Source organism: Cuculus canorus, chromosome 12, assembly GCF_017976375.1.
Source record: "Cuculus canorus isolate bCucCan1 chromosome 12, bCucCan1.pri, whole genome shotgun sequence".
In the NCBI taxonomy this organism is placed as follows: Eukaryota; Metazoa; Chordata; class Aves; order Cuculiformes; family Cuculidae; genus Cuculus; species Cuculus canorus.
In genome coordinates this window covers 18,005,295-19,158,202 of record NC_071412.1, presented here as the reverse complement: position 1 = coordinate 19,158,202, position 1,152,908 = coordinate 18,005,295, and the positions used below count along the sequence as shown (strand labels likewise).

Sequence of the window (1,152,908 nt, the reverse complement as noted above, 5' to 3'; positions counted from 1 at the left end):
GTCCTGTGTCCAGTTCTGGAGTCCCCAACATCAGAAGGATACAAGGAACAGCTGAGGGAACTGGGGTTGTTTAGCCTGGAGAGGAGGAGGCTGAGGGGAGACCTTATTGCTGTCTACAACTACCTGAAAGGAGGTTGTAGAGAGGTGCGTGCAGGTCTATTCTCCCAACTGACAGGCAATAGGATGAGGGAATGGCTCAAGCTGTGCCAAGGGAGGTTCAGATTGGACATTAGGGAGAAATTTTTCACAGAAAGGGTCATCAGACACCAGCAGAGGCTGCCTGGGGAGAGGGTGGAGTGTCCATCCCTGGAGGTACTTAGAAGATGAATAGATGAGGTACTTAAGGATATGGTTTAGTAGCAGATGATCTTGAAGGTCCCTTCCGATGCAAACCGTTCTATAATAAGTATTGTATCACGACTGAACTAGAGGTCAAGATGGTGGCAGCAACAACAAGGTGTCAAGCAAGGTCAATGAGGCAAGAAAAAAAAACAATAACATTTTTCAGTTGTACCTACATCGATTGGTTATGGTCCATACAATGGCAGGGATGTCATGAGTGAATTAGCATACATTGTTAATGAATTTCATTAAATAAAGAGGAAAACTGACAAGAAGCAAGAGAAAGGCTTCTGTGCAAGGAGCAATTGCATATGTTTGGATACATTAGCCTAAGGTAGTAATATAACAGAAGTTTACAAAGACCGGTGACACAAAAACAGTGAACAGGGAACAGTTGTTTGCCTCATCCAGTAGAAGAGCTAGAGGCTGACAGGTGGAAGTAGCAGATGTCAGATTCAGAACAAGCAAAAATGGAGATCATTTCTTCATACATAATTAAGCTGTAGAACACACTGCTGCTGGACACTAGCAAGAGTTTACCCAAGATCAAAACAGGACCTGGGAAAAACAAGACAGATTACCAGAGATATCTCCTCTGGCTGAAAAACACACTGACCTGGAGGCCAGTGGGGGCCACAGAGTATTTGAGGACACATCACTATGTGCTCGCTCTTACTTCTTCTTCCTTAAGTGTCTGCCGATGGCTGTCTGAGCAGACACATGGTACCACCGGAGCAGTGTCCCCATCTTTATGTCCTTGTCCTTCAGCCCATCTGTACCACATCTCTCCTCAGTACAAGCACCTCTCTCAGCCCAAAGTAAATCCCCTTCATAGTTAATCCTGAAGTATAGAGTGCTTAGGGGATGTACGAAGGGCAGAGCTCAGCTTTTTGGAGGGGCTGCAGCACTTCATGATACAAGTTCCAACTGAAATGAGGTAAATGACACCGGCAGCTTCAGAGGCAGATCCCAGCTATTCACAGCACTTGATTCTGTCCTCCCAAAAGGCTACTCATGGATCCATAATTCTTGGCAGCAGAATAAAACCCAAAAGCCTTGTTTTAAAAATATTCTTTGACCCACCCAAGCTGAAGAACACAGACCAAACATCACCAAGAATGGGGTAAATTATAAAAACATTTTAAAGCGCTCTTTATTTAAAACATGCCAGCTAAAAGGATGTTGCGAAAGAAAAACTTCAAAAATTCAGCAGATACGTCACAATACACTAAATTCAGTAACGTCCAGCAGATCTGCCATTCCACAGAACAGAAAGAGGAATAAACAGACCCAGGAAGCCCTCCTCTTCAACATGCTAACATGCCCCACACCCACATATTTATGTTAACCGCAGCACGAAGACAAACCTTATCATTAACTGCAGGTTTTTATGGCTTGCAGGCTCCACCAGCAACCAAGTGGTATATAATTCTGAAGGAATTTCTTAGGTTTGCAAATGTTAAATGGTTTTAAGTTTTGTAAACTTAAATTCATATAGCTACAAGGTTTTCTTTTGTTTGTCAAGTCTTGAAACAGCCTGTCAATCACCTCTTGTACTGAGAGTCTAGGACTCTCACCCTTGTAGCTTGGCTGTATACAGGTCTATCTGATTCCAGAGATCTCCGAATCTAAGTTACACTGGAGACATTATGCAGCCAGACTGGGACCAGAGGTGCCAAGCATGAGAAGAACCAAGGAAGCAAATTCATAGTAGCGTTCCAAATTAAAAATCTTCCTAACATTTTTTAATATGTATATTTTTTAAACATACATGACTACTATTCTATAGACTGTTGTCATCAAAGTACCTAATTCTCTAAGATGCCTTGAAAAGTTTTGCCATGCAATTTTCTACCATTATTGTTGCAAAATAGCATGATGCCAACTAAAGGAGGGGGTAAGAGCAACAACAAAAGAAGGAAAATCCAGTTTGGTACACCCAGCCTTCATAAGGTTTTCAGCCCATAGAGCGCTGCCAACATCCCCCAAAGGACCACTGCAATTTATCTTTTTAACTTCTCACATTAAGCTTGTTCATTAGATAGCAACTGTTAGTATTATATTAACCAATAGTTAGTAAGTCTCAAACAGCATCTAGAAGTCACTGGCTTCCCTAGTTCCTCAAGGAGTCCAGGAGGGCTTTTTCAGAGCTGGAGCCCCCACTCGCTGGGGGCCACACAGCCTGAGCTACTGTCTGCTGGCACTTGGGATCTCCCCTACTCAAAGGAAATCCAGGGTGGCAAGTGGTACGGGATGAAGAGGCCTATTCCATCTCCTCGTACAGTAGGGAAGTAGCGTCAAAATTCAGAAGAACCCTAATGAAGCCAGCAGCTTCCTCATCTACAGCGGTACCAGTAGATCTAAAAATAAGGACAAAGAAGAGGAACAAAATCTGCATTTGCTGTGACATAGCCTATGGCTGTCACTAGAAATCAGCCACCTCGTTTGAGAGTCAAACTATCGTTAAATGAAAATGTAGCACTTCCATTCTTTGGAAGCTGCAGAGGCTCCAAACTCTTTGGAGCACCCTGTAGACAGGTCAGAGGAAAGATCAGCCCTCCAGCCATCTGCAGCTATGTGTCAACAGAGCAAAAAAATAATAAAAAAAAAAGTTGAGTTTTATGGGAGAACCCCAGAACCAGACCAGGAAAACCTGAATCACAGCTCCTTAGTGGGTAACATCCATCATTCTCTCTCCCTCCTTCACAGCACGCATGGGCAGAAGCCTTCAAACCCTGCAAATTTGTAGTCGTGCAGGTACTGCTCTGACTGCAGGATACTCGCACTCAATTTCTATTTCCAAGAGTCTCCATCTTAGCTTCAAAGCATAGAGGGAGGCTAGAAGAGAGCCCGTAGGACCCTGCAGGTTTCGAGGGAAGGGAGGCTGTAGATACTACCTCCATTAGCTGTGTGCTCCCACCTCCTGTTTAAAACAGAAATAACCCCTCCTGATGACTGCAGATCTGCTGAGTCCCACCCCTTGGCTTTCCTCCTTCCCAGCTGCACTTGGACTAAGGCAGATTTCATCTAGCATTCAGCTCTACAAAACCTGTTTTACATCAATGATTTCCTATTATTTGATAGGAGTTGCTGCATTATTTATTAGTTTTAAATGTATTGTTATGTAATACCAACAAATGTGTTTTTAATTTTAGGCAGTGATAAGGAAGGTTTAATAATGAGAGAACAACATGCACTTCATCATTGGGTCCCTCTTCTTCTAAAACTGTTAGTAATCATCCTTTATTTTTAGTATCCACATTTAACTCTTTATTCTCTTCTGGTCCAGAAATTATACCAGGGCTAGGACCAATCCTGCTCCCGCTATTTTTGGAATTTCTTTTGTTCATAATGCAGTGCCTAGAACAGGACCCAAAATTCAGCATTAGACTATGCTATTTATCTAGGGCTTGTTCTTTACTACTTCTCCACAATGCACGATGATTTTGGATCATTACAGAAAATCGGATTTATATACCAAACACCTCAATTAACTGTGGTTTGCTTTTACTGACTTTTTTTTCCAGCAGACATTGCTAACATGCCTTGCTGTTGTCATGGCAATGAAAGGAGTCTATATGGGTTTGGATGTGACTCAGAAATCATTTCAAACAGAAATTGGACAACGATTAAAATAACGGACATTGGATGTTTCTGTGCCACCAGTTAACAAATGGTCAGTGGGGAAAAAAGAAGGAGTACAAACTAGTAATGAAAAACACTGAAGGCCCTTAGATTGGATACTAGACTCCAAAATTCTACTTGTGACCCCATCTTGCAGTTAGGGCTGTGTGGGTAAAGCTTTATTACTCTCGAGTGTCATGAAATTCAGTGTTCTGCCTGTGTAGTTACTTAACTGGACCAGGATCTCAGTTTGCTCAAATAAACGTCACTTTTAATGTTCAGAAATACAAGAGCAGAATTGTATCGTATACTCGTCCCAATAAAGGTCTTCACACAATCGCTGCTCTGTGAGAGCTCATTCAAAGGCAAGATACTTCTCTTTGCCAATGAGTTCACAATTTACTTGACGAAAGAGGAAAAAATACTTTAGAGAAGGAAGTTTACCAATTAAAAAGTGAGGAAAGGAGCTTGTGTCAGTCACTGATCAAGTGTGGAAGAAGTAGTTGCAAATACTAAGAAATGTGACTAAAGCCAGCCTACACCAATCTATGAAGTGTCTGGGAAAATTGATTGCTAGGCTTAAAATACCCTTCACCTATGTCTTCTGTACGTTACTCATCACAACACCAGCTCTTTTCATGTGGATCCAAGGTACACGAGGGGAGCAGTTATTAGAACATTTTACCTTTGCAGGGATGCCAACGTGGAGGCATTCAAATATATGCATCTGTGTCAGTCACTAACTGTATCTTCTGACTCATGTTCTGGAGTGACAGTTCTTCTGCACGGCATTTCCCCTTCATACCAAGCTGAGCCATACTAACTGCTGTTTATTAGAAAGCAATCTAAAGCCACACGCACGTGGCCAGCTGGCTCTTACCCCAGCGCAAACCATGACCGCCACATAACCAGCAGTTATAATCCACTGTCAGGATTGCAGGGGGCTGTGTCACTTCCCTTCTTCTGCTGCTGGATCCCAACATGCTGTGAAATGCAGAGTGGGAACTGGTCTGAAGTAACCCCCGCTTTAAGATCTGGTGCAAGCCATCACCACCTCTCCCTTTCTTTAGCTAGATGGTCACTTTTTCAAACCATTATAAACCAGTCTGGGTGAAAGTGTTCTGCACCTCAGAAACGCCTTTGGACCAAGACAGAAAATGTGAAAGAAGAAAATGGGGAAAATGCATGGGAAACAGGAGGGGTTTGCACTGGAAGACAACGAATGAGAATATCGAGGCAAAAATAAAAGGATTATGTGAACATGTAAGTAATATTAAAATTCAGACACAAGACTAAGTCCAAACTGATCTATGCATGGGTACAAAACAGTTTGAGCAAGAGGGTTATCAGAACTTCGAAAGGATTAGTAATTCACATTAGCTCAGTATGATAGCACCTACTGCATAGCAAAAGCGCAGTTTAAATATCATATAATAATAATAATATGCATAAACATACTAGAGAGAATTAAAGAATAAATAACCAATAGTCAAAGTACTGTTCCTAGGATTAATTCTCCCCAGCTGTACTTTTACCACTTGTTCGCAGTGCCTTTAGGGCCTTAGGAGTGAGTTTTGATCATCTGCTGTCTTTTAAGAACTCCTGTTGAACAATCCTGCAGTTGTGTCACTGCTTTGTATCCCTTTACCAATAGGGAAAAAAAGGACTTATCACAAGTGTTTCCCCCCCCGCCATAGTCTTTCCTACTCAGTGAGCAAGGCAAACAGAGACTGCTGGATGGCAACACGAAGAAGAGACACCGCAGAGCTCTAACATCACCTTTGTGCTTACTACTGGGGCACACGGATGCAAACAGACTGAGACTAGCTGTCCATTTGCATTTAAAGCAGAGGTTATCCCGCTATCACGGCCCTGGAGCAGAAGCAAACAGAGTGGTTAGTCTTGGCAGGACACAGGAGGGTGCACTGGAGGACTGCCAGACGCAGTACACAAGAGACATGTGCCTGTACATATTAACTTAATGCCCCGTAAACTCATTGCTCTTCCAAAAAGGAGTAGCCACAGTAACTCACGAGTCAATATTTACAAAGAGTTGCATCACATGAAGCTGGGCTCAGTAGCAAGCTAACTCTTGAGCTGTTTCTATGAGGCATGAGTATTCTGCACTTTTTGCAACCCCGATCCAGTCTCCATTTTCATAAGGAGAAAAAAAAAAAGCAATACTTTAATTAATTTATCTAAATGGCTTTAGGTAAGCAGAAAGCTTCCATTTTTTTCAGCTGAGGCCATCTGACCTTGAATAAGTCCCCTTCCTATTTATTCTCCTCTGAAATGGGCATGATGCCGCTAGTTAGGTATATAATTTGCTTCCAAATTAATCTTTTTGCAGAAATGCAAAATATTACTACACTTCACTGTAATTGTTCCATTCAACATCCTAGACCTGACTTCTTTCATCAAGAATCATAGAATCACTAGGTTGGAAAGGACACACTGGATCATCGAGTCAATCAACATAGATCAACTATAGTTGATCAACTAAACTATATTTTTTCTTATGTTCCTATCAGTTATTTCCCCAGTCCCTTAACTTTCTTTTTTTTCCAGTGACTTTTCTGTCCTTCTTTCAGTTCATTGATATTCTTCTAGTCTTTGACTGGAACTGAATATTCTAACTGTTGTCAGAGAGCTGTACAAAGAAAAATTATCCTTCTGCTTTCATGAATCAATGACTACTCTGTAAGGCTAAAGCAGTTTTTCTCTACCCATTGTTTTCATGTTTCCTCTCATTCCATTTGTTCCTGCATTCATTTCTTTCCAGCAAGCACCACAACACAAATAACACCTTCCCACACCTTTCACTTTGACATCTCAATATGTTTTTCAAAAGGAATCATATTTTCATTAGATGGGGAAAGCACGAGGTGCAAGCAGGATAATTATCTCAATCCCAGTATTTCTAGCACAGGTTTTGTTCCAGCTCAGCACGTTACCTAATATTCTACTTTTACAAGAAAACCCCTGCTCATACCCATCTTTTTGGAAAGACATTCCTGAAGTGCAGGCATTGCTTTTTTTTCTATCCCACAGAGTTTCTTTGGCTGCTACCACTGCGATACCTCACTGCTGCTGGGGAAAGAAAGTGCCCATTTCCAAGAGACACGGAAATTTAAAGGCCACTTCCAAACAGAATGCTGGAAAGAAATGTTTCCCATGGAGCACTATCAACCTCATCATTTCAGAGACATAAAAACACGAAGCCTAGACAGATGAAGCAACTTTTCCAAGGCTATTCTGGAGTTTCACTCAGACCGCAGCTGGGAACACAGCTCCTGGCTCCACAAGCCAATCCTACAGTTTAACCCAAAAGCTCAGAGGCCCTGACCACCGGCCTCTGGATTTATACGTGCCATGAAGTTCTGGACTTGACAGAATCACAGAGCAACCAACAGACATTTTCTCTTTGCCGTAGCTAATACAGCTCTAAGTCATCCAGAAAAGAGATTGCAAAACAATACTGTGATTCACTGTGAAACACTAATAAACACAACGGCCAATTAACAAGTCAAACTGAAAACCCAATACAGCTCTGCTGATTAGGGGCTAATCTCTGGGACGGAGCTGTGCCAGTGTCAAGCACCGGAGAAGAGATTAGGTCACCGTGCGCGTGGAACAGGGAGACAACCAGGCAACACAACAGTGAAACAGCAGGGATGGTACCTGCCTGTCCATCTTTCCAGGCACTGATGTGGAACATTTTAAGCTTCAAACCAATACTCATTCTATTCCTGGCTGCTTTAACATGTCCTGTGATCAACAGCCATGCCTAAATTGAGGCAGGAGAGCTAGGAAGTCTACAGCAATGGAAAAAGCACAGGTAGAGGCTCTTCCGTTGAAGCAGGCCAAGAAGGATTTTCTGGCTTTGCAAAGGTGGCAAGGGATGCTCGGATCTAAGTGGAGACACACAGCAGCATAGGTCAAAGAGCTTTTAGAAGAGAATCTGGAACAGGTGCACGATCCCATCCCTCAGAGAGCTCAAGGTCAGGCTTTTAATTCAATTCTGAATGTTTTTCTCCATAATACCAGCTTTATAGCATGAAGGATCAGGCTGTGCTGCACAATAGTTTGACATACAAACGTGACATGGGAGCACGACTACGGGCCAATATAGGCTAGGAGAGAAAAGACAGACATTGCATCCCAGTGAAGCAGCAGGGCCGATCTGAGGCACACCAAAAGCTATTACTGAAACTGGAAACAGGCCAGCCTGCCACAGCCAACAGCTATCACACAAAATAGCAACACAGCACGCGGACTGCAGCTTTGTATTGTTTCAAAGATGGGGCACCTCCAAACACACAATGTCACTTAATATTTCAGGATACTGAATCAGAGAACAAAAATAACACGTAGAAAACACCAGCAGCTTCCCATAGCAGTCAAGTCTCTATCTTGGCTATAAAATGATCAGATGGTTGGCTTCTCCTGAAGGTACAGTTCAGTAAGAAGTTAAGAAGATTTTAGGCCTATATTTAAAAATAAGCATGAATGCGAGTCTTTCACGAACATCAGTGATTTTTCTTAGCAAGAAACTAGGTGACGAAAAAAGCCAAGTTGATCTGTGTCTTGCTAATCCTCCAGAGGATATTTCACACCATCATGAAAGCTGTCCCTGACCAGGAGGTGCTCAGATACCATGGTTACAGTCACGGTATGAGATTTTAAATAGAATACTATAACAAATTTGCTAGGTTCTTTAATGTTTTGATTAGCTAAATCACTGAAGAACAGACAAACTTTTATTACATTTCTGTTCTGCTGATCTTTTCATATGGATCAAAAGAGATCCTTACTAAAAGTCTGTAGCTGTACACATACTCTGTCTGAAGTAGCTGCCCTTTAAATCACATTCCTATTTATGTATTTACTGGACAAAAATCCAAAATAAATGGTGTGTCATTTATGATATGCATAACTAATTCACAATGAAGGCCTTTTCTATTATCATGCATAATATAAGGACTCAACCACACTTTTTTTGTTGTGCCTTACCAGTACACAAGCGTAAGCAAGTAGACTATTAAGAAAATACGCATCTTTTCACAGGTGAAGACTATTCCTGGATCCAAATACTTCAAGAGATGTGGTGGCTGCCCCATCCCTGGAGGTGTTCCAGGCCAGGCTGGATGGGCCTCGGACAGCCTGAATCCAGTGGGAGGTGTCCCTACCCATGGCAGGGGGTGGAACTGGATGGGCTTTAAGGTCCCTTCCAACCCAAACCATTCTATGAACATGAAGCCTCTGATAATAAACCACCTTTTAATATGTCTGAGTCAGACCCCTGTCCTCCTTCCAGATGCTAATCTCTAACAGACTTAATTTCCCACCAACTTAATTCTTATGCAATGCTTGAACAACGTGCACTGCACAGTTGTAGAACATGATCAGCACAAAGAGAGAAGCACTAATTCCCATTTTGCACAAAGAAAGTGACTGTGTCAAAGTGCGTACAGTAGTCAAAAGCTAATTCTCTGTTTACTTGCTGACATTTATTGCATGAACCCAAGTTACAGAAAATACTTGGCATCCCCTTATTTAAGTGAGACAGTATACTGTAGGCAAGGTAGCTTTACCAGGTTTGGAGCTGTGAAAAATGACCAAACCTAACCAAAAATAACTATCCCAGCAACATACAGCTAGGACACTGGTTTCAGCTGTACACAGTTAACTACCTCAGGGTTTTCTGCCTTGTTAATTCCAGCATTACCTACATTTGTCAGCAAAAAAAAACCCAAACCCACAACAACCAAACAAACATGTTCCAACAAGTTGAAAGCAGCCTATTCAAACTCACAAATGTGAAAGGGACCTTCCCATTGTGCTGTCTGGCCAGGATTTACTTAACGATCGCCTCGAGAGTCTTGGCTTGTTGCTTTACAGTCCCATTTAGTGCTTCCACGTACAGAGGCAAGTACTGTAAAGAATGCAGAACCTACCGAGTTAATCATTTTATCACACCAGAAGCCAAGCCTTTTCACTACCAAAGAAACCACTAGAATAGGCTTTCTGAAACTGAAATTCATAGACTATTCCTAAAAGGGTTCCACAATTGTGTCTAAATGAACTAGGCCTCATTGTGTCCCACAATCACACTAGGTTTGGAGTTTTCCACAATCAAACTAGGTTTGGAGTTTTTCGCAATCAAAGGCTTTGACATCCAGTTGTATGTTCTAATGAAAGACAGACTTTTGTTATTGGACCAATATTTTTTTCATACCACTCATCACTTAGACCATCTTTATATGAGCAAACATATTTTATACGAAACTGCATTTAAATCAGAACAAATCACTCCTGATTCTCACGTACTTGTCTCCTTGACTCCCCATTCACAATCAGAATGCCTGCCTTCCCCGGAGCTGAGCTTTACTGGAGAGAGCGTTCATTGTAGAAAGCAGCTATTTTTGTCAATCTTAACTTATTTTCATCAGCACTGTTTCAGAAAGACTATACTGCATCTCTTCTGTCATTTGGTGTGCTACGGCCCCAAGCCTAGATGTTTTTCTTAATTACTGCACATCATCTTGGGTAAGCTTAATTAGTTTCAAGGTAGACTGAGAAAGACATGGATACTGCAGGAGGCTAACAGAAAGAACATTTTAGCTACCTCAATAGTACTTACAACAGAGTGGCTTAATTAAACTCCCCAGCAAAAATATGAAAATTAAAAATCTGTTAACTGCTTTATCAGCCTTAAATTCAAGTGCTGAGATTCCATAGGGAGAGCCCCTCTTCCAAACCACTATAGGGTTTTGGTACAGGTCTAAGATGTAGCATGACCAGTGTTGCCACACGAGATATATTTACTCGAGCTGGTGCCATCTGTATTACTCACAAGCGGTGGAGTGAAAAGGCACCAGATAGATTTACAGGCACAAAGGGCCATGGGTCTATCGGCTTTCCAGGAAAGCCTCACAAAGCTCATTTTGTACTCAGGCAGGAAACAAAGAAAGACATTAGACCACCTGTTTTGGGAGACTCTGTTTGGTCCCACATAACACAACTTTTTCCTGAGGAAGGCTTGTTTGCCGCAGTCTCAGAGGAGGGGGTTTCACCAGTTCTTCCACTATGGAGTGGAAGAGAACCCAATTCTTTTCACAGATGTTCCTCGACACCTGGGTGCAGCTTTCTCCATGCTCACAGAGTCAGGAACATAGCCCGGAACAGAACCCAAACCCTGCTGGGGAGCATTCAGCAAGTCTCCGTCTTTAGGCACCGTTCTGGAGCCTGAGGATTCCCTCAAGGACAGTCGGCCCTGTTATCTGGTTGAACGGAAGCCCCATAGCTGGAGGCCTCTTGTGAGAGGACAGTGTCCATTGGAGCAAGAGGAGTTTCAGCACTAAGTACATTACTCCCAGGCTACATTATGCATTAGCGGCAGAAGGAGGAAAAAGAATTATTACATCCACCACAGCCTCACAAAAGTATCTATCTGCAGATGAACAATACCTTGCAAACATGCAATCCCTCATCAGCTTCTTCCCCTTAAATGCACCATCCATTATAGATCCTTCTAGGGGGCAAAAAAAGCCGCCTCCCTAATGAGCACCACTCAGACCGAAGGCATAAAATTGCTTCAGCTGTATGCAATGAACCACTTACCCCAGACACCTACAGCAACTCCCGAACCACCCTCAGCAACCTCCAGAACTCTGGGGTTTTCACCATGTTTCCCAAGAAGCTCCTATGTCAGCAGAAACACCCTCAAGGACAGGTCTTCCTCTCCAAAATTCACCTGCTGGGGCTGGACTGCTGATCCACATCTCCCAGGTTAACACTGTCCCACTCAAGATCTTTCACAGTTCCTGCAGGTCACACACTGCAAAGTTTATTAAAGATCAAGCATCCCCTTAGACACGAGCAGTAAGGACAGCTGACAAAAAGAGAGACAGGCACTGCCGTTCACAGCAGGTCCTAAGTATTTTAATTAATGTTAATTATATAAATTGCTTGAAGGTGAGGCACAACAGACTTCCAGATTTTTGTCCTGATGAGCCGCCACTGCCTGTCCAAAAGGCACTGAAAGTCACATCCCAAACTTGCAGGCAGCATTGCTGTTGTTGTCACATTCAGGTACTGTTTTATTTTTATTTCAGGCCGAGAAATGAAAATAAAAGGAGGAAATAAAAGGAGACTTTTATTGCACTCCTTGTTTAATAGCAGAGTTTTCTAGCAGCAAAACCACTCAGTGGTGTGAGAACACTCTAGTTGGTCTACCTTTAGCAGAAAACAAATGTTTTGCACAGCCAGTTCAGAGACGGGCAGGCTAGGCATGACATCCAGTGGTGAAACAGTCTGTATTTCCTCACAGGTTTCTTTGGCCCGTGGAACTTTCTGTTCCCTGAACTTCCCAAAACTGGAACCCATCTGAACAGTCCATTAGGATTCATTTCACTCGGTGAAGCCAAAGCCATTAAACAGAATAACCCTTACATTCATCACCATTAATGGGAAAAAACTCGCGGTCACGTTTCTAACAGTCTGTAGCCTCTTGAAAGGATTTTCAAGCCAGAGAATGAACATCTGGAATTCTCCCAGTGTGACTTTTAAAAGAAATAAACAGCCAGTGTTCCTTGAAATGAAAAATCTGAGTGGAAATACAGTTTAGGGTTGGAGGAGAAGGCAGCAAGAAAGCTGCTGTGGGAAGAAGAGAGCAAGAATGCCAAAAGCATCACTTGTTGCAGACTTCCGAGGACTTGCCTTTGCACGCCGCAGCTTTAAAGGCCCAGCAGGAGCTCAGACAAGACTAAAGCTCAGCACTGAGACCAAAACACCATCCCGACATTGTTTTTTCCTAATTGAAATGCATGTCTAGTACTAAACTTATTTTAGCATTTACAGTTCTTTCGCAACTGAATGGGAAGCTTTAAGCTAAATATTAGAAAGGCATTTCCATATTTCAAAACAAGAAATCTAATTAGATTAAAATTTCATACAAATACATTATAACACATTTTTTGGTAGGTAGATTAAAAACACTTTAAAAGGCAGCTGAATTACTTTTTTCCATATAATTGTTACATTAAGACAAATTACAAACACTACTATAGGATACCTCTATCATTTTTATCGAAGCATCACACGTAGCTCATGAGGTTCACCCTCAGGAATAAACACAGGATTTTAGGAACTATTCATGTAACACAATTTTCATTACCTGATTTGGTTGAGCAGCTGCCTCCCACCCTAAAAATGCCTGTGACTGAGCACAGTTCCAAGTAGGATATGAAAATGTTACACTTCTGTCAGGGATGGTCACACACTGCAGCGAAGTGCTATATAAAGCTAATACTCAGTGATAGTCTCTTCACCCAACCCCTCAGAAATAACACAAACCCGACCAGTTATGACACTGAGGAGAAACCTGAGAAGCCAGATCTTGGGTGCAGAAAGCCCCAGCTCCATGCTGCTAGTCCTCGGAATAACTGAGCAGCCTCACGTTTCTAACAAGGGCTGTGCTGTGCATGGAGCAGTCACAGCCTCCCTGAGCGAACCCCCACCCCAGACCTAAAACTCACCAGCCTTTCCTTCCCATCTGGTCTCACAGGCGAAGCCCATTCTCTGCCCCACCACAGCTCCCCAGGGCTTTCCCCCCCTTATCTCAGCAAAGTCACTCACCCTGAGTCTGTGACTTCTTCTCTGTCTGAATCCTTCTTGTTCTCAGCTCATCATGAGCTTTGCCTCCAAACCAAACTTCTGCCCTGAGCCTCGGCAACACACCTGGTCACCCCAGCTGGGGCACAGCTCTGGCCATTCCCAGTAGGTTCCAGTTCTTTCCACCCCAGCTGGATGCGGGTTGCTGTAATACCACTTCGTTAGGCTCATGATCATCTCCAGGTGATGGTGCCCTGCAATCCCTGCCCAACAGGAAGGTCTGGCTGGCCCAAAACTGCTTTTAACTCTTCTCACTGAAACACACATGCTGAAAATAACATATTACCTACTGCTAGAGCACTGAAGCTGATAAAATTTGAGGTTTATGTGAGAGTAGATGTTTTAAGTTAAAAACCGGGAGAATGGCAGCCAATTCACAGAGTGACCACATAGAAAAGAGAGAAGTAAAAGAAATGCCTCTGAGTCCCCTTCAACCTTCAGCTGAACCCTCTTAAACATATACCTCTTTTTTCCCCTCATTTACAGCTTATCTCATTTGCTGTGGATAGGAACAATACCTCTAATTAAAAGAAAAAAGTCCCAGCTGCACAGTAGATGGTGTTGGGTAGCACTGACCAGAGGTAACACCAGAAAAAGTGCGGAGAGCAGCCGGGCTTACCTCACTCCCTGCAGCTGCAGGACACAGGGCCACGGCGTAGGGACCTCGATCCCGAAGAGGATGCACAGTCCAGAACGTTCCAGCACGCCTTCCCTCTTGCATCAGCATGTGTCCAACAGCAAACCAAGGAGCCCTCTCCAGCTAAAAGGCAGTAGTGAGATGATGGCTCCTCTCCAGTCCCACGGAGCTCCACAGTGGTCCTGAAAGAGCCATTTCCAGCTGCTTTTTCTGGGCACCCACTGTGCCCCTAACCCAAGCTGCTGGTGCTTCCCACAGGGGAGCTGCACAAACACTGGAGTGCAATTTTGATGCCACTGACGTTTCAGATTGCACAGAGGGACTGACCTTTCTGGAGAGACAAACTAGCACATCACCATGGACCCTGCTTACCTTGTTCAGACCAATGTGCCAGCTCATGTGGAAAGAAAGAAGAGACACTCATCCTGCTTTGCAGAATTTTATTAGCAAATCAAAATTACAAATATATTTGTTGGTTTTGACAATCTGTACTATTTTCAGGCAAATAAAAATCAGTAGTTCTCTTAACAGTAAAAACATAGGCACATAGATTTAAAAACCACTATTAAAATAACAATTAAAATAGTCTTATTTTAAAAAATACTCACTTTTTTCATACTATGATGTCACTTATCTCCAGGTTCCTTACTGCTCAGAAATAACACACAGAAATGTTTTTTCTCTCCCACCACAGTAAATTCCGTAACAAACTTTTTTAATTGACGTGCAGTACATCCCCCCTCCCACCATTCCCTCCCTTCCATTTCATGCTTTTCTTTTCCCTTAATGAAAGGAACCTCTAGGTTGTTCCTCAAAACTGACCAACGGGATGAATCTAACCCCTGCACTGAGGAAAGCGTCCTCCGGTGCTGTAAACAGAGTTTAATTAGACCATGCCTCCTGAGGAGGGGCTGAATTTCCACCTCAATGGAACAGATAGGGTGGTAAATACAGAGGGCATCACATTCAGAAAAACAAAGTAAAACTTCCTAATAAATCACAAATGTTAGTCCTGAGAACAGGAGATTATACACTCACAGCGTCCTCCTATCTGGAAGAGTCAGGGACTAGTCTGGCTTGACATGAGTGCTGCTTGTTGTGGTTTCTGTGCAATGAATCACTCGGGAGGCACGTGAAGCTACGCAGTGACTGAGTGCCACAGAGAAAGGCCAGCTCTGCTGCTCTCTGGCAACTCAGCCAGCACTCCTCTCCTTAGCTGACCTGGACAAAAAGATTACTGAAGACCAAACACCATGAGCTGTCTGTTATGTCTCTGTTAAAACACCCCCTTACATCTTTTATTAACGGAGAATTAATATGCTGAAGCTTAGGGCTCCATGCTGCCTTGCGCTCCTCTCTCTGCCCTCCACCTGCAGCTTGTCTTGCTCGGTAGTTGCCTGGATTTTACATGAGCAGAGTGACCTCATCTCTGCGAGAGCACAGTTCTGATGCGACAACCTAACAGCTCTTTTACCCAGAGCTTAATTTTCAGAAGTGCAATTTCTGTACACATCCTGTGATCTCTAACTTGGAAACTGAAGGTGTTTTGAAACTCCAGGAATTCAGAAAAATACTGCTGACTTGGAGTTTATTTGGTTTTCCATAGCCCAGGGAATGAACTGGTGCTAATGCATGGGACAAGGAAAGCAAGAAACAAAGTTTGGTAGGTAAGCTGGGCAGCTTTTTATCCAAATATCTATTTTTAGTGTTCCTTTTATGAAAGATCCCCTGTAGACACTGAAACAATAGTTCTTCCCATTGCTGCTCCTGCTTATTAAATACATTACTACAGCATGTTTTGAGGATTCTGCCTCACAAATTACACAGAAAGCTCAGAAATACACCTTTTAATTGAATGTCCTGCTCCCTATCCCTTGACCAGGCCCATACCATAGATGAAGGCAGCACAAGACATGAAATAAAAGGAAATTAAATAAATAGCATCAAAATGCAGTGCCATATTCGCCGCAACATTTATTTTCCTGCTTCCACAATCCCTATACCTACATTCTCTTCAACTTCCTTCAAGTCCAGGTTCACCTCTGCTCCCTACACGTCCCTCTTACACCTACATTCCCCTCCACTGCTTCCCCCCTACCTCCTCACCCTACTTTCTGCCTCTCTCCACCAATACTTCTCGCACATTCCCTTCCTTTCATACACATACTTTCTCCTCAACTGCACTTTAGTCTCTGCCTAAGCAAGGATACAAAGCTACAAATAAAAGCAGCGCATTTTTATTTCTTTCCTAGAAACTGAAAGCCAGTCAAAATTAACACAATACTAACTTTTAACACCAGTTCACACCTTCAGCTCTAAAACCTCAGCCTAGAAGTGATGATCACAAAGCCAAACACCCCCAACTTCCTCGTCAATATATAGTTATTTCTAGTAGGCTTGCTTCCCAAATTTTTATTTATTAAATGTCAAAATAAATATGAACTTCTAACAACTAATGTATTTAGTGAAAAAAATAGCCTGTTCTCTGCACAGTTTTTGGTACTAATACTGCCTTAGAAACTAATATAGTTAAAATGATGCAGCTTCCTAGCACAAAGATGTGCCATCAATATCAAAGCACTCACTTCCTCGCTTTTGGCTACTGCTCCCTGAATAAAACACAGATTGTTGCAGTTTGGGTTACATGTAAACAGCACCTATACAAATAAGTGTTAACGAATCTCTGATTTGCTGACAATAAATTCAAACAATAACAAAGGGTAATGAAGACTAATTCTTCATATACTCATATAAATATATAAATTCATATTTTTAAGTTTTGGTGAAGCATTCCGCCATCATTCCATAATAGTTCGTATTTGGCTGCATGTAAGTTACTACTGAATTTTTCCTCTTTTCCCTCCAAAAATTGCACTGGCCCATCTCATGCTATCAGTGGCCGGAATCAGTTGTACTCACATGAACAACAGCAGCAGCGTTGGTCTTCAGCCAGAGGCAATGGCCAGAGAACAATTCTTATTGCAGTACAGAACCATTTACCGCTGGGTTCGTGAAATCGAAGTTCTGATATGTAACGACACTATGACTTTCTCCTCAGTGACAGCAATGGCAGAGTACTGTGCACAGCTGACAAAACCTGTCTGGTATCTGCCATCATATATTTATGCTATTAACAAATATAGAAAATGTTACTTAAAAATTTCCTTAAGACTCAACAATCTCCCTCACTGAAATAACAACGCACGTAGTCTTAATCATAGCATGGAATGTAAATTATTCTGCAGTAAAAGAATATCAGTAGAAAATCTACATCCTGACTGTGGTTGATATCACAAATAGATTGACAGATCACTTAAACGCTCAACATATAAAAGCACTCCAGTCAGTGCTTATGCTGTGGCATTTCCCTGGGAATCTGGATCCCCAAGTTTCTAAAATACTCAGCAGGGATTTAAAACCACCATCCAGCTGTTGGTGTAGTTTGAGAAGGGAGAAGCATCATACCAAGGGTTCAGACAAGAAGTCAAGGTCTTCTGTCAAGGCTGCTTTTTTCAGCATGGATGAAAGTTCCCTCTGTCTGTGGAATTCTTGTTACGTTATGATATGCTGCTTCTCCTCTGCTGAGTGGCTTTTCTTTGTGAAAGATCCTCACTGTCACTTTCACAGTTTCTCTGAAACAGAAAGGCCACAATGTTTTAGTCAAATAAATAAGACACCATCCTCCTAAAGATGATGTTCTGATATTATCCTCTCTTGAGGAAAGTAGAGCTAATCGGTAGCTCAGGGTTTCACTCCAGAAGGTGACATGCCCTGCAGGGGTCCCCCACCCTCTGTCACACAGCTGGGCACTGAGCCGTAGTGCAGACCCTCTCCGTGACTGCTCTTATCTCAGACAGCACGGGCACTGCTACGGAATCCAAACACAATCTGCAGCCTCCTCGCTGCACCGTTACAGAATGAGCGTGGCCAGCACCAACGGAATCTAGAGAGTCACTGCCTGTCCTTGCCCAGCATTTCTGTCACTGTAATACAATTTACAACAGCAATAAGGACACACAAGGGATGAATTGGGCTTCTCTGGTTTCCCACTCCAAACCATTACCATCCTGCTGGGCTGTGCATCTGTATAACGGAGAGCGAAAATGACTGTACAGTAAAATTGGCCCTTCTCTTCTTCTCCTTCAAGAAATGTACCTACCAAGCTTTCATCTTGTATGAGGACCTTTTTCACCAGTGAACGAGACAAGTGGTTGCACAATGAGACAATACGGTAAGAAAGCTACGGAGAGAGGGAAGAATGAGTTTGACCACGCATATGCTGTGCACATATATCCAACTGCGTTTCATTTACCTATCACGTGTTACAATTTTACATTCAAGCTCTATCTTGCCCTCTGATCCCATCAGGCCTGGGAAGCTATACATGAGAAACAGTAAAGGCTCGCTGTCATACCTTCCATCGCCTTCTAGCATATTGTCTTTTGAAGTTTTCCATGTTAACTAGAGATGCTTTCCGAACCAAAGCCTGTTGCTTGTCCACTGGCTGGAAGATAAGAGAGCAATTTTAATGCTTGTCTCCCTTTAGTGCATAAAATACATAAGATTCTTCATGTGCTCTGGAGCTGGCTAAAAAGAATGCCAACTGGGGAAGCTGTGGATTTGCGTGGGTAAAACAGAAGAAAAGTAATTAAATCTAGCTGCACAAAAGGCGTATCACACAGCAGGGACTTTGCTCCAGCCTCTACTTCTGCCTTCTACTTCACAATGATCAACATAACCTCCCCACAAAGGCCTGGGAACAGCTTTTCTAGCCAAAGGGCAGCCAAAGAAAGGGGGAGGTAGCTAAGGGGATGCCAGAGGGTGCTAAGGCAATGCATTCACTCTGTAAAGTTGCTAAGGTGCTTCTCAGTGCACTCCTGCACCATCTCCACTTTCTCTGGAGTGAGCTCCTATCAACTGGCCTTTATTCATGTTCATCTTTCTGAAAGGCACTAGGAGAGCAGCAAAAAGGTTCCGCAGAGGCTTTACAGGAAGGGGGTGGAACTGTGGTCAGTGCATCAACAGGACTGCAGCAAAGAGCCACTCAGGGGCTTTGCAACACACATGAGAAATCACAACAGAAAGTACTAAACGAAGCACCATCACACCGTGAAGTCCTGTGCTACCTTCTACATTTTCAGATAAAAGTTTTCACATTTTGCCCTTTACAAGGCTATGTTAAAACCACAGATGCATTAGGGCCCTTTCCTAGCTTGCAGCATGTGGCTCTTTATTTTATTCCAGCACATCTTTTCCAAACTGTGATTTTACAGGTTTTTCTTTTATCAAGCTGATTTAAACATCACAGAAGGAAAGAATAAAAAGTTGTACTGTGCTCTAGAGACTTCAGAGGTACATAGGTAAGTCTGAGGCAGTTGTTTCATTTCAGAAGATGGAGAACATGTGAATTTATTTGAATATGAAATATGGAATTACTTCAGAATGCACTAGCTGCACTCTATAACCCAAATATTAAACTGATACCAGGCAGTAGCCCTTTTCCTGCATCTCACAGAGCTGGTCGATAAAGCCCTGTCTGCTTATCAAAATCTCAGGAAGGGTAAGATAACCTGCCACTGTGAGCAATCTTCTGCAATTAGTCCAAGATTGGCAGGTCCCAACCAAAATTAGAAGGTGGTCCAAGAAAAGAAAATCCCTGACCAGCAGAGCTGGGGCATTTAAGCATTAAGTTCCATTTCCTCGTGCTTCAAATGGCTAGCACGGTGCAACAAAACACTGAGCAGAAATCAATTTGAAGCAGAAAGAAGTGTCACCGACTAAATGTCAGCTATACAATCATAATGAAAATTTTCCCAGCGCCCTTTCAGCAGGGGAACCACCGCTGAATCAAAATCGCTCACTTTACAGTACTCCAGACTTTTAATCATTGCCTCTCCATGGCAAAGCAGCCTGCAAACCACTGACTGTCATTCTTTTCATCATCAGAATACCTTCTCAAAAGCGGTGTGTCAGTGACCTCCCTCAGCCCTGAGAGCACTAGCCTCAAGGACCGAGTCACAACACCACTAACCTCACTCAAACACGCTCAGGAACAGAGCAGCCTCATTTCATGTCCCTTCTCATCGTGCCAGTGCTTTTGTTCATAAAGAAAATGTGCATGAACAGAGAGTATGAGATCATGGCTGAGGTAAGGCAGAGCCTCTTTCCGAGAGTCTTTTCTGCAGATATTAACTCTCACTAAGCTTTAAGTTACTTTTTAAGAATTAAAAGTCTCTCCCTCATAAAAACACCCCTGTGTTCTGGTTTCCTTGAGCAGTATCTCATAGGTCTTCCAGCTCTAAGGAACCTTTGGTTATTATCTCTCTGATTCTTGTAGCTGCACAGCAGTCACCTTGCAGCAAATTCCCAGAGCCAAGCAAAAGGGCTGTACACCAGCTGCAGAACTGAGGCTGGCAGCTCTTTTCGGTGCACAGAAGCTTAACATCTCTTTTTCAGTCACTGCCCCATCAGGGAACAACTGCACTCTGCATAAATAACTATCAAAAATTGAGGATGGGTACATCTGTGCATATTGACACACTATAGTCAAATTATTTCTTCGAAATACAAGACAGTAGGGTATGATTCAAGTTTGGACCAGCTTGTTTTACTTTATAAAGCTTAAGAAAGAACACCAGCCTCAAATACCACACCACAGCTAAAATTAGTTGTAGCTTTGTCATCTTCTTTACTGTAGAAAGCAAATCAGAGGTCTGTGTTATCACTTATCACTCACAGATTAATATTTGCAGTGTAAAATTACATACGCGGTTATTTGATCAGTTAATTACAAGTTCCCATTTGTGTCTTTGGAATAGGATTTCTTTGGTATAGGTTAGGAAACTTAGCTGAATTTTAAACTAAAGGATTAATCAACAGCTAATACTTTTGATGGTGAAAGATTTTACCCTGCATAAGTGGCCTAAAAAGAAAATCATAACTTTTCTTCATCAGGAGCCATTTCAAAGATAATTTCCACAACACCAGCTAAATGTTAAATTACTTCACCATTTACTTTGTTTTACAGGACAGATTCAATGTTTTCAAATATTTCTCTCCTATGATCTACAGAACTGCCTGCAGCAGGTCTACACAACTGTTCCCTTCATCCAAAGATGCTTTCATGACATCTTTATTAGTTTCCAGGCAGCCAGCTTCTAGAAAGTATAGATGGACCTATCCTTTATTCCAGGCTATTTAGGATCTTCAGGAACTGTAATAGTTGAAGTATGATACAGGCAATGCAAAAGACAGTAGGGTTAGATGTGTCCATACAGGAACTACATTATCTCAGCAGCAAGTTCAAACACGGAACCTGGGGAAACAACTGCAACACTACAAACCACTGGGAGTACACGGTTTGGTCAGCACCTCGTGCAATACACCAGAACAGCTGTTTCAGTTCTAGGCAATATCTTTATGTAGACTCTGAAATTTTTTAAGCAGCTGTACATTGAAACAGGCAGCAAACCCTGCACCTAGCCTGATCTACAACATTATTGATGTGATTCTGCTACATCAAGATTCAACCCTGTAAGGAATTCTTCATAGCGAGATCTATTTAACAGCTCCATTAGCGATTCATTAGTATCTTTGTTGAAAACCGAGTCAAAGTTCCCATTCACACAGGCTTCATTCTCCAGCTGAAAACTGTTCATTAAATCCTGTATCCACTTGAGTTCGTCTGAAAGTTCTTGACTGAGAGATTCATAGTGACTCTGCAGATCAGCATATTTCCCCGTCATGCCTGTAAGACTAGCACCTACAGTCTTGATATCTTCTTGTAGATGTCTTTTCAAGGATTCAATTTTACGGTATTCATACTTCAGCTGAGACAGCTTGTGCCTTACACTTTCATTCTCTTCTTTATACCAAGCTTCTTTCTCATTATAAATGGAAACCAGAGCGTCAATGTCCTCCTGCAAGGAATCATGGGATGCAGCCAAAGTGCTGAAACCCCGTTCTGTAAGTGATATGTCTTCTACTACCCGGGCAAAGCGCTCAAAGTTGATGTAGGTATTATTGGGAGGCATACTAGAGTGGCACTTTATGGTGTACTCTCGCAGGCGTTTTGTCTTCAGCTGTGTGTTCTCAACCCTCTTGTTTTCTTGGACTTTGGTTTCTTCTTTCATCTGGTGAGTCGCCAGACAGAGGAACCAATATTACTGAACGTTTACAAGACAGTGCAGTAATTCAAAAGCTCTACATAAAAGATGCAGCCTGAAATTCCACAATGCTGGGATATTCTTTGCTCCCACAGATTTTCCTTCATGCATTGGATTAAAAGGAAAAAAACCACAAAACAGAACACAAACTCAAAACCTAATGCGACAAGTGACATGCATTCATTTCAATGTGTAAGTGTAAATAATGGCCTCAACTTATTTTCATGTTAATTTTTACCAGTTAAGAGTCTCAAAGCTGACACTGTAAGAAGAAAAACGACAATCGGGAAAACACTCCAGTTCTGTGCAATACAGAGCAAAAACCAAATGTCAAAAATTCTCATTAGTCATGCTGAGATTAGCCAAATGTATTTTCAATAAGAGACCTATCCACAAAAGCAAGCAATATTTATGACAAAAAAATACATACAGACATACAAATGCAAGCAAATCAACATGCTTGGTACAGCACTTCTGTCTTGAGAGAAATTATATTTCACACATTGGCTGCAGTAAAGTTTCATCTCAAGAAAGCACTAAACCCAATGTGTGGTACATGTCCATGCAAACAGAAGAAGATGGAAAAATGCAAAGTCCAGCCTAACGTAGGATACTGCAATGTGCAACAAAGTTTTGTTCCCCTCTTTTTGATAGTTATGATAACAAAATTAGTAATTTGCAGAAACTCAAGGATTTAGTCAGGCCCAACCAATTTCTCTCCAGTGCATCTCCTTGAGACATCAGGGTCTTCAAGTACTTAAGAGGTCAGATTTCCATTTAACACATCAAAAAGAGTGAAAGTGCCATCTCTGCTTTGCTTATGGTAAAAAAAAAACACCCAAGACTGGTCTCTTTATTCAGTCTTACCGTTATCCACGGATGGGACAGAGCTTCCTGAATTGTAAGCCGTTTCCTAAGAAACAACAACACAAAAAAACCCAGTCTTGAACGAGAAATACCTTGTACCCAAGTCCACTGACACACACTTCTCCCACACTTCATATGAAGCATTTATCAAGATAATCCAGGACTAACTCCCGAATTTCAGCGTTTTGTTTCTCCATGAGGCATTCTGCTTGAGTGTAGTTGAGTAACTGTTTTAAGTCTCAGTAAGGAGCTGTCCTCACTCCACACAATTTTAATTCTCACTTGATCAAAACCTATCTGTATTTTTGCGTACCCTTCTAATAAAAGGGATAAACCATTACTTTTTGTTCATCCTACATGCTTAGAAAACAAATCATTTCTATTAACCCCTAATATGACTGTGTTTAAATCAACGTATGCAACATTAATGATAACAAAAGTGTCCTTTCAAACATACCACATCACTCCAGGAGCTGCGACTTCCTGAAAGCAACAGTTCGGAAAGGAATACTTCAAACCTACTTAAACCTGATCAATCCTAACTCACTTCTGCTTTGTGGCAGTTCAGCAAACAGCACATTAAGAGCAACAAGAACCAAAGGCAGAAACACAGCATTGCACGGAAACTGCCTCTGTACACAGGACAAATACCAGTATCACTTTGTCCTTTCTAGAAAGGAAGTTGGTAGACCATGCAAACCTCTCATTAATCCCCACCTACTCTAACCTAGTCTAAGGCAGAATCTCGACCAAACAGCTTGCCTTTTTCTCTCTAATACCTATTTTCTCCCCTTATGAAGCCATTAGAAAGAATTTAAATGGCCTGACTTCTCTCAAGGACAAACAGGGTTATAGGCAAGGAGATGTTACTTCTGCACGCACTTTGTTAAAAGCAAGAAAAACTAAAAAAAAAAGGTCTATTGTTCCTATAAACTGTGAATAAAGATCTGCATAGTTATCATGCAAATCCTAGGTGACTGCAACACACGCAGGGAGATTTAAGAAAGAATTCCACTACGAGCACGTGAAGATTTTTCCTCACTTGTGCCACTGGAAGCATATTCAAATGTCACATCCCTGCAAGTAGCTCATATTAGAATGAAATATTGCAGTGGTAGTTTCCCTGAACTAGAGATTTTGCCCACCGTTTCCAACTCTTCACCTACACCCTAATGTACAGCTCGACTCAGGTGAGAATTCAGTTCTGAAAGTGAAATTTAATGGAGGAGATTTGGTTCCTTTTGTTAGGGTTTCTGGGTGATTAAACGGAGGCACAGCAGCAGCCACCTGTATCGCTCCTTAACGGCAATACACACCACAGGGAAAGCTTTACAGATTACTCCTCAAGCTACACTTCACCAGGTTTATCTTAAAGACAAATGTGTCTTTCTGAATTTTTACTTACCGTGTATCTTTCACCAGGAGCTTCCGAATAAAATCTTTTGCCAGTTCGCTGGTATTGCTGAAAAATTCTTCATCAAATTCATAATTCACAGCTGTGATATTGGCAAGCGTTTCTTGTTTAGTTTCTCCAAGGAAAGGCGATGCACCACTAAGCCTAAATAAGCCAGAAAGAAGAATCAATTGGAAAAATAAAGAGCAGAGGGCCCCTAATGAAATTACAGTGATTGCATAACATATTCTGAGAACTTTTGTGGATCTCATGGTGTAGCAGCCATGCCATGTGGGAAGTAACAGGTCCAGCTTTGGTTCACTACATCTGTGGTTATGAGCCAGACTCATCTCAAAAGTCCAGTGCAGTACTAATGGGTGCACACAGATAGAAATGTGCAGATTCTTCTCTCCAGAGTGTCTCATTGAAGTAACTGCTAATCAAATAATCAGACTAGAAAACCCTTCAGCTGAGGACAGTCTCTGTCCCTGTGAACCCATAAACACTGGCAGACAGGAGCTCCTATCAGCTCCGAGCAGATAAAGTACTGTTTCTAGAGGTTTTCTTTGGGCAGGAGAAGTCCTGCCCCTGCTGCTTTTCTGTTTGCAAAGCTACTGACAAGTTTCCTGCACAGTCAGTTCAGCCAAGATACCTTTCTCAGCTGAAACCAAAATACCGCCTGAGATCATAAGACAGGTGCGTGGCCTTGCCGAGGAGCCAACTCCGCTTGAGAGGTAGGGCCACGCTGCTCATTAAAAGCAACTCACAAAGGAAAGGACTTTGATGGCAGTAAAATCCAATGGTTTCTGAATAACGCAAAATTTCATTCTGTTGGCACTCTGCTCCAACTACAAGGATATAGCAGAGTTGTCATCACAATAAAAAGTCATTCAGCAATCTTTATTTAGACAGAAAAAAACTTCCATCCTACTCTGCCTCTCTCAACTGTGACGGATGGTCTTTATCTTTGATGACTATTTACCTTTGCTCCATAAAACTCAAGGGTCAGAACACATTTATTGCAGACTCCTCCTGTCCTCTCCTGTTCTGCCTTCCCTCCCCTTCCTCCCTCCCCCAATCCACAGGGATGCTGACTTGCAAAAGTCTGATTTACAGGAAATTCAGTTTATATCAAGAAAATTGACCTCATCCCTTTTAAAAATCTTCTGGGCTATTATGCTTATCTATTCTGTCTGGCTTTGATAGCACAGTTTCAGTGTTATTCCAAAACTAAAGCTTGGAAACCTGCTCTAGAGCCTTGGCTTCTTTCCCTTACCAAAAAGGTGCCATCAAGAAGATGTAATTCCACCTTCTTACCCTTCACTGGAAGCCAAAGCCAACAGTGCTTTCCCGTCCTCTTATTTCCCCGCCCCCCCCTCCTCTTCAGGACTCTGTTTTGAGGTCTGTTTTGAGAGGATTCTCAAACCCCCAACACCTAAGACAAATGACTTTTGTCATATCCTGATTCAATGCCTGTAAACACGTAACAGCAGACCTCGGTAATAAAGGCTTTGCTTTTACAACCCCCTGAATCATTCCCCTGGTTACTGAATTAAGGACTTGTAGGCATTTTAATCTCTGCATCTGGTATTGGCATCCATTTGATTGCTGCTGTGTTTGCTAATGTACGTGGTATTATTAAACACACCTCATTTATTCAGAATTCTTCAGAACAGAAAACATAACAATTAACAGGCAATACTAAAGACGTACAAATTTCTAGTACGTAGCATATCATGCAAGCTGAACCATCCCTTCAAAAAAAGCATGGTTTTTTTTATGATCATTAGCAGGGAGACAGTTTTCAACCTAAACTACTACAGCAGTCACTACTAGCCAGCCAGGTAAAAGAGATCTCCTACACTGGATACAATAGAGAAACCCACTTTGTCATTCTGCCCCCAGGACAGAAACCTCAATGCAACAGAAAAACCTGGAAAGCACCTGGCCATCTGTGCCGTCGCATGGTAAGTATTCCCAGACGCTTATCTGCATCTCCTCAGTTTTACTGTCATTATTTATGAACACATGAACAGCAATTTGCAGTTTAATGTCCTGTCAAACATCTGTCTCACTGAAGACCAAAGTGCCAATAAAAACCAAGCGTCTGGACAATATCTTAAACTCCTTTTCCTGAGCTTGGGCTCAACCAGTATCCCAATCTTTTTCTGCACCGCAGGACAGAAGGGAATTTGTTCCTATGAACCTGATTTCTCAGACCATGGCTCTTTCATAGCTTCTGGGGTCTAAGCCATGGGTATAACCTAAGGGTGGGTTCCACTATATTTATTTAGATTTATTTATTTTATTTGCTTCCCAGGAGTCCCAGGAGCTTGGTTTCAATGGAAGCAGTCAAGGCCTAAGGAACCCTGATTCCTTCTGTAATTCTCATAGCAAACCAGAGGGAAGAATTCTTGAAGCAGAAGTGCTGTCCCTCCATTGCACACATCCACTGTCATACAAGCAGTTTCACAAACTGTCAGGCTCCATCTCAAAACTCTCTCAACTGCTTGTCCTCAGGATGCCCACAGAATCTTATTTCTTTGAGAGTTTGTGCGTGTCATATTTTCCTTCTTTTATTTATTCATCACCAGTTGACACACTTTTCTTCTAAAATGTATCTATTTTTTTCCCTCCTGCTTACACTGACTACAACGATGTTCTCAACCAGCTTTTCCTTTACTAGTTTTAATAAGTTCTTTTTCCTCCTCTAAGATGACCTCTCAGTTCCCAGGATCAACTTCTCTGCTCCTACCCCGACTTAAACTCACCTTTTTGAACACGGGTGACCATATGCATAGTAATCTAGACTGCTGCCTTTACAAGCAAACTAAAACTTCTCTATTTCCACCTGATATAACTCACCTTGTAAAGAGTACTATTACACTTTGGTTCTATTCTCTCCACACACTGGTAGCTCAGAGCCATTCTGTGGGCAAACAACAAAAATGGGCTTATCCATCCCCAACCATTCGGAGCTGATGAAGTCCCATAAGAAGCAGAAATGCCCAGCAATGCTAGAGACGTTTGTTCTCAGTCTGCTCAGGATGCCCCACCCCACTTCTTCTACCTTGTATTTTAAACTGGAAAAGGCTGCAGGATCACATTTGCCCTTTAGACAAACCACTGCCCACCCTACATGTGCCCTGCGCCCCTCCTAAATCACAGAAGGGAAGAGCTGTTTCACACTAGTGCGAGAGCGCTTTGGGAACAAGAGCAAACCTATTGTACTCACAGTATGTAGGTGATGACTCCTATGCTCCTAAAAAAACAAAGGAGATTAATTGCAAGAGTTCTACATCATTTGTATTCTTAATGTACGCAACATGAAAAAGTCAATAGGTCAATAGTAGCTGCTATATCGGCAGGAGAGCCATTGTGGCTGTAGAGAATTTAATCTCTCTCTTAAAGAACGGTGTTTAAGGGAAAACATGAATTTTGCATATAACTTCAAGCAATATGGATATTTGAAGTCTCTTCATGTATTTCTACTCTAGCAGGTATTTACTACAGTAAATATCGTAAAGAAAACCCCAAAGAAATAGAAGTAAGGATGTTTTATTTGAGCCGACCTTTTTGTGCCTGCCTTCTCAGCAGCTCAGATTAGTATGCAGGTCTCCTCTGCATGCAGTGATCTTTATAAATAAATCTGTCACAAGCCCTGCAGGAACATGTTCTCTTTGAAGAGTGCTCCTCTGCAGTGGACAGTGGCAAACAGCAAATTGCTAACTCTATAACTGCCATTTTTGTTGTAATTTTGCAGAAATTAAATGGTTATCTTTTAATTTAAAAGAATGCATCAAAAAAAAAGAAAGACAGAACAAAGGGCTATTAACTGCACTTAAGCTTTTTCTTTTGGTTTGATTTTAATTTGTTGCTGTAGAATGGATTCTATTCACAGCAAACTGGGAAAAAGCAATATTAGATCAACCTGGGGAAAAAAAAAAAACATTAAAAACTTACCACATATCTGCCGCTAGTCCAAGCGGTTCGTAGTTTACTATTTCTGGAGCTGCAAGAAAAATTTAATCAAACATCAGCAGCTGAGGTAACAATTTTTTACCAGGCTGAACTGAGTAGCAGATCAAGAATTCCCAAGAGGGAGAAAGGGGTGGGTGGGAAAAGGAAAGGCAGTTCTAGCGTTCACTGTTTACAGTTTTATAGCCCTGACAGGAAGTTCACAAGTGTCCAGAAGAGATTATGTAGAGTAACATGGACCATAATGCAACTCAAGAATAAGGGTAAAGCAGCTATCATATACTAATTATAGTGCAGATTCTAACAAATAACTAATTATTTCACTCTTCCCCCTAAGAATCTGAGCTTTTGCTTTCTTTTTACCTAGTCCCATTAAAGCTAGTTTTAATGTCCAGTGAGAAAAAGCCCTTGGGTAAGAGATTAAAATTCTATGCCAGTCTACATTGCTATCCATGTCAAACCTTATTATCTTTATAGGAAACATTTCCTTGTTGGAAAACATCCTCATGTAAGACTGCATACAAGATAAAAGACCAAGGTGCGGTAATGAGATCAAAAAAAGTGTCTGTAATGGTTGTGTTTAACTGGAGAGAATTATGGTTCTCTCCTTGTCTCTAAACCCCAGAAATCAACTCCAAAATCTATGATTTAAACCAGTAGAAAGGAGTAGGATTAATCTAAAATCCAAGTGAGACAGATTAGATTTATGATCAGTGAGTAACAAAGAGAATCAGGTAGAAAAATGTACAAGTTGGCAAAGGTTTTGTATTCAAAGTGTGCAGTGTGAGGCAGTTCTAGCCAAAAAGCAATGACAGAGATTCCCGTGTAGTTGTGTACCTGTGTACTACAACACCGAGAGCTTACTTGCCCCAGGAAACAAGTAAAAAAATATAATTTGTATTTGAATTATTTCACAATCTCAATCCTGAATTTACATCTCTCAATATTTGTTTGGCAGCAACCTACTCTCACAGCAGTAGCCCATCTGCTTTACAGAAAGCACCTTCGCCTACTCCACAAAAAGAAAGTAAACTCCATTTAGGTCACCTTGACACAAATGAGATTCAAACTACCTCTGCCCTTTGCTTCTGAACTCTGAAAACACATCTCAGCTTTGTCATGGAACTTGCAATATGAGACAAAGGAATAAGTCACTCACTCACCTACAAATTCTGGAGTTCCAAAAATGTTTTTAAATTCAACTCCATCTTCTATTTTGTGAGCCAGGCCAAAGTCAATGAGTTTGATGTGTGGAATAGGGATATTGTTGTCTAGTAGCATAATGTTTTCAGGCTAAAAATAACAAAAGATAGATCTTTGTTACTACAATATCAACATCTTGGGACAGTAAGAGTTCTCAAGTTCTGTTTTTCTTTACATGTACAACCCTGTAGAATGAGAACACACCTGTAGAATGATGTCTAATCATTCACAATTGATTCCTCTGGTAAACAGATAACAACTGTGAAATTTGACATCACTGAATGGACCAGAACTTCATAAAAGCAAAGCAAAAAGAGTAATACTTTCCTTCCTTTATTTTTCTCTCATGCAAAATCTGCCTTTCTCTACCTTCCTCTTAGCACATCGAAGCATATTTCCTTAATGATGGCTATTGCCTGGATGAAAACAAGATACTTTTGTTTTCACAATGAGACAGAAATTTTTCATACAACTGTATGTACCTCCCTAATCTGACAAAATAGGCCCCTAGACTGTCATGATCTGACATGAAGTGGAAGCTCAGTCCCCTCTTGAAACAGAAAATACATCCCTGGCCTCCAGGGCCTCCTGGGCCGATGCCACATCCTGACCCTGTGGATTTGCCTCAGTTACAATGACTGATGCCCACAAAACGGCAGCTAGCAGGGAGCTGAAGGAGGGCACATATCTGGTACAGGGACAGAGTGCCACTGCTTGATCCTCAGGGAGAGCTGCACCATTGAATATTTTGACTGATGGGAATTTTACCTATCTCATCTTGGAGTTTACACCAGGAAACCTCATTATTTCTGCCAACCTGTCCCTGTGCTGTATTGTAACCCACTGGAAGATGCCTTATTAAATACTTCTTGAAGGATTCTAGTCACATCTGAACCTACTTAAGGAAGGAAAATGCTTCTTACAATTTCTTTTTCTCAGTCAGTAATCATATAAGCCCACCCAAAGGTTACCAAAGGCCTGATACAGGAGATTGTACTCCTTGGGGCACTCGGCTGTGAAGTGCATTTAAAATGGTTCTACCCATTATTTTAGGCGTGTTATCAAATAACAGATATCTAGCAAATCATAGAAGGTACAGTCTGTCAATAAAGAAACAACAATAAACCTAAATCTGCATCTCTACCTTTAAATCAAAGTGAGCAATTTTTTTAGAGTGAAGGTAATTCACACCATCCAAAATCTGCTTGATGAATCTGGTTGCTTCCTCTTCACACAAAGACTCCTTCTGTGCCAGGAAGTCAAAAAGTTCTCCTCCAGAAACCCTGCAAAACACATCAGAAGATGTCCTGTCATCTACAGCATTGTAAGATATAAAATAAACAGAAGCACAGAAGACTAAAGTAGCAAAAAATCTCCATACAGGTAGGAAAAGGCCACTCTTGCTAACAAACTAGTGTTGCTTTCTGGTCCCAGGAGTACCAAATCTTCCTTTCCATTTCATCTCTCTCTCCCCTGTAAATTAAAGACTTGCTTTCCCTAATTCATTGATGCTGCTGATTCATCAAGAATTTAAAAAGTAGATTGAGCAGCTTGGAAGGTACCTAAAATTCTTTTCCCAAATCATATAGTCATGGAACGGTTTAGGTTGGAAGGGACCTTAAAGGCCATCCAGTTCCAGCCCCCTGCCATGGGCACGGACACCTCCCTCTGGATCAGGGGCTCCAAGTCCCATTCAACTTGGCCTTGAACCCCTCCAGGGATGGGGCAGCCACCACTGCTCTGGGCAACCTGGGCCAGGGCCTCACCACCCTCACAGGAAAATATTTCTTCCTAAGATCACACCTCAATCTCTCCTCTTTCAGCTTCAAACTGTTCCCCTTAGCCCTATCCCTGCACTCCCTGATCAAGAGTCCCTCTCCATCTCTCCTGTAGCCCCCTTTAGGTACTGGAAGGCTGCTAAAAGGCTCCCCAGAGCCTTTTCTTCTCCAGGCTGAACAACCCTCTCTCAGCCTGTCCCCGTATGGGAGGTGCTTCAGCCCTAGGATCATCTCCATGGCCTCTCATAGTAAGTACTATTAGTTACTGCTATTCTTCTCAGGAAAACAGATACACATTCTGTGCATATATAAGTACTTCAGACTTCTAATTTCATTTTTGTGCCTAGTGCTATTTCTCTATATGTTATGAAACAGGAAGACTGAGATATTGAATTGGGCATTTTTTGCAGCTGCTATTCATAATTATGCTTACATTTATTATTTCCAGTTCACACTCTCATCGATGTTATTGATTTATTCTCATTCACATTTACTGCTGGGGGGACCCACAAAGTGCCTGTTGCTCTTGGGCTCAGGTGTGCCACCCATCTGTGCTCACTATCCAGAGCGCAAGCACAAGACTTGAGAGATCCAACAGTCATTTTGGAAAAAAAGCTCTTGGCCCTGTTGTCTGATCAAATAATTGTAAAAGAATCTGCAAGTTGAAACACTTTGAGTTAACGGAGTGCTGCGACTCAGATATGTTAGATCACACTGTGCCTTCCATGCAATCACTCCTCTGACCCCAGGCTCCTACACAACACTGCTGGTGATAACACGGTGATTTCCCACTCTGCCTCTTTCAGAGCACTGTGCACAGCTACAAAACCTGTGAAAAGAAGTCAACTGCAAACAACAATGTGACAAAAGCCACTGGGCTTATTTCTGAGCTCCTATTGTTGCTGCGGGTGACAGCATATCTTCTTGTTCCAAAGTCAGAGATGTACACAGGGCCTGTTGACTTGAGCACTGATTAGTGGAGACTTTTTCACAGCTCCCACACAGTCAGAAACTTTATAAGCAACAGGAAGCAGGACACTTCACCTAGGCAGAAGTCACCTGATGTTTTAATGGCTACAACTAAGTGGCTGGCAAACAAAAATAAGCTTATATGACCCAGGAACATGTTGCAACTGCTGTCTTGGGCTGCTGCCACCTCCTCCTTCCTATTAATCTGTTACTCAGCATGTGAGACTCTCATTTGATCTCTGATTTTCTTTCGAGGTGACACATACCAGGGGCATCAGCACTACAGTGAGCCTGGCTGGACAAGTTTTGATTTAGCCTGTGCATTTCAGGAGACACAGAATTCCATATTGTAGTAGGTTTAGTGGCCTTGGTTCACTAGTTTAAAAACTATTACAGCTCACTAGAGGAGCCCGTATAGAAATCCTCATAGTCTCTTGGTGAAATCTGTGTAAGGAGAACAGGCAAGTCCCATTTCTTTAGCGATTTCTATCCAATCTGCACTTAAGCCATCTCCTCTGGCGGGTGCTGTGGCCAGTCGTCAGGAACCAGCCGTACTTGGACACTTTCTTGTACTTCTCTGGAATTTAACCATGGAGGTACACTACTCTGTCTTCCTCTTTGACCCTGTAAAATCTCCCCGGTGATTGTTCCTTAAAGTGGACTCTTTAACCAGAACTAAAAAAAAAAGATCTTTTCTCCCAGGCCAGACCAAGTGCATGTAGCCCAGCTTCCAGTTCTCCAACACAAGGAAAAGAAAACACCAGTTGAGGAGAGCACACGAGCTGAGCCACTTTGTGCAAGCCCTTCCCCCCATCTTCCCCTTGCACAGAGGACTGTTCTGAGGACATAAGAGGCTACTTTCCCTGCCTGGAGCAGGCTGGCAACTTTCTTTTGAGGAATCTCCTTTGCCACATAAAGGAATGTCAGAAAATTGTTCAGCTGGAGGTACTTAATTCCCTTTTTCCCTTGCTGCCCTCAAGAGGGATCACTGAAAACAGCTGGGTTGGCAGCTCTGGGCTCATCAGGGATTTTGCCCCAGTGGCAATGTCAGCAACATGCTGGGCAACCAGCTCCACCACAGACATCACTAAAGAAACCACGCAGCCTGCAAGAATGAGGATCACAGGAGATTTACTTGCTAGCTCCTTGCAGTATTTTCCCTCGCCTCTCTAGTTCACACTAACCTTGAATCAGACTAGGCAGGAGGGGTTCCAAGGTACAGAACGCAACATAAAAATAAAAAAGGAAATCAAAATAAGATTCAGGGAGTCTGAACTCCTCTGTCTCTTTATCACCAAACTCCCTTTTACAACAACTACATGTTTCATTTCCTGAAGGTCAGAGATCGGCATACATTACAAACAGTAGATCTTAAAAGAGTCATCTAAAGGAAAATTCAGTAGAAGAGATGTGACAATTTCTTATTAACAAAGACTCAAGCTTTTAAAACAGGTTTGAGCAAATTGTATAATACAAAGTGAGTGGTAGGCAGTTTACTGCAGGATCATTCTCATCCAACTTATGCACCCAAACTCAGAGAAACACTCTGAGAAGAGACCAGGAATCACAAAATCCGGTCATCACGGAATTCTAGAAAAAAGCAGTCCAGCACTCACTCCTTTGCAGTAAAATACTCATAACTGCACTACAAGTTACATTTGAACATCCAGGAAGGTGTGTTTTTTAAACCAGCACCACCTGTAAAAGAGAAAATGCTCCTTTCTTAAAGGACCTTGGTTTACAGAATTCGCTCCTCTGTTTCCATCTCCTTCTCATTTAGCATGTCAATTTATTCCCATGTCAAACAATGAAGCAAGCAAATGATACCTTTGTTCTTCCTTCCAAGTTCAATAAAAGACAAACTTCTTGGAAACTGCTGTTTATTTTGTGTATACAACCTTGACACTTACCTAGAGGAGACTGGTGTATCAATGAAACATGCCTTCAGGCTGCTTTTGTTTGGGCAAAGCAGTCTCAAGGCAGCTGACAAAAAGCCGTGGGGAGAATATCCCTGAACAATGTGCACAATGAAGGGCAAACTGTGCACCTGCCAAACTGCACGTAACAGCAGCGGACCTGGCAATGCTCTTCCTGCTCTTGAACAGGAGAAACGGCACCTGTAGAATCAACCCCTGCGTAAAGAGAAGATTGCCTCACCTGTGCCAGCACAGTGAGTTTGAGAGGGTCCATATTTTAGCTAAAAACATCTTTTAAATGCCAAGTAAGCCTCTTCAATTAATCAAGAAAACTGGGGACCTTCTTTTGAAGCTGAAGTCCACTACAGCTTAATGTAAGATTAATTGGCCGGGTGCTGTAATGCTTATTTTGATAAACTGCAGGGAGTATGAGACTGTAATATTAAAGTGACAGGAGGAGAAATCATCTGTTTACAGAGATAATTTCATTACCTTTATTAGTAATTATCATCATCCTTAATTTGTAAAAGCAGCTGAATGCAGTGGCCTTAATCAGGACAAAACTCAGTTGCACACAGCCTTCTAGAAGTGCAGTAAGCTACAGCATGACAGCAAGACACAGAATTTATCAGGCCACGTGAGGACAGGAAAAAGCAGAACGTAAGGAAATGGGAAATTGTTTTTGCACCAAGTAGCTGCCAGTCAGAAAAAGCAAGCTCCTTTCTTGCCTTCTAGTGCACAGCTACAGAGACCAACATTTGGCCATAGACGTATACTTAAAAATTAACAGATGCTTATCATCACTCAGATGCCATCTGCCAGCAGTCACATGAATCTCCAGGAATGCTCCCTGGCTGAAATGCTGTCTCCCCTGGAAAGCTAGTGGTTATTTCATCCCACTAGGGGATCAAAGCCTCATTGCCTGGATTCCATACACAAGGTCAAGGCAGGCACTCTAAGGAACATAGGTGCTACGCAACTTGAGCCACGGTATCTCTGTATTTTGTGCTTCACACAAACAGAAAAATTGCATCATTTTCTCATTACCTATAGATTGTAGTAAGTAGAAGACTTAGGCTGCCTTCTGGCTTACAGCTTTAGTACCATGAATTGACAGATAAAGGATATGTCATCTTCTGCATAGCTCCTCTAAAACTCAGAGCTTTGGTGGGACTGACTGCACGAAAGAGCAGGACAATTAAATTGACGTCTGCCTTCCTTCACTCACAAAAAATTTCACTCCTTGAAGCCAAGACTAAATTCTGTCCAGCAAAGCTCCTTTTACTAGAAGAACTACTTCTATTCCTTACGCTGATTCCTCTGCTCTGTGCTTTGTGTGATGATGTTCAGGTTTCCCCTGGTTCTCAGTGGGGTTTAGGGAAGGCCGAGCCATCCAAACACACCCAGACAGAAAGCTGCACATGCACTACTATAATTTACACCTCTGTCAGCTTCTTAAAGTAGAGCAATAGCACACACTATGAACTGTATGGAAAGAGATGCTTTGAGCATAGGTCTACACAATCACCTGTGCACGTAGAGTCCCTCACTTCTAGTACAGTCCTGACCCTCAGACACAAAACACCTGGAATGACAACAAGTCAAGTGCCAAGCTTCACTCAAATTCATTATCCCAGAAGAAGTTTGGGTATAAAGAGACCTGGTCACTTTGTGCCATTTTCATTTTTTGAAAAAGTTAAAACATTTCATCATGGCATTTATTCTTCCAGGCAGGAATACATACAGGTTCTGCAGAATAAGCCATGATCTGCTCAGCCTAGAGAAGCTATTACTAGCCTGTTTTAAATCTCTTCTTAAATACAATAAACCAGTTTGCATTACATAGCCAAATGTTTTTTGACGGTTATTTTAAACCACCAGCGTGGCTATCCAATGGGTCACAGTGCAGGGGTGAGGCCACCACAGTCCACACATGCCCCTGTTGCCACTCCAGGTTGAAATTCCCTCCTGTTAGGAGAACCTAAATGACAGGGGGGTTCTCCTTGTCATGTCATGGCACAAGAAAACAGTAATCAACTTTTCTTCACTCCCACCATGCTACTATTCATTCTTGACAAAGTGTAGGAACTCTTCCGTGGCTCTCCTCACCTCTTCCTCTGGTCTCCTCTAAACAAGGAAAACAGGAGAGTAGTGAGAACGACTGCAAATTTTGCAAAGAACTTGTGGGATTTCCGTGCATTGGAAGAAACGAAGGCAGAATGAAAGATGAAATGAGCTTTCAGTGGCCATTTATGCTTCCTCCAAGGCTTCTGTCAGGGCAGCACTAGGCAGACATGAGGTCATCCTTCTATTATTAATTGTTTTCAATTAATCCCTGGCTCAATAATGATGTCCTCAGCTGAATTTAAGGTGCACCTGTATCCCCAGGGCACATGGCTAACCCTGGAAGCCTGTTTACAAGCAACTTCATTCAATTCCCCTGCCAAGATCTGCGAGGCCCAAGACCAGAACAGCTCCGTTTTAACAGCGCCTCTGTACTCTGGCAGCCTCTGAGGCCCTTTGCAGTTCCTATTTACCTCATCCTGCCCCAGAGGACAGGAAGTCCCCATACTCACAGCTCAAGGATGAGGACCACATCAGTCTTGTTTTCATAGATGTCATGCAACTTGATTATGTTGGCGTGCAGAATCTGCTGCAGAATAGAAACCTCCCGTTCAATTTCCTCTCGTCTCACTCCACGACGGCTGGCCCGACTCTGACGTTTTTTAATGAACTTAGCAGCGTATTCCATACCAGTGCTCTTTTCTCGACATTTCTTCACTATCGCAAACTGGCCACTGCAAGGACAAGAAGACAACAAAAATTCTCTTAAGCCTTTCATATAACCACGGTTTCCCAAACAAGCCATTCATATGCAAAGCCTGATCCTGCAACCCCTGAGCAACACTGCTAACCATCCCAGCTGGTTCTTGGGGCAACACTGAGGCTGCAGAATGCTGCGGTTAAAGTCACTAGAGCAGAATAAGGTTTCCTCCTGCTGTGTCTGAAATTTAGCTAAGTCAAGCAGCATGCAACAAGAAGGAAGGGCAGATGTTACAATCTCTAAAAAACAGTTTGTGTTTAAATGAATAAGATCTGCCTCAAAAAGTACACATTACCACTCCTGCACTGGGTAATGCTGAAGGCATTCAAGTCTGCAACACTGAATGTTCTGAAAGGACACGCAAGCATTAAAGTATTTCCCTTAAGAATAATCACTCAGAAAAGAACTCTAAGGGATGGTAATCCTTTGGAAATGTAGTACTGGCCTCCAGTAACCAATTTTCAAATGCGAGAATGGTTTATTCATATTTCTGCACTTCACTTGATAATTTAGCTGTAAATGTAACTAGAGTAAGTGCAGCTTTCTCCTTGCACTTCAAGGGCAAACAATTTCCCACTGTACCAAATAGTACAGTGGCTGCATTAAAATTTAAAAGGCATGTAGCTGCCTTTTGTTTGCCAATAAAAGTTTCCTCACTGTGGCTCCTAAGGTATGATATTCCAGTCCAACTGTAATATTTCCCCTTTATGTCCCAAGAGGGAAACACTTGGAGGTCAGATGATAAATTTGAATAATAATAACACTGCAGGTTGCAGCCTTACGTCAGCAGTGGGACCCTTTCAAGATGAGGCAATTGTTACTGACTCTTCAGTAGGAAAGCTGGGGACCCTGCTTTGTTCTTTGTGTGAGCTTTCCTTCTCTTCATGCTCTTGATAGGCACTGTTTGAACTTAGAGAAGGCATCATCTCCACACAGCTGATATTGCCTCTTTCTCAATTGTCTTCTGAAAAAATAACTGTAATCAAGCTGAGATGTCTTATCAAAATTAGGAAAGTCAGTCTGCAGCTAAAGTGGGATTTGAGAAATACAAATTCTACATAAGGCAAGAATATGGAATGAAAAAGCGATTATTCAGAGGATCCTTTCGCTCATCCCATTTGGTAGGGACAAGGACAATTGTGCTGTATCTTGGAAATGCTTACTCACAGTAAAATCATTACATACAAACAAGAACAATAAATCATAAACTTAAAAACATAAACATAAACATAAAAAAAAGTCAGTCCAAACATAACTGAGGTCAGTCACTCCATTCAGGATGAGTATCATTCACTTACTACAAATAACTTTCATACAAAGAATTAAAATGAACTACACTCATTTTTAAACAAGTATGATGTTCTTGTACATAAGGGAAGTTGAAAATTTTTCATTACTTTACCTTTCCATAACTAACCATTAGTGCAGGCCTGGACATCGTGTTGTGTAAAGCACCTAATAAAATGGGACGCTGAATTTGAGCTGGTGGAAAACAAGGAGCTGCTGGGAAGTGTTGTAGTGGCAAGGCAAATTACTCTAGTAACAGCATTTGGAGATCGTGTCTGATAAGTGCGATGCAAGGCTGCTGCTGACAAGTCTTGAAATAACATCTCTGCAATAAAATCTACAAGAGTACGAATGGAAAGAAAAGTTTGCTTTTGCTTGGACACTAGGTAAAGGACCTCACAGCCTACTTGAGTACATAGGCAATTTCAAGTAGCAAGACTAATTTATTACCACTCTAAACCTCCTCTGCCAGAAACTCTAGCTGAGGGTGACTTCTTGTTATTTATTTTTCCATTGCTAGATTACAGGAGGGATTTATCAAACTGCCTTTTGGCAGAGGGAAAGAAAAGATTGCAGAATCTGCCTCGCAAACAGGCCATGTATGTTGTGTTACAAACTGGACCACAGTGGTGAAGCACACTGGAGAGCTGCAGAATTGAGCCTATGGATAAGGTCACACGCTTCAGTCTGCTTTAAGTGTAGAATGCATCTTGTGATAACAGTGAGATGGCGAAACTAGCCAGCTGTAAAGACAGAACAGGACTTGAGTTAAAGTTTGGCAAAACTATTGCTTCATGAAAGCTGCATTTTGTTTTGACGACTTGATATCAAAGGTGGGGCGTAAGCAATGTCTGTAGATTGTCAGTGATTTGGAGAAAAGGAGCCCAAGCTCAAATCCGCACTGCACTCTTTTCATAATAATTTGGATGAAAACCATAGAAAACAAGTCTACTATATGTGAACCCCATACCTTACTCCAAGCATTCCTTAGTCAGAAAAGGCTTAGGATTTATCAATGAACATTTGATAGAATCATAATTCCTTTTAAAAAAAAATAACATCAAAAAGATCTCGCTGCATTTCCACCATGGAACATCAATAATTTTTCAAGTTCTAAGGAGCTATACGGCCAGGAAGCCAAAGTCAACTCATAATTAAGACAGAGAAACCTCTGAGCAACGTGCAGTCAAATAGTTACCCTTGCCTGGAACGTGTAAACCCAACAGGAATGCAAGATCCTACCACCAGAAAAACTATCTTACCCAAACCTTTGTCCCCTTACATTTACAAGTCTCTGCTAATGTCCAACCACTTTACAAACAGACAAAACAAAACAGTGAGCTTCTCTTCGCGCCCAAGAGCAGCCCCGTTCCCTGCTGCCAAAATGCACTGTATGTCTCAGCTCTCACTCTGCAAGAACTGGCAGCTCTCCAGTCCCAGAATACGTTTAGTATCAGGTATTTCCTTACTCAATGCACTATATCCAGACTTGCAGGGAAAAGACTCATCTTACCGACAACCTTCACCTTTAGCTACTGTGATTTTAGCGGCCAGGATCTTCTTAAAAGAATCACAAACAACTCATTAAGTGCAGCCTCCCATGACTACAGTGCAGAAGCACCAAGCTGTTGCTGTTTTCCGTATTATTATATCCTTCATTGGCTTGGTAAATGAGAGATGCAAGTACAGTTGGAACTTAAATTATGCAGCATACACAGCAATTATACTCAGATTCTTATAATTTTATAATGTACTTAGTGCTTCATTAACACAGACAGCTGGTTGGAGTCTGTCTTAAACTTGCAAAGGAATAAAAAATTAAGGCCGTCTCTTGGTGCTTGCTTGCTCTCAAAAGCGAACATTTCATGGAAGAGGCATCCTCTCATTTGAAAGGGTTCAAACAATGCCAGACAGCCTGAAGTACTTCTTTTTGTTTTTTCACTGCCAGACATATCCTAAAAACTTCTCAGAAGGGAGGTAGGAACAGATGGGACAAGTGTACTTATCCCTTTAGGAATAAGCAGTCACAAATGGGATCGAGACTGCAGCCATTTGTCAAATCCATTCACTCATTCATATTTCTGCCTCCCGATTTTATCATGACATGCAAACCCTAGAGAATTTGAAAATGAAATTTCTGCTACAAAATCCGCAAACTTGCCTTAAGCATTCTGCTGAGAAGATTTTCTTTCCCGTAATGCTTCAAGCTCAACACTGGGGGCTTCACAAGTTTGGGGTTTTTTTCACTTCTTTGTTCATTGTTTGCAAGACATGCATCTTGTTTGGTCCAGACTTTCTAAAGAGACAAGGTATTAAAATTGCTGTGTTTCCTTCCTCAAATTCACTCTAGGGACACAAATTCTGCCAGCAAAGTTCAGTGAGAAAATATTTTACAACTGCTGATTATGGGAATCAACATGTGGCTTTTGCATTTAAAAAGTCCAATGATACTGTGGATTTTTTACATTTTTTTTTTACTTAAAAGCTAACAAAAATAATAATGACACAGCGTAGGAACTCCCACCTTCTCCTACATATAGTCTGGGGCAATTGCTCATCACATTACTCCTTCCCTTGTAATCTACTATTTCCCCTCGCACACGTACCTGCAAACACACACTCTACCTGCTCCTGTTCCAGTCTTTATGCCATTGCCTTTATCCCTTAAAAAGAGGCTTTTGCAGGCAGTCTTTACTGAGACAATTTGTCAATGAGTAGAACAGGTTGCAAGTCACAAAGACAGACAAATGCATGATTTCTTGGCCTACGACATTTAAAACCTTCACAATGTAATTACCCTTGACACATAACATAGGGTAACACACAGCTCTGCTTTTGTACTGGACACAACGAATAGTTCACGTGGAGGCCCATACAGCTACAAAAAAAGAGGATGTCTCCCTGGTACCTTACAATCACTGCCAGATACACTTTGGATTTCTTGTTAACTATAGAGCATGTAAAGGTAAGGACCAAGACAACAGCATTTCTGCACCTCCTAATGCATCTGCATTCAGCATATAAGAAACAAACAGCACCTGCTTCCCACAACTTGCAACCTAGACCAGAGGGAAATGTAGAAGAGAGAAAAGTATGTGAACCCGACACCTGAGTTTACAGCACTGAAAAATTAAGACACTGACTTAATTTCGCATGGGGAGTCTGTGGCTGCTTTTAGACTTGAAACGAAATTTCACAGCTCAGATGTCCAAATTTCAGCCAAAAGGCTTTGCCAAATGTCATGGGTTTTAGTATATTGCTGAAATGAAGATGACATGGATCATAAACATCAGCATTTACAACACGCACAAGATAATCTCCAAGACTGATGCTTCCTGATTTTTTTCTTTCTTTAAAGAAGTGACATTTGCTCCCTTTCAGAAGTATTTTGGACAGCTGTAGAACAGCCCTGTCACAGAGTCAACACAGGCTGTCCTCAATTGCGGTAACAGCTCAAGAGTACAAACAATAGGAGCTGCAACCTGTCAGCTACAATATAATTAGGTACAACATCACATCTGTCCATGATTAATACAGGAATTTATCCTCACAATGAAGACAACCAATTATTCACATTGCTACTACACATATGTCACTGAACAAGAACACAGAGAGAATATTATGGGGTAGGCTTAGGGGCTATTTTCATGCTTTAGAGGAGCACAAGTTCAGCTGATTTAGTTGTTGTGCAGCTCAGGAGAGAATGTGGAAAGGGTGTGGGGAGGAGAGAAACTGGGCAATCCAGAATAACAGGGTAACTTCTTGCTCTTTTGTCCAAGCTTATTTTTCAATACTGGTTCTGGAGTGTAACACTCTAGGGCAGAGTTTGACTTGAGAGAACAGCAGAAGTGCAGCATGAGTTTTGAATGCCTCAATACATAACAGTGGTATTGCTATAGAGTGCTAGAATAAAGAGAGCCTTCCAGCAACTACTTGTATAGGTATGGGCTTACATGAATCCTCCTCCGATATTCCAGGAACACCACATCCCTGAGCAGCTCTCAAGAAATGCTGAAAATATGTAAACAAGATATGGAGATGACAGCCCAGGTTACCTGACTCTGGGCGGGCTCTCTGAGGCCAGGCAACTGATTCTGTCTGTCACCAGGGAAGCGCAAACCATTTTTTCCCTAAATACCAAACGCACGATCCCTTTCTGCACATTCAACCTATTTCTTTATGTTCTGTCCATATTCATCTCAATTTTATTCATTAAAGAATTCTAAAAGGGGGGATTTTTATTATTATTACTTTTTGATACTTGTTACAACTTGAAATTCCCATAAAATCGGTGGTATGTTAAAACACATTGATGGATACACTTTACACTGAAGTATGTTCTCAAGGAGTTCTTTGGAAAGTAAGTGAAGCTGGAAAAGGACAGTGCTCTGGCATTCTGCCAGTCAAGCACAACACTCCATCCCCTAGGATGAGCCAGGACAATTTACTCTGGAACAGATTTGCAAGGGATTTTAGGCAGCAACCTCCCACTGACTTTAATGGTAATTAGGTTCCTACACACCTAATGGAAAATAACAACCTAGTCTCTCTGTAGCCGATTTCCTGAAATCTGTAAAACACAAGTAAGGCTACAGCAAAAATGAAATCAAATTACAAGGGGTAAGCATACACCTGGACCTGCAAACTAATTCCATGTCTCTAGACATCATTAGAATTGTGATTATAATCATTCATATTGTTATTGTCTAGGTATCCCTGCGCAAGATGACCTGAAAGGAAACAAAGTAAAACCTCATCTCAACCAGTCTTTCAGCTGCCTAAATGCACATGCAGACTACGGTCAACACAAGACAGTTTAATCTATTCACAGAGCACCTGCAAACTAAGTTGGGGATCTGAGCATTTAGTTGGGGTTCCTTCGGTTCCCAGTTTGGGAGGTGTTTGCTCTGGGCTGGAGTTTGCAACGAGAAGCAGCTCCGCAATGTCAGCAGTACGTGGCCAGGCTGCTGGAAGGGTGCAACCACAGCCTAGTGCACAGAACAAAACACAGACATACTTCTTTCACTTCAATGGTGCCATAAATATCTATTATTCTATTTTTCATGTTGGTTTTGGCCTACAGCAGGTGTAGGGAGGTGAAAATTCAAAAAAAAAAAAGGCCTAAGTTTCCTCTTTTCATTTGAGAAGAGCAGAAAACAGCAAACTGAAGTACACCGAGCTACGGAATATGAACATGGTAATATCAACAGTATTGCTGCATCAGAGAGAAAAGTGCATTAGAGCGGGCACAAGAAAATGCTTTTAAAGGAAGCAGAGATGACCTTCCTTTCCCCTCGCTCTTCTCCTCCCACGCATGTTTTGTTGTTGCTTATGATGTCTAACAAGGTCACACGTAGCTCTTCCCAGCCTCCTTCAGTTCTCGCTCAGATGGGCACTTCTCTCAAGACTGGAGCTGAGTTCAGGAGACTGGGGCTGGTGTGCCAGCCGGCTGTGCTTAACAGTACGGTTACATTCCGGACAACAAAAGGGCCTCGAAGGAAACTTCTCACACTAGAAGTCTCGAAGTCATACAGTGCAGGAAGACAACAAAACTCAAGCCTAACTGCAATTCAGAATTATAGCAGGTAGCAGGAAGGTAGCGACACACTGGAAACTTGCACACTTTTTAGTTTAAATGGCTTTGTCTCCACATACTGAGGAAAAAAGGAACACCCAGGAGGCAAGCTCATTTCGGTCAGTTAGAGGGGCTTCCTCAAGCACATCACTTCAGCTACTTTACAGCGATACTCTGTAAAACAGCAGTTGTATCCACGTAATAGAACTAAATGGTTCTGACTTGTGTGTACATCAAACTATGGGCACACAATTCTGATATAAGATAGGAGGATTCTATAGGAGGGTAGAGTAAATGCTTAGTTTCACAGCATCCCTCCTCTCTGCCCAAAACACATTCTGTATACCTAAGAAGCAAGATTTGGGGCACAACAGCATACACAAAGCACTGTATTATAAAAACCAACAGCTTACTATAGGGAGGAGCTTGCAGAAAAACTGAAAAAAATAAGCTTTCACAATATAAGGTGTTCACAGTTGGAATTAAAGCATGAATTTTATATTTGCCCTTTTTTCTTCACATTTAAGACATTCAGTTGTGGGAATGCAAGCCTAAAAGGGTTTATTTGCTATTACAAGCCCTACCCCAAACAAAGACAAACTGACATAATTCACATATGTGGTTGTCTGTGCTTAGGAAGCCAAATCATAGCTCAGAGATCTAATTTTAGGTTTACTAGACGTCACCAACTTTGCTGGTTGTTGGCTCTCCTTCTCTAATTGCATGATAAATTGTTTGGTCCCTTGACAGCAAGAAAAAATTTACACCCTATCCAGTGTCATTTATTCTCTGAGTCAACAGGATACCTTTAACCCTGGAAACAATTTTATTTATATTTACTGCCAGCAATCGGTTACTTTACAGTCTACGTCATAAACTAAGTCAGCTTCACCTTCTGCTAGCATCACGTTGTCCCTTGTCCAGTGAAGGAGCTTACAGCATCCTTTGCTCTGATTTTGCAGTCAGAGGTGAGCAAAAATCCTAAGGAATTACAATGAATTATCACGTGTACATTCTTAAATTACATAAGCGCAATCACAGATATGCTGGACTAGGTAACCTGAATGCAGAACTTATCTAGATTCTAGAGGCTGGTTTATTTAGTTCCAGCAAAGAAAGGTCATTCATTCTCAATTACAATAATTGTTTTCATGGCCACAGTTTTGCTCATCGGGCCTTTTTGCCACTACTAAATTCAGACTGGTTTTAATCGGCAATCTCAAGCTTAAAAAGTCTTACTACTTTTCCATCTTCCTCACTCCTATTTCTTTGTCTTGGAAAAACTATACTAATAATTTCATCCTTTCATGGTTGCATTTTTGTTAACTTTCAAAGGAAAGCCCTTGAGAATTCTTGCCTAATGTCTTTCTTAAAAAGACTCAAGCCTGGAAAAGCTTACAATTTCATCCATCAGAGCCATCGCTCTACTGCATGTAGTTTTATCAAGTTGAATACTCTCCTCCTTTCCCTACACTTCAGAGATGACTTCTGCTAGTTGTAACTGCACTGGAACACTGGAAGAATGTGGACTCAAACAGAAGGATCTCGTTTACTGGCATAAGTAAAAAACAAATAAACCATCAGAAATTTAAAGCAAGAATTAATTGATCCCATGTTACTGAACAATGCTACGAATTGTTACCAGTAATGTTATCTGCATTGCAGACAATTAATGCCTTAAACACCATTTTGGGTGATTAGCCCTGAGTCACAAGAAACTGTGCCACCTACTGAATCATCACCAGCATCTCCTGAAGCTGTTAAATGTTTTTGGAAGCTTCCCAATCACGCAGCGACAGGCAATGTGGCCCTTATCAGCTCCTGAGGCTGGAGGAGCAGAGTCTGCAGTGATACAGCGTGAGCCAGGCAATTCTGGCAAGTTCCTGATAGCCTGGTAAGGGTTTTATGTAATCTGAACCTCAGAATAAAATGCACATGATAAATTTTTTTCCTCACTTATCACACTTAGCCTTTGAATTGATTATTAGCTGTTGAAGTGGCAATAAACAGTGTCCAGAGACCTGGGGAAGGTCAAAGCTGACTCATGCTCAGCAGGAATAGCCTATTTGATAAGCTGTTCCTTCTGCTATGTGGAGCAACACAAGTGCCTACGCGATATGCATGTGGAAGGCTGGCACACTGTGCCTCTGCGTTTAAAGGTCCAAATCCAGCTAGATATGGCCTGGATTCAGTATACATGGGAGCAGCCAAATTGTAAGAGGGTAGCAGTGTTATGGACAAATGGTTAGATGATTTTTCTCATCCCTCATGTACAAAACAGATGGAAATCATGCTGGCATTTTAATCAAGATTTTAGGAAATTATCTGTAAGGCCAAAACCACAAAGGGTTTCCAAAACTCCCATTTCATTGCTCATTGTGGATTCTTCCAATCTGCCAAAATAAGAGGTGGAAGTTAGCTCTTCATCTTATTTAGTCTTTACTACACTGAAGTAAACAATCCCCACCAGCAGCAGGACAGCACAGAACTTACATTATTTGTTCCCTCCACTCTTCCTCCACAAGATACAGGGATCAATGGAAATTCTCTCTTTGTGAGGATTATAGATCCACAAAACTCTGATGTTGTGGTTAACTACTCTCTCACAAAAGCTGTAGATTCTATAGCAAGGACAGATTACAAGTCCTGGCTCTAGGATACACAGCCACCCCCTTTGGTGTAACTGCATCACACTATGGGTTGCCCTGAACAGGCCAGTGACCCAAGCTGACATGCTGGCACTAGAGAGAATGAGTCCAGCTATTTGAACGATTTGATATATCTCTCCTCACCAAAGCATCACTGTGCATCATGCTCAGCTATTGCAACAGGTTTTCACTCCAGTTCCAAACCACTGACGTAGAATTTTAACAATGATCAATAAATACCACTTGTGCCAAGCTAAGCTTGACCATCAGACAAATATCTGCAGCCCTGTTCTACGTAAGTTGCTGACAACTTGTCCAGTGCTTGTTAGTCCAGTATTGTGCTGCACTATGTTTATTTTGTGAGTATTTTTACTTCTAAGTAATATTTTTCATTTCAAAAACATGTAATGAAACTCATATAGAGTCTATTTTCTCAACTGTTCAAATTTCCACCTGCCTTCTACTGCAATGCAAAGTGGAAAAAATATTTCTATTTTTACAGAAATGGCAAAACAAAGACAGGGATTAGGCGTAATATTCAGTGGTTAAAGACATTACTGAATCGGAGCTTTTTGAGCACTACCTCTGGGGTCACTCAGCTCTAACTATACTTTCAAAGCCAGGTATGGATTGAGGAGATACATGGAGCTCATGTCCATCATCGAGATGGGTGTTAGCAATAAGGAATTTGCTTGCAAAAATGCATGACTTGGTTACCAAGGAAGGCTACAGTCAGTTCTAAATAACCAAGGTCAGTTCTTCCGTGGGGAAATCTGATTGAAAATGAAAAAGGTCTGCTAGAAGGACTAAAAAAGTCCCCAAATAGTGACGGTATCAGGCAGCTGCTTACAATCATGGGGATGGTGACTAAGTACCAGACGCCAAAACTGTTTCAACAGAACATTCAATATACATCAAACACACGACACAGAAGATTTTTGTTACAAGAAATATTAATATTAATGGTTAGTGCCTAATAATTAAACTTACATTTTGCATCAGAAGCAAAGACTTGCTTTGTTTGTGTTGTAGGAAAAAATAATCTGAGGTTATTCTTCCAAATTTAAACAACGAATTCAAAGTACAAATTAATCTAAAAACAGAGTTAATGTTCACATCTGAGGAAGTGAAATACTGAACAGTTTTTTACAGACAGAAAAAAGATGGCTGGTATGAAGATACTGTATGAAATGTTAAGGGTGATTTCCTAGCTGCACTCACACCCCTGTTTACCAGGGAGAGTCCACCTAGCTGGATGACATATCTCTTTATCACAGATTTCCAAGTTCCTCCCCTACAAAGAATACATCAATTATCTCTGCTTTTTATTTTCATTACATAAATAAATATTTACTAGCTATGCTGTCAGAACAGCCATGACATGCCAAGCCCCAAGGTCCTATTATCACTGGTAAAACATTGCATTTGCTGTCCTTTAAAGCTTCACCCAGGGCTAAAAGGTTTCACTGTGTCTGTGAGAGGAGCTGATCCTCCACACAAGGCAGGGAGAAGGCAGGAACTTGTATCTGGGGAAGGAGGATTAAAGGAGGAAGGACAGGCCGTGGATGAAGATCTAGTTTGGCTTTAATCACGAAACCACACCCACACCCCAGGTCAGCAGAAGCTGGGAAACTGGAGGCTGCATTATGCCCAAACTAATCAACAGAATTCACAGAGATTACCTTTTGCATTACTGCATCAACTGAATCATCTGGAATTTCTTCATGGCCTGGGTACATAGAATGCAAAAGGAAAGAACTTCAACCAAGAAAAACACCTAATGCATGCTTTTTTCTTTAGCAGACTGTACAACATGTATTGGCTGATCTACAATTATACAAAGAAATGAAGTACCTTACTTGAAATGTCCAGCAATCTCTTTGAAATTCAGAGAGCGAATCACAACTCCATATATTTAAAAACCTCATCAGAACATGAAACGCATGTAGAAGCAGGAAATAAATATGATATTATCATTCAGAAGCAGCTGGAAAGAATGTTATCAGTGTGGAAAAAAATGGAAACATCCCACACACCAAACACATTTTTTTGTTCATCCATGTGACCAAAATCAGCTGCTACATATGATACATGAGCTCCTACCCCCCACCTCAAATTAACAATGAAGACTTGGAGCTCAACAAATCCTAAAAGCTTTTAAAACCAAACTAGATCATGCAGAGCAAGGAGGGAAAACCAAGAGGAATTACTACTTGCTCACCAAATGACCTTTTGTTTAGCAGATCGGGGATACAAGGCACCATTGCTTCTCTCCTGCTATTCACCAGACACTTGTAAACTCAATCAACAGAAGGGAAATGAACAGACGCATAAACTTAGGAGAGTTTTTTTCTATATTACAAATAACTTTTCCTTTTCCATAAGGATTTCATTAACCCAGCAACCTCAATGATAAAAATATACATATTTAGAGACAATTCATATCCTTGGGAGTTTAGAATCCAAATAAGAAAGGAGTAGAGGAGCTCAGTCTTCAATATTTCTGCAGAGAATAAAATGCAGAAGATTAGGTAAACCCAGTGTAAATATTCAAAAAACTCCAAGAAACACAAGGAAACAACTAGAAGGTGATATTTAAGCACATATAGCAGAAAATTCCTCAAAGTGAAATACAAACCATCCTAGCATGCAGAAAATCACAGTCTTGCCGTAAAATTAATTTCCACAGTCTAAGCCTGACCCACTCATATTTAACTCACTCTTTGCTTTAACGAGGTATTAACTTGGGCTTCCAGGAACTCTTCAGGCATAGGACCCCACAGAAAACAGCCGTCTTGGTACACTAGTCTCTACTTCAGCAAGCCCTACTTGCTTTTCTTGTCTGAAGAAATGCTCTTACAATTTTAAAGACATGCCCAGCTCCCTTCCTCAGAGACCACCACGCTGTATCAGCAACAAACTCTGTGTTTCCCCCCTGAAAGACTTCGATTTCCTACCACAGTTGGTTCATTACACTGTGCATCTTGTACCCATATAAGATCTCCTGCTTCTGCAGAAAACATAGCAAAACCAGACAAAATCTGTACAACAGAGAGGCTGGAGATGAGCATAGCTTCCAGTTAGAGAGACACACAGGGTAGCTGAAGACAGAGCCCCTCCCCTACAGTGAAAGAACAACAATGAAGGGAAGGGGGAGACTTCCTTACCCAGAAACATCATTCCAAGGGTTATCTTTGTTAAGCATGATCTGAGTCCTTGCATGTTGCAAAAAGCCGAGCTGCAGTGAGCAGGACACTGTCTCAGGACACTGTCTCAGGACACTGCAGTGCTATTCTCACCGTCTCTCGACAGGCACTGTCATGAAACACTTCCGCACAGACTCTATGACATTTCCTACCCTCAGGCCTGACCTGACAGGTTAGAGTGACACTGCTCAGAAGGCACAAATGTCAACAGCTCTCTACAGCCTGGCTGGCAACACATTTAGGTAATAGATTAATGGCTCTATGGTACAACCTTTTATAAAGTACACTGCACATCTCTGAAATTCTAGCACTCTGCGCCAACCATTGCCGTCAGTGTTTGCTAGCACAACTGGAAAAGGCTCCTGCAGGTTTGTACAAGAAGTCCTTTTGTCCAGCTGGACAGAACTACCCATCCAAATCACAAATCTTGGAAGATTTCATTAAAAGGCTCTCCAGTGAGCTTTATTGCTGCCCCTTCCCTGGGAACTATACCACTAGCTCAGTTGGCTAATTCTTCCTTCTCTTGCCTGCTTTGGACTCAATTTGAGTTTCTATTCTTGGTTGTCTCTTGCTGCCACCTTCCTTGTCACAATAACCAGCAGTGATTTGACCAGCTGCATATTCCCAAGAGGTCAAGTTAGCCCTCATTTAGTCATGTTTGTCAAGAAGCATTTCCATTGCTTTGGCATGATCAGCTATAAACAGCCCAGCAGATGGCTTACGCCAGCATCCTCCTCCAAACAGACACAACTGTTAACAAGTTTCTTACAGAGTTTATTAAAATCAATAGTAAAGGATGGAATTTGCCATTACTTGAATAAAAGTGACATTTAGCAACAAAGACTCATATTTGAAAAGAGTTAAATTTTGAAAACATTCTACAGAAAATCATTTTTTGGAGTATCCGGTTTTGATCAACAGCTCAGACAGAGAAGGAAACTGAACCTGCCAAAACATCTGATGCCTTCGAAGAGTGATAGCATTAATTGCCTGAGAGGACTGTATAAAGCACTCCTAAATCACACAATGCCCTTAGGAGAAGGAGAAAGAGAAGAGAATCCTCTACTAGCTCTGCAGCACTGATCACTTTGCACCGCATTCCTTTCCAGCTCTTCTAGACTCCCAGACTAACTAGTGTAACTGAGGACGTCTTACATAAATATCCCTTTAACACATTCACTTTCAGTTATTTCAGTTATGTTTTCTAAATTCTCCCCTTCTCTTGTAATACACTTTGAAAAAGATTAATGTTTCAATATTCTAGCGATAAGCTGTATTACAGATGTCAAAAGGGTTCTGTTTTAATTTAAAACGTTGACATCTGCTAAATTAACTCTAGAGGGTCCTCCTCTTTTAGGCTCTCTTTTTTGCTATTGCTAGACATCTTCAGTCCCCACAGACTTCACACTTAGAAAGCAACTGATGTTATCTTGCAGGAAGTAACTTTAAATATACATACATGATAATCAAGTATGGCACTCATTCAGCGTAGGGCAAGCTTCCCAAGCATTGCCTCTAGAACCAACAAGCCCATCAGCAACGTCTCTAATGCCACATTCTCTAATGACTTGTTATTCCCTGCATGTATCCTTTGGAGAGGTTACACAACAGAGGTGTAAACCTAAGATTAGCAGCTGAAAGACTGAGGGAAAGTTTGGAGCTAGGCAGCTAGTTAGGGCCCACAGCTGCAGCTGTGGAAAACCTGCTCCCCCTTTCTGCAGAGTTTTCTCTCGCACCATTGCCTTGGCAAAGGAGACAACAACACTTCCAGCATCCTTTGACTCGCTTCATGCTCAGCAGTGATTCTGAACGTGATCTGGTTAAGGAATCCACAGGCATGCCATTTGCAGGGTTTGATACAGCTGGATCTGAAGAGCCTTTGCTGCAGCTATCTTCACCGCTGCACAGTGACAGGAAGGGTTGAATTTCACCACAAGACCAAATACATCTAAGCCTTAGAAAGGAGGAGCATTTGCAGTATGTAATAGGAGACTCCTTTCCTAAGCCTTTCAGATAAACAGGTGCTGGCTCTGCCACCGAGATCCTGTTTTTTCAACTCGGGACTGAACTTGAGCTAGAGCAGACATTAGGCCTGTATTAACGACTACTTTTGTTCTCAAGAAATCACAAACTCAGTTAAGAGGACATGAACAGGGCAGATATTTCCCAGGCAGCATTTGAAAACCTTTTCATTGTAAGTGACCTTTGTTGCCAGTATGACAACAAATGAAACCTTTTACCTAATGAACTGTAACTAATATTAGCCTAACTAATATAAAGCACCCGCGGGTTCTAAGGGCAACAGTCAACTTTGGAAAAGATTCTTGGGTTTCGCCACAACCTATCTAGCGTGTTATTTTTCTTCTAACAAAGCAAGGTATCACTTGGCACCGGTCCTGATCAGTAGTTACCACTCAGAGATACAGAGGCATGATAACTCAGCGACACTTCACGTTTAACACAGCTGAAATGGGTTTGTGGAGCTCCTCGTGAACTCCGAAAGTGGAAATACACTGACACAGACAGTGTGACATACTCATGGGCATGTGTAAAATATACAACTTGAACACACGCAGAGTAAGGGAGCTAATTCCAGTCTTGCTGCCCTCTTCTCACAATTACAGGGCTTTCCTTGAAGAATTAGAACAAGCAACAGTGGTCTGCTTGTTACGTATTGCTTGTTTCCTCCAGGTGTTTTGCCTACAGACATTAGTACCAAGTTGACTTGTATTTCTCATCTACAAGAAATATTACACATACAACACTGAGAGCTAGAACATGATTTTGTAGAGCAGTTTAATACCCCTTTGTCATGCGAGGATGGTACCTGCTCATGTATATGCCTGCTCCTTTTTCTGGCGTATCTAAACAAGGTCTTTCTTGCAGAGAATACATAAAAAAGGTCACAAAACTTCAGATTCCATGACTGGCAAAGGCCAGCCTTCACCAGGCTGTTTCAACCACACTTCTCCATTCAAAAGGCCTAATAACCATCAGCTTGAAGAGAAGGGTGAGGTTCATCATCTTAAAAGACACTAGACTTCCAAAACCAATGCAGAAACCAAAGAAAAATATGCTACTCGGTTTTTAGTTTCTCATTTTAGCACTTTAAGTGTTACAGTACATGCAGGGCCATCAAGGTTAAAAAAAAGCACACCTTTTATACCCTGGTATACACACACTGAATTTCTTCATTGCTCACTGTTGTCAGATCTTCATTTTCAGGTTGATGTTCTGAGGACCATCCAAAACTCGATAGCAAGCACTTAGAGAAAATTTAGTACTTGAGCCCTTCCTAAGGAGGAAGGGAATAAAAACCAAAAAGAAAACAAAACATCAAACCAAACCCCCAAAACATCTCTTCTTAAAAGAAATCTTTTCAACAACTCTAAAGATTGAATAGCTGGGAAAGAAAAAGTAAGATTTGGCAGTAAAACAGCTTCAACCAAAGTGTTTTAATGTAACTAAATTATTGGCACTTGAAAAAGGGTAATTGCACATACACAGTCATTTATCAAAACCAACTGCCAGACATTGGGCAAGAAGCCAACATGTATATAGCCCTAATTTAGCTATTTGCATATGAAAAGGAAAATCACTGGAGGGTTGGACACTGAATGGAAACCAGCTATCCTCACAGTCTCCTGAATGTTGCTAAGTGACTGGGGGAGCCCTGTGTCACTCCGCTCACAAACCCAGCAGTGTGTTTAAGCAGGTGCTTACAGTTAAAGTGTAGTAATAGCCCATTAACTCCACCTGTAATTAATACCTGCAGATAAGCCTGTCTAGATTAAAAGCTATATAAAGGTATTAACGGCTCCAGTTGAAATTTTGACAGATAAATCATTTCAGGAATACATAAACAGTGTTTTACAGGCAGATATGACCATGTTCTGTCAGTGATCAGAGCTAGCTGAAAACAACAGTGCTGTGCAGCACTGTTCAAAACAACAAGCCAAGTTAAAGCACTGAGCCTATGATGACAGCACCATGGGTTCCTGTTTCCTAGCTGGTTCAGAGAACAGGCAGGTGACATCATCCTAAAGCATAGACACAGATGACACCTGTCTACAAAAGATAATGTAAACTCACCTTTTGTTGTCATAGTTGCAAGAAAAGAAACCAGAAAAGAGTTAGTACGCTTTAAAAAAAAGTATCCAAAGCACAGTTTTTGTAAAGGGATGTGTTTCTATTGTTCTATATTGCAAGTGATTTCGGCTGGCATGTAGAGTCACTGCTTTAAAATGTGGCAAAAATCCCCAGCTCTTAGAACAGCATGGTATCATCAGTACAAACTTACCTTCCTAGCTCTTCCCCAATTTCATAAACATCCTCCACCTTCTGTTGCTTGAACAGAGCCATATTTGGACTTCTCATTGATGCACAAAGACGATGCAACTGGAATATTAAGGAAGAATAACATTTGTTATGATCTTCCAGCAGGCAAAGAATCAGTAAAATACACTTCTGGAATAGTCACTTTGGATCCATTGCAGCACATTCATGGCCAGAGTTACCACTAATTAATTAGAAGAATTAATTTAGCAGTCTCAGCCAAATAGTGTGGGTCCAAAGCTAGAGAGAGGCGAATGCCCATAAGTGAAGAAGGTTCTTGCTCCTGAGCACATACTTAACCAGAAGCACAGAACACATCACGGAATGTAAATGTGATGGAAAGTAAAGCATCTAATTAATAATATGTCAAGCTTATGGAAAGTAAAGCATTCCTGCTACACTAAAGAGAGCTAGTGTGAGAACTGACATTACAGGCTACATTAAAGTGCTAGTAGACAGACCACAAACCAAGGAGACCACAAGGCAGAGCTTCCTTTTTCTCATGTCAGGCAGTGTCTCTGAAGCACATAGGCAGGACAGCAAATGGAAATCCAAATTACTACTGCAAAAAGGCACTGTGATTCCATCTACAGAGCTTACAGCACGTCTTTCAGCACACACGACGTTTCAAGTGAGAAAAATGTAAGCAGCACTTGTTGCATGCATTTCTCTGTGTAACTGTGAAATTTGCCTCCTGAGCACATCTGATTTGATAAGCTCTGTGAGGGCTGGAAAGACAAGCCTGACATCAGTGCATTTGAGGATCTGAATATGCATTATGCTGTGCTGCTTTTGGAAGAGATGAGAGATCACATTATTCCTCAGCATATACCCACACAGTAACATACATTATGGTAACAGAATAGATTTTAAGACAATAACCATCTGGGCAGTTTACAACATGTTTGGTGTTTCCTGTGTAGATAAACACTAGCATTATTATCCCCAATAGCCCAAACAACATCCACTATTTAGATCAGAAAGTGTAAAGCAGCTGTAAGGCCTCTAGCACCACAATAAAATCTACCTGCACTGAGCCATGCAGTTGTTCTTGCACACCTCTAGGCTTCAGCAGCATAGCTGTACTTCTCAAGGCAATGTGTATTTCCTTGTGGATCCCAGCTGCTACTCACCTCAGATTCACTGGGGACTGCCAGGTTCTATATTTCTATACAGCTCCCACATGTTTTTAAATAGTACTCTTTGGTATCTGACTGTGGCACACTCTGAAGCACATTTCACAAGCAAATACAGCTCTATTTTGATCCTTTAGAAATCAGCTCAATTCAATGTTGCAAGAAGATGCAGCTGTTTTGAAAAATCAACAAACTACTTGGAAAATAGGCCAAAGTACCAGAGAGCAATTGCAGGGTTCCTGCCAAGTTGAAACTCATGTATTTTAAGGTTTTTCTCTAACAAAAGCATACACCATAAGCAACAAATAGACTGTAAAATTCTAACAGCTTGTCAAAACGCACCCAGCTTGTCATGCACTCACCTCAGAAAAAAGACTGGCTGCTCTGTTTTCCCCCTCTCTTTTTATAAACCATTGGCTTCTAACTCATGGGAACCATGTTGAGTATCAATCCAATTCCTTTCCAAATATGCTCCCTTTATTGCTTCAAAGGAACAGAAATGGTCTCTTAGCTCTTCTACATAGAATTTTTTGGCTGGTGTTAGCTAAACCTTATTTGCTTTATTTCAAGCAGAAGGGCTATGGTATCAACAATTATACTGATATCACTTGGGAATAACATCCACTCTTTCAAAAAACAGCAGCTTCCACTGCTTCACTCTTATCAGCTGATGGGAAATATTTCAGCTATACATCAAAACAGCATCCCCTCCTTCATGAAAGGTGTGTATCTGCACATCATGATGTGACACGACTGACATATACCCGTCAGACGACCAAAGTACATCCTTTCCTGTCACATGTCAGAAATGGCCACTTCCTGGAAGACAAGGAGGGGCATGGTGTCCCTGTGCCCTCAGTAGGAGCCTTGCGGGAGGACTCCACTGCAGATGCAATGGTTCTCATACAGGCTCTGTGGCGGCTCTGCATTTTCATTAACAAATCTGTTCAAACTCCAGTTTCAAAACTATGCGATAAAGACAAATTTGCCTCTCACACCTTCCTGTATAACTGTGCTCTAGCAATGATCACCTTTATCCAGCTAGCCCAGGCAAATGATAGAAACCACACAGGCTGTGACACTGAGGACCAGAATAACCAGCACTATTATGGTATACTGAAGAAACCAATGCTTGCACTGGTGAGTCTCAACTAGATGCACTGCAAGGAGGAGGAGGGTTCAGTTTCACTTTCCAGCCCTATAGTTTCTCAGACATTTTCTGACTGATCCTTACTTTGCCTTTATTTTCAGAGTTTTCCAAGGTGAAGCCAGATGAACTGCTCTGCTACCTGCTCATTAATGCCCTTCCCAAAGCCACATACATGCCTGGGACAAAAACATCTCTTTTTCCTCTCAATGAAAATAAACAACTCAAATTGTGCTTTGTAAGCAAATAATTGTATTCCTCAAGCAACCTTTCACAATCTCAGAGAAAGCTCATGGACCAATATCGCTCAGGACTTGAAACCACAGTCAATAAATGCTTTGGTAGTGTTTACAAGAACATCTCTGAGCTATTGGTTCCACACTAAGTTTAGATACTATTGCTTGCAGTTGTTCAGAACAGGATTTTCCAACGTTGTTGCAAAACCTAGTCAACACCCACAGACTTCAGGAAGAGCATGCAAAGGACAAAGCCAAGCCTTGCTGAACCCCCCAAACCTTTTACTCATCCTGAATTGCAAGATTAAATTCTGAGCACATGCAAAAGTCAAGCACAGGAAAATGCCCATGTATTAAAAGATACTGCTGAGACTTGCCCAAAGACTGTAAAACCCTCAAGCTGACTACTCCCTTCATCAGAATCCAAGGTACGTGGCTACAAATAACATTAATGCAAACACACCTAAAAGAAAGCCATTGTTCTGAGGGAGAGATTGTCATTCTGAAGAGCAAGTTGAAAACATTGCTTTGAGACTGGACAACCCACCCAGGACTCCTCTGGGAACATAACCACTTAATATTTGATTGACAAGTTTACTCATTTCCCAGCATCCTTCAAAGAACATACCTACTTCTGCAGATGCACAGAATCCATGCAGTATTACCTCAAATATAACCAGAAAATTGTCTTCCCTTTTGCTGACCTTTTAACTTACACCCTTGTTCTGCAGAGGTCAAACCAGCCAGATTATTCTCAACACCAAGGAACTGTTCTGGCATCCAGTCAGCCTCGAGCCTTGTTTTGAAGACTGAACACAAAATTGTTCCAAAATCTTCAGACCCACAAGTCATAGCTCTGCTATGCTGGTGTTTCCCATGTCTATCACTTCACGTTATCGTATACTGCCTTCTACTCTCATTACTTCTGCAGATATCTCACTGGCTTTCACCCAGCAGATGCCCAAAATAGATCACACACTTGATGATCCAAGACAATTGTCATCAGCAAATACACAGCATAATGGGGATAAGATAATAAGAGATAACCTTCATGCCCTTAAAATTCACCTGAAATACAAATGCCCCTCACAAGCATAAACATAACCCTCCCCAGATATTATGTGCTGCTCCTAGGAAACTAAAGTGACCACGCATTGAAAGATTTAAACTACAATGTCTTTGTTGGACTCCATTTGCAAGTACAGAGCACAAGCATATCAAAGGAGGAATGAGAAGCTTCATTTTTTTCTCTAGTCCGATGGTGCTTTCCTTATGCTGGTCAGTGAGAGCAGATTGAATTAGAGATCGTCACTCATCTTCAACTCTTTCAGATGAAGAGGTTGTATATTCACAATGTGAGCGAACAGCAACAATCAGCTGTGTTTTCTGAGACACCATGCTAACACTTCTGGGGCACGTGTCCAAACAATATTGCAACACAAGGAGTCAGGATCATCCTGACTTACACCCTGTACCAGAATTCATTAAAACTAGGATGGGGGAATCTGCTGCAGTGAGTTTTGGATCACACCAGACATTTAAGAGCTCTGAGGGAAGCTCTGCAAAGGAAATAACCTTCTGTGTTCTTTCACACAACATGGTGTTATCTGTTCCTCAACCCTCCCAAGCTGGGGTCATCTCTTCCGCATCAGTCTTCCTGCTCTAGGATTCCAAGCAGTGAGCATTTTAATGCTAAGGTCTGCTTCTATTCAGCATTCATACTGTAATACTCTCCATGCATTCATTGTGACACTCCAGAGTTTAGTATGCGTGTAGTGCAAGTATGTGATATTTCACCTTTTACTCTTGTATCCAACTCCCTTTACACATCCTAAATACGACGAGGTGGCAAAGTATTATTAATCCCATACAAATGATTTTCCTACACATACGTAACAAAGCTGTAGCAAAACCAGAAATAGAATACACACCTCCAAGATTCCAGTTTCAGGCGCTAGAAACATGCCCTGCCCAATATCTTCACACTCCTAAATTCTATCATACCATAAAATCAGATCTTATTTACACTAAGAAATCACACTATTTCCCACTGTGACCTAAGGTATAAACCCACCCAAACCAAACTAAAATAACTAAACAACTTAACCCAGCAAACAAATTGAAGTGATATATTCAATGAAGTGCCTCATGCTAAAACTAACCAGAGTTTTATAAGCATTAAAACATTTTCCTCTTTCACTCTCTCATCCCCTTTCTCTTCTTTTTTTGCCCAAGAAAAGACTAAGCAACTCTAACAGCAAAATAACAAGTAATTGCTACCCTCTACTTTCAAATAAATGTAATCAAGGCACAGCTAAAAGTCACACTAATTTCAGCAAACCCTTATTTTCACAAAATATTTTCCTCTCAGAAAACAGTAGCCTAAAAACCTTTCCGCTAGGAAACCGAGGCAGCTACTTTTACCTGTGTGCCTATAAAGGACACAAAACACATCAAACATCCAAGCGCTTCAGTCCCACGACAGAGTCACTGCTCCTGCCCGACTCTCAGGAGATCTCCTTCTGATCTCCCAAGTTTATTCTGCAGTAATTACACGTGTGGTGAATGACCAAAGACTGCTTTTCCAAGCCCCCACTTCAAGTGTACGTACCAAATGCGTTAGCTCTGCATCTAAATACGGCTCCCAGGAGATAACTGCCTGCCAGGGCTGCCGCTGTAACTGATCCCACAGCCCTCGCGTGCTTGAGCGATGAGCTTGGTGCCAGCGCCTCGACAGACAGGGCGCAGGGGAAGCCCGCAATGCCCGGCACGCTGGCATGGGCATCGCAGAGCCCCGCTCCCCGTCCCCGAGGCGCCTGCAGGACTGTTACTGCAGATATTACTGCCCCAGAGTCAAGTGAGATCGAGCTCGTGGGATCCACACTTCTTTTAAGGACACAGGAAAGTCTGAAATCTATGAATGTTTCTGAACAAGCACCTCTAAAGAGGGGCAGAGTTGAGCTTATTCTCCATGTGTTAAGCACGCTGATTTTGGTTCTTTTGCAGCTGTTGACTGAGGAGACAAAGCAGGAGCAATCACTGCATATTTCCACCCTCTTGTTCACAGCTTCATCCTCGACTGAGGATTTGAACGAGATCATCTTTAAGGTCCTTTCCAACCCAAATAATTCAATTACTGTCTTCTAAAAGGATGCCTGTCAGGCCAAGTAAGACCCTGCCGAGCTACATCGCCCCAGTACCCCTGGGTGTTAAGAAACCTATCGGATCCCAAGTGCAGCAGCTGAACGGAAGAGTCGGGAAGGAACTTAAGGATAAACGTAATGAAGTTGCAGAGTTTGCTGAGTGACACAGTAAGCTGAGATGTGGACCCAAGGTCCTGACGAACCCAAATCTCCCTGATGGTTTTGGCCAGAAACAACACCAGATAGTGCAGTGTGGACACCGGACAGGGCATTGCCAGAACAACTGCATTTCCCAGCCCTTGTGGGACCTGCCCAGGGGGGTCAAAAGGGGATCCCTTGCCCAGCGAGGCTAATGGGGGTCCCTTGTGGGACCTGCTGAGGGGGGTCAAAAGGAGGTCCCATGTCAAGGGGGGGTCAAAAGGGTATCCCTCACAGGACCTGCTGAGGAGGGTCAAAAGGGAATCCCTCATGGAACCTGCCAACAGGGGTCAGAGAAGGGTCCCCCTCGCAGACCCTGCTGAAGGAAGTCAAAAGGGGGTCCCTCTTGTGGTACGTGCTGAGGACAGTCCAACGGAGGTCCCCCTCACAGGACCTGCTGAGGATGTTTAAAAGAGGGTCCCTCGAGAGATCTGTCAAGGGGGTTCAAAAGGGGATCCCTGGCCGAGGGAGGCTAATGGGGGGGTCCCTTGTGGGACCTGTGAGGTGAGTCAAAAGGAGATCCCATGTCGAGGGGGGGTCAAAGGGGTATCCCTCACAAGACCTGTGGGGGAGGGTCAAAAAGGGGCCCCCTTGGGGGAGCTGCTGAGGATAATCAAAAGGGAGCCCCTTGTGAGATCTGCTGAGGAGAGTAAAAAGGGAATCCCTCATGGAACCTGCCAACAGGGGGCCAAGGAGGGTCACCCTTGCAGAACCTGCCGAGGGAAGTCAAAAGGGGGTCCCTTTTGTGGTACTTGCTGAGGGGGTCCAATGGGGGTCCCCCCTCACGGGACCTGCCGAGGTTGTTTAAAAGGGAGTCCCTCCCGGGACCTTCCCAGAGGGGGCAAAACGGGGGTCCCTCAAGGGATCTGCTGAGGGGGGATGAAAAGGAGATCCCTTGTGGGACCCGCTGAGGGGAGTCACAGGGGATCCCTCACGGGAGCTGCTGAGGGGGTTCGGAAGGGGATCCCTCACGGGAGCTGCTGAGGGGATTCGAAAGGGGATCCCTCACGGGAGCTGCTGAGGGGTTCGGAAGGGGATCCCTCGCGGGAGCTGCTGAGGGGTTCGGAAGGGGATCCCTCGCGGGAGCTGCTGAGGGGGTTCGAAAGGGGCTCCCTCGCGGGAGCTGCTCACCGAGGCGATGCGGGGAGCTGCTCTTCCCCCGCGGGTCCCCACGGCCAAAGGCGCTGAGCGAGCGGCTCCCGCAGCGGCTCCGGGGGCGGCACCGCCGGTCCCAGCGGGGCCAGAACCGGGGCAGCGGCTCTCACCGCCCCGGGGAGGCACCGGGAGGCACCGGCACCGCTCCCAGGAGCCGCCCCCCACGGGCGTGCGCAGGGAGGAGCGATCCGAACGGGACGGAGGGTAAAGCACAAACTGCGGTACAAAAAATAGGTGTGAGCGAGAGACACAGAGATTTTTGAGACCCCATCTGGCGGATTGCGTCCAGCTCTGGAATCCTCAGCATAAGAAGAAGATGGAGCTGTTGGAGCGGGTCCAGAGGAGGCTACAAGGATGATCCGAGGGCTGGAGCACCTCCCGGACGAGGACAGGCTGAGAGAGTTGGGGCTGTTCAGCCTGGAGAAGAGAAGGCTCCCAGGAGACCTTCGAGCACCTTCCAGCACCTGAAGGGGCTACAGGAAAGCTGAGGAGGGGCTGTGCACAAAGGCTGTGGGGATAGGATGAGGGGGAACGGGGATAAACTGGAGAGGGGCAGATTTAGACTGGATATAAGGAGGAATTTCTTCCCCATGAGGGTGGTGAGGCCCTGGCCCAGGTTGCCCAGGGAAGCTGTGGCTGCCAGGTTGGATGGGCCAGGTTGGATGGGCCTTGGGCAGCCTGAGCCAGTGGGAGGTGTCCCTGCCCGTGGCAGGGGGTGGAACTGGATGAGCTTTAAAATCCCTTCCAGCCCAAACTATAATTCTATAATTTTGTGTTACAGTCAAAGGGTTGCGCATAAACCCACACAGGTTCTAGGAAATCTGAGAGAAGTAACTTCAGACGGTGTTTTTCCTTTCCAAAAATTCTGCATTTCAAATCCAAGATGCTTGATTGCTACTTAAAGAAAGGGAAGGAAGGCTGCATGTTTGAAGAGACAGACCAAAAAATGCAGCACTTTGGAAAGTGATTTGTTTATATTTACCTAATTTGTTTAAATATACCAATTTTTTTTTTTAAAAATAATCTTTACAATATCGACGCTAAATCAATGGACAGTGTAGAATCATAGAATGGTTTGGGTTGGAAAGGACCTTAAAGAACCTTCCAATGCTTCACCACTCTCATCATGAAGAAATTCCTCATGTCTGTTCTAAATCTGCCCCTCTCCAGTTTATACCCGTTGCCCCTCATCCTATCACTACAAGCCTTTGTAAAAAGTCTCTCCCCAGATTTCTTGTAGCCCCTTCAGGTACTGGAAGGTCGCTATGAGGTCTCCTCGGAGCCTTCTCTTCTCCAGGCTGAAAACACATTTTATTTGAAGTAAGAATATTCTTAATTTAATGTAATTCAATTTAATTCCCAGGAGGCAGCAGAGGCAGACGCAGGGTGAGAAAAACCTAACAGTGACCCATAACCTAATCCTAGCCCTATAACCTAATCATGCACATGCCTGTAGAGAGCTTAAACTTAGAAGTGTGAAAAATCTTTCTGATGTTTTCCTCTACAACACAATGACTTTTTGTCCATCTCCGTAAAAGCATTGTTCTACATACTTTTCTATCGTTTAGATTTTGATGCTGTAAAACTTGTACAAAAACAGCAGAGTAAGAAACAAGGAGGTTCCCATCCTTTGGATTGTACCCTGTCAGTTCGAGCAGGCAAATTCACATCCCCCAGCTGGTACTTGCTCTGGAAAGAAAACCCAAAACAAACCTAATTCAGGACATGGGTGCGCCCTGACCCCTGCACGAACGTGGGATCTGGACCCTGTGAAGGTGGCTGGGATCCTGTAGGGCAGAGCTGGTGCCATTGGGTGCAGGCACCATGCTAGGCAAGAACATTCCCCATGCAGGCAGGCAGACTTTCAGCCTCAGGAAATGGTGGGCCGGCACAGGCACCCACACTCCCCTTGCCCATGTGCCCCAGGATGCCCATCACACCCACATGACAGGGGCATTTGCCAGGCAGCTGCCCTTCTTCTGGGCAGCAGCTGGTCCAAAGTTCAGTGAAGGACTCATATGGTCCCCATTTTCAGCACCAATCCTGTACAACACTACAAACTCCATATTTACTCCAGAAATCAAAGGGTCCTGCCCCTCAAAAACAAACACGATCCTCACTTGTTTATTCAGTTGGGCTCCATTTCATCAGCGGTCCAGCTGAGGGGACTCTGCAATGAGAACAGAAAGTTTAATTAAGGACACAGAGGCAAATACACTGCGTGCCTGATGTGGCTTCAACACTGTGCTGGTAGGACCGTGTCACTGGTGGGCAGCCCATGGGGCAAATAACCCAGCACTTGGCATCACCACACAAGTGACAGCATTGCATTCCCACACTGGACATGCTTGGTCATTACGAAGCCTTCCAGAGCATCACAGCTCCCGGGCTAATTAGGGAGCACCTCAGAGGTAGGAGCTGACTTCTGCTTCGGTAGCTTCAGGGTATAGGAAAAGAGTACCAAGGAAATAAGGCTGAGGAGGTGAACTCAGAGAGGTACTTCAAAGCTTCATAAGCCTGGTTCTATATTGTATACAAGCCTATATTGTTCATGCTGTGGTCTGAAATTCAACATTACCCAGTGAAATCCTCTGTTGTTTAAGAAACCACTGCAACAGAAAGCATGGCACAGGTTTCCAGTTCTCACTGTGGATCTCAAAATGCATTAATACACACTACTCTAACAGACATCTGCAATACTGTGTTCCAAGTTGCCCTAGACCAGATGTTGGCTACCAACAATGACATCCTCCATCAGTTTACTCTTCCATCTTAGAGACATTCCCAAACCCTGTAAAACTAGACTCTCCCTCTTTAACTGGCAGACTCTAACTGCAAAAAATAAAGGTTTGCCTTCTTCAGTTTCTTCTGGGCAAGTTAATATCCAACATTTCTTCATGAAGAAAGATGTGGTTTTGCTCACACCTTGAAAATCAAATATAAATGCCAGGCTGCCTTCACTTTCAATACTCTATGGAGTTAAGATAGTGCAAAGCCACGGTGAATTATCACACATAAATAGGCGCGCTGTTTCCACTACAATAAGTTGCAAAAATAGATGACTTTTTGAAGTAATTCTACACTAGACAAGTGCCTAAAGGCAGTGTTTTTTGTTATCACAATTAAAAAGAAACGTGGCTTCAGATTTGTTCCAAGTCAAGAAGACTGCACTGCGCCTCTGCTTGGTGCCCTAGCAGCAGTGTTCACAACCCAGAAGGTTCCACCCTGCTCTCCCAATTCCAAAAGGAATCACACAGGGTGGAGAACAGGAAATGGGAGCAATAGTAAAGGTTTCAAAGGGCAATGGAAGAATTCAGAACCCTTTGAACAGGAAATAAAGATATGTCATTCCTCACCTTTAGCTCTACAATATGACACGACCACGTGACAGTCACAGCAATCCTCCTACAAAATTCTCAGAGGAAAGCACACACGTGGAAGAGGAAGGCCACCTCTTTTGCTTGCTCCTAGCTGCAAAAAAAGGGGGACAAAACAGCATGGTTTGCCCCAAGACGCCACAATCGCTTTTCAAATCAGGACAAGCTCATCCCTAGCACCTGAATAACCCTGATGTGAATTCAGTATCTGCTGGCCAGCCCTGCAAGGTCTCTACAAGCAAGGGTAGATGGGATCTCATCCATCCCTGTTGCCATGTCCATAGGGTTTGCATGTGAAAATACAGGTTCTGCTCAAGGAAGATATTGGTCTTACATTGTTCAGCTGTTCACCCTTTAAATGCGAACTCTGACTTCTTTGTAACATCTTTGGCAATCAGGGCAAAAGTCTTTTTGTGCATACAGGACAAGAGCGGGAAGGAAAAGGCAAAGCTGAATCCCATTTGAAGCAAGCAGCACAAGCAAACACTGCAGCATCTGCTACCCATGCATTTACCAGTCTCCTTTAGGAAGGGACAAAGAAGCCCAGACCTTACATTCCAAAGGAGGAGTCCGAGGCTTAAATACCAGAAAAATACCACCTGACTATATAAAAAAAGAAGTAGCTTATTTCGGTTTAACTATGAATCATGGTGCCTGAGGACTTCACTAAGTCAGTTCATCAGCTCTGCAAATATGAAACTGGTTTGTACAGCAAAAGGTAGCTCTCACATGAAACGCATAGGCAGGATATGGTCACTCCAGACTAGAAATATTTTAATTAAGGCCAAATTCATCCTTAATTCCCAGGTATATTCACGCTAGCATTGAAAGTTTTAACTATTTGACTTCTCTCTACCACACCCCAGACTAATTTAGGGCAGAGGATAGATACCTTTAATAAATAACTATTTGAGGTTTCTACTATCACATTCAGTGTGTAGTCCTGAGTTTTGCTTTCTAGTCTAATCCTCTGAACAGCCAGGATTGTAGAGGGGTGTGACTGTAGAGAAGTGTGGCTTCTACAGCACAGTATCATGAAGAAAATACCACTCTATGAACTTCCTTGTTATTGAACCTTTTACCTTCTTTTCCAAGGGGGAACTTCCAAGGCAGAGCACACCCTTCCTCTGCATTATCTGAGTGACTGCACTCCATGTGTGGGAATTCTTAAAACTTCAGCACTACATAGATTCTGCTTCCAGTGAGGTCAAAGAGCTGCAGATAAGGAAGCTATGTTTAGCACTTCTGAAAATCCCACAGAATGAACACCTGATATATTGTACTGCCACCAAGCTTCAGTGCCTTCTCTGCATCCACGAGGCCCTAACAGAGAATGAGACTCCGCAGGTATTTGATCTCAGTTCAGAGGAGGCAAGCTGCATTTATCCTTTCTAAGTTTATGCCTTTCTTTGGAATAACATATTTAACAACAGACATCAGCTGGACACAGCAGCCATGCTTGCATCCTTGTTGCCATTCCACTGAGCAACAGATGTCTCAGGCTCAGTCCCAAGGAGGAAACGGGAGCCTCAGCTGTTCTTTAACAGCCCCAGCAGCTGCTAGGGCACCACAACATACTTGAGCTAAATATGCCAAGTGTCCAAGTGAGGACATTGCTCCCTATGCACTCTCTTCCCAGAATTTTCTGTTTATTCCTTTTACTTAAATTTTCAGTATACAGGACAGGAGGTCCTTAGGCCACAGTCATGTTCTGCCTCAATTGCTGCTCTCTATCCTGTTTTGCAACCCCTTTGAACAGATTTCCAACTGTGCCAATATCTACTCTTAACAGCTTGCCATCCTCTAGCAGAGCCAGAGGACAAGAACTGTGCACTGTTCACCTCTGCTACGAAAGATCTGCTTGGATGTGCAATTAAAATGATCTCCTAGCTCTTAATTTTCCTCCCTCACATTTAGCTGTTAAGTTTTATATCTGAAGGTAACTCCAAAATGCCAAACCATATATCTGAAAATTAATGTCTGTATCAATGTCTGAAAGACAGACATTGAGTCTAAATTTCCAAGTTAATTCAGTACTTCATCAGATTTTCAAAGCAGCTGAAATTATGCTCTTGGCTACTAAAGGCTTTAGCAGAACATCACTGCTCAAGCCTACTAAAGAGGCGATTGATCTCAGGAGATAGCGTAGAAATACATGTTTCCTTGGAACGCTCAGGCAAATTCATCTCCCCTCCCCTTCCCTCCTCTGCAAAGGAATCAAAGGACACCAATCAGGAGTTTACCCAGTCAGCATCACCTGCACGCAACATGTCTATAGTTCACATCTTCACGCTTCCAAGCCAAATTTGCATATATGTTCCTCTATAGAGACTCTCTGAAACCACATTATCAGACAAAACCACCAGCTTTACTACTGCTTTGTTCTGATGGCACCTGCAGTTATCTCCATCTGTCATAAAAAAAAAAAAGAAGAACCAGAGCAAGTTGTAAAGTAATAAACGATTTATTTTTTCTTTACATCAATCTTTATGAAAATAACATCACTTATGTTTTGTAGTTCAAATCTCTTGTACCGCATATTGCTGATTTCTAGTGTGGCACTTAGGGGAACATTCACTTAAACAGCTACACAATTTCATTAAATTGATTAATTTTCCATTTCTCAGTTAAGCATGAAAGAACATACAACTCTGTTTCAACCAGTCATTCATTCCTGATGTCTTAAGGAAGAAAAAAAAAAAATCTTTCCCTTTCTGCTGAAATATCCTACCATGTTTACAAAGACTGAAGGAAAGGGAATAATTGCTCACAGAAGACATCTAAAGGCCAACAAAAAACCCCTTTTTATAGATTACATAGCTGGTAAAAAAAAACCCAAACAATCCAATAACACTGAGTGATAACACTACCTGTACAGGTAAAGCTGAAATACTGTGCAGTTTTAATAGCTAGAGGTGTAGTGCACCGATCTTTTGCCTATTTAACAGAAGATAATACAACATTTTAAGCAAGTAACAGAAGTGTCACTGGAAAGCCAGGCATAGGTGTAGGAAGATGGAGGAATATTCTGCAAAATAGTGGTTTTGTTTACATCACATGTACTGGGAACCACGCTTAAGAAACTCTTCACAAGTGTGTGTGATATTGAAGTTAAAAAATAGTCTTAGCAGTCTTTGTTTGCATTAACAGGCCAATTTCTTACTAAGTGGCTGGCAGGAATGTTAAATCTGCACTGTTTCAGATGTTTACCCTTAAACACAAACACTTGGCACCTATGCAGCTCAGCTTTTGCAGGCCAGAGTCACACTGCATTTTTGCTTGGCTTCATCGGGTTTAAACACTGCCCTTGTATCTTGCATGTCCCTAACTAGTTACCACTCTTCAAAGTTACCAGATTAAGCACTACGAGAAAACTACTAGTCACACAAAGACATTTGCAACAGCAAGGCCAGCTTACCCTGACACTGCTTCTTGCTATATGCATCTCATTTCTGTTCTCTGTAGGCTTCTAGTGGTCAGAGCTTAGATGCCTCTGCAATGTCTTTACCTTTGAGCTAAGACATCAGTAACAATGCTTAACAAAATAAAGCCAACAGCTCACTGGGAACTTGAGTATCACACAACATCAACTCATTTTGTACTTGCAAGGTATCAAAATACCCCGAGTAAGATTCATGCATTAGATTCGCATTGTGGCATAAGAGATACTTAGTTTTACTGTACAATTGGGTTACAGCTGATAAAATGACACACAGCAATATTTAAACATCAGCACAAGGATGTAAAAAAGAAAAAGGAATGGTTCTGTAACATTGCAGGTCACGGTGCTCTGTCAGCTAGAGAATTTCCAGAACAGTTATCCTGAAGTTGGTTTTATCTTCACAACCTAAACACTTTAGTGAAATCAGCCTGAAAACACTTCCTCAAGTCATAAGACTAGTTCACAGTGAAGACTCAAACCCCAGGAATAACAGACTTGTAGGAATAGGGTAAGTAGATGCTTCCAAATTCTTCACCTTAACATCTCAACTGTTGCCACTGGAAGGAAGATCTTCAGCTTACAAAGATCTCATTTAACACTTGAAAACAAGATTAAAACAAAAAAATTGGACATTACAGAGTGATTTAGAGACCAGCTCCTTCAAAACCAAGACAGTACAACTAGAAAATTAGAAAACCTGGTCCCATTTCTATATTCAAACTCTGATTGTAAGTAAAAAGAATACAGTACATGCAATAATATGAAAACCATGCCTGATAAACTCAAGTACACAACCAAGTGTAACTAGGGAATAACCGCCCCCAAACTACTGCTCACAACAGACAAGGTAGGGGACATTTTAGAAGACAAATGACATACGAATTGCAATGATCATACCACGTGTCCCTCATTGGCAAGGATTTCTTGGCTAATGAAAAACTGTACGCCATATAAGAAGCATATATTTATACCAAAAGTCATCCTGTAAGTTACAATGTCCACCACTGATTAAATACATTCCTTCCGGATAAACTGACCGGTAACATGCTCATTTAGAGAAGGCTACAAATACATTCTCAAAAAAAGGAAAAAAAGTGCTGTGAAACAGAAGCAGGATTTCTCCTGGCAAACACTTGAGTTTGCTAAAACAATTACATGAGAACACCTGATAAAACATATGAAGCAGAAGCTTGATGCACTTGACTGTTCCCGACCACCAGTTCTGTTTTTTACTCATTAACCACCTTCCCAGAGCTGGGCAATCCGCTGCCCAGTATTTGATGCTAGCTTTATCATGACACATCCAGACACAACATTTAAGTCAATGCAACATTCTGAAGATCCAGCAGCTCAAGAAAGAACATTTCAAAAGTACAGAGAACAGCCAAGCAAGAAAGAAACCTTCCTCTTCCTCAGAACCGTTTAAGAGTATTGTTTGTCATCAAATGAGAAAGAATGGCCTCCAGTGACACTTCCCCAGTCAGAAAGACTACAGCTAAACACCCCAAAGCTTACAGCTGTCTTGCGGGACGCGTGTGCAACACACAGCAAAGCTGAGCACATTGAAAGAACACTGCATTTTTCTGCTGGAAGAAGATCTTGAATTCCTCTGTGCACGCTGTGACCTTTAGGCTCCTTTGATAAATATTTATTTTAGGAATCCTATCGCTACCACTATTGTACAATAGTTATACATTCATGCAAAAAGAACACTATGTTTCTTCTTAAAAGAGCAAGACTTCACCTTATTTTAAGCCCTAAATAGGAAGAAGTATTAAAATAATAATAATAAAAAAAAGCCTTCAACAGAAACACAACTAATTAGCTACTCAAACATGGTCTTCCTGTGGCAAGCTCCGTTCTTCTTCCATAAGAGATGGTTTTTGGTTGTGGCTTTTTTGAGACATTGCAATCAAAGAAGTGAACAGAAATAAAGTTGAACCAACAGGATTTGATCTATAAACCCCTTTGCATTAACGAGAATCTTTATCAACACAGCTGCCTAGAAAAGCATAAATGAGTTTGATATCAGTGTTTCAGCATACACTGAACATTTCATGACAGGTACGGAAAGGTATTTTACCTTTTCTTTAAGGACATATATTCAAGTGTTCTGTTTGATGATTCATTTCACATCACTTCAGGACAAGACAAAGGAGCGTGTAAGTTCTTCCTCTGCTTCATTCCATACTTTTCTAATTTGTGACCTCAAGATTGGCCGGTTTATTGAAGGCCACCACAATGAAAGCCATTTCTTGAACCAACCTGAAACCACAGAGTATGACGTCTTCCCACATTGAACCTGTGCTACAAAAAACATGACTACATCCCTAGAACACAGAATGGCAAGGAATGTAGTAAATGCAGCGAGGACTTTGTTCCTACTACTCCACGAATGGGCACTAACAGTGCACTGTGGGGAAAAACCTGTCAATTCAGCAGTTGAACTAAACTGAGACAGATATTAAGTGCTCTACAGACAATTCCATGAACATAAATGTAAACAGAAGTGTTTGGCCTCCATACAAAACAATATTTCTGAAAGTGCTGGGGTTTGGAAATCTGTCCTGCATATTTCCAAAAGCAACTACTTTACATTCTGTTTGACAGGATTAATAAAGTGTTTTGGAGGTTAACTCACTTTGGTCACGATCCCAAAGAAAAGTTTAGGTTGAGTAGTTTCAACTATCCTCCTCATCATCACTAATAAGGTCTCTTTTTTCTACACATGTCTCTCGTTCACGCAGAAAATCCTCACGAATGGCTTCTAGCTCAGTTAGTTCAAGACGCACTTTCTCCAGGTGATAGGTCCTCCTGTTCCTGATCTGGCGCAATGGAAAAGGATTGAGGTCTCCAAAAGCAATACCAGTCAGTTTCCTGTAAGATTACACAACGCGAGAAGAATCTTTCATATTTGTTGTTTTTTTAATATCAGTTACAATAATACAACTAATACAACTTCATCTAATACAATTCTCTCTACACCAAGATGACTTTTCATCCATCTCAGTAAAAACATCGTTCTACATGCTTTTGTATTGTGTAAATTTTGATGCTGAAAAAAAGGAGGTTTCAACCCTTTGGATCATGCCCTGTCAGTTCGAGCAGGCAAATTCAAATCCCCCAGGTGGCACTGCACCACTGCTTTCGACTCCGACTGCTAAAATCCTAAATCCTAAGAAAAGATATTTAAAGACTAGTCACAGAAGATATTTGTATTGTAAATATCTTTGATGCACTGAATTCTGTCTTTCCCTGAACTCGCCAGCTGCAAAAATACCCAAGTAGCTCATTTTGTTAACACCAGCAATAAATGAAAGCTTTACAATCAGTTATTACAGCAGCAGAAAGTTTAGACAGGAGAGCTAAGCCATCATTTCTTTTACATACCTGGAACAGGAAGGGAAAGCCAAACTGCAGCTCTGAGTAAATATCAAAATTTTGTTCAATTAGGTAAGAAGAGAAAAAAATTATTACCCTCCCTTTAGTTTCTGATGATACTGCTGTGGTAATACATATTACACATTTGATTATAAACCAGCTTATTTATCAACTATAAAATATCCACAAATTAGTTTTATCTATTGTTTTCAGTTAAAAATACATGCACCCTCTTCCTACAATCAAGTACATAATTCTCTGCCACTTCCAGATTTGTAATCAGAGCCAGCATCTATTTTGGTCACAAACAGCTGAGTACAACTGTCTGGCAGCTTTCAAATTAAAGAAGGGAATTCTAAAATACAAAGCATCTCCTAACTCCCTCTCAGGAGCTTTTGGAGAGCTTTCAGCAGAGGAAGCAACATCTGTTAAAAGGCTTTTACCATTTACACCAGGTGCAGAACATTCTCCCTGCATCAGTCCCAGCAATCCTTTGTAAGCAACAGAGTAAGATTACTCAGTTTTAACTGCTCGCTCTCTCTCTCATCAAAACTGAAACACGGGAAGTAAAAATAATGAATAGCTCTGGAGTAGGAGCAGAAAACTAAGCTGAAGTTCATATGGAATTTCTTACGGTAAAAACAAACACCTCAGATTCCAGGATATGATTTTGTACCGAATTAAAAATCTGAGTTTCATTATCTGTGCAAAACATTTTCATCTTCAACCAATCCCAATATGACTTTTCTTTCTAAGATTAATCTGCTGCCTTGAAACTAGAAACCTAAAAACAGACCCTCATTATGAACTCTAATTTCTGTGCAAGGACTGAAAACCAGAAGGGTTTCTAATTTGTGTTTATTCTCTGCTTTTATGTATATCTTAAAATCAGCTGGAGTTATGTGGCATTAGCCTGTACATTAATGATGTGCAGGAGATCTAAACCTAGTGGGTCATAGCTCACGTTTCATACTTGAGCCAGGATATGGTTTTATTTATCACAACACATTGTTCAATGTTGATTGGAATTCTTAAGTGTTTGAAACCACAATACAACTAAATAAGACCAACTTGGCAAAGTAACCTCAATCATATTTAAACATGAACACTTATGCATTCATCACTTGGGCTTTTGTCTCTACTAGATAAACTACTTGTGGGAATAGTATATCTAAATTAAGATCTAAAGAAAAACAAATGAGAAATAACCACAACATACTGCTTTAATGCCCCACCACAGGGCTTTCAATTACACACAAGTTTGAGTTACCCACCTAGCATCAAGTATAGTGCGTGTGAAATAGCGAAGGTACTTGAAAATGGACATGGAATCTTGCAGTTTTAAGATTTCTTCTTCTTTGTATTTAAAAAGTGCCAGGGCAAATCGGAATATTACCTGATAAAAAAAATGTACAATGTTTGGTTCTTTATGAGAACAAAATCCACAGATTCTCATTATTACCTATTATAAAATCAAAAGAAAAGCTCCTACAGGCTGCATTTGAGCCATCTAATCACACCTCCCTCTGTCTTCCTTCCCTGCCACTCCCTGCTCCAACCTCCATTTCCAAAAGCTGCCAAAACATTCTCCTGTGGCTTGAAACCAAGACAAGGTGTTCTTCAGCTCTACCTACGTTACAATACTGTGTTTATAGCATACAAAAATCTTGGAAGTTTTGAGTTCCTAAAGCAATTGTAGAACAAAGACTGCTGGGTCCCTCGAATGCATTTATTAAGTTACTTCAGAGCTAAAATTAAGGTTTGCCTACTAAACAGGTTGTTTTCCAATGCCTTGAATCTTCCCAGCAGGCTGGGGGACTGTTGTTGAAGGCAATTCTGACACCGGTTTGTCAATCAGCTCTGGCACGAGCTGGATTTCCCTTTGTACTGAAAAGGCTTCAGCGAGTCCTGAACTTCGTCAGTTCGTGCCTGGCTGGGTTCACAGAATATTATGATGCTTAAAACTGATTTGAATGAACACGCAAACAAAAATACCAGTGCCTGTTAGAATGCTCAGATGAGGCCAACAAGAAATCTAGCTAGCACACAGTTCCTGTCTATTTTATAACTCTTCTTCTCTCCAATTGCCTACAGCATCTGATTTAGTGTTACCATTGTGTTTGAATCCAACTGCTTTTTTCCTGCACGAGTTTTATTTAACAGCAATCTCACAAGTATGAAACGCATGAACATTCTTTTACCACCACCCCTTAATTTATGAGCTAGGGGCCCAGACAGTCATCGTCAGCTATTCTTTAAATGTCTGCAGCAATAAAACTAACAGTTGTTGCAGTGACAAGCTAGACATTGGCACCTCGTTATAACTAAGTTTTCCATCATTCCAATACTTCTAACTTCTGCTTCCTTCACTTAAGCATTCTTGAGTAGCTTTCATTTTGATATAGTTATTTAAAACCAACTGACAGCTGCAAGCAGGAGTAAACTGCCTATAGCTTTATTTTTCAAAGGTAGAAAAAATAATGGTGGCTGGTGAAAGGAACATACTCGGCATTTAGAATGCTTCCATGTAACTCAAGCTTTTAACTTGCAGAACACAGATAAAATGGAAACTGTTTTGACTGGTTACTTATGCATATCTCTCCCCTTTTTTCCCCTACCTGTGATTTTAACTGACAGGATTCTCAAACAACTTCCCTCCACCTCACACTCAGTAACATCACATCAGGCAGCAACTGAAAAAAAACTTCACTCATTTAGTTCACCTTTGGTCCCTCATATAGGAAGGAGTCCCAGATTTTAAACAGGATGTCGCTAACCACACTGTCCACAAACACCACGAGGAACCAGTTGAAAGTGATAAGAGTGTAGTCAACTTTGTACTGTTCAAAATGAGCATGCAGTCGCGGGAGCTTCTCACTCATTAAATCCTTGAATACTCGCTGATCAACCTAAAGAGATGACAAATACAACGTTATTGCTCCTATGCTTTCCAACATACATATGGTTCAAAGCAGGGCTGTTCCAAATCCATTAAGTGCAAGTTTTTCAAGAGCGAACAGGAAACCAAGGACTGTTTCATTAACGCTTATAAGTCAGATCCACCCAAAACATATGTGGCCACCCCAACGCATGCTGCCCTTGCTGACCCAACTCCTTGCTTCTCAATCCACCCCAGACTCAGAGGGCTCCTCACACACAGATGATGTGTTCCTGCTACAGGTCAGTGGTGCCACACTGGTGTGGGAGCATGGGAGCAGAGGAGAAAGTGGGGAAAGACTGGAGGGAGAAGGCAGCAAGTACCAGAGCATCACCTGGATGCTGAAGAGCGCTACAGTATACACTGTGCACAGTACTGCAAAATCCAATCTCGTCCCTACTCACCCTGACAGCCCATAACAGCCCACACACCCCCAATCCTAAGGAAAGAAAGGATAAACCAGCTTGTTCTATGTTGTGAAGCTAATAATCAGAATGGGGGTTACAGACTGGAGCTCCATGCGGGTTACTGAACAGTAATTTCAGTGTTATATTTGAATCCTCATCCTAACAAGGGCCCTGGTGCCTGGAACTCACCTCTGCCAACTAAACACATGCCCCAAAATGCCTGTCAGACAGTTTTTGACTGGCTGCAGTTTACAGAACCAGGCTTTACTTCAGCAGAGCACATACCTGAGATCCTAGCAGAGTCTTGGTATAATAGTCACGAGGCATGAAAACTTCCACTATTGTTACTAGGCACCAGAAAGCATCTTCCTGTTCCAGGTACAGAAGTGCAATTGCTACCAATCTGAAAACAGTGTTTATTTGCAGAAAAAGGTTATTATAGTATCACAAAATGTATTAAGAACAATTGCAGTAAAGCCTTTGTTTCTATTCAGCAGAGAAATGTATTAACAGGACAGCACTAAACAGCAAAGCTGTTAAGTTTAAGATGGGGCAATGAGATACAGCCTCGGCCACATCAAGTAGTTTTATTCAGTTTAATAAGAAAACTAATAAAGGCAAAACCAAAGTGATTTGCTAGAAGCCATTTTCCCAGGAACTAAAGCAAAATAGAAGCTTCCAAGCCCTACATATACTACTCTGGTTCCCACACTTTTGTCTTTCCTTACTGAAGGGGAGAAAGAACAGACGGTTCTTGCATTTCACACATAAGCATTTTAAGTTTAGAAAAGTCCCTTGTAGCAAGTCTATTTTTATCTTAATGGATATAAATCTTTTGTCATTATCCACCACTGTCTTTTCAGGAAAAGAAAAAACCCTAAACTTTTTCAAATATTAAACTTGTTCTAATAATTTCCTAAAGTAGGGGGAAAAAAACAAAAAAACAAACAGCAGCAGCATTCCTGGGTTTTGGGTTTTCTGTTCTCAATGAGTATTCTGAAAAAAAAAAAAATCAGATAATAGCTTCACATTGCTGATTGTTGTTTGAATACAAAAGGTTACTGCCAGTATATTTCTCCAAGTAAACTTGTTTTATTTCTGTGTGCAAGAGGAGCTGTAACAGCCTGGACTGTGCCTGATGTCACACAGCTTGGCACAGTGATCACACTTTAAAAGCTTAAGAGGACCAAAGCAAGTAATTAAATATTTAATTTGCTTTTAACTCATGCAAGTATACCCAAAGGCAGAATTATTTACAGTATGACAAAATATAAACCCAAAGATGTCCCAGGATAAAGTATTGCTGCACGGAAACTTTAAATTTAGCAAAAGCACTTCTAACACCTTCCAGTCGCCAGAGATGTATTGCTATAAGATACTACTTGTTACTACATTACTCACTACGTCTACTACTACTACCACCACCACCTCACTTTTTGTAGTACATCACTCACTGCCATCACTCACTTTTGTAATACATCACTCACTTCGTCAGTGGCGTTTCAAATCATAAGGCTGTTCTAGTTCTGAAGTTTTTTGCCCTATTCTAGTAAATAAATTAATTAAGATTGACACGTATAGTACTTTATCACAAAGACAAGGGGGAATGTTAGACTAACACCTGCTTCAAATAACATCTTCCTTTACTACAGATCTCAAAGTACCAGAACTATTTGGGCAAACACCAACTGCAATAACCTCATTTTTTTCTTAGCCTTCTCACATGAGAATCATCCTTAAATTGATTACTGCAACTCCGACTGAAGACATCCTGAAGGCAATGCTGAAGGTTGTGGCCTTAATAGTACAAAAAGCTTTCAAGCATTTAGTTCTGCTTGTTAAAAGGAAGCAAAAGCCTAACAAAGTCTATCAAAAGCATACAAAAGATCCCCCACTACTGACAGGAAGATGATGTAAAACTACATTTAAGTAGTGCATTTCTTATGTGAGTTAATTCCAGCTCCAGTTCTTTCACTAAGCTGATTTCACAAGTTTTATGATCCAAGTCTTCTGGTTTTTATTGCTTTAAAAATGTGATAGCTGTTTATTAAAACATTATACGTTATGAAGATACAACCCGTAAGACAATTTTTTGTCCAAAAGCATGTTGCTATACATGTGTGATCTAAAAGGCTCATCTACAGAGTTTCACTGTATGGTTGTAACTCAAGATTTGCAAAATCTTACCTGTTGAGCCCTTGGCAATACCCTATATCAGGATTTCTCCACGAAAATGCCAGCAGCACATTTCGCAGCTTCTGGATCCCTTCAGATGTTGGGGAGGAATAATGTTTGTTGTTTGGCAGAGTCCTCAAAAGATCCAACTCAATTTGTTTAGATGCAGGATTTTGTTTTTCCAGAGCATTTTGAAGCAAGGTTTGGAAGTACCCAGGAACAGTGCTGTCCTTGAATTTTTTAACATGGAGATTGACGCACCATTTCCACATCTTGGAACGGTGTTCATGGGGAATTCCTGATCGAATAAGATTCTTTAGTTCTACACAGCGCATCATCTCTCTATTCATTGTGCTTGCAAGATAGTTTTCCCATTTGACTCCCGCAGAGATCTCTCGATTTTCACTGAGAGAAAGCGATCTCAGGTCCAAAGCTCGAGATTTCGCTACTAGTTTCTCCTCATCATCGTCCTCTGGGACTGTCTGAAAACCATATATATCATATTCACTGAAAAGGAGGGGAAAAAGAAAAAGGCTTTTAAAAATGTGTTTAGGAGTCCCGAAACTCTCAAGTTTCTACCTTAAAGTTACTTGAAATCTCTCTCAAGCCACCCCCCTAGTTGTTAAGTTTTAACTTTTATTATTTAAATATTTTTCTAAAGTCTGATTATTTTTACAATCCCATATACAAAAGACTGTGCCCATATTCCACTGTATCTTACTACACAGATTAAGCAGTTTATTTCAGAACACAATCAAGTTCAAATGAATTCATGTCTCCACTAGCTCCCCTTCAACAGCTATATTTGAGTCAAAGCTTTATACTGCAACTCAAAATAATAAATGTATTTATACAGAGAAAAAGATTTAATGACAATACTGTTATTCATCACAGGATATACGTGAAAAAAAACCCACAAATCCTGCAAATATATCCTCACTGTGTTTTCCAGTGTTAGAACCAGGCCAACTGACCAACATACACAAAGATTTCTTTTGATAGGACAAAATTACCTGACAAGGTGTGGTTTGAAAAACGCTTGTTCCGGCTGTTCACTAGTTTCTGCTTTCAAGGCATCTTCCAGCAACTGTGTGATGACCTCCCGAGCAGGGCTCTGCTCCTCAGAACAAACAGGAGTTTTCATTTCTTGAAGCAAGATCAAGTATTTACTTTCTATCTGACAGAGCTTGGCTTCCAAGCTAGTATACTGCAGAAAACAAGATATGATAACGTCTTCAGAAACTCACTTGGGACTACACTTCTTTTAAAACATTCTATTAGTTTACGTTGCTTAGAAACCTGTAAGTCAAGAACGCTCAGCTTTACCTTCCCATTTTTGTAGCACCAGAAAACATAAAGCAATCCTTATATGTGGAAAATAAGTTATATATGCACTTTATTACACTACTGTAAAATTCTGTTTATAAGGTACTTGTGAAAGAAACCTCAGATGCTTGAGGGTCTTCACAGTCTTTTAAAGCAGAGTAGGAGGCCAGAGCCTTTCTACCATGTGTGTTTTCACATGTGGAAAATCTGAGCACACTTTGATTATCATTACAGCGTCTGAAGGACAACTCAACCCTTCTGTGCTTTTAACGCGACAGCTTTAGTCTGTGCATGTTTGAACAAAAAAAAACTTCAATGGAATTTTAAAAATAGGAGTTAGGTAACAGCACGTAAGAATTGTGAACGCACACCTCCAGGAAGGATACAGCGTTTAGGCTTGGCTGCCATGTGCATCGTTTCCAAGAAAACAAAAGCAGACCTTATCAAACCATAGAGAGAGGTACCCTGCCTTGGCTAGCAAGGTGCGCACATTTTCCTAGCTTCGGGCAATGGAAACCTTCGTTATTTAATCGTAACTTTTCTACACTCCATTCATCTATACAGAAACACTTAAAAGAAAGTTCCAGTCATCACGCCCAAGTCATCCCTTGCGCTCAGAAGGAAAAGCTATACTCTGTGACATACCAAATCCTTACACACGATGTCCTTTGTGTACTTCAAGAAAATTACTACAGCCTTAATTCTGAGAAAACAATGTTTTCAGAGCTATACATGCCTGCGTTCATAAGCAATTAAACATCTCAGTGGTTTGTATGGTTTTAAAGTCAGTTATTTCTTTCAAGAATTCACTCACAAAGACTGGCCTGCAAGGACTGGATTTGGGGTTGGTTTTTTTTTAAGCTGTCACATGCTTAAATACATTTAAGTCATTCCATTTCCGTTCCAAAGTTACGTTCCCTGAGTAGATTTACAGATGATTTTTTGACAACTGCTTTAGACACTGGCAAAGTGAGAACATGCTGTGTTAGTCTGACCTTTGCCTGCCATTCTCTCTCTCTTGCTTCTGCATTTCTTCGTAGAGCAGAAAGTTCCAGAATCTCCTTATTTAAAAATTTATTCTGGGTCTTATAACCCTGAAGATTGTCCTGTTGATAAAAAAAACAAACTGGATTTTTAATGAAGATACTTTACAAGCAGCAAATACCTATCAGAGAAAAGTACTCCTTAAAACACAGAGCAAGCAGCTACAAACAGGATTTATCATTAAAAATATCAGGATCAAATCAAATAATATTTTTTATTCTTCGTGTAAGTCAGCCATAGGCCAGATACGAGCACAGAGGCAGAGAAGGCGATGCCGTGTCTCACTTGCCCCCTCTTCCAGCACTACAGTCCGAGCAGAAGGCAGCTACTTGTGATGAGGAGCAGGCCTGGCCCAGCGAGGATGCACCAGGCAGGACAGAAACATGCTGAACACACCACGGTGCTGTGCATCAGCCCAAAGCACGGCCCATGCGACACAAGCACTGGGGGCAAATACCAGTCCTCATTTAAAGCACAAGCCTGACGTCTGTCTCCATAAAAAATAATCAATCCTTAGCAGTAAGCTTCCTTGCCCGACCTACTCAGCTCCAGGCTACAAACACTACCTCGGAAACCTGAGGTTGTGGGATGAGGGAATGTTGGTGCCTTCCCAACAATTACAATACCCCCACACTCCAGAGCATCTACAAGCTTTGGTCTGCTTTCTGCCAAGGCCATCGATTTCTACTTTCAGTTTTATTTTACAGAGCTTTCTAGGCTCACATGTAGGAAAAATATAAAGGTCTATGTGTATTTTAAATGATTGACTTGTATTCTAAATCCCTTGGAATAGTAAATACAACATTTACCACAAAGCGAGAAAGCATGTTTAAAGCAAAGCGGGTAACTTCAATAAATCCATAAAGAGCTTGACACATACACTGAGGTAGGTTAGAGAGAAAAAAAACCGCACTAATCCCATCTGGAACACTAATAGTAAAACAGGTTCTTTTACTCCTCCTTTTTTCTTCTCAAGGCCCCCTTTGCCCTTCCACATGCTCTTTGTTTCCTCATTTTTTATATTTAAAAAATATTTAAGAAAACAAAAAAGGCAAGCTTTCAGGTTGTTTTCCTCCATGCTTATGTCTTCTCTTACCCTCACTGTTTCCTGTTCCTTTGATTATTTCTCACATCACTCCTCCTTCACACCAATGATTAAATTACTGTACTATAGACGTACAGACCAGCTCAAAGCAGACAAGTCTCATTTAGACCACCACAGAACAGTTTAACGTGTAGATTCCAAGCAGAGAAAGCCTCAGTTGGCGAGTACCTTGGAGAACTGCTGTAGTGATCTCCTCAAACAGTATAGCAGACTAGAAAGTAGATTTTATAGGGAGCAGAGATTCCCCTATCCACCAAGAGAGAGACATTGCTCTTACTTTTAGTCTATCCAGTTCCTGCAGTTCCTTATTAGCACAGGTGGCCATGGAAGAATTTACTGCTCCACTTTGAGAGGATGTACTGTCCTCACATTCACTGAGCTGACGAGAAAGTTTCATGATCACTTCATCTTTAGCTTGAATTGTTTCCATTAACATACAGAGCTGCTCATTGAGTTCTCCAACTTTACATTTCAGATTCTTTACTTCCTGCTGAAGACTATCTTTTTCCAGATTTAGCTTTTCAAGCTGGTTGTTGAGACCTAAAATCTGGTCATCTTTTTGGTGCAACAACTCTAATTTGTCTTTGGGAACCCCCTCACAAAGACGGCTTGTGAAATATTTATCATACTGGGAAGATCGGACCGTTTGCTGCAGAAGTCGCACAAGTTCCTGGGAATTTAAAAAAAAAGAAAGATTGCAATTAAGTTTCTAAGTTTTATAACTTGGATATCTAACATCAAGCAAAAGAAAGCTTTGAAATGGGTTTTGCATCTGGTGGTGGTTTTACCAAAAAGGAAGCACTTCCACGACATGATTCCTAGTAGGCTACACCTTACAATGACCGCCTATACGGATCATTTCAATGCCTTTCACTGAGCTAAGGATCCTGCCTAGAAAGGGTACAAAAAGTTTGGGAAGAGTAGTTGACAGCTGTGGCCCAGCAGTGATCTGGAAGCCCAAAAAGGCTTACTTGAGAGAAGCCCTGTTTTGAGAAGAAAAACAGGAGGAATTAAGCCAGAAAAATTAAGAGGTGAACATAACAGAATGGAAAATGGAAAGATAACTAATTGCTCTCTTCCCTAAAAGACAGGAAGAAAATAAAAGCAGGAAAAAAAGAAAAAGATGTAAAATCCGATCCTTCTTGTTTCAAGGCTTTTTGTAAACCAGGTTCATTTAGCACCATTATTTTATAACATTCAACCACCCTTAATGCCTTTAGATGGCCATGAAAGGTAAACTCACAATCACCTGCCAGATCCGTTTGCTTTGCGCACTTTGCCTGAAGGCTTAATTACCTTTTGGCTCAAAAGATCTTTCTTTAGCTTTTCCAACTCTTCTTGCTGGCTTTGATACTTCAGTTGCAGTTCAGAAACAAGTTTGTTGCCATTACCAGAACACCACTCCGTTGGAGAAGAGTCACTGCTGTTCCGGCTTTTTGTTGATCCAATCATGTCTTTTAACGGGCGCCTTGTTTTGTGTGGAATGCGGCCAAAATCGAATGGAAAAGCTGAACTAGTCAGTCCTGCATAAAACAATTTCTTCTAGTTCAGTTCACTTAGTAAAAAGGCATTTCAAAGCATTCAGATTTCCTTTTAAAAATATGGTCATTAAAATCAGACTCTAAGCAGCATTTAAAGAGCTCGATACAATAGTGTTAAATAGGCCTCATTTTCCAAGTCGCTTCCTTTGGTGGGAAAAACATAAATCTCAGTCTTCTCCCAGATAAAAGCTTTAGCTCATAAATTAACACTTGAGAAATAAGACATGAAGTGAATGTGAACTTTATGATTCATTACAGAAAATAAAAGGTACCTCTATCTATGGCAAAGTAAACTTTGCTTTCAAGAATTAATAGTTCAGAAGCAACTGGAGAAAAAACATCATCAGTATCACACCCTACTCTTCTCCTAAGAGGCTTTCTGTGTAAGGTTTCACCTCCGTTTATACAACCACGAGAGTATTCTTAGAGAGAAGGATGCTTTCTAACAGATTAAATCACTTGGATGTCAGCTCAAGTGCTCTCAAGGAGCTGTAAAAATGCCTTCACAAGGTTATTCCAGACACTGGTCAAGCGTGAGGATCAGCTACAATGCACAGATGAGCTATCACTGCATACGCATCCCTACTTTTCCCTATTTCAGAAGTGAGCCAATATAACATGGATTTACATACTTTGGAGTCTAAAGGCAATTCTGCTTCAACGGGTGACACTCCACTAAGCAATCAAAAACCTCAACATTCCCCTTCATCCTGCAACTCTGCAGCTTAAGTGACAAAACTAAAGACGGTAACATGCTCAGGGGACCTGAAAGAGTGGATGACAGGGCTGATGCGATTGTATCTGCACAGCAGGGGACTCCAAACACATCAGAAGGAAGTAATTTTCTTAAAAGAACTTAGAGAGCTCTAGATGTGATTTGTGAAGAAAAGATAAGCTCCCGCTTATTTCCTGGAGACAGACACAAGGCAGTACACCATACTAAAGAAGGCAAGGCGTATGCTCCGCTCCCTCCCTCCCATGACTACCTTTATTTCCTTCTGCCAGGTGTTTCCTCTTTTCTTCCAGGGTCATTGACTCCTCCAATTCTTTTGGGGTTGGATCCAGCAATTCCCACTCTTCGGTGGTATAAAATACGCTCTTGCGGTTTTCGTTATTTCCTTTTCTTAAGGAGGACATTGAATTTCTGTGAAAAAGACAGCACGAAAAGCAATAAAGATTTCTCCATTTTCTGTTCTCTTTATAAAGGGTTTTTCAGGACAACCACTGCAGTCGAAACAGCGCAAACTAAACATAAGCTAAAATACAGGCAAACCCACTATCAAATAAAAGCTCAAAAAAAAGCACATCCTACTAAACAGCACCTGCTATCAACAGTGTCAAGAACAGAGTTATTTCTCTTTAGCAGGATATTAATATTTAGGAGACCACTATGGTCTTCTGTGTCATCTCCATTTTATCCTTGTTTTGGCAGCGGAGAAAGACAAAACAAAATTAAGATTTAGAAGCAGCGCCTCTTCATTGATCAGTTATTGTAGTCTAGAATTTTGGGATAACTGCCAAGCATTAAACAGAATGGCATGCAGTTAAAACGCATTTATGTTACAGTTTCCTATTCTGGATTAATATCAAACTGGGGATCATCCAAGAGACCTGCTGTAGCTGAATCGCTGATGACAGGCTCCTTAGCAGTTTTCCTTTCATAAGATGGAACATTGCCAGTTATCTGCAAGAATATTTCAGAGGCAACCACTGAATTTCAGCCAGATAATTCTATATAAGAACAACACGTTTCACGAGCAGGATGAGATTACCCTACCCAGCTTCCCCCCAAGTCATCATGCACTCAGAACTCCACACTTACATCCACGACTATTGTGAAGGCTTGGTTCAACTAGAGCAGGAAGTTCTACATTAATCCATATGAATCAGTTTAATATTTAAGTATAAATTTGGAAATATGTTCAGTATCTCAGCATTTTCTACACAGTCCATATAAGGAGGCCCACAAGGATGCTTTCACTCAGCCACATTCTCTCTCTCCTTGGTATCCCAGCCTTTAGTAGATTAATCTCTATTATACCTTCAACATCATTTGATAATTCAACCCAGACTTTCAGCTTCATGAGAAATTTAACATCTCAAAGTGAACTCAAAGCTAGTCATTACGCAGCGCAAAATTCCTATAGTCTAGTCAACTGATTAATAATCAAGTACAATTTAAAAGTAATCCTAAACTATTTCTATCTGCAAACTTGACAAAGACTGAATTATATTACGCATTTAATCTTTTTTCAGAAAGAATCACAACTAGTGTTGAGGACAAGAAGCCTCATTTCATTGTTCAGACCTTCTATTTGGATTAAAAAGAATCCCTGGGCAATGACTGACATATTTCCTAGGGCACCCAAAATTGTCACCTGGCATCTCTACAGTTATTCTCTGGAGAGCTACTGATCTCTTATCATGCAACTCCACCACGGCCTGTTCTGCTCTTCATCAAGTTCAGTATTTAAAGCCTCTCTGAACACCACCTATTAAAGCTGGAAAGACCACAACGAACAAGAAATCAAGTGACTTCCAAAAAAGCTTCTCCAAAAAATGCTGTGAGGCCCATGAACAGTCATAGCTGATGCTTGTTAAGGGCACTAAAGTAGCACTGCTTCTTTGCTTTCTATTAGATTAAAAGTAGGCAGTTGAATTTAAAAAGTAAATATTTATTTTCCTAAGCAAGTATGACAACTACAATCACATACATGATGCAAGACCCGATCATATGATCTAATGATTCTGCATTTTTAAATATTTTGGGTTTAAGTTTTATTTTATGATTCTACAGCTTAAGGTTACTGTAATTCAGTATGTTCCAACTCTATCTTCCACATAAATGACAGATACAAGGAGCTGATGGCATAAAGATGAAAACAAATTCAGGCCTAAATGTCTATATATGCCAGTTAGTACTAGAAAATTGATTTTAAAAAGTGGAAAAGCATGATTCAACTGTAGTTGCTGTAAATATACACACAGCTTAACTCCAAGACATATTCTTCACTTCTTTCCAATCACTGCTACCTAGGATGCAAATGCAGTTGTTACAACAGCAGCCTCTCTCTCTACTAAACACAGCACAGATGTATTGAGGAGGAAGGATAAGTCTTTGTTTAAGACACCTATTAGGTTCTCAGCAAGCTTACACACTCCCAGCAATGCAGAGAAAACTCTCTGAAGTTTTAGAAACACCTCGATCCATCCTTTAATATGAAGGTTAAAACCAGTCACAATACAATAAGATAGTGCCCACATATTCTAAAGGTGATTGGATCCCACCCCTGCCCCGAATTGCATAAAGCTGCAGAGAAGGGAGGAAAATAAATCAGCCATCACAATAATGCTGTTCGCATACTTTTATTACAATAGCCTCTAACATTTCAGTGGGGCTTTTTTTGCCACCAGTTTTCATAATCACACTACTATGCCTTCCTAGTTTTCCAAGATGAATAATTACCTTTCACTGTTATGAAAACACTAACAATCTTCTCCCAATTCTGCAGAGAGGCCCAAGATAACAAACTAGATCTTCTGATGATACAGTCAAAGGATGCTGTCCAGTCCAGGAAAAGACCACCTCTTGTCAATCAAGACATTAAAGTAAGACTTATATTACTACTTAATGCTTTTCCACAGGCGCTCCCTTCAAAACGGCCTGAGCATAAACCAGTGCAGCATAAAGAGAACGGCAACTGGGTATCGTTCATGGCAGGATTGAATGAACAAAAGATAGGGAGAGTGGAAGCATGTAATAATAATCCCCTTGAATAATTACGCATAATAAATCCAAATGAAGACTATACATGGCCTATCCCTCCCTGGAGCAGCCAAAGATAGCCATTAGAAGGGAAGTCTACTTGCGCCTAACCAAGCTTAGGCTGAAGAAAATTCACCTTTCTCATGAAACTGCTACAAACTCAGAGCAAGTTTATCTTATCAGATACAGGAACTTACATGCTCATGACCTGCTGGCACAAAACAGGCAGAGATAAATGCTAACCCATAACTTTTAAGACATGTTACTGCAATGCCTACGGTAATGAAAATAAATTTGTCAGAAGTTCTAACATGCTGCCACGCAGCTAAACAGCTTGTGACGAGGTTGTCAGATTCTTACCCCAGCGACAGAATATGTGGCCAGACAGAAAGCACAACTGTCCACAACACATACACTTCAGATTTTAGCTGCTGGCTCAGTAAATTCTCTGCAAAATGACTTCTCAAAAGCTCACAAGAGGACATTTGAGCCTAACAAGCAACCCTGACCAACGCACCATTTCCCACTGGTGCCAGCTGGCAGGGAGGAATGCCTGCTTTACAATCCAGAGCACATGGGGGCACCAGAGCACCGTATAACCCCCCCTGTGGAATTAAAATTAATCGTCTGCTACTAGATACAATAAATGTTATTTTCCCAGGAAAATTTTCAGACAGATGAACTACTGCAGCTGAATATCTCCAAAAAGACTGGAAAGGCAGAAAGTAGCGTTCAGCATGAAAGAGCTTCACAGTATGAAACTTTCTTACATGTTTATTCCCAGAGCTTTGCAAGGGAAAAGAGTTGGGCTTGCTCAGGCTGCAGAAGGGAAGGCTCTGGGAAGACCTCAGAGCAGCTTTCCTGTACTGAAAGGGGCTACAGGAAAGGTGGGGAGAGGCTCTTGATCAAGGAGGGCAGGGACAGGACGAGGCGGAACATTTTTAAGCTGAAAGAGGGGAAATTGAGATGAGATCTTATGAAGAAATGTTTTCCTGTGAGGGTGGGGAGGCCCTGGCCCAGGCTGCCCAGAGCAGTGGTGGCTGCCCCATCCCTGGAGGGCTTCAAGGCCAGGTTGGATGGGGCTTTGGTCCAGTGGGAGGTGTCCCTGCCCATGGCAGGGGTTTGGAACTGGATGGGCTTTAAAGTCTCTTCCAACCCAAACCATTCCATGCTTCTGACTCCAAGCCATTAGGATCGCGGTTATACTGAGACAGGTCAACTCTTGAATACCATGCTACAATATCTGCTAGGCCATTGCCACCAGAAACACTTCCCTCCAACCAAATGGGCTTCGCAACCCACAACTCTACTGTCGTGTTTCTGCTCCGTTACAAAGAAACACGAACACACCCCAATCAGGCAACACTTAGCAGCTTACCCTGACACTGCCCTCAAGCTAGACTTCCCCAAAGGAGATGGCCTGCAATTCAGAAAAAAAAAAAAACAAAACCAAAAAAATCAAGAAAAACTTTTTCAAAGACAGAATCACTCATTTCAAGTGTTCAGGAATTCACCTAACAAATTGTTTCATGTTATTTTCCTGCTATTATGACCAAATTTAAGTTCTACCAAGGTGGCTACGCAAACCCAAGAAACCATACAAGACTAGTTTAAACAGGACATGTAGTAACAGGATTTACATATTTCATAATGCAGCCATAAAATGGATCTTTTCTAGAATTTAAATGGTCTACATAGTAATCTTAATAAAAAAACGAAACTAAACCAGAACAAGAAAGCCCACACAACTGAAAAAACCCCAAAGCCAACAACACTTAGTAACCTCTCAGAAGTGTGTGCTTAACAGGAAAGCTTTAAAAGGAATCTGTTTAACTCAGCACTGCTGATGAAACCAAACAACAACATTTCATTTGCAGCTCAAGAAGGATGTGGTTGAGTCAACCAAGGCTAAGGCTCTGCCCTGTGAACTGCTCTGTAACAGCACTGTTAATATCCTCTAAGTAGAAGCAGAAGACCTGTCTATGTGGGCAGAGCAAAGCGTGAAAACGTTTAGAAAGAAATTATAACAAGAAAGCTGAAAACCAGTAGGTCTGCTTTCCTTAAAACCATTAATGCTAAAGAGTCAACTCATTAAGAGTGAGGGGAAAAGATGGGGTTTTGCTGTTGTTCAGAAGGGGTCTGACACAGTTTTTCTCAGGAATTGAAACAACATGTATTTCAAATCTGTGCTTTTATCTTTTTAAGAAAAAAAAGAAGAAATATTTAAATAATCGTTTTGATTTTAATCACTAAAAATGCTTCATAAGCACTACATGCTATGACTACTACAATGCTAGCAATTAGCAACTCCATTACACAATGAAGGACCAAAAGCAGTACTAGCTGAGAACACAGCTCATGGGCTCCCTCCCAGCAGGGGAAGGATTCTCTTGGGTTCAGAGAGCAAAGCGATCACTTGAAGTGCTTTAAAGGACTCGAGTCTCCCTTTCAGGTATCAATAATAAAGAAACAGTCTACTTGAAGAGCTACAGCCCAATACACCGATCCACCCCATCACCCCCAGTTATTCCAAAAAGCACTGCCTACCACATACACACATCTTTCGGGACCAAACAGTCTCTGCCAGCAATTCTCAATCTCATGCTAACTCTTTCTCCCACATCCCCAACTTACTTGATTTCGGTACTCCATTGTTTAAGTGAGAAATTGATGGCACTTGGTTGGACTGGTGCAGGTTGGGAAGCTGCTTGTTCCCCCACCAGGTCTGTAGGAGAAGTCTCCACAGCTAGAATATTTCTAGCTCTCTCTGCTGAAGCATTTTGACTTAGGATACTCAAATCTATTAAAAAAAGAAAAAGAAAAAGAAAGAGGAAAAAAAGAAATCAGCAAAATTTTCAGTAAATAAAAGAACAGTGGCTACATAAAGTCATATACTACTAAGTCCGCTAGTAATGGTTTTATTCTAAATTGCAACGTAGCTTTATAAAATGCTCTCTCCAAATGAACTTTAAAAACAGTAAAGTCATTTCTCCCATGAGCTCCCACTGCAGCTACATACTTCTGGCAACAGGATCCATGGACTCATGTCATACTCATGAAGCATTATTTCATGAGTGATTTACAATCTCAATGAGCCAACATGGATTCATGTAGTTCAAGCAGCTACAAAGCCATAAAAAGTAAGGTGGATGTATTATACTAATTCACAACACCACCTTGTAAATAAAGCTCAAGTCTACCCTAACTTTGGAGTCAGGAACAGTGTTACAAAAATGCTGTGACGCAGCTTTCAGTGCACTTCATCCTGAAAGTTGTTCATCCTTATAGTGACACCGCTGCTGCAAGTCAATAAGCTTTACAGGCTCAAGTCAGCTCTGTGCAAATCCATCCTGGAGCATTCCCAGAGCCAAGAACACGAGCATGGGCACTGCAGACACATTGGAGACCTACTGGATCAGCAAGGATTAGCAAGTTCTGGTCAAGCTGATACCAAAATTCACCCAGTCAAACTCTTGTGCACCTCAGCAAAGCTACAGACTGGGCACAGCGCCTTGCAGACCTGCAGCTCAGGCCCAGCACCACACATGTGCCAGCACTCACGGAGGCTCCGAATGGCTCCCCAGGAGCCAGCCAAGAACAGGCACTAGCCCTGAGCCAGAGCTAGTAAGGTCCAGAGGCTCCGAGCTGATCCAGCAGAGCTAGCCAGGCCTCCAACCATGCTGTCCAACACGTACGAGAATTCATAGTATGAATGTTACCTCAGCGTTTCCATTACCCTGGAGAGCTTGCTTCCTCGCTTACCCCTCCTCCCCCAGGCAGAGGGAATAGGAAATGCAGAGTATGGAATACACTATGAGTAGCAAAAGCATTACGGAGAAGCAGAAGGGGCTGATGGCCTTCTACTGAACAAGCTCAAAAGTCACTTTCAGACTCTTTTCCGTATCATTCACAAAGTACTGAATAGACTAAATATTTTTGGGAACACTCTCAAACTTGATTCAGCAGTTATATCAGAAAATAACACGCCGGACAGCTTCTGACTTAAGGCTTCTGACTTAAACAGTTCTCTGCAGGAAGGGGAAAACCCTGGGAAACCACAATACCCGGTTTTATCACTGAACTTTCAGTCTTTGTTCTGACCATTACTTGGCACTAGCAGCAAGACCATCTTTAAGCAAGCTGTACCCTCCCATTACTCAGCAGATGGTTACTTTTATTTAGTCCGGACCAAAGACTGGAAGTAGAAAGACAGAACATTGTGACAAATAATACCAAAACCAAAAGATCATTGACAAAACAAACTTCTTAAACCCTTAAAAAATGGTATCTGAAACAGAAATATATAGTGTCATCTTTTAAATACAGGTACAAATTACACAGCCTTGATTTATTTTATGAGCAGTGCCGACAGGAACTTCTTCAGTGCCTTGTCTGCCAAACTAGATTCCAGATTCTTTTGGACCTCGGCTCTTCAAGCTGAACAAGGTTCATCTTAGATAAGTTAAATAAAACTTTTGTTCATATTCACTGTCAAATAAAGTAGAGAGATAACACAACAGGTTTCAACTAAACAAAAACCAACCACACCCTCATGACTTCCCCCTCTCCCCCCCAAAAAACCCCACCCAAACCAAAAAATAAATAAAAAAAGCCCAAAACCAAAACAAAACCAAAACAACCCTCCACACCAGAAACTTATAAGCACTGAAATCCAGGGTGGAATACTAATATCCTGCTTTCATACTTACAGCTTGTTTCATCTTGTACCTGTATGATTCAGGAAGACTACAAAATCTCTTTATAGTATGGCTCTACTAAAAGAAATTCAGTTCTTGAGGAATTCAAATGAATTACTTTCCTCTAACAGACACACTAACCAGCCTGCATCTTCTCTCACTTCCCAAGGTTGCTCACTGTGCACGAACCAGCTGACTGGTTAGAGGCACGGGCTGCACGGAAGGAACAGCACAACCACACCATGTGGTTGGTAACGCAATCACCGTGAAAAAAAAAAATCTTGTTTTTAAATTCATTTCAAAACAACAATCTTATAAACACAAGACATACCATTTTTTCACGAACGCAAGTTAAGAGTTGGTGAGTAATGTAACTAAGAACTGAATTTATAAAAACTACATTGACATTCAATCAATTACAAGAAAAAAAGATAATCCCATACACTATAAAGAATAAATCATTTATTTGACTTCCATGGTACTAAGGCAGCTCCATGGCAAATCCAACAGAATCATTTTTGTAACGTTAGCTTTCTCACATCCCACTCTGCAAAATTTTTCACTACCTTGAATATTCTTAAAAACTTGTCAACCCTAACCCATAAAGCAATACCTCAGCTTTACTTATGTTCCAGTCAGTCCAGGTTTCTAAACTGGGGCAAGGGGAACGATGACAGAACATAAAAGGCAAGGTGACGATGAGCAGTTTTGTTTCTGGACTGAAGACAGATTGCTCCCACATTTAAAACATTCATAGTAGCTTCTGTACTCAAGCACCAGCAAACCAAAGCCATTTCTGTGCTCCAGTATAAAGCACATCATCGAATGCACGTTCACTTTTTTTGAAAAGAAAGAGAAGACACATTTTGATCATCTGCATGGAACCAGAGCCTTAAAGAGTCCCCCTATTCTACAGGAAACCTCTGGAGCACTTGTTTAAAAAAAAAAAAAAAAAATCATCAATCATTTAGGCTCTTTGCACTTTCCCCAGAAGAAATCCCTGCTTAAAACACTTCAGTTGATGATCATCATTGTGATTTGCCCTCAAAAATAAGACACTCTAGATGCAGTTACAAAACTACATAATGCAGTTTAACTGCAGGCTGTCCCTGGAAGGGATCGGTCAACTCAGGCCATGCATTTCATCTCATCATTCCTTGTACTGGGTTGAATAATAATTAAACTAACAAAAATATCCCACAACTTGGTTCAGCTTCCAGAACACTCCCAACAAGTTACAAGAAAGGAAAATACCAGAATGCAAAGTGACTGGATTACGATCCCTGGACCTGATGCAAAACAGGAGGGAGGGAGCAATACCTACACAGGCTGCGGTGCCAACAGGTTCATTTCAGACTGTACAGAAGCTCTGAGGGAGGAGCACAAACAAGAAAGGACAGAGATGTAGGGCCAAGCTCATGTTATAGTTGATCTGATCCAACAGTCTGCTGTCGAAAGAGGGCAGACTGCTATCTATCTGCCTCTTTGCCTTCCCAAACGTAGCCATTTGTTCCCTTCCTCCCATCAGCTCTGGAAGTCACCTGACCGCACAGTAAATATATTCCACTCATTAATCTACAAGAAAAATCCCTTCCTTTTTGGCTAACTTTTGAGCTCAACTAACTCTGCACAGGGTCAGAAAAAAAATCACAAAAAAACGAAAAGGAAGACTACAGAGAGAAGGAGAGGCTGAAGGCAGAAAGGCAAAAGTTTGAAAGAGCAAAAGCCTGTTCCCCTTCGCAGCACCTGCAAGATCTCTGATGCTGCACACTAACACACGTTCTGGCAGCACAGGGTTTGACAAGCTGCTGAACAGATTGGCTGCTGCCAGAAAGGCGGCCTCAAACCATCCCACTTCGTGTTCCCAACAATTCTCTTGGGCTAATCCTGCCACTCATCTGTCCCTGTCCCCATCTGTAACACACTTAAGGGAGCTGCACTGGCCAAAAACTAACCTGGAGAAAGAGATGTTTCCTTCTGGTTGCGCTCCCTGCAATAGTGAGAAGAGTGAGATCAGCACCAGTGCAACAGGAAGGGCGAGAGCCGGGCCTTTCTTTAAGCGGATGAGCTGTTAGATTGGTGTAGCTGAAAGAGCGAGGGGAGCCCCTCGGAAAACACATCCTCTCCAGCCAGCTGTGGTTGAGCAAGCAGCCACGAGCAAACTGCTCTCAAATGCAAGCAGTAATCTGGGTTAGAGGACAATGCTGCAGCATGGGATCGGAACTGGGGGAGGGGAAAGGAGGGGAGGGCGGGGAAGAAGAGGGATGAATATTTATGGATTTGCAGCGTGAGCAAACAAAAATAAAAAGAAACCAAAATCTGTTGCTGGAATGGGTCTGACCTCAAGACTGTTTAAACCCAAGAGAGCTTTACTGACATGTGTAACTTGGCCCAGAACAGAATTTTACTCAGTCTTATTGATGGATAACAGAAATCAGCAAGCACTTCATTGCTGTACTGCTTCAGGAATAAAACAATTCAAAAGTGCCTGAGTGATGTAGTAAAAAATGCAGAATAATTTTGTATAATATACCAATATGTTTTTATAACTCTGACACAAGCCTAAAATAGCATTTTGTTTCACTAAAAGTATTACAGATACTACATTTCACTTATGTAGCATCAGTGCAAACTGTCTTCCAGTTTTAAAAGGCACGAAATTTCTATTACAGTCAGGTAGATCCGCCACACCAGACTAGACCTTTTGGGAAACAAAATATAGTCATTCAAAATGTAAAATATAACTGATCCCATTAAAAACTGGAGTTTATATCTCAGGATACTTAACACAACAGGTTTTAAGACACTGCAAACACCAAAAGACAACTCATCTAACCTAAACTCTCCTTTGCCACTTAATGACACCTAGTCACAAGACCACTCCACTTTATTCCGTATCTAAAAATCAATAGGTTTCATGAGATGAAATCACGCATAAAATTACATTTATGTTAAATAATTTTAGCATTGTCAACATATACAAAGTTTACATAGAGTTACTTGATAACAAGATGTGACAAAAAACTTCCTCAGACTGTTCTCTATCCCAGTGCTGCGGCGTGTGCTGTTTAACTGACACTGAACAGAAACACTCAAGTTGGTTTTACTCAGACTTCCAACCTACCAGGATTGTCTTTGGCAACAAGACCTTTGGAAAAGTCACTTGGCGTAGGGGAAGTTCGGCTGTCCCTTTTCGCTGCATCCAGGTTGTTACAGTATTCCCATCTCTTCTGCTGAAGTTCCTGAAGCCAGTACGTCATATCCTGGCGAGTTGCAGCCTACAACACAAAGAATCAGAACACTGATCAGATCACAGCATGTGTTTGGTATATGAATGCAGTAATTGCAAGTGCAATAATAGACAATAAATCAGGTAATCCAGACAATTAGCAGACCAGCAAGGTATCCTCACCCAAAACCTGTGTGATTTATGAGAAATAACCACTTATGTACCAGGTGCACCTTGTGCACACTTACATGTCCCTGCTTCCATGACAAATCCATTTGGCAGCAGATGCAGTCACATGAATTTTTTCTCCAGTTTTACACTAGATCATTAGAAAATGCAGCAGCAGCATCTTACATTTTACACACAAAGCACTGTTTACATATGTAACTACAAATCTGTATTATGAGAAAAAGGTCCCATACACACTCTGGAAAATTCCCATTTTCTTCTTTGAATTTGCTTTATTACCAGCAGAAACCAAATTAATAACACATTGTAATGTCTCCTGTTTTAATGACTCAATCTACACCCTGTATTTCTTGATAACCTCATCACCTAACAAACTTCTATAGAAAGGTGTCCTGGTTCCAGCTGGGATAGAGTTCATTTTCTTCCCAGTAGGTGGTATAGCACTGTGTTTATGTGAGAATAATATTGATAACGCACTGATGTTTTCACTTGGTTTTAAGCATCGCTTACTGTAAGCCAAGGACTTTTCAGCTTCTCACGCCCTGCCAGCAGAAAGGCTGGAGGTGCACAAGAAGCATGGCGGGGGCGCAGCCAGGACAGTTGACCCAAACTGGCCAAAAGGATATTCTATTCCATTTGATTTCATGCTCAGCATATAAACGGGGGGAGCTGGCCAGGGGGCTGCCGCTGCTGCTCAGGGACTGGCTGGGCAGCGGTTCTCAGCTGGTGGTGAGCAACTGTTTTTCATTTGCACCACTTCTCTTCCTTGGGCTTTATTTCTCTTTCTGTTACTTTCATTATAATTTTTATTATTATTATTTTCATTAAATTATTAAACTGTTATTATCTCAACCTACAAGTTGCCGTACTTTTACTCTTTCAATTCTCTCCCCCCATCCCACGGGGTAGGAGGAGTGACTGAGCAGCTGTGCCGTGCTTAGCTGCTGGCTGGGATTAAAGCACACCAAAAGGTCATATTTAAAACAAAACCAACCCCAACATTGATATTTAATCTGCAAGCCAACAGTCATTAACGTGAACAGGTAATTAAGTAAGCAAGAACTGAAATACATCTTTAAGCTCATTAAGAATCACAACTATAAGAGTAATTTCAAAGCCTGTCAAATGACAATGGACAAATATCAATAAGAGACTGAGTGACCACAGGTGCTTATTCGGAAAAGTAGTTTTCAATCCCAACCCACCCCTCAGCCCCAGTCTAGAAACAGCACCTGACGCCAACACTGTACCTGCAGGAACAGAAAGTTCACGCTTGTGGGGTGACACCTGCCTGAGTACTTCAGCTTGGAAGCACACAGAGTGCTTATCTTTCAGGCAGTCTTTCTCCTACCTCCTCCCCAAGTGCTTGGTAGCACTATTCATTAAAAATCCTCGTCACCTGGGCAAATGACTGTCTTTACACTTTAAAGACAATTCAATATCTGTTCATTACAACAGGGGGTTGTTAAAGAGGGGACCTGTGCAGGGCACAGCTGCAAAAGAACGCGGAGCAATAAACACCGCAGATTTCCTTACCAACCAAGTATGGCAAATGCTGCATAAAGCACAGAAACAGCACAGATTTGTGTCCATTTTTGATATGAGAACACTTTTGGTCAAGTCAATCTTAAGATCCATTTACCATTATATTTTGACCCCGAGAGCAGCTAATCAGAGCATAAGCAATACAGCAAACAAGAACCGATGCTTCCCCAGGGTGCTCTCTCTGGCTCAGCTATCTTAGTGTTTAACACTCAAACACAGATTTCTATTTTACAATTTGGCTTTTTGTACCCATATGAGCTTTAACATCCACAACATCCTGCAGCAAATGGCTCCAAAGCACTGTGCAAGGAAGTTAGCCAGAAAACAGACACAATGATTCCCAGAGATGCTGCCCCAATTCCTCCCAGTACATCATACACATGAGAGGACATTACAAAATTCAAGTAAACATTCTTAAATCAAATCAAGTAGTGAAATAAAACAAAGTGCGATACAAGAGGACACTGCAGGTTCACTTTTCTCAGTCGGTAAGAAAGGTATGTAAACAAGATAGTTCTAATCTGAAATGGAAATTAGTTTCACATTTCTTGCTTGCTCATAGGGAACTGGAGGAAAACATTTCCCTCGTAAAAAAGACATGGGAAAAGGATAGTTCAGAATAGTCTGTGAGGTTTCTCAAAGTGTTGAAGAACTGGACACTGAGAAACTCCAATCCACACAGCCACCACCACCAGTTTTGGAATGACCACAGCAGCAGGCTTGAAATCTAGACTCCAGTCACTTCTGCGAAGAACAAACGCCTCCTATTTCTAGCACAAAACTATTTCCTTTGGAGCTTCATCCACCAGCAAGTCTTCATTTCTGCTAACTCTGAGCCTGCACTCCCTTTACACAGATTTGCATACAGGCCTTGTAATGCCATGTTTTACTGTGCTCCAGCAGAAAACCACCGATAATTCAGAGAGCTTCCACCAACACAGGCTGTGGGACTGCAGCGGTTCTCTTTGCTACCACAACAGACTAATGAGGCAATTCACCTGGAGCCAAGCTCAGTTACACCTGCAATTAACTTCTGCCCATGATTGGTGCAACTTAATGAGCCTTCTCCACAACCTGTCCCGTTATCCTCTCCCCAACAGTCTTCACAAAACTGAATTAGTTTTATTGGAGTTGCTTTTCACACAGCTGCACTTGTTCTCTGCCGAGCAGTTCGTGCATCCTCAGTTTCCAAGCCATGTCATCGTTGTGCATGGCGTCAGCTAGCAGTTACCATCCTCCAGCATAAAACAGGAGAGCACAGCACTACGTGTTCTCACTCCCCGATTTTAATTCCTTTTCCCAAGAATCAGTCTGTACCCAGCTGCACCCAGCCCGTTACTCTGCCTTCTTTCCATCATATACACAGGCTTCCTTCTCTTATGGAGTTTTCTGCTCTCTCTAGAGAGTTTTTCCTGAGTTTATACAGGCATCTTAATTAGTTACTTTACAAGTAAGAGTACCCTGGGAATCTCTGTTGACTTTTATTTAAACAAAATTAATCTTTGAAGCTTGTTGTTTGAAATGGACTTTTTTTTTTTAAGAAAAACCACACAGAATATTTTAAGTCTTCCTCTTCCCTTTCTCCTAATCAAAAGACAAATTTGCAAATACTTTTTAAATTCATTTTACCTGTCAAAGAAAGGACCCATTCCCATTCTTGCCTCACTTCTCATGACTTACTCTGAGTCCTTGGCTACTGCCCACCATGAAAGAGGCGACAGTTATTTAGGGGCAGCGTTCTTATTTTTATTAAACTATTGCATGGCTCTGCAGTAATGAAGAAATTTAATGGAGGCATCTCTGTGAGAAGGAAAACCAGCATAGAAGTCATCTTAACTGGTGTGAGGTAAGGAATTACTATTGCAAACTTAGCGGCAACAGTAGCAACACAGGACACTGTAGATGAAGAGAAGGACAGTGGGGCCTTGAGCAGCCTGGTCGAGGGGGATGTGTCCCTGCCCACGGCAGGGGAGCTCGAACTGGATGATCTTTAAGGTCCCTTCCAACCCAAACCATTCTACGATTCCCGTGTATTTTCAAACATAAATAACAGAAAGTCACTATCATTAACTTAAAACCAGACCCCGACATTCTCCCACCAAGGATGCTGCCGGAACAGCCTTCTTCTGATGCATTTATGACACAAACAGAAGAATTATTTGGGGAAAACAGCTACCCAGTGGCATCCTCTACCTGGATCCACCGGTGGAACATGTACACCAATACACAGAGTCCAAAGAAACGCAACCAGCAGACCTGCCATTTTGGGGAAACTCATAGAAATTCTTGTCACAATCTTCCTCTGAACATAGACAAACTCTCCCTCGAGCTTTTTTGTAGGAGGGCACACCACCAGAAAGGTTGCATTCATCTGAAGACTTACTAATCCTGCTCCGCTCAAACAGCAAAATTAGAGCTAGAAGACTTTTTCAGAGGGCAGCCCAAGTTTTAATTATTGTATCCACTAAGCAGCAAAGTTAAAAAAAAGGGGAGAGTGTCAACTCAGAAAACAAATCCCCTTCCCTACAAACTCCCTTCTCAGCCGAGTTAGGCTCCATCCTAAGGCAATGCTACTATGCTCGAGCACCCCATTATTACTCACTGCCAAATCCCCAAAGATCATTGGCAGAAAGCTCATAAGTAATCCAAATTTCATTAAGTTTGGTGTCCAGTATTTTCAGGGATCTGAGCTCCAAAATCTGCAATGTCTGGAACGCTTACTACTTGCCTGATAACCCAGAAAAGCTTTTTCTGAAAGAAATGTGATTTCTGTTCCACTCCCAATTCACCCTCCTCACACAGAAGTTATCCACACACCAATAAGTAGAAACATAGTCTATCATTATGGGTTAGTGTTTCTTTGTTTCAAAAGCAAGTGAACTCTATCATTCCAAAAGACACTGCTTTAAAAAAATAAATGAAAGATTAGCGCTTTATTCATTTATACATATTCATAACGCTAATGCTTTTCTCCCTTAATGACAGACCTCACCGCACAAATACAGGCAAACAGTCACTTGCCAGTATTGCCAGCATTCTGTGCTACAGAAAGTATTTGCAGGATCAGGTCCTTTCCAGGAAAATAGCCTCAAACATAATCTATCCATAATTCACTCACGAAGGACACAATTTTCTTTGCGTCTTTATCTGAAGTGATGACACCTGTTAAAACATTTTAAATGGAAAAGCTTTATACACACACTTATGTTCTTCTAATGTGCTTTAACTGTAGAAAATACACAGAAAAGCTATAGCCATGCAAGTGTCACATTGGTTATCTACATTCCTAAATTATGAACAATTTGCTTTATTTGCTGTAAAGGCTACAGTATATCTTTTCCTGAAGCTGTTATCAAACTGAGAAACAAACCCCAAGGATACCATACAGTCCTCAGCTCCCATTAAATGACAAAGACTGAGCAATCCAGATGATGAAATCATTACATTAACAAAAAACTGAGGCATTATGAAGAAATAATGCATTCCTCAACAGCGTCATCATTTCGAGTCTGGAATTCCAGTTGCTTATTTCTGTTGCTCTTCTCAGTTTATAATACTGAATAGGAAAGACCAGATCATGAGACCTGGAAATTCTGAACAAGCAGCAAATTGAGGAAAACAAGGCATGTGAGTTACAGGGAGAACACCACATTTGATTTGACTCGATTCCTCGTGCTCTGTGCGTAATGTTTCTTTGATAGATTAAATCACATCTGTTTTCAACAGAGACTGGACCAGTCAGCGTGTGGGGGTTTTCTGGGTTGGGTTCTTTTTTTATTTAACATCTTGAATTCATTCTTAATGCTATTTCTACCTAATTCTGCTGAAAGATGTTTTTAAAGGCCTTAAAGAACTATCATGTCGGGCAGAAGAAAATTAATTCCAGCTGCAGAAGCCTTACCCCTTGGTGAATCACACAGCCACAAAAGGCCAGTCTGCCCTACAATATCCCCAAAGTTTTTCATTAATTCCCTATTTATTATATAAACACCTATAAGATAAGAGCATTTTTATAGACAACCACTTGGCCACTTTAGGGCAAGCACCATAGCAATACAAGAGGTAGAAGATACAAAATTATTTTTTCTGCTAATTACAGAAATGACCTCGACTTCCTTAACTGACATCTCTTCTCAGTCCCCACAAGGGAAATATGAGAGAATGCCAAACCATGCAGGTGCTTTCCTAGACAAAAGAACGAAAACAAAAAGTACGGGCAGAGCAGTAACATCAAAGATGAAGAAAACATGGAATAGGAAACCCCCGTTCCTTACACTTATGCATCAGTGTCGAGTATGATTTGTACTGTCACAACTGCAGAAGACAAAAGAGGCTGCTGCTAGAGCACTGCCTGACAAACTAGTTACTTATTACACAGATGGCATCTATTATTTCCCACTATAATCCTAATCGTAAAATACATGTTTTTCAACAAAGGCCCTCCTATTCAAAAAGCATCCTCAAAACAAAAGGTGCATTATGTATTTTCCTGGAAATTTCCCCAGAAGAATCAGTAGTTACTAATCAAAGAGAAACAAAAAAACCCTCAAATTATCAAGAAAATCAAAGCTTATGCAAAGTCGGCGCTTGTAACTTCTGTAAAATAAACACTCAGGCTATAAAGGCAGATTCATGGAAAGTAATAAAAACTTTGGTTACAGCTATACAAAGAAAATATAGTTTTTACACATGATTGCATACCAAACTGATCACACTGATTTTTCTTAATCAAATACATTACCATATTAATTCCCCAGTTAAATAACTTCCTTAAAGTACATTAATGAGACCTTATTTCGACAAATGTTTACGCTGATAAAAACAGAATATTGTAGAGCTTTGGGCAATCATGTTCTACAATCTCAGCAGTATCACCGCTCAGATCTCCCTGTTAAATAAACGTATAAGAAAGATCCTTTCTAATATTCAATAGGACGTTCTGCTGGTTTGCTTTATAACTGCATGGATTATACTCTAATCTTGCTAAAAAAGAATACAGCTCACGTGAAAACTCACACTCAACTCACAAAAACGTTTCTTATGGGAAATATCTTAAGAGCAATCAAAAATAACGGATACTCGGGAGAATTTATTCCTTCTTTATTAAATGGAAATGGTTTCCTTGGTTTTTTTTCCTAGGCTTGACAACAAAGAGAAGATGCACAACGACCCCCGGCCCTACCTCTCGGCCCAGGACAGCCCGAGTCCCGGCCGAGCAGCGAGGAGCAGCTCTCCCTCCTCCCCTTCCTTCCTCCGGGACAAGAACTTCTGCCATAAACCATCTTCGCAAAACAGACACCCCAAAAGTCAAAGCCAGCCCCTCCCTCTCCACTTCCGAACCCTCAACCCACCAGATTTCCTTAGAAATCCCTGTCTCCCCAGACGCTCCCACAGGTCCCACCCAAGCGCGAGCCCCCCGCCCCTCCGGAAAATCAAAGGGGGGAGAGAGGGGGAACCCCGGGTCCACAAGAGAGAAGGGAGGGAGAGGGGGGGATCCCCGGGTGCCGAGGAGGGGGAGAGAGGGGGTCCCCAGGTCCATGGAGGGGCGGAAAGAGGGGATTCCCCAGGTCCCGGGATGGGGGGAAGAAAGGGGGGATCCCCGGCTCCCTGAGAGAGAAGGAAGGGAGAGAGGAAAGATCCCCGGGTCCCCGAGAGGAAAGTGGAGGGGAAAGAGGGGATCCCCGGGTCCCCGAGACGAAAAGCGGGGAAAAGAAGAGAGAAGAGAGGCGGAAAGAGGAGGAATAGGAGGGAATGGAGGGTAAAAGAGGGGGTAAAGGAGGAAGAAAAGGGAGGAAAAGAGGGTGACAGAGGGAATCCCTGGGTCCCGAGAAGGGAGGGGAGACGAGGAACCCCAGGACCCCAAGGGGTGGAGGAGGGAAGAAGGGGAGATCCCCGCGTCCCCGGTCCCGAAGGGGAAGGGAAGGGGTCCCTGTCCCCGGGGCGGGGCGGGAGCCCGGGCCCCACCTTGAGCACGGCGACGGCGCCGCCCGGGCTGTGCACCTCGAAGGCGGCGGCCTCGTCCCCGGCGGCGGCGGCCTCGGGCTGGTGGTAGCTGAAGCAGGCGGAGGCGATGTCGAGGTGCCCGAGGGGCAGCGCCTCCTGCGGCCCCTTGAAGTAGTAGAGGTAGCAGCGGCGCGGGTCGAAGACGAACCAGCGGGTGCGGAAGCCGCGCAGCGGACCCTTGCCCGACAGCTTCTGCAAGTACCCGCACAGCTTGGCGGGGCCCGGGCCCGCCTGCTCCCCCGCCGCGCCCCCCTCCTCCGCCTCGGGGCCCGCCGCCGGCATCGCCCGCAAACTACGGGCCGCGGGGCGCGCAGCGCGGCCGGGGCGGCGGAGGCCACGCCCCCCGAGAGACCACGCCCCCCGCGAGCGGCCCTCCGTCCCCGCCCCTCCGGCGCGAGCAGCACCGAGGCCCCTCCCCTGACCCCGCCCCTCCCCTCGCGGAGGCAGAGCTGAAGCCCCGCCCCGCTCCACCATATACTCGAGGCCCCGCCCCCGGCGCAGTGCCATGGTCACGCCCCCACCACCTTGGCCACGCCCATTGTCCCGCCCCCTCCGACGCAGACAGCTCCGAGTCCCCGCCTCTCGGTCCCCCCACTCCCTCCACGCTCCGCCTGTTCCCCGGCATTGAGAAATCGCCCCCAAGTTAGATTATTTGGGGGAAAACCTATGGCAGCAACAGGTAAAAAGCTGTATCTTCCACTTTTTAAACTTATGAATGGCCCCGGTCAAACCGTTTGTATGTTTATGTTTCGTATTCTGGACTCTAGGAAAGTTCTAGTGTTAATAACAGAGAGATTGTGTAATAGAAAGCTTCACCGTAAAGAGATGGAGCCGCCCCCAAGGAGGTAACGGTCATTTCATGCTATTTCTCATTGTGTTTGGAACAGCAGACTCCTGTTTCCATCAAACATGTCTTAACGGTCTGGGTGCAAACCAGAAAAGAGTCTGATGTGGCATAAACATCCGAAAACTGGAGGAGAGAATTCTGTGCTTAATGACATTCGGCTTTTCATTCTCAATTTTAAACAAAGCACAAAAGATTTGCTGTCAAAATCGTCATTACAGTGGTGTTTTAATTCGGATTATGCTTATTTATGAGCTAGGTTCATTTGACTGAATTCTGACAGTTTAAAAGTTGAGGTTAATCCAGAAATCCTAAAATCCCCAGAGCTCCTTGCTCTGTCCTTATTTTCAAATACCTCGATTTATTTCTCAATTAAAAGTCATTCATATCTGCCAGACAATACTGTCATTCTGTACTGTGTAAAGGATGTGAAGCATATTAACGCACCTGATTATCCGATGTGGTTGTCCATGGGTTCCACTTTGATGTTGACAGAAAGGATTGCAGAATTCTTCCAGTCCTCCCTTCTGGATGTCACCTCCTGATAAGAGAAGTGTGGAGTGAGTAAACAGCCAACGTTCTGCTAACGGAGCAACCCGAGCGATTTGGCGTAGCGACTGCAGCCTGGAAGTTATCTCCCCAGCCAGCTCACATGGCGTGAAGCGTGATACACTGTAAGATTAATTGTTGCAAACTAAGGCAGACTAAGGCAGGCTTTTTTTTCTTTTTTTTTCAGATCGGAAGGACTGATTCTGCTCTGTCGGGAGTTGAGGCTTTCTTTGTAAATGTGGGAAGTAAGAAGGGTTGATGCTGCTTAAACAGCAGGTCAGTATTGTTCCCTACATATAAACCGCTCAGTATCTTCTTCCCCCAAACACACAGTGTTCTTGGTCTTCTGGTAGCATCATACTCTTCCTTGGCAAGTGTCGTTTGCCAGAACACGAGTTACACAGGGACAACACTGATTCTCTTTAGAAGCTGCCAGTTGCTTATCTCAGTCATCTGGACAAAGTTCAGTGCCCCAGCACTTATCCCTGATCTGCTACATTATCTCATCAACTTAGTGAGGCAGAGCCTTGTTCTTTGTGCTGAGGACCCGGGACTGCAAGCGGCTAGCGATAATTACAGCTTAGCAGCAAATCATAGAATCAATTCCTAAATCCTCAAAACTTTTGCTGTCAGTGCTTCTCTTTTTCATTTTTCTGTTCAGCTTCCCTACAACACTCAAAGCAGGACAATCCCCTAATTTCACAGCTGATTCATGTAAACAGAAAGTTCCCCTTCTTGGGAAATAAGTTCCCTATTTCATGCATCACCATTTTTTTCTCAAACAGATCTAGATGTGGACTAGTAAATGACAACTTATTTCTAAGTTGCTATGAGGAATATAAATGAAAACAATACTTTTCCCATTAACCTGCTTCTCCCTTCCACGTGTTCATGTGCAGAATGCACAGATGATATAGGTGACATTCTGTTGTTAACATATGTCCTGAAAGCCAATATAAATAGCATCTCACAAGATGAGGTTTCCCGTCCTGCCCAGAGGTGAGGGGCAAAGAAGCTTCTGGTGTGCATTTAACTCCTAATCATAGGGCAGCAGTCAAGTAAATTTTATAAAACAGTAGTTAGAGTTAAAAAAAAAACAACATAAAGCTTGTCAAGCATGAAAATATTTGAAATCCTCCTTTTTTCTGGCACATTTTTCACTCCTAAAATTAACAAATATTTTAGTAATAGCACTTTTGGCTGAACAAGGCCATCTACTACACATAAAACCCCCAAAGTTGTATTTACCTTGAAACAGGAGAGACTGGTCTAACTTATTACAATTGGAATGGGTTTATCTTACAATGAATATTCACACTTCTTGAAGAAGTTCATCTTTTCTTCTAAAAGAAGAGTGAATATGCGAGAAAGAGTCCATCACTGGATATGGAGGCAGAGAGAGTACAGCAAGTGTATACGTCAGGCTCACATTGTCATGTTTACAGAAGTGCAGGAAACACCAACTAATTAGAAGCAGCACATCTGGACTCTGCTTTTGGACAATGTGAGATCATAGCTCCAAAATTAGAACGGCTGAGAGCGTACACTGCTTCCTTTCACAAAACAGAAAGCAAAAATGATCTTGTCTCTTGTCTGGTATCTTCTGAGATACAAGGGTTCAGTTAGAGATGAACCCAGAATTTTTCAGAGCTTACACTGAACTACTGGTTCTTGTTTTTCAGAACAGTGGGACAACAGACAACAGTCTCCCTTCAAGCCCTCTCCCACACAGTGCCAGCCCAAACCTGCGTGCTGAGATACAGGCTAAACAGTTACTTTTATTCCAATTTAACAAATATTTTGCAGGTTCTTTCAGAATGTTATTTGTGACTGTCACTGCCTTGATAAATACTGTCACTCTGCTATACTCTGTTTATGTCTAGTACCTGCATACAGTATTGCATTATTTTGAAGAGTGAATGGTTTGCACCTACTATTATATAAATTCTTTGGAGGTCAGAGGTTTTATTTTAACCAATGGAGACAAACAGGCAAAAACTTTCCCCAAATTATTGTTTCTGATGCAGTCTGACACGTTGTTCTACATTCCCTTGTCTCTCGGTCACCACAATGTCCATGAAGAACATCACAGTATTACATTTCCAGAATAAATTCTTTCCTTATATGCAAAGAAGTCAGCCAATAGATTACACGGTCTATTTTAACTGATGGGCAATGTTTTATATGCTTTTCATTCTCCAGCATGATTCTTTAAACACTAGATGGTGCTCCTTTTCTGGTTCACATGCACACCACTTGTGTGCCCCTCTCAAAATGTCAGGAAAGATACAAAACATGATTAAGCAGGGAAGCTTATTTGCAGTTTCTGATTCAGTAGGAAAGACTTAATTTAACTTGAACACGCCACAACATTAAATGCATTGGTTTTACTTTTTGATTCACTGCATCTTGTCAAGAACTCCTCACTATGAAGAAGCAACAGTTATCAATACAGTGAATGGCAGCACTGATTTCTAGTTACACATCTGTGATGTGACTTGTAAAGATAACCAGTCAAGCTGGTGGCCAGGTAGAGGAGCGAGAGTCAAATTAGACCCCTTATGAATACAAAAGCAGGAACTACTTAACTGTAGCAACAAACTGGGCAATCTGTATACATCTAATGGTTGGCTTGGCAGCATTCAGGTAGATCCAGACGGGCTTGAGAACCGCGATAGAGCTTGATAAGAGGATACGCAGAAGAATTTAAAGTACTGTTGTAAAGATAAAAAAAAGAATGAGCAAGCGATATAAACACAGATAATGACACAATGAATAAAACAATTATTTTGGCTGCTCACAGTGGAACTTATTTCCATGTGTATACTTAGTTCCCAGTGGAGAACTTACTAATAGGTACATATAGTGGGTGCTCACAGAAGGGTCCAGTAATAAGAAAGATCAGAGGAGATGATAGAATGGACTTCAACAAAAACCTTCACACAATCCTTTTTTTTCTTTGTAATTGTGTTATACTGCATGGAAGTATTACATATAACAAAATCAATAAAGATCCAGTGGGATAGAATGAGTCACTAGAGTTTTATATCCACTGTCTCAGAGAGTGAGAAACAACTTAGTAAAGGGCTACCGAAGGTTACCTTTATTCCCTGTGTAGCAGCCTAAGCAGCGCTGAGCTGAGGTGTTTAAAGATGAACCCAGAGCATTCACTCAAAGGATGCTCAAAATCACTTCCAATAATCAGTCAGATTTTCTTAGAACAGGAAAGAAGGAGATGTTGAAGAGTCATCCTGTAGAATAGGAGCCAAGAGAGAAAACAAAAGAGGTTTAGTACAATTAATTTTGAAGTCCATATGTGTTCCTGTGGTCACAAGTCTACCGTTGCACTTTCAGAACGGAGGAAGGGGATTTCTTTGGTATTCGATAGCCAAATCAGAGAGCTGGACTAGTAAACAGGAAGACAAACTACCCTTGATCTGCAGGGATTTCTTCCCTTGCTTTAAGTAAATTGTAATACTCTGCCCATGGTACTATTTCATAACAGAATGGCATAGGGGAAGTCCTCAGACTACATACTTGGGTCATCAGATTAGCAAAATTTGTGTATTGAGACAAGCTACCTCACACAAAACTGGAAAGAGGGTAAGAGGTGACAGGGAAGATTATATCACTGGTGGATGAATACATGGATGTCTGTGGTGGCATTTATGTACAGCATTGAGTAGAGAGAGATTTAAAATAGTGCTTTTACCATCACTTGCTGTAATGTAGTTCACAAGGCCAATTTTAAGGTGTATAAACATAATACAGGTCTACTGGGTTATGAATTTGTCTGTCAGTCTCACCTTGCTGAATAAGGCTCATATGAATATCTACAAATACATGGTATTATTTATATAACGTTAGAGATTTTCATATGTTCATGTTAAGAGTTTACAAGCCCATTTCCCATGTGCAGTGACTGATGTGAACGTTTGCATGACCTGCCTGCAATAGCAGAGGCAGAGAACTATTTTAACTCGTGGTAACACTGTCAGGATCCATGACCTCAAAGCTTTTAACTATTCTCTAATCTTAGCTGTGCCCAAAAGTTGTTCTTGCTTTCTGCACAATGTTTCAGAGGCCTAGCCAGTTTTCTCGCCTGTCAATCATACCGTGCCCCTTTTCCTGACTTTCTAACTCATTTCTTAGCATACAATATCCTGGCTGACAACCTTTCACTGTATTAGTGGCCAACACCAAACTGTGTTTCTTCAGTAACTCCTTCATTCCACATACCGAAGCCGTGGACCACTTCCTTCCCTCTACTGAAATCCTAACAGAAACCTCTCCACAGACACAACAGTTCACAGCTGAGGCTTCGTGGTGATGCGAGATACTGGCAGTCACAGGCGTGTTGAGAAACCTTCACTGGCTCATTCCAGAGGGCTTTCCCAGGAACTGCAGCCAGTGACAAGCCCTGACAAGCCCATCCTCTGGGTGCCTCAGCAGATGATTCAGTATTGGCTTATAGCTACAACCGACACACAAATCTAAGTGCCAACAACACCCAGTGCTGGAGTTCTTACCCAGATATGCTTTTCTTATTTCTTACCTTTTTATCTTCACTTTGAATGTCCATCTCATAGAACACTCAGATTAATCTCCCCAGGCTTTAGATATTCAACTGAGGCTTAAAGCTGCAGTTGCAAGTTCAGTATAATCCACACGTGGAGTGTATGTTGGAAGTGAACAGTCTATTCTCTTCAGCTTCCATAAAGCATCAACAGCAAAACAGCAGATACCGATGACCAGCAAATCATTTCAGTATTTAAACGGCAGTGGGATGAATGCCAGCCTAAATGCATTGGACAGGAACTTTTCTTTTGATGTGGATTATGAAGTGCTTAACATACTTATACAAATACTAGTTAAAAGCTCTAAGAAACAGTCACACCAGCTCTTTGCAAATAAGCTTTCTTCAAATCCTTTTAATTCCTAACTTTATCACAGGTCCACACACCTCTTTTCAAGAAGTAAATCAAATATTTCAGTAAAGGGTAAATGTGTTTGTAAAAGCTGAATGGGATAAAAAACCCTAAAGATAGTAAGCTGAAAGCTATTTACATGTGTTTTAAAGAAGAATCTATAACTGATATAATCTTATCTAAAAATAGACAGATTTAGCCAGACTGTTTGGTCTAGAATCCGGGCTACCTTCATCACAAGAAAATGATTTTGCAGGAAATCTTTCTTGCTATTTGTTTCTGCTCAAGACAAACATTACCAGAGCAGCTTTTCCTGCGGTGTTCTCTTTTGGAACTTCTGACTTTGGCTTTGGATAAAGACAGGAAGCATATGGAAAACTGAGGAAATACGGATTCAAGAGTAAGTCACAACATTCAAATCTGGAGCCAAAGTAACCCCTACTGCTTTCTAAGACAGATATCAAATAATAGCATTATATAAGAAAACGTGAGGGGAAAATTATCCCATCATATCCAGACAGCTGGTCTCCTGTGCCCATTTTTGCTAGCAATATATGCTAAATTTGCAATTACATTAAACCACTGGCTTCACATTTGACTACAACTTTTTCTGGTTTTAAACAAACTTTTTACCAGCTCGTTATGCTTATAGATGAAAGATGCAAAAGAGTCAAGTCATAAATCCTTGCCATACATCACAGATGATTGTAAATCCAAGCTGACAACGAAACCCCAAACTTCTATTGTGAACCAAAACAAATCTTTAAACTAAACCACAAAAGGGATCTAAATTATTTTATGATTCAAGAAGAAAACAAAGAAGCATGCAGCCAGCAACACTACCAGTGTCACAATTACCAGAAATATTACGAACGATGATACTAGGTAGAAAGCAAATCCCATTCACAGAAAAGAAATCGCCTAGGAATCCTGATTAAAAATTATTGTCATGATCGTCTTTTTCTCCTGTTCATGTAATGGATTTCTAAGCTAAAAAAAGAGTTTAGCAATTGGCAGCCTCAGCAGTCACAGAGGTGATTGAAGGTCCTACTTGGGGCAGAGTAAATCAGTAGATGACTAGGGAAGCGTCCTTGACTTTTTTCCCTCCTGCATACATTTCTTAATTTTCCCCATTTTTAGTGGGACATAAAAAGATTCATTAGAATCAAAGGCCATGGAGCATCAGATTTATCTATAAATTATTAGATTCAATAGCAGTAGATTAGCTGTCAATTAAAAAATTCCACCTGCTTTATATCTTAAGGTAAATAGCATGGGGAAGGGTGGGAGGTGGTGCAAGTTTCAAAACGCAGGTCACTGAATCAAGCTTCCTGGATTTCAGCACAGGATTCGTAACCCCCTCAGTTTCATTTTACTAAGTCAAGATATTTTTTAGGCTCTTCTCGCATAACAGGCTTATTTTTCCCTGCTCACCCTATCTTTTCTCTGCACTGGTATTCTCAAGGTTACAGATGAACAGATGAACTACAGAAATACTAATTGTTCAATGAGTTCTCTGCTGAAAATAAGCAAAAAATAAGAATTAGTGAGAACATACCATAAAGAGGTCACTAACTGGTATGATTCTTTAACAAAGCTATACTTTTCAATACACTGAATGCAGTGGACTTTATTTCTGTGTAATTAGAGTAAGCCTCAAACTTCTTGGCAAACCTGAGAGATCTGAAGCCAAAGCTACTGCACTGCATTAGTCCTCTGACTATGATACAATACAGCAGAGAGCCTCCTGAGTGAACCTTCGAATGATACTCTGACCTTTTCAAAGGGAGACAACAGATCTCAAGTTTCTTGCCAGGAGGATATGAAGATATCATTTGAAATATTTACTTTGACTTTAACAGAATTTGTTTTATCAAATGCTGACCCATAACGCTGAGGGCAGTGGTATGTAGTGGCAAGCCTACAGCCTCTCAGCGTACAAAATGTACTCATTTCAGCAAGCAAATGAGAGGGAAGGTTAGCTGAGTTCACAGTATTCTTACAGGAAATAACAATGCAATACAAACTCGGATGCCTGTGTTCTTTATGAGACCTCAAATATTCTTTGTTTAGATTAGTAAAGCAAGGAACATTCAAACAACATGCAGGCACAGCTGAAATGGCTAAGGAAGACTTCTTGCTTTTTTTTTTTTTCAGTAGTCTCAGATTAACTATTCACATTTGACTCCCCAAAGTCAAAGAAACTTTAGAGATAACGGTGCTGCTCCACACAAGCAGCATGGCACTGGATCCTCAGTTCAAAGAACTAGGTGAAAACCAGCAATTTCAGCTGCCATGATTTAACCAACTGCACGCTTAAAGAGGAAGGTGAGGATATATAAAACCTCTACCTTTATTGAGAATCTCTGATGCAGGGAGTGGATGAAGGCTGCTCACCAAAGATGCACAAACACCTCTGTTATATCCAAGCGTCCCTTCTGCCGCTGCTCACCTGCCTCAGAGAGGCACACTGCTGGTGTCAGATCACCGCCTGATGGAAGAGGTTCTTCTCTCTGTGCTCTGTGATTTCTGCCTGTTTATTGGCTGAGTACACGAACGCAGGTCAAAAGGAAGAACTGCGGCCTGCAGTCCAGAGGTTTTGAGAAAGACAATGATTCAGAAATTCACTTCACGACCTATTAAAATAGTCATATAATCATTAAGGTTGGAAAAGACATCCAAGATCATCAAGTCCCATCATCAGCCCAACACCACCATGCCCACTAATAATAATAGGTTGAATTCATAGTTACAGAAAGAATTAGAGGATAATTTCATAACAAAAGTTAATTTCTTCTCTAGAAGGGAACACAATTAAGGCTTAACTGGTCATAAATAAGATACATTAAATTTGAAATACCTCGTACAGCGGTCCTGCTGAACATGCCAAGAGTGAAGCTTCGTTTCGCAAGCTGCTCAGAAATTCCTCCCTTCCCACTTTTTATTTCAGATCTAAGGGCTTGCAAATCACAAGATTTCCTTTGACATCTTTTCTTCCCCACTATTGCTCTTTATGTCAAAGGACTTGATTGGAAATTGCTGAGTACCATTTCAGCTGAACCTGAAAATCCCTGTCTGCAGGGCTGGGGTCCGAGCCATGGAAGAGTCAGCTTTGGCATTACCTACATACAGCCTAACTTGTGAACTTTAACAGATTTTCAAATCCATTCCAAATTTAACCAGCTCGGAGAACGTTTGTTGATTACACTGTGTGTTACACAGGTTTACGTTCGTTTTCCTGGCCATTCTTACCAAACATCCTCCTTAACCTAGCTGTCAGCTGGCACTAGAGTATTTCATTTTACATAAAAATACTTGCAGTAAATCTGTTTTCCATCTCTGACAGTGCCTGCTTATTAGTATTTCTTCAAAAACAGAATAATTTATTATCTGCAGTATTTTGATTTGTTGTTTATGCATCCTACGTTTGAACAAAGCAAGATACTATGTAAGGATCTGATCTGAAGCTTGCCTGCTGAAGTGAGTAGGAGTCCCTGTTGTTGAGAATCAGGTCCTCAAGGATATCTGGCTACTACAGAATTATCACAGTGAGAAAAAACTCCTCTAAGCAAAGCAGGCTGGAATTACTGCATTTGTAAGTCAGTATTTAAATTTGTGAAGAAAAAGACCTGCAAATACCCAAATCTTTGTGGACACCAACTACTCCTTCTGCTGTTTCAGCTAGAGGACATAAAAGGAAAAATATTGGGAGTATCACATGAGATTAAATCATTCCATCAGGAACATTTCCCAGCAAGTTCTGCAAAAAGGCAAAGTTTACAGATGTTCAGAAAGAGTGACTTGGGAAAGTTTGGATCTTAGTGCTGCCATCGTTATTAGGATGTGTGAAATTACAATTAATCTATATTTCCTCTTCACGTTGGGTTATATCATTAGAAGAACAGTCACTAAAATCAACATAAAATATTAAAATATAAGAAAAATTACATGAAAGAGCCTCACGGAATTTCATTAATTTCTGCAAATACACACATTAATTAACTTCTTTGTTCAGGCAGAGCAAATGCAGTCTTTCAGTCTCAAATTACTCCTAGAGGGAATTAGCTCTAAATCTGTGTTTTTTATATGAGGAATCTTATATCTACACAAAAAAAGGTTGCATGACCATTTTCTGAAACCAACCAGACCATTTTGGTTAAAATCTCAATATTCTTTTCCCACTCAGGGTCTCCTAGGCCATAATGTCAAAGCTGAACGGATTCCTAAACAGAAGATAATTTCCTCTTAGTGAATATCAATTTATTTCTAAGTGCCATTAAAGTAACTCTGCATATTAGACTGCTACAAAAAGATTACTAACGATCAGCGTGAGTTTGCTATCAGTCCTGCCTCCGGGGTGATGGGAGGAGTAGCCCATAACCCCTGGGGATGAAAGACCCATGAGGAAGCTGGATCTGACTCCCCCAGCAGGAACTGAGCAGACGAACACTGCATCACACTGGACTGAGAATCATTTCCATCAAGTAAACAGAGACGCCTTGTACCTGCTTGCTCCCAGAGCTTTACAGGAAGGACCAGACCTAAGTGTTCAGTTATCACCCTTTCCACAATCAGCTACCATTTCATGTAGCTTGTGAGCATCCAGAACAGAGCAAGCTTTATCTGTGTTGAATTGCCCAAGCTGTGATTAAGGCCACAGCGATGAGTTGCCTTGCTCCTGGCTGGCTGCCACATCCACTGATTTCACTTGAGAAATGTTACAGTAAAAAAGGAGGAGGCTGGACTGGTGCCCATAACCCTCTTCAGCAGAATTAAACCACTTTACCCTACATTTCCCGGCACACACAGCCTCAACCTAGATGTGCACAGAACTGGGGAAGAGTATACAGACTGGGGGTCGTATTTCAGGGCTTGTGAGCTCAGCAGCACGTGTGCCACATTAATCATGCATGTGCAAACCAGATACAACAAGGGGCAAGGATTTATGTACCAAGATATTTGGATCTGAGCAAATCTTCTTCTCTTACAGACAAGAACGGCAGAGCTTCCAGTTAAATACAGGCATTTTCATCCATAATGCTGATGCTCTAAGTAAACAGTCTCTACCTTTTCCCCACCAAAGAGAATTTGATAGTCACTCGGTGTCATTAGCGTCTCTACAAGACACCCATAGCTGCAAAATGATACAGAGAAAAAAGCAGAGCATCTGTTCATGATGTCCTTCTGTCTCAGACACACATCTTTCTAAGGACATGAACAATTATAATTTTATTATCTTTAATGCCTTCCTTATCAAATCTCATTCCCTTGTCTGTCCCAGCTGAGGTGTGGTGGGCAATCACGTTACAAGCACTTTTAAAACCTCCTGTTATTTCAGCCCAAATGGATTTATTATGGATCCTGAGCTGACAAGTGTAACATTTCCTATTCCACAAATTATTGTTACCAAAATCTCTGTCTTTGGCTGTCTTTATATTCATTATTTCAGAACAGAATCTGAATCTATTCAGGTTTCTAGAATATGAGTTCTTGTAATTTCTGCAATGAAATCCTTATTTATTTTTTGAATGTACATTTCAATTTTCAGGGTTTTCAATTCAAAATTATTAATATGGTGTTCTCATAAAACAAACAACAAACACTGGAACAGATTCCATCTCTGCAAGAGAGATAACGTCATATATAGTGTCTGAACTCAGTTTGACCTTAATTCAGAGAAACACTTCTACCCAGAACACTACATTTGCCACACATGGAACATTAGGCCAGTGGGAGGTGTCCCTGCCCATGGCAGGGGGTGGGACTGAGTGATCTTTAAAGTCCCTTCCAACAAGAACTATTATATGATTCTATGATTTCAAACAGAGTTGAAAATACTGTTAAGTATTGTGGTTATACTGGGTGATAATCTGACTAGTGTGTGTATCAAGAAAAGAAGATCCCATGTACAGAAATTGTTCTATAAAGTCTTTTTAAGTTTTCGTGTACCTGCTTAAAAAAATATTTAGTTTTGACCCTTGAAAGATTTAACTTCATTAATTTGATCAAATACAGATCTGCGTAATTATCTACGGTTTTAAAATCAGTAATTAGCCACAGTTTTCATCATTTTACTTGTCGTCCTATACAGTATCCTGTATTTCAGGGCAAGTTAAAATGTTAAGCGCAGTCCCAACATGCCATGATGTTATAGTGCCACCTCGTGATGTTCCATCAGAAGTGCCTTTAATATGTTAGAAGGAGACAAAAATCAGCCCTAGGGGAAAAGGGAGAAAGGAAGACAGGGAAGCTGTTTCTACGCGATTGGGAGAAATCCCAAGAGATTCCAATGCTCAGTGTGTTGATAAAGAGGAGCGAGTGATTATGGACTAACAAAAGAACATTCAGCATTGAAGATTATGTTAAACTGGTGGGAGAGAGCACAAAGAACTGCAGCAAAAACAACTGCTTCCCTCAAGGCAGATCCAATTACAGACAGATGAGTTAATTCCACTGCAGTCAGCAGAGTTACTGAGGATTAATATGGAAGTAATGTAGATCAGATTTTGTCCTGCAGGCTGTTATAAATCTTGGCTTACGGTTTTCCCTTAAAACAACACCACAGTGAAGTGTGTTAATAAGGAACTTGGTTATTACTTGCTTTCTGACACTTCTATTCACTCCCATCAGCATCTTTTTGTCCCCAAGATGCTTGGGGTGTATATAAACTAGAGATAACACAAATTTAGCTGCTTTGATAGAGGCAATAGTTTTTCTTTGTTCACTTCTGAAGGCGAATATAGAAATGTCAATTCATATTTAAGGCCATTATTGCAATATGAAATGTATGTCCTCTTGGTTTTAAAGCCAAATCTAAAATTGTTGTAAATCTAAATCTCTTTTACTGTCTTAGCTTCTTTCTAGTTGCCTGATAATTCCTTTTGAACAAGTAAACAAGTAGGCCTGGCTGAAGGAACACCGCTAGTGAATTCTTAAGTTTCTGCCAAGGATGCTACTGCAGAAATAATCTCATAACGTTTTTACCTCATAACGTTATTGAAGTTTGCAGTGCATCATGCTGCACTCCCATTCACTCAGCACTTTTGCCATAACAAAAAGTTCAGTGGCAAGACATCCAACAACAGACAACTCAAGAACTGCAAATATGAAGCTGCTTTAGAAATCCACCCCTTATCTTTGCCATCAGGAGGTATCAACAGTTACATACTATTAGGAAGGATTATTTTGCTCCAGAAGCATTTAGTGCACATACCTCTCAAACTCCAGGACCATATTATGCCGGTCAGGTTTTTGTCACAGATGAACACAAGTCAAAGAAATAAAGGGCAACTGCATACATTTGTATCTGCAGCATCCTGCAAGACTTCTCCTTTAACTTTGGACAGGACTACTCCTTCAAAGGCTGCTTTTGACTTCTTCTCTTCATTTCTCAGCTCACATGGATGACTCCAAGGTTAAACATCGCACTTCAAGCCCAAATGTCTCTTCAACTGCTCTGTGACATTTAGGTCAGGGAGAACATAGGGAAACAACACACTGAGCACATTACAAGGCAGCTGAAGTCTCCCTTTAGGTGGGGAAGATGATCTAATTGTGGGATGACACACAGTGTCAGGAACAAAGGAATTTTAGCTAATAGGAATTTTAAAACATAGAAAAAGAACACTGATGTCACGAGGAACTGACCTATAACCATCAGTACCAGATCCTTGTTGTTTGAGTCATCTGATCCAGAATCTTGCAACTTGGTATCTTACAATACATACTGATGGTGAGAGAAACACAGTTTTCAAGATTAAATGTGCATCTTGAAAGAAATAAAGAGCTATCATGCTGACATTTCAATTAATAGGAAGTAATTTTAACATAAGATCTCTTAATGCCAACATCTTGCAAATTGTTTGAATCAACCAACACATCTAACTTAATCTGCTCAAAATGAAAAGGCTTGATGCTTGACTCTCTTCTTGCTCAATCAGAGCTGAATATCAGGTTTGCTTTATGCCAATTTTACCTTGGGTAAGTAAATAAGAGGGAATTCAGGCTCCAAAACCTTTATCCAAACAGAAACCAGGAGGAGGAAGTATGACGATGCTAGAAACATCTCTGACTATCATCATTCTAAAAAATATTTTTGAAATAAATGTTAATAACATTCAAGTTTCATTTTTGCTATGTTATCTTATGCAAGTCTGTCCTGTACACTTTGAATATCTAATATTTCCATTGGCACTTCTAATGCTAGATAAATATTTCTTTTTGATGCATACCATGTAGAATTTGAACTTCATTTCAAGCTCACCATACATAAGAGGTTCCGAGGTAGATAAGCATCATCATCCCTACAGAAGAGGTAAAAAGACTCTACTTTGACAACTTTTTCAATAAGATTAACACATTTCATCCTTTGAAAGATTTGTTACAGTAACTGAAATAATGACCAGAAAGGAAAGTAGCATGTGCTTAGCACAAAAATTCTCAAAGTACAACAGAATGCGTCAAAAGTTTTAATTGTGATGACTTTGATACAGAAGCCGTGTAAGTGACAGAGCCCTTCTATTGACTGTTAGAACAGTAATACACATATGATTGTCTCCAGGCCCCAGTACCTAAACAATACTGGAATTAATAAGAATTAAAAAAAAAATCTAGCTGATTTCCAGCTGGAGAGGGGAGAGAAATATAGAGCTGCATTCATGCATTTTATGGGAAAGATTGCATAGCTGGTTTAGAAAGAAAATGTCTTTTCATGTCCTAAGTAGTAGTTCTGTGCTTCGTTGTCTTCTTCATGAGTTACAGATGATCATATTCTTCCGTTTAACATTATCAGCCCATAGAACGAGTAAAATGCAAGATCTTCTCTGAGAATAAGGACAGAGTTTTAATATCTTGGGAAGAAATGAATCGTGTATGCAGATATCACATATAAAAGGCAAATATTTCAAGTTTCATAAGAACATGACAATCCATAAAACATTGGTTGAAGGTAAGCACCAAACCCAGCAACTGCCGTTTCAGTGACCGAAAGGCAAACCTGGGATGTGGTTGTCTTCAACACTGGGAGCTTGATCTTGACTGCAGTTCTTTCACCTAAGGTAACTTCCATGCAAGATCCCAGCTGTACAACACAGTGATAGAGGCATCTCAATATTTAAGGCCCATGCTCTCTTTGAAATACTCTTGGAAAAGTCGCTAATAATGCTATCCAACTTCTTTGCTTTTTTTTTTTTTTGGCTTTTAAGAGCAGCATTAATTATTCATAAATATAAAAGCCATGTGAAAATATTTTAATAAAATTCTGATTCTGCCTATTTAAAAAAAGATTAAAAAAAGAAAGAAAAAGAAAAGAAAAGGAAAGAAAAAGAAAAGCCAGAACGCAACAACCAACCATCTTTTCCAGAGCGCTTGGCCAGCAGAAAAGATAAAAATGTGACTGTTCCAAATATCCTGCAGATCACATGATGCTTCTGTCTCTTTGTGGATGAGAATTATTTCAGTACTTTCTGCTGAGTTCTAAGAAGCCACAGAGGACAAAAGCCCTGCAAGTGCCTGAGATTCAGAAAGGCTGGACTGGCAAAACATTTCTCGTAACACCGGCTCACAAAATCATCTTCAGATTCGTATGTGAAAAGTACTGCAAAGGAAAGAAAAAGATTAAGAGATATCAACATATTTCTCATTACACACAACATTTTCCTTCAAGTATAAAAAGGAAAGTGCTGTGTAATGAATCCGAATCTCTTCTCTCACACTTCCAGGAAGATTTAAAGATTCTAGGAGAAATAAATTTCCATCTTCTGAAAACGTTAGCTCAGCGGGCAAAGCTCAGCACTGGATTAAATCAAGTGTAAGCTGACCTATTTATTAAATATACAGCAGAGCTAAATGTTTCCCAGTTGCCTACACCAAAAGAAAACTTTAAAGGTTTGGAGTATTTGAGAGGCTGAAGACTTCTGGATGTACGGTTTTTGGATTCTGTTTTACAAAAAGAATGCTCTAACACCCAGTTATTAGATTTGAATTGGGAGTTCACTGAAGGAAGCTCTGTGATATGTATTTGGAGGAGATAAAACTTTTTCTTCATAGTGGCCCCCAGGAACTTCTTATCTAGGTATTTATTCCATCTGGATGACACTGAAAGATACACTGGAGCTGGCATACTCGCCCAAGTATTGTGAAAGAAAGCATACACTGATGCAAATTGCATGGTGCACCAAGGTTTAGGAGAAGAACAACGATAAACCTTGTGTTCACAACTCAAGAAATGCCCAGAGCCCCATACTAATTAAAAATCTTGAAAATTTAAGTCCCACATAGGCAATATCTAGGAACTAAAAAATCCACAGCATTGCATGAGAAAATATTTTGGGCATGACTCTTAAAAACAAAAATCCATCCAAATCCACTTCACTGGTACACCATTTATTGGAATTTTTTTCTGTTTCTATCAGAGGGCCATTTTGGCCTTTGGAGCTTGAGCTTCTTATTAAGAAGCAGCTGAAATATTCTGTAAAGAATACTGACAAAATTATTCCCTTCCAGTTTTCTTGCTAAGCATCTCTTGCCAATTCATCACTAGCTCTAATTTTAGTCCTTAAGAACCAGATAACCTGCATTTTGGGACAAGTCTTATGAGATGCACATGTCCTCTAAGAGAACTCTGTCACTTCAGCTTTAGCTCGAGCCTGGACATCAACTGTTACGTGGGTAAAGGCCCACCAAGGTGTCAGGATACTGCATTCCAAGTGGCATCTTTTTGTTTCTCTGTCTAGTTGTGGCAGCTCCCAGGTGCTACCAATGCCATCTTCCTCTCAAAGTCCATTTCACAATGTTATAGTAGGTTTCATTCTCAGGCATTCAAACAAGCTTAAGCTTCCAAGATGATTTATAAAACAATTTCCTGTGGAAAATGTAACCAGTCTTGTAGAACAGAACACTTAGCTAGTGCCAGTTCAGGGTGCGAATACTGCCATTAAACCACAAGCAGCTTCTTAATGAGAGTAATTTTGAGTGAAATAAACCTACTAGGATCAAATTTTCTGAACTAGCAACTGTCACTATGATTTACAGCTTCCGGGATAACAGCCAAGGAGGTAGATATGTTCTTCCCTGGCCAACAATTTCCAGTTGGAATTAGGCTTAAAAAAAATTCCTCAAGCACAGCAGTGCAAATCAAAAGTAACAGATTATACCGCGTCTCCATTTGCTTAACAGCAGGACAAAGCTTGCGAAGGCTGTCTGTAGGCGATTAAACTTCACAGAGTCATTAAGTAAAGAAATGAACAATGAGATAAAGAAAATCAGTCAACGTACCTTCAGTACATGGTAGCCTGGTCCTTTCAGATTATCAGTATTGTCACTGATCCCTCTCTCTCTATTTTCTCTTTACCTAACCTATAACAAGCTCTATACTGTTCACTTCACCCTTCTTTTTACTCATCTTCTTGCCCTGTTGAGCACTCAGCACTTGGGTTTTTCCACTCATTTCCTCAGTTTCCAAAAACACCACAAATTTGGAAAATAAAAATAATCATTGCAGTCATTCCAGTAGCTACAGTGGCTACTTTCTCAGGAAATTACTGGCTTGCACTGCATCCCCAGCTTGGAATGCTCAGTCAGCACTTTGCAGGCCGCTACAACACAGCACTAAAGTCAGTCATGGCACAGCAAACTTGTGAAACTACAGCTTCTGCTGAGTCTTCAGATCTGCCTTCAATTCTTCACATTTGATCTCTGCTGTCCATCAGATTTGTAGGTACAGTACAGGCTTTTCATTGATTAAAGGAAACTCTACCTGACCCCAGCAGCTTCTATATGGATAACAGTATCAAGAAAATATTTTCTTAGCTGGAAATATATGCAAAGAAAATATTAGAATACCTACTCAGCTGAGCCTCACCATAATGATGATATGTATCTTGTTCTAAAAGAGTTTCCATTGATTCACTTGATCAGTCAAGGAATGCCTGATATGTTTCTAATGTACAAAAGAGATTCACATTGACTTTGTAGCATATCCTGTTGAGATGCTGACGTTTCTCTGGGCTCACAGAGATCATGTCCTCATGCTTTCCTCTACAATCATTTTGTTATAATGCCTTTCCTCAGAAATGTCTGACATTTCTTTATATTACACTACCCAGTGATATCCTAAAGAAACACCCAGAAAATACACGAGAAGCTACCTTTTTTTCCTCAAAGCAATACCTGAGAAAGTCCGGCGCTTTGGAAATCATGTTTTCAAAATCTGCAAATCCTAGTTTCCCATCACCATCCATGTCAGCTTCTTCTATGACCTTCTCGCAAACCAGAGTGATTTCTTCTGCTGTTAGCTCTTCTCGGGTCAGCTTATTGAGGGTTTTTTCCAAGTCTGCTTTACAAATGAAGTTATCGGTGTTAAAATCTAAATAATAAAATAACCAAAGAAAAGATCACCAACAACTCTCATACTCATTTGCTTCAAACAAGAAAGGCAGAGGAAAGCATCCCAATACAGTACCATAGATCTTAAAGGCATAGATTGCTTTAAGCTCTCTGGGAGCCATTTCACTGAGCACAGAGAACATATCCACAAAATCATTGAAGCTGAGGCTCCCCTCTCCATCTTCTGAGAAAGATTCCACAATCCTTTCCCTGAAGGGATTCTCCTGTGAAAAACAGATATATATATATATATTTTTTTTTAGTATTTCCAAGTATTTTTTCCTTCCACAAAGCACCTAAAAATGTACACACTGTGTGCTTTAGCAGAAATCATCAGTGCTGCATAGTCCCACTTCTTGTCCAGATTTTCTCAGCCCCATTGTCATTCATTCTCTCTAAACTGGTGCTTATCCAGGAGCAAGATGAATTTGAAGCTATGTTTACAAAACTGAGAAAATCAATTCAAGTCAGTTGAATGCCAAACACACAAACATCATTTGGGCTGCAAATAACATCTCAAAGCCATTTCTATAGATCTTATCTGAAGCCAAGACACTGATTGACATATTGATCTCCTGTAAAGAGCTTCGGTGGTGGCATAACACATTCATTATTTTTAGCATGCGTGCAGCATTTTATTTGGCTTTAAAAGAAGCAGTATCATGAAAGCTCAGACCTCAAATATATATCCATTAAATTTCTTTTTTCCTTTAAGTTTCATTAGCTAACAGGAATTCATAGATCATCCAATTATTTTAAATGAAATTTCATACAACTATATTTGAAGGATAAACGATCAGAAAATGTTAATTTTCAGTGTACTTGAATTCTTTCTTGATAATTCACGCAAAACATACGCATCTATAGAACACATTTACCACATACCTGTGGAGACCAAAATAATACAAGCAGCATGTACAAAGCAGAGTTATAAAACTTCAATCTGTTTGTGTATTTATGTAGCACCCTTGCTCTTGAAAGAACATAACATACCTTACAAGAATTGGGCTTCTTGCCACTAATACGCAGCCACCTCAGAAATGAAATTCAACAACTATTAAAGGGTGTGCAGCAGCTTATAACGAGAGCTGAAGATAAAGATTTTCACTGAAATCAGAAGGGGATCTTGGAAGCATAATGAAACGTCACCCCCACAAAGATAACTTTTAAGATACATTTAGTATAGCCTCTAAATAATGAAAAAGTTTTAAGGATTCTTGTCAAAAGGATGTAATGCATAATATATATATATGTGTATGTATGTATCTATGTGTATGTACATATGTATCGCATCCTGGAGAAGTGGGGCTCTGTGGAGACCCTATTGTGGTCTTTCAGTACTTAAAGGAAGCCTAGAAGAATGATGGGGACAAACGTTTTTTAGCAGGGCCCTTCCAACAAAAACCGTTCTACAATTCTATGATACAAAAGCTTAATTTCTCTAAGAGGAACATGAGAAGTGACTGTGCACGTGGACATTTCAAAGAAAATCCAGTGGCTGGAAAGCAGCCTTCTTTTTTCTTTCCTTTGGGTGACTGGCGAGTCATGGCACTTGGCAGATGTAAGAACAGATTTCAGTGGCCATCCCAGCTGGAACTTTGAGGTACTTTTCCGCAGAAGGTATACTGGCAGTTCACATCCTCTGACAGCATACCTCACTCTATCAGGAAGCTTGATGATAACAAAGCACTCAAAACACATCAGCTATCTAATGAGATGTCTTTGGATCTTGCAGTTTGAGCATTAGGACTACTTCCATGGTAGAAATTAGCTGGAGTGTGCCAAAAGGCAAATATCCATCTAATGACAAACCATGTAAGTGTGTGTGTCAGTCTTCTGAGAAAGATTCATTGGAAGTGTAATTCCCCGAAACACTGGAAGCATAATTCCCTGAAACAATCAAGATTCAAAATCCCAAAAGTAACTTTGGCCAAAGATTTTAGCACCACTAAATGCCAAGACGTCTCCAGTCTTTCTAGCTGAGATAATCTCCAGGAATAAGGCTGGTTTAATGGATAGGTGAAGCAGGGACCACAGAGTCCTAGGCTCAAATGACAGCCCATTAAGGTAATCAATACTAAATTCAACTTCTCCTGCAGGGAGTAATTCCACAATAGGGAGCTGCCTACAGATTTCAAAGGGTAGGAGATTAATGAGCTCACTGCGCTCTGACACGAATACGTACGGCTGAGCTCACTGTTTAGATGAGGACAAAATCAGGCCAAATAAAAAAGAAATTAAATACAGTAGAAGAGAGGGTTTCCTGAAAATAAAAAGATAACAGGCTCTAAACAGCAGGGTCACATCTCTCAAGAGTCGCAGAATGGAAAACAACACCCCGGAGTTAGCCAGATGGCTGAGAGAAAGTCATTGTAAAAGGAGATGTAACAATCACTCACAGCATGTGTGTGATGTGTAGAGGAGGTATAGCAGATGCGTGTCTGTGGGTGCTGCTAAGGCTAAGGTATCTGACTTGTATGCTTGGAAACATGCCCGTTTGTGGCATGAATATACAAAACATACATACAGACAACAGTTGATACTATTGTTTTAAAATTTCAGTATATTAATAAGCCAAAGTAAGATTCCATTGGGCTCAAATATATAAAAAAGGCCCACTTTCTTCCTGATGCCACATAAAAAAATAGTGTGTCTGTTAAAAGTTTCATATTAGAGGATGGTAAATATCAGACTGATGAGAAAACGCCTTAGAAAAAAATATCCTTTTTTCATTTCTAAAATATTGCTCTGTGTTCTTTGAAACAAAGCTCATCAGAAGTAAGTGTCATGGTAACACTTGTAAACTGACATCTTAGAGGCAGCACTGGGTGACAATCAGGAAGCACAAAGATGCAAATATCCCTATCAGCAGTGAATATCAAATCCAAGACTTCCTGCATTAGAAATGCTAGACATGACCTCTCTGATTAAGTATTTTGCAGTTGCATAAAATGAAACATCTATTTGGCATGTCAGAGATCTTGAACAATGACTTAGATAGACCTAAGCATACTTTTTAAGCAGCTCTTTGCCAAATGGATCTCTAAACCCTAAATGAAAAATAAACTCTTTCCTCATATTGATTTCTTTCCTTTAACTTTCTCATATTATGTGCCTTCAGGCAGTATATCTGTGGTTTACACAATGGAAAGTATTAGCTTACCTTCAGAGATACTTTTCACATCCTTTCTGTAATTTCATTACCTCTACTCTAAAGAGCACAGATTAGGGTTCCATCATATTTAAAGGAAGAGCCGTGGGGGAAGGGAGCAGAGGGGAAAAGGATACTGTTTCTTCTAGATTGTTTTCCCTTAAGCACTAATTGTTTAAAGAAGAATTCTTTTAAAACTAGACTTACACTTATCTTGTTAAAAGCTTTTTCTGTCCTCTCACAATTAAAACAAGAGGAGGCAGAAACAATAGACAATTCTTACAGCTAAAAATGCTGTTTCGCAGATTGATACTGCTGCAGTGGCTTGAGACAATCCTCCTATGTGTGTCATCCATCTTTTTAACGATCACTTTTTCCACTCAGATAATTGTGTTTCTGTACATTTTTTCATGCCACGTGGCATCTATTCCAACACACAGAGAACACCATACAGAAAAACATAACCATTAGTTTTCTAAGAAAATATTTATAGGGTTTATTCCTGAGATTGCAGCTAAATCTTACCAAGTTCCTTGTTATTTTCCCCGTCTTCTAGTTTCCATCACTGGCTCTATGAAAGCACTGTGTTGTCCTTTTGCCCTATCTGTTTTGCAGCATGACAAATTACTTCAAAGCACTGTATCCTATTTTCACAAGCTCACTGCATTTTGGAAATGAGGGATTGCAAGTAAAGCTGTCGGGTCTAGACAACTACGCTGCAGAGGCTGGACAGTCATTATAAAATGCTTTCCAGTTTTATATACGCAGAAACATGATGATAATTTTCTCTTTTGTACTTGGACAAAGTCCCTACTGACATTAGGGAAGATATTAAAAAGTACAAAGCAATCGCTAGACTGCTGAAAGCCAGAATCCTTTTCGATGCTTTACTCGGGAATTGTTCAGAACTGATAAGAAACAACCTCTCAAATTTCAGGAGTTATTTAAAAAAAAAAATAGAAATGAACACTTATCAGATGAACATTAATATAAAGACGGTTAAATTGATCTCTACCAGACCTCCACAGGAGAAGGGAAGGGAAGCATAATAAATGCAACAGCAAATTGTCCTTGAAACAGATAAAAGCGTATTTCTTTTTTTGTTTTCTCCTTTTCTTCTTCCTCAAAATCATTTTTATTTAATGTGTAGATGATTACATTCATGTCAAATTTCTCTGCAGGGTACTGATTAAGAAAATCCCGCACAAACCAAGATACAGCTAAAAAGATATCCGTATATCTTCAAAACTTGATCCTGTCATTCTGTCAGAAAGCAGAAATGCCAGAGAGCTCAGCAACGAGCTTTCCCTCTTTACTAAAGGCTGTGCTATGATCACAACAGCCAAATAATCAAAGGTTACATATGGAATTCCTTAAATATTACAGAACATAACAGTTTTTCATGGAATATAGGGAATTCTAACAAAAACTGATTCGCTAACTACAGCAGGAACCTGCAGACAGTCCTGGTAAAGACCACTGAGCAGATCTGGAGATCAATGAAGAGAAAAAGGCCCTCACTTTTAGCAGCTGGAGAGCATATTGCTGATTGAGACACTGTTAAAAAGAGACTTCAGACAAGCAATAAGAGTAGTCTGAAAGGAGTAAACCAGCCCATCATAACCAGAAACAATTAACAGGATGAAGAGACAAGGAAGATGGAATGAGCTGCAGATGAAGATTGGCCAGAGCAGGGGTGGGGTCCCGGGAAGAGCATCACCCTGCTCTCAGCTGTCACTGCCTGTCAGATGGAAAGCTTTGAAATGGAGGACTCATTGAAATGACTTCTAAAATTCCATCCTCTTAGAATTGTAGAAATGTTTTCGTTTCATTTGGAAGCAACTCGCATTCATGTTTAAACTTACCAAAAATAGGATGCTAACACTGGTTCTGAAATGTGTGACCAATTCACTGTTCCCTGTGTGTCCTTCCTTTCTCCCAACTGATTCCTGTGCCTGCTGGTCATTCTCTTTCCATAGTGTGGGGATTTATGAACTACCTTACTCACCACTGCAGCTCATGACAAGGCCTGCGAGGATGAATGAAGTTACTGCATAAGCCAAAAAAAAAAAAAAGAGAAAGCAACAGACTGTAAAGTGATTGAAATTAAAATGGTTCCCGTCCAGGAAGCCCTTTTATGACCAGCTCCTGACACAAGGATGGCTCTACACAACCATAGCCAGAAGCCATACACCGGTGAGGAGGTTCTGAAGAGAAGACAGCCACCCCTGCACTCCTACAGCTCAGACGTCATCTCTGCCATCATAGCTCTGGGGGAGTGACAGGCATAAGGTGGTGAAATGAGTTGTTTTGAACTACAATCCATTTCTCTTGCTAGATGGTCTCATACTGAACAGCCCACACCATTGCTAGAGTTTTGCAATATTAATTGCTGCAATCTCACAGCTGTCCATAGGCCAGAAAGTGAATTTATTAGACTGCTGCCCGTGTAACCAAGATAGTCAAAATTAGAGACCAGAGACTGCCCTGAAACAGAGTAAACGGGCTCCGTTACTTCAGTGTAATGGTAGACCTAATCAACTTAAACTATCTGCCCCTTCTTTATTTATTTATTTCTTGTCCTGACTTTCAACTTTTAAGAACTAGGAGTTAGTGAATAATTCATTACCAATTAAAGTAAGTGACCACCAGCAATTTTTTTTTTTCTTCGAAACACAAAAATCCTAGTTCAAAACATTAATGTGTGAGGTAAAGCTCTTTCTTTATAGTAGCAAAATTTAATTTAGAAAAGCTCATTATTGATTCTATCCATTTGTCAGAATCTTCAGTGGTATGGAGCTCAGCATTGCCAGTAAATAGAAATGTGATGTGTACATGAAAAAAGCCAGGTGCATTGAAATTACCACTAATTTCAGTATAACTCAATAGACATTTAGTTCATTTATTTTTATTTTAAGATTTAAACGTTGGTTTTGCCTTCACCTTGATGAAAATTTACTGAACAAAGCAAACACCGCAACGATTTACGTAGCAGTCTGGTCAAGTTGCAAAGGTTAAATACGTTTTTTCCTTAGCATATAAGATTGAGTTCCTACATAGATTGTCTGGAAAACTAACTCTCCTCTCCTGCTCCCTGCCATCTGCACAGGAAACCGCAAAACGCTCCACAACCAAGACTGACCCCGGTTTATAAGCAAGACCCTAGATGGTATTCTAATATCTCTTAATGTCAATGTTTTGAAAGAGTTATGGAGGAATATCTAGTCTCCTCTAACTGATATTTTACTGGAAACAAGCTCACTGCTATCGAAAGTACTTTCTCTCTGAACTGTTAGAATGCCTGAAATAGAACGAGTGGTTTGACAGCAAGATTTCTAAGGTTCTTCCACAGCCTTATGAGACTGGAAAGAGTTATAAAATTTCATGGTGAATTTTGTCCTGCTATTTTCATAAATTCAAGTCCCATTACCCTTGGAACATCTTGTAGAGCACGGCCAGAAAGCCTCACAGGCTTGCTGTGTCGCAAGCAGATAGATTATGATCCTCTTTACTTACGGAAGTCTATCACGATGTCTATTATCATTACCACCTAAGTTTGCTAAGGTAGTGAGCTGTGCTCCTGTATCTCAAAATCTAATCATGGACTGGTATAACATTTCTGGTTTATATCTCAGCTTAAGTACCAGGCTGTATCGTAAACATAGTAGTCTCCTATTTCTACAGTTTTCATGGAATGAGCTGTTCCCTACGCGTTTAATTTGTGGTTTGTTCAAACACAAATGTGTGATTATTGTTACTTACTTTCTTTTCTGAACTTAGCCTTGATTTTTCACAAAGCAATTATCAGCCATCTGGCAGTTAAGCCCTTCAGCATCACATAACCAAGCCAGGTAATTCCATATTGCACTATCAAGATCCTAGAGATAACTAAGAGATAACTAAGATCAAACTTAAGGAATACTGATTGTCCACACCAGAAATGCCAGCACGAGCACCTGCTACGGTGATGAATGAGTTGGAGAGATCTAAAACCCCTTGCAGTAAGGGATAAATGAATCCAAACTCCTCAAGGGTGATACATTTTATCACAAAGATAAGAATTCAATGTTTGTGCATAAGCAATACCAGCAAATGGCTGAAAACAATCAGAATACTTCAAGATGCTCCCATGTATTTAGACTCTGTGAAGCCCAAGATATTTCATCCAGTTGGCTACAAAAAAACCCGATTAGTTTATTTTTACATAGGTAAGAATATTAGCAATTTTTGCTGTATTGTATTGCACACAACACTAATTTTCATTTTTATATACAGGTGTCCATTCAACATGACAGGTCTTCAGCAAGTTAGGCAAATATTCCCGTTTCAAGGCAAATATTCCCATTTCAAGACAAAGAATCTTCTTCCTTTTGTACTAGCTGCTGAGCTTCAAATGCCTGGTTCCAGGTAACTGCTAAGAGCAGGTTTAATTAAATCACCTCACACAAATATCACTAGGGCACTAAGAATAAATCCAACACATCTAGGGATGGCTGCTAAGGGGGAAAAAGAAAAGTGTAATATTTTCTGTCATTGAATGCCATTACTTGAACGAAAGTCCTAAATTTTTTCTCAGTTTCTTCAGAAACCCAAATTCCAAGCTGTACACAGGTATCTGGTAAATAACAGTCATAACTGAAGAATGAAAACTTCCCAAAGGTCTTCCATGGAATTATACACTCATACGTGCTTAATTTCTAATGTTGCCATTTACATCAAATGCTGGTCAAACCCTTTTTAACAAACATTGTTTAGAGTGAAATGTGCTTCTTGTTCAAGAAACAGTATTGTCTCAGGATCAAATGCAGTTAAGTGTGGTGCTAAAGGAACAAGGAGTTCCATGAACTTCAACTTGAAGTCTAATTCAAATATATTTCACTTTATTTTGACTTAACTTCCACCCCAACTGAATTTCTAAAGCACTGCTTATGCTTGTACTTCTTTTTCCAAATATTCAGTGTCTTAAAACATGAAGGGAACATTAAAATGAAGTGAAAGGCCATGGATTAAAAGTTCTTTATGGCATTGCACTTAAAACGCTTAATAATTCATACAGCTATCACAGTTGTGTGGATATATATATACGCTTAATAATTCATATAGCTATCATAGTTGCATATATATATGTGTATAAATAGTTGTTTCTACACTACAATTTAAAAGATGTCAACTAATTCGCATGCATGAAAAAGAAAGACAAGACCAAAAATGACTTAAATCAATGAACTTTAAAAAAAAATGCTAAAAATCTGTATTTTTCCAGTTAAAATCATATTCAATTGTTAAACTGATAAAATAATAAAAACAAATATTCTCTCATTTTTTTGCTTTATGCCCCTTGCCTCTGATTTGTTGTTATACGGACCATCTCTCCTCTTCCTATTGTGAAATGACGCCACGAAAAATTAAAAATCCTGGTAATTAAGAAAAATAATATACATTGTGTTCTTGCAAATGAGAAAAAAAGAGGAAAATCTTTCTTTCCAACAGCAACGTTCTTCACACTCTAGCAAATTCCCATCAACACAGCGAGATAAGACGCTCTGATTTCTAACCCAGCTCTTCACACAGAGATCCCACTGGCTTCTGACAGATCAATACGCACAAAGCAGAATGAGTGCTGAATTTCATTTTCTCTCCTACTCATTTTCTTTACCATCTATCCCAACTGCAAGACAGACATCCACCTAAATATTTCCCAGTTTCTGGGGCTGGTTTTGCTCTTGAACAATAACAGGAAGGGGAAGACCTCAGCATGCCGCATTGCTTCAGGATATCAAACCAACTTAGCAAAACTGGCAGACCCGCTACATAACTTAAGAAGATACAGCTTGTAAGCAGTCAGAAGCGATACCTTTAGCTCAGGCATGTTTATTATAAGCTGCATAGGTAGTTTAACATCTGGGTCCCTTGTATAGTCCATGGGCACAACGTTTGGTGCCATTTCATAGTATCGGCCATGCAACCTGTAAATAAGCAGAAAAAAACAGCCAATAACCAATTTTGAATAACCAATTGCATTCATACAGTAATCAGACACAAATTTGTCTTGCAGCTCTAAATGTTATTTTTAGTCCACAAGTCTGAGCCCACCAAATTCCCATCTTTTTGAAAAAAAAAGAGGGCTTTGATGCAGTATCCAGCATAACTGCTACTAACACTCTCACACTACCTGGATTTAACCATGTAGGTGCGTGCACAGGAGGAGGCCTGGACCGAGGTACTAACGCTGTGAGCATAACCCAGAGATCACATCTCAGTGCAGGTTATTGGTTGATCTGCACTACACAGGAAAACTGGTTGTTTAACAGCTCAAAGAATTTTAAAGCCAAACAATATGCAACTATGATTATATACACAATAGTATCCTTGGGAGACCTTACTCCTGGATTTAAGAAGCCCTTTTCCTATCTGTGCCTCGCTACCATAGCAGATCCAGTCATATAGCTCTAGCACTGGCTGACACCGGCACACAGACTGCTTCAACTTCATTCCATTTCTCACAGTGTTGTTTCGTTCTTGGCTCAGCTTATTCATCAAACTGCTATATTTTAAAGGCAATAAATAAGTGTTTTTCATGAGAGGTGCGAGTCAAACATTCATAAACCTAGCTTCACTCTCTAAAGCTTGTTTGTTGTGCTACCAGTATTACGTTATAGTTTGGGGAAGGGAGCTGGGAAGGGAAGAGTCAAACACATCAATATTTCCAAAGGGTTGGAGGCTGAATACCAGTAAGTTATGAAAACTGTCTCAGTCTCACGTGCAACCTGGGCAAAGACTGCACAAATGTTTGTATGATGTTACTTCCAACTGTTAACTGAATTAACATCTTTACCGTAACACATATATGTCCCTACCTATACAGAGAATCATAGGCTCACTAGGCTGGAAAAGGCCTTTGAGATCCCCAAGCCCAACAGTACCTGTCCACTACATGATAACATGCGCAGCTTCTACACCTGTTTTATTCAGAAACATCCACAATGCAGACAGTATTTATCTGTACAGAAATGTGTTAAGATGACACATTCCCAGTGAATCCATTTAAAATTAAGTCTTCCTTTTCTCTCTGAAGATGAGCAGAAAGGAGCTGCAAGGCACTGGTAACCAGACAGGCTTCCAGCACACAGCCATGGGCTCAGCAGGACTCTGCTCAAATTAGCTGGAAGGCAGACGATGGACACACAAATGTGCAAGTAATTAACAACAGATTTGAAGGTAGCTCTGATATCTTATTCACCTCCCACTAACTCTGTTACTTCATCAAATCGCTCAAAGATCTGTAGGTAGAATATTTTTTCCACCCGGCTGGATTTCACGCTGAAGCATCCGAATGAGTCTGTAGGAAGTGGCTGTGATCCAACTCCTGCAAACTAAATTACAGCAATAAATTGCCTTTCACACGTTTTATCTGCAAGGATCCCACAACTCTATTTCTGATAGCCTTATTACATGGCATGATTAGCTAATGCCACACTGAAAAAGGCCTTAAGATTTCTCTAGCTTAGGTTCTAAAGCCAACGTACAGTGTGTTGCACAAGCTCCATCATCCTTTTTAATAAAAAACACGAAACCGAAAAAACAACCAACCGAAGAACAACAAAACACAGTAACCTCCTTTTCAACCAGAAGTTCTTTATGCTGAGAAGTTCTTCAGGGACACCAGGCACTGTTTTATGACAAACTAAGCAGGGGATTGCCAGTCTCTCAGATGATGAGGTTTTGTAGAAAACAAGTAGAAAAGTAACAGAGCTGCCTCAGCCTCTTACAGGATTCTGGGAAAGCCATGAATCACAGTGAAACACAGTCTGTTTTGCATGAGTTTTAGCAACACTTCTGTTTACCTGAGTAACCTTCGTTACACTGGGCGAGTATTTACTTTTTGGCAAGGAAACTGGATGCATTTCTAATCAATTGTGCTACAATACAATTTAAAGATCGGTAGACATAAGGGTTATTTACACCCATAATCCTCCTGCCTTTATGCAATACATCACTGCATTAATTTGCCATCCTTGGACCACGTATTATGACCAGTACTGTGAGTCAGACTCAGTAAACCATCTCCCAAATGCTACACCTACTGGTACTGTACAGCTTACTGACTGTTCTGACAACTCAATAACGTTAATTACTGATCATTTACTGATGATGTCCTGTCCCCACAGATTTCAGCACATGGCTTTACTGGGATGTCTCCACATTCCTAACAGAGCCTCCAGCTACACCTGCATAGACCTAAAAAGAGAGATCTTCAAGCTTACACCCTGCAGCGATTGCTTTAATTTGCTATTGAGAGAAAGTCAGATTGTATCCAAGGTCACCAGTGGGTGTGTTAGAACACAGAGCAGCTCTTCCTTGGCTTGATATACATAGATTGCCACCAATAAATGCAGTGACAACACATTACAGCTGGCTGGGCTGCCTTTGTAATAAGAACTGTGCACTAAAGGAGTGATGAAAACAAAAGATAAAGGCTTGTAATGGCTCATTGATTAGAAATAAGTAGAGGCTTTAAAGTGGCCTAATAAGAAGAACCTAATAAACATCTCCCAAACTCTGGTCCTGCCTTAATAGTACCACTCACTTTATTTATGTTGTAACAGAAAACATTTTTATTCAGGAATATATATTTTATTTCTCCCTAAATAAGAGGAATGCATTCAAAACCCATCCCATAGAGTAAATTCTAGATTTCTCCGCATATTCACAAAAAATATATAGCAAAATGGCTTGACAGGAACAATGAAGCAAAGCAGCGACTGCTGATGGTCAGTCCCATAAGTTCACAGGAGCTGTGGCATGACCTGACCAGATCCTGGCTGTACAGACTGCAATAAACTCTGTCAGCAGCAGGGCCAGAGAAGCGTTCTGTTGCTGTGCAGTTGCACTTTCAGTTATTCACTACAATCCAAGCTACAGGCTCTCGTTCAGATTCCAGAGTTGAACACAGCAGCTAGAGTAGGACTTGGGTAATATGCAGAGAAGAACTCCTGACTCCCAAGATCAGCAGGAGCACCGAGGAGCCTACCCATAGCCCTGGAAGCAGACAGACCTGAGCAATCAGCACTGCTGAGTCCCTGGAGACACAGGCGGCTGGAAGCCAAAGAAGCAACAGCACTCAAGATGGGATTGCACAGACTGCGGGAAAGAATGCATCATGCTGATGCAGACACTGATGAGAACTGATTTACAACGGATGCTGCAGAGGCTGCAGCCCCTCACCAACGCTAACTGTTGAGGTGCACATACTCTCTTCTACAGTGCTGCTACTGCAGACAGAAAAATGTGTGATGGTAGAGCTGGAGAACAGGTCCAGGCAGACCCATGTCCATAGGTCTGCCACGCACAGGGAAAAAGTTGCCATAGCTCAAAGAGAAGGTGGTTCTTCAATCTGGGGCTGAGAAACTGAGGAAGGAGGGGCTTTCAGGGCTGCCCCATGCTGATATGCACTTCCAGGGTCTCAAATTTATGCCATGCATTCACAAATGACTTTTGCAATGACAGTTAAATGTTGCATATGGTAGCTAAGGCTGTTATCTCTGTTAATCTCTGTTCTGCAGCAATTCCTCAGTGAATTACAGCCTCCAACGACTGCAAGAATTGAGAATAGTCAACTACAGAAAAGGGTCTACCACACAAAGCTGAAACCAAAATGATAGGAAGCTCAGGGCCCAGATCCCAGCTCTCACAGCCTTTCCTCATCTGAGAAATTCTCCAGTACCTTAACCATCTTGATGGCCCTTTGGCAGACTCTCTCCAGTAGCTCCATCTCTCTCCTGTACTGGGGAGCCCCAAACTGGACACAGTATACTCCAGATTCCACACAGATCAACACTGAGAATGACTTCATCCTCACCTGAGCTTAGCAAAACAGGAGCAACCCAATGAAAACATAATAAAGGAAAGCTTTGTAGCACAGGAGATACAGGTTTCATCTAGAAGCCTTCTCTTTCCATTCATAGAGATACACAAACTTCAGAAAGATTCCCAAGGGCATAGAGTTCCACCAAAATTCATTCTCTTAGTAGACACTTTTTTACCCCAAAGCTGACAATATGGAATTTTCCCCTTTCTGCATACGAATCCCAAACTCTTCAAAAGATGGGATGCATTAGAAAACCAGGAGCTGTGTTCTAACCCCTCTCTCCATCTGCATAGCAACGTGCTCCACAGGGAGTTGCATCTCAAGCAGTTCGGGGCATTTGCTCCCTTATAAGGAAGCCTTTGCAGACACTTAGAGGAAAGCACTGCTTATCTCCCCAACATAACTCTCAGGCAGGTTTCAGATTTAAAGCGCAGCATCTCACCGGATTGGCTGGAAAGGCTCCCCTGCAGCTCATCTTTCACCCATCAAAAACACACCAAGAAACAGACAGAGAAGAGAATGCAACAGAATTACTCATGTTCTTCTACGAAAACGTTCAAAGCTTTGTTGACCGTTCAGATGGTGCCCAGCTTGGCAATTACTGCATAACCCCCCAAGAGCGGCCTAGCAAGGTGGTCAGTCTCAAGCCACACAACTTTTAATTTACAGATTTTGTGCTTTTTGGCTAGGACAGACATCCAAGAACACCCGTGTCTGAATCTGACTTGGGAATCTGCCCAATTGTATTAGTCTACACGGACAAATAGAAACAGATGGGCTGGCTAGCGAATAAGCATAATTACTGGAGTAAAAGCTTGTCTGCTAAGAAATCAGATTTACAAAACCGAGTAAGAGAAATACTGCCTTATAAGAGACAACTCAACCATTTGTTCCCATTTACAATCATAGAAGAAGCACAAGAGGTTATACAAGCAGATTCATTGCTATGAATAAAGTGTTTTTACAACCCTTCCTCACATCTTTTCTTTTGCTAGTAATCTTGTTTCCCTCTACTGGATGTTTTCCAGTACAACAAATCTTTTTTGAATGGTTATGTCCAAAACTGGACAGTCTATTCCCTGACAATGCTGACTGGAATGGAATTCTCCCATTTTATATACAATGCTGAGGTTAATTCATCCTAGAACTACATTTTCTTTTTTTTCGCAAGAGCATCAGGGGTTTTGTGGGGTCTGTTTGCTAAAATTATGCTCACTTTGCTTAGTTCAACTAACCCCTTGCACCATTTTTTTGTTATACTGCATTCCGCACTTGCAAATTTTTCTCAGTTCTTAGTACTTGACTGTGTGAATTTCCTGTTGCTCTTTTTGGATCTAATAATTTCTCTAATACATCGAGTGCTATTGAAAATGCTTATCTCGATCTTCATAGTGTCTGCAACCCTCTTCACCTCAATGCTTCTTACGATTCTTATAAGTTTTCCAACAGTAAACTTCTGTTCAACAGTACCTTAGCCAAGAGGTCAGCGCTCTTGTACAGGCAGAAAAGGACAAACACATACAGGAATATATAAAAGGCTTTACCAAAACAAAGATATGTTGAATCTGTTTCTTCTTCCTTATCCATAAAAGCAGCCATGCAAAGCAAGAAATTTGCTTTTAACAAATCCACAGTGGCTGTCTCTGATCGCATATTACGTTCTAGGCACGTACAAACTGTCTACCAGTGTGTTTTGGCATCCTTCCACTCACCAAAGCTGTGTCCTGAAGCTATGCACACTGCTCTAGTTTCCCCATCCTCCTTAAGAGGAGCGGGATGTGTTTTCAGAGCCCTAACACACAGCTACTAACAAAATCAGTAACAACGCTAAACATTTGTCAGCTGTCTTATAAGTAGTTTAGATGATATTTTGAGTCAGTGATAATAAATTTGTCTACATACCCCAACATTCCTTAACATATTCTTGCCCTGGGCCCATGAGTGAATCCTTAGTTGCGCTAAGCACTTCTAAAAATTAACCATCTTTAATAAAGACTCAAGAGTATTTGGGGTTTGTGGTGATAAACAGCTATATCAAACATCGATAAAGATCTATGGTTTCTATTTTCCTCTTTCAGATATGCTTGCCTCTGCGGCAGTCTAGTTTACATGATTTTGTTTTCCTAGATTCATTTTTATTGTTGTGTTCTTACCTGCTTTCTCTTGAATTAATAACTTATACTATTTCCTGATAATTGGCAAATTATCCACTCAGATCAGCAGTCAAGAGAATGTGTCTTCAACTGCTTTGACCACAGCCTGCATTTATGTTGACTGAAAGTTGATGCTGGTACCAAAGTCTAACACGCTGAAGTCAGACTAAGCCAACCTAACACCTTACTGGTACTGAAACGCTAAGTCTTGCTTCTGTCTCCTTTCCTCATTTTCAGTTGCATTTGCTCTCTCTGGCTTTTGTGCCAGTTTAGCAATCAGATGATCCCTCAGAGAGCTGATAAAGCTCATTAAATGAGAGGAAAATACATTTGTTGTTTGGGCTTTTTGATGGGTTACTTTTCCTGTGGGGACAGATAAAAACACTTAGCCCGTTTCACTTAATTGCCATCTCATGCTGGTTTACATCAGGTTAAATCAATCTAAACTGGAGCTGCCATATTCATCCCTTCATCCCCACCTATACAACCGTGCCCTTCTCTTCTGTCCTTGCTAACACTCATGTAAATGGATGAGTGAACGGGAGCTTTCAGTTCCCCAGTCCCTATCCCAGACTTTTTTAAATAAAAAAGCACCCTGTTCTTCTTGAACAGCATGAGAATCTTTTCCACAATGCAATGCTGCTTCCTTTATCATCAAGTCCTATGAATCTATGAATTACGGTGACCTCCTCTACTCTATGTCACACTTGCCATGCAAAGGAAAAAAAGATTACAAATGGTTTGTCTGCAAATGTAGTTTCAAGTCTCTTCCATATAAATCATGAAGGAAAAACCACAAACTACTTACCGAAGGATTTCTTTCCTAGTGAAGAAAGTGCAGTCCTGTAAAAAAAAAACACAACACAAAAATAAACAAACAAAACATGTTATTGTACTATAGAAATATTGAAAACAAATGCAAAGAATTGTTCTTCAACCTTTTGGAAGGAAACTCAGATCTGGCAGCAAACCATTGAAGATACCATTTGTGTACCCTCTGCTTTTGACTCAGAAAGCAATACACCTATAAAATAACTGAAATATATTAAGGACAGGGCTATCAGTGAAACAAATATTGTTAATGTGAAACTTCAGGAGAAGAAAAAGCAGCTTGCTGAAACACTTTTCCACTATGGAATGACCAGAACGGAAACCAAATTAAATCAAGAGTAAGGTATAGGCCAAAACCACTCAATAAATGGATCTAGAAAGCTAGAAATAACAAATAGATGAAGAAAACTATCTTCTAACTTGGAGTATTCCTCTATTAGAGAAAACTGATTTAATAATGCAAGTTGTGCACTTACTTATTAGTCATTAACTCTTTTTGCTACCAGTTAGTTTGCACTGTGGTCACCTTGATGAAGGCTGCAAACTCCTCTACATTAGGAACATGGATAAAAGAACAGCTCCTTCTCCAAACAGCAGGAGAGCTATTCAGCTTCCCCTGTGGTATCACAGAATCTGAAATAACTTACTGGAATGCTAAGTAGAGCTGGCTGAACAGGAAAAGAAGAGCTTGCAAGCATTTGCTTGCACCCTGAATGGCTCTGTGGTGGGACTGCATTTACAGTGGTTTAATTAACTCGTTATGAACATCTGTGTTTTGCTGGGATTCACTCACTTCACAAGAGAACCATAATATGAGCAGTGAAAGGGTTTGCATTTCATTTATTTCTACATCAGTCACAAAACAAGTTACATCTTCAGATGCTGTGAGGAACCATAATAATTGGTCCCATCCTATTGACAGAAATATCCTCTAGTCTCCACTATCTTATACATCTCTAGGGAAAATTCTGCCCTGCACCCAAAACTAGGAACACTGGTGGCAATGAAATATTGGATGACCAGTGTAGAACATTGTTCAGGGCATAAATTCAGAGACTATGCATCTTCTTGTCCAAGAGCTAGCGGCTCATGTGGGTGTATCTATAGGGAACAACAACCAAACCACAGAATTCTTCCCGATTACCCACCTCTCTCACAGGCCCATGTAATAGGGCAAGCATTTACCTAAGGATTCAGCTCCTAGTAGTTTTCCTCCTTTAATGTAACATATTCAAAATACACTGTATTTTTAAATGAGCTAGTGAAAAGATAACAACGTCAGACTTGGTAAGTCACACTTAAGAGTACCTACAACTAGGATGACTCCTGCGGTCCTGCTCTTCAGTCAACTAATGAAAAAGCATTTCTTTCCTAAGCTGGGAATCAAGCTGGCTAAATGCCTGCTTCTTCCAAGGATGGGAAAAGCAACCATCACAGCTAGCTGAAGCAGTCAAATAGCTTGTCTCAGGTATCCAGGGATGCTATCCATCCCACACAGTATCAATTATTGAGTTTGCTTGCTCTCCTCCATATAAAGCGGCAGGAGAAGCAGCCCTTCCTTCAGTGTATTGCGTAGCAGAATAGTGTTACAAGGCTCAATAAGAAGCACCTTGTGAGCTGCTGACACTGATGTCGCCTTGTCTGGAACTGCACAAAGCGAAATAGGAGCCAGCTGGTTAGGTCTTCATTAATTCCAGCACATTCAACACTTAGAGTCAAACTGTCACTTAAGGATGCTTCATTTGCTAACGAAAGGCAGGTGCAATCTCACCAATAATTGTAATGCCCTCAGCAGCAATCATCCCGTAATTATATAGGCTTGAGAAAACAGCAGACACTGTTACTTAACTAGAAAGCTGACACGTAATTGATACACAAATAGAAATCAAGATGAAAAGGATAAGTTACCCTTTACCTTCTAGAAATCATGAAAAAATGCCACTGGAAGTCACATTAAGAGTTCAGTTCATAACACTTGAAGTTCCACATAATTTTTATTTTTGATCTGAGTTACCTCAGGTCTTGACAACAAATACTATTGTCTGGGTTTTTTAATCTAATCTACTCTAAAAAACACTGATATTTGAAAACTTTATAACAAAAGTAGTTGCAAGTATCTGCCTGAGTGTTGCTGACTGTAGCGTTCCAATTACGCCTGCCAGTTATATGGAACTGTGTGTCAGGGATGAGGGGCGCCAAAGAAATGTACCGTGCTTTCACAGACCACTTGCAGAGATCTTAAAGCCACTCTGGGTCAAAGCACCACAAATTAATTGTGACCTGGCCTATTCTGCTGATCCACAGCAAGATCACAGACACTTAGGAAATGCTTTACCATCAAGAAGCCTGTCTGGTCTCAAACAGCAGATGTAAGAGCCATGGCTCCACGCTACCTCTGACAGGGAAGTCCAGCCACCTCTCTTGCTTCTCCCAGCTTCTTATTTCTGCCTCTTCCCTTATGCAGACTCTACATCAATGAGTAGCACAACTGCATCAGAGCACTCTGAAGGAAAGAACTAACACGTTTGGATATAACCTAGCAAAAAGGGATTAATTTCCAGCTTGGATCGTTTCCTTTTAGTGGCTTAGAATATAGCATTGGTAGTTCTGGCACAAGAAATGACACTAAAACAAGTATCTACTAACAACTGGAAGGTGGTGCAGGATTGTCTTGGGTGATTTTTTGAAAGCACAGCTCCAAGCTGGATCAGAGTTGCAATGCAACGAGGGTCTAAATAACATAATTACATTTTATAGTTGCTGGTACTCCACCAATTTAATTCCAATTCAATTAAAGACTTTTGGCCAAAGCAACAAGGAGGTGAATCATCCAATTTTCTTCTGGCTACTTCTTTCAGACAGAAAATACACAGTGATGGACAATAAATAGTAAACTAACAGGTTAAATTAACGCCCCCATAAGGAAAGGTGAAGTGGGTCCTGGAAAGGATTTGTCATTTATGAATATGATGACATTCATCTTCATTCAAGCCAGAGTTCTCCTGGAACACACTTGTATTAAGTGGACTGTGCTTGAGTTTACTATGAACTTAAAAAGCGACCTGTTTATCCTGTCTGGATGCAAAAGCCACAAAGAGTCCTGCTAAAAAAGCACAAACTAAATACTGAACAAATAAATGTCACCAGAGTTTTCATAATTCTGGCCAATTCAAGATTTCTGGCAAGAATTTATCCTGAGAATGGTTGCTTTTATATCTAACGCTATGCAACGGCCTGAAAAACTGATAACAGGAGGCCCCTGTGGCTTTTAGGCCATTTAGGCTTCAGGCTCTGCCTTCAAAGGTCACCTCCTCCAGCCCCAAGAACATAACGTGCTCCTTTTTGAAGGTCCACAGTCTGTCCTTGTGCCCTAGAACTCGGACATCAAGAAGCACTGCTGTTTTTCCTTGGAGGGAAGAAATCACTTAAACGAATGTGTAATTACCTACAACTTCCTTATGCCTTGCAAAGCAAACAAAATAAAGCAAACAGAAAATTTCCCATTGACTCCAATGAGATCATTAGCTTGCGTAATGGAACTTGGCTCTCAAATTTGGCATTTAGGTGGCTTAACTGGTTCTTACAATATTTGGCAGAGAAGAGAGGCAGACAGCTGGTGTATTTAGGTTCTATACGTGGCTTTGCCCTTGGTTGGCAGTGTGACTTTCTGGAAGCCACTCAGCACTGCCTGTAAAGTAGGGTTAATGGCCTCTGCTCTTAAAACGTACTTTATAAAAGAGCAGAATGCACAGGCTGTTAGAGCTTTATTCTTTAATTTTATATGTCAGGCAAATGTAGATTTAGGACAAAACAGGAATAGACTGAGATATGGTGGTCCACTAAGTTTTCCACCAGTCTGTAAGACTCTCCCGTAAACTCCAAGATCACTTCTGCTTTATGTTTAGCTCTTTAGCAATTTAAATAAAAAATAGTAATATAAATAACTGTGCTGAGAATGCTGATACTTAACTTTATGTAAAGTCTACATACACAGTGTAACATTAGGCGTGGCTCCAGAATCAGACCACGTGTAACTTGCTCCGTTGGATAGACTGCCAACACCAGAGCTCAGCGTGCAGTTTATGAATGGCAGCAGAGTCCACTGAATGAAGGATTATCTCTTACCCCTTGTAGAAGCAAGTATCATTGTGTATAAGGCACAGTTTTAAAAGAAAACTAATTTCACATAGATATGCAAAACACTTCTCTATAGAAAAGAAAAAAAGCTGAAAAATTGAACAATAGGATTACAAAGCTCAAGTAGGCAAAGCTACTGTAAAATAATATCTCTCTAACCCTTCAATGCATATTTCTCCTCTAATACATTATCTTCCTATAATACACATATAATTCTGCCTTTTATATGTATAGTTTCATAGAGGCAGGTTTATTCTGATCCTGCAACAGCTCCAGTGGAAAGTTTTATAAATAAGGTAAAAATATAAAAAGGGTCTTAGCAACACAAAATCTAACAAATTAGAGGAACAGTCTCAAACAAAAGCCAGCAACCCACAAATGAAGCAAAGCGATGACCGACAGGAATTTTGACAATACCCTTAAACGGAAGACAGATTAGCTCCATATAATAACCACACTGAGCAGCTTTTATTAAATGAGAAGTACTCAGTGCTGCAACATTTTAAAGGTTAATATTTCAAACAGGTTATTTCAGAGGTTTCATTTTTAAAAATCACAAATGATGTTTTCTACTGTGCCAAACATACACATCGTAGCTGCAGTTAATCAAAACACCATAAAAACATCATCCTATGAAATAATCAAAAAGGTGCTGGAGAGAAGCAAAGGAGCTTTCATACCATATCTATTGTTGACTGTGTTCTGGCACCATTTCACAAAAGCAATTCTTTTATTCTTGTTGCCCTACAACTAAGATTGGTTTAGATTTGTGCAAGACTGAGTCAGCGAGATATATATTTCCAGTGATGAGAATACGTAAACACAGAGTTAGTGGAAGTCAGTGAGAATAGCACTAGCCTTTAAGTTGCATAGCTGTGCAAGTACTTTAGACAATCCAGATCTGAGCACCAAAAACATCCTGTCAGAGTTAGTTAATAACAGTATTGCTATATTAAGTTTTATCTTAAAAAATAGTGGTTGCATGAAAATGTCAACGGAGATTTTAACATCCAGCCCATCTTCATTTGTAATCATATATATCTGAGAATAAAGCCAGAATAACTGAAACAACCACTGAGTTCCAGGAGGAACAATCTGCAGTCACAAGAACCGGTTTATATATTTTAGACTGCAACATGGGTGTAAAATGAGTTAGACACTAGTAAGGACTGAGGAAGAAACAAAACTTGCAACAAATGGCAATTTTGCTCAATTTATATATGCACCGAATGGTAACATGAAACCAGAATCTGACTAAAGGATAATGTCACAAAAATCTTGTTCCGTTATTATGCTAATTAAAAACTGCACATTGACAGCAATACTCTGTCAAACTGAAAAGTAGTTTTTACAGAAGATCCTAGAGAACCTGTGATAAATACACTTCTTGTATTCTTGCAAAGGGTTCATTTTAATCAGAAATCCTGATTAAGTCAATCACAGCTTTTTAAATCAAAATATATCTTGATGACCTAGTTTCACTTTATAATTGGCGTTTCTTGACAGACCATACTGTAACATTTTTATCTGGTTCTGCATAAAGCTCATGAAATATAGCTGAATCCCACTTCGATTAGAAGTTTAATGAAAGGAAAAAAGTTAGTTTTGTACTGAACACATTCTTATGTAAAAGCAACAAGCTATTATTTCATATTTCTATCTTTTATAGCAACATTGCCTAGAAGGCAGCCAGGATAAACATCAGTTTGTCTTAAGGCTGCATAAAATAATGTAAATAATCCTATTAATGAATAAACACAAAAAGAAACGGCTTGCAATAAAACCAGTAATATCTGATATAAAATGTTTGTGCACTATATTCTGTAGCTTCTATTAAGAAAAAAATTAGAACTAAATTTGTAGACCATTTATTCAAGTAACCCTGGAAAACGCAAAGAGATTGATTGAACAGTAGTGTAGCCCGTCCACACCCCAAGCACAGCTTCCGTGTGTTTCCTACTCAATATAATTGCTTCTCAGTGAGAAATGCAGCACACTGAGGCCAATGTACGGCTCCGATGGTGCTTCACTGTATACCTTTATTTTCTATTACTCCAAACATTTTTATACAGCATTACTCAAACAAACCACTTAAAATCCCTGTTCATTTTCTCTTCTCGTTGTCAGACTTGACCTCCAAAACCTGTAGACAACTTTTAAAAGCTTAATTTAAAATTATCTTTGATTGCAATGAAATACACCTTCCTTGCTGATCAATACTTCCCTTTTCCCTAGGCAGACCTTGGTTAGATTTTGCATTTTATTGGAAAAAAAAAAAACAAACCAAAAACAAACCCTAACCAAACTAAAAACACTCCCCAAAGATACAAGTATACTAAAAAGCATAAGAAGCAGAAATCCTCTGTAGAATTAATTTTCTTACAGGGCTGACTTTTTAAATGAGGTGAACCTCGATGAGGAAACCAATGTTCGCAAAAGCCGAATTTCCAAAACATTTCACTAAACTTATAAAAATTTAAAGAAAACAATACTATCTTAATAACAAGTGATACAATAAAGCGTTCAGAGATTTGCAGCTTTCCAGGCTTTCTTTAAATAATTTGCCTCTACCTATTCGGAATGAAAAAAAAAAAGCTATGACAGATTTACTATTATCAAATCCTGTTATGCATGTCTTTAACAGTTACAACCGGCCACACATCAGCAGTCCTACAGAAGAGTATTTAAAATGCTCGTATACTAAAAACATCATCTTGTGGGTGACCAGATGTACAATTATTTCGTTTAAATGTAAAGTTTCTGCTAAAAAATGATTCTTCAATATGACAGTTTACATGCAAAAAAGTTTACATTTGGGCATTTCAGAGAGTTTTAGATAAATCAAATAAAGTTATTATAATATTAATGACTTGAGATTTATGTATGTTAGCCCTGCTCGCTCCTGGGACCCTGCAGCCCAGCCCCTCCCTCGTGCTGTCATTTTTTAAATACTGTTTTTATTTGCTCATCAAGCAAGTGATTTTTCTCCAGTTTAATAGTTACTCCTGAAAACTAAAGTGACTTATGTATGATTTTACCAAACTTTTCCATTTTTCTTTTACCCATCATAAGTGTTTCCTATGGAACAAGCTCTTAAAACACAAAGCATAAAAAGTTATATACATGCACTTCATGACTAAAGTAGCATTCAGGCACTATAAGCTCAGAGCAATTTGTGTTAAAGACAAAACCAGTGGAAGTTACAATCAGATAATACAATGGCCAGAAATATATTCAAATAAAGAAATTATAAAGTCTAACCATAAAGGGAGTGAGGCTTTGAGTAGTCTTCTGTTAGAAACAGTGGGGAATTAAAAAATAGATATTAATTTTACACAACAGATTGACTGTTCTGCTTCTGCCAAATTGACATTATGGGCTCTGTAACACTGGGCATTGTTGTAAGGAGAACAGTGCCAACACACAAATTCACAAGAAGTTGCCTAGTTCTCATTTGGAAAAAAAGAAAAAGAATCAATCGATGATCCATTTGAAAAGCAATTTCTATGTAGATGCTTGGCTGTGCGCTGGGGTACAGAGGTGTATACAGACTGTTATGCAGTGGACCCTGGTACACAGCGTGTTACCCCAGCCCAGCCTTCGGAGGACCTGACAACCCAGCTGCTGCTTCAAGAAATGAAAAACCTGCATTTTAGAAGTTATGGAACAACTACTTATTCTGATGGAATTCCACAACCAAGAAAACGGCAGATAAGTTGAAAACTCCAAGTCCAACAGCTCTGCTTGTATTATAGAGGCTGCATGCTCCCCCAGAATGCAGAGGAGAGGGAAGAGCTCTCCGGATGGATGGCTACAGCAGCCAGCCCAGGATTTCTGTGTTTAAAAGACCTGAGAGGTACGCAGAAATAATGGATCAGAGGCAAACTGCCCTCTAAATAAGGTCTTTTAGCTGATTGTTCACAGCATAAGGCTAATAAATCCTTCCTGACAAATTCTGGGGTTAGTTATTGTCCTGAAACTTGTTGTTTTATTGTACTTACCATATACATATAGTCAAAAATTATTTAGCACTGTACTAATGAACTAAAGTCTGCTTGTAATGGAGAAATCCCACAGGCTGGCTCAATCCACTGGGCCTAACTACTGCCAGGCTTGGAGATCAATTACTCAGCATTACAAAAGGCAGGGTCTGCAAAAGCCATTAGAGAAGGGCAATTTCTACATGAAGAGTCGTGAATTAGGGATGACATTTTAGCTCTTGCATTTGCCAGTTTATGTCAAGAAGATAACATTAATTACATTTGGATTTTGTTTTGTTTCCCTGCAGTTGGGCTCTGTTCTGTGTTCACTTTTATTGTTAGTAGGAAGACAGACAGTGGTGTTACACAGATCTTTGACTTCCCTCTTGCCTATCCAGCAGGGATGTGAAAAAGCCTTTTTGGATCTTAGACTATTAAGTCTAACGCCACTAACTAGGACTAATATTTCACAGTGACAAGCGGCTGATGAGGGTGAGATGGGTGACAAAGTGGAAATTAAAGAAGCTCCAACTTCACGTTTCCTACAATTATAAGAAAAAAGCTTGAAATCTAATAAAACCATGTATTTTATGCCCTATTTTCAGCATGGGATAACATTTAAAAGCATTTTAGCATATATCCCTAGCATGAATCTCTGTGGCTAAATATCTACACTTGTGAGAAGTCCATGCTAGCAGTAACTCCAAAGAAAATTAGTACTTAAAATCAGTTTCTACTTTAGGGGCTTAAGTCAAAAATCTGGAAGGTAAAACAAAAGTTATTTACTTTCATGCGCACTGGATCTGCCCCTTGGTTATCACGAAATAAACTAAATACTGATTTCCTGCACTGCTAATTCTATGTTTATCACTTTTACTATGCAAGAGAACAGAGCAATGCAGCCAGCCCTGTCTGCAACTCGTAAGTACTCAGCTGCCTCCTCCTCCTTCAGCACACTTCTATTCAGTGTATTGCCTCATTGTATTGTCAGAAACTTATTCGAGATGCTTATTGTGCAGATAGCTTCTCGCAATCCATTTCAGTAAGATTCACAGCATGCTGAAACATGACTGAAAAGTGGGAATTAGTATATTTTTAACCTATTAAACATTCAGTTGATGCAATAAGAAGCAAATAAAATAGTACCAATAATATATCCCTGGACATAAAATGCACACTTCCTCTGTTAAGGTAAGAAACTGCTTACTAGGAGTGGGTGCAAGCATAAAAACACCTATTCTGGAATATTAAGTGTATTTCTATTTCTATGTATTTCTATGACTTAGCCTCAGTGAAATTAGACAATTGGGTTTTTTCCCCTCTAATGAGGGAAAGGCATCAGGGAGAGAAAAAGAGGTTATCGCTACACCTTCATCATTACAGAACACTCAAAAGAAAGACTCTATTAAGAAGTCCGATTGCCCAGCTAGTCACAGCCTTTATCCTGCATCCTCTCCAAACACTGAGAATTTGAATCCTTTCCTTGTACAGAGCGAAAGAAACTAAAATGATTACATTCAACAACTCAGCCTTCGAATACTATGACAATTGCTGTGAAGGAACAGTAGAATATATGCCTGCAGGCTACAAATGAAGTTTTCATTTATATTTTCAAAAAAGGCTCCCCAAACCAAACCAAACCAAACCCAAACCAAAACAAACAAAACCCCCCACAAATACCTGAGGATTACTCTTTTTCTTCTTCTACAGCAAAGTAAGATATCTTACCTGGTAGGCATCTAGCTGTTCATCAGTGAATATCGTTTGCTTATTACCCATCTTAAATGAGGGATCCTTCCTCTATGCAAATGCATCCCATTAGAAGCAGCTGGATTCCTCCGTATTGTAGGCATTTAGAGCACGTATACTCCGTGAACGTGCTGAAACAATCCCAGAGCCCGCATTGAACTGGTCTGAATGTACCTGTCCAATGAGGAAGGACGCGGTATCGGGAAATCTTTGCCAAAGCGTGACTTGAGCAAACCAGGAAGGAAAGCGTTAAAATCGCAGGCAGGTTTTGCTCAGAAACAGAGATGCCATTCTCCCTCTTTTTCAGATGTTTTTCTCAAAGGCACACAGAGCTTTCAGCACATAAAATCCAAGCAGCCAGTATGAGAATATATCAGGTCCCTGCTGCCTCAGCGTCTCGCTCCGCAATTTCAAGGTGCTGCTGCTTGGCCACTTCATGGTCTAGAGCCGCTCTGCCTCACCAGATGGCTGGGCAGCGCATCCCAGCACACACAGAGCAGATCCAAGGACCAAAAAAATGGATCAGCAGGTTAAATTATCCTGCAGCTGGCCTTCCACAGATAGAAGCATATCCTAGTCCATAACTGGTGCAATGCTGCCAGCGTTATATCCAGCTGGATCCAGGCTCAGTGTCCAGTGTATCCCTAGAACATCTCTAGGTGCTGCAGGAGCTCCCCGATCAATGCTCCTGCCTCCCCTGGGCTATAGCCAGCCCTGGGTACCAGAGATGCAAACTCACTACCAGAGGTACCAAACTGCCCGGAGTACCAGAGATACAAGGACTCCTCCTCACGTTAAATCAATAAATTCACAACAATCGGGAAGATAAAAGTAGTTTAGACAGCCGCTAATGTGACTCCTTCGGCTTAAGCAGGCACAGCTGGCGAGAACAAAACGCTACGGCAGCCTAAAGCAAAGGCTGAAAGCACCAGTAGAGGGCTCACCGGGTACTTTTAGGTAACACCGCCCCGTTTCTCCGTTTCCGGGAAAATTAAACGATAGAATCATAGAATAGTTTGGGGTTGGAAGAGGCCTTAAAGATCATCTAGTTCCACCCCCCACCCTGCAATGGGCAGGGACAAAAGAGCATGTAAGAGATTCAGAGAAACACAATGAATAAACTCAAACAAAATCATATTAGCTGACATCTGCAGAAGGATAAGCTCTTACCACAACAGCAGGAAGAAGGCTGAGTGAGAAAGGATGAGAACAGGGAGGAAAGACCTGTTATGAGTTTCTTTGGACTGATCACATCTCGTTTGTGCACATAGGAAGGGGAGAGGATAAAATTCCTACCTTTATGCACAGCTCTGCCAAGGGTCATAATTTCCTCTGCAAGTTGATGCATTTAATAAAAACACCTGGAGACTTATCTTGTGCTTCTGATGATCCTGACCTGATAAAAACATTAAATAATAGTTCAGTTTACACCTAAGCATATAACAAAGAAGAAAACATTTAATAGTAATACTGAAAGTAAATGTATTCTATAAACAGTAAAAATATCCTAAGTGTAGTAGATACGTTCTGTGAAGCACTGAACCACAGGCTCTTCTAAAAGATAACTAATTTAGATCATAACATTTAGAAATGCAGATTTAATTAGCTGCAAAACAGCACTGCCCTGAGCTACAAAACCACAAGGTATTACTATATATACATACATGTCTTGGGATGAGAATGTATTTGCCCATGCTTATTTGTGATAAGCAAACATCAGGATTTTAAACAGTGAAAGAAATCGATTCTACCAATAGAATATATTGCAGCACTGAATAATAAGGAAGAACCTACAGCAAAACCTAAAACTCTGAATGACCTACTGTCAGATTAAGAGTGCAGCATGCATTTATTCAAATATCAGATAGTCAAATCAACCATTTGTTACACGGCCAAACCAACCTCTGTTTTTCTAGCCACTAGTGGTATGAGGGGTTTTTTTTCCCCCATGGTACAGAGATATTGGATTCTCATATTGTTCCAAAAGGTTTTCTACAAGCCAGCATATAAATCCAAATCTGCAAAATACAGTACTTCTATTTATTAAAAGTGTTTTAACATTTTTTTTTATCAGAAAGCAACAATTGATGAAGGCCCCTTGAGATTAAGAACCTCCACAGTTCTCGAAGTTCTTACACGTCCTCAGCTCTGAGTGATCTTCACCATTGGCTTTAGTGGTTATACCTATAATTAAACATGTTTCATATCTGTGATCTGGTGCTACTGAAATGCAAGAACCAGTAGCGGTTCTCGGTCAGACCAGACCAAGAGCGAGTCAAGTGATTTCCATGAAATAGCACTCCATTCACAGCCAGCTAATTCAAGCAGCCTGTCTATACAAATCAGATTAAATATAAATGGCCAAATTATCTTTAACGTCATTATACAGCCGTGTATTGACACCTGGGGGGGAGGGGGACTGGGCTCCATACCTTTTAATCTTTGTGATTTTGTACACTTAACAGGATTCCTACAGTGACAAGACTGGCACCTCATTTCTTCATTTCTCACCTGCTTTTATACCCCTGGCTGCCTGGTCCCACTGTATGCTAGCTGACACACCTATCAGCTAGTCTCCAACTTTAGAATCAGAATAATAACAATAAAAAGCAGAAGTGCTAAATGGAAAGCACCAGCTAGGTAAGACTCACTTGTGGTTACAAAGGAAGCCTGAGGCTCACAGACAATATTCCTCTTTATTCCTTTGGGCCTGGCTTTCCACTTGCCACCTCCACTTCTATGTTGCATATTAAAACATTTTGGTTTTATTTTAAGGTAGAAAGATTACACAGGAAAACTGCTAGGGCTAAAAGAGTTGATTGCATTAAAAAGAGTTGGCAGCTTTTGCTTTAAAAGACTCAGCTTACCAAGGCAATGGCACCCACTGAGTATACGGACAGGAAATAAACTATTTCTCCAATTCTTCTTTCCACTCTCTGAAGAGCATTTTTTATTGGTAAATAGAATTAAAATGCACAGACTTCTAAAAAGAGGAGTCCAGTACTGATTGTTGAGGGTTCCCCTATAGTACCTAGCTCTTCTCAAGCACGCTTTGGTGGTAAACATATTTCACTGCATAATTACCATGCTATGCTAACTGAGTAAAACTTAAAAATGGTATAATGCACAAACTCTTTTTCACTCCTATCTGTTTGTTCATATCAAATATCAGATAATTTTCCAGTTTGCTCTTTTCACTTCTTCTGTCTGTTTGTATTTACCAAAGATGAGTTTTATTTGCCAGTTGGGCATTAAGCAATACTTACTCCCAGCACAAGTTACTGCAACAAATCAATACTTTTCTATGTGCAGAGTAGCAGCTGACCTCAATGCTATCAGCACCAGCCTTTCATCACACTTTACTGTACTTCAGTTTCTCCAAACTGTTTACCAAAGCAAGTGATTTTAAGCTATTTGCAACACATATCCCATATCTTGCAATCAGGAGTAAGTAAAGTTTACTAAGGCGGACAGTACATATACAATAGTCCTGCCTTTACACTGTGCTTTATACCAGAAAAAGAGGTCACGGAGCCACTGCTTATCTGCTTTAAAAGTTTAATTCATGGAACAGAAAATATACTATCCACCACGTACACCAGATTTAATCTGTTATAGCACGATGGCTGTCAGCTGTGATAGCTGAACACACACCTGAGGGTGCAGTCCAGCCCCAGCTTCAGGGACTGGGACAAATCATGCTGCAACTCTGGATCACCTTCCCTTCAAAGTATCCCATTCCGAACTATTGCTAGCCATGTCTACTACCCAGGTGACTTCACTCTGATTTATTAGAAAGTTGAATAACCTCGAACAGAGGGGCCATACTACCTTTAATTGCCTCTGTAAATTATGCAGTGAAAATTTGACTGAGGTTTAAGTATGAAAGCTCTTATTCCTCATCAAAGGAAGATCAAGCTATGATGAACAGAGATCAATTTACCTGTTAAAGAGAGGATCCACAAGGATTTTTAACAACTAGGTTGCATACCTACTGCCTTCAGTGCTCAGGGTGGTTTCCTACAACTTTTAATTGTGAGGGAAAAAGAACCTCCAAGATTTCATGCCCATTACACCCAGCACTCCACAGTTTGTTTCCCATACGGATGTTTCCTTGCAGATTGGCTCTTCTGGTAGCAAAAAGAACAGTTTTGATCTTGAAGGACTGCCTGTACATTTTTTTGTTGCTAGTTTCTATGAGTCCTTAGGGCCCCCTTCTCCTCCAAGCGTAACAATGACCACCACTTGCAATGATTAGAAGTTCTGTCCTCCACTGATGCTGAGGAAATTCTCCGAGAGTCTCTGGGGCTTGTTTTTTCCTTGAAAGCTATTCACAATTCTCTCTCCTCACAGAGAAATGAGGAACAATAATCATAGAATGGTTTGGGTTGGAAGGGACCTTAAAGATCACCCAGTTCCAACCCCCCTGCCATGGGCAGGGACACCTCCCACTGGCTCAGGCTGCCCAAGGCCCATCCAACCTGGCCTGGAACACCTCCAGGGATGGGGCAGCCACAGCTTCTCTGGGCAACCTGGGCCAGGGCCTCACCACTCTCATGGGGAAGAAATTCCTCCTTATGTCCAGCTTTCCTGTAGCCCCTTCAGGTGCTGGAAGGTGCTCTAAGGTCTCCTGGGAGCCTTCTCTTCTCCAGGCTGAACAACCCCAACTCTCTCAGCCTGTCCTCGTCCGGGAGGTGCTCCAGCCCTCGGATCATCCTTGTAGCCTCCTCTGGACCCGCTCCAACAGCTCCATCTCCTCACGCTGAGGATTCCCGAGCTGGACACAATACTCCAGATGAGGTCTCCCAAGAGAGGAACAGAGGGGCAGAATCCCCTACAACAGACGCCATGGAGCTAAAATAACCTAACCTCTCGGGAGCTCCCCCGGGCTGCTGCCACACGGCCCCGTCGCTGGAACACGCGGTGACGCGCCCGGGGCGGGTCCCGCGCCGGTTCCGGTGGCGGCGGCCGCGCGTGCTCGGAGCCGCGGGCAGCGCCATGGCGGCCGCCTGGATGCCCACGGTAAGCGGGGGCTGACCTTGGCGCGGGGGCACGCAAGGGCGGGGAGGGCAGGCGCCCTGCTCCCCCCTCTGCCCCCCCCCCGGCCCTGCTGCCCCCCCTTTCCTCCTGCCATCCCCCTCTTTTCGCCTTACCCCTTTCTCCCGTCCCCCCTCACCCCTCTTCCCACCTCGCCCCCCTTCCCTGTCCTCCCCCCCCTTCCCTGTCCTCCCCCCTTTTTTCTCCTGTCTCCTGCCTTTCCTCCTCGCCCCACCTTTCCTGTCTTTCCTCTGTTTTCCTCCTGTCCTTCTCCCCTTTTTCTCCCGTCCTTCCTCCCTTTTCCTCCTGCCATGTCCCCTTTCTTTTCTATCCCTCCTCTCCCCCTTCCCTGTTCTCCCCCCCCTTTTTCCTCCTATCTCCCATTTTCCTCCCGTCCTTCCCCTTCCTTTTCCTCCCGTCCTTCTCCATCCTTTTCCTCCCGTCCTTCCCCATCCTTTTCCTCCCGTCTTATCCCCTCCTTTTCCTCCCGTCCTTCCCCCCCTTTTTCCTCCCCTCACCTGGGGGTCACAGCCCCAGGAGGTTCGCGGTACCGGGGGGTTGGGACGGTCACAGCACGGGGAGGTGACAGCTGGGTGCTCTCTGCACGGGCGAGCCCCGGGTTCTGCCTGCAGCAAACGGGGTCCCTGCCGAGGGACCCCATGCCCTTCGAGTGACACACAGAGCCCATGGTGACTCGGGATTTGCAGCTCGGAACGGGTCCATCCTGCTCAGCCTCTGCTGGCGTTACCGGTGTGGAAGCCAAGTACAGCTCATAGAATCATTAGGTTGGAAAGCGATCATCAACTCCTTAGAGATCATCACCTCCAACTGTACCTGTCTACTACACGTGGGTCAGAGCAATCCACAGTTTCAGTACAGGATGAGGGATGATGTGATTGAGAGCTGCCCTGCAGAGAAGGACTTTGGGGTGCTGGTTGATGAGAAGCTTGACACGAGCCGGCAACGTGCGCTCACAGCCCAGAAGGCCAACTATATCATAGGCCTCGTCAAAAGAAGCGTGGCCAGCAGGGCGAGGGAGGGGATTCTGCCCCTCTGTTCCTCTCTTGGGAGACCTCATCTGGAATGTTGTGTTCAGCTCTGGAATCCTCAGCATAAGAACGAGATGGAGCTGTTGGAACGGGTCCAGAGGAGGCTACAGGGATGATCCGAGGGCTGGAGCACCTCCCGTACAAGGACAGGCTGAGAGAGTTGGGGTTGTTCAGCCTGGAGAAGAGAAGGCTCCCAGGAGACGTTTGAGTGACCTTCCAACATCTGAAGGGGCTACAAGAAAGCTGGGGAGGGGCTGTGCACAAAGTCTTGTGGGGATAGGACGAGGGGCAATGGCTGTAAACTGGAGAGGGGCAGATTTAGACTGGATATAAGGAGGAATTTCTTTGCCCAGGGGAGGTTGTGGCTGCCCCATCCCTGGAGGTGTTCCAGGCCAGGTTGGATGGGCCTTGGACAGCCTGAGCTAGTGGGAGGTGTCCCTGCCCATGGCAGGTGCATTGGAACTGGGTGATCTTTAAGGTCCCTTCGGAACCAAACTGCTCTGTGATTCTATGTCCCTGTGAGCACCTTATCTAAACGTCTTTTAAATGCCTTCAGGGGTGGTGACTCGACCACCTCCCTGGGCAGCCTGTTCCAGTGTCCCAGAATCATTTCTGTGAAGAAATTTTTCCTTATGTCGAATCTAAACTTGTCCTGACGCAGCTTGATGTCATTGCCTCTTGTCCTGTCACCTATCACTTGGGAGAAGAGACCAACACCCACCTCCCTGCAAGCTCCTTTTAGGTAGTTGTTGTAGAGAGCACTAAGCTCTCCCCTCATTTAATGCCTCCAGCTGCTGTCCCACATGTATGGCTGGTGGCGGTGAACGCTGCTCCCCTCTTACATCTCATCTTGGCTTACGAGTAAAAGAAATTCTAGGGTAAATTTTTCTCCCGCAGCATTCCTTACAGCATGCATGAGGACCGGATTATTTCCAGTTGTTTCTGTTAGTGCCAGCATAGTTTGAGCCTTGTGCCAGGCAGCTGCATTTAAGCGTACGTGTCAGTAAAGATAACAAGAGATAACAAATACACACTGGACAGGAGAGGAACAGGAATTGTCAAGGACAGTCCTTTCTAGCCTGATAGCTGCAGGCAGCCCACGTATGTGGGTATGGGAGACTTGAAGGAGTGTGAGTCTGTCTACACTTAGAAGCTTTCTGACTCTTAAGACACAGGCCTGAAAAATCCTAGGGAAGAGGGTAAGACTGGGAGGCCACGATTGTCCCGCAGTTATCGGTACTGATAGGACTGGGGATTTTGTCTGTGGTGCTCAGCTAGGGAAGAGCCCAAGCTGAGACGTGATCCCCATGTTGAAGCTTCATGCCAGTTCAGAATATTCAGATGTTAGATAGTGTAATTCTTTGACTATGCTGTGTAGACTCGTCGCTATGGTGAATTTTGTCTTTAATGTGCATTGCAATTCTGCTTTTTGAAGCCCATCAGGCACGCAGAAGGCAACAGTACAAGACCTACAGATGTAAAAGGCGGAATGACAAAATTTACCGCGGTTTGAATGGAAGAAGTGACACTAATGTGAAGTAGTTTTGGAAACATTACCTGAAATATGTAACGGTTAAGTCAAGGTGTTTCTCACTTTGCTTTCCATGAATCTTAATCCCTAACAAATCATCTATTTAGACTTCTTGCAACCTTATTTCAACTGTGTAGGATAGAAGGTGCAGTAACTTCCCCTCGCCCCATGGTAGGAGAGTGTTGCACGCTGCAGAGCATGGCTGTCCTGGCTTTACCTTGCGCTAAGAATACCCACAGGAGGTGTTGGGGCACGGAATGTTAGAGAGCAACTTGGCAAAGCACTAGGTACTCTTGTTTCACTTGGCTGTTTAAGCTACTTGGAGATAGGAAACTTAAAGTGATAGGATTTTAAAACGCAGATTTGCTACAATACCGTCAACTTTTTAAAATGCGATTTGTGTAGTAAAATAGCATCTTTTTGTTTTATATTCTTGCAGGTTTCTCGATTGTTAGGTGCTTTCAAAAACCAAAAACAGGTGACCAGAAGTTTTGGTAGTGCTGTGAGTATAATAGTACCGTTTTTTTCTTTTAAGAAGTTTCTCAAGAAAGCGCTTCAGAAATTACTTTTACAAGGTTGCAGTTGTTATTTCTACTTTCTCAAAAAAATGAAGCCCACACAAGGGAACCTTTATGCTCTTAATGCCATGTTGGATTTATACGGGTTAATTACTGTCTTTGGCAATTAAAGTGCAAGTGATAATACAAAAGTTTCCAGCAAAAGATAAAATGGTGTGAAAACATTTCACAAAATGCGGACATAAGCCGGTCTTCTGAAACTCATCCAGAATGGACAAATATTGGGCAAAGTGGAAAGATTGTTGAGAAGCTTCTCATTTTCTTATTTTGCAGACTTTCCTCTAAGCATTAGATTTACTTTACTGCTGCTTTTAGAACACCTTGCATCTAAGTTCTGCCTTTTCAAGCCCCCCTTTAAAGTATTTTTAAAGTATCAAAGATGCTGATTGTGTATTTCCTTGTAGGTGTTTTACTGTCTTTTTGTGTATGTGTTTGAAGTGCCCCCGGGCCTTGGTTTTCAGGGAAGGTGGCCTTGAAAACCGCTCCGGCAAAAGCAGGGTTCAGCAGCGCTACGTGCACCCTTCAGCAGGATTTAATTTTAAAGAGGAACTGTGGCTTTCATAATTATAAGTTTTATAGAACAGGAAGTAGAACAGCTCGAGAAGAAACTGAATGGTCACTCATATCTTACACAGTATAAAAATATTTAGAAGTTGAGGCATCTCTGGTTCTGTTTATACCACAGATGAAATGTTCTTTGGCTCAGGTGGAGTCCTGCTGTGCTGTGAAGCAACAATGCAAGGCAGCACAAAACTGATCTGGAGGCATTCCATCAGTTATGTGCTTGCTCAACAGCAGCATTCTTACATCGGAAGCTCTTTTGCTTTTGTTGTGCACAGTGAATTTGTCTGGCTCAAATTAATTAAAGAAATTGGTCAATGTATATTGAAATCCTGAATATTTTGTGTGGCAAAGGATGGAAGCATATCTCGCGAGTTGATTCTAGTTGCAGAACTGCAAGTAATGCTGTATCTGAGCTGCCGTTTTTGTCGGTGATAAAGAGCTTACAAAACTTGGAAACCATTAAATAAAACAAAAAGAGGTGGGGCACATGCAGTTAGAATAGCGATCATAAATTTTTTTTTAATCAAAGTAGAGTAGTTGCCCTGTTATTCAGTGAGCCTTGGCTGTGCCATTTATTTCATCTGTTTGAAGATGATGAAAGAAACAAGATTGAGAATATTATGGGAGGAAAATAATTTTATATTGTTAAAAATGGGTTTAAGATTTTTAGGAATTCAGTTAAGAAATTTAGATACTTGTGAGATTTTTTAAGTGAATGTAGGATTTCATAACTTTAATCTTTTCTAGCATGTGTTAGTATTAAGCAGCGTGTTGATAAAATTGGAGAGAGAGGTGTAACAGAGCCATAAGTAGGTAATATTATCTCCTCTCCACATTTCAAGAAGAACGTGCTGAGAACATTCATGTCAAGGAGTAGTCAGCAGGAACCTGCCTTTCAGGTTAAACCTCTCTGTTTTGAAATAGGAATAGATAGTAAGCACATTTTTAAACAGTTCTCTCAAAATATTTGCACACTCCCTTTGAAAGCAAGCTAGTCATCCTCGCTTCTGTCCAGTACTGCTGCTCTTCATAGTGAGTATTTGGTGACTGAAACTTTTTTTTTTAGTAGTTACTTGGTTCTTAAAACACAGGAATGTGTTTTCTCTGTAGAAAACAAGCATTCATTTGTTGTACTACTGATATTTACCTAGGTACAGACAGTAACTTTAATCCCAGGAGATGGCATAGGACCTGAGATTTCTGCTGCTGTCATGAAGATCTTTGATGCTGCCAAGGTAAGTCAGATTTGTCTTGCTGTAAGCGTTATAAGTTTAACTACAACAAGTATTTACTAGGTGCATTAAAAACGTTTTCTCTTTAACTTCCAAAAGATCAAGTCACGTTTAAGCTATTAAAACTTCTTGACAATAGAAAAAGTCTGAAGCTTCAGCTTATGAAAGATAGGATTCTGGTATCATAGCAGGGCTTGAAATGGTTACCTGGCAGAGGAGTAGAGTCGAGAGCAAATCCTGTGTTTACTTCTTGGAAATAAAAACTCGATACATCATATGGAATGATCTTGTTGATGTAGCAATCCTGAGTTACTGACATCACTCACCACGACTTCTAGTGCAGATGAAAGCATGTCTGAAAGGACTGGCTGATTCTTAGAAATCAAACTGGAATTACTCTGCTGTGCCAACAGACACGTTCACCGAAGTGACACGAAAACTAAGTATATCCAAGAACTGCCTGTCTGAGCAACTTCACTGCAATTTGTCCTGTTCCCTTGAACAGGAAAGATGCCTGTTAAATTGTTCTACATTAATAACAGCACCAAGTCATATTCCCTTTCTATTACAACTATCCCACTTAGAATTGGGAAAAATGAAGTTCTCTTTAATTATATATGAAAACCTTGTTTCAGTTGTTTCTGGGGATTCACGCAGGAGGTGTGAAGGCATAAAACCTACATTTGTGTGTGAGTGCAAGTTTGCAGTAACTGATTTGTTTTAAAGGGGGTTCTCTAGTATGTTATACTTAAATTGGTTCTATTTGCTTATGAAGGCCTTTGTACCTCTTCCTTTATGTTTTTTCCCGATGAAAAGAACTGTCTCCATTTAGAAGATTCCTGTAGTAAATGCAAATACAGAAAGCATTGTGGAACATGTGCAGATTCTCAGTTAGATAACAGATACAGATCTATTGTATGTGCTGTCCTCCAGGCAGTATGGATGTTGAGTTTTCAGAGAATTCAGCTGTCAAATGCCTTGTCTTCTGAGGAACTCAACAGCTCTAAGAGCTTGAAAGAAGTAGCATGTATATTGCAGTTCTAAGGAATTCTGTGTATATTTCGCCTAGGGCAGCATCTTGTGGTATTCAAGTTTATGGTGATCCGTTGCTCATACTATTTCATTTTCACTTAATTACATTTTTTACAAATCATATCTCGTGGTTTTGTCTCTCACCAAAGAAAAATTCTTTAGTAAGGCCTGGCCAAAATTCCTTATGCACCTTTTTGTGAAAGGGAAGCTAAAACTTGAAGCAAAAGTCATGATATTTAAATTAACATAGAGTACATATGTTTAGGCTCCGATTCAATGGGAAGAGAGAAATGTTACAGCTATCCAAGGACCAGGAGGGAAGTGGATGATACCTCCAGATGCCAAAGAATCCATGGATAAAAACAAAATGGGATTAAAAGGTACTGTAGGGGTTAACACAAAGATATTACCTACTGTTGTTTTTATAGGGAGTCTGATTTAAAGCCAAAGTCCCTCATCTGTATCACATTAAAATGGCTAATTATAGAGGCCAGCCTGTCAGGTAGTCTTTTGTAAATTTAAACCATGCCTTCCTTTCAAAGCCATAACCTTTCACAGATCTTCAAGGAAATCTGTTAAAGGCGGGTATTGCCACATACCAACCTTTGGACTCCATGCAGAATGCATTCCAACAGCTGATTTACAGTAGTGTGCGATAACTATATTCGTAATGAATAGTATCTTTTTATGTTGTTTTCAGTGAAAACCTTTTGCAAAAGTTCCTATTCCATGTAAGAGTTGCAATTTAGCCTTTAAACAACTGCTTAACATCACTGTAGCACTCTTGACAGCATAGAGATCCCATGGCATTTGGAGATCCTGTGTAAAGAGTACCACTTCTGCCAAGTTTCAACTCTTAAAATCCACGGAGCGGTTATCTTCTTATTCATTCTTGTATTTTTTTTTTTGCCTTTTTTGATTCAGGGCCTTTAAAGACCCCGATTGCTGCAGGGCACCCATCAATGAACCTTCTTCTGCGTAAAACCTTTGACCTGTATGCAAACGTACGTCCCTGTGTCTCAATTGAAGGGTACAAAACCCCGTACACAGACGTCAACATTGTCACAATTCGAGAGAACACTGAAGGGGAATACAGTGGAATTGAGCACGTGGTATGTTGCTGGAAGTAATGCGTTTCTGGCAGGTCTTCTGTGTCTCAGTGGCCTGGTACTAAAAGGCTGCGTGGTGTTTTTTTAAGTTTGCTACCCATAAAAACATTATTTTATGGTGAAATGTATTGTTGAGACTGCCTCAGAGTTCTGCTTTGTTCCAAACGTTCATACTAGTAACTTCAAAAATGAGTTTACACTTTTACTATCAATGCAATTGTTGTCTTTCAGATTGTTGAAGGTGTTGTGCAAAGTATCAAGCTGATCACAGAAGCAGCTAGCAAGCGTATTGCAGAATTTGCTTTTGAGTACGCCAGAAATAATCAGAGAAGCCACGTTACTGCTGTGCACAAGGCAAATATTATGTATGTTGACAGTTCTTTTGAGAAGAACAACTAATAGTAATATGCATTTCCTTGTAAATAACTTCTTAAATCTTCCTCAAATGTGTAACCTCTGTTGATACTAGTGGGAGTAAGTAAAATGGGCAATAAGGAAAGTCAAACGGGCAATACTAACCCAGTACTGATAAGGCTGTCATAATTATGTTCTAAGGTGTTATTAATAACTTTGTAGTAAACCTGTGACTTCCTTGCAAAGTTCTTATTTTAAAAATAGTCTTAAACTAGGAAAATTAATTTAAATACTGAGGATGAAACTCTTCTAGAGTTTTCAATCCCTTTGTATCGTAACGTGATATTGTATGATACCACCTTTACAAACTCAGTAGGCTTTAGGTAAATGTATATGAGTCATTCTAAGAATTAATATATGCCTGTCAAACTACTGATACAAAAGTATTTTAGGAGGAAATATAAAAGGCATAACTTTTGACTGGAATATATTTAAAATATTATTTATATTTAACATAATTAGCCCCAAATTATGTTTCTACGCTATAGTATTTTTATTTAATCCTCTTGTTGCATGCAGTTTTCTTTCTCTTCAGTATTGCTTACTTACAATAACTGCAATATTCTCTTGCTTATTTAATTGCAGGAGAATGTCCGATGGGCTTTTCTTGAGAAAATGCAGGGAGGCAGCAGAAAACTGTAAAGATATTAAATTTAATGAAATGTATCTAGATACTGTGTGTCTGAATGTGAGTATCTATGTGTTGTAATCGTGGTTATTTTTTAGTCTAAATTCTTAGCCTTAATGAAAATATACTTCTTTCTAGATGGTTCAGGATCCGTCACAGTTTGATGTGCTTGTTATGCCAAACCTATATGGCGATATCCTCAGGTATGGACATTTTAATTTAAGATAATCCAATATGTAAAATGCTGTTACTTTCCAGACAGTTACTCAGGTTATATCCTAGCTGGGTGGGTGATGATTTTATGCATCCAGAGTTTAAAACTTTATAAAACAGGCTCTAAATGGGAAGAAAGGATGTTGTTACTACACTTCAATTATTAGTATATTGTTGGGAGGGGCTGTATGATGAGAACGTCCTTCTTACTTTAAAACAAAAGGATTTTTTGCTTATGGAGGCTATGAACATTGTTCAGATGGGGAAGAAGAGAAATTTCTGCAGATGTGTATAGAATTTAATGGCTTAAATTCTAATAAAGACGGCTTGGTTAGATATTGGGGAAAAACCTAATCTTAAGCAATAAAATAGATGATTGTGGGACCTTGGTGTTTAGAGCAAACTGCCTATACAGTTACATGATTCTGTATAGTCACTGAAGAATTAAATATGTGGCCTGTTAATATCCTAACAGCTTGTTTTGTGTATTGTATTTTTTCCTTTGCTTCAAATTAAATTTCGTATTTTAATAACATTAATACTAGAGATACTTGATATTTCGAAGGCAAAATCCATCAGCACACATTTTCCATTCTGAAAAATGTTTAGGTAGAGTATAAATACAATTAAATACTGCGTATAACATTAAGTATCTTAATCTGAACTTGTAAGTCTATAACATAACATTGATTCCCTTGCACCTCTAAGGATAGACTGAGAAAATAGCCTGAATTTGTTCAAAAGTTCAATGGTGATTTACGTCTTATAATCCATCTCCTGGTCTTGTACAAATAATACATGTAAAGGTAACTTACGTGTAAGAAGAAATGCTTGTTGAGCTCTTAGAAAGTGCACTCTCTGATAAGGCTGTCTGTCACCTCTAAGAAAAGTCAGACTCCAACTAACGCTCCTTGCTTTAAGAATTGGTGGATGAGTCCATAGGGCCCTCACTGCAGCTGTTAGGCTGTTGTCTAAAGGAGATCAAATCAGATCAGTCCCAGCATCAGTACTATTTCAACTCGCTTGACGTAGTTCAGTATTGCAAATTTTAAAGTTCTCATAGAAATTCTGTAAAGGATTCCATAGTTATAATAATTTCCAATAAATTTGAGTCTGTTCTTGAAGAAGGGCACTTTTATCTCTGGAGAAAGTCTCACCCACAGTGCTTTTATAAAGGGTGAACATAATGCCAGACAGGTTTCTTGGCCTGAATAGGTACAGAAGGGAATCTCTTACCTTGAAGCATTAAATGTCTGAAGTAACATGAAGACGGTAGCAGTTTTCCCCCAAGCTCTATACAACTAAAGCTAATTGATTTATTTTAGCTTAAAGTTAAAACATTGCTCTGCAAGGTCATGCAAACTTTCCTGTTTGTTAGGCCTCGATTAGCTAAGTTGTAGGCAATAAAACACTATGCTAAAATATGTTCAAAGAGCCTTGTTTATCGGTATGCTCAGCTCTCCGGGTGCAGTATGATGGCCATAGGCACAGCTGGTTTGTCCTTCTCTATGTTCATTTTGGACGAAACCAAACACACATTGCTTATGTCTGATGATCTGCTAATGTCAAAGTATTAGTTCTGTGGCCTCGGCAGAGGAGATAAGACTTCTGGATAGTTACAGGGAACGGCACATGACAATTTTGTTAAGTTTTCAGACTTCTACAGGTATTCTGTGCTTCGAGTACCTTTTGTTGTGCCTATGTTTGTTAATCAGCTTTATTCTAGTATTTGGAATTTCCTTTTAATTTTCCTTTATAAAACTGTTTCCTGCTAGTAGTTCTACAAATCGTCAAACGTTCCAGCAGAGGACAAGCAGATAACAGGATCTGTTCTTTCACAATATTATTCTCAGACTGTCCGGGTATCTAAAATAATTTATTGTTGCAATAAAATAAGAAACAAAAATATTGTGATATCTTGCAGAAAGGCAAAGTTATGTGGTAAAACTTGTAGGGTTTTCCGTTTGTCTTTTATTTTTTCCCAGTGACTTGTGTGCTGGACTGATTGGGGGTCTTGGAGTAACACCAAGTGGAAATATTGGTGCTAATGGAGTTGCGATTTTTGAATCAGTAAGTCTTTCTATGCAAGTTATAATAACTACTTTGTCTCAGCTTGAGAACCTAAAATTCTTCCAGAACATACAATGTGGCTGTCATTTAACTGAATTCTCCCTAAAACTACTTTTTACTGTGAAGATGCTGAAACTTTTCTGAGAGAGAGTAGTTAAAAGGATGTATTACACATAGATCTTTGCATGTCTTTTTATGTTTTCCCTCTTTTTCAAAAGATAATTATCATGTGAAACAGAACTTGAGGGTACAATTGGGAGATATGAGGTGACCTAGTTCCCTCTTTGTGATGCTTTTGAATTGAATTGTTTTGGTCTTCTCTATCTCCTTTCCACTAACTGTATCACAGTGAAATAAGTCCTATTTTAACGTGCTCGTGTGTGAAGACTCTGTTTCAGGTTGCTTGCATGCACTTGAATTGCCCAGGACATTGTAATCTGCTTATTAACGTCATAACAGATAGGTTCGCTTTTATTTCTAGGTTCACGGAACAGCACCAGACATTGCAGGAAAAGACTTGGCAAACCCAACTGCCCTTCTTCTGAGCGCTGTGATGATGTTGCGCCACATGGGACTACACCAACACGCCACAAAAATTGAGACAGCTTGCTTTGATACAATTAAAGATGGAAAGGTAATACGAGGGTGTGCAAATAAATGCAGTGAATTAAAATCAGACTCTATCACACCATAAATAAACTTAGAACATCAACAACAGAACAGGGGATGACCTGCTGTGCTGACCTGACGCGTGAGGAATGCTGCTGTATTATCTTTGGTGGTATTAAATCATCCACCTCAGTAATGAGGACAGGCATTCCCGGTGTCTCAGTAGTGCGCATTCTACACTTCAGCAGCTATGTTAACTCTTAATCTAGAACTGGATGTCTGTTTTTCATGAAGGGAATTAAAGGTTTAAGTAGTGGTATTGCACTTCTTAAATCTGTAATGCATACAAAGCATATAAATTTAAATCTGGATGCTGAAATGTAGGACTCTTGTTTGCCTTTCATAGGTTTAATCATCCACTTTGTTTATAGCATTTCAGTCCAGTCTAGTACTTCTGCTCCTATTTCTTCAGGCAAATTTCTTTTTCCCCCCTCCTAACTGCTTTTATGCCTTTGTGGGCTACAAAAGATCAGGTTTTATCCAGTATTTACATCTTCCTTTAAGACTGTATGTGGTTTCCCTTTGGCGATGAGTATGTCTCCAGATTCAAGACTCAAATGGGATATTCTCCTGGGGGCTTATGCTCTGTAACCTGACTTGAATTTGTGCAGTTAACGTTATTGGTTCACTCATGTACTTTGTCCACCTTTTCAAAACATAGCTGGAAAGATCCTGAAGATTGCAGTTAAAGAGGATTACCAGTTAGCCATGCTGGTTCAATTATCATGGGCAGGAGCATAAGAAGCTGCTTTGTAATTAGAAATCATAAGAATGTTTCAACAAAACGCTGTCATCATTTCATAAGTGGTCTGTTTGCAGCTATCCTACTATGTGTAGGAGCCAGGTTAAAAAAAAAACAAACTCTAAACTTACAAGTGAATAAAGAGGTGCTCCTGTAAAGTTCCCATTTACTGCTCTGGAAATGAAATCCTCCATCTGCAGGTCAGTAATTCTATGGAAGATAACACAGTGCAAGTTTTGTGACATGGCTACTTGTTTACTAGTTACTTACAACATTCTCATTATACGCTCACAAAGGAGAGAATCTTTTTAAACTGAAAAAAGCATAATGCAGTTAAAATTACAAGATCCTAAAATAGTAACCTTTATTGCCTCTCATGCTTGCTATTTCTCCCTTTCCTCCCTTCCCCCCAGCTATTTAATTAAGGTCTCTGTGTGTGTCATGTAAGGGGAGAACTAATGATTTTGAATTATCTCCTAGGCTGCTTTAATCTAGCCAGGCTGGACAAGCAGTGCTGTCCCATTCTTGGTTTTACTATCTCCATGCTGCCAGACAGTTGTACTTGATAAAAAAGTTTCTTTTAACGCTGCATTTTTCCGTCTCTTAACTAAACTAAGCAAACTTAAAGAACCGTTAACAAGCAGCATTAAGGGCTCCGAGTGCTTTTTCTGTGTGGGTTTCCTTAAAAACAACCAACCCCCCCCAAACCTTCCTGCGTGACTCAATTAGTTACCTTTGCACTGAGCTTCATATATGAATTTTACTTCTCAAGGACAAATTTCTTACTGAAAATTTAAATGCTTAACAATTAGTTACACTGTTGTGTGGCCAAGGGACTTTGTGGAGGTGTGGCCAAAGGCCTTCCTGTAGTTGAGATAAAATCATGCTGAAATCTGGTAACATAGTGCTTGATGTACATAGCCACGTTTTCTCTACCTGCTTTGTCCTTCCTGATGAAGGCTATGTGGGATGCAGAAAACCTCAAACTCTCACCCCTATTTAGTATCCACACACAACACAGGAGAAGAACATACAGAATGGTTCAGGCACAAGACTCACCCTATAAAACATTTCAGTAATATTATTTTCTCTTCCTTTCAGGTCTTGACCAAAGACTTGGGAGGTAGCGCCAAGTGTTCAGAATTCACAGAGGAGATCTGCCGCAGGGTACGGGACACAGACTAAACCTTCCTCATGCTGCTTGTAATAACTCCAAAAGGACACATCACAAAAAGTACATTAAATGTAACCTGATATCCATACGTGTAAAGTTTGCTTGTCTCTTTAGAGACCAGACTTTTTAGTTAGGGCCTCTCCATTAATAAATTTAGTCCAAATGGCTACAAATGATGCTTGTGCCTGCTTTCAGTGGACTTTTTTAAAAGTGCTTTGTCTTATTTATTTTTTTCTATCCGGTGAACATTTTTATGTAAGTGAATTCTTCTATTGCCAATGTAACCATCTACCATTTTCCATTTCAACTAGAAGTTCTTACTTTCCACAAAGAAAAAATATGCAAATAAACCAGTAACGTAATTAGTGAAATGTAAAAGCACCTTAATGGTTAAAACCTAGTTTATTGATCTTACTGAAATTTAAAATATAGGTTTTCAGCCTAACAATAGCACAAGATGATCATCATAAAAAGAAACGGGTATAAAATAACTTGAAATAGCAATTTCATGTTAAAAACAATGAAAAAAACACTTTAGATACTCCGGTGGTTCATGAAATGCAGCCTTGCCTTCCACAGGCATGAATAAAGAAATACAAAATTCTAGAGATTGAATCTATTTGTGTATTTTAAAAAAGCCCACAACCATGAACAGGCAAGGACTGAGAATTAATGTTGAAGTAAAATTATTTTTCAAGTCTATATAACAAAATAATTCTTAAGAGTTTTCCCCTCTGAAACATGCTGTACAGGAGAGTTCTGATGAGAGTACATCAAACAAAACTGCATCTCCCATATAGCGTGAGGGGAAAGTATTAACTTGGCAAACTTATACCAAGTATGTCATGACTTCTGCTAGAATGCTTTTGTGTTGTACTTCTACGCACAGTCTCTTCTGTGTGTTGTCCTGCATTGACTAGGAATTTTATTCAAGAAACTCTGAATGTAAGGGACTAGGCCTGACTGGATTAAGACAAACTGACCATTTGGCTCTGGTCCCTGTCTTCCAGAAATACATTTCATCCCTAGTCAAGGGATCTGTGACTATTTTTTTCCTGCTTATTAAGCTTAATGGGTGCAAAAGCAACTCTTTTTTTCCCCCCTCCTTTCTTCATCATGTGAGTCATTCTGGTCCGTATGTCTTAAGGCTTCCAACAAGAAAATTTGTATTTTAAAACTCATGATTATAGCACAGGATTATCCCGACTGCCAGAACCAGGCTTCTTGAAGCTTAATTCTATTAATAGAGCTTACTCCACTTAGTTACTTTCTATTAAGACTGTTGAAGCTGGTTGTTTCAGAACTAAAATCAGTTTTGAGTAACAACCTCTATTGTTACTCTTCAAAGTGAGTATCTCAGCTTCTTTTATACAGTCTAACATGTTGGAGGAGGGACTGTGAGCTTTATTCCTTGTGCACTCTGCTTTTGGTGAATAGGGCAACATTTCTTTGTGCTTTACAAGCTGCTGCTTCCTTGTTCCCTTTAGGTGAATATTGTTAAAAGAACTGAATTACTATTACGCACAAAATGGGAAAAAAAATAAACTTTCCAAAGTTCTATTGCTTGTTCTGTTTGTATAATCCTGGGCTGCTATCTTGTCTTATGTGTTGAGCTAATTATTGGAACTTGCAACAAACCTTAAGTCTAGAAGATGGGTAATAGAACTTCCACAGAAACAATATCCTGTTCTGCATGATTTTTTTGGATAGAGAAGAGTGGCTGTAGCCTGCCCGCTCATGTTGGCATTACAGCTCTCTGCAAAGATCCCTTGCTAACAGCAAACCCTTTAGACAACTTTTTCTCAACTATGTCCTTGACGTAATACAGTTTATTTTTTATATGAGGAGGAAGAAATGTAGCTTGCGTTTGTCAGAAGTACAATGTGAATACTGAAACATGCAGATACACTCTGGCAGACATTGCTTCTAAACTGTTTTGCTTAAAATAAAAAGTGCTTTAAACAATTAAGTTGCTGTTCTAGATAACACTTTATGGTGTGAGCTCCTTTTTTTGCCACTTTGTGTCTTTCAGTCTGGGGGAGCTATTTGCCCAGCTCTTCCGATTATTTCTTTTTAAGAGAAATAGTAATGCTTATTTCAATGTGGATTTAAGAAATGATTAGTTGCTGTTTTCGCAGAAGTCTGAATTCTAGCCACTGGAAAAATGGAAGAGGAGTGTCTTTAGGATCTGAAATCTGTTAGTGAATAAAATCAACTTTTCTCTGGGAGGAAAAAAAAAAAGCCTTTTTGCTTTTTTTAAAGAAAAGAATTTTCTTTATCACTGAAGTGGCACAACAGCCTCACCAAGCCACACTGCTACCTGCTGATGTACCAAACTAAATCAGGAGCTACAGGCAATGTCCTCTAGAACAATTTAAAAAAGCAAGATTGCTGCATAAAAAATGTGTTTCAGTCTAGAGGAATTAGTTATACCCACTTCATACAACACAAAAGGATGTTTTTAATCTTAAGCGTTTAGGTCATGAAGTAAAATGGACACGCTGTGTAGATGCTTCGGTAAAAAGAAGTCAAATGATCAGGTGAGTATGAGGAACAACTAAATTGACAGCAATTCTCTAGTGGCTCATTGTTCAACAGACTAGAAAACCAAAACAAGCATAAATCTTCATTGATGCTTTTGATTAGGAGTTTTTTTAGCTCACGGATCTTAATGCTTGGATGAAAGACATCTTATTCTTCATAGAAGGAATCTACTTCCTTTCTGTATTTCTCCAGCACGGTGAGCCGTTTTAACTTCATTGTCGGACCTTAAAAGAGGCAATTAGTCACAACAGTAGAAATAGGAACAAAAATTCCTACTCGGTTTGAGCTCATATTTTTTCCCAAGATTTTCTGTTGGAGAGCCTGTTTGGAAGAACATCTCCCCATCTGTAAATGTAGATACCTTCTAAAAGTGAGGAGGAATCGTGCTATGTAAGGTCTCCCACATAAGCCAGGGGACTTCAGAGGGAGCTGCAGGTAAGAGCGTGATGACTACTACTTTTTTCATTAAAAATAATTAGAAGGATGATGCTTTTGCAAGCTTTCAAACAATTCCGTGTTTACTCAAAGAGCCTGGTAATGTGCTTGGGGCTCTGCTGTCAGGTTTTTACTGTCTTGCGCTTGCTGCTTTTTTTTTAAAGAGAAATTTTCAGTATTGCTACTAGAAGTTATTAACGCTCTAATGCACAAGTAGTTAACTAGAATTGATTAATTGCCCAAAGCAATCTGAAATTTATAGATAAATTATATAGGTCTCTAGGTGTAAGTGAGCACAGATTGATACATATGAGCACAACACCTCCAATTTTTGTATTCTTTAACACATGCTGCATAACGGCTTTTTCTGGTCCCTTTAGTGGCTGCACCCAGAATTTGGCACACCAAACTGTGTGTGAATGCTCTCAGATCAGCAGCCTCTTTACTGTATGTATACCTCAACATAAATCAGCAATTCTTACCTAGTTCTCCTCCAGAAATGGAAAAATCTCTTGGCAGGACTATCCATTTTTGAATACAATGAACCCGATTAGTAGCCTTCATGTTGACTTTGTCAATTCCCTCCTGGATGGCCTGGTAGATAGCCTGGTCTCTCGTGGCTACAATCTCCGATACTTTCGTGGCTTTACTACCAGTCTTCTGGCAGAAGTCTCTAGCTTGCTCAGTGAGAATGTCAGTGGGATCAGATGTGTCTGGGTCCAGCACGCTCTAAAATATCAAATGAAGTGAATTGTCAAATGCTCACTCTTGGAAGGCATTAAATGTTTCTCTGATGAGGTCCTCCCCAATCAAGACTGCTTGATGAAAACATCTAGATGGTGCTTTTCTTTCCACTTGGCTACTAAATGCAAATATTTTTGGCTTATATGCAGACGATGTGAACAGACTTGAAAGGTGTCAAGGAATTGGGCAATAAAGTCCATCTAGAGACCTTGAATGTCTACTGTTCCCCTATAACAATGGAGTATTTAGTTCATCATTAAATTAAGTTACTGCGATGTAATGTAAACAGTTTGAGAGAAGCATTCTTTGAAGTTAGACTTCTTAAATTATTCTATTCTATTCTATTCTATTCTATTCTATTCTATTCTATTCTATTCTATTCTATTCTATTCTATTCTATTCTAATATTATTCCAAGTAGTCAATTTCTATTAGGGAGAATTGGTCGTAGGGGAACACGACTTGAGGAAAACTAAACCTTGTATGCATACAGAACATAAAGTACAAAAGAAAAAATGAGTAATTTCTCAGTTGAAGCGTATACCACAGCAAAACTATGAATTGGTTGTTATACAGTTATCATTGTATTACATGAAAAGAGCAAATTGTAGAGAAGTGTTTCTGTTGGAAAGTCTGCGTCTGTTGGAAAGTTTGTTAGAAACTGGGTTTGCCTGTAACAGAAATATTGGTTGGTTTTACTTGTCAGTGAGAATAAAAACTGTTACTGTGTTCTCTTGCAGAAACTTCTCACTCTTTAAACATTTCTTAATTAAAAATTAGCTTTTAAATAAAATATAGGTCTTATTACTGGTATGGGAGAAAGAGCAGTAAATGTGTAGCTGTTTAGCAGATTATCTAACCCTAAGAAGTTTAGACCATCAGGATTTGTGTGTCGTCGCTATATGCTTTTTTCTACTAACATCCTCTCTTCTCATTTCATTAGGTGCAGGTGTGTAATTTCACTGAAATCAATATCAAAACCGGTGTACCTTTAGGGTCAGCAACATTGACAAAAACTTCTTTTTATCTCCAATCACCATAGCATTACTAATAATTGGGAGTTCTTTTTTAACAGCATCTTCAATTGGAATTGGAGGCACGTTTTCACCTCCAGCTGTAATAATCAAATCTAGGCAAAAAAGAAAGGCCATTAGTTGAACTCAAATAAATCCCAGAGATCAGGTTAATGTCTGGATTGACCCACTTTTCTTATTCTGACATAATAAGGGAGATTTTTTTCAAAGATAATGTTTTCAAAGAGAACAAAGCCTATTGGTTCATTATCTTCATAATAAAAATGCTAGTATTTTTCAAATATGTGCTCAAGTTCTCAGTTTTCCCTCAGCACAACATCTTCGCTCCAGATAATTTTTACATAATCCAGTAACAGGTTAGCTATTTGCAAGGCACTGTGGCATAATCTGCAATTTTTCTGTGAGCAATCACCTTTTCCAACTTAGCACAGGATTCACTCTCTCTTTTAATGTTGCTGTCTCACCAAAAAGCAAATTCATTGTTATGACTAAAACTAATTCTTGCAGCCACCAAGAGGTGTCAGACAAAACCTACTTACTCCTGCAGAGAGGCTCCACAAAAGCAACAGGGAAAGAAGGGAGGAAGTCAAGATCTAAGAGAGGAAGTTTGCAGTGCAATAGTGATGCCTGCCCAGCTTTTTATGAGAATGTAAAGACAGGCTGGAATCTTAATATATTCAAGGTTTGTAAACAACGGTAGTGATATCTTATTCCATTAAGAGAGGAATGAGAGTGGTGAGGCACTGGCACATGTTGCCCAGGGAAGCTCTGGAGGTGTTCAAGGCCAGGTTGGATGGGCCTTGGGCAGCCTGAGCCAGTGGGAGGTGTCCCTGCCCATGGCAGGGGTGTTGGAACTGGATGAGCTTTAAGGTCCCTTCCAACCCAAACCATTCTATGATTCTATGATTCTATGAATGTGTGTTTTTATTTGAATGCCTTCATTCTGCAGCATAACGCATACATTTGTTGGGATTATTACAGATGTATCATCTAAGCAAATTCCAACTCTGCTTTCATTATACTGGTGACTTTCCACTGTCCTCAAATAACAGTGTTTGCAGTGTTTCAGAACATGCTTCAGCAAACAGTGTAGAGCAATGATGCACCAGTGCTTTGTCTAACAACACTGCTGACTGTGTATTAAGGATCGGGCTGGTACCTGATTCGCTGTCAGTGATAAACTTGAATTTAGATGCGATCGAAGCAATACAGCACCCTTTCAGCATTCACAGGTTCAGGCCCTACCACCTCTACTGCTCCATGAGAAACATGAGGAGAAATAACTTCCAGTCTCTACTCAACCTCCTGGTTTGTTACAGCATTGCTCTCATAACTACAGAAGTTATTTCTGCCCCTAGTCAGCCCATTGCACACACCTGAGGAAGCACAAGTAGTATTTATAGAATGAGAGGCCTCTGTCAAACCACAGATCACACCAAAGCCAGCTGTGTATCCCAACTTGTAAGAGGTCTTTTTTTTTTCCTTTCATCCCCCCTCCTTTTGCCTTTGTCCCCTACCAATCTCGTAGGCACTTAATTTTTCATTGCCTGAAATGTCAGCTTTTTTCCAGCCAATCCAGACAACAGTAATAGCTGCAACAACATTTTCCATACTTCTACAAATATTCCCACTGTATGGAATTCTCCAGCTGCATCTTAGTGCTTTGCAGCTAATGAGTCCTAAAACTCCTAAGACCCACAGAACCAAAGGAAACATCCTGTTTCAGGCACTAGAAGAAGCGCTTCTTTACTACTTTGTATTTGATTTTACCTTATTTGGACTTGGATTTAAAATTTTAATGAAACTGGACGGACAGTTATTTTAACCTGTAATTTAAAGTAACTGTTGTTAGTTCAGGAAGATGCATTGTGACAGAATGAGACCAGGAGTTGCTAACTGCTATGCTAAAGGAAAATGAACCAGACAAGAAAGCAAGTTAAAGTCAAGATAGCTGCATTTGGTGCAGGCTATTAATAGTATCTACTTAAGTCCTGATTCCTAACAGGGCACTACGTCATCCTATGACAATTCACCCCTCGGTGTTATCTCCCTAGTGATTCATCATATATTCTAAGACGGCATTACTCAGTTTTTAAATCTTCTTCAGTTACATCTCGACTGTGACCAATCCCACTTTCTGAATGTGTATCGTGGAAAAAAAGTTTCCAAGCAAGCGACCAGGTTTACTTGTGTGAGGCTTCAAGCTACATGCTGTAATAATACTGAGGCTTATTGCTTTTGCTTTAACTTTCCCTCCTGCCCTCAGGCTTCAGTAGGAGTCTCTGCAAACACATCACCTGAGGGATCAGAGGAACCCGGCTCTGACCTTCAGCAACACCTTTTACATGACAGAGGACTCTCTCTCATTACTGACTAAATAATCTAACGTGCAATTAAGGCAATTCTGTAAGATTCAAAGGGACACTGGACAGCTTACTAGGTCATGAGAATCAAAGAATACACATGAAACCTGCATTATCGTTTTATACGACCAATTGTATTTAATATTGAGTCAAGGTCTGGGATATAAAAAGCCTCATTGTTGGAAGTGAATTATCTCCACTTATTAGAGAGTAGAGGGAAACCTTTCCTGAACAGGGCACACCACAGCTTCCTTATAGGAAAGTTTATTTTACTTTCCTGTTAGGTCAATGCTGCTGCATTAGAGGAAAGACATTTAACTAGCTGGGCCACATCTGACATGACTGAACAATGCTGAAGTTATCGTAAACATGGAGCAAGATTTTTCATATTACCTTTAATTCTTCCAGTGACATAAAGAAAGCCATCCTTGTCTAGTTTTCCTAAATCTCCAGAATGCAACCACCCATCCTCATCAAAGGCTTCTTTTGTTTTATCTTCCATATTTAAATAACCCATGAATACAGTCCTTCCCCAGAAACAGATTTCTCCATGGCCTTCTGTATCTTTGTCCACCAATTTCACTCTGCAGCCAGGTGCTGGTTTACCGCAGCTGTTAAAATAAAGTATGAAAAACCACAAGAAGCACGGAAAGATTAAACATAATACTGGTAAGACATCTCACATGCCAAATCTCTGAACCTATCAAAATATTAGTGACTGCAAATCACACCCTGCTGTAGCTGTTTGAAAGCCATAGAATATTTATTCCCTAGCATAGCTATGTTAGAGTATCAACGCACTTTTTGGCTCTATCCTGTCCTGTGCTTCCTGGTTTTTTTTCTCTATATATCTTCAGGCATAAAAACACTTTTATATTTGAGGTCTTGCATTTGAAAGTCAGATTTACTAACAGCGTTCTGCATGTAATGCTGTAGAACATTTTCGGTACTCTGCCTCCACAGTACGACATACGTGTTCAGCTTTTGACCTCGAAGTTACTTTGTCTCCCAAAGTCACAAGAGAGTGGCAATGCATTTAGAGAAAATAAAATAAGTGAGAAGATCTTTGCTGAACTTAGTAAATACTCTTCTCATAGATATAATGAAACATACTATATTTATATATTTTAAAAAAAGGTAAAATTACCTGTGCTGCCTGTAAATAGAAGGCCCAGACAGGCAATGTGGACCTGTGGTCTCACTCATCCCATAGGCTTCATACAGGGTGATGTTCAGACCCAAGAAGAAATTCTGCGTTTCTGTATTGAGGGGAGCAGCACCAGAAAAGTGCTTCTGACAGGAAGAAAAACCCAGCGCATTGCGTATTTTTGCAAGCACTAAATAGTCTGCTAACCTTGTCCAGAACTGCTTTAAGTCACTGCTGAATACAAAACGCACAAGAGAAGGACATGATAAGTCAGAGCAACCTGTGAAATTTCCAAAACGAAGTCAGACACAAATTTTATTTGGAGATATATTTGCTATTTAGTTTTGGGTGTTGACAGAAGTTAAATCAGTAAGAACAGGTTACATATCTGTCCTTTCTCCATTTATTCTGTCCTTTCGTTGCTAGTCAACTCTTGATTTGTCTGTATAATGCAAATATATAAAGAATCTACAAAAATGTACTGTATAAAACAAGGCTCTTGTATTCCTGATTCTTTATCAGTTAAATGTGTCCTTGAGAACCTCCACCACTAAAGTTTGAAATTTGCAGGACCTACCAAAGAATCATAGAATGGTTTGGGTTGGAAGGGACCTTAAAGGTCATCCAGTTCCAACCCCCAAAGATAATCTAGTTCCAACTCCCTTCTATCTGAGAATCTGGGTCATTGTGTGATGCTTTGGAATACCACTTTCTGTAAGAATTTCACAGTTCTTTGTATCACACTAAAGATCTTTGGAACTAGAAAGAATTGTGAATCAAGTTGTGAATTTATTTTTATCTGGACAATCTTATGAAGAAAAACACTGATGTTATTCAGAAGAGAAAGCAAGTACTTACTTAGAGCTCAGACAATTCCTGGGGAGTGTCCCTGAGTTTCTGTGTGGAGATGAGGTGCTCCTGCTCACATGGTGCATGCCCCAAACTGTCACGAGCCAGTCTGTATGGGTTCTCCCTGAAAATCTACCCCCCTGTCATAACACCTTCTCCAAATTCTTGCCCTTTCCTCACCTCAGCCCAGTCACACAGTGCACTGCACCAGGAAACTCAGCTGGAAACAAACCTGTTCAATCCACACAAGACAGAGAGGCGGGATGTATTAGTGGAGTATGTTCTCAAGGAGGATGGAGGGACACTTAACAGTTGCTGTGTTTAAGATCAGCTTACTGTAACTGATAAGTTCACCTTCCCTCTTGCATTATATTTCCTGTGTGGCCAGGCCAAGTTTTACCCATTTACACTTAGAGGCTCACTGATGCTTTGTAGTTTATCACAAGCAGACAGCTACTTTCATGTTGACAGAAATCTCATTTACTATAATTCATACCTGCTTGAGCAGTTTAGGTTTCTCTCTAAGCTAAGCGACATAGCCCACGACAACATTTTTTTCTTCAGAAATCCTGACTGAGCAAAAGCATCCTTTAATTTCTCCATGATTTTCTCCCATACTCGGGGCACTCCCATGTGAGCCGTTGGCTGCACTTCTTTGAGTGTGTTGATCAAGCTGCCCTGTTAAAACCATTAAATTGTTTCAGAACATTGCAAAAGGTCCAGCCATAAAGAGGTTTGGTGACACAGTCTGCATCGTGCAATAGTAACACGTAGATCATCGCTAAACTTGTAGGATATAAAGGATTGATGAACCTGCTCCAGTCAGACACAGGTACTAACACATGCCTGCTCTGACACATCAGGGGAGGTAGGTATACGAGAAGGAAAATGCATGGGTGGTTGAGTTCCTGCTGCCTCCCTTTCCTCCAAAAATTCCTTATACTTCTTTTGCTTTAGACACATACTCTTCTACCTTAATAGAAGCTTATGGACCCGGATTAAATATTTTCATTGGAGTCTAGAGCACTGGATCACAAGTCTAATGGTTTTATTTTTCCATATTTCTTAAAATAATGGACTCTCAATCTTCATCCTTCGCATCTCTATAAAGATCATATTCTCTCCTTGGGATGTTTTCTAAGAGGAAGAAGCCCAAGCCTGATTAGGTGCAGTACTAGACAGATACCTTCAGAGCATCCGGCTCAGCAAAGTAAACTTGCTCTCCCCATTTGATTCCAGTCCACAGGTCGTATATCTGTGCAGCTATGTGGCTGAGTGGGAGATAACTGACTATTGACTCCTGCTGGACCTCTGCAGGTTGCATATCTCCTGCTCTGCTACAATGTGCTGATGTCCACGTTATCTGTTTAAATAAATGATAAAACATATTAGATATGGTAGGGTTTTTTTCTTGTTTCCTTTTAATATAAATGAAGCATCCTCATGCTGTGCTAACGCAACTATGAAGAATCTGACCTCACAGAAACTGCTAAAGACATTGCAGTCTTTGACAACACCCCAGACTTTCAGTTCCCTGGAGGAAATTTGGTCTCCTGGCTAAGCACTAATGCAGAAGACAGAAGCTGTACTTTGCTCCTTTGGGAGCCTCTCAATATTCACCATGGTGGTTCACAAGTGATATTCCTCCCCCAAACACCCAGTCCCATGAGAGGCACTGCATACATGAATACTCTTCGAAGATGTGCTGCTTGAGTCCTTAATCAAACTTTATGATGCTTCCCCTCCTTCTTCCTAATTCCCACTTTATCTCAGAAGATGCATTTCAAGGACGCTAAATATGGATATCTTCTTTATCAGAATATAGCATATGGAAGATCCACTAATATATGTGATGGAATAGGAGGAGGAGGTATGTGTGGACAGTAAAAATATAGGAAAACAAAACAAAACAAAACACAGCAAAAAGAAACAGTTCCTTCTCAGGAGCCTGTAACCTAAAACGGGGCAGGGCAGGACATGGAAATGAGATTATTCAAGATGGCAGGGAAGAGATACAAATCACTTGCAATACCAGTGATCAGTGTGTGCCTGTCTCTTCCTTCTCATCTTAGTAAACCACAAGGAACAAGCATACATTTGGCCTAAAGAAATACAGATTCTCAAGAGGAGTTTTCAAGGAGCAGCATGCTGTCAGGCCAGGCCACTCCAAGTTTAGATGGCAGCGCTGGACAAGTGGCAATGGGAGTCTTACACAGTAGGCAGAATGGGATCTTTGAGATGTGCCTATACTGATTGCTTATCCTCCATACCCTCCAAAGCCTCGCAGCACGCAGACACACGCACAGCATATCTGTGTGACTGCATATATGACTGACTCAGCGTTGATTTTGCACATGGACAGTGGCAAATGTCTTTTGACTAAAGAAGGCAGCAGCACAGTTAGAGGCAAGGCATGTTTTCCACTGTTCATCAACATAAAAATAGCATGTTTGCGATCAGCACCCAGGAATAGTTTGGCAGCCAACGTGGAAATGACACCAGACTCCTTTGAGATGGAAGAGCATAGGATTTGCAACGTCAGATCAGTGGTTTTGTCTATTGATAAATTCCACTGTGTTCTGCTTGCAGATACTCCTGTACTGGTCCCTACAGCCGGGTGAATTGCTCCTCACGGCGTGCATGTCTGCAATAGTTCCTGCACTGATTTAACAGAAGACGCCACAATTTAAAACAGCCCTTTCACGATTGTCTGTGTGTTCAGAAAGGCTCCCTCGCACTTCCCACTCCTGCGCAGCCACCTTCAAAAAATTAAACATATAAAATAACTGCTAGCAGACTTCTGGGGAAAGTTCTTTTTGCAAATGACTTTGCTTTTTTCTACCACTGGAACATTTTTTGTTCTCAACAATGCAGGTAGGGCTATCGCAAGTACCAGGACACCCACTAGAGTTGCGTTATCCTCCAGTGAGAGATGTAGAAACCCAAGTCTAGGAATATAAGAATGCCAAAGTAAAAAAGCCATACATCCACCCCCAATTTGAATACAATTTGCAGAAGCAGCCTGTCAGGCTGACTTGATAGTGCCTGGGTGATGTACGCTCCTTGTTTAAGACGGCTCGTGACATCACCTGACACATGTGGCAAGCTGTGAATTACATTTATGAGTACATACATTGTATCTAATGAGAAAACCAGTGAATAAAACATTTATATTCACAACAAACTGTTCAACCTTGTGAAGTGCCAGTTTGAATGGAGTTTCATTCTTTACCGTGCTTATACTTTACCAGATAAATGTGACTGCATTTTACATATCACTTTGTAGTACACTATCCATGTTGCGAAAGCAAAAGGATTTCAAGGTTCTAGCACGTACCAGTAACTTCCAAACCCAGGAATAACATCCTCATGCTGTGCTATTTTTACGCTGAAGGAAGAGCCTAAGTACCTACATTGTCATGACTCAGCATGGCTCCTTTTGGTTTCCCAGTTGTTCCGGATGTGTATATTAGTACACAGCATTGATTTGGCTTTTGGGAGTTAATAATATCATCCAAAGTAGTATCAGATACATCATCTCCCAAGTCCAGAAACTCTTCCATCTAGAACATGTAACAGAAAATACAAGATATCAAATGACTTCTTACAAGTGAGAAAGATGCAGAACCTCATCAGTATGAACAATGGCAGAAAATGCCAGTGCCTTGCTCTGGATGTGTTTCCAGGGCAAGTTTCTCCAGGTCTTGCCTGTGTAAGAAGTATAAGATTAGCACAGAGCTTATGCATGAATTACAAGTAGACTGTCTAAAATTGTGCTGCCGTGAGTCTTTTCAGTGTCTAAGAAGGGAATGGTAGTACTAACATGGAATGTATGGACAAGTCATAGAGGCTAAAATTCTGTACCACTCTCACGCTGTTAGAATGATTTTGAGTCTTATTTAAAGGAACATGGATGTCCTGTGACATTCCTCTATATAAATATAAATAAAATATAACTATAACTATAGATACAAACACAAATACAAATACAAAACAATTGGATAAAAGGTTCTGTACAAAAGCATCATCATCTAGATGTGCAAATGTCTGCCTGTAAGATCTACTGTTTCATAGCAAACAGAGCATATGATCATGGTCACATCTTCCACTCAAATTTGGCTCAATCTAGAATGAGCTAAACCCTTTATGATGCTGGACTTCTGTGCAGCACAGATTGGCCCAGAAGAATGCTGAGCCTGACCCTCTATGCTACATCAGTCAGTCCCAGACACTTCTATCGCACGCACCTAAAACGCTGCTAAGCGTACCACTGATTTCAAGGCTAACTGAAAACTAGGGTATAGGGACATGTCCCACTAGATCAGGCTGTCCTAAGGATTCTTCTAATTACCAGTCACTAGTTTTACACTTTCTTCCAACAAACGCCATCTCTGAAAAGAGCAGTAGTACAATGCCCAGCTCTGTAGGCAGTAGAGGATCTATCACATCCTATCCCTTCCCCCAGAATGTGGCTGCATCGATTTCACTAGCTCCTGGGAAGTCTGGAGGTGTAAAGGATGCAGTTGGTGTTATGTGACTTAGCAGTTGCTCCTGTTTTCCTGACCTTACTGTCTTCCTGTTCTAGAATGCGTTAATCCCTGTGAATCTGTTGCCTAGGCTTTGTTTATTGAACGGCACCTGCAACAAAGCGTGTCCCATTCCACAGAGTGTGAGAGGCACAAACAAATAGACTTTGCATTTGCCTTCTGGAAACATGCTCTGAGCAGAGAACTAGGGCTCCGTCCTTCCTGCAGTGAATGCTCATCACATGTTAGCTATCAACTTGCAACACAAATCCCCTTTATCAAATGCCATGTGGTTTGGGTGGTTTGCTTTATATCAAACCTAATAAACAATCATTTCTGCCTTTTTCATCTAAAGGAAAAATCTGAGATCAAATCATCAAACAACGGCAGCTGGCAGACGCTCGCACGGCAAGGAAATACATCCAACGTGACACCTGAACAGGGGTGTTTTCAAATATATCAATTTGCAGGTATTTGGGTTTCAGCAACTGAACATTGTTCAAGAATGAATTGCTAGTGCTTATTCTTTTTACTAAGAAACAGAAGTACTAAGATATCTTTGCATTAGTTTTTTTGTTGCACTGAGATGCAAGGCACACTCTACACCAGCAGGTATAGTCTTGTAACAGTAGCTGTTCGTTATTATCAGTTACATGCTATTCAACACAGCAAGAGAAGATATAATTAAAACAAGTACAGAAGACTTTTTCTTATAGCCCCCCCATATTATCAAAACTACAAACATTTTAAAATATTTCTACACTGTTCACTCTTCATTAACATCTTTTTTCTCCCTGGCTGAATTTTCTCAGCCTAGAATCTCACAGTCCACTCAAAATGCTGATTTTTGTATTCTTATTAGCTAAATATTTTCAATTATATTATCAAAATACATTGGAATTACATGTTTACAACACTATGTTATGCTTAAAGTCCTGATATTTCTTAAATTAAAGGCTGCAATTTTTCGCCACTCAGAAATTTATTATCTTGGGTTTCCCCCTTTTTCTGCTTTATTTTTACCATGTGATATGAAGTTTCTACATTCACTAAGAAAATGTGCTCCTCTGTGTAGTCCACACTTACTTCTCTTCACGTGTTGCGTATCACCACAAGTATTTGGTGTAAACAAAATGCAACTATCATCTGTAAAAATACAAGCATTTTCAGGTCCTTGGATCCAGAGTAACTAACCACAATTCAGTTTTCATTAGCACCAGTGGCCAACTTCAGTTTTTAACAGTTTGAGAGTAGACATTCCCATCTGAAGCCTATAGGTGTTTTGTTAATCCAGACAAGTAAAAAGCCAGGAAGACACAAGACAGTTAAGCACAGTAGCTCTAATTCTGAATGTCAAGTACTGAACATTAAATCACAGGTAAATTAAACAAAGCCAATGAAGGTTTTGAATATGTTTGCTGGGACATAGCAATGTGTTCGAAGCAGTAGACATTCCACAGATTAAACATAGTAGAAATTCATCAAATAAATAATCCTCCTTGAATTATAACTCTGTTGTAGCATTCACATACCGTATACAGATTTGGCTGCCTCTCTGGAACGGAGTCCTTATATAGCACAACAGCTTTCAAGTGTGGCAAGTGATTCCAGATCTGTTGGATTTTTTCAGACAAGATTATTTTTTACTATTCATATCTTGTGTGGGTTTTTTCCCACTAAAATACTGCCAAAACTATAATGTCTTGACAGCCACAAGAAACCTGTTTCCCACTACCCACAGTTTTTCTCCCCTAAACTCACAACTAACTGCCTCAGCAAGGTCAAGGGGAAGGTGAAGAGGAAGGAAAAAAAGGAGATGCTACACGATCTGCTCTAGAAAATTTGTTTTCAGTCAAAAATCTTTTAAAAATACATCAGAAATAGCTTCTCAACATCTTCTCATAATATGCCAAAGGGCACATCAAGGAACTGTCTAGGTCAAGCTAGAAGCTGACCCTAGCTGCTGTAGTTACCTATCGATACACAGGAAGTGCCTCAGCAAACTCTCCTGTTAAACCGCTAAAAAAATGTTCCACCTTCTTAAAGAAAAAAGAAAAGGAAGCCATATGCACATTTTAGTGATAAATATAAAGCTGCAGTCTTACAGGCAGAGAGCAACAGACACTATAGAGAACAGAGCTGTGAGTTACACACTGGCTCAAACACCAGATACCAGATTTGAGAGCCCTCCCACGGAAGGTTCTGTGATACAGGCAGTGAGTATGGCATAAAGACAGCATCACAAAATAGGAAAATTAGGGATTGGAAGTAACCATTCAGGCACCTCATACCTGCATTATCTTGTCCAATTGTTTCCGATTTTCCACAACCATGATATTGGTTTTGCTGTCATAAGCTATGTAGTGGCAGGCCTCTGGAGAATTGGTTGTATATATTCCTGTGACTATTCCTCTGTATCAAAAATGTACATGTATTTATAAACACACGCATATGCACGCACTTAGTACCAAAAAATAGAATAATAATCAAAGAACAGACAAAAGCTGAAAGACTATTGAGATGTGGAAGTGAACAGCAGCTCAGCTGTCATGAGTCTATCCATGAAAATCTCTGATATATGCACATTGCAAAAAAGATCTCTAAATTCTACTCAGCAGAAGATGCTGTAGTCTAGGATTCAGCATTTTAACCCATCTGAGGCTACACGAGAGTTAGCTCACGAAGTGGTAAAAGAAACACTTCGGTTCTCTTGCTGTTCACGCTGCACACAGATATTAATTTGAATTTCACTGGCACAGAAACAGCTTAAAGGGTAAAATCCAAATTGTATAAACTTGTATCAGGACAGAAGGAATCAGGCTAATTAGAATTTATCTGTCACTTCACCTACTTGAACACATCCTGCTATAGACAAATATCATTAACATAAAGCTGGGAATCTCATCTGTTTCCCATATCTTCCAGTGATAAAATCACTGGAATCATAGAACGGTTTGGGTTGGAAGGGATTTTAAAGCCCATCTAGTTCCACCCCCTGCCATGGGCAGGGACACCTCCCACCGGATCACGTTGCTCAAAGCCTCATCCAACCTGGCCTTGAACACCACCAGCGAGGGGATATCCATGATGCGGGCAATCTGTGCAGCGCCTCCTCACCCTGACCACGAAGAATTTCTTCTTAATGTCTAATTTAAAACCACTGTATAATAGTTTCTATGTGACTCTCACAGTTAAGCCCATAGCAAACAGAAACAATTTATGAGTGTCTGGACTATTTTGGATATATTGAAAGCTATGAGACTCCAGTAGGGCTCATAAGCTGCAGCACAAATTCCAAGATACAAATACCAAATACAGATTTGCTGTTTCCAGACCTAGAGAAACAGAAATCCCCAAGTCCCCCCCAAAAACCATACCAAAAAAATCTTACCCAGCAAAAACAGCTCCAACAGCTGAGATGAACCATTCCGGAGAGTTAAATCCAAGGACTGCTACGCTGTGGAATCGTTCAAGACCAAGCTTAAAAATAAGAAGCATAAGGTTATAGAATATAAGCAAGCCAGAGAGAAACATACAGCGCAAAACATGCATAAGTTTTGATTTCTTTTTTATTTCCATTGTGACAAGACATCTCTATGCCGATATCCACAGCAAAATCAGTATTTATCAGTAATGATAAATTACACTATCTAAACTTCCCACTATCTTTTCCTGCCTGGCTGAGCTCTGCTGTCCAGACAGGCCTGCAAAACAGATCTTTCCAATAAGAACAGAAGCATAACGAGGACTAATCTTACCCTATGTTTAGAATGTTTTAAATTCTGTCTTAATCTTGCCAGATTCTTGGCAGTGCTGTTGTCTTTCACCTATTTTTCCTGGTTTTAACCTTAACACCTTATGCTGAGCTTTGTACTCATGCCCAAGTGAGACAGTGTAACACAGCAGCTCTTCGCTTGCACTCAGGCTCCCCTGACAGCAATGACCAAAACCAATTTTCATCATTATTATTTCAATAAAGAATATTGCTGCTCATCTTCAGTTAACAGGATAAACCTCTTATAGTGTGTCTTGGGGTTTGTATTGGGTTTTTGTTGAGATAGAAAGGGAGGAAAAGTAATTGGTTTTGTTTCCTGTACCTACCTTCAAGAAGCTCTTAGCTGCTTTCCTGGAAAGGTAATAATACTCTGAAAAAGTTATCTTCTCCCACTTCCCATTCTTTTTGCTGGCCAAAGCATTAAGGGATCCATATTTTTCTAGGCTTTCCTTGAACATCTGATGAACTGTGATGGGAGTCTGCGGACACGAGTTATCTATTCTCAGTCTGACTCTGCCATCAGCAAAGGAAGTCCACAGAGACTCTGGAAAGTAGAGCATCATCATAAAGGTATTCTATCACTGGAAAACACCATATGACTATGTACCAAAACCAAGAGGACTGAATAAAGGCTGCAGGACTAAGCACAATTCTGTCCCTTCCCACATTTTGAGATAAGGTCTTTCCAATTTTATAACTATCAAAAATTCCAAGTAGAAAGAGAAATCTTTATTTCTTACACTTTGTTCTGCGTCTTGAATAAAAGTGCTGCCCTACAGAATGATGCTGAGCTTCTGTGTGTTACAGGTACACAATTCCAGAAGAATCTGTTTGCCCATGCTCAGCCCCGCACTGTCCCTTGAGCTAATGGAGGAGCTGGGAAATCAGAAAGCTACAGAGACTGAAAAATCCAAAATCTTTGTCGCTGTTCAGCATTCAGGTTCCTTTTGCTTGTCACAGCTCTTTCCTCCCTTCTCCCCTCCCATCTATTCTGCTTCATCATTCCCATTCTCCACTACTTCCCACAGTTTTTTTCCTGGCCATCCACCCTGTGTTCTAGAACGTATATCCACTCTGCTCACTCCTGTCTTGCCCTATTTTCGTGTCATCTTTCACCTTGTTCTGCTCTTCCCTCCCTTACCCTGTCTTTCTACCATCCACTTTCTTTCCCCTGTATTTTTCCTGCCCTTCATTGACAGGATCCAGACACAGAGCACCAAGTAATGTCACTTGGCTCTCACCATGGGTACCAAGGACTGGGGCAGTCCCTGGCATTCACAAGAAATTACAGTCTCAAAGATTCCACTTGGCTCTTGCAAACCCAGCAAGAGGCAGGCTGAGTATAAACATGCTCCTTAAAAGAATCTAAAGGCGAGCAAGTTGGCAAAATTTAGGTGAATTCTCATAAGGAAGACAAAAACCACTCATGACTGCCCTACTTGTTAGTTCCCACACTTCAGAACAAAACAGTACAACAACATTTTAAGAACAACATTTTGTTTTACAAGATTTACTTCCATAAATGAAGAAATATTTTCAGCATGAACATAAAAACATATATATTCTACAGAGAGCTGCTGGAAAATTTCAGACCAAAGAGCTTTGGTTTGTCAGAAATAAGAGTAAGAGAAAAGATGACTTTTTGAAGTTTCTGATACAAGAAGCATGATTGTCTTTTACTACGCTTAGGGAAAACAAAGGCTGTAAGGAATGCTCAGCTAGTATCTATACTGTCTACTGTATAAGCAGTTCTGGAGTGTTTGAAAGTACAACACGCTTCACATCCCTCTCAAATGCTGTTCTTCCTCGAGTTGCTCCAGAGTGGGTCTGGAAACTACCTCTCTGAGCGTTTCTGGCAGTCAGTGAACACATCAACGCCAGCTGGATCCACATGAGAGCTTCAGAACACACGTGCAGCCTCCCTTAAACCAGGCTGGCAACCTGCATGGATAACCAGAGGCACAGCAAGCTAGCATAAGCTCACAAACCTACATTAAAAACCCAAATACAAACAACTGTGTCTTGCAGGACAGTGTCTCATTACTTAGCTGTGTAGAAAAGCTCATTCATAATCAGCTGATCAAGCACAACTACTAAACTGAAAAATACCAAACCCAGTCTAGTTTGTGACCAGCATTCTGTGAAACTATTTCTGGAGATTTCTCTGCCCCAGGCTATATCCTAGCATGTGCAGAGCATTTTGGAAACAAATAAATTCACCTTTCTGCCCCCTCACAGGTAAGGAGATAAAACCTTGGTGTGGAAAGCAAACTGAGCCGAGATAGCTGTGATGTGTGTCAATCCAGGATTAATTTCCCTGACTCATATTATGTTCCATTCGTGTTCCTGACTCACTGTCTTGCATTTGTTCTCTCAACCATTCTGACAAACAGAAAGTATTAATGATAGTAATAAATACAAATAAAGCTACTAAATCTCTGCATGCTATCATTTTCTCCTGTAAGTTGCATACGATTTTCAAAACATAGGTGTAGAGCTTGGCTTCGGTCAGTGAAGGAAGGGCATCATAAAGCCACACAGTTCAGAAAACAAGGAGCTATGAAGGATTCTCAGTAATAGAGAGAGTTTATCAAAGTGTAAACAGTGGCACTTAAAACATATTTTATGAGTAGGGAAGGCATAGCAGGTGTTTCAGCACTTAACCCCAATCCTGGTGTGAAAAGGATGAGGGATAATACCTGTCAGAGACAGAAGCTCGTGTTAATCCAAACGCTTATTTTCTGTAGTGACACACTAAAGCCCAAGCAAACAACTCTATATGATGTTCTGGCTTCTAAAAGATGGCAGGGACTGGAAGGGTGGTTGGGCACAGGAAAGTGACTGCTCTGTTGAAAACAGAATCCTACCATACAGAGCTAAAGTAAAACATTTTAGACTCTATTACAAAAATGCTCTTGAACAAAAAGTGTTGTCACTCTTCAAGGGAAATGAAAATACTAGCAACATTCCTACAACAACATTACAAAAGCTGCATAATTACTGTCTTTTCACTGTAGACTTAGCTAGTCAAATAGTTTCCAGCGTGAAGACTGAAAATCAACCAAATCATTGCAATATCTATACACAGAAACCAAAAATGCACTTGGAAACATGGACTCCTTTTGCTTTTCCTTAAGCAACTTCTATTTTGGTGTCATAAAGACATCTTCGATTCACACCAAAGACTAAGAAAGGAATCTATTCCAGAGAGATTCAGTGAATCATCTTAATCATTCACAACATACATCGCAAAGGAATACAAACTTGAGCACTCATATATTTGCAGGTAGAACTTAAATCTAGAAAACAGTTTTTAAACCTAGATAATAAGACACAAAAAAAAAATCTAAAGATATAACTAGTCTGTCCCACAGAATACGAAAAACAGCAGAATAGGAACAATATATTCTGCTGTCATTTTGCAGAGAGATTTTGAGCAGAGGGCTCTTTCTTCTCAGAAAGTGCCTGGGAAGGAATGCCTGGCTGAACACTGAATGAACCAATTGTGAATGCTGGGAAAAGCAAAGTAGGTGCTTGGCCTTCCTAGCATCTAAAAGTCAAACTGTAATGCTCAGACTGGAAATTAACCCAGTACCTGAAAACAAAGTGTCAATCAGAACAAAGAGCTTTTAAACACACTACAAGTGTTGGTACATTATACTAACTATAGCAGGTTTTTCTCACACGCATCATCAGTCTGCCTAAAACTGCCCCTGGGATGTAGGGAGGAAACGGCATACTAGCAAAAAGAAAGAAGTACATCAATCCTACCATTCAAAGCCAACATACGAATGAAACCTCTCTACTCACTACCTGACCTGCAAGTATTCTGCTGACTGCCAGAGTGGATTTGTGAATGCAAATGACTTCTGACGTTTATGGAAGAACAACTCAGAGCCATATAAAAGACAAAAGAACCAAGGTGACTTTTCCAACAGGTAAACAAACAGACAGGCTGGTCGTGGCATGGCCCGGCTGCATGACCTGAGTAACTCCAGGTGATTCTCCATAAATGTGCCCTGAGAAGCAGAAACTAAACCAATAATTTAACTTTGGCTGCACACTGATTCACATTTAACTCACAAACCAGTATCTTGATTATATGCCAGTTCCTGCAAAACATCGCTCTGCTCTAATGATGAGAGAAGGTAATCAGCTCTCTGCTGAAGGCATTTCTGACTGACAGCCATCATCTCAGATTCCACAGCTATGACGCCATCATGTTCTGCTGACAACAGAAATACATCATGCCTCCTGTCACCCATTATTTTTCCATTTTCGGTGACCCTGAAAGCTTAACTTCTTTTTAGTGAAAGCTGGAGCTGAATACACAACGATTGGAGTCTGAGAGCTTGGCATCTTTGTCAAATTTCCCCCTGTGCCAATGAACAGAAGAAACACAAGTATAGAACTTCTGAATTTCAAATGAACCTGAATGTACCAGCCAGAATCCATACATAGCAATTCTTGTACAAAAATACAGAAACCAGCTTCCTGTTGCTTGCCCTGCCACAGTTCAGGGGGAGGAGGGGTTTCTGCTATATTATCAATTTTCTACAATAAACTTGTAACTTTAACACTCCCAGAGAGAAAAGACTGAATAAATAGCTGAAATGTTTTTAAATTAATCAAAAGACACACAAATATTTCAGTTCATGGAAACTTGTACCTTTTCTGTTGGAGGAAAAGGGAACATTGATGAACTGCAATTAAATACACTGCTCCTCACATCAGTAAACTACAACCAATGTGGATCAGAGAAATAAGATAACCTCCAAAGAATGTCTTACAAACTGACGTGGAGGGAGTGGTGCAGCAGGATAAGCACCAAATAAGCTTCACAACAATACTCATGCTTTTAAAACCGATTACGACGCACCAAAATGAAGTGCGTGGAGGGTGTAATCAGAAAAAAAACATCACTACAAAAACATTGCCCAGACATGCAGTAACACAAAGTCAAAACTCAGGTGAAATTGAAATTGGTGAGTGATGTGAAGAGCAACAAGAGCTTCCACACAGACAGTGGCAGCCAGAAAGAGAACAGGGGATATCATGGGCAACCTACTGACATAGGACATGGAAGGGGCTGATGTACTCTGTGCCTTCTACACCTTGGTCTTTACCGGCAAGATCAGGCTCCCTGGGTTTCTGTGCCTAGGGGAAGGTGAGAAGTTTTACCTGCAATGGCAGAGGAAAATCAAAGCAGGGACCACTTAAACTAGGCACATACAATAACATCGTGGGGCCCAGATTGGGTGCTTCAGCGCATACACTGAGAGACCAGGCCAAAGTCACAAGGCTGCTCTCCATCATCCTTGAAAAAGCCTGGCAATCTGGCAAGGTCCCCAGTGACAGGGAAAAGGCAAATGTGACAACTGCCTTCAAAAAGGCAAAGAGGAATCAAAGAACTGAAGGCCAATCAGACTCACCTTGGTCCATGGGAAGTCTATAGAACTAACTCTCCTAAATCATTTTGAGCTACCAGAATGGAGAGATTTGATTTGGCCTTAATAAATCCAATCCAGCTGCATTCCATGATGAGATGAGTGGCTCTGAGATAGGGAGATCAGTGGCATTTTGTTTACTTTACCTTTAACAAAGTCTCCCTCAGCAACCTTGGAAGGTTTGGACCAGATGGAGTGGAGTAACAGATAGACAAAAAAAATGGCAGGATAATTACACTTCGAGAACAGTGGTCAACTTTTCTAAGTCTAGCTAGCAGTCAATTAGAAGTGACATTCTTCAGGGGTTAGTCCTGAGAATGATACTGTTCAATAACTGCATTATTGAACAGGCCTGGAGGGTAGATGTATGAGAAGCCCTTCTATGAACTGGGATCCTCAATCTGGAGAAGACAAGAATGAACCTAACTGCAGTCCACCACAGTCTGAAGAGGGTATGCTATAAAGAATACACATGCTTCTCAGAGGCACACAGCAGAAGAACGAGAGGTACTGGACATGAGCTGCAGCAAGGAAAATTCTTGCTATATAAAGAAAAATAATTTCACAAATGCAAGTGAGTCAACCTAAGAAGAAGGATGAGGGGCTGTGGAATCTCCATCCTTGGAGGTTTTCAAAACTCAGCTGAACAAAGCCACAAGCCCTCCTATGAGCAGAAAGATGAACTAGCTGTCCTCCAGCGCTCTTTTCCAACAAAAAATTTGCAATTCCATCTGTGTAAACCCAGCATAAATGAGTTCTCTTAACTTTACACTGGTTTCAAGCCAATATAATGCTTGCTGCCAACAGTAAGGTTACTCTGGATTTACATACACATTAGAAAAACCAAAAACCGGCCTGGTTCCAGAACAACTTGGGTCCTCATTAGGCAAATTTACTCCTGAGGTTGCACAACATATTGAGTATAAAATGAGAAAGACAGCTCTGCACAGCTAGAAAATATCAGAATCTCCTTCTTTTCTCTTGATATACAAACCAGGCCCACCACAACTAGACACTGAGCTTCCTTCTCCTGAGAGATTTTTGGGAGAAGTTTTTGACATTCAGTCCTCACCTCACCATTCAGCATCTGCATAGCTGTGTGATGTTTCCAAGTTAAACACTGCTTCTCATTTAAATGGATAACAAGTAGTGTCACAGATTCCCAAAGTCAAATAGAAGGCAAAGGCTAACTTAAATTGCAAGCTCCTGATTCATCAACTTAGAAACATACCTAAAGTCAAATAAAGGAACTGCTTAATTAAAATGGATAGGGTGTGACTTGTGTTCACAGGAAAATTATGATGGAACAGCTGGAACAGCTTCCACCCTCAGTTGTTCACCTCCCCTTTCTTCCAGAGGCTGTGGTCACCTCTGCAGGAGTGGCTGAATGGCATGTGCATTCCTTCCTGAGCACTGGGGTTTACAGCCCAGCATTTTACTCTAAATCGCAGCCAGTGGCAACCTCTGGGAGAAAAGCAGGGGAGGTAGCTGACAGCAGCAACCAGCGCCCCAGATATATTCTTAGAAAAATAGGTCAGAGCCACACAGGCAAGTACTCTGCAGAATCAGAGCCTCAGTAACAATCTACATAGACAATGTGCATCTCCAATAATTCAATAAAATACCCTGAAAATTCAAACCCAGAAGTTAATTATCACCTTTACCCACCTGAATTTATTTCCTGCTTACTGAAAAACAAGAAGCAAACGGCCAATAGTTCAATTCTTGTAAAGAAACCTATTGTGTATCAAAGAATTACCTTTTTTAAGTGTATATAATTATACACTTGTATAAATGTATATATTTATAGACATGCATAAAGTCTGCATGTGAGATTCCTACAAAGATCTGCTAGTTCTTCAAAATCCACTTGCAGTTGTTGCTCAATTGTCTCATGTAACAAATATTCCCTGTTTAAATTCACCAAGGCAACAGGGAGCTTCCTCAGGACTGCAAACCTCCCAAAGAATCTCAGCAAGTTCTGCTAATAAACTTCCTTTAAGCCGCAAGGTAGCACAAACAGGTTAATTTACCACTGCAACTGGTTTAAAATTATACTAGCATGCATATGCTAGAATGCAACACAACACTGACCGAAGTAGGGATATCCCTCTACTGTGTCCAGTTATTCCACAGCGTGCCAAATCCTCAAGCGCTGACAGCTGTGATGTCAAAGGTTAAACAAGAATCGCTTTGATTTTCCATGGGATCAGGCTATTTTTCAGTTTTATCTAGTAATTGTCTCAAATACAGGCAAAAACTGGGAGAAACTACCAAATCCATGCAATTTTATGGTAAGCTCCCGAAATTTTATTCAGTTGCCCCAGTTCACCTCAGCTTATTTTTGGCTGCCTCTCCTTATCGCAGCCCAGAAAAATTGTTGGTTGTAACATAACTAGAATACACACAGTAATTACTTCTAAAAAAATCTAATACCAGCTTAGATTTCCGACGACCATTTTTTACACGCTTACCTGCTGACTCTATGCCTTCAGCCTGGGTATCCTCCAACTGAGGCAGAGAATCTCTGCAGTCAGTCTGCGCATCTGTAAAGGTTCTGAAAGAAAATATACCTGTTATAAAGTTATCCAGGAGTGCTAATAGGATCCATATCCAGGATCTTCAGGAGTGTTAAATTTAGTAGCACTGCATGCAAAGTAGTTGTTACCTGCTCCTATGGACTAAGCGGTCAGTTTGAGAGTTGGGGGGCTTTTTTTCCCTGACAGTACAATTAAGACATTTTCTTTTCCATCAATAATTTGTGTGCATATTCATAACCATCCCTCTCAACTGGAAGAATAAACTGCTTGACCAAGAGCTTACTGAGCATACTGCAAATGCACTGCAGAAATAGGCAACCTATCTCACCAACCTTTGGTGGTGAGATACTCCAGCAAACCCAAAATGCTTTGGAAATCTGGACTTCGGCTGCTGAATTTGTTCTTATGGCTGAGGTTCTGCATAAATTATTTATTATTGCAGGGACAGCACATTCTCAAATCCAACTACATTTGGGGATTTTCTACATCTGATTTTTGCATTTAAAAATGTGTATGGTTCCAAAGAGAAGACGGAACAACCTCTACAAAGCACACACACACAGGAGCTAACAGCAGAGGTCACTTTAGCAAGCCAATTAGAACAAACTGAGTTCGCATTACACAGTGTTGACCAGCTAGAACTAACCAAAGCATACTTCTCAGAGGAGGCTACAAAGATGATCCGAAGGCTGGAGCACCTCCCATACAAGGACAGGCTGGGAGAGTTGGAGTTGTTCAGCCTGGAGAAGAGAAGGCTCCCAGGAGACATTAAAGCAACCTTCCAGTACCTCATGGGTCTACAAGAAAGCTGGGGAGGGACTGTTCATAAAGGCTTGTGGTGATAGGACAAGGGGCAATGGCTATAAACTGGAGAGGGGCAGATTTAGACTGGACACAAGTAGGAATTTCTTCACTACGAGAGTGGTGAGGCCCTGGCTCAGGTTGCCCAGGGAAGTGGTGGCTGCCCCATCCCTGGAGGTGTTCAAGGCAAGGCTGGATGGGCCTTGGGCAGCCTGAGCCAGTGGGAGGTGCCCCTGCCCATCACAGGGGAGGTGGAATTTGATGATCTTTAAAGTCCCTTCCAACCCAAACTATTCTATGATTCTGCGTAACTCCATTAGCAGGAGCGGGTTTTGAATGACAGTATTTCCTGATGTAATTTGGGATTTAATTTCAAGATACCATTCTCTCTAACATGACCTCATCTGCTGCCTGAATCCAGTGCACGCACACCCCCCTGCACCCGAGCTGGAGGCACAGCATGCTCTGGCTGACCGACTTATCCAGAGGTTCAGGGCAAATCCGAACATAGCACAACTTGCTTGCAGCTACCACCTCGCTGTGCCAGTTAGATGTTACATCATACTTAAGTTGTTCTCCCATAGAGGCCAAACTTAAAAGCAAGAATTTAAACATTCCCTATACTGGATTAACGAAGGGAAAGTTTTCTTTCCTTCTCTGTTTCCAAGATTGTAACAGCTCTAGCGAGATTTATCAAGGCAAACTAGTGTAGTTGTGTGACTAGTACCATAACAGCAAAATGACAACAGTCATGTCTGACAGTGCTCACCACTGGTGATGATTCATTAGAAGTAAAGCACCAACCTGAGTCTGCTGGCACAGCATTTGCCTTTTTACACTAAGCGTATTTGATGGTAACCAACAAATGCAGAACCATTTCTTATCCTAACTACAGAAACTAAACCTAACAGCTGAATCTCTCCACTTTTATCTTTATGTGCTCTTTTGCTGAAATTACACATTAGAAAAACTGTTTTCTCTGTTATTATAATGATACTGAGTGTCTGATTAACAGCACTAATTACTGTGATACTAATTTCCATAATTTTTTAGTTTCAAGGTACTTTGGAATTGGCCTTTCCCTCCACAGGCTCCATTTCCTCCTTTGATAACTGGAATTTCTGCTTACATCTGTTATTCTAGGTCATATAGAGTCAGATATTTACTATCCTTTAAATTCTCTCCTTATAGTAAAACCCTGTGAAAATACCAAGAACAAAACTGATAATGAACCAATTGTTTCTATGGAGAAAATGTCTTACAGAAAATCTCACTTTAAGAAGCCTCACAGAATACACTGATTGTCCTGTATAATTAGAATAGAATCTTTCCTCTCAAATTTCAGAACAATGAACGTCATGTCATGACACCTCATTCTTTTTGTATTTCTATTCCTTATCACTATCGTTCCACTCCTGTAGTTTTGTCAATGTTAATTTTTTTACCAGTTGGCTTTCTACAGGGGTTATTAGAATTAAAAAAAAAAAATAAACTAGTTTTCTATCCACTGCAAAACCAAGTGGTCTATAAAAAAGCTACATATGTACATTGTTAAGACATTATTCAGTACAAGGTATTCCTTTAGACTTCAGGATAATTACTCACAACCCTTTAGACTGGACATAAGGAGGAATTTCTTCATGATGAGGGTGGGGAGGCCCTGGACCAGGTTGCCCAGGGAAGTGGTGGCTGCCCCACCCCTGGAGGTGTTCAAGGCCAGGTTGGATGGGGCTTTGAGCCCCTAATGCAGTGGGACATGTCCCTGCCCATGGCAGGGAGGTTGAACTGGGTGATCTAATTTAAGGCCCTTCCAACCCAAATTATTCTATGATACACATACAGCAAGACAAAGTACTTGAAGTATGGAAATCACATTCACAACTGCTCACGAATAAAGACTTAAACACTTTTTCGCAATTAAAACAGTTTGTAATTCAGACTATGCATTCATCCAGAGCCCATTATCTCAGCTTCCAGATGTAAGCTGCCTGGATTCAAGATGAAGATAACATGCTCTCCTCCCTTTCCTAGTATTTCTAACGTAGGCAGACGTTTGCCTCATTACGCAGCTCCTCCACTCTCACCTTGCTCCTCGATAACCTTGTACCATATGCGTGGGCTCACCATAGTGAAAATATTTTTATCAATTAATCTTATCCTGGTTTAACATATGGAAAATGCTCACTGTTGCAGATATCTGTTAATATATTAATGCAATAAGGTGAGATTAATGTGATGCCTAATTTTAGAACACTATTCTCAAGGTACAAAGCTATGGCTATGGTCAACCATGTTACTGCAGCTCCTGTCTGCTTAACTTCTAAAGCTTTATTATGAACTATTGCATCATTTTTGCTCTTTTGTTCCATCAAAATAAATTATCCTGCAGATTGCAGACAAAGAACACAGCCAATAACAAGGAACACTCAGTTACAGTGTCTGCTGAGCACATACAATGTCTCTGTCACTTACATGCTTTCCCGAAAAGGAATCTGTTTAGCTTCTCCTGGGAATGCTCTCATAGCACTGCTTCCAAACTCTCGGGAAGACTCACTTGTGTTTTGCCCACACTGTAATGATCCAAAACATCACAGCTCCTTCATCTGCTCTGCTGCTCCTCTGAGCGGATCATTTACAAGCTCACCCATCAGGCTACTTTCAAGTGGCAGTAAGCATGTTACTACATATTTCTTACAACACAGCCTCCACTTTATAATTAAACTCCTTTCTCTACTTGCCCACCCAAAGAAAAAGCTGGTGTTTATCTTCGGGACCAAGGTGTACAAATCCCTATTTGCACAAGTACTGTTTTCTCAACCACTTTAGTTGAATTGGCTTCTTCCAAGCAGTGTGCATCTTTTGCTGCTTCATTCTTTGTGACAAGTGTCCTAAATATTTATCTCTTTCTAACAACGGGAATTCTTTTTTTCCCTAAGCTTTTGTTATACGTTCTCCAGGACAATCTGGCTGTACAAATTCCACCAGCCTTAATCTACATTAGAGCTGCTTTTGGTAATATATTTTGGGTCTACCTCTGCACATTCCAAAGTACTTTTCATTGAGTGTTAGGCATTCTCAAGAGCTCACTAGGACTTGTGAATGCAAGATGGAATCATTAAGTGATCTGACAATTCTTCTGGCAGCAAAAAATGAAGGCTTAAATTTCCTGTGGGTACCTCTGAAAACTTTAATGATTCTGGCACTTTGCCTAGAAACTTCGGAAAGTAATTATCTTCATCTGTATCCCATTCATGAGTAATCCTTTCCCAGCTCCCCATGCATCCCAGAAGTGCTGAATCCAATATTTCAAAACAGAGCTCTGGGGAGAGTTTGCAGGAGGGAGCGCAAGACAATAAATTTAGAATCACAGATCTGTCCTACAGTTCCAGACAAAGGCAATAAAGTCACTCTGACTTAAATCAACATAGCAGCATCATGCCAAAGCTTTGATAGTTCAGCAGCTAAACAGAAATCTGTGACCAGCACATAAATAGCCAGGCAGCAAACACGCTGCCTCCAGACCCTGAGGAGCTGTGAATTCTCATTTTCTACAGCATAAGGGAAAAAATGCCAGTACTAACATAGAGCATTAGTTCTGTAAACCCTCATTTTGTATTATATGTAAAATTCTCCCTATACTAAGGAGCAGAGTAAAGAAGTTCTCACGGTCCTTTACAGGGACATTGCTGTTTATTATGACTAGTCAACTTATTTATTGATTACTCCCCTATTTAAATTAGGGCGATAGTATAATAACTTCCTTGTTCACTCGATTTAAAATTTCCCTTTGTCCTCAAAGAACAGGTTAGATTCAGGTTTTAATTGGGTTTTGTGCCCTCATGAGACTTAAAAAGGAGGCCACAAATCAGCCCAGATATGTTCCTGCTCTTGCCAAGAGAGTCAGCTGATTCAACAGTTTGCTTTTCACGGTGCACAAGAAATCCATCTTTCTCAAATTACTCATGCAATTTCATCCCACACAGAGGTATATTTAAAAGCAACCGAAACGCTTAATGAACAACAAAGTACTAAAGATAACAGCTGAGATCTATTTTGCCATATAATATGGTTTGCACACACCTTCTATTAAACCTGTCTCTTTCCTTGCAACAAATTAAAATACTTTTTTCTTTTGTTAGGACTAAACATCCTCAAAGTCAGGCCATTTGTTTTGGTGAGCAAACCAGTTTTACAGACAGCTGAGAACTGTGTGGGTGAATGGGAAGGAATGAACAATGGATCCAGCTTTTTTTTATTCCCCCTCCCAAAAAAGGCTCTGTTCAGCAGTCAGGAGGATAGCACAACCCTTCACTGACCTTGGTGCCGCTTTTCTGGCTCTGTTCTCCCCTGCACAGCAAAAAAAAAAAAACCTGAAGAAGAAATCTTCCAATAGCTGCCTCGGCCCGGCTATTTGCAGACAGCGCAGCAAAGTCAGGTCACACAGAACTCATTATTTCATCTCCTCCTCATTTTTTTAGGTCGTGCTGATTCAATCTCAGCCTTATAAAAGGTCTTTTTTTTCCTCCTTCCATTTTGCTAGAATTTTATTTTCTTTGTCTTGTCCTTTCTACCTGGAATCCTTCTTCCAGCATACAAAAAAAGGGGATATGAAGCTGCTACCTAACTTCAAACCACTCCAGCTGAACACCAGTATTTAACAAGATGACAGGTACTGACTTCTTCAAAAACACTAACAAAGTAACATTTATACTAAGGGCTTTGAATGCATCAAAAGTATTTGGAGATCTAGCCTCTGTGATATTCTTAAAACAGAAATTCAGAGACAAACCAAACACTGAACATCTTTCTAATACCAGAAGCTTCATTTTCCTGTTTGCACTAGGTGCAAGCCACTACATATTTATAAATTCTCTTTTACCTTCTTCTTAATAAAGAAAATATGGAAACTTTTTTTTTTGCTTAAATATGTCACAAATAGAAGCATGCATGGACTAAAATAGAGGCATTATTACTAATTTAGCAAAGTCCTAGCTGCCTTGAGTCAGCGTGTATATATACCTATACTGATCACAAAAATGCTGTTTTATGATCTTTGGGCAGACAAAAAAAGACAATTCTCCTATTAACTGCACTACGACTGCAGCAGCAACAACAAATTCAAAAGCTTTCAAAGATTTCTTAAACTTTTTTCATTTCCAAAACTGTTATGTTTCCAGATTGGTCCTAATGATGCTTACCCAGGATTACAAAGCTCAGAACAGGATAAACCATTATGATAAGAATGCTCCAGACCAACTTTTTACCTGAATGAGTCAAGCAAATCTTCCAAGAGACATAACATGCAAGTTGTTACACAAACAAACGTGAAGTTAGATTTAACAGAGAAGAAAGTATCTACCTGATACAATAGTTCGGTCTCTGGGAATAATTAGTACTCGGCAAACCTGACAAACTTACAATAATCATAAGTCAAAGTATTTTGTGTGAGATGTATTGTTCTAAGTTTAAAATACGTATTTCCAAATGCTCTAGAAATATGGAGCTCTCTCTAATGGAAGATATGACTCCAGTGAGGGAGCATCAGGAAACAGAAAGTATTTTTTTCCTGTTGTGCCACCCAAGACAGAAAGAAGAGGGTGGCCAGCAGGGTTAACTTACACATATAAAGGGAATACAAACCCTAAACCAAACTCTTCTAAAATTAAGTTCCCTACTCCCATTCCTAAGATATAAGCTGCCTGGTTAAGTTCTGTTGCCTTTGACAGGAAGAGGATACTCGGTCACAAAGGCCAATTATCATCTAAGGATTATTCCCTCAAATTCAGGAGAGGGAGCCCTGCTTCCACAGCTGCAGTTGGTGTATTTTTAAAGTCCATTCAAAGCAGATTATATGCATTGTAATACGTGCAGAGCAATCACTACTGAACTTCCAGAGTCTTCAGTGCTGCTCCTGCCCTCAGAGACACATGACAGGATGGCACAGGAGCACTGGCTGGTTTGCCCTTGACTACCTAAACTTCGCTATTTTCTGGTATTTGAGAATACCTGTAATCTCACTGCATGGTTGAAAAGTCATTAATCATTTAATACACTGAAGCATAAGAGTAGTAGTTTATCAGTATTTCCAGCTACCCTTCCACGTGGCGATGGTGGCTGAGCCACAGGAGCTGAACACACCTCATGTCGGAACCGCTATACACGAACTTCTGCTGAGCCACGTCTGCAGGCAAGAGCCCCTGCGCCATACAACGAACGCTGTACTAGATACATGAAAATAGTATACAAGCAACATATAGAATGATGCCTTTAAGCCCAAACTGGAAGTTAGCATAGGATAAAGCCATTTAGAATCTTTGTTACCATTTTCTCTCATTATAGCCACAAATGATACACCTTATTCTGCATTAGATAGCAGAGACACCCTTAGGCAGACAAGGTTCTTGTGGATCTGCACTGCAGCAGAAGACAAACTCAAGTTCTGACAAAGTGGTAAATCAATTTGTTAAAATAAATATCGAAGCTACTTTACCCATTTTCATAGTTTTCTGAAATATTCATTGCGTTTTCATCTTGTGATTTTTCCTTAAGAGTCTCTCCACTGTTAGGCATGCTGAGAAACCCTCTAAAGCTGGTCACAAATATGCTAAAGAACTGTGCGGGTCAGGCATAAATAAGCTACTTGGACAACTGAAGAAACCAACAGTAACTGGTTATTTGTTAAAAAAAACAACACGTAATACAAGAGGAGGAGACTACAACTACAAAAGCTATTTATTTCTGATTTTAACATGCTTGAAATGTCGCAGTGCCTGTGAGCTGCTTACTGTTAAACTTTCCTTTTAATTCAGTTTTCTTTAATTATCCATGAGAAGAATTTTAATGAGTCTGCAACGCTTTAAGATGCAAATCTTTTCTTTTGCCAAGATTTCCAACGAATTTGTTCACAGAAGTTGAAGTAATTCTAATTTTATTAACTATAGTTTCCAAAAAGAACATTCAACAAAGTTATTTCCTTAAAGGAAATACAGATTAATTACATTAGGAAATGCCTTCAAGTCAATTATACCTATGAACCCCAGTACTGCAGCAGCAAAGCACCTCCTCCAGCATCACAACTACACCAGCACCTCATTGAGTTCACCAAAGCAGGCTGATCATATACCACAGAATTTTCCACATATGACTAAACAAATTACTTCCCAGGATGTAGGAAGGTCTAGTTTAGGTACTTGGCCTATTTCTGTACTAGTAAACCAAACAGATCCAGGGAATGGCTCAAGCTACCCACTGTAAGCACCTTCCCTGAGATGGATTTTGGCTGTGCAAATCAGCATTTCCCCAAGCCAGGGGCTGTTACTGGGAGACAGTGGTAATGACCACCCTGTGTGGAGGAGGGAGAGAGGGATGCGAGCTCTGCCATGCCATTGGCTGTCACTGCCAAAGAACATGATCTAGAATGCTTTATTCAGTGGTACAGACAGTCATAGTGATTAGGAAAATATAAGACTAGCAGATATCTAACTTTATAGAAAGATGTGAATTGCATCCCAGAGTATCTTGCACCATATCCAAACTGCATTGTAGATAATGCAATTTGAAATGAAAGGAAAAGAAAGAAAACTGCAGAGTGGGACTCTGAGGGGTCTATTCTCACACGAGGAACTTGCTTTGAAAATACCTGAACACAGAACAGGGGATATTTAAATGGTAAAAATGTGTCATCTTACACAGCTAAACTTAATTTTTGTCAGGATCGACTTAGTTCCTTCATTTTGGGGTAATTCTCCAAATTCCCGTTTAGTTCTGATGATTCTTTTCAGAAAGCCACTAGGTGTCTTACATGCGCTTGCAGCCAGCTTTGCAGAAATATCACCAAGGAAAAACAGGATTAAGCTCTGTTTCAAGAAACCTCATTGTTTTTTTTATTCTCTTGGTCATCAAAAATGTTTTACATGCTATGTTATATGAAGGAATCCAATTACACAACCACTAATTACCTCAGTTGGGTTGAATGCTGAGTGTGAAGCGGGCAGGTAACAGGCCGGTCTCACAGAAGGAAAGAGGCTGTTAATTCTTCACAATTTGTACTGTCAGCAAATAAACAGAAAAACTCAAATACAGATCTGTTCTGCATGAACTGTGCTTAGAAATGATTTTTTTGGTTTGTTTCTCACACAATCTTCCTTAAACTACTTGACAGTTTGAAAATTATTTTGACATAATCAAGGATCCTCTGATGATGAATCACTCCCCCAGCACCATGTCCTGCAGAGCATATGGGTACTCTTAAGTTTTGAGTAATAAATCCTAACGATGAGGCTAGCAACTCATGTAGAGTTCAAGAAGGAATGATTTTCACCTTCCAATGATTTTGTATGCTGCAGTGAACATGATGCTACAGTCCTTTTCTTTTATGCCTATATGTACCTGCACGCAACTTGCACAAGACTGCAATAGACTCAAGCCAACTTTTTCCAACGTGATGGGCTGCTTTTTCCAGCTACAGCCTAAGATTCCTAGGCTTTGACAGGCTTACAAAGCTATGAAGGATATTAAGAGGCAAAAAAAGCACACATACTCTTCAGGTCCTTTGTCAACAAATATGACTGGTATCTTTCCGGAATTAGTGACTGGTACCGTGAGTTGAAGACACTGTCACTACAAACTTTCACTATCACGAGATCCCAGAGTATTACAGAGGCCAAAACAAAGCCATCTTGTTACTAAGGTCAGTAACCCACAGATCCACAATGCTCAGCTCAGCCTCAGTGTAGGTGGAGTACATGGCACCGCTCCATGTTTGCAACAGCGTGTTTCAGGCTGAATTCGCAACGCTACTACGGCAACGTGAAACTGCCCATAGCTGTGCACTCCCTCATTTCTTTACCTGTAAGGCAAGAAAGTTTAGTTTGCTATAACTTTGTACTTCTTTTAAATGAATGGACAGATACACTAATCCTGGATGCTCCTTGCTGTTCAGCCCAGTTAGTTTATAAGCAGGTTGATCATGTCTGTAACAAAACAACTCTGTGGGGCTCGCTCATTCTTTTCTTAAATCATGTAACTGGTTACAAACACCTTAGCGTAAGCACCGTTTTCTGGTACAAGCATGATTTTAAACTGACACTCCTGCTATTATTCTGGACTTCTAGCACCAGGTCAAAAACAATAAAAACCCAGCCCACACCAACCACCCGCAAAACCTTAACATCCTACAGCTTCTATTTAGAATCATATAACAGTTTGGGTTGGAAGGGACCTTAAAAGATCACCCAGATCCAACCCTCCTGCGATAGGCAGGGACACCTCCCACTGGATCAGGCTGCCCAAGGCCCATCCAACCTGATATGGATAAATTCTCTTCAGTTCTGCGAGTATGGGCAGACACAGCTAGGGGTAAAAATTGGTGCTTTTTTACCTAATCCGAACTCCCTCATTAGAAATGAGTTTATATACAAAAATGTGTGTCAGAGTTTAACAAGGTATTACTTGCCTGGAGCTTCTCATTAAGGGATTTGCCTGCCTTCAGCATCTCCTTGGCCCAAGCGAGCGTAGATTTGTTGATGTTCAAGGTACGCTTTGAGTGTAGTTTGTTTATCAAGACGTAATGGACTTCATGGCCACAGTAACGTTGGGAGACATGTTTGGACTCAGAATTTTGCTTGAACACAGAAACCTACTCCTGTTTACAAGCAACTGTGGAGTTATTATGCTTTTATTTTAACTGAAGCACTTGAGAGGCCTAAATTCAATCCTCAATTCTCTGAGAAACTGAAAAAAAATATATGTGTGAATGCATTGTGTGTAGAAGCTGTGTATAATCACAGTGCACGTGGTTATGAAGACAGGCTGAGAATTGGGGTTGTTCAGCCTGGAGAAGGCTCCCAGGAGACCTTATAGCAACCTTCCAGTACCTGGAAGGGCTCCAAGAGAGCTGCGGAGGAGTTGTTCATAAAGGCTCGTCGGGATATGACGAGGAACAACGGCATAAACTGGAGAGGGGCAGATTTAGGCGTGATATAAGGAGGAATTTCTTCACAATGAATGGATGGGCTTTAAGGTCCCTTCTAACCCAAACCATTCCATGAACCCGTGAGGGAAGCGGCCTCCCCCCGCCCCCAACAGCTCCCGCGCGCGCCGGCGGTGACGTCACGCCCGGGAATTCTAGACCGTTCCAGCGCGGTGACGTAGGGCGGCGTCATTCCAGAAGATTCGGCGGCGCCCCTATATAAACCCGCGGAAGGGGCGGGGCGAGCGCCAGCGGCGGACGGTGAGCGCGGGGACGGCGGCGCGCGGAGCCCTCAGTGCGGGCGGACGGGCCCTAACGGGGGGGTGGGGGCCCTCAGTGCGGGGCGAACGGGCCCTAACGGGGGGTGGGGGCCCTCAGTGCGGGGCGAACGGGCCCTAACGGGAGGTGGGGGCCCTCAGTGCCGGGCGGACGGGCCCTAACGGGGGGTGGGGGCGCTTAGTGCGGGGCGGACGGGCCCTAAGGGGGGGTGGAGGCTCCTAGTGCGGCGCGGATGGGCCCTAACGTGGGGGTGGGGGTCCCTAATGCAGGGTGACTGGGCCGCAACGCGATGCGTAACGTGGGGTGTGGGGCCGTTAAAGTGCGGTGGGGGCCCTTAAAGCGGGGTGAATGGACCGCAGCGCGGGCTGGGAGGCCTTAAAGCATCATGGGTGGGCCGCAGTGCGGGGAGGGAGCCCCTAATGTGGGGTGGACGGGCCTTAATGGAATGTGGGGGCCCTTAATGCGGGATGTAGGCGGTTAATACAAGGCGAACTGGGGCTGGGAGCCCTTGATACGGGGCGAATGACCCTTAATGCGGGGTGAATGGAACATAACGCGGGGCGAGGGGGTCCTTTAGGGTGGGGTGGGGGGTCGTAACGTGAGGCGAAGGCACTGCAGCATGGCGTAACGAGGGCTGCGGAGCTATAACGTGCGCAAGGGGGGCCGAGAGGCGGGGTAAGGGCACCTTAATGTGGGATGCGGGGTCGCAGTGAGGGGTTGAAGAGCCCCTGATGTAGAGTGCGAGGCCTTGACGCAGCACAATGCAAGGTGAAAGGGCTTCAACGAGTTCTGTGGGTGCTGTAATGTGGCACAACGTGGGGTGCCGGGCCTCTAATGCAAGTGTAGGGCCATAACACGACACAGCGTGGGCTGAGGGAGCTGTAATGCGGTGTATTGGGGTTTAACATGGGGGGTGTGGGGGTGTAATATGGCAGGATGGGGCATAACACAGTGTAACGCAACATGTTCTCCCACAGGGCACCATGGTGAAGGAGACAGGTTACTACGACATCCTGCAGGTGAAGCCAAATGCCTCCTCTGATGAGATCAAGCGGGCCTATCGCAAGCTGGCCCTGAAGTACCACCCCGACAAGAACCCCAGCGAGGGCGAGCGGGTATGCAGGGGCTGGGGTGGGCATGGGGCTGTGTGGGGGCAGAGACGTAAACTGCACTTGTTGTATCACTATAAAGCCCTAAAACCTGTACATAACGACTTCCTTGGAGCACAGGGCAAGTAAAGGACAGCTGCACAAAGGTGATCCAAGGGCTGGAGCACCTCTGCTGTGAGGCCAGGCTGAGAGAGTTGAGGTTATTCAGCCTGGAGAAGAGAAGGCAGGAAGAAGACCTTTGAGCAGTTTCCAGTACTGAAAGGCGCTTCAGGAAAGTTGGGAAAGGGCTTTTTACAATGGCATGTAGTGATAGGACAAAGAGGAGTGAGTTTAAATTGGAAGGGGGAAGATGTAGATAGAACATCAGGAAGAAATTCTTCATGATGAGGGTGGTGAGGCACTGGCACAGGTTGCCCAGGGAAATTGTGGCTGCTACATCCCTGGAGATGTTCAAGGCCAGGCTGGATGGGGGCTTGAGCAGCCCGGTCTGGTGGGGTGTCCCTGCCCATGGCAGGGTGGTGGAACTGAATGATCTTTAAGGTCCCTTCCAACCCAGACCATTCTATGATTTCTGCTCGCCAGAGAGTCTGTGAAAACTGTGTGCAGCTGGCAGCAGGCCTGGCCATGGTGGCAGGGGAGGCCTTGGTTCCACTTCCTGGATGCAGTTCCTGCTGTCTCCCTGTAGCTGCCAGTGGGAGCTTATTCTTTTACAGAGGTGTTGGTTAAAACAGGCAAAGCTGTCGGGATTTTTCGTGTCCTGATGGCTGTCATGCTGTGTCCAATGTGCAGAGGCCAGTGGATGCAGCTGCCAGCGCTGCTGTGCGTGCTGGGGCTGCACTGAGTGGGCTGGTGCTCCTGAACAGATGTCCTCAGAGGGAAGGCTAATGACGATTTACAAGGTAACTGTCCAGAGGAAATGGCTGCACTTGGTAACAACAAAATGTTTTATGTGCCGCTACCAGAGCCCTGCTCAGCTGTGTGTGTTGCTGATGAGGGTAAACGAGCACCACAATTGAAGGACTATGAAAAACTTGAATTATATAAAAGCTGGTCTGATAATACCTTAACAAGGAATAGAAGGTCCATATAGGTGTATCTGTATACTACTTTACAAAAGTCAAGCCAGATAAATAGTAATGTAGTCAAAGGTAACCTTTTCTGCTTCTATTTTTGGCCTGCTTTTTTACTTGCGCCACTTTACCTGGTCATAAGTAAATCATTTTCAAAATGGAAGTAGTCATTTCAGTAATAGCAAATAGGGGTTTAAAAATTTTACTTAGTCATCTTAGGAATTGGAAATTGTTAGCTAGTTTTAAAAAAACACTTGATTTTTATTGATCAAGTGGGTGTTTTGGTTTGTATCCAAGTCCTTCTATTTGCAATGAATAAACACCTCCAGCATCTGGTCACTAAATCTCTGTTCAGTCCTAGCTGGATGTAGCAGCTCAGCAGCCATGAAGGAACCCTGTGTAGCTCTAAAACAACTGGCACCGCTGTGGCCACTGAGCATCTGGGAACCTCCAGGACTTTGGGGATAGTGCTGTATCCCTTTCCAAATGGATTTGTTAGAGATGTATGATGGTTGCAACTGACACAGTCATCCAAGTGCAGTTTGCATATGCTTGTAAGTGGGACATGGCTCTGAATTAAGCCTAATTGTGACATGGGAGGAGGGGAGAAAAGGGGTGGTTTTCCCAGACAAAAGGGTACAAGTACAATATATTACATAGGGAGTTTGGAAAGAACAAACTACGAGAGGGCTATACTGGCTCATTCTGAAGATGGAGTTGCATATGAGAGAGTTAATTTTCCTCTTGGTCATAGTTGTTCAGAGCTTCTTTTTTCTTTTTAGTTTAAACTCATATCCCAGGCATATGAAGTTCTGTCGGACCCAAAGAAAAGGGACCTCTATGACCAGGGTGGGGAGCAGGCTATTAAAGAAGGAGGCCTGAGTGGCGGCAGCTTTTCGTCACCCATGGACATCTTTGACATGTTCTTTGGTGGTGGAGGCCGAATGAATAGAGAGAGAAGAGGTACACAGTTCTAAACAAGTTCTAGAAACTCTAACCATGCACTTCAGCATAAAACACCTGTGTGATGGTACTGCTGTTCTGCTGAGTGCACACAGTGTGGATATTTCTCATTGCAACAATAGATGAAGTAAACTATTTAAAACTTTTAGTTAATCTAGCATTAAGATTCTAATACAGCAGATAAACTGATGTGGCCATAGCAATCTTTCTGGTGACTCCTGTTAATTTGTTGTTAAAGTGGGTGTGGGTAACCTGTAGGGGAGGGGTAAACATGGGTAGGTTAGAGTGGTTGAATTATACCTGTTTTAAGTTACTTTTTTCCAGATTTTTGCCTCACTTGCTCATATGCTTTGGGCAACTTGCTTAAAAGGACACCATCAACTTAATATTATTAAAATCTCTTGGAAGTATTTGGTAGAAATCATGTGAAATTGAGTACAGAGTGCTGCTAAAAGTGCAGTATGGTTTTTGTCTTCTTCCAAGCCCAGCGTCTGTTAAAGGAGCAAGTGACAACTTGCTGTAAAAACCATTGAAATTACGCTGTGAAATGGCATGGAAATTTATAAATAGGCACAATAGCAGCTTCTAAATTGACAAGATTTGAAGCTGGTAGTGTCCTTGCATCTTGCTGTTTCAATTAAGCTTACAAAAGTCGGGGTAGGTGCGGGGGTAGGGTGGCTTTAATGATGCTTTGCTTAATTACAGCTAAAGTTTATGTTCTGACATAAGTGGGTGCAGGTCAGTGGAAGCTGATGGAACTGCACGTGCTTTTAAGGGGGCTGAGATGCGTTCGAAGTTTGGAATTAACTTTACATTTCCTCAGTTGAGACTGCATGTATGAGCAAGTGTAGAAGCCTTTAAATAGACATTTGTCCTCAAAATAGCTGAACCAGAATTAATCTTTCTCTTCTGTCTTTTTTTTTAAAGGCAAAAATGTTGTACACCAGTTAGGTGTATCTCTTGAAGACTTGTATAATGGTGTTACAAGGAAACTGGCGTTGCAAAAGAATGTTATTTGTGGAAAGTGCGAAGGTAAAAGATAAGCAGTGGTTTCAAACCTCTCCAAGCTTTTTTTTAATCCTAAAAAAGAAATATATTGGGGAGGCTGTGATTGAGGTGTGGGGTTCTTTTCTTTTTATATGCACCCCCAAAAGTCTGCCAGGGTATTTAATTTTTATTACTGCTTATCTAAGAGTAAGGCTTTCTTAAACATAATGGTATAGAGTTACTGTTCTAGTGGCAGACTTTAAACTCACTGTGTCTATAGTTAAGGGTACCCAAATTAAAAGTATCTTAATCAGGAATTTTAAATGGGTGTTTTGTTACACATTTTTTCATTTAATTGCTGTTGGTAGCAGTCCAGCTTGTGTTATACAACTGATTTTACATCTATTAAGTATCCATAATGACAGGTCTTCTTTGAGGTAAACATTAATGAAGTCTTGTATTTTAGAACTCCTAAATACTTGGCAGGCAGATTCTTTCCAAAGTATTAATGGAATGTCTGGGTGTTAAAGTTAGTACACTGATCATTCCTTGAAAATCCAAATGTATTGGGAGGTGGTGCAGAGGCTAATAAAATAACCCATGCATAGAAAAAGGGACTTTCTTCACCTCGTAGAAAGTCTGAACTCATGGAGCATGTTTTGTGATGGAAACTTGAGTTCTTAATTACATTGGAAATGTTTTACTGAGCTACTTTTGGGTTGCTCTAAAGGGGTTCTTGAAGTGGGCGAGTTCCAGCCTGGCATCACTAGAGTAACTTCTGTGGTTTTTTTGAGACTGAGATCGGATTTAACTTTCTTGTCAAAGGTTATGGTGGAAAGAGAGGGGCAGTAGAGAAATGTCCCGTGTGTAAAGGAAGAGGAATGCAAGTTATAGTTCAGCAAATTGGACCTGGCATGGTACAGCAAATCCAAACTGTGTGTCCAGAATGCAAAGGCCAAGGTGAAAGAATAAACCCAAAGGACCGGTGTGAGAACTGCAATGGCTGTAAGGTTGTACGTGAGAAAAAGATCATAGAAGTTCATGTGGATAAAGGTAAAAACTGCATGTTTGTCTGTCTCTCTAACTGTAGTCTATAGTTCTGCAGAGAGTAAATGGGTTTTTCTTCTCCAGGTATGAAAGATGGCCAGAAGATAGTATTTCATGGAGAAGGGGACCAGGAGCCTGATCTGGAGCCTGGCGATGTTATAATTGTGCTAGATCAAAGGGATCACAGTGTCTTCCAGAGGCGAGGGCATGACTTAATCACAAAAATGAGAATTCAGCTCTCAGAGGCCTTATGTGGTTTCAAAAAGACGATTGAAACTCTGGATAACAGAGTTCTTGTTATATCATCTAGGCCAGGTAAGCCTTGAGAGTTCTAATGCTGTTTAAACGGTTTGCCTGAGGTTTTGGGGGGTTTTGGTTTGTTTTGTGGTTCAATGGTTTTTGTTATTTTTTTAACCAGTCAGTGCAACAGATTTCATTCAGTGTCTACATGTGTAGTTTTCAGTTCATTCTTGATGATTCTTCTTGTTCCTTCTAAAACATTAGATGCAGAACTGTAGCTGAAGCCTCACCCTCTGTGAGTGGATAGCCAGGAATGTATTCAAGAGGACAGAAACTTAAACTCTACCAGCTGATTTGTTAGTTCAGACTGAAGGCTGTGTTAAGAGAAGCTGCCTCATTTAGGGTAGAGGAAATAGGATATTACTTCTGCATAGCTTGAATTTAGGACTTTACAGTCTGCAGCCTTCTCTATAAGTGGCTTTGTCATCTCTTTTGGGTGCTGTGCGAACACTTGCTTTGCATGGTTATGAAATGGCTGTCGTGTAGGCTTGCTTAAAGCTGTTTCCTTTGTGTAGGTGAAGTGATAAAACACGGTGACCTGAAGTGTATCCACAACGAAGGGATGCCTATCTACAAATCTCCAATGGACAAAGGAACCTTAATTATACAGTTTTTGGTAAGTTGGCAGCTTGCTTTTCTATAGCAAAGATGTCTGTTTTGGCAACAGCAGTAAGTGCTCATTTAAAAACCTATAAAATTGTAGGTGCAGTTTCCAGAGCACTACTGGCTGCCAAGGGAGAAAATGTCTCTGCTGGAGGCTCTGCTTCCTCCCCGAGAAGACATTATGATTACAGATGAGATGGATCAGGTGGACCTTGAAGATTTTGATCCAAGTGAGCCAACCTACCGTAACAGTGGGGGAGAAGCATATGAAGAAGATGAGGAGGGTCCAAGAACAGGAGTACAATGTCAGACATCTTAAAGCAAGGTGAAATGGTTGTCATCTAAAATGTAAATTTTCACAATGAAAACTGCATGGCTGTAATAGCCACTGCTTGTGGGTTTTGTGTTCAGCAAATTGAGTTGCTGCGCTGTCAGTATCACCTTTTTGTAACTAATTTATATTGTGTTCTTGTAGTCTTTATATATAAAGCAAATGTTACACAGCTGAGAACCAACTGAGTTGGTTTACATTTTCCTTTGCTGTGAAGGTTCTCAATTAATTTCACGCAATATCGATAGAGGTGAAGTGGAGTGTCCTATGTAAATACTTTCATACTGGAAAACGAATTTCATAGAATAAAACATAGCAGAAATAACTTCTAATAAATAGACCTCTTCACATTTTATCGTGCTTCTATTGTATTTTCTAAGCTGCTCTAGAACCCCCTTTATTTAAATAAGTTTATCTAAGCACAGATTCCCATCACAAAGTCTGGATTGTTCTCCATGTTCAGCTTTGTTAGTTGGAACACTAGGACTTGTCTTAGAATTGTAGAATCACTAGGTTGGAAAGGACCTATTGGATCATTGAGTCCAAACATTCCTAACAATCTCTAAAGCATGCCCCTCAGCACTTGTTTCATATTTCAGAAGCATTTTGTGCCTGCCCCACTTGTTGCACAATAACACTTGCCTGTGTTATGTTTTATTAGAATAGGGTTCCTCCAGCTGCATAGCTTTGCGTAAATGTACTGAGGGTTAGCAGGCTTCCTTCTAATGTTTACAGAGCATACCCTACCTCCCTGTAATTAACATACAGGCACATAACCTCCAAGTAAAACTTTAAGCTCAAGCTGTGTATTCCAATTCTTAAAGGGTTTTCCCTTCCTCCTAGGCGTTGTGTACTTGAGCCCTAATGAAGATGAATACAGAGCTGTTGAATATATAGCTGCCAGTGCATATCGTTACAAGATGCCCCAGTAGAATGATCACATAAAAGGGAAAACACTTTAATCTGTTTCCCAGTAGTGATTGTAGGGTTGGAAACAACTGGCCCCCTTTAGTGAAATTAAACTGGGCAAACTCCATCTCCCTCTGCAGTTGCTGGAACAGGTGTTCGGCTTGAGTGACACTGTTGCAGGCTATCATTTCCCATGCATAGACTGCAGAGCCTCAGTCACTTTCCCTTTTCCTAAAATAAGCTGCAGTTAGACACCATCAATGCTTCCCCACTCCATTCTATTTCTGTACAAAGGCAGAGGAGATTAACTGAGCAGTTACTTCAGCTATGACTACTTATTTCCACAACCACATTGGTCCCAAGATTGAGACCCAAGTTACTTGCATCTATAGCTTTTATTTTTAAAAAAGTAAAGTTTGCTCTCATGCAAAAAAATCAAATACAAACAGAAGTGATTTTGCAGGTCAGCAGGATGAAAATGCTTTTATCATATTAAAAATATTACATGGAAAGACGGTATTCCTAAAAAAATGCCATAAGAATTAATGAGAGGGTCTGAGACGCAACATTTAAACTGGACAGTCATAAATATGAATTTCTTGGTCATCTCCAACAGATACAATTTTGGACCCGCTTCCATTGTATTTCACTCCCCAAACCTGCAAATGGGACATACATAAGATTACTAACAGGAGAATAAGAAGAAACATCCTCAGAGCAGTCATATTATTGACTCAGAACAAACAGAAGAGGGGAAGATGACTTAAGATCCCTATTAGCTTTAGTCCAATTGCAGCTGCTGCTTTAACAGCAGATGGGTTCATGAACCAGAGAAGGACACTGCCATCTAGCAGGCTGGAAAGAACTTGTCCCAGTTTGCATAAATGGAATGTTTTAACCCATCCTCCTTTCTAAAAAGTATTTTGCAGTGCTTTCAGGAAAGAGAGGAAGTATTTTTCAAGCAGATTGACCCATCATGGCAGACTGAGGGATGATGCAGCTTATCCTTGGGCTAATTTACTTCCCCATGCAAAGCTCAGAAAAATTCAGGTCATTCCTCTGACTGATTTGCAATTACATGACACCTCCGCCCCTCTCCATGATGAGGATGACATCAGGAAGAGCAAAGGCTACCCAGTGTATCAAGGTGGGACTGCAGAATGGGCATCCTGATTACAGCACATCCTGGGAAATCTCGTACAACATTCTCCACATGCATCTAAAAACCAACCTTCCCAAGAACTGATACATCTCTGCCTTCCACAAACTTACGTGAGATTACAGACGACAGCTAAAAACACTACCAGAAATCCAATTCTGCTTGATACTTCACTACTAAAAACCCCATAGCTGTTGATAACTGAAAAGGTTACCAGCAATAAAGCACTATTGAATGGCCCAAGTAAAATCTGAGAGAATTTGCTTTGTTAAATCTTCCTCTATGAGACATTAAAAAAAGCAGCACTGTTCTATTTAACATCTAACATTTGGAAAAAGTTAACTTGGTAGGCTCCTAACTTCCTCTTCCCTCACAGGAAGTTATCACAGGTAAAAAAAGAAATGGGGTATTGCAGACATTTAAAGAGGAAGAAGTCCCAAGTTTCAAGGGTGCTTTCAAGCCTCTTTTTAGACAATTCCAGCCTTTTAAATAACTGTTTTCCCTCCTTATACGTGCCTACTCGGTGTAAGTGATAGAAATAAGTAAGACAAATATAAAAGAGTCTGATAAGAATCCTTTTGGCCACTCAGGGTTGTCCTTATTTGAACCTCAAAAACGTAATTACTTGGAGAGATCAACCTCTATGCTTGGCACAGTAGTTCAATGTTAAGTGCCAAGTAATCATGAAGAACTTTAAAGATTCCATGGCAGCAGGCTCCAGGCCAACCCCGAAGCTCCAGCACCGAGCTGGAGCACAAATGCACCCAACTGCACACAGACGCTCTCCTGTGAACACAGCAACCGAGAAAAAGCAATAGCTTTGTCTGTATACCTGGTCTTGGTGGTCAAAGAAAGTGTGAACACAGGTTCTTGTTCCAGCATCCCAGACTTTGACGCTTTTGTCAGATGAACTGAAAGAAAAGTAGTTTTGATCAATTGTTACATTAATAGATTAAATAGTTTAGTTAACATGAAAATGAAGACTCCCATTGTAGCTAGAAAATTCTTTGAAGCAATTTCTTTGGATACAGGAACTCCTGTTACACCCACTTGGTTCCCCAACTGCCTGAGTGGTGTAAGAGTTAACACTGAAGTCCAACTATATTAATGCACTGCTGCTATATTACATTGTACTTTTTAATTCAACAGCAATTTTTCAGCTGTTTTGAATCAAACAGCCCTTCTCTTAGGTGCAGATATTATTATTCACTCGTAGGGAGTAACACTGCAGTGGGACGATTTAGACTTAAAACACTGCTCACTGCAACTGGTATCACACCACAGGTTGGCTCTGGAGCCTCGAATTTTAAGTTATTCCATTGCAATTTATACACATTTACTTTTTTATGATCTATCTCCCTTTATAATTATTTTTTTTCAGGAAGCTTAAGTTAAAAATCATCAATACCTGGAAACAAAATGAGTATCATCAGGACAAAATGCTACATTTAACACCCAGGATCCGTGACCACTTAATGTGCCAGCCAAGTTTGCATGTTGTCTGTGGAAAGAACAAATGTTAGAAAAGATAGAATTTTAACATTTGTGAATTCCAGAGGAAAAAGCAACAGGAATGTACTCTAGCTAGTGCAGTCAGGAACGGCTCAGTGCAAGGTGACTTCTGGACACCTGTTCATCCAGGCTGAATTGGTGTTACAAGAGATTCTGTTTTTCCATTTCAAATGGTTAACACAAAAAAAGTCACTAAGAAAATACCTTGGTGGAAAAAACAGTTTCACCGTGAAGAAGGCAAAGTAATGCAGGCTTAGGGGAATGAAGGTCACTGAAGCAGTGCCTTTTCCTCCCTAGGGTCTTCCAAGTTTTTGCACAATGCACAGGTGATAAATATAATTTCTTGGGTACAGAACAGATGTTTAAGATGTGTAAACACACACACAGAGGATAGATACACAAAACAATCAGCTTGTTGCCTACAGGGCCACCAAATAGGAGGAAGTAATCTGTTTTTGAGTTAAGGCCATCATCCACCTATGCATCTTTTATAAACTAAGGGAGTAGAATTTTATTATTTAAGATTATTTGTTACATAAAGAAGTCACCAAAAGCTGAAGGGCGTTACGGAAAGCAGAGGATTGGATACATTTTTTACAGTCTCAGCCTCCTTGAGTTACTTTCCTGTTAGCATGTCTTGCAAAATAAGAACTTACACATCATAAATTTTGATATAGCCGTCATCTGAAGCAGTTACGAGTAATTGAGAGTCTGGGGAAAACGTCAGGGAGCGAATAGGCATCGCGTGACCTGAAATTCAAAGTTATATATGGCTAAGAAGGTAGCTATTCCTCTTACTAATGACAGTGCCTAAGAGCTACACCAGAACAGCATTCTCTGTTAAACAACTCCAGAGAAGTCTTTCTCCCCTGCCTCTACAGGCTTTTTCACACATCAAGTGGAAACTGGCAGTAATCCTGAGCTTCAATGTTAAGGCATGTCCAATGCAATGCAAAAGTTTCTTATATTTTCAGCTGTGGATCTTTATAAGAAATTATGCCATATCTGCTATGATGATTTCTTACTGGTTTAAGTGGGTTTTTTAACTATACAACTGGACAGAAATTGTACAACCATAAAAAGCCCATCTCTCTGTTAGAAAAATGCATGTCTTCTACAACATAAAATGTTCTGTTATTTTTTAAAACAGGAATAATTTGCTGCTTTTTAGAACAGGAATAAAACTAGTGAAAAGAAAAATACATGTGGTAGCACACACACGGCTTAGCTTCATCCCCTTGTACTGCACTGCGATACAGGAAGGAACTGCAACTTAACGATTCAGTTAAGTTTTCATTACTGTTTTCTTTTGAGGCAGGCATTTATGATGCAAGCCTGAGTTTACAGTTTGCCTTTAATATTTTAAGTGGTTTAAGTTACAGCATTCTAAATACTGTCTAATGGCCAGAAACATCAACTCATTTATACCATGGCTGTTGTACATTATTCTCACTTGCATTACATCCTTTCATTTTGTTGAGGAACGAAGCCAGAACTTGGATATTGCAAACAGACAAACCATTACCTTCTAGCGTATGTAGAAGTTTTCCAGTTGCAATATCAAAAATATTGATAATGCCGTCTATTGCTCCACTGGCTAAGTATTTTCCATCTGGACTCTGTAATAAAACACAAGAAGTATGGATTTAACGACTGTATGCATTTGTGCTGTGTACCTCCCTGACATTCTCTTGGCAACTTGTCACAAACATGATCTATGCAAGATACCCAGGCTGCAAAAATCCTCAAGACTTCAGCTGACGTATCACAAAACGTGAATAAGCAAAATAAAAGTATCTTTTCCATACATGCAGGGGAGAATGTCATGCAGTTTATATTTGGAACTATCAAAGCAGGGCTGTAATTAATGTTATGTAGATAATCAGAGATAAACTGATAGATGGCAACAAAAATACCTGATATACAACATATGACGGCAATAGCTGTCACATAAGAATGTCACATAAGAAATTATCAATTGTGCTTCTTACATATGCAATGCTCAGGATGAACTTTCCTCTGGTGTCCAGAGAATATTCTTTCTTTCCTGTTTCAACACCAAAAATATTTACTTTTCCCACATGACTTCCTGTTGCGAGGTATTGGGAATCAGGTGAAAAAGCCAGGGACCAAGCGTCAACTGCATTAAAAAGAAAAATTCAGCTGAATAATGTTTCTCATTCTTACTTAACAATGTCAGCTCTGTATGCATCTGATCAGACATTTAACCTCCTAACTACTGAGTGTATAAGCTCAAAGTTAACTTCCTTCTATGTAATTAATGGAGCACAACTTAAGCCATTTATTTCCCTTCAGTGAAAGATTACATTTTCTAATAAGACCCTGAGCTTTCTCGACCCTCCTGCAACAACCAGCTTAGAATATAAGACTGCATGAGTTAAGTCTAAATTCTGACTTTTCTCCTGGTACCAAAAGGTATTAAAGCAGTATGAGAAAGCAACACCGGTGTCTAAGAAAGCACAGAAGATGCAGGAGAAACACACAGATACACAAATGTTAACGCATATCAGCATTCCTTGCAAAGGCATTTGAAAAAAACATACCTCTTTATAGCAGTACAAAATACTAATCTCGCATAATGCAATTCAGTTTTTTTCTATAAGCTTAATATTCATTACCTAAAACACTGAGATATTGCACTTAAAGTAGGGATTGCCAGTGGACCAATGAACTATGCAAGATCTTTAGCCCCTGAATTCCAACTTGAAAGACACAACAGTGATCCAGACTTCAGCTTTGCTGTGTTTTGGCTTGCTTGCTCTCTCACACTAGGATATACTACATAAATAAGCGTCAAATTTATGTCTCAAATTCAGTGCAGTGCTTATAAAGAAAGAACAGACCTTCTCCGTAAATTAATTAGAATTATTTTTTAACTTATCCTTTTATCAATACATCTGTAAGAGCAAGCTGTTTTCCATTCTGCTTTATGCATCTAGCAAAAAGCATATCTAAATGTATCTAAGAATGTGTAAATAGCGTGAAAAAGAAATGTAACAACATTGATACTATTTTATGTTGAGTTCATAAAAATCACAAAGACAAAAAACCTCAAACAACAAAGTAGTCATGTACCCTCATTATAGACTGTGCAGTATTTGCCCTTTAGAGCAAGCACAGAGCCTACGCAGACAGCTTAGTGCTCAGATCTTACCAGGACCGGCATCAATTGATTTGATCTGTTTGCCAGTTTCTAAATCCCAGAGGCGAATGTGGGCGTCTAGGGAGCTGGATGCCGCAATGGAGCCCGTGTGGCTGATATCCACAGACACCACGCCCAGCTGGTGACCCTCCAAAGTCCACTGGAGATCCAATTTTTCATCATTCCTTTTGTTGAAGGGAAGGAAAAGACTAGGTATGAATAGCTGGGAATATTTAAACGATCTCCAGCCTCAGACAAAACACAAAAAAGAAGACAACCCACATTTCTTCATTTTGTTCAGCAAAAGGGGAAGCAAACTTCACCCATGAAACGTGAAGAGAGCTACATTCAAATTGCTCTCTCTACTTAAGGGAAAGAACTGACCAATCATTTACCACATTTCTGCAAAGCATTTACTTCATCTTAAGTCTGTAAGCAGCTCTACCGAAATGTTTGCTACACAGCAACACCTGGGTCCTTGCAGAGCAGCGTGAAATGCCACCACCAACGGTTTTATAGTCACAACAGAGCTACTCGTGTCACTGAAGTGAAGCACACACTTGATACTCCTCTGGTTAAGAGAAAGAACAACTCTGCAAAAGCACACTTAGGTGTCCCTTGTATGAGGATTATGACAATTTTTTTATTAAAAAAAAGGAAGATGTCATTTCCTCTTTTACTCCTGTTATTCCTCTCACAGTACACATGCTTCCAATGCACTGTCTCATCAAAAGTTACATTTCTAATTCTTTGGTTTAGAAATACATCAAGTTGTACTATTCTCTGGCAGAAGAGATGTAAAAATTGATGTGCATTTACAAAAGGGTTCAAAAATTAAAGCACATGAGAACACTACCAGTCCAAGAGAAGGCACATACTAGTGAAGATAAACTTACTCAAGAGAACAGTTCTGTTTGCCAGGCTACCCCTTCCCTGACCTGACTTCTAACATCCCTGCAGATTATTGCAGTTCAGGACTGCTCTACCACCACACCGACTCCTTCCAAGATTTACAACTGATTTAATCATTCAATACAGAACACTCACCACTTCCAGACCTTCACCAGATCATCCAAAGAACCTGAGATCACTGTTTCAGAACCATCATTTTTATTTTTTCCCCAGGCAACCGACCAAATGGCATCATCGTGAGCTAAGAGAGAATATAAGCAGAGAAATGCTAATTGATGGAAGACAACTACTGGATTTGGTAATGCTAAAATTGCCAACTGTAACGCTGGCTGCAGAGCCCTTGCTCTTCAGGTCTATCAGTGCTCTGAGAGCCTTGTCACTGTTTTCGTTGTTTCAAAGCACGTGATGTATTTCGTTCAACAAGGTCACTGTTAAAAAATAGCATAACTATTTTTGAGTTATTCAGATTTATACTTAATACAAACAGAATCCAATATTATTATTAAATATTAGGAAGAAATGTTTTCCTGTGAGGGTGGGGAGGCACCGGGACATGCTGCCCAGAGAAGTCGTGGATGCCTGGAGGTGTTCAAGGCCAGGCTGGAGGAATCTTTGAGCAACCTGATCCAGTGCGAGCTGTCCCTGCCCATGGCAGGGGGTTGGAACTAGGTGATCTTTAAAGTCCCTTCCAATCCAAACCATTCTATGATATATTCTGCCGCTATCACTTTTATGCCATCCAAAGAAGCCAGTACTATTTAATACATGTCAGTGTTTCCTCACCTTGCTCTTGCTTGAAGAGAATACTGTACTAGAAAGAAAAGATAATTAATATTAAGTATGAGCAGCCTGAAAAAAAATCTCAAGCTAGCAATGAGTTTAATTCACGATGCATTTTTATTTACCTGTGTGGTCATGGTGTTCGGGAAGCCTTCTTATCAGGGGTGCCCTGGAAGGAGAAAACCCGTTAGGCTTCGGCGGTGGGGCCCTGCGCCCCAAACGCTGGGGAAATGGGAACCCGGTGGGCCCAGCAATGAGGCCCGGGGACACACATCGCCCAGCAGCCCCTTTCCCCTCCCCTTCCCCTGTGGTGCGGCATCAGGCTGAGCCCTGCCGACCCGAACCGAGCAGAGATGAGCCGAGCTGAACTGAACCCTCCCGAGCCCAACCAAGCAGAGGCAAGCAGAGCAGAGCCCTACCGAGCAGAGCCGAGCCGAACCAAGCCGAGTGGAGCCAAGCCGAACCGAGCCCAACCGAGCGAAGCCGAGCCGAACCAAGTCGAACCGAGCAGAGCTGAGCCCCGCCGAGCCGAACCGAGTCTCGTGAGCCGAGCTGAGCCCTGCCGAGCCCCACCGAGCGGAGCGGAGCCGAGCCGAGCCGAGCCGAGCCCAACAGCCCCTATCCGCGCTCCCTTTCCCCTTCCCCTCGGTACCGAGCCGAGCCGGGCCGCGGCCACCTCCCCTCCGCCTCCCCTCGCCGCCGCGCTGTGATGACGCAACCTCTACCACAGAGAGCGCGGCCAGAGCGGGACCTCCCACAGCCTCTCTTCCCGCCGCGGCGCAGCGAGGGCACGGGCGCCCCCTATGCACCCCCCGCGCCAGCGCCCCCAATCGGCGCCTCCGCCGCAGCGCAGCGCGGGCCCTGATTTCCTGGGCGAGGGGCAGGTTCCCCGCTCACTCTCTCCTTTCAGAGAAAAAAACAAGGTATGGCTTTGTTAGAAGCTGCGTTTCCTAAATGTGCTGCCTCTGCCTGAGTGGAAAAGATGTTAGAATTAAAGTTCAGGAGAATAAATCAGATTCCCTGAGGCTTAATGTTAAAGACGAAGGAGCGGTTCCCTTCACAGCTTTTAGTAATGCTGCAGCGCTCAGAACTCTTTGGGTCTGTGAGAAATGTGTACTCACTGGTAAAATATTGAAAAGGACAAAGTCTTTGAAGCAAAGGCGATCATATTTTTGTTTTACAATTTAGCACTGAATCGGATGCCCTTCTGAAATAGGCAAAACAAAAGCAGTAGGTATAAATATTAGTTTTAGATGAAGAACCGTGAAGTCCTCAAAGAATGTTTATTTTTCAGGTTATCCAACCATATCTGGAGCCTCCCTTCAGGTTATCTCCTGACCTAAAACAGCTACATCTTACCAGACAATTAAGCATATCGATAAATTTTTTCAGCTCTAAGAGAATTATTCTTTCAGGTTATTCATCCACGTCTGGAGATTGTCTGCGTATTCTCTCTTGATACAGATTTAAATGATGAACTAATTAAACATACAAACCAGCTGCAGCAAAACTTATCAATTAATTCTCACAGGTTCGATAGAGCTCGTCTGAGCAAGCAAAGTGACCTCTAAATGGGAGCTCTGAGCATGTCTTAGCCCAGGTCTGCAGTCCAGAGTGAAAATCTGGGTAAAATTCTCAATTTTTTTCCTCTTCTAAGTCAGGCAGAGGCAGCAACTTGAAAAAAAAATCATCTTCCTCGATTATTTCGAATAATCTTTGAGAGAATTTTAAGCCACACTGCTTTAATGTATTGAGTTGCAGAAATGCTCATTTTGTTGTTAGTAACAATGCAATGGTGTTTTCCAAAAGTAAGAGAAATGATGCTAGTTCTGTTTCTTACCATCATTCTCTTAAGAATTATTCCATTTAAATTTGTACTTAAAACGTAATACTTTCACCTTATGTTCAAATGATTGTGATTTGGTTTCACATTTCTGCTCGGAGTGCTGGAGTACGGTAACAGAATGTTTGACAGACAAAGCATTCCTAATCCCTCCAGGGTTTTCACATCATGCAAAGTTCTTTTACGCACTAGTATTGATTTTGTGCACAGAAAACCTTCATGGTAAAAGACTTATTCTCCTGCGAGCACAGACTAAGATTGTGCGTTATTTCCTACATGACTTACGACACAAATCTGCATTTGTTAGAGCGAAAGCTGATTTGATGCTGCTTTGATGCATCAAGAGGATAATCTGAAGCAAAGTGTGCCACATATTTGATTTACAGATAAGCTGTCTGCTTGGAATGGTATCCAAGAGCATGTTTCTGTATGTTTGTCCTTGTTCTGGACCAAAAATTGAGAGCAAAACACTTAGTTTCAGAAATGATAGGCTGAGTGCCATTGTGGCGAGCTATGGCAATCACAGTTCAGACCAGCATTCACAGTTCAGATCAGCTTTCACAGTTCAACACCTGTCCAGCGTTGCACAAAAGATGAAGGCCAAGTAAGCCTTGATTTATTAAGGTATTGAAGACTCATGAACCTCCATAAACAGCAGGGCTAGATAATTAACTGGGAGCTTCAGCTCTGCAGGTACGTGAACACTGCAGCATTCACATGTTGTCAAACGTGTCAACTCCTCTCCCCTCTCCACACTGAATAATTCATTTCTAGTGGCTTTGAGGAAAATCATAATGGTATTTGAAGTTCTGTGCAGTGTGTGCCAAAGTGAGTAATATGTGAATATGTATTCCTGTGGTTATCAAGATGGAATGGCCTTGTCAATTTAGGAAAGGGACTGTGTAATGTTACTGTGGCTGCAGAGGGCTGGATTCAATTACAGGTTCCTTTCAGGGCTGGTCCATCGGTTTTGGGTTTGATTTTCCATCTTAGTAGGATCAGTCACAGAAACCGTAGTAACTGCAGGCACTGCAGAAACAAAGGGTGACTGCTCGCAGAGCTCGAAGGCTGTGTGCAGATTTATACCATCCGCCCGTTGTGGGGCAGCAGCATCAAGATAATCTCCACCTCTTTCTAGTAGCAACTGGCATTCACAATGGAACATTAATCATTCCGTGTCCTTCTGTGTCTGGGGACTCCGAACAGTTGTGGCAGAGGCAAAGACGCCTCTGCTTATGTTGCCTGATGTGCCTCTAGGAAACCATTAAGGGACTGTATTTCTGGAAGCGAATTGGAACAGTGTTTGCACTATTTGCTCATTCATTTCCAATATCTGTCCCCTCCATCAAGCTCCAGGAAGACAGTTACACACATTACATATTCCTTTTTCTGGAAAGAAGACAGTGTATAAGCATGTATAATGCACCCACCAGCTTTGTGGTGCATTAGTTTCAAGGTAGCTGAGACAAGTGCAAGAGCCACAGAAAATTAGATACTAACAAATTCTTACAGTTCCACTCTTGAAACGAATCCAGTTGTTTGCATGCAGATTTGATAAACTTTCAGCTTTTGTTTGTTTTCCTCTGCTCACTTCTTTACCTTTTCCACTGATAGGCTTGTCTCTGATGGTCCCAATCAGCTAAACTGGGATGTGGAATCAAGTGTAAACTTTCATTAAGTTCACAGAGATTCAAATCAAGGCTGTGCTTTAAACTGATCTCTTATTTTTCACAACATCCATCGTGGAGGCATTACATGCTCCAGGCACCACACCCAGCCATCAGACTTCATGGGATACAGAAACTGCAGTCACATCTTTAGCCCAAGTGCTGACCAAAACAGGGAAATGATATAATGGAAAAGTTCTTCTTCAAGAACCTGAAACCAAGTCCAAATATTAATTATATTCCTGCTCTATGAGTTAAGGAAGGATCGTTATCCCATTTCACAGATGCGTGAAATCTGAAGCAAGGTGACAAATTTAGTCAGTGGTGGATTGAGGAATGGAACTCTTTTCTCAAGCTCTTGCTATGTGTGTTCTAACTCAATGTGTATCCGCACACTGACATTGCTTTAAGCCTACGCTTCAATATTAAATTGCTTCTCTAGCAAGAAAGCAAGCCTTTCAATGTATTCAATGAATTCAATCAATTCAATGAAGTTCTTGGGGTAGATAAAAATGGAAAAGAAAATCGAAACTGCCAGAAACTGAGCCTAACAGGAATGAAAATAACTCTTAGCACTTGCAGGAACAAATCTTTCTCTGGCTGGCAGTGTATGGTTCCACCCCATGGTGTCCTGGTGGGGTATCGGTCAGAGGAAGGCTTGGCCTGTAAAGCACTTTCCTTCAGAATGGAGTGGATGAACAGCAGCTTCTAGGAAGAAAAGAAGAAAATAAAACAGTTAATTAAACAAATAAATCGTAAGAGCTAGACTCCCTTCTCCATGGAAGCAACCTCATCCCTGCTGTCACCTGCAGAGAAGCCAGAATGGTTAGATGTAATTACAGGCATTTTAATCTCCTGGTGATGGCATTAATAGGTCAAAGGGAACCTTTCAGATCACAATTGTTTTGAAAGGAATAATAAAATAAAGGAAAAAAGCAAAAAAGATTGTACTTTGTGAGAGATTTTCTAACAGTTGGCCTGTGCTTGATTGTAACTGAACCCAGCCATTATTCTTTTATCTTTTTCTCATTGTGGAAAGACTTCAGTTCTTTCTTCATTTATTTGCTGAATTATTTAAGCTGAATTATTATATTTTTTTCTTCATTTTGTTCCTGCTTGCAGTTTTTGTTATGGGATGAGAGGTGGGTCAGAGAGAGTTTCTAAGACTTTAACTTGAGCCTTAAACACTGAATGACTATATAAAATGTAAGTATAGTAAAAGAAACATCTGGTGCTCATTTGTCAGGATTGAAATAAGGCCCTTTAAAACATCATGCATGTGGTTGGAACTTGTTTTCAGAAAGCACAAAGTTTCAACCCATATATCAAATCTAGCAGTAAAACTTTTCTCTTCAGTATGATGAATTTCATGTGTTTTACTAAAATAAATGTATCTCTCTCTACTATTGTGGCTTCAGATATACGTCAGCCAGTGAGGTCCTAATCGGTGACCTTATGTACCAAAACTGAAGTACCTGAGCTCTAGGAAAACACTTTTGGCCGTCAGTTAATAATTAGCTGTTGTGAGCAACTAAATAATGGTCATGTAATCTAAGCCACTATTTTAAGCCTGGTTGTGTACTTTTTACTTTGGTATCCATGCCTGATGCTATGGAAGAGAGTGCTGTAACACAAGGATATTGGTAGGCTTTTCTATGCCAAACATCACCCCAGTGCTGTGCAATTAATTCTCAAGTGCTAATGGATGTCTGCGGTGATTTCCAGTATAAGCTGAGATACTGTTCTGACAAAGCAAGAGTATGCGGGCATCAGGGATCCCATGCACTTCTGTGACCCAGAGTGCGAGTTCTGCTTGCATCAGGGGCATGCGAAGTTATGGTGGGTGGTGGCAAAGAAAACAAGAGAGAGCATCTTTTATTTTTCTGATCCTTGCAAACCAGTGTTTGAATTGGTTGCTGAACTGGCAAACAAGGAGGAGGGAAGGAGTTTCCTCCACCTGCTGTGGGGCATTCTCTGCCTGACCAAGCTGCTCACAGTTCACTGATGATGGAATTAAGGCACAATGGTTCCAGTCTCTGGATATGTTATTTACTCCACTGTAATATTTATTGATTTTATGCTTCTTAGGTATTCTCTTTATAAAGTGACAATCTGTCAGGCTGCTTAAGTTGGCTTTACCCTACTTTTTGCTGGAGTGGGGAGCTAGAAAATGATCTGGCAACGTGGCAACTGTGTAACTGCAAAAGTCATTTTGATACTGAAAACTATTACAGGATTAAATGTAGCAGGCACAACTCTGGCTTTTGAGAATAATTAGTAGGAAAACTCAGGAAGAAAACCCTTCATTCATTGGCAGTAGACGCGAAAAAAGTTTGTAATAATTACCTCAGATACCCCCAGAACCCTCTAGTAGTATTTAGTGTTTGTTCCTGTGCATTTTTGTGTCACCATCTCGAATATATTTACATAAATAGACAGTTAGATCCACAGCGCCTAGTATCCATTTGCATGAGCTGCTGGCAGGCAGACTATATGGATACACTTGGCTCAACCAGACAATTACTTTGCCACTTATCTTCATGTCACTGCCCCGCTTTGTTATTGCGGTCTTCAATGCCACTTCTGTCTTCATCAACACTGTCTCATTCATGCTGTTTGCTCTGATGACTTTGCTGGGCAACCTCTTTCGTGTTCTTGTCTCCTTGTGAGAGAGGTTTATTCTTCTTCAGTTTGCCTGTCTGGCTTGCAAGCCCTTGTGAATCGAATTGACGGTATTAACCTTACACAGAGGAGCTATGCTGGAGGATAAATGCCAGCGCTCTGCGTGCTCTGGCTCCCATGGAAGTCAGTGGCAGGAGGACTGAGCATGACACATCATGAAACATTACTTTCAGCTACCTCTGGATGAGATGCTTGACTCATACCATGTAAGTTTGTTAAATCGTTTTGTCAGTTGCTGGCTGTGAAAGCCCGTCTTACAGCAGTGATATTATTTCTGCACAGCAAGAGCATGTATTCACGTCTCGTAGATTTTACTAGGTCCTGAGCACATGTTCAAGTGTCTACTGAATCAGTTCCATAAATATCTAATGTAACATGCTATGTGCTCTCCCTGCTATTGTGAGTTCCCATCACAAGTACTTCATTCACATTTGATATTGTACCAGTGACGGGTGTTTCATATAACGAAAAATATTCCTGACTTATAATGAGACGATTGTTTGACTGGTTGGGCCACCTGTGTTTAGCGATGTGTTATTAAAATGAGCAGAAGCATGGCATGAGGTAAGAACAGATTTTGTGCGTGAGGTAATCATCATCGAGGTCTCAGGATTTCTCAGTCAGACATAGAACAAAAAAAAAAAAAAAAAAAGAGGAAAAAGTCCTGATTTCAGTGAATTTCAGATCGATCACTGTGTCTGGAGGGTTGTTGCCAACAGTACAAAACACTTCTACAATGGAATTTGATTTCCCAAGGAAATCTTCAGTTCCATGAGCTTTCCCTGACAAGAATATGTATCCTTTGAGAACTGTAACATTTGAGTTAATTTATGAGGTGGTACCTGGAACCCTGGGCTCTTGATAAGAGATTCTTGAATTTTGATAGCTTGGAAATGCCAGTGTCCCTTCTACTTTGGACTCCTCAAACCATGGTGGGAAACTCCTGAGGAAAGGTTTTCTTGCAGAGGTGGATGCAATGAAAATACCGAGTGCAATTTTCCCTTCATCCTCAAGTGTAGTCTCAGAGGTACCACGGGTGAGGAACCCCTAAATGTGCTCATTGTATGATATTTGACAAGTGTTGGTGGTTTGGGTTTTGCGCTACACAGGAACCAGTGCCTTCTGGATTCATCTGGGAGAGAACAACAAGTTTATGCAGCTGTACTGAGCTGTGTTTGCATCTGACCCAGATAGCTACAGCTTTTGATGCTGCCTAATGGAGGCAAGTCGTGCACAGCATTTCTATCATGACACCTAGCCCAGAGCTGATTCTGCATGAAAACAATTACCCACTGATCCCAAAACTCCTGAGGTCAGGAGCTAAGAGAGTGGCCCCTTGCAATGCTGTGAAGTGCAGTTGGTAGCTTTTATTTACTAGTTCTATTTTGTATGGTGGTTATGGGCAGAGATTTAGCAGTTTGTTGTTTGAAGTGCTACAGTCACCATAAAATGACTGGGATGTTTCAAATTTGAGTGCTTTTGCTGGATACTGAAGTATATCACAGTCATAGCGTTTTGGTACAAGACTGTAACTGTCAGTTGAACAGTAAAAGTGGTATCGTAGAAATTTTACCAACAAGCAAGGCGGTAGTAAAAATACGTGAGTGTTGGCCAGCACAGCATTCACCAGTCTAGTGCGACACACAAACACAGGTCCAGTTCTTGCCCATGTGGACACAGTCTTGGAAAGCAGAGAACTAGAATTTGGCCTCGTAGCTCAGTAGTAAATAAGAGAAGGGAGGGCAGAGGTCCTGTCTGGACTGCCATTATAAACAGGGATATTATGAGAGTGCACAGAAAGCAGAGAGGTTTGTCTAGTTCTTTTGCACTACTGAACTAAGTACATGCAAGTGTGTTCGGATCCTGATCCAGCAGAGGATTTAAGCATACACTACATGTTTCAGCATCGAAGTAAAAGTATTTTGAAGCGTGATGCTCAAGTATTCTGCTGATTCTGAGACTTAATAACAGGAGATGATGGTAACGAAAGCCCTCTCCCGTCTCCTCAATGAAGACTGTTGCTGAAATGCTGAAGAATCAGTTTTAAGGAGATATTTCAGGCTGATGTTTTGTTGAGGTCAGATTCTTTAGTTCCTAGTAGAGTCTCCCTGCATTTTCATTAAAAAGACCCTCCGTGAGAACAGTCACTTTTCAGTATAAAAGGTGCTCTATCAAAACAGTAGAAAAGAGAATGGGAAATTCAGTTTCATAGCCGAGTAGTCTAAATATTGTCACATGATCCTATGCAGCAGTTTTAGATTTTGAAAAGCAGCTTTTCCAGCACGTGTTTAGAATTGGAATAATTTACAATGTGAAGAAAAAACAAATTACAGATTTCCAGTGTAAGCATCAAGGACTGGTCGTCTCCTGTTTCCATAAACTGCTTCTTGTGCCAGGTTTCAGCTGCTGAAGAACTAAGTCATGTCGAGCAGGTATCTTTTGCTGAGAGAGTGATGCACAAAAGCTAAAGGAGGCTTAGTAATGCGAGCTGCAGTCTGACATACTTTGGAGCCTTAAGTCCTGGACAGCTAGAATCTAGTCATCCTCCCTGACCCTGCTAGTGGAAGAGTAGTAAACCTGGCTGGCTGTTTATTCTCAGTGCAGTGTCAGCTGTGGCCAGGAACGTTGCCTCTATATTCACCTCTGCTTCTGTGCACATCACAGCAAGAGCTGCTTCTTTTCCAGAGACGGGAAGCTCCTGGGTGTATTACATGTGGTAACAGAAGTATGTTCTAGCAACTGCTCATAAGGTTCTGATTTAAAGAGATTCCGACTCTAAGTCATGGGTTTCAGTGACAGTTTTACCTTAGAACGACTGAATAAAGCAGAAAGGTTTTTGATTGATGATCAATGTTTCGTATTTGAGAGCCAGATTTCCTCCAAAAGAGAGTAGACAAAATTCAGTTGTTAATGGAGTGAGTTTGTCTGTAGGGATTTCGCATTGTCTAGAATTTTGCATTATCTAGTTCCTTAAAGAAAATATCAGCTTGCTGAGTAAACAATCCCTTTTGCTTTCCTGTCTTTGCCTTGGTGTCTGCACATTCTTTTTGTTGTTGCTGGTCTGGGGTTTTTTTTGTATGAATTGGGTCACTTTCCAGTCTCCTTGCATTAGAGCATGGTAACAAAATCCAATGTGACAGTTCCCTAAATATTCCAGTGTTTCCGAGAGGGAGGTGTGAGGCAGCAAAGAAAGGCTCTGCCCTTAAAGGAATTAAATCTCTTGGAAAACAATCTCAGGTCCTTCCAAGCGCTTCATTGACCGACTTTTCAGCAAACTGCTGAAAACCTAATTGGACTCTGTTTTGATTGGTAAAACAGATCTGGGAGGCAGTCCCTAAGCAAAGGGAGCAGGGAAGTCTGAGATACACGCAGGGGCAGTGAGGAAACGGCAATCCTCTCAGGCTGATCTGAACTTTTATCAGACTGCTGCACTGTGCAAGAAGAAAACAGCCCCAGGCTGCTGCTTCTTTCTTTACCTCCTCCTCTCTGGTGAAGTCTACCTACTGCAAGTCACACAGACCACTTTGCTGAGGCAAGAGAGGACAAACCAGGGCAGACACTGGGCTCTCAGGAACCAGAACTTCAACACGTTCAGTGAGGGAGAGGAGGGAAAGGCAGAGGGTGTGCTCTCTGCTATCCATGATACTGCTGCAGCTTTCACTCCGTCAGCTGGTGTTGCTGCAAAGCATAGTGGCTGCAAATCATGATTACCCCTCTTCTCAGAGCTTCCTTCATCCCATCCTCCTCTTTTAGGTACCTGCCTAAAAAAGAAGATGAGAAATCCTAGGATTTGCTAGATGGGCCTGCCCTAACACAATCCCGACACAACAATGAATTTTTTTGACATCATGCCAAACTCCTTGCAAGAATAGCTATAACCTTTCCTTTTTTGGAGTGGCTATATTTTATTTTCTTGACTGATGAAACAAAAATACATGACCCATGTCCTGAAACATGCACCGTATACTGAATTCTGATGTTTATTAGAACATTTATCTCAAGGTTAAGATGTTCAGAATGCTAATACCATTGCAGTGCATTCCACTGCAAACATACACATAAATTAATGCTGTAGGCATAATACTCGTGGTTTAGGTGCACATTTTCTTGCAAAATTGTTGTAATTAAAAGTGCTGATATCAAACATCCAGAAATGTAGAACCAGCATCCCTTTGCATCCTACATAAGGCCTGCATGTGATAAAGGATTCATGTGGAGTGTAAATAAAGTTTGTACCACAAGACAATGAGCATAGCAGAAAATCAGGTGCTAAACATACAGCTTAAATAGAAAAGGAAGAACAAACTCGAGGATTCAGAATGAATGCAAGGACCCTGTTCTAACATGATTGCAGATTTCTTCTGGAAATGCCTATCTCTGTGTAGAGGCGAGTGACCCCCTAGTGTTTCTGACTCCCTGTTATTTCAAAGGAAATACATTCTGCATGTATCTATGACTGTTGAGTTGTGCTTGCAGGTAGAACTGACCTTGTAAAATAAGTGAAAAATTAGTAACAGCATATATAATTAAAGCATATTTGTGGAAGTAAATCTCCTCCCCTTCTCTCTCATCTTACATTATCTCTGAGTAACATCATTTCCCCCTACAATTTCCATTGGAATAACTGTATTCGTATCTCCTAGATCTACCTTTTTTCATTAAGGCCTCACACCCAGCTCAATTTCATTATCTTCCCTGAACGCTGCCTCCCTTCTTTTTGCCTTAAGTCTATTCTTTTTGTCTTTCCCAGTCACCGAGGAAAACATAATCATTCAGTGTGTTTCTCAGGTCTGTTTTTCAGACTTGGACGTCACATGTGATGTGTGACTTGCCTCTTTTCTATGTTATTATGTGCCTGTCTCTAAAGCCTGTAGATTCTTTCTCCGTGATAATGACAACCACAGGGCTAAACTTCTGTCCTGGGACTTGAGTCTCTGCTGCTATAATATTCTTTTCTCTGTCTTGATATTTTGAATTGTTCTATCCCGAATGATTTTGTTATAACCATTCTGACTCATCTGCACAGTCTCACTTGCTCTCGTATCTTTATCATGCTAAGCACAAGCTACTTGCCTTCACTCTCAAAACCATTCATAGCTATGAACTCTGGCCCTTTTATCATCTGTCACTCAGTACAATAGGTTCTGCAATAATAATGGTAACAACAGTTGTGGGTTGGAGTCTGCTTCTCTTTTTCACATGCAACAGTATATTACTCCTGGAGTAGTCTCTTTGGTTTCAGTGGGCGTACTTGAGAGACTGCATACAACCCAGTCTGAGTAAGGGTAGGAAAATCTGCTCTGAAATATTATTGTATAATAAATAATCTCCAGATGAAATCATTGGATCGATTTCAAAATCAGTATCCTTACAAACAGTAAAGTAACAAGAACAGATGTATCCTCATGTTAACATGTATTACAAATGAAGTAAATAGATGCCTGTGCATGAATGCCCTGACTGTTGTAACATCCATTAGCTCATGTTTTGTAATAACTGGGGCAAGAAAACTATGAATAATTAGCATAATTGAACAAACTCATATACAATGAGAACTATAGCACTGCACCATTAACTAGTTTAGAAAGCTTTCAGAGACAAATATAGATAGATTTAAAATTGCACTGCTGAACCAATAAGCTGATTTATTAATCTTTGATCTCTCTGTGCGCAGGGCTGCCCACTTTGCAGTTAATAGTAGTCGCTCTTGGTAATGATGAAACTATTTAAAATGAGCTTTAATGGAGAACTAATTAAATATTGTTAAATAAACCAGAAGTAGCTTTTGTGACCACAGAGGCTCATGCAATCATGGAGACACAATTAGATTTAACAGTTTCACTAAACAAAACAGCTCAGTTCAAATCCAAGATTTGGACTTTCCTAGAACAGCAGCTGAAACTCATTGCCAGAATGAAGAATAGTACATCACTGGTTGGTTTGTTTATTTGTGTTTTGTGTGTAAGGATCTGTTTCTTATGTAGACTCTGTGATATAAAAAATACATCTTAAACTCTGAAAGTGGTACAAATAAGTAATTAGCTGCTTTTCCTTATCTTTTCCCTGTGAGTATATTCCCTTAGTTTCAATTGCATTGACAGTTCATTCGTTTAAGAGTACCTTTATAAGCTGGTTGGAAAATGTTCTTTGTATATAAATGTGATGTGCATTTAATGACAGGGGTGGAAAATTGGTTGATTTTCATAATGTTCCAGATAAAACACTGCCTTTTTATAAAAGATTGCTGAACAATGAAATCAGTCTCATAGATAAAGTGTTATATTACAGCTGTTGGGTTGCGCCGTTCTGTATATTAGGGGAAAATGGTGAGGAGGTGCCATATACAGAAGTGTATGTATATTAAAGACATTAATTTGGGGTTTGGGAGGTGAAATTCTTAGGTATCAGTACGTTGACATCCATTCTGGTAAAGATTAATCTTTGTAGAACTGGTCCAAGCAGTAGAACAATAATGATTTCCTAAAATCAGCAGACCTTATTAGCATCTGTAATGGAAGTCTGTGTTTCTGCCACATTGCTTCCACGGTGCTTTATAGTGCATCTAGAAGCGTGCAAGCGCCATAGTCTCTTCTTTATTTTCTGTTCTTGCCTGACCCAGAGGCTTATTCTGTCAGTGTGCTTTCCTGGGAGGGTAGGGGTTTTTCAAATTTGATTCTCATTTTTTTTCCCCCTCATTAAATTCCAACTCTGGCATCGCACTTGAAAGTGTGATTTTGCTTTCATGCTATTGCTGTAAATATGCACCCTGGTGAGATACAGCTGGCAGAAACTGAATCACTTTAAAGCAATGCGTTTCAAACGGGTGTAGGTGCTGTACGGGGTCCTCCTGCAGATCTGGAGCTTTGCTACCACTACTCTTATTTTTTTCCCCTATCTTTGTTGGTAAGGATATAAAAGGGGATGTGGAACAACTAAATAGTGTGACTCTGCTACTGCACATTCCCAGGTGACCATAGTGACCATGCATATTCCCAGTTAGGAGTTGCTAGATTTCCCTCCTGTCTCCAAACTGAAACTAACCCTGTAGGGCAGAGCTGGCTGCAAAAAGAAATTGAAGAAAACACCAGAATTTCCTGGACCCCACATTTCACAGAGTAAAGAAGTCGAAAGGACTATTGCAAGAATATTTTTTCTCCAATTCTTTAAATTTACAGGAATTTGTAGGAAAATCACAGACAGATATGAGTTGTTTCCTTAGTTTGTGGCACCTTTGAATTATATCAGGTTTATATAAACATAGTATTCAGATAGATAATATTAAAACATTAGATTCCTACAGTATTATTCCTTTAAATTGCAGGCTAAGATAAGTGATTTTTCTTTATAATCTTCTGATGAAATCCTAAATACCAGTTTGGTGTTTTTTTTCCCCACAAATGAAACAATTAGCCTAGAGGAGACATCAAGAACTTAAAAACTGTTGCAAGGTGTTGGCTTGTACCTTGATGGCTTTGTAAAGTACATGTTTCTAATACTCCCATCATCTTGCTACTCATGCACACAGTGCTGGCCTAATATTCTCATCTGTTACAACATTACACCATGTCTAGAGATCACAAAGAATCAATTGAGCAGAGCTACTCCAAAACAAGCACTGATATCATGAATAAATGACCTTCTCTATTCTATTGCTGTCAGTGCCCAAGGCCAGGAAATGAAAGGTTTTAATCTATTCTGAAACCAGAGTGTTGATGTGCTGTTGTTGGGCTGTGACAAGCAACAGTAAACAGTCTTCTAGATAGAATAGTCAGGACTGTCATGCATTTAATGAGTGCTATATGAGCTCTAGCTGGACTTACATACTATTTATGTTCCACTTTTTATGCACATTTGGAATTGGCACAGCATGGTGCAGATCTTTTTTTTCTCCAGCTTACGAAGGTTTTTATTGGGAAGAGCTAAGGTTTGTGCCAAAAAAAAATCAAGTTACAGAACCTGCAAGGTACTGAGGGCTTTAATCGTTGCTTCAGGAAACATAACACTGGTACTGCTTCAATTAGAGTCCCACACAGGTAGTCAGCTGTCTGCCTGTTCAGTCTGTCACTTATCCTCTCTGCTCCTGTCTTGTTTTTCATTGCCACTGTGAGTCTGTTTCATATTTAGTGTGGTGGCCCACCTACTCTTCTTGTCGGATGTAATTAGCGTCACAGCATCCACAGGAAGGAATGGCATTTGAGAGCTGGCTGCACAGGCTGGTTCCCTCAGCAGGATCATACAGTATGGCTGGTCAAATACTTCACCTATTATCTTGCCAAGACTTTTCCAAGGTCGGGAACTCCGTCTGAAATGTGTGCCAGCAATGTGAGTCATTTCAGATGTGAGAGATAATGGCCTAAGCCAGTAATACATAACACATATTTATGGGGTTTCTTCCTCCCCAAAGCGACCAGTGGTGTCTGGCTCGTATATAGTCAGTGTCATACCCATGGCATGTAGGCATGTAGGAGTATGGTACAACCCTGCCTTTAGAAGTGTCACATAAAAGAGAATTTGAAACCTCTAGCTAGCAGCAAACTAAGCTGTCATAGTCATTAGACTAAAAAACATCGGAAGTGCATTAGAGATTGTTGTGAAAGTACATTCTGTCAAATCACAGCTACAGGCAGTGTCTTTCTGAAGCAAAAAATAAATCATCAGAATGAAGGTCTGATTTAACAGCAGACAGTCAAGAGGAGTTTATATGCTGTTTACCTTAAAAGGGACAGTGAAACTTGGGGTTTGTGTCCATAATTGTTCTAATCACTTAATGTAAACATTTCATTATTAAGTCCATGATGCTTACCCCATTTCCCAAAGGTAAATATTGTTTCCAGAACTGGGATATCTCAAAGTCATAAGTAGTTTGTTCTTTTGCAAAGAGGTTTTCTGGTGTCACTTGAGAAGACCAGCAAGCCTCTCACGTGAATAACTGTAGGCAGAGATAATTCATAGAACCATAGAATGGTTTGGGTTGGAAGGGACCTTAAAGATCATCCAGTTCCATTCCCCTGCCATGGGCAATAATTATAGCTGGTGTCACAACCTATCCTTGTGCTCCTTGCCAGGAGAGCACCATTCCCTTGTGACTGAAACAAAGTGCTGAGTCCTATCCCCTTCTTGGTTCCCTCTATCGATCAATGCTTCTGTTGCTCAGTTTCTTGCATTGCAGGTACAGCTCCCATATCTGGCACCGGGAAGCAGAGGTATTTGGTATCCCACAGGCTGGTTGCCTAAGCATTATGCCACCTATGCCACAGTCTATGAAATCCATAGTGTATCAAGTCCTTAATGAACACTGAACCCAGATTCCTGGAGCACAAGCAGCTTCTGAATACAGTTTAGTTGCCTTTATATTTACTATTCTTTCCCTTTTGTTTTAGATCGTAGGCAGCCCTCCTGGTAATCTTGCTTCTGATAGCAGAACATCTCTTTGTTCAGCCCCCATTACTTAATTCTCTTCCTCTCTAAGTTGGCTACTCTAAGTCCTTCCTTTTTGTTACTACTACTCTGGCAATAGATCATGGAATTTCAGAAGCAAAACAAAAAAGGAGAGTCCATTCAAAAAGTCCACTCAAAGTCAGTGGTATTACAGGCAGAATCCCTCCTGTTCCAGAAAGGGAGATGCATTCAGCTTAGTGGCTTTCTGTCATAGCTCATTGAGCAAAATCAAAATCAATCAATATACTACAATTTCTCTATTTCCAGCTGTGAAGATCTGAAGTTATGACTCTGATGTACAGGATCCATTTCTTTTTAAGAATTCTTAGGCTTATAGCCTTCATTTTAGCAGAGATTCAACAGCCTGGGCCCCAGATGCATACATTGGTTCATTTGTGCCAAGAAAATATCATTCACAATTATTTATGAATGAAAAAAATCTAGATAGAATTACATCTATAGCATCTGGCATAATGGAGACTTTAATCTTGGGAGGGCTTTTTTAATGCAATATTAACAAACAGTGCATAGTTTAAAAAGATGAGTGTTGTCTGGGTTCATAGGCCTTTTTGTGATTTGGGTCTGGCTGTTCACATGGAACTATTGAATTTTTCTCTTGGATGTAGACTTAGTATTGCTTTTAAAATGTGCATGAAATGACATTTCTGCTTTTATGAACTTTGTGCCCAGACACAAACACTCTAAATGATAGAACAAACAATGCCATTCTTTTTTCTTTTTCTTTTTTTCCTTTTATAAAGAGCAAATCTCTTGTATGGGTTGGAAAGCCGTAGCCCTCTGACACTCTGGTGGCAGAAATTGAGTTCAGATGAGGAGCGTGCTCTTTATTCAGTGACCCAGAGCAATTAATGGCAAAAAGGAAGTGTTTAGCTTTTTGCTCTAAGACCTGTGGTTTGGGATTGCTGTTTAGATTTCAGAAATGGAAAGATGTTGATGCTCTTTGCAAAATAAACCCATCTTACATTAAAACAAAAATTTAAATACCCCTGCTGCTTCACTACAGCCCCTTTTTCTGTAGAGAAAACAGAAAAAAGTAGAGAGATTACACCAGCACACCAAGTTTAAGGCTCAGCAATTCACCTTTAATAGTGTAGACATATAATAAACTTTCTGTTGTTGGTACGTGAGCTTTTATGAAAATACCCTCCTGAAATTCAGTTGTAGTATTTCACCTAGCCTTGCTTTGAGAGTTAATGTCTTGGAATTACTTGACATAATATCCTGTCCTTCTCCCATGTTTTTCCTGTTAACGTTATTGATGGAAGATGCTCATAGGAAACTGCTCAAGGCTGAATGCATCTGGGATACAGATGGAAGAGCTACATGTGGGTGCCGTGACATCAAGCACGCTCTGCACTAGGTGGTGCTGATGGGAGAAACTACAACCTCCTTAGTTCACCAGTAAATTTACTGCCATTGTCTTTACAATTAAGAGGAGTTCAAAGATATTTTGAGACGTACAGAATGGATTTCTTAGAATTTTAATGGGCTCTTTTGAGGACAGGGCTCTTGAGAAAAATGAGACAAATTCTGTACAAAGTAGCTTATTTATTCTAATCACAGAATCACAGAATCACAGAATCACACAAGGTTGGAAAGGACCCATTGGATCATCGAGTCCAACCGTTCCTAACACTCCCTAAACCATGTCCCTAAGTACTTCATCCACCCGTTCCTTAAACACCTCCAGGGAAGGCGACTCGACCACCTCCCTGGGCAGCCTGTTCCAGTACCCAATGACTCTTACTGTGAAGAATTTTTTTCTGATATCCAACCTGAACCTCCCCTGACGGAGCTTCAGGCCATTCCCTCTAGTCCTGTCCCCTGTCACTTGGGAGAAGAGGCCAGCTCCCTCCTCTCCACAACCTCCTTTCAGGTAGTTGTAGAGAGTAATAAGGTCTCCCCTCAGCCTCCTCTTCTCAAGGCTAAACAACCCCAGCTCTCTCAGCCGCTCCTCATAAGACTTGTTCTCCAGCCCCCTCACCAGCTTTGTTGCTCTTCTCTGGACACGCTCCAGAGCCTCAACATCCTTCTTGTGGTGAGGGGCCCAGAACTGAACACAGTATTCGAGGTGCGGTCTCACCAGTGCCGAGTACAGAGGGAGAATAACCTCCCTGGACCTGCTGGTGACCCCATTTCTGATACAAGCCAAGATGCCATTGGCCTTCTTGGCCACCTGGGCACACTGCTGGCTCATGTTCAGTCGGCTGTCAACCAGCACCCCCAGGTCCTTCTCTTCTGTGCAGCTCTCCAGCCATTCTTCCCCCAGTCTGTAGCGCTGCATAGGGTTGTTGTGCCCCAAGTGCAGGACCCGGCATTTGGTCTTGTTAAACCTCATCCCATTGAGTATTGCATAATGTATTGCATGAATGTAAAAATATGTCTGCTGTTCCTAAGGGACTGAAGCCCCTACCAGCGTGGCGCTGTATCTCGGCCAGAATTTCTGCTTTTCCAGGATGTGTTATACAAAGATCCCTCAAGCTGTACAATCGTTCAGATTTTTTATGTCTTACCTAAAGAAAAGGGAAAAAGTTATTTCAAAAATAGGTGCTTCACTCACAAACACTTTTGAAAATCACGTGGATCCTAAACTATAAATTTAGAAGCATAAATGCAGCATCTTCTTTTGAGAACTTTGTTCATACCTTCCGAATTTGATTGCTTTCAGCTCTTCATCTAAATGTACAGTGAGGCACGTAAGTAAATTGCGATTCATAGAGGTGCTGGGTACCCTCTCCTTTTGTGGGAATTCAACAGTGGGAATTCAAATTACTATTAGTTCTCAAGACTGAGGTTTTTTTGTTTAGATACCTCATTATATAGTTTGCTACAAATTTCAGCATCCAAGTTTGAAAATCATGTCCATAATCACTTAGATCCCTAGAGAAGACCCCTCTAATCTTAAGTGACGAGGAAGTGGTTTGAGTTATCTTGATGCTTTCCAGATAATGTTTAGACAAAGAATGTCTGCATTATTCCTTTTCCGTCTGAAACCCGCAGATCTAGTACTAGAGAGGAAGGTGGGAAACAATGACCTCCTTGTCAGAGACTCTGGTTTCGGTTGGAATGGTCACTTGGCCTGTTTAGTTAATAAGCCCCAGAAACTTTCTGAATTAGAAAGAGCAAAGGATGTTAGTTTAGAAGGTCAGAGGGTTAACAATGGAAGGAGCAGTCCTACTCACAGTCATTTTCTGACCAAAGTGTAGCAGGATAAAAGAAAGATGGGAGAAGGATTGATAGGAGTTAGAACACCTACGGTTTACATATTTCTAGGCATCGTCTTCTGATAGTATAAATCATCACACCTTCACTGGAACTAGTAGAATTATACTGGTTTATATTGGTGAGGACTAACTCCAAATGCTTAGACTCATTACTACTTTGAAATAGGATGATGAAAAACCTTTCAAAAACATTTGGAATTTTAAATTGAATTAACGGATGAGATCCCTATTTCCTGGTTCTAATTTGTGTGGAATGCTAAATACTCTGTCTTGTTAGGAAAGGGAAAATGAATTTTCTTCATCTTCTTTTTGTCTGCCAGATGTAGTGGAAATCTTTTGAATTTAGCACGTACACAAAGGTCAGGGCACCAGAGTAAAACCTAGGATTGTGCAAATGGTGTGGCCTCTATAGCTTCAGGACACGGCCCTGTTGGGAGTTTAGTTCAGGCCTAAATGAGAATGTATTCCTTTGAATTCACTCATTCTTCTTCTGGACATTTGGAAAAAATAACATGGCCCTCTGTCCCTGGAGACGAAGATCCTTTAAGAATCTCCAATGACCATGTATCAGCTTGGTCCATCTGCCGGTGTAAGTAAATCTTAATAGACCTGCGTTGTCTTCAGAGGAGAGCTGACACAGAGTTTGATTACTTTTATATTGACAGCTACGGCATTATTAATGCCTTTTGTTCAAGTGGATGAGAATTGCAGAGTTCCTGAATGCCTCTGGGAAAATCACTGATTTCTGATGTCACGATAACCCCTTCGTGAAACAGGAACAACCCTTCTGCCTCAGTGACTGTGAGAAGTGTTTCCAATTTAACAACCAAACTTCAGCAATGCCTCAGCCTGAATTGTCACACCAAGGCTTTGTAAGCTGCAGAGCACCACTCTCACATTTCTAACGTTATTCACTTATTCATTGTGACCACAAAGGGTAACTACCAGACATAGCTCAAAGGAAAGGCTGGGTTTTGAGAGCTGCTTTATCAACATCTCTACCCCTTGCCTGACTCAAATCCACATCTGGAGGCATCTATTTATTTAACAGCCTTTGACAGAGGAACAGTAACTTCATTCCTGGCTGTTGGATATACCCGTGAAAGCTTATATGGCTTGGAGACGGCTTGATTTTATTTCGTAGAGATGTAAGTAGAGCAATGTGTCCCAGTCTTGGGAGCCCAGGAAGCTCCTGCCTCAGATCCTTGCCTTGGGTTGCCTGTGAGCAAGCGCAAGTGACTCGCCTGCTTAAAGAGCTGTTCATTATCTTTTCTGAAGCAAAGGTATTGGACTGAAGGGAAGCATCCCCAAAATTAGTAAATCAATGTGAACAGACTATTTCATTTTGCTTCCTTCAGTAGAGGATAAACTGGGGAAAGAGGAAAGGAGGCTAGAACCTTATTTACTGGTTTGTTAAAATTCTACTGGAATTCTCCAGGATCTTCATTCAGAGAGCCATCCTTGATTCACAGATACACAAAAAATCCATTAAAACGTGCATAAGGTGCTTCACAGAGGATACCTTGCACCGCCAGGCCATTCTCTATTGTCTTTGATTCAATAATTTTTTTTTCTTTAAGTGCATTATTTTACCCAATAAAATATAGAAGTCTGTTTAACCACGTGAATAGATGTTTTTCCTCTTCACGCAAGACTATTTTAAGCTTAGCAGATTGTTAATGTTGCTTCAAAACTGTTACTTTCTGCCCTGTTGCTTTATCTGAACCAAAGGAGCTCGGGGATTGGCAATTCCCTTTCAGCTGCCAGTCCACACGCGGACTCGGACTTTTGAGAGCCAGGAATTGTTGAAGGCAGCTGGTGATAGCTCACAGTTTGGACAGAAGGTAATGACACTTCTGTCTCTAACACTTCCAGTCAATGCTCAAATTATGTGCTTGTACGTTAAAAGGTCTGGATACTAAAAATCTATATTGGATGTTGGTTATTCAGTATGACCCTTCTGCACAACTATTTAGCGGTTTGTAAGTGGTTTTCCAAAGCAGTGATCTAAACTAATTTATATTACAGACAGAATATTAGTCTGAGACTGAGTGATCTTGATTTTCCTCTCCTCTGGTAGTTGTGGGTTTATTCTGGTAGCGGCCCAGGAAAACACCCCCATGAGCACCCCTAAAACACAGTTAACAGTTATTATGTTACTAATGACATTGCTAATAGGCATTGCTGGGTCAGGATCGAATTGCTCAGCAACCTGCAGAATTACACCTGAGTGGAAAGACAGTCACACTCCCTTTATTTTTCAGAGTCAGAGCAGCAAATTTTACTTTGGCCAAGAAAACAATTCTCAATTTTACTGTTGTCTTGTAGCAGTTCAGAAAAAAAGACAGAGCAGGTGGCCGGCTTAAAGCCTGACTGTGGAAGAGAACAAGGATCAATTAGTTCCACTTCAAAGGGAATAATATAGGGAAGGAATTAAGATGAAAATATTTGTTTTTCTTGATGAACATAAAACTGGCAAACTTTGCCATCCACCTCTAACAATGCAAGAATTCACTTACTTTCCTATTAGTTAGGTCTGAAAACCAAAATGATAACTTCAAACTGGAAATCCCTCCAGCATTTAAGCTCAGCAATAGTGGGTGTTCTTTCAACCTAATGAGAGTGCAGTAGGAGATACAAGGCAACACTGCAGAAATGCTGTTTATTCTGCATACATTCGTATTACATTTCACCTAGTGTCATGCTAGAGGCCCATTGTAAATTAATTTGGCAGATAAATTTACGATGGCAATTTGCCTTCAGTTGTATAATTTATTCATGTCAGAAATAATTTATTATATTCTCCCTTAAACCAGTCTTTTTTTTTCTAGGGTACCACCTTAGTAAATAAAATTTATTGTTTACACTGGGCCTTGTATTACTTCACAGTGGTCAGTCAATAACCTCCAGGGGATAGTTTTGGTCACATTACTGGTCACTTATTTGGATGGATGATGGAGTGCCCCAGTCCCATCTGTACATATATTACTTTTTGTTGTCTTAGGGGCACTGTTGGAAAGATTAATTAGGTCCATCTGCAGGGAAGGATCAGCCTTAGGGGATTCAGGTAAATAAAATAAATGCCAAGGGGAAAAAGTGCTGAGAGGGGATGTTTTGAAAATCAAACTGTTTTCCATAACATTAATGGGGAAATTATATACAGAAGGAGGTTAAAAGAGAAGTAAAACTGCCTTTTAGTCTGGGTTATTTCAGCATGACCTGATAAATATCTCCTATTGCTGCTGTGCTAGGATAAGGATCTATGGAAAGGGTTAAAGTCCATGGGCAATATTCTCAGCTAATACAGATCAGGATAGCTTTCTGATCTCACTAGAGCTGCCTTCCCTTTATAACAGTAGGGATTTGAGTCATATCTTCCATACTGATTATTTCTGTCCTTCATTTGAGTGATCCAAGACATGCAGTAAATTGATCCAAATTCACTTTCTGTCCCCTCTTAATCTCTTTTTAGTTATAACAGTGCTATGTTCTTTATAGCTTTTACATCCCACCTCTGTTTTCCTTTCCTTTAAGCTTCTTTCCATATTTTCTTCCTTATCTTTTTCTTCCCCTTCCTCCAAAAAGTTCAGCATGGAAATGAATCTAATAGCACTGAGCTGACTGATACAATCACAGCTCGTGAAAGGGAAACTCAGCTCTTACTGGCTTTTATATCCTTATTAATATATGCATAATTAAGTAGTGTAACTGGTATATAAGCCACGTGAAAAGCGTTGCCATTTAAGTTACACCACACACTTATCAGCCTAAGCGGGGATTTGTATTCTGACATGCGATGGGATTACAATCCACAATATTTTCATAAAACATGAGATGGAAAAACAAAAAGATCATTTTTTTTTACCAAGCTTTAGTTTTCTTAAGGGACTGGAATATGAGAGTTGTTTTGCTTTTAAAGTTCCATTGGAGTGATGTTAGGTTCCTTTTGAGTTTGGGGTTCAACTCCTGCTGACTTTTAAATTAATTAGTAAAGCCAGAAAAACATGAGGGCATATTTTTGATATAGAGAGGGAAAACAAACCATTTAAAAGGAAAGGGAAGAAGTGTACAGGAAGGATACAAAGAAAAATGGAACTCAAAAGGACAAAGGGGGATGGCTGTTGATGATCAATTCAACTGCTGTATGTAGATGAAGAACTAGTGGTGAGAGGGAAGACAGCTCTGGAAATACAAGTGCCTTTCTCCAGCCTGTACTAGCAGCACTGGCTCCTCAGTCTCAGAGGAGGACAATTCCTTCTGTGATTGAACTTTGAAGTCTGATTCTAAAAAGCTGGCGAGTCCACATTGTGCAGTGCTTGGAGGAAATTGCCTCTGTGCATAAGTAAGGTGTGAGTATGTACACATTGCCCGATAGAGTCAATTAGACCCCCTAGTGCGTATCTGGGTTTTTATTTTGGAAACTGTATGGTATAGGTTGATCAGTACCTCACAGTCTCTAGAGAATATTATGAGGTAAATAAAAATGTACTTTGATATCTATGTCTTTAGGATGAATAGCTCTGCCACTGCAGAACGGAGCCTTTATTGGGCAAAGGCACTGGTTCCTTCTAGCTTGCTGCACTCTCTAGATGAAGGGTGTTCTGAAGTCCCTCTCCTGGTCTCCATGGAGTAGATTGCTGGCCACAGTCCAACACCTAGAAAACAAGTCCTACGTCTTAGAAACACTCTCACAAACTAACTTCTGCTGGAATAGTTCTTGTCCGTATGAGTGGTGCAGCAAATGGAAGAATAGTTATGGAACTTAAATGGTCCTTTAAAGTGTTCCCTCTTAAAATCTTATTTTCTCAGGTAGAGATAGGTATGTGCAGCCTGGTTTGTGCTGCACACACTTGTTACCATAGAGAGCTAAGGGATTTGTCCTGCAAAGAGTGAGCCGTATCACTTCCACTGGACTCCACATATATGTGTTCTGCAGGATTCTAGAAGCAAAACTGGATCGTGGTGGTGTGCTTTCAAGTTGTGTAATTGGGAAGCTGAAACTGAGGGACCGAGCAGGTTCTTGCTGCGCTGCTTCATAGCAATACACCAACGTGGTATGGGTGTGTTGGGCCTCCAACCTTCTATTTGTAAGGCTTGAACCTACCTGAAAGAGGGGAATGATTTGTGTGTCTGTTTTTCTTTCCCAAGTGTTTTTTGTTTGGTTGGTTGGTTTGGAGGGTTTTTTAGGTGACTGGAAATCTTTACACAAAGTAGTTCAGATGGAGATTAACTGTTTTGTCATTTACTAAATAATGAAAAATGCTTCATGCACTGTTTTGCTTTCTTTTTTAGAGAAACCTCGTTATTGAAAACAGATATTGCTCACTGAAATTTTAATTTCCTGGAAAAAAAAAGCCCACATTTTCCATGAAAATATTTCAGTTAAAAAACTGTGCCAGGTCTCCTGAGTGTGCTTCTGAAAAGAAAGGGAAAAAAACACAGTAGAAAAAAGAGTGACTATTAACAGACGAATGTTTGGTTCTATTCTATGGTTCTCACTCAGGTAAAATTCTTCCTGGGATAACAAATGAGAGCAAATTTTAGCGTATAGGAACTGGATAATCCTGCCTAACACATGGCTAAACTAACTCCCAGATATATACATTTTCCAGAAGTGAACACATTTTATACATACCTCGAGTAATGAACTCGTTCATTTTACAGAGAGTCTCTAACAAGTGAAGAATGGTTGTGAATGTACCATGAAGCTGGCTCAGCAGAAGTTTTCCTATAATTAAAATACATCTGGCTCTGTTCTGACTGGAAATGATGGACCTCTGAACGTTTTGAGTATTTCCTGATGCACAACAGCAACAGAAATGCTTCATATGCCTTAACCTGTCCAATTCTGTTCCCCTTAATCATGTGGATAAATCAGCTGCAATAGGGAACTTTAGTCTAGCATCTTTGACTGAAACTGAGGGATTCAAAGCAGAATCGATAGAAATGGTCATGGCGAGTCTGAGTGGCCCTCAAATCTTTAGCACACTGGTATTTATTTAAGTAAGCGTGAAATAGCTTGATGAGCTTCTCCATAAAAGCTTGTGACCGCCATGGTCACTGCTCCTTCTGATGCAGTAGGAACAGCTCACGATTCGGCAGCCGTATCCTCCAACTTCCCAAAGCACCGAACATAAGGAGTGCGTGGCTGTGCCTGGGGAATGGTGGGCATGTTGTGTATGTCTTTGTCCTTTGCCTTTGTCAAAGGGGAGACTGGGATTGGGGGCAGTGGCAGCTTCCTTGCAACCGGCTCCTGCTCTTGGAAGGGCTGTGCTCCCTGGCACCTCTTTGGCCCTGTGGTTGTCTCGATGAGCAGTGTTGTGAGAGTTGGTTGATGTGTAGGTACACAAGGCTCGGAGCACGGGGCAAGGGTGTGATGTCTTAATGTGCCTCTGCCCTTCATGGCAGGGAGCCAGTATAAGCCTGGAGAGCCCACTCTTCCTTGGATTGCCCTCTCCTTTCCTTGCCTGGGGGGCCTTCCTCAAGTCCTCACTGTCATAGAATCAGTCATAGAATCATAGAATAGTTTGGGTTGGAAGGGACCTTAAAGATCACCCAGTTCCACCCGCTGCCATGGGCAGGGACACCTCCCACTGGCTCAGGCTGTCCAAGGCCCATCCAACCTGGCCTTGAACACCTCCAGGGATGGGGCAGCCACAGCTTCCCTGGGCAACCTGGGCCAGGGCCTCACCACCCTCATCATAAAGAAATGTCCTCCCCAGCTGCAGGACAAGTGACAAACGGGCTCTCTTTCCTGGGCAGCCCCAGGAGGCAGCTGGCAGGCTGCAAGGCGGGCAGCGATGAATGGAAGACCGAAAGGACAGACGGACGGACGGACGGACGGATGGATGGATGGATGAAGACAGCGATGGATGGAGGGATGGATGGATGGATGGATGGTGGCGGGATGAGCGGATGGAACGCTGGATAGATGGATGGAGGATTGGATGGCAGGAAGGGCGGTCGGAGGGCGGCGGGAGGGGCCGCTGGCGGTCCCCGGGGGCAGGGCTGGGGACGGTGGGGCAGACCCGCCCCCGCCGCTCCGCGCTCACAAGGTGCCGGAGCCGCAGCGAGCGCAGCCGCCCCGCTCCTCGCCATGCCCAACTTCGCCGGCACTTGGAAGATGAGGAGCAGCGAGAATTTCGACGAGCTGCTTAAGGCTCTGGGTGAGGCGTGGGGGGAGTGGGCGTCCTGCGGGCTGGGGAGGGCGGTGGGACCGCGGGGAGCATCCTCGGGGCATCCCCGCATCCCGAGCGGAGCCGCCGCTGCCCCCGGTCCCGCGGGCACCTCGGGCGGCTGCGAGCTCGGCTCCCTCCCCTCCTCGCCCAGGTGTCAATGCCATGCTCAGGAAGGTGGCGGTGGCTGCCGCCTCCAAGCCCCACGTGGAGATCCGCCAGGACGGCGACCAGTTCTACATCAAAACTTCCACCACTGTCCGCACCACCGAGATCAACTTCAAAATCGGGGAGAGCTTTGAGGAGGAGACGGTGGATGGGCGCAAGTGCAGGGTAGGAGCTGAGGCCAGTCTGTGTGTGTGTGTTTTCGTCCAGGGATGAGAGCCCGGTCTCTGTGTGTGTGTGTGTGTGTGTTACCGACTTCTCTTTCGATGGCACAAACGCATCTGCTGCTGCTGCTGTTCCCAGGCAGTGGCATTACTACTTTCCACCCTCTTCTTCCCAGAAGCGCTTTTTGGGGATTCTTAGTGGTCTGTTTGTGTGTCACCGACTTTTCTTTGCATGGCGCAAGTGCATCTGCTGCTCTCCACTCTCTTCTTCCCAGAAACACTCTTTGGGGCTTCTTAGTGGTCCTGATGTCTCTCATCCAGCATTCTCCCTCTTGCAGGGTAAAACTTAAATCTGAAGGCAACAGAGGCATGGCAGATCCCAAAAGCAGAGTCTGAGTACCTGCTTGCTGCTGGCAGGATTTTTTCCAGCTGTTTTTCCTTCCCTCTGCCCTGGAGACCTCGGCTGCAGGGCAAGATCTGCCCAACCTCTCTCCCAGACTGGGATATGGGGAACAGTGGAGCGAGGGAGACCTCAAGAGTCAGGATTTAGTGCACAAACCTTTTGCCCTAAACTGAATCACCTGAGCTCACCAGCAGGATCACAGACAGATGGTAGTTTGGGGTTGAAATCCCCCTGAATGCCCTTGCAGACGCATATCTCCAGTTTGCTGATCTAATAGGTCTTTAGCAGTGTAAGACAGACTTTTAGCGAGTGTTATACCAGCCCTAATCACACTGTCTCTTTGTGCAGAAGTGCATTAGAGGGTGTTCGCTTGAGCATTTTGGGCTTGATTCTGTGTCTAAGCCCCTGCTTGCTTTCGCCACCAATTCTGTGCCTGTGGATGGGGCTTTTAGTCTGCAGCCTCTGACACCAGCTTCTTGACATGGGATCTGGGCTGTTGGAGAACTGCACTGCAATCATAGCTGTCTTTTGACAAAAGTTGTCAAAGGCATGGGTTAGTTATCCTTTCCTCAGACACTTTAGTCTCACACTTTGAAGAGAAGTATACAGGAAACATATAAAAGTGGTATGGATGAAGAGTACCAGAATGTAGTCCCAAATTAGAATACAGTTTTAGAAGTATCCCAGGATGGTGAAATAATCTACTGTCCAAAATACGATCTCTGCTAATTCTTGGGCCAGCTCCTGAGAGCATTTGCACCACTAAAAATTCAGAACTTCACATCTTCAATGCAAATGCTGTAAATTTAAATTTATGAAAAAGGGAGGCAGCTTCTGGGAGTGAGTGAGCATTTAGAACATCCACTTGATCTCTAGGATGAGTTATCGTATATTTAACAGTTTGTTCAGGAAATGTTGCTGGCTTTGTTAATTTATCTTGTTCGGCAAAAGCAGTATTTTAGTATCTTCATGCATAATGCATGTACAATAAATGTGACCTGCTTTCTAGGGAAGGATTTATTCCTGCAGATGGAAAAACAATAATTGTGGCTGTAAGCTCTGAGAGTTGGAAAAATCTGAAAGAAATGTGTTTTGTGAAGTAGTAAATTTTTTCCATGTGTTGTGAAATTATTTATAGTCAACTCTCAGGAGTAAGTTGTACTGCTGTGTATATAACCAAGATATGGCCACAGAGCAGAAGCTGACAGATAACATAATACTTCAGAATATAATTTTCAGTATCTGGCAAAATTACTGGCTGATGATAGATAGATTTTGATACACTTTATGGAGTGGAGGGTTTTGTTCTGCTGACAAACTTGATCCATTGTTCATAGAGACAAAGAGCAAGTCGTATGTAGTCGTAGTGCAAGGCATAGCTTCTATAGCTGCCACTTGAGATGGTTCGTTGCCTTAAAATCCTGCTGTTTTGGAAAAAGTATTTATAAAGTAAACGGCTAATTTAAAATCCAAGTAAAGTGGTTTTTTTCCTTGGAAAGTCTGGGAAGTGTTAATTTGAATTTGTGCATACATATGCACACACACATGTATATATATATATATATATATATGTATATGTGTAGAAAATCACAGACTAATGAATGTCTCCCCTGTGCTAGTTGTAAAGCGATTACTTGCACATTCATTATAAGGCATCCTTCTGCACAGCTGTTCCATTGCACTGTAGAATAATAGTTCCATGCTAGAATGAAAAGCAACAAGAGTCAGGACTTGCCTGTTTGTGAAAGCTAAACAAAATCCTATGGATTTCTTTTCTTTTTTTTTCAGTGGTTTCATAGTCATTATTGAAATGCTTTGAAAAATGACCAAGGGTGTTTCAGTCTTCAGACACACAACCTTAAAAAAGTAATATCGCAAACACTAGAATCCTATCAAAGATTCTTTAATTTAGCTGTGATTTATTCTAGCTTGTTGGCGCAGTGTTTAATATACAGTCAACTGGGCACCATGCCATATAGCACGAAAGATTGTAAGTGACACATACTGCAATTTTAATGACCACAAAATGATACATAGGACTCTTGATGCTTTTACACTAAGGGGACTCTATAGTGATAAATAACACGTCAGATCAAACTGCATATGTGCCAAGATGCTTGGGAATGTGAACAATACATTATTACACATTTCTAAATTATGCTTTCAACATTAAGTGTTTTATGAAAACTGGGTGGCCTTTTTATTTGGAAACTTGCAAATTTACATTGAAAAGGCACATTTACAATTACCGTTTTATTAATATATACGTATTTCCAAAATGCCCCCTCATACCTTAATTTTGGTTTCACCACTTTCCACTGATAGATATCTCTTTCCCTTTGCCTTGTGTTGCTCCTTTCCTGCAGCAATTATTCTCACTGCTGCTCATTGTTGTGTCTCTACCTCATGCTGCTGGGGAATATAATTAATGTTATTCCTAATGGTTTTCTTGCCTGCAGAGTTTGGCCACTTGGGAGAATGAAAACAAGATCTATTGCAAACAAACTCTTATTGAGGGAGATGGTCCCAAAACATACTGGACTCGAGAATTAGCTAATGATGAGCTGATTTTGGTAAGAATCCTGAACCTACCCAATACATGCACCATATTAACAACTATTTATTACCATGTAGTATGACTTACTACTTCTCTTCACTTAAATCCATCTGGAAAACTACCATTTTCATAATCCTCTACAGTACAATTCATACATCACTTTTTTCCTTTCTTCTTAGATTTTTTTTTTTTAAGAACAAATGAAGATATATGCAGGTTCTCGCTTGCTTTTTATTGCTGTAACTGTTGCCATGCTTTTACTGGTAGAATAATCAGAAGTAGGCCACTTCTACTGTGTAAATTCACAACATCACCAAAGAATTTGCTTGATTTATTGCAGATTTTCCCTGGTGCAAGTGAGATCAAGGCGTTTGACCTCATTTCTAGAGAAACTTCTTTTTTAGGCATGTGCATATTGTGCTGCTTCTTATACACAGTCACATGGTGTATAGCAGGGAAGATGGAGTGTGTTGTTAACATGCTCTAATCTCATTTTGTTTGTGAAGAACAGCTAATTTTTTGCCCATCTCTGTGACATTCCTCAGTTCCTTGATCATCTGTGAATCCAGTTCAGAATTGCCTTTGTGGTTTTCTCAGAAATACAACAATTTGCACAATTGCTGTCAGCCAGCATCCCCCTCCTCCTGTGCGACATTCCGTACAGCGGCAGGGTGGTTTGGGCATTCTGAGCAGCACCTCTGCCATGGCCTCACTGTTTATGCCATGAATCATGTGCAGTTTGTTTACTTATATTGTACTTATTCCTGTTAAAGTTGAGTTTTCTCCACCGAGTCTCCCCTCAGCAGCCCCTCTGCATTAATGAAACAATATCCAGAACGGTTGCTCTGAGTTACAAGTAGCACAGTTTAGCTCCAGTTCAGAATCATTTTACTGCACACGTTCTTACTAGTGAGTTCCAGATAAATAGTTGATTAGACTGCTACGCCTCATCAGTTTGGGCATAGAAGACACGCTGCTGGAGCGATGGGTAAGAAAACATCAAAGCAGGGAGGTTTTATTTCAAATTATCACACTAACTAAACCTCTGCACTTTAAAAAACAAACAGCCTCCCCAGTGTTTCTCTAAAGCAGTTGGAGCTCTGGTTTTAAGATTGCATCTGAAATAAAAACAGGACCCAAACCTAACTAACTATAAACAAAAAGCTTTTCAGGTGTTAATATTATTCCAGACATCTTGGAATTGTTCACCCACACCTTGGGAGGAGATGTATGCTGTTAGTGAAGTCACACTGTTTTTTATTGAATGAATACTCTATTTCTGGGTGATGTCTTTTGACTCAGCCACTGAAATTCTTTATATTATCAAAAAACTATAGGAGGCAAAGTACTTTCATTTCTGCTTCACATCTTTACATATAATGCAGTGGATGAGGTATTTTCTCAACTAGCATTTTTCCAGCTTTCTAACTATATGTTTCTGTAGTTTATTATTTAAGCAACAAACTAATGAGTCAGCTGTTAAACAAAGTGAACTGATCCAAGCAAAGCAAGAAAGGCAGTCATAATACAATTACCTCCTGCAATCACCGGAGGGAACTTACCCTGCAGGGGAAGAAGAATGAGGCTGGTTAAGAAACAGGGCGATTCAAAGATTATAAAGCCATCCAACCTTTTTTCTTGTATAATACAGTCTGTTGAGCTTTCTTAAATGAATTATTTTTCAAATCAGGATACGAACTAGAAAATCTTCCTTCTTTTTAAAACATTTCAATTCATAGGAACTCAATCATGTCTTTTGATAAATTGTTTTACTGGTTAATACGGCTGTTGTAGTGGTGGCTTCATCTCCCTACTCTAATCTGAAATTATTCTGATTTATATGCGAAGACCCTAACTCTTCTTTGGGCACTTGTGCTCAGCTGATCATGATCCCATTTTCCTGGTTTCTGATTCCCCAGACTGATCCCCTTCTCCTCTCCTGCAGGTTGGGATTGTGTTCATTGCTTGCAGTATACCATTTTATTGTGGCCGTTATGAAAACATAGTGTTTGCTTCCAAACATCATTCTTCTTGTCTTTTACTATTTTCTAGGATGTGCAGTTCCATTCTTCTACCTCTTTTCTGGAGCACAATGGCCTCTTTTGCTTTATTAAACATTAGGAAATTACTTGGTCCTCAGGACAAAGATCTTCAAGCTCCTCGTGACAATTGATGGGACTGAATGTACAAATCTTTTAAATACATGTGCCAATGAGTTCAAAATCTTGTGACCCCCAAAACTTCGCAATGAGGTGTTTATAGGAGCAGTGGTGGCGAGCGTGAGGTCTCTGGTCCTTTGGAGAAGTTAAGATGGTAAAATAAACTCTTCTGGGAGGCAGGAAAGGGTTCTGCTGTTTGGAGGAAGACGGACGAGGGTTAGGAAAGCTACATTTTCTTGTGTGTGGCCCCTAATTTTAGAATCCCAGAATATTCCTTCCAGACTATTATGTAGGCTTCAAAATCTAAACTGCCTGAAGGGATTGGCTGAGGTGTGTTCTCCAACCGTAACAGGGAACAAAGTAGGAATAGAAGCTCTTAGTGAGAAGACCCTGTGACCCCTTTTGATCTCTTGCCTCTCAACTGTGTTTGGATTTTTCACCACTTCAGTGAAGAAAGATTTAACTTAGATTATTTAATCTTCTGCTTGAATCTGAGTCTGCAAACCCCCAGTTACGTCTTACTTCTTCAAAGCTAAGATCATGGTGAGAAGAGAGCTTTCTTTGTCTTCTTTCTTTTCCATCCTCCCAGCTTGTTAGGATTCTTTTGGACCCGAATTTCTTCCTCATTCAATTTTGCTTCCAATACCCTTTCCAACATTTAAAAATTCCCATCTTCACGCTTCTCAAACTTCCCTACTTACCTAAGAAATATTTTCTATTCTTTTACTGTTTCTGGTGTGCTTTGGTAAGCTTTCTCTATTTCCATTCTGGCAGAACATCTTAAATAAGCAGGAGGGAACCATATTCCTGTGAACTTCTAGATGTCTGCAGCTGGGAAGCTTTTTTGGGGCAGAGTCTGTGATGGGGCAGTTTAGGAACTCTAAGACTCATGTTTATTCTCACAGTCTGTGCTCCTGATTCTCTGTCCTAAGAAATCTTTCGAGAAGTCTTGAGTCTCCTCCTTAGCTCTTACATCCATTTGCAGAAGAAATCCAGAACACTCATACCCCATTTGGAAAAAAGTTGCAAGAGGGAATCTAAACTGTTTTAGACTGAGGCATGAATGGAAAAATGGCTTGGGGCAACAGGCAGGGGGTGAAGAATGAGTTTTACTCTGCTCATACTGGCTGCATAAATATTGGAGCTTTGCCACATAATTTTGATCTGATATGCTGGATTGCTTAGGGGGTCCATTTGATTATGACATTTTCCTAGTGGAAGGATGTTTTTCTCCCCAACACAGCATGTTAAATAAAATGCATTTATTATCACTTATGATTAAAAAAAAATCCGTGCTGAATCGTCATGACTACCACAGAGCTAAAATAGAAACCATATTACTGTACAATTATCAATCTTTCTTGAATCCTGGCAGAAGAATTCCTTGTGTTCTTCAAAGGTTCTTTGGAGCAATATGATGGTCTTCCATGTCACATCTTATCCTCTGGTATACAGGTGCTGGGAGCAAATTATTTAGTTAGCAAAGATTTCTGTTACCTTCAGGTACCAGTTCAGTTTGCCTTCAGTTCTCCTTAGCTCCTTGCAGCATGAAGAATGAGATTACTCTCGTTGGTAGTATAAATAATATTTGGTTCATACAACAGCAGATGGAGGTCTAAAGTCCTGTTAGAAAAAGAGCCCTTTCAACTGAGTAAGCAAAGAAGGATTCAGCTCTGCTTTAACAAAAAAGATGTTGGGAATGACATTGCAACTGCTTTCATCAGTGCTGTTTATTCTCATCTGATGCGCTGACTGGGGTTTTAGTGCTGCCTTTTTAGAAGAACTGAACAATGTAGATTAAAAAAAAAATTACGTGGAATGTGCAAGCAAATGAGGCTGAACATGATAGATCCCCATCAAAGTCCACATTTGTTTGTCTTGACTTTAGAGTATATTGTATTGCCGTGTAACGCATACAGAGAGTCAGAATATCTGTATGTACAACTTCACATTTATAAACTATCCTTGGGTCAGCACTTGAGCAATCAAGATCAGACTGTAATACAAAAATATATATTTACTTGTCTGAAAAGTAAGACCTGTGATTAAGTCTATTCTAGTATGTTTTTTCTTCTCGCTTGTTTTGTACTCTGTAATGTGTTTGCTGTTGCAGTGTGTTTTTGTCAGGGACATTAATGAGCCATCAATCACCTGTGTAAATCAGAAGAACAAAAGGTCTGCTCTCACAAAGTTAAAGGATGCTGCTTCTAAGTGGTAGCTATTCAAATGAGAGACATTTATATTCAAACTTTATCTGCATTGCTGCTTTCGTAGCTGCTCATACCTCTATAGATTTTGGTTCAATTTGTAACACACAAACATTTTAAAGTGGATAGTTACTGCAGAGGGGCTTTAAAAACAGCCTCAGACCGCATTTTACACAGTTCACGTATCACACAGGGGTTCTCAGAATCAATTATAGCAAGGGTCAAAGATCAGAACGTTAGGGAGGTTTCAAGCATGGTTTCTATTCTACATTCCCTCCCCAGAAAAATCATGCCGTGGTTGATTAGAACTGGTGAACTGTGGAGCCTAGATGAGCGAGTGAACATTTTTTAAATTATATTGCTGGCTTCTGAAATTTAACGCAGTCAGTGAGAAGGGTCAGTGCAGATTTGGAAAGATACTCTGCAGCCAAATGCTGAGATTTGTGGTGTACCTAAGTCTTGTATCGAACAACTACAACTATTATTAAACTACCTAAGGGTTTAACTTTTTTATAGGTTTTGAAGAATGCTCTTAAATAAAAGCAGTTATCCAAAGCAGGGTCTGCTTATGCTGAGGTCAGTGGCGGGGGTGGGTGTTGCTGCTGACCTCATTAAAGCAGCCTTGATAAAAGTTCAGAAGCCTATAATAATGCTTATGCATGCTTTCCGTGGGCCTAATGCTTTAATTTACTATTTGCCATGAGCAGATTTACAAGGGGGCTTAGGGATCTGCAGCCCCTGCTCACCAGTATAGCCTGGTCTGGGTCGCATCCCAAACGTATAAGCAGAGGAAGAAGCGAAAGCCATTTGCAACTTGGATGCATCTGGTCCTGTATGTAGCCTCTTATAATATCCGTTGTAGCTTAGATACTTGCTGTGTGCTGGCTGTCAAGATTACTACTGGGAGATACCATAGTCTCATATTCTTACCTCTGTCATTTGCTGTGCTACTCTGAGGAAGCGGTTCTCAAGCACAAATACCGACATTGGGGTACCTCGATAAATGACCTGATTTTGCGTGGTCCTGTTGATTGATGTCTTGCCAAAAGTGAGGTTTTATATTGGGTGATTTGCTATTAATACCCAAGTTCGAAGTGGGGGCCACACCCCTTGTGACTGCAGCCCCATCATGATCAACGTCTCTCATAAAATATTACGGGAGTCAGGAGGAGAAAGGAAATATGCAATCTGCCTTTATTGTGAAATTTTCTATCTTTACTCTGGATAACATGGAAGTTTGCATGTGGACAAAGCCTTTGCTGAGGATTTAGTAATATCTTCTCTTCTCTTCTCTGTTTGCTTGCTCATGTATTCTGCTTCCCTCTTGCAAGTTGCCCCTGCAGGTGGGTCAGTCCTGAGCCGATAGCAGGGGATTTTTGCACACACTGGCAGAAGCGATCTTTCCCAGGTGATTGTTTCAATCACAGCATTCCTTATTATACTGTGTGCTGCACTTATCACAAAGGCTCCTCAGCACATGTTTATAAAGAAGGCCTTCAAAAAGCAGATTTACTGATACGGTAATATATTACTGCCCTGTAATTCTCTTTTAATCTCTAATGATGTCAGTGGTCATCAGATTTTGAGTGAACTGAGAGAGGTCAATTTATTGGATTATCCCCCTGTGCAGGGCTTTGTTTGCAGTGTGCTTATGGACTCTTAGCTACAGATTATGACAGGCTAAGTGAAGAAAACAATTCTGTAATTTGCAGTCACTGCACATTTGAAATCCCGTGTTAGATTTAGAGAGAAGCCTTGCCTTGTAGCGTGCTGTAAAATAAGTGAGACCTTTGCAACTGATGAGAAGAGGATGTTAGAGAATCCTGCGCCTTCTTCTCAGATTTGAATCACAGTTTGGTGCTGTTCCACTTTTTGTTTTCTTAATTGCTCTGGTGAAGCTACTCCATCAAATAGCAGGATTGCTCACTCTCTTTTAATTACAAAGTTCTACTCCTTTGGGTCATGGGAGGCTTTACAGTCTGTTTGCTCTGACAGGATCTATCACTTCCCTCCGGTCTAGAATTAGAACCATAGGCACTACACTGCTTCATCCTACCCCTGAAAACAAGGATTTAAGTGTGAAGGATAGGGAAGTAACAGCCTTTTGATTTGGATCTTCCTCTGAGCTTGGGCCCACCTGTACATTAGACATTTCTGTGAGTAACCACAAGAAAAGGAATGCAGCAAGTTTGAACACATTCCGTTTTGCTTTATTTAGCAACATTTAGGGGAATTGTCTAAACAATGCTAGTAAGCTGCAGTAAGATAGGGAAGCGCCTTTTACATTTAAACCATGTACATAACCGTGACAGTCAAAGCCATTTATTTATGTGCTTCAGTATGGAATTAGGTCACTAATCATCTGAACGGTAAAGTGGTAAAAAATGCAGCTTATTCCTGAAGCAGGTCAGAGGCCATAATCTAAGCTGGGTCTTACAGGAAAGGATGCCTGGCTGTTTGAGGAGTGCCCAGTGGCTACATGGTTCTCCTGAGTAATTGTAATTCTGCTTTTTTTTTATCTCTTTACAATCTAGATTTAATTGTGTTAACTTATAGTGGTTTTCCAGTCTGTGAGACTGGGGTGTTGCAGAGAATGACAATCTTTGTGTGTAACAACTGACTTAAGACTACTATGTATTTGCGTTTCCCGGATATGTCTGTGTTTTCTGCTCTTATTTTTTGTCCTGACAGAGCAACTTTAATGCAGTTATTTGCCTGAGAGTTTCAGGAGTCCAGTAGTCCAGCTGGAGCTGGATGTTAGAAGTACAAGATGAACAACCATTGTGCTTTGTCCAAAATGTGTCAAGCTGGGACCCTGTGTGTGCACAACAGTCAGTCTGTGTGTCTGTGCACTGGACTTGCTGCCTGTGCAGTGCGTTCTGGATGCACCCATACTACTGAGCTTTCCCAGGAAGTTACTATTGCTTTTTGACTCCACCACAAATTTTTATCTTTATTTTCACACTTTATCCTGTGGATCTTGCAAGGAAGCTGCCACTCAGACAACACTGATGTCTGAGAGCGAGCTATGCCCGGGGGTGCGATCACAGAATTGCACTTTAGAATCTCAGACACTCAGAGCTAAAGTGGCCCCTTAGGACAGGCTCAGACTGTGGGACGCATATTTCAGTCTACTCTTCCTTGCAGTGCTGCCTCTCAATACAACTGCTGACCTGTTGTGAGTATAACTGTTGTTGCACAGGTTTATGGGAAGGAGTTTGTCCCCTGACTTCCCTGAAAGAATAGACATAAATTTACCAGGCAGGTTACAAGAGTTTTGGCGAACTGTTGCTGCAACCTTTCTCATTACAACTGGCTGAAGTGGCACCCACTCACGTTACAAGATGTGCCTGCATAGCTGTGCAGCTCCAACGGTCTGACTCGGGCTGTGCCAGCTCTTGAAGAACACTACACAAAGACTCTTGTACTATTATTTATGATTTGTGTTGAAGTAGCAGCGGGGGACCCAGGCTTCGCTGTGCTTAGCAATGCCTGAACTTACCATAGAAAGACAATCACTGTCCCAGTGACCTTTCAGTCTCCACAGACAGCCTCAAGCCTGGGATGGTCTTGACTCTGACTTGCCTTCTCTGGAAAAGCCCTTGCTGAAATAGTTTCACCTTTGTGAATAATTTTGGAACTGTTGGAGGAGGCCATAGGAAGGGTATTTGGAGCTGGTACCGAGGGCAATGGAGATCTGCATCCTTTAACTTTCATTTTCAGACATTTTCCTATGTAAGCTAAGGATGCATACAAAGACTGATATTATAAGCTCTTTATATGCATAAAGCCAAAGCCTGTATCCCCAAAATACTAACAGACTTTTCTTCTCAATAAAGTGAACAGAATATAAGCCACAGTCACTTTTAAAGCCAAGTCCTTTCAAAGAGATGTTGGCTAAAACAGGCGTAGAAATCATTAAAACAAATGAAGTCCAGCTGAATTTTCATAACACACTGGGGTAGGTCTTAATTATATTTCTCAGTGAGACCTTGGCAGTTATTACAGCCAAACATCTCACCTCACAGCTTGTAAGTGGTGAACTCAAAACTGTCAGTGTAGCTGAATGTGAGGGGGTTTGCAGTCAGTTTTTCCTGCTCTTGCACCCATTATTTCCCTCATCCTTAATTGCTTGCTCAGCTCCGTTTCATCACATAACACCAACTCTAAGTATCTGTAAAATCAAAGCTTTCTGAAGCACAGAATCTGGTACAAGAAATGGGATGATAACAGCACATAGTCTGTACTAAATCAGTGGCTTTCAGATGTGTAGTGATCAAACGTTTGTGAGACCTCATAGGTGTTCAATCATGTGAAATGAGTTTGATCTCGACTACCTTTTCCTCCACTATGTGCCCTCATTTCAGACCCATATCATAGTTAACAAATTCATAGGTGAAGGTCACAGCATCCTGAAAGAAGGTTGTGATCGACGCTGCCCACATGAAAGCTTGAAAGAGAGGGGTTTGGTCTCTCCCAGCATGTTGTGTCAACATCTTGCGGCAGCATTATGTTTACAGGTTACTGGTATGCGTTCTCCTGGTCTTCAGCTTTGCTCCGCTGACTTCACTTGAACTACTCTGATTTATACCTGCAAATATCAAAGAATACCTTTGGAACATGCTGTCTGAATTCCACCCTCAGCATTTACAGTTCAAAGCACTGCAACTGTTTCTAAATATAATCGTGCATTCCAAATTCTCTTTCTTTTCTCATGTTTATTTATAAATGCATGCCAAGAAACTATAGAAAAAGGGAATTGTGCATCATTTATCATTCTGACAAAATTCATGGTGCCTTGGAAAAAAAGGTCACTTACATTGCATTCCTCTTCCAAAATGACTCCTTTCTTTACTCTCATCTGTCACAAGACATAGGAAAATGTATTTCTGCTGTAGTGCTAGCTGCTGTAGTAAAAATAACGTTAAAAAATGGTGTTGAATGTTTGCCGGTTCCATCTCTTCTGATTGATTTCTATTTCTTTTCCAGACCTTTGGTGCTGATGATGTTGTATGCACAAGAATTTATGTAAGAGAGTAAAAACATCAATTTACTTGTCATCTGGGATGAAGTGGAGAACTGTGAAAATCCCCAGTGTAATGAGTATCTGTGTGTGCTGTTACTAATGCGGTGTTGTATGTGACCATGTGCATTATATCTGAACCCATATTCTCTGTTAAGTGTATTTTGCTTTCATTTTTTATCGCAGACACTATTCCTTCCCACTTTTATGCCATCATTTTTTGTGTCTGCTTTGTATTCTGTAGTTGTCACTTGCTATGGTTTCATCAATTATTAAACTTATAAAACTCACAGCAGTTTGGGGGTGTTTTTAATAGAAAACCCAGCAGTGCTTGTGTTAGGACTGAAACACTTTTTACCCTCCGTTGAGGTCAGTGTGGAGTTTTACTGCTGCTGGCTAGCACCACGCTGTCAGGGAACACCTCGTAGGGCACCACAAAGCGCAGGAGAGTATGTGAATGGTAAGGCTTTTTGTGGAGCTACAGGCTGCTCTCTCAAAGCTAGAGCTCTGCTTCTTTCCTTCTTTCTGTCCTGTCTCCTCGGGAGAGTTGTTGAGGAACAATTTCTGTATCCCGGGATTGCTGGGACTGAGATTCAGCAGAAGCAGACAAGGCAAGGAGAGATCTTTACCCTCTTCCCTGCTGCGTCTCCGAAGAATGCCCAAACTTTCCCTGTTGAGATACTCATTGTCCAAGTACAAAACCCAGCTGTATCTACAGGACAAATAACATTGTGATCATGACTAATACTTACTGTCATCAAACCCAAGCACCTCAGGCTTCATCAGAGTGCCAGCAGAATCCAATTAATTTTACTTGTTTGAGACATGAAAAGATAAAATTGAGGAAAGCTGGTTTTTTCTTACCTTCTCACCTGTGACACGGAGAACTTCTGATGGCTTCACTCCCCCTCAGTGTTACAGCTCTCACTTTTGGTGACTCAATAGTTCATTCCTTAAACAACTAAGTGTTTCACAGACCAGGGCCATAGTTCAAGAATAAAAGAAACACCAAATTTAATGTATTTATTCTGGCTCAGAGTTCTGGCCACAGCACTATCAAGTATTAGATTTAAGCTGAACAGACATTCCTCTAATGAACCAGAACCTCTTCCATTCTTCAGCCTTGGAAATATCTGGAGATTGAGACTAGGAGCCGTACTTGTTTCAGGGCAATATCCAAGCTTATCTGACCACCTTTCAGCTTTGCAAGGACAATATTTCTGCTTCATGTCACACCATCACAGAAGATTTTTAAGAGATTCAGTGTTAGCAGAGTATATCCCCTGTTCGCTAGGCTGTGCTCAACATTCAGGATGGGAAAATATGTCCAAATCTTGATCGCCTTGTGACATCCGTGGGGAACAAATTAATTGGTCTCTTCATCACTTACATAGCATTGCAGAGGTATCCCCTTTTACAGGGTTGGTGAACTGCTGCAGAGAAATGGGCCACCTGTAGTACACATTGCAGTGTGAGCTACTGCAGCAGAACAGGAGAGAAACATGCAATATTTTCTGTCTCCTGTGCTCTGACAGGTCACAATTCCTTTCTCTGCCATCAGCACTCAAGACGCAATATTGCACTTGAAAAGGGGGATCTTTTCCTTCCACACTCTCACCTTAAGCCGAACTCATGTTTCCATGAGTTTGGTTCAGTTGGTACCAATTAAATACACTGCATGTTAGCTCGCATTGGGGCATGGGCCAAAATTAGTTCATCGTGGTTTGAATGCAGCTAAAGCTACCCCCTGGTAGGAATGAAACCATGAAGGGGTATGACAGTGATCTGTCTTTGTTTTCTATCTTCTTTTAAGAGTCAAATTAAAATAGTTGGGTGGTTTTTTCCAAACACAATCCACTTCAGGAGTTCCTGGACCTGCTTGTGCAATCAGCTCTGCCAAAAGGACTCTATCGAAAGTGCCAGGCTGAGCCAGCTCAAAGCATCTCAGTGATGCAGACAAAACTCTCATCTTTCCACATCAAAGCTGAGAAGTAAATAGCACTGTGCTACAGGACGTGCTGGCACATGCCATATCCCTATGGCAACGGGAGCCCAGCAACACCATCGAGTGCTTTGCCTCCACCTCCCAGAAGGTGGGTGATGGATGAGCTGATGAGGCAAGTAGGAGAGCCAAAGCCAGTAGGTAGCAAGGCTCTTTTGCCTTTCAGAAAAGTGTTACTCTTAGAAATTACCTTTTCTGGTTGTGTCTAAAGCAGCTCTGATGCAGGATTTGTGAGCTTTCAGCAAGGTGTTGGTATGAGCCTCACATTGTTTAGAGCAAATGAGTGCATTTAATAGAAGTGCTGATTTCCATGTTTCATTTCTAGGAAGGCTCGTGCTAAGCTGTTTTTCTGCGCAAGCAAATATCCTTCACAAAATTTTCCCATCAGCTGGAAAATACCAAGACAGGCTTCCATCCAGTTGGCAACTGCCATCCAAGTAGTAAAGCTTGAGCTGTGTAACTGAGTTGTATAGGTTATGATTAAAACCAGGCTCTTGAGATATGAGCTACCCTCTATAACTGGGAACTTTTTCTTCCAGTATTGAAACTGTTCCCCTAAGCTTCATTTGCAGTCTGGCATGACAGGAGTTCCTTTCTTTAGTAATTTTGGTGTGGAAGCTTCGCCATGTGATTGACTTTCATGGAGTTACATTTAGAGCTTTTGGTGCATGGGTAAATTCCTATGAACAAAGGCTAGAATTGGACCAGGGTGTTAGTTTTATGGATGATTGTCGAAACAGTGCAAAGGCCAAACTGCATTTTGTGAGCCCTCCTGGATTGAAAAGCTCTCCAAATCTAGGCACACAAGGATTTGGAATTATTTTACTGGCCAAAAGCCTTGCCGTTGTCTCCTGCCTTTCTTTTCTTTGCTGAGAATAAGCTCCTTTGGGAGCATGGAAGCTGAACAAGGCCAGGATGGCCCATGGAGACAGTTTTATCCACTTTTTGTGTAAAACATCATGAATTCACTCCTCCCCAGATGAGGTGATAGAGGCAGAGTAGAATTATTGTAGCTGGCATCTACAAATCGTAGTCTTAGGATGCTTGACTGTTGCTTAGCAGAACAGGATCCTGAAACCTTCAGGTGGCTGCTCTCTGCACACAGGAAGGAGGGACTTTTGTAGGCAAAGGTGCCCGGACAATGGAGCACCTAAGGGGTACATAAATGATTTGATGATTACTTGATAGCATGCGGATATCTAAAAAGGGCCCCAGGGATTTTATGGATATTGCCTTCCAGGTTCAAATCAAAGGTACATTCTCTACATCACTAGGTCTTTTGATCAGGCCTGTGACGGAACAAGCAGTGGATCCAGGGACGGAGCCTGGCTCACAGTTACATGTATTGGTGAGCGAGCAGAAGCTTCCTTCCCCTGGTGCTGCTGTATTCTAATTAGTGCTTTGTCACTTGCCCTGGAAGCACAGTGGTTACAAGCACAGAATGTAGACAACCAAAGCTCACCTCTGTCTGATGGCAGCTGGTGGACCACTGCATGCATTACCACCCGCTACATGTCTGCTGTCTTGCGTGTCTCATGTGCCCAATAAGATAGACTTCTGAGGTCTGCCAGTGCTCGGTGGTGATGGCCAAATGACTTTGAGGCCATCCCTGACCAATGCATTAAGGGTTCCTTAATGCACTTCCCTGAGTGTTTATTGCACAATACTCTTTATGTTTGAGAGTATTTCTCCACACAAGGCCAGCAGAATACAAATGGCTAAGAAGGTGAGAAGTCTTCCTCCTTGAAATCCAAACACTTTGCTATGCAGTTGCCAAAACAGTCCTGGTGGCTGAATGGATACAGTCCAAGCGAGTATTCAGTTGCCTAAACACCTATGTGTACAGCTATTAGTATTTTAGGTGTCCTCGGTATCCAGGAGGTCAGCCCAAAGCTGGCACGTAACACTGGCTGTGCAGGAGAGCCGTGCCTGGTTGTGGAGAGGCAGCAGCAGAGCAGGGACAGAACCTGAGGGCATCACAGGCTACATGTCTGTGACGAGGCGACTGAGTCCCAGCCTACGTGCCTGCTGGCTTGGGACCATGCCGTGTGCTGCGCTGACCACACTGATAACTGCTACAGCAAGACAAAGAAAGGGTTATACAGGTATCTGCAGCAACTTGGCACACGTGTAACGATTGACAAAACCAAAACCTCCCCAGATGAGTGGAACACTAGGATACAGCAGCCAGATTCTCTGCCCTAAGGCAATAAGAGTTCATTTTAGGGTTTTCCTTTGATTTTCCATACTTTGTTCTTAGGCTGCTTTCATAAAACATTTATTGTTTCTTTTCTCCAGAAAATATAGTCATCCCAACCAGTAAACAGCTCAGGCAGTGAAGCTGGTTTCAAAATAATCCACTGTGGGAAACCCAAAATATGAAAAAAAGAAATCATCTCAGCCAGAAATATGCTATTGCATTGAATTGTTCGGTTCACACATATCTGTGCCACCACCTACTATTGTGTGGGAGCAGAGCTGTCCCACTGCATGCCGCATGCCCTGCAGAGCCCGTGCTGCTTCAGCTCAAGCCGTCACTCCTCGCACTCGGAGTGCAGAGAGATCTATTTCTGCTGACAGGAAGCTCCAAATCCCACACGGCTGCAGAATCCAGAGTCTTTGAATCCTGTTAAAATTATGTGCTGTCTGAATACTGCCATGTCAACCAAAAGTGTTCTCTTTGATATTACAGATGGCTGGCTGGCTAAGGAGAGTGGTAAAAAAAAAAAATGCAGTTATTAATAACAGAGGAACAGGTGGGAATAGATGTCATAGTGCTTTCTGCTAATTTCTTCATTTTCAGCATTCCCCACGTTGCCTCCCAGAGCATGATACCAGTTTTGATCACACGCAAAAAAACCCCAAGACTCTCAAAATTTTAATTCACTCTTGCTGCACTCTGTTAAATCAGAGTGAAGTCCTGATTTTGTCTCTCTTCATTCTGTTTCCTTCTGCGGACCTGCCAGTCATGCGCCACCAACACGATCTGTGGCAGGCACTCAGGTTTTTTGCCATATTCTCCAAGAGAAATCTGACACCTAATCTGTTTTACAACCTCCAGTACGATTTGCTGTTAGAATTTGCTTGATGGTCATACACTGCAATGAGAGAGGAAGGTGATGAAGCTTGAAATGGTTTCTGCAGCAGGCAATGCCACAGTCTTCTACTAGATATTGCTATCTCCTGCACAAAGGAGCTGCTCGCTGGGAGAGGCGGTTCAGGTGCTCAAGCAGAAAGGACATGGCCATCTAGGTGACTGACAACTACAGATTTCTTAAAGCCCTGTAGATATGCCTCTCAATGCCAATCTTCACAAGATGTTCATGTGGAGCTGGTGGGCTGATTTCATCACAGATCTGATGAGTTCACAGAAAGTTTTCAAAGGGCTGAAGCTTTCATGTCTAAGTAGCTGCTGCTGCTGGGAGATAAAGGTGCAATTGGAAATCAAGTGATCTTACAGAAAACGTGGATAGGACTAGTTATAGTGGGTCAGTGTAAAGACCAGTACCCAGTGCCTAAGACTCTTCTCCGAGACCCCAGTGAGCATGCCTGTTCCTTTAGCAGGCTGAAAGATGTACAGCGAGTCCACTTCCAGACATGCCTTGGAAATATCCCTATGTGCTTGTTTCCCACTCACTCAGTTTCCTCACTTTGTCTCCCACATACACAAAAAAGGAAGAATACCTTTTTACTCCCATCAAAGAGACCAAGGGACCTGTTGCCTCTTTAAATGCATTGGGAATTTTTGGCATCCCAGGTGGGCTGAGACAGACAGGATCACTGAAGTAGACAGCAGTTTTGAAGACCAAGGACTTGGGGATCCTACTCACTGTTCGAAAAATAAAAAGTTTGCTATCCTTTTGTATTTAGAATCAAGAATCACAGAATAGTTTGGGTGGGAAAGGACCTTAAAGACACCTCCCACTGGCTCAGGCTGCCCAAGGCCCATCCAACCTGAACCCCTCCAGGGATGGAGCAGCCACAGCTTCCCTGGGCAACCTGGGCCAGTGCCTCACCACCCTCACGGGGAAGAAATTCCTCCTTGTGTGTAGTCTAAATCTGCCCCTCTCCAGTTTGGCTTGAATTCTACCCTGTGACTCAAATCTATAAACCACACCCACAAGGTGAGAGTTTATCTTAGCATCTCTGGAGAAAGATCGGCAATTTAAAACAATCTCGATGGAAAGCAGTTATCAGTGTTACTCAGAGAGACCTTTTAAGGACTCTTCTATTGTCTGTGTCAATGCGGAGAGTCTGGTGTGAGTAAGAGGTTGCTGATTGCTGAAGTTCTTTCTTTCCATTTCTCTTGCTGCAGTTGGGAGATTTTTAAAATGTTCCATATGTGGAAGTTTATGTAAAATTGACACTGTGCCATAACGATGCAGAGTGAGTCTGGAACATCTAAATAATGATAGTAATTTGCATATGATCCTCGGTTGGGCATGCCAGGACATCAGCAATGAATACAATGAGAAGTCTGTGTCTGAAGTAAGCACCTAATAAGTCTTTTTGCAGGAGTTTTTAACACTGAGCTTACGCAGGCTGTGGCAGGGCTAGAGACTGAGAACATATTGCAGTTATTACAGAGCTTGAAGTCCAAGTTCCTTCTAAGACACGTCATCAGCAACGTGTTTTAATCAAAAGTATTTTAGTGAAGTATATTGGAGTCATCTGGACCTGACTGGCATCATGTTCTCTCAAGCGTGATTTATTTCCTTTTAATGAACTTAATATTAATACTTTGTGATGAACATGAAGAACAAACAGTGAGGATGTGTAATGCTTTCCATTAGCACAGGTTATACAGAAATGTCACTGCTGTTGGCTTTGTTGCAGCAGCAAAGAGGATCTTCAAAACAAGTCATAGAGCAGCTTTGGCAATGGGCAGAATGCTGTAAAAGGACCATTTTCAGGGACAGAGCTTTTTTTCTTGTTATTGTGTAATTAATGGGAGAATTAATTCATTCATTAATTTATCACCAACATTTCATCTTGCTGAAAAAATATCTAAGAAGATACTCCAGGACCTGCGGTGGGGAACATCTTGCATTGTCTATCCTAACCTCATAGCCAGGGACTCAACAGGATAGACACAGAATTACATTCTCAAGGAAGGGAAGAAGGAGGGAAGAAGGGTATAGTGTGTCTGTGTGTGAAATTGCTATCATGTCAGAGTACCTAGTTTTCACACTGCTCTAGTGGCAATCGCTAAAGATGAACACAGTATTCTCCTGCCTTTGTTTCAGTTTATTAGAAAGTGGCCAATTTTGTTCCGAAGTTATTCACTCTGACCTGATTCAAAGGTAGACAGATGGCATGGCTGCAAGATCTCACTCCAGTCTTGGGAAGCCAGGCTAAAATACAACAAGAGATGTACAGCTGACACAGTTGTAGTGACAGAAAGGAATACTGTACACTGCTTTGCACTTGCAGGCAGGGCAAACAGTGCTATGAAATGTACCATTCCGTTATTTTCCCTAAGTGTTTTGATTTTCCCATGTGGACTGACACTGTGGCACAGATTTTCCTTACAAAACTCAAGCAGCTCTTTCCGCTCTCACCACAGACAGTAATCTGTGTGCTATGAGTGTATCAGTGGGGAGCACCCTGCGTTGCAGATAGAAGTTAAAAAAACCTCAAACATAATACTTGGAACCATAGAAAGGTTCTCAGAATAAAGCCCTGAACCCGATCCAAAGGAGGAAAGAGAGGAAATTATAACTTTTATACTGTTTTTTTCTTCTTGATTTTGGCTGAGAAACAATTTAGAAAGAGTTTTAATACTCTACCATCATTAAAAGCCTGCGAAGAGCTTCTTTGTATACTTCTAAACTGACATGCATTCGAACACATTGCTGCATAGCTCCCTAAACTCTTTGACATTTGTTCTCATTAGGGCAAATTGTTGTCAAATCTGTTTTTGACCCTGATATCCTGTGAAAGAGTAAGTTGCTCTCTACTAAGTTTAAATGATTGCATGTGCTAAGAGCTTGTAAGATGTGCAGTGGCCTGTTAAATTAAGCTTGAATTTATTTGGGATATGTTAATTTTATGAATACTTTGGAATAAGTAATTATCGTTTTGCCTGAAGCCTGTCATTTGGATGCTGCAATAATTAGGGTGCCCGTTTGCTGTATTTTATCGATTAACACAAAGCAAATATGGAAGGAAATTGCTGGGTGAGGAGAAAAAAGTTTGTGTCTTGAAGAAGAAGATATCGGAATAAGAATTTAAAAGATATGTCCCCAAAGGGAAGACAGGAGTTAAATAAGTTTTGGGGCTGATTCAACAGTGAGCAAGGCTCCTCTCAAAGACAGCCATTGTCACAGCTGGGTGACTGGAGGCAGAGGCAGGCAGTGGCCCAGGGGGATAACTTGGGGGGCGGCTGCTCTTTGCGTTGAGCAGAGCATAAGAATCTGCCAGCAGCCCACTAACATCCATCTGGTAAAGGGAACGGCTCGCATAAGCCGGTCATAAACAGATGAGATCAGTCTCAAGGAAATGATGAGAACCTGTAAATGTGCTGGTGTTCACTGCCTGGGAATGGCATGAATGTCCCTCTCAGCCACCTAGTCCTTGGCAGCAATTTGTAACTCATTACTGTGAAATTGCATTATTGCCTCACAAGGATTTTACTACCATAGTAAAAACAAATGCAAGAGCGTCCTTATATTTAAGGATATCTTACAAAGCTCATTCTCTCCACCAACTTACGGCCTCAGTTCTGCAATCCATATGTTGAATGCTGCTCTCTTGAAAGCAATATGGTCGCCTGCTCAAAGGCTGCTTAGCATGTGCCGTCCATGCACACGCACAGCTCTGCGCTGGGAGACCTTGGTGCAAGGCTGCTGAGGGACACTACTGCTGCAGCTATAGGGAATTGCGTTTAAGGTTCATCTGTGGAGTGCCGGTTGCGTCTCTGACTAAAAACAGCAACAGTGCCCTTTGCATATGACTTTAAGGACATAATTTGTCTTATATTAGTATACTAACTACTGTTTTCTCATGCTTAGTGTTGGAAGACAAGTGAGAAGGCATTCAGCCTGCGTGAAGCCTGCACCAGAGCTGTTGTAGTCTCCATAACACATGGTAAAGTCCTCTATTGTTTCTGGAAATCTTTGTAGTTTGAATCCATTATTCATCTGTCTGATCGTTTGTGCGTATGATAAACTGGGCACTTTTGACTATTGTTTTCTAAAACTGTGGCTATGAAAATGAAATGGCCTTTTATTTGATTTGGGAAACAAAGTGATTTATGAAAAGACACATCCATGTCCTTGCTGGGAAGTTCATGTGTGTACTTCAAGCCCCAGAGCTGAGTGTGAGTTGAGACTGTGCCTTTGCCATAGTTACCCACCATTTCTGTTATTGGAGAGCACAAGACTGAGCCCCTCTGCTGCACCAGGTTCCACTGTGCCAGGTGCTCTACAAAGTTTGAGGACCCTCCCAAGCTTCAGTCTCTGTAAATGCTGGGCAGCAATAGTTCTGGAGACAGAAGGACACACTCCTTTTCCCCACAGGGTTCAAATGGTCCTCATACAGATTGTATGTATCTCTTGTATTTTGGTGATGAGCTGGAAGGACAGGAGGAGGATTAGAGCAGCACAGAAAATAAATCATTCTCCTAGCCTTGCTGCAGTGACTCCCCTCTCAGCTCTCTCCACAGCAAGGGCTTCCTCCAGACCCACATCATTTTCACTTCACTGGGTTCTTGGCTCAAGCTGGGCCACTGCGCCATCTGTTTTTTGGGGGGGGATGTCTCAGGACAACCCTCACGTGCATGAAATGAAGCTGTGCTCAGCTTTAATCTGGAGTTCCAGCTGAGCGCATCCAGCTTGGTTTGGGCAGCCATGATAGCTGGCTGCGCCCACTTGGCTTCATCTGGTGAAGGGTAAATGACTGAAAGGATGAAAACAGAGTTTTTTAATTGCCAAGCCACCTGAATCAATAGGGAACTCTGCATGCTACTACGTGTGGTCTCCATGGACCCCATATGAAAGATGAAGGCAGCTGTGACCTCGCTTCACCACCCTTGCCTCAATCAATAGCTACCAGCTTTTAAAGTCCCAAAAGGTGTGATTAAGCTTCTGCTGCATGGAGTTAGCATTTCCTACCATTGTCCTGACTGAAAGGACCTAAAAGCCCTTATTCTGTGAGGGTTAATGACCAGATGTCCCTGGAAGGAGGCCCATCAACCCTGGCCCTCGGTGCCAGGAATTACTGCAGCTGATTTCATTCCCCCTTGCATCTGTGTCTTGGCTTCAGTAGGCAGCAGGGAACACACCACTTGAGTAAATGAGTATATGTGTGCAGCAATAATCCCACTGTCCTGGGAGGGGATGGAACGAGAGTTACGTTACTCATTACTGTTGTGTGGAGGATGCTTTTAGTCTATGAGAGGAAGCATCAAAGGGATGCAAACTCAAACCCTTCCATAGCTGGGAGTATGAGAGTGCGTTTCAAGTCCAAATATTCAGCACTTTCTCTGGAGCAGTTTCTTTTAAGGAGTAAGCGCCTACATTAATGTGACAGTGCCAGCAAGGTTTAAATCAGACTGCCCCCTTGTATTGGCGCAGTTATAGTAACACATGAACAGGACAATTGCATTGTCTGTGTGAAAATAGTAGGGACAGGTTTATGGTTTTCGACAGCAGATGGTTCAGCACCTGTAAAAGGAAGGGAATGGGCAGTATAACTCGGAGAAATAAATGAACAAAGCAAAAGTTGCCTCATATATGATGTACGTAAGCTGCACGTTTAGCAGTGCTAACATTGATACATCATTCTTTAAGGGCCATTTCAATGTCACCATTTTCATGCAGAAATCCAACAGTAGGTACATCAACTTAAAAGGGATCCTGGAGCAGCTGGCTTTCTTACTTGCACTTTTCTTTTGCTTTGTCTCATTATTGATCCCAGAGCTCAAGAGGCTGTGAGGACGTCTCACTCCAAGGAAAACACTAACACTGGTGTCTTGCTCTCCACATGGTGTTTATTGACTGTATGTTACTCCACTCACGCAGCACAATTGGATAGGGAATCTCGTTAGCACAGTGTAACCAGGGTATGTTGTAATTACTGGGGTGTCATTATCCATCTCAGGACAGGTCTCTGCAGTTGTTAAGAAAGGGTTTTATTTTACTTTGTATGTTAAAATTGTAAAAAACAGTATTTGTAGCTTTGTCCCTACAGTGAGCAGCAGCTTTGCTTTTGGAGAAAGAAAAGCCCTGTAAGTCTTCTTTCCAGCTGTGCCTTGCAAGTGAGCCTGTGTGTAAGGACAGGTCATAAGGATTTGCTGCTTAAGGACAGAGGCACAAATAAACTTACACATGCACAGAGTATGGAGCACAGATGAATCCAGTCATGATTCAGTTTGAGCGCAAGATTAGTTTCCTCTGAAATGCCATCAGAAATCATTTGCTCACAATCTAGGTCACAGCAACAAAGGCTATGGGAGGGAGGGACTGAAGGCAAAAGGAGTGAAGCTGAAATCACCTATGTTCAACAGCTGCCTAAGTATAAGCCAGATGTTTGCAATATTAAATATTCTGTGCAAACAGAGGTCTGTACACATGTAGACCCTGTAATGGGAAGAAACTGAATTGTACATTTATATAAGTCCACACAATGACCTCGTAACTCTTATCTGTGCTATTGCTACAAATCTCTGCTTCTCTTCATGCTTAAAGAATGCTGAACGCTCATTTTCACAGCTAGCTCATACTATCCTTTTTTTTCTACTTCTTCATTTCCTTCACCTGAATAAAATAATTGTTCTTTGAGTTCAGTACCATGAACCAAACATTGACACATATTAAGATGACTGACAGATGATGGGAAACAGAAAATCCAGCTAGGCTCATGCAGCACAAACAAATATTTGGAGGTGCATTGCTCAGGCAGTGATTAGTTTGCCAGCTGTAGGCAGAGCTACAGAGGAAATTAAAAAGATGGAGTATGCCGAAAACTGCAGAGGGAAAGAAACTACATCAGGGTACGCTGATTCATAATGCGGCAGGGAAAGAGTGGAGTTTAGACTGCTGGGTTTTAAGATTTTTGCCTCTTTGAGAGACAGTCTATCTGTGAGGTGCTTTCTATATTGTCACACCAGCAGTGGAGCAGAAACTTTTTTAATAGGCAGGAGGAGGGGGGAAAGCCCTTCATAAACCCAACCTCTCATAAGGGAAAATATGGCACGTACTTTTTCAAAATCCTTCAAGATGCAGCTGCAGATAACGAAGACAAATGATTCCTTCAAAAGGCCAATAAAGATAATAATGGAATCAAGCTACGCCTAGAATTCACCTCAGCTTTAGATTCTGATGGCAACAAAGATAATAGCATAATGGAGCCCATTAATGCAGCAGGAGGCAGAAAGAGACAAAAGCTATAAGGATGAAGAGTTATTTAAAATCTAAAAGTGATTTGTGCAAGAGTCTAAGGCAGGAAATCATCTCTGAGATCATGAAAACATGAACAGTACACGTTGAATAGCTCAAGTACATTATGGCCTTGCTACCTTTACTTGTAGATAGCATGAGTTGCATCTCCAGTGTCCTCTCCAAAGTGAGATATCTTAGCAAACAGCACTGAGTGCAAAACAGACAGAATGTTCTCAGAAACACAATTTTTTTGTCAAGAAACATCAAACAGTCAGGCCCCAAACCGCTCCTGTCAGCCATGGAACATTAGCCAGGAAAATTCAGTAGGTTTAGGGCAGGATTTCTACTGAAAAAGCAGCCACTTATAAAAAACATGTAATTTTGGCACTCAGCAGTATTACAAGAAAAACGAGAAAGCCAGTTCCAAGTTCCTCTTCCTGTTTTAGATGATGCCGTGAGCTTCAGTCTGATGATATGCGAAGATGTCTGCTTATGGTAAGAGTTTTTTGGCAGCCTGGAGCCCCCTGTAAACCCTCGAAATGTTGAAAAGATCCTAGAGAAAGAAATCTAACTGACATGCACCTCTAAAACAGAATACTAGTCACCTTATCACTTCACACCTAATGCTATCTGATAACACAGCAAGGCTGGAGTGTCCTTCTGTCACTTCCTCTGAATTTAAGAGAATTTGAGCCATAAATTACATGTAAATGAATAGAAAAAAACCCACACATATTTTGAGAGGGAACTGAGAATATTCAAGAATGGGGCAAAACAGATGGGGAAGTAGAAAACCTGGTTCATTTCTGCCAAACTCATCGCAGAATTCCTGGATGATAGCAGAGGAACTGCCTGAGCCCTGGTGAATCCTGAGCATCAGGACAGGACTGTGTACAGGAAAATCTGAAGTTGTCACTAAGGTCTCCTCAGAACAAGGCTGTAAGTGCAAGGGATACACACCATGGGACTAGCAGTACTTACAGATCAATGCTGAAAGCACAGCTGGCAGCCTAGAATAATAAGGTTTAATCTGTTATCCAAGGAGACCATGAACGTATCATGGGAATCTGTGACCTTCCTGAGGGAGACTGAGCGTAACTTCACTAGGATGGCTTAGAAATGTTCTTGTAGCCCTTCAAGGCCTCTCCTCTACTGATTTATCATCTCTTATGCTTTTGAGAATCTACCCCGCACCTGCCCTTGAAACCTCAGCCTGCTCCTTCTTAGACTGGCAGCTCGCTTAGACTTTCAGACATGTGAAAATCCCCGGAGCCACAAAACTATCGCTCCTCAGAAAAGCTGCCTGTGGCAAGGAGTCTCTGACACAGAGGGCAGAGATGTGGTAGCAGAAGGGCTGTACCCCTGCTCCTGATGGGCACTGGTACTCTGGGCTTCCCCAGCTGTGTTGTCTCCCAGATGCAAAAGCTAACGCAGACAGAGCTGTCTCTGTTACACACGCACAGTCCGTATTACAGTGGGGCCGCTGACTGGAGGCAGCCGTGCATTACCTCTAAACAGAAAAATACCGCTACTAAGAGAACAAAGACTTTCAACTGAGATTAACATTTTATTGTAGGTATCAAAGGGCTTTGTGGCTCTTCTGGAGGCACTTCAGTCCAGTTGGATTAAAATCAGCACAGCTGTTCCCCAACTGGTTTTAAAAATGCTTCCAGCAAATGCCACTTCCTGCTGTTGCTGTCCTTCTTCTGGAAGCTGCACCGTCCCGCTCAGCGTAGCTCAGAGACATGCTCTTCCTCCTCCTTCTCTTTCTCCTCGTCCTCCCTTGTGTGTTTGCTTCAGGTCTAGCAGTCTCCATCCCATCATCCTCTTTGCATTTCCCAACAACAACCCTCAGCACAAAATTGATGAGTAGAGCGTGGTGGGGCATTGCCAGTAAAGAAATGGAACTGCACACACAAACAAGCGAGGCCGTGAGCATGGGAGATGTCAGGTTCCCCTTGCTCTGCTCCCACCACTGGGCTTGGGCACCACAAGTCCACAGCTTTAACAGTGAGCTCAGCTGTAGCCAATGACTCCTCACCTGCCTCGAGGTGCTCAGCAGCAGCAGCGGGACAGCCAAGTCCTTGTACAGGCCACATGGAGGTGAAACAGAGGGTGAGGACTACGCTGCCGGCAATAAGTTAGTTGTTGCTGCCTCTGCTGTGGCTGCTGGGCTGCAGAAACCTTCAGTAGCAATGCAGGGGCGAAGAGGGGCTGGAAGACTTGGGCTTCTAACTACACTTGGAAGAGAGCAATAGTGCGTACATTTAAAATAAAACTGAAATCAGAGTGCCTGTGCTGAGGAAGCCAGGAGGGCAGGAGTGGAGCAGCTCCTCTTCTGCTACAGGGCTGCAGGTGGGGGATCCTGGTGGGAAGCTGAACAGCAGAGTGACAGAAGTAGGATTCAGAGTTTGTCTAAGCTCCTTTGATCGCTCTCTGATGCACTGCATCAAACAAGACTCTTGCTGTGCTCTAGCCTAGATTTCACTCCATCCCTAGGATGCAGATGCCACCTGCAGGAGCTACTCGATCCAGTCGCCTGCAAGTACAATAGCTGTGAAGGCAGTGTCAGAAAAGAGACTGCCTGTGTCCCTGCCTGCACCCCAAGAAGGAATTATCCTGTCGATGCTCATCAAGATCCAAAGGGCGGGGATCAAGAGGATGGGGCCAGACTCTTTTCAGGGGTGCCCAGCAACAAGACAAGGGGCAACGGGTGCAAACTGGAGCAAGGAAAGTTCCACCTGAACATGAGGGAAAACTTCTTTACTGCGAGGGTGACAGAGCATTGGAGCACACTGCCGGGAGTGGGTGAGGAGTCCCCTTCTCTGGAGATTCAAACCTGCCTGAATGCATTCCTGTGCAACCTGTTTGAGGTGAACCTCCTTTAGCAAAAGGGTTGGACTGGATGAGCTCCAGAGGGGCCTTCCAACCCTGACCATTCTGGGATTCTGTGAAGGATGCACAACCCTTGAACGTGATGAGAATGACAGTGACAGCGGCAGCAAAACTGCCTCTCACAGCTAGGGTCCAGGGGCAGAGAGACTGGCTGGCTCAGGCACCCCTCCTATTTTAGGCTGTAGATTCAAGGTCTCTCCCTGTAGAGCTGGGGGCTTTCCACCTCCAGCAAAAGTGTGTTTGACGGTATTTAGACAGAAAAGCTGGAGTTGTCTGCTCCCATGTGCCTTCTTCCCCAGTGCGCCTCTTGGATTCTCCTAAATACACAGGCCTCTGGGGCTCTTACCCAGTCCTGACTTAAGGTATTCCTGTCTCAGACTGTTCCTGGTTTCTAAGAAGGATGAATATGATTTTGAATGGTCATTAGCTTCATGAGTTGGGATTTATCTTGCCTCATTCAGTGCACTACATTAAGAAGCCCTGAGCACATGCCTAACATCTCTCTCTGTCCTTTGTGTCACAGTGCAGGTAATGAAATATCCAAACTGAGGTGAAAACAGAACTTGCTATGAATGAAGTCCCAACTCAACAGAAAACAAAATGCAGAAAGTGGCTTGTCCATGGGTGACTGAAGATTGTCAAACGCATATAAGCTGTCATCATATTAGAAGCATTTAATAGCAATCAGCAGTTAATAAGAGCTCTAATACCATCCACACTTCCCTTGAGCACTAGGAAAGTGCAGTGTCTGGTGCCGAAGGGTGTAACTTCATGATCATTCTTGCCAAATGTTTCACTAAATCCTCCAAATGTCTTTCTTGTGGCTGTGTGGAATGTGTTCCCTGCTGCCTTCCCTCTCTGAAGCCATGGAGCTCTGGGCTTTCTGCAGCTGGGATTGCCCAACAGTGCCCAGCACTCAGCCCTTCTTGTTTTTTTCCCTTCAGATGTAAGAAATGCATGTAGTGGTACTTGCCAAATGAAGCATTTTCCTGTGGTGAGTGAGGAAAGCAGGCAATTTGGCTCTCCAGAGCATGTGTGAGCAGATGGCAGGTAAGCTTTACCTTCCTGAGAGGGAAAACACTTGTTACCCAAGGTTTAGGGGTGAAAGCTCGGCCAGTACTGTCTGGGCTTGCAAAAATCCCAGAGCAAGAAAGCTGAATGGTGCCTCCCCCGACAGTTTCCAGCAGTGTTTAGGAAAGAAGGCAACAGATGCCATCCATTTAAAACAAGCATGTCAGTAACAACCACAGCCTGAACCAAAACAGATGTCATCTCTGTGGCTGTTAAGCCTGATATTTCACAGACTGCCCTAACCACTGGGCAGTGTAGTTTGAGGTTCCCCAGTCACTTAATGTACTTCCTGAAATGAAGACCTCAGGCTCACAACTCAGAATTCAGTTAATCTGCCATCAGCACAACATAGTCCTTCTTGCTGACATCTCTGGGAAAGACTTTGCGTACCCTTAGACCCTGCTGAGTAACTAGAAAAGGCAAATTCCCAAGCTCCCTAATGATACAGGAGGACCAGTGGTACTGCAACCTGAAAATAGGTGTCTGTTTTCAGAACAGTAAAAGTTCACCATCCTGTTCTTTAGTGATATGATCTGCTTGGAAGTAAGCATGTTTACGCTACTGAATTTCCCTTTTGGCACTAATAACTCTTTTCACAGCAAGGTTGTTCTCCCAAACACGATTTGGGCTGGATCCCATATACTAGTACTTCTCTCTCACAAGTAAAAATCATCTTAAGCATTTCTTTTCTTCATCTGGAGAAGTAATGCAGGATGTTGGATCCCAGCTGGGAAATGGAGAAAACATGCTGGAAAATGCAAAAAACCTCTTTCTCCCTAGATGGTCACATAACACCTTAAAAGACTCCATGATTCTGAAAGAATCACACACGAAAACAGTCGTATACAGACCAGTGGCGCAGCCCTGCTGCTAATAAGCAAAGAGAAAGAAAATTTTCAGTATAAATTAAATGCCAAACATGGTACATATTGGGAAGAAATGTTTTCCTGTGAGGGTGAGGAGGCACTGGCATGGGTTGCCCAGAGCTGTGGATACCCCATCCCTGGAGGTGTTCCAGGCAAGGCTAAATGAGGTTTTGAGCAGCCTGATCCAGTGGGAGGTGTCCCTGCCCATGGCAGGGGGTGGAACTGGATGGGCTTTGTGGTCCCTTCCAACCCAAACCATTCCAGGATTCTATGATGTTAAAACCAAATACATATATGGGATTTGCTTCCCAGAAATCCATCTGACATGGAAGAAGGGCACAAACCCCTAAACATATGGTGCTAAAGGATTCAACACGTGAAGAAGAAATACTCTTTACTCCCTAAAATTCCTTTCCTTGGATGTACTGCCCCACCAAAGTCAGCCTTCAGCCAACAGTCGAAGATCACCAGCAGTCATTTTGTCACTGGCACCCTTTGGATTCAGCCCTGGAGAAAAGAAGTGTCTTTCACAAAGGAAAACAAGTGGGTCACTGATGATGCAGCATGTCCCTGAAGATGCATCTTAGCTGAATTTGTCAAGAGACAAAGCTGCCGTCATTTGTCTGTCAGCACTTCATCTCCTTATCACGGCACATCCCAGCACTGACCCCAGAAACTCCCGACAGAGTCCTCTGGGAGCAGCCACGTGGCCAGCACGCGAGACAGCTGTGAGTGAGCGGGTAAAACCGCCCTTTGTGCCAGGATATCGGGCTGCAGCCCTCACTGCTTCTCTGAGCTTTGTAATGAAAAATGACTGCTCTGATCCAACAAGGGGAAACAAGTTGCCACACAAATAATCTGTTCAAAGAAACAGCCAGTTTTTGGCATCGTGAACATACTTTGCACAACTGAACTGTGGGAACTCCTCTAAGCACATCTTGGCCACATCCTCCACCAGCTGCCTTCCCACCGATCCAGGCCTTCCGCCTGCGGTCTCTCGAAGATATGCCAGGCATCACTGCAATCCATTACAGAACGGGTGAAATGATGCCAGAATCGTGGCTGCTCATGCAGCTGTGAGCAGAGCTTTTGCAGTCAGTGTTGCCAAGTTATTCTGTAACAGTTCAGGAAGGCAATGGCAGTTCAGGTCAAAACAGATGCAGGCGAAAGGGAAAATGGACCAACTAGAGGCTGAGTCACTGATATCTTTGTGGTAATCTCCTTGGCTGCCAGAGCCTGGTGATGAGATCTGGCTGCATTCATGTCTAAATCCTAGATATTATCTACGCCCAAAAGCTGGGAGAAACTAGTATTGCTTGACTTGGTCACCACTGTGATGTGCCCTCATGTACTGCCACCGTTGCACTGAAGATCAAGGCAAAAATAAAATCACATCATTCAGCTAAGAAAAAAGATCGCCGTTAGAAAGCAAGAAAAGAAGAAAACTATGAAAAGAAGAAAACTTCTGAAAGAAATCTAGCATTGGAGACTACGACCAGGGCAAGGTTAAGCCAGGCTTGATGACATCTTTCCACTCTTTCCAGCATGGGCTGTGCTATTGTAAATGCTCTGCACCAGGACCGGCTCGGGGGGTTAAAGCTTTGCCCTGGACACTTGCTGGTGCTCCTGTGAAAGGCCACCTGCGGCCGTCTCAGCAGTGGAAGGCGAGGATGGGATGGACTGCGGTGAAGAGGCGAGTCCCGGCTGCCATGGTCCCAGGTGTCTGTGGGGAAACCTGGTCAGTGCCGCTGTGCAAAGCAGATGGATGTCCTGAACGCCATCTCAGCCTAAGGATTGGGGAGCCCTCACCGATGCTGCGATGGGAGGCAGACGGATGCCCTCAAGTCCATCGCAGCCTAACAGCCCTGGGGCACCCTGGTCAGTGCTGCTGTGCGAAGCGGATGAGTGTCTCTAACTCCATCTCAGTCTAATGACTGGGGCGCCCTCGCCAATGCTGTGATGGGAAGCAGGTGGATGCCCTGAGCTCCACCTCAGCCCGATGATGCTCAGCCACCCTGCTCAGCGCTGCTATGGGAAGCGGGCGGATGTCCTGAACTCCATCCCAGCCTAACGACTGGGCGCCCTCGCCAGTGCTGCCACGGGAAGGTGACGAACGTGCTGACGTCCATGTCAGCCTGATGACCGGAGCTGCCGTGGGACGGGAGCGCCCGACCCTGGCTCGACGCCAGCCCGGGCCGCGCGCGGGAAAGGCGCGGCGGTGCGAGCCCCATCACGCGGGGGCGCGTGGGGCGGAGCGTTGGCCAATCGCAGCTCTTCCCCGGGCGGCAGCCCCGCCCCCGGAGTGACGTCACCGGAAATACGAGTCTGTCCAGCGCAGGCGGTTCCCCTCTCTCGGCTACTTCCGCCCTTTCCTCGAAGTCTCGCGAGATATGGCCCCTCCTGCTCGGGGCGGTGCCGCCCAAGTCTCGCGATAGCGCGGTGGGCGGGGCGCATGACGTGATCTCGCGAGATCTGGGCGCGCCCCGCCCGGCTCCGTTCCCCCCCGCCGCCCTCCCCTCCCCGCAGAGCTAATATGGTCGCCAGCGATGGACCCTGTCAGGACAGGTCAGTGCGAGCGGGCCGCTGCCTCCCCACCCGCCGCCGCCTTATCGCCTCCCTCCGCGCCTGCCCGGCCTCTGCGCGGGCCCCGCCGCTGTGAGGCGGCTGTCCCCCGCCCGCCGCCCTTTGTGCGGGAGCGCAGACCGGGCCGCGGCGGGCGGGCCCCGCGCTGAGGGGCAGGGCCTCCCCGTCCCCCCCCCCCGCAGCCCCCGGGCCTCCCCGTTCCCACACGTTTCTCCCCGTCGCCCTCCCCAACCCCCGTTCCCACACGTTTCCCCCGTTATCCCCGTTCTGCCTCCGGCGGCCCCCGGGCCTCCACCGCTCCCCCCGTAGCTCCGCTCCCGCTCCGTTCTTTCCCGTTACTCCCGCTCCCCCCGGCAGTCCCCGGGCCGCCACCGTTCTCTCCCGCTCCCCCCGCCGCGGGGGCCGCTTTGTTCTCGGCGGCACCCCCGGACCCCCCGTTCTTCCCCCGGTGCCGCTGTGGCGGGGGGCGGTGGTTCCCGCGGGTGCTGCGCGCTCGGGAGCGGGTGGCAGACAAAGCGTCGGAACCGGCCCCCCTTCTCCCCGCTGGCTGCGAGCTGAGCTTTATTTCGTTAAGCTCCTTGTGCGGGGAGCTCGTTGGGCCTGGCGGAGCTGAGGGTTGGCTCGGCCCCTTCGGCTTGCGAACCTGAATCAAAGCGTTCTTTGTGTGAGCCACTGCTCCTCTCGAGGAGCTGTTTATTCTCTCCACCTTATAGCTCGTACGAGACTGATTTTTGTCTCTTGTTTGCTTGTCGTTAGCCTACGCTCAATGCTTTATGTTTTCAGCTATATTAAGACTTGTATCTCGTATCTGAGTTGGTGCGGTGTGTTTATCGTGAGTTGTAGATTGTAAACTGAGACAATAAAGGTCAAATGTTTTCAGGCGTGTGGTTGTGCTGATTACTCGCCTGACCTGTATAAACATTGTGCTACAGATACAGTTAAAATTCACCTTAGTCACACATCAGTCTCATTAAGTGTCTCGGTCCAGAAGCCTTTACATTTTATGATGTACTTACGGTTATAAAGGAACATTATATTTTGTAAAATCAGAAATAAAAAGTCATTCTAATGAGTTCTCTATCAGTGCTCAAACCTTCCATCTTTCATGGCTTTAACTTCTTTTTTCTTTTTTTTGCCCTCAGGAAGCCCTTACCAGCCGGTAATTGAAGCATTAGGAAACTACCGACAAAAGAAGTTCTACAATGTCTCAAAGCTTGGAGGCGCCAAGTATGGTAATGATACTTTTTAGTTGTTTGCAGTCAGGATGGGACCAGCAGTAAACCCACACTGCAGTAAAATGTTAGGAGATGCAGTTGTGAAGACATGAGTTCTTAATGACTGTAGTTAAAAGTTTATAGTTTTCCAAGCCATTATTGCTTTATAAAGGTGATGGAGGGTAGTACTTCATGTAGCTTCAGTAAGAGAGAAACTGTAGGTGTTGCTGGACTTCAAAGCAATACTCCGAATCAGAATAATTTCTCTTCTGGAAAAAAAATGAAATGACGAAGAAGTCCTGTATAGGACTTAAAAAAAAAAAATAGTTTTTACCATAGTTTTGTACCACTTCTTGGTGTTCTAATTTCTGCTTACCAGCGACTTCAGATAATGGGTAACTGTGTTTACCAGAACATAGTTTCTACTGCCTAAACTCAGTCTGTCTTTAGTATGTGATGTATCATTAAGTAATGTGTGCCAAAAAGACTTTTGTTTGGTTTCTGTGTCAGGGTGCCTTTTAAAGCATAAAAAATATGTGCACATGTAATGGGGAGGAGAAGGCGTGGAGCTGGGGAGAGCTATAGATCAGCGTCAACCGGAACGGGTTTTACTTTTGCAGACAAACAAAACATGCTTTTGTTAGTCTCTCCCTTTGATTTCATGTTAAATTCCTGAAATATTGACCTGAAGTACATATTAAAAGTACTTGGGATTTTTGTTTCTGTTTTGCTGTTTTGTGAGGTCTGAATTACTCTTCTTTATTCACAGAATTTATGATGTGTTTCTTAGTTAAAGTAGTATCAGTGGATAGTTCACTTTGAACCCGTATTTGGGTTCAAATTCAACAGGAATTACTTCCCTGTTGTTTGAAGTGCAGAGAGGCGAGCTAGTGTGCAGTGGCTGCTGAAACTTGTGTGCAGCAGCCGTGTGCTCTTGCAGATTTCCCCTCCTTGTAATAATGAGGTGGATCTTTCAGTTAACCATGTAAGAAGGATGTAAAATGCTGCTGCGTTTGGCTTTGTCCAGGGAGAAGCTGTAGTGTGATAGTAACAAAACCAGTCACCTCTACAGTAGTTTTCCAGAAAGCCCTGTGGTGGCAGTGGAAATATAAACAGAAGATGCTACTTTGAGTTAAGACGTGCCATAAAGCTTGGACCAGCAGTGGATATTCCTGAAGATATTTGGAGGAGGAGTCTAAGTAGACTAGAGTCTTTGTCTTTCAACAGAAACTTCTGTGCCCAAGTTGGAAGCCTTTTATTAACCACATAGTAGTGAGATATTAAGTACAATTTGGGCATAGTGCAGGACAGCACTGATAGCAAATCCAGCATCTGGAGTTACTGGTTGCACTTGTTGCTTGGACATTAATTTTGAATTTTACCTCTTTGCCTTGGGGCTTCTGACTATAATCTGGCAATAAATGACTGTTTAAGTTAATCAGATTACTAATGTAAATGTTAGTTGATTTATTTGCCAATTTCCTGGGGAAATCTGATTTTGTAGTGCTTAAAATAGTATTTGGTTATGGGGAAAGTGGTAGCTCAGAAAGAGCTGAGACTGACCTCTTGCTGGGACCAAGAGCTGACTTGGAGACCCTTTCTCAATGGAGCTCTATGAATTTGTGAGGATAGAGGTTCTACCACCTCTCTTGATCTGGTGTTTAACCACCTTCCCTGAGAACTATTTTTATCTTGTGTCTGGTCACAGTGTCCCTTCCTACACCTTGTGTCTTTTTTTTTGTACTTTTGCTGTGTGCTTCAAAGAAGCCAGGCCTCACCTTCTCTGCAGTTCCTGTTAGGTCGTGGATGACTACAGTCAGCTGATTTAGCTTTCTCTTCTCTGGGTGAGCAAGGCCAGGCCTCCCTACTGCTCCAGTGTGTCAGCAGCCCTACAGCCGTCTCGGAAGGCCCTTAGCTGGCTGTGGTCTCATTTGTTGGGATCTCACGTGCTCTGGGAGGCCCAGAACTGTGCACTTGCTGATGCCAAATGGAGAAGTAGTTGCTTCTCCATAGCTGATGGCTGCTAAGCAGCTTCTTGGACAGATATTTTGCTATGAGAATGCGCTGTGTGTTATTTGTAATACAAGAAAAAGCAGAACAGTTTTCTTCTGGTAACTTGACTTTTAAATAAAGTGAGTGGTGGCATTACAGCTGATGAGACATGGTTTTGATAGCATTCTCACATTGGTTTGAGTGGTGTAATTAGACAACAGTGGATGCTATCCGAGAAAGACACACAATGAGAACAGAGTCAGCAAATAATTTACTTGTGTTAATAGTTGTGGACAAACCTATGGATGATGTTGAAACCACCAAATCTGACTTTTTTTTGTTAAATCCTGAACTTAATTGTTTAACCCTCTTCTTGCAACTAACTTTCAACTCGCTGTTCTTATAAGGTCATTTGCCTGTTCAAATGGTGCTGATTTACAGAGAAATGTGAATTGATCTTGATTTTTTTTTGTTTGTTTGCACTGAATAGTGACATCTACTTTTTTCTCCTCCTACTTTCTTAATTCTCATTTCCAGTTTCCTAGATTTTCTTGTGCCAGAAAGCTGCTTATAGTCAATACTATAATGCAGATCAATAACAAATGACTAAAGTTGTCTTTACTTGAAATGTCTTTATTCTTTATATTTTATGCAATATATTTCATTTTAGGGCACATGGCAAAGTAGTTTCTGGTCTTTTGTTTATTAAAAAAAAAAGAAAATACTCTACCATTGGATGCTTTTGGCTTGATATCTCAAGTAATGAAATAGTGAAAAATACAGTTAAAGTATTTTTGAACATTCTAATTTTTGCTTTTTGCCCACTCTGGTCAGTAATCCCAGCTCTAGATTCTCCTGCCAGTGTAGCACACCTTCTTAAATGTCACTGTCATAACAGTGCATGGCCAAGCCATTGTTGTCTTCTGTTCAAATCCCACAATTCATCTTCTGCCATATTGTATTCTTTTTGCAGCTCTCTTCCACACTGTGTAGTGAAGATCAAACCCCAAGGCGACTGTGAAAGCAGGCTCCTGTAGCTCCATCCTTCCAGTCCCTAGCAAAGTGGATTTTTTTTTAGAAATGTGAGATTGTAATTTTTAAAAGAAGTACATAAGCTGAAGGTGTTGCACTAATTGTCGGTTACTTTGCTTTACTCTAGATACTCTGCCTTATTCCATACGAGTGTTGTTTGAATCCAGTATCCGTAACTGTGATGGCTTCTTAGTGAAAGAAACAGATGCTATGAACATCTTGGACTGGAAAACGAAACAGAATAATGTTGAAGTGCCCTTCTGTCCTGCCAGAGTTGTTCTTCAAGACTTTACGTAAGTGTGCGTGTGCCAAGAACACAGAAATGATCTGTGTAAACTCGCTCAGTTTTGTGTGCAGTCCTTTGGCTTGAGAATGAACAGTACCCAGCCTTTTGATAATGAGGTGTCTCCCTTTCTCAGTAGGAGCCTATGCACTGCTTCTGCTCCCCTGGTAGATTCCTCTTAATTACATGGGGTGTAAGGATAGGAGGTGTTCCATAGGGCACCCCGCTTTCAGTGCAGGTTGGCGAGGCTGAAGCTGTTGGACTACAAGGAACGCTTGACAGGATAAGAGCCAAAACACAAATGGAAGTGGTGACATTTTGGCTGTAGCCAGATGGCTGAAGGTTCATGGAAATACATAGAATTTTTGCTTGAGATAACTAAAGATTAAATACTGCTTGCTCTGCAAGGACGTATAATCCAATTGAATCCATGAATAATACATATATTTAAAAAGAAGTCTTTTAGGATATTAATTTACTTTGTGATTTGAGTGTGGCATAGCTGGAAGGGCAGTTTGCGAATATTGAATTCAAGTTGTTTTGCTGACTCATTAGGTATATCTTTATTAAGAAGTGAGATAATTACAAAAGGAATTGTGTTATTAATAATCAAAATTAGTAACTTCTGCTTAGCAAGCAAAGTCAGGAATATTTATATAGTACTGTGTAGTATAAACATTGTCCTCTAAGTTTTGTACTTTAGGTGTGCTTATCTATGTAATAATAACAAGAATGTTTTTGTAAAATGTGATGAGCTTCAGAAATGGCTTCCTCTGTATAAGAGTAATCACATGCAAAGCTGATAATGTGTAGCTCGAGCGTTGTTTGCTTAGCAAGGTTCTATTGTAAAGGTAAAAGATATCTAAAAATCAGAGTTGTAGGAAAGTACCATCTCACTGCAGAAGCACTGCGAGTCAAAAGAGAAACGTAGTTCTCTTCAAGATGTTCCTGTGTTCTTGTTTTTACATTCTTTACAATTGAGAGAATAGGAGGGATTCGTTATCTGAAATAGAACTTGGATAGGCCTAGACCTAAATAAAGTTGAATTTGAAGAAGCTTGTATTTCAGTGAGTTCATGTCTCATGTTGTTATTCTATGTTGGTTTTGTTCCACTAATATTAGTGGAATTCCAGCAATGGTGGATTTTGCTGCCATGAGGGAAGCTGTGAGAAATGCTGGAGGAGATCCTGTGAAAGTCAATCCTGCCTGCCCAACTGATCTCACTGTCGACCATTCTCTGCAGATTGATTTCAGCAAATGGTAACGTACTGCTTTTCTTTGAACGGTAGATTTTTGTCTGATACTGAACTATGGACTCACCGTGGTCTTGGTACGATCCCATTAATTCTTTTGTCATGTCTGTATCCCTGAAACTAGACCTGATGGTATCTGAAAGAGGACTGAATTTAAATGGGTAAGATGATACTCTTGAAGGAGAGAGAGAGAGAGAGAGTGGTTATGGATGAAGCTGACTGACAACCCAAATTCTGGGGAAGAGATTGCTGAAATAAAGGGATCTGTCATGGTTTCAAGAAAATATGTTTTAAAAGAATGAGTTTGTAATTTTGCTTTGCCCTGTTTTTACTGTTAACACTAAACAAACCTTTGCTTAAAGTGTGACTGCCCTGCCACAGCTCTTGAGAAACGGCTTGCAATCCTGCTGGACCTATTGAAAGACTCTCACTTCAGCCCATAGCTTATTTTTATGGGCCTGAATTTTATAACAGATTAAAAAAGGTCGCATATATTTTTAGAGGGAGAAGTCTACTTGTAGGACCCTGGAAAGGAATTGGGACTGGAAAGCTGTCAGCCTGAGTTTCCTTTTCTGACAGGCAGTAATGTGATGAAAACAGCCTGGGGCTGCCTTTTGCTGGAAACGTAATACTGCAGAAGAGAAAAAACTCGTGTTTTATTCAGTGTTCTCTAACATAAACACTAAGTAAATAATGCAGCTCCCTTCCACGTTCTCCCTCACCCTGCCATTGTGGAGCCTTTCATATTCCTGCAGAATTGTGTAAATCACTCAAGTTCTTTGGGAATTTTAAAAGTTCATGGGGCAGAAGCCTGTGGTCAAATGGGTGGGGGATATGAGTCCTTTCTGTAAACCTTCGAAGCACGCACAGGATTCAGTTTGGTTCGTATTGGATGAGTGAAGACTAAGAAGCTACAAATATCTGCTGTGCTGCCTAAATGGTGTTTCAGTTCTGTGGTCTGTCCATTCCTGTGTCTGCAGGGGCAGCAGATTCGATTGCAATTAGGCTAGCCTAAAATTATCAGGAAGACCCAAGTGTTGGCAAGAGGTCTCAATGTGCTGCTTTGTAATGATAAATCCAGCCTCTGTAGTTTAATTTTTTGAAAGCTTGCAGGATCTCAGCAGCTGCCAGCCTGTGATAAGAAACCCTTCCCCACAGGGCGGTTTGTGTCGCTCTTGTAGCTCCCATCTCCTGCTGATCATGGACCCAGCTGGGATCTAGACAGCATATCCTCTGAGGCCATGCAATATCCTGCAATTTGATAACAGTATCTTTCTGTGTTACTGAAGCAGAGAAAGCAGTGGCTTTAATTGCATGTCCATGATTTGGTAAATCTTGAGAGGTAAAAAGTCATTCATTTTTCTCAAGAAGCTTTCCTTACTTTCGTGCGAGGGCTCAGTATGGTACCTACTGAATGTGGTATGAAGGTAGCTTGATGCACAGTCTTTATCTTTCGATAAATGCCAGCTTTTCCACCTTGCTTCTGACTGACTCGAATAGCGAATAAAATTTGTCTGAGCCTTTGAGGATTTATATAAGAAGCTAAATTAAATAATGAAGCTCCTTTTCTTTCCTTGAGAAAGCTTTGTCTGCAATTATTGCACTGTGGATTTAACAAAACGTGCAGTACACTCCTACAAAAAAGACACATTCAGCAAGTCCCCCGCCTGGGTGAGGCTCTGCCCACACCTTTGAAGTGGCAAACCTGAAGTTTAGCCTTTGCAACAGTCTAGAAGCGTTTCTGGTCTGTTGTACGCAAACTGATGGTGATGATTATCAGGTGTCCATCTTTCAGGCAGTCCAGCTCTTTACTAATGTTGTGTGGTAGTAAGTAACTAAGCTTATCCAATGGTAGTTTACTTTGCAACAGGGTTGTAGTAAAACAACTGGTTTTTTTTCAGGTCTAAATTATTCTTCTATTTAATATTACAGTGCAATACAGAATGCTCCAAACCCTGGAGGTGGTGATTCCCAGAAGCCGCTGGCAAAGCTTTCTCCATTGAAAGGGCAGTCCCGGAAGCCACCCTGCCGGGGTCAGACTGGCTGCAAGGGGCCGTGCAGCGCTGGAGATGCGAGTCGCAGCTCGGGGCAATTTACTGCGCAGATTGAGAACACGCCTCTCCTCTGTCCTTTCCATCTTCAGCCGGTGCCTGAGTAAGAGACCTTCCTGCTTTTAATTATTGCATCCTTCTGTGTGGTTAAGTGCTGCCTGTGACAGTTGATAGTGATGTGATTGTTTTTTCTGAACATCCTTCTGTACTCTGTCGCATGTGCCGTGGACAGGCTTCAGCATCTCGAAGGAGGTCTGATGGAGCGGATTTGAATTGGTCCAATTATTTTTACAAAGGCTTTATTAAACACAGTGCAGGTGGCCGGCTGTGTGACACGTGGCTGTGATTTTTAACTTGGATTTTGAGACTCCTCTTGTTTCTTTACAAGGGCAACAGAGCATAGGAGTAATCTTTTGTTTATTACGAAGTAAAACCCAGTGGGTAAACCAATGAAGCATTGATTTATTTGTAGAAGTAAATTTTAGTTTTTCTGTGAGAACTTCTCGGAAGTCTCTGGCTCTTTAAGAACTGCGCATCATCTGTCATTGAGCTTAGATTTGGTACATATCCTGCCTACGTATAATGGTCCAGGGGAAACTCATCTTCCAGATTTTCCATGTTATTGATGGTTCATTGTGTACCATTCCATCTTGACAATTGCATGTCATCATCCTCATCTTTCAGCTGCCACCTCTTTTGTCTGATAGGCTGTTCAGATCCCTATCTTCCTGGGCTGGGCAGCTGTAGAATTTTAAAAGCTGATAGGATCTATCTCATGATGATGTAATGCTGATTATCTTGGTAATTTCATAGATGTGGAAATATTCCTGCCCAGTACAGGTGTAGGGATGCAGAACAGTTGTGTTGTCAGCAGTATTGGTGTTTCTGGCAGCAAAACAGCAGTGGCACTTACGAACCTGCAGTGTGAGCGATAACTGTCCCTCAGGACTTTGCAAGCAGTCCAGTCACTGACCTTTTAACACTGCAGAGAAGAAAGGGAAGGGTCACGGTAACCCCTGGAAAACTGAGGACTTTCTTGCTGGTGCAAAGCAATTGTGTTCCCTTCTTGTCCACCTTCTCATGAAGAAAAAATTTCTTCACGGAAAGGGTTATAAGGTGCTGGAACGGACTGCCCAAGGGTGTGGTGGAGACACCGTCCCTTGAGGTGTTTAAAAGGTGCACAGACAGGGTGCTCAGGGGTAGGGTTTAGTAGTAGACAGGTACGGTTGGACTTGATGATCTCAAAGGTCTTTTCCAACCAAACGATTCTGTGATTCAAAGTAGAGGTTATTCCTCTTAACTAGTAGATTATACCTTTATAATGAATATCAGTGTCTTAATAAATAATTCTTAGGAAAAGATGGGTCACTTTATGAGGCTGTAGTGAGGAATACTTGTGAGGTAAAAAATTGTAGTTTGTAAACAAAAAATACAGAAGTGGAGCACAGCCATGATGGCCCTGATGTTCTCCACAGTGCCAGAGGGCTAATACTGAACTACTGAATATCTTGTTTCTTTACTGTATTGAACTTCGAGATGTGCAACCTGTAAGACTATGGATGCGGGAGGAGGGGGGAAAGCTTCTATGTATCGTAGTACCTGGTTGAAATAGTTCTCTTAAAATGAGTGTTTTTGAGATGAAATGCTTTTGGCAAACTATACCTGCAATAAACATGTTCAAGTACAGCAGAGATTAAATCAGTTTTCACTTGTTGCAGAAAAGTTGCTGCAAGAAAGGAATTATCTTTGTTCTAATAAACCACTTCAAATTTTGCTGCAGGCTTAAGTGAATCTTTCATCGAACAAGCAAAAATAACAAATTCTTCTGTAATTTGAAATAAATTATGACAGTGTTTGTAAACCTGATCCCTTCCTAGGCCTGAGACAGTATTGAAAAACCAAGAGATGGAATTTGGCAGAAACAGAGAGAGGCTTCAGTTTTTTAAGGTATGTCTGCAGCTGCGGGCTGTGTGTGGTGGTTCGGTTGTTTGAAGAGCCTCCTCCATGCACCTACCAGTGTTCAGGTTTAGACGATCAGTTAAATGTAATCATTTGGAAATGTCAGACTCAAATCTGAATTTAATACGGGAACAGAGAATTGGTTTATAATAAGTGGTATGTGACTTTAAATCTAAAAACCGTTAGCCAGCAGAGATTCTAAACCAAAATATTGCTTAAATGGAGATAATTCTTTAATTCTAACTTGAAAATCTTAGTACCGTTTGATTCTTGTCAGCATGAAGGCGGTGGACAAAGTAGATGTTTATAAAGCATTTGTCTTGTTAATGCTTTTTAACAAGTTCAGTGCCTGAGGTCACAGCGAGTTTCTGGTTAAAAGGTGTCTCAAGTATAAGTAAATGAACAAATCTGACAGAAGCTGGAAGCCTTGACTAGCAGCTGCTGTTGAGATATTGCTGCTCTCAAGGCTGGGCAGCGGTGCTGGTAAACTTGTCTTTAATGTAAGTCTTGTGTGGTGAACATCAGCTCCTTTGTTGCTAGCCAGGATCTGGAGCATTGGTATTTGATCCTCACCCACCAATTTTGTGGTTTAGGAATCTCATGTGATGACCTAAAATCTCTTCATTTAGGTAGACTAGGAGGTTTCTTAATGAAAGTGGGCAAATTACCTTTTACATTATTAAAGAGGGAAAATGCCAAGCTGAATCTTGTTACAAGTTTCTGTGTCAGCTTTTTTAAATCCAGCACCCCGAGTTTGCACGTAGAGATACACTTCTCTAAATTGCATCCTCGCTCCCATCCAGGAGTGTAAAGCCAAAACTAGATCTGCTATAAATACAAGTGCTCAGGTACTGTTGTCTAAATACCAGTCTTGGCTTGGGTTGAACTCATTTGTGTGAACTGGAAGGTGAGAGGTTTATGCAGCCCTGCTTTTGAAAGGTGGGTAGGAAATACTCAGTCTTCAACGGGAATGGAATGAATGGTTTTGTTGATGATTAACATTGTGTAGAATCCAAAGGGATCACATACCTCCATGTGAAAAATAAACAAAAACCACTTGCATAGATACCAAGTTCTGTTTTATTGTATTGTAGTTTTCTCATTTCAGTTATGTTCTAAGAATTGACTCAACCTTAAAAAAAGCAACTCTTTCTCTTTTTTTTTTTCTCCTTATTCTGAATAAACTACAGTGGAGTTCAAAGGTTTTCAAGAATGTTTCCATAATTCCACCTGAAACTGGAATGGCGCACCAAGTTAACTTAGAATATTTGTCAAGAGTTGTTTTTGAAGTTAAAGATTTCCTCTATCCCGATAGTGTGGTTGGCACAGATTCTCACACAACCATGGTAAATGGCTTGGGTATCTTGGGCTGGGGTAAGTATGCTAAGAATAACTCCACAGCATTTCAAAAGGCACATTGAAGCATTACTGAGAAATACTTTCTTCCCACTGGATATTTCTGTCTCAAGCATAACACTCTGTCTTGAATTATTCTTCAGAATGTTTTTGTCAACAAGTAATCTCAAGTAACATTTCTTTCCATCAAGAAACCGTTGTTTGTAATTTAACAAGAAAATGGTCCAAACCTGATTGACATTCAGATCTGTAGTGTATGTGCAGTATAAAATTTGTGTGAAGGTTTCTTTTCTCTTGGAACGTTAATTTTAGATATATTTTCTGGTTGACTGTGAATTCTAATGTGAACAGTAGTTGTGCTTGATTTAATTTTTCATGTACAAATATTTAACAGAACTTAAGTGTTTCTTGCTGTAACCTTTAGGCCTAATAGGAAGGGGTTTATTCGAGTTTTAGAACCTCAAAATATTTAGTATTGTTGCTTTTCATCAGCTTAAGTAACCTTGATATTCTTCTCCCAGGTGTTGGGGGGATTGAAACGGAAGCGGTGATGCTGGGCATGCCGGTTACCCTCACTTTGCCTGAGGTGGTTGGGTGTGAGCTGACGGGCACAGCCAGCCCTCTCGCTACGTCCATAGACATTGTTCTAAGTATCACAAAGGTAAGAGCTCTGCCTTTTCTAACGTCTGTTGAAAGTTCTTCCAGTGGTATTTGAGAGCTGAATTAAATTCTGGGAGTATTTTTAGTATACCTTTAATTATGGTAGTGCAGAAAAATACAAATAATCTCTAACTATTATCCAAAGCAGTAATTTTCCCTTTTCCCTCTGCAGTGGTTTATTCACAGGCCTTCTTTCACTATAAAATAATTTTAAAGAAAGATATGTGTGCAGGTTTGGGGCGAGAAGAAGCCTTGTTTTCAGTTTTGCTCCTGCTGGAAGCATGTAGGCTCCTTCTTTATCACAGAAACATTTCCTGGATACCTTTTGTCCTAAAATACTCCTGGAAGGCAGAAGGCCTGTCTGTGGTTGTGAGCTGGTGTAACTCAAGAGTACATTTGCTGAGGGACTGAGCTTTGCCAGGGTGCACAAACTGTCACTGTCATAGTAGGTGAAGAGCTGGCATTGAAGCAGTGAGGAGCTGTGAATTGCTCTGAAATACACTCTTCTTTCTGCCATGGTGCTTGAAAAAGCTTGTATCTGTTCTGGACTAGGAGATGTGAAGAACTCTGTTGCAGATGGAGAAGTGTTTTACCGCAGCTTCCAATGCAGATTTCTAGAACTCAGTATCTTAATGGGGCTTGGAGGTTTTTTTTGCAAATGTGGGCCTTAAGGTTTTCGCTTGTTTTGTTTTAAATGTCCATGACTTGCTCATTGTAAATTGTTGCAACAAACCTTCCTTGCATTATACCTCTTCAGATAACAAATGTTGTTGTTTTCTTTCCAACAGCAACTTAGGCAAGCTGATGTCGCTGGAAAATTTGTGGAGTTTTTTGGGAGCGGGGTTTCCCAGCTGTCTGTAGCAGACCGAACCACGATAGCAAACATGAGTCCCGAATACGGTGCTATTCTGAGCTTTTTCCCTGTTGATAATGTGACACTGAATCACTTAAAGCATACAGGTAAAGGTGAAATTACTGCAGTGATTGATTGCAGTAGTGTGGTGATACATTGTTGCTTAAAACTCCATAGTTGTTAAACTGATTTTCTGCGGAGTTCTGACATGGGTTTAATGTATAAAGGTCTGCTGTACAGTCACTGGCTGTGATATGGGATGTGCTTGGCTACAACTTTTATCCAGTAAAATCTCATGCATCCCAGTAACACCTGCCACTGACGTTGTTCCGTGAATATTTACTGTTGGCTGCCATTGTGGGACACTGGCTGTGTGACACTTGGGCCTGAGTTATTGACCTGCTTATTGGTATGGATGTTTTCTGTGGCCCTTTTTGGCTCCGTGTATCGCATGTATTTAAAGGGAGACTGCAGTTTCTGCACACGCAACACTGTTAACAGCCAGTCTGCCCTTGAGGTTTGTGTCTGCTCTGGCTCTTCTGTCTGAGAGCTGATTTGCTAGCGTCGTGTTGTTTTCAGCATCCAGAGGCCTTGTGTCTGAAACACGGGTAAACCTTTAAAAGAAGAGTATTAAATTCTTATTTACATCTTGACAAGTGATTGATGTGTAAGTCGTCTTGATGCGAAAAACATCCTTTAACCACCTGTGCAAGGTCAGCATCTAAAATGATTACTAGAAATAAGTGAAACCACAAAGCAAATAACACGTTTCTGATGTTTTTCACAATGATTTTTTTTTCCTTTGAAAAGCATTGTCTCGCTGACATTAAGCTAGACAAGAAGGGTGTCAGTTCCTCCCCAAGGCACTGCAAATAGAGCCACGGGGAGACAGAAACCAAAAAACCTCAGTCATGTCAGTAAGCCTTTCTGACACTGAAATCTGTCACTTTTCAATACAAGTTAAATATTTTTAATTCTATAACAAAGGTGTTTTGTCTGTGAGTGCAGAGCAAATGAAAGATTATCTAGCATTGCCCAGCAGTACTGGCTATTATCAGCTAAGCACATGATCTGTATCAAATGAGTAAATCTTAATAGAAAAAGGCTTTATGAACTTTAGGGACAAATATACAAATTTAAGTTGCGACTGCTTGTGTCGGAACAGCTTATTTTGCTTGATATAAGAAGGAAGGTTAAGCTAATTAAAAATTAAAATTATTTGGTTTCTGTATCCTTCCTGCACAGCTCCTCAAGGTTGAGTGTGGGTGGTGTGCCTTGAAAAAAGTACTTTGGATTATATACCTAAAACGCTCTTAATTTCTGAGGATTGTGTGTTTTGGCTTATTTTTTTAATATGACTTTTCTCGTGTTTGAAATCACGTTCCTAAGGTTTTGACAAGGCCAAGCTTGAGGTCATGGAAGCATATCTTAAAGCTGTGAAGTTATTTAGACATGATGAGAGTTCTTCCAGAGAACCTGAGTATTCCCAGGTATGCTTGAAATTACTCTGTCCTGCGTGTTTGATTCCTGTAATAAATAACTGCTACTGCTGTAAGAACTTTCTCTGATTGCAATTTTCACTGCTGTAATAAAAGTTATATTTATGAATTCACAACTTTGAGAAGCAGAGTATGTTTAAAAATAGAGATGGAGTGGGGGAAAGAAGGGAAGTACAATAATGTTCATGTCAGCTAACAGATACGGAATTCCTGTTGCTTCTGAGAGATCAGGTAAGTTCTGGGGGTGATAGAAAAGTTGGGGATAACATTAAAACACTTTGAATAAGATGGGTAACCTTTTACAGTGGGCAGTCTGGAAAACGAAAGCCCAGACTTGAAATGTCTCAGAATGTTCAGATTTAAAATAAGAGGTCCTGGATGTCTCGAGGACATTAAATGTCATGTTGGGCTGGGATTGGTAATGCATGCTTTTTCTTATTTCTTTTTAGGTAGTGCAAATTAGTCTAAGTTCTATAGTTCCATATGTCAGTGGCCCCAAGAGGTCCCAAGATCGTGTGGCTGTTAATAACATGAAAAGTGACTTCCAAGCCTGCTTAAATGAAAAGGTTTGTACGAACTGTTTGCAGTTTAACTTGACTTCACATGCGAATATTTTTACTCTGAAGGTGATACTTCTGGTTAGGAATATGCATAGGTATCTGAAAATGTAGCTAATATGGGAATGCGTCTTAATTTTTAGTGTTAATAGTACAGTTGAAGAATGGCAAGAGTAGTAGAAACTTGGACGCTGGTTTGTATTGAGGTGTATAATAGGGAATGATTGGTTGTGCTGGAGAGAGAAATTGTGTCTAGTTATGGATCACAGAATGGTTGATGTTGAAAGGGGCCTCTGGAGGATGACTGTGTGGAAGAGCTGGAGGGTATGAACTGTTAACAGACACAGTCTGCTTCCTCTCTAGCTAATATCTTTGATATGCTTCTAATTCAGAAACAAGTATTGCATAGAATTAGATGCGTACTTGTAAGGGATTGTTCTTTCCGCAGCAGGAAATGAAAGCACTTTTTGGCTGGAATTTGTTCACAGTTGTTGCAAAGTAAAGAAATAATGAGAAAAAAAAAGAATGAGACCACTGTAAATATAGAGAGAGGTATGGACAGAGGGCTGCTTTTCAAATCTGCTGAAGGGTGCCTAATGGGACAGCTAAGTGTTATTTTAAAATGAAAGTTGACTTGGTCTTGCTGTAATGTCATATTTTCTGTGCTATAATAACTGCTAACATGTATTCTTGTCATCCAGTCTGGTGTTAAAGGGTTTCAGATTGCAGCTGAGAAACAGAATGACATTGTACCTGTTCAGTATGAAGGAAACGAATACAAGCTATCTCACGGCTGCATTGTCATTGCTGCAGTCATCAGCTGTACAAATAACTGTAATCCATCTGTTATGCTTGCTGCAGGTATGTTGTGACTAGTGACAACTAAATTGATCCTAACGGTGCTCCCGTGTATACACAGCCTTTGCCTTCACTTTTATAGGTTCTTTTGTAATGACCTGACCTAAAGGTTTAGCCTTAAACTTGTGGCGTGTTCTGGAAATATACACTGAGTGTTACTTTTTGATAACACAATCTCAAAATTTGTGTCATAAAGCGGTATTAATGATGGTAATTACAAAATACTTAATTTGGTAGTATTTCAGCTGGGAGCCAGTTCTGGGGCTGTTTGTGACACAGGAGGTGGGTGCGAGCTTTGACTTCATCCTTGATGAGCTGTAGTTGGCTGCAGAGTCAGGAAAGAAAATCCCTATGACTTAACAGTTGTTCTGTGCCTTAGCCACCAGTTAGGAGTATCGGTTAATCCTCTTAGACCTCACTTTCTTCTTTTGAGGTCCTCTGTGGACAGATGCAAGCTTCCTTTTGGGGCTCTGTGGTCTGTGTTGGAAGAATGAATGGATTTGCACTGTCAGCTAGAACATAGGAAAGATTTTTCTTATAGAAAAGAAAATGGTCATCTGTGTTATAGGAGTAGGAACAAAAACCTGAATGATATTGTTATGAGAGAAGGAAAGGCAAGTAGTTGCTTGAATAATTTAATAAACTGAAGGTATACTCATTCTCTGGTTTTGTTTTTGGTGTTTATGCTTAATTTAACAAAGGTACCATCATATGCGTGTTCTTTTAAGGGATATACAGAACATAAGCTGTCTCTCTCTTCCTGTTTTCATAGGACTCCTGGCCAAAAAAGCTGTTGAAGCTGGCCTAGTGGTTAAGCCCTACATAAGAACAAGTTTGTCACCAGGCAGCGGAATGGTGACACATTACCTCAGTTCAAGTGGAGTATTGCCGTACCTCAGTAAGCTTGGGTAGGTTGTGACTCCTACTTTGTTGTTTCAGGCAAACGGTGCACACGGGTTTTATGCAGGTTGATAAATATTGTCGCAGTTCATTTTGGCTTGGTTGGTTAGTTCTCAGCTTGCTAGGTTGTCATTTTAGTCACTTGCTTACTTAAAGTTGTGGTTTGCTGCATTTTATTCCCACCTTGCAACTTAGTATGTGTAGATCTCTGCCTCCTCCGAGCTCTGGTTTTTCCGCAGCAATCTACTTAATTGCATCTTACGTGACAGGATGCACTTATCATTTTTAAAGTGGAAGCTGGATGTGAATTTGTCAAGCCAGTCTGTGCTGGTCTTTTCTTAACATTGCTGATGTGTTGAGTTGCTGAGCATGTGTTTGGGATGCTCTGTAGCAATAACAATTAGATTGTGTTCATAATTCTGTAGCAGTGCCCAGCTCTGCTCTGTGAGGGATGCTACCGCCTTTGCTGTGCCGTTACCTATGGAAGTAACAACATCTTGAGATAGTTAATGTGACTTAATTACAAAAATGATACTCTATATTGTCCTGCTTACGCCAGTGAGATTCAGTATCTGTTGTCCACATCCTAAAAGGTCTTGTTGTCAAAGGGAATGGAAAAAGACCTCGGTGATAGCTAATAAAACAAAAAGCTGTTTTGCTAACAAATTGCTTGTGGTTGTTTCATGTGCCACTTGATTGATTTTTTTTGTCTAACACAGGTTTGAGGTCATTGGTTACGGGTGTTCCACCTGTGTTGGGAACACTGCCCCCTTGCCGGAAGCCATCAGGAATGCCATAAAACAGGTAAGGCGCTAAGGCTTGTTGGATACAGAAATAGTTGTCACCTGGTTAAGCAATCAAAAGCTACAGTAATTTGTGTAAAATATACTTGACTGATTTGGACTTTGCATGATGGTTTTGCATGTTTGCATGTTGGAGGGAGACTGTACAGATGTAAATTAAAACATAAATCCAGAGGATCTAATCTTACGGAGGATGCATTGTGTAGATTTGGTATTGTAAGTGAAGAGGAGGGTTTTAAAGAGTGACGTCCTTGAACGACTTTAACCAGCACTGTCTAAACAGCTGCAGTATTTTTTCTCCTGTGTAGCAGAAGGAAAATATAAGAAATGAGTTGGTAGAGGAGTTCCCTGAAGGGACTGGAGAAGCCATTAGAGGGTCAGTAGGGAAAAGGAGGAGGAGGAGGAAGGTAGCAGGAGAGAACAAAATGCCTTTAAATTGAAATGTTAGAGTAAATATTTGAAGTGGAATGCATAAAAATAGCACAAACTGTTGAAGTACCACAAAGGCCTCGAAAAATATAATGGGTCTGCCTTTCAGGGGGATATAATTGCCTGTGGAGTATTGTCTGGAACCAAGAACTTCGAAGGACGTCTCTGTGACTGTGTCCGGGCCAACTACCTTGCTTCTCCACCACTAGTAGTTGCTTATGCCATTGCAGGCACTGTTAGAATAGACTTCGAGACAGAGCCGTTGGGTAAGCATTTCCTTACGTCTTCTATTTCTGCATCTAAAGCTATGTACAAAAGTCTTACTGATGTGCATTTTAGCTGAAGTTAGAAAACTGATTCTACTTTAGCTCAAACCACAACGTTACACCACCAGGATATTTGAAGAGAAAGCACAGTTGTGTTTGCTATTTCTCATAGCTAAAGTAAAGCAATGGAAGTAATTTTTATAGATTAAATTATTTGCGTGTCTGGTATCTCTGAAGACCTGAATATATACATATTTATGTTCTGATATAAAGTCTAGTATTTCATTTTTAAAAATAACTGTTCTTTTTAAAATCTTACTCAGGCACTGGCTTTGATGGGAGAAGTATTTACTTGCGAGATATTTGGCCCACCCGAAAAGAACTTCACGCAGTGGAGGAAGAGTGTGTGATATCATCTATGTTTAAGGAGCTGAAAGAAAAAATGGAGGTGAGAACGGCTTTTTGTTCTTAACTTAAAGACTGCATTTCATTGTAGCTTTCCAATACCTTCCAGCTGAACATGATTTGGTTTGTCAGCTATTTCCATTGCTGTAAAGAAGGACTTAACTGAGATGGACACTTGTATTAATGATTCTTAAGTAATATCCAATAAGGTAACTTGTGTATAATAGAAATTAAAAGGAAATCAGCAGCAAGTCTTTGGTTTCAGAATGTAAAGAGATGGTAATCCAGTTTCTCTGTTATTTTTTTAACTCTTTTTTTTGTAGAAAGGAAACAAAAGATGGAATTTATTGGAAGCACCTGAGTCAACTTTATTTCCCTGGGATTTAAAATCTACTTACATCAGATGTCCCTCCTTTTTTGATAAATTTGTAAGTATGTGGGATCTATTTCCCAGATTATTTGCATTGCCTTTAAGTAAAGGAACAGCTATTCCAGTAAAACTTCAATAGTTAAGTAATGAACCTGATTATGCCTCATATTTCTCAATCTTTTACATAGTAGTTTAATCTCTGGAATGAGTGAGGCCTGTTACCTCAGTGTGCCATCGTGTATTGCAGATACATTTTAGGTCTGTAAGGATATTGGAAGAATAACATGTTTGTTGTTGTTTTCCCTCTTACCCCCTTCCTCTTCTCTTTTAGGCCAAAGAACCGGTTTCACCACGGCCGATTGAAAACGCCCATGTCCTGCTCTATCTGGGAGATTCTGTAACTACAGATCACATCTCTCCTGCTGGAAGCATTGCGAGGAGCAGCGCTGCTGCCAAATATCTGACCAACAAAGGGTAAGGACATCTCGTGTTAAGCAGCTCCAGTTATATCTGAGATCTGCCTCACTTGCCAAATAATTGATCAGCGCTGTTGCTGTCCTTTAGAGATGTCTCTCTGCAGAAAGTGGAGATTAGAGGTGGATAAGCAAAATAGTAACTGCTACTGGCATTTATAAGCAATCGACTGTCTTGCAGTCCCTGTAAAACATTCACTCATTGCTGCCGTTACAGTAACGTCTGCTGCTGAGTGCACGTCAGCGCAAAACGAGTCTGCTGGTTTATAAATTGGTGACTGATCTGTTAATGTGAGGTTGCTCACTTACTGTCGCTGGCCTCAAGAACAGGCAGACAGATGCACAGAACAAGTCAGAAGCTCTAGAGACAAACATAACAAAAACCCAAAGCCCAGCGTTATATACGGATGTGATCAGTGCTCTGACCTTACCTCTGCATTGTATTATTATAATTATTATAAAAATCATAATATCATTTTACACTGGATAGTCTTTAATTACCCATTCCCTCTTAATTAAATATTCTTTTTATTATAGACTTACACCTCGTGAATTCAACTCTTACGGGGCTCGAAGGGGTAATGATGCTGTGATGACAAGAGGTACCTTTGCAAATATCAAGCTTCTGAATAAGTTCATAGGCAAACCAGCTCCAAAAACAATTCACTTCCCTTCAGGACAAACGGTAAAAATGTATTTGTTTGCAAGACTACTCTGAAATCGTGATGTAGATTTAGAAGTCACTCAAACTATTTTCACTTTGTTATCCACAGCTAGATGTGTATGAAGCGGCGGACTTGTACCAGAAAGAAGGCATCCCTGTAATTATTCTAGCAGGAAAGAAGTATGGACTGGGAAGCTCCAGAGACTGGGCTGCAAAAGGACCCTTTTTACTGGTACTGCTGGTTTTTCTGGGGTTGGGGTGTGTCTCTTTTTTTGTGGAAATACCTAAAACCACATTGTTTAGTTTGGGACATGACTGTGTTTAGAAACTGTCCTCCATCTTGAGAATAACACCACATTTTGTTTTTAAAGACTTCTCAATAATTTCTTTGCAAGAATCTTCATAGAATAAAATCACTAGTTGGGATACATATGAATTTCCTGATGCTAACTTGCCATCCCGGCCTTCAGACTTGGAGGTAAATTGGACATTTATCTAGTGCTGACCTCTGTTTGGTCTCTGTGGGTTATTAAGGATCTGCTATTGGAGACTGATTTCTACTAATGTTCAGAATATGTGCCGGGTCAGCCGTTTACTCCACGTGAATAATGGAAGCGACTGCATTTGGTCTGGGATTTCCTGCCTGCTAACTACAACATGGTCGCTGACTGCTGTCAAATTCCTTCTCGTAGTGTTTGGGCCTGCTCCAGCTTATTTGCTGTCGTCTAGCTGTTACCTACATACAAAAGATGTTACCTGCTTGCTTACGGGACTCATGCAAAGTACCCTTCCAACTCTTCTTTTGGGATTGACTGTGAACATAATACATATTTAAAGCAAACTTTTGCATTTCACGTTGGCTACAATACTGAAGTACAAAATCGCTTGTATTTTTGCAGGGTGTTAAAGCTGTCCTAGCTGAAAGCTACGAGAAGGTTCATAAAAGCCAGTTGATTGGAATTGGCATCGCTCCACTCCAGTTTCTTCCTGGGGAAAATCCAAGCACTTTGGGTCTCACTGGCAGAGAGCAATTTTCTATATTGTTCCCTCCAGAGCTGGCGCCTGGAATGACTCTGGATATTAAGGTATCTTTGCAATACTTTTTTAATTTCTCTATTCAATGTGCTGACGATTGAAAGTGCAGAAAGAAAAGTTTAATCCTGGTGACTGAAAGCAGTAAAACCCAAAGCTTAATTCTCTTTGCATGTAAGTGTTTAGTCTTGCCTGAAGTTCATCATGACTGTTGAAGCTTTCCAAAGGACACAGAACGCGTGCTTTCTATGCAACCTGGAATTCTTGGTGGTTCTGAGCTTTGTTTCCTCCCTCTGTGGGCACTGTATGAGGGCAGAATCGAGTCTTGTCTGTCAGTTAAGAGTGTAAATGACCCACGTGCCCACAGTAACAGAGCTAGTGCCATCTTAGGGAAAGCGTGTTCTCTGTTGTCACTAGGCACATAGCACGCTCCTAAACGGATCCAAACTGTAGGTAAATAAGGCTTCATTCTGTTCCCAGCAGTGCCTCACATCTGCAGTGGCAGATAAGCTGGTTGAATTTGCTTGTGTTGAACAAAACTTGCGGTTGGAATGTTAACTGAGAATAATCAAGGGGAAGTGAAAGCAAAACTCTTAATTGGTGTCTCTGTTCTGCTTTTGTTTTGAAGACAAGCACTGGAAAAGTCTTCAGCGCAATTGCCTTGTTTGAAAACGATGTGGAGATCACTTTATACAAATATGGTGGAAGTCTAAACTTCGTAGCTCGAAGATTCTTGTAGTAGCTACTGACTATGGGTACCTTGCATAACTGGTAATTCTGAAAATGCCTTGTGTGAACCCAGGAATCTGTACTGTGGAACTGCAAACAGTCCTCGTGTGCTCAAAGTTACTTCGTCCATGGATGTAAAAGATTGTGAATCATTGTAACTGCAACAAGGTCCTTCCTGATTTTAAATAATATTCTAATGGTGCTATTAAACATTGCTAAATTCAACATGTGTATTGTGGCAGAGAGCTGCAAGTATGGAGGGGACGTTTTATCAAACCATTTTGTAAATAAACTATGCGAAATCAGAAACATTGTGCTGAAGATTATTACGGAAGATGGTTTTCTGCAGTTGTTTCTGCTTGTTTTTTCCACCTGTAGATCTGTGTATCGCTATGTTGGTTTAAGGGTAGGACGTGGCATGGAATGTTAAAGGCCAAACACTTTTTTTTTCATTTCCATCCAGATTTAAAACAGATACTCGGTTTTGGATTTCTTGCTCTTTAAATTATGGGCTGAAGAAGAAGCAGTTCATGTGAGGCCCATGGTATCCTGGATCATAGATCATGACTTTCTTACCTTTACTGTGAGCTTATGTTTCATCTGGATCCAGATATAAAACTACTCACGCTACGAAACATTGAGTGCTTGGAAGTGTGAATTTTTCATGGGGAATATCTCTGTGTTTAGAAGAATGCTTACAGTGGTTTTGTTCAAGCAGGTTAAGCGTGGCATCCCAGCTTTTTGGCAGGCTGTAGTGTCTTCCAACTTAAGTCTGTCATGGCCGCTTCAAGCGATGCAGTTTGTCATTTATGACACAAGCTTTTATCATGTTGTCTGCGATATCATTAGGTAAAGTACCTCTTCTTGGTATTTTAAGCTTAAAATCTTTATAAACCTTTATTAGGACTGTTTAAATTCCTCTGCTTTAAATGAAAGCTATGTCTGGCAAATTACGCTTGTCCAATGTTAAACAGCTGAGGTAGCAGTGCTGCCTTTTAATGCTTTCTGATGTGCTATTGGCCAACTCTTCCAAACAGACATGGGATTCCCCTGCTGAGGATCCCAGAATACTGAACAAATCCAGGTCTTAACGCCATTGCAGCTTCTCTAAATGTAGTAGTTGGCACAGGGGTGGTAAAACCCCAGTTCCATATTTAATGGTGACAGAAGGTGCGCAGCGTATGCGCTTGCTTCTTGCCACTTCACTGAACGTTGAGAGCTTCTAACTTATTCAAGTGAGTCCTCAGCTTCAGGCTGCTCCTGTGCTGTGTCTTGAAAAGCTTTGCAAGACCCCTCACAGCTTATGGAGAGATTAATTTATTTTAGAGAACAAAACTGCAATAATTTGCCTATTGTTATCAAGGCTTTACTTTTAAGACTTTTTTTTGCTCTTGATAAAGATTGTCTTCACTATCAGAGCCTTCCAGAGGACTGTGTTAGCTTTACTTACGCTAATTTCAGTTTTTAACCAGGCACTAAGGTTGCTGACTTACCAACCAACAGAAGCATCATTTGGATCTTACACAGTGTGTTTCTGACATTCCTTTAACAAAAGATTTTAAAACCCCAAACATAATTATATCATTACAATATGTTAATCTTTTGACAGTTCAAATGTCAAATCAATGTGACTTCACTGGCATAACTCTCTACGCTTTTTTTGTTTTCTTGGACATAGCTTCCTAATGTTTGCAGTTCTGTAGGATCTGTTTTGGTATTTCACTAGTTTTGCTGTGGTTTTCCTTCAGTAAAGATAAAAACCATTCCGGTGACTCCTGCTGCTGATGTGGGGGATAAATCAACGCATTTTGAATACTCTATTCAATGAGTTTCTGTGCCGTGGTACGCTTCTGCTAAGTTTATCCAGTGTTACCGAGCAGATCTTGTTTTCTGTATGCTGTCTAACACTATTTTTTTTCCCCAGCTCAAAGGTATATTTTTAATTTAGTTGAAGAAAATGCATGTGATTGGGGAGCAGATAGGAATTTAGTGCTAGCACCTAATGATGCCTCATGCAGATGATGAATAAAACCACACCTGCCAGCCTGTTTCAGACTCCTGTAACTGCTAACTAATGCTTGCACAGAACACGGCCTCCCATCCATTGCTGCAGGAGACAACAGTGATCCAAGCCATGTCAAGGTAAAGCAGTGTTGTGAAGTTAAGTGCAATTTCAAGAGGTGCAACTTACCCACAGGTTGACACCACTACAACCAGTCACCTCGTTTAAGAGATGTGATGGGTTGCATTACTGTAGCGACTGCTTTAATTGTGCCGCAGTCCTGTCTTAGCGAGGGGCAGGTTTTGAGCTGTGCCTGCACGGTTGCTGTTTGTCTGCAGCCATCACCGGCGTCTGTGGGAGCAGTGTGGACTGACTCCTATCCTTCTGCTCTGCACACCTCGGGTGTAGTGGGTGCTGTGGGGAGCAGCGCTGCCTCTGGACCCTTCTGCTTCCTGCCCCATAGGGAGCTGCAGCAGAGAACTCTTGCCTGACATCCGTGGTAATGTGCCTGTCCCCTCTCTCATGCAGCAACGAGCGCTGTAATGCCCAGGCCAGGGGCGAAGGGAAGACGTTTAACTTTGGACACATTGCCAGGATCCGGTGAGGTTTAGCTGGGAGGAGTGACACTGCCCGCTGTGGGCAGGGATGGGATGCAGCACAGTCAGGATTGCTGTGGTCACACACAAACCAGGGCTGTTCAAGTAGACCTCTTTAGTACCTTAACGCATAGGAGGAGTTGTACCTTTTTGAAGAGTGACTTGGTGTTAGATGTGTTTAACCTAGACCTCTCCAGTTTGATCTGGGGGAAGAACTTGTTTCAATTTTTCTACATGTTTTCTCTCCTCGTGCCCCTTTGCCTCCCTCCTCCTCCCAAACTACAAAGCTTTGGGGTAGTGTTGATGTTTATACATTTTACACGAGTATAAAGACATGAAAACTGTATATTAATCATATTTAAGCAACTGCAAATCAATGTCTGCTGTTTAAAGCCAACAGAACAGTGTAAGTTTTAAGTTCAGTAAGTATTGTATAGATATATCCTAAGGTCAATCAATGACGATTGTGCATAAAATGTTACCGATGCTGTAAATTATTTTTAATAAAGAAAATTGTATCGCAATTCTTGTATGTTACCGTCTATTTTGAGTAGAGAACATGGAATAAGTTTACAGTGGTACTGTTGCTACATATGAAAGGGTGGGGGAAGAAGAAAAATGGTGTAATTATGCGTGCTTGTGTTTCTAGTTGTGAGCATCTCGCGTGTGGGCTTCCAAAGCACATTTTCTGGGTTCAGAAAGAGGATTTCTGTGTTAGCTGTGCTCCAGATATGGGCCTGGGTATTAGAACTATATTGTGTGCTTTTTGAGTAGCCTATTTTTCTTCAGGAAAATAGCTGCTTTAGCATAGAATCTCAATCAAATTTTGTATTCAAGGAAGCTATTGACCAGGGTTATGGTTATGATACGCAGAGCTTACAGTGATGACAAGGTCTTGACCTCAAATACTGCAGAAAATTACTTTCTTTTTTTTTTTCTCTCCCATTAGGAATTTCAGGAGAGATTAATATGTAAATCTTGAGAGCAACAGTGGTTATTTTAATTGAGTCTGTGATTCCCTGGGACGGGACAAGTGTTGCCTGTCTGAACTCTGGTACAGTCTAAGGGACATCACAACAATGATGCGTGAGGTTTACCACAGGTAAATGATCTTTGATCAGGGAGGAGTCTGTTTTGTGCTGATAAAACGATTTAAATAGAACACTTGGATGTCAGTCTGTGTTTCTCCTGCTGGTGGCAGAAGGGCCGTGCGTTGTGTGTTGAGCTGGGGAAGGGGCTGGAAAACAAGTCTTACACGGAGCAGCTGAGGGAACTGGGGTTGTTTAGCCTTGAGAAGAGGAGGCTGAGAGGAGACCTTATCACTGTCTACAGCTGCCTGAAAGGAGATTGTAGAGAGTTGGGTGCTGGTCTCTTCTCCCAACTGACAGGCAATAGGATGAGGGAATGGCCTCAGACTGTGCCAGGGCAGGATCAGATTGGACATTAGGAAAGATTTCTTCACCGAAAGGGTTCTTGGGCACTGGCAGAGGCTGCCCAGGAAGGTGATGGAGTCACCATCCCTGGAAGTATTTAGAACACAGGCAGATGAGGTGCTTAGGCATATGATTTAGTAGTGGACAGGCAGGTACAGTTTGGGTTTGATGATCTTACTGATGAGGTCTTTTCCAGCCTAGGGATTCTATGATTCTGTTTTCCCTTCTCTCTCGTGCTGCTGGAAAGCCACAGCCACCAGCACGCTCGCTGCTGAGCCTCCCCCCTCCACTCGTGGCGCGGGACAAAGGCTGTTCCCAGCAGGAAGTGGGGGCTGCTGGGAGGCCGAAGGTCAGCGCTGCTCCAGCAGACCAGGGGTTGCCGGTTCAGGCGGCGGAGAGCACGGCTCAGGAGCCGGAGCGCCGAGGCCGTAACCAGGATCCTCTCTGCCTGAAAGCTGCGAGCTACTAAAACACTTCCTGTCTTTTGCAGGCGTGGAATCAGAACTTCCTGAGCAGCACAGTCTGCTGTTCATTAGGAGATTACTCCTGGAAACCAGCATACCAGGTCAGGCTGCTGTAGGAAATCTGCTAATAACCATACTCATGGTTAATGAGCTATTCCTGCCTACCTGTTCTGAACAGACTGGGGTGTGTCTTTAGAGAAGTTTTCTTTGCGGGGAGCACAGACCAAGCAGCTGGCAGGAACAGTGACCAGCCGGGACTCCTCCGCTTGTTTATTAAATGTAGGAGCTCCCTCTTCAGTCCTGGAATGAACAGTGTTGCAGTAATTGCGGCTTCTGATATCTGAATGTAGATAAATGATCATCCAGCTTCTGTTTTTCTCCTAGAGACGTGATGTCTTCTGACAACGGCTGCCAGCCCCAGGCACTGACCAAGCCAGCACTTGGTGAAACAGAAGCCGCTGAGCTGGTTGACAGGGTGTTTGGGTTAAAGGTGTCCTGGATCAGGCCACTCCCCAGCTACGACGATCAGAATTTCCACGTGCGTGTCTCCAGAAACAAAGATGCAGTACAAGATGCTGAAGAGTATGTCCTCAAAATCACCAATTCGGAAGACAGCCAGGAGCCTGACCTCATTGAAGTGCAGACCCAGGCTATGATGTTTCTTAGCACTGAAGGCTTTCCTGCAGCTACTCCTTATCTTACGAAGAATGGGAACATAATGTCTCTGGAGTCAGGAGGTGAGCGGTCACCCTTAGCTCAGCAGTAGTGTGTGATACGGTGTGCCGTGTGTATGCTCAAGTAGAACTCCAGGTTTGTTTTAACCACTAGGGGACACATATCTAAGTGCTATATGAAAGCACTTAGAAAAGAAGTAATATATAATGATTTGAGAAAACATCTGACCTGTCCATGCACAAGGAAAGGCGGGGGGGGAAGCCTCGGTGACTAAACGATGTTACTAATTATTTGCCTAACAAATAATGTAAAATGCAGTTCTAGGCCATCTCTATAGTTCCAGAAAAAAATGGCTTTCACAGCTCTTGGAAGAAAGATTGTGCTGACATAGAATCATAGAATAGTTCGGGTTGGAAGGGACCTTAAAAATCATCTAGTTTCAACCCCCCCGCCATGGGCAGGGACATCCCACTAAATCAGGCTGCCCAAGGCCCCATCTTGATTTTATTTTCACTGTAACTTCCATACAAGAGCTGGTACTGCTGAGACCTGTTCTGCTGTAAAGCCACATAAGTGGGTGCCTGTGGGCCCTGGAGGAAACCTTCTGGATGCAGAGTCAACTCCAAGCCTAAGGACGAGAGCTGCAGCATAGATTGCGAGTGTGTTAAGGTCTGCACATCATCATAGAACATTCTGTGAATGAAATCTGTTTTATCAGCTACAGCTGATGAGTGCTATACTGGGATAAACCTTTTTTGTCTCTTGCATTAACGGGTACGTAACAGCACATACTGAAGTGACTGACTGCGTCTCTCCCTGCTTGTTAGGCTGCAGATCTGGGAACAAAAAGTTCATAATCAGGCTGCTCACTTACCTGCCAGGTACGCCTGTAGCAAAGATTGCTACAAATGCTGAGATTCTCTACGAGATTGGAAAGCTAGCTGCCAGTCTGGATAAAGCTCTTGCGGAGGTGAGTTTGCATTGCTCGAGCCTCACAAACTTCTTTCTCAATTAACTTCTCCTCTGTATTTCTTTTTGTGCTTGCTGTCTGCTTCCCTGATCTGCAACATTCAAGGTGGTGAAGGCAGATGTCAGTTTAACTCATTGTTCAGGCAGCAGCCTCTATGCTGCCTGTTACTAAAGCATTTCCCCAAGTAACATGACCAGTTGGTGCTTATGACATGGTGTTGGTGGCCATCTTGCGATGCGTTTTTGTGCCACAAACAGTGAGACAAGGATTTCTTTTTGACTTGAAACAAAAATCACCTGCTTGTTGTTTCAAACCTGGCAAATAAGGAGAGGGAACCCTAGGGTGCTCAAATTAGAATTATGTAAAGCTTCTTTTAAAGCATTTTTATATAGTGCACATCAGATATGGCCGACCGATCTATTATTTTGAATTAATTTTGACTTACTCTCTTTCTACTGGTCATTAGAACTGTGACCATTTAACATTGGTAGCAGTTGGTTCCTTCTCTACAGTGGCAGCTGTGCTAATGAACAGAGATTTGTGACTCTTCTCTCATTTGTACCGCTTCCAGTCAAATACTCTTAATGCAAAGTAAGTTCTTTCTTTACTCTGTAATTATGCAGGATAATAAAGCTGATAAATCGGCCAGTAATTATGTTGGATACATAAAAGAACTCTTACATTGTTTACTGCCTTTCATTAACCTTTCCTTCTCATGTTCTGGCTGCTGGCTTCAGACAATTATATGTGAATTGCCAGCTTTACTAACCACATTCTTAATCAACAAGAATATTTTTCAGTTAGGAAAGATAACTTACTGTTGCCTTCTAACACTCTGGTCACGCTCTTGTAATGTGATTAAAACAACTCATAGAGGCCAGCTATTCTCAAAATATGCCTGTGGCTTGTCCTGTCAACGAGGAAATAATTGATGAGAAAGCGAATTTTGATGGAGGAGGCTCTTTACACCCTTAACATGGCATTTATCATCTACCAATGCTTATCATTTAAAAGAAAGAAAATTACAGTCCTTACTGTCAAAACTTCAAAATATCTTTGACACTAAAAATAAAACTGAAGGTATTCTGTTTTCTGATGACTGATCAGAAAATAATTTTGCTTGGTCAACTTGATGGCAGAGCAGTGTGCCGTGCCTTGTTTTGGGCACCTAATAGTATTCCACCACTGTGTCCACTGGTGTCTCCCTTTGTTTGGATATGCCTCACATCCTCAAAGTGGAATAAGTCAGATTTATGACTTGTGACTGTCAATGATTTTACATTAACGAGGGCTCCTGACTCTTCATTGCCCTTCCCGCACCTGGTATCCCATTTACAGCTTGCTGGAACATCAGATCTGTGCTGGGAAGATTGCAATGGTTGCTTACCAGGTGGCATTCTTCTCCCAGTGTGGTGCTTTACTCAGCATTAGGGATCCTGTACTGTCATTTTTTGGCTGAAGCTTACTCGTGTTTCTTGCTTTTTCATATACAGTTCCAGTTTTCTCTGTCATTTAGCTTTCTTTAAGAGACGGAATTACAAGCATGGGCTTCTGTTTTAAAGAGGAAGCCAGCCACTCTAGTGGAAGATTTTTATTATTTGCCTTGTGTTCTGATAGAATCTGGCCCACAAACCACCTTAATAAGCATCAGAGGTTTCAAGGATAGGAGTGGTATGCAGTGGGAGAGATGCTTTTCCTCCCTGAATGTCAATTTCCAAACCGCCTTTTTCATTTGCTAATTAGAGAGAGGTTAGGGATCCTGTTATTCAGAACACATAGGCTACCTGGATGTACAGAGGCAAATTTCAATACAAATAAAGCTCTGTTCAGTATCTCCATGAAGTGCTTCTGTCCTCGTTTGCTTTCATGTGCCACTTGATCCTAAGGCTGGTTCCCAGAAGCTGCCACCTTTAAAGACAGAGCGTGCCTGTTCCCAGCACACTGGCAGGTTTTGTCTCCTCTGCTCCAACAGCTTTCTGTAGTGCTAGCTGCACAATCCAGGCTCTGCTGGGATGGGACTCTGGCCCTGGCAAGGCTTAGAGCCTTTATATAATGGCATGTTACAGAACATTGGGAGCAATTTTAAATTATTTAAGTGATGAATTACTTTATCTCATCTTTGTATGAATGGGGGGAAACCCATTTGGGTTGTAAATAGATATTAAGATACTTCCCTTAATCATGCTTCAGGTTATTCTTTTACTTGTTAGTCAAAGTCATCGTGCTTATCAGTTAAGTCTCTTTAGGAACCTGTTAAAGGTTAATAGAGGTTTTGAATCAAGCCCTTTAATCATAAACCCAGGATTTTTATGTATGGCCTGTTTTATCTTGTGCTTTTTCCAAAGAAATTCCATCATCCCTCAGCAAAAAGCCTGCATCGAGGTCAGTTCATTTGGAATCTGGCAAATGTTCCTCTTCTAGATCAGTACATTTATGCCTTGGGCCAGAACAAATATCGTCCACTTGTGGAACAAGTTATTGAGCAGTTTAAAGGGAAAGTGATACCCAAGCTCAGCAGTTTCCGAGCCTGTAAGTATTTTATTCTTGTTATAGTCATGTGGGAATGAGTCATTGAAATTTCTTACAGGAGTTTGGGTCTGTGGAGAATGCAAAAAGAAAGAAAAAAAAAATATTGAATATCCTTTGTTTCATGTGCGAATATTGTACTGAATGACCAAAGCACAGAATCAGCCACGAGGAATGTGCTGTCCAGAGTCAGGTTCAGTTCTTTATCTTCCTGATGAGTTTGCTTCTAGTTAAGGCGATGACTTTCACGCTGTTACATCAGCATAATAAGAATATATGGTGTGTGCTACATCCTTTCTTAAAGGCCCAAGTAACTATTTAATCATATTTCTGGAATTCAGCTCTCGTTGATGTTGAGAAGAATTTGATAATTTGAAAACTCTGCTATTCTGTGTTTGGAAAATATGTAGCAGCATATCATGGGTAGAATGAGACCAGAGCGAGACCTCTGTTTCTCTGAGAAATGGAAAAAAGAAGCTAGATTCTGCCATTTGAGATTTATTAAATACTGTTCCTGTGTCTTCTGTGTTTAGGTATCAATCATGGAGATCTTAACGACCACAACATTCTAGTAGACTTCTGCTCTGATTCCTTGGAGAATCCTCGGTACAGAGTGTCCGGCATCCTGGATTTCAGTGACATGAGTTACGGATACTATGTATTTGAAGTCGCAATAGTGATCATGTACATGATGGTTGAGAGCTCGGATCCTCTGCGTGTCGGTGGACACGTTCTGGCAGGCTTTGAGAGCGTTGTGCCGCTCACGGTGGAGGAGAGGGGAGCCCTCTTCCTCCTGGTTAGCGGGAGGTTTGCACAGTCCCTCGTCATTGCAGCCCACACGGCCCTGCAGTACCCAGAGAACAGGGAATACCTCATGATCACGGCCAAAAACGGATGGAAATGCTTGATGGCCATGTTTGAGGTGGGCCAGGCTGCTGTGGAGGAGATGTGGTTCAAGACTGCCAGAGCATATGTAGACCCTCTGCCTGCTGGGCAGTGATGGCTGATGAGGGGCTAGTGCGGTGATGCTCAGCTGTTCCAATAAAGGGGTGCTGAAGGGGGCAAAGTGCATCCTGCTCTGTTTGTCTGAGGTGAGGGTAGGCAGGTGGCCCCTTGCCTCAGCGGGTCCATCTGAACATGACTGTAACAGCAGCGTCGGTGCATGAGAGGCTTCTCAAAGGGGCGGGCATGCAGGCTCTGTGACACCAAAAATGCCAGTAAATAAACTCTAAGACTCATTTTGTATTTATAGAAAGCGAGCATCCTTTAATTCAGGCCTGCATGCAGGAGGGAACGATCTCCATCAATTGTGTGCAGTGAGACAAGAGCTGGTTACAGAATATATTTCCCACTTACATGCATATGAATAAATTGCCCCAGAAATCTTACAGATATTCTATTCCTTTCCAAGGACTAATTTTAATGTTATGATGAACTTCACAACTGTCAAATCTTTTGCTAATTGAAGCCAGCTCTTCTTGACCTTGCACTTGAGATAGGAGAAGAGTGAAAGCAGGTGATTATAGAAGAAGCGACATCTGTTCAGCGCAGATCCCACTGAACACAAGATGTTATCATCTCCAAAAGCGATACAAGAAGCAGTTGCTATTAGAGAAAATGGGATAGTTTTGATTTAAGCTAGAGTTAAGTTTCATGTAAGTAATTGTATTTTTTTTTCAAGTTAGACAGAATGTCCTTCTGAGAGCATGTTTCATTTTAAGCAGTGGTTTTCTAGACGCTGTTCATTCTTTGGAGGTGATAGGCTAGTGTGCAGTGTGATCTGTCCTGAACTGATGTCTCTTATCCTGTAATCCCCTCTGTGTGCAGTCTCTCCCCCTCTCAAACACAAAGTCAGGTAAAGCTGCCTCCAAAGCTCAAAATTCTCAAGAGTTTTCACGCTTGTGAAATTCATAATGACATTAAAATGAGTCCCTGGAAAGGAATGGAATACACATAAGATTTTTGGGCAAGTTTATCCATCTCCCTGTAAGGGGGAAATCCATCCCGTCCCAGCTTTAGCCTCCCTGCACACAACTGGTAGAGACTGCTCCGTGCGCTGCCGGCCCTGAAAAAGGCTGATCGCTTCCTCAATCTCCAAAACGAGCCTCAGCACTTATTTGCCGGCAGTTTCAGTATCATTTTTGGTATCGCCTGGGGAGATGGTTTAGTAGTGGACGGGTACGCTCAGGCTTGATCATCTCAAAGGTCTTTTCCAGCCTTGTGATTCGATGAAAAGAACTAACAGGGACTGGAAAAACAGCGTTTGAAAAAAAGAGAAAGCTCTAAACTAGCCCTGTTCTCACAGGGATATTCTGCCTAACTTTCGAAACAACTGTTACGTGGATAGAACTTAGTTTTACTTCAGCTTAGATCGAAACATTCCACTTTCTGGAGCAGTGAGTGCTCCTCAGCCCGCCGAGGGGGGCGCCGCCGCGCGCTCGCCTCAAGGGGAAGAGAAGGGCGAAGGGTGCGCGCGGGCTTCTCCGCGGCGCACAGCGCATGCGCAGAGGCCCCGCCCTTCGAGGCGAAGGGAGGGGTGGGGTCGCGCGCTCCCCGTAGGGCCGCCCCGCTCCTCCTCGGCGCAAGGCGCATGCGTAGCAGCTCCGCCCCCTAGGGGTAGCCTCGCCCCTCTCGCTTCATGAGCTCCGCTCCTGCGCGGGGGCCGCCCCTCCCCGGCACATGCGCAGTGCCCCGCCGCTCGCGGCCCCCCCGCCCCTGCACGGCGCACGCGCGGCGGCCATTTCCGTCGCGGCGGTGAAGGCTTGGGGCGCAGCCGCAGCGCCCGGTTATTCCCTCCCCCCGCCCCTCCCCTGCTTCGCCACACGGGACCCGCTCGCCGCCGTTCGCCGCCCTTTGCCGCTCCGGCCCGCCGTGAGTGCGGGGGAGGAGGGTGAGGAGGGAGCGGTGACAGCTCATCGGAGCGGGCGGTGCTGGTAACGCGCTGTGCTCTGTTTCAGGCCCGGTTCCCTCAGCCCGCAGCGCCGCCCCGGCAGCATGGTGAGTGCGGGGTGTGGGCGGGACGGCGGCACGAGGGGCAGTGACTATAACGAAATGGGGAATGTTTGGATTTAAGTTAGAGTGAAGTTTCATCTCAGCGGTTGTTGTTGTCAGAGGCAGAATGTCCCTCTGACAGCGTGTTTTCTTTTGAACGATGTCTTTCCAGACGTCGTTCGTTCTTTGGAGAAAATAATCTGTTGTGTTCAGTGTGGTCTGTGCTGAAGTGATGTCGCCTCTTCTATAATCGTCTCTTCTTGCAGCCTTTCCCTGCCTCAAATGTAAAGTCAGGCAGAGGAGACAGCTCCAAATTAGTAAGCAATATGACTGTTGCGAAGTTTCATAATAACATTAAGATTAGTCCTTGGAAAGGAATAGAATAGGCAGAAGATTTCTGGGAAGGCTTATGTGTATGCATGTAAGTGGGAAATATATTCTGTCCTAGCTCTTGTATTGCTGCAAACGATTGATGGAGATCACTCCGTCGTGTTGCCCAGCCCTGATAAAGGGTGATCACTTTATAAAACTCCAGAACGAGTCTTGGAGAGTTCTGTTTGCTGTCATTTTTGGTATCAGTGGGAGTGGCATTGCCTTGTACCATGTGCACGGAACTGAGGTCACTCAGTGACTGTGCAGCTTGGAGTGTGGGTAGTTGTAGAATGCTGTTTTCTAACTCTATATCAATGGTATTTAATGAGCTCTCACTTTTTGCAGTCTCGAAGATATGACTCCAGAACTACCATATTTTCTCCAGAAGGTATTTTCTAACCTGACACTGTCAGATACACTCTTGATTGTGTTATCCATCTCCTTAAAACTAAATAGCAAACTACTCATACAAAGGTTGGTTCTTCACAGCAAGTTTCCATCCAAATACAGTTCACAAGAGACTTCCTAATTGGTTCTAATTCAAGCACTAATGAGGCCATGCGTGTTGTCCACAAATAGCACCTGCCACGTTTTGGGAATAAGTTTGGCAGATCTTCACCATCCATCTTTTGGTTGCGTATGGATCCTCCCTCTCCTTGAGAATGCATCATGTTCTGCTGGTGCAATCACGCCTCTCCTTGTTGTTCTTAGACATGCTCAAACAAGCTATGCTTTCCTATTTCTTTGGTGGCATAGACTCTAGTATCAAATATTTTATTTGATTGTTGAAGATCCATTTTGGTTTGTTCTGCAACAGTAGGGAGTTCCATAGATATTATGTCTGGTAGAAAAAAGGAGTTTGTTGCAAATTGGCAATGCCCGGTATTACCATATCAGATTTGTGGATTTTCCTTTTCTTATTCCTTCCTCCTTTTCAACCAATTAATTTACTATCAATTGGTAACAGACTGAAGCACCAACACTAGGTTGTACAATGTGCATCTTGGAGTCTTGCAAATTTAAGATAGTCAAATACCTGGTCTTGTTCGGTGTTTTTCTTTATGTTACTGATTTAAATCCTTTCCTAGGTCGCTTGTATCAGGTTGAGTATGCAATGGAAGCAATTGGACACGCAGGCACTTGTTTGGGAATTCTAGCCAATGATGGTGTTTTGCTGGCAGCAGAGAGACGCAACATTCACAAGCTGCTCGATGAAGTGTTTTTCTCGGAGAAGATATACAAGCTTAATGAGTAAGTTGAAATGACAATCAGATGGCCACTGATGTTACTGGTAAAAAAAAACGTTATTCAGATGTCTTGGCACTGAAACTGGTTTTATCTTATCAGCAGTGTCTTTTTGTTTAGATAGTTTTGCCATATCTGTAGTTCTCTCTCTAAAGCGCAAGCATTGCCTTTTTTTTAACGTCTTAAGAAAATTTTATAGGTGGAATAGCCTGTTAGTACTTCCCCATACAAAGTAGTGTTATTGCAGCACTTGGGAAAATAGGGAATAGTTTTGCAAAATACCATTTGGGGAGCAGAATAAAGAACGCAGACAGAAATCGCCATACTGTTTCAGCCCAGCGTTCTCTTCTAAGTCTTGGTTTTTCTTTTGTTATTCAAAGACAAGAAGATGATTTGATAAAACGCACCTTAGGTTTCTTTACCACAGCTTTGTTTTTAGCTGTCTTGAAGTTAAATTTGTCTTGTTGTCAGAATGAAGTGTGTTATGCTCTCTCACCTGTAAGGGAGGTAGAGCTTCATACTTGCCAGAATAAACAGAAGTGGCTTATCATCCTGTCAGCCTCCTGCTCTGTGTTGATCTTGAATGCGGCTAGAACTGGGGGAAGTAATGTGCTTTCAAGGAGGCTGCATAAGAGTGCGCTAGAGTAGTCACCTAGGCCAGCCCTTCCATCTTCTGAAAAATCCTTCAGTTCACTTGGAAAGAATAACGTGCTTTGTTTTACTGGAGTCCTCTCTGCGTAGTGAAAGCTTTGTAGTAATATCACATTGGGCAAGCGAAATGTAAAATTAAGAGCTAATGAAACGATGGAAAGGATATGAAGTGCTAACTTTCCCTTATGATCGGATGACGATCACTAAGTTTCAGTTACACAGTTGCAGCGTGTCAGCCTCCATCTTCCACTGGAGGCCTGTCCCATCCATATCGTTCCTTCAGTGTTCTGGAATGCTGTGCCCAGTGGCCTCCAGACAGGCACCTGTGTGCAGCTAATGGCTCTTGTGAAAGCACTTGGGACTTAACAATCCTTGTCATGATCCTCTTCTCAGAACTATCTGTATAACTTACATGATCACCTGCTTACTTTTTGCTCTGCACTTTTCTTATGAAATGGTTGTGCAATATTTTTGGTGTACCCCAATGAACCTCTTTTTTTATGCTATTCAGCTTTGATCAGAAAGCTGCAGATCAAAAAGCCCAACAGTAGGTGTTCTGCCTGAACCGCTGCATGAAGACATAGCTATTTCTTGGAGATGGATAGGAATTTAATCAATTTGTATTCTTTTATTGCAGGGATATGGCTTGCAGCGTTGCAGGAATAACCTCAGATGCCAATGTTCTAACAAATGAACTGAGACTGATTGCACAGAGGTAGGTTTGCTGATGGTGGACATGGTTTCACTTCCCGCCCTGTCACATTCAGTTCTGTTTATGTATTGAATCAATGTGAACATGGATTCAGTAGAGCAAGAGTTAGACTGTTTGAAATAAACCAGTTAGATTTAAGGGACTGTAGCTTGGGAACTATTTCTTGTTAAACGCGGTGCAGGATATTGTCAGCAAAACAAGTTTTGAAACCTGTTTTTTTTCTTTTTCCTATTAGGTATTTATTGCAATATCAAGAACCTATTCCTTGTGAACAACTGGTAACAGCACTGTGTGATATCAAGCAAGCTTATACGCAGTTTGGAGGTAATGAAGTGTGAGGAACCATTTGCTTTTAGATATGAAAAGAGTGATTCTGTTACGTGATTTGTGGATGTCTGGACAGTTCTACCAAATCTGTCTGTAAGAAGTTATCCTAGGAATAACAGTAGTCAAACTTAAGAGGAGAATGGTTAGTTATAGTTAGTGTTTTTCCACTGAAAGCTCTTTTTAGTAACTGAGAAATTAATAGCTGAGATTCTGGCCTGTTGCACAGAATGCTCTGTGTGTTCTTGGATTTAGTGAATGACTTTGAAAGACTAGCAGAGAATTTTTTGATGTGTGACCGTTCAACCTTTTGGGCCTGTCCAGCATAATGGCATGATGAATGACAAATCAGATTATATAGTATGTCAAGGCATCGGTATTGTAACACTTCAAAAAATAGCATTTCTGTGGATCAAATAATGTATTAGTGTTGTAAATAGTGTTTCGTAGCACTTGAACTGGTGATCTTGGTATTTTACATACAAGTAGTGTGGAAGAATGACCTTTTTGTGTACCTGGCTTTCAACACCTCTAAGTTATATGCTTTAACAGCTAAGCTACATGCTTTTAAGTTTTGATTTAAAGTCCTGAGATGATAAATCGTAATTTGTGGAGACAAAATGAGCTGCTTTGAGGGTTAAATGAAATGCGCCCCGCTATGACTTAGAAAGTAGTGCTGGCATGCTTATCTCAAGCGGCAGAAGTGCAGAACAGTCTGTAAATCCTAGTTCACAGGAACAGATTTGAAGAAGGAAATCAAAGAAAATTGTCACTCATTGCTACATTTAGATTACGAATTGCCTTTTTTTCAACAGGAAAACGTCCTTTTGGTGTTTCGTTGCTGTATATTGGCTGGGATAAGCATTATGGATTTCAGCTGTATCAAAGTGATCCCAGTGGAAATTATGGAGGATGGAAAGCTACATGCATTGGGAATAATAGTGCTGTAAGTTCTGGGTTTTTTTCCTCCTAAAAAGTCAAGCACAAAAATGTGTAAAATGCAGTGTACTAATTAAACCGAGTCGTTGATGACTAGTTTAGAGCAGAGATGGTTAGCTTGTAGAAACATTGCTGTTACTCACGTATTGATATTACCTGATAAAAAGCAACTGTTTGGTTGGTTGCCCAAAGATGGCATTTTAATTTCTGTGAAATCTACAGGCAGCTGTGTCAATGCTGAAGCAAGACTACAAAGAAGGTGAAATGACCTTGAAGACTGCGCTTGCGTTAGCCATTAAGGTTCTGAACAAAACCATGGACGTTAGCAAGCTCTCTGCAGAGAAAGGTAAGCAGTTTGCTACTATGGGATGCCACTCTTTCCTTAAAAAAACAAAATGTAGGGAATGTCTATACTAGATGTTGTTATTGGGGTTCTAGTTGCTGTGTAAAAGATGTTTTTAGAGGATGCAGCAACTCTCAGCCTTATGGATAGCTTTGCTGAGGACGGTCTGCCTGGTTCAGCTCTAGGAGCTGGACTGCACTGTAGGGACACAAGATGCAGGGGTGCAGTACAGAAACAGCTACATGCCTGGGAGCAGAACCACTGGACAGGTACTAATGTGCTCCTGCTGCTGCAGAGGAGGATGGCTGCCATCTGGCTTGCTAGGCCAGGTTTTCTGTAGAGGCAGCAGAAGAGCCTTCTGCTTCGTTGTCAGTTGTAACCCCAAGTTTAACCCTGCTGCTGATTGCTCTGTCTGAAGGACAAACCGTAACCTGCTGTCTCTTCCATGTGTTTCAGTTGAAATTGCAACACTGACCAGAGAGAATGGAAAAACAGTAATAAGGGTTCTGAAGCAAAAGGAGGTGGAACAGTTGATAAAACAACATGAGGAGGAAGAAGCAAAAGCTGAACGTGAAAAGAAGGAGAAAGAACAAAAAGAGAAGGATAAATAGAATATGCAATCAAGTGTTCTGTAGGTAACGTAGGATCTGCTTCAGTGAAAGATAATCTGGATTTCTGTTTTGTAGAAACCTACAAATATGCCATGGAGGACCCAGAATTACTTTTGATGAACCAGGTCCTTAATCATCATTCAGATAATAAGTTTATTGCTCCTTACATCAACGAATGATGGCTTTAATTCTTGAACGCTCTTGTTTCTTTCATCTTCTACTTTTTATTATGGAATAAAATTTAAGAATAATAGTGATGGGTGTCTTTTATTTCTCGGTAATGCCTGGATATGCACAATCTTGAGGGATTTAATCGCTTTAAACTATTAAAACAAGGCATATGCTAGTTGGTAAAGAACGAATATGGTGTTAGAATTGTTAGAATTTTGTGTGTACGTGTGGGCTTTCCTTTTAAAATAGTGAAAAAGGCTCTTAAGTTTGAAAAAAACTTTCAGAAATGTAGAATTAAAGAGTGCTGGCATGCCCAGTTTTAATTTTGGCCTGCTTTGTTCTATAAACGGCTGTGTCAATCTGATGGTCTTGCAGGTGGTAGTGTTTTAAACACGCCCTGTAGCAGATGTGTTCAGTTTATCATAGCCTTTCACTAGTGCATGTGTTTTCTAGGAGATGAATCGTATAACACAATCTAGAAAGACTTTTTAGAAAGGCCATGTGAAAATGTTAGGCTGTCTTGTCAAAATACAAATAGGTAAAGAAACCAGTGCATGATTATAGGCCATGTTGCCTGTTTTGCATTTTATGCTGAAAGGAGATTGCGATGTTTAGTTTAGTGTTGCTGATACTTTCCCAGATAATTCATTTCCCTTCCCTGACAGTCTAAGAACTAACCACGCAGTCACTTGAGAAGTCATGATATTTGTGCATGAATTAGAAAAAAAAAATATTTTTGTTCAGATTGTCCCTATATTGAATGCAAAATAATATGATTTTCAGATTAACATAAATCTCTTCTAGTTCTAGAAAAAACAAATTATCTGGAGTTAATAGAGGAGACGGAAACAAGGTACTGGAAATTATTTTGCCCCCTTTCAGTTACCATGAAGCATGTTGAAAAGCACACTGCAGTGACGTGCCTAGATGAGAGGCCTTACCTGCTTGGTTTCAAACTGCAACACTGGTGACCCAACCCTTTTGCACCAACCCAGGATTGTGTCTGTTTTGCAGCTTTTTGGGTTTGGTTTGGGTTTTGGGTTTTCATTTACCCCAAAACTTACCCGGTGGTCACAGGATTTAATATAGCCATTTAAAGAGAGGCAGTAAATCCATGCGACGTTTTATTTTTAATCTATCCCGGCCATTTTTTGGCTGATAAAAATGTAGTTTGTCGACATGGTCAGAAATCACCCTTAGTCTCAATCCATTTTTGCGCTCATTGCTTTGGGATTTGGTCGGAAACAGGAAAGGATCCAACTTGAGGTGTCTGCTGCACCGTGTGCAGATGTGCTGTGTTCCTTTTGGTGTGGGTGACAGGGCTTCTGTGTGGGCTACAGGACCTGCCTGTTCATTCTCCAAGTCGCAGTGCGGGCCAATTGCTTGAGTCTTTTGTACTGAACTTAGTACTTTCTTATATTCAGGTTTCATAGCTTTTAGAAGCTAGATCGAGTTTTATTTGCACCTTGTGTGCAACCGCGGAGCTTCCAAATAACAACCCAAGAATTCATGTAACAAGTCTGGAGTAGTTGCAGACAACGTGCAACAGGTAAGATTTCATTTCCATCATAAAGGGTTGTATAAATACCTCAAGCTCCATTTTTAGATAGAAAATTCAGTGCTCAATCTTATTTGTTGATATCATGAATGCAATATATCAGCATCTTCTACGGGTTTCAGATTGCTGATGGTTGTACAAGCACATGGAATTCACCTGAAAAGCAGCAATGCCAAAACAGAGGGTTTTGCCTAATTTGTCAAAGACTACTTCAAACAATGTGGCAGACTCCAGCAATGCTTTCTGTCTTCTAGGAAATCATTAGAGCCCAGAGTCTGGGTTCATCAGCTTATATAAACCACGCAAGGTAATGTGTTCAGTGTACTAGTAGAAGTATTGGATAGCTTAAGATAAAGATTTACTACAATATTTTTTCTTAAATACTTCTGTTTCTAACAAAAAGGGGATAACAAATATACTTGGATCTTTGTCTCAAGAATTACCGGTAGCACTTCTTTGCCAAACACTGCATCATTTGCTGGTAAAGGAGAACTTTTAAATACTGTAATAATCAAAAGTCAAAACCATGTAAATAGTTTTCTGTTATGTATTCCATTATGTATTGAAGCTTTGTGGTAAGTTGTGTAGTCACACTACATTTTAAGTAAGAACTATTTATTTAAAGGTTTTATTTACTCAAAGTATTGTTGAACACTTCATGAGTATAATCTTTGAACACTAATTACCAAATTAATTTAAAAGCCACCATCTCTACTGAGTACCGTTAATGGCCGGTGGTGCAGTGAGCCTCTACTGCCCGGGGACAGGCAGGTAACTCTGCCTGGGGTCACGTCCAAGGTTTGTGGTAAAGCTCTGCTAAACTAAATGTCATTTCTTGTTCTCTGCAGTTGAACTTAGGACAGTAAGCAGATGCTGGTGATCTTTTATTGCCTAGAATCCTTGGGACATCCTCACAGTAATGCAAGTTCCTTACTGTTTTTTCTTAGGAGCAGAGCCGCATTGGGCTGCATCAGCCTGTTGTGCTGGTTCTGGCCTTGTGTGTTTTTTAAAAAAAAAATAAAAAAATCACCACTATCTGTGCCTTCTTTGGGAGTAGTTTGGGGATAAGTCCTTAAGAACAAAAAAATGATTTTGGCGATACATTTGAGTTGTCTTTCCCAATAGAAATTATCTTCCTGTTCTTTGTATGGGTTTTTTTGTTGTTGGTTTACGCAGTGTTTACGTAGCGTTTATAGTGTATTACCTAAGTATTTAAAATATTTAGCGATTGCTGTGGATTAAATGTTATTTTAACACCAGGACTTCATGTGGTGCTGTGGAAGGTGACAGGTTTCTCAGATTAGATAAAAGTATTCACTTGAAACTGTTTGCATAATACGATGTTAATGAACTTAAGGACCAGATATCTTATATCTCACTTAAGCGCATGATAGAACTCATTAGGGTAAGTATTCACAAATAGGTTGTCCTAATAACTGGTAATGGGTTTTGTTATTCTAAGTAGTTTAAGAGATAATGAAACTGCAGCTTCTCCAGTAATATCTGTGCTGTTTCTAGCATCCATTGGTGTTTAAGAAAAGAGTTAGCTTGTTTTCTAGAGGACTGTATTCTGTTCAAATAAAGTTAAATTAACTTGTAAGGCTACTTCTTATGTGGCTTACGGCATTGTGCACTCGTAGACAGAAGATTCCTTTAGGTATGCTTCCTTATTCATCCAAATAATATACTTGTCAGAATTATAAAAGCACCCAAAGTAAGGTGATAAAAGATTTGGCAAGTTAAAATTTGACTGCTGCTTGTGTTTTTGTTATGGATTCCCAAATTAATTATTTATTCTTTCTGTTCAGGTCTTAAAATTAGGGACAACACCTCTCTGCTGTATTGTGAGAACAAATATATTAATGATTACAAGGTATTCAGAGGAATGGTTTCAGAAGGCACGGAGCTGTATGGGATACATGGATAACAGAGATAAGTGTGTGCAAGACATTCAAGTCCAATAATCATAGAATTATAGAAAAGTTTGGAGTTGGAAGGGACCTTAAAGATCATCCAGTTCCAACCCCCCTGCACTCACATACCTTCGTACACGAGAGAAATTACGTAGCTTGAGACTAGATGAAATTCTTAGGACTCACTTAAATGCCTTTCGTTTTCCTTAAAGAATATTTTCTATTACAGTTTTTATGTAGTAAAAGTTGTCCTAGCTTTCAAGTCTTAATTGCAGTTTATTTCTATTACAATATGAAAAACCGTTCTAAGAACTTAATCTGACAGTACTGCTCAGTGGCTAGATAACTCTTGGCTTTAATCTGGCAACAATTCAGCTGCACAAAATAAAACATTTAGATTATTTCTGATTTTTACAAAGAGAACTGAGCAGCTTGCTATTTTTATCTGTCATTAATTTACATTTGGCTTTCCAGTTAAAAGTACCCTTCAGTGCACAGTAAAAGCTGCCATCAGCCGATGAACTGGAGCTTCTCCGAGCATCCTTTAGTGGGGACCTCCAGATGTCACCTCCTGCTGGGACGGACCCTTTGAAAGGCAGCAGACATTACTCGTGTAATTGTTCAGGCTTTCGCTTAATGACGAATATTAAATTTAACCTGCTGCTGTCGGTATTAACATCCTGCTAAGAGTTCAAAGCAGCAGGAGTGAAAAGAAAGCCTTCTTATTTATAACTACTGTTTTCTAAATCGGTAATAATACAACATAAAATTAATGTCTGCCAGATGATGCTACATAAAATATTCAACAAAGTGCTGGGTGTGTAACCCAGACAGTTTAATCCTTTTATATCTTGCAGCATCTGTTTTGCCTTGCCAGGACCCAGCTGCAAACAAATCCATAGTTACGTAAGAAAACCAGTTTGCTATGCCCTGCACATTTGAGTGGCAACTGTGTTTTAACACTGTTGATGAGACATTATGGCTCTAGAGTGGGTTTACTGCAATGCACGCACATTGCTAACAAAAAATTGTTAACCTTAAAGTTAGAAACACCAGGTGCGGTGTGGAGGTGGACAATTTGTCATAAAAAACTTGCAATCTCAGTAGAAATATTGCCCAGTAATTTTTGGAGCACTGAGAAAACTCCGGTTTATGACAAAAGAATAAAATAAGGGGGTTTTTTGTGCCCTGCTTAGGGCTAAAACACGTTTTTATTTACCATACAGCCTTGGGTTGACCCTGCATACACAATAAGCATTTTGGAATGAGTCACACACTGCATCCTTTAATAAACATAGATGTTTCAGCTGTGGAGGACATGCAAACAGATTCTCAAGGCATAAAATGACCATATTTACTGCAGAGCATTCAGATCAATACACGGTGTCACTAGGAGCGTGCTGGAAGAAACCACTGTGTAAGCAGCCTTTTTTCTGATGGCTGCACAGACTGCATTCTGTTTTGCACCGACACGAACGACCTACATATGGCTGCAGGATAGATAATACAGAAAAACGCGAATTTAAATATTTAGAAAGGGACTGAAATGCCTAATTACTCTGGTTTGGTCATGGAAAAAACGATTCAGGCACAGAGATGCGCTTTTTTCTGTAAAGTGCACATTTGATATAAAAGAACTCTGATAACTGGCAATGTGCTTAATGAAATTACTACTTTGGGTAATGCTCATTTTTGGAAGGTACAAAGTTGCTGCAGTTATGAGTTAAGCATGGTCCATTTATTTGAGGAATCTGGTATCCAGCCCTTTCCATGGAGCAGCTCAGGAGCCCCATGTGAAGCTGTTTGGCCCTTCTGTCCAATCCTGTTCTCTCTGTAAAAACCCATCTTAACTGGGAAAGGCATGAATGCCACCTGCTTCTGTTTTCCACACCATCACCAATGCCGTGCATCTCATCTCCCTTAGGATGGAAAAATCACTCATCCTCTCTCACAGCTGCTCCATTTAAAGTTTTCCTTCCTCACAGCTTTTTAGTGATCTGATACCGGGGGGAAAAAAAGCTGGTTTTTTTTTTACAGAGCACTCACGGTTGGACTGATGCTGATCTTGGAGGTCTTTTCCACCCTTAACGATTCTGTGATTCATTCCATCAGTTACATAAATGCGTGCACAGAGGGAGATGCCCTCGGTCTTTTTATCTCTCATCACTTTTTCTATTTTTGGTTAAAAGTTCCACAACTGAGTTAGAAACTTCAAACCCCGTAGCTCTGCGCCTTTCCTGGGGTCCCGCACAGCGTGGGGTGAACCCCTTGCCCCCTCGGGGTCTCCTCCGTGCCCCGACCCCGGTCACCCCGGTCACTGCCCACCTCGTTCCCAGCCCCCCCCCCCATACTCCCACGCCCCCCCGGTCCCCCAAACCCCCGGTTCCCACCCTCCCCCCCCGCTATTCCCCCCTCCGCCTCCCACCCGCCCTACCCTCACGGCCCCCCTATTCGCCCCCGCGCCGCTCCTCCCCCGCCCCGGGCGGGGCCAGCGCATCTGCCGGCTCGGCGGTCCGGCGCGGGGCAGCGCGGCCCCAGCCCGGCCCCGCCATGGCCGCTCGGCGCCCCCTGCTCCTGCTCGCCTGCCTGCTCGCCCCCGCGCTGGGGCAGCCCCGCGCCGGCCCCGCCGCCCGCGCCCCGCCCGCGGGTAAGAACACTCGGGAGGCGCGGGGGCTGCGCTGAGCCCGGCTCCGGCCGGGGAGGGGGCGTCCTCCCTCTGGAACAGCGAGGCGGGCGGTGGCGGGCGGGGGAGACGCCGCCGGGGCTGAGGCTCCCGCGCATCCCTTTCTCTCTCCCGGGGCTCCCGCGCGTCCCTTTCCCTCTCCCGGGACTCCCGCGCATCCCTTTCCCTCTCTCTGAGCTCCCGCGCATCCCTTTCTCTCTCCTTGAACTACCGCACATCCCTTTCTCTCTCCCTGAACTGCCGCGCATCCCTTTCTCTTTCCCTGAGCTCCCGCGCATCCCTTTCTCTCTCCCTGAGCTCCCGCGCATCCCTTTCTCTTTCCCTGAGCTCCCGCGCATCCCTTTCTCTCTCTCTGAGCTCCCGCGCATCCCTTTCTCTCTCCCTGAACTGCCGCGCATCCCTTTCTCTTTCCCTGAGCTGCCGCGCATCCCTTTCTCTCTCCCTGAGCCCCCCGCATCCCTCCCCGCCGCTCTCTCCAGCTCCGTGGGAGCTGCGGGGCCGGGATGGCGCGGGACGGACGGAGCCGAAGAGCCCGGGGCCACTGGGGCTCCCGGGGCCGCCCCGTTCCCCGCGAGAGCGCTTTGGCCGCACCGCACCTTCCCGTGTTCTCGTCCGTCCCGCTCGGGCCGAGCAGTCCTGGGGCTGTGATGGGTGAGCTTTGTCCCTGCAGCTGGCGACGGGGCAAAGTGCCGGAATATGGTCTGATAATGGCTCTATCGCGTGCAGCTCAGCACAGGAAAATGCCCCTCTTAAGAATTTATAACGCAATTCTTTTTAGTCTGGTCACGCATTATTTCTTTGACTTCCAAAGAGTCGGTCTCATCGTTTGGTCAGGGTGTAACTGGCAGAGTTGAAGGATGTAAAATAGCTTGTGATGCCAAAGTGCTGATAAAAGGAGCAGAATCTTCTTCGAAGAATTATCTAGGAATAGTTACTTGAAAACATTGATTTTTACATAATTTATGGGTGCCTTTCTTGATGTCTGCGCATTACGTAACTGCAGGGTTTACAAGCAGAAAGGGAATCAAGGAAAAATAAAACCGACTTCGTAGATATTAGCTAAAAACTGAGAAAATTATCCTAAGTATGGCTTAGGGAAAGTGAATTTTATTGACATCTCAGTTTTAATTCAGCATGCAAAACCTCCGTCTGTTACTGCTAAATGCGATTTCAAAGATAATTCTTGGTCTCGGTGTTTTCATCAGGGCAGAAGATATTACTGTGTGAAATTATTATGACACATGCTGTGGTCTATATAACTGTGGAATTACTTGCAGTTGGATTAAGCCAAATTTTGCCTTTTGGCACAAGCCAGCAGTTTGGACTTCATTGAGAACTGATCGTATATAGTGAGGATAAAATTTCTTTTTCACAATTTTGTTGCTCTAAAATACAGTGTAATTTGCTCTTAAGATGATGAAAAACATGACAGCGCTGTATTTTTAAAATACAGGACAAATGGAAATAATAACCTAAATCAGAGTATCACGTACACACAGTTGAAATCCTTTTAGAGGTGTTGCTTTCCATGTGGTACAGTAATCATTTTAATGAGCAGAAGTGAATTATGGATGTGACTTTGTTTTGATGGTTCTTTTAAGAGTGCTTGAAAGTGAATTTGGTGTTTCCTTTAGTTAGTCTGAAGGGGAAGTAACCCTTTATCCTGGATACTTCTGATTTGACAACACTGTGCTGGATCTTAAGCTGACAGGTGAGGCTTAAATGTCCAAAGAGACTCGAGGTGAACAAGCACCTGTAGCTGTGCTGTGCTGCAGACCTGTGGCAGGGTTTCCTTGGGAGTTTGTGCACCCAAACCCACTCACTTTGACAGGTTGGATCCTCCTCCCTACCCAACGGGAGGCTGCAAACCTTCTTGCTTGTACGGGCTTCTTCTGATTTTTCTTTTCAAGTATTTTATGCTGTCTTTAGACATTCTTAGGAACTAAACTGTGAGCGTTGGTTTCTGAGAAATACCTGTGTGGGTTTGTAGGAGGAGCTGCAGCAGGAGGTACTCGCATGGCTTCCCACTTTCCAGAGTGGTAACACCTGATTTTTGTATGATTGTCTGTGTTCTGAAATCTTCTTTGCATCTGGTTTTGAGCAGAGTATCTGACTTCTGTGAGCCATAGGATTGTATGTTCCAGTGTATCCCAGACTGGAATGGAGCTGCATGAGCAAAGTGCTGCTGTTGCACGAGATAATGCCAGCGTGCAACCTTTGCAGCACCCAGGGCTGCACTGGCAGCTCGTGAGAAGCCCGGGATCTGTGTCTGACCTGCATAAAGGTCTTATTGACAGACTTCGGATTTGTGTTTTCTTTCTGTGATGCATCTATAGGAATAAGTGGTTCTAGTTTTAATATTCTACATACTGGTTCTTTCTTTGCCTCACTGTGCTATCCACACTTGCCTACGCACCGTTGCTGCTTGCGTTCAGCATTCCTCAGTGCTGTCTTCATAGTCCACCTTCAGCCCTTAATGACAGGTCAGCGGTCAGTGAAAACGATGCAGGGGTTAAATTGGTATAGAGACAGATGGCAAAATCCTGGATCTGTTACAGAAACAATCCCACTGGCTTCAGAGTGACCAGAATTTTTGCCCTGCGGCAGTCTGACATGAAGCAGCCTTTTCCTGTGCCCCAGCCGTTGGACAGGTTGAAGGGTCCGGTTCTGCTGTTTATTGGAAGCTGAGTGGAGAATGTTGGTGTTGGTGAACTCAGCAGGTAACGCTGTGCCACGCCACAGCCGGGTGACATGAGCGCTGTCGGTGGCTGTTCATCAGGAGGCTGCTGCTGGCTTCACTGTAGGGTTTGGGACGCAGTTTGGCATGTGGTGTGTATTCCTGATGGGATCCACAGCACGGGTATTCTGAAGGGAATGGTTTGTGTTCCAGTTAGCTCGTAATGACTGCTGACCGCTAGTCTGTAGTCGACTGTATATCTTTCTTGGTTAGTTAGAAACTACATAGCAGTGTATTATGCTATTATTAAGCAAACTTGTACATGCATTCATTAATATGGGCCATAATTATTCATAGAATCATAGAATAGCTTGGGTTGGAAGGGAACTTAAAGATCACCCAGTTCCACCCCCTGCCACGGGCAGGGACACCTCCCACGGGCTCAGGCTGTCCATCCAACCTGGCCTGGAACACCTCCAGGGATGGGGCAGCCACAGCTTCCCTGGGCAACCTGGGCCAGGACCTCACCGCTCTCATAGTGAAGAAATTCCTCCTTAAAGTCTGTCTTTAGCAGCACTAGTGACATTTTGATCAGAAGATGACAAAATGAATAGACATGTGCACGTTTTGTCACACTGTTCATGAATTTGAGACCCATGAAATGCTTTGTCTTCTTTTCTAAATAGCTTTTCCAAAGTACTTTCTTTAAAGAAGTTTGTTAAATATTTAGGACCGAATTTTTAAATACACGTGTGGATGAGGTCAAATGTTTAAAATTTCTACTTACCATTTTCTTAAAAGTGTGTTCCAGCTATTTCAAAGTTGAAAAAAAAATGAGTCATTATTCTGTTTTGTGCATAAATGTTTGTTTCCTTCTTGCAAAATTCCTATTTTAGCCCTCCAGCATTTTCTCACATGACGTAGGTCTTTTTTGGCTGACCGTGGAATTGCACTGAGAGGAGTGAGCAGAGAGTTTCAGGTGTAAATTATAAAGTAAGTGCTGTCATTGGGATTTATCACTGAACCATGTAGAGAGAGCTGCCTTTGATTTAGCCTGCAGAAGTTACCTGACCTCAAGAAAAACAAAGCCACTCAAATACTGGTGTGCTTAGATTTGCCCTTCAAAGGCAAAGTTTTATTCTAAGTTTTATTAGTGCGGTGAGCTGCTAACAGGGGCGAGGGCTTCCATAATCTCATACTGTCCGATTTAGCGTCAGGTTTATACTCTGGGTTGTTTGTTTGCTAGTCATAGGTTTTTAACCTCTCTCTGCTTTTCTCCACCCAGCATTTCCATTCTGCTGCTTTAAGCCGCTGTGTTTTACCTATTTTCCTGTCTTCTGAGCCTTTTTTTCTGCTTGCCACCAGCTCTTCACTATTTTTTTAATGGTGCTGGTACCAATAAGTAACTAAGAATTACACCCTTTACTATCATCTTAAAAGCATATAGACACATTGAACGTAGAAATGAAATACATACGGTCTGTGTAACAAGTGAGCTGAGTGGTCTCATTAAATAAAATACGGAAAGGTAAGGGTGGTTATCTTATTCTTGCTGACTCTTAACATATTATTACCATCCCCAGCTTCCTCACAGAGCTCTTCTTTCTGTAAGGTGCCTTTCATAGACCACTATGCCCCAGTTTATTAATAAACAGAATAAACTAGAAATGAAAAAGTGTGGGTATTTCTGTGATAGAAACAGAAGTAAAAGATTAGTTGAACTATAGTGTTAGTAAACATGGTCACCTTAATAAATCAGTGAACGTACTGTAGGTCTGAGTGTAAAATGTCCAAAACAGATTCTTCAGGCCTATAAAAGTGGCAAAGGAACAGGTCTCTGTTTCACATAGCAGAGAAGATGCTGTGTTTTAAGGGAAGCTTAATCTGGAAACAGCACGTGCCCCAAAAATGCTGTATTGCTGTACAGGAGGTCATCTTACAGGAACACAGAAGTGGTGGAAGTGCAGCTTTGCCTCTGCATCGCTTCAAGGTCGATTAATGGAGAGAGAAATACCCAGTTGCGTTGTCATTCTCATTGCACCAGAAATTTAGTTGAGTTGTAACTGCAAAAGGGAAGCGTAATTAATGCTAATACAAAAATCAAGTTTTCATGAAACATTAGGCTGAAATACACATTCGTAATTCAGGAAATGGGGATATAGAAAAAGAAATTAAGTTGTGTCTGCAGGAAGCGTTCTTTTGGTGGTCTCTAAAAAGCAGGACTTGGCAAATCTATGTATAGTTACAAATACGAAAAACTGCTTGGGAAATGAGAATGCACTGGACCTGAGGTGTCACTAAAAATAAGTATATTTTAACCTAATAGCTGCGATGGTAGCTTGTGTGTGTGTCACGTTGGATGTTGCTGGATCTTTTGTGGCAGCAGTTCTGATGTCCTTCCTGTGCGTGCTCCTGTACCCACCTGAGGGGCGCTCAGTGGTGCAGCAGGATGAGTTGTCCATCAGTTCTTTGCTGTTACACAGCCTGTGCGCCTACCACCTTGAAGTGGAAAGGTGTTAAATTGTAGAGCACATGCAAATAATATATCTCAGAGCGACAGGTTTGTGAGTGAGTGAATGAATGAATGAAATGCACTGTAAAAGTTTGTATTTTGAAATGGAAGAGTGATCTATATCAAAACCCATGAACTCAGCCCACGTTCTGAATTGTCCTGCAAGAGTTCAACAGCATCGTAATGTACAGGGAAGTCAGGAGGGAAAGGGAGCCCTGCTGCTCCCGCTTTGCTGATCCTGTTTCTTAATCTACACGCTGCTTTCGCTCCCACTGTACAATTTCAGAGCAAATCCAGTTAGTGTTCATAATACTGGTTCTGCTGGGCTGCCCCAGACCTGCAGTGCAGAGGGCAGGGAATTCTCTCGTGGTTGGGCTCTGCAGTGTGTTGGATGTTTGGTCCGAGTGATCTGTGAATGCAGCCCTTTGTCGCTGCTGTCTCAAGAGCACTTTGGTGATCGGGAGGGAATGGTAAAACGTAGATTGCCTGTCGTAGTTGCCTGGGCTGTCACACAGAACTAGCTTAGCTCTGGTTAAATCAAAGGCTTCGGCTGTGCTGGCCAGCCCTCTGCCACAAGCACGCGCTGTCAAACTGCTGATGAAACGCTGAGGTAGATTTTGCAGGTTGCGTTGATGTGAGAACTGGTTCCCCGTGCAACTGTGGTGCTGCTTGACACATCTGACAATTTAGTAATCCCAGGCAATGCTAAACTTTTAGTCTCCTTCAATGCCTAATGATCTCCGATTTCCCTCATGTTGCTGGTAATGAACTTCACGTAGAAATTGCTTATCCTACCTTTAATTGATGTCTTTGTTTCCCTAACCTTCTTTTATGAGAAGAGTTAAAACAGCATCAGTGCTTCTTCTGCGTGCATCATTCACTACTTTATCTGCTTCTGTTATGCCCACTAAATTCATCTCCTCTCTAAAAAAAATAACGTTAATCTTTTAAATCTCTCCTTGTGTGACTGTCTCTGGTTTTAATCTGTTTATGGCATTCTCTGGTGCTTTTCTGTTTCTATCTTTTTTTAGATGGGTGCTCTTAGTGGGCACATCATTTCTAGAGAGGCCATGCCATACATTTATGTAATAGCGTAATATTTTAAATTTGCATTAAAAAGAGGTGGTTGTGAATGTCTTTCTTTGGTTTACTCTGTCCCTAGACCGACTATAATAATTGTTAGGTCTTTTTTCAGCAGTAGTTTCAGTCAGTTTAGATCTCATCAGTGAAAATTCATCAAGAAATAATGTATTAATCATGAAGAAACTGATGTTTCAAACTGAGGCACCAGTTACGCCTACAGACCTGTACAGCATGGGTGCAGCGTTGTAAAAAGTACCACCTTGGTTTAGAATCATAGAATCACTGGGTTGGAAAAAACCTCTTAGATCATCGAGTCCAACCATTCCTATCTGCCAGCAAACCATGTCCCTGAGCACCTCCAGTCCCTCAGAGACAAGCTTTCAGTTTTACAGGATTTCCATAACTGCGCAGCACCAGGTAAACATTTTAAGTGCATTTTGCCTTTACGGCTACTGAAATGATCTTAATGTTCTTGAGTCATAGGGTTTAAAAGTGTGATAGTGGTATGGAGATGCTAATACAAGCAGGTAATTTTATCACATCGTTCTTCTGAGACCTTGGCCATGCTTCCAGAAACAAGGGGATAAGATGACAAATTTAACTCTGCGTAAATGTAGCTGTAGCTCTTTGGGCACAGGAATGCAAATGTACACCGCTCATTTAAATCAACGTTAATAAATTCCTTTCTTTATCTAGGTATATCTGAACCTTCTTTTATTGCTAAAAGTGAAGATCGTTTGTTTAAACATTTATTTGAAGACTATCAAAGATGGGTTCGTCCCGTGGAACGCTTGAACGACACCATAAAAATAAAGTTTGGCCTTGCAATCTCTCAGCTAGTAGATGTGGTACGTATAGTGAATAAGTTTGCTAATAAGGTTTCTTTTTCCTAATTCTTAAAATTCTGGAGCATAATCTCATGTGAAATAATTGTGCATTTCTTAGCTTAAGCGCAATAGAGTAAACATCTAAAATTATTATCAGCATAATAAACAATGCATTGTGGATGAAGGCATGAAGAAGGGATTGCAAAGAGGGCGCAGTTTGCAGCGAGAAGAAAGTGAGTAAAATTCTTAAGTCTAGGGAATTGTGTTTTAATTTATTTATTCGATTGGAAATCAGTATTTTTTAAACGTTATCAGTCTCATTTCTGTAAAATTGAGTAACGCTTGCCAGTACTGCTCTTTTATCCCTTAAGCAGCAAAAAAACCTCTAAGCCATACTAATTTTATATAGTAAAACTATCTCTTGGCATCACCTGTAATGTAAGAGATCAACCAGATTTTTTTCCCCCTGGTACTTATTCACTTCAGAATATTCTTTTTAAATTGAATTTTCTCTTTATGGCTATACAAGGAGTTTTTCTTCCACATATTGGCTGTTCCTTTATGTTCCATAGAAAACCAGTAAGACTGCATCAAATACAGTTAAATAAAAAACTGAAGTGAGGAAAGAGACACAAAAGGGGAGAAAATATCACTTTTAACAGCTAATCAAAGATCATAATTGTATGTTTAAACAGTTCCCATGTAAATATACTTATCAGTGACTGGAATGCGTTTAAAAAGTGTGTTTTGTATTCCAAAGTACAGAACTCTGTGAACTAAAGCAGTTTTCTATATGCAGGCTTTTTTTTTTTTTCCATAAATATGCTTTTTTTTTTGTAGGATGAGAAGAATCAATTGATGACAACAAATGTCTGGTTGAAACAGGTATGTGTAAAGTATCGATGAAAAATTCCAAAGTTTCATATTTTAATTGTTTTGAAACTTAAAGGATTAATTGTTTTGAAACGTAAAAGTTAAATTAAAAGAAAAATTACCCAATGAAAAGCAATCTAGTACAGCATTGCGTGGCCAATTAATATACCAAGGTGCATGTATCCAGCAATAAAAGCTACTGCATCAGGACATAAGTTTTCTTTCAGAAACTACATTAAGAAAAACAGGGATTTGTATAATGGTTTTAAGATCTTTCTCTTCTGGGGTGTTTGAGTGTATCAGATAAGTGTCGCCGGAGAACTTCAATTTCCAAGTTGTGTGTGGTTGCTGTAAAGAGCTGTAGAGGAGACCTTCGAGCGACCTTCCAGCACCTGAAGGGGCTGCAGGAAAGCTGGGGAGGGGCTGTGCACAAAGGCTGTGGGGATAGGATGAGGGGGAACGGGGATAAACTGGAGAGGGGCGGATTTAGATTGGATATAAGGAGGAATTTCTTCCCCATGAGGGTGGTGAGGCCCTGGCCCAGGTTGCCCAGGGAAGCTGTGGCTGCCCCATCCGTGGAGGTGTTCAAGGCCAGGTTGGATGGGCCTTGGGCAGCCTGAGCCAGTGGGAGGTGTCCCTGCCCATGGCAGCGGGTGGAACTGGATGGGCTTTAATGTCTCTTCCCACCCAAACCAGTAAGCCAGTTTGATTTTTTTTTAATTGCCTTTTTATCTATTTTCATCCAATCTTGCTCTACTTAAATCATTTTCATAATGTTTTTCACATCTCTCGTGTCCACAGGAATGGATAGATGTAAAATTAAGGTGGAATCCAGAAGACTATGCTGGCATAACATCTATTCGTGTCCCATCAGATTCTATTTGGATTCCAGACATTGTGTTGTATGACAAGTAAGATTTTAGTCTTTCCATATAAAATACATGCATTTTTCTGACTTTGCCATCCAAGCTGCTCCTGGGAGGCTCATTGGGCAGATTACGCATGGACATATAGCAGAGCTAAGAATGTGCAGGGTAATTTGCCTCTGAATGCAAATACATTTTATTGCCATGTAAAATGCTTAAATGTTTTGCTTTGTTTCTATATGGAATTTCTAGTCTCTTTGAAAAGTTTATTTCTGCTTCTTCGTGTAAACTCTTGTATTAATTAGAAAACAATGTCTTGTACAGTGTACAAACTAATAGCGTAGAGTGATGGGAGGGAAGCAACTAATTCATGCTGTTGGAAGTCATGTGCAGCATGGATTTGAAACAAAGTACACTCAGCTGTAAGTTTTGGGGGTTTATTTTTTTGAAAATTAACAGATCTCAGAAGCAACACCTTTTGTATTAACCTTTCTGCTCAACTCAGGTGCTCATACAATGATTGTATATTTCCTGACTTGTTGAGACAGTGAAAAAAGGTGTTGCAGTGACTGTAAACTCAAGTTTGGAGGTGGCACACTAGGATTTTTACCTGTTTTGTGACTTTTTGCCTTCAATAATTATGTTTTGGGCAAACTGAACAGTATTTATGCTGTGTTGCAAATAGAAACACTGGTTTGGTCACGCTGTTTAAAGGTTAGGATTTTTATAATCCCTTGCGGAAGTCCTTGGGACCACAGAAAGTTGCACAGAGCTGAAACTCTTTGCTCTTCCGCAGCCACTTAACCTATGCGAGATTCAGATTTAAAAAAAAATTAGCTATGAAGAAGGAGGAGGGATAAACAGCTGAACTGACGATAACGAAAACACACTCCCATGTCCTCCATTGTAATTCCATACGTATATCTCTTTTCTTTCAGTGCAGATGGACGTTTTGAGGGAACATCTACAAAAACTGTGGTAAAATATGATGGCACCATTGCTTGGACTCCACCAGCAAACTACAAAAGTTCTTGTACTATTGATGTAACCTTCTTCCCCTTCGACCTCCAAAACTGCTCTATGAAATTTGGTTCCTGGACTTACGACGGCTCACAGGTTGATATAATTCTTGAAGATTATGATGTAGACAAAAGAGACTTTTTTGATAATGGAGAATGGGAAATAGTGACTGCAACAGGGAGCAAAGGAAATAGGACTGATGGATGCTGCTGGTATCCTTTTGTTACGTACTCTTTTATAATTAGACGTTTGCCCCTGTTCTACACGTTGTTTCTCATTATTCCTTGTATTGGACTTTCGTTTCTAACTGTCCTTGTCTTTTGTCTTCCTTCAAATGAAAGTGAAAAAATTTCACTTTGCACTTCAGTACTGGTATCTTTGACTGTTTTTCTTCTTGTCATTGAAGAGATTATTCCATCATCTTCTAAAGTTATCCCACTTATAGGAGAATACTTGGTGTTTACTATGATATTTGTGACATTGTCCATTGTGATAACTGTCTTTGCTATCAATATTCATCATCGCTCTTCGTCTACACACAATGCCATGGCACCTTGGGTTCGCAAGATATTTCTTCACAAACTTCCCAAGCTGCTTTGCATGAGAAGTCACGTAGATCGATACTTTGCTCAGAAGGAGGAAACGGGAAATACGAATGGATCGGAATCATCTAGGAACACCTTGGAAGCAGCTCTAGATTCTATCCGATATATTACAAGGCATGTTATGAAGGAGAATGAAGTTCGCGAGGTGAGTGTATTAGTCATAGTACACTGATTTTGTAAAACTGGAAATTAGGAAACCAAGTAATCATTAACTATGCAGTTGCATATTATGTGCATGCTGTGGGATTTTGTCCTCCAGTCCTTCTTCTTCTCTAGAAGCCACGTAATTATTTCCACTGGAAAGAAGTGCAGGAGTGGGACAGTACTGGCCATTCTTACATATACTTGGCTGATACAATACAGTCCTTGGGTTCTTTGAAGTCTATTGCTTTCTTCTAGAAGGAAGTTCACGTTGTTAATTACACGTTTTCGGAGATACTTGCCTGTTACAAGAGCAGGTACCATAACTGTTCCCTTCAGTGCTGCTCAATGTTATTTTCATGATGACAAAAGTAGGTATTTTTCATTTAAATGTCATACCTGAAGGCTACCTGAAAAATGCTTTTGCCTTACATTTTCAGAATAAATACTGCTAAGACTTATTTTGCTGCTTTCAATTCCAAAGAAAAACAACTTTGAATGCTCTAATTTACATTACTTTAAATAGAAGCTATAGCCATATGTACGTCATTTTATGCTGAGATTAAACATGAACTAGATGACTTCTTGAGTGGTCTCTTCTAGCCTAATTATTATTTGTCTCTGAATAATATCAAAATATGTCAGAGGCTTTTTTTTTCTGTACCTTTACACTCTGAACTCTCCGTAAAGGATATTTACACCCTTTGGGTAAGAGCATTATGAATCTTGTTTTCTTTCTGTGCTTTTAAATTAGCACCATTGGAACATGAGAGACTTAAATGCTATTTTCAGACTAGGATAGAAATATAGAAGTTTTTGTGTGTGGCCTTCTAATACTGCTGTCTGTTTCTGGTGGCAAGGCCTGAGAGTCTTTCCATTTATACAGAAATTACTGTCTTCAAAAGTTGCTGGTTGCTGAGAGCGTGTTCTCACATGCTCGACGAGGAGTCAGCTAGCTCTTCTCATGCACCTTCTCAGGACTCAACTTGGACTTTATCAGAAGGGATACAGCCTAGATTTGAATAAATGTATCTACTGTACTGTTAAAGCAGCATCTAATACCCTGCGTCGTATAAACAACATTAAATTGTTTGCTATTATATACATAATTTCCTGTAAATTATGGGTTGGTTTTGTTTCTTTTCCTGAATTTACTCCATTTGACTGTGAGTGACGAGAGAGGTGATAACTGATTTGGGTTTTCACCTGTCATGTTGTGGCTCCAAACCTCAGAAGTTCAAATAGTGCTGACTGGGGATTCACTTGCATTCTCTAGAGCTCAAATAATAAAAGACAAGCTTTAATTGCAAAAGGTTGTTAATGAAAATTGCACAGCTCATGCTGTTTTAACCCCGTTAGGAAGCAGTTGCTTGGGAAATGGGGATGGCTCCAGTTGAAACCCAAGACAACTGTTCAGCAGGGTTTTAATTTGCTTGCACAATTCTATCTTCTATACTTGCAGAACTGTGTAGCATAGAATCATAGAATGTCCTGAGTTGGAAGGGACCCACAAGGATCATAGAATCCAACTCCTGGTGGGCTTGTTTTTGTTTTTGTTTTTAATAATCCTATCAAAACAGAAAATAGTCTTGAAAATACTGCGAGTATTCCCTCTCATGTATAATTCTGTGCAGGAGTAACTTCCCAACTTTCAGATCTTGGATGTAACACAACTGCCATCTACTGTTAACTTTTTTTTATTATTTTGATTTGTTGTTTGGGTTTGTTTTGTTTTGTTCGGGTTTTTTATTTGTATCTATGGTGGTGGTGATGGCTTTTTTTTTTAATGCAACTTTTGCTTCTAGCTCCTGCCCAGGAATTCTACTTTGTGATGAGTCTGTGGCATAAATCCTAATTTCTGTTAGAAAACTGCATACTGATTTCATGTCTCTGTAGTCGAGCACTGTTCAGTGCTTGTTAGGGTCAGTTTCTGCATTAAATCCTATTCTTGGTCTATATAGCTTACGAATAGAGAGAGGTTTGTTCCTGTTCTAGCTCAAAGTTACCAAAGGTACATGCTTGGGAAAAAGCATACTGTAAAGTGACTAAGAATTACAGGGTTTGGGACTGTATTTTAACCTGTTCTCTCACATACTGAAGAAATCTTATGCTTTTTGGTTTTTAGGTTGTTGAAGACTGGAAATTTATTGCTCAGGTGCTTGATCGCATATTCTTATGGAGTTTTCTGCTGGTTTCAATAATTGGATCACTTGTATTATTTATTCCTGTTATTCATAAGTGGGCAAGTATAATAGTACCTACGCATATAGGCAGTACACACGCATGATTTTGGATCTCTCTCCTGCTGCTATGGCTCTAAAAAGTTGGGAAATAGCTGCATTTCCGTGCACGTTGTTTGTAGGTATGTTTTTTTATAGAGTAAAAAAAATCCCAAACCAGAAAACTCTGTTTATATTAAGGCATGGCATCCCTAGCACGCATAGAAGTCAGTTTGCTTAGTGCAGTCTACAAAGTTACTTCTAAATCAGGTCAGAATTAAAAGGACCTTCTCAAGAACTTGCATGTATCGAAAAAGCATACACGGACACCTACTTCGAAATAGAAGGATCTACGTTTTTTTGGTGATGATCACAGTAGTCCAACTATTAAGTTACCATATAAATTGTTATATTGAGTGTTTGCAGATGTTTATACAGTAGGGTTGCTTATTTCAATTTACTGTAGTACGCAAAGGAGAATTTTTATCCGCTGTCTTCTTGTAAAAATATAAAGTTTCTACAGAGTAAATTTAAAATACTACTAAAAATACCACTTAAAATTCATGTATATTCAACATATAAGTAAATGTAGCGATTTGGCTATATCTTGCCTTTGGTTAATTGCTATCACTAACATTTAATACAGTAAGCCTTAAAATGCCTACAGGATACACGTGTATCAGTATCTGTGTCAGCTGTGAAAGGGAAGGCAAAGACAATTAAATGAATTCCCAAGTGGCACAAGAGTTCTGATAGACTGGAACATTCCGATTCCGTTATTCTTGATGAAGAATTTGATACAGTATGATAGCTGCAAACATGTTAATCATTTCCTGCCCTTGCGTGTTACTCAGAATTAAGTTTTTAAGCACAGATAGAAGGAATTTGGTGAATGCTCTTCTGAAGGAAATGGGTTGAAGATTATTATGTTGTGTAACCAAATACTCATGATTAAATGATTTTAAAACATTACTATTTTCACATGTTTGTTAAACTGAATTGAAAGCTACCTTTAATAGATTCTTTCCCTCACAGAACCAGATGTAACTGAGCAGTGAGGGCTCACAGCTTTCCATACTTTATTTTTTCTGAGTGCTGCAAACTAAATTGCAACTTCTTAATTATTCCATTAAAATATATTCTTTAAATACCAATTTTAGTTCATTCCATTCTATGATTCCGTCATTCCATTGCCACCTTTCTTAAAAGCTTTATTTCTGCAGGTGACTCTGAAATAAATGGGGGCTTTGTCAGTGAACTTCATAATACAGTTGCATCCTGCAGGGCTAATACAGTAATGCTAAGCTCAAGCAAGTCTTGCAAAGTTTTTATTTGCTTAAATTACTACATTAATAATGTTTATGTGGAAAGTTTAATGTTAATCGTGTTTTCTTTGATAAGTTTTTAAAGTGGTTATGAATTTGGAAAACAGATACCTTCCCCACTCCCAGTGTGTCCCTTAGAACAGTCCTGTTTGGCATTTGTACTGATTATAAAACTCATTGCTTATCTCATAACTTATATATAATTAATATTTATTTCAAATTGGGTTTGCTTATATGACATTCTTGGGTTAGTGTAGCTTTTTTAAGGCCTGCAGGCAGGGAAATGATGCCAGTCACAAACTTAATTTTTTTTTTTAATACCAATTTATAAATAATTCTGATTATAAAGAGAGTCACTCTTCCTCCTCAGTTATACAATTACATCTGGCATTGGATATCCTTATTTTCCTCATTTAAATATGAATTTGCAAAGATTATCTGATTTAATCCATTAACACCATAATTTTCACTTTCTCAGTATTACTCAGATGAAACAATGCATCTGTGACTTCCTCTGTGTGGAAGTCTGAAGTAATACTTCAGACACGTTATTTCCTCTTCAAATGCAAAATTTCTTTTTATAGTCCTTGGCTTTGAAGTACAGAAGTTTACTCTTACCTGAACAGAAAGCAAAGTTAGTAAACCTATAGATTAGTTATATATATATATATATATATATATATATATATTTATTTTAACTCCCCACCTCATATCTTTCTCCAGGTCAAATGATGTTTGTAAACTTGCCCAGTTATATCATAAAGTAATTGATCAGCAGCCTGTTGGCCAGTGGAGTCCCAATCTTTATACCAGTAACTCATAATTCTTGCAAATGCATGCATTTCTTTTAGTCACTTCTATAATTTGGTCATGATAAATACCGTTAAATAAGATAGCTGACGCTAGGGGTCTTCAGCTTCTCATCAGGCATGTCTGAAACACAGTAATTTTAATAGACTCAGAAGCGTGGACCTGTACTTCTGTAACTTGTTCTGAATGTGTTGAACTTCACTCCATCAAAATAAATGAAAAAAAAAAAAAGCACTGTTTTCAACAGCTTGACTGTCTTTATTCTCATAAATGCTACATCACTTGATACACTGCATTTCCAAAAAAGTTTCCAGTGTGGTACAGAGAGAACAGTTTATATTTTTACAAACATTTTTCTCGTTACAGTATTTTGTTGCATTCTTTATGCATGCTCTTGAATTATCTCCAGTTACTGATTAAAAATAAAATTAAAGTATTTGCCTAAGAAGCAGTTTTAGCATACTGTACAGGACTATCTTGTATCTACCTGCCTTCCCTTGTCATAAAACCCTTTGCTATAGCAGGATGCTTCTGTATCCAAACTATCTTATCAAAGTATTTTGATCCTTTGCTTAACCTGCAGACCGTATCTTAGTGTGTGTTTTACTTGCACACGCTTTCAAACATTATTAGGTTTGAATAGCTGGATGGATTTTCTGACAGTCTTCCACACTCTGAAATATGAGGATGCACAGTTTACATTACAGCTGCTTTATTGCCACCTCTGTATTTCCCTGTTTGCTTTTCTTTTGGAATAAACCTGCTCCTGGTCCTTTCCTCTCGCTGTGTGAGTCAGTTTGTACACCAGGTGGCAATGTCTGCATTCCAGCAATTCCATCTGTACACTTCCTAAACCATTTCGTCCTCGCGAGGGCATTCCTCCAACTCACTGCAAACTTATTCCCAGAAGATCCCGATGTGATCTGAAGAGATTTGGCACCAGACTGGTGGAAATGAATCCAGTATCCCAAAGTATTCAACCTGTCTTTACTCTGAATATTCATGTTATTTTCAGTTTCTCTATCAATGCCTTCTTAAGCCAATCCTATGAAGTTTAATGTTCCACCTACAGCTTTTCCAGGTATTGTGAAAGGTGGCTGTCAAGCAAAGCTCCTGTTAATTTGAGATTAGCTCTTATAAAGCTTCAACACCATCTTTTTCCTTCTGTTTTCACATTTTTAATCAAGACTTGTTGGTCAAGCAAGGTTGAGGCTCAGAGAGATCCTTATTCTACTACACACAGAGATATCAGATGCTGTGGGGTAGGGGTGCAGAATTGGTTGGCAGAAGTTTTATTTGATGTCACAACGTACTATCTTTACATTTCATCTCCAGCCATCAGAGGTTGTAAAAACAATCCTGCTGTTCCTAGAATACATACCAGGATGAAAACCCATAGAAAAATACGATCGATTACCATGGCAACGTATTTCCAGTCATCCTGAATCTGAAAAATAATCAAACAGCAATTAGGCATGTTTATTAGATGAATAATTGGCATTAGCAATTTGTACCGGTTTATGTAGCAATTTGTACCAGTTTATGTACTTTGCTCCATATGTAGATGTCTTTCATATATGCACAACTTGCATTTCAGTGGTTTCACTGACAAATGAATTATCTTGAAAAAAGCTTTAATTGAATATGTTACTTGTGGCAAAGCCAAAAGCTACTTCTTCAAATACAAAAAGCTGTTAACCAAGACACTGAACTTCACGAGACAGAACTTCTCTTCATCATGCCAAAAATGAAAGTGAAAAGCTTTTACGTTCTTAGGGGCCAGGTTTGTCCAGAAAACTTTACTAAATTAGACTGCTCCCATGTCTTTGCACGGTTTTGTAAAGAGACAAAGGTTGATTGGTATGTAATTATTTGGTACTTTTCTTATGTAGTACTGAAATTTGTTCTCATGTGTGACGTAAAATTCCTCTCCTTACCTTCCATGCAGACAGGGAACTAAGCTTCCAAAAATCAGATTTTTCTATTTTTTTTTTTTTTTACAGCAGATATTATAATGAGCAACGCTGATGCATTACAGATGTTACATAGTGATAGTAAATACATTAGGTCATCTTCTAGTTACTCTTGAGATCACAATTTAAATTTTTACTTCATTTTTCTTCAGGAAGGCTAATAATCATGCATTTGTGGTTTTAGAAATTTTGCACTTTTTAACTTAGAACTTGTTTGTTAAGGCTGACTTAAAAAACCCAAACCAACCCCATATTTGCTTTACCAACTAATTCTAAATGAAGTTCTGATTTCAGCATAAACAAAATAACTGTATTCTAACTTGAAGTGCCATACTGCAGAGGATTTAAATTCAGTGACAATTGCGGTGCGGCTGCTGCTCTGGGATGTTTGATTAACATGATAAAAAGAAAACTTTAATTACTTTTTATTGCATCAGGATGCAGTTTTAGGAAAGATGATGGTCCCTGCCTTGCAGCAGTTTTCTCATTTAGCTACAGCACTCTGCAGCAGCAGAATATGCAACATTATCACTGTGAAGGACGTTCATTCTTATGTTCTTTATTATTGACTATAAGCTGTGGGAGGGAAAACATAACTTTCTAGAGGCCATGGAGTCAGCATATTCCATCATTAAGATAACTTGGAAAATCCTTACTCCAAGTGGTAGGATGGATACTCAACGTGTTTCCCTAGCAGTTGTTACCTTAATGTGGTTCGCTCACTGTATGTGTTGTCCATAAAGAGAACAGCGTGCACCACAGCTTCTCCTCAAAATGATATACATCCAAAAAAGCACACATTTGTAATACAGCTCGGGTAATTTAATTGTTTAAGTGATTATATGGGGTGTTCTTTTTTCTGGGCTTCAGTTTTTTATGATTTTTTTTCTCTAAAAACACAGTAATGGCAAATGGTGTCTGGAGTAACAGTAAAATGTGTTCTTACCTCTTTTGCTTCATTCTGCATTTTCATATTTTCTGCAATGTATTTAACACTTTCAATAGCCTCTCTCATTTCTGGTGACAGAACTGAAAATGAAAGCAGAGGATCTACAGATTCGGAACTCGTACTTCTTGTGAGATTACCACTGAGATCCGAGAACTTTGGTCGCTGGTACTGACAGCAGCTGCATGCCACATCTTGGCATACAAAGCCATCTTTGCAGCATTTGGTTTCAGCGCTGTTGATGCAATTTAAGTTTGAAACCTCAGAAGTGAAAAACGGTTTTGGCTTCTGATTATTCTCTTCATCACTGGCGGGTCTTGTCATAAACATGATCCTGGGAAGGAAGTTCAGGAAAATGGTTCTCACCCACACAGGCATTGTATGCGTCTTGGGTGTTCTGTAGTGCACGTTCAGTACAAACACCGTGATGACAATAGACAGAGTTACAAATATCATGGTGAAAAGGAGGTATTCCCCAATAAGGGGAATTACCAGGGAAGTAGAGGGTATGGTTTCTGTGATAACGAGAAGGAACACTGTTAAAGATAGAAGGACTGATATGCAGAGCGTCACCTTCTCACCACAGTCTGAAGGCAAATAGAAAACTAATACAGTCAGAAAAGAAATCAGCAGACATGGAATAATCATGTTGATAGTGTAAAAGAGAGGTAAACGCCTAATGTAAAGAGAATATGTGATGTCAGGATATATCTCTTCGCAGCAGTTGTATTTGATGTCGTGTTTATACCCTGGAGCCTTAATAATAGCCCATTCTCCGCTCTCCCAGTAATCTTTCAGGTTCATTGTAGAGCCAATTAAAACTAAGTCAATTTTGGCTTTATCATAAGACCAGGAACCGAACTTCATAGTGCAGTTCTGATAGTCAAATGGGAAGTAGGTTACATCTATTTTACATGAGCTTTTAAAGATAGCTGGAGGTATCCACGTCACTTCACCCGTGTATTTCAGTAGGGCCTTGGTCTTGTCATCAACCTGGAAATCCCCAACTGCGCTGTAAAGCAAATAACAAACATTAGAATGCAACTACTCCAGGTAGTTTCCTACATTCAGATTATATTACGTTAACTGTTCAGTCTGTTTTGGGAAAGTCAGCAATCACACGTTGACAAGGAGCTGAATTGCATGTGCATGACTGAGTCAGCGGCTCCCATAAATTTGCATAATTAAACTGGAATAAACAGCAGCATAAATTTACCATGGAGAATTTGAAGGGAAATATTCTTCCTGGTCATAACATGGCTCAGTGCAATCAATAACTCAAAAGAGCGAATGGGAGATCGCAAAAGGCAGCCCGACCAATTGATGGCTGTAGGTCCCTTCCAGCTGAACTGTTCTGTTCTATTCTAGATGGAGCACATCAGAACCCAAGGGCTGGTAAGAGGACACCTGCGGTACCGCTATTCCCACCTCCTCTGTGGACAGTGCAGGTAGTAACTATGGAAAGAGGGATTAGGGTTGGGGTGTAACTTTGCACAGGGAGTGTTTCTGGTGAGGGTGTTTTTTGAAGTCCCACACTGCTATCCATGAGACAATTTGAGTTGTTCATCTGAACAAATTCAGACTTTTAAGGCCACAGTTAGAAAAGGAGTCTCATTGCTGTTGTTTCATAGACTTCAGTTTTGGGTCTGTTTAGCGAAGCCCATTTCACAGCATCGCTTCCCTGTAAAGCAGAGGGATCCCTTGAGTGATGGTTTGGCTCCTGGCAGTCTCAGAAACCAACATTCCAGCTGCCTGCGTCTCTTTTGTGTCAATACTATTGTAAAACGTGTCAAACTGTGAGCTTAACTGCTAAAAAGCTGGAATCTGCAGGTGTTTTCAGTTAAAGGTGTGACTCTCAGATAAGAACTCTTCCCATCTAGAATTTCTTGCTACCTCCCTTCTAGACCATGATAAAAATAATTGTAAAAGTAGGGGCTTGTGAAGGGGAAAAGCAGAGTTACTTCACTCTGCTGCCTTGCAGCTCCAGATTGGAAGCGGGGTCTCGCATGGTAGATGGCTTGGAGAACAAAGGGAGAAGTGAGACAGGGGTGTGCTGAAAAGCAGGCTTTTCCAGTTAATTCAGTGAACCTTCTGCCGAGTTTAAGCTAGTTACATCACCCCCTTCTACCCAAATTAAGAAGACAAGTACTCAAGAGTCTTACTTGTTATATAAAACAATATCTGGCTTCCAGATCTGGCCAGATGGTACCCGGATGAATTCAGCACCTCCATAATCCGCTGGATTCCACCGAAGCTTGTAATCATTCCAGATCTAATTATCCAAGAAATGAATCTGCATTAGGTTTGTGAAGAAACTGGAATTCAGTGAACTAGAAACCAAGTGCTGCCGTTTCCTAGGGTTGGTTTAGTTTGGACAGCACTGTGATGAGATGTTTCTCTACTAATGCTTTATGGCTGGTGTTTGTTCACATGGAGATGTAGGCTTGGTGGTCTGGAAATAACTCAGTGTCCCAGAATGGGGAGGTGGTTAGTGGCCTGGACAGCCTGGAGAAGTGGGGCAGTGAGAACCTCAGGAGGTTCAACAAGGCCAAGTGCAAGATCCTACACCTGGGTCAGGGCAATCCCTGGTTTCAGTACACAATGGAGGATGATGTGATTGAGAGCAGCCCCACAGAGAAGGACTTGGGGTGCTGATTGGTGGGAAGCTTGACATGAACCGGCAACGTGCGCTCACAGCCCACAACCATGTCCTGGGCTGCATCCAAAGCAGCGTGGCCAGCACGGTGAGGGAGGGGATTCTGCCCCTCTATTCCTCTCTGGTGAGATCTCATCTGGAGTATTGTGTCCAGTTCTGGAATTCTCAACATAAGGCTATGGAGCTGTTGGAATGGGTCCAGAGGCTACAAGGATGATCCGAGGGCTGAAGCACCTCCTGGATGAGGACAGGCTGAGAGAGTTGGGGTTGTTCTGGAGAAGGCTCAGAGGAGTCACTATAGCGACCTTCCAGCACCTGAAGGGGCTACAGGAAAGCTGGGGAGGGGCTGTGCACAAAGGCTGTGGGGATAGGATGAGGGGGAACGGGGATAAACTGGAGGTGGGCAGATTTAAACTGGATATAAGGAGGAATTTCTTCACAATGCGGGTGGTGAGGCCCTGGCCCAGGTTGCCCAGGGAAGCTGTGGCTGCCCCATCCCTGGAGGGGGTTCAGGTTGGATGGGCCTTGGGCAGCCTGAGCCAGTGGGAGGTGTCCCTGTCCATGGCAGCGGGTGGAACTGGGTGAGCTTTAAAGTCCCTTCCAGCGCAAACCCTTCTTTGATGCCCATATGGCAGCTGAAATGAGGTGAAAGAGGGAGTTAAGATGCTCTCTTGCCAGAGAGCGTAGGACTTCCATAATGACTTGGCTCTCAAACACCAGAGCACTGGGGCACAGGTGGGGGCGAGGGCTGTGGGAGCCACTGCTCTGTGAGGGACAGGTTGTGGTCATCAGGGCTCGTTAACCCTATTAAGCTGAAGTAGAGCATTCAGGTGGTTTTGAGCTGATTGCACCGGTGGGTGATGGCGCTTTTGACCCGCGCAGCCCCCGCCAACTGACGGCAACGTTCGGTTGGGGACAGCGCGGGGAGGGGTAAAGCGCGCGGTTTGTGGGCTCCGCCACCGCGGAGGGAGACAGCGCGGGGTTGGAGGCGCCGCGATACAGGGGCAGAGCGCGCGGTCGGGGGCTCCGTCGCGAAGGGAGACGGCGACGGTTCAGGGGACGTCGCGGCGGAGGGGGGCAGCGCGGCGTCGGAAGCTCCGCGCGGGGTCAGAGGGGCTCCGCCGCCGCGGAGGGAGACTGCGCGCGGGGTCAGAGGGGCTCCGCCGCCGCGGAGGGAGACTGCGCGCGGGGTCAGAGGGGCTCCGCCGCCGCGGAGGGAGACTGCGCGCGGGGTCAGAGGGGCTCCGCCGCCGCGGAGGGAGACTGCGCGCGGGGTCAGAGGGGCTCCGCCGCCGCGGAGGGAGACTGCGCGCGGGGTCAGAGGGGCTCCGCCGCCGCGGAGGGAGACTGCGCGCGGGGTCAGAGAGGCTCCGCCGCCGCGGAGAGAGACTGCGCGCGGGGTCGGGGGGGTTCCGCGGCGGAGGGACACGGCGAGAGGTTGGTGGGCGCTGCGGCCGTGAGGGGCGGCGCCGCGGCGGGGCTGTGGTAGGGTGTCGGTGGTCGCCACTCACGTGCTTCAGCCACAGGTTGGTCTCCATGATCTGGTTGACCTCGTCCTGCAAGACAGAGCCGTGTCGGGGGAGGCGGCGGCGCGGCCCGCGGGAGCCCGGCGGAGCGGCGGGTACTCACCACCTTTACCAGCTGCGACATGGACACCTCGAACTGGATGATGACGGGGTCCGAGACGTTCTTGACGGGCCGAACGAACTGGTTGTAGCTCTGGAAGAGCGTCGCGTACAGCCGGTGCTCGGCCTCGGAGCCGCCGCCGCCTGCGGGCACGGGATCAGCGGCAGCGAACCCCCGGGCTGGGGGAGACCCCGGCGGTCCGGGGCTGGGAAGGGGGGAGTCCCACTTACAGGAGTAAGGATACATGCTCCCAGAAATCTTATGTGTATTCCTCTCCAAGGACTCATTTTAATGTTATGAACTTCCCAACAGTCAAAACTCTTGAGAATTTGGAGCCAGCTCTGCCTGATCTCGCATTTGAGACGGGGAGAGACTCCAAATAGAGGGGGTTGTAGGAAAAACCACGTCTTTTCAGTGCAGAACACAAGACGTTACTGCTTTCAAAGAATGAACAATCTCTGAAGAACACTGAAAGAAAATCTCCCGTATGAGGACTGGATGGGAGGGTTGGGGTTGTTCAGCCTGGAGAAGAGAAGGCTTCAGAGAGAACCTTAGAGCGACCTTCCAGTACCTGAAGGGGCTACAGGAAAGCTGGGGAGGGGCTGTGCACGAAGGCCTGTGGGGATAGGATGAGGGGGAACGGGGATAAACTGGAGAGGGGCAGATTTAGATTGGACATGAAGAATTTCTTCCCCATGAGAGTGGTGAGGCCCTGGCCCAGGTTGCCCGGGGACGCTGTGGCTGCCCCATCCCTGGAGGTGTTCCAGGCCAGGTTGGATGGGCCTTGGGCAGCCTGAGCTGCCCATGGCAGGGGGTGGAACTGGGTGATCTTTAATGTCTCTTCCCACCCAAACCACTCTGTGATTCTGTGCTGTCAGAGAGATATTTGGTCTAACTTAAAAAAATACTTTATCTTAAATTAAAACTTTACTTATCTTAAATTAAAAATATTCCACTTTTTGCAATACTAACTGCTTCTTATAGCAGCAGCACCACCCACGTATAAGGGTCATGCTGGGGTGAGTGGCATTGGCGGCAGCACCCAGGTTTGGGGGCTTGGCCTGCACTGCAGTGGGTGCCCCTGGGGTGTCCTGGGGCGCAAGGGCAACACCGGAGTGGGCAGTGGTCTGTCACAATGTGTATTTGCCCAGGCCAGTAGAAGAAAGACAATGGTGTGATAAGAGTTTTTCCAATATACATCTTTGCAAACAAGTTCATAAAACGGTTTCAGGGAGTAACTGGAGGTGTAAAAGCACTTTTCCCTCACAGGCCTAAGTCCATCTGATTTGCTGAAGCTGTGAGGTGTGCAGCAGAGGAAGGGAAAAGTGACCCAGCAGACCAGGCCACTTGGAAGCTGCTGCAGCATTTTGCAATGGAAGGATTTCCAGGAAATTAGAACTCTGCTTTCTAGCCTGAGCTATGATTGCATGAGTATAGTGATGATAACAGCCTGCTTGTTAAAATATTAATTAATCTTAAATACTTTTTTTTTAATCTATCCTATTCAAAGGTTTTTCAGTATGTTCAAAGAAATGTGCTAATTTCCCAGTTATTATTCTAAGCAATTTTTATTTATATTCCTTTTGTCCGTTTTGTCACTGATAACTGCTGTTCATGGTGCCTTGAGGCCGACAGAGAAGCTGCAAACTGAAATTCTTAAACGTAGATCTTTCAGCTGTTTCAGAATGAGGTGTGAGGGCTTGTGTTTCTCACTATGTTTTTACTCTCAGAGCTAGCTAGGCAGGAACCCTCCTCACAGCTGGATGCTATTTAATGGCCTTTTACTTTTAGGGACTTCGTCTTAGCCTCCCTTCTGGACAGCACATCCCCAAGCACTCCAACTGAAAAACAAACTAGGCCAGTTTTGTCATTTATGGATGGCTCTATGCAGCAGGGCAGAGGCACAGAACCGCAGTCTATTGAATATACTCCACAGTTCCTCTGAAACACACAGAGGAATCTACAGATATTTGCAAAGATATTTTCCTTTTTCGCCAGACAGTTGTTTTTCAGTAGAGAAGGAGGAGGAGGAAGGCAGAATCATCTGCAGGTGACTGGTCTGTCGTGTTTTACAGAGCAGGTGTTGCTTTCTGATCTTTGTAAAAGCTCCCCTCTCCCTAAGACAAGAGGGTCCCTTTCAAGTGAAACTGTATTCAGGTAAAACCTTTTTTTTCCTCTCTCCCCTTCTCCTGTTCACTTGGCAATTTTATTTTCAGGTTGGTGAAATTCAAGCCAACTTGGTAACTAAAAAAATTAATGCATTTCTTTCACACTTTTTACCTGCTAGCCTTGTCGTGATTATTTATTGATATCTCATATCTCTCTGATCGAGATTTCCTGGAGTAAGTACTCCCAAAGCTTTAAGCTAAATAATTTTAAAGCTAGATCTTAACGACTCCCTGTTACCATCAGTCCCAAATTGCTAGCCTTTTTATGTGCCACCAGCACTCTAATTCAATCCAGCATCTGCTATATCTTCAGAAGTGCATTAATGTTTCTTTAATTCAGATGTTTTGGTGCTTTCCATATTTGCAGAGAGAAGGCACACCGTTCGCAGCACGTATTTAAAGCTGTTAATATTGTCGCTTTTTGTGGTCTTCTCTACAATCTGTAAAACCACACTTTTAGATGTAAGGTGCTTTCTCTTCTTAATGTTAAAATAGCTTTGTGTGTGCTGTTTGGCATCTTCAGCCAGGACTACTGAACTACTTTAGAAGGAGAAATCTTAAAAAAACAACCCCAACAACAAACTGTGTAACAAAAAGAGCTGTACTAGGATTCTGTGCATTTATCCATTAGTTTGGAGCAAGCTTCACCACTTCTTAAAAATAATTTACACCAAAGCCCCCTCCTGTTCACCTTTCAACCCCCCCTTCACCAGCAAAGAATAAACAAATTGAGGATCACTCACCTTGGCAGAGAAAGCAAACAGCAGCAGTTAGAAGGAGAGCTTGTGTGCTCTCCATGGTGTTACTGCTTGTCAGCGGAGGCTGTTGAAGATGAGCCTGGCTGCCAGGAGTGTATGAGCATAGGAAGTACTGAGAGCTCTGCTCCTCCGATGCGTGAAACGCCTGGAAGCGGCAGACAGCAGGACCCTGAACACAGTTCTGCGCAGTGAGCTCCCATTAGGTTTGCTGTGGTGCCCCCTTTCTAGCTACCCAGGCTGTCAGCGTGTTGGATACAGCAAATAAATTGCAGGCAAAACAGATGTTATTGTAGGCAAAGAGCAATCTTCTGGCAAGGGTAATAGGCAAGAATCCTTAAACCGGTGCATAAATGAATCTGGCGATCTGACAGCACTAAAGATTTTTCCAGTCAGCTGCTATACAGGCTCCTTCTCTATCAGAAGCTCGTGCCAATCTACTAGGAGAAGTGTAATTAATAAAAATCTTATAATTGAATTGTGCTGAAAAGGATATTGACATTAGGGATGTCTGATTTAGCAGTGATCTGAGATCATGGGACTTAAATTTCCAATTATGCTGTTCACAATGAGGTTTTTTTCCTGCCTGCGTCTCCTCTTGCAAGCGCCTGTGCTAGGTGCCTGACTGTATAAAAAAGATGTGCCATTCCCAGGAGTAATTAAAGACGTGCCATTGATAGGATCTACACCCAGAGTAACACACATAGTAGCTAACTGTCTTTGGACCGTTCCTGCTTTCATGGATATCAGAACAGTGGAATTTGGGAAGAGGAATAAGAGCATAGGATCCCAGCTTAATCTTACAAAACCTTACTTAGTGGGAAGGAGATGGGTGAGAATGGGGAGTTGTGTTTCAAGGTGCCTCCTTCCTCATGTGTCCATCATCTTACTTGTTGAGTTACGAGTCAGGCTTTGCCCCCCAGGTGAAGCAAGTCTCCTGCGTGCAGTGGCTGTTTTACACAGCTGATGTGGAGGGAGGAGAGAGAGAAAAGATGGGATTCACCCCTCATTTTTGGAAATGATGAGAGGGAAGCCCAGCAGGACAGGAGGCTGCAGCCAGTAGGTGCTTCACTCCCTGCCGTTAGGGAAGGATGAACGATGACCCCGTTTAGCACCATGTGAAGAGGTAGGACTGGGAGAAGAGCACCAGACAGGGCTCAGCTCAGCTGCTCTTGGCACTGAGCTTGTTTATCCTGTTTGCACTGTCTCTCAGAGCATCATTCACTCTGTCCCCAGACACATGCTCTTATGATAATTTTGGTAATTCTATTAGCTTGGAGGAAATAGGCTTTACTGTCCATTTGATTTTATTTCTTTTTTTCTAGAGAACTCAGCCGCTTGGTCTTTTAGCTTAACCCTTTGTGCATGCGTTTTTTGCCTTTCCAGGGCATTGAGAGTAGATGTTTTCCTTTCTGCCTTCTTGGTTTCCCTGCATAAGCAGCATTATAATTGAAGCTTTTTTTTTTTGTTTTGTTTTGTTTCTTTTTAGTCCCAACTAGAAACGAGCTAAAACTTCAAGGATCAAATCATAACCCGTGTTTCCCAAAAGTCGGTCTTCAAACCTGAATAATTTGGAAACATCTGATCTGCAGAGGCAGCAAAGAGCCATTGCGTCAAGAGAGACACATGTATTTTAGCTTAATTTGCCTAGTTACTGAATTTTTCAGTAGTGTTTGTATGCACAGATATTTTGGTTCTGACATCACACACTGGAGCTACTGGTGAAATCAGTTCAGGTTTGTGGCAGGATTATTTTTATGGCTGGGGAGAGCGATGTGGTAAGAACGTGCCAATATGTCTGCATTGCAGAACTACATAGAAGAAGGATTTGTATGGGCAGGGGGAAGCTGATCTACCCAATATCTGCAGTAACAAACTACTTAGCCTTTGCATTTTAATCAACATGAGACTGATAGAGGTGTTTTTTTTGTTAAGATTTGTTAAAATCGAATTGTAGTCAACTCAGGTGATGAATATTTTTCCCACCTTTTTCTGTGGTATTGATGCTCCCTCCATAAAAAGAGAACACTGCTGGTCTTTCTAGTTTGCTGTGGCTGCAGGGATATGGAAAATAATATCAATATTTCAAATGAACTCACCTGGATGCAAGTGGTTCATGTGTGTGGTTGTTATAGCACTTCCGTGTGTTCTGACAGAAGATGGGATTGGTCAGAGAGTTTAGTGATGGTAGGGAGTGCAGAGGGAGCCAACAGAGGCTTTTCCTCACAGTTCAGGAAGCTGGTTGCACACTGCCATTGAAAAACAGTTTTAGTGAAAAATACATTTTGAATGACCACTTTTTTTTTTTTTTAAGAAAGGGATTACTGTAAAACCCTGAACAGTGGAAATACTGAAGTTTATTTCATTTGATAAACTGGGACCTGCTTATATTCATTTTACCCTGCAAGAGGACGTTTTTAACGTTTCCTCTTCTCCAGAAATCTTTTATTTTTGAGAATCTGTCAAAAAATCAAAGTGGTAAACACTACAATTCTTGGCCAAGTTGAACTGGAAACAGTTCTATGTGTCACGTATGTGGAGCTGCTGAGGCTTAAGCAAAAATAGCATTTCCCATTTTGAAAGCACAATTCTAGGAGGTCAGATTTTTCAAAATTTTAGGGTGAAACTTTCCATTCTGAAGTTAGCTCTGTATTGAATTATTTCTAGAATCTTCAAAAAAAACCAGTTGTGGTTTCCAAGAACATAACTAAGGAAGAGTATATTGCTTCACTTGTGCTTCAAAAAAGGAATCAGTTGTATGGAGAAGTGTATGGAAAGAGCCCATCATTTCCTGGCTAAGGAGCTCCAGTTCTGCAGGGATCTCCCTGGGGCCAGGGATGTACCTTTTGAAAGCTTTTTCTGGGTTTGTCATGTCTGAGGCCTGTGCTCTGCGTTAGCTGCTAGCGGAGCTGCCAAATCCTTTCTAAAACTTCTCTCTCTGCTGGAGATAATTCAGCTGAAGGCTGCAGTTGGGGAGCCAAACATTATCAGTCATTACTGCTCATAAAGATAATGCCAGCTATGAGATCCAGTGCTGGAGGCCTCATTGCAGTTGTACTCAGACGGTGCTGGGGAGGAGGAGAAGAAGAAGGGACTGGGGAGAGGAGTAATGATCGGTAGGAGAGAGAGCAGGACAGAGCCAAAAGTGCTGTTGGTGCCGGGTGAAAAGAACAGAGAGAGGGGTCTCTGCTCTGCACAGGTCTGGTGTTGCTCAGGTGGGCTGGAGGGTCTGCAGCTGACTTGCATCATCTTTGGTTGCTCGGCGAGTGTGTCCCTCTGCCTCCGCCCTGCAGGAGCGTGTAGTAGCTCATGAGAGCGTTTAAGTCTGTGCTGTGGTGTGAGCTGCCTCTTTCAGAATCACTGTTCAGCATTTTTGTGGGATTTAAAGGGGCTTCACCTTTACACTGCCCAGTGCTGGCAGCTGCTCTGGCTTCCCTCTGGTTTCTCTGGAAGCAGAAAAAGCTGCTTAGCAGCTGGGGCATTGCATGCATGTGTGCTTGTGATGTTGTGCGTGCAGCAGCTCTCAGCATATCACCTGATATGGAGCAGCATCTCCCTGCATGGGTGGAGGCACCCCTCTGTTCCCGTGGGGCTGCCTGTGCCCCATCTCCTCTCACAGCTGTTGTTTTAGTTCTCTGCAGAGAAATTGCTCTGCTCTGTAGGTTTGAGAAGGAGAAGACGTTTGAGGCGGAGAAAGCAGGTTTGACCCACTTAAACTTTACACTGCTCAGTCACCATGGGAAATGTCCAGTGTGGTTAATGTTTGGGGAGATGACCAGAGCATTGCTGCCCTCCGGGAGAGGAGGATCTGGCAGCTTCCATGGTCCCAGGGCACACCTGCCCTTAGTAGGGCTGTCCTACAGTCACCCTTCACCTTCTTGTGTTCAGGGATGGACACGGTTACAATGCATAGAGGAAGGCAAAGGGAAGGGAGGATGATAGTGTTACAACCATTCCTTTTTCTGGTCTGCAACCTAGGGGAGATGGTACTGCCTCTCACACAGCCTCATCCACCCCATTTCTGGTACATTTTTATTGTAGCTTTCCTAGGCTGCCGTGCACTAGGCCATGCTGTGGTGCTCGGCCCTGGGACAGCCATTCCAGTGCTCAGGGGTGAGGGGGGTTTGTGGCAGCAGGACTGGGAAGTTCAGCACATGAACAGTGAGGGAGGGAACACAGAAATCAGCAGACGTCCCAGAGTTGCTCTGAACAGTTGGAAGGGTGTTGGTGTAGAAGTTTTCATAGAATTATAGAATAGTTAGGGTTGTAAGGGACCTTAAGGATCATCTAGTTCCAACCCCCCTGCTGTAGCTCCTTGAGAGTGTTGCTCTCGTTAGAGGTAGCTCAGTTTTCATGAGTGCCAGTAGAGCTAGGGGTGACTTCATCTGTGGCTTGTTGAAGAACGTGTGTTTAGGTGCCAGCTAATCCTCTCCTGAGACCGGTAAGCCTCAAATCCCTGTCACAAGTAGTAGTCGATTGCAATAGTTTGCTCGCCAGTTATTATTTGTGCCTATCAATGGTGGTAAAATCGTGATGTGTTCTGACAGCACCGCAAGGAAAAGCTGAGGCTGGTACAGCTTAGAAAGTGTCAGGAGCCCAGTGCTCTTTTTGCAGGTTACAAGCTACCTGGAACAACATGTGGTGGGATTGTCCTGTGATGGGAGGTTGGGGCCCTGAGCTGTCCTTTGGCAAAGACTTTGAGACTGTACACGCATTGTGTGCTTTCATAGCTAGTTCGGTGAGGATTGTACTTAAATTTGCATTAAAATCCCCCCAGCAAAACACGCAGGTCCGTGTGTTCTCAAGTGTCTTCTCATTCTAGCTGTCTTTCAGGGTTGTCTGCTCTAGATGCTTTCCTGTGCTCTTAGCCTTAGGTTCATGAATGTGTGTGTGAATCCCAGATACATGAGCTGTTAAAGTTGCAGTAACATTTCATGGCTAAACCTGTATAAAGGAAAATTTTACTCTTTATTTATTTCATCACTGAACAGAATATATGAATGTTGGGTTATCATATATTAATTCAGCCTCAGTTGATCTATCACCTAGCAGAGATGGCAGAACTATGTCTCTGTTACTCAGTTTGGTTTTAAATATTATACTCAAACAGCTAAACAGTGATTCCACCTGTAAAGCTCTCTAAATCAGACGCAGTTTTGATGCATTTGAAGGAAATAAATGTCATAGCACTACCTTCTTTGTAATAGGGAAATTGCAGTATTCTAAGGAAAGAAAATGTCTTTCCTGAGACAATGTATGTAAAATACTTCTTAAATAGTAATCCTTGTGAGCCAGGAGGCGTATTGTACAGTAAATGCCTTTCTCCTGATGTTCCGACTTCAAATAATTGAAGAAGTGGAAAAGATATCACCAGAAGTACTGAACTCATTGGACAAAAATAATTGTTTTTGGTTTGTTTTGTGGTATTTTCCCCTATCACAGTAAGTCAAGTTCTGCTTCCTATTACCCTACTCTAAATCTGCTGTAAGAGCAACTCAGTTGGCATCTCAGTGGATTTAACAGAAGGGAACTGAGAGCCAAATGAGACCCAATGTCTATGTTAGTATCAACAGTTCTAAATGACAACTAAGGGTTCATGGCAGCAGTGTGATTTTGAAAAAGCGGCTGCAGAAATAATCCAACAGTCCCCAGGACACAAACGAGGACGAATATCCAGAGAAACAGCCTGTCCACTACCATGGCAACATACTTCCAATCCTCGATGACCTGAAAGAAAAAGCCAATTAAATATATTAGCCATTTGTCGTATTCTTTTTTCTCTTCCTTATGCTAATGCCTTCCTTTTTTTGCTCTTCCATTTATGCTAATGCCATAAAAAGGAAACAAATCTCAAGATTCAGGGCATAAACTGGCACTAGGTTTGGGAAAGGATTTTTCTCCAACAACCATTCTGGGCAGTGGAGAAAAACCCGTCACTATTTCTTAGCTGCCCTTGACGCATAAGGTACTGAGTGTGGCTGCTTGGTGGAAGCCAGTCTGGAAGGACACACAGGCTAATCCAGTTAAGGATTTTTTTCTTTAATTTTAGTTGCAGATGCTATTAGTCTCCGTGAACAAAACTAGATGAGGTTTACTGCTATTAAACAAGCTTAGCTTTATCTTAATCAAGAAGTTTAGTGCATATTGATACTGTTGCTTTTATTAAAATCCCTTTCTGCCTTGCATATCTTGTCTGTGAAAGTCTGGGACCAGCCTTCGATTCTGTTCTCAAACCAAAACAACTATCAAGCCATCAGTGTAAAGGGGGAATATGTAATTCTTAATTTGCATCACAGGAATAATTATTTTTTCCTCTCTCATTGATTCTAGTTACACATGGGACATCCTCACCTTTACCATGCTTGTCAATGATCTCGTGCCTTAATTTAAACCATTACATATTTTTCCTTCCTTTTAATTTCCACTGCTGCTAAAGGGAGTTGTGCACTCCTGAAATCAGACTATGGTAAATGTACATGAACAGTTATTAGACTGTGGTAGAGAAGGAAGATAGATGAGACTAAAACTATGAATCTAGATGAGAGTGGTACGTAATATCAGAGGACCTTGTGTGAAAAGCGTTCAATTAGTTTTTAATGTATAAGATACCCTTGAAAATTATTCTTAATAACAAGCAGAAGCTTCATCATCCATTAGTGTGCAACACATTCTTGCAAGATTTTCTGAGCTATCAGAAAACTTTTTTTCTGCTCTATGAAGTCTGCTTCTGTTCAGTCATTTTCAATGTTTGCAAGCTCGTGTCTAATGTTAATAGCTGCTCTTCTTCATTTGTATTGACAGTAATTTCAGTTAATAGGAAACATGACCTACTCCACTACTCAGCAGCATGCTCCTCTAGGGACTTCTGCAGGATCAGAAACCAGACTTTATTTAATCTGCTTGGCTGAGGGAGGGAGAGCACAGCAGGAACACAGTACAGAGAGTCTGGGTGAGACCTGGGTCAGAGAGAGGACACTGGTAGAGATAAGGATGATTTTTTTCCTAACCATGGGTACGTATCATGTCTAAACAAAACTGAACCATCTCTGAACCAGTTTTTCCAAACATTGTTCACAGTGTATTTGTATTGGCTTTTGTGTACTAGCTGGTAGCAAATGGGTAGGGCAAGCGAATAGGGTGGCAGCAGCACTGCTTAAATGCATCCTGGAGAAAGTACTTTTCATAGCCAATAATGAGTCTGATTTAACTCAAACGAATGAGTTAAAATGGAAGAGTTGAGCTCTGCTGTCATTAGGATTTCAGTCCTACTCATTGTGTTTGCCATACATAGACAGATATTTTGGTCGAGAGAGAGTGTTTGCAAAGGCATTTTACTAAACCCTCCTCCTGTGCTCAGTGCTTGACCTACAGGTAGATCATTTCTGGTTAACATGGCCTGGCCATGGGTTGAGTCACAGTTACTGAACACCATACAGGAAAATATTTTTTTTTTGACCAGGAACTGAATATTATTTTTTTTTTTCCTTGTCAAACACTACTTGAATGTGACAACACGGCTTTTTAAAGGGATTTTCATGACTCACTGGGCAATCAACATTCTCTCTTTGTAGAAATAGCCATGTTACTTTCCAGGAGAGTGTTGGCGTTTACCAAATTGCTATTCATTAAGTTCTTTTAATGGCAAAAAAAATTTCCTATTATAAACTATAGTTAGAGCCTCTCTAAAAGCTTTAGAGTAGCTAGGGAAGGTCGGAAAGACTGGGATGACTTCTCAAGTTTACTTACACTTTGGTCGTTGTCATCGCTTTTCATGTGCTCTGCTATAAAACTCACTCCATCGATTGCTTCTTGGACTTCAGGAGAAAATTTCATGCCTGTTCTTAACCTAAAATCTCGATGACTGCTGGCATTGTCAAGAGTCTCAGTGATTTTCATATCGTACTTTTTGGCAGAGGTTGTACTCAAAAAATAGGTAGAGTTCTTGTAGAAGTCAGCTGGGTCCATACAAGGATTCTCTGTTTTTGTCTTTTTGCAGTTGCATGGCTTTTGCCGTGGAGAATTATTTTCTGGACGCTTCATGAACAGATAGGCTGGGAGTCTTTCAAGGAAAATCAGCTTTACCCAAGGGGGCATAGTGTGAGTACTTGGAGATCGATGGTGGACATTGAGGACACAGACACTGGTAACTATTGAGAAGGTCACTAGTACCATTGTAAACATGAGATACTTCCCAATCAGTGGAACATCTAGAGAAGTTGGAGGAACTATTTTAGAGATCAGCAGCAAGAACACAGTCAAGGCAAGCAACACAGATATGCATAAAGTCATTTTTTCACCACAGTCTGAAGGCAAGTAGAACACCAGGATGGCTAAGGATGTAATTAGCACACAGGGAATGATAAGATTGATGGTATAAAAAAGAGGTTTCCTTTTAATAATGAAGTCATATGTCACATCAACATAATTGGGGTCCAAAGGATTTACAGTCCTTCTTCCTGGGAGTGCTACAATGTCCCACTCTCCACTTGGTGTAAAGTCGTCTATGCTTGCCATGGAAGTTTTAAGCACCATATCAATTTCTGTATGATCATACGTCCAAGACCGGAACTTTAATGTGCAGTTTTGTTGATCAAATGGGAAATGCTTAACTTCAATCTTGCAGGCACTCTTGTAAATGGCTGGTGGCAACCAGCAAATGCTTCCGTTATTCTTTACAATCGCATTTGTGTATAGCGAAACTTCATATGTGCCATCCGCACTGGTGAAACGAGAGGAGAGAAAAGGGAGAGAAAATAACAAAACAAGAACAGAGTTCAAAACAGAGGAGCTCTGGCATTGTTGACCATGTGGGCCTCTGTTGTTTCGACAGTCAAAATTTAGTAATGCTTTGATTTTGAAATCTGTGTTGTAGGCAGCTATAACTTGATAGGGAGATTAATGTATGCAGTTTTCCCCATCAGAGAATGGATATTTGATGCAATACTTAGAAAAATTATTTTATAAAATTGTTATTAAATAATAATTATACATCTCTGTTTCATCCAAAGAACTCAAAGTATTTTGTAAATGTTTATTGAAGTAATGAAGGCTTACTACATCTCTGAAGGCTGAGTAAAAATGAGTTCCTCTGGGATGAAAATGGAGATACCTTTGATGTGTAACACAGCCACTGCTAAGAGCACACAGCAACACTCTGAAATGACTTGGAGGAGGAAATAATGATGAACAGTGTTAGTTAGAAATACAAGGGGAGTGTAGGCAGGAGAAATATAATGATATCGTTTATAATTTATTGCATCACTCCAGTTAATGTTTTCTTATTACAAAACCAGAACAGACAAGCCACAGTGTTCTTAGTGCCCACAAATAATCTTGGCTTTGTATCTTCCAGGAGAGTCTTCTGTGTTGTGATGGGTCCTTTAATTCAAGGAGAAGATGGTTATCAGTCAGTAGTCAATATCTTCTCCTGCCCAGTGTCTATGGGTAGACAACTTAGGGCTGTTTAACCCATGAAGTATCCTGAGGTAGAAAGTGGTCGTTTGCTGGTAAATAGCTTTGAGATTTAGTGTTTCTGAGCACATTCAGTGCTAAAAGTTACAAAATTCCATTTTAGAGTTTTATCAAACCTCCTTCATTGGTTCTGACACTCGTTTCTTGATATGGGGTTAAAATCTTATTTACTGTCTACATAAGCTACAGAAGTTTTACTTACTTATTGTAAAGCACAATGTCTGGCAACCAGATGTGTTTTGCAGGTATTCTCAGTTTATTTATTCCTTCGTAGTCAGAGGGCTTCCAAGCCAAACGGTAATCAATCCACTCCTAGAAGAATTGCACGGTAGTGATGGGAGTATTCAGACCAGCACTAACAAAACAATCACTGCAATGCAGTGAAAGCAGTCATGTTTGTGGTTTGCAAGAACATGCCTCCATGGGCTTGGTTACCTGGTTCAGCCAGACGTTTGTGGTCATGATCTGCTCCCGTTCATTCTGCAGCGAAAGGAGAGAGAAAAATTGTCCTGTAAATTGTTTCACTTTATTGCAGTAATAAGATTTACTCACTAGACTTGTGAGGCTATTTCCAGCTGCACAGGATGACTTTTTTTCTACTGTATTTCAAGACAGGTGTCTCTCTGCTGTTAAGATGGCCAGTCTTGTGCACGCACTGCTGATAAATAATAAGTAACCCCACAAGTGTTGAGCTCCAAGTGTCTTTTAACAAGGACAGTTGTGACTGGAGTGAGTATGGCTATTTGGGAACAATTAGCACCACCTTGCCGAGATGGTTTCTCCCACCGTGGATTTCATGTGAAACAGAAGGCACATTTGACCTCCAGGAAGGCCTAGATTAACTTGTGTGAGGTTTAGGTAAAGTTTGCCATGTAAGCTTCTGGCTGGCAGGCTCGGCTTTATGAATCTGCTGTGTCCCTAGGCAGAAGTCTGGAAGAGAAATCTCCCTGCAGCTTGTCTATGTGGTTACAGCTCTGATGAAGGGGCAAGATAGGAGGTTAATGAGTCAGGAGGATCTCTGCAGGAAAACAAGTTAATTCTCTGAACCTGAAGATGCCTGAGGTTGTTAACACTGCTAAGATGCCTAATATTTCTGCTTGAAGAGTGAGGATATAGAGAGATGGGGACTGAGCTGTGCCATTCTTGATCCTTGCCTATTCATCGTCTCTAGTTAAGTTGTTGATGGCTGGGTCCTGTAGGGACAAGACACCTTGCTTTTATGCCCAGAATCTGAAATCAAGGAGGGTGCTGGGTGAGGAGGCATGTCTCTGTCCAGGTGGAATTTTCCAGGAGATGGGGGACCGGTTGTCCCAGAGTCAGCTGTATACATGATAGTATCTCCTGTAAAAATCAGCCTGTACATAGCCTAATTTGAACTTACCACGCTGATGAGCTGTGCCAGGGAAACTTGCAGTTCTATAGATACCAACTGGGATGAGTTGACAGCTGGTCGAATTAACTTATTGTACCTGTCAGGACTCAGTAGGTGGTTCATTAGCTTCTCTTCAGCATCTGCCGCGGTGCTTCCTGTAGAACATCACAGAACAGGATTAGAGAAGGGAGACCAAGTGACATGATTTAGGGATCATAGAATTTCTGTGCATCAGATCATCTTCACAAAGTAATGAGGGCTTTTGATTTTCTAAACACCGTAGGCTTGTGTGTGCACAGAAGGATGTGGTGCTTGCACCGGTATCTGTTCTGCTGAAGTTGACTGTCTTTCACAGACTGTAGTTCAAAGCAAAGAAATCTGAACCCTTTGGGTTTTTCACAGTAAAATGTGAAGCTCAAATTGAGAAATACTTTTGGGAGTATGTTCACAAATAGAAACTGGGAGCAAACTGCTCTCTTAATAACAGAGGAAGAACATTTAAATGATCCAAATGCACAGAGTCCAGCTGCGACTTCTTCTCTTTGATGTTGTAGGAGGCAGAATTGCAGGCACAAGTACGAACTGGTACGTGTGATCTGAGTAGAACCAGGGAATGAGCTGTAGGAGTCGTAAGGGGTTTTAATGATTGGGAGCTCTTTGGTAGCCAGTGATGCTTCTGTTTCAGAATGATTTTATTTTAAAACCTGAAGTGGTATGTAAACCATATTTTACGTGGAAATAAAACCTGATTATGCACTAGCACAAATACCACAAATCTTAAATGGCCAAAGCTGAAGTTCATGGACTGCAAAGTGTAGTATCTGCAGGATATTATCAAACAGCCTGAACATTCTTCATGGAGCAGAACGGCTTATGTTACAATCCCAGAGGTAACTGCATCTGTTCCCATGTTCTTGCATGTCCTTTTAAAGGGCATTCTAGTGGACGCTATTGACCACACGATAATACTGATGACTAAGGACCTGGTAACATCCTGCTCACAGACCCAGAGAGATTCTGCTTTATGTTGAGTAATTCTAGGTTGTGTTATACAGCTGATAGTGATGGACAGAGGTGTTAATGAAAACAGATTCTAATCCAACTGATAGAATGATTCTTCCATAGGAAAGGGTGCCTAACTCAACCCTAGAAACTGCAGAAGTGATGATAGTGTCCCTACAGCATGCTTGCTTCGTTATTCCTCAGAGCAGTTCCACACAGTAAAAACCACTGTCCATGCAAGTATTTTAAATTTGTGGTACATGAATTTGTTCTGGTTTTTTTTTATGTTGTAGGACAGACATCAAAAGTCCAGGGTCACATAAGCAGTCAGAGTTTGTGTGCCTTCTTTCCATGTGAATTGGGCTGAAAGTTGCTAAGGGGAACAAGTCTCTCTTGAAGCTTGGTACTTCTGAATTCCACTCAGATTAAAAAAATACTATAAGGACTTCTTGTTTGTGACCCAGTAAGAAAGTGGAGAGACGTAAAAGGAAACATCATCAAACAGATTTTTCTCATCTAAGAACAGCTTTTACTCAAGCTCTGGGGAAAGGCTGAGATAAACACCAAGCTTGTTTTAGTTCTTTTAAGACCAGCATATGCTATGGCATTCATAGCGTAAATTTTGTCACGTATACTTAACCTTAATAGCGTTCTCTGGAATAGGCTTCTCAAGTACTTCCCAAGCCATTTTGGGAAAACAAATTTGGATAAATACATGTGCGTTTGTCAGTTTGTTTTTTTGATTTACGCTTGCTTTGTACCTCCCTTTAAGTCATTATAAAAGCCTTGGTACTATGAGATATTTTGATATTACGTTTATTCTCAATGTAAGTCTGCCAAATCACAGGCTTATGGAGCTAGAGCTGTGCAGATCCTTGCAAAGCTCCAGATCCCGTTTTTTTCTTGTGTATTGCAATCAAGATAGAGCTAAATTTGTTGCTGTGAAGCAAATGGGACCACACTCTAGGAATGAATCACTTGGTGTTTATAAGGATAGGTGGGAAGCCCTGTGGTAGCTGAAGAGAGAAACTTGGTTGAAGTGATTTTATTGTGATGTGTGGGGTTATGTTTGTTTGTGTTTTTAACAAAAATTCCCGCAGTAGCATGTGTAAGTGACATAAGCAGATGGCTATAATTCAAATACAAGTAACTTGTCATTTGATTCGCTTCATACAGTGGTCACTGAATGCTGCTAGCAGACAGTGAATTCTTGTTTGAATTGTTAACTATGTTTTCATTGTGTTGCCATCTTTTTCTGCAAATATTCCAGCATATGGAGTATTTGCCAACCGCCAAGCAAGAAGCGGAATCTGCAGAATATTTGCAGAAAGCTAATTCTGAATTTGTAATAAACCTATGCTCTGAAACCTGGTTTTAACAGAGTCATCTGGTCAGAAAATGAGAACGTACTGTGGGGTCTGCATGTCTGATGAGAACAGCTCGGGTTTCCAAGCACTGGCTCTGCCAATAAACTTCACACAGATGAATGACAGGCCACAACTTAATTATGAAAAATGGTCTGTTAAATAATGATTCCCTTTAAGAAAGGAACATCCCTTCTTAGGCAAGAGGCTTCTGTAATGAATAATTCTTTATAAAATTGCCATCCCATCCAAACCTTTAAATAAAAGCCGAAAGGAGTGCCCTCTCTTCTCACTCCATGTATCAAATACCACTAGGTGTCAGCAGTGCATTGCCCTAAACGGTACTAAAGCCAATCTCTCTGTAAATAACATGTAAAAAGGAGTGATTCTTGTATAATTTTTATAATCTATTTCCCATTACCAGTCTACATATTAAACAGATGGCACTGAATGAGAACAAAATTACCAGGTGTCTCAGTTCATTTTTATATGCATTTCATGATGTCAGTAGCTGTACATTTGAAATTCCTCTTTTTCCCCTTGGAAGTGCACAGGGTTTTTTTTTCCAAATAGGAGTAATCACCAGAAACGTTCCAGAGAGTAGAGATGCTTTTAGACAAGACATGCTTTTTTTATTTAATAGAAATGATTAAACAGTCCTAGATTGGGGGTGGAGTATTTTTGTGTACTCAGAGCAGTAACAGAGAAAACACATTGCGGTGGATCTTGAGCTTGGGAGATTGTTTTAGCCTCACCGAACACGCTACACACCTGCTCCATGACAAGGAGAGAAATTGCCACATAACTTGCTGTTCACATTCTGCTCTAAGTTTGTTTTCTCTGTGGGAGCATGGCCATTAAAAATGCTTCAGGATGCTTCCAATTCCATAGTAAAAGAAACAAAACCACAGACTTCATTCACTCCCCTGTGCAAACTTTCCCGTTCACATGGTCTGATTTAAACATATAAAATTAAGTAACTAATCCTGTGTTATGTTCTTTATTTTCAGTGTAATGACAAATATGTTGGAATGATTTCCACACAACAGAATAAGGAGCAATGTTGACAAATACAGGCAAGTGCACTGTTATCACTGTCTAAATTGCAAAGTTTAACCTAAGGCACGTTCCCCCTGTTTCCCTGACTTTGGTTATTTCAATAAATATTGAAATAGCATTTGTTTAGAAATCATATATTGTAATATATGTCATCATGTTTGTTCTTTCCTCAGTCACAAATAACTTATGTGGACAATGATGACATATACCAAACTCCCATCTGTAATTAGTAAAAAGCAAGTGAGATGCAGTAATAATACAATTCCATTATCTTCTCTGAAATTACCTCTTGGTGTTGTTACTTCTTGGTTGCTACTTCTGAGTAAAAAGATTTCTATAACCTATTAGAAAAATGCATGCTAATGTGGAACTCTTGTTCCAGTGGAAGGAGTGCTGAATTTACTGTATATTAAAGACTATTTTAATATCTACACTGCATTTAATGCAAATAAAAAGGAAATACTAATGGGTTTTAAAGTGTGTAATCTAAGAATCTAAAGTAGGCCCTCACTCTTCATTTGTTGCAAAGCAGACGTTTTCTAAAGTTGCCTTTCAGTGTCTGAAGAAACAAAACAACTATGGGATGAATAGGTAATTATGAGGGAGATGTGGGTTTTGTCTCTGTTCCATTTCAGCCAGTTTCACTCTGAACACTTCAGTGTGCAGAAGCTCCCATGGTAAATGCACTATTTCATGCTGCTGCCGGGCTGTGCGCATCGCGTTGCTTAAAATGCATGCGAGAAATCCTGACAGCCTGAAGAAAATATTCTTAATGCATGTTTGTGGATTTTTTTTTTAACATTTATTTACCTATTCCAACTTACTTTATTTATATACTAATCAAACAATTAGGAAGTATGAACTTTGTAAAATATATGAACTTGAGCCAATAACTGTAGAGGGTTGAGATCTGTCTTATTTACAGTTCACGTAATTTTTAATTTTTTCCCTCACAGCACAATACCTGCTTTTCCCATTGCAGATGATGCTGGGAGCATCTAAAGGGATATTATTTAGTGATTATCATTGTCATCTCCTACTGTTCTGCTCTGTCATTTTATGTCCACCTTACTGTCTGCCCATATGCATCTTAATGGATTTGCTGATGCCAAACAAGACAGAAACAACACTAAAATATTCAGTTTCCTGCATCCTCTTAAAGTCTGCAACCTACTGAGGTGATAGGTACAAATTATCTGAGAGCTTATATCACAGTCCTTTCTCACAGCCCCGAAAGCTATCGCTGTTCTGCAAACCGTATCCAGAAGAAAAGGTCACTTACCGTTAAAATAAAGGGAGCCCACTACAAAGAGAAAGAGGGTGTACGTATTCCTCATGGCAATAACAAGAAGTGAATTACTGTTCTTCAGTTAAGACAGCTGGCAGTAGTCTCTGTTGTCAGGGATGCACGAGGAAGAGACAAAAGCAAACCTGAATCTTGGAGGTATTAAATGCCTGGAAAGAGACAGACAGTAGGACCTGGCAGAAGCATTCTGTGAAGTGGAGTTTTCATGAGCATAGTGATCCCTCCCCCTTTGCAGCTGTTTAAAGAGCTTTGTGAAGAGGAAAGGCACATAAGAAGCGGGAACATAATGTGATAATGTTGAATAAGAGGAAATGGAAAGAGCAGGCTAAGGAACCTGCTCTGTAAAACACAACTGCATAATTTTTGCTACTAGATAACACTTAGGGGGCTTTCTGGTTAGAAGTGCAATGGGTGGGAAGAGCTGTGTGGGAAGAGCTGGATATAGAGACATGTTAATAAATTATAGCCATAACAGAGGGTCATTTTCTGTGTCAGGAGAAAAAGTTGATTGCCAACTGCCAACCCTTTTCCACTCCAAGACCCACAGATGTGATCTCTCTGAACTGGAACTGAGCAGCAGGACAGGAACAGGCAATTTGTTGTCATTAGCATTTGACAGGATTTTAAAAAGAAAGCTAAAGCAGCCTGTTGAGAAATAGCAATAGCTGTAAATATACACCAGAGGAACATTAGAGAAATTCTGTGGAAGTCACCTTTTACAAATGACGGGTTCAACAGACTGTGGAGTATCATGTGGTTTTGGGACTTGCCATGGGAAGAGTTGCATAGAAGGAAAGGAAAAGAAGATGTTATATGTCCTTTGCAAGCACTGTAGGACAGGCTGGAGTCGCTAGATGGAAGAGCTCCATATTGAGCTTCGCCTCTGCTTCAGCCAGCCACAGGATGAAGTTCTGCTCTTGTCTCATCTCCCAACAGCCTAACACCATTGGCTGGTATGAAAGCATTCCTCATTTACCAGCATCACCTACCAGACTTCTGCATCTGGCACAGTTGCCACCTGACTGGGGTTATTTGGAGGTGGTCACCTGCTTCTGTTTCTGGACAAGGTCTTAGTGTAGTGCTGAACAATTCATTGCCTTCTCTCTATATGTTTTACCCTTTTTTTTCACTAAATAGGCTAGCATGTTTTAACTTTGTTGTCTTTAAAGGAGCTGCTCTCAGTGGTAACCCAATACGTAAAGAGATTCCACTCAAATTTTTGGTAATTGTACCTGTAATTGTATCTGTAATCTATGTAACTCCTCTAAACCGTCTATTGATTATTTTTGGCTTATTTCTTTAGGGTAGGAGGATTAATTCAATGAGACAAACAGAAAAGCACTTACTCCATGGACTTCTACTTGGATAAGACAACCTGTAACAAACCAGCTTTGATGAAGTGACATGTGCTGTTACCTTCCCTTACTTTGAAAATTCAAGGTATGTCAACTATATTGTATCATCCACTGAGGATTTCCACGGTTTCTTTAAAACACTCATGGCCTTCTGTCACAAGAAGGATGGCTTGTATGGTCTCACCTCTCTTCACCTGCAAACTCAAACAATTTGGTTTAATATACTTTTCATATAACACCCTCAGTCAAAAACTCTCAGGTTTTATAGTATTTTTAATTTTAAAATACATAAAACTTTGACCTCTTGTAACTACCAAACTTTTACATATATACATATGATCACTTTCTTTAGAGGTGCATTTATTGCATGTTAAAGCTATGCAAGCATCTCAGATCATAATAAATTCTGTGGCCTATGTAGGAATTGATGGCTGATGGTTTCTGTATACTCACACAATTTGTACAGCACATTGTTGCTTTATTGTTAGCCACACCAACATACATGTGCTGGTATCACAGATCTCCTGTTCTATCTCCTGCCTGATATTTTAAGTCTTTTTTGTACTTCCATCACTTACTTTTCCCTTTTATTTGCTGTTAGCTGCAGTGGATTTAAATTGGAGTTATTTAGCCTAGAGGAGAAAAGGCTCTGGGCTTGTAGGAAAGATGAGGATAGGCTTTTTAATAGGGCTTGTAAAAAAACCCCATTATTCCTTGTCCTATTGCTAATGACAAAAGTGATGCATACAAATGAGTCTGTAGCAGTGGATGGGGTTCCAGTTTTCATTGTCAAAATATGAATGATTATGGATCTGCACTGAAATATGTCTGCTGGCAGACAAAGTCACTCCTGGCAAAACAGTGCTTTCCTTTTCTGGTTACTTTTTGAAAGTCATCTCCATATGCTTTGTGAGCTAGCAGGTGGGTTACATTTGTGGAGTATTCTGAAGCCTCTAACACTCGCTGATTGTCGTCAACATGTTTAAATTCTGAACTGCCCAAGTGTAGCAAGTCCAGAGAGTTGTCCAGAGCACCGCAGAAGCAGCACCTGAGGGTGGTCATGCCATTCTGGAGCTGATGCTTTTATTTTTATCAGTATTTTTTGCTTCCTCTTACATGCTTTGAGGTTTGTTGCAGAGTAGCTTGCGCAATATATGACTGGGAAACAGTCTTATATTCATTGAAAACATTGTAAATTTAGCTGTAGCCACTCTTGCAATGCCTGCAATTTGCATGAAATTAATAAAAAAGGGCTAAATATGTGTATGTTTAAGAACACATCTTCGTCAATACCAGTGTGTTCCTATATGCAGTGTAAACATTTTTGTGTACTCTTACTTTTTGGAGGGAAAAACTCTAAATGTGAATTCCACAAGTAGGAAACAGTATTTCTTACATTTATTTACCTTGCTACATTATCCCCAGGAAAGCTGGAGAGGGGGATCTTTGTTAGGGAGTGCAGGGATAGGACAAGGGGAACACTTTTAAGCTGAAGGAAGGAAGATTTAGGTTAGCTATTATGATGAAATTCTTTATTGTGAAGGTGGGGATGCCCTGGAAAGATTGTCCGGAGAAGTTATGGCTGCCCCCTCCCTGGAGGTGTTCAGGGCAATGTTGGATGGGGCTTTGAGCAGCCTGATCCAGTGGGAGGTGTCTCTGCCCATGGCAGGGGATTGGAACTAGGTGGGCTTTAAGGTCCCTTCTGACCCAAACCATTCTGTGGTTCTAGCTAAGAAACTGTGCTTCCTTGCCTGCCAAATCACTGCCTGGTTTCCAGTTTTGTTGTAATGACAGTGTGTGTTACATCCCTTGATAAATGTCCAGTTATAAGTTTTTAGTGTTTACAATACATTTTCTAGATTCAGTAGAATTGGCCCTTTTAACCCTAATCACTTTATTCTGCTTTATCAAACTGAACCTAAAGGTCAGCTGGTAAGGCTTTATATCTAGCTTTTTTGATATTTACACCTTTCTACTAAAGCATCTGGAATATCCTGCAGGAAATCCTACAGCAAGCAACTGTTACTGTGGGTGCCAAAAATTATCGAGTGAATAACATTTCTTTGAAATAAAACAGTACAATCTGGAGTAAAGACGGCAAAGAGTACGCAGCCTGTGCTAAGGCAAATACACATTCAACTATGCAGATTGAAATTTTAATACTGTTTACTACTGCTCTGTTTTCGGCAGTAATTGGTGAGCTGCTGAGAAAAACTGCACTGTCTACTAAAAGTAGATGCTATAAATAAATCATACATGATATTTTCAAGCTGTTTGTGGAATTTAATGTTGCACCTGCAGATCTTGTTTAGACTGTAGTGTGGTGTGAAGTATCTGTGAGGTTGGAAAATCTTGTACTGAACAGAGCCGGATGAAAAGGATCATAGTATTTTTGTCAGTAAAATGATTTTTCTTCTCAAGATGCCTCTATAAACTGCAGGATGCAAACAGCAATAGATAAGTTCCTGGTGCATACACGGTCATCTGGAAAACGAAGAAGTGCTCTGGTGCAGAGCATATGTCACAGCAAAACTGTGAAGCATTTTACTTGATTTCTAACCATCACTCCTCTGCACTGAGGCAGACCTGCACGTTACTGCCTCCTTCCTTGCTTTCACTGTGTTGGGCCCATGCCAGGCTAGGAATGGCTGTTCCGTACGCTGGGGCTTTTAGGATGGACATTGGCATGTGTGAGTTATTCGTCTGTTATTGAGATAACTTGCATGCCAGAAAAAAAATACAAGCCCATAACCATTTCTGGCAGAGTCCAAAGGTTTCTCTCTCGTTCGTACCCATGATGCAGGCAATCAGAACGTCTGTATCACTTCAAATGGAGGAGAAGAACAGTGAATGACAATTGTACTGTTTGAGAGTGACCTTTTAATTTGGGGGTGCTGCCTTTCAAAATAAGCAAATTGCAAAAGTGCAGAAAAAAACAGGGCTTTAGGATACAAGACCAAAAGCCAAAAGACGTGGGCTTTTGCTCTACCATGAGTTTCCAGGGCTGCATTTAGAATAAATACGATCACCGCTTAGCGCTCCAGCTTCCCCAGGTGAAAAGCAAAGATAAGGATTTGCAAAGAATTAACAAATGTTTGTAAAGGGCTTGGATGGCAAGGAATGAAAAAGAATCATGAAAACACAAGAAAACCCTGTATTACTGTGGCTTACACACTTAAGCTTCTGCTACCAAAGAGGTTTTTACTGGTTCTTTAACAAGCAAATGAAATGGATACTGGCTTTGTCTGTCAGGAAGCTAACCTGGCAGTACAGCTTCATCAGGACTAGTAATCAGTAATGTCCTTTTAACTTCATAATCCCTTATTTTTTTTCTTCCCCTTAAATACAAAGATGTAGATGTGGCTAGAGTGAAGCATACAACTTGAGCAATAACCTGCATCATCACTACCTCAAAGTGAGGGTTATTAAAAATCTCATTAAGGGTTGGCAGAAGCCCACTAAGGAGTTGAAGACTGACTGGACTTCTAGATTTCAAGCTTCTGCACTTTTAAAGTACCTAGACTCTCAGTGCGGTGCAGGAGGTTTAGTGAGATTACTTTTGATTTTAATTGCTTTGAGGGGACATAATGGAAAATAAAATCCAGCTTCAGGTTTAACAAAGTTGTGCTGGAGGTTGGCTTTACGTCTGCTGTCAATGAGAGCTGGATCCCTCTTTGGAGTCAGCTTTATCCCCGCAGAAAGCCCAGACTTGCGGCTCTCCCGTAAGACTCTCCAGTGTGGAGTTCTTTGGATTCCTGTAACGTTCTGGTGGTCGCACCGAGTAATGAGAACAAATATGAAGTTTCCATAGGCTTAGATAGGAGAGCAGGCAGGGCTGATGCTTCTGCCTCGTGGCAGATGTGAAACTGCAAGTGCAGACAGGGAGTTGATTCTGATAAGAATCAAATGGGCAAGCCCAGAACAGTTGTCTGCAGAAGCATGGAAATTCAAAGGAGGAGCTCTTTGGTCCTGTTTTTGGTGGAACAGAGCTGAATGCTTACTGTGATTTTAATGTCAGAGGCACTGACAAAGCTGGCTCTTGCCTAGAAAGTATTTAACATATAGCATGGATGTATTTAATCTCTCTCAACTCCTTAAAAATTAAACGTAAAGGAACATGGCCAGGACAGATGGACAGTTCTGTAAATATGGTGTGCAATAAGCAGAACGTCTTCAATATGAGTAATTTCCTTCAAGGTCACTTGAAAGATATTTGGGTACAAGTCGGATCTCTTCCTGCTGTGGTGCAGAGAGGAATGGAACTGAGAACACTGGAGGAAAAAGTCACACAGGTGGAGACACAGGCACAGCCTTACCTTTTGCCTAGAGAGGCGCTCCAAACTTAATAAGTTTTAATTTGGGGCTTTTATACCCGCTTAGCATGGGAAGTAGCAGGCACTGGGAAACTCCAGTGATGCCAATAGGCATGGTCAAATGCAAACAAGGAAACAGCAGATGGCAACCAAGAGCTTGACTTCTAGTGCAGACAGTGCAGGGATAAAAAGAGAATAAAGAAAAATTATGCAGGATAATGAAGTAATTCCATGGTTTTGGATTTGTCAATTAAGTATTTGTATATCAAGGAACAAAAAAATTATGGAGCCATAAGCCTGACAACTTGTTTTTTTTGAAATTATATCACTTTTTCTAGTAAAAGATATCACTACCTCCTGCAGACCTTGCCTCACAGGGAACCTGTGAACCTTTCTCAAACACGTAACCTCTAGCATTTCCTCTGCTCTTCTTTTAACTTTGGTCTACAAAGGAAAACTAAAAGTACAGGAAACAGTTTAGAAAAACACTTTAAATGAACTTGTACATTCATTCTTTCCAAGCCAAAAATATTACTCCCTAGTTTGGTAGACAAAACCCTATTATCTCAGTATTACACATCACTGTATATTTAAATATTTAATCTAAAGACGGGCACTTTTATTGTTTTTTGTAGTTTAGAGCAAGAACCCAAACTTGAATTTTTACTTTTGAGTATGTGAAGCTTTTGAAGTTCCATCAGTGTCCCAAATTCAGTTTTTTTTCTTTTGCCTTACCCTGCATGCCCCAATAAAATTTATTTCCAAATCAAAGGAAGCAGTTCCTTCTGTCTCTTCAGATTTGGTTTTTGTAAGCTCCTGTAATGCCTCCGGTTCTATCATCTGCACTGTGTGGAAAGCAGTAATTTGTGCTGACATCATCTAACTGCCCTGAAGAAAAAATATGTTGCATATCACCAAGGAAAGGGAGAAATTTATCTATAATTTAGGTCAATAATGGGGTATAATTCACAAAGTCTTACGGCACCTCACATACTGACAGAGTCTACTATCATTAGCGATGACTTGGGATGCTGTTCTGTGGATATAATCAGTTATGACTGAAAGGAAATCGTTATGAGGACCTCAGTTTTGTAACTACTTCTGAGGCTTATTATCCTTTGTGGCAGTTGTGCTTATGAAAACTCAGGAGTTGTCGTTTTTCCAACCAAGAAAACCCACAGAAATTATTGACATTATGGGGGGGGTGTGGGGGTGTGGTTGTAGTGAGGCGCTGATGCCAAGCAGCAGGCAAGATCCTCCTCTCTGGCAGCAAGCCAGTGTGACAGCCTGGATTGAATTGATATTTGTAGTTCTTTAACCTGCCAGGCCTGTGCTGATGGCCCTGTCTTCACCACACCACTTTACCACCACAGACTGTTGTAATGGCCATGGGACTCCCACTTATTCTCCATTTTCAGGCCCATGTAGTGTCGCAAAGCTGCACACAGAGCTCGCCCCAGGAGCTCTATCCAGCAGCATCTGTGACATTACCTTTATCTTCTGTGTGCACCTTCTTGTATCTTCATGTTTTTCCTATAGGGTAGTTAGCACGGTCCTTTATGGCTATGCGGCTGCCCCGGTGCCATGTGTGTGCAGAGGAAGAATGCTTGGACTGGGTTTCAGTGTGAATTTGCTTAATGCGGCCCTGAGAAAATGCACAAAGTTCAGATCACCAGGTCTGCAACTCCAGACCAGAAGTGTTGGATGCTGTCTCTTTGGTGTCCTGCCGAGAGTTCCGTTCTACAGCTGTGCTCTCCTCTCTCGGCTGCTGCTAGAGGAGTATCAGGAAGGCAGCTTTTTCCCCACTAGTTCTGCAGCATCTCTCCACTCTGGGATATTTTTCAGGTTGGAGATTGTGGGATTTGGAGTAGGACATGAGTTTTTTTGTATGCATTGTGTATCTGTTTCTTGTGTATAGTATGTTTTACATGTCTGATATCTGGCTTTGCTGTGCTGTATACAATAACAGCACGACTGGCTGTCTAAAGGTGCTGTGATGGATGTTGGATGTTTTGCTTAGGCTGGATTACAAAACAGCCATATGTGTTTGGTAAGGGGCCACCTCTTCCCTGCTGCCAGTGCCTTATGCAAGCTGAGTAAGTAACAACATGCTTTGATTAGGCTTTTTACTCCTGAAAAACAGAGCTATTTAAGCTCAGGATGGCTGTTAGATCTTGTTGTAAGCTCCTGACTCTGCTATTTGTCATCTAATTTAGAGCTAATGATACCCACTGGCCTTGACTCTGTTCGTGAACACAGTGGCTTTCATTCTAAGGCTTTTCCTTCTACCAGAGGTGATGACTCCCTGTTTAATACTAACACAGCATGTATGGGGCACTCATGCCAATGTACTTTGCTAGGTACTTGAAGTACCACTAGCCCTATTTTGTAGATCAAGAAACAAAGTAAAATTAAACTTCTACAGTTTTTAACTTTTTAAGACTTCAGATGATGAAGAATAATCACATCCTTAAGTAGCAGGGTTTTGACGGTTAATTAAATTGTCAGAAGTTTGTATCTTATTTCTAAGTTTCAGCCGCTGTCCATCTTTATGTCCTTGTCAAAGTTCCATTCACACTCTGAAAGCTCCCCGTTAGATAAGTTTTAGACTTTTAGCCTTCTTTTGGATGAGCGATATAGATTAAGTTCCTCAGTGTCTCATTAATAAACAAGTTCTTTTTCCAGACCGTAAATCATTCTTGAAGCTCTTTGTGTAATTTGTCAAGGTGCTCAAAGCTCTTGTGTCTGCAGTGTTAGGTGATGGTGTCACTACATGTTCAGTGGGTTACTTCCTTCTGAATTTTATTTGATCTTTGCTTGTTTATTAAAGCATCGCCTTTGCTTTTTCAGTCACTGGCTGATAAGTGCAGCCTTTGTGTCCTGGAATGTTGTCTTCGGCTAGCATAGATCTGGTATAGTTTATAGTGTTACATGACATACAAGGTAATATATTGCCTCCAGTTTAAGAAACTGCCTTTCTATTTGAGGGGATGATGTATCTCAGTCAGTAGATAAATGCATCTCATTCAGAAAGTGATAGATCTGATTCACTGGGTCATTTATTTGCTTGGTAAGTAGTACATCTAAGGTAATTAACGAAGTATCTGTCTTAGCGCATGATCTGTTTTGTTATCCTGTATAATTAACTTGTGTATATGCATGAGGTTCATCTCTAGCTGTCCATACATCCTCTGTCAAGTTGGTTTGTGACATGCTTATCCCAATGTGTGGTCAAACACAATAGTTTTCCTGTTGTCACATAAAATATAGCAGCAGTCCCTCTGAATGTGAACATGAGCTAAATATAAACATGTAATGCATTTGCTTGTCAGTAAAGATGGTGTATTTTTAGAATTCAACTGGACCCTTACAATTGCTTATATGTAATTGAGAGTCTCCAGAGACTACTGTGCCTTGGATAGTCAAAAATCTATTTTGAGTTGTACCCAGTGCAATCTACACTTCCATCTGCTTCTTATTTGTGGCACTCTGAAGCGTGCCAGAATGCAAGAGAACAAAAGCGATCCCATTTTGACTAGGCTGGAACCACGTCTGTGGTTTTCTTGTTACAGTCCCATTTGAGGCAGTAGATATAATTGATTTAGGGGGTTTGGCACAAAACCAGACAGATCAGGCCAGATTCAATGCTGAAGTAATTTCTTAGAATTTTTCTTGCTGAAAAATTTAAAGAAGATTTTTTTTTTTTGTTATGATTCCAAACAAAATGCTTCTATTCTGTATAGGTTGTAAATATCACAGTCACTGAACTGGAGATATTCCGGGGTGGAATAATTCCAGTCTCTAATGACAACATTTTGCTTTCCCAGAGCTTTTGAAATACTCATATTTATTCATTTCAACTGTCAGTGAGAGGTTCTTTTTCACTTGGAGACAGGTGCTGAATGTGAGCATGTAAGAGAAAGATGAATCCTTTGGACAAAAGACTACATGTATCTTCCCAGCTGTACTGGTGACCCGAGTCCTTTTAGTCCTTGTACTTCTAGGAGGTGATGTGCTTGGTCTGTTGTCATTGAAATACAGAGCTAAAGCAGTCTTAGAGTGCAAGCTGAAAGGAGTTGGAAATCAAGGTGCTGAAAAACAGTTTCTCCAGGGATCAGTTACACTGGCTGAAAAAGGGGAGAAGCTTTCCAGAGAGCTTATAATGCTTGATTTCTTTATAAAGGCTAGATGTGTCAGGATAAAGAATTTAAAATGGCTTCAATATAAATGTTTCAGAAAGAAAATGGAGCAAAAGACAGCTTAATCTGAATTTTCTCAACCATTTTACATACGAGAGTTTTAAGCATTCCCTAAAGAATACTTTTATGTCAGCAAAGACATACATACAACAGAAAATAATAGTGCTGTACTATTGATTTAACACTAGCTATTTTCTTCTCCTTTTTATGGTTTTGGAGAGTGGAGAAAACCCATCTTCCTTAATTAGTGATCAGGTGCAGTGAATTTCAACACATTGCCTGATGGGTATGATATGCAGGCAGTGGCTTTTGCAGCTCCTATTTACATGGAGGGAAGGAAGAGAGGCTGCTCTGCCTGGTTGCTTCCCATGATGGTAAAAGGTTAAATACTTTAAACTATTTAAATTTAATACTTTCTGTATTATATTAAACTCTATTGTTAATCGGAAGACTAAGGAGCAGAGTGCAAGTGAAGTGAATCCCACAAAGAATCCAGAGCAAGGTGGAATCAGGAGCAGGGTGGTGTAGGACTTTCATTCTGGTTGTTTAAAACAGATCTGAATATTTTGCACTTGTTTTTCCTACTCTAAGTGAATAATTTGTATTTTGGAGAGAGGAAGTGTAAGTCTGGTGTTTGTTAAAGATTCATTATCACTCTTCAATTTAAGGTGTGAGAACAGCAAATAAAGAGGCCAAAGGCCTTTCATAGTGCTTCTAGCAGTGTCAAGGAAATCTAGCCTTGATAAAGCATTTCCTTCTAAGGTTCAAAACCTTCTCTTTCAGATTAATCTCTTGGGTTTTGCTTAATTCTTGCAAGAAAAATCTCTTTTTAAATATGCAAAATTTATGATCCAGTAGTTGGTTTTTTTTTTTAATATAGAGTAAGCCAGACTTTCATATCTGGGGTTAGCACCCAAGTATTTACAGTATTAATTTGTGTCATGTTCCAAGGAGGTTCTGCTGCCAAAAAAGAGCAACAAACCCCAGAAACTCAGGTACTTAGTCGTATTCTCTTTAGTGGCTTGGGTCATTCAAGAACTACTTACAGTCACGAGTAAATCAGTTGGGTCCAAACTTGGGAAACTTTTTGATGAATGTGGCACAGCAATAGTTGATTGCTTTTGTAAGGGAAAAGACAAACAGCCCAGCTCCTGAGATGTTGCTTCGGGGCGGCCAACTGTGTGTTCTGCCAGAAAGATTGCTGTTACCATGCAGCTCACAGGGACACAGGATTGCAGTGGTTTCCAGTGTTTGCATTGCAGCTGACTCCTTGCATTCTGTACTTCTGGGGGAATTGTTGTGTGCTGCTCCTGTTCGGCTCATGATCATACACTTTAATTTGGAGATTTTTCTTTTAATCTCGCAGCAGTTAAGAAATCAAATTAATCTACCGTTACAAAAGATGATTACCTGACTGGGTTTTATTTCTGATAATTTGGTTAATAAGTGATCTAAATGACAGGAGGATGGGAACAGCCAAAAGAAGAGACAGCTCTTATAATTGATTTTTTGTTATATCCAGGAGTTTTGTCTTAGCAGCGGGAAAGTAAGCCATTCCTCATAACTGAATTCAACAGCGAATAGAGCTGGTTTCCTGATCTTTCCTTAAGAGCATTTGCAGTAGGCCTGAGCCTTGCTGAAAGCACTGGAGCTCGGTAGCAAGCGTATGGTGGTCAGAAAGGAGAGCCATGGAAAGAAATCTTGGTTTTGCTCAAGATGTAGGTTGTTGTAAGATCTTTCCTTATGATTCTCCTCGTGACTTTGCTTTTCGTGTTACTGTTTCAGCTGGTGGTTTGGCTTTGTGGCGCAAGCAGAGCATGCTCTGCACAGCGGTCTGTATTTGCAGTTTAGTCTAATCTGTTCCTTCTTCTCCAGACTATCTGTGTGCTTGAGCAAGTCACTTAGCTTCCCTCTGCTTCCTCACTGAGAAGTTGAGAGGATAAATGCGTTATAAAGCTGGGAAAATGAAATGCTGTGTTAATAGGGGGGGTCATACACGTGCACGTAAGTAAACACACATCAGTAAAAACCTCTGGCTGTTACAGTGGTTCTGTTACACCTCAAAAAATTAGGTGAGGTGGTTTTGCTTGCGTTTGCAGAATGTGGCATAATAACACAAAGTAATAGAAAGTTTCACAGTGATTTTAGTAGGAGAAGGCTGCTGTGGTGCAGTTGCAATTTACACTTCAGCAGGGTTAGCTTTTCTGTCTCAAATGAAAAGCCTGGGTCAATTGACTTGAGTTGATCTTGTCTGTTTGCAGAACTATGGTTACTTCCTCTATTCCTTAGTGAAAAGTCAAAGCTGTTCAATCGCAGGTCCAGATATAAAACCCAAGGGCAAGAAGATCGTAGAATTGGTTTTTAATTCTTTCTGTGTTTTCTCCCTTGTCGTTCCCCTTTGCTCCTTCCACCTCCCTCTTCCCTTTTCTCTTCCCAGTTTGATGCCTGCATAGGTCCTAAATTTAGTCCCCATAGATAATGCAGCAAGGGCATTGCTGTATTTTATTGCTGAATTACTCCTATTGTTTTTTCTTTGTCATTGTCTTGTATGGAAAGTGTAAAAAAGGAAAACTTTTGGAAAATAAGAATGTAAATCTGCTGGAACTGCCAGATAATTAATGAGCAAGGTATGCCTGTTACCACTAAGAATTTGCATTTTATTATGGCTTCAATATAAAGTACATGGTGCCCCTTTTTCATGACAAATTAATGTGAACTATAATTATACAGCCTGATTCGTGTGCTTTACTCACCCAGAATATTCCATTGCTTTAGAAATACTTCTAAAAATTGCTTTAGTGATGTCTGCTTCAGGCTAGGTTTATGCAAAGGATACTTTGCTATTTACAGCAATTGGAATATCAAGGCAATGACGTAAAGACCAAGACATTTTGTATTTGAGGAGAACGGAAATTCCACCCCCCAAACCCAATGGGTTTATTGCAAGTTGGGCAGAAGGTTTTGCCATCCTCTCAAAATCTGTTTTGTCAGTGTGATTTTTTTATTATTATTATTTCTTTTTTTTTTTACATTTTAGCAGAAAAATCACAAATACAGGTGGAAGGATAGAATACCAAATCCGAATGATGGACAGTATGCTGTTTAAATATGATATTTTCAGATGCCTGCTCTGGTGAAGACCAGTTATTTTACTCTATGAGATTGAGACAAACTGACAGAAAAGTAGGAGAATGAATTCTATTAAAGTGAAAATACCCAATGAGTTGCAGTATGCAGACGAGGCAAAGCGCATCCACAGCTTCTGAGCTTTCACACAGTCAGTCTCTCATTAGATTAATTAGCACCTCACTCTGTTTGGGCCATAATCATCAACTGGCCTCTACAGAAATTCAGAGTGTGGTTAATTTCCTTTCTCCATCCAAAATTTAACAGTTTATTACCAGTGTAGCTTGATAAAGGACTTCTGCGATCGCAGTATTGACCACTCCCTAGAGACACAGAAGTGACTTGCCCGAGAGTTGCATAGCACGTCAGTGACTGCGTGAGGAGTGTGCTGCCCATGGCTGCAGTTAACCAGTTAAAACTGTGTCATCCTCCTTGTCTTTCTCGTCTCATAGAGGGACCATACAAGCATACAGGTTTGGGAAAGAGATTTTGTGCTGTGCTGTTGGTGTTCCTTTAAAACCTTCTGATGCTCTACAGAAAAAAAAAGAAAAAGAAATGGAGAGGAAAAAGCTTTCTGTCAGTGCTGCTTGTAGTGTTGCAGGAGAGGTTGATTGCTTGTCTCCTTGTGACCTCACCATCATGACCTCTGAATAATACCTGAATGCAAACATTTTGACAAATGTTTATTGATTTCAGACCTAGGAAATCTAGGAATGGAGGAAGGTTTAGGCTCTACTCCTTTCTCCTGTGCTTGAAAGGCTTATGTAGCTGCGTACAGCAGGGGCTGTGTTCCTGCTGAGATCTCCTTCAAAGTCTACAGCAGCTGTATTTAGCGTCTTGAGGCCCAGGCTGTCTCCTTTGGCGGTAGACCTGCAGAAGAAATCTGGGCAAGACCATCATTTTGTTCATCTAGATCAGTAAAAATGGTGTGATGAAGCCTGCCTTGCTTGATTTGTCAATGCATACTGTCTTTATTTTGGAGTCTGATAGAGGTGTATAATAATGTAAGTATTTTGGCACATTTAACAGCCAGTGAGGTCATCGGGAAACATAGAAAAGCACATGAGGTTGCATATAAAAGAGGGCGAGGTGACTGAAGAAGTAATTTTGGTTGTATTTAGGCTGGTTTTGGAAAGGTCTAGGTAAACACGAATTACAGCTGAAAATAAAACTACACCATCCTTTCCCTAGAAGCTTGGCTAGATTCTGGAGATACATTTTCTGTCCAGCCTGCCTGTATTCATTTTTGACTCCTGCCTGACCATGACTTCACTCAAAACCAGTGTGGTTAAGTTGAGAGTATTCTGGGACACTGAATTTGTGCAGCAGATGCTATGGAAGGCACATAGTCCTGGATGGATCATTTTCTCTAACCAGTATGTTGAGTACTAGGCTAAATCCTTTTTGGATTAGATAAGTGAGAGGAAGAGCGACTATTTATAGAGTATTTTCTTTTCACACCCCTGATTTTTGTGTGCTTATGATCTTGCTCTGAACTAGAATCAGCCTGTTTGGCACATTTGATCTTTTCAATCTATTCCAATTATAAGAATTTGAAGTAGCATTAAAAAAAAAAAGCTGATTTCTTCAGGATGGCACTCAGCAGTCAGCACAGGACTCTATCACAGCTCTGCTTGCCAATGTGCTGCATGCTATTTATGTCTCTCTTTTTCTTTCCCAAGTCCTGTCTGGAGGAGAAGCCCAGCAGCCTGGGGTCTGCAGACGGACCTCGGATGAGCACTGGCACTCCGATTCGCCTGTGGTTTGTCCTGTAAAAGCAACAATGGCCTTCACACAAATACTCAGATGTTCCTGAAACCAAGCATCTGGAACACTCAGGTCTTACTCCTTTGCATTAACGATGGTTTAAATAATTTTTCTGGTAGAAAGATATATGTAACGTTGTGCTATATGCAGGTGCTTGCACACTTGAATCTGCATCAATCTGAGAATAACCCTGGAAGTCAAACTGATTAGGCCTACAGTAGCGTTAAGTGTGGAGGAATGGAGTAAGGCCCAGAAAATTCAAGACACTCTTCCCTTCAAAGGTCTTTCAAGTATGCTAAATCTTTGGAAATGCCATGCTGGAGTGTTTGTGCTATCCTTTTTGAGGCTTTTTGCTGGGAACAGAACAGTCTTTAATTAGATAAGAGATGAAGCAAGTGGATGCACAGCAAGAGAGCTGTGAAGCTGGAGGAGGTTGTGAAGTTGGGGCTGAAGGCAGAGGAAGGCTAAAATCTGAAATGTGCCTGAGAGGGCTGTGCAGCGGCGCTGTTGTGAAATAGCTGTGAGAAAAAGGCACCGCACGCACAGGAACAGAGAACAGGCTACACTGACTGTGAAAGGATGAGGCCAGAGAGGCAGCCGTGAAGAAGACATGTGCACCTGAGAATTGAAGATGATGGAGCTGAGCTTAAATGAGCAGAAAAGGACTTCTACAAGCAAATGTGATAGTCAGGGTCTGAGGATAAAATGACTGAAGACAAATGTTGTGACTGTGCAGAGTGGGATATGAGGCAGATGTGGCATAGAAGCTGAATGTGTGGAAATAGACTTCATTTTACCTCTGAGGATCACCAAACTGAGGAGCAGGAACAAGAGAGAAGACAGGATCAGCAGTGTGTGACTTGAGACTGTGAAGCTAAGAGAGGTGGGGCCCTGGAGACAGATACTCTGTGATGCTGGGAAGAGGGTGTTGTGAACATGGCAGGGACAAGGCTCTGGGGACTTCAAAAGGGTTGGTTTGGAGTTTGGAGTAGAGGCTAATCCACCCGTCTAGACCCTATTAAGTGCAGTGCTCAATGAGTGCATTCCGCATGTTTTTTATAACAAGTAGAAACTTTGTAGCAATGTCTTGAGAACTTCAGTTCACGTGCTCATTTCAATTTTCCATTCTTTTTTGCTCTGATGTGCAATTCAAGCTGCACAAGCTCTTAGCACGAGTGCCTAGGCCGATTGACAGAATACTGGCTAGACTGACTTAACTGGGATTCTGCCTTTCCCCTTAGGAGAAGTCCTGGTCTTTTGCAAGCAGTAAGGATACATCAGAGCCCCAAATGTGTGCTGGGACTTCAGGACAGTCCCACCTTTGCAAAAAGGAGTTTCCTGTAAAAGGTAGTGTCTGTTACTGGCTCTAACAAGGAGGAAGGAGCATCGTGGCAGTCTCTCCTGTTACCTATTTAACACATCCATAAAATATCAGGAGAACTACAACTATTGCTGCGCTTTTTTTTTTTTTAATGGAAAGAATTACTGTTACTGGGTGATAAATGATACAAAGCTTGTGAATTTACTTTGTTAGGATCTTTCTCTCTCCTCTCTGTGTCTGCTTTTATATACAGTTCTGGCATGGTTGGATTTGTTAACAGAGACTTCAGCTGAGATCTGATGTGTACACTGTATATAATCCTGACTAGCTGCAGGATTAGGAATGGGTCTGTCCTTTCAACCTCAATTCAGCTGAGGCTGAAGCGTTGTAAAAGCCCTCGGAGAGGATGGAAGGTCCAGTTTGTATCATGCTTCACTGCTTGCTCTAAGCTGAGGCACAGCATTTGCAGACTGACTCTCATTTCACAGCTGCAAGGTGAGGAGATAAAAAACACACGCCTGAAGGAGTAGAGAAACAGAAAAGGATAGGGGAAAGCTACTCTGTCCAAAGTCATGGACTAAAATCTCCAGGAAACATCATCCATCTCTGATCTTCACTCGGCACACTCAGATACACACATACACACATATGCACAGACTGGGAGCCTTCATGCGCAAATAAAAAGGAACAAAAATCAATATGTTGCTGACATGATGAAAATAATGGTGGGTTGTACCTTTGGTGCTGGGGTCAGCTCTCTGGTGTGTAGTGAGCAGAGCTGCTTCTAATGCTTTGGAGCAGCAAAGAATTATTAATATTTAAATATGTATGCCTCTTCCATTCCACTTTTGCTGAAAGGCATGCTATTATAGGTCATGCTATCCCAGAGGCCCTTAAGAAAATGGACACATTGAGTGTTTTGTTGATGTGTTTTTAAAAAAAGAGATCAGTTTCTTTTACTCTTTCCTATCCCAGTGTTGCTGGTAGAACTGTCAGGTTGTCCTTGTAAAAATTCTGATATGGAAGAACTGACACCAAGAAAAAATAACTGATAGTGGATAGTGCCATCTCTCAGACTTCTGCCTGTTTTCAAGAGCTCCCCACTGTCTGGACTGGAAAGCTTATTTCTGTATAGTAAGTGCAGAATCAAAGCATGTTAAAAGCATGCTCATTTTTTGGGGATTCCTGGCTTGCTCTGATAATGGAATTATTTAAGAAGTCACTGATGCTTTCAGGATACTTAGGACACACAGGACTTTGAATGAAAAGTCCATGAGTCAGATAGCGACACTTACCCTTCAACTGGTTTTAGGTAATGGGACACTGTCCTTTAAGACCATGGAAAATATTGCAAAAATGGCAGAGTCTGGACCCTGCAGCGATGTGTGCACCAGGCTGTGGATAAATTAACACAGTCCACTTATAGCCATCAGTATAAAACAGTTGCCAAAAAGTTCTCTTGTGGTTGATACGCGCTTGTTGCCTATCATGGACCTCATAATGGAGCAGACTGTCCGTACAGTAGAGATCTTGCTAACCTTCATAAGTACAGAAACCCATGGAAAAAAAGCTCAAGTGACTTGCCCCAAACTCTGAAACGTGCAAATTCCAGTAGTTAATTCATACATGAGGGATTAATAACCAGCCCTTGGAGGTAGGCACCTTCAGTTTTGTGTGTTATGAGATTAGAGAGCAAGAGGTGGTTAAGGAATTGGAAGAGTTTCTCTGTCAGCCCTTAAGGCAGAGCAGCAGGATAAGTGTGGTGGAAGCAGGAGATGGCATTTTGCAGGGAGGAACTTGCCTTGAATTTCTTGTGCATGGAAGCTGGGAATGTTTGTAGAGTCTCCAAGGACAGTTGTTGAAGAGAGTATATTTAAAACCTCATCTAAAGACCACAGAAATCACTGTAGAGATTTTTACTTCCGTCAGTTGTTTCTCCTTGTGCAGGGAGGGTGATTTCTCAAGTAGCACCAGCAGACTGAAGCACTGCATAGGAATGCAATAGGAATATAATTGCAGGGGGACCTGGGTGCCTGCGTTGTCCTTCTGTGCCTGAAACGCTTTCCAACACAGCGTTTCCTGCTGGTGCCAGGCACTGAGGGCCAGGGGAATTACCTCGGGCTCTCTTTGTCCATATGTGACTTCTTAGGGAGGTGATAGGACTGCTTTGGTGCCTGCTCATCCCAACTCAGTCCATGCAGTCCCATTGACTGTATTGCAAGGGCGCAGCACCAGGGAGTGCTTAGCAAACACTGCTTACTCTGCTGCTGTACCTGTGCAGGGTGACTGATGTGCTTCACCCGGAAGTGAATTAATTGCTGTTTATACAGTAATTGATTATTCTCCTTGAGTCACCAAGTTTCTTAAGCTTTGGAATTACAGACAACCTTTTAAATGCCTGACTTGCAAACACTGAAAAGTAAGGTTGGATTTCCTTATTTATTAATTCTTCTGACACCTCTCCCTGTTAAGATAGTCTTGACAGTGTTCTCTCTGAACCAGAATTGGAACCACTTCAGCATATCTTTGTCCTCCAGACGTATTTGGCAAACAGAGCATTCGATATGCCCTCAACATGCCACTGCAGAAGAGCAGTTGGCAGAGTGGTGAGAGGTCAGCTGCGCTACAGGGCATTTGGGTAGAGCTGGGTATGGATTCAACGTGACAGTTGAGTGCAATGGGAAATGCTGGCTAATGTGCGTTTTGTGAGAAACAGTGATAACTGCTCAGGAGCTCTGCTACAAGAGATCATCTGTGTGTGGGGATTGAAAAACAAAAGTTTTATCTTTGTTAATTATAGCCCCCCCAAAACTGTAGGCAGGAGGGGGTGACTAGTAACTAACACATGAGTAAGAATAGTGCTGGAGCAAACAAAGGTCCTTACATTCAAATACCTGATCTCTGATGATAGTTGGTAATACAGAGGATGCTTAGGGAAGAATATAGCAAACAGACAAGCGCTCTCAGTGCAGGTATATCAGAGATTTCTGCAAAGAAAAACTCACGTCTCCTGTTTTGCTTCATTTTCTTTTTAATAACTCCAAACATATCTGCCTTTTTACCGCCTTTGAGTGTTGAAGTAATGTTTTCATAGACCCATTTGTGACGACCCCCATATCACTTTCTTTAGAGATGGCATGTAATCTATTGATAAATATATATAGTTGGCGTTGTTTTACACTTGTGTGCGTTACTGTTTTAATATTGAATTTAAATGCTCGTTCAGCATTGCAGATCTTTCTGAAACTCACTGCAGTCACATTTAAATTTAATTACCCAGAATAACTTTGTATCTTTACCAAACCAATCAAGCAAGTGTCTTTTTCAAGTCACTTAATTGTGTGACTGCAAGGCAATTTAGCTTTGAGAGAGACACTTGGAATGTGTGTGTTTTGAATAGAAATACAGATTTTCATGCTGATATTAATCTACCAATGACGGTGAGGCTTTGCTAATTTCTCAGATTTAAATGGCTAAATAAAATGGCCAAAACTAAAGTCCAGGATTTAAAAGAATATGATTACATCTGTGGATAATGGGTAGGGAAACCTGCATCCAGCATCAACTTTCACATGTGTGCACATGGAGAATGCAGTCTGCTCAGACTCCTCATTGCTCATCATGTTAGTTAATGCAGTTCTTGCATATCTGTTTCCTGTGGGGATTAGGAAACTATACTGAAAGGACATTTATTTTAGCTATTTAAGGGCAGAAATTAAAATACAGCTGTGCTTTTTACATCCATAACTTTAGGTGGCTGTAGTTCAGTATGCTGCAGTATCTGTCTGATGGTGGCAGTAAGGAGGGATTTGGTAGTAGCTGATAATACAGTTGCTCTGCGCTTATTTGCACTGATAAAATTGATCAAAAAAAATGCGGTGCTGGGAGAGCAACCACAAATGAACCTCACAGGATGAGCTTGGTATCTGAAAGTAGTTTTTAATCCTGTATGAATTTTAAAAACCAGAAGAGGTTTGATTAAATCATAAGGAAGGTAGTATCTCCTTTTCATAAAGATGCAATAAGGTAAGAGTAATAAAGTGTTAATAATTACCAGTTTTCTTACAGAAAATCAACTTAAAATGGCTTCGGCAAGTACAGGAGCTGGATGAAAAAGACAAACACTTTGAAGGGCAAATTTCTTTAAAGCGAACTAGATGTTCTTACAGTAGACGATGACAGATTTAAAATAAAGACAACTGAATGGGCAGGTGCCTCTCGGGATCTGTAGCTGACTGTGTGTGCTCTGCTACGCACCAGCTGTTTATCATGGGAGCAGCCGTCCATCAAGCCATTTTTTTCATGTGAAAAGTCACTGAAGACATCACACCTTTTACCCCAAACACTCCAGAGTTTGCTAGATACAAAGTACTTTGTCTTGCCCTGACTGCAACCTCCTGAATCTTTAATGGCTCCTGTTGATAAAAAGCAGCTTTGTTCTTCCCTGGTGGCAGCTGCATTTGAAGGGTGTGTTACCTGCTGTGGGGCTGCCCGTAGCTGAGCTGGGCTGCTGGGTAGCTCTACAAGATTAGTTTGTGCCACTGTGCAAGTTCTTTGAAGCTGAAATTTGCTTATAATAGCTCTGCAGTTTTTGTTTGTGTTGTAATAGAGAGATATTTTTAATGAATTTTAAGTGCATTTCTTTAACCAGGGATTTGCTCTTTTGCATGTGTAACTGGTATCACAAGTACAGCTTTGCCAAGCAAACTTCAAGATTCTTTTAGAATGTTTGGAAACATCTCAAAACAAGACCTGGCTAAGCTGACATCCTCTCTTTATAAATTCATCTCCTGACCCTGGCCCTCTTCTACCTCTGTCCAGGGATTCGGAAAAGTACATGGGTCATATTTATGGGCATATATGGTATATTGGAGCTTCCCTGCCAAGTGTCTTAGTGCACAGCTGTTGTGTCTCAGTGCTGAGCAGCTCAAGGACAGAAAAGGTAGTGAGGTTGTGGCCTGAGCAAAGCCAGGAAGGATAGTTTGAGACCATCAAATTGTTATTTACCTGATGCGAGAACAAATCCGTTTTCTGGGATATGAAATTAGTTCTTCAACTTGCTGGCTCTGCTTTGTCCTTCTCAATTACTTCATTTGAAAGTCAGTGGCTATTTAATAGGTGTTTTCAATATCTCCTTTTCAGTGCATCCCTAGGGAAAATTTTGAGAGAAACAGAAGACTTGGCAGCCCTGACTCACCATTAGATACCAATTATATTTGTGGATGGTCAATATCATACACTGAAATAATGCAGAATGACTTAATTCTCTGCATCACTGCTTCCCTTTCTGGTGACTGTTCTTAAAAGTAGAGAAGAGGGGAAGATACTAGCCAGGTCATGGGTTATGGGTTTTTTTTAACCTTTGAATGCTTTACCTTATGAACTGGGACTTGATTTTGCCTCAAGGCTCTGGTGCACACCACAGTCATTGTCTGCTCAGAGGCCTTTTGACCCACCTGAAACCGGGGTGTTGTTCTGAGGCTGGTTTGGATGTGGTGCCTTTAGCAGTGACGGCAGAGGCTGACAGTGAGCCAGAGAGACCTCATTGGTGTTCATCCACAGGGACCTTGCTTGAACTGTGCACTGCTCATGTACAGGACTGCAAGCAATTAAGCTTGCTTGGCTGAAGAAAGTCACGATTTCATACTCGGAGTAAATAAGTATTAAATTATCACTTTGACATGACACTGGCCACAGCTCATTCTCAGAGCTGAGCCACAGGCAGCTTCATGTCAGCTAACTCTCATGACTGATATGCGCTTGGCAGTGCATTAAGTTATGAGGGATAAACAGTTTTGACCCTTTGGCCTCCTTCTCTATATGCCAGAGAGCTCAATAGGCCACGAATCACCACCTGGCGGGCTGTAATTCTTAGCCTGGGATATGTGAGAGCCAAAATTTGTGGTTTACCTTCAAGTTCCAGGCTGAAGAAGGCAATGGATGGGGAGTGAATGTGTCTTCTGGTCAATTTTTCTTCCTTTCACAGAAAAGAGCTAAGGGCTTTCAGCTGGCTGTGATTCGAGGACATTTAATTCACATAACCTACTGTAAAAGTCATTACATGAGTGTTCACTCTGGTATGCAGAGCAGTGCTTTATAGAGCAGTTGCACACAGGATTAAAACAAATGTTTTACCGTTTGTAATTTTGCCCATAAATATGAAAGCTGCCTTATTGAATTATATTCATATTACGTCTGTCTTAATTTTCCATTTCCCCAGATGTGAAAATGGGAAGATGCAATGTTAGAGAAGAGCAGGCCACCCTGATTTTTACGTGTGTGATAAGCAGCAGTGAGAAATGCAGTAATGACCTTTTTTCATTTTCATTATTAGCCTGAATATTGCTCATTTGTCTGGTAGCTTTTCATGCAGCTACTTGTGTATTAGTCTGGTTCAGTTGCAGTCACTTTGTGTGTACTCTGAAGAGATGCTAGTTCCTTCAGATATGCAGAACAGAGACCATAAGGTAATTTCAGATAAATCAGAGGTTCCCTAATCCTGGGAACTTTATCTTTTCACAATTAAAATGGTTTGCTTTCACTATTTTTTTCTTTGTACAATATCTGTGTTAAAAAGAAAAAGTCGTAGAGATAGTATAGAAACTAAGTAGACCTGAAAAAACTTAAAACCTACTGAGGGCAGAAAGAGGTGTCAGATAAAAACATCGGTTTTATGAGGCAAGACTGCTTTTAAATCAGAAATTGCTTATAAGGTGTTTAGTTTAATCCACACATGTGATGAGCCAAAGGAAGCTTATGCAGTGAGTAATATCCTTCCAGGACTGCTTGAAGGCAACTTCAGGCTGGGAGTCAGGACACCTTTTGTAGCGCTGACTCAGGTCTGCAGCGTGGTTTTGGCTACACTGCTTCAACCCCATCAGCTTTCCTTTCCCCTCTGACCTTGGGTAAATCTTGTCTATTTAGGATGCAGATGTATTATAAGTTAGATTCCCTTTGATGAAGTGCTTATGCTATGCAGTCATGATTTCTGCTTCTGAAACAATCTTTCATTAAATATCCCTGGGTGAGGGGCCCCACTCTGAAACCTCTTCTAATTTAAGAGCCATTTAAGATGGATCCTTTTTTTTTTTTTCTTTCCACGTCAAAGATTTTTTAATTGGAGCTGAATTTTCAATGCAATCAGAGAAATATTTTAATTTGCTTTGCACTATAGTCTCCTCCTCATGGTGCATTAGCATTGCGAGAGTAACTGCAAACAAGTTCCCCATCCCGGAGCTGTGACAGCTCCCCAAGTCCCTGCTACAAGGACATTAGTATCCAGCAGCCTGAGCTTTGCAGGGACTGTGGATCTCAGCTGTGGAGCCTGTGAAGTGATGAGTTACCCCAACTCTTAAGTCAGGCAGGAGCTGGATGATGCTTTTTTCGGTTGGGTTGGTTTTCGTTGTAGATTTTGGTTTGGGTTTAGTGGTTGTTTTGATTTGTTTTGGTTTTATTTGGGTCTTTTTATTTTTACTCACTTTGGATGTTACTGTTACCCAGTGAAATCCTAAAGGGATAATGGAGAAGGTGACATAGGGGACAGACATGAGCTGTACTGGGTTTGGTCAGGGGCTGTCAGAGGGGAAGAGGGCTTGCTAATGAACAGTGAAAGGAGAAGCAAACAGAGGTGGCACTCTGTTCTTAAAACTAGGTCAGTCCTTATTAGGCAACATCTTTGTATGTCACAACACACAAATCCAAGAGTGCAATACTTCTCTGAATATAAATGGACTTTATGTTATTTCTGTAGATGTGAGAACCTGCACTGGACTGTCTTCTTATCTTGGTGCTAATGTTTCCCCAGCTCCTGCGAAATGCAAATGGTTGTCTTTGGAGAAGTTTGACGATAAACTCTTCAGTTTATTGTCTCAAGCACTGCAGTCCTGATTAGGTTCTGCAACAGTCATGTGCAAAGTATGCTGTGAGTGTTTCAAATGACATTCTCAACTTACAGCTCCTGGCTGCTCATCAATGTGCAGAAATGCTCTGATGTTTAAATAGCATTAACAAACTTCACCAGCATTACTTGCTAAGAGCAAAATGTGACATTAAAGCTTCACTTTACTGAAGCTGCAGGCTTTCAAATGCCCATTCAGCCTTGTTCTGAACCCTTCAGATCTGAAGTTAGACCTGGTCCTAAGGTTCAGGTTTCTTACCGTATGCTGGTCCTGTTCATGTAGGCTACTTGAGAGTAACCCTCTGGAGCAATCCTGTGGAGCAAAATGTCAGTAAGGCTGGGATCCTTGTGCTTTTAAGCCAGTAGTAATAGAGCTGGGGGGTTCCCAAGCAGAGGGAAATTTTCATTCTAGGCTAGCTTCTGTATATCTGTATGTTTGTGTCTGCGTGTGTGTAATTTGATGTAGGAAACCTTGCAGTAAATCTCATGGGAACCTTGTCGTTCTTGAATCTTTAATTAAGTCGCTGTTTTGAGTGTAACAAATTCTGTTGAATCACTTCAGTAAATTGGCTAATGATCAAGTGCTATTAAAATCACATATTTTAATCTTGTGATCTACTTCAAATTTTAATAAATCTGAAATTACTGCTAGATTTAAGCTCTGTAAAAATTACATCTGTGACATGCAAAAAAAAGGCAGCTTTTTGGATCAGCCTCTTTGGGTCAAACTGGTTGATTGGGTCAGCATCTTTGGGTCTACTGGAATGGGTCTACCAGAATGAATCTACCTAACTGGTGGGTCGGCTTCTTTGGGTCTTACGGAATGGAACGGCCTCTTTGGGTCCTGTACTCACACATGTAAAGTGCACTAATTCTTTCTTCAGCCTTATCCTTAGGAACATCAGTGTTTTACTCAGAGTTTGTGATGCTGCCTCAGGGCTTACCTCCCACCAGGTTCTCAAGAAAGAGGGAAGCATGAAAGCCCAGGCAGGTCCTTCTTGTTGCAGTTGTTGCTGCTGTTGTTATTGTTACATTTGATTTGTTAAGGCCGCAGGTTCCCTGATACTGCATCAGAGGGAAGTGAATGTTTCCGGTTCTCTGGAGTTTAAAATCACTGTGAGCTGTACTGATCAACTGATGAATTTGGTTGTTTTTTGCAGTCATACTAAAAGCAAGTACCATTGCAGAATCTGATCCTTGCTAAGCAAGCAATTATTAGTGTGCTGCAAGACTGCAAGGAAAAGTTAATTTATGGGCATGTCATAGAATCATAGAATAGTTTGGATTGGAAGGGACCTTAAAGACCGTCTAGTTGCAACTCCCCTGTGATGGGCGGGGACACATCCCACTAGATCGGGCTTCTCAGTGTCATTAGCCTAGTGGGTTGTATGAGCTGGTCTGAAAGAATTTTCTTGCAATGTATTTGTCATGATGGGTTTGAAAGAAGAGAGAGAAATGCTTGGTTTGAGTGGAGGTGAAGCCTGATCCATGGAGCGTGGAAGGAAATGAATGATAAGAGAACAACTTTGGGAGAAAGCTGGAGGGAAAAGGCTGGTCAGAGCAGGTGCTGAGAGGAGATACTTTTGCAGAAGAAAGAGAATAATGATTAACAAATGACCTATAGCCCCTCCTCACAAAATAAGCTATGGAAAGTTAGAATTGTTAATGGAGGGAGATGGACCTTTGTGCTTCCTGGTGCTTTTGAAAATTATTTTACCTCGTGTGTCTTGGATTCTTTTCAGAACGATTAACTCTGTTACCACCCAAAAGCCTCATGTTTGTCCCCAGTCTGCGTTTGCCTGCCATCCACCTGCTCAGCTCTTCACTGTGTCTCCAAAAGATGAGCTATGCAGCAGCAGTTCTCTTGCATTAGTCTTTGCCTACAATATGCTTTCTTTTGGCTCTGGGGCATTCCTGACAGTGTTGTAAATAATATATCAGGACTATCCATCTTCATGATAGCAAATACAGCAGAAAGATACTTGTGGAAGCTGTAAACTTGCATTTCTTTCTCTGTCCATGTCTTTCCAAATGCATCTGCAGATGTTTATTTTTCTATGTGTGCATAGTGATTAAAGCAGGTATCACATACACCGGTATTTTTGAATATGAAGAATTGAGTTTCTCATGTTTAAGATTTCTTAGGAAAGATCTAATAAGATCGCACCCATGTACTGTTAACGTGTTGATTTCTGAGCAGTCCTGACAAGTGAAAGCAGAGTAAGCAAAGAATGGATTTAAACCACAGAATTGTAAGGAACTTTCTGATCTTTTAGGTGCTTGGGCCAAGACTTTCTCCAGTGCAATTCAACTGAATTTTACATATTAGCAAATAATTTACTCTTTTGTGATTCCAGTACTTGGAAATCACACCCTAGGGTCCTGCTTCAGTACATACCGATCTTCATTTATTCCAGGGAGAACAGTTTATGCACGCAGAAAGCTTACCTAGACCAAGTTTATTTAAAATAATAATAATAAATTGCTCCAGACCTTTTTTCATTTTGTTTTAGTTAAAAATTGTCACTTTTTGAAGCTCTGTCCCTTCATATTAGTATTTTTAGACCCCTTTCAAATATTCTGTAACATGATGTACTCTCTTCATCTGCACTTTTCAATTTATACTGCAATGTAACATACTAGTAACACCGTTAATGCATCTATTAGTTTTCACAGTGAAGTTCTCAGTTACTCTAGAACTGGGAATTTCCTAGAGGGAAGCATCAATTAATTTTGATCAGAGGAAGTTGATATCTTTTTAACTATGCTGAATATTGAGGTAGAGTTTATTAAAAATGTTCTCCATTTAAGACCCAGCGCGTTTCCACAGTGAGAATCACTTGCAATGCCTTGAGTGAATTGATCTGGTTATTTGATTATTACTGCTTGTAAAACACATTCAGAAAATGTGAAACTTTATTATTATGTAGTACTCTATTTTTTATAGCATCCTTCATTTGAATGCCATTTGAACATGCTTTATTTGATGAATAATTTAAACCAAGGTGCAGTATATGCTCATTAATTATACATGTAGGGAGAACCTGAAAAACTTAATGGTGGGGGCCCCTGCCCTGTAACACCCCGGGGTCTGTTCAGCTGTGATGAAGCCAGAAGCTCTCGATCCCGTGTGGAGTGTAATCCTTGTTGTGCAGTGACCTCTACAGCCAGCTGGATAATAAAGGCTGCTTTGAAGCTGAGTGGCATCTGCAAATGTGACCCACGTGTCAAAAGCAATCTGCCTAACTCCTGTGGAGGGACCCAAGGGCCTTCAAGTGAAGTTAAACTTGTAACAACCTGTCCCCGGTTTGTTAGTGACTGACAGTCAGGAGGTAGCTTCCATGTGCTAATGACATCAGTGTAGTAAAAATACCACAGTTATATTCTTGATAAAACCTGAAAACTTATAATGATGGCAAACTTCTCTATGTGCAATGTAGAATTCAATGTAGGCACAGTTGTTCCAGAAGTTTAGCTGTGGGTTGTTTTACTTGAAATTATTTCTACTTATTATTGAATTCTCTCTGTTGTGATTTCTTCCATCTCCTGTGCAGAGATTCCAGGTTGTGTTTTCTGGTGGCGATTGGTGCTGACCATAGCAGAGGTTTGTCAAGTAGAAAATTTGTGCCATAGTGTCCACAGGTGGTTGCTGTTATCTACACTTCTTTTGTTACATACACTATGATACAGTCTTGGGAATGGATTAAAATTGGAGCCCTGTTGCACTGAGTGCTGCTGTGCACAGTGAGACATCACCTCTGTTCCAAAGAGTGCCCGTTTGTACTGTACTGCATGGGTCACCTCCAAATGGAAGAGGGAAGAGGAGTGTTCCCTCTGTGCAAGACAGGCAGGAGGCCTGATGCCAATTCAGTTTTGAATCCGGAGCTGGTGAATTGTGTCAGAGTCGGTAACCTCAGCCACATCCTCTCTCTCAAATATCAGGTTTGAAATGCCTCAGTGTTACAAGGCTGTTGGGCATGAAGCCAGTGAAGACTAACAAGATGTTCAAAGGTTTTAATAGAATTTCCAAGCGAGGTGTGATTACATTATGCGTGTGGAATAAGCTGCTCTCTGTTCCAGGCTAACATAATCACATGGTTCCTGGTTGCAGCAAAAAGGATTTAAGGAGTGTTACAAGCAACCACTGCACTAACGGCATGGCTTTCCTGTACCACTGCTGCAAGCTGTGCTGTGTTCTCTTGGTCCACACACAGACCCTGTCAATAGATTTGGTGAAGCGTGGCAATGGATACGCCTGTCCAGAAAGGTGTGTTGACTAAAACCTGATTTTAGCTTTCTCCTTTCTTGCTCTCTCATCCATTTTTGCATTGTGGTGGTAGTACTTTGGTGCCTTTCTGCATTTCACCACACCTGGAAGAGCAGCAAACTTTCTCCAAAGCCGGATCCAGCAGTGTTCCCACAACACAACAGAATCCTGCCAAGCCTGCAGGAATCGTAGAAGTGCAGCCTCAGGGACACAGTGCAGAATGTGATGTGGGGCTCTGGGCTGTGTCTGCTTACACCTGGCTTCAGCTGATGCTCTCAAACACTCGTGCCTGTCAGGCAACCTTAACTGTGAGCAGCTGCTTCCAAGCATCTTCCAAATCCCTTTGGAACAAAGCCTGGAAGTTCGGTAACGGAGAGGCAAATGGCACTTAGAATGGCAGTCTCGCTGTTTTGTGTTTCTCTCTCGATGATTAAAAACCAATCTTGATATGCTGTTAGTTAGCGCTGACAGAGAAAAAAGGGAATTGGTGTCCCTGAGTGACATTTGTTCATCAATTAAAAATGATATCTCTCATTTTGCAGATTAAGTATCTGGAATGTGTAACACAGTGTAGGCTATGGATGGTGGACGATCAACTGATAGGACAGAATGCTGAGCAAACTCTGCAAAAGACTCCAGACTGCTGGGTCACTCTCCCAAGAGCAGCTTTTAAATCCACTGGTACACGCAGATTTGTAGGATGATACAAACCCAGAGGCAATTCCCATTTCACCACAAACAATAATTGATTTTTCTTCCAACAAATTTTGTTAAAAAACGTTGTGAAAAATGAAAGAAGTAGTAAAATAGTGGAAATCAAAGGCATTACGTGATATGCGTCATGTTATCTCCTTCTTCAGGGCTCCAAGGTTGCTCAGTGCCTCTTGGTTTCAGGTCCCTCAATTTTTCATTCCCCAGAATGAAAAAACATATTTTTCACAGAGCAAAAATAGCAAGTAAGCAAGAAGAGGCTCTGGTGAAGCAAATACTTGATATAGTCAAGGGCTCAATTATGCATCAGTGGATTCAATTTATAGAGCAGAGAGCATCAGTTCTGGATGAAGTCAGTCGCCCACACAGGGCGCTAACGCATGCACTGACAGAATGAATTAAATAGAGTGCTAGCCAGAAGCCACTTCTTCCAAAAGGTAATTTGATTGAGTTCTGCAGAAATTAGACTCCAGAAGTGGAATATTTACATCTCTTGTTTGAAATAACTTGGAACATGTAGGAAAAACCCAGCATGTTTATTACTGGCTGTCTAGTTCTTGGGTGAAGACTTTTCATTTGGTACAGAAGTAATCAAGTGAGAAGACACCTCCATACGCTTGGCTTATGGAACCTAAGCATCTCGGACTATGTCAGTGATAAGTTTTTCCCAGATGTGTTTTGATACACGTGAGCAGTTTGTGTGGCATCTGGATAATGCAGGTGGTGTAAAATGCATATGAGGGCTAAAGAGCATCAAAAGCTGTTTTTATTTGCTTCTCGTAGTTACGGGACTAAGAAAATCTCACTTATGAGAAAGCGGTAAAGTTCATCCCTGTGCTCTCAGTATTATGTGCACTGCTTTAATACCCAGTGTCACAAGAGGTGTAAAAGAACAGCGTTGGGGATCCAGAGTGAGGCCAGTTGCATTCCAGTTTGGTTTTATGTGACTGGTCTGCCTCCATGCTACATAGAAATCAATAGACCTTGTCTTATGTTGTTGCAGACAACCAAATTTTTGCTCTCATGTACTCCTCTAGGGACTTGTACATCTGAACTGATTAGGTTTGCTCTCATTATGCCTGTTGAAAGGAGAATTATCTTTCAGAACAACCTGACAGGTTTGGAGACCTTTGCTTTTCTGTTGGAAAAGCTAGATTTTTACTTCAAATGCAGAGGAGATGAGAGTTGAAATCAAGCTGTAGTGAGCCCTTAAGTCTGACGGAGGCCTTGAAGTCCCATCTCAAGTCCGAGGTGTTGAAGTGCTGGTTTACTGCCAAAAGAAGGGAAATGGTATGCATTTATCTCTGATGTGTTCTGCTACAGAAGCTGCTGTCAGTTCATATTAACTGGTGTAGAGGTGAGCAGACACAGAGTGAGTTGTGGTGAAGGGCTCTGTGTTCCGTGGCCTTTCACAAGCCTCACCCACCCATATATAAAAGACTTGGAGATGGTCTGGATCTTCTCCAAAATACAGTGCTGCTTCATCTTCTTCCTCCTGCATCGTTCCACTAATGAGTTAGCAGTTTCACCTGAGGTTGGTGGATGCTGCAAAATGTGTTGACACCAGAGCTGACTTTTCTGTGACCTGAGCAATCTGTTTGGCACATGATGTGAGGGTCAGGTTGACTGCACTGAGCTGTACAGTGTGTTTTGCAGATATTTTTCACTTAGTTTTTGGCAGGTCCTCAAGCTGTTGTGCCTCACTCCATTGACTCTTTCACTTGCATTTCAATTTTCTTTGCGTGAAGGCTCAATCTATCACAGGCAACCTTTCCACTTGCCATTAATTCTCACCAAGTGGCTGATTGACTGGACTCCCATGCTGCAGCATTTTGAAAGTTAATAGGTTTACTAGAAATGCAAGAAATGGCTCACATGGTGACTTTAGGGAAAAAAAAAGAAAAAAAAAGAGGAAAAAAAGGAGGTGATAGCCAATTTGTCAGGATTCATACGGTGAGTTCACCTCTGCTGAGTTATCTAAAACTGCATTTGACTGGTGGCAGCCTTAATGGACCAATTGTCATTTTGATTGACAACCCTACTGCATAGTATAATGAAGCTGGTTTGAATTAAATGAAGATGCAGTGACAGGAGTGGCTCAGGGCTGTCATCTGGGTGCATCCAGACTGCAGAGCAAGTGTGGACCCACGGCTGAGCTTGAGTCCAGCCCTGCTAGCAATTTCTCCTTCCCTGCACATGAGATTGTGCTATCGTGTGAAACGGACTCGAGGCCACATTGGGAGGCACCATGGACTGTAATGACTACCTGCCTGCCTGCAGTTCTGACTGGGACAGATGGATCATGCCAGATGCACTGAGCACTGTGTATTTAGTCTGCTCTGCAAAGAGGATAACATCTCTGTGAGGTCTTGAGACAATGGCAGACAGGACTGGAAGGCAAACCGAGCATGGGAATAAACAGAGGAAGGGTTTCCACTGCTGCCTTTCCTCACAAAAACACTCAGCAATTTAATTTTTGATGGAGGGGAGGAGAGATCGAATATTTCTTTCTCAGCCTTTACTGTCAAGTGAAGTGTTCTCTTGAGTTAGTATTATTTTCCTTTTTGCACCTTGAGGACAGGGCGCCATCAGCTTTTATGTCAGTAAGGCTGCTGTAATTCTTTCCTTCTGCTGATTTTGTGAAAACAAGAATGCATGATCTCTGTGCTGTAACTTGGTGCAGCTCAGAAGGCAGCACTACGTGTGAGATTTGCCACAGCCACGTGAGCAGAGCTGTTTCCAGATCAGTCTGTTCATATAACGCCGTATGCCAATCCCAGAGTGACTGTAAACTCCTGAAACTGTGTATCCTCACATGGAAGAGAAAAGTCTTCATGAGGATGACAAGTAAAATGGGGATAAATCCATCTTCCGAGACTTATAGTGGCAGGGGATAATTTAGGAACTGAAGAGTTTCTCTCAAAACAGCGCTTCTAGACCTTTCTGCGTGCATAGGTTTCTGTACCAGTACAACAAAATCAGTGGAAAAAATGATTGTTCCTATTTTTGCAAATACATTTGTTTGATAAACTGGTAGTTGTACAACTTATAATTAATCTGATTAAAATAGAATTAGATTGACTTAACAAATTATCAAAAACAGATCAGTAGAATCAATACTTCTATCAAATTATTGAAAATATAGCAAATCTTGCACATACACACTGATAATTGGGGACAGTTGCTTGTATCTTAAAATTAACAGAATAGCTAAAATGCCAAAGATTCTATGCATGAAGGAGGCTTGCTCTTGGTTATGAAGGTTTTTTCTCCCTTTAATGTCAGTGTAGCTGATCAGGGAGTTCTTGCTTAGACACCCACAGCCTCTCTAGTTCTCTCAGGTTTGCAAGCTAAAGGCACTGAAGTAAAATGAAACAAACCAACCAGCTCATCTGCTGAAATAGTAATAAGTCAGAAAACTGACGTCTTTTACAATGCACAGCTCTCATAGGAATCCTGTTCTTTCATTTCTGAATTGGCAGAAAAGGGTGGATTTAGAAAAAAGATGTCAGATGTGACAAAATGAGAGAATCAAACACAGGTGCTGAAACTGAACTTCATTAATATTTTTATTAGAGGCAGGAGACTGCATACAGAAGTTTATGTAGTTTCAGGGCAAAATGAGGTTTATATGGTTTCCTTTTACACAAGGGGAAGAAAAAAAAGCTTTTAATCTTACTAAGAGAACAATAAAGAGAAAATAAAAGGTGAATCTCCAGGGAGGTGGATATATCCGCAGACAGCAAATGTGTGCTATGCATTAAGCTGAACAGGTCTTAAAGGTACCATTCAAAGAAAAGGCGCTGCCAGTGCTCTGCATGTTTTTTGGGGTGACGCATTCCCCTTATACATCCATTTTTCACAGCTTTGAGGGGAGAAGGAAAATTCATATGGGCAAACCTAACTTTGGAAGGGAAAAAAGGAATGATCCTTCCAAACCAAGGTAAGCTATATACTCAAAACAACAGGCACTAGTCCAAAGGAGGCATGGAAAGCCACATGTGAAGTTCAGACATAGCCTAAAATCTGCATCTATCCTGTGGATCGGACCTAAAGGGTGGTGCCAGTAGAGTGCTGTGCAACATGCATCTCTCTAGCAACCCAGCTGTGTCTGCAGTGCAGTACAGATGTTAAACAGCTGGCAGGCAGCAGAGCTGGTCCTGCCAGTAGTTTGGCTGAGCCCCTCCAATTCATCTGCGCTGAACTATAAGCAGAATTGTAGTTGCTGTGTAGGTATTCTGAATCAGCAACCCCAAACAGCACACTGCAAACCTGATTGTCAGTTCAACACCATTTCTTTCCACTGCTCTATATTTAATTTAGTTTCGAATTTATACTGTCTTTAAGGACCAATTTCATTGCCAAGATAGTCTATCTGAGGAATCTTCTTTCAGAGCAGTCTACAAAGATGTGTTTAGAAAAATGCTACTAGAAAAGTATAAGTAAAACCAGTGTCTAACCACTGCATCAGTCTTGAAATGGGTCACATTTTGCTTTCTCTATTTCTCTCTCCAGAAGATGGATGGGTTTTTTTTTGCTGTCCTGGATTTTTAGTTGCTTGGGCCCCCCTATAATCCAGAAACAATATGAGTCTACTTTTTTGTGAAGAAAGGAAGTCATAGCTCTGCGACTGCCTTCTATTTCTTTATGGAGGGCAAAGCAGCTAGATATTGAAGTACAGTACTCTAACTGTATGCTGCTTACTGCAGAGCTGATTGTATTATGCCTGGATATGCAAGGCTTGCAATTTTTGTATCTGCGGAGCTTCTGGTAATGCTCTAATTTAATGGCATTTCATGATTTTTCTTTTTTTTGCCTTGCTGGCCTTATAAAATGTATGTTAACACTGTAAGAGGATTTTAGAAGGGTCTTTACATACTGCTTGTAAAATATTTCCAAAGACTAGTAGGAGAACAGGTTGCTGATGAAGATTGCCTTCACCAGCATAAAGTTCAATTGCTTTTGGAGCTGTCAGAGTGATTTCTCTGTGTCTGATTTATGGTGGTGCATTGTACTTTAAGTTGCTCTTTATATACCTGTGTGATTCTTTTAATAATAGTCTTGAAACTTTTCTGAAATGGAAGGAACATTGCATTGAGAAGTGAATTTGTGTTTAATTTTTTTTTTGGGGGGGGAGAAAAATCTCTTGGACACATCTGTTTCCTGTCAAATACTGAGATGTTCCAAAATGACTCCAAACTTCTCTGCTGTCTTGAAAACAGCAACAGCGAAGAATCTGAAAGTTAAAGAAATGGCACAGTACAAGGAGGTTTCCAGCTGTGACACGTGCTAATAATAACTTGTATGTGTTTGAGCCATTCTTCTTGAGGTCCTGAGTCACATTGTAAAAGCATCCACTGAGAAGAATAGTACTCACATCTATAGCATTTGTGAGCCATCTAGGAATCTGTGTACCCGGTTTAACTGAGCCTCAGGGAGCACTAGATTTTAGCTTAGTAGATGACAGGTCCTAGGAAGCTTTCTTAGCCCATTTGGAAAAGAAATGATTGGAGCCCAAAAAGCACTGAATGACCCAGCTGGGCCAGGAGTGGCTGGAATGGTTCCTCTTGGCTTGTCTAGTGGAAATAGTTGTTCTTGAGCAGATTATGCTCTCCATGCCTCTGGTTTAAATCCAGGAGAGCTTTACTCAGATGGAAAGAGAACAGACGAGATGAAAATGTGGCCTTATAGATTTATCCTGTGACAACTATTTCTCAGTCAGTCAACCTTTTATAGCCCAAGGTGTGGTAATTGCCTGCAGACTACAGTCTTGCCAAGTGTACTTCCCCACAGCTGGTGTGTTTGCAGTGGGAGCTCTTGTTCTCATTGTGGCCCTTCTGGGTGTTGCTATATCTGCCCCAGCAACACTTTCCTGGATTGTGTTTCTGATCTTGCTTCACACCGTCCAAGTCCTGGCTGTAAATTCAATGGAACTGCGCTGCATGTATGTCTTTGTGAGCAAGAGCCAGACACTGCCTGTAGTTTCTGTTAGTCAGCAAGGCTTGGGTAGCAGCTACAAGCAGTTAACTGGCCACCAGCTGCTCATGGAAGAGGGGCAAGAGAGGCAGAGCAGTTTTAGACATTCAGAAATAAAATTGTCCCAGGAGATGTTGCTTTTTAAACAGCAGTAGCTGGATACCTGTCTCCAGGGAAATGTGGTTTCTGCTGCTCCTTTTGTCATTGTGGGAGGACAGGGAAGAATCTGTCACTTCTTTGGGTTTATTGCTTTAATTGTTTCTGTGTCCAGTATTTCTAAATGAGAGAGCAACATCTACCCCTTCTTCCTACAGCAGCTCAGTTCAGCAGTGTCTTCCTTTAAGGAGCTTTTTATTGCAAAATGATTTTCTGTTTTGCTATTTTCACTGCAGACTTTGCATAAGCAGAAGATGAGTTTTGCGTATCTGCAATGAGACTTTAAAAATTTTGCTCAGTTACGCAAAGAAGAAAATCCTGAATTAAATTTTTGCCTTTGTGCCTCTGTTAGTTCTAGTATTAATTACATACTTTGCTACAGTTGCATCTACTGTACTCTTTCCTATTTTACTCCATAAGCTCAATACTGGGTAGAAAAAGGGACAGGAGACTCTCATCTAGTCTTGTATTTAAGTGAAGTTCTTTTAGCATGTGCATATTCTTCCTCCCACCTGATCCCTCACTTTATCTGAATTGTAACGCTGCTGCTGATCTCTCTTCTACCAAAGTCAACAAAAGTACTGCTGTGTGCACACAGGGTGGGAATGAATTGTCTGTGTAATCTTTCTTCCACAATCTCACTCATTCCATTGTGTCAGAATCTCCTTTTGGCCATAACTCTCAGGCAAACTAGCACTAACAGCATTTTTGTATGGGTAATCTGTGGCCACATCAACTGAATGTGTCCTGATGTGCTCCTCCATGGCCACAGTGATTCCTCCAACTCTTTCCTCCCTGTCTCTCTCTTTCCCTCCCTTTCTCACTTCAACACCGGAAGCTTCAAAGCACTTAAACTGTACCTTCTGTGTATTGAGAAAAAGGTCAGGTTTTTTTTAAGACCCATTAGTTGAAGCAGCGAGTCCTGTATGGAAGATTGGAGTTTTCTGGGAGACCTTCAATATATCAGATAAGGAGTGGAGAGAGCGCCCTCAGGCTGTGCCGTGCAGAGTGAAGGTATTACTAGTACTGTGAATTCCATGTCAGGCCTCTGCCTTCAAATTAAGAGAGGGGTTATTTTTGTTGGCTTCTCCGACTCCCTGCACACATGTTCCCAGGGAGGAGCTGAGTGCCGTGTGGTGCCTGAAGTGAAGGCTACAGCTTTTCCTTGAACTTGGACCATGTTGCTGGCTTCTGCGATACTTCCCTCGCAAGTTCCCGTTATTGAACATATGGTAAGTCTGCTCTGAACTTCCCACTCTGCCGTACTGCAGCATTTCTGTTGGCTTCACTGAAGCTGTTCCTGACTGCTGTCAGTTGAGGGGAGTGAGCTCAGTGCCACCACAAATAGCTCACTAAGGTCATCAAGTTTGCTCCAGGATTCTGAGAACAGGACAACATGACCAGAGTTCTCCCAGATCATAGGGATGCTTACTTACTGCTTTCTGTAACTGCAGTGTCAGCAGGCAGAGAGAGACCTCGCACTTCTTTCTCACGTGCAGGCTCATTACTCAGTCTCGGTTTGCTTCTTCCTGAAATACCCCGTTTTGCCAGAATTTGCTGCCATAGCCTCCGTCTCCTTAGCTGGCTGGATAAAGGACTTTGTCTCTGTGTTGCTCATTTTCATATCATACTATTTCTTGTTCTTTCCTGATTTGTGTTGCTGTCATAGAGTCACAGAATAGTTTGGGTTGGAAGGGACCTTAAAGATACCCCAGTTCAAACTCCCCTGCCGTGGGCAGGGACACCTCCCACTGGCTCAGGCTGCCCACGGCCCGTCCAACCCGGCCTTGAACACCTCCAGGAATGGGGCAGCCACAACCTCCCTGGGCAACCTGGGCCAGTGCCTCCCCACTCTCACAGTGAAGAATTTCTTCCTAATGCCTAACCTAAATCTTTTCCCTTCCAATTTAAAGCCATTCCTCCTAGTCCTATCACTTCACGCCCTTGTAAAAAGCTCCTGCCCGGCTTTCTTGTAGCCCCTTCAGGTACTGGAAGCTGTTCTAAGGTCTCCCTGGAGCCTTCTCCAGGCTGAACAACCCCAGCTCACTCAGCATGTCATCTTCTCTACTTCTCTTCTGAATAGTCTGATAGAAGTTAAAGGAAATGGTTTTTCATTCACACATTTTTATTTAGCCGTTCCAGCTACTCTACAATAGAGCACTTGTGTATCAAAAATAGACAGGCAGGAATATGAGCAATAAATCGGAATGCTCATTGATGCTATATATTTCCTCCCATGTGAATTCTTTTTCTCCTAATTATTTTTTCTTCTTCAAAGCCAATTAGTTTAATGTGGTAACAGGAATTTACAGTGAGGCTGCCAAGCCATATGTCTCTAAATCTCCATGGATTCCCAGCATCACTTTTTAGTATGCTCTGAGAAATGACAGATGTGTGACACTGAAAACATTATTCAAACCTGTTCTGGTTTTCTGTAGCAATGGGTCAGGATCAATTGAAAAAAACAAGTATTACCAATAATAATATGTATTTCAGGAGTGTGGGAAGGTACGTTCTCCTCCCTTGCTCCCTTGTAGTTCCATACAAACAGGAGGCATTTCTGTATTGAAGGACATTTATCCTAACCTTCTCCTGGCCTGGGTTCTAATAATCAGAATCTGGGTATGAGGGCTGCAAAAGAAATACCACTCGCTCTGTAGATTGCTAGCCCTGTGGTATTGATAGATGTTATACTGGCTGTGCTGCACTGTCAGCACTTCCCGTGCCACAGATTTTTGTATGTATTGTAATCGAGATGTGCAGTGCCAGCTGAAACCGTTGGCAGCTGAATGGGACACATTTGTGATTTTTGGCATGTATATGTGATGATTTGGGACTGGGTTTGAGCACTCCAGCTGACCATCACAGTAAAATACTCAGCTGTGACATGATTTACAAATTTAGCCTTTCTATTAGATTTTCTTTTTTTCCTCATTGAAATAAAATAGCAACTGTTCACAAGGCTCAGAGCTTGTGTCTGAAGCTATCTGGGGTGTCCAGAAAATAGCGCTAGATGTGATGACTTGCAGGATTTGTGGTAAGGACTGTGCTTGAGTGACCCTGACAACCAGGCACTGCACTATTTAGTCATCTGTGTTAACTGTGCAGATGCCTGTGCAGAAATCTTGCCACTTGTTGGGCTTTGGACAGGAAATCTGTAAGGCTCAAAATGCACCTCTGGCCTGCGTGGAGATCCACTGCTGCACACCATGACACAGATGCCTTGTACAAAGGCACCTTGCTTTGTGTGGTGCAGAATGAAATTCTCTTCTACGGAAGGCTATGTATGACTCTAACTTCAGTGGTTTGATTTCCTGCTATGGCACCATCCATGATCAAGCACTGCCTTTTTCATGTATCACAGGTATCATAGAATGGTTTGAGTTGGAAGGGACCTTGAAGATCACCCAGTTCAAACCCGCTTGCGATGGGCAGGGACACCTCCCACTGGCTCAGGCTGCCCAAGGTCCATCCAACCTGGCCTTGAACACCTGCAGGGATGGGGCAGCCACAACCTCTCTGGGCAACTTGGGCCAGGGCCTCACCACCCTCATTGTGAAGAAATTCTTCCTTATGTCTAGTCTAAATCTGTCCCTCTCCAATTTATAGCCATTCCCCCTAGTCCTATCACTACAAGCCTTTGTAAAGTCCCTCCCCAGCTTTCTTGTAGGCCCCTTCAGGTACTGGAACAGGTATGTAAATACCTGTTTCCTTCCTCTTTGTTTTTAAGGGACTTCTTGACAAGTCCTGATGCAGTGAGTTATTTCAGTCTGTGGTCTGGTTGAGGCACCTCTCTGGATACATAAAGGAAGGTGAATTCATTCTTGCATACCTTATTGGGTCATGTCTAAGGAAATAGATCATGCTCATGTAGCAATTCCTTCCAGAAATGTTTTATCAGAAAATGCACAAAGCATTTTCTTAGCAGTGTTCATGATGCTGTCCTTCCAGAGTTTTACTGATGTTCTTTCTCTTTATTGATGGTGCTGCATCTGGACATAAGTTGTTTTTTATGGTTGGATGAAAGATGATTATCTGGGTGTTTGTCGTTTCAAACAAATCTCTCTGTATTCAGTGGAGAGAACGTAGCTTTTACAGTCACTACTTTGTATTCACCACCTCCGCCCCTCTATAGTGCTTCAGATAACAACTGGCCCAGTTCTGTTATATTTAAGGCCAGTGGACAATCCTGTTGTATTAATTGGAAGCTGGACTGAGGCCAAAGAGGGGGATGAGAATGAGTTTTGCTTTGAGCTCTGTGCATCTAGCGCTGCCTTCAGCAGTGGCAGCATCCGGGCCTTAGCATGGGTTTATTTCCTTAAAAAGCTGCAACCCACAGTGTGTAAACAACAGAATTCAAGTGTGCTCTGTCATGCAATCATTTTAGAGGATACTAGCACTGAAGACGAGAGTTTCAGGGATTACTCAGAGGATGAAGGTTAAATGGAAAACTAGGATGAATATTGAGGGGGAAAAAGTAATCTTGCTACTGCAATCCAGTGGAACAGAGTGGAAATGGAAGGACTGTGGATTACATTATTTCAAAAGGGAAAGCATTTAATCAAGGACAGTCTTTCCAGAGTTAAATCACCCAAATATTATTTAACTTCTCAGGTTGATGTAATTTGTAAATATAGTATTTGTTCCACCTGTGTTAGGACCAGGCACAAATGTCCACCCACTTTTGGAAAAGTACTGAAGTTTGGATACAGGCTTAGAACAAAAATCTCTTAGAAGGTGTGTTGAATTGAGATCTAAAGCTTTAGATGATCCATGGGGATTTGTAAATGTTGTACTGCAAAGCATCCTTTCATTCTTGACAGCACTTTGCAGTATTTCTGTGATACACTCCTGTCCATCTGCACTGGAATGCCATCACACAAGTAGTTCATATCCAGCCATGTGTTCACTTCACACAAATGAGATCTGCTCTGTTCAGATAATCTACTGCATGATAGACACAGAAATGGTAACACTTGGGCAGGCCAAAAACAATGAACCACAGAAGTACTTGGCTTACTTGTTAGTAAGTTTTGTGGTCCATGATACAGTATTAGTTTAAGTTACAGTCTTTAGATCCTTATGTTATTTTGAAAAGCTGTAGAAGTTGTGTTAAATCTGTCCCATTTTCCTTGTGGCTTGGTCCCTAGAGGAAGTTGACACATGTACTCTTGTTTTAATTCCATGCTGAAAGTCCATCAGTGGGGCTCTGCTGCCCTGCACTAAAGTTGTTTTTCCATTGTAATCTTATATAATAATGGAATCCTAATGACTTCGCTAATAGACATTCAGGATGAAAATTGGCTGTTTTTCAACTTAATAATATTTTTCTTAGAAGGAGCAATATAATGGAATCATCAAAACGGTTTCAAAGAGTTCCTTCCCTGTTGATTGTTTTCTGTGGTAATGTAGTCTGTGTGCTTGTAATTACAGCATGACATCACTGAGATAGTACGAGGAAACGAGATTAGATTTAGTACCACTTTAAGCAAGAAAAAGGGTATTTGATGAGTGCTGCAATTTGCTGCACAGTGGCCTAATCCTAAATGGAAATCCAAATGGAATTATAGGCACTCATGAACTTTCAAGAGTGTACATTTAATGATGATGGAGTTTCATTTTTGTCTTCTATATTTTGTGGTTGAAGCTGTAGAGTTGCAAGCAAACATTAAAATTCGATGAAAGAGATTTTCCCGTGGGGAAGATCTGTATCAGATACTGATCGATCATCTGGAATTGACCCTAGCTGGGTTTTTTAAAGACAAATACAAGAATAATGGGTTGAAGGTAAGTATAAGCAGAAGAACTGCTAGAAAACAACAATAGTCAGAGACCACTAGGAGTGCACAGGGCAAGTGTGGTAACATGGATTTTAGAATCCCGAAGCTGGATAAGCCTATCAGAAGTGAAGTTAAAGATGTCATGCATGGGGGCCAGCTGCTCCTCTAGACTGTGAGGTAGATTAAGTCTCTAGTCCAGTTTACACTTTCTCTGATTCATCATTCCTGCGAGGAAGTCTCACTCACAAACATGACGTGATCCTTTACTTAAAATTTCAACAGAGATTCCCTATAGCTCTTTCTGTGTAAAAGCTGGGTGTTTGTTCTCCTTGGAAATCCAGTGCTTACTGCTCTAAAGTTTTCCTGTTTTTCTCTCTTCTGCTTCTATGTATTCAGCTTTGGCTCCCGGTGACTGAGAATAGCAACTGCCAGTGCTCTCTGGTCTTTGGAAGGCTATTCTGGTGGAAAAGAAATTGTACTTGCTTTAGTTCCAGTGTCATTTGACTTTCTCACAGTTACGAGGATTTGCAAAGGAATTGTTTCTTCTGCTTCTTTCTGAGCCAAGGACTAAAGAGGTGATATTTTTTCTTAGCTCAAATCATTCCATGTATTGTGTGCTTAAAACCCCAAAGAGAATTGTGAGTACTTCCTTCTGACTCCAGCGGTATTGGCCCAAGGCCTGAGGCATACTAGAGTCTGGCTAGTAAATATCCTAAAGTTTGCTAATTAAATACAGATCTCTTGGGCTGTCATCTCTTCAAGTTGTAGAGTTACAAATTCCATTATTTTGGCAGGAGATCACGGACCTTTCTTTATACTTCATTTCTCTATTTTCTCGACTGTTGCGCAGAGGTTTGCCTTTGCATTTCCACCATTGCTTCTACCTTAGCAAGCTTCCCAGTCCCAAAAGCTGCCATCTTCTGAATCGCATGGCCAGACTCCAGATTCATAGACAGCTTTTACTCAGATTCCAGTTTGGGACCTGGTAATAGGATATAGATACTGCAAAGGAGTAAGCAAGGGCTTCCGAGTTTGGGCATCAGACTTACTATACTAATGTCACTCCTGGGCGCTTTTATGAGTGGCCCATCAAACTTCTGACAATGCTTTGGTTTTGCTCTTCTTCCAGTTTTCCTGCCTTGCAGTCTGCATTTCTCTGGTCCTTATGTCTTTCTTTCCTTTCCCTCTTAGTAGTGTGTCAGCATTAAATGAAAGCACCTATAACTTAGTCAGCATAAGAGCATGACATCTTCAAATGTCCACCCTTCTGTTCTTATTTATGTTCGGTAGTTCACTGAGGTTAGTTCTCCCTTGCTGCTGGGGAGAAGCCACACATCGCTGTTATGAGCAAGAATATTTCTCTCTCATTTACCTGATGGACTTTCTAGCATCTGGATCTTGGAGTCTATAGAAGGTTTTGTGTGCTAATACAATGTTCTACCTGTAGTTGGGATATAATTCTTTGCTCAGTGTTTGTTGCTTTTGTGATGCTGTTCTTTAGTCTGTGTCTGCTGCTAGTTGAATGATTTCCTGCATCAAGAATGGATGCTACAAGAATTATGTATTCATGTTTGTGTTTCTTCAAGTCAGTGCCTCCAAGAGAAATCAGAAACCTTGTGTTCTTAGAGTGGGCCTGTGGCCTGACCTTTGCTCTGTTGCTTTTTTGTGTCAGGGCTGACACTGGGAGGCAGGCTGGGGGCACAGTTAGCCTTTGCCCTTGTGCCTAAATATCTGTAATGTCAGTATATTTCTGCCTTCGTCCCTCGAAGCAGGCTGTTTCCAGGGCCTGCTTTAGGCCTGGGATCTTCTCAAGCACCTCTCTGGACACAACTGCAAAAGTGGCTGCAGGTGGGAGGAAACGAAGTAGTGCAGTCTGAGTGTGACTGGGCCTTTCAGCTGGTCTTTGCTTCTAGAGTTGAGAAAAGCTTGACCCTATGTTCCTTAGCTGAACAAATTGCATTAAAAGGAGTGTTGGCTGTGAATGTTTTTATGAAAACTTTCTCATTGGAAAATACTGACTGTGTCTGCATCTTAGTGGAAACATGTCAGTTTAGCCAGAACTTGTCAGGACTTTTCTTGGGCAGGAGATGGAAACTATTGCAAAAGCAAGCCATAATTAGGACATCGATTTTCAGCTGTGGGAAGTTTGGGTTCCAAACTTAGAAGTTTTAGAGCAGATATTTAACCTTTATCTCTCAGATTCCCAATCTGAGCAACTACTTTCGAAGTAAAGGTGATGATTTGAGTAAGTGAAATAGCCGGATAAACTGATGGTCTTGCTGTGTATGTGGTGTAGTTTATAACCTGATTATGTGTTTCAGAACTGTCAGCAGCAATTTGTACAACACTTCAGAATCCATCTGAATTAAAGGATCCAGAGTCAAAGATCCAAGTTTCCCAGGTCTCACCTTGCCTTATCTGCTGGTCTTTGCCAGCAGAATCAGAATTAGTAAAATCCACTGGGAAAGCATATCTTTTCCTCCACGTGGTGTTATTTACATCTGCAATATTAATAACATTTATTAAAATAAATGCTTATTATTGCAATTTCTGAGTGGAAGAGTTAAGAGAGAGGCAGAACTAGGGAAGTGTGTGTACCTGGTGACTGGAACAAGATCTTTTCCTTTGGAGAGGAGTAAAATAAGAATATTTTCTCTTTCTTGGCTTTTGTGAGATCCTTTTTAAAGTAGGGCAAAACCAGTTCTCCTGCAGGTAGGAAAAGGCTTGAATAATACTTCTAGCTAATCTTTCTGAGGATCAAAATAAACCCCATGCACCTGTGCACTATGCATACGCTTGCCTGGGTGCATTCTGTTCTTGTTTTGAGCCTGGCTTATGAAAGAACAAAACTAGCATGTTCAGCAAGAACTGATGAGAGACCATTTTGCTCACCTGTGACCTCTGCTTCGGCTTGTAAGGATGCAACAATTGTAATTGCCATTGCTGCTAAATTGCAGCACCCCAGGCAACTCATGGGGGCCCGTGTTGTATTTCTGCTTGTGGCTGTGACCTTTCAATAAAGGGCTAAATCTGAAAACCATTGTCATCGCAGTGCATCCTGTATTAACCTCTCTATAAACTAGAGAGAAACTCTTTTGTCAGCCTGAGTTTATGCCTGCAGCACTAGATGCTGAACCATTTAACTGCTTGCAAATGTCAGCAGTTCTAGCTTATCTATTACAGCGCTTCACTGAATTACAAACTACTGTCATGAAGTATGAAAACACTGATTTCTTTCCCATGTGAAGTAGGCCATCTGTGCATTGTTCAGTGCAATACGATCTTCCCACTCTTTAGAGCCCTCAAACAGTGTCATGGATGAGTCGTGAAAGTGAGTTGGTCCACACACTCTGGTTATATAAAGTGTATTAGTATTCGTGGGTTTCTTAACATCCCTGCGGTCTAGAAGGAGAAATGCATGAATTTCAGTTCAGCTATCAGTCAAGCTCTCATACTGATGTGATGATAAACTCATGTAAGATATCATATCATGTGGAATGCAAAAAGTCTGCTGAGTTCACTCAGCTGAGCAGCAGTGTACGTGTATTAGATCCGTTGGAAGATCGGACATACAGGTGTGTTTAGACTGCAGACTGCTCTGCCTGCTGCGCAGCACAGAGATGACCAAGCAAGGCATGGAAAGGGTGGGGTCTCGCCTTAGGGGAACATCAAATTGGATGTAAATTTTGCATGGTAGGTGACAAAGTGGACAGCCAGCAGGAACAGCACAGAATGGGACAGCCTGGGGAGAACAGCCTGCAAGGAACCAAAAGGGCAGGAAAAACCACTGAGAAGCAAAGCTCCATCTGGAGCACAGCCAAAGTTTCATGGCCCAGTTCCGTTCTCTCCTGGCTTTGGGAAGAGAACCTTTTTGGGTCTGCCAAACCCAGTCCTATCTTGTAGGCCTGTCCCAAGGCTGGCTTTCAGCACGTTCCTGTGGGTTATGGCAGGACTCTACTCTGGCAGCACAGAGCTCCTGTGGTAGTTTGCAGCTTGTCTAGAGTTCCGTACTGCTGTGGGCACCAAAGGCAGCTCATGGGAAGCTGGCTGAGAAAACAGCACTGCACCACAGTCTGCGGGTTTCACAGTCTCCGTGAAACCAATGCTGACCCAGCAGCAAAGGAGGCTGCTGTGCCCGGTTCAGAAACTTCTATAGGTCTCTCTGTCTGTAAAAATGAATGGTGTGCTGATTCAGGGCAGTGCTGTGAGAGCAGGCAGGTGCATGTGAAGAGCTGTGAATAAGCACCATGATGGTAATAGGTATTGTCAGTCTGCTCTTACCCTGAAGAAATGATGTGGAATGAAAGTGCAGAGTGAATTTTCTTGGAGGTAAGATGAAGCTTATTCACCAAACTGCAGATGCAGCTCAGTTTGAGGCTTACATGGCAGGCTGCTTGCTTTTGCATTCAAATCTTGCATTTATCACACGTATTCACTGCAGTTAGATTCACTTCTCCTTTTCAATTACCTTAGTATTTTGCTCTTGTTCATTCTGTTCAATCTCCCCTCCCTTTTGTTGTGCAAGAGATACCTACGTATGTATTTTCTACATAACAGAAGAACACAGGTCATGATATTTTTGCATGTGGAGCAAGGTGGTATATTTTTGGATACTAATTAGTAAAGATTTTCATGTCCATAGTTAAAAAAAAAAAAAAAGCGCGGTTATTCTTAGCTTAGTGGATTGATAACCAGGAAACTGGAACTGGATTTTGCCACTGTCAGTGTACGTGGACGTGGGAAGTGTTGCCAATTTTCGTACCTCAATTCTTCATCTGTAGTGTGGATGTGATGCTACCTCCTTCCTCTCTGCAATGTATGTAAACTTGAATCGAAGGGTTCAGCTTTAAATAGAGGTGACAGTCTAAAATAGAAGTTCCAGGAGTTGTTTAAGTAAATTGTATTGCTGTATTTCCTCCATGCTAGGATTTTCACAGTTAATGTGTGTAAATAATGAGCCCAGCTAGTAGCACCAAAGACTATATGGTATGTTGGCTCTTGGTGCTAAGAGCAGCGGTAGTTTATTCAGGGGAAGGAAAAGGGGTAGAAGTGAGGTTTTATTGCCTCATCCTAACTGAAGAGTCCAAATCCAGACCAGGCTTGTCTGATCCACAGTAGGAATTTCTCTTTCATGTGTGGAGCATTGAGGTGGGATGAACCTCTTGCTTCAACAGCTGAAACGTGATTTTGGTGCTCCTAGAAAGTACCTGCATATGGAAAATACTTCTCACTGTCATCTCAAGCAAAGAGCCTGGCAGCTGACTTAAATATGAGTCTTGATGAGACGAGTATCTCATGAATGCTGCATCAGAGATACCATCTGAGAACTCTTGGTATTTATAACTTGAAGTTGGGTAAAACCATGAGAGATTCGATCTTGCCCAAGCTGGACTCCATTGGCTAGGTAGGTGTCGTTCCCAGTTCACCTAGAGGAAAACAGAGCCACAACTGCACGTAGATTTTCTATTAATGCAATCATATTTCTGTCAAAAATGGAGAGGAAAAACACTCTGAAATCTCATATGTTTACAATTTTCCTTTAAACAACTGTGGTTTGCAGTGAAAATTCAAAACATTTCACAGGAAACCTTATTTGTGTTTGGGAAAATATTGAATAGATTTTTTTCCCTCAACTGTCTTTAATTTTGAATATTTCTAAATCCTGTCCACCTTGCAGCCATCACTGCAGCAAATATTCAGTGTACAGCCCTCCCCCGGAACTGCTGACTGGGGACACAAGAGGGCTTTTAGGGAATTCTCTGAGGGAGGATTGTGGTACAGTAGCACAGTTGCATTAGCAGTTACTCTTGTATCGATACCGAGGATCAAAAACCTGCTCTCAGCCTGAGGGTGTGTTTTGTATTTGTTCCCAATTAGCTGTGACCAAAAGTTACCATTTAATGACCTTGTTGTTGCCTATCTGTTCAGCCATAACCCTCACCTACCTCGTAGCTGCAGTAGGTGTTACAGAGCTCTTCGTCCAGAGATCCGTGGACATCTCTTAGAGAAGCCTACCTGTTCTTACTCCGCTTCTGTACCGCGTAAAGCAGCATTCCAGAGATGCTATCTTTTGTCCTGTCTTTTGTCATCTGTCAATGACAGATGAAGCAACACGAATCAGGATCTTCTGTGGTCTGGCAGCTTGTGGGAGGTTCAAAACTGGGAAAAGAATACAAGGGTGGCACTATATTGTACGTAGATAACCTGTAGCATCACTGCCATAGGATTGCAGATGCCACAAATTTGTGGAAGAGGTGTTCATACTCTCCAGGTACCACTAAATACCTTGAAACCAGGAAGCCTCCGAGCTGCAAATCTTAGACAGGTATTTGGGGCCAGGGCTTTCCCTCTGGCTTTCTGCTCTGTGCATCTGGCTTGGTTGCTGTGAGAGGCAGAATACTAGGGCCAGAGGGATATTTAGTCCAGCTCTGCATGCCTGGACCCAGGATGTTCTCAGCTGAAAGGTAAGAAATGAATTAATTTGCAAATGTAACTCTGTGATCTCTACAGGCTGCCCCTCACAAAAAGGGCTGGGATGCATCATCAGGTCAGTGTCACACAGCATAATCTCCTTTTGCTTGGGCAGTACCTGCTCTGGGGGTAAACATGAGGCTGCAGTTCCGAGTGTGGCAGTTTGGCACCTTGAGGGAACACCGAATAAATGTTTGAAGTGAAAAAGAGCTGAACCATTGCCAAGAAGTTATAAATCTGGGGAAGGCACTTGAGACCTGTGAGCAGGCTGCGCCAAAAGAGCACTAAGTGAGAGATTCTTCTGGACAAGATCCGTGCTCTGAGCCATATGTAACTGCAGTGAACTGGAACGTGTTAAATGATTGATAGGAGATGCAAACTGTCTGCAAGCAGCACAGAGACCCTTGAGACTGTTAAATAATGAATACAATTCTTCTGCTGATAGTGGTATGACTCATTGCTTGCTCTCTGTTTTAACCACCTGCTGTAGGGGCCAGACGAGGACCGAGCAGTCTCTTAAACCTGAATTGCAAGAAAAAAACAGCTAGGTTTTGAGCTCTCTCTGCTGCCTGGGCATTCCTTATCCACCTAGATTAAAAAGATATCAACAGCAATTACTGGTAGAGGTAGCCAAGGCAAGGACAAATTCTGTCCTGTGTTGTTTGGCAGTGGTGCACCTGGATCCACAAGTTATTTGTGGATCTCCTGGAAACCAGGGAAGCAGGAAAGTGAGAACTGACATGAAGCTCTCCTGACCTGTCTCTCAGAGCTTCTGCCAGCAGGCACCAAGTACTTCCCTGTGCACAAAATCCCAGGGAAGTGCTGTGACAGAGCCCTTCTGTCAGGGGAAAGCCCCATAAGTCACTGACTCAGATGCCCAGCTGCTATGTTTGGACCTTCATTAAAGCACCTGGGCTTTTCCTGGGCTGCCTAAGGCTTACTGCCCAACTGTCTTCTCCATCCCAGGGCCAATCTTAAATTCAAGTCTGACTTTCTTTTCAGGTGACTAGTCCCTGCCTGCCCAGAGCTGTTACTAATCAACTATCTGCATGAGATGTGGGATGCATTTGCGTTTGTCTGCTTTGGGATCAGACTCTTGTTCATATTTCTTAGTCTTGGCCTCTGCGGTCTATGTGAAGGGGGGTTTTAATGTTTTTCTAAAAGTGCTGTTCTCTGTTGCCCTATTTTCCTTTTTGATCCAGAAACTATTGAAGAAGCAGAAGCTTGCTAGTAGGAATGCCACCACTTGGCACTGATATCCTGCCTCTGTTTTCACATCCCAAACTGCTCCATATTTATGGCCACCCCTCATCACAGTAAGTATTTTTCTCTGACATGTATCCGCTTAACCAAAGGCATTGATAAGTTATCTCCCTGTTTAATTCTCCTTTCTTCTGCAAGACATGTTCTTTCCTTCACGTTTAAGAAGTTGAAAACAAAAATCCTTTGAGGTCATTAGGAAACTAACATTAATATTAGGTCAGACTCCAGTATTAGTTAGATCATTTTAGTGACTACACTGCCTGTCCTTCATCCACGACAGCGTGTGTTACGTGGTAGTTGTCTGCCTCTTCTGAAGTGAATTCAACATCTATAATGTGCTGTCTCATTTGCATTTAGATGTTCAGATAAACAGTCTTTCTGCTCATGAATTCTGCCCTTGACGCGTCTTCCTGGCCAGGCTTCTTGGTCCTCACCAGCCTAATGCTGCGGACAGCCTTGCGGCATCGCTCAGCTCTGCTTTCACGTTTTCTATTGTACAGCAGTTGTGTCTGGAAACTACACCTGTGATCTTGAATGGATTTATTGTAAGAAGCAGCCCTTGTTCTGCAAAGCTGGCAATCTTGGTGGGACGGGTGACAGATGAGAGTGAAAGGGAGGCACCAGCAGACTGGGTCACTTGCTTGGCCTTGTGTGTCCGGGGCAAGGTGCCATGTGCAGGGTCTGTGACAGGGCTGGGAAGACAATCCAGCTGTCTGGGCCCCCGTCTCTCTGGCACTTCTTCTAGACCAGATAGTCTCCTAAAGTATTAGGTCGTCAGACCTTAGAAATAGTCTAACACTGCAGCCGGGCTGTAAATCAAAACAGTGCAAAAATTTGTCACCCTGTGAAAAAATCAGGAATAAGTGTATAATCTGTAGAGCCTTTGTGTCTTAACTGGGATTACTTGGGTTTATACTGGCTTCTTTCGAGGGTAGCAGTGATTGAGAAACTGTGGAAATACCAGCAGTGATGCATATACTTCTGTGAAGTGCAAGATTATTCCCAGAGGGCGTGGTTTCTGGGAAGGCAGCATTAAAGTTCCAGAAAGATGAAATAGTCTGTCTGGGGATCAGCTGCGCTGCTCCGCTTAATTGATAAGTTTGCAGCAAGAATGTTCTTTGACCAAAGCAGGAAACGCTCAGATCATCCTTCTCTTTAGGTTCCCAGCTCTGTGCCCAGCTATGCAGAGCAAGAGCAGGAGTGAAAGAGCACAGCAGGGAGAGGCAAAATCCACAAAAAGATGGAACAGCTTTGTTTAGAAAGGAGAATCTGAGGAGGTTTGTATTTCCATTGCCTTTCCTTTTGCCCAGTTTACACAGGGGGCTCAAAGTGTTTGTTTTACAAGAGTTTGTATAATATCAAATGTATGCTTCATATATTGTGTTATTAATATTCACCTGGTTTCCTACTCCTAGAGACACACTTTGAGGTGTGAAAAGATTCATTTACACAATAACTCCTTCACAATATTGACTAAGACACAGCCAGCACCTGGTAAGGAATTGTGAGTTAAACTCCTACGGTGGTTTTTCCTTTGTTGTTAGCGTGGTAGAGGAAAGGATACTATGGTAAGGAAACCAAAGTAAGTTAACCAGAAAGAAATACCGTGTTGCTTTGGAGACAGTTTTTCTAGATATTCACAGTGTTTTGTTGGTGCACTAAGGCACAATTCCCATCTTAAATCTCGTTAAAAGGCATGTTGTTACCATCCCATGGATCTGGTGTGCTGTAAACCAGATCTAGGCACTTGCCAAGGAGTACTTATCAAAGGCTGTGATAAAGGCAGTTGGCACAAGACAGCTCTAGATTTAAGACGTTGTTACCTTGACGCTGCAGTAAGAGGGGGATGAACCCAGTGCAAACGGCAACGATGCACTCTTGTGGTGAAGAGGTGCTGTACAGGGAACAGGTGGAGTTGAAATCGCCTTCTGTTTGTTTGGAAATGAAATGCTTTTACCCTCCAGAAAAGCTGAGAAGATGACCAACTACACTAGAGAATTTTCACTGCAGCATTAATACATTGTATTAGTTCTCAGGTTGCTGGAACTTGTGTTTGCTCAACTGAAGGGTGCATCTGTACGTCTGTTTTTCTGAGCTTCTTGGGGGCAGGTGCTATCCAGAATGCCTTGGTTTTTGCTCCTCTTGTCAGATATTCATAGCTGCCTCCCAGGCAGCTGTTTCTCTGCATGACTTACAGGAGGGGAGCTGTCAAAGGGCAAAGATCAGCAGTGACAGCCAGCTGTCGCCCTGAGGCATGCTGCACGCTTTAGTGAGCCTCGCGAACCATGAAACTCTGTCCCTGCTGCCTTTCCTATGCAGACAGTAGAAAAACCCCACAGCTGAAGCTATGTAGGATTGTGTCTCACCCCTGCCTTTCAATGCTCTCAAGGTTTATTGGGGAGACTGCCTGGAGAGGGTGGCATGGGAAATGGCTGGTGGCCAACTCCGCTATCAAGCATTAAAGTTAACCACTGAGCAGCAAAATCAGAGCCGGGGGAGAAAAAAACCTCATGACTAAGAACTGCCCAAGAAGAACCACAGTTTGATTGTGGTGAGCCGCTGAGAGACTCTGAGCCTGTGTTTTAAAGGTGCTTAGGTGCCTACTGATACAGATGAAGTTGTAAACCTCCCCGGAGACTGTTTTCAGTCTTTCTTCTTGGCCCTCGTTCCTCGTCTGCAGCTCACAGCTGATCGTGTGTTCTTTTTCTCCCACTGATTACCTACTGTGTGTTTTCAGAGAGGTTATCATACTAAGATACTGTGATACTAAGATACTATGATACTAAGATACTATGATATTGTGATAACCTCTGATAACCCAGTTTAACAGCTAATGTGGAGCATTCATATAAAGCCCTTCTTATTTTGAACATTTAATATATTGTCATATATGAGATAGGGGAGGATTTGAACAGTTCCTAGGATTCCTTGTTGAAAATTGGTTGGAAAAGGTGGAATAAATGGAATACAAAAAGGGGGAATAAATCATGGGTAATTGAGTGTCACTGCTTCTCCAAACTGTGAGGGAGTTTTTCCCCTGTCAAAATGTGGCAGTTTAATCAGATGGAATAGATTAGCTTTGGAACATTGATGTGAACAGATTTTCCTTTTACACCATCAATTTGTAACCACTGCCAGTGGATCTGCACTGGAAGCTGTACATCAAACTGTGTCCCGTGCTGCACTCAGATGGTAAAACTCATCACCACATCTCTGTGTGGCTGTCATATAGAATTAATTCCCTGATCCACGTAAATCTGAGCCAAAGCAAATATTGGCAAACAGATGAAGGCGTTATGAACTTCAGGAAAAGGAGAACAAAAAAAAAAAAAGACTTCTCAATTATTTTCCGGAATATAAAACTTGTAGATTTTAAAGTACAGCAAAATACCATGTGGTTTTCACAAGATGTTGAACAGGAAAATTGTTGTGATTTAAATTAATAAAGCATTTGTCTTGAAATAGCACTCTTTGCTTGAACTTTAAGGTTCAGTTTAATTCAAGATATATTACTGAACTAACACATTGGCTTGGTAGAAGAAGGAAGGAACCATGGTAACTCATGAGGAATTATCTTCTGAAGTCCAGACTTTCGGTCCCCTCTGGATACATCCTGACCCATAGTAGCTGCAGTGATTTAGTAAGAATGCTCCAGGTTTACTTGATGGTCACTGACTGCTGCGGAGATACCTGCCAAGAGTGTAGTGTTTGCACAGCCTTCTGAGAACCAACCATGATGTCTTAAGGACCTTAAGAATTGTTTTTCTCTTCTTCCCCCAAAGATTTTCAGATGTTATTTCCTTTTTGTACTTACGTTTTACAGATATTTTAGGACATGTCCACTTCCCAGAGCAAACTGGCTTTGGAGAGCAAAAATAACCAGCTAAATCCACTCTCCGCCTGTGTCTCCCATTGCACGGGCACCTCCCCTGCTTTCCAGGCCAGCTTCAGCTCCCTGGTTGCTCCTGAGGGGCTGGGGGACAGGTCCCACAGTGGCTGACTCGGATTTCCTTTGAAAACTGTTCCTCTCACGCCACCTTCTGGTTAACTCTCTGGGATTGACTATACCTGGGCCTGAGAGATCCTCCTTCTCACCCTCCCCTGGTCTGCTGCCCACAGCAAACAGATCAAGATGTTAAGATGTCCTTGATGGGTAAAGACATTACCAAGCTCTTTCCTTCTTCATGTTCCTTTCCACTGGGTTGCGACGAAAAGCAAATGTGCGATGCAGATGGCACTTGCTTATGAGTAAGTGTGTTTGAAGCAAACTGTTTGTATTAAACATTGAGTCTGCTCACAGATATAAAAGTCACAAAAAATACTATGAGCTTCATCCCCATCTAGACAGATGCTCTCCGTGTGCTGGATAGTCTTCCTTGAGGCAGGCTTTTCCGTAAATGGGGATGAATATTATCACTGAGGAGTTTAATGGGGTAATTTCGCCATTCGAGTGCTATGTAGCTTCCTGTGACTCAGCTTTTCGATGCAGCCTGTTGAATTACATGGGTGTCCATTGCAACATCCTGCACTGCTGGGAGAGAAAGGTTGAAATTAGGTGCTGTCTTTGGATGGGTGCAGATCGTACTTTTGGGGACTGAAGAGCAGTGAGCCTACAACTGGTTAAACCAACAAAAATCAAGCTGAAGGTCTGTATTAGTAGAGCTAATTAAGAATTACGAGAAAAAAACCCAGAAGTTCTGAGTTTCTTGTCTTGATAACTGCGTGTCTTTCTGTCCTAAAAAAGGTTACCTAGCATTGTGTTTCTAAAAATGTAAGTAAGTACTAAGCAGAAGTGATGTTGATCACTGACTTCTTATGCACATTTAATCAATGTATCCATGCATCATTGAATCAGTAGAGATAAAATTGTGTTTCCTCAGCTGATTTCAAAATTGCCCCAGATGGTCATAGTCTGAGAACCTGGGCTTTTAACTTTTATTGCAGACTATCTTCTACAGCTAAATAGGAGTAGTAAATTTGAAATGTAATCACTTTTTAAAAAAAAGTTAGAGGAGTTCTTGGTACTACACATCCTCCCAGCTGCTTTAAGTGGATTATAATCACATTTTCCTTTTTTTTTTTAATGTTTTCCTCTTCTTTGTAGTGTGTGAAAAAAACACAAACAGCAAGGGAAACTGTTTGACAGTCTTAGGGAAAGAGGGAAACTGCAAAATGCTGCCAGGCACACAGAGCAAACTAACTGAAACAACAGAGATCAAATCATTATTTTTAGGCAATGCATGTTGTAATAGGAGCCAAAAAGATTCTGACATGTGTGCATTTTGAAACAGAAGATGCTACCCCCATCACAGATGAGGTTCTGCTTCTTGAGGAAAGGTTGAGTTTAAAAACTGTTTCTCACTTCACCATGACTGATACGGTCCACTGGAAATTTCAAAACATCGGAGAGTGATGCAGCCTCCACAAAGTCTTTATTTGGAAGATGTAGCTATCTTTGGCTCACTTCCCTGGATGGGACTGTAAGGCAGAGTTCTACAACTGAAGCAATGTAGAATCCACTGCCTCTGGTGACATTGCCCTTTCAAAGCGGCCCTTGTGCTTCTCTTGGACTACAAAGCCTTTGTAAACAACCTCCAAAGAGATTTAAAACAAAAAAAACCCAAACAAAACAAAAAACCTCTCATGCTGAGCACCTGGACCAGCTGAGCCTGTACTAGCTACAGTCTTTTTGAGCTGTACTAGGACCAACAGGAATGGCCGAGTGCCAAGGGGGCCAGAGCCACCAACGAGCTGGAGCCAGCCCAGAAAGCTCAGTGCTGGAGCCCTGTTACCAGCTGGTCCCTGCAGCTGCACCTGGCAGTAAGGAGCTGCTGCAGGGTCTGTTGAGGAGCACTCTGGCTCCGGGTTGCCCTCCTTATCTGAAACCAGAAGAGACATTGAGCTTGAGTTGCAACTCTGCAGTTTATGTATTCTGTTATGCAGGTTCCATCTTGGTATCCTGGTGGAAAGAACACTTCAGAAACCCAGCTTCAGGATATGTCTTCTCAGCTAAAAGCCATCTGAGCTGTCTTAGCGGCAAGAAACAAATTAGAAAGTCAGACAGATGGGAACCCCAAAAGGATTCTGACAACTTATGTAAAGCTATGCATCCTCCTACCACTGCTGCCCAGTGTTTGAGGCACAATTCAAAATGAACTCATTAGAGGTTTGTGTTTCAGTGTGGGAAAAGCAAATTTGCCTTTTTGAATTTCTAGTGGCAATATCAGCAGCTGATAGCAATGGACAGGTGGAAAAGGTGAGAATCTCTGTTTAGGTCAAGAATTCACTCCCTAGCCCCCATAATAGGCTATAAGCGTGTGATGACTAATTTTAAGTGTGAAAAAAATCTCTGTAACTCCTGTAATGCTTATACAGCCGCCAGCATTATTGCTTGGTGTGTGGCTGCCTGGAGTGAACTTTCAGAGGAGAATCAGCAGTTGCATTTCACACTGTAAAGTTCTCATGTAACCCTGCAGGCATCAGGCAGGAGTGATTGCTTTTACTCGGGCATCTGCAGCTGCTAGAAAAGCTGTATCTCCAGAATGCAGCAAATGCATGGAATCAAAGTGTTGGGTATCAAAAAGGAGATTTGTGCATGAGTAAGTCTGAAGTTCAAGCATTTGCCTCATAGAAGGTTAGCAAAGCTTTTAAAAGGCTTTGCAGTTTTAGTTTGGGTTTTTCATTGCAACCATCAAGAAAAGCTCTACCTCCCTGCCCTGAGAAGTGTGTGCAGGCTTATTGTCCTAGTTTCAACTTGGGTAGAATCAAGTTTCTTCTAGATACCTGTACTTCTAGGTGACTGCAGCATTTTAAGTGTAGTGTGGGAATAAAGTTGATAATGTTTTGGTGTGTGATTAGGCAGTGTCTAGTTTCTGGTGTGAGAGGGATGCCGTTTGTGAGGGTGCCAAGGACTTTCCTCTTTTTTCCATGTTTCACAAGTTAGCAGATGTATAAGCTGGAAAGAGTGGATCCAGGGCAGATGACCTAAATGGTCTAACAGAAATATCCCACACTATAGCGGTCACGCTCAGTTCACAATGGGACTCTTTCCAGGGACTCGCTCTCTTCACCTTCGACTCTACTCTGGGTGGTCCCTTGCTGTTGTGAATGAGTATTTTAGGATAAAATATATATATTTAGATAGAAGTGTGACTTCACAGATTTCAATTTCAATAACGTTATTACTCCATGAAGGAATCATACAGAGGGAAAATGGAACTAGATGATCTTTAAGGTCCCTTCCAACCCTAACTATTCTATAATTCTGTGATTCTATGAAAATTGTATGCATAGAATCATGTGTTCTGGAAATGTTTCCAGTCTCTCCCAGGCAGCAGGGCAGCAACCTGATGGCTGTAGCTACAGCGACACCCATTAAACAAGAGGTCAATTCTCTGTTGCCCTGGGAGCTGCACAGTAGTTTACATGTGCAGCAGAGTGAGTGGGGGCAATGCCACTGAAAAAAAACAGGGACGCTAGAGACCCAGGTTGTGCTAAATGGTGGCATGCAGCTCAGCATGGTAGCAAAAAAGGTCGTTTTGATCGTATCACTGAGGCTGTTCTGGGAGACACTGAACTGGAGTAAGAGCTTACTGTCTTTGGCTTCCCTTCTCCCATCCCTCATCATACGTTGTTCTCTGCCGATGTGACTGCACGTATAGTCACTCCCTAACCTAGTTCTGTCAGAATGATGCAGGTTAGGTTAAGTATTTTTTATATGGGAAAAGTAGCCTCAAGGCCAGGTTCCCTCGCTTAACTCCTATTACAATAATAGCATGCGACAGTCTTATTATGTTCTACCCGGCTGTGTGTGATCAGCTCTTGATTGGACTTAATGTCTCTGTAAATAAAAGAAACACAGGACAAAAAGCATGAGATTTTATAAGCAAATGGTCCCTCCAAAATCTGGCTGGTTCCTGGAAGAGTTAACTCATTTAGAAACCTTTTAGAGAGCCATATTGATTACATGGATGTGTTCAGAGCAGCTGTGGATATTGCAGTAACAATGAACTGAGGCAGTTTATCAGCGCATCAGTTATTTTACTGGAATAAAAAAGAGCTTTAATTGGACTAATGATGATGGACTCAATCTTATGTTGAAGTTATCTGGCCATCACAAAATTATCTCTCAGTGAGCTCATCTGTTTTGCAAGGAAGAAACTCATAATCTCATAGGTTGGAAGATGTGCTGGCTATTTATAGTCACTGATTTTATTTGTAAAGAACATCATGACTTCACAAGTGCCGTGGCACTAATCTCGCTGGTAAAGCATTTGTCCTAATTGAGAGGGAGCTGTTTGCTACAAAGCCAGCCATGGACTTAAAAGGGCCATTGCACAGATTTGCCATGCTGGCTCTCATTTGCCTGAAAAAGCAGCAGGTGAATCAATGCATCTCGAATGCCGAGGAGCCTGAGAGCCAGACTGCTCTCTGAAAAGGACACAGTGAGACAGAGGAGACAATATTCCTACCCAAAATGGCTGCGACTCGCTGAGGTGAATGCAGACTGGAGGGCCACAGGGGTGGGTTTGATAGGTCTCAGTTAAAAGCAGGCTGCTGTTATTATACCAAGGACAGTGGGAGAGTTTACTACTTCTTGGGTATTTCCTACCTTGTTCCAGACTAGCTGGTGGCTTTTAGTATTAAGTAGTGTGTGTTTGCTTTTGGCACCTGCTTCCAAGGGATGGAAATGCCTTTCTGGTTCTGTTTGTAGAGATCACTCAGGACCATGGAGCTAGATAGAGGACATCTCCAAGAGGTCAAACGTGCTCGCAACTGAGCCAAACGGAGAATCTGTTAATCGGAAAGCAAGGGTGGAGTTTCTGCAGCCTTCAGGGCTGAGAGGAGCAACACCTGGCAGAGATCACTGCTGGGCTGGAGAGGGACAATTGTGGAGGTGAGACCTGCTCGCTCGTACTAGAGCTTTGTTAGCAACTTCACAACAGGATGTGAAGCCAGGCCTGTAGGACAGGTTGTGGGTGCAGGGAACAGTGCCAGGGCTGTGAGGGCTCTGAAGGGAAGAAGTGTGGACTCACATCTGCACTGCCACTCTCTCTCTGGCTCTCGATTTCTTGTACTGCAGCTGTAGGATCCCTCAGCCATCAGCAAGCTCCTGGGCTGCAGCTGCACCTCAAAGGATAGGGCAGCCCTGAATCTGAATTTATTTTTTTCTCATTGAAATCTACAGGAATAGAGAGTGGAGCATTGTCCTTCGCTTGTTTTCAGCCCGATCTGCTGAAGCTATCTTTTCTGGTTGCGGGCTCAGTGATTCCACGAACAAAAGCAGATTTGTACACGAAGTAATTACAGGATAAACTAGGACCATGTCAGTTGAAAAGGCCAGATCTATTGGTGTTCCTTTAAATCATAATCCTTCATGTAATATCACACTTTAGTTGTCATAGAAACCATGGCATCTCTAAGACTCGCAGCTCTTGATCCAGCAAAACAGTTGAGCATTTGCTTTTAATATAAAGTACATGCTTAAATCCCAATTATTTCTGCGGCACTGCTTGTGTGCCTGGAGCAAAACCTGCACTTCAAGTTTTTCCTAGATTAATGTGGCCTAGTAAAACCCTCTGATTGCTTTAGTTAAGCCAAAACATCAAAATTGCCAGTAAAAGAATAATCTAAAGAGAGTCCAAACAGAAGTTTTTTTAAGAGAATGTGTTGAAAAGTAAATGCTTTATTAATAGATTGCATCACTGTCTCTGCTTCTGCAAGCTGAAAAAGCATTAGAATAATGCTTTTCATAATTCCTTCCAGTACTTGGGACACTGGACATCTTTTAATTCTGTCGATTGTGTGAAGCGAATAGGTTTTTTTATGGCTGTAGAAAATATAGAAGTTTGATCATAATTTCAGTCTAACACAAGCATTCATACTTCCACATGAAATAACTACTCTAGTATAGTTGTCTGTGTGGTATTTTGTATTTTGATTCTGTATTTGAGTTCAAAAATCTGGAGGGGTGTTAAATATCTTTTAGTTGGGTCCATGGTTTATGGTTCTTTGAGTAGGTGCCAATGTTGAATATTCAACTCCTGTTGCAAATAAATTTCAAAGATAACATGTAATATTTTACTCATTTACCTGAAGTGTAGTCTTCTGTTGCCAAAATCATACTACAAACAAAATACTTGGGGGACCTCTCTTCAGTGACTGAATGTTGCCCTTCAGACAGGACCTCAGTTAAAGCTCACTGGATGCGGTGGGCAGGTTTCCACTGGAGCTCCACGGGCTCTTCATCGGAATTAGGCAGGTGGTTCAGTCTATGTAGTCCTGGTTTATAATTCATCTTTGTTGGTTCTGTGAGTTGTCTGGAGTTGTTGCTATTGCTCTGGCTGGCCAGTTTGGGTAACAAAAGAACAAGAAGCATGAATTCAGCAACACCAGGTCCATTAGAAATTAATGCTTTGACAAATCCTAGCAGCTGATAACTGGACTGACCGACAACTGTTACAGCCATTCTAGAAAGTTCCACATTCACACCGAGTCTGTTTCTGTGCCAAGGATACCTGTTGTACAGGTCTTCAATAGGTGAACATGGTGCTGACTCCACAGTGAATTCAGTGCATTTATGATGCTTTCTTCCAGCAGCAAAAAGCCAATAAGATTCTGAAGGCATAAGCTTTTGTGGAAATGAAATCAGAAGTTAATAAATGCGAGTGAGTCACAATTCACTTTCAATTCAAAGAATGCTGGTGGACAAATCTTCCTGCTATTTACCGAGCTCCACCAGCGTGTAAATTCCCTGTGTGTTTCTAAAAGCTGCTCTTGTAAAAAGTTAGAATTTTGTGAATGGAAAAAGGGTTTGAAGCTGTTCCCACTGTCTCCTTGCCTGGAGAGGAAGGTAGAAGCCTTCCTGCAAAGATAAATCAATGAGTGTTGATTTTGCTGATTTTGGAGTACTCGGACAAAAAAAGCAGAATCTCATATGTAAAAACATTTTACAGAGTAGCATGATTAACATGAAGAATGAATAAGAATTTATGGTAAGCCGTACTCGCTTGCAAGGCCAATGGCTACACAGAGGGATCATTCCCCGGGTTAGTTGTTTGAATTAATATTACCCTATAAATTTAATTAATTTAAGTCCAGGTCAGCTGTCTAGAATCTGAGAATGAGAAAGGAGACAGTACATCACTTCTCTCTTATACTCATGGGGTTCAGGTTCAGTTTTGACACCATTCACCTGAGTGTAGTCGCACCATTTCAGTGCGTTCCCTCCAATCCGTTGTAGGTGATGGATAAAATAGAATTGACTGTCCTGAATGCCTGAAAGCAATTTCAGAGCACAGAAAAAGGCATCTCTTCTTTTATCTTTGGAGTTGTTGACATTACAGGGCCTTTTTCCCCTGTCAGGCAAGCACACAAGCTGTTAAAGCCCTCCAGCCCCGGTGATCTCCTGCTTCTCCCAAGCCAGAGGGGGTCTCCCAGGAGAGCCCCAGGGCTGAGGGACCAGAGCCCCTTGGGGAGCAGGTTCTGGGTCCTCCTGCAGCAGAAGGGCTCGGCGCTAGGTGGTGATGTGTGCTTACTGGAAAATGCTGCTGATGCTGTCAGAAGTGCAGCAGAAATTCTAACTGGATTACCAGAGCGGCAGGGCTTCGCTCCTTCAAACATCTGGGCCAAAGGAGGTTTCTAACAGTCTCTAATCAACATTACTTTCCCACAGTTCACCTTATCCAGCTGCCTTGCCACCATAAAACCACAGTCTTTTCTCTTGGCCTTTGTATGGTATTTTGTATTTTTCTTTAAAAACTTCGTTTTAAATATCGCTGTTTTCATTTTAAGGTACATTTTAGCACTCAAAGTAGCTGAGAAAAGTATGAAAATATCCTGCCCACCTTGGGCCACCTTTTTCTCCCCTTGGCCACTCTTGGTAGCTCTTCTGCACCACAGCATTGCTTCCTGAGAGGCTTCTAGAATCTCTTACTGCACAGTGGCAGGAAGCTTTGGGCCAACATGCAGGATGTGTTTTCTTCTTCCTGGTTTAATTTCATTTTTCTTGCTTAAATCCCCAGCTTCCTCTGTATATCGGTGCTAAATAATCCCTCTTCTAGTGTTTGCAGCCCGCAGAAATTGGGAGACAGAATATGAACACAGGGCTTTGCAACTACCTGTACTATTGGTTATATAATACAGTCATGTGCTAAGGCAGGGAAGGGGTGATAAAGATCATTTAACTTCTTCCCTCCAGCTCTGTTCGTCTCCTGTCCTTGTGGGAATTTAGTGTTTCCTTGTTTAACTATCCTTTAGTTAAAGTGTTTATATGAAGACTGGTTCTTCAAGCCGGACAAATCTTCCTCAGTCAGGTAGGGGACAAGAGTCTTGTCTTGAGAAAAAAAAATCCCCCTGGTGAGCATGTTGCCACACTCTGCATTCTTGTAGGTGTCACACAGATACTGTGTTGTTCCGAGCTTGCTCTGTGTCGTGCCTGGAGCAAAAGTGAGTGCAAGTCTGATCTAGGATTGGAGGCTGTAAAGGAGGGTCCTAGTGGACGTGGGCTGCATCGGAGCACCTCGCTCTGCTGTTTAGTCTTTTTAAGTCCTACTTCAGAAACCTGTCCTTAGGGTCTCATGCTTTGTTCTGATTTCTGGTCCTCTTCTGCTGAGATCACAGTTGAGGTGTTCTAGGTGCAGGTTTGCCTCCTGTGTTCATCAAGGAGGTTTCCTTTCTTTGTGCAGCGATAATGGCAAACACCACCCAATGTTACACTGACCTTGCTCTTAGCTGCTTCTTGAACTTCTTGGGCTGTTTAAATTTGATAGAAACAGAGAATAAAATATTTTATTCTACTGATTTCATAAGAATCAGTGACTAACTAGAGGAGAGAAAGTGTTCCCTGTTTTGGAAATACTGATAAAGCCCCATGTCTTATCCTGTCCACAAATCAGAGCTTGTCTGTGCCTACATAGAATATACTGGACAAAGAGATGGAAATTTATCTATAAAAATGTTTTCTTAAATAGACAGATCGAAGTGAAGAGTACAACAGAATAGAATATACCAGGCAGGATAGATTCTGAAACCAGACACAGCATCTGCTCTCTCTCCCCTAGCCAAAACGGGGAGAATGTAGATGGAAATATAGAGAATCTTGTGGAAAGTAGGAAATGTGGCCATGTGGGAAAGAACTGGGAAAGGTGAGGGGATTCATAGCATGAGAGCAAGTGAGATGCAGTATGATATAAAAACGTAATCTAAAGGAAACCAGGATTCACCACGTTTGTGGCTTACAGATCAAGGGGCTGAGGTTTTTTGCCATTTCTGATTTTTCTGCACCTCTTGGAATTATTTCAGTGTCCTCGTTGTTATACAAAATGACTCTTTATGTCATCTGATAATTTCATCAGTGATAGTTTCCTCTAAATGACTGTGAAAGCTTTGAGATCAACTCTAATACAGCACCGCCATGATCCATTTTAAACACACAAAGTAACTTTCGCTCAGTAATTTGCAATTTTTATTCCTTGTTCACAATTCTTAAGGCAGTTCTCAAGCTATGTGGATGCTATTATGTCAAAAGAGATGTGAATTAATGTGACATTCAGACTTTTGTGATTCAGTCTTTCAAATGTTTGTTTAAAGCCTGGTGTATTTGTTCTGCTACTTCCCTTTTATTCACTAATGTTGTAAATCTATAGGAGATTCCCTTCCTTACACTTCAGGGCAAATGTAACTGCTTGCAAGTCTGTTATCCTTCATCTCTTTTAGTGGCTTTTTGTGTGTAGAATGTGTTTCTAGCAGGAAAAGAGTCAGTTTTACAGAATGATAACTCCTGGGATCATTCTTTTCTAGGGTTCGGTCTTGCATTTGATTCTCTGAGACTGCTGTTTGCTGTGGCTTTTTCTCAGGCGATTCTTGATACTTCAGGTCATCTTTATAATAGAAAAAAAAATGGCTTATCTTGTCTGTCCTTCTTTCAGCCATAAAGATATGGGGGTTAATTTTCCAGCTATACTTTGCCGCTGTTTTTTCAGTTTCTATCAAACTTGATTTTGTGTGTTTGATATTTAAAGGGTACTGAATGCAGAGTATGTAAAAAACCTGCATACCAGAGCTTGGTAGGTCTTGACTTGTGGTCTACGAATCCCTGTGACCTCCAAATCAGAGAACGATTGAAAATCACTGATCCAGCTCACCAGTATTTTAATTCCTGTGAATACTGTGCCATCTTGGAAAAGCATAGCCTGTCCTGTTGTAGTGACAGTGAGAGAAAAAGTGCTTATAATGAGCACTAGGGAGCAACTTAAGGGCTGAGATGAATTGATTCGCATAAAACCTTCAGCATCAGCTGAAGTGGATGTGCTACCTCTCATGCTGCTTCTACAGGTACACAGGCCCTGAGCCTCCTTCCACCACCCCTCTGCTCCATGTCCCCTGTGAGCATTCTCAACACAGAGAATGCACAACACCCAAAGTATGGGCTCTGACAGCTCCAGTGGCACTTTGCCTGCTCCCCTCAAGCAAGAAGGGTGGTAGGGTAGGACGAGACATGGCTAGACACAGTGGAGTTATGACTGTTTCTGTCTGCTGTAGAACTGGCCCCAGGCTCTGGGTGTCTTCCATCTTCTCAGACAGCTGGGTTCCACTGGTAAAGAGCAGAAACAGGACAAATCCCAGCCCTGACACCAGCTCATAGTATAACCTTGATAAAGTGTCCTCCAGGTTTGTGTCAGAAATTGTTAGCTGAGTTACTGTAATGGTAGACTATGGTTGTGTCCTAAGACAATCTACACACCTGGTTCTGCAAAAACACTACCGCCTAAAACATATGTGACTTCCCCCACGTATAAAATGAGGCTGCGTGCTGTGCCTGTTTTGGTGTGACCCTGCTAGGGTTAGCGTTTGTGAAGCACTTCAGCCATTCTGTTGAGAGTTTGAGCAGGCAGGGGACCATCACAGGAGCTGCTTTGTTCCCCAAAATCTAAATTTGGCTACAAAAAGTAATGAGTAACTGAGAAGCCCTGGGTGGTAGCATTGCTGTGATGCATTTGATTTGTGTTTTCCAGGCTAAGTGACGTGGTTATGTCTGGCTGTGTTTGCAGAATCTGAAACAATAACTCTGATCTGCCCAGCTCATGTCAGTGGCTGCCAACTCAGATGCCCTGTGCTGATATTTTAAATATAGACAAACTTAACTATTTCACTGCCTATCAAAATAAGAAGAAAGAAAGAGGATGAAGGAGCTGTATATTCAACTGTGATTAAGATTGCACCTCAGCACTGTGAGTACTTGTCCTGGGGATCTACCCATCTCACTGCCCCACCTTCCAGCCAGAAATGTATTTAGCAGAACTGAGCTTAGCATCTGACCTCTGCTCCTGTCCATCCCTTTTAAGCTTCTGTGATGGCCAGGGAAGATAAGCTTGCTGAGCCCTATAAGGCTTACAACTCTGTGGATGTCAAGGAAGGGATGCAAGTCCTAGGGAGTCTAGGAAAGGTGTGTTATCATGCTCTGAACATTGCTGTATGCAGCAATCTCTTCCCTTCCCTGGCTGGGTTTGGAAAAATCATACCACGTTTTCCTTTTTTCTCTAGCTTATTTAGTTATTTTATGAAATGGCATGCCTCAGATACGGCTGCGTGGTTCCTTATTGCTTTCATAGATGTGCTTTTCATCTGTGTTTAAGCAGCTATGTGAGCCATAAAGGAGAACACTAAGAGTATTCTCTCACTGTGCCTTTTAAAGTATGTACAAGCAGTTTGGTTTCTGATGTGTTTGTACAGTGGATTCTAATCCCCATCTGCAGCGTTGCAAGTCTGTGATTAACATGGCTTTGCTTTGCTGTGGCTAATAAATTAATTCCCACAAGTTTCATATGGAACAAAACCATATCATTAACCTTGCTTTGCAGACATTATTCAGCTTTTGACTGTTCTGAAATACACACTGTAATGTATATAAATATACCAGAAATACAAATCTATAAGCAGCAATGAAATCTTCACCAAAAGACTATTGCTGTTTCCCGTACAAGATTACAAACACTTTTAAGTGGCTGAACAAAAACACCCTAACGAAGGGACTATTTGACTCCGTTCTGACAGCCACAGGGATAGACTTGGGAAAACTGTGGAAACTTCTCTCTGGCAGTCCTGGGTAAAGCCATGCTACTGTGGGGTTTTTTAATTATTATTTTCTTTAATGCTAAATTCATGGTCATAGTGTTTGACTGTGTGTGGGCACCTCCTTGACCCCTATCCCTGAACATGTGGGCAACAGTGTCACTGTCTGTCCCAGGCTCCTCTGAGACAGGTTGGTTTTGAAATGCCCTTCATTAACCGTTAAAGCTTTTAAAAGTAAAACAGGTATTTGAGGGACTAAGCCATCTCATGCCCTCCACAAGCCTTGCTTTGCGAAACTGCACTGCCCAGCCATTTCATCAGCTTGTATGCACTGCTGTATGGTTGTTCTAAAATGCTTTAAAAGTAACTTCGGTATTGAAGGAGTGATTTTGATACTGTGAGCTCAGAAGCTGATGTAAAAGCCTGGCTTTGGTGGGCAAGACAGCTTGGATTGTATCTTGGAAAAGCAAGATGCTCTTGAACCCTTTTGGCTTTGCCCAGGGTTTCAGGCAAGGTTCCTGCCTTATCCTTCTCTCTATGGGTACCAAGTGTTGTCTTTCCTAGACTCGGGCTCTGCTGCTACCTGGGAAAAAGTTTGTTCTACCACAGGATCAGCTATTATCAAACTGCATCATCCATCACTAAAACCAATTTATGCTTCCTCCCATCTCATTAACTTCATCCTTTTCTTTCTCCTTCTGCAGAGGTTCAGGGTTACAAAAGATCTGGGCCTTCCTTATTTCTAAAATGGCAGTTCCTTCTTCAGTGCCTGCCATTTCTCACAGGAAAGTGACACCAGGATTAAACAGAAAGACCCTTTCTAAGGGCTAGGTTGTAAATGAGAGAAGTGAGGTCAGAAAACAAAACCATAAACCATTCTCGGAGAAACAAATCAATCCCCAGCTAGGCACAAACACTCAACTCAGTGTACAGGAGCTTCACTCAGGGGTTGAAGCTGGAAATACAGCAGATCTGGAAAAGGCATTCACAGGAAGAAAAGGACTAACACAAACTGAAATTCATCTGTGCTCTGGAGCACCCTTTCTTTAAGCCCCAAACAACTCCTGCTTTCATCAAAACACATCCATCCTACATCACTGTTCATTTCCTTCTTAATGGCTCATCCTGAGCTCACCTTTCCTTCAGTTCCCTTCATCCCTTGCTGCCAGTTCTCTGTCTCACTAGGGACCTGCCTGGCCAATGCATTGGAGACAGGGGTTGGAGTGAATGCTAATGGGAAGGAAAATTTTGGTCTAAACTATTTGGTTCCTTTTTTCTTGACAGTTCTACCCAAGAAAGTGATGAGGAATCCGCTGTTTGGTTTTTTCTGAGATTGTCCGTTAAGGTCCCTTACAAAACTTATTCTATTCAAATGAAAGGGAAGGAAAAGAAACAGAGACGGTTATGAAGGTATATTATCTTCATAACAGAGGTTTGGCCAAAGCTCAGATCCCTGGAAGAAGAAATCTAGCTCTCTGACTGATAGAGAGAGGTTCCTGTGATGCTGAAAGTGGACATGCAGGAAGAAATATAGAAAAAAGTGCTGCTTACAGGCATTATAGATCAAGGGAAATTGAGAGCATCTGCAATTACCAGGATCTGATAGAGTGCTCCTGAGGGTCTTTACCAGGATTAAATTCTTTTGGTTCTTTGCTTTTGTACATTCATTTTGGTCTTTGGAAACTCAGGATTTCCTGAGTAGTCATCTTGTGACCAATGCGAGATTCATGTCAGAGCCCCCTGGCAAGTCCCTGGAGGAAGAAACGGGAATGAGTCAGACATGAGGAACAACTCGTTACACCTCTGAAGCAGCCTCTGTGTTCCAGAGGGCAAAGGAAGCCCCGACATGTTCTTAAGGTCTTATCACAGAAGTGAGTTCACAGGCACAGGTACGTACCTCTCGGCTGCGTGGCTGCCAGAAACAATGAGGTGTCACAATCAGTTGGAGAGGTAGAGGGAGGGCAGATGAGAAGACAAGGAGGATGGAAGGCAGAGAGGCAGTGACAGAGGCAGTTCTGGTAAGGTGTGACGAAAGGTGCGGTTTGAACTTGCTGAGCCGACCCACCTATCTGCCGCAGTGAGGCATTCTAGGCCAAAATCCTATTGTATGAGGGAAATAGGGCTGAGTCACCAAATTCATTCTGCTTCTATTTCATGCATCACATCACGTAACGCCTGACAAAGTCTAATTTCTTTAGTTTTGTCTCTGGCATTCCCATAGAAAGGGTCCTTCAGGCCCTCTATAACAGGTAGGGTCATAATTTCCTGCTGTTCATTTACAGCCGTTTTGCCCTTATACTTAATCTTCCCTTATCCCCCACAGGCCTTCTCGCTGCCTGTTGATGCACCGACAGACAACAGTCATCCCACTCTGTCTTTGCTTTGCAGGCCTTGCAGTCTGAGCCAACAGACAGCTCAGCCCTTCTAGGAACGCTGAGTTGCACGCACTGTATAATAGGAGTCTTCCCAATGAAACCTCCAAGAACAGGTCTTCCAACTCTGTGGACTTTCTGGTGCCTTTCATTAAGAGTGTTTAACCAGTGTCAATCCTTCCTGGCTTCTTTTGTAGCAAAATGTGTTTGTTGCAGCTCTCTTTGCTGGAAGGATAGGAGATTTCAAGCCCTCAAATCAGTGAGACTTCCATATGGCTGGAGTCAGGCATGTGCATAACTGTTATTGTAGATCAAGATTAGAGTTCTCACCACTTGACAAGATTCAGTTTGTGGTTTGTGAAGTGCCACCGGTTTCTCTGAGATTGAAGATATGTATAAAATATCAACCGAAAAAAAGAGGCGATTCGCTATTCCAAGTTTGTGTGTGTGCATGCGTGTGGTGCATTAATCAAAACCTGGTTGGGAAACAAGAATGATGTTCTGCAACAGTGTGACTTGTATCACAGTGATCTCTTCATGCCATCTGAGAGCTGATCCTTGCTCCCAAAGCGCTGTCAACTGTCTGCAGGCAAAACCAAGATGGAAAGGGACAAATAGGGATGATTTTCCCAGTGTCAGAAGTGATAGAAATAGAGGCAGCAGCATCTCTTGATCCTTGAATGGGGGGTGAGTATCAATTTTACTCAGCTTTCATGCCTTGTGGTGCTCTTTCTGGGGGTAAAATGTATAAACAAGTACAGAGGAACTGAAGTGCAACCTCAAGAATTTTCCTCGGCCTCTATTGCTTCTTTTCTGCCTGTGAAGATGTCCCTCAGGCTGTGTTTGTATTGGAAGTCCCTGTCGGCTCCCCTCTGGGAGCACCGAGCCCACCTGCAGCTGGATCTGCAGGACTTGGGGTGACAAGCGTGCACTCAATTTGCATGGTTTCTCACGAGAAGTAAAGTGAGCACAGTGAGGGCAGAAGGTGGCGGGGACCCAGCTGCAGGGCTGTGCGGCTGCAGAGCAGGGAGAGCACGGCTGAGCAGGGGCTGGGGGGCTCTGAGCAGGGAGATCGCAGGGATTTGAGGTCGGGGGAGTGGAGGGCTGTGAGCTGAGGGGGCTGAGAGGCTCCAAGCTGGGGGAAGCAGGGGTCTCTGAGGCTGGGGGATCAGGAGGCTCTGAGACAAGAGAGGCAGAAGGCTCTAAGCTGGGGGTGGGGAGCTGGAGTGTGCGCACTCGTGGGATTGGGGGTCTCCGAGGTCAGGGGATCGAGGGTTTCTGAGGTTGAGGGATCCGGGGGTCTCGGAGGTTGAGGGATCAGAGGTCCCTGAGGTTGGGGGAGACAGGAGTCTCCAAGCTGGAGGATCAGGGGTCTCTGAGGTTTGGGGAGTGGGTGGCTCTGAGCCGGGAGATCAGGGGTTTCTGAGCTGGGGGAGGGATCGTGGGTCTGCGAGGTCGAGGGAGTAGGGAGCTCTGAGCTGAGGGGGCTGGGGGTGTTGGAGGTTAGGGGATTGGAGGCCTGTGAGGTCGAGGGATCAGGGGGGCTCTAAGCTGGAGGATCAGAGGTCCCGTAGGTCAGGGGATTGGGGGTCTCTGAGCTGGAGGATCAGGGGTTCCCTGGGTCAGAGGATTGGGGGTCTCTGAGGTGCAGGGATCGAGGGGCTCTGAGCTGTAGGATCAGGGGTCCCCTCGGTTGGGGGCTCGGGGGTCTCCGAGGTCAGGGGAGTGCGGGGGCTCTGAGGTCGGGGTGCCGAGGGGCACTGTCTGAGGTGCAGGGATCGAGAGGCTCTGAGCTGTAGGATCAGGGGTCCCCTCGGTTGGGGGCTCGGGGGTCTCCGAGGTCAGGGGAGTGCGGCGGCTCTGAGGTCGGGGTGCCGGGGGGCACTGAGCTGGGAGTTCGGGGGTCTCCGCGGCCGAAGGCTCCCCGCGGGCGGCCCCGTGGGAGGAGCGGCCGTGCCCGCTGCGCGTGTCCCGCGGAGGGCAGGGCGGGGGCGGGGCGGCGCCGGGAGCAGCACGGGAGGCAGCGGCCGCGTCGCCCGAGCGAGGAGGGGGGCAGGCGGCACAAAGGAGCCGCGGCCGCCGGCTGGGGCCGCCCCCGCCATCCCTCGGGGCCGGCGGCGCGGGCCCGGGCCCGGAGATGAGGCCAGGATGTCGGTGTCAGGGCTCAAGGCCGAGCTGAAGTTCCTCGAGTCCATCTTCGACAAGGACCACGAGCGCTTCCGCATCGTCTCCTGGAAGCTGGACGAGCTGCACTGCCAGTTCGTGCTGCTGCCGCCGGGCCCGGGCCCGCAGCCGCCGCCGCCGCTCACCATCCACTGCAACATCACGGTGCGGGGCCTTTGTGCGCGGGTGACTCAGCGCGGGGCGCGCGGACAAAGGGCGGCGGGACCCGGCGGGGACGGCGCTCCCGGTCCTGCCCCCGGGCGGGGGGACGGGGCGCGCCCCGGGCCTGTGCCCCTGCCGAGGGGACGGCGAGGCGCCTGGCTTCTCCTCGCTGTCCCGGAGAAGCGGCCGGGAGGCTTCCCGTTCCTGCCCTGCTGGAGAAGAGACCGGGAGGCTGGTTCTTCTCACTCTCCTGGAGGGAGGACGGGAGATTCCTTCTTCTCGTCCTCCTCGAGAAGGGACGGGGACGCTTCCCGTTTCTGTCCTCGTGGAGAGAGGACTGGGAGGCTGCTGCTTCTCGTCCTCCTGGAGAAGGGACAGGGAGGCTTGTTCTCCTTTCTCTCCTGGAGAGGGGACAGGGAGGATTGCTCTTCTCGCCCTTCTGAAAGGAGGACGGGGAGACTTCCCATTCCTGCCCCTGTGGAGGGATAAAACAGTGCCCAGAGTCTCCTGCCGAGCAGTTATTTAGTTGTAGTGGTGGCATTTAAACTTGCGAGGGGGGTCTGAGCAGCCTTGTCGAGTCCAGTGGGTTTATCCCTGCGTTGGTGTGTGGATGGCGTATTTCTGTGTTGTGGGTTTCCCCCTTAAATTCTTTGAGGTTTGTTTATTCTGCTTCTCTCCCACTCATTCAAAACAAAATGTTCAGTGTTGTGTGCCGTGGTAAAAGTCCTCGGTGTTTTATGTAGAGATTTAGGGCCTGAGCTTGCCAAAGGACTGGAATGTGTTGCTGTTTGCGACTCGTGTACTGGGAAGTGCTGGATCTTTATTTTTATCAGACCAGCTGTAGATATAAGTGAATTTAAATACCTTATCGAGATACAGCTGAAGGGCAGAGGACTGAAAAATTTTGGCTGCATGAAAATACAGTTAGTATGTTTGGGTCTGAGGAAGACAAGCTCTAGAGCTTGTTTGTATCTTGCCTATAAAAGGATGAAAGTTTCAAACAGATAGTGTGAAGGTAGAGACATGCACGGTGTGTAAACATCTGAGTACTGAAAGATGAAATATGCATGCAAACCAGGCACATCTAATAATCTTGATCACATCCTTACTTCCCTTTAAGTAACTTTGTAAAATTAAAGGAGGCTTCTTAAGAGGCTTTTTCAGGTTTCACAGATAATTGTCATGAGAAGTTTTGTGGTCATGGGAGAGCTGTTTGTTCTGCCGGACACTTGTACTTGTAAGACATGAAATGTTTTCTGTGGCAAAATTAGCAAGATGCTTTGGTGTTCCTGTTTTTAGATATGACCCATCAGATGAGGGATTGTGTGACCTCCTTTCAATTTTTTTTTTTTATTCAGTACAGAGCGTTTCATTACTGAGAAATCTGGCTGTTTGCACAAACCAGGATGTGTTTCATAAGTCTCTCTAAGGAGTAAAACAAAGTCTGACAAATGTGCACCCCGGGTTGCCAGTTGAGTTGGATAGGTTATTTCTTCATTGTCAAGTGACGGCTCACGGGGAAACCAATAGTGAGGCTTGAAGGTTTTGGTGCCTTGGATTTGTGCTGTGGTTTGTTACCTGCTTCTGAGGGTGCTTCTGTCATAGCTGCTGTTGATAGTAGTTCTTAACTTGCAAAGAAGTATGCACACTTACTTGTAGGCCTTAGGTTGAGGTGTGTCTGAGCAGGAAAGAGACAAACTCGGGTCACGCTTGGCACTTCTCTGTATTATTGAGGAAACTGTCTGCAGTCCCTCGTAGGGTCGTTCACCCTAGAGGTTAAGAGGTCTTTCAAGTTCCATTAACATGTTGCATATGAGCTTGCAAAAAGAACAGGAAAAGAGCTGTTTCAAACCTTAGAGCTGAGACTTATGCTCTGAAAAAAAGGTTATGTCTGAGCTTCTTGAAACTTCTGTTTCAGTTTTCTGTGAGCAGTGCTGTGCTTTCCAATGTTGACTAGTTTTTTGCTCTTGGAGGCAGGTGACTGTTTTCCTTATCCATTATAAGATAAGTGGGCGAGGGCAAGCTGAGATACAGAGGTGGCTCTCCTGAAACAAGTGGGCAGCAGATGACAGAGCCAAAAAGAGAAAGCTGACCTCTGGACTTCTATATTTTTGATAAAACTGTTAGAACTCTTAAGTGTGACGGAAATGATTCTCCCTGCCTCCCTCACTGTATCGGGTCTCTTGGCCCTGACTCTTAACTGCCTCCATTTTTTTACTGTAGATACAGTAAACTAGAAAACAGTAAGTCTTGTTTACTCTGCTTCAGTGGATATGCAGGTGCTGTGGGAACTAGGATTTCAAGTGCTGACAGTAGCATGCAAAGGCGGGTAAGGGTGTAAAGTTGTTGGCGAATAAGGTTTTCTTGGGGAGGCTTGCCCTCTGCATCAGGAGCTGCTTTCTTAATGCTCTGAATTTGCAGTGCAAATATGTAACTTTAGCTGTTTGCTTCTTCTAACCAGTTTTACCCCTGCAATACTGATCAAGCCAGGGTATTTCCCCTGCTCAACAGAAGTTCACAGGAAATTGTGATTCTGGACACTTGGGAATCCTGTTAAGGGGAAGAGTAAGAACAAATGTCAATAATTACTCTTTTTGTTGTGGTTCTGCTTGGGTACCTCAATATTTTAACTGAAACGAAAGCTCTCTAGCACTGTGTACAGATGCTGGAGTTACTGGATAGAGAAAAATCCAGTAGGGAAGGAAGCTTCCAGTAGCTTCTGCACTAAGTCTGAAAAGAGACCTAATAACTAAGTTGCTCTCATCTTCACAATGGATCTTTTCATTTTCTCCAGTCCAGAGAGAGAAGTCAGAGAAAAGAAAACATTCTCCTGGAGAAGCGAGGGAGATTGTCTGCTTAGGAACTGCATGGATCTCCACAAGTCCCCTAGACTAAATTCCACAGTTCTGTTAGAAGTCTGCCCTGGAATTTCTCACTGAGATGATTTTCTGATTATCTGCAGTATGAATTCGTAGAACTGCCCAAGTTAAGCATTTGTTGCAGCATCCTAGAGATAGTCTACCTGTGATACTGAGCAGTGCTTGAAATTAAAGGAAGATGTAGTTTATGTGGTAGCTCTTCTGTTTTGTTAAGTGACAGGCAAGCTTTGTCCAAGTCTGTATTTCATTATGTCTGTTAGTGACCTATATTGGAATTTAAATGGTTAATCAAGTTACTCTTAGAGACACTTCAGGGTGGAGTCATCCCTGTCAGAAGCATTGCTGCTTACTCCCGAGAACTGTCTAATTATTGAACTTGTTCAGGCTGTGTACATTCACATTCCCATTTTGTTATGTCAACAGCACTGTCTCCATTCTGGAGATTTATTCCTGGTTTTCTCAGGTTTCGTTTTTATTTAACATCAGTATTCCAGTTAATCAAGTTCAGTGAACCAGTGTCCTCTACCAAGAGTATGTATTTATACTGGTCCTGTTTTTTCGTATTGGTATCGAAACAGCGGCCTTACTTGGGGGAGTTTGTTTATTCATTGTTACTTCAGGTAAGTGTCATTCAGTGCGATCTCTGGTTTCAGTTTGGTACCTTATCAGACTTAGGTTATAGTATTCCAAAGGGTATGTTAGAACCATTTGTCTTTTCCTTGTTATTGCAAGAAATAGGACTGATTTGGACTGCTGTAAAACACCTCCTGGTTTTTGTATAATCTCTTCAGAGAGAAACTGGATATTGGTACCTCTCCACACATACACAAAGCTACTGCTGAGATTCTGTGTCCTCAAGTAGCACTTGCAGGTAGAAGGGGGTTTGCGCCAGCTCTGTGTGGGAGCAGATTTCACCCCAGACGGATACCAGGCTCTGATGTGCAGTGATACCCTTCATACGTTAACAATTCAGTTCATGTGATATGGCTGAGTTGGTGCACTCTTGCTTCTCTGCTGGAAAGCAGTATCTTCTGCTCTCACTGGAAAATACCCTGCTGATAAATCGGAGTTAGGAGCTACTGTGAAAGGCTTGAAAAGGTTACCATCTACAGATAACTGCAGTTGATGGGAGAAGACTTTATTTTCCCTCCTAAACCAGAATGGATGAAAAGATATTACCTGGGACACTTTTGGCCAGCTGGGTGTGTGCAGAAAGTGCATGTATTGTAGCTTGCAATAGTTCTTCAAAGGCAGAAGACTTTAATATTAAATGTGCTCCTAGCTAATGCCTAGACAGATGATAACCTTTTAAAAAGGTTATTTATTTGTACGCAGAATGAATACATAACTGCATAATGAATGAGGTGTTCAGTTCAAACCACAGACTTTCTTCTTTTTTAGACCACTGGGCATTTTGCAGTGAGGTTGGGACCTGTGTCTTGCAGCCTGGGTACCAGGGCTAAATAAAAGCACCTGTGGCTTTATCTTGACAGTATGTGCTTTTCTAACTAGAATTAGATATACTTGGAGTTTTGAAAAAAGGCACTCAAGAGACTCTTGTCAAACATAACTTATGCAGCAGTAATTGAGAAGTTTAGTCCTGTTTTATTTAGCAAACAAAAATTAAGCAAAAACACCCAAACCACCAACCACTAAAAGAGGGAGGATTTTAACTCCTCTTTATATGCCAAGACTGTAATTGGAATACTGCAAAAGGAATACTGCAGAAAGGAGTAGGAGGAATCTGTTGTGTCTGGAAGATGTAGGACCTTAACTCCTAACACCACAACTTAGTTGTGCATATTTTGAGACTTTAATATACAGGAAATTGCACTTATTTCAAATGGGTTACTTAAGTGCATTAATGATACCATAATTTCAGAACTGGGACTGTTGTGGTCCGTTAAAGATCTCTCTTTGCACTTTGATAATTAAAATTTTTCTACAAAGCATTGCTTCTTTTTAATCTGTGTGCTGCATCGTGTTGCACTGTTCGGCATGGTTTTATCCAAGACTGGAAAACAGCTGGTAATTTTTGTGTTTTTTAATACTCACTGATTTGAAAGAGACACCTTGGAGCAGGGCTGCCTCCTAACAGGCATGTGGTGGAATGTGATGGTTGCCTTTAATTTGTGTCGCTAGCAATATTCTCTGTGTGTCAGAATTGGAGTACTGGTAGTTGGCCTTGCCAGAGACCTTTCTTACACTACCAGAAGCCAGAGTATGTCCTGCTGCTCTTGATTGTTTTCTTTGGAGGGGGTGAGGTGTGGCATGCAAAGAGTTTGGCTTTTCTGTCAAACCTTTTTATCAATGGAATGTGAAAAATAAAGGAGTAGTGTAGGAAGTGCATTCTGTTCTGGAAAATAAGATTGTGCTTCCAAATTAATCATGGCTGGCTGGCTGCAACGGAACACTGTGATATCGGTAACGACGTCAATCAGGTGTGTTCCCAAAGAAGAGTAACTTTGTTCTGCCAGACTTTCTCAGGCTAGATGAGTGTGCAGGTGTTTTCTGTGTTGTGCCGGGGGACACTGTGTATTGATGGCACGTTGGTCTTCTCCGTGGGAGTGAAAAGTTACTAAAAGCTAGGAATAGCAGAGTGGTTGTGTCCTGCACACACTCTTGTACTGGCAAGACCGGTGAAGGCTGTCTCCCTTGTGAGGTGGCCAACACAGAGTTGACTGGGTTAAGGACCTGACTGTCATGTAGAAATTCTTTATGGGGTGGTTGTTGATCTGGATCGCTTCCCAGTTCGGTTCAGCACGTGGCTGTGCAGACAGCTGTGCCATCACAACAGCGGGCGGAGGAATGGGCCAGTGCCGGGGAAGGCTGCTGAAGCCAGCGTTGCTGGCAGAGTCACTTGCCAAGCGCTGGCGGAGCCCTTAGTGGTATTTGGGATTGATCCTGTGTGGAATAATTGAACCGGTATCCATCTGGCGGGCCTACGTGAGTGCCTGCTGTGGTATGGTGATAGGTAAAGAGAGTCAGCTGGGCCAGAGTAACTGCAAGGAGTTTCTTTGTTTGTTTACTTGGATTTTAAAATCAAATTCCTTTCAGGAGAATGGAAGATACAAAGTGGAGACAGTTCTCAAAATAGAATTTTTCTTTTTTTTAAAAGGGCAGGGAGAGAGGAGCAAATCTGCTGGCCGGGAATAAATGTTTGTAGAAGGAAAGAAATAACTACTGGTTTAGTTATTCCTCAGTGTGTGCTGGTGTTCAGTACTGTTGGGTTCCTTGCCTCTATGCAGTTTTGAAAGGCTGTAAAACTCTGAATTCCTGGCTGAAGTTGATTTTTTTTTCCCCTTTTCCTTCCCCCCCACCCTCCCCAGACAGTGAATGGTAACATGCCATTTTTAAAAGACGTGATAACTTATGCTTTAGTCAGCATTCCACTATGTTTCCGCAGCTGCAAACTTTGTAGGAGAAGTGAAAATGACCTGTCACCAGCTTGTAGAAGACAACTGGAAAGCAGAATGACTGATTATAGTAAGGAGAGGCTGTTTTAACATTTAGATCTTCTATCAGCCTGCCTGTATTCAGCACAGTTGAAGCTAATATGATCAGAGTAGTTCTCAGTTGATCTTTGCTGGAAACAAGCATACCAGTCAGTGTGTCTTACTGATTTCTTACTTCCAGCTGTAATCTTTTAAGTCTGGTATTAAAATAATGACCTTAAATGTTTTGTTTCTTTTTTATCTTACGTGTACAAGGCATCCTGCTGTATTAAGTACTATAGAGCAGTCAGTGCATCGTTTCTTGAGATTTAGTTTGGACTATGTTCTCCTTTCTTCCCAGATCTCTAATTTTTAACCCCTCTGAGAGAAGGAGTTCAATGTAGTTGCAGATTTTGCAATAGCGTGTTCAGAAAGGCAGAAATGTCAGCTCTGTCAGAACTTGTATGGTGGCATGAGAAAAAACCTGAAGCGTTCCTGTGCAGTGGTGTTCAAGATACCACAGGCTTCCTTGAATTTTTGAAGTAGGAAATAACTGTGGTAAGAGTGCGGTATTGAACTTATTAATGGTAAATGCTGGTTGAACTCCATGGGACTGAAATTTGGGGGCGGGGGGGCAAAGTTCCATCTAGGTGGCTGTAACTGCAGGCCAGTGGCGAAGCAGCAGGGAGGCGGGGGGTGAAGAGGTTTAAAAAAGCTGCTCCTGGAGAAGAAGAAAGGGCAAAGTGCCTTTGGAAGGGAGGTGAGCAATGAAAACACTTGAAAGACATAAATTCCTGAAGGTAAAGAGAATCAGCAGGAAGAGGAAGCCTGGATTTTTGGGTGGTGGCAGAAGTGGCATCAGATTTTACATGCTGAGAAGTAGTTAAGTGATAAAGGCAAGAGCTGGTCTACTGGGAAAGGTCCCTTTTCAGATTAAGTTTGGGAAAGGGTGACTTGTTGCAACTCAGTGCAACCACTTCAGTTCTAGCCGTGTTAGAAGTGACATCTTGCTGCTCTGGCTTTGTGACACTAATGTTGATGTTACCTTTTCTGAATTATTTTGTCTGTATAGTTGCAGAAGTAGATAATTAATAACTCTTGATGGTTAGAATGAGTTCATAATTTGTTTCCAGTAGCCAGACATCTTTCAGGAGTTTGGGTACATAAGATACTCTGCTGCTGGTAAGGAAAGACTTTGGAGAATTAGATTTGCAAAATACCTTCCTCTTTAGTACCTTTATATAGCTGCTTATTAGATAAACTGTTGGCAGCTTGGGTGCGTGTTTAATGCACGCATTAAAGAGAACCTCTTATGTGTGAGGGCTCTAAAACAACAGTCCCTCAACAACTGTCAGGATGAGAGTGCAAGCACACGGTGGGGGTTTCTATGTGACGAGCAGTACGGATTGATCCAGGTGCTGTGAGGTGCTGTGGTACAAATCTGGATTCTAGTCTCAGCTCTACAACCTTCTCCCTGGTAAGCAAGTTGCTTCACCTTCAGCGGTGCTGTGTTCTTTGCTCAGTTTTCATTGTGGATGATCTGTAACTCTATTTGTGGCAGGTAATAGTATTGGCAGAGGAATGCTCCTTAGCTCACTCAGCTGGGTTGGCCCTCGAGAACAGTTTGCGTTCTCAGAGACTGCACGCTGCTCTCGAACAGCTGTCGTGTGCTGTGCCGTTAGCGAAGTCATGCTTCGGGTTAACTGAGGGTTGTGTTTGAGCAGCAGTGCTGTAACATGTGATATATTTTACTTTGGGTCCGTATCAAACTGGTAGGAGGTTTGTCTTCTCGGTGAATGTCTTTGAATGGGTAGATGGCGTGCTGCATTTTGATGATAACCTGCAGAAAAAAGTGTTGCTTCATGTTGAAGATCAGTAACTGTGCTTTTATCAGAAAAGTGCCTTTTTTTTTCTTTTTATTCTCCAAGTTCATACTTTAGTTCTGTGTAGTTATGTTATACTGGACAACAAGTAGCCTGCTGCCTTTTGTTTGGTAAGGGAAGTGGATGAGGTCATGCCGAGAGTCTGATAAACCTGTTCTTCCAAAGGTTATATGCAATTTCGCATGTTGGAATCGGCAGTTGGGACATTTTTGTGTCGATGAAATAGCTGAAGGAGTGGCTGGCTGTGAAACCTTGACCAAAAGAACTTGGACATCAGAAGTGTAAGAACTATGATGCCACATCTGCATTCATGTTTGTGACCATTTGAAGTGATGTTTTGTGCCTTTGCTCCTTTGGTTGTATATGTTTTGGCCTCTTCTAAGGTTATGATGTTTGACAGGGAGAGATTTAAATGTGCATACTTTGATGAGGTGTGGAAGCAAAACACAGACATAGCTTTGATTATTTCACAAACTTTGAAATTATTGCCCTCTTGTATGTGTCTGTTTGAAAGCAGCATTTGCTTACGTCTTTTCCAGAAATTTCTCAAAATGCTATTTTCTGTCTTAGGAGTATCCAAAGTATTAAAGATTCCATAACTTCCAGAGAGTTCTGTGGCCCTGGACTGAACAAAAGACTTTGTGCGGATGAACCAGTGGCAAGCTGCTTGGGTTGCAGATTAATTCTTGCACAAGTGAATTGCCAATGCAGTCCTGTCCCTGTTCATACTTAGCTGTGCTGCGGTCAGTGTCCTGTGAATGCTGGCACTCGCAGATGCTGCTGAGTCTGGACACTGCAAAAAGAGTTCCTTACTCTCACCTTTCGGGTCACTTCTTTGTGCTGCCTAGGAGGAAGATGTCTCTTGTGAAGACAAAAGTGATGTCCATAACCATTCTGTATGCTGGTAATAAACATTTCCTTGTGATTACTTTCGTGGTATCGATCAGTAAAACTTGTTTGTACAAAGAACCATATTTGTTTTTGTTTGGTACGATCTGGGATTGTAGAGTGGATTTTACGGGCACCTACAGAATTGTGGCTCTTTATGGCGTTTCTGTTCCATGGAGTGTATGCCTTTGACCCTGCCTCCTCTAGCATGGCTGTATTTAATAACATAAACAGCTCTAAAACAAGAAACTCTGCTATGCTTGCCTCTTTCCCTAGAGACTATGTCGGAGAAGAGAACCGTGACCCTGTTAGTTGTGTTGTTTTAATGTGCTCCCGAAGGTGTTCTGTTCTGCAGTGCTGAGCATATTAGCAGAACCTGGACCAGGATTATGGGATTCTTTCACCTGCCTCGTGTAAAGGTGCAAGCTGATTAAGCTCTTGCAGCCTCCAGGAGTCTGAGCAGAACATGCTGCGTCATTGGGGATTGTCTGGTATTGGCTGTAGCTGTCATGACAGTCGTTAAACTTGAGGGCAGAATTGCAGTAATTTTCTGTGTCTGAGAGAGCTGTGTTTTAGGCAGTTGAAATTGGTGCCTTCCCAGAAGTGTGAGTTGTAGCAAGCATTCTCACGGAACTGAGCGTGCCAGCTTTGACCTCAGGAAGAGTGTAAGAAGATTAAAGCTAATACATACTGGCTTTCTGTGATACAGAAACAGTTAAAGATCTCTGCTGAACTAAACTCTGGTGAATAAAAGCTGTCCTTCTGTTTATATGCATTGGGCAAGTCAATAGTATGCTGTATACAGTCTTAAAATTCAGAAGAAAAGCAGGTTGTTCAGTAAGGGTGAGTAAAATTCACTTCACTTCCTCCCTGCCCTCAATATTAAATTTTATTTTTAACTTCCCCCATTGCATACACTTTTATCTTTTAGAACTCTGGATTGTTGAGCTGTTACATTCTTAAAGAAATGACAATTCTTTCATATGTCAAAAGTGCTAATTTTTACTTGAACTTGGAAATTGAATGTTAGAATATTGTAATACATTCAATAACTCGATTCAGCCTGTACAACAGAGCAAATGATGGTGTCTGGATATTTGTAAATACAGTTTTTTTTATTTTAGTAACTTGAGGTTTCTGGAAAGTAGTTTTATTTAGATTACTTCTAATGAAGTTTCGAAAAACATACGCTGGAAGTGACCATTTGTGCTTCCTTCTTTTTTTGATTATAAAGAAGGAGATGGGAGGGCGAATGACAGTCATCTGACTTGGCAAAGTTCTAAGCCTGTAGATTTCATGAGAACTCAGGTACCCAGTGGTAGAAAATGCTTACTTGCATCTGAAGCTACCTCTTTTGGTTGTGTAATCGCAGCTAATACTCTCTTAAGAAGCTGTAAGTACTCTGTTTTGTGGTCATCAAGCTGAACTTTGGCTTTAAGAATATCTTCTCAAATCCTGATTTTTTTTTTTTATAATGTATTCTATTTTCCCCTCTAAAGTAGTGAGTGATTGACTTACAATTTCAAGTTATGTGTACTAAATTGTGGCTAACGATACAATTCAGTCTTCAGTATTTCTTTGAAGGCTCATATAGGATGTGTATATGATCCCTAACCAGTGGGACTCGACTTCATTGTTTGAAAAAATCTAATTCTGCTAACTAATTCAAATGAGTAAACTAGTTAGCATCAAAGTGTCTGCTGAGGGAAAGCCATCTATGATTTAAGGTCAATTCCTTGATATGTGCTTAGAGGTGCAAATGTATTCACCTTGGAAAGACTGTATTTGCCCTCTGAAGTATCTTGTTACACGTGGATTTACTTCACTACCATGATCTGTGTGAGCTGGACTGGTCTCTTGCCAGCCTTTGCAAAGTGATGAAGCTGTTTAAAAGATCTGGGGGTTTGCTTTCCATTGTTTGGAAGTGAAAAAAGGAGGATGGGCAAAAAATACTGGACCTGAGAAGATAAGTTAGAAGTGCTGTTAGCAAAATCAGCTAAGTTTTAGTTGCAGCTGATACAAATAGAACAAAAGTAGGTTCTGTCAATGATGGAGATTTTGCAAAAACTTAGTGAAAGAAAAGAAATAAAATTGGTTGAATTTTGTGCAGCCACCATGCTAAGGAGTTTTGAAAGAAAATAACAGTTTCAGTCTAAAATGGTCTGGAAATTAAAGAGAATTAAGATCTGTCAGCATGTAATGTAATTTTAAATCATAATGCTGAAGATGTGTGTTTGAATGTGTTTTCCTACCATTTTGCCATGATAAAATGGCTGCATTGTGTACAAGGATTACTCTGTTACCTCATAGCAAGCCATGCCTATAGGTTGTTCTAATCTTAGGAACCTGAGCAAGATGTGTTGTTTTAATTGAACAATTTCACCATTTCTGCAGTACAGGAGTAATTTGAAAAATCTTGCTTAAAGGTCTCTTACTAACATTGAAATCGTGTTGCTGTAGCTTTACAGACAGGCTGAAGATTATATAACCCTGCAAGTAAACCAGCATTATTGTTAAGGATGAGAAAGCTTAGATCGGATGTACTTAGATGGCAGATCTCTACCCTGGAAAAGCTGTCTTAATATATGTATCCCTGGTATGTTCTGTCACTTTTTGCTGCTTTTTTTCCCCTGTAAACAAAATTGTTAGTAAAATGTGAATAGGTTCTCTCACAGAGGATGTAGCAGAATATCTGAATAGTGAGATCCTGTCTGTATTCTCCTGATAGGATCTGGTTTTCCTACGTGATTTGATAGGTTTTGTAATTGTCCCAGTGGCAGGAGCGCAGAGCTTCATTCTCTTTGTATTTTGTGTGTTTATTAGTAAGCTGAATTCTTTCGCTGCATTCTGTTAGAGCAGCGTCGGCGTTGACAAAGTGCCCAGCCTGTCCTGGTAATACAAAGACTCTCCAGAAGTGATGATCCCATGCATTGTAATTGTATCTGGGTTGGCTGTAAACATTCCGCCTTTGTCCTCAGGGCTTAGGACATACTAGGTGTGATGTCATCGCAGCGTGTCACGTCTTACTGAGCAACTGCATTAGCGTTCCAAGCCGTACAGCATGAGTTAGGCTGTGAAAGCTGCCCAGATGCAAGCACTGCAGCCTCTGCCTCTTGTCATTAATTTCTGCTTTTCTTTGTAGTGAGCAGGAAAAAGTCACGTTACAGGGGTTACATAAAAGATCTCCAGCACTTCACAGGGGCGATGCCTGTGCAGCTAAGCTAGATGATACAAAATCATTGCATGTCAAGTGCATAGCAAAAGGCCACAAATAGTGGAGTTTTAGCCACTGAGAATTAATAGTCAAATAACTGTGATTCTAGGGTTCCCCTCATGAAATGAAGTCGTCTTATTTGAGAAATGTGTGTTCTTTACATAACAGCTCATCTCTGTCCTCCTCTCTATAGGATTCAAATACTGAAGAAAAAGCTGACTGAATTCTCTGAACAGATTTAGCTCGTCTGAATTCAGTTGTTTGACCTTACAAACCAGAGGCGTAGTTTTTCAGTGCATGCTATGGTGTTACAAACTCATGAGCTTGTTTATACCTGAAGATCGGAACGTTTGAGGTTTGTGTGTGAATTCTGTATTCCAAAATACAATGACTCATACCCGTGTGAAACTCAGCTGCTCCAAAAATATTGATTACCTACAGATCTAGAGATGCTTAGTGCCATTTGTGTTTTTAACTTAAATGGACATATTTATTGGCAAGTCTGCAGGATTAGAAAGTGTTGCAAAAACCTGAAAGGTTGATTTAACTTGTATTTTAATATTAGCATCTGTTGTGAAAAACTTGGAATATGCAATTAAATATCTGTATTCTAGAAGTCTGAAATTTGAAATCTTTTCTGATATAGATGGTGGATATGTTCACAATGTTTAAGAAAAGCCCTTCTGATAAATGCATTGTTCCCATTCATTTCAAAAGCTAAAGCAGACTATAAACACTTGAATACTTAACCATTTTTAGGTTGTAGTAATTCATATGTGCTACATACCGAAAATGCAGGCTTATCAAACCCTAGTACGTTTTCTCACACACACCAGGACTTGCTTTCATTGCAAAAACTAGAGTGAGTTGATATGGGAGCAAAGAATGAGGAAGAACTGTCACTCAGTGCAGAAGGCATCAGCACATTCAAGCAGCCACTGTAACATATTTAAGCACACAGTGGGATTGCTCAATCATCAAATCTGCACTGTCAATCATGTCCCTGTCTGATGAAGGATTTGCTGCCAGGTTTTTGGAGGAGACTTTTGTATAGGCCCTCCCAGCTAGGATGGATACTCGTTGCAACCAGCAAGTGCCCTATTGTGGGTTTGTTAATTAAATCCTTCTGGTGGGCAGCGTAGAAACAGAATTGTCAGAAAAGAAGAATAGGAACAGATTCCAGATCTGATTTAGAAGCGTGGACTGATGCCGTTTTATCTTCCACAAATCATTGCAGGTAATAGACTTGCATAGACCTGGGCTAACAGAATTAACAAGTGCTTGATTTAAAAAAGAGAAAGCCAGAAGTACCTGTTGGAGAGTGCGTGTACACAGTCCAAATGTTGGCTCTGTCTGGAGAATATTTTTGTTCTAATGAGTCTGAGGATTTTGAGGAGCAGATGGTTCGATGAATCTTGGAAGGCATTTTGCCTGTTCTTTGTATTTTCTGATGGGTGCGTTGGTGTAATCTAAAGTCACAGTAGTAGTGTCTACCCTTTTGCCTTTCTGTTAACTCCATGAGCTGACCAGAAATCACAGAATCACCGGGTTGGAAAGGACCCACTGGATCGTCGAGTCCAACCAAATGTTCAGGTCTCTTGAACAGCTTGTTCAAACAAGCCTTCAAGTTGTGGGGCCATGGTTAGCGGTGTCTCCCTTCTGATGTTCTGTTGTTCCCCACTGTGCAGAAAGACCCGGTGTGCAGTGTGGAATCTTGAGGGAAGAGCATTGCATTGTTGCAGGAGATGTCACAGCTAGGTTGCATGCTATTAAAGTGAGTGGATGGTGTCAGTTCAAACCCCGGAATATCCCTAATGAAGTGTAGCTTCTAATATAATCTGGGAGCCCAGTAGCAGCTGGGAATTCAGCTTCCTCTCTCCAGCAGTGATAATGGTTTGTCTTTCAAAAGTGCTTAAGTGAAGCTGAAGAGAAAATGCACTTTTCCAAAATATTGTCTTTGGTAAAGGAAGAAAGTGATTAAACCACATGTAACTGCATTTGCTTTCCATAGCCTTAAAATCTTAGCAAGCTGAGGATTGGACTTTCTTGACAGATATTTGAGGTGTTAGGCCGTAGTTCGTCAAGAATAGATATTCTCGGGTCTCTGCTTTGTGTATGGTATGTTTCAAAGATGTAAACAGTTTGTCTTTTCAGAAAGGTAGTAGGAATATCATGTGTTGTTCTAAGGTATTTTTAGCTGTGATTTAAAAAAAATAAATATGAACTTGGGATGGGACTGAGCTTGTTTAAAAATAAGTTTGTGCAAAAGCTTCAGTTTACACATGGGAATTTTAGTCCTCTGGAGCTAGAGCTTCCCTGGAGTACGCTGCCAGGTGGGAATGCTGCTGTTTTGCCAAAGCTGATGTCCTTTATCTGCCACGTGGTTTCTTCTGTGAGGTTCACCACTTCAGTTAGAAGATCAGAAGTAAGCTATAGGATGGTTTGGGTGAGAAGGGACCTTAAAGATCACCCAGTTCCAACCCCACTGCCATGGGCCAGGACACCTCCCATTGGATCAGGTTACTCAAAGCCCCATCCAACTCAGCTTTGAACACCTCCAGGGATGGGGCAGCCACCACTTCTCTGGGCAGCCTGGGCCAGGGCCTCCCCACCCTCTCAGGAAAACATTTCCTCCTAAGATCTCATCTAAACCGCCTCTCTTTCAGCTTCAAACCATTCCTCCTCATCCTGTCCTTGCATTTCCTGATAAGAACCCCTCCCCAGCTTTCCTGTAGCCCCTTTCAGAACTGGAAAGCTTTATGTTATTAAAAGCCAGTTCTAACAGCAGTGGGAATCTTGACACACATGGAGTGCTGAAGAATGAAGCATGATTTGTTGTCTCTGGAATGAGAAGTACAGATTTTTTTTCTTTAAAACTGCAGTGACGGAGATGAATGGAAATTCCCTCATTATTCTGTAAGACCTGGGGATATGAAGATAATATCTGGGTGATAAAACTGAGGTTCAGCAATTTGTCCTCATCTACTAGAATTTAATTGAATGGATGAGAAGTGAAGAATGCCTTAAATAACTAAACCAAAACAAATCCAGACGTGTGGTTGATAAGAAGGGACAGTTACTGTTGAGTTAGAAACTACTTGATTTCCTCCATTCTCACAATGTTACTAATCCTGTGCTGGGAAAACATCGCAATAGCTTTTTGAAACATCTAAGCAAGAGGCAAAGGACTTCTGTTTACCTTTCCGTAGCAAGAGTTTTCCTAACAGCTTTTCACACAAAGACCTGAGTTGGAAGGGACCCACAAAGACCAACAAGTCCAACTCCTTGTTGCTTTCACAGCTTTTATTTGGAAGAATCTATATTTTTATGAAAAAATCTGGCACTTATATAGTTGTAGTCTTGGACACGTGCTACTTGTGATTCCATTTTTTGGTATCACCTGTACTCTATTTCTACATTTCTCCTTCCTGCTCCACTCACCTCCAGGCTTTTAACATTTTCAGCACTGTTTCTTATTATGTTCATCATCTGATCAAGAGGAAAATAGATTAGGTACTAGAAGAACTAGTTGGCCGGATGTCATTCAACTTCTCTTATGTTGCTGAAAAACCACATGGTAAAAGATTCTATGTTACCTGACTTAGTAAGATAAAAGTAATACTGTCTTGAGAAGATTTGGAGATGAATGAGTTTTAAAAGCTGTATGGGTGCTCTGTTTATTTATTTGTTGGGTCTTTTGTGTTGTTTTTTTAACAGGAGTCTTACCCTTCCTCATCACCAATATGGTTTGTAGAATCAGATGACCCAAACCTGACTTCAGTCTTAGAGCGTTTAGAAGATATTAAGAAGAGCAATACTCTGGTGAGCAAGTGTTTTGGTTGTTTGGGGTGTTTATTTGGGTTTTTTTAATTTAACCTTGTCACATTAACTATTAAATTATTTCCGTTTGGGGGCTACTGAGGGGTTTTGTAAACACAAGTTTCTCTTCCAAAAACGTATGAATCAAAAGTAGTTCAAAAGATTTGGGACAAGGAGGGGAAGGTTGGAATGGCTGATGTTTGAAAGAAGTTAAGTTTTAGCCCAAATACACAGTTCACGATTTAAAAAAAATAAACAGTGAAATGCACAAGAACTTAAAAGTATGGAATAAAACAGCTCTTCCAGTGTTTTCTTTGAACAGAGATCAGTTACAGAGGCAAAAGCTTTGTGTTTATGACAGTATATATTCTCCAAACCATGTCTGTAATGGTAACTAATACAAAGAATTCCTGGTTTCCATAAGGACCTGACGTGATAGCTTCTGGTTAATCAGAATGTTCCCCAGATAGTGATGAGTTTGAACAATCTTGTGACTTCGGGTGGTTGCTGCTGGAAGAAAGTCTTTGCACGGATTTTAATGATAGCATTTTATAGTTCAGGAAACTATTAGACATTATATCTTACTCAAGTTCCCTTTTGATGTAGTAATAGGAGCTGTATGTGCATATGCATATGTAAAATTAACCTCCCATTCTGTGCGGGAAACTAAGTGTCCTTGAGTATTACTTGGAGAAAAATTCCATTACCAACGTGCTTTGCTACAAAAGGAACAGTATTGCAGCCCACTGACAAATTCGGTCATTACGAGGGTTTTTCCTCGCCAAATTCAACTTTATGGATAGGAAATAGCCTGTTTATTAACACATTAAATAATCTGTCAATTAAATCTGTTTATGAACAGATTCTTCTAGTGTTTTTTGTTTATTTTTGTGTACAGGAATGTGTGCGTGCACATGATGCACACAAAACAAATTGGTCTGCACAGTGCTGCTTCTTGTGTGGATTATGGGCTGGTCTTAGTATTTGCCTGGTTTTAGAAAAATTGGGAACGTTCTTTCTCATGATGGAATCGCTTCCCTGTAGTGTTTACTAGGATAATGCTAAGCAAGCATACTGGACCTAAAATAAGAATGTGTAACTTATTTTTTTTTAAAGAGATTTAGAATGCATTTGACTTCTATCAGAAATAATGGCAAAACAATTAACGAGTGGGCAAGAGTATTCATGTGCCTTGCCATAAATAAAAACAAAGGGGCACTACGCGGGAGTATTCAAGTTTCAGTGTCTTATGTTGGATCCCATTGCAGGAGAAATCAATGTGTATTTTCTTCTTAGAACCTAAGCTTTTAGACTAAACTAAATTTACAGGGATGTTACAAATCTGTCTCTGACTTCTGCCTAGAAAGACATACAACAGCATAGTGGCAGGAAGTGCGGGCAGGTGAACTGTTTACTTAACCACGCTTCTCAGAAGGTTCTCCAGCTTGCTGCTGGTGTGGCAGGTAGCTTCAGATGAAAGGTTTTAAACTGGATATTTCCTATGTTTAACTACCAGATTTATTTTTTGTAGAGTAGAAAACCTTATTGCAAACAGGCATTGGACTTGCTGTGCTGAATAGCACTTAGGCTGCTTCTGTACGTTGCAAGAAAACAGCTTCTGGTATCAAGATTGTACTTGCCCTTGGGAAAGCTGCTGGGTTGATGTAATAGACACCTGTGGATGGCCCACTACTTTCTCAGGAATTCACCCCACCTCGTATTATGCCAAGATGAAGACAGATGGGAGTGGTTGAAGAGACAAAATGCAAAACCTGATTCCTTTGTTTTGCTCAAAAGGCTTGACTTTGTGGTTTTGGGTTTTGTTTTTTCTTCCTACATTTCCCTTTACAACTCCCTCCCTACCCTTTGAGAGTGTTGAAGCAATTCATACGTAGACTTCTTGGAGTAGCATAGGAAGGGATAAGGAACTTACCTGTAGAAATCCAGAGGCTTCTAGCGTATCCCGCTCTCTCCTAAACGCTCCATTAATACAAGTTAGACTTTCAGAATGTTTCATACCAGATCTTATTTCATTTATTGCAGCTAAATGGTCAGTTGTTCCATGTTGCTGTAAACTCAGTTTATTGGAACAGTCAAATTTTGAATGGGAAGTTGCATTGTACTCTTCCAGGAGCTCAGCCGAGCTCAGCAAATGTGCTGAAGGCACTGCTAGTACATCTACCCTGATTCAGAGTTCTTTGGTATCGCTTTGCCCTTTCTACTTGCTTTATAACTTTTTTACAGGTATCAGCTCTTTGGGAAACTAAAGAACATGCTCTTGAGGCATAAAAGTTTGACGGGGCTGCATGTACCTGGAAGCCTTGTAATTTGTCCTAGGACTACCTGTGTTGAAATCATGCACACGTTTCCAGGAAAGTCTTCCATGGGTCTGAAACTGTTACCTTGGCATTGGCATCGTGCTTACTGCTAGCAAAATTCCTTTAAAAAAGTTGAAAAGTTGTTGAGAACATGATCAACATTGATAGCATTTGGAGGTTTGGAGGCTTTAGCTGCTTGACTGTTAGTGTTTAAAAAGTTCCAGCCAGCAGATGAAGAGGCTACAGAATTCTCTCACCCCTGTTGTCTCCTGAATTCCTTTTTGGAGCCTGACAGTCAGCAGTGCACTGACAGCCGCCTTCTGGTGGCTGTGCCATGCAAAAGATAAATCCAACTTTAATTTTGTTGTTTCTTTTAAAGTAATGGGCGTTATATTTGCAAGTCTAAAGTCTCAAAACTTGCTTAATGGGTTATGTAATATTATACAAGATTTGGAGTGTGTGTATATATGCGTATAGATACATGTAGAAGAATAAGTATGTGTATAATTCCACTACACTTCTTATGTTGTGTTTGGTAATGAGAAAACGAGGTGTTTCATAATGAACCCAGCTGTATATTAATATCATTGAAGGCTTATAATCAATATCATTAATTTATAAATCTGTCGTTGTCTTCGATCACTTGAACGTTTACCTTCTGCAGGCTGTTTCCATTGCTCCTTTAATACCCTGTGCGTTACTCATTCCAGCTGCTGGTTGGTTACTGCTTTAGGCAGTTTGTATTCCAGGGAAACGGTTGGTGTACTGATAGCCCACTTCAGTAGCAGCAAAACGTGTGTGTTAAGCATTCATTTTACATTAGCCAAGCATGTGAAGTTAGCCTGCAAATACATTTACATTATTACTATCTGGCAGAAATCTGGCATCCATTTTGATATGTTCTATTCTTGTACTGTTGACACACACCACGCTAGGCCCTGCTTAGATCAAGGGCTTGGGTCAGATGACTTCCAGACGTGCCTTTCAGCCCAAATTATCCTATGATTTTTCACACACATGAACAGAGCATAAGGGATAGTGGTGATGGTGATCCATGGCAGGAGGATCGAGGATATGGAACAAGTTCTTGTGGAGGAAAAACAGCAATAAGGAAAAGGGGTTGTAGAGATGGAATCAGCTTCTTGCTCTGCCTCCACCTTTGTGAATTGTGTAATAGAGACTGAGCTATGAAAATGAAACTGCGGTTTGATAATTACATTAAGCTGACTCTGAAGTGTAGAGTGCTGCCAAAGAGGGGGGGTCTCTCAGCTACACGTTCCTGCCTCCTGCTTTGTAGTGAAACTGGTGCTTCTGTGCCTCAGCACATCAGGAATTGATCTGCCTTGAAGCTTGTAAGCTGCCACGTGGTAGTGTGACCTCTGTGCCAGAGCAAATGAGAAGGTGAAGATGTGCTGCTGGAGGCAGGGAGGCACCTCTTCAGCACAAGCCCCTGTGTGATTTCGTCCAGGTTGAGTCAGCAGTTTGTTGCTTTGACGGTGCCTGGGTACCTTACAGTGATGCTTTGTTGAAAAGGAAGTGAGAAGCTTACGGTGTGTTAGGTCCTGGCTTCAAAGATTCTTTCTGAGTTTCAATTCAGGTGACAGGACTTCTCATAAGGAGAATGGGGAGTAAAGGAAGCAGGGCACGAAGCAGTTCTCAACTCTCTTCCCAGCCTGCACTGTCTCATTCTGTAGAGACATGTCTGACATTGTGGTCATCTGCTTGTTCAAACTTTGGACCAGCAAAATGCCAGTAGTGGTTTTCCTCCCCCACCAGCTTGGTGTTTTGTGTGTTTCATAAAAGATGTAAACTGATGGCTTGCCTAACTTTACAGAGCTACATGAGAAAAACTACAGTTCCTGAATTCTGTACTTTGTGCTCCAGGTCTCCGTGAGGCAGTGGTGTTTGTGTAGAGAAAAAAATTCTCAATAAAAAGTGTAGCAGTACAGTTTTAAGCATCTTACCTTGAGGAGAATGATTCTGAGACCTGTGATTCTGTCCACCAACTAACTTTTGGATTGACTAGCCTGCTTCCTGACTGCTAAAAGGTTCCATGCTGTTTCAGACTCCTGGGAAGTTTCAAACAGCTGTAGAGTCTTAACGCTGAGAAAATGGATTGTTAATGAAAGCTTTTGGCAACATCAACTATCACATCTCATGTATGTGGTCACAAAAAATGTGTTGCTGATCCACCAGTTGTTTTGGTGTCATCGGCTTTATTTTTGAGTTAAGAATGACATGAATGATGCAGAAGCAGCAGACGTGCTGTGATAGGAGAGAGCGTTGTAATTCCTGTAGAGCAGGCAGGTGTGTCAGTTCGTGGCCTCTGATGAATAAATAACGTTCCTGTTAAGCAAGAACGTTGGATTCTGCTGGAGAAGGGAATAGCGCTAAAGCTTTCAGATGGCATAAGAGTTCTGAACCTTGGAGAGGCTAAATTTGCACTTAGTGTAAGGTGAGAGCATTTAAACTGGCTGGTAGCAAGGCTTTAGGCATCTAATATATTTTTGACTGACTAGATTTTTCTTCAATACCTTAATTTATTGTATAAGAAATACAGTATAGAAACATCAAGTAATGTTGTAGAGATACCATTCTCTGAGGATGATGCAGTCTGTGCTGTACCTTGGGTGAAGCCACGTTGCCTGAGTCTCCCTCCTTTATGGAGAGATCCTTCAAGGGGAGTGGTGCGTACTGCTTGAAGCATAACTCCTGGTAGTGCTGCGGGACATGTGCAGAAGCAGCTGTCTTGCACCCCGCCTCCAACAAGTCGCAAGACAAACTGCCTTTGGTATCTAGAAGAAGAGTCCATAAATGGGTGTATTACTTTTGTAAGCTTTGTCTAAGGTGTTATTCTGCAGATAATGAAGTGTTCACCGTTTTGGAAACATGTTCTGCAGTCCATCCTTTGTTTTTCTGACACTGTTATGCAAAGGTCTTGAAAAGTTAGGAAATGCTATAGTACAGTCTTCTATAGTCTTGGCTTTAACTTGGAATCTGAGGCTGCCTGGCAAGTTAACAGCTATGGAAATCCCCTTAATTAGCGTGGGGATCAAGAAGCAAATTTAATGTTTCTCTGTTTCTGAAGAACTAAATTCATTTTATGGGTAGTGTTCCAGTGAGTGAAAGGTGTTCTGTATTTTACCATTGACAGAACACAGTCGATGTGATGCTGAAAGCTGGAAAAGGGAATCAGTGACAGGAAAGGATTGTCCCCCAAACTGATACAGGATGGGGCAGGCACATGACTTGGGCTTTAGCTCAGAGCTTGGCTGGATTCTGTGCCTTCTACAGTGCTTGCCTTGCTTCCAGTGCCTCACTGGTGTGGCCTAGAAAGGGAGAATCCAGACTGTTCCTGCTTGGTTCACTTGAAGACATGGTCCTTTAACCTACGAAACTGGAATGGACCATCTTATCTCATGGAATAAGACCAATTGATTATTCCCCAGTGATTTGTGGCTGGGACAGCTATGCCTGGAACAGATGATGCTGCCAGAGCAGATTTTTCTTTAACTCATAACTTTCTTCACTTGACGTGAGGAGATGAATGAGAGCTGACTTTAACTTGCCACGTCCTTGGTTTCCCATTGTGGGCATTTTATTACAATGACGACAGAGAAAAAGAGGGGTCTTTAAACTTTATTCCGGTGTTTGCAGATTTAAGTGCTGTACACTGACTGAAAGTTCAGTATCAGCAGGTGAAGAAAAATCAAAATATACTGTTCTGTGCCTTGGCGTAAAGAGATGTTTCCATGTTTTCTTTTTTTTTATAGCTTCTTCAACAGCTGAAGCGATTAATATGTGACCTCTGCAGATTATATAATCTTCCTCAGCATCCGGATGTTGAAATGTTAGATCAGCCATTACCAGCTGGACAGGTAAATTAAAAAGTTGTGGACACCTCCTTACGGCAATGAAGGAGTTGTTTTTTCAGCTCCAAGAAATGAGATGGTCAGAATGATTAAACCTTGTGTAAGCCAGAACTGAGAGATGAAGCACTGCTGCTTTATGGTGTCCTCAACCTGAATTTTGATTGCAGAATCCATTTAATAGTGGTGTGATAATATTACACAATTTCCCTTGGAGTTTCTGTGTCACTGAGAGGTGTGTATGCAGTACCAGCGCTGGCAGTTTAATTCCCTCTGAAATACCATTGAAGCCAATCGCTGTGCATTCCTAGTGCTTCTCAAATTTGCCTTTTTTTTCTGGAATGTAAATGCAATTGAATGCTGTTTGCTTTTTCTTGAAGAGTATGTGTTTTACAGCATGCAGTGTTGCTGTTTTCCTTCCTCTTCAGTCCCTTGTGGAGACATGGGTTAGCCAGACCATATGTTACTTTGGATAGGGAATATCTGAGGTGCCTTGTTTACTTTGTGTGCTTCACAAATTAATATTTGTGAAGGGCCGTGGAATGTTCTGCTTAGCTAAAATGTTTTGAATTGAGCTGAAAACAGAACTGGTAACTAACAGTAACTGCGCATTTTTGTATTTTTAAGATCATGATATCATCTTTTGCTTATACATGTTAAGCTGACATGATTTCTAAAAACTCCTGTAGCGTAACAGATGGTTTTCCTGTGGTGACTGTACTATAGTAATGACAAATAACTTGCTTAATTTTGGTCATGTGCCAGATCGTAATCCTATAGGTGTTTTCTCTCGGCCACCCACATGACAGTGCAACTGTAAGGCAGCAGGCCTGTAATATTGGGAAGTAGCTTCACCAAAGAGTCATCTTATGCTCTGAAACTCAAAACGAACTCATGGAAGGTTTCTTAGACAGATGTCAGATAACTTGCAAGTTAAATAAGAGTGGCCGTAGTAAGTCGGACCAAAGATCCATCTAGTCCTCTACATCCACAGCAGTGGCATTCCTTCATTGCCAAAGGAAGAATTAGCAGAGCACAAGCATATCAGAATGCTCCTGAGTATTTCTGCACCTCAGACTTGCTGAGCTTGAAGTGGCATCATGAAATGGAAAGCCATGAAAAATGAACTCAATGTATTATTTTATTACTTTATCAAATCTAATCTAATAATAATGGCTACGTGATGATTGTAGTTGTTGCATAGAATTTCTAGGTAGTGAGACAAAAATCCATTGTTTTAGAGGTCTAAAGTTTGTTTGGCATTTTCTTTTTAGAGGTCTAGCATGTGCATGGATTCTAGTTAGAGCTATGATCTGATTTCACAGTTAAGAGATTGTGAGTTATAACTTGGTTGACTTCTTTATTGGATGTGTCACTGTCTCAGAATAGGATATCCTCAGTGAATCTTAAGTTTCCACTTAGAACTTAATTGTGACACTATATCTTTGCTTCATGCAAAGATCTCTTCACTGTCCTACTCCAAGAAAGCACCTTTGTGTGTCTTTCAACTTAAACTTCAGTCTTTTGCAGACCTTGGTAAGCGTAACTGCCGTGTATCCTGCTCTCTCTGTGATAGCAGACTTCCTGTTTTTGAAAGAAAGGAACGTGCACAATTTATGCAGAAACCTCATTGTTGTATTGCAGAATGGAACAACAGAAGAAGTTACGTCGGAGGAGGAGGAAGAAGAAGACATGGGTGAAGTATGTGTATATATGTCAGATTGTTAGTCTAATCTAGTAGAATTCTGGCATTTTGCTCTGCAGTGACTGGCTAATTATTAAGCCAAACTGTAATCTCCCTACATTTCAACAGAAAAGGTAATTAAAAATTTGGATGTTTACCTTAACGTCAGCTTTCACTTCAACCAGCGAACCCAGTGAAATTTTCTTTTTATACGTAGATTTCAGCTGTGAGGTACTTGGATACAGAGAACTGGACATCTGTTTGTACTTTACTCAAACAAAGCGTAACATTGCATTCCAAATCAGTAAGTTTGCATTGTTAACGCCTGATTCAAGCAGCATACGAACTGGCTGTGGTACAAGTTGAAAGTGCCCCCCACATTGAAACACACTGGCTAAGAGTAAATTGATTTGCTGATTTATCAAACAGGTGAGCTAGTTTTTAACCACAATACATTGAAGGAAATGGAAGGACATCCGAAACAGACGCGCTAGACTTTAAGGGTTCTGTGTCACTGTCTAGCAGCACAGTGCTCCTTTTAATGAGCTTCTTGCTCTGTGAGAACCACCCCTTTCAGCTACTTTTACAGCATGTTACAATAGTTCCAAGATGCTTGCTTTTAGATGACTATAGGTAGCTTTATTATAGGACATCCGTTCTGACTACTTCAGATTTAGATTTTTAATGAAGAGGGTATGTGGTAAGAATGAAGAACTCCTACTTTGAGTAGGAGGTCTTGCTTGAGAAAAGATCTAAGTGTTACCCGTGTTCTGGGGTTAATCTGGAGCAGCCTCGCTTATGCCATATTTAGCCCAATCCAGACTACGTTTGTTGGAGCCAGAGTTTCTGTAAAGGTAAGATGTACACTCCCATATCGTAGTGCCACTAGTTGCTTGCAGACTTGTAAGTAGCCTTTTGCACTCTGAGTTACTTTAGACAAAAAAATTGCCATGCCTGTCATTATTTATAAGCTGTCAGGTGGCATTGTGTGTGGCACTGATCTGTTCAACTTGTAACTCAGTCCTGTTTCTAAATTAGAAAGCAGCTTACAGTTCTAGGGCTTACATACATCTGTGTAAAACCTGTTACAGTTGGAGGAAACGGTGTTGTCGAAGGCATCAGATAGGTGTGTTTCTTACTGTGTCAGACATCCTTGCATTTGCATTTATGGCCAGGTTTTCCTGACATGTGAGCAGATGGTGCATAAAGAGTAACCACAGGTGTGGTGGAGCGCTGCATGTCAGAGCAGATCTTATAGTTGTGTACTCAGAGCTTGCCGATGTGGCTGCTGTAATGCTTCCTTTTTCATCTCAGGATATTCACATCTTTCCCCTCCTCTCCACAAATAGCACTTGAATCACCTTACAGGCACTTATCTTAAGTTCAGAGTGCTCCTCTGCAACAGGATAACCCCAGCTTGGAATACGGAGGGAAAGATTTTTCAGTATCTTAGTCTAGAACTCAGAACTGAAATGCTGGCTGGTGTGATCAGAATACTTGACCATATTTTTGCTTCACATAATTTTGTCTCGTATCCTTTTTCCAAAATTGCTGTATCTGATCTTTAGCTGAAGTGGTCACCTTGAATAAAGTACGTGTAGTTTTCTCATATTTAGCTTTGTTGAAGGGTTGCTGTAGCCCTGCCAGATATGTTAATCATTGTTTGCCAGAAGTATAATATAGCTAGGATTCTAATTGGAACTAGTCTGCTTTTAGAATTATCTTGGAGGTACCCTAACTGTATGTACTTGAGGATTCTCCAGCCCTGTTCAAAACGTCCTTAACGTCCTGTTTTCTACCTACTGTAATGGGCTAATTTGCTACAATCTTAACTTGTGGCAGAGGTTTCATTGTGCTTCTTTCTGTGACCAGAAACTTGTGAATTTAGGTCTTGTTTGTATTGTGAAGGCTCCCTGTACTTCCAGTGAATACTCTTGGCTGAGAGTGAAGTTACAGCAAAATAGAATGGCATCCAACAATTGCTAATACAGAGTGCTGTGCAGTATGTGACTGTACCCCTAAATGCCTTTGGAGAGGGTTTCATTGATCAAAGATCATAGTTATTTACATAGTTATTTACAGTGGATTTTCCTCTGTCCTGTAGGACATTGAAGATCTGGATCACTATGATATGAAGGAGGAGGAACCAGTTGACGGGAAGAAATCTGAGGATGAAGGCATTGAAAAAGAGAACCTTGCAATCTTAGAAAAAATCAGAAAAAATCAAAGGCAAGATCACTTAAATGTGAGTGATTTATGTATTTTCTTTGTGATACTTCTGGCTTTAAAACAGAAATTGTTTTCAGTAAATAAATCCTTCTGCTATGCACCTAGACATAATTTAACCATAACTGACACCCAGCATATATAGGACAAATATCTCAAGTTATGGCATCTAAACAGCTTTTTCTGGGGAAGTTTGTATAAGTCAGCTAAGATTTGAAAGTCATTTAGTAAATGGACACACCTTTCATCAGAATCTAGTGCAGGAAGTTAGTTATCAGTCCACATCCCACAGAGGCACAAAAACTACTTCAAAGCACCTGTGTTCAGCCTGGCAGAATGCTATCACAATTTATTTTGTTAAGATGGTTTGCAGTACTCTTTACATTTTGTATGAAGAAGCATTTTTATTTTCTTTTAGCTTTTCACTAGAGACAACTCTTACACGTAAATCCAAGTTTCACAATTGTTAGTGATATTTAACTGCTTGTCTAATTTCCAGAGATGTCTGTTTGGTTGTCTTTCTGTTTCTCTTGATGCCTTTGGTAATGAACTGTAGTCCTTGTAGAATCGGCAGAAAGCACCTAGGTTTTTATCATGATTTTGTTGCTGAGACCTTATTAAAATAGCAAATGAAGCCATATATAAAACTGACTGCATTAAAAGTCATGGGTGACTTAACATACTTAGTAAATCCAGGAATTTGTGTTTTAAATCCATTGTTTATCAGTAATACCTATGCTAGTTGGAAATGACTGAAGAGTTTGGTCGTGTTTGCCAGACATAAAGCAAGGTGCCTTCAGCAGCTCTGCAGCTTTATTTTCAGAGTTTTCTGAATGATCCTGCCAGCAGGCAGTTGTAAAAAAATGGTTGTTCTCCAGAAGCTTAGAAATGTTTTGTCACACATGCCAAGTTCCAGAGAAGCTTCTGCGTCTCAAGGGTGCACATAAGAGGGAATGATGATGTTGTACACTCTTGATTTTTATTTAGTCTGGCTTCTAAAGAAATCAAACCTGTTTCACAAAGGCCTAAAATGTGTAGTGAATGAAATTCCATAGTTCTGTTCGTGACCAATTTCGACAAACGGCAAGGGTTCTGAAGGTTTCCTAAGTCACCTGTGCAGGAAGAAGGTGCTTAAATTGGTGCCCTCTGCTGTGTGAGCTCAGCAGTTGTTAGATGCTGTTTAACAAGGCCACAGACACGTAGGTCACGTCCAGACACAAGGTGTGCTGCTTGTCTTTAAGCTGACGGTTGAGGATGTGAGCAGTAGTTAGGTGCAGCAGAGGGACCTCTAAGTAGTTAGGGAAGGATTAAGGTTTAGGGTTGGTATGTAGGGAACACTAGGATTTTTGCCCAAGGAACCAGCTTTGTTCTCGCTCTTATACTTGATGATGGAGCACCTCCCATACGAGGACAGGCTGAGAGACTTGGGATTGTTCAGCCTGGAGAAGAAGAGGCTCCGAGGAGACCTTATAGGGACCTTCCAGCACCTGAAGGGGCTACAAGAAAGCTGGGGAGGGGCTGTTCACAAAGGCTTCTAGTGATAGGATGAGGGGAATGGGTATAAACTGGAGAGGGGCAGATTTAGACTGGACATAAGGAGGAATTTCTTCATTATGAGAGCGGTAAGACACTGGAACAGGTTGCCCATAGCATTGGTCACTGCTCTATCCCTGGAGGTGTTCAACGCCAGGTTGGATTGGGCAGCCTGAGCCAGAGGTGTCCCTGCCTGTCACAGAGGGGTTGGAACTGGGTGATATTTAAGGTCCCTTCCAACCCAAACTATTCCAAGATTCTGTTATTTTTCTGGTAAGTCGTTTCTAAAAAGCTTAAATTGCACTTCAAAAAGTACATTAGATTCGAGGGAATTGGTGTCGTAAATCTCTCTAGATTTGTAGCGAGAAATTTCAAAGTGCTTGGCGCTAGCCAAGCCAATCCGCTTTAAACATTGGATACACTCCTGAGAGATCTAGTTATCATAAAGATTTAGGCTGTAGTTAGCAGAATCTTGACTATTTCTTGTCCTGAGTTACTGGCCCTAAATAACTTTACCTAGTTTAGAAAAAAAAAAATCTTTCTTTTAGTTACTGACACTTTAAACATGCAAAAGAATTTAGGTTTGTATTCATCTGCTTTGCAAAGGAAATAAGAGAGATACTTCTATTGAAGTTCTTCAAGTACAAGTCTTCTGCTCTTTTCCTAGTGCTGTTCTAATATGACTTGAGTGCAAACCTGTCAAAAATACCTTAAACGTATGTTCTGCTGAAATAGGCAGCATGGCAAAGGCAGCTGGATGAGACTGTGCTTTGGTGTGTGTAAGAATTTACTAGTTACCTGTCGGGTTGTCTGAAGGGAAGTGTACAGTAATGATTACCACTCAAAAGAAGCCCCAGCCAACAAAAACCTCGACCAAACATACAAACCGCTTAACCTGATCGGCACTTCAGTATTTCAAAGCAGGGAAATGTAAAGGTGCCAAACTGCTTCTGCTATATAGTCAAGTCTTAAAACAGACCATAAACACTACCATCACATGCTGGTTTTGTGTAAACTTACATGTTTGTTCAGAGTTTGAGAAGATGCCTGTTGTGATTCTGTTTATTTCTATATTTATAATTCAAACCTAATGATAAAGGCTCCTTAACTGTTAAATAAAGTAATCCTCTTGCAGCTTGAAAGGCACAGTCTGCTTTACTATCATCTGAAAATCTGATAGAACTTCAAGTTTTTTTGTAGCGTCAGCAATCTTAAAACTGTAGATTTTCTTTTGCTATCTGTTCTTTCCAGTTTGGCAAGTATTGCCTTTCCTTTTGCTTTTTCCCTCCCGTCTAGTGGAGCTGAAATGAACACTGCTGTGTTTTTGTTTGACAACAGCAGATTCAACTTACATAATAGCTGTTCCCAATGCCAAGAGACTCTCGTTGATGCTGGTGCATAAACAAGGTCAGCTGAGTACAGGGAACAGGGTATTCAACTGCTGCTGAGGAACCGTGGCATTTTTGTGGGTCACCAGAAATAACTGTGCTGCTTAAATAATTTCTCCAAGGACTTGTGAGGGTTTACTCCTAAGTGCTTGAGAACTGAACACTACAGCTGCGCTGCTGACCTAGGAAAGAGCTAACCCAGTGGCACTTAAGGGCCCCCTGATGCTGCTGAAACACAGGACTTTTAATAGAACGTGTTAAACATGCTCTAAGGTAGCAAAGTCTGCTCAGCATCGTAGCATAAAGCGAAATTAAATCCATACAGCCCTTCAGAGTGGGTTTTCTTAAAGGACAGCATGAGTTTCACAAACTTAAACATAGTCAAATTTTCACACAGACTACACAGCTCTTTCAGTATTCTTTGTTTCCTCAGCAGTGGAACGTAACACAAGGCCATGCTGTCTACATGCTTATTGGCAGAGGGAACGTGAAACCTGGTGTAAAGCTTTGAACGGCGCCCAGTGCAACCAGAAGACTTTTCAGTTTCTTCACATGTTCTTTGGCCCAAATCCAGGGAGCATCCTTTCTCTTCTTGGCTGAAATGAAGGTGGAAGTTATGGATTGTGCTGAAGGTTTTTCCGTAGGCAGGGAGTGCACGCAATCCTATTCTCACATATTCTTAAAAGGTTAAAGACATTTTTCTGCTGCTCAAGATTTTTGTCATAGGAGTTTTTAGGGTTTGTGTGTTTTATACAAGTTAAGAATATGCATCGACTGATTTTGTAAGCTAGTTCTCTTCCTTGGCAGTATCCGTAATCCTATTCCTCTTGCCTGCATCAGGAAATTAACTTAAATTTGGCTTGCAGCACAGTATGTAACTTGGAGCAAGAATTAATCCTGCTCTTAACATTGTAATAACTTTAAAGAGCCACTTGCTTACTGGGAATAAAAAAAAAATCTTTGAACTGGAATCATTAACTTCAAATATTTAACAACTTGCTGCCTGCTTTTCAGAGGTCTCTCCCCACAGTCATTTTAGAGATTACTGCTTTTCTTATTTAGATAACGCTATTAGCTTTTTCCATTTCCTGCTGAGGAGTTTATGCACTTTACTTTAGAAATCTCAAATGTCTCCACTTTCATCTTTAGATTTTATGAATTCTAAGGTGTCATTTCCATTTGCAGTCTAATCCTTGAAGTAATTATGAATCTGCTTTAACTTCCAGGAATGAATGTACTCTGCGCAAAACCCGAGAATGTTCAGTGACAATAGAGCACACCTGTATTCTTTAGCTTTTCTTGGGTCACTTCAGATTGTATTTTATTATCTTGGAGGAATTTCATTTCTGTGTGCTTTGTTTTAGCAGCTAATTTTTGGTCTTGCGGATGAATTATATGAAAGTTATTGTGAGTGAGGCCATTGACTGTACTGTTTTGATGTCTGACAGTATTTTTCTGATCAGACGGAAGACAGACGATCTGTTCCTTGCATTTCAAACTGTAGTGAACTGCACCTCCTACCTCTGATAACTTATGTAAGGAGCAAACTGTGGTTGTGTTTTGAGGGAAGAAAGGGGAAAATAAAATGTCCAAATGGGAAAAGCTGAGGCTGCAAAACGTGGTGTCTTCTGGAGGCTTAGTGCAGGAGACAGCTGGGGCAGGGGCATGTGCCCTGCTAACTTGCGAATGCAGAAGCTCTGGTCTAAAGTCCTATTTTTTTAGAAGTTGCTTAACTGTTCTTTAAAGTATTTTACTCAAATTCATGTGTTCACACTAAAATGCTAATTAAGGATAGAAATACTTCTGAAAAATATAATGCCTGTACTGGCTTAGACCCAAGTTTCATGTTTCTGACAGTGACAGAAGCACATCCTTAGAGGGAGGAGTTTGAGGATGGGACAAACTTGTAGTGATGCATCTCATTAATATTTCTTGCGTCCAGCAGTTTCAGCTCTGGGAATTCCAACACCAAGTTTTCCTGTTATTTGCTGCACTCAGCAGACAGCATGTTGTCCACATAAACGTTTCCCTCCTGGAGCAGGGATTTCTCCAGCTCATTGTTCTGGAGAACCACAAGTGTGCTTGTAGGAGGGCAATCAAGTGAGACCTTTTGTGCCTATTTGATTACTTTGTAGGAAAAATATCACTTGTGGGTTGTCTGGCAGCTCTTTTAACTTCTTCAATTTACAGATCAAATGACTGTGCTTTTCTGCTCTTGACCTCAATCCCACATGACAGATACTTCAGATGCCACGACTGACCTGTTACTTCTAAGGCAGTTGTGACTGTAAGTTTTGATCTCGCAACTGGCAAAATGGGAGCTTTACCTGCTTCAGACTGGCAGGTCCCACTTCTCCAGAAGGATACTCAGTTTTTTATATCTGAAATAAGTCTTTGAAACTATAACTTGCACATAGTCACTAAAACTTAATTTTTTTAATTTTACCATCATCATATTCAAAACTGAACTCACTGCTCTACTGTATCATGCAATGGTGTGATGCAAGCACTACTCTCTTCTAAACTGTACTTTAACAGTAGTTATAAAAAACAGAAGTGACACCAGAGTGAAGATTTTATGTTTCAAAGCAGTGGTGTTTGGCTTTAAGGTTACCGTATAGCAGTTAATCTCTGCAGGCTTCCTCCAAGGGTAGTTCAGAGCATGTAAAGTTAAGCTCCTGTGCTAAACTTCTTAGCTTAAGCTTGCTAGCCTCTTTCTCTTGATCATAGATTACTGGGTTGTAGTCCATCAGTTCTTTAGAGTAGCAAGTCTGTCTGTGTTTAATACTGCTGTATAAGGAGTGGGCAGCCCAACTAGAAATTCATAGGAAGAAAGGGTGAAAACCAGATATAGACAAAGTGTGCTGAAGCTAGTTTACACACATGAAACCTAACCTTTTTGGTTTTTCCTTCAATACCACTTCAGTTTATCTGCAGTTACAGTGCCTCTCTGGAAGCTGTGGGTGGGCTAAGTCTTGTTTTTTAAATTACTACAGTACAGAAGATAATTAAATTTTAATATGCAAAGATGAGCTTCCAACGTTATATACAGACATTCAGTAGCTTAATTTGATGGAAATAAAGATGCAATGAGGAAACTAGTTTTCCACAGGAAGTGTTTGACAATCTAAGTATTTTTTTTAAATTGCCTATTTTTAGAAGTTAATATTCTGTGAAAAATATAAGAAAATTCCTTCTTTCAGTAAGCAGTACGGCAGGCAAAGCAAGGGCATCGCATTCTTCTGCACAGAAGAAAGACAAAATCTTGACACTTCTCTATGAAGTTTCTTTCCCCTGAACTCCACACGTTAATGAGTCTCAGCACTCACAGTACAGGGATGCAAAAGCACCCCACTTTTGCAGAGAATGGTGGTTAACACTGCTCTGTGTTAAATTGTTAAGTGTAGTGCTTCCTTTTTCTACTAAACTGTCAGTAGTGGGTATAAATAGTAGTAATCTGTAAATAATGTGTACCAACAACCAGGGATTTTTTTTTTCCATAAAACTTAATTCACTTGCTGTTAAACGAAAGGAAATCCCTGTTTTGTGTGATACTGCTCTATAGACAGTAAAGTGAGCCCTGCTGTGCGTAGCTTTTGTTAAATCATATGAAAGGAGTTGCCTTTTATTTACATATTTAATTACAAAGTTCATTCTTCATACCGGTCTGTTAAGAAAAACTAGTGGAATGTCAGTAATCTGTATAATCCAGTGGAATATGAAAACAAATAGCCTAAAAAAATAGTCTGCGCTTCATGGTATGAAGGTAAGCATATTATGTGATGCTGCTGAACAAAGAAGACAAAGGAGTATGTGGACGCTTGAGCACCAAGTAACTATGACTTATATTTAATCCTTATTAAGAAACAATTTGATCCTGCAATTAAGACTCTGTAAAATATATATCACTGTTGACTTCAGGCAAACAGGTGTGATGTTTCAGGTAGTAAGCAACGGTCATAGTGCTTCACATTCCTCCAGAAATACTCCTCTGACACTTCTGTCCAAAAAGGGCCTGTTTATAGGTGTTTGGAGTGTCTGAAAGGGAACTGAAGAAACAAATTTGTTCAAATTTTTGGATAGAGTCGAAAACCAAAGCCATCAATGGATCATTCAGTGCTTCATAAAGGCCCACAATAAAGTTGTGTTTGGGGCGGTGGTATTTGTGGTTTGGGTTATTTTATTCTTCCCGAAACCATGCTGATGAGCCACACGTATTAGTCTGTATTCAGTGAGGGTGACTGAAGTGCAAGCAGCAACAGAGAATTTTGTGGGTCTCACAAAATAATCTACCCTTAGGAACTGGCTGCTGGTGAACGCCAAAGTTTCCCGGGGCTGGTTTTTGGGATGGTAGCTACCTTACCTCCTTTGGAGTCGTCGTTCCTTTTCCATGTTTTAAATCTTCTAATGCTAATTTTTATCTCTGCTTTCCAAATATCTTGAATGTAAAGTGGTATTTTGGGTGGAATATATAAGCAGGGTAATCATATAACATCAAGGGTTTAGTATCAAAAGTCTTTCCTGCTAGATTTGGCATTGAAGAGAGGTAATCCAGGTACTTTTGGAGATCAAAACAAGCATTTCAATTTTGTAAGAGGAAAAAATTTTTGTTCTTTCGGGGTTTTTTTTGCCACAGTTCTCTGAGCTTTAGTTGATACCAAGGTCACAGAACTGTCTGCTTAGGGAACGTGTGCAGGATAGATCCAGCACAGCAGTTGTTGATATAAGTAGACATCAGTTACTTGCTAACCAGTGTGTACATTAGTTTGTCAATTGTGGGTTTTAAAGCAAATTATATTTTATATGCTTGACACTTAAAGATGTTTTTTGCCCCCCTTTCTTTTTAACAGTATATCTCAGGCTGAAATCTCAGGTTCAGAAACTTGTTTGTTAAGTTTTTTGTCACTTTGAGATGCTGAGTAATACAGAACTGGGCTCTAAAAAACAGAAGAGGTTTCTGCCCTGGTTGCATAAACCACAAAAACTGTGACAAATCACAACAAAGTATTAGGTATTTTAGGATTTACTTAGGTTTGTCTTCCTCTGTATATGACTTTTTTTTCTCTATTGCGAATAATAGTGTGGCTTTTGTTCTGCATTTTCTAAGGACCTTGGTTGATCTTACTTCATCCAGGAGCTGATGTTCTGTAGTGGGTGCTTCCCAACTCCTGTACCTTTTTTTCGTCACCAAATAAAAATATCCTTCTGAGAAAACAGGAAAGCCTTGTCTGCAGAAGCTTGTTCTTAGGATTAGTCTTACTCTCCCTTCCAGTGAGTAAGAGCAGAAGGTAAAAGGAAATATTTCCCTATTAGCAATGTACAGTGGATCCGTCTTGGACATCAAAATGCCAGAGAGTAAACTCCTTTACAGAATAGTATGTTGGTCATTGTACTTCGATTAGAAGTTTATATCACCTATATGATGTAGTAGTATATATTAATATGCTGCTTGAGAGGGAGTGTCTTATTTCTTTTGAGTCATTTCTTTCTCACTAGAATATGTAACTTTTCAAGAGCATAATCCTAATACAGAAATTAATATATGCTTAGTACCTTGTAGTTAGACTAACTTTGTCATAGAGATAAAGCTGTTTGATATTATTATTGCTTTTAACTTATTTGGAGTTTTTTTGTTTGTTTCAGGGTGCAGTCTCTGGGTCAGTCCAGGCTTCAGATCGACTTATGAAAGAACTCAGGGATATATATAGATCACAGAGTTACAAAACAGGTAAAATGCTTCAGATTCCTGTCTTAAATAATACTTTAAAAGAATTCTCTTGGCAGATATGTCTTGCTAATCATTCTATATTTTGTTGTTTTATGTATGTACGTTTGTGTTGTGTATGTCTGTATCTGTGTGCACGTATGTATCTATGTATTTTTAATTTTTTATATATACCTTATGGATGATCTCATTATATAAAATAGTCTATTTGTGGAGAAAAGGAAGTCAGGATAATTCACAGGACTAGTGTAACTGTGCAATGCTGTTGGGGTGGATGACTACAAAGAAGAACTCAAGATTACTCCTGTGGGACTTGCTGAGTTTTCAGACCTACCTGAAATTCAGCTCTCCAGGTGTACAGGGCACAAACTCTGACCACTGCTTGTGGGAAGTTCAGAGGGCAACTGGGAGGTGGGAAATGGTTAAGTGTCAGAAAAACATGTTGATTCATACAGATTTTTTTTTATAGACATGAAAACTTTTTTTCCCTTATTGTTGCTTAGAAATGCATCTGCTGTTGGAGGAAGGATGTGCCTCAGCATCTTATCTATTGCTTACATCTACTGACAGTGTTTGTACTTAAAAGCAAAGAATGGTTTTGCTGAATTTTACCTTGTTAAAATTTTAGTGCATAATTAATTCTATCTAATATTTCTACAGGGATATATTCAGTGGAACTGGTAAATGACAGCTTGTATGAATGGCATGTTAAGCTTCTAAAGTAAGTTATTTAAGTTTTTTTCATGTTCTGAAGAATCTATTTTATTATTGCTGCAGAAATTCTTACTGTGATAAATGAGAATATCTAGCCAGAGTATATAAAATAGTATGTGGTGGCTACAATTCTGGTATACAGAATTATGTACAGAGATTGAACTGTAGTAATTGAACTGGCAAAAATACTAACCCTCTTCACAGAGCCAACAGAGCGTGTGTTACTGTAACTTTCATTACTGTTCCATTCTCCTTCCAAAGCTACTCCAAAATATGAAACCTTAAATAATGAAATTTTGTGTCTGAGTTTTTGTCTGGGTGGCTTTAGTTTGGTTTGTTTTGGTTTTGATTTCAAGAAAATGCATTCATTCCACATGTTGTTCAAAATGGTTTTATTCAAGATGGAAGAAGGCACAGAGCTGCCTTAGTATCATTAGTTCTTTATTTCTACAGTTGAGCAAATATAATTATGACACTTGTCATCTCTTATGTATTGCTGTTCACTGTGTATAGCAGATCAAAATTCATCTTGTGTCTATAATTGAATAACTTTATTTCTAAGGGTGTTTATAACTATTATTGGTAGAGGGATCATCTGCCATCATCCTACAAGATAACCTGTAGGAAAGAAAAGCCTGTCCAGACTAGGCTGGGTGGCTGCAAAAGGTGGCAATGGATGGAAGAAGATTCCATTGGCTCAAGTATGTCATGGTGAATAAGTACAAGGACATCACCAGCACAATAGCTGACCTGCCTGTAGGAATTGTTGCCTTGTCCTAGTGGCGGGGATTGTCCGACTGCCTCATCAGTTGCTGAAATAAAGTTTGGTTTCCTCCGCAGTGCAGTCATGAGCATGTGAGTGTTTGGAAGCTGAAAATGGCAGGAATGATGTACATCAAAAATCAGTGCCATACAACAGGAGACCTTGTTTGTGGAGTGCTTCTATAACAAAGTGCTCAAACCATTGTGCAGTGATTTGAAACCGCTTTTCAAATGCTGTGAACAGGTCTGATATTCTGCCCTCAAGAAAGGGAAAATGAAGTGCATGCAGCAAATGGCTTTCAGAATGACTAAGAGAAGATAAGAAGTATTGTGTTTGTTTATCCTAGTAAAAAGTGTCTTAAAACAAATGAGCTGTGCGCAGACTAGTTGAGGGGGTAAATGTCAGAGAAAAGTGCCAATTTGCCTAAGGGATGCTGTCGTTGCTGGAACGGGGAACTCTGAACTGGCCTCGTAGAAGCCGTAGCTGGAAATGCTGGGGTTATGAGCACTGGGAAATTTTCTTCTGAAATAGCTTCCTGTTGGTAGCATGGGGGCAAACTACCCAAGGAATTCTGAAATGGGATCTAGTAAGTTTGTGGTTTCACCTGTAGCAGAGGATCGGATTCAGTAGCCCATCATTTTGTTTAACACCTGCATTTGGCTCACTGCAGGCAGGCATTTTTTGGCTAGTAGGTTTTAAAAGCTGCTGGGGTGTCAGAGCCTGATGGGATTAAAGCAGTAGTTGGAGTTCATTTCTAAGCTGCTCACCACCAGCATTTTGCAACAAATAATTGTTGAAATTCTGCTGAGCAGAAGCTGCTGGCTTTAGTATTTCTGCTGATGCGGGTTACTTTTAACAGCTGATACAGAACTGTGATCACATTCCATATAGGATTCACTGTGTACTGAAAATCAGATCAACACAATCTTCCTGTTGATTTTTTTTTCCCTCTTGGGACACACATTTCTGGTGAACCGAAGAGAATTAAGGTTGCTGTTTTCAAATAAACAGTTTATTTTGTCCTAACTATGTTCAGTAACACTTGATAGGGTAGGGAATGTAGTGTGTTGCAGCGTACTTTCATGCTGATCTCATGGAAAAGTGTTTACTTTGTAAAGGGGGCAAGTTTTCTACAGTTCACTTCAAATTACAGTTTATTAACAACAAATACGCAGAGAAGCTCTTTAAGAGTAATTACTGTTTACAGTAGTGAAAATAACTTTATCCAGTATCTCCTTGCTGCTTCTTTCATAGGGTTGATCCTGATAGTCCACTGCATAGCGATCTTCAGGTCTTAAAAGAAAAAGAAGGTGTAGAATACATTTTACTCAACTTCTCTTTTAAGGTATGTGTCTATGGGAAGAAATGCTGGGGTTAAATTTGTAGCTTACTGTAAAAAGTGACTGAAATGACCCTCAGCTGTTACTTGGGTAAAGATGGAGCAGTAGCATTGAAAATAAAATATTATGACTTGAGTGACTCTAAAGGTTCCCAAAAATCACTTTTTAGCCAATACTGTGGAAAAGTGATTTTTACATAACTGAAGAATGTTTCTGCTTTCGATCTGATTTGCCAAATAAGGCCATTGAAATACTTCCTGGTTAGGAAAACAGTGTCATGGTATATTTCTTAACCTGTTTTTTGTTATGCTTTTCAGGATAACTTCCCTTTCGATCCTCCCTTTGTGCGAGTGGTATCTCCTGTGCTCACAGGAGGGTAGGTTGGAGTTATCTTACAGAAACTTTAACTTTGTGGTAAAAAACATTCCAGATTGAGATTGGCTGATCGGTTTTGTAGGTAACATTTTGAGACTAATGTATAGACTTCAAGAACTGCTGTAGACCGTGAGATGGATGAAGAGCTCTAAGTGGAGTGTGGAGAGTTGCTTCCCAAGCTGTATGAGCTAAGAGCAGGCAGACAGCTGGGTGCAGTTCCTCTTTGCCTCGTTTAGTTTGTGTCTGCTTTGAAAGACTCTCGTGTCTGCCATCATGTTTAAGAACTGGCCTCTCTGTGGATGGTGAACATCACTGTTACTTCTTCTGCTGTTCAGAATAAGAAGGTATTTGGAGTTGGTAGTTTTTGGAGGGGTCTTGATCGTTGTGTTGCCTTAAACTTGCTGTGGAGTCTTAGCTGACTCTCTTGCTGGTAACACTGCCGTAAAGTTTTTGTCAAAAGCTCCCGAAATGCTAATCCAGAACTCCTAAACTTAACTTTTGGAACAAAGTGTTGATTATCTAAAACATGTTTGAAGTGCTGTCTGTGGCACAAAAACTTGTATATATCCATGGAGAGATTGACTGAGTTCACCTCTGAGGCTTTTATGCATCTCCTGCTGACAGGACATTATACCTGTACATACGAATATGCAGAATTGAATTTGTTTGGATTTTTTACAACTATGTGTCAGTACTACATATGTGTAGCGTAGCCGTGAAAGACAAGCTTCCTTTTCTCATGGCCTGTGTGTAGTCGGGTAAGCAGTTGTGCAGACTAGCTCGGTCAGTGTTTTAAGTGCAAAGGAAATTTGTGTTTTTGGTCTTACAATGCTAATCATCTTCATTTAAGTATAATAAGGCTAATGAGTTACAACACTTTACTGGTTAAAGGACATTTCAGCTTTATGTACACAAAAACATAAACCAAAGAAGCTCTTGCAGGCTAAAGAGCTGTGAACAGTTTCATCTTTTTACTAACTCCTGATGTCAAATATATTTTCTTTCACGTTTGTTTATAGGTATGTCCTAGGTGGAGGTGCATTATGCATGGAACTTCTTACTAAACAGGTGAGCACAGACTGTTATCGGGGTAATAACAAAGCATGCTTTGAAATAATGAAAATAGATTTTTTTTTTTTTTTCCCCCTGAGTTGAAGAATTCTTGTGGGGAATAAATTACACACTCCAAAGGGAACATGGTGGAATAAACCTCAGTTCCACGAGATTTGCCTTGCTGATCTTGTGTGAGATCTTTTCTGCCTTGGCTGGCTTACAAGAGAGCTGAGGAGGAGGCAAGGAGTGAGAACACGTCAACTTTGAATTCTCAGAATTTCTGGGAGGAAACCAGTGTAAAGAGTGAGTTCTGAGGAGCGAGATTCCAGAAGCCTCTGCTACTGCATGAAGTCAGCTCTGGAGAAGTGAGGAATGCGGAAGATTCTAGGCTTAGACAACTCTTTTGTGTAGACAGTGTGATTGGTTTCCTCTTTAAAATAAGTAGATGAATGAAGTAATGATTTGCAGGCTCTGGCAGAAACTTTTGTGAACCCTGAGAGGTAAAGTGATGCCAGAGAGAAGCAGTAATTTTCATGAGAGCAGAATTGTCATAGCTCACTCAATAGCTTCATTAGATCACAGTCATTTCTGCTTTTACAAGAAGAAGCTGTAATTTCAGCTGTGATGTTGCTGAAAATGTGTAAATGCTGTAATAACAGAGCTGCTCTTGTTGCTCTCTTGCTGTATGTTGGAAATGTGTGGTTTGGTCCTTTTATTTTTCCTACAGGTTCTTAGTTCTAATAGCGTGTATCACTTCCCAGATTTTTTGCTGGAAAACAAAAACTGTTAACTGAAAACAAGTAGTTAAAACTGAAACTGGAGCACAGACAAAAAAATACCCCAAGGCACACATTCCAAAATAGACTTGCAAGGTGAGCACAAGAAGCAAGTGCACGTTCTATAGAAATATTTCCTTCCTCCTTCAGGGCTGGAGCAGTGCCTATTCAATAGAGTCAGTCATCATGCAGATCAATGCCACTTTAGTCAAAGGAAAAGCCAGAGTACAGTTTGGAGCCAATAAGGTAAATGCCTTGTGTATACCAATTACCCAGATTACTGTTAACCTTCCATTTCTTTGCTGACTTGCACAGAACATGCTTAATGACAGAATTGTCACTGCAAATATGTTTGCGTTTTGATTTATTTTGATGTCTGGTGCATGCATGAGTATTTTATTGGCAGTTAGCTAGGAATTTAAATGATGAATGTATGAGGAGGGTAAAACCTTGGGATGGGCAGGGTATGTAAGGAGTTGTTCTTGCACTATCCCTGTATTGGCAAGGGAGGAAGGGAGGATTCAGAACTGGGAATCAGGAAATTCCTGCTCTGAGAAGGGCTGTAGATGACACCCTGACTGTCAGAATCGCATACACTGACGGTAAGATCATCTCTTTTTGCTGGACTAGATACCTGTAAAGTCTCATGAGAGGTTGAAAAGTAATTCCTTGCACTATTCAGCATTAGTCACAGTCATAATTCAGTTCAAGCATGCAAGAGGGTAACAGACCATAACTGAAGACTCTGAAGTACTAAATGCTACTTTGAAAGGATGTTTAAATGTTTAAGTCAGTGCAGCTGTCACTTGGATGTTTTTAAGTGCTGATGCAAGGACAGTGAACTAGGTAAGATGTACAAGTTGATGATTGCAGTTCTGCCTAACCCAGTAACCAGTCAGCTGGGCAAGGCAGGGTTGCGGTGGGGATTGCCTGGAGCCTGCCCTGCCAGTTGCACACCCTCCTGCCTTCCCCCAGGTTTGGAACATTTCGGTACAGGGGCCTTTCCAGCAGCATGGAGGAGAGAAGGGAAAATAAGGGTATTTGTCTTGAAAATCCTTTACTTTAAAGCCAGGAATGTTGTAACATGGTGTGCTGTTTCTATTTGTAAACTCCCTGTGGAGTTTCTTTGTAAAACTGTTTTTTAAGTTTCACATGCCTAGGTGCAGGTTTTTTATGTTTGGTTTTTTCCTCCTTTCAGAATCAATATAATCTAGCAAGAGCACAGCAGTCCTATAAGTCACTAGTACAAATACATGAGAAAAACGGTATGTATGTTCCTGTAATTTCATTCTGGTCTGCACAGCAACCTGGGAATTGGTTTTGGGCCAGAGTAAACCTAGAAAACCGAGGTTCTTAGTTTCACTTGGAAGCCCATAAACGGGGCTTCCTTTTTCTCATCTTGCACTAGTAAAACAATAGTGCTTAAAGTAACTCAACTAATTTCTTTGCAACTTTTCCAACTTGCATGAATCTTCCCTGTGTTCCTACTGTCTTTTGAAAAGTAGTTCAGTTTCAGCCAGTTGAAATAGTAACTCACTTTTGTGACTGTAGCTTCTGAAGTGTGTTATTTATTAGTGAAGCACCTGCTGGAAGTTTGCCCGAGATGCCTTGTTGCAACGTGACAAGACCTCAGTCATGGTAATCCTTAAGGAAGAGAGAAAGTGAAAAGACAGATCAGAGACTAAAAAAACACAAAAAGTTCAAGTGAAGTGCGCTGGCTTGGAAACTGCGTAATAGAAATGGAAGATATACTTCAGCTTTCTACCTTGTTTAAAGCCAGTTAATGTGTCTTCACAGCATAAACCAATTATTCAAATGCTTCAGGTATAATTGCATTCACTGTGCCAGGATGAGAAGACAACAAATGACCTGAAGCTTTAAAAGGTTTAAGTGGCTTATATGTTATGTAAAAGCAGTTAGCAGAGGTGGTACCCTGGTCTCATGATGAGGGAGTCAGTCCCAGTCACACTTCCATGGTGTTCTTTGATCCAGGTTGGATGCAATCTCCTGGGAATTCATGTTGCTGCGAACATGGGAGTGTGTTTCAGCATGACTGTAGTGAGCATCCCCCTACCTCTGAAGCTGAACATAACTCCTTCTCTGCTACTGGGAGGAAGGTCAAAATAACCACTGAAATGCTTTCCGATTTAATGATATTTTGATTTTGCCATTAACAGAATCTTTTGCTTTTTTAGTTTGCCACAAAAGCCAGCGTGGCTGTCTGTTTACTTCTAGCTATATGCTAGCCTTGGCTACAGTGATACTGCTGCATCAGGAGCTGTGCACAAAGCGTTCACAGCATTTATTGCTGCTGCAAAAGGTTTCTCTAACTTATAGCTGCTACTGGTTCTCTGTGACAACATAAATAGGCCCTGCGCTCACTGTACAAGAACAAGAGGATTTTTGTCAATAGTGGCTGGGAGAATTAAGGTTGGAGATCTGGAGGTGGCTAGGAAAAACTGTGCACCCTTGATCGGGTATGAGTTAAATGCTAAACATACCAAATCCTATCAGGATGCAAGTTACTCAACTGATGCTTCTGAACCCATTCCTACAGCAAGATTTGCGAAAGTAGGATAAACCGATCAAACTCTTGTGGATGCCTAGCCCTTCAGTACATGAGATGGGATTTATATCCAAGTGTCCCAGTGGAGCCATGTTTGCATGTCTGTACATTAAGTGGCTTGAAAACTTGGAGGGTTTGCCTCTATTCCACTTGAATTCTTTACAGCCATATTCCGCCTTCAGCAGCTTCCTCTGTTGATGTCCTGCTTGTCCAGCTCAGGACAGCTGCGCCGCAAAAAAACCCCAAGCTTGGAAGGATTTAATATTCATGCCCCAGTGCTGGGTCTGATCCTAGAACAAGCCACTGCAGGCCACTAGCATTCAGGGTGCTGGGTCTCATGGAGCCGGCATACTCTGTGGGGGAAGGAAGGAGCCAAATGAGGCTTCCATCTCCCCGAAATACAGAGTAAGATGGTAGGGCAGTCAGATGGTCCTGGCCTGGGTAGTGTCGGTAACTAACACGTTTCTCTGTTCTCCACAGGCTGGTACACTCCCCCAAAAGAAGATGGCTAATGCTGAGGACTGTCGTATACCTGGACCAACGTCAACAAAACAAGCTCTTTTTTATGTTTTCCAACACACAGACTCAAGCTATGAGTGCCCCTATAACAGCCGTACTGAAGACTTTAGCTATTAGATAAGTTAGTGGATAATCTGTCAACTGACACTTAAAAGTATAAGTTACAGCCTTACCATTCCGCTCTTAGGCATCTGGACTGAGCAGTTTGGGCCTTTGCCGTATTTGTTCTTATGGATTGAGCGTGTTTGGGCCACGCCCTCCCTTCTCCATTTTTTTATTTGAAAGCGTGTGCTCCCTGCAGCAGGCTACTGAGTTACTAAAGAGCGTTGGATAGGATAGGAGAGAGTCGTTCACACACTTTTGTGTATTTCTTACCTTTTGCAAAATGCAGACTGCAGAGACTTGCGTTGTATCATTTCATTTAAAGCCAAGAAGTTTAATACATTGTTTAATACTGTTTTAGGAAATGTCAGGTCTTGCAAATCACAGTAGTTTTTCTGGTCTAAAATGACAGCGTTTGTAGTATTTCCAAATTAATGATATAGGAAAAACACATGTATGTTAAGTCATTAAACATTATTCATGGCTGTATGAGAATATGAACTGTTTCTTGGAAAAGATGCTCTCTGTTTAGACTATGTTCATGTTCTGTTCTGATTTGGTTTTGTTTTCTTTTCTTTGGTTTTTTCTTTTTAAGCAGAGCAAGGCTGTGCCAATAGAACTTTGTAACTAGTCACTTCCACTGAGGCATCAGAACTTGCTGGGCTGTTCCTGCTACCTGCTGGCTCCACCTCCTTAACAAGAAGAGCCGCAGTATGAAGCTTGAAGTTATTTAAAATACTAAAAAAAACAAACCAACAAACCTTTTTAGGTGTTCCATTTTATTAACGGGTTGTTGCAATCATTTCTAAACTAATGAACTTATAAAGTGATTGGCACAAATCGAGATGAAAGTCCTTGAATGAAAAATTTTTATAGAAAAGCTATAATAAAGTACAAGAACTCCTCATCCGCTTCGGAGGTTTGAGAAGCGTTGCCATAGTCACGACGGCGGCTTTGTTACCGAGAGACTACTGGGGACTGTGTGTTCTTTCTTAGGGGATGGACCTGGGTCTGTGTAATTACACCGTACTTCATTGCCTTACCTGGATCGATTCTGTTGGGGTTGTAGTTCTCGTCCTCAGGCCTCGCAGCCCCCGGGCTGAGCTGAGGGTGAGCCGTGGATGAAGCACTTTCTTTAGACGCGCAGAAGCATGGTTTCGTTACGGTTTTCTGTTTTTTTTTCAGTTGACTATCAACTTTGTGCTCTTTTTCTCTATCAGGCACCCACGGGTCCTTGTGCATTTTGCTTCTAGATCCAGGTTTTAGCTCGAAAGAAACGGCGGGCGACGTTTGGCACAACTTCCAGTACCGTCTGGTGTCCAGCGAGCGCCTTCCACCCTTCCCGCTGGCAGCGAGCAGGCGGGAGGGCGGCCACAGCCCCGCGGGCTTTGCTTCGGGCTCCATTGCTCACGGCGGAGTCATTGGCAATGTACAGTGATTTGTAAACTTGCATCAAGTTTATGAATAAAAAGATAAATGAACCAAACACCGACCCCCTTTTCCCAGGTGTGTCCGGGCCGGGGCGGGGGCGCGCGGGGCCTCCTGGCCCGCAGGGGGCGCGCGGGGGGTGAGGGGGCCTCTCTCAGCCGCTGCCACCTCCCCCCACGTGACCGGAAGTTCGCCTCAGGAGCGGCGGGGCGAGCGGGAGGCGCGATGGAGGCCAGCGGCAAAGGCGCCTTCGTCCTCGGCAACCTGGCCGAGGTGGTGGAGCGCGTCCTCGGCTTCTTGCCCACCAAGGCGCTGCTGCGCGCCGCCTGGTAAAGGGGTGAGGGTGGGGTGGCGGGCGGCTTTGGGGGTGGCGGCGGTTCGTGGCGCGTAACGCCGTGTGTGCCTCGCAGCGTGTGTCGGCTGTGGAGGGAGTGCGCCCGACGGACCCTGCGGGCGCGGCAGCGCGTCGCTTGGGTGTCGGCGCTGGAGGCGGGCCCCGCCGAGACCCACGCGCTGGTGCGGGCGCTGGCCCGAGAGCTGGAGGTGCGTGTGCGGCACCGGCTCCCCCCGACCCCGCGCCAGCCCTGGGAGCACCCTCCTCTCCCCCGCAGCTTCCCCCGCCTTCTGCCTCGGGAGCCTCCCCCGCCATAAGGTCCTATCCTGGGAGACCCCGCTCCTCCCTGCTCCTGCCCAGGGATCTCCGACTTCGTGGCTGTCTCCCTGTGCCTTCTGCCTCTGGAGTTCCCCCTCCCGCTTCTGCCCCGGGACCACCTTGCTCTGTGGCTCTGCCCTGGCTCCTGCCCCGGGAACCTCCTCTGATTCCCTCATGGTCCTGCCTCAGGACCCCCATCCCCAGTTCCCATTCCTGTCTCAGGAGCCCCCCCCTTCCTCTTTCTCTGGCTCCTTCCCGCTCCCGCCCCGGGAGCCTCTCCCCGGCTCCTGCTCCCGCCCCGGGAGCCTCTCCCCAGCGATGGGGTTTTGTGAGAGCCTGTGGGCATCCCGGCTTTGCCGGCTCTTCCTCTGGTTACAGCAAGTGCACGTGCTGCCACAGACCGTCCTCTACATAGCTGATGCGGAGACCTTCAGCGGGCATGAGGAGAGCCACGAGCAGAAGAAAGGTGAGCCTCAAACTAGCAAACTCTGGCTTTGGGAGGAGCTTGGGATGCAAGCGCGGTGCCAAGAGGAAACTGCTGAAAGAGAATCTTCTGAATTTCAAGGGAAAATAGCTCCTTTGCAAAAATCCTGATGCCATCGTTTTAGATTTGTGGTGTGAGACGCAGCTCAGAGATGTGTGTTAAGCGACACAGATGTGTCCTTTTCTCCTTTTTTGGAGGATATTGATTCTGTTAGCCTGCCGCTCAGCCTGTGCGCTTACCTGTTAGCACGAATTTGCCATGTTGTTAACAGAGCAGCCACTGATGGGCAGCATTGCATAGCAGGATGGGACTGACTGCAAGGTTTCCTCCAGTACCATTCAGAATAACTCATTTTTACTTCTCTCTGCATTTTCTTCTTCTTCTTTTAACAGCCAGGAAAAGGAACAGTAAAGAAACAGCAATGGCACTCGAAAAATTGTTGCCGAAGCGATGTCAGGTTCTTGGACTGGTTACTCCAGGGATTGTAGGTAGGAGAAAAGTAGGTAGGAGAAAAGTATTTTGTGAGGAATAGCTTGAAGGTATCCAGAGTGTCACACTTCTCTTCCGGTTCCAGTTTATTGCAATTCCATGCGATTTTGAAAGCATAGTCCTGCAGACTGGCAGGAGAGTTCCCATAGTGATTACAGTGTTCTCCCACCATGTTTAGTGCTAGCTTAAATTTAGGAGTTGCTGCTAAGTCATACGCAGCTTAAATTTTTACTCCACATGATGCAGTTATAATTAAAAGGGTTGGTTTAATTGAGCAAGCAGCTTATTGCAGGTTTTCCTGGCACCTTTATGTGGTTATTGAATGTTTCTTGAATTTATCTGTATTTTTCAGAGCTACTTTGTGATCAGTTGTACAGCATGTCCTCAGTACGTACCTGTTTGTTATGGTCTAGCAGGATGCATATGCAATAACTATGGAAAACTCACAGTCTCCCTTGGCAGTCTTTTTCGAGTGTTTCACTTTTTTATCGTTAGAAAGTTTTTCCTATTTTCTGGCCTTAAATTCTCTTCCCACAGCATAAGTAGGGTATTTGATTGTTGTCACTAGCATAATTCAGTAACGCACTCCCAATATTTGTGTCTGGTTTATACAGTCATCACATGCTTGTATAACAGCATTCCCTGTTTTACTTGTCCTTAAAGATCAGAGTATTTGCATACTGCAGAAGCTGGCAGGAAAACTTGAGACAGCTGTAATGCACAGTGCTTGTTTTCCAACCAAGTTATATTTGGTGTGGCTGGGGGGAAATGTCCACATATATCCACATCTTCTTGTCCAAAGGGACTGATGTGTGGCCAGAAGGACTCCCACATGCTTCCCTTTACCAAAATAACACCAGCTGTCAATCAGACACCTTATTATGGAAGTGAACTGTCATGTTTTACATCATCAAAGTTGTTCTGCCTTTTTGAATCTGTTACAGCATAGACAAAAGTATTGGGATCACTGAACCAAAGATATCTGGATTTGTGTCTCTGTAGTTACACCTATGGGTTCGAGCAGCAATCAGCCTCAAGAAATTGAAGAGGGTGAAGCTGGGTTTGCTCTGTTGTTTCCCAAAATCGATGGGGTGAAAATCCATACCTTCCATTTTTCTAAAGATGTGAAGAATAGGGTCTTTGATGAAAGTAAATTTGCTGAAGCGGGTAAGTCCTTTCCTCCCCTTTACTTGGGCTTTTATGAAGTGTTGTGTTGCCCTTCTGGGTTTCAAATTGAGTTACATATGGGTCCAGCAGCTGCTGTGGTGACTCCATTCATAGGGCACACTGCAGCTCTGTAGGGCTGCAGCTGGTAATTACACATCTCTGTTCTTACCATTCCCTGGAATATTAAAGTCAAGTCATCCTAAATATTGATCTCGGATTACCTCAGTTAGGTTCCAAACAGAGGCTGTTCAGAGGGAGCTGTTAGGTTTTGAGCAACCTCCAGTTGGTTAAAAATAACAAGGAACGAGTTTGTGCCATTGGCAACGATTCCTATCACTGCAGTTTAGAAACGAGTGGGGAGGAGCTGCATCTCTTCTCTAAAATAACTTTGCAAAGAAAGGTAGAACAGAAGACAGCATATTTCAGTAAATATGGTTTACATTTCTCATGTTGTGTTCATGGTAGGGTAGATCATTTATGAGAAGTAATATAATGAGTGTCTTTAGTCTTCTAGGAACCTGGGAATTTGTGCCTTAGGATAAGCAAATGGCTGATGTGTATGATTTAATTTTCAGGTAAAGGTATTTACTGAGTTGTGGTTCTCCTTGAATAACCTATACACTCACTTCTGACCTGTAAAAGGATGCAGGGTAAAACTGAAGAGCTGTGCCTTCAGAGGCTGGGATAAAATTCAGCTGCTCTGTTAAGGAAGCTGAAAGCTGAAGGAAGCTGAAAGCTGGAGGAAGCAAGTGCATTCTTCTTTTCCCTATTAGAGTCTTGTCAGAAATTCTCACTTTAGGTGGGGAATGAAGCCCAGCTCCTGGATGCTTGGGCAGCTTGTATCTCCTATTCCCAGTTGCAGAAGTGGAAACTGTTGCTAAAGGTGTGATGTGTTATTTGAGAAGAGACTAGGATGGTTGAGCTCTATGGGTCAGGATTTGAAAATGAAGAGTATTGGTGCTTGTGATTTTGTTTGTAGGTCTGAAGAATAACCCAGACCTCCGGGTGGTTCTTCTGTTTGGCTACAACTCCTGGAAGTCTGGAGCTACTCGATTTCTTCATCAAATAGTCAATCCTTTGAATGAGAAAAGTATCATCCTGGCTGGGGGACAAGTGGAGAGCTTTACATCACTGACCTCTGAGAAGTAGGTATCTTTTTCAAGGTAAATTGTAAAGGTTTAAAATAGAACAAACACTGCTGAAGCCATGGCCTTCTACTTGTGTCATATTGGAAATGCCCATTAGCGTAGTAAAATGATAGTTTATTTTGAAAGAGAATAAGTCTTACAGCTATGCTGTAACCTTGCCAGCAAAGCTGGAACCTTTGTATGACTGTGCTACAATTGATTCTGGAAACCTAGGTAGGAGAAACCCATTGTAAAGGAAATTTCCAGCTTCTAATGCTCTGTGGGTGTTCATTGCAGTCTGTGTTTGCTCTCTCGCTTGCAGATAAATTATTACTTACCATGACAGAGACCATTTATCTGAACATTCTGTTTCTTTATCAGCCTTGGTCTGGTTCCCATTACGGAGTAGTAGTGGAACAGCAAACAAGACTGTGCCCCAGGAGCACACCTAATGTGCTGCCGCTGCTGAAGGACATGCTGCTCACACAACTAGGCTAGATCTCATCCAGCTTAACCCCCTTCCCTCCGCCAGGATCTCTGCAGGACAGATTTGAGCTCCAGTGGCTCCAGCTGCTCTGCTGGACTGGGAGAGCCTATTGTGCCATCTGACTGGCAGCTGCTCTGCATCCTTGCTTGAGCCTCCTGTGCTGGGGAGGGCAGCGCAGGCATTGTGCGGGCTCCTCTTGTGCCAGTGTTGGCCTGCACTGCGCAGTAATACATTTTTCTTGCATCTGATATATGCCAGCTGCACCATTGTTCCAGATAAGAAAGACCACCCTCTATTAAATTCTTGCTAATAGAGCATAAGTAACAAGTACTGAAACCAACGTGTCCTGGCTAGCCGAGGAAACTTACAGCAACATGAATCTGAAGCCATTGCTGACTGCTGCCCTGATCTGATGTGTAAATGCTGAGTATCTTTACTTGTCTGAAGTTTAACTGATAGTTTAGTTGGAATTACAGTGCTGTGACATACATAAACTGCTGAATTTGGCATTTCTTTGACACGTAGGCTTGCAACGAATCCCTGGTAATGGACGTGAAAGTTTTTCCTTCTGAAAGGTTGCTAAAATTTGAAGGCTTGTGTTTGTTTTTCAACTATGAGTGGCTTTCAGAATCACAGGATGTTGGTCTACTTTGAAACCTACTTCTGCCACAGCAACAGTTTATCCAGGTTGGAAGCAGACTCTCCAGAGCACTCTCTAACTTGGTGCTTGTTGCCTTTCAGTAGCAGTGCCCAGCCTGGTGATGCCTGCGGTGTGGTTGGGCTGGCTTTTAGCGGCCCCCAGATCCAAAGTGCCACAGTGTTGTTGGACCAGGATGTAGCTGATGAGAGGACAGCAGAAGCCGCCATGCAGCGCCTCAAAGCAGCAAACATCCCCGAGCATAACACCATTGGCTTCATGTTTGCCTGTGTTGGCAGAGGATATCGGCATTATAAAACCAAAAGGAACATGGAAGCAGATGCATTTCGGAAGTTTTTTCCAAATGTTCCCCTCTTTGGCTTTTTTGGACACGGGGAGATAGGATGTGATCGAATAGTTACTGGGAATTTCGTATTAAGAGAATGTAATGACATAAAGGATGACCTGCTTCATGGCTACACTACTGTTATGACTCTTATTCATCTTGGTTCAACTAAAGCAAACCAAGTGTAAATATGTTCGGTGCTTCAGTGAGCTGTTTGTTTCATTCCAGAAAGCTGAAATGGCTGGAAGAGTGGACATCTTGCAATCAAAGCCCCTTCCAAAGCATAAACATCATTTTGGTAATCTCATCAAATCTTGTAGATGGAGTAGCATTTAATATAATAGCTGCGAGAAAGCTTCATGTTTTTGTGTAATTCCTTGAACACATCAGAACTGCAGGTAAATGATATTTATGGAGTTCTGCAATTGAAGAAAGCCTCTCTCTTTGAAAATGAGAATGGTTTGCACAAATGGCAGTTGAAATCCAAATAGCAACACGTAGAAAGAAACAGTGCTTTGCCATGCTCTGGTTATGTTTGTAAAAAAGTCAAGCAAAACTACTGATGCACACTGATATACTGATGGATAAACCCCACCATTTCCTGGCGTAATTTCAGGAGAGATGCACAGCCTGCCCGATGTGAGTCCTGTTTACAGAGCTGAGTGGTTTTACTAGATAAAACAAATAAATATCTTTAGAGAAAAATAACAAAGTGCTCATTAAATAAAGATGAAAATATGTAAACATACCTTGCCTTCTATTCTTAGAGAGAGGTGTTGTCCAGTTATAAGGACTTGTCTCACCATCTCAGATATCTGGTTTGGAATCATACGTGATAGTCGTGTGTACCAGCAGTTTCATTTGTTGTGTTTTTTAAGTTTACACAATCAAAACACACTGGTTGCCTTTTCTTTTAGAGTCTCTTATAGCATGACGCTCTCTATTACCAACTTTTAAGTCCAGAACACTAAGCATTAACACTATCTGGTATCTTTAGGTTCCTTTAGAAAATGTTTTTAAATTGGAATAGTCCCTGCAAGATCTGACTGTGTGTTATTTACCTAGGGCCTTTAAGCAAGGCTTGTTCTTTTTTCCCAGACACTTCCATGAGTCATTGTTTCGGTCGGTGCAGCAGAAAGGCAGTATTGCAAAGTTCGGGTACCTTCAGCATAGTCTCAGTGCAGCTAATAATATATTTGCTCCCTTTAAAATTCTTTTGTCACTTTTATTTTTCACTTAGTAATAGAATGACAAGAAAATAAGATTAATATTAATATTGTACCATTTCACCACACTTCTCAATGCCAGTCCAGCAGCTGGCAAGTTTTCGGTGTAGTGAAAAGAAAATACTTAACTGTCTGCTGTAGAACAAAATAAGGATCTCTTGCTTTAAATGTACCAATTGGGACTACAGTTGTCGACTTTTTGCCCATGTCTAGTTAAACTTTATCTTGAGCTGGGCCTCAGGAGCTAAGGGAGAGGTATCTCTGCCCTGAGAGTGAACTGTGGGTCTCAGTGGGTGCTGAGCAGATGGCGCTTTCCCAGGGCTGTGTTGATGATGGGCTTTTTAATTGGAAGACAGAGGATGAGCTGTAACCTCCCAGTGGGCGCCTAGGGACAGGAGATTAGGAAGTGTAGTTGTGATTTGGAATGTTTAGTTACCACATTTAGGAGGACAGGTGTTTGGAACTGCTGTATGCTTGAATTTTAAAAGAAGCCTGTCAGTGGGAGGTGGATATCTTTTCTCTTTGGTGTAACTGGCATGTCATGCTTGGCCCTCTCTGCCTGCAGAAGCCGTGTTCAACAGGAGGCAAAGAAGATGTTTCAGCTCTGTAACACCGAGGGGGTCCCTGTAGCTGTTGGCGTGAGCCAGGGCTGGTCAGCATCGCTGCTAGTGTAGAAGCAGATGAAGTGTGATCAACCAGGCATCCTGAACTGCAGTGCAGACATGTCCAGAAGTGTCCGAGGAGGCAGATGGTGAGCTCCAGTGAGGGTGCAGCAGAGTGTGGTCGGAAGGAGCTCAGCAAGGACCTGTTGCTGCAGATACTTCAGAGGTACACATAGTACAGAACAGATGGTGGGGTGGGAACCCAGGAGCCTGCACCAGAGCCTAGGATCATTTCTCCAACCTCAGGGAGTGGGGATGAGCCATGGGAACCCCATAACTCTGCGCTGCATGGCTGGAACCAGTGCACTGTCTCTCCCAGAGTGTGTCATGTCTTCCAAGGGACAGGGAGGTGGTGTAGTTGGTAAAATTGCAACATCCGTGATTGAAGTGTTCTGCTATCCAAATTAATTTGGCCTCCATGCTGTCAGTTGCTCTTCAACCAGGACAACTCCTGAGTGAAAGCAAAATATATTTGCTTAAAAGGTGCATGTACCAAAAGGCAGTGCCATAATTTATACCTCTGTCACTCAAAAGAGAACCATGAGGATATAAGGTGGACAAAGTTAAATGAATATTCAGCAATTGAGACAAGCGTGAACAGCAGGGCTGCTCTGAAGATCACTATCTGCAGTTACAGCACTGATGCTAATATGTTTCCAGCAAGAGAATACAGTCCAGAAGTGACCACAACTGGATATTTTGTTAAGAATAAAAGAAAGCCTCCAAAGTCACAACACCTGCAGGGAGGAGGGATGGTTTTGCTGGCAAAAGGTAAAAGACATTCTTTCTCTATGTGTTTTGAATATGAATAATGCTTCATTGCACATTTTCTCTTAATGCATCTTTCAACTAAAATTCAAAAGTACAAAAAATAATAGGCAAGTGGTGTGATGTATAACCTTGTACTTGCACAACCAAACCAGCAATTGCCAAACATAAAACTATTGCTGTAATTTTTATTTTAAAATTACTAATCCACGCCCTCTCATTATAGCATGTTTATATAAAGTAGTTTGGAAGAAAGCAAGAATAATTTGATAAAGAGGAGCTAATTTATGTTAAATTGTCACAACTCTGCTGTCAGAAAGCAACTGCAGTTAGAAACGGCAGAAAACAGCAAGGACAGTAAACTTGGGTTTCGTTACTCTCTGTCAGATTTGTTTTGGCCCAAGGTTATGTTGGAACAGGCCTTATATTAATAGCTGTGAGTGAGTTGGACTGAATCACACCCCCTCGTCTGGGAACAGTAAACCAAGATATGTAAGTGGTGCAGCCAGACTGGGAGTTGCAGCGTGTGGCAGAGCAGGCTGTTAAGAACATGAAACTTCAGACTACATTTTGAAAAAATAAGCCTTTACATATGATTCTTTATTAATTTTTAGTTAAAAGTCTGCCTCAAAATTCACTCAGTGTCATTATCCCCTCAATTTATTTGTGTCTCTCTAAAAATGGAGAGCTTGAGGACTTCTTTCTGCTAGAAGTAACTCTGTAGTGGTGTTTGGTAGCCTTCTTACAAGACACTAACTGTGGTATTGACTCAGGTTTTCTGAATCCCAAGTGCGTAGCCTAAGGAGAGAACCAGTTAAAAAACATTTGCCATTCAGATGCCTACTTTTCTTTTACTCATCAGAATGATCTAAGAAAATAACATTTGAGGCCTGGGAGTTTGCATAGTTCGAAGTGGCACAGATAGCAAACATGTAAATTTAAATGGTCTAATCTCTGAGCACTCTGCAAACATTAAGAAAATAATTATTTCTCCTGCTGTATGATTATTTTTCATGATTATATTGTGAGGAAGAGTCTGTGGTGGATCTCTGAAACACACTGTCTTAAACAGCAGTTTTATCTGTGCACACAGCAGCCGATGAGCATTTGATTCTAATTCTCATATTTCTTACTTGAACTTTTTCCCGTTTCTAAAACCATTTCTCAGCCAGACACAGGCTCCAGACTGTATGTTGTTTTGGAAGGGCTCTGGAGTAGCCTTGAGGGTGTTCTGCCTAGCAACGTGTCTCCTGAACTACGGGCTTAGCAATGTGCAGCAAGCTAAACAGAGCTCATTTGTGCTGGTGGTAGTGGTGGTGTGCGCGTGTTGGTGCTGTGCCATAGTTTTAGGTCAAACACGTGCGAGTTCAAACATTGTAGGGCCCTCGTGGTAATTATGTTACACCCACCAGCTCTTCATAGTGATGTAAGGTATTTTTCTAATGGACAACGTACAGCCACAGTGAAAAACTGGGGACTTTTTCTTAAAGGAAAGGCATAAGATAGGTTTGGATTATTTGGAAATAGCATTACCTGGATACTTATATAAGAATTATTAGCAGAGAAATAGCTAATTGCCTTTTTTTTCCCCAAGTGCTTTGTTAATTCAGGAGCAAAAATTTTATTCCGAGATCAATGGGATTTGTGCTTCTAACTGCTTTTATAAAACAATTTATAAATTCCCATAGTTTCATTTCACAGCTAGATCCTTGCTGAGATTAGCAGGTAGCACAAACTTCTCAAAATAAATGTCTTGCAGTGATTCACATCACTGAAGCAGTGGCAGTCATGTCACCTTTTCAGGATAAATTTTCACAGCTCTAAGAGTTAGAAACAGCTTTTTAAAAATAAGCTCGTCTTAGCTGAGGTGTCAGTATGGCAACAGGGAGAACAAATACTAATACCCCTAAAACAGGAACTCTCCTAGAATCTCCAGAAAAAGTGGTGAAAATGACTGAAGGATTTGAAACAGCAGCAAATTCTGTCATGGAGAATGCACAGCGTAGATTTAAACTACAGAACCGTGTTAAAAATGCCACCACTGGATGCTGAGGTAGATTTTTCACAGCCCATCATTTGCCTGTAGAAAAGCTGTAGTCAAAATATCATTATTTACAATTGAGGGGATAATTTGCAAAAAGTCTCTTTTAATGTGTGCTGAAAGAGAATGTTCAGATGTTACAAACTGACAGAGGTGCACTCAGAATTGGTAGTAACTGGTTGTAGTTTTAATTTTGGTGGTTGAAAACAGCCATGTCATCTTGTTAGTCCAGGCTTTACAGCTGCAGGTTCTGTTTCCATGACCTTAGATATCTATTGAAGTAATTCCTGGTGTAAGGTTTTGTGGAGTGTCTGTCCCAAGCACGGAACTGCCTATCAGTGTTTCACAAAATCGGTATTTGGTACTTGCTGTCAAGAAAGTGCTCTCTCAAGTTACATACAGGTTGTGTGGAACAGGTTACAATCACAAGGAAAGTCAGAACAGCCATTAGATAAGCATAAGCAGATACTGTTACATCAAGTAATGAAAGAGGTTTGGGGTTTTTTTTTAAACATCTTTAGGCAAGTGTGTGTTTAGGGGTTTTTGTTTGCTTATTTTCCCCCAAAGTGCAGGAAATACTATGGTACTATCTGGAAAGAAGCACTTTTTTCACTTATCTTAACCATAAAAGGCAAATAATTTATTTCTGAATTCTTTGAATTATTCTGTATAATGTGAGATACAGGAATATTCCCTCTCTTCATTTAAGTATGCAGACATCAACAGAAGGCATTATAACCAAGAGAAGTACAGTGAATACGTGCATCATGGTTATCTCAACAACGTTGCCAGAGAATCATAACACAATATAGTGCTAAGTTTTTTTCCCAAACTTATACAGATATGGTTTCATTAACATCCCTGGGTTTGAATATGGTCATAGTACCAGTGAAAACTCTTATCCAAATGATTCTGCAGTCTTTTCAGGTTTTACTGGAAATAGCTTGCAGTCCTTTAAATCTAAAAGGCTGCTAAACATAACTGAGGGATTTGATTTGCTTTTTGTGTTAATGTAGAGGAGTTGGATGTCCTATGTTAATTCCATAGCCACCTTTGGCTAACACTCTTCCTGAAGAGGCCTGTCTCTTCTGCATACGTATTTCCTGGTACAGAATTTGCTGAACACTTAACTGGAATTTTTAGCCTTTTAGATGAGCTCAGTGCTTTCCCTTCCTGCCTGGGCCCTGGGCACTTCAACAGCTCACAGACAGAACAGCCACAATAGAAAGCAATAGCACAGACACCGTTTCTGTTGTGGTGAGCGTTCTCTCCCATTACTTCTGGGCTTTCAATTTTCAAATACCTGAGTGATACTGTCAGAGCTCCTCTACCGCTCTTGAAAAATATGGGGCTAGGAGGAAAAGAATTTTTTGTTGTGCAGTAGATTGTGAAGGGGTGGCACAACACTGAAGGTACCTTTAAAATGGGAAGTGCTACCAGATGGACTTCCTGCTGGTCTTCTGCTTAATATTTTACACTATACATCAAAAGACTATGCAGCACAGAGAAATCCTCGTTTTCTTTGAACAGCCATTTCTCCTTTCATTGTAATTTGCCCCAGTGTTTGTTTGGGCTACTAATGAAAAACAATTCTATACTGAGAAACCTTTTATTTAGGTCTGTGAAGAGATTTCCTGCTAATGGTTGCATTGTTCTGCAATTAATCGAAAAGGTTTTGCAACACGTTGTGAAAAGACTCACTACAAGATTCTGGAAGGAAACCATGATCCTTGGATATGAAAGAAGTTTTGTGGTAAAACTATAAGTAAATAGTTGTGTAATCATATCAGTGAATGTTCTTAGAAAATTAGTCTTCTCCCCTTTTCTTCCTTCCATAACCTTTCAGCTGGTGAAGGGGTGATTTTAAAGACATGAGATCTTATGTTTCATGAGAATAGGAGTCAAGTGGAGAAGAGAGACCTTACTACTTGTCCCTGCATGTAAAAGTAAGACCTTTTCAGTCTCTAGAGCTTCCAACCACAAGATCCATTGAAACTAGTGTTTCCTTGGCTTTATTGCTTACAGGACTATTTACTTAATACCGTAAGCAAGCATTGCCAGAGTGTTGTACTGTTTTATTAAACTGTATGTAACACTGACTAGCCTGTACTTTCTGTGGCATTTGACCACCTTAAAATGAATTTGTAGCCTGATCTTATTTTGACCTGAATATCAAATTCACAAGGCTTGTGAATCAAAATAATTAATTTTGGAAGCTGAAATGTCCTCAAATGAGGTTGAAGTAGTCTGAAATGGTTTGAAGCAGTCTGAATCTTTAACAGGTTTTCCTCCAATGATAATCTTCTTTCATACATTAATGTGTTTGCATTTAAACATGGTTTTGGTTTGTTCACCCTAATGTTTTGTACAAATTGTTTCCTGAATACTGCAAACAAGACTGGTAACAGTGAATAACTATTCCATGTCTGTCCAGAAAGCAGAGAGGATTTTATGAGTTTATAGAGTACAACTTCAGTCCATTTATTTCCTACATCTTCTCTTAATTTTCCCTTCCTGAATTTCCACCGAAGATAGCCACAACCCTTTTCTTGCCTCAGTGAAAACAGTATACCACAACTTAACATGATGAAATCTAAATGTCTCATGAGCAGTAACATATGGAAGTTATCTAACAGCCATTGTCTCTGACCAGTTTTCACCAAGGCTGTGCAAAGTACTTTAGGTAATGTTGATGCTAGCGTAGCTGTCAATACCGCTACAAACCACCTAAACCCTGTATTTAGCAGTGGCATGTGCCTGTGTGATGGAAAGTCACCTTTATAGTTCCCAGCCTTGAAAACACTGTTACCATCTTCCTTCAGAGTATCTGGTAAAGATCTGATGTCCAGAAAATAACATATAAGAACAGTTAATCTGAGGAGAAAGTGATGTTTTAGTGCTTTACATAATTTGATCAGGGACTTCTGTGGATCAGGTCCTCTACATGATTTGGTGCCCTGAGATTCTTCCTTCAGATGCTGAGCTTTAACTTGGATTCTGATTTCTCTGACATAACTCCTCAGAAAGTACTGTATTTTTCTGTTTTGTTTTCTAGTAACTACTACAATATGGTTTTCTTTTTTACTTCTTACCTTATACACTGCAACAGCATGTATTTTCTTCTCTGTCTTGCTGTACTTTTGTCTACATTGATATAAAATACACACTGTTTTTTCTAGCACTAGAGCATGCAGTAGACACCCTAGGAATAGAAGCTTATTTAGTATTTTCTTTGCACCTATATTTTTGCACACCTCAAGATCTTTTATTTCAGAGGTGAGAAATCTGTGTTCTGCATTTTCTCCCTTTTCAATTTCTGAAGTCTTCTCCATTAACTCTCTCTTCAATACAACCTTATAAATCCCATATAATGAGCTGCTAGGAAATGTGTCATTATGGAAACATATCTGATTTGTGCTGGTTTCAACCTCCAGTGCTAGAAATGAGTTGAAAAGAAAATTGTTCAGTTCACGTTTTCTGTGCCTCTGACTAACCAGACCGTCTCTTTCTGTTGTCAAGGCAGAAAGAGAGAAAGCCCATGTCATTTGCTCTCTCTTTGTCTGAGTAAGAGAATCCTGTAAGGAACCCAATAATGATATATAATCTACTTGTGGGATCAACAAACGTTTACGTGAATAAAATAAATCAGTCTTTGGAGAGGGCAGCACTTGTTCAGCCAAGACACCGGGCTGAATATTTTGCATCAGGAATGGACCTGATGAACAAAATTCCTGACTTTTAATATCTGAAATATCAACTGGAAAATTTGAGGTAAGGTTTAAATCTCCTTCAGTAGTGAGATTTTCAGAAGAAGGCAAAAGAAAAATAAAACCACCGAGGAAGGTGTCTTGCTTACTGTTAGGGATATATGCCAAAGAAAGGATAAATACTCTGCCTAGTGAACTTCTTTTAACCATTACCAATCTCTTTTCTTAATATTTTCTTTTAAACTGAGTTAAAATCTTGTGCCAGGAAGCTGGCCAGTACACTAGCAGTGGTAACTCATCTCATGGTGTCTTGCTATTAAAAAAAAAAAAAAAATTAGTATTAGCTGGGGAAAAGTATTTTTTTTTCCCCTACATGTGGTAAATGTATCTGAAACAAGCCAAATTTTGGACATGTATCACAGACATAAATTTTGAAATTGTCGAATAAAGACAGTCCTCAACTCCTCTAGGGCAATTCTCCAAAAAAGGATAATCCTATCAAAAATTCATAGTATTATCTCATGCTAAAAATTTTATGATTACCTTGTATTATCTGTGCAGTGAAAAAAGATTATTTCATATTTCTCATGCAGTAAAAAGCAAAATTATCTCATGCTTCTATCTATGCATTATTGAAAGCAGTAACTTGTTATGAAAAATCTCACAAAATTCAAACACAAATCATAGTGATTACAGTGATTTCTGTATCATTTGATACACCTTTAAAAACACGTGGAAGCTCTAATAAGCCCAACTGTTTCTCTTTATGTCTCAGTTGCACTCTTAACATGTAAGTAAGCCCCTATTTCAGTCTCCTTTCTTCTCTCATCTTGCTTACCGCATTATCCTCTACACTACCGTATTCTTAGAGTTGCTTCGCATGTCGTTTTCCCACCTTTCTTCCACTCTAATGCTTTACTCTGTTATTATTTCTGAAAAAAATAAGCAAAATGTATGCTTTTAATTAAACAAAACCTCCTCCCCTGCTTTCCTTATGGAGACAAATTATTTAACTTAAACATACTCACTGTCGCAGCCATTGCTGCTTGTAGTCTCAACTAGGATGGCGCCACACTCTGAAGAGCTTGTCCTTGGAATGGAAGCTTTCCTGACCAGAAAAGCAACACAAAAAGAGACAACAGGGAGAAACAAAAGAAACAGAGAGTGAAAAAAGTTACCAGAGAAGAGTAATTGAATAAACTAATTGAATGATGCTTCCACTGCAGAAAGTTACATCTTTTGTATGCGTCTTCTGCAATTACTTTCTAATTAATACACAACATGTTTGAGAAGCATGGATTTGAGGGAGAATAACAGAGATCAGAGGCAGAAACAGCTCTCAGAACTACATGGTTTCTCTGCTGAAGTTAATGTTCCTGTTTGATTTCTCAGGTCTTTATTTAGGCAATAAGTAGATACCACAAAATAATTTAATTTATCATTAACGCTCTTAGGATTTGGAAGTACAATATCAATAATGGGATATTTTTCACACTTTCTTGAGGAGAAACGGATCTTTTAAATTGAGCTGATCTCTTGCTGTCTCTTTCCCTTCCTTTTAATAGTAATTAGACATCTGCTCTCTTGAGAAGAGTCATGAGGTATTCTCCTTTCTGTCCAGTTTGTGTCCTGTGGTGATATAACTCCTCCACAAAGTCTGTTGTCTTGGACAGCTTAAGTGGTTTTATTCCTGGCCCCTGCTGGTTTGGCTGGCTGAGTTCCTGTTCATCAATATACCTTCTCTTACAGGTAATATGGCATTTCAACATGGACTTTAAGTATAGAAATGAACTGCAGATTTATTTTATTTTTCCCTAGGGTTTTCTCTATTTCTCTAAGCTGTGTGTGTGGCATTCAGGCCTCTCTATTGTTTTTAAATAAAAGCTGGCTTATATAGAATCGGTACTAATCAGCTACCTTTCTAATTCTTCCTCCAGGAGCCCTTGTACAATATGTTTCTGGAGAAAGAAGGCCAGATGGACCTGTACTGACAGGTGAAGTACTTGCAAGCAAAACATGGCATCTGTTATCTCCATAACAATGTAACAGCAAGGATTTTTGCACGCTTTCCTCTCTTCCTTAGGTCAAATCAATGGGCTTTATCCATACTATTTGTTGGTGGACTATAGCAAATGTGCTCTTTAAAGATTGGGATTCTTCTTTGGAAAGAGAAACGATGTTTATTTTTCTTTTATGGGTTCCTTTCATCATTACTTGTGTCTTGTTTTTATAAGCAGACCAATGAAATATTTTCTCTCTGCCCTTGCATGCTGAATAGATTTGTTGGTAGGGAGCATTAGATAACACTTCCACATGCTTGCTCCTGAAATCTGCCCCAAGCAGCCCGAGAGGAAAAAAAACTTGGAAAGGAAGGGGCTATAAATGATGACAGGGACAAGAAAATAGAGCACTGATTTCTTGAATTCTTAGATTTGACATAGAATTTTAGGGATTCAGTTTCTTTATGCTGAAATTCAATTAATAGCTCCTCTTCTGCATCCCTCCAGACTGCATTACTGTTGATGCTAATATGACACCAGAATACTCTGCTGAAAGGGCCACAGAAGTGCTTCCTAGCACACAACATGGGGGGGAAACACTCTGCTTTCTGAATTTGGATCACACATATATGTTAATAAAATTTAATAGTGGAAATTTGATAGCAAAATATTTCTATTAACATTTTAAATTTAATACATCCTGTCAAGAGGACAAGTCAAGGATGATGCAAAATCTCAGCTAATCCTTACAAGCCCCAGCTCCACCCTCTTCTAGAATGTTATGCTATAGGTGGTAAATCAAATCTAGGGGAAAAAAATCATATTATTAATGACAGCTGATAGCAATTATCCTTGTTTATACAGGCAAAAAGAGGGGAGTAGATTAAAGTATCCACTTGCTATTCCTTTTCTGTGTTAGTCACTTCAGTCAGGGGAATAAAGACGTTTAGATGTAAAGTGTTTTATAGATGAGTTCTCTAGCAGAAGCTGATTGTGCTGCATCAGCCACTGAAGTGTAAAGTTAAGACAAGACAATTTTTAGCCGGTTATGTTCCTTTCTTTATATTAAAGAAGTTGATAATGATTTTATGAGATTTCCCAAGCTAGTCTGGTATGTAAGAGGTTCGAGGGCAACTGTGTTAAGACTGAGTTGCTGCCCTTGCTCTTTTTCTAATAAAGAGGCCCCACTACTTGTTCTGCCAGATAGGTAAAGCTTGAGTAAATTGATTTTCTGTAGAGATACAGAATAGTTGAGGTGCATCTTCCAGCTGTCTAGGATAGGACAGACCTATCATTACTGTTATTCTAAGCTTCTGTACTTTGCCATGCAAGGCTCTTTGACCATAAATTATGTCCCCAGCCTTCCCCTAATTTCACTGTATGCAAGAGGAAAGGATCCATTCACAGGTCACATTCTGAATTCTCTGCTCTCTGGAGACATTTTTCCCCTTCTTAAAGACACGCTTTACTTCTAAGGAAATACTCTCCGTACCTCTATGAGACTTGAATGAGTTTTTCTGTAGTTAGTTAAAGCTGTATTCTATTCTAATAGCTTTGCAGCCATCTTCAAATGTTCTTTAGCTAACAGCTGCCACAGCGTTGCACTGCTCAGACAGGATTAATTTAAATAAAATTACTAAACTGGGGGGAAGGGGTATCCTCTACAAGAAGGAGGTTTTATACAAACTGTTTTATCAAATGCTCTCTATCTCTTCTAAATATATTCAGCTATGGGAGAAACTGGCATTCAATGGGTTTCCATGACAGCAGCTGAGGTAAAACTAGACCAGCTATTCCAAAGGTCACTCATTGAAAGGCAGCGATCAGAGAGGTTGATTTGGCAATGTGATTATGGGAGAGAAAAGAACAGAACTGCAAGAACCTTAGGTTATCATAACTAAGGAGAAATGCAGCACAGGAGTAACAGGAAGAGGCTGCAAGTCTGTGATGGCTAAGAATTACAGGGCTAGTAAGTTGCCTTATAAAGGTATAAATACATATTAACGGTACATGATAAAATGAGTTCATATAAATAATGCTATACTCTAAAATCAAGAGGGGATGTAGGAGACATGCATACATAAATGCAGAGAATAAGCAAAGATGGTAAGTTTGTTTGGGTTTGATGTAAGTGTACTGATGTGTGTATTTGGTGTTACAGCATCAAATAGATCAGTTGACTTAATCCCAGTAGTTGCTTACATGTTTTCATTCAAAGTCCTAATATGCCTAAAATGCTACTGAACCCAAACCTGCAGCACTTGCTATCTAGCACTGACATTTTCATTGTGCTCAAACACGGATCATGCTGGATAAATGAGTTAGCCCTTTGATTTGTTCTAGATGTTAGTTAACAAACATCTAGCTGGGGTTATTCTTGAGTTTGATTCTTTCCTTCGTTTTCCTTTTCAAACTAGGAGCTGTAAAGGAATTGGGAGGTAATGGCACTGGTTGATTTGGCTGCCAACTCAATGCAGTGGTACAGTTTATGATCCCTAAGCACTCTGGTAATTTGCTTCTACTGCTCAGTTTTTGGACAACATAAGGGTTGATTGACACCTTAAAATGTTAGCCCTAACTCTAGGCAGGCTGTAAAATCTCTAAGAAATGGGTGTACTGCATGTAGTTTTAACAAAGCAACTATAAGTAGTAGCTTAGAAAAGACACTGAGAAAACTACAAGCCAGGCAGTAAAATATTACAAACAGCGAGCTGAGACATCCACATTAATTATGCTGAATAACCATACAAACCTTATGGATAATTCATTACATACTTTTACATTCAAATAATTAGTACATGATTACCAGAAGAAATTTCTACTTGATTAAATAGCTTCAGCATTCAAGCACTTTTACCTGCAAAGGAAGTAGAATGCTCCAATTACAAGAACTCCTAGAAGAAGAAGTGAAGCCAAGAAAGCTGCAAACAGGTCACCTTTTGCTTGGGACTTGATGCTGGGCAGCAAAACTTCCTCACAACGGGCTCCTGTGTAATTCTCAATACACCTGGGAAACCAAGTTTTGTTTCAATTAGGTGGTAACTTGTCATCTAATATGAAAAGCACAAAGGCTTCTTTTGGTCTTAAGTGGGGAGAGAACTCGTTATGGCATAATTCAAGGTTTATATTTGCTTCACAGCAAGATTTCTAATGGAATTTCCACTCACCTCATATTTCTGGAACAAAAGGAATCAGGCATGTTGGGCATCAAGTTTATATTCTGACCAATACTGCTTTTGTACATTAAATCATGTCTTTCTTAATACATGTATTGGCTTAGCAATACACTTTACAATGGTGTATTTTGCAGTTAAATCTGTCTTCTGCCCTGGCAGATTTCATTAATTAAATCACCTCTTTAGTGTTAACTGGGTCATCCCACTGGTTCTCACCTTACACACACCAGTCACGCTTTCTTTTCCCTCTTTCATTTAACTTCCTAGCTAGTGTTGTTGAAGAGCTAGTACTGTCAGCGAAATAGTCCAAGGAAATGGGAATGCATTGAGACACAGCACACCTTAAATTGCCAAAGTAGTTTATGCAGTGTAATAATTCATGCCAGAACACGTTACATGCTTGGTGATGGACCATCTCTTGGACAGACCTAGCTAAAAGCCTTCTCTACTATGCTTGTTTTATGTGTTCAGCTTCTGAAAACTTCTCCTGAAGAAAGGATTAAAATGAATATTGTTTTTTTACCATGGTAAATGGTATGATATTTTATTAAAAATAAATGGCTTGGTGTTTCATATTGAGTCAAAAATAGATAGGTTGATTCTGAACTAATCTTCTTTTGTCTTATATTTTGCACTTACTCTTCTAGGTTTCCTTAAGGAATTTATTGCATTACAGGAGGAGGAAGACACTTCATTCAATAACTACATTCTGTGTGTATCTTTTATGTATGCAAATGTATTCGCTATTTGTATTACTAAAGATCTTGCTCCTTCTTGCTATTTCTGGCACTGAAGTCATAATAATCTGTGACATAAGCAATTTCAGGCTCCAGCTGAGAAAAATGGGCTGAACTCCATAACGTATTTGAAGGTCTGAACTGCCATTGGCAGCTGCAAGGTATAATTTCAGATGAGGGATAAGAAGGCAGAGTGGGGAGGAACTGCCAAAAAAGAAAGACGTCTAGCAGATCTAAATAAGACAAACGATCCATGTGAGCATACTACTGTGCATGCTTGATGTGACTTCCAGCACTGCTTTCTGTACATTATAAAACCGCTCTTTCAGTACAACTGGTCTAAACTATTGCACAAAGAATAACTACCATTTAATTTTTTGCCTTTGGAAATAAAATGTAATACTTAGATGCTAGAAAAAAAAATTAATTATCATCATATATTAAAGCTGTGCAACTGATGAAACAGCCACCGTTTACTGAGGACAATGTGAGACTTCTCAAAGTTACTACGTTTGACTGCTGGGAGAAGGAAGGGTAGGCAGACTGCTCTGATTGCTTCAGATAATGTTCCAGATATTGACTGTAAGTATAGTGGCATTTCAGTGAACTATTTCTGACATACTGTAGAATACTTTAAGAATAGAAGAGTAGTTTGAGTGGGGCATTGTTCTCTAGCAAGTAGGAGAGAAATGCTTTGGAGAGCTGAATAGAATAACAGGGGTAGGAAATGGAATATAAAATTCATAGAAGTATTCTTGAATACCAATGAAAACTAGAGAATAATGCAGGGCTAAAATGATACAGGAATAAAAAATAAATAGGTTTTGGCATCAAATTGAGGTTCATGAAAAAGTTCTAGAAAATGAGTGCAAAGGGAGTAAGTTGGTAGCCTATAGAGAGAAATGAAGCAGAGGAAGAAAAGACAGTCTGTGTAGCTGTAGAGAATGCAGATAAGATTAGGACTAGGGTTAAAGAACTGCTGTGATACAGTAGAGTGAGTTGGCATGAACAGTCCATGGAAGCCATATTCTTGTTCTGCCAAAGATCATGGAAAAAAAATTTGGAATGTGATGACAGTGTAGCAAAAAGGCCACTGAGATTGTACCCACTTTCTACTAAGTAGAATCAGATGCTTAAATAGTCGTAAGCCTTCAAGAAGGAAAGGAGACAGAAGGCCTAAGACTGTAAGGGGAAAATTGTAGCCAATATGAATCCAAGATTACAGCAAAGAGAAAAAGATATGCACTAAAAAAGCACATACAGAGTTAAACATCCTGGATACTGAACTTGTTAATTCTTCCTTTATGTAACAAAACCAAGATTTAGAAATGTTTTCTCCAGGACTTGCCAGTTTGATAGTATCTGTTTAACTGTGTGCAATGGATTAGGGATTACAAAGCTACCCATCCACTTTCTCTACGCTGACCTGTGATATGCTTGCCAAAAGTGATTCCATGCTATGCAGAAAATACTGTCATATAACCTAAAAATGATGGAGGTTTTTGTAGAAAGAGGAAAACTGAGATGAACTATCTTTTAACTAAAACTTGTAGCAAATGTGACCCTACCAACAGGCTCTGCTGCAGTTAGGGCATTTCTGAAAATCCAAATGTTCAAATACTGGCTTGCACAAGCTTTTATGAAGTCATTAGTGCTGAGGTACACACAGGTGAGGGACTATGTTAAATACAGAAGCAACTGATGCTTTAAGACAACCAAGAGAGGGAAAGGTTTCTGCTGTAAGTCCTTTCCTAAAATTGGTGGGAAATAAACTAATTGGACTTCAATAATTAGCAGTGGAACTCACTCAGATCTACTTATTCTGTTGCATTAGCAGAGCTTTAATAATTTCTGTGGAGTTACATACACAGTGACTGCCAGCGAGACAGAAAAGTCGTCTCTAACAAGTATGTGGGCTATGAACGTAATCCAGACTGATGGTATCTATATAGAGTTTCCCAGAGGTAATCAGTCTTAATATATACAGCCTTAGAAGTCAGTAGCAACTCATAGTTAATCTTGCTTATAATAGATGCCTAAAAGTAGAGCACACGTTAAACATGACATGTGCGGTTAATATGGCAGGCAACTCTGCTTCTGCACTTGAATGAATGAGTGCAAAAGACAGAAGCCTGCTTCTAGGCTACAGTTAGGGGGAGCTATGGTAATTTAAGTCTTGTGGTCACTAGTCCGGGTGTTGGTGTTGCACAACATCATCTGCATGCTGTTAGCCTGCTGTTTCAGCACATGCTGTCAGCTGGCTTTAAATGGTCCTACTACATAGCATTCCAAAGCTGATTTTTTTAAATGGAAAGGTCTTTCCTCCTCTAAGAAATCAGGATTTCCAATTCAGTGAGCTGCAAGACACCAGCCTCAATGTTTGAGAAAAAGCTGTGAGACTAGAAACTTCCACTTCCAGATAGCATCCAGATTTCTGCTTTCCTAGATGCCTGCACACACACTCACTCCTCTTGTCAGAGGAGATGAGCCTTAACTGCTGTACACAAACGTACAACAGGAGCTGTGCTGGAGACAGAATGCTAAGGTAATACACGTAAAGAAAGGCATAGAATCTTTCAACATAAGGTGTTAATCAAAAACCACTTGCATCAGCATGAATCCAAGGTGGAAGGAAATAGACTGCATTGTATAGTCGGGAGATTATATTGATTATATTATCAATATCAATTGATCAATATCAGTTATATTGATCGTTTACCATCCAATTAGTAACTAAAATATAAGCATAACAGCCCTCCAGTAACAAAAGGCATTACTGCTGTGCTGTTCAGTTTTGGGCCCCTCACTACAAGAAAGACATTGAGGTCCTGGAACGTATCCAGAGAAGCACAAGGATGCTGGTGAAGGGGCTGGAAAACAAGTCTTAACAAGGAGTAGCTGAGGGAACTGGGGTTGTATAGCCTGGAGAAGTGGAGGCTGAGGGGAGACCTTATCACTGTCTACAACTGCCTGAAAGGAGGTTGTAGCAAGGTGAGTGTTGGTCTCTTTCCCCGAGTGATAGGTGATAGGATGAGGCAATGGCCTCAAACTGTGCCAGGGGAGGCTCAGGTTGGACATTAGGAAAAATTTCTTCACCAAAAGGGTTCTTAGGCACTGGCAGAGGCTGCCCAGGGAGGGGGTGGAGTCACCATCCCTGAAGGTGTTTAAAAGACAGGTAGATAAGGTGCTCAGGCATATGATTTAGTAGTGGACAGGTACGGTTAGGTTTGATGATCTCAAAGGTCTTTTCCAACCTGTGATTCTTTGATTAAAAATAAATCTCAGTTGACTGCTTTGGGCTTAACTTTTGGTGTATGTTCTAGCTGTTGTTCCGACCTTTCAAGCTTAAAGCAGAATTGAAAAATATAATACTATTTGGATGCTTTGTGTTTTCAGAAGAGCCTGAGTATGTGAAAACAGAGTTTTGGAGGCAGAGAAAGAAAAGGCCAGAGCAGTGAGAAGGCCTTCACTGGCAACTTACAGTGTGTATATTTTGAAGGCTGATGGCACAGCAAGTACATCACTTGTGAGGACATTTGAAAAAGAGAATGAAGGATCCATCTTAGAAAAAGAAACGGGCAAGGATGGGGTATACAGAAAATAACAGGAATTTGCATGGGCTTTGGTGGATTTGTATGGGAGAGGTGGAGGAGAGATTGGATTAGGGTAGAAGCAAAGGAAGGGGAAAGAGGAGATATCCTTCAACCATAGCTAGGTATTTTAGGGTGGAAATATACTTTCTCTTGCAGTACTTAGCTTGCACGCACTGTCCTCTGCAGAATATGATCCCTTCCTCAATAGGAAAGCATTCACTATTAATTTCTCTATGTAATGCCCTCACAGAGGGGCAGTGGAGCTGTGTTTGTGTGGTCTTATACCATCTGTATTTTGTCTGAAATACAGAAAAAAGGCCCTCAGCAATCTGCCATGTGCAAGACAGTGGAAATACCAGAGCTTCCCCTCAGACAACAAAACTTTAACCCTAACCCTAACTTAATTCTGCACTGCATTCATTAATAACTATGGGACAGCTGTGCATCAGGTGCCGAGATAAACAGCTTTCAGTCTCATATTTTATGACACACCTGAGGCAGCTGTTTTTATGTCCTCCATTCTGCTGTCCCTTTGAGCATTCCTGGTTTTGAAGCTCATCTTGCTCCTGGTGACAGGTGCACCTTTTGCTGCTGAGAACATTAAGGCATTGTTTGGAAAGGAATGAGGGAAGATGGCAGCTGAGCAGCTGCTTGTTTTAACACACATCAGCTGTAGTTAAATCTGCTAACATTGCACAAGGGAGAGGGGTCAACTAATGTTTTGTTTCTATTTAGTATATATATTAATATATTTCTGAAGGGTAAAAATAACTGGAATTCCAAAATAAAGAGTGGCTCACAATCTGTAGCATGCTACAAAATACATCTTTTTTAAAGAATGATGCAGTTTTCCTAGTTGTATTGTGAAATTACTTCTAGTAATGTTGCATCAGGTAATCTAGACTATCTTTAGCACAAGACACTTTTGTAAATAAGTAGCATGTGAAGGCAAGTGTGTTTTAAGGTATCTGTACAGTTTGCTACTCTGGTCTTGGTCCACTTTCCCCTACTGCTGTACTAGCAATCATTCAGCCTTTGATTCTAAAACTGATTCAGTTTTTCTGTTGGTGGGAGATGATCATTTGAGAACACTTGGAAGCTTTAGGTGAGATTTGGCAGAAACCTGTATTACAGAAACTTTGTTCAACTGCGTGATGATGCCAGTCTTGAAGTGCCAAAGCACCAATATTTTTCTGAATTCTGCTGAATAGTGATGCATTTTTTCTGTTGTTTCTATTCACATCACTGCTGATTACTAAGATATCTGTGTGTAAACAAAACCTTTCTCATCTATAATTAGCCTTCTCTGACTGATTAAGGAACATGTTTAGAATAAGGACATGCTTAAATAGAATGCTGCTATTTAAACCCATATAACTTCATCATCAACCACTAGATAGAGAAGAAAAATACTTGATAATTTAAATGCAATAAGATTGCCTGACTATAACAGAAATGCTCTTAGGATGTTACTTTTCTGCTTCAGATTATAAAATCCTCTAGTACCAGAATTACAAATGACTTCATTTGAAGCCTATAAAGTGGAAATTATCTACGCTGACTAGCATGTGCTCCTGAAGAATGAATTGTTCTGAATATTTGTTACTTCATATTTACAGTTATGGCATCAAATACACCTTCCTCATTACGTAGTCTAGCAATAGTTGAGAGGGTGCTGTGAAATTGTGTAACTGATGCTATTTAGTCTAACCTTTTTTCATTTAAGTATTTCAGTATCAGTAATATGGGATTCCTTCTAGAAAAAAAAAAGTGTGTATTTCAGTGTGTTTTACTTTTTGTGTGTAGTATTCATTTTACATCACATAAGCTTGCAAGGTTTAGCAGATAGAATAAATTATCATTCAGTACTTCTGAGCTTTTTTCTCACTGATCTAACTTATTGTGTGACATTGGACAGTATGCTTAATGACAGTGGTATGCTGGGGTTTTTAATTTTTGTCTCTTCTCATCTTCCAGATGAGTTTACATGCTTGAATTTATATGTTTAAATCAAACTGTTCTAAACAAAAGAAATACATACTTTAATTAGGCATCTTAGATGTTTCCTTCTTCAACTGTTTCACCAGTTATCGATAGTTACAGCTCAAGACTGAAGAGGGAGCAGATGTTGCCACAGAAGGAAAAAGGTAATATCCTTAAGGGTTTGTAATAGGTGTCTGAATGCCTACTATTAAGTTAAGTAAACTCATTAAATAAATAGTAATATGTTTTGATGAACAATAACCTGAACTTCTAACTGCAGAACAATGAAAAAAAAGAATTTAATTTGTCATCTTATGGTAAATTAGAAGATAAAAGGATAGGGCTGTATTTATGCAGAAAACGTACCCAAATGCAAAAATAAGTTTTTCTTTTCCATTGAGCTACACAGGCTTCAAAAAGAAGAATGGGTCCCATGAACGAATAGTGTAAGAAGGATCTATATTTGCCGTCTCAATGTTTCTTTATAAAGTGAACTTTGGCTGTCACTGTAAAGCTGCCCTTCAAGTATTTCAGTGAGACTCAGAGAAAATAGTAAGTCTTGAATTACATTCCTTTTACCTTTAAAAGATTATATTCCTTCTTGCGCCTCCTCATTTTGTTCAGGTCAGGCCATTTTATCTTATAAGAATTTCTGCGATATAATTCATCTGGAAGAAAAACTAGGCAGGTACTTTGCCTTTCTGAATGCCTTTCCAGTCTGTACTCCGTGAGGCAAAGGGTGTTTTGTTCTTTTCTGTATTGTAATGAGGGGAGGAAATATGGCTCTAAATATAGATATCATCCTGAATGCATACGTAACTGAGCGCTGCTGCACCTGTCAAACAAGTATACACGTTGATTTTTCTCATATTGTCATGTCTCTGCAAGGTAGCTAAGTAATCTGAGCACAAATTACTGAATTAGGAACAGTCATAGGTAATAGGAATTTTTTTACGTAATGTTTTAAAAGTAATTTCTTAAAGAAGCAAAATGGAGACCGTCTTTAGACAACTACTGTCTAACACTTAAACACACAAACTTCAGTTGCACTAACCTGCAAAATGGACTGGAAACAGTGGGAATCATATAACAAATCCCTCCATTTAGACAAAAAGATCCATAACTGGTGCCACAGAGTTCTTCATGATCTTAAAAATAAGACCAAAACAAACACAGAGAAAAAGAGAGACTTCTGTATTTTTATCAATAAAAGGGGATCTTAATTATACTTTCGGGGAGTAGGGGTGGCTTCCTGAAAAAAATCAAAACCAAAACCAATCAAGAACCAAAACCACACAACAAAACAAAAATAAGCCAAAACAATCCCTCCCAAACCCATCAAAACAAAGCACCCTATGAGCAAACAAGGTATCAGTCTTGCCCTCCCGGCCAGGAACATCTATCTTGCAGAATAGTTTCCTGTAACAATATGCAAAAAGATCACAAATGTATCATCATGCAGGTGTGAACCACCTAAATTGTATGAATAAATGTAAAATCTCTCTTGCAGTGAGAAAAACGTCTGAATTCTCCATTAGTTCATTTGCCTTTCATACCCATAAAACCGTACTGGCTAGAGTGATTCGCCTGGTGACCTATGTGAAGTCTGGCTTGTCCTGGTCCAGTGCACAAACTGTCTTTAGCTTAACTGGCTTCTGTGAGAGAGTCGGAATTAGTACAGATAAACACAGAACAGCGTTGACTGTGGACCAGGACTTTCTGAGTCTGCCTCAGTCTATATTAAGAGCTGAACCATAGCACAGTTGAGCACCACAAGGCTTCCCATCCCAATTTTTAACAACCAGTGGAGGAGCTAGCCTAGAGTCATGTAGAAGACTGCCTGTTACAATGTCATTTCCACAGGTCTCATGAAAGCTTTTCTCTCGCTCAATAGGCTTCTTATTTGAATTGTCAGTGTTTTAAACACAATTAGGCATTCTAATAAAACCTCAAACACAGGATATTAATGTTGGCACTTAAGCAGTCTAAATTTGGAACTTGGATGGCATATATATGTGATACATTTAATGCGCCAGTAACATTTTATGTATCTCTTTATATACTTCTTCAATCTTATGAAACCACGATATCTCAATCAAAAGAAAAATAGAGCGGTCTTCTGACATCACAAGTGTGAGAATCATGTGTTACCTCACACTTTAGGTGTTGTTTTTGCTGTTATTTCTCCCAGAAGGTCTGAAAATAAGAATTCTGCTGTTTCACTATGTATAGATGTGTTCTATACAAAATATTGTGTTAAGAGGAATCGAGATTTTAATTTTATTTGTCCTACAGGAAGAAGAGTTAGGGTTCCCCTTTATTCCTGCAGGGGAAGTGTGGCCATAACATGAGAAGCTCCACCCCAGAGGGAGCTTCTACAACTTGACATGAAATAAACTTGACTTTTCTAAGAGCAGCAGAAAAACTTAGCTACTTCTAACTCTGTGCCACAAAGACACATGGTGAATCCTGCTGTCCTCTAGATCATCTCTAGTACTCCACTCTTCCATCTTTCCATACATTCTTCCATTTCTGTGCTCGCATATTGACACAGGAGTGTGAGTGTGTGTGTACCCTCATATCCTTTTAAGATGAAGGCAGTTATACCACGGAGCTCGACAGGAATTCTGTTTCAAGTTCATGATATTAAAGTGCTTGCATCCAAATGGTAACTGGACCTCTTTGCATGTGTGCAGCTAAATTAGGGAGCTGGAGGAAAGAGGAGGAATGATTGTTTGTATTTGACCTTGTTACATTGGCTCAGGATGTGGCATAACAGAAGTGTTTAAATGGCAATTTATCTTGGTCTCTGAAGCTTTCTGTCCTTCTCTACTGGCAATTCATTTACTGCAACTTCAGTATTAAAAGACTTTATTATATTGCATGTGTTACAGTATAATTGCAATAGGAATAAAATGTTAACAGGAAAAATCAAGCAGGCTCTTAAACAAGAACTAGAAATTATTTGATTTTAATCTATTCAAACGTAACAGTGGAATTTCTGTGACAGTGTAATTAAATTGAAAGCTAGATCCTTTCTTAAATGAAGAGAGGATAATGAATACCTGAACAGTGTATCAGTTCATCTATACAATTACAAGAATCAAGAGGGGAAAAAGCAAAACTCTGAACTTTGACCTGCTCTCAACTCTATTAAGCATCTGAGGGAGTTAAGTGCTGAAATTCTACCAGATGGAAAGCGAGATGATAAAGGTAGGCCCACAGAAAAATCCCTTTAGACAGCTCGTGGAAAGCCTTCAAAGAAAATCTCAAGAGAATTAATAAGAAGATGTTAACCTCCTTAAAATCCTGCCTGTTCTATTTCTTTTCTTCATCTTTATGCAGAAATAAGCCTGTCTCACACTAGCATAGTGGTAGAGTACTGAAGAAAACTAAATGTCTCAAGTCATTCAGGTCTCAGAACATTTGGGAGAATGACTCTCTCACCGTTACAGTGTGATATGTGTACTAAGGACCAGCCCAACTAGACATTTCTGCTCTGGCAAAATACCTCAGGCACTCTGTCTTAGGTCTGTTAGAGAAAAAGTGAGGGAGGTGGGAAAAGAGAACAGAAAGTACCTAGGAAGCTTTCAAAATCTTTTTTGATTGTAATTACAGACAATTTCTCTATAGGCTATTTCTTTCTAGCCTTAGACTTCTTTCCAGTGCTAAAAGAAAAATGGTACCCTTAATTTTACCAGTAATGAGATATTTGAAGAAAGCTCTATGTTCATGTATATCAGGTGCCTCGTTTTCCATCCAGTTGTGCTTTTCATTAATTCTATTTTGTGTATTAATACCTTGCTGCTGCTTATTGAAAATACCAGAGTAATACAGTATAAAGTAGATGACAGAATTATGAAAGAGAATAAAATACAGGATGCTCTAACCCTAACAAAAAAAAATATTATTAATTACTAGCAGTAGTGAGTTTTGCTACAGTACAAAAATATGTATTATTGTACTCCATAACCACTTTAATGAAGTGCAGTAGTTTGGATCAAATTTGAAAGCTACAGCTCTGTATTTACAGATAGGAAAGTATGGTGGAAGAAACAGTTTATCCCTTTAAATTTATAGCCAATGATGCAAAAGAGTATAGTGGAGAATCAGGAGGGGTTCAATATAAGCCAAAACCCAATTACATTAGCATCAGTGAATGTGTTATGATTTTTCATGAGGTAAGTCAATACATTATATTAATCTAAAAATGCAAATCGTATACTTTGAAAGTCAAATGTATACTACATTTAGACTACCATAATCAAGATAGAAAAGTTTAACAAGTCAATGGGCAATTAAAAAAAATAAAAAAGATTTAGCTTTTCAATTAATACAACTGTAGAAACTCTATCAACGTATATTCTACATTATATAAATATCTATTTTGTTATATCCTTCTATGTGAAAGAATAAATAAAGAGAAGTAGGACACAAAAGCTACTTCTAAAAGAAGTCAGGTTTTGGTGGGAGGAGTAGTGAATGAAACAAGATTGTTCTTTCTAACGTTAGACTGTGAATACTTAAAACTGGCAGAGGTAACAGCAACCTCTAAATACACTGATCCTCAATTATTCTTTTTGAGGACATGCACAAAATCCTGTCCCTGAACTATCTTGTCTGTCTGCATTTAAACTTTTATTAACCTGACTGTCCTATCTATTAAAAAGGAAAACAAATAAAAGCTCAACACCACCCTAACCCGCAAAGAACCAAGCCAGCTTTGATAATCCGTGTGTTGACTCAGCTGTCTTGCCTAGTCCAGAGGCTGAAATACTACAGACTGCCTAATCCTCAAGTCTGCTAAAACAAAAACGGGAGGGGGAGGAGTGGGAAATGTTGAGAGGAGATAAAGGAGCTGAGGCATGCTTCCTCACTTATAAGCAACTTTGGACTGTATATGAATCAATCACAAACTGTGAAATATTAGGACTGATCAAAGCGAACATCTCCTTAAGAGAATTTGTACCACTGCCTGGTGAAGACAGCCCTATGGAGCCGTTGTGACAATCCCCATGGCAGCTGTCAAAATCAGTGCAATTTTAGTGAACTTTAATTATATATGTGTATACACATCCAAGTAAAGTCTTGGAAGAAGTTACCTGTTCGCATATTATTCCGACAACAATTTTTATTCTTGGTCAGAGGCTATTCTTCTAAAACGGCACCTAAAGACAAACACGTAAATTTAGCACATCATTTTTAATCCCAGTGAGTTTTCTGTCCCCTGAAGGTTTAGCTATAGGAATGCATCTTTCAGCCTTGCAGCTAAGACAGTTGTATTCTGACAGCAATACACTGTTATATTATATGTAAGTTCCATCAATTCATAGTTAATGGCAAACAGTCAGATGTACTGTCACATTCAGTGAACTCCTAAGGGCAGTACAACAGAGTAAAACCACATTCATACTAAAGCACATTTTTAAATGAATACTTCTTTGGTGGAATTCTTCCATTTCACAAACAAGAACATCCCAATTTGTAACTTCTCAGAGAGAATGTGTGTTTCACATGAGTGTTTCTTGTGTCTGGACATCAGGTGAATTAGTAATATAGGCCATGAGTTTAGCAGAACTCAGCAAGGTCAAGACTTGTAAATATGGACTAGAAACTCTCTGCCTAGACAGAAACCAATCTTCCCTTGGCATTGCTAAAAAGAAACTTACTCTGTAGACGTGCCAACTCTACTGCCATCTAACATTGCTGTATGCTGTTTTCTTGTATATTCAAGGTTTGCTGTACCATATCGGTTACTGAATAAGCCTACCATGATAGCTCTTATTTTTTAATGATTGCTCTTTTTTTCTTAATTACACTTCAAAGTGCACACAAAGTAAAAATTTAAGCAAACTCTCCTATCTTGGAAGCAAGATTTTTTTCCATTAAATGATCAAATGAAATAAATTTTCTGCTTCACTAGCAATAATTGCCTATACTTCAGCTTTTAGTAGTAGAAAAGCAACTTTCTGAAGAGGTCATTTCAGAAGGTGTGATGCATTTGTACTTACTGTATAAGCAGACAGTTTTGTTTTTCAGGGGACCTCAAATGGTTTCTCTAGCTTTGTGTCCTGTCCATACAAGCAAATCTGAAATGGCAGTTCCCTGTGATCTTAGGCTGGAACAGGAAGGTCCTCACCCAAAGGCTGTCCTCTCGGGCTGCCTCTCAAACACACAACTTTGCCCACGTTGTGTACAAAACCAAGTACAATTAACGCAGCAAGCAACGCACAGAAACAAACCACTGTGATTCACTGCAGAACTAAAATCCTGCTTTTAAAATAAATAAATCACCCTGGAGATGGTTATTTTTAGCAGTCAAGGTCTGGATTCTATATGTGCTGTTAAAAAGGCTCCACATTTACGTATAGTGCAATGTGGGTGAGGTTACAACAAACACGCGTACAGAGGCCAAGTACAGAATAAGGTAACACACCATTATGCTCACAGAATCCCTTGCGTATTTTTCTACAGTAAACATTACTACAGTTTATTGCTGAATTCAAAACATTCACAATGTGGTATATATAAATTGCATCATAAAAACATAATACGCAGCAGTCAAAAATCTGATTTAAATTTGTATTTTATTGGAGCAAGCAGTCCTTTTTAATTTTCTTTCCCTTTTCTCAGAATATGCCACAAAATTGTATAACAGCCAATAGCTCTCATAACAGAAAATATAAATAGGATATATAATATGAATTCCAAACTAGCTCCCTTTCCAGATTTAATTAGGATATTGGTCCTCGGACAGGCAAAAAAATTGGATTTTGCCACTTCAATAAGGAGATCTCACACCTCCTTTCCTTCGTCTTATTGTATGCATATCTCTCTCTCTCTCTCTGGTGCTGCTACTGGTAGGAGTTGAACTTCATGAGATGCCTAAATTCAATGATCCATCAGAAAACTTCGTAGAGGAAGCTGATAGTTTTCTACTGCATCAGTGTGTCCTCAGCTGTTTGGACCAGGACTAATTGTTACACGTACTACAAGACTGCAGAGAAGCAGCCAGTTTGAAGGTGGCTATGGGGCTACTGACTGGTTATTTGCAAAGTTTGTTGCCTGCATATACAAGAAAACATGGGGTGGCAAAGGAAGGTAGGTGGAAATACTTGCTAACCAATCTGAGAGGATGTCTGTGTGTATGCATAATGCTATTGTTTAAATTCTAATAATAAGTATCACAATTTGGGCCTAAATATCACTTTCCAAAGATATGTTGCTAGCAGCATTCATGGTTGTAGCTTTTTTTTGAAGTAAATCATTAATTAGTCATGTATTTTTAGGTAAACCTTTTTCTCTGGGGTGTTTGTTGCACTAGGAACAGAAATTTAAGAATGTATCTATGTCCTAAAAAGAATACAAAGCAAGCTGATATATTGTAAAGCAAATTAAATGCTGCTGCAGAAATTGTTGCTAAACTCCATTATAACTTTCTTACATGTATCTGTGCAGGGAACTGGTACTAGGAACACAAGGCATCATTTCCACAGTCAGTGTCATCTTTTAAGTCACAGCTGTGGCCTGTGCTCACAGAAAATAAGAATGCAGTTCTATGAATCCTCAAATGTTTTGTTTTGCATGCATCTTTGGAGTTCATGAAATATTACCTTGTCCATCAAGTTGGGAGTATTTTAATCTTAGATTTAAAATATAGCACGGTTTGCTCAATGCCAGCTTGTTGAAAAAAAACTTCAGGTCAACTCTATCTTTTTCCCCACATCTCTGTCATCTAAACCAGTACTAATAATAACAATACATTGCTTGAGAGATTGCAGTTTATGCATTAAATTTAGATCACCTGCGTACTGATATATTCTGATACTATTTCATCCTCCTCAATTACTTGAAAGTCCTGTGCATCTTCATTTTTGTAGACTGAATCCTCTAACAAGGGCTACAGTTTAGGAAAGGATTTAAATCACATTATTAGAGTTAACCATATCCTAAATCACTAAGTTAAAGCATGTTCACATGCTTTGCTGAATGAAGCGTGAGCTCTGTGTATGTGCGTGTCACACTGAACACTGCAAATGATATGGAAATACTGGGTTACCATTCTGTGGCAGAGAAACCGCAGATGGAAGTGAGCCACACAAGAAGGTTCATACACCCTCGTGCTTCCTGGGCACTAAAACCCTAGGAGAAAGAAAACAGTTATTTCTTTTTTGGGGAACTGCTGTTGGATTTCTGGGCAAATTGAAGACTCTGACACAAAACTGCAATGGGTTCAGCCTTCAGCAAAAATTTGTGCTAATATCTGGCCGTGCTGGAGGCCAGCTGGTACGAGTCTTTTGAACTCATTAGATCTGTCTTTAAATGAACCTGTGTGCTTTACTCCCCATACACTTAAAACAGAATCCTTATTGCCACTTATTCTTATGTGCTTTTAATAGCTAACTATTCTAAGCATCCATGAGATGCAGTCTCCCCAAAAGATGATAAGTGGAAGTTTTAATGAGCACAGGCAGATAAAATGAAAGCACTGAATAATGATTTGGGTTTTGTTTTATGGTTCTTTGCTATCCAAACATTCTTAAAATTAATCTCTATATAAGCTCTCCCCTAAATTAAAGATCATTTCAGTCACATGGCTATTTCAAATATACAGTGTTTGTTCATTTAGATGAAGTTGCACCTTACAGCTGTCTTCAAGAATGGGATTTTACTGCATTATGTATTATTCTTTTTTAAAATCCAAAAGAGGTAAAATCTCATTCTGCCCCAATACTGAGCTCAAATATTTGTGTCGTGAAAACAATGAAGGAAAAAAAAATGTTTAAGAACTGTTCTATCTGCTTAGTAGGCTAATTAAACATAAATTTCCTTCTGAGATGTGTCCTTGACATCTATCAAGCAGTTAGCAGTCTATGCCTCTTATTTTCTCCAAGAGACAGGAACTGTCCTAAAGTCATATTAAAAGGAGTCTGTTTATTTTCTTTTCTAGGTGAAAACTTCTAATACCTTTACCACGTGAAGCTCATGACTGATTTCAACACAGAAAATCATCAGGTGTCAGAAAAAAAATCCATCAAACTGCCTGGAATAAATGGAGATCTCAATGTGGAAGAATTCAAGGTGAGCTATTACAAAAAAATTTTATAAGGACAGTGTATTACTCAGATTTACACACTGAATGTTTCTTTTAAGATGGGCTAGCGACAGCGTGAAGGAACTGTTAACAAAAGACAGAAGCAGAGGCCAAACAGCTCACAAGTCTCAACATGCTTGTGACTGACAGGTGAATTTCCTGAATACAGTTGTTCAAAATTCTTTCCCTTAGAGTTTTCTGGAATGACAACAAATGACTGTGTCCTCTTGTCTTAGGAATGCCTACAGAAAAACTTCAAGTTTACATTGTGAGTTTATCTACTGAACCATGTCTAGGACTAAATATATACTAAAACAGCTGGTAAAACTGTTATCATAACTGAGACAATACAGTAAATTTAAGGGGAAACATCCCATTCCTAAAAATTCATAAGTAATTCACACCCAACTGCAAATTCCCATCTGAAACCGCAGATCTGCTGTATGAGGTATTCACATAGAAGCTGGCAAAGCTACATTTCAGTTCAAGCTTCTGTCAAATGAATCTGCTTGTAGTCAGACTACATATTTGTAATTTTGAGACAGTCTCAAGTTTCTGTGTGTTTATGGGGGGGGCTTAGAAAACACTCGCATTAAAAATGACAAACACTAGCAAGCCCAGACAAAAAAAAACCACAACACTAGTTCTTTCAGGCTGTGTGCTTACTCATTTCTTGTCTAGCATTTTCCCTCCCAAGCGTCATCCCTAAACTCTCTAAGAACTCAACTGAAAGGTTCTCACCCTGTGGTTAATTTCTGTTTATATCTGAGTGGTAGACACAGCGTCCATTGCAATGTCAGCTGTCAAATGCCAGTAATGTCAGATCCAAAAATCAGAACTCAAAAAATCTGTTTTACAAACTGACTTACCAAGAGACGGTTTGGCACACGGACATTTAATAAAACGGACCGATATCACTTAAATTGGTTTGAGATACTAAAAAATATACCTCTTAAGAGTTTAGATATTTACGTGGTAGTGATCAGGGAACTAATGTAATTAGTCTTATAATACTGATCTTGATTTTTTTAAGTTAACATCATCCATACAGCTATAACCGATTGCTGCCAATGCTTGCTGTTCCACAGCCGCTCAGCAGAGGGGAGAGAACTGTTCCAACTTGCATTTCCTTCTCTTTCTTAATATATTTTGTCCACTTAAAGCACGTTCTTAAACTCGGGGCGTTTTATTTTACCTCCTTTCTTTGCATTCGCTGTTGCATTGCTGGCTGTCCCGCCTCGGGGCAGGGTTACCGGCGCAGGACACCCGCGGCTCTAATCTCTCTCCGAGCAGCGCGGGGCAATCTGCTGAATCAACCTAATCCCTAAGCCGCACCGGGGGATCGCGCAGCTGCTCGCTTTATGTAATCCTAACCTCTCTCCACCGGCACGCAGCGCGGGAACCCGTAACGCTGCCTTGCGGCTCGACCGGCCCCGCTCGCCCCCGGGGTCCCCGCTCGCCCCGCGGCTCCCACCTGCCCGCCGAGGGTCGCCTCCTGCCGCGCGGGGTGGGCGGGGCTTTGCGGGAGGTGGGCGTGGTCTACGCGTGGCCACGCTCACTCCCGCCTCGCCCTTCCCAGCCCGTAGTACTACAGCGCCCGCAGCGCGCCGCCGCCATTGGGCCGGCGGCGCCCACGTGACGCGGGACGAGCGCGCGCGCGCGCCGCCTTTAAACCGCCCCCCCGTGTCCCTCCTTCCCTCCCTCCTTCCCTCCCTCCTTCTCCGCCGCTCACCGACCTGAGCGACGGCCCGGTGTTTCCTAGGCGACCCGGGAGGAAAGCAGGGCGGGCGCGCGCCGGCGGGGCCGCGCGCGGGCATTCTCCCCCTCCCCGCCCCCTTTCTCCCTCCCTCCCGCTGCCGGTTCCGCGCGCGGCGCGCGCCGGGCCATTGGCGGAGCGGGGCCGCGCGGGGCCGGCGCTGCGGACAGCAGGTACGTGCGGGGCCGAGACCCCTCACCGGGAACCCCCCCCATCGCACCCCTTGGGGCCGCGCGGTGCCCCCTCCGCCGCGGGGAAAGTTTAGCGGCGGGCGCCGCCTCCCGCCAACTTCCCGGGGCCGAAGCAGTGTCCGCGGGGCCGGGCGGGAGCCCCGCTTTTGCAGCCCCCCCCCGTGTGGGGACGGGAGCTCCGCTTTTGCACCCCTTGGGACGCGCACGGGAGCCCTGCTTTTGCAGCCCGGGCGGGCACGGGAGCCCCGCTTTTGCACCCCCTGGGGCGGGCACGGGAGCCCCGCTTTTGCACCCCCCGGAGGGTACGGGAGCCCCGCTTTTGCAGCCCCCGAGGCGGGCGCGGGAGCCCAGGAGCGCGGCGGTGGCTGGGTGGGGAAGCCGCTTTGATTCCCTGCTTGCGGTTCCTCGGTCGGAGAGCGCTCTGCATCCCTCGGCTGCTGCGGGTTCTTCTGGGAATCCTCTGTCTTAGAGCATCGTTTCTTCCACAGCAGGAAAAGGCACAGTTGTTTCTTTTGGGAAGTTGGAATCTGTTTAGGCTGCTCTTAACCAGGGAAATTTCAGTTTGCTCTCAATAAAAACGTAATAGTAGGTCTTTTTTGCTATACGTATAGAGGCAAAATCTGTAAATAGTGAGGACCAATGTTCTGTAACGGGATAGCACGTCACAATAACTTTTCTTAGAGAAAATACTGCAGAAACATGCATGATCTCTAAGTTTGTTCATATGCTGAAGTAAGGAAAAGGATCTGCTAAATGTGGCTCCAGCAGAATTTCTTGGTTCTTGCCAACCTACAAGTTCTACGTTAGTGCGTGCACCTGACCCTGTTGTAACAGCTGCAAAAGATTGTGTTTGTTAAAGGAGTGAAAAGGGTAGGGACTGAGGGGTGTTCACAGCTGTGAATGCAATCAGCAGAGGAGCCTCATCTGTCTGGATGCGGGGCACCTGCCATGTTACAGGCACGGGGAATCGGAATCTGCTGGTTTGTGAGGTGACTGTCAGGATTCCTGAGGTTTTTTTGCAAGGCATATTACTGGAATTTGCACAAACAGAGAAGGGTAAGTGACTTGTATGATTTTAATATGCAGCCTGATCTAGTTGGATGGGTTGAAACTAGGTGGTCTTTGAAGTCTCTTCTGACCCAAACTATTCTATGGTTGTTACCCAAATGTGGATCCAGTGGGACAGTATTGATACTCAATGATTTTCTCATAGTTTTGCAAAGATGCTGCATGTTGCTGCAGGACGTTTGTAAAAGGGTTGTTAATAGCGTGGTCGTATTGTAAGGAGGATTATAAATGAGACCATCCTATAGTAGCACATAAGCGCTTTGCAACAAGGTACAGCGATTAATATAATGCAGCAGTTTTCTTGTTTGGGAAAAGCTGTTACTTGATCCTGCGAACAATATCTGTGTTGTGAGACAGTGTATGCTCTGTGCAGAGAAGGGAAGGAATAATTCTCATTTACGGAGGATGCTGAATAAGAAGCTAGTGTGTACTGCTTCAAACGTGTTATGATTCCCAAACACTGTGAAGAGTATTCTTCCAGTCAGTGAAGTGACTGTCCGCCCAAAGAGCCTACATTCCCAAAGCAGTGCATCTGTCTGCATGCTCTTTCCTGTATATATCTGAACCAAGTGGAGTTTTTTTAGCTCTGTCCTGATGCTGCCCAATGGATTGCAAAACTGACTTTCCTTTTTAGTGCAGGGTGGGGTTTGTACCTGAAGGGTGAAGAGAGGTGCAAGTTGTACAAAAGGTTAGTTGTAGTTAGTGGGTAGTAACTGTGCTAAAGACAACAGTGAGCAAAAGGAACATATAGCAAGACTGCGCATCAGCTATTTTAGCTTCAGAACTGGAGTAGCAGATGAGATGAAGACCTTGACTCCAGTGGGTCTATGAAAAGGTCATTGAGAAAATTAAGATGTGAGCTACATATGCTTGCAGTGCAAGTACTTGTGCAAGCCTGCTACTTAGCTCGAGTATTTTCAGATTGTGACTGACAGCATAAATGCAGAACATAATGCACAGTCTAGCTGTTTTCGTTCTCACTGTGTCTGTTCCCAGAGGTTAGTTAGGTGTATGCGTGATTATGGTTCTGAAGGCACCCGGTAAAAGAGGCGTACAGTGCATGATACTTCCTTCTCTTCTGCTTGTACTCTAACTTGGGTTCAGCGTTGGCTCCCGGCTGCCTGGTCTCTGATGGTCTGTGCGCTGCAGGTTCTGATTCTGCAGTGATGTTGCATCACAGGTTACTTGTGACACAGAATGACAGAACTAGCGAAACCTGGAGCATAATCCAGAGCATGGTTTCAGTATTACTACATGTGATTGCGCTGAAAATAGGAGAAAATGTATTGCCATATGAGATCCTGATGACTAAAATTTACGTAGAATATATCATTGCCACTCATTTAAATTAGTTGCGTTATCTGGCAATAGAATAAGAATTAACTGGATTGTGTTATATGGTATAAAATGTCTGCGTATTCTTAAGAGCAATGAATGGGGTGTTATGTCGATACAGTGCTGCTCAACTTGCCTGCTTCCTGGACACTGCGATTACTTGACAGACAAAATACCTTATGCTTACGAACACTGCAGAACCAATATTGACAGAGGAGAGTGAGCGGGAGTCCTTTCTGCCTTGTGCGTTATCATCAAAAGTGTCAACGAAGTGCTATTTGCAGAATCTTCATTGCTAGTTGGTATTTGAGAGGAAGACTATTATTTGATTCGTCCTTTTCCTCTCCTCACTGGTTCTAGCCTCACACAGTGCACTGGTAAAACCAGGTTTACATGCTCTCATTAGGTTTAATAATACAAGGGGCAAGTCAGGAATCTGTGGTGTTGCAAAATGCAGAGTTTGGGATTTTTTTATGTGAAAAAAAAATTCTGAACTCTGTCAGTGCTTTTAGGAGTACTTTTGCAGTGTAGGTGGATGTGAGCGTTCTTGGTGAAATTCCATCTTTGAGACAAAATTAATGAATGTTTGTTATCAGTGTGGGGCGGAACTTGGGCATTGTGTGTTCTTTGGCTCCAGAAGCTCACGCCCAAGGTGCATTGAAAGCTTTTTCCCACCTGGTTCTTGGACGGTGCAGTGGAAGCAGAGGCTAGAAAGACAGCGGAAGGTTTGCTGCAGTGTTGCTGTCATATTTCAGTCAACCTAGTTGCTGGGTTTAGGATTTGGCTTGACAAGTGTGATGTATTAGGGTTAAGTTCTTAGTTTAGTTATAAGGTCTCAACAAGCTCTGTTATGTCTATGTAATCCTGTTGAAATCACTGTTTTTACCTAAGTGTAATGAAAGACAGGCCTTGTAAACTCAAGTAGCAATGGAGGTTTTCTAATTATACTTTAGTCATTAACTAAGCATTATAAAGTACAGTATCGGCTTATTCTTGCTTTATTCAAAATCCAAATATTTTCAGTGAAAAGATGTTCTCCCTCTCTCTCACTTCCATTTTATCTTGTCTGGCGTTCAGTGTTGCTTTGATGCATTTTTAACTGTGAATTTTTTTGTGGCAATTGCTGCATTTTCCCTTGCATCGCGTAAAGCACCATGTGCACCTACAGCATTACACATCAATGACAGTGCCTTTAAAAATGTATGTTCAAATATTTTGGTTGCAAAGTCAGACCTGTGAAGTCCAAAAATGTCTGATTTAGTGTTGCCCAGATGTCATTCTATGTTGTGAGCCACCCTATTCACTGAGTGAGCCCACGATTTGCAGGAAAAATAGTGTGTGATCTTAACAGTTAAAAAGCGGATTAATGCAAATGGAGCTTAAGTCATATGCTGTTATGAATATGATGCTTCCTAATTTTCAAGAGCTTAACTTTCAACCCAAATAACCTTCTTGCAAATTAGTTTCTAAGATAGAACCTCTTAGGATTGTAGATTTTATCTTTGTATTTTGTAAAACAATGTTATTTTGAGGTATAAATTTCCCTCATTGACCTTAAAAACCCCAAAGTGGGATTTGAGCCTTCAGTAGCGATTTCTAATGCAGGTAATTGCCTTACTTGGTAAGGCAGGTGTTTTGTGAAGGAGGAAGGATCTCAGGGGTCTGTGCTTTGCCTAGGGAAACAGTGGATAAGGTCTAACCTCCTTCATCCTACTTTCTGCTGTCCTGCCCCTCTGCTTTTTTGTTCAGCAACCTGTAGTGCTCCATCGCACCCTGTCTGCCTCTGTTCTGGCAGAGGTACAGGCTGCCCAGCCCTTGCGTACACCCAGTTCATGGCCGTCTGACTTATTTTTGAGAGGCCATCAAATACTTGATTAAAAAGAAAGCAAGCAGGGATAGGAAAACAGTTCCATTTAACTCGAATGGATTACCATGAGACAAAAAGCATCTCTGCTTTTCCAGGGAACTTCAAAGGCTTCCTGCAAACCAGGCAAGTGTCAGAGCTTCTCAAAAAAAGTTGCAAAAGTCTTTGTAGTGGAAAGTGTTACGTGTCTGATATTTAAGTGTGCCTACCAGCTTCTTCCACTAATAGAAAATGAAAATTAATATTAAAAAATAGCCAAATACAAATTTTATTGAAGTTGGTGAGATTTTTGCTGTTGAATTATTTTAGGATTTTGCCCTAAATAGCTTTGTTCAGCTCTATCAAATAATTTCTGATAGGAAAGTACACCATTTGGGTACACTCAATTCAGCTGATGGTACAAATTTAAAAAAAGCTCTTCTTAAATTTAACTAAAGAGCTCCTGTCTCTAATAATTGAAGTTAACTAATGTCCAGGATGTAAACATGAGGCGTATGGTGGTGTGTCTCAGCCAGCAAGCAGTTCATAATTTTTCTCTATATAAAGTAGCTGTGAGGATTTACAAACCGCATCAGGTAAATAATTACTTTCTTATCAGGATTGATTAGGCAGCTTTGAAAACGACTTTAACAAGACAGTGAGGTATGGGGTCAAGGTTCACATATTAACATGCACAGGTGTCTCAAAAAAAAAAACCAACCTCAAGGATTTTTCTTACATGTATTTACTTGTTTCCTTCTGCCATGGCCAGCCACTACCTCCAGAAATCAGAATGGTCTTTTTCCTCCATTTAGCCTTAAGAAGGACTACCTGAGCAGGAAGCAGCAATGTAACAGAATAGATATGTTTTAACTTTGAAAGGTGGTATTTTTAGGACTAGCTCAAAAGGGCAGGTACTCCTTGGAGACATTCTAATATGGCCGGATTGTCTGCTCTGGCTTGAAAGAGCAGCACAAGACTTGGGTAGTGTCAAGGTTTACTTAAAAGCATTTGACGCACGTTATCTCTGGGCAAAAGGATATTCAGAGGATACTACAGAATGGGCACAGCTTGTGAGCATCTCTTGGTGCTGTGTTGGAAAAAGCATCCACTTCCAGAGAGGCTGACCTATGTCTTTGTTCCCTTCCCTTTATTAGGGCCATGGTGATGCCAGTTCTTTCCCCATGCTTGCACAATGGCTTTCCTTAGGAATGCAGCACTGCTGGTGTAGCGCAGATGGGTACCTGCCTAGCAAGGGTTATGCTGGAGACAGCAGCTGTGTCCTGGCTGCCCCTCATCATTGCCTTTGCTTCCCTGCAATTCCCATCCTAAGGTGCCAGGGACGCAGAAGTTTGTGCACTCCTGGTAGAAAAGGGTGCTGTTTGAAATAATGGGCAGATTTCAGAGAGACTTATCTCCCCACTCTCCTTTTTTTTTCTCCTGGTTTGTATTTGCTGGCTTTTCCACCTTTCAGCGAAGGGGAGCATATGGCAACATGCTGTCCATATGGTCACCACTTGCTGTGAAAGCATTGCACAGGGAAACTTGGCCCCATCTTGAATTTCTCCTGTAGGTAAGGCTGTTAATAGAATGACAGCTGAAGTGTGTTTATTCTGAACTGTAAATGGAAATTAAGCACAGAAATCAAACACAGAGTGCTTTCTGAATATTTTCAATCTTACACATTAAAAAATACCTGTGCTACACAAGTATTTAAAGCAAAAAACGCTGGGACCCTCATTGTGCCGACTGTTCAGGTATGGGTAAAAGATAGGTCTTGTCCCAGAGGAGTTGCAGTCTAAATACACTGTAGGAGAACATTATGAATGGTGATAGATGCTTAGGAAAACCCTAATTACATAGGTAATACTGTCTGTACGTCACTAAAGGTTCTGTTGATGTTTTTGTGTCCTAGCACAAGCTTGTGACGTAGTCTCTTTAAATGCATAGCAGATACTAAATTCATTATTCACTGGTAGTTTCTATTTTGAAGTGATTAGGTGTGAGACGTAAGAGTCTTTGTTAATCTAAGTCTTCTGAGTTTTGAGTATATCCAGATACTTCTGTTTATCTGCATATCAAGGATCAACACTGGGAAAGAAGTCTTATTGCCTTTGGCACCATCAGTACATGAACATTTTTGTTGTCATTGAGTTTTACATTACTGACACCGAAATCACACTAACTAAACTTTGTTCTAGTTATCTAAAGGATAACTGAAAAATTAGGCTGTGTTTATTCTATGATATTCTGAGACCTTACCTCAAGATAAAAGTACTTTCAAAAGTAATTTTAAAATTTGGTTTATTTTATGCATATGACAGATGACATTCACTGTTTGCGTCGTCAATCAAAAGTTAATTTTTCATGTAACTATGTGGAAAATCCTGTATTTCTGTTCTAAATTGCAAGAGGAGGTTGTAAAACCAGAAAGTAGGTGGGAGAATCGGAAGCAAGTAATTTATCTTAAACAGTCTTTCTTGCTGTTTAGATGAGGGATCCTCACTTTCGATTGTTACGTGCACCCTTATTGTGTAGGATGGTGACTCTGCTGTGATAGGAAAGTACTGGTAAGGCTAGTTTGACTTTTGGGGAGGAGGCCAGCTGGAGTTTGTTCACTGCATTCTTTAAAGGTTTGGTTTTATTTTGAACAGAAGTGCGGTCAAGTTTTTAACACAGCATGGGGTTTTTTTGCCTTTTTTTCCCCCTGCAAAAATCAATTTAAAAGGCTGCAGATTGCTTTCTAGAAAGCTGTTGTTCTGTACTGAAACCGGCAGTGAGAACGAAGTTTGTTGTAAGTTTTCCAAGGAAACCCAAGTTTGAGAATTCCTCTGATGAACTGGTTTTGAACAGAAATTCTGTGTGGTAGCGTGTCTCTGAAGTACTTTAAAATGGGAATCCAACCCATAGTATACAGCTATGAAACCAGGCTGGCAGTGGGAATACTGAGTAGGTTTTGGGAGGAAATATTTAACAGCTTCTATTATAGAATCCTGGCAGCTGTGGCCCGTCCGTGCTGATCTATGGGTGCGTATCTGTAATAGTATCGCTGAGGGCAGCCAGCTCTGCTGTCTGCGGCTGAATGGCAGGCTCTGCTCAATCTCTGCTGAGCTACATCTTGCAGTACTTTGAATGGAGCTAATTCTTATGAAGAAAGTTGAAAGACTTGTGTGCTCTGTGGAATTTTTTTATCTAATTCAAAAGAAGGAATAAAAAACCACAACAAAGGCACATAAAAAACCAAAGGTTTCCTTTTAGCCCTCAAACTGGCGAACTTCAGAGACTAGATACTGGGAGGTTTTTTAAATACACAGTGTTGTATGACTTGTATTGAAGTCTTTTAAAATTTATTTAAATATTCAGGAGTTTGTTGAAGGATAAATCTGTGATGGATGTAACTGTGACATGCTCAGATTCACGGATATCTGCCGAACTTGGCTCCCTGCTATTGTTTTCTAATGTGAAAATGAGGAAGAATTCCTTCAGTAGTCTGCTTCTTGTGAGACAGAAATAGCTGATGAGGCTGTCTCTCTGTGGTCTTAGAAGTCAAGATCAGGTCACAGTAGTGACTCTCAAGACTAATGTTAGAAAAAAGTTCAGATTCAGTTAAAAATAATAAAGACCATTAGCTTGAAGATATTGACCATTTTCCTGCATCTGTTATGCTGCTTTAGAAAAAGTAATTGTTGTGTAGGTAGAATAACATGATTCTAGCTAAGCAAGCGACTGTAACAAATATCCTGAAGTGCTGCTTTTAGGCTGGTACCCAGGCTTCATATCCTGCCAGAAAGTAGGCGAGTTTTGATGTGTAAATGAAGGTATTCTTCAAAATGCTGGGAAGGCCTGGAGTGCCGGGCAAAGGATTCCCTCACCAGTTGGAGGACTGGGAGCTGAGGGACTCTTGCAACCCTTTGAATATTGATCTACATACTGTCCAGTTGTGAGGCTGGTTTTTGTGGGTTTTTTTAATGCTCTCTTTTGATTAAAAATGCTTCTCAGTATCTCCCTTGTACTCTTCTGAAATTTGGGAGCTAAGAAACTTGGTCCTTTTTACTTTAGTGGCTGTATGTTGCACCCAGTCAGACTGAACTGTTTCAGCCTGAAGATGGGATAAGTTTGTTGCTTTTGAAGAACTTCTTTCAGTCTAGCTGATTTCCTTTTTTGGGGGGAGGCAGGGACTGCAGTCAAAGTAGCTGGTAGCCTGCCAAGGCCGGAATAGGAAAGTGGTGGATGCAGTGAACTAGCAAACAAAGACTAATTGGCGATTTGTTTGACACGTTTGGAAATGTGGCCAGATCTCGCGGTGAGTAGGCGAGTGGCATCGGCCAGTAGCTGATAGATATTTGCTGGGCTAAATGCGGTAAGTCTGTCATCTAGCGAGAGGTGATCTGCATCCTCATCTAGAAACACTGTTAACTAGCACTTTCACAGGCTGCCTTGGTGGAGAGATTTCAGAGACCGAGTGAGCATGTGAAGTGAGCTTTCCTCTGCTTCACATCTTCAAATAAGGGTTAAGGTATGTGGGACAAATTGACAGGGAAATGCAGGCTTGCACAGTTCACTTTGTTGGGAGAGGGAGGGCTTCATACCATAGTGCCTGTGTTTCACAGGATTTAGAGATCACTTTAAAGCATAGTAACTTTTTGTTGTTGACTTTGTGGGACAGGAGCTTTTTCTGCAGGCAATGTCTAACGTAATGAAATACTTATCTTGATGATGATGCTATCATAAAGCAATGCAGAGTGTTTTATCATAGTATGAAGATAGAAAAAGGGAAGTCTAGTGTTCAAAATAGTAAATTACAAAATGGAGAACTTGTATTTGAGAAAAAGCAGGTGGTGGTTTTGCTTCTGTTCTGTAGAAGGATGTCTGATCTTGAGGCTATACACTGGTTTTGTTTAAATGGTTTAACTGAGCACTTTAATCTGAAACACTGTTTTTCTGTCAGTTTTGCTGTGTTTATAAAGCATACTGCATGAACAGCGTTTGGCAGGAGAAGAACATAATGTATCTGAAACCTTTAATTATATGCCGTAGGCAGCTCTGTCTAGGTCAGAAGACACCATATTATCAAATAACATATTATAGGCATTCGGAACTTGCACAATAGCTTGATTATTCATTGAATAATTGGTCTTTGTTAAGCAGATAATGACCCTGTTTGCATTCAGAGCCTAGGTTTGAATAATATAATATAGAATATTTGTATTTTAAATCATCTGTTATCCAGCTGATGCAAGTACTAAATAGAACAGAGTTCAGTAAAAGCTTTGACAGCAGCAGAGATTGCCCGTTCTACCATGCATGTCACATTTATACTTACTGTGTGCAACCAGCAGTTCTGCAAGCGTCAAAGAGATTTTTTTGGTTTATTGAATTTAATTTTGTATGTATGTTTGTCTTCAGCAACAATTAGGATGACACAGACTCTCTTAAAAAAAGACAAACCAAAGCAAAAAATGTCCTGAAGAATAAAGCGGTTTAGAAGCTTCCCAAACTGCTTGAAGGTAGAAAGGGAAGAAAATAGTGAAGGAGAACAAGCCTATGATTCAGACACAGAAGTAGAAGTTACAAAAAAAAGGCACGTCTTTGTAGCACACTGTATCTTATTTTACTTATCTATAGAAAAGAAAGTATTTCTACCTATAAATAATTAACTTAGGCTTTTTGATGCTTTAAGATTCCAAGGTGGAACGGGAAATTGACTTCTATTTCAGCATTGTCAATAGCTGATAATTTTTGCAAGTATGTCGAAGTATGATCTAAGGTGGGTTTGCAGGTTCCCTGGGCACTCACTTATTTGAGCTCATGCTTGGAGGTAACTACTGGCTTGGTAAAATCCGCAGTTGCTTCAGTGTGCTGTTGCGGAAGGGCTGAGAACAGATGATGGTGAATATCCTTTTTCGTCTAGATTTCATCCTGCTTAAGACAAGCATCTTATTTTCTTTTCCCAAGCTGGAGTTTAAAAGAAGAGCAATAACGTGATAAAATTATTGCCTTGAAGGATAACAAAAATGATCAAACCCACTCAGTGGTTTTATTGTATCAAGTGCAGCATACCCAGTTAATCAAAACACGTGTTCTGTATCTGTGACTGTTGAGCCTGCTGAAGATCAGTCTGCCTTGCAGTAGAGAAGTTGTATTTTCAGTATGAGCTATATACCCATTTGAGCTGTGATCAGCACTCTTTGCCCTCCCTAAGGAGAAGGCAGTGATTGTAGCATTTATCACACATAAAGGAATCTGTCTTGCTGCATATAGCTGCCAAAAGATATGTGAAAAATAGGGACAAAAAAAGGCAGTGTCCATGATCTCAATAACCTTTCAGGCAACAGAGCTGATGGTGAACTAAGGAAATCGCTTCCCCACTTCTCACTCGGACCCCATATTTAGCCACAGCAATGGTTATGAGTTGGGCTGATTTGGTAGCATGTCTATAAAGGAATCCGCTAGCTGAATATTGTTTGAAGTGCTGGTGTAGTGGTCTGTGCACAAAGCTGTTGACCCGTGCTGCAAAGATGTGAACCTCTAGGTGAAAAGAAATTTTTGTTCACTCCAGAAATTGAGTACACAAACAGAATGCTGTGGCTTACATGAAAAGTGGTTACTTGAAAATGAAATTATGGGCAAGAGTTTGAATTGTTGCTGTTCAAGGGAAAGTCCAAATGTGTACCAGTGTTTTAATAAGAGCAGGGAGTTTGGATTATTTAGGATTGAAAAAAAAAAAAAATCCAGGATTTTGTGCATGTTCTGCTACCATCAAGCAGCTCTATAAGTGGAGCAGGGGCATGAAACCAAGGGCAAAAGTTGTCCTATTTAGGGAAGGAAAGATGGAGCTGACTAAAGGTGCACTTTTCCATGGAAAAACACTGAACATCTTAACTTTGCTTTAGTCCTCTGTGCTTTATAACATGTAGGGAAGATGATGGATCAGTGGTTCTTCTGACTTGGCAAAATTAAGGCTGCTTTCTGGGAAATGCAGCAAAACAGCCTCAGAGGCTGCTCTGGGGATGCTTACAGATTGGCGCTCCTGTAGAAGTATATGCCTTTGCAAGGGAAGGAGAGAAAGGTCTTGCAAGCCGAGATCAAAATAAAAAATTATCTATAAAGGTGCCGTACATGACCTGATTTTCACTTCTCTGCTCTGGGCGATGAAGCTACATGGTACTTGGTTTCTAATGATTTTCCTCATATGAGGCTAAGCATTCTCTTCCTTTCACCCCCAAAAGACTCAATTATAGGTAATTCTTGTGATTTGAGCAAGGAGAGAGATATTTAGTGACAGCTCCTGAATGTATGTGCTAGACCGAGTGTCTCCTCCTCACCTGTCACGACATTTGGCATCAATGGCATTCAAGCTGCATGTTGTTTAACATCCAAATGATAAGCTGAATGAAGATATGATGCATCCCTAGCTGGGGTATGTGTCCCCCCTATACATGAGATGTGGCAGTGTTGTATCCAAACTTAGATTTTTTAGATAGTTTTGTTTGTTTTAGTGCATGGATAAATGACTGTTTAAACTAGTCCTCATCTTTCCCCAGGGTATAGGTTTGCATTTCAATAATAATTTATAACTGAAGGGTTGGAGGAAACCATTCAGACGTGAGTATTTAGTAAACTAAGACCTAGTAACACTGTTCACAATTGCAGTCCATTTGCCTAGAAAATCCCACCAGATTTTTCTTTAAATAAGTAAGAAAGATTTCTTGCACTTCCCTTTTATACAAGTTTCAACACCAGATCCACTGAAAAAGTGCCTAGATCAGGTTAGGAAAAGCGCGTTTGGCTTGTGGTATTTTTGTCATCATCTAGGGTGTACGTGTGGATCCAGTAATATTCGTGCCTCCAGAGTTCTCATTAAGGTCATCCTGCTGTAGAGGTTAAAGTTTTATTCACACTTCACACCGAGTTGTCTCTGTTACAGCACCTCATCCCATTGATCTGCTGTGATAATTTTGTGCTAACTGTAGCAAAAGGAGAAAGTGTTTAAGGAGAAATATTTTAAGGATTCTACATGTACTTTTCATCTTTTGGACACAAACTGGTACAACAAAGGGGAGAAAGGTTAACATAATGTGACCAATCATCTGTAAGTTGTCAGAGGAGCATAGTTTGAGAACATCTGGGCTGTAAAATGCACCTCTTGAACTTTCATTGATCGGCTCCTTGGGCTGTTAGCCATGAAGTGTATTTTTAGATACTTGCAGTGAATCTTTTTGCATGTGAAAAAATGCCAAATCTAGTCTGTCAGCTGCTGTTTTTCAGTACGTAGGGAAAAATTATTTTCATTAGAGTTAAATAGTTAATTTGCTGCTGCACTGCAGAATGTAGTTTGTACAGCTGTACCTGAGTTAGCTTTAAACTAGGCAGCCTGGCGACTAGTGTCAAAGTCCAGCTGCAGCAGTGCTAGCTCAGCATGAGCTGCTGTAATCCTCCTCCCTAATCCAAAGAGGAAAACTATTGGCCTGGACACAGGGAAGCAATCTTTTCTTTCAGTAAGCCATTTCCTTGGAAAGGGGGGTGGGGTGAGGGGGAATATATGTCTTGTTTTTAATTTTTGTGGCTCATTTTCCTTTTTTTTTATAAGAACAAAGGAAGACACTAATTTAATGGAAAATGAACTGGTTGAGTCCTTGTACGGGTGAAAGTCTGATGCAAGCTACAGTTACGTATCACAGTGTAGCATGGGGATTCCTTGGGACCTTTGAAATGAGGTGTGCTCTTGTTGAAAGTAGGAGACACAAGTTAGCGGGAAAGATGCTGGAGAAGTTTACAGCTGCCTGAACTGATCTAAACTCATTGCCTTAGTCCCATAGAAGTCAAAGTGCTCTGATTTTGGATGAGGGTGTACTATGGTTTAGCCTGCGTGTACTCGGCAGATTGTTCTTGTAGCCATTGGATGCCACCTCACACTTCTATGAGAATTTTCTAATACGATAGCTTTGGACACCTGTCTGTTTTGTGCTTAGTAAAGAGTGTTTCTCTATTACCAGCTGTTAAAGAAGAGTAATGTGTATTAAAAAAAAAATTGACTTTTTAATGGAGTAGTCTTTCAAAAGCTTGTTCGTCTTTTGTAGAATCACTAGGTTGGAAAAGACCTCTTAGATCATAGAGTCCAACCATTGATTCAAGGTAGAAGCTGTCCCGTCTTGAAGCATTCCTGTTTCTCATGCTATCTGTCCCTGAATTTTTTCTAAAGGATCCTGTCTTTAGTATCACAATAGGTATGATAGGTCTGTTAAACCAACCTATATTTATAAGCTATTTAGTATATACTTGTTCAAAACTCTGATCTTATTACTGCAAACCTGGTCTCAAATTAGATTAAGTACTTTGGAGCAGGGTTTATGTCACTTGAAAAAAACCACCTTCTAAAGAACCTAATGTGTCCCTAAGTAGCATAGGAATAACAAAAGTATGGAGCAGTTTTTCTTGCCCTGAAAGACCATTCATTTCTAGGCCCTTAAAAATCCTGGAGTTGTGATTGTCGTCTTGGTATCTTTCCTGTCTGAGTCTTCCCGTGACTTTTGCAGTGGGTGCCTCTGACAACTCTCACCAAGAACAGTTCCTTGACACCATCTGAAAGCTTTTTATCCTGCCTTGCTCAAATGTTGTAAACCTGGCAGGTCATGAACTGTCAGTTGTCAGTGTCATGTTTGAAATCAGCATATTGAGTGTGAGAAGGATAACACAAGAGGATAACAGTTTTATTAAAGACCAGTGTTTTGCAGCTATAAAGATTAAAAATTAATGATCACAAGGTATTGTCTTTTTAAACCCCTTGTTGGTCTTTATAGGAAGCAGTTTGTCTCATTTCTACTGCTTGTTTTTACAGCATCAAGTGCAGGAAATCTCTGGCTTGAGGGCAGTATAATCTTAATTCCTTGCAGGAGAATATGTTGATTTTGCAGCCTGATTCAAAGAAGTCTTTAAAACAAAATTAATTTTATTTTTGGAAGATTTTACATGTGTTTAAAACAACAACCTACACTTAGAACACTAGAGGCTTTTCTTTTTATTGGGAAGTAGCATTTTTCACCTACTGAATGCCAAACCAAAAGTCAGAATCCAGAACCTGGCACCTCTTTGCTTTGTGGGCTTGGGCTTTGGGTTTGGTTAGGGAGTATGTACTCATTAATTTACTTAGATTTTATTGGAAGTGCTAGTCAGTCTTTGGCTGGGGGTGGATAAATTATTTAACAAGTAGTGATTGGGTTGGTGATGTTAGTGCGGTGTTGATGGGGAAAATACTTCCGAAACATTTCTGACAGTTTGACCAGCTCTTCATGTATTTAATCCAGGAGCTAGTACAGATATAGTTCCCTTGCTCTCATCTATCTGTCTCTGAACTCTTTTTTTCAGAGTTTCCTACCTCCTGGAAAAATTAATTACTCTATCCTGGTAAAGCTTTTTATAATTCTAATAAAGATGCATGGATAAATTTTAACAAAAGTCTTGTGATTTCGGGTGTAAGAGAGACAGTTCAGTTTCAAGTAGGTGCCTGACGTGTGTTGTGGGTTTAAGAGCAAGACTGTTTTATTTATACTCTAGCATGTTTAGTGTTTTGGGCCTTGCATTGCAGTATGGATCTCTTGCATAACCATTGCTTGAAAAGCATCCTTTTATCTGATCAGTGTATTAGGCAGAACCTCCTTATTGGATATGGGTCATGGGACTCAAAGTACTAAATAAGAAACTGCTAAAATAGAGCTGTGGAGGGTGCCGGGATGACTGCTGCCTTGGGTCACAGCTTTTCTGCCTGCGTGCTGCCAGAAGAGGCAGAATGCCCCTGACTTGTTCTGGTGGATGCTCAGGAACAACAGCACAGAATGGTGAAGAATAGCAAAGGTTTTTCTGTGGGCCAGTACGGTTGCATTGACCTAGTTTCTTTAGGATCTTCTGTTTTAAGGAAAAGAGTGACCAAACAAAGCTTTTTCAAATACTTCTGCTTTCCATATTCTCTGGACAGAACTTCACGGTAACAGTCTGTTGCATAAACTTGCCCATTGGACTACATTTCTCCAGCAGATGCTGTTAAGTGTGAGATAAGTGTTTGCAGAAAATCACAGTGAGGTTAACTTCCTACTGAAGAGTAAAGTTTGTGAACCTTCACCAATTCAGAATTTAATCTCAAGTGTCTGTGTGATACTGATGCTGTCAGTAGAAGAGCACAAGCTGATGGTTCTGTGCTTTAAAGCCGAAGGAGTCTGTGAGTGGGTGTTCTATGCTCTTTGGAGATTGTTTAGTAGCTTGTGGTGCCTTCCATTTACTCATGTGGCAAGAGTATTCTCTCTGTTCTGGTAGAGTTTGAGGTAAAGGCTGAACAGAGATGGTGACGTTACCTATGTATTCTTGAAGGACGGAAAGATCAGTCTAGCATTTTTACTTTCTGTGTGTCGTGTATTATATGAGCAGTAGGTGAATGCATTTTAATATGTATTTATATGAATAAGCAAATAGCTTCATCATGCAGGAGAATTCTGAATGCCTGTGCGGAGTGAACACTTTAGCATTTTCGGAGATTACTTTTCTCGTGTACCTCAGTGATGCTTCCTGTATTCTATACAAAATAACTAAATTGATTACCTCTGGTAAAAAAGTTCTGGAATTCTAATGCTTACATTAAAATTCCACAAAAAAAAAAAAATCACTAAATTTTTGGAGTTTTTTTAATAAGTAGAAAAACTGGAGCTTTAAGTTTCAAAGTGTGTATTTAGGTACAGATGGTGCCAGAAACTACTGTTTTAAAATGAACATACTATTTTTTTAAGCTAAAAAATATCTACTTTAAGTGTACAATGTAAGGTGGATGTAAAAGCATAATTGCTCATGGGATGTATAATTTGTAGTTGTATACTGAACCAGACCTTGAGGTTGTTGGCTTTTTGCTGTATGAATTCTTCACCAGGGCCATATTCCGGGATTTGGCTGCAAAAATTAAGTGCATGTGATAAGCTCAAATATAATCACAGAAGATCTGCCAGGTGTCTGTATAGAACTAAAAATGTTCATTCTGGTAGGTTGTAAGGGATATGTATTTTTTTATTTAGTATTCTGAAGAGGGGATGGACCTATCTTGCTTGGCTTCAAAACAAAAGATGTCACAACAGGTCTCTGGTTAGTGTTTTTCTGAGGAATAAGAAAGAGAAAAATAGAAGCAGAATCCCAAGAGCTGACTCTTGACAGACACAAGCAAACCAAACTTCTGTGAAAGTAGATTGGTACTTGATTTGCTTCCAATAGTAATAGTTTGGCTTAATGTGACTCAGATTAGTGTCTTCCCCAAACATTTAAAATTCAGAAATGCAACTGATGTTAGCCAAGCAAATATAAGCCCAACTTATTTTCCAAGTTTCAGATTCAATATTTTAATATTTCATCCAAGAGAGATTTGAGTTACTTTTTTTTTCTTCCTTTTGAAAACCAAGAATTGTAGCACAAAGAAATCTCGGTTGGCTTCGGGGGAGTGCCTGTGTTATGAAATTTGTCCAAATAATCTAGCCATGGCTGAGCACAGAGGAATTTTAGTTTCCCAGAGAGGGGAAAAAACAAGGTATTTTCAGTCCAGCAGAGCTGTTGATGCCAGGCTCGTTCCTATCAGCATGTGCAGTGGCACATTGCAAAAGCTAACTAATGCTGAGCTTCCCAACTGTGAGCCCAAAAGTAGTATCAACACAGCATCCTGCTGGAGCTTTTTATGCAAGCCCATGGTCCCTGCTGGTATCCCTATGCTGGGCTGTAAAGAGAGATGATCTCACTGGGAGCCACGTCTGGTCGAAGCGGTGCTGCTCTGTACGTGTAGATATGGCCTCCCTTTTTCTGAAATGGAGGTACCGTCTCCAGCAATTGGAGCCATAAGCAGAGCAGAAGATGTTGAGACATGCAGTAAAATAGGTGAGCTGGAAGCCTCGTGCCTAGTGCTCACGTGAAATGACAAGTATGGTTTTCTGGCTTCCTTTCTTACTAAGCAGGCCCAAATTTCAAAGATGAGCCAAATCTGTAGAGGGACCTTTTAAATATGTGTTTGCTCTCTTTTGTTCATCCTCTGGATTTAAGAGCCTTATATTATGGGGCTTTTTTCTTCCACTTTAACCACATGGGGAAGCTATAGAGAATGACTTGGGATCGCCGATTTAATACAGCTAAATGGCAGTAGTTTGTAAAACGGTGAGGTAAATGGCAAGCTTGGAGAGCTACTCTAGAGTAAGAGATCACCAGTTGTCTTCTTGCTGAATAAACACCTGTTTTTCATTAAGGAGCTAAAACCAAACTTTCTGTTTGAGTAGGTTTGATAGTTACGCAGTTCTTCCATTTTTTTGAGATGCCATATTGCTCCCGTTATTTGCCATAGAGTGTTAAAATTTGGCCAGCAGAAGGCCTTCAGTCCAGAGGACAAGTTTCTTTGTCTCGTGACATCATCAGAACTAGCTGCATTGTGGATTGCTGCAGTACCTGCTGGACATGTCTTTTCGGGAAAATGGTGGTGTATCACAACAGCTGAATTCCAACAGTATGCACTGTGTAGCGTGACCTGGAACTAGAGCCCAGAGGAGCTGTTGGAGCAGCACTGGTATGTGTTGAAAGCATATTTGCACTGGGGTCCAAATGTGCAGTACTGAGAATTTCAGGATTCAACCAGTGATCGTGAGGCATTTGTGCACAATCAGGATATTCTCTCCACAAGATCGGTTTTCCTTTTTTGGCCCATTTCTGCTTCTCTCTATAAAGCATGCACTGTGCTTACCAATAATGAGACAGGCTTTAGTTACGTGATTACATGCTCTTTTTACCCCAAACAGTGTTCTGCTTAATTTCAGCATAGAGGATGATCCCACAAGGGAATAGAATTATGGCTGCATGAGCAAGTTCAAATCTGCCTTTTCCTAGTTTCTGAATGCCTGATTTTTTCCGATCTAAATACCTTTCCTGTGAGAGAGGTTTTTTCCTTTTTTATGCTTTGATGTGACGTATTTAAAAACTTTATTGCAGATCCCTCTTTAAAAAAAGATGCAAAATTCAGTGCCCCATCTTACTTGAAGTAAACAGCTCTCTATTTTGCATCTCTTTCTGTTTCTGGGTACTGCATGGAAATGTTAAAGCTATTAATGGAACTGGGAATCTACAGTGTTAAACTAATAAATACCAAATGTACTAAACTTGTTAAGGAAGTTGATTTGTTTTCTGTGTGGCGTCTCATAACCTTTGGTGAATCCAATTCTTTTTTTTTTTAAAAAAAAAACAACAAAAAAGCCAACCCAAAACCCAATAGAGGAAGTATTCCATATCCTATTCAGAGCCATATAAACAAATACTTTATCCACCTCCTACTTTAAATAAGAGTGAGATTAGAGAGATTTAGGTTAATCAAAAGGAATTTTAATTTTTTATCACAATGAACATGTTCGCCCATTAAGGAAAAAGGAAAACCGATTTTATTTAGTGTAAAGTGTGAGGCAAAGAAGTGCTAGGACCTCTCCTGCAGGAGATTTTCAGGGTTTCCCCCTGCAGCAGCGCAGGTTGCTGGATTTCTGAAGGAAACAGTTTTGACATAAATGACCAATAAAGCTTTATAACTGCAGATGTGTGCGGCTGGTTAAAATTCTCACAGAGAGTTTAAAACAAGAACAGTTGTCAGGTTGTGAGGTTGTGATCCCAGAGAGCCTAGTTTCTGTTCTTGAAGAGATGTAACTTGCGCTGACAGAGGTGAGTGATCCCATCGCATTCATGCTGATCCTCAGGGTGAGATCAGTCATGTTAATCACAACAGAAATTTGGCTACTCTAATTCACAAAAGCCAAATGTAGCTACTGCTAAATCACACTTCCCCTTCCTCCTTGAAAGGTTCTGGGATAGTGTATAGTCAGGTGTTTCCCTTACTCCCATTTCAAATTATTCCCATTTTCTTTCTCTCTGCATAGCTCCATAACCACCTTAGCATTGCCCGGTGGGAACCTTAAATTTGCATTTGGCCTTTAGACTGGATGTGATTTTTAATTTATAGACTGGAATAAAAATATAACTCTTTTTGCACAAAGGAAACAAAACTCCATTTCCTGTTGTGTACTTGGATGCAGAATAATAAGATTCAGTGTGACGCTAAAAGGAGAAAAACTCCACAAAGAAGCTTTTTTCATTTCTACTCCTTCCCCAATCTGTAAGCATTTTCAGGTTGGGCGCAGTTGAATATTGCTGATGGTGAGGGCTCCACGCATCATCTCTGATTTGAGTGTTTCTGATCTGAACGCATTTCTCCACTATGCTGTTTGCGTCTATGTCTGTGCCCACAGCACACTGCCCTCCCCTCAGTTTTGCTGGCGTAACTGCTTTTGGAGCAGTAGTGTGACCTCTGTCAAGGAAGCCATCCTACTTTAGAAAAAAAAAATGTAAGAAAAGAAAAAAAATGTAAGAAAAGAAAAGAAAAGTAATTGTTGTTGTTGACTGAAATGGTGCAGCTCGCAGTGCGAGCCTGTGTGCAGGAGCTCTGGCTGTGAAATGGGCAGGGGGAGAAGCAGAAGCTGGGCAGCAATACCCCAAACCTGCATTGCAGCTCACCTCACTGTGGCCTGTTGCGTTGACTTGGAGTACAAACTCGGAGCCTACCTATGTGTCTGAGCTACTCTTGGAGGGCTGTGTTAGAATCTGTGGTTAGAAGAATATATCAGAATTGGGGTTTGTAGTTACAAGTAAGTACGTAAACTTGGCTGTTTTGGTTAGTGTTTGTCTCCAGCTTCCTGATAATGCTCCTCAAAATGTAAGCAGATGCAGCAAATGGCTCCAAACCATGTGGTCTTGGCTTCAGAGTACCAGTAGAGACTTTGGTGCAAAAGGCCTAAATAAACCATCTTCCCACTCCTCACCCAAAACAGGGCCCACTATATTATGTCATGTATTTTGTATACTGCATAAACCAACATTAAAAGATAAGGCTTTCATGCAAAAGTGCAGTACAGAGGTTTTTGGATTTTTTTAAGGTTGCTCTTGGGGTTTTGTTTTGTTTTGTTTTTTTTTTTTTCTTTTTGCTTAGCATGGACTTTATCTCCTTATTAGCAAGCTAGAGCCAAGGTGCAGTGACTGACAACAGAAGGTTGATATAAATGTTGACAGATTAACTCGGGCAGGATGTGTGCTGGGCAAGGGCAGCAGCACAAACCTTTGCTCAAGTGCCGTGCATGACTCTGCTTCTCTGCCTGCGTGATTCTGAGTGTAAGCTGTGAACTGTGAAGTGGTTGCTTGCCAATGCACCCCCAGAGATGGGGAAGAAAGCAATCGAGCAAAGGGTACCTTGCAAAAGCTCTGAGGAAGTGACACCTGTAACATCTATGCAAAGAACGTGGAAAGCTGAAGAGCTTGGAAGGCAAGTGCAGCACTTGCTAAGCACTTTGAGGGTCTTGCCTCAGAAAAAGGTCAATAAACTGTTTGCAACTTCCTTTGCCTGCTGCAGAGGGGAGAAGGGCTGAGTCAGCTTTGCTGAGATTCAAACTGTGATCCTGCACTTTTCTTAAGATGGGCTGTTAATCTACAAACTTTATGCAGAAAATCAGATGGAGAAATACACTTCCCATCACATTGCATTGTCCTCTTAGTATGTACAAGAAAGGATGCCCGTCATTTAGTCCCAAGAGTCCTTCTGGGTTTCATACCACTTCACAGCCTGAACTTTTTGGGACAATTCTTTCCTTTCTGTCACATCTCGTTTTAAAACCAATTCTGTTTAACTTGGGGAACTCTGCTGCTCCTGCAGCCATCTCACCTTGAAAGCACTTAACACCACAGAACAAATGGAATTGCTGAACTGTCACAAAATAGGCATTGCTCATACTCACATGGCAACGCAGCATGCACTGTGTGCTGTCTGGTTGCTGTTCCAAGAAGTGGAAAAAAAAACATCCCTGGAACTGTTAGCTAATTCCCTTGGATGAGACAATGAGAGATGTTTTTTACCTACCAAACACTGAGTGTGATAGGTGTAGAAAGGGCTGTATGGAACAATTTCCACACTGAAGTGGTGGATGGAATACCCAAAGGTTGCTCTGTGCCCCTGCTTGTGTTGGTAGGGAGGAGAGCCACGTCACCACTCTTTACCTACACTAGTTCCTATAGGAATGCAAGTGAGAGGTTAGGTGCAGAAGAATTAAATCTCCCTGCTGATCTGTGTTGCCCTTAAACACTACACAGTTGCACAGAAATTTCCTGTGGAAGTAGGGTTTATGCTGCTATAAGAGTTGGATTTTTAAGAAAGTTTTGAGTGTAACTGGTAGATGAGGTAGAACGGATGGAAAGAGTAAGTCTCTGCAAAACATTAGCATGTCCTAAGACGTTGCTGTTGCTTGCATAAAACCTAGAAAGAAGCATGAATCACAGTAATCCCTTTAGGAAACAGATCTACACTACCTGTTATGTCCATTTTGAAGGTTTCAGTTGTGCTGCCCTCTTTTGTACATATTAAGTAATCATCTTTTTAATTCATTAAATCAGCTAATGTATTTATCAACTGCACCAGAAATTACTCACTGTTTGCCACCTTTTCTCTCCGGAAGGCTTCACTCCTTTGGAGACTTGACTGCCTCTGTCTCCTCTCAGGTCTCTTCCCACGTTACTCGTCTCACCTTTGTGAGCGCCTTGTGTCATGGTGAGGATCCCTTCAGCTAAGGCGAGTTGGACTCTGCTCCCTGTGGAGCCATCAGGGCTATCGGAAGAGCTTGCTGCCGAGCTGTGAGTTGCTTCTTCTGTCCTGGTGGTGAGCAGACTTTTATCTGTAGATCTGCCAATGTCAGTGGGAGAGAGCAGGTCTGACATATTGATGTTGCCACTGGTCAGATCTGGTTGAGTCGTAAAACAAAATTATGTATGAATGTGAACATATTTCAAGCTTTAAAAAGAAAAAAGTCTGAATCTGTTCTGGAGAGGTAAATACTTCTTGTTCATGTCCTATGTGAAACTGCAGTGTTGTTGGTCCCACTGTTAGGACTTAATTTCCCTCAACAATTTGAGATTAATCTAAAAAACAAAATATTTTTTTTTTTAAATCTAGATGTATATTTTTGTCTGTGTTTTGTTTTATAAACCACTTTTGGGAGGGAGGTTGTGAGCATTAGACCATGCTGTCCCCCTGATAAATGAGGGGGCATTTTACGATGTTAAGAAATTCCCCTATCTACCTTAGTCTGTCTGTCCTGTGAGGCCAGTTGTAATCAGTTTTATTCACATTTCCTAATTCAGCTGTATTCCCATTTACCTTTTATTCTGCAGGCATACAAAAGCAGGTGTAGCAGGATTCCTTGTTTCCTCAGTCTCTCCAGACAGATGTAGACTGTTTTCTCAGGCTGAGCTCTTACAACAGGAGGTTTGGGTAAAATTTTTCATTATAAATTGTTTTTTTGAAAAGCATTGTAAAATGTCAGCCCAAACCAAGATGTTAGGGAGCTAACATTGCAAAACAAGGCTGATAATCATAGTTTAATTTTGTTGTGCTGGTAGGTGTAACAGTTGCTGTCATAAAACTGTCATAGGTACAGATTCACCACATCCCTTCAGTGTGTGATTTAAACGTGCATAACTTTAGGCAAGTAGTTTAGTATTTTGCTACCTTAGGGATATGAGAAATGAAATAATTCAAGGACTACAAAGGCTAGAGGAGAGACTCTTATCGAATGGATGTTCAATCATCTCTCTGCTGTATCAGGGAGCGTTTATCTGAGAAATCTTGGCTTCTTACTCTGACATTAGGAGTATCACAGGCCGTAGGTAAATGGAGTGTGTGTGGCTTTCTGAAATACGTGTGTTTTTCTTTCTTGGAGTCTGTCATGGTTTTTTTTCCATATGAACAATTAAATTCTTTTGGCTGATTTGTCTTCCCGAGGAGTGGGATCACAGTGTAGACCTTTTCTTTTTCCATAGCCAGGCACATTTTTTGGAAAATCTGAGAATGCACTGACTACGTTTTACATTATTATGAGGTTACAAGACATGAAATAAAGCCTTGGAAATGGCTCTACAAAAGATGTAAGTTCTAATTTGTCCATTACTATTTCTGTTTGCTTAACATAAGAGTATGCTTTTATATGTTCTATATGGAAAGATTTACCATATAATCTTGACAGTAGCTTTACAAAGTCTCTCATGTTATGCTCTTCAAAGAATTTTTATTTCTTCTGTGTTATTCTGCAGTTTATATTTTACCAGCTACCAAAATGTGTTGTCCAGTAGGTTTCATTCCCACAAGCTTGTTCTCTTCCACTCCGATAGTGAGCATTGGTGCAGGTACAATACAAATGGAAATTTTGCCACAAGCAAATGTGGTGCCTTTTCCGAATGTGTTGCTGAGTTTTGTTGATCAAAATATCATCTTGATAACAGCTTATCTAGAATGTTTGACAACATGAATTAACTCTTCAAAGAGACTTTCTAAAGTAGCAAAGAGAGTCAAAAACGCAGTTCAAATTGCAAAATGCAGAACAAACCCCCAGGCTTTTTTGACAAAGCTAAAGCTCATCTCTAAAAAAAATGAGTTGCCCTCCAATAGAATTGCACACCTGAAGCTGTAAGCTTTTCTGGAAATCCATTCTCCCCTCTCCTTTTGGTTATCATTCTCAATAATCTCAAGGTTTAAAGCAAGACTTGTGTTCTTATGGAAGTACCAATGTGAGCAGATGTCCACGTGTATACGTAAAGGCACTGTAACTTTACGCATTCCATAATATAGAGGAATTAATTTGGAATAAAACAGCTTTGAAAAGTAATCATAGGGGAAATAAAATTATTAGATGAGCTCACAACATGACAACAAGCATCAATGCAGCCTTTTGGAGTTCTTTAAACTGTGTTTTAGGTAACTGTTTTCCTTCTCACAGAGGTCTAATCATGGAAGGCTAGAACTTCTGTGCAGAGCAGCTGGAATTTAGTTAAATACTGGAACCACTCACTGCTGATTCGGTTGCATCCTCCAACATGACCAATCCTCAGTAAGTACCATGTGAAGATAGATACAACTTATTTTAAGTGGAAGGGAACAGGTTCCTACCTGTAGGAGAATGATGATGTAACATCAAGAGGGTTCTATCAGTACGACTCAAAGGAAAAATTGATTCTTTGGGAGGAATTTGTTCAGTTGCCTAAAAAGGGTGAGTTAACAAATGCTCTAAGTGTATGTGATGTGTTACTAAAAGCCAGTGGCTGAAAACTAGTATGTCATATTATTTTCAGACCGGTTTGCTGTTTTTCCTTTCTTGCCACCAAACCTGTCCCAAAGCTGTTTGCTGACGCTGGTCTGTTGGTTTGTTTGTTTCTTTTTTCACTCAAGTCAGACAATGTCTGTCATTTAGTCTGCCTAGGAATACAAAACATAAATGCTATTGGGAAGGGGAAGGCTGCACCAACCCATTGTCTTTTTGCTTTATAATAATGGAAATTGGATGATTGTACGCTTTTTTATGCAAAACTGACCCAGCTTGGACTAGCAAAGGTAAATGTCTGTAGGATAACACTAATGTTGAAAAGCAAAGAAAATTTTTGCTAAAATTATCTTCTCCCTCTGGACTTCTGGTTTTAGATTGTTTACAGAGAAATACAGTTTGCTGGAAATGAATGAATCTCATTGCGTTCCATTATTAGTTACACAAAGAATAAAATAAAATGAGCCTTTAGGTTGTTCAAATAGTTCTTCCTTTTACCTCTCCTTTCTGCCACAGTATGACACAGTTGCAGCCTTTCCCTGCCAAATACTTGAGATATAACAGCATTTTCTGATTTTTAAAATTACTTTCTTGTGTAATGCTGGCAGCAGTTAGCTGCTTTTAATTTAGGAATAATGTTTTCCCTCCAGAAGGGTTAGTCTGATGGTGAGGCTCTGGACCAATAGAATTTCTTGCCTATCTCTTCCACCCAGAGCTTTAGTTCGTTCACCTACATCCTTAGACATACAAGATATATGAGTTAAGAACTCATCTAAATTATTCATTTTTTTTTTTTCCGGAAAAAATGAACTGTTATTCAGGTTGCTTGAATAGCTGGAAGATTTTAATAAGCTTCTTTAAGACAAAATCGCCAGTGCCACTTTTGCACTCAAATAACAGAGGGAAGTTGGGTGCCAAGCACTTATTAGCTATATCCCTGAGGAAAAAGAGTAGCTTCACACCTGCTGTTGAAGACCTCTGACAAGTAGTTGGAGATTTCTTCAGAAGTTAACAAGCTCCTCTAGATGAAAGCTAGAGAAGTTTATGCCTGCACCTCCTCTGACTCAAATGGAGCATGCAACTTTCTCAGGATACTGCAAAGGGTCGGTGTCTGCTGGGGCTTGGCGTGCAAGCTCTCTTACAACAAAGTCATCCCTCACATGCACTAGATAATATGCTAACTGGCAAAGTCTGAGTTTCTAGATAAGTACTATCTTCCTATAAATGTGGAAGACGCACAGTCAGACTGTGGTTTTACCTGCAGGGAGCTCCCATTAATGTCAGTGGAGTAGTAGAAGAGTACATCCAGGTTTAAAAGCTGTACCTAAAGTTAAAGTGTTCTTTATAGAGGAGCCCATAATTTTTCTGAATCCTTGTACTCCTTTCAGAATTATTTTGAAGTAACTTGTGACAGAATGGTCCTTTCTAGTTGAAGGAAACAAAGCTGCCATCCATTAAAACTACTTGAATATTCACCTGCAGCGGAAAAGGGGTCAAACTGCATCCATTAATTAACAGTGGATTTGTATATAATGATTAATAAGCTTAGCTATTCATTGCTCACTGATCTAGCTTACACAGCAGTGAGGTTTTAGTTGGCATAGTTACATGCCTTTCTGTTTTGCACAAGTATTTTGCTTTTGGGTTCATGCATGGTTTACATATTTGTTTGTCTATAATATCCATTTATATTTGGTGATTTTGAAGCAGATTCGGCAGAGTAAAATACTATTCTCCATTGTTTGTGAGGTTCCTGTTGATTGCAGTGGGATCTACAAAAGACAAGTTGTAGAAATTTAATCTATCTCCCTCCATGACCTTGCAAAGGCCTTTTCAGTTGCTTGTCTCTAATTGATCTTTTACTTGCTTGCTTATTTATTTATATTTGTTTCTCTGTATATGTGTGTGGAGAGGATATTTTATTTTGCTTGCTATATTTTCAGGGCTACAATAGAAGGCGGTGTTTCAGAAGTTGAGATAATTTCACAGCAAGTGGAAGAAGAGACCAAAAGCATTGCTCCTGTACAGCTTGTTAATTTTGCGTATCGAGATCTACCTTTAGCTGCACTTGATCTATCTGTGGCGGGATCCCAGCTTCTGTCAAATCTGGATGAGGAGTACCAAAGAGAAGGGTAAGTACAGAAGACACAACTTCTTTTCCTAGCTTTAAGTTATAGGTTATAGCCTGTAAAAAGAAAACCTTGAGCTGGAGAAGTGCAGCTAGTTGTCCTCAAATTCTTAAAACCATTGTCACAGGATGGAGATGACCTTTTCTAATGTAACTAATCTGTGCTGGTTTGGAAGTCTTTATGATTTTAAGTGATTCATAGCTGCTGTTTGGCCACAGTCTGGAAGCCTTCTATCAGGAAAACTAGACCAAGCATCTAGTTTGTCAGATAAACAGGATGGCCTGGTGAAAGCTCTTTGTGAAAGGTGTTTCAGGAAGACTTCAAGATAACAGAGAATTAGCTACCGCAGTTCTTTTACATAGCTGTACTTCTCCTAACGGAGAGAGTGATTTAGTACTGCTGGTTCCTGGGCATTATGTACTTTTCACAGAATAATTTGAATTGCATGCTTTGCTTATGTGAGAACTGTCTTGGATAGTGTATATGCATATTACTCCAGTTTTCATAAAACAACTCTTCCAGTTTTATTGGAATGAAAGATCTTGCTCAGTTCGTAACATTTGCCCAAATATTAACTAGTGTCAGTAGTGTTTCTAATGTGCTGTAGGACAACAGTCACACTTATGCCTGGTTCAGGTTTGAAGTGGCTGTAGGTGGACTGCTATACTAAATTTTTAATGAAAGATTTGGATCAACTGGAGAGAATCCAGAGGAAAGCAGTGAGATTGATCAGAGGCTCAGAAAACCTGAGTAGTGATGGAAATAACTGTTTCATATGAAGGTGAGACTTTCAGGGGAGCTTATAAGAGACTTCAGTGAGGAAGAGAACAGTCTGTTAACAATCAATCTCCATGATGTTTAGGACAAGAAGAAAATAGCTTGAACTGCAGCAAAGAGGAAAATAATGAGGGTAGCAAAGTGCAGGTGTGTATAGGAAGGAGGGGAATAGAGTTGCAATGGCTAGATGTCTTTAAGAAGACACATTTGTCAGAAGTGATAACACTAGTTTAATATCCCTTGGGATGGAGATTAGGTGAGCGCTTGAGCCCATCCCCTCTGATGCTGTGATTACTGTTGCACTGTCTCTCGTCCTGAACGTATATGTATTCTGCTGTCAATAAGATCCATCTAAAAGCACTTCAGTAACTCACGTAGAGCTCTCATTGATGAAGACGTTAAAAGGCTTTATATAAGCCTCCATTTATTAACAGCTGAATGCGTTTTAACCTGTGCTCCGAAATCAGCAGAGACCTGCTTACTCGCTGCTCAGCAGGTATTCTGTATGGTAGTCAGGAAGCAGTATGTGAGGAAGGCTCTTGCCTTTAATTTCTTTCCAAATTGGACTTTGTGAGACATCTCCAGAAAGTTGTTACCCCAAACGACGGGAAATACATTTCAAGTAGGTTGTATAAGTATGGTACAACTGTAACATAAAATACCCTGCACAGCAAAAGAGGCACTTGAAAATTAATTTGAGTATGCAGGTGTAACCCTCAGGCTATTTTGGTGCTGAGTAAACACCAGGTTAGTTCAAATACGCCTTTTTATAGATTTTTATGATCTGAAACTCAGTTCTTCACTGTGCCAAAGTGCACAGATCCTGCATTGTAACCATTTGAGACTGATCTGAGACATCAGACTGAGGTGAATGAGTGGGCAATAAAGGAGTCTTCTGATGCAATGGTTTGGTTGTGTGCACCCCAAGGTTTTCCTCTAGCTTTCCTTCTTTAAGGCCAGAAGGTGTTCAGGGTCCAAATACAAGTGCAAATTTTACCTGTCTGCGAACTAGGAGAACCTTTTGTTTCATCTGAGTGAATGTTTCTCTCAATAAACCTGGTATTAATAGGCAACCAGGAATAGAAGAGTCATAGCTCAGCCCTCTCTGTGTGCATAGAGGGTCTCAGGTGGCATCAGATTAGCTACTGCTCCCAAGGGAAATGGAAAAAAAAAAAAAAAGAAAAAGCAAAAAGAAAGGAAAATTATAGTATGTCTTTTGTTAGACAGACCATATGTAAAGTGACATTCCCATAGCTTTAAAGATACTAGAATAAAAGTCTTATTTTGTGCAGTTTGATGGGTCTTATCAAATGCTCAGGGTAGTCAGTTCCCATCTGTCAGTGTTGTTGAAGGAATTTTTGGGGCAGTTTGAGCTGGTTTTGTCAGAAATTTAGTTTACAATGCTGATCCCTGTGCAAAGCAACAAAGAAAGGACTGCAGATCAGACAGCGCGTTAAGCCTGTTCCTGACGTACTCATGTAAGTAGTGAAAGGGTAATCAGGCAACAAAAACCTTTCCACTCTCCCAGAAACCCTCAAACAGAACACAAAATGTGTTCTTTTCTAGTGCGGATTCAGCAAAAATTCTTTTCCCTCTCTAGACTTTTCAGACAGGGAGAGTACAAAGATTTGCATGGTAGAAGTTGGATACATTGGATGGAATCTGCATTGCAAATATTCTCACTCATCATAAATCGTGTGCGTGAGCTGGCATTGCCGCCTTTGCACTAAAGAGGGGTAAGGTGCATGTGGTGTCCGTGTGGGATAGGAGGGATTCTGCACCTGCCTTGCTTCCTGGCTGCAGTGAGGCAGGTGATCCTAGTGTTAATAAGGCTGTCAGTCTTACTCTTCAGAAAAAGGAAGTTTTTTTATAAATGCCAATAATACATAATGAAAACATTTTTAATTTTACAAGGTCAGGCACCAAAAAAGCCAAGACTAACCCTGTAGCTCAGGAACCAAGGGTGGGGAGGGAGAGAGAATGCATGGTTGCAGAACAGGTTCTGACTGTCGAGGTGAGACAAGGCTCAGCTTGATCACTTCACTCGGAATGAGTGGATGCCTGTTCAAATACAGACATTTTCTTACTCTCAGTTGTAAAATGTCGGTGTGCAAGAGGGAACAGCAAGTGAACATCAGGTTCCTTAAGAACATGAAGAAATCTGCAATGGAATCGTTTCCATTATTGATTGAGGCTGACTGTAAAGAGATCCCAAAGATCCAGTCGATGCTCAAAGGAACCCATTTTTTATTGGCAGAAGTGAAAGCAAAAATGGAGATCCTCAACAGCCTTTCATAAAATGATCTATGGAATTGCTTTGGGTGTTGGCAGCATCATATGCAGCTGTACGTCAGCTGAGAAGGAAACTATTGTGAAGGTGATCGTAGTTGGTTTTATTAATTTGTTGAATAAGAAGTGTACAGGCACTGTCTTGGGGTTTTTTGTGTCAGACCTCAATATGTGACTATAGCACTCTCTATTTGTAAATGTTTCTTCCACCCTCTTTAGCACTGTGAAACAGCAGGAGCTTGGTTCTCAGAACCAATATGAGTATGATGTTCATTACTTATTAGTCCTGCTGATCTGCCCTGCAGTTAACTTGTTAGAAACGTCCTTAGATATTGCTGTTTCACCCTGTGTGCGTGTTCAGACATTGCAGAAATGATTGAGACATAGGCTGGAAACATGTATATAACAAAAAACTAATTTGAAACATGTGCCTTGGATGCCAAGGAGAACATGTGATGCTTCCAGCATATCTGTAACAGATTAGGCGATACTTGTATACAAAAGCAGAAGCAAAGCTGCCAATTTTCTTGGTGTCTGGGAGTTTATTGGAGCAGATGCATATTGGAGATACGCATCTGCATTGAACTCAGTTTGCATTAAAAGAAGATGTAAACACTTATTTAAGGAGATTAATCACCTAGAAAACTAAGGAGATGTTTAACTGTTAACATTAGCTTGAATTGCAACTCTTAATTTCTTTTTTTCCGTACAAGTTTTTGGGTTTTTTTTGCCAAAGTACTTTCTCTATTCTGTTTTTTATCAATGGTCAAAAAAATGATGGCGAATAGTTGAAAAATTGACAACCTGCAGAAAGTGTTATATGTGTGCTAAAGACAAGTTAGGACAGAGAAAAATCTCTCCTTGCTCTATTTCCCTTAAGTTCCAGTTAGGAGGTATCATTCATAATTACTTATTAAAGAATTTACAGATGGTTGCACAAAAGGCTGGGTTTTTTTTGTGAGTATGTAGTTAGGCAGGGAGCTTCTTGATAAAGATGAGTTTAATAGGGGAAGAAAAGGGAGAGAGATACACTGGTGTCAAGTTGTTTTATTTGTTTCAGATTGCAGCTCTTGAATTTTTGTAGGTTAAATTTGAAACATTAAGGTGCTTTCTAAGATGATCTTTTACATCAACAGCTGTAAAGGCTGGGAGTTCATATAGCTAATGGCAGTCCATTGACATTAGCTGTCAGTAGTTATGCCATTGTAACTTAATCATTTATGATCATCTGTTCATAGCCTTAGGTTTGTTCGGTCTTATCTAGAAACTGTATTATAAAGTAAGAATACCTGAAAAAAGAAAACTATACTAATGGAGAGAGAGAAAGAAAAGGAAGGAAAGCAAAACTAAACGGGTTTATGGAGGTTCAGAAGTTTACATAGAAAAGAGTTGTGAGCTTTTCATTTTAAATTGGTTGCAAGCTTTCTCTGACGAATGTATTCACCCGTTCTGGAAGAAATGGATTCTTTCTGTCTGCCTTCTGTATGTGCACCGGGTAGATACCATTATTTCTGGTTTTCATTTTCAGCTTTTATTTTGATCTCTTCTAGGTATTTTACTTGTGTTTTCTACAAAGCTTAGAGGTGATTTAAGTAAAAGAACTCGAATGGACCCAATTCTGACATTTCTTGTCTTCTACTTTTCTTATTTTATCTGGCAGCATGATTAAAAACCAGTCCCTTTTCTGAAGGGTTCTGTGCATCTCATGCACATTCTGGACACATGATACATGGTGAAAAATTAGGTCCAAGCTCCAGATAAAGTGCAAAGGTTTTAGAGGGCAGAACTATTTCATGTAGTGAGAGAGCTCTATGTATTTACAAAAGTGACTTTAAATTTATTTTTAGCTGCTAGCCACAGTCTGAATCCAGAAAGATGGTGCAAAATCCTAACAGCAGAATACAGTGAATGAGCCTATAGTGCTGATTTGTTCTTTGTGCAGTACTATATCACTGCTACTCTATGTGCTCTGGTCCAAAACTAAGACCTGCACTGCAGCAGAAAATGAGCATTCAGCATGACAGAACCTGTGAGGTGACCAGCTCTTTACTACAAAATACATGAAATTTTGGCTATATTACAGGGGTGTTCAGTGATTTAGAAACTTATTTTTCTGTACAGAGCCTTTAAAGCATTTATTTTTGTGAATGTTGTTTTCTAGAATAGCTCATGACTATGTTTATCCTACTACCTAAATCCTTTGAGTGTCTCCCTGTAATGTTGTTTATCAGTAACACCAATTCGTAGAGGGAGTGCTACTATAAGTAAAAAACAAAACCTAGTTTTCTAGCCCAGTGATTTTCTGACGTTTTTTGGTTTGTAGATTTTTCAGTATTTTTCCAACAGGACTTGCTTTTCATAAGTACTTTTTTTGGGTAGAAGTGTAGAAGATGTAGTCCACAGACCACTGTTTGCAAAGCTCTTTATTGGAGAGTGGAAATGACATTGGTCTAATTTATCTGGCTTAACACTGGAATTAACTAAGTTGGAGAAGATATGGCTTGGTGCAAAAATTGAAAGATGAATAAGCAATAGGACAGAGGAGAAATGTGGGAAAGAGGAACATGAGTCTGGAAGAAGAGTCCATGAAGAGGTCAGTGAAATGTTAAGCATCAGTCTGAAAGCAAATTAGGTGTTAGGATTCATTAGGAAAGGAGTAGAGAATAAAAGAGGCCAGTGTTGCGCTTCTATATGTGCAGTCTTTGCCTGCCTCTTAGACATGGGTGTAGTTCTGGTCCCTGTCAAAAAGGATGTGGGAGATATAAAAGAACTGGAAAAGATTAAAGGAAAACAGAGATCAAAGATGTGATATGACTTCTGTTGGAGATTACTATGTAAACTGGCACTTCTTCAGTCTGGAAAAGAGAAGGCTGACATGAGATTAGATTGAGATTACAAAATCTGTGACAAGGGTTAATATCAAGTTTGACATCCCCACCTCCCTCCCACTACAGGTGCTCAGGTCCATTAATAGATTAAAGCCCAGTTCAAAAGAAATAAAAAGAGGTTGCACTTTGCACAGAGGGCAGTGAATTTGTGGGATTACTTTCTAAAGTATTTGTACCTGCTAATAGCTTCTCTAGCCTCAAGGGGAGGTTGAACAAATTTGTAGAAGAAAATTCACTGAAAGTTACTTCGAATCCGAAAAACCACAACCCTGGAGACATTAAAGGTCAGGTTGGACAGGGCTCTGAGCAACCTGATCAAGTTGAAGATGTCCCTGCTCACTGCAAGGGGTTGGACTGGGTGGGCTTAAAGGTCCCTTCCAACGTATAAGCCATTCCATGATTCTGTGCTGTGTCTTAGGAAGTCACCAAGTTGAATATAGTTGGATGCTGGTTGGTTTTGAGAATAATGTTAATATTTTGCTAGAGACCTTAACATAAAAAGGAAAAGCCTAATAAGCAGTTTTCTAATGAGAGGAGTAATATACCAGGTAATCACAGGATGTCTGTGCACAAACCAGTGTGATATACACCTATAAAGACTGCACAAATGATCCAGGAAAGCATCAGGCACTTCAAATAGAGCTGGGAAGCACTCATGTAATTAAACCTGTTCCAAATTATTACGTACAGCTCTACTTGTCTGTATTCACATGCAGAAGGGACTACTAGGACAGTTAGGGAAACAGCATCGGTTTTACAGTAAGTGTGTGCTTTAACTGAATTAAATGAGGGGATGCCATTGCTGTGTATAAACGCATCATGGACAAAACGTCAGCAAGGGAAGAGAACTAATCAAGCACAAGAGCAGGTGCTTATTAAGTGGCCATGTGTGTGTTTAGGCAGAAAACTGGGGGAATATTTTTTGTCGTTTCTGTGATGGAGTTTTGCAGCAGCCCGAGAAATGTAGTGGGGTAAAACTGTAGAACAGTAAAACTTCTAGGGAGAAAAAGAGAATGAGGATGCACTCAATAGTTAAACTTCTGTAGTTAAACTGAGCTTGTAGAAGTCTAGGCAAAGGGTGCAGATCTTGCTCTCTGTTCCTTGGAGCAGCTCAAGGCCCCCAGCTGTAACCTGCTGAGAGGCTCTGCTGTCTGTTGTGCTTCAGCCAGGTTTTGTGTGGTTACATAGCATTTCTCTGTGCCTGTCACTTCCTGAGTTTGGCCTTTCTATGCCTTCAGACAGTGATTTGGATCTCATCCATCCTTCTGTTTTCTGAGCATAGCCATCTTGTTAGATGCAAACACTCACTGTTTAGCCAAAAATAAAGAAAAAGGCGGGGTAGGGGTTAATGCATATTTGGGGGTATTTGTTTGCAAGACCAGAAAATCGAAACAGTGACAGCTGTTAACAGCTTGAACACATTATTTGTAGTGGTTCCTTACCAAATAAATATGTTAAACCTTTCCCACTTTTGCCTTATGTTCTTTTTTCCAAGCTGTTTACTAATAAAACTAGCAGGGATGATGACAGATTGGTTTTCCACAAAGCCAGGTGTGAAAGTGCCTTTAAAAAGAATTACCCCCAGTAAAATTCCACTAAATATATTTTAATGTCTTATAACAAAACTTTACAGCCCTGTCTCGCCATAAACCAAGAAATCCCCATGCCAGTATAATGTGTTTATTTGAAGTCTTGCTGTAAAGTTGTCCAAAGTCATACTTTACTAGTGTATGCATCGTGCGTGGCATCCACAGACAACACAGTCAAAACACCGAAAGAAGTTGTGCTTGTTCTCTGGACGAAACAGGGCACTTTTTCCCCCCCTTTTTTTTTAATCAAGAATGAAGGGAAAAAGCTGTTTTACCTCCTAAGATACGGTTAGCGTCTAATCTCTTCATAAATTTGAGCCGTGTAAGTTAACTTTTTTTTGAAGGATCTGTGTAGCTGAGATTCTAATCTGGGCTTTAACCTAGTGTAGCTTTGCAGTCTTGCAGGGGACATGGCCGAGATTTGAAAGGGAAGTTTAAACCCATGCTAGTTTTGGTAAGGATTTCTTTGTCTGGAAGACTAGATTTCTCATCTCTTGAATGCATGAGCCTTTACATGTCAGCAGGGAGAGACGCTGCTCTACGAGAACAGGTTACAGGGCTGAAGGAGATGAGGAGATTTGTGTATTAGGAGTTAGTGTGGTTAGCATGTCAGCAGGTTTATCTGGAATATATTTCTAGTTGGGTTATAGTTCCTTTTATTATTATTGATGTCCAGCTAAGCAGTGCCCAGGAAATAAACCATCCAGTGCTCCTTTTAGAGCACAATGTGGTGGTTAATGTCAGTGAATTCAGAGGTCTGGGGAGAGCTACGCTCGGCAGTGAAGTGAAGATGCTGTCTGTTCACGGGACAAACGTTAAACATATGCACCTCGGTGTAATAAATTAAGATATGAAACTGGAGGTGGCTTTTCAGTGCTTAAATTTCAAACGCTTTTGTGTCTTTGAAATCAGCTGATGTTCTTTATGACTGATACATAGGTGTAAACATGCAGATGGTCTGTGCTTGACCCCTCAAGTTGATTGCTCTTTACCATCGTAAACTGATAGTTCCATTTGGAAGGTTTTTGGAGGCTGTGGAGTATTAGTACTGCACAGACAGGATAACTGCATATTCTTTAGCATTCTACAAGTAATGATTTGTTTGAATAACGATTATCGTGGCTATATATAATGTGTGTGGAGATTCACAACTGATTTATTCTTTCTGGTACCTTTGGTATATTTGAAGATCATTGACTACGAAGAGCTTTTAAGGGCATGTAGCAAGGCCCTCTACTGGTCATTCTGAGAATAGAAAAGAGGAAAAACTTCCCTGCAATGCTAAAATGCTGGCAACTGGCCTTTTTGGAAAAGGGAAGATAGATGTAGGAAGAAATTAGAACTAAGACTTGTTGTGTTTACACAGGGCCATTCCCTGGCATTATTTTTTAGAAGGATCTAAAGGATCTAAAAAAAAACAACCCCAAAAAACAACCCTCAAAATAATAGTTGTGGTAAAGAGAAGTTATCATCTTTTGAAGTGATGTAAAATAAAATCCATTGAAAGATCAAGTTTGCAAAAAGGCCTTATCCCAATGCCTTTTTATACTTATATTTTAAAAATGCCTATTTATAATCTCGTCATCAGCAAATTCCCAAGAGTAACGCTTGTCAAATCTTCTTTGAAGAGTCAGTTAAGGAGGTCTTTTACAGTCAGGTAATCAGGCAATGCAAGTACAAGTACTTAGTTGATATGCTTAATTCTGAGAAGCTGCTTGAAAGTGTCAAATCTCTGAGCACTACTTACTGGCACTTTGTCCCTCATTTTTGAGTGTGGGTATGCCAGGGAATGTTTTGAGAGATTTTTCCAAGTGTTTGATTTTAACGTGAGTAATGGAGTGTAGTGCTGTTTATTTGGAATTGATCAGTATCATCATGTCTTCTTGTACACTAAGGATTTCTCTCTGTTGATATTTCAGTTCACGCGGAGTGGTTACTGCACTGTGCTTCTGTATGCCTGCAGCTTCTTAAACTCTGGTTAATAAATCATCTTTATTAGCTAATATTTATTTACTGGGACTCTGAAAACATGAAATGTCAGGGAAACATCAGAACTTTCAGAGGTGGGCCTGTACCAGATACGGTACAAAACACTATGATGAGAAATGGTCCAACACTGCATCAAGGTGAAACTACGGGGGATTTTAGAAGAAAGGAAGCACCAGGGTGGGCTTTATGCTTCTGAAGTCTATGCTAATGTTATTTCAGCTATAAATATTTTCAAAAGGAATTAATTTTTTTTAATGTCCCATTTGAGAATGTCTCTGCATTAGCACAATACTAGTGCAACATTTATGATTGATCAAACTCCTTCCACAGCTCTGTTCCCCGTAGCCTCCTCACAGCTCTCTTCATCTGCCTAAACCTTCTTTTGCATCCAAACCAAGGTGACTTCATCTAAACTAGGTTTGGGAGCAGTCCCTGGTGTATGCTGTCCCCAAAACCATGCTACTGAAACCTCTGGCAAAGTCCAGCTGGCCTGGTCCACACACAGATTGGTGAGAGTTAGACAAGCTAGACGGCCTTACCCAGTGGCCTGACGCTTTGCCAGGCTGTGCATGTTTGCTAGTATGGGTGAAGCCATGGAGTCATGGAGCTTATTCTTCAGTATTTTCCGTATTCCAGTTGTTCTTTTCCATAATGTTGTGGACTGATTGTTCCAAACCAGATTTGGCAGCTCTTGTCTGATTTGTCTCATGCTAGAACAGGGATAAAGGTGCACGATCATAAAATTCAATAGCAGAGAATGTCTTAAGAAACATCACTAGGTTCTAGCCCATCCGCAGAGTCCTGCAGGGCCTTGGTACTCACAGATAAGTGAATGCAGCGTGTATGTCAAAATAAAAACACAGGAGAAATAGGAAGAAACGAAAGTATGTATGATAGTTAGGGTTGTGTTACTCGGTGCATTGGAGGTCCCGTATGCCCCAGAGAGTTGGAGGCACACAAGATCCCCAGGGGGATGGTTTTTGTGAAGTGTTTTTCTTGGTAAAGAAACCAATAAAAATTAGTTTGGCAAAGTCTTTGTACATTGTTGCTGAGTGTATCCATAACAGCAGAACTTGTAATTTTGAGTTCACTGCTCTTTAGCTCTCTTCTTTTTTCACTACTTCTTCTTTTCTGTTCTTTTCTTTTCTTGTTTTTCCTCTTAATTTTATTTCCTTAGATCTAACTGGCTAAAACCATGCTGTGGGAGACGAGCATCTGTGTGGCAGGTATTTTTGCTCAGTGCAAGTCTCAACAGTTTCCTGGTAGCCTGTGTAGTATTGGTGGTGATTCTTCTGACTCTGGAACTCCTAATAGATATAAAGCTTCTCCAGTGTGAGTAGGAGGATTTTTTTTTTTATTTTGATGAAATAAAAGCTTAACTTGCTGGGAGGTTTTTGAAGGGGGGGAGGATGGTGGGGATTTTTTTTTCCCTACAATTTAAATGTTTTCTAGGCTGGGTAAGAAATATGTTTTTGTGGAACCCTGGTATAGTGAAGTCAGTCTCTTCCTTATTTTGCTGGCCAAATTCAGGATAGGACAAATTTTCAAAGGATACAAGCAGAGCATACATGCAGAGATCCACATATACTGTGTTTAGTACTTGAAAATGTCTGCCCTTTATAGACACTCTGAACTCTCAGAAGAACCATCATTTGTGCATTGTTAATCTGATACTTTCCACATGCATGTGGATAGACAGAAGTGATGAACTTACTAGGGTATTTGGTGCTCTCTCTATTATTAATTTACTTCTGCTGAGGTGGGTAGGAGTTGAAAATATCATTTTTTATCTTGTAATGGACTGAAATGATATAGTTTTTCATCCAACTTTGATAGTACACTGTGAGTCAAATAATAGCTTCAATGGTGTTTTGCTTTATCTGAATTCACTCTATGCAGGTTCCACAATGGAAAGTTTAATGTTCTTGGTTTGCTTCCTAATTCATTTTTTTTCCCCTACTGCTCTTTTCCTCCATTCCCCATTTCTTTTCTATTTTATGATACAAAGCTGACTCAAACACAAGTAGCAGCTACATTTTTCCCTACACTGAATGTTGAAAAGCAGCCTCCAGCATCTCATACAATTCCAGATATGATGAAATGGCAACAATGGGGTTCAGACAGTCCCATAAATGCAAGAGTACACAGCATGAGAACCATGGTCTTTGAGCAAATGAACTTCTTATTCTATTGAAGTCTTTTTATTTTTGTGATTTGTCAATTGATATTAGTGGAGGGAGGTTTCACTGAGAAGGTTTAGGTATTGCAATTGAATTAAGATTCCTTTAGAGGGACTCTATTGATAACTGCAGCCATTTTATAAGCCCCATAAAATTAATAAATGAATAAGCTGTCTTTCCACACCATTGCCTACCATTCACACCCCTGTCTGCCCTTACTGCACACACTGTTCTGAACGTGGCCACTCCGTTGCAGCTGTTATTTTCTGTAGTCTCTGGTGATTTACCATTTTGGATGAGGAAGCCCAGAATTTGGACAACTCTGCTATCTTCAAAATAAGTCAGGAATTATAATTATGGGTATAAGTCCTTGAAAACTGAATGACGAAGAAGCTTTCAACAGTGTTTATTGAGGTGCCACATCTTTCTGTTTATGCAGAGAATTGTCCCTTCCTGTAGAGCCGAAGAGTTTGCAAACTGTTTCTGTTGATTTCTCTTAAACAGTTTTGGAGAGACTCCTGGAAGCTCCTGCTTTCTTACCATTTATTTTCTGAAGAACCTTCTAAAGAAGGCTTTATTTTGGGCTTCATTCCTCCGCTATGTGTTTAGTGTGTGTGATACTCTGAACAGCTCTGCAGCTTACCCCTTGTGCATAACCCATTGAGGTTTGGTCGAGCCAGGTGATTTCCCTGTTTGGAGGCTGCTCCTGCCTGTTTGGATTTTCTTAGCACCTGAGAAAGGACCCATTCTACTCTGTGTTGCTGCTTTGCATTTTAACTAATGCATCAACCCATCAGGCTTCTTGCCTTTAACTTAAATACCTTCTATTTTGTTTTAAATAAGATAAAGGTTATCTTAGTGGAGCTGATATAACTATTGCAGTTGTGTCATATGACAAATGTGTGTCACTTACCTTAAGGTTTTAAAAAGCCATTAGGCCATAATTATGTTTTTCAAAAATGTAATTACAGTTTTAAATTATTCCTTGTTCTGTATCAAATCAACCAATGCATTAGGATATGTTACGGCAAATCACTGCCAATTTTGTTCATAGTAATAACTGTTAATCCACATTATAGACCGTAATTACTTAGGAAGGCTTTTTTTTTTAACTGATATTTTCTTTGGCTCTGACATTTTGCGAGCATCATTTTCTTCTCATACTTTTAGTGCAGTCTTTGGTTGCACTGTGCACTCCTCCCATACACAAAACTGTCAGTGAATGAGACCACATCTACAACTGTGTAGGTCACACGCATGATAAGGACAGAGACCTCTCGGGGTATTTTTAGCACAAAGCATATTCATGCCAGACTTAGAAACCCCAGAAAGCAGGGGACATATAAATGGCCTTTTATTATAGATCTCAGTCCTGTAATCCGCTTTTTTAGTCCTATCTTTAAAGCTCTTCGCATGCATTAACAAAATAACATTTCAGTACTTTGTGATGTTTTGCAAATGAAGAAACAGATGTAGATTATTAAGTCACTTGTACCTCATTTCAAATGAAGAAATGAAGAACTTCCTTGCAGAAGCAGCGTAGTTAGTAGCTGCCAGGAAATCATCATCAGCAACAGCCACCAAAAGCCGGCACTGGTTGTACGAGCTTCTGCAATAGCCACTCGGGGTTTGCCAGGATGTATTCTTGATCCCTCCCCTCCTAGATACACATTTTGAGGAGATGGGAAAGAGGAAGGAGATAGACTGAGGTTGGCTCATTTTGTACCATCTTTTTCATGACTAAAAAGTGTCTGGGTTTACATTTACTCCTTCCCCATAATACCAGAGAAGCAAAATGTGAAATAAAGCAGAACTTTTTGGCTTATAGCTACAATTTTTGGGGAGAAATGGTCAGAAGTTCATCAAATGTGGAATTCTGTTCTAGATAAAAGTGGAATCTGAATAGCTTAGATGCTTTGCCTCCCAATGAATCCTAGCGGTGTATCTGAACCACCACAGAGCAAGGATGAGCACGTCTTGGAGAAGACTCTTCTCCTCTTTCTGTAGCTTTTCACTGCGTTTATGAAGAGGATTCTTTTCAAGAGGCAAATATCCAGGCTCAATGTATGGCCACAAAAATATATGCACAAAAGCTTCTTGCTTGGAAGGCTTTTTCAGATTTGCTGCTGTACTGGCAATTTAATTGCGCCCTGTCTGGCAGCGCTGCTACGGTTACTGCAGCATAAGAAATGGAGTTTCTTTCCAAATTCGTGGTTGCTCTATCTGTTTTGTCCACTAAGGGGCAGCTGGAGCCTTGTATGTCAGTCAGCACCTGTTTGAAAAATAGCTTACAAATGGTTTCTGTTTCTTCTTATTATTTATGTCACCCTATCAAGAATGTTTGGGAAAGAAATGTGTTGTATTTTGTCCATTTGCTTCAACTTCAAGTTGTTTCTCTGCTGCACCGCAGCAAACCCTCTCTCATTGAGCCCCAGAGGAGGCTAAGCTGTGAGAGTTCCAGTTTTCTCTGTATTCTGATTTGTTCCTACATTCCTTCCCTCCCCTTACCGTTTTAATAATTTAATTTTAAAAGAATATCTTTTATTTAGTGCATATCATATATATGTTCTTGGGACTTAGAGTAGCAAGACGGGCAGAATTAACTAAGCATGCAGTTGTTGATTGCCTTCAACTTTGACACTACATAGTAATTCTTCAAACTGCAAGACAGCACAGACTATTTGAAACTATCTGCTGTAAGGATGGTGGACTCTCAGATACCCTGAGGTAAAGGGATTCATTCCCTTATTCCAAACTTGAGCGCATGTGACGCGCAGAGCAGGAGTTGCCATTAGTTAAAGATACTGGATGCTTTCAGCTTCCTGCTTTGTTTTGCCAGCAATCAAGGGAACTTTGATCCCAGAATTCAAGTTGAACTCACTTATTAAGGAATCCTCCAGATTTCAAGACATTAATTTAAGCCCATGAAGACAACCCATATCATAGAGCTTCTTATGTAATCTTGCAGCAAAATCATATGTCTGAGTTTAGTTCCTTTCACTTCCAAGCTAAATAAGTTGAATCATACTTCAATCATAGAATTATAGAATGGTTTGGGTTGGAAGGGACCGTAAAGATTCCACCCCCTGCCGTGGGCAGGGACACCTCCCAGTGGCTCAGGCTACCCAAGGCCCATCCAACCTGGCCTTGAACACCTCCAGGGATGGGGCAGCCACAGTGTCCCTGGGCAACCTGGGCCACTCTCGTAGTGGAAGTAGTAGGAAGAAATTCCTACTTGTGTCCAGTCTAAATCTGTTCCTCTCCAGTTTATATCCATTGCCCCCTGTCCTACCACTACAAATTTAATGCCAGCGAGTGTCCATGCAATGCTTTAGTACTCTGTAAAATCATACTTCCAGTGAATTCGGATAAATTTTCCAGTGTTTCTGCCAGTCAGTACATGAAAGGACTTTTGTTCAAAGTTGTTCTACTTTGAAAACGGAATGACTACCTCAACAATCTGCATGCATGAAGAGTCCCTCTGGGAAGGTGGTGTGTAGGATCCAGGCTTTTATAAATGACCATTTTAGCTTACCCTTTATGGATTTCTCTTCATAGAGGAGTTTGAAATGAAGTGAACATAAGTGATTTTAATGGTCATGGTCTTTCTGAAAAAGAGTGCTTACAAAGGAAATTGTCTGTTTTAGCCAATTACTTAAACTGGAACGGTATTTCATTTACTGTGGCTTTCTTGAGTGTTCTTATAGCAGCTTGCATAAAGACAAAGCTGTCCACGACAGCTGTGATTTCTGAAACAAACTGTTCAGAAATAGTCACATTATGTTGGTTCTACAAATTAGAATTGCTGACATTTCACAAACTCCTTAATATATTAAGATTTGATCTTATTAACAATTGACATTGGTCCTTTCTCTTGCTGCTCTCGCTATGATTTTCCTAGAGTCAAACTTGACTCTGAGAGGAATGGGATCCTGAGCCAGTCGCAGCTGTTCCGGCTACATCTGGAGAGCTGTATGGAAACCTGCCTACTTATTTAGATGATAAAAATGTTTCCCAGGGCCCAGTTTAAGCACTAGTTTTTAAGCACCTGTTACAGACAATTACTGATCATCTGAGCTGAACTGTCAAAAACTGAATACAAGGAATCACGTAGGGGTAGTAGAGCATTCTATTTCCTTACAGAATTCTCACTCTGGATTTTTGGGTATGCAAGACTTAATCGCACATCTCCTACTAATGCAGTACAGGGAGTGAGAATCTAGAGCAGTGACAGAGCATCAAAGACCTAAAACGTGCGTGTCATTGTTTACCAGCGTTCTCTGTCAAAGCTCCAGTGAAGAGCTCTTGTTCTGGAGTTCCGTGTCCAGTTACATCCCATCCCCTTTCTGATACTTCCATTGCAAAATTTAGGAAAGAAAGCTTCACCCTTAAGTAAGTTGTAGCAGTGCTAATTATATTAAACGTAAGTTGCGTTCTGCTACTATAATGATGCTTCATTGTGTTGTGTTAATTGCAGTTTCAAGTGCTTCACAGTTTGCAGGAATAATTCACTGGATCAGCCTAGTCATCCTGTCTGTTTTCTTTTCAGAGGTATGTATAATCCAAGTCTTTCACTACATACAGAACTGCAAAGTATTTTTATGCTGTCACTGGAATTAGCAAGAGTTCAACAGTAATTTGTCTGTGAATAAATGCAGTGCGGTGTACTTTAAGGAACAAAAAAAAAAAGGAAAAAAGGAATAAAATAAAGAATTGCTGCTCTTACTCAGCAAACTGAGAACTCTTGTTTAGGTTATCAGTGTTTGTCAGTCGCCTAGAATTGGAAATGAAACACGAAAGATACTGTCTTAAAAATGGTAATTGGAAGACTACAAAAAGGAATATCATCTCCAAATCACTACAGGCACAGAACAGGACTAGTTTCACTCATTTATTCTCACAGAAATCATGTCTGTGTCACTGAGTATAAGGTATAGGAATAAGATATTTTCTTCAGGAATAAAGATCCACAGATGTTTTTTACAAAAAGATCTGTTTTAAAAATGGAATTATCTCCTCTCACAGTTTGTATGCCTGTTCAGGCATTCCAGGTTACTGCATGTAGACACGGGAAGAGAATGAAACAAATGGTGAATTTCATTGCAAAAACTTGTATGAATTATATGCATTGGAAAAGGCTGTAGTTGTGATACCACGATTGACCAGATTGGGAAAGTCTGTTGTAATTTTGAACTTTATTTGAAAAAGAAGTCATTGGTATTGAGACATTTAGACTACTTCTGAAATATCCCAAAATATTTTTAAGGCTATTATTCTAGATCAGAACATGTAACTTGTCACAAAACAAACCATTTTGTCTTTGTTAAGTTGGAAGACAGCTTGGACTTAAATATTTTAAAATATTTTTTCTACTTCCATAGGGGAAAGTTTTATCATCCAGACAGATGTTAAAGTCTTCACTCTCTGCTAAATTTAGGTGAAGATTAAAAAAAAAAGAAAAAACAGGGAGCTGCAATAGCTGCAAATGTTTTGATAGATGACTTGTGTTGAATTTGTGCTCACCATATAATACCACTACTTATTTTCATGGTTCTATTAATAAAATAGACTTATTGACATGTATCACTTTGTATTTCTACTTGCAACAGGAACTTTCCAGCTGGGGTTGCCAAACTGTCAGTGGGTACTTCCTGAAGGGTTCCTTGATACCAGGCGGGGTCTCGGTCCTGATTTCCATCTTAGCCTTGTGGTGCAGCCCTCGCACCAGTAGACACGATTACTTTCCCCATCACAATGGGGTTATGTGTGCACTGACCAGAAAAAACATCTGCCAACAATTAAAAAGTTTTGCAGTTTTTCCTTTATGAATTGCACATCCTAATTCTCAAAGACTCAGGTTTGCTAGGCAGAGTCCATTCTCTGTAAAGAAATATTATCCTCTCTGCCCCCGAGTCTTTCTTCAGAGGGTTTTAGCGCCTTGGAGCTTCCCAACAGGATCAGCTTGTAACTCTGCTGCTAGGGGCATGGCTGCGCATGCACACTCACCTGATCTTCATCATTCCCTCGAGTTTAGTTTCACTGAAACCTTCCCTTGTGATCTTTAGTTTCCTTTTGTTGGATGTAGTCTCCAGTTCTGATTTCATTCTCTTGTACCGCCAACCACTCTTCTCAGACCCTGATGAAGTGCCTTGCTCCTCTGTCCCTTCCTGAGCTCGCTTCCTGCACTGGAAGTTTTGGGTGGGCTGGGTATGGCAGTGCAGACCAATCCATCTGTCTCAAGCAAGAAATTAGTTGTTTCAGTTCTGTTGAGGCAGAGTACCTACGTAAGTGGATGAGCTGCTTCAGAAGTGTTTTGCAGGAAGACAATAACTGAAATGCTTCACAGAGCCAAAACTGGCTGCATGACTCACCATCCTCATTTTGGATCTGTATTGGCCTTTGTCCTTCTCTCACTATTAGGTATCTTACTTTTATTTGTCTACTTGCTTTTCTTATTTTTCACAAACCCCTTACAACTCACTCTGTTATCTGTTTCTGTCTACCAAAGCGTCTTCCTTCACCGATTTGGTTATGGGTTGAATTTACATCAAGGAAAAATGAAGCCACAAGGCCACGTGAGATGTGCAAGGGAGGATAGATTTTTGGATATTGGTTCATTTGGCAGCTCAGAATCCTTGACTGGGTTGAAGAACACAGGTAGCTCTACAGGGCAACTGGATGTGCTTCAAAGACAACAGCTCTGGAAGAGAACAAAGGTGTACCTTTCCTCTTGGGTTCGCTGGGGCTGGCCTTGTGTGTAGTTGGTTTAATGAGCAACCGCACACCCATTTGTGTTGAAATGCATCTCATCTGAGGAACAACAAAGACTTTAATTTTTCTCTCATCCAAATAAAAAGTTTGATTTTTCAAGAGGTTATGAAATATTGCAGAAATTGCAGATCACAGCTTTTTATTATTTTATTTTCATCCATCTTAATTTTATTTACTGTTTTGGTGCCTTCAGAGGATTTTTTGCCTTCTGGTTCCCAGTACCACGAGTCATCTGTCTTTGTTTGGAATTGCTTCTTGAGAAGATTGTGTGTTGCAGTGAGACTTCGCAGTCTGTGACTATTCATGCCAGGATGGCTTTCCAGAGATGAGTGGGTCTAATTAGTTTGCTTGGATATAACAAGCAAAAGCTGAGGATTGATTAGTCCTTCAGCCGATGCCTTTTACTCAAAGCAAGGATTCAGAATTTCTGGTGTTCAGGAAGGGTTGTTTCCATAGCAAGAACCGTGTCCCAAGTTTGGATGTTCATTGTTTATTCTGTAGTTTGGTTCCCATTAGTTGTAATATGGGTACATAATTCTTCAGAAAGGCCTCAACTCAGAGAACAAATAATACAAAGTTTTAAAAGACTTGTTAAAGAACAGAAAGCTTTCAGCACAAAATCTGAATGTTTTGGAAAAGTGTGACTGATTAAAAGCTGGTGCTATAAAGGCATTGCAAGTAATTACAGTCCTATGATGTTGGAGTTAAGCAGGCACTGGCTTTCTGTTTGGTTAAAACGAAGGGGACAAAACGTGCCAGCAGCTGGCAAATGCCAGCAGAGCAACTGCCAATAAAATTAAGTAGCTATTCTCACAGCATATTCCTGCTCTCTCTATGATTGTGTTATAGGCACAAGCCTTAAAGAAATTTATTGCACTCTGGTAATTTTATATTCTCTGTCACTGTCTGTGACTTTCCAACATTAAAAATATTTTTATTCAAGTGAAGTGCCCATCAGCTCTTTTTTGCTTATTTTTTTTCCAAGTATTTGAACAGGATTTACTAGTGGTGATGACTGTGTGTGTTTGTCTCTGTTTACATACATCACTATGGTTTGTCTGTGCACCAAATGTTACCCAGATGTTAAAGACAGAAGAGAAGAGAAAGATACTGGGGGGGAAAACACCAGTACCAACAGCAAAGCAAGGCCAAGGTTACACCCTGTCAAGAGGGCAAATTCAGCCTTGGTAATAGTTGGCTGAGAAAAGGAAGATAGGGAATGTCACAGTGTTTTGGTAAGTGGCTTGGAGTCTGCTTGTATCTTAATAATTTTGTCATATTGCCACAAATATTTGATTCTTTAGCTGTTGTTCAGTTCTGCTTTTCCACTAAGATTGATGAAACTGTTTACGTGCAAGAATTGAGTACTTGGATATTAGTTGTTTGCATTGCTCTGTATGTGCTTCGGTCAGCCAAGCACTCAGGCATTCTGCTAGCTTTCAGCACTTGGGTGTCTCCTAGGGGGTTACCAAGCTTTCTGATGCCCTTCAAGTTAGGCAGTCACGGAATTGTGATTTTTTTTTTTCCTGCATCTGTCTCCAAGAAATGAGTTCTCAACTGAAGTAGAGTTAGCCTGGGATCCTATCTGATAAAGGATTTGTTTTATTAGCTGTGGCTCACAGGTGCATTTTAGATATTCACTTTTAGGTGGGGAGAAAAAAACCCACAATTTTCTTCATGCTGTATGTGAAAAGGAAGTGCTCATGTTAGTCTGACACTTTACTCCTTGTTAGCAGCAATCCTTGGGAGGAATAAAACCTCCTAAGTAAGGCGCTACTATTAGGGTTCTTTTAAAAAGGAAAAACATCTCTAGTGACAGAACTAAAAGAAACTTCCCACATAGATTTTTTTCATAACAAATCCATAATTCTATATTCAAGAAATCAGTTATGTTACTTTCCTTACTTTTTTTGTGAGCTTCAAACAGCTGAGAAGAAGTATAGTAATCTTCTGTTACTTCTATAATTATTCTGTAAGCTGAGGCTTCTTTTGCTTTCATTCCATGTACATGCAACTTTTCTCTCTCAGTGCATAAATGCACTGCCTTGCTGGCTGCGTAAGTTTTGATTTTTAATGGAGTTGATTGTAAGGGATATAGAAACAAAGGTATGTGTTTTATATGCTAATATCATTTATAAAAGTAAACTTAAGTTTCCTTATTTACTAGTGTGTCAAAAAATAAATATTTAATATACTGTGAAACTTCTTTTCTGACTACTTTTCTTGCTTCACAAAAAGTAGTCACCAGCTGAAATGGTTTTGTAGATGTCTAGGAATTTAGCTTGGCACTTAACTAAAATGCCAGTTTGCCCATTTAATTTCCAGAAATGCACCTGACTTCTATGGTGTGTGCTATCAGGGCTTCATTTGTGCTTCCATCTCTTGATAGTGGCAGCACCTTCTGCACGGTGCATTTCAAAGATAAGAAGTAGCACTGCTGTAATCAGGCCCGGGAGAACTTCCGATACAGGTTGCTTAAGACCAGTTTTCTATCCACTCTGCATTTACCTCGTGGTAGTATACTGCATGTCTGGTAAGCCCTTTCAAATCTCTCCAGAGCTGTCAGTTTAAAATTCATTATTTTTCTCCATGTTTGAAGGACAGATATTATGGGAGAATATAAGGACAGCTATAACTGCATAACCAGTGCTTGTGCAAAGGTGCGTTTAGATACTGTATGATACCATAATAGTATTAGTGATAGTCAGTGAAAGCGAACTTATTGCATTCGTGTTTATTAGTGTCACCAGGCTTTTGCAGTTGTGACCACCCATGCTAACAGAGCCGCAGCATTTAGAGTGATTTGTGGTAGGTAATATGTGAAGGGAGGTCAGCAGTTACTCATTTCCTTTCAGAGCTGTGGCTGAAGTTGAGGCCATGCAAGGAGGATGCCTGTGCCCTTGAAACAGAAGGGTGTCTCGGTTTGAAGATGCTAACGTGTTCCTCCATGTGCTGGTGGCCTTGGGACGGCGTGCACTAGAACAGCTAATGCAGTATCACAGGACAGGCACACCAGAAAGTGGCAAAAGAGGATTCTTTTAGGTAGCAAATGAGCTAAGGCCTCTGTGGAGTGACCCAAACCAGAGAGGCTATAAATTGCAGATTGTGTATGAGATGTTCTTTCTGGGAAAGATAGGTTTAGAGATATGTCCAAAAGGCAGAAGCTTGATCTTCAGAGTTTCTGTACAAGTCGGAGGTAAAGACGCTCTGTAAGAGATTAATTTTGTGGCCAAGGAAGGGCTCTTCTAAAAGGTGCCCTTTCCACCCTGCTCCATCCTGTCTCTCTCTGGTGTAATCACTGTCCCATCTCAAAATGCAGAATTGCTCCTCTTTGCTGTAAGCTGAACCTGATGGGCCAGCTTCACCTCCTGTGCTGCTTGCTTTTGAGTTCTGCACGCTACGGATGAATTTGGCACAGTGAGGCACTGGGTAATAAATTGTATATTAACTCTGCAAGCAAAAAGGTATTTAAAATTACAGAATGTACCTCACAGTCAGCTGACAAATGTAGCTAGCTCATGCAGATGGTGGGAATTCACACGGCTGGCTCAGCAAAAGACTTGGCTAGGTTTCCCTACAAAGTTAGAGAAGAAAACTGGCAGCATCACGCAGTTCTTCATAAACTTCACTGCAGACAGTTAATGTTGTGCAGACAGCTGTGTCACCGAGGGACACTGTTGACTTCTAAATTACATTTCTCTTTGAGAAATGATTTAAACTCTTACTTCTATCTGGCTTTACTCAAAGAAGTTAACAGAAGTGTTCAGTCATTTACCTTTTTTCAGTGCACTGGACAGACTTCCATGTAGTGATGCAGCTTTTCTCTCGGGAAACAAAAACCATATTTCTGATATAACTAAAAAAAACTTGTGTTAAGGACTTTCTAATTAAAAGTTTTCCAGTCAAGAAATGTTATAGCATTCTTTTTCAGTACAGAAAACCAAGCTGGCAGAGGCCTTTCGCAGAAAAGAACTTGCGCTTACATTTAATGTTTGCTTTCAAATCTATATGTCCAAAAAGACAGAATGCCTGTAGTGTAATGCAAAACTGTGTGTGCATTTGCTACAGTGCTGAAAAATGCCTGCACAGCAGTAGGAAACGGCAGTGCTGCTCCATTTTTTCCATATTTCTTGTAGATTGTTGTGTCTATGAATATCAGAGTTGTGACTAACATTTATGTTTTGTCTGTGATGAATGTTACAGTTGCATTTCTCTTTTAATTCTTATGCTTTTATGAGTTTGGTCCGTGTACAGTGCATAAGAAATTTCCTCGGTTATTGATTTCTGTCTCTTTTTTTCAGATTCTGCCACAGGTTTTAATTTTTAGAGACGAAGTACACAATCAAATGCAATATGTATTTGTTTGACACATATTGTTGATTAAGAAAAATACTGAAGTGTTGTTCATAAGTAACACCAACAGACAGTCAATATTTGTTATATTGTACAGACAGCGAGATGTGCTTAAGTGAAGTCCAGATTTGCTTGGTTCAGACTCCTCTGCCTAAGAGTGAAGGGAGCAGCAGTGGATGTGATCTTGTGCTTTATGTGAACTGAGGGAGAGCAGATAAAACTAAACATAGTCTGGAGTCACTGCTAGTGAAGGGTAGCCAGCAGGCAGTAAGCATACGGCATCTGTCTCCACATGCACACAGTACGCCATGCAGTGGTGGTACTTCCTTGGGGCACCCAGTTTCCCAGTGGACGAAGGGAAAACCACCTTACTTGGCTTTCATAACTTTGGTGGTGAGGTGAGCTGGCAGGTAATGCTGGTTCAGCTTTAAGACCTTTCATACAGAATAGATATTTTTAAAGCTTAACCCTCAGGTGATCCCAGTCTGTACTGAAGAGTGCATCTCTCGGATCAGGGCTGGGTTCATTCCACCTTCAGACTGTCCCCAGCTCGAGCTGACAGCTAAGATGCTAATTGTCGAGGCATTTTTTGTGAGGAGGAGATCTATGTTTTAGAGGTAGCACCCACAACCTCCACTGCATTAAACATCTGCCAAGCAGACTTCCAGTCACTGCTGACTTGTGCTGGTTCGCACCAGCAGGCTGATAATAAAAACATTTGTGCTAGCTTCCAGCCTTTGGAGCTGCTCAGACCCATTAATATGGCAGTAGGACAGTCTGATTTAAACACTGCAGTGAGGAATTAAAAAGGCAGAAAGGAAAATCCTTTTTTATGTTCCCTCAACAGCCCCTTCTTAAATCATATTTAGGATTGCAAAGCAGTGCTTCTATTTTCTTTGTGCAGGTATGCCTTATTATTTCATTGAAAATACCTTTGTACACACCTGTCCAAAAGAATAAAGATTTCCACCATCAGTTACTGTAAACATGTTAAGTATTAGCCATCTTCTAGTTAGTTGCTCCTTAACCTAGCACTTCATAAATGCTGCCTAAGCAGAGGAGAAAACGAGCCAGATTTCTCTGTGCTGCCACCAGGATTGCTGCAGGCAGGGAAGCATCCCAGGCTTTAAAGAGGGCACTGCTTTTCCTCATGCATTTCCTGATATTTGCCTACTCTCTAACTTGATGTGGTGGCCTTGGTTAACTTTATGTAGCCGAACCTTGCTGCAGAACTTCATGTCACATGAGGCTGGCGAATTTGGAGTCATTAAGGGATTTGAGGAGCTGCAATTGTGCATCTCCTGCTCTGCATATCAACCTTGACCATATGGGCTAGGAAGGAAATTGCTGTGAATAGCCTTACCCTATGCTGCGTTTGTAAAACGCTTTGGAAGTAAAATGTTCTTTTTCAGGTACCGACCAGCAGCTTTAGCAGTTCTTGGTGACTTTGTAGAGTCTCATAATCTTTCGTAGGGGAAAAAGTGCTGCATTTTCTCTTCTGGCTGGCCACTCCCTTCTCAGCCAGACTTGGCCAACGTACATATGCCATTTCCGAGTAAGCATTGGCCAGTACACTTTCCTGCTCCTTGATGGTGTGAGGCTGGGCTCTGAAAGCACTGAATCACCCACAGCAGTGTCTCCCTCTGCAAAAGAGGATTAAGCACTTATCCAGGTTTAGAGTGCCAAGATAGAGCTCAGCAGAGTCGCCCTGGGCCAAGTGAGGCAATTGGGCTCGTGGGGCTTGGCAAAACCATGTGTGGGAGCAGGACTGAAAAATCAAATGTTGTTCTAGCTCTGGTGTGTTTGGCATAAATTCAGAGTTGGTTGGGATTTAATATAGTTGTATTTGTAATGAGGAGGAGTTACATATATTCATCATAGTCGCTTACTGTTTTCTGCACGGTTCTTGGCATGGTTATCCCTCGCACGCGGGCCTGCCAAGCTCTCTGTCATTAGTACGGGAGAAGAGCTTTTTGATCTTCTTTGCAAGGCATACAGCAGCAATTAGACTCTTCATGTCTGTAGCGTCGGTCAAGATCTGACCTTGATGTTGTTATTGGCAGAAAACATCCCTACTAGTTATACTTTTATTTAAATTCAATTTCCATCATTTGTTGGCTGATTGATTTTTTTTTTTCTTTTTTTTATTGCATCTTCTGAAAGCTGGGTTAAAAATTAGGATAGATGCTATTGGATTTCTTTAATGGGAATTCACCATTGGTTCATTCTGTGTTCTTTTTTTATTCCTCTTTTCTAGCTACTTACAGCTGTTTTGCTTAATAGAAGAAGATCACAGAGATATTTTTCTCCCTTATCCTATGACTTTCTGGGATTTTATAATAAGACAACAGCCCTGTACTCTAGAGGGGGAAATAAGAATCTCTGCTCTTCAGATTGATGAAATATCAGTATCTTTAGACATCAAGAGGGGGCAGTGCCTCTTTCTTCTCTTAGAAAATAGTGAGCACTGGCATATCAAAGATGGCTAGAAAATAGAATCTTCCCCTGTTCCAGCTGCGGAGGCCCCACAGTGTATCTCACGTAGACTTGGGGCAGAGGTTGGAGTGGGAAGGGGTAGTGATATAAATCTCACAAATCTAAAAGGGCAGTTTTAGGAGGATGAAAAGATGGATGAACATTTGAAATTGGAACTTCCTTATGAAAGTTTAATGGAGTCAATGGAGTGGTTGGAAAGCAATATCTACTTTTACAGTGCAGAAGTGTAGCTGTTTATAGATCCTCATTATTATTCAAGAGAAATGCATAATGCTTAAATATGGCAAAAAATGATTCCCTAAATAGATAAAGGACTAAATGTTTATCTAAAATTATAATAACATTCATCATTTTTCTTTCCCCTAATATATTTTACTAGACTATTTTGAGGATTGTGGTCCTTGGCATATGGGATTACATTGAAAACAAAATAGAGGTAAGCACTCCTACTCTTTGTACAGTTTTCCAGGCAGGAACAGTACAAATATTAAGAACTGCTTTGGGGTGGCTTTGTTATAGACCTGATGCAATACAGTAGCTTTTAACTTGGGTAAATATGCTCATTCCTCTCTTTATATGCACATATGAATACCTGTGTGATACAGTCCCTTTTTCTGCGAGAGACTCAGAAGAGCATGATATTCATAAATATTTTAAGGGAGAGCTTGTGGGGGTTTTGCTTCATGTGTCTGTTTATTTTGTTGTCAGAGCTGTGCTAGTCCAACTGCTGATACTGCTGCTCCGAGATAAGGAGCAGTACAAGAGAAAATTGTAATGGGAGTTTTGTAACTCCGTGCCTGAAATGAAGTTGAAATTAGAACTGGTTGAAAAATTGTGTGAGTTTTCTGATAGAAAATACTGATTTGTCAAAGGCCCCAATTTTATAATGAAATTATTTTTTAATTGAATTGAATTATGGTAAACATCGTCATTTGTACCTCAAATTAAAAATCAGGTAGAATGTGCATACTGTTGCACAGGTAAGGAAATGCATGTGTTATAAGTAACGCATGATCCCAATATGTGCAGAAATCTGGAGAGGAGGAAAAATAAAAGCTCTTTCATGATGCTGTCTGATGAACTAATACTGCACAGAATACACCAGAAGAAAACCTGTTCTTGGAGCTTAAGTGAGTCTAGAAGCTTGCACATTTTTGTAACAAAGTTGTAAACTTTTTAACTTGTTTTGCTTAAAAAAATGAAGTCAGACTTATATTATTGATCCAGAGATTCTTGTTATTGAAGCTAAATGCGGCAGTTTCTCATTATTTGTTTTGGTAACACGGGAAGGAGTGATATTGTTCGCTGCCGGGTAAGAAGTGTTTCTTTTCAATGCACTGAATTGTTATGCGCAATTCTGAATGTGTGGTGCTTAAAAAAAATCTATGTCCTGCCTCTTTCTGCAAAGTATTAATCAAGGGTCTTTGGCAGCTGGGAAGAATCTCAGTAGGAATGAGAATGTGTGGTGTTCTGTTCTACCCTGCTAGGTGACCGTAGGACAGACATACCACTACTGCCAGTTTGCTGTGAAATGTATTTACTCACGCATGTCTGTCTAATACTTTGCACAGTGGCCTTTTCTGATCTAATCCCAATGCAACTAATGTCATACAAATCATTCTGAATAGTCCTACTTGTCAAAACCCTTGAAAACCTAGCTGCCCCATAAAGGGGAGAGCAAAGAGTCTTTGTCTTGATGCACAGCTGTTCCCACACGCATTGTGGAGTCAGGGTGTGGCCAAGAGCCATCAGATCTCTTTGCTCCATCTTTTCCTACTTGTCTTCTTGATCTCTTCATTTAGACAGTCAGATCTGTGGGCAGGGACTGTCTGCTTTTTTGGGATGACCTTATGCCAAGTAACAGGTAATAAATAGCAACTGTAATAAAACTCTTTGAATGTAATAGCATTTAGGCTATCACTTCTACTTGGGGACTTTGGCCAGTATTTCCAAATACCTTTCTCTTTCCCAGCGCTCCCACCACAGTTTGTCTCTCCCACCTCATAAAATGCACTAAGGAATTCTGTTGTGCTACCCGAAAAGGGAGCAACCTTTCTGGGACTTGGCCACCTCGTATCCGTTTCAAATATGTAGTATAATTGTGTTTCTTTTGAGCAGAGTGGGAGCCCTTCAAGACCCCAAGCAGGAATGGCAGGGTTATGGCCTTCAGGAAGGGTTTGAAAAAACTGATCTCTCTCTTAGGTGTTTGATGGTGCTGTCATAATCTTGTCCTTGGCACCAATGGTGGCCTCAACAGTCGCCAATGGCCCCAGCAGCCCATGGGACGCTATCAGCCTTATTATCACACTACGAATATGGAGAGTGAAGAGGATCATCGATGGTGAGTGGTGATTCAGTTTGTGACTCCAAGAATTACCTGTCAGGCTGGGAATAAAAGTGATTTAAAAAATATTAAAAGATTGCTTGCCACCACTGTTGTTCTCGTTCCCTTGCATTTCAAAAGCTCTGAACAGAAGAGAATTAGGACTCCCGTGGAGGAGAGCAGGTTTCAAGTTCATGGCTGTATCTCCTGTCCTCTACGAACCTTTATAATTGATTGATTTCTTTTTCTGTTAGGCACCTTCACATCCCCTGTGCTGTAAAGTAAATGCCCTGGCCTGCTTCCTGGCACTTGCCACCAGATTCATTCCTGATTCTGCAAAATAATTGCTTCCAATCTGCTTTCTGATCTTTGCTGCACCCTCCCCATTTCCATAGAGCTAGCTCTGTCTCAAGACTTTCTTTTCCCGAGTTCTTGTCTGTGGAGCATTTCCTTACTGTGGGGGTTCCTTGCTGGAGGTGCTCTCTGTAATGCTGGTGTGCTCTACAGCACAATCACAAAGCCTGTCTCAGTGCTATTTTGCACAGACCTCTGTGGGGAGACACCAGAGGAGATCAGAAAGCCTCAGCAAGTGTAGCCTTTAGTCTAGGCTATGTTGTGTTCAGTGTTTTCAGACGTTTCAGGTTAGCGGGAAAAGAGGTGCCAAATCAATATATGAAGGGTCACTTTGCTCATATGTGTAAAATCAGAGTCAAGTTGTTATTCTGGGTTTAGATGCCCAGGAAACTCTGTATTCAGAGTTGCGGAAAGCTCATAGCCCTCTGACTGAAGTGTACAAGACAAGTTCAGGAGCTTCAGAAAACATCGAGTTGCAATGTGCATTGAACAGCTTTGCTGCTTAGTCTGCATTTCCTGTAGTTATGACAGGAGCAAAATTTCTAGAGATGTTCAGAAGACCCTGAAAACTGGGCTGTATCTTGAAAAGCAGTAGAAGATAAATGACCTTTTGTTTTTGTGAAGTATGCTTCATAGTCTGCTATTTCCATTAAGAACTTATTTCTTACCACAGAGTCTAGGAATTAAATGCTTAAGGCTCTGGAATAGTTCTTTTCCTAAGGGGGCCATGCTGTTCAGATTTGAAGGGTATGGGCCTAACTCTAAGTCGAAAATTCTCCTGCCCAGCAATTCAGGAAATGTGTAGTAAACACTGGAAGGTTCTGTATTAGTGGAGCAGAAGGTAGGAAGAGCACGCAGGATACATTTCAGCTCAGCCAGGCAAGCGGAGATCTGACAAAACAAGATCTAGATCATGCTGCTGACATTTCATGTGTTAGAAATCTTCCCTAGAAGAAATGCTTTAGTGCTGTTTCTATAAGAACTCTAGTTCTCTGGGTGCAAATGAAAGGGGTGACATTCTTTTGGCCTGTAAAGGTTTTCCCTCTGATTAAAAAAAAAAAAAAAGAAAACCCAACAAATCGCAGCTGGGTTACTTTAAGGGCTTATTTGTGTTTTCCAGCCTATGTCCTTCCAGTGAAAGTGGAGATGGAGATGATGATTCAGCAATATGAGAAGGCAAAGGTTATTCAAGATGAACAGCTGGAAAGACTAACCCAGATCTGCCAAGAACAAGGGGTAAAGTTCAGTTATGTCTTTATTTACACATAGCTTGTCACGGCAAATTAAACAGTTCATGTTCTTTGCTGCAAGCTAAGGTTTGAGAAGCATCACTAGGGCTTCTGTTGTAAGGCGGCAGGTCTCAGTTCTACAGGAGTGTTAGCTGCAGCCAGGATGTTGTCAGCATGCTGTTTATCAAACAACAGTCATCTCCCTCTGCTGCTGTGCTTGTGTTTTGTAAGGTGAAGAGAACAAATGTGAAGAACAGAACAGTAACGTTTCCAGTATATACTTTGTTGAATAGTACAGATAGCTTGACATAAGACTAAAACATGCAAAAGTCATTGCCGTTGTTGGAAACTGCAGCTATGTTAAGGTCGTATTCCTAGGAAAAGTATACATGCAGCTGAAAACTAATGTATCTCCCTGCTTTAAATGCAGAAGGCAGCTTCCCTGTAGGTCAGGAAGAGACTGTTTTGGCAGACTCAAAATATTCCAATAGAAGGTTCTAGTTGCTGAAAGCAAGTCGAGATTTAAGACTCTTCCCAGGCCCCAAATGTTCAGTGACTCAGTCTTGAGGTAAGGGAAGGTGAAGCTTAAAATATCTCAAATGAATTACATTCACATAAAAAAAGGTGTAAAACCACTGTTTAGGCAGTGAGCCAAGAGTTTTTGCAGTTTGCCTGTTGCAAAAGAGTTCTTTAATAACCTGCTTTAAAGCAGAAACCAGGGATGTATGTTGAGGCCTGGGCTCAGCGAGGCATTCAGGTGACTATCAAACCACTACAGAACAATACCCCCAGTGACTTACTTCTTGTTTCAGTTGTAAGGGTAACTAGGAGGTGTCCAAATAAATCCTGGAGATTCTGAGCTTCACCTCCCACTCACCACTTATGGTAAGTGCTTTTCAAATGCTAAATGAGGTGATCTGTAAGTCTGAATGACTCCATCAGTCAAAAAATTGAAGGACCTGAGGAGGCAGGAGGAGAGTCAACTTGTCCCAGAACAGACCAACTGCCCCAAAGGTACATAATCAGAAGCAGGGATTTAGGTGCCCATCTTTTACTGAAGAATCTAAAATACTTGTGAAACCATTAGTATTTATGTCACCAAATGGCTTTTTAGATATAGTTTCAGGTCTTCTGGATCTTAATCTAGGATTCTGTAGTGATGGTTACAGCTGTACGCCAAGCACAAAAAAATACTTTTCTGATAGATGAGCAAATCTGTGAAAACAGAGAAAGTTCTCTCCTAGCTTTCAGGTGTCATCAGCTGTGGAAAAATATAGACTATAGAAAAATGACAGCATACTAATCCCTTGTATTTTACCTTCCTGACTTCCTGCCAAACAAGTGTCTCGGCTGTATAATAGGAAGTGAATGTACTAATTTGCTACAGTTAGCAACATAAGACATTGACACAAGTACTGCATCAGTCCTGCTTCGTAAATTAATAGCTTCATAATTCAGTCAAGAACAAGTTGTCAGCCTTATAGTATTCACATTAACATTGTGTACGGTATCTGGTGGGAAAATGTCTTCTAATGGCATTTAATGTCTAAAATTCTCCCAGGTTTTTGCTTTTTCATTTGATCTTTCCTGACCTTTTTAAAGGATTGCTCATTCCCGGAGCTGAAGTGTGCACGTGTGTTTTTGAGTGACGAGGTGCCTACAGTAGTCTGGCTGTTCTTGCATCTGGCATGCTGGCGGGAAGGGATTCCAGTTTGCCTTGCCAGTGTGGTGCCACCTCTGGCACAGGCAGCTGGGATATCTGGGAGCTGCCCACAGGCGCTGAGCTGTTGTCTTGGGTATATGCTGGGGCACACCAGTGCCGTTCGCTGTAGGAAGGATGGGCAGGCCACCATGGTCACCCACATCCCAGCAGTGGATGTAGATACTGATTCATCCTGAAGCCGCATCTTTGTGACCACATTGATGATTTGCTTTTATTTAATAATCATAGATAGGGCTGAAAACATTCCTGTTAGAAATTTTTCCCAGCACTTCTTTTTCCGAGATCCTTGTGTTCCATTTTTTTACTGCTTTGCCACTTGTCAGGTAGCTGGGATTGAAATTCCCAAGGTCTGGCATCTTCTGCAGATGAAATTATTTTGACAGTTTCAGACAAAATAATCATTAGTTCTGAAGAGGATTTGGAAACAAAAATAAGCCTGGTTTATTCAGGATTTAAAGCAAAAATAATTTGAGGATAGTTCTCTGAGAAGTCCCATGCCCTCCTATTTTAAAGCTGGTACTTATTAACACTTGACAGGCAAAAATGGAGCTCCTGCTTTTAAAAAAAAAAAAAAAAAGGCAGGAAAGATGCAGCCTCCCTTCATCTCACTTTTTGAATTCCATTTCTTTTGTCAATTGTGTATTCTTTTGGCCGGTGATAGGGTATCACAACTATAAAGTACACTTCCATTCCCGAATGACATTGGAGATGTACTTTTGCAAATGTGAAAAATCTTTCCAGATGTTGATTTTTGGCTAGACATACATCTGAAAAACAGGATATATTTTATGAATTATAGTTGCATTGACCACTGCTTCATTCTCTGTAGTACTGAAACTGTTTGAATAGTTTGCCGTTTTATTTATTCTCCATTACCCAAGGAAGAAATCATGAAAAAGGAGTGGAGCACGAGGGCAGTCAGAGGCAGAAAATATTGAAAGGACTGAGATGGATGTACAGGACTTCACAAAATGTAAGAAGCATTACACATCACAGTAACAGGATTTCTAAAAGTGGGTAAAGGTAAAAGATAGGAAAGTCTCACTGCAATTACTGTCCAAAATATGAACAGAGTATATTTTATATATTATGTATTGCTGACAGTGTTGTTTTATCAGAATAACTTTAATTAAATTGCAAAATGGAACTCCAAAGTTATATTAACAAGGCAAATTCTAGTCAAGGAGGATTGCTTTTATCCTCTGGAATCACCTCTAAAGGAATTTCCATTTCTCATGTTACATCTACTTACACAATGTTTTCTGCTTAACTTTTGTAAGTCATTCAGCTGAGTACGGTCCAGCCAAGACTATGTTTAGCATTATCACAAGAGCTCCTTTTCTGTCAGCTCCTATAGAATTGGGTTTTTCATCATTCTCAAAGCTGCAACAACTATGGAAGCTATAATTTATTTTTTTTTTAATCTTGGAATATAATTTGTACAACAGCTGCTAGTTTAATGACAGGGCTATTTAGCTGGTAAAATTACCTATCGGAGAAATAAGTTATGTTATCCTTTTGCAATAATTTTAATTTATTTCTAACTACCAGTCATTTTCTTGGTGAATGGAAGGCAGCCAAGGTCGTCCTGTGTTTCATTCCTGCCCATAAATCATTAGTTTGCAACTGTCTCCTGATTTTTATTGTTACCAACAATGGCTAAACTAATGGAAATAAACATTGGATTGTATCCCAGTGGCAGATGAGTTTTAGGGGAGGGCGTTCTGTACAGACAGCACTAATAGAATTGAGCAAAGTTATTGCTCCTGCATTGGGCACAAGTGTCTGGCTGAAATGTTCATTGGTCTCTCGGAAGCTGTGTCAGTCATACTCTGTTGTTAGACCATTAAAGAGAAGTACTCCATGATTCACTAAGTCCATTTTGAGTCTTATATGCATGTTGTAAAATATGTGATAGGATGGGTGGCACATTTTGTAAAACCAAGTGTGTAAATTCAGATGTTATGTGGAACTCTGATAGGTCTCTGTCATTTTACCTGCTTATAAAAACAGTCACCGAATGTGTTCTTTGGGTGAGGAAGTGTACAGCTGTGCTCCCTAGTTCTTCCTGTTTTTTTTCCTGCCAGAACATTGCTAAGTTTGTGCTATAGGAGGGCACCATAACAAGCTTAGAAGACACTAAATAAGTTTAGATTTACCGTAAATGAATTTACTCTTCATGCCTGACTATCAGGTTACTTGTTCTTCTATGACATAGGCTGTATCTCCCTTTTTCTTGCTAATAACTTTATTTTCACTTTAGCTGCATATATTACACCTATAACGTTGTCTTCAGCTCCCTCGTGGGAGGGTGTAGCCAGGCTCTTCTCAGAGGGGCACAGTGACAGTATAGGAGCTTGGAATGTGCAAAACTCCTGAGATGAAACTTTTTCACTAGGATGAGAGTCAGACACTGGAGCAAGATGCCAGGGAGGTTGTGGTATAAACAACCCTTAAGATACTTAAAGCTTGTCAGGACAAGCTTTTAGCAACCAGGGCTAGATGGAGTTGCTTTGAGCAGGGTGTTAGGCTAGATAACCCTCACCGGTCCATTTCAGGCCTAGATTGTGCTGTGATTCTATGAAGTTTTAAAATACACTTTTTCCATTGCAAAGTGTGTAAGGAAGTTATTGTTAAAGGAACCTACCTTAAGCTACCAAAGCGCGTGTGATTAAAGATAATGAATATCATAGGTGTCCTTGCTCAGTTTGTAATTATCTTGAGTCAGGAAATGGTTTGCCTCAGCCTCCTTGATCACAGCAAATTATCTTCCAAACAACAGCATTGCCCACAGTGCTTCCTGAGGTTTGCATGGTTCATAACACAGAGCTGATACCAATGAGTAAGTCTTAATTTAAACTAATCAAAACATGTGTATAAGATTGTATGCTCTTTTTTCTTCATGATATGTATGATGTCCATCCTTTCTTGCAGTCTGAAGGAGGGACAGTCTACTGGCAAATATGAAACCTGGTTTTCTCAGTGCAGCTCTCCCTCAGTACGAGAGGCCTAGGTCTACATTCAGGCGGCTGCATTGGCTCCTACAGCAAATAGAAATTTCGTGTGTTTAACTTGGCCCAGATTTTTTACTTAAAAAGGCTGTTATATTTTATACCTTTTAATGATTTATTTAACCTGCCCTGGACTGCATGACATGCAGTCAGAGCAATCTCATTAACTCTTTTGCACATTAGAACTGCCTGAGGTCACTGTTCAATATAATCTTCAATAGATATAAGCACCTACGACATAATTTGCTCATGTGGTCTCTTGTTGAGTTACATCCATAAGCAACACCCACTTCTCTTAGGCCTAACCTTTGTTTTTAGTGGGTTACTTTTAGTGGCCAAAGCTGTATTGAAGCTTCTACAATATCTTGGGATAAAGTTTAAGTAATAATTGGAAACAATCAATGTTGAATGGATGTCCTGGGAGGGATGCATGCCTTTTGTGAGTAAAAACTCTGTTTCTTGTTTAACTTGCCTATATATTTTTTTAATGTCCTTTCATTTTTTTAAATCAGTCCTCATGTTAAATGGTGGTTTTTTTCCATCCCGCCCACTCCCTTTATAAACCTGCTGGAGGCTTAGAGAGTTTGAGTTTGTATTTGGATGCAGTATATTGAGTTGGGTTGTGGCTCTGTCTTGTGCTCTGTGTCTGTAACAGTTACAGTTTTGCATCCCTAGGGAACATGATGTAGAGAAGGATCTGTTGCAGAAGTAACAGTGAACATGGGAGTGAGACAAACACCATAACAACAGCTAATACCCTCTTCTCTGTCAATAGAAAACATGACAGTCACAGACACACCAGTATTTCATTCCAGCTTTCCACTCTTTTAATGACTACATACGCCTTGGGGCAAACATGAGTAGGATCTGGAAGCTGACCATCTGAGGTAATGGAAAAGTGGGAGGGAGAGCCCGTGTTCACCAGCTGCAGCTGCGTGGTTTTGTAGGCAACATTGGGTTCTGCTGTTATCCTTCTGAACATCTGTGTGCTATTGTTCACCTTGCACATGATGTTGAAGTCCAGAACGCTATGCTGCTTTACTGTGTCTAGGAATCCAATCCCCGTATCAATCCAATCTCGTCTTCAGTTCTTGATTTTAGACCAGCTGAACTAGCTCAGCACCGAGCTGAGAATTAGGCAAGCACGTGGATTGTGTTTGCAGCTAGCAATAAAAGAGGATTCACATATCCCTTAAAAAGTTGCAGGTCCTGCATACGCTCTCATCCCTAGGCACTGGATGAGGGAAGCATTGCACGAGCCAAAACATCAGATCTGGGTTTCAGTTTCTGCTCAAATGTGATATTTGCGTTCTCTTTCTAAGCAGGTGCTTCCTCTGCTGCTGTGGGCAAAGCATGTCTTTCTGTCTTTCAAACATACGATGGCAGCAAAGCCTCTTCTGTTTCTACAGTAGTAGCTGTTTGCCTGAACAACTGTGCTACTCGTTTTCTCTGTGGATGCTAGTTTCCCCTGAGGTCTGGGTGGCTGGGATGCAGCTATAGTAGTAATTTGTCCTACATAAATCAGAAATAAAGAATCCTTTGGACAAAGTGTGATCCAGCACGGTGATCCTGGCAATGGTTGCAGACTGCTGCGTGGGCCAACATGCCAGGCTATTCATAGGTTGTTGGCGGAGCAGTACGAAACAGTAAAATTTATGAACTCATTATTAAAAACTGGATGGTGACTAGACATGGAAATTTTGAAGACTGGCAATAATCTGTGGATATTTTGAAATGCTTTGTTTATTGATTGGAACATGTAAGTGGACATAAGAAAGTCTGGTCTCTTCCCCCATTTTTGCCGTAGTTTTACTGTATTGGGACAGATAACTAATACGCTTCCTTTTCCACTTATGTAAAATGCAGTGATTCCCTTCAGTCTTTTGATTGTGAACAGATTCGGCCAATCTCTGTCAATGCTTAAGCTGGTTGAATTGGGTGTGATGCAGAAATACAATTATTGAGCTGTTATTTAGGTAGTTTTATCTATTTGTATTATAATATACCTGCTAATTCTTTTCTCTTCCATGAAGGGAAAAACCCATATCCTGCCAGATTTAAGCGTTTTAGTGGCAATATTTCTTTTTCTGACACAGGAATGTTTTTAAGGCAAGTAGATGTGGTTAGGAAATATTATTTTTTAAAAAATCTCCAGATTTATTTTTTGCCTATCATGTTTGAGTACCTTTCTTCTTTTAAACCAAGGGAGTGTCTGAAAGAGTATCCTTCTCCCTTTAAAGATGAAATGTAAGATATTTTGGGATTTCTTTTTCTTTCAAGTGAAGGATAAAACCTGAAGTTCTCTGTCTTGTGAAGTTGAACCCCAGACAGTCCTGCCACGGCTGAATGACGCATTCATGCAGGCACTGCTGGACTGGCACGGGTGCCTTAAGCCTCAGGATGCTTATGGCTGAGCGGGGAGCGAGTTAGCACTCCCAGTTTATTTCTTCCTTCCTGATGAGTTAACGCAACGCCAACTGCCAGGATTCTGCCGTGGAGGTTTCATTGGAGGCATCAAGGAGCAGGGCTGTATTTTGGTATTTGCTGATACTACCCAACTCCTCTGACTGCCACTGCCAGAGGCCTTTTGGTTAACAACAGGGAGCATTTTGTGCAGTGGGCTGTCTGCTGGAGCCAGACCTCTGCCCACCGATTGCAAGAGTGGAAAACCTGTGTGCTTTTCTGTGTAGATCCCTACAGGAGGGGTTTCAAACATAATCTGGAAAGCTTACACTGCCCTTTTGCTCTCTAGATTTGCAGTGGGTCTTCCAGCTATTGTCGTTCCTTCCTTTATGCTCTGGAAAGCAGCTAGTCTCCAGATGTGGTAATCTGGATGCCTTCTTTCCTCTTTTTTTCTTTCGAAAATCTGCAGAGACTCTGTCTTGTTTTCCCTCCAGCCGCAAACGCAGCTTGGAGGCTCTGCAGTGTGCCTGGGCTTTGCGCTGTGTCCGGTGTGGACTGCAGCGGAACAAACTCGGTCCACTGATGGATTCCAAAATCTGACAGCAAAGTAGGTTTGAGTCAGCATCTAAGAGGCAAGAGCCAGAACCAGATTCATTTAGCCTACATGCTGTTCCACACCAGTTTTCAAGCATCGGGTGCTGATTCCATCTCTGTTGTAAATGCGGAGTGACAGGTGCAGTGCGGCTCGCCGTAGAATCGCGCTCTCTGATGGCTTTTCAGACCCTGAACTATGGGAGGCCCAGCAATGCTAAATTTTGAATGCCGTAGCCTATTATTCGCCTCATTTGCTTTTCCCTCTCAGACTCTATAATTAGACATGACTTGGTTACTGCTGTACTACTGATCTTAAAAATTTGAGTCTGAAGAAGAGAAGCCCTCTGCAACACAGCCCCATAGCAGTGCTGGATGGCAGACGAGGACTGTGGGGTCTTGGAGTGCTTGTATAAAAGTTTGGAGGGTCTCTACAACCTCTGCAGAAAAATTATTCTATTTCTTGCATGTGGAAGACAATATGCTGTGTCCATCAATCAGATTGTACCTGGTAGTTTCTGTCTTTTTGTGTTTTATGACACCAGTCATAAGGCAAATTCTCCTGATTCCAGAAAGTCATTAACTGCCATGGCTCATGTATTTGAAGGGAGTGGCCAGAAACATGGCACCCCAAAACAGGATTTTGTACGTGCTGTTGAGTACAGAAGATTTCAAGCTGGAAGAGGACTGTAGCGTCCCTCTCTCTTGCCTCTTTCCTCCTTGGGAGAGGACCATTCTGGGTGCCATTTAGAGAGACTCTCTCCACAGAAATCCTACAAAATCTTACAGGGAATTGTTACAGAGTCTGGCAGATTAGGGACATTTGTCATGAACATAAATGCTTCAATGCCTGTTAAGAGTGGTCTTCTGTACATGTTCCATTTGATTTAGCGGTTTGATCTGTTAAAAGTTGTCCAAAGTCATATGGATGCAGACATGTACAAAATAGAAGACCAGCATTATTTTTAGATTATGCGAACAGTGGTTCAGCTCGCTTGGGCTCTGGGAGAGCATCAGCAGCTTGGACTCGCATCCTGGCTCGACTACATTGTATTTACTGTCACCAGTTTGTAGTGGTTTAGTAATAAACTGAGTAATAGGTCTCCAGTGGTAGAATATAGACTTCTGGCCATGCTTATATGACATCAGTATGTGGTGTTGTTTTTTCCTCTAGTTTGAAATCAGGCAACTGAGGGCCCACCTTGCTCAGCAGGATTTGGATCTGGCTGCAGAGAGAGAGGCTGCGCTTCAGGTCCCACATGTACTGAACAAACACAGCAGCAACAGGTACAAGGTGGTAGCAACGGAAGATTCGGACGATGAAGCCACCGAGAACATTACTGAGTTGCGACCTCCACGAGGTGAGTGCTACCTGCATGCTGCTCCCCAGCTGGTCTTTTACACAGGTTATTGAACCTACTAAAAACTTTCATTCTGCCAGTGAATTCATTACTTTCTCTCAAGGCTGCATTTTCCTGTTTTTTAAAAGAGGCGGCATCTGATTTGAAGTGGCAGGAGCTGTTGTATTTACAAACAGATTCTGAACACAGTCAGTAAAATGACTTGGTAAGAAGATGCTGGACCTTCCCAGTGCTCTCATGGTTTTATCTATCAAACACTGAGGAAGCAGCAACCAAATCAGAACTGACTAATCCTAATCACTCAGAGGGAAAAGCAGGGAAATTGAGAAGAACTTTGAAAAATGGTTTTGGTCTTTGGCCACTTGCATTTCTGTGCTTTAGAGAAGACCCATGCATCAGCTGTGACGCTTGCCTTGTCTAGAGGCTATGCTTTCACCTGGTTTCTTAAAACTGCTCGTGCTGGAGAGACAAACTGTGCTTGGACAGGGCAGCTCTGGTGCCAGAAAGGAGTGATGCACTGTGTAGGCAGCTCTGCTCGGATGTGCAAGTGCTAAATGACTGTGGTGCAGAACGGTCCTGTGGGTGATCATGAGCCATGGGTTGGGCAGGTGTGTGGTTCAGGGGAATGTCGACAGTTGTATTTTCCTGGTTCAAGTGCCAGAACAGAAGTATTTTTAGAAAAGACATAGTTGGTTTTTTTTTTTCCCCTATGATCCACCAACCTTTACAGTTGAGTGCAGAATGCGTCCTGATCTCAGTTAATGAAATATTCCAGAGTAGACAACACTTTCTGTCTTAGTGATATGTTAGTCTTCCTTGGACTTCTGACCTTGATTATTATGGTAGATGAGCAGTACGTGAATATATTTGAATTAGATATTTGCATGGTATTTTTATTTTGGTCAGACACCTTACAATTCCAGGCACAGAAGTACTTTAATCAAAAGGATTAAGAGAAAAAACTCAGCCAGACGTATTCAAATGATAATCCTTTCTATTCTCTACACAGTAATGACAGCATATAGAAATTATTGTTGGTTTTTTCCTCTTTAATAATATCTAAGCACTAACTGCAATTCTCCCATTAATTATTCCTGATTTGAAATTGTTTTTAAGAGCAGACATTTGAGCAGACTGCCCCCTAAAGTGTATTTACCCCTTTTTTGTAGGATTTCAGAGATTTCCCCAGTGGATATATTATAATTTATGCATGTGTTCCTTGAGGGTTACATTTGGAATTTGAGAGTGTTGTGCACATTTAAGGAGTCTTGCTGAAATTTAAGTGCTTTAGAGATTCATCCAAAGTTTCTTCTGTCCAAGGTATTCGTTCTGCTCTCCAGGTTAACACAATTACTCATTATCTGTGTGCCCCTGTAAAATGCTGGCCACACGTAGAATCATAGAATGGTTTGGGTTGGAAGGGACCTCAAAGCCCATCCAGTTCCAACCCCTCTGCGATGGGCAGGGACACTGGATCAGGCTGCCCAAGGCCCATCCAACCTTTGTAAAAAGGCCCTCCCCAGCTTTCTTGTAGCCCCTTCAGGTACTGGAACATGCAACAAAGTGAACACATGATCTTCAGAATTTATTTCTACATTCAGTTGGGCAACATGATTAGAGAGATTCATGCTTTTTACTGAAAAAAAGACGTTCAGCAAATCATAAAGCAATGCATGTCTTATTTATTGGGTAAGGTGTAGTTATGTTATCTTTAAACATTCATACTGAATTAAATTCTGATTCCCTGAAGGCATCTCAAAATACAAGAGGAAATATTTTTTGTGCACTGTATCTTATATTACATATAAAACCTTTGTAGATGCATTGAATGCTTGTCTTCAGAAGCTAAATCCAGGTGATTCTATTTTAACAACTGTCCTTTATGTTGAATGAGGCAGGAGTTGGACGGAAGAAAACTTCCTGTGGTCTTATAGCAAGGGATACCCCTCCGCAGTAGCGTGCCATCATGGTGGGCTGCTGGTAAGGGGACCAGGAGAAACTGCAAGCCCAGCAATAGCATTCAGTGCGTTAGTTCCCGATCCAGGTAGCAGCCAATTCAGGCAGAGGATTTTATATATCATTTCCTGGATTATTTTGCAAAGCAAAGCAGTAGTCAGCTACCAAGGCTTTGAGTCCTGTGCTAGCAACACTGGCTTTGAGATTGCTTTTGTGTAAGCTAAACCTCAACTAACAGTTTGAGAAGCCAATATCACCCGGAGAAGAAAGAGCCAACCCTGCCCTGTTGTTTTCTTTTTCCATCTTAATTGTGTCTCCCTTCTCCAGCTCTCCAAGCACCAACTTGCAGTCCCAGTAATACTCTGGCTGTTGCTGCAGCAGCTTTCACCACTATCGCTTTGACATGCTGTCAGCATTCTCTTCATCTTCACCATGACCGTTCTGACCAATGTATAGGTCAGCAAAACCTGAGTGTGGTTTGTTGGATAGAAGAGAGCATGTCTTCAGCTGAAACCCAGTGTAGAGAGAAGCTGTCTGCTTGGCATAGGATCAACCTTCCCACTATCTGCTCAGATGTGTGAAATACTCTCAAGAGATGGCTCTGCAGGGCACAGACGATTGAGATGTTTCCTGTAGGTTGTTTCTGTATCCTTCTGCTCCTCACCTAACACTGGCTATGCTGTCTTCAGGGTTTTCCACACCACTTGCTCTGCCTGGAACTGTAACCCACCAACGTTTTAACTCCAGACTTTTGGGTCAAGGGTTATGTTTTGCAAGTTACCCTCTGTTTCAGACCACATTAGGAATTGCTTTGCATCCGTTTTCTCTAAGCTGTGTTTTTCCTCCTTAAAGATTCCAGAGTGATGACTGTAGTTAATCATTCTGTGTGTCGCGTGGCACTTGTTAGCTTTGAAAAATACCTGCAGTTGCCTGTTACACTGACCAGTCGGAGGAGAAATGAGGGACCAGGTTGCTAATACTGGTGAAAGCAAAGCTACAGTTCAAAGCCACAACTCAGATGGCAAATCGGGCTCTTATATGCTTTTTCTCTTATGCTCTGGGAGAACATTAGCCCTACATATAACACCTGAGGATAGGATATAGCATGGAATGCGTGTGTTTGTGCCAAACTTTGTCAGCCTTCAAAAAACCGCTGTTTTCCCTGAATTCTGCCAAACCAGCAAGCTTGAGTTGGCTAGAGAGCATACGGCATGAGAAAATGGGTTATTCCATCTCAAGCTAATCTTATTTCCCCCGTCTGTATTGAACAATGGAAACATTCAGTGCAGAATGCTTTACCACAAAGGGGTTATGGAATAAGAAAGCATTCAGGTTTTTTACTCATTTCCCTACCTGGGAGTTTTATGGGACAGCGCATAAGTTAAAGCTCCTCAGGGGCAGCTGTACCTTGTACTCTGCTATTTATACTGGATTTTGTGGAATCATTTACTACAGCATTCAGTGCAGTAAGTCAGGGAAATTCAGCATCGCGCAGTACACACAGCATCTCGAGGAACTTGTATGGAGACACACACTGTGGCTGCACCAGGAGAGTATTGGGTGTGCAGGCCAATTTGGTAGCTTTCAGGATGTGTTTTCACCCAGCTTTTCTCTCCGCAGATCTCTTTCTCTTTGTTTTTGAAGTACATTAATTGCTGGTATGAGACTGGGTAAGAGCTTTAGTCAGATGGTCAACAGGTTCTAAATGTGTCCCATAACTCCTCCGCTAATATTTCATGTCTCTTCATAAAGGATCATTTCTTGAGGCAGCTGTAAGCTGGGCAGTCCTGTGCTAATTCTCTGAACAATGAGATGGTTGCTGTCTCACACGCTTCTCTTTCCCCAGAGTAGTTCACCGAGAGACCTCCTAACATAGAAATAACTGTGGAAAACATATAGATATGTGGTATTGTCTAACTAATTTGGCTAAGATGCAGGAAAATTTTCACCTTTAGCTTGCTTTGAATGGAGGTTTTATTTGTCTTGCCAAAAGAATTGATCTTTAGAGTGGACATACATGAAGGCTAAAACAAGGGCTTCAGCATGCAAGGATGCCATTATCAACCTCAGGAAGGATGATGGACTCGAGAAGGGCAGGACTGTAGGAGCTATAAAGCCAGGGCAAAGCTGAGATATTTGCTGCACTGTGAGCACTTTAGTGAGCTTCTCTGCCTCAATTTGTAAAGAGCTTAGGGTGGGAGCTCTTGTGTGTGAATGCACAGCAGCATTGCTAATGATTTTCAGGACCGTTGTGGTCAGCTGTTCTCTAAGAGCAAGGGAAGTATCCTAAGTGCTGTCATCTCCTTCCTTCTTCCCAGAGATGGTTGTCGTTTGACATAATGGCAAACATTATCCTATCTGTTCAGCTCTAAATTATGAAGGAAGTTTTTTCTCTTGCTGAGTTCTTACCTCTTACAGTATGTTACTGGTCATAGTCAGAATAACATCTAATGTAATCTGCCCCCGCACAAATCATTTTTAGTGTTGGGTATACAAAGTTCCAGGCTTCAGGGAATGCCAGGTTCACTGTGCCCCACATAGCTATTAATACTTCCCTCCAAAATTTATTATTGTTTAATCTCTCCCATAATATATGAATTACAGTCCCTAGTGGAAATTCCTCATTTTCCTGCATATATCATTTCAGGTTTTGAAATTCTACAGCACTGCCATAGTTTAAGATTAATATGCCACCCTTCTATTCCTTTGAGCAAGAACCGGACCCTGGCTCTGTTACTTCGCATTGCAGAAAGCTTACTTTAGCTATCCTGAGTCAAATTTCCATTTTTATGGGGATGGCAGTAAGTCTTTTGCTTTGGGGGACTTTGCAATTTATGATCATGCATGGAGAAAAGTGAAGCTTGCTCTCCCCATAGATACCCACTGCTTTGTAAGTGAAGAAAGTAGGATATTGGGAGAGGAACATGAAAAATTCTGGAGCTTCAGAGGGCTTCCCTTACCATTATTCATAAGCTGTCTGAGAAGGCAAAGCAGGGCACTGGCAAGGCTTTTGTCAGTTGTTCCTCACAAGGCAGTCTGAGCTGGTTGGACACTTCTAAACTCTAAGCCAGTTCCTTTGTGATCATCTGTTAGTGCTCTGAGAGCACACTGTTACTGTAGAACAATAGATAAAAATAGTTTATGGTTATTTTCAGATGTTGAAATGTATCTACTTTGAAGCCTACTCCTGGAAATGGTTATATCTTAAGTGCACTCGGCTTCCTGGTTAAACTCCATGTGTCTGTGGAAGAGCGAGGGTTTTGGCTTCTCTGTAGGTGCCTCTTTCAGGCTTTGTGGTTCTCTGTGCACTGCTCATCCAAGCAGGGATCAAAGAAATTAAACCTTAAGCAACGCTTACGTAAATGTGCGCGTACTTAGTGAAGTTAGGCTCTTCAATTTCATATTCACCAAATGGGTGGGGTAGAAACTTTTCACTTCCAGAAGTGGTGAGCACACAGCTACGTGTGTGAGGTTGAAGTTGTACCCCATCATTAATGTGCAGCAGTGTGAAGGCATTGCTGACAGGTAGAGGAACACAGAGCTGGAATGTTTTCCACTGTCCGAGCATGCAACCCCTTCCATAATGACCCCTTTCATAGACAGATTGTGCTCCATGTAACAGCAGTGATATATTGTGCCCTCTGCCACCATTATAACACTGTTCTAGCCTCTCATTTTTCTAAATTATTAGAAATCTTTTCCTAATTCCCAGTCTACATTTATTTGTTGCTAGTTTATAACACTTTGTTCTTGAATCCTTTTACTTAAATTATCCTTTTCTTTCCCTGATGTTTACCCAGCAAGTTATTGTTTTGTTGGTAGCCATAATCTTTCTCAACCCATGTTTTTCTAGATTTCACAAATGTGGCTGTTTCACTGAGACAGCCCCAAGTTCCTCAGTGTTTGCTTCAGGCTGACTGCAACAAGCCAACTCAGATGTGGATCTGCCGATCCATATTCATAGAGAACAAGGTTGGAAAGAGCATTGAGCAGTCCCCTCAGTCATCCTCTGCCCAAAGCCACCAGCCGTGCTGATGCACAGATGTCTTGTATCTCAGCCATGCTCAACTCAGCATGATCTGCTGAAGCGAGAGCCAAAGCCACCCAGTTTGTTGTCAGTTAAGAATTTTGGGTTTCTGTCCTTATTTTTCTGTCCTAGCAGTATCTGCTGATAATGGAGCCTGTTCTATGTCGCAGGATTTTCTTCTGCACAATGACTTCCATCTCGAGTTCATCTCTTTCTTAGAACCAGGCTGAATCTGTTGCTCTGCTTCCCATGCAAGCGAACTTTTAGAGTTCCTCTCAAGGTGGGTTTCCCACCTGCTCGGGCATCCCCCTGCCTCTGCAGGGTCTGCATATCCCTGTGAATGGAACAGGTGTGTTGGTACTGCACCTTGCGCTAATGCAGCAATCTGCTTTCACGTGAAAAGCAGAGGAAGTCTCCTGGCAAGTGCCAGCTGGCTGGTCAGGGTTCCTGTTGGCACAAGTTTCAGTGTAGAGTGAAAGGGAGAGAGACTTTCTAGGGGAGCAAAGCTTTGCTCAGGTCATCATGCACAAGACCAGAAAGGTGAACCAGACAGTGCAGCACAGCCTAGGGAGCACACATATGCCTTAATAAATGGATTTACAGGTGTACTGGGACTGCTCAGGAGAAGAGAAGGTTAGGTCTGGCTGAGAATTTGGGAATGGTGAAGTTCTAGTGGCCAAGATCGGAGAGATCTGGAATGCCAGAGACTGCATGGCAATTTTCAGGGGAAAACTACTGGGAATTTTCCCCTGTGTGTTGCCAGTCTGCTCTCAGAAACACCTAAAGATGTCCTTTTTTATGTACCTTCTTTTCTTACTGCGCTGCAGGGTCTTGCTAAAGCGGCGTTCTTTCATGCAAAGTCAGGTTGTGGCAGTGTTTTTGGCTAGTGTCAGAGCAGCGTAGCCATTCCTATTTCTAGAAGTGTTCAGGGGGCAATAGCTTGGTCTTATAACTTGTGCCTTGAAGGACCTCTCTGCTCAGTGTATCTTAGTGGGATTTATTGCAAAGCATAGTCTATCCCACTTTTCTTTTCCAAGTGCTTCTAAGCTGTAGTGGTACTTCAAGGAGAAGACACCAGTCTCAAACAACAGTGATGGAGATGAAAGTTCTGTTTCTTTAGAAACCTCCTAGTAAAGTTTGATTTCTGGAGGAAAGTCAGGATAAGGCATTACTCCGCTCTGAGGACTGTCATCCTCAGTGGGAGGCTACACAGCAGGAAAAATAACCCTCCAGTTCTGAAAACTCAGCTTTGCGAGGCAGAAGGCAGTACAATCAATGGCAATAAAAACATGAAGTAAAATACTTTGTGAATGAAGTATTTCAAAAGAAATCTCTTTCTGAAGCCTCTAATCTAAAAGATATGCAAACGGTATTTATTGTATGCTGGGAGGCTGCAGAGTTGTTCAGTAAAGTCATTGATGAAACAATTAAGGATCACTGTTGAGGAATTCTAAAACTGAAACGGAGATCTGCCTTGGGTGGAATGTCATTTTATGTGTTTCAACAAATTTATTAGGTTTTTATAGGGCCAGGAGAGAGAGATTAGAGCGTCGTCTCTTGGGTCAGATGAGATTATATGGGACTGTATTCTAAATAGTTTATTATTCTCTGGACCATTTTAGCGTGTGTTCTGAGTCCCACAGGAAAAGAGCAGGCGGATAATTTGAAAACCATCAGACAAAATCCAGTAGTTGTCAGACAGATCCTGAGCAAGAACTGCAAGTTTGCTCAGTAACAGAGATATGGGTCGCAGGCAGAGAGATGGGACTTATTTCCCCTTTGTGATATGACACTACTGCACTTACAGGCTCGCAGAAGTGGTTGGTCACAGCGACAGGGAAGGCAGTTTGGGTTTTATGTGAGACAAGTAGTGGTCTGAGCTCCTTGCTCAACCAGATGTTTCCTTCTGCCTGGTGAACAGTCTCAATGCCGTTGGAGTCAGCCCCACTGTCTGCTTGTGTCCTGCCTTACTCTGCTGCCTCTTCCAGCTGGATATAGCGCTGGCCATCATCCTCTAGCGGGTGAAGCCGCTCCCGGTGCCACGCTGTTTTGGCAGTCATTCACACTCGTGCTGCTTGAGCAAATAATGCTCGCAGACCACAGAGAACAGCCTGGTTCTGCTGGTCCCTTCTCCAGCACTGCCTTCTCTCGGCTGAATTCCTCCACAGTGCTGCCACATGCCTTACTGCTTCCCATCACTCTTGCTTGCCAGGGGACGTGGCAGAACCATCCTTGTTCACCACAGGTTAGGATGGATTCTCACATGGGGAAGAGCAGCCTCGCTCTTCCCAGTCTTACCTTCTCAACTCACAACTGCTGGATCTTCACCAGAATTGTCACCAGATTTCCTGGAAGCAAAGGCTTTCGTTCCTCCCGGTACACCTAGCAAGAGAATCTCTGTCACCATCCATAGACATTTTCCTAAGGTTGCCATTTCCAGGGGAAATAAGGGAAATGCTTTTTCTTTCTGCCAGTTCCTTAGTTCAGTGTAAATACCGTGTGGCTGTAGTTGTAGCTAAGGATTTTAAATGGAAAGTTTCTCTTCTGGAAAAGGAACTGTAGAGAACATTGCTGTGTATTTGAAGATATTTCCATCTAGGAAAGGAAGAAAATTAAATCTCCTGGGTCCTGAGAATTCAGAGAAATTAGAGAAAAAAAGATTTTTAAAAAAACAGGAAAACGGTGAAGAATGAAGTATTTCTTAAGACAGCTCCTTTTCTGGAGCTGAAACTAAAATGCACTGACAGCAGAAATAATGTGGAATTTAAATAATATAAGCAATCTGCCCTCTTGTAAGAGTTGGTCTCCTCTACTTGCTCGTAGGAGCTTCCTACATGCCACCAGCCACAGATGTGTTTGTCCCCTGATCCCATCTGACTGCATGGACTGAGCAGTGGGGCTTCACCTCAGCATAAATCACCATGAAGTACTGAGCAGTCCCCCAGTTTTATACGCACAAAGAGCTGCTTGCAGTTGCATCTTTGTGGCTTTTTTAAAAACTCCCTGCTTTCAGCAATGTAGAGAATAATGAGAGGTAACTGGAATTGTTTACAGCCTTTTATGCCCAAAGCACCTGAGGCTCCTCTATGACTAAGATGAGTTTGTTAATTGTCAGTTTGCTTTAATGTAATGATTCAGAAATTTAATCTGTTGTTGAAATATTTATTTTGCTGTTTTTATTCCATTACTCTTTATTCTTTTCTGTTCGTAAGAAAATATATGCAAGGTAAAGATATATGTATTTTATATCTTGCATATGCCTGCACGTGTATATATTTCTACGTACGTGTTTTATTTGTAGATAAATAGATAAGCAATATAAAACGATGATGTTAATAAGGCCTTCGCCTAATAACAAGAAAGCAGGTAGTGAGGCAGCTCTCCCAGTCTGTGTGCAAGTGGGCACACACATGGCCGGGACACTCGGGGATATTCCTCACCACTCAAAGGAATCCTGGTGAGTGCTTTACAGGATTTCCTTCCCAGGTGTTTGGCCCTGGCCTTTGCTGAGATAAAGAGCAGTCTGTATCTTTTTGTTACATGGGTTTGCAAGCAAGTGATGGGTTTGCAAACAGTGCCTTGGTGCATTTTGTTAGGGCAGTAAATATATGCAATCCTAAAGAAGTCTTGATTCAAGCCTTGCCACAAGACGTGAAGAGCAGAATAACTTTTCTAGGTTGTTTTCTGTCTTCGGTGCAGAGCATCTTGGCCTTTGGGGCAGACTTCGAGCAAGGAGAGGCAAAGGAGATGGTGCTCTCAGTCCCTCCATTCATTGCAAAGTGTGGCCGTGTGCTCTTGCCGGGGAGGGGAGGGAGGGACGACCCCCACATGCAGAACATTCCCGTGTCCAGACCAAGCTGGTTTTATCATTTCTCAGCTTAGAATTAGAATTTTAATAAGATCAAAGTGAATTGCCAGAGATGCAGATACGCAGGTATTTTCAGACTGTAGCTGAGGGTTCCATGCCTGGGCAAGAACCTGTATCTATCTGGGGTGGCAGATTTGGTGGCATTTAGAGTATAAATTATGCATGGTTGAAATGAAGTGTATTTTAGTAGCAGATAGCTGAAAAGCCTTGCAATGTACTCCTAATTCAGTGGCATTGCCTTGAGCTACTCCGAGGCCTCTTTTTTAAACTCAGGCATTAGCACAAAGCACACCTCTGACTGCAGGCATTTAAAGATCAACAAGGGCCAAAAAAGCTTTTAAGATCCAATGAAACAAGGAAAACAACCACGTTGCCTTTCAGTGTCAGGTTAGATTGCCTTCTTATGAGTGCAGCTATTTCAGGTACAGAGTGCTTGGTGGTTTGGGTCTTGTTGTGTGGAGAGAGTGTTCCCCAGAAAACATCTGTTTCCTTCACCTGCAAACCGCAATGTGCTGTGAAAAGGCAGGACTGTAGCCACAGGGACCCAGGGGGATGAGGGAAATCTGGCTCGCAGGGATGAGCATGGTTTTCTGAAACATGGTATCAAAAAGAGCACTTAAAAGGAAAGGATGCTTTTAGAGCACACGATACACCACAAATTGGGCAGGTCAGGTTGCTTGTAAGCTCGAAATCCTTCCTGGATTGCCAATACCGTTTTCTTAGCAGCAATACTTACCCTCTGCTCAGAATTGCAACAGGTTTGATATTTTCTTTTACAGTGACTGAAAATGTTCTGCTTTGCTGTGGGAAAGCCCACTGTCACCTGCAGCATCTAAAATGTGTATATGCGATATGGCTGCTGCTTTCTCTTCTTGGGGTCAAGTCTTTTTATCTTGCCCTTTCTGCAGTCCAGGTGTAGCTCTTACATACGTTTTACAAGTGTAGTACTACACCCTTGACTTGTAGAACTCTTATAGTACATTTTAAGCCAACAGATAACATAATGTTAATATTCTGCTACATGTTACCTGTATATATATGCAACAAAATAACTCTCTTTATTCCCAGTGAAAAAAAGAAGACGTTACATGTAGGGATTTACACATCAAAACTGCATGGATTCACAACTGCGAGCGAGTCTGGCTCTGGTTTGTGTGTCCCACAGCAGTGTTTGTGCTGAGGTGGAGAGGCATTTCCACCTGTTTTGGTAAACTCACTGTGTGGCTTCCTTTGGCCACGTCATCCAAAGCAGGATAGGGAAAGTTCTGCACTGGTGGGCTGCGTTCAGCCTGTTGGGATAAACACAGGCTTCATCCTTGTGACCAGAAAGCCGCCAGCGTTACACTGGTCTTTACCAGCGTCGAGGAGCTGGTTGGCCCCACCACAGTCTCTGGAAAGACCCCGGAGCACATTTGCTTTGGAACTCCATATGCCTCATTCCCAGGTTGGCACCATAAAGTGCTACAAATGATTATCCCTACTTTGGCTGCAGCCGTGGAGTGGATTGGGGTGCAGCATGTCTCCAAATCATACCTTGTCTTCTGGCCTAAAAAAGGGGTTGCTTTGGGCACACAGAGCAGAGGAAAGCCTCTCATGGGGTGGAATTTCAACTGCTTTAATCAAATAAATGGTCTTCTCATGGCTGCCTTCTTGGTTTTTTTCAGAGGATGACATGAATAATTACATCAGCCGGTACTACAATGAGCCTAACAGTGGTAAGTTTTGCTTGAAAATGTAAATGTAAACTGCACTTTTGCATTGTGCCACGTGCTCTAACGCAGCTAAGACTGAGTGATGATGAGAAATGAAAGCCACTGTGGCATCTCTTGGTTTGCTCCAGGGAAGTTTGTACCGAAACAGTAATTCTCCAAAGGTTGAGGGCCCTGAGTTTGCTCCTGCCTAAGGCACTCGCGATAGTTTGGAGCTCTGGGAGAGGTTAATTCCCCGTAGCTGGGCTGTCCGGGCTGCAGAGTGGTTCAAATGGACCCGAGACTGAACAGCGTGGACGAAATAAATGAAGAGAAAAGAAGTGGGGAGTTAGCCCCATGCTGGGAACCTTTCAGAGAGGTTAGACTGAGCGGTCAGGAACCGTGGTGGCAGGCAGGGTCTGTGACCCGAGGTCAGGCTTCAAGTGGCCGTCCCGAGGCAGGGGTCCCGCTGGGGGGAGGAGGCGGAACGGGTGCGCCCTGGACCATCCGGGGCAGCGAGGTTGGGGTGCCTGGGGCTCTACAAGCCCTGTGTGTATACACAATGGCATTTATGTGTCTATTAGAAAGTGAGGGGTGCAGATATCATGTGTTTATATCTCTCTCCCCATGTATACATTCCCCCATACACGTGTGAGGTTATATGAGAAAGAGCTGTGTGTGCCTGCACTTGGGGCACAACAACCCTATGCAGCGCTACAGACTGGGGGAAGAATGGCTGGAGGGCTGCACAGAAGAGAAGGACCTGGGGGTGCTGGTTGACAGCCGACTGAACATGAGCCAGCAGTGTGCCCAGGTGGCCAAGAAGGCCAATGGCATCTTGGCTTGTATCAGAAATGGGGTCACCAGCAGGTCCAGGGAGGTTATTCTCCCTCTGTACTCGGCACTGGTGAGACCGCACCTCGAATACTGTGTTCAGTTCTGGGCCCCTCACCACAAGAAGGATGTTGAGGCTCTGGAGCGTGTCCAGAGAAGAGCAACAAAGCTGGTGAGGGGGCTGGAGAATGTCTGACGAGGAGCGGCTGAGAGAGCTGGGGTTGTTTAGCCTTGAGAAGAGGAGGCTGAGGGGAGACCTTATTACTCTCTACAACTACCTGAAAGGAGGTTGTGGAGATGAGGGAGCTGGCCTCTTCTCCCAAGTGACAGGGGACAGGACTAGAGGGAATGGCCTGAAGCTCCGTCAGGGGAGGTTCAGGTTGGATATCAGAAAAAAATTCTTCACAGTAAGAGTCATTGGGTACTGGAACAGCTGCCCAGGGAGGTGGTCGAGTCGCCTTCCCTGGAGGTGTTTAAGGAACGGGTGGATGAAGTACTTAGGGACATGGTTTAGGGAGTGTTAGGAACGGTTGGACTCGATGATCCAATGGGTCCTTTCCAACCTTGTGATTCTGTGATTCTATAATATGTAGAAAATACATACGTGTGTACATGTTTAGTGTATCCTATGCATATATCCCAGAAATACATCCCTCTGTCTCGTATGTATGCACACAGTAAAATATGGACATATATAAACAGACATGTCTGTATAAGGAGATGTTTGTGTATCCACATATATATTATATAATTTATATAAAACATATTTGTGTGTACACACATGTACACGCAAACCCAGATATACATATATAAAAAAGAGTAAAAATATTTACGTATTTGTACGTGTGTGTAATGTATCACATAGAGATCTCCAAACACACATACATCCCTGTCTATATATGAGATTATATGCACATAAAAATGTGTGTGACTGTATATCTTCATATACACATAAAGATGTGTGTGAGAGGCTGTGTCTGTGGATATACATAGAAGTTTTATCTACATACATATATAAAAATCTCAAGATATATCTGTAGAGGTAGAGTCTGTGAGAGAGATGGTCTCTGAATATATGTGCATATATTACAGACATAAATGTAACTATGTATAAATTATTATATAGTTATATTCCATATATATGTATGCACACGTGGAATTACATATATAGAGAGAGATGTGTATGTAACATAAGAATAAATAAAAATGCATATAAGTCTATGGTTGTAAATATATGTATGTATAATATATGTAAATATAATATGTATAATATGTAAATATATATGTATAATATATTATATATCTATAATCTATTATATATCTATAGATATATATCTATCTATTGTATATCTATGTACATCCCTGTAGATACATCCCTAAATTGTTATACATGGGTAGATAGACGGTATCTTTAATAAGAATACGTTTTTCATATATATATAATTGTGTGTGACTGTCTGTGTATATGCGCTCAGGTTTTTTTGTGTTGTGTTATATCAAATATGGATGTATGTATGTGTGTATTTATAGGTATCACATGTATATCCCCATATATATATATATATATTTATATATTAAGATAGAGATGTCTATGTGCATATGACTATGTCTACACATTTCTATATATGTATATATGTAAAGATCAAGTTTTCAGTGTGTAAAAAGGTGTATGTACGATTGGGTATATATACATACTTTATATGTATTATATAAAAGATGACTGTTATGCAGATATAATGTATTCTATATAAATTCCCTGTATATACACACACAAAGAAAAGATGGTATATATGTGTGTGCGTTTTATTTAAATATAGATAATTATGTATACTTTAAAGGGGGGGTGAGAGGAGATATCATGTCTGAATATCTGTGTATCTTTTTATTCTGTATTATTGTTCCATATAATTTGTGGTTGATCCCTGGGGAATCCAGGGAACTACAAGCCTGACCTCAGTGCTGGGGAAGGTCATGGAGAGGATCACCTTGAGAGCCATCCCGTGGTGCATACGGCATAACCAGGGGATCGGGCCCAGCCAGAAGAGGTACAGGAAAGGCAGGTCCAGCTTGACCAACCTGATCTCCTCCTACGACCGGATCACCCGCCCAGGGGATGAGGGCAGGGCTGTGGATGGCTACCCAGCCTGAAGTAAAGCCTTGGACACCGTTTCCCACAGGATTCTCCTGGAGAAACTGATGACTTGTGGCTTGGACAGGCCACCTGGGTGGAAGCTGGCGGGATGGCCGGGGCGCGGGATTGTCAGTGGAGCTAAATCCAGCCAGCAGCCAATCGGCGCGGGATTGTCAGTGGAGCTAAATCCGGCCAGCAGCCAATCCAAGGACACTGAAGAGCTGGAGCATGTCCAGAGAAGGGGAACGGAGCTGGGGAAGGGGCTGGAGCCCAGGGACCTGAGGCAAGTGCTGGTCCCTTCTCTCAAGTAACAGGTGACAGGGTGAGAGGAAATGGCCTCAAGTTGCACCAGGGGAGGTTTAAGTTGGATATCAGGGGGAAAAAAGTCCTTTGTGGAAGGGTTTGTTAAGCACTGGCAGAGGGTGTTCAAAAGCCGTGTGGACGTGGTGCTTAGAGACATGGATCAGTGGTGGAGGTGGCAGTGTTGGGGTGGACTCTGGTATAAAAGGTCTTTTCCAACCTAAACAGTTCTGTGATTCCATACACATAATAGGTACGTGGTATTTTCTATAGAGGTATATCCCTGTGCATCCCCCTCTGTGCGCATCGCACCCACACACACGGAGCCATTTTCATGTGTGTGTATGTGCACACAGCTACAATGACAGATTAAGACATCTGTAGCTACGCAGGTATTTTAGATGTGTGTATAGATGTAAAGCTATATCTGTGTGGACACGTATGACAGAGCCTGTGTATGTACACATAGAGCTTTTATATTAGAAAAATACAAGAGTGCATATATACATGTGTATATATTATATAAAATGTGTGTACATAGACATAGTGTAAATACGGATGATTACCTACATGCACAGGCACTCTATAAATATGGATAAATATGTATGTCTATATAAAATCTGTATGTGTCTGTGAGAGAACAACTGCACATGAATTATATATATGTCTGTAAAAAAGTATGGATATGTGGACACATACAGGTATAACAGTGTTATATTGATTTGTGTATGTCCCTCTATACACATCCCTATAATGTAATGGGAGAGCTAAAAAAAGCGCGTGTATCTATACATGTGTGTACATATAGAATTTAAAAGGTGTTTAAAGGGGGAGTTCCATGTACAAGTATAATGTAGTGTGTGTGTGTGTGTGTGTGTGTGTATCACTGTATAAATTTCCCAGATATATAATGCACAGTGAGACATGCATATTATATGTATATAAAGGTAAGCATGTGAGTGTATGAGTGAGTGTATGCGTGTTCTGCTTAAAGACAGCCTCCCCCTTAAAATACATAAAATAATCTATGTACTCTACGTATGTGTATGTATGATGTATTATACACGGTGCTTGTAAATACACATACACTCCTCATATCTATACAGATATGAGTTTATAAAATGGGATATAGAGGTGATACAGTATTATATATAGATGTATATCCCTCCATATACATCCCTCTAATAGTCTTGGAGCTCTACAAAAAGGTGTATCTTTACGTAAATCTATATACATAGAAATATGTATGTGAAATATTATATATATAAAAAGATCTTAAAACTGTATTAAGGGGGGGGGGTGTTTGTGTATAGATCTGTCCCTCTGTCTGTTCCCCAGACAGATACACAGTGATATAGATGTGTATGTATATATAAAGGTAAGGACACGTGTGTAAGACTGCGAGCATGCACGTGTGCTCTATTTAAAGATAGAGAATGTTATGTATTTGAAGGGAGATCGTGTATTAGATAGTGTGCGCATCAAATGGCTCTGTGTGTATGGGTGGAGATACGAGGTCCTAAACAAAAAACGGAGCTGTTGCCTGGGATCACCTTCAGGGCAGTTCCCTTCTGAGCCAACAACCCCTTATATGTACACTCCCCACATATATACACAGTGAAAAAAAGTGTGTGTGTGTGTGTGTGTATATATATATTTATATAAAGGTGACAGACTGAACGTGTGTATTTGACAATAATTTTATGTATTTAAAGGGGAACTATGTATTATATAGCATATGTATCAAATGGCTCTGTGTACAGATGTATGGATACTGTATTATATATGAGGCTCAACATATTCCCCAGCTATATGGATAAATCTGTATATAAACATCATGTGTATGTAAAAGTTGTGAATGCAAGCCTGTATATAGACACACTCACATATATTGTATAGAATGTGCGCGCATATGTATGTATTTGGTATTATTTCTAGATGTATATAAAGTGTGTGTCTCTGCTATAAAGATGCACATAGGCAAACGTACATATACATATAAAGGGGTGTGTAAGTGTGCATTCTGTTCACTGACAATTCTATGCATTTAAGGGGGGACTATTTATGTACTGTATAGCGTTTATGTACATGTCTGTACATATAAAAAGTCTATAGGTATAATGTATTAGATATGGGGCTCATATATCTACATACACACATTTATTTATAGATAAAGGCTGTGTGTGTATAAAAAGGGGGAGGAAACTGTATCTGTATTTTATATGTGTGCACAGCTGTGATGGAGTATCCAGTATTAGTTATAGGTCTGTGTCCCTCTCTCTGTACATCCCATTACACAGAGAGCCGTAAACAAGTGTGTGTGTGTGAGTCCGAGAAAGAACACTTGTGTACATGTGATCCATTTGATGAGAGTAATTCTCTGTATTTAAGGGAGTGTGAGAACTGTGTACAAGTGTCAACATCTCTTCCCCAGTCTGTGTACAGACGTGGGCACACGGTGTTACAGATGGAGTGTAATAGTACGTACACACACCCCTTCCTCCACAGATGTGTACACATAGGACATACGTGGTATTGTTTATACATTAAGGAACACCCCCTCCCCTTTGTTCTATACGCTGATTTAGGCCCAGGGGGTGGAGATTTTTTAAAAGCTATAGAAATACACAGTTTCAGAGGATTCAGGTATGTGTTCACAGATTTATTTTCATACATAAATTCCACTTCGTAGACATTCTCCATCCACACACACAAATGTACATACACTTATAAAGGAAGATGTGTATAAAGGTAGATAATGTAGTTATTGATCTGTATATACGCACATAAATATTTTATGGTGTACACACAGCTGGAGGTATATGCTATTATTTATCTATGTCTATGCTTGGTTTCTGTGTGCATCTGCATATTGAAGGACAGGGCCGTTTCCCTCCTGCTAACCTGTGCCCGTTCTCTCTCCTGTGCAGACAGCAGCGTTCCTGAGGCGCCCATCTGCATTGTCACCACCGCAGCCATCGACGTCCATCACCCCAACATCTCTTCTGACCTCTTCACAGTGGAGGTGCCGATGCGGTTGGGCAGCACCGGGACATCTGCCAGTATCACGTCGGGCAGCGCCTCGCGCTCCACCGTCAGCTCAGGCACACAGGCCTGCAGCGAGAGCAGCCAGACGCTGGGCTCCTCCCCGGACTGCAGCACGGCCTGCGAGGACGCTGTGGCAGCCGGTGGTGGCCCACAGGCTGATCTTGTGCCTGCGCGGCAGCGGGTGGCCCACACCATGGTGCAGGAGCTACTGTCCTCCCTGTCGGAGGAGGCCTGCCTGGCGCAGAAGGGGCTGCTGGATCCCGTCAACCTGAAGCTCTCCAGCCCAGCGGGCTCCAGCCCCGAGCTGGGCCACCGGCTCAGCATCTACAACCACAGGAACCAGGACAGCCTCGATGTCTTCCAGCTGAAACCCCTCATTGACTGCCCGCCGGGTGCCCCAGTAATCGATGAGAAGTATGGGGCGCTGGGGCCCCCGGAGCCACGGCTGGGCAGGGTTCCCGAGGCATAGGGACAGCTCCGAGGACACACTCGCTGCACCAGGTCATGAGGCAGAGTAACAGTGCCAGAAGCAACATGTGGCATCTCCTGCAGTGGACGCCAGCATCGCCTCTGCCCGCCAGTGTCCGGCACAACAGCCCTGCCCAGCTGTCAGCTCAGGGCCAGCAAGGACCTATGGTGTCCTCTGGGGCACCAGGGACCTGCCACCAGCCACAGGCCAGCCCAGACCCCACAGGGCCTGTGGGGACAGACTGTGCGCCCCTGTCCCAAGGCCAGCCTGATGGCAGCCAGGAGCACCAGGGGCTTTCCACCAGTGCAGAGCCAGCACAGACCCACAGTGTTCATGGGTAGGACAGAGCTGCTGGACAGCCTGGGCCTCCAGCCTGCCCCCAGCCCGGGGGTCTAAGTGTGGCTGGGAGGGGAGTGAGGATGGGAATAAACACTGACAAACACATGCTGCCTCCTGCCTTCTATCCCTTTTCTGCTGTCTTTCCCTCTTTCCTTACCTTACCTACCTTCTTTCTTCCTTCCATGCCCCCCTCACCACTCTACGTTCCATCCCACTGCCCACCAAAAGAAACCAACACCACAGTGACCCCACCTCTTTCCAGTACAGTCCTTTATTTGCCCTGACCCCATCTCCAGTGCAGGGTCCGTCACCAGCGCTTACTTCTTCTTCAGGAGCTCCGTCATCTCCGGCACCGCCTGCAAACACCAGTGCCAGGGTCCAGCCTCTCTTGCTCTGACCCCCAAACTCTCCCCAGGCAGCCCCCACCGCCCCCTCCTCCCTCCCAGCCCTCATGCCCAGCACACCACTCCAGGGGCTGTGGGTCACCCCAGCTCACAGCACTCCCCCCTTTTCTCCTGCTGAATAAAGCCTCTTAATTATTTAAGAGGCTACATTTCCATTAGGTGGAAATAATGCATTCGTACAAAATTTATTAAGGAAATTGTCTACATGGTGTTTCTTCAGAATGTGACTTTGTCTCTGGCTTATGAAAGGGCCCGTGCTCACCGCTGAGCCAGCGGGCATTGGTTCAGGAATGGCATTAAGTGCTGGCAGAGTTTCTGCCCGCGCCGCTCCAGAGCTACAAGCTCCCACCAGTCCCACGTGTGGCTGCGCACATGTGAGCTGTCGGCGCTGAGCCTGGCTCACAGCTCCGTTATTCCCAGAGAACTGCACCTTCCTCATGGGCAGCGGTAAGGCCGCAAGCCCAGGCAAAAATAAGTACTGCTGCAGCAGCCTAAACACAACAATGCCAGCTCGGTATTGTCATATTTAAGACAATTAAAAACACACGTAAAGACTCGGGTGCAGTTGTGTCTCACAAGGGTTCACATTCAGGAATCTGGAATAGAGGCAGGCTGGCTGCCACACTCCCAGCACCCACAATAACTTGCAGGGCCTGAATTTTGAGAAGGAAAATAATCAAATCACAAAGCAAATTCTTTAACAAAAGAACCCAAAGCAAACACCCTCACACAGACATCTTTAACACTTACGAGATTATATTCTCCATCTACGCTGTCATCTGATCCCCAAAAAACATTCTCCCATGCCTCTGAGTTTAGCCTTACCTGAAATAAGTCTGCCACCAGTCCGTAATCTGCCACCTGGAAAATTGGAGCTTCTGGGTCCTTGTTAATAGCAACGATGGTCTGCAAGCAACAGCAAAGCACAACGTCAATATAAATATCTTGATTGTCATTTAGGGCTGGATTGCAGAGACATAGGCTGTACCCAGGAACCATGGGCTAAACTCTCTCCAAGTCCCTAGAAGCACAGGATGTGATCAGAGCATTTTACAAACAAAAACATACAAAGAATTCCTTCCCTGTTCACCACATACACTGGGGTTATCCTTCCCTGTTGAAAAGAGGCTAGAGAAAAATTACTGCAAAAGACTATCAACTCCCACTCCACGCCAGAACACTACAGAAACAACAGAGAGGGAGCATTTAAAACCCATGCAATGAAGCTGTGCCTGAAGGCCTCAGGACCTATTAGGGGACATAGCACTTAGTTTGTAACACAGCAGAAAAACATACACACAGGTCCAGACAAATGTCTCTGCTTAACCTCTGCCATACAGGTAAATCACTCCATAAATCTGTGGCAGCTTCCAGCAAAACAAGTGCAAAAACTACAGCAGGATGGGCAGTGAGCCTTCCAGCAGACGGGGTCTGACCCACAGCACCACGACACAGCCTTTCCACCTCAGTGCTGCCAGTGGAACTCCTCAGCAGAGCTGCCTACTATGCCCTGGTAGCCACAGTGCACACGTTGTTTCCCTCCCCTGAAGGTACCTGTCTGACAGAATCCATGGCTCTGTACCACACCCCTATGGCAGCAACTCAAAGACACAAGTCTGCAAATGTTGTGGGCTTAGGCCCACAGAAGTGTGTTCCATCGCAGGCCATCTGCACGCTGTGCCTCACTGCAGCAGGACCACAGCACGTACCCGAGTGCAGAGCTACAGCAGAGCTGCCCTCTCGCCAGCTCACAGGCAAAGACCTGCCATGTGTTCCAGTAATACCCCCAAATGTTTTTCCTCAAGTTTTATTATTTCAGTTACCCGTTTGCAAATGCAGAACTCCACTGACACTTCCACAGTGCAGGAACCCAACTACAGGCCACGACACCTGAGGAAATTGGCTCAGCAGGGACTTCGGCTATGCCCTGAGGCCCTACCACGCTTCCCAGAAGCCAGCGCTGAGGGCCAGCCCAGGCCAGCACCTGGGGATACCTGGGACTGCCATCTCTCTCCTTATGAGAAAAACAGTTAACACCAGTTGCTTGAAAACCTGTCTTAAGCTTTAGTTCGGCAGCCTCATCCTTCCCTGTCTCTGTTAGCTGAAGTAACTTTTTAATAAGATCTGGTTCTCTACCTCATCATTACATCAGACTTTCCATGGTACAAAGGCAAAGCATCACCTTGCTTTTCATTGCATCACAGAACTTGCAAGTTAAACCTCTTAGGAAGAAAAGATACCGTAACTACCTCATGAGGGAACTAAATACAAGGAAAGAAAGCAATGAGGATTTTCCAGGTCTCCCCAAAAGCTGCATTTTCTACCCTTCCATAAAAGGACAAATAAATTAGATGCTTCATGTGGTAGAAAGCATCCGACTACTTTGGAAAACGTATCCTGATGTGTAAATTTCAGAACATCAGATAACTCACAGTGCTGCGGGAAGACGGGGGACACTCCAGAGAGTTCCCATGGCTGCATAGCTCCTTATGTTTGTGAAAACTGGATCTTTTTAGTAACTACACCACCTATATGCTTTGGCTGAAAGTAGAGCAGAACACATTTCAAATACAACTAAATTTTACAATACACAGATTTGTTTACACTAGAGAAACTATGATCTATGGGAGAAATAAAACTGTTAAGTATGCATCTCATTAACACCTTTATCTGTCCTCATTTCCTATAAAAGAACATCTCGAAGTATCAAACATGGCATTGGAAACGCCAAAAAACCCCAAAGATTTTGCTGCTATAGTGCAGGACAATATTGCTGCTCAATATTTTTATATCAAAGGAAAATCTGGCAGTTGCAGGCTCCCAGTACTGCTGGCAGTCTGAACCAAGAAAAGGCAGGAGATAAACACAAACAGGGTCAGACTGAGTTTGAGGCAGCTTTAAATACACAGTTCTCAGTCAACGGGCCAACAGTAATCCCACCCATCGCCCTTCTCCCTCAATTAAAGCATAGCTGGAGACCAAACACCTCGAAACAAAGATGCTCTTAATTGCTGTGGCCTACCACCTTCCAGAGGAGCCCCAAGAGAGCCAAGGATGGCTGTGACACTACTGCATCAGTGCGGCTTTCACCAACTCTGCCACTGCCCGACTGTCCCCTTGTCTCCCTACTGCTGCACTGGGAGTAGAAGAGACTACAGTGACACTCTCCCACTAGGATCAGAGAGGATACACTGCTACAGACACTGTGGCCCATCCTTTTCAACAGTGACCTTCATTCCTGCCCATCCTTCAATCTTTACTTCTAATTTTGGGGTTTTTTTCCCCACTGTGTCATCTAATGCACAGCCTGAGTCCCCAGTTTTCAAAGGCTGAAGCACCAAAAGGGTGTTGTATCCCAAATCCTGCTTACATGATTTTCCCCCAAAATATTCAAATAATATATGCAAAGACAACTGAACTGTAAGGAAGCACAGGCCATCCTACCACACAGGCTGGCTTGTGAGGACAATTCCATTACCAGTCACATAAACTCACTAGTCTGCCACTGCTTACACACAAGAAAACATAAGGATCTGCCTGTTAAGTTCTGCCACTCTTTTCTTCAGCTTTATAAGCTATTCCATGTTCTTGGTTAGGTTTCAGCCAGAAAGCATAAGGACATTCCCTGGAAACAGAAAAACATATATGTGTCCTCTTTTGACAGGGGAGGCAGAGCAACCCCCACTCTTTGATGCTTGGCATCTGACTGTACGATTCAGCAGGTAACTCTGCTCCTCTTCCCAAACGCTGCACTGTGGACCAAACTGGCAGTTCCAATTTCAAATTCTTTGCTTTGGCAACTAATGAGTTAAACCTTTTAAAGGTTTACTGCCGTTTTATAATAGGTTTCCATTTGAATGGCTAAATGCAGGAATGTCAGAGACATCTTTTACTTTATGGAATAGTAAGTTCATAATTCAAATCGCACATTGTTATGCATGAATTGATATGTCATACTCGGAAATAAATGCAAATGGAACTATTGTATAGAAGTCAGGCATTTGTGTTTTGTTTTTAAATAAAGTCAATAAGCTGCTTCTACTTAACACTTGGGATGTAGTGCAATAGTTTCTCTACTGTGTTAGATCTTACTCTCTTTTTGGCAGGGCATGTTTTACAGAAGCAAACTGGCAATTTTAACATCAAAAAAATTGAAAAACTGGCTAAAGTACTGATGTAAAACCAAGAAAGTCAACCACTTTCCTTCCACAAAGAAATCATTCCCTGTGCATCCATCTTTATATACCTTGCTGTCTTTCATCCCAGCCAAGTGTTGGATTGCTCCAGATATTCCCACGGCAATATAAAGTTCCTAGAAGAAAACAAAAATGAGACATTTTTGGTACCTGTGACAGTTTCAGGAAGCTCTCACACACCTTACATATCAGTTACATGCAGTACTTTTCACATTACAGCACTTTCCAACACAGAAGGCAGCTGATGACTGGTTCCCTTCCCCACTTGGGGATGCAATGGAACTGTAAGAAGGAGACTCTCGCAGAAGCACCCAGCAAAGATGAATGGGGTGGGAAGAAGATCTGCCCAAAACCTCAGGTGCTGCTCAGTCAGAGGACAGAGCAGTATTACTCATGACCCTGGAGATGCCAATGCAAACATGAAGCAAGACAACCTACAAACAGATAATGCAGTCACCTAAAGACAAAACCCAGACTTTCTTGTTTGGACTCCTTAAATAAGACAAAAGACACAAAGCTGAAATTCAGATGTTTAAACCATTACCATGTATCCTACATGGCAGAATATAACATTTCATGCACTTAAGGGGGCTAGCACCCTTATCCACTAGTAGTGATAGCTTCTGTTATCTATCCTAACCCTCAATGTTCATCTGCTCTTGAGGTTTTCCCCACTGTTCACGATGCACTCCGACACAGGATGAATAATGAAGTGCTGTCCAGGTAAGCACCAGCAGGAAGATCTTTACACCTCGGGGCTCCCAACCTAGCAGCTCCGAAGAGACTTATATTCAAAATAGACAGGCTGCAATCTATCCAAAACCAAGTACATTTTCAGCTCTGTGATGGTTTTCTCACCCCCTGCCACAAGTCCAAGTAGCCATCAAACCTGTACTGTTTAGCTACCTCATTTTAAAGAAAAAAAAAAACCCAAGAAAGTACTTGACACCACCTCATTCAATAAGAGGAAACTGTCACACACAAAACTAGTTACGGGGTGACCTGTCAAAACCAATTAAAAGGTGTATTTCTACAGGCTCAGAAAAGATGCCATCTCCAGTACTAACAGACTCTCTCTTTAACAAATACCAAGGTTAGTTCCTATATAAGAACATACAAATCTAATTGAGGAAATTATTTTTGTGGCCAGAGAGGGTAGGAGGGTCAAAAAAACCTTATCCCTGAGCAACTGAAGATGCACATTACAGTTAAGTGGCTTTTAACATGACAGAACAAAGCACAGCTGTGGAACAGGCACAGACCTACAGGAGAGGCTGGCAAAAGAAGGTGCTCAAATACACCGCCCATGCAGACTGTTTCTTCCATAAAGGCCTGGTAGTTATTGTGTCCATTAATGAAAAAAAGATGACTGCTTTCTACAGCTACAAATTCCACCTATTGCACTGGGTTTTAAACAGGAGAAAAAAAAATAAAATTTATGAAGCTTTTCTACAAAAGCTATCTCCTGTAAAAACTCAAGGGGAGGGAAAAGAGCTCAGGAACAGAGCAATTCCTATTAAAAAGGCCTGCTTTGAAGTGAAATGCAGAATCTTGTCTATGTATTTCCCAAAAAACACACAGCTGTTGAAGACACTCAAAACTGTCTTACCCTCTGTAGCTTTTTTCCAAGTGCATTGCTATTAGAGGTCAATCCATTTTAACTACAGCTGCAATGTAATACAATACATGCATGTAAGAACTCACAGTAAGAATGCAATATTTTAATTACACCAAATAAGAGAACAGATGTTACAGGAGAAATTATTCTAACATCATATAGTCTTTAATACAAGCTATTTTAAAAACACATTACTGTAATTCGATTTTTTTTTTAGAGCAATTCATTAAGTGCCCGTCATCCAGACTACCAGATTCTCTTATCAGTCTGTTTAACATCAGGCAGTCCAGTCTTTGGAATGAATCCAGCTAACCAGGAGCCAGATGCCTATGTATATATTCCATTAAAATATCTAGGAAAGACAAGGATATTTCATTAAAAGGACATTTGTAAATCACCAGGCTTGTCTAAAAAGCCTTTGTTATGCATCTAAGCCATGCCCTTCAAGGTTGTGTCCTCTCGACTCCCTGGCTAAAATAACCAATCCAGTCAGTAGGCCGTCACGCTTACAGCAGATTGCCTCAGTTGTGCTCTTCTACAAAGAAACATGGGACAGCACGTTTCCCATCAATAGTTCCATATAGTAAAATAGATATCACTGCTTAAATTTTAGTTTAGATCTATTCTACAATTTAGTAGAAGGGAAAGAAAGGACCCATGAGTTCTGAATGACTCATGACTGCTCAGTGCTCTCCAAGGAGAGAACTTAACTGGTCATCCCGACTAAGAAATCTGGATCTCTAAGTTATTTTCAGGGTAATACTCTTGTTTTTAACGCCTACCCTGAAATCATTAACTTCTACCATGGATTTTTGCTGAGTCCCGTCATTTCTGCAGTGTTAGTGTTCAAAGTCCCAACTCCAGACTGTATCCCCAAGCACTATCAAGCGAGTAAAGCGGAAAGCAGATCAGTACCACAGAGCAGTGCTGCTTCCAACTGTGTTATGCTACATGCCTGCCAGCACAGCAGAGCGCACATTGATGGCTAGAAAAAGATCTTGGTTCTTTAGAGCTCATCTGCATGAAAGACCCACACCAAGGCACAAAACTGCACAAATCAAAGCCTAGATCTCACTTCTCAGGTGCCACCAAAGATGGCTTTACACCAACTTCAAGTTCCTGCTTTTTGGATCCCTGGAAGCTGCTCTAATTACTGCTGTCAGGTAGATGATCCACAGCCTACAATTGCAGGCACTTACATCAAAGTCCAGGACATGGGGCGGCGTTTATCAACTCCCTAGTGCTTGTGCACAAGCAGGTTTTCACTGACAGGCTGCGAGCAGTGCTGAGCCACGTGAGAATGGCCTAACAAAACAGCACACCGAGTCTGTATCAAGGGGCTCACTGCACTGTCTGGTACAAGATGAAGTCACAAAAGCAATTAAAGTCAAGGAAAGTGGAAGTTTTGGTGGTATGAGGACATAGCACTGGATTAGTCAATCATCTTGCCTCACAGTAACTTTATTTCACACAAGAAATAATAACTATGTATATTCCAACCATGCCAATCTTATTTCTGATGAAGTGGACACTAGACATCATCAGAGGTGAAGAGACACCCAAAAAGAGAGCTAACTGTAAGAAAGTACAATGAAGGAAGTAGGGAGCATGGGAGGCTGGATGGACCAAAACCAAAAAGCTCAAGAGTGTAGGAAGCAGAGGGCAGGAAAGCAACAACCAAGCAGCACTTGAAGTGCTCTTGCAGAAAGGGCTTGGTGTGTTAGTAATGGAAACACATGAGGGTGGGAGCATCAGCACGTAACAACACCCATCAGGCTTCTCACAAGGGCTACAGCAGTGGCCAAAGCTGATTTTGCCAGCAAACCAGCACTAAGGCCAAGAGTGCTTTAATTTGTCCTGTTACTAACACCCCACAAGAGCCAGGGACAGGCTGGGAGCCAGGACCCTGACAAAGACCTCAAAGTTTGTCAGACCTCAAAGCATCACAATAACCCTAAGAAGAAACAAGAGTCCAAGTCCCAAATCTATCCTACCTAAAGGCAAGATACCAAACCAAGAATCCAACTTATCATTTGCAACTTGATGTATTAATCTAGCCTTGCATTGTTTTTCCAACAAAAATGACCACAGTCTGTATTACAGGCAGAGTCACTGTACCATTAAAATGAAGAAATCCCCCTTAGCCATTCCCTAATCCCAACTTACATATTAGCATCTACAAGTCCATGAGACTTCACATGCACGGATTTTCACAACTGGCTCCAGAATGCACACAGCCAATTCCAGGCTGTTTGGATAATGTCACAGGAGTGCTACATGTGGATCATTAGAATTGGCAATATAACAATGCAGTTACTGCCCTGTGTGCACTGATTTTTCCAATTATTTATAGAATAATTAGCGGCATACAATATTCCTTCATTTTTACTTGCAAGAACATGTAAAAGTGCTTAGGATGCCTTGTGGGAGTTAAGGTACATTTGCCTAAGCAAACCGCAACAACAGTTTTTAGCTGAAACTCCCTGTGCCTTTGAAGGCTGCTCTAAGAGGCTGCTGCGCATCTTCCACAGGTGCAACACAGGATGAGGTAGTTACTTTGCAAGCATGCCGTCAGCTACTATTGATTTTTATGCCAACTTTTGAATTACACTGAAAACCTTCCATGTACATCCATTTATCATCCTACCAGCAGCATGCTTTTAAACAGGCTACTTTAATAAACCCCTCTGGCACACATACTCTTTTTAAAGGCAGCTCAGATATTTTCTTTGCAAGAGCGAAAGGACAAGGATATTAGAAAGAAATCTTTGTAATGAAAATTGCTTCATACAAGAGACTCCTTCCAATTACAACCTATTAACTCAATAAAATGTTTTCTGGGTTGACACTAGTTCATATATATTCCACTGTATATAAAACAATTACCTGGTATGTACTACTTTGATGTGGTTGATATGTTCCATTCAAGAAGCACACATTACTAAACTATATCCCCAACTACAGCTTCTTTTTCACTTTAAGAACCTTTGATCAGCCAAGCTATGTAATTACTCTTAAGCGTGGGTAGGGTGTCTGCTGGAGTGCAGGGCCATACAGCAATTTTTCGTCTCTCTCTAGGGAAAAGCACATCAATTGCTTTCAGCTAAATGCACTCACATATGAATATTTTAGTACAATTTAATGTTTCTGCACCAACCCCAAAGGAGCAGAGCATCAATTTGTGAACATAGTTTTCTTGGAGTTAAAAGCTACACTGGATAATGCAGGATGAAAGGGGTTGTCAATCCTTAGCTTTTTAGCAAGTCAGAGAAAGGTAGTCTGTAAATTCAGTCCCAGCTGCATACAAGCAGCTCTCTGAAGTTTGCCACTATAAAGCTACTTTTCAACAATAGTGAATTATCAGAGGAGATATTCCAAAACCAATTTTCCAAGCACGGTCAGTTTTCCCAATGCTATTCCCATCTGCCAGCTACCCAACCATTCATACAACAGAAAAAGCACCTGCTGGTCTGTTATTGAACCAACAAAGGTACTGTACAAATAATACATTCCTACAAAGAAGCTGGGTGAAAGTAGGGAAAATGAAGTGAAGTACCATGTGTTCAAACACAGAAACTTTGGTATCTCAATATTCTCTCATATATGTAACAAATTAGGAAGTAATGAAGATCTTATCCTTCATAAGCAATGAGCAGAATGTTTTTAAAGTGAATACAACTAAAGTGACAGGAGTGACAGTCGTCATGAAGCTAAGGGAATTAATTAATTCACTCTGTTAGTAATTTTAGGTAAGAATCAGAACAAAAGGGACTAGAAATAGTGGAAGGAAATATCCCATGTTTCACTTTCCCTACACTTCTCCAGGAGAGAGGGAAGAGAAACAAGTCTTACCAGGTCTGCTAACCTGAACAAGCAAGTGATCCCTAAGAAAATGATGGGAAGTAACACTGAGGAAGAGTTAGTATCCACTTACCACGCAAAGAAACCATGAGTCACTTGTGCATTTTAGAGAGAGCAAAACCAGGCAGGTGAAGTATTTGGTTACTTTGCCACTGAATACAAAGAAAAACGAAATGCAGGAACAATACACTGTCTTTGTCCCCTCCTGCTACTCCCAAAGCAAGAAGATTACTGCTAAGTGCCAGAAAGCCACTCATTGTAGTAAAAGGGACTGCCTAGTAAAACACAAGCTCAGGAAGCATCCTATCCTCTTGCAAGAGATGCGGAGTAACAGAAGTCCCACTGCTCTGTAGAAAACCTTGTGCCTTCATGTAACTCTCTGCCAGGAAATGCCTTCTTGCCATTCAGCTTTCCTTTTCCTGCTTCTAATTTCATCTCACTCCTGCATTTTCTACCTAATGTAACACTAAGTTGTTCCTGTTTTTCCACAGCTTTGGTGTCTTTCAACTGAACCAACATCCCACTTGAAGTTGCACCTCTAACACGCCCCTTTTCCCCTCATTACTGTCAATTCCCAGCAGTCATAAATCTGCCTCTCTTTTGAAGTTCCTGCAAAGCATTACATCCAGGGAGACCCTCTGGAATGAAATTGAAGCTTAAGCACTGAAGCTAAGCCGACCAGCAAGTTTACTCCTGGCAATTGTATTGGAACTACACTGAATTCCCATCTGCCTTCCCCACCCAAGGTTTCTCAGCATGTGCAAATTTCCAAATGCATCTGTCTTCTGTGCAATCATATCACATTTCTAGCACAATCAACTAATCCAGTGTCAATTACTACTACATCATATCTCCTAATTCTTACACTCCTCAGTTTTCCATCTCCTGTCACCTCGTAGAACAGTGCTTTGTGCCTAGTGCTGAAACTAACAAGTACCAAATGAACATCTCAAAAAGGAGTTCTTTCTTTGTTTTTGTGAACAAGACAGAAAGAACTGGGAAGATTTTTACTGTGAAAACTAATACCCTTGACTATTGAAAATTTCTTATCTAAATACAGGAGTTACTTGGGGGAGGGCGGGGGTGGCAGCATGATTTGTGCGGGTATTTTATTATTTTTCTAACTGGATCTACATAACAGTAGGCACTCACAGGAAGGATATTTTTATCCAAAATGAACTAACTTGAACATCCTCACAAGGGCTTTTTTCTTAATCAGAACCTACATATAGTGCTTAAACAGAGAGCTGAATTTCATTTTCTGCATAACACCTGCATATAAGAAATACCAGAAAACAAATAGCTTCTAATTTTAAAAAAATGCACTTCTAAAATTGTTATAACTGCTTAAAGACATCGAATATACTAAGTTACCTTTTTTAATTAGGAAGATAATATTTTGTATTTTAATATATTCACTTATGCCTAAAAATCTCCTTCCTTCCATCTAATCAAGTAATACGAATCAGCTGTCTCTTTGATAAGCAAGAATATTCAAGCAGAAGCTGCAATCACCTGAAATCAACAGGTAAAAAAAAGGTTATAAGAAACAAAAATAATACATCCAACATCTTAAGAACCGGAATAAAATTATACAAAAAACTGCAGTCTAAAAAACTGAAGCCAGTTACCAAATTACTGAAGGACCAAAGTTACCCTTCCCTCACCAAATCCACAGTAAAAGGCACATGGGAAGAGACAGGCAGATCTTTTAGGTTACTACCGTCTTACCCCGCAATCAGCACAGAACACTCCCCAGCATTCACACACAAAAGACAGCAGTAGGAAGCACCTCCCCTCTTCCCAAGCTTGTAACTCGCTCTTTTTCCTCTGTGGTCTCAAAACTGACCCAATTCCAGAGTCCTTTAAAAACAGTGCATTCCAATCCTCCACTAAGGCTGGGCAAGAGCCTATTAATAGAAGAGTAAGAGCACATGCTATGATACTTTCCCATCAGAAACCAACAGCTGCACAGAAGAGCAAGCACATCTCGAACTCCAACAGTTTCTTGCATCCAAGATTCTTCCACGACTTAAAATCCACACGCCCAGGAGGGCATGCATAGTGTCAATGGGAGTTCAAAACCACACACAACTCGCATCTCAGCTTTTCCAGGTAAAACATCATGAGCTCTCCCTGAACTAGTGGTATCAAGCACATCTCATAGGACAAGAGAGGAAGTCATCTCCTAGAGGACTGTTAAAATAGCATAGTATAATCCTGATCTGGTCAAGGAAATTCCATTCAACTCCTCCTTTAAGTGAGTCTATCTTCCACTGCACAGAATAAGTTTCTACCTAGATTACTAAAAAGACTCTGAAGTGTAATTAGGAATACAAACTTAAGAATTTGCAGCTTTAAACTGTCTCATATTTAAGAAGCTTACCCAGCATGCTGAAAAATTTCCTTTAGTCAGCAGCTCAGAGGGCTTAGTACTGATTCAGCTTGCGCTTTCATTAAACGATTTTCTATCCTCCTCAGTCACTGCTCACTGTCCCCTGCATGTATTTTAAGATCCAGAAGGAATATTTGAACAATTTGGAAGAAAGGACATATAATTTTCAGTACCCTGCATAACTCGCTATTTAGTAGATATTTGTTAAGAAGGGAGATGAGAGAGAAATGCATCGACCTGCTGACAAGAAGATGTAGCACCATGCAACCACGCCAGTTAGGCTCATTAATTGACACAATTGTTGAACATTCATTAGTCTGTCCTGACTGACTAATGGCTATTTTAACAATTCTCTAGAAGATGACAACAATAACATTGATGTGATCCTATGATGTGGCTGTATGTTCTGACCTCCACAAGTTGCTATGAGCTGTTGCAAGTTATAGCACTATGTCTTCATCAAACACCATTTTTTTTTGTTTCAACATAATTGTTAATATGCTCTTGACTCTAGAAAGAATGTTCATTGTTGAACTAAGACACGCAAACCAGAGCTGTCTTCAAATTAGCATTTCCCACTTCCTTAATGCCCATTTGGGCAATGAAGAACTAAGGATGGTCAGTTTCATCTCATGCCATTTCAAAATAGGCAGTTAAACGGCACTCAGCTTACTCCCTGGTTTCCAAAGGTTTGGGTACATGACAACCAACTGAAGACTGTGTCTTCATGACAACCAACTGGGCCTCCTTCAGAAGCCACAATTTCCATATACATTGCAGTTGCACTTCCTGAACTAGTGTTAATAGCTGGCTGCACCTATAGCTGCAATACGTTGGACCTTAAGCCTAATGTACGATTAAAAGAAAGAACATTCTATTAAAATACAAATGAGCCCGTAGCAAAAGGAGTACTACACTGGGGGCTACAGCTGTCCTGCACTACATCTGAAACAAACGCAATTTCATACTAGGCACAAAAGACAGACATCACCAGGAAAAAGAATTAGGGTTACATTTATAATATGCAATATCTTATAGTTTCCAGATGTTAATACCACTGCTATCAAGATTTTGGAAGGACACAATATGCAACAAAATGGACCTTAAGTCTTATCAATAGGTCTATTTCTCAGAAACTGTTTTTTGTAGCAGTTAGTCATCATATGGATTTATAGGTTAAACATGAGCATGCCTAGAAACAGTTCCATTTAGCCCAACAGGACTACTATCAGAAGGCCTCTGGTAAGGACTTAAAAAAAAAAAAAAAAAAAGGAAAAAAAAAAAGGCAGCAAACATCCCCATCCACATCTCAAGACAAGAACTCAAAAGCATGAGGTAGTATCTTGTTCAAGAAAACCTAGCAAGCAGAACTGACAGACTTCAGGAATCATAAGTTCCTGTCTGATATCTTCCAAGTACCGCTCTATCCTGACGGATATATTACTGGAAAAATAACGGTCATGGTTTTAAGTTCTCAAACTTGCACCTCTTAATGGTACAAAGGCAGAACATTTCAGAACCTATCAAGGCTTTGGACATGTACGGCCTTTTAATATTATTTAAATTACTGCTATGCGGTAAACGAAGGCTTTGAAATATGACAAGTTTCTCACTAAGTTTCAGCTCACTCTCCCTTTCTGGTCTCATTAAACCATTAATAAGTAAAAAGTTGTTCTTCGGTAACTTCTGTTACCATATATACACAAAGAGAGCTGCTGACTGAAATTGTTTTTTACTCTGTTTTGTAGCTCAAAGTATATGCCTGACAGACTTCCATACTCACCCATGTTCTCAGTCACAATTCCCTCCTCATGTCCGTGATGACCGGATCTCAGTACGTGCTAGAGCACATTCTACCCAGAAACAGATGAGCTACATTTGTACTTTCTTAATTACAAATGCTCATTTGGGCTTTCTCTGTCTGCCACTTTCCTCAGGTCACAAGGAACAATGGAAGTAGTCTTAGACTTCCACATAATGGAAAGGCCTTCCTAGATCCCAAAAGACATATGGACAGAGATCCAATGCTCTGTGATTTTCAGGATACATAGCAGAAAACGCATGCAGCAGCTTATTTCCCAATGTTAAAACACTCAGAGTATGCTCTTCTTGGTGTTTCACTCTACAGCAGCCATTCTGTAGATTATTTCTACCTGAAGTTTTTGCATTTTCATCCCTTGCAAAAATCTCGCTTAGAATGTAATGCAATAATCCCGTTACAGTTACCAAAACTTTAAGAAAAAAAATCGCCTTTAAAGAACAAAACCAAAACCCCACTTCCCAGAGCTCAAAGGCACACACCAATGTAATTTCAAGCACATGTTGGCAATGGCACCTGTTAGCACAGCAATGATGGCTGTTCAAAAAATAAAAAAGGTTCAGCACAGGCAACTATGAAAAAATACAGCATGCAAGACCTCTGACAGGGCTGTCAGCAGAAAGCTTCTGACTGACCCAAAGCAGAGATTCATTTCCCAGCTCACTGCGGCGGTTCTGCAAATGCATGGTCAAGTGACAACATCACACTTGGGCACACTAACATCTTTCCTGTTACGTTCAGTACTAAGACTTCACTCATTTCTAAGCATTTGCTTCGAAGGAAAATGCATGCTAGAGAACACCACAGCTCTTTCATAAAAGACATTTCCATACTTACTGGTGCTACTATTTTGCCCGTCTGTCCAACTTGCATGTCATTAGGAACAAAGCCAGCATCGACAGCTGCACGGGAAGCTCCAACTAGTTGAAAGAAAATATTTCCAGTGGTTTTCTTTTCAAATATCAGCGAGTCAAATCTGTATTGCCATAAAAGCACATGTATTGTACTGAGGAGTCCCACACTCTAAAGGCACGTATTTAGAAACTCCCCTCTTAAGAGCTCTTGTAATAATCCCTCTCTGTACCACTGGCTGAAACTTCCAAATACTAAGTGCTAATGCACTTCATAAGCAACAGGAAATCCTCATTCCCCGTACCAAAGGGCCATATATTTAAACCCAAGGATTTCAGTCTGGATTATTTCCGTTATTTTCTCTTGTTGCTTTCTCAAAAGAGAATTTTCCCATAAATGCCTTCCCATAACGCTCCTTCAAGTTTGAGTAGAACACATGTGCCATCTCATATTGCTGTGGAGCTCAAGCGTCAGGCATAGTAAAGAAAAATCTCAAAGTAAACTTGAAAACACCACATGGACATTTAGTGAAGCCACCAATTTAAAAACAAAACCATTCACGTGGAACTATAAATTCATTACTACACGTGAAATCTAAAAGTAATGCAGTTAAAGTGAGAATGCAACCACTTCTTCCTCCTCCTCCTCACTAACCTCTACTTAAAATATTTTGCTGAAACACTGTTCATGGCCCCTTTTCTCTTGTTCATGCAAAAACACGGCAAAAAGACAGAGAGCCACTCAAGCTACAAGAAGTGTGGAAGGGATTCTGTAGAGGAGTAGTATATAAGGATGCATAAAGAAAATATCAGCTCTTCCAAGTGCTAAGACCATTTTTAAATTTATACAACTTTTCGTTTGAGAGTTTGCGTTCTGGAGCTTTCAGAAGGGCAGGGAAAGTTACAGTTTAGTATTTTGCTTCAAATGCAGGTATTTAAATGCACAGCTGACCACAAGGACAAGATAAAATGATCTAAACTAACAGGATTTTAAAAAAATTTACTTGATAGAGACATCAAAATAAGACACTTAAGAACACTGGTTTTAATTTGACTTTTTCAAATGTAATAACCAGGGTTAAAAAAAAAGGAGGAAAAGCAGCTTACCTGCAGCATTCAACTGATCTGCAAGCTCATATAACAACTTGAAATTCTCACCACTCTTCAGGCCTCTCCCTTAAAAGTTCAGAACAAAAAAAAAAAAAAAACAACATAATATGCTGTAACATTTTTATTGCCTACATAAGCTTTCTATATGAGCATACGAAGGCACAAATACATGCTTGCATAAGGTATTTCTGGCTCTATTAATGAACAGTATGTAGTATTTGGAGATTTAGCTTTTCTCTTGGTGATTAATATTATAATTCCAGATGTATAAACCAACACCAGTCTGTCTAGTTTACTTCCTGCCTACTGCATCATCAAGACCATTCTCAGAAATCAGGGAAAAGGGTTTTTTTACATTAATTTGTGCTCCCTCTACTGGCTTTAGGTACAAAACTTTGCAGCGGGATAACTAAGGAATAAATTTTTAGCCATAGGCAGACAGTAAAAATCACAGTCCATCACTTCATACCTAAAGGGCAAAACACAACCATAATGATTTTTAAAAACATTAAAGTCATTATGTAATAACGTTTAGGCTGCCTGTAACAATTAGCAGTAACTTCAAACGTGACAGATTTGAATGTAAAAACACTTCATACTGCTATAATTTTAAAGGGACTCACCAAATATGATAATACTCTTAAAAAGCCTACTAGCATGGCTTAAACTCATGGTTTGTCCATCCATGAAACAAACGTTGTGTGCGTTCCCACTGGCTCTATGCTGTATTTCAGAATTACATCATAGTGTTTTTTTAACGTATCACATTACAGTGTTCTGCTACAGATACTATCTAATCAAGATGCACCGTTACTTAAATGCAACACAACATTGTTTTAACATCGTCTACTTACCACCCGATACAACCACTTTTGCACTAGTAAGCTCTGGTCGATCACTTTTTGTCAACTTCTGCTCAATCCATTCAGATAGACCAACAGGCGGTGGAGGGGTCACTGCATTCATCAGATGAAGAAAAACACACACAAGAAAAAGGATGAAGCATATATTCTCAATCTTTTATATCCATATTTAAACTTCATGCATATTCTCATTCTATAACCAACTAACACAAGCTTTTAACTACTATCAGTCTACGGCTCTGAGTTACAAGCCTCTCTCATTAGTTGTGTTTAAATAACCTACAATACAAGCTATAATGAAGGTCTGTTGAGCACATAATACATTGATACAAACACAACATAAGCGTGGTTCTCATTAAGAAAGGCAATCAAGGCAAATAACTAGTGCAATGATAGTGCAATATATGCTACTCTTGGGAAATAAATGCTACTTGATGCTTAACATCCACAGCCCTTAGGAAATACAGGATGGTTCAAGGGCAGGTACTAAGCCACCTATTAAAATATGAGCACTGGGACACACACACAGCACACGACTAACGATTGTTGGATTTACAGCACAGTCATAAAGAGGCCACAGCAAAAAACAGCAGAGGCAATCAAACACCAGAACAGTTGCGAAGGCACTCCAGATTTAGAGACACTCCAAATCTGACTGGACACAGTCCTTAGCAATCTGCTCGAGGGCACTGGACTAGAAAATCTGAACAGACCACTTCCAACCCCAACCATTTTGTGATTCTGTGACTGGATTTCTCCATTATCAAAGCTACACTGGTTTCATCAAAATAATGAACTAATTTAGTTAAAACTCATCTAAAACAACAAGCAGGTGCTCTCAAATCAATATAAATTGCCACTAATTTAACTAGACACTGTAATGACCTAACCGAACTGAAATACAGAAAGTGAAACCAAAACTGTGGAGAGCCAGCCACTTTCAATTTTTGCTCAATCTTGTCTTGAAAGCCAGTTTGGCTATTCAAGCAGCTGTAACTTTAAATGAGGAAGTTTCAGGATTGCGGTGGCAGAGGTTTAAGCAGCGAGTGAAACAGGCACAGATTTCAGTGACCATTTCTGGTCAAAGAAAAGGCAGCAAGTGAGCAGTTAATCTGTATCTTCCCTTACCCAACATCACTAAAAAGTGCAAGCACCCATACTAAAAGCACAGCACTAAGATTACAACAATCAGTTTGCTCTGAAATAGTTCCGCAAAACATCACTGTGCAGTGAGCAAAACTACCTGTATTTCGCAAAACAACAAAATACTAGAACAAATACTCACACTTCTCTAAACTGGCACTACCACCGCTCGTTGGTGCGGCCTCAAAAGAAGTTCCCCGCACGGTAAATACTTTAATCGCTTCATCACATTGCACAGTGCAAAGAATATTTCCTAAAAGAAAAAGATGACATTATATGTTTAGAGATCTCAGACATACTATACTTTTTAAAAACAAATAAAATCAGTATCAGAAACACATTAGCAGTTCTACTAGAACAGGCAACATTCAGTTACTGCCCAAAACTGCAATTTTAGATGACTAAAACTAGAAATGCAGGCACTTAATAAATGCAGATCACAAATGTTTTAATTTCCTTTTTATCTCCAAATATTTGAAGTATGAGAACAAATCCACTATTTTTAAAGGATACAGAGTATCCAAATAATCTCTTAAGAACGGGCTTTTAAAATTCAGAAGAGGAGGAAAAAAAACAAACTTTCTAAGTGTCAGACTGCATGTCTAAAATTCAAAGTAGATCTTTTATCCTGTCACGTGAATTCAGAATAGAAGAAAATGAAACCTGCCTCAAATATCCATGGGACTGTGTTTCTCTCAATAATATGTTACATAAAGTATATGTAACATCAGCTATTCAAAAACAAAGTCATGTTGGAACTGTGAACTACTGAGAAGCAACTTAGAAGGGTATCACCAAACCACATTGTGGTAACATAACTCGAAATGCCACGTTGGTACACATGGTACAATCTTGTACAGTAAAATTAAGACAGACGAGCTAATGAGATCATAGCTAAATTAAAACACAGTGTCAGACAAGCATTAGAGAAACTAGACTGAAATTGCAAATTAGGTCAATTAAATATTATAAATAATGAGTTTGATGTCATCATAATTAGGAAAAACAACTCTCTGGTATCTTAAATCAGAACTAATGCTAGTCATATTAAATAAAGCTAGACAGTTAACTTAATGTCTTACGTTTTACAAAATCTGATCAGATGTACATTAACAAAGAAATGCAGCAAGTACAAAGGAGACTACCAAAGTCCAAAATAAAGTGATAGGCCAGGTTTGAAACAGAGTACCAAAGTATTACTTGCTTCCCCGCACATAAAACAGCACGTCCATTCCAGGTTTCATTTTTAGGATTCACAGCAATTCAGACTGTAAAGTGCAAAGTCCTATCACATTCCAAGTTTCTAACACCGGGATTATGTGGACGAGTTACCAGTATTGGGTCCTTCACTGCACAAATACTGCATGCCTTTTGTGATGACCCACCTGCATAGATAGTTCTCACAAAAGTGTCCGGTGACTTAATTTCAATGATATCAGAAACAGGGGCAACATCAAGTTTGCCAGCCACTCTGGGAATAAGATTCTAGAAGTTAAAGATGAAAAGTTAGCATAGGAAATGCTAAGTAAAATGTACATGGTCAGTAAAAAAAAAATGCCCACTGTCCTGATTTTAACCTCATATAATGCTGTCTATAAATAAAAACGACTAAGATTTTTTTTGTAGGACTACACATGTAGTTTTAGAAGCCAAATAAAATCTCATTATTGTAACAACATTAGACATTTCATGTTACTTACCGTAATCAAACCCTTATTTCAACATCTTAAATCAGGAGGATTATTTGCTTCAACAGTTTAAAACTGAAAATAAATGCAATTTACTCAGAAAATTAACAATTATGGATTGCTGAGCAATTCACACTTACAGGCGGGAGGGAAAGGCATTTTTGATAGCTGTACAAGAGACAGCAGGAAAAACACCCTGCACTCTCCCCCATAAGCAAGAAAATATTACTTTTAAAATTAGTATTAAAATAATTTCTCCTACTCTGAAACTGACTCTGAAATGTGAAATTACTTAGGATCTTCAGGAATAGGAAGGAGGATAAAAAGAGCAACATAAAGTATGAAGAAATTAATGACAGCAAAAGCTTTGCTTGCTTTTTGTCCCTCTCTTAATCAAGTACAACACAAAAGGCCAAGTTCTGCAATCTTTATTCATATAAGTACTAGCAAATGGAAACTTGAAAGCTAACGCTATTATCCTTTACCAAGACACCGCAGTAAAAACAAAAAAGTAAAAAAATAACATAAACCTGTTAAGACTTAAGTTTGTAACGATTTGTCTTAGGAAAATTACTAGTGCGTGGACTGCTATTGAAAGTAGTCAGATGGAAGACTGATTTCACTATTCATCCCTCATCGGCAACATTTCGGTAGTATCTTTTTCCTCTAATTAAGCTGCACCACCACACTGAGCAGATTATTAGCAGTGACACTCTCCATGTACTTAAAAACGTATTCCTTAAAAAACAAGTTTTGAAAATCCTGGCTAAGCCTTGGATCTGTGTTATTTATACATATTTACAGACATTCTGATTTGCATCTACGAAGCAACACCTCCCACCAAAAAATTTGCTTCCAGTAGGTCTGCACACTTTCACTCCAACATGAAAATCGTACATTTTTAACCTCATTTTAGTGTACTTTTCACTACCATTTCCATAATGCTTTCAGATCACTTAATCTATTTGGTGTTATTGTAGTTTGCCCTGTGTACAGAGAATCAGCTAATTACCAGGAAATCTTTCTTCTGCACAGTCCCTTTGTTCAAGTCAGCCCCCATAAAACTCAGACGTGAATCGGTGTTTCTAACTAATGACCTCGTAAGTGAGCGACTGTGACATTTTTTGAAAGCCTTAAACTGCCCACAGCTGACCTCTCTCAGGCATTTAATCCACAATCACATACAACAATGTCTGTCTCTTTTCTTCTACAAGGAAGTTTTTATGCACTTGGATCTACTTACCTTTCCAAAGGCAGATGCTCCAGCACAAATGTGGGTGTAATTAAATTTTTTATGCGTTTCCAAAATCAAGGGAGCCAGCTCCTCTGAGGATAAAAATATAGTGCTCAAAATTTATAAGTATTGTATTTTCATCTGCAAATATAAATGCCATTTCTTTTGTCAATAGGCAAGAACAACTCTCACCTGCTAGAAATCCCTTATACACATCGTGCTGAGCCACCAGAACTTTTGCAACACCCTGCACTTTGCTGACTTCTTGTGCTACCTATGATTACAAATGAATTATAATATTATTAGTCTGTATTGTAACACGGGCCACAAACATCAAGAGTCCCTGCTGCAAAAAGCTCACAGCCTATGGATTAGTTAAAACGCACACGAAAATCAGAATGAACCCAAAAGACTAAAATGCAGAGCTTCTGACACACAGCACAGTGCCTTATGGGATAATGACAACTCATTTTGTAAGAAAACTACAAAGCAAGTCAACGAGGAAAGCTTGCCTCCTGTATGCAGGATCATACAATGATCTCCAGATTTACTACAACAGCCGATAACAATCACACTTGAAGATTACCGCTCAGTATTCTGACAGAACCATCAAGAAACCAATCCTATTTTCGTTCAAATTAGCCAGTACAGAATATGATGCAGATAAAAACATAAAGCACTGTTATGATCTTTGTCCAAATTTTAGGAGCAATCCTTTGCAGCTGACTAATGTGATGTATATTTTCAATTCTATATTCATGCATTTTTTCCTTTAAATTTGCAGAAGTAAAGTTTAAATGATAAAAGGGTTGTTGCAGATCAGAGAGAACAGGACTGGCAGCAGTGTCTGGAGACCACATGCATCACCCCAGAACTAGTGCAGTTACTGAGTTTGTCAAGTATCAGTTTACCCTCAAAATCAGTTTAACCAGGAAATAATCAAAAGTGTCATAATAGCTGCTTCAGAATACCTGTTCCGAGTAACCGGCTCTTTTGTCCTCTCAATACAGATTCTTACAAAGAAATGTAAAAAAGAAAAAAAACCCAAACATTCATTTTTTTGTAAAGTACTTTTTCCCCAGCGTGACTCGCATTGTAAAGACACCATGTAGTTAGCATTAAAAATCAAACAAAACACTCCCAATCATTTTTCATACTACCTATGCCTTTCACAATAACAATTCATCAACAATAGCCTAGTATGAAACGTAGCAGGCATAATGATATGTACTTCCACTGTTCACTGAAGAGTACATCCTACTGGAAGAGAAGTGTCACTAATGTACTAACTACATGCTCTCTAGATTTTGCACATAAAATTAGACTAGCAATAAAACAGCTAACATACAAGAAATGTTTGTTTAGACATAAGCTAAGTGATAAAGTAAAGAGGCATTAATTTCAGAATTTTAGGTTGCAAACACACTCTCACTATGCTGCTAGTAGTTTCACTACTAAAAGCAAAATGCTCAGAAGCCCTGTTTGTCACTCTGCTGTTTCATTGCTGCTGGTTTCCATCTGAACAGTGCATGCTTCTTTCCAAGTTCTTAGCAGTGCAATATTTGTCTTTCCAACTTTGCAAGGAAATACTGTTTTAAAAGTTAATTGGCCTTTAGACCTAGAAAAATTTGCTTGCTTAAGCTTATAACATCTGACATTGATATTCTCCCTTGTGAAATGAAACCTATACTCATATTTTGACTGCAGAAGTGAAGCAGTTCAAGTGCAGGACGCTTCCGACAGACTGGCAGCTCCTGGCACAGTTCCTCTTCTCTACCGATTATTTTTCAGGCTGACCAAAATGCTACTGAGTTATCATTTCACCGCATTATTTCATACAAAGGAAAACAGCATTTCCTACCTTGTCACAGCTGGTACCAGCTACTAAGCAAGAAACTTCACCTCCAAGACGTTTTGCCGCAGTGATAGTGTTTAGCGTAATGGGCGTAAGAGTCTCATTGTTGTGTTCCGCTATGACCAAGGTGCTCTGAGACCTCCGCAGCAGTGATGCCTTGAACGCAAAAGACAGAGAAATCTGATACTTAGCATTTGGGTAAAAAGCTGTTCCAACGCTTTACAGAAAGTTATCAAGTCCACAAGCTGTAAACCACTGCTGTCAAATAAAACAGGCTCAATCTAGGTAATTCTTATTAAGCAAGCAGAACACACATTACAAAATCGTTTGACTTCTGTGTATCTAAAACACGCTGTGTTTAAAATAAAGCCTCCCCAGAACAATACTGAACATATTAAGAAATATGTTTTACTACAAAACATACAAGCTCAGTTGATCAACTTAACTAAGTACGTTAAAGAGTAATGATCAGACCAGCAACACTAAGACACGGAAATCGAGGGTAGCAAATAAATATTTATTTGTTGAGTTTTGGGGTTTGGGTTTTTCTGACTATAGGTTTTAGCCAAAATCCAGCTACAGAACTCCCCATTTCAAATTAGTTAAGTATAAAGGCAAAATCGTACACAGTGGCAGAACGACCGTTAGGCAGCAAGGACTCACTGCCTGAAAACACAGTGATGGAACTGATGAACAGCATTGGATTCATTGTTTTCCATTTTCCTTTAATACATCTAACACTTGACCACTTAAGTTTACCAATACAATTTAACAGTCCCTAAATAAGAATTTCAACCAATTTACCATCCACACCCAGACCTTAACTTCTACAGCAAAAAATGCAAGGAAAAAAAAAATCAGAAAAAAAAAAAGCAAAAGATTGTCAAGAAACCAAACTAAAATATTTTAAAACTCTCCTCTCTAATTTTCAGGTGAACCTGGAAAAATCATTATTCCTCCAAGACTAATACCGGGGTAGGGAAAAGGTTTGAGGTGGGAACAGGAATATCATCCTTCAAATCTACGACTATCCTGCATAAAGCCTAACCCAAAACTTATGATCAACATAACATGGAACACAGGGAACACAAAATACATTCGTTGTTATGACCACAGCACAAATGCTAACACAATGCTGAAGACTGCACAGCCAAACACTACTATAAACACATATTCTGACCCCATCTCCCCTCACACCAAACGGGCACTTACCACTCAAACTAGAAAAAAAAAAAGCTTCAGAACATCTGAGAGGCTAAAACTTGCATACAGACGTGGCCCACACAAAGCCTCCCAACATGTTCAACATCACACTGAGAAAGCAAATCCTGAGGACTGCTCTCGAGCTGATCACGGAGTGAAAATTGAAACACAAAGGAAAAGATTTTGCAGAATCAGGACAGTAATCTCTAATTTCAATTAAAACAATAAAGACTCTTGTAAAAGCACTCTGCATTTAATTTTTCGTGCTTATGGTTACTTGTTAAGATTAAAGACCCTAAGATCATTTGAAGCCTACTGCCCGTAACAAAATATTTATTGCCAAACAGATAAGACACTGTATTTTTGATTATGTTTCAAACATAATTTACAATAGAAGTTATGAAATTTTAGTCACTACTTGAAGAATAAATCCACACTTTTGTGGCAAAAAGCCCACTTTTCCAATGATTTATAGTCGTGTCGTGGGGTAAAGTAGACTGTGCTCCTGAAAGGTTCTGAAATTTTCAAGTTTCCGAAGACGGCTGCAGAATCCTTAAAGATTTCTTTTATAAGAGCCTGCCTTGGCTCTAAGAAGCATGTATTTTAAACACATACTTAGTTCTGACTGTATTACGATCTTTTCCCTAAATAAGCACTGCACCACCAAAAGAGCTCTAGATCATTCTGCCAAACCATTATAGGATAGACTGAGAAATACATTTTTAGACAAGAAGAACAAGAGCAATGGATGTTGGTTGAGCAGACTGGATATTATGGCATTAACTTGGTATTATTTCCAACCCGATAATCCAGAAGGTCAGTTTACACCAACATGCATGGCATTTCTTGTGAGACCAGGTTTAAAATAAAAGTCACATTCTAGATCTTGGGTAAAAATCCTGGATGACAAACAAGATCCTCACACAAGTCTGAATTTCAATATACCAACACACATAAAATTGTACTTTTTTAAATAAAAACCAAAGCAAACACAACCTGGCTTTTGTTTGTTCTAATAAAAATCCTGCAGTAAAACCAGAGGGTAATTCATCCAGCCACACAAGATTCCAAGAAGTTAGAATCTACAATGAGTCAATGAAGAGGACAGGTAGTTATTGCGGCGATGTAACTTCTGTAGCTGCACATCTGCAAGAACTGACAACTTCTCCACCTGTACTTCAGCAAGACATCTAGTTTCAAGCCTAGATGAAATGGGAAGGTTGAGTATAAACCTAATTAGCTGGCAGCAAGAATTAAAAAGTACCAGGAACAGGACACAGAAAAAACAAGCTCCTGAAAACAATGCCTTGAGAGGGAACAGCACTTGGCACTTGTGTCACAGAAGGCTCACTGTGAAACTCACACTTTGGAAAAATCAGGCTATCCAGAGGAATCAATTGCAGTTAAACACCCTGCAAGCTTGGACAATCAAGTGGCTTCTCAAGCATAGCAGTGGATCATGAACACATCCACCAGCAACCAGCAGAACTGGAAATATTTCACCTAGGTTTAGCTATGGATTGAAACTGGGCACCTACGTTCCCTCTAGAGCAGAAACATCTATAGTCCCTCTCTGGGAAGGAAAACCAACCATCTAGAGTCCCCAACTCTTCCTCTCTCTTACCAGCTTTTTACGTAGAGCAAACCTGGCCTCTGGCTTCTCAACATCTAAGAGTTGGTAAGATTAACCTTGATATCCAGTACACAAACAGGTACTCACAAAGTACCAAAAGGATTTGCTGAACCCATCTTTTCAGCTTTCCCCAGAGCATTTTTTTTTTTTTTTTGTCTACAATGATTTCTGAGCAGAACCTAACAATTTTACATATAATAAAGTTTCTAGACTTCTGACAAAACAGCCAAGATCACTCACTGCTACCATCCCAGCCAAATGCTGGAAACCCCACACATCCAATGTGCTCATTCAATTTGTACATGCGATCTAAAGCAAAATGAGCTTATTTCAGCACGCAGACAGGTCACCTGAAGAGCACACAAGCAGACACAGCACTTCTTAAATACCTATTTGCTGCTTATAAACCACAAACTTTTTAGGTATTAACAGCTGGAAAATCCCCAACAAAAAGTGCTGTAAATCCTTGCTGGTAAGCAGACAGGATCAATGGCCTTTGCAGCCACTAGATGAGAGCCAACCGCCTGCAGCCTTGCTCCAAGGACACTTATAACGCAGAAATTGTTAAATCGGCTCGAGGTAACATACGTGGCAGAATCGAGACAAACAGAATGGACAGCTTAAGAAGTCTGTCCAGAAACACAGGAGTTCCAGCAGCTGCATCCTAAGCTGCCCCACACTCCAAACAGGCATGAACATAAAAAGAGGCTGCTGGAAACTTCACCCTGGAAGCTGAATGTTGCCTCCCAATCTCTTCTGAGGAGCTGCTGGAAGTTTTGGGAACTAAACGGAAACCAAAATTCACAGATCAAAAGCATCTAACAAGTGGATCCACAAAGGTATCTCTAGAGCCGATTTTCTTGGCTATAAGAGCAAACTGGCCAGAAATTTAAAGCTTAAAACTGTTTAACAGGAATTGCGTATCTCATAGAGACTCATTACCACTGGGCAAAATTCCCAAGAACTGGCTCCAGGAACTAGGGTATTACTGAAAATAACGGATACATTCCCATACAACAAAAAAATTCTGAATTCTATTAATAGTCTTGTAGATGCACAACTTAAAGAAAAAAGTATTTGGGAAGCTCAGGGAAAGAGGGAGCTCCAGCAACAAAGCTGACACTTCCCCAGAAACCATGTACAAATCTGGCTACAAAAGAGGTCAAAGCAACAGCTAATTAACACTAACAAGAAAGAACATTAAAAACACCTGAACTGAAAAGGAGCTATAACTGCAGCAAAAAAACCAGCAAAAGAAATAAAGTAAACATCTATAAACAGGATTCATTTAGGAATCATAAAAAAAAGAGTTAAAAAGAAATTGAAGGACGAACAGAAAGACCTAATACAGAAGAAACTTCTCCAGATATATCCTATGCAAAACATTAAATGAAAATTCAAAGCAGCACAGCTGTTTTGAAATACAGACAATGCTACTGGAAGTGAACCCAGGATAAATGAACATGTTTAAGAAGTTAAGTCTATCAACGACCACTGAAGGATATATATAAACTACTCCCTAAGTCTACAAACATAGCCCAGTACTTTCTGTGCAAGAAGTGTTTCAGGCTATTAAACCTATTTATCTGAATTATCTCAGGCTGAAAAAAAAAAAAAAAGCTTCCTAAGAACATGTCTATTTCATTTAAACCAACTCTAAAGCATGTCTTCCCTCAAAAAAAAAAAAAAAAAACACATACAGCAAAAGCAAATGCAACTTTTATTCTATGTGGACTTTGAAAACCACAGCGGAATCTTTAAAAATTACACAAAGTAAAATAGTGTTCTTAAGAAGCAGAAAGCCACAACGTCCTTCACTCTTGCTGGTGTTTCTGAGGGAACGTGAAGGTAGAAGCAAGGTTGACCAAGAGAACTGTTTGTGACTTTAAACAGCCAAGATAAGCTCTGCTTCCCTTCATGAATATCCTTAGGATAAATTCTAACTTCAGCAAAGGTTGAATGACAGCTAGATACGAAATTAAAGGCACTGGTATTATATCCACCTACCATCAGCTTGGCCCCAAACTGCTGTGTAAAGTCATACAAGAAGAAAACATCACAACCCAACACAGGGAATAGGCAAAAAGGCAGACACTTATCTGATAAAAATGGTAAAGAACAGAGAATGTTAGGGGAATACATTGTCTCTTTGTTGTCTTATAAATTGTGACCTCCAAATGCCCCTTAACTAAAAGTCTGCCAGACAATCATTACAGGGTTGGAAGGAACCTGAAGAGCCCACACGGAGCCATGCTCTATCAGATCCTAGGCAACCATATCTAACTTATTTCTGACATGTCTGTCTAAATTGTTAGTGTGTCCCAATGACAGAGAGTCCTAGGCAGCCTATTCCAAAAAGTTACTATCCTTTCAAATAGAAAAGTTGTCTTAATGTCTATCTGAACTCTCTGTACTCATCTTAAAATAGCTTTCTTGCCATTTAACCCAAGAGTTATTTTCATGGGTTAGTGAAAAGGCTTAATCCCACCTCTGCACCAATTTTTTTGTGTACGTGCTGTCCCAAATTCCTCCTCAGCCCTTCCAGCTATGCAACTACAACTTTTCCTTCTTGCTCATACTTTACAGGTCTCTTGCACTCCATTTTTCTCTAGACTTTATACACTCATGAACGCTACCAGCACTGAACTGGAGTTCGCTTTGATTCTCTTACAGACTACACTGCTACCCACACACTGAAGGTGCATACAATGTTTTAATGATTTTTATTTGATAAATTTATGAGCTTAGACACGTATGGCTAAAAAACAAGGAGCTGACCTCCTGTTTCCAGGATGTGAAACCAAACTGTGCAGCGATCACGAGAGTAAAGTATTATTTACATAGCAGTACCACATGTTCTAGGAACTCAGGAGATCATCAAGACCTTTGCTCTAGAAAGCCTACAGTCTAACAATAGAGGAAAGGCGTCTGTGACTACAACCCCCCCCACGGCAGGGAGGTTGGAACTAGATGATCTTTAGTCCCTTCCAACCCAAACTATTCTATGATTCTATGATTTTTAGCTTAACTAATTCGTGTTTGCGCCGGTCTACCTTTGCATTTAAGTCACTTTTAGCACACGAAATACATTAATATATCCGTAATTTCTATCTTAGAGCAGTACAGAACCGTACCTAAAAAGCGTCGGAGAGGTCAAAAAACTACTTTTGCAAGATTTCAAGCTCTTTTCGAAGGAGTGCTTACACACAGCTGTAGCGGAGGGAGCGGGATCAAAGAGATATTCGGTGACGCTTCATCAATCACCTGCTCCAGCTAACCTTGAGTTCACCTCCTCGTTAAATTTGGTAACGACGGGTTCACCGGGACGCGCGGGGCCGGGGAGCACAAGGGCAAAACGACGCAGCAACATGCGTTTCGTTCACATCGGCCCCCGGACAACAAACGGGAGGGGTTTTCGGTGTGGAAAAGGCGTTGCCAGGGCTCGCGGAGCGAGCCGGGGTTCACGGAGCGAGCCGGGCCCGGCGCGGCCCCTCACACGGGACGGCCCCGCTCCCGCCGCCCCGAGCACCGGGAGGGCCTCGCCGTGCTGGGAAGCGGCGGAGCCTGCGGTGGCCGCTGCCGCGCCGCCTGTTGCTCCGCTCCCCTCCCACCCCACCCCGCGGGCAGGGCCTGCGCGGCGGGGCCGGCCCCGGAACGGAGCGGAGCGGGCCCGGCCCGGCCCTGCCCGCCTCCCGCACTCACCGCCCGCCGCGCCGCCACCGCCCGCAACATGGCTGCCGCGCCCCCCCCGGCCCTGCGCGCCGCTCGCGCGAGACCCGTGCGCGAGATCCGCCCCGCGCCCGCCGCGAGCCAATGGGCGGGGAGCGCGCGCTCTTCCCCCCCCCCGCCCCGAACTCCGCGGGGAGGGCTTGGCTCTGACCCGCCTTGTCCAGTTCCGCCCTGTCCCAGTGCCAGACTCAGAGTCCCAGAGCGCGACCCAGTGACAGTCCGGTGCCAGTCCCGACCCAGTCCCAACCCAGGCCCGCCCAGTCCCAGATGCAGTGACCTAGTCCCAGCCCAGTCCCAGCGTCCCAATCCTGCCCAGTCCCCGACCCAGAGGCCCAGTGTCCCAGTCGCTGCTGGGACTGTGCCAGATCGCAGAGACAACCCCACGCACGTGCTTCGATGGGCACAGGCGCCTTCTCTCTCCGGCGCCCAGCGTCCCGCCCCCCACATGTTTCCACACAGTTAAACACCTGTAAGGAGGGGAAGGCAACAGGGAGGGGAGTGAGGTGTGAAACGCCGGTGCTCCAAACTACAGAATAGTATAAGTTGGAAAAGACCTTTAAGACCACCGAGTCCAACTTTTAACCCAACACTGCCAACTCCACCGCTGAAACGTGTCCCAAAGTGCCACATCCACAGGGCTTTTAAACCCCTCCAGGGACAGCGACTACACCACTGCCCTGGGCAGCCTCTGCCAGTCCTTCACCACTCTTTCAGAGAAGGAACTTTATCCTAATATCCAACCTAAGCCTCCCCTGGCACAACTTGAGGCTGTTTCCTCTTGTCCCATTTGTTACATGGGAGAAGAGACCAGCACTCACCTGGTCCTCCTTTCTGCGATGAGACAGCGATAAGGTCTCAACCTCAGCCTCCTCCAGGCTCAACAGCTGCAGGTCCCTCACTGCTCCTCATAACCCCTGTGCTCCAGACCCTTCCACAGATTCCCAAGCCAACAAGAACATGCTTTGTGAACTCCCTGTCTGTGGCCACGGAGCCTGCCGAAGCCTGGGAGGCCACAGCTGGTGCGGACACGCTGCCAGCCCGACCTCAGGACCTGCATGGGCACTGCCACGCTCATCACCACGAGAGTGGAGGGGATGAGGTGGGCCCAGTGGGTACAGGAGAAGGCAGGTGTCACAGCACTTCCCATGCATGACAGCCTGCCCACCGTACAAACATCCGACAGCTTCAAAGAGTGGTCAGGTAACACCAGCCCTGGATGCATCCCCTTGCCAGGACAGATTCATGACTGCTTCACCCAGACCGCAGCGCTCAGCCATGCCACAGTATCTGGGAACAGCTCATTTGCCCTGAATAATTCATAGATCTTTCTTATTCCTACTGCGAGTTCTCAGAAACAGGGCAAGACACTTTGTGCCTGCTTCGGGGGCACAGGGGACGGGACAGGACTCGCTATTTTCCCCATATCTCTGATTTTTTTCCAGGTGGCAGAGATGGATTAAAAAAAATAAATAAATGAAGCAAAATGCTTCAGGCCAAATTCACTGCTAAAGTACATGCTGTGGCTCACTGAAAATCTAGTGTCTCAGAGAAACTGGCAGTCACCCGCCGCACTGGAGTGACCAACCCACCAGTCCAGGAGCCGAGAGCACATATGGATTTGGGACATTCCCAAAAGACTTCCTGTCCCGGAAATCGCTAGATAGTGAACCACGAATGCAATTTCTTTCTTCCCATCCTGAAGTGTTTTAGAGGGAAAAAAAGAAAAAAATAACTCTGAACAATTATGGCCATAGGAGTGTTCTTCCAAGAACAGGCAGCGATCTGCAGCACGTCAGTGATTCGTTCTGCATTTCTGAGGCACCCCGTAGAAAAGCAGAAGGCAAATTGATCTAAGAGGCTCTTCAGCTTTGCCACAACCTTGGCACACAATCACCTCTAAAATTTATTCTGCCACACGATTTTCACATCAGATGCCAAAAAGTACTATTGCTTTACAGCAAAAGCTAACCAGGTCCAGCAATGCAAGCATCTGAACAGACAATTTACTTTGTCTCACATGCCTCTGTAATAAAAGAAAAGCAGTTGTACTGCATATTACAGCTTCCCGGCTCTGGAGCACTACCTCAGCTCTCCAAGTGGCAAACCTCCCTCGGGACCTGCGCCCAATTACATAGATTGAAGTAGCTCCAGGGCTGCCCTAACATCCACCCTTCAGCTGATCCCCAAAAAACGAAGAACAGAATGAGTGACTGGGGCACCTGTGCATCTCCTGGATTGATCAAATGGCCAGGCGGAAGAAAAAAATGGTTTTCACCTGGCAGCTCTTTACTGCTAGTTTGGGATATGGTTGAAGTGCAGTGTAACTCTTTAGAAATATGAAGTTTTATACAGTATAGAAATCTCTACCTGCAGCCTATGTAACTCAGCAAAAGGAACAACAAAAGCAAAATAAAAATACAAAGAAAGAACATCCTGGGCATTCTAAATTTGGCCATTACGTCTTTTTTAATTAAGGTATTTTGCTCATTAGAAGCGTGGCACGCAATTTCATAATCCTATTTTAAGCTCCAAACCCAACCTTCCAACAGGCAGATCTCATGGGGGTGAAATCTTTAATACAAGGAAACACCATGCATACACTTAAAAACACCAAAATAAAAAAATAAAGAAACTGATCTCACTCAAGTTCATCTTTTGATACCTCAGACTGAAACAAATGTGAGCAACTATCAAAACAGACGTAATTGGACCATAGGTCAGAATAAGTTGATCCTTTCACTTTGCATCTGGCTTCACAAGACACATTGTATTTCTATGAAGAGAGTGACATCACCACCCTTTCGGCTGTATTTCGAGGTGTAGCATCACCAATCTAGAGACGCAACAGGCTCTTTATTATGTTTTCCGTTTATAATTTTGATTCAAAAATCAGTAACACTTCAGAGGCACATAATCCTTATTGAAACTGGCTTGATGCAGATTACACCCTGAAGCACAAAGGAAGTCTTTATCACTTATGGCCAGTGTTGTAGGAGCTTGGAACTGTAATCAGGTAGGGATTATATCAGCATGATCCATATTAGCTGAACCATGCCAAAACCCTTTTTTCTATTTGACCTTCCCACCTAGGGCATGACAATAAAAGTGGCAAAACATGCAAAAACCAGGTGCCACTGAAGGTGGAGTCACCCTACACTACAGGCAGGGGATAGATCTTTGCATTTTGAAAGAAAAATTAGTCATTAATTAGTGGCAGCAGATCCTTGCATGGTGCATTGTTATCCAGGATTATTTCATTAGGATCTGCTGACCCAATTTCTACATTGGAAAGGGAATTACATTTTTTCACACTATTGGGAGAGGAGGAAATAAAAAAAAAAAAAAGAAATCAATAACACAGATTACTCAAACTTTTAAATATATGGCTGCAGACAAGAACAGGTACCTGTATTGATATCTCTACAAAAGCCAAGTGAAACAAGAACCATTACAAATATGTAATCATGTCTCCATTAGAATCGGATTTTGGTTCCCTCAAAATACATAATTCCTAATTAAAACATATGGAATCCAGCTAATACAGCCTCATGACTAAAGGATTTAGTGAAGGGCAGGAATTTTTTTATTACCGCTATGACAGTCCCCTCTGTCACAGGTCATCCTCAGCTTACTCCTCCTGCAATTGCCCCGGGAGAGCTGACTCAGATAAATTAGAAGAGCTTCATTTGGGAAGCTTCCCCAACACACGAAAGGATTCATCTCCTAATCTGTCAAAATCCAATAACGTTAAACAACTGCAACCTGCTTACAGCTCAGCAGGGCTCTCTGAGACAGTGGGCAGGACCCACCACTCAGCGCCGAACAGGCAGGACAAAAACCCACCTTGGAAGCAGTAGCAGGAAAGAATATTGCTGCTGCAATATTTCATGCTCGAGCACTGCAAGTTTGCCTGTACCAAGTGGCTCGGCCACCCTAGAATGCTGCCCACCCCTGGACTCACCCCTTTCCCACAGCCACAACCACAAGACCTTCTGCCCAACGTGGAATGCGTCTCCCTGGGGTCCTGCTCTCTGCTCCTCATCTGCACTGGCACAAAAACATGTCTCAACATGTCTGACATTTGAGTTCCTGCATAATGAAACACCACACAGGTGTGCTTGAAGCCCTGCCCAGATCAGCTTACAGCTACTCACCTGTGCGTCTCAGAGCAGCAGATTGTCTTCCATGAGGCCTTACAGCAGCCCTTTGGAAGGACATGCCAAGAGCCCTACTTCCAAAGCGTGAGACAGAGGACAGAGCTCCCCAAAAACCATTCCATAGCAGGGACAACCCTTCTACTGATACTGAGCCTACAAAACCACCGCAGGCAGGTGGCTTCTTTTTCTTGCAAACTCCTCTCACTTGCTAATCATTTTCATGTGCTGATCAAGTCATGAGGGATTCAGAGAGCAACATCACATCACATTTGCTGCCTATTCCTGGAGAACGAGACCACCAGAGGAGTTAAAGAAGCCCCTTCTGCCGAGGTCAGTGGCATAAGGGGAGCCTCATAACTGCCTGGAAGCAAAAGCTCAGGTTACCTTGGAAGGCAGCTTGTCCTGCCCAGGAACATGTGCAATTTGAGTGGAGGATGAAGGAAGCAATGCTAGTGGGGAGAGCTCTGCTCACCTCCCAGCACAGACACCTGCAATGGGTGTTTTCCAACCCGCCGCCCTCCTCTGGCACACAGCTCTCCTTGTCGCTAATGGGAGATGCGTGTAAAATTCTCTGCCGGGTTATAGCAGCATTATTTTTTAAACAGGTAGCTGCGTTTTCTGCCTGTTATGCTGCTGGAGAGGAATCCAGATGCTACCGTATTCCTGCTCGTACCAGCCCAAGCCATTCCTGCAGAGGCAAGGACAGCCAGTGCGTGAAATCACCCTAGGGGAATGGCCCTTTCCATGCCTGCAAGCACTTCAGGGAAAGTTGCTTTTTCCTGGTTTTCCCCAATTTCAGCTCGGTGAATAACACTTGAGCACCAAAGCACAGCACCTGGAGTAGGCCTCAGCTCCAGTGTTTTGAGACCTGCTTGATTCTTGATATATTTATTGCAAAGCCTGCTGAGAGAGGACACCTTCTGGTGAGGTTACCTGCATCTTGTGCCACCTGCTGACGAAGGCTAACATGCCTCCCGCTCGCCCTGTCACGATGTCGAAGATGCTGCAATTTACCCACTGCCTTTAATCCCACAGATAGCAGCACAATGAGATCCAGTGGCTGGGGATTGAACATAAAATATACGCTCACTGTGCCCTTCCAGTGAAAGTAGTGAGCAGGATAGCTTCGCAGGGAGCGGGGCAGCCTCTCCCACACTGGCAGGCTGCATCGAGACCAGACGCATCTCTGGGAGGCGTGCCTGAGGTCAACCATAAATCAACGAGCTCACTGCGAGGGCATAAATAATAATACTGGGTCCAACTGCATGGTTTGGTGTGAAGGAGGCCAGATGAGATAGGCCAACGAGTCCTTTCCGTGCCTGTGAACTTTCTGAATCCTCCTTATCCGGAGGGGAAAATAATGGCAAGGGCTTCCTTTGCCATTTTACCATGGCTGATTCTTAATCAATAGCAGGGCTGGCAGTAGCTCTTGTGCAATACCACTTTCCCCGGAGCTGGGCCCTCTTCCCCTGCAATGCTCCCAACCCCTGCTGGTCTCAGAAGAATTGAGCCCAAAGCTCCACATAGCAATTCAAATGCATCACCAGACATTAGGCCACCGGGTTAACCACTGTTTAATTTCGTCACATTTGTTTGTGAGTTATGTACGTGCCTTTCTTTTGTCAACATCTCCTTTTAAAAAGGATATTGATTTTGTTTTCAAAGGCTCTCGAAAATAAAATGAATGACTACATTCTAAGGAAGAGTCATTTTCTCAACAGCTGTAAATAATTTATTGTTCGCAACCCACCCAGATCAAAAGATACTTCATCAACTGATGTGGCAAAATCTGGTGCAAGCTGCATTTCTATTATCTCAGATCCAATTAACCATTTGGAGCAGACTAAAACATAACTAGATCAATCCAGAATCAGATTAATATCCAATCCATAATCACATTAATCACAATCTGTCCATAATTAGCCATCAGATAATCCCATTGGACAGGAGGTGACATGCAGTATCCCATTATCTCATTAATTATCTATTTTCAGTATCAGACATTGTCCCCAAACACAAGGAAATGTCTTTCAAGGGAGAAATGGACAGGGATTTCTCCTTTTGCTCCATCGTCCCCATTGAAGCCCCCAATGGTTTGACGTTGGAGTTTCACAACGTTTCTTTGTTTTCACATGTTCTGTTAGAACCAAGAGCTGGCTTTTTGAGAGATGTCATCTTTTTAAATAAAATATGATTATCTTAGGAAGATGGATAAATAAAACATTTGTTTCATGTGAACAAATTTATGAAAGAAAACCCTTCATCAAAGGTTTTAATGGTAACATGATAACAATAGCTTTGCAATGCTAAATCTCATTGCAGATGGTTCCTGTCCTTTTTTTTGTAATGTAAGTGAAATTGTGTTCCATCTGTTTTAATTTTATAATGGACTTAATCCATGGCTGGCTCTGAAAGAATTGGCGTTTACTGCCTTTGCAATCTGCTGCAAACAGAAAAAAATTGTTACCGTTTTTCCCCTTTCTGGAGGGAACTTGTACTTCTGTTTGGGAGCAAAGACCAAAGAGTTGCTCCGCAGAGAGTGGGAAGCGTTGTCAGCCAGCCTCACCCCGCGGCCGGGCAACCCATGCCAACTCTTATACCAAACCCAGACGGAATTGCCCCAAAAGTGGTTGGAAGTGCTGTGTGGAGGAGAGCAAGGAGCAATTGGTATGGCTGGAGAGACTGCATTTGGTTTTGACTAGCAAATGCTTTCAGCATTTCCAAGCGACCTGAAAGCAGTTTTCCAGAGACCCCTCCTGACCTGAATTATTCTATGATTTTATGATGTGATTTCCGTCAACGCATCACTGTCGCCCCCCCCCCCCCCCCCCCCAAATGAAAGAACAATTGACCTGTTTGTAAAACATGGTGGCATCGGGCTGGTTTTATGCCTCACAGCATTACCTGTAGACACTTCGAAGTTTTTCATACATCACCCCCAGAGGAGGGTCAGGGCTCTCAGCATCTCCCTGGCAAAGTCCTTTAGTGGAGCTTTCTGCTGAACTGCCTGTGCAGCATTGTCCACTGTGTTCCTGCCTGCCCAGTGACGAACTGAACCCATTCCCACTGTACCTGCCTGGTGTCAGCGCACCGCTCAGCACCAACACAGGTGTGCCTGCACCACAGCTCTGCACCCCTTTGGAAAAGTTTGGCTGGCTCAGCTGTAACCTGTCCTATTCCTAAGCTGGTGGGAGGTTTGGGAGAACAGTGAGGACCCTGCCCTCAAGCGAGAAAACGGGTGATGTAACATGGAGCATCCCTGCCAAGCTGCTGTATCCTTAGACGTGTCTCATTCTCCTATCACTCTGACATTTTTTTTTGCATTTTATTGTTAACATGTGCAGATACTGAGTCATTCAGGACCCTGGATTCCAGCTCAGGCTGAAGTCACCTTTCTGCACCCCGCCTAGGCATGAGCAGGACACCCAGTGCTGCCCCACCGACACGGCAGCGCTGCTGAGTTCCCATCACCTGTCCCACAGGGTCACCTCTCTTTGAATAGTCAGCCAAACCTTTCCGACTTCCTTTGCGTGGGCTCACGTCCCAGCTCAGCTCTGCAGCTGGCAAACAAACTACGGTAAGGACAGGCAGCAGTCGGACAACAACCCCATCAGGCACCAGGGCCACCCTGCCACTGCCACGCAGGCAGGGGACACTGTCTGGCAATGACACCCCTGCCCTGAGGATGTCATTGCAACACCGCGGCTCTGCACCTTCCCACACGCAGGGGCGGGCAGGGATGCCGAAATCTCCTGGCGACACACACCCCTGCTGAAGCGGGTGCCCCAAACTGCATCCTGCTTCCCTCCTTGGTTCCTCTGCAAATGTCAATGTTTGCTTTCGACATTTGGGCTGTGGTCAGGCTGGGAAGAGCGGGTCGAATAGACAAACGCCGGTTACTCAAATCCTCCTCTCCCCCCATCACCTTATACCTGCAGAGTGCCCGACCCGTCCAAAAAATAAGCGCTTCAGCTGGAAAAGCCCTCCTGCCTCCCTGCTCCGAGCAAAATGAGCACAGCCTGCCCTTCCTGAGCCAACAATTAAAAGTCCTTCCCAAGCCATACAGGTTGGTCTATGCCCATCAAATTCCGTGTGTAAAATTAAATGGGTGATTGCCCGGAGGGGAGGGACGGGACCGAAGCCCCAAGGCAGCAACAATCTCGATTCCGGCACGTTTAGCTCTCACGGACCTTTCGAGCTACTCGTGCCGCTGTGCTGCAGAGTCTTTGGGAATTTAAAACCGAGTCAAAGGCCGCTGAAGAGCGCTCTCTCTCTGCTAATGCACAGGGAGCCCGTGGAGACCGGGGGGAAAGAGGAAGGAAAAATGAATAGAAGGGATAGAAAAGCAACAGGAAAAGCTCAGCTGCAAGAACCACACGGGATCAGGTGAACGAAAATGCGGTAAAATAGCGTTTTTCGCTGTAATTCCAGCTCCTCGCGCGGCTGATGCCCGGCTCCGCCGAGCCCCGCGGGCACCTGCGGGATGCGCGGAGAGCGCGGAGAGCGGGAAGCGGCGAATAAAGCAAGAGGCAACTAAAGTCACGAGAAAGAACGCGTACGGAAAGCCGCCGCCACCACCCTCCCGCTCCTCCCGGGACTCCGCTGCGCGCAGCCGCCGCCCCGTCGAGCCGGGGTCCCGCGCCCCATTGTTCCCCGCGGCCAATCCGCGGGCGCGCTCCCCGCGGCCGCCAATCGCCTCCGGGGGCCGCTCGGCGGGGTCAGCGCCGCCCCTCTTCCCCCCCGGCCGGTGCGCGCTGACATCACGGCGCGGCCCGGCGGGGCGGGCCCGGGGGGGCGGGTAGTGCTGGAGCCGCGGCGCCCGTCCCGCAGCGCGGCCGGGGCGCGGGGGGCCGCCCGCATGGTGGACATCCTGCTGCCGGGCGCCATGGGCGAGCCCTCCAAGAGTAAGTGTGTGCCGGGGCGGGGGGCTGCGGGGCGCCGCGGGGACGGGCTCGGCACCGCTGCTGCCGTCGGGCCCGGTGACAGCGGCGGGAAGGGCTGCGGCAGCGCGAAGGGCGCGGGGCATCCCCGCTGCCGCCGCTCCCGTTCGTGCCGGAGCATCCCGGCCCCGCGGCTCCGGTTCTCACCGATCGCCGTCCTTCATCTGTCTGCCCGCTCAGCTCCTTTCTGCCCGCGGCTTCCGTTTCTTTCTCTTGTCCCTCTGCGTTTTCTCCCTTTCCTCCCCGCTTTCTCTGCCCGTGTTACCGTTTTTCTTTCTTCCTTCCTCTCGTTCCGTGTTTCGGCTCGTCTCTCTGGTTTTATTATTCCTCTTTCCGTTTTAATTTATTTCTTTCTACTTCTGTTCTTCTGGGTTTGTTTCGTTTTATTTTTCTCTGCGTCTCTTCGATTTCTTGCCTCTTCCTGTCTTCATTTCTCCGTGCTCCCGTTTTCACCGTCTTTTTCTGCTTTCCCTCGGTTTTGTTTCTCTTCCCGTCATTCCGTTATTATTTCTTTTCTTCCGTTTCATTTTTTCCTTCGGTTTTGTTTCAGCGTTTCCAAACAGAAGCTTGGATTTCCTTTCCCGAAATTCTTATCTTTCTGCGATCGGCTTTCAGTTTTTATTCCCGGCTGTATTTATTTCACTCCTTTCGTGTTTCCATTATTTTTTTTTCTCCATTTTTTTTTTTTCTCCGTGATCCTGCTTTTGCTTTTATTCCTTCCTATTCGGATACCAAACGCGGTGGGACGGGGCTGAGCGGCGGGGCTGACGCTCCGCTCCCGCAGGGCGGCCGGGGCTGGCGCTGTGCGCGGGCTGCGGGGGCCGCATCCAGGACCCCTTCCTGCTGCGGGTGTCCCCGGACCTCGAGTGGCATGTCGCCTGCCTCAAGTGCGCCGAGTGCGGGCAGCCGCTGGACGAGACCTGTACGTGCTTCCTGCGAGACGGCAAGGCCTACTGCAAGCGGGACTACAGCAGGTGACCCCGAACAAAAAATAACATACAAACAACCCCACACCCTTTAATTTCCCGCAAACGAAAGCCCGGCTGCGGGCCGGCGGCCGCGGGTCCTGACGCCGCGCCGCGTCCCGCAGGCTCTTCGCCGTGAAGTGCGCGCAGTGCCGGGCCGCCTTCAGCAGCAGCGACCTGGTGATGCGCGCCCGCGACCACGTCTACCACCTCGAGTGCTTCCGCTGCGCCGCCTGCGGCCGCCAGCTCCTGCCCGGGGACCAGTTCTGCCTGCGGGAGCGCGACCTGCTCTGCCGCGCCGAGCACGGGCCGCCCCCCGACGGCAGCGGCGCCCGCGGGCCGCGCAGCCCCGCCGCCCCGCACCTCGCAGGTACCGCTGCACCCGGGACGGAGGGAGGGATAGAGGGGTTGGCAGATTGAAGCTCTGACGGTGCATGTGCTCCCTGCCACTCCGCACCTGGCGGGTACCAGCAGCCCCGAGGAGGGACGGAGAGGTTGGGGGGCTGCGGGGCTGACGGTGCGTGTGCTCCCTGCCACCCCGAACCTCGTGGGTACCGGCTGCCTGCCAAACCCGAGGCGGGGAGGGATAGAGGGGTTGGGGGGCTGCAGCCCTGATGGTGCATGTGCTCTCTGCCACCCCGCATCTCGCAGGTACCGGCTGCACCCGGGTCCAGGGAGGGATTGAAGGGGCTGGGGGGGCTGCATCCCTGACGGTGCGTGCCCTCCCTGCGACCCCGCATCTCGCAGGTACCGGCAGCCCCGGGGAGGGATGAAGGGGTTGCGGGGCTGCGATACTGACAGTGCGTGCGCTTCTCCCCTTCCCGGGTGCAGCCGGGCCCTAGGGGGGGATGGAGGGGCTGCGGTGGTGATGGTGCGTGCGCAACCCGCCGCCCCGCACCTCGCAGGTACAGGCTGCACCCAGGGAGGGACGGAGGGACTGGGGGGCTGCGGGGCTGACGGTGCGTGCGCTCCCCGCTGCCGCAGAGCCGGTGCCCGGGCGGCCGCCTGCCCCGCGCCCGCCGGCGCACAAAGCGGCGGAGAAGACGACGCGGGTGCGAACGGTGCTGAACGAGAAGCAGCTACACACGCTGAGGACCTGCTACGCCGCCAACCCGCGCCCCGACGCCCTGATGAAGGAGCAACTGGTGGAGATGACGGGGCTCAGCCCGCGCGTCATCCGCGTCTGGTTCCAGAACAAGCGCTGCAAGGACAAGAAGAAATCCATCCTCATGAAGCAGCTCCAGCAGCAGCAGCACAGCGACAAGACGGTGAGCGCCCGCCGGGGAGGGAGGTAGGTTTGGTGGGGTCCCGGCAGCCGCACTGAAGCCCTGTATGCCCGCAGAGCCTGCAGGGTCTCACCGGGACGCCGCTGGTGGCCGGGAGCCCCATCCGCCACGAGAGCGCCGTGCAGGGCAGCGCCGTGGAGGTGCAGACCTACCAGCCGCCTTGGAAGGCGCTCAGCGAGTTCGCCCTGCAGAGCGACCTGGATCAGCCCGCCGCCTTCCAGCAGCTGGTGAGCCGCGACGGGCCGCCCCGATGGGTGCGGGGGATGCGGGAGCAGCAGGGGACACACGCTGAGCCGGGCCGCCCCATCGGGGCGGGGGCGGTGCGGGCGCAGCAGGGGGAGAATGACACGGTGCTCGCCCTCATCGGGCCGCGGGCAAACCCCGGGTGCTCCGCGACAAGGCGGGGAAACGACGCACACCGAGTCAGGCGGCCCCGTCGGGCTGCCGCGGCAGCAGGGAGGGCACGCACCGAGCCGGGCCAGCCGCCCCGTCGAGCCGTAGGCTCTGCGGTAGGAGGCGCGGGGGGACACACAGCGTGCTGAGCCCTCACTGCCCTGTTGGGTTGCGGGAGCCGGAGGGGAACACACCCCCCCAGTGACCTTCTCCGCCGTCTGCGGTGGAGGGTGAGGAGACACACCATGCCGAGCCCTCTCTGCCCCGCTGGGCTGCGGGAGCAGAAGGGACACGCGCCCCGCAGCGCCCCTCCCCGCCCCATCGGGTTGCGGGCGCTGCAGGAACCGGTGGCGGGGTTGGGGGGGGAGGGACCCGCACCAGCCCTCACCGCCGCTGCTCCCCCAGGTCTCCTTCTCCGAGTCCGGCTCCTTGGGCACCTCCTCCGGCAGCGACGTGACCTCGCTGTCCTCCCAGCTCCCCGACACCCCCAACAGCATGGTGCCCAGCCCGGCCGAGACGTGAGGCGGACCGGCCGCCCGCCGCCGCGGGACCTCCGCATGCCTGCGCTCCCTGCATGAGACACCGGCCGCTCCCGGGGCGCCGGACAAACGCCTTTGTTTTTTAATTATTCCTATTTAAAAACAAACAAACGAAATATGTTGCCGACGGCCAAAAAACCACCGGGATCCTCGCTGCCTTCACCAGACCGGAGAGAGAGAGAGAAAAGAGCCCCCGCCCTGGTTATTTCGTTGCTTTGGGGTTTTATTTCCGCCCCCGCGGATTTCGATGTTTCTTTGCCCCAAAGAAACGCGGATTTCGCCGCTGGAGCCCGGCACGGTGACAGGCTGCCTCGCCCGATGGCTTTTCTCCCCTTTGTCGGAAGGGAAAGGGAAAAATAAATACAGAAGGGGGAGAGAGTTCCCCCGGCGTTGCCGCCTCCCCGCGGGCGCGGAGCCGCGCCGTCCAGCCTCATCTCACGCCGATGCCTCGCCCGGGCCCCGCACGATCGCTGGAAAAAACAGGACACGGGAACGCGACTCTTTTTTTTTTTTTTTTTTTTACCGGGAAAACCAACACTAAAAATGTAAATTATCAAAGGACGGAGGACGGATTGTTTGAGCCTTTAACGAACAAAAAGTAAGTTATTGTTATTTATTGTCAGAGACACCGGGTGAATAGTGGGATTAAATATTTTGGACTTAATAAAAAAGGAGACAAAACGATAAGGAAAAGATTGAAACGAAAAACAAGGGGCGGGAGGGCGGCGGGGCGGGTGGGGGTGCGGGGCAGCCCCGGCTTTGCGGGCACGGCCTCCTCGCACCGCCTTAAGCGGCTTTGCCGCGTATTTATAGCCAAAAGAGAGTGGGGGGGGACGGTGGGGCGCGGGTTCCCCGTTCGGAGCGGCCCCCGGGGCCGCCCGCACCTGCAGCGCTGCGGGGCCCTCAGCCCAGCCGGGACCATCCCCCCGAGACGGGTCCATGGCCGGGCTCCTTCCCCAAGCCAAGCTCTCTTCCTCCCCAGCCGGTCTTGATTCCCCCAAGCCGGGCTCCTTCTCTAAGCCAAGCTCCGTTCCCCCGGGTCGGACTCTATCCCCGTAAGCCGGGCTCTGTCGCCGGTCTCCATCCCCCGCCCCTCCCCGAGGTCACCGTTCCTCCAAGCCGGGCTCCATCCCCGTCCCCATCCCGGTCCCCCCTCGGCATCACCTGGGTCGCGGCTCCGCCATCCCGTGCCGCCCACCCCGGGGCTCGGTCTCTCTCTCCCCCGTTCCCCGCCGTTACCTGAGGGGAAGCAAAACGTTACCGCGCGTGCCGCGGAGCCGCCGCTGAGGGGACGGAGGCGCCGCTCCCGCTCCCGGCGGCGCCCGCGCCTCGACCCGAACCGGCGCCGAATCACAGCCGAAACCGGGGCTTTCCAGTAGTCGGGGGACACCCGAGCAGCCTTTTCTCCTTCCGAGGAGCCTTTTTTCCCCCTCAGAGCAGCTTTTTTCCCTCCGAAGAACCATTTTTCTCCTCAGAGGAGCCTTTTTTCCCCCTCAGAGCAGCTTTTTTCCCTCCGAAGAACCATTTTTCTCCTCAGAGGAGCCTTTTTACGCTTCAGAGCAGCTTTTTTTTTCCCCTCCGAGCCTGTTTTCTCCTCAGAGAAGCCCTTTTACCCTTCAGATAAGCTTTTTGTCCCCCTCCGCAGAGCCTTTATTCTCCTCAGAGAAGCTTTTTCCCTCTCTGAGGAGCCTTTTTTCCCCTTAGAGGAGCTTTTTCCCCTTCCAAGGAGCCTTTTTCCCCTCAGTGAAGCCTTCTTCCCCCTCAGAGGAGCTTTTTCCCGCCTCAGAGAAGCTTCTTCCCCCTCAGAGGAACCTTCTTTCCCCCCCTCAGAGGAACTTCTTTTCCTTCCTTCGAGGAGCTTTTTTCTCCTCTCAGAGAAGCCTTTTTCCCCCTCTGAGGAGCTTTTTTTCCCCTCCAAGGCTTGAAATCCCCGCAATCAACACAAACGCACCGACATTTTGTAACGCACCATTAGCACTACAGTCCAAATAAGTTATTTTATTACAACATATATAGAACGTGTTTTCTGTTTGCAACCGTGCTTGCGCAGTGCGAGTACCACCACATCACCGGGCAGAGGACGCCCAAACCACGACACAGGGGAAGGAAACACACTAAAATTATCAAAATTACAAAACAGAACTGGAAAGTATCTACAGGTTATAAATAGTGCAAATTAGATATCTACAGCGTGTAAGTGTTTAATGTATCAAAAACTTTTTGGAACAGCCTTTGGAAGAAGGTAGGCAGCAGGACCTGGTCAGCATGCCGACAGTAGGGATTCCAAACTCAAATGCAACCCTCATTTTTTCAAGAAGAACTGTCGGGCTTCTTCCCAGGACTGGCGGGGGAATCTGTTGGACAGTTCGAGGTAATCTTGAGAGTGGGAATTTTTTTCTGTTGAAGACAGAACATAAAATTACCAAGGTTCTCTCTCTTAAGATGGTGATAAAACAAGAATAAGGAACGACCAATTTGAGCTACTTCAAGTCCTTGACTTCCCTCCCTCTCCTCCAACTTCTCCACTTTTAGGGTGACCTTTCTGGGAAGCTCTGGGCATTGAGGGCTGGCTTCAACCTGGGGGCAGAGGGCTGCGATGAGCAAAGGCTTATGTTTTTTAAACTTCTGGATCAAGCTCTCCGCTTTGCGCATCAGGTCATTCCACATCTTTTACACATTTCATGTTCAGAGACCAATTCAGCCTCGTTGGAGCTCAGGCAGTCCTGACAGTGCTCCCTCTGCTCAGCTGCTGCTTTTTCCACAAAGGGCTGCTGAGGGGTTTTGCTCCCCAATTCCCCCAAAGCCCACAGCCTGATTACCACTGCAGCTTTCACTCCTACGAGTGCTGCTGGTGACGTGGATGGACACATGCGCACAGGTTTGTGAAGTCCAGCCCTTTGAGCAGTGTGACTCAGTGCAACACCCAACAATCAACCCTGTGCTTTCAAATTTTATTCCGAGCAGTGTTACTGTTCTCATTTGGGTTTTGTGGAGGCTGTCCTTCACATTCAAGTGATATAACGGATAAAAATAATCCTGCTTACACTATTATTAAGTCAGCTTTTTTTTTCTGCAACTGGGGAATGTTTAGAAATTCCACTTGCATGTCACCACATAGTCATCTTTGTTTAAAAGTTCACCCAGCTTCAATGGTGAAAATAAAAAGCAGTTTTCCACTTGGATTTTAGATGTTTCTCGAGCAGATTCTCATGCAAACACAATCCTGGGAAGTTTGTGCTGCAGACATTGCATGAGGCTGCTTCAGACTATAAGGAATATTGCTGACAGTAAAAATCTCCATAAATTTGTTACTTTTACATTTTATAATTTATTTTTAAACACAAGCTTATGTTTTAGACCTAGGACTGCTTATCTTCTGCCAAACGTTCAGCAAAATGGTGGATGATTTCTGCTTGCAGTTAGGGAGAAATGACTGTCCGAGCCAAATGACTTTACGTAAAATATGGCCAACTCAAGACCAGATTCCCATTCAACACACTCAGATTTCAGATGCATTTAACAAGTAATAGCCACCTTAGCTAAGAATCTTTCAGATGTTTAGTCCAAAGAGGTCAGCTGCATTTTACGCAATATTTACAACTACTGAGGGAAAAAAAAAATCACAACTCTTAGGCAAACTGACAGACTTCACAGTATAATTACAGGACAGTATTTCACTAATTTTTTGCTCCCTGTATGTATTGGCACTGCTGTGTCGCTTCTGCAACCTAAAACGTTTGAAGGTAGCCTTTGTGGCAGCTAATTTAATATGTGCACATACAGTATCACATTTTAAGACATGATACCCCATAGCATTTAATAAAGATTAACAGTCTGAATCCCTAACACTACGAACAGCAGACTGGAAGACATGAATGTTTAACTCAGAATGTAAGCTAGAGAGCCTCTCCCCAACCTGTAAAACCGTTTTGCAATTTACTGTATTTCTTTCATTGTGATGCAGATTCAAACAATTTAAATCACCATACCTCTCTGCTGGGATAACTGATTATCCGTTTGGCCTGAATTCTGTGCAAAGTCCTATAGGGAAAAAACCAAAATATCGGCATCATGTTTTCAGATCTTACATCTTCTACGTCTTCATGGTCACTCAGAAATACTGATACTTTATGAAATCTGTAAATTAACACATTCTGGTTTGCTACATATCATAACAGGATACTGCCAGCACTTAAATTCTGTAATGGGCAGAGGATTTTTTCTACCTTTCTTTATATCTTTTCCTTTAAAAAAAACCCATATTCAACAGAAAAAACAGGGTTTAAATATGTTCTTAGGAAACAGTTATTACCATGACTTTTAATTTAAGAGAATATTCAGTATAGACATGTTTCTGTAAAAAAAAAAGGTGTTTTATCTTTCTGTTCTGGACTGCAAACACGCTCTTATAAAATTCTTGCGTTATCCCAGTTTCACTGGCTGTGCTCTCGAGCGAGCCAGCTGCCTGTGCTCCTGATCTCCTCAGCGCGAGCGCAGTTCTCTCACAGCCATGCCGGATGAGCCGGCGCTCAGGCCGAGGGCAGTGAATCTCGGATGCTGCCTCCTCCACAGTCGGCAAGGACACCCACCGACTTTGCTCCAAACACCATAGGATGATGCAAATCGTATGCCCCGTTAGGATCCTGTCTGTCATTGGGGTATTCATGGAGCAGAGACAGTATTATTTGTCAGAAGAGATACAATTTAGCAAATCATAGATAATCCTAAATGTCTTAATTATTGCAGCACATGTAGAAACTGAAGTAACAAAAATAAAAAGGATAATGCAAACTTCAGATGATGAAATAGATCTGCTGGTAGGGAGGTATAACGCAGGTCGTCGTAAAATCCAGCCATCGTTTCCCTTTGATTTACGCGGCACACAGTTAACACACTGTATTTAAGTGTTATATTTGTACACACCACCAAACTTTTACGCAAATGGGACTTCTTTTTGCATTCCCTGGCACAGGAAGAATCTCATTTTCTAGTCAAGGGGAAACATTTTGCAGTCTGTCCCAAATCTTCCTCTGAAGCCAACGAGAGATTTGCTTGACAAACAGCAGCAACTTGAAATAAAAGTTGAGAGGCAAGTTCCTCCTACGTGTGCGGGTGTCTGAGCTTTCCTTGGGTGCTTTCAGAGTTGTTCCCTGTACGTGCATGAGTGCACGTGCACTCCATAGTATGTTGACTTGGCACCTGAGACACGCCTCCAATTGGAAATCAAATTAATTACACTGACTCTTGTAAATACACTTAATGCTTTGCTGTAGCTACTGGGAATTTAAATGCCTTTCTCTCTGTAACAGCACAGAAATCAAGGTAAATAACCTTAATTATTTATGTAGGGAACACTCTCCTCCACTCATGTTTTTTGGCTGAAGAAAACCAAACTAAACCTGCTGCATTTGCTTATAATGCTTAAATTATTTTTTGCCACTACAGTTTCTACACTGAAATCTGTAGTTTCACTATAAAGTAAAAGATGAATTTCAGCTTTGTGTTTAACCAGAAGTTAATTAATATATGGCAAATTCTTTCAATGCCAAGTTCCAAACTTTTTTTTTTTCAAGCTGCTATGCAATTATTTTAGTATTAAAAGGATAAAAAGTAGTTGCACTCAGAAAGCTGATGTTATGCTAAGACTTCTAGTAAATATTTAGTTCTTGTGCCTTCTCTCTCAAATCCCTGTAGCCTACCCTTGGACTAGCTGTAAGGCACTAGGAAAAAAAGATGGACTAACATTTCTGTATCAACAACAGTAACTTTCAGGTGACTGACAGAATTACTAGATTCCTAAAAGCATATTATTTTCTAATAGCAGAGTGTTTATGAAAACGGCATTTATTTGCTGGGAACAGTCAATAAAATGTATGGAAAACATGAGGCATGCATAAAATCGAATACATAAAGCACAGCGTATAAATTCAGACAAAGGGAACAAAAGTGCTCTAAATCCTTATTCAAAACAGTATTCGTAATGACCTCAGTGGCTTACTGTCAAAAATAAAGATTGTGAGATTAGACCGGTAACATATGTTCTGTGTATTTTCTGCATAAAATATATACACTTCTGCTCAGTTCTCTCTGTAAATCTATTGTATGCAGTATACAACTGAACATTTGTATGTAAACAGACCCATATAAAGATTTCAGACAGACTATACGTGCAGTAGTTTTAAAAAAATAAATATGTTAAGAATTGTCGTGTAATAGCAGAATCTACATCAAATTACTCTAGCATGACCAATAACTTTAATGAAAACAGGATTCTGCACGGGATAGTGAGAACCTGAACTACTCGGTAACCTTTTAGTGCTTTAAGATGCCTCAAGTACAGGCATCATCTGTGGTTTGAAAAGAGCTGCAGAGAATCTTAAAGTACTTGAATGCTGTTTACTTGTTTTACTGAAGTCAAATGATTCCCATATCCACAGCAAAGGCGAGGAAAACCCTGCCCGCCGCTGTTAGGTTACTGCAATAGCTACCTGAATGAAGGTGGCGAGCAAAACACAACTCATCTCCTGCTCCAGGATGATCTTGTTCTGTGGGTTATTGTAACAAGCAGCTATTAGCGAAGGGAAGAGCACTTTGATTAAACGAGGATCACTGAAATACTGGAAAGGCAACTGGCAGAGTTTTTGCAGCACCGTGGGGTGACGGCCAGACTGTACAATGATCTGAAAATACAAACGCAACAGAATTAAAACACATGATGTAGCTGTTCTTCTCTTCCTGTTAACCACCAAGGGTGCTGAAGTCATGCTAAAAAAATGAGCATGGCTGAGGAGTAAATACTAAAAATAAAGTTTATAACGTTTAGTCCAAATACCTTCTGGTTTAGCGTGCAAGTATTATTTTTATTGGAGGAACACAAAGAATATAAAGCTGTGAAACTTCTTTGCCTAATATTGCCCACAAAGACAGTAAGTAAAGGAGAAGGGGGTTAATCTGTAGATTACAATAAAACAGATAATTTAATACCTTCATTCAAAAGACAACGAATTATAGCAAAGGGACTATTGTAAGTTAGAACTACAAAACAAAAAAACCCAACTCCTGCTATTTGAACATAGGATGCATGTCTTTAGGGGAAAAAAGATCAAGAAAGATCCCTGGGACTGTAAAAACCCAGGCGCAGCTTGATCATCCTTCACTGGAGCGCTCTCTGGCAATTAGAGGGGACTCTGTTTCACAGTAGATGTCTGCCACGCATTCTCGGGCACCAACAAGAAAAGGTGATTGTAAGCTGCACAGCAAGGAGTTTCAGTAAGTAGAGACGCAGAAAGATCCTCCCATCTGTATTCCTTATCTCGGTTTCTATCAGTGCCATTGACTCTAAAAGGAGAATTGTTTAGATAAATGGGACTGTTGTCATGAAGCAGGCTAAGTTTACAACTGGGTACCTCGGAAGAAATAAGGCAATGCTATTACTGGTCTCCTGCAAAGGAACCCTTCCAATTTACTTGATAGTCTTATAAAGCCTGTGTGATAAACTAAAAAATGCCAAAATCGGATCTGTTCCAAGTAACCTCGATTAGACAATTACAATATGAAAGGGCCGTCTGACCCAAAGTTGGCTTTTCGGCAAAGGGGGAAGCTCCTATAAGGTTGGAACACTGTAAAACTTAGGGTCAGGACTGTAAATTGTACTTGGAAAAACACAATTTTACAGGTACACACCCAGACAAGACTGCATTCAAATTAAAACCAGAAGGACAGAAAGAAGCAGTTGAGACCACAGGCACATAAATTACAGGGATTTACAAGTTTTCAAAGCACTTTTAACAATACCTTCAGAGCACTCTCTCAGTTGATAATGCAGTTCAGTTTAAAAACAAGATCAACAAAGCAATAGTTTGCATTTTTTTTCAGCTCACCAGCTCAACAGACACTGAAAACCTTTCCAAATACTCAAAAGTCTTAATGCCCTTAAAGACAGGAGGGATTTCTAAAAGACAGCCAAATATGTGACAATAAAGCATACATCTGGACATTGTGCTGAGGAAAATACCACTGAAGCATTTGCATGATTTCAGAATTAACTATCGGCTACCACCCTGGATGCTAGAGGCTGCCTTGTGGGTGCGTGGTTACTCTTTGATTTTTTAATTAACTGGAGTGGTTATTATATAAATCTATGGTTTTCTATGGTAAATTCTACAATCTGAAAAGTACTTAAAATCAATAACTGTAATAAAATAACAAATTGGTATTTCAGATCCCAGACAGAACAGCAGTACTCCCAATTTCTTTTTAACAGCCACTGTACACTTGATAGACAGGCAGAGGAAAAGAAGGTTTTGGGACTTCTCATTTTTCATTTTGAACTTCCCTTCCTTTATCTCTTCTAAAAATGCCATAGATAATGAGTGAACCCTTGCCAAAAAAGCAGTGAAGATATCCAAACAGCTTTCATGGAACTGTCTTTTCAACATTTTTACTCCTACGATGTTACCAACATTAAAGATAGGAAGGTACACACAAGGGCTGCGGATTGTTTTAATCTGGTATTTATCACATGTGGAATCAATTGAATGATTTCATTCATTGTACTAATGCAGCTACTAAACCTGAGACACTGTATTATGCACTCTGAAAAAAAAATCATGAGTCACCCTTACTGGGAAAAAAACCTGAACAAATAAACCTCTCGTAGAGCACATGTTCCTTGTTTCACTGTTAAATGGTGGAGAAAGTGAAGTCCATCTCTTGACTTAGAAGACGAACAACCAAAAAACCAAAAACTTCACCTCTAACTTCTTTACTGTGGAAAAAGACTTTCTTCTCTTCTCTTCTCTTCTCTTCTCTTCTCTTCTCTTCTCTTCTCTTCTCTTCTCTTCTCTTCTCTTCTCTTCTCTTCTCTTCTCTTCTCTTCTCTTCTCTTCTCTTCTCTTCTCTTCTCTTCTCTTCTCTTCTCTTCTCTTCTCTTCTCTTCTCTTCTCTTCTCTTCTCTCTGCTGAACAATCCCAAGGAGCTGTGATCACTCATCTTGGAAAATGCTCTATATGAAGCCGAAACTCCTTGCTGAAACCCAGTGCAGGCAGCTTGCTTTTCCTCCCATCACACACTGGAATCCAGATACATTTGCCTAGAACTAGCTTTTCTTTTTGCTTTCTGTCCAGCCTGAAAAGTCAAATATGCCTGTCAAATGTAACAAGATCCTAATTCAATCACCGCACTTCTGTACAGCCAAGCATTTAAGCACCTGCTTAACTTCAGATATGTGCCTAGGTTCCATTAACATTTGCCTGTGGTTTTCTTTTGCAGAATTGAGCTCTCTCTACCAAACCAGCATAAGCTACTTTTTCTTCTTTTCTTTTATTTTTTAATAACTCACATTAATATTTTCTATATTTTATTAATAAGTTTTGCTTACTCTCAAAATTTATAAATATTCATGCAATTTAATTGGTTTTACCTGTGCTTAGCTTAAATAAATTCCAAAGATGATGTACTTACTCAGTTTAGCTTATTTTTGGCACAACACAGCAAACATTAGAACAACCCTCAGGAGACCCAAACCACACACAGGTAAGAGACACAGCAGGTATGGTTCTGAAACGCTGAACTGAAGCAACCTTTACACCGTATAAGCTGACAGTTCACAAGGCTGCACAGTCTATCTCCCTCCAAGACCTGATTTTGTTTACTTTTAACCTTTGCTCAAAGCCACCTTTAAGCATACAGTTCTCCCTGCTTGGCCTGGCTGATTTTCCAGCTTTGTGATACCACGTAAGCTGTACCTACTGAATCCGCGCTCGCTGGCTGCCCGGCACAATGACTGATGTGATGACCTGTGGGAACCTGTTACTCAGCAACACCTTTCAAGGTTGCCTATCCGTTATCTTCTGTCACTCCCACCAGTTTATGGCCTTCTGCAGGTCGTGCTAATTTGCTTAATCTCCACCAGGCAGAGGGTCAGGCACTCTCTCCTGCCCTACCAGGCAATCCGTGCTCCTGTGCGACTCTTTGGAAAGTGCACTCTGCACTCACAAGTGTAATAATCATCCTGATCCACCACATTGCTGCTTCTGAAGTTTATCACTCAGGAAAGGCATCATTCATGATTCCTAAGTCTCTACATGTTTTTCCCTCAGGTTTCCTTGGGCCAATATTCACGATGCAGCAAACTGCTTGGCCATTTGCTGCAATCCTTCTAGCTGCGAAAGTCTGAAGTGGTATAAAAGTCAGCCATTCCAAACAGACTGTCGTGACGAAAGCCAGCGATACACCACGCAGCACTTGAGCAAGAAAAAAGGACAATCAATCAAAAAAATTAAAAGCTCCTTATGGTATGGAACAGCAATAAAGTTGTGAGGGGAACTCATCACTTAGCTGGGAGAGAAAGCTTCCCTGTCACGTAGGCAGGGCGCCCGGCTGCAGACCTGATGTGACTGCTGGAAGGATATTCCATGCTGGATTCTGCAGTTCTTCCCTAGATTCCCACCAGGACGGCCCCAGAAGGCCTCCTCTCCCGTTACTGCTCCCAGCCACCTTGCAAAGCCCATCTTCCCAGGACTGAAGGCCCTTGCTACAGAACTAAGAAACCGTAAGCACCCAAACTGATATGACTGGCTATGATTTCCCTTTGGGTAGCAAAGGGAACACTGCAGCTAACTTAATTTTTCTGTGAAGCTCCAAAACAACTTTCCAATGGTCCTGCAAGGATAAGAATCATAAAAGTCCAACTCGTTTACTTGCCTGCAAGGGCAGACACAGGGGTTACCTTCAGTGAGAGCTGGCAAGGGGAAGATGCTGTGATGACACCTCCTGATTCTATTTCCATTCCATATATACAGATTTGTCTTTCACTTAATCATTCTCTATATTCTTTTTATCATGAGTGAAAACTACAGTTACTTTTACATGCATAGGTATGATTTTTTTGTCAAAGCAAGGTAATAAAATCTTCGTAACTGATAGGATCCAGATTTCTTGAATGACACAGCAGTAATACAGAATGTATCAGCAGTTACCTGTCAAATCAGAAGTAAAACCTTACCAAGTCAGTGGCTACAAGAAAATGAACATAAGGAATCCTCTAGTCTTTGAAACTGTGTCTTCATGATCAGGGAACTCCGTTTGTAAGCATCTTGTAAGTAATAAACAGAATTTTCACTGAGAAAACTACCACATCAGCCAGAAAGCTGAAGAATGACTACGCAAAATATTGAACAAATACTAGAAATTGAACTGATAATTCATATAGTCACACCACTCTTATATATGTCCTAATTAGACATGTAATATAGATGCAGACTGCTCATTTTTCAAGAAATAAAAAGTCAATCAAATTGCCTTGTTAAGATTTACCTTTTTTTTTGAAATGAAGTAGCATTTTTGGTGCCAATCTACATTTCAGTTTCCAAGTTGTAATTGCACATACCTTAAACATGTAAAGCATTAAAAAAAGAGAAACAAGTTGAATTTAAAACTTTGCCTGCAACCTGCCAGAGAGTTACAGATTAAGATCACAGATTGCTTTTCAATGGCTCTATGCGTGTATGTTAAATACTGTCAGACAGTTTACTGTAAGGAACAAATAAAAAGGTTCATTCTCAGACCCAGAAGTTTTTGACTCCGTGGGTACCACGCAAGGTTAGCCCAGGATTACTGCAGAGGGGAAGTGCTGATTTTTAGAGCAATATTTAGTCTAGTTCTACTGATGGATTTAGGTTTTCTTGTTTCAGTTGGATATTTGCAGCTCTGGGAAGGCATCATTCATGTCAGTTATTTCTGTCCATACATACCATAAAACCACTGGAATTATCTTTCCAAGAGGCTAATTAATTTCCTGGTCAGGAGGAAAAGGAAGCCAGCAGCAAGCTTTTTGTCTATGCAAAGGCAAAACACAGAACTGAGAATCGAGTATTCAACTGAGTCAGAAAGCCAGAAAGAAACTGTGCTAGACCAGAGAATCTTAACATTAATATCATGAGTCTGTAATTATCCTTACTGAAGATTATCCATACATTTAGAAAACTACAAGACATTCATCACGTGTCTAAAATGATAATGATAAATACCATTCTATTCAATTATTTCCTCAAACGTCCCCTTCCCCTCCCCAGCTTCAAAATAATAACAAAAAGATCACGCCACAGTATTCCAGGTTAAAAATGTGTTGGTTTGAGCCTGGCAAGCAGCTGTTCTCCTCCCAGTAGCATGTTTGTATATAAAGGTGTAGAGGTGTGCTTTCTATATGACAAACAGCAGACGAGCTGAGAGCAGCCTGGATACTGCCCCACGGCTCCCCTACTGTCGGTGTCTTTACACGTTCAACTTAATCATACCTCTTCCTTCCTCTTTGTATTCTTTTTGCTGTATCTTAACGTTACATCATTGTTTATGCTGTTAAAATATGCAATACAAAAACGTGGAAATGTTGGGAGCAAATGTGTTGCTGGCGTCAATGGCACTGCAAGGGCACAGCCACCACCACCCAGACCCGCAGGGGCAGGGGGATGTCCATCTAACAAAGCAGAGATGATGTCCAGCAGGTCTTAGCTGCCATCTGAGTGCCTGGAACTGCACATATGCTGCCAGGTCTCTCCAGTAACAGAGGGATGCTTGCTTGGAACACTGTGGCAGGAAAATAATGTGACTTACTGGTCCTTTCTGTAGCCTATCAGTTTCTTTCGTCCCCAGAAGAAAGGAAACGTTGCTTCTTGCTGCTTAAAGGTAGCGGAGAAAGGAGAAAGGCTGCCTAGGAGAGAACTGAAATCTGCAGCCACAAAGCCCCCTAAATGTCAAGATCTGAACAAAACCTTACAAGTCATTGAAGTGCACTGCTCTCGCCTGACTAACTCTGCGTGACCGTGTGGCGTTCTTAGCACCCTCCAGTCAGGCTGGTGGGTTTTTGTAATTTTGAGCATGTACTGGAAGCTGTAGGTCTTTTATCAAATGAAAAGTAAGATAAAATTATAGCAAAATGAAGCGGATACAGGAAAATGGAGTTGAATCAGAACTTTATGTAAAGTTTAAAACTTCCTGAAGTGAAACCCTCCTCAGCTCTTGGAGAGGAAAATCTCCTCACGAAATGGTGCATTCCACAGGTACTTAGAAATAGAGCAATCATCACTCTGAGCTGAATCTACTGTCTAGAAAAACATCCTTCTCAATAGAATTTCCTTTTATTTTTATGAAATGAGGCATTAAAATGTGCTCTTCTACTTGACTGTGCTCTTCTTCTGTAACGTATTTCATGTTCAGATGCAATTCTCTTGGAACAGCTCAGGCTAAAGAGCTAACGGTTCTCTGAGGGGCACTCCTTGCCTTTCCCACTATCTTGTATGACCTTCAGTTCCAAACTTGAACATGGCCATTATAAACATTTGGATCTTAAAACTGTATGGTTGGTATGGGAACCATTAATGTTTCTTTTCTATTTATTTATCATTTCTATAAACGTCAATCCTCATCTGTACCAACAACCAGTAACTTTATCGAACAGGAACTGTGCATCTGATCTCTGCAACTACAGAGCGTTCCACCAAACAGTTAAATCCTTTTGTTTGATGTCAGGTTATTTATAACTTTGTAAAAGAAATAAGTCTTTATATTAGTAGTCCAGAGTTTCTCTTCAAAGTCAGATCTGCATTATTTCTTTGCTTCTATATAAACAGATCTCACACTGCTAGTATTCAATCAGCAGAATATGTCACCACTCAGGCTCTTCTTCTGTTTTAAGGTCAAGCTCTTTTCTTTCCATTTTGCAAACTCCGCTATTGGCAAGGCTCTGAGCAAAGAATGTTCTAAAGCCCTCCTAACAGTTATCAGGAATCAGAGCACCATTTCCATGCAAAAACAACGTTCCAGAATGCTACATTCAAATTTAATAATAAGAATTTTGTCTATTTGAAAATTTCCAGTGTTTATTTTCTTAACATCACATGTAAGCTCTCGGAGAGACGATAGCACAGTTCAGAAATAACAGCAGTGTTGCTATAAACCACATGATGAGCATTGTCCTTTCGGAGCCAGCTCTATGGCTTCAGCACACGGCTTCAGTGGTGCTCCACGTCTACAGAAAAGATTACCTGAGCCATTTCTGTGTAATCATCCTAAGCCATTTGAGCATTTAGGATAGGACAGCGGCAAATACAAGCATGTCGAAATGTTTATCACAAGTGATGCTCGTGGGAAATCTAGAGAAAGTTCTTTATACAAAGCTCTTGAAAAAATGTCACCCAAACCAACAACTAACAAGTCACCTCAGTTATAAGATAACAAATGAAGTGTATAAAGATTAAATTCAGCAATAAATAATATTAAACAGATACTGTAAAAGATATGCTCCATGGGATGAAAGGAGAATGGAGACAACTCTAATACGCACTGAGGCCAGTTGTGAATTTAACACATGCCCATAAACCAGAAGAGTAACCTAATGCCTGAACAAGAAAAGGTATTAAGGAAAAACCTAGCTTTAAAAATGACAGCACTGTAGCATTTAACAGATTAACACAAAAAGAAGTGTTAAAACATTTGACATTGCTCTCATCCTTCCTGTTAATCAGGAATACCTTGTTAAGGAATGCTGTTAATGCTCAAATACCTTGTTAAATTGAAGTGTATCATCACTTTCTAAAATATAGTGTCATAGTTTCCAGAATAACCTAACAGGAGATTGATCTGTTTAAATGTCAGCCTAATAATTATTAATCAGTGGAAAGCTTTATTATATATCAAGTATGTTGACAAATACAAATAAAAACCCCATCATGCCATATCTCAAACCCCTAGGTATTACCCTGAGAACTGAAATGACTGGAATTAGCCCTTGTAACCCCACACAATTTTTGAAGAACCACCTTCACACCTAAATCGCAGCTTCAACTCTGATGATGAACCACTTTTAAATTCCAGCTGCTGCTTTGGTCATGATTCTATACTCTTTACACAGATGAAACTCGATGGATGTGAATGAAGAATTCTGGATTTAAATGCTAGAGAAGTTACAGGACCTTAGTGAACAAGAATTCAAACAAAGTATTGGGAGAGGCTTCTGCCATCATCCTTGAAAACGTAGCTAGTTTGGGTCAAAAACCCCAAAAGGCGTGAATAATTAAAATACCAGTCTAAACCAGAAAATCTTTTTTTCTCTCTTGGAGCATTCTCTTTCTTCAAAAGTGAGTATTTTCTGTCACTCTCCAAAACTCTAGTTGCAAGGAAGAATTTTTATTACTGGTACATTTTGTCTTCTGTCTTCCACAATAAATGTAAAGGGTTTGTGAGAATAGCTGATCATCAGCTAAAAAGACTGTGAAACGCTGAGCCATTGGACGGGTTACAGGGCTGGCTGAAGGAAAGCTCCACACAGACAGCAAGAAAATGTACTTTTCTGCCATGAAAAATGTGCTACAATTTACTCATTACTAAGGGGAGAGGAAGACAAGTAAGATTTTCCATGGGACTCCCTTCGCAAGATTCACTGCATTTTGCTTTTTTTCTTTACAATATCGCTTCAACCAAGTGTTACTTGAGCTGAAGATGAGGAAATAGGTTTAGGAGACTTCTTTGGGCGTTTTACAGGCTCCCACCCTTAAGGCAGCATCCAAGGGCTTGGAACAACTGTCAACTGCCCGAGCCCAAAGCTGTGAACACAGAGCAGGCTGGCATCGTCTCCGCGTGGGGCCAGAGATGTTGGGAACCGTCGCTGTGGGTCTGCGGAGACTTGGAAAACTTGTAGTTCATGGGAGAAGTCCAGGGAGTTCCCTCACACATGAGGCAAGACAGACAATAGCTCGCAAGGCCGGATGAAATATTTGCAGGCTTTAGACTTTGTTTTAAAGTTGTGTGTGAAATTTCATTCTCATGAAAAGGAGAGGCTGGGTGGGAACGTGGCAGAGCGAAGGCAGGCGTTGTGCAAGCTTCTGTGTCCATCTCTGCCAACCGACCTCCACGGCCAAACGCAGAAAGTTCTAGGCCCAGGTTGTAGCTGAGAAGAAACTGCTCATTACGCAGGATTATGCCAATCTCTGTGGTGTTTTTTCGGTGTGGACCTGATTTGTGGGACCTGATCTAGGGAAACGTGTCTCTGCCCATCGCAGAGGGGTTGGACTAGATGATTTTTAAGGTCCCTTCCAACCCAAACTATTCTATGATTCTAGAACAGAGGTCGCTGGGATTAAGCTGAGACTTAGAATGTTGCTCTCTGGAGGTGGCATTAGCCGACTGCTCCCTATCCTCATGCTAAGCTTCAGTTATGCACTATATTTTAAGTTGTTGAAAGTGTTGGCTTGGGAGAGTTTATGCTTTTGTGTTTACAATTTAAGAGGAAGACAATAAGTTAAATCCAAGTCCATCCATCTCTCATATTAATTCCTATACACTTTCTCCTCTTCTCCCACAGGAATCAGCCAGCCATGAAGTGAAACTAAATACGCTTGATCTCAAGTTAAGTCTGTGCTCATATTAAATTACCTTCCCCTCACCCTTTCATAAAAAGAAAAGAAAAAAGAAATTATGGGATGCATTTTGGAATGTTAGAAATACAATTAAAACATGATGCATGAAATGCCAGTCCCACACGCTTGTGCCCTATTTTGTTTGCTTGGTCATAGATCATTCTTGAAGAAGTTCATCACTGAGCTCAAATAACAACAAAGGTGTCTGATGAACCACCTAAGAGGCATCCCCGCTTTTCACTGACTGCCTAGACAGGAATGTCATCTTTTGTGAAGATATTGCTTCACTTAAGTGAATTTATGTGGCCTGAGAAGGTAAGGCTGATAGAGGAAAAACATACATTATAGGCCTGTTTTAATTTACTCCATTTTAACTTGGTGAGCTTAATCCTTAGGGGATTTTTTGTTTACAAGCTGAAGTGCTCCTAAATGGTAGTCAAGACTGTAACTTCACATGAATCACTCACTTGCCGGAATCAGCTATTCCACAAAATCTACCAGGCATATTTTTTGTTTGAACCTATAAATCTTTAAAAGGTTGTGGTTTTTGGTGGTGTTTTTTTTTTTGAAAAAGCTTAAAAATATAAACCCACAACCAATAAATGAAATCCATACTCCTAAAACCCCCTCCTCTGAAAAGAAACTAAAAAAAAATCAGAATTAAGTAACTTCAGATACCATTTACCCACAAATATGGACACAAATATGGACATTAACCATACGTTAACCACCGATTCCTGCATCTTCACTCTTGTGTTGTATTTTCAGAAGCTCCACCTACCAGATCCAAATTGTTTCAGTCACTCCAGAACCCCAAAAGTAACATAAATAATGAAAGTTTAATGCCAGCTTCTAGTAAACAATCCATATGGAACCACTACATAATAGTTTTATAACCAGTCTTCCAAGTTTTCCTGTCAACTTCTGATTTTCACCATTTTTCCATTTTAAAAGTATTTTTCTTTCATGACGCTAGCACTAGAGGAAACCGGCCGCATACAGAAACTCAGTCAGCATTAATACTGACAAAAGCACAAACCCATTTCCCTACAGAGGGTAACTTTTGATCCCAAGTCCCTTTGTGTCCCTCACAACCCAGCAGCACTTCGAACCTGAGTCAGGATTTATGTCTGTTGTTTTACGACAAAAGGAAGACTTGCCTCATGAAAAAAATGCCAAAAAGTAAGAAAATACAACTATAAGCAAACCATTTAACAAAAAAAAGGGAAAAGACAATCTCAGCATGAAGCCTTTCTTGGGGATTATCTCCCGTGCTTTCTTTGTGCTGGCAATGAGCCAGAAATGTCATGATCCATTCCGACCCGGCTCTACCACACAATATTTTAATGTCTTTGAACATTATCTTCATGATTGTGATACTGCTGTGTGACGTTTTGTATTTTTGAGACAGGAGCAATTCCTCTCCCAGAATTTCCCAGTGCCTTATCCCTCTAACCGGAGGTAGCCAGTGGGCCGTGTGTTTTGCGATACATTTTCCACATCCATACAGCAAGGAGAAATGTCTAATGAGTGAACGATACTATTAAATCTAATTCCACGTGCTTCTATTTTCAACATGTGAATTATTAGATATTAACGTTTCAATGATTTATCAGTTTACAGCAAGAACAATGCACTGCTCTTACGGACACAGTGCCTAGGGATAAAAGATTTGGAGTGACAGAGAAATCCGTTAGACTTGCAACTGGAAGACCAACTTTTGTGGGTGAAATCCCCTCTTCAAGGACATGTGGTTTGTGTATCCAAATTTTTCCAATTGCACTGGTTATTCTAAGTTTTTACTTCTATTTACAAACCCTAATTTTATAATTAAGTTTTTAAAAGCTGCAAAGACTTTTCCCGAGCTCTTTTCGCAGGCATTTTGTTTTGCAATCATCATATGCTTTAGTTTGACAATTTAGAATTATACAGTTCTGTATTCTAAAATCCCCCAAGGTAGTGAGGTTCTTCTAGAGCTCTCTACACAGAGTGTTGTGAGGACTGCAAGAACAAGAGCTATTTTCATTTAAATAAATGCACAGCAGACAAATGAGCAATTTGTTCTTTCGGAGCCTGTCAGGCAAGATCCTGAGTCTGAGCATTTGATTTGTGAAGACTTTTCAAATGAAAAATATTCACTAACTGCAATGAATATGGAAAGATTTTTATTCCCAGTACAGCAATGTGAAAGAAGCCAAATCATCTGTCATTCATGTTAATTTAATTATGTGGCCAAATTTAATTATCCAATATAATATGCAAATGACCCGAGTTGACAGCACATGCTAATTATATTTATTATAATAATTGAATCAAACAATGAAAAGGAATAAAAGTGTAATGAAATAGAATGATATTTTTAATTAACAGGAACATTTTAATTAGAAACTGTAATCCCACAGTCTAATATAGTATGATTGGCTTATTCAAAGATTGGACATTATTTTTATTATGCAGTTTAGTTTTACGCGTCTGCCCTTAGTATCATGGGACCTGTTTTTGTATGTTAATAGATTAAACGGTGGCCAAAAAAAGAGAATCAGTTGCCTTGATCACACCTCATGCAAAGCAGCTGCCAAGTAAAGCTGAGCTCCGCTACGGCACAATTACAGAATCCCGTCTCATGAAACGCAGGCTGGATAACCCTGTAGTAAACAAAGGTTCACGTGCCGATACAAAACAGACAGTGCAGTTTAGGCTTGACTAATGACGTTAAAGCATCTAAAATAGTAAAGAAACACTCTCCCCTTTTTGAAATTTTCGCTTTCATAACTGATTTATTTCTTCAGTGACAGCAGCTGCCCCGAAAAAGCTTTCTGAATGTTGAAACAAAATACGACAAAAGGAAAGGAATATTACCAATATATTATATGTGGGCAGAGTCAGCAGAATCATAGGCTTTTTAAAATAAACAGAGCAAGCACTATCAAAACACTTAGGAATGTGTCCCTCAGGAATCCATTGTCCTCCCTGCTCCTCGACAGGACCGCTTGGGCCTGGCCCAAAAGCCATCCATGGTGAAAACGCTAACTGGGAGCCCAGCCACCGTCTCTGCGGGTGTGCAGGACCCACCGCGGGGCCCTCCTCTTATTTGGGGCTGCTGGAAATGGCAGAAATACCAATCTGGAAACTACACTGGAGAAAAGAACTTGCCTTTTTAATTTGCCACACAAGTTATTATAAAGACTTTTACAGAGAGCGCAATAAAGCCAGACAAACCTATATTCCATTAAACAGCTGGCACGTGATGCTCTTGGAAGATTTTCTTCCATGAATGAGAAATATTTAGGAAATTGCCCTTTTATTATTTTGACTGCATAGCGGTAATAATTCACTTATTTAAATCACAGTACTACTACAGGAGGTCAATGCTGAGGTTGACAGGCTGTAAAATTTCCTTTTTAGAAATCTATCTGTTCTCCAAACTGGGAAACTGTGAATTTTTGAATAATCAATGCCTTTTTCTCTTCCAGTACGCTGGTTTGGATATTTATCAGTTGATGGGAGTAGACAAAGGAATCGCAAAAGGCACACCAAAACCTCCAAACAACTATTTGTTCTTTTTTTTTTTTTTGAGAGTTGAAAGGACTGAAAACATACAAAGGTTTGTAATACCAGATAGAAATTTAGAGAGGAAAAGACTTATTTAAACTACAAACATGACAAAATAAATGTGCATTTGACTGCAAGAATAATGTGAATCTGCTGTGAAATACGTCAGTTATTGACTCCTTTAAAGTTTGTTCAAATACTAAATCAAAAGAGCTACCAGGCTCTATGGAAATGTGTTTTCATAGCTCATCTGGTGTTTCTATTTTTATTATGCAGTTCTTTCCAGGAGTTCAAGCCTACTATTTAAAAGCTTTCACTGTGAGACCGATTTTTTATTTTTAGTAGGACTCTGCAGATGATCAACAACGAAAGGATTGCAAACTCATAACATAATATAAAATTAAACCCTAACTGAGTGAATAGAGAGCCCTTCCCTTTATTGGAAGTCAAAACACTAACTGCACCTGAAAATCAAGACGGTAACTGCCTGCCTAGTGAGGAAAGGAAAAATCTTGCCTTTTACTAAAAATGCCCTTCCCTGCACTTCACGAGTACCTGAGTGAGCAATGATTCCATTTTTCAAAATGATTTTTTTAAACAAGAAAAAGCCAAACCAAAACGCCACTTCCTCAGTTAAAAGGCTCTCAAATAGGAATATCAGAAACTAAATAAAACGTTAAGCACCTCATGACATGTCTTGAGATAGCACGCCGAAGCAAACCACCCTGAGACTGCTTTCAGTCCCTGACAAGTACTACCACACTGCGATTAAACCTGCCTCGCGGAGCTGCAGGAGCCACCGTTTAATCCTGAAAATGGACTCCGTTTGGGGCAGAGCGGTGATGGCTCACGACCTCAAGGCCAAGGGCACACGCTGAAGCCCCCGAGCCCCCGCAGAACCCCCAGCAGGGAAGCACGCCCACACACAATGCGTTTCGCACGTACTTACTCTCTGGACTGCGTAGGGCAGCTGCCAGAGCCAGCTGCTGCCATGGCACCGTGCCTGCTCGCCACGGCCGGACCTTCGCCCCCCGGCACGAGCGCGGCACAGTGACAGGTACTACCGACCACTCTAGACAGCGCTGGTAGGAAATCCCTCTTCTGCGCTATTCCTGGCACATTTATAGTTGGAAGTCCTCTGTGCAATGAATCACATCTGTTTATACTTGTGTGCCAGAAAAGACTTTTTTAAACTGCACAGAAAAGACAACATTGTTTGCTGGCACTTCTGGATGCCAACGCGAGCCGTTGCGTAGCAGTGGGAGTCAGAAAATGGTAGCAATATCACATGGATTTTCAAAATGACCGTGTTAAGAAGTTGCTCACAGTTAGCTCCAGACCCTGAGTGGGAGTTGGTTGCACAGGGTAGGAAGGCTGCAGGATCCTCCCGCTGTCTATGGCCAAAGCCACAGAAACATTTCTGTATAATTATGTGATATAATTACACAATATTTCTGACAGCATTGTCAGCTTCAAGATTTCATAATGTTCCAATTATAGCCAACAACTGTAAGAGGGTTATCAGACAGCTTTTCTTTAAACCTTAGCTGACAAGGTGTAACACTTCTTTTTTCTGCTTTTCAGCCTAACTTAGGGCACTAAGCTCTTCGTCCCAAATCTCCACCCCAAAAGCCAAACAAAACCAGGAACCAGATGTCCCAAGTATGGACAAAGGACAAAACAAGTTGATTTACAAAATACAGTATTCAGCTGAATCATACCAAAGATCTGGGCACCATAACACCGTTTCTACACATCCAGTCAGGTTCATATACTCAAAAATGAAGAGCCAGTGCCAGCTGCTGCCCTGCTCAATCCACCCTGAGACGCTACATACAAGCTGAGGGAATCTGGGAATTTAAGACTAAAATATTCAAAACAGTTTTGAAGTTTTGTATCCAAGTTATTTTAAAAGCTAGTATGAGAGGCCATAGAGTCCACGGACACAAACGGACAACAAGCAAGGAAGCTAAAGGGGAATTTCCACTGTTTGTTTGACAGAGTATTTGGTTTACTACTAAAAAGACGCAAGGAAAAGAATGGCTTAAACCTAAATGATTACCCTGGCTCCCAGGAAGATGGGTACCTTGGCATGTGAGGACAGGTCTCCACGGCAGACTAGCTTTGCTGGCTTTCAAAAGGTTTACTGGGTACTACCACCATCTGATCCAACTAACACGAAGTTAACTTGGAACTAAAAATATCCCTTGCTAAGGACATGCTGGCAGTGAGTACGGCTAGTTAAAATCAGTGCAATCTCAGCACCATCGTCTCCATAAGAACATAAAGTTTGCTTATGCCCATGTAAAATTACTGCTTTTGTGTTAAGATGCAATTTCAACTTCTCTTTCACAATCACATGGATTTGTGCTCATAGGAATCCCAAGCGCTTCAAAAACAACAGCGAGGGGATTAGTTTTCTTGAGGGATCCATGACTAAACGTGTACTTGATAACTTCTGATCCCATTTTCCATTTGCCTTACCTGGTTATCTGTGTTGTTTACAGTAAAATAGCCCACACAAATAATGACTTCGTGCAGCAATCCTTCACAGGTATGCTGGGAACAGTACCACAGCAGAGAGCTGATAATGTGCCGGAATGCAAGGGACAGTCCTTCAGCACCCACAATAGACTGAAAAAAAGGCAAGAAACAGAAATTACAGTCTAGCAGCCTGTTATAGAAATTGTGTGAATTACATGTATCACATCAGTTGTGCCCTTCTGGGTTTTTTTTTGCCAAGTACAGACTGTGTTCTTTTTTGTGACGACTTTGGAGGACAGAATCGGCTCTCTTCTTTCAGTAACTTGTCATTCACAACTAGACTACAACATTAAAAGTCACAAAAATAAGGAAACATTCGACTTGTAAAGGGCAGGACAAATCTGATTCTGCTTAGTTGGCATTCAGTGCAGCGTTTGGTTGACCGTTTCATTTGACACACATTACATGTTCCAGGAAAACTTAATGCTACTAATATTTCTTAGTAGTAAGCAAAAGAAACCAAACCATCTTCATTTCTGCAAGAGAGCAAAATGCATTTCTCATTAATAACTCGTGCTTTGAATGGAAGACAAAGATTAATAACAAATAATGACTTTTCAAACATTAAAAGAAGTTAGAAACATCCAAAAGGAAAGAATGCTCAGCTGCAAAGCTTCTTGGGAAGCTTTTTAAAAGTAGGCAAATTGCTGTAATGTGGAGATTCCGAATCAGATTTTATCTGTGAAGCCTACAGCCTCTATTTAATAAACATGTCAAGCAGACAGAGCGACACAAGGTCAAAGGGGAAAACCACAGCACAAGGAATGAGCGGGACGGTCTACTAACTCTAATGAAACTGCAGTGCAGGCCTGGGAGAAAACCTCTTGCACTTGTGAGTTGTCTTCATTTTATACCTTGCAGCCCGTGTTAAGTACATGTACATAAACCCCTGTTGGTGGTACAGTTCAGTTTTAGCATACTCCAAATCTACCCAGCAAAGGGAGAACCCTTGACAATTAAACCAGACTCAGCTGTGGTTCCATCCTGAACCTGAAGCGTTCTGTTAAGTTGGTTTATTTTCAAAATTCAACGCACAATACAGCCACCATTTACTGCTTTACATCATGTAAATGCCATGTTCTCAGGTCCACCCTTATTTAATTAGTGCTGTCCACGCACGCTGTGACCTAGCACTCTGGGTTTAACCTTTCCTGATAACAACAGGTCAAAGGGCACCTGAGTTTGTGTATAAAAGTTAAACTAATTTTTCAAGAAAACTATGCTTCCTTTTTAGCCAGAATTAATATCAGCCCAGGATCCTGTGTTGTTTCTCACTACCTTCTTTCAATTGTTTAGACTGTCAAATTAAATGAAATATATACTCGCGAGCCATCTGTGCTAATACAAACTCTAGAATACCAGACCTCTTCTGTTAATCAAAAAACCCTATTCTATAGTCCTACTATTGCGTGATAAAACTGTTCTTTAGAGATAATCATCAGACAGCACATAAATATGCCTTTTCCCCCTGCAGTCTGCTAGCCTGCTGTGTCCCACGGGCTGCGGATGTATAGCGAGCTGCCTTTGCTCTGTGTCAGTTAACCACCAGAAAGGAATCACACGAAGTCATGGAAAGGGGGAACTGCTGAGACTACTATGAAAGTGTGTCCGTCCATCACAAACATTGCACCTACAACAGAGGAACAGAACTAAGCAGATGCTTCCCAAGCGGAGCCCTGCATTGATGAATAGAATATAATAACCCACACTGGGTGGTTTTCCACCTCCCTTTCTGCTATAATTACTATTCCGCAACAATTTTATGCGGAATGGATGAGTGCAGACCAGAGGGTTTGGGGATTAATCCTGAGGGTTTGCTATAAACACCCAGGTACAACGGTAGCTGCAGGGGGAGAAACACGGGCAGCATTCACAGTGGTTTTCGAGATATTAGGAGCAGCTCCTTGGGCAGCGGGGTTTGCTGCAGCCCCCCCACCAGCAGAAGCCGTCCCAGTCCATGTCGTACTCGCTGGGATATACCTGTTAACACCCACAGCAACAAATACACACCTGCTCTCAGGCCAAGAACCACCCAACAAGCTGTAGAAGAGAACTGCTTCGATACACCTTGATTTACGGAAAGAAGTGGGAGTTAATGGTGTGTGTAAGGGTTATTCTACTTGAAACTCCAATAAATATGCTGTCTCTGTGATGTAAAAACCCACTGCCCCGACCAGGCTGGATCCTGCAGCTACACAGATCAGGGTTGCTACATGCAAATTGCTTGTTGCTGTTGTCAGAGGTACCAAATGTACTAAAAATCAGAGACAAGAAGCATGAACTGAAGGAGACGTACCTTATACTGAATTCTTTACTCACGCAAAGCTCTTGCTGAGTTTAATGCATTTCAGATGGAGTGTGTGGCACAACTTATATACAAATTACACATTAAATGAAACAGAAATCTGTTCTGATGAATTGTGCAAGACTGATGTTGCTAAACGTGTTTTGCAAAGCAATGCTTTTTGACAGGTGTTTTACATTAACAGCACGACAGCCTTGCCAATTTATCTGAGCAGTACGCTGGTATTTGTATTTTGTTTGTATGGCAAAATGATTCATATACCCTGGAAAACCTATTTGCCAGAGAGGGTGCGAAAAGACTTATCTTGTTAAGACTCAACATGTGTGAGGTTTTTTTGTGAATAAAAATATTGAAAAGTTGTATTTCTAGGTTTTTGGTGAATAAAATTTAACTTGGGTAAAATAAGTTGGCACTAAGCGATTTTCAGTTTCAGTTGTAAAATCTTAATGCAAATGGCCACTGAAAGCACTGAAAAATGTAAATTGTGGTTATAATATAAGCCAGACCTTTCACGTTAGAAAAACTGTTATTTCATGCTTTTGACCAATATTTTTTTTTATGTTAAAGTACTATGCTAAAAGTGAGGTTTTTTTGAACAGAAGTAATGGATGGGATTCAACATTTTGTACAGTCCAAATTTTCACTCCCTTTGCCATCGCTATACAGTGGAAACAACAACAATGAGCAGTTTTAAGCATGAAAAGAACTTAAACAATGAATTGTGAAAGTTCCTTTAATAACGAAGATCTTAAAGACAAAACTCTGTCCCAAAGTATATGCAATAATTAACATTTTCACACTAAGAAGTTGTAAAACATCTGTTACCTGGAAGGCAGGCAGATCCAGAACAGCGAAGCTATTGAAGAAACGTAAACTCTGAATGGCGACCTGGATCGTGTTTGCTGCGTAGCTGTCTTTAGGACTGGCTGTGTTTGGATCGGAAATGGTCCCGTGGAAAAGAACACAGTACAGCATGTGCAAGACTCCAACTAGATCGGTGGACTGCAGAACGGCCGTTAGTCCTGTGGGGTCCTGACGTGAATTGTCAAATATGTTCCCAGACCTGTCAGAGAAACATTGAGCTGCTGAGGAGGAGACCAGCGCGAGGGGAGAACGCCTGCCCAGGGTGCAGTACTTCTATGTTAGAAAAGCAATAAATTGCTACAAAGGAAAACCCTGATGCCTAATGTGTCAAGAAACCACAACATTTCCAGAAAATGCTTTCAATAACGTGGCCACCGTCCCACGCTCTCTTTAACTGCGGCACAGCTGTATAGTTAAATATCGCTCCGCACATACTGGTGTCTTTGGGTTCACTATACCAGAGCAGGACCTCGCAGAAAGTCGACAGCTTTAGAGTTGGAAGCCTGGGGGCACTTTCAGGGGCTCCATGCAAGCTCTGTCTCAGGTCAGTAGCCTACATCCAACTTTCTTTCTTGCAGCAGCAGCCAGCGGAGATGGGAGAACTCCCTCGAGCCTCCAACGGCCGCAGTGATGGGCTGCAGGCACCAGAACAAACTGCCTACCTCAGTAGCAAAACAAGTTACTCGGACCAGATGATCTTAATCAAATAGTTCTGCAGGAGTTCAAGAACGAAGTGGTTGAACAGTTAACAAAACACACTGCTACTTATTTCAGTCAGAAATTATTATGGGAGACTGTTGGGCAGCAAAGCATAAATAAATATGAAATACTCAAGAGAAACCAGCCCGGCTCCTGCAGATGGAAATGAGGTTTCTTGGGTATCTTTTGGGTATGTATGTACAATATGTACAATAATGGAGAAGGTTTTCGGGTCTCTAGGGTATCAGGACAGGCAGGCAAGTAAGTCAGGATGCCCTTTCCTGCCTCACATTCAAACTTTCATAACCCCACCATGACTTATACTGTTTATCATTTTTCACGTGATCAGTCACCCAGAGATGATGCAGGGCAGTCATTACTAAGGACGTCTAAGATTGTCACTACTTAAAGGGTTAAATGATGTGTGGAAGGCAGGCAAATAAAGAATAAAACACACAAAACAATTCCACAAGTTGTATATACGGGGTCTCAATTCAAACCTACCCTGTAAATCACCTGCACTTCACTATGGAAATACATTTGGTCTATACTGGCAATCAGATGAAACAGCAAAATATTAAGATACAGTGAACAGTAACACTGAATAAAGTACCTCAAAATCTGGTCTTTACCTCATCTACTATGCTTCCATCTTAAAATAAAAAAGCAGAAAAGAAGAAAGAACTGTCAGTTTCGAAGAGACTACAAAGATTGATTCTTTATATTATTTTTTATAATGGAAGGAAAATACAGTGGGAAATATGAGAAAATGTTATAAAAGGACAAATTGGATATGGGTACCTTTCCCTTTTGTAACAATTAAAAGCAAAGGAGATGGGAAAGCAGTGGAAACAATGACCAACTTCTAAAACAATCTCAGCTGAATACCGAAACAACTGGCTGCTCAGAGTGCTCGGAATATTCCTGTTGGCCAGAATCAGTAAGCAGCTTTGCCTTGAGTAGAACAGCTCTAGATGATCTTTTCAGTAGCTGCACCAGAAGCACCTTGACCTTGCACCACTCGCCCTGCTCCGGCGCAGGTGCCGACCCCGACCCAGCCGGGCTGACTAACGCCGCTTTTTATGATACAGACAATTGTCTTCAAGGGGTTGACTAAACCACTCCGTGTGCTCTCATCTCTACCTTTAGCAAGCAGTTGCTCAGAGGACTCCTGCTCTTTATCAGTTAGATCACACATGTAAGGAATGATCTTATCTGAAATAGGCATCTACAGGTACCATTTCTTTCCAAGTTTTCTGTATACAGACTGTGGTGTTCAACGCTACTGAAAAAGCTTCTAAGCACGGCATCCTCTGCTGCTGCCTCGAGGATTCATGCCCAGCTCCTATTTCAGCGATCTCTATGCTGTACAAAAAGCACAGGAGACTGCATAATTACTTCACAAATCTTTAAAAGAAGCAAGCAGATCTTTAGTTAAGACACAGTAAGAACAAAAGCAATGTAGCTGTGCCTATTTTCCAGTACCTGTGCTGTTACACAAGCGAATCCATTACCTGCAGTCACCACCGGACCTGCGCTACCAGTCTGGCGAGCGTTTGTAGAGTCAGCTGGAGACAAAGGTGTCCAAGTTTGTTGTACGGGTTCCAAAAATGGGGTGTTTGTTTAACCCTGTGATAGCCAATTGAACTCCTGACAGTCCTTAAAGAAACTGTGCCACAAAACCAGCCGTGCCAGCACTTCGGAAGGCCACCGGCACAGGATTCTCTCAAAATACATGTAATAACGCTCAAAAGATAAGCTGAAGTAAATAAAAAGGATTATTAAAAACTTGATGCCACTTACCTGCTTCAAAAGCAGAACCACAAACATTCAGCTGGTGGTTTTTAACACTCATAATGACCCTAACATTTACTCTACATGGAATAAAGAAAGTGGAAAAAATAGAGTTCTAAGTCTGTTTTGGGTGGGGCTATGCTGCACAACCATTTATGGCATTACTTTCCCTTTCCCTATGCCTGGAACCCGCGCCCAAAATCTTTATTTCTAAGCCCTGTGGTCTTTGAATGAGTGTGTTTGACTGGAGTCAGCAGAGACACTTCCTGACCCATCACCTGCTCCTGCCAGCTGTGTCTCGAGGCAGATTCCTGCTGCAGTTTCAAGTCGTGTTGGCGAGCGAGCCTGGCTGCAAGCGAGGAGCCAGCTTGGATGGCTGCACGAGAAGGGCGAGCTAACAGCTCTGGGACTGCCATCGTTACTACTTTGGTTTGCGTGTCTGTGGACTTCTCAATATTCCTCGCTTTAAAACAGCTTCCGATGCCATTCCTCACTTGAAAACAGCTTTACTTTGCAGCATGCAGTAGCCAAACTGCGCTGTCACTGAACTCCACTCAAGAAACCAGACTGTTTATTTCCACAGGATCACATGAGAGCACAACTCCTTTTGCCAACCAATATTTCTTAATTTCAATCTTCGTTTTTTCAACAGTAGACAACAGAATAAACCACTTATGATCAAACGATAACCCCAAATTAATTACTGCATATGATACCTCACCAAATTTCTGGTGTCTGTATGTGATGAGAAGATTGACCAATTTTACTAAAGGTTAAAGTTAACTTGCTTTCAACTCTCACTCCATCATTATTTTTAAACAATTCCATATGAAAAAGCTTACATTGCTGGATGAAATCCCTTTACCATTTTGTGCTGCTCTGGAGCAGTGAATGAATCAAAATATACATAAAAAAGTCAATTGTAAAATAACTCAAAATGCAAGCATTATTATTTTTTTTTTTTCACAGAAAAGACCACGAATTTTAAAGTTCTACCATAGGACAAAGCTGTTAAAAGAAAACCCCAGAAGATCTGTCTGTTAGGTTTGGCAGATTGCAGGAACTGTTAGAAGCATTTATTTTTGATGTCGCGCGTGCTACAGTTAATGTGTATATGAACACGCCCCTGGCTCCTCTTGGTTTTAACTGTCAGTTATAATCACTTTAAGCCTAAATGTTCACCATAAAAAGGTAAAAGACTTTATTCATACTGGTTGTGGGCTTTAAAGGAGAATAAAGGAGAATATATACGAGATGTTGGAAAACAAAGCATGGACCTCTGCACAGGCTGCTTTGAGTGACTTTGGTCAAGCCTATACGACAGAGTTCACTCATTTATCAGATTTTGAGTCCATCCCATAGATAAAGCCAGTGCTGTCAGGACACCGACTGCAGTACAAAAGCTATAAACCCCCCAACAGCCTAAGATGACAACCCCCTACAAGAAACTAAGGTTTTACCTAACTGAAGTTAAGGGAGGAGATTCCTACAGACATACCTCCTTTTAATTCTCCTAATAAGCAGCTTAGTCTGTGTCTGTAACGGCTGCCAAAGTACAACAGTCAGTACGGACAAACCGCTTCCATTAATCACGGAAGGGAAGCGAGACTTACGGGATATTTTATATTGGCTTATGCAACTGGGAAACAGATAGGCTTGCAAAACTTTACCAAGTCTCTATATTTAACACAGAGAAACAGGCAAGTATTTATATTATGGGCAAATAACTTGCAAGACCTTAAAAAGGAAAGTTTAATGAAATGCAGGGAATTTTCATTACGGGTTGCCATTATGATTTTCAGCTTCTGCCATTAAGGAGTCTCAGGAATTGGTACAGGGTTTATGACTTACAAAAGAGGCTTAAGAATTTAAAAATGTGCATATATTCATCATAGGAAGAACCCGATACTGAACAGTGGTAATTCACTGCTTAAAATACACCACTATTTATTAAAAACAGGAATTCAATACAGCTTGATGAGAAACAGCATACGCCGCAGAACAAGTAAAACTAAAATTTCTCCAAGCTTCAATATGAGCAAACTGTTTATATCTGAAAAGATATTGTTTTAAAAACTGACTGAGCTAACAGGCAGACAAGCCTCTCTAAGGGTATACATTATAATGTTTGTATATTTGAAATATATACCCTTGATTAAAAACACGGAGCCAAATGGAAACATGAGTTTTCCAAAGGCTTAGAATATAAGCTGTTTTTTTATTATTAGGATTTGAATGCTATCATCTGCACTTTCTGCTTCTGAATTATTTTATTTAGAAAGAGATGTCAAAATAAAGAGGCAAAATAATAGAAGTAGATAAAGAAGTATTTAACACCTGTCAGACCTTGTTATAATTCCCACTGCCAAGCTAGGAATCGCAGCATTGCGTAAAAGCGCCAATTTGAAACCTTTTGGAAATTTCACGAACAGGTTTTAGTTTACAACGCTTGCCGGGTCTGCTGACCCTTGGACGTGGTGAGAAGCACAACCAGCGTTTGGGCAGCCTCGCGTCTGATTCAACATCCAGCAGCCAAACCAGACATTATCTTAATTACTGTAATAAAACTGAAAATGAGTCGGCCCCCTTTCCTGCGTATCTGCGACACGGCAGTCGCTATTTTCCTGGAGCAAACCCTGCATAGCTGCAGCTTTCCAGCACTGCAGCCTGTAATCCACAGCTTCATTAGCTGCTGACACAGATTTATATGTGTTCCACTACTGGTCTGAGATAACATACACAGGAACAATTTAGCTACTGTACTGCCGTGCCGCTGCCCCAGATGGATGGGGGCGCCGCGGCCGGTTCTTACAGCAAGGAAAGAGCTCAATTTTGAAAAAGCTGATGTCTCAAGAAGCTACATGATTTGAGGGGCCAATATTTGCCATATTCTCCTTATGCACAGCTCACTCTCTTGGTGTCTGCGCTCTTGCTAGTCCGCTCTACTGCTCCTGCAGAGAACGCTCTTCTTTAGTGGTTAACCCTTGCGCTGCCCTACTGCTGCCCTGTTCCTCCTGCTGTTTGCATTAATCCCGTGGTTTAATTTCTTCATTCACAGTTCCTACGCATGACTAGATTTGTCTTCTGGGAGTTCCATTAATTCTTAACTTGCATTTTGACCTCACACTCAGCAGCGTGGTGCAGGGTGGGCTCCAACGCCAAGATACGCTTGGGTACAAGTACCAGCAGATACCACTCATGGGCCAACGTGAAATAAGGCGCTACCAACAGTCCTCCACAGAACAACAGCTAAATTTCTTGGATAGAAATCTTACTTCCAGAGGGACGCAGATCTGCTGAATGCTGGGCAGCACAGGAACATAAACAAGATCCTTGGTGTGCTGAAGAAGGACTTGCCGTATATTTTCCTACAGTCTTTGCTTCTGGTTTTAGGGAAGGGTGAGCTGGGGCAGTGTGCCCATATTTTTATTAACACTCCATGCCTGTTCATTGTTTTCTGTCTTGTGTTTACAAGCCAAGCATGCTCCATATGTGTATTCAGGACTCAAGGGCCCCAAACAGGCCCTGTATCTCTCACAGTCACAATAATAAACTCTGGAAAACAAAGCTATCATCCCGAACATTGCTACCGGACATCTGGATTGGGAACAAATTGCAAGACAGATTTATGTGACTATATAAACCGCTGTTATTCTGTTTAAAGACTATTTAATATTTTGCTTTATTTCAGGTTAATAAAAATGTCTCTGTTTTCAATTCTGGCTGCTGTTACTCTTAATGGTGAGCAAAACACAGTTAAGCGTTATCATGGCCACAATTTCCAAGCCTCGGGATCAAATGTCAGGTTCATCTTTTGCTCAGCAGAGGTAGCTCAGTATTAAGATGTGCTGCATTTTATGATTTCGCACTACATGCAATAAGGGGCAACACCCCATTTTCAGCTCTCATACACTTCTTTTCTTAACTCATCAGGGAGAAAGGAGCTCCTGCCTCCACTGCTAGCAGTGGATGCAACGCAGCTGATGAAAAATGGGACGTCCAGTTGGAAGTCTGAAGTCACCCTCTCTGATTCTCACCGTATAACAGATGAGGGCATAAAAGCTACCAAAACATGGTTCACGTGGGGCTATAAGTTATTCATGTTTTCAACAAATGATCTTTAATACGTAGTACACAGTGTTTGGAAAATGTGTTATTAGACCCACAGCAACTCTTCCAATTAAAAGAATCAATCTAGCATTTATTAGCCAGTACCAAAAATGACCATTTGAGAAGTAAGATCAATATCAAAGTTAAATCTTTTTAAAGACCATTCGTGAAAAGAAAATCCCTCTCATATAAGAAGATACGTTTATAACATACGTTCAGAATGGATTCCTTCATTTCAATAACTTTTTATGATGTTAAAAATTGAGAATCCTCCAATTTATGTTTCTACATTAGTAAGACTTCCCTTTATTGTATCTAACCCCATGAATTTGTACTTCTTTTCAAAGTCTACTTGGGAATAAAAAAACGTATTATTAGTTTATATCTTAAAATTTTATCATCCACATTCTATTAGCTCCAGACCTCATTTAATACTTAAAGCTGACATACACATCTGATACAATTTGAGTCTACTCTCTCATAATCATCACTGTTGTGACATCTTGCCTGACGCAGAGCTACGTGCAGGGAGGGACTTGACTGAGATCTCTTCCCTGCCTATAAAACTGTTTTCCAGGAACTACCTGTCCAAACAACCACTGGGTATCATTCAGAGCCTTGTTTAGAAACATTCTGCTAAATCCGGGAGTTTTATGGAATGTTCTTGTGAGGAAGACAGGAAAGTCTAGACTGACAGCTCTTCCTACACCAGAGCTCCAGGAATGGCCACACACTCTTTGTACCCACAGGAGAGGATCTCATCGTGTTTAACTTCTGGCCCTCTGGGGACATCACAGATTACAGTTGCAGTAAAGTTAACAGCTTGGTGGTGTCTGGAAGCAAAGGATCATGCAGTGCTGGGCCGTTTTTAGCCCATGAAGCATTGCATTGCTGCAGGCACTGCAGATGGCTTTAGAGCCCCAGTGGGGTCCTGGTGTGTTAGCCGCCCAGCACCCTCTGTCCTATCTGCTTCCCATTACGCCACTCAGTGGTGCAGCACGCCAAGATGTGCGTGCAAAAAGCACTGGAGAAAAAAACTTCAATGCGTTTCATATAGAATGGCAACTTGTTATGGCAAATAACAGCCTGAAATAGTTCACTCAGAAAAACCAAATAATTTTGTGCATCCACAATCACCACTGAGAGTATAAAGAAGTTCCCAACCTGGCAACATTCTATATCAGGGGATATAGCAAAAGAACAGTTTGAAATTGCTCTTGCAACAATGGCGAGAACTTGACATTATTTTGGCAAAACTTCTTTTCACAGCCTAGTGCCAGAGCACCGGTAATCCTTACTCGACTCTTTTCCTCTCAGTAACAACTTCAGAAGTATTATGATCAGAGTGGTTCGTAGCTCTGCTGTACAGAGGAGTGCAACACGGCATGTTTGCTTGATGCTCAAGCCTGTATCAGCTGAGAAGGAGAAGGAGCTCTGCTGGATTCCAACTGAACAGGCTGCACTGCCTCCTGCTACTCTTCACCACCAATCAAACGGGCACCTGCAGTTCTCTCAGAGAGGCCACCTTTGTGCTGCAGATCATGTATCACACAACATCTGCTACTGCATTGTGACATATTTAAGAATTGAGATAAATTTGAGCTGTTTCTGCCACTTTAATCTGTGTCTGGCAATACCTTTTTACATTTAAATCCCCTTGAATATTAAGAACTTCTGTATCATGACAGAGTTACACTGGGCATTCACTTCCTAAGTGAGAGCGGGCTCAAGTGAAGAAAGACATTGAATTTAAACTGACCTTCTAATGAGCTACACCAAAGCTTTTGATCTAAAAGTGAAAGGAAATAGTTTTGATATCTCCAGTGAACAATCCAGCCTAGAAACTGAGAATCAGCATCTTTGGATAAAATCCAAAGCATTGCTGTTAGATGCAAGTAGCAGGATCTTCTTCACTTCAGTTATGCTTCTTGGTGTAACTGTTAAGAAAAACACTCAAACCCCCAAAATTATTCTTCTGCTACAAACGACAGATATTCTTGAAGGAAGCACTTGCACAGCGGTGTTATTGCAGGGTGCAAAGATCTCTATTATTTGGGTGAAGCATGCGCCTGCTTCAGAAATAGCAAGTATTATATTACTCTCTTTTGTAGCTAGAACTATTATTCCACTAAGAGAAGAGTGATCTTTTTTGGTTTTTTAGTACGCATTTGACTTTTGGCAGTGCTGTCCTGGAATGTAAAAATTCAAGTTGGCAGCTTTCAGAAAAGGGAATTTCAATAAGTTGGGATGGTCTCTTTGGGCTCATATTTCTTGTGTATTTCTTTTTCCATGTGCCTGTGTACCTAGGCTACCAGCAACAGTTCTCACCTACAGCTTTGTTTCTTATCCTACGTTTTATTAACTCCGTTTTTTTTTGTAACCCAAGCACTAGGAATGCATTGTAAAGTCAGCTTTATCTTTTACCAAAATAAGTAACAATGTGAACGGTGGTGGGTTTCACTATGTGCGCCCTAAAGCTCTGCAATGTTGACTCGCAGAGTGTCAAGCTGTCCAGATTTGCTGGACACATACCCCATGCTCACTCCCAAGAACCCTGGGTAGGTTGTGATAACAAACATTTTTCATTAGAAAATTCCCTGACAGATCTAGTAATACTTTTCCATACAGAAAATAGAATCCCCTTACTGACAGTGATATTTTAAAGAACAGGAGCTGAATTAGGCTGCTCTAAAGACAAATCAATTAAGAGTTGATTTTAGCTGATAATAAAAAACCTTTTGAGGTCCTCAGGCCTGGATGGTTAAAATTAGCAGTGACAAAACCCTCTCTGTAATGATGAGTAACGGAGATAAAGTTTGCAATTCTGATAAATGACTTACAAGAATTAAGACTCAGTGCAGGTAACCAATTACAGCTCAATGGTGAAAGGGTGAGCAGTGAATTCCCTGCGCTGTTTCTTTACCGGTTCTTACCGCATGACTACGAGCAGTTCTGTTGAACAGCCTCGTCACAAAGCTCACTTCCATGGATGTGGTGCTGCTGCCTGATGAACAAACCAGAGGTGACAGGTGACGTGCACCTACCTTCCATTGACAGCAAGGCACAGTTGACATATTCCATGTAACACCGCTGTGGCATTCTGTAGAAAAGTTGCTATTTTAGGATTCTCATCAACAGGGCCTTGGACGGAGAGGAAACAGCAGCACAGCTTGTCTATCAGTCCAATGTTCACCACGTAACTAGACACAGAGGAAAACTGGCGTTATAAACATAGTGCCACGCCTGGTTTAGTAACTTTGCAAGGCAAGTAATTTCTGCTTCTCTACTATCCAACCATGCAAAATGCACATTGTGATTTCTTAAATACTCTTTCTGAAAGGGTTCAACAAAACAATTCAAATTACAATAACTTCAGATCTGGCTCTGTGCAACTGTCAGTAGTTTCTGTTAGGAGAGCTGCGTGTCATAGGATAAATGGTATTGTACTCTACAAGAAAGATGAGAGTAAATATTTATTTTACCATACTCCTAGAAAGACAATGGAATTTCACCATAGTTAAATGATTTATAATAATCTTGATAGCTCTGCAACAGCACAATTTCTCTTTAGCATGAAGCGATAAACTTTGTAGAACACACTAATTCAAGAAGACAATGATATTCCCCAGATACCATTTTATTGCAACACATAGATCATAACTACTGCCCAGTTGTTGGGTTTTTTCCTTTTTAAAATATAGGTAAGAGTTAAGAGACTAATAAAACATGCAGGTAACAACCTTCTACCATCACTATAGCAGGATCAGGATCAGAAAGCTCCTCAGCAGCTCACCCAAAACTCAATGAAGAGAAAACCATGCTAGTGATGGTTTGGTTTTTTTTAAAAAAAAACCTGAAAACTCCTCTGTCTTTCTTGTTCCTAGAGTAGATCAGATCATCACTGCTGAACATCAGATCACTACTGTTGAAGTTTCTTCTTTGAATTTCTAATAGATTGGAAACCTATGTCAAAAAATTTGCTGTTCATCCTTCTACCGGGATCTCTCTATCCATACCATCCTCTCTCGCACTTTAATCATTATCAACTCCACTTAATCTGTACACAGATTCATTTTTTTTTCCATGCCACTTAATGATACCACCTGGCTTCATATACTTTCTTTTTTTCTACCACAAATATTCAGCTTCTCAGACTTTACTCCATCTCAGCTGTTCAGTCTGCTGACCTATATTTCATCAGTTTCCTTCGTGGAGACAAATATCCTGCTGCAATCACCTCCTCCTTTTCTTTACTCTCTAACTCTCTTTTTAAATTACTTCTACTCAAAACCAGAACTGCTGTTACATCCCGTGCCTCTGCCTGACTTAACAGACATGGGGAACCGTTCGCAGTTGGACATCATCAGCCTATTCACTGCTTCCACACCAATAGTCCATACTAAATCCCCGTTATTAACACGACTCCACTCTACCAGCTGTTCTGCCTACTTGCTTGTCAAGTGCGCTTGTTAGAGGTCGCCTCTTTGAGTGTAGGCTCCTCGAGATGAGGACACCTTTGGCCTTATGGTTCCATAATGCCAAGACCACCCCTACTTGACAAAGCATGGAACATTTTAAATAATAATGATTCTAGTAAGTAAGTAATACTTATTAGATAACACTTGTCCCAGGTGTTGCACAAGTATTTATTAAAAATAACTATTCTTTCACATATCTTACAGTCTAGTTTTGAGAAACCAGGGACTTTTAACATCAGGGTAAAAAAAACTCTGCTTTTCAGACAGCGTTGCTGCTCAAGCACTAATCTCTCTTCAGGGCTAGCTGTTCTGCCAAGGTCTACCCTGCTGACACAAAGCTTTTGGAAGCAATGAAGGTAATTAAGAATAAAAATACACTGAATATAAAGCAAGACTCTGACTGCAGCATGAAAGGTTTTTAAAGCTGCTGAAGTATAGCAGTTAAAACCACTTAAAGATACAGGAAGGTTATTAATCGCATGCTTATTGCTCGAGTAAGTTTGATTCGTCTGTTCTATTTAGCAACACGAAAGGTTAGCAGCATTAGATTTCTTGCAGATTTTGACTTGAGCAATCCACCTGATCATCCAGGCGATAAGCACGCTCTCCCATACTAGCAGAACAATTCCAGGCACAGAGCTGGGGGACAGACACATCACAGGTACAGAGAAATGCTGAGTGCTTAAAGCCTCTCTGAAGACGGAGGGGAGGGGAAGAACTGAATAAAATACAGCTAGTACTGACAGATATTACTCACAAAAAGACACAACCCTTCTCATCAATATTCTCTTCCTCCTTCTGTAGGAACATCTCTGCAGTCTGACTGACATCTGCAAACGTGTTCCTTTGTCTCCTTCCTTCACACCCACACCTGATACAAAGCAGCTGTCCTTTTGGCAGAGAGGAAACGGGTAAGAGTTTTTGGTCACTGGGACTATTCCTTAACGGCTTCCAGAGACAATGAGGAGATGCACGAAGCACTCCCCTCCTTGAAGAACTCAGCGTATGGACAAGTGGAATGTCAAAGCACTCTAATCTGCTGCCTCCATCTCTGAGCCTTTTTACCCACGGCAGCACAGCCCCGGCACCGCGGCTGCCCGCGATACCCAGACAGGGTGTGTAGGTAATGGCTGTTTATGCATCAGGGGAGTAGCCCCAAAGAGAACAAAAAATTTCAACATTCCTCTTTCTTTCCCCATCCTCCTAAAACTCTCATTTAATCAACTCCACAAGGACATATGATACAATGACCTGAAGGTGACAGATTCTCATTAATAGAATTTGTCTGGTTTTAACTAGTTTAACATGGCCTCTCTCTATTTTTCCTAATTGCGCTATTACCTTGTCATCGTGCCTTTCATTCTCCATTTATAACCAGATCCCCTAAAGTGCCCCAGGTGAGGGACCTAGCTGGATTCTCATGTATCTCCTTATCTCACGGCTATGCCTGAGCTTGGCCCAGTCAGTGTCAGATGTCTGCTCAGCGCAAATATCAATAAGCAGACCTCCCACTCTCCCATTCATAAATGGCAAGGATACAACATCCTGAAATTTCACACTCTCTCAAAACCTGTTTGGGGAGAAGGCGGGTTACACGAGAACAATAAAGTTTTAGAGGTCACCGGTATCTATGACAACTACTTGTTTTGCTTTCCTCCTCCAGCTGTCTTTTTTGTATCCATCAGCATCATACTAGACTTTCAACCGTCTGAAGATGCTCACTGTGACACGTTTTCAGTAGCATATAATCAGAATTTCATTTCTTCAGAGGGCTGAAGATGTACTAATGACAATCTGTGTACTTTACTAGTGAAACTATACACTTTTAGGAAGTCTAATATACTGTTGGAGATATATTAGCTTCATATTAAAAATATATATTATATATTAAATACATTTACATATAAATATATTCAGGTTCAAGTGTTTTTCCCACATTTCATGCAAAAATGAGCAAAACAATGTATTATCTTTTACTCCACTGTTACAGCTCACTGAGTTACTTTGAAATTTTGCTCAAGTAATATACTCAGAAAAGAAAATCGCTGTTAAAATGAGGTTACATTATAAAAGTTGAAATCAGAATAGAGGAATTACTGGGCAACATTTATAGTAGGAAGTATATATTTTATGGCAAGCTTATCAGAATGCATGTATGATAAGCAGAAGCACACGGGCAATGGGCATAAAGTGTTGGCATAGAGACTTGAGAGTAAATAAAGAAAATATGGAAGCTGACTCCCAGGTAATGAGGACATGAAAGTGATGGAAAGTGCAAAAAAAACCAAGTCCCAAATTAAAAGATTCTTGTTTTTCTGTATCTGTCTGCAGTTTTGTGAAAAATATTTCTGTTTTAGAATAAAACATTTCAGTAGCCCTCCTGCAATTTTCTTTCTGTGTCGTAAAGAAAGTTTAGAGAATTTCATAAGGTTTTTTTTAACCTGATCAGGTCTTGGACTCTGCTGTTGAAGGCTTCCAGTAGCGATGATTTACTTTTCACTTCCTGTAATATTTTCAGCATGGCAGAGTGGTTGTTCCTATACAGGAAGCTGGAGATCAGACATCTGAAAATCACAGCAATTATCCTCAGAAGTCCTGTCGTTAAACCTTCAAACACCTGCTTATTTGCACTTCTGCCTGAAGTAGCATTATGGTCATCCGGCACACTGGCCTAAGGAAAGAGAAAAAAAGAACAACCAAGCAGAATTCAGAAAAATAATCAAAGTTTCTAGAGAAACACTTAGCAAGTTACATATGAGTTCATCAGGAGTAACAATAAAGTAAAGTATTCTCGCAGTGCTGGTGGACATTAAAGCATTTCAGATACATCAAGAGGTCTGTACCCCTTGAGCGGGTAACAGAAGCTGAAGAATAGCTCAAGTCAAACTGGTGTTTAGATAATACCTTCACATTGCAACTGCCAAATGTGTCACATGAATAAAGCCTGAACATCTCCATACCAAACATCACCTGATGACCACTGTGCTTGAAGACAAATCTATAAGCAGGATACAGGTCTGGAAGGAAATCTTCACGAAGAGTATACATTTATTTATTTATTTATTACCTTTGGTTTATTTTTTCATTTCTGCTGTCCAGGATAATTTAATGCAGCTGAAATTCTGCCCCGTTAGGATCAAACAGTAAGTGAAGTCTGCGTGTCCTGCTGTTTTCTAGGGAGAACAGTGACGGCACCGATGCATCAGCCAAGATACGGGGCTCCAAGGTAGAGTCACTGTGTGCACCAACAGAGCTCTGTGGAGGCCCTTCTGTGAGACAGTTTGAGGTTTTCAGCTCTGTGATCAGTGATCAATGGTAGCTGAAATCTTATTTTCATTCCAGGTTAAAATCATTTACACTCGGTATATGCAAGCGAGGTCAAAGAAAATCGTTCCTCCCTGTATAGGTATCAGGAGGGATTTGGTAACACTTGGTGACAAAGAACAACATGCACATTTCTTTATTATTCATTAGCTCTGAGCCTTGGGCTGGTACTTAAAACTCATTGTAATAGTCTGTTTCTGGTGAGGAGCCAAGTGAGCAAGTGAGAAGCCTTCAGCTGCTTATTCAAGTTCAATAGAAGAAATACTATTATGTTGCTCCAGTAACTTCTGGCGACTAAAACAATTCATGCCTAATGATTCTAATTGCCTGCTGAAACGGATGGATTAAGCTTCGCAATGTATAAATCAATTTAAATGTGGTGACTTTGCACTAGGAAGACCAAGCTTTAAAAACTGCTAACACATACCACTCGCTTTTTAATCCGAGATAAAATACTATATATTACTTGTTTCTTAAAAGATTAGGTAATGTTTTGCAGTAGAGTCTTCCATCTGCCGTAGTTAACAGTACTGTAAACAAATAATGACTGGTTTTGTCTTCTAGTTGAATGTACATAGAACTGTATTTTCAAAGTATACAGCCCACAGCTATGCAAGTTCATGCTTCAGTATGAAGCTTTTCTTCCTGATTTGTAAAATAAATAGATCTAGCACTCTTAATACAACCATTTATTCCAGAGGTGATTTTTTTTTCCCATTCAATTTTTGGAGAACGAGTGTGTGTGTGTGTATTAATATAAAGTGAGAAGAAATGTGGGTTTTATACTGTTTAAGCCAAAGAGGAGATAGCAGGAAATACTGTTTTACAGAAAATGGGTACATTCGAACTTAATTCCTACGTTTAATATTTCTCATTTATATGAACTGAAACGAGTGACGAAAGATCAGCTCTTTTACTGAAGATGTAATTAATGGGATAGTGTGAAAATGTGTTGAGATTTATGTTTAAAATTAATTGGGGTGCTTGCACAAGTGATGTATTACTTCGCTTGTTGATTATTATATCAAGCAAGGGGGTATGAAATCTTAAGATTTAATAGTGTAATTATGAAAGCTTTCAAGCCCTGGCTTCTTTGTGTTGATTACACAAGGAGTTAATGATATTCAGAGAAACTGTGTTTGTTGAACACAGGCTTCAGAGGAGTAAATGTTAAAACATTCTTCATCTTTACTTCTGAGGTTTAATAGGTTTAACAGTTTAACTGACACAAATCTAGAGGTATGATTATACACTTAAACTGATTTGTCAAGTCATTGCTATAAATCACAAAGGAAAATCAGGAAATATGTAATTACTGCTCAACTATTTGACACATCCAACATCTCATTCTATTTTCCCATTCACGATGCCTGCCTATGCCAGGCCTAATCAAGTCTCCCCCTTTCTTTAAACCAGTTTTTGCAGCAGAACGCTTTGAAGACCAGACTCTCAGCCCTGGTACAGTTTCAGTACAACTGATAAACCATTCAGCAGAGAACTCCCCCTGGGTAGGGATTCCCTTGCTTGTGCGCAGCAGAGCTGCCATAAGCTCTTCAGCTCTGCCCAGCATCTAGGACGTAATCCTCCAAGATGCTGAACAATATGGCCCCAATCCAGTAAAGCACTTAGGCACCCATCTAATATAGCTGAAAACATTACTCCGTTCTGACTCCTGGCACCAAAAGTACCTCTGCACATCAGGGGACATTTTTTTTGTGCTAACAAAAAGCCCAAAACAAAACAAGCCAGTTTCCAGTTAGAAATGTGGAGCTCTGTCACTGAAAACTCATTTATATTTTTGTCTTGTAAAACGCATAATCCCTCACAGTCATGAAAAAGTTCAGATACAGAGCTGCTAAACCTAAATGGGAAGTCCTCAAACCTTTGGAAGAACGCAGTTGCTGTTCATTTAGTCACTTCTGTTGCATTCTTCTCTCATTAACAGTGGCAATTCTGCGCTGCCTGCATGTCTAAGTCATTGGGCTTGCCTCAAAAACACTCTGGAAAAGGTATACTTTCAAAACAGTACCTATAGGATGTCAGACTTCCTCTGGAGTCACCGGTGAACTGAAGAAATGAAAATGATCTGGGAAGTCTATGAGCTTGAGATGGTGCAGAAGGTTCCACTTTTTAAAATTCCCTGTCCTTAAATACTTTAATACGCCATTATTTCTCCCACCGCACCCCTATAGTCCATGATTTACTACAGGCTTCCTACCGAGGAAATAAAACCTAAGTATTACATGTTTGCATATTTATGTGAACAAAGAAATACAACAACAAAATGTCTCAGTTTCGAGTTCTTAAGGAGCACCGATTCGCATTATGCTTTAACTGGTACCAGCAGGGTTGCTGTGATGGGAAAGATTGGAATGAATGAACATATCTCCTGAGAATTTTTTCTGGACAAAGTGGTCTTGTCCAACTTGTCAAAAGCTTTGTCAAATTTCCCTTTGATCTACCTGAGAATATGTAGACAGAAAACAAACTGTTATGCTCTTCTTACTGTGAAATCGTAAAAGCATAGATAGCCTTATCCCCCTCCCAAACCCCCCTCTGTTTACTAAATAGGTAAAATTATTTACAAATGTGGGTTTTTTGGATCGCTTCCTGGGAAAGTACCTGGCAGCCTCCCCTTGACTAGAACCCCCCCAACATAAAACCTGTCCTTACATAATTACAGCTCCAGGTAATTGTTTCTCTCAGTGTGAAATGTCCCAAACCATACAATTAGAAAAGTTCTCATTACTTTACAACTACTGTCTAAGTACAGCAGACAAAGAGAAGCAGAGACGGCGAAGATAAACGAATGTACAGCTCAAGCAAAAACCTTCCGTGGATGGAGGTGGGAGGGTTTGATCCATTAATTGGGAAGCACAGTTCCTGCCCTCACCAGACACCGACTTGGGCATTACCAGAGCTCAGGAGGCAAAGAGAGGTAACACGGGAAGTAAAGCCCACAGAAGGTTTCCCACACATCTGTTTGGGTGGGAGATAAGGGAAGGCCTGAAGAGGCGACTTTTAACAACTAACTTGGGCAGGCTGATGTCACCAAAAGTAAGAAATACAGCCCATTTATTGTTCTGCCATTTCCCACCGGTACCTAAGCTCCACAGAAGCTCAAGTTTGGTTTTTATGATTCCTCAAGTAATATTTTGAGGAGAAAAACATTATATTTTGAGGAGAAAAACATTACGTCTGTGTAAAGAAAAATGAACATTTTTATCACCAATGAGAAGTGATTGTTTCACGTGTTATTCTTTAAAATGTACAGCTTTGAGTTGTAGCAGAAGTGAAGCTGACACTACATTCGATTGATGAACAAACCCAGAAATACATTAAATTGGTTGGAAATAAGGTTCATACTAGCTGTATTCAAAAATAAATCTAAAGGTTCTCCAAACTGGATTCTCTCTGTTTCCGTACTCTGCAAATATTGGCACACTTGTTTAACAATTTGTTAAAACCTTGCAAAGACAAGTTCTCATTTATTACTCCTGGTATTACCCGGGGTTTATTTTCCAGCAGTAAGTGGAAACACACAAAGCCCAGGCAAAGGCACCACCATAGAGCTCACCAAACAAGGAACACTGACAGCAGTTAAACCCTTTGGAGGGGTGTCTTTTAATATTCTGGGATTCAGAGCCTGATCCAGTTAAAAACAGTGCTCTCCATTTGTCCATTTCTTTTTTTGTAAAAAAGAAGAAGTCAAACTTGATCTGATTTATTATATTTTCCAGAGGGAAAAAAAAAATCAAGGTTAGAAAAGCAGCACTGTATTTAGTTTTTGTACTTAAATATGTACTTCATGGAACTACGAAGATATCCCGGTTTAAGGGCCAATTTTGCCTGAAGAGAACATAAGAGACCTTATGCATAGGAAAGAAAAGTCCACTGTGGATCATGGGAAGCATTAAGCCTTAATTACAGTTCTGCTGCAATTCAAGGGTAGCATTTGGCAGCAGACTGCAAACAGCTCTAAGCGTAATACATTTTTCTTATGCAGCATCTCTGATCTCTAGGTGAGCAGCGTCTCCTAAGAAACACCCTCTGTATTTCTTTGGGAAAGAGCAGGTCGTTTGCTCAGTGCTACACTGGGAAAAGGGAAGCTTTTGGCAACAGAATGAATCTTGCCACTTGTGAAGCACTGGAGGATTTCATCTCTTGTGTAATCACCCACGGAGCCGAGAGCCAGCACTGCTGTCACTGCCCAGCGCAACGCACACCTTTCACTAAGCACACTGGAAATCCAATACCTGGAATCCTCTTGGAAAGCTCTGGCGAAGAACAAAGAGCTGGCAGCTACTTAGAGGAGAACACACAGGCTGCATTTGGCTTTTCTTTGTGTCAAGGACCTTCGGACTATCTTTTTAAAGTGTTCATCAACAGTCCTATGGCTTGTTGATTCTAACAGCGTCATTTAAATTATTTAAAGTATGTACATAACTTTTCAATTAACAAACTGCTTGGCTCATGAAAACACATACACACGATTTATAAGTAGAAAACGAAGACTAAATATCTTATGATAAGCAGGTCACTATGAATTAAAAATGAGTTTTCAAATAAAATATTTAATGACATTTCAAATGAAATGAAACATTGGAAAATTAAAACTTTCACCGTTAAAGACTCTTGCTATTTAAGCACTTTAGCAAACTAAACTACAGTAACATAATGACTCATATTCCTGATATCAAAACACGTAAGAACCGAACACGAGCGAACAACTCTACTGAAGTATTAGCATAGAGTGAATTGCAGAAGAAAACCTCAGAAAATATTAAAGAAGGAATTCTGTCCACTCACTGGAGTTCCACATGCATACACTTTTGCAGCACTTATTAAGAGAAGCAAACACACCCACTTGTAAGGCAGTACAGTAGATACAATCATCAAATAGATACAACAAAAGAATCTTATTCTTTTGAAAATCTTATTCTCGAGTCGTTATTCTCATATATCTCCTAGAGTTCTTACGTTCTCAATACTCTAATATGTTTGTGAAGCACTCAGAATTAAACTGGGCATTTTACGTACCGTAAACTGGTGTATCAACAGGTCCATCAGAACAGTAATCTTATTAGTAAAAAGAACATAGGTGCAGTTTTCTGCGCAGTTACTGCAGGCGAGGCTGTAAGCATGCACTGCGTTGCTGAGGGACCTAACAACCAGAGGGAAAGAAAAAGTAAAGTAAGAATGTTGCTTTTTTCTTTGGTAAATTAAAAGCAAATAAATGAAGGCACACCACTTTGAGCGATTCTCACTTGTTCTCTTCCAATCAGAATTCCAAACAGAACAAAAAATTTACACGAAATCAATTAAGTAATGAATAACATCAAAACAGTAAAGTTATACTTATCAGAAGTCACGCACCCTATGGCTACTGGACTTTTCCATATTCAAAATTTGGTTTATATCTAAATAACATGCATCAGAATATGCAATTTTGAAAAGCCAAAAATTTCCTTGTGATATGTGATAGTAAAGGTATTTACATAAGTATAAAAATTATATACGTGCGTTCTCAGTAAATTCATACCTGCACTCTTAGCAAATATCTAATATAAATTGCATAATTTGGACACATACTATTATTTTCTAGTGGCTTACATTCACATCACAGAAGGCATTTGGGTATAAGGTATATGGTCCCTTTCCCAGCACAACCTTCAAGAAAAAAATCCAGTTTGAAGTAACTTGCAGTACTTCACAGTATACCACCACAGCTTTTGAGAGCGGCTGTTGCGCAGCAGAAGTGAACTAATGCAAGGAAGAGAGAGGACTGAGCAGTTTGTACGGAGCAAGCACAACTGAGCAAGTGAAATTCCCATCCAAAGATTTCTCCTGCCGTGTTGTGAGTCACTACTGCAGAGAGCCTCTGAGTGAGAGAGGAAACTCAATAGCATCAACCGACCTACACCTATGGCTGCCAGGAAGAGCTACCAGGTTTGCAACAGTAGAAATCAAAAATCATAAACACCACAAGGCATGGAAAGCTCCAGATGCACAAAACCTTCCCAATTATTCTTTGCATCACGTGCAGTAATTTCCATCTGCTCCAATTAAAGCGTTCCTTTCAAAACAGGGTTTGAGGAAAGCTGGGATCACTCTTAGAGACCACGCTCACAGCCCAGATCAATCTGACCACGCACAATACTAGTTCAGAATAAACACAAAATTCATTTCTTGAACTTTGTTTACTACAAAAGCTCTGACTGTTACTGTACAAACACACACAGAGACACAGAACACAACTGAATCATAGATATATAAAACAATAAATAAAGATGGCTGGAAATTCCAGTTGTTTGTCTAAAGTAAACCAGTAGGAGAAGAACTTTTACTGTGTTGGGGTTTTTTTTTTAACATGTGAAAAAATGTGACTTGGTTCAAATAAGCTCCGTGGAAGAAAATAACTGGTCAGGGCTGTCAAGAGGCCATACAGAAATGGGACTGCGACAGACAAGTTCTCTACAGAAATCATCAAAGCTGGTATTTCACATAAGCTGCCGACTAATTCAACATACTTATAAGGATTTTAAGCTTTATTTTTCTCCTAAACTATTTCTTGAAAGAACAAAGTTATTTACATAAGAAGGAAGGCTGCTTTACTGATTGCTGTGGTCACTGCTGGGGCATCGGGTTACTCAGCGTGGCTCTCCGACTGGAATGGAAGCAGCTTACACACAGGCATCATCGTTCCCAAGCTGGGAAGGGCTGGAAATGCTCAGGAGCCAGAAAATCTAGAGTAAATGCTTTTCATTTGTATTTCTGGATTGTCTTTTCTTCTGCTTGAGAAACAATTTTGAATTTAAAAAAGAAGTATTACCTTGCTGGTTTGATGAACAATTAATACCTCTCCTTTGTTAATGTTCTGAGTATCACCAAATTTCCAGTTACACTGACTTTACTGTACTGGTAATTATTTTTACTCTACTGCCTAATTAAATCAGTTTCAACCTGTAGTTCCTGTGATATGGAAACAATATCCTATCATCATTGATTGATCAGAGGCAGGTTAATTCTCACCTATTTCACCTCATTTTTCCCTGCAAGGATAACAGCTATACAAGATTCAGCAGATTCATGTGCCTTGCCACAGGAATCTCTTTTCTCCTCCTGACTATGTAAAGGTATTTATTTCACTTTCCTCGGTAATGCTGAAAAAATGGTTCATTAGAAACCTACTTTTACTTTTCATGGAAGATGATTCCCCTCGTAAATGTATTTACAGGGAGACAGAGAGATATGAAACTATATTGACAGGTTTTCAGTCGAGAAGATGCTTTAAATCAGCAGCTGTCATTTTATCAGCTACTCTGAAATGAAGATTAATTCTATTTAAATATAAACATCATAATTTCCCCAAAGTGTCCAATATGAATTGGGTAGGTTAACTCATAATTTTGACAGCATTTCAGAGTTTCTGAGGTGATTTAGTTAATTCACTGCAATCATGGTTTTTGATATATGGGACTCGTATTCCTACGAGGATCATTTATTTTACATTTGAAAACACAGAAACTTCCCACTTCACATATAGAACAAATCCTACTGTAATAAAGCGACGTGCTCTTGTATTTCCCAACTGAATCTCACGTCAGAAAAAACACTGGCATTTTCAGAGACTCCAATAATGCATCTGAAAAGGCGGTGTAAGCAAATGGATGTCAAATGAATTTTTCACAACAATAAAGAGGGTTCCTTTAATTGGTAACACAAGCTCGCTAACTACGGCTCGCCTGAGCACATTCTCATCACAGCACGCTCTGAACTACGATTCAGTTCCGCCATTTTTTCTAATTCCAAATGGGAAGTGTCAGGACAGAAGCTGTCCCCAGGTGGTTCGCAGTGTTAAATGGCAGATTAAAGACAGCACAACTAATTTCTTTACTTTAATCTTATTAAGAGAACAACAGCTGTCAACTGTCACCATTTCTGCACAAGGCCGCTGAGACAAGCGCGGTGCTGGGAACATCAAGCCAGAACTTTATGTAACCACCACTTAAATTCTCTGGAATGAAAAACTCAATACACTTGGTACTATTTTTTCCTCTGTTGGAAGCTCTGACTGCTCTTAATTTCCAAATTTCTCTCTCCAGAGATATCAGGATCTGCTGAAATAATAAAGCATAAGCCTCACGTAAAGCAGCTGTTTATCGATAAGTGATGTTGCTCTAAACTTTGTATCACACCCGCAAATCAGCTTTAAAGCTGGGTTAGACAGCATGTATACTCAAACCACGTAAGAAGTCTGCCCTCTGATGTAAGGCTTTCCTCCAGAGCAAATCCAATTATAAAAACACTCCTTATGGTCCACAAAATTGGAGCCAAAAAGAGAAACCTGTCTTTTAACCAGACAAAAAAATGCATCTGTACATTGTATTTATTTTACATGAGTACAAAGAAACAGGAAAGGGATTCATTTTAATCAACATTTTCAAGCTAGATCTCAACAGTTTATATGTATGCGTGTGATTTTTTTTACGCTAGCACATCTTTACTTCCCTGTATTTGCCCCATATAAACAAGTTGACAAACTGTAAACTTTATCCAAAATACCGAGGCAGCAACACTGCCCAACCATGTGAAACTAATCCACCATAGTGCACCAGGGCACTATGTAGGTGAAAAATCATAACTTTTTGCTTTATAGAAATCATCATCAACATATAACAATGAAGCTGTTTCAAGTGTAAACCTATTTCACGTTACTTTTAACTTCTGAAGATTACAGATGAATGTACTTTCATGATCAATGAAGGAATCAACCCAAACAACTCACTTTGACAGTGAAATAATATACATATATAAAAATATAAAATGAAACATCACATTTAGGCTGTGTTAATTGAGTAGTGAACTGCTCCTTTTTAAGCAGTCAGAAAACTACACGGCACTCTGATGGGAAAACCAAGCGATCAGTATTGGTATTTAATAGCCGAGTTGAGAAGAAGTGGGAGGTGAGTTCTTACTGAAAAATGGGGCACAGAATGACTGCAGAGAAGAACAGTTAAAGAACCACCACGGTAAGAATATAGACTGAAACAACAACAAAAAAAATTGACCTTAAGGTAAAAATACCAATTTTAACCCGTGGAAGACCATAAAGTCCCCTATACTTCACTCGTGGGGCCTACTGCACAATCAGGAACCCTCAGAGATTCATAATCAATCACTATTTTGTCTGTGGTTTACATTATTTAAAGATATCCAGTTCAAAAATGGGCTCCAGCAGTAGTCCAGTGCAACTGATAAAGAAAAAAACAGCATCAATTGCCTTCAAGCCACTTCCAAAACCAGATCAGAGTTTCATTCTGAACTGCTACTGTACTTACAATTACAAATAAACTATTGCATGGCAAGCGACAAGTAAACAACTAATTCAGCCCAGCATTTATAGGTGTGATGGGATCTGGAAGGCTTCCAGGGTCTGTTTCATAGCGAGAGTTGTATCTCAATCCAAAAGTTTCCTAAAAGTTCACACAGCAACTGGCAAGACTAAACTATGTCCCTGTATTGCACAGGAGGGCAATATCGCTTTATTCTTGAACTCTGAGCGCTTGAAATCCAGCTCTGAGACAGACAGCGAGAACACCTCATGGAAAGAGACAGATGCTGCAGATTTCGGATGCTGAACTCACAAAGAGGTCATTCTCTTTAGAGTATCTTTGTGTCTTTGCACCAACTGCTAGATCTCAATCAATAATTCTCTAGAGGGAATAACCTTACAAAAAATAAGAAAGAATAACCTTACAAAAATATAAGAAAGCTTGTTATGCACTTCACATAAAAAAATCTGAGCGATGCTACAGAACTGCATGAACAGTAACAGCCCAGCTTAAGAAACGTATGCTCGTAAAACCAAGGAAAAGTTAGAAAGCTGTAAAAACGGCTCTCAGCTCAAAATAGTTCTTACTGAAAAATGTGATTTGTATCAATGCCACCCATATTATTATGCAGGCACTATTTTCTGCTTTTTATATTTGTAATTATGGTTCAAACTTTTTTACCCTGATAATATTGGCTTTAAATAAATGATGCAAGAAATTGTATGAATACGGAAGATACATTATAGTAAAAGTGACTTAAATAATGTCTTAACTTGTAACAAAAGCCCTCCTTTGTTCCTTAAACAAGTGCTGCTAATTTCTATTTTAAAATGCTGCTCACCCAAGAAACTCAAAGTATTTCACAGATGTTAACTAAACAAACCCTACAAACCTCATTTTTTAGCCGATTTGTTAGTTTTCCAGGCCAGTCGCATGCCATGGCACCAATGAGCTGCCCATAGAAAATATACAAGGCAAGACCGGGGATGAGACTCATGTTCAGATCTTGATCTTAAAGTCATTAAATTGTTTTGCTGTGCAGTTTCCCTTTGCTTTTCAGTAGAAACATAAGAAAAATACCACAAACCTCTGAATCCCCTTGAGATTCTGCCGAATAAGTCTGATTTGGTGGAGAATTGAACAAATTCAGACAAAGTAAAACACTACTTTAAGAAATAATGCAGCTGGACACCAATTTGTATGTTAACACCAGTAATAAACCCTACCACAATCCATCGCTTTCTCTTATCCTTTTTCAGCAATTTATTTCAAGGGGAGAAAAACTGCCCCGACACCAAATGTATCATCTGTCTCATAAATGTCACATCTTTTTCACAGCGTTTGCAGCCCTGCCGGTCTAACCACCAATCTGGACAGCAGTACAAAACAACAGGCATATTGTTAAATCTTTTGATAATAAAGCTTTATCTTGTAGACATGGGATTAAAGTTCTGAGCTGCACCATACTGCCAGGATTTTGAAGAAAGAGAGATGTAGATAATAGCCCCTGTAATCTCCTCACCTACTTGTAAATAGCTTATCCTTAACACAAAACAACAGACAAATTCCTAATTTGAGTACAAATGGTTAAACATCGCAAGAGCACACAAACAATGTAAAATACAGTAGTATCCTTGAGCAAAGCACATTTGACTAGGGGAAGACCGGAGGGCAACTACTGGAAGGTCTGAATTAAACTTCTTTTCACACGGCTTTGCTTTGTGTTTAAGCAGAGAAAACTGCCGCCTCGCTACAGTCAAAGTTTAACAAGTCAGGATGTAAATCATATTAGCTCAAAAGAAAGAAAAATAATTTCAAACTATTTTTAAAAATTAAATGAGAAATGTGATACAAATTTTTTCATTTCAAGAGTTCAATCTATTCTACTATTACCCATCATTTTTGAAACGCTCTCAAACATTCCGTATTTAAGGCAACAGACTTGAAGTATTTATAAATACTTCCAGAGAGACTATACGAGCATGCATTAACGTGGTTTCTCTAAACCAGCCACGTTTGTGCCTGTTTCCCCCTGCATGCACCCAGTCCCCCCTGTGAAAGGGCTGCTGGCTTTCAACAGTCAAGTTGCAGCTTCTGCACTACGTATGTTTTGTTCTCCTCTACCAGAAAGATGACCACTAGCAGGGTAAAAGAGGAGGCTCTACATAACACGCACAACGCCGCGTTTCCTTGTCACTCTTCTAGTGGACTCTTGACTCTGCGAGTCTGGCTTGAGCAGTTAGACTCTTGCAGAAAGAAACTGCAAGAGCGGTTTGCTTTAGAAACCAATATCCTGTGCTAAATCATATGCCATCTGATATATAACTTCCAAACCACAGTTCTTCCAGATGCCCATACAGTGGAGACTGCAACGTGGCCAACGTCTTTCACCTTCCATGGCAGCATAGAGCAGAGCATGTTATTTTTCTTTAAAGTTCAACACTGGACTATGAGAAAAAGCAGCAGTGAAGCAGCAGCTGTGAAATAAATCTTCCTGTGATTCTAAGCGGCAAATGAAGGGCGGACTATACTTACTTAAAAGGAACCCGTGAAACTGCACTCAGATTGGTGGGAGAAGTCACTGCTTGAAGAACACTTTCAAGGGCAGTCAGTCCTCCTGCAGCCCGAAATACTATCTGGTCTGCTGTGTTCTAGATAGACACAAACACAGAAGAGAGCAAACAGAAGTTAGAGAAATTCCAACATAAAAGAAAACGCCTGAGAAACAATTGCCAATGTAGAAAATCCTTAATACATAAAATTATCACATTAAATACCTTTGAAAAGGAGCATTTCACTGCCAGTGCACAAGTGTTTCTTAGAACAGGAGCTGACACTCTCAAAGATCGCGTATACAAATTAAATACTACATAGGTAATACAGTTGAACAGAGTATTTTCAATGATGACACACTGTTACAGGGATTTTAATGGAGCGAATCTTTGTCTGTTGCTTTTCTCTTTGTAGCTACACTTTATTGCTTAGTATATGATTTAAAGAATACACACAATTACCCACAATTAGGTGGGTAATTCCTCTTTTTTACAAACCTTTCCAAAAAGAGACAACTGCCAGGCTTGTTCACCAATTTTGTTTGCACCAAATAGATCTCTTGCAGATTCCTCTTTCCACTGCTTACTTTCCCTGTTTCTCATGGGAGAGGATGCCACAGCCTACTAGCTCTTGGGGCAAAGTCCTCTTTCCTGTTGCTGAGACCAAATATGCCCTTTCTCTATTTCATCCCATTACTCTGAGCTATATCCCATTTCATTGCACTCACTTTGTTTCTCCTCTTACTAATTTCTCCATTCTTGAAATCATACACTGTTGCATTTCCCTACTTGTTTTTTTTCTCAACTCTATCTATTCATTAATGCTAAACCCTTCCTTTCCTTTTGCTTTTATTGTTTGTTTTTTTTTAAATTTTTACCAGTGATTTTTCCCTAGAACTGCTCTTTTCTCCATAAATACCTAGCAATGAAGTGTCCAAAAAGGAACTTGAATTCTTTTTCATCTAAATCAGTCCCAGAGCCACACCAAAACCAACTATAATGTCATACTCTCCTTTCACAGCAATCTGGAGCATCACTTCTTTTCAGTGTCACTGCTATAAAGACCAACTTTTTTCAGACTGCTTGTTTCATTTTGTCTAATACTTTGCTAGAACACAAGTATACTTTGCAAAATACAATTTATATGCTAAAGAACTTTACTGTGATAGTTTTCTATCAAGCAGAAGCAAGTTTGTAATCTCTCCCAGATTTATATGATTTAGCTTTATGTCTTATTATTCTTCTCTCTACATTGCTCATAAAAATTGATCAGCATTTTGACACTTAGCCATCAGGGAAATAAATCTTTACCTACGTGCACAGAAGAGAAAGGCAAAAAACTTAAATAAAAGGAAGAAATGAATTAGCAGCAAAGCTGAGAAAGATACATGAGCACTGTATTTGTTCACTGTACTTAAAAAGGTCTATAAAACTGCCTCTTAGGGATTAGGAATACACAGCTTTTGGCATGGTATTTAATATATTTATCTCCAAGGATTCTTTTCAGAGAACTCCGAGAGTTTTTAACCCATGTATTGAAAGGCAATGTTGATGGTATCAAAGTAACTGCTGGCCAGCGGAGGCCATGGGAACCGAGGGCAAAACATGCCCTGTCCACAAAGAAGCAGAAGCTTCACCTGAACGAAGCATTACTGATGCTTTCAGGGTGGACTCTGTGGTACCAGAGGAATCGGTGAGAAAGGGAATTGAGCACAGGCAATTCCCTCAGCTATCCACAATACGAGACCTCATCCTGATGAGCTGTGCACGAAGGATGAACAGCATTAAATCTCTTCACTGCTGAAAAATATTGTCAGTCTATCTCTGAAGTGCAGCAGCCAAATAATGCCAAAGGACTTTAAAATATGCCTGAAGTAATTCCTACTTACTTCATTAAGTCTATATTTTCTTACTGAATATTCATATTTTGAATATTCAAATTATGAAGTATTTATAAATTCATTTAAGGAAATCTTTCTTAAAGCATAAATATATTAGAGCAGGATACCTTATCCAATTTGCCTGATATTCCAAAATATCCAAAATATTCCAACCTCTCTCCATGTTCTGTAGTACTAAAGCTTTGCATCAGCTGATACATATTAAAATAATAGAAATTCAGAAGAAGTAGCCCGAGGCAGGTAAGTTAGTCAAAGCCCTTACTCACGTAACGTTCTTATTTAAACTGGTCCCCACTGGAATCTGTCTCAGAAGAAAAGACCCATTCCATTAACTACAACCTAAACTCTGGGAGCACCCAAGGTGAGCAGATCGGGCACCACGTGAGTATGAAAAATGACAGATCCTGCAGGAAGTAAATATTAAATCTCTATTTGAAAAGAACATAAACCTGTGGGGCACATTTCCACGTGTCCTACAGACTTCTAACTCAGTCTCCCAAGTTACTAGCTAGGCCTTTACAAAACCCATTTCATAATTTCACTACAGAAATGATACCGGGAAGGTTATTCCGCAAATACAATCGATACAATTGGATTCTTGTGTGCTGAACAAAAGTAAATACATAAACATTTGGTTTTCAAACACCGTGTGAAAACTTGAGTGCTCCAAAGTACTTTCAGATATTCCCAACCACTTTAAGTAACATTTTTAAACAATTTGGTTTGTAAGTACAAAAGGATTTTGAGGCTCTGAAGTTACCTGGTCACACAGGAGAGCAGGGACAAACGAACATGAAATCAAAAGTGATTAGTGCTGTCATCTATGCATTTCTTAACAGAGAGGAGGCGGCACCAACACCTTGGGGATGCCACCTAGATGTGTCTTAGCCATCACAAAACAACCACAGAGCTGCAGTCTTCAGAACAGCAGATGGAGCACTCAAAACCAGCACAGGAAGAGTGTTTGCCCTCTCCCCCTCAAGTCCGTATCACTGTGAAATACAGTGGCCCTGTTTGGACAGGAGGAAAGCCAACACAGCTGATACAATACTAAGTACGCTTTCTTAATCTCCGGACCATTACTAACTTGTCATTTAAAGCACTCAGCAACTAATTTCAGCAGAAGAGTGCATGAATCAAGTAACTTTAACAGACTGCGTGTACACTGCATGTGGGGCAAAGTAAACAGAAATAACAATAAACTAAACAAATCTTGCAACCATTTTATGGATTAATTATGAATTAATTTTTTTAAGAAACTTAAAATTAATCCTTTTTTTAAATGACGATAAACAACGAAGAAAGCTGCCCACACACTGGGCAAGCGTGCTGACTCATTTACCCACCTGGTACAACACCTCCACAGATTTGAATTCCCCTTCTCTCCTCTCCTATGGTTTGAGTGACAACTGACTAATAAGATTACAGGCTCCGTTCCAATAACACAGCTCAGCTACATGCCAGCAAAAAATGACAGCCTAAACCTGAATTACATGGCCTGGGAATCCATCCAATTATTAACTAAAGTAACTGTTATTACCTAACCTAATCAAAGGAGAAGCAGCTGTTAATCTTTGGTGGCCTGCAGTGTAGCAGCGGTCAGACTGGATGAACTGTCTTTGTACTGGACTCCTCTACAGACAATAATTATGTCCTTTGTGATCACGAAGGAAGGGCTTCCTAACCTTTCAGACAGAGGCAGCAGATGGGGAACAACTATTCGTGTGTTCATTAACAAGATATGGTGGATTTTATCAGGGTTTGGCATCTGTGGCACCTTCAGAAGTGCCACCCACCCGATGACACAAGTATGCTGGGCAAATTCAACAATTAGCAGACTAAGTAGAAAGTTCAAAATGTTTTCATCTCATTGTTGGATGTTTGGTGCAGAAAAATCTGCACAGTTTAACAACAGTCATTTACACAATTGCCTCATCGTACCTAACATGGTCAGGCAAGACATACAGGAAAAGGCCAACTCACCTGTGCCCAGTTTTGGCTAACCGGGATACAATAAACTATTTGCTTCTGAAATAAAACCAAAGCAGGCAAAAACTCCGATTGATTTATACAAGTCAGTCATTAATACCAAGTAATACAGTGAAATAATGTGAATATCAATCAGAAATAGCTCTTGGTTTTCAATACACAACATTCCAGGAGAGAAGTGAGACCTTCACACAGGACATCTGACAAACCACAAGACTTGTAAAGCAGAAGATGTGAGGTCAGAGAAACCTGCCTCATCGCGAGCCACTGCAGAAGCACAACTTACTTCATCTTGGGGAAACTAAAAATATAATGGGATCACAATGTGGAAGTACCTGACTGGGAAGATTTCCGATATCAGCCAGCAACAGCTAATATTTGGAAGCTGAAACTGCAGGAGTTCGGGTAAGAGTAAAATGATATTTTTAATGCCAAGAGTAATTAATGACGAGCATAATATACTTAGGATATAGTCGACTCTCAATCATCTGAAGTTTTTAAATCAAACCTGATTATCTCCTAGAAAAATATGATCCTAGTTAAATCATAATTTATTAATTTGGTGCAGGAGTTATTGGGTGAAATCCAATGTCCTGGACCAAAGTACTCACTTCCATACATTTCTTCTGTTAAAGTATTATTATTAGTTAATAAGAAAGGCAGAATCAGAAATAATGCAGAGCTTTAACAGCTGAGATGATTTAATGTCAGCTTTACCACCACTGTTCCATGTAACTTTAGCCCATCGCAGTTTGAATACCAGCACCTGAAATCCTTGTGAACTAACTTAAAAAAACAATGTGGTGTAAACCCTCCCGCTGGGACAAACCACAACCAGTATTTTGATGTGTATTTTCCTTCATCAGCCAAAAGAATGCTTCCTGCCAGTCCTACCTACCACGTCCAAATAAAAAGATGACCTGGAATGCGTGTTTGAACCTCAGGAACTAAAACTGCTTGGAAAAAAGTACTTCTGAATGAAACCCAAATGCTTTAATATATTCTGACTTCTATTTCCGAAAGAACACACTGCAACTCTATTCTACACTTGTTATGTTCACTGAAGGAAGAAATAATAACTAATTAGTAAAATATAGTTGAAATCCATCTTAAAAATGTTCTTTCCATTATCCAGTGCTTGAAGATTCTATCTAAAACACCAGGGGCTAAGAAACACAGTTCAAAGCTGCTTTAAGAAAAACAAACCAGACAAGTGAATCCTGGGCTGGCTTTTCTTTATTCCCCACCCCACCCCCCAATTAAATGGATATGTCTCTGTGCATATACAAACTTACAGATCTGTTTGTGATAGCAGAAAATCTACACTCTTTGACTAGTCCTCCAGACAAAAATTTACACAGTGAAAATCACTTTAAGTGTACTAAAATGATACTTTCAATTAAAACAGACAATTTTGCTCCCTATAACACTTATGAATGAAGTGAAATCATTATCATAAAACACCCCATTCTACCTGAAAATCTCAAAGTCGTTTTCAAACACAAGTGACTTGGCCCACAACAGAATTTCAAGCACAGAACATCAATGAGTAACCAGTTTAGGATTAAAACACGACCCACAACTGGTTTTGTATCATTTGCATACCACTGGGAGAGGCACTCAATCACATTAAGGACACACCTATCATATGTTTGTATCAACTTCTCCCTCGTGCATCGATTCTGTGTTAAAAGCACCCAAGCTCTCCACGTAACGCTATGCAAGGCCACAGAAAGGAGGGCTGGAGAAATGTGCTTTATCCCACAAAGCAAAAGGCAAATTCTGAAGCCTTAAAGCTGACTCTGAAGCCTTAAAGCTAAGGCAGCTCCTCTGGTTCCTGTGTTTACAGCCCGCACAGACTCATCTCCCCGGCTGTTGACTCCGTAGACAGGTCGATGGGTCCCCCCTGCAGAAGGCGCTCACTCCCTGCGTGATGTTCAGTACTCACACTCTCACAGAGAGCTCAGCACTAATACCATTCAGATAATACCGCTATTTTACTTGAATTGCTAAGGAATACTAACTGCAACTTCACATACCTTATATTTAGTGCAAAGGAAGACAAATATCTAAGTACAACAAAAAGAAGGCATGAAAAAGAAAGCGGTTGATACGTCACTCAAATGCAATAATAAAAATGAGGCTCAGTTTATTTTTTAATTAAATGAAAAATAAAAAAAGAAGAGGCATTTACTATTACATTCTCAGAAAGCACATTGCTGACAAGTGATTTAAAATCGGTCCCGGCCTAGTGACAATACCACTACTGGGAAATGGATTCTCAAGCCCGTTCGGCAAACACTACATGCCATGTGCCTATAAATTCATCTTCCGTCCCTCACACATTCTACACTTTATTCATTCTTCTGTTTCCAGATTTGTGCCCAGACGGTACGGTAAACCACCCCGGGCAGGGCTCCATACTGAATTACTGTGTGATCTCACTGAAAAAGATGAACCTTATTCAAACCATTTCCTTCCAAGTGCTGCATTGTCCTTCCAGTGCGACAGTAAAATCAGAGAGGAGCACTCTGTTCCTACTTCTGTGGACAAGGCCCTCACAATCCTGTTTGTGAAGTTCCAAGACTCGGTGAAAGCCATAAAGGAAAGACAGGTAAAGGTAAGCTAGTGAATTCCATGCTATCAGCTCTGCTGCCCTCACTCATGCTAAGTAGCATAATGGGAAACAGCCAATACTGCTTGGAAAAACAACAACTGTCCTTACAGATACTGTGAAAGACAGCACTGAGTATTGCAGCACTTGTGCTTATTAAAAATAAATGTTTTGTCTATTTATAAATAACAGGGCATCTAGTAAGTGCATCAATTAGAGGAAGAAAGCAAGGATAAAGGTTTAAGTCTCTAATACCAGGAAGAACTGCTCCCAGATCTCCAAGACAGCTCCATTAACCAAGGCCAATTTGACATTTTCTGAATAATCTCATAAATGGACTTTCCCAAATGAATATATAAAAAGAATAATTACACGATCTATCATGGTTTCTCTCAGCAGTTTACTGGACAAGAAACTGTCCACAGATAAGGAAAGTTCTAGGTCTTTTGCTGCACTGAGTCTTAAACCCCTATGGCTGACGCTTTACTACTGAAGGTTTCCAGCCACTAGAAAACAGCACTGATTTCAGCTGAATTTAAAATATGAAAAGCAGTGCTGTCAAGCAAAACTAAAGATACCAAAATTATTTGCGAGAAGACATGTAGAGAAGGAGCTATGGTTGTTTGAAGACCTGTAGTGCAGTCAAGAGCACTTGAATTCTAAACTCAGCTTTCACACCAATTGCCTCGGGTACTCTCGTGTAACCTCTTGGACTGTCAGCCCCTCACGCCACCGACAGGGCAGCAACAAGGGACTGGATCACTGGGTAATCAATAAAGTGGAATGGCGAACTTCTGCAAATACGAGACACACAAAGACCTCCAGGTGAAGTGATGGCCTCAAATCGGATGTAGAGTTTCAAAAACACCTTCAAAGAAAACGTATGCATACACATACTATCAGACTAAATGAAAGAAAAGCCTAATTTCTTGAGAAACCATAATAATAATTATTTATCATGCTCTCTAAACTGGAATCTGCTCATAGCAGAAAGGTGCCTTTCTGGGCAATGGGCAAATGCAAAGGGCATTTTCTTATCACTGAGAAATCACTGTCTGCACCCTAGAGATATTAAAGCATAACTCTTGTCTTGTAAATACTTAGTGAAGAAACTTGCATACCATGGACTGTCTACATATCCACTATATCCATTCTGAAATGATGCATTACTTCTAAACTGACATAGAAGGAAGAAAAGCCTGATCCGAGAGGAAAAGCCCACTAACAGTACAGCATAAAGAGCACTGGAAGTCAACAATGTTTAATAATGCCACAGAACCAGAAATCAACACAGTAGTTTTCAACTACTCGCACTGGACTCAGTTAATGAACCTCCGAATAATTTTGGAGTAAGTACATGGCAGAGCTTATCTGTGAACTGAATTTGCCTTTTAATACCATTTCTAGCAAACGAGTTAAAAAAATAGTCTATGGCTGACCACGAGCAACAGGTTCCTGTTTACACCTGTGCCACTGCCTCACCACTCTCATAGTGAAGAAATTCTTCCTTATGTTTAGTCTAAACTTGACTTCTAAATAGATTTCTCACTGCTGAGGACTGCAGGCTATGCTGTTGTTTCTGCCGGAGTGTCCTCTAGTGGAGAAAGGGGAGATCTGAGGTAAACAGGACAAGAGTGGCAGCATCCCAGGAACAGCCTGTCCAGCGACACACCAACACCTCTGAGTCACAACGCTGCCTGCCAAAGCTAAACATCTCGATCAAGCTTTGCATTGCTATAACAATGCTTCAACATAACTTTTTAAAGCTTCAGTCAGACTGAGAAATGAATCAGTTGCGAAGCTATTTAAATAACTGTTGAGTGTGTTAATGATATACTGATAATGCGTCCATGTGCGGATGCGCGTACATACATCACATCACAAACACACACGCAATGTGGCTATAATTTGGGTAAGGCCCCTTAGGTAAAATCCCTAAAACAGTAATTTTCACCCTTTTTCATACCTAATGCCCTATGACGCTTTTCCTGATTTAGTAAACGGGGCGACAGATGAGCGGATCCTTCCAGCGATTTCTCCAGCCCCCAATGAATCCGTGGGTCAGATTTCATGCTGCGTTTCTTCCAGAAGGGCAGATATCCATAACGCTTACCTAGTGACTGCAGCTGGCCCACAGAAATGCTCTGCTACTGAACTGAGGATCTATTCGATTCACAACTCCCAAACTCATCTGTTATTGTCTTCCTCTCTCCATCTTTCCCTTTTCCTACATCAAACCCAACCAAAATAATTTTGCATGGAAAAGAAAAAAAATATGACAGTTTTTTTAGGATCCTTATTGTTCCAAAGACAAGAAATCCTAATTTTGAAAAGATTACTAACTCATCGCTGTGTCTGCTAACACCCCTGCTTTCTTCAGAGGTACCAATCAACCCTGCCTCCAAGAGCCCAGCTGATCAACAGAAGTACGGTAAACTTGGATCAACTGCTTTCAGCCAAAATTTAGGTTTCAAATTTTCTGCTTCTAATTCACTCTGGACAGTTTTCCTCAATTATGAAATAAAAGCCACAAACCTCAAGCTATGGCCTGTGTGCTCTAAAGCTAGTCTGATTTTTCCGGTACCATCATCTAGCACAAAATACGCTGCCTAGTTATGTCACCCTGGCCAAGCTTATGAATTCAAACTTCCTTCAACAGTTCGATATCAAATCACGGTATCTTGTCCAATACTCTTTCCAAAAATCACGTGGAGCAATACGGCCATCCCCAGGTCTAACATAAAGAAGACCAAGCCATGGAAAGCTTAAAGTTACAGCAGTTTCAGCTGGGCAAGAACTCTCATCTTCTGAAAACCAGAGTCCAGCCATTACATGCAGAGGCTTTCAATCCTCTTGTTCACGGCTACACCAGAAATACTCAGCTGCTGAGGTGCTCGAGCCAGCGTTACAAGTTTTTGCAGCACTGGAATCAAGTGTAGAAGAGTTCAGGAATCGCAAATCCCATTGTACTCTTAAATATACTTAAATAAGTAACTAATGCTGAGCACTTATTGCAAAGTACTTGCTTCTAAAATCCATTTTTCTGTATATACGTACTGTGTATATTTATAAACAGCCACGCATATACACACATGGGGCAATTTTAAACCTCTGTAGAGACTCTGGAAGAAATTTATCATGAACCATACAGCAATTCCATGTGTCCCATTTAACACTGCTCATGTCCCATACCTGACTCTTCAACAGTTTTATCATTTTGGTTTCTGACAATCCAGAGTCTGTACCCTTGGGGGTAGGGGTGAAGCAGGAGTAGCCGGTCCGAAATCCAGCATGTGTCCCCCCTCCTGGCCTATTAACCCTCGCACCGGCCGTGGTCACCGTCCCCAGTGGGCCTGACAGTTTAGAGAATAAAACATAAATACTGGCCTCCCTTTGCTGGTAAAGCCAGCCATTCCTGACAGTCTTTTACAATGGGATAAACACTGTCTGCCTACAGTCCCCATGTATTTGAAAGCTACGACAAACATTTTACTGAAATGTAAATAACCGACAGCAGGACCGCTGGAGCAGAGGGCTGAGAAATCCATCTAGAAATCACAATCCCCAAACCAGTGCCTGACACAAAGCAAACCATAACGGTCACTAAGAGAGCACGGCTGAGGTCACCGGCATTGAGATTCTTCTTAAAAAAGCATATTAAAACACTGCAATCAGTTAATAGCTCACCTTCACACATTATTTCAGTTACAAAATGACAACTTTTCCAAGGAAGTGTATTTTTCCCCCCTAAAATCTGTTTCCAATAATAAGTATTTTGAAACTTAGCCTACTGAAAAGCAGCTACTTCTACATTTGTATGAAGAGAACTGGTAAGTAACTATAAGCGCCGTAGCCCAACTCATGAAAAGCTGCCTCTTCTCTCCTGCTGGTTCACACTTCAACAACTTGTGCTCACTGTTATTTACTGAGATTTGTACAGCACCTAGAGAGCCTGACGGAGCTGAGGGACTCGCAACACCATACGAAATCACTATAAGTGTTATGAACCTCAAAACCTGTCTTGTTTGTGCCTTGTGAGGGACGTGTGGGCTCCAGCAGTAACGTCTGCTTTGGCTGGACATGTAGAACATCTCCATCCTGCCTGTGCTGCAGCATCGCTGCAATCGCTCTAAGAACTGCCGTCAAATCACTTGGGTAAAGGAATCTGATCACTCGTGTTGTGATGAAGATCTTTTTCAAACTAGTGCTCTGATGAGAAACAGCATACAAAAATAATCCCAGTTAAGCATATTAACTGCTGCACTTGGATCCCAGAACTCTCGAGATTCCCTCAGGATCATATTGAATCTCTGTGTCATATTCCTTGTTAGAAGGACAGGAGGCCCATTAAGGGCCTGTCTGGATACAGGTATTGTATAGATTGAACTGCAGTGATTTTGCTGCAGTGTTTTAGCAGCAGCTGAGCCAGGTGAAAGGCTGCTGCCCTCGCCTGCTTGTCACCAGCCTCCTCAGTAAGGGCAGCATCCCACCATGTTCCTGAGACCAAAGCTGTCACCTCTGCTGAGCCCACGTCTACAAAACTCATGGACAATATTTTAAACATATAGAAGTAGGACTCCGAAAACTTGAACACCCCAGAGCCCCTAAAACCAGATTTTAGGAAGCATTTTAGAGAAGCGATGTTCTGTCAGTGAGCCTAAGGATGACCACAGGTCAGGTTCACAGCCTCAGATATAAAGGTTCTTCCATCAATGTAACACCTAATGGCTGTGTAGCAGAAAGTGCTCGGTGTTTTAACCAGTAAAACTCATCTCTATACACTGAGAGAAATACATGATATAAGCGTAAACAACTTAAATCTGTACCTGTAGTCCCTCTCAGGATATACAGCTTTAAATACACCTGTTTCTGAAAGCGTTCCCTACTACAGGACATTTCTGTTAGTAAAGTCAAATCTGATTTGTTAACGCGGGATTCCTTGAACATCACCTGAAACACACTGCTGCCCTTGGCAATGGGTGTGTAAAAGCAGTCCTATCAAAGAATGAATATGTACAAAATCAAAACAACTGTGGCAGAGAAACTGCTTTAGCCCCACGGTGTCAAACATCAGCTCTGCCTTCTTTAAGAGGGTACATGAGTTTTTCTTTTAGTATCAAAGGCCCATTATCAGCAGATCTTAAAAAGATCGTTATCAGATCTTATTACAAGTCTGAAGAGTCCCACATGACAATCTGCCAACATCAGGCCCGAGCTTTTTGGTAACGTTTGCATGCATTTTGCTGTTGTGTGTGTTTGGTTTTTTAATATGCTTTTAAACAAAGTAGAGGTGAAAGTGAATACAGCCTCATTCCAGGATTTCTGCCAGAAAGGATGAGAGACTATGTACAAACCCAAGGGCTGCCTTCCAGTAACCTGGAGCACACCCAGACCAGCAATCCGGCAGTACCTGTTATGGATACAGCCTGGGTACCGAGTGTCAGCAGCACCATCTGGATTTGTGCCTCCTGCTTGCTGTTACTAGCAGAAGCAAGGACAAGCGTTTGTATCTCAGGGATATGGATCTATTTAAGACTGGAACAACATCGTGGTTTATGACTTTATAGTTCCTTTTATGTTTATGTACTTAAAAGACATCTGAACCATGGGCTGTATGCAGTGAATGAGGACTCCTTGTCAGGTCCTCAAAACCTGCACTTTGACTTGCTTACTTGCAAATACTTCTCTGACATAGGGTGTAGTACTGCTACTGGTTGTAGAGCTCCATCCAAGCAAGCCAATGTACAGCTACCAAGAAGTATCTGGAGATCTAATAACCACCTGAAGCAATGCAAAGCAAAGCGAAGTAACTCCTCTTTCACTTATTAGCACTCAAATCATGTGTTGGATAAGCAGGTACAGCGCTACAATAAACAGACAGGACTTCAAAAGACACAGCAGTTGAGGAGTATCTTTGCCCACGATACAGATTTCTCAAGTTTGAGTATCTAAAGGATATGCTGTAAACTTGTTAGTTTACATTAAACAAACTCTTCTTGCTGTATTGGTGAAATCTCTTGGCTCCATATGCAGAATCTGCTCATGGCCAGTAGACCGGGAAGGCATGCACACCAAAAGAAAGTTTGACCACAACAATCATGCAGGCGTGTATCATCCTAGAGTGTTCTCACACTATAAAAGAAGTTCAGAAGGGAGAAAAAACCTCATCCATTACCATGAAACACATCAGATGAAGAACAAGTCCAAAAGGAACGGTTAGTCTGATTGGATTCCACGTGAAGGCAACCTCCGGTGAAACAAGGCTGCCAGTCCTTCGTATGTAGCTTTTTTGTGATTCAAGTTTGCACAAAGAACACACTCCCACCCTTTAATAATGCTGTTTTAGCACAGTCAGGGAATTTCTAATGCACTGAATAACCCTTCCTTCTGTGGAGAAACTTCATGGTGTTTATTTTTCTTATTTACTGTTACCAAGAGCAGCTCAGCATTTTATTTCATGGTTTGTAAAACAAATCTTTATTTCCCTGGTGAGAGTGTATAAATACACTTTTCAGTCAGTATAACCTACTAACAAAAGAAAAATCCACTTTCAGTATGACTGAAGAGAGGGGGTTTTGGATCAATCTTATTTTGTAGTACTTTCGCATGACTTCTGAGCCTGAAGAATTTCTAGTAAGTGGCAGGGATCTATTGTAGTGAACTCTGTCCTCCCTCAGGGCAATTCTTTATTCAACCCAGGCCATTAGCAAGGGTAAATCAATGTTATCAGCTCACACACACTGACAGCTTGTGTGGTTCCCACTCCCTCATTCCTCCCCCCCATTATGGTATATTTTTATGCTCTCCAGGGAAATTCAATTAACAGTGTCAGTCTCCTCCTCTCAGCCGATGACTGACATCATCAAGACTCTTTTCACCGCCCACTGACATGTAAGCTGTGTCTGCTGATGTCTTGACTCTCAAGTTAACAAGAGAATTACTATCCACTTCTATAAATGACTATGTCTGATCTGTGCCGTAAACACAGAGACAGCTATTGAAATCAATCTTTCTCGACCTTATTGATTGGGACACTCAGATATAACAACGCTGCTTCAGTGGTAATGTTTTGGGGGAAAATCCCAATCAACAACAAAATAATGCCTGCCTATTAATGCTATCAAATTTATCTTTGACTTCCTCACAGCAGATTCGACGAGCGGTAAAATGTTACAAACAAGTCCAGATTACCACTGAGCTGCGATTCACCTCTCATTTACAGAAATCTCAGAACACATCTACCAACGAGAGGCTGGACACAACACTTCCCAATGACTATTTCAAATAATTATTTAGATAACTTTCAAACAGATACATCTTTCTTTAGTCTTCATGCAACAACATGATTTTGATATTTTGAAATAAATAATTATTGAAAAATTCATATTAACACAAACACTGCAACATTTGAAGATGTCACCTCTTAAAAAATGCTCCTGAACGCACTCAGCAGCTCAAAGTAACAAACAGAGCACACGGCAGAACCCTACGCACCCCAGGCACCCATTAGTATTTAACAGTATGTGCTATTAGCAATTGTGTTCCACGTTGACTGAGCTATGAAATGCACCAGGCAGAGCTCCAATCTTCACAGACACCAACTCTCAACCACAATGATGCAACTTCTCCTCAGATTTCATTAGTTTCCTCTCAGAATTAATTTTCATGATTTCTTGATTAGAGGTTTGAAAGAGAAGTATTTTCTAATGGTCAGAGAGAGAACAGAACATAATGCTCCAGCTGAACACTCAAAGTGGTCCTAATGGACCAAAAAAATGCATTACAAGACATAAAGCACTGTGGCAGCAGACTGACCATGATGAAACAGGAAAAAAAATGCAAATGCTATGCTGTCAATTAGAAAAAAACAACACTTATCATAAACCAAAACACGCTGTACAAATACAGCACTTCAAAAAATTCACACCACCAATGTCCCTCAGACCAGCAACGTCCCATTACACATCGTACCTTCATCCAACATCAAAGGCTTTTGAATTGGCCTCCAGTTCAGCCTGAACAGGCTTTGTTGTACTCTGGGAAAACTCAACAGATCTGTGCTTGTTCAATACTCAGCCGTTCCACCACACTATGGTGGCTGCAACAGCAAAGCTGGCTCCGATCCTTTCCTCTGTTCTCTGCTAATTGGTTTGGTCCCTTATTGTAAAAGCTGTTTGTTGGCATGCACTATGGACTGATGACTGAAATGGCCCAGGCAGAAAGAAAAGCCAAATGAAAACACAGTGGAAGTAGAGCTTGCCGTTGTCCAGATGATCCAGCATCAGTCAAGCGTGTTCTCAGCACTTCTTCAAATCTTCCTATACAAAATCTGATGTCTAAATAACAGCATCCACTGATGCAACCACCACAGAAAAATGTAATTAATAGCAGACACTGCTCGTTACGCAGAGGTCATGTATTCATTAATACTTATTTAAAACATTCTCAAATCCAAACGGATGGTATATGAGGGCAACACAGTTTATAGGTTAATCGTAAGTTACACAGTCACAATACCTCTTTTTCCAGAATACGAGAGATCTCTCCTAAAGTCCTGTCCAGAGCACAAAACTTGTTGTTCCCCACCGAACAGCTATCCTGCATTTGGAGGTGCTTCGAAAGGTCTTTTGCTAATCGCTGTAACCTTCAAAATCAAGCAGAAAACAAAGAGCAGTTAAAGCAAAACCTCTCCTGATCATGTAAACTTTCCATCTTTGCGACAAAACTCTGCTAACTGAATTTCAGCAGAGCAATCAGGAAAATCTGTGTAAAAGTATCGTTATCACCTACACTGAACAGCATCTCACATATGCAATATAGCGAGAAGATACAGTCAACTTAGTGCATCTATGACATTTCACTATCTGCTTTCCAAGGGAAGTGGCACAGAAATAGTGTGAACAGTACTGTCATAAAGGTGCTTCTTCATTAACTACATGTTTGTTTCTGTGCTTTTCAACAATTTCCCTATTCTCCCTCAAGTTTATCCTGATAGTTTTTGTCATCTTCATTTTCAACATGGTTTCATCCCCTTTTTCTTCCATCATTCAGTCCTTTCCACCCACTTGGCTGAGCAGTTTGCTCCTGAGATGAGTAAGAGAAACAGCACAGCAGACTCCTTGGCTAATTTCTTATAGGCATCATAAAAGCAATGGCTTTTTAGGTTTATCTGAATAAGTGAAAAGTAGTAACTTTGCAGACTACCTCAGAAAGGGCATTTTATTAATGAGGGTCAGTAATGAAGCCAAAATGCAGAAGTGAGAGAAATGCAGACACAGATGGGTTAGGGTTCATTCCAGTTTTATACATCTACACCTGGGCTATTCACCCACGCCCTCCTGCTAGGCAGCGCGGAGAAATACGCAGTTCCAAGGCATCATTCATCCCACCTTAAGGTCTAAAATAAAACAATCAAAGCACAGTCAATGTATTATCCTCTGCCCTGAGTGTAAAGTCAGTAACTGCCTGAGATGCAGCCTTCTACATTTGTTGATGCCACAATGCAGATGATACAAATGCTAAACACAGTCCCTTAACTGGAGACTGAGAGAAGCAGGGAAGAAGTACCATTCCATACTCGCCATCATTTGTCAACCACTGCCTGAATATCTGCGACTAGGCAGCTCTTAACGACAGGCTCAGCGTTTGGCAGACCCTTGGTTTGATCTGTTGAGCATTCTGTCCTGGTAATTGAGCAGATGAGTGGGAGAACTACTGTTGTGTCTAGAAGCAAACATAGCTTTATAGGAAAGAAAAGAGAGCGGAAGGGTAGCAATGCTTATCATCGAATGGGAGATCATCAGTGTAAAAAGGACCAGAAAGCATCTACAAAGTGACCACAGAGTAATGGCAATGAGAAGATTACATTAACTAGTATCTGAGGGGTGAGAAAGGAGACACAACGGCTGGGGAATGTACCACAACAGTCAGGTATATCAAAGCATTAATTTGGGTCGAAATAGTTTCCACTTCACCAGTAGGCAACACTGTTCTGTACCTTTCCTTTGAAAGAATCAAGAGCTTTGTTAAAAACTTGGAAGACTGTGAAAATATATGTTTATTTTCAGAGTACAAAAAAAGACGATTTGTAGAATTCTGAGTCTTGGACTCCTTATCATCTGGTCAGCTGAATCCACTAATGTTCAGCCAGAGTTTTCGTATGACAAGAAAAATACAGGGAGATTATGTCCTGATGAGATTTTCTGCACTGCTATTTCCTCTATGGAAAATGAGGTTGAAGGAAACCTCTGTCCAACTCCGTAAGCCACGAGCTAAAATGGGAAAGAGAATTAGAAGCCAACACACGAATACCTGCTGGACTTGGACAGTAAATGAGATGAGCACTGACTCTGCTGAGCGTAAGGCGTGGGCTGCAGCACCAACGAGAAGTCCAGCTGCAGTCCCAGAAGATGATCCAGAGGCAGAATATTGCAGGTACCCCACAGAATGTGACCCAGAATGCTACTGTCTTGGCAAGATCCTCGCACATTAAGCAAAAACAAGGACTTTCTCTCTTAAAAACATCTACCTGAATGCCATGATTAAAGCACATAACCACCCCTCCCCATACTGTAACTTCCTCTGACAGAAGACAGCAAGATGGGTTTCCATTTGCTTCACTTAACGTCAGAGGAATGGAATTCAATCAGGATTAACCACAAAGGCTAAAGAAAGGGTCTTTCTTAATCTACATCAGCACACAAAATGTGTATGGTTCACCAAACCACTACCCACATGGACTCAAATAGAAAACAACCACATTGCATCATTACTGCTGCTGACAAATTCCCTTTCTTTCTCTTCAGCCCATAAAGAAGCTTCGTAAGTTAAACGTCACGTTTGCTTTCCATCCTCAGTTAAAAAAGAAAACAATACTGAACAGCATGTTAACTCTCAAGGAAAAGCTTCCAGCTCTCCATTTCTTCTAAAAGTCATTCTGGACAATTTTACCCAAATCCAAATTTTCTAAGTGTGTTTTCAGCACTGCATGATAAGAAACACGAAGAATAAATTTTCAGCTCTGCCACATTAAAGAATTACCTCTCACATCCTTATATCCTACTGTATGCTGGAAGTCTGCCAAGGAAGGGTAATGTATGCTATGGGATCACATGGGAAGAGAAGGGAAATAAACCCACCCTCCTTCCACCAAGGGAACCTCGGGGAAATTATTTTAATTTAATATCCTTTATACTGACTTCTTGGCAGTGTCAGGGAAATAAAAATAATTTTAGGACTGTTCTAAAAGACTAGAAATCTAAGCACGATGACTTGCGCTTGGATATGGAACTTACCATTGCTACAAATGGATTTGGAAAGAGAGAACTCTTTGTACATCTTGTACTCCTTGTATACCCCTCATGCACCGTAGATTAACAGAGCATGGTATCAACCACGTGGAAATACTGTTGTGTCCAACTTCAAACACTTCAAGACAATTATTTAAGCTTCCTTCTATCCCTCAATTTGCATTCCTCCAATGCTTACTACCCCACATAGGGAATGATAAATAACTGAATATTTACTGGGCTAAGTAAAAGGGAAATTTAAAGTTAATGTCTTTTTATCTAAAGTTATTTATATCTCACTAATTAAAATTTTAGTATTGCCCACAAACAGATAATTCAGAAGAAATATCATAAAGGAAATAAGGCACTGATGGGTCCTTGAATATTACTATAACGTAAACTGTAATAAATGGCATGTTCAGCAAATAGAAATACATTACCTGATCTTTTTGCACTGCAAATGGGAAAATGAGAGTTAATCATACTAAAAGATTATCTAGAAAATATATAAACAAAATTAAAATGAAGTATTGTACGAATTAAGGGTTTCTTTTCAGCACAGGCTAAATACTTTTAGCAAGCTTATTAAATATATTAAGCTAAAGGAAAAATATCTCTGCTAATATTATAGGCCACATTTCATCTCTAGAAAGGAAGCCTCGACATAGTAACATCAGTGTGTTTCAGCACTTCCACGTCTAAATCTGTGATTTCTTGGCTGTACTCTGAACATATACAAGGAAGGATTAGTGTGACAGGCTGAGCACTGGATTCTGTGCAGTTCCTGTACGGAAGGAGTGGTCACTCCTCCCGTCCATTCCTGCCGAGGGTGGCCAGACGCCAGCCGGACACACGGCTCCAATTCTTCCTGATGCAGCCTGTGCTTGGAGAGAACTGGGAGAGTCCCTGGCAGCTCCTTCCTGGCCTGAAGCAGGGAGTTGCACTGCATCCTCGGAACGCAGCGCTCAGCTCCTGCACTACGCTGCGCTGCCTGCAGCACAATTAACAGAGGTGATGGCACTCACGCACACTCTGATCGCTCTACTGCACGATGGAAAACACCAGGCTACATCCTGACACAGCCCCAAACACTGCTAGACACGAAACTTCTCAGTCTGCAGCTTCACATCACCTTGTTTAGCTCTTGAAATGGAAGCAATCTCAGAAATGATGATGAATTCCTATAGAGATTATTTTCTGAATGTATTTATCTGAATTCCTGTAAGAGGGCTCTAGCCAGTCCCTGCCCACCCAATCTAACACAAGTCGTTATCTTTTTAAAGTTTAATTAAATGTTATTTTATTTACATTTTGGTTCTTCTACAGTTCACAAAGCTGTCTGGAAACTAGATTCTGCACAAATAGTTGCAGCTTCAGGGATTATCCGGTTTCTTTCCAGTAATCAGTAGTTTGGTGTAGTATCTTATAAACCGGCCTAACCGGACGCTAGGCTGCCACACCAAGAAAGCCTACAAGTTAAGCTTCTCTCATGAATGCACTGATACACCATAAGGGAAATAAGCAAGAACTGTATTATTAAAGGCATTTAGCTCTGGGCCTCTGCAAGAACAAACTTCACACCATGTTCACATCTTCTCTCCAGCAGGAGATAAGATTTGTAGGAAATAAATTTTCATTTCCTAACTTTCCTCTTTTTTGTGCTGCAGTCCTTTTTCAGGATAACAGTGGTCCCCATTCCCATACTAATGAACTGCCCCTTTAGGTAGTTTAAAAAAAAGGGTAAGGTAAAAAAAAACCACATGAAAAACCCGATTCCTTCCTGCATGAGGAGAGACCAGCTGAAGTACTAGATTATGGGGTTACATTTTTTCCCTGCAATCCTGCTAACTCCCTTCAGGCAAATGACAATCTGTCATTACCTTCCTTTCCCTGATTGTATTAAAGGATGACAATCACACTTTGCTACCATCAGATTGCTTTAACAGTGAAATACATGGCCTTTGGATTAGAAGATACTAAGTAGACGGAAATAATACTCTAACTTCCCTTTTAAAAACCTGCTCTGATGGACACCTAAGAACGCTGCAACTACAGTCCCATCACGGACACACCTTTGACAGGCGAGCTGAACAGACTGGGCACTAAATAATTACGTTCAGATCAGCTCCTCGAGAATACCAATTAATACTACCAATCCATCATAAGCCCACCAGCATTTATAAAATGAGCTAAGTGCCAGCAGTGACCAACCAGTTAATGCGCGGTGGAGAGAGGCCAGGGAGCAACAGACTGGCTGCTCCCAGGTGAGAATAGCCATAGCCCTTTACCTCCAAAGTCCCTCTTGCCACATAAATAGTCCAGAGAGCAACACCAATACCAAATAAGGCAGCACCTAGAATTATTTCCCCCCTCACAAATTTTTTAATAGATACTAAAAAGAACAGAATATCTGTTACCAACTCCTGTTGCTACAAAGAACAACTCGGAGCCTTTCACAATCCCACTGCGGAAGCAGCTTCCTGAAAATGAAAAAGGCATACGTGCTACGTCTATCAAAGCAGGCTAAGCCCTGTCTGTTTATTGATATTAGTGTATTACCAAAGTAAAGCTTAGAAAGCACTTGGATCAGTGCTTCCTTACTGAAAATGTTTTATAAATCTGCAAACCATAAGCTAAAAAGAACAACTGAGGCAATCTATCAGCTGCAGCAGGAAACCAGGGCTCTCATATTAAGGTGGCTTAATCTTAAAGGTGATCTAAAAAGGCTTTTTACCTGCCAAAGACTAATTCTGGGGTCTGTCTTTCTTCTGTAACAACTGACTAAACTAAAGAACTAAAATCAGATAAGAAATTGCATTCCATAAATGGTTTTAGTTGTTTGAAGAGACACAATCAATTTGGGAGGAGAGGAGGGAGCAAAGAACTGTGGCGTAGGCAAGGAAGCATACGAGAAAGTTACATAGAATGATTTCATTTTAAAATGCATTTGCTTCTGCTGAGCAAACAAATAAATCTACCAACTGTGTCACGTTTTAAATGGAATTTTAAAAAACGTTTCCATTTTTAATATCCACAGCCTGTTAAGTTAAAAAGTATTTTGTGCTCATTAGCATACATCCACTCCAATCGGAACACCTCAAACCTTCCTTTGGAATAAACAAAAGCATTGGCATTTGTTTGGACACCAAGAACACACGTAGCACTCCCAGTTTTTATGCACTCATTCTGCGATGTGACCTCTCTCAATAACTCTGCAGATCTCCTCGGAGCCTGTGTCAGATAGCGGTTAAGGCTCCTCGTATTGGCAGGAGTTTGCTCTCTCTTGGCCAGGTACAGTAGCAGTTAATATTAGCTCACAGTACAGTACGCTGTGTTCTGGCTAAAAAGGCAGTAGTCTAATTAATTTTCATAGCTTCTCAATGTAATCATGTTTCAGTGAGGATCTACCACCGTTTGTGTCTTTCAGATGATACTTCTTCCTGCTGTTCATGGTTAAGTAGGTTCCTGTACTTTGGTCTGTTAAAAAGGTATTTTCCTATATTAAGAATAAGTTCATCCATGTAAACAGATATGGTCTGGGCTGAAACTCCCTACTCATGAAATTTCTTGTCCTCCCATCCTTTCCTTTAAAGAGAAAGATAAAACTACCCTGCCCTATCCTTCAGCAATTTTTTTTTAATGCACTGTGTAAACAAACTTTAATAGAAATAAACTGGACTTTTGGTTGACTCACAGAGAGTTTTCTATTCCTTCTTAAAAGGTCAGTTCACACATGAGCTCCTATTGCTCCTCCCTTGACATCAAAGCAGCCTGCAAACATTTGCACCCTGATGGTTCATAAGATGTTGTGTAATTTTGGAAATAACAAGAACTCTGATATCTGAAACTACGTTTGACAAATGTAGACATAAGCATCTGCCTGATCACTAGACTTCTACAGACAATTGCTAAAGAACTTTCCCAGAAGATCTGTGACGAAAGTGAGCTACCCAGTGGTCATCTTGCTAGTCCACAGCTAAAGGATACAGCCCTAACAGAGGCAATACAGGAGGAGAATAAGAAAGCAGATGGAACAGAAGATTCTGCCTGGAAGCATGCTGTCATTTCATTAAATAAAGAGAAATTAAAACGGTAAATTCAGGATCGGTCAAGAGATTACAAAACTAAAACCAATTCTGAGTTTCTGCAGTTGAGACACAACTGACTAAATCACAACACTAATGATCAGAAGTCGGACAGACACTGAAGGGGAGGCACTACAGCTTATCAGTATTTTCAGAGTCACTCAAACACCCCATCTCTCACCTCTGACAACTAGACCCTGTTTTTTTTTATTTTCTAGTAGCAAAGGAAAGCAAAACACACAAGCTACAAATCTAAAAGTCTTAATTTGCCATGAAACTACTCTTGAAAATTGAAGTGCTGATTATTAGGAAACGAAGCCAACAGCAGAGCCTTCTTCCCCAGTGTGTTTATGCAGGTGTGCCATCTGGCGGAGATGTTTCATTTTCTTATGTCAAATCTCAGTGATGGATTTTCATTATTTTAAAATATATCCTGAGATTCAGCAGCTGGTTTCCAAACTACTGAAAAGACTGTATGAAAAAGAAGGCACGCAGGCTAGTTATATATCCAACCAAGGAAGCCTAACAACAAGGATCTGAACATCTTAACCAACGGTAACTGATAAAAAATGCTACCTTCAAGTGTATCAGCAATTTAGGAGTCACAGAAGCAACCACAAAACATACTGGATCTGGTATAGGTTATTACCTCAGTGTGAAGACAAATATCCCCAGCCAGGAAAGGAGCAGTAATTTCAGGATAAAGGTATCTGTCTCTGTCATCCCGAATACCTTTGCATCACTGTCACTGAACATTGTCACCTCACTTGTCACCCTTTTTTTCCAAGTCACTTGTGACTACTTTGAACACCACTGGACTGCAGAACTCTCCTGGTAACCTCTCTGTTCCACACAGATTGATCACACACTCCACTTCTTTTCACTTTTTTAACTGATTTCCATGTATGCTACAGCTATAGCGTTTCTGTTAGAAGCTTTAGTGAGAAACCTTGTCAAACGCTTTTTTGAAGTCCAGATATTCTACGTCCTTTGCCCGTCAGTTTCAGGAGAATCAGAAGGGAAAAGCTGAGCAATTTTCAGTTTCAAACTAAGGAGGAGGAATTTGTCAGTGATAATAGGTCTTGTTTTAATCCTACCATTCACTGTTTTCAGCTGTGCCTTGTGCTAGGCAATAAAAAGCTCTATTCTTTAAAAAACTCAATGCCAGATTAAGACAGCTGTGCACTGGAATATCTGTGCTTTCACCATATGAACCTTTGTTTCTGGTCAAATGGAGGCCAATCATAAGATTTCTAGTCCCAGCACTCCAGCGCTGAATTTTCACCAGCAGTCTTGAAGCTGGAATAAAGCTGGAATCTTCTCGCTTCCTGGTAAGGAATGGATGAGCATATGTTCTCTTTACTATTGCAGCTTTCATGGTTTAAGACAGACAGTGCCTTCAGAAAAAAATGTATTTATAAAGGTCTGACCTTTTGTATTAGAAACTGATCTGTAATTCAAGATCCAGTGGGAACCTTACCACAGCTGCTCCACTGGAAATTTCAGAAGCGCTTCTGCTACAGACAGGGGGAAAAAAAAAAGTACATGTCTAGGATATGTAAAGTTAAATGCTTACTTGGCTTTAAATGGGGAATCAGAGACGGCATTTTTTGCTTCCATTAAACTCTCATATTCCTTTGCCCTGGAGGAGAAAATACGCATTATTACTGACTATTGTCTAAAGTGCATCGCATGCAATACCAGCGAGATAATTCTAACCTTTGTTTTTTCCTATTTCATAGTAACGCATAGCATTTCTGTCAATTCTGCCCTACCATAATCCATCCTGACGTGTAACTACTGGCCGTTAACAATTCACGTATAACAGTACTACTTTAGAACAACATCAGTACCCAAATGGTATATTTAAATTGATTTTCCAAATGGCAAAAATGGTACAAGTAATACATAAAATAATCTCTGTAATTTATCGCTTATTATAAAATTACCACATTCAGTTAATGACAATATTAGCAAGTTAGACATGTAGTGCAGCTCAGAAGATCATTATATCACAGAGATTACAATTAATACACAAATAATTTGTTATATTTACAGGCTGTGCAGTATTTCTCATGTAACCAATGACTGCGTTGTAACATAATGAACCTTGTTAGGCATACAGCATAGAGTAAATACCTCCAGGAATGACTGTTTTACTGCTGGAAATAGAAACACAAACCTCCTTAGTCCCTAAGTGCTATTTACACTGGCCTTATGCCAAAAAGTAGGAAGAGGTAGACAAGCTGTTTTTTCCACTGCTTGTTTTGACTCCGGCCAGCCTGTGCCAGCAGGTGAAAACCATCACCAGCTTACGGACCCAAACAGGATGCGATGCGCAAGGGCAATCCCGAACGGTTTATAACAACGTACACACACAAAGCAAAACTAATCCAGATACTACAGTGACGCAGAACAATTCAGTTCTCCGAGATAGAGCCCTGCAATGAAGAAACATTCATCAGACAGTAAACGCATTTAGCTGTTAAAAACATTTGATCTGTTAAAATTCCTCTTTCGATTTTTGTTCTGGAATGAAGATTTCACAGATGCAACAGTGATCTCTTGGGACTTCAGGGAGATCTGCTGTTCAAGCCTCTTGAGGTTGTGCGCTCAGATGAACAAGCGACATCACCATTTGTGGCTCTAAAAATGCTTCAAAACCACCCTGCACTCCCACTTGAAGGAAACTTCCCGGGCAGGCTGGGCTGAATCTGTGATCAGGTACATGACCTGCCTCTATCAGGGCACGCAAGATAAGCCCCAGAGCAAACTGCCAAGAAGCCCTCCAGTTGCCTCAGGGCAACTCTCCCCCATTAAAAACATGTTTCCTATTATTTTCCAAGGTATTCTGACTATTAACTGCCATCACCTGGCATTCTTGCCAACTTTACAAACGTCCAATTGCTTTTTTCAAATCTAAAGACTTTGGCAATGGCTTCCAACGGGAAACGTGCTTCATTGCCACGCTGCAAAAATGATTTAGTAAAGGTTTAATTCCTATTATTTCTCTCAGATACATATACTGCACATTTCTTTTACTACTTCTTTTCACTCAAGTGGATCAAGTTTTTCAAAACTACTGAAATTTCCCCTTGGCTTCCTTAACCTCTGCAACTTACACTACACGCAAATATTGTTGCACTACCACTAGCTCTGATTTGTGGATCATTAATAAAGCTATTAATCACGACTGAATTTAGTATTAAACATGAAGGTGAGATTCCTTTATTAACCTTTTGCCTTCTTCCCTGCCTCTTAGCCAGAAACAACACATCTCAGTTTTGAGTTTTGCACAGACAAGTCAGTCAAACATGAATAATCACCCACAATATCTGTTACTAAACGAGCAGGACTGGAGCACTTTACATCCATCGCAAAGTGCATCACCACTGTATACTCTTCCTAGGTGGAAACTACATCTCTACCACTCGAAGTCAGCCTTCAACAAACCTTCCTTTGCCATGCAGGTACCACAGTATTCGTCTGATAGCAACTCGTACCTGTTAACCTGAGATAATTTACCTCGCTATATATCAGACGTTACTACAGCACCAGTTTAATGGCTTAGAGGTTATAAACATTATTAATAAGACTAACAAAACTTCTCAACGTATCTAATAACCCATTGATCACAATTTGTCCCCTCATTCACCTCTGCCCTCTATTGCTTTGATACTGTAACAGTGATTTAAAATCTAGAAACTCAGGAGAGCAACAGGAACCTATTTGAATGCCATTACTTCTTTTTTTTCCAAGCTCAAAACATTGCAGCTTCCTAGAAACTGAAATGAATGTATGATTTCAAGCCTTGAGATATAGGGGGATTGTTATCTTTCTAGAATCGCAAATATGTACTAAAACATGGTTTGTAGACAATCTGCTAACACCTGTGCAACTATGTGAATTATCAACATCAAATGCTCTTCACCTTCAAACCATCCTCAATAAATTATTAAATACTTTAACCATATATTTCACCTGAGTTTTTAGCTGACTTTGAGCAGCAGTAAGCTCCCAGCCATCTGGTGGTACTGCTCTCCAGATTGTTGGGCAGAAACATCACAGACATTACCTAAATTATTTAATTTAGTAATTCCTATTGTAATTCGGAGGTTATTGCTTTAATTGCTTTAGCCACATAACTTAAGACGATCCTCCATTTTCTGAACCTGGAAAACCTACCCACCTTACCAGTAATAGGCTTCCATGCAGGAACATCCAGGCAGTGGTTGTCACTACCGTGCCCATGACCATTACTCAAGCATCAGTTACCGTAACCGTAGAAGACTGGCAAGACTTGCATGGCTATAATTAATTTCCCAAATGGATTCTTTTGTCCTCACCAATTTTTTTGTTTGAAATTGCACAGAACAACCTTTGCTTCACATTGCTACTGGGTATTTTTATTCGTAAGTCTTCTGTGTTACCATCAGAAAACTCATGGTCAGATCTACAGTTTCACTCACATCTATCTTCGAGGACAGTAATCCCATTGAAACGTTGAGTCACCCTTTAAATCTAAAAACAAGCTTAACAGCTTAACGAACATGGATTTCATGTCTCGACAATGTAACTCCTCCGAGATTTCCAAACTTTCATTGTATTTTTCCATAGTACCGCACCTTTATGCCTCCTTTATGACTGTTTTACTTAGAATTTGTGATGATGTGTGTGCTGACTCACCCAGCAGACTGGCACATCAGAATTCAAAATATTCTCAAAAAGTTTTTGAGCTCCCAGTGCCAATAACAAACTATTAATATTTTTTGAGCTTATTTTCCTAGGTCTGACAAATCTTTGACTAAACTCAACAGAAGCAGCTCTTGGAAACAGTAACTGCCTTAAATCAACAGGTAATGTGAATAACTCTGCACCTTGAGCAATCAGAAACATGGAAGAATAAGTTGTCCAGTTTCAACAGTGTTTTCTAACGTGGTATTAGATTTGCTCACTCAAAGAGGAAAACAATCAGAAAGAGTAATACATAGGAAAAGTATTGTGGTTTTGAAGATTATTATTAGCACATTATGAGTTAATTAATATCTCATTTTTACTGTAGCTCTAAAAATCCATTCAGGTGTTTTTGTTTTGTTTGTAACCCTTCTTGCTTAAAAACAAGGCAGAGAAAATATGTAACAATGATTGTAACCTTCTCAGAAGTATTTTTAAAGATAAATGCAAAAACACGGCACAATATTCTCTCAACCATTAACCTCAGCTGGGGCCTGTTCAGCTATAAAGACTGACACTGCCAGCTCCTGATATAATCACGTCCTGCATATCATACTAATGTCACTTTTTAGACTAATAACAAATTGCAGCTCTGACAACTCACTTTCCATTTTAAGATATTTTTAACTTTCTTTTTGTTGTGACAGGCAACAAAAAATGATTAAATTTAGTCATGGGATTTGACACTACAGCAGGCTGACTTCTATTTGTTGATTACTATTGATTTTCTTTGATACTTCATTTAAAAATCAATAGCTAGAAAGAAAAATAGGCATGGTTTACACAAATTTAAACATGCTATTGTATGCTAGAAGAGGCTACAGTTTTGGCAGGGTGCTGGCATCCAATTATGAGAAAAGCTCTTAACAGGTGAAACCAAGGGCTCCAGATCGATATTCAGTTTTCTTTCTCAATCAGAGAAAGTGGTCATAAATTAGGCTCATCAGTGTTATTTTCAAGACACTCCCAAAGCAAATAATTTTAAATTTTTTTTTGCAGCCTTCCACTGCACTCGCAATAAAGGACAAAAGGTAAAGTTTAAAACAAAACTTTGAGAAAAGAAATTAAAAAGAAATTTGTACTACCTGGAGTTCATCCGTGCCTTTAGCTTTTTGGCTTTCTTTTTAGTTTTTTGTCTCTCCTCTCCATCTTTTAATGGTTCCACGGGAACAGAACTCTCAATCACAATGTCCACAATGTACTTCTTTAATGACAGGTGCTCCTGCAAAAAACATGGAAATTATGTTTAACCTTACAGCATGTAATGGAGATTTCAGATCATCTTCCCAGGAAATAACAGGGCTAAATATTTAACAAAGGTTACAAAAACAAAAGAAAATTTTAATATATACATTGGGAAAGAGATTATTTCACATTGGAGAGAAGACATCAGGGGTATTTTGTACTAAGAGAGAAGTGGAAGAGAATAAATATTGTCCCTTATTCTCAAGAAATCATTACCTAACAGGTAGGAACCCAAGCTGACATCCTCTTCCTTCTCCAAGCTATCTTCTACAGCTACACGAAACCAGCACCCTGCCCTACTGATGTAATTCATGACTCTGAATGAACTTATTCCTTCATGGATTATAGTTTTCACTCTTCACGAAAAACTGAACTTCTCTTAACTTTTGTTAATATACATTGAAAGCATTCACTAATTACAACATCCCCATTTATTGCTGGGACTGTTACTTTGCTTCTTGCATTATTAAACATGCTAAGTATTACCATTTATAAAGTACTGGTAAAAATCTTCGTTGCCAACAGAAGAAATGGTTGAATTATAAAATGGTACAGTTTTTACATAATGGAATATGAGAAAAGTGAATGTAATTACACTGTGTGATCAGAAATAAACGCTACCAAAACGTCTTGTTTCCTTCCGTGAAAGTAGAACTACCCCAATGGAGTTCAAGGTCTGCGTTTAAAATAAATGTTTATAATTTTGAGATGAATAACGAACAAGGCATTTGCCCAAAACCTGTTCTTAATTTCGACAAGACTTATGCTATCCACCAATGGGCATGTAAGCTCTTGAAACTCCTGCCATGACCAGCAGACTATCCAAAACCAACATATGCAAATACTGCCCCTCAAAACCTCAATACTACACAAACAACACCCCCAAAACCCAACAGCCGCTAAACTGCTGAATACCTTCTTTTTCCTTAGTTCTCTCAAGTAAGAAATTTACTCAAAGCACTTATGCAGCAAGTTAGATTTCAACAACTAAGAAGGATTTTACCTGATTGCCCCTTCTAAACCTGTTTTGCTATTTAAGTGTGCGTTACCAAACCTGAGCTCTGCTGAACTATCCATGTCCTTCAGATCCTGCCTTGTCAATGCAAGAAATTGAGAAAAATTTAATCAACACAACTTTAAAAGTGACCCAGAAACCACTACAATGGCCACAAGTAGTTGACTTTGAAAAATAGTGAACGCATTTTGAAGTACAGGTCACCACTGCTTATTACAATAATTTACCCTTGAAAATGATTAGTGCCACAATCTGATGTGGGTATTCCCTCCTTTTTTGGCAAGTATTCTTAAAATTAAAATTAAATGGTGAAGTGTTAAAAACTTTATAAACAATATTTTCCAAAAAAACAACCTTTCACTGATTCAGGAAAATATTACGCCTGGTCGAAACAGAATAAATCTCTGTGAAATCTCCTGGAAAAAGACCATTTAGGTTCTGTAAAGCTTTGCTGCGTGGTATAACCTAGTGATATATATTTGGTCAAAATAATAAGTGAAATTTCCATTTTAAGTTCTATGAATGTATAGAACTTACTCCATTGGTTTTCACACCTACCAAAACTGTTCACTGCAGTTTCAGTTTCTACACCAGCAATGTCGATTCAGTCGCACAATTTCTCCAAAGATTTGTTTTAAAGACAGTAATTTTGCTGCTTTTGTCCTAACACGACACTTTTTATCTCAGAATTTAAACAGAACCAGCTGTGATGTTGCATATCAGATTTCTGCACCATTTTTCATCCTTGATAACTCAGCCTCCGAGTTGCACAGCTGAGATCAACTGTGTCACAAAATAAGGTATCAGCTTGCGTGAAACCAGCAGAACTTGTGCCACCAGGAGCGGTCAGTCTGCACTATGTTGTGATGCCCAGCTGCACAGTACGGAAACAAGAACTGAATGCTGAGATATTTCTTCATGACCATCTGTATAAAATCTTGTGTGGTGACAGCTCTGTGATGCGTTGGAGTAGAAGTACTCCTGCTGTTTCTCTCCAGTGTTATTTACAGGCATTCCCCAGAAGCAAAGGCTGTTGTTAAAATTCACAATGTCTGATGTACCTCCTTCTCAGAGGAAGACTGTCTCTGGCTGAAAAAGCTTCTCAAACAGAAAAGTAACCTGGCAAATATACACAATTTGATATTTAATGGCATTCTGGATTGAAACAGCTTGTCATTTGAGATCTGAAAACCCAAGCCATTCAGACCTCTAATAATTTTTAGATAACACTGAAGACGTTTTTAGAACAACTGAAATGATTTCCTGTACTTCATTTACAGGCAAGGTGATACGAACTGACACTAAATGCACATGTAAAACTGCAGCCACAACAATGCAGACAAGATAGAAATTAGATTATTTACCAAAAAAAGTCTCTGCTTTTCCTCTCCCTCCATCCTCAACCGGTCTGACTTTTGGTCACTAAGAATCCTGACGCTTTCCAAACGCAACAGATGGGCCTCACCTACAAACTACATGAGTGATCCTAACTTCCAAACCCATTATAGATAACACTAGTAAGGCCACCCATGAAGTCACATTCCTGCTGGTTATTGCACAGTCCCATTCAACTGCCTGAAACAGAAAAACTACCCACTTCATCTCATATATTGAAGGTGATAATCTCAGTTGACTAAGCAAGCACTTTTTATCAGCAAGTTCTTCACTATACACTGAATTACACCCCTCTTTCTTATACGACACTTTTATATGACAAGAATTACAGCGTCACTATCAGTATTCTCTGAAATGAAGTAATTTTTTCAGACTTGGGAACAAACATAATTGCAAAATCTTTCCATGAAAAGCGTAGCAAATACTGCAAAATCCTGAAATGCCATACAGCTGAGTACAGTCCGCTTTGGTTTGGGTAAGGAAAACCATGCAACAAACTGGATTCTGAACCTTGGCAATTGATATAAAATCCAACAGCTGGAGAATGAATTTCCTAATGGATACCCTCTTCATACAATCCCCACTCACAGGACCAATACTCTCGACTAGCTCTTCCCTTTAATGTCCTCATTACAACAACATCCACGTACCTGACCTTGACAGATGAAATGTTTGATATGTAAATATTTATCAAGCCAGAACACAACAGCAAAATTATTCTCCTGCCCAGTCTCTCTGACTATGCCACTTTTGGCTCTCTCTGTTACATATAAACTACTGTCCATTTCACTACTCAGCAAATATTTATAGTACCGTTATTAAATTGTGATGTAAAGTGTGCCAAACAGAACTCCTCTGGACAAACCATACCTCCCCATCCCCAGAGGTGTTCAAGGCCAGGTTGGATGGGGCTTTGAGCAACCTGATCCAGTGGAAACTGTCCCTGCCCATGGCAGGGGGTTGGAACTCAACCAGCTTTAAGGTCCTTTCCAACCCAAACCATTCTAGGATTCTAAAATTTCCTCATTTTAAATTCAGGAGGGAGCATAACACAAATACTGATTTCCCTTTCCTTTCTTTCTAAGTACGTGTTGCCTTTTTATGAATTCTGCCTGAGCAAGACTGCGTAGGTAGGACAATACTCCAGGAAAGCATCTGTATTTGCTCAGGCTGAGCAGAAAAATCACAGACTGGCATTTGTTGCCGCAGGGCAGTCACAACTGAAGAACCTCTGTTCTCTCAGGCGCATGTTGCTCGGTGCTGGCTCTTGCAAAGCTCCATACTCCTCCCGACAGGGAGCGGTAACAGCCAGGAAGGCAGACGCTGAAATTCCCCGGGGCTGAAGCCAGTCAGTCACTGGCAGGAGATGCAGGACCATCACCCAGTCTATCAAGGATTTTCTGTCGGCATCTGTAAGCTCTGGAGGGTCTGATGCCAGCACGGAGCAGCACTGGTGGGAGCTGCGCCTGCCCAGCCGCGGGCACCTCACGGCCGGGCTGCCCAACACACGGCCCGCGGCACACCCGGCGGCATGGTGCTTCCGTGGCTATGCAGATACTCTCTATAAACCAACCAAGTCATTTAAGAGGAAAAACCTTCTGGCTACTGGACTTCCACCCCAAAAAAGCAGAGCCAAAATGACCTGGGAATCTGAAGAGTGTACAGGGTTTTTATATGTGTGTGTATATATATATATTATTTTTCATTTTCATTTCTTTCTGTATATCTGGATTCTGGCCAGAACTGAAGCACGAGTGCCAGAATTTTGTAAGACTGGTTATTCTTATTATTTTTGTATTCTTTCCAACTCTGAATCCCCAAGTTTGGAAAGAAAAGGCATTCTTATAGGCTTTCTAACCCCATTCTGCAGACCAAGGGAACTTGAAAAATACCTGACTCCAGCTATTTATCTAAATTCGATCTGAAGAACCCCCAAACACTTATTTTACTTGCCCTCTCATATCAGCATTAAAATAATACACGAGGGAGATTAGAAAGAAATACTTGTAGTAGCTTATATCACATAACTGCTGTCACTCGTTTACTATTTTAATAAAAAAAATTAATAGCAAGTTGAGTATTTTGTATAAACGTAAGGTACACAAGGAATATATTCTAGCAAATCAATAGGCAACTATTCTGAAGCCTACATACATCTTTTAGATTAACATCTTTATCTGTTTCAAAACAAACAACATCCTGTAACTGTAGAAAATAATAAAAAATATTTTTCATATTTATTACCAATGTCAGGAATAACGGTTTCTTACTTGTATATAATCACCGGAGGGATATATTTGCCAAATTTTGAAAAGGTTTTTAAGGCTTAATTCTAAATCATGTTACCACAGGAATATTTGTTCATGATTTTATTACGTTTCAACAAAACTCCTCAGTATTTTATTTTTTCCTCCTAGCCCAGGATGATATTTAATATGGAAAACAGATGCTGAAGCAGACTGAGTTATATCAAATGCAAAATTCAATTTTCAACTTCATAACCAATGACAGCTTGAAACAGAAATGGTCGTTAATGCTTAATCACGAAGAGATTAAATGTTTGTGTTCAAAAACTGTTATGCTACCAGAAGTGATGATTTGCTCCAAAATGTGGAGAAGATTCAAAATAAGGAAGGTATTTACCTATTACCATTAATTAAAGTTATCACAAGTGCTTCATATGTGATAAACAGGTTATAAGAATAATGGATATCCAAACACAATTTTCTCAAAATCAAGATTTTAATTATTCACGTTTCTATGCCAGATTGTCCTCTAGAAGATGAGTGTAGACCATCAAAAAACTTTCATTCTTTGTTCAAAACTGAAGACTGACCTTTCATTGTAAAAGTAGTTTTTCCTTTACTTCTAGAATTTAATTAAGATGAAATTTTTTAAATGAGGGACTAATCCTACTTTTTAGCATATCCAAACTAAATACCATTTCTACTGCTAACACTGACTGCACTCTGAGCCACCTTGCTTGTTCATAAATTCAGTGATACGACAGCCTGCCACTAAGAAAAACAGCAAATAGTATTCTGAATAATAGGTTCAGATATTTCTCGGACTTTTAATATTCCCTTTCCTGCTTGTCACTCCAAGATGTGGGAACAGAAGGCAAAGTAAAGCTTTTTCTTCCACAAGAATGAGAATTCTGCATTCTGGACAGGGGAAACCTCACTCTGCAGATTAGGGAAGAAAGCTGAGAGTCTCTGACTTTATCATCCGGCTGCAAAGGCAAGAGGAACGGGGAAATGAGAGCAGACTCGGCCCTGCCAGCAGTAGTTTTTCTTACTGGTTGTGACTATTGAAGCCAAAAGGAGGTGGCAATGATCTATCACAATTAAAGCACAGCCAATAAACAATTAATCACGTACATTTTTGCCAAGAAAAACAACACTCTATAATATATTAAAGGTAAGAAGCTATTCCTGCACAAAGTACAAAAAACTCCAATTGATGTATTGAGTACAGAGAGACCTTCTGTAAACTGCGTCATGGATTAAACTTGATAACTACATGATCGTTCATGACAGCTTCTCCTAGGACAAATGTACTCACAGCAGAATCACAAGGCCAAGGTTCCTGCGCTGAACGGACTACAGGTATCCAACAGATATGAAACATCCTTAAACAAAAAATGGACCGCAGATGCTTGGCTAAATTCCATTCCTCTAGCAACACACAATCCCTCTCTGAAAAAAATCCTCTCTTTCTCAGGAGAAAAAAAAAACCTGAGTAAAGCAAACTCAACCGGAACCTGTGGCTTTACTGGGATGGGGAGTTCTTGTTATTATGCAATTTACGGATCACTTCTACTGAGCAATACAGAAGAAAAATGGGCTACCATTGAAAAACTTTAGTCAGATGCCAGGAAAAAAAATTTACAATGAAGTCTATATTCTTTAGCTCTGTGGATAAAAGAAGCAGAAATATTGTTCAGTATGTGACCAAACCATATGCACCACTGTCCCATCCAGAAATGATGTAAGTAGTGCACACCAGCAGCGCTGAGTCAAGAATGGAGAGCAATATGAATGCTACGAGAGGGGACATAGAAAACAGCAAAGGCAAAAGAAGGCAAAGCTGTAAGATCAGTGGAAGACGACATGTATTTAAGTAGAGAGAAAAGATGTAGATGGAACACTGCTCTGCACTTGATATCAGCGCAGTGACATGGGACAGCGATAGCACTGTGGGTTTCAGAAGTACAGTGAAGGAAAGACAACTCTTAGCTGAAGCCCACCCTGCTGAAAAGGTTTTGCCATTGACATGAATGCATGTATTTAAAAGACAAAAGTTAAAAAGGACAAAAAGGAAAGCTAAAAAGGATATAAAAAATGTGAATAGAACTTACTTTGCTTTCGAAATCAGATTTTCGCTTGAAAAGAAACCTACGTCCTTTTCAGCTGGAGGCTAACAAACACCCAAATGAAGAAACCCCAGAACACTGAGGCAAAAGGAAGCTGTCACACAGCCTTAGAAATAACCTCATGTTTTTTTATTTTTACTGTACATATTCATAACAAAACTATTTTCTTTGTGAGTTTCACCAAACGCCCCAGCTACAAGTGAACTCATCTTACTGATGACCTAACACCAGCTGGCAGCTCCTGCACAATATATGCAGGAATTAAACACAATTCATGCTTAATTCCAGAACAAAGGCAAACTGCTCCAACGGGAAGTCTACTTTAATCTCAGAAAATGTTTGTAGAGTTATAGGACACGCAGATGCTATAGCAAAAGGAAAAAACCTAGAGCATCATAGTTTCTTCTCATATCTGAGAAGACCAACTACCAGCACCCACCTGGCCCAGAGAAATGGGTCAGTGATCACGCAGCACAGCTTGTCACTTTTTGCTTACAGTTAAATCCACCAACAAACTCCCTTACCATATGGAGACATATTTTGTAGTCACTTAAACCAGTTTCCAAAGTCTAAAGGAGATACTTACATCTTACCTTCTGCGATACCAACATCATCAAAATAAAACATATTTCAAGCCCTTCTGTGGTTTCTCAAGTAATAATAATAATACAGAAATCCTACGGTCAGACTACAATTTAAGAAAAGCTTTCTTTCCAGGCAGCTCCCTATTACGCTTAACAGGCTCAACACAATAAGAGTCAAAGATCAAGAGTAAGTAATCTGAGGTGTCAAGTGCATAAGGTTAAAAGTGAAATTTTATTAGGTCAAAGGTGACATAAATAAAACCTTTTATGTCAAAGAAGAAGGGCCACGTACAAGATGTATATAATCTAAAGACATCACAGATGACAAGTAATAACTTTAAGTAGTACAAGTGTGTTCTCACTACAGATACCTTCACTAAAAAATTGAAAACAGTGATGAAAAAGCAGCTGAATATTGTAATGTTTCCTTGGAATATGGTTTTACGGCTATATAATACTTCAGGGTTTTTTTCTCAAGTATTCCAAAACTGAACTAAAGTTACTGGATGCTTTAGTTGTGGGGGAGGCAACGCATGCTGATTAAAGAGGTACACGAACCAGACTGCTCTGATAAATAAAATTGGTTTTCTACTTCACAGTGACCATCTCTAGCACGTAGATCTTACTGCTTCTCTTTGAAAAAAAGAAAACAAACCAGAGGGGCCTCAGGCCCAGGAAATGTCAGATTACAAAGGTACAGTTCAGAACTGTATAGTTTGACTAATTAAAATATAGCTACAAGTAATAATTAAACACATAACAACATAAGTATATGTTGCCAGTATGCCCAGTACTACGCACCATCTTGGTTAAGGACATTTACATCTGCTTTTGTAATCATTCAGTTGACTTCAGTTATTTAACTGAACTGTTCATTCAGTTAAAACTTTCCTCTCCTTTTGCTGCTGCACTAAGTGCGCATTCAAGAAATCCTGAAGATTTAACCTTAATCTGGATACTAAGTTCACATTGAAACGTTTTGCTGAAAAACACTGGATTTAAGCATAAGATGTTGGACACCACAAAAACCAAGATACCTGTGCCCTCTAGTGGAACTTCTTTTTCACCAGCCGGGCACAAATGCAGCTGTTAGAATGTGATCCCTTTTCCGGAAGTGGGAATTGGTGAGCTATCAAACGAGACGCAGCAAACACTGTGTAACATCCAGTAAAAAGGAAGTCCCTGTTTTCCTCTAAAATCATCTGAGACGGGTGCCCAGCAAGAATCATAGTTAACCATCAGTGGCTACACAGTGGCTAGCAAAGGCTACAGAGATACGAGAAAACAAAATCATACAATAACAGAATCATACAACGGTTTGGGTTGGGATGAACCTTAAAGATCATCCAATTCCAAACCCCTGCCATGGGCAGGGACACCTCCCACTGGATCAGGTTGCTCAAAGCTCATCTAACCTGGCCTTGAACACCTCTGGGGAGGTGGCAGCCACCACTGCTCTGAGCAACCTGGGCCAGTATCTTGCCACCCTCATCGTGAAGAATTTCTTCCTAATGCCAAACCTAAATCTTCCCCCTTCCAATCTTCCTTTTCTGTTTCCCAGTGATAACCACCTCTGTGGATTTCAGTACCTCAGAGACTTTGACTCTCCAAAGCTTTTTAAAAAGGAAAAGATATTAAAACCGGATGTAAGAAGTTTTAAACAAAGAGATGTCAACAAATAAAAATAGTAACAAGAACTGAGAAGGAAAGAAGCCAAAGTGAGCAGTATCATTTGAATCAACTTGGCTCAAAGCAGCTTTCCAAATTTAATAAAGTTAAACCTGAATCAGCTCTGGAGAACTGGTTTGCACAGTATTTCTGACTACTGTCTGACAAGCATCATAGGCAGGCATTCAGAAATCTTTTGGGTGAGACAGAACTCGAAGTCTGACTGTTAGAATTTGCCTTGCAGAGAAAGCTTGACTTAATACTGCAGTTAATTCAGGCAGCAATAAGAAATTAAATCAGATGGCCATTCATAAGCCTTTCCCTCAACACAGAACAGTTTCTTGGTTCAGCATACAACGTCCTTAGTGGTTCCTAAAAATCACCCTAAGTGCCAATTCTTCTAAAGAAGCTACTAAAAACCTCACTACTGTTCTTTCTAGCAATGCTAATACTTGCAAAGCGCTTCCAATGTTACCTTTTAAAGTAATTTAGCCCTACAGCTTTCAGCATCATTGACCTTGATGCATTGGATATCTGATAACCTAAAAAAGGACTGAGATATTTTAAGCAACAGGAAGGGAAAAAAAAAAAAGCAAAGCAAAAATGCAGATACCTGCAACACATCAAATTTTTATGATGAAAAGATAAATATAGTGAGATGAAAATGCCTTTGGATTAATAGAGAAGCAATTAGACACATTTAAATACAACCCACTGGCCTGTTCCTTTCATTCCTTTTCATTGGGAGCCTATATTCAAAAAGGTACTGCTATTCCAATGCTAACACAAATATTCTTGTTCTATTCCTTTATAAGAATTTTCAAGATTTTCTAAGGCTACTCGGCTGGATGGCATTTAAAACTAGAAATAATATAGAAAAAAACGTTACAAAACTTACCACTTCTTCATCTGAAAGCTCTCGTCCTTGGATGCTGCTGTTTTCTCTCACAGCCTGTTGGTGTTTTTTCCCTTTAATGTGGCTAAAAAGGTAGACTTCCGATGAAATCTGTAATGACAATGGCTTAATAGCAAAGTTTTTCCACAATAATTCCATAAATGTATAAATAACAGTATTTTAAAATTGACATATGCACATCTGTCAGGAGTATGTTCAGACTCTCAATGTACAGACAGAACAGACTGAGATCAGAGACCTGCCTAGCAAGTACTTAGGCACCAACAGTGACCAAAAAATAAGATAACAGGAAAAGAAGAGGCAAAGCGAACACTGATTCTCCCCTTCCACACTATCAACCCTCCAAACAAACTCTGTCCAAGAACTTATTGAGCTTGACGTGGTTTCTCCATATCTGGTAAACAAACATCAGCAAATTTCAATCCAATGAAACTTGAACAACCATCCTCTGAACTCACATTAAATTCAAACATCCACAGGACCTTCTAACAAGGTATTCACAGCTCAGCTCCCCGCCTAGGTGAAGAACCACATTCTTTAATTTGCTTTAAATCTAGCTTTCTATTACTGTCACCGGAAGCTCCCAAATTCTTGCTTTTCTGAGAAAAGACAGCAAATAACTTAGTACCGACCACACTCTCTTCCACCTACAGCTTTGCAGTTCTTTCAAGTCTTCCCTAAACCACCTGATTTATAGACAGAAGAATCCAAAAAAAGGGGCACTTCACAAGAGCAGAGCAGGGACGCAGCGGATGTGCAGTACTCTCATCTGTCTTTGAAGCATGATTTGTAGCTTCACAGCTCCAGTTGGCCTTGCAATTCTGACACTATTCCCTCTAGCTGACTTACCATCACATTGCACAAAGAGCACTGTTTTTTTCGTTCGTATGGTGTAAGTTTTGGTGCATAATCTGTGTTAGCATGTCTTCCACTACTTAATTCAGCTGCTTTCTCTTTCCTTTGTTCAATTTGTTCCATGTGCCTTCTAATACTTTCATCATGCTGAAAGGAAAATAATCAAAGCAACAAAGAAAAAACACTTTGAATTACAGTGAAAGGAATTAAAGTTTGCAAAGAAATCTCAGGAATCACAAAATGCTGTACAGTTAGGACGAAGTTCTGATAAAGTGAAACTTTTCTTTGTTTCTGAGTGTTAAAAGCCACCACATATCATAGACATTTAACACATCGTGATTTAAAAATCAATCAGCATTACTGTTGGTTTATAGGTGGTTATCAATTAATAGTCTGTTGCAAATCCTTCTGTAAATGTTTTTGTTACGTTTAATATCTCATTTCTGGTTTTGTTCTCAACAAAACACTCCAGTACAAAATACAAGTTCAACGTTTAATTCTAAAAATATGTAACTTGCTTATCAGTGAAAACAGCACTGCACATGAAATTATTAAGTACAAATTGAAGTAAAATAAATTACTTATTATCCATCTGCAATAGCAGGCAGTTCACTGGATTCTGTCAGAGTTTTCATACCTAGCCCTCAGGAGAATGGAATAACCTCTCAACTATTTGGATGCCCTCTCCTTGGAGGAGTTGAGGTGTGATTTAGTGGGAGCTTTCCCTGCCCATGGCAAGGGGGTTGGAGCCGGATGGGTTTTAAGGTCCCTTCCAACCTAAACCGTTCTATGATTCTATGATTGAAAACCAGAGGCTGGGGTATGAAACAGTGTTTAATAACGGAACTGCATTTTACAGTGCAAGTAAAAGCAGCTACAGTGCTTCAAACTGGAATCAGAGCAAAGAATAACACTGAAATAAGAAAATATTTGTACCTATACATAAACCATCCTAGAATAAAAATTTATCTTTAAATTAAACTTCAATATGCAGTTCCATGTCAGAGCCTAAAAAATATAACCTATCATTTTGGAAGTCTTTACATCTCTTGAAAACTAAGTGTGTATCTCTTCAAAACTTCTGATACCTTGGTTCTCCACTGGACAGGCAATTCAGGTGAAGAGGGGAACTAGGAGATGGTTGATCTTATGCCTATTTGATGTAGTAACTGGAGTCCCTCACTAAACAAAAGGAAACAGCACTGTTGCCACACTGGACAGCATCAGTTTCAATACCGTTAGATAGAACCTGGTGTGACAGGTGAACTGCCTACACCTAACAGCGTGAGAGATTTTACACAGTGTTTTCTCTCATGATTAATTCAAAATTACCTTGACTCTCTTGGAAAGCACAGGTTTACTTGTTCTTATGTTCAAAGGTTTGAAATTAATGCGTTCCACAGAGCTTAGTCCTGCTCTTCCCAAACTGCAGTGCATGTTATACAGCAGGGCCCTCTTCTTAAAGTAAGAATCTAAACAAAAATCTCTTGGAAAGTTCTGTAATTCAGAACACTGTAATATCTTCACCAAATAAAACATGCACATAGAAAATAATTCTGCAGAAATTCTATATTGTTGATGTATTTTTCAACTAAAACATCCTTGTATACCTTCAGTTGAATCTTCTTCTGCAGTTCTTCCATAGCTTCTTGTTGAGCTGCAGTAAGAGCTGCCAATCTCTCTTCTCGATCTCTAACCAAGACATAATAAATGTAGGCAAAAACTTGTAATAATCAAAAGCATGTATGATATTGGCTAATTTATGTTTGAAATAAAGAACAAGCACCCCAAAAAATGAAGCTGAAGGTTGGTCAGTAGAAAAGGACAAGGTTAGAATACATAAATTCCCAGATAAATCTTTTCACCAACATCAAATCATAGTCACTAGCGATAAACGGATGCTCTAGAATAATGCAATTCTGAATGTTCAGGACACCAAAAGATAGCATTTATCCTACTGTCATCTGTACACAACTGTAGTCAGGACCTGTTTTACCCAGAGAACCTGTCTGTCCTACACCCCTCTTCCAAAACCTGAATATACCTCAGACTCCAGCTGTCTTCCTCACTTTTAGCAGCTCTCCTTCCCCTCCCCAGCAAAGTGCCAAAGCCCAGCTGCCACACACGTGGACTCACAAGAGTCTGTGAACCCTCTACGCATCAACCTATTGAAGAGATTATAGGTGTTTTTTCTGCCTGAGAAAAGAACACCAGTCATAACCTAATCTGTTACTGTAACTACTAAACAGAAACCCGCAGGTAACAGTTTCATCAACTCACCAGCAATCAGTAAGACAAGGGAGCTATTAAACCCTAAGAAGGAAGAAAGTCAGGTACTTGTGCTGTTTGTACAGAATGAACTGGGATGGAAGAGAAGCACTTGTAGAATTCTGGCAGCTGGGAAGGGCCAAAAGAAGTAACAAATGTTCTGAGTAAAACTGAGCAATTAAAAAGTCTTTAAAATGCATTCTAAAATTAAAGTAGTTGGCATGACAAAACTAGAAAGGATAACATAAAGAATATTATCTAAAATGCAGAGGTTTTGGTTTTGTGTGGATTTCTGTTTGTTTGGGGTTTTTTAAACAGAAATGTCATACAGAAGACAATTATTTCGGTAATAGTAGAAGGCTCAAATAAAGTAACATTTTTAAAACAAAAAGGCACAAAATATAAAAGCAGATAGGAAAGAAGGCGGGGGAGGAAGCAAGCCTAACGATAAACACTACGCTCAATTGTGCTTCCAGAAAGTATAAGTAAACTCTTCCAACCACCATGGGTGTGGAGGGGGTGAGGAAGAGATGATGGATGAGAAGCATTAGGTAGTTTATCTGCCATCTCCCCTGAGGCATATAAAGACAGACTGAACTACAGTCCTTCTTTTTCTTGTTTTTGTTTTAAAGAGTTCCTGACTCACAGCAATTAAACATTTCTTTAGCCCTACAAACTATGACAAAATAATATCGTTGCGTATTTTGGATCAATAATATCTGAAAAAAGATTCTCAAGTTTCAATCTATAGAGCATCAACACTATTCTGCATAAGCCCTTCTGAAATGCAGCTTTTTACACGATTATGTTACATTATACAGTTTTATGATTACTACTGACAAGAAAAAAAATTCTGTATTATGAATTTCAACTCTCTGGAACGTAAAATCATCTGAAATTACATCTAAAATCTTGCTGGAATCAAGTTAATGTACCATAAGGGCAGCGGGGCTCTTGAAGTCAGTTTTAAATATACTATTCCCTTCATACAGATCCTTTAATCACCACCAGATGCACATGGTAAAGCTTATACTGAAGAAAATTTAAGCAGATACTCCCCAAATTACTCATTCCAGCAAGTATTAAAACTTCAGGATAAGAGCAAAATCCTAGCAGCAGGAAAAACACCCAAGAAAACAAAACACCAAATAATTCCCCGAGGCTCCACCAAGACTTGCAGAAGTCGAAGATGGAAGGGATAGCACAGCCAGCTGCCTGCCAAGCTCATCTCTTCCTTCACTTCTACACCAGGATACTTTGAATCCTCCTCTAATTCTACTACACTAGAGAAACCTCAGAACCCTTATCTAAGGAGATGCAATGAACATTCTGACCTAACAGAAGCACCAGCTTGTAGGGCACCATGTACACATCTCCTTCAAGCATCTGGCATAGAAAACCAAATGCAAGCACTGTACAGCAATGTTAAGTACAAAGCATTTGAAAACTGAGTGCGAGCAATACAAACTGGTGGATAAAACGACCGGCCTGGCTGAGCAGAGATCTGGCCGGAGCCAAGGGAAAAAATGGAGAGTCCCTGCTCTTTGAAAGAAGGGGCAAACAACTTGGGTGGACAACGAAGACGTCGTGATGTTATGCAGGGAGAAAATGAGGAGTGCCAAAGCCTGACTAAAACTTAATCTGGCAGCTGAGTTAAACAACAATAAAAACGTTGCTATAACTGTATCAGTAGCAAAAAGAGGGTAAAAAGAATCTCCAGCCTTTACTGGATGTGGGGAGAAACAGTGACAAAGGATGAAGAAAAGGCTGAGGGACTCAAAGCCTTCTTTGCCTCAGTCTTTAACAGTCAGACTTGTTCTCCGGGTACCCAGTTCCCTGAGCTGGATGACAGGGAGCAAAATGGAGACCCCATAATCCAAGAGGAAATGTTTAGCTACCTGCTACACCACCTGGACACACATGTCTGTGAGACTGGATGAGATCTACCCGAGAGTACTGGAGGAACTGGTGGAAGTCCTCACCAAGCTGCTTTCCATCATTTATCAGCAGTCCTGGCTGACTGGGGAGGTTCCACTTGACCAGAGATTAGCAAATGTGACACCTATCTACAAGTAGGGCTGGAAGGAGGATCTGGGGAACTACAGGCCTGTCAACCTGACCTTGGTGCCAGGAAAGATTTTGGAGCCGTTCATCTAGAATGCACTCACCAGGGGATTCGGCCCAGCCAGCACAGGTTCATAAAGGACAGATGGTGCCTGACCAACCTGATCTCCTTCTACGACCAGATCAGCAGTGTCCCAGGTGGCCAAGAAGGCCAACAGCATCCTGGCTTGGATCATGATGTAGCCAGCAGGAGCAGGGTACGCATCATTCCCCTGTGCTCAGTGCTGGTGAGATCGCACCTCGAATCCTGGGTTCAGTTTTGGGCCCCTCAGCTCAAGAAAGATATTGAAAGGCTAGAGCACATCCAGAGAAAGGAACAGAGCTGGGGAAGGGTCTGGAAACTGAGGAAACTGGTGTCATTTAGTCTGGAGAAGAGGAGGCTGAGGGGAGACCTCATCACTCTGTACAGCTCCCTGAAAGGAAGTTGTGGTACGGTGGGTGCTGGTCTCTTCTCCCAAGGAACAAGTGATAGGATGAGAGGAAATGGCCTCAGGTTGCACCAGGGGAGGTTTAAACAAAAACCAAAACATTAAACAAAAAGAGCACAGCATTACATGCCATCTCACTGTGCCTTTGGCTTAATATACTGAGGAAAGGTCCATGCATTCCTGGGCAAGGCCACAGATCCCACCCACACTTCATTAAACATCATTAATTGAAAGATGACGCTCTTTATGATATCAAGCCAGAATTAGCGATGACTTTGGATGATGAAAGAAGGTCATCAATACATTCCTGAATAATTTACTTGGGGAGACAAAACCTCTCCATGACAGCTTTGAAGAAAACAAGATGTGACAAGAAAAATGTTTGAGCCATTAGTAAACACTTGTGATAGGAAAAATATAACTTTTATTTAGGTTTTATGGAATGCTTGTGGCAGTGGAACTGCAGGGAAAGAGAGATTAATAGGAGGTGAATATAAATAGAATTTGGCAAATTAAACAACAAGCAGAAAGCAGTTTTCCTGATTCAGACATGAAAGTAAACCTTCATCACATGCTGCAACGCCATTCTACGTTCATTTTCTCAGCACCTCAAGTTTGGCTAAAGAGAGAGAAGAGTCCATATGAAAATACGGAAACCTCTTTATGAACTTTTGACTATGGGCAAAACCATAAACCAAGCAGTTCGCAGACACTAGAATTAATGAAGCCTGATTTCCCGGCTTTGTGCTTCAGAAATGTAATCTCTGGTGTCTACAAAAAGGTGAACTCAAATTGATGCCAGTAAGTCCAAAAGTTCCTGGAGAGTGGAGGAAATGGGGAACATGGGGACATTAATCTTGCTTCCTTTGAAAACTAAGCTAAAATAAGAAAAATGCAAATTATGAAAAGGTCTTGTTAGTAATAAAACTGAGATGAATATAATAAAATATAGTCTTGCATGTTACAGCATGCGTGTATCTAAGGAATACAAAAATCTATTATAGAATTTATGATTACTCATCTGATTTCTTTTTTTCAAACCATTCATCAAGAATGTCTATTGATGTTACTTTTTAAAATACTAAGGCTGAAGAGCTAAGAAGGTGCCACTCTTACAGAGAAACTGAAGTTTGCTGGAAAGGGTAAGGAGGAAGGGCAGGGAACCAACAAAATTATTGCAATTTACCTGGCCCTCTCCCGTGCTGCGTCCTCCCGTGCTTTTTCTTTCTCTTGCCTCTGCTGTTCAATCCGCGCTTCTTGTTCTTTCCTCTTCATCAGCAGCTCCTCGACTCGGGCTTGCCGTTCTGCTTCTAGGGCTCTTTTGCGCTCCTAGTCAGGGAGAAGTAAATTCTGATTTTTCTTTTAGGAACAAACAACAAGGGATTAACAGAAACTCTATTTTCACATCTGCTTATAGGACTTTACCTTACTTTCACGATGGACTAAGAATGGCAACTTTATTAACGGAACAATATGCAGATGTATCTTCAGAAGCCTGAACATACATTGAAAGCACAGATGTAAGAAATAAGCTACACATTCATTTGCCATATATTTTGCTCACCCTGAAGAAGTCTATCCACTGTAAAAGCTTATAAACTAGTTTGTTAATGAGAGCATTTGAAAACATTTTAAACATCCTACAAATAACATGCTCCCATGGCATATTAGTATTTAAATTATGATTCAGAAACTATCTGGATGAGGTTATAATACCAAACAGATTTTGACAATAATTTTTTGCCTTATCACAGAATATATGATTTCTCTCTCACTGCTCAATTTTTACTTCTTTCTGAGTAAGTAAACCATACCTGGTACTGTAAACCCTTCTGACAGAATGGTTATATTTCTATCAGCAACAAATGTAAAAATAAAGCATGTTCTAAAATCCATACCTAAATAAGACATTTATGAGTAGATATTAAGGTGGGGAGTTTTACTAAGAGGAAGTGTGATTTTTGGTTTAGCTGAAAGTCTGGGGAGAACTGAATTTAGACATATTAAAAGCAGAAAACATTCATCCCATACTTTATTCAAGAAACGAAGAACTACAGAAATAAGAGAACTTTTTTTTTGTTTCATGCACAGCATTTTAGCTTAGGGAACATGATCTTAACTGCCCTGTCTCATAATGCAATCAATCCTTGGAAAGCCAGAAATTTTTAATACTATATTCTCTCAAAAAGAGTTTTATCCAGCACTTCTGGAGTACTTTCTATCCCAAAAATGGCTTCTGAGCCACTGAAGTCAGTACCATGCCCCACTGTTCAACAAGGAGACAGAATCAGTGCTAAGTGCTGCCAGTGCTACGTGCTAAGCTCTGGCAGAAGCTGGGAGCCCAGGTGCTCTGATGTTTAGAGAGGGAGAAGTTTACCTAAGAAGAAAACTTACGTATCAGATTCTAACATAGAAAACTGTGCCAAAAAGAAGGTGGATGTGTGAGGCTGGGAAACCTTAGTACTGGAATGCTGTATTAAACAAAAACCAAAACAACCTACACCAAGGCGCCAGGAACACAAACGCATTGGCACTGCAGTGTCCACTGATTCTGTAAAAGTATTGCAATTATGACAGGCACATGATAAGCAATATTTTTCTATTTCCTCTCTCAAAGCTTTAAATGTCACCAAAAAAACCTTAAGACAGGCTTGAATCATCCATCCAAGCACCCAGAGCCTGTGCTGTAGAGGCTGTAAGGCTTACCTCCCTCCGAGTGCTGAAACATTATAAAGGAGATACATTTAAGAGTATACTTTTCTAAAGTAGAATGAAAGAGTTAAGCTAGAAAGCACCAGAGACTGCACAGCCAAAATGAAGCACGCATACATATTTCATCGCTCCCCTACAATTACGGATTTATTATACCTGAACTGCTTCATCCCGAGCTTGCTTTTCCTCTTGTCTTCGTTGACGTTCTTCTTGTAATTCATTCAAACGTTGTTCATATTCTTTTAGTTTGTTCAACACATCGTGACGTTTATTCTGAGCTTCTAAGGTGTTTATAAATGCAATTTCGTTCACCTGCAAATAATCGGAAAGTGTAAGAAAAGATCTCAGAAGCTGAAAGTTTCATTCTTGGGGAATTGAATCCATTTGACAATTAATCTGGCAGGACAGTTCTCCAGAACGGGTCAGAAAACTACCAAGTTGAGAATAAGGCTTTTTTGTTGGCTTTGTTTGGTTTGGTTATTTTAAACTGGACAGCCCATAGGAATAAAGAGAAGAGAAATTGAATTGTATCAGAAAACCGAGAAACTTTAGGTAAATAGCAGGAAAATCTTCCTTCTTCTCAGCAACAAGACTTCATTAGTCTATTCTCTCATTCACAAGATGTGGAATGCTAAGACCCAGCTTCATAAATCAGTAAAATAGTTAAGTGCTAGTAGAGGTCTTTCAATCTAACTTTCAATGTATGGGTACTTACTGAACAAAACAGTGGAACTACATAATATGCATAAGAAAAAAAATGAACAAGCTCATTGTCTTAATATTTCCTATCAGTACAGTCCATTTCACATATTATTTTTTTCAATCACAAGACAGTGCAATACACAAGAATAAAACAAGAAAACCACACAAAAAGCCCAACTTAAAAGTACGTTCATGTGTCTACTAAAAATATCAAAGAGCATGTTTTTCTGCTACTTTGGTTCATGAAGATAATCAATATCTGACCCTCACTACAAGGCTGCTGAACAAAATTCTTGTCAACTTCACAATTTCAAATGCAAACGGTTTAGAAATTCATACGGAAGAGAAAAGACAAACTCTTATTTAACTTTGATTTAGTAAAATCAAACTTTTCAAACCAAAGTTGTTGAACAAAGTCATAAAATATTATCAGCTATAAACCATACTCAAATCTAGGACAGGAACAGAAATTCTTTCCCTGTACTCAAAGGTCATGCTTTGTCTGAATCCATCAGACATGACTAAAGAGAAGATACACAGACAGACAACAACAGATCACTTAAAGGCTGGTAGGACAATATTTGTTGTTTTGTCTACTGACTAGAATCCATTTACAGAACGGATTTCACAGTTCAGTAAGCAAGTAAGCCCTGGGAATTTCCATAACCAACTAGGCAGCAACAGCTACCACACTCCTCAGCTGGACTACTCATCAGCTATTTCTCTAAAGCGTGCTGGCCCAATTAGCATTTATTTCCTGAACACGAGAACCTCAAGAGGCAGCAGATCTTACACATTTAAACACGCACAATACGTGAAACATCTGCCTAGCCAGGCAATTATGGCAAGTGGGATTTAGTTAATATGATTACAGAAGTCACACCAGTGTAATGAAATAATAATGAAGGTATGTTAGAATGAATTAGGTAATCCAGAAGTGATTTCAATCCAAGAGATAAGAACAGTGACTAAGTAAAAAAGCTGAATCAGTGTTGTTGGGCTTGTCTTAAATAATATGGAAGAACAGCAGCATCAATCACAGCTGGGATATGCGCTCATTCTATAATGTAGTGGTTTAGTTTGAAGGAGATACACGTATCTTTACTCGGAGAAAAACAGCCTTTAAAATAAAATATTTTGTTTATGTTGTGCTGGTTTTGGCTGAGATAGACTTAATTTCATTCATAGTAGCTAGCATTGGGCTACAGTTTGGACTTCTGCTGGAAATAAGTGTTGAAAACACAGGGATGTTTTTGTTAATGCTGAGCTTCTAACACCACCCCACCAGCGAGGAGGCTGCGAGCGCACAAGGAGCTGGGAGAGGACTGAGCTGGGACAGCCGACCCTACTGACCAAAAAGATCTTCCATACAATATGTTCAACAGAGAAGAAGAGCAATGAGCTCCCCCCACTTCTCATCGTAGATGCTGGAAAGCAGAGAACTGATAATCACATCTTCTGCTCCTTCCAGGAGGACAAGTTGTCACTGAAAATGCTGCCATACTCTGTGAGGAACACAGTACGATGACTATCTGCTCTTTATTTCAACCCATCTTTTCTTCTAGTCCAACCCACCATGATGTCTAATAACAGTTAATTTGTTTATTAGCTAGTTAATTTTAAATTCATATTGGATAAAAATTATCCGTTTTGGAGATCGTCATTTCTCTGCTTCACGTTTCACACATGTTCATATCTGAACTTGCATCATCCGTCAGTCAACCCATGAGCACTCGTAAAGTACAAAATACATTGAGACACAGTGATTACACAGCTCCCCTCAGAAACAAAATAACTCACCTTAGCTTCTTCCTCTTGTGCTTTCTTCACAATTGCTTGTAGCTGCACTTCACGTTTAAATTCTGCATGGAGTAATTTTTCCTCCATCATCCTGCGTCTTTGATCTAATAATTCTTCTTTCCATTTCCGTACATCTTTCTCCTATATATAATGAGTAAATTCACTACTAATATAGTAACTTCTATATATAATGAGTAAATTCACTAATACAGTAACTGAAATTAGGGCCTGAATTTTCCTCAGTCTTCTAATATCTGAAGCTTTATCCACAGTAATAAAACATTTTGATGTCCTACATAAAGCCTGTATTAAGTTTAACTAAGTACATTGATTTGCTAACTGCTTCAGTTTGGTGGGTTTTAGCATTGTTGGATACATGCAACACATGCGTACTTTTACCCTGCCCTCCATCTGAGTCAGTGTAGTGTGTCAGCAACACTCTCACGGTGCTCGTTATTTCATAGAATAATAGAATCATATTGAAATAATGCTTTCTTTACTACCCGTGATGTGCAAATCTTCAGCAAAACCCGTATGTACTCAGAGGAAAATTTCATTTCATTGTTAGTTTTAATCTCTAACACCTCTAGATTATGCGGGAAAAAAGCTTACCCTCTCCATTAATTTTTGAAGCTTCAGTGTCTTTTCTTCACGTAACTTTTCTCTCAGCTGTTGAGCTTTCATTTGTTTCTCTTCATGTTTCTTTTTGGATTCTGCTATCGTTCTTTTAATAAAAAACAGGCAGAGACAATGTGAACTGACAGTGCTGCAAACATTTCTATGTCATTTTCAGTAAGAAAAAATGAAGACGCCACTGGAGGGCAATTATTTCCCCCAAATGTAAATGTTCTTCTAGTTTTTAGATCTTTATTTACTGGACAACATAGCACGAGACTAGTTCATTATGAAAATAACACACTGATTTCTATAACTCTTTGCACCTACAGACTGAAAGAAAGTAGATTTATGAACAGTTTCACGCAGCCATGAGTATGGTTGCTTGTTTTCACCGGGTAATCGAGACAGGGAACAACTCTAAAACCTTTTGCGTGAAGGTGAGGACAGCTTCTCATGCATGTGTATTCCATGTCCAGGTGGACGCGCAGGCTCCTCTTCCACTCTGTCTCCCCAAGAATTACTCTGGCGCCATGATTCACGAGCTGAACATAAAGAAAATGCAAACTTAGATAATTTAAACACACTTCCACAAGAAGTGCAATTAATGAGGCTTAGTTCCTCTTGAAGTTGTCTCTCAAGTGGGTTCTCTTGAGCCTAAGCAAGGTGCAAACACAGACTGAAGCATCTCTAATCCCTGTGCATTTTCAATGCTTAATGTTTTTATTATGCTTTTGATCAAATGTTAAGATAAAACTGAATAACAAATTTTTAAGTTCTAATAGAAAGATAGAGAAGACAGTTGAAGAACAAAGACACATGGAGATAATCTGAACACACAGGTCCATCCTTCCTAAGGAAATAACAGAAAAAAACCCATAACTTGGAATATAGATGCTAGGGGTAGCTTCTGAAACCTTAACTAGTCAGGAGGAAAATGGGTGGTTTTTTAAGCATTGCTGCTATTTGAATGCCAGCACAGCAATATATTGAATTTACCTTCATAATCTGCCAGAACATCATTCCAGTCCATAGACATGCCGCAGAAAGATATGCTTCCGTTCCCCATGCTAGCCTGCAATTTAACATGATCCAGACGGTAAAAACATAAACCTTACAGCATAAGTGTACATTAATTAAACAGTGCCAACTCAGGGATGTTCAGCAATGTTTCCAAACTGAACCAGCCTTCGCAAAGCGAGTGTTATTTGTGCAGTTTCTGACAGTAGAAATGGAGACTTCAGCTTCATCTAGAGTAGCTCCTGTGTGGTGGCAATGGAAATAACAAGACTGGGCTCTCTCAGTCTTGCACACAGGAACAGGCAGCACCACAAACACTGCAACATCAGAGGACTTTGTATCACTAATCAGCACTGCCCTGCCCACATGTACCTTAGACAGCAGGGTATTGTTATTGTATGGCGCTATTTACTTTATTCGCATGCAAAGCAGGTGACATTAGCGCAAACCCAAACACTACCTACTTCTATACTCATACTGCACTGACATCAGACAGCTTGAAGCCAGTACTTTAAAATAAACTGAACACTTACAGAGAAATCACTATCATTGTCAGTCTCGATATTGATGTCATTGTTTTCCTCTGCTTCAATCTCTCTAGTCAGCTGCTCTTCTTCTGCAATAGCACTAGCAATGGCTTCTTCGTTTGCCTTTTCCAGGCGATCTGCTAACTCTTCTTTCTTAGCAAGGACTTCTGCCATGGACTGTAGGAAACATGAAACCAGAAAAAATCAATAGCAGGCACAAAAAAAATGGTTTCTACATAGTGAATATGAATTATATGGTATTTTGTTCAATTTCTAATTACTTGTACTTCCTTTACTGCTATGTTTTGTGAATGTAACTGAAATACAAACGCCGCTAAAACTGTTAGCAACTATTAGCTCATTTAATAGCTGCATGAAGCACTTAGGAAATGAATTACCATTCACCTCATTCCAAAACATATTATGAGAACACTGTCATTAAAAGTAACAGAGGTGCTGTCTAACTGTTCTTTTAGATACCTCATCTTAGGGATTAAACAATGATTACTCAGAAACTCTACTGGCACATCCTGGTGTCACCTCCAGAGAAAGAATCATGCTCCAAGGTATTATTTAAAGGCGAAAATAGATCTGCACATGAATTGCACCTGGAAACTTTACCGTAGTTAATACAACAGAGTACCAGGCTATACTTGTTTCTCACCATGAAGGACAGGATAGTTAGGCAAGAATGTATAAGCCCAAATACACTGCCTGACTGTCTTCTTCTCTAATGTCCAGTACCACCTGGTCCATTTCCATTCCAGCTATCAGATCACATGCCACAATACACAAATCGGTGTTCAAAGCAATCATATCAGGAGCGGTAAAATGCTCACAAGAGACACAGATCCCACCAAACTGTCAGCCTCCTGAACTGTTAATAACTGAGAATCTGAAAAAACGTTAGGTCTAAAACCAGATACTTGAACTGGAAATTACCTGGCAGGAATCCAGTAAAAGATGCTAAAGGGAAAGCGATTACAGGAAAACTTCTGCAAATTAGAATTTTAATCTAGTTTCCAAAAAAAAAAAGACAACCAAAGACACCATATCCTCAAAGTATAACCTGGACTTTACATAGCATTGCTACAATTCTCCACCCAGAGAATCCCAGTAAAGCAGACACAGCTTGAAACCTGTAGAATTCTACAGACAAGAAAGGACATTCTTTTTGGGAAGCCACGTAAGAACAGAATACGGGCTTCATGTTTCTTGCTTAACAATGGCATTCGTCCAACTTGCTAGTTGTATAGGGAGACCCAAGAGACAGTTCAGCTAGTCTTAAAAGGCAGAAGTCTACGTTTGTTTCTAAAAGAATTTTGATATCCCATGTGTTTCCAGTTTGAATAATTAGCAAAACTGGAGTAAGAATTTAATGACAGTCTCACTTAAAATGATTGATAGTGGAAGGAAATGAAAAATTATGGCAAACATATATGTAAAAAAAAGCAATGAGAACATGAATTTCTTTATTCCAAAAGATTAATTTATATCTTTCCTGTTTAAGTTCCAAAACTTTACTAGAATTAAATCCTACTATGGAAAGTATCTGTGCAACAAATTATTTTTTCTATAGTTAAGTACCTTATAGACTCTTCTACAACTTCTACATTAGGCTAACAATAAACACCGCGTAACATAGAATGAGGAAATTAAGACTTATGTTTATTGTCTACTCAGAAATCTTACAGTATGTCTTACCCATCTGGCAGCACTCACATTTGAAATGTCTGAGGGATCCATTTCGGTTTCTGTTTTAGCTTTTTCTGTCTGATGCCGGTCTACAATATCAGTGATCAGGGAGGAAGCTTCATTCAACTGCAGAGATTTTGAAGCACAGTCAGCATTCGTGAGAACCGGAGGCACCTCAGAAGCTGTTTGTGAGGCATCCTCCTCCAGTGCTGTGCCAGTGCTCCCATTGTCTTCCGACGTGGCTGCTGGGAACTAACGAGGCATTTGCAAAATTAACAAAAGGTAACATACTGATTTTTAAAGTCACCACAATCTAAAGGATTCCGCCAAAATACCCGGCAACCCTACAGTGAGTGATGCAAATAACTCCACGTGTATTTCAGTTGATCATAACCAGGGGAAAGTTGGATCTTTCCACCAGAAATCTTTTACATATGAGATGTGCCCAATGCTGAGGTTTTGGGAATTATGGGAAACCCATCCACTGTAAAATATACAGTCCATCTCATGATTTTTAACTTGTCTATTTGGGCCAACATCTTAATGTGTTTTTATAAATGCAACTGAAATAGCTATTACTCATAAATCCTCTTCCGATCTGGTTAGTGTACAAATGCTCCAGACAACATGACCTTTAGAAAATGCTCTAAAGCAAAAGTTGCAAGCTTTAAGATCAGAAAATGGTTCAAAATTGTACTGACCTGAGTCCTTTCAGTAAGAGGACCTTCAGACGGCTGTAAAGGATCTTTCTGTACAAGTGCCGTGCTTTTGGATGCATCACTGTCAGTGAGCAAACTCTCACACTTGTTCTCCAATGGTGGTGAAATGACATTTTCTTTGTCACTGTCACCTCTGGACTTCAGTGAATCTGCAGCTACGGGATTTTTTGTTGCCAAAGCTGTGGAACGAGATCGAACGGGCCTTCCACGCTGAACTGTTTCCCAGCCCTCTGCATCCTTTCGATCTACACAAAAAACAAAACATCCCATTCTAAGAAAGGAAGATTTACATATAGAGGTATTATAAATACATATTTTATTACAGTATCACACAAGTTATGAGATAAATATGTTCTCTTTGCAAGTCAACACCGAATAAATCAATGAAATATTCTTTAGCAAAGCTCTTTCCTTTAAGGTGTGCTGTCAGTTTTGTGTGATCAGATTTCTAGAATATCCAGATGAGCCTCCTTCTCTACACAGAACATTTTTGTGTCCACAAATAAACACCAGTACATAATTTCTCATTCATCTTGAAATTGCTGCAAGTGATTCTTTCGAGAGCTGATGGTGCAGCTCACAAATACGAAGGGTAAGCTCACGTGTGTCTATTTGCTGAACAAAAGTTCTGGCAAAACACTCAAGAATTAACTCGGCCTGGTATTTTCCAATATATTTTTGGCATAAGCTATTTTTAAGATCATTCACATAAAAGGAAGAGAAAGGTGTGAGAAATCATTTTTACCTGGAGGAGCAGAGAATCAAAATCCCAACACTAATTTCCCTGCTTTACAGAGGGAATAAGTCTAGAATAGAATAGAACTTCTATAACAAAATTAATTCCTTGGATATTTCTAAAGTTTCTACTAATAGAGACGGTCCTGTAGCTCAGACATAAAGATCAGAGATCAAACATTAAAGTTTAGCATAAATATGAATAGGAATAAGTGTAAGTCTACTTGGTTGTCAAAAACATAATTTGAAACACTCAAGGGTGGTGAGAAAATGGAATTATATGTATACTATGATGAATTGCACATTACCAACTCAAAAGACTGGCTTAAAATTTGAGATTTGATTTTTAAAAGCAAAGTATGAAGCCATTTAAAAAAATATAAGATAAAAGTTCTACGCTCTCTAAAAAAAAAGCACCTGCTTTCAGTAGGAAGACATGGTGGATAAGTTACAAGAAGCAGACCATCTTTATGGACTGCCAATAACACTTACGTGCAGGTCAACACGCTCACCAGGAGATGAAAAGATATTTTTTCTTCCTTTCAGAACACGTACGTTTAAAGCAATTTACAGGACATAAAAAGGACCTGTGTTAACATTAATTTCCATGGTCAAAAATCTTTAAGTGTTTAAATTTCCCTCCAGGCCCTGTGTTTCTGGCAACTCTAAAACAAGTATAGAAATCCCGACGCCACCGTGTTCACTAGAAGTGCTACGCTACAAGGCACCACAGTGGCACCGTCACAGGACTGCCAATAAAAATGAAGATTATTGCGAGTAAAAGACAAAACTGCTGTACCTTCGTGACTAAACTTCCTTTAGGCGGACTTGAACTGATGCTCAACATCAGCAGTAACCAGCAAGCTGGAAATGAGCTGAAATCAAAACTAATAGCTCTTCCATATGCTGCTACCCTTGGCATCTGGTATTTTACAAACATGAAGTGCTTGTTTAACTACTGGGCTCTTCTAACAGCGCAGGAAGAAACAGAGCAGCCTAGACCCATGGCTGGTGTAAAGCTATGAATTCCCAATGCCGTTAACAGCACTGCGCTGAAATCCATCTTAGCCAAGCCGTTCGTGCAATAGCTGCTTTTATTCACTGTAACTGCTCACAAACCTGAACAATAATAGGTCAGACGCAAAAAGATAAGTTGTTATTTTACTATTGAAACTAGTTTACTCCAGCAAATTTGCTGTATATTTTAAAATAATCAAAATTCCAGAACTTCATGTGAATGACAGTAGCTGATCTCTACAGACTGACGGTGGCCAGAGAGCACCCCTCAGCAGGAAGCCTGTCTATGTTCATTCCCATCATGCGCACTTACCCACGCTTCAGTACGCAGCACCACTGACTAAAGATGGGAACAGCAGGCAAAAAGATACAAACTACATTTTTTGCGTTACCACAGACTTTCCATTTGACCCCTGCAAACGACTTTGGCTTTATCTTCATTTCTTCATCTTTATATGGAAAGAACACTATTACCTACAGGACCAAATCATGGAAATATGTTATTACCCTCTCAGAGACAACCTTATCTGCAACGATACTCCAGGGAACAGGGTTTTAATTCCGCAGGAACCACAAACAGATTTCCTGCAGACAGCTCCAGGCACAGAGCCTGTGTTGGATACAGCCCTGTGTTACATGGGGCAATGAGCGCTGCCGAGACTTCTTGCACAGCGCAGCTGTTCCCACCCCACTGCCTTTCATAACTGGCAGCACCACAAAGATTTTGCTGTATACAGCATATGATAAAATTTGGCCAAGAAAGTTCCCTGGCAAGTGACATACAGACACTGAGGAGACTGTTCAGGAGACTGCCGAGATCAACCCAAAACCTCCACTGCTTCCTGCAGCAGGCTTTTAGATTGCAATTCCTTTTGCTTGATGTTTGTGAAATGGTATGGTTGCAAGATTTCACTTCTACTTCTTCTGAAAATTGAAGTCCGTTCTTATATAAGGCAACTTTTCTACATCAAAAAAGATCAGGAGACACCCTTTGGCAGTATCCATGACCTAAAGATAACTTATCTAACATCTAGATAATAATATATATATATATACCATATCCTATATATATCTTGATAATAATTGTACTAGTATCTTGTAACAACTTTTACTAGTATCTTTACTAATGTCCACTGAAGTTAATTCTATCAAAAAAAAAAGCCTTGCCTGCCTTGCCTAGTTGATTCCTCGTTTTATGGTGTATTTCTTAGAACTCTAAAATGATAGAATTAATCAGAATAAAATTAGCATTAAAAATCAGTATAGCAAAGCCATAGCAATGCTTACTACAATAAGAATGAATCTGCTAATAAAAGTTCAATTTTTAATTTGTATTTGTTTACTGTCAGATTTATAATTATTCCTGAAGATTTAACTGATTTTATTTTAACACACAGAAGTTCTTGTGTTTGAAAGAATATTGTTAGGTGAGTTTTTTAAGCACAAAACAGTTTTTAATGCAAGCACACATTCAGGCTGTTGAAATACCTGGAACCAGTTTGACAGTGTTATGCCACCTGACAACTGGCTGCACACGAGAAGTTACTTTTCTATTTGAATTCACTTATCCGTTTAGCATTCAGTCACTTCCAGGCATGTTTTTAACAAAGTTTGCACACCTAACACATTTATTGACATTGGATCACATAGTTCCTTATCTGAAGCAAATTTAATACCCAATATGGCATCCCCTTCCTCTCTTCTGTCACTTTTCCCCTTAGTCTGGAATTGTCTTCATGCAGCCCAGCAGCCATCTCCTCACGCTAAGTATCACATGCTGGGATTGATTACTCCCAGAGTTTCATTTATGAATAATTCATTTGAGTACCTGGATCGTTCTCCAGTGTCATTTGAACCCGGGTCCCTGCTCGCTCTTGTGTTACCAGGCGGTGACGAGCCATCTGTTATCCTGAGGCCTGTGGCCACCAGGGCCCTGTTCTTTGGAAGCTGCTCCATCTGGAAGGACTGGCCTGGCAGCTGTACTGGCAACAGCAATAAAATACAGCCAGGCAAGCACGTGCAAAACTCTCCAAGAGTTCTATCTCGGCCCCTTCTGAAAGATCTACTCACAGATAAACTACCAAAGCCTATTCAACCTTCCCACTCCTTACTAAACTTCCTCCTTGATTTTTTTAAACTCTACAGAAGCGTTACTGCGTCTGAGAGGAACATGGAAAACCATGATCATTTGAGAATCTAGAAGCAAATCTAGACACATGAACTCAGCCAAAACAGTCACGGGGCAGAAGAGATGGTAACCAGAACAATAAAAGAAAATTTAAAAACCAAAGAAGATGTAGTGGTGCAAGAAGTGGTATATTTATAAACTGTAACAGAGATGGTGAGTCAACAGGCAAGGCTTTAGTTACAGATGTTAATTGTCAGACTACTATTAATGGCCACATAAAAATATGGGGGGGGGGGGGGGATAAAAAAGAGAATGAATTAAAATTTTCAACAGAAATTCTGTCTAAGAATTTGACAACCCACTCAGGATCCAACTGTGCTCTGCTGTCTGTGATGAAACTCCCGCAACTTGTTCTCACTGTGCAGAAGCTATGCACACTCCAACAAGACCGAGCACCAGCGTGCCTGAGCCCAAACCAGGACAGTGACAGCAGCGGACTGTGTCCTGCAAAGGCTGAAGTCTGAGCTACATCACAGGAGGCTTCTATTTCACAGCTATGATATGAGCAATTAATACAGGAAAGATAATAATTCATAAAACTTACTTTCAAAACTGGTCAGACAATAAGCTCAGACTGTGTTTTGTCTTGTACAAAACTCTCAACTATGAAAAACAAAATTCTTATTTTTTAAAATTCATTAAAATAGCGAGGCTAACAGTACGTTTAATGAGAGATATGACATAAGAAGACTGAATCTCATTTAAACATGCACCCAGAAAAAAGATTGAAGAAATATCTGGAAAAATGATGTGTTTTTTCTCTCCCTAAGGACATATTTAATCAGATTTGGAAATTCTATCAACCATAAAACAGATACGGCACCAAACCACTCATCCACTTCACAAAACTGTTGTGAGACCTAATTATAACACTATTGGAAATCACTGGAGAAAAAGCGTTTCAGGAAAACGTTGTGCTGCAAACCCCAGCTGGTCTCTAGGGTGGCAAGAGAGCACTGCAGGGTGGCAAGGGCAAGCCTCCTCCCCCAGGGCCTGGCCATACCCAACAGCTGGGAGTGCATTTGCTGCTGAAAGGCAGAGTGGGTGATACACAAACCTCAGAGCTGTGTCAATAATGCATGTGAAGAGCCCTTGTGGCTCCCTTTGTGTAAGCCTCACAGCTTCTTCTGCTCCTATCAGTGAGGTTAATTTGATTTTACCAAAGTGATTCCAGCCTCCATACGAAGGATAATATGCTCCTAAAGAGAATTTGATTTGTTAAAAATACTACAATTCAGCTATGAGAAAATAATTTAAATTCTCCAGTGCCGAATGTCAGAGATAAGAGATTCTCAAGCATAAAAAAAGCCTCTGGAAGGAATGACTGGCATTTCTTAAAATTAAATGTTTCAAGTCTGAGCTGTAGAGTACATTTTATTTTAAAAATCATTGAACACTTACAGGGCAGTATTACTGGATTGAAATGGTTTCACTCTTCTTGGAGAGCATCAGCTGCAGGTAACAGCCAATAAAATACAGCACAACCCTGACTCTTCAGCCCTTTAAATGCCTAAAGCTAACATTAAGTCTTTCGTTTTCCTCTTAGCCTCTTAAAAATGTTACCCAAACAGAAGTGCAGATCAGCTTAATTCCTATTGCAGCTAATAAAATTCTCCACATGCACGGGAATCCCTATTAAGGTACTCTAACAATAGCTTGGAGTCTGCCACTTTAATATGAGCCATAATCAACAGAAAAAGGTTTCATTGCAAATAGTCTCAACTATTGGCAAAACTTAGAAGTGGGATTGCACTTTCCGTTTCAGTGTTGAAAACTCAGCCAAACTGCTACTGTTCCCAAAGCAGTTCACTGTAACCATATACGGCAGGATATTCCCTCCTGCAAACAGCATCAATCAATTCCCAGTCAAACAACCATTTCTAGGGTATGGTTTTGATTGTTTTCTTCCAAGCACAAGCTACTGAACTCACATGCTACATTACGAGACGCTTGGACAAGGTATTTTAGTTCCAGAACACACCGCAAGTCTCCAAACCACTAGCCAGGACCTTTACTACTGCTGGGCTGAATGTACAGCTACGTTCAAGCAATACATTTTTGAATCTGCAGAAAGCCATCCAGGACCATGCATTGACAAAAATAAATGAAAAACATGCACCTCTGAAGATGATCTCAAGGTTCCAGTGTGTGTGAAACTAACTTTACAAACCATTCTAAATTGCAGTTGGCCAGATTATCAGTTTGTGACCAAATATCTTTTAACTCAACACTTAATTTAAACATTGTACTTTGCAAAACTACACTTAATTTTGGCTTGAAAATAGGTCATCACGCTCTGAACTAATTTTATACCACACAGATAGTAAAAATATCTGAAGCCACTTGAAAAGACTTGCCATTTTTCCGTGGTGACTTCTGCGCTGGAGGTGGCAGACAAGCTGGTGCAGTTGGTAGCTCAGGGTTGGCAGCTTTAGCTCCATGGTTGGCTTTCACCTTATCTGCCCAACTTACACCGGATGGAGCCAGGCGTGTCGCAGAAATGGTCACTGAAGGGTTCCTAAATGAAAGCCATAGCTCTGTTTAGTGGCTAACCAAACAACAGGAGGGCTTGCTACAAAGCTTTATCAGGACACTTCCCTTAATGTCCGATTTAGAGCAAAAGCAAGTTCCAAAATTTTAGAGGTGTCCAGCGGCTGAAGAAACATGCGGTGCTGTAGTGATGGACAAACAATTCCTACAAGAAACATACTCTGACACCAAATTTTCAAATCTCAGAAATAAACACATGGTAATTGCATGCAAAAAAAGGATTAGCTGAAAGACATGGTTATACTGAGCTGTTGTTTGTGTTCTAATAAAAATTAAAAGAGCACTGATTTCCACCAGATTCGTTTGACTACAGTTGCATAATTTTCCCCATCATATGTTTAAGCAGACACCTCTCCAGCGTTGTCAGGTAGGTATCAACTCCTGTGTCTTCAAAGAGACCAGGAGCATTGGAGCAATTTTTCACCAAACAGACTTTATGGTATTTTTGTAGAAGTATTTGATATTAAAAATTTAAGAGAGCTCAAGTACTTAGAGGTACTGACCAAACATTCTAATATGACGTCCTGCTGAGGACACTGTGACCACTCATGAAACAGTATAGTTCATGTTCTAGAACCCAACAAACCTGAATGAACTAAAAAACATACCCTGAGGAAGATTTAAACTGACCACAGAGACGACCGCCAGAACAGGCACAGCAGCAGACAGTGCTGCTCTCAGCTGGTGGTTGTGCACGTTTTCGTTAACTGCTTTCCAGCAGCCATTCTCATTTTAACAAGTAAAAGCTGCTTTGTTGTACTATATAATATACGCTATATTTACACTAGCATCAGTTTCACTCTTTACCAGAATCATACTACTCACACTTCACATCGACTCTTTGACACACCGTTACTTTTGCACGCCCAGCTGGCCCTCTGCATCACACACACTGCCACTTTTAAAGACAATTACAGACATTTTGACCTTTGCTTTATAGTAGGGAGAGAGTAGTAAGCAGATACCATGAAATACAGTTATTGTATTTTATCTTCATGTCTTTGGAATGACCAGTAATTAAGTTACAACAAAGTAAGTAAAACATAAATTTCTGGATAGGATTTTCTTTTACTGGCCATGCACTTTTCTTTCATGAATGCAAATAATTGTATTTACTACTCAATAAACACCAAAACAATATATCAGTTACCATGGAGAAATAGTGTATTCATTAACTGTGCTTCAACTTAATCTTTATTTTAGCTTTAATAAACTTATGATCTGGTTTCATACCCAAAATTTAAGTTTCTTCGAGCATTCGATGTCACACTAATTCTGTCTGTTGATGGACTTGGAATCACATGGCGTCCTGGAGACATTTTCTTTACCTCCCAGGCTAATGAAGTTGGTCTGCAAATTCAAGAAAAAAAAGTTTAAAATAAAATTCACAATAATGATTCCTCTGTCACCTGAAAGGAAAAACAGCACTGACAAATGCTATAAAATATTCATGAATACTGCTGAAATTCATTATACATCTTAGCAAGTGCTCCTGTACCAACTCCAAACTGCATTAGCCAGACCCGTATCAAAAATAATGCACACTCTCGAGTCTACAATGCTTATTTTAAATGTCAGTGTGGGACCAAACGTAAAACCAGCCAGTTAAGAGGAAAGGATCGGGGTAGGACTGAAAATACACTTTAGTTCTAGTGACAATAATAACACACGTAAAAGCCCACTACCATCTACAGTATCCTATGCTTTCCTATTCCGTGTAACAGAGCATTTGATATGGTTTAAATCCTGCTTTGGTTAATACAGGTATCAAATGTCTGCAGAACAAAACCCTTTAGAACTAACTAAATATATCCCCATCCTCTCCTTCTGTGATGCTAGTGACACACCAGTCTTTGTCAGCAATACCATTTACTGATCAATGTGTCCTTGCACAGGTAACGGAAAAGGCTGATTTAAGTTAACTGCCACTGATGAGAACTGAAATGTTCTCATCCGAACAGACGTGGTTTGAGGCAGAAGCAAGGGTAGCGGTTTGTTATGCATCTCACTGAAGCTATTTTCTTTTTTAATAGTAATTCTTGCTCCTGAAGCTATCGCTGATTACATGAAAATTACAATCGGCACTTAAAACCAAAATCAAACTTGTAGAAGCCAGTGCTGGTGAAGAGAGATTCATAAAAGCACTTACAGATATGATTTTTTAACTGGTTCCAGTACTACTAGCAGGACTAATAACATATAATCAGCTGATAAACCCACTCTGTCACATTTGGTCTACTCTGCTATCAAATGAAGTTTACGATGAGACAGTATTTGGATGTAGACAAAAAAAAAGTAAATCTAATTACCTGCTTTGAGCATCAGCTTTTTCTAGCTTCTCCTGTAGCTGGATCCAGTCAATCAATGCTTTGAAGTCCCTTACATAGTTATCAAGCATCATCAGGACTTCCTGAAAACGAACCACTACATCAGCCTTTGTATTTGAAAAACAATTCCTCCCCACCCCAACAAAGGAACTGAAAAGAAAGTCGGATGGTTACTCATCTGTAGTGCTCTCAGAAAAAATAAACCCATGAAAACAACCCTGAAAAAACAAACCCTGAAACTCTTAGCTAAGAGGCATAAGGCACCTTCTTGGCAGTGCTGGTTATCACTCAGGGAGCACACTAACACTTTTCTGAAGGACACAGTTCAAGATCACATCATCCAGAAACAGCAGCTTTCCTAACTACTTCTTCAGCGACAAGAAAAATCTATACTGTACTGTAGGATAACAACACGATGAAAATAACCAAAATCCATAAGTGAAGCTTAAATTCCATGAAAACTTATTATCAGCTTCATAGGCTGAGTTTAAAACACACGTAATTTTAGGGTGTAAGGAAAAACACTAATGACACACTTTTGCTGTTTTGCACTTTCTTTACTATATTGATGCAATTCCTGCTGGTATTAAAGAGAAATTTTCTGCTCAAAGCAAATCATTATTACTTAGAAATATTTTGGGAACAATTACAAATGAAAATGTACTGATTCTTACGTTTATAACTTCAAATTTAACAGTGAAACCTTGAACACTGAACCCAGCAAAACCACTCTACTAGAGTACAGGTAACCAACACACATTTTTGTAACACCATGCCCAATTCACCTTTACTATTAATTATCCTTTTAATAGAAAAAGGACCTCTAATGTAGGCATAAAATGATACAGATGACTATTCATTTTGTGTAACACAAATGCAAGTTTGGAATTCAGCCTCAACCCTCCCAGAAGCACCCTTTCAGCTGTACATGTGACAGACACTGAGCACAGGCCGGTTGCTGCAAGGGAACAGTCACAAAGGCAAACACCAGGGAAATCAAACAGAATACCGCTGCTGATGTAAAAGTTGCTCTTTGTTTTGAAATACTCCACAAGAAAGCTAACAAAAATCTTTCTTACAAGGCAGTTGGTTTACAGCACCAAAATAATCCTACAATACAATCTGCTACGAGAAATGAACAAGTCAAGTCTTTTAGCCAGTGTTTTTTTCAGATTCCCTAATATAATTTCAGCGTTCTAATTCAATTCATGTCCATTTAGGTTAGCCCACGCTAAGCTGCGCTGACTGTTACTAACAATAAAAGCATAGAAAGCAAAATTTAATTCTGAATCATTTACTTTTCAAGTCTGCCACTGAGATATCCCTCACAAAAAAACAGAATAAATCTGAGTATGAGTCATATTCCTGAAGCTAGTTGGCACAGGAAAAAAAACACAATAAATGGCTTAACCTATTTTAAGGAATGTTTAGCTCCACATTATCAGAGATGATCAGAGCAGAACCACGCAGCTGTAACCCGAGTCATGTTGTACGAACAAGGGAATACAAACAAGACAAGCAGCTGGAGCGGCCCCATAGCCACTGATGTACATCTTTCTCCCTAAAGCTATGAGGGCCATTTTGTCAAGCAGGATGAAGCAGAACAAAAGTGGCTCTGAAAGCGCCGTTACAGGCAGGCAGATAACTACATATAGATGTACAGCTAAAATTACCAATTAGTTTACCAATTGGCTGCAACGGATTCGATTGGTTTGTAATTAATTCTAGTCACTGGCGCACAGAGCAGGCCGGTTGGCGCCATCCCTTTGTCCTGCTGACACACAATACGGGCGGGCAGGGCTCTGGGGTCCCGGCCATCAATACGGCTCTCCGGCTCACCTACGGTACGAGGGTAGCAAATATACCCTGTGGTGCTGAAGCAGGGGAAACTTGTACCACTTGAGAAGGTGCTGACAAAAAGGAACCTTTATGAGAGAAGACTACGGCTGCATGAAAGTCAAAACAATTTTAAATCCCATTATTTTTCAAGGTCGTATCCATGATATACGATTGTTAAGGAGCCAGTTCAAACTAAAAAAAGAAAGCAATACTGTTAAAAAGCAACACCTAAAGGAAAACCAGTGACATAAACCTAAAATCACTCACAATACGGCTCCTGTTTCTTTCTCCTCTCTGTTCAACTCCCTGATCAATAATCCTGCATGTCAAATAGCTCTCTGTGTTTTTCCTTCTTTCCTCCAGCTCTCAGACACTACTTCAGTTTCTGTATTTATCTTAAAGCTGTACTTCTAGTTTCTTCAATTGCGTGATCATATTAATTACCTAGCAATCAACAAGAATCTCTACTATATAGAACACCTACATCAGAATAGTCCTGTATTGCTGAATCAGGACAAGCCTGACTTGGACCCTCGAGAGGCCTATTATAATCCATAAAAACAAAAGTTCATTCGGCTTGGAAATTCCACGACATCTTTGAAACATCATCTTCTCCATTTGTTCTCTCATTCTCAAACAAGGAGGAGGAAAATAGGGAAGTATGGAAGATTGTTAGGATTTCAAAGCTACAAAAATTCAAAGTGACAGAATGTCACTGACATCAGTAACAAAGTGTCAGAGTCACCACATCTGTACATTAGCTTGTTCTCAAGTCTAGAAATAAGTGGTTTATTGTATAAACTATGAATACTTCATATGTTTCACTATCTATACTGAACATAGATTGTGTATTTAGCAAAATAAGCTCCATTTTCTTTTACTGGAGTACACTTTTAGCAGGCAACCTACATTCCTTCTTTCCTTCTTTCCATTTATGCTTTTAAGGCTAACCAGTTCCTTCAGTAATTTGACACAAAAATTGCTTCAAAACTTCCTTGTAGCCATTTCCATAGAGGTGAATTACAAACAGCTTTTTAGAACAGATTATGATTCTGAAATCTCTCAACCCTCTCTGTCTATAGGACTGAATACCAAACCACCACCCCACCTTCCTCTCCCTCACTGTTGCCTCATCTGCACAAGATGACAATGAAAATGTTCGAAAAGAGGCTGAAGGAATGCTCACAAAAGTGATTTTCACTTGCCGCTGACACTGCCACAATAGAGCCAAAGGGTATTTATTTACAGAGAGACATAAACATACTCTTCCTAAATACCTCCAAATTCAGAAATAGAAAGCATGTATTTTTTATAACTAAGTGGTAAGTGGCAGCCTCGCATACTTCTGACACGTTCCAGCTGCAGAATTGGACCTTCTCAAATATCTTGAATCTATTCCATAAAACCCTACTGATATGAAAGGCTGCCTTGCTAAGAAACACAGAAAAATAGTTATACATGTTCTATATATCTATATGGAGGTTTGAGAGTTCTCAACACCAAGTCAATAGCAAAACACCAACTTCAGCAGTGCCCAAACCTAAGAGAAAATCCACACAATCACTGATCCTATTACACACATTTCCACTGTTTGTATCTTCACCACAACCCTCCCGTCTGCAGTTTCAACCACAACCAGCCACTAGAGCCCTTTCCGATTTGGGAGCATCAAACATCAGCTTCAGTGACAACAGAATCAATGAACTATACCAACTTGTAAGACTACAAGAGAGCAAAAGGTACAAAATCAAAAAGAAACATCTTTATATCAGCTAAATCTGAAGATTTCAAATGCAAGAAGTCAACACATTTCATTTTTACACAGGTCGTCTTTTAAGAACTGAAATGTTTAAGTAGAACTGCACATACTCATTTGAGCAAGACATAAAAGATATCACTTAAAAAACTGAAATATGGATTAAGAAAGTCTTTGTTAACACAGATTTATCTTAATAAAAAGGAACTTTCAAAATTCCACTTTAAAAACAAAATGAAGAAGGAAAAGTTAAACACTTTAATCGTTTTGATATTCTCTGTTCTCTGGTTCTCTCTCTGAATTCTGCGGTGTCCAATAAAGACCGAGTAGCAATTTTTTCTGAAATGTGAACCTTAGCAGGGTGTCTTCTTCCAGGCTCATCACCAACCTCTCACGGAATATATAATGACTAAGTTGATGTACATTGGTACACTGGTATTAAAAGTTATGGCGATGATGACAGAAAATCATGCATACACAAGGGCAGACAGGACACACAGTACGACTGAATTAAACCTGGCCTCCTAAGTCCAAAAGCCTGCAAAAGGATTATGCACGTCATACATATTATTTTCCTGCCAGTAAAGCTTAACATATTTTCCCTGCCATATCGGCATTGCTGGTATTCTGCCGATGATGGCAGAGTTAGGGAGAAACCTCATTAAACCACACAGAATTTGTAACCAGAGGCATAAAATCACTTTGCGTCCTCCCAATTCTCCATGTGCAAGTGGCTGGAGCCGTCCCTGGAATAACACACTGTACCTCACTACAGCCACCTTCCCTGCAGCAGTGGACGCACACGCGGGCACAAAACAGGGGTCCAGATTCTGCTCACTGCTTCAACATTTTCAAACAGCGATAAAAGGCACTACCAGAGATCTTACAAGATCTGATCAGGCAAGATCGGAACAGCTTCATACAAAGTTTGAAACTTGGTCCTTGGGACTGACACGAGAGCAACATATACAGGACTCGCAAAGCCACGGCAATAAAACAAGTGTTTTAGATAAGGAAGTGGTGGTTATTTACTTGAGCTGAGTCTCATATGGACAAACAGTAATGATCAAACCAAAGACTCGGTTATGCTGTTTTTAAGACAGGACATTGGCCTTTCACTAAGCTACAAGAATTCCTGAAACAATGTCACATGAGTGCTTCTCAATAAATATCATTTGCCAACTGAACTCTGAGACTAGATCGTGAATTTAATTTATGAACTGAAAGACAGAGGTACTACAGTAAACACTTTCTGTATCATCATTGAACAGGAAACTTTAAAAAACAATCTCACAGGAGACCAGCACACAAATGCATGTTCCAGCTGCTTGGGTAAGGCACTGTTTTGTGCTGAGAAGAAAGATCTTTTAAAGGGTAAATAAAACACAAATGTTACACAAGTTGTAAAACATGGGATACCGAACTGCCCTGTTTATTCATGTTTTGTTTTCTCCGCCTCTGTTTTGCAAATGAGGAAGCCAATATACACAGATACGCACATCACTGTCAAACGGCTGCTAACAGGAGGGCTTTTCACTCAGGCTATGTAATATTTCCATCCAAGAACAGATCAAATAGCACGATTAAAATGCTGAATGCTGTCTAACCCCCAAAATATGTGATAATGATACAAATATGCTTCTGTTCTTCCAGTCACAAAAGTTTAAAATGGTAATCTAATTACAATGCAAGGCTGACTGATTTTCTTAAACCAAAATATTCTCCAGAGAAGTTTCCTGAGCAGGAAGGCAGTTCAGTAACAAAATGGTAAACTGTGTTAGAGCAACCAGCATTGGAGGCCTCTAGCTACTGTTCAGTTTTCAAACCTGCTTTCAATGAAATGTATTTGTACGCCAATCTCAAAGTCAGTTTGGCCGTGTCTGATTACAGCAGAAAACCAGATGCATATGATAAGAAAAAAGCTTACCTAAATTGATATATATGCAATCTTTCACAGTGATTAGGTAATCATTCCCAGGATGTGTTGCGTTTTCAGCCATGTTTAATGTGAAAACAGAAGTCGCATCTTTAACTTTTTTTTTATAACATATTCTTCTGGCTTCTCTTAATGCCTGAGATAAATTTAATTTCTAAAGAATGAGTGATTTTTATTAAATGACAAGAGTCTTTTTACGGATCTACTAGAAAACCATCATAAAATGTAAAACAGATGCATATACTATTACGAACACGGGTTATTTGAAGTTAGGAAGCGAGCCTTACAGCGACATCCCAACCAGACGTTGTTCACATGTGACCACCCGTCACTTCCTTAATGCCACAGAGAGAACCCAAAGAGTGGTAACTATCACCGCAAAAAGGGAGCAATGTATAATTAAGCCACTTAACAGGAAGCAAACAGATGTGAAAAAGGCTGAATCACAACAGTGCCACCTACAGCAAAGAACATCACAGGGAAAAAATAAATTGACCAGTATTCAGTTAGAATATAAGCAAAATCAGAACTCAATAAGCAAAATCTGATTTCACCAAAAAACTGAGACCTAATAACATTATCGACATGACTACAAGTTTTATACACTTAAAAAAAATCAGTCACTGCCTAGGATGAAATCATCATCTTAATCCTGAATAAACATGCCATCAGTTTCCCTAATTACAAGTCTTCACTAATTACAAATCAAAAAGTAACATTTCTAAGACTCCAATTCTTCATTTGGCTTCTTTGTCAAGTATAAAAAAAGCATGGTAAGAGCCATGTGACACAGGCAAGGAACAGCCTGGGACGTACCTTGCATTCTACTACGCTCTGGTCCGATTCACACGTGACATAGATCTCATCAACTGCCCGCCTGAGGTTGTCAAAAAGAAACGCCCAGTATCGAGCTCGCAGATCAACTTTTCGAGGCTGCCTGGTTTTGGTTGGGCTTTTGTCAAAGTTTTTATCTCCAGCTGCTGCTGCTGTTAATTTACAGTCGATCGTAGCGTTCTGAAAAACAAAACACAAGGGAAAATGAAAACATCAACAGAAGGATGGTAAGGGGTTGGGTTTCTGTACAAAACACGTTTTTTCAACATATTCAGACCTCTATAAACAACAAATCTTTCACTGGAGACCACAGCATCCCAATGACTTGAGTTTTTTAAAAACACACTTTATCTAAATACTGGCAGCAGCTATGTAGAACTGGACTCTGTGTCTTTGACATTCATAAACCAGTATTCAAACTGCACAACAGTACAAGGTATTCTGCCTCTTAGCACGCTGGAAAGTTACACTGTCTAATTACATACCCTGTATTACTTATTCTGACAAGTATGTGCAACCATAGATGAAAATAACACTAATAATCACACCAGCAATATTCCATCACAGTTAAATCCTAATACCAAGACATTTACTGTTTTTAAACCCTCATTCTAACGTAGGAGCATTAATGTCAGTGAGATGCTGACGTGGCTGGCCCCTTGATTCATACACTATGGTTACATTGCAGAGGAGATGGCAGCAAGCACTGAAATAGTTATGAAAGGAAGCTTTCACACTTTAGAAGACTACTTGTACTAAGGTTTCCATTTACCATATTGTTAACACTGCAAGCTAAATTCAACCCAACCCAAGGGCTGTGCCAATGAATCAAGTTGTTCCTACTTACACTAAGTCTGGAAGTGTCCTCATGCTGTTTTAGTTGTAAATTAACAGCTTTAACTCGAGCAAATCTGTTGTTGGGATTTTAGTGTTCGCATGCAGGCTAATCTACCTAGTGCTACTTTGCTGCACAGATGCAGAGGACTGCTAATGTGCTGACTGGGACGGGAGCGAGGGAGAACATCCAACTGGCTTCTCAAATGCTGGCACAGACAGCAATCCTGACGTACCAACTTGGAAGCGCCTTATGTCACCTCAGTGTTACGTGTCTGCTGTGTGTGTTCAGCTTAGTCACTCCTGTGAGGACACATCACCTTGACTGGAGATGCACTGTCACTCATCAGCACAGGATATTCCAAAGGACTCTGAAGGACATAGGAATTTCAGGAGGGTTTCATACATCAGAGTATTTAATACTTTTTCTTCTATGCCATACAAGCCATCTCTTAAAGAACTTGGAGAAAAGATGCTCCTTAGCTGAGGCCTTGTGTATAAACCTTTACAGCAAAGTTTATTCTGGCTAATTTACAGCTCTTTTAAAATACAGTTTATAATGACACAACCTTGACTACAGAATCATAAATAGCTATACAAAAATAACAGTGCACGTTCTGCTGCCTCTATTTATAAAACGTGACCTTGGTAAAGTCATTAGGTTTCTATGCATTTAGGCAATATTGTAGGTGTAAAGGTTCAGTTATTTTGGAATCGGAACCATGTGTAATTCCTACTACGGGAAATATACATTTTCAAATGTATCTTGAAGACAACGAATATGTTTTGATATTTAGCAATAAATGTTATCCATCTACTGTATTTGGCATTCATTTATTATCATTTCAATTAGGAAAATGCCAGGTTGAACTGTCACTATAAACTTCAGCTGCAGGAAATGCAAAGGTTTCATGCCTCTGAAGTTAAGAAACACAGGAATATCCCTTCCTAAATCTCAATTAACTCAGTATGGACGATGAAAGTGATGTTAAAAAGGAGTCTTCTTTTCCTCCCCCCACCAAAAATAGTTTCAGTAATGTTGTGGAGCTCTGGAGACCATGAAATGTATATTTAGTCTCAGGATGCCAACATTTACTGAATGTAGATTTGCCAGCACCCTAATGAGAGGAAGATGAGATTGATAAGATCATACGGAAGAGTTCTTGTAAGTTTATTTTCTTGAGATTAGTGGCCCATTTATAAGCAAAGGAAAATTAAAACTGAAGGCTCAAAAAAAGTAACAAAAAAGCCACCAATTTACAGCAGTATCCAGTGACTGAAATGTATCAGAAATAAAGGTGCTGAATGCCAAGTTGAAGTGCCACGTGCACAGACACTCCCCAGCTCATTCAGACTTCATTTGTACCCACTAGGAATGCATTCTGTTTCTACAATACAGTTTTAGTACAGCAACCCCACACAGAGCCACTGAGGAACAATCAAGTGTTCTCCTGAAAGTGCAGTACTGACCCCATCCCAAGCGCCTGACAGACAGAATCTGAACAGTGTAGCACATTACTCTGATACCCATAAGTTTCGGAGCGCAAACGCTCACAGGGAGCCCCAACCAAGACAATAAAACATTCCACCTTGACGGAAGAAGAAACCCAGAACACGCTCTATTTGCACCACACTGGTACATGAAGAAAGAACACAAAGTTAGTGGCTGCTAAACTCAGTTGGGAAAATAGCACATCTGTGTTTTACAGACGCAAATACATCTCTATGGAAGGAGAATACATTTTCTTTCTCTTTTATTTCCCAAATAATAACATCTTCCATATGCCATATTATCAAACTCTGATAGATTGTCTCAAAACACTGAATGGCTATACCCATTGATCAAAGAAAAGCAAATGTTAAAAATACTAAACATGAGGAAAGACTGAGGCATCACTTTATTGATATAATAAAGGCTGTCGGTCACATAGAAAAAAACATGAGTAAAATTAAAAGAAGTTTCTTCTTCACACTTCTCATTTGGACTTGCTACTCAGTTGTAACTCTCAGAAATTTTATTCACCTGGACTAAGCTTCTCCAAAACAGGAGACATTGACTTTAGCTGTTACAGACGAAGTCGAGAAGTAAAGCATTTCCTTAGATTAGAAACTCGGCAGAAAGTTAACCTCTGGATAAGCAGCATGCTTATAGGAACAATACCCTGTACCGTTTCTTTGAACAGCAGTTTCCTAAAAACAACTAAAAGCCAAGATGTCACGCACCCAGAGATTCAGAAGTGCTAAAAGTAAAGGCTGAGGAAGATAACTTAAATTCTGGTGTCTTTTAACTTCTGAACACTTGATTTAGAAACTTGCATACTTAAAACATACAATGTATGCACAGTTTTATATATGTATTATTCAGCCAGTAATGTATCAGTGATACCACAAAACATAATTTTTAAGTCGTAAATTTTATGTCATAATAAAAAAATAAGCAGATACCTGTTTTGCAGTCTTATGTGTCCCTTGAGTCACCCTCTTTGTTTTTCCACCAGCTTGCCATTTTGATTTTCCTGTGGGAGAAGCAACCGTTTTAACCAACAGTAATGATTTTAACTAGAGCATTCCAAGATGCACGCATCTCATCTTGCAATGTACTGATATTGGCACAATGTACGAGCTAAGAGGTTCATAAAACTGTATATTCCAAACATATATTCCACTGTTTAGAATGTGGATAATGCCAGAAAACACACAGAAAATGAAAAAAAAATGCAAAGAAAGGCAAGAATTGCAGACTTCATTAAACAAAAATAATCTACCTTTAAGTGCTCAGTACCTCTGAGTATTGTATCATCATAATCTACAAGTCAAACATGGTACTAGTTTTCTGTATAGACTAAAAAAACTCTGCTCTTGAATGACGGTTCAATCAGATATTACAGAATTAAAACAACAAATGTCTGAGTAAGGAAAACCAAATGTAATGATTTAGTTTTTCTTGAATTGTTCAAACAACCTATCAGTAGATTTACATATTTTCTACCAAGAAAGATGGGGAAAACCAGAACGCAGGACTGGAATTAGTTCACCTGCATTTAGGTCTCCAAAGGAAGAGGGAAAAACTTTCACAAAGCATGAGTCAGTCCCCTGCAGATCTAAAATGCCTTCTCAAGTGTACCTGTCACCTTCCACTTACATGAACTGACTTTAGCAACCATGCTTCCAAAACGAGCGTAAATCCCCACAGTCTGAAAGAATGATTTCAGGTCTCCCTGTTGTGGTGGTGGCCACTTCTTCACTGATTAAGAGTAATCTTTGCAGAGATAAATTCTTATTAGCCTGGACCTACCTGACACTCTGGCAGTTAATCTTTGAGATTTGCTTTGGGGCAATTTAAGAAAAAATAATTAAAAAAAAAATTTTATTCCTCCAACTTAGTCTCTAACTTGCAGTACATGAAAATCACAGGATCCAATTACCACAAATGTAAGCAAGTTAAGACAAAATACTAACCATGGCAAGAGTACGCTCCAGCACAGATTACATCTAAGTAAAAGTTTCGAGATTATTTAGCTGGATGAAGCCAAGCACATAAATGCATTAGTTGCATGCAGTTCCTTCCTAGACCACGAAGCTCATTCCTGAATTTCAGGATTGTCCAGTTGAGTTTTCAGCAGTTCTTAGGCCAAATTCCCTAACACAGTCCAGCTGTTCTACACTGCTCTGGTTATGTGAAGCAGCTGTAAACCCCTGTTAATCAAGCAGTTGTACAGCTGGTTTGCATCACTGGCTATTCCTGGGAACAAGGCCTTTAATTTTCAAACAATTTAAAAATTATTTGCTTGATAATTCATTTTTTAAATGCTACATTAGCCAAAACAACACATACAAATAAACATATTGAATTCAATTTAGCAACATTCGATCCAGCTACTGTCTGTATAAAAAATTCCTACTCAGTAAAAAGCTTTGACTTCAGATAAGTTCCATGTTAGAACCGGGATAACTGAAATATTTCAATCACCCAAGTCTCTCTTCTAACAAGATTTACATTCAGCAAAGACAAGATTTTGAATGCAATGAGATACAGAACTTGCACAGTGTAAGGCTTAAATGGGTTATATTAAAATTAAAAAGGAGCAGATGAATACCAAAAAAAGTTGCAATCTCTTTAGATTTTACAAAACCCCGAATACTAATTCACCATCTAAGGACTGGGAAACATCTGAACAAGTCGCCTGTACAGACAACAGCAACTTTTCAGGCACTTTCTATACAAAGCAGACAGTTAAAGAAAACAAAACTTATGTAAATACCAGGCTTTGCAAACTTAAAAGCAAATATCATGTGGCAAGGACTCATTTCTTATTAGGGTGAATGCACCAAAAAATTCTGTATTTCAGCAGCAGCCACATTTCCAAGCTTTACTATTCTTTTTCTTCTAATAATTGCCTCTGGTTATTGGAAGACACCTTCCTTTCTGCTTCTGTCCTCCTACACTCACAAGAAGTGTCAACACGAGCACTGCTCAACAGTTCTGCCTATGTTTGGTGACTACTGGTAACTACACAACACCAGCAGTGCTGTGAGATGCACAGTAACTCAGTGACACATGAAGAGCATCGGTTACCAGGGATCTACTGAATGTTAAGGAAAGAACAATAGTGACCAAAGATGATCATCTCATTAGCTACTAGGTTGCTAATGTGAAATATATAAAGTAGCAAATTTTTGCAGCACTGGGGGAGTTATTTTACACTTGCAGTCTATTTCCATTGTGTCTGGCAATTAAATACAAAGCATGCAGGGCTTCCTGTCACAAAAAAAAAAGAGGTGCTAATACCTCCAAAAAAGCCATTGATAAGCTATTTTCAAAAGCTGTCTTTTATACTGACAATCTCAACAGTCATCCCTCTCATCTCTCTCCTTTAGGTAGTTTTACTGATATGAGAAATGTGCCTTTAAATTTTGTAATTAACAGCAGCCCTCATTTCTGTCCTCACAATGGCAGGGATCAACTGTGCATGCTGTTCCAGTGCCTATGACACTGTTTAGCATTCAAGCCTTCAGCAAGAACGACAACCATTTTCCATTACATTTCCTTTCATCTTCTTGAATGAATCTGCGGATACCACTGCGTAAGCGTTCTGTTCTTTGCTCCAGTTCTTGCACACAGTGAAAGGAACCTACCGCGTCACCTCTCTTCTTCCACATTATCTATCAAACAGTCAGCCCACATCACAGTGTCACGACTACATATCACCCGCCTGCACTCCAGAATCTCTTTCTTGCCCAGGTGGTGCAGTTTTCCATCTTAAGGAACATTTTTTTCAAAAACAAGGCTTGGACAAGACCTGGTTTCCTGAACACCATTTAAAGCAAGGCAGAGGGATCTGCCTGGAGGAAGCAACCAGGTGAGACTGATAATTTTTGAATCCTTAACTAAGAAAGCATATTGAAGTTTCTAACATTATTATGCACCATATCTTCTTAAAAGTTTGTACAGCAGTAGTAGATACAATTTTTCTAATCATCTGATTCTAAGGATCTGGAGAAAAGACTGCCTTCAAGCACGGGTATAACCGAAATTCTCAATGTTCTTCCCCCTCCAGATTGAATTACAGCAATATATTTGGCACAAAATTACTTTTACAAATCACTGTCACTGTCACATCCAGAATACAATGGCCCTGTGTTCACCTACCAGCACCAGACTGGATTCCCATTCAAGTCCGTGAAATCCAAGGTCTAAAACTTATGAGCCTTGAAGAACACCCTTTGCTTCATGTCACTTTCAGCCAGCTACAATCAGACCCAATGCTGCTAGAGCTTACACACAGTGTTTTCAGTTACAACACCCACAACTTCCTTACTTGCCCAAAGAGAGCCAAGTTTCATGACTTTCATCACATACGGCAAAACCTCTTTACTCCCTCACACTCTGTCTAAAGCAGCAGATTCTACTACAGGCTCCCCAGAGCGTGCCAGCTACCTTTCAGGCAATAAAATATACTTCCTTATCCTGTAATGCTACATCTACAAATGAATTCTACATGGCAAGAGCCTAAATGTTTTTAAACAAACAGGAAATAAGAAGGGAATAGTTAGAAATACAAGATTTTCCAATTTTTTAATATATCTCTTTAAGTTCCAAAGGTACCTCACCTTCCATTAAAATTTAAACATCAATCCTCTGGGAAGCTTTAACTGTTGCTAATAGCACAGCTTAGATTTAGTAGGAAAAATCTGAGTGTAATGCTTATCAGACGAAGGAACTTTTCAGAGTAAGAAGATTCTCCTCCTAAAGTCAACTGTTCTGTTAATTAGTCTATCCAACACATTGTGTTGCATATTAATGAATTTAAGAAGGAGTGTTTTAATTTCAAGAGTTGAAATGTGTTAATAGTTACTATCTCTTCTACACCATTGCCACTGTGTTTCGGATTTTCTCATGTCATTGATCTGTATTCATAACTAGAATTTCAGATCTGACATAACATGGGCTGCTCTGAAACATGTAATGGAAGTGCCACCTGCCATCCCAGAAATCTCTCTCCTTTTCAAGGAACATTTCTTACTGACAGAAGTATATATTTCCATTACAGAATTGGAAGATTTTGATTGCAGTTCTTTTCCGTATTGCTCTCTTACCCATGACCTCCATATTAAATATGTGAAACTTCCAGAGGACAATTTAAATGGTAAGCAGGACACAAGCACACAATTTTTAGAGGAAACAGAAAGAGAATGGATACAAACAGCATTTCAATCTATCAACCCTCTATAGCATTGCCAGTAGTAACAGCAGATGCCTATGCCTTCACTGTTTCTGCAGCTTATAATGAATAACAGCATATAATATAAAATGCTAACTCCCACACTGTTAGTGCCAAAGCAACACATCTGAACATCACGAGCAGACGAAAACCCTCCAAAGGCAAAATTCTGCTTTGACCAGAAGAATAGCAGGATTGGCTCGAGCAACCTGAACCGCTGGCCTGATTTACACGACCCCTGAACGAGTCAGATCTGTTCTAATTCATAATATTGCCATATCATTCCTCAGGGACAAAATACATAATGGAAGATCAGCACAAAATGAATCGGAGCTCACTGACACCAACATATCTACCCTCTATGCCAAGACAAGGGTCAAGAGACAAAGGACCTGTCTCTGCCAGACTTTCATTAGCCACAGGCTCCTTTTCACAGGGAAATTTTTCCATAAGGCAATTATCATCAGATCCTTTGTACTGTGTAAAAAAAGTCAGCCTATGATTTAATAAAGAATTTTTTTTAAATGGAGAAAGCACCAGCGACAAAAAGTTTAAAAATTACAACGGTGCTAATACGATCAAAAGAAGGAACTGATTACAGCTCCTTACATTTTAATTATCATACATAACTACTACTTAATGAAGGCTAAAAATTCATATTTACATTCATTTTTCATGTTTTGGGAGAAAACGTTAGTGCAAACAATCATCTACAACTCATATCCACTCATTTTTAAGGAAAAAGTCTTACATGAAAGTTTCTGCAAGAATATTGCAAGCAAGGTAGTATTAAAAAATATCAGATTGCTTAAAGAAATAGATTGAATCAAGTCACCAGTAGCTCAAAAGGACTGTCAGAAATATACTCAGTTTTCCTTTCGCATATACTCATTCGTATTACTGCCTTCCCCTAAAGTGTAATTCAGACTCTATAAATACTTTGGGCCGCAGTTCTGTCCTGCTTAAATGACATATGGGACTAATCCAACAATATCAATGGATCTACTAACATTCTCAAGAACATGCAGAGGCAAACTTAAAACTACCAAACAGATAAACACACCTTCTGGCGACTGATGCAAATGAAGCTGCCACAAGAACACAGAACTGGCCCGCTTAAAAATCCACATGTTCATGACAATAAATTGAGTAGCTGTTGCATGTGACGAAAAGCTGGGAGGTACATATTCTAGTTGATCTTAAATTATTTCTGTTGTTACTTCCTACATGCAGCTAAAAAATATTCACAGTACACGTCTCTCTGCAGACTAAAAGTCCTGATAGATATATATATATATATATATATATATGTCCTGAGAGAACTGGGACAACACTGAAGTATAAGGAACAGAACCTGAAACCAAAGCTTGCAATTAGGCTCAGAACATTTAGCTCACAAATTAATCTGTCATCCTGCCTGTCACTGTTCAACAGAGGCACAGCTGTGCCTTCTGAACAGAATGAAACCTTTATCAAACTTATACAAATGTCCACATAGAAACATCTAAACAGGTTTTCAAACAACCCATTGTCTTCTATGACTAATTTAGACTTCAGCTTTAAAAAGGAAAAATAAAAGCCACAAAGCAAGCCAAAGACAGCTCAAACTTTGCATCAGTTTGCTTCAGACATAGCATCAATTATCTTGTGACTTAATATAACTTCTCATACAAATCTGTTTTCCACTGGCAGAATCACAGAACAGCTGAGTTGGAAGGAACCTCTAGATATCATCTAGGCCAACCTCCTCCTTAAAGCCAGGTCAGCTAGAGTGGGCTGTCCAAAACTATGTCCAGCCAGGTTCTAAGCATCTCCAAGGACAAAGACTATCCAGTTTCTCTAGGCAACCTGTCCCAGTGTTCAACCACCTTCACAGCAAAAAGTTCACCTTCAGACACTCCTGCCTAAGTCTCAAAAGCAGCAGCACCTGCACAGGGTTGTGAGTTACAAAAGTACTTGAGACAAATTCCTCAAAACCATCATTCTGACATCTGGAACAGCTTGACCAGTATAAAAATTCAAGTCAATTCCTGGCTCCTTAAGTAATCATACCACAAGAGAATATTACACAGTAACAAAACTGTTCTGAAGACTTGTATTATGGAAAACTGGCTCCACGTATCCCCTTCCTGAAAGATTCTTCACAGATGTTTACCAAAGGCTGAAGTGATACCAAAAGAAACTTCCAAACTTATGCTTTAAGGCGTAGAAAGCAATTTGTGGGGTTGTATTGAGCCATTCCTACAATTCTAAATTCCCAAGTTACGAGAGCTCAGTTAAAGACATTATTATATGAAACAAATCTCTTGATAATGTCAGCAAAAGAGAACAGTCTTAGATGTCGCTTACAGACAAAATGAGAACAGTTTTTCATCTGTCACTGTGAAGGTTTTTATAAAATGATTTGTCAACTTCAGGGTGCATTTTGGGCAAAAGCCTCAAAATTACACTATGTACACTGAACAATCATTTTGTTTCTATAGAGAAATCCTATGTAAGAAACATGTTTCCAGGCAAGCAATGCCAATGGAGAAAGAGATGGAGGCGGAGAAAGCTAGTGGAAGCAAGACTGCTGAATACATACCATCCTCTTCTTTGTTTTCCAGCGGAACACTCCATGCAATTAAGTTCCGTGCTGTACGTCCCTCTTCTGCAACTATCTTCCTCACTTTGTCATGGCTGTTAGAACGTTGGAAAGAAGCCTGAAAACAAGAAACCAGAGACGGGAAAAAAAGATATGTACTTTTTTTTTAACAGGTTAATTTCATCCAATATGTGGTTAAACCATCCGAAGCAGGGTGTGAGTACTGAGTTTTCCTCAAGTACCCGAAATGGGTGTACATATTCACATTCACAATCATTTTCCTGCATGCTAAGCAGATTGATTTGTCAGCATGACATGAGAGTTACTACTCAGCCCTCAGTATCGCTATGTCCACACCACACGTTCTTAACCTCCATTTCACTGATTGTCAGTGTCAGCATCACAGTAGAGTTCACAATAGTTTTATTCACCTTATTTAAGACATTTACAATGTCTTTAATTAGATCTAATTATTCAAGATAAAAGCTGCATGAGACCAATATATATATATTATCTGACTGAAGAAAGCCTGGAGAAAGGCACAAGATTGACCAGAACCATCCGAAACGTATCAAATCCCATCTGTCTTTCACTGAGAATACAAAACTTTAGTAAGTATCTCACAGCACACAGTTAGCTGTTATTACTGGAAAGTTGCAGCTGCTCAAAGACAGAATGAGAGACACTAAAGATGAACTTTGTTTCCCTAATAAACATATTTCTTTGCATTTGCAAAATACACCATTGTAAGACATTCGAAACCAAATATATCAAATATTTGTGTCAAATGACAGATGTCAATTAGATAAAATTTGACTTCTTCTACAGTTTATCAAGTTATTCCTTGAGAAATAATTCAAAACAAAGCTGTGCTACATACTGTAGTGATAAATTTACGTAGTGTGATAGCACAAAACTGCTGACTGAGTTATCTTTAAGCACTGACAAACCTAATCACAAAACAGTGACATAAATCCAAATACTATTTCAGGCACAGACCGACTGATTTTTTATAGCACTAATCAGAAGACGCATCCTTCCTACCATCACGCCTGCAACCACTTTGCTTTATCGCACGAGCATAGCTTTAGAAAGAAAATACAGTAAAAATGAACATAGCAGATGAGTGGCTATAATTTATCAAGCTGCAAGGAAACACAACACAAACAAGAAACTACTGTTACTTCAATGCTTCTGCAACGGTATTTAACTGAGGTTTCTCTCATGCAGCTGTCCTCGGCTGCTTGTTTCAAAGCCGCAGTGTGCCATCTAGTGCTCCACAAACTTACCTAGAGATATCATCACACGATACAACAAAAACAAAACCAAAACAGCACCACTATAAAAGAGAACTTTTGGAAAACCCACTCATTCACCTTCGCTGCAAGGAAAGTTAATCCATGGCATCCTCAACTGCCAAACATGAAGTAAACAAATAAATTGTTCCTCATTTAATGGCATCTTTTCTTTCAAATTCTCCACCAGCAGGCAGTGTTCACTCAGCACAATCTACATAATATTTAACTATGGCTTTCCTTCAGCCCAAGCCCACTCATTCTTGCCATACACAGAAGACCTGGGAACCATCTGAATGTTTTTCTTTCCTATGATTTTTTTTACACTGTTATGTTCCATTTCATCCTTCATCAGTTTTCCTATCCCACAAGCTTACCATCCCTATTCCTTTAAGTTTTTTTCTCCTCCTTTCCAGATCTCAGATTTCAACTTTTCTGAATCCGACCACATACAGTTTTTCTCTCCCAGGTTGTCTCCAACTGATTCACGTTTGCCTTAGAAATACAATGTCCAAAAGCAGACACAAATACTTCATTGGAGACTTTCTTTGTGCTAAACCCTGCAGGCAGGTTATTCACAGCTTGCAGTTGATAATCCCATTTAATCATCTCAAAATGATGCACAGGGTTTCTCAGCAATATGATCTTACCTCTTCATCATTTATGATACAATCACACCATGTATGTCATGACATATCACCCGTAAATTAGCATGACTTACATAGTTACAGAATAACAAGGCCGGGAAGGGAACTCTGCAGGCACAGTCCAAGCCCCAAGCCCCTGTCCCTTGCTAAGAGCAGACCCAACTCTTTTTAACATAAAAGGAGAACTTCTCTTGTTACGTAAACAACCTTCTACAATCCCACGGTTCCTTTCTGCACAACTGCTGCCAAGACAGTTGTTTTCTGCCCTTATTTCTGGAGGTCATTACTCCCACGTAGGTGTAAAGCTTTGCATCAGTACACCAAACTGATTTTTACATTTACTTTACTTATTTTTCACAAGCCAGAAAGACTTACAAGGAAAGCAGAAGGATCTCAACATGACATTTCCAAGTATGTTGTATCAAAAAAATAGAGTCTGACTTAAGTCTCATCTCCCTAAGTGCCAAAGCCATACTGGGTATCAACACACTCCTTTTATTTCACTGGACAAGAGTAAGCTTTGATATCCTTTGAGATGAGTGAGGTTTTGAGATACCGATGCAGAGATTTTTTATCATTTTCTCCACCTGAATCCCTCCTATTTGATACTTAACTATCCAAAGCAGTCCCTTCTTTGAAGTGCTCCAGATAGAACCATCTGTGAGGCAAAAAGAGTGACTACAAATTTGTTTTGCCATAAATAGCAGATTTTTGTTATTTAGTCTGTACTGTGCCTTTGTATGGCTATGACTATTAACAAACCTTTTATGAGGATCCTTGTTTTAATGGTGTTCATATATACAAATACCTTGCTGTAAACAGAACCACCAGTTTCATCCATTGTACTCTCAAAGAAAATTACTTCAGCTCTACCTTCAGCTATTTCAAAGAACTGCACTGTATTAGTGTAACCAAACATTACATTCTGACACTATAGCACAGGTTGGATGAAAGCGGTTTATAATAAGAATCAGCTGAAATAAATGTTTTAAAGTGCAAAAAACCTATATACTAGCGCACATAGAAATGATGCAAAACTGGAAGAACTACTCAAATTTCTTCTGCAGCAAAATTCATTTTTGAAGGTTTCTCATCATGGTGTTAATAAAGCAAACTGATTCAGTTTCTAGAATCAATACTTTCAGAGAAAGCACAAATGAAGCAATTTATGAATGAATCCCAACATGAAAAATCAGGTTTACTTGCAGCAGGAACAACCCTATCACCTTGTCATAATAGCTGAACGCCTTACCATCATGTTGTAGCCTTCCTCCGCATCAGGAGTCTCAGTTATTACATTCTTGGACGACCCCATTGAGTTTTCATACCTGTGCCAAAACAAATGCAATTAATTATTTCACTCAAATCGCTTCTAAAATTAATTCTAGCCTCTTAGTAGCATTTATGTCATGGACATAAGATGAACACCTAAGGTTTTCAGAAGAGAGTTTTATTTGTAAAGTGTTTGCATTCCTCCTTATTAAAAGTGGCCAAAGGCCCAAGCAGGAAACAAAAAGAGAACAACCCTACAGGAAAATGTAAATATATGTGTAGTAAGACAGACAGTAAAACAGTACAGGAACTATTTAAACAAATCAGCGCTTGACTGCTCTAGAATAGTGAAAGGCAAGCAGCAAATCTTTCCTGTGACAAAGGACCGGGCAAGTTGGTGATTAGTTGAAAAAGAAAAATTAATCACACAGTGTCAGATAATTAGTGGTGAAGCAAAATAAAATGGAAAACTTCTCATTTTAAAAAATCAGATGTGATGGTTCCTGTAGTCATCTCTGAGGACGTGAACCATAGAACAGCTTGGGTCAGAAAGGACCCCAAAGCCCACCAGTTCCAAACCTCCTGCCATGGGCATGGACACCTTCCACCAGATCAGGTTGCTCAAAGCCTGATCCAACCTGGCCTTTTCACCTTTGAGCTACAGAAACTTTGCCACAAATGCAGCAGTACAGGGAACTAAATATTCACAGGTTTATCAAGAATTTCCAGGACAGTAATACTACTTCCGAAATAAAACTACATCCTTGGCCTCAGGGTTGAAATACATTCTGACCAGCTACTCATTAGAGTGCCAAAACTCTCCTGCATCAGTTCTTATTCTTCTGAAGAATCAGATGCTTACCAGATGCTAAAGACACTTCTAAATTACCAGAAATTAGGTAACAGAACAAGATTAACCTCTGATCAGACCAAAGAGGGATTTTGTTGGTCTCTGTCATTAGTGACAGTGTTCTGGGTGGGCTGTTCCCTCATTCTCATGTTACACCTCTTACTCCTCACAAACTGCTCATTTTTCTAAAAGTAAATATCCAAACTGTATGTCAGCAAACAGGTACCTGTTAAGATTTGCAGGTGTTTGTACACTTTAAGGCAACATACTGAGCTCATGAAAATCCAAACATTCTGCAGCCAGTTGACAGAAGTGAAGCTCTTGAAACCAAGCGGGATTTTATCTCAGCATCACTTCAGATTCCAGGACAGGCCCAGCATGAGGAGATTCCACACACTGAGATGTCTTAGGAAACTGCACTACTGCCACCAAATGAACTTGATTATAATCAAGGTGCCATAAGAGCTTATTTAATTGACATACATAATTGAGGGAGAAAAACAAGGGCCTGAGTATTTCCCCAGTACTGCAAGGCAACCGGAAATAACTTGGAAACAGGAATCTGTCTTCAAAAAAGCGTGTAGAGGAGGCAAACCCTGTACCATCAGCCTCTTTAACAGTGGTGTTCCCGGACAGTGAAGGAAAGGCCGTCAGTGTAAACCGGGAGCGCCGCACCAGATTGTAATATGAAAATCCCTGGACGCCTTCTGGCAGTTTTCAGGGGTTACGTTTCCTTGGCAGGCACAGCCCTCACACCACGGGAAAGCAGCTCTGGGCAACTCAGAGCTTGCTTGCTCTCCATCAGAGCCAGCAATTCCCAGTTTCCTCATGGACTGACAGAATCACAGAATGGTTTGGGTTGGCAGGGACCTCAAAGCCCATCCAGTTCCAATCCCTGCCATTGGCAGGGATACCTCCCAATGCATCAGGTTGCTCCAAGCCCCATCCAGCCTGGCCTTGAACACCTCAAGGGATGGGGCAGCCACCACTGCTCTGGGCAACCTCGGCCACGGGCTCCCCACCCTCACAGGAAAATATTTCTTCCTCCTATCTCGCCCAAACTTCCCCTCTTTTAGCTTAAAACCCTTCCCCCTTATCCTATGGCCACAGCTCCTATCGAAGCCTGTCCCCATCCCTTTTCACTCCTGGGGGGCCGCAAACTCAGGGGCTGGCCGGGGGGGCCGCGCTGCTCGGCGAGGCCTCGGGGGTACCCTCCGGCCCCGCTCTGCCACGGGCTTCCCCGTTGCCTGTGGCAACCGGCCGGGCTCGCTCAGGGCCCCGCGCTGGGAGGGCGCTGAGGCCGCGGCCCCGGGGCGAGAGGGGGGAGAAGGGGGGTGAGGGCTGGCCCGCCGCCATCTTGCCCCGCGCGCCCGCCCCGCGCCGCGGCCACTCACGCTCTCCGCCGCGCCGCGCCGTCCCGCCGCGGTGACGTCATCGCCGCCCGCGCTCGCGCCCAGCCCGCCCGCGCTACGCATGCGCCGCCCGCCAGGGCAAAGCCCGTCCGGCGCGGGGGGTGGGGGGGCTCGGGGGTGCCTGTGCCTCCGCGGGTGGGGCGGGCACTGCACCGAGCTCTGCCCTCACCGGGGCAGAAGCAACAGCGAATAGGTGCGAGCCTATAAACGCTTGTGTGCAGTACATAGAATCACAGACGGGTTTGAGTTGGAAGGGACCTCAAAGCCCATCCAGTTCCAACCCCTGCCATGGGCAGGGACACCTCCCACTGGATCAGGGGCTCCAAGCCCCATCCAACCTGGCCTGGAACACCTCCAGGGATGGGGCAGCCGCCACTGCTCTGGACAACCTGGGCCAGGGCCTCACTACTCTCACAGTGAAGGATTTCTTAATGTCTAACCTAAATTTTCCACCTTCCAATTTAAAGCTGTTAAAAGTGAAATTGTTTAATTAAACTATTAGGGTATATAAATTCAACAAAGTGTGAAGCTCTTCTTTACAAAAATACAGTATATGTAACTTTGCTGTGACAATGTAACTTCTGCAATTTGTTTTGCTTATTTCTACTCAAGATAAGCAAGTTGTGAACTTTGCTTGCCTTATATGGAGAGTGTACGTGATTATTGCTACTCAAGATAAAGAGAGCCTCTCGGCAAAATACAAGGAAAGCTTCTTAGTGGAATACAAGGTGCACATGGAAGATATGCAAGAAAAACAAGAAAAATGGACTATATAAAGGACTGCATATACGTTGAAGAGTGTGGCAGCAGTGGAGTGGAGATTTATCCCGTCACTCTGTCACCCAGCGCTGCTTTTGCTCACTTTCCACTTGCTTAATTATAAATAAAAAGGACTGATTGAAATTATTCGGCGTCCAGTCCAACGTTTATTACAAAGCCATTTCCTATCACTCCACGTCTGTGTAGAAAGTCCCTCCCCAGCTTTCCTGGAGACCCTTTCAGTACCTGAAGCTGCTCTAAGGTCTCAGAGCCTTTTCTTCTCCAGGCTGAACAACCCAAACTCTTCCAGCCTGTCCTCGTAAGGGAGGTGCTCCAGCCCTCAGATCATTTCCACAGCCCTCCTGTGGACCTGTTCCAACAGCTCCATAACCTTCTTACGTTGGGATTACAGGAAGCGTACGGAAATCATAGAATCATGGTATTGTTTGGTTAGAGAAAACCTTTGAGATCATGGAGTCCAACTGCACCTGTCCACCACTAAACCATATCCCTGAGCACCCTGTCTGCCCATTTTATAAACCACTCCAGGGACGGAGACGCCACCGCTGCCCTGGGAAGCCTCTGCTGGTACCTGAGAACATTTTCCTTGAAGAAATGTAACTGTTTCGGTGAAGAGATAATGTGTACACGAGGCAGACAGCAAGCTGGGACCTAACCCTGGGGTTTAACACTGGTGAGGCATGACTTGGGTGCTGCATCCCACATGGGCACTCCATGTGGAGAACAGTGCAGCTTGTGGAGATGCCAGTCCTTCCCATGGGATCTAAAGCCTGGAAAACATGGCTCATGAGGAAATCCTGCACAAGCTAAGTTGATTTAGCCAATGGAGAAGGTAAAAGGGGATGTGGTAGGAGTGTTCAAGCATGTAAGGGCATTATAGAATCACAGAATCATAGAATGGTTTGGGTTGGAAGGGACCTTGAAGCCCATCCAGTTCCAACATCTTGCCATGGGCAGGGACATCCCCCATTGGATCAGGTTGCTCAAAGCCCATCCAGGGATGGGGCATCCATGAGTTCTCTGGGCAGTCTGTGCCAGTGCCTCATCACGCTCACAGAAAACATTCCTTCCTAATCTACATCTCCCCTCTTCAAGCTTCAAACGGTTCCGCCACTTCCTATTCCTGCGCTCTCTGATAAAGAGAATAATCCATTGCCCCTGCTGTGACAGGAATGACAAGAAGTATAAGGCCTACATTGTAACCAGGATGATTTAGCTTGCAATTTCTAAAACAGTAAAAATAATACCAGGCTTGGAATAGATGGCTTAGGAGATGATCTATGCTTCAGCTCAAGTCTCCAGAATCGCAGCACCAGCATCCCTCCACAATGATACAGACACTAACTGGCTGGGAGCAGAGTGCTGAGCCAGGCAGCCTCGCGGGTCCCATCCAGACCCCTCACACTGTTGTTCTTTCCTAACAACACCGTTTTTTATTTATTGGGCAGTTGTCTAAGTTTCCACAACAGCCTCTTTCGTTTGCACTGCGGTACGGAGCCTCACATCAAATCCTGCTGCTCTGGTTCAGTGCAAATCAGATACCACATCAGAAGAACGTCATTTTATAACCTATTTCCTCAGATATTAATAACTGCACTGAACGCAAAGAAGTAGAAAAACAGGTCTGTAACGTCTGCAGAGTCAAAAATACTTCAGGAGTCTTTGTGCAAGGTGTTATGGAAAATTTAATTGGGACATGCATAAAGCCGTATTTGGGTACTACGACAGCAAATTTCTATACAAAATATCAATGACACAAGATATCTGAACGTGATAATAAAGAAGTTGTTGCTCGGGTTTTTTGTCTCACTTAAATCCACATGCCAAAATCCAACTACTTTTATAATGGAAAAAGGAAGGGTAAGTGTTGCATGCTGGTCTTGGATGTGCTTAACTGTCTCGTATGCAACCTAAAATGTTTACGTGTGATAAAAATAAAATTAGGAGAAGATATCAAAAGGGAAGCCTATCTAAATAAAACTGCTGTAAATCCATTTATTCTGCAAGTGTATAAAAGACATGCATTAAAGTAAAGAAAATGAAGGCTTATTCAAATTGGGCAGTGAATTATAAAACTGAAATGCAGAAATGTAAAAAAATTATAGTCAACACCAGATATATAACTTCACTTGCTGGAAATAACTGTTAAGAAACTAATGTCTGTGTTGCTGGACAACTGCTCTCATGCTGACAGTCTGACAGGGACAGATTCGCATTTGTAGGTCTTTTTGAGAAGCCATGTGTTGAATGTGACCTTCCAACATTATTTCCTTTGTGACTGAAAGAACAGCTCCAAACAGATTGTGAAAGACTCCATACAATTCGGCTTGAGGGAGGGGGGATTCTTCAGGAAAGTCAGAAAGTTCAGCACATAAAAACCTTTTTAGATGGCATGACTTGTATTCTGAGTCTAAAATAGCTTCACTGATGCACTCTTTTTACTTACACTACAGTAGTGATGCATTTGCTGTGCACTTGGTTAGAAAAATCAAGGGAACGTGGGAGACTTTCTCTTTTCGTTCCTCCCCCCCAACCATCAATACCAGAATGATCTTGAATTGTAAGACTGATCTTGATTATATGAGTTATATCACTGTTTGTCTGTTTGCTGGATTGTATATTTACAAAGGCTAATTATTAAGAGAAGAATATGATTTCTTATGCTTTCCCTCTTGCTGAGCTTCAGATTTCTCTTCTAAAGTATAGGCTATAATGACTTTTTTTGGTTTTACTTGCTTTATTGTTCCAGTTACTTGTATTTCCTCCTCCTCCTGTCTTCAATCATCTTGGCATATGAGCGTATTGATAATAAAATTGCTCTTGGCACGTCTACATTGAATTTGTTATTTGGAGGCTACTACAGTTGTTTCGTCACTGAATCAGATACACTTGTCAACTCCTGAAATATGCAGTGAAAAGGTTTTTGAGGTGTTAGTAATGCAATAGAGAGAGAAGGCAAAGCATCTTCGGTACTATTTCAGAAACAGAATCTTATTTCTGTTTTCATTGCTCATAGGGTTTTCTTTGTCTACATGTTTCACAAGCAGTAGGACTTAACTCACATTTTGTACGTCATTTATATAAGTACTGATGGGAAATTTGACATTTAAACCAATAAATTACATTAGACTTAACTTACTATTAGATTTTTTAATAGAAAGACATTTTTTATATGGACAGGAAATTGCAAAAACACATTTAGTGATTTCTCGCAGTATTTTATTCTCAGATCTTCAAAATGAACTGTCGTAGCTCTTCACAGTTAATAGAATTTGAGGTTAACCGTGGAGCAGTACATGGCTGTCACCACAGAAGGGACAGGACAGCGCAGCAGCCAGCCTCCAATAATCGAGGGCTCTGTTTAAACCTGGCAACAATCACATTTCTGGACACCCACGTGGGTTAATCTCACTTCTTTCTGTTTAAAAGAGGAAGTTCCAGAAATACAGATACTGAAAGGAGAAATAACAAATACAACGGTGGCCTTACTTTAATTCCAATTAAGCCAAGAAGGATGATTAATTTGACCTGAGTGTGCTTGGGAACAGAGAAATCCCAATTTCATGACAGCTCTTAGGAATGGTGTTCCTGGGGAGGACCCTGCTCATTTGCTCACCGTATTTTTAGATTGTCAGAGTACTGAATGAGGGTAAATTTATTTTGCAGCTTTCTTGTCTATTATCTGTATTGAACAATTATGAGCATTTGTATCGATCCACCTTCACTCATTTATAAGTATGACTTCCCTTTCATATCGTCTTGGAAGTGGGTTTTTGTGTCTTCAAAGGAGAGAAACAGGTTCCTTTTGCTGTAAGTTTTACACTGCTCATTTCCTGACCATTTTCCCCCATGCCAGGGTCTGTTGATGCTCGTCTGAAGTTCTGAGAACAGTCCCCTCAGCCTGCCAGGCTTCATCGATGCTTGGAAGTTGGAAAATTCTCTCTGTATATCTCTCTCTATAAATATCTCTATCAAACATTATCATAATGTTTGACATTGTCATAGAATCATGGAATGGTTTGGGTTGGAAAGGACTTAAAAGCCCATCTGGTTCCAGTCCCATGGGCAGGGACACCTCCCACTGGATCAGGTTGCTCCAAGCCCCATCCAACCTGGCCTTGAACACCTCCAGTGATGGGGCAGCCACCACTGCTCTGGGCAGCCTGGGCCACGGCCTCCCCATCTGCATAGGGAAACATTCCTTCCTAAGATCTCATCTCAATCTCCCCTCTTTCAGCTTCAAAACATTCCCCATTGTCCCATCCCTGCACTCTCTGATCCAGAGCCCCTCCCCAGCTTTCCTGGAGCCCCTTTCAGTACTGGAAGTTGCTCTAAGGTCTCCCTGCAGCCTTCTCTTCTCCAGGATGAACAACCCCAACTCTCGCACTGATGCAGCACCAGGGAAGGTCCAGAAGAGTAGGAAGAGGAGAGGGAGAAGGAAGAGGAGAGGGAGGAAGCGGAGGAGAGGGAGATGAGGAGAGGGAGGAGAAAAAGGAGGAGAGGAGGAGAAAAGGGAGGAGAGAAGGGAGGAGAAGAGGAGAGGGAAGAGAAGGAGGAGGAGAAGGAGTGGGATGACGAGGATGACGGCTCCCGGGGTGGTTTCCCCGGGGGTCAGGCCGTGCCCCCCGTCCCCGCCCCTGTCCCCGCCCTGCCCGCGGCTCGGCGGGCGCGATGCGGGCGCTGCTGGCGGCGGCGCTGGCGCTGTGGGCGCTGAGCGCGGCGTGCGGGGAACCCCGCGCCGACTACGACCGGGAGGCGCTGCTCGGCGGGCAGGTGGGCGGCGGGGGCCGGGAGGGGGCGGGCGGGGGCGGCCGCCGGGCCGCGGGTGACGCCGGTGCCCCCTGTGCCGCAGGAGGAGGCGGAGGAGTTCGCGCGGCTCAGCCCCGAGGAGCGGCGGCGGCGGCTGCGCGCCATCCTGCGGCGGATCGACTCGGACCGCGACGGGCTCCTCGCGAAGGGTAACGGCGGCGACCGGCGGCGGCGGCGGGGGGTGCTCGGGCCTGTCGGGAGGTGGGTGGGAACCGCGCGGGGGGCGCGACAGGGCGGGGCGGGGTGGGGGGCGTGCACGGGGTGTCAGCGGGAGGGGCGCGCTGCTGTGTGGGTCAGAGGTGGGGGAACACACACGGGGGGTGGTGGGGCGGGAAGCGCTGCGGTGTGCTTCAGAGGTGGGTGCAGAACACGCGTGGGGTGTAACAGGGCAGGAGGCACACGTGGGGTGTAACGAGGCGGGATGCGCTGTTTGTGTGGTTCAGAGGTGGGTGCAGAACACACACGGGGTGTGATGGGGCGGGAAGCGCTGCTGTGTGGTTGAGGTGAGCGGGAAACGCGCTTAGGGTGTAACAGGGCAGGGCCCACACGTGGGGTCTAACGGGGTGGGATGCGCTGTTGAGTGGTGCAGAGGCGGGTGGAGAACGTGTGTGGGGTGCGAGCAGGTGGGATGCGCGGTTGTGTGGTTCAGAGGCGGGTGGAGAACACGCATGGGGTGTCACCGTGAGGGATGCGCTGTTGTGTGATTCAGAGGTGGGGAACACGCATGGGGCCTAACAGGGTGGGATGCGTCGTTGCATGGTTCAGAGATGGGCAGGGAACACGCTTGGGGTGTAACAGGGCAGGAGGCACGCGTGGAGTCTAACGGGGTGGGATGCGCTGTTGCGTGGTTCACAGGTGGGTGGGAGGCACACGTGGGACGTGACTGGGTGAGGTGGGTGCTATTGGTGTGTGTGGAGCAGGACGAGGGACACTGGCCCTGTCACATGCTCTGGAGAACTGCCGTGACAAAACCTGGCAGCCTTGTCCCACAGAGCGCCAGGAGCACCAGGAGGTGCCTGTGGGAACGCACGAGTGTCGCTTATCCTGGGCAGCCAGAGCCAGCCTTGTGCTGGGAACAGCGCCTGGCACGGCTGTAGGCACTGTGTACTGAGTGGGTTCCTGTGTGGGAGATCGTGTTTGTGCCACTCAGAGAGCCAGAAAAGTTCACCGCGGCCCTAGTGCTATGTCTGCACTGCAGGACCCGTGACACTGAGCGACCTGAGGAGGCATAGATTTGTTTCATCACAACATACTATCAGATGTCTCTGCCCAGACAGGCTTTTATCAGCCAGACTTGTGAGCTCCATGGCAGACTCAGGCCCTTCCTCTCACTACAGCATCACAACACTTTTTAATGTAATTTTTAAACTCGTTATTAAAATGTATTTCTACTATTTCACTGCAATTTTGACAAAAAAACAGAAGTTTTTCTCACACGCACACAGAGCAAGGCCAGAACAATGATATTTCATTAACGTGATATTAAACAGGCAGGAAGCTTTCTAGGCAAGAGGACGAAATATGGTTTAAAACACAAGATCAACTCTATCTCTTGACTGTCTTTCACTCTATGTGCTGAAACTAATGCACCACACACTTAGTTTGGTGTTCTTGCCCTGCTGGTATAGAGGTGAGATAGTACATCACTTTGCTGGGACGTCTGATCCCTGTACTGAACAACGCAAAAGCTATGAAGGAAGAGGTCCAATATTTTAAAGTGTATCAAGTTCCCCCCTACTCCATTCTCATGGTATATATTATACCTGTTTCTCAGTCTCATGGAAACCTGCCTTCCCCTCACTTCCAAAAGGCAAACTCACAGTGGAATGTAGATTTACACTAAGAAACTTCCTGTATTGTAGCACTTTCAGCTCCGTTACTTCTCAGCGTATGGCAAAACACTCCCTGAGAACTTTCTCTTTATGAGAGGCGCCTCCTTTTAGAGGCCTACAGAGAAAAGTGATATATTTATACTGCTTCCCTAAACTAATGTTGGAGCATTATTACCGACTAATGCAACTGAACATTAGGCGCTTATGACTGTGCCTTGTGCCGTAAATGCTGGGAAATAAACTGTGTTATCATTTATGTTGCCCAGGCTTTAAGAAGTGATGTTGCATTTCTTGTAAGGCAATGCTGGTTCTGTACATGAGCCTCGGTGGTTACAAAACGTGCCGTGCACGCCTCCTCATGCTGTCAGTTCACAGAATCTGTTAGCAAGTTGGTTCCTTTGTTAATATAAATTCAGTATGCAAAATATATTTTTAGAAATCCCTTGTTGTTTTACGAATAGATCTAAATAAATTCAGTAAAGACGTATTGACGCTTCTTTCAAGAAGGATGGAATAAGATACTTTAGTATTGAAAAAATGCTGTAAGATTTTTCTACACCAAAGTAGTAGTTCCTGTAGGATTTTTTAATTAGCCTTTGATGACCCTTCAGAGCAGCATTTCGGTGCAGCTGATTTAGGTAGAGAACTTTGCAATGCAGAGGAAGTTGTCTTACCCTTCTGGGTGCCTGGAATTAACTGGCTGGTACTGAGAGAATATGTTCTCCCAGTCTTCTTTAAATGAATTAACTCTAATATGTTTGTGTGAATTCACTTGTGTATTAGGCTTAATTTATTTATCTGCGTTTCTATAAAAACGAGTAGCTTGGAAGCATCTCCAAAATACATACGGATTGATTTCAGCCTCAAGTAAAGGGAAAATACCTGTTAACGTTTTGGGTAATTAAGGCAATGGCAGTAAATTTACTTTTATTTGAGTTTGTGGATTTTTGAAAAAAAAAACCAAAAACCCAAACAAACCAAAACCCCAACCCTAAACTGAAAGGAACAATATTTTTTGGGGGCTACAAAGTTATGTTTGGAGTTATCTGTCTAAACTATAGTCAGCGTTATTTCCATAAAGCTCTGCAAGAAAAAGAAAACAACCCCCCCAAAACGGTGAAAGGATGCTGCAACGTTGTTGGCCTCAGGTTTGAAAAAGCCACGGCTGCCAGAAACACCAGCAGCCACCAAAAGGGGAAAGCTTCTTGCTTCCATTGTTCGGGTGCCACTGAGCTAAATGAGGGCACTTCCTCAGCTGAAAACGAGGAATCCTCCTTCTGATGGGGTCAGCTTTTAGCAGTGCCCTTCGCTCTGTAGCTGTAGGAACTCTGCCTGCATCCCGCTTCTGGCAGTACCAAGACAGGCTGGATTACAGTAACCACCTAACTCTGGCCTGGGGGTATGAACGGGGAAACAGTAGGGAGGGAAAAACTGGAGGCTGTAGCTGTGTTCTGTTCTCTCGTTCAGTGCACTTGAAAACAGCCACAGCATAGAGGAAACAGATTGTCTTGCTTTAACTAACCTCTTGTCTATACGCTCCCATCTGAATTGCAGAGTAGATTCCAGATGGAATAGCCGGGTACTATCGCTACAGTTTTATAGGGCAGATGATTCTGATTTTTTAAATGCTGTTATTTTTGAAATGATTTTCGCAGAGGAGCTGAGTTCTTGGATACGGCAGTCATTTAAACACTATGTTACGCAAGAAGCTAAGCAACACTTCAATGATTATGACAAGGATGGTGATGGATTAGTGTCTTGGAAGGAGTATAATATGCAAATGTATGATCGTGTAATTGATTTTGATGAGAACACTGTCCTGGAGGATCAAGAAGAAGAATCATTTCGACAGGTAAAATGTTTCAGCATCAGTTTCTGTAAGCCCTTGGCAAAAGGTGACGATGTTTGTTTATTGTGAGGGAACAAGATGAGTAGAGAAAGCATAGCAGCTGGCATACGTTTTAACACTTTCATTGATCTGAGATAGGGGAGTAATTAAAGGAAAGTAATGGAGAATTAAAGCTGCTACCAATAAAGCAAAGGCAGAATGAAATCGTACCTGCTGAGGATTTGCCAGCCGAGTGGGGTTTAAGTCTATTGGCAGTTGTACCAGAGAGCACAGTCTGCAGCCATTATCCTAAAACAACGTGGCAATCTGTTAGATGGGGTCTGTAGCCTCAGCAGCGTCCTGCCTGCCGTGGGGGCAGAACCGATCGATGGTGCTGGAGTTGGAGGAGACAGACCCCGGTACTCCTTAGTCTTCGTTCTTGCACTGTTCCAGCCACTGTCAGTTATTTCTCAAGTACCTGCTGTCACTATTGCCTGCTTTAACATTTCCTGTCCGTTACAGACCCACAGGGAAAGCAATAGCAATTCAGATAGTTTCAGCAATCAAAATGCAACTCCGATAGCTGAACCTGGATGTGTAAACCACAGAAGTGATGGATTAATCTCATTTGAAAGCAGATACTTTAGAGTGGAAAGGGAAGAGGCAGAAGAGGCAGGGAGGGAAGGTTCACCAAGAATCACCAAAAACTCGAGCAAAACTCGGTTCCTTTCAAGTAACGTATTTATAAGTACATGTAAATATTGCCCAAAAAGAGTATAAATAGGTTTATAGGCTGTTCTGGCCTGAGTTTGTTGGTTTTTTTTTTCCTGTGAGGATTGCTTGGCTGCATTTAGTACAGTAGCAGTAGATGATATAGGATGTTGGCAGAAATGAAGCTCAAATAGACAATAGACTGTTCTACACACTCTAAAAACAAACTGTAAAGGTTTGGAGGTCACCGAACTGAATAATTACATGACTTTTAGATAAAACAAGCCTTTAAATGGAACTGTCGGGCAAATTATTGATCCCATGTGTGCGATGTTGCTATCATAGATATATTAATATCTGTTGAACCAGAACTCCATCTCATTTATGCTATACGTCATTTGCTTACTAGGTTTTTCCTGCTTGCTGACGTCTTCAGCACACATTCTAAAGAGCAAAATTAGCGGCATTGTATGTCATCCCTCATCAGCATTTTCCTTTCTTTCAGAAATTAGTGATCCTGCTCTAATCAAAATGAGAGAGTTAGACTGTGGTGTTGAGTTAGAATGGACATCAAATAAACATGGATTTACCAGAAGGTGGCAGCCTTGTTCGTCACTTCTCAAAAACCACCGAAAACTAGATTTTTCCCTCAATAATTCAAGTTTATGTTGCAGTCAAGGACTTTGTGTAGCCAGTCCTTTGGAATTCTGTTCTGTTTAAAGGCGCAGTTAAGGTCGGCTTTTCTTCTTCTTTTTTTTAAATGTACTCTTCAAGAATACATTTAATTATTTTGGAGAATACCTAAGATACTTAATGACTTTATGTATTACATACTGTGCTCTGTATTAATGAGGTCAGCCTAATTCTGAAAGAAGTGTCAATAAATAGGATATAAACTAGGCAGTACAATTTGAAGTGGTTATTTTTAAATTATTTGTGACAACGTTCTTATATTAAAGCTGATCCTTCAGCACTTAAAATGGATTCAAAAGAGACATTTGATATTTCAGGACCTTATTGGAACTACAAACAGCCCTTGATATAAATGAGATCCAGATCCAGGAAGTTAAATATCCTTAAAATGTAAATGTGGGAATTTGCAGTGGCTGCCATTAATTATAATCATCATACTCTCCTGGGTTAGTTTGGGAATTGGTGACTTTTAGAAGAGGAAGCATGTATGAAGATCAGAGTTCTCGGTCCTTTCATTATCTCCCTTTTGTGTTTTTGAAGCCTTGGCTAAGAGCAGGTTTTAAATTTCTCCTTGAAGAGAAAAAAAGGGAGTTTTCATGTGATTTTTAGAATAAAACTACCTCAGATAGAAGTGCTGTTCTTGTTGCTCTGGATGAGCTCTTTTTAGTGAAAATATAACATCAGTATAACATGATTAGGTAATGTGAAACAATTAATACTCTAATGAGCTTACAGCTAGCCGCTATAATGTTGTTTTTCCTTTTCATTAAGTGCTCTAACTAAATCTATTTTCTAAGCTTCATTTAAAGGAGAAAAAACGTTTTGAAAAGGCTAATAGAGATGATGTTCCCGATCTAAATGTGGATGAATTTGTTGCTTTTGAACATCCTGAAGAAGCGGAGTACATGACGGTAAGATTTAGGAGGGTGTCCTTATCAGTGTGTATAAATGCACCGTCTTTTTAATGCGTGTCCTTAGCCCAGTGCTACAGGAAGGGCGCTTTTGAGCAGTTACCTCTCGTGCTTTCTCAGAGCAAATTAAAAATCAGATGATGTGTTGTGGATCCAGTACTGGAGTTCCGGAGCTGGAGCAGTAGTTGCAGTGATTTTCTTTGGAATCTGTTTCAAAAACTGTTACTGCACAGCTATCCCAAACTTTTGGGACTGGACTGGTGTGGATATCTCCAGACTCTGTTAGGGTGGAAATACATCTGTGAGATTTTAGCTTGAGGAAGTTTCATGCCTAGTTCAGAGTTCAGTCTTAGAAGGGTTTACAAGACAGATTTCTTAGCGCAGGAAAAGGGCAAGTGCCCGTTACTCTCGCCTTGCTTAAAGGGACACAATAGTCACTTTTATGGCCAAAATAGAGCATTCAAACCTGTCTGAATGCTTTAACACTGACTGTACTGTGGGTAGAGTTCGGGGCGTTATTTTTTCTGCCGGCAGCACTTCAGCATTGGTCATCTGTCTCATCACTGCTGAGTGTTGCCATTCCAGCTCTGTACGGACAGTTGACCCCAGTTAAAAGTACATTGATGCATTTCTACAATCGCTCTGTCGGTTTTGGCTGGCTGATGCTGCAGAGCCGGCTGCTGGGAGGAGCGCCAGGCAAACAGAGCCCCTGTTTGTGCTGACATAACTGTTGATAATGGACAAACAAGAAAAGACGGAACTACAAGAACAGGCACGCTGGCTTCACTGGGAAACAGGACTGAAAGACCACCCAGTTATCCTCACAATTTCGTAAAGTTGCAGATTAGTGAATATATCACCTGAGAAAAGATGAGTGAAATGATACAGCCTTGTTCAAATTCACGTGTGTCAGCTACTTGTGTAGTTTGGAATGATGTTGAGGGACATTCTCTATGTACAACTATGAGACTTGGTTTTCGTGACACCTGATACTCTGAACTCTTAAGAACAGATCCGATTTTTTGCACAGGAACCGACTACTGCTCTAGTCTGCATAAAACAGAGAACCAGACTTGGAATGAGCAAATCTTTACTTTAAAGAATACCGTATTGCTCTAACATAATTTATTGCCATTTCTCTCGATTGCTAATTTTTCACAAATTAATATTTTACTTTTTCTATGCATGCGAAAGGACTTTGTTATTCAGGAGGCTTTAGAAGAACACGATAAAGATGGTGATGGATTTGTTAGCCTGGAAGAATTCCTTGGTGATTACAGAAGAGACCCAAGTAAGGCAGAAGGGTGGGGGCATGAAAGAAGGAGCTTTTGGAATGGGTTGAATTGCTTGCACCTTTACAGTCAGCTTTTTACCCCTGTACCTACAGGTTCTCAGTAACAGTACCCTGTCTTTTAGCATAATTTGGTTTCCCAGTACTGGACATAGTAGCTCCTTATTTCAGTCTGCCTTGTCTGTGTTTGGCAGTAGTGTGTGTATAAGCCCATTCCACTGTTTCCTTGCAATTTCCTTTATTTCCCTAAGGACTGAAGCATATTCCTCATCACTAGGTGGGAGCTGAAGTAAGATGCAGTTTCGCTAACTGAACAAGTCTGTGAAACCAAACAGCGTGAATGAGAGGTTAAACTTCCCTGGTCTTTGTCAGCTTAAGGTGGCAGCTGTCAGCTGTGCTTTAGAAAGATCGAAGCTATGTGGGTTTTGAGAGAGGTAGGGGGGAAGCGTAAGGAGTCAGCTCGCTGTGTCAGATACCAGCAGTGTGTCTGCTCTCATTTTTTGGTTTTTCTTTCTTTTCCTCCCTGTCCTTAAACTTGATCTGTTTCTTTAACAAGAGAAAGGACACCTACCTGGTGTTTATCAGTACTTTTCTGTGGCAATCTTGCTAGCAGATAAATATTTTATACACTTAATTTGGCAAAAAGATAGGGCAAATAACTCTCTAGCTCCAAAAAGAGTAGTAGCTTGAGGCATGGGGAAAGCATGCATGGTCCTAAGGAGCGCTGATTCCCAAGTGTGGACTGGCATCCTAGGTAGGGAAGACGTTTAAGCCACGTGAGGATATGGAGAAATAGGGCAATGAGAGGGAGTGAACTTAACTCGGTCAGGGTAAATGCTGCAAATGTGAGAGCTCAGTCAGCCAATTTTACTTTTTCCTACCAATACGTCAGCTCTCCCAGTAAGTAGGAAACCATCTCCTTGGCAGGACAGGCAATGTCCAGTAGGTGTTCTCCACTAACATTCTGAGTACTTGTGGAGATATTAAGCTAACCAGTTCCATTGATGGTAATCTCTGACTTTGATGTCTCCTTAGTTCAACTGTAAATTTACAATCTTAATATTACCTCAGCTTTAAATTCTGCTTTAATCTGTACAAGTATTTTTGTCATATTGTAGACAGATGCATTATTTAATCTATTGTGATGGTCTGTAAACCTTGTCTCTGTTTAGTGAAATCACTTTTATGTTACATTTTATGAGATTAAGTGAATTTGCATAGGAGAAAAAGTGAAAATGTCTGCTTCAAGGTAAGAGTGACTTTAAACCTAACATATGTGTTTTACAAGCTGCAAGGGAAGATCCAGAGTGGATACTTGTTGAGAAAGATCGGTTTGTGAATGACTATGATAAGGATAATGATGGAAAACTCAACCCTCAAGAGCTGCTGTCTTGGATAGTACCTAACAATGAGGGCATTGCCCAAGAGGAGGTGAGTGTTTTGACTATTCAGATTTTTAATTAATGCAGTAGAATTTTGAAGGTGTCAGCACAAAATGATTGCCGCATTCAGATTTATCATGTCTTTTTTAACTCTCTTTCAGTTTGACAAAGAATGCAGGTCCTTTAACTACAATAGGCAGGTTTGAAGTTAATTGTATGAATGTTTGTAAACTAAAAAAGTGCTTTTCTACATGTTTAAGTAGCTTATCGGGTTTGACTTAAGGGTACGGTATTTTAATCAGTTACTTTTTAGTACTTGTAGGTAAATCTAATGAGATGTACTGCTAAAAGAGGCTGTTGTGTACTGACAGCATAGTTTTGAAAACAAAAGTTGGTCGTGATTCTTCTAGCTGGATAAATCACCATCATTTGTAAAACTAAAAACTTGTCTCTTCACAAATACAAGAAAATGGAAGTATTCTGTGATTCAGGATGCTGTAATGCAAAAGTTGATGGTGATAATTAAAATTGCTCAATCAGGGGTAGGATGCCATAATAGTTTAAAACGGATTCTCATTTTAGCTGTCTGTTTTCCGTAGCAGGGGAAGCACTGAGTGTTCCAGAACGACCTATTTTAGTAAGCAGACTTTATAGTTGCCAGCTGCCGTAGAGGGGATTTCTGCCTTTCTGCTAGGAACTTTTACCTTAATTCGTCCAAATCTCTTCCCTTTGCACTGGGGGATTTGGGTGATCAGAATGGCAGGAACAACAGATTTTCCTGCGCCTCCGTAATTCCTGTCCTGTGTCCAACAGCGTAGCCTGTTGCTGTGTCAGACCGTTTCGTTACGGAGGTCCTGCCTCTGCCAGCTCTGCTGGTGACCAGAAAAGCGTCATGGCTAGCACGCAGCTCACGTTTCTGACCTGCAGGAAGCCAAGCTGTTAGACTGCTCTGCCAGTTAGTTTTGTACCTCTGGATCTGGAAGCCTTTGCGCAGGCTTTTTAGCGTCTGGCTGTTGAGGGTAGCTGGTTATACCACTGAAACAACACTGCTCTATCCGACAGGAATTTGGTGGCGTGTTCGACTCTATTCATGCCTCTGTTGGTTTTCTTGGTTGGGTTGAGGTTTGTTTAGCAGTTCTTCACTATTCATTTAAATTCTAGCTTACAGCAAGGCCATGTTGTAGTAATAGCTCACTTCAATTTTTTTTTTCTATAATTAATACAAGGGCTTAGCAAAGTCACCTGTCGTCAAGAGAAGGTAGCAGTTATAAACTGCTGTTTGAAAGCTGAATATTGCCATTTCATTTCAGCATTTCAAAATGACTGGAGAAACCTGGTAGCTAAATAACGTAAAAATAGAAACATCACAATACATTCCATTTCCAGGAATTGATATGCGTTTACCAAGCTGGTCTTGCTAATCTTCCAGCTTTTGCCATGCAGAGTGCTTTTAAAATCTGCTTGGCTGACACTAGTCCCTGTTATTTTCTTCAGTCCTTTTTCATGATGGAGTCAGATTCAATGTAAGTAATATTTAATTTAAAAGAAGTCACTAAGCAGTTACATTGAGCCAAACCAACTGGAAAGAGTAGGAACAGAAGGATTCTCTAAATCATTGTGTGCGTAGATGTTAAGCACATAAAACCAAAACCCACGTAATACCAGGCCGTCTCTGTTTCTCAGAAATAACAGGCGCTGTACAGCTGCTGTGCTTGTTAGCTTTGAGCTATCCAACATTGTGAACAAGCTGCAACTAAAATACCTGCAATTGGTTTTTGTTTTACTGCTGAGCTTCCCTCCTTTTATAATATGCAAATAAGCAAAAATCTGCAAATTGTTTTGACTTGCAGTTTCATTTGACATCGTCACGGCTCAGTATTGCAAAGTTTGTTCAGGAAACTGAGCTTTTGCTTTCAGCAAATGAGGGAAAACCTGAACTGCTACCCAGAGCTGAAGGTCCTGGGCAGAGATGGCTTATCCTGTCCTCTTTTGAAGGCAGAAAACCCTTTTTCATGGTGGACATCAGGTCGTTTCCAGTTACATTTTAATCATGAATTACAGCCATGGAGTGTTTTCTGCAGATCATAAATAGATGCAGAATATCCAGCTGCAATTCTCTATCCCTGCTTTCTTTTTTTTCTTGTCCAATATGCATCTATGATGGAAAAGTGAGTCTCCAGTGGTTCAGGAAGTAAAAAATGGCTCAGTGCAGTGCACATATCTGGAGCTGAAAGCAAATGTGCTGACAGCTTAACCTGAGAGCTGTAAATGATGCTGATTCTGTCAGACCCAGGGCAGATGTGTGACTGAGGTAAGCGGGCACACTTCTGCACGAGGACGCGGCTCACATCTGAGTTGATGTCCTGCACATCGAGGACTCGCTCCTGTAGCTGTTGTTCAGTGGGTGACTGGCCCCAGCGCCCTCTGCAAGCACAGGGGCTCTGGCAGGCGTGCCGAGCTGCTGTCTTCTGCAGGTCATACCCACAGGCATGTACTGCATTCGCCCAGGGTTTCAAGGACTATGGGCGCTTCCAGGAAGGTGATTAATCTTTACTGGTTTGATACTGTCTGCCACCCTCAAAGCTATGGGTTTGACATGGATTTTTTGCTTTGGAATTGATAGTGAGAGTTGATGTTATGATTTTGCCATCAAATAGAAGAGGCAAAGGGAAGCAAACCGAGGAAAGAAAGGCTCTGTTCTGACTGTCAGACCCTGTCTAGCTTGTCACAAACACTGGTGGCGTGGCAGGACTGACATAGCCATTCCACACGCATTGATAATAAATGCTCATATCCATAAACTGTGCACATACTGTTCCATTTATTTTAAAGGCTCTTCACCTTATTGAAGAAATGGATTTGAATGATGATAAAAAGCTTTCTGAAGCAGAAATTTTTAAGAACCAGGATTTGTTCCTCAACAGTGAAGCCACGGATTATGGGAGGCAGCTTCATGATGAACGTTTCTACCATGAAGAACTTTAGGTTATTTATTTTGTAATCTGTTTTTCTTCCCTTTCTTGCATTTGGAGCTTTTGTTAAAAGCACCCGTCAGCTATGTTGCAGGTTTTATGCTGTAACTACAGTACACTAATGATTGTGTAAATAATTTGCATTCAAAATTTAATTGCCCTCCTGCAGACCTCCTTGGGCCTATTCTAGCCTTCCAAATTAATCTTAAATACTTCCAAAATTATATAGCATTGGGAAATAAATTACTTCAGGGGTAGTACTGTATTGCAAAGACTTGTTCTACTGTACTTGAAGAAATGGAGAATCTGAGTGATTCTGAAAGAATGCATAACATAGTAACTGAGAGACTACTATTTTTTCTAATCAGTTTAATTAGTGGGGAAGCTGGGGGGATATTTAGACTCAGTATTAACTGTTTTATTTAATACGTTTGGAGAAATACTTAAAATAATGCCTCAATTGTTTAGGAGGTTTCTACTTAAATGGTTTCTATACTGTGTTTTATTGTATCATAAAACTTGCTATTTTTACATCTATAGACAATAATTGTTTTTAATGTACGTTTCTACAGCATTAACAATACAACGGTATTTTACAGTGTTATGAGCCTCTTCATTTGTTGGATTAAAACTTAGAATATTATGTTTCTCTGTGTTTTGTCCATTTATTACTTACTGTGGGTCCATTTATTACTTACAGCTCCTTGAGATATACGCAATGTGCTTAATGTACAAGGGCAACATTCCCTGCTTTTATAAACCAAAACCACATCATCTCCTCCAGGTGCTAAAGCAGATTCAAAACAAGCCAAGTGTGCATTTAGCATTTTTCTGGACAGGTTTGCCAGAGCAGTTTTTGTTGGTTTTTTTTTTGTTTGGAATATATGGAACACCAAAGCATTAGGCGTTGCATAATATTTCTAGTAATAACCTCTAAAAGTTAACTGTGGTGGAAAGCTCCACAATTACCAGTCATAAAAGTAAGTACTGTCCCATTATGTGATTATTTGAAACAGTTGGAAAGGTTAATGGCACGACAGATTCAATTTAGGAAAGTGCACATATTTGCTTTTTATCTCCTAGACAGTAGCGGAAATCAGCCGAGTGTTCTAAACACAGGCAGAGCCTCACAGAATCGATTGTGTCGAGTGTGTGAGGGCGGGTTTAATTCCCGGATAACTAACTCTGCAGTGCTCTTGCAGCGTTCTTCTTAATGAGTGTTTTCCTTCCTCCCAGCTCTCTGTTGAATAAAAGCAACTCGTTCTGCTTTGGTTTTTCTCACTGTACCACATCTTAATTAATCTTGGAGCAAACAGGGGATTCCTTTTGACACAAGTGTTGATGGCAGCCGTTTCAGAACAAAACTACAGGTACTTTTGCTGGGTTTTTTTTTCAGATACCCTAGTGATAGAAATACACTTTTTCAGTGTTCTATCACTGTTGAGGGTTTTCTACTCATATTTGTTTCAGCTCTGGGAATGTGAGTACAACTATTGCTGCGGGGTTGGTGGGAACTGATGGGGTTTTTTTTTTTAATTAATCCAGCATGTCCAAGAACATTAAAACAGTTGTTGTCATCTTTGTTGGTTTGAAAAATTATATATATAGTTGCCCATTTGTTGTTAGTCTTTATGGCATTTTTAAACAAGTCTTAATGACAGATACAACTGCATACTCGGTATTAAAAACGTTGTCAGCAACTTTGAAAGTTCAGCTTGCAAAATGGGCAGAGAGAAAGAATGCCTGTGGTAGGATACCGCTCTCCTCTGCTCTTCGGCTCAGCTCAGTCTTGTTTCCTGGATTGCAATCATTTGCATAAGCTAAGAGCAAGAAGAGGTATAGCAAGACGAGTAAAATCCCTAACAGCACAGCATTTGTACAGTCCACATCTCGGCGTCTGTGCCAAACATCCAATTTACTGCACATTTTAGTATTTCAGTAAGCAGATCATGTTAGGTATTATTAGAGCTTAGCTCACTGTAAGATTAGGACTACTGCTTTAGTCACTTTACAGCTCATAATGTCATTTTACGGGCACAGAAAACCTGCACTTCAAAAGGAAACAATCTAATTGTTGATGTAACTGAAATGTGGATTTAGAGAAGTGCTAAGCTCAGTCTTTTAACAATGCCGTATTCTGCTGAACGGTTCTGTAATTCCTAGAGAAAATTAATGTAGACTTCTATTGATTTCGGATCATGATGTTAAAATGAAGCTTCTTTCACTTCAGGATTAGAAGCCTAATAGCGCTTTCACAATCTTAGAAAGATTTGTGGCTTTTGATAGTTTAATCGAGTGTTCAGGCTGCCCAGACTGGCAATCCACCACTTGCATCCCGGGGCGTCTATCCCAGTATTCTGCATGAGAGCAGCTCTGGTCTTTCAGGGCTGTACATCGCAGAGACCCTCACAGATCATTTTTTAAGTGTATTGGGGAAAAGTGGGATGAAGCCAAGTTTCTCCTAGAACTTGTACCAGTGTCACTGTAGAGAAACAGAATAGTGACTCGCATTTTAATAAATGAGTCAGAGCAGAGCTTTTCAGCGCTGCACTGGGACATCATTCTATCTATTTAGAGAATAGAATAGAATACAACTGGTACCGGATCTGGGACCACCAGAGCCTGCAAAATCACACACAGGGAACCCGGGCTGGCCTCTGCACGCTGCCTGTGGGCCCTCTTCTTTGCAGGAGGTTGGTTTGGCGAAGGCTGGGAGCAGCATCTGGCAGCTCCCGCCCTGCTGCCAGCTGTTACAGCAGTTTTTGCACAATATTCAAACTTCGCTAGAACCACATGTGCTCAACTGTGAAGACATTTTGGAACGAGGACTGTGTCTTGTGCTGTTGTTCCGTCAGCTAAACCCGATGCTTTGATTTCAAAAAGCTTCTGTCCTTTGTATCCTACAGAAAAATAGACCTCTTCACAGCACACTGATGGGTCCTGTTCTTCCTTCTACGTCTCCGTGGCCACAGACAAGAAGAGACTTTGAAACCCAGGGGGCTGTTGGTGACAGCTTCCGTGAGGACATAATACTGGCGCAGTCTCTCTATGTCTCCGTCTATCCCACCACTAGTGGGACTTTGATTCTTTCTCATTTTCTCACCAATCACAAAGCTCACCAAACAAGACCAAGTTGTAGGGATATTTTAGAAAGCAAGAACAGATTCAGCTAATGCTACATTTCATCCCAGAATCCACTTTTGAGGAACGAAACTTCATTTAATTAAATGGCAATTTCTACCTGCAGATTTAGGAGCCCAATTCAGGTTATATTCAGCTGGGATAGCTCGAAACAGCCATGCCAGAAAACACCAAAAAGTTGAAACTCAAACCAGAAACCTTAGCTTTGACTTACAGGAAGAATAAAAAGAGAGATGATGTGAAGCTTAAGCATCGCATTTTCTTTGTCAGTACACTAAGGTTTGAGGTGAGGAGGCAGCCCCTAAGCGCCTTGTGCTGTAGTTCTCTGCCCCATTACATCTGGTCTCCCTTTGTAAGCAGCACATGCAGAATATTCCCAATTCAAAGAGTACAGCTGGTAAAAGCACGTTGTCTGCATGTAATAACCACTCCGCTTTCTTAGAGAGAGACTGAGCATTCTGGTTGGCAAGGCAACCTCATTCTCGCCCTCCAAATCCATTGTCCCTGACTCGGGCAGTCCCCATCTCTGTGGGAACATGCATTAGGATGAGTTTTTGGACAATGTCTTAAGTGAGAAAGACTTTCAGAGAAACAAGTACTAGCTAAACTCAGGAAGAAAACAAAATTCCTCTGCTTGTTAGACCTCCAAGCTCATCTTTGCAAACGCCACTCAGAACAGCTGTGCCAATGCACATACTCCCCGCAGTTGAAATCAGGTGAGGTTTTTTTTCAAAGCACATCCTAAACTTCTGTCTAATGTCTCTATGAACTTGAAGCCATCATCAGACTTTACTTCAGGAAATAATTGCATCGCCTCAGAAAAACAATAAAGAGTATTTGTGTAACTGAATGTAAAACACATACCCTGCTTTCTTTCCAGAATTGAAGCATTCAGAGAGTCCTTTCTGAGAAGTGGAAACCTCTTCAGTGCCGCAGGCATCGCCTGCCTGGCTAATGAATAGGCAATACTTGCAAATGAATAGCGATTTCCTTTGAATTAATGGAATGGAGAAAGGAAGTGTGTTGGTAAAACATAGAAAAGACACCAGAGAAATAGAAAGTGTCTATCTGCAGGTACCTGATGTTGTGACAAGAATCATGAATGCGAATCTCCCCTCTTTCAGCTTCAAACCATTCCCCCTTGTCCTGTTCCTGCACTCCCCGATCAGGAGCCCCTCCCCAGCTTCCCTGGAGCCCCTTTCAATACTGAAAGCTGCTCTAAAGTCTCCCCAGAACATTCTTTTCTCCAGGCTGAACAACCCCAACTCTCCCAGGTTGTTTTCCTATGGCAGGTGCTCCAGCCAAGAAGGGGAGGTAGAAAACCAAATGTTTTCATTTCCCCTTTCACAAAGTGGTTATACCTCTCGTCAAAGAACTCCCAAACAGTGCTTCCGTCACTCAAGCCTCTGTGACATTGCCATTTCCCACGGATTCTCTCCCCCTTCTTTTGTCTCTGAAACACTTTCAGGGGTGAGGATGGTTGCTAACCATGTTTAAACACACACCCAGCACAAAACAACCCCACGTTTCTGTGGTACGAACAATAATTTTAGGATGTACAGAGCACCACAATGTTAATTTTAGAGTAAATCTATTAATGTTCTCCATAGTTATGGCAAACACATTATCTGTCTCTTGGCTAGAACATCAGGGACATCCTCCTTTCAGTAAAGGCCTCTGTTGGAAACTGCTATGAAACGAGAGATATTGGTTAAGAATGTAGTCTATGCATTAATCTTTATGTTAGTTGTCAGTTTGACTGAAGCAGAACGCCAGCAGGACTGCTTTGCGCTGTGAGCCAGTGTGTTTGAAGGCTGTTCAAACAGCTCCTCCTAAGAGGAGCGAAGGGAGCGTGTCTGAGAGCGGAGCGGGGCTGATGACCCCAGAGCACGCTGAACCAGCTTCCAGCCAGCAGCCACAGACGGCTTCCCAGGAGTTGTAACAAATCAAGGTGGATGCTCGGGGGCTGCTGTTTCTGTTTCCATGGGAACAGAGACAGGCTCCTCACAGACGGCGAGGTGATTTAAAAGTGTTTAAATTGGCAAGATTGTGGATAATTCTAACAGTCTCACATTGAAATTCTGATAACCATTTGTATGGAAATGGGAACAGCAGGTGCAGCTCCCCAGCTGAAACGCGTGTCTGGTTCAGCTGTGGTTTCCTCTGGAAGTGGTTCCATGGCTGGTGGTGTCTCCAGGCGTCAGGACTCAGTAAGACACCAGAGGCTGAATGGTTTTAATTTTGAACAGGACCGTGTTACAGCAATCGCTGTGATGCTGTATCTCTTAGATGTGATGGTTACTGAGCCTCGAAGCTGTGGAAGTGCCTTCTATTCTCCACTCTCATTTCAAAACAACAATTCTGAGGGAACACAACGTACTTGAGGAGTCAGAAAAAATACAACCAGCTTAATACTAGAATTATCTGAGTATTCAGCATCTCTTTATATACTGCCTTAATACTTCTCATAGTCTCCTTTCATCATGTTTTGATGCAGACTATAAAGGTTTATTGCCTACTCCATTAGACTCCCAAATCAGAAACATTAGCTGTGAAGAATGTCTTGCTTGAAGCCCCGGATGAGTACAACCCTGTTTGTAGATGCTGTTTTCATATTTTAAGTACTGTCAGGGCCAAACCTGCTGCCCAAATCCCTAATAAAAACCTTTGCTCAAGACAGTACATAGTTAACAAAACCCAAATCAAACTTCCATTCCGATGCCCACCAAAATTTGAGGCTTTTTATCACTTTCTGCTACAGAACAGATTCAAATGGTACATTCTGGTACCCTCTGGCCCGGAGACTGATCCTTGGCCTTATCCGACAGGTATAACAGATAAAGGGGTGATTTTCATCCTTTCCAAGCAGGGGTGGGAAGGCAGCTGCAGCAGCTGTCAGGGAAGCATTCCACTTAAGGCTGTTCTTTGGCACTACTGAATTTCTGAGAGGAGCTATATGCAAATATCAGATGAAAAGCTATGTTAAAAGAGGTGAGGAAGGGGAGATGAGGATCTTGAGGGTTTCCGAAGGATCCAGCCTGTCAATAAACCAACAAATGAACAAGCAGCTGACCACTTGTCATTGCCACTCTAGTCCTACTCACTTGCCCACTGAAAACGCTTCTGGTCGGCACAAATGTATCTATAGAACTAATCGGAAGGGGAAAAGTTCATGAAATTCAAGGTGATTTCAGCAGAGGGCATTAGTTAGTAGTGGAGCAAAGTTAACTGATTTTTGTTTCCTTTCCCTCAGCCTCCCTCCAGTCCCTGCTGGACTCAACCTTTCCATCCTTCCCACAGCTCAGGCCACTCAAACATTAACCCCATCATGAGATACAGCACTTACTGGGTGCCACATTGACACATTCCTGTTTAGAGGACGGCTATAGGAAGATTCTTTCTCCACGTGCAGCATTCATCATGAGCTTTACTATAGAATTGCAAGACTACTCCTACGCATTTGCTTGGGAAAGGGACAAGAACAAGTTTCTGGAGTGTTCAGGAGGCCGGTGTGTTTTTTAAGTAAGACAGCTATTGGGAACTGCCATTTCTGAGCACTATTTCCAGCTCTGCTAAAGGATACAAGCTTAAAAAAAAGAACCGTACCCTAAAACCCAGCAGCGGTAGTAGAAGAGCTCAGTATGGATTTAGCAGATGCCCACTGCAAAGTATTCAGGTGTTCTCTTATGCTTTGGCTTCTGGGAGAAAAGGGAAATAATCCTACACCAGTTCTCTTGAACTCAGCAAAGTGGCAGAAAGGGACAGCTCTCCACCGGGAGGGTTAGTGTTACAGTTTGGGGTTCCCTGTGGAGAGTTGGCCATGTAGAGTTGTCCCAGACCTGTGCAGCAGGGAGGCATACCCAGGACCCTGCAAAGGGGCATTTCCCAGTTGCAGGGAGATGCTTTTATACCGGGGCCAAGCAGAGGTGCTGCTGCAGCGCACAGAGAAAATGAGCTGTGGGGTTATAGATTCCGTGCTGGATCCCAGCATGTCTGACTGATGATGCATTACTCACATCTGGGCAGCTGTGAAGCACGACCACCTGGAGAAGACTCCCTGGTCAGCATCCTGCTAACCCCATCCCAAGCCTTCACCTCTAGACCTGACACACTCACCAGCACCTTTTGCTATAGGTTTCAGTTTCTTCAACTGCAAGGTTGAGATAATTTTCTCCCTCTTCCAGAGCCCTCCTACTTCTGCACAGCATCCTCTGGACATAATCCAGCAAAACTGGGACACAAGAGCAGTGACAATTCCAGATCAAACATCTACCCAAGAGCTCTGCTTTGTCAAAGCCATGGGCTCCAACTCCCCAGCTAATTTCAGACAGCTCATCAAAATACCTGCACTAGGAACACGGCTGCTCTAGGCTCTTCTGCAGCCAACAGTAAGAGAGAAATTTATCCACAGCACAAAGCTCTCTGCCTGTGTTTATGGTATACGGCATCCCTGGCTGCTCCCAAGTGAAGTCACTGTGCTAAACCACTACTGCTGGGTGGGACAGGTGCAGGCACAGAGCTCAGCGTGAGATTCTATTAAATAATTGGCCTTTTTGGTTAGAGGCCAACCTAAAAATAATGAGAAAGAAAAGCAGCACGCCATTAGGGAGGGCCAAAATGCACTCAATACATTTTTATGAACCCAACAGCAGCAAAGCTCTCCTTTTCAAACCAAAGCTCTAATTTGGAAGCAGTAAGAGGGAAGTTGGTTTTAGGAAGGCTGAGATACAACATTATTTAAAAGATTACATTTTGGCATATCAAATATTATGACTAGTGCCCATGCCCTCTAAATAGGTATTTTCAGGGAATTTTCCCTTGGGAAAGAAAGCTTCACCTGCTAGATCCACTACAAGTGAATCCTCATATTTCTCCTTCTCCCTCTCTCATGCCATGACGCTTGTTTTCCTGCTGCTCATGACAATCAAAGCAGTTTCACATCTCTGGCCATGTAAACTCTCTCGTTTGCCCTCCTTCCCTAGTACTTCTTTTTCCCTTTCAAAGTCTCTGCACATTCCCGTCTTCTTCTGACCATCAGGAAGGAAACTTGCCAATTCTCTACAACACCAGCCACAAACTGCCCATGGAGCAGCTGCTGACAACTCCAGGCACCAACTGCTGCAGATCTTTGTGCCCGGTGGAGCTCAGTGAAGCTGGAAGACCACTAAACATTCTGCCCGCGTGCCTGCTGCAGGGAGGGGAAGAAAAGAGCAGTGCCCAGGCATCAGGAGCAACATTAATTAGTTAGATCTAAATCCGTCCTGACGTGTTCCTGGTGTGGAAGAACATGTTTTTTCCACAGGCAACAACGGCAGGATTTTTTTTCTTTACTTTTTGTCCAACTCTCTGAAAAAGCCAGTGAGTATTTAAAAAGACATAATTAAGAATCCTTAAAACATCCTAAGAAGGCAAAGAGAGACAAGGTCATCTGTAGGTATTTTGAAGAGGGTTTCATGGAAGCGTTACACATATCACCTTATAGCCATCATTAGAGCCACACTGTAACAGACGGGTTGCTCTTTGAGCTGGCTGTCCGAAACCCTCAGGGTCAGCGGTGCTGGGCACGCTGCGCCTTCGGACCTCTGCAAAGCTTCACTTCAGGCCCATGGTGCTAATAAACTCAGCTCTCTTAGCCCGAGTGTTCTCAAGAGTTTGGATTTTGCTTCTAAAATTGCACGTATCTTGCTTATTCATACAAACATTGTCATGAGGGCAGGTAAATCAGAGATTTCCTTTGTACAGACACAGAGGTATTGAAAAGGGTGCAGACACCTGCACACTTCACAGTGTTCTTAATTTAACCAGAGTCTTAAAAAGACATTTCAGTTGCAAAATGCAACTTTGAGCTATGCTTCCCATATGCAAATACCCGGGCTCTGCCACTCCAGAAGGTACTGGAGAAACGTGGCACGTACAGTGCTTTTGATTCTTTTTCTTTGCAAGACCGCAGCGTTACACGGCAGTTTGATTCTAATTTCCTCCCCAGCTTATCTCTTTGCATTGTGCTGGTTTCCTTTGCATTTTAATTGCCCTCTTTCCTCCTGTAGCTGATCAAATCGTATCGCTGGATTTTACCTTTTCCCCCCGCTCTCCTTTTTTCTCTTTGCCAGCCGCTCACATTCACACATGGAAGGAGTAGCCTGACATTTGATGTCTCCTTGCTTCCTCATTTCAATATTAACTGTTTACCAGAAGAGAAACCGGTTTGAGGTTAGGGTGCTGAGTGTGTGCATGTCTCTGGGTGTCAGCAAGAGCTTTTTTCCCCTCTGTCCCTTCACAGCTCTAGGTCATCACGCTGAGCTGCCTGAAACTGGCCAATGCTATTTATCACCAGCTTGACTTCAGCAGAGACAAGTCTGTGGATGTTCTTCGCTTTCTGCTTCGGCTTGGGTAGAGCAACGAGGCTCAGGGCTGAGGCTGCTCTCCCCTGAGAACCAACTTGGTGAAGGATTCCTCCCCCTCTACAGAGTGATAATAATGACACAGCTACAGTTTAAAGATGCATTTTGGGTAAGTGAGCATTTCCCATGTGTTTCCTACATTCAATATGTCTGTATTTTAAAATGGTTTTAAAAACAGCTTAGTTCTATACAGCATTTAAAATGAATTTAATCCTGTCCTGTGCTTTACATTGAATTTAGTAAAAAAGGAAATATGTCTCCATGCAAAACCATGGTGTTTGGTAGTGTAAATATTTGATTCTAGGCAGAAGAATACATTGTAAAGAACCATATCTGAGCCACATAAACCAATCACCATTCCCAGTTCCTGTGCTAAGTCCAGAATCTGCTTTTGAAAGGGACATGGGTTTATCTGTCTCATAGTCCTGAGAGACGTTTCTTGCAGTGAGCGTCCTCGGGTTTAGGAGTGGCTGCCCCGAGCAGGTGAACAGTCACTACTTACAGCTTGATTTCTCTTATGTTTGCTTGTAGAAATTGGTGCCAAATGCTACTATGTGCCCACCTCCAGAGGTGCAGGAGGGCATGCACGAGGCTTGTAGGTATGGTTTGCAGGAGCCATACGGCAGCACAGGTAGTGAAAGCTAGCAGTGAAACCAATAACTGAGCCTGGGCACTCACAACTGACTTAAAACCAGCAAATGCTAAAACAAGTGGATATGCTCCGTTCTTGTTATTTGGTTTCTGGTTGAAGAATCTTTTGATGTCTTGTTTTCAAGCTCTTTCTTTGCAGTGATAAGGTAGAAAGATCAGTTCTTCCTCAGGGGTGATGGGAGATTCTCTTGCAATTGCTCTGCGAGTGAAGGTTTTAAGGAGAAAAAAACCAACAACAAATCCTTGATATTGCAAAGTGGTGTAAATAGGATGTTAATTGCTTGCCTCTTGCCTGGGAAACCATTTTTCCAGCATGTAGGATTGACTGAACTACAGCAGCTTTCAAAGTAGTGAAAGGGGCTCCAGGAAAACTTGGGACATGCTCTTGATGAGGCAGTGCAGGTATACGGTGAGAGGGAGTGGCTTTAAGGTGAAAGAGGGGAGATTGAGATGAGCTCCTAGGAAGAAATTTTCCTTTCCCATGAGGGTGGGGAGGCCCTGGCCCAGGTTGCCCAGCACAGTGGTGGCTGCCCCATCCCTGGAGGCGTTCAAGGCCAGGTTGGATGGGGCTTGGAGCAACCTGATCCAGTGGGAGGTGTCCCTGCCCATGGCAGAGGGTTGGAACTGGATGGGCTTTAAGGTCCCTTCCAACCCAGACCATTCATGACTCTATAAAAGACCTGAATGCATATGAATTCTCCCTGCCATTTTCCTATCGGGCCAATTAGAATAGACCTTTCACATTGTACTTGCTGTTTGTGCTTTCCTTCTCTCCACTTGCCCTTCAGGGTAAATCCTCTCCTGGTATGAAATAGGTGGGCAGATGCAAGATCTCATTTCAGCAAACCGCTTTCCTCCCAGCACTTCCAGGAAGCCCTCCCCGCCCCCACTCCAGATCTGAACAGTTAAAAACAAATGCAATGAGGAAATACTAAAGTTGATTTTGATGCTAAATCTAACTGTGTGCGACCACACCTACTCGAGACTCTCCAAGCCTTCTCTTTTGTATGGCTGCTCACTGCACCATCCAAGGCGTGGGGTAGGAGACAACCACAAACCAGTGCTACGCTGGGAGCATCAGCTTTTGCATTCTTGGCCTTCCTTTGAAAACGTGCCATCTGGCTTTTAGGACTGATGCATTTGGTATATCTTCTTTTCAAGATCTTGGTCTTTAGTGAGAAGAAAATGGGCAAATTGCATAGGCTGGAGCAGGGTTAGGGTGATTAATGCCAGTTTAGAGTCCGGCCAGGCCAGTTCTTCCTGGCTTTTCTTCCCTAAGCTTCTCCTCTGTGCTTAGTCACACTAACGTGACTATAATTCCAGCTTAGCTTTGAAGTGAACACCTTCTTTAAAGGAAAGCATCTTTGTTTTTAATATTGTGTGGCTGGAAATATTGTCTCACCGAGCTTGATTAACAGGGCAGAAATATATCCGGTAGCAGGATGGTAGGTTGGGCTATGCAATAACGAGTCTTTTAAAATCAAACCTTACAGGATATTGCACAATGTGGCAAAAGTGTGCAGTTTGTCCCAAAAATCGCAGGATCAGCAATTATTTTTGCATTCATAAGTGAGAGGGAAACGCTTCTGCATGGTTTGCTTCAGTGAGCAATTAAATCCTTTATTTGATTTGTACTGTGAGTGGAAACTGTTGTTATGATTAAAACTCAAAAAATATATTTGCACCACAGCCGATCACTCAGTACAGAGCCCTGAGCCCTAGAACCTGCCTAAGGACATTGCTGCACCCCCTTCTCCTGATGCCCTAAGCAACAGCTCCCTGCTCTTACCATCAGCAAACTCTGGGCTGGGCAGAAGTTTCCTTAGCACTTACTGCAATGTAAAGTACGTAAAGAAACCCTAAAAGCAGCCAATCTTCCCCAGCTCGCAGTGAAAGAGTCCTATCCATTCCTCCCTGCAGTTCCTCAATCTCAGTAAGAACAGCATGGGCTGTCTTTTAGGAAAACACAAATGGTTGCTCGTAATAGGTATAAATTTTAATTTCTCTTTTCTGTTATTAAATGTAGCAGCTTCACACTATTTTTTTTTAAATTTACTTTGTTTCGTAGCCTCTGCTAAACCCAGTGTGTTTTTAGTTACAGTTTTGGGTTTATACCCTTCACACGCTCTGTAATGGTTTAAGGCAAAGTTGTTCAAAGCCTCCACTAAAATGTGCTTCTTAGCAGAAGATTTCTATCCTCTGATAAAATTTTTTTTAAAATATCAGTGAGATGAAAGTACGAATCGATTTGATAGCCAGTGCTGGGCAGCGCCTGATGGATTAACATTTTGCTGGGCTGCTCTACCAACGTAACAGATGTTGCCTGTCTTCTCTAGCATCACATTAGACAGGCAGGTAAATTCTCATGTTAACAGGAACGTTACCAGCTAGTTTCACGTTAACAGGATCACGTAACAGTCAGAGATTTGAGCAACATTATTTTTTCTGTTACAAAAATACACTAACCAAGAAAATAATTTCCCTTCTGTCACAAATACTGAGTGTCTCTCTTAGACTCATTCTGTGTTCTTGTACTCATTGTTGCTTTTCCTCTGAAATTTTCATCATTGCCTTTTCCTTCTGCCTTATTTTTCTCCAGCACGCTGCTCAACTTTCCCATTGCAACCTTGTGGGATGCAGCTGTTTCTGGCCAAGAGGTGGGTAGGGCTCACTGGCATCATTTACTGGCTTTGCCTTACCCACCCGGCAAGGAGGAGAGAGGAAGACTTTCAAAGGAGGCATTTGAATTTTGGGGCAGGCTCCAAAGTGTCCAGAGCCGAGTAGGAGCAAATCTATTCCTTTGGCAGCTTTGACTCAAACTCAATGGCAGAGCCAATTCCAAAAATGTGTCACGAGCTCCTAAGGTGATTAGGATTTAAAAAAGAAAATGCTTAAATTTTGAAGTGCTTCTTCATTCTCAGATGTGGGATGAGATCAGGGCTTGTAGATTCTCACAGTTTAGACTGAAAAGCTCGAGTGAGCTGGAGATAGAGGCTAGCAAATGTGCTGCAGGCCTTGAACAGAAGATGGGAAGATCTGCCTCCCTGCCCTGCTGTGAACTTCTCCTTACCACATTCCTATCAAGGCAGTACCCGCGGTTACAGCCAGACACTACAGCAGTGGGAGCCATGGAGGGGCTTAAGACAAAGAGCCTATGATAAAAAAGATGCTTTCTTGATCTTCCTTGTTCTGACTTCAGGCTACATTCTACATCAGGTTCTAATGCAAAGCTGATTTTGTAGGTGAACCTCTTAACTGTTACTGGAGCTTTTTCACACGATGGTCTATTATATATGCTAAAAAAAATATAATTAGTTTCATAAATAAGAACTTCTAATGAGACGCTTAACTGTGATACGAGAGTGCAGAGATGATTCTAAAGTCACAGTAGAACCATTTTCTAGGCTTACTAGGCAATACACTGAAGCAATGCCATATCAACTGTTTACTCAAAAAAAGAAGCCCTTGCTATATCAGGAGCTCCCCTGCTTTCCTGTTGAGGTTACGTTCTGCAGAGCCTGCTGTTGTGAAGCAGGGCTGTGAGGGGGAAGCGAGACAGGGCAGGTTTGCCGTGAGGGCGGAAGCGGGGCTGATGAGGGCTCCGGGCAGCCCCTGCGCCCAAGGCACAGCTTCCCAGGCAGGGAAGGACCACACTGCTGAACCTTTAGCCCCGGCATCTCAGCTTTGCAAATGATTGCCCACCAAGCTGCATTGGGACTGGATTGCAGCAGTTGTATCTGTGTCTACTGACACAAGGCAAATGAAAGCAGACAATCTCACGGCACGCTGGCGCGCGGCCAGCTGCATCGCTCCCAACTCCAGAAAGCATGACTAGAGGCAGATGGATGGCTGAGGCCCTGCTTACACCTGGGACGAGTCACCACTAGTGGACATGTGTGGAAATAGGGAGTAAAGGAGGAACCCGCTTGGAAAAGTTGAACCAATTCCCCCAGCCGATGTCTGTTTGTTGTGAGGGCAACTTCATCTCCATGGAAGAGGCTGCTCTATTTTTTCTTACACATAATGTCTTTCCGCATTCCCCAGCCAACGTGGGAAGGTTGCTTATCTCACTGGGACAGCAAGAAGCATCCGTGAGGGGGGCAACCTCACAACAGTCACTGAAACCACAGGAAATCACAAGCAGAAAAACCGATCGGTTGTTGTGGCTATGGAAACACTGTTGCTTCACAAATCACTTCTGAGCAGAGCACAACGGCTAAAACGAAGCTCAAATGAACTCACTCCCATACCACAGGTTTTGGTAGCAAGGTTAAACATGTCAACGGCTACTTCCATCTCCCATGTTCCTAAAACACATCTGTGAGGAACCAAGCACAGCATATTTGGGGATTCTTATTTATGACAGCTTTAACTGTGCCATGAGTATCTGTTTAAATATGGAATAGGTGAGTCATTGACTCTTTTCACCCACACGTACACAGACACGTCCAACGAACACGACCTGGAGCTAAATGAGTATTTGTCACACATGGCTTTAAACGGATCCTGTGGATCTGTAACAACACTTCATGTAAAGACTTAACAGAGCATCCTCTGGTTTACTAAAGCAGCCTGACAAAGGTGCATTTTCAGACAGGAGACTCACAGAACAGCTGAGGTTGGAAGGGGCATTTTCCATCCAAGCCCCTGAACCAGCGCACGCCAGCTACAGCAGCTCCCCCCATCATGGTTTGAGTATGTCCAAAGATGGAGAAAAAAACCAGCAAAAAGCCAACCTTCTTAAACTTAAACAGAACTTATACTTCAATTTGTGCCCATTGCCTCTTACCCTTTCACTGAGTACTGCTGAAAAGTCCTGGTTCTGACTCCCCTACTCCCCCCTGCCAGTTTTATACACATTAAGCCAGCTCCTTCCACAGGCTGAGCAATCCAGGCTCTCAGCCTCTCCTCCCATGACAGATTCTCCAGGGGGAATCTCAGATTCTCCCTGTGACTCTCATTTCGACATATTTTTTTCCTCGCAAGACTGGGTGATTCATGACCCATCCCTTTCCTCCCCCAAGGCTTGCACTCCCACAGGGCAGCAGAGCAGAGCTGCACCACTTCTCCTTCTCCAAAGTTTACAGGCAGTGACTGGGGACAATGACCTTGTGCTACTTTGCAGGCACAGTGGAAGTCTCTGAATTTCAATTCAGATATACTCATTGCATACTTGTACAGAAGGCAAATTAGGCTGCTTCATAAACAGGTTTTTTGTGTGTTATTCTGCGGCTCCTTTGAGCTCGAAAGGACCTTTTTCTGATTCTGCTTTCCTGCTGTACTGCAGCAGGTAGATTCTGGATGGCAGGTGGCACAGGAAACACTTGTTTCATCTCCTGTTTAATCTAGATTTTTTCATAAAGCTTTTCCTAACACCCACAGTTCAATAACATATAAAGTTCACTGCATCATTTAGTGAGAATGTAGGGGTTTGAGGCTGGAGCAAGGTTAGAGCTGGGAGGCACAGGGATCACTCAGCTTAGGGCATTAAGGTTAAGACAAAAAATATGTTGAAAACATGCATCTAGATCCCAACAGCTTTTCAGTTCCCAAAACAACTGCTCCCTTACTATAAATAGAGTTTAGTACTTCTTCAAAGCGGTGGAAAAACGTCACTAAACAAGACTGAGGAATTGAGAAGTTCTGTACCTCTCAGTAAAACACTCTCAGTGCAACTTCATTTTTGTTTGAAATGAAAGACAGCAGTTGTTTACAGCCAGTCTTGAGAATGAAGAGAAAACTGAATAGCAAAGGGATCTGCTCAGGCTACCTTTGGGATACCAGATTCTGCTACTCCATCCAGAGCAAATAAAAAACCCAAACACAACATATTTTCTTTTTCTTTCTTTAAAGCAACAGCTTTTTCAAATGAGATGCTATTTGGTGCTGCTTTTAATTTGTCCAGGCCTAATCAATTCCTAAAAGGAAAGAAAAATAAAGAGTGGAGGTGAAGGAGAAAAGAAAATAGATGGTCAACAACACTGAGGTCTGAGTCTCATCGCTTTGTCCTATTTAATAGGTGCTGTAATTACTGCAGGGTTGTTAGTCAGGACCGACAAATAGACCTGGTGGAGCACCAGAAGGAAAGGAGGCACCTGCCACTGAAAGTGCTGCACGTTTGGTCAGGACTTGTGGTTTTGACAAAACCTTTTTTGCTGGAAAACAGTTTTAATGGAAGTAGAGGAGCTCTTTGGGAGGGTGAAATGTAGTCTTCAAAAGCCTTACATACATTTGCAGGACAGCAAATCTGTTTCCCACCCAGCTCTAGAAGTGATAGCAGTCTGTTTTGTACGAGAGGTGCTCATGAGAACATCAAACCCTCCTAAGGCAGATAATGCTGAAGCTCTTTGTCAGTGCAACGAGAATTTCATTCTTTCTGGTTAAAAGACAAGGCAATTTCAAGTGAATAAACAACCTGTGCGTGACAGTCAGGCTGATGCAACAGTGAACAGCTCAAAGGGTTCAACGGGACTCTGCTGGTGTAAGCCCTTAGCGTGCCGCCACTGACATAGGTCTTGCCCATTTCCTGTACCCTAGGAGCTTGCAGCAGGAAGGGGTACATCCAGCTAAACACCTCATCGATTGAGCAATTCCTAAAAAAGCAGAATTCATCAATTTTTAATTATTTTTTGTATAAGGCAGAAGAGCCATTTAGGCAAGTGTCTCTAGGAGCAAATACAGAGAAACGTCTCTCAAAAGGTAACATAAAACAGGCACAGTTGTCCCACCTGGACAAGCTGCTTCACTTTCCCTAAGAGAACACCCTCTCATTCCCCGCCCCCCCTTTTCTTTTTCAGAATTTCTATAAGGCTAAAGCTGATTTTCTCCTGCTGGATTGCACAATTCACCAGGACTTGGTGACACACCAAACTAACAGAGTGTAAGAATATGTTGCATCCTATTGAGTAACAGGATATGTTGAAAATCATTACTTTGGCCGTGAGGATCTCTTGTAAACTAGCAACGGTAATACATGGCTATCAGAACAGTCCTCACTAAGAGATGAACCGGCCCTTTAATTCATTTCCTTTGCACAGCAAGACTCTAGGAAGATTTCCTGGAGCTTTACCCTTCACTACGTGCCAGGAAAGACCACCAACAAAATGCCTGGCTCGATTATAGTGAAGCACAGAGCTTGGGTGCAGCAGTATCTTGTGTTTAGTGCCTTTTCCAGGACTGACAGGAAACAAATCTGAGTTTTCTAAGACAGGGAGGGGAAAGACACACAGTTTTACTAATGAATTAAGGTACCAGCTAAACAGGTCTGACTCCAGTGGCTCTACCTGACCTTTTGAACAATTGCCTCTGTGCCCGAGCGAGTCAGGGTTGTTTCATGCTGCCTCACTTACAGCGGTCTGGGACCCACCCCACAGTGCGTGCGGGAGGAGAGGAGCTCTTCTATAAAAGAGACCTGGAAGTGGATAAACTAAAGAAGAACAGAAGCAAAAATAAACTCTGAACATTATTTTCTATAAGACAGGAATATCCTCTACTTTTAAGATCCTATATCTCCTCACTTCACTTCCAGTTTCTCCTGTATAGCTAATATTATTCAATAAGGGGCTGACACAACATCTGATATCACCATTGGCACATTTACCTATAGGACTCCAGGAGGCAGTGAAGGGCAGTGTAAATGCTCACGTCAGGGCTCTCTCTTGGCTCCCAGAAAGAAGCCTCCTCACTTCATGGATGTAGCTGTTGTCTAACGTCACCACATGGAGAAAATACAAAGGGATGCTGCCACCTCAAGCCTGTGTCACCACGCAGCCACATCAAGCTCTGATTTAAAACTAGTGAGGGATTTTCTTTCCTCCTGTCCTATTTCTCATTATCCCCATCACAAAAACATTCTGGAAGTTTCTTGTATCTGAATTTCCTGAATGCATTTCTAGCATTTTGGCACATTTTTGCTTGTGATGCACATCTGGCTGCTGGCCCCTTTCTCCTTTTCCTAGCACAGAAGCATCAGAGGTTTGATCTGCTGGGCAGCAGGAGCAGGCCACATCCCAAAGGTGGTCAGAAACATCCTGAGGCCCTCACCTGCAGGAACTTCAGGTAAAGGCTGAAGTCAGTGGAAACTAGTGGAACGGGGCAAATAAGAGCACGAGCTGAGCTTGGTAGGATATGTGCAGCTCAAGAGAAGGTGCGTTGTTTTTACCGGCTGCCTTAAAATACCAAACACTCAGGAAAAACCAACAAATTATGGCCTCTTAGAATTAAAAGAGATGCTGCTTTCTTACTCAGTATGAAGAAGGTGGTCTTGTGAGAAAGGACGGCACAAGGTCTCCATTTCCAGACTTTGCTTGTGCCCTTTGGGGAAGGTTCCTGAATTGAGGCATTGCAAGAGACAGGCAAGCTGGGCAGCTGAAAGGAGGTGATTCTGTGGCTTGTCTCTGTAGCTCTGCTCCTGCCTTCCTAAAGGCAAAGCTCCTTCCATGTGATGTTTGAAAGAAGCTGAAAATTCAAAGACTGCTGTCACATTCTTCATTCTCTGGCTAAAGCCTGGAGGATTGGTTTTGTGATTAATGATGTTATGAGACGTAAAAAACCTGCTACGCAAAGCGAAGCAGAACATTTGCACTCTTCACAAAGAGACCAACAATTAAGCTACAGTTCTTCTTTCCTAGGAAATGTTGCACATTATCAGATTATTATTTAATCAAATTATTAAGAAGGGAAGTGAAACTGGAGCCAATAAGCACATGCAGCACCCTTTTATTAGGCTGGAACTGAGTCTTTGCAAGCCTGTTCCCTGTGTGCCATGAGTTTGCCAATCAACAAAGCACCTGCAGAAGTTAAGACGGCTTTTGTCTAGCTGTCACTTTGTGGCTATGCAAATCGGGGGGTAATTAAAATGTGAAGAGAGCCAAAGAACATGCTGTGACTCTAAGAATGCCTAATACATAACACATGAGCTGCCAGGACACCGGAGGAGCGTGAAGGCTCGGGAAGCTGAGGAGCAAATTCCCCTGTCAGCAAAACTCTAAACCAACCATTTCCTTCCTGGAGAAAACCTGCAATGTCATGGAGAGCAAGAGAACACTGGGAAGCCATTGGTTCACTCAGTGTCACCAGTTTTGCAATGATACCATGAAGTTTGTGAAATGCCAGTTTCAGTTTGCTTCCGAATATCCTAGCTGCTGCGGAGTAGAAGCCTGATGAGGATCTCTGTGGTTCCCTGGCTTACCTCATTACAGGGGGAAGTGCAAGACGGCAATCTAGCAGCTCAACCATGTGAGTGCTACAAATGCAATGACTTTTTCCTTCTGACTTTTGAAGGTCCCATCCATGGTTCACATCTATGCTATGTCTGGCAATAAATGCTCTTTGGTCCCCATGAAGAGTACTGCATCGCAGGTTTAGGTAACAAAGCCCGCAGGGAAATTGCAGACTAAGCCTCATGTTGTAAAGGCCTGAGTCAATTCCTGATGTTAACACAAGGGTCCCAAGATAGTCATCTATACACATCTATAAACATTTATGTTTCTAAGGTGCAAAGAGTGGATTTACAAGAAATGATACAAATGTTACATGGCCAGCTCTGCCCCACCTGCTCTTCCTTGCTTTTTTCTGCTTATGTGCAAAAATAATATCTTTTTAAAAAAAGTATTATTTTTTTTAAGTCATGTAAATTCTGTAGTTGGTCCAATCCTGGAAAGCATGAGCAACCATCACATTCCCATCCATTCCAAGCACCTCCAGGCAGTGAGAAAAAGGAGCTCTTACACAGCACAGCAGTATGCAGCACGGATTCATGCTTTGAAACTCACAAACCACTTTGTTGTCACATGAAAATTTACAGAAAAGGACTCCGATCGCACCAAGCTTTGGTCAGAGGAGACTGTTTCAGTTGGAGGCTTCAGCTGCAATGCCCCTCTGTGCTGGGCACTCAGGACCTTCCCCATTTATGTGCTCGCTGATAATTACACTGCCCAGCTGGGTTTGCAGTTGCTAACACATTCCCAGGACAAGGGTCAGGCTGAGAACCTGGGGTTTTGTTTTGAAAAAAGGCTCTTTCCAGTCTCACTGTTGTAGAGCCGAACTAGGCCAGCATCTCACGTGACATGAAGCAATACCTAACTACCCACGTAAGGGCCAGGCACCCCTCCTCAGTGTCACAGCTGAGCTGCAGTGGGGATCTAAATGGTCACCTGGATGTCAGATACACAAACCAGCAGTGCTTACTGCTATCCCTTTGTATTTCACTATTTATTTCAGAGAAGCTTGGGCGGTGCAGAAAAAGAGCAGTAAACTTCCCCAAACACTTGAAAGGCCACGACACGGCAGGAAATATTCAGCCCAGTCAAAGGTACTTTGAGATTATAAATCACGTTGGACTGCCAGCTGCGAAATCTGTTTGCAGCTCATCTACAGTAAACGCTTGGCCCTTGACAGAGCACTTGACAAGGAGAGCAGCAGCTCAAGAGATCAAGATGAAGAAAAACCCTTTTGAAGCGGTACCCGTACACACTGGTACGATGCAGTGATACAACTCATTGGTATTACTCAGAACAACTAATGTGCAATCCAGGACTGAAATATCTGGTATGATATGACTGTGGGTAGCGACGATTTCTTTCTGACAGTTGAAAGAGATATTGGCAGAATGATGCTTGTTCAAAGCTGTGTCCCCTCTTCTCTCTAAATGTCCTCCTCACACCAGCAGTTAATTCATTTTCAAACATGTAAAAATGAATCTTAAGTTTTCGTTTTACTTAAATTCTCGAGAGCTTACCATAACCAAACCAGGTAAGCCAGGATGTAAAAGGAGTTTGATTTAAAAAAAATTCCAAAGATCCTCATGGCAGATTCAGTTTCAATTTTTTTCCTCTCTTTTGAAAATCTGGATCAGCCACAGTTCCCAACTGTGATCAATTCATGTCACTTCTGAGCATTAGTAGTTGGATGGGCAACAGCGTACAATTTAGGAAGCGCTTTGCACACAAGCCTGGATATTTTTGCTTCAGTTCAGTCCACTGTAATAGCTGTTTACCAAAAACATGCTTCAGTAACCAGATTTTAGTCTTTTCTACTTGATATTATAACAATTATAACACATCCTTGTGGCTTCAAAATGTAGATAAGGGGACACCTTATCACTCCTTAGAGCTCCCATAAAGGAGATTGTAATAAGGTGCGTATTGGTCTCTTCTCCCAAGTAACAAGTTATAGGCTGAGAGGAAATGGCCTCAAGCTGCACCAGGGGAGGTTTAGATTTGATATTAGGAAAATTTTCTTTTCTGAAAGAGTGGTGAAGCACTGGCAGAGGCAGTGGTGGAGTCTCCATCCCTGGAGGGGTTCAAAAAGTGTGTAGACATGGTTTAGCAGGCATGATGGGGTTGGGGCTGACAGTTAGATTGGATGATCTTAGAGGTCTTTTCCAACCTCAATGATTCTATGATTTTATGCTCAGTCTTCAAAAAGCCTTGCAGTACCCTCTGAACACTGGCAGCACAAGGTTCGGGGAAGAGACACGCCGTGAGGCCGATTTGCAGCTAGTTAAAGACTCCACACTTAGCGCGAGGTTGCTCAGCTTTGTGCCACCAGGAGGTAAAAAGAAACTACATCTGCCTGCAGCTACCTTCCTATGGAACTTTCTGCCCTCTAGGCAGGGAACTGACACCATCAGTTTCCCACTTGCAGCCTTCCTCACCAAACCAAATTCTCCCCCTCATGGCAGCAGAAACCAGCTCAAGGCCAGCCATGAATAATCTCTCCCACAATTACCTCCCACTGTTTACCTGCGTGATTGCTTGTGGAGAAACTTCCACCAGACGGAATGGCGCAGTCCCAAGGCACCTGTTCTCTAGAACAGTGCTAATGGAAGGCAGCAGCATTGTTAAGCCTCAAAGGAAAAAAGAAACAGGAAAAAGAAAGCACATCTCACTATGCTCACTGCCGACTCCTCTGCTCGCAGTCTTCCATGCCTCTTTCAAATACTCTAGGAAAAGCTATTCTGGTTAAACTAGAGCATGAAATTTGTGTTTTTCAGTCATACTCCCTTTCACATTCCTTTCATCTCCAGAGCAACAGTGTTGCTCATTGCACCAGAGGGAAGCAACTTCTGTAACTGGGAAGAGAAGAGGAGATGCTGCCTCTCCATGAGCTGTAATTCTCCCAGAAGGAAAACCTCGGGCTGAGGGGCAGAGCCCAACACATATGGAAGAGTCTCGGGACAATATGAATCTGCCTGCAACATTGAAATCCTTTTGTCAAGCACTGTCTTACAAGTGATTACAGGTCTGCTGGACAAGACAGATTAACTAATCCTTTTTACTAAAATTACAGGGACTAAATCCTCTTTCACAGTTGCATGCGCTTTGACTGAATGGAATCACACTGTCGGCAATGAGTCAAATCACCCTGTCCCAAGCAGCTACCTAGATTTTGTTATAAACAAATTAGGTTTTACACAGCAAACAAATACATTTATTATTTAAACCATTTTTTCTAATTCCTTAAAGAATAAAATAGATCTTTGATTATTCATTAGTTCCTATAATCCTTACAAAGTCCCAGCTGAGAAGTGCAACTTTCACAGCCTTTACAAAACCATTCAAGGCAAATGTTAATTATATCACAAAATAGTAAATGGAAATGAGAATAAGACAGCTTATCAGGACTAGATAGTTGTTTAACATGATACAATCTTGCTGTCCTGATTGTCTTGACAAACAGAATGTGGAATCTGTTATGATGCTATACAGGAAATCCTTAAGAGGTCAGAGAAGAAAACCAAACCAGGGCTGAACAGACAGAGCAGGAGAAGAAGAACTGTAAACTGGGCAAAGACAGCCACCGCGGGGAGACGCTGGTGCCTTGTGCCAAAATGGAAATGCCTAGGCTAGAGGAAGGATTCTCAAGAGCTGGTCGCAGGATTGATTTTATTCAGTATATTCATTTCAGATACTGGCATAAGACATAAAGGATGGGCTGGAATCAGCTGTTGTTGAAAGCAATAGGTAGAATGAAATATTGTACAAGAAGTACACGATGCCCCTGGAAACATCAGGAAAACTGGTGTTTTGGCTTTGAGATCCTGTTCTGCCAGGGGTGACCACGTGCATCAGATGAGCCTAAGGCAGTCCTGTCTTTTTCCTGTGGTTGCAACAGTAATAACAGTGGATCCATTGCACTCTCTCCATATTCTTATCATCTTGCCTGGCTCTGTAGTGCAGATACTTTGCAGGTAGGGCATTTGTCTATGTCTCTCGTGAACCATTATCCTACTGTCATTCCTTTCTCCCCACAGCTCCCAGTAAGTGTGTCCATTAGGGAAGAAGGAATTACTGCTGTCAAGAAACTGTAGCACTAGAAATGTTACTACAATCTGTAGGCTTACAAAGATTCTCTGCAGAAATTTATCCTAGCTCTTAAAGAAGCAAAAACCACGCTCCCATGCCTGCAAATCTCCACAGAAGCCATCCGGCCTGGGTGAGCAGCACTGAGGCTGCCATTGGCCACCACCACTCATCCCCAGAGCTCGCCCTATTCCTCTCCCGTGCCAGCAGTAAGTGAACAAAGCCGCAAGCTCAAGCGTCCAACAGTTGCTTGCCAGAGGATCCTTCCCAAGTCCCAAAGCTGAAACAGCTGTCTTCCTCACAGTTATGGTGGGAAGCAATAAACTAATGTGGTTATTAAGCACTAACTGCTTTGGGGACAGCAGAGAGATGTGTAAACTGTATTCGGTTCATATATAAGCACTTGTATTGTACATAAACTGCTCAAGGGAAGGAATGTATTAATTCTCTTTATGGTTACACAGTCCGTGATTTTACCACAATGCTGTAACATAAAGCTCAGACAACATCCACCACTACATTTTCAATAACATTGCCACTGTGTATTGATCAAATGAGGCTCTCAAAGTAAAAACGGCTTGTCCTGATCCTGCTGTGAGTCCATGGGAGGACCAGAAGTAGAGCACATCCTCTCCCAGTGCCACACGCAGAGCAGGTCACACCTTTACACCCTTCCCTTTCTGGGCTCCTAGCATTTCCTCAGCAGTGCACTGACTTTATTGTGACTCTGATTTACCATTGCTACAGTGATTCTGGAAGCTGGGAAAAAGAGGTCCGAGACTGTTTTTCTTCTCATTACTCGGATATTTTTGTTTAAGATGCTCTGATGGCTCATGAGGGCAGGGATAAGCCTGGCGCCTGCACTTGTGCGATGGGGAGGGACCCGCAGTCCTAGACCACAACAGAGGAACTTGGCTCTGAGCCGCAAAGAGTGTGGAGCTGTGGTAGGAGATAAGAGCCCTCCCTAGCTGTGGGGTAGCAATCCCCACCCAGGTCCCTGAGCTCTCCTGGCTGGCCGGAATCACAGACCCCTTGGCCGGCTCAATCTGATTTGTGGGGTCTAGGACAGGCTGCAAAAATACCCAAAGGCACAAGTGAATCCAAAGTATTGCACAAGACATTGGGAGGTGAAGGCAAAAGCAAGGGCAGCAGCACACACTGGCAAGTGTCTCAGAAACACAGACTTTCCATTTCCCGCAGATCCTACAGCCACATCCTAAGCTCTCCACATGCCCGTCATCAGCTTTTTCTTTTTTTTTTTAATGAAACCCTCTCGTGTTGAATTTACACCAGAGGCAGACTGACCCAAACAATGAGAACAGTTGTTACAGCAAACTCAACAGAAGATATAACAGTGCATCAGAACCCAAGTGCTGTCTATCGGCTGTCTCCCTGTGCTGTGAAATCTCCACTAAAACACCCAACTCCCTGGCTGGGTGCCACAACAACTCCCCCATGTATTGATATTTGTAAGAGCATAAGATTTCTTCACTTCTCCAGTCACATCTAGATAGCAGGTCAGCGTCTCACCGAGAGTTCTGTTGCAGTGAGTTGACTCTGACCAGTCTTTTAAGCAAAGGTATGGTAAGAGGAGCTGTTGCCCTTAAGAGCTACCATCCATCTCTGCTCTGCAAAGATCCCCCACCCAATGCTAAACATGACTTCCCCAAAGGGAGGATAATGCTGCACACAGCAAGGTTTGTGATCCACTTCACTTTAAAAATCAAACATGATTTAATTAGAATTTTTATGTATTTTCATGTTGGAGAAACCTTGCCTATATATGTGCCCTTAGCCCTGCCCCAGCTGCTGTTGCCTTTGCTCTGGGCAATCTAAAAGTCCATTTGGATTTTCCAGAAAGTTCATTTGCTGTGCATGACTGACAACAGGCATCTGTTAAGCCTGCGAACTACTCGCACAAATGAGCTCAACTCTATCTTTCTGTCTTCAGTGCAAGGAGTTCACCTTACACACTGGCTATGAGGTGCTCGTACAGCGGCTGTTGGATGGGCGGAAGATGTGCAAAGATGTGGAGGATCTGCTCAAGCAGAGGTAAGAAAACCAGAGTGAAAAAAGTGTGAATAGCCTCTGTTTTCTCTCCCCTTTGGCATGCGGAAAGGAACAGTAGGCTGTTTCTGAATTTGTTAGCGATGCTAGTTTATATGGTAAACGTGAGTGATTTGACCCCCAGCCTTTTGATACGATTTATGAAGGTAGATAACAAAATGAAGTTACAAAGATTTGAGAAGAGAAGGTTGAAAGAATAAGAAATCCAGAGCTCTGTTAAGAGGTCGTTGTTAGTCCAGAATCACGCAACAGCACATACATCCACAAGTGGCGCTACTGAATTTCCACTTTTACAGGGAGCAAGTAACTTGCACATTGCTCTTTCTCTTAAGCATGCTGTTGCCACAGGCACTGCTTCAGTTTCTCACAACTACCAAACCCAGGCTATTTTTCAAATACAGACAAACCTACAGAAGATGCTACCAAAGCCTTTCTCAGACACCAAACAGCCCACGCTGTTCGCCAGCCTTGCCAGACTTTGAATAACAATGTCGTAGTCTATGTCCATCCTCTACATGCTTTGTTGGTGCCCCTCAGCAACGCCTATGGACAGCTGATGCTTTTGTGGGTGAGAAATACATATTACACAGCTGCTCTGACTCCTTTGCCATTCATTTTTTGTACTTCTTACTTAGAAAAAAATATCTGACCTTTGGTTTTGGTTTTAACTGTCTGGGTTTCAACATGTAGCATGAGGCACATAAGTGCTCCTGCACAACCGGTAAGAAAGACCACACAATACAGATTATGTATTCAGCAGGTAAGAGTTCATCTCTTATCTCTCTAGAGTGGTTCTCCTCAGAACCCTCTCCTTATGAGCATTGCTCTGCCTTCCTCAGCCACAGCCCTGCTTTTTCTTTTGATGCTGGCCCCACTTAGTTTTCTGGGTATACGTTGGTTTTCTGAAGGCTACTTTTCAAGCACTGGGACTTTCATGGGGGAGTGAGCTGTCAAACTGTACGTTCGCTATCTCAAAGAGCATGAACTGTCTCCTACCAAAATCTGAAGCTATTTGAAGCTTTTCTTGACCATCAGTGGAAATGTATTTTAGCACCACATGTCACATAGTCCTCAAGTCTCATCTGCCTATTTGTAGCGTATTAAAATAGCTCCTTTGTGACTCATAACAGAGATTAGAATTACACTGCAGGCTCCAGGCAGACTCTACCCTGCAGCACGTAGCTGGTGTCACCTACTTTTGTGTTTCCTCAACAACTCAGAGAAGTTTCAGTAAGCCGCAGGATAAAAGTCTTCCTGGGTTTTGGTGGAGGCACAAAGGACTTTCCACAAAGAAGAAAGAATATACATGCAGTCTGAAAGCTACAACAACAAATGTTTCCATGACATTTTGTGCTCCCCCAAAGCATTCCAGTGAGCGTGTACGTGTGTGCGTATCTGTGTGTGCACATACCGGCCGGGGGAGGCAGTGGAGGAGCAAAGATAGTGGGCGCTGAGCTGCAGAAAGCAGTATAGTTTCCAGTTTATTTCCGAAAAATGCATGTTTCATTGTCTTTGTGTCATTCATGGGAATGATCTCGGAGGAGATCAAAGCATGGGATGAGTCCTTTTTCCTAGAAGGTATCCTATCATGGTCTTGATGCCGGAATTTCAACAGGGACTCCAAAAGCAGCTGCCCTGAAACCAACTGCCCTGGCTACACGAACACTATCAGTTTGCCACACAGGTCAGTCACTTTAGCTCACAAATACCTCTGCCTGGCCAAGAGGATGGCATAAAAGACTGAGGAGTGAGAAAGCAGTTGTGTTCCAGAACAAAGCCCTGTATTTGAAACACAAAACCTGTTACAGCTCTCAACGGCTGCAAGGAAAACTAGAAGCCATGTGTAAGAGTACCTGAAAGTAGGAAAGGCAGCACCAAGATGTGAAAAGCAACGTCTCTGACACAAAAATGTTTTGTTACTAAAATCAGAAGAAAAACAATCTATTCTTCTTCTGCAGCATTCTTAGTCTCTAGGTTTTCTTTCCATTTTGACAGCATCTCATTCACCTAACAGGAAAATACAGCAGTACCTCTGTGGCCTGGCACCATATTTTGCACCCCGTCCTTCTAGAAGGAAGCCCAAAGCAGTCACATACGACTGTGACTCACTAAAATGCAGCAATTTCTACTGCAGGATGACAGCAATTAACTAATTGCACATGCAGTGTTAGGCACATGGAAGCCAGAGACAGAGGCCACAAACAGCCTCTGCTCCCAACAAACCAGTGAGGTTGCACCACAATTCCTTTCTCGAACACAGAAAATGTTTCTCTAAGGTGCCAGGTCTCAGGCTCAAGGCTGCTTGAAATGCTTTGAAACACCTTTGGATAACCGGACCCCAAACAAAATCCCTTCTTATATCCTAGCACCAGCCTACCTGTTCGTTATTTACCATTGGCTGTTTAATAGTTTTTTGCAGGTGCTCAAAGGCTGAAAGCTCAGTTTTGCCCTAGTCTTGCACCCAGGAGAAAGGAAATAACACATTTAGCACATATTCTTACTATGTGCTATGTCTTCCAGAGCTGGGGGAGGAGAAATCAGCAAAGAAAAAATTGTTTTACTTTGTTAACCATAGAAACAGAACTTCTTTCCTGAGTCACCAGTTCCCCATTGGGTGAGAAACAGTATCACATTGCCCCCTGCACAGAGCTGTCACAGCCTCACCTTACATGTAGCCGGGCTCCTTCCCCCTCTGCCTCCACTGCAGCTGCTCCAGCAGCACCTCCTGTCTCTAATGGTCAGAATTTTCCTGCTCTTCCCAGCTCCTATTTATTCAGAGCTTCTCTATAAATGAAAATTTAAAGTGAAATCCTATGGATGCTACTTTTCACTCTCCTTCCAGCCTCCATGTCGATGGGTCAAGTCAGATGTCATCTTTCAGGTTTCTTTTGCAAAAGAGGCTTTTTGTTTTCCTGAGCATCCTCACTGCACTGCTGTACACCTCTTCTTCTAATAGAATCCAACCTTTTTGGGACAGAATTGTACACAGCACTCCAGAGTCTAATCACAGCCATGCAGATGGGCATTCATTTTCCCTCATTTATTCTAGAAATAGCTCACGTGGAATGTTTTAGAGGTACCTGACAGCAACAGAACTGAGGGAAGAGAGAAATTAAAGAAATGGTATTTCTCATGTTTAATACCTCAGATACAATTACAAGGTTTGTGTAAATGTTATCTTGGTACTGCTAAGGCAAATTGAACAAGTTTTTCTTTTAACAGAGCACAAGCAGAAGAGAGATATGGGAAAGAGCTGATCCAAATTGCCCGAAAAGCAGGAGGACAAACAGAAATCAAGTAAGAAAATCTTTTATTACTCATGCAAATGAATACGCACTAAATGAATAGTACAACATCAAACACCCGTGTTTCGCCTATGACTGGGGTCCTAAGCTGCTCACTCCAGTGCATTCTGCAGCACTCCACAACGTACAGGAAAAATGGGGAAACACCACGCTCCTTCAAAGCAGGATTCACAAAACCTCTATTTGGGAATTGCCAGTAGGTCCTTACTGAGCTTTAATTTCAGGATTGCTAACAGTGTTTAATATTTACTTCCAAAACCAAATTGAGTGATGGAGAAAAAAGAAAAGGAAGAAGCTGTGAAACGTTTAGGATGGTGGCTTGGCAATGCTGGGAAGCTGGGTGGGCACTGAGAGACTGTGACAGAACAAACCCAAAGTGCCGAGGCACCAAAAATCAACTTCTGCAGCAGGAAAAAGGCTTAGCTTAGGAATACAAACTTTACACCTCTTTGAAGGGACTTCATTTGAGACAAATCAATGGAAGTGTATGATGTGTATTTTTCTCTGTCTTCTCTGCTGCTCTCTTAGATTACGGATAAATTGTGTTGGGAGGGAAAGATATATGCCAGCATGGAATTTAACTTAATAAATGCTGCTGATAAACGGCTGCTATTATTGATGGTAGCAGCAATAATAAGACATTTAGTCATTATTGTAACAAGTAATAATACAGTAATAAGGTGGCAGAGGATGAAGATTTGGGGTCACAGAAGACAAATCTGAAAGAGAAGACCTCAATCTAAACACAAAACAGCTCTATTGATCCCTGGAGGCTTCTACCCTCATCCATCCCATATCTCATTTAATTGCAGTCTACTTTTTATGTTGATTTATCACTCTCAGTGTGAGCGTGCTTTCCTGTTCATACTTTATAGGAAACCCTGACCTCAAACCCTTGCACCACCATGGCATGTAAGTGCCAGGCAGTCACCTGTGGCAAGGGCTGTTGATTCAGCAGTGGCACATCCAGGCCGACAGGGAAACTGTTGCATTAACCCAACCACCTGATAGTGCGGAGAGCACTGAGGCTCATGCCAAAGAACGTGCAAGTCTGTTTGACCCTGCTGCTCCATCTCTCCCAGAGTAACGCAATAAGGTACCACAAGGTTCCTAGCAAAGGCTGCTGCCTGCCCGCTGTCTCAATTCACAGACCTAATCAGAGAAATGGAAGGAGAAGAAAAACTATTTTGAAATTAAAGTAGCTAATTAAGGATGGATTGCTTCTTCCCAAACCAAAGGCTGAGATCAGCATTCTGGGATTAACGAAAGGCGCCACCTAAACTTCTTTATTGCCGTCACAGGGCAGGCAGAGCAAATGTGTTCTGAAACAGCCAGCTTTGGCTGCCCCTCTGTGACTTTGTGGATAATTCACAGGCCTGACTTTTCCTAAGAGATTATAAGAGCTTGATTTAGAGGCAGAGCCAAGTCCCAGAGCTGGGATATGGATCCAAGTTCCCCCAAAGTTGGGGGAATTTTGGACTCTGGCCTGGCTCCACTTTGATCCAGTGATTTTATAGCTTGGCATAGAGAGAAGGCTGAATGTACCAACAACACACACTGCAGAGTTGATTTACTGTGTTTCCATAAACCCGTGCCTGGTCTCAGTAGCGACCAGCTTTGTGCTGATATTTTTATCAGAGTTCATGTCTCACTAGCTGTTCTGAAACAGAGAGAGGATACTTTGCTGTCTGCCATCCAGCATCCTCTGGCTGTTTAAGAAGTTAAACAGGTGGGCAGTGAAGGGCATTTGCCCAGAGTAAACACTCGGAAATCAAAGGAAACTAGGGTCTGTGGATGACTCACAAAAATGAAAGATTTGGTTTTAATGCCTTAAAATTCTTGACATGCAGCTTTGGGTAGTAGTATTTCTCAAATAACATCTAACAAAGGCACTGTGCAGGCATTTGTCCCTAAAACTTGCATTTGACAATCCTCAGGGAAAAAAAGAGGCTTTTTTTTACAGAACCTGCTGTGCCGTGCTGTGCATTGCAGAGGAGCAGGAATTACGAATTTTAGATCACCCACTCATTTTCTGGCTAATGCAAAATTACCATCTTCTAGCCTTACACTGCACCAGGCAGTGGCGAGCACCGTAGAAAAGAGTTCTCTCCCAAGCTTCTCCTGTATTTTGAAAGCTTTTAGTTCTAGTTTGGAATCAAAATAAGAAAAATGTCAATATTTTTTTCAAGTTCTTCCCTTTTCCCCAAACTCATGCTTCAGCTGGAGAAAATTGGTGAACTCAGCTACATGTAAAAATAGATTCAACTGCCCATTTTTATCTACTGAAAGACACAGTTGAAGAAATATGCTGCTGACTCAAAAGAAAGGTAAAAGGGGAGGCTTGCTGAAATATAACAGCAACTCTGGGACCACCCACCATGGCTTTGAGAAAGAGTGAGGTGACAGCAGCCATCAGGTTTCCATCCTGTATGCTGTCCAGGGCTCCTTCAGCATCCCTACTGCTCCTCTGGTGGAGAGCTGACCCCTCAGAGCACGGCACTATTCCGTACAAGCCAGGGCTGGACTACGACATTTCACTACCGAGTATCAGCAGTGCTGTAGCATCCTGACCTGGGAAAAGAGGGCAGCATTGTGTCTCTGCAGGCTCCTTCACACCAGAAATGTGAGGAATCACTTTGACCTTGGAGCTAGCAGGGGGCAAGTTTTTAGCACTTGGTTTCAGTGAGGTCCTCACTGTTCTTTTCAAACCAGTATTGGAAATGGCCATGGTGAGCCTAGAGCTGCAAAAACAAAACTAAAAGCAGAGAGGCAGATGCTGCAGTGAGGAGGACGTGCTGCAATCACTTCTTATTTTATCTTTTATTTTTTAAAAAAAAAGCAAAGACAGGGTTTCTAAAAGAAGCCGGTGCTGGTTACCATGGACGTAGCAAACAAACGCTCCAGCTTCCGGCTCAAGAAATAGAAGTTCCCTGTAAGTACTGCCGAACAGCCAAAGAACACAATCATTCAATAGTCCAGCCTGATTCAAACAAATTTAGATATTCTGGCTGCTTGCCCTTGCCTCGAGTGCTGCAGCGGGGAGAAACTGCTTGCTATAGCAAAGGGTCACACAGGCTCAGACTAAAATCCCTTCAGTCTAATATCCTGTCCTCAATACTAGATCCCAAGGGAAGAGGAGAAGAACAGGGCAAGCATATGAGGATATTTCTTCTAAATAATCTTCCAGCCTTGGCAACTGGTAGTTCAGGGCTGCAGAAGCTTTGCATGTAATAACCCCCAGGGGAGCTTTCCTGTGTCGTCTTCTTATTTGAAACCCAGAAACATTTTAGCACCCACCGAGTCTGAAGGTAAAGCAATGCACTTCCCTGTCAAGTGCAGAAGTGCTGTGTTCTTTGTTGATTTTCAGCCCACCTCACCACTCTTCCCGTGTTGGATCAGACACACGCGAACAGAGACATCAGCTGCAGTGGGATTCCCAATGCACATCTATACTGGTGAGCTGCAACCCCACTGCTGGTTCCTTCATACACACACAGGTCCATAATAACACCAAAGCTATGGAAAAGGTTGGATGCTTCTTTCAAGCTCATCTCCTGGATGTGCCAGCATGGTCATGGATGGAGGCCATACCTGGGAATACAGGTAGCTGGGAAGTCTTAGGGAAAGCTCTGGGAGGACAATAGGGATCTTGAGAGAACATCAACTGGAAATGTACCTCTTGAGTGTGTTGGACCTAGGAGAGGGCAGGGCAGCTGAGGAGTGGGCGAGGATCGCAGCAGTCAGGATGGATGCTGCGCAAAAAAGAAGCTCTGGAGCTCGCCTATCAGAAGTGAGAGCTAAAATGAATTTTAAAAATGTCTTCGCTCCTACCTTATACTAATTTTAAAGCTCTGTTATCCCACATTCTTAATACCAAAAAATCCTATCTGACTCACTATTTCATAGTCTCTAATCATAAAATAAATTATGAAAAAGACGACTGCAAAGCTACAGCTACATATTCTTGGCAAAAGCCAGGTTACACCAATATCCCGTGTTCTGAAGTTTAAACTGCCGTATGGTTTTGTGCTCTCCATATTCTGTGTTGCACACATGGAAGAGGATGCAGAGAACCCGGGGATTCTCAGCTGAGTTACAACCTGAGATCAAGCTTGCACATGTTTGCTGGTGGCGCACACAGTAACAATGCCGCACACTCTATAGATGATTGTAAGCAGAGTTCCTGCTTTTAAGGGGAAACACCCTTCAGGTACCAAGGTGACTGGGAACTTCTGTGCAGCAGCTTTGGGCAACTCTTCAGCAGAACACGAAACCACAATACACTACAGAGCCCAGTTTTCAGACACGTCCTCGGCTTCAGCTGGAATAGAGCCTCTGGGAACTCTGTTCTTTTGTTAAACAACTGATGTAAACATGCAGTAGCTGGTTCAATTCTGCCTATTCTGACAACAGTGATTTTTGTCATTTGCTGTGCTTGTCTCTTCTCATGTATACGATTTCCTACTTTTTTCCTTCCCTCTTTTCCACCACCATCTCCTTCAGACCTGGGGAAAGGGTAGCTCTTTCAAGACCGTGTCTGCTCTGCCCTTCTGTGCGATACCTGAAATAGAATATTTCAGTGAGTGTGAGGTGAGGGCATCTGTAACGAAATGCCAATTCCTCCTTCCTCGTGTATAAATATAGTGCCTCTGTCACATAATATACAGAATCCTCTGTTATTCACACAAAGCAGGCATTTTTGAACTGAAGCTAAAAGTCATTCTGGAAGGTCACATCCTTCCATGGTTAGTTATTCTCCACTCAAACATTCTGAACCCTCACAGAGTGTATACATTGTACATTGAACTTTCAGGACTGTGAAAATGGACCGAAGAACAAACCCTCAAAGACCTAAGCCTCTGCTCAGTTCTTGTTAAATCCAATCTAGACAAGGTCTCTGGTGATGAGGATAGGCATTTTTGAGCAGTGCTGCTTGCTTTCTAAGAGATATGAGGAAATTTAGTCTTATGTTAAAGGTACAAAAGTTGTTTTGTTTGTTTTCTCCTGAGATTTGAACAACATAGATGATTCTGGAGTCACAAAGGGTTTAATATGGAGTCTATGTGCACAGAGTTGGAGGGGAAGAGAAAGTACATGGAGATGCTATCCTATTTGCTCCCCCGGCCTCCCAAAAAATCTGGTGTGCTGTGTCCATCATAGCCAGCCCTGGCAGTGATGATATAGTCCCCTTCCTATTCAGTTTAGGGCTGCTTCTGCTTCAAACACGTATCTGAAAATACTCAAGCACCAGGAGCAAAACATGTAAGCACACACCACAGCACTAGAGGAATCCTCTGCCTTTGTTGCTGCTCTCATAAAAGATGTGCTACATCCAGCGTGACACCGAACCCACCCTGCTGTGCAGGGCACCCTCCCGTGATAGCCAAGATGACTGCTCATGCTGTCACTAGTTTACAGACAGAGACTGGAACTCCCACAGTCCGAGGAAAGGTGCTGCTTGTGCCTTTTCTCTGCCACAGTTGGCTTAGACATCGCTTCCCAGCCGGGACCAGTACAGAAGTCCTTTCTGAGTGGTTTTGGCTTTCTGTTTATAGCTCTGAGAACAAGAAGAAAATAGGCTGGCAAAATTAGTTCTCCGATGTTTTCACCGCATCCCCACTAAGCAATGCTAGACACTTCTCACATGAAATGCTCTGCTACGTGCCTGGTCTAACACTTGGTAGTGACTCAGGGACCTCCCTGTTAAAAAAGCACATCTCCTCCCCCTTCCGTTCTCTTCTTGCAATGCAGACAGAGTCCCAGGTGCTAAGTATTTGAGACTAGATGCTTCTGAGCTTGTCTGCCCTACACCCTGTACCACCACCGCGCTTCACAGAAAGAAGTGTTGGTAAAACCACACTGGGTCTTCCCTGTGTGGCAGGAGGAAAGATAGATGTTAATCATGGCTTTGGAGGAGACTGGCACTGCCGTGGTCTCATAACCAGGTTGAGTCACCATCCCTGGAGGTGTTTAAAAGACAGGCAGATGAAGTGCTTAGGATATAATTTAGCAATGGACAGATACGGTTGAGCTTGATGATCTCAAAGGTCTTTTCCAACCTAATGATTGTATGATTCTATGATAACCACATTGTCAAGATCTAAGTTACTGGAGGGTGAATAGCACCTGCTGGAAAGTGGTCTGTAGAGTTCATCCGGCAGAGACCCCTCTCGATTCCAGAAACAATCAGTAAGGACACAACACTACTAATCATATTGCTGTTAAAATGGAAACTTACCACAAAGGAAGGTGGGGTTATTTCACATTTCTATTCATCAAGCAAAGGTAGAAAAGAAAGAAAATTTAAAGAGCTGTGGTTTTCCGGTTGGAAGAGCCTGTTTTACCTTCCTGTGTACAAGATATGAAGGGACTCTCTGAATTACTCAGTTAAACCAGTCTCTAAAGGCAAAGTACTGAAAAAAAAATATATATTCAAACCATCAAGTCTACAGTTGCACCAAGGCCCTCAAAAAGAGCGTGGTGCAACAGCATATGCAGAGAGCACATCTGTGACCTCAACACTGCCACTGATAGAGCTCTGCAATTACATCTCTGGTGCTATAAAATTCAGCTTTTGCTAACTGTGAAGCAGAAGATACCAGAGCTGTACGTTCAGTACATTTGCTCATGGTCCTCGTGTCACGCAGGACTGCCCAGTGCTGGCTGCTCTACAGCAACAGCCCAGTTCTCTAGCAAAAACAGGGTCCAAAAACAAAGAGAGAGAAAACAAATGCAGAGAGCAGCTAAGACAAGTTTGCTTTGAAGTGCTGTCATCCCATGTTGCTCTAATCAACTATAAGGCAATTCTGCACAGAGGGTGAATAAAGTCGAGTTAGGATCAGAGGCAGTGGTTCCCCACTGCTCCTCATACCTGACTGCGATGGTGGGCGAATGCCAAACGAGGCACCTCTGCTCAAATACAGGATGCATTTTCTGCCTTGACAACAGAAGACAGGTTCTGCTGTGAAAAAAATCAAGCCAAGCTCTCAAACAATGCATCCTTATAAATGTGTATCCAGTTAGGGGAGAGCCACAGGGCCTAGGGTCAGTGCCCTAGAGAGACAGGGATGCCTTTCCAGCTTTGGTGTACTGGGTAAACGTGGGCAAGTTCACTTTGGAAAATCTTTTGCAATCTACAGAGCAAGAACACTAAACAACAGGTGAACTTTATCACAATGAGCTTCTCTCCTTGCTTCCCCTGTTCCTCTAAAAGTTCTGCTATTCTCCTTCTCCCCTCCACTCGGAAAAAAAAACCCAAAACACCGAAAGGTGCTTATTTCTTAAGGGCAGCTCAATTCTGCCGCACTCGAGTAGCAGCAGAAAACAGCGAATGTGTCCCGGCGAATGTCAGGAATATTGCAGCCACTAGATGGCAAAAACCACCAGGAGTTGCTGCCGAGTGTCTGTTTGCACAGGCTCGAGCTGGTCCCCGTTACTCCGGATTCAAAGGCAATCCTGTTTCCACCAGAAATTCGTTCTGACAAACCCAATCTTTAAATATCCAAGAGGGAGTAGTTTAACAAACACCCTCAGTACATTCGTGTTCAACCCTGTTCCCGGTGAGCCTGCAGGAGGCTCCGCGTAGGGATGCCCCAAAGGGAAGGCTGGAGCTCTTGTCTTTAGCTGGAGTGGTGTCGCAGCCTTCCAGAAGTTACACGGAAATGTCACAAGTGAGCAATTAAACAAAAAAAAAAAAATAAAAAGAAAAGAAGCAAATTATGAATTTGCAGTTTTGCTTGAATTGTTCCAACCCCAGGTTTTCTAATTTGGCCACGGAACACACAAAATCAATTACTCCTACAACGCTAAACAGCATAATGTACTGAGAGGAAAAAGCACTGTTAAAGTGTCCATGAGAGTGAGACATCCTCACTTTGAATGCTGCAGAACAAACTCTTATCAATCATATTGAGAAGGGGAGGCTCCCAGGAGACCTTACAGCAGCCTTGCAGTACTAAAAGGGGCTCCAGGAAAGCTGGGGAGGGGCTCTTGATCAGGGAGTGCAGGGACAGGATGAGGGGGAACGGTTTTAAACTTGAGGTAGAGATTGAGAAGAGATTTTAGGAAGAAATGTTTTCCTGTGAGGGTGGGGAGGCCCTGGCCCCCAGGTTGCTCAGAGCAGTGGTGGCTGCCCCATCCCTGGAGGTGTTCAAGGCCAGGTTGGATGGGGCTTGGAGCAGCCTGATCCAGTGGGAGGTGTCCCTGCCCATGCAGAGGGTTTGGAACTGGATGGGTTTTGAGGTCCCTTCCAACCCGAATCATCTTGTGATTCTATGATCCTATTAGGAAGTCAAATCCACAGGTAACAGGTGCTGTACATATGAAACAGCAGAGACAAAAGACTCTTGCACGTCTGCTACACTAGTTGCTTCCACTAAACCCTCCAAAGCAGAGACATGATACATTTCACCCTCAGAGCACGCAGCAGCAACGAGAAGCTGATCTACAGCACCGCTGCTGTAGCCTGGGCATCCCCACAGCCCAAGTCATAAAGAAATACCCAATGGCTCCATGGTCAGAACTTGGCTTCTTTATTCTCTCCTGCACATAACTTGGCACATTGACATCTTTGCTACTCCTGTAAGCCCCATGGAATGAGGGATCCGATTCACTAAGTTCAGAAGATTATCAGAATAAGGAAGGAAATGGCTGCAGTCTCTTCCAACCTCTTTATGGATCTTGCCCCAGGTAGCAGTCAGGGAATTGGCTGAACAAACCTGTCAGAGGGAGCAAAAGGCCAGAGCTTCCCAAAATGGCCATCGCAAACCACGCAGGGGGCAAAGGAATCTCTCCAGCTCACATCCAGATGCATCATCACACTAGAACAACCTCCCTTACAAAGCGTCTGCAAAACCGAGAAAAGCCTCATGTGTGGCTTAGGATCATGAACTGCTCTGGTAGCTCAGATGCCCCCAAACTGAAAAAGCAACAAAGCGCTTTTATCCTTGAGATGTACTGAAAAAGTGCTATTTTTCAGTATACACTACAGCAATTTTGCCAGTCTTTGCATAACTTAAATGACGGGCAGCAAAGGAAAAAATCTCAGACCAACCCAGCATGCAAACAGTACATGCAGTTTGCAAGGGTCCCGTTTTTTAAATTCCAGTGTTTGGCTGTTTCAGGCATGATGTTGTCAGTATATTCCCCACCTCCTATTGAAAAATCCACACTAAGAAAAGAGAAGAGAAAGTTTTGATCCTTCTCTATATTTAATTTTTTCAAAATAATCCATTAGCACTTCTAGGTAACAAAAAGCTCTCTCTGCTGCTGACAGTCAACTTGTCTTCCAATTTCAAGCTTTTAATTAACTTTGCCAGAAAGAACACTGTGTGTTTCCTTTGTGTTGTGAAAATTTAGTTTCCATCAAAATTTCACACCAGGCCCATACTTTGTAAAATGAACCTTCAAAATGTTTAAGTTCTATTATGAAAATACAGAAAAATACTCAATCTAGCATGTTTTCCCTGACTTACCTCAGGAGATTCAGCACAACAAATCTAGCTGAAAGCATGAAACAGTTAGCTCAATGCTCGTCTTTTCTGGATGAAAGTATTTTCTTTATCTTCCTAGAAATTCAGATCTGGAAGTGGATTGCAAGGCCATTATTGCTGAAGACAGGCCCAGCCTTCCCCCTCACCTGGGCATTTTTCTTACCCCTGGCAAGGCAGTCTTACTACAGGGAAAGCAAGCTTTGAGCAGGAAACAGGTGTCCAGCTGAAATTAACAAGGATCTATTAATTAAATAGATCCTTCATGTGTCTCCTAAGAACCCTGAAATGGCCCGAGAGATCCAGGATTTCCCTGCCCATCTGCAGTCACACATGGCTGGGAAGTGATGGGCATCCTCGTCTGGGCTCTCCTAGTAGCCAGGCTCCAGCCAGGGAGATGTTACAGTCTTCGTTAACAGGCTTTTCCCCTGGTCACTTGCCTGGGGTAGACCAGGGATCCCTGGAGATCCCAGAACTGCTTTGCTTCAGGGAACATCATGCTCTGGATCTTGAAGACGTGACTTCTAAATCTCAAAAAACCTCCAAACCACACTACAGCCCTGGCTCTTGTGTATACAAATGACCTGCCAGCCTGCAGACTGGGAGCTAGAAGAAATTACTGAGATGAAAATGCCTTTCACAGACTCTGCTCCTTCCTCTCCCGTCACTTCAATGCTGGTATGTCTGCTCTTTTCCTAAACCAGACTCCGACTTGCCAAAACCAGGACACCAGGTGTTTTAGCGTTACCCTTTCACGCCCTTCTGCAGCTCTGCCTTGTAGGACGGCTTAGATGTGTGGCTCCACCTGGATCACCCGCATAACATCTCTTTCAGCTCATCTCCATGCTGTACATCACAGCCCAGCACCGAGGCCTGATTTCACAGCCTGATTTATTCACACGGTGCTTTTGGGCTGCCAAATACCCTTGGGAGCACCAGGGTTTGGAAGCCTCTGTAGCTCTCTGCACCATTTGCGAGTCTGTTGAAGCAGAGCAAGCTGCACCACACGGGGGTGCTCGGAAAGCACAGTCTGGAGGATGCTGCAGAGAGCTTCAAGGGTGACAGAGGAGGAAAAAAATACCGGTGCTGCATTCAACAGAGAGGGTGGAGCTGCTTTCGTTCTTCCCTTCAGACCGGTGCTCCAAAACCCAGCTCCCCTGGACGGGCTGCTTCACTCGGGTGACTTGTATCCATTGGCAAGGTGCAAGAACAGGGGAACGGTTGTTAGCAGTCACAGTCACAAATACATGGGGATAAAAAAGAGGGCGCACATAAGGAGTAGCACAATTCCTTGCTTCATGGAGCATTTCATTGCATTTCCTGATGGTAACAGATTGACAGTATTGTGCTTGTTAGCATGGTCAACTTTTATTACAAGACAATTAAAGAGTTTTATCTCTATGTGGATCTGAGATTCTGAGGGAGAGTTTTTTTCCATAGCTTCACAGTCCGTCCTTAGAAACCTGTACTAATAAAGTACATTTGTTTCTGCCCCACAGCACGCTGAAGGCAGCATTTGAGAGGCTCAAGCAACGTAAGTATTCACATCTTCCTTCCTGACCTGATAATGTGTCATCACCTCTGGCGTTTTCATCCTCTTCCCCCCCCTATTTCCAACTTTTCTGTCCCAGTCCATAGTGTGGAGAGTAGAGGGAAAGGACATGCAGTAGGAGCCCTCCAAGGCTGGGCATTCCATCTGCTATCTGGTGGCAAAGAAAACGGTTCATTCCTAAAGTTAGTTTTATCTGGATCAAGTCACATCATATCAGCTCTGCTCACTCTTCGCGAAGCCACTGACATGAAAGCAGTGTTCTTTCTAACCGTGCCCAAGGCTGAACACAACCCTCTCACACACAGAGAATGCAGCACTGTCGCAGCCCTCAGGACAGTGTACCTGGCTGCTGGCAGTGCTGCTTAGATCAAAACACTCTTCTGAAAAGCAGCTGGTGAATTAAGGGGTTTTGAGAGGCTGAGTAGAGGAGCTGAACATTTCTAGAAAACGTGGCGTTCCATTTCAGAGGCACCAAAGCCGACCGATGCTGAGAAGTTACCAGCCACTTCAAACAGCAGCAGCCAGGTGCTCTGAAATTCAATCCATCTTTGCTGATCCTCAGAAATTCTCAGCTTGCAACCTCATCTAATGACATTTGTGCAAGGCTGGATGCAACTGGCAAGCAGCTCCCAAGAGCAATGACCATCCAGCAGAGTAGCAGACAGGATACAGGCCCAGGCAGTGATGGTGGAGGTCAGAGCAGCCCAACATCTGACGTCCAGCCCCAGCAGGAGGAGTGGGTGGCTTGGATAACTGGGGCTACGAAGCAACACGGCTGGCTCTGCGCCTGCCAAGGCTGCTTCGAAGGGTGCAGGAGTCTTTCCCTGCATTTTGCAGGCACCAAGAGAACCTGCAATAAGCCCTGTTCAGGTTGTGTGACCCCTTGGCCATATCGATGCATGCAGAAACACATGGAGGCCTTTTTTAAGGCCGCCCCGTTCATGCCAAGTCATACAGCAGCCACATCCCAGAAACAGCACCTGAAAAATGTGACTTTATGTTTAAAGACCTTTCCACTGACTGTATATGAATTCTGATTTGCTTTAGAAATCGAAAGTGTTGGGAACTCTCACATCCAGCTGGCAGCAATGCTGAAGGATGAACTGAAAGGGATCGAGGAGTTCCGAGAAAGACAGAAGGAACAGAGAAAAAAGGTGAGGAACTAGAGAAATGTTGAAACAGATGGGGTCGATGGTCCGTGCTGATGGCCTGTCTCCAGCCAGAGGCCGTGAATGCTGCAAAAGATGATAAACCAATGCCAGTTTGCCCTGTGCACTCTGTATACCGGGCTGGGGAAAAAAATCTTTCTGATCCCAGCTGGAAATGAAGCAGCACTCTGAAACTCAGGAGACAGGGGCTTTCCTCACTTCTACTCTCTCTGGTGTAACTTCAGATACTATTATTGTTCCTGTAAGAACTTAATCCTTCCTTTTCTCTTTTTTATACCCTCGCTAATTGGGTTTCTCTGGTATGATTCAACATGATCTCCAACCAACCTGCACTAAAATAAAAGGGGGGAACACAAACATTTAAAAACATAAAAGCAAATTAATGTCATGCTGAATGCCACACCAAGATACACTGCATTATGAATACATGGAGTAGCTAGTTTTTGTTGTATAATGGAAAATTGAGTATATTCATGGCCATTTCACTGCCTATGATCTTATCAAACTCCAAGTCCCTTTAAAAAATAGCTCTTAGTAGAGACAACAGTGGCCACTCTTACAGCTTCTCTGCTTCCATGGGGTTGAACACAAAGACAGGACAGTCACTTAACACTGAAAGCACTGACTGAGAGAGGAATAAAATAAAATAAAATAACCAATTCTCTGCTCCTTTTAAACAAATGCACACGCATATGGCCAGTATCCACTGCCACAAAAACTTTGTGTCTACAACCCTGACACACAGGAACTTGGAAAAGCAGAGAACTCTGAACACAAGAGTGGGTAAACCCAATGCTGCACCTGAGATTTGAGGTCCACAGCAAACCGATGAAGCAAATAAGGCACAAAACCAGACGGCGCGCACCTAGTTCATCACCATTTGTACCCTGCCCCCCCCCGCCCCAGCCTCGCACTTTGCCACTAGGTTTTGCGAAGAGGGAGGCTCGCTCTCCTGTTGAAAACAATAAGCCTACAAACAATAAGTGGAAACAGTTAAAGGGGCCTGGAAAAAAAGGGGAAAACTGCTTTGGAGTCTCAGACAAGATTTTTTTCTCGGCCCAGCATGTGGCTGTGAGGAAGTCAGCATTAGGCATGCTGGAAGAGTCAGCATTTTTGGTAACTTCCCAAAACGCTGTGCTCTGTGTTTGGCTGCACTGCCCTCAGGACTCTGCTATCTAGCCCGGCATGAAGCAAGCCTCTGGGCAGCCCTGGAGAGAGCTTGTTGGAGGAGAATAGAAAGATTAAAGGGCCAAAATTCCCACTAAAGATACCCATACACTGCCAAGTAGGAGCATATCTCACTGTCACAGAAGGATGAGCATACCACAACTAAAGCCATAAAAGAGAATTCAGCACTGTCCTTTCAATGCTGACCAGATGAAGATATGGAAATCAAATTGCATTGAGCATAAATTTGCCAGAAGTGATAGAATATAAATTACACAGGAATTGTTTGTATTTAAAATGGAGAACTACCCTTGCTCACATGGGCGAGACAGTGGTTTGGTCTGCAAGCGTGTGGGATCAATCTCTTGAACCAGCAAAGAAACCTGCTGGCAGAGCTGATGGGCACTGGGGACTGGGTGTTACACTGTTCAACCACCCTAAGGGGAAAAAAAGGGTGAGGAAGAAGAAGAAGGTGATGTACGCCCTCTCTGCTATTAATGCAGCTGGCATTAATAATCCATGCAGTTATCATGGATTACTTTTTACCTGGCATTTTGGTGCTCTGTGTTATTTGGAAACCTGGCGTTTAGAAAAGCAGAGCGAAGTCATTTCCCCCACAGCAAGTGGCTTGTAGAAAGGCTCTGACAAGGGCTTTCCTAATCCAGAAAAACCATCTTACTCCTGCATGTTTCTTACAGTATGAGTCTGTCATGGAGCGCATGCAGAAGAGCAAGTTGTCCCACTACAAGAAAACAATGGAGGTAAGCAAGGAAGCCTTGTGCAGGTGTCTTAATACAAAGTGGCTCCAGTTTGAGACAGGGCGAAATCTGTATTTTACGTATCTATATTTAAAGAAAAGTCAAGAATATGTGACCATGCAAGAGTGAGTCTGCAAGAGAGGAGGAAGCTCATCTTCCCTGCCACACCCAGTGAAGAGCCTCCAAAACAAATAGTTAATGGGAAAGAACAATGCCCCAGGGCAAACAGGATTTCAGTCTAAGCACAGAGACTTTCAGGAACAAATGTAATTTTTCAGTCTGCATAAATACTTTAAAAACAGTGAGGGATCCTTTAAACAGGACGAAACCTCTCCAACGGGCAAGCTTGCAGGTACATGAACCTCAGGCAGCTGGTTTTGGCTTCCAATAGGCAGTTGCCTCTAAAGAAAAGTAATTGTGAACCCCTCAGTGCTACAGCCAGAACCGTACTAGCAATTTTTATTTAATGTGGGTGTAAGTGAATCTCTAAGACAGGGAGGTCGTTTGATGCAAATAAGGATTTCTTGTGCTTCTGGTGTCACTGGGAATTTTTTCTGTTGATCAGACTCAGGCACTGATTTGCTGGAGACTCAATGTGGAGACAGTCCAGCCTTGTTCCCTAATCCAGATCCTCACATTTGATTTTGTTTCAATACAGTCAAAGAAGACCTACGAACAGAAGTGCAAGGAGGCGGACGAGGCCGAGCAGTCCTTTGAACGGATGAGTGCTGCAGGCAATCAAAAACAGACAGAAAAGGTACCTCTGCAGATGGATATTTAGAGAGAAAAGTGTGGTTTTTTTCTTTTTCAAGGTACACAAGAATACACCTGAACAACAGAATCACAGTGAAAACAAAGAACCTTCCTGGGGTGGTCCTTCCTTCACAAACTCCTTCAGTAACCCTGATCTTGTTCTACCATAGGCTGAAGGGTTTTAAAAAGGGACCAAGTATCTCTTTACTCCAGGCTACGATCTAATTGCTCTATCAATCCTGAAGGGAAATGGAATGAGATTTTTCTCCACAATTGCTCATAAAAAAGGAACAAGACAGAAGCGTGCCATGCAGTCAGTTTTGCCTTTTGGTCGCTTACATTTAGTAGGCATAGTATCTTACATTAAAATGCATATTTTTCCTCGACATTTTTCTCCTTATGGTTAGTTTAATTTCAACTAAATTTACAAACTCAAAAATAAATCATTGGAAATTAAGGCACTGCAGTCCTTCATTGCATCGTCTTGATACTTGTAGCTGACAATTCACTAACTTTTAATGGGAACATTTTACAGCGGAACAGATGGAGAAAACAAAATAAATGAACTCTCTTTGGCTCGATAAAAATCAGTGCAGTGTAAGCAAAAAGGATCAAAAATCATCTCAAGGAGTGGGGGTGGGGTGAGGGAGGAGACTCTAAAAACAGCATCAGAACTTTATGTTTTATTTCCAGTATTCGCAAATCTTTGATGAACAAACCCTCTAGCCTATCTGTGAAGAGGGAAAGAAACCCTGGCCCTACTGAGATCACACCTGAACACTTAGCAATTTCAATGGCATCAAAATGTGCCCCAGCTCCTTTCACACAGAAGGACCCCAGGGTGCTGCAGTGCCACTGCTTCCACACACATGCCAGCACGTTTGTAATGCACAGAGGCATCTCACAAGAACCATGTCAGCGGTTTAATTCCGAGCAGTCTTCACAAGCAGTTTGGGCCAGGAAGCAAATAAGAATGAAGGTTATGTTCCCAGCTTACTACACATTTTCCAACCAGCTGTGCTGAGGAATATGGTCATAAGAACCCCTACCTGAGCCTTGTCTTGAAGGGCAGAATGGGGGAATGTGCGATACTGATGTCTAGAGCTGTGCATTAATGTACTGTCATCACCATCTGTGCTGAAAGACCAGGGAGAACAGAGCTGTCAATAATAGCTGTATTTCATATGTTAAAAGCTGAAGGTTTTTAAAAAAGTAAAGTAAAGTTCTACTTAGCGTGAATTTTGCTTTTAGGCTTCTGAGTTGTTACAGGAAATAATCTGGCATTTGCAAAGTATTTTAAAGGCTGTGTTCTTTTCATCTTTGTATTACATGAGGAGCTTGGAAGATGAAGCATCTTAACTGCTATTTATTTCTGGTTATAAATATCTATTAGCAAAGCACATCAAACACTTGAGAAAAAAAACCAACTCAGCCAGCAGACACAGCTTCAGGCTGGATCACGCCAGCACTGAGGTCCCGTGGCAGAGATATCTGAATAGAAAGAGATAAATTGCCAGATTTCCCTTGAAGTCAGTGGATCTATGGCTGCATCTGTGAAAGTCTGGTCCCTTATTCTCCACGGTACACATTCAATAGGTGGGGCAGCATCGAGGTGGAACAGCAAGAAACATTTGCATATTTGAGCCTTTCCCCTGAAGGGGAAAAGGAGTAGGCAGCAAAAACACAAGGGCAGAGGCAAAAAAAACATGGTCAGAAATTAACTTGGGGTGTTTCTTTTCCTGTTTCAGAGTCAAAACAAAGCCAAGCAATGCAGAGACGCAGCAAATGAAGCAGGTGATATTCTATTTGAAACTGAACTAAGGTTTTTCTCAGCAAAGATCTACCAGCACTCTGATTTTGATAGAGCGCCACCCAAATCGCTCAGGCTGGATCTGTTTGAAGACAGGCTTCTCAAAGTCAGTCACCTACCCAAAATTAATGAAGAAGCTTCTCAGAATGGCAGTGGGATAGTCACCTATACTAACTGTCCTCTGTGGGAATGCAAGTCTCCTTTCATTAGAGAATTTATAGAAGACCTCCTTTAAGGACTGCCCAGGAAAGAAAAGGTCTTTCTGAAGCAAGTTTGAAAGCAGCAAAGAATGACACTTAAATTGCCCGAAGCCAGACCAGAGACACAGTCCCCAGGTTCCCTGTGCCTGAGCACAGTAGCATCCTCTAGCCAGAAACACAGAGTATGTCCAGCAGGACAGGGCAGCAGACGTCTGAGCTGGTTCATGAGTTCAGACTTGTCCCTCGCTGCTCACATAAAAGTTTACATTAAATCTCTACACTAAAAAATGGTTTACCTGGTTGGCTCAGCACAGAAGGAGCCTAAGGATGCTCAGAGCCTGAGCGAGGTCCAGGCTCTTCACCTCTAATTTGCATTATTCCCACTGTAAAGTTTATAGATTTGCAAACCGTGCAGAGAGAGATTCTCTTACAGAGAGATTCTTTATACTCTAGTATAAAGTCGCAAAGAAAAAAACCAAATATCCTTGCAGCACACCAGTTTGATGCTCACACATTCTTGTGATGCTGTGGCAAACCACAGCCCAAAGTGGAAGAGCCATAGTAAAGTTCTAATGGGAGGAAAAAGAGAAAGCCTGTATCATATTTTTCCTAACTGTTTGGTTTCTGTTATGTATCTGTGTTTGCAGAGAACATGTACAAACTGAATATCGAGCAGCTGGATAAGGTCAGGACAGAGTGGGAACAGGAACACATCAAAACCTGTGAGGTAAACATTGACTTTTGCAGTGATATATTTGTGCGCTCTTCATTTTCTCCTGCTCACAGAAATCAGTCTAGGACCTGAGATATCGTCCCAAGGGTTTTGCCATTTGCTTTATGTGGAGTCTCAGTAGAAGTCTGCAAAACTACTGTAAAAACTAGAGCTGATTTAGACATAGACGTTAACGGTCTCACTTGCTTACACTCTCCGTGCTTGTTCAGCACAGTAAATATAAAGGAGAGGAATAAGTGCAGAAGCTGGAAAAGTGGAGCAATATATGAACTGGTACAATCTATCTGCAAGTCTCTTTTGCCAGTTTTCACCCATAACGTAAGAATACATTAGCTTTACAGAATCCCAGAATCAGTAAAGCTGGAAAAGACCTCTAAGATCATCCAGTCCAACCAGCAACACAACAACAAATGCCTAATAAACCATGTTCCAAAGTGTCACATCTACATGTGTTTTGAACCCCTCCAGGAATGGCGACTCCACCATTGCCTTGGGCAGCCTCTGCCAGTGCTTCACCACTATTTCAGTGAAAAAAAATTTCCCAATATCAAATTTAAATCTACCCTGGTACAACTTGAGGCCATTCCCTCTCATCCTATCACTTGTTACTTGGGAGAAGAGACCAGCATCCACCTTGCTACAACCTCCTTTCAGGGAGCTGTGGAGTGCAATAACGTCTCCCCTCAGCCCCCTCTTCTCCAGTCCAAACAATCCCAGCACCCCCAGGGATAACAAGCTATCACAAACAAGATAAAGTAATTTCTCAAAAACTGCTTTGTGACAAAACGTGATTTCAATGGGAAATGAACAGAAATGTAGCCATTAAAATTCATTTTTAGTTTAAGAAGCAAATTTCAAAATTGAAACAAGAAGAATTCAATTAATCCATTAAAAATGAACAAACAAATTATTCCCTTTAGGTTATTTTTTGCAAGAGGTTTCCAGAACAGCTTCTTGTTCTAATGCAGGAGAGGAGTTGTGTTTATTTATTTATTTATTTTTAATTCTCACAGCATCAGAGGAGATTTAAAATAACATTTTATGGCTAAACTAAACAGCACGTACCACAGCATTCTGAGCGCAAAGATATCCAAACCACTCAGAATCTTTATTTTGCATAGCACTTTATATTCACCTGCAAGTATATTTGCCCTTTGCCTCGGAGTAATCTTTCAGTTGAAAGGTCGTAGTGGAAGAGTCTCTATTTCCATTATGCCAGGGATGGACAAGGAGATTTGCACTTGGCTAATATGTTTTGCACAACAATTTACAGGAACTGGTTGACATCCAAATCAGGCACATTTGGTCATACTAATCCTTCAAATACATTTGCCCATCTGCTGAAGTATGATTTTGCAAACTTTAATCATTGCAGGCTTTATTTCCACACTAAATAAAACACCAGGTGCATAGCTTTCTAGTTCTCTGCTTCCTCTCAAATATTCCCTATCTGGGAGGACTGGAAAGTCCCACGGCTGGCACAGCAGTCTTTCCACAGGAACTGTGCCAAGCCTTCCAAGATGCACATTCTCCTCCTTCTTAAAAAGCCAACAAACAAGCAAAGCATTCCGCAACCCAACACACTTCATTCCTTCTGCATAGCTAAATCCTGGATAGCCCGCAGAGCCTGTGGCCTGCCCGCTGCTCAGCTCAAAGAACCACTCGGAAAGGAAGGGCATCTTTAATGCCTTCTTGTACAAGTGCTCGGAGACAGAAGACCTGCTAGATTGTTTGAGGCATTTAAAACTAGTAACCAGTAGCATCTTAAGTAACCAAACTTCTGGCTGCATAGTGGGGAATCTGGAAGTGCTGGTGGTTGTTCAGCTCTCTGGCCGAGTGCTGGACATCCACAGCTGGAAAATCATGGCTAGCAAGTGGGAACACTGGGATGACCTCCATCACAGGGGCTGTGCCATATTCCTTAGCACGAGACAGCCAGGTTCACTAGCGGTCTGTCCCACAAGCCAACAGACACAGGGACCAGACACAAGGGACGCGTGGAACGCAACAAAAAGCTGTACTTTGCAAAGGGCTTGACAAGCTCCGAGTCACTACACTTCCCTCTGATGAGCAGCATTTCCAGACAAGACACCATTCACCTGGAAACCTCCCAGCCAGCTATTTCAGTAGCCCCTGAGGGGCTAGGCTGCAGCCAAAGGCTTTTTGTTCAGAATGGGTATGGAAATACTCATTCTCCACCCTTCAAGTTCTCTTTAAAAGTTTTTTTTTCCCTCAGGAACTGGTCACAATGCAGCTGACTCCCTTGACAGACTCTCTTTTCCCGTCTTTTTTTTTTTTTTTAAGATGGTAAGATATTAGATGGCAGGCAGTGTACCCAACTGAATGTTCTGCTGAATATTGTATACATTTGTGGTGTTCTGGACCTAGTTACTAGCAAATGGAGATGGAAACAGATGGCTGGAAGCATCTGAGCTTTTCACACCTCATAGAAAACCAAAAATTGATGTTCTACTTATAACAGTACAACTTAGCGATTGGGGTGGTTGTTTTTTGTTGCTTTTAAAGAATGAGTTTATCTCCCTCTTCCCCCAGCTCAGTTCACACTTCTCCCCTCTCTTCCCCCTTCATTCTTTCCAAGCTGTGCAACAATATAAGCAATTCAGACAGATGAAGGAAGGGAGTAAACTTTGAATAAAGAAAAATGCCTTCTCTTAACCATGAAAAAAATAACCTTAGGGGTGAGCAGAAGTAATTCACAGAGCCTCACACGGTTTCAAAAGACAGAAGATCAAAAAAACATTTCAGAATGCAGAGATTAATACTTTTGACTCTACTTCTCCCACAAACACAGGCCTTTCATGCCAGTACTTAACTGAAATCTCAATGTTTAGTAGATCAATGTGATGGGCAGAGAGGGACCCTGATTCTGAAATCCTTGGCAGAAGTAGCAGTCAGATCCAGATCCCGATTCCTCTCCCCTGCTTTATTTTAGTCTAGAAAACGCAACTTTAATTTGGTGCAATCAATTAAAACAAATTCTTGAGCACGAACAAGTAGATGTAGTATCTCCAGGAGTTGAAAAGATGTCCTTTACAAAAGATCCTTCAGAACAGCTTGCAGACTTATGAACTTGGCCTAGGGAAGCCCCCGCCCTGTCACTGCCTGCAACGTAAATAACTAACTACCATGAGGCTACGTCACATCTTCTCTTTGGCTTTAGGTATTCCAGCTCCAGGAGTGTGACCGCATCACCATTCTCCGCAACTCATTGTGGGTTCACTGCAACCAGCTCTCCATGCAGTGTGTGAAGGATGACGAGGTACGGGCACCCCGCAAGCCGCTCTGTGTGCGGAGGAGGAGCAAGAGTGCTCTAAGAGCACAGTGCTCGCTTGCCCTTCTCTGTGGGAGCTGCTCATCACCAGTGAACTGCCTGCTGGCCACTCTAGCATGTTCTCTCTAGATGTCAAACAGATGCGTGCCTGGATGTGGACTGTCTACGTCACTCTTGGTGACACTTGCATGTCTCCACCCTGTTTTTTGGAGAATGCTTCAAGCTACCAATACGTGTGATTGAGTACATGTGGGCTCAGGCACAGCTTTCAGAAAGGCACCCGTGGTCTCAAAATTGGAAGATATAAGAATACACTGGTTTTGATTTTTAATGGTTGCTTCCTTCTATTAATTTCTTTATTGCACTGAAAAGCCCTGGACTGCCTTTATCCTCCTCTCTTAAAAGGATATCCAGAGCACAAATAAACAATTGCGTTACAAGAATGTTTATATGGGGAACAGGCCAAAAGATCCATCCAGGCCAGACATATCACATACAAAGTGCCTCTTAAGGGGAAAAGTATTAGAAAAGAATTAATCACTAATTCAATGTGAGATGTTTAAAATTAAATTAAATTCTTGGATTCTGTTTTGCAGCTGTATGAAGAGGTTCGGGTAAGCTTGGAGAACTGCGTTGTAGAGTCTGACATAGACTACTTCATTAAGACCAAAATGACAGGAACACAACCTCCAGGTAATTATTCCTACTGGTTTCACCAGATGAGTCACTCGTGAGGCTGAGGCTGCAGTTGTGCAGTACATGTCCTTTGGAGGGGAAGCCAGCTGGAGGAGTTGCTGCTCTGGCCATTCATTCCCATCCACTGTGGATCACTTATCCCTCACGGTGCTGCCAATGCTTCTCGTGCGGCTCCAAACTGTACGATTCAGGTTAGAAATAACTCTCAAAAAAAGAAAAAAGCTGTTTTGGCTTTTCAGTCAGGCTCATTTCACAGTACAGCTGAACTGACACTGCCAAGAAGGCAGCAAACTGCCTTGCAGAGATGGCAACCTCCAGTCCCTGCAGCGGTGACAAGTCAGGAACAACTTAACATGTAACTGCACTCTGGTGTCCTCTTGATAGAGATGCCGCCTCTTCATTTGCCGCACAGAGAGGACCAGACTTTATATGCTGTTTTGTTCCACTTGCCCAGTGGGGAATAACTTCTTTTTTCCTCTCAGGAAGTTGTTTGTATAAAGGGCAAGACCCTGGCTGGGGGAAACTTGGAATGAAATTGGCTTTGCTCCAGCACACAGAAGCGATGCAAGGTTCACAGACTCTGTTCATTCAAGCCAAAGAGCCTTTTCATCGACTGTAGTGGTCAAAACCGCTAGGCTGAAATGGAGACTGAGACGGCAAGAGCTAAGAGCAGCTGTAAAATGAAAACATGCTGCTCTAGGGTAGGAATTCTCCAAATACACCACCAGAAAGAAGGCTATCTAATGTCTGACATCACACCCTCTTACCGCAACAAGCAGTACAAGGTATTTGCAGACTGAGTGACTGCTTGCACTTCTGTGCAGCTGCTGCAGTAAACAAAGATCCACAGCTTTTGTAAAGGCAGAGAAAATCCCTTTCTTCATCTCTTCATTAGCTGACGATATGTATCTATGCTGAAAAGACCTCTATTCCACTTATTTGTTTTTAAAATCTGTGCACAGATACTGTTTCATTTCTACACAGTGCTGCCTCAAATTAGAAATCCCCTTAGTATGCCCTCAGCAGTACGAATGGCGCTTACTTCCATTGCGTGGGGGGAATAAGCTATAATGGCATAGGAAAAGTTTACACTGATAAAAACCTTCCATGCTAGCCAGGGTGGATGGGGCTTTGAGAACCCCGATCCAGTGGGAGGTATCCCTGCCCATGGCAGGGGGCTGGAACTGGACGGGCTTTAAGGTCTCTTCCAACCCAAACCGTTCTGTGATTCCACAGCAGCATGAATGCCCTGCCCTACGAGGTAATTATCTCATACAGGGGCAGCTGACACCCTTTGATATCACCACAATGCTCGGAGTTTGCAGCAATCACACCTTCAGAACCACTGCAGCAGAGCTGGGTGTTGCCACAACTCGGCACTGACCTATCCAAGGCCTGGGTTTCACTCTGCCTTTCTGTCATTATACCTATGATGATTAAGAATTGGGATTTGGGGAACTTTTATGGAACAAATACATTGATAGTGGGGCACTGGATGCCATTTTGCTGCTACAGATTACTCTTATTAACATAGGGGATTTAAATTCACTCTACAGGAGCATTTACCAAATAAAAACTACATTTTCACTGGCAGAAGAGAGGACTGCGCCTTGCAACAGTGTGAAACAACTTCTGTACACTAAAAAATTTGTAATTCTCAGCTAGGTTTTTTTTTCCTACATGAGATTTCTCATTCTCTGGTCGCCTAGGCAATTTTCTGCAAACAGCTCTTCGCTATGTCAGGACTCATTTCTAATAAGAAGTAGGTGGGATAAATCCTCGAGAGCTTTACGAAAGGCAAAGAAATCACGGACTTGCTTTTTTGTTGGATTTTTTTTTTGCCACCTTCTAGAAGGTGACATGTTCTGGCAGTAACACCCTAGTGCCTCCGCAGCTCTGGCTAATGAGTTTGCACAGTAGCTGGCGAGCACAGTGAGCTGTTGGTCTGCTTTATTATTAGCAAAAGGCAGGAGGAACCCATGTGTGGTTTTCATTGTGTAGCAGGAGACCCTCATCCTGACGAAAAATTTTTAGTTTCTTGATGTATTGCTTACTCCTCTTTTCCACCTAATCTTACAATGCGTTATAGACTACAAACTACACTAAGGTGACTGTCTTGAAAGATAACAGGAGACCCTTAAACTGCTCAGAAAGGTCCCTAATTACTCAAAACCTTATTTGTAAGAATTCTTCCAGTCACTGGCTGCACATGCCTGCTCTGCTTATGATCTCAGCTGACCCAATATGGGAATGTCAACACAACCTTTAGCTCAAGTCCAATGTCTGTCTTAATTTGCTGGTATCAGAACTGAGATAATACGGTATCACAGACTGCACTCACGTTTGTTTGTCTTTAACACAGAGAAGGCAGCAAGGGTACGAGGCCATGTGCTCTAAGGAACTACACTGAGAGCTGCGAGATTAAAAATAAATAAATCCATCTGTGACTATTTCATCTGTAAAGCTAGAGTTGGAAATGGTCCCAATTTCACCTTAACGGCACCACAGGGAGTGTGAAGGAACTGTAACTTAACTGTGTTTGAGAGAACAAAAAACAAATATCTTTGGGTAAACAGCAAATCAGCTCTCCGAGATGGACAGGGGAGATGCTCAAACACAAGCACAGACCAGGAAATTGCTCATTATTGCTGCTGGCAGCAGTGTGCAGAAACCTCCAGAAACTCCTGACTCAATACATTAGGAAAAGAAGAAACAAAACACACTGCAGCCAATTCTATCAAGAACATGGTCCCAGGCTCACAACAGCCATGCTCTGCTCCTTGAAATCCTGAGCTTTAAGGCAACAGAGGAAACGATCAGGGAGGAAACTGCCTTCTTAATTAGGTCTAGGTACAGCTATTGAAAAAGTCGGGTGGCAGAAAGGTGCTGTATCGGTTTGCTCCAGCAGCCCTGACGGCTGCAACTGGTGGCTGCATTCTGGTGGGGAGAAGAGAGTTTTGCCTTGTTGAACTTCTCAATTTTACTGTCCCGTTGCAGATGCAATAGGATATGAGAACTACTACAGCAGAGAAGCAAACAGGAGCAACAGCAGCCCTACCCAGTCTTGTGGGATGATGAAGAGGTAAGCGGCAAACTTTGGTTCCCAGAACAGGTATCTCTCTGTCTGAACAGAAATGTATGAAGATAAGAAACACGACCTGGAGAGTTTTACTTCCTTCATTGCAGCAAAAGGCAGCTATGTATCAACAAATATAACATGACAGAAGTAAACCTATTAAAAACAGTGTCATTTTGCCATGGCCTAGTGGGAAGAGAGACAGGGGATTAGTTCACAGAACAACTAGCTGGCCAGCAACGGATAGCAGTCATTATTTCCTCCTTCCTAGTGAGTCATGGCACACAGCAACAAACCCGCTTCGTTTGAGGAGGGCAGAGGTGAATCTTGCTGGGAGCACAGGCTGGGGCGAGCTGTTTGTTTCAGTAATACCTCCTGGCTCACAGCACTGCCCAGCTGAGCAGAACAAAGAGCCGCTCTCTGTATCCAAAGGAAAAAACACTTAGCAGAATAACTGTGATGATTAGGGAGGTGATTTTTCTTTTTCTGATCCCTTTATGCTAGTAAATGCTGTAACATGGATGCAGTTATGCCAGCAGAAGAGCACGGTATATCTACTGATTTAAATATTTTATACTAAAACGCCTGTTTCACAGTAGGAATGGCATCATATTTAATGCAGAATAGCTTTATGTTTTGACAAGCCTCATTATATGGTGAAGACAAGGGAGTGGGCTGTGATCTCCCATTTGAAGTGTGGTCCAGGCTTGTTAGCGAGCTGATAAGGCTTATACATAATACTTGGGTTTTCAGTCGGAAACCAGACCTTCTGTAATAATGAATTCTAACGCTGCATCCTGTACAGTTACAGAGGACAATTGTACTGCCATTCAGAATACAACCACGCTCTGCTGAAACTCAGGCTGAGTTTTTCAGAAACTGCACAGTTTGGATGCCTGTTTCCAGAAACATTGAGCATTCACCAGCTGAAAAATCAGACCCTTTAAATACGCCTTAAGTAGGCAATGCTATTTCTATCTATGCTTGAGAATCTTAACCCATATTCTCACCTCAGTGCCCAGCTGTGATCCAGAAAATAATTAGGGATGGATTAAAAAAAAAAACAAACAAAAAACAAGTTTTCACTTAAATTCACAGTTTTTAGAAAGGCTTATTATACAAGCTTTGTATTTTAAATTTTATCAGTTTTCCTTAAAGACAAAAAGTCTGTAATCTCTTATAAACAACTGATAATTCTCATAATATGAACATTGTGAGATAACTGGAGATGTGCTCCATGAGCCTTTGGATCAACAACAAAACACCACCTGATGCATTTCTTGCACTATTTAGTGACGGCTGATGGTTCAGCATTCCACTGCATTTTTAAAAACATATTTTTAACCGAAGATAAATTTATCTCCAGTATAAATGAGAACAGACAGCCACAGGAACAGGTGCAATCCAACCAGTGCTGCAGCAGATGGAGGGAAGGTTGAGTCAGACAACCGAGACGAAGGAATGCTCATACCCAGTCCTATGCAGTCTTTTTGTCATTGGCTTCTCTTGGTTCCGCAGATTTTCTGGACTATTGCATGGAAGCAGCAAAAACAACACTGAGAGCGCCGCTCCCTCAGCCCCTCCTCTAGGTATGCCTCTTCAGGAAATAAGTTTACCAGATGTGCTTGTTTTAGATCACATTGCTAAATCAAACTTTGAAATGGAGCAGAAATGGTACAGTGGGTATTCTTATGTTGGCAATCAAGAGTAAGAGTAGTCAGGAAACGAATGTAGCTTGGATGTGTACAAAGCAAGTTGTGCCAAATAATCCATATAATCTTCAAAACTTATGTCTAGGTGAGGGGGAACTGTACATTCAAAACACCACAGTCTGACTTTGATAACAGTTTTCTCCTGAGGTAGACTATACCACCTCTAAAAAGCCTAAGCTTTTAACCAGCCAGGTTTGTACCTTATGAACACAAACATCCATCTTGTTTTACACTGTCTTATCGTAACCCTTGCAACTAGGCTTTCATCAGACAACAGTTTTTTTGACTAGGCAGAAAGTAACAGCTTATGACATTTTTATTGGCTTGATTTAAACCAAAAACACTTTAACTGTGATTCTTGCCTGAGGAAAATAAAATGCTGGTTTAAAACAGCTTTAGCACATACCTGGAGCAATCTCCTCGGGCAGGCCAGCCTGCTGGGGGCACCCAGGAACAAAGCACAGACTACCTTACTTGTTGCATGTGGTGCTCCAGCCAGGGGGACTCTCCCGTGCCATGGGCACCAGCTGGACCTGCCAGGCACCAGCGCGGGCACAGGCACACGCAGAGCGAGGCAGCATTGAGAAGCCGAGGACAGTCACTCCTCCCAACTTTCCTTAGGCTGGGGGCAGGAAGGGAGAACATACCCTGGACCAGACTCTCAGGAACAGCAAACGCTCCCCGAAATTAGCTTTTTCTATTGCTCCCATGCTTGTCTTTCAAAACCAGAAAGGTTAAGGAGCTGACAGTGCTTCTTAGAGCAGGACAACTAAACCGAGGACTGCCTGTGGGAGGGTAGAGACACCCTGGCTCCTCAGTGCACCCTCACAGCACTATCAACCCACTGAGGAGTCATGTGTGGGAAACTTCTGCTCACCTCAATGGCAGGGGAAGCTCCCAGACAGATGCTGGGAAGGAATAAGAGGTGTCCCTAATTAGGACAGGCTGGATTAAAACAGCTTCTTCCAAAAAAAAATTATGCCAGTGATAAACGGCTATCTGGAAACTATGGAAACTACAAAAAAAATGCCTAGTGACCCACTGGCACAAGACTTTAAAATTTTTTCTCAAGGGAAAATGAGAAGCCCTGTGCAAGTCACTGAACTGCTATGATTTTATACCATCAGCAGCAACCATTCTAAACACAGCATTTCCCTCTTTGGATTGTGTTTCAGCAGGGTAAACATTTTCCCAACCTGGATGAGGGTAAAGTTAGTTTCTAACCACCCACAAAGTTCAATGGGTGTATTGTCACCTAATCAATGGGACACAGTTTTTGTGCAAGACTCTACCTACAGCTCACAGTAGGCTTTGTAAACATGTACATCTCCAGACAGAGAGAGAACAGGAACCCTTGTATTTGTGAACTCTTGCATATGATCCCATGCATTTATAAGCAACTGACCTCTTTGTTTCTGTGTGGTTTGTTCCCCTCTCCCAGCAGAGAAAACAGACAGAGTCTATGCATCCATTTTTGTAAATGAACAAGCTGGAATCACATCATCACAGGACTACAGAGTACTTTATGACTACACAGCTCAGGTAATGAAAGGCTTCAAACTAAGTATTTCATAGTGTCAGATTTAAAATAGGTGAGGTTGGTCCAAACATCTTGAAATCGTTAATTCTGTGAAGGAGGTGTTATCTTCCCTGTACAGGCAGAGACAGGATTATTGGTCAAAGTCACATGCAGAAAGCCAGGAATCCCAACTGCCAGTTTCTGGCACACATCACTCGACAACACTGCCTCACGATGGAACAATACCATTTTTTGCCAGCAATTACACACTAGAATGCTCTACTCCTCCTAAACAGTACTGAGCTGTTACAGCCTCCTCCTAGAGGTACAGGTGACTGCAAACACAAGAAAAACTTCATTTTAGGGGCTGATTGCTAAGTATGTAGCATTGTGCATTCTGAATTTGCATCTCTTGTGAAAAGTTCTCCTAGAGAAAATGGCTCCAGATTCCTCATGTAAGAATATGTGACAGATACTTATCTAGGAACACTTCTCCATTTGATCACACACATCATCTGGAGAGTCCTGCTCCAGTTTAACACACTGGCTTCAGCTGAGGTGCTCTCCATGCTGGAGAGGACTGAATCCCCATAAACTACATTGTTTCCCAGTACTTCTGTGTTGCAAGCTGCAGCATTGCAGTGGACATGGTCCACATACCAAAATGTTATAAAGAGCAACCTGCATCTTTAACCAGGATACTGGACTCCAGGTGTCCTCAGACCTATCTAGGCATAGTACCGTTAGGGAAAGGTTATGGATGGACTGGGTATGACTATTTTGTTATTCAGATGGACTCTAGATGCTCTTGGACCCTTGCTAAACCATTAGGTTTGTCCAATGGGACTTCCACATTTTAATTACATGGCAGTTTAAAGGTTCTTTTTAGTAGCTTTAAATTAGCAGAAGGAGCAGCATTCAGGAGGTCTTATGTTACAGTACAGAAAAACCCTCAGACCAACAGAGCTGCCATTGATAGCTAAGATTGAAAAGATGCTGACAAGCAACAAAATCAGACAGCCAGAGAAACTATGAAAACAGAGAAAGGACAGAAGAGCACATTCTCTTAGGTACAGCAGCACCCTGACACCTTTTATTTTATGTTCTCTGTTTTGCTTTGTATTAAGCCCTCTTTTTTTATGTGCCTGAAATTTCATCCAAGCACAGCCGAAAGTACCTCGCTGTTAGTGGCAGTTCCCCTGAGGAGACTGCTGAATCCCTTTGTCAGATCCTTACTCCAGGAGTTGCTTTAAAAATATGACACACACAGATTTTCCCTGCTGCGAAAAGAGCCTGTTACTTCTTTTAGTATATGGTATATTGAGGCCTCTCAGTTTTTGAGTCCATTCTTACCTACTCAGGTACATTAAATTTAGATTTAGCTGACACATCAAACTTATCTGGAAGCCTCTCTTACCCTGTTTTCTATTTTACTACGCTGCAGGTAGCAAAGTGGTTTCCTATGGAAAATAGGGCAGCACCACTGAACAGACTGATAGCTGCCTGAGAGCTCAGCGATAGCTTACTTGCAACTACTCCGTTTGTCTCTGAGATAAAAGTCACCTATCTCGGGAAGAGTCGCTGTTCCTCCACTGGTCACTGCTCTTCTGTATGGAAAGAACTGAGAGACCTATTTAAGGCCTGGATTAGCAGACACTGTTATCATCTCCTTTGGGAATTAAGCTGTGCACTGTTTTATTTAGCAACACCTGCAGACTATGGTAGGGTCATGATTAGCTGGTTAGGACAGTTGTATTTAACCCTTTCTGGCCTTCCCCAACAATCAAGTTGCTCAGGAGGCTGGGGAAATTTGAGTATCTTAAGGAAATAGCCAACTCAGTGAGAGTTTAATCGTTCACTGTCTGGTATTTCAGGCTTATTCCCAACCAGGATGACACTGGCAGACTGTTGATGAAAGGAGGGGTAAAATAACCCCCCCAAATCCATGCTTGGGCTCTCCTGTGCTCTCAGGCTAATCACATTTCCCTTCCCTCTCTCCTTTCAGAACATGGATGAACTGGACATCAGTGAAGGAGACATTGTAGTTGTCATTGAAGAAAATGAGGATGGCTGGTGGACAGTAGAAAGGAATGGACAGCGAGGCTTTGTGCCAGGGTCTTACCTTGAAAAGCTTTGATGAAAAGAAGCCCCAGACCTCAGACTTTAAAAATATCCTATTACTGAAATCAAACTGCACACGAGGTCTGCTTCAGCTGACAGGGGACAACCCACAATAACGTCCTCTGCAATTACCAGTCAGGAAATAACCACTGACCATGCTTTCCTCTTCCCTCCTGCCCTATCCCAGCACCTCCTGGCCTACAGTGCCCGCAAAAACCTTGAAGAAACTAGGACTTGTTTTTCTTATCACAGTTCTCCCTACCCTCTGCACACTGTGCTGCCATCAATGTCGCAAAGCCTGGTGAAAAATCCTGCCCACAATTTAACTGCACTAAAAGAAAAAGATCAAGGAAGCAAGTGTTGTTTCTCCAAGATGGAGGAGGAGCCACTCTCACAGTCACAGCAGACACGTTCTCTGCTTGGAACCCCTCCCCGAGCTGCACAGCGCATGCAAGCATTTTTGACAGTGGGGTGGGAAGCACACTCTGAAAGCAGACAGCTTTTAGTGTCACAGGGTCTTGGCTGCACAAGACCGGGAAGAAGCTCTCTTAAGTTCCTTTTATCAGCCCCCTTACAGCACATGGGTAACCAGGGAGAAAGGTGGGAACCCTTCACTGTTTTTTATCAGAGGCACTGATGAAAATATGAAAATAAAAATAAAAAAAAATGAATGCAGCTAGAGAGGAGCACCTGAAGGACCGAGACACATCAGTAGAAAGAAAATATGAGGCACTCCCCATCACAGCCCTCTCCTAACACAGTGAAATCCATGGCATCCACGGCTCTGCTTGGTGCTGGATTCTGGGGCAGAAAAACAAGGACAGATGATGAGCCCAGGGCTTGCTTTTGCCTTCATTGGATGGCTTCCCTGACACCTCCCTGGCGTTTTTCATGTTTAAACCACCAACAACAAAACCACCAAAAAAACAAAGCCTCCAGCAGGGCTGCACCACCCTGCTCCCTCTCCTCCAAGCACCAGCAGGAAGTGCCAGTTACATCCTCATGCAATCTCCATCTCCGTGTCATCAGTGCACCTCCTTTCAGCTCCTCTGCCCACCTGGCTGAGCCTCTCCTCCTCTGCCCACAGGCTTCTGTCTCTAACCACTATCCACAGCCTCTGAGCCTCTGGGGCTGCTGGCACGGACGTGTCCTGATTCCTTTCCAGGCACTTTTAATGTGCCTGTTCTTCAACAAACCCCTTTCAGAGAAGTCACGCTGTGCAGGTTCGCTGTATTACACAGATTTCAGCTCTATCAGTCTTTCTAGGTTAGTATTTAAGAACATTTCCAACTGCCACTGTGCTTACCAAGGGATCGATGGATACTTTCTGCCACTCTTCCCTTTTCATTATTTTGAGATGGTTAAAAAAAGAAATAAAAATCTGCAATTTAATCTGAAGCAGTGTGCACTATTTCTGGGGGCAGAGTGACCTTGTTTGCCAAGGTTTCAGTGTTAAAACTGAACCAAGTCAATGAAAATGAATCAAATTGCTAACAAAATAGGCACAGAGCAGGAAGGAACTGTTAGTAGGACACAGGAGGAAAGACAAAGAAAAATCTCGACAGAAGAAAAAGCCATAATAGTCAATGTAATTATTCCTTAAATGATACAGAATGAAGGTCAGAGGCACCTGCAGTACCTTATTGTAATTTCTTGCTTCAAGTACAGAATAAAAGTTGCTGCGGGCCCTTTTTCTTCAGTTCCCTGCAGTCTTTTGTGCAGGCACACTTGTCCTTCCCACACTTCCCCAAGTTATTTATGCAGTACAACTGCATCAGAGCTGAAGGGCTCTTAGCCCCTCACATAGCACAGACTCAGAGGAGCTGCAGGAACTTGAATAGCATTTTAGGCACTAGGTGACACAGACAGCAGGGTGTGTTCAGGCTGAAGATGTTAACAACAGGTTTTTGTGAATGTGTCTGAACTGAACAGTGATGGGAAGATGATCCACAATAGCCTTCAAGTACTCCACCACACTGTCAATGTAGCCCTCAGACAACTACAACATCGCCCATTATGTACACCATGAGACGAAACAAAGTAAGAGAGATTTAATATATTTGCTTCTTAAACACACGGTCTTCCACAAAGAGGACTGTAGCAAACCAACAAATAAATAAATAAATAAATGTAGAAATTTTGCAGATTATCCTAATCAAGGAGGAAAAAAAATAAAACTATTGAGATGCATCTCCTCTAATTATATGTGACACGGGTATTTTGCTAACACTCCTCATTTCTCTGAGGGCCCAGAGATCATCACAAGACACTGCAGTTCCCAGTCCTGGTTACCCTGAAGTCCTCTTTCAGCTCATCTTTGCTTACCCATACCACATGATCCACACCTCTGACAGCCGGTAGAATGGTGGCTGCTTTTCTACCCCACAAAATCATGTCATATTTTTGCTGTTAAATTCAGGAAAATTGTTTCCTTTCTATCTGTCCCTTCCTCTGTCAAGTAAATACTGTTATAGCAAGAGGCTATAGATCATTTCACAGCACTTGGGTCCCACATGCTAACTCCAGACCATTCAGGTAATGAAAAAGCAGCAGCAATGTTTCTTCACGATTCCTCAGGATTCCTCTGCTTTACATTGAAGAATGATGTAACTACTGATAAGCAGCTACAAAGCCATATCTAGGCAGTTTGCGCTATCAGTGTGGCAGCACTTGTCAGAAATAGCACAGACATATGGAGAAATACCCACACCCTCTCAATACGCCCACATTTTAGGTGTCATCCACTCCCGTCAGTAGGAAAAGCAGGAAGGTCAAGAGTAAGTTACTGCCTTAATAATATTGCCGTAATAGCAGTGCTTCCTCTACAGTTTTGTACTACTTGGACAACAAAACTGATCATTCAAGTAATCATTTACTTTTCAGAGAAGATGGGAAACTGGAATGGGCCCCTTCCAGAGGGGGCATTCATAAATAAATGCCAATGTTATTCAAACAAACACTTTGGATAAGCCTCCACTTTCATTTTGACTATCAATATTTATAAGGAGGTGCCAAGCTACATGCAAGGACAAAACAACAGTGGTAAAGTTGTGTGCCTGTCAAGCTAACTCCTGTTTCACTGCACACTCATAGTAAGCACACTGCCTCCTTACTGACACTGCCGGTGGGTGGGTTTACACACAAGAAGCTGTTCCTAGAGAGCAAAGAATACGCTTTTACCAGCTGTTCTGCAAGGGGGGCACCTCATTACCTACCTACTGCCTGTGGCTGGGATGTATATACTGATAGACTATTAAAGAGAAATTATAATAATGTTACTGAGCTGTTTTTGACTTAGCACTGCTGGACTTCAGTGTGCACAACAAATACTTTATGCTGAACAATTTCAGATCCATAACAGTTAACTCTAGAAATTCTGATTAGACCATAAGAAACAGGCATCATCCATCCATTAACTATGAGTGGCAAGAAAGATTTGAAGCAATTTCCCTCACAAACCACAATAGAACTGAAAGGGACTGAGGCTCTTCTAGATGCATTCTGGGTTTAAGGAACGTGACATGGAGAAAAGTAGCGGTAAGTTGTGCTATTATTCCTCTAACTGCAGCAAGTATTCAAAGGTTGGAAAGTAAGCAATCCAGCCCAACAGCATCCTTAAAACAGACTCAGACATGCATATTATTCTCTTTTACCATATTAACATTAATTAAGGACAACACCAGGAAAACCCATTTAAAAATATCATTTAACCAACTGCCACCATATGTAATCAGGAAATGCCTACAAGAGCAGCGTGAGGTCCACCTCTGCACAGAAAAGATTTCAGCTGCTGCATGCAGCGTTAAGAGCCCATAAGGCGGCAGTAAAACTTGGTCAAACAAAGTAGCAGCAGAATAGAAACAGATCCAGGAGACTCAGTGCTAGGACAACCAGCACAGAGAAAGGACCTCCTGCCAAGTCCCAGGTCCAACACTACAGACAGTGGCTTCTAGTATTTGTCACAACCAGGCAGCTGAAAGGAAGAAATCAGCCCCTTTAGAACTGCGCAGTCGGCAACAGCAGAAGCACGGCAGCTGTTCAAGTTTTGAAGTGTTTGCCATATCCTCAAGGACCCTGGCTAGAACTCTATATTACGAATAACACCAGCATGCTTCAGCCAAAGTTTTACAGATCATCTACATGAGACATGAGCAGTAACAACTCTTACCTTGGATTCCTTCTTGTTGTTCTTCTTCAAGAGGTGCATTTAGAGTCTCCTTTTCAGAGGTTATTTTCCAGACAAAGACTCCCGATTGCAGCTCAGACCTCACTAATCACAGATTGCAGTTTAAATGGAAGCAGGAGGTTCATTACAAGCCAGGCATCAGGTGGTGCCTAATAGGAGCCCGGCTGGGCGTTAAGAAACATCTAACCTAAGCACTGCTGGGTAACCAGTACACTTGCTTCTCTGGCGCTATGAAACCCCTTGGCTATGTCCTTGCTAGCTCGGACAACCCAGGGGACTCTGCATCACTACTAAACTAACCCTGTCTGCTGCTCTGAAAGATCACTGTTAACCTTCCGCAGAGACTGGCAATAACTCTGCACAGTACAGGACCAACTGTAAAGGCCTGAAATGCAGCCTCTGCTGCTCAATACCATCTTCCTCTCCCTTGCTTGGTTGTGCTCCAGCTTGCAAGATTGGGCATCGAAAGCAAGGGCATCTACCAGCCACAAAGCTACCAGTACCTCACATGTTCTCAAACAGAAACTACGCTCATTTCTAGTGAGCAAGGAGAGCAGGAGGGTACCCTCAGCTTAACCTTTACCCTGAGATCTACGTCTCCTCGGCACTATGTAGTCACAGGCACAACCAAGTGTTCAAACCCCTAAAATAAAGCAGAGTCAGCTGTTACACAACAAAACTAAAACCAGCAATAGGGACAGTCACTACCAGCCGCCAGCAGCACTCACCAGCCTCCTAAATTAGTGCCAGTACCCATGGCAGGTGTGTTTATAGCACAGCTGTGATGTGTAGAGCACACACTGTAGCTGAGGCTGAAGGAGGATGGAATAGGTGGGGTTTTGCTCCCCAGGAAGAGGAAGGAGTTGAAGGTATGATGTAAGGTCACATTGGGCTTTTGTACTGCAACAGGCTTGTGGGGGGCTGATGGACTGTTTTTTATAGGGGAAAGGACACTTCTGTGGAGTAATTAGATTTTGGAAGAACAGTAATTACTGTCTTGACAGTGATGAGGTTATTAACAAAATGACAATGCCCCATCTACTAAGAGAAAGCTGAAAAATGGAGAAAGCAAAGAACTTTTAGCCAAACTGCTAGCCATTATCTATTCGCCATTGGAAATTATCTGATTTCAATGGCCAGCTCACATTTTGGATGAGGGAAGCTCAGAGCCAGAGTTATCTCCAGATTTATGCATTCCTGGATCATCCACAATGGAAATTTGATCTGTTTCTAGGATGGCCAGATAATCATCTTTCTATCAAATTAGCTAGTGCACATGGGACAGTGCCGTCCTGTCCTTCTACCAGCTGCTAAAGGACAGCCAACGCCTGACCTGGCACAGAGCCGCTTGGTGCAACACTAAGAGCAATGTTACAGCGCATCACTGCTGTGTGCAATGTGACTGCAGCACTTCTGGCTGACACAAGGGCCCAAAAGGCAGATTTACTGCATTGGTGTAGTCTGACCAAAAGTACATTTTAAATCACTCTTTTAGATATTAAACTTCAATAGAAATCACTGAGATTTCTCCCAGAATCTTCCACAAAAATCAGGAGAAATCAGACTCAACATCCCCAAAATTTCTAAGAGAAAAGACTAAATACTTCAAAGACGCTGGGTGAACAGAATTTGGCTTAGAATGTAGCTACCATTTCAGAGGCAGGGGTTTCTGTGTTTCCCTTGAGAATAAAAAGGGTCCTAAGAAAACTGGAGGCAGGTGAAGAAGGAACAGATATCCCAAGAGGTTCTTTGAAATCAGAAGGAACTTTACTTACAAGATCTTGAACTGCCAGTGTTGTACAGATTTGAAAACGTGAAACAGCACATACACATAAACCCAGTGATACTGCCCTTATAATTCAAATAAACCACCAAACTCAGGGCAGGAATAAGGAGAAGTAACCAGTGCACTGAATGAACTGTAACTGCATTGGTGGTACTTTGACCTCAGTTGTCTTTGGCTTTGAAATTCTGCCATTTGCTGCAGCCCCTGGACACAATACAGCCAGGAAATTCCAGCCTAAACTTGAATGAAATTTCCAGTGTGGGATTACACATTTGGATTGTTCAAGGAGCCCAGTCTAAATCCTCGATCAAAAGAGACTGATTTTGTGAAAAAGGTGTGACTTCATAGAAGTCATAGCTAATATCTCAGTTTCTCCCCGCATTGCTGAGAGTTTGCAAAGTACCTCAATACTGTGCGCTGAAAATCCTTCCAGCATGCTAAGTGTTTTGATAAGATAGTCCAGTCCCAGACTCAGCTGAAACATCTAGCATTGGGTGGTGGTCAGAGCAACACTTGCAACGGAAAATCTTGCACAAAAGGACAAATTATGTTGTGTACACAGTGTCACTGGTTGTTTTGTAATAGGACTGGATGGGAGTTACAGACATGAGATAACACGCTCAGTGCAGGGAGTGTGTGGGGGAGTTTAGGATGTTCCATTCCACTTTGCAAGGGCACAAATGTTCAACAGCTGCATCTAAGGAAGAACTGTTCTGAAATTTTAAGCTGAACAGTCCATGGGGGAGCTTCTTGGGAAACTGGTGAACTTTAACCTTCCCAGGATAAGAATGTTAACGTAACTGTGAATGAGAATGCTTTCAATGCACTGATAGACGTGAGAAATGCTTTGTCTTTAGAAAAGGGCTGCACAGCCCCTCTTGCATCTGAAGCCCTCTGAGGCAGGCAAACATGAGCGACAGTGACTTTGTTCTGCAAAGTGGCAGCTAAAGGTCTTACTACGGTCACTGCTCAATTGAGCAACTATGAGGGGATTCAGAACCAAACAGAAGCTCTTATTCTAAGGATAGAAGGGATCTTGGGGAAGGGATCTTGGGAAATGGACTCTCCCTGTGCTGCAGGTCCTGTGCCAGCTTTTTTAACCAGAGTGCTTATCAGCGCAGACCTTAAACTTAACCTATGTTTGCTCACTCTCTGTCCTGTATCTTCAACACATCATTTCTTGATACAGACACCTGCAGTGATAGAAAATATATTCTTCAAATACATGAAAGATTTCCCCAAAAGACAAAGGGGATGAACTTCAACATTCCCTTTTCTAGAACGCTTACTTTAAAAATAGTTAATACATATGGATTCTGTCCCTGAAGAAAAAGGTGGTTAATCAGTGATGCTGAAGTTGAAGGACAAATTAAGAATTCATGTTTACAGTATTAATGAGAATGGTGCTCCAACTTAGGTTACAAGTGTGAACTCCCTAGGAAACACAGGAAAAAGGGCAGTGAGAAAGATAGGATCATAATGCAGGCCAGAGATACTGGGCATGTCAGGTGAACACATGGTTTGGATAGAGTCTGCACTGTGACCCCTACAGTGCTGTTGAGCAAACCAAACTAGCTGGCACTAGAAGACATGGACCTGTGGTACTCCTGGCATTAATAAGCACAGGCTGATTTATGGTTCTTTTTGTCACTAGTATTAAGTAGCCCCTACTGAAGTGCATGCTGCCATGGCTCAGTTGCCCTCGATACTTGAGCTCATCTCAAACTAGCTAGTGGAGGTAATTTTATACTACAGTGCATATTGAAGTCCTTTGCTAAATAGGGCTCAACTGGAACAGCCAGAGATTTGCAAGTTTCTGTTTGTTTGGGTTTGGTTTTTTTTTTCCTGGTCTCATTTTTCAAAGCAACTCCACTACTCTATCCACCCATCCACGACCTACTGACAAACCATTCCATGCAAAAAGGCCACTGGTTCCTAGAAAAAACTAATTTGCAACAGTTGAAGTCCAGTGAGGCTCTGTTCTGATTGTGTTTTATGCCCCCAAAAGCTGTAAAATATTTACTGAGTAGATTCACAAAGTGCATTCACAACCTAGTGTGAATTCTCTGCATTTTCTAAAGCAAGCAAGTACTTTGTGCTACACTGTCATCTCTACTACAAACCCATGTCTTCCAGCAAGATTAATAAGCACATACCCTGCAATCTCTCCATAACAACCCTTGCTTCAAAATGTGTTCAGGCTCTTGACTGTACAGTTTTTCTGCCTTCTAGCTTAGTAAGAGCCGATTACTTTTTGAAGCACTCTTAGCTTTGTTTCGTGCAACACATAATTATGTTTTAAAACCTCCTCAGTCTGATTCTTACAAGCCAGGGTTGTCTTGATTTTATTAGTCTGGGAGCTTAACCAAGTGTATAACAATATGCAATGCAACAAGACACAGATAATCCTTACATTCATCAATGCTTCTGATAGTAGATTCTGTTAGCAGGCTCGCTACCACATCCAGGAAATGCAATTCCAGAGTCACAGGAGGCTTTTCACGTTGAGCCACATACCATACCAAGAATGAAAACCTTAACCCCAAGAACGTATCATGTTAACCACATCTTTAGAAATTAACACGAATTCCAAGTGTACCTCTACAGCAGTGCAGCAACTCTGAACTTGAATCCCCCATGGATGACTTGGTCTCAACAGACTGTGCAGCTTGGAATTACCCTTTCCTTGGTGATGCTCTTGGTTATTTAAGAATACCACGTTGATGTCAGTTTGGCTGAGCAGGGTTACTACACATAACAAAGCACATGGTAGAAATTCTGAACATTTCTGGCTTCTGCAAAGGAAGTGACTGAAGCCATGAAAAGCAGAGCAGGGACTAAGCATCTGAATAACACAAGACACATTAATGCATAACTAATGCACAGCAGTTATGGCATTGCTACTCATCCCCCTCTGTTGAGGAGCAACAGATTCTTCCTTAATTATATTCACATGATGTTAACCTTCCACCAAGTTCAACCAAGTTGTGTTTCTCCAGTACTGTTTCAAGTAAAAAAAAAAAAAAAAAAAATAGGATACCATCAAGCTTCCACCAAAACTTAAATACAGATCTATTTAAGTGAAGCCACTTAAAACTGGTACTTCTGGCACAACAGGACTCCATCTCATCACACACACACACACACACACACACTGCGCTCTCAAACAGAAAACAAGACGTTTACAGGGAGGATATACAGAGATTTATTTAATCAGGTTCACTATTTACAGTTGAGATCACTTTCACAGACTACTTTGCTACTCTACATGGCTACATTGTTTCCAAACCAACTTAAGATCTACAGTCTAACAGACCACTCAACACATAAAACCGCTCTTCATAGAAAAAGGAAATATTTCATTATAGAACAGTAGTGCATACAGTATACTCCTGAAAAGCCAGCTTGTATTTTAAACCACTAATGTTTGAAAGACTTGCTCTCTGAAGAGCAAAACTGCAGTCACATGAACCTAAAATTTGGTTAGTCTTTTTTTTTTTTTTCCAGTTTAAATATAAAGTGTACTGGACTTCACTTACATTTTTTTAAAAAGTGACACTGGTGAAGGGCAAGATTAAAATGCTTTTCCTCAAATGAAATACAGAGCTGGCTTCCTTTGTACAACTTTGGCCAAATAAGTTCCATGTAGTGAAGGTTTAAAAATCCTCTCTAAACGCAAGAATCAGCCAGTTAATGCTTAGAGGTAATCTACCAAAGTAGGCACTCATCCTTTGACTTTCATATCAACCAAATTACACTTGCAAATGGTTCTGAAATTAGAAAGTTTACTAGAATACTAAAACATTGAGATACATGAATAGCCGGCTAAAACAGTGAAAGTCACAGGTAACATTATGGGTGTGTGTAAAGCTGAGTTGTTTTGCCCGTCACCAGTGTACAATACGGCTGTCGTCATCTGTGAAAGGTGCGCTTTGACTAAGCTTGGGGCAAGAAAGCTATCGCAGCAGGCCCAGCCCATTCACCTTCCACGTAAGGGAGATAAGATTGAACTGCATGTTCCCCTTCTCTTCTAGGCATAGGTTCCGCCAGTGATGAGAAGCTCGTAGGCAGGATCCCGACTCCTCCTACACAGTACTATACAGGCACACAACATGCCCAGAAGCTACGGAAAGAAAACAGAAAACAAGCTGAGTACAAAACACGTCCTTCAAGAGATTTAAGCTCAGCACAGAAATTGTAAGCATGCTTTGCAAGAGTGCAATTGTCCATAAGGTAAATGGCAAAAAATGCATTGTTCTTGAGAAAGCTCCATGTCCTGCTGTGGACAATGGAAAGGCCATGACCTCCAGCCTTATTCCTTGCAAGACTGTCTCAGACAACTTGAACGGAAGTTTTTTTTGGTCAGCCATTTGTATTCTATCTCAATAATTCAGATGGAAGAAAACACTGATTTTTAATGAAAGGTCCAGATTTTTAGATGCTATATCGGGTACGAAGAGCCAAAGTGAAATTCAAATGCATTAGCTTCTTATTGACTTGGTGAGAAAAACTTCAGAGCCTCCTTCACTGAAATCTTTCAAATGCTCAATCTCTATTAACATGTATGAGAAAGCTCAAGCCCATTGTGAATCATTCTCTTTTAGACACTTTCCTGCTGTTAAAATTCACAATACCACAGACTGCTGGCAAGTCCACCAGGAATTTAGGGTATGATCACCCCACTATACATTGACAAGACTTAAATCAGGCAAGTGTGATCACGGATGTAGGGCATGATATTTTACAGAAGTTGCGTGTTTATTGAATGCAGAATAATATTGTAACTCCCAAAGGAAACGTGGTAAAGCATTGTGTTCTGTGACCTACAGTAATTGGCAATAGCTTCTAGTTAAGTAAGAGATTGCATTGCTTTGGTCATAGGTGTAGAAGTTCACTCACAGATAGAAACATTTTGAGAGGCTCCTGTCATAGCTCTGGATTATAAAGTATCACCCAGAAGGTAAACAAGTTTCTAAAAAAAACCCACACCACCCAAAAACCCTATGAATAGAGAGCAAACAAGAATGAATCAGGTAAGCAGACGGCCAAGTGTAAAGCTTCTTCATCGACACTGGAAATACCCAGTGAAAACACAGCACTGGGACAAAAGCAGAATTATTTGCTCTTTTTATTAAGTCTAACGCAAACATCACATGTAACGAGTTTTAAAACTAACTGATGGTACATGAAGCAGAGCATTCAAGCCTACTGAAAGACTGAAGAGAATGTGTGAAAAATCCTGAGTCTAAATAAGCTGCGATTAAAAAGAGGTATGCTCTAGCATGAGCTTTTAGTTTCCTCGAAAGGAGCAAGCTGTGAAGATTAATAACGTTCTTTGTCTGGACTGCATTATCTGCTTTGGAGATACAGCAGAAACCAGTTCAGGTTCAAGAAGGCACATGGAAGGTAACCTAGAGTATGGCACCTCTGTCTAATGGTAAAAATGGCAGTCGTCTTCACTTCCCCATCAGCACTTGGGTGGCTCCAGTTCTCAGGCTAACTCCCAAATATGCATGATATTCATGTCACGGTAGGAGAAAAGCAGAATTACACAAGAAACTGACTCTTTATGGATAGAGCCCTTGAAAATCCCTTAAATTATACTATGAGACGGGGAGTTTATGGTAGTTGCCAGCAGCTACAGGACTCTGAAGCAGCTTGCAGCCTGCAATTACAAAAACCTCATCTTTTTCCATACTCAAAACAAGGATAAAATGAAGAGTGTGCTGCAGAAAAAAAAAACTTCTTTAATAATTTGCCATAATTCATTCCAGTCAAATAAATAAAAGTATCACATTTACAGTTATTCACACACAGATATTCCTGGCCAATGACTCACTGAAGACACTCGATTTATATAGTTGTGTAAAATATGACACAACCAGGTACCAAAATAAGAACTCATCTGATCAATGTTTGAATTATTATTTAAATCATTTATATCCTTTAGGAGTTCAGTGAACCTCCTAGAATTCACTATAAACACAGAAGTACCAGTATTTCAACTTTCTCTATGAAAGTTACTTAGTATGTCAATTTTTGAACTATGCTGGCACCTCTAAAACATTAAAGGCATTTGATTGTTTCTCTTCAGTTACTTGACACTGGACAAAAATGTAGAGGTTTGTGCTGAGGAAGGATCCAAGCGTTCCCCTCCCATTCAACTTTCAGAAAAATTGACACATCTCCTAAAGGTAAGAGAAATATGATTGCTCCTCTGACTTTGCAGGCCATTTGCTGAAATTTTACACTCTTACCTCCATGTCAATTAGCTCACAGACTATTTTGCTGAGAATCAGGCTAAGTACATACTTAAATTCTGTATTACCAATAAGAGGATGTCACAGTTGCAGGAGACAAATAACAGAACTGTTTTAGTACTGTTACCAATTTGACTGATACCAACATCTTTTTAAAACATGTGACTGTGCCCCACAGTTCAAATGACTAAAGACAAAAGACTATGGCCTCTGACAGACTTAAATGTGCTTACCACTCAGTGAATATTACTAGACAAATTTCCAGTGTAACCCCAACACCCTCTATGCTATTCATTTTCTAAACAGGCGTCACATACCTTGTCTTACCTTCAAGCAAAATAATTCCACAATGCTATACTAGCAAAGAAGCATCAGACTTCCTTGTTTTGTTCACTAACTGCTTCTACAACGTGTGCTTTCTGCCTAGCTTTATCACTGACATGGGGAGAGAAACCAAAGAGCACCTACAGCAGAGGGGATAGAACCAACATGCTTGCCTAGAACTGATGAGCTGGGAATAATAGGATGTAAGCATGTGCCACATTTCCAGTGTACGCATGTGTCAGAAATGCTGGCCTAATCCCCGAGAGGAAAACATCTGAGTTGCCTTTTGGGGCAGATCTGTTAATCAACCTGCAAAGACCAAAGCGAGAAATAACGTCTCCTCTTGGGATCCAGCTCACCCAGCCTCATAACTTTTTCTGTACATAAATAATCTGCCACAGTAGCCAAGGTTGTGGTAAATATCTTTATTTATATCAAATACATTTCAGTGTTCAAGCAGACTAAACATTGCTTTAACAGTTAAATTAAAGAAATACCTTTCTTCTGAAGACTAAGCATAGATCTCACCAGATTTAAGTTTCCAGAGCTTAAAGTAATCTGGTTCTGGGCAGTTCAATAACAACTGTGTAGAGTGTTACCCATGAGTATATCCTCGTAAAACTGAAATAGATGTTTAACTGCATCTTCACAAGATTGCTTAGAAAAGATTACTTACCTTCAAACATACAATCCAGCTCAAAAGCTGCTTTTGAAAACAAAGGTTCCTGACTCAACAGGTGCAATGTTTTCTGAATTCAAGAGCTATTAAGGGCGCAAAAGCAACTTTGAAATTATTTTGAAATTATTTTTCAAAGTCTCTTGGGATTCAGCATATGTACTCCACTTCTCAGAGCTGTAACATTGGCACAGTCTGAAAGCAACGTGACTAACGTTTTAAGTCTGCCAAATTGATGAACATTCAAAACTCCAGTTTTACACCTACGTTTAGAAGACAGATTTTTTCATTTGAAAAAGACTAGAGCTAAATAAATATCAAGATACACATTAGTCTATTTCCTCAGTTCCTTTTTGAGACCAGGACAACTGTAACAATTAAGGTTCATGTGGGAGACAGTCTGTGCTCAATTTTAACAAGGCAGTATCTCCAGTTTAGAACTCTCTTTGTTTTGTTTTTTTTTTTTTTGCTTAAGTCCTGAAACCAATCAAGGCATAATGCAAAACTCAGTTGAAGAAGAGTATGCTATCAAAAACCCTGATGCATCTTGTGGGTGGTACTGACATTATTTGTATGCCACCAAGCCTAGTTGTTAAGTACCTCAAAATGGCATGAAGTATGAGCTAACTGCTTTGAGGTTGGAACTTAAGTACTATGCAAATTTTTCAAGTGTTAAGTGCCTTAAATGCCATTAGAGCACATTCACTATAGCCAATATTTAGATAATGAGTTTTCAAGAAATGAGATTTACCATTTAGACCCTAGTAGATTATTACATGTAACAGCCATCTTCAAATCTAACAGAACACACATCCACACAGCAGTAGTTTTTAGACCATGCATGGCTGAAGTTCTGCCTTAGACGTGTTTGGATCCTTCTGACTTATGTTAATTTATTCCCCGAATCAGGTAGAGGCTACAGCTCTCATCAGCCTGTGCACACCTGTAATAACCTGTTTAGAAGTTATTTGGCAATAGGTTTACAGCTAAAGAATATTCACTTACCTGAATAGCAGCAAACGCTAGTGCTGCCCAGATGACATACATCATGATCTCCTGAAGCTTCTTTACAACCAGAGCCTCACACCCCTGAAACAGAAGACTTCTTAGATATCCATCTGGCAACCACTTTTAGGCACATCAAAAAAAAAAAACCCCAAAAAACCAAGAGCAAACAGGGCAGAAAGACAATCCAAACACTAACAAAAAAAAAAAAAAAATCACTACTTAACGTATCACAGATGAAAATGCCTTTTTTTTTTTCCTCCGCTAGAAATCATGTTTATTTCCTGTTAAACCAAATACACCCAAGACTTCATGCTCCCACTAAAAAGAAAATTCAATGATTGTCAGCAAAAACACATGGCTACACAAGTTCATACTTTGGCTGCCTTACCTCAGAATAAAGGTCCATTGGGCGGGTCAGACTGCCAGTACAGTTGCTGAGGGCTGCTTTGCAACAGCTAAGCGGCACGCTGTTATTTTTAGTTTGTTTGAACCAGACAGTATTCTCCCAGTCTGAATAGTTATGGATCCCACAGCAGCGCAGCTGAAAAAACAGGCAGGTAAAAAGCCAATGTGTTCAACAGTTGACAAGTGGGATGAGGCAGCAATTTTAACTGCAATACCAGGAACACGAGCGTGTTAAGATTAGGTTACATTTCTTACGTGTGTAACACTAATTATTTGACAGTTAGTTAAGCAAACCATAGACTGAGTGTATTGCAAAGGGGTCTATAGCCTTCAATCAATTAAGATTCTCCTTACAAAATACAGGCTTGAAATTACAGCTCTTGGAGAACATCTTACAAAACGCTTTTCTCTCATGCCTCCCAGATAACACAAAAGATGTCTTTTTGCCTTAGAGCAGCTCTATCCTTAAACCTCATAACAGATACTTAAAAAAACCCTTTGGTATCTGGACACAGTTCTGCACGAACCAGCGTTTGCTCTTCTCACAGAATTGTGGTGCACAATTAAAGTCCATTTAATACAGTCACATGCTGACGTGGCCATGTAGAAAGACTTCAGGAATGAACCAATTAAAAATAAACACTGTTCCATTCTGCTGAGAGCTCCTGCTCTATTGCAGTCCTTGGGAGTTTTCTTGATGCAATGCACCCTCAGGCAGAGGCACTGTCTTAAGTGTCAATTTACATGCTGCTTGTCCTTCTTCCCTTTCAGGAGGAATTTTAAGCGAGGTATTCAGTGGTAGACACTTAATATGTAAATATTTGATGACTTTAATTGATGCGACTCAGAATGTTGAAAGCTCCCGAATCTATTTTAAGTCTGATTGGATCATCTAGCCTCAAATCCAGAAGCATGTAACACCAACTTTCAGCTACAATCAAGAACACCTCACCCCTTGGCTCAGCATGTTCTAGATAAATCTACGCAGCTATGAGAACATTCTTTAATGTTCTACTGCAGTATGTAAGCACTAAGTATTTGAATCCAAACACTGATTCATAGATAGCTAATGACACAAAATGCATCTCTCCATCAACAATGTCATAATTCTACTAATTTTAGCAGAATCAAGCTATTTATTGACCAATCAGCTGTTTCCCAGATTTGTTGAAATGGAGAAAGACGGGCTACACAGGTAGCTGAGTGTCTGTATTTTAAGGGCACAAAACGACTGAAACGTTCCCATGGGCATCTGTCTGGTAGTCTCACCTGCCTCTGTACATAGTCAATAGCACGACTGGCTGCATCAGGATTTGTCCCGTTGTATCCATTGTACACTTTCCGTATGCTGTGATCAACTTCATCCTCCACCTGTGAAGAATTAGAAAGCATCTGCATTAGCACAGCAATCGAGCCAGTACAAGCCTAGGTAAAAGTCTGCACTTCTAGTTACAGCAGTTCAGGAAACCAAGGTGACCCTCTATCCATGTGAAGTCAGCACGCTTCAGTGGTACAGCTCCTTCAATTTCTAACCTGACTCTTGCAAGGACATCACTAGCTTGCAGCTAACAGACAAGAAAAAGAGCAGTTAAGACTTTAGACAAATAGCTTTGCAAAGAATCTCATAAAGGAAATTGCTTTTATTATGATGCTATGCCAGGCATTCCATGAAGTTAAGGGCTCTCCCTAAGAGCATACCTTTCCACTTCCTAATCCTCCTTCAAAATTCCAAACCAAAACCAGTATAACCACCTGGACTAACTTGTTCTTTTGAGACCAAGGGGATATGAGTGATATCACCTGCTCTTCCTGCTCTGACTGAAGCACAGGTAAATAGTCAAAGATGAAGTCTTTTGGCAGATTATTCTACCCTACAGGGACCAGGCTTTGCTCAGTCTCAATCCCCCCCACACTTCCCAAGGAATGCTGATGGCAGTACGTTGTACATAGCAACAGCTACTGGAATAGCTCCCAAACCTACTGCAGATAAGTCAAGCTGCTAAAGATACTGTCAAGTACAAGTACTAGAAATGGATACCACCCAAGAATCATCACTTGTCCCCCAAAAGGCATCTTATGATGCCCATTCTGGAGGAAATCCTACTGGAAACTTTTAGGTAATATGTTTCATTGTAAATGGTTACTTAAATGTACAGAAAGTTTGCCGTAGCTAAATATTTGTACAACAGAAATATTAGTTCTGAATTGATTTTTTCAATCACATTCACAAGGAATTATGTGCAAGGAGTGTAATCTCAGGGCTGAACGTTAACCAAGAATGTATATTCTTCAGATTTGCAAGTTACAGTAGGAAGGTCTTGCCAACACATAATTCCCTTAAACGTTTTAAAGGAAGAATTTTAAACAGCAACAGCACAAGCTTCATTTGCTCCCACCCAAGAATGCTGTTTATTTTTACAAGTAAACGTATATCAAGACAGATATGAATAAAAATCAATTTAGCCTGCACAGACAACTTGTTTCAGACTAGCTTAAAATCAATTGTCTGATGATTTACAATTCTGATTCATATAACAAAACAGCTGTTCAATTTGTCATATAGGTTTTTAAATCATTTATTTCAGTGTTTTCTTGTCTATCATTTGGCTCCAATTTGGTTTAATCAGGGCGACATTATGTCTGAAAGCCATGCAAATCCTATACAATGCAAACAGAAGTCACCAACTCTTGCTTACTTGTAGGTTTATCAAAAACAAAGAGAATGAACTACTCCACTGAGGGCAAAAAAATGCCAGCAAGTCCTCAACCAACTGCCTGACTGTTTAATTCCTACTGCCATTTACAAAAATCCTTCCTTTTATGTACCAACACTAGCAGATTCTGCAGCGGGTCAGTCTATCATAATGACCTAGGCATGCTTCACTTTTTCCAAAGGAGAAGGAGTTTGAATTGGATTCACACAGGCAGGTTTATAGAGCCGGGTCGGACAATTGCATGATTTTAAGATCAGTCACTGTATCTTAACTTAGAAGGGCACAATGCCACTTTGAGCCAACACAGTCTCACTGGGTATCAGCAGTTTCGAAGAACAACTATTATTATTATTTCAATCTTTCCTCTGGTTTGTAAAGTTTTGTTTGGAAATCTGCACAGTTAGCAAAGTAATTTTAACGTGATCTACACCCCTTCTAAAAAAGCAAGGCCACCAAAGCAAATCCAAAACCCAACAGCAAAAAAAACCAAACCCCACAGGTCTATATATGGCATGTCAGAAACAACAGAACAAAATTAGTGAAGAACAGAGCTCCCTCATTTCTCCTAGCAACAATAACTGGAAATCTAAGCAGACTGCACCTCTCAGTTAAGTGGTAATAAATCTAAGTTATTTCTGACACTCCTGTTTCACCAGGAAATATGAAGTACTGCTGCAGGGTAGTAAAAAACTGTCATTTTTACTAACAAAACCTGTTTGTCCTTTCAAAAGATTTAAAACAGTTTTCAAACACCGACTCCCATGAAAGGTTTAACCTCAGACCATGCTGCCACCAAAGAGACTACCTTCCCTCTTCCCCACACTCTGACCCTGTACTGCCTACAGCGGCGAAACTACAGTAGCAAGACAAATGAGAGGCAACAGGAAGACACAGCTGGGACCAACCCAATTTTCAAGCATTTCAAGTGCATAATTCAGATGAGGCCATAAGCAGCTGCTTTTATCTGGTCTGAATAATGCTGACTGAACAAGTGCAACTCACTTTAAGACTAGAACACAGAAGAGAGTAAGACAACAACAGCTTAGTCCAGATCAGATCAGATCCACAGTAATTCTTGAATAACAATACTGTAACACATTTCTATGCCTCTTCAAGTACTGGAGCAGAAGGAAACCATTCAAGTTCATGTCTCAGAACTCAAGTTGTTTCCCATTCTCCAGGAACTGTATTGCTTTCCTCAGCTGCTTCTAGGACTACTTTCACTACAAGCTTCCGAGCCCCAAATTATCTTCTCCAAGCACTGCCATGATACCAGAAATCAAATGCAGACCACAAGAAAAATGTATCCTGAATTTAAGCATCACCGACAGAGCACTTCTGTTGAAGCAACGTATTCCAACCGTCACTAAGCCAGATTTATAATGCACAGTTCAAGGTCCTCTCGGGAGCTGCTTACCCAAGGCAGCCTTCCTTTGTAAACCAGGAAAAACCTCAGATTTTGACTTAGACGTTGCCTCACTGTTTCTTCCAGGACAGCAACAGAAAGCAAGCAGAATACTTAACCAGCAAGACTGTTTATATAAACACACAAGACCAAAGAAAGGTAAATGGGGCTGTATTCTGCTTGCTATTAAGATATCACTGGAGCATCCTGCGATGCCATCATACTACAAGTCACAGCTAAAAATGCCTTTTCTGCTAATTTTTGGCAAAATTTAGATGCAGACATTACAAAAGCCAGTGAAATTGTTCAACTTGGAAACTTCCTTTCTCCAGGCTACACTGTGGTATCTCTAATACCACGTGGTATATTTCTGCCACATATTATGGTGGTAGAAACAATTTTTCTGGTCCTATTTCTTAATTTCCATTAAACAAACAGTGGGACAAGTCACAATTTCTTTATTCACAACCCTTGTAAACTTGCATAAAGCTAATTAGTAAAAATTAACACATTCAATCTATTTGATTTCATTATTATGCAGTGTTAGTTTGCACATCAAAACACAAGACAACACTTAAGTTCTAGCAAAACCAAAACAATATTTCCTATGTTCAAATATTGTGCAACTTAAATAATTAAAAAAGTAAAACATAAATAAATTAGAAGACCATCTGGAAAAGGGAAAGGAACTCATCACCATGCCTCCCCTCTACTGTTCAGCTGATAACAATATATATAAAAAAGCTTCAGTCTGTTTTTTGCCTCCGAGAATACTGATGTTCTAAATTCTAAGATACTGATATTTCAAATTAACCCACTTAGAGGTTTAGTTTTATTCCCTTAACAAATACCCATTAAGAGTTCTACAGAATCAAATACAGTAAAGACTACATCTCTGCATTCTGGTCACAACTCACAACAAACAACTTACTGAAATCAAGGAGTCATTACCTTTGCTCTGTAGATGTATCCGAGAACCACCACCACAACTTCAGTGATAAAAACCAAGAGCAGGATGATCACAAACTGCAAAACACAATAAAGAGTGTTTGCACTAATCATTTTACTCCTCAAAGCCTCCATATAGATTTTGCTATTTAATGGAATTTTTCAAGTCAGGTTTCGATTTAGCAGATAACCTTAGCCGACAACAAAGTTGACCAAGTGAGTCCAAAATCAACTTCATTCAAGGAACTCTAGTGTTCATAGCTTCACCAGCCAAGCAAGCACTTATCATTAGCACTAAAACCACCACACAGAAGTGCTTTAATCAAGTGTTTCCTTCAATCTTCTTTCCGTCAGATAAATAGGAACATTATACCAAAGCAGCTACTCAGGCTGTCACTAAGAATGGTAGATGGACTAAGGGAATGTTTGCTCAGATTAAGTCCTGTAACAACTGAGAGAGACAGCAAGCATTGCACTTGACTTGGTATATTTGAGAGCCCTTTTAAAAATCAAGTGTTAAAGTAGTCTACGCAGCATCCAACAAAAACCAACCAAACAAAAAAACAGTGGGACCAGTTTCAATACTTGCCTGTCTTCTATGTAATTCCCAGACTGAAATTACAGAGAAACTGCTTGGAAATACATGGCATATAATGCTGCAAACAAGGTATCCAAATTAAGCCATTAATGAAATATTTAGGCATCATAATAACCCTCAGTTAATCTCGATGCAATATACTTAAAGCGAGAAGGCTCCTGGCTCACCCTTTTCCCTCTCTAATTTCAGCTTTTCAACCAGAACGGATAAAAGTGGGATTTCAAAACAGATATGATGTTTATAACAGAATATAAGGGGTCATAAATTAAGGCCACAAACTAAGATTAGAACATACTTATAGAACTGTTTTAGAAATCTATTAAAAAGGAATATGGCCAAATATACAACAGGCAAACACCATCATATAAGTCTGCAACTTACCGTAGCAAGTCCACAGCGACTTTCTCGAATTGTGGCACAGCACCCAATAAGTCCAATAATAAAAAGAAGCGTTCCCACAGCTATGATGATAACTGCTGGAATTAGTGTGTAGACATCTTCAAAGAAGTGATCATAGTCATCATATGTGATGAACACATAGGCTCCCACGTAGCACAGTATGCCTGCTGCTGCCTACAACAGATAATAAACTTGTTAAGTTTCTTGGAACACTGAACCCTGCTTTCAGCAAGGCTACTTTGCAACAATTATTTAAAACACCATAAAGCAGTCCTCCTCAGAAACCACGTATTTTTTTTTTTTTCAAATTTTGGTATCTTTGTTGGGTTACAGCATGTTTCTTAGAAGAACATCTCAAATTGAGGCTAGCCAGTAGTTTTCAAACTACATTTAATCTACGCAGATTTGGTTTTGACCATGCTATGGAAGTCCTGAGGTACCTCATCAAGGAATGAGGGTAACCATGCTATGAAGAGCAAAATCTGCCTGTTCACAATTACCTCCTCCCCAGGGTGTGAACTAAGCTTTTTACATAGCCTACCATTCACAAACTACCTTTTACTTTTGAGATCAGGATTGCAGCCTGTTCAAGCAGCAAGTTATTTGGTATTCAACAGCTTGCCATAACACATATGCAGGTTATCTAACATTATTTTCCTACCACTTAGTCTTTCGTTTTGCTCATTACTACCAATGGTTTAGCATTAGAATGGAATAGCAAACTAACCTCTGCTAGGGAAAGATGAACTGCTAGAAACAACAGCCATTCTGAAACATTCACAGAACTGGGAAACCCAATTCCAACCAAAACAGCAGGTAGGAATAAATGTAAAATACCAATTTTAAAAAGACAGAACAAAATATATCAAGACCTAGACTACAAAACTTTCTAGTTAAAGAGATGTTCTCAGAAGGATCACGGTACAAAGCGGTTCTTTATTAAACAAAGCATCATCTACAGTTACTGCAAATAAGACCTGAGGATGGAACTGCCACTATAAAGATTTAAAACACTAAAACAAAGCACCTACATCAATCTCATGTGACCTTGCCTCCCTTACAGGTACAGGGATCCCAACAGATAATACCTTAATTAACCTTAAACTGAGCAGACCTAGACAAGGACAGACAGCTCTCACCTGAGGAGCTACCTAACATACATCAGTTTCAAAATGAAAGGGTCTTATCAATTTTTGCTCTACGAATGTTTATCATAACTGTTTTCACACCGCAGAATTAAGATGTCCCACTATATATAAAAATGAAGCATTAATGTTCGACTGAGTTGCAATGATGGACAATATCATTTGAATATTTCATGACACACTTTTCTGGTGTCCCAATACAAGGCTAAGCTAAAACAATCCACACAGAAGATGCAATAACCAAGCTATGATCTGGCGAATTTCACTTTACTGCAAAGGGTAGCATCCCTCTTACAATCCAATCCATAACTTGGATACAAGTATTCAACTCAAATGGAATATTACACACTTCAGGCCTAATCCGAGAAAGAAGACTGCAGGCTGCCTCCTGCCCTCCTTTTCCACTTGGTGGCCTCGTCACTACCCTTTATCCCAGCACTGCAGAGAGGAGGGCGGACAGACATGTCTACAGCCAATCCCAGTAGCTACAGTGCTACAAGACTGGGTCTTGCTATTGTAGAGTCATTAATAACACAGGCCAGGAGGGACCTCAGGAGATTGTTTAGTACAATTTCCTGTTCAGTGTGGCACTGAAGATGACTAACTGGTACCTAGTTTTTCAACACTGTTGGCTACTATGGACAGCAATATTACTGCAACTATTTCCTATAAAATGATACTGCATAAGCACTACTAGAATAACACTTTACATATAGAATTCCCACAGCAACACTTTGCTATAGAAACACTACTTAAAAGAAAAAGGTATTAAGAGCCTGCTCAGATGTAGCACCAGTTCTGCAGTGATTTGAACAATATATTTCCCGTCCCTGTCTGTTTCTGCAGTGAAGGTGTGTACTCCACAAGAATCTTAAAAGCATCCAGGAGGCTCACCACCATCCAATAAAAGGTGCTTCGTAGATGCAATGCCAGTGAAACTGAAAATTCAGCAACAGTCAGAGACCAAGAGCAAACAAAATACCTTCTCCAGACAAGAAAACATGACATAAATAGGCCATCACAAAATTGTCTCTCTGCATATAAGATACTGAAATGCTAATCCAATGATACAAATCCTGCCACGTTAGGTACGACATGGTAAAATGCAGACATAAAATTTCTATACACAAAGCAAAGATTCAAAGTAGTGTCATTCAACAATGGAATTACATTAACTGTTGCCTAGCAATGAAGCGTGTGAATGACGGGACAGTGATGTAATCTCCCATTTCTAAGAACCAAAATGCTTGTTAGAAATACGGTATATTGCAAGGTGGCAGATGAAAAAACACAGCTGTAGCAGGCATCAGGCAAAAAAAATGCACCACAAAACTGAAATCAGAATCAATTGTGAACCCCTTTGTCCTTCTGCTGGGTGAAATTTAAGTGACTTCCTTCCTTTCTAAGGAAAATCTTGTTCATTAACTGCATGAGTAAATATATTTAAATATATTTGAAGCAAGGGAAGTTTATAATATTTAAAAAACTGTCTACAGGTGGTTAGCTTTCCTCCCCTAAGAAGCTTACACATTCTAAGGAACTTTGTTCTTCCCAGAATTATGCCAGAGGAGATAAGTCTGACAAGTACAGAGATTACATGTTGTTTTAGAAATTCAGAAAAGCCACACTGTGCTTGTTAAAAAATAAGTAATTTGTAGTGAGTGCTGGAAAGGCTCTCTTTCTTTGGGCTTCTCAGATTAAAGTAGTCTGGTCTGAAGACTTCATTAAATCCTTTCCACACATGGAACTGTAATGACTAATCAGCCATGACAGCTTTTGGCCTTGGGTTTGCCTTCTAAAGAAGGCTGTGGAACTGGTGTTTCTCTGGAAGATGCTACAGGATTCTGCAAATAGCAGAGTGCGTTCATAGGTCTATAAACCTTGCACTGGAATCACGAGGAAACTGAAGATAAAGACATGGCCTATACCTGATGACGTGATCATACTCTTAAAAATTACTGCTATCTCTTCCTCAGAATTGCTTCAACAAGTAATCCTTGGGGGTGGGGTAGGTGTATGCGTGCCTGTGTAAAGTCCTGAAAGCAAACTTGCCTGTTGGAGCTTTTGTAAGCTTTAAATGCTCTGAGAATTACAACTCCTTTTCTGGGTATCACAGTTGAATTAAGGCTATTTTTGACCAGGTGCAATACGTAGTCTACTACGGAACAATGAAAACACAGTAACACTACCCAGTGAGTTTACAGGAAAACAAGTTTCCAATGTCTCCTCTTTTCCTTCCACATCACAACCACGGGACACTGTTTCCTTCAGCCTGCTCTAAACAAGGAAAGGGATAGTCTCTAAATCAGCATTTTAGGTGGGATTAGGAAAGTGCTTTTGAAGCAATCCTTTGTGCTCATCTTCTGATGATTTTCAGTTACTACCTTCTGGTTTGCATCACTGAATACTCTTAGAGCCATGTAACAGGACTCACTTTGGATGAAACAAGAAGATGAGTGCATCAACAGCGCTAACTGGTGTTCATCTGATGGGACCTGACCACCCTGAAGTCCTTCCTCCCTCCCCACAACTCAGTAGTTTCAGGATCTGGTCCTCAGCACAACCGGGTTTCGTTCCACCTCCACAACACCGTGTTATATGTTAACATACCAAACCATAAATACAGCAACAACAGATAAAGACCAAGAGCTAGTTTTACCTGTACAAGGTATGCAATCTACACTGATCAGTGCTGCACATTTATTACATGTTGCAACTCAAGAACCAAGTAGAATATCTGCTTTTAAAAGGGGAAAAAAAACCCACCTAAACAACCAAAAAAGCCCAAACCAGTACCATCCGCCTAAGCAACTGCTTCTCAGAAAATCACTTAGAGAAACTGAAATCTGTATCACAGGTATAATTAAAAATAAATAATCATACAGCATTCCAAATCCCAATGCTTAAGACCCTGCAGAGCGAACAGCAAATCTGCAGAGTACAAACTTGCTCTAGCCAAAACCATTTTAATAAAAAGCTACCACATTTATAATCTCACATTTCTTATCATTACATGGAAGCCGAACTATGAACTACAGACAGTTCAAATAAGTCTTTGATAAACAGGGCTTGAAGGAAGACTTCCTGAAGTTAATCTGCTCAGGACTCTGAATAGAGACAGCAACAACTCCTGAGTCTATGCCAGGTCACATGCGTGCTCTAGGGGGACAGCTGGTTATTCAGTGTTCACATTTAACTTGTAGGACTGAACCTGAAGTGGCATACTCTTATTTTAGGACGAAATACCTTTAAAAAGATTGCCAATACAACTGCAGTCGATGAAGACAGTTTGCTGCAAAAGGCTTGAATGATTAGGCATCTTTTTCATCAGAGGAAAAATTTAAAAATACAAAGACCTCTTACAGCTCAGAAAAAGCTTGATATTATTGCTTTGGCACAGGCCTCCACGGACTTACTCAAAGCTGAACAATTATGCCAAGAACTGGAGGGAAAAGCGGAATAGCTAATGACATAATGATACATGCAACGATAAAACATCACTCAAACCATTACAGGGAAGTATATCTGCTCGCTAAGGACCCCAAATTTTAACTTTCCCCCATCTTTGGGCTAGTATAACACAGCCTCTTAAGCCCATGCCTAGCTCACCTTTCACATGCATTGAGGTACACAAGGCTACATGCTGTGTAGATGCACCTCAAAGCAGTTTCAGGTTTGCGTTTTTGTTATTGTGGCTCGGTTTTCTTCTTTGTTTTTTTTAAGTATATTGCAAACACACACAGAGAACGTTTTCATGTTTTCAGTGATGCTATCACACTGTAGTGGTCTGAAACCTAAAATTTTAGCTGCCTAAAATGATGACTTTAAAGCAATATATTAAACCTACTTGTTCTGTTGATCATTTATTTATCAACCACAGATACTGCAGCTCCATTTACAGACTAATGCTTCCTTTCACTACCCTACTAATATTGCTTCCAAACAGACCTGATAAGAACTTGCATAAAGACCTTTCCAAAGCACTGCCCTTCATGTTACTTTGGCTGTTAACCTTGCTATTGAATTTTCTTCACTTTGGGACCACAACATAACCCATACAACAATGCTTTTTTTTTTTTTTTTAATACTTCCATTTAACCAGGCCAAAGAGTAGTATTTGTCCCTTTAGAATCTGCATTTCATTTACTGTTTTAAGAAAAACAGTCTCTGAACAAGAAAATGAAGGTAGCAGCAAAGTATTATGTGTCAGGGGAAAACACATCTGATGTTCAAGAGGACTAGTTCACCTTTTTGTTAAGGACCTACTTATAAATTCCTTCTACTGCCAACTTAAGCACTGCCAATTGGTAAATCTTGGTAGTGATACAGATACTACTTTAAACCCGATCATTGGCCATTCCACTACTAAAACACCTTTGAAGCCTGTGATTGTAAAATACACCAATGGTATATTCAGATAGACCACCTGCATTGTCTGATAAAAAGAAATGAAAAAAGGCAAGGGGGGGAAAAAAAAAAAATCTTTCATGCTAACAGTCCCTCACCTTTCCTGCCCGGACCCTGCTGCAAGACCATCTTCCCAACATCTGCATTGCTTTCCATATGTTAAGCTTCAGCATATCTTTTTCCTCCCTGCTTATCTAGTCTGATGCAAACATGCTTGCGTTAAAACCCCCATGCACTCCAGCAGAGATTTTTGAGGGTCTTTCTTCATAACAGTTAATTTTCTCCATGCATACCATAACAATATCTGAACATTTCCTACCTATAAGTAGGGACACTGGTATCGTGTCTTGCTAGGCAGGTTTTCGGCTGCTTAGAACGGTATCTTAAAAAGTCATTTTTCACAATACTTCTCCATTATGTGACTTCTACTGTATTTCTCTGACATTTTCAGTTCTCTCCAACACTACAGTATTTGTAGCCTGATTACTGTCAGACAGTTCTCTTGGTCTGCTGCTTGAAGTTTTCCTTTCAGCTTTCTGTCCTTCAAAATACAGTTGCTCAGTTTTACCTTCAAAGTTCCTATAGGATCTTCTGCAGTTTCTTTCTTTTACATTCTTTTGAGCACTTTGCTACTCCTTATCTCCTTCTCCACTCCCCTCCCAAACAAATACATACCCATATGGGACACTATTTTCTCTCCGTGCCTCTCCGTGCTTATACCGATGCCCATAGACCTTGGAACCCAGTGGTTTCCTGCCTCTCTTCTACTTTGTTCTCATCAATAATAATTTAACTGGAATACCGAGCTACAACTGTCTTACAAAACCCTTTGGGAGATCAAAGACAGCAATTCTGTTCAACTTTGTAACATATTTAGAAATAGTTTAAAGACTTAGAAAACAAAGCCATGCAAAACTGAAGTAAGGCCACCTGCTTTGGCCAAATTCAACTCTGGCGCTATGCATAAACCCCTCAAATTCAAATGCTTTTGCTGCTAAAACAAAAGAGTGAGCGAGGCTTCCTTTGCATTTAGCATTATACGTTTGAAGTATCACTAATTGCAAGAGGCAGTCTGCCAACAGACTGAAATGCTGAGTTTGGGGTTTTTTATTAAGTTACAAGATATGTTAACAATAAAGCCATTCTTTTACACCTATTTAGGCATCAGGGTTGTAACTTGACCTGGTGTTTCCCTGTTTCCAGGCTCCTTGCACTGCACAAGAACAATGACGATTACTTCATGACACGGTTTCACCAGGTAAAGAGATATCTGAAATTCCATGTACTACTCAAAGATATCACATTTAGCTTTGCAAGTTGTTTTTGCTTCTGTTCAGTATTTGCTCTACTTTCAAGCACAATCCCAGATGCAAAAAATTTTGAAAAATCTCAGGCAAAGACTTGAAATTCGTGGTGTAAAGAAACATAAGTGATACTACCATGTTACTTAAAAGCAAATTGAAGCCCTACCAAAAGTCGGGGCTCATGCTTTCCTGAAAATTCATGTCCAAATATTTTAAGAAAAAAACCAATAAGAGGGGGCAGAGCACTACCCAAGCACCCTGAACATTTGCATCCTCCCACAAATGTGAGACCCATGTCACTCTGATCAGCTACTTTTAGAGAACTTCCAATAGCAAACTACACAGAAGTAGCTCTTTAGTACTACAGATGACCATGAAGTGATGATGATGGTAATACACAAGATATATCTATGATACCCTAGAGACACATTAAATTTATAAAAGCAATTAAAGGAGGTGTCATATGTACTTGACCAATTATAGGCAGTTATCTACTGTCAAGTCTCAGCGGGAATCTGGATGATCTAATTATCAAAATTGGAACTACATATGAATGACAAGCAAAACATGTCTGTAACAGCACAGGAGAAATTACACTGTCAACAAGATGGGGACCAAAAGTTAACATACAATCAGCTCAGTCAGCAAATAAAACCTGCTAGATCAAGAGCTGAAATTCTTCCTTCTCTTTTGTCTTTTTAAAATGAAGATGTACTACTTCTGATGAAAGTATGTAATTTCCCATTTTTAGGCTAAAGCTTACTGAAGAGAGGAAAAACACTGATGTTTGTATTTGTGCTTTAAGAAAGCCTGCCTCACTCTACACGCATCTGATGACCAGTACGGTTGTTCCAGCACAAGCAACCAAGCGAGCTATCTGCCACAAAGTTATCAGCGCAAATTGACTTCTGATGCTGAAAACAGTTTGCAGAATACAAGATCAGTGATAGCTTCATTTGATATGAAATACATCCTATCTAAACACAATCTGTCCATTTTAAAATTAGTCAAGTTTGTCTCAGAAAAAAATAATGAAAAACTGTAAAGCGCTAGTTTCAGCATTACACAAAATAACTTTGTACCCACCACTGTTTAAGCTGAGTAATTGCAAACTTCAACACGCAATTAAATTAGTAAATGCAGGAAATGACAAACAATACCGTTCAAATATATAAAATGTGAAAACTACCACCAGGCTTTTTTTTTTGGGGGGTGGGGTGGGGGGAGAAATTGCATACAGAATTTGTGTTCATTTATTCAAAACAGAGCACTATTTTATCTCGGCAGCTAAAGAAAAATCTACTTCAAGATGCCATCAAGAATGCAGCTCACAACTACTTGTCCAGTCAGAAACTTCGGGAGCTATCAGAGCTTTTTAAATGCCACTTGCAATTGTGCCTGTAACAAAAAGCCACACCCACCGATGCAGATTCCAAACAAATGGCTGTACTCAAAGGTTGATGTAACTACCTCACATTTGAGAGATAAAGAATGGAGCCTACACGTCTCAGTCAGAATTACAGGCTCCTAATGCAGCACTTAAAAGTCAAATACGCCTCACAATTACTGTTCATGTTTCTGAGCAGCTGTATATCCAAATGCTGATGAGACCGCACAGACAGGCATTTTCCTGACCATGATTCATTTTGAGGCACCCACGAGTGTCATTTCTTTGTAAAACTTTAGACAAGGACATTTACCACTTGTTGGATTTCATATGACTTTCAATATTAAATGATGTAGCTATACATAGCTACACTTTAATGTTCTAATATCTAGTTACCCACTATTACTTCTTCAAAGCTGCAATCTCTGAACAGCTGGGATAACAGATCTTCTGTTCCTGAAGCTGGGATTACAGGATGAGCAATGCGGTATAGCTAAATGCAGAAAAGTAATTCTTGAAGTCTACAGAATATACTTTAATTTGACTTCCTTTCTTTTCAGTTGTGTTGTTCTGACAGGACAGTTACTGCAGTGAACGCCATGCCAAGGTACAGCCTGCATGTCCATCCTGAGAAAGGTTGATTACAGCAACCTACTGCTCCACGAACCTGGGTAAGCTTTTGTCTTACTGTAATTGTGGCAGGTTTAATCAATGCATAAATACTATGATGCAACTGTGTAAGCACTAGAAGAATCACAGAATGGTTTGGGTGGGAAGGGACCTCAAAGCCCATCCAGTTCCATCCCTCTGTCATGGGCAGGGATACCTCCCACTGGATCAGGTTGCCCAAAGCCCCATCCAGCCCGGCCTTGAACACCTCCAGGGATGAGGCAGCCACCACTGCTCAGGGCAACCTGGGTCAGGGCCTCCCCACCCTCAGGATTAAGAATTTCTCCCTAACGTCTAACCTTCCCCTCTTTCAATTTAAAGCCATTCCCCTCATCCTGTAGCTACAGGCCCTTGTAAAAAGTCCCTCCCCAGCTTTCCTGGAGCCTCTTCCAGCACTGGAAGCCTTCTCTTCCCCAGGCTGAATCAACCTCAACTCTCCCAGCCTGTTCTCATAGCAGAGGTGCTCCAGCCCTGGGATCACCTTCAGATTTGCTTTTAGACTATTAAGTATTTTATACATATATACAAAACTAGGAGGTTTTGTAATCCCCTAATTTTGTGCTAAAAATAGAAAAAAGAAAATGGTGGTCATACTTGTATTTTGGACAGACATCCTTAAAATGGAAAGCTAAAAAGACTCGATAACGCAACTCAAGATACTGAAAACGCTGGCAAATAAACTGTCTTAAGACTCGTTTTGGATTTTTACAATGCAAAGACCCTTTATAAGGCCTGGGCAACACGAGGGAGTGATCTCCATCAATCCTGTGCAGTGGGACAAGGGCTCCTTACAGAACGTATTTCCCCCTTACAGGAATATGGATAAATTCTCCCAGAAATCTTATGCGTATTCTCTTCCTTTCCAAGGACTCATTTTAATATTATCATGAACTTTATGACAGTCAAAACTCTTGCTAATTTGGAGCTTTGGAGCCAGCTCTGCCTGACCTTGCGTTTGAGATGGGGAGAGGCTGCAAACAGAGGTGAATAAGAGACATCAGTTCAGCACAGACCACACTAACACAAAAACGAACAGTGCCTGGAAAAACACCATTCGAAAAAGCACGCTATAAAAACCGTGCTATGAGGGGACATTCTGCCTAAGTTTCAAAACCACACAGTTAATTGGATGAACTTGATTCTACTTCAGCTCAAATCCCGCTTTCTGACCCCCCCCCCCACCTCTCCTCGCTTCTTGCTCTCAGCGGCTCTGAGGGAACAGCCCCGGCTTCCCTCACGCCGAGGGCGGCCCGGGGAGCGTTCGGACCCGCGGGGGGGCGCAGGGGCACCAAACCCCCGCGTGTAAACGCAAACCGAAGCGGCGCCGCTCCGCCTGCCCCCCCCCTTCCCCCCGCGCCGGAGCCCCCGTGTGCTCACCCAGAAGATGAGGTTGAGGAAGACGAGGACAGTTTTGGAGGAGGTGATGCCGCACTGCCCCATGGCGCCCGCGCTCCGCTCCACTCGGCGCTGCGGCCCCGCGGCACGTGACCCGGCGGCCTAAGATGGCGGCCGGCCGCCTCACGTGACCGCAGGGGGCGGAGGAACCTAAGATGGCGAACGGCTCCCCCGCGCGGCCGGTGGGGGGGGGCTGTGAGGGGCGAATGGGTAGCGGGGGGAGGTGGCGAATAAACTGTGTGGGGTTTGCTTCAGAGCGCGAGAATCCTTTATCGGGGCCGCGCAGCACGAGGGAGCGACCTCCATCAGTCGTGTGCAGCCAGACAAGAGCAGGGAGAGATTTCCCACTTACATAGATAGGGATAAATTATCCCAGAAATCTTACGCGTATTCTATTCCTTTCTAAGGACTCATTTTAATGTTATTATGAACTTCACAACAGTCCAAACTCTTGCTAGTTTGGAGCTTTGGAGCCAGCTCTGCCTGACCTTGTGTTTGAGATGGGGAGAGGCTGCAAACAGGGGGTTCTGGAAAAAAAACCACATCCATTCAGCACAGACCACACTGAACACAAGGTGTTCCCATCTCCGAATACACCCTTCCAGTGTCTGCTGCCCTGTGTGCTCATAAGGTTCTCTTTAGCACATCTCACCCTTCACTGCGAAGGCCTCACTGGTCAAACCAAACCTATTTCTTTGGCATCATGGTGTTTTCTGTCTTGATCTTCCTTTTATTCTCCTCCTCCTCTCTAATGCTCCACTTTTTCTAGCAATACCTGTCCTTCTGAAGCTCTTCTCCCCTCCATGGTGAGCGAAACTGCCCATCTTATTGAGGGCCTTAACATTTTCAACATCAGTCCTTTAAAGGCTGACAAGTAACAATCTATTCTACTATTCTATTCTAACGTATTCTACTGTTCCGTTTCCATGGTAGCAAAGTTAGGTTCTTTCCGTCCTACAATTTTGCCAAGTTATATCCAGAACCACTTCCTGGATACCATGGAGATACTAAGTCTTTTTTCAGCTTTCTTTTCAAGTCCTTATATGCCCATGGATGAAACTTCCCAGTCTGACAACACAGACCATTTTCTATTACTAAAAATTAGTTTGTAAAATAAAAACTAAAATAAAATATTTGTAAAATAAAACTAAAAATAAGAGATGCTTAAAGTTGGTTGCACTATTCATATGGTTTTGCATTGAATTTATGGCATTTAGGGTGTGATTATGTCTTGTATTTCCTGCTTTTTAATGTGCTGTGCTTTATATATTTAAATTCCATTACATGATATTTGTAAAAGTGTATATAGATTATACTATCAAAAATGCCATGAAGAGTTGATAGAAAAAAAAACCAAAACGCTTTCTAAGAGGAGATTGATAGAAAAAAAAAAACAAAACGCTTTCTAAGAGGAGTTTGATAGAAAAAAGATAAATGATGATATTTAAAAACTCTTATAAACATTTTGGTACAACAATGCTGTTATGTAATTTCAGCATTGAACTTCAACCTAGCAGCCTGCTCTGATTTTCTGTATTAATTTTCTCTATATTCACAACACAGTACATATTTTGTTACAGATTCATAGGGCCTGGCATTCAGTAAACACTCCTTTCTTTTCTGCATTTAGGTTTGATAACTGAGCATGATGAAAACGATGCAAGAAAGGACTAGAACTTGAGGTTGGAGAGGAGACAAGTGCTCTTACGAGAGGGCTGGTGATGGGGTTGCAGGTTCAGACACGCAGGGCGAAAAAGGGGCTCATGGGGAGGATGGCAAAGTGTGCCGGGGAGAGGGGAGGAATGGAGACTGCAATCAGCCTTCTGAATTGGCAGAGGGGTTGTGTGGGCTGGACTCGTGCTGCCTGAGATGGCAACATCAAGCACCAAGCAAAAGATAAATGCCAAGCGTTCTTCCAAGCATGTTGTCTGAAGAAAAGTAAATGCAACAGTGCCTGGCATTCTTCTTTGCAGTGCCATCTCACTGCTTTCATGCATGGAAAGCTGGCTGATAGTGGGTGCTGGTGTGGGGTCTTTGTCAGGCTCTCGTGCAAGGAAATACTCTTGTCCTTTGGAGAATACATGCAAAACTTTTGGGTATCACCAAGTCTCCACAATTTCAAATCTGCAGACTCTCTCTGGAATAATGTGTTTGCCTGTGCTGGCATTTCGTACTGAGCATGGCATGGCAGTCAAGTGCCATTTAAGGGAAAGACAGGGTGAGTAATAAGGTTCTATCAGAAATTGTGTCTTCTCACTACATGGGAATGTAGGCAGGAAATTTACACAGAGGAGGGATGGCTTGCTGAACTGAGGATAGGCAATGTAGCTCCTAGGAGGGCAGGGATCAAGGCATGCTGGAAGCAGGTTTTAACAAGCAGTTGGAAAACTGGCTGCAATTTCAATAGCTGACTTGACTGAAGTGAACTGAACTGTCTCCAGCACAACTTTGCTGCTTAGATATTCTCCACCTTTCTTCATGTGGACCGGTAGCTTGACTGCTGAGACGTGCTTTTGTCTTTAATACAGTTTAGGCCTCTTTTAAATTCTTCAAAGACTATTTATGTGGCATTTCACAACATTCAGCTCATGACTGTCATCATAGCTATGCTTTCAGAATGTGTACCAGGAATGTATACAAGGATATCCTGCACTTCCACTGCTTTTGAAAGGATTGAAGACTAAGGATTGGTGCAGGGCAAGAGTGCCCCGAAGTTCTCAAATGCAGAATATAAGTGTGCCAGCAGAATATAAGTGTGCCGTTCACTGCACGGTCTGTGAAATCCCAGAGGCTCGGTCTCTAGCATTTGGTCTAAGATGCCATCGTGGCGCAGATCGCACAGGTTGGCTGAACGGCTGGTTAAGGTAAGTGGCTTGAGAAGGAGTTGCTTTGCTGAGACAAGTGTGTCAGCGGATGCAATTATGATATAGTTTTGCCCTTCAGTTTAATAATGCCTGAGTCAGCTCTCCATTTTTTAATATAAACACTGGGAGTTAAATCCTGTGGGCACAGTGCACTTGGCATTGATGCAGTTGAGTCTAGACTGTTATAAATCACCTATCTAGACAGGCTTGTGGACAATACCACTGCAGTGATAATTTCTATTTGCAGGTACACATTAGAAAAATAAAACTGTTATTGATTTTGGGACAAACAATGTAGTAAATGTAATAGAAATGAGTTTTGGCATGAATTAGGTAGTAAAGGATCATAGAATCATAGAATAGTTAGGGTTGGAAGGGACCTTAAAGATCATCTAGTTCCATCCCTCCTGCCATGGGCAGGGACATCCCACTAAATCAGGCTGCCCAAGGCCCGTCCAACCTGGCCTTGAACATCTACAAGGATGGAGCATCCACAACCTCCCCTGGCAACATGTTCCAGTGTCTCACCACTCACATGGTGAAGAAATTGTTCCTTATGTCTAGTCTAAAGAGGAATCTCATGCTTTTCACTACTTCCTGAGGAGGTAATCATAACCTGCTTCAATACTTCGAACTGTGTAATAGCCTGCAAAGGTCCATGAACATTGCAGAATGTGTAGTAAATATGGCTGACTACCTGACAAAGATTTTCCTAACTAATCTTTTCATTCATCGTTGGAATTACAGTTAGAAAACAGGAGCATCCATTTGTCAGACTGTTTTAAATACAGGTGGGAACTGGGACTGTCAGTGCTAAATAGGGAGGGCAGCAATGGTGAAATGCAGTCTTTCATGTGTTCTGGAGCAGGAGAGATCTCTTACCACTTTGATTCTCACCCATCTGATTTTCTGTCTCCCAGGAATGCCAGTCATGACTTGCAATCCATTAATTGCCCTTCGCAGGTAGTAAATATCTTAGGAGTCACTTCATGCATTTCTTCACTTTTTGATGGACTTGTATGCTGTGAGCTTTCAGATGATGATCAGATGTTGGAAACAAGGTCCATTTTATTGCCACAGAAGGGATGTAAGAAGGCACCAGGAGCACTGTTCATGACTGAGGAAGGGGAAAAAATAGGTTGAGATTAGTTTATTATCTTTTCTTTATATCATCTATCATCTGACTTAACACGAAACACAATTTTCAGTAATGAGGACATGTATACACTGACATATACACTGCATTTAAATACAGTTTTTGTTAACTAATTATGTAGTAATACATCCTTGTTCAAATACATTGGATGGCACGACAGATGTGCTCTGATCTGATTTATTCTAACATACATTTGATACCAGTCATTGTGTTATCATGCTGGAAGGAGACCTCTCAGACTTGAGAAACACCCCAGGAGGACAGCTTGAAGCCAAAAGCTTGATGGTAGAGCCTGAAACAATCCTGTATAGAGATCCAAAGGACTGACATAATAGTTCAAAAAACAAGATATGAAAAAATCTTTTTAGAAACACGTCACTCCTCTTTGGCAGCTTCCTCAGAGGTGCATTAATATTGTTTTTAGTAAGAAGTAGGTGTAGGTTGGCCTCCTCTGATGCTGGAGAGCTACTGAATAGGTGTAGTTAATCCATTTCATGCTGTGAGAAAAAGGGAGAAATTGCGGCACTGTCCATTCTGTTCTTTGGAGTCATTTACATTAAACTACAAATAGCACCTCCTCCCTTCTCACTCCCCCATCATTACATTTTCTGTGTGAGCTCTCTGCCAGCTCCAGGGGGCTGGTTTTTCAGGCTCTGTATCCTGGAAAATGGCTTCGGTGTAAAATTATGTTTCCTTTGGCAGCAAAGCCTGCTAACAAAGCCCTTCTGTCTCCTCACCTGCAGGCACGCACTCCTCTCCCTGCACTGCCCCACTCCCTTTCCAGCGGGACCGGTGCAACTATTTGAAGAGAGGGTGATGCTTTTTTATTCCCAGACAGTTGGGCACTGCTGAAGTGACTGGGGGATGGGAACATCTTAAATCAGACCTGCTGCAAGAGAAAGGGTGTGAAACCTTGGAGCGTACTTTGATGAGGTTTCCCTTTCTGCAGCAGCATTGGCTTCAGCAGCCTTCTGCTGACTTCTCTGTTCTCCCTAGCCCGTCTTCACATGGCAGCAAAAGTATAATTATCTGGATAACCATGGAGACCAGGAGGCGGGAGCAGATTATGCTAAAAAATAACTCAGGGAAAAAAGGTTGTATTTTTAACCTGGATGTTTCCCCAGTCTGTTCACGGGATGGTCCCCAGAAGAATGTGCACCAACCTGCCTGCCACACATAGGCAGAAATGAACAGTGGACAAGCGTGGGTTCTTTACTTGCTTTCAGCAGAAATGGTCCTCTGGTTCCTCCAAGAGCTTGGAATGTGTTTCACCTTAGCTGATGTTCAGCAGTTTCTGTCCAGCCTTGACTAGCAATATAAGCTACTTCCTCAGGTTGGTTCTGTAACCAGTGGAAAGTGAAAGGATGGTTTGTCCCACTCTAAAGAAGGTGTTAAAGATTAAATGGATCACATCCTGGAGGTACACCTCTCAATCCACTAAACAGAGTATCCTAGGTGAGCAGCTTAGGTGTTTGGTCAGATGAGCTCTCCTGAATCTGAACTATTCTGTTCCCTGCAGCTCTCAGCTAAAGGTGTGCATGAGCTCATACAGATTTCCAGTACAACTCTTGCTATTAACTAAAGCCATGTCTCTCAAGAATGTTGAAAGAGGTAGTCTTTCAAACCATTTCCACTGGTATGAATTTTAATATGCTGTAAACAGATAGTATATAAGCCATCATTGCTTGCTGTTTGGTTTTTTTGTTCAAAATTCAGCTGCTGAGGTCATCCTCAGTAAGCTTTTGTACTTTGTACTGTGCCATGCTTGTTCCTTGCACGTATTCTGTCTGTCTGTATTGCCTTTTCCCTTTAACAGCACCCACTTTGAGCCAATTCACAACTCTCTCACCTGTACTATTTAAGTCTGTGTTTACCTAAGCTTTTCCAGCCTGAACCTCCCCTGGCGCAGCTTGAAGCCATTCCCTCTTGTCCTGTCCCCTCACTTGGGAGAAGAGCCCAGCTCCCTCCTCTCCACAACCTCCTTTCAGGTAGTTGTAGAGAGCACTAAGGTCTCCCCTCAGCCTCCTCTTCTCCAGGCTAAACAACCCCAGCTCTCTCAGCTGCTCCTCATAAGATTTGTGTAGATGATGTGCTTAGGGACATGGTTTAGTGGTGGACTTGGCAGTGTTGGGTTAAGGGTTGGACTCAATGATCTTTAAGGTCTTTTCCAACCCAAATGATTCTGTGGTTCTATACTGAGAGGAAGGAGTATTGCAGTTAAATCACATACTCCACAGATGGAGAACCTTGCCTGGATTCACTTCATGGTACTAGAAATGCATGTAATCTCTTTTTCTGGGTTCTTCACAATTTCCCAAGGCTGTTCGTGCACCTCACAGATCTATTATGAATCTTCAGTTGGTGCCTAGGAACTGTGGAGCTTCTGGAAAGCAGGACTCCTGTAACCATTCAGCTCCCTCCATGGATATTTTGCCTATCCCAGCAGGAATGATCAGATCTTTATGGTTACGATTGACTGGCTCGGAGCAGAAGCTCCTGCCAGGTGTTACGCGCCATGACACAGCTCCAGAGATGTTTAAACACATCCATACATTGAGTTGTGTTTCCAGGAGAGTGATAAGGGCTGGAAAAAAACACTTGGAACTTTCCACATGGGTAAGGATAATTAAAGGGAAAGTAACTCCTTCTCTTGTATTTATAAAAGCAATGCTTGCCTCTGTACTCTGTAAATGTCTCTTTCCTTTCTAAATTTCGGTGTTTCCCAGCTGGCAGATACTTAGTCCTCCTCAACTGTTACAAGGAAACTTAAACATCTTCCTTACTGGTGGTAGTTTGCCGAGTCGCAGTCTGAAATCAGCTCTGTACGGTTATGGCAAGCCAGCTGTGGCTCAGTGCCCAGGAGGAGCAACAAAACAAAGCGGTATCAAGTAGGTGAATCCAGCTAGAAAAAATAGGAATTGTTAAGCTTTGTGCAGTACCTTCATTGTTGTTTTAGTGCCTCTGTGTAGGCCAGTTTTTCAGGGGAATAATTTATGTTATCTAATATTATGTGTATTTTGGTGCTCACTTAATGATGACCTAATATTTCAAACAAAATACAACTTCTGTAATGAGATACCTCGTTTCTGCCAGGATGTTATTAGGATACTTGCTGCAGTGATCCAATGAGACTGACCTTCATTTCAGAACAAATTGCTCTCCTCCTGAAACTACTTTTAATGGCCTTCTTGATTTATGCAAAGGGACCTATAGCGATAGCCTTCATTTGGGGAAATAAATGATTCAAATAATTATAAATCTTATGAAAATGACAAGTTAAAGTGCTATCATATTATTTCTGTGTTACACCCCGATTGAGTGCAGCATTGTGAAAGTCTCATGTGGAGAGAAAGAACCCTTTGTTCTTTCTGCCTCTGCAAAGAACAGAATAAATGAGTTTAGTTCGTAATAGGTAGAAGATAAAAACCATGTAATTGGCAACAGTGAGTGTGTTTGAGCAGCTCACGGGCTTTCTCCTCGAGGGTCTCTCCATCCCTGGAGTGCTGTTTCCTGCCATCTACTGGACATGGCTCAACATTTCAAAGTGACGATCGAATCCGTATTCAAAGTATGTTATGACTCCTAATATAGATTTTAATGAGATCAATCCTTTTTTTAAAGGGTGATGAAGGAGAAAAAGAGGAATCCATGTTCTGAGTATTTCTACTGATTGTCTTAAATTATTGTTTAGTTGAAGCAAGATGGTTATAGTATTTGAGGGAAGGTGAGAAGGAGATGGATACAATCGGCATTATATTGATAATAGATAAGAATGCTATGCTATAGTTATTTTAATCTGAATAGCCTGCTACCTTACTAGTATTATTTGATCTGCACCACATCCTCAGGAGATTTCTTTTATTACATAATACCATTTTTATGGGCTGATGTCACATATCCACTGTGACGCAGAAGATTTTCAGGCTTTGCATATGTATTTCCCATTGCAGAAAAAAATAAGTGGTATAAAAACCATATGACTAAATATTTTCTCAGTGCAGCTTAGGCATTTCTCCCATATTTTTCTTACTTCCTGCAGACCTGCCTGCAAATGTCACGCTTGTGAATTCCTTTTCAAAAATCCCAACACTAAGAGTGTTCTGAATAAACAGCTTAAAGAAAATGTAGTTTGAGATGGAAAGAGTAAGATGCAAGCTAAACTTTAAAGGGAAGGCTTCACAAAACCAGCAAGAACAGTGATTTCTTCAAAGACCGTACATGTTCCCATGTTATGGTAGAGAACTTTTAAGCCTGCTTGTACAGCACCATCTGGTGACTTCTGCACAGCAGGATCCCAAAGCAGGGATTTATATACCTCGTCACATCATAGACAAGGAATCAGTCAATATCCTCCAGCAGACCTGCTCCTTGTGTTCTCATTCCCAGATACAACTGTGTCACAAACACAGAAATACACTTTCAAGTCCTATTTCCAGGCTTTGGCTGTTGTCATTGTTATTTGTGCAGGGGAGCAGGAAGATTTGCTGGTGCTTGTGGCCTCCTCCTCACGTTTTACTGTATAGGCATGCTTTCCTTCTGTTCGGGAAGGGCTCCACAGGCAAAGCTCCATGCTTACAGTCAGTCTCGGTAGGAGTCAGCAAGCACATAGATCATTGGCACCTCACTTTTCTTGGCTGCCCGTCTTCCTGCCTATCTGAGACTGCAGCTCCATCTGTGCCTCTCACTTCTGCTGCCCACTGCTCCGTCTGCCCTCCAGTTTGCGGCTGTCCCACCACATTCACTGGGCTGCAGAACAGGAGAAACCTGTCTAGATCGCCCCTTTGCTCTAGGGTGTGGATAGTGAAGAGTGGGCGTTGTTGGTGTTTACTTAGAATCATGGAATCATGGAATGGTTTGGGTTGGAAGGGACCTTAAGCTCATCCAATTCCACCCTCCCGACCATGGGCAGGGACACCTCCCACTGGTTCAGGCTGCTATCTTTTACTTCCACAAAACCAGTGAACTGGGTGGTCCGTTCTAAGCATCATCCTTGGGTGCCTTAACTGTTTGTGAATGCATGGATTTTGAGCAGTCTCATCACAGAAGAGATTTTAGTTTTTCTGTAAGCAAAGAGCAGGTAAAAAGATTTGGAGCTTAATTCTCCAATGCATTATACCACAGTACCATTGATTTCAGTACAGTTCTATTTCATCTTAAACCCAAGGTAATTGACTGGAATATCATAGGGTTTAACCCATAAATCCTTTATATCCCCCACATCTCAGGCAATCACCTCAGCAGCTGTGGATCTCTGAATCACTTACATGAGTTTCTTTACCAATGAAGAAAACATATCTCCTTTGTTTCAGCAGAATAGCCCATGGTTAAAGCAAAAACATCATGTGTCTGTGTCCAGATATAGCATGCGAAGTTCTTCCTCCAGCAGTAATCACACAAATGCTGCATGAATGAAGTGCTGTTATGAAGGCTCTTTTCATTTTTTTTTTTTCATGTAGGAGCTTTCTTAATTCATTAGAGAACAGTTTCTTATAATTTGGCACAGTGGGCAGCTGGTTACAAAATCAGTCAGTATTGTAGGTGAGAAATAGTAGAGAGGCAGCGGTTTATCTGATGCCCTGTTCTGCTGAAGCAGACAGGTATATCTATTTGAGCAGTAAGGGAAGGATGAGGGTCAGTGATCACACATTTGTGAATGACACCGTGCTGTATAAAACCTCCCTCTGCCAGTGTCCAAAGCCCTTTGCTTTCTGATGAAACAACCTGGCATGACACATATGTCATCTTGCCTGGCTGTGAAACCTGCAAGGAGGCTGTGAGGGTATTTTGGAAGAGTAGAGAACTTGCTGAATGTTAAAATGTAGCTTTATACTGAGGTTTAATTCAATAAAGGGTGAACTACATTGTAAATACAGAAGGCAGTATTGAGGAAATCTGTGTCTCATCAACTGAAAGCATATATTTTTATGTTCATTTTTTGTTGGTTTAATCCCTTAGGAACTTCTCTGTAGTGAAAGGCATGGCGTATGGTAGTGTAGGCTTGTAAAATACATTTATATATAAGCAATAGGGAGAACATCTGCTATACTACTGTTATTAATTAATTTTGGTTAAAAAAGCAACAATAAACCCCAGTGAAAACAGAAGCAAAGATTGAACTTGGAAATTCCTAACTGTAATAACAGTCTCTTTGAAATATACGTACAAGGACAGCCCTGACCATGCTGGGTTTGTCTGATAAAACTTTGTTCTCTTTCTCTTGTTGACAGTCGGAGTACTGATGCTCCCAATAATCCGAGTGGCATAATGGGACAGGAATCCTGTTGCTCTTTTCTCAAGGGTAACAAGCATCTCCTTTGACCCACACACCTCATGGGAAGCGTCAGGTCAGTGTTGAGGAGAGGTGGAGTTTACCAGCCCTCTAAGGAATGCAGTGCCAGCCTGGTCAGGTTGCATTTCTCACCGTTACCCATTCTGAACAACCAGCACACTGAGACAAGGCAATAGTGATGAGGGGCATGCAAAGCTTTCAGCTCACAGCACACGTCCTGCTCGCTGCTGATGCTTTGCTCACCTCACTCGGTGCGGCGTAGTTGCTTAGGCAAATGCTCGCAGGGTCACCAGCCACTCAACCTTGGTACCTCCCGCTGCAGTCCCACCACGGGACAGCTTTGCTAGGGATCTGCTGCCTTTGTATTAAGAGCTTCTGACTTCTGAGGTCTTATTCTTAAGTTGTCTGACTGTCTAGGGGTTCCTAGGCTCACGGCCATGCTGTTTCACCATCTGACATAGCACATAGGTAAGAATATGGTACAGTTGCTCCTTTCAGATCTGTCATCTACATGCCACAAACTGGGCTCTGGGACGTTTGAACTGACATAGCTCTGCGGCCCTCAGAGGAGCTGCCTTATTTACCTCCAGGCCTCCACAGACGCAAGATGCACCTTTGTAAAATGCCCACCTCCATCCGAAACGGAGCCTCCTCGTTCCTGCCAACTCCTGCCAAGGCAGAGACCTGCCACATACGGGGGGATTCTCTGTGCTTGGAGCCCAGTGAGCTGCACATCGAACTTGGGCATTTTTCCTGACTGTAATTGCAATTGATTTTTCAAATCAACAGGGAAAAGTCATTCACGTAAAACACAGCTGCATTTACTACAAGGAAGGCGTTTTCCAGAGATGTAAAGCATTCCAGAGCCCAGCCATGCGCCGCTCGGGTAAGCACTATGGCTGTTCTGTGCTTCGAAGCGTTATGTGCAGCAATGGCCTTTATTCTCTACGTGACCTATTTGAGGAGAGAGAAGAACTGTTCTGTGTGAACACGGCTATTCTGAACTTAGGATGTTTTGGAGAGACGAGGAAATGCAGTGAAGGATAGAATTAGGTCACAACTTCATGATGCCAAGATTTTTCTCTTGATTTGCTCATTGCTTTTGTAAAGCAGGCTCTCACATTTAACCACGCTGGAAGGAATAATCTTTTCTCTGCACTCGCTGGATCAAAGTACAAAGGAAATTCATTGAAATAATAGAAAATACTATTTTCTTCATTTCTAAGTGAAAGTATGGCAATAAAGGCAAACCAGTCTTCTCAGCTATGTAATTAGCATTTATGATCAGGAGATAATAAACAATCGGTCGAAGTCAGTTAAAGCATTCCTCAGAAACAGATTGGATTCTCACTAAAATGACTGAAATGCAGTGCAACCCAAGTACTTCTGTGATGAAGTCAGATTCAGGGCAGGAATAGCAATGGACTTGTTGATGATTAGTAGGATAATAGTAGGATTAGAAAGACCATTTTTAAAACCGAGGAGCTCAGTGCAGTCCGGACTATGTCCTGAGCCCACTGATTGCTCCCTGTAGAGGGCAAGCTTGAAATCTTCATTCCCTGTGCTATTTAGACTGAATAAATGCATCCAAATTAGAAACTAGTGAAGTGTTTTCACATCACAGCCCTCATTAAGACACGTTGGGAAGCGTGGACAGATACAGTTATTAAAAAGCAATCTTTATAACTGGATGACTGTATCAAATTTGCCTGCATCCAAAACGTGGCGTACAGCGTTGCTTTTAGGGATCACGTGCACCCACATCTCCAGTTCTCTATCGCAGCGATCGTGTGCACACGGGTACGTGGGAGGGGTGGCTGAACAGACAGCGCTGTGGAAATCGAGCCTATGTGCAAAAAGAAATCAGCAGTGGCCTTGTGGCTGGTGTTCAGATGGAATCTTTTGCTATTACATGATATCCCCTTTCAGAATTGCTGCAGATTTTGAGCACTTCTCTAGCTGTATCTGTGAAAAGGCCTACTTCCCAGATGCCGTTAAAACAAGCTGTTCTTCGTACCATTTCATGGGATGGCATAAATTCACAGCCATACTACTGCCTTGTTTTGGCAGTCTGGAGACGTAGGAAATATTGCAGTCATGTTTCTAATTTAATTCAATCCCTCATTAATTTGATCTCTCCTTTAATTCAATCTCAGCCTCAGGACCTAAATAATTTGTATTAAAAATAACAAAATGGCCACCCTTTCTTTTAATCAATGTTGACTGCTTCAGGCAGGTATTAGCAGATAATCTGATTACCAAACACAGAGTGAGTTGGCATTTGGTTAAGAACTAAGTGGGAAAATTTGGAAAAGAATCAAAGGAGAAAAAATGAGAGGAGAGGAGAGGAGAGGAGAGGAGAGGAGAGGAGAGGAGAGGAGAGGAGAGGAGAGGAGAGGAGAGGAGAGGGGAGAGTGACTTATATATATATACTGATACGAGCCTCTCAGACGCAGAGCCAGTTGTGTCAGCTGCAGGTGACAGATTGGCCCAGTAGGACAGTAGTGACAGAAGTCCAAGAAGAATGAGGTCTACGGTAAATCTAGCATCATTTCCTCTTAGACTTATTTAAACTTACTAATGGGATTTATAGGCTAGATGCTTAGTGGTATAGGGTGGCATAACTCCACTGAACTCTGACTGCGTCATTCACAACCTTCTCTTTCTGTGGTAGGTGGACACCATTTAGCTCCCTGGTAGCCTTTTTATAGGAAAACCACTCTCCTTGTTGTCCATTGTGTTGTCTGGGAAGAACGTACTACCTGGCAGAGCCCTGGGACAGGGCGGGAGTCAGGGCTGGCAAGAAAACTTGTGGTGTGCAGCTAAATCTAGGTTGTATGCAGGGCAATGTGGAGCAGCTCTGCTTCATACCAGTTTGTGGGGCAGTGACCAGTCACGCTCACTGGCCAGTTCTCTGATCAGCCTGGCTGACTTCTGTCCCAAGGACCCCACTTCTCTGGAGACTGAGAGCTGCCAACCGTAGGGCTGTTAGATCTGATGGTACTTGACAGAGGCTGACAGGGACTGACTTTGAGGAGACTGTGCTGCACCTCTCTTGTTTTCTTACAGCAACCACCTTGGCAATGCTTCTGAAGTAGGTAGTTAATCGTCCACTCTTTTTTCATGGCAGATTTGCAGCATGGCTGCAATGACAGCCTTTCTGGTCAGCCTGTAGCTCCAGAGGAGTTTTGGACTGGTTGTTTTCCACCCGCCTCCCCTGTGACTGCTACAGATGCCTGAGTGATCAGGCTGAGCGGAGCTGCTGGTGTGCTGCTCAGCAGATGGCACTTTTCCGGTACATCAGTGTTGGAAGGAGACCCAGCACACTATGAGGGATCCCAGGCTGTTAAAGAGTTTGCCTTTTGACTGAAGTAGAAGAGTGAGCCTTGATGGTTTGCTGTTTTGCAAGTTACCCAAAACAGCAAAAAAGAAGGTCTACACAATGTCCAGACATGTTCCAATACGTCATTCCTCTCTGCCCAAGTTCCCAGCGCTCTCCATGAAGCTCCAGTAACACTGATATGATGATGAAGGGTATCATACACCACCTCAGAAGGGACCATGCTCTTCTGGGGAGTCATAGGAACTGGATGTGCTAATCACACTAGGGCCATTGAAGCTCGCAGTAGAGACTGCTTGAAGCCATCAGCATAACCAGGTTGCCTCCTGCAAAACAGAGGTATTGACACCACACCAGGAGACAAAAGAGGATGGAGAAGTGGCAGAGGACACTCGTTTCAGTCTAGGTGTACAATGGAGCTGAAATAGATGTCAGAGCAGCTTCATCTGCTACTCCAGTGGCACAGCTTTCCTTGCATTCCTTTCCTTTTAGAGGCTGTGTAATCTCATTACGTTCTTGTTCGAACAACTATTATTAAAATTGACAAAATGCATTTCTAATTCCATAAAAATCATTACGATAGATTTAATTGATGGAGGCTGACAAATTATAGCGGACAGTCGTGAGGCAGTGGAGAACAGCATGTAAGCAGAAATACTGTAGGAGATGGTTTAGTTGAATAAGCCCTGGATTCTTGCACACTTTCCCCCTCTGAATGGCTTGCTGTATCCTTGAACATGTTCCTTTGCCGTGCTGTGCATCAGTTACTGATTCTGCGACATAGGAATTGCACCCTCCTAGCAAAGTGTTTAGGATCGGCACAAAACTCACATTGCATTTTTATTTTACTTTTGGTGAACAGAGAAAATGTTTTGAATCATGGATAGAGAAGAAAGATTCTGTAACAAGTACCAATTCTTTAGAGAAGACAGACAACTGTGTCCAAGAGCTAGTTTTAGTTCAATGGTTCCGATTGCCAGTTTGCAGGAAGAAGTGATTAATCACAAAGTGAAATCTGTTCAAGATTAGCATAAATTGCAGAAGGTTGTAAAAGACTCCAGATGGATCTGAATTACTTGAAAAAGCAGAGAAAAACAGCAAAGGTAATTTTGAACTGGATAAACACAGATTTAATTCCTAATGAAAAATAAACTAAATAGTCCAATGAGAACATCCAGAATCTTCAGGAGTCAAGGCTTTAGGCAGGGTGGTTTCTGGCCAGGGCAGGCAAATAGGGTGCTGATGGGCTGGAGGTGAAATGCGTTCTGACATTTCTACAGAATACTGCTACCCTTACTCTTTGTCCCTCAGTTTGAGCCCTATCACCTCAAAAACATACAACAAAAAGTGTCTCACTCACGGCAACAAGGAGACTAGGACTGTGCTGAAGTTGCTCTGGAAGAAGATGCTGAAGCCTTCACGGTGATGTTACACTCGGGGAGAAATGCTTTGTGCCACAGGGAAATGATTTGCCTGCTTCACTGCTGCAAAAGGGTCAGCAGGGTGGAGCTCTGGGTCTGGGTTTTGTTGAGCAGTGCATGGTATAAAACACTTATAACTAATGCCATGAAGAAATCTGTTGTGTGATGCCCCACAACATCCTCTGACAGCCTGCTGCTCCTTGTATGAAGCTGAAGGACCCCCTCATGCCTTGAGATCACAGCTTCAGCAATAACTCCCGTACTAACACAAACACACAAGCTGGAGTATTAATATGGCTTTTCCCCAGTAATATAAAAGGAAAAACTTCGTAAGGAGGATTTCTCTCCTGGACAAGAGAAGCTGCAAGACTGGCTCGCAGGTTACAGGGCATTCCTTTTCTTTTGATGGATGAGGTAGTGGCTGTACACGGGCAGAATACTGGCCCAGTTCCAACAGTAACTTGATTTAAATTTAGTGCCAGTGTAGGAACCAGGAGAATTTTATTATCTTGATTTAATTCTCTGTTTTCTTTAGAAGGACATTTATGTCCTTTTGCACTTTGGAGAGGTACAAAGTTAATAGCTTGCTTTTCACAGATAAACTGCAGGGATTTCATGTTTTTTAAGGTCAATCTTGTGCTGTTCACTGCAGTTAATCTGGACCATTAAGACCAATGAAATCAGGCAAAGCCAAGCATTCGTGGTTAGATCTGTAACTGCCTCCTGCCCCGCTGCACAGAGGTGCCGTCCCTGGGGCAGCTCTGTCTCTAAAGGGCTGTGTAGGGGAGTACCGGCTTGCCTGCATTCCAGGTTCCAAGCCAGGTTCTTTGGGCAATACCAGTGACACAGCACACCCCAGCACCTCTAAACCACCACACAGCAGCTCGAGAAAGCAGCTTGCTGGGTGCTTGTTGAACAGAAACTACTGGCTGGTACTGAAGAGAACAGACATCGGTAAATCCCACTCCTATTCCTTCCCCTCTGGAGTATAAGATGTAGTAGGGAGCTCTGTGGCTTTACCTTAAATGACTGTCAGTTACTTCCAGCATCCGCTCCTGTGCATGTCCTGCCTGCCAGCTGCAATGGGACAAAACACCGTAAGGACAGCAAAACTAGGGAGTGAGAGCAGGGCATGCGAACAGAAAATGCACATTCGGAGCCATTATTTTGAGTTCTCTGGGCTGATACAAGCTAACGTGCTCCAGAGTCACCCAGCTGCCCTCCCAGTGCCTGTTTGCCACACAATGACTCCTGTGCTCATTTGAAAGTGTTGAGTTGGTAGCAAGAAGCCTGCCTCCATCTTTCAACTGTGTGGGCTAAACACCAGCTCTCGTGTTGCCTCCTGAGACAGCACCCAGGGATTTGATATGTCACTCTCTCCACAGAGCTATGAGTCTTAACGCAGAACAGAAAGGAAACTACAGCCTTTCTCTGCAGGATGGATTGTGGCAAACCTGTAACTGGAGCAGTTTGCTTGTGAGCTGGCTGCTTCTATCTGATTCTGGTTAAACCCACTGCTGGTAAGGAGGATGGTGTGGTTCATATGTCAGCATGGAAGCTCACTCACTTGGGCAAAAGAAACAGCTTGCAGAGCTCAGCTGATGCACGAAGATTTTCTAGAAAATCGGGGTTTATCACGTAGAGGAACGCAGATCTTCAGGGTCTGTCTGCCATAAGGCGATTTCTGAGCTGGTGAAAAACTTGATACAGACGTTCTTGCATCAGCTGAATCGAGGCATCTGTTGGCTTCGCTTTGGGTTCATGTCTGGCACAAGCTGAAATGAGAATGCCAGACTGCAACTGCTTAAGGACACTCACAAGAGAGTCTGCACTGACATAACTAAATTAATTAAAAACAGATTTCAGTTAAACTAATAGAATTATCATGTCTTGCAAAGTTTCAGTCTATTTTTAAGTATCTTTTCCTGAGCGGTGTTTGCCAATGACAAATGGCACTGTTTAGCTCAGTGCACCGCACTTTGTTGAAGTGGCCAGGGATTACTCTGGCACAGCCAGAGGATCTGTTGGGCTGCTAAACCTGTCGCATATTTACTGACACCTCTGGAGTCAGGTGCCTTTGTGTTTTTAAAAAGGATGAGGACAATAGCTTGAACTGTTTCTGAAAGGCTTGCAGACACTAAAGATTAAATGTGAAAGGCCTGTAGTTACACTTCAGACTAATTCCGAGCACGTGGAAACTGCCGACATACCTGTGCAAAGCCACTGTTACTGTGGGAAGAACAGAGCCCTCGGGTGCTGTTTGGGTCTTTTTCCATTGCTCCACGTAGGTGGTGTCATCTGTTCTAGACTAACAGACCAGCATCTGCAGCCACCATTGCTCTCTATCAAATCTGGGTACGAAATTGAGCTGTTGTACGAAATTCGCTGCCGCTGAAGTGTGTCTGCATGATCAGGGAAGATGCATATTATCCCATCTGTTTTTCACAGCCCCTCCATCAGGCTGGATGCTTCAAGGTAACGGATCAGACACAAAATTAATTCCGCTGCAGACGACTGCCTTCAAGGCATCCTGCTTTGTCACAGCATATAAAAATTTGACTTAAGACTAATTTTATCCCTTCACAGCAGGTCACTTAAGCCTCGTCTGCACTAGGGAAATTGCTAGCTCTGGCTCCGCTCCTTCAGCGGTAACGGTGTGGAGATGCAGTTGTCTCCCTTCTCATTAATGTGTTGTGTCACCTCTCTCCAAGAAGGCCTTACAGGACAGCGGTTCAATCAACAGCAGCTGCTGGTGGCCAGCTTAGTTTTGGGCTGCTGCTCTCACTTGTCCAGATGGAGCCAAAACAGTGCCAGCCGTGATGAGACTTGCGGGGAACACACCAGAGGTGGCAGCGTCCCAGGCAGTGGCAATTCCCCAGGCTGGGATGCTCGGCTGGAGGTGTGGAGTATCAGTCTCACCAGCTGAGGTACTTTACCTGCCCTGCTTGCACAGTGCCTGCTGCGGCGGCAAACCAGACAGCTACTCTCGTAACAAAACCTTTAGTGGACTCGCCACGTGCCTTTTCCTCAGAAACACACATTTTGGTCTAATTGCCTGGGAAGAGAGGAAAATGAGACAACCGCAGGTTTGATTTGGAGTGTAATAAAACTAGTTTATTTACACAGTAACATGAATGCCACAGAGTACACAGCAAAGTACCACAGCAAACCAGAGTGTAACTGCCCCTGATCACAAAGGAAGGCTTGAAGTTTATATACTTATTTATATAAAAATGTGTAAATATCGATATGAAGCACCAGATAAAGCAATGCAACCAGGAATTCCAAATACAAATAACCCACAAGAATGGAGTTGAAATTAAAAATGAAAACAACAAACCCTTATTGAAGGGGTTTAAAGAAATCCCATTTATAAAAGTCCATCGATTTTTGAACCCCTAATTTAAAAATAATTTTCCCCCTTTTATTAAAAACAAGAACATATTCGTCAATGCTCAGCATAATTAAGTTTTAAAAGAAAAAAACCCAAGGATTTCAACTGCAAAACCTTCTGATACCAACAAGGCAAAGGACAAAGGAACAGAAGTTTTGAGTAATTTTTGAAGAGGAGTTATTTATGAAGTTCCTATATTCAAATTTACACACTCTTAAATATATATTATATATACAATATATAATATATATATTTTCAAGCAAAAAGGAGCAAAGAATACTTTTGGGATACAAAAACTCATATACATACATATATATAAACGCATGCCCACCCGCACTCATATATATGTATGTATATCTGTATCTATGAACAAAGATTTCCTCCATATAAAAAAAGGTCCAACCTCTTCTAAATCCCTGAAATCTTCCCCTGGGGTATATGAGAAAAAAATATTTCTAGTCTGAAGTACAAACCCAATTCTGAAATTCAGGCAAGGGAAATTCCCAGGCAAGGGAAGCGTTTCATTCCTCACAGGCAACTCTGCTCCATCGGGAAGAGTTCTGCAGTTCCCAACTAAATGCGGAGTGAGCACCAGCGCGAGGAGGCTTACGGGGAATGATTTAAATTACATTCTGTGTCTGTTCAAAACCACCGTCCTCCTAATGCTGCATCCGGGCGAATCATGAAATCCATAGCAATGCCTACTAGAAAGGCTCTGCAGCACAGCCGTGGCAGACTCGCTCCTCCCTTTGTACGTGAAAGGCCTCAAGATTCTCCCCAGGAAGCTTCATGGATTCCTCCCTTGAAGGGTTTGGAACGCAGATGATGTTCCCAGACTATTTCCACAGGTGCATTTGTATAGAGGTATTTAAAATTGTATTCTGCACTTCTTTGATGTTATCTTACTGCAGAACTAAGTCATCAGCACATCCGTCTACGTGGACCAAAGGGCTCTGACCGTGCTCTGGATTTTACAGGAGTTTTAGCAGAACCAACACTCTGCAAAACCAGAGTAAAACAGCCAGCCTGGCTGTGTGGAGAATAATGGTTTAGTGCTGTTCCTACAGAGAAACAGCTTCATTCTCCTTTGGGGAAAGGGGGCGAGGAGAGTGCAGAAAAAGGTCTGATTCTGTTTCTGTTGTGTCCCTCAGAAAAGTAACAACCCATTTAAATAAAACCAGGGCTATTTAGTTCATATTTACATATGAATTAAATTGCTCTTGCAGAAACTAATTTGGGTGGGGCATTTTAGCACCAGAATCTAGACACAGATACATTTTATTTCAGCAGCAAATACTGGTTTTACGTGCTAAAGTTAAGGACCTACAGTGTGAAGCTGCTGAAAAAATCCTCCAAATAGCTGAACCCTAACACACATGGGATTTAATTAAATAATACATTTTTCTCTTTCATATGTGGGAATTCCCCTGTGTTACCAAGTCAAGAAGATCCATTCATACCTCGTGGGTGCTGCCGGGACGTGCGGAGCACAGAAGATTTAAGGTGGAACATTTCTCTAAATGCTACATGCATTCTTGCCTGCAGGCCAGCAACATCATATCCTGCCTCGAGTTATCGATTCCATCATATCTGAATACTGAGGTGAGACGAAGTTTCTCTATCTGGACATTTCAGAGGCTTCAGAAGAAAATTCTGGATTCCCTCCTTCCTGAAAATTTGTAGCCAAGTTTTCACTAGTAAATTCTCTTTACCTTCACCTGGTTATAGATAATGACTCGATCAGATCTCAGGTAATTTGTGAAGAAATACAAACCAAACCCATTTTCCATAAGATCTCAGGAGTGGGTTTTCGGAACACCCATTTTAACAGAGGTTTGCATCCCACAGCACAGAGCACGGTGTGCAGCACACCCCCTGCCTGCAGGATCTTACCTTCACCACTTCTTCCAGACTACTCGTGTTCCTCGTCTCCAGGAAGCTGTGTCTGCAGTAGATTGTCAAAGCAATAGGCTTCATTTGCCGCTGCGCTCAGTTGAGCCCCAGCCACCACTATCACTCCCCCTGGGCACATACTGAATTTGGAAGCCCACGGTTTTGTTGCTTTATCCTATACGAGAAACAGCTTAAAGGGACTCATTCATATAAATTCAACCCCAAATCTCATGGAATAGATCAACTCGGTATCATGCCAAGTACAACGTTTAATTCTGTAATGTCTTTTGCATTGTAATGTGGGCAGTATTATTTTTAGAGCTATTATGAAAATAAGATTTCCACCAACTGACCAGCTACATTTTAGTTTTCTGACAAGGCACTAAACGCTGCGAATCCAATCACCGCGCTCTCTCTGTAACATTAGAGAGAGTTTTAATGGCTCTAATAGGATCAGAAACCACTCATCATAATTCTTCAAACAAGCATTTGATTTTCCCAGAATTTAGTTTCTACTGGAAAAACCTTTAGTTCATGTTAAAAATATTTGAATGACAGCTTTTATTAATAGAAAAATATATATTTACAGTCAATACTGTTATCTTAGATTTGCAGCTCTTCCTGTTCTGGAGCTCAACTGAAAGTGCGACATTGCTAAAAAACAATTCAAGATCTGTGCATATATTCAAGTAAGTTATGGCATGCACAGCCAGGGGGTTTGTTCCTGCCATACACAGGATCCCAGTTACAAACAGAACGGGTTTTTTTCCTTTTGCTTAGCAATTATGCTGTAGCATTCTTAGGATTTGTTTACAATCAATTTAATGCATACATTCTCAGATATTTAGGTGGCACAATCTGTTGCCAGGATGGAGAACCACCACGCACGCAGCTACAATCATCAGTTCTGGGCATACCTGCCAAGCCAGCCCGAAGCTCCCCAAGGAATGGCTCAGGCCAGATTATGTTCGACTACTTGACCATTCTTTCTTTTTTAAAGAAAAACACACACAACATTACAAATCGCTAAAGTTTACCCAGTGCCGCACAAGAAAGAGATTGGTAGTGAACATCTATCCATGCTTGGTTACACTGCAGAGCTAAAGTGAGTATTGTTTCATCACAAAAGGTACAAACGGAAATTGGATAGCTAGAGATACAAAGGCTTTGGACCAGCTGCATTAAATATGTACGGTTCTAAAACATTCAAAATTCAATTTTGCATGTGCGCGTTGACGTGAAAGTGACACTGAGAACGTGTCCAGAAACACCTACTGGCTTCAAGGAACGAGCCCACTGCAGTGGCCAGTGGTCCAAGAATTGCTCGCACAGCCTCTAGGAGTTAGGTGAGAAGTTACGTGCGCACACGCACTACGAAACACACACAAAACCAGACCACAGAGAACAAGAAGCCCTACTCATAGCTCAGCACACTGTGACTAATAGCTAGCAGATAGTAGGCGAGTGACTCGTCATGCTCGGTGTAGTTAAGCCAGGAGAACGTTGCCCTCCCGTGTCCAGGTAACACACGGCTGCACTGAACGGCTGTGACTCTTTGTAAAGGTTCCTCTACGAGCTGCTCAGCAGTAGTGTAGAAACTTTCTTTCCTGATGTAGTGGAAGTACCTCGACTACATACATTGCACTTGGGCTTTTAATGCACTGTCCTCTTTTCCTGCATCAATGCCGCCATCCTAACCTTTTTGCCAAAAGAGAAAGAAAAAAAATCATCTATCATCACAATAAAATATATTATCCTTATCCTTGCCTGATCCTTCACTGATACAGGTGAATCGAACACAAGAATAATCATCAGAAGTTTCAACAAAATCCCTAGGAAGGTCACAGAGACAGTCGCTATACTACGGCACAATCGATGTAGGCTTCCACACGCGATTCGGCTTAGCTCTGGGAGATGCCAGAGGAGAACACTACAGACGTTTCAACCGCTCCGGAAGCGCGGTGTGGATCCAGAGCTGGTTCCGCTGACGGTAAGCCTGCAGGACTGTTTGTTCAGGTTCCATGCATCCAGTCCAGGCATGCATACGCTGTATAAAGTGGCTATTTGTTTCAAGGCTGAAGTGAATTGATTCCTCACAGTTTTAACAATTAAAATGAAACATCAATCCATAAAAAAACACATGGATATCTGTGCATTTATGTGCCAGGAAAGGAAAGGAAGGGGCTGCAGATCTAGCATCAGATAAAGGCTGGTGTGTAAAGTGAACACTGTAATGTACAGCTCTAAAAAATACATACAAGAATTGCACATAGATCCATAGGAGAGAAGCACAGGCTCACAACTAAGGCTGTCTGCTTTCCATCACCCCATCAGCACAGTCACTATCGCTTTTTCCCTGCATCCGGATCAGTTTTTAAGGACTCAGGAGCCACTTCAGAGCAATGCTGAGCAAAGATACCACCTGTCCAGTTGCAGAGGTTCCAGGGGAGATGGCCGTTAGGTCAGGGGAGGAAGGCAGCAGTGGCCTCTAAACACAAAAAGCTCCTTCAGGTTGAGTTTTTAAAGATTCTGTCTCTTTAATCCTCACTAATTCCTGCTCTAGTCCAAAAACCCGACTGCAATGCTCTTTGAGCTACTCTGACAACGTTCCATTTTTAGGGAATAAATGTTGTCTATAGCAACATTAGCAAACACTGGTTCCAACAGACAAGAGATGCAGCCGAGCACCGCTGCGGGGAAAATGGATCACGGTACTGTTAGCTGTGGCTGCCAAATTTAACGGCTCCCTCAATAATTAAACAAGTGTTTTTGCCCCCGTGTTTTTACCCTTCGGAGAACTGCATCTGCAGGAAAAGTGTCTCCATGTGGCCTGTTAGCTACACACAGACAAGCTCTAAACATTTCCATCTCCTGCCAGCACACCAGCAGAGCCAATTTCAGTCCCACTTTGCAATATGGCACAAGTGACAAGTGCAAACCAGAAACAAAACAGAAGAGGTGGCTGTTGCTTTCATTCCCGATTCATAAGAGTGATTGTCAGAGAAGGTTATGTACATCCTATCCATTTCAAGTCGGGCTTTAGTGCCTTTTGCGATGGAAGGGGAATTTCAATTGCTCACCATGTGTTGTGTTGTTCTTGAATGAACGTGGTTATAGCTGCGGTACATCATCAGTCCAGACTGGTGAATGTCATGTAGGGAATGGGACAAACAAAGCGTGCACATTCTGCTTTTTACTGCAGAGGTCTTAAGCTAAGGGTAATCATCTGATAAAGGCAGCACTGTTGGAATCACGGATCTGTGGATAGAGAGGATATGGGTAGGCAGGGAGCCAGAGGAAAGAGGACTGAACGCAGATGCTTACTGCCCACTGACACGTGCTGCGATCAGCAGGACACCCACATCTGGGAAAGGAAAAAAAGAAGGTGTAAACTGTAAGAGACAGATCAGAACCTGGTTGAGATCAAAAGAGAGTCCAGCCCACTTGTGGGAGAGTAAGCCGAGAGAAAATGTTGTGGAATGGAAACAAAGGAGTGTTTTGCAGCACAGTGGCTCATTCGCCTCACCTTGACAACTAACCCATCTCTGCTTGTGGTCACTGCCACAACCAATGCTGCACACGGAATCTACAGAACTGCCCAGAAGAGGACAGCAATTTGGTTACTGCAGTGGCTGAATAGTGGTATCAACAGTGGCTCTCCCTTTCAGCCAGATATGAATGACACTGTCTGATCCAAATGCAGTCGTGTATATCTAAAATCGATCCCTAACAGGCCAGGCCAGAAAGTGACATTTCTGTCACTGGGTACACAATGTTTGCTCCGAGTTGCTGGCTTTGATATCTTGGCTGGTTTTTAACACTTGCAGGAAGTGTGAGCCTTAGGGCAGGCTGGAGCGAGGGCTGGGGTGGAGGCGGGGGGTGCTTCGTGAAAAGCCACAGGCTCTAAAGACTAGTGCTGCTGCATGATTCTCACAATGCGGTGCAGTGAGTCTACAGTGGCAAAAGCCAGATATTGACAACAAAGCCAGTCTTCCAGAATAACTCCACAGTCCCTGTCCAAGGACTTTTCTGCAAACTTGATCATCAGCAGCGTCCTTTTGATATCCAGCCAGTTCTGCAGTACAGCATCTCTCCGGGCAGGGTTGGAAGATGTACTTAGAGCATGGAACAAATCCTCACGTGGACCCCAAAGCAAACACTGAAGGATTCCCTTGGCTTCTGATATCAGGATCCTCTCTGAAGGGTTGGGATTCAATAGACAGCTGGCAAGTTGTTGAAGCCCTTGAGAGTAGAGGGAACGGCAAGGGATCTTGGGGAGATCAGCACGAGTATACTCCTTCTCCTTCAGCTCTGGATTCTCATCAAAGGGATTGGGTAAGTGCAGCATTTCATAGATGAGGATGCCAGTCTGGAACTCATCACACTTTTTGTACTGTGTTGCAGTGATAATTTCTGGAGCCAGGCGGGACTGATCCCGTAGGACCTCAGGATCCACCATGTGACTCTTCTGCTTGGCCTGGGAGAAATTGCTCACTATTAATCTGGCCGGGCAAGCAGTGCTGGCACTGGGCTCCACGGACTCAGAGCTCGGAGGGCTGCCTCCTGGTCTGGAATGAACCAGCAGCAGGTTCTCCAACCGCAGATCACAGTGGGTGATATGATAGGGTTTCAGGTGCTCCAGGCCCAAACACAGCTGTAAAAGGAGCAGACAGACCTGCCTCTCATATAAATCTGGGCTTTTTGCATGGCGCGGTGCAGATTCTCGCACAAAGTCAGCCACTGTTAAGTATGGGACCTCCCGCGTGATGACCACAACACGGCTGCGTGGCTTGCCAATGGTCCCCTGGTTGCTTGCGCTGTCTTTCTGTGCAGCCTCTGTACTAGAAGGAGCGTCTCTGTTCGTTTGCTCAGCCTCTTTCTCCTCTTCTTCCTGCTCTTCTTCTTCTTCCACCTCTGGTGCATCAGGATCCTCCCATGGAAGGAGACGAACTGGCACTTCAGCAAGGAAATGGCCACAGTCCTGTTGGATGTTGAAGTTGATAGCCAGGCTCTGCCGGATAGAAAGGCTGTGATAATACTGCTGGGATTCCTTAGCTTTGCTCTTACAGATCTGGGGGAGGAGAACAAACACAACAGACACAACATAACTCTGACATGTGTAAACTCTACATCCCTTTTTCCAACATGTACCTTGCTGATGGGTATCCACAGTCAAGCCCTAAACACCTGCACTAAGCAGTTCCTCACTGAACTGACCTCGGCAGAGCATCCTAAGGCACAGGAACAGGCTCCATGGGATGGTACGCAACTGCAGACGGAGAGGTGCAGGCAGTGCTCCCTGGGCATATGTTATTCAACAGAAAATACAGTTCAGGCAGGTTGCCTTTGGTCAGAATAGCAGCTGATGTACGCTAAATGCTCAGGGACACTTATAGTACATCACCTATTTATCCATGTAATTTTATTACGTGTTCTTCTCTCCGCTTTGTTTGAAGTTTGAACGAGAGAAAAATAATCAATAGCAACAGGAGAGTCAAGGAGACACACATAGACTATTTGAGCACGCGATCAAATGATCGCACATGACTTAATTCACACAGCATAACAAGTTACTGCTCATCAGGTGAGTTGAACGGCTGCACGTGTGCTCCTTGCCCACTGAAATGGGAGCCCGTGAGCTGCAGCGGAGCCGGGCTGGCACCGCACCTCCGCAGTGAGGGGGGCAGCGTGCCTGACAGGGGTGATGGGCGACCTGCCTGCTCTGCCCACATGAGGAACGGAAACTCCTCAGAACATGGTACTGCGGTTGCTTTCAATTGCCTGTCAAGATCCTAGGTATATGTTTTTATTTTGCCATATAGAGCTGTATCTCATTTCTGTCCAGAAATAACTTGAGAAGTACATTATCACCATAATAATTATCCTTACAGTGCCACAATGACAGGCACCTTACAACACCCCCCTTACAACAGCCTCTATTAGGGTCTCTGTTGGAAGGCATTTACTGATTAGAATCGCAGCCCTACGAAGACTCGGGAGCGTTGACCTCCGCAGATTCAGCCTAGCTCTACTGGCTTCACTGGGATCACTCAAAGCATGTGAGGTAAAGTGTATGTTTTACGCTTCACGTGGCTCATGAAGCCTGCAGAGCAGTGTCTGCTCTAAAATCTGAATCAGCAGAGCCAAACTTTGCCCAACATCAGTTCTTAAATACAAGTTTTTGTTTCAGACTTCTCTCTTTAGAGCAACAACACAGAAATTAAAGACTAAACAGTATTCTGATTGAAATCACTACTAAAATGACTGTATTAATGAAAACAGTTCTCCCCTCCTTGTTCTGCTGCTAAGGAAGATAAGCAATAAGGAGAAAAAATAATCTCTAATCCCACAAGTGCCCAACAGTGATGGCTTTTGGACACTTCCACTTCTCCTGCTGAATACAGGGAAGCCCATGGGTACATGAACACGCATGCAGTATCTGCAAGGACAAGAGAGCCGAGATCTGATTAGAGATGCATGTTTTGCCTTTGTTTACAAAGCACGCGAAGCAAGACGTGGGAGAGGCAGCAGGGTTATTTAAGGATGGTTAAATTGCTGACTACACCAACACTAACATTTGTACAGTAGATAGTTTGTAATTGGAAGGGGAATAGAGAGCCAGGCTGTCTGGAAGCAGCACCCAGAAACCGGAGTGTGACGACAAATGGGAATTCAAACAGTTTGTAAAGGAGAGGCATGCAGCAATCTGATGCTCCTGTAAGCACTGGCCACTCTTCAGCTTTCTGCTGTGAAATACAGCTGCCCGAGTCCAGATAGGCCCCGAGGATTCAGACTGCAGAGTTCAAATTCTGATTTACCAATATCTGATGAGAATGGGGAAAAGGTACTGAAAGCAGTAGAGACAAACTCAGTTTTCTTATTGATCTGTTCAAAGACAGTTTATAGAATGTGAATTTTATTTACTGACAAACTGGCACTATTTTATCATTTTCTGAGTTGCAGCCTCTATCAGGACTCTTTCCAGCTGAGTAGTGAATGCTAGCGTTTAATATATTAATGAGCAATAATGCTCAAGCCAGGATTTTAAACTGGAGTAACTCATCTATCACCCCAAACTATCATCTGAAGGACCAAGACTTAAAATCTTCAAGATGATTTTAGGTAGAGTAAGTCACACAACCAAAGTCTGTATTTGAAAAGATTTAGGGAACAAACTGTAAATTCGGTGGCCTAATTAGTGACTGCTTTAGCCTGCTTGTGATGAATTGCTGAAGGAGTGGATAACAGAGCTGCTTTTCTGTTTGTGACAGTTGATTCTGTCTCAAAACTGTGAGTAAATTTATGGCCCAGTTTTCTTTGTATGATTTTTAAAGCTTTTGTCTGTTGCAGTCATCTACTTTAAAAAAAAAACACAAAAAAACCCAAGACTCCTGTGGCCCTTCACATACACAGTGTGTTGAATTCTTATTTTTGGGCACAGGAAAAGCAAAAGGTGAAAACACTGAGTTAAAACACCACCAACAGCAAGTAGGCTCAGTCAGTCATTTACCATTTGCTTTAAGGAAACACAATCAGCTGAGCTGGGAAGATCTGGTGGGTGATAAGAGTTGAAAGGAAGGTGTTGATAAGGGTCTGGCCAGCCTCATTTCTGAACCTGATAAAGAGCTGGTTGTTCAAAAGGTGAAGCAATGTTGGTAAAAAGCCCTCCCATATGATGCAAGAAAGCAATGAGAAAAAAGGAGATAGACTAATAGGAAGGAACGGAAAGATTCCATCTTTCTCTTCACTGGAATGCAGCCATCATGCACCTTTTCTTTAGTGCAGCCACACCAACCCAACTCCCATCACATTTACAGGGACAGGGCGGGTTTCTTTATATCCTGCCATTTCAATTTTCTTCCCCCACTTCAGCCTCACCCCTAAGAAGCAAGATTTTAATGTTTCAGAGCTTCTAAAAACTGTTCTGCATTCGCTTTCATTTTTCCTTTATGAGTCCAGTAGCCTACTGTGCCATCAGCTGACTTCCACTTCACCAGCAGGGAATCTCATTTCCACTCTGTCCTATGCATTTTACAGGACGTCAGCGAACTCAAAGCAAGATGAATATTGTGGGAAATGAATTTACAAGTGCTGGAAATGAGAAACACAGAAGATCACAAAGACTGCACCATCTGTGCCGCTTTGTTGTATTGCACAGAGGGACAACTGCAAATGAAATTCTGTGTCGAGTGAAAGCTCGCTAATCCCAAATTGATAGCTTGTTCTTGGCACAACCTTGTTTTCCAAGGAGGCCAGTTTGATCTCTGATTGACCTCATTTTCTTCATCTGGCCTTGGAAAAGAGCTTTGACTTTTTAATAATCTGCCAAAATAGAGACCTTCTGCACTGCTGTGACTGAACTCGGAATGGGCTAAAGGTTAAATGGACAGAGCTTTATTTGGATGAGGGATGGAGTTTGGGGGTGGCCTTTAATAACGCTTGGCTGAGAATCTCCCCTAGGAAACCGAGTCACCAAACACACACACACACACACCTTAGCACACTGTGAGAGACTAAACCGAATCACCAGACACGCACCTTAGCACACTGTGAGAGACTAAACCGAATCACCGGACACGCACCTTAGCACACTGTGAGAGACTAAACCGAATCACCGGACAGGCACCTTAGCACACTGTGAGAGACTAAACCGAATCACCGGACACGCACCTTAGCGCACTGTGGCAAACTGTGCCTAACTAGAAAATAGTTGTCAGCTGTAGCCAGGGAACTGCCAGGCAAACCCAGCCCAGTACTGCTTACTTCTGCACTGCTCTATTTTGTACCTGGGACAAAAATCCTAAGGTTTCACTGCTAGCACTTCTGCTGCCCTGCAGCAACCAAAGCAATACATTTGTAACTGCTCCTTCTGAGCAGTTTGCACCTTCGCAGTTCCCGTGATCCCACCTGAGCTGCGCTGCCGCACCTTTCCCCGGCCAGCACACGTGCTGCCCGTCACAACCCTGCTGGTTTTTCACACTGGTATTGTTCCGTGTAGCTTCTGAATCATGACTTCCACGTGTACCTGTCAATGATACAGTACGGTAACGCCCTGGAGAGTTTAATATTGAAAGTGGAAGTAGTTCTCTCCGTGTCACTGACACAGCCATCGCTGCCATCTAAGAGTTAGTCATTCCGAGGAACTGGTTTTTTTTCAGGAAGATCCCTGTTGTATTGCTGCCTATTCAGTCTGTGTAGGGATACTGAGACCTGAAACATGTGGTACAAAAAGCCCGTGTGCTTTGCTGCTTTTACATTAGCATAACCTTTCCACTACATATTTAGAATCACTGATAAGACTGTGGTTTCGGGGGAGTGTTTATCCATAGTGTCCCAGATCTGCCAGCTACTTAGAGGATGGTACTGCACTGAAGGAAAAACACCTTAGGAACTGTTAGTTATGCAAACGTTTCTTGTAAGGGAAATTATGTTTTTTCCATTTGGAAAAGTAATTTTCTGATCCCAACTTATTTACTATTTTTAATTATAATGCTTCAGTCAAAATAATTTCCACGTGGCTTCCTGTATCTTTTTTGCACTGGATATTTACTGGCAGACGAGGTGAGAGGGAAGCAAAAAATCTAATACAATGCTTTGAAACAGCACACCCGTCTGAACAACTTTTCCTCTAACATCCACACCAAGAGAACAAGGTGGGCTCCTTCTCTGCCAAAAGAGATCATCTTTCCCCGGTGATACCACCAGAAGGTGGAGGCACACTGGTATATTCCTTTGCACAAAAAGTTCATTCTTCTAAATTTAATTCAGCAGCCACCAAATGGTTAAAACTTCATTTTTAAGACTGCTTTCATAATTCTACTTTTGGAGATAAAATATTAAAATTTTTTTGACTTACGCATTAAGACTTTCAACCTCTTTTGGGGGTGAATCTCTTATTGTCTACAAAAAGACCGTTAAAAAAGCCCATTATCACAATTTTTCTCAAGTCTAGTGTTAAAGTCACTGAACTTAAGAACTGTCTGAATCTAAGCTAAAGAAATACAAAAGCTCATGCCCACAAATCTACCTTAAAAAGATGCCTTTTCAGATTCCAGAAGCACAGATCAGTCGCACCAATCTTACCTTTTTTTTATACCTTTCCTGTAAACAGTCATGCAGGGGTGGTAACAGCATCACGTTCCTGTAAAGCACTACCCTTCTGAGAATGTCAACGTCCTCTATAAGGAATAATCGATTAGGCCTCTCATGCCTGTGCTGGGTCATAAATTGTTTTATCTCAGCTTCAGCAACAAGGAGCCAGCAGTTCAATGGTTTGCTCAAGGTCACACAGGAGGCCTGATAGAGCTGAGTTTCAGCTGTCTTTCTCACTATCATCCTACCTGATAAGCATTGAGAACTTTCAAGATACAGTGCTCAGAAAGAATTACCCACATAAACTCCATAAAGTAACAACATCTAGAGAGATAGCTGCGAATTACTCATTAATATGTTAGCAGTAAATCTACTAGATGTTATTTCTGTGCGTTCACTGAAAAATAAACAGACACAAATCAAATGTTTGTTTAGTAAAAAGCCACAAAAGTAACCCTGACAAGTTCCATTTTTTGCAGTATAGCTTCTAACACTGATGGCTACAGAGAGCTTGTGACTGGCTGGTAATGAACATTGGGGAGAAAATGACCATGCATGGAATCATAAATTAGCCTAGAACTCACATGTAAAATTACACATCGCTAAGCATGAAAAATTTTGGGATCTTTCCTAACTAAGAGCGGTGATTTGCTATTGTCTTAATGCCAGTGAACCAAAGGATTTTGTTATTTGCAAGTTTCCAAAGAAGTGCTGACATGCACTAAAATAACACAGCTTTTTCTTCAGCGTGTCATTAAACAATGACAGAGTTGGTTTGATTTGGCTTTAATAATTTTGGAACTGAAATAAAACCAGATCAAACAAAGCAGAACCAATGCAACACACGGGTGAAGAGCCGGTGTCTTGGGAATCTTACTGTTCAGACAGTGCTGCTGCATGCAGCGTGCTTATATTTGCTGGACCTGTCACTGCGGTGTGTGTAGCAGAGTATGGTTATTGGTGTTATGTGCTGTCACTGATGCCAGCATTACCGTTTTTCAAAACCCTCTTACCTTGACTGCGTAATTGTTGAGAGGATCTTTTGCGTAAGAAGCTGGGTAGTAAACCGCATCGCCTGCCTCGCAGCACGGCTTGTCACTGGTCAGCCTGAAATCTGACCAGCTGTCCACCCCGAATCGCAACTGGTCTTTTTGTCCAGCCATGAACAGGTCTTCACACCTGTGTGCCAGCTTCTTCAGTGAATCGGCGTGAAGGCTTCGGATTTTACCTACCACCTCGTCTCGGTTTTCAATCCCTCGATAAAGTGCTTGCCTTTGTGGCTTCTGGACTCCTTTGCCCTGCTTAGTCTGCGAGATGCGTCTCCCCGTGAGAGACTCCATACTATTGGAACACCGGTCCTTAATACTGATAGTGGTTAGGCTGGAAACACTGTTTGTTGCTGAGGTGGTTGCCCTCAGTTTTTCTGCAGGCCTGTCCAAGGAATCTCCTGACTCGTTGTCCAGCACCTTGAGCTCCAGGCTGACGGAGGAGCAGGCGCTGCTTGCTTCCCAGTTGGTGTCAATGTCATAGGTGGGATTGGCCACAACGCACAGGTTGTTCTCCAGAGCCTGCTTCTGGAGATCTCGGGGAGTTGGCTCTGTGTTAGCTCTCAAAATCGTTTTCTTTGGCAGTGGAGGTGGTGTTGGCTGTAAGTTGTTCATTGTCTCCTGGTCTACTAGTCCTCCAAAGGCAATGGCATCATCCAAGGCTCCTTTGGGCTGCCTCGGCTGCTTCGGAGGTATCATGGCTGCTCTGGACTGGCCTGCGGAACAAGAAAGTAATAGTAATGGAAGATGAAAGTACTTTGCATCTGCTGCTCATATATGCACTCCGCCAGTGTTTGAAGAAAACCTAAATACATCTTTGAAACTATGAACTGACGAGCTTGGCACCAGGTACACATCGTCAGACAGCCACTCATTATTTGTCTTGGCTTATACATGAAAATCAGTTTCAGTGCTAGTGATGACGGCTTTTAATATCACATGGGATTAACAACAACAAGTGCAAGCAAAAACCAGAAGCACTCTGGCCAAATTCCAGGTCCAGTAATTATACTCGGCTTCCCGGAATCCCTTCTGCAGGTCATCGGCTGTAACATTATTCCTCACTTCCTGTTCAAAGCCACCGCTTTCAATGAGAGTATGACCATAATTTGAGATTACAACAACATCAATATTTTTTACCCTACAGTTTAAAATTCCCTCTCCCACCTAGGACTTCCTTTAACACATTTCCCTTATCTCCCTTGCCATGGGTACCGTTACTGGCAACACTACGTTCATAGATACCCTGACCTAGATTCAGTTAAGAGATTCCAAAGGGCAGGTTACAGACACAAAAGCATGGGATCTCCACTGACAGGCCGGCTCAAACATTTGTGTATTTCTAGGGAAGATAAACTTCCTGTCATCCGTTCTGGATGGCTTTTAGAGAGGACAATTAGATTTATAACTGCCTGAGTCCTTGGAAATGAAGAATAAATAAATGACAATAATATAGGACAGGATAAAAAAGAATAAACAGCCAATACGAATTACCAACTCGTTGCTCTGGGGCAATTAAGCAGTTGTTACTCATACCAAAATGAGATTTTTCCACTCTTAATAATCAACCGCTGTTTTCAGAGAAATTATTTTATGAGTTCTCTACTATCCCTGTGAGGTTCATTTGACTGTTGTGGTAAAGTGAGCAGCCAATCTGTACAGTTGCAACAGAGCAGACATGAAGTGGATGCTCTGTGTAATTGCAGCTGAACATCTCTTCTGAAAGGGAACTGCAGGTACAAAGCCACTACCACTATCTGACTATTTATAACATGTGCTGAATCTTTGTAAAGAGAGGATTGAACTAGAACGCTGAACTGACTGGGGGGAATCTCAGCTGCAGATTTGAATTGCATCACTTTGTTCCATAATTAATAATAAATGACCCTGAATTCTCTGAAAAGAAAGATAGCTTCCTTTAAACTTTTGAGATACGCTGTTACAGTTTTCATCAGTACTGCAGAATCTAAGATCCTCTTGGCCAGGATGCGTGAAAGCCTGGAATGCAAGGTTAGAATACGGAAAAGGCCTTCCTAATTTCAGAAGACTGAAGAAGACTGTATTTTTATATGTATCCACAAAGCAGCCCTGGCTCTTGAATTCTTAACAATCATCCTCTTTCTTTTCAGTCATTCCAAGGAGATGACATCACAAGTGAAAATTCTATCTCTATCTTTCGTTTAAGCTCAAGAAACTCTCAGAAGAGCCTTATGGATTCTGTGATAAGCCTGAATGTTTAAAATCTGGTTTTTGAGCTGGAAATTCTATTAGCTTTGTACACGTCTGATCGTCCGTACAGGACTGCGTAGGACTGCTCCCCAGGGTCATCACTTCTTAGCTCCCACAACACAAAAACTCTTAAAAGCTGGAAATGCTGGAGGATCCCTGTGTGTCTCTCTTAAATCATTGTCAAGGTTGCTTAAAAAAATGAACACTCAGGGGAAGAACCTCTGCCTGCTCCTTTCTGATCTGGGTACGGCCGTGAGCATTCTACGGCAGCACCAGCCCTCGGCAGGGTCCAAGAGAGGCACAAGAGAGATTGGTGTGTGTATGCCAGGCATGCACATCCAGATGCCACAGTCGTGTGTATGGTTCTAAACAAGCTCATTTCTACTTTGTATCCAGTCTTCTCACTCATCCACACTTGTCTCATCTTTCATAGTTGCTTACTCTTACAAAACCTGTGACCTATGTACTTCTCCCCCAGCAACATTCCGTGTTAAAGATCACTTGCCTCTTTTCTCACTCTCGCCCTCTCCCCCACTGCGGTATAACCGCCAGGCTGCTGGGGTTTCAGTAAGGCTGCTATTTCAGGAGGCCGTTTCCCAATATGTGTTTCTTGTGTGACTTGCTAAGCCAAGGGCTGCACAGATGCTAGAGAGAAACAGCGAGAAAACAACTTGGAGCAAGATGCACCTCTCCAGCAGTAGCAGCAGAAGCCGCCTCCGAGAACGGTAAGGTTTACAACAGCATTTCTCTTGATTCTCTTATGTCCTGTCTGCTTAATGGCTCTGTCCTCCACACGCCAGTCACACAAATGCAAACAGTGACTTTCACTAGCTGTTGCTTTTCCATAGCTATTGAAGCTGTTGACATCAAAACACAACTAAAGGAGGTTTTCCTAACCAGAAGCTGTCTTTGCAGATGTGGTGGGGGTGGCAGATGCAGAGAACTGCACCTGCAAGTCATTACGTAGTTACTTTATCAAATATTCGCAGCTGAGGAAAATGAGTTTGTACAGCCCTGTGGTGTTACAGCACAGTTTCTCCCCAGAACAACAAAGTTTCCATATTGAAACCTATCCATCCCTATTAGGTGTTTGAAAAGCTTCATTTCTGAGCTCTGCCTATGCTGAATTCTCAATGCAGTCCATTTCTCTCATGCTCACTGGGTCAGTCTTTCCAGCTCAGCTTCCCTCAAGCAGGATGCAATACTGAATGTTCCACAGTTTTTTAAATTCATTGTCTAGCAAGAAAAGGGCTGTCTTAAATTTTGACCCTGTAGGCACAAGAATGTTCTTTTGCATCCACGTACTGCAGAGCATTTGCCTCTTTCTCCTCTTGTGTGCTTACAGCCCATCGCTCCCTTACCTGCCGCAGCGACTCCCCAGCATTCCAGGGTTCGGCCTCGGCTATGCTCTTGGGAGGCAAATGAAGGGGAGGAACAGGCACAATACTAGGCTACCACTTACAGAGATCTTTGAAGTGCCTTCCAGGCTGTTCAAAGACAGGGAAAAAGAACTCCTTATGGACAGCAGCTTTCTGGAGAGCTTTAAGTGATTCTACACTGCAGTAACACCTTCCATTAGAGAATCTTACCACGCTACTGACATTTTAATATTGAGTCTCCATACACCATGCAGAGGTCTGAAACTCTAAGTTAGCCCTAAAAAAAAGAATTTATATTTTATTTTTCCAGGTAACCGCTTTATCATCAGACTTCGCATTACAACCCATTTACGTTAGCTCATGAAACTATTGCATCTGACACACTGAGACTGGGTTTAATTCAAATTTATGTCCCTTAAGCACATTTTTCATACAGAAATGACACGCATAGTTGTTGTTTAGATTTCTTCAGTCAGTGTATCTTTCTTTTCTGCTCAGACCAGATCAGCAGTACCCATGCTAAGAGATTTCAGAACTGTGAAAGAAAATGCTTCTTTGTTTGGGAAAACAACTAATGGTGAATTAGGCAAGCCAAGTAGGGGACAGGCTGCACGCTTCCATCCTTCCCTGAACAGAACTATTCCTGAGCCATCTATTGCTCTACAACACAGAACATATGGTAGTCCAATGCACCAATGAGAGCAGCTTCTGTGCTTTCCCCAGACTCACTGTAAGCTTTTTCCTGATTATACGCCATTACCATCTCTCATCCAAGGAGAACGTCCCTTGTGAGAAGAAGTCAATTAGAAAACAGAGCTGAAAACAATACTTTAGTGTTCGCAGGGGTAACCAGGGGATTGGCAGGATTACTAACTCAGTTTCAGTGACCATTACAGTATTATTTAATCCCTAATTCCCTGGTGTAAGGATTTACATGAATGAACAGGACCCAGAGGGCTAAAACAACCGAAATGATTCTCTGCCATTCCTCAACTTATCCCATCAGTGTGACAAAAATTTTTCTTCACGTTTTGCACCGAACAGCAAAAGGTAATGATCACTTGTTACAACACAGGTAACCAATCTTCCACAACCACATCTATCAAAACCCTAACAACACTAAAAATCAAACTGTGGACTCTTTACAGTGGAGACCAGTGAGAAAGAGGAATTTCAAGCGGCTCCTGTGCGATAGGGCGCCAGCTTTGGCAGCCTCTACTGACTTGTTTCTCCCCACACCCAGGAATGGAGTCAGATGTCCCAGTAATTCTCATGTTAGAAAGTATAGTTATAAAGGATGATTTAGGTATTCACTAAGTACAATCCACAGGCTGGCTACCTCCACTATACAAATCCCCACTCTCCACCCTTGTCCCAACCCTCGCCCTAGTCCTTTCCTCCTCCTTGTGCTTGGATATTGATCACCCTTTGCAATCTGCATTTTTTTAATAATACAGAGCCTGGAAAAAGATTGCTCTGTAAAAGTAGCAGATCAATTCTACCGATCTTTAATACCAGTGCAAAATACATCAATCCTTAATAAGCTTTTACCCTTACTGATAAAATAGCCAGCTATGAAAAGCCCCAAAAATGCACAGCAGTATCCTCAAAGCACTACAAAAACGACCAGCAGACTTCAGAGCCCCTTTCACACCAAACACAGTACCTGTAAGACTCTGTTCTATAAAATTATTCTATACATGAACATGATTGTTAATCCTATATCATACTCACATGTTTCCATGCTTATTGTTAATTTAATAGATAAAATCTTACCAGAATGGTAATATAATCAAACTGACCTTTGTGAACTAACATGCCTGATGCCCCTCCAGTTCCTGCCCAGCAGTGTGGGACTGTGTGCAGAACCTGGGCTGCAGGCACTGGGTTGATAAACGCGTCAGACACAACAGCCTGTCTGCCTGGTGACTTGTCAGGTCTTGCTACACGCCTCCCATTACACCACGTTAAAGACACTACCTGTATTAATTATATCTCATACAAAATGCACTGCACTGATACTGTAATCACTGTCTGCCACTGAACTGGCAGGTTTCATCAACAATGATGTCACTACCTCCTTGACAGCCTGGATGAAGCCCCCCACCCCTGTCTAATTTGCTGACTGAGGCAACAGGCCATGGCAGATGCTGGGATTTGGGATTTTTTACAATGTCAGCAATCATAAACCCTAGAAAATTAGCCTTATGTAAAATAACCTATTCTTTTATGAGTATATTGAGAATATCTTAGTCTACTTATAGTGATGCAAACTCAATCAAGTCTGTTTCCCCAACAAATTCAGACTAAGGTAGAAAAATGTTAAAGCTTGTAAAGGAAAGGACTTGAGCCATCTAGTCTATCGTCTGCCTTATGATAAACTCCTGGGCTTACCTGAATTAACTTCTGTTACAATAAGGGCACACCTTAAAAAAGAAACATCCAGGCCTACCTTACACGTCTGAACACTTGTTTCTGCATCTAGAGTGAACTGGCAGCCACTGAATTTTGTTAAATCTGTTGTTGTTGATACCAAAGGCATCCCTCATCACAGTTCCGCCCACCACATGAACATCCACACCATGAGCAAGACAGACTGTTTCTTTGATGAGCTAAACAGGTTCAGCTTCTTGAATAAGTCCTGATGAAGTGCCTGCCACAACACTAGGCATTCTCAAGGCTTTTCTTTAGAGCCTGTACAATTTGTTTTTTTTAAACATTCTTCTAACACTGTGGTCACCAGGGCTTGACTATGGCCATGGCAGTTGCAGGGTGAGTATGAGATACACATAACCTCTCCACTCCTTCCTATGTTGAAGTGAACATACTGGGCTCTCTTATCACGTCATCATGGTGGGACCCCAGGTTTCCTCAAAGCCCCAAGTCTTTTGAGTTGTACCTGATTCCCAGAGAAGAATCCTCTGTCCTGTAAGGCTTGCTATATTTGGGTTTTTGTTAATTCCTAGAGGTAAGACTTTACACGTTAAATGAACAAGCAAATCCAACCCAGCTTTTATACATGAGCTCTTCTCAAATTTGGCATCTGTAGTTTGGTTCCTGACAAATATAGGCTGGCACACTTGCAGTTCTTGTTGGCAGGACTATAAGCCGATGATGCGGCAACTCCCGTGGGAGCATGGGAAGGCCAAAACCAAATATATTTGAGGGCAGTCCCTGATCTCAACTATTGCCTGACTGCCAATGAGAATTTACCAAAGCTTGCCATTATTTCTGTTCATAAAATTCCATCTGACATATCACAACTCAAGATCAGACATTTATCAAAGCAAGGACATAGTATTATCTGCTTTCAATAAAAACACAGAATATATATGAGGTAAGCATTTAAAATTGAGTATTGTGCATTATGCTGCGAATTACATGTTATGTTCACCTCAGATATTTTACAAACTACAGACCACAGTGTGCAGCTATATAAAGGCAACTGCAGTTACAATTGCAGTTGAAGCAGGAGTCAAATGTGATGTAACTTAATTATATTACCTATACTCCACTCCTACTATCCTTTATCTCAGTCACGCACACCAGCATTTGTTAATTCTACAAAATCTATGATTTTGCTACTCAGGTGATATAAGCTGTGAAAACAAGCAGGAATTATTCTGTACCCCTACCTAGCAATCCCTTGATAGCTATCGGAATTAGAAAGCAAGGTTGCTCAAATAAACCAGAAAAGAGTTTGAATAGCAGCCAGAGAACTCAGTGCCATTTAGGGTAGCACTGCTCTTAATAACAAGCAGCAAGCTTGCCAAGACAGACCTAGCCAAGCCTAAATGTTAACTCTTTCACACCTAAAATTTACTTTGGTGACAGCAAATCTGAAAGGGACACAAGAATAAGGAGAAGATGTTGCATAAAATGTTAAGGGTTTCCATTTTATCTAGTTGCGCAAAGGAGCAGTTGCACACAGGGACAACATTGGCAAAACTGAGGGCTGAAAGAAGTGATCAAAGAATCACTTTGGTTGGAAGGGCCTTCTTGAGATGGCCTGGCTTAGGCATGGTCAGCTGGAGCAGGTTGTCCAGGATCAGGTCCAGTTGGGTTTTGTCCGTCTCCACAGATGGAGACTCCACAACTTGTCTGGACAACTTGCTCCAGTGCTTACTGGTATCTTATCACATTTTCCGTGAGTTTATTAGTCCCAGTTTGTGAGCTGCTGTGGGAAGGACAGAGCTCTACAGACAGATGCACACCTAACTCTGCATGAGGAAGCAGCTGCCATCAGGTGTAATATCTTGCACAAGAAAACTGAGTAAAATTTAAACAGAAGATTCACAATATTATTAGTTTGGCCATGAAATGCAGGTCATTCCTTGACTGTATGAGCACTCTGGCTAAAAAAATAGCAACTCACCATGAGGATTAAGTGACATTTCACACATGTTGATCCTTCTGTACGTCAGTCTGGTTAGGAACATGGGCTAACGATGCTACAAATAGTTTTGATGTAGCTAGATCTACTGCATGGACTGTATCTGCAATGTAGCTGTGTCCTACATACAGCAAATACATAGCTGCAGATATATATGTGTATATCAATGACCTGAAAAGAATTAATTAGATCTTTGAATAATTCCACCTCCCTGAAGTTCATGATAGATGTCAGTATCACTCTTGGGCAGCATAGTTTTCCTCCTGATGCTTTATAAACGATACCTAATTAACATTTCATTAACAGAAGACACTAAAAGGTTTGCCACTAATTCATATTTAAGCAAAAAAAAATGCAACAACATCACTAAATGTCAAAGGAATGTATGCACCTGGGGGTTTAAAATTCAGTTCTTGATCCCTCAAGCCTGCGTGGACCTGCCAAACCCTGCACTGGTGAACCATCTCAGTTCAGTCACTTTACCCTTGCCCAAGTATTTACTAAGTTGGTGTGCTCACAGGACGGGAGTCCTGCTGGAAAACGTGTCATCAGAGCTTTTTATTCTTCTAGAATAACCTGGCTGTAGGTATTCCTAAATTTGCAGTACTTCAAATCAAAACACTTTAGAAAATTAGGCTGATAATATTGATACCATACATTGGAAGCTGCTTGTTTGTCTCCCTTATCTTCCAGAGAAGCCCTGCGCATGAATATCTTTTTAACAGAAGCCAGGAATTGAGTGACAGTTGAACAGGCTGTGCAGTACCTGCAGGACAGTCATACTTTAAAAAAGTCCTACCTTTTGGTGAAGTTTGGAAAAATATTGAAATCTTCTAATAATTTCTAAAAAACATTAGGTAATTTGTTCTGTGTCTTCAGGCTTAACTCTCTGATAAAAATTCATCCAAATACATAAGTAGATGTGTCTTTCAAAAGTATTTAAGATGGTATCATTAAGGGCAATTAAAAAATTGTTTTAAAATCACAGGAAAAAAAACTTTGAGTTTGTTTGGCTGGGTGTCTCAGAATGACACATTTGAACTTATTTTCTAGAAAACAATATTTTAAACTTTGTCTTTAAAAACTGACCTTCTGAAAGTGTGTTGAGCTGTTTAGAGTACAAGGCTCTTCACTGCCTGGAAAGGTATCCAAAATCAGATCTAATCTAAACCTTTTTCTGTGAGAATACACTTACCTAAGTTGCTGTACGTGGCACTGCACGGATTTAAGTCAGGATAATTTGAAGCTTCTTCCTTTTCTTCCTCCCCTTGCGGGACACGGACAGATGATACCGGAATGACTGAGGCACTGCCGCCATTGTCCTGCTTCACAAACACAGCTCTGGGAACGCGAGGGGATAAATCCTCCAGCGCTGCATCATCGGGCACTTGACTGAAACAAGGACAACAAAATCACTTGGAGACCAGAGCTACCGGACTCTACTGGCAACACAGCAGATTAGGCAGTAAATACCTTCAGGAGAGGGGGTGAGCTGGTAAAGAAATGAGCTCCTTTCACCCTCCTTTTTAAAAGAACAATTTTCCACAATATTTACTTTCCTTAATAATAAGAAAAAACTTTTAACTGAAATAATAACATATAGTGGTTCATGCCTTTTGTACAAAAGGCATAATAACACGTTTTACAGCTGGCTACTTCACCCCATGGATGTATGATTCTGCCTAAAACACACAGGATGCACAGGACAGCAGAGTTTAAGGTGCTTTTTGCCAACCAGGACAATATTGCTGTAATCAAGGATACCGAGGTATAGCAAGGAGGCTGCTCAGTCTTAATGAATGCATAAAACTTTAAAGATGCTTGTTAATATACTGGTAGGATTTGGGGAACTGGCTTTGGGGAACAGAGCAGTAGCTCATCTAAGCCAGTAATCTATTTCCCATATAAAATTCTCCAGGATTAAAGTCTATCTGCATTAGGCCAGCTGCAAAAGGTCATGAAGACATTCTTCTGTGCTTGCTCTTCGCTGTGAAGTTTTAATCAAACTGTGATAACTTATAGCATGGATTCAATTGGTTTCCGTGGATATATTTATTGCAATATGATTTAAAAGTTAAGCGTTATCTATAGATTAAAAAAATGTTCAGGTTTATTAAAAAACCTCCAATCTTACTGAAAACGTAGCAGCAATTATAAACAACATACCACAAAACCCACATCTGAACAAAAATATTTCTGTGCTTTTATACCCATCCCAGGCCAAATCATGTGTCCTGTTTACTTGTGCTCATCATTACAGCCTCAACAAATAGAGCAGCCAGAATTTTAAGTAGTTGTCACTCCCGTAAAGGACAGGAGTAATGTACTTCCTTCCAAGCACGATCTCCACCTCGGGGAGCTGCACAGAAACTCCATTTTTGTGTAAAGATTTAAAACTTCCCCAAAGAGTTAACACAATTGTAGGCATCCGCCTGGCTCTGCCAAAGCAGAACTGCCGAGAGCCATGCTGCACAATCTCGTAGCGATCCAGGCTGTACACAAAGGTTAAACCATGCCAGCACTTGGCGGAACACAAGACCCCAGGTTCAGTGCAGCGCACATGCTGTTTTTACTCAGACTCCAATTTTCACTGCAGGCCAATACAAACCAAACTCATTAGAACTTGTTAGTAAAGAGGAAAAATGGGAGAAAGGTGTAATCTTTAACCAGCTTAAAATTGTTCATTTTTAGTACCATGCATAGGAATGGTGTGAAGAACATTCCATGTGCCATAAACATATCCACATTAAAGAGTTAATCTAATATTGTTTCAGAGTAAAGTGTACATAAAATTAAAGTGGTAACGAGGCTCTCAAGATGATGAGAAATTAAACTAAAGACCTGTAGTTGCCATAATTCATATACATACCTGCCATATGAGCGTTTTCTTTAAGAAGAAATAGGTTCTGATAGCTTTACAGTACTCTTATTGTCACAAACTGGGAATTATCATATCTCAAAGTCAATGTTTAGTATTGACGGGTGAGGGAGGACAGAACATACTCATTCTCCAAACCAGACACATGCAAGCACATACGCTAAATCTAAGCTCAGAAGCATTTTGCCGAAGTAAACCAACAACTAGAAAGGAAGAAAGAAAAAAAATACCAACTCACCCACTGTACTCACTCACACAATTCCCCATTAAAGGAAATTCTTTCAGGGCCTTCTTGAGTCTTTTAATCATGTCTTGAAACTCTGGCGAGCCATTGATTCCACAGTGCTCTGGGGTGCTACAAGTTGTGCAAGCTGTAAGCAAGAGGGCTGAACTCTGCGCAGATACACCTACTGCACCTTAATGTTTACCTTCGGGGTTGGTCCCAGGATTGCCAAAGCGCCCCGGGAGCCAGGGAGCTACAGCCCTGCCTTCTTAACTCTTCCACTGCCTCCGTGGGTGAAAGAGAGTTCACAGTCTGCTACATCACTGTTCTGGTATGACAACTATGGTCTGAGTCACGGTAAGGAGTTAAGGAAGAGCAGGTTCAAATTTCAAGGAGTTAAGAACGTAGACTGACCTACTCTTCGAAGTCAGTGGGTCTCTCAAATCCGTATCCCACCACTTTTAGTGTCTGCATCTCAGACATTTTAAATTACAGCAATGAGATGTCAGGACATGAAATCTGTGGGGAAACGCTTCCCTGTAGCTCAACAGCAAAGACAAGAGACCAGGCACACAGCGCACTGACTCAGAGAGTGAAATGCCAGCTCCAAGAGGGAACAACAGGGGAAAACCTCCTCGCTCTGTAAGCTGCAAGAACCAAACTCCCAACCGCTTTTGCTTCATGAAACAGTCTAAACAGTTAATCTGACTAAGGCAGCTGATAAAGGAGCAGTTCTGGAGATCAGAACCATTGAAGCCTGATAACTTTGTATCTCCTTGCTGATAGCAAGCCATACCTAAAGCTATCTCCTTATTTGGGATAGTTATAGTCATTTTGCCAGGATGGATTCTTTGATGCCTTGCATAAGAGCACATATTTAGCTTTTACCATAGTGGGCGCAAGCTCCTCAGTCCAAGCCTTTTTCTTTTCCCTTTTGTTATTTCAAAGCCAAACTCCATAGGAAATGAATGACCCTAGAGAACTCTGCTCGCTGGGCACTCGGGCTGAAACAGCTACTCCGTTAATGGAGGGAGCAGCCCTCTGCACACAGAGAACATAGCTGTTTTCCTAAGAAGCTGAGAGTACGTGCAGCAAAACCCCTCGCCCTAAAAATGACTGTCCGTCAGATAGCATCTCTGAATTCACAGACGTGCACAAGCTCAATGCTGTTTTTCAAAATGTTTTTTTTCTGCAGGGACAAACGCCCCAAACTCCTTCCCTTGGGCCCCTCCTCCACCAGTTTTGGAGAATAGCCAAAGGATGATGTGGTCAAACCCCTTGGTCTTTTGGGAATAGTGAGAATCCAGAAAGTAGCCTGTGTAGTATGTTAATTTTTGTAAGGACAGCGGAATTATAGCTATTGTGTGACCTGTATTTTCCTCTATTCAAGCACCTCTTCTCCATTACAGTGATTAATAAACAGCAATGAATACGAGGGAGATAAAGTGGAATCCATGTCAGAAGTAATTCTGAGTGCAGTGTGGGTTTCGGGTCAGGCTGCGGGAGTACAGTTCTGGGTAAGACAGCACACAAACCAAGTGGCAGAAATTTATGACAGGAACACAGATTAAAACTGATGTGGCCTCAGACCCAGCTGCAACTCTGATCTGCCCTCTGAGTGGACATCAGCAAAGCAATAAGCAATAGTGGCCGTGCAGTTTGAGATGAGAGAGCCTGACAAGGAAGATGACTTCGTTTTACACACACAACAAATCTGTGTAACTTGCAGATATATTTAGTCTCAAAGACATCCCTGTGAGATGCCCTCAGGCCCTGCACTTTTAGGCTAATCAAGCTAATATAAAGCCCACATTGACTGAATAATGCTTGAGGAAAAGTGGGGAGAGGTTAATGGCTTGAGGGTGGTCAAAGGCCACCACACAGGAACTTCCACTTGGAACACAGACCACTGTTTCTGCAAAACGCTGATCAAAGATGAGCAGTGCCGGTTTCTATCAGAGGATATCATGGGTACAGCCAACCCACCCCAGGGGCTCACACAGTGCCCCTCCTTGTCATGACCATTAGCCAGAAACAGGGATCTAGAGGAAAGTGAAAGAAACTTCTCACTGACAATCCGAAAGAACTAAGCCATGGAGTTTATTCTTAATTCTCATTATTTAGAAGCTGGCTTAGTCCTGAAGCATGAGAATGCATATTCTTCTTTTTTTTAAATAGTGTATAATGCGATGTTTGCATGGATAAAGGGAATACATCTGATAATCCAGTAAGACATCCTGCTAAGCTCTTTAGTGTCAGTGAAACTGAATGGCAATGAGTTCCACAGATTAACTGTGCAGTATAAAAAAGACTTTTTTTTCTTTCACAGTTCAAAGTTACCCGTCTTTCCATGCTACAGACTGTATTAGAGGAGTCAAGAACAGTAATGCAGGTTTTACTCTTTCTTAATCTAAATGTCTAAAATAATAAATAGTAAAATCCCTTCTACTTGGTTCTTTGACAGTCCTCGGTGTTTAAAAATTTTCCATAAAGTGTTCCCAAACTTCTTGCTCAATCAACAGGTATGATTTCCAATTCTGTTAGTGCGGAGATGTTTGTAGAGAAAAATCTCACACAAGTTTTCCATTGATGAAACACGGTAGGATGAAACACTCTTCAAAGCAGTTGAGCACTGCTGAGCAAGGTAAATAAACCTTGCTCACATCTAGAGAGAGGCAAAACAAGATAGGTCTCGGGGGGAGGAGGAGTTGGTGGTTTCACCTGAACTCTTCATGGGACAATTTCACCCATTTCAGTGGACTTGCTCAAGCAAGAACTTTCTTTTCAGCTCTAACATCCTTGAATTCTCCTCACCTCCTTCAGTGCATTTACGCAAGCTGCACTGGAAAGGTTTTGGATTCAGGTGAGAATCTTACCCTGGGACTTACACAAGAGGTCCTCCAAACTGGAAGGACTTGTTTTAAACAGAGCCCTACTGTGCTGTAAATGATTTTGTTCTCAAGCAGTTTCTGAAGCAGCTGTGGAATCTGCAGGATTGGATCACCGACAATGTGAAAGTGGAATGTGGCAGTGGTGGTTATTCCTGTCTGTCTCTGGATGTGATCCTGATCTTAACATGCGACTACATTTTTGGAGAACAATGATTCCAGTTGTTTTTTACTGAGTGATCTGTTACAACATCCATATTCCTCCAGACACGCAGGGCCCTCAGAGTAATTTCCTGGCTCCCTCTGAATCAACAGAGCCTACATGTAAACTCTACTCGCTACGCCGTTCCAGTTCTCAAGGTCCACACCACACTGATGTGCCCAGCCCCAGTCACCTGTATTTTTTTCACTTAAATAACAGTTATTGGCACAACAGAAAGTACTAAAGAACCTACTGAAGAGATAATCCCTTTGGGTCTTGGTGCTCTAAGCCACCTCACTGGAATTGTCTTGCTCCATTGCCTGTATATGGAAATTTGAGGCCTAATCAGAGTCTTGAATTCACACTAGCTTACTGTAATTTAAAGCAAAGGTGTGAACAGTTGACAACCTCAAGGCAACCTGCACCACAAAAAGCGCTTGATGACCACTTGTACTACCAAAATGCCTCCACAGCAGGCAGGAACTGTGCAAGCTTTGCCCAAACAGTGATATGGCTGGAAGTTACCCCGGGTAACATGTTTGTACAGTGAGTGTGGCACTGGGGTAGGATTTGAAGGGCAATAAGACATTTCCAAAAGCTTTGACACCTATGGCCTCTGACACAGCCCACAGAAGTGTTCAGTGAAATGCCCAGGGGCTACTTGAGCAAAAAACAGCCTTGAAAGAAAGCAAATTCCTCATGTCATGTGTAACTACAATGAGGAAGCAGGCTTTTTGAGAAAAAAGTACAAAACATATCTTTAAAATGTTTGTGTGTGTGTCTATAGAGCCATAATAAGCATTTCACTGCCTTTTGAAGCAAGATCTAACAACAGGATAGTGATCTTCTGTAGCTATGGAACAACAGAACTCCTGTCTATCAATTGCCAGCTTAGTTTCAAATCCTTTTGACAAGTTAACATAATTTATGGAATTAGACTAGTGATCCCAACTTTAGCTATGAAGAAATCCTTTCTTATCCAAACCAGAATGGAACGAATATATGGACCTCACTACCTGAAGGAGGTATTTCAGTAAACACACATTGGTATCTTTATTTCATCTGAGCCTGGACCAAAGATCCTACGAGGGAAAGTTACAGTTGACTCATAGCTATGGAAGGAAACTATTCAGTTTAATACGGAACTGGAATGGGGATGGCTGTACACAAATCAGCTGTACCTTGATTTACAAAGACACTGCTATCTAAACAGCGCTAAATGAAGCTCTAGTTCAGCTCTGGTATGGTTATGAAGATCGGAAAAGAAGAATCAGAAGGCTGCATTGCAGTTTTCTTCTTGGAAATGTCACAATCTAAAAAGCTGCTACTGGGTACAAGCAGTGATATCTCAATGCAGGAGAACAGAAAACTCTACCTTGTGAAACTCCAATAGCAAAAGTCTGATCCAGCAGACAACAAAGCCTTTGAAGAACTGTTTTTATATCCTCTATGGGGATTCCAGGCTGTGCTGCACCCCCTTCATCGGTTACAGTGACTCTGGCCGGAAATATCCCGGCTCCTCCTTGGAAGTCGATTATAGGCTTTGCCTGAGAACAACTGCATCAGGTGCGACAGGGGTTCTATGAACACCTGATTTTCACCCCAATTAATGATAAAGCCAATGTGGCTGCTGATTTTTGGCAAAAATGAATCAATCTACAAATTCCAGGTGAATTCAATACATTAGCATTTGCCAGCTCCTTTTGAAGCACCCTGTGTGCATCCTGCCACCAAACAGAAAGAAACAATCACACGGGTAAACCAAACCCAAGTTCTTCTGGGTAACAGAGATGGCTTTCAGCTTTCCACGGCACTGAGTATTTTGCGAGTTATGTTCAAAGGGAAAAACTGACCTTTCTAGAGATAACTTTAAACACCCTCAGCCCTGTTTTGTAGTTATGTTATCAATCTTTAGCAGTTTTGTAATCCACTGCAAAGTAAGGAAATACTGTATCTTCATTCCATGTGCTTCCGAGACACCCCAGTCATCTGACATTTTAACAGCTTATCTTACTTCCCCGGTCATCAGTTTGGTTTTTCAGTGAGCTTACTATTGTTAGCACTCTGAGTTAGAGAAGTGTCACGTTTGTTGATTGCTATCTCCACGCCTTCTGTTTTCCTCTAAGCCTCTGAAGCTTAACTGAAGATTTTAAACATCTTTTCCATGCATATATTTCAGCCTGAATTAACACTAACCTCTTACTAATATTGGAGGAGTTAACAGAAAACAAGTATAGCATCATTTGTTAGGTCTCTGGTTGTGCAGAAATGGAAACGGACAAGCCTGATTCTCATCTGCTTCAATATTAAAAACAAAAGCCAAAACCCTTAAACAAAAAACAATTAACTTAATTTTTTTGGCACTATGAGGTTTTACTTGCAGAAAAATTAAGAGTATAGATCCTGTTTGGAATGAGCGAGTAAGACAGGACAGGCTGACCAGTTGCCTTCAGTAGTCAGGGCAAAAGGTATTCCAGCAACAGCGCAAACCCATCAGACAGGATCACAGCACCCTCTCTAGGGCAGTGTAAGAACAAGAGCCAACTCTGACTGCAGCCAGTAGCCTGTTCTTGCCCTTCTACCACCAAGATAAGTGGCTGCTCCTTTGCGAGGGCTGCCGGACAGAGCGGTGAACTGACTGGCCTGAAAAGCAACCTCATTGTTTTTTCTCACTGGCACCACTTCCCAGCCTGGCTCACCACTGCTGACCACACAAAATGTCTTACCAGCACTAAGGAGATGGGAGTGAGGGAATCTCCCGATGGCAATGCATTCAGTAATGCTCCTAAAAAAGCTTGTACAACCGCATTTTCTCCAGGTTCCCCTGGAGATAACAGAAAAAACAGGTTCCTTGAAAGTGGGGCTGAAAGCACAAACTTCTCCAGTCCTTTCACTTGCTCTCTAAAGCTGCTTGCTTTTCCCCATTTAGTTTAGGGTGTGTCCAGAGAGACGAGGCTCCTGTCCAGGGGTTATCCAGCCCTGGGTACGTTCCCCACTGCTGCGGCCTTGAACTGCAATATGCGCTGTAAATAAAGGGCTGCCCCCTCTTGTTGCTGCCCACAGCCTGTATTGCTGCGGTGCTGTACATCCTGCAGGGATGCTGAATGCTTACAGCTCCTACAGACCTTAATAGCTTGTGCTTAATGTTTCTGAAACTCACACCCACAATTTGTACTGTTTTTTTTTTAAAGCCAATTTGTTAATTTCATTTACTTTTGTAAATAAAATCCTCGGCTCCAAGGCTGCAGTTTGTCCACGCCTGCAGAAGCAGACAGTGCAGTAGGGTTTTGGAGACCATTCTATCTTGCATTTGGGGCAACTACTTCAAACGTAAACCTAAAGAGACCTTTACACGTAAACCTTTACATCATACTGTGATAATCTTTATCAACACCTTCCATTACAAACCCTACAGCTATCCATGCCTGACAACTGGCAAACAGACTGGAGGGTAGTGCTGATCCTTAGAAGAATGCCCTACCGGTGTTCCCGAGGTGTGAGAGACAACTGATTTGATTACACTGGGGCAAATGGTCACTTCTAGTTCGACTGACATAGTTATTTTACTTTAAGGCAAGCACAAATCAGTTTACAGTAAACTCAAACCTCATACAGGGATTACTATTAGTTTAAGCCAACTTTAAAACCATTTTAACTAAAACTCATTACAAATTTCTTGTACAGATAACAGTGAATGAGAACCAAAGAGCACTGCCATGATACATCTTCTGAGGCTTACACAGAGCTCAAACTACACAAAATTTTTCATTTCCTACCGCTGGGTTATTGTTATTAATGAATAAAATAATGTAAGTTGGAAGCTGGTTTGGAATCGGTCTGTATAATAACATTGGAGGATATATTCTCCATACATCAACAGCCATGGTCTGTACTCGGGGAAGTGCATGCTATGTCCAGGGGACCGACTGCTACAGCCGCCTCTGGCCCTGCTGGGGTCTCTGGCCCTGCTAGGTTTGGCCTTGTCGTGAGCTGTGGGGCCTCAGGGGGTGTTGGAACAACGCATAGCTGGAAATAAACACCTTCAGAGACACCCAAGAAAGAACATGTACCCTTAACAAAGGAACAAACAGAACTCTAAGCCGACAAATAGACCAAACACATTCAACTACCACGAAATTATAGGAATAAAATAAATATCTGCTGGCCAAGTACCTTCACAGAAATTGAAACAATGAATCATTCCAGTAAATTCTGATTGAAAAAAAAAACATTACAAATGAAATCACTGAACAAAACTGTCAGGCAGCAATGGAGCAACTGGCTCTATGGAATCCAGTACTGTTTATTCCCCCCTAACGGCCTGGCAAAAGAGAGATAGATTACTTTATAGTTAACCTAATTCCAGTATTACTTTTTCACATGCTTTATTTTGGGAGTGCTGCAGTGATGTTGCACTGTAGCATCAAGTTAATTAGCATCTCCTGTATTCTTGAGCATGTGCGATAAAGCTAGCACATCGCCTTTATGAGTCACAGATCTTTTAATTGCTATTGTACTTGTCAATAGTTGCCTCCTATTTCTGCAAAGCTCAGTCTTTAGTTTCCTCTAACATCAGAACACTTTCTTCCACTCGGAATTCAGGAATGCTTAACTGATTGATTCAATGGAACACGGCTATGGTGACGTATGGGTGACTCTGTGGTACAAACCCCACACAGCAGGTACCGCTTCTGGCAATTTTTTAAGAATCTTTCCTAATACCAACATAACACAAAGGTTTGAAAAACATGCTTTAAGTTACCTAAAATAAATATAGTTTGAAAAAATGACACTAAAGGCAATGAAACTCCTTCATTTCCCCCTTTTCAGCAGTTTATACAGGACAGTTCACAACAGAGGAAGCAACTAAAAAAGATGAGCGATTACCTGGGGATTTTCTTGGGAACCTGAGGAGGTGATGAATGGCTTCCTACTTGCTGTTCAGAGCTCTCTGGAGCCTTTTCCTGCATTTCTCCTTTGTCCTTTGCTAGGGCATCCGCAATAGCAGACTCTGCTCCGCCCTTGTTCTGATGGTCAGCCCTCTGTTCAGCCGGTTCACATCTGTACATGAAAACAATCGATGGCTTCTCGCTGGAGTCAGACTTGGCCTCACTGAACCAGTGGTGACGCTGAACTGGAGGAGGGGGAAGCATGTGTATAACAGTTCCGTCAAGACCCACCAGTTTTCCTTTCTCTCTTTCTCTCTCTTTGTCTTCCTCATCATCAGTTTTTCTGCGTCGGAAGAAGCTCTTAAAGGATATCCAGCGTTTGGGTTTTGCATCGGCAGCTCTGCGACCTTCCGAATGAAGGATCGACTCGGCCTCTGTAGACCTGGTGGGACTGTTTGGTTTGGTCCAATTGCTGAAATGTCTTTGCAACAAGTTACTTGCGTGATAGGGTGAAGAAGTGGAGCGTGGAGGAGGAAATGGCGGTGCTTGCTCTGTTTTGGGACTTGTGGTATTTGCAGTTGCTCTCACTGGCTTCGGCGAGTGCACAGCAACTGGCTGAGAAAGTGAATCTTTCTGCATTTTAGCGGCAGCATTTTCCGCTGGCTTGGATGACTCCATTTCAGATTGTGATGTAAACAGAGATTTGGGTCGTACCAGGGTGTTTTTAGTAGCATCTGCATCAGGGGGTAAGGAATACAGTTCTTCTACGCTACAAGACTTGGGTCCAGACTGAGGTGTTTCTGGAGGAGACTGTGGAGGCTGGATAGACGCCACAATCTGTGAAAGCACCGTACTTGCATTCTCTCTACCGCTGCTGCTGCCAACAGAAGCCTCTGGTGTTACATCTGGTTTTGCTGCAGGCTCTTGGGTTGTCTTTTGAACTCTTGATGGGGAGCTGTGGTCAGCACTATGACTTCTCTGCGGCGATATCTGACTTTTACCGAGGCAGCTGTTAAACTCTTGGACCTTCTGAGCCACAGAACCCAGCCTGCATTCAGAGCCACCAGTGCCCCCCTTCGCCTGGGGAAATTCAGGGGGTTTACCTCCTATAGCATCAGTCGTTTTGCTCTCTGCTTCTATTTCTTCATACGTGTGGCTGATGACACTGGTGGTTTTATCTTTGATGGAGAGCTCTCCGCTGGTCCCTAGAAAACTTTTATAGATAGCCAGGTTATCGTATGCATTTGGATTGATTACAATAGGAACTTTAATAGCATTTTTGGAACTCTTAGCATAAGTGGGCTCATCATGAATGATAATAGGAAAAGGTGGCATGCCAGCATTATTGTAGCTGTTGAATTTTATCTCGGATAAATTGGGAGACTTAACCGGGATAGTTTTTGAAGAAATGTTTGTAGCTGTAGGCGAAGTAGGAGCTGACTTGTGGCTTGTTTTCCTGGGAGGAACAGAAGGTCCTGAGCTGTTACCAATTAACTCCACCTTAGGAATTTTCTGTCTTGGACTGGTACTAGAAGTCCACACTTCTTGATACCTGATTGCACTGGATTTTTTCAGATTAGTGTTTAATCGTACAGGCGATGCTACAGAGGATGCAATAGGTGTGCTGGGAGTTACTGGTGAGCTTGGGTTAGATGATGTATTTTTGGTTTCTGAGGTTTCAGTATGGTTCTCCTTACATTCATTGGTCATGGCAGCTGATACATCGACTATGGTATATGGCTTGCAAACTGGTTGTTCCATATTCACCACCCTGTAGGGTTTGGCTTGCTCTTCCACAGGCACCAAATTTACAGTTAGAGCTTGACCAGCAACATCCGAAGGACTTTTGTTCTCTTGCTTATCAGTCTGCACAGCAATTTTGCCATCCCTTTCTTCCAGTCGAAGTGCAAGGACTGCCTTGTGAGTTTCTAGGCTTTTTGGAACATTTCTGGGAGCTTTTGATACATCCTTCACTTGTTGATTATCACAAAGACTTTCATATTCTGGTTCAATCACTTTGAGATCCTGAGGAGTACCAGGAGATAATCCTCCATTACAGAGCTTCTGTGAAGAACTGCTGGTTGTTCCCGAACGAGACTCTTCTGTCAAAGAAGAATCAGGAGATGTAGAATCGGAAGACACCATGCTCTGCATGCTTTCCTGCCCATAAAGGATCACAGTCTCTTCCCCGTAACCATTTAAAATTTCATCATAGCTGTCGTCATAATCTACTGCACAGATCCTCTGGAGTGACTTGTTTCTAAGGGGCACAGTATTCCATTTTTTGTCAACGCAGAACTGAACAGGAGATAGGGTGTTAGCTCTAAAATTAGCAAAGCGAGGTTGGCCTCTCATACGAATTTCCATTGCTAGCAACTCTTCATCACTTTCATCCCAGCTCTCATGCTCTTCTTGCATGCTGCCAAAAAACGTGTCATCCTCACTCTCCTCTCCACTAGAGAACTCCGGATAACAGAAACGTCCACCTTCATTACTTATTACTTCAGTGCTTCCACTCAGAATAACGTGCTTACCATGTGAATCCTTCATTCCACCCATCATGCAGCTTGGCGGGATCTTTCTTTCTAATGACCTTTTATAACAATTATTTATTCTTCCCAAGAAGGTTTCTCTTGAGTTTGTTTCACTCCCAGTTAGCTGAGGTGTGGTATCCAGACCCGCAATCTCCTTCAGAACTTCAGTCAGCCCATTATTATTGTTATTTGGCATCTTTCCTACACCTTCATTGTTGCCATAGGGCCTGTGAACATGGCTATAACCTTCAATTTCATCTTCATTATTATTGTTCAGTGGTTTCTTGTTCGAGATAGCTTTGTTTCGGTTCCAACATGCAGGCACTGATTTGTTCTCGCAATGATCCAGCGTGCTGATTTCACCACATATGCCCTGCCCATCTACTACCATCATGGTGGGCTTCACAGCTATGGTGGGTTTCTTTGCCACAGGCGGTCGGAAGTTTCCTGTATTTCTCCCACTACGGCTGTTACTTTGGTTTGCATTGGTTTTCAGATTTCCATGTGAAAGGGTTTTTTTTTCGGATACTGGTGGTAACTGATGCAAGCTTTTGGGCTTGAAGCAGTTCTTGCATTCACCAGGTTTCCAGACGTGTTCAGTGAAAGTGTTGCAAGCAGACATTTTCCCAGAGCTTTGCACTTGTGCTGTGCTGTTCAGTGCATGGTAAGAATATCATCCATGTGTTCCCACGCTGTTCCCTTTGTATGTCCACTGTTTTGAGCAGTGATCATCTGAAACACAAAGAGAATGAGGATAAGAACCAGGGGAAAATGGGTTGATCATTATATTTTCTACACTATGAATGACTCTGAATAAGCAAGCAGTCCTTTACTGATGTTTTAGCTCTTTTTACTTAAATTTACAAAACTACGTAACAGTAATGCAAAAACCAGTTGCAAATATCATTCTTCTCATACATGAAGAATTAAATCATTGCCAGCTAAGCCCTGTAGTACTGAAGGCAGAGATAGAGAGAGAGAAATGGCAGTCACTGAGGATTTAGAATAATTCTCTTGATGAGTCCAGGACCATTGACCTTTAATTTTGCCAAATAAAACAGGGCAGAATGAAGGATGTATCCTAGGAAGAGGATATAAAACCGAAGATTAGTGCACACTGCTCTCAACATAACTACTTGAACATGAGACAGGGAAGTAAAAGTATGTTTACCCTCCTAAATGCAATTGAGGTAATTTGTTTTAGCTTTGAATGTGAATGAGCTCAGTTTAAGTGACAAAATACATTCAAGCAGTTCCAGACTCTGCCATTTCAGTGCTTTTTTCATGACAGTCCAATGATAACTGGAAGAGGGGTTGCAGATGAGGGGACAGGCTGGACCGCTACCCTGCCAAAGTCAGATAAAAATACTGGGGAAACCTTCCAAGAAAGTCACTGTTTCTTCTCCTTTAGCTTACGGTAGTGGCAATAAACCATTCAGACGTCCTCAAAACAAGGCTATGGATTTTTAGTCCCTAATTTGTTTCACATGTAGCTTTTTGACCTATCCCCCCCCAGAAATAACTGTTGAAAAAGACTTGAAAATCTCTTTCAAAGCGAACCTTTTTATTTCCTGAAACCACCAGCCTTAAGTAAAAACCAAACATGAATCTGCTGTGCTTTATAGTCACTAGAGTACCCAGGATTTGAGAGTTTCATGAATTAATGCCTGAAGATTTTAAGCCTTCTAAGCCAAATCCATAAGTCTGGTCTCCTTGTTACTGCTGCATAACTCACGTTATTGGAGACATTTTACTGAGGTGAGAGAATCTGTGTGTCCACCGCTGCTTCTGTAAACAGAGGCAATGGAAATCAATAATTTCATATTCTTAGAGGCTTTGGGTAAAAATAGACTCGCTGATCACATTGGTAGACTGTCAGGGTATTAATAAACCCACGCAGTTAAAGGTGTGGCTCTCTAGTAACTCAGCAGCAGGACGGCTGTGCTGGAACTCACCATGGGCGCAAGTGGCTTTCAGCAGCGAAGCAAACAATAGAAACCATTAGCACAACTGCCACTGGTATGAATTTATCAGTCTTCTCACGTACCACGCGGTCTTTTGGCAAATGGCTGTCCGATGCTGGAAAGCTCTTAATAGCGCAATCCTGTTCCGACGCCAGATGGGGCTGGAGTCTAACTCTATTAGAGCCTCTTCAGACGCAGTCCTGGTACGTGGGCTATCGTATTTCATGTATTGACTAAATATGTTTCCAGACAAAGCTTTTTGCCAAAAAGTCAGTGCCAAAAGCTTTCTCTGTATGACCTGAGATAGAAAGTCTGCCAGATAGAGATCTGCCCAAACTTTCAGCCCTTGTTTTATATATACAGAATAAAATGCTTTTGTATTTCTTTGATCTCTGTCAAGATCTGTTGCTTCAACACATTGGAAGCAGAAAAATTACATTAAGAAATAATTCTGAAATCAGAGCGAGCAAGTGCATATGCTGCAATTTTATACCCTGGGTAGCTCCTTCCTTTGATGTATTTAACAAATAGAAGCAGTAAAGTTACATTAATGGGAATCTAAACTAAATGTTCTTAGAAAATATATTTCTCTATGACATAAAACCTCTGAACAAACAATTTAAACAAAAGGGTTAGTGCGTGCGTGTGTGGTTTTGAAGATTTAACTGGGTGATATTATTTCTCTGAAATTGCATAAGCTGCACTTCCTTTGCAACACTATCGCAAACCAGACAGCTTTATGGCCTTCCAGGCTAAGCATTTTCTGCTAATGAGGTTGGGGTAGAAATGAGAAAGCTCTCCATTGCACACCTTCCTATGACTGTGCTTCTGTTTTCCCACTGGCAGTATGTGCTCTCGTTTGTTCGGATATACCGATACCAATCAGCTCTCCTCTAACCCTGACAATGGCTACACTCAACAGATGAGCACAAACTGCAGGAGACCAAAAAACCCAGCACAATGCCCCAGTCAGAGTAAAAAATACAGGACGGTCATAGCTCGGTGCAATGTAATCCCCCATCACAGGAGCACCACCCGCAGCAACTGGGCTTAAAAATAACACACATGTAGATGTGCCCGTGTAAATGCAGACATGTAACCTGTACATAGAATATACATACGGCATCAGATCTTTTGCTCTTCAGCACCTAACGGAAATGGTTTAAACACAACCATGCTCTCTAACATGGTTTTTGACACCATCTGTAAAGCAGACAAGAGCCACCGACTTCTCGGGTTTCTGAACTACGTCTGAGTTTCCAGTTGGCTTTGGCGCTGGCAGGATGAGCAGTTCCTGCAGCACGCTCCCACACTGCCTGCAGCTGTAACACAGCGGAAACGGGCACCTTCAAACAAGAGGAAATGGAGCGTAGGAAAACAACAGAATTCCAACAGCGTGCTACTTCCATACCTTGAAATCAGAAGCACTCCTGTGCAATTAAATTCCTAGTGACCTTTATACGCTGAAACAATATTCACATTCTAAAACAAATCCAGGTTGTTTCTTCATTGCTGTACAGCTAAGAGCTATTTTTCTGATGTTTTCCTTTCCCTTTAAAAAACACACACTTACTGTTTCAACTCCGGATTCCCTCTGGTCAGCTACAGTGATTGTGAGCCCTGTCTCTGTGGTGCAGCAGGTGCAGTGCTCCCCCGTGTCCAGGCTGCTGGGAATGGGAGCCGTGCCGCCTGGTAGGGGCAGCAGAGGCCAGGGAAGGCAGGACAACCCACAGCCACAGCAAGGGAAAAGACTCACACTGCTCCAGTCTCAACTCTTACCCTGCTCTCCAAAATAAAGAAGGTCAACCAAAGACCCAGGCAGTCCCACGACCTATCCTCCAGCTGCGAGGCATTAGGTGTGTTGTCTTCCATAACTTCCTTGCTTCCATGACAGCCCATGGAACTGGTAAGGAAGGGGAACCTGTACTCTCTGCAGAGCTCCAGGCTCTTCTGAAATGAGGAGTTCGATACTCAATTTCCAACAAATTAAGGCAATAACAACCTCAGATGTTAAATACAGAGCAGCATTAGGCTGATCAAGAAAGCATTCACTGTAAATTTGGAATGCCAACTCTGTGCATTCCGTCCCTGCATCTCAGTGCCTTTCATGTAGGTTGATAAACACAACTATTCACAATTTCTACACAGGGAGACTGCAGTGCAGTGACGAAGTTACTAAAATTCACCGAGTGAGTCAGTGACAGGAACAAGCATAGACAGACAAGTTCTGCTCCTAACGCGGTGCTGCAGCCAGCAGATCCTGGTACTTCATTCACTAAGTGGTTGAGTCAGCACAGAGAGTTTATCAGCTTTAAAGGCCAAATCACTCAGTGTAAATGAGAATAATGCTCTGCATTTCAGCAGACGCACATGGGAGGGCTCGGTCTGGCCCTGCTCAGTTGATATCACACAAACAGAAACACAAAAGCATATTTCACTGTCCAGGGCAGAGGGAGAAGCTGACAGATCCAGTGTTGCAGTATGGAGACAGAGTAATCGGCTGAGAGATCCTCACATAAGGAAAGTGAGCCCTGCATAGAAACGCAGAAGTATTTGTGTGGCTCTTACTTGTTGACATCACCATCGTAGAGCGCACAGAGATAGCAATAAACATGCATTTCAGGCATTTTCCCTTTGTTCTAAGTAATTTCAGGCTGGCGGGTCTCCCTTAGATGCATGCTGGCTGAATCACAATGAAGGCCTTCTCCAGTAATACTTTATACTAACATAATCCGATTAAAAGGAACTTAATTGGTGTGCAACATTCCCTACAATTTCAACATTTTAAAAATGAATAGTCTCAGTAAGTACCAGATGGTGACACGCACTAATTAATCAGGCCTGCTCAATGAACGAGCATATTAAAATGAATGCACCTATTAGACATGTGTTTTCCATGCTGCATGCTGCAAAAACTCTCCCCTGAAATGACTGCCTGCTACATTCCCGAGCCATACGCACAAGTGCGCACTTCATCACATGGAACTGCAACACTATCACTCTCCTATCTCTTCTTCGGTCATTGAATGTTTGCTACAGATTCCTTTGCTGTGTCCTTCTTCCTCCAGGGAAAGGCGCTTAGCTCTAGCGTTACTATCCATGAACAAACGGGCCCGCAGTTCTTATGCTGCAGAATAAATCGCATTGATCAACCTCCTTATCAGACAGAAGCCCAATAAATTGCTCCTCAACAACCTCCAAACCTCTTGCCATTGCCAGGCACATCTTCAGACTGAAAAGCTCACAGGGAATCCAACCAAGGTTTCTTATTTTAGAGTACCCCAACACCACAAAACCACTATGGCTTTGTGGTTTGGTCTGAACCGCTTACAGGGACCTGGACACTCGCTGATCATCATAAACAATAGTCAGTCTAACACAAATAGTGATGGTTAATCTCTTCCAGATTTGTGTTTCTTTTAAACTTTAATGTAATTGTAAACCTTTTAAGAGGCTTTTTGGAGAAAATGAAATGCTCCAACTTCACACATACAGTCCTGTTGAGTGGCAGTGGTCTGTAGAAATGTTCTGTCTACCAGAGAGTGTTGAAACTTACTGACTTGGAGCCACCAAACCACCTAGCACAGATCTCTGGGACCACAAACGGGATGTGTGCTAATTAGAGGCTCGTTGTCCTTTCATGCCATTAAAAAAAAAACATTCTCAAATTTTACATCATTTGTTCAACTTCAAAGGAAAGCAAAACCCAAAGTGCAGCTCACCACAACATCTGTCAGAGACAGGAAACAGAACGCAGAGCACGCTTCACAGCCAGAGGAGACAGGGTCCTGACTTGAAGGCGTGTGGAGAAACACACGTGTTCACACTCAGTACCCAGAAGCACTGGGCTTTGAATCGTCTTGTAGCACTTATTAGTGAAACATAAATCAATCCATTAATCCATCCACTGACACTATATAGTACTGCTGCAGTGTGGAACTAAAAGCTAAAGCATCAATGTGAGAAAATGTGAGCAGGGCTCAATGATCTCATAGCGCTTCACAACGGTGAAGGAGAACTTTAGAACATAGGTTTTTGTGAGGGGAGCAGTTAAGTCACAGGTGAAAGATCAAGAAACAGAGCCTGACTCCTGAGTGCGATGCTTTGCTCTGCCACAGCACTTACTGCACACGAGGTATGCCAGGAAAAAACGTGAAACTAAGTAAGTGCATTAGGGTCTGCTTCAACCCAAGAAACTGAAGGGCTGGAGTGTGATCAGAGAGGGGCAATGGAGCTGGGAAGGGTCTGGAGCCCAGGGATGCTGGGAGCAGCTGAGGGCCCTCAGGCTGTTCAGCCTGGAGAAGAGGATGCTGAAGGGAGACCTCATCACTCGATCACTCTGCAGCTCCCGGAAAAGAGGTTGTAGTGAGGTGGATGCTGGGCTCTTTTCCCAAGTAACAAGTGATAGGACGAGAGGAAACAGCCTCAAGTTGTGCCAGGGGAGGTTTAGGTGGGATATTAGAAAAAATTCTTTACTGAAAGAGTGGTAAAGCCCTGGCAGAGTCTCCATCCCTGGAGGGGTTCAGAAACCATGTGGCTGTGGCACTTAGGGACATGGTTTAGCAGGCACAGTGGTGTTAGGCTGACAGCTGGACTAGATGATATCAGAGGTCTTTTCCAACCTTAATGATTAGATGATTCTCATTTTATTCCCAAAGTGGACTAATATTCACCAAATATTGGATCACTGTTGTAACGAGACAGAACTGTGACTACGGCAGAGAGCACAGATGGACATTTCCATAATAGCTAAGTATTATAAGCTTTGTTAAAACAGAGAAGTTCTCTCCTGTTGCAGATGAGCAGTTTTTTCCTTCCGGTCAGAGCTGAGTGCCCAGTAACTGTCCCAGGCCATCAAGTGAGAGCTCTGCAGCAAACACAGCGAATCTGTGGTGGACAGTGAGGAGGCAATGACCTACATTACAGAGTTTCCCCTCCTCAGCACCACAGCCCCCTGCTGTGGAGAGAAGGGGTGCGATGGACGGAGGGGACAACAGAATCACTTTTACCAAAAGTAACTGAAAAAAACCTGGTTGCAACCTTACTGCAAGACAGTATAAAACAATTGGGAAAACACGCTACATTTTCTCTCATTTTAAAAGAGTTTAAATCACATAAATATTTCATAAAACTAAGTGAGTGAAGGAGACCCTTGAATGGTTTTTTTCTACCTAAAACCTATAAGAACAAAACATGATAGAAATAACCAACGAACTGGAGCAAAATCCTGCCTAGGGCTAGGCAATCTGTAATGCTTCGGAAGAAAACATGCATTTCTTTACAATTTACCTAACCCAAACAGATAAGGCCACAGAGCAGGGAAAAGGCAAGGAATACCCTCAGGATCTGCCCAGGTAATCTGATCATATTCTGCATCATCACACTGAGAACACCAAAACCAATCATAAGGACAAACTCTCACACTTGATGCCGAGGCCCAGCAGACCAGCCAAGGCACGTATCTGAACTCAAACTCTTCTGAGTTCCAATAATAAGAGGTTCTGAACTGGAGAAAACTATGTAAGTTTTTTTTTTCCTTTTGGAAAAAAATTCTCATTTAGCATCAATAAAACTTTAATTTATAACAAGCACTGAGCCATACATGCGATCATAAATGCAATGATCATTCAGACAACAGTGCACAGTGTGTTCTTTCAAGATACTTTTTAGTTGCACAGGAAATCAGTTTTCATTTTTTATTTTCTTTTAAAAATAAAACCCAGTAAGATAAGCCAGACTTACCAATAGTTTGTTTACCTTGCTTTCTAAAAAAGGCTGTGCACCACAGTCCTAATCCTAGCAGCAAATTAAGGGTAAGCACATCAGCGGACAGGAATGAGCATGGTAATCTTAATTAAAAAAAAAATCCTCTATTTCAGTGCATTTAAGTTTGTCCCAACTCTATTTAAGCAAAATTATGAGAATTAATGCCTTCACAGCATATTAAAAATGCACCAGCATGACTATACCTTGACCAATTTAATTATCTGTGAGTTACCTTTCCCAGGCTCACTTGAAATCCTGCCCTTTGATCCTTTTTTGCCTGTTGTTTAAGCACATGAAAATGTGTAGAAGAATAAATGTTAGCAAACCTCTTCTAAACCTCTCCAGATTATATTTACAATAAACAACAATGAAAGAGCTAAACAACATTATACTGCTTTGATAGTTACAAACCGCAGTAACGGCTGTGGGTATCCTTCTGCTGAGCACAGCGTAAGCAGGAAAACCGTAGATCACCCTTGTATTATTGAACTCATCAATTCTGCAACTTCCATTTGCTTCAAACTCTCTCCCTTGGACCACTGCAACTCCTGGCATCTTTACTCTGAATCCTGATGCAGTAAAACCCACAACTGCCAAAAATAGAATTTCAGCCTAGCAAAGTAACCTGTGGATAGCAAAATACACAAGAGTATTAGAAAGGATATGAAGGATCTTACTAAGAAGTAGCCAAAGACAAACAAAAGACCGTGATATCAGGACTGGATAACTTATGAGAGAATTAGTGGATTGAAGCCAGCCTAAGAGGTCAGAGCAGGAAAGCAGCAGATGAAACATATTGCAGAGAAGCCAGATGATTACTCTCCTGCTGCCTCAACCCCCTCCCCAAGATCTTGATGAGTTATTAAAGACTCAAGAGAATTAAGTTTGAAAATAGAATGCTATAGGCCTTTATAAAAAAGGGGATATTAAAAATAACTGATAAATTAGGAGCAACAGCACAGTAGGGCTGGACTGAGTAAAGCCAAGAGCTGTGGAGAACCTTGAGAACCAGATGGCTGAGCTACACATAGAGTTATGTGGCCGTTCATCATCAGACCTGTTGCAGCAAGGAGCTAAGCATGGTCTGAATGGGATACGGCTTTCACCACGACTTGTGTGAAGGAAATGTGCTCTTCTTCCAAACAACCAATGAAATAATGGGCAAAGGAGAAATGGCACAATTTTATTTGAAGTTTTAAAGAAATTACTAACCGCAGGACGTGCAAATGGTGCAACAGAATATGCAAGGCAACTGGCAGATTATACGCTCTCAGTGTAAGAAAATGCATGACATGATTTACTGAATATGTGTTCAGTTCTATTTATGACATCTCAGGAACAAATGCAGCATAAAACAACCACAAAAATATTTTAAGGGATGAAAAGCTTTGCATATTAAGTGAAACAAAAAGATTAGGATAGTTTAGTTCAGAATTGAGACAAATAAAAGAATATTACATTAAATGATCCATCACATAAAGAAGATAGGCTGGGTGTTCCTGGTTAGTGTCTATCTCGAAAATCAGCAACAAACCCAATGCAGCGTATTTAGATCAGTAAAAAGAAAAATGATTCCATGTCAAATGTTTCCTGGAGCAAGCTGGCACTGGGATGAAGAGGTCAGTGGGATTCAGAAAAGTCGATGAGACCCATATGTAGGATGAGACAGCAACCGTTGCATTAGGTTGGGTAAACCCAAAGCTGCCCCTTCCAGTGCTTAAAGAAAGCATGAACTCCTTGAGTCAAGAAGAGCATTCGCCCACTAGTAGATTATGCCTTCACTGTCCACTTTGGAAGCCTGGGCAACGTGAAGGCCAGGGCCGCAACAGGAGCCCGAGTGCCAGAGCACCCGCCTTGTCACACCCTGCGCCAGCCTCTTCACACTTGCAACGTTGCTCCATCACGGTTGATGTTTGGCACATGGGACCTCAGGCTATGAAATACTTTGGCCAACTGTTGTATGAGCAGGTGTCTTGCAATGATCCGCACAAATCCGTGTCAGTGTGTATGTGAGAAGGAGGTAATTACAAATGTAAGGAAGCCAGATGGAAGTCTTGCACAAGATTAGAACTATTTGAATGTCGTTGTACAAGACGGAAGAACCAGAATAAGGTGACAAAGGAATGATAAAGAAATGTTTTTTCTCTACAACTAACCTAAACAATTGAACTGTTGAAGACACATATGTTAATAGTTTATGGTGGAAAATAGAAATAAAAAAAGCCTCATTCAGTACTTGATGGAACAAATACCTGGGAAGGGCTTGAATCTTTGTAAAACCTCCTTCAGTTTCCCACTGCACAGCACCCATCTCCTCCCACCGCCTTCCACTTCACACAGTCATTTTGCCTTGCTCCTTGCATCTGCGATCAAAGACCAACATTCTAATTTGACGATCTCTTTGATAATCTTGAGAAACTAGCTACAGGTAATTTTTTGCCCATCAAAGCTAGTTCAAGCAGCTTATTCTCACTCAGATGACTCTTCTAATTAGTATGTCAGTTATTCATCCCAATAAGCTACTTTACCAGGCATGATGAATGCAAGAAATTTTAATCTGCAGTCATAAGCCACAGCAATGAAACGAGCGATGAGCTGTAAGTCAGAAGGTTAAAGTTATTATTGTTTACTAGCGTTGAAGTTAAAAAGAACGCTGCCACTCTACAACAGATATTCTTCGGTATGGCTTATGCTTATCCCATCCCCATAAAATGGGACACCACTGCTGATGAGAATGCTATAGGGGTAAAGAGCACCATCATAGGGGAAATGTTATTCAGGAAAGGAATTACCAGATACTGAAATTGTATGATTATAGAATTAAGTTTTTACATATTCCGATGATTAGGTGTTGTGCCTGAACACCTTAGGATAGCACCTCCAACACCCAGCACTGTGTTGCCTGTAGTTTCTCTATGCATCACTTGGCATAGATTCCCAGTACACAATGCTGTTGGCAAAGCAGTATTGGACAGGTAGGAAAAAACGCTCTTCTGTAACTGTGTGTGCACAGAGAACTCAGTTGCACAGAGAAAACAAGGCTTCTACTAATAGAGAGCCTTCTGCTTCCTTGTATCATTTGGTACCAAAGTGGATTTACCAGAAAGGTATCAAAGACAACAGCCTACATCATAAATGATTCGCCAGGTATAAAATCCTAGTATGCCTGTAACAGCAGGCTGGAAACGGATCCAAAAGCCCAGAAAATCAATACCTTGCTGCATTTAAAAGACTGCGTTGAAGATCACTGTGAGGAACCCAGTAGTTTTCATGCTCTTTAGCCTGCTCGTCAGAGTTGGCAATATCCCAGCCCCTAGAAAAATATTCCAAGTCCACAACACACTCGTGTTCCAGGCACCTTGGGAGGAGCTTTGTGATGCAGCTGTAACCCTTCTGTACTTAAAAATAATCCACACATGGAGGAGCTACACAGTGAAGACATCATTAGATATAATCAAGGACAGAATTAGAAAGGAAATGTAATAGCAGTTCTGTATTAGTCTTTATCTTTACATTCAATGACTTTTTTTGCACCTAGGAAATTTACTCAATTTACTTCACGAGGGAAGAAATATCCTTCATTTTTCAAAGACAGATGTTGAAACCTATCAAGTACGCGAACCACTATGATTTTTACCCCAGCACTGTAAGACGAGAGGGACAGAAGGGATTGCTTACTACTTGAGAAGGCTGACTTCATGCAGGCAAAACCCACCCTAAGAACCAATCTGCTCTGTGGGCAGCAGGGACACCCAGCTGAAGCCAGACACTTCAGTACCAGAGGTGGCTTATCGCAAAGAGCAACAGCATCCAGGGCAGAGCCTGGCACCCCCCACCACCCTCACAGCCCCTGCTGCTCTGAACGTTCCGGTGAGCTCAGGGTGCCCGCAGAGCTGTTCTTTCCACCTATGACAGCCATGCTGTCAGAGTGCTCAGGTACTAATTGAGAGGCTGCTGATTATACTTGGAAATAACAAGCTTGAAACCCAGCCAGTGCTCGTTCTTGGGTCAGGACACAGTAGGGAACCACAAAACTGAAGCACTGTAAAAAAGCTGTAGCAATGGAAAGAAAAATCAACACGAGCTATTGTCTTCAGAACAGTACTCTTAAATTCTTTCTTTAGTTCTTCTTTGCAGATATATTTTTTTTCCTAAAGGAGCAGATTGCCAAACATAAATTTTGCTACTTGCGCTTGACAGAATCCTAAAAATGCAAAGCGCTTTCTAGCCAGAAAAGCCATACCGTGAAATTTCTTGTCTTGCACTGCTACAGCAACTCAATACATGAATCAGAAGGTAAAAGCCGAATCCCACATGCCCAAGGAAGTTTTTCCAATGGGATACTTCATTAGCACGCCGGATGGCTGCTAGTCGACTGCTGCGCAGGAATGGATTGCACAGAAACCCCACTAAGCCCAGCGCAATCACAGTCTGTCACCACCAACACAAGTAAGACAGGAAAAGGGTGCTGTTACCTGCCCTCTTGGAGGGAAGTTTCATTCCTGCCATATGCAACACTTGGATATTTTGAATTAAACTGTTTACAATACTACGAACCAGTCTAATAGAGAAATGGAGAGACCAAGATCTCCTCTTCTGTCCACACAGGCAGCACTGAGCTGCCAGGCAGTAGCAATACTCTTCCCTCTGCTCCCTGTCAAGGTCCTGGGCTCAGTCTCCCTAGGCAGTGCCAGTACTCCACCGAATGAGGAGAATCCCTCAGGAATCTGTCATGCTTCCCCAGCACTAAGGTCGAGAAGGTGATGTGTATACCAGGCCTCCCAAGTATGGTCTGCAGAAGAGATGACACACTCTCTGTAGCGCTTAATCTTGCCATTCACACAGGAAAAAAATCTGTATGGCAGATTTCAAGGTTATGGGCTCAAATCTGGCTGATAACACACGGTGGCATATGTGACAGTTACATAAACATTGTATGGGATCCCAACTGTTAGGGGAATGTTGAACTGCAGCAGTAATTGCAACAGCTACGCAACACAGCATTACTCAGCTATTTCACCCCCATCCTCAAGAAGCACGATTGCTTCTGTTTTGCCTTTGTTTAACAAAAAAAAGATCAGTGAATTTAACTCGAGTCTTCTCTGCAAAACGATCCCCTCAACCTTTAATCACTAGCGACTGCTGTAAATTGTTCTCAAAACTCTTGGACTGTTGCTTTCCAAAAGACAATACAGCATTCCTGGAGCTCTGTACCAGTGACAAATACGACAGAAACAGACCCTTCCTGCTCTTGAAATAGATCCCTTTGCATGCAGAGCCTGGGCACTGTCCTAAGCCCAGGCAGTTACCCAGAACTCATGATAAGGGGGTGGGCATGGTCCCAAAACCTTCTGAACACCTTTGCTTCTCTCAGCGCAATCAGGCAAGCTTGGCCTACACTCTCTATTCCCAGGTTACAATTGTACATGATAAATAGAAGTGATTCGCTCAGGCCCTTTTTCAGTGTAATGAGTGAGTATCCCTGCTTTCAGATTCCCTGCTCTGTTTACATCTTCCTTCAGACTACTCATAAAGACCCTTGACTAATTTCAGTACAAAGATTAACACAGAGCATCCTGTGCCACCTCGGTAACAACCTCCTATCACCTATAGCCAGCCAGAACCACGTCATCTACCCTACATTCTCATCACTGGAGTCTCTTAATAACAAAATAGCTGAACATGAAACTAAGTTAAACCATGCTGTACTTAAAAGCTGATTTAGCCTTTTGTACACTGGTTAACAAATACACCTATTCAGAGTTCACTAAAACTCAGCACCTGGAGAGATGACATGCAGAGGTATGGGGAAAAGAGGATGTGGTTTTGCAAATACAATGAATTTGCGTTTCATTTTTAAAGCTATTTTTAAAAGCAAGCCTTTTCAGTTTGCAATTTTATCAGGTAGTTACACAACAAAACAAAACAGTCTGAGTAATCTGCATAAAGACTCAAGGTTTAATTTTCTCCATTTCCATAGAGATTTGCAGCAATAGTTTTTGGCATAATCAGAAAATTCACCACTACCAACTTCACCTTTCCTGGCTGTTTTAAGCACCTCCTACTCACATAATTTCTCATACAACAATCACTCAGAAAAGCATCAGCTTTTTGAAGTCATCTGTTTTAAAACCCCTTTTGTCGAAACCAAATGCACTAACAGCGATCCCAAAGCCTTCATTCTGATAGAAATTGCAGTATGTCAAACTCAATAAAGGCAGCAGAACTACGTTTGGACGGCAGAATGCAGAACACAAAACAGATAATGAAATTCGATAATAGGATATTTATCAGCTGCTTATCACGTCTGCATGCAGCTGTAGGACTTGGCCCCTGTGCTGCTTCACACACGTATGCTTAGAAACCAAAACAGATTTCCTCTGCACTGCGCAGGTTTCTCACCACATATTAATACAAACATTTTTCCTACACAGAAGCATTTTTTTCTCCTTTTCTCTGTAGAGAGCAAAATAATTTCCTTAATTCCATATGGCATTGCAGGGACAGGAAGGATAAGGAGAGGAGTGGAAAAAGACAAAAAGCTAACAGTGTTTCTCAGAATATCCTGGTTATAAAGAGCAGCTTCACACAACCCCTCATTTCCGTTCCCCTCCAGATCTGCCCAAGCCAGATACGCCTTCTGACGGGCGGCAGCGGAGCGGCTCTGGGCTGGAGCCGGGGAGCAGGTGTGCAGCCCTTACACTCGCACCGTTTCAGCAGCGCTTCCGCTTTGCTTCGGTGACTGCTCTGCTGCTGCCAACCCCATGGCGTTGTGCCAAACGCAATTCAGTACCAACACACTGTACTTCTGTTCCAGCAGAGAATTCTTCCAAGTCTGATATAATTCACCATGATTAACAAAGGGACGGTTTCATAATGCTAATTAGCATTATGTAGTTAGAAGATAGACTGGAGGCCTCTATCTCTAATGTCCTCTGTCAAATTTGTTCTCCAGACATAAAAGACTAATGCATTAACCATGTCTTATTTTCACATTTTTCTTTTCAGAAAAGCCTGGATAATCGTAATGCGCACAGATAGTCTGAAACACTCGGCAGATGATTTCGCTTAAATCTCAGCTAAAAGAAATCAGCCGAGATCTTCAATCACAGCCCCGGGATGTGTGGGCGATACATTACATTTCACAAGTGGCAGCATTTGGAAAAATTCAGTTTTCACTCTTCAGCCACTGTGCTCTTATAATTACATGCTAAAACTTGGAGAAGTAATAACTGGAAAGGAAAAGAGCAGGAGAGAGACTTCACAGAGATGAGATAGCTGCTTGCTGAAATTAGGCAGCATCATTAATGTCTGCAGCACTGAGCTAAAGAAGGAAAACACCAAATTCCTCATCCTGCCTGTGCATTCCTTCAGCAATGGAGCCGTTCTGTAGTAACCAGCTTGAAGTAAGATCTGAAGCTCTAGCAGCAAGTTCACTACTTGAGTGAGTGGTTTTATTTTAGAAGGTGAGATGGAAGAGCTAGTTTAAGGCTACATAAAAGTTACAAAGTAAATTCTGAATCAAATCTCTGTTAACATTCATTATGCACAGACAAATGAAAGGCCTCTGGAATCTTACTGCTTGGTGTGTCCATCCACCTCCCGACATAACACGTTTTTCACTCACTAGAAATAGAGCACGAAGAAACAAATTAGGAAGAACTGTTGAACTCATTTTGTTTAAAGTCCAATTTCAATCTCCCTGATAGAGAACGTGATTCAAAAACTCTTGCAGTTATTACTGCCCAAGGACTGTAATTTTGTGAAGCTGTTTGGCTGGATTTGGTTAGTTATCCCACAAAAATGCAGACAATACCTTTGTTTTCTTGTAGAAAACATACGGGATTGTTTTACTGAGATTCAGCATTACTGCTACTGCTGAACGTACACAAACAGATCTCAGGTGAGCTCTTACAGTGGTAACCAAGTTGTGAATATTACATGTTCAAAGGTTATGCAGCAGGTGGCTTGAGAGTTTTGCAAATGGAACTAAATCACAACTGAGAGCATTATTTTCCTTCAGTGTAATATATGGAGACAAATGTAATACCCTGAGTATACCACTTCAATTGAAATGTAAGCTGCTTGTTGATATTATCTCTTTCAGTTCTCCTTTTCCAATCTAAAAAATTGCTGAGCCCAAAACATCTGGGAAAGAGATTGAAACCAATATCTGGAAATTAAACACAGTAGTTCAGAGGTTCAAGTCACATAAACAGTACCTTCTTTAAAAATATACCTGTACAGTTCGCATACTGTAGTAGTGGAGAAGTATGTATTCGCTACATCCATCAACACAGACACGCAAAGGAAGACATTCACAAGTAGAAAATATGTCAGTGCATTTCTGAGATCTTCAGACTGAGATCTACTTAAAAGATACACATCTCAGGCAGAAAGCTAAAATGAGGTAAAAGAAGACTTAGAACTGAGAAAATATTAAAAAAAGAAAAATGTATACAAGTGATGAATCCATGGAAAATTAATTTGGACAGCCAGCTTACCCAGTGAAGGATGGAAGCCTATAAAAACTGTTTACACTGTATCTACAAAAAGCAGCCCACTGGACTACAGCTCGCAAGGAAACACTAAACCCCAGCTTCACATCTCTGGGTACCAAGTGCAGCCAACTCTGTGAGATTATATGGCTTTGCCCACTACAGTGGTTTTTAGGGATGATTCCCAGTGGGTCTGCTGTAACAACACAAATACTGGGAACATTTCACGACCACACAAAGTGAACTGTTCAGAACCAAACTTTAGCCCATGGCAAATAAAAGCAGTGCTGACTGTTTGCTGTACTGCTTGGGCTGGTCCAGGTGGCTGACGGAGGGAGTTTTGTGTGGTATTTACTGAGATAGACACAGTCATACAGACCTACACATCATTTGCAGAGTTCCAATAAAGAACTTCCAACACAGAAAATACACTCCAGCTGTTAAATAAGCACTGTAACTCTTCAATCAGTATAGAAACTGTGGATACAAGCACGTGCAATCTATAGCATTTTATTTATTTTAAAGAGGAGGAGGAGAGAGGTTGTAACAGATAATGTCATGAGCAAGGAACTTCCAAATCCAGTTCTAAAATTCTCTTCAGCTTTGATAAATCAACTACCCCATCTGCTTTTTGCCCATTTCAGAAGTCTTTCTTCTTTCTCCTCTCCTTAGGCCCATGTGCCTAATCGGATAAAAATTCTTTAAGGACATGAAGGGGATACATACTGTTATTAGCAGATGCTAGTGTCTATTTGCTTTATAGAAATGGGTGCTCTTTGAGGCACTGGACCCACTGTTAGGTATTTGCAGGATGCGCTATTACCCAGAGACAACAAGCAGCGGAAGAAGCCGAGACCAAAACGTTTTTCACATTAACAGGAGGACCCTCCAAGTGGTTTGCAGAGCGTGCTCCAGGGCCATTCACTTGTTCTACAGCATTAGCTTAAGGGCTTCTGCTTGAAAAACTCTGTCTTCCAGGACAAATGATAAATGCAGGGAATCGGATATTTATCTAACGCAGGTAACAAGACGATGCATGAAAAATATATTCTTATTAAATGTTAAACACAACTGTTTTAAGAGAAGACTAGAGAACACAGCACTGATCTGTGTTTTGTCATCGCCAACAAGTGCAGCCCTAAAGCCCCGAGGAGCCCACAGTTCCTACCAACTCGCCACCAAATTAATAAAGCAAGTGCAGCTTCAAAGTAATTATGGGTACTTTATTATGCGCATTCAGAAAGAGACAGCTATGAAGCACTGCCCTGCTAAATGTTATAGAAGTTCTTATAAATATTCATGTACAGCATTTGTGCTCTAAGCATTTAATCACTTCTTTACAAAAAAGGAATGGGGGGAAGGGGAGAAGAAGAAATTGTTTCCCAAGTTCCAAAGAATTCAAGGCAACAGAAAAGATAAGTTGTGCACAAGTGCTCTGTAAATTAGACAGCATCAAACCCAGGAATATGCAAATGAGATTTTCTTCAGGTAGATTTTTTTCTTGTTTTAAATTACATCTGATGTTTTAAAATAGTTTGCAGGTACTAAAGTGATGATTTTTTTATCATTTGAATTACTTGAATTTGAATGTTGATCATTTGAATTTCCATGTCATTAGCTTTTGAAAAACAAGATTGCTCTGTTGCTTCTGACATTTGCATGAAGACAGATGTAGCTGGCTGTACTTCTCGGCATTTTCAAAACCCCATTGTCAAAGATGAACCTAACGTCACAGCATCAGATAAATCTGTCTGCTTCGCAAGGGCAAGGCATTGTCCGCTCGGAAACTCGATCCATTGACACACAGCTGCTGCGAGCTAAAATAGCAAGTCTGAAAATCCTGCCGTTACCCCTTGGAATCCTTGCATTTCTAACTATATTCCATGGCATGCAGCCTCTTGATTAAGCCTCTCTGACCGAAAGTTTACCAATACTACTGTGAATTAATACAGATTACAGGCTGACAACACAAAAACCTGTTCAGAAGTATCTTATTCACAAAAAGAAAAGATATTGCAAAGCAGCTTTGACATAAAAATATAAGCCGAATATAAAAGCTAAAAGATGTAGGCCAATAACATCTGAACTCCTCAGAAATCACGTAAGCAGAGCATACAGTTAGGGACCAACTGAGACCACCTGCCTTGCTGTGATCCTGCCTCCAACCAGGTTAAGTCCGATCAGTCAGATGTACCCGGCTTCGTTCTCAGGTGTATCAGACAAGTCTCAGTGGAGTTATTCCAGGCACGGACCATGTTTAGAAATACAAAGCAAAATGAAAAGTGGTGCTGCCTTTTACTTCCCTCAGGAAAACTGCTTCTTGCAAATGGTTTTATCATTTTCATTATATCCTGTTTGATTTGCTTTGCCATCTTGACTGGAACAATAGCTAAGACATAATAGAAAAAGATTTTTCCACAGGCTGGTTCTAATTACATTAATTCTCAAGTGAGATAGGACATTTAAATAGGAAACAACAACTGCAGACGCTGAGATAATAACATACCAAGATATTAGGCTTTTTCAGCGTCCAGCTAAAATGATGCATTTAACATCACAGTGGACTTCAATCACATTTCAACACAAAAGCCATTTCTTCTGCGGCACGCTTACAGGAAGAGGTTAGCAGTTATTGCAGTTGATGTTCAACACCAAGCAATTATGAAACATTATCCTTCATGCTGGAAGTCACATAGATCTTTGTAATATGAACTGCAAGATACATACTTTAAACTTCTGCACAAGGGGAGGCAGTTGGCAATGAAGAGTCCTTATAGGATTGATCATCTCAGGAATGACAGCATGGAGCTGAGGAAGTTGCTGAAGAGCTCCTGAATTGTGCTGCAAGTGGTACCTTTAATATTTTGTCATGATGATTGAATTCTCTTTTAATGTGCTCGGAAAACATATCCTCTTTAGCTTGCCCAAACTCACCAAGATACAAACATGCTCAATGAAGACTGTGGCAGTGTGGTCTGTACGCACAGGGAAGCCTGTCACGGTTCCGTAGTTTGTGTTTGATGTTATAAGCCACTGCACAGCTGTGCATCCGGTATTAGTGCTTATGGGACCCTGTCGCAAATCCCCCCTGATGGAAACCAAAACTGAAGAACTTATGTGGGAAGGGAAGGAATTGAACTACTCCCCTCCACCACCTCCCTTTCCTTTGGCTAAGTGCTAGCCCAGCCTAGAGGAGAAGAGGTCTGGCCTGCGGGAATGGGGGAGGACAGTGCATCAACTCCCTTTGCTCACAGCTTGGTACTGGACTGACTACAACAGCAAACCAGTGATTCTGCAGTGTGATTTACTAGTGTCTGGCTGGCACTGAAACAGTAACGTACACACAGATTCACATATCAGGTACTTATCTACTTGGCTGTTTTTCCATAGTCATCCGAGTTTCAAGGAAATTACCTAGATACTAAGGATTAAGAGACTTTCAGTCAATAAACAGGATCTGTGATTCTAAATTCTGTGCTTGGAGAACAAACTTTCACATCTGCAGTTCAGCAAGTAAAGCACCCTTGTCTAAACTGCAAAATGCATATTAATTCTCTATTAAAAGTGAAGAAAATTGAAAAAGTTTTTAGCACATAAAATAAAAATTGTATTTCCTTGTATGAAAGCTCCACACTTCAGACTTGCAAAACTAGAAGTGCTCTTATGCATGAATTACTTGTGTTTGTCTAGTGAGCAGTGCCACCACACTGAAGAATGACCGCTCACATGCAGGAGGTTGAGTAGTAACACTTATATGACCACATTGCAAAAACATTTTTTAAATGCAGCTCGGAGATCCCCACAGACACTGCTGGAGATACCTGCCTGAATAGATCTAAATCTGAAAAGACAATGCAGACAGACAGGAAGGTAATCGCACACAAATATTACTACCTACGGAAATATTTAATTTGCATTTTATAAAAAAGGAGGAATTGAACTTGTACATCTTTGTCAACTTCCTTCAGGCCCTCATGCTTATAAGACATCAGCTGAAGATGCTCACCTTCACGTACCCTCACCACTCTCTTGTACTGGCTTTGCTGTTCTCCAGACACCTCTGAACCAATTCAGCTTCCAAACTGCAGCGAATCAATCTGTGGATGGGGAGGAAGAGCCATTTTCTGCCAGGTCAGCAAGCTGAATGAGCTCTTAAGGATAAGGAACCAGCAGCAACCATTCAGCCACAGAGGGTGCAACGCTGCACAGCCAGGGCAGCAGTGAGGTATCAGTTGTAACGTGGTTACTCTTCACTCCTTGAGAAGTAGCGGTCGGTAAAGATTTGAGCAGATGAACAGCAGCAAGTTTTATGTAGGCATTATGGCAAGACAAATGTTGTTCTAAAGCTCTTGGGCTCACACTGACCTACTGTGTTGCACAAAGCCTTTCCATTCTGCCCAAGTACACCTTCAGAAGAACATTTCAGACATTTAAGATTACTAGGGCACTCACAACCTCTGTGGTAAGGGCCACACTGCCACCATTCTTGTGTCCAGCAGATTCCCTAGGGCCAATCATTTTCCTTGGGAATTGTGAGTGGCTCAGGTAAATCATAAAGACATGCTCTTGTTTTACCCGCTCTGAAGATACAGGTGAGCGTACTTCACGTGAGGCTAGGGACTGGGATTATCCATTCGCAGATGCTTTAATCACATGAATTGCTCTGTTCCTGGCATATACCTTCCACAGTCAATAGCACTTAAATTCCAATGTGTAATTCTACGCACATATTAAATAAGAGGCTATTTCTTCACCAAAGAGTGTCATAATTTGAACACTTGCTAGTCTTGATTGTGAGTTTACATAAAGGCTGATAACAACAGAGGCTGCATGGAGCACGGGCCATGACGACCTGAGTACCCAAGAGGGAAAGCAAGACGAGGTGTGTCCTGATGCTGGGACATCTGTAACAGGGAGTACCACTACTGCAGTGCTAAGAATCCAGCAGCTTCAGGACAACAAAAAGGAGACTGACTTCAACACGTTGGATGTGATGCACAGCACTTTTAGTGCTGTAACCCATGGCTACTGACTCACTGAATCTTCACTGACTGTTTTGTGTCACGTGCCCCCCCAATTTGCTATGCAACTTTCTGCCTGCGCAGGCTGGCGCCTCTCATTAAGACAAAGATTTACACAGCGCAGATTCCAGATTTTATAGAACCCAATGTGCTTTCTAAACATCCTTTTCTTGTGAAAAACTGAAATGACACTTTCTGGCTAGGACTCCTGGCATTTGCTTTTTTGGATTTGTGGGAGGTTTTTTGGGGAGGGAATGGGACTTGCAGTGAGACAGCTCTGTCAGACCTCTAAGGATGTTAGTATGAGTTACCCAGACAGCCTCTCCCAGTGCTTGCCCCCCTTTCATTCTCCGAGATACAAGTACTTTTATGTTACAGGAAATGAGGACGGCAGAAAGCTGCAGATCCCATGAATGTAAAAATTGTCTTGAAGGCATGGAACAATTCAGCCCTAACCACAGCCAGCTGGAGTCTGCTCTCTTTGCAGGGATACTTAGATAATTAACCAAATACTGACTGATGCAAGACTCAAGTACATCACTACTACTCAGATATTCAACGTTAATTTCTGAATCCATCACTGAAATCAAGCTTAATAGATGCGAGGAGCTAAAGGCTTGAAGATCAGTTACACAGTCATACTGTGAGGCAAGGATTATTTTTCCTTCAATGAGCTTGGTGCTACTTTTCTTTAGTTGCATAAGAAATGTCTTTTCCATTAACAATACAAACTTAAATTCTGATTAATTTAATGCCCCTTCAATACCTGTGAATTCACTCAGTTGAAGCCCTAAACTGAAATACAGTAAAGCTACAACACTGATGTAAGAAATTAAACCCCCAAATGTTCCAATAGGCATTACTGTAATACACATTTATTTCTCATGCTATGCCACCTTTATCTTTGTGGGGTTGTGTTTGTTCCTAAGTAAGCTTTATCTGGATGTTGAAGCCAAATACTCCCATGCCAGAAGTCAAACATACTGATTTGACTGCCAAGGCATAGAGTGTGGGACTATTTACAAAAGAGAATGGCAGAGAGAGCTCTCAAGAAGTCTGAAATGTTTGGAAGGCAAAGCTGCTAACACATCCCTTCTTCTGCCTGTAATGAAGTGAACTTTTAAGTTGTTAGGCACCTAATTTATATTTGCAGCAAAAAACAAATTGGAAAGAGAAGTCAGTACAAGAGAAAGTTGTCTTCCCCTATTCTATTTTCAGCAGTCCTTTCCTTGGTAACACTTTTAAAGACAGATCCAGCTCCTCCGACTGGTCCTACAGCAAGTTAGCGCTGCATCAATAGGAGACAACGTTTTTCTCACTGCTTTTTATGAAATTGTAGCTCCTGCAACTTTTATTTCTGCTTACTAAACTATTTCTGCTTACTAAACTTAAATCTACTGTGAAAAATTTGAAATACTCTAACCTTGTAGGGATGTTTGTACAAACAGGGATGCATCCCAGAAGTTATTGGTAAAGATACAGTGCAACGAGAAACTTAACTCATCAATAACCGTCAGATCTCGGGCAGGGCTATAAAGAAGAACATCGCACATCTCAGTAGCATACTTGGAGTGTTCTTAAAAAATCCGGGTGGGGAGGCAAGAATCTAAAGAATCTGGGATAGGGATTCTTTCCATTTTGTACTTTATTTTCCTCACACCTCTTTATCTTGTATTGAAAAAGAAACAATCCTAATGATGTTTGCACAGGGCCTAACGTACTCCTTCAGTCAGAAAAGTTTGAATTTTGTTAAAGAACTTTGGAATGCCACTGTAATACAAATTACGAAGTGTGACCACAACACTGGAAGTTAAACCATAACCTGTGGTTTGTCTCTGGAGAACGCACACAATTTAATTCCAGAAATGGAAAGTAATGGAATAAAAATAAAAGTTTAGCAAAAAAATAGGTAAACTCATATAAAGAACGACATATAAGACACGGCTGAAAAAGAAAGCAAGCCATGGATTTCTGGAGTTACTTTCAAGTCTATTAAACCCCTACCTATTCACCTGTGAAGAATTTTTGCTTAAAATACACATATGCTAATGTTCACATTTAAGATAGTGATGATAGGGCTGAAAAAAAACGCCTGCTCTGCAAGAACAAAGGAAGAAAGACTCGGCATCAGCAACTGTTTCTGAACGCATTTTCAGAGAGCTGCACTGAACAGAGTTAAGGAAATGCAGGGTTGCAGAGTTAAGGAAATGCAGGAAAAACTGTGTTAGGGATGAATAGCTAAGAAACCCTCAGAATATGAGCAGCCTCCAATATTCCCATTATTTTGAGTTCAAAGCCGAAACAAGAGATGTCGCTGCAGCACCCCGCTGACGTGGACGCCACAGCATGATGGGCGCTCTGCCTCTGGCCAGAATCCAGGGACAGGGGGACTACCTGCACTCCAAGCCTTGCAGCTTCCCGGGTTTCCAGTACATCCTGAAGTGGCTGCACGACGGACACAGCTGCGCTGTAGGCAGTGCAGACATCCTCTCTTCACACAGTGTGCAGCGCTGCTGTCTGCAGTCTGTTCCTCAGGTGTATTTTTAGATGGGGCTGCTTTCTGTTCCCTCATTCTCTCGTACTGCTCTTGACACTAAAGACAGGCCCTGATATTTCCATAATTGCCTACATGCCATGTCCTAACAGGGAGAGTACAGAGCTCATGTAACACCTTTAATTTGCAGGCTGTAGCAAAAATCCCAGCACCAATATCGTCAGCTGTAACTCCCAAGTATCTAGACAGCACTTAAAAAAAAAAAATCATCTTTTTATAGCAACTATATATGTAACCTTTTCCAACTGAATAAGAAATTATTCATACAAAATGATTCTTGCTTGCAGCACGTTCAAGCATGTTGATTATCTTTTTCAATGCTAGAAGCTGATCATTCCCTTAATTAGCAGGATTTGAGATATGTTCAGGCTTTTTTTTGTTTTAAAGAATGAGAATGTGCTTCTTGCCAAGACCACATCACTTAACAACAGGCTAAAGATGAATGAAAGGGCCCAGCATGAAAACTACAATCTAATTATCACCAACTGAACAGCTGAGAAATGAAATGACAAAGTAAAGCACACTGGTTTCACGTGATGGAGATTAAAGGAGGGTAAATTTGTTATGAATATGGAACAAATGAAAACTGAAGACCTCGCCATAAGCAAGGCCTCTTATCTCCTATCACTGAAAATTCCCTGCTTCCATAACAAGCTATCGACCATCCCAACACAGAAAAAAAAGCTGGAGGATTGAAGACCCAGCAGCAGAGCCGTTTTGATGTTCAAAATGAAGAGCAATGCTGGACTGGAGCTTTACAAGTTTAGGAGATGATTTTTCCATTTCGCCTGTCCTCTTAATTGAGGTTTCCAGGGATAGCCCACACACTAGCAGGAATGTAACAAACGCAAGCATCAGCTTCCTTTTATCAGATGAACTGACAAAGAGAATATTTAACATACCTGTAACTGGACAGACTTCATAGGGAAGTATAAGTGAAAATGGAGACTAATGCAAGCTGGTGAAAAAAACAGAACCCACCCTTTGGAAAGAATTGTCAGTAGGGATGCTTAATAAATATTTTGATGTTACTGTTGCTTACTGAAAAACCAGCAACTCAGATCTCCAGAGGAGAACAGAGTCTTTTCTTAAGCCTCCCAAACCAAACGCATCCTGAATTTAATATCTTCAGCTGCTTTAGAGTCTGAATCTTTCTTTTGCTCATATGTAAGTTAAAATGTCACCCTCTCTCTTCCCTAGTTTAGTGATATAACTCTGTGATTCCTACAGCACCAGCGGGGAAGGCAGCCAGCCTGTTCTGGCCTGTGCCTGTGCTCCCAACTCCCAAAGCTTTTCCAAACTATAAGTACAGAGTAATTGATACAGCCAAAGGTTGGCACACTGTTCGGGAATGCACAAAGGAAATACACTACAGGAATGAAAAATCATTAAAGGAATATTTTTATGGTTATTACCTCAAAAAAGCACTTAAGCACCAGCCCCTCCCTGTCTTCTGCAGGTACCCAGCTTTATCAACAGCATGCATCAATCATACCAGACTCTGCTTCGGTGCCAGTATTTCGTGTTCCCTCCCTGCTCTACGTGCCAAGCCAAAGAGAAGAAACAAAGGCTGGTGTTATTCCTGGGGAAAAATGGGTTCTGCATGAGCGAGTGGGCAGTTTCCTTTCACGCAGACACAGGCCTGCATTCTATACGACGAGCTAACCTATGCAAACACATTCATAGCGTAACGTCTTCCCAATGGAAAGTGTCCCTACAGAAATGCGCATGGGTACTGCGTGTGTGACAGGAGGCTGGCAACAATCTCCGACAGTGGTGACGGTGTGGCTGGAGAACCAGGGAGACTGCTGACCAGAGGTGTGCTCGGGTGCCTACAGCCTCCCACTGTTATCGAGAAGGTGGTGACTTCCTCATCATTGAACCTTTCCCTGTATTTTGCTCTTCCTTCCTGATGATAAATGCACTTTATTATTCTAACCAATTCAACGTTACTTTTAGAAATTTTATCACTCATTTAGATTTAACTCGGTGAGTCAAGTGGAAAAAATGTGTTCTCAAGCTGAGAGAAAACCCTCCCATTTGAAATCCCCGAGCCAAGAGCACCTCCTGTGCAACATCCTCCAGCTGTTCTCAGAGACAAAGAATTAGTTCATGTGGCATCCTCAATCAGTTCCCACCTAGGCCACTCCGGAGCACCTACAGCAGGAAGGGGATCTGCCCAAAACAGCAACCGCTGCTCTTGTCAGGCCTCTTCCTGCTCGGCTCACCCAGCATTTCCTCAAACTACACCAACCTTTGATGTGCAGCCTGTTAACATCTCTGCCAGCAGAGGAATCTATCACACAGCACTGTTATTCTGTTCCAGGGCGACTGATTGCCACCTCTATCAGCTAAACAGTAGTAATTTGAATACAGCAACAATTATAGGAATGTATACCCTCACCTGAAGCCATTATTCCTGGTAGATTTACAGTTAGGGCTGTTTTGACAAAGGCTGGATGCATAAAGACAAAGCTGCTCTGCCAGGCAGCAATGTACAAGGTACCAAACAAAACATCATCTTTCAGTTTTCTAAGTGTTCTTCCTCTAAAACGATGACGGTCGTGAACTGTTTGTGCTGAATAAAGGCATTCCACAGTGGTACGTTTTCCTCAGCAAGAAGGAGTAAGAGCTTGTGATTAGTATTGCTTTTTAACTTATGCTGCAGATACTTCTGGGCTCTAAAGCACCTTCCAGAAATGTGAAAGCGCACTAAAACACCCTAGCTCCATCGCTTTTGCAAATAAAGACATGAGAACAGGAACATTTTTCTTGCGGTCCTTTTTGAGCTTCATTCGTCACCACTGCAGGTAACCGGGATCTGCAAGCCCTCCCCTCTCGCCAATATAGTATTAGAAATACAACAATACAATTGACTGGCGACAAACCAGAAAACTCAAAGATGGGAAACAAGTTTGGCAAAAAAACCACCAGGCTATTGACCAACTCACACATTGGCCAAGCTGTAGGTTTTGGTTGGGGGGCTCCTAAGTGCTGGCATGACTGTGCTCTCACAAGACACCTAAGGAGCCTTAATGTGGGTTCCAGATAGGAACGGCCATGTTAATGCTGAACATCTAAAACCCTGTCTTTAACCCTCACTGAAATTAGGACAGAAAGATCCTTGTAACAGTAACACTTAAAGTTTTAACACAGCCTGTGATAGGTGATTTGAATAAACACCTCACTTGGCCTTGGTAAGGGAGAAGAGCTATACTTGTAAGGGTCAGAAAGGCAGCACTAGTTCTTCTACCAAAAGTCACACAAAAATAGTCAGTCCTGTCCCCTCTCCCTCTCCAGAGCAACGGGTAGTATAAGAAGGAACAATTCAAAATACCTGAAAAGCTGAATTCTTAGCATTGCTGAAATTGTAGCAAACAAAACCACAATACATTGAGGTATTTTTGGTTTTATTCATGGCTAATGAGAAACACACGGAGAAGTCATTTTTATATGCAGTTATGTTATCGTTTTTCATTAGTGTAATCAAACTAAGGAAAATGCTACTGTACACAGGTCAAGAGAGGCTTTGAGGAGTGCGCCTTTTACCCTCTTCTCTCAAAAGACATTGAATCATCATCTTGGGCTACTAAAGGTGGGGTAATTCCACCTCCCGTGAGCTTTTAGTTTTAGTGATTGGTCACACTTCACCCACTTTTACAAAGGGACAGAGCCTTGGAGAACCAGCTGAAGGCAGGGTCATTCTAATCCCACTTGAACTTGAAGTAACACACTTTCAAATTCCTGACTAGTACATTGATCTGGTGAAAACACAAAAGAGGTCTCAAGTACAAGACAAAATTATCTTAGATGTTTCACACCTGAATATCAACGGATGAAGGGCAGAGGACAGGATTTTTCAAGGGACTGTTGATCATTAGCAGAAACACCTTCCTAGTGTACTACCCAAGTGTGACCTTTCATATGTTTCAGAACTCACACAAACTACTTACCATATAACTAAAACCAGGTACAGAGATGCTTCTGCAATTTGACCCACATTACAGTTTATTAGGCATTTGGTAGGAAGACGGCTACTAACAGAGTAACAGCAAAATCTCACTCTCTTTTGCCATGATGAAGAGATGGGATGAACCCTGAGGAACAAATTTCAACTACCCGGTAAACCATTAGATACTAAAATTCCAGCTTCTTGTTAATAAAAAACTCGCAAAATTACAGCTCCATCCAACATTTGACTCATGAGACTGCTCTATTTAAACTCTGATAGCAGTGCAACTATATCTTCTATCATCCATACAAATGATCTTACGATACTGTATTAGGGAATAAAAAGGTGTCAGAAAATCAGTTACCACTTAAGTTTGCAGCATTCCATCCATTCTAAACACCAAGGGTTGGCTTTGCAAAACCGTCTGCAGCTACTGGCAATAAATCCTGCTGAAAATGTCAAAATTTCCTACTTCTCCAGCCAAATTCGCTTCACCCTCTTCTCTTCATGACTGCTGGTCAGGACAGCAACATTTTCTGTAAAAGAAAGGCAATGATGTTATTTCAAACAAATTTCAAATGTGACTTACTATTTATTTGCCTTCTTTAGTGACCTCCTGACTTCTTAAATGCTACTAGAAATGCATAGAGACACTTCAATTCTTTTCGGAATTCCAGCTGTGTGACTGGCACCCCAGACTCTTTTCCTTCTCCTCACTATTCTAATGTCTTTCTCAACCCCAGGCACATATGGCTGCAGTCGCCTTTTCATCCTCTCTGCAATACAGCCACACTACTAGGTTTACACAACCACCATGACTTGGAGCATACACACACCGAAGACTGGCCTGCAGAAGTTAGCTGGTATAGCAGGGCTTTTCCTAGGAAAAGAAACTGGCAATCCTACCCATTTCCTTGCAATTACAATTTCTAAACAAAATATAGAGTGAGCTAGGAAAAAAAATTAAGAATGTGGCTATATGCATTACATGTTTTAACAGAACAAAACTGTACAAGTTTACGTCCCTGCTGTTTGCATACCAGCAGTTCATGGTGGTTAGACCTTCATTCCAATGTTGCTCCAATAAAGAGGCTTTGCCTCAAGCTGGCATAACAGAACAGAGACACTGACAGGTACGCTCATCTCCTGCTTCTTGTTTTAGAGCCTCACCCTGCAACAAAAATTTTTGCATATTCTGGGTTCTTTGAATTAACAAAAATCAGCCCTGAACAACAGAGAAGTCAGCACGCGCTTCATGGCATGGACCGGCTGCACTGAACACACACTGAAAGTCTCACAATAAGGTGATGTGTTTGTGTAAAATCTTAACTCCTTCCAGAACACATTTTTCTGGCTAGAAGGTCAAGGGAGTGGTCACACTGTGGATTTAGGCTCTGTTGAAAGGGTCTGGCAAGGGGAAAGGGCCAGATTTCTCCGTCCTCTAGTACCAGAGCTGGCCCCAGCTCCACCGGCTGCAGTGTTCTCAAACTGCAGGCATAGGAAACACCAAGATGGGCAACACTGCCCCAGCCATACCCGTGTCTAGCTTCAAACAGAACAATGACAGATACTGTACTTAAGGTATGGCAATACAGAAATTCACCACAGGCTAGCAAAGAACGTACACAATTTCTTGGTGCCCTGGACTTATCCCAGGAACTCACCTCAACTAAAACCAAAACCAACAAACCCATATGCAATTATATTTCTAACTGTGCTGATTCTTAAAATGTAGATATGCTGTGACACCAATAAATAAAATACCAATGTTTACAACCATTTCCTAATTTCAGTTGCATGTAGGCATTCCTACTTCCATCCTGAAACTTAGCAGCCTTTGCACCACAGAAGTGAAGAGGTTTCCTTGGCATTTGCCTTTCCTTGAAGAACTGCACTCCAACAATGCTGGCAAAGCTAGAGATGGCAGAGCTTCACCACCACAGCTTTAGCAAACCAGGGGTTCCTGTGGCTCAGGAGAAACATCCCCACTTTTTTTAAAGCTGTTATTACAGTGCATTTTATAGGTGCCACAGAAAACATTTTATCTCCAATATAAGCACATTGCATATTAAAAGGTAACTGAATCAACAAGTGATGTGCAGATCATCTGTAAAGTTGTTCCTGTACTCACAAACAGCACACTGCCTTAAAAAATGCAATTTACAACTCCAAAAGACAAAGAATCAAAGCCTGGCACAACCACTGACCACTCAATATTTACTTATGTTTCCGTGCTCAGCTCTATAGATTAATTTAAAACATTTCAAGTCAATTGATAAAGAAGACATGTAATCCTTCCTTTCAGCTGCCACTGCAGACAACTGTCTATTGGACAATTAACATCGATAGAGCAAATGAAGATATAGATAGATCCCTCTCCATTTTTCCCTTGGCTTTCCATGGAGGCTGCAGGGGCAGAAGAAACCTGGTACAAAAAGTGCTGTCATGCGATTCAGGCCCACAGAAGCTGTCCTCACAAAATAAAGGGCAAAGAATGCTCAACAAATAAAATCACAAGCCATTTCTGCAAAACATCCCCTAGTTTCTAGCAACTGCCAACATTGGGAGCTATCAGCCCTGTCAATCTGAGCAACAGCCCATGAATAAAAGGGCACCTAATTACAAGATCAGTAACAGGAAGTCTAGATTTCAAACCCCATCATACAAGTTACAATTGCAGACTATGCAAGGACAAAAAGTGAATTAAATCCACCAGGAAACAAAGCCCCTATGTGGGGAATATTTTTCCTATTAATGTTGACTGCAAGTGAACTACTTCATGGGCTGGGAATGACTGGTGATGCTTCAGCATTCTGTACATTGCCCGATTCTTATCCTAAGCGCTTAGCTTTCAAACGGCTATCAGATTTGCCAAGCTAGGAGAATTCTGGCAGCATTTATGCTGTTTAATGCATCAGCATGTTGGTATCTTGGACATAGTACCCTGTAAAAATACATAATTATAAATATACATGTGAGGGTATTGTTTTTGCATGATACAGCAAGGAGGAGAAACAGATTATTTCCAATTGACTGTATCAGCAAAGCTTAACAGTACAAGTACCTGAAAGGAGGTTGTGGAGAGGAGGGAGCTGGGCTCTTCTCCCAAGTGACAGGGGACAGGACAAAGGGGAATGGCCTCAAGCTCCCCTAGAAGAGATTCAGGCCGGACATCAGCAAAAAAATTTTCACAGAAAGGGTCATGGGGCACTGGCAGAGGCTGCCCGGGGAGGTGGTGGAGTCCCCAGCTCTGGAGGTATTTAAAAGATGGGTAGACGAGGTGCTCAGGGACATGGTTTAGTGGTTGTTAGGAATGGTTGGACTCAATGATCCAAGAGGTCTTTTCCAACCCAGCGGTTCTATGATTCTATCACAGGGTCAATAACAACAATCAAAGCATTTTCTTAAACATTTTCCTTAAAACCCTCAATGAAATTCCACTGGCCCTGTGCACACAATAAATGTGCGATAGCTTTGCCAAAGTGACTCACCCAGCAAACAAAATGCTGATCTGCAGACCAGAATTTCAGAGCTCCCTCTGAAATGTGAGGGGACATGGCTGTTAGCTATCGCTGTACACGCCAGTGGGCTGCTCAGGTGTGGCACCACCCAACCCTACATCAGGTAACAGAGGGATGCCTTCTTTTTCCATTTTTTTTGCTTCAAAACTGTCTCCTTTGGGTGAAGAAATGCTGTATACAGATCCCATCCATTCTTAAAAGAGATAGAGAAAGGGAATGAAACAGTACAGGGAATGTGCTTTCCTTTCCAGATATGCTTATGTTTTTAATATGAATTCATAGATGTACAGAAGAAGAGACTCAGGAAAAGGAAGTTTAAAAGTCAAAATTGTTTTACTTTTCAAATATTAAATACAGCATGAATATGCTGTTTAAAATAGAACTGATTCATGGAGAGAAAGGAAGCACTTGATGACTTGCTCATGCTTAAGGACTCTTAAAAGCAAGTATCTCTTACTCATGCATTTGAAGGATTTGCTACTCCTGAACTACTGAATTTTGAAAAGCTTTTGCCACTGCAAGCTGAAGACACGTCCCAAAGGGCTACCACGTAGATTGGAAGATTGGGTGCTCTCAGAACACTATTTCTTTCACTGAAGAAAGAAAAGATTAGCAAAAGGAAGGAAAAAAATAAAGGCATTAATTGCTTTGGTTGTGGAAATAAAAAGACTGTGAAAAGAAGGTTCTCTGCCCAGAAGAACCACAGTCATCTCGTAGTCTGATCATACTGGCACAGGTGCAAAGTAAGCTCTGAATATACATTTACTTACCATTCTGTGACCACATACTGACCCAAACCAGAACAGAAGACACTATATCGCATAGCTGTTGTGGCCAACTAAAAAGGTGGAAACAATTCACTGTAATCAAATTGACCTTATAGAACACAAATCTGCCATTTGTACCAGGAAGTGGCAACACCTTGGGTATGTACATACACCTAAACATATTTTCACATGCCAAATAAACTACCTTTCCTGACCTACCAAGACAAAAAAACAAGATCAAGATACTAAACACAGCACGTCTGAATTGAAATGGTTAAACCAAAACTCACCCATCCTCATCCTCTCACCAAAAAACTCTGAAGCCATGTCAGAAAGACCTAGTGATCAAATTCTGAGACCACCAGGAACCATCCAGGCCCTTAGCTGCATCTTTTCTACTGCAGTTCTTATTGATTAATTTAATATTACAAAGCTAATATTATTTAATAAGAGGAGAAAGTTAACAGCGAGCTCACAGACGGTACTACTAGTGATCCCTCCTTATGAATGAATCACAGAGCACAAAGTTATCTTAGATTAAAGAATCACATGATTTATTAAGGCCAAGAAGAGTTTCAAGCTTAGCCAAAAGGAACATATTAAATTCAGAGAGCTCCACAGTCCCGGGAGGGAGGCTGTGGGACAGGAGCAGCTCCTGTCAATAAAACATCACAAGTCCACTGCATCAGTGTTAGTGTTCTTTGCTGCCACAACAAACAGCATTTCCCATCAACAGTCACTGAAAATCTGGGCTTTTAATGGTATTTCATATTTACAAAAATCTGATTAATATCTGCTCGTGGCTTTCTAGGGGGACCTCGGCGCGGCGACACGCATCTCAGATAGGAATGCGGACATCGGGATACAGGAAGAAGGAATATCAGCAACACTATAGCAAGAGGAAAAATTGAAAGCAACAATAAAACCCCACCCAACCTCAAGACCTCAAATGGCTGTTGATGCAATTATGTTTCACAAACTAAACCCCAAACTTGCACTGGGATTACAATTTGAATTTCAATCTGCTCCCCCACCCTCCACCGCACTCCTTTGCTGTTTGCTGAGTTTTATTAAAACCATCTGCGAGATCCTCCCCTTCCAGTTCCTTATGTTTGTTAATCTGGCAGCTACATTTTATCATCAATTGAAAAATCCGTTTCGAAGTTGTTGAGACAGAAGGTCTTTGACAGGCTCAAAATTATCTCTAAAATCAAAGAAACCACATCATATGCTGTGCTTTACAGATTAAAGGGGAAGAATGGAAGTTGGAGTGTGTATATATATATTTAATGGGGAGACAAATAAAGGTTTTGGGGATTAAGAATTTTTTTCCCCATGCAATTTATCTGACAAAGGCTCCACTGGACTGAAGCACTGCAAGCTGTACTGCAGAACAGTTTCAGGATCATCATTACAGACTGATAGAAACAAAAGACATGCTGAGCAGCATCTCCTTGGAGCATTCCACTGGCAAGAGACAAGAGGAGAGCTAAAGAGGAGGAGGAATGTCAGTGAAGTACAGTAATAGAGTTTGATTTTCTGTGTAGGTGATACAAGCATTACAGGTTTTTGAATACAAGAGCATTCTATTTATTGAAAGTACCTCAGCATTTAATTATCACGGTGATGCTCTGTACTCACCTCACTGCAAATCCTCACCGCTGTGTGTCTGCACGTGCACCTCAACACACAGGACATTGTACAACAGTACAAAGCACAACACGCTTTGCCTTTCCCTCCTTGACATTATCAGCCTCTGTGTGCTGCTGCTGCTCCTTAAGCTTAAATCCTCACTTACATGGACAGATATACATTGCCAGCACGCAGTTCACGGTGGGAGAACTTCTGCCAGTAGCACATGGGCAGGGCAACTACCATGGATCTAAAAAGGCAAAAGTCCTGGTGCTTTGAATTGTTCGGAAATTTCTCTCCTGCTGCATTTCTGCAGAAGTATTTGCCTGCTTAACAAGCACAGCACAACCTTAACTTTTGGGGGATTAACAGAGAAAAAGACATCTTACAGGTTTCTCCAAAACAGGTCAGAAAACATTTTTTTAAATAAAAAAAAATGCACTTTCAGTATGAAAACAAAACATTCATGTTTTTAATATTTGAGGAATATCACTTATATTTTTTTTACTTAAAATATTATAAATATTTTCTATGTTCCCTCCTTCAAAAATACTTTGCTTTTCCCATGCTGTTGCTATTTAAAGGTAACAGACAATATTAAACTGCCACCAAATAATGATTATATGTGTGTAAATTTGAAGAATCTGAGATATTAACCAGGTGGCTTAAAATTTCCCCAGTTTCCTCAATACTGGAAATAACTTTCTCTCCATATGCACAAAAACTGAATTGCATTTAACTCCATAAAGCATATCAGAAACACGCACCTTGTCCTCATTTCTCATGACCTTTCTGATTCTGTTTTATACAACTGAAAGCCCATATCTTCCCTGCCCATATTCTGAATTCTTTGTTCAAACAAACAGAATCATTTAAAGTTTCTCAAGTACTCAGACTTTGACAAGAGTTCTGCAGCTTCACACACTGGGATTTGCCATTTTCTCCCCACCCGTTCTTTTCAATGATAACAGAAATCTCTTGGTTTTAAACAGATGTATTAAGCAGCATTTCAAAATTGTCTTGAACAAATTGGCTTATCTTCTCCCTTGAACTTTACCAAAAAGCAGACAAATTAAAGATATTTTACTTGCACAGGCTCTACAAAAGAGATGCAAATGTAATATTCTGAGTTGACAGATCATGCAAGGCAGACTTTAAAGGTGGTTTCAGAAGCAAGAGAAACAGTACTGTCATAATCTAACTTTATAAATTTTATATGCAAATAAAAAATTAAAAATCAAGTAGACTTGAAATGATGTACATTAAAAGGAAATCCATATATATTTTCAAATAAAAGCATAAAATGTAGATCTGCTCTTGTCAAGCGTCCCGGAACCTCTCAGGAGAATTAATGAAACAACCACAGAGTGTGTGTGTGAGATCAACTAGGAGGAGAGATTTTTATTGAAATGCTTACCATTACTTCTGTTAGCACATACTTCAGTGGCTTATTAGCAATTTCAGTAAAAGTAGGATCCCTTGTGAAAGTAAGAACTTTGAGAGAACAAACTTAAAATTTCTCCTCTTTTTTTTTCCTTCATCTTCTGTATTTGAAAAAATATCACTTGGACTGAAAAATCTCTTACAAACCTTCTCTTCAGGTCACTTGCGATCTTTACAGAATACATACACTCATGCAACCTAGAAACAACAACAGCAAAAGCAATTGAACCCCCCCCCACCTCTAGGTATACCTCTCTTTCAGAGTATCATGAATATATTTAGCAAAAATTGCAAACAAAAGAATGCTTGGGACAATAAAATTAAAGTTACACCCTGCTGCAAAAGCCATTTGGTGTTGCTCTTGAGTACATAATGTTGATTCTCTGCTGAATGGTTTCATTTCTATTCGACAGAGGAATATGTGGAACAGCACTGTATTTCCTGACAGAACTCCGGGGCTCTCGAACAAACCTGCAGTTAACACGCTGCCCCAGCCTGCGTTTCGGCTTCAGTCCCCTCCCCGCAGGACCAGTCAGGCATGGGCATGGATGAACGCTATCAGAAAGCCTTAGTGACCGGCGACAGGATGGGAAACTGGCAGACTGAATTAATGCCTAGCATTCTCCTTAGGAAACCAGTCCATGTAGAACGTCGCAGGATGGATTTCCTGCAAGCAGAGGACAGACTCTGGTCTAAACCTGCTGAACAGGTTAATAGCGTGTACAAACACAAACAGGCCCCAACATCACTGCACTTAGAAGAACTGCTGTACAGCTGCAATGTGAGCACCAAAATCAAACACAGTATGGACCCTAACACCACCTTCTTGGGCTTACTGCTTCCCAAGGACAGCGGGTTCACGCAGCGCTCTGCAACACTCGGAGGGATTGACTGGCAATTATGCTGTATGCATACCTGCTGTTGATTTGTTACGCAGTTTGATCTTTCCTCTCACCAAGACGGAGAATCCATGCCTGTTGATCCTCCGTGTGCCTTAACCCAAACAGCACACAAGCAAACACACCACCAGCCAAACACACCCCAATCAAATACACCATTTAGGACATGAGGTAGAGTGGCAGAAAGCTGGTACCTTTTAACCAACCCTTAGCTTGGATTTTATCAGAGCGTTCACTATTCACAGAACTCCTGTAAAAATTCTGGTGCAAGGCAATAAAGAAATAACCAATGACAATGCACATAGTGAGAGAAACTGAAAATAAAAAAATATATATACATTTGACATTGATATTGGTCTGCAAATAGTACACATGTTGTTAAACCAGAGAGTTAAAAAAAACAACACCCCAAACAATTTTGAATTATATATTTTTAGGAATGACCTTGATGGCTCTGTCAGAAGGGAATATCCATTTTTCAATCCTTCTACTTTCCTGGCTTGTCAAAGACCCAAAGACCCAGTGACGATTCACTGACACTGAAACTGCCCTTCCCAGCGTGGGCTGCCACCAAAGCACTGACTCTGCTCGAACACAAACCATCCCAGGCTCCCAGAGAGCCAGCGTGCCCCAGGAGAGAGGGCTCGCGGCTGCAAGCAGAGGCCCAGGCAAAGCTGGAAAATTCCAGAGCTGTGTCACACTGAGCTCTTCCCACAGCTATGGCCAGACAAAGAAAACTTACTGCAGCAGGAAGCTACATGGAAACACTTTAGCTGCATATTTCTCATCACTGAAGTCTGACATGCAATCGTTACTTAAATGTTAATCCACATACACGGGCCATTAGTCAAAATACCTTTCCTTTTTAATAGCTTTACCTTTTCATTTCATAACACGATTATTTAAAGTCTGGTCTGGACACAAATTCACACTGATCCTTAGGAAAATTATTTTTTAAAGACCATGCTAAAATATCTTCCATGTATTACTATCATTTGTCAAAGTTTCACTTAAAAGCAGATATAAATGAAATCGATCAAAAAATGGAGTACTTCCAAGACCATAAATGATGGTTAAATTAAGTCTGTGACAAGAGCCAATCCACACATTTTGACTTCTCAGTGAAGTACCATTTGCCCTACTAATAAGAAAGGCAATACTTTAATACACAGATCTAAAGCTGGAAACTACATCAGAGAGCAAATTGAATTGGTTGGGATAACCAGAAGACAAAGAAATGCAAGAAACGCTCCTGGCATTGAATTAGTGAGATGATGCCAGAAAATTAACATAGCTTAGTTATCAAGACCAGAACTGTAGGGTCAGTCAACAACAAATACAGAACTTGAAGACAGGTCCTAATTTACAGTGCTCTGAATCTAAAATCTAACTAAACACTGACCAATTGAACAGCACCAGCAGTATTTGCTGAAAAGCCACCTCAAGGCAACCAGCACTCGAGTGAGAGGGAAACCCTGAGCGAGACTGTGACTTCTTGCCATGTTATTTCTCTCCCCTAAGTATTTTAAGGCACTTCTTGCTCTGACTGCTGATGGAACTACTGGTGGAAATAACCTAGAGTTGTAAAAGGAAACTGCAAGCAACACATTGCATTTCTGAAGCAATATGTTAAAATATACACCAGGCATTGAAGTGACACAAAATCCAGCAAGTGTTCAGCAGTTTTTTTCCCCCTAAAACTATCAGAAATTCTCTTGCCTGCAACCTGTACTGTCCTGTCATCTTATGTCTTCAGCGTGTGCAACACTGCTCTGCACAGCTGAAACCCAACTGTTTAAGCACTTTGTCACAGCTTATGACTTGAGGACAGCAGCGAAGTTTGGGATCATAATCCAAAGCATCTCCATCTTTCAAGCTTGCCATCAGACTAATGACACAGCTTAGCTGCAGCGTGCCTTCATGCTTCTAAATAGGACAGAGTATGTTCTCAAAAAGATGTACTAAAAGGATGATACTGAAGATTAGTATCAAGCTTAATGTAAGAGCTGTACACTTGTGTTGATATAGGAACACATATGAAAAGGGAGGACCTGAGATGCTTTAATTTTGAACTCTTATCGGAGAAAAATGTTTATTTGAAAATTTCAGTTAAAGAAAAATGAGACAAAGTTAAAATAGGGCAGTAAAGTACTATCAAACAGTAATGCAAAAGGAGTCACTTGATGAGATGCATGGCTGAAAACCCACACCTGCAAAACCACTGGTTGGGAATACACAGAAAAGAGGCCAGTGACAGCAACAGGGGAGGAACCCCAGCTCAAACATAAGAGGTGTGCTGGACAGGAGTAATTGGACAGGTCAGTGCAGACCACAGGGCCAAAGTGAGCTCGCTCAGTTAGCGAAAGAAACTGCCTGGGGTGAAATGACTTCAATGAACGTTAAGCTTCGATAACAATTAACAAAACTACAGAGAAATTTGTTAAGATTCTCCTGTAGAAAATGATGTTATTCTATGTTTGTTCAGAATAAAACTCCAAATTGGAAAAGCTGAAGTTATAAGTTACCTTTTCAAAGATTTTACTCCTAAATACAAATTTAGGGACAGCAGTCAACTGTCATGGAAAAGTATAAGTGATCCATCTGTGCTGGATAAATAACTGACTTACAGGAAATATGAAGTGACAGCACTACTAAACTTAGTGTCTAAGAAGGGACAAAGCGATTCAGCTGATGGCATTTGTAATAGAGAGAATGAACTGCAGGCAAAGCCAAGCTGTAAGGCATCAAAGATGTTGAAAAGATGACTAGAAGGATCATAAAGACACCAAGAAAAGCCCAGAGAGGACAAAAATGGTTCACAAGATGACAGAAGCCTTGCTGACCACACCAAAAGCCCAGCTCATCCATTAGTCTGCTGCTGGCAGCAGCCCAGAGCACAAAAGCATAAACCAGCAGCACTTTCTTCAATCCTCTCCCCATCTCCAGCAATTTGCAGCATAGAGACTTCCTGTAAAAGAAATGTCATCTTTGTATGTGACAGTTTCACATGGAATTTTCCTCCATAAATTTATCCAATTACCTTTTGAACTCATTTACAATTTCATATCCACCACATCCTGTGGAAGGACATTCCACAGCTTAACAGCTTTGTCTGAGGTACCACTGGACATTTGAGCTGTCAGGTTCTTGTTAGAAACTAAACAGAAAACCGTAAAGAAATTTGTTCCTCTGCCTCATCTCTATTTACTGTTTCCTACGCCACTGTGATGTGTGATTTCTTTTACAGGCCTCCCTCAACCTACCTTCCAGTTTGAGCGTCCTGACGTATGTAATCATTCTCAGTGGATGCTGCTCTGTACATCCAACTCTCAACTACGCATTCTTCTTTTGCATTCTTTTCAAGTTAGACTGCATGGCATATTCAGACATTTTTGAAAATAGGGTGAAAGAATTTTAGAGTAGTGAAAACAAGAGGCATGTTTAAAGGTAGAGAAAAATTTTCAGTGGGAAAAAACCCACAGAACATAAAAGAAGTTTCACTGGAATCATATTTGCAAGCAACAAAAGTGTTCATTATTAAAAGAAGATTTAAAATAGGAAAAAAATCTTTAAGAACTGCAGTAGAAATCCAATCATTTTTTCTGTGCCTTCATGCTTTCCAGAGCTGAAATAATTTCTGTGCTCTGTTTATCCTCTAATGAGCACTTTGCAGCATTTTGTACCTTTCTGCCCCATCCATAAAGAGACAAGCATGCTAGAGGCAGCGCACTAATGAGACTCTCTATTCCAGTTGTATTTATATTTAGTGAGGAAAGAAAAGAAATAATGGCAGTGAAACAGACTGCAAATAAATAGCCAGTGGGTGGTGATACGGAGGACAAAGAATGATTTCTGGTCATCTCATACTTGTAAAGTTGTAAGTGTAATACCTGTAACGTACTTTTTTTCTCTCTATAAAAGCCACTTGGGATCTTTGTTATCCACTTGCAAAAGTACAAACCCTTCCCAGAACATCTGAGAATGCATTTTGATCAGGTTCACTTGCCTGCCCGTGAGAACAGGTTTCCCTCGGGTCGCCTGCACTGAACACTGTGGAACAGCCTGGCACAGGCAGAGCTGTCGTTCTTGGCTTGCCACTACCCATGCCCTGGTGGAACAGGCAGAAACAGCTTGTGGACACGGTCCTCCATTAAAGGAGTATTTAACGAATTCCGGCTGAGGTCAGGTAAGGTCACTGCAACTACAGTCCCTCTGGGGCAAACTTCTTGCATTCAGAAAACGCTTCAAACCAGACCCACAGCACACACGTAGTCAGAGCGTCAAAGCTTGCCTCTCCGTAGTCAGCTTCTACACAAGGTCAAGTGCAACTTCAAGAGGCTTGGGAGTTCTAGAGATCGATATTGTTCATTTGCTGCTGCAAAATGTGTTCTATTACCATTTTTGAGAAACTGCCCACTTCCAACCTCCAGTATCTCAATTACCAGAAAATCTTATTAAAAAAAAATTTAAAAGAAAAATCCCACAAGAGACAGCCATGAAATGTAGTCCGTGTCAACACATCCCTGACTTGTAGAAGCCCACATGGGAATTTTAACATATATATATATTTCCAGATCAAAAAATACACTCATAAATGCTGTAAGCTGGATTAAAAACGTTGGTTTCAGTAATTTAATAAAAACTACCCGCAGGTGTCATGCAGGAAAATGTTAATTTCTGTAGTCTGCCCAAACAACCTCAATTTTTTGGTTATGTTGCAGCAAATGCATTTCAGATTTCCCCAAGAATAAGAAAGAGAAGAGGGAAAAATTTCCCAATGCTACCATATCACACTCAAGCTCTTAGGAACTCACTTGATAATTAAATTTTAGTGGCTGTAAAATTTCTGCTGTCTTCACAAAATCCTTCTAATTTGGCTGAGTTATGAGAGTTTGAAAAATAGCCCATGTTTTCATTCTCAGTACACCGCGTGAAGTGTTGCTAAAATCCAATATTTATTAAACACGTCAGGACTCAGAATCAGGGCCGGGATATTTGCCCTGGAACAAAGCAGGATCAGACTGGAGGAAACTCCGGGTTTTCAACTTGAAAATATGTACGTAAGTGGGAGAAACCCCAAAGATATTTCTACTGATATGTTACAACTTTTCAGCATACACCTTCATAAACTTAGTGCTGCTCTGAGCAGCACAGTACATTAGCAGTCGGGGCAATAACGTGAGTGTATTGTGCTTCTGCTCCGCAATGTCTGCGGAGAGGAATTCTTCCCATCCTTCGGCTGCCCACTATGCAGACACAGATCAAAGTCTGAACGGCTGCTCTACCACAATTTCCCCACTGTAATCTGCACCCATTATTCTCTCAAACCCCATCTGCAGGTCATTTTTCTGTCAAATGAGCTGGTTAAAATTCCTTCTCCTTTTTTCTCTTAAACCTAGTGGAATTTCAAATAGTGCAGCACTAACTGAGAGGAATTTATTTCAACTATTTATGTAAAATACCAATGGTTTTACATCGCTGCAGCTCTGACTGGTTTCACGCAGCCTCCCTTCACTGTATCTTTTTCAGAGACACACATTATCTTCCTGGGTGCTGAGAAGTATGGCTGGAAGAGTGATTCCCATTCTTTTCTTTCAGGCTCAGATCTGTTTCAACACAGTTTTGAGCATTACACAGAAATTTATATAGACAGGAATGCACATACTGTGAAAACAGCTACTTAATAATTAAAAATATTTAAAGTGTATATTAAAGTAACCATAAATCCTCCCTCTGTAATTTAAGAAATTTGGAGGTGTTTTTCGTTAAGTAAGGGAAGCAAAGTGATTATTCCCCAATCGCTGAGGAAGACATTACCTAAGAGTTAACAAAACCGCGTATGCATGTTGAACTGAAGCTCTTTTTCTTTTACAAGATATTGCCCTGAATAAAAGCATCACACTTGTCAGCATTTTCCTTCCTGCCAGAGGGCTGAGAGGGAACTTGACCTGGATAAGATTGTTTCCTAAACTTTGCTTTCTAAGTGTTTTAACAGGCCACTTGGTTTCAGATTGACTCGTTTCACAGAGCTCCACACATACTCTACTTGTGCATCTGAAAATCAACTGCTTAACGTACTTTTGCTGAGTACAGTTTGAGAACCTCTCTTGTAAGGAAACCAACAAAATAAAAAGCAATGGAAAATAGTCGGCTGTAACAGGGCTTGCAAGTTTAACAAGGCTTACACCTGCATGTTATAGAAGAAAGGCAGGAGAGAGTAGCCATTAGAGCTAAAGTTACACCAACAACCTCACTAGGAAAGTACAGCCTCAGGAGTGCAGTGACAAAGCTGCCAAACCAAGGCGCGGGTGCCCGTGCTTCACTGCTCAAACACTTGTGAGTTCCAAAAGTTACGCTTAGACAGAAGGCTCATGCTTCACAGTAAAAATCAATTGCAAATACCACCAAGAACACGCATCAGGGTCCTTCTTCCTTTTAGCAAAGTCCTTAAGCTATTGTTCTGTAAGCTAAAGGGGAAACATTCCTTCCTCTTTGAATTATGAGCTACGCATAAGCTCACAGCTGTGTTTCAGCTCGGCTATGCACTTATACTTCTTAGGGGAAAAGTGACAGGAAAACCAAGGGGGAGGAGGACATAAATTGGAATTATACTCCAATCATTTCGAATCAAGGCAGGAGCTCTTGGGCTAAGATCTGAGCACTAATAACCTGGCTCTAAGTAAGAGGAGGCAGATACATGAAGACCACTCCCATGGCATGGAACAATAAAAGATGCCAAACAATTGAGCAAACTGTGTCATGAACATTCTCTCATTTACTTTATAGAGATTTCAAATCTGAACCAGTTTGTTGATTTGGTTTACCACATGGCCCGAGCATCATCTGCCATGTAGCAGGCTAGGCACAGGTTGTTAAAGCCAGCAGTGCCACCCAGACAGTGGGGTAAGCTTTCGGACTCCCCCTTCCAGAGGGCAGCCCTGCAGCTCAGAGTTGTCCTGTTCTCCCTTCACAGCAGATGACAGTACCTATGAGACTTCTTCCCCTCTCATGCTCAAGCAGCCCACTGAATAGCGAGTAGACTTCCTTGACACGCAGAATGAAGGTAAAAGAAATTCTCTGTAATAAACACTTCTTCCTCTACCCTTTTATTCAATAGCACCTCAACCTGAGCATCTTTGTTTGGGGTTTCACTGTATACTTGGACTTCAAAGAGTTTGCCAACACAGCAGTATACAGCTCGGCTTGCCTCCTCACTTCAGAAAAGTTGATTGCCACCTTAATTAGGTTCCTCCTGAGCATAATATACTCACTAATAACTTTTTCCCAATTCTTACCATTAATTATCATATAAAATCCCTTAATAATTTTAGGACTGCTTGCAGCCCCAGCTTTCAGCGTTACAGGCAACAGCACAGAAGACACCTCTGCAACACAAAGTCTGTAGTTAGATACCTCACACATGCAGCGTTCATGCCATCAGCAATGCTCCTTACCTGCACTGACTGTATCACCAAGAGCGAAGTTGCACAACGCTGCTGATAGAGATGAAAGCCTGAGGATTCACCCTTCCCTGCCTCTACCATCAGCCACGCCTTTCTGCTTCCCCTTCTGTGCCCAGCAACTCACTCAAAGCAGCAGGAAACAACCTCCTCTTGCCAGGCTCATGTTCTACCAGGTGAGTGAGTTAAACCAGCTGACACAGACTGAGGGGGCAGCACCCCTGTGGGTGGGAAGGAAGGGGAAGGGCAAAGGGCTCTTGCTCAGCAGCACCAAGTGGCCAAGCTGGATCATCTCCTTGCAGATAACTGCGCTTACATTGTACTTCCTGAGTTGCTACATCCATCTCAACTCTATTATCTGCCAGCCACACAGACCAACAATGTCCATGCAAGTTTGTCTCCAGCATTAGAAAAAAATGAAAAGTGGAAAAAGCTATAGCAAATACTTGATAAGGAACCCTCTCCTCCTCATTTACACTGCCAGACCCAAAGCTGCATCAATGCAGCAGTGTGTTCATAAATCAGAACACTGAAAACCTGCCAGCATGGTTCAGCTGGCTGATCCCAGTATGCATAGGATGCACAAAGCATGGCCAGTGACAGGCACACCTGCATTTCCAGTATCAGCTTCTCTGGGGGTTCCTGAGAAAGGCTGCAACCTGCAAACCTACAGGCTCACAGAAACTGCATCAAAAGAGTTGTGTCAATTAAGTAAATGTCAGCAATCGAGAAGTTTGCCCAAGACTCACCAGCATGGTATGCTTTATTTACTCAGGAATGCTTTATTGATTTAATTTAATTCAGTAAGGAACTGACCTGGGCTAAATCAACACAAGGATGTGAAACAAACAAAAGAACATGCACTAATAAGTGTCAAAAAAATTTTATTAAACCTGCTTATGTTCCCCCTGCCCCGCTTTGACTTTACATATCACGTTTTTTTAGGCAAAACCTTAATTTTTAGGCTGTGGCTCCATGAACAGTTTTTCAGCAGAAGAATGAACTTAAGGAACACCTTCCTTTCCTCCCCTAGACGTTTGTTCTTCCACCAGCTTAACCACCCAAGCTGGTAGGTAACAGATACAAGTTACTGGAGGCTTAGGAAATGATCCAACAATAAATCTAGGCAGAAATCCTTTCCAGTCTCATTAGAAGCTCAATGCTAAAGTTACTCCAATGAGACAGTTTGGCATCATCAAGATCTCATAGAAGCTTGAGAAGCTCATAAGTCTTCTGGAAATGAAAAATAAGGTTGACAAGGAAAACCAGAGAAAGACCAAGATGCCCTACATCTATTAGATATTTACTGCCACTTTGCTGACTCAAAGCACTATTTGTTTCCCTATGATTCTGTCACTAAATGTCCAACTGGTCAAGACAAGTAATTCCAAAAATAAAGATTTAACTTCATTTTGCAGTACATATTATCGTGCTATGGTAACTAAGAGAGCTCATGTTTCAAACTGAAATAAAAAGGTCAGGGATATACTTCGCCAGTCAGTTGAAAAGCAGTTTGCTTCTCCAGATTCCAATTTCACTACAACTGTAGCTGTCTCAGAGTTGTGACTGATTCCACATACCAATTTTTTATTATTGCACACTCAGTTAAGCCCTCTGCAGTTTCAGTGACCTCTGAGCAGATGCTTTTACAATCCTCACTATTTTAACGTGGCAGCTCCCTCTAGCCAGCGCAGTGGACTGCGAGTCCTCTACCCCAGCCAATGTTCTACTGCCATTAGTCCACCTAACGCATTGTATCTTCCTCCTTTTCCTTGATCAGTCCTTATGTTGTGAATTCCCAAAGAAATACAGTGTTGCGTGATGAGCCCAGCATGTCACAGGTCTTATAAGAAGTAAGCAACAACATGTAAACCAAATAAACATGTATCAAACAACAGCATTTAATTTAGAACATCATCTAAGTTACACCGTTCAAAAAACTACAGAGTTTTATACTAACCCTAAGTTTTGATGACTGAACCGGTTCTTTTATTCCAACGAACTAAAAATACAATGGCCACAGTAGCCGGTTACATGCTGGAAGTTACAGTTATTTGTTAACTAATCCACAGGATCCCAGCAGTTCTAAGCATATGGTGGTGGCAGGTCCCATGCTTATGACTCATGCTACAGTTTTTCTCTCTCCTATTGTCTTGCAAATTCTCTGCTTAATCTAAAATCCATTTCAACTAGAAAAATCCAGGCTCAGCGGAAACTTGAAGATAATATATTCCAAATGAGCGGTGTTTCAAAAGAGTCTGTATCATCTCCATCTTAAATCAATCTAAATCTGGGCTGGTTCCTCCCCTTGTTGGAACTTCTGCTCCTTCCTGTATGCATACACAGATGCTGGCATGATCGTTTGGTGAGCCAGTTCACGGAGCTCATCGAGCAGGGAACTCCGCAGGTGCCACCACGAGGAGCCAGAGGGAAGGGAATGGGCTTGTGGCAATGGGGTGGGAAGGATAAAGTACATGTCCATTTTTTGATATAGGCTTAAGTGGAGACAGACCACCAGGAGTCATCAATCATCTTGAACAAGTCATGTCTTAAAGGAAACTGGCATTCTGAGGTTTGGGTTTCATTTTAAAGGTATTGATTTATTTTCATAAACCATTTTAAATCTGGACATTAGCAGGAAAGTTATCCCACACTTACTAGTAATATATTCTCTTAATGGGATACATAATAATGAAATTTTGTCTGAATAGATCTTTAAGAGCAGATTCAAGCTTCAAGGATTATGAGTTCAGCTAGAATAATGCCTGCTTTCTCTGCCTTATGGCTGGCAATAACACTTTGAAACCAGTTTTGATAATATCTAGGGTATTACAGTGGCCCGGCTGAAATTTAGGAGACTCTTCGGCTTCACTGCTTTAGCTTAGCTTAACAGCCTGTTCTTGTGTGGCAAAACAGTAGTGACAGAAATTAAAACATATTGATGAAGACAGGCTAAACACTGTAGTGCTTTTGTGGGAATACACTTCAGATTCTATCCAAGCAGAAATAAAAGTCCCACGGGTATGTAAGAACAGCAAGAGGGGTGCAAGACAAGATTCAATTGACTTCACGGTGATAACTTTCTAAGCAGGGAGCCTCACGGCATGAGTCCATCAAACACATCTGTAGAAATTAACACACAAAACAGCAGATCTTTTAACATCATCTTTCTACGCAAAGCATTTCTCTTAGCCGACCACTCTTTTTCTCTTTTTCAGTTGGGGAAATTCCCATCAAGTCATAAAAAATAAATACATCCAGCTATCAATTCACCTACTAATGAGGAGCTGGTACCATACGGCCCCCACTCAGAGAAACCAGGTCTGGAAGATGAGAGCATAGTCCTTAATAATTCACAAGGCTCATTAATCTTATCCCAAAAGACAAACAGAATTTGCCCTCTACTCAGACTGCCAGACCAAATCAAGATACAGCCTTTCAGAAACAATTAGGAACTATCAGTCAATATTCTCAAAATGTTCTTCTGAATAAGTAGTCAGCAGAAGAAAAGTGTGCCCAGATGCAGAATTCACATTCAGCATGAAACGACCTTGACAGTACAATCCAGACAACCAGGAGAGGGGAAAAGAGCCTATAACCTCATCCTGGGACTAAACATTCAAGGTCTGTGCGTGACTACAGGGGTGATCTGTATTCCTCCCACGTGTTATGAAGGGTCACACAGCAACTGCTAAGAATCTCTGGAAAAGAAATTATTATGCAATAGCCAGGTCTGCTTGGTAAGGCCAGAACGGCAGCATATGTCTAAAATAGCCAACAAAAAGAACCCAAATACAAGCTGCTTAGTTTTCTTGGTGTTTTCTGCTACGAACACACACCTCACTACTCTAAAAGTGCTTTTTGCTCTGTACAAGCACTCACTCAGTGCTGAGGGCTGGCCTACAGAGAAAAGTTATCTAGCTAGATCTCTACTTGTATCTGATCCCATACTCGTTTGTAGTACAACCATATTCCTTCTTCTAAAATCCTAGCAAATGAGATAATCTAAACACAAGAATAGCTGTCTGGAACAGCTGGTCATACTCTGTGGGAAAGGAGGGAGGGCCTGTGTTCTTCCACAGGCTTTGTTAAGCAGGTGTAGGAACAGGAGCTAAGGAGCTGTAGGTGCTCCACCTCATGTCTCACTCCATTTACATTAATCACGCGCTCCAAATTCCACAGCTCTTGGGCGGGGATCTTTTCCAAGTGCTGTATGTGAACTATTGTGCCTTCCCTTCCTTACCCACGTAACTAATGAAGCCTCCCTGTCACTGACAAAAATCAATGGACAGAACTACAATATGATGCAGGACAAAAACGATTAAAAAACAGATGCGCCTTAGAGTCCACATCCATTAGATTCCTACAGAAAGCAGGACACAGAATGCCATTTTAGTGATCATCCAGAAATGGCAGTAATTAAGGAACATGCAATTTACTTAATCACAATTGCCTTTTATAAAAATACCCCTTTACTTACATCACTTTTTATTACAGTGAACCACAGCACTATGCTGCTTTTTCAAAGCCAAATGCCTGTGACATTTGTTCTTTCTTAAAGTTCTCTTTTATCACACTAACATTTACCATATACTTAAAGCTTTTAAGCAGCACATCATTACACAGTGTTCAAATTGGACTATTTGATAACATTTTGAGGTTACAAGGAGATGAAAAAAGTCACTTAAAATTATAAAACAGAAGAAACATGAAATAAAACAAGGGAGGGATAACTATAAATACTTAAAATAGTCAGTACTGATACATATTATCAAAAGACTAATGGTTATCTTCCTGTAAAAAGTCAGCTTTTACTGGGTTTTTGCATTGCATATTCTTTTGAAACAGGACACAGATTAATGAATAGGTCTTGTATTTTCAAATTTTCTTTTGCATCTAGAGCGAACCCACTTAAGCCTAATTAAACTTTGAACAAATCATTCCACGTAATTAAGAAAAAATGGCTTATAAGAAAGGTGATCTGATAGAGCAAAATTATTATTTCAGTGCATGATCTGGGACACGCTGAAGCTTAAATATTAGCAGCCTATGTTCATGGAAGGAAACTAAAAAGATGTCCTATTGAGAAATGCAATTTTTCCTTCTGGCTTCCGTAAAGTTATATTAGGTTCATTACATATAAAAACTCAAATGCTTCATAATAGGGAATGGTATATATTGATTTGTCAGTCCAATGCAACTGAATGTCTCAGCCTATAAATACCACTCCCTGACTCACACAATTCTGGTTAATTAAACACTATTCCTTCTCTTTAAAAAAAATTGCTAACCTCCTTTCCTCATTGTCTTTAAGCTAGCAGCTATTGTTCATCCAGAAAGTCACTTCTTAAGTGCCCATGGCCCCTGTGTGGATCTGGATGATTTGCTGTACCTCAGAGTGAAGCCAGTCTCCTGACAGCACTCCCTCCTGCTGAGCAGGACAGTCACCCTGTCCTCCTCACCGACAGATGAGTGCACTAATTAGAGTGTGCAGTGGATGGAACATAAATACTGCAGGAACAGCAAGTATTGCCAGATCAACAATTCTTAGTTCTGTGAACTCTAGGAAATATTTACAGTTGTCTTGCAATCAAGAGTAGTTCACTTGAGAACAGGAGTCAGGGGAAATTATTCAGCTCACACCATATTTCAGTTTCAACATACAAGCCTTTTTTCCACAGAAAAGTGCTTTTCTAATATCCAGAAATAAAAGAATTTTTGAAAGACCATTCTGTCTCCAAAGAGACCATTAGGATCACTTTTCCATTCTAAACAGAGATTCCTATCTTCTCAAACAGCTCCAGCTCCAACATAACCAAGCTATCCTGAGCTCTCTAGCGTACTGACCTGCCAAAAGAAACACACGCTTCTAACCGAGGAACAGTAGAAAAACGAGAAGCGTTATTTAATGGCAATGAAGTCCGAATGACTGAAAAACATTGTTGCTTTTCTTGGAATTACAATTACCAAAGGTTTAGCCTAGAAATACCTTTTTAAAATCAAGCTGCTAATATGAGCTGCCTTTACCCACTTGCTTTTTCCACAGATTATCTTCAAAGATCTGCTGTCTGCAAATGAGAGGTGATCTGTGTTAGTACTTCAAAGATTCCTACTTCTGCATGTCAATGTTATCCTGAATTTTCTAAATCAGTGTTTCCCAAAGTCTGGGGGGGGGGGTTTACCTCAAAGTATCATCCCTCAGTAATTTGTATTTGCACATCCCATCAGAAAACTTTTGATTTACAATCTTAAAGACAAGATGGTCCTGCCAAACACTTCCTAACACACAGTAATGGGACACATACACCAGCTATTTTGTGCCATTTTGTGCTATATGCCATATATACTTAGATGGAATGGACTATAAGTATGCATCAGAGTATCTAACATTTCCCCCTTCCACCCTGTATATTACACAGTAGGGATCTGTGCCATTATGAACCTTATTTTTCACATGTACTACTCATCTCAGACAATAAAAGTTTCATAAAATCATAGAATAGTTTTAGTTGGAAAAGACTTCAAAACTCATTCAGTTCCACCGTCCTGTCATGAGCAGGGACACCACCCAGTGGATCAGGTTGCTCCAAGCCCCATCCAACCTGGCCTTGAACACCTCCAGGGATGGGGCAGCCACCACTGCTCTGGGCAGCCTGGGCCAGGGCCTCACCACCCTCAGAGGAAAACATTTCTTCTTAAGATCTCATCTCAATCTCCCCTCTTTCAGCTGAAAACAATTCCCACCCCATCCTGTCCCTGCACTTCCCTGATCCAGAGCCCCTCCCCAGCTTTCCTGGAGCCCCTTTCAGTACTGGAAGCTGTTCTAAGGTCTCCTCAGAGCCTTCTATTCCCCAGGCTGAACAACCCCAGCTCTGCCCAACTGTCTCATTCTTTACAGGTGAGAACATTCTGACTACAGAGTGCACACAAAATGCTCAACTTCACAGTGTACTACTATTTTGAGTACTACCAAGAAGCAGCTGTGGATGGTAGAAAGATCATGGTGCTTCCAGCCCTTCCCTAGGAACTGCCAGACTAAGAATGCCAGTAAGTCCCTCTTCCAGTGCAACTGCAGCGTTCAGCATCCACACTTACTGTCTTGAAAGTTACAGCTCAGAGACATTAGCTTACAATGGACATATGGAATACAAGGCATAAGCTATCCCTAAAGAGCCTCATGCTTTCTTGTAGACTGGTGAGAAAGATTACATATACAAATTACCTTCGCAACTGGCTTTCAGACCTGTATTTTTAAATAATAATATTTCATTAGGTATTTCTTTCAGTAACTTATTGACAATCTTTATTTTGGTTTCCAACACTGTGTAGGGCTTTCTGTAATAGCTTTTAAAATCAAGGGCAGGTAAAAACTCCCTGAGGATCTGAGTTACTTCATTGCTATAGATCAGTTTTCTCTAATTTTACTCCTTTATAACTCAATTTCTCTGTTCAAAGATTTTTCTCCCCCAATGGAAAACTAACATAACATGAAAGTTATAATGCTACACTTTTCTCAGTAGTAAGGGAAAGAGATATGTGAGATATCGGATCTTTTATACAGTATTTTGTGATACAATTTATGGGACAAAACCTTACTATTTTTTTATGGTTTGCAGTTACTGCATATGGCAAGTACTAAATAATTAAACATATACAACATTTATGAAAAAATATTGCATTATTAAGTTCTCATTTTAAGCATAACACATACTGTAAACTCTTCTGCAAATGCCAGAGTCTATCTGTAGGCATACATAAGCTCATCTTTGGACCGCTACCTCTTTCCTGTGTTCAAGAAAGCACTGAAATAAAAAAAGGAAAAGCTCTGAGGGACAATTGTTGAGGTGTTCCTGAGGGACACTTACAGTTTCATGGCTTAATCACTCCAACTTTCTATTTTGTTAATAATGTAGCTGAATAAAAAAAGATCTGACACTACTTGTGCATTCATTTTAATGAGTCCCTGGAAAGAAATGCCTGGAGTGAAGCATGTCCAGATCTCCCAAATAAGTGGGAACATTTCTGCACAAAGAAATATCTTCACTTTATATACATCAATACCATCTTTTTGATCCTGTATCCCTATTCTGCTCCAAAGGAGGAAAGAAAAAAACAAAGAAAAAGGAAGCTTCACAGAAAGTTTCTCAGTTAAATACAAAAATCAGTGCCTGTGCTAACAAAATCCTCCAACTCTAGCTTCCTCTTCCAAGTCTTAGTATATTAATCTCCTTTCCTTTTAGCTGCTCCAGCGTGCTTGCATAACAACACCATTTCCTGAATTTAAATCTCCACAAATAAACCTTAAAGCTGAATAATACTTTATTAAGCTCTATGAATATTCCCTTAAGCAGGCCATCCTTCTCTAACTGGGTTGTATTGTCATAATTCAGCATCATTTCTCTAGCACTTGCAGAGTAAGAGCCATAAGCACTGCAGCAACCAACAACCTAAAGATCTTCTGAAACACAACACTACTACCCTCTCCAGAGGAGATTTTTAACAAGCTACCAATGCTTTGTTTAAATTCTCACCACTCCATGCAGCATCCATTTATTTCTCTGTGAGTACTTATTTGGGTGAGCTACTAAGGAAATCCATTACAGCTATTTTTAAAGGAGAAGCACACTGTTAGCATGTTCCACCCTTCTGTACAGCATGAAACCACATACCCGTCCCCAGTGTTCAAACCATCAATGCTTAAATGTTAACAGAAGAGGGTATTCCAGTGAAATACAAAAATTTAAAAAGTATCTATGAAAGATGCTCATTTTTGATCTGCCTGCTAGGGAGCTCCTTTCATGACTGGTATTCCTAGTGAAAATGCTCACTAGAGGCTGAAAACAAATGTGTAATTACAAGCGCTCAAGCTCCTATCTGAACCCAGGCTGGAGTTTGTATGTTAGATATGATCTGAAATGTGCTCCCTGGTGTGTGACAGTTAGGATGAGGAGGGCAGCAGCTGACGGCAATGATGACTGTAGATGGATATGGCCCAGAGGTGACTTTTGACTAAAAGTGAAGAAAAAAATAAATGACCTTGAAGAGCAATTTCTATGGGGGAAAAAACGTACAGAACTTCAGATGGCAAAATGTATTTCACAATTAGGTTCATTAAAGTGAAGAATTCACTATCCCAGTTTTAGAATCTACTCAAGACAGAGATCCTTTCTCAAAGGGGTTGAAGAATAAAAACAGTATTGCTAAGAAAAGATTAATTACCTGTTGTAGTTTTAACATTTCCAAACGTCTTTGCAGTAATCCCCAGTAAGAAACAGGCAAAGACATTCAACAGGACAAGACAGTGTTTTTGCACACTGAAACTATAAAAGTTTGTTGCTCAAGGAACAATAAGTAAGGACTTAAACAAGAAACCAAAGACCACAATCTTTCCATGTCCCTAGTCTGCCTTTGTGGCAACTGTAACATTCTTTATGTCAGCCACACGCATTTGTTCTGCCCCAAAACATACTCCTTGCCTGGTGGAGCAAGTACTTGGTCCTTTTATCGTGTCATTTAGCAGAGTAAGCAAATGCTGAGACTGGAGTATGCCACGGCAAGAGGTAATGCCAAGTAGTGCAAGCAGCGGAGCCAAACCCATACTGTGCCAGCCCAGCCTGAGCAGCACTTTCATAAGGAAACCAATGCAATTTTAAAAAATTGATCTTGAAAATATACAAGCCTGGAAACAGCCTCACAGCTCTTAGAGAGGCACTATGTAATCAGCGTCTCCTCATCTACCCCCCCATGCCCTCTTTAATATAAATGCTCTAACATGAACCTGAAAAAAATCGAGTGAAATGGAAGTGAAGAGTCTAGAATGGCAGGTTAGATCTCAAGGTACAACTATCTACCTAAAAAAATATGGAAGCCTGAATACAAAATTAAAGTTTAGTCCACCGTATTGCAGCTCACTGTGTTAAACTGACAGCTCTAATTCCTGACATTTGTAGCGAACTTTTAATCTGAGGCTAAAAATCAGGTGAAATTTATGTAGTATAAATACAGCAGCGTAAAACCAAATTGAGCAACAGAGCCTTTACCACCTTCCAAAGGTAGAAAATGTGTTTACAGGGTTTTCTGCTCTGAAACATCTGAACCTGCTCGGGATTAACTTTACTTTCAAAATGTTCCAGTTCTGCATACTCCAATATGTTTGAAGCAACAAGCTTCTGGGTCTTCATTTTCTCTCTAAACAGCAGAAGAGCTGCTGAGCCTTTCTGAGCCCATCAGCACGTTAACAAAACATTTCTTAAGGTGCAGATTTACAATCTGTGTAAGGGGATAAAAATCTGCACTTCTGGTCAAAGGGACTATCCCTCCGCTTCCTCGGCCTTGCGCTCCCAGTTGTAGCTGATGAAAGTGCCTGTGGGTTGTATAATCAGCTAGATAAATGTGATTCCAAATCTGGCTGGAAACCAATCCCCAATACAAGCAAGTTTCCAGCCAGATAAGGAACTTGACTCAGCTGGTCACATCTGCACAAGTGCTAATACCACCAAAATCCCCCTGCCTTTGGCAGGGCTGCCTAAGGTCAGCTGTACACAATCAAGAAACTGCATCTGATGAGCCACAGTTAAGTACCTCACTCGTAAACAACTTTATACTTTTAATATTGCTCCACTTCAAGACCATACATAAGAGGCAACACTAATTTCCTAGCATGTCATTTCATCTTTTTTGCAAGTTATTTCTGACCACAGAACCACATTTAAAGAAAACACTTTTCCAATTAGTATGATAATTCTTCAATGAAACTTGAATTGGACGTGGCATAACAACAGATTTGCAATGAATTCTAAGACTCACTCCACTGTACTCATTTCCTATAAATCATGTGTATACCGGTATTCTAAAAAAAAGTTTTTTGCTTAAAGGAGGATCCCTTAACAATTGCCAAACAAATAAAAGGAGAGTAAGGACTACAAATGCATCTTAAAATCTGCAAGACTTGTAGGAAGCACCAGCTAGGGAAAGTAGAAAGAACTGAGGGGTGCCCTGTGTAAGAGGAAGCCTTGGGAGAGTCAGTCATTGACTGGCCAGCCAAACCAGCCTTACAGGCTTGGCTCCAGCTGAGCCACAGCTCTGCTGCCCTGTCCCTGGTAGAGGGGACAACAGGCCATGATGCAAGGCACTGGGTGCAGCAGAAGGGATGGGAGCAGTGGAACAGGGAAACGAGGAACAAAAGGGCAAGTATATTGGGAACTAAAGTTCTTTCCTCTACTCACACAGATGGTAAAAAAAACCCCAAATCCCAGTTTCCCCTGAACTTGTTTTTTTTGCCTCAAACTGAGAGGAGTAAAAACGTCTCTCTCGAAGAAATCAGATATTCAACAGAATTCTTCCATTTTATGGGAGCAAAGCAATACCACCACGCTAAACAATACCAAATTAAAAGGCTCAACAACATACATTTCAACTCTTCTGGGGGGGAATAAGTGTGTAAAGTAGCTCAGGAAGATTAACACACTGTTGTGAATCATTTTGGTCATAAAACTGACATTTTTTCACTGCAAAAACGCCTATCTACTTTTTCCAAACATGAATAATAGACTTGCATTTCCACCCCAAGTCTTGTTTCTCTACTTTAACATTTAAAATTTCCTGGTGACCTCAATTACTTCCATTTCCCTATAAATCCCAAAAGGATAATCAACATTATGAAAGCTCCATCTGAACAGATACCGTATCCATTATCGTATAATCTATTAGATAACAGATCCATAACTATAAAATATTAATTTACATTTGGCCTGTGAATACCAAACACAATCACGTTCATTAGGCAGCTTGGTCCAAGGACACATTTCTTGCAAGAATTACTCCAAGCTTTTACAAGGAGCTGGGGTATGTTTTGAATCATGCCAGTTTATGTAGAATATAATCAAGCTCTTGAAGAACGCTTGCTTAATTTACAGATCATATTCAACAAATTCTCACAGAACCACCTCATTAATTCCCTCCTCTACCTCCCTGAGTACCAGTCACAGGAAAAAGAACACTCATACTGTTTTAAATTGGTCACCTCAGGACAGAAAAATGGAAGTAATTTTTACCCTGGTAACAGCTTGTCTCTTGAATATACATTAATAGCTGGCTTCCGTTTTGATGATCAGATTTGAGTAATTCTCTGAACAAAATCCAAAAATCAGCAGCTGGTACCTGAAGAAACTGTTATCTTTTATGCAGAAAATTTGTACCTTAATTTTAAGGCTCTCGTAAAAAAGATGTAGTCATCAAAGGAGAGAACTACAAGCTGGTCGCTTTCTATGTGGGTCTGAGACTGGACTAAGCCAATATAATAACGAATTCACTATTCATCTCCCATATTAGTTAAGCTGAACTTGTGGGAAAATGGAAAATGACACCTAACTCAGCACCTGGAAGGAGGTGGTAACTGAAGTTATTAATATCCATTTATCAGGGGTGCAGGGACAGGGTGAGGGGGAAGGGTTTTAAACTTAAAGACGGGAGATTACGATGAGATCTTAGGAAGGAATGTTTTCCTGTGAGGGTGGGTAGACACTGGCCCAGGTTGCCCAGAGCAGTGGTGGCTGCCCCATCCCTGGAGGTGTTCAAGGCCAGGTTGGATGGGGCTTGGAACAACCTGATCCAGTGGGAGCTTTCCCTGCCCATGGCAAAGTACCTTCCAACCCAAACCAATCTATGAGTCTCTGAATACATAAATACAGAACAACCCATTCATGCTTTCTGCATATGCAACAACCCTAGAAGAAAAGAACTGAAAGTTACCAAAATACAAGTGCTGCAATGTGTTATGTCAACAGATATTTATTGTCATAGCCAAATTTATTTGTTGATATGTAGTGAATACATTTGGCACATCAGAATGAAATCGCTACATAATCCTGCCAAAATGTTTTTGAGACAAAACTCCCTCCATGAGAACCTGATGGCAAGCAGACAGGCTTTTTATTCTGGTTTTCATTAACCATGCAGAATCAGCAAGACTATTCGTCAACTGCAAGAAGTTACAACTTCACTTGTGAAAAATGAACCGTTCCCAATGCTATGAAGACAACCAAAATTCTCTGAAGGATGACGCAGCCTAGGAGGAAGGCCGCTTTCAAAGATTTGGGTTATAGTCTGACAAGTTTCACTTTTTTCTACATGCAGTAGAAAAGTACTAGCGAGGAAGTACTCCAAGAAGCTGTTCTCTCAGCTTATAAAAATGAAACAAGTATTTTCTGTTCATTCCTAATTCCTTGAAGATGAAACTCCTCTAAAATTTTTAATAATGGGGAGGACTACTTTAAAACCCAAAAACCTAAAAAGATTTTTCCAGAACTGCAACACCACTTGCAACATACACAGAAGACAAATTCAGCTTGTGCTTTCCAGCATTAAAAAGCAGATGTTTTCTCTTGCATTAACAACACTTGATTATAAAATAAATTTAGCCCTTGTGCAAAGATAGGTTTGAACATAATGGCTCCCTTAAGGCACAGCTTTGAGGTATGAGGGATATTAGTTCAATTTCTTTTTCAAATGCTGTAGAGAGAGATGACGGAAGGAAACAGCTTCCAGTTGTCATGCTCCTAATCCGTCAAGTCTATAGATGGCTTGGCTCCAGATTTCTCTAATAAACTCCATTGCAGCACACCGCTTCACTGTCCTCACAATATGCATATTGCGATCTGTGTGGTCTAGTTAGACTGGCTCAGGAAAAGCGTTTGGCATTTTGAATTATTTGTTTAAAGCCTGGAACAGCAAGAGAAGGTCACTGCATTTACAGAACCCCACAGGAATCTCATCATATTTCAAATATTTTTATTAGTGCATGAAGACAGACTTTTGTGGTGGGAAGTTTCACGATTGTATATTAGTTTATTTGGGGCAGGGGAAGATTGCTAGTTTCCTACCAGCGTGTTTGTTGGATTGTTTTACAAAACTGCCTATAGTATTAATTGCCTGTTAAAAACTGAAATATTTTACTTGTGGAATTCGTGAAGCAGTGATAAGACATCAATGTAACTGGAGAACAGTAAAAAATTACCAAAGGGAAAAACAAATCTCTGTTGTTTAGGAGTGGGAGAATAATGAATGAGCGCTGCTGCTATATTTCAACAGAAGATCTACATTTAGGGAAAGAGGCTGCATTCAAGCATATGAAGGAGGAGGGAAAAACAGGAAGAGGCATAAAATAAGTCAGGGAATGAATAGAATGAGGAGTGACTGGGTAACAAAGCCCATGCAAAGTGGACCATCTTGGAGAGATCCAATCTAGCTAGGAATTCTTCAGCAAAGGACAGATAATATTTAAAGCAGTACCGGACTTAAAATTCAAAGCATGCAGTTTCACTAAACCCAAGCCCCAAAAATAACTATTTTAACCACATCCGAGATTTCCTCACAAAAGCTATGTTTAGCCTATAAATGTTTCAGTACATTCTTAAAACAATAAATTACTGATCAACTCCAACTTTTTCTTTTAATTCAAATATAATGAAAGATCAGAAATGCACCCAAGGAATGTGAGAATACGGGTAATCAGTATTTCTCTTTTGTGACAAACTCAATCTGGAATATTACCATCCCCCTACCCGGCACTCCCAAATCCTGCCGCTGCCACTCTGCTGATGTGCTGTGCCCTTGGGCCCACGGACACACTCCCCATCCCAGGTAGTAGGCCCACGATGCTTCCATGGCCTGCTTTCCAGTGTAGCCCTGTAAATCTGCTTTCAGCACAAATAAGGGAGCAAAAAACTTGTGGTAAGCAGAGGGGAATACCACTATGGCTAAACAGACGGAAAAAATCATATAACATAACTCCTTCTCAGTGATGCTGACAACCTTCTGTATGGCCACAGGTTGAACGGACTAGGGAAAACAGTAACTCTGTTAAATAAGCATCACTCATCTCATTCGCAGTTTTTCTAGGATCCATTTCATACCACAGCTATACCAGTACATGTACTGCTGCAGCACAATATCAAGAGACAAGGGGCAGGAGGGGAAGGGCAACTTTTTAAGATGACTCATGCAATATGTTCCCCAAAACACTAACCAGAGACCGAGGGCGTGGATTCAAGTAACAATCACAGAACTGCATGGCTAGTGATAGCTAGGGCCCACAGCGTGATTTTCTTCTCTTCTGGCCCTGGAGGATGTTTTGTTACCTTCTCACATGCTTTCAGACTCTGATGAGCTCTTTCAAGGAGTGAAAGTACTATAAATCTTTAATGAAAGTTCTGGTTGAGCAGAATTAACAGTTTGCTGTTAGTTATGTTGCACAGGTCCCCCCTTTACCATGTCCCAGGTGCCAGTTTGACTCCCTCCTTTGTGCTGATTCTGATGTTTGTGAGCCTCTTACCCAGCCAATTTGAATTGCAAACCTATTGCTCAAAACTGTCTTTTCTTCACTGGATGAATTCTCTATTGCTTTAACAAGTCAAATCAAGTTCAGTGGAGAGCCCACAGGTGCTGGTGACAGGGGAAGAGGTAGAAGCATGCAGCTGGGGAGAAGAGATGGAAGGAAGAACCAAGCTATTATTTCTGGATTAATTTAGGTCCCATTTCATGCTACAGCTGAGGGAAGGAAAGGAAATCAGATCTGTAAAGAGAAAAGTCCTGCTGCAGAGTAATTAAGACCTAGGAGTAAACATGCCAGATGTCACTTGCACATGACAACAAACAAATGTGAATCAGAATGTGAATCAGTACTTCAGCAGAGGAAGGAATGTTTTCTCTACTGTTCAGGAAGCACTTCAATTGTTTGGAAAAGGTGTGAGTCATTAACTCCCGCATGTACAAATGAGACACCCAAAGCTATAAATACCTGACATACTTCAAGGGCTCTTCGGAATGGAAATCTATATGTACTTTTTCAAAATTACAGAAGTGTGAAGCCATGCATCATTTCAGATTGATTCATTCTGTTTCAGCTCTTCTGAATTGCATTTTCCAAGCATCAAAAGAAGTGTGGTCAGCAGTGGAGGGAGGTGATTTAGCCTCTCTACTCCCTCTGGTGAGAGAGACCTCACCTGGAGCCCTGCATCCAGCTCTGGAGTGCTCAGCACAGAAAGGACGTGGATCTGTTAGAACAAGTCCAGAGGATCCACAAAAAAGATCACAGGAGTGGAACACCTCTCCTATGAAGACAGGTTGACAAAGTTGAGGTTGTTCATCCTGGAGAAGAGAAGGCTCCAGGGAGACCTTTTCACAGCCTTTCAGTACTGAAATGGGGCTTCAGAGAGGTTTTCATTCTCAGGTGAAAACCACCACAGAATCACAGAACACCAATGTATTAGGATTATCAAGCACCAGTGAAGGACTTGGTTTCTTAACCTAGACTTAGCCAGTCTGGCTGCTTAATGCCAAATATCACTATAATTATCAAAGTATAGATCCCGTTCCTTCAGATACACAGCTTTAACATTTTTCCCTCTGAAAGTCATCAAGCTGAGACTGTATTAAACTCCTACACAATCCTTCTAGAGAAAAATGTGTTTTCTCCACACGTATGTTCACTTCAGAATGATTTTGCAATGCCTTCTATCTTGGATAAAACAGGTTCCAAAGAACACTGATGGACTATACGTGACCATGCTGCAGCTGCGTTCCAGAAGGTAATCACAAAATAGCCCAAGAGGTCTGCTTAGCCCAGGTTCATGCAGTAAATGTACATTACTCCTCTGTGACTAACAAACCCATGGGAAAACTGATTGCACAACAGGAAGAGAGCAAAACAGAGCTTAAGAGCTTGGATGCACATGAGACTCTTTCATTTACCCCTGACCCCAAATCTCAGAATAGAAATAAACAACAGGCACACAAAAAATATGCTTGGCTTTGTGTAAGCACACAGAAAGTATAATTTTACAGTAACACAAATATTTAATTACACTTTTACATTACTAGCGATACCTTTTTTAATTCAAATTCCTTTAAAAATCCTATTAAAAACATCTTTTTAACTATATTTCTATTTTCCATAATTTAATAAATATACTTATGAGATAAATACTCTCATGAAGAACTTGTTCCCCACCCCCCACGTCATCTACTAAAGTTATTTTGTCTTCAGAGAGATTGATCAGGCATCACTACAAACCAAGGCTATACACAGTGATCTGTAAAACCTTTCGTTCATTTGATCAAGAGGCTTTCATAATGTAAACTGCCCAGACTATCATTGCATCTGAAACGCTGCGGTCTGCATTTATCTACTGCTTCTTCAAACAATTTCATCACTGTTGGCAAATCAGTGGAATATAACGTGATACCCCTTCTTTGCTACTGACTTCCAAGTTTTGTTCAATTCCATCACTCAGTGCAGGCCTTCAGCTGTTGCACCCTTCATGTTACTGACTTTTCAGAAAGTGAGCAACTTTCTATACAATTAATGAAAAATTCAGCTGCTTTAAAACCCTAAAAGTATAAAACAAATATTGTCCCTTACTGCTTCAGAGCAAATAAATCAAGGAACACTGATGAGCTCACCATAAAAAGTTTCGGCATGCCAGAGCTGCCCAGACAGCAATGTGATAACACAGAGAACCTCACAACTACAGCTGGATTATCCCATCAATGTATTCATACACAGTCACCAGAGCTAAAGTACATTTAATTAGCTGGCACCATGCCATTTATGAATATTATCTCTCCTACTATCCTAGGAAGTAGCAGCAAACTGCTACTGTACTGAGCCCTGATGCAGTTGCCTTTGTACACGTGTCTGAAGGACAGTAAGGCTTAAATAGCTGTTGCTGTGAAGTTATGAGCTAAAGTTGCAGAACAAATCATACAGTGGTTCTTAATCATGGCACCAATAAGAAAAACATTAGTTTGTCTCACTTTCAAGAAGTCTAAGGTAGGGTTTTTCAGACTGAATCACAAATCACTTAGCACTGTGCAATTTAAAAAGAATCCAGAGGATGCAGGTTTTCCACAGCAGGGCCCCTGTCAGGCTGCTGAGCCAGCTACCAATCTTCCATGATCTCCTTGAATGCACATTCTTGGACTAAAATGTATGCCATGGAAAAAACTAAATATGTAATGAAACAGACATACGTGTATAAGCTCATCCAAATGTTTAAGAGAAATATCTCCTCAAAAAACTCCTTCAAACAACGGCAACATACTCGGACAACACTTCTCAGGACAACCAGCCTCAGCCGAATGTTTCTGAGTTTATGCAGTAGAGATGTTCAGTCAAATAGAAGCACAGACAGTTGCTGTTCACTCAGTTTAACTACTTTTGTCTTAAACAGGCAGGCTGATAGATTTTCCTACCACATCCATGTATTGTTTTCTCACAATACCAGCCATCCGAAGAAGGGAAAACCCACATCATTTGAGAGTGGGCTGAAGGTATCGATCAAGGACCACAGACCTGTTCTTGTCAGATGGAATGATTTGTCAAGCTACAGTCTCAGTGCAAATATGGTGAATGACTGTGCAAGCTCACTTCAGCGCAGAGTAAAGCAAGTTACGTTTAAGATGTTTAAATCCCTAACAGTGATGTAAATTCATCTGCTCCGCTCTGTACTGAAATCAGCTAAGAGATATCCAACTCCCTTCCGCATTTCTGATGGAGGGACAACAACCTGTGGTCGATGGCTGACTGACAGGTAAGGGACATCACCCCCTTCATGGGATCTAGAAAGATTTTATCAGTCCGCCCCAACTGAGAGCAGAATCTAGTTCAGGGAATGTGGCTGGCAGGTGTAGGAACTTTGTCAGTATCTGAATGAAAAACAACAGCAAATATTAAATATTTTGAACAAAAAAAAATCTTTATTTTTTTTTTCTTAGCAATTGTCTTCATTTTTTAGAAACAGTAGGTAATGAAACACACAGTGGTCAGCAACACTCATACACAGGGAAGATTTGGGGAATACACCAGTGTTCCAGGCTCTTAGCTTTGCCCCGTCCCATTTTATCTTTGATGTCAGTATGCTATTCATCTTGTTAGTTCAAGCTTTATCTTTTGATCAAGCTTTCATAACGTATGATTTGGAAATTAGTTTCTTAGAGGGACAAGAGCTGTCAGATAGTAACCTATATCAGATCAACCCAAACTTAAGTTTAACAGCTTGGGACAAGTCAGAGCCAATGTTGGCATTTCAGAGCCTACGTGCAAATTATTATTTTTTGAAAACCACAGTGTTGACATAACAAGGGAAGAAAAGAGAGGAAAGATCATATCTTCTGAGCCCTTGATCAAACTACTTCATAATTCGCCCAGTAAACATATCCTGATTCCCATAGGAGAGCAATCTGAGACAGAACAAGCTTGTAGATTTTAGACCATCAAGGGAGAAAAAGAAACAAACTACAACACTGCAACCAATCTCTAGAGAATGTAGAAGCATTCAAAGATGTTTTAAATAATAAAGTAATCTTATGGAATTTTTCAGATATAAAATAAGGAGTCAACTTTAAATTGTCCTCAATCTATGTGCAAGATAGACAAGCTAGAAACACAGAACTACAGTGTCTACAGTTTCCTATGGTTTCAGCAAACTTTTTCCAAAGTAATTGTCAAAGATATTAGATTCCAGTATTTTGAAGATAGTATCTGGTAGTTCTTAATTTATCCTAGCCTGTCATCTTTGAAGCAATTCCATTTCTGTCTCTGTGCCTAATTTCCATTTTACACATCCTATAATTGTGCTTGTCCTTTTGTCCTTTAAAGTTGACTTCTAAAAGATTCCCTCATTAACACATACAAAGAACAAACAACTCCCTTTCTGGATCCTTTTGTGGAGATATAATTAAAGTTAAAACCTAAGAAAGTTGGAAATTGCTTTAAACTGCGCTTTTACGAAAAAGAGCTGTGGGCTTGGATCTCTCCCTCCTGGCAAGGATGTATGCTTTGCAGAGGTTTCAGATCTTTCAGATCCTCGCTGGCCGAGTTATGGTTCACTTTGTCTTCTATCAGCTCTTGGCTATTTTTGATGACATTTGATAACTACTCCTCTCAGCCCAGAAATCTTATCTGAGATTTCTAGAATTCCTCACTATAATTTTTAAACATTCTACTTCAGTCCATCTACCCTCCCCTCTTCTTCTTCAATATACAGTTGCTCTTCTGATTTTCTTAATGGGTAATGCACAACCTTTTCCCTCCTAGGACACGGACTTGCTAACAGTTTTAAATCTGTAAAACTAAGAGCTGCCAAGTCCTCACCAAGATTAGAAAAACATGAAGAATAACTCATAATATTGAGCTATGTGTATTTATGATACACTCTTTTCTATAAATGGAAGTATAAAGTGTCCACAGCTGTGCAATTTATCCTTAGCCATTAAATGTCTCCACAATCTTACAATTTCTAAGAGTGTCTGCATTGCCTACAAATGAGTTGCATTAATATAAACAGCACATGAAGTCAGAGAGCCTATGGAACAAAAGCCCCAAGTACAGACCTTAACTAAGCAGTGTCACTTTCCAATTTAAAAAAAAGAGCTTGTAACTATTTCACAGGTGATTGATTTGTCAAGAACACCTTCCAATGTTTTGGTCCCACCACCTTGAATTCCTGGTTTATATTCCTTGAGAAAACCAAGAGCTTGTTTGAAAAGGACAAAGCCGAGCATCTCCTCCATGCTTCAACTCGCCGGCCTGCTTATGTACTGGAAATTCTTAGCATCCTGCTGAAAGTTCAGGAATTGCCTAGTCTGACCAAAACACCCAACACCCTCCTGACAAAAGAGATGATGAAATCACCTGGAAAGACTGACAGATGAAAACAAACAATCAGCCTAACAGCAGGCACACAACTAACCGAGCATTCCTTGTCTCAAGTCCTAACTAAACAAGTTCATTATGTGGACTACCTCATTAAAACCCCAACACACTTCACTTGCAGCACTCTGCAGAGGAATAAGTGACACTAAAATAAGCTGTACATTGTCTCTTATCTCCATTTTAAGAACGAGCAAGTTTCTTAACCTCTTTGTCTCAGTTTCCAAGGCTACAAGTAAGGCATGACAAAGGCAGGAAGAAAACCCAGATATTTTTTGGCTCCCAGCTTTTCTTTTTTTCCCCTCTTTTTGCTCTTCAGCCATCTTATCTTCCTAAACTGAGGCTTTCTTTATTCCAGCATACATATTATTCTGCGTGCAGTCTGGGTTTTTGGTGATTCTAATCAGCTTTCGTTTCTGCAAATCTGGCTGTTTGTTTGGTGATTACATTTTATCACTTCTTGCTTATATGCACTTGGAAATAATCAAGGAAACAATACCTTGACCAGTGGTAGCTAAGGAAAGGGCACATTCCTATAAAACAAACTTAAACCAAACTATTTTTAAAGGTATGCAAATGATGTGAGAGAAAACAGGAAACCAAGTTTAAAGTGTAAATCAAACCCATTGTTTTGTAAAATCTCTGGAAAGGCTTTGAATAATGGCTTTTTCTACTTTTCTCCCCCAGAATTTCTTTGTTCACTTCAAAAACGAAAAACAAAGCAACAGGAAAATGAAATTATGTCCTTTCTCCACAGAGAAGTACTGAAGTCTCCTCCCCTTCTGAAGGGGATCACAGTTTGCCAGCTTTGGCAGCCACTGTGCTATTTAAAAGAGAAATGAATCCCAAAATGTGATTTGGCAAACAACCGCTGAAATATTCACTAAGTCTTTTTTCCCTCTTTTCCACTTCCTTTCTACCATTCTAATAATATCTAGAGAAGCTTTCAAACACCTCAAAGATTAGACGCAGGCAATATGCCCATTTAGACAAAGAGCCCCATGAACTTTAACACACATGCACACACGACGCTGACAGACCTATCTTTGTCAGGAGAGTGCTCCCTGTATGGTCAGCTCTCAGACTGCTGCAACGCGTCAAACAGCTGCTTGGATCCTTACAGGCAGCGTGAGCTTCCCGGGAGGCACCCCACATGCCTCCAAGACCTGAAAGCATCAGTTGATTTCTCCCAGTTGGTCTGCCATTAGTAGAAGCCAACACTGTCAAATCTGTCACCGATTCCTTCATTTTTTCAGCACACATTGGCAGGACTAAAATTTCCACAGCGTGGCAAGTTTTCACCTACAGTGAGATGAAACCTGCAATCTAGAAGACAACTCATTTTATAGATGTTTTAGAGGAAGTATGCAATATTGTGTTGAAAAAAAAATATATTTAAGGGCAAAAGATGGTAGATGAGTCAGAAAGACATGAACCCTTTACAGGGATATCCAGATACACTGCCAGACTGAGGCACGCTAGCTGGAACTAGTATGCAAGAAACTCCTCCTCCCAAAAATGGGTTTGAAATAAGTTATTCAATGTGAAACACAACTTGGCACAGAGTGGGAAACAATACGCCAGTTGTCACAGATGTTTGAAGCAACAACAGAAGGCACGTTTTACTAAGGTAAGTAAGAAATGTGAGTAAAACACCACACTTTGACTTTAAACAAACATTTTCAACAAGAGCAGCAGAACACGTGGCAGGTAGAAAGGCTATTTTATTGAACTGAAACCTTTAAAACCATTGACTTCTCACTAAGAGGAAGTGTTCTATAATAGATATGAATCCATTTTATGCATTGACTGAATAAAAGCAGGCAAATACTTCTAAATCCACAGAACAATAGTTTTGCAGGCGGCCAGCAGACTGCTTTGTATAGTAGTTGAAATTTCTAAGACAGGCAAAATGTCTTCAGTATATTTATGCAATATCATCATGTTACCAAAATGTTCCTGTTCAGTATCTCGCAACATACCTTCAAAAAATTTCGGGACCAGAATTTCCTCAAAGAGTAGAGAAACTTTTCAAACATTTTTAACTCACATTTTGCCTTCTGTATATTTTGAGGTTTAGAATTGTTGTTATCCAATCCTGAGGCCTGACAGTCATTGCTACTTCACCAGTAATAAGTCTGCTCAAAGTCAGGAAAGACTCACAGACCACTGGTCCAGGCAGTGTCGGTAAACTGATGACCCAAAGCCATGGAGAATTACTAAGGCCTTGTGGATTGAAGGGACACTTACAGCTTGCTATACAACTGAAATTGATTTGAAACCCGAAGTTAGCCTGTCAGTTTTTCCTAATAAAACTAGCAGAGTTCATACTAAATGAGTCATATGAGCCCACACAGGCAGATCAACACATTGTTCCGATTTCCCCTCCCTCAAAATGCATCGTGTTCTCTCAGTACAATACTCCTGCACAAATAATTCACGACTTGCCAAAAGCTACCAGCAAGCTCTAATTACAGAAGTTCTACTTTGTATATTCTTAAATCAAACAAAAACTAAATCAGCCTGCTAAAAAACAACCAGTACTTCAAAATCTCCAACGCAAATTAAGAAATAAATCTCTGCAATGAAGTATTAACCAAACTAGCCTGCTTCAGAGCCTCAGTGCAGAATTTTCTTGCTGCAAGGTAGAACTGTGGTGCACATACGAGAACTACTTTGCCAAAGAAATGACAAAACGCATCAACTAATTTCACGAAGTTATTTTAACACAGACATTGCTACTAAATGTTTCAGACAACTTAATGGTATTCCCACTTTGCCTTTTTGGCTGCTGTTTCCAGCAGAATCGGCTCCACTAGTGAGAATGTTTGCATTGTCAAAGCTTTTGCCACAGTCAGCATTCTGTTGAGAACAGTATGCCCTATTTTAGATTTCAGTATATCTTACAGGGTTAAAAAAAAAAAAAAATTATGAGTGCATGTAATTCTGTTAATCATTCTCATCAAGTTTTAGTCATGACCTGACAACACCAAATGCATTTTGCTGTTTCACAGATAGGACAGCCTGTTTGATCCCTCACCACAAGTGATGGAAAAAGTCATCTTGAGGTAAACAATGAAATCGGTAAAAAAGAGGCTTCCTTACTTAAAAAGTATTTATACAATCTCTGACACGGAGATTAAAGCCAAGATCTCCCATGCTCTAAAAACAGCAAAACCCAATTTACTCTAGGTACTCTTCTATCTTAAAACTGAAAGTTCTGATTAGGACAGTCTGAAAACCACGCAACAAACTAAGCACCATCCCTGTTTCCAAGTATTTCCTGTTGCTTAACAATACAGATATTAATTCCAAAGATGACTCCCAAATCACATGCTAACTTTAAGTATTCAGCCTGAGAAAAGCAAATACAGATCAGCGGGTTTGACTGCAAGTTTCCAATGTGCAGCATAGGTCTTCCAAGTTTCTGATATGCAGCGTAGGTCTTCCAACTCAGACAGAAATATTTAACTAGCAAAAGCTAGGGTTGCTCTGAACAGACCATAACACGTGACCCGGCATGTGCTTTGACAGCAAGTTATACAAGAAAGATGACAATACAACAAAGTTACAAAACCAAAATACAACAGTGCCAGGATAAGCCTCTAGAAATATTCTTAGTGATACAAAGCCATAAATCTTCACCATTTGAACTAAAGACTTAAAGCTCTTAGGAGCAGTAGCCAAACTCAGCCTGACTGCTGAGGTCAAAAGACATACCCATACTGTATTATGGCAACTAAATAAATATTTACCATAGCTGTTTTCAATAGACTGGGTTAGCAAAGTGAGTAAGACTGAGTGTTCTGGGTTGTCTTTCAAACTATGGAATAATTGCCTTCAGGCAAGCCTCTAGTTGTCTTATTTCGTAAATCAGTGAATTATGGAGTTTTGGAAAAGGCATTTCACTCTGCGGCCTACCTGCTTCCAAAACACAGACAGCTCAGATGCTCATTAAATGCTTCCTTAACCAGTACTTTAAAGGAAGAAGTTCAGTAAACTGAAGTCAGACTGAATTTCTGGAAGGAGATGGAAACTGCAGTCACATTAGCCAGACAGTGACACGTGAGTTTGATACGCTGCTATGAGGGGGTCTGTAAATCACCATTACCTCCTCTGCAGATAAAAATGGGCTCTTCTTGAAATATTAATATAGCTGGAGATTTAACACTACTTCCTAAAACAGCATGAATAGCTGCTTCAACACAAATATGCCTGCAAGATACACATATATGTGTCCAGACAAATTTGAGCTCAGACGCACAGTTCTCAGTGGGGAAAGAATAAAAAATGTCCCCTCTTTGAATGAAAATTTGCAGAATATATTTCTTCCCAATAACATTAAAAAGTTGATTTTGAAATATAAATCTTCTCTCAACCTGTAGATTTCAGAGCAACGTAGTGCAGAATGATCACATCTGCCCAAAATCTTCATGGCCAAAGACACTTGCAGATACTCCTCTTCAACTGTCAGCATAAGCCATACACCTTAACTTTCACAAATACTCAAGTAGATCTGAATATATGAATACATTTCAGGTATGAATTAGCAGAAGTTAGCACGTAAAAGGGCCAAAACTGACCAGTCTACAGAGTCAAACAGCAAAATAAGTCACAGCTCCTAAAATTACTTCTTCAATTCAAGGACATATTTTTCCCCTCAAAAGGCATATTCTCTTTTCTAAATCATTGCCTTTTTGCCAGACTCCAAAGTCAGCCCATCTGCCCCAAGTTTGCTTTGTCCAGTAGCCTCTAGCTATGAAGCAAAAGAAGAAATAAAGCAGAGAAAATGAGTAATTTGAACAAAAGTTCCAAAACCTAACAGCTTCCACAGTTTGTGCCAATGTTTTCTCAGGAAGTTATAATTTTAAACAGAGCAAATTCCAATGACTTTGAATTCTAAAAGCACTAAAGAAAATATTTTCCAGTCCAAAGACTGCACATGTAAGTTTCCCTCATGAACTCTGGGGGGCTATAGGTCCCTCGGAGCTAGAAGGCAGGAAAATCTCTCAGGTTTTACAGGGCTACAGGCAGCAAATACTTTACTAAAATCAAAATAAAACCTGAGGTCATGCTCAGAACTTAAAAACATAAATGTTACGTAATGAAAAGCACAAAGCTCAAGAGAGTTGCTCATCTGAAAAATATGCTAAAATAACTTTCAAAAATACACGTTTATTCCAACACATCTTAAAGAGGCAGAAGAGATTATGCTCCCTCTACCTCCACACCATGTACAGCTTTTCCAAAAGGAAATGCTGGGTCCTAGTACACCCTGTAAAACAGTCCAGCCATACTAGGGTAGAACCAATTAGCAAAGCAGCATTTCAAAAGACCTATCTTAATAATGAGACATCTTCACTTTTCTCTCTCATAAAAAAATGAAGGCAGCAGCCTTATATTTTACTATATGTTTTTCCTTGAACTAAGGGCTAGATTTCTGATTTTTCATGTACCACTCAATTTCAAGAATCTTATCCCTTTTGCTCTCTACATATCTTCTGGTCTTAAATGACAGTGGCACATACACCCAACAGGATATGACAGTGATGAGTTAATGTAATGTACAGAGCGTATTCCTTATCAGCCTGAGAAAGGCATCTTGTGAAGATACAATTGTCCATTCTGCTTGTACTTTTTAAGCTTCAGAATACAAACTGAGATATAGTTCACCTCTCAAACTAATGAGCAGAGTTTATTTTTTGTGGTGTGACAGCTTTCCCTTCCAAACTAGATAATGAAACCTCTGCCAAGAAAAAAAACCAAGTATGTTCAAGAAAAATTGTTAGAGGTACAGACCTCTAAGAAATGCACCTGTGAGACAACAAGTCCTGTACTGATTAGTCCTAGAAGGATACAGGAGTTGCTCAGGCTTTTAACTGTGCATGTATATATCTAATACACATTCATCTTCCCTGCAGAGCAATTACCCCTGAAACTTCTAGGAGAGCTCATGCAAAGACGATGATGGAAAACAAACCTTGAACCATGTGGCAAAACCAACTTAGTTAGAAATAGCTGGGATCTACAGATGTAAAACACTGAAGTTACAGACATTTAGTAGACTGGCAGAAGAGAGCCAAACAAAAATTACAAGTAACCCTCTATTACCTCATGTTCACATAAAGGAAAGAAATAGTTTCTAAATGATAATCAAAACCATTCCCGTATCACTTGAAATACAAGTTTGAATGAAGAAACATCTCACTTATTACAAGCGAGAGAAATCCAAGAAGCCATACCCATCTGCTGTAGTCTGCTTTCCACACAAGACTGTGCTGATGAATGCTCCTCTAGAATGTATACATTAAAACCAGAACAACATTATGATTTTTTGGAAAAGCAGAGCATACATTTGTTTAGAAACTAATACTGATTTTCAGTTACCTCACTTGTTCAATTTTTTATCTACAGCTTAGCTATTTGCATCCAGCACAATCGCTGCAACTATCAACCGATACTGACTTCTTATTTTTCCAACAGAATTTCAATCTTTTGTGATTGTTTATTGATGGAAAAGGTACAGCAACTCCTTTACCCAGCATAATATAAAAAAATCTCATGCGTTATCCATTTATATGGATATAATACAATTTCAGGGACTACTGGCTGAACTTATAACCCCCGCTCAGTAAGTAGCACCTGCTACTCTAGTCAGCATTATTCATTATATGTATCCATATTCCCTTCTGCATTCTACAGATTTCGTTTTGTTTGGACGTTTGACAACTTTCACATGAAGGCAACCAAAGACAGCTTTCTATTTAGACACTGTGACTTAACATGCAAAGAATTGCAGGTACTCCACTTGAGGGGAAAAAAAACCCAATTATGTAACATTTGAAATCTTAATCTAATTCCCACTTATATTTAAAAACCCTGCTTTGTATTTCATCTGTTTACTGTTATTTACCATATGAATTATTAGTGTATGCATGAACCTCTCATCAAGCACCCTGGCAGTTGCGTAGGAATGTTTCAGAAAATGCTATTACAGAGCCTTTTCCATAATCTCCTCCGGAGGGGGCTGAGCCGAACCCCCTGATAACCTGTACTGGTTATCTTTTACAACATGTTTCTATACAACACTGTTTCTCAGTCCGCAAATCTGGCTTCAAAAGGTCTATCCACCACTATCTCCATTGTTCAGGAATAACTCTGTCGATTTACACTGATAAACAAAGATAGTGTACAACCATGAGCAATGAAGTCAAGCTGCAAAGGACAGAGTAGGAAAACAGTCTGCAATGTTATCACCATTATATACTACAAAGAAAAATTACAGCCTTGTAAACAAAGTGTGTAGGGGGGAAACTAAGCTTTTTTGTTTTTTAAAGCACCACTTCTTGCCATTTACACTATTATGCAACCCAGTATGACTGCAATACTGTATTTAAAGACTGTATTTACTGAATAGCATACTGATGCTGAGTGGCAATACCAATCCAAAAGGAACCTGATTCAACTTCTCTCTTTGAAAGCAACTGCACAAACAAGCAAAACAATCAAACACTTCTCACATTCCAACAAGCAGAAAAACAGAGATAATTACATAGAACAGAGGAGAACTCACCATGACTAAAGCTCCTGTGCAGCTGAGGAATCTCCCTCCAACCGCTTTGCAATCTCACCTTAAACCTGCAAAGCTGTCGCAGGAGGTTTTTCATGGCAACAGTTACTAACAGTATCTCACTGTCAACTGCTAAAATCAAGAACTTTATATACCAGAGTGCAACATTCTTTCTGATGCACACCTTTCTGAACAACTCTCCAAAAAGAGCTACCTTCGGAAGAGATTGGCTCCCACTCTTAAGAAGATAAGCAGGTTAACTTGTAAGGGACCGTGAACCAGCACCCTACCCGCCCGCAGGCTCATGGAGCAAGATGACAACCACGATATCGCAGCCAGAACCCATACACATCACAGAGTAAATGAAACGTACATTAAGCTCCCCTTGTACTGACATTTTCTCGAATGGGGATATTACCACTGCTGTACAAGAAATACTTATGAGGCAAAATTCATAGGCACAAGAGCTCTTCAAGCTTCACAAGCTTTGTCCTAGCATGCCTTCGTTTTCTGCACTTCCCAGGCCATCATTTCTAGCCAGAGATAGTGACCTTTAGATACGTCTGCCTCATTTTAAGAAGGGCTGCTGTAATATTTTTTGCATTTTGCTACTAGAATGGAAAGATCGATTGCTGACAGCTTCATTCGCAGGAGCACAGCTTGGAGACCTTCTTGCTACTAATCTGATATTGCAGCCCTTCAAACAACCACATTTTGAAAAAAAACAACACTGTGAAAGCACAATTTTATTAAAGCTCAAAAATAGTCAAAATATATGCTTTGGGTGTACATTTAGCACGAAGTTCAGCAAGCTGTCCCACTGACTACACACACTGCAAACTGCAGCATGATCAAAGCATACATAACTGATCACATTGAGAGTTTCCATGTGCCCCACATTCTCTACATCTTTACTGTGAGCCATCTCCCTGCTGCTAAAATCTGAGAATGTCTACAGTTTACAGTATGAAAATCATTAAATAAACAACTTCTCTGAGGATCATTCCAAACAGTAGAAGTCACACTCCTTAACCATATAGTTACAGACTTCAATCTGAAACTGGAGAATATTGTGCAACCTGTTTTTAAGCAAAACAACCCAATCTAGATAAGAGAGGCAGAGAAAGACCATCAGCAAGGCTCAAAGCATGGAAAAACAATGACACAATATGACTTATTCCTTCATGGAAAACTCTGATACTAATATTTATTCTCCTTGAGCTTGTATATATTTGCTTTAAACTTTAAAGTTTATTAAAGCAATATTGATGTCATTTTGAGCCTTTACATAGAATCAGTGATTTTAGTGGGGTTCCAAACAGGCTCGGGGGTTATTCTGCAAAACACAATTAAGGGCTAATACAAGGTAGGGAGAAAGGCAAAACTTGCTTCAGGAAAAAGAGAGCTAAAAGACTAAGAGCTACACAAGGACAGTTTCATCTCAAGAGCTAGAGGATTTCAGTATCTCTCCGTCACTGTCAGACGTATGTTTTTTAATTTACTGGCCAATTTGGGGGCTAGATTATAATATTTTTCCTTTTTTAAACTGTTCTTCCGTCCACATGTCACACTGAAAAAGCCCACAGAAAGGAAGCCAACAAGTACAAAAGCAAAACAAGGATACTGACTAAGAGGCTATTTGGCAGATGCAACAGCAGCAAGAGCAGTATGATATATACAGTGACCTACACTAAGAGGGAATATAGATGTAAGTCCATGCAGAAGGATATCCATATTTGTTCATGTTTATAGTGTACATTTAAATGTCTCTTACATGTGTATGAAGGTTTTTCTGACAGGAAGAGCCTCAGAACTGGAAGACTGGATATAAATGTATACACACAGAATGTACATCTCCTGTATTATACCCTGTCTTCCTCCTTTGGTGAGGTTTGCAGAGGCCTGTAGAAATACAGGCACTTATCCAAGAAAGAACATGTTAGGATTGAGATTGGCATTTACTTAATGGTTTTACCAAAACATCTAAGGTCAGACTGTGAACTTATCCCTAAATAGTTTCCTGTAGGACCTCTACCAAATAATACAATAACCCAGATCTGCTTGAGCACCAATAAGGCTGCACTTGGCAAATTATGTGCTAGTAGCAATGTTTTCTAAAATAGCACTAACTTTACGAAGTCAGTGATCTTACTTCTTAGCACCAGAGCGAACTGGTGTCTCCGACAAGATGTTACTATAAAAAAGTATTGCTAGAAGCTGTCAATGTTTAGCCTGGCATGATTTTTATCCATTTGTTTACCGTGATTTTGAAAACTTTGCTAAGAATGTCTCCTGCAGACGACAGTGACTGCATTAAGATGGTTGAGCATTTTACAGCATTTATGTTTAAGTGCATGTAAGGTTATTTAACTGAAATATTACTCAAGTAAAGTGTGGGATAAAGCCTACAAATTGGAAGATTAAAAATTGTCTTTCCCAGATAACATTGTAGGTTTTTTTCACTTTAAAAGGATAAAATCACTTCCCCCCCCAATAATGAGCATTTCATTATGCAGAAATAAAACATCCCCTGCTCTAAAAGTTGGCAGCTAAGAAAAAGACTCTCAAGCAGGAAGAGCCACAAATTCGGCACTTGGAGGTCCAGACAGTAGATGAATGCTGCTAAATACTTTTCACATACCATGTTTACACTTCTTCAAAATGTAAACATAATTACTTGGTGATCAAAGTGCAGCTGTTCAACAACCATAATTGTAATTTCTGTTACTGCTACTATAATTCATGCTAAAGCATCTCAGTTAAGGCCAGGACCATACATGACCAACAGGAATAGGGAGCTTGTGAAGGAATCTACTATTTGGAGATTCTTCCAAGCACTTGCACAAAGAGTCAAGTTTACAATTTTCCCAAAATCAAACACTTTAAACGAAACAAACACCTACAGATTGATTAGAAAAATACTCTAGCAAGGGGTGCAATTTAAAACAGATTTTTGCACTTAAACCTGTACAGCCATAAGTGATTACAGGGAAGGGAGAAATGGTGAACAAGGAGAAGTTCTTAAATTCTGTTGCTGTTGGTGTCATCTGAACAGACAAACCCACAAACATTTGTGGTAAAGCTGTTTTGTAACTCTGTCTGAAACGCTAAAATGGTAACTTTTGTAATAGCTGATGGGGTCCCATAAGAAAGTGACCTTAGAGCTATACCCTGTAGCAGTTTGCCTGATTGTCGAAAATGTGGCTAGAGAAAATCTCAAAACAACTCAGTCCGCTTAAAGAGATATAAGGAAAGAAATTGCTTTAGTGACTCAGCCACTTATCTATCTTAAGAAAAAGGAATACTGAAAATTTCTCACATGGTTGATAATTTCTGCTTACGATTTCAAAAACCCCAGAGGAAACACACAGCCTGTGACACTAAACCACAATTTATTGAAATTGCAGTTTAAATATTGGACAACTAATTAGAATTATTGCCAAGTAAAATAAATCATTTATTCTTGTCACTGACACTTCAGAAATATGAAAGTGCTCTCATTCCCTCTCTGTGTCTACTGCTTACTCGTTCTACTTCACCCGGCTTTAAAATAGTGACAGCCAACTAGCAAGTCTTATTCCAGTTTGCAGTCTGTATTTTTCCACTCTAAATTTAGAGCTGTAAAGTAATGGAAATTCTACATTATTGTGCTGATACACATGAAACAATGAAAGTATTTCAGCCTTAGGCCACTGCAAATCCCAACACAACGCTTCATCTTGAAGAGTGGTCATGTGTGGAAGAACTGGTAAAACCAACAAACTTCCCAGACAAGGTCTCCAAACCAGCCTCCTGCAGGTGATACCATCACAGAAAGTGGCACCAGCTTCATCAGCCCATGCTGATATGGGCACAAACAGTCTGAAGCCTTTTTCCCTTGGCTGTGGACGTGAATATCCTCCTCCAAAATCCACATTAGTTTACAATTTTTGCTTTTGCCTCACTGGTCATTTTTGGCTGCCACTAACAGCCAGTAAACACTACAAGAGGCTTACAAGTAATTTCACATTATTTCTTTGAACTTTGCTTCAACCGATGAACCAAAACACATTTTACAGATTATGTTTTTTGTATCGTAAGCAGGTTAAAAACATCTTGAGTCATTGCATATTAATAGCAGAACGATAAGAAAGTTTTATTTTTAGTTTCCCTGTGTCAGGTGTTTTCTTTACTATCTCTTTTCACGTCATGTGTACTCCACAGTGTTCACATCACCAGTGCTTTTCACGAGCGCAACACTATCTCCTCACTATACCTGTGTCATTTGCATATTCTGCCCATACCCGAATGTCGGCTATGACACACTGACTGCACGGGAGAGAGCAGCTTGGCTGGATTCCTCGGGAGCTGCAGCAGCACAGGAAGTGGGAACAGTGTAGAAGCTGCCATGAGGCAGACCTCATCTCTCGTCTGTACCTAGAAAACCCCTGTTTAGACCTTTTGGGCTTTTTTCAAAGGCTGCAGAAAAAAAGGGCTTAACAGTCATACATACAAAAAAAAAAAGAGAAAAGACTCCTGAGTTAAAACCACCTGAAATCCAATCTGTTCAGAAATCCACAAGACCAAGAGCAGTGACAAGGACAAAGGTGCAGATCCCTACAGAGAAAAGGGGAAAGAACACAGACAAGCAGGGATGGGAGGGTCTATTTCTGAACTGGAATGAGGGGCAGCTCTAGGAAACAGGGAAACCTAAGAGCAAAGACTAAACAGGAAAAGGGAAAAGGAAAGTAGAAACATAAGAGTGTAAATACACAAATAAGGACAAGAAAAGGAAACATGTTACAACTTGTCAACCTACAGTAAGCCTTCCACATGCCTACTTCTCCTAGCGCTATACAGAAGGTTAACGGTGATTACCGATGTCTGTGATCCTAATCAATAACTCACAATAGGTTTCATAATATTTCACTGTCCTGTTTAGGCAAGAAAGCATTTAGAAGCCATTTAGCCAAATCGCATCTCCCTCCCCCTTATTTTTCTTTAAGATCAATTCCAACCAACTCCTTTATTTGGAAAGTAAATACATGGTTTGGTAGATATGTCTGCAAGTATATTTTCTAAAGAGCTGAAAAGTCACAAACACAAATTAACTAAAGCTGAAACCATATTTTGCCTCTTCACTCTCTCTTTCGTGGAAGCAACCATTAGACTTAAAGATACATAGGGAATGCTGCTGCTTCAAAATAACTCTGTGTTTTTATGTTGCATCCATGAGTGAAGCTCTCATCAGCTGCTTGTTTCCACACACACGTGCAGCTGGGTGGAAGTGCCCGCTGGCTGAAAGGCCAGGCAGGAAAGCCTACTGGCTCTTCGCTATGCAGCTGGCTCAGGCTCGGGAATCACATCCTACCCACCACTGCTGTTCAGGTGAGGAAGAGGCATTCCAGCCAAACAGAGTAATCCAGTGTAGGGAGTCTGTGAACTAAGTTATCTATGTGAGATATCGTACCAGTAAGGTAAATCCATCATGACCACGAATACATAAGAATAATCATGGAAAGTTACTCATGGAAAAAAATGGTTATTCACTTCTTGCATACCTCTACATTTTATAGAGAGCATAATGAGGTTTTCCTGAAAACATACCAGAGCAGTAGCTCCACCAGGAAGAGGCTTCATCTGGATAAATCATCTTAGCTACTTTACAGACAAAGCCTTTTAAGCCAGTGTGAAGCTAGATTAAGAGCTCTAACTAGTCAAGACGACCAAATAAAATACCCACAAGTATTTCCTGCTCTGCTGCACCACTGGAACCAACCTGTCTAGATGAAATTCTAAGTCAACCAAAAGTCACATAGAATTAAATGCATCTAATTTGTAACAAAGGTAGTCGTTTGGCTAGCAATTTTATACAAATTCCAAGTAAACTTTCTAACTATAGAATCTAATTACTGGAATTCCATAAAGCCCTGTTTTCCAAAACAACTGTGTCTTCTTTCTTCCCCGCCCATGTATCTTGTGTATTATTTTTTTCCCCAAATACCAGAGAATAAAGTGCTTTAGCAGACATGGGATAGCCTTTAAACTATGACAAATAAGGGGAAAAACTTTGGAGCCTTTACAAAGTGATTAAAGAAGAGTGAGAGGAAAGCTCTACAAAATAAGATGGCAAAGACCTAAAGTAAACAGCAATTATGTTCTCTGAGAAAGGACCCCTATTAAATTCGAGGTCAGGGATCCACCTCGCTCCTCCTCCTTCTCCTTGCAGTCACCCAAGAGCAGCCTGGCCGTTCTGCTTTAGATTTCAGCTGTCTGATAAGTTAACTAAGCGCTCAAAACTATTTCCATCGTTTCACTTGCTGTCCCAATATAAATCCCAGCCTTTCCACTCTAGTCTCAACTTCTACCACAATAAAAACAGGCAAACAGACCGACCCACCTACCAGTCCCAAACAGCCTTCAAGAGAAAAGGGAGCACCGGCAGCCTGGCAAGGAGGGTGGAATGCAGGGACGCCCGGACACACTCACACGTAAAGCCTTTTATGTCAGGAACACAGCGTAATAACCGAGTAAGGACGCAGCCCCGAGTGGGACAGCACCCACAGCGGCGAAATTCCTAGATAGAAGGTGGCAGCCCCGCAGCGCTGCCGCCGGGCGCGGGTACGAGCGCAGGATCGCGCCGTAAAACTTGCAGGCGAGGTGCGGGCAGGAGGAAGCGCCCTCGCCCGCCGCGGGGCTGGGGCAGCCGGGCCCCCTCGGCACCCACCGGCAGCGCGGCCGCTCCCCCCGCCCGGGCCTCGCCGAGAAACCCGAGCCGGCAGCGAGGGCAGGGCGAGAGGGGCCGGCACACAGCACACGCACAGAGCCTGCCCTGGGCGAGGGGGACCGTCACACCCCCAAACCCTCTCCTCGGGGCGACAGGGGCACCCCCCCATCCCCTATGAGGCGAGAGGGGCACCCCCCCATCCCCTATGGGGCGAGAGGGACCGCCATACGCACCCCCTCCTATGGGGCGACAGGGACACCCACAGGTACCCCTCTTCTCGGGGCAAGAGGGGACCGTCACCCCGCCATGGGGTGAGAGGAACCGCCCCGAGCTGCCCTCGGGACAGAGGCACCGGTCAAGCCCCGGGCTCCCCTTACGGCTAGAGGAGCCGGTCACACCCCCCCCGACCCCCTCAGGCTCCCCTTAGGGCAGGAGATACCGTCACCCCCCCCCAACTCAGGGTCCCCCCCTTTAGCCTCCCCTTACGGCCGGGGGGACCGGTCACTCCCCTCGGGACAGAGAGAGCATCACACAACCCTCTGCCCTTCCTCAGGGTAGAGGGACCGTTTGCCCTCCCTCCCTCCCTCCCTCCCTCCCTCCCCTCAGGACCGAAGGAACCGGTCACCCCCCGCCCCGGGCTCCCTCCGGACGGCGGTGCCGCCTCCCCTGTCCCCCCCTCACCTGGCAGGGGCTCCCCGCGACGCCTCCCGCGGGCAGGCAGCGACGGGAGGGCAGAAGGCGGCGGCTGAGGCCGCGGAGGCTCGGTCAGGGCCGGCTGCCGCCGCCGCCGCCACCGCCGGGCCCCGCGTGGGTCGCGACTCCCGGGACGGGGCTGTCGGCGCTGCCACCGCCGCGCCCGCGCGCACAACTCGCCCCAGCGCCGCCGGCCCCGCCCCCGCCGCGCGCACCGGGGAGGGGGGCGGCCCCGCCCGGGCAGCGAGGCTTCCCATTGGCTGAGGGGCGTTCCCGCCCGGGCAGCGAGGTCTCCCATTGGCTGGAGGGAGCCCCCGAGGCCGCCCATTGGCTGGGAAGCGGCGAGGGGGCGTGGCGCCGCCGCGGGTGGTGCTAAACCCGCCGGCGGCCGGAGGAGCCGCCGCGGGGTGGGAGGGGCCCTCACGGGAAGACTACAACTCCCAGCGTGTCTCGCGCGAGGCACTGCGGCCGGCCCTTTAAAGCATGTCGCGTACTCGCGTGCGCAAATAGTATACTTCCGCTTACCAAGATTAAGTAGTCCCGGTGTGTTGTTTGAACTCCCGCTTCACGCCGCGCTGTCCAGTCGGAAGAGGTTTGGCGCTTCTGTCCCGGTTAAGGTCCCTCTTGTGAGGCTCCTTTGAGAGGGGCAACGGGGAGGTTCTGAAGCGGTGGCGGAGGGATCCTAGCGGGCTGGGGGCGCGGTGAGGCGGCGGCGCGGGCTCGGCCGGGCGGTCGCGGGACGCCGCCGCGGCGGGTGAGTGGCGGCGGCCGCGGGGCTCCTCTCCTCCGCCCTCTTCTCCGCCCTCTCCCGGCCCTGGCGGCGCTGAGGCGGCCCGGGGGTCCCGGCGGGCAGGCCTGGGAGGCGGGTGGGCGCTGGGGCCGCGGTGGAGCGGGGTGAGGGGCTGGGCTCCCCGTTCTTCCCTGTGACCCTCGTCCTCCCCTCGGCCCCCACACAGGCGCTCGGGGTAGCAGCGTCTGGTGGCTCCTCAGCTCGAGTGGCTTCTTGTTTCATTGTGTCCACTTACCATTCCCTTGTCAAGCTGGTCATTTATCCCGCTGTGTTTCTCTGATGCTTCTTTCCAGGGATAGGCTTTCATATTCGTTTACTTGTTCCTGAGGAATTAAACTTCTCGTGGAGGAGGCAAAATAAAACAAACCAAAAAACCTCAAGCCTGGAACTGGAAACGCTGGAGCCACGTGCCTTGTGAGGAGCCCCGACTTGGCCTCCCCTGGAGCCCCTGCGCTAGAGCCAAACCCGCCTGGGCCGCTTCCCAGGGCCGAGCGGCGCGGATTGGTGTTGGACCTTTGGAGAGAGCTCGGAGTAGGTGTAGAGGTGGCTCGGGGAGGAAAAGGAAAGTGGGAAAAATGCAAAGGTGCTTTCAAAGGAAAGAACCCCAAAGAGAGAGGGATTTGTGTCATTTGGTGTTACCTTAGTGGCATCTAGGAAAGTGAGGGAAGGCGGGAGAAATGTAAATCCTTTTCTGCTCAGCAGACAAAAGGAAGATTGTATTCACAGAGAAAGGGAGCTTCTGCTTTCTACAGATGTGGCCTTCAGTTTTTTTGGCTGCATATGCCTATCAGTAAGAAAAACTTTTTAGTGTGTTCCCCCAATATGTGTGTATTTATTGGTTTATCGATTACGCAGAGGTGCTACTGTACTGATACGTTAAAAAGAGAACTTAAGAAAAGTTACGATAAATATGAAACAAATGCTATTTTAATCTATTATTGTTACAAAAAAATATATTGCCAGTGAGTTGTGTGGCCTGTGTGAGCCACCTCACTGTGCGAGGCTGCTGTTCTGGAGCACTTATGATTCTAAGGCAGGTCCAGTCTTCTAAGCGAAAGGGAGCTGGGTGTCACGTTAGTGCTTGTGCCACTGCAGGGGAAGCTTTTTCATTGGTTTATAGTTACTCAGCAGGTAAGGTCTTGTTAGACCTTTGAAATCATTCTTTTCTGTGGGAAGCACATTGTGTAGGTGGACTAAGCGTGGCTGAGGCTACGTAGGACAGCACTGGGCACGGTAACGTGGAGGAACTGTTTCTGTATGTTATGCTGAAGTGCTCTTTGTTCATTTCATAAGGATATAAACATAACCAGGTCCTGAAAATGAATAACTTATTTCTATGAGAAGTTTTTTCACAAATCTAGGCCTTATATGTAGTGACACACGAACAATCTGGTATTTCAAGGTATTGCTGGAATGCTGTGTTATCTTTTTTGTTTTTCAATGCACCTAGATCATATCCTTGCTAGAAGGGATGAGCTACTTAGTGTTTCTAGAACTGTGCCAGTTGTTGGCAGATATTGTGAGTTTAGAGTCCAGAAAATTGAGGGAAAGTTAATTTGGTTTTTTCTGTCCTTAGAAATCTGGTGCATCTCAAAACAGAAGCTAAGATTACTAATGCTAAGGAGATGTGGTCTTAGCTCTAGTGGCTTAAGCGGAGTATTCAGTTTGGCCTTAAAACTCAAAAGTTAGCTTTTCTATGGGATGCTAGTAATTTTCAAAGTAGGAAAACTTCAGGTTGTGTGTGGTTTGTCCTCCCTGTCATGACTGTGAATTGAACATTTTTTCCTTTTGGTTGCACTTGGTGTGGCACAGTAGAGGATAAGGTGATGGGTGCACCTTTTATAGCTCAGAAAAGAAGAGAATTGTGCTTCTTACAGGGGTGTTTCCTTCACACCTGAGTATGGTTCAGGTCTTCAATATGTACCTGACTGTTGGGAGTGGCTAAAACAAATTCTAGTAGTTTGTGATAAAGTACCAAGAAAAGAGAGATTTTTTATTGTCTTCCGTCTAATGTTCTTGCAGGGCATCCTCCCTCAAGGAGCCCAGGCTTCGTTTGATGGCCGGGGACTGCGCGGAGAACTGAAGACGTGCTGATTTCTCCAGTGCTCTTGTCTTCTGAATGAAAGCAACGACTGTGAGCTCTGTTTTTTTGCATTGTATCGACACCACAAAGTAAATCTTGGTATCGGAGCATAGGAATCAAGACTCTTATAAACCAATACGTTCAAGTTGACTTTATAAGCTTTCTTTGTCAGTGCATCTGTTCCCAATGTATTTAAATTAAGGGTCACTTGGGTCAAGGTGTGCCCAGTTAGCCAGGTATTCCTTCTCACCTGAGGAAGCAAGCTCAGCCTTCCATAGCATGTGCTTCTCTTTAGTTAAATAGGATTTGGTTTAGGGCCAGGTCTTGGTTGAGACTTTTGTCAAACTTGCGAATGCTTGGGACAAAGGTTGTAGGGAAACTTAGAACGTGTCTCACTAAAACAAGCTGATACAGGTTTCTGAATTCTTGCTGTACATCCTGCCCTCCCCAGGCTGTGGCTGAAACAATGAAGGACTCCCCTTCGCCGTTACTGAAGTGCACACAGAGCTGTGCTTGGTTTTTTTGAGTACTGTGGCAGGAACTGTGAGAAATTGTTAGAGCACGGGTGAAGAGGCTGCACTTACGATAATGGGGGCTCTCTTCTGATAACAATCAGTGGGAGGGAAGGGTAACTCAAGGGAATGTGTGTGCACTTTTTCAAAGATGGTAGATGAAGAAAATTGGTCTTCTTTTTCCTAGTTGTTCCTGTACCCCCCCAAAATACCCTTCCCATCTGTAATTGGATTGGCTTTGGAGAGCTCCCCAAACCAGGTTGCTTTCTGCATTCCTTTAAGCTTTTTTTTTTTTGTAAACTTCTATGATTTCCCCAAGAGAGTGAGAATATGTATTGCCTTCATGGGAACTGTTAAGCTTCAGTTCTTTTTAAGAGATGAAGGATGGTGGATAAAAACACTTCAAAACTGAGTGTTTACTAGGTATGAATTTACAGTTTGCTTTTAGAAAACAGTTTTTTCCCCAGTGGGTTTATTCATGAAGCCAGCCAATGCTAGCTGGTGTCTGTTGGAAATATACAGTGCAAGTGGTAACTAAAACTTTTGCTAGTGATATATGTCAGCCTCCACTGGTGAGATCTGCAACGCTGGCCTGGCTGTGTTAGTGTCTGACCACAGAGCTGCCTTGTTCCTTCACCAGTGGCATCCCTAGTGCGTCCTTGGCTCCGATGGTAGCCATTAATTTTTGCTATGTGTAGTCTGATACTGGTCCGGTGTAGAGTTTTGAGGGTGAAACAGCTGGATCAGTTTGTACATGCACTGCCAGTGTTAATCCCAGTGGGACTGGTCAGGTGGTAAGCAATTTAATCCAGACTAGCCCAGTAATAATCTCTTCCACAATGGGATTTTATCTGTTAAAGCTTTCTGTATGCAAGTTAGTCCCACAGAGGGTTAGTTCTTATTTAAGGAATAGTTTGCAGTGTTCATACCTATATATTGGGGACAAACCTGAGGCTGACATTCTGTTTCTGAAGGGCTTCGTAAAAGCAGTTTGATAAGGGCAGCTTTGGGTGAACTGCAGCTCAAGCTGCTTTCCAATGACTCTGTTAAACTGGGAGATAACTTTGTGTTACAAGGGAACAAAACCAGTGTAGCTGGAGTAAATGAATACTTCTCAGTTCTATGTTTATTAGGAAATCTGCCATGTTCCTTGACCTTATTCTTGCAAATGCTGATGCACTTTGAAGGAAATTTGTCTTTCAGAAATGACATTAAGGATGTTACTGGCTAGATTTTTTTTTAAAACAGTGCTAAATGGAAGGTGTTCTAAGTTGTTCTCAAAGAGTTTTATTAATGGTTTTGATCCTAGAAACGAATGATCCTGCTGTCCTTTGCAGGAGACTGGGGCAATAGCTGACTTCTGCTGATGTCAGTCATTTGGACCATACATCTTGCAGGGCATACGGTGAATAACAAAATAAACCTTATACTTCACCGTGCCTGAAATCCATATGACTTAGATTGATCCTTCAGTTCCTTCATGTAAAAGGGAGTCTAATACTTTGGAATGTGTCTTTTGGGCATTATGGCTTGATTAAGTCGTGAGGTGAGCAGCTGACACCCTTAGCCTGTAGTTCAAAAAACTGCCATACCATGAACATTGAAAGAGTTGTTTTAGTCGAAAGACTGAGTGGCATGAAGCTTTTTTACTGGGGATAGCAGTGTGTGAAGTACATAAACGAGAAAATGAGGACAGTGAAAGTGTCAGCTCTTCATTGAATTCAAGCGACTTAAGACTGATGGCATTTATTTCTGAATGCTTTTTCTGTTTTGGTGTTTTTTTCCTTCCGCTCAGCAGTGCAGAACACAGCATCTCTTGGCAATTGAATGAATTACCAGGGGAAAGCCTACTTTTGTTTTATTGTTGTGTTTGAGTATGAAAAGATAAATTCATAGCTTTAATTACACTGTAGCGTCTGAGGGATTGTTTGCAGCCAAAAGAAACTCTCAGCAAAGTGTTGTTAATTGCTCTTCAGAATATTTGTCATCTACAGAACTTGCTAGGACTTAAAAATGATGGTGGATATGATTTGTGCTTTCTTCTCGTGAGTGTAATTCTGAAGGAGCCTAAGCTACGAATTGTTGCTGCTGTTGTCCTCTGGTGCTAGTACTTGCACGTGTTTTTGACAAACTGTTTTGAATCGCTTACGAGATGAAAACTTATTTTTATCCAGCTGGTTCTAGGACTTGGGCATGTGGAAAACTAGACATTTTGCATGAACACTGGTGTATGTGTGGTGCAGGCAAGTGTGCCTGGTTGTGGAGACAACTGGCAGTAATAAGATAGGAAAATGGTAAAGCCTACGGTTTAACTCTAACATAAAACCATGACGTATGAAATCGAGGGGGTTCTCAACCTTAGGTGCTCTGGATCGATACTGATAGAATAAACAGTTGCTGAAAGGTCAGTTCTACTCCTTTTTTTATCCTGATGCTTATCTGGTTATGCAGCAGTTCCAGGAATGTTACTGTTGGGAGAGGGCCTTGCTTTGCCTCCACATTAGCCCCCTGAAAGAGCTTGTGCCTGTTGGGCTCGAGAGAAACAGCGGTTTGTGGGAGGAGCAAAGAGTGTCCTCTTAGGTGCCACCAACTCTGATGTGAACTTAAACTGCGTGGGGCATTGAGCTACTCAGATGGGGCAGCTGTTACCCGGTTTGTCACCAGGATATGGTGGGTGTTCCTGTGAGGGCAGGGAATGAGAGTTTTGAGGATTTTTAAAAAAATAATCTTAATGGATGATGAAGGAATGTTTTATCATGATGGGACCTAATATGTACATAAGCCTGCAGTATGGTGACTTGCTTTAGGTGGAGGAGTTCTCAGGCAGTCTTAACCAAATTGTGGTTAAAGCAGGTCTGACTGTGTCTGTTCTGTAGTTCCTTTTATTTCAGGTAAGTGGTATGACTGAATTAATGTGTTTTTTATGTTTGTTACTTAAAGAAACGATTTGTTTCTCATGGAATTCCCTTGGCTGCTATTTCAAAGCTTTAGACGTGAGGTGGTGTGTTGTTTTCCAAATTTCGAGGACTGGTTGTTGAAAACTAGCAATTGGCCAAACATTAGGAATGTAAATGAACTTTTTTTTAAGAATGGACTGTCTTTGTCATTTGTGTAAGAACAGGCTAAGTAGTAATCTTGGGCTTATGACTCTAGGGCCATAATTATATGTCGATCAAAGGTTGAATTTCTGATGTAATGGAGTTAGTGTCCCATAACTAATGTTCAGAATATGCTGTGCCTGACAGTGAAGAAAGTGTCAGTCTCCGTAGCTGGAAAGGCAGTGGAGAGCTGTGGTAAAACGACTTCTGGTAATAGTATGAAACTGTATAACACAGAAAACAGATCAGCACCAAGTGAAGTACTGAAAAGAGTAAACTGTGAATCTTCTTTCACACTTTTAAATCTGGAGTTTGCTAACATCACATTTCTGCCAAGAAGACTGGGGGGCAGAAGGTTCCCAGTGCAGGATAAATGGCAGGCAAAGGTAAGAGAATAAAGCTTGGTGAACGTTTCAGTTTTAAGTTTTTTTTTTTTAATTGGCATTCTAAACCTTTATCCTTGGTACAGTGCTTCTGTCATGCCACAGCCTACTTTAAGAATAAGCGTAATCTTCCTTGTTTGTGTTTTCACTTACCTAGCACGTTGACAAAGACATCTTCTGATACCTAAACGATAAAAAATTAAGACTTACTGTAGAAAGAGCTTCCATTTAAAGCTCCTGTGTCTTCATATGCCCAAGCATCTTGTTGGAATAGCTCATTAATGACAAATTCCATAGGACTTCTGAAAGCGTATGAGCAAATCATCAAAGTCTCTGAACATCCTGAATGTTTTTCATGTGTTCTTGGTCAGGAGTACTGTTATGGAAAGAAACATGGCATAGCAGTATAGTTCAGTCCTGCCATCTAGTTGGTCACTATCATGGGTAACCATATTAAAGTCATCTTCTGGAGCAGATTTCTGGATCGGTGTGCGTTTACTGCACTATGCTTTAGTGGGTCTTGCTACTGATGAAATGAAATAGAGATTACCAATGTTTGACTAAATCCTCTGTGGGAAGTGTGGCAGAATAGACTTCAGCTACTCTTCTGCTGAGTTTAAGATAAGGAAGTATATTTGCTGCAATTCATATACAATATGAAGAGCCAGTGTAATAAGTATCTCTTTTTAGAACAAATTAATCAGAATTTGTGGAATTCAGATCCTGTTTCCAGACTCATGGGAAGGGATCTCAACTTTCATTGGGAGAATAAATGTTTAGCTTTAGATTGGAAAGACAAAAAACTGAGACTGTCAAGTCAGCTTATGAGATAATCCTAAATTTTTTCTGGTAATCATATTTCCTCCCACTTATGACTATTTTGAGGCTCTCAGTTACTGGAATAGTTTCAAACATTCTTCATTTCTGACACCACTAGAATTATAGTGAGAGCTGAATCTCGGGCTATAAGGTTATAGAGAAGTCAGTTGCTAACTCTTGGCCGTGCTACTTTTATCCCTTTTCCTTCTGCCAGCTGCAATGCTTGTTGGATCCTTTAATGAGCCATTTCACCCTTTAATCTACCATAAACTGATTTGAACTAAAAACTGTTCTGTTTCCTTAGCACTGGAACAAGATTTGTCCAGTGAACAGAGATGCCAGGCTGAAGGTGGTGTGATATGAGTAGTTAGTAGTTAAATAGGCTTAGACTGCCACAGAACTGTAGCCTTAGGCAGTGGAGAGCTATTGTCTCCACCTTCAGGCTTGTCTTGTCTTCATGCTTCTCTTGATGTGTGAAAACTCTGCCATGGACTGCTAGCAGAATGAGTCCAACAAGTTATTTTTGGGGTTGGGGGTGGCTCATGTAGCTTAATACGGCCATTTACCACACATGGAAGTGGGAGGGGTTTTTTTTATAAGCTCTGATATTTATTTGAGTCCTCCGAGTCCTTCTGCCTCAGCTGGTGGAGGATAACCAGTGTCCCTTCTTCCCTGCCATTCAAAGGGAAGAGTTAGGGAGTTAGAGCAGCACTCTGAAAAGTCCAGTAAGGTGTGGACATTGCTGTAACCAGGTGAGAAAAGAGAAGTGAGCAGGGCCTTCCCCTCTTTATAGCAGCAGGCTACTACGCTTAAATCTAGGTTGTATCAAAATATGCAAAACTTGAGACAGAGGCCTGAAAATTGCATTCATCTGATGCTCAACTTACACCACCAGTATTTTGCCATTTCCCATTCTGCTTCCTCAGCTGCAATGTGCAAATCATTGTGTGACATTATGAGGATTCTGTAAACTGTTCACTGATGTGAAGCACTTAGTTTGAATGTGGAAGACACATCATGTTTTTAAGCTCTGAGTATAGAAAAAAAAAAAAGGCACAAAAACCTTCTGAATCGTACTAGTTTGTGATCCCTGGGGTTTTTAAATGTCACTTTGAAGTCACAGATAGTGCCTGATCCTTCCTGCTTTCTGAAATTTGATGTCTTTGAACACAATGACATCAATTTAAGACTTGGTTACTTGAGGAGAAGTAATGCGGCAGCTGGTTTTTCAGTAGTTGTGGCTTAGGTTTTTGTTTTTAAACTCTGTACTCAAGCCAGCCAAGCTTAGCATTTGGTCACATTTAAGCTGCTGTACCTCAGGACAGCTGTAGGTTAGGGAAGGCCCCCTTAGAAGCAGTGGCATGAAGAGGTGTTGAAGGTGACTGGATAATCCAGCTGAACATTAGCATTTAGTGAGGCTCTGAGGAGCTAAGCCTTAGGTATAAGAACAGATAAATCTTACGCGCAAGGTACTAACGCATCTTGTCTTCTGTGGCTGGCACTGCTACAGCTGCTTTTGGCATTCAGAAAGGGATGCTAGCACACTGGAGAAAGGGCACGGTCTGAAGGTAAGTTAAAAAGCGCACTTTCAGTCCTAAAAATGAATGCAGGCACTGCATTTGTTTAACTTCTTGAAAGGACATATTTATCAAATCAGATCTTAATCAGAATTTATTGATACTGGTTCTTAGCTTACAGGGTCTAGCCTGCAAAGCATTAAGAAAGTCTAGGTGACTGCCACAGTAGAAAGTTGTCTTTCCTATGTGCGTAACTGCCCATTTTGCAGTGGATGCAGTGATGCTTCTCTTACTGTCGGTCTTTAAAACAAGACTGGGTAACCACTATGTAGATTTGAATTTCTCTTTGTGTTTCTGTTTTTAACAGCGGGTAAATGGGTCAGTCTCAGTGACCACCGCCATCTCCTCCAGCCCATGTATGTGGGCACGCTGCAGCTCCACAAGCAGGAAATAAGCTTTTTTAGTTCTAGCCCAGGAAAACTGTCTTGAAAGTACAAAAATCTTGCAAATATTTGTATTAGGCTAAGCAAACTGGTCTTCATCTTGACATAAGATGCGATTTGATTGTTAATCTCTTTACGTTTGGATATTAACAGCTATAGAATTAGACACTGTATGTTAAATTGAGACTTTATGGGAATTGTTTTGAATAACAGTTAGTAGTGATATGAAAAACATATTAAGACGAAAGATTTTCCTCATTTGAGAAACTTTTTCTGCTAATATTGCCTTAACCTTCTAAAAATATAAAATTCATTACAAGTATGAAAAAATGTGAACTGTTATAGATGGCTTTACTTGCTTGAAATGTCTGGGGTTTTTTTTAGGGAAGTTACTTGCCAAATTTTATTTCCAATTATAAAAACATACATTCTATCCCAGGACATTTCAACGGAGTATTTCCCAGGGGCACTACAGAAGGGACTTTTATCAGAAGGGTTTGCAAAGCATGCAAAAAAGAACTGTACTAGAAACTTTCCAGCATGTTCCTGAAGATTATGTTCTTGCATTGCTGTTGTGTGGAAACACACACAAAGAGTTTGAATTTCTATAGTGAGGTAGAGTGGGAAGACGGCAGATTGCAAATGCATAAGAAAGATTTTTTTTTTTTTTAAATTTTCTAGTCTATCTTCTGCTTTTATTTCAGTGTCTTTATATGGTTGACTTCTAGGAATTATGTCTAGAAAACCATTTTTTCTTTACTGATGCACAATTTTTTATTCTCATGTCTGATGTCAGTAATGTTGGTCAGATAAGGGTCTGTAATTGCCTCATTATTGAGACATTTAACTAATGCTGTCTGGCCGTAGGAATGTACTGGTCTAGCTCTGTTGTATGGTTGGGTTTTGCCCTTTGGGCTTGTGTGAATGTGAATTAGTGATGATTGGAGGCTCTGGGCGGTGATGAGGCAGGGTAGCAATAATGCAGCCTCGCACTAATGTATTAGCTGGAAGTTATAATGCAAAAGGTGTGCTAGTCTGTCGTGTGCAGATTAATTTTGCTTAAATGAGTTGTTGGTTTATGATAGGAAATGTATCTGTCATAGATCCAGTTTGGGGACTCGCAAGTGTCCATGGCTCTGAACTTGGTAGCATCTCACCACTGTGAATGTATTTCTAAACCATTGTAATTAAAAATACACGTTTGAGCAATTAGAGATTTCTGCAGACCAGATAAATGAGTTTCCTGGCATTTGCTATGACTTTCTACTGCTAAATAACTTAGTTTTTAAAAGATAGATAAATAAATGCAAAGTAATCACCCAAAGAAGCTAGACAGTACATCAACAAATGCTGACAAATAATTAAAATGGTGATTGATATTTGAAGCAATAGACAAATGCCAAATCAGTGAAATAGTTGACAAATCAATTGCTTTTTGGATGTTGGATGTATGGGAGGGGTTGCAGGTGTTTTCTGTTAAATAGTGTAGGCTTTTTCAGAGGAGCCTTTCTTAAATGAAGAGGGAGTGCTGGTGACTGAAAAGCCCCTGAGCTAACTTCTTAGCTTAAGTGTCGTGATGGATCTTCAGGTAATACCTGTACTTGCTTCTAACAGGCTGCAAGAGATAACCAAGGAAGGTGAATCTTCTGAATTTTCAACACTGTGCCTGCACTTCTGCTGTAAACTGTTCAGGCTCCACAAATTAGAAAAGATATTGTATTGCCTAAACTCTTGTTTTCCATCAGTTTCCTTTATCTGTTTATGATCAAGGCAGTGAACTTCAGATTATGAGGTTATACCGAGGCGAAATCCATGTTGTAGCCCTTTTGAAACTACAAGTATTTTTCCATTTTCCTACCATTTAATGCTGTACAAACTGAGGCATTACTGACATGTCGTCAAGGATCATGCAGACTTTAGTTCTTATTTCTCTTTGCAGTAAGAATTGCAAATGTGTAGTCAAGTCGGATTCTCACAACTACTGCTTAAATGTCTGAAACCAAGCAATGACCAACAGCTGAGATGCCCAAAGCAAAAGGGTTAAGATTGGTAGCCTTTTAAAGACCGTTTCTGAAGTTGAATTGTATTCTTAGCTCTTGGAGGTTTCCTATATGACCTTCTTTAAACCAGCCAGGCCTCTTTACCCATATATAGGGGTATTGGGATAATATTTATGCTTTAGCGCAGAGGAACCTTATTTACTTAACAAATATATATAGAAATGAAATCATGAAAAGGAAATGTAAAAACAGTATAAATCTTTGCTGTTTTCTAAATACAGTAAATACTCAAACCTGAATGCCAAACATCTTTCAGAACATTTATAACTAAGCCTGAATCGGGAATCCTTTCAAATATAAGTGCTTGAGTCTATTACATGTAAGACCTTCCATCCTTGTGTCTGTTCAATCTTCAGCCTAGTTGAAAAGATGTATGTTCTCTTTTAGAACTATATTGTGTACATAGACCAACTCTATTTTGCTGCACTTGTGCACGTGTCCTGTCTGAAGTTCCTTGTTTCCAGCATCTGAGGAGCAGCTGTGAAGGCAGAAAGCTGGAAGAGCAGATGACTCTAGGCCTTAGCCACACTTTGCCCGGTTCTTCTTCCCTGCTTGGCTCTAAGCTCTAGGCAGTGATGCTCTGCTCGTGGTCACTATTTTCCCCTGCCTTCTGTTGGCTTCTTGCTTGTGTTGCGGCAGGACAGGCAGAGAGAAGAGATTGTGGCATCAGTAAGACAGACAGTGGGAGGAAGTTAGGTGCTGTTCTCACAGTGATGTGTTCAGGCTACTGGAAGTGGCTGAGAGATCAGATGGAATATTGCAAATGTTTACCTGCTGTTTTGAGCACTCGCCCTATGATATTCAGCTGTTCAGCTGGTGTGCCTTCTTTCTTTTCAATCCTACATCAGCTGCCGAGTTAGGTATATTCATTATGTACTATGCACAGGTGTACCTGCTCTCTGCTGCCTCTTGCCATACCTCCCACGTCTCTGGATGTCTGAGTTATTGCTGAGAGAGCACTTGGACTACCTCAGAAAGCTTGTGCCATTGTTAATTTTTCACTTATTTTCCACTCATGAGACTAAATACTGTAATTTCCTGTTGTCTTTGGAGGATGAAGGTAGGTGAAGCTTTATTCTAACTTGCCTGAATTCTGCAGTTCATATAAATTAATTCTTTTAAGGCCCCTTGAAACTTTGTGGGTACTCGTATGATTTTAAAACTTTGTGTGCTTTCTGTTTTGATGGCGAGAGGGGAATCCTGGTGAAGATACCAGATCATACAGTTCCTGTTTTCTTCCAATTTCCCTGCAGTTTTGTATTCATGGGTTTGGGTGTAGTCCTTCCCTGTAGTATTTATCTTTACGCATTTCATCAGCGGCTTCACACAACTTTAAAATCTTGTTAGCAGTGGTCAAAGAAGCTGTCGGCTTCTCCAGGAGATGGGGTACTTCAGCCCGATGATGCTGTCACTTCTGTTTCTTTTCTTTTTGTGAATCCAGACAAGGATTTGTAAGCAGTGTCTGCTGATGCCTTGATATTTGCTTGAACCTGGTGTCTGTTATTCCGTGCTTCTTTTCCTTGTTTTTTCCATTGGTCTCTTTCTGAGATCTGTACAATTTTTATCCTGTGATGCCAATGATACCATGTGTGTGAAACAATCCTGAATGAAAGACTATTGGAAGAGCATTTCCTATATATTTTAGTCTACAACCAGAAAGCTTTAAGAACAGATTAGAAACAGTCCAATCCAGACCTTCACTATTCTTACTATTAGAAAGAATTTGCTAATATCTGTTCTGTTGATATTTTTTTTTTTTTTTTTTTGTTAAGAGAAAGAAATAACAGATCATTGTGAATAGTTGAGTCCCTGATATTTTGCACAACTAAGGCTATCTCAAAATCGTGATTTCTTCTAAATGGCAAGATTTGGTTTGCTCGAACTCACTTGTTTTACTTTGGAATAGTGCAAGGCAACAGCAAGTGAATAAGAGCAAAAACGTATGGAAGCTGGCACGTCATATTTTTTTTCTAAAGACATGTCTTTTCTGAAACAGGCAGAATTAGTTGCCTGTTTTGTGTGAGAATCACTGACTCTTCCCACACTTCATTTCCTCTAACCTTTGTCCCTGTACCCATATCAGTGTAGTTAAAATATCCAGTTCTATGCTGTCCGTGGCTCTTGAGGTCAGAGTGGATGCTTTTGTGTTGGGTCATGAAGCCTGTGGTGAGTCATTCTTTCAAGTGTATACTCAATCCCTTTTTCAGTATATTCTCACATCCAAAATATTCACCCCTAGATTCTGTAAAATGGTCAGTGAAGAGTTGTTTTGGAGGGTATGTGCCTGAGAAATTCCAGTCTGTTGTTCCTCTGTGGCAGCAGCCAGTTTCTTCTCCCAGAACTGGACTGAGCTAGGAGTATATACTGTGCTTCCCTGACAACTTCTATGATGAGTAAGGCTTTGAGACAGAGTGAAAGTGCTCAAGTAGGTTTAAAACAACTTTTCAGTCTCAGCAGGTATATCTGCTCTGCAATTATTTAATTTTCAAATATGTAATTTTTCATTTCACTGGCCTTTCATAATCAGGATTCCTTGACATTCAGAGTTATCTATAGTGCAGAATACTTGGTTGGTATTTTAAATCAAAGTAGTCCTCAAGCATTAATTAATACTGTTTCTTGTTTCACTTGTGTGATGCCGGTAAATGTTAGAGCTGGGCAAACACCATGTTCATTTACATTTTTTAATAAACTGCTTTGCTTGTGGCGCTTTTATGTTTGCATTCCCCAAACAGTGAAATGATTGAATCTTACTAGCATGCATGATCAGAGAAACTGAACTTTTGAAGGAAAATAGCCATTTACTTGCTGATGGGGAACTCAGCAGGATCTGGTAAAGTCTTGGATGAGGTGTAATCACTGTGGTTTTAGGGAAGTGTCTGTGCTCAAGGCATGGTTTGTGTGTCCGTTACATAGTTGATGCTTGTGGGGTTTTGTGGGGTTTTCCTTTTGCCTTGTTAATGTAAAAGCAGCTAATGGAAAACTTTGTCCTGTGAATTATGAGGTCCTGAGATTGGAGAGAAATGTTCAAGTGGCAGAGCAGGTGAAGAGGTAGACTCAGAAGAGTTATTTGTGGATAAGCTACAAAAGCCAGGGCCATCCCTGGTAGTCAAATACTGGGCTTAACTGTGTTAGACTGATTAAGTAAAACAAAAAATTCTCAACGTTTATTTTGATACTTATTTTTTGTTGTCTGGATGGTTTAAATTTTCTGATGTGAGATCTGTATCGTGAGGTTTGAATTGATTTTGCTGAGTTGTATGTGTTAGTGGTATTTTTTTAAGTGGCAACTGAAACTGTCGTTATAAAGATAATTCAGAGTAAAATGAACTCTCCTAATCCATTGATGCTTAATACCTGCAATGAAGGGCTGGATGACAAAGCCTTCCTTCTGCATACATGTACCACAGCTACTGATTTTAGCTATCTTATGGTGGATAGCACAGCTGATTGTATAGTTATACTATCGTAGGGTTTTGTTTTCCCCCTGAGTGATCTAAAAGAATTGTTTATTGCTGATACGAAATTTCTTGCACATGTTTGAAGGGAGAGGGGAATTAAACATGGAGCTGTTCTTGTTGTTTGCAGACTTGAGTATAGCTCTTTGCTTTGTGAATAAGGGCTTACATTCCAGAAAACAGGAGGATTTTATATATTAGATGTATTGTATATGCTCCATCCTAGTGTATTTATATAAGTAAGAGTAAAATACAGAATTGAACACTTGTGGTTCTTAAAAATATGTTTTTGCAGATGTTTGGCAGCTGTTATGAAGGTTTGAGTACTGTAGCGTTTGCCACAAAGATACAAATAAACTAAACCTAAAACTAAGCTTTACATCTTTCCCTTCTTTCTTGAAGCTGCTTGGAAATAGAGTGGAACTGTGGATTTTTTTTCCTGCAAGTCTTTATTTAGGTCTCTGGTGTTTCTTTCTTCTTACTGTCAAGAAGTAACAATAAAAGCAGTTGGCTGTTCTCTGGTTCATACTTTCTGGTCTGACAGAAAAAACCTCATCCCATTAGGTTTGGCTTGCAATTTTCCTGAAGTCACAAAGACTTTGTCAAATGAGTTGCCTGTAGGGAAAAAGTCAGATCTGATTTTTGCAGTCAAGGATGTTGGATAATACGCTTCTGCTCCAGCTCGATGGAAGAAAATGCTGCTGTCAAGAGAATCTGAACTTCCTCTGGCAGCTCCAAAAGCCTGGTGGTTTTAATTGGAAATGTACTTGCTTCAGTTTTCTCTCTGATATTCTGGCTGAATGTGGACGAACAGAGGAAGCGATGATCCTATAAGTTTTTCTCTCAATAAATCATCTGAGTTTAAATCATTTATGTTACAAAGTGCTTGGATTCTGATGCTTAGATAAGGAATACTGTGGTTACTCTGTGACATAGCAGAAGTTTTTTATTTTTTTTTTAATCAGTTATTCTCTGAGTGATAAGGTTTGGAACTGTTTGTTCTGGCAAAGAAGGATGAGAGACTTCAGGAATAGGAAGTATGAGAGAAAAATCCTCCACTCAGCAATAATGTTTCTAAAACTAGACAAGGGTGGCAGTGAGGTAATTGGAATTCCTGCAGTGTTTTATAATCAGGCTGCAAGTTGGGTTTCTGATGCTGAGTTTGTATACAAGTGTTCAACGGTAATACATACGTATTTATAACCTTCTTTTAATTGGATGACTAAATAGTTTAGTAATTCTTGATTGTTTTTATTTCTTTTTGCTTAAAATCACCTGATACAATGTAGTCAATATTACTAAGGACTTTTCCAGTGTTCAGGTCCATCTTAAGATGGCCTCGGAGTGAGTAAGAACTAAGTGTTTGACAGTGCTTGCGTGACCAGACCTGTGCAGACCCTGTAGAGCCCAGCCTCTTTCCACATTTTTTTTGCACAAGCAAAGAAAGTTACGTTTTGTGGAAGCAGTGAACGTTTTGGAGGGTGTACAGTTACTGCTTTGCTTTGGTTCTGGAGGAGATTGTTCATCTGGGGTGAGCTAAGAGGCAGCAGTGCACAGCATTAGAGAGGAATGGCTGCTTGTAGATGGCATTGTTGTACCAGTCTGGCCATGAATGTGTTCTATCCTAAGTCTAGTCTTGTGCTTTAAAAAATAACAGTGGTGATGTGCTGCGTGGAGGTGGCCTTTGTTTGGGTTTTCTTCTGTTTTGTGGCAGAGATGCTAGTGTTTGAAAGAAAGCATAATGCAGAGTTCTGGTTCAGGGAACTGCAGATGAAGGAACATCTGGAGGTCATCTCAGTCCAGCCTCCCACTCAAAGCAGAACTATTGCCAATGCTGGTTTAGGTCACTTACAGCTTTGGCTAATGGAGCATTTAAAATCTAAAAGGCTGGACTCCTCTGCCCCTTCTCTGATTGTACAGTGCTGTGCTGCCCTCCTGGTACAATTTTGTTCCCAGTGTCCAGTCTGAACTTGCAAAGCCAATATGAGTCCTGAGAGTTTGGTTCTGTTGCGTCTGCTGCTTCCTTTAGGTGGCTTTGAATTTGCACTTCTCCTCCTCTGCCAGACTGAGCAAGCCCAGTTTCCTCAACATCCTTTATTGAGTCAGGTGTTCTAGATCCCTGACCATCTTGACAGCCCTTTGCTGGACAGCCTCCAGCTTTGCCATGTCTGTCTTGGGGCTGAGGCCTTAAAACTATACTCAGCTTATGATTTATGATGGGAGAGCAGGAATTGGAGTTCTTTATTCCTGGTTGGGTCTTTCCTGTGCATGACTAAAGGATGTTTCTCTGCTAGGTGACAAAGTTTCTACTACTGAGAAACAGTCTGCTTAGCTTGATTTGTTTTCTAGATAAGGAATCAGAATGATAGGATTCCTAAAGGCAATCTAAGCATCTTAGCAGTTGGAAACGCAGAAGAGAAAAGGTGGACATCATCTGAACCGTGGGAGAAGGCAACCACTCTTTTGTGGTTTCCTTCTGTACAGGAAGGATTGTCTTTTAAGGAAACTTAAATGGACTTCATGATGGAATTTAGGTTGACAAAATGCTTGTTTTATGGAGACCTTCAATTGATCTACTATGAGCGTTAACTGAACATTTGCGTAACTGAACGAACGGGAGACTTGGCAGGGGTTCATTTATCGGCTAACGTCTGTAGTAGCTCGTGAAGGGGCAGAGCTGTTTCTAAAGGGAGTAGACATTCCTGTGCTTTCAAAGTGAGGCACAAAGTGAATAGAGCAAAGCTCATATCTCAAAACAGAATGTCAGGTGTATGATTGCACTCTTGGTTCCTGAGAACAGCCTTTTCAGTCCTTTGGCCAGTTTTAACCAAATATAGCAGTGTAATAAATGTTGCTCACATCCACAGTTATTTGAGCAGGAACATGGTGCTCATCTGTTTAGGTGCCCTGCTGTGTTCACTGCTTTGTCGGCACAAGTTTTGCACCATATCAGGTGAAGTGCTTGTGTTGGGGAGCTGCAAGTGATATAAGATATGTTTGTAGAAAATCTTTACCTTTGGAAACGGGTATGGGAAAACATACATAATATTAAAACCCCAGAGCAGGATTTTGTCTTAGATCACTTTGATTTTAGTGCTGAGTCTAAAACATACCAAGCCATAGGAACAGGAATGTGGGTTAGAAGAGAGGGAAATATATTCCCATCTACTGAATATGATGAATGAAAACTTGTCTTGATGGGTAAAATAGAATTCTACAGTGTAATTTCCAGCAGCACTGTGGCATTGTCGCAGGGCTCATTTAAGAGGGAAACTCTGAATTGAAGCATCATTTATGATCTTTATCCTCTGACCTGAAGCACAGCTGCCTGTAGGATCTGTCCTGAGGCTGACCAGCTATGAGTGGCCACTTGGTTTATGGGGTAAACAAATCTGTGGTGTGTTGCGAGGTTTATACTGAAGTGCTGCTAAAGGGAAACAATAAGATAACTAACAATTTGTGTGTGTGTGTGTGTTTGTTTGTTTTTACCAGAGGTATGGAGAACTTGGTGGCTGGCTCCACCCTTCCTCCAGGTTTTGCAGATGAAGATGGATCTAAGGAAGGTAGTGAAGTTACTGTAACTGGGTAAGCAGCTACTGCTTTTGAACCTTCAGCTGATAGACACTGTCTCCACATTTGCCAGGGAAACTATTTCAGTGGGAAGAGGACACACTAAGTAATTTGAACAAACAAAGAAAACCAACAAAAATACATCCTACAACTCTTCCTTGCCTTGATGGAATGTCACAGCACTCTAGGAGAAACCAGGACTCTTTGAACCATTTAAGATAGATTTAGATAGCATGATGGGGGCAGAGGGAAGGTGTATCTCTTGGCTGCAGTGGTTCCTGCTTAATAAATGATTTCTGTTAAAGATACACTGTTCATCACTGAAAATCACTGTGAAACTGAGGTCTTTCATTTTTGTCAGACTGATTCTGCTTTTAGACTGAAACAATGACCCCTTTTAAAATCGCAATGACAAAAGAAATTGTCTTTTAGGAATACATGGGATTTTTGCTATGTTTTGATACTTGAAGTTTCTGCTTTGTAAAGCACCAAGCAATACTATTATGACTTTGCAGGCAGGTAAAGCCCTATAAAAATGAGTGTGGATACATTTGCTTCAAGCAGGTCTGAATTTGGATTTGCATTTCTGAGACTTAGGACTTGTTGGTGTCAAATGAGATGGTACATGTTTAAACTAGGCTTGTGTTTAAGAGATATTATTGTGTTGAATGAGATTTCATCAGCTTTCATTGCAAATGGTTACAACCCATCAAAGTTTTCCTGGTATATGTACTTTACAAAGCTTTCCTGCTAAAGGACAGTGCGTAGGAAATCTGAAGTGTTCTTCTAACCATACCAGGGATTCTAATAAACTGTATTGCTCTATTTTGTTTTTGACACGTACCAAATGTAATTAATTTATGAGCATATACACTTTATTCCCTTTCTCCCTCTTGAATTGTTAGTAATATGAACTCAATCTGATATGTGAAAGTCAGCCACGGATCTCTCTAGCCGTTGTGTCTTTACCAGTTATTACACCCTAATTGATTATTATAGTGAGTAATGAAAATATACTGTTCTCTCTATTTAAAGACAGTTTCCTGTAGGCATTCAACTACAATTCTGTTAGGATATCTTGATTTTATATAGCTTTATTCCGCATTAACAGGAACAAATATTTTGAATATCTAAGATGTTTGGCATGCATGTAAGCAGCTGTAGATGTGTGTAAATTGAACAGAGACTTAAAGCATGTCTGCTGTTATGTTATTTTTCACGACCATAAATGAGCCAAGGTGTCTTTAGCCTGGCTCAAGAAGGGATGAGAGTCTGAGGTGAGACCTGAAATCTGGTATTACTTTGCCTCCTGAGTGTATTGGTCAGTGTGACTATAGGGTCGTTGCCCCAAAATATGTACTTATCTCTGCCTATCTATCTGCAGAAATATTTCTGCATACTTGTTTATTTCTCCCATCTCCAGACAGCTTGCCCTCTCTTAGAGTATAGTTGGTTGATAACGGCTCTTACAGCAACATTAAATAGTGACCATTCAGGAGCATGTCAGGAGTGCTTTAAATACCCACGTGCATCAACAGAAAATGATGTTGAATGAAGCTCAATCCAAAATCATACACAACCCCAAATGTTTCAGTGTATTTCTGGAGAAATATATTAAATACATCTAGAAGGGTGTATGTTGGTTGAAGATGAGACCATTCATTTCAAATTCCGTACGGTATTTTTAAAGTATAGATCGATGCTTTCTCATTTCTGATCGACATGTTTACTTGCTTGACAGTTGTTTGTATAATCAAAAGCTTCACTAAAAATGAAATAAAATAACACTTTAAAAATCAAACTGTCTTTGAAAGTCCATAATGAACAATGGTTGTTATAGCAATTGCTGGATGGAACAGCCAGTTCTTCAAAAATGATTCTTGATAATTTTTTTTTCTCTCGCTAGTGTAAGAACTGAATATATTTGCAATATTTTTGCATGTTTTAGAAGATTAGGAAGGAAGCGATTTAACAATGTGATGGTTAAATTTTTTCTTTTGCTGTTATGCGCTTTTTCAGATTAGTGCATTCTGAGAGTTCATTTGGTGGTGGAACTTCACAGCCTGTGAATAACCCAGATTTGGTAGAGGATTTGTCACAGGTTCAGCAGCTGCAAAATGAGTCCTCTAATAATGCCGAAAACACTGAGCAGAAGCCTGAGGAGGAGGTGAGATGAAGTGATGGTGATTTCTCAATGAAGCAAAAGCATAGAGTTTTGTCACTATAGTTTGTCTTACCTACTCAGATTTTTTTTGATAGGATCACAAATTTTCATCCATTTGCCACTTTCATCTTTTGAATCTCTCTGGTTTTCTCGTGTGTTGTGCAGTGGCGTGCAGACAGCCAAGGGAAAGCTGGCAGTCATAATGTACAGAGCACAGCACGCACGTCTCTGGCTTAGCCAGCAGAGTCCAGACTCGTACTGCATTCAGTCGTCTTCTGAAGACTAAAATTCAACTGTCACAACTTATTTTATCTATTGTGAGTCAGGAGAGTGAGACCACTGTACTCTTCTGAGAGTATCTGATGTCTTCAAAAGCATTATACTTACTATTTTAGACTATACATTGTGTACCGTCCTGCACTGATTTTTGGAGACTAAATCATGAAGGAACTGAAGTTTCACATGAAAGTGGTTTTGGGTTTGGTTTTTTTTTTGATATTTGCATTTGATATTGCTCCTTGGAGCAGATCCTTGTTTAAAGTAGTAGTAAAATTCGAGAAGCTATAGCCAACCTGTTGGCAGGAACATGTTGGTTTGGGGAGAGTTTAGAAGTACTGGAATAGTTGTAAGTAAGTAACATGAGAAAACAGTGTTGCCCAAAGACTTCAGTAGTAGAATGAAGCCAAGAGGGTGAATGGTAATTCTGCCATTCCTGTGAGCTCCCAGTGTGCCACAGGCAAATCTTACAATGTTCCCTTCTTTGGCATTTGTAGATCTGTCTTTTGGAGGCAACTGCTGGGGAAAGAGAGGTTACAGAACAGATCAGAATAGAAGAACCTGTAGACTGTGCTTTCACATCCATCTTGGGCACAGAGTGCATGGATACGAAAGGGCAAAGTAACTAGTTAACAACTGTTAACTAATACACAAAATCTCTCCAAATGTGACATTGAAGCACAAGACTGGAGGGAGGGGTGTCTGTGAGGGTGAGAATAATTTTAAATAAAGCCCATATAATCAGCTAACAAAAAAAATTTGCGGTGCATTAGCTAAGCTAATAATTTTGTGGGTTATCAATCCTCACGATTTTATAATCAGAAGTTGATGCTGATGTTATATTATTGTCCTTGTGGACCAGGAGATACTGCAAACAACTTTTCACAATGAGACCTCTTTGGCTTTGCTTAGAGGCAAGTCACGATTACCCTGAAGTGTAAGGTTTGAAATATACATCCATGTAGAATTTGTATTGCATCAAAATAGTCCTCCTGAAAACGTTTGATGTGTGACTATTATTCCTTCTAGAGGTGGTAATTCTTTTCCTTCCATCTGAATTTTCTTCCATTTTCATTTTGCAGCAGCAAAGAACTAAACGAGGAGGCTGGGCCAAAGGGAGAAAGAGGAAGAAACCCCTTAGGGACACCAATGCCCCCAAGTCCCCCCTCACAGGGTATGTGCGATTCATGAATGAGCGTAGGGAGCAGCTTCGAGCGAAGAGGCCTGAAGTCCCTTTCCCAGAGATCACCAGGATGCTGGGCAATGAATGGAGTAAACTGCCTCCCGAGGAGAAACGGGTACCATTAAACTGCCTTTTCCTTATTGGGTTATGACAAGCTGTTAAATGGGAATATCATTGTTTAGTGAGGAAGTTAACATAGGCTTTTAGCTAAGTTTTTTAGGAGTCTATTTCCAAACAAGGGGCACAGGTGTTCCAGAGTTGAAGTAATGAACCCTGGTAGGGCCACAGCATCTCATCCAGGTGTGACTTGAAGAAAACTGTGTCTTCTAGATAGCGCAAGATATATTCAGAAGGGGAGGGGAAGTGCTCTAGCAAGACATCCCAAGGTCTATGTGATTCATCTGGATGTAACTCTTGTTGTATGTGACTCGGATACAGCTGAGAACTATCAGTGTCCAAGGCCAAAGCCAACTGGAAGGACGGGGCAGGCATTTTTTCCCGTGTGACTGGGAAGAATTCAGTGGGAGTTTGGAGTTGCTTGAAGGATTTTATAGTTATGTTTATTTTATGTACTCATCAATGTGTATAAACATCTGGTGTCTTCAAGTAAGACAACAGACCTGAAAGGATGTGTTAATGAAGGAGTTGAACTGATTTAACTTATAGACAATGTTTTATAGTGTTGCTAGCCCTAGAAAGAACGCTGAGATCTGTATGATGGATGGGACAGCAGGAGTTACATATTCTAGTTTCTACACACATTACCTCAGGAAAGGTTTTTTTCCCCACATTTCAGTCAGAATGTCGTGTCTTCTACCTTTGGCCTTCTGCACTGTCTGATATGTGAATGAAGAGCAAGCTTGAAGGCAACACTAGGAAGGAAATACCTTCATAGTCATGCTTCTTGTTATCCCCCTGTATGGGGAAATACCTAGTGTGATGCATTGACCCATGCTAGAAAGCCTGGGACGTGTACTTTCAGGCAGTGCAGCAGAACTCGTTGCTGATTCAAAACAATCCATCCAAAACACAGGTTAAGGAGGACAAACTCATGTTGTTGTTAAAGTCAGTTACTGCACCCTTTCAGCAGCACATTACTGGAAATGGAAAAGAAGAATTCATGTCTTATGCAAGAATACAGTCTCCAAAAGCAAGGCAAAACCAGCTTCATCAAACTTGCACCCCAATCAAGAACATGAACAGTGACCTCATCAGGGACAAAACAATGTTGCAAATGCTGGAATTTATAACCATTATGTGTATTGCTGCAGTGATGTAATGGGAAAAAAAAAAAGGCATACCAGGTGACTACAATTCACTTTGATTTAACACTTACTCCCATTGAATTTAAACTCACTGGGGAAAAAGCTGGGAAGGCAACTTTTTTATTAGAAGATCCTATGAGCACGTGTTGTGACCATTCCATAAATGGTTTTCAGTTCATCAGTTCCTCTAAAGAATTCTCCAGTTAAGCTCATTCAGTTATGCAGATGTGTGAAATGGCTTTGGGCTAGAAAATACGTGACTTCTTTTTAAACCGAAACAGTGATGGCTGAAACTGGTACAACCTTCTAAGTTTGGGGTTTTTTTTTTTATGCTACTCTTTTTCCAATACCTATGGTGTTTTGTTCACCTCTCAGATGGGCGAAGTCTGTGGTTGTAGAATGGTAGTGCTTTTTTTCTGTAAGGCATCATAGTATGAGTGTGTTAGATCCCTGCTGTTAGAGATCTGAACCTTAACACATGATCTCTTCAAGAGTTTTTATTTGGCAGCATTCAGTCCCAGCCACAGCAAGGCAATTCTTAACTATTTGGTCGATGTAGGTAATGCTCAGTTGAGTTGAGTAGCAGGTTATGTCTAAGTCTAACAAAAAGGAGTTAACAGAGTAACGATTTGAATTTAAGAAAGGAAAAGATGAAAAGGGAAACCAGACTACAGTAATTTTATTCAGAAACCTTATGTCTGTGCCTCTCGCGTACATTCTCATTGTTTCTTCACTCCTTTCCTGTTTGCATAGGTGAAATGGATCAGCACTTTGTCTGACGAGTTGTTTCTTTCTTCTCTTTCTCCTGAAGGGGAGGAAACTCGCTGAAACTCTTGAACTTTTTTGTTTCAGCGATACCTCGATGAAGCGGATAGGGATAAGGAGCGTTATATGCGGGAGCTGGAGCAGTATCAGAAGACTGAAGCCTACAAAGTCTTTAGCAGGAAAGCACAAGACAGACAAAAAGGCAAATCACATAGACAAGGTATTGAATGTGACAAAAATATGTGACTAGCTAGAACAACAGAAGATTCCCAGCGGGTCATGTACCATGACTTTAATTTAAGGTCTTTGATTTAAAGGCTTGTTAAAAAGTAAATGTGATTTTTCTATGCCATTTGCATCAGCTGTGTGAAGTGATTAGATTTATGTAAATTGAACTGTATCTAGATTGTATTGGAGGATGTACATTGAAAGGAGCAGAGTTAGACAGTTCTGTGTGACTTATTAGGAAAACTTCACATTTTCTGCATTGTCATGGTTGTGTAACTGCTTTAATACTTTTATTCTTGTTTTCTCAAATTTAGTCTATTTTAGCAGATTTCTTGATTGTTTTTTCTTTTTTTCAGATGGAGCAAGACAGCCAGCCCATGATCATGAGGTAAATATCTTCATTCTAGTCTGACAGCATTGGCTGGATTTTCATATGACAATGTTTCTAGTGAAATCAAAAACCAGTTTATGACAATTGAAGGCCCTAACCTGAGGTTTAGAGTATGAATTCTTCTTCTTACACAGTTTTTGATAAAAAGTTAGAAATAGCCAAGTATTCTTATGCTTACGTTACTATAATGAAAACTAAATTTAGTAAGTCTTGGGCAGATACAAATGATCGAAGATAAAGTTGGGCGAGCAGGATACACATAAAACATAGATTTGTTTTGTAATGGGTCAGTGGGTGCGAGTTGCTATAATTGAGCCTTTAAGTGTTTGGTGTGTTAGAGGTTCAACTTGCAAAATTTTTACTTTAAAGTTATTCAAAGCAGAGAAGGTTCATTATTTGGTAAGTAAAGATTGAGAGAAAACTTAAAAAAGACCTTGAGACCTGGATAAACCTTCCAAGTTAGCACTTTCTGGTTGCTGTTTTGAGGTACTGATTTTCTGCAGCAATGTGAATGTTTTTGGCTGCTCCCACCTTGCCAATGTAAATAGTGGAAAAGAGTAATATTGTCTGGAAATCATAGTATCATTAATGTTGGATGTGATCATCAAGTCCCAACTGTCAGCCCAGCACTACCAGCCTACTAAACCATGTCTCAAAGTGCCACATCTACATGCTTTTCTCAACACCTCCAGGGATGGTAACTCCATCACTTCCCTCTGTATAAGATGCCTATGTTTTAGTGGATGAGGTGTATCACAAATCTTGTGCGTCCAGGTATGTCTTCCCTTGAAAAGCTGGAACTTTCCAGTTGTATTACCTACGGCTGCAGAGCTTCTGACGTGGTTACCAATAAATTGCAAACAAAAAGCAATGAAAAATCTGTTGCTACAGTCTCCTGACTTGTTAGTATGGACCTTTCTAAAAGAGCTGTTTTTCTTTGTGAGTTTTTTTTGCCTTGGGAAAGCAATCAAGTTGCTTTTTAATGTGTTCATTACAATAGTGACAAGGCTGTGCACTGCTAAGGACAGCTACTGGGCTTGTCTAAGGAAAGTAAGTTTCAATTCCAGGAAAACACTTTGGTAGCATGTTTTCGATATGTCTTTTTGTTAACTATTAAAGGAAGTGCTTGCACTAGGATTTGTCTTGAAGTACATGGTCCCCAGGACTTCCCATTTTGTAGTCATTGAATGTAGTTTTATCTTTAATGGTACAAAAAAAGCTTACTGAAGCCTTCAAGGGTTGAGCGTGATGTTCACGTAACCTTTAAATTATACTGATGACAAATTACAAGTTCAGAGTCTTACCTCTCATCCTTCTAACTCAAGCTATCATTGCTGAAATCTGATGCCATAAGCACAGTTAAAAAGGAGTCCTCCATACCCTATGGGGCTTTTAAGCTCCATCAGGTAATTACTGAGCTAGCAACACGTTAGGCAGGCATCCTCTTCTGAAAGCCCGCACCTTTGACTGCTTAGCATTCTTCACCTTTATAATATAAAATTCCACATGCTTATCACTTGATAAGCTTTTATATCTTTTCTGCGAGGTAGTCAAGTACTGTAATCCTGCACAGGTGAGGAACAAGAGATTGACATTGCTTTCAGAAGTGTATACTCAAGTTGTTACTGGAAGCAAGACTAAAGCTTTTTGTTGTCTTTGCTGCTTTCTCCTACCTTTATAACATGACTACTATTATTGTGTTTGTGATTAGTAGGTACGGTTTGCTTAAATTATTTCTGGAGAGATTATAAGAATGTAAGGTCAAGGAAATCTTTCCTTCTCCCCTCACTCCACTTCAATGTTTGTAATTTAGTTTCTGAATCAGTGTTGAACTAATTTTAAATATTACATATAGAGGTGACCTCCAAAAAGTATTGCTGTGAACAATTCAAATACCAATTATGATAAAAAAAATAACAAAAACATGAGGCTTAGGAAGGTGAGAGGGAACTTTTAACAGGCATATGTACCATGAAGAACATGGAGACTGCCTCAGTGAGCTCATCTGCGGGCATGAAATGGAACACTTCTTCCTCCAGATCCTAGTTTCATGAATATTACATATAGCATTATACACTGGAACTATTAATTTTGGCCAAACCATTGTTAATTTTCTCCATTGTTTTGTTGGTGCTTCTTCCCTCGAGCTGTTTGACTCAGAGTGGGTCCACCTTCATGCTGTCACTTGCATAACATCTTACTAGCAAGATTTCAAAAATGTATATGCGCATGTCAGGGAGTTCGGGTGTTGTCTTGGTAGGATCTGCAGCCTTTGGAGATAAGGAAATGGCTGCTGTAGTACCAGCACACAAGAAAACAACCACCTACTCTGAGAATGTGGTTTTTATTAGGTAGAATATTTATTAGATCTGTTCCTTATGTTGTCTGCACCTGACCACGCGAGGAGGGATGAGCTTAATCCCCCAAAATCTGATCTCTCTCTTCACCGTGCTTCACGATGTCTCCAAGAACTTCACATCTGATTTGTTCTGGAACCTCCAAAGATCAACCTCAGTTTTAACAGCCAGATGAGAATGAAATTACTTGTTGACACTCTGGAAGCATCTCAGCCTTATTTAAGGCAAATGATAGGAACAATAATTTGGCTTCTGTTTTGATTTGAGGGATGACAAAATGATACGCAGCCTGACAAGACGGGGCCTTTTCAGTAGGAGGTAACCAGAACCACTGTGATTTTAATTGTGAATCTGAGTGGCTTAAGCACTTTGGAATTCTTAAGAAGAGCTTTTAATTGCTGGATAATGTATTCTGTAATGGACAAGTGCTGATAGTTTTCATTATCACTCTTACATTTAGTAGAATTTCTTGGTTGCCTTCAGAAGCTGAACAGTCCCATCTAATTGCTTTAGTATTTTTAGGTTTTACCTGAAGAACCTGTATCCTAGGGCTGCAGATGGAATACTGTCTCCTCTGCCACCTACTCTCTAGGAGCCAACAATGACCTAAGCCACTGCCTCTTTGCATGCATTTAGCAATAGCAACAGTGAATTAGATCACCCAAGGTGGGTGTCCTGTACGTGTTTTAACCAAGTTTCGTGACTGCCAACAGTTCTAGTGCACGCAAATGCTGAGATCCTAAGTTATATGGTGGAGTTAATTCCTAGCCAACTAGGGAGTATTCAGACAAAATGAGTGCATTATGCAGAGTTCTCTATGCGACTTCTCATTTCTAAATACAAACTCCTGAGACTTTCTCCCTAACGTAGCAAGTATCGGAACTTCAGTGAAGAGCACATGTGATCGTGAATCCCCAGCAGCACTGTTGTGTCTCACAGAGCTAGGAAGGTTTGTTCCCTTTCTCTCTAGTCCCGCCTGTTTCTAGTGCATCTTCAATTGATTTAGGCCAAGTGAGCTTTGAGTTCTCACTCAGCAAATACAGAGCTTCCCAGCTGTAATTCCACCAGACAATGAAACTCAGCTTATCTTTAGCTTGAAGAACAATTAACTGACAGTCTCCTCAGGTAAAGACAGAGTATCTGAAGTTCCATCTAGCCTTGTCTATCTTGGTTGACTGCCAAATCGCATTCAGCTTGCCCCATCTCACCCCTTTGTGTGGCAGACACCAATATGATAATCTGAGCTCAGGTGCCTGAATTCCCTTAGCAGCAGCTAAATGTTTAGGTTCTCTGCTGGAGACCAAATTGTATTTTGATACTACATAGTTTTGGAAAATGAATTTGTAGTACGTTATCAACCAAGGTGCTTGAGAGGTTTGAAAAGCTTTTGTTCCCCCAGAGGTTCTCTCATACTTAACTTTGTTTCTCTATTAAGTAGTAGGTTGATTTCAGTTGCTACAGTTTATCAAACCAAATTTGCATTGGCTTTGCCAATAGCAGAGCAGACTTTAAAGCAAGCATTAATTCCTATTGATTTTGACATACAGAAATGGTGACAGAATTATATTATGGTAGGTTTTTTATTTGAGTCAAAGTTTTTTAGGGTTTTTTTACTAAGTTATAGAGCACTGCTTTAAATGTTTGGGTTTTTTGAAAGGAAGCCTATTTTATCACAAACCATAAATTGACATCATGTCTTCTGTACCTGAAATGCCCTCTTACATTCAGTAGCCTCAGCTTTGTGTGGTTGAATTCACCAGCTTTATCAGAAATAAGATGGAGAGACCTGAAATTAGACAGGAAACCTGTGACTACAGGTTTTATCTTAAGGTGACAAGCTTCTCTTGTGTCTTAAAGTGGAAAAAATGCTGCAATGTTTGGTTTTGCAGTGTGCAGGAGACAGCAGTGTGGTTTGTTGAGGCCCTCCTCACACTAAGGCATGCCTGCTGCAGCCAGGGTGAAAGGTTGGTTTTGAACAGTAAAGTGTGTCTGCACATCTTCATCTTTATCCTCCCAAGATACTACCTGTTCTGTAAGAAGATTCCCCAGAGGTTCTTGCAAATCATATTTATACACTTCCTTTTCATTAGTGGCTGCATCCATCTAAATATTATAAAAATACATCTCTTCCAGTTTGGAACAGATGTGGAATTGTTACAGTGTGGAAAAGTTGCTGATTTTCTTTTCTTGGCTGTTTTAATTTTCTCTTTGGTAGTGAGTAGTATACATAAAGAGCCTGTGAAACTGTGTATTTTGCTTGCTTTGTCCCGTTTATTGGTATTCCTGTGTAGGCTATTTCAGAATGTGTCAGCTGGTTGATGGTGCGATGCTTTCCAATGGAAAATACAAGTGAATTCAGATAGTTTTAAAATTGAATGTATTCAATTTTAATGTTTCTGTGTAATGTCATTAGGGGGAAAGGATATATTTCAGTATGCTCTATGATATCTCTCCATAATGGTTTTTGGCCTTCATCAAACCTGTATCTTAAAAAGCTGAGACCTACCTTTTGGTCTTTCTTGGCAGGATCTGGAAGTGTTTTCCATCCATCTGGCTCTTTATCTGCCTGTGTTCTGGTCTCTATTCTCTTTCTGTTTTCTTGATCAAAACAACTTAATGAACTCCTGAAAACAAGCAATATTTAGCTGTGTATTACTTTTTGCTTTGTAGAAGGAAGCAGATACAAAGGAGAGGTCTGTTTTTGATATTCCGATCTTCACAGAAGAGTTCCTGAATCATAGTAAAGGTAAGTTAAACTTTTGCAGGGGTCCCTCTTTGCTTTCCAAGTGTTTTGCCAGGTACTGTCCAGATGGATTCCTTGCAGTTGCCCAACTCAAGTTATGGCTTGGGTATTGCTGGTCAGTGCTTCTGATATTGTTAATGTGTTCCTTCTGTATGAACGCAGTGGCTGCAACAGCAGTTTTTCCTGGCATTGTCTTCCAAAACTGTCCTTTTCGGAGAATGTTTCTGGTGTTTAACTGTACTTGTTGTTCCACACCTTCTAAGCTGGATCTTGCTGTTCTGTAGGATTAAGAAATATCTAAGATAACAGCATGCTGATGCTTCAGGCTAGTTAGCAGTGTTTTATTTTTCCCTCCCTGGATAGGTTGAAGTTTCCACTGACATTTTCTGTTACTCTTTGGGTTTTGTAGCTGCATGTCCCAAGAGTTCAGGATTTTTTTTGCCAGATTTCCTGGAGACTATTTTGGCTGAACAGACTTCAGATTCAGATACTTTCCTTGATGATCAGTAGAAATCTATTTTTGTAACTGATATCTTCTCTGTAGGCCTGCTAAGTTATGTTATACTGAATACATTTGAAGTCAGTCTTGTAGCCTTCCTTCCTAATCAATTCCCCTGTTCACTTCCATAGTAATGCTTTGAATGTCTTCCAATTTGTCTGTTTCTCTAGAAATTAAGTCCATTTAAGTACTGCTGTAGGCTCTATTGGTGCTCCATGATGTGATGCCTTTTCATCTATAAACCAAACCGCGCCATTTGTAATCATCAGTTGAGCACTCCAGAACTTCCTCCTTCATTGCTTAGCAATCCTAGATACATGTTTTCATAGTTTTTTGACTGCGTGGGAATGGGTTGATGTTCGCAGCACGTGAGGCTGAGCTGCGTCAGCTGCGTAAATCCAACATGGAGTTTGAGGAGAGGAATGCTGCTCTGCAGAAACACGTTGAGAGTATGCGTACTGCAGTGGAGAAACTGGAGGTGGATGTGATACAAGAGCGGAGCCGCAATACAGTGCTGCAACAACATCTAGAGACCTTACGCCAAGCGCTCACAACGAGCTTTGCTGGAGTCCCATTACCAGGTAAGACTTTTTTTCCCTTATGACTGTCCAACATGTTACATTTAACTTGTAATGTCTATATGATGTTGTGGATTTACAACAGGTGGCCTGGTGGTGTAGTATTACATACTGAATTCTTAAGATGCAGGGGAAGATTCATTGTCAATGCTTTATTTCAATATAGCATTTTTCTTCTTACTTTTCTTATTCTTCCTAATAAAGTGAGACATATTGCTCTCCTTCACTTACTTTGTGAAAGTGTTACTAAACAGAAAAGACAGGACCTGCAAGTTCCTTGACAAAAAGAAAGGCTGCGTCTGTGCTGTCAGCTGCCAGGGAATCCACTTAGATCCTGTGAATGCCCTACTGAAAGACTTTAAGATCAACTATGAGACACAAATCAAAGAAAACCTTACTTCATTAGTCCTGATACCCTTGGAACTACTCACTCTGTGGAGCTTTACAGGGTCTGTCACAGGCACTGATGGCAAAATCACCTCCTGTAGCAGTTTGCGTGTTGGCACAAATTGCCCCTAGCTTAGTCTCAACATTTTGGGATTACTGCAGTCATCTAAATATTCTGTGGCTCATTTTACTATGTTAATTGTAGGTAGTGGGGAAACACCGACAATGGAAACCATTGATTCCTACATGAATAGGCTACACAGTATTATTATGGCTAACCCACAGGAGAACGAGAACCTTATAGCCACAGTCCGAGATGTGGTAAACAGACTTGAACGCTAGTGACTGGGTAAGTGTTTGCTCTTAGGCAGCTGTTTGGCATCTGCTCTATGCCTCTGTTTCTTGTTTTGTGCTGATTCTCGTGCTCATTGCCGTATTGTACAATCAAACAGCTTTCTTCCACCAAGCCACAGGAGCAGGTTGGCTAGGTGACAGTCAGATGGGTTTGAAAATATCCAACACCATTAAAAGGCTCTGATATTCCCCTGAGCTCGAAGATCTTTTGTGTAAAAACATTAGCTGTTAGTCCTCCTCATTGTGTTTGCGTAAGGTGAATGCTGACAGAATGGTGTAAAGAAAGGAAGAATAATTACTTAATTAATAGGGTGACTAATATAGAAGGAAGTTCTTTTCCTGAGTGAAGTAAGTCTGAAAAAATCTGCATTAATTGTAGAATCCAATGGTCACAGAGAAATTTTGTCTTAAGAGGTTGAGTGAACTAATCTCTGTCATAAACTGGAAATACTCTACAAGTACCCACTCTGTAGGACCTGTAATAAAGCTCTGCTGGTTAGGAAGTTGTACGTGTAAATGAACCACTGACATGTGGATCACGCTATATGTGTGGTTCTGGCTATTTGTAGCATTTGTTGAGACTTTAATGATCATGTGGCTCATGCATAGATTATTACTGAGTTCATGATTCTGTGTTTTGGCTGCTGTTTAACAGCTTAGAAAACTCTAATAAGGAACTGAGTAGAAAATGAATAAAGAACTACCAGTCTTCCTGCATTACTGTCCTGCTTTGCATTTCCCACGCCGCTTACTCCTCTGCTTCCCCCATGGTGCACAGCACCAGACAGCCATTAGGAGTTTGCCAGCTTCTATTTTAGGATGCGCGTACCTGGGTTCTGCAGGCGTTTATTATGTAGAGATCGACTGTACATGTCTTCAGTAGTGTTTAGAAATGCAAATAAAGCTGCATTGGGCCATCTGCAAATATGAAGACGAGGCTTTTCATCCTTTCTGATTCTGACCTTCTGTGATACTGTGTGGAACAGTTAATTACACGTTCCCCATTATCGTGTGGCTTAAGCTAAAAGATCATTGTCCTTCCAGAGAGTAGCCAGATGGAACGGACTATAGTTCTAAGAGATGACTGAGCTCCCTGCAGAATAAAGAAGTGCCTTTACTGCTGCTATTTGTGAAGGGAACAGCTTGTCGATCCAGGTCTGGGATTTTTCAGTCGCTCATCAACCACCTCATTTTCATATACTGTTTTCAGTTAAACTCTTATGCTCAGAAAGAGCATCGGTGCGGGTGAGGAGGTTTTACAGAATGTATAAGAGGCAAAAGTGGTTTCTCATCAATCGGTTATTGCAAGGACATGCCAGGCCCTGCAACACATGTTTTTCCTTTAAGCACCTTGCCAGAAAAATAATATCTGAAGGCTACTAAAATCTAGACTTTGGTTCTGATGTCAGGTTTATTCATATTTCCTAAGTGATGAATAATTTCTGTGTTCCTAAAAATGCAAATATATTTCCTGGATAAACTGGATTCAACTGTAATTGCTTTGGAAAAAGTAATTCTTGCTTTGGAATTCCTCCTTCAACTTTATATTTGAAAAGTAGCACTTCACTCCCTTTCTAACCTCTCCCACCAATACTTTCCCTTCTTTCACCAGCAGCAAAGCAGTGTGAGGCAATTAAAACTGTGTTTAGTAATTGCTTAGTTTTGTTATATAAATATGTGCATGTGACTGGATACAGCTATCAAGTAATTCACAGGGCTGTTAATTATACTGACATTCAGTTGGTGATGATACTGAGATTTTGTCAAAAAAATAGCTTTGGATTGAAAGATTCAGTCGGCATCCAACAAACTATATCAGCAGGCTGTTGTCATCATTGTCCCTTTGTGAACATGCGTGTGAATTGTATTCTTCTAAATGGAATCTGTCACCCACATGGTCTATTTGAGCTTGAGACATATTGCAAATCAATTGAATAGAGAAGTCTCTTGGTTATGATACACCTGAAAGGCACCGTACTTCACAGAATTGGGGTGGGTTTGGGGGGGTCAGTACATTGTATTTAGTGACTCTGACTGCACTAGTGAATGCTTTTGTTTTTCTGTACTGAATAGTAATGAGAACTTCTTTGTGCAAATGGTGTATCGGAGAGAAGACAGTTTTTCATTGCTTAGTGCTCCGCTCTTTGGATGGGAACAGGATTTTAGTTACAGTTCTGTCTCTGCAGGCTTCTTTGCTATACTTCTTAATATTGTGTTTTCAGATAAACCATCCAAAAATCACGTCATTGTGCCTGTTTATTCCTGGCAGATTGTAGTCTTCTAACACTTATTTTTCTGTTTCATCTACAGATCTCGTGTCCCAGGGATGCTTTACAAAATATTTTTGGCCAGTGTGGAATAAGAAGCCATGAGGGAAAGACTAGGGGTGGGAGGCAGTCATGCAGGTTTGTCCTGGTCTCTGCCTTTGTGGTTTGTCAGCGAGACAAATGGATCAATGCATTAAAAGGTCTTAAGAAGCCACGGATGCCACCCACTAAACGTTTGGAACTGTCCTCTGTGTAAACATTTAAGAGCATGCAACTCCTGTGCAATCTTCAGTTTGTTATTAACTCTGGTGGGTGTGCGGGTACCTCTGTTCTGTGGACTGGCTGACTGGAGATGAAATCTCGCAGTTTGGGACATGAAGTCAGCCTACATGTTGTAGTAATAACTTTGTGTTATATTGCCTACTGTCTTCTAGTGTCTTTTATTTTGTTTTCATGTTTATTTGGGGGAATTACCTACCTCCACTTTAGTTTTCTTCTTTTGGTCTTATTATCTGATACTTGCAGTACTGGATAGCAGTGCTTGTGTGCTCTGCTATTGCAGGCAGTCTTCCTTGCTGTACTGTCTTGTCCTGCCCTGCCTGCTACGTTTATATGAGCTTTCCTTAAGCAGAATCCTGTTCTTGTGTTAGCCTGCAACAATGTGCGTTTGCTCCCTGCTAGAGACTGGCTGTGGTTGGTGCTTTGTGATTTGATTCTACTATGAGACAAACTTCTCTCTCTCCCGGCTCTCTCCAAGCGCCCCTCTTGCACGTAGCATCCTTCTCCTCTGTGAAGGTCTCCTATTATCTCTTAAAAATGTTTGATGGAGCATTTTACTACCACAAAGGTCAATGGTAATCAAGATAGAAAGTGAAAAGTTGGTTCTTAGCAAGGAAAATACAGGTTAGCATTTTAGACTAAAAACCCAGAGCTTGCCCTTCCTCTGATGCATTGCTCACTCCAATTTAATGTTACTGCCTTGGTTTTGAGCGAATGATCTCATGGTGAGAGCTGTATTCTATAAAAAGAGAAATGGGCAGGACGCTTGCATTGTTGTTTTTTTCTGCCCTTCTGAATTCACAGTGCCAGAAGGGAGCAAGTGTGTTTGTGCATGAATTATAAGAGCAGAGAAAGTTATTAGCAGCTAGGTTCATGTAGCAGCCCACAGAATTCTGTGTGACAGCCTGTATCTCACCTTTTGTAAAGTCAAAGTACAGCCTGTGGAGCCTATAGCATTCAATGTGGTATGTTCCACTGTGGCCTTAATGGCCTTGCACTTACATCAAGTAGAACCCTGTGTGCTCGTCTGTAATCTTGCTGAGCTATGCTGCACCTTCTGTCAAAGATGTAGGCATCTACTGTCTGCACTAACTTATGCAAATCATTTGCTGCCCTTTGGTTCCCATCAAATTGTTAATTCAGACTCTGAGCATTTGTTGAATATCTCTGGGCTTTATGGTAGTGGTTGAAATGCTCTTTTTCCCACATGACAATCTCCTTGCTCCTCCTTAAGAAATCTTTAAGATTTTCCTGTTACGACTTGGAGATTGCTTTCATTACTGGAGTGCATTGCAGTCGGCATCACTTCTATGTATCTGCAACGCAAGTATTTGAGGATTAAAAAGCAGTTCCTTCTTTTCCCACGCTGTACATATGGACTTCATGCTTGCCTGAAGCCATCTCCTGGTCAACATCTTGTGTGTCAGGTCTCCGCTTATTCATGGGCTCATTGCTGTAGCCAAGCAGCATGGATTTCCATGTAAGTTCAAGTTTTCCTTCAGGGAGGAAACTCCTTTCTATTGTCTTCGGTCTCATTTTCAAGACTTCACAAAAAGGAACCTCAGTTTGCTGCATTGACCTCTACTTTCCTTAGCATGGATCACAGCAACTGATGTTGGTATTAACATTTTTAGTGGGTTCTGTAAAAAATAATGTGTGTGGGGAAAATCCTACACCTTAATAATGTCTTTAGAAGTACTGGTACCTTCATCTCCTGTACGTATTTTGGTTTTTAGAATTGATATTTGACTTCTATTGAAGTGGCCAAAATGCATTGCGTAGCCAAAAGTCAATTGATGGATTTCTTAAGTTCAGTCTGCGGTATTTTACCTAATGCCTGGAGTTGTATCCCAGGAAGACTCCAGAAATTGCTGTGGAATACGATAGTGGGGTGCAATTGCGGGCTTTGACATACACATACCAGAAAAGGTGTGGGTGGCTGTAGGCTGCCCCTCCTTATGTAAATTCAATGCAACTATCAGCTCATGGTGTACTGCTAATTCTGGTGAGCGGCGTGCAAGTGTTATGGGATAGGAAATTGAAAGTGGTGATATTAGCTGGAAGCTGATAAATCTTTTGCCTTTTCCCACAAGGAAGGAGGGGATGTGATGGACCCATCTTAAAGCATTTGGGGAAGGAATACATTTTTGCTCACCAATGATGTGACAGATGATGTTTTGTCTCATTAAGAAGCTGCTTATTTACATTAATTAACCCTATAAAAATGGATTGTCTTTTCGATGTTTTGAGTGTCACTTCAGTTTACATTTTTCAGTGTGGGCTGATTAAAAAAAAAAAGTAAAAATGAAGTGGGTGTCAAGGAGAAGAGCGGGATAAAATGCTTTTGTCACTTAGAGAAATGTTAAGGGAAATAGATGAAAACAGAATCCATTTGCCAGATTAATGTGTTTGGAATTGTTGAGATGCCAAGTTTTCTGTACAATGTTTTTGTAATTAAACTTTGGAGTTCCTTTGTTTTTAAAGAAGTCGATGTGCTTGTTTGACACCTGCTTCATTAAAATTGTTTAACGTTGAATCCATTCTGATTCAATTTGAGCTGCGTTTTCATGAAAGAACTATTACTGGCATTGTTCTGTTGTCTGAGAGATTCTGGCAACTCCACGTTACCCTCTGCAAGGAAATAATGTGCCCCTTCCCCCTCTCCAGCCACAGCATATCACCCTTTGAAAAAGCTGAAGGAAGTTCTTATTATTTATAGTTAACAAAACCTGCACAGATCTTTGATTATAGCTAATTGGTGTCAGGGCCCTTCCTGTCATCTTTGTTCCCCAACTTGAGTAACTTTTAAAATGTCGTCTCTCTCCCTCAGCCCTTTTTGTATGTCCTCGACTTCCTTTGGCCTCCCTAGTTTCCCACCACCATGTTTATTTTCTCCCTCTAAAAACTGTCTGTATCATACCTGTTGCCCTCACTTGCTTTCTTTTCCCCCATTAGATTTTTACCATGTCTCTTCCCTCTGCTCGCTGATTATGGAGCTAGACTGAAACCTTGTGGAATTTCTACTTTGGGTGTAAGTCCTCTATGGAGGAGCTTGGATGAATTTTCCCTGCACTGGGGTGCTCTGAGCTCTCAATGCTGTGAGCACCCACATCTGTGTTACTTTTGTTGTCCCATCTCATTATTTTAATCGCCAAGTTAACGCCTGGGCTCCCTCTATACCAGCAGGGTTGGCTCAGCTACTATCTGCTGTCTGGGACAACCTGCTCGTTTAGATTTAGAGTGTTTGGAGATTTTATAAAGCACCAGTTAGGAAATGATAAAGATATAAAATATAGGAATATAAAGAAATCTCCTGTAGGAGAAGAGCTGCCCCGTGACACGGGCGAGTCCAGAGGAAGTAGAGGAAAAGAATAGGCAAAGCAGCCAAAGTCCACTCTAAGACAAAGATTTAATTCCTTTCTCACCCGTGGTGTTGTACATGGTATCAGGAGCAGATAGTGGTCAATCATGCTCAATTTAAGGCAATTTAGAGTGTTTCCACTGTTCTGTTTGTTATCCCCTGTTTGCTGCTGGTCAATTGGACTGATGATTAATAATTATTTAAAGGAAATTAGGGGGATTTGAGGGCTTTGGGCTGTTTGAAGAGGAAAAGATCACCTCCTCTTTCTTAAGGCAGGTTCCTGTTGATAATGTATTTGGAATCTGATATTTGGTCTGTTTTAAATCTTTCACTTCAGTTTGTTTGTATCCTTCAGAGTCAGAAGTACACTCAGGCCCATCCTCTGCTTCTACCATAGCATTTTATTTGCTTGTGAACTCTGAATAGCTTTATTGCTTTCTTGTCCCTTGTTGCTCACAGTATTTAAGTTTTTTTAAAAAACTTCCTAAACTTTAACTTTTTTTTTTTTTAATATATTAATTATTTGCAGTCCTAATTGCAAAATCTCTGAGGTTTGTATGTATTGTACCATTTTGGTATGTGGTGAGTTATCCACCAAGGACTAACATTTATACAAACTGATTTATGGGTTCTATTAATAAACCTGTAATTCTTGTGCTGTGGGGTTTTGGTTTTCATCATTTAATGTGTAGACACCAATGCTTTGTATATCTGAAGATATGAAAATTGGAGTTTGTAGGTTTGAAGTTCAAGTCTGTATTATTACTACCGCTACAAGTATATGTAAGTAATTCACTGATATCAGAAACTCTTTTATGTAGCAAGACTTCTGCCCTAGCTTACATGTTTTAGGAGAAGAGAACATGCTTTCTTTTTAACATCACAAGTAGTACATGGGGCTGGACCAGTAGTTCGTAATGGTAATATAGGACAAATTACTTTTGCAATACCAAAAGGAAAGTTGTTTTATATTGGACATCTCCGAAGAAGTATTGGTATCTGCACACTACTAATTTGTTAGGCAGGTTACTTCTGGAATAACAAACTATGTGGATAGCAAAGTTTTGATTAAATAGTTGAGCTTTTCGGTTTTTAATAAACAGAAAGCCTTCGTTTTCCTTCTGATAACTGGAAAATATTCCAGCTGGTCACAAGTGCTACTGTTTATAGAATATAAACTTTAGGAAAAGTAAGTAAAGGGAATTATGAAGAACATAAACAGGATAATCTTCCAGGCTTACTAACATGTGTATGTTTAATTTGAGTATTGTAAGCATGACTATTTAAGTAATTTGTTAGACTCCGTTGCTTTTGTGCCTATCTGCTCAGGCTTGGCAGCAGGTTCTGGTGCTGGCTGACCCTGGCCCCATAGCTGGCCCTGCATGTATATTAGTACAGCGGGATTGAAAAAGGCCGTCTTGTTGATATTAAATCATAGTAGCATATATATTATTGAATTGACATAGGTTTTTCTACATATAAGAGGATTCTAAGCTGCTCTGCTTTCTCGCTTCCTGTTGGTGAATGGTTCGTCTCCTAAAGCTGTTTAGCACTGCTGTTACAGGTTTGTAGCTTTGCTCACTTATGCTCTGGAACCTGCAAGGCGCTCTCACTTTTCTTTAGAAATATGTCTGTGCACTGAAGTCCATCTGATCTTTTTGTTTATAAATTTGGATTCTAAATATTTACAAAGAGTTCTGCCTGTCCCCATCCTTGGCTGCTAGATATCCATCTGGCTTCCCTGAACTGAGTAGAAGAATGATGCTCGCATCAACCAAATACATGGCTGGCAATCAGAATGAGGTCTGGTTTTCAATCTGGAGTAATAAATAGTACCATGGGATTTCTATTTCTGTCTCATATGGGCAGTTTTAGTTTTATTAAATCTGTTCCAGTGTTACTCAAGAGAGAGTTCTCTCATCTAATTTATTTGAAATAATATTGCTGAAGCCAAGGACACTTGCAGAGAAATCCCAAGGTGACATTTCAGGCCTATGAACATACTGTTTCAACCCTTCACCCTTCAAAGTAGATCTTAAGGACTGTATTTGTTTCCTGATGTTTCTCAGAGGAAGTTTCTTTTTCTCTGACTCTTCAAATTCCTGCCCAAGTTGTTTTTGTTTCTTTAATATTGGAAAAAGAGAAGTAAACTGTTTGGGCCGCTCTGGAACAGCAGTACACATGCTGTTTTCCTTGTGTGTGCATATGGATTATGGAGGGTCTTGGCATTGTCCTCAAAAGATTTCAGTTCTCTTCAAACCCTTTACAGAAGTAGAGCATCTGCTCCTTTAGAAGAGATGGGGCTGTGTGCTGATGTGTGGCTTTCAAGTCTATGCTGTGAGCTTGATACGCAGGAGGGAAGGGTGTCCTTTTTCTTCTCCTTATTACCATTAATAATGAGTGGCTCTGGCATACGTAGATACAAATTCTGTTTACACGCTCCCCATTTTTTTTCCTCAAAAAAACCCAAGACGAGTAAGAATTACTTTATACACTCGCTCCATTAAAAATCTGTAAAGGGACTTTGTAGGTGAAAGACAGCAGGAATAAGAGGATACAGGAATAGAATTTGCATTTATTCTTGAGGATCATTTTCTCCTACTGCCTGTGCAGAAACAGCTGAATTTTTAGCTTCACTAAGTTTAGCTTAGTGAATTCCATACCAGCACCTGCAAATTCCATACCAGCACTTTTGAGCAGAAAGTAGCAAATGGGGAAAATGCAATTCCAGCTGCACCCTAGTTTCAGGACTTTGAAGTTATGTGGTAAATTTGCGTTTCCAGCCGCCTGAAATGCCTATTCGCATGTGGAGAAGATCCCGTTTCCTACTGGGGGATGCAGTGCCCTCTAATGATGCACCTTGGTATCTCCGATGGGAGTGGAAAAGCCTGTTGGTGGGAGCTGGGGCCAGAGCCAGAGAGCTGCTGCACGTGGAAGCAAGTAGATTCCCTGCGTTTATTCTAGGGAGATGATAATTTCTTGGCTTTTGTGTTGTTTTTTTTTTTTTTTAAAAAAAATGTTTTATTTCATTGTCTCATGGAGATCCTTTATCCTTTTCCTGCTGTCCTGTGGGGGCTGGGCAGGGTAGAAGAGGTACAGCGAGCATTCTTGTGTTAATGAGGAAATGCTGGTACAGCAACTAACACATGTGCTCAGTTTGCATGTCTTTGAAGTTGTTCTGACAGCAAGGAATGGCTGGGATAAAGGTTTCTCCTCAGCTAAAGCTGATCGTGTGTGTTGGCTGATATGTAAAATGAGCACAGCTGACTTCTTCTCTAGCTTCCGAACTAGCAGGAGCTGTGTATACATAAATCCATGTAATGAGTGCTTTGCAACTGTTGGTATTTACACAGTACTGTGTCTTTGCAGAGCTGGTTTTCATTCTGGGAGCCTGCAACAGCTTCACACTTCAGCAGCACTGCCAGCTCTCTGGAGCTAGATCCTATCCAGCATGGGAGTAGCTGCTTCACTACGATCTCACTCCAGCCAAAAGCATTGCTTCCCAACTGTGAGCCTCACTAACTCATCAAAAGAGTAGAAAATTACCCATTTTTTTTCTTGCTGAAAGTTTTCTGGTTTTTGTGAATTGGCTGAGCTCCTGTAGGGGTCTGGCAAGCACTCGGGTTTGTGCAAAGTATGCAGAAGATCAGAGAAGGGAGAAGCAGGAACCCCTTTCTGGAGGTATCTTGCTTGATTTTGTTTCGTGAAATTGTACACTGAAATATGGGAGCACAGACTATAGAGAACCATCTGCTTTTCGGCGTCTATAGCTGTCAGTAAATATGTGACAATCTAAATCTTAACTCCTGACTTCGTGCTGTTGCCCTTACCTGTGTGCTTTCCTGTCTGTTTTTCTGGCCTGCCTTTCTTTCCCTCTCTTGCCCTCTTCCTTTGTGCTAAGCTCTTTAAGCTTAAAACCAGCTAAAATCACCTAAGTGCCTCTGCCAACAAAGATTTTTCCTATAGAGAAGGTTTGTCACTGTAGGAGTAAAGAATTTGGAAGGGGCCCACCACGACTGCCTTTGAAGTGTTTAGATAAAACAAAACTGGAAATAAGTGTTTGACATGATCTTGTCCCTGTTAAATGGGGACAACAACCTAGTAACAGCGCCATCCTCCCTGGTGCCAGTTTCCAAGCCAGATGCTGACAAAACAAACTGGACATATAAGATCAAGACTGCTTCATCTGGGGTAGGGGGGCAAGGGGCAAGTTATGTTACTGATAAAACACTGAATAACCAATTCCTAGCTTTCTTATTTGGGGGTTATGTTCAAGTGTGGAAAGAATGTTTATGGAAGAATATGTTGTGCTGTATGGCATGCTTGAAAGAACGGAGCTTTTCTTACCTTGTAGAAATTTCTCCTGATGGAATTCACTTCCAAACACCTCAGGTTTTTTCTTTTCTTTTTTTTCAGACTGTACGTCAGTAGGACTGATGTATGTTACCCATGGGCCAGCTTGTACAGGGGTAGCTTAATCTAGGCACGTCTTTACCTTGAATTGAAAGTCTGTTGTATTTAATGGGGTGTTAACTCAGTTTATTCTCTGGGATTTGTGCAGTAATTTTATTGCCTGCAAAAGGAACAATTTGAAGCCAGATGAAGTGTAGGTATACTCTGTAATGTACCTGCTGAGCTTGGACATGCTTGCCTTATTCTGGTGTTTATATTTTCCTGTCACATCTCCTGCATCTCTGTTTCTGGTATCGCTGCTTTCAGTTGGAGGGTCCCTTCTGTCAGGACATTGATCTGTGTGTGCTGCATCTGATCTGTTTCCAAATCTAGTATCCTATCTTGGACTAATGCAGCCTTTTCATTTCTGTGGTTTTTCGTAGGTGTGGCCACGGGCTGGAATTGGTCTCTACTTCTTCCTCAATATATCCCAACTCTGACTTAATCTTTGTCCCCTTTCACCTTCAATCCTGGCTTCCCTTATGACTCTTTGCTGCAGGAGTTTGTTCTTTGACTTGCATGAAGTCATCCGTTTGGTGCTTTCTTCATCTCTTTGAATCTTTTAATGATGTATAAACTTTCTTTTCTCATATTAGTGACTGCAGAAGGAATTCAAATATCCTTCCTTAGGAAGTAACTGTTACATGGATGCAATTTTGCTTCGGTACCAATGCTGAGTGTCGCATGGTCTTTCACAGGCAGTTGCTGTCTAGGCATTCAATTTTAGTTAAAGCTTGCAGTAGACCAGCATCTACCAAGGCTTATCACAATGGTTTTGTTTTTCCTGTCTTGTGTTGTCCCATTTCAGTCCTATACATCAAGAAAAGTTGTGTCAAACGTTCTTGGCTGTGCAGACAAGCATGAGAGTAATGGTGGATTTGGAAATGAGGTTTTACTAATCAGGCTCTTTGGTAGTGGAGTTCAATAATGTAGCAGAACCTACATTGAATTACTGCCCAAGACAATGATAAAGAAATGTGTTCTTGTAAAGCTGAAGCACCAGTAGTACAAAGACAGAGGGGAAATCAAAGACAAAAACCAAAAATCAACTTAAACTGACTGCAGTGTGGCAGACTTCTATAAAGACTTGTCTCAGATGCAGCTGTTCTGTGAAGGAGGATGGCATAGATCAGCATTCCTGCCTTAGGGGACAAAGCTGAATAGTTCAGTCCTCTTACACAGGTGGTCTTACAACTTCTGCGCAATAAGAGCACAGAAAACAGTTTCAGGAACATTAAAAACCATTTAGATGTTGCTGAATTACTAGGCAGTATGTGTTTGATGTGAATGAGACACACAATGTCTCTGCTATTGAACTAGCCTGAATACATGATGTGGTGTTTACGCTGGTTGTAGAGGACAGACAGTACTAACTTCACCAGAAACTCTTTGGAGCACGCCTACGAACCTAATGGGAAATGTCAGGTTTGTTTGTTTTAGTTCAGTTAGTCCTGTGGTTTTGATATTTTTGATCTTGTAGTACATACAGCTAGATCAACAGTTTTGTGGAGTCAAAGCTTCAGAGAAAAGTTTTGGCCCCCTTGAAATTAGTGAAAAGGTAGTCACTGAGTTTGCTGGAGCCAGGATTTCATCTGCAGTTTTCAGCAATTCTGTATGTGGTTATGGATTCTCCATCTGTAGGGAAGCTGAAACCGGCTCTGCTGCTTTCCTGGACTCATCTGGTATCTCCAATCCTTCAATACAGCTTCACAGAGGAATCTGCATGGGGTGTCTCCTAAGAAAAAATCAAAGAGGAACTCCTGTGATGCAATACAAGACTGAAAAAGCATATATTTCTTCAGCTGAAATAGCAGTGCACTTTCACGTGTAATGGGGTCACTGTTTCTCTGCTGAGTTTCTCATATCATTGATACTTACCAGCTGGGTTCCAATTTGATGATAAAATATCAGCACTTCAAAATTCTAGCAATGACAGAGTTTCAAATCTCAAAAACGTCAACCCTGTTGCTTAAAGAAGCAACTTTCTGTCAGTGCTGCTGCTTTGTTTTAATGATAGGAAATTTTAATTCTACTCAAGTTCTCTAGCAGTAAATTCCCCAAATCCAGTATTTCACTTTCCAGGGCCAATGCTTTTTGGTGTCACAGGAGATCTGTTGAGAGGAAGGTGGCCTCAGGGTCAGGTGGGAGGATTGAGGCTGGATCTAGATAATCGAGGTTCCAATTCCAGGCTCTGAGATAGACTATGTGACATAATATTTCTTTATCATGCTAGCTGGATACTTCAGTGATGAGGATGAAAAAAGAACTGATGTAAACAGAGTTCTCGGGCATGTAATTTGTTTTTCTGTGCTTCAGTTCTTTATTGTGCAAATGAGGAGTAAACATCATCTATTTAGACTGAGAGCTGCCTGAAGAAGGGGCTGTGTGTTAGCCTGTGTGTCAGCTGTGATTTGAATAGGAATCTATAGGCATTATTTTGTTAAATCACCTGCCCCCAGTGATAGTTTTGGATATGTTTAAGAGGATCAGGACTTAGAAACAGTAATTTCTTGTTGGCTTTTTTATTATTATTTAAAGTAGACTTGCAGTGTCTTTTTTTCTGTTCGAGATGTGCTGCCTAAAATAGTGCAAATATTGCAGCTGAATCTTATCTTTATTATTCTTTCTAACGCTCTGGCCTTTAAGAACGCAAGCAGAAATGATATCTTTACAAGGAGGTGGCAAAGGTCTTGTGTAGTCTTCTGAAAACAGTCCTTTTTTGTTTGCATGGTGTAGCAGTCAGAAAATGCACGGTACAGTGGATAAAAGAACGAATGACATGACTGAGTGCGGGAGCCAGAAACAACCTTTTGACTGTGCTTGTTCACCTAGCCAGAAATGATCAATACAATGAAAGAGTGATTTTTAACCATCTTTGAGCATAAAGATGTAGTCTGCCTGGGCATAAATTTATGTCAAAAATGCTTCATTTTGGTGTGGATGCATTAATAAAATGAAATGATTTAATATTAAAATCAGTATCTGTACAGTCTTACATAATTTAACTGTATCGGGTTAGAAACTGGTTGTTAGCATACTAATGAGCCCTGTCTGGGTGTATTGTTACAGAGACTGCATAGTAAATAATGCCATTAGGGAAAATGGGTTTTCTCAGGATTCTAAATTCTCCGCTCTCCACAATCAATATCTTCTTTTCAGTGGACTACTTAGTCTCTTCTCAATGTCAGTCTTGCTCCTTGCTCGGGTCAGGGTGAAATGTGTTTCCACTGCTTTTTTGAAGATTTAGAACAAATGACCGGCTGCTATGTGGGGTTTAACTGGGGAGGCATGACTGCTGAGTTTTGTTTCTGCTAAGGCGGGAATGAGACTGCCAGGAAACTTGTATTGCAGTCAGGAGCTGGTCATCATGCTGGGACGATGGAGTTGTGTACCAAAGAGAACTAGTCAGTCGAAATGACCTTTCCCCACCTTTTCTCTTCTGCACAAGGGGGAAGTAACTATTGTGTTATTGAGTGTTTTATTACTGTCGTGTGAATTTGGGAGGAGAGAACAGGATAAAGCAGATTAGTTTTAGGCTTTACCAGTGGATGTAAAGCTTGGCTCAGTTACTGCCCATGAGGGAAAGGTTCCCTTCAGCTCCGGATCTCTCAAGAGACATTGTTTGTTTAGCTTCTGTGATGAGAAGGTTCATAGCCAGTGTCAGTGGGGATGGTTCATTAGTTTAAATGTCTGGTTTGGGGAGGTATGTTCTCAAGCAAAGGCTTCTAAATATAAACTAGTCTAGTGAAGTTAGCTTATGAATATTCACTTGTTGAATTTACATTTTGTTTTTCATCTCTGAGCTTCTAGAACAGAACCTTGCACAGAGGACAGCCTTCCCATCTCTCTGGATAAACTGTGAGGTTTTGCAAAACGGGTACCTTGTTGCTTATTATGTCCCTACTCTCTAGTTAGTATCTTCCCCAGCACTTCGAAGACCCAGCCATTGTCACTTGCTCTAATAATACAGAACTTGAGAAGAGTTTTGATCTATTGTGGACCCTTGAATGCATTGGCTGAAGTGGTGGAGATGCAGGTGGAACTGATAAATAGTTTTGCATTGAGAGAGTTATTTTGAGTAGCTATTCTTGATGAATTTGGAGAGAGCAAACGCATTAGACGCGTGCTTGTTGGGCATCTGGAGTGGATACTTTGAGTGGAGGATTATCTCTAGAGCTTGCAGAGATATCTGCCTTCTCTGGACGTGCTCACCATGGTCCATGACCTCTTGAGAGTATTAGCTCTTGCTGTCAGTCCTGTGCTTTATTATCCTGTGCAATCATTCAAAAAAGAATGAAGTACATAAATAAGGGTATGCATTCTCCATGCACCCCCACAATACTCTTGGATGCTTGATTGCTTCTGGGTAGAGGGATCTGTTATGGTGTTCTCACTTACTTTGTTTTTTCAGCTATGTATCAAGTTATTTCCTAATCTGGCTTCATATGGTGGCTAATGGAACAGAATTGATGCAATTGCTTAAAAAAAAGGCTTTTAGACAGTAGACGATAATTAAAGCAAACCTTTTTTTTTTTCCAGAGAAAAAAGTCTTTCAAAGAGCCTACTTTCTTTGTATCAGATGAATATATATGCAATAATTTGCCAGCCTGATGGAGACAGAAGTTGAAATATGCTTGGAGCAGTTATATTCAACCATATGTACGTGCTGGCGCTACCTGGAGCTTATTTCTCCCACAAGGTGATGTTTCTACCATGTAATTTTGCTGCTTCCTGCTGTAGGCAATATTAGGGAGAATGTGTCGGAGAATGTGTCAGAAAATATGTCGAAATGGCTTTCTGTCAGAAGATTCCATTTTAGTTATGCCCATGGGAAAAAAAAAATGCATAGATGTAGTTGAAAATCCGTGGTTCACAGGTTTGACCAGCTTGAGTTTTAGGGGCAAGTCCATAAGCCCAATTGCAGAAGCACTTGCATTTACAAATCCTCCCCTCAGGCTCTCCACGGAGACTGTTTCTTTGATCTTGCCTGCTTCTCCCATGTGCTTAGTTGCTCCAGCACAGATGGAGGAGAGGAGCTTTTTCTAGTAGAGCTCTGTTTCCAGGAAAAAAAATATCAAACCACCACCACACCTATAAAGATGATTATTAAAACTAACCAACTGAATTTCACCTGTGTGGTCGGTTCCCAGTGCCCAAAGCCAGGGGCAGCCATGAAAACAGTGGAAAGGGGTCTGGGCTGTAGGTAAGGAGTTGCACTGCCGTGATGAGACATGGGCTGCTCGTTGTACTGGCTGACTTTAATCTGGTGGTGGTAATTATCTTATCTCCAAACCTCATCTCCCTTCCAAATCAGCCTGGAATGTCAGACTGAGAAATCAGTGCTTAGGAGAACAAAGAGTCTTCACAAACTCAGTTTCCGCTCCAAGTGCCAGCAGCATTTTCTTTTTTTAAACTTTCTCCTGTATTAGTGAATCTACTTAACCAGCCTTACCAAGGCAGCTGTTTGCTGACCCACAGCCATCCGCAGGCAGAGGGCAACCGAACGAGTGGATTGCAGCAAATACTTCCCAGCCTCAAGACCTGGTGAGCAGACGCAGTGGGTTAATGTGCAGGAGGCTCAGTACACGATCAGATCTGATTTTCTTCCCTCTGTACCTCTTCCTTATTTCAGGGTAGCTGTTGATAATTCCTTTCCCTTACTGTCCTAAAGACCAAACAGCCTCTTCCTCCCTAGCTGTTGCATTTAGCTTCTCCATTCATGGGGAGCCATCCCCTATCACTTCACATGGAGACTAGTAAGTGATATCCCTGGAAGTGCTTCCTGACCAACGTTTCCTGGTTTAAAGAAAAAAGGAATCTTCTTTTGTCTGTCTCTCCCTTTTCTCCTGGTCCCTTGCACCTGAGATGGCTGTATTTGTGAAGCTCCAAAGCCTCTAAGTGATGCTGTTTGCCTCTGAGTCAGAGGCTTTTAAATCTGAGTGTAAAATGAGACTTCTACAGCAGTAAACAGAGTGATTGTATACTTCCTTTGAAGTTACCATTTAAATAACCTCCAGGGCTTTACTAATGCGGGAAGCAAGCAAGAGGAAATAATTCCCTCTTTCTCCCCACTGCCGCTCCCCTCTCCAAAGCAGGGAAAATGAAAATGAATTCCCTGGCAGAGGAGGGACACTGGATTTCAGAGGATTGCAGAAGAGATGAACAGTGCTCACTTGCAGCTCAGTTAATGAGTCAGCACATATTCTTTCATGGACACAATTTATTAACCCATAAACACTGCAGATGATGGTGTTATCGCTGTGATAAAGCAATTTTAATTTGCTGTATAATTTATAAGCTAGCTGCTGCATTGGAGGGAAGCCTGTGTCTTATGTGTCCAGGTCGTGGCTTGGTGCTAGGGAGGGAAGGGAGGATCAGGGGAACAAAAAAGGAGGAGTCCTAGCAGGACTATGGGATTTGACGTGGTTGCTCCTCCACCCCTGTAGGTGCAAATTCATGAAAAGGCAGATGTGTTCTTAGGCTTCCATCCGAACTGATGCTTGGATTTTTCCTGAAGGCAGACGCATAGCAAGAGCACAAGCGAGTGTGTATGACATCTGACAGCTCTGGAGGGGTGTTCAGTGATGTGCTGGGAAGGAGGCCATCCTGTGCCAAATGAGATACTGGAATGTCATTAAATGCTGTTGCAGTTATAGTAGGGTCTTCTCTGTAGGCCGATGGCATATGGCTACTAAATAGAAGTGTAGCGTAACCTTCTGAGACCTCTGTAGTTAGTGTGTGCTGCAATGGGATAATAGGACAGCTTTCCAGAGAGACAGCAGGTTTACCCAGTGCTGGAAGGACTGGGAACTGAAGAACCTGGGGAAGTAATACTTATCTTGCCTGGATATTACTTGGTTGCCAGGTAGTTTAACTAGTCAATACTTAAATGAATTCACTCCTTTGTTAAGTGATTTATTAAATGGTAAGATTTATTCAAATAATTAAATAGACTTTATTAGTGTAGCATATTAACTGGAGAATGCCCTAAAGACATCTTAGTGGAAGTCTGAAGCTTGCCATGCTGCCTGAGGTAGTTTTCTCCAGGGATCAAAGATGCAGTGCTTGCGGATTCCTGAGTTTTCAGCCTGCCCTTAATCAAGTGTTTGGGGCTTATTTTTCATAAGGAGAAATAAGTGCTCGTCTGAATATGTTGCTAGCCAGTCCTTGCCCTGACTGAAAACACCGAGTTTCCAAGGCAATTATACCTGCACTAATCATAATTTGCTCCTTAATCTAAGAGTATCTGTGTCTCTGTCTGCATTTATGTTAAGTTGCTGAACAATTTGATTAGGTGCTTTGAATAAACTGTGTAATTATGCCATAGATATTCCTGACGCATACATTACTTTTATTATCTAAGTTATCACTGCCCGCTGTTGTAGTGCAATAACGCTTAGAGGAACTGGGGCTCCGTTGTGTTAGATATTGTACAGACATATATAAACCGCAATCTCTGTCCCAGAGGGGTGACAGCTTTACTGCACTGTTGTACGACAGCCCATTATAGCAGCCTTACAGACATTCGTGCCCAAAATAGTTCCATGGGTTTCATGGTGGAAATGGCCTAGCAGCCTTTTAACCCGTGAAGGCAGTGATGTTCTTGGATTCACCTTTGTCTATATTCTTCCAGTGTTGTCAGTGCTGAGGCTTGTTAGGCAGAATTTTAGGAAATGATAGTTTTGAGTGTGCTTGGAACTGGCCACTTCTGCTTTCTCAAGGAGTCCTCCCGAGGGTGGAAGACTAGAGCCAGGTCATCCTCTTTCATATCTGCAGCATGGGGTTCTGTTTTGTCAAGTGCATTTTACTATGAACTGATTTTTTTCCCAGCTTTTTTGTACTTTGACAGATTCCCTTGGCCTTGCGCTAATCAGTGACGAATTGTACAGGTCCCATTGAAAGCACTGCAAAGCCAGAGAAATGCCAGCCTTACTTAGTAGTCAAAAATATTTTAAGCTTAAAACTGGTGGGTGTCATTTTTCTGTTTCAATCTACTTCTTCAGTTTAAAAGGCTACTAAAAGCTTAGGCTTGCCTCGATGCATCTGCTGCTTCATAACCAATGAAAGGCATGTCCAGGGCTGGAGGCCCTGGGCAGGAGGATGATAGCTTGTAATAAATATATCTGATGGTGGTTTAGGTTCAGAAAGTTTTTAAAAGTCTTCTACAGCAAATGATCAATCTGTTGGAGATGGCTGAAATAGCATCCTTGGACTTCGTAGAACAACTTAAATCTAAAAATGACCATAGACCTCTCACATCTGCAAAGTCACTGTTTGCTTATGCCTCTTCCTTGCCTTCCCCTCTGCTGAGCTGTTCCTGTGTTAGATTGGATTTAACAGCAGAATATCTTTCTATGATGTTATGTATCAGATCTTCTATTAATTCTGTATCACTTTTTACAGTTTCCTTGCTCTATGATTAAATTTGCAAACCATTTACGCAAAAACCTATAAAATAAGATTATTGTTATTTTTCACTTGCCCTACATTCAGTTTTCAGTGTCAAAGGTTGAATGAGCCAGACGGATTCTATGTTGATGGGAATTGGTGGTGGAAGAGTTGATTGGTTTGAATTTAGTGGTATGAGAATATGAGGATTTTTTGAGTAAACTGGAAGGCTGGAAACATGCTCGAAGACATAACTGGTAGAGCAAGTCTGTAAAACCTTTGAAATGATGAAAAGGCATGAATATAAGGCTTCTTCCTGTCAGACTGCTGTGATCTGTCACCTCACCAGCGGTAGAAGGAGGAGTGATGCAGAAGCCACAAAAGGAAACTCATATTTCTGGAAATGACTGGTGGGACTGAGGCCAAGCGCTATTTCTGGAATTTGAGGTTAACCCATGGCTAGGATTAAGGGCTTGAATTTGATTTAGTATAAATCTGAGGCTGAACTTAGTTGACATCAACTAGTTGGGATTCTAGGAAATCGCCATGAGCTTCATTGACTGATGTGAAATTCAGTTATCAAATACTGGTGAGAAATCAAATACGTTTGAGCCGTGTTCCAACGCAAAATAACAACCCAAACTGGTGACGCTTAGGTCTGACCTCAACACACTCATTTCTCCTGTGTTTGGGGACTGGGGGTGGGTGCAGAGAAGAGAAAAAGAGGTCTGGTGAATAGAAATTCGATTGGTTTAATATACAGACCACTTTGCAGTCTAACTGGAGTCTCTTATTAAGAATCCGATGGCACTTCTAAACAGGGAGAGCTTCTCCCTTGGTGGGGGCAATCTCCAATCATACACCAACATTGCTTTTGACATATTTATGACTCCAATAAAATCTCCCATCTGGTATATTTTAAAATAAAATTGAAAATTTATCCCTTTCCTTTAGTTGGTTTGTCGTTCTCCCCGAGAGAAGATAGCCAGGCTGAGATTATTGCATCGGCAGCCTGTCAGCTGAGGTTAGGCTGCGGTGATTTAAATTTCAATACTTTCCACGTTACAGCTGTCTGGGGTGGGAAAATTACAAGGAGAAAAGCATAGTGTCTGTTATTTTTATTCATTAGTCTCTCCTGATTTGTTCTGTTTTTCTTTTGGTTAGCTCTACTCGCCATGTAGGGCACCTGCAGGAAAGAATTCCCCATTTTTCTGGATTCCCACAACCCTTGTTTGGTTGGAGGTACTTGGGAGGGGATGAAGCAGAACCTGAGTGTGTCTCCCCCTTCGCTTTACTGTTGGGCTGGGCTGCAATAGCAGGAAGAGATCTGAGGAACCAGGCAAGTTTATAGTATTTCTAGAGCCTGTTGTAAGGGGACTCTAATTTTTGGCAGAGCAGAGCTAAGGGAGCAGTGTTGATTCCAATTTCCCTGATGAAGGACCAAGGGAGAGACATGGATTGCATTTTGTGTCACTGAACTTGGACAGCAAGTCCAGATTTCATCACAACAGGCATTTGTGGCAGCAGGAGCACATGCGCTGTGGAGGTGCTTGGCTATTCCTGAGCCTTTGTGGTGAGTTTGAACAGGCTGCAAGAGGTGGAAATGAATCCCCTCTCACAGGATCTCTTTGTGTGTCCGTAGTTGAAGTGGTCTGGCACTTGAATCGGCTGAAGCTGAGCGTAGAGCTCCAGCCGCAGTGCCGCAGCAGGTCACTGGATCTCCCGTTTAGCTTATGGTGGAATTGTAGTGACATGGGAATAATGGGCTTCCTCACTCAATTGTATACAAGTCTCTCCTCAGCGGAAGGCTGGCTGTGGGCCTTATGGAGCGCAGGCGTGCAGCAGTGTGTTCTGCCTCCCACTTTTGACTAATACTGGAGTCATGCCTGGCTGGCTGGTCTGGCATTGCCCACTGAGGCGTTGAATTAGATGCATTTGTTTCTGTTTAGATAACTTTACAGTCAGATGATCAAGTATCGGAGGTCTTATCTGGGCAATGTAGGGGAGTAAAATGCTCTTATTCTCCAGCTCCTGCAATTGCTTCATTGCTCAGATTGTGGCTTGAGCTGCGCTGGGACTTGTGACTGCTGCCCTCCATTGTAGTTGTACGGGCAGTCAGGGGGAGGACACAGGGGGGACTCAGATGCCTGATGAAGGTTGCAGTAGTGTACCCCCATAAGCTCAAGTCCTGGGTCCCCTGGTCAGGGCGAAAGAATGGGAAAGCTGCTAATGAATCTCCAAATGGCCTCTGGGCTGGTGCAGCAGCGTGCGGGTCCTGACATATAGCCTATACAGCTATAGGCTGGCGCAGGGAATCGCATCCAACAGTGCAGGTGCGTGCTCTGGGAGAAATTTAAACCTGACCCTTGGTGTATGATCTATAGGTATTGAACCTCTGTGGGGCCAGCAGGGACCTCAGACCCTCTGTTCTGTGTGCTGCGCTGTGCTTTGAACTACAGGTGAAATGCAGTCCCCAGAGCACTGGGCTTATTAAATGCAGCCTTCGTTTAAGACATATGAGTTATCGTTTTTATGGAGCACATCTAAAAATTCTATGCATGTGTTGTGTATTTGGGTATGTGGGTAATGTGTTTCTCATTTCTAAAGAGTGAATTTTAGGCTCCTTGTTCTATGTAATGCACTTATGTTCCTCTGACACGTTTGTGCAGGTGACCATATGGTTAAGGATCTACCTTTGTGCATTTCAGAACAACATTAGTGTATGAATAAGTCTTTTGGGAATACCGTGTTTGTTTATGGCATTGTGCTTTCACCATTGTATGTTTTGTACACATACAGTGCGTATGTATGTGTCATTTCATTTAATTGTTCTGTTTTCCTGTTTTCTGGACTGAAAGATTAAGGGTGCTTTTTGAGTGCATCGGATATATAATTTCTTTCCACAGCTATTGTGCATTTGTTACTATCAGATTTACTTCAAATGGGTATACAGGTGCAATTCTTGATTTGGTAGACCTCAATCTTACATAGAATGAATGGTTATGTTTGTATGTTCAATGTATGCGTACTCCTGTAGTGCCCGTGCTTTTGTTGTCTATAGAAACGAGCAGTGCTTTGCACTGAAAATAACCTGTGCCTTCCTAATGTGCTGTAAATGTGCATGTGCGAAGGTGAGGATTAGGGCATATGTGTGCTCGGTGTGGAGTAAAAGTGTGTTTTATGTCTAAAAATCAGTGTGCTGAGTTTTATGTTTGCGCAGTGTAAGCACATATTTTCCTGCCTTTGCTGGCAGAGCTACAGATGTGTTGAGTCTTCATATTGTTAAAATAACAGAAGAGTAGTCCACATATTTTCTAATTTTTTAAAGCGTCCTCCAGCTTCCATGGTTTAAATTTCTAAGTGTCTGTCCAAGTGATGTATGTCAAAACATCAGGAAGGATATTCAAGCAGTTATGTCAGCGGAATGGAACAAAGTCATGAGTTAATGCTTTTCTGATGCTATTTAAAAGGGAAAATGATGAAGAAGAGCCACAAGTAAAATACAAAATGAACAAGATCAACTAAGGTAAAGTCAGGAGGTTTATCCTTAAAATGGAGACATCTACAGCAAAAGAATTCATATGACTATATTTCTGTTTTGTGCCATCTGTGATTATCCCATCCTGTCCCAGATCTCGCACCCTCCAGGATCAGTCCCCAGGAACCAGGAAGGATGATGTAGCCCTTCTAACCTTGTTGCTTCCTCTTGGCTGTCCTGTCAGGTGCTTTGAGAGTGAGTCAAGGCCTTCATTATCCCGCCATTTCTTTTCAATGACATTTTAAAAGACCTGACACAGAGTAAGAATGATTGAAGCTTCTGCTGCTTCTCTCTGTAATTATCCAGTTTCCTTGTTGGGACTGAAATTATTGCCCTGCAAGAGCGCAAGGTCTCTATTACCATGGAAGAGCTCGCCAAACACAAACCTGCCTGACTGCAGCTAGCACCATTATGCATATTCCGGCAGAAGAGTGACTTTCTGTGGCTCCTATACCGTGGAGTACGTGACCCAGCCTAGAATGGTGGAGCTGGAAGGAATGTGGTATGTGGCAGGAGAGGTGGCACACTTCAAGGCGAGAGAAGGCGCACAGTGAAAGGAGACAGGCAGAGAATGGAGAGGGCAGGAGGCAAGCAGTGCTGAAGGATGGGATGATGCCTTGAGGAGAAGGATAGGATGGACACAGCGTGGCTTTCGGAGCAGGGAACTGTGAAGGACTCAAGAGGGCCAGTGTACTCGAAGGCTCTGTTGGGATGGCTGGAGCAGAGCATCAGACCAAGCTTGGGGAGGTCTCCAACCTGCAGGGTCAATGCACCCATCTGAGCAACAGTCAAGCTCCATGCCTGATTGGAGGAGAGGTGGTGGTGTGCTGAAAGATTCCTAGGACACACGTACAAGTGGCTTATCTGTTTTCTCTTAATGGTAGCAGTAGTACACTGAAATGAGGGAATCTGGTCCCTGAACTGTAATTAGTCCTCAGTCTTTGCTACGGATTGCCCGGCTGAAGGCCTTGCCTGTAGCCTCTAGTAGAGATAGAACACAGCCAGGGGAACAAAGGAACAAATATGGGGGAAAAATGAAGAATGGGTTGAAATCAAAGATAATAAAATGAAAGCTGAGGAAAAGTCTCGCTCAATTATGGAGTGCCTTCTGCAGCATTTGCTTTTTAGAAGCTGTTCAAGGAACGTCTGCAGCCATTGCCCAGGGAAACCAGATCTGGAGATACAAGGAAACACAAAGACTGGGAACAGTTGAAGCTTTCTCAGCTGTTTAGCAAAAGGCAGGATTGTGCCAGAGATGGTGCGAGACACCAGAGGGAGCTGACAGGGATTCCTGTAGGTACTGGTTGCCCAGCTGCTCTTTTGTTGTCAGATCCTGAAGAGTCAACAAATAACTAGTGCTGATGCTCGAGGACTGTCCCTCTGCAATCTGTCGAGTTCCCCATCTCTACCTGGACTGTAAATTCACCTTCATGGATGCTGGAGTGTTACTGGATGTGCAAGGGGAGAGGAGGAGGGGAAGAACAGGAGGATTAGTCTGAAGGATCAGTGCAGTAAACTAATTCCATTCTCTCTGTAACAAGGAAGGAGGCAAAAAGAGATCTTCTATAGCCTCTGAGGTGTGTGGATAACCCCTATCTCAACCTATGGGGTTTTCATGGAGTTCAGCTTGTGCCCCAGCTGCCGGGCCCTTGCTTCTCTCTTCCCTTGGCAACACATGCTGCCTCTCCCCGGCCCCCCTTTCCCTCCAATTCCTTGTGACAGGCTTACAAATCCTGGGACCCCTGATGCAGGAATGGCATTTTGGCCTGACTGGAATTGTTTATAAGCACAGGGCTTTGATGCTGTCTCCAAAGTCTCTGGAGAGCTGAGAAAGGGCTATTTTTCATGTGACGCTTTTGGAGAATGCTATGGGAAAAGGTCAAGGGACAGAGTGGGAACGAGTAGGTCACATACTCATTGGTTTAGGGCACCACGACAACATTGGTTCTTTAAGATCTCAGAGCCTGCTTTGTAAAAATAAGCACCTCTCACTGAGCTGCCTGGGAAAGAACAGGGGCACGCCTCCTGCAAGCGGATGTTCACTGCGTTCCTCTGGATTTGTTCTCCTGTCTTGGCAGCTACTGTGGCCCAGCGTCCCTGCGAACGGAACAGATCCCTCAAACAGCAGGCAGCATTTTAAAAAGTCTCTTTGCTTACTGTTTTGACCCGTGTATTACAAGAAGATCGGCACCCAACACGGATGGCTGTGTTTTAGTGGGGTCCCACGGCGGTGGTGCTGGATTCCTTAGCCCATCCCTGTTTCACTATGCTGGGACTGTGGGCAAAAAGAGCCCAGGGCTGAACTGCTATTTCACCTTTGTTTTCAGACGCGTTATCTTTGCTCATTTAAATTGAGGTGGAGGGAAGCAGGCTAACAGGGATTGTCCTTTTTCCTTTCTTCCTCCCTGATGCGCACGTAGGATATCAGCCAGAATGTGGGGAGTGTGTAAAGGAAGAGGAAGCAGAGGGGTGAGGTGACAAGTCATTTACATTGGAAATATGAGCTGAATGTGCATTTCCCTTCTCTGCTGCCATCAATCACTCGGATTTCCTGTACGCTACGGAATAGAAGAGTGGAGTTTGCTTGCTTCCCACTTCCCCCAGGGATGGAAACACTCATTTGTTTCACTGCCTAGAAATGCTGATCACTCAAAACATTTATTGTTTCAGACACACATGCAGTTCTGAAGCTGAACTTTTCCATTTCTTATCTGGTCTTCAGAAATGTCTTCAGCTGCCCTGCAGACCTGGAGGATGGCTCTGCTGATACTGTAGCTCTGTTAGAGATGTGAAGGTGCTGCTGTGGTAGTACAGGAAAACCCACAGCCAACTGAGCAGAAGCTTTACTGCTGAGCACTGGCAAATACCCTCTGTTCCCGATCAAACCAATTGCTTTAGCTCGTTCATGTAATCTGGCACCCAATCCAGTGAGGTGAGGCTTTCAGAGGCCCAAGTCCTGCTTGTCGTTGGAAACCTTTTAGTGACTATTTTATGGGGCAAACAAATCTGTTGAGATAAAATTGCAGTGGGGAATTATGTGGCATAGATGGATCAGCATGTGTTCACTGTTTGGCTCTGTTGGAAGGCATGGGGACAGCAGTGCAAACAGCGTGGGACTGGGAAAGGAATAGAAAAGGAAAAATAAAACAGAAATAGAAGGAAGGTGTAGGGCAAACAGGAAAGCAAATGGGAAGTCCATCTCTTTCTGTAGCAAACAGCAGAAATGAAATAAGTGTGGAAGAATTCCAATAACCTTGCCACCTGAGGAGGCACCATAGAAAATGCCCAGCTGTGTAGTCATTCACCTTGTTATAATATGCTAAGGTCTGGTATACTTCGTTGGTTTTTAGATGGTATCTGGTTGCTGATTAAGACATGTCTTCCTCATTTTAACCATCTCTCATTAGCTGAGTTCTCATCCTGCAGAGGAGGTGCTGACTTAATTCCTACATGAGGGCACTCAGGCTATGGACACTGTGGGACTCAGAGATAACCAAAGGAGTGGGGCACTGTTGAGCTCCCGTGTGACTTCAGCAGCCCTTTCTTCTTTATGGCATGATGTCTCTGAAGTTTCTGTGATAGAGATGGGACTGGGATGTTGTTAGTGTTCAGCTCAGTTGCTGTGATAGAGGCTGAGATGAGGCACCATGTTCTTGGAGCTCTGCCGTGGCCAGGAATCTTCTCCTGGCTGTGGGATACTAGAGCCCCTTTCCCCGGGAGTGTGAGCTCAGCAGCTTTTATGAGCTCAGCCTCTGTGGGTCTGGGCAGTAACTCCCAGGGGAAACCTGTCGGGGAAAACCCAAGGGCTGGAAGGAAATGTTGCCGATGACTCAATAGGCAGAGCTCTTCCCTCTGTTGATGTTGGAGCTGAGCCACACAGACACATCCCTCTGTAATTACCCACTAGTTACTTATAGCTAATGTTTTGTAACCACTGGCATTCTCATTTGTTGTCCACGCATCCAGGCATGCAAGGTGAGAATCCATACCATGAAATCTGGTATCGCACCGATGCTTGCAGACTCCAAGAAGCAAGAATGTGTTTGTCTCTGGAGTGAGGCATGTTTGGCCCACGTTTACTTGTCTCAGCCATGTACAGGTGTCATGACTATTCAGACAGATCATGGACACTGTTTATTGCTGTGGCTCTGTCCGTGTTCTGCTTGCACAGGAAAGGTTGCGTGTGGGGTCGCACGCACGTAAAACCCAGAAAGCTGCATCGTTAACCACTCGGTTCGAGACTAGTGAGAGGAGATGATGTAAGGTGTCAGTGGTTTTGGTGTTCAGGCGAACTGTGGGATGGCTAGGGAGTGTGGATGGGGGAAGGGATGAATTTGGTTGACAAAACATTGGTGACAGAGGGAGAAAAATCTCTGCCGTGGCCCATATTAAGCAACAGAGACCCTTAGCGGTTGCCTGCAGAAAAACAGTGGTGCTGAGTTCAGTAATGTGTGAATGGTTTGTTTTCTTTTCCATTTGCTCATTTCAGACATGAAGTCATGCAATGACTTTAACTCTAGAAATAAAGCGAGCTTTGGTTTCAAGTGGTTTAACTGCAGTGAATAATTTCCTTTTTTCCCCTTTCTTAATGATCCACTTTGAATGGAGGAGTGTTTTGTAACGCTGACACATTTTCAATCCGCATTGATTGCTGTATGATATTACTGTATTTCATTGCAATTGCTGCCTTATTCTGAGAAGTTATTCCTTCAAATCTTCTTGTAAATCTCCTTTACCTGCTCTTGCGCTTCCATCCAGCCGCACTGGCCCCCACTCTCCCTTGCTCCCCACTACCCCAGTGTCCATGTGTAATTGAATGTGGTGAATAGCTTTAGCTGAACTGGTTCTGCAACAGCCTCACCGACCTTTCTAGCAAACGCACAGATCATCTGCTTGCTCCGGTAGGAATTCTTTCTCTGTAAATAGCCTCTTTGCTGTGGCTGGCAGCGGAACCACCCGTGCCATGGGTAGGTTCTCGCTCTGGAGCAGCACTCCCTTCCTGTCCCAGCAGGGATGCTGATGCATATGGGCTGTCCTGTGTTTTTGCCTCTGACCACCGTTTGTGAGAACAGCCTGTCTAGAATTTACTCAGGTAACAACCAGCAGCAGGAAAATTATCCCAGCTCCTGTGCTCTTTGTGGGGTTTGCTCACTGTCACCTTGGTCCCAGGGGACTGCTGCCTCCCAGGGGATCTGTTGTTGTAGCTGGATGGATGAAAGGCTGTGAATTGGAAAAGATGGACACCTCAAGGGGTGGCTCATGTTTGGAAAGTCACTTTGGGTAAATCACATGGAAATGTGCAAAACAAGGATAATGGTCTGATTCACCTTTCCAAAGAGCTTAAAGAACTCGGCTGAAAAGTGCTTTGAAAGAGTTGTGCTCTGTTACAGTGACACTGCCTGTTTCTGCCACCCCTGAGCTCCAACAAAGGCAGGCGCTCAAGACCTCCTGCAGGACTCTGCCAGCACAATTCTTACTGTTCTAGGAGGGAGCACAGCAAGTGTATAGCAGGGCTCTTTCTTCTCCTGTCCCTTGCAGGGATGTTCAGCAGTGGTACACAAGTAACCGCAAAATCATCATTGCCATCGTTAGGCTGCTGTGCGTAATCGCCACTCAGTGGGTTCACTGAGTCAGCTGTTCCCTGGCTTCCACCAGTAGAGCTGACTGATCAAAACTGAAATGATCCTGCAGAAAATCCAGAAAGCTGAGATTTCTTTTGAGCCCAAATTCCCTTCTCCATTGTTTTCAGTATTATCTATCAGTGCTGCAAGTCAGTAAATTTTCTGAGGTCATGAGCTGTTACTGCATCAAGAGAAGCTGTGAATGATGCTGCATAGAGACAGGTGATGGACAGATGGACTTTGAAGAGCTGTGGGATCCCAGACAACTTCTCTGTAGCTGGGTAAAGAATTCCAGTAGGGACCAGACCTTAAAGTTAGTGTTTGATCACAGACCTCGTCACAGAACTTCCAGCTCTTGTGTCTGTAGGCGACTGTGTGTAAAGCAAGTGGCAGTGGTTTCTTTAAGGTCCTCCTCCACTGCTCCTGTCTTCATATTCCTGCTGACACAGGTTTTCCTCTCCTGCTCAGTTGCAGTGCATCTGCTCATATAAACTGGCTGTGCAGGGTTTGCTCAGGCTGAGCTTGTGTGTGATAACAGAAACATCACCCAGAAGCCTATTGATGGGCTGAGAGGAGTCATTAATATGCAAAGTGAGGCCTCACTTAAGCAGCTCCACAGGTGACCCGCAGAAACTAGTCACTAAGTGAAGATGTGCCTTTAGTTAAAGGTCACATCAACTGACGGAGGAAACTGCAGGGACATTTAGAGAGAGAGTAGTCAAACAGAAGCTTTTCCTATCAGATCTAAATATTTAGTCTGCCTAGGTATCATTATTATCATCTTATATACTCAGCATGATCCCACCGATCTACCTATGGATGCAAAAGGCATTGCACTCAGATTCAATAGCACAGAAGGCAAGCTGACTTGAAATGTGAATTACCGTGTTGTATTCTGCTTGAGCCTCTGGGACAAGCCACCTTTTCTTTGCTCTTGCTTTAAACCTGACTTTACTAACTTGGGTTAGTGAGCCTCATTGAGAACACGTTTTCTTTTTTTCTTTCTTTTTAAAAAAAAAAAAAACTCGACCCCCAAACACATTTCTGTGTAGCCAGAAAGGCTTAAAGAAAGCCTACAGAAAAGCTGGGGAGGGGCTCTTCATCAGGGAGTGTAGGGATAGAACAAGGGGGAAGGGTTTTCGGGTGAAAGAGGGGAGATTGAGATGAGATTTTAGGAAGAAATGTTTTCCTGTGAGGATGTGGAAGCCCTGGCCCAGGTTGCTCAGGAAAGTGGTGTCTGCTCTATTCCTGGAGGTGTTCAAGGCCAGGCTGGATGAGGCTTTGAGCAACCGGATGCAGTGGAAGGTGTCCTTGCCCCATGTTCTACCATGAGGTAAAATGGGATAGGCTTTAAAGTCCCTTCCAACCCAAACTATTTTACAATTCTATGGGAAGGAATGCCTTTGTCATCAAGTTTCAGGAATCTGGAGTGTGCCAGGTGGGAACTGGTTAGAGGAAGCTGTGTAGAAAGCCAGCAAATAGATTGAGAAGCCTGAGAATATTTGGGCAGCAATGACCACTGAGTCTGTGCATGCTTCCAGCCTGTTGTATTGTATAATCATGTAAATGATTTCTGAGATAGCTTGTTACATCATGGTGCATGCCTGGAGAAGCGTGTTACTCGATCAGAAGGATAGGTACAGAGGAATTTATATCTAACTTCTGAAACATAGATGTGATCCTTGGCAGGATCATCCTTCCAGCTTTCTGTGTGGCAGACCTCCCAAAATGCACTGCCTGGCACATTACTAAACCCATTCAGTGTTCTTGGCTGTTCCCCATGGCTCAGGGGCTCTACAGCACAGTCCCTAATCTTCCCCAGCACGCTTATGCAAGCAGGGCTTAAGGGGCTTGGGCAAGGCCCGTGCCATTCAAGAAAAGGCTGAAGTGCTCCCCAGGCCTCGTGAAGTGACAAAATAACTGTGGTGGCGTTCAAAGTTGTATTGCAGAGAAGGCAGGGTTCCTTGGAGTCGGGATGGGGGTTAATCAATGTACATTCATCACTAATTTATGCATTTAAGGGTGTTTTGGAGTAGAGCTGTCATGCTGGTTTTGATAATGCTAACTCTACCCACCCTGCCAGCTGCTGCAGTGTTGTGGTAGTTTGTGTTGCTGCATGCAGAATTATGGTGCTTTTGTGGGAATATTATGTTCCCTGAATAGAGCCCCACAGAGCAATTTGCTTCATCCTTACAAACCCATCCAAATAACTGGCAGTGCCTTACAAATACAAAACAATTGAGAAAATAAATGTATTATACTGTACATCTGTGACAAAACAATGCTTTCATGTGCAAAGAGAGAAATGTGTTTGTTTAACTTACGGTCTCCCATTTGGAAATAAATGCATTCATTTAAATCAAAATGGGACGTTCTTCACTATTACAGTATTTTGCATGCCAGATGTAAGAAATATGCTGCCTGAAGAACAGACTAAAAACTTGGAGTGGTTGGTATTACCAAAAGCAGGCATGCACTGGCTTATTGCAGACACTGCCTCTCTTCCTGCGGAGTCTCCTCTGCACTGGAGTGGGAATCTCCTGGCTGTGCATGTGAGGGATCTATGCATAAAAGGTTTGGGGATGTGGGGCAGCCTGGTGTCCTTTGTGCACGCAAGAAAGCCTACTCTTCACCTCGGTGATGTTCAGAAGAAAACGCAATCAGTTGTCACGCATCAGAACTTTGCATTGCCATGACCACAATGCAGACAGATTCCCTGCAAGATCTGTAGCAGCTCAAAAGGGTTTTTGATCATTTACAGTTTTTGTGTTAAAGAAATGTTATTTTCATTTATATGCAGCTGTGAAAGTGTTAAATGAGGAAACATAATCAATAAAATACAGGTCGAGTGTTCCAATATTTGTTTTAAAAATGTGTCTCATCTTGTATTTTTCATCATTTAAATGGTTGAGCTCTTGTAATGAAAGTCTGCTGCATTTCAGTTTACACATAAGCTTAACATCATCAAGCCAAGTTTGTTCTGGGAGTTAACATTTGCATTTTTGAAAGCAGCATCCTAATCCAGAGCAAAACCAGATGAGGAGGAACTTTAATACAGCACGTTGCAAGCTGCCTGCTGATAGGCGTGAGCATTCTCCAAAAGGTGCTGAAATTTGATTCGAGTAGTTTTCTGAGACTCTGCAAACTTCATTGAACAAAACCGAAGGTCTTTGTTACCAGCAGTAGGAGTTGTACATGGGAATTCTGCTGTGACATGGTTAGTAGAATGGTAAGTAGGTACTAAAAATATGTTCATCTGAATTTTTCTACCCTGATTTTTTAATAATAATGATGATACTCAGATCATCTTCTAGGCTCATTATACTTCCTTAATTGGAATTACTGCTCATCTTATAGATGAGAAGAAAACAGTTATGAGTTCTAGCCTTGAGCCAGTGTTGGCTGAACACGCAGTCGTGTAATGGTATTATTCATGTATAGTATCAGATCTGTGCAAACATGTGACTGTGTTTGTCCTTTAGTAGCTGGAGGTCTGCAAGTGGTGACAATCACAATTCAGCAAATTTAGCATTAATAAATACTGTTTAGTTCAATTGGGAAGCATCATGGCCTGCATCTTCCCCATATGAAGCGTTATATCCGTCTCATTGTTATACCCACCCAGCCAGAGGATTGGTTATTCTATACCCAGCAGAAACACGTCATGTTTCTGAAGGCCATCACCTCTGAACTGATGGTTTGACCAACAGGCTATTTAGCAAGGGTACTCTGGCCTGGCCCTGTTTTTCCTCAGGATTGATTAATCAAATACTTCAAATAATTGCTGTAGTTGTGACTAATGTCAACTGCATACCTAATTACCCAGGAGATTAAAATGACTCTTTCTGTTATAAAAAGAAACTGTAAATGAGTTAATTATTTACTCTGCTCACCTCTCTAACCTTGTTATGCTTGTAAATGAATAGAAATATTGATCTTGGAATGCGTTTCGGTGTTACCCATCTTGCATCAGTTTAATTAGGAGTTTCAGCATAACCCTGTTTGCTCCTTCTGACCAAGCACATGCGCTTTCTGCTTTGCTTTTGTATAAGCTGTGAAAGTGGGGCTGAGAAATGACCATTTGGGGTATAACTGACCTCCAGGGTTTGAAAGGCTTCCCTGCATTAGCATGGGTTCTACTCTACCTAAACCACTGTTGGCTCCTTGCAGCAGTTCCTTCTTGGCCACCTCTCTTGGTAGCAGACTCTACCACCCAGTGGCTGTTACTGTTAAAACAATCTTCTCTTTCCTCAGTGAGCTGTTTCCTTCCATTAGCTTCAAGTCACATCTTGTTTTCCCATGTTCTTAGCCCGTGAGTACATTTTTCCCCCACGCGTGTTCAAGCCACATTTTAATCACATCCCTAGTTGCTGTAGCAGGTTTCTCCCCACCATGACAGCATAATGTCAGAAGGCTACAGATTTGCTAATGGAGATGCCTGATGTATTCATCACCATGGGAGAGAGACCTGAGCACCTCCCAAAGTAGCTGGTTCAGCTAGGGCTTGTGTGCCCCATCACTTTCCCAAACAGCAAAGCCTTGTTAGTTTCTAGCAAAATGTGAGGTTCCTTGTCGAATTGGCACAGGAATGCCAATTTAAGGAACATTATCAAGAACGTACCACTTACTGAAGGGACAACAACCCAGAAAGCTCATCTGCTCTTACATTTGTGTGGCTAGAAGTAAAAGAAGCTTTGAGGCCAGCTGCTATTTGAGGTCATGTCAAGTCCCTGTGCTTTCATTTCCTTGCAATTTGGTTTCCAGAGTTTCGAGAAAAGCATTGGGTGTCTCAGCTTCTGGAAAGGCTGTTTCAGACACTGCCAAGCTTAGGTCTTAGCCTAGCTCTGATAGACTCCCTCCTGTGTGTGGCCATCTGGATGCTTTGGTGGAGCAGTGTCTGTCATGCTGGGAGACATCAACATCTTTTCCAGAGCTCTGCTAGAAGGTTCTGCCCTTTAGTGTTCACTTCACTGCAGCCTGATGTAGAGGAGACAGCCACGGTGTCCCTCGGTGTCAGGGAGGCTTTATGTAGCATGGTCTGTTGAGTTGTTTTTCTCCCTTGTTTTCATCCCAACGAGGATGCGAGTCAGACATGCTCCTCGGCTCTGGAGTCATAGCGTTCATGTCAAGCTGTTGAGACTCATGTTTGCTCTGTGAGCTGTCATGTGGCTCATGGAGAGCTAAAATGGTGGCTGCCGCACTTCCTTCTCATGCTTTCCCCTTTGTTTTTCGAAACTGAGGGTTTGAAAAGAAAGTAGGACAATGTGGCCAGCAAACAATATCAGTGCATCCTGGGGCTTGTCTCAACTCTTTCTCTATTATGAAAGCTGATGGTCTTTTAACAGGGTGGACAGTGGTTGTCAGAAATAGCCTTTCAGAAATGCAATACCAGCCCTCAAATCCTAAACCATCTGTCATGGTCGAGTTAATGTAGCCTTCTCCCTGCCATCAGTGAGAGCTTGGGGAGTACAATAGCAGCCAGCGCTTGGTCCGCTAGGATTTGGTCTGTTCGCATGGCTTTCTCACGTTCTTGGTTCTGTTCCACTGGCTGCTTTGTGGCAGGCTCCATTCTCAGTCCCTGCCCAGACAGAAATGGTCCCAGTTAGTGCTGAGAGATCCAAATTCTCTTTTTTTTCAGTAGAAGGCTCAGTAATATATGCAGCCTCAAGGCAATATGGATGTGGTACAGGCATGGCTGGTGCTACAAAGATCCAATGCAAGAAGTGTTTTTGCTGCTGGACTCGATCACTTGTGATACTCAGTGCCATGACTTCACAGTGCTGAGTGCCAGACCAGAGCTAGCAGTTTGCCATGCCGGGTGCCATGCCGGGTGTGCAAGACCTCTTGCCGGAAGGGGAAGCAGTTTCGGTCTGACGACCAAGTTCTGATGTGGTCAGTGCCAGGTGCCACTGTGGGAACTTGGTAGCAGCTAAGTTGTTTGAAAATTGATGTTTTTTATAGCTTATAAATATGGCTCTATTTTCTGGCAGCTGGAGAAAATGGCTTTGAAAAATAATAGCTTTTAAGGCAAATTGGTGTCAACATTCCCTCCAGGCTACTAGGAGCTAATTGGTTTAACTTCCTTCTTGGCAAGTGAAATCTCTGTCTTGCTGGCCTCTCTCTGTACCCCAACTCTTGTAACTGCTATTTGTTTTTCATTCTCTTTCTTTCCTTGTAACGTATCTGGTCAAAGAGGTATTTGGTTGCTGAGGTGTAGGATCTGGTGTGTTTTTGAAGGTAACCACGCTTGACCCCCTCTCCTTTTTCATAGCATCTCTTTGAGGAACAGAGGAGAACAGGAGGCAAAAGTTGGTGGTGCTTTAGCCCCTGCCTTGAGCACAGTTCAGCTGATGAAACCCACCAGTCACTGCTCTCAGCAAGGCCCCTGATTCCAGGCAGCGTGCTTGGACTGAGACGGGTGGGTAGTGAGGATCCATGGGGGAGCCATTACAGGCTATTCCAGGTGAACGGAAAAAGGAAAGAAGCAAAGCTGCTTGTGAATAGAGAGAATCAGGAGAGCAAGAGGTAGATGGGCTGATGAAATAATGCTGTCTTTAACTGTGAATAAGTAACAGCATCACAGGGGGCATTCAGGGCAGCAATTTTGCGGGGGTTAAAATGAAGGTTAAAAATGACATTTAGGATTAGGATTAGGAAAATCAGGACCCCTAAGGCATACTCAGTGAATGCTAAAGATAAAAGCATAGGCAAAACAAGATATGTCTGGAGTGATGTCTAGTAATTAGTTACTTGATGTATGTATGATATGCTATATTATCTGTGTTAGCGACACCAGTGTATAAGGTATCTGTTCTGTGTACTGGTACCAGGTACATTATACATACTGTTAGCAGATTAGATGTTACAGTATATGCAGACTAATTCCTTGGGTTTATGGAAGCATTAGACGTTGCTGTGCCAAGAAAAAGGTTTCCCCTGGCAGCTCTGCATCAGCTCTGGTATGACAGCAGCCTACACGTGAGGCTTTTCTGTTGCTCTGAGTGAGTGGCTGTGAGAGCAGCCTTTGCCGAGACTGTAGGTTTGACTGGAGCCTCTCCTGCCTTCCCTTGAACGTTGTGAGGTAGCGCAGAGTGAGTTAGCACGCAATGCAGATGCTGGTGAATGAATAAAGTGGAAAAGGAAGAAAGAGTAAGCCTGTCTTTCTCATCCTTTTCGGAAAGCAAAGGAAGGCATTAGCAGCCTCCAGAGGGAGTTTCTCTTCTCCACTGGTCTCCAGGCACAGGGAGCTGATGCCTCAGGGAATCTCTTGACGCATGAGCCTGTTTTACTTGCTTCTGTCGTGATCCTTCAGAGGCCATTTGCTTCCTGTTTGGTTATAAAAGATTGGGTTTACTCTATGCTAATTTTTTATGGTGACATCAAACCTTGCAGAGGAGCCAATCCACCAGAACAAACTCCCTTCCAGCTCTGCCAGGAGTCTGTGTAGCACTTTGCGTGTGAGCCTTGGGCTCTGCAGCGTGGGGCTCGAGTAATGAACCTCCCCGTCAGGTTTGAGTCTGATCAGCTGTAACTACAGAGCCATGTGTGTGGTGTATGGACCAAAGAACGCAGTCATTCCTTACCACTTGTAAAGCTGTATCAGGTCTGCGATGTAAGGGTTGACTGAGTTGTTTTGTAAATCTCAGCAATAAAAATGTGTCTGCAATCACCCAAATAATGGGAGGAAAAGATGAGAGCATGAAATGATTATGCTGGTGAAAGAAAGGAAGACTAGTGGAGTCTGAAAGAGATGTAGGCAGGTGAGCAATGGGCCTCGTGAAGCAGAACGAAATGCATTATTATTTTTAATGGAAATTCAAAAAAGGCTTTGTAGATGTGCTGGGCAGAGGATGAGCACAGAATTTACTAATTCTGTTTCATAAAGATGGGGAGAGAGAAACAGGCTTTGCTTCTCTACTCAGGGAAACGGATGTGGCAGCTAGACAGGACTATCTGGAAGGGATGGGAGGAACATCACATGGGGATTGGATTTCATACCTGCCAGTTTTTCTTTCTGTCTGTGCCACAGAAGCCTGTTGTGCTGGTGTGAAGCTGTGAGTTCCCTACAGAGGAAAGGAGATATCTGAGAAGTTTCAGGGAGATGCTAATGCCAGGCTTCTTGCTGCCCCTCTGGCTCAGAACTGGCCATGCTACATGTTTTCTTTGGCTTTTTTAGCCCCTAAGCAAACTTTCTGGCCTAGGCCATCTTCCATCTAGTGTCCTACCAGGACATTTGAGGGTCCCTGCCCTCAGAAAACTTCCTGTATGTAGGATTTGCAATAAAAATAATAGGAGCTCTGGAAACCATAAGCTGAACCATTAATAGCATTTGCTCTGAGATTGTTAAGGCAGGATTTGCTGCACAGCAGTCGTGCCATCAGACCCAAATCTGTTTCTCCATACAGATTTGGTAGGTGTTCTCCTATGTAAGTTAGTTGACTATTTCTTCCAAATTACAGGTACCTAAAGCTACACTTAGCTTCATGCTTTTGAATTACAGGGAAGGATCTCTGTTGGTTCTGATGCCACCACCGGGAAGCAGAAGTCCTGAGAGTTTCAGAGGCTGAGGTTCTCTCTCTCCTTTCTTCTGTGTTAGGTGCCTAAAGCTCAGTTTGAAATAGTCTGGCTAGGATATATGATGGTGGTGTCATGCAGGACATTCCATTGTGCTCAGTGCTCCTTAAAAAATTATCCCTGTCTCTTATTCCAGAGGCTGCTGGAGAATGTGGCACAGATTTTAAGGAAATATATAATTAAAAAACCTTGTCTGTGTCCATGGGGAGAGCATTCCCAAGAAAAGCACTTGCTGAGAAAGTGCACCCACTGTACTTAAGGCAGAATCAGAAGTAATTAAACATCGTAATGAAGTACTGGGAGTGGGCATGCTTTGGGGAAGAGGCTGAACTCTTGGGTAATAAGAATCTTAAACCTGAGAATAAGCAGTTCCGAGAGAGGCGGTTGGTGAGTTTTTGCTATGGAGGTGAAGGCACTGGAGGTAGTTTTACCCTCTTAGTGGCCTGAGGCGGAGGAGGAATTGGACTGGTGGTGCTGGCAGAGTAGATCCTTCCTGCCTAACCAAAGCATCCTCAAGCTTTTGTTGTAATCTTGAAGACAAAAAATAATTTACCTCTTAGTGGCCTTGCTGGCAGCGCAGCTACATATGCGTAGGGTGACTCTGGGCCCTTGGCCAGACGTGATGTTGAAGTTGGAAATGGTGAGTATGAAGTCCTCTGACTCGCTGAGCTCCTTCTCTCTCTTCTGTTTGTGCTGAATGTGCTGGGAGCTGTGCTTACCCCCTCCTGGATTAGCAGGAAAGAGAGCCTGAATGTGAGATCCTAAAGGCAGTGAGTTGTTCAGATGAGCAGCAATGAGTTAGTTAAGGAGTCAGAGAAATACCAGACATCATTTGGAAAAAGGGTGATACTGGCAGGAAAGAGCTGCACCGGCCTTTGGACACCTCCCTGGTTTGAACAACAGTTTGGCTGTTTAAGGGAAGGTCAGCGCCATGGGATAGGGGAAGAGGTGAAAGGCTGCATAGTTGGGAGGAGAGGGAAGGAGATTTAATGTTTATGGGAATGCTGGGGGCAGAAATCCAGGTGTTGGCCATGGCTGTGGGGTTTGAGCCTAGAAATACCAGAAGACTGACAGAAGGAGCAGATGGCTGAAGACAGGACCGGGCTCACCTCCCATACAGCCCACCAACACCAAGCATTTCCTTTGTATTAGCCGATGCCAAGGGCCTGATTTCTATGCAGGGTCTGTAGGGAAGGGGAAGAAAGTACAAAAAGAGGAGAAGGGTTTAAGGTTTGCTTTCTTAATGGCAGTTCGTTCTTTGTGTGTGTGCTTGCAGAGTGCAGGAATGGAGGGGATGCCACTGCTTCGTTCAGTGCTGCAGAAGACTAATGGACCTTGACAACTGCAGCACAACATGGAAACTATTAAAAAGGGAGGACTGATTAAAGCCCCAACCATCCCAGCATTCCCCTGGGCTCTTAACCCCGAGTTGGAGCTGAGCAGCCTAGCAATGCCTCCTCCCAGTCTGCACAATTAACATCTCTTGTCACTAATTGATTCCTGTGGTGCTCACAGGACAATTAGAATTTAAATTGCCTTTTACAAAGGTCATGAAAACATGATAAAAGACGAATCTATTAGGAAGGATCACTGAGGAGTCTCTCCTTTTCCACAGCACTGGCTGTTAGTTATCATACAGACATGAGTGAGGGGAGCTAGGAGAGCGGTTCATGCCTTGGGTTCATTCCTTCCTCATTGTAGTTCATGGCAAAGGCTCAGCTCTTTGTGCCTCGTGAATATTCTTACACTGAAGATGGCATTTAATTTTTTTACTGCCTCTTTCAGAAGGGTTTTATGTTTCTATGTGCTATCTCTTGCCTGTCTTCTCTGATAAACATTGAAATTGCTGGTTTTGCATTTGAATCTTGAATAGACCACAGGGGATGGACCCTGTTTGTGATGAAGGGCAAAAGATTTGCCTTTGCAAGGTGAAGCTTTCCTAGTATGAGCCTGTCTTTTTTTCCCAGAGCGTGGAGTAATGGATTAAAACCTGACATGACTCCCTGGAAAGCAAAGGCTGTGAGGGAAAGGGCCTCACATGATTGCCTCTACATGTTATCCAGGAAATGTCTTACTGAGGTGCCTTTGTTGCAGTAAGGATGGGGATGAGAAGCAGGTTACCTCTTGTAGGATTTAGTACATCTTATTGTAATACACCTGGTCCTGCCTCAGAGACAGCATTCTGGACCAGCTCTGTTTCAGGTTTAGATGCAGTTTTAAATCCTGTAGTTTGGTCATTTCTTTTCTGTCACATATACTCCAAGACTGGAGTTTGACAGGGAAAACAAAGTTTGAGAGCCACCACTGTGACCCAGAACAAGCCTCATGTAGCTAGAGCAATATTTCATGCCGAGAGAGAAAATCTAGCCAGAACGTCCAATTGCTGATACCATCCTATCCCAGTGGCATCCCCATTATAAAGAAAGCCGTCTGGCTATTTGAGAAACTCATGTCCTTTCCAAGTCCTGCCTTTGACTTCTTGCTATTCTGGTTATTGAAATTGATTTTGCACTCCAGGCATGGGATTTTCCATTGCCAAGTTTAATGTCGGAGATAATAGAAATTATGTTTCCACTCGCACATAAATCTCAAGGCTGTTTGTGCTCAGATGACTGGACAGTAAGTACAGGTGAAATTGCTCCTGTGATTGTTTCAGTGGAAGTGTATTATTGTTGTAAGGTTTTATAAAGTGTGTTTAACTGGTTTACAGATTTCTAGCAGTCGCTGGGTAGGTTATTTTTATATTTTATTAGAATAAATATAAATCTGTAAGCAAGGCCTCTAATTTCTCTTCTTGACAGTGTGCTAAATCATCAGACTTTGGAAGCAGACCAAAGAGGGAGCAGCAAGACCACCCGGCAGCTGTGCAGTACCCCTCTGCTGTGCTTGTCTTGCAGGTCTGTGCTCAGAGAAGCTGCCCTGTGTGGAAGATCACAAGGGTGTCTCAGCTTCTGCACACCTCCTCACGTGGGGCAAGCATCGGGCTTTGTACTGACTGCAGCACAGTCTGGTCTACACTAAATCTTGCCATTATTAGTCAGTGCACATAGGACCTGGCTTTGAAAAGCTTGGGGAAGAATAAGCAAAGGTGAATCTCTTGAGCTTTAAGGGCAAAACAGTTGAGAAGGTTTCTTCAGCTCCCAAGAGCTGATGGAGATAATGGTGTTAGTGTCAGGCCCGCAGGGATCAGTTACTGCTTTCTGGCCTGGAGACACTCCAATCTTTGGGGTCTCTCTGTCCTAACCTGGTAGCTTTTTCTGCTCCCAGGAGTCAGAAGGAGTTGTTGTTCCTTTTCAGAGCGTACGAGATAATCTCACACTCTATGAGGATAAAGGAGTGGGAGGAAGTACTCTGGAGTGATGGAAGGGCTAAAGCCTACAGCCACTTCAGCCACGGGCTCCTCTGCTCGGATGTGGATTTGCTCAGCTCTGCAGTCCTCACCTGGGCGACATTCCCGTGATCCGAAGCCCTTGATCAGCTTCCCAAACAGTTCTGTGTAACCCAGCCAGCTGGCTGCCAACCAGCCCTGCTGCCGTCTGCTGCCCTGCGCCTCTGTTGCGTCTGGGCCCTAGATGCCAGAGCTGCTGCCGTAGTTCCTTCCTGAGGGAAGCCCGGACCCTGGTCATTCAGGTGTTCTTCAGACCATATTCTTTCCTGCCATAAAGTGCCAGCCTCAAACAGCCAGAGCATGCTGCATGGTGATTAGAGCACCGCGATGAGTAGAATGTACACGAGACATTTCTTATGTGGCTTCCTACCTGCCCTGACCCCATATGCTTTTATGCTTCGCACGTCTCGTGTCCTTGGCTCAAGGAATATCATTAGTGCGTGTCAGGTAGTGCCCAGCATGGTGAAGCCTCAGCTTGAGCTGGTGCTATAGGTATTGCTGAACAGTTAAAAATGATGCACTTACCTTATTTTTCCGCTCGCATGCATTTGGCAGTGTTGCTTTGTTGGATTACATTTCTCCCTTCCAGAGATCTTAACTTTGGCTGGGAGCAAAGGGGCTCAATTTCTCTCTTCCTTACCTTGCAGAGGTTTGGGGAAGCTCAGCTAGCAAAAACTTGTAAATTGCTTGGAGATCATTAGAGGAAAAGCACTGTAGAAGAGCAAAGTATTATTTATTAATGTGCCTCTGTCTTACAGTGCCATAAATATCAAGGTTTTAATTGTGCAGACTTGTAATCTGAGTAACTTCCTGGATCTTCTATTTTTTTTTTCCTTTTTTGATTGCCTTGGTAAATAATTTCACGGAGCAGTCGCTGCACAAAGTGATGCAGGAGTGGTGTTTAAAAGCCAGATTTGTCAGGGGCAGAAGGCAACAGGATGCCACAGTACAACTTTCGGCTTTCCTTTGGCTGCTCTCTCTCTGCTGTCTTATCCTCTGCATCTAAACCTGGTTTTCCTCTGTCCTTGTTTAAAATCTCACCTCTGCTTGTGAGGGGAGTGTGCAAAACAGTATTACAATGGTGAACAGTGATGTTACATTGCAAAGGACTCCAGATCCGTTCATCTGCGGTGTGCAGCCATTAATAAACTCTAGCCGAGCTTGCTAATTTGCATTATAACCCCTTTTGGGCAGGACATGAGCAATACAGCTGAAGGGCAGAGAAGGGAGAAAATCCTTCCCCTCATCCCTGTAGCTTCAGCGAGCACGGGGAGGTGTGAGGCTGTGGGGCTGCTCAGCCTGCCTTGCTGTCCGGATGGCAGCAGCGACTGCCTCTGCTGCAGCCAGTTCAAAGCAGCAAGGCTGGTGTAAGCTGACTGTAGTTACTCCAGGAGGAATCTGTCCAGCCAAGACATAGTTAAATCTCTCCTGTGGAAGTGCTGAAGTCAGGGGTTTTCTCAGCATCTGAGAGCTGTCTCCAGATGGGTGACATTAGGGGCATATCAATTGCTATCTTGCCCATCCCACTGGGATTGGGCTGGGATCTTGCAGGTCCTTATCTCAGAGCTCGTGAGAAGGCGGTAAGCCTGGTTTTGCGACAGACTGATCCGCAGAGGCTGGTGTTAGATGCTCTGCCTGATCCACAAAGAATGACATCCAACACTGTGGCGAGTGGGCTTAAAACTGAACTTTTTGTGCAGTATTTCTGAAGTGCAACGAGGAAATTCCTTCTCTTTTTCTATCTGTCACTCTGCCTGTTTTGTTTTTAATTGCCTCAAACCCATGCAAGGCTCAGCCTGCTCCTGTTCTCCCCAGTGGATGGGCAGCCAGCTGCTTGCTCATGCATTTCTAAGCTCTGGGATAGGCTGTTATAATACATTGTTCCTAGGCCTCTGAGATTACCCCATTTCATACAAAATTCAGCAGAAGCCGTAGCAATTGTGTGTGTGTTTTTACTCCTTCCCAGCTCTGGCAGATGAACACCAGCTTTCAAATGTTTGCCTTGGCTGTCAGTGAAATATAGAGCTGATCTGAAGACTTTCCTTTCTTTGGGGGTATGAGGTATGAATAGTAGAGTGCTCTCCCTTCCTTTTCTCCTACTCTGCTCCAACTCTGCTCCTTCCCAAGCTTGCTATAGGATTCTGGTGGGTGCAACATTATCATCTCGTATCAAACTTAAGGAGGAAAAAATCCCACATACATCAGTGTTGTAAGGAAGCCTTCAGGTAGGGTGATGAGTGTGTCTCCAGACAGTCCTAGGGTATTACACCTCAGGTGCGGTGATCAGACAGTTTCTTTGTGGTCATCACAAAGGCATGGAGAAGGAAATGGTATCTATGGTTGTGACCTGCACACTGAGACCATCCCAGAAATTCGTAGTCTCCAAGGGATGAGCTTTCTGTTGGCAGCAGAATGTAAAGCCACATCTGACTTATCCCTCAGTAGTAACCATCTGCCTTTTTTGCTGCTTCAGACAGTCTCACTTCCCATTCAATTAGCAACATTCCCCAAGGGACTCAATTACGCCACCTGAGGCAGAAGAAAGGGACCAAATGGTCCGTGCTTCAAGGGAGAAAAAGGAGTGTCAAGTCCTAATTTGAGCACAATGGCAGCCTGGCCTTTCCTTCTGAGATAACACTAACACTTTTTAAGTAACGAAGTCACTAATATCTGCTGCTGCTGAGACAAGCATGACTTCCAGAGGCTCCGTGAGTAGATGTGAACGCGTCTGCAAATGCTGAGGGCCATGAAATGTGCACCAGGGGAAGCTCTCCAGTAATGATTGCCCATTATGTGGGCGATATCAATCAGGACAAGTCTTAGTCCCTTTAGCTATGCCAAGTTTTCAGTGCCAGTGATTCATATGCTCTCTATTTTGTTTCAAATATGGGGTCGATATAGAAAAGATGCATTTTAAGCACAAAAGGCCTTTAAAGAGCTGTGTTTACGCTTACAGAAAGGAGATCCGTGTTTCAAAGGTGTAGATGAAACAACATCAAAGTGAAAAAGGAAGAAACCAGCACATTTCTTGACTCTGTGAAGATTTGAGAAGTATCTTGAAACCTGGAGAAATTCTTTGTAAGGGGAAATGTATTTTCCTTGTGCATTTTGGCTGAGATTTCCAAAGATTTTTGCAACATGACCACAAGCTGGAGCTTGGGAGGACAGTGGTTCTGGACTGTATAAATAGGAGCAACAGTAGTTGCAGTGCTGCTGTGTCCACTGGGCAAGCTTTGGTGTCGCAGGAGGGAGGTGTAGTGTGGGGGTTATGGAGGAACTTGCTATTCTCAAGGGTCTCCTCTGTAAAGGTAGAGACAATGGCTGGACCTGGACGGAGCATTATTGAGGATGTGTCTAGAGTGCAAGGGTTGCCTCATGTGTTGAACAAACCCTGATAAACACTCAAATCCTGTCTCAGGTCAAGATCCTCAGCCAAGGGAGTGATCTCTGTGCCTTACACATGCATGTGATGGTTTCTGCCTTGAGCTTGGTGCTAAAGTGGTGGAGATGGAGGCTGCTTGGGCTGTATGCTAGGGCCTTGCTCGTGCAGAGTTTGCTGATGTATGTTCACAGATGTATTGCCTAGGAGGAGAGCTGCTGTGGACTTGTCAGCTGTAATACCACCCTGTCTTGCCCAGCCCAGCTCTGAGGAGGCCTGGGGTCTCGAAAACATCTGTATTGTTAAGCTGTTGTAACTCAAGACTCCTGCTTACTTGGCTTCTGCTCCCTGCCCTTCAGCTGATGGGTGGTAACTGATCCCTTTAGAGAGGGGACTTGGAAATTGTTATGACACTTTTTGAGATAATCAGGTAAACTGCATGCTGAAGCCTACCAGGAGCACTCATGTGGCCGTCTGTGATCACAACTGGTGTATGGAAGCCAAGAGACAGCAATTCATCTACGTTTTTGGTATGGACACCCATCAGCACAATGTTGCACTTGGCTCTTGCTATTGCTGGGAGAAAACCTGTGGGCTGGCTGAGGATCCTGGTGGTAAAAGCGTGCTGCCTGGACTAAGGAGCCTACCAGTGTTCAAACTGTGACTGAATTTAACTCCAGCCCCTTGAGCATGGCTCAGCTTGGAACTTCCAGCCAGGTCAGCGCTGCAGGCATACTCATGTTTGTGACTGGAATTAATTGCTTTTATGTCAAAGAGCAGATTGGAATAAAGCAAGAGGGAGGAAGAGGAGGGGCTGTGGTACAGATCTGGTTCTCTCAGCTCGAAGAGCTCTGCAAGCCCATAATTGCTGCTGCTCTGTTCAGCTGGACTCACGCTGCAGTGGAAGGCAGCAGTGAAATGGTTAAGATGCCTTGGACAGCCTGCTTTAGAAATCCAGTACAGGAAGAACAGGAGCTCTTAAGGCTGGGACTAAATTGTAATGACAGGGTTATGTGGACAAAGCCAGTGGGGAGACTTTAATTTCACCAGTGCTCAGGAATGGAGAAGAAATGAAAGCTGGCACATGATTCTGTTTCCACTTATGAAGCACCCATCTGCCTTTTTAAAATTCAATTTATGGGAAAGGTGAGTAAGGCTGGGCCAGTTCTTAGCTATTAGATCCATGCCATTAACATCCCAGCCGCTTCGTTGTATCAATAGCATGCACTGAGCGAGGAACATCTCTCATGCAGGATTGGCAGAAATTGATATTAATAAATGGATCTAATATTCTTAAATTTGTATTCCTTCCCAAGACTTGCAGCGACCCCAAAGGGCAGAAGAAGTAATAAGTAAAGGCCTGATTCATTATTTATAACCAGGCGAACCAGGGAAGTAACTCTGGGAGATTACCCGGATAATCCAGCATTAGCATCTTGTTTCAGAGATCTTTATTAAGACTCAGGAAAGGCTTCTCGGGGAGCAAAGCTGGTACATGAAATTCATACGCTAGCCTTTGACCCTGCCTAGCACCCTGGCTTTGGAATTTACTTTGGGAGATGTGTGAGTTTAAGAGAAAGATAAACACTGCTGAGTGAGAGCGAGGAAAAGAGGCTGAAGAGGGGCAGTACCATTTTAAGCTGCTTGGAGTGGATTTCAGTCACTGGCAGAGCTGCCTTTGCAGTCACACACCACAAACTGTGCCTGACTGTGGTCTCCAGTCTTGCCTGGTTTATGGGGCCAAATGAATTCTGTGAGGCACTCCTCGATCTTTTAGACTCTGCTTTACAGAAGGGAAAGAATAATATCACTTCCTAGAGATCAGGCTCATGAGGTTAATAGTTATGTGATGCTTTGAGGTTAAAACGCATTAATTCTCGTAGTCAGCGTCTGTTATTCTTTCTCAATGCAGGGCAGCTTATAGGCCTTTTGAAAAATTACTGCTGCACTGTCCTGTCCCTTGTTGCTTTTTAGATGGTATGCGGATGATTTTACAGTAGGGAAGGACCCCTAACTGAGCTGTAGGTTGAGAAATATTGTCCTCATTGGATTATTGTGTGTGTTTTGGTTTTTTTTTTTTCCTGAAGAGGTTCACAATGGTCTCAGGTTGCAGCAACAAAACCAGCTAAACAGTCACAAATAAATTTTTGCTGAAAGATGGGCAAGGGATGGGATTCTGTCCCTCTGTTCTTCTGTGAGGTCATGAGACTTCACCTGGAGTCGTTGCACAGGAAGGACGTGGAGCTGTTGCAGCGAGTCCAGAGGAAGCCACGGAGATGATCTGAGGGCTGGAGCACCTCCCATATGAGGTGAGAGAGTTGGGGTTCTTCAGCGTGGAGAGGAGAAAGCTCTGGGGAGACCTTAGAGTAGCCTCCAGTACTGAAAGGGTCTCCAGGAAAGCTGGGGAAGGCTCTTGATCAGGGATGGCAGGGAAGGGACAAGAGGGAACAGCTTTGAGCTGAGAGAGGAAGAAATTTTTCCTGCAAGGGTGAGGAGGCCCTGGCCCAGGTTGCCCAGAGCAGTGGTGGCTGCCCCATCCCTGGAGGTGTTCAAGACCAGGTTGGATGGGGCTTGGAGCAACCTGATCCAGTGGGAGGTGTCCCTGCCCATGGCAGGGGGTTGGATCTGGATGGGCTTTGAAATTGCTTCTGACCCAAACCATTCTGATTCTATGGAGGAGAGAGTTCCTTCTGAGAATCTCAGCTCAGTTTTGCAGATGTGAAATGTTTGAATAGGTTATGGGAAAAGAATTTAATGTGTGTTTAGTCCTGATAATGCCTTCATATCCTTATGCTTTGCTGAGCAGTACTTTATTGCTTAAAGAGGTTTGCTTTTGTGTGCTAATAGCAAGGAGATGGGAGATACGCTTTGTGGAAAATTCATGGGGACTCCCCTCTGCAGGGCTTTGTGATTGGGACTGTTATTTATCTGAATTCTTTGCATTCGTCTTTGGTTCACATATGTGGGCAGACAGCTCAAACAGGAGCAGAGCAGGCTGTCAACGGTTAATAGAGTAGCAGTGCGACTACTTTGCATTTATATTGTACCTTCTCTCAGAGGATCTTAAAGTGTTTCCAAATATTAACTAATCCCCACTAGACACCTGCCAGGTAGGTACAGTCAATAATGAGCCCATTTTCGATGAGGAAGGCTGAGGTGGAGCGGTTTAACAGTTCCGTAACAGATCAGTGGCAGTGCTGGGAATACAGCCCAGGACTCCCAGATGCCAGTCCCTGGCTCCGATACGCTCTTCTCTGCTGCTTTTTCATCTGAATGGATTTACCCATCCCTAATATAAAGCAGATCAGATCACCTACCGTGTCTGCATACACAAATTTCCTTTAAACACTAGCTGTCAGTGGGCCTGTTCGTGAAATTACGCGTGCAGGAAAGAGAGAATATTACCATCTGGGATATCATATCAGCGCTTCTAGAGATATTTGGTACAGGATGTATCCAATTATAAATGAGCTAGAAGCCTACAGAAGAACAAAAGCAGGTGGAACCTTATCAGCTGCAACGAACAGTTTAGGAAAAGAGACTTAGCAGGTTTATTAACCCTCCTGAAATAGAACCTGTCTTCAAGAAGAGAAAATAATAATGTCCATAACTGAAATAATTAACAGAAAAACAATTTGCAACACTTAGTTAATTAAATGAATAAGAATATGCTAATGCAGAGTTAAGACTGCACAAAGGCTTCTACTACATTGCATGCTAAGTATGCAATTTTCGTACGCTCATAACTTTGTTAAATCAAAGCCAAACTTCTTCTAATTTGGGAAAGCACAGACTGCTCATTGAGACTCCCTGTGCCAGGTTTCAAGTACCAGCCATGCTTCCTGGCTAGAAGGCTTTTGGGGTTGTTTTTTCCCCCCTAAAGTGTGCTTTTCATCATTCTGTAACTCACAAGCAGCTGAAGTGATTGTTCCGAGATGATTCAAAACACTCCTCAGCTCTGGGAAAACATTACATTGTGAAGTACCTGTTCAAAAGCGTGCTGAAATGGACTGGGAATGAGAAGTGTCTCGTCTCCCAGCTGTACACGCGGAGGGTGCTGCCAGCTCCGCCTGCGGTCAGTTTGACATTGTGAGGATTGCATTACTACTACAAATTGTGCCTGGAAGCAAGGGGCACTGCACTGCTGCCAGAGCCTCGCTGTGCCTCCAGACACACCTGCTACCAAACGGTACCTACATGACTAGGGCTGGGATCTGTTAGGGTACCAGTTCTGTGCCACAATAGCTGGCCCAGCTGGCCCACCTGCTGATGGGGCCTTGGCATTTTAGCTAAGGGCTGGCAGGAAAGAAGAACCCAGTCCTTTCGCTGAAAGGGTTATGCGTGTGCTAAGAGTTTGGGGAGGCCTCAAAGTGCTGCTTGGACTACGTGCTAGCACTCTGCCTGAGATGTGAGGGTGCGAACTGATTCTGCCCTGTTCTACTGGTGCATGGCTGTGTGTTGTGGAGCCAGCCCTGTCCTGGAAGAGTGGTACATTTGGTGGCCTTAGGGATGTCCAGTAACATTTCTCTGCAATTCCTGAAATGGTGACAAAGCTGGGGTAGAACCGAATCTGGAAGGTGCTACTGATCTTGTGTGAGAGAAGAGCAGGAGGAGGTACTGCTTGTCTCTCAGGGTGAAGCTCGCTCTGCTCCAAAAGCTGACAAAAGAAAAAGAAATGAAAAGGAGAACACTTTAAATCTGCTTTTGCCATCTTCTGGGTTTCCTTCACTCCAGCACAGGTACATTTCTGAAGGTGCTGGTAATGGATTGCCTGTGTGCCTTTTCTGCTATCATCGTATGTTGCTTAGTGTCACGTAAAATAGCCTAATAAACTTCATTGGGCAGTGTGAATTTTTTGGCACCTGCTTGCCTTGGGATGAGAACTTTTTGGGATTTAGATTTGCTTTCTCAGCAGTGAGGAGAGGCCATTTGCCATGGAAGAATTTCCAAACGCATGGGAGCTCTGTAGCAGCAGTGAGCCCTATTCTGGGTGGGTGATATTTTAAGTCCTTCCATTTGCAGTGAATGCAGAGTACTGGAGCTGACAACATGCATCATAGCAACAACGTTTTCCTGGAAACTACTGTTAAATACAGCCCAGGTAACCGTGTGCTGGACGTGTCAATATGTGCTCTGGGAGATGGGCATTTTAAACTGATTCTGATATTGCAGATTTCTCTGCTGAGCATCCCCATGGCATTCCTTACATCTACTGCTCTTCTGTGCCTGAAGGGAGCTGCTGAACAACTAGTTCTGGGGTTGGGGTGTGGGAATAGGAGGATCTGTTCAGGAAGAGTAGATTGGACTGAAGAATGCATGCGTGGAGGGTTGGGGACTTTGCAGAATGAATGTGAACCACCACTCTTCTTCCTCTGCTCTTCACAACACCCAGGCTGACTTCAGCAGGTGGGGACCGTGGGGGGAAAGCAACAGGAGTGTGGGAAGAGGAGTGTGTGGTTCTTGTGTTATCTTTGTGCTTACTTCTTATGAGAAGGTTGAAGAGAAATTCCTGCTGAAGTCCGAAGTGCAGGGATTTTAAGGGAAGAGTGCAGCAACAAGAGAGAAGAGAACATGTGAGAATGGGTTTAGCAGCTCATTTGAGCCAATGTGACCCAAAACAGAAGGCTGAGCCTCTAACACAGAACGACTTATTCCCATGCTGCCAAAATGCACACTTTTACGTATGCTATCTACTGCTTCATAGCTCTTTTAAGGCTGAAATGATAGAGAATTCTCTCCCATGGTATATGATTGCTGGGGCTGCAGGCTGTTTGGTAGGTCTAACACACGATAAGCGCAGGTGCTTGGGTAAATATTGCCTCTTCCTTGTCTGAATCAATACCCGTGCTGATCACTTTGTAAATTGATGTGCTTTGATGAGAGAAGAGGGTGCAGTTTGCTATTTCACAGTCATTCTGGAATATCTTTTTCTTCAGATTGTTTTGCTTTTATGGGACTCTGGCCCGTATTCTGCAAATAACCCTGAAATTTTAAATAGTTAAATACGTTTGGCCAAATTCTTCCCTTGGAGATACCCATGCAGTTCCCTTGGCATTGCTGAGAACCCAGAACGCATTTCTGAGGACAAGCTTAAGCCCAGCAGAGCCATTTCACTCCAGGCATAACACTGTTCGAAGTCAATGGAAGCATGATTTGAGCACATTGTGTTTATAGTTTTACAAGTGTTTTTCTATATTCCTTTATTTCCAGGCTAAAATCCAACAATGCAAATGCCAAGCAAGAAAACTGCTGTTTTCTTCTTAAACCTTGTTTTCAGTGAGCTGCCCGTGTGTTTTGGGTGCATAGCATGGTGATGGTGGGATGTGATGGTGGCAAGGTAAGGTTGTGTTCAGGACACTCAAGCTGAAGAGAGGTAAATGTAGGGAAATTGGCTTGGATTTTTGGAGATGTTAAGGTTGTCTTGATTTGCTCCCACTGAGGCTGGCTTAGGATGTTGGCTTCCACGGTTGTGGAATGAAGCTGGAGCAGAGTGCTTTGGAAAAATCTCATTGCTCCTCCATAAGGTTGGTTACTGCCCAGTTAAAATCATTTTCCTCCTAGGTCAGCAGTCTGGGGTCAGCTGTAAGTGCTGGTAGCCTCATTCACTTGGCTTAAAGCACCAACTGCCTTGCTTCCACGAGGTTTAATACACAATTAGCAAGATGGACTTCACATTGGTTAGAAATTCTCTGAGGGGAGACTCAGGCTAGTGCTTGTGTCTCCATTGCAGTTGGCTTTGGAGGCTTCAAGGACGGGTCAAGCTGTCTGTGGTAGCAGCCTCCACTCTGCAAAGCTGTAGAATCATAGAATGGTTTGGGTTGGAAGGGATGTTAAAGCCCATCCAGTTCCAACCCCTCTGCCATGGGCAGGGACACCTCCCACTGGATCAGGTTGCTCCAAGCCCCATCCAGCCTGGCCTTGAACACCTCCAGGGATGGGGCAGCCGCCACTGCTCTGGGCAATCTGGCACAGGGCCTCACTACCCTCACAGGAAAACATTTCTTCCTAAAATCTCATCTCAATTTTCCCTCTTTCAGTTTAAAAACCATTCCCCCTCATGCTGTCCCTGCAGTCCCTGATCAAGAGCTCCTCCACAGCTTTTCTGTAGCCCCCTTTGAGTATTGGAAGGACTTAAATTCTACCTGGACCCCTGAATCTTCCCTGTTTGGTCTCTCTTCTTGTGTGTACTCAGGTCTTTTCACATAGTTCTGTGTGTGGAACTGCTGTGGGAGCTTTTTGTGGTCTGTTGTAGGACAATGTGTCTCTTAAGGGAAAATATGAAAAGGCTTTGGAAGGCTACCAAGATGAGAGCGATTTCAGCTACTGAGAGGAAGTGGTATATGGCTTCTAATCTTTACTTGCACCCACAAGAAAAATGTATCTAGGCTGTCTGTGTAGAAGATGGGGCATTTTATGCTAAATCCTGGGTCAGAGAGAGTCCAATGTGCACTGTGTGTGCACAGACCCCTCTTGGCTCCACTTAGATAGGTTTGGATCTATCTTGAGAAATGATGCCTCACCCCTATGGTTCTGTGTGTAGTTTAAGATAAGCAAGTCTAAGGTAGTTGGTGTAGTTGGGCATGTACAGTGTCTGGGCATGTGCAGCAAATCCTGTTCTTGGACAGTAAAAAAATACTCTTGGCAAATTCAGCTGTCTCCTCAGCAACTGGCAAGGTGACAGGAGAATTGGCCAGGCAGGTTTCCAGCAGGCTTGGTGGCAACCCTGATTTAAGACAAATATTCCTTCTCAGATTTATTTAGAAGCTAGAAGTATCTATTATACTTCATGGTCTTTCCTCATCTGTTACTTATTGTTTTGCTGCCTGCTTCTTACTATCCTATTTTCTGCCCATTGAACACAACCGTTGGCTAGGGTGAGTATAACCTGCAGTTACACAAGACACGTGAAAGCACCTTGCTCAGCACTCTGCGCTCAGGCCAGTTCACACAGGAAAGGCTCATGACTTAGGGACATTCCCACTCCCCTGTCCCATGGGACTTCTGGGGTGGGCTTGCTCTGGGTGGCTGAAGGCTTGTCAACCTCTCAGTGTGCAGGTTTGGGGGGGATCTTGCTCTTTCCAGGACCCTTGAACTGGAAGCACTGGTGTCCAGCAAGGCAGTGAGCACCTGGGGACAGCCACCCTCGGGAGACAGCGCTGAGTGCCGCTGCTCTGGAGGAGCTGCTCTGCGTGCAGTTCCTGCACTCAGGTGGTACAGTTTTGACAAGTCACTTAAGTGCGGGCATTTAAAGCCTGTGATAACTGTGTGGAGAGAGAGAGAAATTAAGCCAATTCTGCTGAAGATAAGTGACTGTGAAGCTCTCTTGGGTGCTTCAGATCCTTTTTCTGTCCAAACTGTGCCCTGGAAGAGCTTTAAAGGTAGAAAGAACTTTGATGCAGTCTGTGGCCTCAAACCAGGCTCCCCTTCTGCGTCTGGGCTGCAGCCCCTGGGTGCCAAAGCAGGGAGAGGCACCCTTGTGGGGAGCCCCAGGCTGCAGGAGGGGAGCAGTGGTGCCTCCTCAGCAGTGGCTGCTCTGTGCCCTGGCTCTGTGCAGCCTTTTGCCTCTTCCCCAGTATCTCTGCTGATACAGATAGCCCCCAGGATCCCAGAAATACCCCCGGGTGCTGGCATATGCTCTGTGCAGGGGCGCTGGGAAGAACCCACATGTGAATTGTCACATCTAGGCCCTGCTGTCCTTAGTCCATCATGAGCTCACTCTTTGCTTTTCCTTCACGCTGCTCCTGTACCCTAAGGAGGAGCTGCCCCCTTTGTCTTTGAGCAGCTGGAGAAACAGGATAATTGTGAACTCAGGGCTTAGTATTGCAGCTTCTTCTCTGGAGAGCTCAGGAGGGGTCTTGGGCCATGCCAGGTCTTTTCATGGATATTTGCTTGGGAGATCATTAGGGGCTCGGCATACTTGGATATTAATAAGGAAAAAACATTAAGCTGAAGTTTTGTAGCTCAGCTTTTGAACGGGCAGCTGTGCAATAGCCAAACCTTGCTCTGTGTGGCCCCATGGGTGCATAGGTCTCCATGCATATCCCAGGTGCATGGGACAGAGGGCGAACGGTAGAGCTGACGCAGCAGGAGGGTGTTCTGGGGCTGTCCTCCTCCACAGTCCTCAAGCGTTTGAGAGGTTTCCTAAAGGAGGTGCCAATTGCTGTGAAATGGGTTTCTGACTTCTGACAGTGGGCCTGCTAATCTGATCCAAAATTAGTCCTGGGCTCCCAGGGACAGGAGGAGCATGGGCTGAACCCTACTTCTGTAAGCTGGTGCGGAGGGAGGCGGTGTCTTTTTGAAGCCATAAAGCTGCTGTGCTTGTCCCGTGCAATTTCCTTACTGTTCAGCCTCAGGCCTTCAGGAAAATGCCAGAGACACTGCACTGACCTCCTTGCAGTACATCCCAGTGCTCGACAAGCTGATATTAATTACAGTAAGGCTCTATATTAAAACAGAGATTTGCCGAGTTACCATGGGGGTTTCAGTGCTTGATTCACATTAATTTAAAATGGAACCAGATATTCCCTCAAGCAGCTTTGGAAATCTTATAAAAACAGAAAGATGGGAATTTTGCTGAATATGCCCTGTCTAGCCAGGGAGCTGCCTAGTGGTCACCTGTGTGAACTACAGAGGGCTGTTGGGATTGCTTAGTGTTTGCTCCGTCCCTTGATTTCTCCCCTTTTGCTCTCTTTGTTTTGGCCCAGCTCTGTTGCCTTTAGCTTCATTGCTATGGAGACCCTAAAAAGTTGCGACACCTCCGTATGCAGGGCCTGATTGTCTCAGTTGGCTTAGTCCAGTGGCTCATGCTGCTGTCTTAAAGCAGTCCTCTTGCACTTGGATCTCTAATGTCACTTCTTGGCTTTTGTAACTTGGAAGGACCTAGTGGATGAGAAGCTCAACATGAGTGGGCAATGTGTGCTCACAGCCCAGAAAGCCAACCGGCTCCTGGGCTGCATCCAAAGCCGTGGAGCCAGCAAGGCGAGGGAGGGGATTCTGCCCCTCTGCTCTGCTGTCGTGAGAATTCACTTGGAGCCCTGCATTCAGTTCTGGAGTCCTCAGCAAAGGAAGGTCATGGAGCTGTTGGAGTGAGTCCAGGCAAAGCCACAGAGATGATCTGAGGGCTGGAGCACCTCTCATACCTCTCATACAAGGACAGGATGAGAGAGCTGGTGGTGTTGAGCCTGGAGAAGAGAAGGCCCTGGGGAGACCTTAGAACAGCCTTGCAGTATTGAAAGGGGCTGCAAGAAAGCTGGAGAGGGCCTCTTGGTCAGGGGGTGCAGGGATAGGGTGGGAGGGAATTGTTTTAAGCTGAAAGAAGGGAGATTGATGGCTGCCTGCCATGCCACACAGCCTTTCCCCATCAGGGCAGCGAGTGCACTAATAAACTTTAATTGTCCTGACCACCCTGACCTGGGACCTCCGTCCACCCTCTCTGCCCGTCGGCCCTGGAGCACCCTCTAAAGCCTGACTTCAGTCCTTTCCCGAGCTCCCATGTACCTGTTACCAGCCTTCCCTGAATCAAGGATTGTTTGGATCTCCTGAGTTGACCTTGGGCCACTGTTGCCTGACGATCTGTTAACGGACCCGGTTTTGTCCGCCTGGCTCAGCAGCTGTGGGGCCATGCCCTGCTGGGTGGTGGTTGCCCAGCCTGGCTCATGGCCACTCTCTGCTTCCAGGCTTGTCTGTGTTTACAGAGGAGCTGGACCTTGCTGTTTCCTGACACTCCTTTGAGAGCTTAAACTCGGAGTAATTCTGTCTCTTGAGTTGGACATAGACAAAAAGCACTGTAAAGCTTAATCTCTCTCCCAGGCCTAGGGCTTGGTTTGCTATGTGGATGTGTTGTTGGCTCGGTGACTGTGCACGTGCGCAGGCAGGAATGTCCAGGAAGGCAGCGGCTGTTCCCTGTACTCCCTGTCTACACAGTGTTGGTGGCAATCTCAAGCAGTACTAAATTCCATTTCACTTATATCTACAAAAGCTGATGCAGTCAAACATAGCTGTTCTGACAGCAGCACTTAATAGCCTTGCTGTCTGCAAAACCCGGGGTTCCTGTACTTGCTGACAATGAATGTGTGCTTTTGGAAAGCAGATTTTACTGTCTTAGAGCTAGATTTACAACCTCACCATCTACTGAGTACCTGCATACACAGACTACTATAAAAGACAGTGCAGGGGAAGAGGGAGGGAGGAGGTGTTGCATGTTCAAACAGACCAACAGGGGAAAAGGCAGCTTTTGTGTATCGTGGCACACTGAAGTCAACATCCAGCTACCTCCTCCAGCCTGAGGGTAAGGAGGAAGGCAGCACAGGGAGTCTAAGTCAAGCCAGTGGCAGCTGGACATCTCCCACGGTCCTGTTGTTTTCAGTCGTGTGGGAGGAAGATGTGATTGAGGACGTGCTGCAAGTTGCAGTGCATGGAGCTCTGCCTTGTGCAAAGTCCAACAGGCTCTTCATCTTCCTAGCTCTTTGCTCTGTCCTTACAACATCTTCAACCTCTACCAGGCAAGGAAGGTACAAATGGTCAGTAGTGGGGATGTTTTGATGATGAGGTCTCTGAGGTGGCCTTAGCCCTTGGAGACACTAGTGAGGATCACTGTGCATCAGGGCCAGCTGCAGGGTTAATAACAATAGATCTGCTTCTGGTTTCTCCTCTCTGATTTTAGTCAAGGAGGCAAGGAGGAATTTTGGCATTCTATGTCTTGTTTTGCTTCTGTCTTCTGTTTTGGCTGCGTACGGCCACATTCATTTCTGCCTTTAACAGATTAGGTGCTGTCACTGCACACAGTTGCATCCCACCCTAGGGGTGGCTGCATTTTGGTGATTCATACTAGCCCAGAGGACTGCCTGCTGCTTATTCCATCAGTTTGATGGAAAATAACAGTTGAACTTGTTCATGCTATTACTAGAATGCCCACATGGCAGAAAGCTGTATTTGTAATTAAAGTCTGTACCAATGACCTAACAGCCATCTTTCATTACTGCGTGGGGATCCTCTCTTCTGCAGCTTCAATGGTTGGGCCTTTCTTTGATGGAAAGAGCTATCAGTCACACAGTGATCAGGAGCAGCCAACTGTCCTGAGAGCTTCTAGGCTCGAGCGGAAGTGGTTTAAGCGTGCTGCACAGCAAGGAAGGCATTGCAGTGTTCCTCTTGTTGCTTACTGTCTAAATGAAACTTCCAATGCACACCTCAGGTAGGATGTTAGAGACACGGTCTGGCCCAGCTAAGGCAGAGGATCTCCTAGCCTTTGGTGGGCAGAGTTGGTGTGGTGAACACATGCTTCTCCAGACTATGATGCTGTCTTCGAACAAGAGTTTCCTGGCCCGTCTAACAAAGGGGCAAAGCTCCGCAGGTGCCCTCTAGGCTTGCCAGGGAAAAGGGAGGGTGGCCGTATGCTGGGAAGGAGGACAGCAAGCACTGGGCAGGGTGGTGAGGGTGGGGCTGGGGAACTGACTTGCAGTGTCAGGAGGGCAACGGAGGAAAGGGTACGAGATGAGAAAATGCCTCCTCTTGAGGGTGGGAGCCTCGTCACATGGAGTCCTCGGCCATTTTCCAGCTCAGTTGTGGTTCTCCTGTGTATGACTGTCTGCTGCCCAGAGCTTGGCAGGGGAATATGTGCTGTTCTCTCAAGGAACTCTGTCCTTAGAGTCAGAAGCAGAGAGGCTTTCCTTGTTTGACTTCAGGCCTAGTGAGCAATGTGTCATCCATTTCTGCTTCAGCACTTGCCTCTGCCTTCTCGGCTGACTCTTCCTTTGAGAGGACCTCTCTTTTCCCAGCCGCTCCTGTGCCTGCTACAGAAATCACATTCACCCCTTACGCCAGGCTCCAGCTCAGGCTGAGGAGAGCGCTTCCTGTGGCCCCCAAAAAGCATTCCAGTCATGCATTATTCACTGGTCTGTGAGGATTTCAGGGGTGCTCAGCCCACATGTGGAAATAAAGCAACTAGACGAGAGGTGGGAAATTCTATAGATAAGGGAGTGGTGGAGGGGATGGTGACCTTGGATCCAGTTCTGTGGCAAATCCTCCATGGGAATAGCCTTGGGTAAAACAAAAAATGCAAGCACAGCCCAACTTTCTCTCTGACTGGACGGCAGTTTTGCAGCAGGTCTGCAAGAAAGCTTCATCTGGCAGGTCTCGGACATGCTACCAGTCTCAACTGATCCCCTCATGTTTATTTTCCCATGAGGGAGCCATGAGGCTCTTTTATCCATTTAAAGCGAGTTCTTTGGGACAGCAGCCTCATCTTCCTGTGTGTTTTGAATACACTTAATACATACTTGGTGCTGAGAAAATTACCGCTATTGTTATTGCATGAATTAGCGCAGGCCCCTTTGCATGCACAAGACCAGATCATTACAGCAATTTGCTTTTAGTGCCCCGGTCTAATGATCTAGGGCTCTCAAGCAAAGCTCTGGGCCTGCTCTGCTGGAGACTGTGGGCAAGCAAGTGCGGTATGAACTGAGGCTGGCTGGGAAAGGGCTGGCTGCAGCGCGCCCTCCTGCCCCTTGGCTGGTGGATGGTGGCTGATGAGTGGGAGCTCCTGCTCTGTTTCAGTATGTGGTAAAACAGTCTGCCTCAACCACTGCAGAGCTGACCCATCCATCCTGAAGGACTCCTAGTTGTATGTGGTTGGGGTTTCCACCTTAATTTCTCATAGCAGTGGTGAACTTGCCCAACACAAGGCCAGCAGTGACCTGAAGTGCTTTGGTACTTTTTCCTTTCTGCAGCATTCCTTGATTTTCCCCTTTGCCTCCACCAGTGGCTCAGGAGATAAGGTGTGCTAAAGAATGCATTGTTTGGCCTAAAGGGCTGGTGTGACTTGCCCAAGACAATACATTAGTCAGGAGTAAACTCGGGGACTTCTGCTGCCCAGTCGTGTGTTTTAACCGCTCCGTTTCGCTCCCCAGGACACTTGGATCCTGTTGGAAGCACAGCAGATGGAGCCAGGCGGCAGGTCCAGCTCCAGCTGGTTGGCAGGGAAAAGGCAAAGCAGCAGCACCAGTGACCTTGCTGATTTATTCATTAGACAGTGCTTAGAAGAAGGGGAGGATTGATTTGTCTGTCAAATGCAACACCAAACCATGCGGCCTGCAAGGGGAGGACTAATTGTGCCGCTGACACAGAGGCCAGTACTGACTCACGCAGTCAAGCACCTTTTTATTATATTTTCCTGCTAGTCAGCCCTTCTTCTTTTCATCTGTCCTATTATCCTGGACAATTTATTGATGCAGAGCCAAATTTAAGTGGTTACTTTGCCTGTGAAAATGAGGAAAAAATGTCTAAGTACACTGAGGTGCTGGATCAGTCTCTGCGTTATGGTTATTTGGAAGCACTTTGAAGCTGTCTGCTTTACAAGCCACGGCAGCACCTCTGTGGTAGCAAAATGCCTTCAAGAGGCTGAGTCCCTTGTTCAAAAGCACTTTGTGGGCTCTTAGGAATCATGTCCCAAAGCATTCAGGGTGTAGGTTCTTGAGTCCAAGGGATTCTTGAAAGCACCGAATTGCCTGCGGTTGAAATTGGTTCCAGAGGTGCCTTATTTTGTTTTGTTTTGTTTTTGAAAAAGAAAACTTCCTTTAAGTATAGTGGCATCGCTCTGAGGTTGCCATCCATGAAGACAGGCAAGGGCCAAATTTAAGTCGCCTGCTTCGCATGCAAGTAGTGGTACTGCCGGAGTAGCTCTCCACAGGCAGCCCTGCCTGTTTCGTGAGCTGCTCGGGCATTGTTGGCTCCAAATTGGTGTGATGCTGAGTTAACGTGTGCCTGGCTGGGCTGCAACATGGTGCAAACGTAAGCTCATGGTCCGTGATACATCATAACTGCCTCCACCACTGCTCCCCCAAGCTGCCAAGCAAGTTGCTCTTCATCCTTGTCTTTGCAAGAGAGATGTGTTGTTATCCTTTCTAAAGACAATTGGCCAGCCAGGGAATCAATGAGGGCAGCTTTCGTTTTTCCAAACTGTTTCCTGTCTCATTTGGCAGCTTCACCTTCATTCCAGCAGAGAAGGCTTTGGCCTGTTCCCCACAGAGACAAAGAAGTTCCCGTTCACGTGGGATACCTTCAGAGACTTCAGATTTTGTTCAGTCCCGGATGGCTCCCACTGCTGGTTCCTAATCCAGGCCTGGCTGGCAGTCCTGAAGGGTCAGTGCAGTCATTTGGAAGATTTCCAGTCACTGCAATGGGTGCCGAGTTGAGCCTCCACTAAGGATAGAGAGAAGAATTAATTGTCTTCACTAATTTGGTTCTCAGATTCTCCCCCACTGCTCTGCTAAATGGACCTCATCCCTGATCTTGAAGCAAGCGCTTTGCAGAAATTTACATCCCTACAGGAATCAAATCGCTTCTCCTTTCACTTCCAGCCTCTCCTTTCCTTGCAATTTCTGTTCCTCCTCCACAATTTTTGGAGGCCATTTATCCTCTAGTTGCAAAGCGTGCCTCCTCCTCCCCTACTTCAGCTCCTTGCTGTCATCAGGCTGTTGAACATGATTCCATCCTGTGTTGCAAAAATAATCACTTTTTAATTATGTGAAGGAAAGGGGGGTATAAAAGCCCTTCAAAGCGCAGTGTCTCTGAGACCTGGCGGTTTGTTGATGTGTTCACAGTCAGTTGTTCCTTTAAGCCACGTATTACACCCTCCGCCAGTGTTTAGTCATGAACAAAAATGCCAGCTGAGAGATTCCTGTGCTGTTTTGAAAGCAAAGAGGGATTAATTCGAGCAAGAACTGAATGCCTTCCTCCCAGCTCCTTTCATCCCCACAGAGATAAATTAGGGATACTCTCAGCATGAGGGCAACACAGTTGGAAAGCCAACCGTTCTGCAGAGCGACTTCAGAAAATCTTGTGGATTTGGCAGAGAGGACATCAGTGAAAGTAGCCAACTGCCTCTCAAAGGGTAACCCCCTCGGATCAGAGAAATGCTGCTTGCAGTTTGATTTAGTGCTTCTATCTCGCTCTGGGGCTTTTAGGACTTTACAGGGAGTAATGAATCAAGGGACTCAACTTACTTATTCTTAAGACTTTCTTTCTGCTGTGATTGCCCTGTGAAACAACAATAGCAAGAGCCTGGGAAAGATCCATTAATGTCCCTTATTCATCCTGCCTTGTTCACAGATAGTCACTAAGTAGGATACTTGCTAATAGATGCCATCCTATGCCTTTTTCTCTTTTAGCTGTGTTCTGCTTCTTCTCTCTTCATAGTTCCTACCCAAAGCACCTATAAGAGAGTCATATTTTGTGTTTGTATAGCATGAGGCAGTTGCAGAGAGGCTTCGGGAGCAGCAGTGTAGTCTGCCGTTGTACCCTAACCCTCTCCCGTGTCACAGGATGAATGTTTCACTGGGATGAGTTCTTGTACAGGATTTTTCACCATCTTGAAAAAAATCTGCCTCTACCTGTGGGGCTGAGCTATGACCCCGCAGGATGTGCTGTACTGTAATTAACAGATGGGAGCTTGACGGGCAATTATTATGCGTTCCTTGTAGATGAGAAAACCTGGTTAACCAAGCCATTCAGGTAACACGGTGGCAGAACTGAGATCTCCAGTTGCTGGTCCCGTGTGTTGTACTAGATCATACTTTCTGTTGTTAGGCTGAGGAGGAGAAACTCCTGGCTTGGATACTTGCCTGGATTTCTGTGGGTGTCTGCTCAAAGGGGAAATCCTGAGTGACAACGTGTTCTCCTAATGCTCTGCCCCTGAGGTGGGATGAAGCTGGAAAAACTACAGGAATACAACTTCCCTGCCAGCATCGTGGTGACACTGGCGTGAGAAAGTCCAGAAATGGGTAAGCCTGAAGAACAGACAGGGCTGGCAAAAAACAGCAAGCAGACTTGAGCTTTTGGCATGAATGACTGAGGGAAGGAAGGTAAAGGTTTCTATTCTAGCTCTGTATCTACCTTGCAAGGCATACCTGAATAGGTGTTTTTGACCTGCCTTGCCTCAGTTTCCTATTCCTAAGTTCCAAGCTATCATATGTTGTAGTTATGCAGTTATGCTTGGGACTAGTACCTGCAGTGTGTTGTGATCCTTACTGTGACCTTAGTGTGAAAGAAGAGCAAAAACCTCTTTGTCAATACTGCATTGTACCACTCAGGAAACAGCTGTATTCAACATTGGAAGTCTTTTACCCCCAAAGAGGCCCATGATTCAATCCTTGTCCACCATCCTAAAGACAAGAGGACCCTGGAGATTAAGCAGTATCTTCCCCCGGCGGAGCTGCATGCCATAAGCCTGTGTTAGCAGTTCATTTACATATTACACACTGCTGTGGGCCTTACTGTGAGCCTGAGAATCAGTCAGGGCAGTGATGCATTCAGCTGTCACGCTGGGATTCACATCCTTTACAAGTCAGTTCATCTCTTGATCTTAAAAGACAAAAGTAATGAACCTCTTGAAAGAAGGTTGCTGTTTGTCCTGTTGTACTACCACATTGTTTGGACACCAGTTAGAGGAGGCTAGTGTCAAAGCGAAAAACTGTTGAATGAATAAATCGGCTTAGAGAGCTTTGTAGTGATTTATTCCGCTCTTTGGTCCTTTGGGCTTGTGTGCAGCTCATAAACGAGCTTATTATTCTATCATGATTCATAGCTTTGTGGTGGAAGCAGAGGGTATATGTGCCGCCAGGGAAGGCAGAGGGGCTGGCGATGGTGTATTTGAAGCGGAGATCAGGCAGAGGTCACACTGGAATGTGGAAGAAGAGGGAGAAGCAGAGACTGTCCCTGCAGCCAGCCAGTGAACGACAGGGCTGATGGATCACTGTATGTGCAACGCAGCCGGTGCAGGAGATGACCCTCCGTGATCAAAGCTTCATTTTGTCGCTGCTTTTTGGCATTCATTTGAGAGATTTCAGAGATCTCCTAGTGACAAGAAAATGCTTTATGGATCTCCTACTGATAGGAAGCTTTGTGATGAGTTACATACAGGCTGTCTTGAGGGAGGATTCAAACCCTCCCATCTGTATCCTGGAATTTCTTTATTCTAGTTCTCTCTTTTCACTACAGCAATTTTCACCTTTCTGCACATCACCAGCAGACTTTCTTACTGGGATGTTCTGCCCTAGCATGCACCAAGGCACCTTAGAAGTCCCTTGTGCTCTCCTTAGCGTATATGACAGGGTGTCCTACTTAGAATGGTGCACAGCTGGTTTGTACATGTTGGGGGCCCCTCTGTCACTGGAGATTAATGCTGCAAACAGAAATGAGCAAGCGCCTTGAGATGGGGCTTCAAGATGTCCCAACCCATCATCTGTGTGTCTGATCTGATCTGTCAGTCAGTCTCCTTGGCAAGGGAGCGACAGCATGAGCCAGGCTGCTCAGCCAGATGCTGTGGTATGTTTGGTGTTCCAGAGCTGTCAAGGAAAAAAGGTGAAACACTGTCCTGTAGCACCTCCCTTTGTTTTTCCAGCATGAGGCTGAACTGTGTCTGAAGGAGTGGTGCACAGCTGTGTGTGCAGGGAATGAGCAGGTGGGCTTTGTTCTGTACCCAGGTCACAGGAGAACAATACACGCTGCCCACATCTGGTCCTTGTACTCAGTGATGCTCTTCGTTTTCGGAGAGACCTCCTCAGCCAAAGCATCTTGCAGAGCCTGACAGCTGCTGGTGCAGCTGTAGATGTAGATGTGTTTTTCTCCACCATGACCTCTGCAGGCTTCCTTTGCTCATCCTTCTCTTTAGCATCATGGTGGGACTGTGGTCATCTTTGCTTTTCCTTTGGCTGAATGCAAGGATTACTCTGCTGAGCAGAAGTCACACGAGAGTGAGAGAAAAGCCCTTCTCATACAGATGCCGTCCTGTAGTTCCTCAGAAATGTTTTTAATTAAAGACTTGAACTCCAGCAGTGCATTAGTTTGTTGTACCGGACAACAAGGTCCAGGTTCTCTCCTCTAAGTGTGTACATCATTGAAGTTGGGATTCGTCCCATCCCACTGAGAAATGAAAATAAAATGTGAGTGCAGTTGTGCTTATGGTATCGCCGTTAGGTAGCGCACTGTTGCTGCTCACAGGCAGAGAGAGAAATCAGCTCACCTAAGGCTACTCACCTTCTGGCCATGTCCCCCTCTCTTGCTTGTTATAAAATGAGCTTGGGATGCAATTCTCCTGTCCTCCCTTGGGTGTTTAAGGTAGTAGAGGTAAATGCAGGTCTTTGACTCTAGACAGAGCCCTTTCTGAATTGTATCAAAAGGCAAAGCCTTCATCGTGACGCTATGGCTCCTTGCAGCTCCTGGTGGACAGGTCTGTGAGGGTTTGTATAAGTAGTTTAGAGATGCAGGTGAATTTGAGAGTGCATTGTTTACCTTAACCTACATAAGAACAACTGCACTATGTGAGATCAAACATCCATCCAGCCAAGCTTTCTTTCTCCTGCAGTGGTAAATAAGTGGATGCCTGAGGAAGAATGTAGGAACAGGGCAAGCTTGTAGCGACGCCTCCTTTATATACTTGCTCCACCTCCAGATATTTATGACTTTCCTAGCCAAATATAATTTCTTTACCTTCTGTAGCTCTAGATGCCTTTTTCTTCCTTGAGTTTGTGCAGTCGCTTTTTCAACTTATGAGAATTTATAGCATCCAGCCCCCTGAAGCAAGGAGCATCCCGTTGGTGTCCAAAACACAGGATTTCATGTTGGCTTTGCTAGTAAAACAAACCTAATAACTCAAAGAGCTGGAGGTCCCTGGGCTGATACCATTGATGCTTCTGAAAACTGAATGCAATTCAGTGGAAGGGTGAGTCAGCATAGTGTTGCCCGTAGCACAGAAATATTTTCAAGACTCCTGGCACAAATATTTCTAAAAACCAGGCTCCGATTTGTATCTGCCTGTGCTCCAGGACTCTGGAAGTTCCCTGAAGATGGATCTGCAGACAGGCATTTCTTCAAATCGGCTGGGAAACTGTAAGCTAGCAAAGAGAATAGGTTTCTTTTCCTCTTTCACTTCGGGTTACAGTTAACGTGCAACAGCACAGTTGCAGGTGCCTCCTGCTCACGCGCGGTACAGGCTGTGCTCGACAGTCTCCACTGCCTGGGTGGTGCTACAGCAGAATTGGTGTCGAAAGGCCAGGTGATGGTTGTGTGTTTGATCTGCTCCCTTTGCCGTGTACTGGGATATTATGGCACTGTCTTTGCTGGGAAGGGACTCTGAATGGGGGAAACTTGTAATGGGACAACAGTGAGGGAGAGCCGCAGAGTGATTTGGTGGTGGTGAGAAATGTAAATACGGGTTCTGCTGATACCACAGGAGTGCTCAGCAGTCTCATCAATCCCTGTCACCCACAACACCAGCACCCAAGCTGAAAAGGCTGCATTTCCTTTTCAATACCAGGTAGAAATAGTATAAGATGAGGGAGCTTATGCATTTGGTGATCCTCAGAGTAGGTTAAAGAGGCAAAAACTGACTCCTTTTCTTCTCCACTTCAGTCACATGTGCAAACCATGAGACTCTGCTTTCAGAAATAGTTGGGAGCAAGAAGTCTCCATCAGAGAGACAACTCCATTTCAGGGTGCACTCAGATGGATGTCACTTTGTCAGAGCTGCACCTGCTTACGCCAGCTCTGAGAGTGGCTGAGGGCCAGGCAGCACTTGGGTAATCAGATGGGAAATAAGGAAGTGACTTTGATTAAAGCTGAGAGACAACATGTGGGGGAACAGTGGGAGGAACCACTCTGAGCCAGTGGATGGGAAAATCTACTGGAAAAAAAAATGGAGAAGGATTTCTGTTGTTTGAATGGATGAAGTAATAAGAAAAGAAAGGCTCAGAGAGGGCTATGGGTCTTTGGGAGATGTGATGGTTTGGGACAGCAGCAGGAGAACAGCCAAAAATCTCCTGCCATCACATTTCAGACCCACCATGGGCATGTGGCGCAGCAGCTTTTGGAAAGAATGACAGCGTCCTAAAACCCGAAGACTCGTCCTAGCAGCATGCCTCTCTTAGAGGGATGTGGAGAATGAATGAGGGGTCTGATCCTTGGATGTGCTGGCCACATTCTATTGTATGCCAAATGTCCTCCTGAGCTAAGAGATCAGGATTTGGCCCCATGCTGTATAACACGCCTTCTGAAAAGCTTGTGCTGGTTTATCACTGTGGTCAAGTCTCTGCTCGCTCTGGGATCTGGCAGGGAGCTGGCAGCTGGGGGGATCGATGCGTGGTTGGTGGAGGCAGAGCTCATCGGGAATGCTTCTGTGGTGTCTATGCAGCAAGTCAGGCTCTGGGATCGTGAAACCTTACCGCAAGCCTGCCTTACACCGTTTCAGGACATGGGTGAGGGGTATATGTTTGCGTTAATGTCTATCAGAAAATACTGCCGGAGTGTGCTCGCCGGGGCGGCTGCTCTTCAGCAGCTCCAGAACTGCCGGTGGGGTCCGCATGGGGTGAAGTTTGTGGGATCAGCAGAATATGGTGGGCTTTGCTGCACCCCATCCCCATTTTCCTCTCAGCTTTGCTGCATAACATCCTGAAAGGGAAACGTGGGGCTTTTTTAAGAGCTTCTTGGCTATCAGTTTGACCGTCCTAAAATAAGTTTGCTTGGGTTTTTAGTGAAGTATGGTCTCTCTGAGTGCTGAGATAAAATGGCAGAAGGGTGGTGGGTGAAGGAGAAAACTCCGAATGAGCAGAGAGAAGAGTTGCCTAACCTTCCTCTTATCCTGAGCGTGTCACTTGCTAAAGCCATTAGATCTAGGCAGAAGGGAATACCCGGCAGTGTGTGGAACAGGGCAGGAGGGGACACAAACTGCATTGCTTTGAGCAAACCATTGGAGACCCTGTATGATTGAGTCACTGTGAAGGGAGGTAGAGTCTGTCACACATACCCACTGTAATGAGTATGAACAAACCCAGAACAGCTGGCTGTAGCATATGGAGCATCCAGAAGGGAACAAAGCTGAAATAATTCCCTTTCCTTTGCTCTTTGCTTATCCTGGCCCCGATTCAGGAGCGCACAGGGGACTGTGCTCATCTTTAGGCCTTCACTTTAGGTCCCGATGATTTCCATGATAATGAGTTTCAATTTTGCTATTGACTTAATGAGTCTTCTGTGCAGGTGAGCACCTGTCTGAGTGGAGCTGGGGTGCGGATTCCCTAAGGCTCAGACTCCACAAGGGCTCGGGCTCCTTGGTTACAAGCACTGGCTCCTCTATGGAGGTCGGGTGGGAGTCCAGCACGGACCTTTCCTTGCTCCTGGATAGGAGCTGGAGATGGGTCTTCATGAAGAAGTCAAGGAAGAAACACAGGATGGACTCAGAACAGTTAACTAATGGACCACATTCTGTGGTATGGTGTTTCTACTTTTCCTTAGAGTTGATCAGGTTTTTGATTTTGTATTCAAATTGTTTCCCTCGTCTACATGCACGCGAGGCAATATATTCTCAGGAATCCCAGATGTGGTAGGTTTGCTTGAGCCTTCAGAGAGAACTTAATAGAGCTTTTCTACTCTTTTCCACTTTTTTCTCCATCTCCTTCAGGAAACACAGGGACAGAAGGGCACAAGCAGACGATTGTGCCCCATTGCCAGTATTTCTGTAGCAGAGCAGTGGCAGAAGGAATGCATTGTGCCATAAGCAACATATATGTGTGCGTGAAAAATGTGAATGTGGTGTAAGTGATCTCACCCAGCAATTCTGGCTTTAATGTCCAAGAGGTGATAATGATCAGCTGCTCTTGTGCAGGGATGTAGTGGTGGAACTGGGGACAGTCTGTCAGAAACCAGTAAGAGAAGCAGAGGAATTCACAGGAAAGCTGCTTACTCCTTGTTAAAAATCCCTCTCTGTGCACAAAAGCATGTGTGTGTATGGGGTTTGCACTTGTCTCAGCACTTTTGGGTGGGCTGTGAAGCAAATTTTCTAAGCAATCTGTACCTCCTGCTATGCAAAAGCTGTCCTGAACATTTGTTAGGTTAGTAAAATGCATCTTTGTGGTACCCTTTAAGCTTCTGCCTCATTTTAGATAAAAATCTATTTGTGATTTTTTTAGGGCTCTTCCAATTTATTGGTTCCTCTGATATCCTAAACCTATTAGTTCTCAACCCATCCACAAAATCTTCCAGAGAAACAGGATAGACAAGACCTGAATGTCTAATTAACAACCAAAAAAAAAGAGTAATAAAAAAAGCCCTGGCAGGAATGAAAACAATCAAATCAAAAAATCAACAGAAAGCCCAGCCCAAAGTTTTCAGGCTCTACTCTGTATGAAGTAAGGGGGAGGGGGGTATGAAAATACATCTGTTTTCTTTGGTTTTACCTCTGCACCTCCCATTTAAACGGGGGCTCCCTGTGGATGGGGTGGGATTGTACCCTGTGTGCAGCTTTGGGGAGCGATGGGGCAGCACTCGCTGGGGAAGCAGCCTGGAGCGAGCCAGAGCAGCACAATCATTTCTAACTTGTAAGGCCTGATGTTTGGAATCCTGCAGCCCCTCGCTCTCATTGTGCTGGAGTTGAGCAAAAGCCAAAAAGGATGAGGAGAAACAGAGAACCTGGAACAGGAAAGAATTTTTCAGCAAACCCCAACATTGACTTTACAACGTATTTCCCAGCTCATGAGCAGAAGCAAAGCCTTGTTGTTACCTGCTATTCTCAAAGGTGCATTTCATCTCTATTCAAATAGTTGTACTACGCCAGTTTTTTTTTATACAGTCTCCAGAAGACTTTAATGTTAACATTAAAAAGATAATGAAAACAGGCAAACAGACAAATCACGATGGCCAGCATTCGGCTTCCTCGTTGGTAAAACATGAGAGCAGCTTCCCCCCTCCCCGCAAGATTTTGACTTTCCAGACTGCTAGTTATTTACCTTTTTATTTATGAAAAGGAGAAAATATGTTTCCATCACAGCACCAAAGCATAATAGAAAGGGGAAGCTTTCACAGGTTCTGCATAGGGCTGTGCAAGTGGGTAATAAAGTGATTTCTTTCGTTACAGCCCCAAACCTGCCTTCCAGTTTGATCACAGCCCTCAATAACATGTTTGCGTTTGATAACATCCTTGCTCTGCTCAACCACAACTTTCTGCTCTGTACTTTTTTCCCTTTGCAGTGTTTTTGGGGTGCTGCAGCCCTGTCCCTGTCAGTGCAGCTTGCATTGTGACTGTTAATAATTATCTGTATTGCAGGAATTATGAGAGGCCCCCACTATTACAGGCTCAGTGCATGTAAGAGACAATCTCTGCCCGAGGAGCTTAAGGTCTAAATAGGCAAGAAAGATAGTGGAAGTGTTATCAGTCTTATTTCTACAGAGCTTAAATGACCTGCCGAAGGTCACACAGGGAGTCTGTGGTAGAGTCATGACTGGAATACAGATTTCCCAGGTTTTATTTAAGCATCTAACCCATGTTCCTTGTTAAGGAAGGCAGTTGTGAGGATGCTGCCTGTGCATGTGCGAGTCTGGGTGCAATTCTGGGTTGTGTACTGGATTTGCATATGCTCTCCTGGTCCAAGCTTGTCCGTGAGGAGCTGCAGGTGCTGTAATAGATTCATGGCACACAAACAGGAGCTACAAGATGCGTGCTCACCTGGGCTGCTCATCTCTGAGTAATTCAAGGACAGAGCCTTCAACAAGGTGGCAGATATTGTTAATGTTTTTATTTAAGCTTTTATTATTTTTGACTATGCTACAAAAATCCAAGTCCAGAGGAAGGCAACGAGGCTGGGAAAGGATTCGGGGAACAAGTATTATAAGGAGTGGCTGAGGGAACTGGGATTGCTTAGCATGGAGAAGAGAAGGCTGAGGGGAGATGTTATTACTTTCTACAACTACCTAAAAGTAGGTTGTAGCGAGGTCAGTGCTTGTCTCTGCTTCTACGTAACAAGTAATGGGATGAGAAGAAATGTCATTAAGTTGTGCCAGGGGAGGTTTAGATTGGGTATCAAGAGAAGTTTCTTCACTGACAGAGTGGTGAAGCACTGGCAGAGGTTGCCCAGGGCAGTGGTGGAGTCTGCATCCCTAGAGGGGTTCAAAAAAGATGTGGATGTGGCACTTTGGGCAGGGTTTAGTAGACATGGAGGGGTTGTGTTGATGGTTGGAGTTGATGATCTTAGAGGTCTTTTCCAACCTTAACAATTCTATGATTCTATGAAATATGAAAGATCGTGGTTGATCTAATTTGCAGCTGATGTAGAGGACAGTTCTGTGACTGGTGTGCACAGCTGTATGTTTTAAAGTGTCATTACAACATTTTGAAGTGCTATAACAAAATACAGGCTTTTAAGAGAAGACTGTGAAGTCTACAGGTTCATGTGTGATGGGAATCATGTGAGGGCTGAAAGTAGCGCCCACCTAGAAGAGTAATGGTCCTACAGAGCTTCCTTTTGCCAGAAAGAGCTGTGAAGGACTGGAGAAAATGGTGATCCTCCCTCAAATCTTCTTTTGCCAGGTCAGGAAGGGTCCCTGGATGGTGCCTCTGCTATACCTGAGAGCATGGAAGTGGTTTTTCTTTGCCAATGGAGGTCTGCTGCCTCTGGCTGAAGGAATGCTGTACAATAGTTTTGTCTATCGTTTATTGGGAACTAGATGCAGGTGGGACTCTAATATCACAGAATTAGCAAAACCACCTTTCTTAGCTAATTGTTTTAAATGACTTTCTAAAGAACTACTATTTTCTTCAATATTTTTAGTCTACTTTTCCATTGCCTGCAAGTACAAAATTCAATTTCCCTAAACGTCAATTTTTATCTAAAATATAATACTTATTAGCAGTTCCAATGCATTTCACTGTATCTTTGTTTTTTATAATCATTTCACAAAATTCTTTACATGTATAATTGAAATTGACTTTAATTTGAAACTCAGCCTTAAAGAGTGTAGATTTCTGCAATTTGTCTTAGCTTGTTTCTCAAGGAAAATGTTATTTCCATTGCTGCAGAGGGAAGGAAGGTATGCAACGCGTGCTCCGGGAGTTAGGAGGCTCAACACCCAGACTCTGGAGAACTTTGGCCAGTTGTGACTCTAGGATTCCTGAGCTTGTGCTCATGTTATTGACTCCACAAGGCTTTTTGAGAAATTTCAGCTTTTGAGTAACACTCCTGGTTTCCTGAGAAGTCAACAGGTTTTCTCAGTGGCTGAATCGGATTAGGGCAGTTTAGCTAATTGAAACACGAAAGCAGGCATTTGAGAACTAATGCGTACTGCTGAATGCAATTCTTTTCCCTTTTCTTTCCCCCAAATACAATGTGTTCTCGGATTAAATTTGCATTTATGGCCAAATAATTTCTCTTCAACTCCCTTTTGTAACTTACCTTTCAATTAATGTGTTTTGCCATTGTTTTAATTTTAAAGCTCTAACATTAGAAAAGCTTTTAGCACGCTGTGAAAGGGCTGTAAGAGGTGTGGAGTACTCAAAGTGCCTCCTGCGTTCATTAGCCTGAAAGAGCTTAAACATTGCTGCTGAACAATCTGACCCTCTCGTCTTGCACCAAAGTCACTCAAGAACATTTAAAGAAATCGTTTCGAATGTCGTGTATAGGAAGGCCCCGCGGGAACTCTGAAGCACTTTGGGAGATGAGTCAAGAAGATGTAAAACTTTGCAATGCAGCCTCCTGGACTGAGGGATGATATTTCCATAGCACTCTCACTATCTGCTATATTCTTATATTCCATTAGCCTTGGGAAATACAACTCTATATACAAATGAACATGAACGTTACCAATTACAAGTGGAGACACTTTGCCAATATTGAAATAATTTCATTACAGTAAATCTTTAACTTTTCAAAATATTCCAAATGAAATTTCGGCGCTGCTTTCAGAGCAATCAAGAAGACAATGGGTTGCTTCCTTTTCAGCTTTGTAGTTATAAATGATTATTGAAAAAATTTTTAGATTTCCAAAGGTTGTACCATCAGAGACGGCAAATAAAATTGTCATCCTCCAGGATGTCTTTATTTCCTGCACTGAAAAAGAAGTTAATATATTTTTGTCAATAAGCCAAGATTTTGCTTTATGAAGATCCAGCGTTTTAGCTATGGGTTAATCTTGTAGAAACAATGTTATTTAATTTGCTACTGCATTCAAGAGATCTGGGCAAACAACTAAGTAGTGTTGTTGTGTGCCTTTGCGGTTTCACCGCAGCCACTTCGTTGCTTTCTGTATTTCCAGCCAATAACCCCTTTCAGAGCTATTGTTCCTCGAAGCTCTCCTATAGTAACCTTTAGGCGACCTTTCTGTTCATGTGCTGTCTTGTGTCTGACATTCCACAATGAGCAACTGAGAAACTCCTGCAAAACCCATTGTGAGTCGTCTGACAATTGTGGCCACCTTCGATGATTCATGCAAAATCATTTCTCTGCTCATCTTGGAAAATACTAAATCTTCAGGAGATGTATCTTGAGTTATTGCCACGGTGCTGCCATTGCCGTTCAGGTTGTCACTTGACCAAGAAAAAAATAAGTAAATAATTCTTAGGCTCATTTTTTATTACAAATCTCTTTTTGTTTAGGTTCTGTATCACTCTGATTCATGGGCAAGCAACCCTCCAGATACTGGGACTCAGGATTTAAGCCATGATAGATATAGGGGCAAAAAATAATGTTTAGAGATCAACAGGATCAGAAAATATGATAATCTGAGTGAACTTCTGTTTTAAAACTAGCTGTAGTCTGCCCGCTTGCCTTTTGGATCCCAGTGGCGGTTGAGAGCATTTCTGTATGAAATTTGTGACGACATTAAGGGTCCATTGGTCTCGAGGATGCTACACAAACATAAACTACTGCTGTTTGAGATCACTTACCCAACGCTCGATCTCAAATAATGAGATGGTCTGGGGAAATGAAGCAGACTTCGCCAGACAGCCTGAGTCACTCTGGGCTGAACCTTTCTCAGACAGTTCCAGTCCTTCAGCTCACCCTTACTGATTTTCTCCACGCTCAAGCTCTAGCCTCAGTGCAGGATTGGAGGGAGGGCCTGGGCTTGCTTTTGAGGAAACCCTCTTCTCTTTTATCCCCCCAAATTCTTGTCCATTTCTTGTGTGGAGCTTTGAGGGAGCTCATTATTGCTGGCACGCTGTTGGCAGCTGTCGTGCTGCAGCTGGGACCGGGCAGCCACCCCCGCACCAGCCATTCCCCGTGGGGAGGGAGCTCTCTTCCACATGTAGATAGCTGAGATTGGGCAAATATTGTCATGGTGCTTTGGGGCAGCAACCACCTAAAAAGTCTGAGGGCCTTAGCAGAAAGATCTGCTACCATATTTCAAGCCCCTGTTTTGCACATGGTAGTGCTAAATCTTTGCAATGAAATGAACTAATATTGTGGCAGTTGTTTGCTTTTGTATTACCTTAGTAAACTCCTGCAGTATTGTTCTTCCTGGCCTTTCTTCTTCTTAACTGGATTACAAAGCGGAGAACAGAGCTCTGCGGTGATACCAAGCAAAGCCACCTTCATGGTTCTCATTTCTGGTCTGCAGCCTGGCACAGGCTTTGGACGACAATTAATAAGAGTTTTCTTTTTCTGAGTGGAAATGTGTAGATGATTTTTGTTAAAAGTTTAGGTCTGTTCAGGTTGAACTCTGGACCGCAACAAGGTTTAATCGGCAGTGGTACTGCTCAGTGGCTTTTTTGAGCAGTATTTTCTTTGATTCGATCTTCTCCTTTCTCCAGGGATAAATGAGTGAAGAAAGGCTGTTTTCTAAAAGAAGGGGTGCTGGGCTCCTGTTTGCGATGGGATTAGCTGAAGGGAGTGAAAATGTGCCCCGTGGTGTCTCTGCGTTTCTACTATATTGGAAAAATGGATCAAATGTGCACCGGATTTCAAAGTGTTTTTTGTAATCCAGGCAAAACATCTATAAGTCCAAATGTGTCATCATTAAAAAAAATAACAAAGTAAAGGGAAATGTAGGCTGAGAGCTTAGACGCTGGAAATCTCCCAAGGGAAAGAGTCTAAAACCTGTTTTGAGAGGTCTAGAGTGAACAAGGCATACTGGTAAAATTCAGAATTTGTTATCCTGAAGTCACTTATAGCTTAAACAATATTTTGAGAAAGAATCAGTCACTTCAACGTGCCTGAGTAAGAAATATTGTCTGGGTATGTACCAATACTTCAGCTCTCTGTGTCATAAGCTGGACTCCTGAGGGGTTTTGTGCACTTGTTTTGTGGAGGTTCTGGAAACCTGCAGCTTCCACTGGATTCAGCAGGTCTGAAATGCAGTCCCTGGTGAGCTGACAGAAGAGGACAAGGATAGTTGAAACGTTTTCCATTTCAGCCTTGCCTAAGGCACTGGCTCTGGTGTGTGTAGGTGTCAGTCGCATTTCTGTCTTATTGGCAGTGTTTAAAATGGAGACCCAGGCCCCGAGCAGCTGCTGCTGCTGCAAGTCAGAAGTCAGGAAAAGAGAGATCCATCGCCAAAGCTGCTTTTTCCTGGCTCTAGTCCCTCACCTTTACAAGTATTAAGAGTTAACCAAACTTCTCTCACAACAGAGAGATGATAAACAGCCCAGCCCTCCCCTGAATTACGGGCTGGTTGCAATGGACAGAAGTGCAAACCGCTGCCAGAGTCAGGGGCTGCCAGTGGGCACCCGCTGGAAGGTTAAGAGAGAAAGAGAGGACAGTTTTCTTCCTGATGAAATGCTGCTTTGCTCAAGGGACTGTATTATTGCTGTTATTTATTATTTATGCACTGCCGAAGGTGTGCACACTAGTGCTTTATAGCGTGATGAAAAAAAATGCCTGGTGTCCAGTCCCTCGGGGTTTGCGCCACTGCTGGAGGATGGCAAAGGGGCAAGATGAAGGGGTTGGTTCTCCCTCCGCCATGGTGCAGAGCTTTGTTATTGTTACAGGGTGTCCTCTTCAGACCGCTTGGCTGAGGATGTTAGAGGAGCTTTGTCACCCTTTTGCATGATTGTCTATGATGGTGTTTGCAAGGGCATGTACCCTGTTTGATATGCATTTGGAGTCTGGCGGCAGTGGGAATGAGTGAACAATAAAAGTGCCGCTGTCACAGCCCCAGTTTTTTTTTTATTTTTACAGATTCCCAGCCATCTGCTGCCTCACCAGCTGCTCACAGAGCAGCTCAAAACTTATCTCTGTTTGGGAACTCAGACCCTCAAGAAGGGCAGCGGCAGTGGGCTTGAAGGTCCACAGCTGACCTCCTGCGCACTGTCTGCAGCACACAGGACCCAGCCTGGTGCCAGACTCCAGAGAGGTGAGGAATAAACGCAGGGCAAGGGTGGTAGAAGTGTCGTTCTTCACATGCCCAGATTTTCGCTTGTCCCACCAGGGATGTGCCGGCTTGGAGAGCAGTCGGAGGGGGCTGTGGGCCTAAAAAGACCAGTGGCAACTGTCCAGCCCCAGACTGGCCACCTCCTTTAGTCATCAGTATGTTGACAGATAAGAGGAAAAAGCCTTCCCCAAGGGCATGGAGAGGTTTGAGCTCTCTCGCTGTTGTGCTGCAGCCAGCCCTCTGCTGTGAGGTTGGTTTTGCTGTGGAAAGGCAGCCAAGCCTGGTGGCAAACTAACTGGAGGCAGTGGGGAGAGAGCAGCAAGTTCTGCCTTAAGGAAGCTCAGCAGCTACAGGCAGGTACAGGGGAATGGAGAGAGACACAGCCATGGGAGATTTGTGGGGCCAGAGGGCACAAGAAATCCTGCTGCCAAGGAGGCAACATGTATTAGTACTTGGTGGCTTTGAGGCACCTAGGTGAGAATTTCCTAATTTGATTAAAGCTTATTTTTATAATCCCCTTGGGATCAAGACAGCTGACCTGAATGCTCTCTAAACCTACCACCCGATCCCTCCTGTGCGTGCTCCCCAGCAGTGGGGGTGATGCTGGAACAGGAGAAGGAAGGGAAGGCAGGCTGGCTGCAGGAGCAGAGAGGGAGTGACCAGGTTCCCTCCACCATTCCCTGAGAGCTCCTCTGCTTTGCATGTGCCACTTCAGACCACTCAGAGCACCCTCCTCTCTCCTCATGCTTTTATGCATTTTCCAATTAAATTTCCTCCGCGAGAAGGAGAGAGGCACTCTGAATCCATTAGCATTAGTAATTATGCAAATGCTTCAGGGAGTTGACTGCCCATCATTACATATAATTAATGTTTCTGGTTATGAATGGAGGGTTTGTTACTTTTTTCCCCCGTTTTGTGGTGGAATGGGGCGGGGTAGAGGTGCAGGGGAGGGGGGTGATGTTACTGTATTCAATTTGCATAATCAGGAGGCCTGATTGGGTATGCATGAGGATAGGGGTGGGGGGGACCTTCTCCAGTGTGCACTCTATTAAGCTGGCAGCAAATCTCAGGAGGGAAATGCAGAATGTAAAGCGAGGGTGAGAGCAGCATGGGAACTGCAAGCAGCACACTCAGACTTAAGTAGCGCCACAAAGCAGGAAAGGAGATGCCCTTGGGCTGGCACAGCTATGGACAGGTTTCCTGTGCCTGGACATGCTTACGCTTCTTGCTTCACTTGCCTGCTAGAAATGACAGGCATTCTGCAGGGGGATTGCATTCCTAGCTTTTATCTTGGGCAGCACATGTACACCACGTATTGTGGAGCTGGACCCCAGCTTGGAACAGGCTTGGAACTGGCAGCCAGACCGAGCGCAGCCTCCTCTTGTGCCCCATTTCTCAAGGCTGTGCACAGGGGTCTGGACCTGAGTATCTACCTAGGCATGCTGATTCTCACAGGGGCTGGGCGTTGTGTGTAGCAGGAACTGTGAATGCTCAGCACCTCTGGGAAGGAAGGGGTCAGGACAGACAGTGGAGTGGTACAGTTGTAGCTCAGGGCAATTCCTCTGTGGAGGAAGAGTCAGACTTCACCTCTTGCATCAAACGTTAAGAAAGCCAGCGTGTAAATTTTGCTGTGCATATTCTGTCTACATTGAATGGCCTGGGAAACCTCCCTGGAGATCTCTCTGCTTCTCAATACATGTGAAAAAAATGGTTCCTAGCCACTATAAAACATCTTCCTCGTGTTCTCCCCATTCCTCGGTCACAATCATTTCACTTTTTGTCTCTTCTATTCCTCTTCTCTCAGTTTCATACCCCAAGAACTCCACTTCTCCTTGGTCTCCACCTCGAGCCTGCCTTGTGTCCTTTCCCACAATCCCTGGATGTAGGCAGTCCATTGCTGGCCTCAAGACTTCCTTGGGTTTTAAGTGATAGCTGCTATGTTCCCTCACTCCTCCATGGAATCCTTGGTTTTGGCTGATCCAGGACTTACAGAAACAGGTATCCAGTGAAGGGGATCTAGAGGAGGAGGAAAAGATTCTGGAGACAATATGTTCTCGATGGGATAATATCCAGGGAGGGCACTGAAAGGACCCAAGGAAAGGAGAACACAGGGGTTTTCACAATAGAAGGAGATTGACCTAAGGATGCCACGGGGTTGAGAAAAGCGTCCATGCAGTAGAGATCACATTGGCCAGGGAGTTTCTCAATCAAGAAAGAAAGAGAGACAACAGTTGCTTAGATGGAGTCTGCAGGTCCCGTGCTGTCTGGAGTTTTGTGTCCTCCTGCTGTGTGGCTAACATTACTTTCTGTCTTGACTAGAATCCATTGTCTGGAATGCAGATACTAGAAACTGAATGCATTTCTTCTGGCATCTCCCTGCCTAGTGACCATGGACAAGGCATGAGATTTCCCCAGTATGGTAGGAATTTGCAGTGGCTCAGCAGAGGTTCCCAGAGTAGGCAGGGAGAAAACTGGCTGATTCCAACCCTGTTATCCCCACAGCTAGTAGAAATGTGAGACAGATTTCCAGCACAAACTCCAGTAACCCTTAGAAGAGGTGAGGAGCAGGAGATACATAAAAGAAAGAAACAATCCAGAAAAAATAATGTGCTTCTGTGTATGTGTTTGTATGCGTGTGTTTGTTTTCAAAGCATAAGAAAATTCCAAGTCTGTGTGTTTGTGTACACATTTTTAAAGGAGAAGAAAATGGGGGAAAACTTGAAACCTTAAGCGTTCAAGAAAACCTCAGACTTTTGATAGTGGGGCATTACGAGAGGGCACAAATTTTGCTCTAAAGATCGATGTTTGTTACAAGAAACTTGAGGCAGTTCTGGATGCTGTTCTTGTCAAGGTTTTGTTTTCTCTGACTTGAAGCTGCTTTGGAGATTTGTAGTTCCATGGTTCTTGTTGTTCAGTATTTTGTAAAGCATTTGTTCGCTTGGCCTGCTGCTAGGGAAAACCACTGGGGAAGACTTTCGGTAAGCAGAAACACCTGTAAAATCTCCAACGTACGCAAAGCCAAGAGATCTGATTTGCTTAGACCAGGCACTCCTCCTAAGGAGGAGAAAGGTCCCAGTACTGCTCAGGAAGGCAGTCTCTGAAGGGGTAAGCGGAATCTCAGAAGGCACTTGCTGGAAGCAGAGTGGAAGTTTCTGGGAATTATGTCATGAACGACTGCTGTAAAATCCTATCAGCAAGTGATGGTACTTCCTTATCACAGAATCACAGAATCACACAGAATCACAGAATCACAGAATCACAGAATCACAAGGTTGGAAAGGACCCATTGGATCATCGAGTCCAACCATTCCTAACACTCCCTAAACCATGTCCCTAAGCACTTCATCCACCCGTTCCTTAAACACCTCCAGGGAAGGCGACTCGACCACCTCCCTGGGCAGCTGTTCCAGTAGTCAATGACTCTTACTGTGAAGAATTTTTTTCTGATATCCAACCTGAACCTCCCCTGACGGAGCTTCAGGCCATTCCCCTTGTCCTGTCCCCTGTCACTTGGGAGAAGAGCCCAGCTCCCTCCTCTCCACAACCTCCTTTCAGGTAGTTGTAGAGAGTAATAAGGTCTCCCCTCAGCCTCCTCTTCTCCAGGCTAAACAACCCCAGCTCTCTCAGCCGCTCCTCATAAGACTTGTTCTCCAGCCCCCTCACCAGCTTTGTTGCTCTTCTCTTATGTGCTAGGGAGGAAGATTTTTGGCTGCGAAATTGGAAGGTGTCAATAGCTTTGCTCTGGTTTTGATGGTTAGACTTAGCGATCATAGAGGTCTTTTCCAACCTTAATGATTCTATGATTCCATGATTCATCGCACAACAAAACATGCTGCTGAAGTACTAAGACAGCGGTGAGAGGCAGCCCTACTGGCCAGGGGAAGGAGGAGTTGTCCAGGAAGTAATCACCTATGGGAAACGAGGTGGGCCCAGCCTCCTGAGGTGGCCCATTGGCCCAAGCCTCGGTTTGTGTTCCCTGAGGTCAAATCTGCTGAGCTGAACCAGACAAAGCTCTGGTCTGTCCTCAGAAAAGAAGAGACAAGGTGAAGACCTTGATGTTCTGCAGAGCCAGTGCTGAGGTCAGGAAGATTAAAAGAAAGGAAGAGGGGGAAGAGTGTCAAAGCAGGAGAGAGGCTGAGATGAGAACTGGGACAGCCTGGAGTCAAATCGAGGGAGGGAAGAGGGAAAAGAGGGCAAATTGCTTGTTAACACCACGATCGCACCCTGTGTCTCCTTAGTTAGGAAGATGCAGGATGTGAACATATTGTAGCCTTGGTTCGTGAACTGCAGGAACAGATCTTCCAGTGCACACCTGGCCTTCTGTAGGGTATTGACATCCTGGAACAGCCTGCTCTGTATTCACTGCGGTTAACGGCTAATGAAGTGCTTGAAGATGTCACTGTGAGAAAAGGCAAAGAACAAGGTCCTCTCCAACTGTGCTCAAAGTTCACATCACTGCTTTGTGTGGTCATGGCATTTTCTGTCTTTCCCATTCTGGTTTTTTGGGGGTTCTTCTCGTGTGCGAGTGGGTCAGGGTGTGTATGTGCAGCAAGGACAAACCCAGAACGTGGATACATGTGGGCACGCAGTGCATGCCTGCACAGACACTTGAGATTGCTAAAGGCATAAGTTAAATCCTACATCAAAGCAGAGAGCTATCGGAGCAGCACTGTTCAAAGGAGCCAGCTTCCTTCCTGGGAAAGACAGATTGTCACTTTGATTAAGAGATTTTAACAAGAGAGAAAAAAGAGGGAGTGAAATAATGGAGAAGAGAAAAGAGAGACTTTTCATTTATACCTCTTTTTCCCCTTGGCCATCCAAATAAGGTTTTAGTTTGATGAAAAAAAAGACCCCAATTTAGAATAAGTTTAATGTAACAATGAATTATTTAAGGGAGAAGAAAATACAAGCTGTTGCTTAAAAAAAAAATAGGAAAAGCTATTATTGAAATGTCAGAACAAATACCCAGCTTGATCTGCATTAATATGATAAATACTAATATATTCATTTCCCCTGGTGCTTCTGGGCTTGCAGAGGTACATCTGCAGTGCGTTGCTTATGGTAATCAGGTCACAGCTTCAAAGGGAGACGTGCAAGGTATTCTGGGTGAAGTTGTGCAAGCTGCTGTTAGAGACCTTGAGGATCATTGCATAGGGTTGAGGAGAACTGATCAAGGGTCTTCTGGAAGATGAGCAATTGCTGAAGGAAATTGAAACTCCTGTCCAATTCTTTGGTGGGCCACCAGTCATGGGGCAACACTGATGTTGTTTGTCAACTTCAGAGTTGACTACATTTTTTTGTAGGCAACTTAGTAAGAGAGAAAAAATGACTGAGATGGAGAAAGCAAATGTGCTTCCAACCTTCTGTCTTCACTGCCTAATCCCCAGTGTCTCTGTGTTTAGGAATAGATGCTGTGAGCAAGCTATAAAGGACAGCTGCAAGTCAACCACTTTCTCAATTTTTGCTTCCAGAGCCTCACTGTAAAGTTCTCAGGAACAATATAGTGGAGCTGATAGCTTGAAGCTTCAAGGAGCTCCACACAAGCGTCTTTGTGTTTTCAGAATCTAAGAATCTGGGAACTGCAAGTAGAATGTTTTCGGTAGAGACAAGTACTGCCTTTTACTGGGCACCATCTCTGCTTACCCCATCCTTCTTGCCTATTGGACAAGAAGTTGTATTGTGATGTGCATCGGGTTTTCTGGCTTCAGTACCACCTGTGCCCTTGAAGGAGTAACCTGGAGATGAGATCCCGTATGGATTGCATTTCTTTCCTATAGCCGGGACTAGACTTGGACCACCATGATGCAAACAGGTATCAACAGAACTCGATAGTTCAGAATTAAGAGAGCTTATCTGGGAGTGATGTAGTGCAGAAGGCGTTGAACTGTGTTTCCTAACATTAAAGCTGACGGTTGAGTGACAGATTGGGAGTGTGGTTAAATTAGGATGCAAATAAATTGAGCTGGTCTTCTGGTTGGTGCAATGAGGAGAAAATGTTGAAGAGAAACAAGAGGCAGCTCAAATGTACCTAATTAATAAATTGCTAACCTACCCTTAGTTCCTTTCCTGGTAAACTCTTTTTGGGTGCCACAATGAAGCTGTTATCTCATGAGACACTGAGCACTTTCTAGCAGTGGACATCTACATCCCGGGCTGAAGCATAGCTCTGTGAGTTGGTCATGTGCCTACCTCAAGGAAGGAATTAATGTATCCAAAGGAATTTACCTGGATGGAGTGCCTGGATTTCCCAGGTAGGTAAAGAAGTGTGCCTAAAGCCTAGCTAAGGCCAGCTAGAGATCTGCAGAAACTGTTCCTGGGAGTCTGCTGGGTTCATCTGGACTCACTTAAGAAGCTCCTTTACTGTGTGTGTTCCCCCATGAAATGCTCTAGTTTCCAAGGAACGCTAATGTGCTTTTCCGGTAGATTTTACTCACAAATGCAGAGAGTCTTAGTGCATCTGCTTCTGTCCCTCTTTCCCTCTGTTGCCTAAATCTGAACGTTTAATGTTGGCTTTTGGGCACAAGTGTGCTGTGCCCGAGCTACAGACCAGTTCCTCAATTAAAAGATGCATAAACTTTATTACTTATTCCATTTTTTTCCCCCTGGAGGTGCTCCACAGGGTCTGTAGTTTGCTGGAGAGCTCAGTGACAGTCTCTGGCTTTCGACTTCAGAAGGTGAACTCTCCCAGTGGCCACCTTCAATCCACTCGCTGGGAAAATGTGATTACTTCTTATTTATTGAAGTTAAGTATTCCTGCTTGTAGCCACTATGGCATTAAAGTAAAATGTTCAGCATTTAACACGATGAATGCAGAGACATGAGGCTAAATGCACTGCATAAAATCTTTATGGGGCTGTAAACAGACACCCGGAATATTTTCAGCTGCTTTGTTGTGAGTCAGGCTGGGGTGTCCCCTCTGCCAAGCAGTCTGCCCCAGATCTCCTTGGGAATCAGCCAAGACTATGTCAACACCATCCTGGCCTTTGTAGAGGAAGGGACTTGGGGAACAGAAAATGAACTGGGCTGCTTGCTGGCAGGCATTGCTCTTGCCAAGACTGGTTTTAGCCACACTTGGTGGCTGTCACTGCATTAGTGCAGATCTGGGGGGTAAATACAGACGGTGATTGCTTCAGAGCTGCTTTCTTCAGTTTCAATCTCAGATAAACACAGCTCAAGAGAAAATCAGTTCAGAGTGAGTTTTGTCAGCTTCAAAAGAGATTCATTCCTGGTGGTGTCAGTCACAGGAGGCTGATGGCTGAGATTACTGAGGAAAGCAAGGCCTGTGGGCACTAAAACAGATACTGTGACTGGAACTCAGGGTTTGAAGATGAGATTTAATCTGGAACATGGGTTTACACCAACTCCCTTCCCCCTTCCAGTTTCTCACTCTGAAGGTCTGGTTCCTATTGTCACGCTCAGCCTCCTGCGCTCCGTTTGCATTTATGGTCTGTCTGATTGACACAAAAACCTACTCCCTGTCTCCTGTGCGCACTGGACACCAAGCGCAGGGGTAAACAAGAGAGCTGGGCTCTTCCTTCACCTTGTTCCCTGTCTGTGGTGGTGTGACCAGGCTACGTCTTCACCCATAGATGGATTCAAGAAAATTCTCAGCAAAAGGAGCTCCTCCTGTCCCTGAGGAGAGCAGCCGGGGTCCCAGGGAGCAGTGCCAGGGCTGGCACGGCTCAGCAGCTCTTCTGTGCAGGAACCCACCCAATGCCTCGTGGTACTGTGGCATGATGAAAACCAGTTGTGCCACACAAAGTGACTGCTTGCTAGAACATTTACTTGCGATAATCCTTGCCACCATTAGATATCTCTGCAAGTTCTAGCTATGATTTGTGGTAAATGAGGAGACAAAGCTGAGATCCAGGCTCTGGGTATCTTTACTGCTTTAATAGAAGGCTGTAGAAGGCATTTAAACAGCCTCCTGAGAAACACTGAAAAGGCATCGTTCCCACAAAGTAAAGTTGAAGGCCACAATTACATATTTCATGATAGGGAATACGACTGGTCGTGTTAGTGTGGCAAGGAAGTTAGCACAGGACTGATTGACCTTCCAGAGGCTTTTTCTGCCATGTGGGAGGCTCAATGACAAACCTGTGAGAGTTTCTCCCTGGAACTGATCTTATTTTTGATTGCTCCAAAGCTGTGTCCTGCAATTTGGAGTGGTGTATCCCTAGAAAGTTAAATTTTGCAAGCTTTGCTCTTGGTAGAAACTCTAATGTGCCTATTGGGAATGCCTCAGCCTATCTGCAATAAAGTGATTAGGACAGCTTTACATCTTTGCCCTCCCTTGACTGCTTTGGATGCTTCATTGCTACAAAAGTTCCTGTCCCACATCCATGTCTCCTTCCCGAGTGCCTCCTCTCCCATTCAGTAAGTGTCCCTGGCCTCTAGCATATGGTCCGAGCATACTCACAGCAATGCCGACGCTTCTGCTGCTTCACTTCGGCAGCTGCAATAACCGCTGAACGGGAAATCTGTCCTTTAGCTTGGCCGTTTGCAGTCACTGAAGAGAAGTAATTACAATGGCCTTAATTGGCTGACTGTAGAGCCACTGCCCAAGCAGTAATGAATAGTGCATGCTTAGGAGCTGGATGAGATGTAACCACCCAGGGTTTCTCCTCCTCTTCTTCCAGCAGGGCTGGATCCAGTTCACTTAGGAGGCTAACAGGGATGTCAGGCTGCTGCCTTGAGGATCCAACCCTTCTACAAAAGTGATGCTGGTCAGCTGAAGGCCCAGAGGTCTCTCCTGAAACTCTTTCAAGGGATCCTGGCAGGGACAGACTTTTGGCAGCTCTAGTGCTGCCTGCTTCTGCCTGGGTTCCCTGCCTTCCCCTTCTCCCGCTGCTGCCAGGCTGGAGCGCGTTTTTTTTCATTAGCAGTGATGCAGGCAGAGCGGGGCCAATTACTCACTGCTTTATGCTTGCTGGAAAACCCACCCAGGACTGGTAATAGCCATTAAGTGAGGGTGCAGCTTTAACTACGTGCCATTACATTAAATTTCAAGTTGATATATGGCCAGAGCAAATTGAATTCCTGCTGCTATCCCGTCTGACATTTGTTACATTACAATGCCTGCTCTTTTGTTTTTGAGTCAATAGCTGCTGCTTTCGAGAAATATGGATTATTAGAATTTATAGCCCGTCCTACGCGTCTTTTCAAACACTCATATCCTTTTATCATTTCGTTTTGTTGTTATTCTGCCCAGCACAGTTTGTATTTCTTCAGGTTTTAGCACCTGGGACTCTCGATACTTGTGCTAAATCAATACCCTTTGTCCTCATTGCTTTAATATACACAACCATTTGTGTGATGCATGAATTGCAGTGGGTTTTCTGCCTGCGATAGTCATTTACTCCTCCTGCTCAAGTATTCCTTCCGCTGTCTGTGTGCGGGTCGCGCTTTGCAGTAAATATCACAGATCTACATTTAAATTCTTTATATGACGATTTCCAGGCACGTGGCTGCACAGGGGAAGGTGAATTAGCTGGCTCCTTAGCAGGAGAGTATCACAAGTTTGACACCATTCCAGTGCCTCCTGGAAGTGTTGGTGTGCAGAGTTAGAAAAAAAACCCCACCGTTTGCCCGTACTCTGCATTCATGTCTTCAAAATCTGTGTTTTAATGTAGCCCCACCTTTTCATAAAGGAGATGTGAAGAATCTCGAGAGCAGTAAAAGGGTAAAAAAGGCCTTTGGACTTCTGTTCAGGTGTCCTCAGTAGCAACTGAAGTTGTCACTCATCAGCTGGTGGTTCTGGAGACTTGTGGGAGAGGAATTGCTCTGATAACTGTCCCACCGACCAGCACAGTGTGTGATCACAGTGGAGAGACCCAGGCTGGTGACTTGGAACCAACCCTGTGGCTCAGAGTGGATTTACAGCAAGAGCAGAGCGCAGCCTGTGCTGTCACTGCATCTGCTCTGCTTCTCTGTGCTTATGGAGGCGTTCCCAAGGCTGTTCATCTCGTCCTTTTTAAGTGTGGTGGACACTGGAGCAGGCTACCAAAGGAGACGGGTAGAGATAAGGTTTGTTTCTGCATGTACTCATTGCTGACCCTTTGGGGCTGCTCCCCCTTTCCCCTGCTGGCTGTGGGAGTCCAGGGCGTGCAAGGACAGCAAAGCCACCTGTTCCCTCTGAAATCTATACTCTTTTGCCAAATCAGGGAGTGCAGAAAAGACACAAGAAAGATGGAGGCATAAAAGATGAGATGAAAGAAAGGCAAGGCTTGATCAGTCTGCACTTCCCAGGCAAGAAGGAACTTGTTGCCCTCTGGCCATTACCCTTCTTCCAGGCATTCTTCTTTCCCTCTATTCCATACAGTGGCAGTCACACACGCACCCATTCATCCCCTGGCTTGCTCCTGGTCCTTGCCTGCCCCATGGCCATCCCATAAACTGCGTCTCCTTCAAGCCTCAAGCTGCTTGGCTTCCTGCTGGTGTTTCAAGCCCCTCTGTTGCTCTGCCACTCCGATGCCAGCATGCCCCTGCGGCGTGGCTGCCCCGCCATCACCTCTCGTCCCTGCCGCCCAGGCTGCCCAGCTCCTGTGCAGAGCACAGCCCTGCGCCCGCCTTCACGCTCCAGAGGTGACAATTTAACTAAGTGCGATTTCCGAGAATGATGAGTGTGATTTTGAATGTCTCATTGAAAGGCAGGGCAAATCCTTCATCCCCAAAGGGAGATGTGTTAAACACTGCTTCAGAATTAATCTGTAGAGCGTGAATCTCCCTCGCCGCGGCAGGGAGAGGCACCGCGGCATCCTCCTTTGTCTCTGTGTTCATGGCAGTCTCCTGGTTTATCTCTGCCACTGCTGCTCTTTAGGGCTCTCCCTCCCTGTCCTACCTGTGAAAAATGATATGTTAGCTCCCTTCAGGGTGTGGGTACTCCTGATAATATATTTTCCATGTAAATAAATGGGAGTGATTTACCTATCAGTTACATTAGCTGCAGTGGAGACTTGTAGCGGCAGAAACAGGGGTGACGGGATCCTCTGCTGGCCTGGCCCCCACTGCGCTGCTCTGCTCCTGTGGGGCTGCGCGTTGGGTACAGCCGGGGTTGTCTGCACTGAGCATCCGGGCTGCCTTCCTCCAGATTTGTAGCAAAATCACTGGAAGTGGGATCTAACCCCCCCTGACTTCAGGGAGGAGTTGAACCTGCCCAGCATCTGACCTTGACTGAAGAGTTTTCCATGGGTTTCAAGTCCTCCTCTAAGTCCCTTTATATTCCCAGTGCAGCATTTTCTGTCACATGTGGCTTCAGACCTTCAGATGAAGCACCCACGTTTCAGACCCAGGGGGCAGAGCCCAGCAGGGATGTCAGAAGGTCCTTCAGAAATCTGTCGGCGCAGGTGGCACGTGCCTGCGTGTTCCTTGAAACATAAATGCTCCTGAATATAAAGATTATTTACATTCCCAAACAAAGCTGCCAAACAGTTTTAAAATGCACTAACGGTACCTCTCTCTTTTTGCTGCGCTTGCTGATAAAGGGCCATAAACAAGCTTGACACATTTATAATAACCTTTCTCCCCTCCCTCTTCCCTGTTCTCTTCCTTTCTTGCCTCTCTCGCAGGCTGCATCGGGTAATTTTTTATTCTACTGCCATTAGCTGGGATATATCGTTTGATAGGGGGAAATAAAATGTCGAATCTCTTTTTATTTTTATTTTTATTTTCCTGTTCTAGCAGCAGCTGCTTCAAATGCCAACAGTAGATGTTTGGGTTGAAAATTTTGTTTCCCCCAGCTTTTTTTTCCCTCTTCATTTTCTCCCCTTTTCCTGTGCCTCCCTTCTAAAAGGTCATCCTAAATGATGCAAGGATACTTGCTTTTGCAGGTTGTTTTTATCACTTATCAGCCTATTCCAAAGGCTATTTAGTCATCTAGGCAAAGGTCGTAGCTTTCAGCCCCTGCTCCCTGTTTACAAAGGAAAAATGGATGCTACATCTCTAGGTATATAAATTAGGTATAGGTATAGATATAGATATAAACCAAACCCATCTAGAATAAAAGGTCCTTGTAATTTCTTTGTCTCCGGTCTGACGAGGTCTCCGGTTCACCTTTTTTTCATGTCACCTGTTCCTCTTAGAGATATTGATGGAAGTGCCACATCTAACGATTCCTTCTCCATCCTGTATTGATGGTGCTGTAGAAAGGCCCACTCGCTGGAGATGAAAGACAGTGGTGAGCAGCCTGGGTACAGACAGTTCCTTTGGGGCTGCTCTTGAGGCTTTTTTTGTTCAGTAACTCATGGCTGCGCGAGGGTTTGTGTGCAGTGGGCATGGGGGCACGAGGTGCTGCACCGTGGGAGCCACAAATTCGAATGCGTGCATTTCTGGAGGCAGCAGCTGGTCCTGGCTTTGTAATTGTGTACCTGTAATGATAAAGAACATATTTGTTTCATCTTCACTTGAAACACTGGCCAGAGGAAGAGAAATGGATGTACTAGACCTGGCTTGGAATTGCTCATCCCCTGGAAGCAAATGAAGCCCTGGTGGGCTGGGCTTGACTGCTGACATTGGGTTAGCCTTGCTTATGGGCGTTGTGGTCCAGGAAACCTGGCAAAGATGCAGCGGCTGCGTAAGAAAACATTACATGGTTAACACAAGATGAAAACCTCCCTCACCTCTCCCTGCTTTGTCTTAATCACATGGTATGTATGCTGTTTTGTGGCAAGGACTGTCTATATGTGTGGGTATGGCTCCTGGTACCACCAGGGCAATAATCATGGTTTGCAGACCTTAGATGGGACCTTTTTCAGTGCTTGAGCCCTTCAGATCAGAGCTGTGGAAAGAGTTTTTTATGATTGATACATTAAAATTGTTGCTTTTCCTCTTCACTTGGTATGTTCTGTTGTACGTGCTCTATAAATTTGCAGAGATATGGTTGTGGTTATGGAAATCACACAATGGAATAATTAAATAGCCTAATTGTGAAGTATATTATCCTCACCATTGCACTCATCAGCTATTCTGCCACACCTCATAGAGGAGGGCAGCAATTAGGAAGAGCTGACACAAACTTGCACTCAGCAGGTGAATCCAGGCAAATCCAAATTTGATAAACTGATCCCACAACCCATTAAGTCCTCACGGTGGTCTTTGACATAGTCAGAGAGAGAAGTTGGTGAAAGGTTTGGAGGAGAAGTCGTATGAGGAGTGCCTGAAATCACTGGGTCCGTTCAGCCTGGAGAAGAGGAGACTGAGGGAAAAACCCATCATGGGCTACAGCTTCCTCACAAGGGGAGGAAGAGGAGCAGGCGCGGATCTCTTCTCTCTGGTGACCAATGATAGGACCTGAGGGAGTGGCAGGAAGATACCAGGGGAGGGTGGGGTTGGACATTAGGAAAAGGTTCTTCACCCAGAGGGTGGTGGAGCACTGGAACAGCTCCCCAGGGAAGCAGTCACGTTGCTAAGCCTGACAACATTCCAGAAGCATTTGGACAAGTCCCTTAGAAACACGGTGAGAGCATTGGGGTTGTCTTGTGCAGGGGCAGGAATTGGAGTCGATCCTTGCGAGTCCCTTCCAACTGAGGACATTCAATGATTCCATGAAATTGGAGGAGGGGGCAATAATATGCAAAAGAGGGACCAGGAGGAACTGCAGCATGGAGAGAGCTGGGACCATTTTAACTTTGGTCCTACCCTGTCCCTCTAAGCCTGTTCTGTGGGCCTCAGCTCTGCGTCATGTTCAAGCGTTTCACCCTCTGTGGTCCTGGAGGTCTGTCACAACGGGCCTGTGCTAGATATCCTGGGGGCTGTGTCAGGGCTGGGGGCTGGCGCTGGCTAAGAAATGAGGAAGGAATGAAGTGTCCTCTCTAATATGACACAAACCCCTCATCACCCAAGCCATTTTCCAGCGTATTAATATTCATTTTGCACTAATGCAGGATGAATACATTTCAGTGTTTGGCCAGAGCACATTCGTCATTTTTATGTCATACTCACAGAATGCATCAGTGTGATATATTGTGTATTTTACCATAATAGTAGACAATACAGCTCAGTATTTCATTTGGACAAGTAGCAAGTATGAGGCAAGGAGACAGCCACTGCTGGACAAGGGGTGAGCTCAGGAAAACAGAAATAAATTAAAACATATCCATCTGGAGTGAAAAGTAATTTCACCAGTAAATTAAAAGCAGCAGCCTTCAGCTCTTGGTGAGTTGCCCTATTAGGCTGCTGTAAAAGGGCTTGGCCAGAAGCTTCTTCTGGATGTGATTTCAAGTGTCATGAGTTTGGCCACCTCAGCGATGCAGATGGCAACGTCCTTTGGAAAAGGCAGCACCCAAGGATGATGGTGCCTGGGGGAAGTGCGGTTCTGGAAGAGCTGAGATGGTGCCAGGTGGGCTTGGTCCCTGCTTCCAGATGTGTGGAGGGAAGTGCCATGGTGCATGTTTTCAGATCAAAGCTATGGTAGGATGAGGGAGGGAAGAAGGGAGCAGCTACAGGGAGGATTTATTGGATGCTCACAGAAGGGAAGGCTGAGAGGCACAGAAGGAGGGAGAAGGGGCCTCAAAAGCAGCCAGTGAAGTCACAGTTACTGAGTGGACTTTTCTCTGTTGCTTTTTTTGTTCCCATGTTTTGCCTTGGGGCACTGATGTTGAGTAATTTAGACCAAAGGGATCTCAAGAGTTGCCGTAAAGTGTAGTTCAAAAATCAATGGATGTTAGAAAGAGTCAAATGATGCCATAAAGAGATTAACAACAGCATGGAGAGATAATATTCCCCCGACTGCAGAGCTGGCCCTGAGAGCTTTATGACAGGGAAAGAAAAAAGCAGAGGCAGCCCAGGACCTCTTTTGCTGCTTGACTTCTCCCTTTCCTGAAAGTTCAGGGCTGTTTTGGGAGAAAGGGGGCAGGACTGGTGGGAGCAGGGAATGGCTGTGAAGATGGGAATGAGAGGAGACAGGCAGGTGGGTCGTGCCACTGCCTGATGAATTCTTCTTCTAATCCAGACAAACTGCAGCTCTGTTGACAGTCCCTTCTAAATCACCCAGGAGGAAATGACTTACTCAGCAATCGGCCACAGGTTTATAGCACGAAGGTCGGGTTTTACAAGGGTCGCTTGGAAATGCACAAGGGAAGCACGACATGGCTATGTGTCACTCTCCTGGCATTGGACCTAAACCCGGGAAAGGCAGTGTGCTGGGCAGGGGACAGATCCAGCTGGAGCCACCGTCCCCTCAACTGCTTCCTCCCCAAACCACTTGCTGAGCTGGGGAATAAAATCAGGAGCACAGCCCAAGGGACCTGAGGGCTGAGGAGAAGATGACATTTGGTCGTGAGATCAACTGAATGTCCTTGTGAGGAGCAGGAAAGCTGCTCTCTGCTCTGCTTTTTGCTTCTTTTTCAGTCATTCTTTGATTCCATGGCACATTCTCAGGACTGATAATAGTCCTGTGTAGGAACATGTTGAATTAAATAGCTCTGTTTTCTCCTGTCTCTCTCCCAGGGCACTGCCTCCCTTTGTGGAAACAGGCAGAACGAAGCACTGCTGATGCACACAGATCTGCTCAGGATCCGTGCAAGGGCCACTACTCCAAGTCTGCAGTTGGCTGGGCTTATGGAAGGGGCCTAGAGGAAGTGAAGAGGCAAAACCCCACCTGATCCTCCCAGGAAGCTTTTTCCCTTGGAGGGAAACCAAATGCAGCTTCCCCACAGCCCAGCTGATGCATGGGGACTCCAGGCTGGAAGCAGGGATTGCATAGAGGGATCTCGCTCCAGTGCGTGTGCAGTCCTTATAGGCACAGCTCCCTAAGCCTTGTGGTGGTCACAGCTTATGGCAGGACAAACCCAAGTCAAATAATAACAGAGTTGCTTCCCTGGTATCACAATGTAGATCTTGTTGTTACAGGAAATTAAAAATCACACCCAGAGGTTCTTGATGTCTCCTGGATGAAGGGTTCTTTCTCCTGGGTGCTGCAGGCCTGGTGGGAGCCCAGAGGGATGGGGCTCTGTGGCAGGCACCTTTGGGTGCTGGGAAGAGGCTCCCCAGAGTGGGAAGAACATGGGAAACGTGGGGTGGGATTTGGTGCTGCACTTAAGTGAGTCAATGTGTGAATAAGTGTGTCTGGAAGAGATACGTTGAAGAGCCACCAGACTGATGTACCCTATTAGCAAGCCTGAAGGGAGAAGAAAGAGATGGCTTACCCTTGGGAAAAAATGACCTTGATCTGCTGCCCTTTAAAGCCATGAAGGCGTCTGTTTACTGGAAGAGACAGCTGCCATTTTATGTGGGAGCATTTGAGTCAACATGTGTTGGGAGGTCTGCACATGCTGAGCTCTCTCTGCTGCTGTGTATGGGTGGCTTTCAGCCAGCATCAGCTCAAAGCCCACTTTCCCCCAGGAGGAACCTGCTGTGATTCTCTTGCTGTTGCCCAGAGGGACATTCTTCTCTCCCGCTTCCTTGCTCAATGTAGCAGAGACCCTGGTGGCCATCGGGATGCCTGGTCCCTCCCAGGGGAGCATTGTCGCTGCTGGGGACAGAGCAGGGAATCCAAATTGCTCCAGCTGTTCCTATACCCTGGAGCGGAGCAGCTGGGAGCCCTGGGCAGGGCTTCCAGGCCCTGCTGTGGACCAGCAGTTTGATCTTTTGTCAGTCTACAAGGAAAGCAGCATTTTACTGACAGTCTTTAAGCTTACACATGTACTGGCTTTGCATTTCACTGTATTGTCTCTTCCCACTCTTCTTTTTTACGTCTATGCCATCTTATCTTCCTCCCTCTCTCTGCATTTCCTTCTATAGTTTTGCTTCTGATTCTCTCCTCCTCCCTATTTTTCCCCCCTTTCATGTCCTGCTGGCCCCACCTTACTCACCTCACAGCTGGACGGGGCCAGCTCCTGGCCTGACCCTCTTTCAAACTTTGTTTTCTTCCCTTGCCCCCAAGTGACAGCAGGGGGGAGAATAGGGTGCTGCCATGAAATTCCTGTGCTTGCTTCCATCAGTGCTTCCTGCAGAGCCTGGGTGATTATTATCTTTGCAAACAGCTGAAAGAAGTACAGTGATAAAAGGATTAAGCTAGACATATTTTATTTTATTTTATTTATCTCTTGCCTCTCCTCCCCATCCCTCTTACCAAGTTGTGGAGCATATTGTGCTGCAGCTGCTACAGAGTTCCAGGGAGGAGTGGTGTCACAGGGACCAGGGAGAAGGTGCACAGCAGTGCCGGAGGAGCGGGAGCACAGATGGGTGCTTGGGCAGCAAGGGGCTAAAGCAGGAAAGGGACAGACCCTGCTGTGAAAGGGCTGGGGATGCAGTGAAGCCAGCTTGCTCTTTTTCTCCTTGGTCATAGTCTCCTGCGAAGACAGAGGCAGAGAGCCCACAGGTCATGGAGCTCAACCTGGAGCAGCTCAGAGCTGGCATTTCAGTGGGTTGTGTGCTAGAAAGGCAGACAGAGGGTCTCTGGACAGGCATTGTTTCAAAGAAACTCCACAAATCACTGCTTGCCTGGGGCTCCTGAGGGCACGCAACAGTGGCACAGCACTGTTCCCAGGAGCAGCTCTTGCCAAGCTGTTCCTGCAGCTCATCTCTGCAGATGATTCTGGAAGCAGCATATTCCCACTGGAAGTTTATTTCAGGTCTCTATGCATGTGTTAAATAGCCTACAAGCCCTAGACTCGTACAGGCAACCTAGTCCTGTCTGGGAAGTGATGGAGCTCTGCCTCCATCTGTGACCCCCCTCATTCCCTCATAAGGGTTCCCATGGTGGAGAGTCAAGGTGACTTCCTGCCCTGCTGGTGGCATTGGAGTTGGATGGGGCTAACACTAAGATAGAGACTCAGAGTTACAAAAAGCAAATTACCCTGAATATTCAGATTTTGATATTGTACCCTCCTCCAGCAACTTGATGTGGAGGGAGTGGTGTATGATTGCAAACTCTTCCCAGACAGGCCCCTCAAGGAACAAAGCTGGAGATCATATTCCTAGCAGGGACTCCTCTCTCAAGTTCATTTGTACCAAGGTTGTATCTGTTCTAGTAAATATAACGAACCAAATCCAGTCTGTGCTCCTGAGGGGGCATGATGTGGTATGGTTTGTGCTGATGCAACTAAACTTTGGCCTCTCCCATGCAGTTCACTGGTGACAGCCTCTGGCTCATGCCATCCTCTGAACTGCGTCCAGGATCATCTGGGACCGTGCTGGCTAGCACGGGCCAGGCAGCGTGTGGGCGGTTTAAAGGGCTTGGATGACCATGGCACAGTGTTTGAAGCCTGCACCCTGGCCCTGATTTAGTTGACAATACAGATCTCTCCTGAGATGCCTTCACAGAGTGAAAGGAGTTTCAGAGCCTCATGGGTTGGAGGGAGGCAAATGGGCTTCCTCCGGAGCACTGCTCACTTGCAGCACACGGTCAGCACTGCAGGGAGCAGGAGCAAGGGTGAGGCTGGAAGGGAGAGGGGGAATTTGGACAGAGAGGGCAGAGTGATTTCTGGCAGGCTGGGAAGCCTCAGCCAGCGGGAGTGGAGGCAGGAGGACCCTCTCAGTCTTTTCCCTGCAGTCTCAGTGCTGGCACGGTTGCGCTGCCTCTGCTGTATCAATGGGAAGAGCTTGGCACCCTCCATCTCACTGAGTGCTGTGTGGAGACAAATCAGCTGCTGTATTTGTATGACTAAAGACACCCAGGAGCACAATCATCCAGGAAGTGAAACAAAATGATAGCAGCGTTTGGGCCAATACCTTCAGCAGTCCTAGGGATATCGGAGTGCTTCAGGCAGGTGAAGGAGCAGCTGGAACTGCGTAAAATGACTGCATATTCCCTTGGATCCCTGGGATCATGAACTATCCCTAAAGGGGGCAACAGCTGCGCTGTGCTATTCCCTTAGGAAGTCCCATCCCTGAGGTGGCATTAAAGATATTTGCCTGGTAGGCGTGTGGTGGCAGCAGCACCCCTTTATTAAATCCTGCCACTTGCTCTGCCTCATGTTGCAGCTGCAAAGCAGCTGATGTTCGCTGGGCTGTTTGTGCTGTTGGACCTCAGCCTCCATCGCTAAACCTAAAGGAGACCTCTTTGGGTTTATGGTCAGCACCTGTAGGTGTGATGTGACCCACCAGTATCACTTCTATGAGGCAGCCCAAGGGCTCGAGGCCAGTGGAAGTGCCTTCACAGCCTAAGCAGAAGCAACAACTTTGTCTGTTCAAGCAAGGCATTGGGGAGATGAAGAAACATCAGAAGAGTCCCTTTGTGGACTCCCGTCCATCCCTGGAGGAATATAAGCCAAGTGAGATGGCCAGCCAGCACTGGAAGGTCACCTGAGGGATGGATGAACATTTTCTCACAGCCTGACACAACTCCTCCTGAAGTCAGAGTGATTCCCCTGGGCTGGCTCTTGCTTTCATGACTTCTCCCTACAATCCCCTGCTGGCATTTGCTTTTTACTGCCTTCTCTGCTCCACCATTTCTACCTTCCCCTGCACCAGTGCCCACAATAAGCAGAGTGAGCAATCCAGCATAGCCCAGTTTAATATTCCACAGATCCTCACAGGCTGATAAAAGAGAACAAGAGAGGGAAGGAGGGGGTGGAAGCCTGGTGCATGGGGGGGGATATAAAGCCCTGAGCCTGTATTCAGAGCAGCAGAGATAACAATAAGCGAGAATAATAGTCTAACAAGTCGGAAATGTCACACACGATCTGGTGCCATTAACACAACATGGATCTGAAATATCACATAATTAGTTTTGTGCCTGTTGTTCTGATTCGGAGAGAAAAAATCTTAAAGGGAAGAGATTTTGGGGGGGCAGAGAGGGGAGTGCCAGCAAAGTGAACTCATAAAAGGGCGAAGCCTACAGCGTCTAATGTTTTTGGAATAGTATAATAAAGCTCTATCTCCTTACTCATGTTTGAGGCAGAGATTTCTATCTGGCAGTACGGGATAAAAATAAATGAGAACTTGAAAAGGGTAGATAAAATTGCGATTGATCTCTCTAGGATGGCCTTGCTTCCTTTCAGGGAAGCTTGTGGGCCTTGTGAATTGCTCCACCACAGAGACACATGATCCCCACCCCTTCCCATGCCACCTCACTAAAGATGAAAAGCCTTGATGTTTTCAAGACTCCTTTCCCCATCTCTTTACAACCCAGTGCACAAAATCCATGTTTGAAGGCTGTGAAATGACTCAGAAGCTGTTTGTCCCCTGAGAGTGAGCCTAATGCAGGAGTGCGTTGGGGACCCCCATTGCTGCTGAGGCGTGTGAGTCCCCTTCAAACACGCTGCTTTGAACACTGGGGCTCACCACCAGTGGCTGAGTGCAAAGCTCCTGCCTCCACCCACAGGGTCCACTTCTTGCCAGTGGCATTTTGTGACTCCCTGAGGGATACAGGCACTATCAGGAGAGACAGAAATTCCCAGATCTCCCTGCGATGGGCAGTGTTTTGGGACGGTTGTGTAAGGGTTGGAACAGGACTATTCTTTTCCTCAGAGGTGTTAGGAAAAGAGAAAGTGGCAAATAGAATCTTAGAATCATTAAGGTTGGAAAAGACTTTGAAGATCATCGAGCCCAAGTGTCATCCCAACACCATCATGTCTGCTAAACCATGTCCCAAAGTGCCACATCTACAAATGTTTTGAACCCCTCCAGGGATGGTGATTCCACCACTTCCCTGGGCAGCCTCTGCCAGGGCTTCCCCACTCTTCTGAAATGGCACATTGGACAAACTCTGTTGGTCCTTTCCTACTCTGCAGCCTGTTGTGGTGTGAGTAACCTGGGGTACGTGCCAAACCTTCGTGAGACTTTGTGGTTATGTCAACCTGGGTGGGGCTTGGAGCAGCTTTAAACTGAGAGCAAACCCCTCTGTCTGGCTGGGACAGCCCCACAGCCTCACTGAGCTCCAGCACACCACACTTTCTGGCAGGGTCTGCCCCTTTCTGCAGGGCCCTTGGGTGCCTCTCAAACGCACATTTGAGACAGGACCACTTGAAATGGGGGTATTGCACCCACTCTGCTATCCTGGAGCGGCTTAGCATTTTGATGGTCACCAGGTTCATGACAGGGTTGGGGAAGGATTCCTCGTGCATGCTTCATTTCAACTGTTCTCCTTTCCATGTGCTTTTTTTCCTAAAAGCCCTTTAACTCTGGTGCTCACGAGGACAGCAATCCTTTTGCTTCCTCCTCTGGTGAGAAAGCTGGAGCTGCTTATAAAGAATCAAGCATGGATTTTGCTATCTCCTCCGGCAGAGGAGTCCCCTTCTCCATCCCCTGTGTGAGGATGATGGATGCCTCAGTCCTGCTCCTGTAGACAGGCACTAATCACCCATCGGTGCTTTTCCAGGCAATGTTAGTGCAGAGACTGAAGACGACATGGTGCACAGGGACCAGAGCTGGCCTCTCCAACCTGTTCCAGGGACAGTTTTTCAAAGGGGATATGGGAAGGACATTTGCTGCTTGCTCTCGCCCCATCAGTGCAGAGCAGCTTTGCACTCATCCTGGCCCATGTTGTCCCTTTTCCTGGTCTCTCCCAGTCTGGATGGAGAGCAGAGGAGATGTGCGGACCACAGATTTGAATTTCAATGTGTACAAGAGATTTCTGTCATTTTTTTACGTGCCAATTGCTAATCACTTTTAAACATATTCTGGGAAAGAGGTACTTTAGAACAAAAGCTGTGCTCCTGTGCCAAAGCCACGGATTGCTGTGTCCAACTCCTGTCTCTGGAGGATGCCAGTAGGATTGGGATTCAATTAATTCAGTCCCGGTGGATTCATCACTTTGCCTGCTAACGGCCGGGTACTGACAGTGAGTGCGACAGGAACGTTGATCCATTGCTCGCTGCTCTGGCCAGTCATGACAGGAGGCTGCTGTCACCGTACGGCTGTCAGCTCCGGAGCCAAACCCCCTCGCACGTGGAACACAGGATTCGCAGAGGGCTGAAATGCAGCTGCAGCAGCCATTTAGCAGAAATCTGCTCCCTGCGTTTGCATGGCAAGTGAAAAGTATTTCTGCATGTTGTTAACACCGAACAGAAGTGATAAATATTAGGACTGGGGAAGAAGTGAGTTTCCCTTTTGACAAGAAAGGCTGCGGCATCAGTTTTTCCTTTGACACTGAAATGGATGTTAAAAATTCTGATGAAGCATACATATGTTCTTCCAAAATTAAACATTTCATTTCTATTTCCGCCTTCGCAGCTTGCCAGTATTTTTAAAATACAAAAACATTGATTTTGTTTGGAAAAATCATTTTGAACAAGGCATTTTAGACTTATCAAAACACGTTGTTTCATTGTTTAGAATAGAAAGACTATCGAACAGTCGATGTGACATTTGTATTTTCTGACATATGTTGATTTAGATGAAAATTGATTAATATTTTTAGTGGAAAGCAGTGCTTTGTTGAAAAATTTCTGATTTGCTCTAGTAAGATAGGCAAAGTCTGTATTATATATTGGCCTCTATCCAGAGAGTTAGAGGGCTGCTGCTGCAAGAGGTACGGGGAAGCTTGCGTGAATAACAGTATCAAAAAAGCCTTGGACACATAACTCCTCTGTGTCATGCATCAATGTAAAGAATTAAATTTCTTCTAGCAATTTGCAGGGAATTTTATCAGAATGATGCAAGTTGATTTATTCCTAAAGCTTTCTCATCTGTTATTATATGACTGGTTACAATTCTACCACCTCCAGCAGGATACGTGCACACCACGTGGAGAGTGATTGAATGCGTGGTCATGGGCTGCACCACATCAGATGCAACTTCTGGAGCCATTTTTCCCTTTTGGAGATTTCTGGGTCTCCAGCCATGGAAACAGGCTGCAAGATCAGCTTGACAGTGCTCGTTCTGCCATCCATTTTAGCCTGCTTGAGTTCTCACCATGTCAGCTAAGCCTTCAGTTGAGTTGAAGGTTCGGACAGACCCGTAACACCAAATCATAGAATCACAAAATGGTTTGGGTTGGAAGGGGCATCAAAGATTATCCAAAGTTACAGTCCACCTCCCACTGGATCAGGTTGCTCAAAACCGCATCCAACCCGGCCTTGAACATCTCCAGGGATGGGGCAGCCACCACTACTGTGAGGAATCTGGGCCAGGGCCTCCCCACCCCTCACCCTTCATCCTGTCCCTGCACTCCCTGATTCAAAGCCCCTCCCCAGCTTTCCTGGAGCCCCTTTCAGTACTGGAAGCTGCTTTAAGGTCTCCCCAGAGCCTTCTCTTCTCCAGGCTGAATAACCCCGACTCTCAGCCTGCCCTCTACTGGGAGGTGCTCCAGCCCTTGGATGTCACCTCGTCTGGATGCGCTGTAACAGATTGAGTGTCTGCTGAGAGTATGGCTCACAGAAAACCGAGCAAACCCCACCAATTCTATGACTTCAGGTTGCAAGACTGAAATCAAGCCCTACCCCAGCCAAGAGTCTTGGAAATTAGAGAGCAGCTGAAATTAGAAATGCGTTAGCACTGAAGTTTCAGGTGGGAGCCAGGACAGGGTGGAGGTTGCCCACCAATAATGTCCCTTGCTCAGCTGTGGGATAATTGCAGGCACCTGGCAGCAGCAGGAGCAACAGCAAAGAAACTGATGCCAGGTGAGCATTGCAGCACCTGGAGCTGGTGATGAGAGGTGTTAAATGTGGCTGACCAGAGGAGGGGAGGCTCAGACCCTCAGGGCAGTGTGGAGAGGTGTGTGAGCAGAGAAATCTCGGGGCAGTTGTTCCAGCTCAGAGAAGAGAAGCTTCTGCAGAAGTCTGAGGAGGACCATGACCGGTGCTTGATCAGTGAAGAGTGAGTAATTTGAATTGAAAAAGCTCAGCAATTGAAGGTGCACTTTGCTTGGGTGTGTTTTGAGGTGGTTGTGGCTGCAGAAGAGGATAGCTCTCCTCGCCCTCATTGCTTTCCTCTCCCTAAAACTTGAAATCGGTTTGTGGCAGTGGCCTGAGGCACTCCAGCCCTGTAAGCAGGGGGACGCTGGTGGGTGTGGGAGAAAGGGCTGCAGTGAGCTGTGCTGGCTGGTGCCTTGGGGCACTGCACACTGGCCTCAGGAGGGCTCTGCCTCTGCCTGGCTCCAGAGTTCAAGGAAAATAGACTGTATCGAGGAGTTGGCTGTGGGCCACCTGCTTGCTGGGCTCAGGGGAGCAAGGCGTGCTTGGTTTTTCCCACATTAGTGGAGGCCGTATTACCAAATCTTTCTTGGGAAATAACCTCTGAGCTGCGTGACTGAAAGAAATAAAGAGAAAAAACAAAAGTAAGTGTGTTTGATCTGGCTTGCAGCCCTTTGAGGATCCCCTCTTTCCCCCTATAGCTATGAGGGTTAGGAGGATCCCATCTTCTTAAGTTGATCCAGAAAGCGAGGTTATACAGTGCCTGAGACTCTAGGACCTGTGCGTATGCAATTCCCTGAACTCATAAAATCATGACTTGACAAAACCACGTTAGATGCAGAGCTTTTCATGCTCTTAACCTGTATTTCTCCTAAGCCAATTAGGCTGAGTTTCTAGTAAGGGCAATAATGGCTGGGCGCACTCTTTTGAACCAATAATGGAGGTGGCTGGAGTAGATGAGTGGCCTGCTAATGAGGGACCGGCTGCCTGCTAGCCATGCATAGCTAATGATCCCTGTCTCCAGCAGCCCTTGGCCAGGCGGAACAAAAAATCTATTTCCACCAAGTATTTCATTACCATCCAGCTACACTCAAATGCACAGCTCAGTTTGGTGGAGAGAGGGGAGGGCGATGTGGCTGTCGGAGGGAGAGGTAGCCTGTTCTCTCTGTGTTACCCTGGATGAGCCTCTCTGCCTCTTTGGGCATTGCTGTTCTTTCCCCTCCTTGCCTTTGCAGAAGTGCTTCTTCAAGGATAGTGTTGGGGGTGAAATGGGTTGGGATACGTGCTGCGGGTTGTGGTGGAGAGGAGGAGTGCCAAAATCCAGAGTTTAGTGCCACATTTTGGACATGCCTGTCTGGTTTAGTGTCTGTCACCTCCTCAGCCCCTGCTCAGGGGCTAATACCCTTCTGGGTTTGGGAAGCAGGCAAGCTCCTAGAGAAAATGTCCATAGTCTTTGCGAAACAGAGGTGGCTTCTTGGAACTGGCCCAGGTTGCCCAGGGAAGCGGTGGCTGCCCCATCCCTGGAGGGGTTCCAGGCCAGGTTGGATGCGCCTTGGGCAGCCTGAGCCAGTGGGAGGTGTCCCTGCCCATGGCAGGGGAGTGGAACTGGATGGGTGAATTTCCTTCCAACCCATTCTGTGATTCTCCAAGACTGGTCCTTGTCTGTTAAAACCAGCATCAAAGATGCAGACAGGCCTCATGCCTGGGTTGGGCTCTGCTGCATCCCTTCACTGGGAGGAGGGAAGCAACCATGAGAAGCATGCGTCTCCGGAGCTGTGACGCAGTGGAGCGGGAGGGAATTGGTGGCACTGGTATGAGCTTTGAGTCCCTGTGTGCCAGAGCTCAGGTGTGCGAGAGGCTGCAGCAGTTTCTCTGAGAGGGCTGGGCTGGCTGCGTGCCTCTCAGTTTGTGGGGAGGAGGAATAAGTGGGCAGCGTAGAAAAATCTACTGCAAGAATTCTTCCTTTCAACAGATTAAACTCTTCTTGCAGGGCTCTTGAGCATCTCCCCTCCCACTTGGAATTATAAATACATTTTTCAGTGAGTTAGTGAAAAATTCAAGCTTTCTACTGTAAAGACCCTCATCTTCTAACCAGGCTCTGTGACATCTCCATGTGTGTTGGTTGATTCAGCCTCATTGCACTGCTGTGGCTGGTGAAATGTGTTGAGGTGCCTCCGAGATGTTGAAGAAATAGAAATTATTGTTGTTTGCCTCATTTATTATTATTTAGCAGAGAACAAATATATTTTTAAAGGGATAATAGCAAATTAAAAATCCTGTTAAGCAAATTTGCTTACCTAGTACTTAGTAAGAACTTGGGCTTAGGTCCCACAGTCCCTTAAATGCATGCACAGCTTTACTCAAGCATGCGGGCCCAACAAAATCTGAAATCTCGAAAACGGATATTAAATGTGAAATAGTTGAAAAGACAAACCCTCCACCAAATTAGTCTTTTGCTCTTGGTATCAATAGTCTCTTCCTGATCCTCTCTTTGCCTTTACTTGAAAAATGAAAATCAATGAGGTCAGTTTTACTTCTGTTTCTAGTCAGCATCAAACCAGTGACCTCAATGCGCTGCTGTTTTGCAGGAGTGTGGTATTGATCCCACCTCTGAGCTGCAGCTCTTGACACCAGCCGATGGAAACCTGGGCTGGCCTAAGAGGCAGTGTTGGTCTGCGCTGGTCCGTTGGGTGGGCTGCGCTTGCCTTATGATTCTGGGGGTCCACAGGATGAGATGCTGTGGCCCTAGATACACGAGGAGTGTGTTGGCTGGTTGGATTGGGAGAGCTGGCTGCTCTTGTCCAGCGCAGTGGTCTGTGCTGCCACGGGCTGGCAGCCAGGGACAGCCCAAAGCAGGATTCTCTACTAAAACATTATTCAGAAAGCTCGTTTTCTTAGGCTGTTGGATGGATGCAATCAACCTTCATGAACTTGCTTCCTCATGGACTGGTCTTCTCGGTGCAACTCCCATGTCCCCTTTCGACAAACTAGAAACACCCAGTTAAGGCTTCAAGAATTAGTTGAAATCAGTCTTTTTCTTCATGTTCTAGTTTGTGTTGTAAATCAAAGCGATAATCTTTCTGCACTCCTGTGTCAGATTGGCATGTATTTATTTTGTTAGCTGCTGTTTATGTATTCTGGTGTAGGTAGTGGGTTGCCCTTTTATCAGTAGGGCTTGCTAATCAGTCGCACGAAGGCTGCTTTTGCCATGGGCAAAGCGTCTTGGAGGTGATCCTGGCTTAAAGGGCTTGGCGTGGGTGAGGTGCGTTGTGGCAGGAAGAAACACCAAAAGTCAACCAAGGTGCCTCCACAGAAGTCTGTGCAGACCTGAGCAGTGCAAAGCCACAATGAAGCCTCAGTTCATCAGCTGAAACACTGCTGGGGTCAGTAACTTTAATACAGAGAGCACGTACTGAGGTGGTTTAAGCAGGATGTTTGCCTCTGGCGTGTTTTGTTGTAAAGATGGATTGAAGGTCCTACATGGCTCCCTTGGTTACATGGGCAGAGCTGTTTACGAGGCTTCACTCTACATTTCATCACTGAAACAGTCTGGTTGTAAAACAAGGCTCCTGATAGCTGTACCAGCACAGTGGAGGTGTGCAAGCACATCGTGAGCTGTGGTGTGAGGACAGGAATGAGCTGCTGGAGGGGTGGGAGGAATAATGGTGGTTGTGTGTGGGAATTTTAGCAGGCTTTGCATGGGTAAAAGCAGCATGCTCTGGACCTATGCCCTGGGATATCAGCTCCATGGCCTGCAAGGGTTGACTGCTGCTGAGATCCAGATTTTAGGTGAGCTCTGGCCTAAAAACAATGTGTAGAACCATCCTTATTTCCATTAACTGGAAAATCAAATTATAGTGTCAGTGCAAATAAACTTACCCAAACCAGTGGGTGCAGGGTAAGGTGCAGGGCTGGGTTCTCATCAGGGTCACCATCACTGGGCTTTTCTCCGTGTAAGCCTCACTCCTTGCACATCTCAGTGCTTGCTGAAGTCTTTCCTGGTCTGGCTGCATCTGGCAATCCAGGTGACATGCTGCAGCAAGGTCTGCCCTGCCCACACAGCACGTGGGGGCTAGTCCCCTCGCACAAGTCATTACTAGCTCTTCATTAGCAGTCAACTTGCTGAGGAAGGCCCACGGGATCACCCGAGGCAATTCTTGCCCCGGGCACCCACTGGTTTGTGCCTGCTCTGTCCACGGTTTAGATTTGAGATGTTAGTGAGTCCTGTGCATATTCTTGTTGGAAATGACATGTGCTGTAATTTTTGTAGCAAAAAATATACTTGTGAATGTGTTCCTCAGGAAGAGCGACGAGTTCAGATGACTGCTTTCAGAAATCCTTCCTCACTATTTGTACAAGGACTTCTATTTATGTGAAAGTACAGCTTCTACGAGCACCCCAAGTTTAAGTAGAGCTTGGAAAATAGGTTTTTCAGCTGAGAGATGAAGTTTTGATAGTCAAAACACTGTTTTGGATGTGCAAAGCAGTTTTAAATTATTTTTGTGACCACATTTCCCTTGAATTAATCCTTTCTTCTGGATATGAAATACTTTAGACCAACACTTGGATGCTTTGATACAGAAACCATGTTTTTCAGCCGGGGCCAGCCTAGTGCAGCCTTGGGAAGGGAGCTGGGTTTGTTAGGCAGTTAAGGGTTCATACAGCTCTGCCTGCTTCTCTTAGGTGTCGACTGGCCACTGCCTTCCAATTTACCAGCAGTGGTCATCCAAGCAAGAAAAAGGAACCATACGAAGTGACCCTCTGCAGAGCGTGATTACCTACTGAAAAACAAGGGCATTGGCCCCAGAATCCACCATGTGATTCTTACTTAACTTCAAGGCTGCTGGGTGGCTTTTCATGGCCATGGGCTGTCTGACTGTACCTTCAAATTACAATGCACTTTGAATTTGATAAAAATCAAACCAGGAGAGATTTTGCCACGGAAGTAACACCTTCCTATGAAAAGGGACTCCTCTTTCTATTTTTAGTCTGCAACAGTGCTATCATAAGCTTCTTTGTGACTGGCAGTACGCTCTTGTGGTAGATCCACTGGGCAAATACTCTTCAAAACAGGCTTTTAGTCTCTTCTGCCACAGGCAGATGTGAGCCTTGGGTTTCAGGAGAGTCAAGAGAGCTCTTATGAGGAAGCAGGAGCCTCTTGGTGTATTGGTGTCCTCAGCAGGCTGTCGAGGTGGGTTGTTCTCTGGGATGTGTGGGAGAGAGGTGGATGTGAGTCATGCCTTGCCCTTGTCATTCCCTTGTTTTCTGAGCTACTCTTGCTCATCTTTGAGCTCAGGATGTGGCTGGCTTTATTTGGAATGTTACAAGCATCCCTGTCTGAGTTAATTGACCAAGACAAATTTTGTTAAAAAACCTTGACATTAATAATGAGAAATAAGAGCTGGGAGGTAAAACACATGCTCTCTAGACATGCATTAGCAGTACCCCCCACCCTTCCAGACTCCTCCTGAGGTAGTATGGCAGAGAGCTTAGGTCAGTTAGTTTTAAAATTAACTTCTAGTCCTCAAGGCAGCCTTTAAATAGTTTTTGAGCTGTGACTATCGTTAGTCTTTTTAGGCTGTTTAAGGGCTTGAGTCAAGGAGGAAGGGCAAAGCATAGACTTGGGGAAATCCATAACTGCAGGTGACTTGCGTCACGACTGATCCTTGGTAGATCCTTGATTTCAAACCCCCAGGCCCTGCTGTCTGGAATTTGCTGCACTAGTTAGCACCAGGAGTGGGAATATTCCTCTCTTCCACGAGACAGGCTCCACATGCTATTAGGCTGCCCTTTGCAGCCATAATCTGTCGAGCTCTTGCTGTGATAATGCGATCCAAATGGCCGTTGTTCCTGCTGCTGGCCTTGGGCGCTGGAGTGCCAGTGTAGCCGTGCAGAAGGCTCGGCATTGCATGTGGGTGGAGGGACTGACTGATTGTTGCTTTGGGCACCAAACATGCACTGAGAAGTGACATCAGTCTGTCACTAATGTGCAGAGCCATTCCCTTCTCATGGAGTGGTGGGTTGAGCCCAGGAGACACCTATGTTCCTTACACAAAGGCAAGAAATAAGGGGGAGAATCTTCCTTAGATGAAAAAAGGAAAAAGCCTTAGACATCCTCCAAACCTGATAAGCAAGGTGGGGCTCCTGAAAAACACTTTTGTCTTGGCTGGTGTCACAATGTGCAGGCTAAGCTGCAGTGAGATTCTTTCCCAGCGTGGTTGATGTGCCTGTTCACCTTCCCTTCACTGTCAGTGGGGAGGAGTCTTCAACAGGACTATGGTTGCTGTGGCGCTATTCACTTCTTTGGAGCAATATGTTATCCTCATTCTCTGACTCCAAAGCCAGACAGAAATTCATGATGAAAAGATGCTCCTGAGGACATCAGGAGAGCAGCAACAGGAATATCTTTATTTGCTTCTGGAAGCAGGCAGGAGCTTGACACTCAGGATGGCTCCTGTCCAAAGTCACGGTGCTGTCCTGGACTCTCTCAGGACACCGTGCTCCCTTGTCTTTCCCCGGTGATGTGGGCTTTGCAGGCAATCCATCAGCCCACATCTTTTCCGAAGTGGCAGGACTGCAGCCGTACATCTCTGATCGATACCGCCCAACCTTGACATGGAATCAGTCACTCGTAGCCAGCTCATTACTGCTGGCTAACCGTTTGCCTGCAGCAGCCCCTTAATAGCCTTTCCCGGCTGCTGCCGAGTCACAACAGGAGTGTTTAGCGCTCTTATTTACATGCAGCATTTCACCAGTCCCTCCTTCCCCTTGCTCACAGTTTGCCATCTGCTCCAGAGCCTCGGAGGAGGCGGAGGTTGCGAAGCGGGGACAGGAGCATCGTGCCTGTGCATTGTCTCTATGGTGACTGAGCGCCCTTCCTCGGGGTGCCTTGGGGGGGGCTGGTCCCAGGTCTGCCAGTTTTAGGCCTTCTCTGCTAAAAACCTTTCCTCTTCCAGAAAAAAATGGCTTTATGCTTTGCTTTTATTCTGGCTTTGAAGCCGATTTTAGTTACAGTGTTTTTTATCCACTGTGTTTCAGTTTTCTCGTCTCTGTGCTTTACACTCTCCAAGGGATGGGGAAGGCTCAGGATGCTCTTCCTAGAGAGAGGCTTTAAAATGGCTATTTATTATTTATAAATCAGGGGATGGATGAGGTCTGGGAATGGAGTTCCTGTGAGTCTATTAGCTGGGCAGGTTGTGCCCTGTGTCATTGCAAAGCTGCTTTCCTTTATATCAGCAGCAAAGTCTTAGACTTGACTCCTGACCTTGGTCATGAGCCATTAATGATCTCTGATGGAAGAAATACACTGACATGTGCTCGTTGGGGGATATTTGGTACATCTGCTAGCATGCCATTGATTTACATGAGCAAACTCAGAGTAGAGGGGTTTTTTTTAAATGGCTTTTACTTAAACTGAAATCCAAGTTTCAACCTTGGCCTCTGATTTTCATGAGAAGAAACAATTTCACCCTTGGGAGCAAGGATGTGGGTGGCAGTGAGAAATGATCTCTGTGTGCAAGCAGCAAGGTTGGAGAAGCAGATGATCTGGGTGAGGATGGCAGCTGGAGCTGGATGGTGGAGAATGGGAAAAGGCCGTGGCACTGGAAATGAGGGGAGGTGGTATTCGAGATGAGTGCTGTTGGTTATGTGGCACTACCTCTCCTCTTGCTGAGGTGACCCTCCTCTTCCTCCAGTCACCATCGCTTAGAAGGCAATGTCATAGGCCTGGACAGCACAGTGTTGTGGCAGAAAACCCAGGCAGAGTGTTTGCTCCTTCGATGGCTTGTGGTGTTTGTGGTGCTCAGTTGTGGTTCAGGAACTCCGTGCACAAAACTGCGATGCAGCCCTGTCCTCAAATGCCTGTACATCATTTCTGAGGCTCAAACTGAGGTATGGGCCATCCTTGCCGAATAAAAGCAATGACTTTGTGAATCTTAACTAGTTCATTAAATTGCTTCAAGTGATTATCCTGTTTCTTTCCTGATTAGGAAAAATCTTATTTAAGAACATAGGTGGTGAGGGTTTATTCTTAGACATTTGGGGAGGAACCAGCAGTGCTGCAGATTGAATTGTGTTAGAGGTATCTTTACTGTGGTGTGAAAGACGGGATGGCTTGCTCCAGGAAGATTATGGGCAAGGAATGTTTTCTTGTAGATTCTTGTGTCTAGAGTCACTGTCTTAAGGCCTCGGTTTATTTTCAGTGCTGAGGAAGAAATGGGGGCTTTCATTTTCAGTGCAAGCAGTGCTCTGAGTATTGAGGAGCCCTGTTCACAGCATTTAGTGCCGGGGAGGGAAAGGCCCTGTGCACGTAGCTTGAGCTCAGTGGTGGTTTTGGCACTAGAGAATGCTGACAGCTAAATATTTTCCTCAGTATCAGAGTCTGTGGTCAAGCAGGCAGCGGTCTCTGGGAGCCCAACCCTCATAAAGGATCAGGAGACACCCAGAGACTTTTTGCCTTCCACAGTGTGCGACAGCCCTTGCCATCGGCACACCCGCACTGTGCTCTGCCCCCACACTGTGGCTAAGAGGTACCTGATTTAGTAAAGTGAGTGTTCTGTGCCGATGCCTTTCCATGCAGAGGCAGATATGGTGTTCCTGGGAAAGCTGGATCCTTGGCATATTTGACAGAACACTGTCAACCTCTTGGGATGGGGCTGAGCTGTTCTGCTTGTCTTAGCACTGAAACCAGGCTGGCACAGGTGCTCCCCCAGCTATCTCAGCAGACCCTGGGAAGACAGTAATGCTCCCATCAAGGGTGAGGCTGCAGCGTGGAGCAGCCCCATGTTAGCTTATAGGATTACAGAGAAGAATGATGGAGGAGAGACTCTGAATGCTAAAATCATAGGAGCCCTTCAGTCATCACCTGTGCTTCCTGCAATGGCAGTCATTGATGTATTGGCTCAGTCATAGGAGATTCAGGCTCAGCGTAGTAGCCTGCATCTGCCTTGGTCCTCTTCTGACACTTGTCTTCCATACCCTGAAGAGGCATTACTCTTCCAGTTCATCTGTGACTCCGTTCTCACATCAGTTGAGAAGGAGACTTTTGTGTTTCAGGTAAGATTTGAAGGCCTCTTTTCCCTCTTGATTTCAAAAGCTGAATATATGGTTTCAACAACAGAGGGCTTTGCTTGTTCTCTTGTGCACAAATGTAGCTCCAGAGACTTGGAGGACAAGGGCAGCCCGAAATGGCTTTGCAAACTAACTTTTATGCAGCAAAGTCTGTCTGCAGCACAACGGAAGTTATTTATTAAGTGGATTTTCAAAAAGATTCTTCCCTCTCCTCTAAGTTGGAATTGGAGACCAGATTAGTTTTCTTTTATATGGGAAAAGCTGGAGCTTCTCTGTGGGGTGAAGTAAACATAGATAATCCTGACTTTTTGCATGTTGCATAATTTTTTTTTTTATTTTATTTCACTTGGAAGAGTTGTTAGGAAAATATAATGCTTCTTGGCTGTCTGGATAGCATGAATATGAGAGCTGGGTGGAGAGAAGGCCAAGCTAACAAGTAGTCTTGCTTCCCAGGAAGCCAACTGAATGTTGGCATATTCTGGGAATACCAAGAATCTGTTTGGTGTGTGCGTAATGGGTGAAGGTGGTAGGCATATATATTTTTTCATTCCAGTATTAGAAATTGAGCAACTAAGTTATTAGGGTTCTAATCTTCATGGTCCCAGCAGCTGGGGTGGTACATCCTGCCTGCAGGCTCAGCGCTCTGTAGTGAAAAGGGTTACACCAGCACAGATAACAGCACTGGGGTGTGGCGTTCATTCTCTGTCTGAGGCTGGGAAGATCTGAGCAGCCCTGGTAGAGCAGGGTGATACATGACATCAGGGTCTGAGCAGCTGTCTAGTCCATCTCCTTCACAGCCAGACCTCAGCCCCCTCTGCTGCAGTAATCCAGATGTAATCAATCTGGCACTTTCAAATATTTATGAATCATTGATGGATTTTTTTGAAGTTTGAAGTTGTAGCTTTCATGGAATTAGGTTTGATTAGCTGGAAAGTCAATATTTTTACTGTGCTGTGTCTGAGCTGCATTAATTCCAGCCCAGGCAGCAGCAATAACAGCACTGCAGTGCTAATGGCTCTCTGCCTGCAATGGCTGGCGATTGGGTAGTCTGGGATGAGCTTGGAGTATGTGGAAGAGCCTTAGAGAGTTGGTAATAAAGTAGTACAGGTCATGGTGAAAATTGGCAGAGGCAGGTAAAGAAAAAGCCTTTGGCAATGTTTGGGAGTCTGCGAGATGAGGCTTTGAGGCTGCCTTTCTTGATAAGTCATCTCTTCCAGCACATCCAAACAAGGTGGAACGCTTTTTACCATAACTCCCATTAACTTGTCTTAAAAGAACAAGGCACCTTCAGCAGAGTGAATCAGAACCTCCTGGGACCGGGTCTTTATTCTTTTATACTGATGCAAATAGGAAATTGATAGGTGAGCGAAGTTATCCTTGTCTTTACAGATGAGGGAACTAAGCCATAGGGGAATTGTATGAGCTCAGCAGAGGCACAAACACCATCTTTCTTTTTCACATCATGCCATGATAGTCATTGCTTGCATTGAAGAGCCCACCTCTCCTGTTCATGTCTGGAATATATGCCTTGCTCCAAATAAACTATCTTAGTCCTGTTCCAAAGGAACCAAACCACTTCCATGCTAATTTGGCATGGCTGGAAAGTTTGCAAGCTCTCTGCTGTTAGAGTACACTGTAGAGAGAGCTGCCTGTGCTCTGAGGGTATATATCTGAGCATCTTTGAGTCATGTGTTACAGTGAACGTGCCTGTCAGGACTGGATATTTCAGTGTCATCCCTGAGGTTAAGTGCCTGCAATGGAAAGTCGTGTTCTAGGGTATTTCCTTTAAATCCATGTGTCATGGTGTATATCTGTCAGACCATGTACCCAAAGAAACCCTGTTTGCAGCAGGAAATGTTTATGGTAACCTGTGCTCCCCAGGCAGAGACAGATCAGTGGGGGCTGAGAAGGTTTTCTGCTGTGTAGGGATGAGATCAGCCCATGTGAGGCACAGCGATGCTCTGCCATGACCAAATGTACCATGCCTGGAACTCCATCCTAGAAGGCAGCTTCAGCCCTGCTGATGCAGCTACAGGGACATGAAGGGCCATAGCCCTGAGTCAGATTTCCCCTTGATCCTGGAAATTATTACCTGGAGTACTGTGTTCAATTCTAGAGTCCTCAGCACAGAAGGACATGGATCTTTTAGAGCGAGTTCAAAGTGAGATGGATCTTTTAGAGTGAATCCAAAGGAGGCCATAAAGACGATCCGAGGGCTGGAGCACCTCCCACCCAGGGACAGGCTGAGGGAGTTGGGGTGGTTCAGCCTGAAGAAAAGGCTCTGAGGAGATCTTAGGGCAGCTTTCAGTACAGAAAGGGGCTCCAGGAAATGTGCGAAGGGGCTCTTGACCAGGGAGTGCAGAAACAGGATGAGTGGGAATGGTTTTAAGCTGAAAGAGGGGAGATTGAGATGAGATTTTTAGGAAGAAATGTTTTCCTGTGAGGGTGGTGAAGCCCTGAACCACATTGCCCAGAGCAGTGGTGGCTGCCCCATCCCTGGAGGTGTTCAAGGCCAGGTTGGATGGGACTTTGATCAACCTGATCCAGGGGGTTGAAACTGAGTGAGCTTTGAGGTCTCTTCCAACCCAAACCATTCCATGAGTCATGATTGGGAGCTGTGGGACATGGACCAGCCTGGTGGGATTGTGTTAACAGGATTACAGAGCACTCGGATGCAGAGCATATTTCAGCTAGAGCTGGTTGCTTGCTGCAGGGCTGTCATATTGCTGCGGTCTAGCTGAGAGGTGACAAAAGGCACGAATAGCTGTGGCACTGTTCTTGGGCTGAGATGAAATCCTGGCATTAAGTGTGGATCACAGGTGCTCTGACATGGTAGCTTAGAGGCAGCAAGGAATGTAAGCTAAGAACTGAAATGACTGCCAGTAGCACCACTAAACCCTGGCTTCCAGTACTCAAAGAGCAGTTGTGGTGGATTTACATAGCCTGTAACTTCCATTCTGCTCCTAGTGTGGCCCCTTAGCTGTGAGCTGATCTTGCTGAAATTCCAGGACACCCTTGTAGCACTTGCATCTGTGTGAATGACAGAGACAATGACAATCCCATTTTAAACTTCACAAGCTTTTCGGCAGCATTGAGTGAGCAGTAATGATCCTGAAGCTCTTCTGAAGGAGGAAATGCAGAGCCTCACCTGCCTGCTCTGGGCTCATCAGATGCTGTGAGGCTCTTATTGTGGAGGAGTCCGTACAGATGTACGTGCATGCCTATCCTTCAAGAGAGAAACCACAATAAGTACCGGTGAGAGAGAGCGCAGTTCCTCAAAGATTTATGCTGATCATAGAGGTGTTAATGCCTTGCTTTTATGGCTTGATCTTGCTCTTGTCTTTTGTGGGGGCTAATAAATACAAGCCAGTTCATCTTCTGCTTTGGGTCTTCCTGTGACCTTTCTTTAAATTTCGTCAAGCTCCTGATGCATAAATTCTTGCCCCTCACCATGAAAAGGCCTGCCCTGGGATGACCCCGAGCCTCGCTATAATTTCTGCGGCAATGCTTTATTTCAGACTTTATTCTGGAGGGATAAGACTCCGTTCAATCATGCTCCACAGGGTGCTAAAAGCCTGGGGTCTGGGTGATGCTCTGTGTAATCTGCCTTGTCAATACCCATCGCTCACATCCACAGCAGTGAAGAGGGGTTTGCCAGCTGGCTGGGTGCTTCTGAACCTGAAGTGTGATGCTGACTTTCTTTAGCCTGGCTCTTCTGCTTTAATTTCAAGCATTTGTTTCCCATTCTGAGTTCTTCAAATGTGGCAAAACCATATTGCAATTACCCCCAGGAGAAGTACACACAGGGAGTGTGGCACAAGGATTGCCTCATTACACACGAGGGAAGCATCTTCCTGCAAAGGCAGCTGGGGGGGGGGGCAGTGCTATCTAGTCCCCTGCCTTCGCTGTGGGATCATGTTCCCATTAGTCACCTCCATAGGAGCCAAATCAATCCATTACTACTTCAGTCTTTACTGCAATTGGCTGCCAAAATCTACCTTTTTTTTTTTTTAAAGAACGAACGATGTCACTTGTCTGGATTCTCTGCTCTCTCATCCTGGCAGTGGATGAACTTACCTGGAACATCAGAGTTCCCAGTGCTACAAGGTCCACATCCCTACCAGCTCACACCCAGATAAACCAAATGCATGGTCAGAGTGGGAAGCCCAAAAATCACGTGGAGAATGGCTGCATGTGCCTCCACCCTGCAGGCTGGAAATGTAGCTCCTTCCCAGGGGCTTGGCCACAGCTTTCCATGAGAAGTGCCGTGTCTGGATGTGCTGGCTCATTTTTGCAGGGCATTTGTTCTTTTTTTCCAGTGGCAACTCAACGGGAGATAGGAAGTCCTTGTCTTACAGAGACTAGAGGTTAAAATTGTGTGAGACATAGCAGGGAAAGAGGAAGATGGCTTGACAGCAGAATCAAGTGCAGCTGGTTATGGGAAGGGCTTGAGAAGGCAGTTGGGA

General features: G+C 42.0%; 26 protein-coding genes and 2 long non-coding RNA genes across 72 annotated transcripts; 15 read left to right on the top strand and 13 right to left on the bottom strand.

Annotated features, from left to right (window-relative positions):
• Positions 1-14,709: 14,709 nt before the first annotated feature.
• DAPK2 (death associated protein kinase 2) lies at positions 14,710-71,038 on the bottom strand. 8 transcript variants are annotated; one of them, XM_009558189.2, is made up of 12 exons: positions 70,898-71,038; positions 54,388-54,485; positions 37,124-37,345; positions 31,029-31,167; positions 29,845-29,974; positions 28,667-28,715; positions 27,939-27,965; positions 24,716-24,868; positions 23,311-23,356; positions 18,693-18,782; positions 18,438-18,518; positions 14,710-17,910 (listed from the first exon to the last, which is right to left on the bottom strand). In XM_009558189.2, exons 1-12 carry the CDS (start codon positions 70,955-70,957, stop codon positions 17,836-17,838), a joined length of 1,170 nt encoding a protein of 389 aa, XP_009556484.2. In that variant the 5' UTR covers positions 70,958-71,038; the 3' UTR covers positions 14,710-17,835. The 8 variants fall into 8 exon arrangements, with proteins under 8 accessions (XP_009556484.2, XP_053933101.1, XP_053933103.1 ...); XM_054077126.1 differs by having other exon boundaries at positions 17,843-17,910; positions 18,438-22,410; XM_054077128.1 differs by lacking the exon at positions 70,898-71,038 and adding an exon at positions 59,366-59,515 and having other exon boundaries at positions 17,843-17,910; positions 18,438-22,410.
• Positions 67,263-101,936, bottom strand: TBC1D2B (TBC1 domain family member 2B). 4 transcript variants are annotated; one of them, XM_054077123.1, is made up of 14 exons: positions 101,564-101,936; positions 93,761-93,914; positions 88,574-88,739; positions 83,160-83,317; positions 81,929-82,155; positions 80,910-81,302; positions 79,479-79,589; positions 78,171-78,364; positions 77,170-77,664; positions 75,268-75,385; positions 74,361-74,546; positions 72,912-73,033; positions 70,898-71,133; positions 67,263-70,521 (listed from the first exon to the last, which is right to left on the bottom strand). In XM_054077123.1, the coding sequence occupies exons 1-13, from the start codon at positions 101,882-101,884 to the stop codon at positions 70,938-70,940; spliced, it is 2,841 nt and encodes a 946-aa protein (XP_053933098.1). In that variant the 5' UTR covers positions 101,885-101,936; the 3' UTR covers positions 67,263-70,521; positions 70,898-70,937. The 4 variants fall into 4 exon arrangements, with proteins under 4 accessions (XP_053933098.1, XP_053933097.1, XP_053933100.1 ...); XM_054077122.1 differs by having other exon boundaries at positions 67,263-71,133; XM_054077125.1 differs by lacking the exon at positions 101,564-101,936 and adding an exon at positions 100,782-100,874 and having other exon boundaries at positions 67,263-71,133.
• A 272-nt stretch (positions 101,937-102,208) lies between these two features.
• On the top strand, positions 102,209-104,804 carry LOC128853335 (uncharacterized). The gene is made up of 5 exons (XR_008451799.1): positions 102,209-102,281; positions 102,370-102,447; positions 102,942-103,006; positions 103,183-103,271; positions 104,678-104,804. It is a non-coding gene; the product is annotated as an uncharacterized LOC128853335 (long non-coding RNA).
• On the bottom strand, positions 102,288-108,157 carry LOC128853334 (uncharacterized). The gene is made up of 3 exons (XR_008451798.1): positions 107,551-108,157; positions 104,244-106,246; positions 102,288-102,987 (listed from the first exon to the last, which is right to left on the bottom strand). It is a non-coding gene; the product is annotated as an uncharacterized LOC128853334 (long non-coding RNA).
• Positions 108,158-116,384: 8,227 nt separating this feature from the next.
• On the bottom strand, positions 116,385-152,455 carry CIB2 (calcium and integrin binding family member 2). 6 transcript variants are annotated; one of them, XM_054077260.1, is made up of 8 exons: positions 151,046-151,111; positions 147,473-147,572; positions 136,288-136,322; positions 130,699-130,831; positions 129,313-129,424; positions 120,384-120,531; positions 120,092-120,287; positions 116,385-117,518 (listed from the first exon to the last, which is right to left on the bottom strand). In XM_054077260.1, exons 5-8 carry the CDS (start codon positions 129,400-129,402, stop codon positions 117,497-117,499), a joined length of 456 nt encoding a protein of 151 aa, XP_053933235.1. In that variant the 5' UTR covers positions 129,403-129,424; positions 130,699-130,831; positions 136,288-136,322; positions 147,473-147,572; positions 151,046-151,111; the 3' UTR covers positions 116,385-117,496. The 6 variants fall into 6 exon arrangements, with proteins under 6 accessions (XP_053933235.1, XP_053933234.1, XP_053933232.1 ...); XM_054077259.1 differs by lacking the exons at positions 130,699-130,831; positions 151,046-151,111 and adding an exon at positions 151,732-152,455; XM_054077257.1 differs by lacking the exon at positions 130,699-130,831 and having other exon boundaries at positions 151,046-151,110.
• Positions 151,077-164,516, top strand: IDH3A (isocitrate dehydrogenase (NAD(+)) 3 catalytic subunit alpha). Of its 2 annotated transcripts, none has more exons than XM_054077253.1 (11): positions 151,077-151,198; positions 154,233-154,295; positions 156,087-156,170; positions 157,465-157,579; positions 158,124-158,311; positions 158,540-158,673; positions 159,308-159,410; positions 159,489-159,553; positions 161,549-161,633; positions 162,115-162,267; positions 164,146-164,516. In XM_054077253.1, exons 1-11 carry the CDS (start codon positions 151,175-151,177, stop codon positions 164,227-164,229), a joined length of 1,098 nt encoding a protein of 365 aa, XP_053933228.1. In that variant the 5' UTR covers positions 151,077-151,174; the 3' UTR covers positions 164,230-164,516. The 2 variants fall into 2 exon arrangements, with proteins under 2 accessions (XP_053933228.1, XP_053933229.1); XM_054077254.1 differs by having other exon boundaries at positions 151,160-151,198; positions 154,233-154,271.
• Positions 164,404-197,059, bottom strand: ACSBG1 (acyl-CoA synthetase bubblegum family member 1). Of its 2 annotated transcripts, none has more exons than XM_054077251.1 (14): positions 196,913-197,059; positions 189,556-189,638; positions 181,961-182,178; positions 181,251-181,339; positions 180,151-180,271; positions 179,392-179,472; positions 176,747-176,896; positions 174,520-174,696; positions 173,830-174,011; positions 172,485-172,718; positions 171,731-171,948; positions 168,930-169,069; positions 167,680-167,926; positions 164,404-166,986 (listed from the first exon to the last, which is right to left on the bottom strand). In XM_054077251.1, exons 1-14 carry the CDS (start codon positions 196,990-196,992, stop codon positions 166,910-166,912), a joined length of 2,097 nt encoding a protein of 698 aa, XP_053933226.1. In that variant the 5' UTR covers positions 196,993-197,059; the 3' UTR covers positions 164,404-166,909. The 2 variants fall into 2 exon arrangements, with proteins under 2 accessions (XP_053933226.1, XP_053933227.1); XM_054077252.1 differs by having other exon boundaries at positions 172,485-172,715.
• Positions 197,060-201,647: 4,588 nt separating this feature from the next.
• On the top strand, positions 201,648-207,433 carry DNAJA4 (DnaJ heat shock protein family (Hsp40) member A4). 3 transcript variants are annotated; one of them, XM_054078056.1, is made up of 8 exons: positions 201,648-201,786; positions 203,206-203,404; positions 203,633-203,813; positions 204,741-204,845; positions 205,626-205,853; positions 205,932-206,162; positions 206,663-206,763; positions 206,851-207,433. In XM_054078056.1, exons 2-8 carry the CDS (start codon positions 203,399-203,401, stop codon positions 207,067-207,069), a joined length of 1,071 nt encoding a protein of 356 aa, XP_053934031.1. In that variant the 5' UTR covers positions 201,648-201,786; positions 203,206-203,398; the 3' UTR covers positions 207,070-207,433. The 3 variants fall into 3 exon arrangements, with proteins under 3 accessions (XP_053934031.1, XP_009556487.1, XP_053934032.1); XM_009558192.2 differs by lacking the exon at positions 203,206-203,404 and having other exon boundaries at positions 201,649-201,786; positions 206,851-207,432; XM_054078057.1 differs by lacking the exons at positions 203,206-203,404; positions 203,633-203,813 and having other exon boundaries at positions 201,649-201,786; positions 206,851-207,431.
• Positions 207,434-207,914: 481 nt separating this feature from the next.
• Positions 207,915-216,236, bottom strand: SKIC8 (SKI8 subunit of superkiller complex). 2 transcript variants are annotated; one of them, XM_054078107.1, is made up of 11 exons: positions 216,169-216,236; positions 215,642-215,685; positions 215,520-215,547; positions 214,872-214,977; positions 213,837-214,009; positions 212,653-212,801; positions 212,187-212,280; positions 211,318-211,411; positions 210,558-210,650; positions 209,982-210,060; positions 207,915-208,649 (listed from the first exon to the last, which is right to left on the bottom strand). In XM_054078107.1, the coding sequence occupies exons 2-11, from the start codon at positions 215,651-215,653 to the stop codon at positions 208,560-208,562; spliced, it is 918 nt and encodes a 305-aa protein (XP_053934082.1). In that variant the 5' UTR covers positions 215,654-215,685; positions 216,169-216,236; the 3' UTR covers positions 207,915-208,559. The 2 variants fall into 2 exon arrangements, with proteins under 2 accessions (XP_053934082.1, XP_053934080.1); XM_054078105.1 differs by lacking the exon at positions 216,169-216,236 and adding an exon at positions 215,936-216,074.
• Positions 216,237-241,401: 25,165 nt separating this feature from the next.
• Positions 241,402-254,532, top strand: CRABP1 (cellular retinoic acid binding protein 1). Its single transcript, XM_054078206.1, has 4 exons — positions 241,402-241,557; positions 241,721-241,899; positions 244,758-244,871; positions 254,211-254,532. The coding sequence occupies exons 1-4, from the start codon at positions 241,488-241,490 to the stop codon at positions 254,259-254,261; spliced, it is 414 nt and encodes a 137-aa protein (XP_053934181.1). The 5' UTR covers positions 241,402-241,487; the 3' UTR covers positions 254,262-254,532.
• Positions 254,533-273,909: 19,377 nt separating this feature from the next.
• IREB2 (iron responsive element binding protein 2) lies at positions 273,910-298,793 on the top strand. Its single transcript, XM_054077618.1, has 22 exons — positions 273,910-274,025; positions 275,186-275,275; positions 278,409-278,574; positions 279,687-279,824; positions 281,750-281,971; positions 283,746-283,815; positions 285,018-285,201; positions 285,705-285,844; positions 286,632-286,803; positions 288,086-288,186; positions 288,645-288,761; positions 289,454-289,613; positions 290,383-290,518; positions 291,230-291,314; positions 291,852-292,008; positions 292,332-292,456; positions 292,737-292,841; positions 293,115-293,257; positions 293,794-293,941; positions 294,030-294,152; positions 294,820-295,005; positions 295,581-298,793. Exons 1-22 carry the CDS (start codon positions 274,007-274,009, stop codon positions 295,689-295,691), a joined length of 2,898 nt encoding a protein of 965 aa, XP_053933593.1. The 5' UTR covers positions 273,910-274,006; the 3' UTR covers positions 295,692-298,793.
• A 988-nt stretch (positions 298,794-299,781) lies between these two features.
• HYKK (hydroxylysine kinase) lies at positions 299,782-305,465 on the top strand. Its single transcript, XM_009558210.2, has 5 exons — positions 299,782-300,277; positions 300,561-300,913; positions 301,679-301,821; positions 304,167-304,350; positions 304,881-305,465. Exons 2-5 carry the CDS (start codon positions 300,568-300,570, stop codon positions 305,345-305,347), a joined length of 1,140 nt encoding a protein of 379 aa, XP_009556505.2. The 5' UTR covers positions 299,782-300,277; positions 300,561-300,567; the 3' UTR covers positions 305,348-305,465.
• Positions 305,466-307,134: 1,669 nt separating this feature from the next.
• On the top strand, positions 307,135-312,792 carry PSMA4 (proteasome 20S subunit alpha 4). The gene is made up of 9 exons (XM_009558198.2): positions 307,135-307,218; positions 307,305-307,344; positions 308,056-308,098; positions 308,799-308,961; positions 310,244-310,321; positions 310,554-310,642; positions 311,458-311,588; positions 311,804-311,927; positions 312,381-312,792. Exons 2-9 carry the CDS (start codon positions 307,342-307,344, stop codon positions 312,533-312,535), a joined length of 786 nt encoding a protein of 261 aa, XP_009556493.1. The 5' UTR covers positions 307,135-307,218; positions 307,305-307,341; the 3' UTR covers positions 312,536-312,792.
• Positions 312,793-312,938: 146 nt separating this feature from the next.
• On the top strand, positions 312,939-445,006 carry CHRNA5 (cholinergic receptor nicotinic alpha 5 subunit). 9 transcript variants are annotated; one of them, XR_008451833.1, is made up of 11 exons: positions 319,349-319,511; positions 325,829-325,980; positions 326,800-326,844; positions 327,634-327,743; positions 328,637-329,468; positions 358,162-358,227; positions 360,820-360,956; positions 408,058-408,171; positions 409,278-409,395; positions 423,133-423,348; positions 444,902-445,006. XR_008451833.1 is itself a non-coding variant. In XM_054077502.1 (7 exons), exons 4-7 carry the CDS (start codon positions 326,818-326,820, stop codon positions 331,749-331,751), a joined length of 1,131 nt encoding a protein of 376 aa, XP_053933477.1. In that variant the 5' UTR covers positions 312,939-313,559; positions 314,131-314,255; positions 325,829-325,980; positions 326,800-326,817; the 3' UTR covers positions 331,752-333,077. The 9 variants fall into 9 exon arrangements, 5 of the variants coding, with proteins under 5 accessions (XP_053933477.1, XP_053933473.1, XP_053933475.1 ...); XR_008451831.1 differs by lacking the exon at positions 409,278-409,395; XR_008451832.1 differs by lacking the exons at positions 409,278-409,395; positions 423,133-423,348.
• Positions 333,087-344,522, bottom strand: CHRNA3 (cholinergic receptor nicotinic alpha 3 subunit). Of its 2 annotated transcripts, none has more exons than XM_054077496.1 (6): positions 343,931-344,522; positions 341,023-341,162; positions 340,905-340,949; positions 338,900-339,009; positions 336,738-337,749; positions 333,087-335,265 (listed from the first exon to the last, which is right to left on the bottom strand). In XM_054077496.1, the coding sequence occupies exons 1-6, from the start codon at positions 343,983-343,985 to the stop codon at positions 335,137-335,139; spliced, it is 1,491 nt and encodes a 496-aa protein (XP_053933471.1). In that variant the 5' UTR covers positions 343,986-344,522; the 3' UTR covers positions 333,087-335,136. The 2 variants fall into 2 exon arrangements, with proteins under 2 accessions (XP_053933471.1, XP_053933472.1); XM_054077497.1 differs by having other exon boundaries at positions 341,023-341,224; positions 343,931-344,517.
• Positions 348,890-359,850, bottom strand: CHRNB4 (cholinergic receptor nicotinic beta 4 subunit). The gene is made up of 6 exons (XM_009558199.2): positions 359,493-359,850; positions 354,795-354,940; positions 353,849-353,893; positions 353,616-353,725; positions 351,689-352,661; positions 348,890-349,669 (listed from the first exon to the last, which is right to left on the bottom strand). The coding sequence occupies exons 1-6, from the start codon at positions 359,545-359,547 to the stop codon at positions 349,529-349,531; spliced, it is 1,470 nt and encodes a 489-aa protein (XP_009556494.2). The 5' UTR covers positions 359,548-359,850; the 3' UTR covers positions 348,890-349,528.
• Positions 428,573-473,435, top strand: UBE2Q2 (ubiquitin conjugating enzyme E2 Q2). The gene is made up of 13 exons (XM_054077503.1): positions 428,573-428,889; positions 444,902-445,006; positions 451,095-451,199; positions 452,835-452,891; positions 454,979-455,119; positions 463,665-463,749; positions 464,407-464,467; positions 466,478-466,568; positions 466,881-466,939; positions 467,958-468,006; positions 468,918-469,013; positions 469,966-470,032; positions 471,814-473,435. The coding sequence occupies exons 1-13, from the start codon at positions 428,710-428,712 to the stop codon at positions 471,843-471,845; spliced, it is 1,128 nt and encodes a 375-aa protein (XP_053933478.1). The 5' UTR covers positions 428,573-428,709; the 3' UTR covers positions 471,846-473,435.
• A 136-nt stretch (positions 473,436-473,571) lies between these two features.
• On the top strand, positions 473,572-481,103 carry FBXO22 (F-box protein 22). Of its 2 annotated transcripts, none has more exons than XM_054077647.1 (7): positions 473,572-473,711; positions 473,793-473,925; positions 474,413-474,500; positions 474,911-475,006; positions 476,010-476,174; positions 477,154-477,319; positions 478,533-481,103. In XM_054077647.1, the coding sequence occupies exons 1-7, from the start codon at positions 473,608-473,610 to the stop codon at positions 478,957-478,959; spliced, it is 1,179 nt and encodes a 392-aa protein (XP_053933622.1). In that variant the 5' UTR covers positions 473,572-473,607; the 3' UTR covers positions 478,960-481,103. The 2 variants fall into 2 exon arrangements, with proteins under 2 accessions (XP_053933622.1, XP_053933621.1); XM_054077646.1 differs by having other exon boundaries at positions 478,530-481,103.
• Positions 481,104-484,970: 3,867 nt separating this feature from the next.
• Positions 484,971-531,661, bottom strand: NRG4 (neuregulin 4). 6 transcript variants are annotated; one of them, XM_054077654.1, is made up of 6 exons: positions 531,476-531,661; positions 503,767-503,832; positions 499,719-499,812; positions 492,033-492,182; positions 488,200-488,283; positions 484,971-488,107 (listed from the first exon to the last, which is right to left on the bottom strand). In XM_054077654.1, the coding sequence occupies exons 2-6, from the start codon at positions 503,774-503,776 to the stop codon at positions 488,083-488,085; spliced, it is 363 nt and encodes a 120-aa protein (XP_053933629.1). In that variant the 5' UTR covers positions 503,777-503,832; positions 531,476-531,661; the 3' UTR covers positions 484,971-488,082. The 6 variants fall into 6 exon arrangements, with proteins under 6 accessions (XP_053933629.1, XP_053933625.1, XP_053933631.1 ...); XM_054077650.1 differs by having other exon boundaries at positions 531,466-531,611; XM_054077656.1 differs by having other exon boundaries at positions 488,204-488,283; positions 531,466-531,607.
• On the top strand, positions 493,011-592,914 carry TMEM266 (transmembrane protein 266). Of its 5 annotated transcripts, XM_054077642.1 has the most exons (16): positions 493,011-498,828; positions 499,074-499,216; positions 505,529-505,765; positions 507,615-507,745; positions 531,535-531,666; positions 532,852-532,956; positions 533,805-533,915; positions 536,069-536,257; positions 546,964-547,118; positions 552,444-552,517; positions 561,966-562,022; positions 563,789-563,927; positions 565,384-565,499; positions 574,395-574,581; positions 586,097-586,147; positions 592,316-592,914. In XM_054077642.1, exons 7-16 carry the CDS (start codon positions 533,902-533,904, stop codon positions 592,900-592,902), a joined length of 1,569 nt encoding a protein of 522 aa, XP_053933617.1. In that variant the 5' UTR covers positions 493,011-498,828; positions 499,074-499,216; positions 505,529-505,765; positions 507,615-507,745; positions 531,535-531,666; positions 532,852-532,956; positions 533,805-533,901; the 3' UTR covers positions 592,903-592,914. The 5 variants fall into 5 exon arrangements, with proteins under 5 accessions (XP_053933617.1, XP_053933618.1, XP_053933616.1 ...); XM_054077643.1 differs by lacking the exons at positions 493,011-498,828; positions 499,074-499,216; positions 505,529-505,765; positions 507,615-507,745; positions 531,535-531,666 and adding an exon at positions 509,667-509,687; XM_054077641.1 differs by lacking the exons at positions 493,011-498,828; positions 499,074-499,216; positions 505,529-505,765; positions 507,615-507,745 and having other exon boundaries at positions 531,554-531,691.
• Positions 592,915-593,420: 506 nt separating this feature from the next.
• ETFA (electron transfer flavoprotein subunit alpha) lies at positions 593,421-622,947 on the bottom strand. Of its 2 annotated transcripts, XM_054077648.1 has the most exons (12): positions 622,817-622,947; positions 616,285-616,434; positions 614,616-614,697; positions 614,433-614,515; positions 612,887-612,986; positions 611,644-611,754; positions 610,350-610,451; positions 609,493-609,561; positions 608,372-608,454; positions 597,892-597,957; positions 594,471-594,551; positions 593,421-593,597 (listed from the first exon to the last, which is right to left on the bottom strand). In XM_054077648.1, the coding sequence occupies exons 1-12, from the start codon at positions 622,844-622,846 to the stop codon at positions 593,559-593,561; spliced, it is 996 nt and encodes a 331-aa protein (XP_053933623.1). In that variant the 5' UTR covers positions 622,847-622,947; the 3' UTR covers positions 593,421-593,558. The 2 variants fall into 2 exon arrangements, with proteins under 2 accessions (XP_053933623.1, XP_053933624.1); XM_054077649.1 differs by lacking the exons at positions 593,421-593,597; positions 594,471-594,551; positions 597,892-597,957 and adding an exon at positions 599,487-599,508.
• An 8,828-nt stretch (positions 622,948-631,775) lies between these two features.
• On the top strand, positions 631,776-635,316 carry ISL2 (ISL LIM homeobox 2). Its single transcript, XM_054077495.1, has 6 exons — positions 631,776-631,904; positions 632,725-632,914; positions 633,031-633,275; positions 633,890-634,173; positions 634,248-634,418; positions 634,990-635,316. Exons 1-6 carry the CDS (start codon positions 631,859-631,861, stop codon positions 635,104-635,106), a joined length of 1,053 nt encoding a protein of 350 aa, XP_053933470.1. The 5' UTR covers positions 631,776-631,858; the 3' UTR covers positions 635,107-635,316.
• Positions 635,317-637,104: 1,788 nt separating this feature from the next.
• SCAPER (S-phase cyclin A associated protein in the ER) lies at positions 637,105-771,223 on the bottom strand. Of its 2 annotated transcripts, none has more exons than XM_054077493.1 (32): positions 771,147-771,223; positions 768,883-768,958; positions 765,689-765,806; positions 758,828-758,898; positions 755,531-755,728; positions 749,166-749,266; positions 748,090-748,206; positions 746,664-746,824; positions 740,349-740,611; positions 739,675-739,899; positions 737,959-738,129; positions 737,405-737,480; positions 736,833-736,950; positions 736,403-736,514; positions 735,791-735,931; positions 733,445-733,600; positions 731,763-731,905; positions 727,367-727,448; positions 725,751-725,903; positions 724,884-724,991; positions 714,789-714,925; positions 710,546-710,611; positions 702,114-702,240; positions 687,076-687,191; positions 680,246-680,369; positions 674,323-674,552; positions 670,448-670,603; positions 660,762-660,999; positions 657,572-657,721; positions 641,612-641,803; positions 639,113-639,164; positions 637,105-637,520 (listed from the first exon to the last, which is right to left on the bottom strand). In XM_054077493.1, the coding sequence occupies exons 1-32, from the start codon at positions 771,185-771,187 to the stop codon at positions 637,426-637,428; spliced, it is 4,314 nt and encodes a 1,437-aa protein (XP_053933468.1). In that variant the 5' UTR covers positions 771,188-771,223; the 3' UTR covers positions 637,105-637,425. The 2 variants fall into 2 exon arrangements, with proteins under 2 accessions (XP_053933468.1, XP_053933469.1); XM_054077494.1 differs by lacking the exon at positions 771,147-771,223 and adding an exon at positions 769,979-769,997.
• Positions 771,224-776,559: 5,336 nt separating this feature from the next.
• RCN2 (reticulocalbin 2) lies at positions 776,560-789,016 on the top strand. Of its 2 annotated transcripts, none has more exons than XM_054078003.1 (7): positions 776,560-776,717; positions 776,797-776,902; positions 780,241-780,437; positions 782,627-782,728; positions 783,923-784,019; positions 785,308-785,450; positions 788,234-789,016. In XM_054078003.1, the coding sequence occupies exons 1-7, from the start codon at positions 776,616-776,618 to the stop codon at positions 788,384-788,386; spliced, it is 900 nt and encodes a 299-aa protein (XP_053933978.1). In that variant the 5' UTR covers positions 776,560-776,615; the 3' UTR covers positions 788,387-789,016. The 2 variants fall into 2 exon arrangements, with proteins under 2 accessions (XP_053933978.1, XP_053933976.1); XM_054078001.1 differs by having other exon boundaries at positions 782,615-782,728.
• Positions 789,017-797,508: 8,492 nt separating this feature from the next.
• PSTPIP1 (proline-serine-threonine phosphatase interacting protein 1) lies at positions 797,509-850,678 on the top strand. Its single transcript, XM_054077602.1, has 15 exons — positions 797,509-798,024; positions 813,822-813,922; positions 817,160-817,234; positions 828,230-828,264; positions 829,330-829,436; positions 831,317-831,379; positions 832,035-832,133; positions 833,878-833,923; positions 834,787-834,866; positions 838,054-838,152; positions 838,761-838,857; positions 841,858-841,942; positions 843,455-843,525; positions 845,090-845,190; positions 847,173-850,678. The coding sequence occupies exons 1-15, from the start codon at positions 797,992-797,994 to the stop codon at positions 847,302-847,304; spliced, it is 1,224 nt and encodes a 407-aa protein (XP_053933577.1). The 5' UTR covers positions 797,509-797,991; the 3' UTR covers positions 847,305-850,678.
• Positions 850,679-856,438: 5,760 nt separating this feature from the next.
• TSPAN3 (tetraspanin 3) lies at positions 856,439-878,443 on the bottom strand. The gene is made up of 7 exons (XM_054077601.1): positions 878,287-878,443; positions 867,980-868,171; positions 867,004-867,078; positions 863,203-863,304; positions 861,917-862,069; positions 861,526-861,609; positions 856,439-857,383 (listed from the first exon to the last, which is right to left on the bottom strand). The coding sequence occupies exons 1-7, from the start codon at positions 878,347-878,349 to the stop codon at positions 857,291-857,293; spliced, it is 762 nt and encodes a 253-aa protein (XP_053933576.1). The 5' UTR covers positions 878,350-878,443; the 3' UTR covers positions 856,439-857,290.
• An 18,298-nt stretch (positions 878,444-896,741) lies between these two features.
• PEAK1 (pseudopodium enriched atypical kinase 1) lies at positions 896,742-1,010,744 on the bottom strand. Of its 3 annotated transcripts, none has more exons than XM_054077597.1 (7): positions 1,010,559-1,010,744; positions 959,534-959,705; positions 928,879-932,146; positions 920,917-921,033; positions 918,996-919,192; positions 909,767-910,515; positions 896,742-903,732 (listed from the first exon to the last, which is right to left on the bottom strand). In XM_054077597.1, the coding sequence occupies exons 3-7, from the start codon at positions 932,034-932,036 to the stop codon at positions 902,572-902,574; spliced, it is 5,382 nt and encodes a 1,793-aa protein (XP_053933572.1). In that variant the 5' UTR covers positions 932,037-932,146; positions 959,534-959,705; positions 1,010,559-1,010,744; the 3' UTR covers positions 896,742-902,571. The 3 variants fall into 3 exon arrangements, with proteins under 3 accessions (XP_053933572.1, XP_053933574.1, XP_053933575.1); XM_054077599.1 differs by lacking the exon at positions 1,010,559-1,010,744 and adding an exon at positions 960,210-960,225; XM_054077600.1 differs by lacking the exon at positions 920,917-921,033.
• Positions 1,010,745-1,011,193: 449 nt separating this feature from the next.
• Positions 1,011,194-1,048,951, top strand: HMG20A (high mobility group 20A). Its single transcript, XM_054077763.1, has 12 exons — positions 1,011,194-1,011,324; positions 1,011,654-1,011,891; positions 1,013,383-1,013,494; positions 1,029,226-1,029,318; positions 1,031,323-1,031,470; positions 1,032,826-1,033,041; positions 1,035,044-1,035,176; positions 1,035,541-1,035,572; positions 1,040,603-1,040,678; positions 1,041,540-1,041,755; positions 1,042,345-1,042,488; positions 1,044,804-1,048,951. Exons 4-11 carry the CDS (start codon positions 1,029,230-1,029,232, stop codon positions 1,042,479-1,042,481), a joined length of 1,047 nt encoding a protein of 348 aa, XP_053933738.1. The 5' UTR covers positions 1,011,194-1,011,324; positions 1,011,654-1,011,891; positions 1,013,383-1,013,494; positions 1,029,226-1,029,229; the 3' UTR covers positions 1,042,482-1,042,488; positions 1,044,804-1,048,951.
• Positions 1,048,952-1,152,908: the final 103,957 nt, after the last annotated feature.

Excerpts from the sequence above, each read along its gene's own strand:
- UBE2Q2 (XM_054077503.1), top strand. The coding sequence starts at position 428,710 with ATGTCGGTGTCAGGGCTCAAGGCCGAGCTGAAGTTCCTCGAGTCCATC. Across the intron at positions 463,750-464,406 it reads ATCACAGAGTTACAAAACAG|GGATATATTCAGTGGAACTG; the intron begins GTAAAATGCTTC and ends ATATTTCTACAG. Across the intron at positions 469,014-469,965 it reads TACAGTTTGGAGCCAATAAG|AATCAATATAATCTAGCAAG; the intron begins GTAAATGCCTTG and ends TCCTCCTTTCAG.
- HMG20A (XM_054077763.1), top strand. The coding sequence starts at position 1,029,230 with ATGGAGAACTTGGTGGCTGGCTCCACCCTTCCTCCAGGTTTTGCAGAT. Across the intron at positions 1,029,319-1,031,322 it reads AGTGAAGTTACTGTAACTGG|ATTAGTGCATTCTGAGAGTT; the intron begins GTAAGCAGCTAC and ends GCGCTTTTTCAG. Across the intron at positions 1,041,756-1,042,344 it reads TGCTGGAGTCCCATTACCAG|GTAGTGGGGAAACACCGACA; the intron begins GTAAGACTTTTT and ends TGTTAATTGTAG.
- TSPAN3 (XM_054077601.1), bottom strand. The coding sequence starts at position 878,349 with ATGGGGCAGTGCGGCATCACCTCCTCCAAAACTGTCCTCGTCTTCCTC. Across the intron at positions 862,070-863,202 it reads TTGACTATGTACAGAGGCAG|CTGCGCTGCTGTGGGATCCA; the intron begins GTGAGACTACCA and ends CTGTTTTTTCAG. Across the intron at positions 861,610-861,916 it reads CAATGGACCTTTATTCTGAG|GGGTGTGAGGCTCTGGTTGT; the intron begins GTAAGGCAGCCA and ends CTTCTGTTTCAG.
- RCN2 (XM_054078001.1), top strand. The coding sequence starts at position 776,616 with ATGCGGGCGCTGCTGGCGGCGGCGCTGGCGCTGTGGGCGCTGAGCGCG. Across the intron at positions 780,438-782,614 it reads AAGAAGAATCATTTCGACAG|CTTCATTTAAAGGAGAAAAA; the intron begins GTAAAATGTTTC and ends CTATTTTCTAAG. Across the intron at positions 784,020-785,307 it reads TGATTACAGAAGAGACCCAA|CTGCAAGGGAAGATCCAGAG; the intron begins GTAAGGCAGAAG and ends GTGTTTTACAAG.
- ISL2 (XM_054077495.1), top strand. The coding sequence starts at position 631,859 with ATGGTGGACATCCTGCTGCCGGGCGCCATGGGCGAGCCCTCCAAGA. Across the intron at positions 631,905-632,724 it reads CATGGGCGAGCCCTCCAAGA|GGCGGCCGGGGCTGGCGCTG; the intron begins GTAAGTGTGTGC and ends CCGCTCCCGCAG. Across the intron at positions 634,174-634,247 it reads AGCAGCACAGCGACAAGACG|AGCCTGCAGGGTCTCACCGG; the intron begins GTGAGCGCCCGC and ends GTATGCCCGCAG.
- CRABP1 (XM_054078206.1), top strand. The coding sequence starts at position 241,488 with ATGCCCAACTTCGCCGGCACTTGGAAGATGAGGAGCAGCGAGAATTTC. Across the intron at positions 241,558-241,720 it reads CGAGCTGCTTAAGGCTCTGG|GTGTCAATGCCATGCTCAGG; the intron begins GTGAGGCGTGGG and ends CTCCTCGCCCAG. Across the intron at positions 241,900-244,757 it reads TGGATGGGCGCAAGTGCAGG|AGTTTGGCCACTTGGGAGAA; the intron begins GTAGGAGCTGAG and ends TCTTGCCTGCAG.
- ACSBG1 (XM_054077251.1), bottom strand. The coding sequence starts at position 196,992 with ATGCCTAACAGTGGAGAGACTCTTAAGGAAAAATCACAAGATGAAAAC. Across the intron at positions 181,340-181,960 it reads CAGCTAAGAGCTTCTTGAAG|CTTGGTCTTGAACGATTCCA; the intron begins GTAGGTACAGGA and ends CTTATTTTTAAG. Across the intron at positions 171,949-172,484 it reads TCTATTTACAGGCAGCACAG|CTGCGGTAAACCAGCACCTG; the intron begins GTAATTTTACCT and ends TTATTTTAACAG.
- HYKK (XM_009558210.2), top strand. The coding sequence starts at position 300,568 with ATGTCTTCTGACAACGGCTGCCAGCCCCAGGCACTGACCAAGCCAGCA. Across the intron at positions 300,914-301,678 it reads AATGTCTCTGGAGTCAGGAG|GCTGCAGATCTGGGAACAAA; the intron begins GTGAGCGGTCAC and ends CCTGCTTGTTAG. Across the intron at positions 304,351-304,880 it reads GCTCAGCAGTTTCCGAGCCT|GTATCAATCATGGAGATCTT; the intron begins GTAAGTATTTTA and ends TTCTGTGTTTAG.
- SCAPER (XM_054077493.1), bottom strand. The coding sequence starts at position 771,187 with ATGACGTCACCGCGGCGGGACGGCGCGGCGCGGCGGAGAGC. Across the intron at positions 758,899-765,688 it reads GGAAAACAAAGAAGAGGATG|GAAAATCAAAATGGCAAGCT; the intron begins GTATGTATTCAG and ends CTTCTCCCACAG. Across the intron at positions 639,165-641,611 it reads TGCTCGCCACCTTCATTCAG|GACTTTGCACAGAATTCAGG; the intron begins GTAGCTATTGCA and ends TTTTCCCTATAG.
- ETFA (XM_054077648.1), bottom strand. The coding sequence starts at position 622,846 with ATGTTGCGGGCGGTGGCGGCGCGGCGGGCG. Across the intron at positions 594,552-597,891 it reads CTGGGATGAAAGACAGCAAG|ACCATCGTTGCTATTAACAA; the intron begins GTATATAAAGAT and ends TGTTGCTTGCAG. Across the intron at positions 593,598-594,470 it reads TGGTGGCAGACTTATTTCAG|GCGGTGCCGGAGATGACGGA; the intron begins GTAAGGCTAAAC and ends TGGTGTTTGCAG.
- TMEM266 (XM_054077642.1), top strand. Across the intron at positions 536,258-546,963 it reads GAGGAGTACCAAAGAGAAGG|ATCTAACTGGCTAAAACCAT; the intron begins GTAAGTACAGAA and ends TTATTTCCTTAG. Across the intron at positions 547,119-552,443 it reads AGATATAAAGCTTCTCCAGT|TTTCAAGTGCTTCACAGTTT; the intron begins GTGAGTAGGAGG and ends TGTTAATTGCAG.
- PEAK1 (XM_054077597.1), bottom strand. The coding sequence starts at position 932,036 with ATGTCTGCTTGCAACACTTTCACTGAACACGTCTGGAAACCTGGTGAA. Across the intron at positions 921,034-928,878 it reads GTTCCCAAGAAAATCCCCAG|CACCCCAGAGCACTGTGGAA; the intron begins GTAATCGCTCAT and ends CACAACTTGTAG. Across the intron at positions 903,733-909,766 it reads TCAACAATTACGCAGTCAAG|ATCTGTAAGAGCAAAGCTAA; the intron begins GTAAGAGGGTTT and ends CTCCTCCCCCAG.
- CHRNA5 (XM_009558211.2), top strand. The coding sequence starts at position 319,364 with ATGGCGCGGGACGGACGGAGCCGAAGAGCCCGGGGCCACTGGGGCTCC. Across the intron at positions 326,845-327,633 it reads CAAATGTCTGGTTGAAACAG|GAATGGATAGATGTAAAATT; the intron begins GTATGTGTAAAG and ends TCGTGTCCACAG. Across the intron at positions 329,469-331,589 it reads AGGAGAATGAAGTTCGCGAG|GTTGTTGAAGACTGGAAATT; the intron begins GTGAGTGTATTA and ends TTTGGTTTTTAG.
- FBXO22 (XM_054077646.1), top strand. The coding sequence starts at position 473,608 with ATGGAGGCCAGCGGCAAAGGCGCCTTCGTCCTCGGCAACCTGGCCGAG. Across the intron at positions 473,926-474,412 it reads CGCTGGCCCGAGAGCTGGAG|CAAGTGCACGTGCTGCCACA; the intron begins GTGCGTGTGCGG and ends CTCTGGTTACAG. Across the intron at positions 477,320-478,529 it reads ACATCACTGACCTCTGAGAA|TAGCAGTGCCCAGCCTGGTG; the intron begins GTAGGTATCTTT and ends GTTGCCTTTCAG.
- IREB2 (XM_054077618.1), top strand. Across the intron at positions 279,825-281,749 it reads CAGATTGATTTCAGCAAATG|TGCAATACAGAATGCTCCAA; the intron begins GTAACGTACTGC and ends TTAATATTACAG. Across the intron at positions 281,972-283,745 it reads CATCTTCAGCCGGTGCCTGA|GCCTGAGACAGTATTGAAAA; the intron begins GTAAGAGACCTT and ends ATCCCTTCCTAG.
- TBC1D2B (XM_054077122.1), bottom strand. The coding sequence starts at position 101,884 with ATGCCGGCGGCGGGCCCCGAGGCGGAGGAGGGGGGCGCGGCGGGGGAG. Across the intron at positions 77,665-78,170 it reads TTCAAACCACACCTTGTCAG|TGAATATGATATATATGGTT; the intron begins GTAATTTTGTCC and ends CCTCCTTTTCAG. Across the intron at positions 71,134-72,911 it reads CGCACTATACTTGATGCTAG|GAAACTGACTGGTATTGCTT; the intron begins GTGGGTAACTCA and ends GTAATCTTACAG.
- DNAJA4 (XM_009558192.2), top strand. The coding sequence starts at position 201,655 with ATGGTGAAGGAGACAGGTTACTACGACATCCTGCAGGTGAAGCCAAAT. Across the intron at positions 204,846-205,625 it reads TATTTGTGGAAAGTGCGAAG|GTTATGGTGGAAAGAGAGGG; the intron begins GTAAAAGATAAG and ends TTCTTGTCAAAG. Across the intron at positions 206,163-206,662 it reads TGTTATATCATCTAGGCCAG|GTGAAGTGATAAAACACGGT; the intron begins GTAAGCCTTGAG and ends TCCTTTGTGTAG.
- CIB2 (XM_009558191.2), bottom strand. The coding sequence starts at position 146,206 with ATGGGTAATAAGCAAACGATATTCACTGATGAACAGCTAGATGCCTAC. Across the intron at positions 120,532-129,312 it reads TAAACATGCCTGAGCTAAAG|GAGAATCCCTTCAGGGAAAG; the intron begins GTATCGCTTCTG and ends TGTTTTTCACAG. Across the intron at positions 120,288-120,383 it reads CTATGCCTTTAAGATCTATG|ATTTTAACACCGATAACTTC; the intron begins GTACTGTATTGG and ends TTTATTATTTAG.
- PSTPIP1 (XM_054077602.1), top strand. The coding sequence starts at position 797,992 with ATGACACAGCTACAGTTTAAAGATGCATTTTGG. Across the intron at positions 813,923-817,159 it reads GAGGATCTGCTCAAGCAGAG|AGCACAAGCAGAAGAGAGAT; the intron begins GTAAGAAAACCA and ends TTCTTTTAACAG. Across the intron at positions 834,867-838,053 it reads AACACATCAAAACCTGTGAG|GTATTCCAGCTCCAGGAGTG; the intron begins GTAAACATTGAC and ends CTTTGGCTTTAG.
- NRG4 (XM_054077654.1), bottom strand. Across the intron at positions 492,183-499,718 it reads GTTTCCAGTCCATTTTGCAG|GTGTATTGAGAATTACACAG; the intron begins GTTAGTGCAACT and ends TTGGTTTCCCAG. Across the intron at positions 488,284-492,032 it reads GCATTCTACTTCCTTTGCAG|GAAAGCTTCCATTCCAAGGA; the intron begins GTAAAAGTGCTT and ends TTTTCTGGTCAG.
- IDH3A (XM_054077253.1), top strand. The coding sequence starts at position 151,175 with ATGGCGGCCGCCTGGATGCCCACG. Across the intron at positions 151,199-154,232 it reads CGGCCGCCTGGATGCCCACG|GTTTCTCGATTGTTAGGTGC; the intron begins GTAAGCGGGGGC and ends ATATTCTTGCAG. Across the intron at positions 156,171-157,464 it reads AGATCTTTGATGCTGCCAAG|GCTCCGATTCAATGGGAAGA; the intron begins GTAAGTCAGATT and ends ACATATGTTTAG.
- CHRNB4 (XM_009558199.2), bottom strand. The coding sequence starts at position 359,547 with ATGAGGAATACGTACACCCTCTTTCTCTTTGTAGTGGGCTCCCTTTAT. Across the intron at positions 353,894-354,794 it reads TGGCACAGCTCATCAGCGTG|AATGAACGGGAGCAGATCAT; the intron begins GTAAGTTCAAAT and ends CTTTCGCTGCAG. Across the intron at positions 353,726-353,848 it reads CAAACGTCTGGCTGAACCAG|GAGTGGATTGATTACCGTTT; the intron begins GTAACCAAGCCC and ends CAATTCTTCTAG.
- DAPK2 (XM_054077126.1), bottom strand. The coding sequence starts at position 70,957 with ATGATGAGGAGGATAGTTGAAACTACTCAACCTAAACTTTTCTTTGGG. Across the intron at positions 29,975-31,028 it reads TTGCTCACTTTGATTTAAAG|CCTGAAAACATTATGCTACT; the intron begins GTAGAGATGCAG and ends TGTTATTTTTAG. Across the intron at positions 23,357-24,715 it reads CTCCTGGTGAAAGATACACG|GAAACGGCTTACAATTCAGG; the intron begins GTAAGTAAAAAT and ends GTTGTTTCTTAG.
- SKIC8 (XM_054078107.1), bottom strand. Across the intron at positions 211,412-212,186 it reads ACTTCTACATACGCTAGAAG|GTCACGCGATGCCTATTCGC; the intron begins GTAATGGTTTGT and ends TTTGAATTTCAG. Across the intron at positions 208,650-209,981 it reads TCTTTGACCACCAAGACCAG|GTTTGGGGAGTGAAATACAA; the intron begins GTATACAGACAA and ends TCCCATTTGCAG.
- CHRNA3 (XM_054077496.1), bottom strand. The coding sequence starts at position 343,985 with ATGGAGAGCACACAAGCTCTCCTTCTAACTGCTGCTGTTTGCTTTCTC. Across the intron at positions 341,163-343,930 it reads TGTTTGCTTTCTCTGCCAAG|GCGGCGGCGGCTCCGAGGCC; the intron begins GTGAGTGATCCT and ends CCGTGCCCGCAG. Across the intron at positions 340,950-341,022 it reads TGTCGCAGCTGGTAAAGGTG|GACGAGGTCAACCAGATCAT; the intron begins GTGAGTACCCGC and ends TCTGTCTTGCAG.
- PSMA4 (XM_009558198.2), top strand. Across the intron at positions 308,962-310,243 it reads AAGATATACAAGCTTAATGA|GGATATGGCTTGCAGCGTTG; the intron begins GTAAGTTGAAAT and ends CTTTTATTGCAG. Across the intron at positions 311,589-311,803 it reads GCATTGGGAATAATAGTGCT|GCAGCTGTGTCAATGCTGAA; the intron begins GTAAGTTCTGGG and ends TGAAATCTACAG.